Source organism: Pectinophora gossypiella, chromosome 5, assembly GCF_024362695.1.
Source record: "Pectinophora gossypiella chromosome 5, ilPecGoss1.1, whole genome shotgun sequence".
In the NCBI taxonomy this organism is placed as follows: domain Eukaryota; kingdom Metazoa; phylum Arthropoda; class Insecta; order Lepidoptera; family Gelechiidae; genus Pectinophora; species Pectinophora gossypiella.
In genome coordinates, this window is record NC_065408.1 from 1,720,831 (window position 1) to 2,773,513 (window position 1,052,683).

Below are 1,052,683 nucleotides of genomic sequence, written 5' to 3' on the forward strand. Positions count from 1 at the left end.
CCATTCAAGAAAAAAAAAAGAAATCCCGGCTAAAAACTCCTTCTACCCTCAGCTTAACAAAAAGTTCAGTCAACTCACACACGTCGCGCGCGTATTGTTGCAAGAACTTTAAAAATGTGACAAAAATTAGATAAAAGTCGGTTGAACCTAATAATCACGTCTAAAACAATATTGAAAAGTGCACCAGCAGCTTCCAGAGTACCTTGGGGTCTAAATAAAACAACTACGGAAGGATTCCTGTAAGTACTTTTTCTCTTAGTCTGTACTATCTTTTAGGGTAGATTTTCAAACACCGGTAGTCATATCCATCAACTTTAAAGCAATAATATCCTAGAATATTGGGTTCTTTTGCAAATATCCACTTATAACTTATGTAGGTCGCTTATAACTTACGTAATAAGCAGGATATTTGCAAAAAGTAAAAAGAAGTAGAATATTTTTGCATTCACTGTAATGATATTGACTTTCTGTGTTTGAAGAACTACCCTTTATCAATAAACGTTCGTTACCGTTATATGCCGTTCTCGGGAATGTATCCACTTGAATGTTCCCGGCAGTAAGAAGACGCAAAACTTATGTAAAAGTTTACGCAGTTATTATCATAATTAAAACACATAATAACGGGTTCTTACCGTCTTCAGTAGGTGTAGTAAAAAAGCTTAAAACGGCGTAATGTGGTGACAAAACGTGAGGACACAGTGAGTGCGGTTTGTCGTAGTGAGTTTGGTGCGAGATCAGATGGTTCCGAACACAAAGAAAGAGGGTAGACAGATATTTCTGCCCGTAGAAAATTATGGATCTACCTACTCCACTCCAATCTCATCAGTCATCCCGTGATCATGGCACTTGCAACAATGTCGAAATATCGGGAGTCTCATATCCCTATTTTGAACGCGGTAAGAACCCGTTATTATGTGTTTTAATTATGTAAATAGAGCTCTATTATTTAACCTTTAGGTAGATAAGATTCATTATCCTCGTAGCAGTATCAAACACATTGCGCCATCTAGTGGAGCGCGTACTGAACTTTCTTCACTCGACCCTCACTTCCTCTTATTAATTCCACTTCGTCACTAAGTTTCAGTTGCTAGTCGTAGAGATGGTAGATATGTCGCAGGGATATGATAAAAACGGGGACTTGATCAAATCACGGAAGATGTTAAAATAACAACACGATTTTATCTTTTCCCTAAACAAATCTAGTGAATTGAACAAATCCCTAATTTGGTTCAGTGAAATGACAAAAATAATTTTGCTTAGGTATTTTAAAGATTTATTTGGTAAGATATACCTACATAATTATGATAATCAGGTGTGTGTAATACAAGGAAATATTGATATAAAAAATCACCATTACTTAAAACAATATATTTTTTTGAAAGAATGAACAAACATACATACACATACATAAACTCACGCCCGTAATCCCTAGTGGGGTGGGCAGAGCCACAAGTAATCAAAGACAACTTGCAGCCACTGTTGATACGATGAACAAACATTTCTTTAAAAAATAAAAAATATTGATATGACTATTTGTAATAATCACTTATTAAAACATATTTTAACATCGTCCGTGATTTGATCAAATCCCTTAGGGAATTGATGAAATCCCCGTTTTTATCATATCCCTGCGACGGATACATCACAGACACAATAGCCGGTAATGCTTTTCAGGGTAGGCAGAGAGTCTTTTTGTAATATACTCACATACCTACATGCATAAGATCACGCCTATTTCCCGTTAAGAAAGGCAGAGGCCACTGAATTCCACTTAGATACATATCATGTACCCACTTTTGGACTCTGTCGCACTAACATATTTGACATTTAGTGAGACCCACAGTTCAGTTTGTCAAAAAAGTTAACGTGACATGGTATCAAAGTGTATACATATTAGTGCTCGTGACCGAACGATCCTGACACACCACTTTCGCTTGTTCCACTATCATCACAGAAAAATGTGTGGTATAAATAAGTCGAACAAAGAGAAAATTAAAATTAGGTAGGTACTTAATTCTTACTTTTTTTTCGCTCTGTGTTACGCATGGACGTGTATTGGTGCTCAGTTTCGAATTAACCCAATATTTTTGAAATATTGTGTACCTCTCTGATACAAGTTCGCTGGTTAAGTTAGAATATTCAATCAATCAATCGATCAATAATTCTTTATTGCACAAAAACTAAGTATCCAAAATCACCAAGCTTTCTGTTAGACCAGCATGATAGGTGAATTCCTTTATGTTCATCATAAATACTCCAGGATAACTTGTCAGCACATGTGTTGAATATTAATGGAGATACGTCTATAGGATACGTCTATTGCGATAGACTAAGTTCATCTCAATGCAGATGGGACATTTGCATCTTGTAACTGCTTATACTGCGAGGAGCTCGGTGGCGCAGCGGTAAACGCGCTCGGTCTGCGATTTTTGAAGTTAAGCAACTTTCGCAATGGCCGGTCATAGGATGGGTGACCACAAAAAAAAAGTTTTCATCTCGATCTCCTCCGTGCTTCGGAAGGCACGTTAAGCCGTTATCCTTAGTTTGGTTAGGATATTACAGGCTGATCACCTGATTGTCCGAAGTAAAATAATTCGTGCTTCGGAAGGCACGTTAAGCCGTTGGTCCCAGTTACTTCTATTTGAAAATGTTGAAAGCCCGTATGATTTAGTTTATGGTCTGCTTTCAGATTTACATGGGCGATGGCGGATCACTATAGGTAAGTAGTTACTTCGCGTTTGTGTGTGTGTGTCGCGTGCGTGTGCGTGTGTGTGAAGTACGGATTTAAACAAATCTTATTATCAGTGTCAACCATTGGCGGCCATTCCCATAGCAACAGTCCCTAAAATAAATACTTACAGTGTTACTACAAAACAAAGACTAAAAGAGAAACTATGTTTAAAATATAATCCGTATACGAAAGAAGTCCCGAAGGCTGCGGCGCTAATGTCGCAGATTGTGCATAGAATTATTATGACTTGTCAAGTTAGTTTCATTAAAATCCGCCGACTTCTTTTCTGGCGCGAAATACTATTTCAAACCTAGTTTATTTTTAGTTTGTGTTTTGTAGTAACACTGTTACTGCGTAAGAAACTATCAATTTCCCTCTAATTCCCTCTAGCACATTTTATTCAGCAGTTAAAAGTACATTCTAAATCCTTCGCGTCCAATCTGGTTCTACTCGCTTCGTAAACTACACTAAGTCCGACTGAACTTAGTGGCTTGTTTATTTCAATTAAAACCAGCAATTTTTCCAGCTAAGAGAAGCTTAGAAATGCCTTTGTTGTAGTCTATTTTATGGTCTGTTAGGATTAGTATTTACTTCTAACGTACTTGTTAGGAGATTACATTCTGGAACACACGATAGCTGCGGTATTTTTGAATTTGAAATATTTTTCCTCTCAGACGACCGAGCCGAGGTTCGCGCCCAACTGGGCACCCCCAGGCCTGTTGTCTTAAACGTTGTACCGGGTGAGAGCCTTCAGTGCTCCCCATTTGTGTGGCCACGTAGTTAATGCCATCTGCGGCAATCTAACAATAAGTTACGTCAAAAAAAACCTCTGGAACACATTGTTTGTTTATTATTTTGTCAATCAATCAATCAATCAATCAATAATACTTTATTGCACAACAACATATACAAAGGACATAAAAATACGAATAAAACATAAGCACAATAGGCGGCCTTATTGCTAAACAGCAATTTCTGCCAGGCAACCTTATGGTGAAAGAAGATTATTCATTGGAGCACGGGCTGGTGCAATAAACATATAATGATACATAACAAAAAAAATATATGAATAATAAATAATATATACTTATCTAAAGAAATAATATAAAAAATACAATATATATATTTTGTCTTGTTTTTATATGTGACAACATGAGGTTTTAAAATGGACACAATAGTGCTAATTCCTGTAGACGCCATCTAATTTTATTTCAAGTTATATCTGTCATTTTCTTATCCGCTGAAAAAGAAAGAGATGGGTAATCGACAAGCATAAAAATGGGACATACGTCAATTTTAAGCAGAAATCTAAAACAACCGTCACAACCTATGAAGAAGAAGAAGTATTGTGTTGTATTGTACAAATTTCAAAGTAACTAGCCAGAAAATCAGAAAAAAATACATTTGTGCAACCAAAGACTGTGCAACGAATGAAGCGTCGTATCCAGACCAAGAATGAAAACATAGACCAATGAATCGAACAGACAAAAACAATCCTCCTATAAAAACAAGGTAAAGAATAATTAACGGACAAAAACAATTTCAGTCCTCATTTTCAACAATGTCATCGCATAGCCTAAATTCATTAATCACAAAAACTTTTCTCATTTTTCTGACATTTCGCTAATGACCTTAAAACTTTTTAATTTTGGACGCAGTTCGCGTTTATTTAGGTAAAATAGTTTTCGGTGCTTTGTTCTTTGTGTGCGCTGGTTTTTTGGTCATTCTGGGCGAGCTCGCTCCACCTTAGGCCTCGTCAATGCCTTCGGGCACGTCTGGGGCCACGAGCTAACCCATCAATGGTAAAAAAGGTAAGAGTTGATATAAACGAATTTCCGATCAAAACCTTGCCTTATTCAGTCGACTGACACATGGCACTTTTACTGATTAACAAGTATAAGAATACAATTCTCTTTAAAAAAAATATAAAGTGCTCCGTAACTTTAAATTACGTGAAAATCTGATACCTATAAGTATTAGGAATAAAAAATAAATATCATTTTACATTCAGTCACCGATATTATAAAGTTTAAATGTTCCAAATTCAAAATTAAAATTTAAGTCTACTCGTGTCTTGTTGAAACCAAATTCGGAAGTTACACCAAAGTTCATGACTTTGATTGAACATCAACGGTGCTTAGAGCTTGATACCAAGCGCGATGAATTGAAGAGATCGACTGCCTGCGGCGATCAATTATACATATTTAAATGGTGTGCTCACATGCCCGCTATATGTGAGGATATTTTCCAACCAAATCGGCTATAAGAGCCACATGCGAGCACATGAACGTCGGAGTTGAAGCAGTCGCCGTAGCCGAAATCGGCTGGATCACATCATAGTGGTATATATGCAGTACTTATAAATTGTATGGATTATTAACACGAGTGAAAAAGAAATTAAGATGAGAGTGAGGTATGTATTATTTACTTTTATAATTCTTTTTACGTAACTAAGCTACCTACTAAGGCCACCTGTTGTGCTTTTCTGTATATGTTGTCCTTATCTCTGTATTTTGTGTCAAATCAATAAAGTATTTTATCTATCTACTTGGCTGAAAATTTAAAATAAGAATATCGTCTCTGGAAAGGCAAAACTACGTAAGCGCCTAAAGACCAATTCGAGAAATCTATCGCGTTGATCTAACAGAAAGCTCGGTGAGGCGTGGGTACTTAATTCATCTTAAGGTGGATGTATGATCTAAACAAATCGCCAAGGCTGGTAACTAGACGAAGTACGTAATATACGATCCCGACGACCAGATTACTCTAGCCATAGAGGCGGCCAATCAGCTCGCGACACCAAACACTTCAGGACCCCGATGCCGACCCGCCAGCGTGGTCGATGATTTCCCTCATTCAGCGCTTATCCCTATCGAATATCTAATCAAATATTTCTCCTCTCAGACGACGCCCTGAGCCGAGGTTAGCGCCCAACTGGGCACCCTCAGGCCTGTTGTCTTAAACGTTGTACCGGGTGAGAGCCTTCAGCGCTCCCCATTTGTCCAGCCAAGTAGTTAATGCCATCTGCGGAAAATCTACAATAAGTCACGTCAAAAAAAAATCTGGAACTAGAATTATTTGATCCTGTTTGTTTTCTACAAACTGAACTCGACATAATTTGTTAGTGTTGGAACGCAGCGGATTTGAATTATTCACGACATGAGTTTTGTCACCCACTACCGAGAGTTCTAATTTGCATGACGACTGGGGCAATTATTGCGAAGCTTCAGGAAAATTTGCGGATTTCTAGCATTGTTGTATTTCACTTAGTTTTGGTAAACATTATACATTGTTTTAAGTTTACGCGGTTATATCGGGAGTCTTATATCCCTGCTTTATACGCGGTAAGAACCCGTTATTATATGTATTAATTTTGGTAAACATTATTTGTCAGTATAAATTACATAAGCGTCAAAATATCTCTATAGGGCACGGTCAATGTTACGGAAAATGGGATAAATGTGTAAAAAGTTATGATAGTAAAAAAGCAAAACAGAAACTGTAGACGGTTTCTCGAATTGGCCTTTAGGCGTTTACGTAATTTCGCATTTCCAGTGACGATATTCTTATTTTAAATTTTCAGCCAAGTGGATAAATAAAATCCTTTATTCAGCACAATGGACACAAAATACAGAGATAAAGACAACATAATAATAATATACAGAAAAACACAACAGGCGGCCTTAGTCGGTAGCTTAGTTACGTAAAAAGAATTATAAAATGAAATATACTTACCTATCTCTCATAGGATAAAAACGCTTACTTTCTAAAGATCTTAGAAACTCAAACTTCGATTTGACAACCCTGGCAACTCGTTATCAAAAGTCATCAACTACTTAAATTAAAATGTGGCAGAAAGAAGAGAGATATCAGAAACACGTTATTAAAAGACAAGATTATATGTCAGTTGTGGACTTTAATCTGACATCATTGGCGAAGAGGTGTTGGTACCTAGCTCATTTTGTAATAGATGTACCTCTGACAACCCCATTTGACCGTGAGCTTATATAATGGCATTGACTAAACCCTAAAATCTCATTTCCATTCTTCAGTCACAAGAAATTTACAGTAGAAACTAAATTTTCGCTAGCTTCAGAATCTTAATTTCACGCTAACCAACTTTACTTATCTATGGTAAGTTGAGGCTGTGTGAAGGAAGTTTCCATTATGGTCGATACCACCTCTAGATTCCTAATAACAGAGGAAAAGGGGCCATAACATACCATCATATAATTGCTATTCTGCTCACGGGTTACGAAGATGAGTAAAATCAAATCAAATAAGTATAAATACTTACTTTCCTTTAAATAATTGATACGAAGTGGTGTTTTGTGGTTAATGATCGCATTAAGTTAGTCGGAAAACATTCGCGTTAGTGTTATTCTCTCTCTATTTAAGAGCTGCGCTCTTGTCGGTGGAGTAACCGCCATTCCTCTCTTCTTCCCGCCAAAACCTTCACCTCCCGATACGACACGACCTGCACCTTCTTTCTTCTTTCTTTCTTTGAGTGTTATTAATATCGCAATATTCAATAAACTTTCGCTTCGTGCCAACAAGCCGCTTCATAACTCAAAAGTTTATGCGAACTTTTGAAATAATTCGTTTGGTGTTCGGAGTAGGAGTTTGCTCCAATGGTGGGGGCTTAGGTTTCATCATTCATCGTCATCAACCTTCATCATTTTCTTAAATATCATCAAGAAAATAATACATAACACATGGCTGTATGAGAATAGTACCCTTTGCCTTGCCTTTCGAGGAAAACCGAAACAAACAACAACAATATTCCAATTTCAATTTGTTCGTAAAATCACGCACACACAAACAAGCACACCTGAACACGCGCGGACCTATCAAAACTTCAGGTACACGGACCCTGTGAAAACGGAATAGCACTAGGGAGATAATGATGAGTAAAATCACATATACAATGCAGCAGTGAACATAACATTATGACGGTAGCAAAGTGGTAGCAAATCAAGTGATAGTGCTGGATGCAATAAAGAGAATCGTGTTAGTGAACCGGATTCAACTTGCGCTAACTCTGACGTTGGCGGGACAGTGGCTGTGGATGTGACTGTTGCTAGATGCGACATTGAACATTATTAGATTTTTAGCTATTTTTGATGACGAAATAGGTAGGCAGACCAACAAGTGTCAAAAAGAAGTGTTTCAATCACTTTTAATACGGAGTCCTAAGATAGGTATGATGGATGAACACATAGGTAAATGGACGTCGTATCCATCATATTGGAAAGGAGACGATTCTTCTGACAATTTTTATGACGTGGCCGAAAAAATAACATCACCTCAGAGCAGTAAACGAATAAAGTTAACCTAAACTGACTAAATGATGTTTGTAAAGAAAGAAAAAAGAAGAGGATTCTAAAAACATACAATAAGATTTAAAGGATGTATAATAAGATTGAACAGAAATTATGAAAAAAACATTACGAAGAATTTCATTGTTACCATACATTAAAAAAAACCGATATAAAGCAGAAAATGAGGTCATTTTCGTTGCCATAACAACGCACAGATCAAAAACAAATATCTAGATAGGAATAAATGTTTACATAGACAAAATTAGAGTATGGGACTGTTTACGTAGCTACATTAACTGTTGTAGCAACTACAGAATCCGCGAACCCGCATAATTATAAACTAACAACATTTTTACTATGTATGGTTTAAAAAGTAGGCTTCTAAAGTTCCATGCATTCGATCTTGTTTTTGTCATATACGATCCTGACGACCCGATTGCTCTTGCCATAGAGGCGGCCAATCAGCTGGCGACAGCTAAACACTTCGGTACCCCGATACCGACCACGCCAGGGTGGTCAATGTTTTCCCTCATTCAATTCTTATCGTTATCGACCCACTAGGGTCGATTAATTCTTTCAAATAAATCCTCTCAGACGGCGCACTGAGCCAAGATTTACGCCCAACAGGCCTGGTGAGAGCCCTCAGCGCTCTCTATTTGTCCGGCCAAGAAGTTAATGCCATCTGCGGAAAATCTAAAAAATGCTCCCACTTTCCGAAATCGTTTGTAACAGATTTGCTAAGTTAGCCCTCGCTTTCTTTATTTAAAACCTAGTCTGGCTAAAGAGTGAGGATCATGTCGCCTGGACCGAGGAAATCTTAAAGGGGAATGCACAGCAGTAGGACAACTGCCAGAAAAGTACAGAAGACATACGCTCATCTAGCACTTTAGTTCCAAGTTTCGCATTAATCCCCCAGCGAATATAGGTGTGTAGTTAAATTGGAACTCTGCGGAGTTGAGCGTCCTCTCAACTTCGGTTCAGTGTTCCACTGCCGGGATTTGAACTACTACACTACACACGTATGTGCCAAATGCCTTAGGATTTCGCAAACTCAATAAAGACAAGTTACGACGAGCAATGCCTCAAGAGCAAAGATTTGAACATATCGACGATAATATCAAACAGACGTCTGATATTTGATCTCTCGCACAGTACACCTACTTCTCGCCAGATATGTTTATGTTCCATTTAATAGGGGGCGATCTTATTGTCATTAACCACCTATTGATATTAAACAGCCTCCGTGGTCTAGTAGTTAGAACGTTAGGCTCACGATCTGGAGGTCCGGGTTCGATTCCCGATGGGGACATTGTCGAAATCACTTTGTGAGAAAGTCCTTTGTTTGGTAAGGATATTTCAGGCTTGAATCACCTGATTGTCCGAAAAAGTAAGATGATTCCATGCTTCGGAGGGCACGTTAAGCCGTTGGTCCCGGCTATTAGCCGTAAAAAGACCTCCACCAACCCGCAGTGAAGCAGCGTGGTGGAGTATGCTCCTTACCCCCTCCGGTTGATTGACGGGAGGCCTGTGCCCAGCAGTGGGACGTATATAGGCAGTTTATGTATGTGATATTGATATACCTTTGTCTGGCCCTTCGGGAATACAGGCGCGATACTAGGTTATGATGAGGTAAGGGGTGAAGATAGCGGGATACTGAGCTCGTCAAAAGATCCAGGAAATGATTGCGATCAGTCAGATATATTGACAGAACACATAATACCGGGTTCACAAGTAACAAGTAACGGCCTCCGTGGTCCAGTGGTTGAGCGTTGTGCTGACGATCCGGAGGTCCTGGGTTTGAATCCCGGAGTGTATCACTACGTCTAAGTAATCATTACATCTGGGTAGGTATAACTTAGGAATTATTCAGCCCATTTTAACGTCGCGAGACTAGTTTTCAACATGGTCATTGCCATGGTATAGGAAGACCAGGTATGCTCAATCAAATTCAAATTCAAATTCAAAAATATCTTTATGTTTCTTTATGTTTGTTTCCTTTTGGTGGTTGCCTGGAAGAAATTGCTCTAGAGCAATAAGGCCGCCCAAATTGTACTGTTTTCATGTGTTATGTCTGATTGTTGAAATTTTAGTTCTGTGCAATAAAGTATATTTGATTTGATTTGATTTGATTTGATTTATTCAGTAGGTAGCATAGTTACACTTTGAATCGTCAATTTTTACATAACGAACGTCTCATCCGCCTAAAACTACTGCAGCTTCTCACAACCTGTATAGCCGGGGAAAAGAAGCTGCAAGAAAAACCTCGGCACAGGGCCCTAGACGTTCTTTAAAAAAATAAAAATAAACATAAAATATTGATATACAATTGAGTAATTTAGCTGCCTAATATCAGTTCTCTGACAGTTAATCCCATGCATTCATATTTTCTAAATAATCACTAACTTTATAATAAACTGTTTTTGGAAAGTTTTTGTTTAACTACTGTCTTAAAGCAGTTGAAAGGCAAATTCTGAATGTCAATGGGAATCTTATTGTAAAAACGTATACATTGCCCCTTAAAAGATTTAGTAATCTTATGTAATCGACTGACTTGTAAAGCAAGTTTATTTTTAATCCTATAACAAGCCGCCATTACTAGCCCATTGATGACGTAAGTGTTACCATTGAATTGGTATCTCCAACATTCCAAGCACGTAAATTTTATTATTGAAAATTAAGTGAATTAGTGACTAATGTATTTAATTACTATTACTTGTCACATAATATTTAAAAAAATATTAAAACTGTAATTTTTTTACTAAAAGTTCAAAACTTCCTTGCAAAGTAAATATAAAAACATTGGTCGTGGGTAATTTATTTATTACGAAATCGCAATACAGGGCGGGATGACGTCAGTTGGGCTAACTTTGAAATGTTAGCTGTCAGTTTTGAGCATACCTGATTTTCTTATACCATGGTCATTGCATCTCGGCAATGATTGCCTCTCTGTTTTCCTATTATTATTCTTTGGTTTGTTAATTCAGTATAAGGTTACAATTGCTTTGGCATATCCACTAGGATAAAATTCCCTTTTCCCTTCGCGGGTCGGAAGGTCAGACAGACGGTCGCTTCTGTAAAAAACTCGACCTATCAAATCCTTCAGGTTAGGTAAGCGGATCCTGTGAAAATACTATATAAATGTGACATATATAAAATACTGAGGAGCTCGGTGGCGCAGCGGTAAACGCGCTCGGTCTGCGATTGTTGAAGTTAAGCAACTTTCGCAAAGGCCGGTCATAGGATGGGTGACCACAAAAAAAAAGTTTCATCTCGAGCCTCCGTGCTTCGGAAGGCACGTTAAGCCGTTGGTCCCGGCTGCATTAGCAGTCGTTAATAACCATCAATCCGCACTGGGCCCGCGTAATGGTTTAAGGCCCGTCCTCCCTATCCATCCATAGGGAAAGCCCGTACCCCAGCAGTGGGGACGGCTGATGATGATGATGATATAAAATACTATAATAAATATAATAAATATGACAATGCTAGGGAGATGATGAATTATTATTAAATCTTTGGAATCGCTCGTTTTCTTGTTAAGCGCTGTTTGGAATATCAAACATTGTATTAAGTTGTTAGGTGAATTGTTTCATAATTCAATTGAAACTTCCTTGGCGTATGCGGCGTCTCGTCGTTTAAAAAAAAAACACTCTTTTATAGTCTACAATACAAAGTTGGCTTAGAATTGGCGACATAGGCAATGAATGCGACGTCTCGAACTCGAAAACTACCTTTAATTCAAGTTTTAAATTTACAGCAGTCTCCATTCCAAAACTGGATCCACTCCTGAGTCATAATAAGCTATTTCTGTTACATAAACAGCCTATATACGTCCCACTGCTGGACACAGGCCTCCCCTCAAACAACCGAAGGCAGTATAGAGCATATCCCACCACGCTGCTCCACTGCGGGTTGGTGGAGCTATTTTACGGCTAATAACCGGGACCAACGCCTTAACGTGCCCTCTAAGCACGGAATCATCTTGCTTTTTCTATTAATTACTTGATTCAAGCCTTCAAAGTTCTTACCAAACAAAGGACAGTCTCGCAAAGTGAATTCGGCAATGTCCCCATCGGGAATCGAACCCGAACCTCCGGTTCGTGAGCCTAACGCTTTAACAACTAGACCACGGAGGTTGTTAAAAGAAAATATTAACTAAAGTACCTTGAATTATCAGTCTGGATAAACATTCTGTGTTATTTACAAAGCCTAGACCGTCTAGACTGAAATTTACGAGTGCGATAGAGCAAATACTCAGCCGTTCAAGTAATTGAGTCATCAGCTAAATTTATAGACAGATGCGGGCAAATAGAGGGGTAAAGTACTCAACTTATGACGTATACCTAATTAAGCAATAGTTTTGTTTTAAGTTTACGCGGTTATTATCATAATTAAAACACATATCCCTGCTTTAAACGCGGCAATAGTTATCGTTTATACTTTAGGGCACCTTCAAATTGGGTAGTTTTCTTTCCTAGGTCTCTAGGTCTCGGCCTCCGTGGTCCAGTGGTTGATCGAGTGCTCACGACCCGGAGGTCCCGGGTTCGATTCCCGGTGGGGACAAATCACACAAAAACCACTTTGTGATCCCATTACAGGCTCAGTGGACCTCATTTGTCCGGTCAAGTAATTAATGCAGGGCATGAAGGAAACGATTATTCTTTCTTTACCTTTGTTTATTTTACACGTTTAATATTTTTGTACGTTTTCTCTTATTTAAAACAACCGACCGCCATTTCCCTGTCATTCCGCAATTCTCTCTTCTCTCTCGCTTACTCGTCGCTCTCTCTTTCACACACCTTTGCGTTGCGTTTCATTCATCCTACCATTTATTTCTCGGCGAATCTACCACAAATTACCTATGTCAAAAAAAACATCCTCCATTTTAATTTATTTTTATATTTCTTTATTATATTTTTTTCCCGTTTCGCAGATGGATGAAGAGAATGGTAGCAAAGAGATGGTATACGTTTGAAAACAGAGCACCTAGCTGCAATGTCGGTACGAATTAGAACTGTCAAAGTGGGTAAATATCAAAATGAGTCAAGTTTGGTGGCGAACTGTCATATGATTTTTTCGTGAAAAATTGGGGAAATTGGGAATTGAAAAATTCCTTTTTCATGTCGGAACCGAGGATCCTTTTGGATCTTTTTTATGTCGGAACACAATTTTTCACAAAAAAATAATATGAAATTTCGCCACCAAACTTGAAATTTTGAGATTCACCCAAGTACAGAATCAGCATAGTGATGTGATAGTGATATATCAGCCGTGAATAGGCCGATCGATTATTTTCTAAAAATCAAATCAAATCAAATGCATTTATTATATTACTATAGGTAAACAAATAGCAGGCCTTATGCTAATAAGTAGTATAACATTCTCTATAGTTTACCTTTTCAGGTGTACAATATTTATTAACACAGAAATAGTTTCATATTACTTATAGTTTCTATTTCATATTCGAATTCAAAAATATCTTTATTTAGTAGGTAACATAGTTACACTTTGAATCGTCAATTTTTACATAACGAACGTCTCATCCGCCTAAAACTACTGCGGCTTCTCATAACCTGTATAGCCGGGGAAAAGAAGCTGCAAGAAAAACCTCGGCACAGGGCCCTAGACGTTCTTTAAAAAAATTAAAATGAACATAAAATATTGCTATACAATTGAGTAATTTAGCTGCCTAATATCAGTTCTCAGACAGTACGTGATTAGGTATTTTAGAGTCTACTGAACATTGTTCTTATTATCTTAGTTCATTTTCCGTTATCGGATCCAACCGAAGTAAAAAAAAAATACCAAATTCTTCGCATCGCAGCTGCATGGGCGCGCCTAAAGCAATACACTAATAAAAAATCCTCGGAATTCCGCTGTGATTCCCACTGAATTAGGTCACTCAGTGGAATCATGGGTTTAGTACGAGGATAACTTCAGCTGAACCAGTATTGATTTTACCACGAAATACGCTATCTATATAATGTATAACCTTGCGAGTAAATCCCAATTCAGTAGGGCAGCGTGATAACATGTTGTCACAGTCATGTTATCCAGTCCGCCCTCTATAATAGTCCATACAACTGTGTTAATGAAAACTGCACTTATTTATTATTATTTGAGAGTTGTGAGGGCCGAACTGAATACAGCCCGCCTTGTCAGATCGATTGTGACCTAAATCCCTACATTTAAAAATCCTCCTCTAGACCGATCCGTTCGAAGAGACCCAACGTCTTCTTGGGAGAAAGCTCCATGACTTCCTGGGGGTCCATTATGTGGCCCCCAAGTGTACGGCTTCTACTATGTATGAGAGCCTCACAGCTGCATAGCAGATGTAGTGGCGTCTCATCTTCCCCTAAGCAGAATCTGCATAAAGGAGACTCGGTCAGCTCCTTTCTGTGTAGGTGCTTATTGAGTCTACAATGCCCCGTGAGGGCCCTTATTAAAATCCTAACATGCCCCCTAGTGAGAGTAAAACTGCACTTAAGATAAATTAAAAACTTATTGGTTCAAATCCAGTTCCCGATTATCCCGATGCCGGGGTTTATTTATGTAAGTAACTCGTAAGATGGCACTAGTAACTTATGACGTCATCCTATTGACAGTTTATTATTTGTGTCAATCCCTTTCGATCCAAATAATATTGAAATAATACGATGCGATGTGAATGCGCTGAAGTGTTTGTAGTGTATTAGTCACTCTGTCACCCTGCCGCGTAATATGCACCCTCGTCGGTATTCCGTGGGTACGGCCCACATAGCTTCGCAATTTTGCAGGCTTTTAAATTTATTGTCACATTTGTAACCCGAAAAGTGTGTGTTTTTAAAGCTTTCAGTGATATTTATGCTATAGGTAAGCGATTCTGTGATTGTTTTAAGTTGGTCATCAAACTCGTATCCCCGTAAGGGTAGGCAGGTGTGAATATTAGCCCTGGGGTCAGGGTTAGATACTAATGAGCTGCCAAAGGCATGGAACTTAAACATAGTTGGCGAGGTGTGAGTGTATAATACTATACACAGTGATGCTAAGTTGTGTTTAATAAAAACTTAGAGAAAAATACATCTCAAAATAATAATTACAAGTTATGGAAAGAATCTCCTTATTAAAATTCTTGCCTGAATAAATACCTGCAGCTCGATTTTTGCAACGAAACGATTTCCTTTTAATATTAACTATGATTTGGAGTTGATGTCAAGTGGAATTTTACGTCTCAAAAGTCATCATCACTAATTTAAGAGCCACGCTCTTGTCGGTGTAGCATTCTCCATTCTTGTCTATCAAAGGCCAATTCCTTCACTTCCTTTTAAGACACAACGTTCACCTTCTCTTTGATCTGTTCCATATCAGCTCTTCTTAGTCTTCCCCTTTCTCTCTTTTCTAGTAGATTTCCTTAAAAAAACAGTAAACGTAGTTGTAGTATAGTAATTCTTCGCAAAAGTATGGAATTGAAAATAATTTACAAAAATACAAAAAATTTCATGAGTTTTCACTCAGAATCGTGGTCTGAACAAACACTCATAAATATCTACTTGTACGGGGTGTAAATGACATACCGTAACGAATACTGAGACAGAATTCAGCAAAATCGGAAAAGTATAGAATTAAAAATAATTTTAATAATTGAGGGGAGGCCTGTGCCCAGCAGTGGGACGTATATAGGCAGTTTATGTTATGTTTTAATAAAACAAAAATATCATGAATTTTGCGCCGAAAAATTCCGCTTGATATTAACTCAATCATGAGCTGAATCATCCCCCTCAGTATTCGGTACGATGTCTTTTAACACGCTGAATATTTCTCCTATATGAATTTTATACTTTTTTAATTTATTGGTACATTTTTTTATTATTCTATAGAAGTTAGTGTAACCAATTAAAAGTAAGTAACTTACACCGTAGCTTGAATTCCGCCTACGATATTTTATTGGGTTAAGAAAAAATAACTTCCCTTTTTTAGGTCGTCACCGCGCTTGCAGAGTACGGAATCACATATTCGAGCGGTACTAGAGGCGAAAGTATTGCAGGATAATCATTGAGTCAAAGATAAAATTATAAAATGCAAACTTTCGGACAATTAGGTGATTTGATATTAATGTTTATTTTTTTAAAGAACGTCTAGGGCCCTGTGCCGAGTTTTTCTTGCTGCTTCTTTTCCCCGGCTATACAGGTTGTGAGAAGCTGCAGTAGCTTTAGACGGATGAGACGTTCGTTATGTAAAAATTGACGATTCAAAGTGTAACTATGTTACTTACTGAATAAAGATATTTTTGAATTTGAATTTGAGTGTATTTTACGTTAGGTGGCACAGGGTAAAATCTAGATTTTCGTAAGGAGTATCCGAGCTGTGCCAATAGTTAAGTAGAAAATATACCTACACCGGCGCGCGGCGGCTTCAGTTCCGTCTAACACAATTTTATTGGATAAAGAAAATAACCTACATTTCGAGAGAGAAGCTGCGGTTCGATTTCAGCTTTTGTTTTGGTTAAATATTTACCAGAGATATTGGGTCAATGTTGTAGAAAAAGTAAAATACATTTTTGTCACGTATTTTAGGTAACTTCTTAGTTGGACATAGGGAGCGCTAAAGGTAACACACACACACACACACAGCAGCTAACAGCTCAACATACAACAACAGCTTTTGGGATAACAACTGAATGACGGAAAACCGTGACCTTGCTGTCGAGGTCGGTATGGGAACCCTGAAGCGTTTGACATCTCTCTCTCTCTCTCTCTATTTAAGAGCTGCGCTCTTGTCGGTGGAGTAACCGCCATTCCTCTCTTCTTCCCGCCAAAACCTTCACCTCCCGATACGACACGACCTGCACCTTCTCTTTTATTTGTTTCATAAATGTTATCCTAGGTCTACCCCTTCCTCTCTTCTCTTCAATTTTTCCTTCTATAATGTTTGTTATAAATGAATCGTGTCGAATCAGGTGGCCAATCATATTTCCTCTCCGGTTCTCTATAGTCTCCAATATGGTTCTCTTTGGTTTGACATCTATGGATAAAATAATCAGGTCTTTATTTTTAGTTATACGAGATGATAGGCAAATAGGTGTTTTATTTTACGAGACTTAAGTATTGCCATTTTGCCGCATATGGCATACACTACTTGGCCGGGTGCAAATAAGTAGTTACCTATCTAAAAGGTAAGGTTCAATTTAAACATAATTTAACAGGATGTTAGTGACATCGTAACCAATACTCAGGTGGATGACCGTAATTATTATTCTGAGTTAATATACCTAAAGTGAAATATCCTTCCAAAAATTCATGATTCTTTTTGTGTTTTTTAAATTATGTACAGTTCCATAATTTTGCGACGGAAAATTCCACTTGATATCAACTCAGAGTCATGGTCTAAATCATCCCTCAATGTTTTCGTTACGATGTCACTAACACTGCCTACTCGTCTGGATTCGAGATATGACCGATATATGAGTTGGACCTATTTAAAATAAAAGGTGTGACTATTGTCTTCTTATTATCTTATCTTATGCAGCCTATTCGATCCCACTGCTGGGCAGATGCCTATTGTCTATCACCGGTTAAAAGCTAAACATATTTTATAAGGAAAACTATAAATACATCCTACCGCAGGACCAATATCGTAGTGGAAATAAAATTCATTTGTCGCCGGCATATTCTTTGGAAGATAAAGGACCGCCACGTGCCTCGCGGATACGAGACGTCATTTATTTTTGTTATAGGGTTCCGTTGTGAAAGATAGGTACTTCTTTTCTCTTACTTCTTCTTCTTCTATCGTATGGGTTGTGAGGTGGAGTACCAACCTACCTAGTTCCTACCTACCTAGTACCTAGTTCTCTTAGTTAAAGTAATGTGTTATAATATTGATATTATTTTGATATAGTGGTGCTAATTCTTGTAGACACCATCAAATTTTATTTTAAGTTATACCCGTCATTTTCTTATCCGCCGAAAAGGAAAGGGACGGATGATTGACAGCTGTTAATTTTAAAAAGAATTAGTGAATGAATAACTCAGGCGAATCAAGTAGGTATTTCGCTGGTATGCAAACCATTTGACGAGTGTTTACAATTTAATTCTGTCGGATTATTGGCCAATGTGAAATTTTGAGTGGGTTGTTTTAGATTTGTACTTAAAACTGACGTGTGTTCCATAAATTTTATGCCCCTCTCTTTCCTTTTCGGCGGATAATAAAACGACGGGTATAACTTAAAATAAAATTAGATGGTGTCTACAAGGAAAACGGGTAAAACTGACGGAATAAAACTTAAACACGGGCACACTGTGAATACATACAAACATAAACGGCCTATATACGTCCCACTGCTGGGCACAGGCCTCCCCTCAATCAACCGGAGGGGGTATGGAGCATACTCCACCACGCTGCTCCAGTGCGGGTTGGTGGAGGTGTTTTTCCGGCTAATAGCCGGGACCAACGGCTTAATGCCGTCTGAAGCACGGAATCATTTTACTTTTTCGGACAATCAGGTGATTCAAGCCCGAAAAGTCCTTACGAAACAAAGGACAGTCTCACAAAGTGATTTCGACAATGTCCCCATCGGGAATCGAACCCGGACCTCCAGATCGTGAGCCTAACGCTCTAACCACTAGACCACGGAGGCTGTTAATATATGACACTGTGAATATTCCATACAAAAATTATCATTCTTACAATTAGCTACCTAATGCGTAAGTACGAGCGAGATAGACAGTCCGCGCTCTCCCTTTACTTAATTTTGATGCTGACACGTTGACAGCAATTCCCCTCACGGTGAGTCCCCTGATAATGAATTGCTCTACGATAAGTGTTGTGTGATGGGTCAGCCTGAGTTCTGTCAAAATGAAATTAATTTATTGAATTATCAAAGATAAACTTGTCGTCACACACATCTCCACTTGATTGAGGAGAGGCCTGTATCTAGCAGTGGGACGTATTCGACTGTTTATTGCTATTTTATGTAAACTTTTGGAAAGTCATTACAATATCTTATTGTAAAATGGTCGGTTTTATTGTACCAATATTTTCTGTATTTTTATGAAAAATAAACATGTTAAAAGAAAGAAAGAAAAGAAAGAAACATTTATTATTTAGGACACCACAGACACGGATTATATATATACATTATAATGGCATCACATAAGAAGTTTCAGAAGTTCACACACGAAATATTTTCTACGTACTTTTTTTTACGTACTTTGAAAATGAATATGATTTTTGACACATCTCAGTTTTCTACCGATGCCGAAAATAACTTTATAAATCTCGCTTCCTGTTCAGACTAAACCTTCGGAACCCGTACATCAGATCAACGAGTCACACTTGATAATTTTTTCCTTCCCAAAGAACTCAATCGACGGGTTGAACTTTTCGCCGAATCACTTCGGGACAGATTCCTTTGGCAGACCCTCGTGGCACCATTCGAGACTTATGACCACAAATCGCTGTGTTTATTATACAAAATGAAAATGGGAAAAATATCGGGTGGAGGAAAACCTAAAAGGGCAGACATTAACCAAATTGGAGATGTCTTTAGAAAAGGTCCAGTACGATTTGTAATACCATGTAACATGCAATAAATAAATAAATACAGTTATCTACTCTGAACCGGCGTGCGTGTATGAAACGATTGATTAATGTGGAGAAAGCAAGAGAAGTGTGTCCGGATCGAAGCTAATCGAATTCCACAGTACAGCATTAGCAGTCGTTAATAACCATCAATCCGCACTGGGTCCGCGTGATGGTTTAAGGCCCGATCTCCCTATCCCAGCAGTGGGGACGTTAATGGGCTGATGATGATGAGTTGTTATTAAAACCTATGTTGTCAGAAACAGTCGGTCATTGATCTCACAACCCACATGAGTGAAGAGAAGTATGATTAAGTAATGTGCTGGATCCAGCTCGAGCAAAGTGCCAACAGCGTGAAACTTTCGCTATCTTCGCGAAACTCAAAGTGAATTAAAGTTGGGATCAATACGGGAGAGCTGCGAATTATAGCTTGGCTTTGACCTGATTTCCCGGGTCACGATACAATGAACTATCACAACAACCCCCTGTCAACGTGTGGGGGACTGCAGGGCCCGGATAATGGGGCTATAATTATACGGTAGAACGCGCGTTAGACCACATGACGTTTGGGCGAGTGTCTTTTGAACTCAAGATTAAATTTCCAATCATGTTTATAATTAAAATATATTATGCTATATTAGAAATAATATGTTATATATAATATAAACAGCACAGGCCTCTCAATCAACCGCAGGGGGTAAGGAGCTTACTCCACCACGTTTAATGTGTTTGTTCTATGGGGTGGGTGCCTGAAGAAAATGAATTATTACTCTGTATTAAAATAACAGTTTAAATTGTACCTTGTTTGATTAATAAACAATGTTATTATTATTTGTATGTCGTTTCGTATGGGCCTGTGGAGTCCCGGACTTTTGGAAGGCTTGTGTGGGGCCGAAGCCAACACGAAGCCGAAGACAGTTTAGTCTAAATGTTGTGTGACACCAACCGGCGCTTATGCCTGTATGTACTATGGGTGTGCACCCAAAGACAATCCCCGGTTCGTGTAGGACTATTGCAGATTATGGGAACAAAGGGTTATAAGGGTTAGGGTTAGGGTTAGGGGGGGTTATTATTTATAATATTTCTGTTAACGACACATTTTTATATTATGCATTTTGTACCTACTTTTAATAAATTATAATACAATCTCCTTGAGTTATAAGTATTCCTATGTTTTGTTCTTCTCTATGTCGATTGTCAATTGTCTTTTTTTCTAATTTTTGCTCTCACGAAGAACGATCGTTGCTTTATGTTTGCTTTTGCTTTTTTTCTTTTCTTTTAATGTACTTACTTATTTAGTAAGTAGTGATATCCGTTTAGTTTTCATTTTTATTTCCGCCCTCTTTACTGCCGACAATTTACAATTTAATTGTATGGGTGCGGAAACTGGTGTTTCAATTTAATATTACCAAATGAAGCCCATGTAGGTTGTGATAGCTTATTCATACAACGGTATTGCTTACAGGTGGAATTAATTCTAGCCAATGTGTTGCACTAACACTTACTTTGAACCACTTCGTATTATTTAATTCTACTGTATTTTATTATAAGATGGGAGTTACTATTACTTAATACAATGTTAATAAAATATATAACATAGTCAAATTAAAAACCTACACTAAGATACGTCAAAATACACAAATATAATAAAAAAAAACATATCAGGCGTCAAAAAGCCCTCCGGAAAGCGAACCCCGCCCGAACGTACCCATTAAAAGCCAAAGCCAAAGCCAAACTTACTGGATACTTAGATATTATATCATAATATAATTACAAATAAAATAAAATATAGATGTAAGCATGTATAATTTATATCATATATAATCGTGAGCAATTTAAAAAAATAAATATTCGAACGAATAAGATGTAAGAGTCTGTACATGTCTATGTGTTAGGCAATGGTCCCGCACCGGTCGGCCGCAGATCGACCGGGACAAAGCATTATTTTTTATGTCATTTACAGATACGACTGCCTGTCTGACCTTCCAAGCGGAGGAAAAGTCAGCCCAATTGGTTAGGTCACATACTTACTCCTCCTTTCTCGAGAATGTGGGTTACTTCATGATGTCCTACACTTCTGCTGAGCACATGACAATCACTATGATCCAAACATTAATTCGAAAACAATTCCGAAAATCATTGGATTCGAACCTGCAACTTCACAGTGAGAGTCAAGCATTCTACTATGCTACCAAGGATTCACGTCTAAAAAAACAATCATGATATCAAATTCAAATTCAAAAATATCTTTATTCAGTAGCTAACATAGTTACACTTTGAATCGTCAATTTACACATAACGTACGTCTCATCCGCCTAAAACTACTGCAGCTTCTCACAACCTGTATAGCCGGGGAAAAGAAGCTACAAGAAAAACCTCGGCACAGGGCCCTTGACGTTCTTTATCCTTATATGCATATTATTTATTATACCTACTCGTGTTTTTCGTAGGTACCGAATAAATCTAATAATTCAATTAACTAAATACATTATTTTTATAAATAATTAATGTTCACTAATATTCTTACGCGAGTTGCCGAACTAATATTTATGAATGTCGCCGATATTATATGAGTATTCTTTGGGAACAAACGGCCAGTAGATAAGGTACTTTCCTCACCTCATGACACGATTCGGTAACAAAACAATTGACGACACATCAAATCATGACAATATGACAACCTAAACAGATATTACACTATTTACGAAACGACAAAACGTGTCTACTGAACATGTAGGTACTCGAAATAATGAGTAGTCCAATAATGGTTAAGAAATATCGATCTCTTAGATACTGTCATATCACTAATTCAAGAGCCACGGTGTCTCTTGTCGGTGTAATATTCACCATTATACTTTTTTGGGAAAAGTAGGGCAGTGGTTTCCCTCTTGCTTTTCGCCCCGCAGTAAGGGTTTCTGACGCGAGTGGGATGGCGCCCTGAGTACTTTATTTCAAAGCCGTACTAAGACTCCTGTCCTCCGCCTCTGAATAGTACTGACAGTTACTGCTGCCCTCTGCCAGGCTCCAGGTTACAGTCATTTAGTCTAACATTGATAACCTTACCACCTTTTTCTCTCGATCTCAATTATTGACCTCATCAAACCTGGTGTCAGGGTTACTACCGAGCCACCAAAGACATGGCTCATGTAACGACATCGTACTTATTTAAGTAAATATAAGCCGGGACCGACTGCTAGACATGTCCTCCGAAGCACGGATCATCTTCTCCCTGCACCCCTGCTGGGATGTAGGTCTCGAATAACAGATTTCCATTTTTGCAGCCTCTGTAGTTTGGTCCCATGATATGCCGTGAGTTTTCAACTCTCGGTCAACCGAGCATCGCCAGGTCTCTTTGGGTCGCCCTCTTTTGCGTTTTCCACGCACACACCAGGTCAGAGCTCGTCGAGACTAGTGTTCCACAGGTCTTCTAAGGACGGATCATCTTACAAAGAGAAAATTTAAATCGAAAAAACGTATCATATTTCGGACAATCGAATGCAGCCTGCAAAGTGCTAACTAAAGTTGGGATCAGAAAGTATTTTTTGTGACTCATCCCCTCCAAGATTAGAATCTGGGGTGTCTAATCATCAGCTTAACGCTCAACCACTGGCCCACGGAGGCTATTACCATAACGTCGCAACTATACCATAATGTTGCAGATCAATGCGATATCGAATCGCGTTGTGAGGTAGATCCCTTATGAGTATATTCTTCGTGAGCAAACGGCCCGTAAGGATTTATAACGTTCTCTGATATGACGTGGGGCGGGATGGCATGACTTATGGGAGATAATGGACAAGCCACTGACCTTTATGGGCCAAAGGACATTGGCTGTGAGGGTGCCTAGAAACTATAGCTTGACGTCATCAATTTCGATTTGAATTACAAGTGTTGGGAGTCGAAATTTGATTTTAAAATCGGTGTGTTATTAAGTAGATATTCACCGCCATGTTGTAGCAGAGTACAATCTCTGCACTAACTGGCCTTTCGTTCTGACCGTCAATCATTTTAAATTACGAAATTCTCATTCGATTCCGCATTTCCTTTCATTTTAAACTGACTCATTGCATCCCCGACCTTCATAAGAACAACATAAATATATTATACTGTTTAGCTCTGGCCTTGCCCTCTAATTCTGGATTTGTTTGTGTATATAACATATAAACTATAATAAACTATATATATTCCTGCTTGCTGCTTGCCTGTTTTTATCATCGTCATCAGCAATCATTCCTCTGCTCTGCCGGCACGTCGGGATACCATCCACACCACCCATCGTGCCGCAATGTAAGAAAGAAAGAAAGAAAGAAAGAAACATTTATTACTTCCGGACACCACAGACACAGATAGACAGGTACATTACATTTAACACAGGACAGAAACCACACGGAAATCAATAAGTACATAGACAAAAAAAAATATACCAAAACAAAAAGAAAAACAAACCAAAATCATAAAAACAATAATAATAAAACTAAGTATTCTAAATGCAACGCACTGACGGCCCGATCATCTGCGGTGGAGTCCGGAATAAAAGGACCTCGCTCGCAATGTGGTACACTGGGTTCTCAAACGGGGAGCGCTGTATCAAATCCCGACACCGGACTGGCACCAATGAGTAATTAATTTATCTTAAGCTTAAAAACGTCACATCGAACCAATTTATCTAAGCAATTTGACATCAGCGCATATAAGTACGCAATGTCAAAGATGTCAAAGAATGCTAAATAACAATATTATTTTCTAAGATAAATCGCTCATTTTTACCCCCCTGGGTTTTCACAGAAGCGACTGCCTCGTCTGACCTTCCGACCCGGGAATGATTACTTGAATACCTTTGTAAAACTTCCACCAATTCGTAAACACAGTCCCCATTACTATGGCGTCTTGTCATTAATAAAACGTTAGACCTTGGAATCACAGCCGCAGCCGACAACCATAATTACACCTGGTGTTTACCTAACCCAATTTTTAAGGTAACCTGTCCGCTTTCTCTGTGATTATCGGACGTTTAAAGTTTACAGCTGGGTATTCAAATTCGTATATGATTTTACGAATTTGGACAAGAGTTTTTTAAAGGATGATCCAGCTGTAGTGGTAGCCAATTGGAAGAACCAGATTTCCAGCACAGGTCCAAACCAATGTTTTCGAATTCCTGTTAAGATCATAACTAATCATCATCACCTGCTCAGCAGTAAAGGAAAACATCGCGAGGACGGACACAGTTCCGAGAAATGCGTTTCTGACATAACCATGGTATGTGACATAACTTGTATTGGGCTGGTTTTACATTCGCAGGTTAGAAGGTCAGGGACTACTGGAGAATTTAGTGGACAATCTTGATCTGAGGGAATATTATACAAGCGGCCTATATACATCCACTGACCCGTGACCCGTGAGAGCCGTGGTAGCCCAGTTGGTAAAAAGCTTGCCTCTCACTTTGAGGTCGCAGGATCGAATCCAGCACAGGCCTAAACCAATGAATTTGATTTCGAATTTATGTTTGAATCATAAATAATTATCACGTGCTCAGCGGTGAAGGAAAACATCGTGAAAAAACCCACATTCCCGAGAAAGGCATTTTTGGAGGTATATGACGTAACCTGTATTGGGGTGGTTTACCCTTCGCGGGTTGGAAGGTCAAGTCAAGCTGTCGTTTTGTAAAAGACCGGACCTGTCAAATCTTCAGGTTAGGTAAGTGGACCCTGTGAAATCGAGATAACGCTAAAGAAATGATGATTTTTAAGGATGAGCCGTGGTATCCTTGCTAGAAGAACGATTTACTGTCATTGTGTGGTTGCAGCTTCAAATGTAGCACGGGCCTAAACCGATGATTACAGTTTCTTTTTAATTCATGTTTGGATCTTAAAATATTAAGTATCATGACTGTGATTAGCGGTAGAGGAAAACATCATGACGAAACCTACATACCCGAAGAAACTAATGTGTTTCCGGAGGTATACTATTGGGCTGGCTTTTCCCACCGGGCTGGAAGATTAGACAGGCAGTTGCTTCTGTAAAAATCTGGAGGTCCGGGTTCGATTTCCGATGGGGACATTGTCGAAATCACTTTGTGAGACTTTCCTTTGTTTGGTGAGGACTTTTCAGGCTAGAATCACCTGATTGTCTGAAAAAGTAAGATAAGTCGTTGGTCCCGGCTATTAGTCGTAAAGACTCCTCCACCAACCTGCAGTGGTGCAGCGTGGTGAAGTATGCTCCATACACCCTCGATTGAAGGGAGGCCTGTGCCCAGCTGTGGGACGTATATAGGCTGTCTATGGTGATGATACATGCTACGACAGGCCTGTACCTATTTTTATTCTATATCAACGATATCAACTCACTCTCAGTCAAACAAAGAAGCAAATTTAATATAAGACGAACTGTTGATCAGGAAATCTGAGGAAAAGAATTATGTAACAAATAAACAGAGCAAAGTTTTGGCCGTGCGAGTTTCTATCGAATTACGAAGTTGTTATCGTTTGACCTCACAATAATGTATGAAATCTGACACGGAGAAAATGGTTCTTTCAAAGAGTTTGGATCATGTATTGTGAGAAAAAGCCAGTTGTCTAACATTTTATTTTATGCCCCTTAGCTTACACCCTTTTTTATAAAACTGATACTTGTACATACAAACAAATGCCAATCAAAAGCTACCACAAGTGAACATAACCGACTCAGGTTGGATTGTGTACTTTTTAAGTAAGTAAGTTATATTCGTTAGCGCGATAAACTTCCAAGACTAGTAAACGGTCGATCGATGAATTGATTACCTGTCACATACAGTTCATTAAACCACCTAGGGACTTCGTATCAAAACCATATCGTCGGCGTAAATGACATCATCATCACTAATTTAAGAGCCACGCTTTTGTCGGTGTAACTTTCTCCATTCTTGTCTATATAGACAAGAAAGTGACTCGCCGTAGCGGGAATAGCAGAATTGGCCTTTGATCCAATTCTTTCCCTACCTTATAAGGAATTCCTCCCCGAACGGCGATTCCCGCTACGGTGAGTCTCTTTACAGCGAGTGGCTTGACGTTGAGAACACGACGTTCACCTTCTCTTTAATCTGTAATTTGATGTGTATAGATCGTCAAAATTCGCACCATCAGGATAAGAACTCAGTTGCAAAGTAACATAATATTATACATCAATTCCCTGTGGTGTAATAGTTAACCCAGGTCCCAGTTTAACTAAGCTGCGGGTTTGAATTCCGTCCGAGTCAAACTTTTTCGGTTTAATTTTCTCTTCGCACCAACGAAGTATTTTAAAGCCGAGCTAGGACTTCCGTCCTCCGGCACTGAATAGTACTGACATTTACTTCTGCCCCCTGTCAGATTACAGATTCCAGATTACAGTCCCTATGGCTTGCCTCTTTCGTCCGCCTCTGGGCGCCATCTCACTCGCGTCAAGACAGAATACCGCGGGGCGGAAAGCAAGAGGGAAACCACTGTCCTATTTTTCTCTAAAAAAATAGCATGGAGAATGTTACGCCGACTAGAGCGTGGCTCTTAAATTAATTATAATGTTCAAAAGTGGCTACAAATTATATATTCTGATTATTTAAATTCTGGCTCTCCTTATTAGGTTTACTCCAAAAAAAGTGAATTTATTTGTGTTAATAGAAATAAAATAACATAATTATAATTCCATAATTGATTTTTATTCTTATGCACTTGTGTCATGTTGTGTTATCTTTATTTAAGTATATCGTAGACAATAGACATAAACATTCAAGTACTTATATCAAGTTACACAATATGTAGAGTTTAACTCTTACACTTTGGCACATTATATCTAAAGAACTTTTACAACCTAAGTCAGGATGCTTTGAAGTAAAGTAGGATGACGTAATAATTATTATACATCTTCTGTGGGTTGTTAGGTGGATGATTAACCTCAGCAACCCTGATGTCAGGGTTGTTATTGTTTCTTTTTTCAAAGAATGTCTAGGACCCTGTGCCGAGGTTTTTCTTGCAGCTTCTTTTCCCTAGCTATACAGGTTCTGAGACGCTGGAGCAGTTTTAGGCAGATGAGATATTCGTTACGTAAAAAGTGATGATTCAAAGTGTAACTACCTACTGAATAAAGATTTATTTTTGAATTGCAATTTGAAAATTGCTCTATATGGCTAACGTAACGTACATAGATCCCGGAAAGAACGAGCGGCTAGGGTTGTCTCTGGGTTTCTATTAGCCTGTGTTCTAATTTTTATTCATTTCGGGTTTGTGATTTAGGCGTTAAGATAATAGACATAGTTATTTTTGAATTGTTTGTACTTTGTTCTAAGTGGACATTATAATATCAATGCATTTAGTGATTGTATTGAAACAATAGTTTTCAATGTAATTTTAAGCACAAAGAATCCTGACTGAAATCATTTTAATATGAGACATTGAAATACACAAACACTACCTATCTAAGTACCTATTTACATTTCTTTTTGGTTTCAAGTATCGAGATCTATTCGTCGTACAAAATGTAGACAAATTTGAAAAATTAGCCAATTCTAAGTCCCTGTACTTTGTTTTCACAATATAAAATTATATTTAAGAATATTAAGTGCTACATAAGTATAGTACTTAGTTAAATATTCCTAACTTATACACTGACCGCTTTTGCTAACAAATTAATTGGTAAAGTTTATATATAATATATAATATATTATGGTATTTAGATATATACCCTATATTACTCGTAAAAAACCACGTTCCCTGATATTTCCTGCTTCTATTTCTATCGTGTGGTTGTGAGATCAATGACTGATCTTATCAACCCTGGTGTCAGGATTCCTGCCTTAATATTCCCGTATACTTATATTATAGTACTGACTGTACATATACTTTAGTTATACATAATTTTTTATATACTTACGTAATTAATATTCTTTAAAGTTAATTTCTTAAACAATGAAATTATGCTACATGCGTTTGACTTTTGAATGCACAAGGGTTTGTTTCTTATACCTATTGTTGCCAGGCTGAAGACATTTTTTAATATTTAAAAATCACTCTTTGCTGTGTACATAGGTACTAATTCCTATAGACACCACCTAATTTTATTTTAAGTTATACCTGTCATTGTCATGTCCACAAAAAGGAAAGGGACAGATCATTGACAGTTGTTAATTTTAAAACGAATGAGTGTATGAATGAATATCCCGGGCGAATGAAATAGGTATCTCGCTGGTATGCAAACCGTTTGACGTAACGTGTGCTGTCAACTTAATTCTTTCACGGTTATTGGCCAATGTCAATTTTTAGAGTATTGTTTTGGATTGGTGCCTAAAATTGACGTGTGTTCCATAAGTTTTATGCGTGTCGATTACCCGTCCCTTTCCTTTTCGGCAGATAATAAAATTGCAGATAAAACTTAAAATAATATTCGATGGTGTGTTTTGGAATTAGCGCCGTTGTGTATATTTAGATTGCTTTTTAATAAAAATAGCCTTTCGTAAGATCGAAAGAAGAATGAATACTTTAATATTCATCTTAAAACGAAAATCGGGAATATTTGTAATCCATCCGATATTAATTGATTATTTTAATAATTACTTGTGGCCCTGCTCAGGACGTTAGGTATTTTAGGTAAGATCAATGCCAGACCGCATCAACCCTGATATTAGTGGTGTATTGAGCCTCATGTAACGGCTACGTACTTAAGTAAATAGTAGCCAGACTAAACAAACTGAGGTACCTATACTTGATAAATTTTACTTTAATTCATATAATATATAAATACTGTCTGTCACGTGCTTATCGGTGAAGGAAAACATCGTAAGGAAAACCACATTCCCGAGAAATGCATTTTCGGAGGTATGACCTAATCTGTATTGGGCTGGTTTTCCCTTTGCGGGTTGGAAGGCCAGACAGGCAGACAGGATAGGTAAGCGGACCCTGTAAAAACATAATAATGCTAGGGGGATGATAAATATTATCTAGAGAGCGATGTATGTGAGACGGAATACACAAGCTAATGCATCGGAGAGAGATGGAGATGTGAAACTAAATATTACTTTTAAATTATACTAGTAAAATTCCTGTCATCTAAAATATCGAAAAATTCATAAGTTTTATGACGGAAACGTTTAACTGTTGCACGAACAGCAAGAATTGTAAAATATTATTCACATTTTATGTCATATGACATTTATATTACCTACGTACATACTAACTTTGTGACCTTAATTGTGCCTTAACTTTATAAGTTCTGAACAGTACTTCTTATTTAATTCGTTAGATAATAATATTCTTTAAAATTCTTTGGTAACTATAATAACATATTTTTATTGACATCTACGTTCTGTTTTGAAATAAAGATTTATATTTCTAAAATGATTACAAAATTCTTATCGCTTTAAAAAGCCACGTAATTTCTAACACGTCATATTAGTTCACACAGCATGCGCAAGTGAACAAGTGAACCACAATTCAAATAGCCTAACTTCTCGCACCCGAAAGTCCACCTTTGATTGAAAATCAACGCCTTGACACAACCAAGTAAGTAATTGATCCGAATTCAATTATACAACACATTAAGTCCAGGGACAATGCGAATACAAGAGAAGATGGTAATACTGATGATACAACTATACATATTGAGGAAGATAGATTCGCTCCATTTGAAGGCAATGAACCTGAACATTCCAAACACAATAGGAAGGTAAACTATATTGAATATACGATCGTATTGTATACAGTATATCGCTCTTATGAGACAATACTGCTAAATTATTATGACGAGGTATTAGATTATCAAACCTTAAAATAGAATATGATGATTAGAACCATGTAGTCTTAAGAAAAAAAGATTGATATCATCACAAATGCCTAAAGAAGCGTAAAATGTAAAATAATGACAATTAAATATTTAAAAAGAGTGATTGCATGTTGGATTAAAAATTTAGTAAAAAATTCTAAAATATAATAATCTAAAATATATCTTAACCAACATTATTGATACTACAAATTATAAAATTAAATTTCTTAATCAAAAAATCACAGGAAAAACACCAAACACTTTAGAAGTCACAGTAATATTTACAAATTCATTTGATACGTCAACATTCTTAGCTGGTGATATACCAGAAGAACGTTTAGAACCTGCTTGTAGACTACAAGAAGGTATCTTCTCTTCTCTGAGGGGCGTGGCAATTGTTGTTCATCTGATGATTGTCAGGGAGATGAAGACGAACTTTCTTGGAGTTGGTGCTGTTGCTGTGGACACGTTGTTTTGGAAACTTCAAGCTGTCTTCTTTTACCTGGCAGAAGAATATAATTAAAACATTTGTCTTGTTAAAGGAGCAACTCCTATCTATGTACGAAATTGGAATTTGAATCTTATGACGAGGCTGTTAAATTGTTTCTGTCTATGTATGCCAATACCGTAAAATCTTAATTAAAAATTCAAAATTACACACCGCAATCTACTTAACTTACGATAATACTTAATAGTACAATACGAACAATAAACATTATCATTTACATTATATTACCTCAGGATAAGGTCAATAAGTAACTAAATCGGCTTTTATTAGGTAGGTACTGAGTTCTTGAACTCCCTGAAATGTTATGGATCTTATTCGCCTCAAGTGCCTAAGTCAGGATCGTCGACTAGACGGCAAACTTTAAAATTCAAAGTTGGAATCTCAAGCTACAATACTCATAACATAACTCACCCTTACAGTAAGGTCATGCCTGGTCCTGCGATGCGATGACGTCAGAAGCTCGGTGTGTGCTCTGGACTCGTTGCCAGCTGGACTCTCCCCGCCCTTCATCCAGCACCACAGCCATTTGTATGGAGGGATGTTCCTAATATTGACAAAATAGAATACGATTAAGAAAAGGCTGATATCTCCTCATACAAGGAAATCTTAACTTTCAAAGGACAGACAAATCTAGAAAACGCTCACTGATAGGACAGGCTCTTGTTGGTGGAACTCTTTCCAGATTTGTTTTCGACTCTTAACCTTTGAATGAAAGCTGATAACATAAAAAGCCTATATACGTCCCAATGCTGGGCACAGGCTTCCCCTCAATCAACCGGATGGGGTATGGAGTATACTCCAACACGCTGCTCCACTGCGGGTTGGTAGTGGTGTTTTACAGCTAACAGCCGCCACCAACGGCTTCGCGTGCTCTCTTTCAGACTTTTTCAGACAAAATGATTTCGACAATGTCCCCATCGAAAATCGAACCCAACGCTCTCACCACTAGACCACGGAGGCTATCTGTATGAATGATGTACGACAAGTATTAGTCGTTACATAAGTCATGTGTGTGGGTTTTCGCAAAAAAAAATACCAGATGAAAACAATAGACTTAAATGCTAATATTTAATTTCTTTCAGGAATCAATCGGATGGAGAGTTAGGCAGAGAAGGTGACAGAATTCATCAGATACGGAAGAATTTATGTAAGTGCCTTTCCCTTAATCGATATTTTATTTTAGAGATATTGCATTTTAAAATGTAGCCTATACGTTATAATATACCTCTATATATGGATGTTAGTTCTTCAACACATATAATAAGATCCAAAATTAATGTTAATATCAAACCCTTGATATAGTTTAACCTATATTAAATGTATGTCTCGAACTTGAGGAATCTCTTTGAGCCTTCAAAGTTAGTCTTGCTAATCCAGTCGTGAGCCGTTGCCAACAGTTTGGCCTTAGCTTATAAATAGTTTACAGTATGTAGCACAATGAGGAGCTCGGTGGCGCAGCGGTTAACGCGCTCGGTCTGCGATTGTTGAAGTAAAGCAACTTTCGCAGAGGCCGGTCATAGGATGGGTGACCACAAAAAAAAAAGTTTTCATCTCGAGCTCCTCCGTGCTTCGGAAGGCACGTTAAGCCGTTGGTCCCGGCTGCATTAGCAGTCGTTAATAACCACCAATCCGCACTGGGCCCGCGTGGTGGATTAAGGCCCGATCTCCCTATCCATCCATAGGAAAGGCCCGTGCCCCAGCAGTGGGGACGTTAATGGGCTGATGATGATGATGTAGGACAATACGTTCTCTACAATAAACATAGATCCTAAATACAAATTGGTTATGGTCCATAACAAAAATAATTCTTATTCGTGATTGAGTGATGTTTCGTCCCTGGAAATGTTCCCAAAGTGGAAATGGTAAGGACACCTTCCCAATGGCCTCAAATAAATTAGCTTCAAAACATTTTTTTCGATTCAGCTCCGCAGCACCCAAATCACCGAGTAGTTATGGCTTCCGAATACATCCCGCTCAGGGACAATACTGAAAAGTATCGGCGTCCGAAGGACGTAATATACGATCCCGAAGACCCGATTACTCTATCCGTAGAGGCGGCGAATCAGCTCGCGACACCAAACACTTCAGAACTCCGATACCGACCTCGCCGCCATGGTCGACGATTTCCCTAATTCAGCGCTTAATGCTATCGACCCACTAGTGTCGATTAATTCTTTCAAATGTTCTTTCTCTCAGACGACGCTCTGAGTCGAGGTTCGCGCCTGGGCACCCTCAGGCTTGTTGTCTTAAACGTTGTACCGGATGAGAGCCCTCAGCGCTCCCCATTTGTCCGGCCAAGTAGTTAATGCCATCTGCGGCAAGACAAAAAAATATATAGTAAGGACACTGGCTCTTTTTCAAATTCTTCTTTCTTGTACTCTGATCTCCTTCTTATTATCCATTCTTAATTAATAATGAACGCACTTACATGGCCTATTCAAAAGGTTATATTAATTAGTAAAGTTTACAGCAAACGAACCGTTGTTCCGTTTGTTCCGTTGGGATTCCGCTTAACAGTTCAAGGCGCCATTAAAATTACTGCTACCCCAAATTTAGGGTTACATCCACTAAATAGATCATTACGGATGTAATTTCTTGATACTTGACATGTTAGTAAGTAGTTGTTTCCAACTTGGCTTATTGCTATCGTTACTTAGAGGTATAAACGTATGAAGCTTTATGCACGATTAAAAAGTATCTAAGGTATTATCACATGTATTATAAAACAATGACTCATCATCTACCTAGCATTATCCCGATTTTCAAAAAATAAAACGTATTTTGTCATTTTTACCCACGACGGAACGGAGCAGGTATATGCGTTTAGGGTGAGAGATGTTTGTGTGTGCGTTTGTGCAAAGAAATGTTATTAATTATCTTCTAAACTAATAATCCGATTTTGATGCGGTTTTCAATAACGGGTTTGTGTTTGATGAGTTCATGTTATTAGACAAGTGTCATGTCTGTAACTCACTAGGGGGCGCCACAATATTAGTGTTTAGAATAAATATTATCCGAATCGCCTGTTCAATTTATAATAGCAATTTATTTGCAATAGTTTTTATTAGTTAATTGTTTTTGACAGGCGTTTTTTTTTTCGGTTCCATTGATTACACGTAATTACGTCGAACACGGTGCTGTTTCATTGCTACCTAAATCCCTTAAAAATCAGTAAAAAGGCATTGATATGCCTTTTTGCCTGATGGCATATTCATGGTCCTTCGAGCCAGATTTCAGAGAAGATCCCAGATCACAATCAATAAATTGTAGATAAATTAATACGAAGTGATTGGCGAAGATTAAAGAAAAATCAAGATCGACTATAAGTGGCACGTGGATTGTGTGGTCAAGTGAATCAAATTCATCCAATTAATCCTCATTTCATTCATAAAGTTGAACCCATCACTCAATAATCAGGTAGTATTAAGTAAACAGCCTCCGTGGTCTAGTGGTTAGAGCGTTAGGCTCACGATCTGGTGTTCCGGGTTCGATTCCCAATGGGGACATTGTCGAAATCACTTTGTGAGACTGTCCTTTGTTTGGTAAGGAGTTTTCAGGCTTGAATCACCTGATTGTCCGAAAAAGTAAGACGATTCTGTGCTTCGGAGGGCACGTTAAGCCGTTGGTCCCGGCTATTAGCCGTAAAAACACCTCCACCAACCCGCAGTGGAGCAGCGTGATGGAGTATGCTCCATACCCCCTCCGGTTGATTGAGGGGAGGCCTGTGCCCAGCAGTGGGACGTATATAGGCAGTTTATGTATGTTATGTATTAAGTAAAGCAAAGTGTTGTTAATTACGGTTAGTATAATTTTAATTACATTTATTACCCACGACGGAACGGAGCATTTATATGCGTTTAGGGTGAGAGATGTTTGTGTGTGCGTTTGTGCAAAGTAATGTTACCACCTATCTTTTAAACTAATGATCCGATTTTGAGGCGGTTTTCAATAGCGGGTTTGTGTTTGATGAATTCATGTTCTTAGACAGGTGTCATGGCTGTAACTCACTAGGGGCGCCACAATATTAGTGCAAAACAATGTTGCAATATAATCAAAACGAAATGTCCGATTACAATTCTGTTTTCGGCAATGTGTACGTGGTAGCTTATTGCATGTTCCCAAATAATAAAAATTACGTCTTTAACTCACTAGAGGGCGCTACAATATTAGTGAAAAATAGTATTGCAATAATATTAAAACGAATTGTCCGATTTCAATGCGGTTTTAAGCAATGGGTTCGTAGTTGAATGGTGCATGGTCTAAGATAAGTCTTATGATATTAACTCACTAGGAGGCGCTGCTATATTAGTGTGAAACGTTTATATTGCAATATTATTAAAATTGAAACGTATTGTCTGATTTCAATGCGGATTTCAGGAATCAGTTCGTGGGTGATTGGTGCATGTTCTCAGATGAGTGTTATAGAGGTAACTTTAAACAGAAAGCAACTGTATAATATATAATAAGGGACTTAATATTATGTGGTAGGATGAATTACACTTATTGTTTTGCGAGATCTTACCTACACATTATATAGATTATGATTCGTATATGCTCTCTAAAAAGTCTGAAATAAAATTAAGCAAAATTAAAAATTTTGAAAAAACCCACGACGGTAAAAATCTCATCGAAAAAGAATAAAATAACTCAAAACCCCCGACTTAACCCAATTATTATGTAACGAAATATTATATTAGACTTAAAAATACTTTCTAAAAAGAGTTGATATCTCGAGACATCGGTAATAGATATACTTAAGTACCTAAACAATGAATATGGATGTTTACAGTTTTTTCCTAACGTGTCTGTTTCTCGAAAATATACTTAAATGTAGCGATAATAATTTTACCATAATACATAACCGAGGAATATCCGTCGGGGGCTGCCTTTTCTATATGAAATTTCAACAAAAATTTAATCATACTCATAAGTGTATTTTATGTCGTCGTTAAACATCTACAATTCTTCAATAATTGTATTCACGTCACTAGAAAAACTTTAGCTGGGTTAATGGCAGCCCCCGATGGATATTCCTCGGTTATGTATTATGGTAAAATTATTATCGCTACATTTAAGTATATTTTCGAGAAACAGACACGTTAGGAAAAAACTGTAAACATCCATATTCATTGTTTAGGTACTTAAGTATATCTATTACCGATGTCTCGAGATATCAACTCTTTTTAGAAAGTATTTTTAAGTCTAATATAATATTTCGTTACATAATAATTGGGTTAAGTCGGGGGTTTTGAGTTATTTTATTCTTTTTCGATGAGATTTTTACCGTCGTGGGTTTTTTCAAAATTTTTAATTTTGCTTAATTTTTTAGATCAAGCTTTACTTAGTAATCAGAATTTCATAATTTACCTGTGACCTTAAACTATCCAATTATAATCTTCATAGAAAACCATAAACTTTACTACTAGTCGTCTGAATATAGTGTTTACAACGTCATAACATAACATAACATAAACAGCCTATATGTATACGTCCCACTGCTGGGCACAGGCCTCCCCTCAATCAACCGGAGGGGGTATGGAGCATACTCCACCACGCTGCTCCAATGCGGGTTGGTGGAGGTGTTTTTACGGCTAATAGCCGGGACCAACGGCTTAACGTGCCCTCCGAAGCACGGAATCATCTTACTTTTTCGGACAATCAGGTGATTCAAGCCTGAAAAGTCCTTACCAAACAAAGGACAGTCTCACAAAGTGATTTCGACAATGTCCCCATCGGGAATCGAACCCGGACCTCCAGATCGTGAGCCTAACGCTCTAACCACTAGACCACGGAGGCTGTTACTACGTCATTAGCACTAATTATACGACACTAACGACCAAGCTAGCACTAAGTGACACTAAAACTAAACACGACTCCACTTTGTTGCACTTTTATAGCACTTGCATGTTGGCATATTAAGTTGTAAAACCGTGCAAAATAATATTTTTCTATTCCTCTACTTTAATCTGGCATTTAAATAACCAAAAAGTCTAATATAAGTACATACATAATTAAACTCTTTGAAAAAGTGTACGCTCTATGGCCTATAAAAGCATTGTTTACAAAGTGTAACTGTACTATAATGTCGCCAAAAAAGCATTGTTGTTGTTTTTTTTTTTTTGACCTGGAAACTGGCACCTTTACTTTGTTTGGTGCCATAGATATACTATAAAAAAAAAGTATACATTTGCCGCCATTTTCCCGCGCGTTGGAAAATAAATTGGAAAATTTTTGTGTTTCGTTTAAAATTACGTCGTCGTAGAAAAAGTATTGTATGCAACGTTGTATAACTAGGTCAAAAAATGCTCGTGGCGTCTCTTATTGCGATGTTCGCCAAGGCTCACATCGCAACTCACGCCACTCGCATTTTTTGACCCTTCTTATACAACTGTTGCATAAAATACTATAATATATTTGCAACTAAATATATTTAGTCAACGTATTTAGGCTGCCATTGGTGCTAATTCCTGCAGACGCCATCTAATTTTATTTTAAGTTATATCTGCAATTTCCTTATCCGGTGAAAAATAAAGGGACGGGTAATCGACAGGTGTAAAATTTATAGAACACATGTCAATTTTAAGCAGAATTCTAAAACTTCGTATCAACAGTGGCTGCAAGTTGTATTTGATTACTTGTAGCTCTGCCCACCCCATTTGGGATTACGGGCGTGAGTTTATGTATGTATGTATGTCTAAAACAACCGTCTTAAAAATTTACATCGGCCAATAACCCGACAGACTTCAGTAGACAGCACGTCAAATGGAATGCATACCAGCTAGATGCCTATTTTATTCGCCCGGGTTATTCATTCGTTTTAAAATTAACTTGTTGACAATCACCCGTCCTTTTCCTTTTCGGTGGATAAGAAAATGACGGGTAAGTATAACTTAAAATAAAGTTAGGAGGTGACTGCAGGAATCGAGGCCATTGCCCACTTTCAGTTTTTATTTGTACCTGTTCTGTGTTTCTGTGAGCAATTAAGAATATTCATTCACATCTTTTTTCCTTAACGTAACCTAAGCTCACCATTGTATTCCGATTGGAGAAGACAAAGATACGAGAAGCTGCAAAAGTCCAACAGTTTCTTGCAAAGTAATAAATTAACTGGTTACACTTAAGACCTCCTAGTTACATGTCGTTTTTGTAATAGACCAAAAGCACCTACAAAAACATAAATTTTACAATTATGACAGCTAATGGTTCATAAATTTCACCACTGTTTACAAATAATTAATTCGCTGGGCTCAGAGACTGAACTTTTGCTCTTTGATTGTACATTCATCAAAGATGAACTATTCTTTTAACTATTTTTCCTCTCAGACGACGCCCTGAGCCGAAGTTCGCGCCCAACTGGGCACCGTCAGGCCTGTTGTCTTAAACGTTGTACCGGGTGAGAGCCTTCAGTGCTCCCCATTTGTGTGGCCATGTAGTTAATGCCATCTGCGGCAAATCTACAATAAGTCACGTCAAAAAAAAACAAGATGAACTAAGTACCCACATCTCACCCATCTTTCTGTTCGACCAACGTGATAGATGGTGAGCCGTATCGCCGTCTATAATGGTCGAGCGAACTGTGTTAATAACTCATTGGTGCAAGTCCTATCCACGTTGTTAATAACATTGTAACGAATACTGAGGGGAGTGATTCAGCTCATGTTTCTGAATTAATATCAGGTGGAATTTTCCGTCATTTACACCCCATACAAGTACGTATGGGTATTAGTGACACCGTAACGAATACTGAAATACTGAAAATGTTAGTGTTTTTTTTATTATTTTCAGTTCCACTTTTTTGCGACGGAAAATTGCACTTGACATCAACTCAGAATCATGGTGTGAATCATCCCTAAAAGCTTTCGTTACGATGTCACTAACACTCTGTATTTTAAAGGTGATTATATCTTTTATTCGTACTCGCTGCTAGATAACTTTGGATTTAAAGGTTTTCCACTGACTTTAGAATTTAATAAGCACAAGTTCTCGACCGGTATTTCTAATCAAGCGTGAGAACTTTCCGTTGAACATTTTACATCTATAAGTAGTTATAAAATAGCTTTATATTACCTATCATGGCCCCGATTCCTGCAGACTCATCCTTTTTTTTATTTGAAGTTATACCTGACATTTTTTTTATCCGCCGAATAGGAAAGGGACGGATGATTGACAACGGTTAATTTTAAAATAAATGTATAACCCGGGCAAATAAATTAGGCATCTCGCTCTTAATGCAACCCGATTGTTCTGTTGTGTTATTGGCCAATATAAAATTTTGGAAGAGTTTTTAAATTTCTGCCTGAAATTGACGTATGTTTCATATTTATTTTATGTTTGTCGGTTACCCGTCCCTTCTTTTTCAGCGGATAAGAAAATGACAGGTAAAACTTAAAATGAAATTAGATGGTGTATACTGGAATTAGCATCAATGGAAATGTATAGTATAAACAGACATCTTAATAAATAACTTATTTTCTAAATACTTTCGAGTGTAATCAAAAGGTATGAGACGAGTGACAATTATCAATTGACACAATATACTTAAAGGTTGTTATTGATACCGGAAATGAAACCTTTGGGGGAAAATTCAGACCATTATTCTGAGTTGATATCAAGACAAATTTCCTGTCGGAAAATTCGTAACTGTTTTAGTTTTTATCTTAATAATTTTCAGTCCTATATTGTTATTTAAGTTGTATCGAAATTTAAAATGAAAATTACAAATTATTAAAAAAAAACAAAACGCCAAAAGTAATAATTCCATCTGTATACCACATTTATTAAAATAAATTTTCATTCCATTCCATTCCATTCTATTCCATTCCATTCCGGTACCGCTGTTTGCGGTGTTCGATTTACAGCGCAGCGCAGAAAAATCTCAAAATTTTAATTAATAAATATTTCCGACATGAATTTCCCAGTACAGTATTTTTTGCGTTGTACACATTTCTCTTCATATAACCTTCTTCATACATAACATTTCTTTGTATTTGAGTAAATGATGACCATTTTTATTACACCCAGGCACAATTACATCTTCAATCCATTATTCTTCTGATCAAAATAAAGATAAGCAATATAGGCAGCACTTTCGCAACATAATTCTATACATAATGTGATCCAAATATCAATGTTTATATATGCTTCTGCCGCTACGTTGTATTTTTGAATAATTATTTACCCGAGTAATGAGAAAATATGTAATTATCACGTTAAATCTTGACAGCGCCATCTATACTTTGTTTGGGGAACGTAGCCTCGAAAGTCAGTAAATACAGGATATTTGCAAATAAATAAACCGCCTTTTTCATGAAATTCAAAATAAGGTAAGTATGTCGCAATCAAAAACGTGTTTGATCACAAAATTACAGTATAATTTCAACGGCCTCCGTGGTCCAGTGAGTGGGCTCACGATCCGGAGGTTCCGGGTTCGAATCCCGGTGGGGACGTATCACAAAAATCACTTTGCGATCCCTAGTTTGGTTAGGACATTACAGGCTGATCACCTGATTGTCCAAAATGTAAGATGATCCGTGCTTCGGAAGGCACGTTAAGCCGTTGGTCCCGGTTACTACTTACTGATGTATATAAGTAGTCGTTACATGAGCCATGTCAGGGGCCTTTGGCGGCTCAATAGTAACCGTGACACCAGGGTTGATGAAGTTGGTACTCCACCTCACAACCCACACGATAGAAGAAGAAGTATAATTTCCATGCCGTTGATTGTTATATATTTCGATAGAATTTTTAAGTAATATTTGTTTATTGGAAAAATAATATTAAACCTTCTAAGTATACCTACTCAATTTAATTTCCGGGGAACGGATGCGTGCTCAATGCCAAACAAATTATTGGGACAAACCAAACAGAAAAGTTGTATTAATTTTGATGGAAATGAAGTGTGTACAAATATTATTATTAGGAAAAAGTTACAGGGGTATTTCTGGAAATTCCCGACGATTCAGGAATAGGAATCTTAATAAGTTATTTTAAATAAAGAGAACGGGAGTTCAAAGGGCGCTAACTACTTTAATTACCTATAGAATAGAGGAGAATAAAATAGAATGTATTCTTTTTTCATCTGTCTCCTTTGTCGCCCAATACTTGGAACCATAGAGCACGACAGGTCTTGTAACCGTCTTATAAAGCAAGTATTATGATGTACAAAAAAAAATATTCAAAAATATTTATTTTTCTAAATTGGCTTACAAAGTTAGCGCTTTTTGAACGTCAAAAAATTAAATTACATATTATGTAACTAGCTGTAAAACTACTACCACATCGGAATCTGTAACGCTGAGGGAAAGACGTGGCCAGAAAACTTCCCAGCACAGGGCCCTAGTCCTACTGTTTCATGTTTTCCTTTCTTTTCTTTTTTTTTAATCCAGTTTGTATTACATAATTTATAGACTAACTTAAATACAATGGTATTCCAATTACAGTCGGTGGAAGGAAAGTGAAAAATAAAGAGTTTATGTGACTGTTATGAGTAATATCATGTACCCACTTTAGAACCCTGTCGCACCATCGATTTGTCAAAAATGTTAATGTGACATGGTATCAAAGTCCAATCTCATCAGTCATCCCGTGATCATGGCACTTGCAACAGTGTCGAAATATCGGGATTCTCATATCCCCATTTAAACGCGGTAAGAACCCGTTATTATGTGCTTTAATTATGATAATAACCACGTAAACTTAAAACAATGTATAAATATTATAGATGGCGCTGTCGAGTTTTAACGTGATAAGTACCTATTGTCTCATTACTCTGATACATAACTCAGAAATACATTTGTAGAATATAGTTGTTTGTAAATGTTTGTTTCCCTTTGGTGATTGCCTGGAAAAAATTGCTCTACAGTAATAAGGCTGCCCAAATTGTACTGTATTGATGTGTTATGTCTGATTGTTGAAATTTAGTTTTGTGCAATAAAGTATGTTTGATTCGATTTGAAATACAACGTAATGGCAGAAGCATATATAAATATAAATGTTGCTTGATATATGGATAACATTATGCATATAATTATGGTGCTAAGTTGCTACTTACCTACCTTCTCTTTATTTTGATCAGAAAAATAATGGATGGAAGATTTAATTGTGCCTGGGTGTATTAAAATGGGTCATCATTTATACCCAAAAACAAAGTCTTGTAACCGTCTTATAAAGTATAATTATGTTGATGTAGAGGTACGTAGCAAGTAGTGCTACGTACTACGGACGTAGTTCGTAGCACGGGGTGAATGTGTAGTACAGGGTATGGTGTGTGTATCATCATCAGCCGTACGACGCCCACTGTTGGGCATAGGCCTCCCCCAAGGATCTCCACGACGATCGGTCCTGCACTGCCCGCATCCAGCGGCTTATGGTCCCGCGACCTTCACCAGATCGTCGGTCCACCTTATAGCGGGCCTACCCACTGAGCGTCGTCCGACACGTGGTCGCCATTCTAGAATCTTTTCGCCCCAGCGGCCATCGGTTCTCCTCACTAGGTGTCCTGCCCGCTGCCACTTCAGCTTGGCAATTGGTGTGTGTATATGCATAATGTTTTGCGTCACAGTTAGTTACGGGCAAATTTCATTTTCACCCGCAAAATTAACATAACGATCGTAAATCATCGCACCACGGGATGTTGAACCATAGTTACTTGTATAATTAAGAGGCTTGCCCTGCCAGAGTAATTATTAAGTGTAAGTACCAATAAATTATTACTCAGTGGTGAAGGAAAACATCGTGAGGAAACACATATTCCTGAGGTATGTGACCTAACATGTACTGAGCCGGTTTTCCCTTCGCGGATTAGAAAGTCAGACAAAAAGTCGTTTCTTTAAAAAAATTGACCTGAAAAATTGGAAAACCGGGATAATTCTAGGGAGATGACCAACGCTTTATTGCGCGTTTAAACTTATGCTCTTGAAAAATACGGCATTTGGTTTCAAGTTTCTTTCAATTTGAAAGTAAATACTGCTAGGTAAACTATTGCTACTTTACACAAAACACAAGCACAATTACACAAAAACCCACAAAACTGGTAAAACACAAAAAAAAACTATAATGATGTTATCTAAGACCACGTACTGTTATTTCTCTATCCCAAGTGTCAAATTACATATAAAGTGCAATTTGATATTCTTCTCTTCTTATATCCTGTGGTTGAGGAGGTTTTTAATTAGGTACTAAATCACACAATATAATTCTTGGTTGGTTTACTATTCATTTCGGCTAAGGAAGATGTACATTCACTGTATATATTTTTTTTGTCAAACGTCTCAAGCGCCTTAAACTACTGAGCTTCAGTCGAGTAAAAACGTGGCTGCTAGAAAAATCTCGGCATAGAACTCTAGATGTAATAACATTCCAGTAATTTGCGTCCAGACGCGTTAAGCCGTTGGTCCCGGATATTACATAAGTAAGTACGTAATCGTTACATGAGTCATGGCGGCTCAATAATAACCCTGACACCAGGGTTGATGGGGTTGGTAATCTACCTCACAACCCACACGATAGAGGAAGAATTTGCGTCCTAATACTAACTCCCAGATATTTTCGAGGCCCACTGCTGACAACAAAACTTCCCGAAAGAAAAACACAGAAATATAAGTTTAAAAATGTCCATACCTATTAGGTACTTACCAGCGGTTATCTTTAAGGACACAAAGATAGCATCTTACCTGAGACCAACAAAGATCCTGTTAGAGAAGATGAAGTAGATGACAGGGTTGGCAGCGGAGTTGAGAGGAGCTAGGCTCTGGATTAGGGAGGCGATGGCTACATTGGACTGCGTGTCCGGGATGTACTGGTACACTTGGAGCAGGTCGAAGATCATGTACGGCGACCAGCATAGGACGAACACTGCAAGAGAATAGGGTATGTTAAATTCCGACTCCATAGTAAAAAAAAACACAGCACGATGACATGACACGACAAATTTATTAATAATTAAAAAATAAAAAATTTGAAACCCCCGACCAAAAAAGTACTCAATTATTATGACAAAAGTTTAAAAATGCTTAACTTATCCCACATATGCTTGCAAGCAAACTGAGCGTGTAACATTCTTATCGCACTTAACAAACGACCTGATGACCTTGAAGACCTTAACCGATTTCCACCAAACATAGCTAAGAACACTCTCGACTGATATACCTTTCAAACAAAAAAAGCCGCACTAAAATCGGATCATCCGTTTGGGAGCTACGATGCCACAGACAGACACATACACATTTACACAGACACGTCAAACTTTTAACGCCCCGTCGTTTTTGCGTCGGGGGTTAAAAAAAATAGAAAGGGAGATAGAAGAGAAGGCGAACATCGTGTCTTATAAAGACGTTAAAGAATTGGCTTTTGATAGACAAGGATGGGGAATGCAACACCGACAAGAGCGTGGTTCTTAAATTAATGATGAATCAAAAAAAAACTTTTGCAATTACAAATGTATTTGCAGTTGGTAAACTAATCGTGACCTATGTCGATGTATGGAGACAATGGTTTTTCAACGGCAACATCGGAACCCTCGATGCACCACGGACTCACACTTGACCGGCTTTTTTATTCGTTCCCATTCCAGCTTTAAAGCATTAGTTACTTTAACAATAGCCAGCAAACTTCTAATTGATTTGTGGTGTCCATTTCATTCTATGTGGAAAGTTGAAAAGCCATAAGAATAACAATTTTGTCCACTTAGCTATAATGGGGCCATAAAATTTAATGTTTTATTGTTCGATCCAGTTTTGTCATACTTTGCCAAGTTTGTCCTCATCACGCGATCAGAGTATTATAGGCGTTCTTGATTAAATATCGGGCGTTATTGTAATGTGCGAGACGAATATTGAATGTGTTTAAAGCTTCGTACCCACTAGACAACAATTTAGGGGGAACACGTGAAGCTGTACACGTTCTAACAACTTTTGTATAAACAAAGTAATTGCGTAATGTTGCGCCTTTTTGTTGGACTACATGTTGCCTAGTGGATTCAAGGTTTAAAGCGTTACTATGGTTACTCCACTTTTTTAGGGTTACAACACTTCTCGCCAGCTATGGTTTTGAGGTGAACTTGTGTAAATTTAGAGGTAGAACGCTTGCCTCTCACTTGGAGGTCGCAGGTTCGAATCCAGTACAGGCCTAAACAAGTAATTGTCAAATTTGTTTTAGAACTAATGTTTGGATCATAAATGATTATAACGTGCTCAGCGGTCAAGGAAAACATCGTGAGGAAACCCACATTTCCGAAAAATGCATTTTCGAAGGTATGTGACCTAACCTGTATTGGGCTGGCAGTCGCTTCTGTAAAATTCCGCTAAGCGGACTGTTATATATGGGACCTGTTAATGGAACGGGAAAACATTTTTTTTTTGACGTGACTTATTGTAGATTTGCGGCAGATGTCATAACTACTTGGCCGGAAAACGGGAAAACTTAAAACACATCGATCGCTTGATAAAAAAGGCTTTTTGCGTGTGGGCAACCGAAAAGCGTGGTGCGCGGCGGAGAGATTAGCCAGAGAGAATAAAACAGAAAAAAATTAAAAATGAAGTGACGCGCAGGCGCGGCGAGCGCCATCTGGCGCCGAGAGATAGATACGTTGCCGCTTTATTTGAAATCATCATCAGCCCATAAACGTCCCCACTGCTGGGGCACGGGCCTTCCCTATGGATGGATAGGGAGATCGGGCCTTATTTATTTATAAAGTACAACCACATCACATACAAGAAAACATTTTACATTTATAAGGTTACGGTATTGTGACTAATATATAAACCATCACGCGGGCCCAGTGCGGATTGATGGCTATTAACGACTGCTAATGCAGCCGGGACCAACGGCTTAACGTGCCCGAAGCACGGGGAAGCTCGAGATGAAAACTTTTTTTTGTGGTCACCCATCCTATGACCGGCATTTGCGAAAGTTGCTTAACTTCAACAATCGCAGACCGAGCGCGTTTACCGCTGCGCCACCGAGCTCCTCATTTGAAATCATCATACCAACCACAACCACCAACGGGATAATCCTAGGGAGATGATGAGAGCTATTAGTTTCTTGGCTGGAAAAGACAAGAGGAAGGAAAAGAAAAAGAAGAGGCCCGAGGGTGCCGAGGTGGATGACCTCCGGCTCAGAGCGTCGTATTGAGAGAATTACTGTTGACAGGCATTCCCACATTGAAAGACAAGTAAAAAGCGTTTTCAGTGTAAATAAACATGTTTTTTTCTGAATTTTCAAAGCTGTTTACGTGTAAGTGTAACTCAATACTGTTGACTTACGTCAGTCTGTCTGTCTGTCCATTTATTTCCAGACGCGTTTGCTTCGCGTAAATAGGGACTGTCAAATGGATATGTTAAGCGATACTCCACCGTTAGAAGAAATATCGTATATTTATTTTAATTTTACCTACATAGGGAAATGTTTTGATTTTGCAGCGTTGAGTAGGGACCACAAAGTAATGTTTGTGATTTACGTATACCCACCGGGAATCGAACCCAGAACCTCCGGATCGTGAGCCCAACGCTGAACCACTGGACCACGGAGGTCGCCTTTAATGATAAAACATCATGAAAGCAATTCTTCATTGTAGGATCAAAACCTCGTCACCCCATTCTTTAAATTAAAAAAGAAAATCGTTAAAAAAAAAGCCCGACCCAAAGGGAAAACCAACCTAATAACAGGATCATGTGCCGTCGAAAATATTTTTCCTCTGTCGATATAATATCTCGGGTTTTCTTAGAAATTTGTCCTTAATTTCTTGATAGTAAGTTATGGTTTACGCATAAACATAAAGAACAAAGGATTCTATGGAATGTTCTGAATGCTGAATGCTTATCATGGGTTTACGTGACTACAGTAGGAACATAACATAAGATCACGACTATATCTCAATTGGGGTAGGCAGGTACATCCATCGCAAGATGAACTAAGTACCCACACCTCACCTAGCTTAATTGTATATTTTTATTGTATAAAAAAAGTAGATCATAGTTAATAAACTCGTTAAAAAAAATATAATGAAGATGTAGGTGATTGTGATTCAAGCAGCAGATGCTTAAATAGGAAAATGAAATTAGGTACTTTATTGTACACACATTAAATACAGTTACTTATACAACAAAAGAAAAACAATTTAGTAAAGCAAATTCCTTTTCCAAATTCAAGGCACATCGATGCAATGAATCTAAAAAAGGCAATATTGCTATTTGACATTTGTTTGCATTGCGCATTTACTTTTATATGCGCAAATGTCAAATTTCAATATTGCTATTTTAGACGAATCGTTCCGATGTGGCCTTTTTAACTTTTTGTATGCAAAATCCTGACATAATATTATGATGTATTTTTAATACGTACGAGTTTCTATCTATACAGCGCCTCTTGCGGTCACTTAGGGAACTAAAAAGCACACATGATTTTACGTCACTTTAACCAGTGGGTTTAGGTGACCAACTTATTCACGTGTCAATAGGGTGTGTATGTAATTCACTCGTAATAATTAAATCAAATCAAATCAAATCAAAAAGTTTATTGCGTTCTATAATTACGTTCCACGTTTCATAATTTATCAAACTCATTGTAGCTGACGTATATGCTCTGTAGTTTAAATAAAATACTTTCCTTTGAAAAACTTGTTTTGTAAATAAATGGACGGTACCCTTAAACTTTTTATAATAAAGCAAAAGAAAACTTTTCCATTTTTTTTAAGTTTTACAAACTATCTAAAACAGGCTTAGGTATCAAAGGAAGGTTATTAAAAAGTGGATAAACTTTCGTGTACTTTTGTCCCGCTAATTTGCTTAAATAAAGTAACAAAGTCTGTATTTATAAATATAGTTTGAAATATGTGTACAGTCAATACCCTAACACCGACAAAGGTGATGACTTAAAACTTACCAAAAACGATGACAAATGTCATCTTCACGGTTTTGATCTTCGCTTTAGGGATGATGCCGCGGCTGCTCGCTCGTCTACCTTCTAAGTCATCACTGTCTGTAAGAAGAATATTCCGTCAGAAACATAAAGCTCGTATAACAAATAGACAATCAATATCTGAAAAAAAGTGTCCGCGGCGCCTCTAAATGCGATAGTGAGAAGTATTCATGAAATGGAACGCAAGACGATGAAGGAAAGGGACGGATGATGTTAGAGGGAAGAGATACGAGGATATATGGCAGAGACCGACTGTGTGTGCGCGGAAAAAAATGTATTTTCTTTTTAAATAAAAGCCTGTTTGCCGAAAAGTACCTTGTATTTTGAAAGCCCGGTCTCACATAAATATGAATAATTAATGATTATGTGCTTATCTTAGAGCAATGACTGTATCTAAATAACTTCATCAAGCTGATAAGTTGATGATTACGTTCATCATGGCAGTCCCGTATTAAATAAAGCCTGCTATTCATCAAAATCATAAAGCCTTACTGCTATTACTGGCAGCGTATAGCCTGGACACATACCAATTGTTCAACTAACTGCCACGATCAATCATATTCGTTCAATGGGGTATTTGTGACGTCACTATTAACGTTCTCTTGTCATCAGCAGTCAGGGTGTGTTTCGGTTATTACCGGTCTTTAACGTTAATAATATGTTTTTAAATGATTTAATATTTAATATTTACCTACAAACTGTTTTACTTTGTTTAATAAAAAAACAGAATGTAAATCCACCACAGGCTTCGTCAGTACCAACATTCATATAAAAAAAATTAAAATAAGGGAAAGCATATTCAATTCATACATAATAAAATCCGCACAAGCTTCGTCAAAATACAAAAACAAAACCACAATTGGCTTCGTCCAAAACTACCTACTCCAGAAGCCCACCCCGGACCGCTTCCGGCTCAAAGCTACCCATTAAACTGGCCGCATTTCCACGTTGAACAGCCAGTGAAATGCGCTACAAACTTGTAATATTTTTAATAAGACCTAAGGGAAGTAGCGGGACATTCCCAACTCAAGTATCCTCATCACTTACTGGGAAGTCCTATCAACGAACAACTGTTAAGTATGTACTTTCAGAAATAAATGACTTTTTATTTTATTTTATTTAATGAACTGTCGGAGTTCCAATCTGCTGGGTTTCCACGGAAACCGCACCGCGCGCGGCACCATTAGGGTACTTGACTGAATCAAAGATAGATAAATTCTAAACTAGAAATAGATACCAGTGAAACATAATCAAAAAACAATCTCATTTTTTTCGACTTATTTATGAATTAAATAACAACGAGAACGAAGTTCGACCGCTTTTATTGATGACGTCACAGGACAGTATTTCCATACAAACTCCAAAGAAAACTTTCGTTTTGACGTTTCTTAAAAAAGTATCCCATTTGACTAAGTTTTCAAGTTGTCTCTCTCTTTATTTAAGAGCTGCGCTCTTGTAGGTGGAGTAATCGCCATCACTCCATAGTTAGGGCGTGTAGAACGGTGGTTGCCCCAATCGCCTACAAAGCAAGTTGCACTACTTACTTATGTAAGTAGTCGTTACATGAGCCATGTCAGGGGCCTTTGGCGGCTCAATAGTAACCCTGACATCAGGGTTGATGAGGTTGGTACTCCACCTCACAATCCACATGATAGAAGAAGAAGATAGGATTCTGTGTTACAGACTCATGATCAAAACATCTCATTACAATTTTCCTATTTCATGCTCCACATATGTGCGTGTCATGAAATTAAAGTTATACATATTCTAGTTTGAATTTCCCTCAAAGTAGGAATCTTTGTCGAAATTTGTCGGATATTCTCTTTATACCTAGATACGCTGAATCCAACAGCTAAAGAAGTTCTCTCGGTTCCTATGATCTTTCGTGATTTTGCTTTCCTCAAAGCTTCTTAATATTCAATGTAGTGTTTCCGAGAAATGGGGAATTGAAAATGGCTCATGCAAAATAGGAAGGTATATTGTTATAAGAGAGATGTGTTTACGATAGATTTTTCCTAAATCTATGTGGGATATAGAAATAACACGGGATATTTTAAATATCTTTACTCCTTATTAAATATCTTTACACTTTATATTTTAACAAAATCCTCTCACCCGACCGACATCGCACCAAAGACTCCCCTTTCTTACTTTTTAAAACTGCCTTACCCCATTCATTAACCATCCTCCTTTCATACCATAAACAATCAAATTCCCATTCACTATCCTTCCATAGTATTCTCACTTTCCTACATCTATTTCCACCAAACTAAAAGTAACATACATAACATAAATAGCCTATATACGTCCCACTGCTGGGTACAGGCCTCCCCTCTATCAACTCAAGTAATATTTAAAATAAATAATTCTTGTCTAATTAGACCTCAGTAAACAACCAACAAACCTTTTATTAACATACTTTAATATTTATGACGATTGAGTTCTAAATACGTAATGAATTTAGTATTTACTTAATTTAAACTGTAAATAAGACGAACCCTCATCGACATCCTTATTACAAATACTACACGTGGACTTTTAACCCGACTGCGGCAAAGCAAAAAGGAGGGTTATGTGGTTTATGTATGAATGTATTTGAAAATATTGTTAAATAACAGATTCTATTTAAAATATATATTTCGACAACATCTAACACCATCATCATCATGTTTGTCGGCAAAGTCAGGGGACAAGGCCCCTGTCTTTGACGGCTCAGTAATAACCCTGACACCAGGTTTGATGAGGTTACTCCACCTCACAATCCACACGATAGAAGAAGAAGACATCTAACACCCGTAATCCTCACAAAATTAAGATCACTTTCTACTCTTATACATTGTTTTAAGTTTACGCGGTTATTATCATAATTAAAACACATAATAACGGGTTCTTACCGCTTAATTACTTTCTACTCTTTTTGTAATTTATGTGGGATAATGAAATAACTTGGATATTTTTTAAATGTCTTTACTCCTTTTTTATACACACTCAGCTTTTATTAAAACCAAAATTCTCCCGCCCGACCGACATCGCACCAAAGACTCCCCTTTCTTACTTTTTAAAACTGCCTAACGTCCCATTCATTAACCTTTCTCCTTTCATACCATAAACAATCAAATTCTCATTCATTATCCTTACATAGCATTCTCACTTTCCTATATTTATATAGAGGCTTAGTGGTATACTTACTGCATATTTTTGACTGCATTTTAGTATTTAGTGACTTATTTCGGTAAATAGGTCTCGGTAGAGGTGGACGTTTTTTAGACCATTTTTGGTTACACCATAAGGTTCATCATATCCAGCTTACGACATCGTATCAACAGTGGCTGCAAGTTGTCTTTGATTACTTGTGGCTCTGCCCACCCCATTAGGGATTACGGGCGTGAGTTTATGTATGTATGTATGTTTTGGTCAAACTCCTTTCTTAGGAATTTTGCGTTTTGACGTTTAGTAAAAAGTAACTGATTTGACGAGTTTGAGCCGTGGTATCCCGATTGGTAGAACGCTTGGCTCTCACTTTGAGGTTGCAGGTTCGAATCCAGCACAGACCTAAACCAATGATTGTCGAATCTGTTTTCGAATTCATGTTTGGATCATAAATGATTATCACGTACTCAGCGGTGAAGGATAACATCGTGAGGAAACATACATTCCCGGGTAATGCCTTTTCGGAGGTGATCTAATCTGTATTGGGATGGTTTTCCCTTCGCGGGTTGGAACGTCAGACAGGCAGTCACTTCTTTAAAAAACCGGACCTGTCAAATTTTCAGGTTACGTAAGCGGACCCTGTGAAAAACGGGATCAAGCTAGGGAGATGATGATGATGAACTGATGTGAGCAGTTGGAAACTATGCCTATTATGTCCTCTTTTACACGAAGGAATGTTTACCTACCACATTGTGGTTCATTATCCATTTTAGGACTTTATATCAAAATGGCTGCAAGTTCTTTTGATTATTTGTAGTGCTGTCACTCTATCATGAATTGCGTGTCAGGTCACGAAGTATGGTAAAAAACCAGGCATAATTTAATGAGAAACATTTTCAATCCAACAGAAGAATTCTTTCCTTTCCAACATGATGGTAATTTGTCACCATAACGTTCATTATTTATCCATCTTAGGACTTCGTATTCAATAGTGGCTTTAATTTTTCTGTGATAACTTGTGGCTCTGGCTACCCCATTAAAGATAACGAAAGTTACTTCATGAAATAAAAAAATCAGAATCATTTATTGAACGTAATTATCATGGATAAACTTGTTGAAGGTCAATGTAACATTTTTGAATCTACGTCATTTCGCAAGATGTTATGGTTGAGGAGAAGAAATGACAATAAACTGGAAAAGCAACACATCTTTTACGTCAATGTAGGTATACATTACAAGTTATGTAATACACATTGAATACCAGGCATTTTTATCATTTAAGTATTAATCATTAATCTAATTAAATTAAATAAAAACTTTATTTCGGGCTTTTGTACTTCCATAATGGTTAGTAAGGGACTTATACTATGTTAGTAAGCACATATTAAATTAACATGACAAAACCTAGTGTGAGACATGGATGTCAATCCAATGCCTCACAATGGAACAGTCAGTTCTGTCCGCCACCACGTTTAAGAGACTAATAATAAGCTTTTTTACATAAAGTCTCGAATCAGAAATGAGGAGATCCGCAGAAGAATTAAAGTCACCGACATAACTCGGAGAATTCCAAAGCTGAAGTGGCAGTGGGCAGGACACATAGCGAGGAGAACCGATGGCCGATGGGGCGGAAAGGTTCTAGAATGGCGACCACGTGTCGGACGACGCTCAATGGGTAGGCCCGCTACAAGGTGGACCGACGATCTGGTGAAGGTCGCGGGAAGTCGCTGGATGCGGGCAGCGCAGGACTGATCGTCGTGGAGATCCTTGGGGGAGACCTATGCCCAACAGTGGGCGTCGTTCGGCTGATGATGATGATGATTACATAAAGTAATGTGGCTAAGTTTATTTTCAAGGGATAAAAAAGGCCAGTAAAAATTACTACTTACATTGCCTATTAACAGTGGTCCTTTTTCCAAGCACGCGGCGACTCTTCTGCCTGATGGTGACCACTATGACACCGTAGCACGCTGAGATGGTCACTGCTGGTACCACGAACAGTGACACGAACACGCTGGTCACCCACACCCGCCACTGGAAGTTGGTCAGTCTTGCCCAACACTGGGTCAGTTGAGACCCCGGTGCTGTGCCCACTGGTCAAATAATTATCATTGTTAGTAATTAGCTGTTTGTCTAGCGATGATGATGTTTGGTAAAGTCGAGTAGATATACTACTCGCTAGGCATAAACACAATAATGAGCTGAAATTATCCCCCTTAGTATTCGTTACGATGTCAACACCCCAAATAAGTAGGTAGGTGTTAGTGACACCATAACAAGTACTGAGGGGGATGATTCAGACCATGATTCTGAGTTGATAACAAGTTATCCTGTCAAAAATTTTGGTTAATTCCACTTGATATCAACTCAGAATCATGGTATGAGTCATCCCGCACAGTTTTCTTTACGATGTCATTTACAACCTTTATGTACCCAATAGTGGGATGAGGCAGGTTGATTGATGATGTTGGTACATACTTGAAATCAGAAGAAGCAAGATAACTGGCCACTTAATAAGACATGACAATTTTGTGAAAAACGCCATTGCCAGATATAATGAAAGAGAGGGAGTGGAAGACCAAGGAGAACTGAAATGGCATCTTGATTTTCAATAAGACTAGTGTGTTCGCATAATATTTTAGTTCTAATTCAAATTCGAAAATATCTTTATTCAGTAGGTAACATAATTACACTTTGAATCGTCAATTTTTCCATAACGAACGTCTCATCGGCCTAAAACTACTGCAGCTTCTCACAACCTGTATAGCCGGGGAAAAGAAGCTGCAAGAAAAACCTCGGCACAGGGCCCTAGACGTTCTTTAAAAAAAAAACAACATAAAATATTGTTATACAATTGAGTAATTTAGCTGCCTAATATCAGTTCTCAGACAGTTAATCCCATGCATTCATATCTTATAAATATTCACTAACTTTATAATAACCTTTTTTGTAAAGTTTTTGTTTGACTACTGTCTTAAAACAGTTCAAAAGACCTGTCTAGGTAAGAGGATTCCGCAAAAGCGCCAGGGAGATGGATTCTTTCAGAGACAGAAGCCTATATCATTCGAAAACGTGCCAAGACTTTATCCATAAAGTAGTTTATTCAACCCTTTGACATCAATATCTTAGGGATTGGACTAGTAATGCTATCGAAAAACACGATCATTTCTGTTACTTTAACAGATTTATTGCTGGGATATATCTTTTCTATTTATATCGACAGTTGTTAGAAACAGCTAAAGAAATGTTAGTGGAATGATTCGCCTACGGACTAACATAAGGCAAAGACGTTTCAGTCAGAAAATAGTACAAAACATTATCTTTAATTGTATTTTCCACCGCCTTCAAAAAAGAAGGAGATTATCATTAGGTATCTATTTATTAAATGTTCCTTATATTAACAAGACATATCATTATTATTAGGTTATTGGCGAGAGGGAAACCACTGCCCTATTTTTCCCTAAAAAAAGTATAATGGAAAATGCTAAACCGGCAAGAGCGTGGCTCTTAAATTAGTGATAATATTAAATAAGTCACTAAACTAAAGATCAGTTTGTTGGCGACGAATATTAAGCTTAAATGATGTAAGCTTAAATACTTAGAGTTCCGTACGATGCTATGTTTTATTTCCGGCTAGGGCTTTAGGAACGTCGTATTATTCTATGTATCCTAACCTTCTGTGCTTGGGAAGACACGGTAAACGTTGGTCCCGGTTACAACTTACTGATGTATGAACGAAGGCGTTACATGGGTCATGTCAGAAGCCTTTGGCGGCTCAATAATAACCCTGACACCAGGGTTGATGGGGTTGGTCATCGACGTCATAGCCCACCCGATAGAAGAAGAATCCTTACCTTCTACTTCCTGCTTGTCAAAGAGTATCAGCATGGGAACGCAGAATGCGAAGCTGATGAACCACGCCGCGACTATGAGAGCTCTTGCTCTACGCCCTTTGAAAAAAAAATCTTATTAGTTAAAAGAAAAAAGAGGGCAGCAGTAACTGTCAGTACTATTCAGAGGCGGAGGACAGAAGTCCTGGAATGGCTTTGTAATAGACTACTCTGGGCGCCATCCCACTTGCGTCAGACTGCGGGGCGGAAGGCAAGAGGGAAACCACTGTCCTATTTTTCTCTAAAAAAGTAGCATGAAAAAAAACCGACAAGAGCGTGGCTCTTAAATTGATGATGACGATGAAAAGAAAAAGTATAGCAATCGTCGGAAAATCCAGTGTCATTAATTTTAATTCAAAGAAAGCATGCATTACCCAAAAAGCGTTGGTAGGTATATTAGTGAAAAGTTTTCAAACTCAAAAACTCAAACTCAGATAGGTATATCTTTATTCAGCCTAATGAATAAAGATACTAACTATAAGATAAGCAGTTACTCTTTGAATTGTCAATTTATTTTTCGTTTATTTGTAACATAAATACAAAAACTTAGTAAGTTTATATAGAAATGTATATTTAATCAATAATTTAAAGAAAATACATTATTATTTTACTCTCTCTCTCTATTTAAGAGCTGCGCTCTTGTCGGTGGAGTAATCGCCATTCCTCTCTTCTTCCCGCCAAAACCTTCACCTCCCGATACGACACGACCTGCACCTTCTCTTTTTTTTGCTTTATTGAAGGGAAGAGAGGAAGGGGTAGACTCCGATTCTGCAGTCAAATTGCTTATGCAATTTTGCAGGACATTGCATTTATACCAATGTTATTTAAGGCCTTAATAATAATAAATAATTATAATATGAATATTAGGTAACAAATAGTAATTATGACACTTACAACTCCCAGTAAAATTCATAGGATGAGTGATGGCGTCACATCGGTCCACACTCAGTGCCACTAGTACGTAGGTTGATGAATATGTTACTACACCCTGAAACATAATATTAAACATAATAATGGCCCCGATTCCTGCAGACACCGCCTAATTTTATTTTAAGTTATATCCGTCATTTTCATATCCGTCGAAAAGGAAAGGGACGGATGATTCACAGCTCTTAATTTTAGGAAGAATGAGTAAATGAATGTGTCGGGTTATTGACTGATGTAAAATTTTTAGACGGTTGGTTTAGATTTGTGCTTAAAATTGACGTGTGTTCCATAAATTTTATGCTTGTCGATTACCCGTCCCTTTCCTTTTCGGCGGATAAGAAAATGACAGTGTTGTATATGTAAGTAGACCTACATACATCATTAGGAGAACGCGCCTCGCGCGCATTGAATAAACCAGTCTGTTTGTAACCACCGGTTGTTTCACTTGCGTACCGTCGATACCTAACAGTGGCGACGAGCATACTTACCCGCGTTATATAGTGAGAAAAAAAAATGTCTACTTCTGTATTTGGAATTCTTACTACGTTCGACCACACTGTACAAGACTGGAAAACCTATCGCAGTAGATTGACACAGTGGTTTGTAGCGAACGACATAACGAATAGTACGGACGTAAGTGGAATAAAGAGACGAGCGATATTGCTAAGTGCATTATCGGAGGGTACCTACAGACTCGCTGCGGATTTAGCCTTACCTAAAGATCTACAGTCGGTGCCGTACGAAGATATACTTGGATTACTCGATAAGCATTTTAATCCAAAGCGCACGGGGTTTGGTGACCGACACAACTTTTATGCCTCGACACAACAGCTGGGTGAAACTCACTCGCAATGGGCGGCAAGGCTGCGCGGTTTAACCGCGAATTGCACTTTCAGTAATGTCGAGGAGACATTGCGAGACCGATTTATAATGGGGTTGCGACCCGGTGTCGAAAAAGAAAAACTGTATGCAATGGACATGACAGATCTTACACTGGCCAAGGCTGTGGAATTCGCAGAGAACTTGTGCAGCGCCAAGGCCGCCGCTGCGGCTAGCGTGGGCGCTGCTGCCGGGACACTCGTTGTGCACTCGGATATAGTAAACAAGATTTCGCAGGGAAGTAAACATGTGAAAAGTGGAGTACCCGGAAAGCAAAAGTGTACAGTGTGCGGTTATACTAATCACAAGTCCTCGGAATGTCGGTATTCTGATTACGTGTGTCGGAAGTGTAATTCTAAAGGTCATTTGCGTAGGATGTGTCCATCGACCAAAGTGAACTACGTAGAAAATGTAGCCGGAGGGGAGGACGTCGGTGATGATGGTAAGGTGTTCAACATTCGTTCACTGAGAGGCGAACCAATGGTAGAAACTGTATATATACGCGGTTTACCCCTCAAATTTGAGATAGATAGCGGATCAGCTGTTACTGTAATTCCTGAAGTCATGTGGAAATCGCATTTTAAAGACGTGCCATTGTTACCTTCACGGAAAAAACTAATTAGTTATTCTGGTGATAACATAAAGTGTGTTGGAATGATACGTCTGGATGTGTGTTATGATGGCTGCACGCACACGTTGGACGTGCATGTTGTGTGTGATGGCGGCCCACCCCTTCTAGGCAGGGATTTTATCTCGTCATTTCAGTTAGAATTAACTCCAGTTAAGTACTGTCAAGGAAAAAACTTATTAAGTGTAACACAACTCAAAACGTCATTTCCACATTTGTTTTCTGATAGACTGGGATGTTTTAATAAATATCAAGTGCAGTTACGTCTAAAAGAAAGCACAAAACCCGTTTTTTTTAAAGCACGACCGATCGCGTTTGCGTTACGTGCTAAAGTTGACAAAGAACTGGATAGGCTCGTCAAATTAGGTATTCTTGAACCCATCGACCATGCCGAATTCGCGTCACCAATAGTACCGGTTTTAAAGAAAAACGGAGATATTCGTATTTGTGCCGATTTCTCAGTCAGTATTAATAAACAACTAGTGATTGAGCAATTTCCTCTGCCAACAGCAAACGAGCTGTTTTCCAAATTACATGGTGGTAATAAGTTTACAAAGTTAGACCTGTCTATGGCCTACAATCAGTTCGAGTTGGAAGAGGCATCGCAAAAGTTGACTTGTATAAACACACACCGCGGATTGTTTAAGTTTACACGTTTAGTCTTCGGGCTAGCGAGTGCTCCGGCAGTGTTCCAGCGAGCCATGGAGTCGCTGCTGGCGGGGATGGAGGGGGTGCTGTGCTTGCTGGACGACGTGCTGGTGACGGGCCGTGACGATGCCGAGCACGCCGCACGTCTCACTAAAGTACTGCGCACCCTGCAAGAGGCCGGCCTCACCTTACAGCAGGAAAAATGCGAGTTTTACATGGATGAAGTTAGCTATTTGGGCTATGTTATTAACAAACATGGTTTAAAGAAATCACCGGAAAAAATTGAAGCAATTGTCAAAGCCAGTTCACCCGCTAATGTCACACAGCTTCAATCTTTTTTAGGTTTAGTTAACTATTATAGAAACTTTGTTCCTAATGCATCTTCTTTACTTAGTCCTTTATATGACCTTCTTAAAAAAGGCACTAAATGGTCGTGGAATGACAGTCACAAAATAGCATTTGAAAAAATTAAAGAATGTTTGTCTTCAGAACAAGTTCTTGCCCATTTCGACCCGGATGCAAAACTCATTCTTACTGTCGATGCTTCTCCTACCGGGTTAGGAGCGATTTTGTCGCAAAAAAATAAGGAGGGTCAGGAAAGGCCAGTATCATTCGCATCTCGAACGTTGAACTCCGCAGAAAAACGCTACTCCCAGATTCAAAAAGAGGCCACAGCTATAATTTTTGGTATACGTCGTTTTCACCAATACCTATATGGTAGGTCAATACCGTTTATACTACGTACCGATCATAAGCCGCTTATTTCTATATTTGGGCCGTACAAAGGAATTCCCGAAGTAACGGCTAATCGACTGCAAAGATATGCGATGTTTCTAAGTGGTTACAATTATGTAATAGAATACGTGCGTAGTGCTGACAATATAGCAGACTTTTTATCACGTGCGAATCAGGTCGGTTCCTGTGAGAGTGAGCGAGAGGAAATAGATTACAATTCGAGCTCCGAGTTATGCGACCGCGCCGCTTACGTTTGTTTTGTGATTGACGGAAGCTTACCTGTGACCTTGGCCGAGCTGAGTCATGCGACTAGTAAGGATGCTATTTTATGTGAAGTTGCGAATTACATCACGAATGGTTGGCCACGAAAAGTGCCAAACTCGCATATTGCACCTTACTATTTATGTAAATCCCAATTATCAGTAGAATGTGGATGTATAATGAGAGGTCACAAAGTGGTGATTCCTGCCGCGCTAAGAGAACGAGTTTTATTAGAAACTCATCGTTCACACCTCGGTATCGTTAAAACGAAAGCAGAGGTTCGTTCAAGGTTCTGGTTTCCGGGTGTGGACAAGGCTGTAGAGGAGATGATCGCGTCGTGCAATCTGTGCATACAGTTGCGGCCGTCGCCGCCGCGCGAGCCGCCCGCTTCCTGGCCATACTCACCGCGCGCATTCCACCGAGTGCATATAGACTTTCTTGGGCCATGCAATGGACGAATGTATTTAGTGTTGGTGGATGCGTATTCAAAGTGGCCAGAAGTTTATGATATGGCAAATACAACTACATCTGCGGCCGTCATAGATAAACTGTCCGATTTCATGTCTAGGTACGGAATACCAAGGAATATTGTGAGTGACAATGGCACAGCTTTTTGTTCACATGAGTTCAGAGCTTTCTGTGATTCCAATGGCATAACACACATAACATCACCACCGTTTCATCCAGCCAGCAATGGCCAGGCTGAAAGTTATGTAAAAATCGTTAAAAAGGGAATTAAAGCAAGTTTGCTGTCTAGTTCAAATATTAGGGAATCAAAATTAAAGTTATTACAATATTTATTTTGTTACCGCAATTCACAACACAGTGCTACTGGTTCTTCTCCCGCACAGATATTGTACGGCCATAAACTGAACTCTCGTTTGGACTTAATATTGCCTACATCATCACTCGCATCCTCGCCTACGGATTCACATTGCTCTTTGCCAAACCAACAGTCTACACAACTTAAGGCGGAGATAAAAAAACAATATGAACCAGAAACCAATGTATTGTACAAACAGTTTTGTAATAACAAATTCAAATGGAAATTAGGGGTTATACAAAAACGCATAGGTAACGTATTGTATTTAGTTATGGACAAGGAAACAAAAAAGTGTTATCGTAAACATATAAATCAATTAGTATTATATAAGGGAAAGATCGTAGATACAAGGGACTGTGACAAAACGTATACACAAATAAACATACCATACTCACCACCGTCGTTGCCGTCGTCACCGCGTTCCGTCACGCCGCCGCCATCGCCGCCGTCGATGCCACCGCCGCCGCCACATTCTCCACAGCCATCTGTGTCTACGCTATCACCTACCATGGCTGCCACAGACATATTCAGTCCAAGTACGCCGCTTGGACCATCGGCACCTCCGACATCATCACTAGATTCGTCGCTCAACGCTAGAGAACAAGAGCAAGGGGAGAGGAAGGAAGAAAATGAGCCGGGTGTGACAGAGGATTGTGTCTCGGCAGATGAAGACTTCCATGAGGCAGAAACAAACGCAGAGAATGATCTAACTGCAAATCCTCAAAGAGTGTTGCGTTCACGTCCCAGGATAGATTTCAGGCGCTTTTTCTAAATTGTTATATTATTAGTAAGTCCTAATTAAGAGAGGAAAGATGTTGTATATGTAAGTAGACCTACATACATCATTAGGAGAACGCGCCTCGCGCGCATTGAATAAACCAGTCTGTTTGTAACCACCGGTTGTTTCACTTGCGTACCGTCGATACCTAACAGACAGATATAACTTAAAATAAAATTAGATGGTATTTACAGGAATTAGCACCAATATTCACATAAAACATAATTGCTAAGAACTAAAACCGTCTATACTATACATCCTGCAGATTGTTGGGTTTTTTATGCTGCATGACGATTATACAGCATGAACACAAAAAAAAATATTAATTTTCCGAGAGGAAATTCCGCTGGTTATCAACTCAGAATCATGGTCTGAATCATCCCCTTCAGTATTCTTTATGGTATCACTAACACCCGTAAGTACATATGTATACCTGTAAGTACTTGTACGGGATGTTAGTGGCATCGTACTGAATACTGAGGGGGATAATAATTCAGACCATGATTTTGAGTAAATATCAAGTGAAATTTTCAGCCACAAAATTCGAGATTATTTTTGTCTTTTTTTAAATTTATTTTCAATTATATACTTTCGCGATGGCAAAAAACAACACTTGAATAATGATCTGAACACTCGGAATAATGATCTGAATCAGCCCCCTTAGTATTCGTTACGATATCACTTACACCCCGTACAAGTAACTATTTACAGGTAGCCATACTAGTGTGGAGTTAGTGAAAACGTAACGAATACTTATGGGGATTGTTGATAACAAGTGGAATTTCCTCTCGGAAAATTCATGGTTTTTTTATATTTTCTTAAAATTATTTTCAGTTCAATAACTTTGCGACGGAAAATTCCGCTTGATATCAGAATCATGGTCTGAATCACCTATCAAAGTTTTTATTACGATGTCACTAACACCCTGTATACCAAAGCGCAGACTGGATTGGAGTCGAATCGTAGGTAGGTAAGTGTGTAGGAGCAATATGTAATAAAAAATATGTACCTATTTTTGTAAAGCGTACTGATACTAATTTATATGACGTATATGCATGAATAAGTCAATTTTGAATTTGAATTTAGAATTCCAAAGGCCGGTATTTCTAAACAAAATAGCGAAACAATTGGTTTGGATTTTAAAAGCAATTTACGGGCGTTGCGACCGACAAAATTTATCGCATAGTTCGTGTACTCGTAGCGCAGTGTAGTAGACAGCGTAACCCGTGCTACAGCGGTCGAGTCCATCAACATAGACTTTTATTTTTAGACATAATACTACACTTAGTTATATAAAAGTATCTTCAATAAACCCAAGGCTCATTTACACCCTTCCTTCTAAAGCACCATAGAAAAATGACGCTTCATTTATTACAGGGTCCATTATTAGGCTTTTTGGCGCACCGTTCATTGTATTACGAATTATGTCAGATACAAACGAACCGTGGTATTGTACGTTACGTAGTCCCATTGACAATTTCAATGGTATATTGATTAGCATTATAGGATCCAGAAGAAAATAAATGACTGTAGATTAAGCTTAAGAAAGAGACAATCGGATTTGTAGCATCGTTTCTGTGGCATGTGGAATCAATTTTGTAAGGCCCATAGCATAAGGCGTATTTTAAACGCTCGTTTCAGGAACGCGCCTCTTGCGCGCCGTAGATGCTGGTTGTTGCGTTTGCATTGATAATAGAAGCGCGCGCATGAAGCACGTATTCGCGCGTTTGAAGCGATACAAACTGTATTGCTGTATCTGCGCGTATACGCGCAGTAGAGGCGCGTTTCGTTAGCTTAGACCTTGTTCAGAAGGCGCGATTTACTCGCGTTTTCATACTACAGAGTAAATAAAATTAATTACTTTATAGACTCCTGCATGCTTGGAAATGTGCGTTTGTATCCGTACGATGTTAAGTACTCTGTGGTATGACAACGCGTGTAAATCGCGTCATCTGGACAAGGACTTAGGTTACAAGGTTGCGATCGAATCGAGATTCTGCGCGTCGTATGCGCGTTTAAAATACGCAATGTGCTATTCCAATTTCAAACTAAAATTCAAACTTTTATTTCGGTATTGTTTTCTACATCCATAATTGTTAATAAATAACTTATGCTATGCGCCTACTTTAATAACAGTCAAAATCATTCATATTTTGACAGAAGCGTTTGTAATGAAACTCTGCGCCTTTATAAACGTGGCTTAAGGTCATGACACTAATAACCCAATCTGTTCCGATTCACAATTTCCGTGTATTTCCCCCGCCCTCCCCGAATAATCATCTGCCATCTTTGAACGAATGACTCGTCAAATCCTTTGATCAGCTTGGTCAAAGATAAAGTCTTGATATTGGGACCGTCACACGCCTGCTCATTTTGATGACACTCGGGTAAAAATAATACAACAGTGAGCATTTTCGACACGCCCTTGATAAGATTTCGTTGTCTTTATATTCAATACAATTAGGTAGTTTCTTAGGCCATAAATAAATTATGAAATTCTGATTACTAAATAAAGACAGACCTAAAGGTAACAAAAATGTTTTCTTTTTTCTGTTTAACTTATTTTTATGAATTTTATTTCGTGGTAAACTAATTAATCCGAAAATGTTAGAGTCTATACAAATTAGAGTGCCAAACACCAGACTTAGGCTCGTAACACAGAGAAACGAAGTATTTGCTTTGCCTCAGTGTAGGACGAATATACTGAGGTACGCACCTTTGACTACAGCCCTCCGTACCCTTAATGATATCGCACATGAAATAGACATATTTCATTGTTCGCTGGCGAAATTCGAAGAGGCCGCTTTGCATTATTTAACCAATAAGTAATATAGAATTTAACATAAGTTCCTATTTAATTTATTTATGACATTGTTTTTTAGACTATAAGTTCTTTCTTGTTTATTTAGTACGTAATGTCTCATGTTATGTTATTGTTTCCAATTTTTTCATTAATTTTTAATACTTTGTTTGAGAATAAGAATAATTATGAATGTTGAACATATTTTTTAATTTAATAACGCATTTTTTATGATTGCTATATATTTAAGATGTTGTCGAATTGGGACCCTACCTGTAATGAACACATTGTATGAGCATGTAAGAATTTAATAAATAAATAAATAAAAGTAAAATGTAATAACAAGTGCGACATTTTGTCACGTTTTCCATGACGTCACATGTTGCTTTCTCATACAAAATATACCATAGAAATTTCGTGTTTTGACGTTTAGTAAAAAGTAACTGATTTGACTAGTTAGAAACTAGCCTATTACAAGAAAGCAACTTAATTGTGTTTCAATTTAATTTTGTTTGCAATAATAAGAACTTCTATATTTGGGACTGTTGGGCTTGAATAACAGGGGGGTTAAAATGGCCACATCGAAGCAATTCATCTAAAAAAGCAATATTGCTATTTGATATTTATTTGCATTGCGCACTTACTTTTATATGCGTAAATGTCAAATTGCAATATTGCTTTCTTAAATGAATTGCTTGGATGTGGCCATTTTAACCCCCCAGATGTCCACTCCTCGCGATCTTAACAGGAGATATAAGAATTAAAAGAAGATATTTTTTGTAGCACCTAAAAATACCTACACATATTATTCGTACGCTTTGATTTTGAATATCACTTTGGTCCAGTGGTACGTTGGGTTGCGTCTTCAACGGGGAGCGCCGTTTCGAGCTCCAGTTACGAACTTGCTCCAATGAATTACTAATTTATTTCGAAATTAAATTTTATTTTAGCAAAGCGAAATTTATTTTAAAAGAAATTAAACAAAGTATCGGTTTTGAAATGACAATCATAATAATTATGCATAGGTAATTAAAAGAGTTGGCTCGACCAATAAAGACGGCGATACGGCACACCACCTATCTCGGTGGTCTAACAGAAAGTTCGATGAGGTGTGGGTACTTAGTTCATCTTGCAAGTTGCATTGGATGTAGCTCTAGTGGTTTGCTCCGGAGCGAAAGTTTGCGAACCGGTGAAATTCACCAGTGATTTGTTGATCACTGGAGATCTCCGGAGAATTCATAACATTTGGTATATTTATTTAAAAATATTTTACAATTTGAAACGTGTAATGAAATTTAATTACCCAAAAGCGGTGACTATGCTTCATTAACCGCCAATGCTACGCGAAGAGGGGTGTTATAAGTTTGATGGCTATGATTGTAGCTACAGAACGGATGGTCCAATTTGAATACGGTTTTTTTTATTTTGGCCTATTTTTTAATCGAATTTGACCTATACCACCCGTCTGAGCATTGTGCTGAGGGTTAAAAATAATAAGTACAAATATTAACATGGCATTGTTATGTGTACTGAGTAGATAGATAGATAGAAGTATGTTATGTAAGTATGTATGTGTTTTCTTAAATTTTTATATATTTTTCCTTTACCGGAATTTGTTTAAGTATCCTTTATATTAGAATTGGGTGCTGGGTTTCTTAGACGTACAGGATCCAATCTAACTTGTTCGACACTTTCTGCGTTATCATCTTACAAAATTACGTCTTGTAAGACCGTGTCATAGTTCCTAGTAGTTTTAATAAGTTTCTGGATTACCTACGTCTTATAAAGTTCAATTCGTTGGTAAAGGACTAATATATATATGGTTTACTCGAAGTTTGAGTGGTTTAAGAGTTATTGTAGAGTTAAGATGTGCCTGCACATCCAAGAAAAAATCTAAAAAAGCAATCAATCTTTCCTAAAGTTCCTAAATAAATGATCTGTCAAACGTAGAATATGTCAAAAGCGGAATCTGTCAAATGTCGACTAAACCTAGCTTTGTTTCTTAATTTTGTTCAGAATAATTGGCATACAGTCGAACATAGGATGAGAAAATACTATTGACAATAACATAAACACAACTTCATGCCAATTCGGGTAGTCAAAGGTACATCCATCGCAAGATGAACTAAGTGCACACTTCACCGAGTTTTCTGTTAGATGAACGTGATAGATAGTGAGCCGTATCGAGCCAACTGTTTTAATGAAAACTGCACTTAAGATGAATCAATAAATTATTGGTGCTAAATTAATAACTTATTGGAGCAAGTCCGGTAGCGGGGTTCGAACTGTCGCCCCCAAATTAAGAAGCAAGCCGGTGTACCACAGGACCAGGGTAGTTGTCAATAGTTACCTGTAAATACTTAACCACTTTGCAGGTTATGGATCCTGCAAACCACGTAATTGTTATCCGTTGTATCAGGTCTGGCAGTACGCTTATTAATCCAACTAGGAGATCTGCAAATAAAAAATATTTATGTGCCAAGTGCCTTGGCCTAGGTCAAAAAAAAGAATACAATTTTATCTAAAACAATGAACCATTAATAACGAACATTGTTATAATTTGTTGATCTGTTACCTATTATAATCGGCGAATCTACAGTGCACGGTAAAACTTTTTAAGTTTGTGATGTACTGTACTTAACATGATAATGTACTTTGCAATTGTTTATAATAATAAAAAAAAACCATTTGGTGGAAAAAGAGCGCCAAAATTTCGTTTCAATTTTAATAGAAAATGCTTTTACGAATCACACTTTCTGATGTGATAAAATAATTGATAATTTATTTCCATCAGACACGAAGTATTAACTGTTGTAGGAAACTGGCAGGCGTTTTTTTTTTTTAATAATACATAAATCATTACACATCAAGAAACAAGAAACATATTGAGAAGCTGTGTAGGTAATGCAGGTGTCAAACATTACGAAATTGTCTCAACATTACAAATAATACAATATTACAAATAATGTCAGTATTAAGCATCAAGGAATTAAGTAAGTACCTAATAATTAGTTACATTATAAACATTTGTCAATTTTAAATATCATTGTTGTTGAAAATATTCATTCAAGTCATAAAATTCCATATCTACTAGCTTTTTTAGACGTTTAGACGTTTTTTGAATATTCGAACGGCTTTGATTTTATCAATGATAAAAATCAAGTCAATCCGACTTTTGATATCTCTAAGGAAGATAATATTTTTATGTATCACAAGCAAAATTTGCGCTCCACATAGTAGAAAAATTTAAATGATTAGCTAAGGTATCAGTTTTAGCACTACACTTACCAGCTATAGCTAGCTGCATGATGAAAAAGTTCATACGGCTCTTCCTGGTCTTGTTGAGTAGGAGAGCCAGCACTACCGTCGTGTTTCCCGCCACTATGGCCACCAATAATGCCCATAGTACTGCCAACTGGGCGCTCTGGGGACAATCAATACGAAGTCGGATCATTCATCAGACTTACCAATCATTCAGAGATTTCGGCGTCTAGAGGTGCTAAGGTTAAGTGTCTAATACGGATAATCATCACCCAGAATTTTTCAAATTAATTAAACAAAAATCGACCTTTTCTTTTCTCTTTGATAGTAATATAATTCCGTGATGATAATTCCGATAGTGAAAATAAAAATTCTGATAGCGCAGCGCTTTCGATGCGCCAAAATTTGAATTTTTTCAGCATGAAAATCACATTTATGATTATTCTATATCGATTCTGCACAGTCACCTATTTAAATATTACTCTGTTTAGTTCTAATTTCAACTTTGAATTATGTAGAACGAAATCATTATTACTAACAAAACTCCCAATCTTTCCACTTACGCACAATTTCGAAATGTAACAAGGCCGTAAAATTAATTTGCATATATGTATTATGTAACGACTTTGTCCCTCGCACATAAAGTGCAATATATCGTGCGATCCTTCCAAATGAGACCCTAATGTTACTCCAGTAGACTACAAAGAATTTAAATAGCCAGACATTAATGGGTATGGGGTCCAGAATAGGAGAAGTGGCGGAATTCAATTGATGTGACCCTAGAACTCAAGACAGTGTAGTACAAATGAGTAAAATTAGTACCAGATATTTTAATTGGGAACCAAAAATTTGAGATGTTTTCCAGGTGGAATAAGTGCCTAAGATATTAGGATGATAGTCTAGATAAATTCTAGGAAAACGGATTGTTCTGAATTGATAGCTAAGTAACCCTGACACCAGGGTTGATGAGGTTCTTAATCCACCTCACAACCCAGACTATAGAAGAAGATAGCTAAGTTAATCAAGCAATTTAACGAAGTATATGGGATGTAATAATATCTACGAAAACATTCTGCGCAGACATGAAATCCTTCCATGACAATGGCATGTCAAAATTTTAAAGACTCTTTGACATTTTTATTTTTTACTTTTTGTTTTTTTTTATAGATTTTTGATTTTATGCTATCGACGATACGCAGACGTACAAGAAAGTAGTTACATGACAAAGGAAAGAAACATAGGAGAGTCCATCGCTTTTACCCAACGCGGTTTCAAAAACGAGATTAAAATGAGATCGTCTAGTCCCATACTTCAGCGGTGATTCTCTCACGCAATTGCCCCTCATATATGAGCCAGGAATGACGTTTTCACATCGCATTGACTCGAATTCTTTAAATTTATTTTATTATAGGATTTATACTGAATTCTTCTGTTGCGCTTGAATAGCACACAGAATTTAAAGTGCAACTTTTACTTCGCGTGGGTGGATACACGTTTCAGCAATATCATGAAAATCACTCAACTGCTTTGTCAAGACAAAATAGTTTGCTGTGGACATTTTTAAATGCATAATGCAATGTCTGACGTAATACTTTTACTGCGCAATTTAGGCAACTTTAGGAATATTATTAATAATATTTTTTGTTCAATTAGCATACCACAATCAGCCTTTCCAGCTAGGGTCTTCATGTTGCTGTTATATTGATCCGAGAATCAAATTAAACTCAATAATAATACTAATAAATATACTGAAGCATTTTTAACGCTTACATAATTATCATCGATCAAGTTTTCTCTGCTGAATAAAATAATCTTTTCGTTCCTAACCGAAAAAAATCCCGTAATTGCTACGTTTAACTATATAAATTCTCGAGTGATATCTCAAGTGGAAAGCTTTTCAATCTAATGCCGCAAATTCAATTTTTTTTTCTTTTCAAAGCTGTTGATGAAGGCTGGGTACAAGATGTCTTAACACACTTTATAATATTATATTAAAAGAGAGAGAGATAAATAGAGAAAAGAGAATGAATTACCAACTGAGCAGATAGAAGAAGAACTTGTTGATGGAAGTGGCATTGTAAAAGCTGTCGTTGATGGCTGCGTACAACACGCAATCCGGACATATAATATAAAAAGAGATGGACAGGAAGAAGAGAATGAGTTTCCAACTGACCTGGTAGAAGTAAAACTTGTTGATGGAAGTGGTGTTGGCAGTGTTGTTGAGGCTGTCGTTGACGGCTGCGTACAACACGCAGTCCGGACACTCCTCCATGACCCCGCTCACATCTTCTCCTCATTCACCTACAACAGAAATGTAAATTTTAAAGTACATAAACATAAAACAACTATGTTGGGATCTCGAATAGAAGTGTACATCATTAGATAATAAAAAAACATTAAATATAATGGACCCAACAGTCGTTGTTCTTCCCTAGAGACTTCTTGCAGATAAAATGACTAATCTAATCTATGCGTATCATATAAAAAACTAAACCGTACAGTACTTTCATCCATTCAAAATCTCTTGAACCATTTTCGATTTTTTGCGAGAAAGCAATTGCTTTTTAATATACTTTATAAAAAATATAAGTTGAAATAAATTGTACCTATGCTATATTTTCTCTTTATAATGAATGAGTTAAAATGGTCCCAGAATTAAAATCAAAAACTAAAAATATTACTTCTGTCTCAAAGTCTTCAGACAATAGTTAGAGAACATAAAATGTACCATGATAATAGCATTTTAAAAAGCTAGAACTCGACTCCTGAGATCGATTACAGACGGATAGAAACACGATAAAAACGTCCATTGAATATAAATTACCGAAATCATTCGTCGAGTCGCGTCAGGGAGTAATCAAATACGTATAGACGAACTGATCGGAATAAATATCTACTATTTCAATGACAGACATAACATACATCCTAAGATCAAAAAACTATACAGACGGTTAGGTCTAACAAACGAAATCGAAGGAGACAACACGAGACTCTAGAAGAGATTTCTATCATCTTATAGATTTTCACTTAACTATAAATATTTCGCATGACTTTGACTTACGAATTTCTATTTTTTCTTCTATTCCGAGCGTACGTTATTCAAAAGTGTGATCAGACGGTAGAATGGGCAGTTTCCAAGTGCAGTACAATAAACTGTCCCTTGCTATGACGCTTAGGTCAAAACCTCCGCCAAAGAAACATTTTGCCATTTTAAACTCATCTCTGACCTTTGAAAATGGCAACATTCAAAATACGCAAGAGCAAATTGGACTTCGCATGTTCAACGTAGCAGAAACCAGTGAAGACAATTTTATTACCATAGCACTCTCGCGTCTGGTTTTGAAATTGGAATTTCAGTGCGTTGAGCTGATTGGAGGAATTAAGCTTGTTTACAGTTTGAAATAAATACAAGGCTGATATTTTCCACTTTTAGAGGCAACATATGCCGTACACGTTTTATTTGCTGGTGTAATTGATTGGTCTGGAAAATAACTGAGACGTTTAAATCTATATTCAATATTCCTAAAACTCAAATAAATAATTTTAGTTTTAGGTTACTCTGAACCGGTTTCAGAATAAGATTTCTGCGTCAGGCCTTCTAAGCACAATTTTTTAAAAAAAATAAATCTATGACACATCTCCCAATCACACGGGGGATCCGCAAGAAAAATAATTACGTCGAGGTAAACGATGAAATAAACAAAATCGAATCGGAAAAACCGATGTAGATTCGTATGGCTGAGAAAGCAAGGGTTTTCCATTATCCTGCGGTTTGCCCAAATCCATTGAATCCATTGGGATTCAATTCAAAATTCAAAACCGTTTATTGCAGTTACACACAAAATATTTAACAATTACAAAATAACCAGCAGAAGGACAATCGGCGGCCTTGTTGATAAACAGTAATATCTTCCAAGAAATCTTATGGCAAAAAGAGTTGATATAGACTGAAATACGGGGCGGTACCTATATAATTATATTAATATATATATCAAATTACATAATTGATACAATACTGGGTATACACCTATATCTCAATAAATTTATAATTATTCCACCTACTTACTTTCAAGTTTGTCTTCGTAAGTAGCTGCGTCTACACATTTTTGTAAATAGAATAAGATAAAACTAAGCATCCCTTGCAACTTTTTCCAGAATGCATTAGACGAACGCTGTTAGTTGAATAAGCATTTCGCTTATCGCGCAATGTAAAGATATTTTTATTTTATTTTATTCATGTTGTAGTGGCTCCTGGAGAGAGTTCCATGTTGTCTAAGGGCCAACGCATACCTACAAGGCAACACGTCTAATATTTTGCTTACAAAACCAACTTATTTTTTTTTAATTGATTTTTTCCGAAGGGCAAGGGAACTATGCCCATACAGCCATGTCTTATGTATTTTTTTCTTCGTGAGGATTAATGAAATGATGAAAAGTGATAACGATGAATGATGAAACCTAAGCGTGGGGGCTTAGGAGCCTCGGGAGCAGATTCCTACTCCTAACCTTAAACTAATTAACTCAAAAGTCGGCATAAACTTTCGAGTTATGAAGCTTCTTGGCACGAAGCGAAAATAAGTAGGTACAATTTGTTTATTGAATATTCTAATAACACTATTGGGAAAATTTCCGACAACTTAATGTGATCATTAACCGCAAAACACCACTTAGTATTAATTATTTAGGTTATTCAATGAAGAAAGCAACCGTCCCCTTCCCGACGAAAAGTCATACTAACTTCATCAACATTATAATTGTCAAATGAAACTGACGGGCATAGTACTCGTAGAGGTTGTATAATAAATAGTAAGTATTAAGAGAAATCGACTTATTCTACTCTGTGACGAATTATGGCGTTGACAGCGACTCCCCGAACGGCGAGTCTCTTTACACGTTTGGTTTTTTGAAGTGACTTATTGTAGATTTGCCACAGGCACTATACAAGTGTTTCTGGAAACGTATAGTTTAAAAAAAATACACTTTTCTCGTTTCTCACTTACCTAACCTGAAGATTTGACAGTTCCAGTTTTTTTTGAGAAACAACTGCCAGTCTGACCTTCCAACCCGCGAAGGTAAAACAAGCCTATATATAGGTTATGTAACATACCTCTGAAACGTATTTCTCGACAATGTGGATTTCCTCACAATGTTTTCTTTCACCACTAAACACGTCATAATCATTTAGGTATGATCCAAACATTCGAAAACATAGAGATTCATTCCGTACTGGAATTTGAATCTGCCACTTGACAGTTAGTCAAGCGTTCTTCCGATTGGGCTATACTGCACCTTTTCAATAACTTTCTCACCATACACTCAACCACTCCTCGCCAGCTATAAGTCTTATTGGGGGCAACAACTTTTTTTTTGACGTGACTTATTGTAGGTTTGCCGCAGATGGCATTAACTACTTGGCTGGACAAATGGGGAGCGCTGAAAGCTCTCACTCGGTACAACCTTTAAGACAACAGGCCTGAGGGTGCCCAGTTGGGCGCGAACCTCGGCTCAGGGCGTCGTCTGAGAGGAAGAATATTTGAAAGGATTAATCGACCTTAGTGGGTCGATAGCGATAAGCGATGAATGAGGGAAATCGTCGACCACGCCGGCGGGGTCGGTATCAGGGTAAAAAATATAGATTGGATTATAAATCTGATTTTATGCCACTGTATTGACGTCACACACTCTGTGAGTGCGCCGTCCCTAATGCTCCAACATTGCATAGACGGTGTTCTACGCAAAATACATCCATTATATGATGTCAACGTTCGCTTTACGTTCCTTAGTAGCCATATGTAAAGTGATACAGTCTTCACCATGCTGCTAGTTAGATATCCTACTGGTTGTATGGGTATACTTAGTACAGTCATGAGCAATATCATCTACCCACTTTAAAACCCTGTCGCGCTATCATATTTTGACATTTAATGAGATATACGATTTAATTTGTCAAAAAAGTTAATGTGACATGGTATCAAAGTGTATACATATTAGTACTCTTGACCGTACGTAATAATGCTCTATAGCTTAATACGAGTAGGTAGAATATTCATAAAAATACGTTACGTTTCTTCACAATATTTTTCACTTCTTTTTTCGCGGCGCGATTATTACCTCCCTAGCATTATCCCGTTTCTTCTTCACAGGGTCCACTTACCTAACCTAAATTTGACAGATTCGATTTTTTATTGAAGCGACTGACTTTGATCTTCCAACCCGCGAAGGGAAAACCAGCCCAATACCTCCAAAAATGGATTTCTCGGAATATCGATTTCCTCACCATGTTTTCCTCACCGCTGAGCACGTGATAATCATTTATGATCCAAACATGAATTCGAAAAAAAATCTACAGTCAAAAAAAATTACAATCCAAAAATTTTCAATCAAGAAATTTTCGTAGCGTGATTGTCTTAACAAAAACTGAACGAGGTACCTAAGACTTACCACGGCATACGTCCACGGCCATATCCTAAACGTCACTACTTATTTGGACGAGTTTCAGAAAAAATATTTCTTATTTCATACTTTTTATTTTATTTTGAGTTTAACTTAACTTTTATTACTTTTATCTTTTATTACTTACCCCAAACAAAATCTTTCACAAAATATTCCAAAAACAACACTCCAAAATTTCAGCTTTACATTTTGCGTTTTTTTTAAGATTTCACTGAGCTAAAGAGGATAAGTGAGGCAAGGAACTCATATTTTTTGTAATTTTAAAACATATTTAATTAAAATATGAATTTGCTATCTTCTAAGTATAAAGACAGCTTTGTGCCGTCTGTACTATGCTATTACTCGTACTAAATATCGGCTTACCTCGCGCACCAAGTAATTGCTACCTAAGAACGTCTGAGAATTTATTTAAGCAATTTATAAGCCAGTGACGGCAATAGGATGAAACGATCCTCCAAGATTTATGTCGATATTCTCTACTAATTGAATGGATTATTCAAAAATCTTTATTCAGTAGATAACATAGATACACTTTGAATCGTAATTTTTACATAAGTAACGTCTCATCCGCCTAAAACTACTTCAGCTTCTCACAACCTGTATAGCCGGGGGAAATAAGATGCAAGAAAAATCTCGGCACAGGGCCCTAGACGTTCTTCTTTTAAAAAAAAAACATAAAAACTGTTACACAATTTAGTAATTTGGCTGCCTAATATCAGTTCTCAGACAGCTAATCCCATCCATTCATATCTTCTAGATAATCACTAATCTTATTATAACGTTTTCTAAAAAGTCTCTTTCATTTATATCATAGAACTTCATCATCATCACCAGCCCATTAACGTCCCCACTGCTGGGGCACGGGCCTTCCCTATGGATGGATAGGGAGATCGGGCCTTAAACCACCACGCGGGCCCAGTGCGGATTGGTGGTTATTAACGACTGCTAATGCAGCCGGGACCAACGGCTTAACGTGCCTTCCGAAGCACGGAGGAGCTCGAGATGAAAACATTTTTTTTTTTGTGGTCACCCATCCTATGACCGGCCTTTGCGAAAGTTGCTTAACTTCAACAATCGCAGACCGAGCGCGTTTACCGCTGCGATCATAGAACTTATAGTCACTTATTTGCCGCAAATGGCATTATCTACTTGGCGGGCAAATGGGGAGCGCTGAGCCAGCCCAAAATTTAAGACAACAGGCCTGAGGGTGTACATTGGGCGCGAACCTCGGCTCAGGGCGTCGTCTGAGAGAATAATATTTGAATTCGGTAGCACGAATTGGTTTATTGTTCATTTTGCTAATTTTTGTAAATTATAATTCTATTCGATTGTTCCAAATTCGCAATAAATCAAATTTTAAATTAAATTTTATAGGATTTTCCAAAGTTTTAACGACTGTTGCAGACGGCTGGGCCCCACAATTTTGCATTTTGCGAATTATAACTTTTGAATTTGCAGCCGTCTAAAGGCTGGTATATTTCCAAAGATGGATTGTGGAAAATTAATGACAGTACAACAGAATATGGAAACGTTATTCTAACCATTAATTATATCCAGATAAGTAATATCTTTGTTTACGGGAAGTGTTCTAAAGTTGCCTAATTTACCGTGTAAACAGACAAATTGGAAAGAAATACAACCATTTCGCATAATTTTACATTGTTACTATGGTTGTTTAAAATAACTTAAGGCATTTCAAAAAAAAACTTGTATATTTTTCTATACAGGGTGTTAGTGACATCGTAACGAAAACCTTGAGGGATTGACAGTAGGTAAGTAGATTTTCCTGTCGAAAAATTCACGAAAGTTTTAGAGTTTTCTAATTATTTTCCGTTCTATACTCTTGCGACGGAAATATCCACTTGATATTAACTCAGAAGCATGGTCGGAATAACCCCCTCAGTATTCGTTACGATGTTACTAACACCTTGTATAAAGAAGGTACTTATATAAACCAACTCGCCTATTTTCCCACCGGGGTAAGCAGAGACTACGGAACTTTGCTTCGGTCGTGACACGCTTCTCTTGTATATGTCATAAAGTACTTATACAGGTTTACTCTATAATGTATAATATTTTTTATAATATTTTATTTTTTTAAATATTTTTTGAGGAGCTCGGTGGCGCAGCGGTAAACGCGCTCGGATTGCGATTATTGAAGTTAAGCAACTTCCGCAAAGCCCGGTCATAGGATGGATGACCACAAAAAAAAAGTTTTCGTCTCGAGCTCCTCCATGCTTCGGAAGGCACGTTAAGCCGTTGGTCCCGGCTGCATTAGCAGTCGTTAATAACCATCAATCCGCACTGGGCCCGCGGGATGGTTTAAGGCCCGATCTCCCTATCCATCCATAGGGAAGGCCCGTGCCCCAGCAGTGGGGACGTTAATAGGCTGATGATGATGATGATGATTTTTTATAGACAGCTATTTTCCCAAACCTTCAGCAACACAACTTGAGTCGATTTTTTGTCCACCAGTGCATTAGTTGCTAAGCGCTAGTTCTCTATTCAAACTTTTCATACAACTTTAACTTTGAACGTTTCATGAATATAATATTTTTATCATAATGCATTTAGCAACGACTTTTTAAGCTTAAAATAGTTTTGCTATTACGCAACCTCGTGGTAAGAGCGTTAGGCTCACGATCTGGAGGTCCGGGTTCGATTCCCGATGGGGACATTGTCGAAATCACTTTGTGAGACTGTCCTTTGTTTGGTAAGGACTTTTCAGGCTTGAATCACCTGATTGTCCGAAAAAGTAAGTTGATTCCGTGCTTCGGAGGGCACGTTATCCGGTTGATTGAGAGGAGGCCTGTGCCCAGCAGTGGGACGTATATAGGCTATTTATGTTATGTTATGTTATTAAGAAATTTTTATCATATTTGAAGATCTTTTTTCTCTTGCGTACAAGAGAAAAAAAGATCTTCAAATATGACCAACAAAATTACTTTTCACAACATTTAATTATAGCTTTCCTTTAAATATTTATGAACTCGAGCATGATATCAATTTACCGTTCAAAATGATTGATTAGCGCAACAAAACGTGTCACCGAAAAATGTTTCCTTTAACTTGTATTGTTTGACGTCTTAACACATACATACATACATAAACTCACGCCCGTAATCCCTAATGGGGTGGGCAGAGCCACAAGTAATCAAAGACAACTTGCAGCCACTGTTGATACGAAGTCCAAAGATGGATATGATGAACCTTATGGTGATAAGGGATCAGCCTATCGCCCATAACATTAGTCCATCATGTTAGAGGACACAATCCCTCTGTCGGTTTTTACGACATGCCCGGGAAGAGAAGCAGCTGAACGTGTTCTATGTTTTTTATATGCTCCCAGAACAGCATCGACGACAGACGGACAGACGACAGATTTGACGTCTTAAATGTAACTTTTTCTTCTTATTTCTTTTTCTTTAATATTTTATTTGTATTTTACTAGAAAGTACGATGTATGTAATTTATAATTCGGTCAATAAGAATACACACATACATTATAGGCTACGCATTTCCCACTGCTGGGCACGAGCTTCCAGTCAATCAACCGGAGGGAGTATGGAGCATACTTCTCCACGCTGCTCCATTGCGGGTTGGTGGAGTTGTTTTTAAGGCTAATAGCCGGGACCAACGGCTTAACGTGCTCTTCGAACCATCTTACTTTTTCGGACAATCAGGTGATTCTAACAAAGGACAGTCTTACAAAGTGATTTTTACAATATCCACATCGGGAATCGAATCCGGACCTCCAGATCATAACAGAAGACGACAGAGAGATCTCTTTCATTCCTACATTCAAAGTACTTACTTAACCTTTTTTGACGTGTTTTATTGTACATTTGCCGCAGATGGCATTAACTACTTGGCCGGACAAATGGGGAGCGCTGAAGCCTCTCATCCGGCCCAGTTGGGCGCGAACCTCGGCTCAGGGCGTCGTCTGAGAGGAAAAATATTTGAAAGAATTAATCAACCCTAGTGGGTCGATAGCGATAAGCGCTGATTGAGGGGCTTACTTAACCGTTTTAAAATACTAAGTATCTAAAATACGATAAGCATGCTCAATATTTCAACATTCTTTGTATATCGAGTTAGCCATACACCCCCTATATTTACCTTCTAAAGAGGCATATTCCATTTTCCCCTCTATCCTCCCACATAGCGAAGATAACAAACGACTTCTCAGATGATTGATGTGCTGCAGATAATAATGCTAAATTTACGTCCACAGGTTAGCACAGCTTCGTACCTACGGCGGTAAGTACATTATTTATTGTCTACCTAATTAAGTACTTATCAAAAGCTGTACTTATTAATAGCTCAAAATTCTTACTAACGAATTCTAATCAATAGAACGTAAAAAATATTAATTAATTACTGTAAATATTAAAAAATATTAATTTATTACGGCGCCATAGAAAGACGTTTTATATTTTATCACGTTTTTCTATGACGCCACAGTGTGCTATTTCATATAAAATTTCGTGTTTTGACGTTTAGTAAAAAGTGACTGATTTGACTAGTTGTAAAACTAGCCTATTCCATGTGTTTCAATGTTGGCATATAAACTTCTCTAGCACGCAGCTCCACTGCAGCTTTATTTATTTAGATCTATGTAAATAATTAAACATTTTGAAATTCGAACTTGGAAATTATAGAGCTTGACGTGTCGACGTGTCCGCCTTTTTTTTTAAAAATAAAGATATAAAAATTACATACATACATACATAAACTCACGCCCGTAATCCCTAATGGGATATAAAAATAAAAATAAAAAAATAAAAATATAAAAAAAATATAAAAATTCATTTTGCAAAAATATACAAAATAAAAATGAACTCCCATTTATTTTATTTTTTCGCCAGGTTCATTCCGCAAATCGTCGGTGTCTAATAACCCGGGACGGTCCCGTATTTATTCGACACCGCGGTACATTCAGTGATCAATCACTTTGATAGCTGCTTGACAAAGTGATCTACTTTATCAATTTTACGAGTACGCACCAAGAACACTTTTCAGAACAGGTGCGTTGGATTCTGTGATTTATTATTCGTTTTAACCGGTTTTACCCAGTATTATCCAGTATTACAAAATTATTGCCAGTAAGCTATTTTAGTGGTTTATCCTTCGATATAATCGTTATTTGTCTAGATCTCGATAGATTTATTCGCAATAATCAACAAGCCATACTCAAAAAGCAATAAATTTTCAACGGGTCACTAGAATTTCGACAAATGCAGACCAACATAAATCAACGGCTTTAGCAGGTTTCTGCATCGAAGGACTTTAATCCTAAAATGGTTTAAAGGCAATATTTAAATATTCACAGTTTTCATTTGTTCATCAGACACTAAATAAATTAGGAATAATAACTTAAATTACACATAAAAACAGAATAAAACACCCTTATGTAGGGCAGTGACCCACATTAAAGTCACCTGACCAAACAAAGAACGCTAAACAAATGATCCCGTATTTGCGGAGAAAGAAAGAAAAACTCGGGTATTCTTGTGCGAATTAAGACGGTACTGTCCCGACTTATTGTCCCCTTAATTCGCTTCAAGTGGTCGCCCTACTGGGAGTAGATAGGGTGACCATCTGTTTACTTTCGTTTTTATTTTTATTTCGTCGATTTTCACGATGGTAGGATACGATCTTTTTATTGAGGAGTTCGAAAACAAAGAAGTGATGATGACGAGGCGTAAAAGTTAAGTATCTGCCATAATATTAGGCACTTTTGATGGAATACGTTACGTTTTTATTGAAAGGAGCTGTAGATATATCAGGAACAATAAAAGTAGAGATTTAATCTACTTAAAAATAAAAAAGGAATTGACTTACACAATGCAGCTGAAATCGCTGGACATAAAAAACCAAATTCACGAAGTTTCCTCTTATGATATTCAGAAATTCAACTCCTTAGGGCAGAAAAGAGATCTTGTGTAACAAAATCTCGAATATCAGCAGTCTTTCATACTTATGGCATTTGAAAGAAACGATATCTGAGTCTCAAGGGAAGACCCCTATGCAAACGTGGTATGAGACGCCTGAAGGCAGAAGACATAGCGACAATCTTCATAAGCTTGCGGGTATAATTGGATGGGGAAAACCTAGATTCACAGGTGTCTCTTGGGAGTGGTGTGTATCCTGCCATCATTATGGCCTTATATGGTACATCATATAGTATAAAGATTTTATCTATCTATATATCTATCTATATATCTATCTATGTGCTTGGGTGATGGCTAAATAAATGGGTAAGAATGTAAAAGGGAAGGATTGCCTTGGAGAAGAAAAAGTATAAATTTAAATTACGCCTAGGTTGATATTGTCGAATTTGTTTTCGTATTCATGTTTGGATAATAAATTTTTATCACGTGCTAAGCGGTGAAGGAAAAAAACGTGAGGAAACCCACATTAATTCCGAGAAATGTGACTTAACCTGTATTGGGCTGGTTCTCCCTTCGCGGGTTGTAAGGTCAGACAAGCAGTCGCTTCTGTAAAACACCGGACCTGTCAAATCTTCAGGTTAGGTAAGCGGATACCGTGAAACACGGGATAATGCTAGGGTGATGGTGTTTCTATTATCCCTGGTATGTCCTAAAAGCATAATGTATACGTTGAATTTCTTCTCCTCAGCCATAATACTTTGCGACGTTGAATAAATGATTACGATTTCTGCAACATTCTGATTTGACATTTTCCTAGTGTTAAGAACAGCCATGGTGCGCCTAGTCTCATCTCAGTTCTAATTCAATTTAGTTCTCTTTGTATTCAGCGAAATGTTTCAAGCAAATCGCATCGTCAATCGAGTGTTCCCTAAATAATTGGACGATTGCTCGGTTATTACGGCCTAGCTTGGCTTTATTCGATTAAATTATTGCTATAGGCAAATTCTGTCGTCTATAAACCTGTAGATAAACTGACTCCCCTTATCCCCAATGGAGTGAGTAGTTCCACTAGTTAAAAGACAACTTACAACCTCTTTTAATATGATGTCCTGGATTGATAGGTGATTAGTCCACATAATATTCTTGTAAAATCCCTATTACACTAAAACACCATGGTTTCGCCTCCAGCTGGATTATTCCGAATTCAGTTGCTCAATCAAGTGAGGTACCTTTTATACAACTGCATACATTTTGTAAGTGGCAAAAACGTGGTGGTGCTACCATGAGGTTCCAGTAAGATAAGAATCTTAGGAAACACACAATCCGTCTGTTGGTTTATAACGACATGTTTTGGGATGTAATCAACTGAAAGTGTTACGTTTTTATTGGCAGTAGTAAAGAATAAAAAGACGTGTGGTGCTCAGGGAGTGCCGCGATAAAGCATAGCATTTTTTTTGAACTTATGCAATTATAATTATTTATTTATTTTATTTATGTAGTGTTTTTTCCTTTATTTTTTTTCGTTGATATTAATTCAAGTTACACTTTTTGAGCGTGGCGCCCAACAAGAAAATATTTTTTCCTTTTATTAAATAAATGACAAGTTAATATTGTTCAAAATATGTTTATTATCTTACAATACATGTAGGTTATTACGGAATATTTGACGTTGAAACTATAGTAAATGAAATCAGAAACATAAGTTTGAGACTTGATACCATATAAATATTGGAAAATACCGTGGTCCCATAATTTGTTGTGGATTCTTGTGGATCATTATTCATTTTCAAATTTAATATTTAAACCTAGCTCATTGCCGTTCTATCATCACCATCATCATCATCAGCCCATTAATGTCCCCACTGCTGGGGCACGGGCCTTCTCTATGGATGGATAGGGAGATCGGGCCTTAAACCACCACGCGGGCCCAGTGCGGATTGGTGGTTATTAACGACGGCTAATGCAGCCGGGACCAACGGTTTAACGTGCCTTCCGAAGCACGGAGGAGCTCGAGATGAAAACTTTTTTTTTGTTTGTGGTCACCCATCCTATGACCGGCCTTTGCGAAAGTTGCTTAACTTCAACAATCGCAGACCGAGCGCATTTACCGCTGCGCCACCGAGCTCCTCAACCGTCCTCCTCTGCCGTTCTATACGAAGTATTATTCCTTATTCTATGATATGACAAAATAATCATCCCCCTCAGTATTCGTTACGGTTTCACTAACACCCGTACAAACTTGTATGGTTATCTTTACGCACTTGTACGGAGTGTAAGTGACGTCGTAACGAATAATGAGGTGATTTAGCTCATTATTCTGAGTTAGTATCAAGTGAAAATTTCCATCGCAAAAGTATAGAATTGACAATAATTTAAAAAGACACTTGATATTATTAACACAGTATAACACAGTACATTCAGTATTCGGTACGGTCACGAGTACTAATATGTATACACTTTGAAACCATGTCACATTGACTTTTTTGTCAAATTCAACCGTAAGTCTCATTAAACGTCAAATATGATACTGCGACAGGGTTCTAAAGTGGGTACATCATATGGCTCATGACTGTACGATGTAATTAACACCCCGTACAAGTGCATAGTACATACACCCACTTCTCGCCAGCTACATTTAACTCCCATTTTCAATGTCCCATATCCCATCCCGTAGTGAATTATATGCGTTATATTATTTAACTACATACACTGCTATTTACATACGCTGCTATTGAAAGATGCGAAGCAAATGTAAATATTATGATGAAAAGATAAAATATTGAACGTGAAATATTTAAAAGGCTTTTTGTACAAAATCAAGTTTGTTTTCCAACCTTTTCCTCAATGTAGCGCGTTTACGGATTGTATAAATATTTATTATGTCATAACGTCAAAAGAAGTGTACCTACTTACGGCAAAATAACTTGATTTTTTACCATACAAACAACAGCAACATTTAATAGGGAAATAATTTTGATGTGTTTTACATACATACTTTATTTTTACCGACTTCATTTGTTTGTCGACTCACAATCTACAGGTCCACGTTTGACGATTACGTTACATTACAATCTTCTTCTATCGCGTGGGTTGTGAGGTGGATTACCAACCCCATCAACCTTGGTGTCAGAGTTATTATTGAGCCGCTAAAGGCCCCAGACATGGCTCATGTAACGACTACTTCCTTACATCGGTAAATAGTAGCCGGGAGCAACGGCTTAACGTGCCTTCCGAAGCACGGATCATCTTACTTTCGGACAATCAGGTGATCAGCTTGTAATGTCCTAACCATACTAGGGATCACAAAGTGATTTTTGCGATATGTCCCCACCGAGATTTGAACCCGGGACCTCCGGGTCGTGAGCCCAACGCTCAAACCACTGGACCACGGAGGCCAATACGTTACATTATAATTATAATCTTCTTTTTGTACTAAATAAAAGTAAACTGTTTGAGATATTACAAGTACTTATCATATTAAGTATTATAAATGAGAAAGATCGTTCATCCAAAAAAAAAACAGAAATAAATAAAAGCATGAAATAAAATTATAATCAAATACAAATACGTAACTACTCCTAATTACTATAATAATTCACAAAATGAAAATAAATGTTTAATAAAAATTCCAATGACATGTGTTTGGACATTGAAGATTTGGGAGTCATGTCCATGTTAAGACAAATCTCGCACATGATTCGTCTGTCATCATCATCATCCCTAGCATTATCCCGTTTCTCATAGGGTCCGCTTACCTAACCTGAAAATTTTACAGGTCCGGTTTTTTACAGAAGCGACTGCCTGTCTGACGTTCCAACCAACGAAGGGAAAACCAGTCGAATACAGATTAGGTCACATACCTTCGAAAATGCATTTCTCGGAAAGTGGGTTTCCTCACGATGTTTTCCTTCACCGCTGATCAAGTGATAATCATTTATGATCCAAACATGAATTCGAAAACAAATTCGACAATCATTGGTTTAGGCCTGTTTGGATTCGAACCTGCAACCTCAAAGTAAGAGGCCAGCGTTCTACCAACTGGGCTACCACTGATGATTACTCTGTTCACATCAATATATTACGTCCTGACTTTATGACTGTAATGTAATTAAAATATCATTACCAGGTACAATAAAGGCACGTAATTCCCATTTCTAAATGACTACGGTTTATCACTTCGGCTGAAACGAAGCCACAGGAAGCGGTTAGTGTCGTTACAAGGTAACATTCCTCAGGGATTTTCCTGTTTGCGGAGGTAATAACCAACTGTGGGATGAAATAGTGCTGTTCTCTTAATTATAACATCACTAGGTATTATACAGGTACTACGAATCTCCCTAGGTGGACGGGAATTAGCTATGTGTGGGTTTGGAGAGTTGGTAAGAGTGTTACCATAGAGAACCATTTGTCATAGAATAAAGAATGACACCTACTACTTATAGAACGGACACTTTTCGTAACAATTCGTATCGATGCCGAGCTAGATTTATCTAACCCCCACTGGGTCTTACCATAGAATAAGGAAAAATACTACGTATAGAACGGCAACTCTCCACTCCCTATCAGTGAAAACAACACACTACGCGTAGCCTAAGGCAGCTCCTAACCACAAGTCTGGGACAATAAACGTTGTTTTGAAGTTTAGAAGCATCTTGCGTCGTTCTGAATTCAAAATTCAAACAAAGTTCTGAATTCAAAAGAATTTAAAAGAATACAATTTTGATTAACAAAGCGTTTCAAAAATTTTACAATAATTTTGAAAATTGAAATAAAGTTAAATCTTTGAAATATGAATGCTGTAGAGTTTGAATGAAGTACTTTCCAGGTTACGTTCAGCAAAAACAATATAGATGGCGTTGTACAACTCTAACGTGATAGTTACCTATTTTCTCATTACTCGGGTGCATAATTATTCCAAAATACAGTGTAACATTTTCAGATTAGACAAGATGATTGGACACTTAAAAAACGACTGTAGATAGAAGGGAAGAGAGGAAGGGGAAGAAGAGCTTACATGAAACAAAGAGAAGGCGAACGTCGTGTCTTATAAGGAAGTCAATGAATTGGCTTTTTGTAGACAAGAATGGCCGATGAGGCGGAAAGGTTCTAGAATGGCGACCACGTGTCGGACGACGCTCAGTGGGTAGGCCCGCTACAAGGTGGGCCGACGATTTGGTGAAGGTCGCGGGAAGCCGCTGGATGCGGGCAGCGCAGGATCGATCGTCGTGGCGATCCTTGGGGGAGGCCTATGCCCAGCAGTGGGCGTCGTACGGCTAATGATGATGATGAGACAAGAATGGAGAATGCTACACCGATAAGGGCGTGGCTCTGAAACTAAAACTAACATAATATATGGATATGGTCTGAATTAAATACTGGTAATTTGAATTAAGAAGACTCGGTAAGAATGGGTTAACGATGATAATCATTATCATCTTTGAAATAGCGATGTGACAAAGACGTCAAGCAGCTTTCCACTCTAGCCTTACATACATACATACATAAACTCACGCCCGTTATCCCTAATGGGGTGGGCAGAGCCACAAGTAATCAAAGACAACTTGCAGCCACTGTTGATACGATGTTGTAAGCTGGATATGATGAACCGTATGGTGATAAGGGATCAGCCTATCGCCCATAACATTAGTCCATCATGTTAGAGGTCACAATCCCTCTGTCGGTTTTTACGACATGCCCGGGAAGACAAGCAGCTGAACGTGTTCTATGTTTTTTATTTGCTCCCAGAACAGCATAGAAGCAACACATAGAAGCACAGAAGCACTCTAGCCTTACCTCGGATAACATTCAAATTGCCACGTGTACATCCGATTGAGGTCGAGACATAAATCGTTTTTCTAATGGCTCTAAATTTAGCTCCGAAGAAGGGATGGCAATCTCCCCCAATTGCGTTCCTACCCACACCAAGGAAAAAAATCGAAATCCAATTGCCAAAGAAAAAAAGCTTCGCAAAATTATGGCCCTTATCGTCAAAAGCCTTTTTAAACCGTTTATTCGAAATATTAATGTCGATCGAACTTCATATTCAAATCGTGGAAAATTCCGCATTTTTTTATGCCTACTGATGGTAATTAATAATGACAAAATGTTGGATTTTTTGACGTTTAATGACACATACATTTATTACATAAAAAGTCTTATTTAAAAATACAAGCGCGTTTTAATTCGCAATACTAATTACTTATAGTCCACAACATACTTACATGAACCTATTGCCTAGGTAATCTACTTGGTAGAACTCTTATCTCTTATTGTGAGATTGAAAGAAAGAAAGAAAAGTTTATTATAAAGGGACACCACAGCAACAAATATACAATAAAAAAAACGGAGTAACACATAACTTACAATCAAACACATAATAAAAAATAAAAAAAAAACAACAACATACACGAGAAACACAAACAGTCGAGTGTATGGACTGGTCAACGATTGGTGGTGGTGTCCTTTATAAAAGGGCCTCACTCAGCATAGGCCGCGGCGCGAGCCACGACGCTGGTATTCTGTGGACCCTGCAGGTTCCCTGTGGTGATTGCAGGTTCAAATCCCACACGGGTTTTCGTCTTCAAATTCGAAACACATAATTGCATATACAGGGTGTTAGTGACATCGTAACGGAAACTTTGAGGGATGATTCAGGCCATGATTCTGAGTTGATATCAAGTGGAATTTTTCGTCGCATAAGTTTGGATCGGAAAATAATTAAAAAAAAAACAAACTCTTTTTCATGAATTTCTTGATAAGTAATTCCACTTGATATCAACTCAGAGTCATGGTTTGATTCAGCTGATTATTCTGAGTTAATATCAAGTGGAATTTTGTATATATAACTGTACCTAACTACTTATTATAATTTATTATATACAGCCTATATACGTCCCACTGCTGGGCACAGGCCTGCCCTCAATCAACCGGAGGAGGTAGTGCCTAACCTTAACTACTTATCAAAATATAATCTAGTCTACAAGATCCCACAACTGGGCAAAGGCTTCCCCTTCCTGTTTCCAATATTCGCAGTCCTGCGCGTACTCCGGCCAGTTCCTCCGGCAAGCGACTAGGTTATCATTCCATTTCTTTCGAGGTCTACCACGACTAGCTACTTATATCTATAATTGAATCATCATCATTATCGTTTCCCTAGCGTAATCCCGTTTTCCACAGGGTCTGCTTATCTAACCTGAAGATTGACCTTCCAACCAGCGAAGGAAAATTCAGCCCAATACAGGTTAGGTCACATACCTCCGAAAATGCATTTCTCGGGAATGTCGGTTTCCTCACGATGTTTTCTTTCACCGCTGAACACGTGATTATTATTTATGATCCAAACATGAATTCGAAAACAAATTCGACAATCATTGGTTTAGGTTTGTAGGATTCGAACTTGCGACCTCAAAGTAAGAGGCAAGCTTTTTACCAACTGGGCTACCACGGCTCTATATTTGAATCATTTATTAACATGTGTTCGTAGAACTCCAACAAAATCCACCATCCAGCGAAAACAGCGAGATATTTGCAAGATTTTCTTCTTTACTGTCGTTGACCCCAATTTTAATATTTTGGTCCAACGCCTTTCGTATGGTAAGCAACGTTCGTATCCGCATAGTGATGTTAACCTCTATATAGCTTATTTATTCATCTTTACCCGTAAAGGCCGTACTTATATTGCAAGTTATGACGTATATTGCCTATTTATATATTAACCTTCAGTTTTTCTTATATTATAAAGAAAGTACTTACATAAATAATTTGACAATACCTAATACCGCCGCGCCGAGACTTATGCTGAGCGAGGTCCTTTTATTCCGGACTCCACCGCAGATGATTGGGCCGTCAGTGCGTTGCATTTAGAATACTTAGTTTATTATTATTATTATTTTTGATCTTGGTTTTCTTTTTGTTTTGTTTTTTTTTCTTTTTTTTATGTGTATCGATTTCCCTGTCTGTCTGTGTCTGTGGTGTCCGGAAGTAATAAATGTTTCTTTCTTTCTTTCGTTCTTAATATGCGAAATAGAAAACGTGACAAAATTTAGCACTTACTATTATGTTTTTCTTTATTATTTATAAATAAGTTAAATAGAAAGAAGAAAAAACCGTTTTTGTCACCTTTAGATCTGTCTTTATTTAGTAATCAGAATTTCATAATCTGACCAAGGAAACAACCCATCTATAACTGCGTATGCATTCCATCCAGCATTTAAAAACATGAAATAATTTATTATAGCAGTCAAAATAACACCAATGAATGCCAAATCGGAACAGTCGTAAATATTATTTTACATAAACTGTGTTGTCGTAAATGAATGTCTCAAATATATCTTATTTGAGTGACATTTTTAGGTTAGTTTGAAAGTTTTTAGTGCTACGTTTTGGTAATAAATATTTTATACTAGCTCTCGACGCCACGACTTCTCTTCTCTTCTCCTTATCGTGTGGGTTGTGAGGTGGAATACCAGCCTCATCAACCCTGATCATTACGGATATTCGCTCTAAGGGTCATATCTCACTAGGACAATATAGTGGCTTTTTCATGATCGAGCCAACAACAAAATGTATGTAGTTGTAGGTTGCGCAACCAACATTCCCATCGGGAATCAAACCCGGACCTCCAGATCCTGAGCCCAGCGCTTAACCACTAGATCACTGAGGTTGTTCTATTATTACCCGTATGAAAATATAGCTATCGCCATAACAACACGAGCACTATTCTTTGCAAGTCACACCATAACACTATTTCTAAAAAGGCTTAAGCTGAAAATTATGGCTAAGCCGACGATAACGGCTGGAAATAGCCACTATATACGCCTTTGTTCGCCTATGGGCGTCCATGATTATGGTAATGATTTGCCCAGTGTATCAGATTTGTATAAGCTAGTATGCAAACGAAGCTGATAGATACCAGTTGGGGATGTAAGCTTTCGCGGGGTTCACTAATGTTTTACAAAAAACGTATAACAAATAATCATTTTACAAACAACGTTTGGAAAACTAATCATTTGACAAACTTTCATTTCGCAAACATATTACTTTAAAAACAATCATATGACATAATACAGATTCCGCAAATGTTTTACTTAGAAAATAATTCAACTGTTAAAATATTATATTTAAAATAATCACATGACTAAATAATTCGTTTGCCAAACTGGTGATTATACAAAAAGTTACAAGATAAATTATTATTTTTTTAAAATAACTATTTTTATGTGAAGCCGTACAAAAGTCGGTATTTTAGAATAATTTTATTGTAGTACCCACTTATTGCCGCACTATTTCGTTTATTGCACTGTCTTTTAAAATAAGTGTGACTGACGCGTATTGTATTTTTTTAACTATAGTAAACAGAGAAAGATTTTTGTTGATTAACATAGATTTTGGTTATTACAAAAAGTTAGAAAATAAATTATTACTTAGTTTTTAAAAATAACTATTTAAACTCTTGAACAGATTGTTGTACGTGAATTTAGTGAAATAAGTAGAATTCGGTTCTGGCACTCGCCGGCCGCTGCCGCGGCACGCTCGCTTCGCTCGCTCGGCTCGTGCGTTGTGGTCGCAGTTCTAACCTAACCTAACCAAACATTGGAAAATAAATGATTATTATAATTATTTAACTTCTTTATTATTATTGGACTTTCATGCATGAACCCAAAGTAATGATATACACGTACTTAATAGCTTACTACTTTCTTCTAAAATGATCTTTTTTCATACGTTTTTTGTTAAACTATAGTAAACTGAGAAAGATTTTTGTTGATTTACATAGATTTTGGTTAATAAAATATTTACCAAGCAATGCATTTTGTCAAATGTTATTTTTGCTTTACGTTGTTTTGCCATCTAACATGTTTATAAAATAATCAATTTGTAAATTAATGTTTTAGCGTAATAATTATTTTTTTTGTAAATATATTGTCTAATGAGTAGTTTATTAAACAATAGTTTGTAAAATGATACATTTATCAAATATAGTTTTGACAAATGTTGTTTTTCAAATGAAAATTTATTATTTGTTTTTTGTCAAATAATCGGACACCCTTTCGCGGGCTTAGGCGACGTGTTGCTGATCAGCATAGGCTTTATAGTTACCTGGGCCGCGCCACGGACACCGCTCGAGTTATATCGACGCCTACGACCGATGCTTCTATGCTGTTCTGGGAGCATATAAAAAACATAGAACACGTTCAGCTGCTTCTCTTCCCGGGCATGTCGTAAAAACCGACAGAGGGATTGTGTCCTCTAACATGATGGACTAATGTTATGGGCGATAGGCTGATCCCTTATCACCATAAGGTTCATCATATCCATCTTTGGACTTCGTATCAACAGTGGCTGCAAGTTGTCTTTGATTACTTGTGGCTCTGCCCACCCCATTAGGAATTACGGGCGTGAGTTTATGTATGTATGTATGTATGTACGACCGATAACTGTACGACGTATATCAAATCAAATTATACACTTTATTTTTACACATACACGGAACATTTTAAGACATACACAATTACACAATTGACAGCCCTATTGCTCTACAGATTTTTTCCAGGCGACAAAGGACCTGTCAAATCTTCAGGTTAGGTAAGCAGACCCTGTGAAAAACAGGATAATGCTAGGGAGATCATTCAAATGCATTTATTCGTCGTCGTAATTTATGTCGCACTATGGTGTACGAATTTAAAACATAACAGATTTAAATTACAAATAAAATTAATAAATAATTTACAATACGTAGTATTCAAATAAATTTACACAATATACCTAATCAAAATAGAAAATTAACAATAAATATCATTTAGACAAAAATTCGCCAACGGAATAAAGCGTCTTTTCAATTAAATAATTAGTCAAGCGGCTAAGGGAGCAAGGTGGCGACTCCCGGTCCGGGCATTACTTAGCGCAGCATATTTCTCTCGCCATCCAACAACCGAATCCCGCAGTGCCGCGCGTGATTTTGGAACGCCTTTGAATGAGAGTTTGAATGAAATGATGCACTCCCGCAGGTATGCGCGTAGGTGCGTCGACACGCAACATGCAGCATAATGCGGGGTAGTGTGAGAATCGCCTCTCTTTCTCTATTTAAGAGCTGCGCTCTTGCCGGTGGAGTAATCGCCATTCCTCTCTTCTTCCCGCCAAAACTTTCACCTCCCGATACGACACGACCTGCACCTTCTCTTTTATTTGTTTCATAAATGTTATCCTAGGTCTACCCCTTCCTCTCTTCCCTTAAATTTTTCCTTCTATAATGTTTGTTATAAATGAATCGTGTCGTGTCGTAGAATCGCCTAAACTTTTAAAATAATTATGGTTTGCAACTGTCCGTCTTCCTCATGATTAGTCTTGCAGTAACTATTTAGTAATCTGTGACAGCAAGCTATCGCTATCAACAGAGCTAATCAGTTTGAATAAATATAAGGTTAAGGTAAGGAGTGTTCCCTATTCTATTGGTAAGGTTAGACATTACACATTTCCATTGCAAAGGTGTGTTATCGGATAGTACGGTCAGGAACTAAAAGATAAGATGTTAGATTAACATGTTTGCAACGGCCTCCGTGGTCCAGTGGTTTGGGCGTTAGACTCACGATCCAGAGGTCCCGGGTTTGAATCCCGGTGGGGACACATCACAAAAAAAAACACTTTGTGATCCCTAGTTTGGTTAGGACAATACAGGCTGATCACCTGATTGTCCGAAAGTAAGATGATCCTGCGGAAGGCACGTTAAGGCGTTAGTCCCGGTTACTACTTACTGAAGTAAGTTAGTAGTTTTTACGTGAGCCATATCAGGGTTGATGGGGTTGGTAATCCACCTCACAACCCACACGACAGAAGAAGAAGAACATTTAATAAATGGTCAAAAATATCTTTATTCAGTTGGTAACATAGTTACAGTTTGAATCGACAATTTACGCATTCGCCTAAAACAACTGCAGCTTCTCACAACCTGTATACATACATAAGTACATACATAAACTCACGCCTATTTCCAACCGGGGTAAGCAGAGATCAAGGAATTCCATTTGCTCCGATCCTAACATACTTCTCTTGCTTCCTCCACATTCATCAATCGTTTCATACACGCACGCCGGTTCAGAGTAGATCTTATTGAACCTTTTCTAAAGACACCTCTAATTTGGTTAAGGGCTGGTTTGGTTGGCAACAACAACCTGTATAGCCGAGAAAAAGTTAAAATGTTACATAAGAGTTTGAATGTACCACTCAATTTAATGCTACTTAAATTATCTACTTTGAAACATTAGTAAACCTACCCAATTTATTCGCCAAGAGCCTCAAAGCTTTATAATGAAACAATCACAGTCCTTGATGAGAAAACCCTTACGAGTGATTCATTTAATACCGCCAACGTCTTCCAGATCCTAAAAGAAACTAGAGGGAATAAATCTGACTACGTATTTTGCAAGTTAAAAGGCTCTTTTGTTCCCCAACCATCGACAGTACAACAGCTAGACTCCTAAAAACATACGAGCGGGTTCTGCCAAAACATCTGACTACGAGATCAGAGAATGATCGACCAATCGCGACGGCTTCCATGTCCTTTCAAAGTGTTAAAGGTCCTTAAGCGAGCCAACAGGAACGCTCACCTTCCTCAGCCCCATTACCTACCTCAACTAGTTGTTAAAGTGAATTCTGTGTACAAAATCAATAATAAATCTTAATTTAATTAATAGGTCAAGTTGATAGGTCTTACATCAAATTAAATACGTATTTACCTAACCAAAATCTAAAGAACATAAACATAATACATAAGCAGCCTATTTACGTCCCAATGCTGGGCATAGGCCTCCCCTCAATCAATCGGTTGGTGGAAATCTAAAGAAACTATAAATTATATAATATAATAGACTATACACACACAGAAAAAACAGGTACTTATTGAAATAAAATAAAATACATCATAATAGTAATTGCTAAGAATATCGGTATATGGATTCAAAACGAGCGCGCAATAGGTTTTTGAAGCTCTAAAAAGAGTTAGCGACTCTTGACGGAAGCAGGTAAGAAGTTCTATAAGCGCACAGCTTGCACAATAAGTTTTAAACTAGTTTCGTCTTTCACTTAAAGAGCTAGTTTTAGTCTTGTCAATTTAGCTTAAAACAAGCAGACAATCATGAGGCTTCTAGCAACACCTCATTTGTTAAAGTTTGATTATGAAGTTTGAATGCCGTTCCTGGAAATATACCCAAAGTGGAAATGTTCCCGTTGTAAAAGCACTTTAATAGTAAGGACACTGACTGCTTTTCTTTTTCAAACTGTTTTAATTTGGACTCAATTTTTATCTGCTTAACTGTTAGGAAAAATTGAAGGGAAGACAGGAAGGGGTAGACCTAGGAGAACATTTATGAAACAAATAGAAGAGAAGGTGCAGGTCGTGTCGTATCAGGAGGTGAAGGATTTGGCGGGAAGAAGAGAGGAATGGCGATTACTCCACCGACAAGAGCGCAGCTCTTAAATAAAGAGAGAGAGAGAGAGAGAACGGTTAGGTAATAAAGTAACTTTTATATAAGTTTTGCACCTTTTTACTGCTGGGATCGTTTCACAACACTGGTCGGGTAAAAATGTTGGTGGTTGCACGAATTGGCAACATTGTTTAATTTTGTGCAGAAAATTAATGTTGATTCGGCGTCTATTTGGTTGAACCGTTGATGTTGCCAGCCTACTCCTGCCTTCTTGATTGATGGTCCTTCGACCGTCCTTGACGTTAGAAAAATGGGTTTTTAAAATATACTAGTAGCATTATCTGTGCAGCTTACCTTAATGTTTCTAGGAAGATAGCTTGGTGACTTAGATGGAACGCTTCAAAGAACCTCGTGATTAATCATTGTCGGTGTAGGTTGTGGTAAGTAAAGTCGAGGTAATAGATGTATAAAATGTACTAATGTTAGATAAAGTGCATTTAAACTAACCTTCTATTTTTTTCTAAAAAGGCCACATCGAAGCAATTAATTTAAAAAAGCAATATTGCAATTTGACATTTGCGCGTATAAAAGTAAGTGTGCAATGCAAACAAAATGTCAAATAGCAATATTGCTTTCTTAGATGAATTACTTCGATGTGGCCATCTGACTTTTTGAACAATCAGATTATCAGCCTGTTATGTCCTTACCAAATTAGGGATCACAAAGTGAATTTTTTGGGATGTGTCCCCACCGGGACTCGAAACCGGTAGGCCGTTGTAAATAGTAGGTAGGTAGGTAATGAAAACATTCTCTATTTATATTTATCTTATTTACGAATAACGGAACCATTAAGTATGCAATTTTATCACATTTATAATATGACGTCCAACTTACGTTTTCATACCACTTTGTTATTTATACTTTAAGTAAAAAATAATTTATTTTACTTTGGGAATAGTTTTCATTTTTCCGGCGTTTTCCGTAAGGTTCTGTGGAGATGAAACATTTGAATGGAGGAAAATTAAATAAATATAATACCAGCCGCTTTAATTAATTAGGTAAATAATGGTCACTCTTGTCCTCAGAGGGTCTCGAGAGGAGGCTTGAGGGCTTGTCCTCCCAAAGTTTACGTGTTGTCTCTCTGAGGTATTCTTCCGAGTGAGAGCGAGTAGCGGTTTTAAGCGATTCAGAGAGAGTAGTAAAGTTTCGCAAAGTAGCGATTCCATACTAATATTTATACATTTATGTTTGTTACCTAGTTACGACTAAACCACTTAGCCGAGTTTTGGTATTTTCCACACTTCCTTATGATCCGAATTTTGCTATTATTAGCGAGCAAAATCAAAGATGACCAACTCAGTATTAATGTATAATAAAGAGTAAAAAACCTTACTTTACACCCCCGTTGCTATGCGCCATATGTCCAACAATACCTAGGCAATGAGGGTTGCCAGATTTGATGCCAACAGATATTTTTCAAGTGATCCTGTCATGGCTATAACCGACGAAACGGGCGCGCGGGCGAAAATTTAAGTTAAATAACCTCGTCCGTGCTTTGGAATGCACGTTCCGGACTACTCACCCAAACACCTCCACTAACCCGCAGTGGAGCTGCGTGATGGAGTTAATTCCATGCCTCCTCCGGTTGATAGAGGGTTAAAGTGCGCCCCGGCGAGGGACTTATATGAGCTATTTAACTGAACAATCCCTCATTAAGTAGTTACTCTTAAACAGACTATTTCGGTACAATTAGTGATTATACACTTCTCATCAAAAAAATCGAAACACTTCCGTTTTCATTGTTTCTGTCCGAATTTAACACAAAAAAGAATTCATACGATGAAAAAAAATACATAAATGTATAGCTGGCAGTTTGGCCATTACAGTAATAAGCGAAAATTCTAAATTCAAAATTAGAATTTCATTTGTTTATCTTATAAACGAAATGAATCACTGTTTTGAGACAAATGTGTGTTTAGGGTTGGAGTACATTTAGCGTTTAAAAACTAAAAATTGGCGCCTATCCTTAAACTTTTTGTTTTTTATTTCAATACTGTGACTTTGGGACGTCTGAAAAAAGGTTTTTTTTCTAAAACGTATGGATACTTCGCCCACAGAAGCCGCCCAAGTTGTGGCATTACTGGATTCTGGCCTTAGTCAGCGTGTTGTGGCTGCAAGACTGCATCTAAGCCTGTCATCTGTTCATAGAGTCTATAAACGTTATCGGGAGACTGGTTTGTTCACGCGCCGTTCAGGATCTGGCAGAAATCGGGTCACTTCTGAACGAGATGATCGATTTATTGTAACAACTTCTTTAAGAAATCGACGCCTTAACGCTTTTCAACTGCAGCAGCGGCTTCGTGTTGTACGAAGGGTGGCTGTAAGTGACTCTACAATTAGAAGAAGGTTGAAGGATCGTGGACTGGTACCGCATAAGCCAGCAAATGGGCCGAAATTAACTGCAGACCATCGAAGAGCGCGCCTTAACTTTGCACGTGAGCACCTAAATTGGTCATACCTACAGAACCGCCACCATAGCTGACCTTTTCTTCAATGCAGCATTGTGCATAGCGTTCTCCGTCTCTTCTGTAGACCTTGTTCCTTCCGTCGTTACCATACAGCATAATTTTACACTCATCAGAAAAGAGAACTTTGCTCCACTGTAGGTATGACCAATTTAGGTGCTCACGTGCAAAGTTAAGGCGCGCTCTTCGATGGTCTGCAGTTAATTTCGGCCCATTTGCTGGCTTATGCGGTACCAGTCCACGATCCTTCAACCTTCTTCTAATTGTAGAGTCACTTACAGCCACCCTTCGTACAACACGAAGCCGCTGCTGCAGTTGAAAAGCGTTAAGGCGTCGATTTCTTAAAGAAGTTGTTACAATAAATCGATCATCTCGCTCAGAAGTGACCCGATTTCTGCCAGATCCTGAACGGCGCGTGAACAAACCAGTCTCCCGATAACGTTTATAGACTCTATGAACAGATGACAGGCTTAGATGCAGTCTTGCAGCCACAACACGCTGACTAAGGCCAGAATCCAGTAATGCCACAACTTGGGCGGCTTCTGTGGGCGAAGTATCCATACGTTTTAGAAAAAAAACCTTTTTTCAGACGTCCCAAAGTCACAGTATTGAAATAAAAAACAAAAAGTTTAAGGATAGGCGCCAATTTTTAGTTTTTAAACGCTAAATGTACTCCAACCCTAAACACACATTTGTCTCAAAACAGTGATTCATTTCGTTTATAAGATAAACAAATGAAATTCTAATTTTGAATTTAGAATTTTCGCTTATTACTGTAATGGCCAAACTGCCAGCTATACATTTATGTATTTTTTTTCATCGTATGAATTCTTTTTTGTGTTAAATTCGGACAGAAACAATGAAAACGGAAGTGTTTCGATTTTTTTGATGAGAAGTGTATTTCAATAAAGAAACAGTAGCCTTAATTCGTAGTAAGAATTAGATCTGTCAAAATAAATCAGCTAGTGTTGTGACGTTCATTATCACAGTGATGTCAGTCGAGATAAAGTTGATTCTTTTCTATTTAAATCAGACAAATCTCGTTTAAGCGGAAAGCGGAACGCTTGTCGCTGACAGCCGGGAGTGCCTTAGGGATGAAACTTAGGAAAATTGTGTTTGTACCGCACCGAGCTGCTAATTTACTTTGTTAATTGTTAACGAAAGTTATCACAGAGATTTTTAGCGAGAAGGCCGTAAAAGCTTTTGAAGAATATTTTACACTTACTAACAGTAAAACACTTAAGAATAAAAATAATAAAATAAATTTATTGCCAGTAACAATTTACAAAAAAAAAAAAAAATATTTATTCATAAAACAGTTGCTATAAAAACTAGTATGGCTTTGTAATAGACTACTCTGGGCACCATCCCACTTGCGTCAGACAGAGTACTGCGGGTCGGAAGGCAAGAGGGAAACCACTGCCCTATTTTTCCGTAAAAAAAGGTAGCATGGAAATGCTGCATCGAAAAGAGCGTGGCTCTTAAATTGATGATGATGATGATAAAAACTAGGTCTATCTATCTATATCTGCCTTAATTCATATCCAGTTTTGGACGTAGGCCTCTTCCATGTTTTTCCACTTCTATCGATCTTGGGCTATCGACATCCAGCCATATCCTGCGTTCCGCACGATGTCGTTCTTCCATCTCATTGATGGTAAAAACTAGGTACCTAATTATGAATATTACGACAACGGGCAAAAGGAATTGACTCAGCTTGTGCTGTGATGGAGGCATGCTATGGCGCCATCCAGCGCTGGTATCAATCATTTCGTCTTCCTGGGATATCGTGCGAAAGCACACTTATAATGAATTTAAAAGCGTCAGTAGGACACCCTGGTACTACAAATTAAACAACGTAAAAGGGAAAAGTACGTCTTATTTTATTTCAATCGAGATTTTATTTTAGTGGCCCTTTTATCTTGAATAGAAGCGATATTGCATTATGTTCACATTCCATATTCAAATAGCAAAAAAAATACTGTGCGTAGTCTCGCAAAAATTGCTTGACTGATTTCGATGTAAATTCTATAGAACAGAATCGAAATTGTTTATTAATAAAGGACGTTTCACACATTTTCATAATTTAAATACACAATAAAAATTATTAATAAATAATTTCATAATAACAACATAACATAACCTCACAACTATATCCCAATTGGGGTAGTCAGAGGTACATCTATCACAAGATAAACTAAGTAAGTAACCTCACCGAGCTTTCTGTTAGGCCAACGCGATAGACGGTGAGCCGTATCGGCGTCTATAAAAGTATATAAATAAAAAAAATCACAAAATAACATCAAATAGGCTACAGAAAAATAACAAAAACTCTAAAAGGATCGTTGAAATAATCATTAAAGCCTCAATTAACACAAATCGCGGCGATTTTGGGAGCATTGGCTGAACTTAGTCTTGGACAATCTCGGGCACTATTTAATATTCAGAAATGGAAAATATTGGCTCATTCTTCATTAAAATAGCAGCTAACCAAAGAAGACGAATATCTACTTACGCCATTGCTCTTTACAACAAAGTAACAATAAACCAGATTCCATAGATCCATCTTAAATAGCTGCAGACAGTTAATTCTCAACTGCATCGTAAACTTGTGCCCGCGACCAAAGCGCAACAATTCACATTAGGAAAATTATACGCGGCGACGTGGAAATCCCACCAATCCCAATGCTGTGGCTACGAGCACAGCGGGCAGCGGGGCAAGTTTGGAGCGGAAGCGATAGCGTAAAGACTTCCGTGGTCCGGTGGGGACATATCACAAAAATTACTTTGGGGTCCCTGGTTTGGTTATGGCATTACTAGCTGATCACCAGATTGTCCGAAAACAAGATGATCCGTGCTTCGGAAGGCACGTTAAGCTGTTGGTCCCGGTTACTACTTACTGATGTAAGTAATTAGTCGTTACATGAGCCATGTCAGGGGCCTTTCGCGGCTCAATATTAACCCTGATACCAGAGTTGATGAGGTTGGTACTCCACCACACAACCCACACGATAGAAGAAGAAGATTTGATTGGATTTAATGAACGATTAGTGGATTCAATTTAAGGTTTCAGGTCTTATTTGCTAGGTCATAAAATATCAGATTAATTTGTCCTCGGCTAATAAGAAGTAAGTTACGGAGCTCCTGCTGGATTGACTCAACTAGTTCGAAAAATACAGAATACGGCGCTAATGCTGTAATTAAAACACATAATAACGGGTTCTTACCGCGTTTAAAGTAGGGATATGAGACTCCCGATATTTCGACACTGTTGCAAGTGCCAAAGAAAGAGGGTAGAGAGATATTTCTGTCCGTAGTACCTACTCCACTCCAATCTCATCAGTCATCCCGTGATCATGGCATTTGCAACAGTGTCGAAATATCGAGAGTCTCATATCCCTACTTTAAACGCGGTAAGAACCCGTTATTATGTGCTTTAACGATGATAATAACCGCGTAAACTTAAAACAATGCTAATGCTGTAGGTGTGGAACCATTCTCAATGACAACGACCGTGGTACGTGGTTCAAAAAAAATCTTTGATAACAATGTTTTAATAATAGGCATTTTGCAGAAAATCGACACTCAGCTACAAGAAGTAGTCAAACGCATCCGATTGATGTGCTACGCTTTGGCCGGTCACACTCCGCATAATGAGGCCTAGGTTGTTGCAATTGTAAGAACGTCATATGACAATTTTCCCGCTATAGTTGTGGCCACAATCCAACTCCCACAATTTCCCACCAGTCTCCACCACTATAATCCCAGTGGGGAAAGTCGTTTGTATAAACTAACCAATTCCAGTCGCAAGTTGGAATTGCTTGATCTAAGTTTAGAATACAACTGTGAATTGTAGGCTTAAATTCCGTACTCAGTTTTTGGTAAAGATTTGTTTTAATTTATGTGAATAAAATAATTTAAATAAATAGTAAATTAGAGATGTCATTATAGAATAGGTTTAGTACGGTCTACTTCGAACCGACGTGCGTATATAAAACGATTGATGAATATGAAGGAAGCAAGAGAAGTGTGTCAGGATCGAAGCAAATGGAATTCCATAGTCTCTGCTTGCCCGGTGGGAAATAGGCGTCAGTTTATGTATGTGCAATGGAGAGATAAATAAATAGTAGTACCCAAGTTCAGTTTTCGAAGCAAATAAAAAAGAACAGCGGGGCGGAAATAGAGAAGAAGCGATAGCGTTAGCGATCGGGAAACGCACGTAATACCTACCATAACACAATAGAAGCTCTCAACTATATCTCAATTGGGGTAATCAGAGGTACATCCGTAGCAAAATGAACTAAGTACCAAAACTCACCGACCTTTCTGTCAGACCAACGTGATAAGCGGTGAGCCGTATCGCCGTCTATAATGGTGCCAACTGTGTTAGTGAAAACTGTACTTAAGATAAATTATACGTAATAAGTCATTGCTGCCAATCCAGTACCAGGGCTCCAGCCTTTAGTTATTGTTTGCTAATTATTTTGTGAATTGTATATGGCAGTAAGTCTTCCACAAAATAAATAAATAGAGTAAAGAATAATACCTACTATTTGTGTAAAGAATGGTAAAACTCCGCCCGCACCAATACGTACGTAAAAAAAACTAAGAAAAAATAAGATGCTTCTATGCTGTTCTGGGAGCATATAAAAAACATAGAACACGTTCAGCTGCTTCTCTTCCCGGGCATGTCGTAAAAACCGACAGAGGGATTGTGTCCTCTAACATGATGGACTAATGTTATGGGCGATAGGCTGATCGCTTATCACCATAAGGTTCATCATATCCATCTTTGGACTTCGTATCAACAGTGGCTGCAAGTTGTCTTTGATTACTTGTGGCTCTGCCCACCCCATTAGGGATTACGGGCGTGAGTTTATGTATGTATGTATGTATGTATGTAAAAAATAAGATTATTCTTACATCCCACTGGAGCTAAGAAAGGTTCTTGTCACAGTAAAGGTAACTTCAGCAAGGCTTGAGTAAAATATACAAACACAAACTCGACTCTCCCGTGATCATAAGTCACCAAATAGTAACTTACAGTAGCACTTGATATCCAAATAGGTCGTGCTTATTGTTCTCTTTGTCTGAAGATGATTGTTTGTAAATAGTTATAAGTACTTAATGTTTTTTTCTGAATAAATTATTATTATTATTATTATTATATTGTTAAAATTGACAAAGGAATTGGGCAGTGTCCTAGGGCGAAAATGAATTATGAAAAAAATATTAAAGAAAGAATGATTTAAACTGTTTATTTTTTCTTTTTAACTTATTTACCAAACAAAATCAAAAGGCTCTAAACCTCTGAATCTAATTTTATACGTTTGAATTAATGTTTGATTCGTACATAATTGATATCACGTAGTTTCCAGGACTTGTGCCCAGTTAATGGCAATAGGCAAGCTCCTTGGCCAGGCGCGCACTACGAGTTTTTCGCCGCGCGGCAGAAAAGAGCAGCGGCATAATGTCGCACTGTAATACTGCGCCTCTGCGGCGGTTCTGCCGTCAAGTGCGCGCAATACAATTTAAAACTGTTTGGTACAGAATTACAGTGCGACATTATGCCGCTGCTTTTTTCTGCCGCGCGGCGAAAAACTCGTAGTGCGCGCCTGGCCTTTAGCTAGAGAAGTAAGTGGGTGTACCTAAGTCCTTTATATTTTACACCTCTTCCTACCGTTTCGGAGATTATGTTCTTTGTAAAATGTTTTCTAATATTACTGAAGTTGCGCACTTCATGTCGGGTCACGCTTGTAATTCCAACAGCGTGCCCCACTACTCTTACTACCAGATATCTCTCCCAGATCGTGACGTCACATGCCCCATCTAGTGGAGAGATTTTACTGAGTAATAACTTTAATGTACCTTGTGTTTGAAACTATGATATGACTGTGTGAAGAAGGACATACAGGGTGTTAGTAACATAGTAACGAATGGAATGGAAAATTCCACTTGATATTTACTCCGACTAATGAGCTGAATCATCCCCTTCAGTATTTGTTACGATGTCACTTATACCTTGTACAAGTGCATACAAGTAAACAGGGTGTTAGTGACATCGTAACTAATACTGAGGGGGATGATTCAGACCATGATTCTGAGTGGATATCAAGTGGATTTTCCTGTAATTCATTATTTTCCGTTCCATTCTGCGACGGAAAATTCCACTTGATATTAACTCAGAATCATGGCCTGAATCATCCCTCAAAGTTTTCGTTACGATGTCACTAACACCCTGAATTATTATGTGAAAGGTGTGAGAACGACTTCCCATTTAAACCACCCCAATACAGGTAAAGTCACATAGGTACTGAAGAAATACAGATGAGAAATTGGTATATTTTGGGTTGAATTGGTTTGTAGTAATATTAATCGGGAGCGGAAAAAATAGCCGTGTTCCGTCGTTCACTCCATCTTGGTAGTTTTGTTTTATTGGCGTTCGTTAATAGCGACATCTGTTAGATTTCTTGGTTGCTAAGATACATTTTTACAAAGATAAAGATAATTTATTTGCTTAAACATGAGTAATATAAATACAGATGACAGTGTTCACATTATAGGTTCTTCATGTTTGCCTTGCCTTGTTTGTTGTTTGTTAATATCTTGACATTGAGGTAAAAACGAAACGAACAAAGCGAACTAATGGGTTCCTAAATAATAATATAATATGCGCTAGCGCTAGCTAGCTAGCTAGTCGCTTGTCCGAGACACGTACCCCCGAATCGAATTTCTCAGGAGTGTAGGTTTTCTCACGATGTCCTTCACCGCTTAGCACGTGATACTCATTTATGATCCAAACATGAATTCGAAAATTATTGATTTACACCCGTTCTAGATTCGAACCTGCGACCTCACAATGAGAGTCAAGCGTTCTTTCAACTCGGCTCCCAAAACCTAAATAAAATTTCCCCAATCTGAATTCGCTTATTAGCAGAACGCGAGTTACATTTTCATCTCTATAAATAATAATAGGCATACAAAATTATCTTATTAAAATCAACTTGTGAATTAACGTGGTTTGTTCTTTAAATTTAGCCATAGAATAAGGAATAATACCACATATAGGATGGCAACTCTCCGCTCCCCAGCAGCGGCTCAGCCCACCCCCTTTTGGACTTGAATCGTATGGCGTCAGACGTCACACAGACAGCGTATACGATAACGTCAATGTGTGTCAGTGTGTGTCTGTGTTGTTTATTTTTAATATTTATTATAAGCGCAATCAAGAGTTTCTGTATTGAACCTAAATAAACTTTTTTATTATTATCATTATTTATCTTTATAATATTTATAATTCTCTCCGAAGAGGTTTAAGTCGCACGGGCCGTAGCCAAGTGCTTTTATTGTTTCAGAGATAAAAACTTCCTGACGATGCGGCATGTATTTAGAATTACTGCTTTTTGAAGTATTATTATTGTATTGTATTGTATTGTTTGAAGTGTCCAGGGTGTGACTTAGCGTTAGTCTACCATAACCTGTACTAATGTAACATTCACCGCTCATCAGAAATGATTCTGATTCTGATTCTGATCCTGTACTAATGTAACATTCTACAGGAATACCTTACGTAATATACCTATTTATGGTTGTATCTAAGTCACTTTGTCTGGCCGCAATCTCATAGAAGTTACCTAGAATTTGCTTTGACGTCGTTGGTTATTTAAGGTAACAGCATCAACGTTGCGACCATTAGACTCCCTTACATACAGACAAAAACTCACGCCTGTTTCCCAACGGGATAAGCGGAGACTATGAAATTCCATTTGCCTGGATTCTGGCACGTTTCTCTTGCTTCATCTACATTTATTCTATTTATTTTATCTCGAGGAAATGCATTCTACTACTTGGTCGCACGCATTATGTACGATGAAGCGAAGCGCTTGATGCGAATTATGGGTGTCTCAACCAAGTATGGATAACACCACGCCGCACGTCTGGTGGTCCTCAGGTAGAATAGATTGTTTCCACACACACATAGGTATTTCATAGTAGGTACACATTTCATAGTAGTATAAGGCACTTCGTACACAACGCACGACAAGAGGGATTGTGTTCTTTCTAACAAGTTATACCATTATGATGAGCGTTGGACTGACCAACATAACATAAAAACGATAAAGCGTCACGCGTGTACGGTCACGAGCATTAATATGTATACACTTTGGTACCATGTCACATTAACTTTTTTGACAAATTGAACTGTAAGTCTCACTAAATGTCAAATATGTTAGTGCAGAGTTCTAAAGTGGGTACATTATATTGCTCATGACTGTACGAGTCCTGTCAGCAGATATGACTAATAAATCGAGTGAAGCAGGCTGCCGATGTGGTCCTGTCACTGTGGTTCTGTGTTACACTGAGATAACGACGGTTCTAATCCCGGTACCGGACTAGCACCAATGAGTTATTAATTTATCGTTAGGTTTTCATTAACACAGTTGGCTCTACCATTATGGACGGCGATACGGCTCACCACCTATCACGGTCTAACAGAAAGCTCGGTGAGGTGTGGGTACTTAGTTCACCTAATTGGGATACAATGCTATGTTATGTTTATGAAACATTACCCGTGAGTGGGCTGGTTATCCATATGGATTAGAAACTCAAATTGTAGTCGCTTCTGTAAAAAAAAGCTTTGCGAAAACATATAGGTTAAATGAGCGGACCCTATGGATTATTATGAATAGGTAAGCGATTTATTCATAATCGACGAGAGTTTTGCCTGAAATGTATACCGGAATCGTCATTTTTATTGAAAACAAAGAAAAAGTCAATAACAGATTGTAAAGGAATTAATTTAATTTATGCAACAGCGTTTGTGATGTTTGATACGGAACATTTCTAAAGTTATACGAAATAGATTTTAGTTGTTGATATGATTTGAACGACAAGTTGTTTCAACGACGTGGATTCTTATGAAAGCGGTTTATTAAAATGTTTTATAAGATTTTCTAGTAAATGCTTTCATTTAGGTTAAGGCGAGGGTACTAGGACAATGTCTGCTAGATATTGTCGTTCTCAGTCGAGAGCAGACTCTAATATTGCAGTGTCTTTGTGCCACGTTGTAGATTCTAAGATAGGACAGCCATTATTGAATGTGGTAGCTATTGATATACAACTACCGTGGCAGCAAATGTCCTCTTCAGAATTGGGTAAGTAGTTTCCTAGGTCAAAGATAAATTATGGAATTCTGGGGGGTTAAAATGGCCACATCGAAGCAATTTATCTAAAAAAGCAAATTGCAATATTGCTTTTTTAGATGAATTGTTTCTATGTGGCCTTTTTAATCCCCCAGATTACTAAATAGAGACAGATCTAAGGGGAAAAAAGCGTTATCTTTTGTTCTATTTAACTTATTTATTAATTTTAATAAAGAAACGTATATTAATAATAAATGGGACATTTTGTCACGTTTTTCTATGACGTCACAGGTTGCTTTTTTATACAAATTCCGTTGTAATTTTGTGTTTTGACGTTTAGTAAAAAGTTACTAATTTGACCAGTTGGATACTGGATACTAGCCTACTATGGAGCCATTATTGGCGATAAGGCTGGTAGGCTGGTATACGTACACACATAAGATTACGTCTATTTACCGGGGTAGGCAGAGACCACGGAATTTCACTTATTATTATGATTTATTATTACATAAAACCACGACTAGGTATATCCCAATTAGGGTAGACACAGGTACATCCATCGTAAAATGAACTAAGTACCCACACATCACCGAGCTTTCTGTTTGACCAACGCGATAAATGGTGAGCCGTATCGCCGTCTATAACAGTCGTGCAGTTATGTTAGGGAATACTGCACTTAAGATAATAACTTGTTGGCGTAAGTCCGGTATTGGCATTTGAACCGGCGCCCCCGCTGCACCACAGGACCACAGCGACTAACTATGATTTATTATATCGTTAACGTACCACAAGAGCAGTGGGCCGGTAATACGGTCTTTCTTTCAGATCGAAAACAGTGTTTCTACAGTGACAAATTATTAAAGGACTAAGGACCAGTAGAGTTGCCTTACTATAGAATATTTTTCCTCTTCGTATCGATAACATAAATATATTTTGAAATTTGAATATGGAATTTTATATTGTACTTAACCATAAAACTTTGCATTAATTTTATTAATATAAAAGAATACAATTTGTCAAATAATCAGAAACATACGTAATTTCGTCACATCCAACTATACGCTTAAGTGTTCTGAGTCTGACCTGGTCCAAACGAATCCAATAGGCTGCATCTCCATTGACGCGGAGCTGTGCGGAGATCTGCGGAGATGTACAGGAATCGACCAATCACCGTTAGAGAGAGAATGACAGAGCGTCTTCGTTTTTCGCTCTCTCGAACGCTGTGATTGGTCAAATCCGCACATCTCCGCTCTTCTCCGCCCAACTCCGCGTCAGTGGAAACCCGGCCTTACACTAGCGGCATTGCCCCGTTGCACAGACGCAGACCTATGTTCACCCCAATTTGAATTGCTTTCGTGAAAGGATTTACCATTTTTGATCATTTCACAGTCAGAGCACAGAGTCCTATATGGAATCGACAAGTAATAAAATAATCGACAATCGACGTACGACAATCGACGAGCTAAGAATCCCCAAAAGGACAAAACGTAAAGATCGCATTTTTCTTACGGGATCTGTAGCATATGCCTTCCTCATGAGTCATGTTACTTGCAATCAAAGATATATCTCGCAATGATAGACGCCCAAAATCGTAGCTAGAGGGACTCCGTGATTTTTATACCTATCTATATATTATTACGCTTAGGTATTTATCTTTTGGAGTACGCTTATTATCTGCTGGGAGCCGTGGTAGCCCAGTTGGTAGAACGCTTGCCTCTCACTTTGAGGTCGCAGGTTCGAATTCAGCGCAGGCCTAAAGCAATGATTGTCGAATTTGTTTTCGAATTCATGTTTGGATCATAAGTGCTCAGCGGTGAAGGAAAACATCATGAGGACATCCGAGAAATGCATTTTTGGAGGTATGTGACCTAATCTGTATTGTGCTGGGTTTCCCTTCGCGGGTTGAAAGGTCAGACAGGCAGTCGCTTCTGTAAAAAACCGGACCTGTCAAATCTTCAGGTTAGGTAAGCGGACCCTGTGGAAAACGGGGTAACGCTAGGGTGATGATGATCTTTTCGGGTACGCTGACTCTGGCGGAATTTAGAATACTAGTATTTTGGCGGTTTATCTGGCGTCCTCAACAAATAGAAAATGTTTCTTTCCTTTTTTTTCTGCAACTACTATCGATCGTCGTCTTTGAAGCAACACTAGTAAGTTCAAACGTCAGTATTTACGAGATGTTATCGAGTTATTCGCTCCCGAGGGAACGTTTAGCCATTGTTTCAACCGCTGGAAAAATTACACGGATTTTTGGCCTCGAAACAACGTTGTGTGCTATTATTAGTTTGTTCAGCTATTTTTGCTGCGGCTAAAAGCATTTTTGTTGCTTTTTCTTGTTTTTTTTGGATGAATTTTACGATCCCGTTCCCGGAAACTTGGATTAGTGTGTACATAGATAGGTACGTATTAGGACTACGTTTGTTGTGTAGGTTGTGTTGTTGTTTTCGTTGATTTCCAAAGTCTCTGCTTACCCCGGTGGGAAATAGGCGTGAGTTTATGTGTGTATGCATGAAAGTGTAGTTAGAAGAGTAAGATGATATAAGATGAACGAGTAAGAAAGATTGCTACACAAAACTATGTACTACACTTTTAAAATTAGTTCTTTTTAAAACTATAAAAGTTGGAGATTTAAAATCAGAAATGTGTTATAAACATTTTTATCAGCTTCTTTTCTAACTATTAAACAATAAATAATAGCATTTCAAGTCCTTTTCATTTCGAAAATCGAAAGTTAACTTGTGTTCTTAAAAAATATAATTTCAAAATAAAAGTACTTAGTTTTGCAGGCAAATGTATACCCCGCCGGCGTGGTCGAAGATTTCCCTCATTCAACACTTATCGCTATCGACCAACGAGGGTCGATCAATCCGTTCAAATATCCTCCCAGTCGACGCTCTGAGCCGAGGTTCGCGCCCAACTGGGCATCCTCAGGCCTGTTGTCTTAAACGTTGTACCGGGTGAGAATCTTCAGCGCCCTTCCATTTGTCCGGCCAAGTATAAATCTCCAATAAGCCATGTCAAAAAAAGCAAGTGTGGTAAGCAGTATCCTATTTTTTTCAGATATACTTAGGTATATGTTTACGTAGGTACATACAACACGTTCTCTCTTCCGCAATAACAAAAGTTAAACGACTGAAAATTCTCTCTATAAACCAACTTATGGCAACCTCTCTGCAAGTTTGCATAGTTCTATTTTCTAGATGCCATAAAGTAGCGTGACAAACAACAGTTCTGAAGACCTAGTTTCTAAGAGAGAGACAAAGCATATTTTTCATCATAAAACTTCTGTTAAGGTGTTACCACACACGACGAATCAGTTCAACACTGCTAAGTATACCAATGTTATGCTATTAATAATGAACTGTTTGACTAATCAGGAATACCTGCTACAATGTTTTATTAAGTAGGAATTATTTGTTTTGTTTATTTTTATTATTATTATTTTTTGGCAAAGACTATATTATATAACATAACATAAACATAGGAGAACATTTATGAAACAAATAAAAGAGAAGGTGCTGGTCGTGTCGTATCAGGAGGTGAAGGATTTGGCGGGAAGAAGAGAGGAATGGCGATTACTCCACCGACAAGAGCGCAGCTCTTAAATAAAGACAGATTGTTTATTATTATTTTGTTTTTCAAGATATAAATAAATTTATATTCTTTAAGAAAAATAATTATAATCATGAATACAAGAATTAATAATAATACATAAAAAAATATTGTCAACAGTTACAGTAACAATGTTTGGTATGTATTGGTACATCTGCTTATTTTTAACTGGAACATGGTACAAGGCATGGTCCACTGACTTCCAAATTTTACTGAGTATATATCACACATAATATAAGTCCAGGTTTCTTACTATGTAAGTACTTAGTCGTTATATGAGTTATGTTAGCGGCCTTTGGCTGCTCAATAATAACCCTGACACCAGGGTTGATGAGGTTGGTAATCCACCTCATAACCTGCACGATAGAATATAGCGAAGATCCCACTAGTGCTATAACAACATTTATTTATTAGAAATTCTTTTATATTTTTAATATAATAATGTTTGGCAGTTTATTATTCTTTTTCTTCTTCTATCGTGTGGGTTGTGAGGTGAATTACCAACCTCATCAACCCTGGTGTCAAGGTTATTATTGAGTCGCCAAAGGCCCCTGACATGGTTCATATAATGACTTGGTAGTTATTATCGTTAATAACCATCAATCCGCACTGGGCCCGCGTGATGGTTTAAGGCCCGATCTCCCTATCCATCCATAGGGAAGGCCCGTGCCCCAGCAGTGGGGACGTTAATGGACTGATGATGATGATTATTATTTAAAAGAGACTATATTTAAAATAAGCTATATTTAAAAAAAAATGTTCACATGGTTGTACTTACAGTATTCTTTCATTCTGCTATACAAGGATACAAAGTGTGTAGATACACCTTAAGGGAAGTTTACCTCTAGTAAAAGTTTTTACACCGACATTCGAGTGATGGATAGCGCAGATCCCGTTGCACCGTCTAGCTTCATCTTCGTTTACCATCCTATTTATAAACGACCTGGCTTAGTACAGTCGGGAGTAGAAGCCGTCTTCATAAATGGGGAGTACTTTCACTACTTTTTACTAAGGATACCTTTTTATAGTCTAGATATAATATAATTCGAGGAAGAAGCAAATACTCCTATCTTATATTTTAAGGCAAATCGACTTTTAGATGTAGTTCGCTGCAAAATTTAATATAATATAATATGTTGGTTGGTATGTCAACTGTGGTAGCTCAATTGAAAGAACGATAAACACTCACTGTTACGTCACAGGTTTGAATCCCACAACCAATGATTAACGATTTTGTTTTCGAATTCATCGTTAGATCATAGATGTGGTTTAGCGGTGAAGGAAAACATCATGAGGTCATCCATATTCCCGACGAATGCGTTTCGGGTGTAAAATGATTCACACGACACGTTAAGCTGTTGGTCCCGGCTATTAGCCGTAAAACACCTCTACCAACCCGCATTGGAGCAGCGTGCTGGAGTATGCTCCATACCTCCGGTTGATTGAGGGGAGGCCTGTGCCCAGCACTGGGACGTATATAGGCTGTTTATGTATGTTGTGTTTTGGATCTATACAATAAAAATAACAACAACATAACATCAGCTCGCGACTATATCCCAATGGGGTAGTCAGAGGTACATCTATAGTAAGCTGGTCTAAGTACCTACCCATACGTCACCAAGCTTTCTGTTACACCAACGGTGGTAAGCCATATAAAAAAAAATACAAAAATAAAATTTTTAACAAAAAAAAAACCGACTTCAAACGCAAAACTAAAAAGCAATAAATAAATTTACTTCGCACAAAGTAATTAGTACGTATTTTCAATTAGTTAATTAATTTTATAAATCTGAAGCCGGTGCCAAGGAAATGCTACAACGAAGTACCGATTCTTATATTTTTCAATACTGATTGTTTTGTAATTTTTTGTTTGACATTGTTTTGTAATTGCTTTGATATAGGTATTAAACAATATTGTGTGTACATAGTAATTTGATATTGTAGTAGGGTTGTTGTAGCATTTACTTGGCACCGACTTCAGATTTATAAAATTAATTAACTAATTGAAAATACGTACTAATTACTTTGTGCGAAGTAAATTTATTTATTGCTTTTTAGTTTTGCGTTTGAAGTCGGTTTTTTTTTTGTTAAAAATTTTATTTTATTTTACGATTTTAAGTGATGGTTAGACTGAGCAAGGATGCAGACAGACAGATTTTCTGATTTATATTGATATATAATAATATATGATTAGTAGTGATCACAATTATTATTGATGAACATGTTTACACACACACACACACACTCACACACGCGCACACGCACACGAGCACACGCGCACGTACACACGCACACACACAGACACACGCACACACACAGACACACGCACACACACAGACACACGCACACACACAGACACACGCACACACACAGACACACGCACACACACACACACACACACACACACACATACACACTTGTGGTTGTCAGTGGAAGCTGCTATCATACACACTCACGCACACATATAGATACAGTAGATTTCGCGTGGTTCGCTCGCTGCTAAAGCAGCTCGCGTGTCCTGTTTATTCGAAACTGTCCCTCTTCGTATGGCGGCCATCTTGTTTTTCCGCCATTTTGTTTTTTTTCACCGGCGACAGAATTTGACCAAGATTTAAATGGGTGTCGTGGAAACAAACAAAATCCAGGTGCAATAGGTTTGCCAGGCCGTAGGATGTCTCCCTGATTGGGAGCAGTTTTCAAAGATGACGTTCCGATCACACCCCTATACATCATTTTTAACCCCAAGACATTTTCTGGAAAAACAAAATTGTGTATGGCGGCCATCTTGTTTTTTCGCCATTTTGTATTTTTTTCACCGGCCATTAAATTCGACCAAGATTTAAATAGGTTTCGTGAAAGAAAAATTGGTTCAGGTGCGATAGTTTCGCCAGGCCGTAGGGTGTCACCCTGATGCGGAGCAGTTTTCGAAAATCGGGAAGTATTTCCATACTTAACATGACGATCCGATCACAACCCCGATATATATTTTATACCCCGAGACATTTTCTGAAAAAACTAAATTGTCTATGGCGGCCATCTTGTTTTTCCGCCATTTTGTTTTTTTTTCACGCGCTATGGAATTTGACCAAGATTTAAATAAGTGCTCTGAAAGAAATATTGGTTCACGTGCGATAGTTTTGCCAGGCCGTAGAGTATCTCTCTGATGCGGAGCAGTTTTTGGTGACCAGAAAGTATTTCCGTACTCTACATGACGTTTTGAGTAAGCGCCCCATACATTATTTTTACCCAAAGGGGCTTCTTCTAAAATCGACAAAATTTTGTATGGCGGCCATCTTTTTTTTCCGCCATTTTGTTTTTTTGCACCGGCGTTTGGATTTGATCAAGATTTAAATACGTTTCGTGAAAGAAAAATTGCTCCAGGTTGTATAGTTTTGCCAGGCCATAGGGTGTCTCCCTGATGCTGACCAGTTTTCGAAGGTCGGGAAGTTTTCCCGAAGCCTAAAGAGCGATCCGATCAATATGACTTTACAAACGCACTAGTCGCTCCTACGATTTTTGAAAATTCCCCTCGATTTCTCTGGTCTTCCATCATCAGATCCTGACTTCCTTGACATGGGACCCCCTTGGGTACATCTCCTTTCAAACAAAAAAAGAATTATCAAAATCGGTTCATATACGACGAAGATATGCCCGAACAAACATAAAAAAAAAAAAAAAAAAAAAAAAAAAAAAAAAATATACGGTCGAATTGAGAACCTCCTCCTTTTTTGAAGTCGGTAAAAATGGAAGCCGTTGCAATAACAAACAAAAAATGAAATTACCCCATCTTCAAATAAGCCTGTGCCTAAACACAAAGAAAAACAATTAAAATTAAGCCCTTTTAATTGTTCCATAATTTACATGAATAACTTTTTGTTTACTAATTGTATTAAAGCGTTTACTCACTTTGTTGGAACGTGTAACGTATTAAATTGTTTTTATTTTAATTACTTAAGTAACTTTTGAACATTTATGAAACAGAACATCTGAAGTACCTATGCTAAGTAATTCTTAAGAACGATTTTGCTTAAACTTGAAATTTCTTCAAGCGCCTCTTCATTCCTCATTATATCACGATTATGAGAACACTGGGTAATTTAATTGTGCTTGTTTTGAAAATAAGTTTTATTAGGTAAGAAAACTTTTTATTTTTGTCGGGTAACCAAAATAGATTTAACATATTTTATTGGCTGTTCGGCCTGACACTCTACATAGTATTTTGGAAGTAAAAACTATTCTGAACTTAATGATAAGTCAACTAAATGCTAACCGTAATAATAACATATTATTAATAAAGAAAATCTTACTACAGTTGGTAGATATGTATTTCTGTGTACACTGTGTAGGTAAGTACATAAGTAGGTATTAAGTCCGACAAATAAACACATTTTTACCCGATTTTAAATATATTTTTCTAGCTTTAAATAATTAAACTGTGATTTAAAACACTATTTATGTTGGCAACATTACTAATTTCCGTTAGCCATTTGCATTTAGGTAATTTAAATAATTTGAGTGACATGTAACATGCGCCTAACTTAATCAATGATAATTGATGTGGTTCTTTGTAAAGCCCATACATAATTAAATGCGGTAACGCAAGCTTTATACATACATACATACATATGTTCACGCCTATTACGAGTTAGGGTAGGCAGACATCGCGGAATTCCACTTACTACGATCCTTACACACCCCGATACCGACCCTGCCGGCATGGTCAACGATTTCCCTCAATCAGCGCTTATCGCTATCGACCCACTAACCCACTATTAATGTCGATTAATTAGTATCGACACACTAATTAATCGACATTACTTCTTTCAATTATTTTTCCTCTCAGATGACGCTCTGAGCCGAAGTTCGCGCCCAACTGGGCACCCTCAAGCCTGTTGTCTTAAACGTTGTACCGGGTAAGAGCCTTCAGCGCTCCCCATTTGTCCGGCCAAGTAGTTAATTCCATCTGCGGCAAATCTACAATAAGTCACGCCAAATCTACATAAGTCGAAGTTTATTTACTTGAAGAAAAATACATCAGAATATGATTTTTCAAAATGGCGCTTAGGTGATTTTCCTTATAGAGAGATAAAGACAGAGAGAGAGAGAGGGAGAGAGAGAGAGAGAGAAAAAAAAACGTTTATTCAAACAAACAGCACACAAAACGAAAACATAACATTGAAGATAACACTTATAGGCTATAGACATTTACACAAAAGAATAGAAATAAAATTAATGACAAAAGTGTTGCGTGAGATATTGTGCATTTATTTGAAAGGGTAAAACGACTCAGCATAAGTTTGCCCCAAAGGGAAGCAAACGCTTATTTACAGTCGCACCTACATCATTCGACAAATCCCGACCCATAATATTATGAAGCCACATTGCGCTTGCAGCGGTAAGTTTCTGTGTGAATGCGTGCTTACAATCACATATATTTATCAAATATTTTACTTACTAATACGCTCATATTGCATGTCAGCCATCAGTTCGGACTTGTTAATCGTCAACTTACTGCCATATCACAGCATTAACTGCGAATGTATCGTAAAAATAATAGTTTTTATTGTAGCTGTTACTCTTTATGACCCCTTATGATGAAGTTGGGCGTAGCGGGTTATAACTAGATATAACCGGTTGACAGCAGTTATATTATGGAAGCTTTATGGGGTGAAAGTGGTATATATACGTTGCCTAACTTTCCTATCTTTATGTGTAGTGTCTAGTATGTAATTCTTATCCTTCTAGTGAAATCGTGTGAACTTTAAAATAAACAGTAGTTGTGTTCTATAGGACTTGGACTATTTGTTTAACCGACCAGTAGGGCACCTCCATACGATGTTAAATGACAGTAATTTTGTCGAAATGATGTTGAATTATTTAGACGAAAGCTAGTTCTTCGGAAATTCTTACAATACCTGACTTTAGTCATAAAGATCTTTCTCACCTCCCTAGCGTTACTTATCCTTAATAAGGTATAAAAACGCTTTTTCAGTAAAAAAAAAAACTTTCTAGCGTCATCCTGTTTACACAGGGTCCGCTTACCTAACCTGAAGATTTGACAGGTCCGGTTCTTTTACATAAGCGACTGCCTCTCTGACCTTCCAACCGTCAAAGGAAAAACCAGCACAATACAGGTTAGGTTAATTACCTCCGAAACGCATTTCTCGGGTATGTGCGCTGAGCACGTGATAATTTATGATCTAAATACGAATTTAAAAACGATTACGAAAAATCATTGGTTAAGGCCCGTGCTGGTTTCGAACCTGCGACCTTAGAGTCAAGCGTTCTTCTATGTTCTTTTCAGTAAAAAAATGTACACTAAAAAATAATACCTATGTAAAATTCTGTACTTTTTTCTGAATATTTTTTTGTCGAAATCACTTTGTGAGACTGTCTTTTGTTTAGTAAGGACATTGCAGGCTTGAATCATCTGATTATCTGAAAAAGTAAGATGATTCCGTGCTTTGGAAGGCACGCTAAGCCATTGGGACTACTAGCCCAAATACCTCCACCAACCCGCAATGAAGCAGCGTGGTGGAGTATGCTCCATACCCCCTCCGGTTGATTGAGGAAAAGCCTGTGCCTAGCAGTGGGACGTATATAGGCTGTTTATGTTGTTGTGTTTTCTAAATAAATATTTTTATATGTTGTTTCCATATCTCGGGCCTATGATGCCCCGGAGCACCCCGGAGTATTAAAGATTAGTGTGTTTGTGCAGTGGAACTATAAAATAACAGTGTTATGTGACTGGAACATGTAATCCGACGCCGAGGGTTTCAAATACAGTACAGTGTAGTATACAGCTGGCTTCGCCGTGTAAACCCGGTATGTGATGCTTTTAGCAGAGTTACTTAGCTTGATTCCACTTATTTGTGTCAGTAGGACAAGTGAGCATGATAGTGTGATGTACAAGTCAACTTTTTTTGACGTGACTTATTGTAGATTTGCCGCTACTTGGCCGGACAAATGGGAAATGCTCTCACCCGGTACAACGTTTAAGACAACAGGCCTGAGGGTGCCCAGTTGGCCGCGAACCTCGACTCAGGGCGTCGTCTCAGAGGAAAAATATTTGAAAGAATTAATCGCACCCTAGTTGGTCGATAGCGATAAGCGCTTATTGAGGGAAATCGTTGACCACGCCGGCGACCACGCCGGATACCGACCACGGTATCGGGGTCCTGAAGTGTTTGGTGTCGCGAGCTAATTGGCCGCCTCTATGGATAGAGTAATCGGGTCATCGGGATCGTATATTATTACGTCCTTTGATTACAAGTCAACAAAGCTTGCACTCACATAGGTAACGGTCACGCTTAAAATATATTATATAGTGTTAGTGACATCGTAACGAACACTTAAGGGGATGATCCAGCTCATAATTCTGGGTTAATGAATAAATCAAGTGGATTTTTTCCGTCGGTTCTTTTTAGGTTTCGCTTTCTTTTCTTCAACAGCCTCCGTGGTCTAGTGGTTAGAGCGTTAGGCTCAAGATCTGGAGGTCCGGGTTCGATTCCCGATGGGGTCATTGTCGAAATCACTTTGTGAGACTGTCCTTTGTTTGGTAAGGACTTTTCAGGCTTGAATCACCTGATTGTCCGAAAAAGTAAGATGATCCCGTGCTTCGGAAGGCACGTTAAGCCGTTGGTCCCGGCTATTAGCCGTAAAAACACCTCCACCGACCCGCAGTGGAGCAGCGTGGTGGAGTATGCTCCATACCCCCTCCGGTTGATTGAGGGGAGGCCTGTGCCCAGCAGTGGGACGTATATAGGCAGTTTATGTTTTATGTTTCTTTTCTTATTAGGTTTTTTTTAAAACTTATTTGTAGTGATCCTCCGGGTGAGAACGCGCCCCATTTGTTCAGCCAAATAGGGAATGACATAGAATATATATCTACGATGAGTCACATAACAAATAGAATAAAATAAATAATCTTCTTTTGTGTGGGCCGAAAGGTTGATGACCGACCTTATCAACCCTGGTGTCAAGGTTATTATTGAGCCGCCATAGGTCTATGATACGGGTCTTGTAACGACTACTCATTACATACTATAGAGAGAAAAAAATAAATAAAAAATGTACTTATAAAATAAATTCCACTACCACCATTATTAAAGCGATACGGCTCATCACCACTATCACGTTGGTCTAACAGAAAGCTCGGTGAGGTATGGGTACTTGGTTCATCTTGCGATGGATGTATCTTTGAATACCCCAATATAGTCGTGAACTTATATTAAATTGAAGTATCTTCTTATTATCGTGTGGGTTATGAGGTGGATTACCAACCTCATCAAACCTGGTGTCAGGGTTATTATTGAGCCGCCAAAGGCCCATCGCTCATGAAACGACTACATATGAATAATAAAATTATATAAAATAGGTACTCACAAAGAATAAATTGCTCCAGTCCCTAATGTTGTCAGAACTCGAGTTGAAGTCTTCATCCATCTACTTTTTTAATGTGTACTTAGAATTAAGAGACCAGGTAAGTTCGCCAGTTACTTAGGAACTTTTATTCATAAAGTTTGTCATAACACTCGTTGATAAACTTTTGTAATCCCGCCCAGAGTTCTACTTTGAAGATTATGAACCCACTTTCTAGTTGGAAAAAAAACGTATTTTTCTTAATAATCAATTTTGTCTTCACTGAAATTGTGGTTTTATTAGCAGGAACTTTTCAATGCTTCGATTTATTTAAACACATTTCTTTTATAATTAAACACTGATCATTTACAACACTATTAAGTTTGAAACGTTTCACAAACACTTTTAACACCGAGCTGTACTTTCACTAAATAGAAACTAACTCTACCTAAAATAACTCTTTATTATTTTATTAAACTTAATACCACTATTATTATTATAAATTAATTATTTAATAAAGTTCACTATAAACGTAGCTGTATAATGTACCAATCGTGTCGTGAAAGTTCGTGGTTCGTTCGCGACGATGCGTGCTCTCTGTTCGACGGTCAGACAGCAAATCCGCGACTGAAGCCGGGATACTAACTTGTATACTACAGTCGTAATTGAAAATTCTACCGAATCTGCGTGGGAACGTTAGTCACGGAAATACGATTAGTGGCGTGATTTTCTTAAATAGAAGGCTCTAAGTTGCTCTTGAGTTGAGCTCTTTGGTGATACGGATTTTAAGGATTTTTAGGCAAGATATTTGGGGTAGTATAGTTCAATATTAGAGGGAGGAGCTCGGTGGCGCAGCGGTTAACGCGCTCGGTCTGCGATTGTTGAAGTAAAGCAACTTTCGCAAAGGCCGGTTATAGGATGGGTGACCACAAAAAAAAAAGTTTTCATCTCGAGCTTCTCCGTGCTTTGGAAGGTACGTTAAGCCGTTAGTCCCGGCTGCATTAGCAGTCGTTAATAACCATCAATCCGCACTGAGCCCGCGTGATGGTTTAAGGCCTGATCTTCCTATCCATCCATAGGGAAGGCCCGTGCCTTAGCAGTTGGGACGTTAATGGGCTGATGATGATGATGATGATAGTTCAATATTCAATATTCTTTATTTAGTTGGTTTTGAAACCTTTTGCATTAAAAACATTTTCCTTAAATTGACCCGGTAAAGACTCCGAGGCGTGTATTTAGTGGTCTATCTAGTAAAAATACTAATAGCTAAAATAAATACTGAAGGACTATTAGATATAATTATACACCTTTCGCTATTTCATTATTTGATGATTGAAGGCTATCTTACAATTTTTCTCATACTTTTGCTAAGACTTTCCAATTGGAACTCTTTACACGTATTTCTATTGAGATAGCAATTTATATACATATAACACAGCATATAGATCCCACTGCTGGGCGCAGGATTTACTTCAATAAATCGGAGGGGTTGAAGAGCATAATACTTTATCACACTGATCCACTGTGGATTGTTAGGCGTATGTCACGAGATATGTAAAGGGAAAAAATAAATTTTGAAAGAAAGGGGAAAATATTTTCCTTCTTATGCTTACATAACTTTGGTATGCTGTTCTGGGAGCATATAAAAAACATAGAACACGTTCAGCTGCTTCTCTTCCCGGGCATGTCGTAAAAACCGACAGAGGGATTGTGTCCTCTAACATGATGGACTAATGTTATGGGCGATAGGCTGATCCCTTATCACCATAAGGTTCATCATATCCATCTTTGGACTTCGTATCAACAGTGGCTGCAAGTTGTCTTTGATTACTTGTGGCTCTGCCCACCCCATTAGGGATTACGGGCGTGAGTTTATGTATGTATGTATGTAACTTTGGTATCAAAGCAATAAGAATTTTAAGATGTACTTTCAGTGAAGCATAAACAGTGCAGTAAAGATTAGAATCCGTTCATAAAAATATAGCATCAAAACAATCAGTTATAGTCATATGTTGTACAGTCATGAGCAATATAATGTACACACTTTACGACTCTGTCGTACTAACATATTTGACATTTAGTGAGACTTACAGTTCAATTTGTCAAAAAAGTTAATGTGACATGGTACCAAAGTGTATACATATTAATGCTCGTGACCGTACATATATCGCATACGTGTTGTAGTATTACTAAAAAAATAAAACGTTTTACGTATAAAACGAAGGGATTTTTTAGAGCTCCGAACTTTTAAAAAAAAAAATCTTAAAATCGATGGTTTTCGTTAATTTTCGGCTCTTTTTACGGAACCCTTGGTGCGCGAGTACTCCGACTTACTGACCTTCTTACCCAAAGGCAAAACCAACCCAATCCCGGTTAGGTCACTTACCCCCCGAAACGCGTTTCTTGGAAAGGTGGTTTTCCTCACGATGGTTTCCTTCGCCGCTAAGCACGTGCTAATCATTTGTCATCTAAACATAAATTCAAAATCAATTTCCAAAGTCTATTTTTTTATCTTTCATAATTAAATACATAAGCAAATTATGTAGCTAAAATAACAATTTTAAAAATAATAATAAAAATATAAAAAAAAACTTTCATTTCGCTATAAAATAATAATATAGGTACATACATAAACTAAGGAATATTTCCCATCGAAGTAAGCACATACTATGTGTTGACAATTGCAACATAAAAATACCTTAAAAAGGTTATAAAAAATAATAATTCTTTACTTTTTTAATTAATTTTATATTCATCGATCTTCTCTTATTGTCGGACGTGTTTGTAACCTTTGTAATTACCTACTAAAATTATATGCGAAGTGGCAAAACAACCAGCGTTTCTTTAATACAGTCTACGAGTGGGGAAATAATCAATCCACACACATTTTAACACTATGGAGCTGCATTTGAATTTTGTCAGGATCGATCCTGACAAAATTCTCTTCCTTCAGTTCATAAAGCAATAATAATATTGAATTAAGAAAAATAAATAAAAATGAATTTTCTAAACTATAACGCAAAAGCTTATTCAGAACAGGGTTCAATTAAAACAGCAATTTTCGTTGAACAAAGGCTCTTGGTGTCGCCACGCTCAATCGCTCCCAATTAACTGGATTCGCGAATCGTTCACAATCGCCTGAGCTGATTAACTTGTCAGAAAAAGGCACCGGTATCATAAATTCGACCCTTTACAGCTCGAATGAACGTAAACCATTGCTTTGGTGTTTATAAAAACGCTTATAAATGAAAGGACCTGTCTTCTATCGTGTGGGTTGTGAGCAACCCTGGTGGGCAGGGTTACTATTGAGCCGCCAAAGGCCCCTGACGTGACTCATGTAACGACTACTTACTTATACCAGTAACTAGTAACCGGGACTAACGGCTTAACGTGCCTTCCGAAGCACGGATCATCTTGCTTATAAATGAAAGGACATTATGTTCAGTGTTTGACACATCCGCGTAAGCGTAATTTCTAAGTCTATTGTCACATCGTTATGTTTATAAAGACTTATTTTTCAAAGCAAGTAATTTTAGGAAATTAGGAAAAGGTATTTTCTAGGAAAGCGCGTAAGCATAAACATGTCCCACTCTCAGCCACATCGTCTATAAGTACATTTCGTATTCTAAGCAGCCTCCGTGGTCTAGTGGTTTTGAGCGTTAGGCTCACGATCTGGAAGTCCGGGTTCGATTCCCGATGGGGACATAGTCGAAATCATTTTGTGAGACTGTCCTTTGTTTGGTAAGGACTTTTCAGGCTTGAATCACCTGATTGTACGAAAAAGTAAGATGATTCCGTGCTTCGAAGGGCACGTTAAGCCGTTGGTCCCGGCTATTAGCCGTAAAAACACCTCCACCAACCCGCATTGGAGCAGCGTGGTAGAGTATGCTCGATACCCCCTCCGGTTGATTAAGGGGAGGCCTGTGCCCAGCAGTGGGACGTATATAGGCTGTTTATTTTATGTTATGTATACTATCAGGTGAGATTGTGGTTAAGTACTTGCCCATAATGCGTAAAAAGACTAAGTATCTTATCTGTTACTGGCAATCAATTTATTTTATTCTTATTCTTAAACATCAGTGCCTGTATAGAGCTCAAGGAACAGAAGAGAGAGGTTGGAAGGGTACTAACGCGCATTTTGTATGAGAATTGCTGTCGTCAGTTCAACTCCACTCACTTTTACTACTACTCCTGTAAACAGTATCTACGGTAGCTCTACTGCTTCTCAAATTCCATAGCCACTTTACCGGAGTTATATGACCTAGGGGGTTAAAATGGCCACATCGAAGCAATTCATCTAAGAAAGCAATATTGCTATTTGCACTTACTTTTATATGCGCAAATGTCAAATTGCAATATTGCTTTCTTAGATAAATTTCGATGTGACCATTTTAACCGCCCTAACCTGTATTGGGCTGGTTTTCCCTTCGCGGGTTGGGAGGTCAGACAGGTAGTCGCTTTTGTAAAAATCCGGTCCTGTCAAATCTTCAGGTTAGGTAAGCGGACTCTGTGAAAAACGGGATAATGATAAGAACTTCCTACTGTCCTTCTGTTGGTCGAAGTTGGTCCCCAGTGGCCTATAATATTTTAGAATATTTTAGTAAAGGTGCTTTTTTGATCGCCATGTGTAGACGTCTTACCGCAAATGGCATTAACTACTTGGCCGCACAAATGGGGAGCGCTGGCTCTCACCCGGTGATAGTATAGACGCATAGGTTGAAATTTCAGTCCCTTTTAGGCACAATTTTAATCTAAAGCATTTTATCGCGAAACTTAGTAGATAGATGAACATTTTTATTTATCAGGCGAAATAGATAAACAAAATGGATGGAAATAGCACTCCAAACCATAAGATAGGATAAAATATATTTCGTCACATTTCTATCTGTGCATTCCACTGTTTGAACCAATGTTTTTGGGTTTATTCCATAGTATGGTCACGAGCATTAATATGTATACACTTGGGTACCATGTCACATTAACTTTTTTGACAAATTGCACTGTAAGTCTCACTAAATGTCAAATATGTTAGTGCGACAGAGTCCTAAAATGGGTACATTATATTGCTCATGACTGTACAGCAGGGCTAACATGCGCAACGTGAACTATCGATCGATTCAATAAGTTTTGTCGGAATCGATAAGTTTGTTTTTACCGACTTCAAAAAAGGAGGAGGTTCTCAATTCGACCGTATATTTTTTTTATTTTCTCTTGCTTCCTCCACATTCATCAATCGCTTCATACACGCACGCCGGTTTAGAGTAGATCGTAGTAAACCTTAAAGCGAAAGTTGATGGTAGGGCTGGCAGAGGAAGACCTAGAAGGACTTACATTGACCAAATTGGAGATGTCCTTAGAAAAGGTTTATTTTAAACGTGAATATTTATTTATTTGATTATCGTAGCAAAGTTACTAAAGAAAAAGACACAAATTCACTACAGTATCGTCCGGCCAAGTAGTTAATGCCATCTGCGGCAAATCTACAATAAGTCACGTCAAAAAAAAAACTACAGTATCACCCCTATTTCTCATCCGTGATCCCCGAGAGGAGACAAAGAAACATTTAAACACGTCGGATGGCCAACCACCTGTAGACAAAAGAAAAATGGCCGGCGATGGAGGTAGGCTTAGCAATTTATAACTGCCCGTAAACTGAAGGAACTTTGTAACAAGAATATGGCTTTTAAACCCTCTGAAAGCGGCTAGAGATCTTTTTAAAACTTACCTATTTCTTTACAAATCTGTTTGTAACACAGCCTAGAATTTTAGCTCGAGATCTGAAGCTATGATTTCGATTTTTTATGAGTTAAAATTTTATACATAATGTCAATTTAAAATTAAAAGTTACAATTAATTATTTTAAAACTATAAAAAATAAACAGGTCACAATTTTATTATAATAATACAATTTGTCGCATAATCAGAAACATACGTAATACGTAACTTCGTCACGTCCAACTAGGCGTTTAAGTGTTCTGAATCTGACCTGGTCCCGAACCCATTACACTAGCGGCATTGCCCCGTTGCACAGCCACTGACAGGCGTTGGACCAGGTAAGACGCAGACCTAGGGTCACCCCCTCTGACTTTGAGTCTCCGGCCGATCTCTCTGATCAATTCCCTCGCCTCGCCTGAGTTTAAATTCGTGTTTGGATCATAGGTAATTGGTATCACGTTCAGAATTTGTGCCTGGTTAATGGCAAACGCTGGATGCGGGCAACAAGGATCGGTCACTGTAACGAGTCTTGGGACAGGTCTGTGTCGAGTAGGGGACGATTTCCGGCTCATGATGATGATGAATGAATGGCAATATGCCATATGACATGGGACTTAAACATACCTGGCGAAGTGTGAGTGTATACAGGGTGTTAGTGACACCATAGCAAATACTGAGGGCGATGATTCAGACTTTGATTCTGAGTTGATATCAAGTGGAAATTCCTGTCGCAAAATTGGGATTTAGGGATTTCCCACCATGCTATGGTAGGTAATTTATAACGCTATTTATGTTTATGTATATTGTGTCAACTGGAGAGGGAAGGCCCTTTTGCAAGGGTAAACTGATGCAAAGGAAAAAGAAAGAAAGAGAAGAGGTCAGTAAATCAAAAAGTACTATTAAGAAAAAAGCAAATGTTAGACACTATAAGTTAATTTTATGTAAAAAGAGCCTGACACCAGGGTGGATGGGGTTGGTGATCTACCTCACAATCCACACGATAGAAGAAGAAGAAGAGCCCGTCACGCCCAATAAAGGCTTATATTATATTATGTTGTGTCAATTACAAGTAAAGCCTCCAACTATAAGGCCGTCTTCACTAACGGAAACTTCGTGTTGTCGATCTAAAACAACTAACTAACTTAAGCAAAGTTTCTAATCTACGATGAGGGCAGGTTAATTTATCTGTGAAGCAATAAATACACATGAGAAATCGTTTAAACCTATGACTTATAGTTTAGGAATATTACTTTGAAAACTAAGATGGTTTCGCAGGCATAAGTTAACTCGGGCACAGATTATATAGGTCATACTAACGTGGAGTGTGGTCTAACAGAAAGCTCGGTGACGTGTGGGTACTTAGTTCATCTTGCGATGGATGTACCTCTGACTACCCCAATTGGATATAGACGTGAGCTATTCTGGCGCATACAAAGTAAACCTAATTTTAGTTTGACACCTCTTAAACTAGTGCCATCCTTTATTTACTACAGGCACAAGAAAGAGATAGAGCTTGTTTTAGTACTGTCAAATTAGGTTACAATTATTATTAAGTTAGTGAATGGTGCGGATACACCATCTAATTTTATTTTAAGTTAAACCTGTCATTTTCTTATCCGCCGTAAAGGATAGGGACGGAATTTGTAGAACATACGTCAATTTGAAGCGGGAATTTTCAAATCCCTCTCAAATTTTAATATTGGCCAATAATCCGACAGAATTAAGTTGACAGCACACGTCAAACGGGTTACCAGCGAGATGCATATTTTATTAGCCCAGGTTATTCATTCATTTTAAAATTAACAGATGTCAATCATCCGTCCCTTTCTTTTCGGCGGATAAAAAATGATGGATATAACTTAAAATAAAATTAAGACGTGTCTGCAGGAATCGGGGCCATTGTACGATTATTTAATCCAAGGGCACTAAAACTTTAGATACTTACACCCCGGACACTTCATTCGAAGCACCTCGTATTACACAAACACTACACATTGACGTTATCGTACACGCGCATCTTGCCCGTGTGACGTCTGATGTCAATACGATTGAAGTCTAAAGTAAGACCGAGGGGGTGAGGTAAACCTAGTTCAACCGCTGGTGGGGAGCGGAGAGTTACCTTTGCCGGATAGATACGGTTGTAGATACTTACAAGGTAAATACCTATACAAAGAAAAATACAGTTCTATATTTTTCCTTCGTCTATAGCATAGAATAAGGAAAAATACGCACAGAACGGTAACTCTCCGCTCCCCAACAGCTTTGCTCAGGCAAAGCAAAGATTTTTTTTCCCAGGAAAAATATATAATTTTTATTTCTACAAGTCTCTTATAAATAAACTAACACTTCAGTGCCCTCACGCCAGGCTTTTTTCTAGTGAAGCTATAATATAACTCATGAATACGTCAACTTACAACTTTCGCACTAGTGACAGCTGGCGTCCTCGTGCGGAAACTTCCGAGTCCTACAAATAAAAATTCCATCTTTATTTCAAAATTATACTAGGAATAGTTAAATTCAAAAATATCTTTATTCAGTAGGTAACATAGTTACACTTTGAATCGTCAATTTTTACATAACGAACGTCTCATCCGCCTAAAACTACTGCAGCTTCTCACATCCTGTATAGCCGGTAACAACCTGTAAACCTGGTATAAGCCGATCTTCTTCTATCGTGTAGGTTGTGAGGTAGAGTACCGCCCTCATCAACCCTGGTGTCAGGGTTACTATTGAGCCGCCAAAGGGCCCTGACATGGCTCATGTAACGACTACTTACTAACATCAGTAAGTAGTAACCGGGACCAACGGCTTAACGTGCCTTCCGAAGCACGGATCATCTTACTTTTGAACAGTCAGGTGATTAGCCTGTAATGTCCTAACCAAACTAGGGACCACAAAGCATTTTTTGTGATAAGCCTATAATAAGGAGATAAATAGGACATTGTTGGTTTGAATTACCTGATTGTCCGAAAAAGTAAGACGATTCTCCGGAGGACATATCAAACTGTTGGTCCCGGCTATTAGCCGTAAAACAGCTCCACCAACCACAGTGGAGCAGCGTAGAGGAGTATGCTCCATACCCCCTCCGGTTGATAAAGGGAAGGCCTGTGCCCAGCAAGGAGACGTATATAGGCTGTTTATGTACAACATTTTAACTCACTTACAGACTGACTTTATTTACGCTCTGTTTAATACGTATAGGTTAGATATAGGTTATATATTTACATATAGATTGAATATTCTCCGCTATTCACAAACGAAATGGCCCCAAGCCGAGTCAGTTAACATAACCACATAATTAATCACCTTCACAGTCCTATAATGACCGCTATACCCTCGTCACAGTTGGTAATAGGACCTAAATTGCCGAACATGATTTCAGTACTTTAGTTTGGCTCTAGTTGATTGGTTACATGCACATTGCACACACACACATAGACTCACACACGTAAACCCTACTTGTGTAGAGACACACGTAACCAGAAGATAATTTGCAGCCACTTTTGGTACAGAAATTGATTAAAGAAAGAAGGAAAGAAAGTATTTATTATTGGAGGACGCCACAGCTTTTTTTTTGACGTGACATATTATAGGTTTGCCGCAAATGCCATTGACTACTTAGCCGGAAAAAAGGACGCCACAGTAACAATACAAAAACAGTAGGGAAAAAAAAATAAACTTACACGAAATTACTTATTAACAGAAATGTAAAAAGAACAGAAAAATAATAATAAAATATAAAACTAGTACTCATTTATGAGTGATATTTTAGTAGTGGTTCAACTAAGCCGCGCTAAGTGGGCTAAAATGTTCAGACACGTGTCTGTTTCGTAAGAGGCGCCTAACCCCGCGACAAGGACGCGCCGAACAGGAATTGTCCCAGTGGATGTCAGAGAAGATGACTTTGTCCCCCCTGGGGCCAGGTTAATGGTTATGAAACCAAAACCAAAGGCCAAAGGAGGCTGCGTGTAAGCAGTCTTTATTTTTAAACTTAAAACTCATATTTTCTCGGCTTCAACCAATCACGTCAACTACTCATTCCCATAGTCTAGACTTCACTAACATACAATGTATACTATAAAATTAAAGTTTCTCTGAAAGGAATTTTTAATTAAAATTTTAGGTCAACGGCGGAAATTTAATATAAAGTTGAACGAAATTGTATGCAACAGTTTAAACGTGAGAGCAGAATGAAAACTAGTTTTTTGTGCCAAAAGTATTGAACTGTTTATAACTTTGCGCACGAGGCAAACATATCCTCTACTTTAGAGATGGTCGCGCGACTAAGTAGACATTCCGCGTGTGCTAAAGGCCCGTATCTGGTGAGGTATGTCCAGCTTGCTTCAGGTTCCTATTAGTGCGGGGCGGAGAATGTCCCTTCTATAGTTAGTATTACTTATTGTTTATTCTGTGCCGACACTATCCAATTGTCTAACAAGTTCTGGCAAGAACCCAAGCTGAAACCCAACACAATACGTTGGAGATAAATAAGCATCCATATATGTTGATGTTTTGTTTTGACTGATGAATGAGTTAATATTGCATCAATTCCGTAAAGTGTAAGTACATAACCAAACCATCAAATCACACATACACTTTATTGCGCAGATCTTGATTTTAACAATCAGACATACCACATGAATACAGTGCAACTTGGGCGGCTTTATTGCTCTAGAGAAATGTATTCCAAGCAACCACTACCAGGAAACAAATATTTACCAGACATGTATGCGGGATGGCGCAACAAGCAATAAATACAAGTAAATTAAAGTTAACCCTATACATATATTTTGATAAATACTCAATTTAATAATATTACATACTACTATAATAACCAGCATCTCATTTTTCCCCCAATAACTTTGCCCTGTCTGTTGTTTTAACCGACAATCTTAAAGCGCCAAAACAGACCATTAACCCTTTTCACAGAAGCCTCTGAAGTAAAAGTTCTCACCATCAGTTTCTTCACAAACTCAAGAAAGTGTTAACGGAAGCGTTTGACAGAGTGGCCAACGAACTTGTAAAAGTTAAACTTGAAGTCAAACTGCCTGTAAATTTGGTATTAGATGCTTTCACACGGAATGTATTAGCCGCAAAAATAAACACAGAACTGTGGGAATCAGTATCGAAACCGATTCATACCGTCCTTTTTCAATTCAATTCAATTTATTTCAGATTAATATCCATAATCACACACACACACATTTCGATCCTTTGTGTGATGTTACTGTCATGATTTCGGTTATTTTTAAATTATTTGATCGACCACTCGTGATTACGTAAAATAAATAATTATAATAGTAGTTTTATTAGTTTTGAACTGGTAACAATTTATTTTGAGAGTGACAGGGTCAAGGTGGAAAAAGTAAGGAAGAAGACCGGTCGTCAGTCGGGCAGGCAGTTAGTTTCGAATAGTTGAGCTGTAAGGTTATGTAAATTGTACCTCTAACCTTGTGTCTCAAGTTTAATAAAAGTGATATTCACAGTTTGAGAATCTTTCATTTTATCATCATCATCAGCCCATTAACGTCCCCGCTGCTGGGGCACGGGCCTTCCCAATGGATGGATAGGGAGATCGGGCCTTAAACCATCACGCGAGCCCAGTGCGGATTGATGGTTATTAAAGACTGCTAATGCAGCCGAGACCAACGGCTTAACGTGCCTTTCGAAGCACGGAGGAGCTCGAGATGAAAACTTTTTTTTTTGTGGTCACCCATCCTGCGACCGGGCGAAAGTTGCTTAACTTCGACAATCGCAGACCGAGCGCGTTTACCGCTGCGCCACCGAGCTCCTCCATTTTATCATGAATGCGATTTGATAGGTGAATTAGCCACCCGGATTGGCCGTATGCTGGCACTGGCATACGGTTCATCAGAGTTGTGTGTCTATTTAACACGGTCGGATAGTCTGACGTAAGGTCACACGTACTGCGGGCAGCATTCACTATTGTTTCAATTACTTATTTTCTATTTTGTTTTCCTTTAGTTCTGGTTTAATTGCGTTGCCTAATATGGGAAGGTATTCTTCTCCAAATGCGTTAAGCATTCATTTCATTTGTTTTGTAACTATTACATTGAAAACTTAGCATTGTACGTTAGGTATAGACACCTGAGTGATGTATTGAAGGTTTTTTTTTTAATGTACGAAACACTAAAAAAATAGTTATTTCTGACAAAGTCCATAGAATGTTAGTGTACAAACGATTTATAAACTAGTGTTAGTAAGACATTATTCGGGCGATCATAAATACAAACTTATAAAGTATGAAGCTTAAAACCACCACCACTAAAAGTAGAGACAGATTGACTTAAAGTTTATTTTTTAAATATAATAGGCTCGCGTTTAATAAAACTTACAATTGTAAATTACAATGACAATTTGATGTACATTGCGGAGTGTGTGATCACGAATATTTTGCAGTTTCATATTAGCTACGTAATGAACATCAAATTGTCGTTGTAATTTACAATTGTAAGTATTATTAAACAGGCCCCTGATGTTAAGTGACGATGTAGGTAGTTATGTATTCCGGACCTACCGCGGGTACTGTAAGAGGCCCGACGTAAGCTTTCCAAGTATTGCATGAAGCGCATTCGCAGACCTCCGGGCGCAGACGAACAAAATCCGTCCTGCGCATTCAGCTATAGATAAGCCCGAACTACCGGGAGGTATTGTTCTTCTCATTGTTCTCTTAGATTATAGAATTAGTTCGTAAGTTTAGTCTTAAGTTGACCATTGTAGAGAACGCATTAAAAGTTTAAATTCAAACTTCAATTTTTACTTTTTAAAAAGAGTCCCTCGCTCCGCGGCAACTTAAGTAGGTAGATGTAGTTTAACTTCTTTTTTTAATTCTTTCCTAGTTGGATAAAATCCGCGATAGCCGTGTTTGGAGAGCGCGTGACTTACTTCGTAGCGTCGCGGGTTCGAATCTCGGGTCGGACTATAAACCACTATTATTATTATTGCGTATGGCACCAAAAATAAAATATCCTGCGTGGATCATATATCCAGCTTAAGCCCCCCTAACCAAGTCTCTGCCGCATCCGTCACACAATGCAGCCCGGCTATGCCACCTGGGGACCGGTGCAGAGGGCACTCGTTCACTGTGTTCTAAACCACTGATTTCGACTTTTTAAAGTTGAGTACATATTTGGGTTGGAATAGAAAATTGATATCACGTGGTTTTGTAGGATTTAAGCTCGGTTAATAAAGGCTATAGGCTCGCCCCCACTACATGGGTCTTAACACGTTGACCATGACCATGACTTGAGCCATGTCAGGGGCCTTTGGCGGCTCAATAGTAACCCTGACACCAGGGTTGATGGGGTTGGTAATCCACCTCACAACCAACACGATAGATGAAGAAGAACACGTTGACAGTCCCCATACATTTTTTTTTACTTCCTTGTAAGTCAATCAATCAATCAATAATACTCCTAAGTCCTCCTTCTAAGTCCTGCATATACTTCAATTTTATATGTTATATTAGTTTATTGAAGAATTAAAGCTTAATAAACAGGTATTTTTGATTATTTTACGAAAAAAGGAAAAGAAAAGTTTAGTAAAAGTTATTAACCTTCAGTCACTTCAGTCTTCAAACATGTGGACAGTAGCATTCATTAAACATTTACCCGGAATCCAAGTCCGTACCTGGTCGCTTCTTAGTGACCCTTGTATGGGTCACGGGCGTATGGAGCTAGTCCGTCATGTCTCGTATATGTATCACTGGACTGTTAATGACTGTGTTTTCTATTAAAACATAGCTGGCGAGGAGTGAGTGTAAGATGCTTTACACCTCTGCCAACTTCCCTCCAAGAAGTGAAGAAACATTATAATTATAACTTAAGCTCACAACTATATCCCCATTGGGACAAGAAGTGAAGAATGCTTTAGAATACCAAAAATACTGAACCTAAAAAAATACTTAAAACACATAATAACGGGTTCTTACCGCGTTTAAATGGGGATATGAGACTCCCGATATTTCGACACTGTTGCAAGTGCCATGATCACGGGATGACTGATGAGATTGGAGTGGAGTAGGTAGATCCATAATTTTCTACGGGCATACATATCTGTCTACCCTCTTTCTTTGCCGCTTGTTTATGTTTTTGATATCGGAATGTTCGGAACCATCTGAACTCGCACCAAACTCACTACGATAAACCGCACTCACTGTGTCCTCACGTTTTTTCACCACCCGATCCCGATCCCGTGATCATGGCACTTGCAACAGTGTCGAAATATCGGGAGTCTCATATCCCCATTTAAACGCGGTAAGAACCCGTTATTATGTGTTTTAATTATGATAATAACCGCGTAAACTTAAAACAATGTATAAAAAAATACTGAACCTGAAAAATTTTGATTTATGTTCTGCGGTTTTTCTCCCACGTGTGAAAGGGAATATTGTCTTCAACGATGAATCTGGTTTATGATCGAGTACTAAAACTGGAACCGCGAACACTTTATTGTTTTACGTAAGTACTTTCTTGTTTAATGGAAAATAATAGCGGTATTGTTGCTCGGTGCGTTATAGATAAGTAAGGAACTTGAAAATTCTTTATTTGCGCACATGAATCCAAACAATATACCTAAATTAAACAAATCATTTAAATGTTGTGTTTGAAATCATAATGGTTGATGAAAACGCTATTCGTTGCATGCGATAAAAAGTATCTAAATTTTTAACTAGGTATATACGGTCATATCGCATTAATATATTTGACAAATTGTAACAAAGTCTCACTACATTCCATAAATTGTTATTGCGACAGGGTTCTAAAGTAAGTAGAGAAATAAATGGATAATATTATTAAGTAAACGCATTTCTAGACAAGACCGTACATATTTCACATCCGCTGTCTTTTTCTTCACATATTAAGTATATCAAGCGCTTCGACCAATAGGCGCAGCGCATTCTGTCTACGTAGAAAAACGTCGTTCGGTTATTGGTCGAAGCTTTCGATATCATTCGCGCCGCGCCCGGTTCGATTGCCGTGCCGCGAGGGCTGAACAATGTTTTACTAACTTAATTTATTTTATAGTAAGTGAGTATTTATCAAAACTCTAGAGAACAAATAAGTTATTCAATAAAATAAGTTTTACACGTCTTTCATGAGTTGGCGCTGAGTTGTTCGAATTTATTCCAATTTTATTTCATTTTTATTGACCAATAAACTTTGAACCCTTGCTCTTGTAAACTCTTTATGGCTTGTCTCAAGCGAAATTAGTTCAAAGGAATTCAAATATACTTTTCTAACAGTACAATCGCGCCTGTATGCTCGAAGCCTCTATCCCTCTGGTTTGCAGGTAGTGGTCATACTATTGTATACATTTTGTTGGTAGTGCGACTGTGGTTGTGCCACCATGGTGTCCTCGCGCCAGAGGGTCTAATAATTCCTATTTTTTTTTTATTTGTATTGGCCAAGTATGTTGGCTCAACTATGCCTGATGGTAAACATAGAGAAGCCCTAATTGCAGTAGCAACTGAAAAGAAACGCAATGAGTCAGTTTCGAATCAATTGCGACTACCATACGGCCAGTATGTACTAGGTACGCTTCGCTTAAAGGACCCCATGTTGTAAGAAGGAGGGAACACTTGAGATGGCAACCCGTTCCACTTTTTAATACTTATCTTAGCACTGACTGCGTGGTGTATTTATACTACCAATATTTAATGTTATTTAACAAATTTCATTTCATTTGTTCATTGCTTTTACATGTATACACGTACATAGGATATTATTACTAACTCATAAATCAGAAATTTAATCAACGTAATTATCATGGATAAACTTGTTGAAGGTCAATGTAACATTTTTGAATTTACGTCAGCAACACATCGTTTAAATCAATGAGGGTTTACATTACAAGTTATTTAATAACTAGAGGAACACATTCAATACCAGACATTTTTATCATTTAGCTAATCATTAATCTTATAATAAGCTTTTTTACATAAAGTAAGCTTCACATGAGCTTTAAATTTATTTTCTGACAAAAAAATATTATCTGGTATTTTAGGTGGGCGTCGTACGGCTGATGATGATTTTATTGTAAAAACGTATACATAAAAATTGTAAACTTACACTAAAAATGTAATGTTGATTATAAATAATAACGGGTTCTTACCGCGTTTAAATGGGAATATGAGATGATATCCCCATTTAAACGCGGTATGAACCCGTTATTATGTGATTTAATTATGATAATAACCGCGTAAACTTAAAACAATGCTGATTATGTAAAAATTTTACCTTTTTTCTGAATAAATATTATTATTATTATTTGTATGTCATATTATTTGTGTATCAATATTAAAATAAAATAGAATCGATTGAGCAATAATAGGTACTTACCTTTTTCTTGTTACCTATTTCTTAGTAATAGTCGTCAATTTGGGGAGTTGACTTTGGGAAGTGGCCCTTATAAAACTATAAAGGGCTTTCAAATAGTTGTCTGCTTGTTAAGAGTTATGTACCTATATTGGATTTGATAGTTATCACACTTATCAGTCAAGCTTTGACGATTACTACTTACTTCTTACTTTAATATCTCCTATACTTAAAGGTTGCCTAGAAGAGATTGCTACTTAGCAATAAGGCCTCCTATTGTACTCATTCTATTTGTCTTTTGTTTTGTATTTTCGTGTTTGTGCATTAAAGTATTAGTTATGTTACTCAGATCATTATGAAGCCTTCACGTAACTACTAATATTTAAAGAACTAGCTCAAACGTATTTTATATTTAGATAGATAGACATGACAAGCAATTTCCAAAGTGGAACATATATCATAAAATCAAAACAATACATCCACACAAGAAAGATAAGACAAATAAATCAGCGTTCGTTCTGTCCTTGTTTCCACACACACATACGTATTTCATAGTAGGTACACATTTCATAGTAGTATAAGGCACTTCGTACACAACGCACGACAAGAGGGATTGTGTTCTTTCTAACAAGTCATACCATTATGATGAGCGTTGGACTGACCAACATAACATGAAATGAAATGAAAAATGTTTTTATTACCAGAAAACAATACAAATGAGGCACATAAAATAGGATGAGTACTTAATATTAAAAATATATCCAAATGAACAAACTAGGCGGAGCCTGTATCTTGGGAAACCGTAAAAAAATGGGTACATGTGATGTTGGCGCATAGTTTGCCAAAGGAAACTTAAAACTAAACTTACATCTAAGTATTAGAGCGAAGGGTGTGTGTTAAGTAGCAATATGAATGTGTGAGTATACGAGTTTAGTGCATGCGAGTCTAATAGTAGAAGTAATCATAGCGATAATAAGTCAGTAACAAAATAAGTGCATATGTATTTATGTATGTGAGAGTGTACGTTTTTCCAATTTATGTATGGGTGTAAGGGTGAGTTTGTATGAACGTATGTTATGAACGAACTAGTATGTTACGCGAGTATTTTTAAAAGAAGGTAGAAGATATTAGATGCAAAGATGTAAAAGTGATTCCGTATCATCATAGTCAAGGGACTTTAACCATGTTATAATTGAGAGTTTTGCAGCTCTAACAGTGCTAAATTTGATGTCACAGTGGTTAGCAACTGTGTTATAGATTTTAGCCCGAGCATAGTGTCCCAGCCGTTGGGCAAAACTTGAATTTACAAGAGGGACATTTATATTGTAAACCCAATAAAAACGATAAAGCGTCACGCGTGTACGGTCACGAGCATTAATATGTATACACTTTAGTACCATGTCACATTAACTTTTTTGACAAATGAAACCGTAAGTCTCACTAAATGTCAAATATTATGTTAGTGCCACAGAGTCCTAAAGTGGGTATATTATATTGCTCATGACATGTACGCGTACTTATATATAGGAAGGTGAAGCAGAGGTATACTACAACCCAATCCTCGCCGATGCCAAGCCTGATCAACTATTAGTTACCATAATTAAAATTCGTTAAAACAATCAGCCTGGTCTGCATGACAATGGCGCATTATATTGGCGCTTCAACCAATAGCCGTTTTACCTCCATCTACGTAGATAGCATTCGTATCGTTTATTGGTCCAAGCGCTTGGTATAATTCGCGCGGCGCGGTTGTCATGAAGACCCGGCTGACGAAGAGATTTTTAAACGCGTCGCCAACGGAAATCGAACCTAAAACTTCCACTACACAAGCCGAACGCTCTAATCGCTACCATCGAGCAAATTTGCGGTAGTCACCTAATTTCTCCATCTCTCCTTTTTTGAGGTTTGAATGTGCTAATGTTGCTTCAAAGTTAAAAATCGATGCTCTATCGTGCGGGTTATAAAGTGGATCACTAACCTAATCACCCTGGTGTCAGGAGTACTATTGAGCCGCCAAAGGCCCCTGACACGGCCCATGTAAAGTCTACTTACTTACACCTAAATTACCTAAAGCTACAGTCATAAAGTTACAAATACTTGCGACGTGTAATGTTGGTGAGCGTTGTGTGTAAAGGCCCTTAGTTTTATCTGTCATTCGCCCTTCTGCGGCCTTCCGAAGACCTTGGCAATGAAGGCGCTAGGAGAGAAATAACAACGAAAGGGTACGTCGATATCTGTTGGGTGTTCCCCTCACACTGGCTGATAGTACAACCTTCACGGAATTACTTTTTGGTTGAATGTTGTACACAGACTGGAGTATTTACTTGTAATGTGTGTTCTTTCGAATAATAATAACGACCACAGGAAGGATAAAAGACAAACATTAGAAGTGGCACAACGAGCACACAACCTCATCAGCATACTAAGCGAGCTGGCGAAATTGGACGTCACTGTCTTCCCTTTGGATAACCCAGAGTTTAAGGCCGTGAATCCACAGGAACTAGCATATATTTCACTTATTACTTTTTGTATTACAGATTTTTGGTTCTTGAAATTAAATCTTCTCTCGTTTGAGTTATGAGGTCAATGACCTACTTTATCAACCCAGGTGTCAAAGTTACTATTGAGTTGTCGTAGGCCCCTTACATAATTCATCGAACGACTACTTACTTAAGTAATCAGGTGATCAGCCTGCGATGGCCTAATCAAACTAAGAATCACAAAGTGATTTTTGTGATAAGACCCTACCGGGATTCGAACCCGGGACCTCGAGGCCGTTGATTTTTTTTTATATATAATCGAAATATTTATTTGCCTCACTCAAGATGTTTTTAATTTAAGTAATTTGTATGAATTTTCGACATTTGCATGCTAATAATAATTAGCAGGATAGAGATGCTGTAACACTGCTTTATACCATATTGTGACTCTGTACCTACATATCCTAAGCGAATAAATGATTTCTGATTTCTGATATAAATATAATATCAAAATCGGACTTCTGGAAGTTTCTGCAATGACTCGACCATATGTAAGATGAAAATAGCGCTCATCCAGAAACGCGCGGGGCGTGGAAGGGAACAATATGATTATAATTTGAATCTTTATTGGAAAATTTGTTTATATTTCCTCAATTTTAGATTTGCGTTGCAAACAATGGGCCAATTATTACAAAATTCAATTAATTTTAATTCATTTCAAACGAAAAAGAAATAGACAAGGTCGACATTGATTAGATTCGACTGAGAATTTATTTAATTATATAGCAGCAGCCGTAACTGTCAGTACTATTCAGAGGCGGAGGACAGGAGTCCTATTACGGCTTTGAAATAGACTACTCTGGACGCCGTCTCACTCGCGTCAGAGTACTGCGGGGCGGAAGGCAAGAGAGAAACCACTGCCCTATTTTTCCCTAAAAAGTAGCATGGAGAAGGCTACACCGACAAGAGTGTGGCTCTTAAATAAGTGATGATGAATGAACCTATAACATGTCACATAGAGGTTTATCACCACATCCTTTGGGCCGAAAATCAAGTTTTCTAACTTCATTGCTTACGTGTTGTCTAATTCATAATTCATTATTCTTCTCATCGATTTAGGTAAACTCTATGTTATAATATTCATACAAGCACCAACAATGCAAATTCAAGGCCGGTGACCTTGTTAACGCAAACTTCAGCAGATTTACCTTCACCCTACTCGTGGAAGAGATTGTTTTTAACTGATTAGGAAGGGTCTAGCATCCTTTGTTTGGCGGTCATAAAACCCAAATCGATGATGGATGACGATCCAAAGGATTTGGAGGATCAAACCGTTTGTGTCGTGTTTGATCTTTTTGCAAATAAATCTCTGGTAATACATACATACATAAGCAGACACCATGGAATTCCATATGCTTCGATCCGGACACACTTCTCTAGCTTCCTCTACATTCATCAATCGAACACGAAAAAAATCGGGAAAAAAAATTCGGAAATGGATTTGTTTTCTGTTCTAATTATTGAACAGAAAGGTATTTTATAATTCAATTGTTGGCCATCGCTGTTCAGCGCGGCGCGGCGAGTGTTATGGGCACCTTAGCACCAGAAACAGTGAAAGGCGGGTTATTCAATGACTATGTTAATATATAACATATTTACAACTTTAACTTTTGTTAACAACAATTAAATTGTTTTAAGTTACTAGAAACACATTTAATTGTACTAGAACTGAATATAAATCGTCGCGACGATATGATTTGCAACTTTTGTTTTGTCAATAAGACAAAAAATATTTTAGCAGAAAATTGCAGATGCTTCAGTTTGTAAAGTCAGCCACGATATGTTGTTTTCGCAACAATCTCGTGCTAAGCCTATTAAAATTTTCCACTATCCCACAAACGACGTTCACATCCGTCCCTTTTACCATGCATATGGCATTTGTAGTGAACCATAAAACAGCAGTTAACACCGCTCTTTTACGCCCCAATGGTAATATCTAAAGAGCACAGTTCAATGACCTTTTGACATTGCAATTGGTCCTATGGGAAAATAAAAATGGCGTCAATGTAGAAAGTTTTGCTTATCTGTCCAATGTCGCAGTAAAAGTCCGGGAGATTTATTTCAGAAGACTGCTTCCTCAGTGTTAGAATTGTTGTGTCTGACTCCATTACATGATGAGTTAATAAATAATGGATGTAGGATGTGATTCAATTACACGAACGAACCTTTAGGTTTTGGCAACTTTAGTATTGGTGACTGATTAACTACATTCATTTCTATGTCCTGAGTAAGCAGCAGATCTTGCAAAAATAGGTGTTTCAGTTCCTATAGCACCATTTTCTTCTTTATTCATATTTTTTTCTTTACATCCCCCGGCTATTAAGCGTAATAAACTTATCTACCAACGCGCAGTGGAGTATGCTCCTCCAGTTGATTGAAGGAAGGCATGAGCCTACCCAGCTATAAGCCGTATAATAGGCTGTTAATCTCATGTTCTGTCGCTCTAAATGAATTTTAATATACCTACCTATCAAATATTAATAAAATTTTACTTTCTTGGGAAAAAATCTCGTAATTTTTTTTTTACTTAATGAACATTATTCATAATAGTCTGGGTCAGATTGAGGGTAAGACTGCTAGAGGAAGAGCACCGAGTAGGTGGGTGGACCAGGTCAAGCAGGAGGCCCTATACAAAGAGCAGTAGGTACATATGGCACAAGACCGAACCCAGTGGAGGAAGATTTAGAATAGAAAATAAATTGTTTATTATAAAAGGACGTCACACATAAAGGCAATCATATAATCATGATCCTCAGTAGTGACGGAACGACAAAAAAGAAAGGAGTAATGAACATTATAATAATGGGACGAAAAGAAGCTAAACGCGTTCTAAGTTCTCTGTTCACTCACAGTCCAGCTTAGAAGTAAAGATAATAATAATAATCTTGATTAAATAGTATAAAAACTGCTAAAGTGCCAGTCAGGGCTATCCATCTCAATTTCCCCGGCGCAAAAACGCAGTTTCATTCCACGTAGCGAATTAATTGTGGGCCACTGACTTGGTGGGTTTATTACTTTTGTTTTACTTCCTTGGTAGCCTTCAGTATGACACGATAGCACTGGGGCTTTTAACAACACATTTAGGGAAAGGTGCTTTGTAATAGATTTACTTGTAGATAAGCTAATATACGCTTAGAAATAATTTGAATGTATCCCTAAAGAACACTGCGGTAAATGATGAAAACGCAGTAACCATTTTGTGCATACCTACTTACTGTATATTATCATTCATACTTCTTGTCAACATTCGTTGGATTAAGAGATATGATCGTCTACCATCCTCGTTTGCGGGCCCATCTTCCTCACTGTAACTTTTGAGTGTCTACTTTTACAAATTATTAGATGGATTTACAATCGTTTGAGAAATTACACTAACTCCTGATGCACTCGGAACCTTATAGTTCCCAGAACTGGCACGGACATTTTAATTATTATTTACCTACATCGACAATATAGTTTGCCAATACAAAACATTGAATATTCACTGGAGAACTAAAATATTCCCTTGTGGAACACCAAGAAGAAAAACTAATACGTTTTATAGAGCTGGGAGAATTTAATATTCCAGTCGTTATGGTTAATGAGAAATAAGGGCATCAAAAATCTAGGAACCAGCCCCTTCGCCAGTTTGTAACAAAATAGTATTTCCAATACAGCTAAAATTTCCAAGAATCAGGAGAAATGCTTTAGAACTTGTGGTCACATCTTGGCAGATTCCCAAGATAAGGGGCCGCCACCGGTTTTACCAAAATTAGGACAATAGATCAAACAAATATTCTAACTGTCTTCTGATATTAGAAGTTTTATTTTATATTTGATTTACTACGACTAGGTATTTCCTTCTTTTTAGTTGGTTGATTCATCCATTCTGAAATCTCATTATAAGTTCTATCGAAAAGTACTTCAAGAGGATGCAGTCTTAAGAAAGAAGCACGACGTTTTCCGGTTTTATTACTTATCAGAAGCTGCAAGAAAAACCTCTTGCAGATGATGTACATAGTTGGGAAAAGTTAGTAATGAGAATTATAAAAAAAATATTGATTATTACTCCAGATGTTATCTGTTTGTTTATTTCAAAGACTACTCAATCAATCATCCAAGTCAAGAACAATAGTCGTCAAGGGACAATCCGTATTGGTATATACATTCACAAAATCGGCTCCACTTCACAAAATATATTTCACACTCAGTTTTAACACCCACAAAATTTTATATTATTCCAAACTCCAAGCTCATTATAATCACCATGAAATATGGCAACCGTAAAAGGAGCAATGTAGAGAAATGCTCGTATAATACACAGAGCTCCATAATTTGAGTAATTTGATATGATTGCCTAAGCCGAAGCTTGTCCTTTCTGCGAAATGTATTCTTTGTTTATATTATGTGACTGTGCCTCTCGGGAGTTAAGCGGCTGAGTGCTATTATGGAAATTCTCCAAACAAATGGACATTTATCTACGTTGAGTTATTTCAAATAGGCACCCTTAGGAATTTCCTATAGAACCCCTTTTTTGTAAGAACTCAGATCCCAAAACACGTGTCTTCTAAATATCTAAGTCCTTGAGATTTCGTGATGGATTTGTAATATTAACTAGGAAACAAAAGGGTGATCCACTGATAAAGTTTAGGGTATCTTTTGAAAGCTAGTTTCTAATTTAGTTCTGTGTTTTGCTATGAAGCTGGGGGATTTGAACAGTATCACTGCAACCAATGAGATCTATTGTGATCGCCATCTAATGCTACATTTGTCACCCAATTCCCACACTAGGGTGAACAATTTGAGGTGTTGTTGCCTATGGATATGCCACTATCGATATACTATCGGCAGTTGAAAGAAAACCAATAGTATCGATAAGATATCGATAATTCAATAGTAACGATAGTAGACAAAATCAATACTATCGATAGGTAGATTGATCTAAATGAGCTTTCGATACTATCGTCAGTAAAGATGATTTTCAAGGTCAACTATCGATAATCAAACGTACAATGATATCACCCGCTGTTGAAATGTTCCACTTAATACAAGGAGGATAATCACAGACAGTAAATCATCAGCAAATACAAAGTTTTCATTTGAAGCCTGCAAACAATAAAGTGAGCTCTTTCTGCTGGAAGGAGATAACGATGATCGATCTCAAGCAATTCCTCGTCTGTTGTTGTTTTAGGAATTTTATATTTTTGGCCTTTTCGGTAACGTCGTCTGGGCTGGAAAGTTTTTATGGTTAATTTTGTTTTTCTGGCTTATTTAAGGAGGACCTATGAACCCATGCAGAGACGTTCAGTAGGTAAAATTATGTCACGGTCATTTTATCGACTCTAACGATATAATTAAGTCGTTTTGTCGATTGGTGCTAATATGTGAAACCAAAGTCATGTCGTTCTGTCAAAATACGAACAACATCACGTGCCACGCATGTTTGGGGAAAAACAAAATTATCGATTTCGACAAAATTTATTGAATCGATCGATAATTTTATCACGATGTGCATGTTAGCCCTGCTGGATACATTTGAGACGGGGAGAGAAATCACTTAGGACAGGAAGAAGTGGAAGCTTTGAGGGGAAGGTCAGACAATTCAGGCTAAAATCACCTGATTGCCCTAAAAATAATATAATTATTTTCTGTTTCGGGTGGCACGTCGGTCCCGGCTGACATACGGCCTTTGGCCTTGGTAACCTTGTAACCTTGACACCAGAGTTCATGAGGTCGATCATAATTGATCTCACGGTCTATATGAAAGAAGATTCTCTCCCATCCAGAATTTTAATAAATGTAGTAAACAAAAATTTAAAACAACACTAAGTAGGTACTTAGCCCAGTCCAGGTGGGTCATTGTGGTCATAGATTATTCAATTCACCTAAACCTTGTAACAAAATTTAATTTTCTTGAAGCCAACAAAGTAATGACCTTGTTAGTTACAACGGCTTAATAAAGTAACATACGCATATAATCCTAAACAAACAATGGGCACCCAATTTGCCTTAAGCTAAACTAAAACTACTCCATAATCCTAGCGAAATCGCCCACGGAATTAAGCACTTCTTATTTATTGAAAACTCGTTTTGTTGTCACCCTTTTGGTGTAGCAAAGTAACTGATCTAGGAGTGAGCGTTGGAAGAATTACCTTTACTTTTATTTATTTTTTTATTTGCTTATTGGGCATCACGGAAGTCGCATAAATACACCGTACTGACGAACCAATTATTCTAGTCATAAAAGTGATTAATCAGTTGTTTTTTTTTTATGACGTGTCGTATCGTATCGAAGGCGCTGAAAGCTCTCGTCTCTTTTTTTTTCTTTTTGTTTATTTTTGTTGTATTAGTTTTTATATTGTTTTCTCATCTAGCGCATTGGACCACACTGTTGGCCATAGTGTTGTATGTACTGTTATAAATAAATAAGTAATCTGGTATAGAATTTAAGGCCAGAAGGGGCCCATTTGGATATCAGCTCACAACAGTACCTAAACAAACACTTCAGGACCCATCCGAGATACTAACCACCAACCAACACCAACACATGATATTGTAGATTTGCCTACAACGACATTAGTTACTTGACCGAACAAATAGGGAACGCTAAGGACTCTCATCCGACAATCGAAGGGGGCATGAAACAATATGTTCTTTCACGGTGAACCCTGCAGGTTGGCAGGATTATGTTCTTTCTAACATGATGGGGAATATTTCTTCTTCTTCTATCGTGTGGGTTGTGAGGTGAATTACCAACCTCATCAACCCTGGTGTCAAGGTTATTTTTGAGCCGTCAAAGGCCCTTGGTATGGCTCATGCAACGACTACAACAATAATAATTCTTATTGTCATCGTATTCATCATAACCATCTCAGGATTTTGTATCAACGGTGACTGCAAGTTGTCTTTGATTACTTGTGGTTCTGTCCACCTCATCAGAGATTACGGGCGTTAGTTCATGTATAGATACGTATACATACATTTAAATACCTCTCTTGGATTTCCATAAATCTGATGATGAAGGTAAATATTAAAAGTGGCTTAGATTCATATTATGCTAATACAGGGCGCTAACGCCAGGCCCTCTTTGTAAGCGAAAGGACTAAAATGAATAATGGTTGTGACCTGTGGTTCAGACATAAATCTGCATAAGGGTCTACACGATAACATGTATATAAAAAGCCTATTAGCGTTTTTTGGTCTGTGTAAATAAATAAATAAATAAACACGGAGCACATTAAGTAAGAAAGAGACAAATCCATTCATCATCTGAAGAGATAACAACCATACGCGTCGCACAGCTCAATTGTGGATTTGTAGAAGCATTGGATTTGGTAAAGGCTTTGGCATAGTAAAACCAGTAATTGGCGCTGACCTGCGCGTTGCAGCCCAGGGGGCATAAAAAGAGGCCACATAGATGCAATTCACTGCGCACATATTTTTACCTGCTCAAATGTCAAATAGCAATATTGCTTTTTGGATGAAATGCTTCGATGATGTGGTTTTTTAACCCCCCAATTTAAGGGTGAAGCGCGTTCTAAATTCAGATGCTATCCAGTGACATTACGCTCCGAATTCTTCTTATGAGTCAACAGTTTTTTTAATTAACAAAACATACATCGATCTAATCTATAATCATTATTACTATTATAACTTCATATAAAACTGAAAATTCGGACAGCGCGAACAGCAAATTTCGGTCTATTTTCTGCTTTATAACTTCAATGTTTAGTTATCAATTGTGACTATACATTGCCGTCTAAAAACTTGTGTCATTGGCGTCCGCTACTCGCTTAGGTTTAACAAACATTTTGAAACAACTTAGCTTGCCGACAGGCTTCAGGCGCCTAATGAACCCTTAGGCGTCGCACAAACGTCAAACAATAGAGGACAAATTGACCAATTTGTCTTCGACAATGCAACCGGGGACGTACGGCCGATAGCAACCGGTGGACTTTCGTCTGCCCGTCTTTTGTTCTATATTGTATCTAAATTGCATGTTACATTTGCATCGTCCTTTCTTATTGAACCATCAGGGGCTCCTGAGATAAATAAGGTGTTTTCAAAGCATGGAATCATACCACTCTTCGGACAATCAAATGATGAATCACTTATTTCTTTCCCTCACTCATTCTCTCACTGAAGTTACTTGAAGTTTGCAATATCCTAATGAAACGAAAGATATACTTACTAAGTGATTTCAATAATGTCCTAATCGGAAAATGAACTCTGACTCTGATCATGAGTATTCACATTCGACAAGACTTTATACTTACTGGGAACACTTACAACACACACACTAAGATACACACTTACATCTAAGATTTTACACTTGATTCTTTATACAACATGCGGTCTTTCAAGCGAAGTGAGAAGAAGCACTTAATAGGCCAGTATGGTAGTCGCAACTGTTTCGAAATTGACTCATTGCGTTACATATCAGTTGTTTCTGCAAATAGTGCTTCTCTAAGCTTAGCATCAGGCACAGTCGAGCCAACAGAATTGGCTATTATATATAATGGGTGTGGAAGGACACACACACACACACACACACACATTTCCTCTCTTCCCTTCAACGTTGCTGTGCCCTACAGGGTCCATATTATAGTTCATATGCCTATGTAACACCCCATTATACTACATGGAATGCAATAAATAATTGAGAATTGAATTGAATTAAGATGCTATGTGTTTAAATTAAGACGCTTTATTTTGTAATTTCCCACACCAAGCCCCACACAAATGTGTCGTTGATTACATATTTTAATGAGCAACCCCCATGGCCTTGGTAATATGGCTCAATCACCACCTCACAATCAATTTCCATATATGTAATCTTGGTGTTGATTGAATTACTTTGAAGCTGATCTTCCACCCTTCCAATTTATATGTTAATGAAATTCATTATTATTTCCGCAACGTATTTGCTCATATTTATTTGTTTTTTGTTAGCATCAGTAATTATAGCACGACTGGTTATAATATTTTGAGCATAAGCGAGTCAAAAAAATATATAAGTTTATAAAATTGACCACGGAAATAGCGTACTGTAAAAAGTCTGAAATAAGAAAAGTTTTTTTGGAAATGGTTTTTCATTAATCTGTGATCTGTTTTTATTCAGTAATCTGCATCTTTAATATTTATCTTTGACCTTGGAAATATCCCTATTGTTTGTTCTTTATCGTTTGTTATTGTATACGTATTTTTCTTATTTTTTTAAGGTGACGTACGTTACTTTAGATAAATTAAAATGGAAGTAGAATCCGAACGGTATACCAATTTAAGTTATAAACCACATAATTGTTATAATTATAAATAATTATCATAATGTAACACTTTCATGTAAAATTATTTATTTATTTTCATGGGATAATAAACAATTATACATGATATATTAACAATAGGTGTAGGATTTTTTCACATAAGTACATGTACAATCAACCACATTATCCACGTATTATTAAATATAAAAAATTACCATTTCTTTCTTCATAAACATAAATAAAAAAGTACGTAAATATAATATTTCTTGGAAATTCTTCCAAATACTGATATTTAGGCGACATCCGTGATCGTGGTAAGCAAACTCAAAGCAAAAACAATTTCAGAGAAATACTTTTAGAGTTAATGCAAATACCTCTACGAGTCTCCAAAATCGGAACCCAAATGACGATTTTGTCACCACTTGCAATTTCCTCCCAATATTTTTTCCCAATTCTTTCACCCGTGCAAGCGTCATAACAAGGATTTCCCAAATCCGCGCAATAAAATCCGATCGTAAAACCTGTTGGTGTCCTAACCCAAACAGGACGCTTTCGTCAAGGGCAAACAAGGTCGAGGACCTTCCCCTTGAACGAAGTTCCCTTGGGGTGGTTGGGTACTTCCATAAAGGGGGGACCGAAAAACGGGGATGTACGCATATAATTTTGCCCCCTTTTGCGCGTTATTTGGTACCCAAACAGGGAATTAGTGGGCAGGGTACGCCTTTTCCTTGCGTGGGATAAGGTTATAATTTTTGGTTTGTTGGCTGCGGTTAAAGGTTGCACGCCGATTTATGAGATTGTGAATCTCATTTGGGAGAAAATTTGCTGCCACCGCCATTGTTAATTTAAAATTAAAACGGAGTTCCGTTTTTAAATATGGAATTCTTGATATAAACGAAATTCTTGCGACCATCATCAAACATTAGTGCAGATTTCATTTGGTTAGAAGATGACTGTGGAATCATTTGATTCGCTAAAAGTATTCATCTAGTATAAGGATAATAAGGGAGTAATAAGGGTTTGCTGGTTCACGGTCTAGTCTCTCAGTCGAATAGGCTCGTAATAGCTGATCCTGAACTTATCCGTCTAATAGTTTATCAGAATATTTGTTAGCAAGTGGAGAAATACCTAGATCCTTAACATAATCCCGTATATAAAAAAAAATTTGTTCATTGAGTCATTCGCATAAAACCCTCTACTCATTGGTTCCGAAGAAGTATGTGATAATAAGAGTTTGGTGTGTCAAAACATTTTTATTGAACACTTAGGGCGGCTCATCGAGTGGTTGTAAATGGTAATGCAGTGAATATGAAAGATTTGTTTGGAAGATTCACTCAATATATTTTTGGAGTTATCGGTCGTGTAAACAAAGTTTAAGGAAGATGCGTAGGTATAAGGGGAAAATATATTCATAACGTTATTTTGTTATTCAAATAGGTTCGTTTCTCGACTTTGGTATCTTAAAGTGTTACGTTGACTTCTACTTACGAATTGAAAGGATATATCAAGTTTGTAACGTTGAAAAGCTCATAACGAACAAGAAATTCCCTTACAGACGCTATTTACCAGTAACATAACCTAAACAGTCGCCTCAATCCCCTCAATCAACCGGAGGGAGGTATGGACCACGCTTCCCCATTATTTATACTATAGTTATAATTAACTCATAAAAAATATTTATATAATTTTATAAAAGATATACGTACGTACGTAAACAGCCTATATACGTCCCACTGCTGGGCACAGGCCTCCCCTCTATCAACCGGAGGGGGTATGGAGCATACTCCACCACGCTGCTCCAATGCGGGTTGGTGGAGGTGTTTTTTACGGCTAATAGCCGGGACCAACGGCTTAACGTGCCCTCCGAAGCATAAAAGATATAATAAATATTAATTGGAAAAATGAAGGAAAGAGAGGAAAGGACAGGCCTAGAAAAACATTTAAGAAACAAATAAAAGAGAAGGTGCAGGTCGTGTCGTATCAGGAGGTGAAGGATTTGGTGGAGAGAAGAAAGGAATGGCGATTACTCCACCGACAAGAGCGCAGCTCGAGATAATAATAAAAAGCCTCTACGAGTTGATTTGTTACTTATTACACTAATAATTACTTCCAAATATATCTGTGAACCATCTATTGTTATAGAGTTCTAATTAGCCCCGAAAATCATTTTCGCAGCAACATACAGGGATACAAAGTAGAGGACAGGTCAAAGCGATAATACGAAGAAACATAAATGGGGGAAGGAATGGCCTGCGATGATGGATGGGACAGATGGCCTGATGAAAAGATGTTTACACTGCGCTTATCCATACTAATATTATAAATGGGAAAGTGTGTGTATGTGTCTATCTGTTTGTTTGTCCGTCTATCACGGCAAAACGAAGCGACGAATTGACATGATTTTTTAAATGGAAATATTAGTTGACGCATATAAGTATAGCATATAAGGGAGGAGCTCGGTGGCGCAGCGGTAAACGGCGGTTGAAGTTAAGCAACTTTCGCAAAGGCCGGGCATAGGATGGGTGACCACAATAAAAAAAGTTTTCATCTCGAGCTCCTCCGTGCTTCGGAAGGCACGTTAAGCCGTTGCGCGTTGGTCCCGGCTGCATTAGCAGTCGTTAATAACCACCAATCCGCACTGGGCCCGCGTGGTGGTTTAAGGCCCGTTCTCCCTATCCATCCATAGGGAAGGCCCGTGCCCCAGCAGTGGGGACGTTAATGGGCTGATGATGATGATGATGATGATGATAAGTATAGTGTTTACATAGTCATGGAATAAATAATAATAACTACATAATAAAACGCTAATTGTCCGCCCCGCACCAATTCGTATCAGTCGCTGACCTCACCCCCTTTGAATCTTATAGTCTTCATTTTGTATCTCTCTCTCTCTCTTTATTTAAGAGCTGCGCTCTTGTCCGTGGAGTAACCGACCGCCATTACTCCATAGATAGGGCGTGTAGAACGGTGATTGCCCCAATCGCCTTCCGTTCCGCAGTACACCGACCAATTTCTCTATCGGTGATATTCTAGCTAGAGCCCTATCAGAATCCATTTCCTCGGCCTCCAACCAGTACTGATACCTCTGCTGCCCGGCATCAGGGGTGCCATCATTTTGTATATTTATGTTTAATTTAAAAATGTATTAACGCTGCTGTGGTGGTTTTAGCATAAACATGGCAAACAGATTTTAATAATCTCTGTCAATCTCATCGTCGGAGATTCACAAATCCCAGCTTAAAGAACCGCATTCAGACGAGAATTCTCGTAATTCTCGTAATTCTCGTAATTCTCTTACATTAATCAAGCCGACGGAGTCTCGTATAAAAATCTGAACAAATTACAGTGCGATGAACTGTATTTACGAGTCTTTTTACGAGACTATAAAATTTTGCGCTCATTTCCTACAATTAGGCGAGAATGTTTCGGAGCTTGCTAGTGATGTACTAGTGACCAGTTGGTGATTAAAACATTTCAGTTGTGAAAACTCTCTCCTGGTTCTCTTTGATGATGATTAAGGAAGTAATCTGTGGCTGGACTGGGAGAAGATAAGTAAAAATCAAAAGTAAAATGTTCAGCTGGTCATTACCATGAGCATATCGCGATAGTCAACTACGATAATAATATATCTATGAGTATTCGTTACGTCACTAACACCTTGTATAGATAGACATACAGTCATGAGCAATATAATGTACCCACTTTAGGACTCTGTCGCACTAACATATTTTTGACATTTAGAGAGACTTACAGTTCAATTTGTCAAAAAAGTTAATGTGACATGGTACCAAAGTGTATACATATTAATGCTCGTGACCGTACATACGCGTACAAATTATTGTTGTTGCTATATTTTTCTTCCAATCTATACTATATTATTTCACTCTAAAGGTGGAAATTCCTAAGAGTGAATGTCGGTATCCATCATATCGTTATCACAGGGTACAGCCCGCGTTTTGAGGTTACGACCAATAAGCGGCTGATTAATTTCAGACTCAACGTTACTAAGGTACAAGGTGTAAGTTGTAAGTAGTTGTTCTAAATGTCTACACTCTACAGTTACCATGATATTAATAAAACGGAATTTAATAACTATCTCTTTATATTAAGTGAAGCTAATAAAGACTATGAGCGGGATAAAAAATACAATTAGGAATAATATTACGTACTTATTTCACAAAACGCATAATAACAATATATATATGTCATTTTGCCGATTATATTTGTACAATCAAAGAGCAAAAGTTCAGTTACTGAGTCCAGCGAATTTATTATTTGTAAACAGTGGAATTTAATATAAAATTTAATTATGTTTTTTTAGGTGTTTTTGGTCTATTACAGAAACGTCATGTAACCAGGAGGTCTTAAGTGCCATTTTTTACTTTTCTTTTTAGTTAATTTATTACTTTTCAAGAAACTGATTAGACTTTTGCACCTTATCGTACATAGATATTATCATTTACTGCAATCGAAAACAAATCATGCGATGAATACTAAACTATAAAAATAATAATAACTATAACTACTAATAATAACTATAAAAGCCGACAAAAAATCTTGACACTCGCATTTTGCAAAAAAGACCCGCTTTACATTTAATTTTTAACATAACCATTTTCAACCAAGAAAGTATTACAAGAATTTAAAAAATCCAACATTTGCACCACGATGGTAGAGACTACGAGTGCTATGAAAATTCATATCTTTTAATGCATTTTTCAGTTCCCGTTAATAGGTTTGGATAGTCGCCAAATGCGCTCGCATCACTCTAAACTGTCTACAAGAAGCCATTTTGTAAATTCCAATAACGCTTTTGTCCATTTATTTTACTGGGAGCAAATAATACTTCTCGAAAGGTAAATTATTGCGGAAAGTTTTAGTTGTTTACCTATAAGTAAGTAGATACCTAAAATAAATGGACCGAATTCATTTAAGTAAGCAAAATACTTTCAAATAAATTACCTTTTTAGATTTGGTAATTAACTTAACATCTGTAAACCCCAATTAAATGCGAACAAATAAATTTGAATTTGAGTTAAATAAAATATCCAAAAAATTTACATTTTTTAAAATAAATTTAATTCCAATTCTTTTAAAATCCGCGTGACTCTACATCGTATGGTCACAGATTTCGACATTTTTAATTCATGTTTGGATCATAGATTTTGTACGTATGATTGTGTTTTAGTACGTATTTTTTCGACTGTGCAATATCAATACCTTTTCATTTGGAGCCATCCCAAAAGCCAGTGTCGCCCGCATTGGCATCCATTTGGCAAGTTTTACAATGACGCTGACATTTGTACAGACATCCTGACACTTTGCGAAATCTTAGCTAGATTTTATGATAGTGTAAACGACGCACGAACATTTTTATATCGATTTTATACTTTTTGATAATTATATTATACAATCTCCTTAGTTCATAAGAATTTCTGCTTTATTCTTCTATATGGTTTGACTGTCTTTTGTTTTTTTTTCTTCCATTTTCGCTGTCACCAAGATCGGTCGTTGAGTTTTTAAGTTATTTTATTTTGGCTTTTCTTTTGTGTATTTCCTTTTTCCTTATACATATTTTCAGTAAAAGTGATATTCCTTTAGTTTTTCTTTTTATTTCCGCGCAGCCACTGCCTTTTATAAGATAGAAGAGCTATTTAATGATTATAATAAGTTAAATAAATAATATAATTTTATTGTTATCTAAAAATATAAAATAAATCTTAATTACTGATAATTACTTAAAAATAATAATAATAATAGTATAAGTAGGTAGTATATATAATTTCTAAATTCTAAAGTAAGTTTAGTTATATAAAAAATAGTTTATATTTTTTTTAGTTTTAAGTTATTGTTAGAATACTTTTGCGGTGCCCTTACAGGTCGTCACATGCTTGTACATTATTTACTTATGAGAACTGTAAACCACCATGTGACATGCAACAAATAAATAAATAAATAAACGTTTACAGATATATTTAGGCGGATGAGACGTTCGTTATGTAAAATTGACGATTCAAAGTGTAACTATGTTACCTACTGAATAAAGATATTTTTGAATTTGAATTTTGAATTTTGAATTTGATAGTTTGAGAATTCTCGTTTTTTTTTTTTCAAAGGGTTTTGTCTACGTATCGTAATTCAAGACATGCATGAGGTCTTTGATGGGAGTGGAGGAAGCGATAGGTGGTGTGTCAGGATCGTATTAAGTGTAGTTCCGTGGTTTCTGCCTACCCTAACGGGACATAGGCGTGATCTTAAGTATGTATGTATTCTTTCAAGACAACTTCCATCCGGAAGTTAGGTCTTCTTCTTCTATCGTGTGGGTTATAAGTTGAATTACCAACCTCATTAACCCTGGTGTCAGGGTTATTACTGAGGCGCCAAAGGCCCCTAACATGGCTGATGTAACGACTACTTACATCAGTAAGTATAACCGGGACCAACGGCTTAACGTTACGTTACCGTAACGTTACGGAAGTTAGGTATGGAGTACTTTACGATCCCGACGACCCGATTACTCTAGCCATAGGCGGCCAATCAGCTCGCGACACCAAACACTTCAGAACTCCGATACCGACCCCACCGGCGGCGTGGTCGACGATTTCCCTCAATTAGCGCTTATCGCTATCGACCCACTCGGGTCGATTCATTCTTTCAAATATTCTTCCTTTCAGACGACGCCCTGAGCCGAGGTTCGCGCCCAACTGAACACCCTCAGGCCTGTTATCTTAGACGTTGTACCGGGTGAGAGCCTTGAGCGCTCCCCACTTGTCCGGCCATGTAGATAATGCCATCTGCGGAAATTCTACTATAAGTCACGTAAAAAAAACAGTACTTTATTTTACTCCCACCAATAAATAATCTTTCTTAAAAAAAACACGGTATAGTCATGCGTTGATTTCTGTCAAAAAACGTGTGTGTACTTTGATGAGCTTGGTCATTGATGTCATCAATAGTTACATTCATCATTATCATCAGTTCATTGAATATTTTACCGTCCATGCTAATAACTCTTAATTCTATTTAATTAAAAAATATAGGTAATTTTTGATATTAAAGTCTAGCGAAATTAAATAGTTATATTCATAATGATTATATTCTGCCTTAAGGTTTCTTAGAATAATTTCATTTGCGTAAAATGATAGTCTGTAAAATTCAAATTAAAATCTCCTTTAGACCTAAATTATGTCTGAAGTCTGAATTCAGCAGATTTTATAATTTATTTCTATAAAGCGTTCATTGGCTGGGTGATTAGCTTGACTTTTATCTATTTTTACCCGACTGCGGCGAAGCAAAAAAAGAGGGTTATGTGTTTGACCGCTATGTGTGTATGTGTATAATATGTATGTATGAAGGACTACGGAAAAATCACGCTTTAAAAATTATAAAATAAGAAAATAGACATATGTCTCTGAAATTTTACCGTGTGGTGATGTTTATAAGATAGCTGTGGTCATGCCAATCTGTCCTAACAGTTTACTTAGCACGGCTATCTTCTAAACCTGGAAGAACTTTAGAGAAATATACCTATTTTATTTTTTCATCCTTTTTAGAGCGTAATTTTTCCCTAGCCTTATTACGTATATTTTTATTTGATTAAAATGAATAATTATATGTCGCACGTGATTTCTAACGGGCTGGACAGAGCCACAACACAAGTAATACACACACTAATTTATAATAAAAGGTAAAATATAATTTGTATTTGCCGACCAAATTCAATATTTTATATACATTGTTTTAGTCTCGGATACGAAGAGAAAACTCGCTTATTAAAATTACTTTCAATGTCTATACAAAAGTTTTACATATTAGTAATTTTGACAATAATTACGCTCAAAACACTTGTAGTATATTGCCAAAGTTTGGTAAACTAAGGTTACAGAGATCGCACTTTAGAGAAATGCCACGGAAGCGTACCTGGTAGGCCTAAATATGCATAAAACGAAATGTTTTACTGAGCTTTGGCTGCTGGGAGTAGTAGTAGCCAGTTAGTGGAATACAGGTCACGGTTTCGAATCCAAAACAGACCTAAACCTATGATTGTCGAATTTGTTTTCGAATTCATGTTAGCATCATACACGATTATCACGTTCTCAGCGGTGAAGGAAACCTATATTCCCGAGATATGCATTTGTTCGACCTAATCTTCGCGGTTTTCCCTTCACGGGGTGGAAGTTCAAACAGGCAATCGCTTCTTTAAAAACCGGACCCTGTGAATACGGGGTTTATAAAACTTTCTACTTCATTCCTTGCTTCTTTGGTATAGCGTAACCACGACCAACGCTTGTGTTTACGCAATTAATGGCGGGTAAATCGATATATGTCTATATGCGGCGGCTTCACAATCCGACATGAGTTAACAGGCGACATGCGGACTCGTGTAAAATAATTTATTAGTCCTGATGGCATATCTCCGTCGTTTCTATGATCTGTGGCTACGGTAGGCTAAAGTTAAATTAATTTAAGCTTGTTCAATCAGTGTCAGCGCCACGTGATGTTGAATATTAAATCGAGATGATAGATAATTTCATTGTCATAGGCACAGAATAGATAAAGCCTATCTCCATTTTGTCACAAACTATTTTTTGTTAACATAGGTAAGTACACTTATTACATAAAAAAGCCTATATACATGCAGGTGTTAGTGACATCGTAACGAAAACACTGACGTCGCAAAAGTAAGGATCGGAAAATAATTAAAAAGAAACACAAAAATGTTCATGAATTTTTTGACTGGAAATTCCGCTTGATAAAATATCACCTGAGAATCATGGGCTGAATCATCCCCCTCAGTATTCGTTACGGTGTCACTAACACCCATACCTACTTGTATGGCTACCGTATGTACTTGTACGGGGTGTAAGTGACATCGTAACGAATACTGAGAGGGATGATTCAGCTGATTATTTTGAGTTAATATCAAGTTGAATTTTCCATCACAAAAGTAAAAATTGAAAATAATTTTAAAAAATTGAAAAAATGCATGAATTTTGCGACCAAAAATTCCACTTGATATTAACCCAGAATCATGGTCTGAATCATCCCCCTGAGTATTCGTTAAGATGTCACTTACACCTTGTATATACCGACTGCTGGGCATAAGCCTCCCCACGCTGCTTCAGTGTAGGTGGGTGGTATAACTCTACCAGCATCATCACCAGCCCATTAACGTCCCCACTGCTGGGGCACGGGCCTTCCCTGTGGATGGATAGGGAGATCGGGCCTTGAACCACCACGCGGGCCCAGTGCGGATTGGTGGTTATTAACGACTGCTAATGCAGCGGGGACCAACGGCTTAACGTGCCTTCCAAAGCACGGAGGAGCTCGAGGTGAAAACATTTTTTTTTGTGGTCACCCATCCTATGACCGGCCTTTGCGAAAGTTGCTTAACTTCAACAATCGCAGACCGAGCGCGTTTACCGCTGCGCCACCGAGCTCCTCAAACTGTATAACTGTACCATAGAATAAAGAATAATACTACGTATAGAACGGCAACTCTCCGCCCCGCACTGATCCCCTCGAAGATTCGAGTATTCAACACGTTATTAAGAAAAGAAAACCTGATCATATTTTCGTCAAAATTTTTCAGAATTTTTATGTAGATGACGTCCTTTTATGAGTGACGTTCAAAACTCCTGCGTCTTATGATAAACCAAAAGAAATGTTGTCGGTTTGCATAATTCGAGAAACAAATTTACATTTTCCTTCCTTTCCCCCTATATTATGATGAATATTCGACTCTGAATACTTCATAATAAGATCAAAATAATATAAAGGGTTTGTGTTGGAACTGAAAGTTAAGTACTTGTAAGATTTACCGGAAATAACATGGGTATGACAATGAAAAAGGCTTCTGATCCATACTAATAATTATGAATGCGAAAGTGACGCTGTCTGTCTTTTCACCCTTAAATCGCTGAACCGAATAAGTTGAACGTTGGTAGAGAGATAGTTAGATAGTATGACATCTGGAATCCATTGAAGAACATAGCATAGTTTTTACTCGGGAAATACCCTTTACCTAATATGAGAGAAGACAAAAGTAGGTGCGTAAGTACTTGACATGGATGGATTCGCAGGGGAAATGTTGTACGATAAATTGGATCTATTGGTTCGACAAGTTCTGTCCTTTGTTTGGTAAGGACTTTACAAGCTTGAATCACCTGATTGTCTGCAAAAATACGATGATTCTATGCTGTGGAGGGCACGTTAAGCCGTTGGTCCCGGCTATTAGCCGTTAAAACACCTCCACCAACCCGACGTATATAGGCTGTTTACGTTATGGAACAAGGTAAAATCATATTTTTTGATAATTTTATTTATTTATTTATATGTACAGAATAGAACAGACAAAATGAACCTTGTGTAAAAAGGGACCAGACGTAAACAAATTCCTGACAAAGAGATTTCTTCAGATTATTTTGTAAGTGATTTGTATATAGATCAATTTATATCCCAAATAATAAAAATTCGCGTGTGACTTCAATATCTTTTGAATTATTCTTCCGAAGTTCCTTCTAGAGTGAAAAAGACAGAGTGATAACTGTAAGCAAAGTACTTACTTTAAAACCCTGTTGAATTGAACTACCATAAATTTAACGTTTAGTATGACTTTGTTTCACTTTGTCAATGAGAACTAATGATGAGAACACACATATTTTTACTTTTGACCGTTCAGAACTTCGATATAGGAATATAGTTGCACTATATTCCTATATCGAAGGACATTATTTCGAGAATCTTTAACTTTATGAGTACGTAAACAAACTCTCGAACTTTTCCAGAAGTTCTCGAACTTCATTAAAACAATAATGAAAGGGCGAGTGTACATGACATTTACACAAAAAGTTAGCTGTCTTGTTTGGAAAGTAAACCGTTTTGCGTCGTCACAACTTCAGATGTTGATTCTTCAAGTATTATCAGGGATGCCGGGGGATTTGTGTGCTTATGTTTTATTCGTATGTTTATGCCCTTTGTATATGTTGTTGTGCAATAAAGTATTATTGATTGATTGATTGTGTGGATAAAAATAGCGAATAAAAGTTAGCCATCCCATGAGAGTCACTAAAAGTCAGTCTTAATCTTTTTTTAAATGGGTTCTCCTGACATCATTCTCCCTCTTAAAGAGGTAAAAATAGTTCCCGACGGTGTAACGAGCTTACCCAAAAAGTGTTTATAAACCCGACAACTCAGTTTGTTCTAGCTGTAGTTCGATAGGTACTCCGCCGGGATGGTCTGCTACAAGCCAGCGGAAAAATACCAAAACGAGTGTTAATTCTCTCGTCGTTTCGATGGCATTCAGATTTTTTCAACCCAGTCAGACATAAAATTTATGAAACACATGTCAATTTTAGGCAGACTTTAAAAAACCTCTCCCAAAATTGTATATAGCCCGACATAATTCACGCTGACAGCACACGTAAAACGGGTTTCATATCAGTGGGAGCGGAGGTCCTTGTTGCACTATGCAGCGAGATGTTTATTTAATCGTCCAGGTTATTCATCATTCACTTAGGTATACATTTTAAAATTAACAGTTGTCAATTATCCGTCTCTTTCCTTTTCGGCGGATAAGAAAATGACGGGTATAACTTAAAATAAAATTAGGTGTCTGCAGTAATATATTCGTTTTGCAGATTTTGAGAAGGTAGGTACAAATAATTTGGCGATGAAGGTTGAGGGGTATCTTATCAACAACCCTTATGGCTCGGTCGAATCATTATCGGGGCCACGACACCGCACCTTACGGTTATTGGGGGTACCACTGAAAATGTGGACTGCAACATGATTTTAACTTATTATTATTATTATTATCACATTTATTTCAGATTGTACTCCATATTATTGTTAGTAAGAAAAAAGGCGCTTATAAAACTATGTTAGTAAAGTAACACTAGGTAATATCTATTTCTCGTAGGCACCAGAATTAGGCATAATAAGTACCTTCATCCAGTGTACTACGATAGGGCAGTCAACCCTCTCGGTTAACGCGCTCAGGTACATGTTGTCGCTGCCCCGCACCCTGCGCCTCAGGGAGAAGATCCGCTGGCGCACTATGGTCTCAAAACTATCCGTGCGTGCCTCAGCAAACATGCCAGATGTGCTGCAAAAGCGCGGCAGCCCCAACATTACCCTGAACGCGTTATTGTATTGGACGCGGAGAGCTCTGTATACCTTCTGAGTGTAATTGGTCCATAGACTGCACGTGTACATTGACTGGCAATAAGCCTTGAACAACATTATTTTTACTTGTTTGGTACAGCGTGCGAACCTACGACGAGCCAGCATATTACACCTTACGGCCAGAGCCCTACGCTCCCTCTCTATGTCCGTATCATCTGGCAAGGTGTCTGTGACCCAGTGCCCCAGGTACTTGAATTGCGTCACGAGTTGGAGAGGAGTGCCATTTAAACTTATAAAGATTCACTCATGTATTAGATGTGATTATTTAACGGGTGTCGAGCCTTGGGAGGCCTATGTCCAGCAGTGGACGATTTCCAGCTGATGATAATTTAACGAGTCTTTGCGTAATAATTATCTAATAATGTAAAAAAAATGCATTAAACGCGAAATCGTAAAGATAACATAATTATTATCGAAACATTTTATATTACGTATACCAGCTTTCCGCCCGCGACATAGTCCGCGTGGACTTCGTTTCTTTTTCATCCCTTTTACAGCCTTTCAGGGGCCGATTTCCAGATGAAAACTATTCCATATTCTTCATTTGGTCTAAAACTATCTCCATACCGAATTTCATCTAAATCCGTTCAGTAGTTTAAGCGTAAAAAGGCAACAAACATAGAAATACTTTGGAATTTTTAATATTAGTGTGGACTGAAGTTGAACTTCAAAGTTTATCCAGTCACATAGACATCCACGTTGGTAAAAATGGCAGCTTGATAGGTACGAGTAAGCGATAGTAGGGGTTGAGATAAGGGTGTCATTCGACTTAGGAGAAAACAGCGAGAATCGTGTTTTTAAAATCAACCAGTAAATCTGCTGTTTCTACTATTGATGTAATTTCCATTTGCTTTGTTGAACAGTCTCGGTGGTGTAGTGGTTACGAGGTTGGGCTCAGAATCTAGAGGTCCGGGATCGATTCTTCATGGGTACTTACATTATTGAAAATACTTTTCGAGACTATCCTTTCTTTGACAAGGATATTGCAGACTTAAATCACCTGATTGTCCGAGAAAGTAACATGATTCAGCGCTTTGGAGGGCATGTTAAGCCACTGGTCACACACAAAACACCTCCACCAACCCGCAGTGGAGCAGCATGGTGGAGTATGCTCAATATCCCCTCCGGTCAGTCGAGGGGAGGCATGTGCGTAGTAGTGAAACGTATTAGTTATTGTCAGGGTGTTAGTGATATCATATATGATAGTGTATGATATGATAGTGTATGATATGATAGTGTATGATATGATAGTGTATGATATGATAGTGTATGATATGATAGTGATATCATAACGAAAACGTTGTGGGATGATTCAGACAATGATTCTGAGTTTAAATCAAGTAGATTTTTTTATCGCAAAAGTACGGAACTGAAAATAAATAAGTAAAGAACATTTTTTATGACTTTTCCGACAGGAAATTCCACTTGGTATCAACTCAGAAACATACCACTCAGTATTCGTTACGATGTCACTAACACCGTGTATAGGCTGTTTGTTTTATGTTATGTGTATTTAAATCGAAGCTTGTGTTCTGCGGAGTTTGCACGTACTGACTTAGGTTATAGCGTTAACTTTATCTTGTTCCGTGATGCCGTTGTATTCGCTACTCGCTTGTAGTACAGCAGACACTTAAATGGTTACGGGTGACCTAACGGTTGTTTAAGAGTTTTTCTTTGTCACAGGCGTCGTGTTGACGTAAATGCCACGCATCTCGCCATGTATAGAGGTTAAAGACCCCGAATGATATTACATAGCGTCGCCTTAAAGTAAAAACACGTAAGCGCCTTAGTGAAAAATCACATTAAAAAAAACCAGTATTTTTCAAATTTCATTCCGGGTATTTATTTATATTTTTATTTATTTCTACACAAGGTACACCAACAGCTTATATAATAAAAGTTAGATCTGGAATTAGACTGTTACATAAGCCAATTACAGGTGCACACAACATTTGCAGTGTAAGACAATGTAATCGTTTAGTAGATAATTAAATTATACAGATATAACTTGTATTAAAATATAAAATACAGATAATTAAAAATAATACATAAAAAAGTAAAATATATATTACATAAATATTTATAAATTTTATCCTTACACTGCCTAAGAGAATTGAAAAATAGTTCTAGATCAGACATTGCGGCACTTAGTTCATTATGAGTCACGCAGAAATCCGGATAAAATTTTATACCACAAATGTTAGCTTAGAATGCGATCTACCAATACAAAACCTTTGTATACATAAACAGCCTATACACGACCCACTGAGTACAGGCCTCCCCTCATCCAACCGGACTAGATATGAAGCCACCACGCTGCTCCACTGCGGGTTGGTGATGGTGTGTTTTACGGCTAATAGTCGCGAGCGAACGGAATCAGGCCTGCAATGTCCTTGCCACACAAAGGGCAGTCTCACAAAGTGATTTCTACAATGTCCCTATCGGGAATGGAAACCGGCCCTCCAGATCATGCCCAACGTTCTAACCACTAGACCACGAATACTGTTGGTAAAGTATGACCACTGCAATTGAATGTACATTCCACAAAATTATGCCAGTTGACATCAAGCCAAGGGTTAAGACAGTTTTATGACCTAAATATATGGAGTATATTTCAAACTTTCCAGCAATTTCAAGACTTTACTATAGTTTTATTGTTTTGTCAAGTTATAAATACATCTGTAGTTCTAGTTTATTGTGTTGGTTTGCTAATGAAATGTTCGCACACATACACATATCATCGCCTAACGAAAAACACGAGAGCGCCTTTTTATGAAAAATCACATTCTGATGTGATTTTATTTTGTGTGGTTTTGTTGGAAAACGGCTCATCAGAACAGTCGTGATTAATCAAAAAGGCGCTATGTGGTTTTCACTTTAATGCGACGATATACACATAGCGTCGCCTAATAGATTTTTTTAATAATTTCATTTCTCGTAAAAATTGAGACCACAAATTTTAATTTAGATTGAAACTAGCTTGACTATTCCAAAGTTTTGTTAACAAAAATCACATCCAAATGTGATTTAATTTTATCAAAAAGGCGCTTTCGTGATTTACGCTATAAGGCGACGCTATGTAAATGATATGGCATGACAATGTACTCGTACATGATGTACATGATATGACGATATATATTTAACACTTCAGGACCCCGATATCGACCCCGCCGGCGTGGTCGACGATTTCTCTCATTCAGCGCTTATCGCTATCGACCTGCTAGGGTCGATTAATAACTTTCAAATATTTTTTCCTCTCAGACGACGCCCTGAGCCGAGGTTCGCGCCCAACTGGGCACCCTCAGGCCTGTTGTCTTAAACGTTGTACCGGGTGAGAGCCTTCTGTGCTCCCCATTTGTCCGGCCAAGTAGTTAATGCCATCTGCGGCAAATCTACAATAAGTCACGCCAAAAAAAAATACGATATATATACATGTTTCTACATCGTCATGATAAGTCACGATTGCCCTGATGTGAAGTTTATATATGTGATATATTGTAACTATAATATAATCTTCCATTCCAGTCTATCAAAGGCCAATTCCTTGACTTCCCTATAAGACACGACGTTAATCTTTTCTTTAATCTGTTCCATGTAAGCTCTTCTTGGTCTTCCCCTTCCTCTCTTTCCTTCTAGCTTTCCTTCTATGATGTTTTTAATGAATTCGTCGTGTCTTATTAGGTGTCCAATCATCTTGCCTCTTCTGTCCTCAATAATTCTCAGTATGCTACACCGACAAGAGCGTGGCTCTTAAATTGATGATGATGATAATATAATCTGTTTTATTACTATTAAATTATATGAGAATGTAGTCACGACATAACGGTAAAGTATCGTATCTTAAATCTTAGTAATGTTGGACATAAATACAAATTATGGAAGATCTAAAATCGATCGGCATATTTCATGAACGATTTTGGTAGAAGTTTGGCAAAATTCCAGATTATACTGCAGAAAATTGGAAATCGGGCATTTTCCCCCTTTTAGGAGAAATTTTATATGAAATACTATGAATTACTCCAATATAAGTACTTAATAGGTTAGAAAAAAAAAACAAAATTAAAACCAGGATTTTTGCAAAGATAAGTACTTAACCTTTGCAAAAATCCTGGTTTTTAGTCATTGTATGTGTATAATGTAACTATTAATAAACATAATATATTATATTATTATTGAATATTATTATTACAATACAATACAAAAACGCTTTATTGCACATATAAACACAACACTGAAAACAATTAAAAATGTGACAGGAGAAGTACAATCGCCGGCCTTATTGCTAAATAGCAAGTTCTTCCATCGTCATTTTCATTTCTTTTTATTATTCATCACCAGCCCATTAACGTCCCCACTGCTGGGGCACGGGCCTCCCCTATGGATGGGTAGGGAGATCGGGCTTTAACCACCATGCGGGCCCAGTGCGGATTGGTGGTTATTAACGACTGCTAATGCAGCCGGGACCAACGGCTTAACGTGCCTTCCGAAGCACGGAGGAGCTCGAGATGAAAACTTTTTATTATTATTAGTCACTAAAAACAGCAAAAACCAATTAATTTGTATGAATAAATCATTTCAAACAGACTTTATTGTACAATTCCTAACACTAACACACAGATTTACAGGTGGCCTTATTGCTTGAATAGCAATTTCTCCCAGACAACGTGATTAAACAGTCAGTTATAATAAATAATATTCCAGCACCGACTCAAAACAAATAAAAACAAAGTCAATAATATATTAAGAATAAAAACATTTGTAACCACAATTCATTCATTACTAAATAAAAATTCTTAGTCTCGGCCATAAACCCATTTAAGGGAATGGTTTTCCAGCTTTGTTGAAATAATGGATGGCTGTGAGAACAAAATATTATTCTCATAACTTTAAACGACTTAAAAGAAACTTTCAAACTATAAATCAATATTGGAATTGGAACTTTATCTGTTCCTTGACTCTTTGAGTTTCTTTAAACGTAAGTTATACGGATATCTGTTTGTAGAGTACTTATGGTTATATTTTTGCAAAGGTTTATAGGTACTGTGATTGGTGTGGATTTGTAGGGGCGTATAGTCTCAATAAGACACTATTTAAATCTCAATAGGCTTCAAAATGAGATAATCTAGATTTAAACTCATACATACATACCTATATAAAGTCATGCCTATTTCCCACTGGGATAAACAGAAACTATGGAATTCCATTTGCTTCGATCCTGACGCACTTCTCACTTTCTTCACATTCATCAATCTTTTCATATACGCACGCCGGTTCAGAGCAGATCTCACTGAACTTTTCCTAAGGGCATCTCCAATTTGATCAATGTACGTCCTTCTAGGTCTTCCTCTGCCAGCCCTAACACCAACCTTAGCTTTTTATACTGCTTTCGCAATCCTTTTCAAAATTCAAATTCAAAATTCAAAAATATCTTTATTCAGTAGGTAACATAGTTACACTTTGAATCGTCAATTTTTACATAACGAACGTCTCATCCGCCTAAAACTACTGCAGCTTCTCACAACCTGTATAGCCGGGGAAAAGAAGCTGCAAGAAAAACCTCGGCACAGGGCCCTAGACGTTCTTTTAAAAAAAATAAAAATAAACATAAAATATTGATATACAATTGAGTAATTTAGCTGCCTAATATTAGTTCTCAGACAGTTAATCCCATGCATTCATATCTTCTAAATAATCACTAACTTTATAATAACCTTTTTTGTAAAGTTTTTGTTTAACTACTGTCTTAAAGCAGTTGAAAGGCAAACAACAACTTACAAACAACAACAACTTAAAAACAGCTTAACATTCCTTTCTCAATCAATGTCATTAAAAAACGAAGACTGAAAGATAATAGTATCGCGAAAGACTGTGCATAGATTATTATGACTCGTCAATTAGTTTCATTCTTCTTCTTCTATCGTGTGGGTTGTGAGATGGATTGATCTCTCCGGCCGATTTCGGCCATGGCGACCACTTTGACTCCTAATTGACACGACGCTGATGCGCCCGAAGATGGCTTATGTAGCCTATCTTTACGAGGGCACGTGGGCACACCGTTTTGGTAATTATAATGAATAGCGGCATGATGGGCCTTCAACTCATCACGAGGTGGATTACCAATCCCATCAACCAAGTCTCCGTGATCCAGTGGTTTCACCGTTGGGCTCACGATCCGAAGGTCCCGGGTTCAAATACCAGTGGGCAAATATCACAAAAATCACTATGTGTTCCTTAGTTGGTCGTTAAGCCGTTGGTGGCGGTTACTACTTACTGATATAAGGTTGGTTACATGAGTCATGTCAGGGGCCTTTGGCGACTCAATAGTAACCCTGACCCCAGGGTTGATAAGGTGCTGTGGTTTTCCTTTTACCTTTACAAACTGTATTGCTTTCTTCCATATCCGCAGCAGTTTGTATTAATCCGCCCAGCGTGACATACCAGTCAAATACAGTCCATTAAACGCATTGATCTTACACCCGCCCAACCATCGCACTATGGAATATGGTAGAACAAACGCGTATCAAAATTCATTTTTTCACCAATTGAAATAGGTCCTTCTATCAATGTAATATAATAGTTCGAAAGTCGAAGATTCATATTCTGTAGCGCAATTCATATTATATTTGGTGAAAGTAGTTGTTTTCATGTGGTAAAGTTAAGGTTCATGAAATTGGGAAATATCAAGTTCCTCATTGACGATTTTCAAAGTCAGATAGTTTTAAAACTTAAAATGAAAGGTATATGGTATTATATATTTTTGAAAAGCTTATCTATCGGAAAATTTAAACAAATTAAATTGATTGTTTTTAATACGAATATATACGTAAAAAAAATTAAAGAAGAAATGGAGGAAAAAAAAGGTTTTCTTCAACTTCGTCGAAGCTTTTAACATTTACCGGCGTTTACCGGTGCTTTGAATTTAATGTTAATTGATAGTTTAGTTACTTATCAACAACATATATAAAAATTAGCTGCGATTTTTTGCGAACTTTGGAGATATGAGATAAAATCGAATCCTAGTCAGGGAACGGAAATTGCTATCAATTGCGGTTTCGTGGTTGACTTGATTTAACAATACTTTGTGGTATAGTTTATCAATTGATTATTTTATATTGTTAAGTTTTTATCATTTTGGTGTCATTTTCCGTGAGAAAATAGATATCTGAATTAATTCACACATTCTGAAACAATATATAAAGGGAGGTAACAAAATATGTTTCCATTACAATTTCAGTGGTATTTTCGTATAGTACGGCTATTTTACTCTTCAAAATGTCTACTTTTAACTGTAGTAAACGTGAATTAATAGAATCTTATATAGAAGGCGGTAAAAAGACTGCGGCACTTTCGTCATATTTGGAGGAAAAACAAGTATCAGAAGACAATATATGTTTTATAATTGGTTAAATCCAACAGACTATCATCCCTGCGTTTAATAGACGCTGGAAAGAAGCAGCACGCAATAAGAATATATTTTTAAAAAATAACACAAATTGGCCGGATTCTGAATATTCCGTGACTATACCTACATCAGAAAACGTGTCAACAGACTCAACACCGTCTACTTCTTCTGGTAAACGAGGAAGACCGTGTGTGACATATGGAGATTCTTCAGAATCAAGCAAAAAAAGAAGAAACACTATTTTGATGAACGAATATGGTTTGGAGCACATTCTGGGCGGATATCTTCAAGGATTGCGTTCTATGGGAGAAGGAACGGAAGCAAAACTAGTTGAAGAATTCCTTCTTAAGGTTAATGAACTGATTTTAGATCCTGAAGCTCACCAGGTGTAAATGGGAATGAACCTAACAAGAAACCCTATTACATAGCTAGTTAAATTAATAATATTAAGAAAATTTTGATTCATTTCTATGTTTAGCATAATGTATAGCTATAGGTACTGTACCATTTTTTATTTTATTTTATCATTAATATGATAAGTTATGTTAATTGAGTAATTAGTGTTAAGAAATACAGGTAAGATAATATAACTAAAAATATAAATTTCAATAAATATATAGCATTTTAAACGATTGTGAGTTTTCTTTATTTGATAAAAAAAATTACGCGTAATTTCAATTCACCAAACATTACTTATATGAATTTTTATATATTCCTTTATATTAGTGCAAAATTACATCGCTCTATCTTTAAAATTGACGGAGTTACAGATTTTTGATCCGAAACACACCCAAATATTCCACAGTGCATCGTGTTAAAATTGAGACCCGAAATTTTTACTTTAACCAAACGAAACTAGGTAGCTATTCTATTGCGAGGTATTGTTAACAAAAATCACATTCCCGTAATCGAATTCACATGTTTTTTTAAAAAAGTGCTCACGTGGTGTTCGTTATAGACGACGACATTTTATGTTGTGCTCATGTTATATTTACAATTTATAGAATTTTTGCACTGCTTTTTAATTTTGTAACTTAATAATAACAAAATGATACACACCAAAGTTGTATAGTCTTAAGCAAAGTGTTTTAAAATGCCATAAAACTAAAGAAGATAGTTTATCAAGCCAAACTTACGGAAGACGGGGACAGTTTAGATAGTTTAAAATATGAGTGAAGTTAGATTGTTTCTGACTTGTACAGGATATATTTTCTAGAGTACCGCCGTTCAGGCTGAGAAGTTTTAGACAATGTCTGTTATGACTTGAAACTGCAGTCGAGATACAGGGAGGTAGTTGGGAGGGGAAGCACCCTTCTCCCCTCCACTTCTTCTTCTATCGTGTGGGTTATTACCAATCCCATCAACCCTAGTGACAGGATTGCTATTGAGCCGCAAAAGGCCCCTGACATGGCTCATGTAACGACTACAAACTTACATCAGTAAGTAGTAACCGGGCCCAACGGCTTACGCTGAGCACGTGATAATAATTTATGATCCAATCATGGATTCGAAAACAAATTCGAAAGTCACTGGTTTAGGTTCGTATTGGCATTCAGGGAATGTTTTTATTAAACAGTTAGTATAGGTACATGTATCGATTCAGACGTCTTGGTTAAAGCTAAGACAAGATTTCTTTGATTCTCTAGTGGTTTTACAACGACAAACTCTCCAATAGATAGGTTGACACGTAAAAATAGAAAATACGAAACAATAAAACGATAGGGCTGATTCGTCCAGAGCCGGATCCTTTGGCTGGAGCCTTCTTAAAACCCCCCTTTAATTTATAAAGTAGGTATGATTTCCTCATAATTGGCAGATGTCTGGATCATACATAATTCATATCACGTGGTTTTCAGGATTTGTGCCCGGTTAATGGCAATAGGCTCGCTCCTATTACCTGGGATTTAAACATAGATGGCGACCTCCGTGGCCCAGTGGTTGAGCGTCGGACTCACGATCCGGAGGTCCCGGATTGGATTCCCGATGGGGACATGTCATAAAAATTACTTCGTGGTCCCTAGTTTGGTAAGGACATTACTGGCTAATCACCAGATTGTCCGAAAGTAAGATGATCCGTGCTTTGGAAGACACGTTAAGCCGTTGGTCCCAGTTACTACTTCCTGATGTAAGTAAGTAGTCGTTACATGAGACATGTCAGGGACCTTTGGCGGCTCAATAGTAACCCTGACATCAGGGTTGATGAGGTTGGTACTGCACCTCACAACCCACACGATAGAAGAAGAAGAACATAGATGGCGAGGAGTGGGTGTCTACTATACTCTGCCTACCCCTATGGGAATATTGTTGCGTTAGGTACTTTTATAGACATAATCACACCATACTTTTATAGACATGGCCACACCAGGCAATGAATCAGAATCAGTATCATTAATTCAACGAAATTATCATAGATAAACTTGTTAAAGGTCAATTTAACACTTAAATCTACGTCAATTCGCAAGGTCTTATGACTGAGGAGAAAAATGACAAGACACTGCAACAGCAATACATCTTTTAAATCAATGTAGGTATACATTACAAGTTATTTAATCACTAGAGAAATAAACTAGAGAATGTAATATCAATTATCACAATATTGCATTGCATATTACTAATACCTATGAATGTTATACAACATAGAACGCCGAAAGTTCGAATGCGTGGCAGTTTTCTGTATGATAGGATCCTCTCTGGCGAAGTCCTGAGCCGAGGTTCACGTCTTACTGGACACCCTTAGGCGTGTTGTCTTAAATGTTATACAAAGTGACAATCCTTAGCGCTTCCGCTTTGAACGGCCAATATGCGGCAAATCTACGACAAATCACGTCAAAAATAAAATGTACTTATATGATAGGAACCTCGCGTCTCGGCTCACGCCGCGGCAAAAGCTGAGTGAGGACCTTTTATACGGGACACCATCCACCTCACGTGGGTAAGCCGACATGACGTCACATTTACTTTAGGTATAAGTTTCTGTGTTCGTTTTCCATGTTCCTATATAGAAAATATTTCGTGTGTGCGTTGACTTTTGATGTTCTGTCATTATATAATTATGTCGGGGTTAGTTATGAATTAAGAAGAAAAATTGATCAAATTGGAAATTAAAATGAAGTTACATCATTTCCGTCATGAAGTTGCAACGCTCCGACGGCAGGTGGCATACGGTCAGAGCTGGCGGAAGTTGAGAGAGTCACTACAGAGTCGTCGTGTCGAGCGGACGTGCACTGCCGTTCTAGTCGGGCAGTCTACCGCGAACCTTCGTCACGAACGTGTACCTTATGCTGTGACTTTATGTAATCGTGATACAAAAAACTATGTGGAAGTAAATAAAATGATTGTGATACTAATACAGAAATTAACAGCCTCCGTGGTCTAGTGGTTAGAGCTTAGGCTCACGATCTGGAGGTCCGGGTTCGATTCCCGATGGGGACATTGTCGAAATCACTTTGTGAGACTGTCCTTTGTTTGGTAAGGACTTTTCAGGCTTGAATCACCTGATTGTCCGAAAAAGTAAGATGATTCCGTGCTTCGGAGGGCACGTTAAGCCGTTGGTCCCGGCTATTAGCCGTAAAAACACCTCCACCAATCCGCATTGGAGCAGCGTGGTGGAGTATGCTCCATACCCCTTCCGGTTGATTGAGGGGAGGCCTGTGCCCAGCAGTGGGACGTATATAGGCTGTTGATGATGATGATGATACTAATGATGACCATTATTGTCTTCTAACGCCCACCCTTCTGACACCACACTGCTACGACATATGTAATCCGTGTCTGTGGTGTCCTAAATAATGTTTCTTTCTTTCTTTCCTAACCTCATCAATGGTGTTACTTAATCCGTCTCTGGCAAAGGATTCCTAACGTTACACTAGACAAGATCTTTGTACAAACTGCTTCACGCTCCCAGATCTCCACAGACGTTTGTTCCGAACGATTTTGTTCTTTCAATCTCACAAAACAAGATTTATGAAAATACAAGTCTAACATATCTTAGGGTTTATGTGTCGCCGTAATATCAGTAGGCTTCGTTTGTCAAAGGAAATTCGAATAAGTGAAAAAAATATTCATGCTTGAATTATTTTCTTTCGGTTCGTCCTTTCAGGGGATGAGCATTGTAGAAATGATATTAGGTATAAACCATCAACATACCTACATCTATCTACATCAACTCGAAAGCAACTTGCAGCCTTTCAGTATTACCACACCCAGGACACTTCATACAAAAAACCTCGTTTTACGCAGACACTACACATTGATATTATCGTACACGCGTATCTGTGTGCGTGACGTCTGACGCCATACGATTCAGGACTAAAGTAAGACCGAGGGTGGGTGAGGTACCTAAACCTAGCTCAGCCGCTGGTGGGGAGCGGAGATTTGCCGTTCTATCATCAGCCGTACGACGCCCACTGTTGGGCATAGGCCTCCTCCAAGGATCTCCGCGACGATCGGTCCTGCGCTGCCCGCATCCAGCGGCTTCCCGGCCGTTCTATATCCTTATTCTATTGTATACCATAATACGGCGCACCACTTATTCATAATTCTTTGAAATAACAAAGAAGGACATTGACGCCACCACAATGGAATAAGTCAATCCAAAATCATAAGCTGACGACTATATCCCAATTGGGATAGTCAGGGGTTTTCGTGATGGACGAAAAGAACTAAGTACACATATTATTATTATATTATCTCACCGAGTTTTCTGTTGTACCAACTTGATAGGTGGTGAGCCGTATCATTTCAAAATCAGATTAAATATACTTTATTGCACACACATGCACGAAACATTTTAAATCATACACAAAAAAGATTACAGTACAATTGGCAGCCTTATCGCTCTACAGCAATTTCTTCCAGACGAGCAGAGGCAGGATCGTTTGACGAGTGCTGTCAACTTAATTCTGTCGGGTTATGGACCGATATAATATTTTGGAAGGATTTTTTAAATTTCTTGCCTAAAATTGATGTGTGTGTGTTCCATAAATTTTATGCCTGTCGATTACCCGCTCCTTTGTTTTTGGCGCATAAGAAAATGACAGGTATAACTTAAAATAAAATTAGATGATGTGGTGTCTACAGGAACGAGAAGCATTATGTACCTAACTTAACTTTTTGCGTTGTTCCTTATATTCGTGTTTTTAGTTTTATTTTATGCGGGTTGTACAATATAAAAAATCTTTTCATTGCATACAATGGAAATAAGCAGCTAAACGCTTTTTTCTAACAAGTATATTCCGGATAGTGGCAATAGGTTCGCCACCTATTTCATTATCAGCCGTACGACGCCCACTGCTGGGCATAGGCCTCCCCCAAGGATCTCCACGACGATCGGTCCTGCGCTGCCCGCATCCAGCGGCTTCCCGCGACCTTCACCAGATCGTCGATCCACCTTGTAGCGGGCCTACTCACGCCACCTATTTAATTATGAGATTAAACGAACTTACCTGTAAGTGAAGTTCTATCTCAATTATACGAAGCTCCTTGTTCGAGAGGTTTTAAACAGTGTAGTCTACGTCTTATGCTCCAGCATCGTCACAATTTTCAAAGCTCATATCCAAAGCTAAAAAAAAAGTTAGTTTCCCGCTTCCTGAACGCAGCTGTCAACTAATGTCATTATGTTTAAAGCATGTTTCATGGACAACTCCATCACCTGTGGAAGCTTTAGGGCGGGATATTAAAATTGAAGGGAGGGAGTCCTCTCGAACAAGGAGCTTCGTATAATTGAGATAGAACTTCACTTACAGGTAAGTTCGTTTAATCTCATAATTATACTCGCTCCTTGTTCGAGAGGTTTTAAACAGTGTAGATGTTCAAAGTTTAGTTGGGAATGAAACATTTAAATTGAAACGAGTACCAATAATATGATTATTCATTAATGAATAAAGTACATTGTTATCACGAAAGCTAATTAAGCTGCCCATGACTTTAATCCCAATAAAGGCAGTGAGAGGCACAGCCGTCGCCTGATAAACTCAGCGCGGCGTTCCACCAAACGTTTTGATATTATCATGTAAAAAACAATAAGAATAATAACTGTTCGCTAAACAAGTTTCACCAGTTCTCAAGAATGGAATCGATATTATGTATGTTATATAATATATGGTTATACTATACTGTACTAGAATAGATACATAGTTCTAAATAATTAAGTTGAAGTTGAGCGAGTACATTAAATACCTATTTCACATTACTATCAATTTCACAACAAAAGAACTACACAAGAACAAATTTCTGATTGAGCTCAACATCAAGATTGGCTATAAGAGCCTCACAGGGACCTCACCGTAGAGCACATTTCCGAAGCTCTTGAACAACAACGATAGTTATAGTCGAAAGGACTGTGAGATTTCATCATATAGTATAACACTCATTTTTCATTGGTACACCAAGGGCTAATTATCAAAGTTACACATTATTTGTTTACATACATAAAAGAAGAAGAAATACATAAAGAAGAACGGGTAATGACGAGGGCACCCAGACACAAGATTGATTGTAACATCCTGTGCTAAGTTGGCAATTGTTGTCGACATTGAGTAGTTAAATGAATCCTAAGACAACATGTCAAATTGATTAGAGAAAATACAAATATAAGTGCAAGTAAGAATTTCGATACATTTATTCAAATGACCTTTTTCATTAAAATATTCAGAACCACTGAACTAAACTTTCCTCTTTATTATAAGATATTGTTAAATGAGGCTGAAAGTATAAAGAGGGGAAGTGCATTTACATTATGTACTTGTGTGATAATTATCTTCGTAATAATTAAGATTTTGTTTTTATTAAAATAGATTACCTGAGCCCAAGTTATTGTGTATTACCTAATATCGACCATATGGGCTTGGTAATAATATTTAGTATATTTTTTTTTATGTGGTAATAATAAATATAACTTGTTGTGAATTTTTTTCCTATTCCTCTATGCAACCTTTCACCCACCAATCAGATGATAGAACAACGTACACACAACACATTAACACACGTAACATTGTTTACGCAGCTATCTCTTTAGTGTAATAATTATTGAATTTGTTTTTAGGACAGTAATAGTGACGTCCTATTATTTACTGGAAAAAATAAATAAATGAATAAAACATATTTTACCCTTAGGTGTGCAGTTACATATAAGGATAACATTAATTTATTAATTATCGGTCGTGTAGGTATATTATCATCGTTCGTAAAAATCATCCTTTCCTTTAACCTAACTTAACATGATCCTGTTGTTTGCACAGGGATTCACTTCTCGTACCCATCCTGAAGATTTAATATGTCAGGTTATTTAGTGAAGGGACCTGCCTGATTTACGTTACAACACTAACCGAAAAATAAGATAAACATATATTTATCATGAAAATATTATTGTTACTTCTCCACTGCAGTTTGGTTCCGATTGATTAAGTGGAGGGACATTATTGTTGTAATTTTTATATTAATTGTAAACTGTGTTTTGGGCTGATCAGCAACAACATAATAAATCTACAACAACATAATTTAGAGAAAACGCTAATGGTGATGTAAGTTATATGTTACTAATGAACTATTTTTCCTTCCTTTTCACCTATGAGTTAATAATAAAAAGGGCAACTATTCTATCTAACCGAACTAGGTATCAATATTTTACAATTTCGAATGTAATACTTGAAGGAAATTTTCATTGAAGTTATAATATTATCAGGTAGGTACCCCAATTTATACTGAGATTAGTATTGTTATTCCTGATTAACAAAGACAGGATTTGAATCCCATGTCTTAATGATAATGCTAAAACTTTTAGTGATAGACATTCGGAATTAATTTTACCAGAATTTTGAAAAATATATTTGCTTGTGCAAATTTTCCCATTATAACTTTATAGGGAATTCTTCCTCCTCATGAGGTGCTATTCTTAAACGGCCTTGCTGCCTGGGCCACTGTTGATACTAATGGCTGTGAGACTGCTAATACATCTGGTTGTAGCTCTGCTACTACTGCTGGCTGTAGGGCTGCTGGTACTGCTGGTTATAGCACTGCTGATCATGACTGGTTGCATCACTGCTTTTATTGCTGGCTGTGGGGCGGCCTGCTGATACTGTTCCTTGTGGGCTTTCTGTTCATGCTGTTGGCTGTGGGGCTGCCTGCTGATACTGTTGTCTCTGTTCCACAGATCCTGTTGCTATCTCGTTTACTCACTCTTCGGGCAATGTTATTCATTATTATTTATGTGCTATTTGAATTTTATGATGTTGGTTGAAAGAATTTAATAGCAGTATTCTCTAACCATGTCTTGTGTACAGTTATCTCTTTTGAAAGTAATCTCTGACATTACATACTTTGATTTCTAGCACAGTTGAGGTTGATTAATAGAACAGAGGCTTTTAGGTTTTGAATTGTCGGTTATTTCTTCAGAATTTGTACTCTCATTATTTTATAATAATCAATTTGACATAATAGTCTATTGTTTCTCAGCATTAGTCTAATCTTGAGTTTCAACATGGGTAGGTAAGCCCCGACAATTCAATGGTTTATCTTCGATTCCTCAAGTGACAAACCAAACATGGAAATAAAAGTATAAAAAATAGTTGGTCTATGTTCTAGCTATCTACTAGCGTTTAGCAAAAGGCGATACTTGTAGTGGTAGCTTTATGTTATTTGAGTTGATACCATCAAGTCCATTGTCTATCCTCTAAGTGATAGCTCTAGGTATGGAAATGAGAAATAGGTATATAGCGCTTGCTAATGCCGACCATAATCGTGGTAGCTCTTATATTAATAGGGTTCATACCATAAAGTCCATTGTCTATCCTCTAAGTGATAGCTCTAAGTATGGAAATGAGAAATAGGTATATAGCGCTTGCCAATGCCGACCATAATCGTGGTAGCTCTTATGTTAATATGGTTCATACCATCAAGTCCATTGTCTATCCTCTAAGTGATAGCTCTAAGTATGGAAATGAGAAATAGGTATGTTAGCGCTTGTCAATGGCGACTTTCTTAGTGGTAGCTCTTACATTCATTGTGTTGATACCTTCAAGTCCATTGTCTATCCTCTAAGTGATAGCTCTAGGCATGGAAATGATAAATAGGTATATTAGCGCTTGGCAATGGCGACCTTCCTGGTGGTAGATCTTTTGTTAATTAGGTTGATACCATCAAGTCCATTGTCTATCCTCTAAGTGATAGCTCTAAGTATGGAAATGAGAAATAGGTATGTTAGCGCTTGTCAGTGGCGACCTTCCTAGTGGTAGCTCTTATGTTCATTGCATTGATACCTTCAAGTCTATTGTCTATCCTCTAAGTGATAGCTCTAGGTATGGAAATGAGAAATAGATATGTTAGCGCTTGTCAATGGCGACTTTCTTAGTGGTAGCTCTTACATTCATTGCATTGTGCCTTTAAGTCCATTGTCTATCCTCTAAGTGATAGCTCTAGGTATGGAAATGTAAAATAGGTATATTAGCGCTTAGCAATGGTCTTAGTGGTTTATTTTTATGTTAATAGGGTTGTTTATGTCCTTTGTATATGTCGTTGTGCAATAAAGTATTATTGATTGATTGATTGATTGATACATCAAGTCCATTGTCTATCCTCTATTGTGATAGCTCTAAAGGGAAACAAATAGTCTGTCTATTCTCTAGTCAGACAGTTCACTACTAGTGCTTAACTAGGTGACTCTCCAAGTGGTGTTCTCTTGTTGGTTATGTTGGTACCAATAATTATCACCCATACGTTGGAAGCTTGAATTATAATAAGATTAGAGTAATTTGGAAGAAATTGCTTACTATAATAAGGCTATCTTTTGCCTGTACTCTCTTAACACTCTTTCTGTTTTTATTGTTAGGGTATATTATCATCATCTTATATTGTAAGTATCATTCGGAGAAGATAACATTATTAACACCACTTAACAGAGACTGTGAGAAGGGATTATGTACTGTTATAATATATATAATATCATTTTTAAGTATGGTTATCTTGTATAAGTTATGTATCTTGTCTACCAATGGTGTAGATGACCTCTGTGATATTGAGTACTACTGTGTCATAGGTACTTCTTGATGAACAGGGTAAACATGAAGTGCTTCTGTCATCTAATTATCTGAACTTGTCAAATTATTTCCGAGTTAATTATTTACTTTTCTATGCCATTCTGCGGTTATATTTCACTGGTTCTCTTTGTTTTATAATAAAACTGCTCATTTCATTCGCTGATAGTAAGTTATCAACCGCAACATAAGCCAAGAACACAATTACAAAAACAAACAAAAATTTTTTTTTTTTTTTGACAGATGAAAATAAAAACGCGGCAATCAGGGACTGAAGACAAGGCCTAAGCCTATTTTGATCGTGATTTTCGAATATTAAATTACTAAAGTCAAGACTGTATAGTCCTGAGATCTTTGCCTGCCTTATATAAGGCGAATTTAAACAACATCAACATCGGAATAAAGTATAACTTTTAAATCACTGTTATAACACGAACACGATACAATTTTAATATTATTATTATTTCTGTTAATAAAACTAGTTACTTTTATTAGTAATAAGTACCAACTTAAGTTACTTCTTCGAATGTTAGGATTATAAAATTATAACCTCAAAAAAAAAGTAATTTGTTTTCGACAATAAAAGGAATTAAATTGAATTGATCATAATTATATCTTCTCTTGTTTTAGTAGATGGATAATGTTAAGACTTACCAGTATAATCCACGTTTTGTTTTATCAAAAAGAACTTACGCTCGTCGTCATCCACATTTTTTCTTTGGTACTGTTTCTAGCTTTTTTAGATAAAAAAGCACTTGATTATGTAAGTAACAGATTTTTCGCACTATATCAATCATGTTTTTGTATTAAATATTAGTTTTCAATTAGTTTATTTACGGAGGCGAAGTGACGCGCCGGTGCACAAAAACCGTAATGACATTAGTTGACAGCTGCGTTCAGGAAGCGGGAAACTAACTTTTTTTTTAGCTTTGGATATGAGCTTTGAAAATTGTGACGATGCTGGAGCATAAGACGTAGACTACACTGTTTAAAACCTCTCGAACAAGGAGCGAGTATAATGAGACTTAAACATAGCTGGCGAGCAGTGAATGTACTAACCTCTGATACTCGTTCGTGGTTACAGGCGTGATTCTATGTTGAATATAATCGTCACGAAAATAACTCAAATATACATCGTGGAAATTGAAATTCGACTGAAATATGAAACTTAATTGCATATTTATCAGTCTGGTTTTCGTTTCGCTTTTAGGTAGCAAAATCTCGCACACATTTCCTATTAAAATTCAATTTCGCGTGAGGCCATTTATTTTCGAATTTTACCTATTAAGCTGCTTTTGGCCTTGGTTCCGAAGTATTTCCGACAAGCACACTTATTTTTTTTCGGTAATTTTGCGGTACTTAATAATAATTTATTACCGGAATTCTGTCAACGAGTTGGAATTCCCAAAACTTATTTCGAATAACTCACTTTTTGTGGTATAAAAAGTACCTAATCTTAAAGAAAGCTAGCAATTTTTGCATGGATTTTATAAAGCTATTTAAGTGCCTATAATTATTACTTTATTATTAAAATTGTAACCAATGTCACTCCGTATAAAGGTCAAAGTTAGGTAATTAAGGACAAAATATTTCATAGAATTCATGATTTTGATTTGTATTAAGTTCATATTCTTAATTAATATGCGAACTTTATTTTTATTTTTTTCAAATTAAACATTTACTTATGAATGGAAAGTAAATAATTATTATTTTCTAGCGGTAGAATAAAAGGCAATAAAATCTGTAATTTTAGTACTTAATTGAAGAAAGTAGATATTTATTTTGAGAGTAAACTTATTACCATGTTAGCCCAGTTAGAAGAACGCTTGATTCTCACTGTGAGGTTGCAGGTTCGAATCTAGCACGGGCCTAAACCTATAATTTTTGAAATCGTTTTTCAAATTCATGTTTGTATCATAAATGATTATCATGTGCTCAGCGGTGAAGTAAAATATAAAGAGGAAACCCACATTCCCGAGAAATGCATTTCCGATGTATGTGATCTAACCTGTATTTGGCTGGTTTTCCCTTCACGGGTTAGAAGGTCAGACAAGCAGCCGCTTCTGTAAAAAACCGGATCTGTCAAATCTTCAAGCGGACCCGTGAAAACGGGTTGATTAACCTAAAATGCCGTTTTAACGACTCTTCTTATATTTAATCAAAATATATACGTCTGATATAAATGGGTATATGTATGTATGTATTTATATATTTCTATTTTATTTTTATTTATTTATTTTACTTTTATTTGTTTTTTTTTATTTATTTATAGTATTTATTATTTTATACAAGATGTTGCACTGTCCCGCACCAAATTGTAATAATGTTTCCTATCCACTGGTTGCCTGGAAGAAATTGCGGCTTAGCTATAAGGCCGCCGGATTGTACTGTATCTATCATCAACTGTGTTAATTTGTTTTGTATGTTGTGTGCAATAAAGTATATTTGATTTGATTTGATTTTGATTCTTCTACAACAAATGTCTTAACTTATTGGTACACATAAAAGTAGTAAACATAAAATGAAATGTTTTCCTCTACTCTTCTTTTTCTGTCGTGTGGGTTGTGAGGTGGATTACAGACCTCATCAAACCGGGGGTTAGGGTTACTATCGAGCCCCTGAGATGGCTCATGTAACGATTATAGACCAAGGTATAGATTACACGTTATTTAGTAACTAGAGGCACGAAAAGCCATTGGTCCCTGTTACTACTTACTGATGTAAGTATGTAGTCGTTACATAAGCCATGTCAAGAGCCTTTGGCGGCTCAGTAATAATCCTGACACCAGGGTTGATGAGGTTGGTATTTCACCTCACAACCCATACGATAAGAAGAAGCTCACGAGGAATGAAGAATAAGAAATGAGGAAAGTATAGTCAGAGTTACATCCATCGTAAGATGAACTAACTACCAATAACTAACCGAGCTCATAATAAGCTTCGAGCTTGCTTATGTGGTACATAGAAGGTGACAAAGAATACGAGGGACTTTACGGTGTCTCTAACACCCTGTATACACCTACTTCAAAAAAAAAGGGTTCTAATCTGTAAGTATACATAGATGTTTTATGTAAATGGCCATGGGCAATAAGACTGATTCCTCAAGAAAATCCATAAGCAATAAAGTTATACAAAACCACAATATCGTTGGGAAGGTGTGGGCACGACTGAAGTGAAGCGGTGCGGTATGTCACGTAGTACATTCCGGGAGATACCGGGACGTCTCACAGTCAGTGATGTGCCGTCCCCGGGAATATTCCCAAAAAGGAAATTTCCCGTTGTAATATCTCTTTAATAGTAAAGACACTGGCTGCTTTTCTTTTTCAAATTGTTATTTCTTGTAATCTAAATCTGGCTGAAGGTAAAGTAATAAAGCTCTTTTTACACATGTTTTTATTTCATAATCATAATCATTTATTTGCCATTGAGAAGGGTAGGTACATCCTTCCCCCAAATATAAAAAATAATAATAAATAAATTAAAGAATAAAATAATAATTAATAAAATTAAAATAAAATTTAAATAATAATAAAATAAAATAAATATTAAAATATAAATATTTATTTATTAATTAGGTATTGTTTAATTATTATTATTTTTTATTTATTATTATTATTATTTAATTTAATTTAATTTATTTGTTGGGTTTCGCCTTTTTACTGCCGGGAATGTTTTCAAAGTGGGAATATTCATGGGAACGTCTCGTCACTGTTCACAGTCAATGCCCGACGCTTATTGACTGCACTTTCTATTCAAATTCCGGAGAGACCTAGTCGGATGACTATGGTTCCTTGAGTTTGTGAAGCTATTTTATTCGACTGTCTCACTCGCTATAACACGTTAAACAGCACAAGGTATTAAACGAGATATCTGTATGGAGTGTTAGGGGTGCGCCATTAGGTATTGCGTCAGTAGGGCTAGTCATAGTCATAGTCATTTATTCTTCTTTGCGAGTCGATGGCGATCGAAGCTAAATTTTATTTATTGTCATTTATTGATAATAATAATTATACGTCACAGATATTACAAAATTCATTTTTTTTTGACGTGACTTATTGTAGATTTGCCGCAGATAGCATTAACTACTTGGCCGGACAAATGGGGAGCGCTGAAGACTCTCACCCGGTGCTGAAGGCTCTCACCCGGAAAAAAATTAATAAATATTACTACGGAATTAAATTACATATTGGCTAACATGCGCAACCTGATAAAATTATCGATCGATTCGACTTATGTCGAAATCGATAAGTTTGTTTTTTCCCTAACTTGCATGCCACGTGATTTTGTTCCTATTTCGACAGACATATTTGTCAATACAATCGAGAAAACGACATAATTATATCGTCAAAATGACCGTGACAAAATTTTATAACTTTGCGTATGTTAGAGCTACAGGAGATCATAAAATAAATATTGGTTTCAATTATGTGGAGAAGAATATTTACATAGTATTTTATATTACTTACTCGGTGAGGTGTGGGTAAGGCAACCACTATAATGAATCAGCCATAAAAAAACTTCCAACAATAGGCTAGTTTCCAACTAGTCAAATCAGTTACTTTTTACTAAACGTCAAAACACGAAATTACTATGGAATTTGTATGAAAAAGCACTCTGTGACGTCATAGAAAAACGTGACAAAATGTCGGACTTATTATTACGTTTTTCTTGATTAAAATTCATAAATAAGTTTAATATAAAAAAGAAAATGTTTTTCGTTAGTTTTAGATGTGTCTTTATTTAGTAATCAGAATTTCATAATTTATCTTGAACCTAGTACACGACCCAATTACACAAAACAGTACACCCTGAACAGAAATCGTGGTCACAATACTCACAGTACAGTTCCCCTACGTTGAAAGAAATGGTTGTAAGTACAAATATAACAGTTTTTTGAAATGTCTTAGCTTCTATGCTGATTTGGGAGCGAAAAAAACAGAACATATTCAGCAGCTGGAAATTCCCGAGCATGTTCTAAATCCGCCAGAGTGATTGTCTCCTTTCTAACATCGATTCCCAGCATGAGGTTCATCATATCTTAGGACTTCTCATCAACGGTGGCTGCTAAGCGTCTTTGACTAATCGCGAATCTAACAAAAAAATACATGACAAAAAATAAAATAAAACAAAAATAATCCATAATAAATATGGAGTTAAAATGTAATTTAACGACTTTCCGAAAACTAAGTAGTCACTGCCCACACAAAGAGTCCGCGACATTGAACTTAGATTACAATCTTAGGCTGGAACATCTAACTATACTTAATTCGACACTAAATCAGACTTAAACTACACTAGTTTTTTTCTTATCGTGTGGGTTGTGAGGTGGAATACCAATCTCATCAACCCTGGTGTCTTATTCAACCGCCAAAGGCCCTTGTCATGGCTCATGTAACGATTACTCACTTACATCAGTTAATAATAACCGGGTCCAACAGCTTAACGTGCCTTCCGAAGCACGGATCGTCTTACTTTCAGACAATCAGGTGATCAGCCTGTAACCTAACCTAACCTAACCAAGATTTGAACCCGGGGCCTCCGGATCGTGAGTCCAACGCTCAACCACTGGACCACGGAGGCCGTTAATACATTTAATATCATAAGTCAATCCAGTAAAACGGACAAAAACAATCAAAGCAAAAGAAGTAACACAGATTCATATACCTTTTAATATATTACTGCAAGATTTATCGCTCTTTTTCAGCTTTTAATCCCAAGACAGGTCCAGTAGTTTTTACTTAAGTCCAGTAACAATTTCTCTTAGTCTGTGTCTTAGACTAGGCAAAGTCAATTCATCACGCCAAACCGTTTTGTTCTATGTTACGATAGTATTATCGTCCGATGTATTTCAATCTGTGGTCGGTCTAGTCTATTTGTTACTTAATACCACTGCAATACATTGAAAGGAAATATAGTATATATCGGAGGATCCGGGGGAATCCCCTCCGACGAGAGTCCATCACTCGTCTCCTCAAACCGGCCACCGTCCATAATCAGAAGAAATAACGATGCGAGCTGCTTGATCAAATCCCACTTTACTTTAATAAGACACCGAGAAGTTACAATGCAAGTTGATTGTTTAGATATTAACGGACGGAAACGTGGCGATCCCAGAGATAACGTGACGCAATCCTTTTTTATGTCAAAGTGACAGTGACACCACCTCGTTGACGTCCTGTCAACCAACTTTTACATCGCCAGTGTTGCCATTTTGTACAAACAAATTCACCTTAAAATTACTAGTTGTCAGTCACGCCATCTCTGATTTCACCCAGGTACAAACCTGACGTTTCCTCACAAAAAAAAGAATAAACAAAATAACTGCTCCTTGTTGTGTCATTCAGTGAGCTGCGACACGGCCATCCTGCTTGACACACGTCCTCGTGTGTTAATCTGAACCAATATATCACAGCACAGTATCCAAGTTCGCTCGGTCATTCCTGACCTAAATTCTAAGACAGTTGAGAATAGTTAACCCGGTACATTACAGTTTAACAGTAATTGCAGATCAAGAGGTTCCAAGTACAATGAAGTTACGACTACAAGATCATACTGTTCTGTTATCTAACCCATTTGGCTCACTGAAATTCTCAATATAACAAGTCTAGTCCGTCAAGTACGATTTTTATAATCTCAATAAAACTTCCTTTCTACGCGAGGCACGTAACGGCCATATGATGATAGCCAAAATTACGTATTCCCCCTCACGAGAGTTACTGTCGTTACGTTGGCTAACCACCAAGTGCAACAAGAGAGCTTTGGCTAACCACCAAAATCATTAGCTGGCTAACCACCAAAATCATTAGCTGGCTAACCACCAGGTAGTGCAACCATCAGCTAACCACCGAGTCATAGGCACACGCTCAGCTACCCACCAAGCAGATATGCAGCAGTTTGGCTAACCACCAAGTGCACGTCAAGTCGTATGAGTACCCACCATACAAACTATAGGCATGGCTACCCACCACACCAGTCAGTGAGTCAAAGTCTTAACACGGTCACAAGTTAATCAGTTGTCAAATCGGCGAGACATAACAAAGCATAGAAAGAAAACATCAAACAGTTTTATTGGCGTCAGAATCGCCATTCACCTCTATGTCTAACTTTTTTGGATCCTGATGATCTGGTATTTTACGTACACGGTCGTGAGCGTGTTTGTAAGTCCTTTTCGAGTTCTTAGTCTTCAGCAAACACCAGAGCATCTCCACTCGGCCCATCCTGACTTCCTCACTTGAAGCATCCCAATGCAAAACAAATCTTACAGGGGATCAAACTTTGTTCTCACATGATTAAGCTTACATTTCATCATGATAAATCATCAACTAACAATACACGGACCATTGACCAGTATTCATCCTATAAACAACCATACTTGAAAATCCAATTACTCTTTACACTAAAATCAACTCTACAATCACAAATCATCATCTTTATGCATCTCGGTCATTACTATCACCTAAAGGAGCGATAGTAACTCATGCCACTCCACTGAGTGACGATATCTCACAACCAGGCGTCACTACCACCTAAATCGAGCTGTAGTGACTCATGCCACTTACATCAAGTGACGATAGCTCACACAGTCGTTGCTACCACCTAAATCGAGCGATAGCAACTCATGCCACTTACACTAAGTGACGATATCTCAACAAAGCACACAAACTTTACATTTTAGTTGGTAGAATAGTGGTCAATGGGTTACACAATTTCTTCTACATCACTAATTTCCGACTCTACATGAGCTCTACTTGTGACTCTACATGAGCTCTACTTTGGCTCTACATGAGCTCTACTTGTGACTCTACACGAGCGGATTGCCCGCGTGCGTCACCCACTGACTACTGGGTTGTTTTAAACACAGAGTAAACAATTTGAAAGAATGCCTCAATCAACAACTAATGATCAAAAATAAAATAAAAAAAACATCTTAGACCGTTCATTAAACACACACGTACACGGGCACACAAATACTCGGTGACAAGTCAACATTGGCAACCATTTGCCACTTAATAATCATCCACCGCTTATCTGCAGCAGGAACTCTACAATCATCATCATTCACACAGCTGAATGACGGGACACACTATTCATCGTCACTTGCATCAAGTGACGGGAAACCTTAATCATCATCACATGTAGTATGTAATGGAACCCATCATCATCATTGCTCATAGTCAACAATGGAACACCTTAATCTCATCACTACCTCAATAGATAGCGGCACACCAACAAAAGAACACTTTAATCTCATCACTACCTCAATAGATAGCGGCACACCAACAAAAGAACACTTTAATCTCATCACTACCTCAACAGATAGCGGCACACCAACAGAGGAAATAACGATATCAAGGTATGTGTGTCGTATAACATCTTATTCACTCTCTAAATCAGTAACATTTAACTCAGAAGGCAATTCGCTTCGAGGCATTTTTCCAAGCCTATTCCACTTAATCATAATCCAAATCATTTTACTTCGCAATGTTTACTTCACTTCATTACGATTTCCAATTTAACTAAAGTTAACAAAAAAGAACTTTCTGCACTATATTCGTTTTCATCCTAATAAAACTTCCCATCTTTCAAATCAGGTAAAACAGATACGACTCACCAGGACTTATAATAATTTCCAATAAAAGATAGCCACTGGTCTTATGACATGATTTAGGTCTTCAACAGCACCAGCGCAACAAGTCTGGCTGGTATACAACGCGCTGCCATGATGTCATCACTTTACACGGCTACAGCTCAGCCCGCGCCACTTACATCGCCGCTCGCAATTCACCAGTTGCCGAACCACGTGTCAAATTATGACATAAAACAAAAGAATTCACTGTATTATTGTATTCGCATGTCTTTTTTTTAATAGGTTTAAAAAGATTACAATAAAGAATGTTGAATATTGAAAGATTTGATGAATGACGGTAGATTACAAAACACGTAATTTAACGAGACTCAATTATCATGTCATAACTAATATCTTTTTGCTTGGAGTGAGAAAATACAACTTTAACAACGCAGGTTAAGCGTGTCTACACCAATTCGAAATATTTTTAGACCAAAATACAAAGATTTGACAATGATGAAAACAGATTGGAAAACGCGGTATGATTGACACGGATTGACACAATATGTCTCGTCAATTTTCTTTTTAAACAAAGGGAAATAATAATTTCCAAGTTAATTTTAAATCAATTTCCTCATTATTAGAAACGGAAATTCACCCAGCAATGAAGTCAATAACAATAAGGTTCCAGTATGAAAACGACTCACCGTAATAACAGTTTCCAAGTTGAGGTACCATAATTTCCAAACACGACTGCACACAGTATGGAAATATTGTGATGTTTACGCCATCATATCTTACGGCATGTAGTGATGCCGATCATTAACAAAGTCCAGGTCAATTCAAAGTCAGGTCCATCTCCAAATTCAGGCATGACACTACATCTTCATCACGTGGTCACACGAATGTGATAGTCATCATAATCTTCTTCTGATTGTGATAATCCAAACTTACATTGTCTTGTTGTGAACGTCGCATCACATTGTCTTCATCCAAGTTCACTAATCCCACTTCTGATATCGGAGGATCCGGGGGAATCCCCTCCGACGAGAGTCCATCACTCGTCTCCTCAAACCGGCCACCGTCCATAATCAGAAGAAATAACGATGCGAGCTGCTTGATCAAATCCCACTTTACTTTAATAAGACACCGAGAAGTTACAATGCAAGTTGATTGTTTAGATATTAACGGACGGAAACGTGGCGATCCCAGAGATAACGTGACGCAATCCTTTTTTATGTCAAAGTGACAGTGACACCACCTCGTTGACGTCCTGTCAACCAACTTTTACATCGCCAGTGTTGCCATTTTGTACAAACAAATTCACCTTAAAATTACTAGTTGTCAGTCACGCCATCTCTGATTTCACCCAGGTACAAACCTGACGTTTCCTCACAAAAAAAAGAATAAACAAAATAACTGCTCCTTGTTGTGTCATTCAGTGAGCTGCGACATATATAATAGTTAGTTACACTAAACCGGCGAGCATGCGTGAACATTTTGATGAAGAAGTGAAATAAAAATGGTGTCAGAGTGGAACTTTATGGTTACTGCTTAGTTGCCAACCCTATTTTTTGTATTTATGTTTTATTTACCTTTCACACAATGCGGGGTTGGCTGGAAGATAAGTCATTGTCAAAGTATTTATTGCATACCATATGGGAAACAATTGTTATAAGTACATAATATTATAGTGCCATATATGGACCCGGGAGAATATAGAAAACAAGAAAAAAATAACAACAAACTACATTTAGCCAGAAATACAAAAAACCCGCTCTCTCTCATCTCTTGAGATCTCTTTTAGAGATAAGTCCATCTTTTGTACATTTTTTTTTTAATTTATGTTGTATTAATGTTGATGGTGAGGAGATCGGTAGCGCAGCGGTAAACGCGCTCGGTCTGCGATTGTTGAAGTTAAGCAACTTTCGCAAAGGGCGGTCATAGGATGGGTGAACAAAAAAAAAGTTTTTATCTCGAGCTCCTCCATGCTTCGGAAGGTAGCGTGCCTTCCCGTTGGTCCCGGCTGCATTAGCAGTCGTTAATAACCATCAATCCGGACTGGCCCGCGTGATGGTTTAAGGTCCGATCTCCCTATCCATCCATTGGGAAGGCCCGTGCCCCAGCAGTGGACTTTAATGGGCTGATGATGATGAATGTTGATGGCACATTAATACAACATAATCACAAATTTAAGAGCCACGCTCTTGTCGGTATAGCATTCTCCATGCTACTGTTTAGGGCAAAATGTGAAATGTATGTGTGTTAATAGTTTAATGTGTACAATAAAGAATATGTATTGTAATTACGATAGATTATAATTACGATAGTACAACATCTATCGTTAGACGATAAAACTCCAGATTTCTTAATGCCTCCCGGTCATTATTTTCAGATTTAGAATAATTTAGCACATTTCTGTATATATATTTTATAGAACTACATATATGTAGGGTCGAAAACCCTACATTGCTACTTATCTTTATTATCAGTGGTGTCCTCTCAGGGGTCAGTGTCGATCGCATCGTAAAACCACAGAGGGCAAGGCTCATTTTTACTTTTATAGTCTATATAAAAATGGCCACTCCATTCCGCGTAGCCACTGGGCACTATAGCTTGAAAATAGTGCCCAAGTTAGAAAAGTGTGGCCCTTCGACCATAAAAAAATAAGGGGTCTAGGTTTTTATATTATTTTATGAGCGTTAGTATAATCTCTACGTACGTCTTTAATAAGTCGTAAGAAAAAGTCTGAGATAATATTTGTATTTACAACAAAAAATAGACACTTTTATCAGTTCAGGACTTAGTGCGTGTCTTACTGACAATTAGCCAGTTGTTTTTATATTCAAAATGTACTTTATTTTTAGAAATATTAACAATAAAATATAATATAACATCACGACTGTATTCCCGAAGGGGTAGGCAGCGGTGTTTAGTATATATGTAGCGGACCCAACTAGTTGGCCACCTAGTTCCGCTCACATGCAACAGATGGCGTCACATTCAATAATGCAGTCTTCAAGCGGTCGTGAAACGCGATATCGAAGTTTACACAGCAAGACGCATTTATACAACTTCCAACACAACACTGTTGGATCGTCGATCCCTACTCACACTACCAACTTGTGGCTAGCGGGGTACTATGCTCTGTTCGGTACCCCGAAAACATCCTTTGGCGGCAGTACACCCTCGCCGCCAAATATACATCCATTGCTCGCGAGCTATGTATAAGTCCCATGTTATTACATGTGCTAGCCCTAGCACTATCCTGTAGCACAATATTGTTACACAATGCTTCTTCTTCTTCTTTTAATTCTTTTATCCCCTGTTGGGATGTAGGGCTTGAATAACAGATTTCCACCCTACGCGATCTTATACAGCCTCTGTAGCTTGCTCCCATGACATGCCGAGAGTTTTTAACTCTCGGTCAACCGAACGTCGCCAGACACAATGCATAAACACATAATTATGTACACATATTAAGTGTATTTATGTACCGAGACAAACCGTATTGTGGTTTAACGGTATCAGTGGTTTACCTTACAATTTTCAACATCATCAATTTAAGAGCCACGCTCTTGTCGGTGCAGCATTTTCCATGCTACTTTTTAAGGAAAAAATAGGGCAGTGGTTTCCCTCTTGCCTTCCGCTTAATACCTAATGCAATACTTTAATGATATAAATAAATAAAAAAAATCACATAAATAATGCTTCCTTAGGCTTTAAGAAATTTAAAATCAGAATTTGATTAAGAAGATTATATCAAGTGTGGTATAAAACGGGCACGAAGTAGTCTGAAATAATGCAAAATTGTAGAACTTTTCCCAAAGTCCCAACTCGTGGCCTCGCGGCACCTACTTCCCACGGTCCTGCCAACATAATCGTGTTCGTCCATTTACGAGTGTATCCCGACCATATCGAGTACCAGCTACATTTTATAACACTCTCCTATAAAGATGTTAGGCTCCGTATTAAACTTTGCTTTTAGAACGAAGTTAAAAGTCGTGTTAATAAGTTCCTTTTCGAGAAAGATTTATCCGTATCGCTTCAATTTAGTCATAATGGTATCTTAGTATACTATATTATAATAATACCAAAATATTATAGAAAGATCATGATTGTGAGAAGGTTTAAAAATACCACATTCAAGCAACTCTCCTCAAGCAATATTGCTATTTAATATTTGTTGACATTGTGCACCTTTTGTGCTCAAATGTTCAATTGTATCTACTACGTTGGTCTAACAGAAAGCTGCGTAAAGTGTGGGCTCTTAGTTTATCTTCTGATAGATGCTCTAAGCTCATGTTATGTTTTATTTCTTTAATCTCACCTGACGGTAAGTGACGATGTGGTCTAGGGTGGATCACGCTTACCTAGCAAATGCCTATTCACTCTAGACTCCCAAATTGTAACGAGTTGGAAAAAAACAGACAACGGCAGACATTTCCAGTCCTGTGCTGTTCGCATCAAAAAGTAAGAGGCAAAAGATTTAGTGCGGATTAGTGGTATATCCACAACATAAAATATGTCAAATTGCAATGTTTATTTTTAGATGAATTCTAAAAATTATTGGCTTTTTAGACCCCGACTCCGTTACACCAAGAATGTAAAGTTGATCGAATCTGGTTCCGGCCAAGTAGTTACTGCCATCTGCGGCAAATCTACAATAAGTCACGTCAAAAAAAAACAAAAAAAAGGTCGAATCTGGAAGAAAGTAGATAATATTTAATATTATACTAACTCTATGGTTTTCATTTTCAACTTTTTTACAAAGTGTCAAATTATCTTCAAACGATAGAAATCACTATCACAGGTCACCATCTTGATTTTATAGTTCCAAAATTCAAAAAGTTGTCTGACACGGTCATGCTCGTTGAATTTTAGTGACAAAACATTTCTACAAACGCAATGATGTGTATTTCATGATAATAACAAGGTTCTACATAACAGCAAATTTCACGTGATGGGTATGAGATTTATTTACAGATGTTTTTTCTATACAATCGATAAGTACTGTTAGTTGCCTATTAGAACCCTGTATCTAAACGGAAGCATAAGTAACCTTTACAGAGGTAAAATGCAATAACAGTCGTCGTTATCACCCTCTACAAATAAGCACCCAACAAGGAAAGTATTACGTTATTACCTAAGTTATGTGCACCTATTATGATTTTCCTGTCTTTCAAAATGCTACGCGTAGGTAAGACTCTATTTTAATTCTGACGGATAGTAACCAGCCGCGATCGATGAAAAGGAACTATGGTAAACTGGACCTCATTAATGCTAGTAAGTGTATTTCAAAACATTCAGGTCCTAGTGGCAACAAAAAGCAATAAATAATTTTGCCAAAGATTTGATAGGACTAATACCTACCACTTAATTGTTTATGAAACGACACTCTGAACCGCACAATTTCAGTCGGTTCGAAGTAAACGGAACATTATTTTGATACAATAAATTATATTTCTATTTGTATAATTTTGTTGTACGTTGTGTCAAAAAAGAATCTCCGCACATCAACGGCTCAACATCGTATAAAATATAGCTTCAATAATGTTGAGTAAGAACTCCACCTTGTTTTAATTTACATAATTAAAAAGGTATCATATGCGGTGAGGTTATATAAATAAGATATAAACTAGAATAGGTTATGCACGAAAGTAGAAAAATAATTGTAATGCTTTTTCCCAAAATAACAGTCTCATAGCACTGTATCTTCTTTCAGACCCAGACCCTCTTGAATTTGAGGACTCGACCACATCGACATCATCGGACGAAGACGTCGACACTCGCGTTTACGAGTCAAACGACCACTTTATCCTGGAACTTCACAATCTGAAGCGAGACTCGTCTAATACTAACGCAAATCCGAATCAGGAGCAAAGACCTAAGAAGCTTCGGAAGAAGAAGAAGAACAAGGAGCCAAGTAAAGCCAAGACTTCCTCCAGTAGCCTTTCAGCGGAGTCCTTAAGGGCTCCTCACAGCGACCCCAATAAAGAAGAGTTCTATGATGCCCATGAAAGTTATCATGGATTACAACGTAAGATATTTAATATTCTTCAAATTTAAAATAAAACATGACATTCCTGGCGTTATCCCGTCCTGGGGTCCGCTTACCTGAATACTGATGGTTCTAATTTTTTACACGCGAACCCAAAAGTTGACCAAGCCAAACCAAAACTTTGATTTTGTGCCACTTTACCAAGCACATGGATCACTTTCACAAGAGTTTTAGTGATCAAAGTGTATATTTGTTGCAGCTCAACCACAATCGATAACAACTCAACAAGTGACAGCTCAGCCGGTGCCAAATCAGAATGCTGATCCAAAAGCGATGATTCCGGCGGTTTTGACTGCTGCACAAGCTGATGTAGAGCCTCGCACCGCTATCTCGGTTAGTTTCTACTGTTAATTTAGAAAATAATTATCATTAGCCGTTGAATAGAGAATGGCAAAGCATATATGCAGGAAAGTAAATAGAAAGTAAGAGATAATACTATGGAAGGATAATGAATGGGGATTTGGTTGTTTGTGGTATGAATTTAGGATGTTTAATGAATGGGATGGAAGAAAGTTTAAAAAAAACATAAGGTGGTCTATAGGTCTATTATTAGATTGTCGTTGTAATAATAAGAAGTACTTGGTTTTTTTCAATTCGAAGTAGTGAAGTTAATTAAATTATCCCTTTTTATTATAGATATAGAAATATCTTAAATATATAACAAACTTGATGCTGATGTTTTGTTACAAATTTTATTTAATTGTGTTTGTTACTTATTCATATGTAGGTAAAATTTAAAAAAAAATACCTGATGCCCTAGCGTTTTTAAAAGTATCTTGTAGTCTAGTTCATAAAGTCCACCATTGCTACTATATTTGGGTACTGGCAGAATATCAGTGTTGGTGAGAGTGGGTACTCGTACCATACTCTTAGCAACAATATGCTGAGTCAGTCCCATTTCCCTGGGCAGTGTTAGCTACTAGTCACAAATTGTTAATCTTAATTAATGTAAAAGCTTTTTTTACCTTCACTGTTTTGGGAATAAAGTTACTCTATTCTATTATATTTTATTCTACTGCTACTGCGTGACTACGACCAATAAGCGTATCGAAAGCATTCCACGAGTTCCGTTTTAAAAGACCACCATCCTCAAGGATAAATTCGGAATCAAAAATGTTGATTTGCTCATCCCTAAATAATTTTCTAACTTTACTTACAAAAGCAGTATTATTTAGTATAACTTACTTTCACGTGTGAGTCTTCCGCAAGGTTACCGTATTTTACGATTTTTTTTCCGGGCATTGGTAAGCCCCGAGCCATTATGCCAATGACGCAGAAAAATTCGCTTGGACGAACGTTGGAGGATAAACGGCGCACGCCACCTGCTATGGATTTGTTCCGTTAAGAATAAGAATAATAAGAATAATAAGAATAATAAGAATAATTTATTTGCCAGAAAACAGTATTTACAGATGTAATTGTATACAGTAGTCCGTGTTTTCAGCTTACAAGTAAGCATGCAAATTTATCTAAATTTTTAAATACTTTTTTTTTTTTTATTTTTTTATTTTTTTAATTTTTTTTGAATTTATCGTTGTATCAGTTATTTGGAGCGAAAGCAAATGCTGTTGGGAACAGTGGTTCCCAAAGTTGACTAGACCACCTTCATCTAAAAAAGAACACGTCGAAATTAAGGACTCGTCCCATGACTGTCTTAGAAATAGCACATTGGCCTAATGATACTCAACTTCTTAGTGATGTCTTTTCGGGGTGTACAAAATGTTTATATAAATATTTGCTTTTTTATGGATTGGTTGTCCAGTAATAAAAATAAACAGACTAAGACTGTCTATAAGATGTTAGTAGTTACACACACTTAGTATCTATGTTAGGTAGTAAATAGGCAATAAACAAGTTTAGGCCCCTTTACCGATTTACGCGCTTATGAACCAATAGGCCGGACTTGTCGGTCTAAGTAATATTAGTACTCAATATTCTAGATAGATGGCGCTAGCGTCAGCTAAATGACGATACATAGATCGATGTAAATTCGCATGGACAGGAGGAGGACTTGATGGTATAATGGTTGACACGCCCAGCTTGACAAGAGCCGCGGGTTCAATTCCCGTTCACATTTTTTTTCGATTTAATATTATCTTTGTGAGATTTCCTAAGCATTTTTTTTGACGTGACTTATTGTAGATTTGCCGCAGGTGGCATTAACTACTTGGCCGGACAAATGGAGAGCGCTGAAGGCTCTCACCCGGTACAACGTTTTAAGACAACAGGCCTGAGGGTGCCCAGTTGGGCGCGAACCTCGGCTCAAGGCGTCGTCTGAGAGGAAGAATATTTGAAATAATTAATGGACCCTAGTGGGTCGATAGCGATAAGCGCTGATTGAGGGAAGTCGTCAACCAAGCCAGCGGGGTCGGTATCGGGGTTTCCTAAGCACGGTTGAGTGCTGTAAAAACAAAAACCAGCAATAGGTCGTCTGGCTATTGGACCGGGCGAGCAGTGTGGCTTTCGGACCCACTCGATGAATATCGATTCGATGAGTGTGGGTCGCAAGGTGTCCCAGTTTGAGAAGTGCTATGTTAGAATATTCTTGGAGTGGTTGATATTGAAATATCTGTTTATGAGAGTGAGAGTAACTCGTGTTGGGAGAATTTTATGTTAAATATATCGTTTCGAAGAAATGGAAATATTTTATGTTATGATATTTATTAATAAAGAAACATTTATTATTGTCGGACACCACAGACACAGACAGACAGGTACATTATATTTAACACAAGACAGAAACCACATAGAAAGGAAAACACTGACGGCCCAGATAATTACTCCCTGAGGGAGCTGGGGGAAGGGCAAATGGGCAAATGTTATTATGTAATACATTATGTCATGTCGATATAGTCAACAAATAGATGAGTTCCTGCTTATTGCGATAGATTACTTATAGCGTAAATCTAGCTACAATGAAGATAAAAACTAGAAGCTCAAATGTAGGTGGCAGCACTGTTGATTGTTCCTAAACTTTGACAGTTCTCCATACTGTCCAGCTAAAATTCGTGAAGCAACGTCGAGTATATCCCATCTGTAGGATGAGTTATGAAAAAGAAAAGCTTCCAGTTGGAAAAAGGAAGTTTTGACGAAACTAAGTTTTCTTCTTTCCAATCATTGCGCAAAGGGTTATAATGTAAAAATATAACCGAAACTCTACTCAAATAGTATGTTTTTATCCTCATTTCGACAAATTAATATAACGTCTTAAAAATCATTGTAATCAGAAATAAAGCTATTTTAATTAATTTAATTTAAACGTAAATAAAGATTGTATCTATCTATCTAAATTCACAAACGTTTGCATTTTCAGCAAATATGTATTAAATGAATATAAAATAATAATTACTTATTGTTATTTTACTAACATAGTTTTTAGCGCCATTTTTCTTATTAAGTAATAAAGTTTAAAATCCGAAACAAATGTTATAAATAAATAAATCGCAATCGCGTAGGCTAGGTTTGCAATAGATACTGTGTTTGCATGTTGTTGTTTGCATGCTGCATTCTTGCTTGCATGCTGCGTGTTTGCTTGCGTGTTGCTTGTTTGCATGCTGCGTGTTTGCTTGAATGTCCTTGTAATATTATGGTCATTTAATCTATTGGACATACCTCTAATAGAATGGTGAATGTTACAACGGGTTTTCTGTATTCCGGTAAACTGTTTTACGGAAATTTGAAACAACAGTGAACAAGTAAAAAGGTTAAAACGCGGAAAGAAAATAAACATGACAAACTAATAAAATGACAAATCTTTGGCGGAATAACAATATTCGAAATAAAATTTATCGGAAATGCAATAGGTAACCATCATCGGCAGTCTTTAAACAATAACATAACATTACGATTCGGAGAAGTATATAGCATAATACACCCACTCCTCGCCAGCTAGGTTTGCAATAGATACTGTGTTTGCATGTTGTTGTTTGCATGCTGCATGCTTGCTTGCGTGTTGCTTGTTTGCATGTGATAGGGACGAGCCTATTGCCGTTAACTGGGCACAAGTCCTGTAAACCACGCAATATTAATCATGTATGATCCAAACATGAATTCAAATATTAAGACCCTATTTACACGAATCTCGGACAAACGAATAAAGTTATTGTCGTATTTTCTTTCAGAAACCAGTCAACCTTCCACCGTAGCAACATTGACCAAAGAACTAGAAACCTAAAGTTTTATCATCATCAGAACATTGGCAGCATTTTTATACCAGTCTCACAAGTCAATACACATCGTTGCTGCAAACATAATACCAAGAAATCTAAAAGAAATGTGAAAATAAAGAATATAACAACGTGTGGTGCCTATTATTTAACTTACTTAAATTAAATTTTAAAATGTACATATCCTCATTCCCGTAATATCTATTGGGTTGCGCAGAGCAATAGAAGCTGAAATGTAGGCGGCAGCACCTTTCCTAAATTTTGACAGTTCTCCATACTGTCCAGCTAAAATTCTGGGTATATTGCTATAAAATGTGAAGCAACGTGGAGTTACATCCCGTCTGAAGCATGGGTCTGAACGACAAATTACGACTAAATTTAAAATTTAAAAAACCCCCGACCAGAAAAAAGTACGCTTTCATCAGACTGGTCTGCTCAGTGGTTCCAGTAAACATAGTTTCAAATGTCAGATCCCACATAATTATGCTTGCAAGCAAACTGAGCGTGTAACATTCCTATCACACTTAACAAACGACCTGATGACCTGAACCGATTTCCACCAAACATACCTGAGAACACTCTCGACTGATATACCTTTCAAACAAAAAACCGCATTACAATCGGATCATCTTTTTGGGAGCTACGAAGCCACAAACAGACACATACACATTTACACACACACATACACACACACACACAGACACGTCAAACTTATAACACCCCGTCGTTTTTGCATCGGGGGCTAAAAAGAAAGCTAAGCTAAGCTTCTCTAAATTTTTTTCTCTCCAATCTTTAGAGAATAAATATTACACTATGATTTTGCAATTAAACGCTGCGCATATGATTATAAGTGTAAAAATATGTCCAAAACAAAATGTTTGTATACTTACACAAATAGTATGAAGCCATGTAGGCCCATGTTGCTCTATGATGAGGAACTGTCATTAAGAACACAACAGTAGCGACACCTAATGGAAGAAATAAGATTTTATCCTTTTAAAAAACAACGTCTGTTATCTTTGAATACTGTCATAATATGCCAAGATGACGCGCACACGTCAAAAATTTGACAGTATGTTAAAATTCATAGTAGCAAAGCACAGCAGTGATTAGGCAAGCAAAATATTATTTTTTCATTTACATTCGGAAGTCCCGGATTATCGGGGCTTCCCGGGACCTGTCCTTGAAGTAAGTGTTGCTACAGATATTTTTTTTTCTAATTCAGTTTAACCATTTTCAACTTTTGTCGTATCTACAAAGCCGCATTAATACGGGCAAATATTTCGATGATGGTATTTACCTTTCTCTACTCTCCGGTAAATATTGTTGTACTCTGCGCTGGAGTGATGTGATTTCCACATTTAGAGATCCATGCCTCATCAGAAAATAACTTGCAGCCATACTTGATATTTGGACTACAAATATGGATTATGGACCATTTTTAGCGAAAAAGCCAGGGTTGTCCAATTTTTTCTTGTAAATGTCTTGTTAAAAGTATCATAATATTAAATAGTGTATTGGTCTCAATATAATTATATAAATAAATATCGGCTCGTTGCCACACACTACGTCTTCACTCCACTCCCGTACATCCCCGTACCGTTTACTTTTTAATTGTGGCCACCGCGTAGTGCATTGCCCGAGACGACAGAATATATATGTGAATCGATTATATCGATTCAAGTATTTTATAATATATTACATATACCTGCAGTGGGACACTGAGTGTTACTAATAAGAATAATAATAATTACATATTTATTTATATATTTAATTATACCTACGTGTATTACAATAAGATGTGTTTATGTATTTATGTAAACACTACAAGTACATTGACGTGCACAATTATTATTGGAGAAAGCTTGGCATTTTTTTTTGTTAGTTTACTGACATTTTAATTTTATGTTTGTAACTCACTGCTTCACTCATTGCTTTTTTTATTTTGTTTTTGTTTGGTATAAGTTTATAATATATTGTTTTCTCGTCATACAGCGCATTAGTTTGTTTACACTGTAATGTTGTAGGTACCTTTATAAATAAACAAATAATAATAATATCCTTTTGTTAAAAAAATATATACATAGTCCTTAATCCTAGTACGAGAAAGAAGTCTATCTTATCTTATTTAGCTTATTCGATCCCACTGCATTATAGGTTTAATCAAAAATGTACCTGTTTTTAATTATAAGCTTTATACCGCTTCGTGTAAAGTAGAAAATGTATAGTTACATGTAACACATGACCTCTATGTCGTGGCCTCTTCTGACCTCACGATGTGTCCACACATTGCAAATGTATTTCGGGAACAGCAGTGCGAACTATTAGATTTTCCTCGCTTTCTCCTCAGTGCCATCCACTAAATCTCCCTTGACATATTGCTTCTTATCCTGGATTTACTTCGTTTATGAGACCATAGTAGAGGCGTATGGACCGTGGTAGCCCAGTTGGTAGAACGCTTGCCTCTCACTTTGAGGTCGTAGGTTCGAATCCAGCACAGGCCTAAACCAATGTTTGTCGTATTTGTTTTCGAACTCTCAATTGCATCATTAATGATTGTCAAGTGATCAGCGGTGAAGGAAAACATCGTGAGGAAACCCACATTCCCATGTAATGCATTTTCGGAGGTATGTGACCTAACCTGTATTGGGCTGGTTTTCCTTTTGCGGGTTGGAGGCAGTCGCTTCTGTAAAAAACCGGACTTGTCAAATCTTCAGGTTAGGTAAGCGGACCCTATGAAAAACGGGTATTTTTACATTATAAGCGTTTTTGTATTGGATTGAAGACTGATGATAGTGGAAGAAGCAAAATTGGTTTGTCATGATCGTAGTAAGTGGAATTCTTTGGTGTCTGCATACCGCAACGTTAAATAGGCGTGGTCTTATGTACGTGCAACGTAAAAAAAGCACACAAAACGCAAGAAACCATCATGCTTATCTATCCTGCCAACATGGTGATGAACTTTAGATCGTGAGCAGCGAGCATATAAACCCTTATATCATAGAGGTATAATTATGCAGTATAATTTATCTTTGTTATCAATCAGTGACCCAAAAGTACGTAAGGTTGCTTGAAGGGTACGCAGAATTTCAACAACTCTTGGTTCACTGAACCGACAACGTTTCCATTCTTTCAATTTGATAGGCTTTATCATTGACTATACTATTAATCTTTCGAACGCCGGAACGCGGATCTCGACCAGACACAATGTAAAATCTATTGTGTCTGGTATCTCGGCATATGAGAGGTTAAAGTGACAACACAGAATAATACTGCGTATAGAACGGTAACTCTCCGTCCCGCGCCGAACTAGATTTACCTCACTCCCCCCGGATCTTACTTTAGTCTACATAGCTGTAAGCCGCTGAAGGGTACGGTGGAGCGCGCGTAGGTTGTCTATCTCCCTCGCTCTTACGCAGTAAGGCGACGCTTGGTAAGAATGCAATTTGTGTATGAAGTGTGTTGGCAAGCAGAAAAATATTTTTTGACCTTTATAACTATAACATTTATTTGTTTCCAGGTATGGAAAGCCAGCCGGCTGGCAAGACAGGTCGTCTCAAGGCAAAAAATAAGAAACCACCTGCCAAACCTAAAACCCCTAAGAAGAAGAAAGGCGATGGTAAGCTGAAACAAAGTTCCGGTTATGTAGTTAATGAAATACGAGTTTTTTTTTTGACGTGACTTATTGTAGATTTGCCACAGATGGCATTAGCTACTTGGCCGGACAAATGGGGAGCGCTGAAGGCTCTCACTCGGTACAACGTTTAAGACAACAGGCCTGAGGTTGCCCAGTTGGGCGCGAACCTCGGCTCAGGGCGTCGTCTGAGAGGAAAAATATTTGAAAGAATTAATCGACCCTAGTGGGTCGGTAGCGATAAGCGCTGAATGACGGAAATCGTCGACCACGCCGGCGGGGTCGGTATCGGGGTCCTGAAGTGTTGGTGTCGCGAGCTGATTGGCTGCCTCTATGGCTAAGAAATACGAGACAAACTTACACTAAGTCACAAAAACATATATAAAATATCTAAAGCAACACGGGAGAGTAAACTGCGCCTCCTTTGGTTGATAAAAGCGGACTTAGCTGGATATTTATAGTAAGTTACGTATATTTATAATTTGAGGAAGGGGAAGAGCTTAACGTAGAGCAAATTAAAGGGAAGGCGAACGTCGTGTCGTATAAGGAAGTCAAATAATTATTGGCCTTTGATAGACGAGAATGGAAAATGCTACACCGACAAGAGTCTGGCTCTTAAATTAATCTGATATTTTATAATTTATAGTCAAAGTTAAGTATTAGGTATTTTCGGTAACTGAACACTAAAATTTAATAATTACGAAGAAAATTTAGAAGATAAATGGAGCGTACACAAAATATACTACAAAATAATGATTAAAGTAGGTAATAAAAGCTTTTGTGTTTTTATGCCTTAGTAAGTTATTGTTAACAGAATAATATTATGGTGTATTGACTATAGACAAAATAAGCGATAAATAACTAAAACTAATTTGAGTTTTATAAACATGGGGAATTTGGCAGGCTTCTTTCATGGGTCTGTATCGTCGCTGTAGTCGCGAACTGACGTATCTGCAATAAGACGCAAATCACTTTACCAAAAAAAAATACTGATACGTCAGCATAGTCAGCCACGAAGTATCAGGCGAACTGAGTCTGGGCAAGGCATCTTCCATATATCAGATGGCCAAGTTATGAATGGCGTGACATAGTTTGAATAATGTATAATATCAGTCTCTGTTGTCCTGTGGTTCACTGGCTTGCTTCTCAAAAGAGGAGCGCCCTGGTTCGAACCCTGGTATCGGACTTGCACCAATGAGTTATTAATTTATCTTAAGCGCAGTTGTTTTCACTAACACAGTCGAAACAAACGGGATTCCATAGTCTCTGCTTACCCCGGTGAGAAATAGGTATGAGTTTATGTATGTATGAATGTATGTAACAGGACCGACGTGCTCGATGTTCCTTGCCGAACTCACCAGGAAACTGGCTTACAAGAAGAAGCAAGAGGAAGAAGAATCAGAACCACCGGAGAACATCGTGCGTAAGTTGCTCTTGATTAATATGATCGTAATTATACCAAACATCTCACGTATAACCAGAAAACACACATACAAACGGAAAACTCGGTGAGGTGTGGGCATCGAATAAGGAATAATACTACGTACAGAACGGCAACTTTTCACTCCCCATTAGCAGCTGAGCTAAGTATACTTCAGCAGCATGCCAAACAAAAGACAGTATTACAATGTGATTTTCGACAGTGTCCCTATCAGGATTCCGGAAGGCTGTTATCGACATAAATATGTTAAAATGGTCTTGTTCATTTTTTTTCTTTTTGTTTTCTCTAGATACTATCATCGATACAATAACCGCTGCTCTACCCATAACAGTTTCCAAGAAGACGCTAGAAAGAAAAGATTCTCCAGTGCAAATCGAAACATTGCAAAGCTTGGCTCCTGAACTTATATCCAGCGATACTGTGGAAATTCCCTTACCAATACCAGAAGAACCCTCATTATCTGTAAGTACTCAAATTTGGAATCTTTGAAAGGAATATCAACTTTTTATGGCGTGACTTATACTACATTTGGCGCAGATGGCACTAACTACTTGCAGGACTATAAAATAAAGCACTTCAGCATGAAATGTAGGAAAATCGTATCATTAATGATTCGTACCAGAATATTTGTGTCTACTAAAATTTTAACAGATAACAGCAGATACTTTCTGAGTCCTACAAATTTTTGATTTCGATTATTTTATAATTATTTCATTAATATCAGACATTACAGGAAGATGACGGAGGAGCATTCCAAAGTCTGAAGCTACCGAGGATGCCAGTAGTTGGCAGTGACGTCATGAAAGCACCGACAAGGATAAGGGAGCCGGTGGAAATGCATGATATAGCGGTGAACACTGGGGGAGACCACGATGTAGCGAGCGAGATTGCGAAGCACGTTAGCACGTTGAGGAAGATATCGCTGATCGCTGAGGAGTTTAACCAGAAAACAGGTAAGAGGAAGACTTGATCTAGGTTTGTCTGATATTAAGTGAAAGGTTCACATATAATGCTACACAAGGCTCTGAATCTAGATGACTTCAGTAGTTACAGATTCGTGGGTAGGACGAAGCTCCATCCGTATTAGCCCGGGCGTTCTGTACGGAGCGACTAAAACTGTACGTGAAGCGCTCTCTCCCAAAAAGTTGCACATTTTCATCTTGTAAAATGTACCAAGCTCCAGCTAAATAAAAAAATATGAAATATTAATTTTATTCCAGCCAAAAATCTAAAAGAAATCGTAGATAGTGTACAAGAAGACCTGATCAAGAAACTGGAAGAGATACAAGCAGAAGCAAAAGCTCGGGAACGGATGGAACAAGAAGCAAAATTAACAGAACACATGCAAATAGAAGAAATAGATGAACCTGTACATTGACCGTAGGAAAACCTACTTTTAACGATCATCGTACAACCTACTTTATACCAAAACATCACTGGCCATTAATTGACAGAAGCCCGTCTGGCAGAAATTTTTAATTGTCAAGTAAAATGTATAGATTCGTACTACTTTAGATAAATTTTTCTGCGTATAAATACAAAAGCAACCCAAAAAACTGCATTAGATTTTTTTATTGAAACCCTCATGTAGTTCGTTGAAGAATTGACACAAGTAAGTTTTATCACAATCCTTAAAATTCGTGTTATGAATGTGTAAATAATAATATAGGTTGCTTTCCACCCAGTCGTTGAAATTGGGAGAATATTTAAGTGTTCGCCTTCTGCAGTGCAATGCAAGCAATATGACGACAAAACTTATGATGAAATATTGACTCAACTGTATAGCGTCAGCAATACTACTGGAGAGCCTGTACATATTATACCTCGAAAACGTAAGAAATTTCAGTGCAATGTTTTTCAAGGTATGTGTTTTTTCCTTAATTTCTTTTGTATTCTTATTTGAGTTCGTGAATTGCCGATGTCATTGCGGCAGGATATTCATTACCATGGCCAAATATGGAGCTTTCTGTTAGGTCTACGTAATGATGGTCAGCAGTATCGCCGTCTTTAATGGTCGAAACAAATGAATAACTCCCCCACTTGGGAAGCAAGACTGTGACACACAGGACTACAGTGATATTTTCAATGTTTTGACGATGACCTCTGTGGTCCAGTGGTTGAGCGTTGGACTCACGATCCGGAGGTCCCGGGTTCGAAACCCGGTGGGGACATAACACAAAAAATACTTTGTGTTAGTTTGGTTAGGACATTACAGGCTGATCACATGATTGTCCGAAAGTAAGATGATCCGTGCTTCGGAAGGCACGTTAAGTCGTTGCTGGTTAATACTTAGTGATGTTAGTATGTAGTCGTTACATGAGACATGTCAGGGGCCTTTGGCGGCTCAATTTATTATTGATTGAACCCTGACACCAGGGTTGATGAGGTTGGTAATCCACCTCACAACCCACACGATAGAAGAAAAGTGTTTTGACATTAATTTACGAACAATATAATATTACAGGTAAATCTATAGGGTCCTTTTTTAAGCTCAAAAGTCGACATAAGGTGCACTATTCGGAAGGGAACCATAAGTTTGAAACAGCAAACTCTTTTGTAAAAGTTAATTTGGGATTTAGCCCTTACTATGGGAAGAAAGTCGTAGGTGAGTATTTTCTAATATTGATCTTCATATTATTATGAATGGTTGCTAGAAACAAGATTCATCAAGAGAACAACTCACAGTAAAACTGAGTGTTGGAGTCTTAGGATAAAATATAAGATAAACAATATTAAATTTGGTGACAGGGGCAAGGCCCACAAAGATAGTTGGGTAGTTTCCTAGGTCAAAGATAAATTATGAAATTCTGATTACTAAATAAAGGCAGATCTAAAGTAGATAAAACGTTTTCTTTTTTTTTAACTGACGAATTAAACTTACTTATGAATTTTAATAAAGAAATTTGTAATAATAAATGTGGAATTCTATCACCTTTTTTTGTAACGTCACAAGTTGTTTTTCCATACAAATTCCATAGTGATTTCACGTTTTGACGTTTAGTAAAAAGTAACTGATTTGACTAGTTGTAAAGTACCCTATTCTTCAAATTGGAGACGCCATGATTATTTCCTTTAGTTAACTTTTACAACATACTACAGAATGATGCAACTGAAAACATGATATTATGTTTTTTTAAGTTACCAGCTAAGAAAACTTATTGCATTTTTAATTATATTCTTTGCTAGGTAAAAGAGTGAGTGAGTGTCAATATTTTTGTTTATGTGTGAAATGCGTTCGGAAGGTGTGGGACTTAATCTGTATTAGGGTGGTTGAAAGCGCTGCGGGTTGAAAGATCAGATAGGCAGTAACGCTAGGGACATGAAGATGATGATTCTTTGCTAAGTGAAACCACCTGATTGGGGTGGTGAGCGGATTTAAATCCAATCATTCAACTAATTTTGTGAACCAACTTAGTACCTATGTAAGTTTTTGTTATTAACCTTACGGATCTTGTGTTGTCAGAATAAACAATCCGGGTGAGAGCCTTCACAGGGTGAGAGCCTTCAGCGCTCCCCATTTGTCCGGCCAAGTAGTTAATGCCATCTGCGGCAAATCTACAATAAGTCACGTCAAAAAAAAAAAGAATAAAGAATTATGAATTTGAATTTGTAAGCATTGTTTCCAGGTCACTTCGAGAAGTTTTTGCGAGAGAAACGTCTCATTAAACTGCGTAGTAGCAGAGGTTGTGGCCGCTGCGCCGCTAGAAAGTACTTTTACAAGGAAACGTCGAAAAGTACTAATTCCACCAACTCTTCAGACATAGTGTGACGGATTCACGACGTCACATCTGTACCATAGAATAGAGAATAACAGAAACAGACAGGTAGGTACAAATAGTTGTTTTTATAGATAAATAAACAATAATGGTTGATAAGGTCGTGGTGTTTCACCTCACGACCCACACGATAGAAGAGAAGAAAAATTAATAAAAACCAATCTTTAAAGTTAAACTACAGAAGAGCAAGAATAAAGAACTAACACCTTTAAAATTGATAATTCAACTATATTATTTCATTACAATACAAAACACTGTAATGCACAATAACACAAATAATAAGATGATAAATTTACAAAATGACATCAGGGGGATTAAAAAGGCCACATTGAATCAATTTATCTGGAAAAGCAATATTGCTATTTGACATTTATAATTTAAAATTGCAATATTGCTTTTTAGATCCCCAGAAGTAAAATCAGTGACCATATTGCTAAGCAGCATCATTCAGCTGTATTTCATCATATATACACATACATAAATAAGCTCACGCCTATTTCTCACCCGGTGTAATCAGAGTCTGTGGAATTCAATTTGCTTTGATCCTGACCACATCTTTTGCTTCTTCCTCATTCATCAATCAAATCATAGACGAAAGCCAGTTCAGAGTAGATCAAACAATCAATCAATAATTCTTTATTGTACAAATAACATTAGGACAGATAAGACGGATGAAATAATCACAATGGGCGGCCTTAGTGCTAAACAGCAATTACTTATAATTATTAGTAGTTCGTACTGCCGTGAGAGCCCAGTTGGTAGAACGCTTGCCTCTAATTTTCAAGTCGCAGGTTCGAATCAATGATTGTCGAATTTGTTTTCGAATTCATGTTTAGATCGTAAATGATTATCATCATCACGTGCTCAGCGGTGAAGGAAAACATCGTGAGGAAACCCACATTCCCGAGGAATGCATTTTCGGAGGTGTGTAACCTAACCTGTATTGGGCGGGTTTTCCCTTCGCGGGTTGTAAGGTTAGACAGGCAGTCGCTTCTGTAAAAAACCGGACCTGTCAAATCTTCAGGTTAGGTTAGGTTAGGACCCTGTGAAAAACGGGATAATGCTAGGGGGATGATGAAAAACGCTGAAAATCTATATAAGCACATATTACTTCATAAGAAGATTCGAGTATTCAACACGTTATTAAAAGAAAACCTGATCATATTTTCGGCAAAACTTTTTAAGAATCTTTATGTAGATGACGTCCTTTTATGAGTGACGTTCAAAACTCCAACGTCTTACTAAACCTTTCCAAGGACATCCCCAATTTGGACAATGTATCTTGTGTACCTCATCCCATTTTTTGTTTACAGATAAACCATCTAGATCCGACCATTCGAGCATTGCAAAGCTGAATCTGAGAAGGCTTTGGGGCCATCAGAAGTCCTATGGACGAACCAGAACCCGCGACCACTCCGGTCAACGATAGTAACAAGGAATATGTTATAGCGTACGGTTATAATTTGTACTTGAACAGAGAAAAATCTCCAACCGGTATGTTAAGAAAACCACTTTTACTTACATCACGAGAATAGAGTAGATAGTCAAGAAATAAAAAAACAACATACTTAATTTGAATTATCTTTATTTCCAAAATAGACATAATTTTCAATATTATGTAAGTGCAATACGAAATTTTTTTCAATACAATTGTGAAATTTTAACGAAAAAAATGCGCTTAACAAACTGTGAAATCTACAGCAAATTTGAGAAAATTCTCTCAAAGTACAACAAATATGCTTGAATCGCTCCATTCTTGGGTTGTTGAGCTCAAAATATGAGAATTTAGGACATAGAGACGTGTTCTGTCCAGACAGAGTTGAGCTCTAATATAAAATGGTATTATGTCTATACGAATATCTACAATAGATATTCAACTTTATTATTTAAATAAGTATTATCTATTTTTAAACAAAATAGACAGTTTTTTTGCATTTTTTAAATTGGCTCACTTCGGGATCATTTTGACGGTATTTATCTACTGACAACATCAATATTTTTCCCACTAATCTGATAAGCTTTTGAAAAAACTTTTGTTTTATTAATAAATATCAGAATAAGATAACATTGTATTGGCATTATAGCCTGTGTTACAAATAATATTTTAATACATTCCATAATGTTATTGCGCCCAATTTTATCATAAAAGTACGTATATGTCAAACAACGCAAGCGTCTCGTTTGAATCCAAAGGTTGTTGAAGAGACATACACATTATACACACCCACTCTTCGCCAGCTATGTTGAAGTGTAAAACTAAGTGATATCAAATTATCTGTGATCGAGTGGTTTAGAGCCCAAACCGGGATTTGCACTCCGAGGGCTATCAGGGATTTTTTCTTACTTTAAAAGACATCTTTTTGTGTCCAAACGCCTCCACCAACCCGCAGTGGAACAACATGTTGGGAGCTCCATATCCCTCCGTTTGATTCAGAGGAGGCCTATGCCCAGCAGTGGGACGTATATATATGTATATATACTCTAGAGTCCTTTAGAGTCCTCGCATTGTTCCCGATATTCTAACCACGTGCCAGTTTGTATGTAGGTCGCCAGTCGTAGTTGGTCAGCTGCATTGTGTTAGGAATATCCTTAGGAAATCGATTGCGAGACGCAAACGGTTCGGTTCTAAGCGCAATGGGTACTTGCATTGAAATATTGTAACAGCCCTCTTGTTCTTGATGTTATGTAACACTGTATAGGATCTTTTGAAACCATTTTGTTTTTTTTTCTTTTATTCTAAAAGAGCCAGAAGCATGATGGGGAGGCCTTTGCCCAGCACGCCTGTCGGAAATAGGCAGAATAGATGTACAGTTTTTACACTTAATCCGCGCCAGCTATGTTTAAGTTCCAAATAACCGGGTACAAGTCCAGGAAACCATTTGATATAAATTATAGGTAGATCCAAACAAAATTATAATTATAAAATTAAGTGAGACTAGTTTGTAAATTATCTAAGATTTCAAAATAACCCTATCACCTTTAGTCAGAACAAAACCAAACCAATGTTTTTCAATAAAGCATGTAAAGCGCGATACAAAATTTGACAAAATGAAGTTATTTTTTGCTTAGGGAAAGGCAAGAAAGCACATACCCTAGCCTCTCAAATTTTGATGATACTGGGAAACTTTATCTTGGGAATTTCAGAACATTTCTCACGACCTAAGAAAAGCATAAGCAAACTGCCAAGAAGTATCAAAACGCCTACAATGTGGAATGCGACCAAAGGCATCATGAAGTCATATGGCGATCATCCAGGTAACTAGATACAATTTATAAGTTCAATCCAATGTTCCTCTGTAATAAGAAATAGTGTGATTAGAGAATTTTGTGATGTGAAAGAAAATGTAGTAATGAGAATTGAGACAGGAATGCTCCGATTGTTCGGACATGTAGAGAAAATGAATGAAGGTAGACTTACGAAAAAGATATATTATGATACGGGTACGAGGGCTGTTCCGAAAGTTTTTAGTAAAATAAAAATTAGCCAAGATATGGTAAAGAAATATTTATATTTTTTCAAAATATTCCCCTCCAACCCCTATACACTTGTGCATTCGGCTAAACCAGCTTTCAAAACATTTGAAAAACGCATCTTGCGGAAGGTCGAAAAATTGCTGTCGAAATTCTTCCACGGCTTCGTCTGCTGTTTCGAATCTTCGCCCACGAAGCATTTTTTTCACCGTGGGAAATAAAAAATAATCGCACGGAGCTAGGTCGGGACTGTAGGGGATGTGGTAACATTTGTACCCCCAAATTTGACAAATAGTCAACAGTTCTTGCAGCTGTGTGAGCGGGTGCATTGTCCTGGTGAAACAGAATACCACGGACGCCGGTACTTGAGCGTTCATAATTCAACTCCTCGAAAGCCTGTGGCAGACAAAGGTTGCAATACCATTCACTAGTAACTGTTCTACGATCTTCTAGCGGAATAACAGCAACTGGTCCACTGCGTCGAAAAAAAGCCGCTATCATTTTTTTATTCACGCTCCGACCGCGAACTCTTCAAACACCCATTGCGTGGATTGCTGCTTTGTGAGAGGATCGTAGCAGTAGATCCAAGATTCGTCAGATGTAAGAATAAAGGAAACGTTTTGCGAAGTTCCTCCTTCGAATTTTTCCAGCATAAATTTGCACCAATCTACACGTCGGGACTTTTGCTCATCGGTGAGAGAATGAGGAATCCATCGTGAAGCAACCTTCCTGACTTTCAGGTGTTCATGCAAGATGGTGGAAACTGCCCGGGATCCGATCTTCAGTTCAGCCTGAATCTCTCTATGTGTAATATTTCTATTTTCCTGGATTAGCCACTCTACTCGAGTAACGTTTTCATGAGTTACTGCAGTTGATGGTCGGCCGGATCTGGGGTCATCATTCAAGCTCTCTCGACCACGTTTAAATTCACGATACCAATAAGTAATCGTTGCTAATGCAGGGGCAGACTCCCCGAAAGCAGCTTGTAAATTTTCCTGTGATTCCTTAAATGTTAACCCTCGTTTATAGTCGTAGAAAATCATAGCACGAAAAGCTTCCCGCGAGACGTCCATTGTTGTAAACAAAAGAAGCATGACAGCCAATTTAAAAAAATGTTTGAAAAAAGAACGACTTCTTAGTGGCCAATGATTTTCAGCAAAGAGATTAGTGTTGAAATTAGCCGTCAATTCAAAATAGTTTCAGGAAAAAAGAGATTATATTTAAGGTGTGGCTAACAATTTCCGGAACAACCCTCGTATAAGTGGTAAGGCTGTAAGAGGAAGGCCTAGGAGATGATTTAACAATTAGCCTGATCATGAGTACTCTAAACCGGCGACCATGCATGCTGTCTTAGACGAAAGTGGAAGATACGAATGTGGTGTGTCAGGATCATAGCCAGTGGGATCCCGTGGTTTCGGCCTACCCCAACGGGAAATATTCATGATCTTACGTTCCTCTGTAGCTATATTTCAGTATAATTAACATTTATATAATGTCAAAGTACAGCAGCCATTATCCCCGATTCCTGCAGACACCTCCAATTTTATTTTAAGTTATACCTGTCATTTTTCTTATCCACCGAAAAGGTAAGGGACGGATGATTGACAGCTCTTAATTTTAGGAAGAACGAGTAGATTAATGAATAACCAGGGCGAATCAAAAAGTTATCTCGCTGGTATGCAAACCGTTTGACGTGTGCTGTCAACTTAATTCTGTCGGGTCATTGGCCAATGTAAAATTTTTAGACGGTTGTTTTAGATTTGTGCTCAAAATTGACGTGTGTTCCTTTCCATTTCGGCGGATGAAAAAATGACAGATATAACTTAAAATAAAATAAGATGGTATTTACAGGAATTAGCACCATTGTTGTGAAGTTCATTAGCATAGTGATGTACCTACCAGTAGAGATTAAGCAGATTGGTTATATTCTCCCTAACAATACATTTATAAGCAATAAGGCCGCCCAAATTGTACTGAATTTATGTGTTATGTCTGATTATTGAAATTTAGTTCTGTGCAATAATGTATATTTGATTGAATACATACATAAAATCACATATATTTTACGTTGGGGTAAGCAGTGACCACGAGATTCCCCTTACTACGATCATGACACTCCACTTTCGCTTCGTCTACTCTCAACAAAGTCTTCATGCATGCTCGCCGGTTTAGAGTAGTTCTCTAGTTACATACTTCTGCAACTGAATTTCGAAAATTCGATCGAGTTCCAGTTGTTTGTGTCATTTGTATTGCTTGAAACTATGTTCTAGGCACGCCAAGACCTGGATGCAGTAACGCCGCAATGCCAGAACCGACATTTCGTCGAGAGATACAAAGTAAGCTATTTTTTTAAACAAGAATCGATAGTGTCCTGTAGATAGTTCGGCAACAGTTTTTTTTTTTTGACGTGACTAATTGTAGATTTGCCGCAGATGGCATTAACTACTTGGCCGGACAAATGGGGAGCGCTGAAGGCTCTCACCCGGTACAACGTTTAAGACAACAGGCCTGAGGGTGCCCAGTTGGGCGCGAACCTTGGCTCAGGGCGTCGTCTGAGAGGAAAAATATTTGAAAGAATTAATCATATTCCTTTCTTTCTATTACAGTTGAACCAAATAGGTTGAATAAGAGCAACATCCCCAGACGTACTTGGAGCCCGAAAGGAAAGGAGAAAGAGAAACCTAATAACATTGCCAGCGCCGACCACGTTGGGAGAGGTCCCAAATGTCAGCGGGTACAAATGGTTAACGTTAGACCAGGTTCGATATTCATCATTACTACTACATAACATAACATAAATAGCCTAGTCCCACTGCTGGGCACAGGCCTCCCCTCAATCAACCGGAGGGGGTATGTAGCATACTCCACCACGCTGCTCCAATGCGGGTTGGTGGAGGTGTTTTTACGGCTAATAGCCGGGACCAACCTCCGAAGCACGGAATCATCTTACTTTTTCGGACAATCAGGTGATTCAAGCCTGAAAAGTCCTTACCAAACAAAGGACAGTCTCACAAAGTGATTTCGACAATGTCCCCATCGGGAATCGAACCCGAATTACTACTAATAAAAAGATTTATTTCGGACAAACTTCGACACACATACAACATTTACACACACACATGCATGTAAAACATCATCATAAATTTTAAGGATGGTATTAAAAACTAATCTCAGCTGAGACTGCCCTCAAGATCATGCTCAAGTCCCTGTTTTTATATAAGAACTGTCACATTGACATGATCTTGAGTCTCGAAGCTGAGATTAGTTTCTAAGGGTGGTATTAATTAATAAACGAATCTCAGCTGAGACTGTTCTCAAGACCATGCTCAAGTCTCTGTTTTTATTATAAGAACTGTCACATTGACATGATCTTGAGGGCAGTCTCGAAGCTTAGATTAGTTTATTAATACAACCCTTAATACCACATTAAGAGCCACGCTCATGCAGCATTCTCCATTCTTGTCTATCAAGGGCCAATTCTAAATTGAATTGAGCAATCACGCTTCAGTTTCCTGTTAAATCAACCGTTGGTAGGTGGTGAGCCGTATCGCCGACTATAATGGTCGAGCCAACTGGTGAAGATTTCACAACAGAATTTATGGTTACATCAAGTGAACTGTTAGAAATAGTTAGTCCCGTAGACGAAATCTCTAAGTTGCGCCAGTAATTGAATAAGAGACTTTCCAGGCTACGTTCCCTAATTTAATGTATAAAAGATATTATGCATCTTTTATCTTTGTTTTTAGGCAAAAATTGTGGCCCTTTTTATTACACCCAGTACGTACAGTCATGATTCAGACCATGATTCTGAGTCAAGTGAAAATTTCCGTCGCAAAATTCATGTTTTTTTGTATTGCAATTGCAATTGTATATACTTTTTCCCCTTCAATATTCGTTACGATGTCACTAACACCCCGTACAAGTACGTACCCGTAGCCATACGAGTACGTGAGGGTATTAGTGACACCGAAACAAATACTGAGGGGGATGATTCAGTTCATGATTATAAAATTAATATTAAGTGGAATTTCATGTCGGTAAGTTCATGATAATTTTAGTCTTTTTAATTATTTAACAATTATGTGACGGTAAAAACCACTTGATACCAACTCAGAATCATATATCTTATCTTTGAATATAGCTCTAAGGAAGCCTTTCCCTAATAGTGAAAAATAATGAAAGCAAAATATTACATTAGCAAAACTTTTCAGATTACAGCATGATTGACCAACCTAATTCCCCTTCATTGGCATCAGCCAAACCCATACCTCCAGTGGGGCCAATGTTTAAGAATATTAACAACGATCGTTTGAACGGTAATGCTAACTTTGGTGAATTTCTTTGTAATTTTGTGTCACTTTTCTATTTATTTTATAGTTATGACGTTTGGTAAAATGTAACTGATTTGTATATAATCTAGCGAGGTGTGCCACCGCACCGGGCGCCGAAATAGGGGGGGACCAAATCAACCAAGACTGGTTCACCCTGGCCGCAAGCTGACTTCATCGGGTTTGATTGCGGCTACATAAAACTGATACCGGGTGGCCATAAACAACATTTTTAAAAGATTAGAATAGGTAAATTTCGGTGGCCGTAAAGTAATCGAAAAATTTTGTATTTTAAGGGGATACCACTGCACTACAAAACGGCCACCATAGGGCGCAGCATGTTTAGTTGTAAACTGTTCAGGAATGTTCGTTGTTAAATGGAACACTTTGCAGTTGATGTTTTATACGTTTTTCTTCAATCCTTTTATAATAATAAGTATTTAATTCAGGGGGAATTTAAGTAGCAAAGAGAGAGCGAAAACTGATAACTAGCAACTAGGTGCATGACACATTAACATTAACATTATAGAAGGAAAAATTGAAGGGAAGAGAGGAAGGGGTAGACCTAGGATAACATTTATGAAACAAATAAAAGAGAAGGTGCAGGTCGTGTCGTATCGGGAGGTGAAGGTTTTGGCGGGAAGAAGAGAGGAATGGCGGTTACTCCACCGACAAGAGCGCAGCTCTTAAATAGAGAGAGAGAGGTGCATGACGCCGTAGATACTCCGTCCAAAGACATTCTATTCATTTAAATACTAATTCACTTTTAAATGAACGCGCCTACCACTCAGAACGTGCTATAATACGTTGAAAGTTCAGTGATCCATATACGGGTCATGACGGACTAGCTCCATACGTCCGTGACCCATACATGGGTCACTAAGAAACGACCAACGCACTAAAGGTACTTACAAGGAAGTCAAAACATTTTGTATGGGGACTGTCAACGTGTTAAAGACATCACATTGTTACAGTATTACCTTCCTATTTCCAGACTGGTTTGTTCAATCCGTGAACGATTACATCAACGTTCCTCCAAATTCGTTTATGTCTACGTACAGAGTGGAAGAGCGAAGACACGGCACCGAAGACGCGGACACGGCCCGTGACGTCGTGGACACAGGTGAGCAGCATCATGTCAGGTCAGGTCTAGCAAAGTTGGTAATGTTCCCTGTTCTACACTCACTAATGTACATCCTACGTAATGTGTACAATCTACTCTGGACCGGCGTGCGTGTATGAAACGATTGTTGAACGTGGAGGAAGCAAGAGAAGTATGTCAGGATCGTAGCAAATGGAATTCCATAGTCTCCGTTGACCCAGTGGAAAATAGGCGTGAGTTTATGTATATATGTACTAATATATATGCAGGATGGTGGAAGTGACACCCTAAGCATAAAATAAGGAGTTCTACGTATAGACCTGCAAATCTCCGCTCCCCACCAGCGTCTGAGCTAGATTTACTCCCCCCCCTCAAATATAGTTTATGGTGTCGCACGCGCGACGCGACACATACGGATTTGCATGTACGATAACGTCAATGTGTAGTGGCTGTGTAAAACGAGGTTGTTTGTATGAACTGCCCCGGGGTGTGCCGTAACGAAAAAAAAATAGAACGTCTACTTGTAGTAAAATGACTGTAGCTGTTTTTTTCTGATGAAGAACTCTAGCCATAGAGGCGGCCAATCAGCTCGCGACAACAAACTTCGCTAGGGTCGACTAATTCTTTCGAATACAAATATAACTCTCTCAGACCCCTGCCCTGAGCCGAGGTTTGCGCTGAACTGGACAACCTCAGACCTATTGTCTTAAACTTTATACCGGGTGAGAGCCTTCAGCGCTCTTTATTTGTCTGGCCATGTTTTTTTTTGACGTGACTTATTGTAGATTGTTGGCCGGACAAATTAATAGTCACGTCAAAAAAATCTTTTATGTAAAAAATTCAACGTGCACATAAATTCCAGAGATATGCAGCACGGATTTGAGCCAGCACAGGTCGATGGACATGGCCGTGAACTCGGAGACTGACGCGAACCTGTACAACACGTCTGAGGACAACATCCAGGACTGGTTGGGAAGCGAGTCGCAGTACCGCAGGAAAGACGAGGAAAGTGGTATGTGGATAATCTTCTTCTATCGTGTGGGCTGTGAAGTGGATTACCTTTTTTTTTTTGACGTGACTTATTGTAGATTTGCCGCAGATGGCATTAACTATTTGGCCGGAAAAATGGGGAGCGCTGAAGGCTCTCACCCGGTACAACGTTTAAGACAACAGGCCTGAGGGTGCCCAGTTGGGCGCAAACCTCGGCTCAGGGCGTCGTCTGAGAGGAAAAATATTTGAAAGAATTAATCGACCCTAATGGGTCGATAGCGATAAGCGCTGAATAAAGGAAATCGTCGTCGTCGCCGGTTCGGTATCGGGGCGGGGTCGGTATCGGGGAGTGGATTACCAAACTCATCAACCCTGGTAGTAGTAGTAGTAGTATGGTAGTGGGCTCTATTTTCCGCATTTAGACATATGGATGGCCCATTATCTTGATTCCCTGAATATCCGTGACAACCCTGTTCGAAGAACACGTGGCCTACATCATAATGTCGCGGGTTTGAATCCCGGCTGGGACTTTAAACCACTGAAATCGACTATATGAGATTGAATTCATGTTTGGATCATAGGTAATTCGTAGTTGACTTTGCAAATTGACGTATCTGCATTTTTTGCTAAATTAATTTGTGTCTTATTGAGATGAGCAAAAGGTGCAAATCAGATTCGAAACGTCACATAATATGTCAGTTAGCGACATCAGGGGGTTAAAGAGGCCACATTGAAGCAATTCATCTAGAAAAGCAATATTGCAATTTGTCATTTGTGCATATAAAAGTAAGTGCGCAATGCAAACAAATGTCAAATAGTAATATTGCTTTTTTAGATGAATTGCTTTGATGTGGCCTTTTTAACCCCCCAGCAACGAACTGATATCACGTGGTTTTCAGGATTTGTTAATTGCAATAGGCTTTCCTGTATTATATGGAATGTAGATATAGATGGCAATGAATTTCTGTACTCCTCTGCCTACCTCTTTGGGGATACAGGCGTGATGCTACGTTATGTGTCATCTTGATACCACAGAAGCCACTATAAGAATAAATCTTTTAGAATACTTTTTTAAACGCACTTTGCACAGTCCCGTTTTAAAGTTCAATGCCAATGCTGTGATTGTGGTCAAAGCACTTTTTATTAATAATCTTTAAAACATAAGAAATAAGTACGAAGATTAAAAATAAACAGGCGAAAAACAAAAAATAAATCGCCCAAATATTCCAAGAATGTAGAGAATTCAGTCTGTTTATGCTAATACTGACAATGGGAGTATGGAAAACACAAAAGAAGCAAAAAACACATTTATTTCTTGTCGACGATGGAAAATAAATAATTTCAAACCAACCTTGTCCTTTACAGTATATACAGTATCCTGAGACCAATAGATTTATGTTGCAGGAAAAATAATGTGTTCATAGTTCTAACGGCAACATGACAGCGTTTTTACCTTGTTTTTTCTAGTGTTCCTTACCCAAAGGGTAAAAAACTGTTTCCAGGATTTGTGCCCGGTTAATGGCCTCCTTGGTCCAATGGTTGAGCGTTGGGCTCACGATCCTGAGGCCCCGGGTTCGAACCCAGGTGGGGACATATCACAAAATCATTTTGTGATCCCTAGTTTAATTAGGACATTACAGGCTGATCACCTGATTGTCCGAAAGTAAGATGATCCGTGCTTCGGAAGACACCTTAAGCCGTTGGTCCCGGTTACTACTTACTAATGTAAGTATGTAATCGTTACATGAGCCATGTCAGGGGCCTTTGGCGGTTCAGTAGTAACCCTGAGACCGGGGTTGATATTCCACCTCACAACCCACACGATAAGAAGAGAGACTTAAATATAGCTGTGCGAAAGGTGGGTACAGTCATGAGCAATATAATGTTTCGACTCTGTCGCACTAACATATTTGACATTTAGTGAGACTTATAGTTCAATTTGTCAAAAAGTTAATGTGACATGGTACCAAAGTGTGTACATATTAATGCTCGTGACCGTGCAATACACCTACGCCTTCCTATCCGGGGATACAGGTGTGGATAGTAAAACACATACTTACATAAACTCACCCCTATTTCCCACTGGGGTAAGCAGAGACTATGGAATTCCATTTGCTTGTATCCTGACATACTTCTTTTATCCTCCACATTCATCAATCGTTTCATACACGCGCGCCAGTTCAGAGTAGATCGCACTGAAGCTTTTCTTTCCTTTTCTTTTCGTACCTTTACTTTGAGTAAAAAAAAAAAAAAGTTACGACAATATGTAATATAGATGATGGTAAGTGGGCCTGTTTCTGGTACTGCGACATAATAGACTGTTTACGGTATTGGTATTGAATGTGTTCCTCATTGATTTAAAAGATGTGTTGCTGTTGCAGTTTCTTATCATTTCTTCTCTTCAGCCATAACACCTTGCAAAATGATGTAGATTCAAAAATGTTACATTGACCTTCAACAAGTTTATCTATGATAATTACATTGAATAAATGATTCTGATTTCTGATTTGAAAGTTTTACAGAAAGAATAAGACTATCTTCACAGAAATATTTTCATCATCTTCATCATTTTCTTAGCGTTATCCCGTTTTTCACGGGGTTACGGTTTCTTACAGAAGCGACTGCCTGTCTGACCTTCCAACCATAGAGATAGAGATATTTTCATCGCACAATAAATTCTAAAAATAACCAAAATCTATAAATAAATAGAAGCAAACGAATGGAATTATTACTTCTGAAGGAATAAATTGTTTAAATATCAATTGTGTTGTTTCAGTTTACTGTTTAATAGACCCCGATACTTCTTCCAATGCTAATGGAAACTTGAGTAAGTAATTTCTACTTAACATTTCAAATTGTATTTATCGATAGGTCGTGTTATGATTCATTATTGAAAACAAAAACAGTGTACTATTTTATACTTACTTAGTGAAATACAGCTTCAGTTATATAATAGTTATCAGTTTTCTGATACATGTATTGTGTCTCTTTTGTGCTTAGGTGGGCCCGATTTCTGCAGACACCTCCTATTTTTTTTTTAAGTTATACCTGTATTTTTCTTATTCGCCGAAAAGGAAAGGAACGGATGATTGACAACCGTTAATATCAAACCTGGGCGTGTGCTGTCAACTGAATTATGATCGGTTGGCCAATTGGCCAATATAAAAATTTGTAAGGGTTTCTTTAAATTTCTGTCAAAAATTGACGTGTATTCCATAAATTTTATGCCTGTCGATGACCCGTCCCTTTCCTTTTCGGCGCATAAGAAAATGACAGGTAGATATAACTTAAAATAAACTTAATATTAATAACATTGGCTACACTTTTTATTTAGAATTTTTACTCTATTCCTATTTGCAATATACCTAAAGCAACTTATCGAAAGTACCTAAAATAATATATTAAAAAGTATACATGCCCGGGCAGGAAGGATTATAAACTGATGACAGAAGCCAAAGATAATTAAGAACTTTCCAATAATTTGAATTTAAAATTAATTCCAAAATGTAACCAGCCCGAAGGTCTCCGAATTTTCCTTCCAAGAAACTGTGAAAGACATACTTACAACGCAAGGAACAAAAATAAAATTTCTATCAAAAATTCTAGACTAAGTAAATTAAATTCATCTTTTTTGGGGTTGTGTAAACGTTTTTACAATAAAATACCAGACAGTATTTTGAATCTGTCAGAAAATAAAACTAATAAAACTTTATGTAAAAAGCTTATTATAAGATTAATGATTACCTAAATGATAAAAGTGTTCCTCTAGTTATTAAATAACTTGTGATGTATACCTACATTGATTTAACAGATGTGTTGCTGTTGCAGTTTCTTGTCATTTCTTCTCCTCAGCCATAACACCTTGCGAAATGATGTAGATTCAAAAATGTTAAATTGACCTTCAACAAGTTTATCTATGATAATTACGTTGAATCAATGATTCTGATTTCGTTAACTTGTTGGAGGATGTCAACCAATGAGGTTTGCACTGTTTGTCAAAGCCCTAGATATATATCGCACCGCGCGTTGTAGTTGACGTGCAGACCCGCTGGGCATCTAAAGAGATAAATGACAAAATATGTAACAGTGGATATTTTGCAGGTGATACGAATAAAGTAATGAAAAACGCAAGTACTGGAGAACCTCGCTCGACCAACATCTCTGCACAGAACAGTTCAGGTATTCCACATTAAGGCATCCTAACATGTATCGAGTATTCCTGATTATTATGAGATAAATATAAAGATTTAACAGCCGCCATATTGAGCTCCTCCAGAGCGTCGGGCTCACGATACAATACAATACAAATATACTTTATTGCACCAAAAAACAAGGCTCTTAACTAAGTAATGGGCAAATGGCGGCCTTATCGCTTTAAAAGATTTCTTCCAGACAACCATAAGGTGAGGAAAAATGTAAAAATTGAAAGATATGGAGGTCCAGGTTCGATTCCCGACGGAGACAATGTCGAAATTACTTTGTGAGACTGTCCTTTGTTTGGCTAGGACATTGCAGGCTGAATCACCTGATTGTTCGAAAAGTAAGACGATTTCGTGCAAGAAAGGCACGTTAAGCCGTTGATCTCGGGCTTCTAGCCTTAGCACCTTCACTAACCCGCACTGGAGCAGCGTGGTGGAGTATGCTCCATAGATTCCCCCCAGGAGGTCGGTGCCCAGCAATGGGAAGTATATTAGGCTATTGTATGTTATGGTGAAAAGCTTGGCTACTAGCTCAAGCACTTCTATCAATCCGATAGAGAGAGAAACCATAAAACACCCTCGTTGAGTTTAATCACACAATGGAATTCCTCTCCGCTACATCCCAAATGGCTCTCATATATTATAAAGCTTCCCATAGATAATTTCCACATAGTTTCCAAACTAATTTGCTGATCCTCACTTTGACCCTCATTAAAACTGGCTGGTACTCATTGAATAATTTAACCATCATAACTTGTGCTATAATATTCACTATACGCTCATAATAGGCTACTTGACACCCTGAGTCAAATGAGATACTTTTTACGAAACGACAAAATGAAAGTTGGAAATACTGTTCTATGACGTCATCAATAAAAGCCGTCAAACGTACTCATTGTTACTTAACAGCGCTTTCACATTTAGACGTTTATTCGCGCGACTGAAGCGCTTCTAAGTCGCGCTGCAAACCGTGCGACTGGTTATCCATACACATTTAAGTAGCTCAGCGCTTCGAGCTAGCGGTGGCAGATAAGCCGCAAAGTCGCCTTCGATCAGTCGGCGTTAGATTAGTGTTGTTCTTCTTCTATCGTGTAGGTTGTGAGGTGAATTACCAACCTCATCAACCCTGGTGTCAGGGTTATTATTGAGCCGCCAAAGGCCCCTGACATGGCTCATGTAACGACTACTTACTTACATCAGTACGTAGTAACCGGGACCAACGGCTTAACGTGCCATCATTGTTGTTGAATCCATATTGGAAATGAGCTAGTCACCCCAAGTTCAACGCGCGTTTGTAGCGCGTCTACAGCGCGTCTGCAGCGCGACTATGAAGCGTAGCTGTCGCTAGCGACGGCATCGCAACTTGCCGCGCTATATCCGCTGTAATGTTAAGGGATTCGCTGTGGAGCGCTACAGTCGCGCTACAAAACGCTTAAATGTGAAAGCGCTCTGATGGCTAACACGCTCGTCCCGGCTTGACAAGAGCTGCGGGATCAAAACCCCTCTAGAGCCAGAATTTTTTTAGATTTAATTTTTTCTTTGTGAGTAGAGAAGCAATAAAAACAAAAATCATTTGAGAAGTACTATATTACGTTAATTCTATCGGTTACAGCACAGATTTATTACATTAGTAATAAATTATTCGTACCCTCTTCAAGTGACGTTGGGGATAGACAGCAGCAGGTAAAGGTTGGCGATTACTACCCTATGATTAATTACGGTAGGACTATTATATATTTGAGTCGGAATTTACCTAAAACTAATAACAAACACTACTTAAACAGCATATACGTCCCACTACCGGGCACAGGTCTCCCCTCGATCAACCGGAGCTGCTATGAAGCATGGAGGTGTTTTGACGGCTAATAAACGGCTTAACTTGCCCTCCGAAGCACGGTATCGTCTTATTTTTTCAGACAATCAGGTGATTCAAGCCTGCAAAGTCCTTACTCCAAAGGACAGTCTCACAAAGTGTTTTCGACAATGTCTTCTTCGGGAATCGAACTCGGACCTTTACGTAGATATAACACTCTAACCACATAGGCTATTAAAACTAATAAACCTTTTATTTTATATCGGATTAAACAAACCCAATAGGTACTATAGTGACTTAATTCCCACAGATACAGACGTCATACACACAGATACCCGTGTACGATAACGTCAAAAACGAAGTTTCATATATGAAGTGGTTGGGTGTGCTATCGCATTGGACTCGTTTGTAATGGCAGCGATATGCTTTTAAATAAATAAATTAATTAATCATGAAATATTTCAGTAGCAACAATTCTTTCGAGCCAGCCAACCGTCTTAATACGAGATAACACGATGAAGCATAGACCTGACTGTTCTACAGACACAGGCAATGATACAGGCAGTACTGGAAAAGGTAAATACAGTTCTTACGTTGATTATTAGTCGCATATATAATAAGTTCCAGACCCAACCAGCTCAAACCAGACCAGACCAGAGTCTGGCCAATAGACGTCTCGTCACATTCCAAGGAACTTGCAATAGATCGACAAATGTGGAAAGAACTCCACCGACCAGAATGAAGCTCTTAATTTTTGAATTTCGAATGCACCTAATAAGTTTTATTATTATTATGTGCCAGGCCAGATGAAAATTGCACGGGCGTATTCAATTGATCTGTTTTGAGCCGCGATTCATAATATTTTGTTTGCAAGTTTATTTACCTATTTGTCTTCTTTGTCAAAGGGTATCCTAAACATGGAGTGAACAAGACCTTCCAGTTTCCCTCAACCTCCACGGAACTATGCACGCTGTGTTACTCCCAGCCCGTCCGATCATTCGTTGAGTGTTCATCAGAAGTTCTGCAGAAGACCACCAACTTGGATAATATTAGTAACATTGTTCATCTATTCATATTTTGAAGAAGCTTCTAAAGCTTTATACTTTTGTCTCTCTTCATGTTGTGTTTCTGTGTTGTGTGTGTTAAAATAAAATCCCTATAATCATATCCATCCACGAAAGCATCCTTGACTGGAATAACACCAAAATCTTCTCAAACTCATACTCAAAAATATCTTCATTCATTTGGTAATATAGAGTTTCACATTGATCGTCAATGTTTGCATAAATATAATTTTATTTTGTCGAACGTGTCATCCATCTAAAACTGCTCTGGCCTTTCCTAAAACTGCTCTGGTTTGGTTTCCTTAGGTAAGGAAAAGTAGCTGCAAGAAAAACCTGGGCACATGATCCTAATAATGGTTCCCAAGATATTATTCCTATGCATCTTCTGAATAGTCATTGGCCCTGATTCCTGCAGACATCTCCTATTTTACTTTTAGTTATAACTGCCATTTTCTTATCTGCCGAAAAGGAAAGAGACGAATAATTGACAGCTGTTAATTTTAGGAAGAAGGAGTAAAATAAGGAATAACCCGGGTGAATCACATAGGTATCTCACTGGTATGCAAGCAAACCGTTTGGCGTGTGCTGTCAACTTAATTCTGTCCGGTTATTGGCCAATGTAAAATTTTTAGAGGGTTGTTTTAAATTTGTGCTTAAAATTGACGTGTATTCCATAAATTTTATGCTTGTCGATTGCCCTTTCCTTTTCGGCGGATAAGAAAATGATTAGATATAATTGAAAATAAAATTAGGTGGTGTTTACGGGACTTAGCACCACTAGCCTTATAAAATCTTCTCCATTCCAAGTGGCCTGTCACCAAGGCGACATTTTGACATCGGGCTCCCACCACACTGACAGCACAGCAGCAGTCTGCAACTCTCAGCACACCGACAGCATCGCAGCCACCGACCTAGAGGTTAGGGATGACTTCAGGTGAGTGTAGCTTAGAGTATTGACTTTTTGTTTTCACTCACGATATTTTCCTTTACTGCTGATCAAGTAATAATAATTTATGATCAAAATATGAATTCGGAAACAATTTTGAAAATCATTGGGACGTGCTGGGATTTGAACCTGCGACCTCAGTCAGACTCAAACGTTCTACGAACTGGGCTGATGCGTCTTTTTATATTACATGGAAATGGTCGAGGAAATGCTCCAGTCTGTACCCACTTTTCAGCCAATACGCCCTCGACTATATGGACGACCACTCCGAATGTCACGGCAGCCATTCTAGAAGCTTCTTCATGTATGACGTTCAGGGTTCTGAACAAAATGTTCCGCGGGACAATTTGGAATATCGCTATGAATATGTGAAGTGTGATAAAGGTAAGTGACTCAAGCTTATTTTCCACCGGGCTAAGAGAAACTGTGGAATATATTTGCTTCGATCCTGTCATACTACTCTTGCTTCCTTCACATTTACCAATCGTTTCATACACGCATGCCAGTTTTTGGTCAATGTACGTCCTTATAGGTTAGAATCTACCAACAACCTTCGCCTGAAGGTAATCGTTTTTGTGTTTGAATGATGTATTAGACATCCATGACTGAAATGGAATCTTAAAAAAAATTGCTTGAATTAAGAAGCGACAACATTCCCTATCCTACCTAAGATACCTAAGTTCTTTTTTTATGTTGGGAAATACGTAACGCATACCACGTCGCCTGCGGGGAAAGTGGTTATGTGGGACTCGCAGGTGCAGCTGGTATACCTACAACAACCCAACGGTGTTCCTCCTTGCTGCCTTACGGCACGGGACCTTCGATCTAGACCAGCGAACCCCCGATCACCGTCCACAGGTCCCCGTCAAGGCAACGCGTGGTCTATCGCGACCAAGAGCGTCTGTAGCCGCCTTCCAGCAGGACTAACATGCGTAACGTGATAAAATTATCGAACAATTCAATAAAATGCTGAAATCAATAAGTTGTTTTTTTCCCTAACATGCGTGCCACTTGATTTCGTTCGTATTTTGACAGAACGACATGACTTATTTGGGTTCACATATTAGCACCAATCGACAAAAGGACATAATTATATCGATGTGACAAAATTTTACCACATTGCGTATGTTAACCCTACTAGTCGCCTGCGTCGATAGAATCTTCCCGCTCCCTCTCCGCCGCTTCTTTCAGCGAGTTACCTAGGTCCCTAACCTGACCTAAGATCGTAACTCAAATGCTTATACTTCCGTACTTGTATACTAATCCGCTGACATAGCACCCTACATTTTTTAAATACTCACTGGTTTTCTATCCCATAACCTTGAAAGACATCTTACTTTTCTGTTTCCAGGAGTCCATCAATATTGTCGCAATTGCCAAAAAGATTTTACAGACAGAAGCCACAAGCGAAATCGAAGGAATCGTTTTCGCCACACTTGCATGGGGAACGCTTCCGTCCAAGGAAATCATAGAACTTTGCATGACTATTACAACCTATATAAAGGTTTGGATAAATTACTTTTGTTATAATGTTCAGCAGAATGAGATGTATGGTATATAAATACACACATTAATCACCAGCTGTTTGAGTTCCACGTAACAGGGGGCGAAATTATTGCCATTAACCGAGCACACATCCAGGAAACCGCGTGATATCAATTATATATAATCCACACGTGAATTTAAACTCATTAAGTTGAATTCAGGGGTTTATAAACGGGGGATTTACTTGGTATCCTGTCGTATTAACATGTTTGATAAATTAATACGAAGTCTCAGTAAATATCAAATATCTATGTTAATACGACCAGGTTATAAAGTGTAGATATCTGCAAAATTACGTAAGCGCCAAAATATGCTAAAATAGCTGTCCATGTTTTGACATGTATAAATTGCCGCATAGAAAAAAAACAATGTTACGTAGTCGTCACCTAAATTGGATTCATCATCTCCTTAGCATTCTCCCATTTCTCACAGGGTCAGCTTACCTAACCTGAAGATTTTACAGCTCCGGTTTTTACAGAAGCGTGTCTAACCTTCCAACTCGCAAAGGGAATACCAGCCCAATACAGGTCAGGTCACATACCTCCGTATTTCCTCACGATGTTTTCCTTCACCGCTGAGCACGTGATACTCATTTATGATCCAAACATGAATTCAGGCCTGGTTTACGCCTGTGCTGGATTCGAACCTGCAACCTTACAGGAGAGGCAAGCGTTCTACCAACTGGGCTACCACAGCTACAGTCACCTAAATTGGCTTAATGGGTAAAAAATTACAAAGGCTTGAAGAGACAACTTTTTTTTGAAATGGCCTTTCGGCACGTTCGTAATGTTCCCGTTCCAGTGACGATATACATATTCTTAGTGGTATTCTTGGTGGTGGTTAATGGATTCTGGTAGGGCTCTAGCTAGAACATCACCGATTGAGAAATTGGTCGGTGTGCTGCGGAACGGAAGGCGATTGGGGCAACCACCGTTCTACACGCCCTATCTATGGAGTAATAGCGATTACTCCACCGACAAGAGCGCAGCTCTTAAATAAAGAGAGTGGTATACGATCTCACGATCTCGTTTCAGCGTGCACCCGGGTACAACGCATCCGGTTCACTAAGATGTGTTGTGTGTGCTACCGTCGATGTAACACCGTGTGGCGGAAGACCCAGGCGAGAGCGAGACGCTGTGCTATTTGGAACAAGACTCGGTTGAAAACTCAAGGATGTTAGTACCAAAGCACGGACTATCTTACCTTCGAACAATCGAGTGATCATTCTAACCAAACTAAGGATTATCGGGATTTAAACTTTAACATAAGCTAACGACTGTACATATCCCAATTTAAGTAGTCAGAGGTACATCCATCGCAAAAAACTAAGTACCCACACCTTACCGAGCCCCCTGTTCGACCAACGTGACAGGTGGTGAGCCGTATCGCCGTCTGTTAATGGTTGGGAAAACTGTGAAACAACTATGAAAGTGAAAAGTGAAAGGATGATAGTTATTCGAACTTTAACATAACATAAAGAACCACAAAACCGCAAAATAAGGAACCACACCTTACCGAGCTTCCTGTTAGACCAACGTGACACGTGGTGAGCCGTATCGCCGTCTGTTAATGGTTGAGCCAATTGTGAAACAACTACGTATAAAAGTGAAAAGTGAAAGGGTAAAATTTTCTACATACATAATATGTATTTGTAATCACGTCTTGATACGGTGTCGCTATGGACAAAATCACCAGTCTCTTTGAAGCAATTCACGTAAATGCGGCTATTGCTTTATATAAACATTTGTTAACTTTGCTCACTTCCATATGTGCAAATGTCAAATTGCAATATTGCTTTTTCAGTTGAATTGCTTAAACGTGGGCTTCTCAACACACTCGTCGATCACGTGTTTTTGCAATTACAGATCGTGCGATGTCGTACATTCAACGTACCATGTTATGCGAGGACGTGGACATTCAGACATCCATACTCGTTTTTAGAGACACAGGTATTTAAATTTTACTATTCTTACTAATAAAATTTAACCACTCAAACACAAAGTATAGCAGGAAAAGAAAAACATAACACAATTTAATTAGACATATACACATATTAAACATATAGACATATATTTTATTAAACGTTATGATTAAAATATTGTAAGATAACAGCTGTGCATTTTAATGACCATAAAATTGTTTAGACATTAGTGATTTTAACCGATTTATTTCTTTACGTTCATTTATTCTTACTCAACCATTCAATCAAACCAAAGCATTAATCAACCTCAGCAACCCTGTCAGGGTTATTTTTTTTTCTTTTTCATTATATCCTTAATCTAAATACATAGTTTGAATGATGGCGTTAAACCACAGAGGGTTGTCTCGGCACGCATTCGTCGCATTAAAACAGAAAAAATAACAAAACACAAAACATTTCAAGGATTACATCCATAGCATTATACAAAATGTAGCCTAATAGTTATAATTATAATGATCCACAAATAAACTCTGATACACACACAGCCTACTGTCTTACCGAATAGGCATAAATGCCAATCAATGCAGCGCACTTTATTGAGCCCGTGATAAGTCTCATGAAACAACTACGCACTTACTACAGTAAAAAGTAGCGGGGACCGGCGGCGACACAAGGAAACTTCTTATATTTTTGGAAAGGTGACTTCAGCCTGCAATGTCTTGATCAATCCAGGAACAGTTTAAAAAGTGATAAACTCAATTTTCGGGTCATTTCGTATAATCCACAATAATAAAGCAGTTGAAAGCAACGACATTGACTCAATAAAATTTTCATTCACAGCAACGTTTACTGAAAAAGATCAAAAATCAATAGCAATCGTCACTTCACTACGAGTCAACTCCTGGCTAGCAGCCTATAACAAACTGCACTCAGGTAACAAATCTAATTTATTAACATCTCGTCCAAAGTGCTTTTTGACGTCGAACATCAGTAAAATGACCACGTCCTTAACACAATTGGTCCCTAAACTTTCAGACCTTTAAGTTACGCGAAAAAGCCCTTTAAAAGTCGAAAAATGCTGTTTATTTGCAACGCGAATGGGTATTAATTTCGGATAAGTATTCTTAGAATTATTAATTATTGTTTGGATTCTTGAAGTGCATTATTAGTCCGCACTTTTTGTTGTTTGGCTTCAATAAAACTTCAATAAATAAATTAACATAATACCTTCCTGAAGTAGCAATTTTTGTACCAATAGAATAATGCATATTATTAGCAATAATTGTGGAATATACAAGTTCGTAGCTCTTAATTCTGTGTTAATATCAAGTGAAATTTTCCGTCGCCAAATTCATAACTTTCTTTATTTGGAAAAAAAATATTTTCATTTCCATACTTTTGCGCTCATACCCCTCAGTATTCGGTATGGTATCACTAAGACTCTGTATTAATTATTATTGTTTTTTTTTTTAGAAATGAAGAACCACTCGCTCCCAAGCAAACTTAAACTTAGTGGCCTCAAACTTAGTGGACTCACCGATCACTCGACCAACCCCTTCACCAGTTACAATAATTTCTTTTCGTCTATAAGGTCGTCTTTATTTAATAAAAGGACCTGTTACAGTACAAGTAAGTTTAAATTATTTTTGTACTTCGTCGCTGCTATCGTGGTTGACCCAAGAAAAGGTGGTGTGATGATAATGACATTATTGCTAAGTGGTACTCGAACTTAAAATGTAGTCGTTAAAATATTCTCGAGAAAACAGTACGAAAAATCACAATATCGATCTCTATAACAACGTTTGCAGACCCAAAATCGACAAGTTTTGCGTACCCTGCTCTACCCAAATGGGACCCAATGGCAGATACGCGTCTTCGACAGAGCAGCCCTTCACGATATTCCACAGTTTTCAAGAATAGCGCGCGACAGACCGAAGACATCCAAAGTTGCGATGGCTGCACTGGGATGGAGTATGAAAATCCTTTTACCGAAGGTAAGTAAATATTAGGGGTCCTTAGTAATAGATTGCCAAATTCTATAGTTTTCCCCTAGCTGACACGTTTTTCGATGATACTGATAAAGGCAACGATTTCATCGTACAAGATCAAAAAATTAAATCTGATGTCTCTTACTTACAGGATATTTCATATTGTGAAAAGTTCCGTTATCATTTCTTTACAGACAAACAATCTCAGCATAATTTTGAATTTGTAGGGCAGTCGTTTCCAGGATTGGTTGAGCCAGGGACCAAGATGGCAAGTTTTTTAAATAATGGTATGTATTGAAAAGTTAGTTGAAGAATGAAAACGATTTTGTTTAGCTTAGCTCTTGATAAAATATTAAGAGCTTGAATTTTCTTCCTCCAGATTACACGGATAGCTATACAAGTAAACTAACTTCTAGCTGCGATACTAAACCACGGTTATTCCGGACCTCGGGAAATTTAAACGTAAAAGGTACAAATTACTATAAATAAATGTAGTAATTTCTAACAATATTTTTTTTAATTCCCTCTTTCCCGCTTTGTACGTAACATGTATTATTGAGCGGAAATCTGGCTGATGATTATATAACAATGTTAAGATTCGATTCATCAAAACGAGAAGCTCTTTCTGTATTTTCAAATATCTTAAATTGGCAATTGTCACATAAAAGTGTACTCTAAACCGGCGAGCATGCATGAAGTCTTTGATGAGAGTGGAAGAAACGAAAGTGGTGTGTCATCCATCATGTATATATGTTGTCTTCGGACATAAGGGGATAATAGTATTAAACCCAACACTTTTACCAAGGTTCCTTGATCTCGACCCTGAAATTATGCATCACAGGTTTCTCAACAGGTTCCTAGCAGCAATAACGTATTAAAGTTGATACTAAAATATCCACAGGTGACATGCCATTTTCAAACATAAGCATGAGACATTTGAACACATCGCCATTATCCAAAGTTGTACCGACACCAGACATGCCGCTTCGTGTCTCTATAAGGAACTTCCAAAGATCGTTGAACAAATTATGGCGCAGTGAGTCTCCGATAGCACGAGTTGTCACCCAGACGCCTTGCAAAAGCAGTGCTATTATGACGCAGACACTACCAGAAAAACGGAATACTTGTGTTGCTTGTAAGTTTTTGTGACACCAAATTATTTATTAGCTATTTCTAATTTGTTACTTTTTTTAAGGAGCTGGGTGGTTAAAAAGGTCACATTGAAACAATTTATCTAAAACGCAATATTGCATATAAAAGTAAGTGCGCATTGTCAACAAATATGAAATAGCATTATTGCTTTCTCAGATAAATTACTTTTATGTGGCCTTTTAACCCTATTGTTGTACCAATTGTCTATGGGATCTTCTCCTGTCTTAATAGATTCATTATAATGAATTATACCGCCAGTATCAATAGTATCTGTATCGTAAACGACAACATCAGTGACGAGTTTAAATTGAATTGTCTCTTGAAGATATTTTCATTCTGTCCATTCTTACTTGAATTACGGGTATATTTTGTTGTTTTAAAGACATTTTTAACTTTCACAGGTACATCAGTTTCACATAATGATTTGCCAAAAAAGGAATGTGCTGTTATTACGGATTCAAAAGACCCAGTTCTCACTTTGACAGGTACTTAAATATTTTGTGGATCTTATTTATAGTCCAAAAAATTATGCCACAAAGTAACATCATATTACGTAACAACTCGTATTTGACGCAAATAATAATCATTTTATTTTCAGGGATCAAAGTTTTATCAATATCATCATCAGTATTAACTCCTAAGGAAGTAACGAAAGTGACAGGTACTTACATCATTACAATTTATAAATTCATGTAAAATTATGACAAAAACTGCGAATGTTTTTGCTCAAAAGAGAATACAAATACAACATTTTCAGAAATGGCTTCAGTCACTCACGTTAACGTTTAGCGTAGATCCTAATCAGATGGTCTTAAAACCCAGTTCTTTTAAAATCAAAACCGCATTATTAAACTATTGTGTATGGAAATAGAGGATAGGGGTCGCAATAAGAGTTCATGAGGGACCGCCAAAAGTTAACAAACAACAATTGTGGAATTTTTGATAACTGAGTGGATCGTAACATAAACTATAGCTAATTGAAATAAGAGTAATTGTGTATTGTTTAAAATGTTTGCCTTGTCTCCAGATGCAACGTGTACCAATAGCGGGATATTTGGATTTGAAGAATCAACTTCTTTAGACGATCTACCTACACCAATTCATCTTGGTAATGCGTTTTCTATTACAATACAGGAATTGAACACTTAACAGTGATTGATCAACCTATCAACTTTTTACAACCCATGAAATCCTATGCGAATAAATGATTTGATTTTGATTTGATTGGATAATGCAGTTACAACTGCGCTAATAAACAATACTTAATAAAAATAATGAAATAAAATGAATAAACAAAAATATAAATTAATAAATAATTTATTCAGAAATCAGAATCATTTATGTTACGTAATTATCATAGACAAATTTGTTGAAGGTATATTTAACATTTTCGAATCTACAATTATTTTTGTTATTGATTCATTATCATTAACAATTAATTTAATTAAACTTTTAGATACGCAAATTTCAAATTGCTGTATTACTTTTTGAGATGCATTGCTTTTTAACACCCAGATTTTTTGACATTTTCAGAGTCCAGTCCAAAGAAAGTATCGGCTAATATAGGCACAGTGGAAACGCCACGCAAATCCTTCGGCATGGCCACTTCGGTGAAGAAGATAGAAACTGTGAACAGATCTGTTGGTATGGCGATAACAAGAAAAACACCAATTACCATAATATCCATCGGTAGCGATGAAAACCAAAGACCTTCAACTGATAAAAACGTCAACAAGACAAATTGTTATGTCCAGTATGACTTGGATGACTTTTGTAAGTGATTTTTATATAACATAACATAGCACCTCGCAGTTATATCGTAACGAAAACTTTGACGGATAATTCGGACCATGACTCAGGTGAATTTTCTATAGCAAAAGTATAGAAATGAAAATAATTAAAAAAATAAAATAATAAAAACATGAATTTTGCGACCGAAAATTCTACTTGATATTAACTCAGAATTTATTATGATTTGAATCATCTCTCATCGTGTGGGTTGTGAGGTGGAGTACCAACCTCGTCAACCCTGCTGTCAGGGTTACTATTGAGCCGCCAAAGGCCCCTGACATGACTCATGTAACGACTACGTACTTACATCAGTAAGTAGTAACCGGGACCAACGGCTTAACGTGCCTTCCGAAGCACGGATCGTCTTACTTTCGGACAATCAGGTGATCAGCCTGTAATGTCCTAACCAAACTAAGGATCACAAAGTGATTTTTGTGATATTTCCCCACCGGGATTCGAACATGGGACCTCCGGATCGAACATAAATGATCTTACATTGAACATAAATGATCTTAAATTAACTTTTTGACTAATTGACAATATTCTTAACAGCCAATAATGGAGCATTCTCCAAACACCTGTCAACATCAGTAAATACAGTCACCAAGCATTACGCGACCAGATCAGTTCAACCGGTATCCTCAACAGAATTAAGAGTACTAGAAAGTAAGAATACTTGTTCTCAATCCGTGCAATACGTGAAGTACGCTGATGAGGAAGGTGAGTATTTTATTTATTTACACTCACATTTGCAACATTACAGATATATATATCCATTGGGTTCCTTCTTCTTCTTCTTATCCTTTTATCCCTTGTTAGGAAGCAGGTTATAGACTAATCTGGCCGCTACCCCAATCGCGTCAGACAGAGTACTGCGGGGCGCAAGGCAAGAGGGAAACCACTGCCTTATTTTTCCTTAAAAAAGTATCATGGAGAATGCTACATCAACAAGAGCGTTGCTCTTAAATTAGTGATGATGATGGAAAGCAGGGCTCGAATAACAGATATCCACTCCTCGAGATTTAATGCGATCTATTGCGTCACAAACAAGATTCTTATTACAAGACCTTAAACTACTTCACATTGTATTACTAATATTAATTATAATAATATCATTGGACAGTACTAACAGGCATCAAAGTTTCGAATATTTTTACACATTCACTCAACACACATACAATCGCACTTCCAAACAATTCGCAATGTGGTGCCGAAGCGAGAACAGAGTTGAGGAGAGCACGGGCACGCAGTACCGGCGTGTGGTGATATATATACTTGTTTTTTTTACAGGACTTAACAGACATTCTTGCTCCTAGTAGGATGCGTTTGGATACTTTTCAGTACCGTCCCTAAGCGGGATGTAATTAATAAGGACACAAATACATCAGTCACTTGTTTAACTGTCACTCGTCGCCTTATGTGATGCTTTCTAAAAGTAGAAAAATATTTGTGAGTCTTCAATATCGAGATCGTCTTTGTCATAATAAACAGCCCGTTATAAACCGAGAATTAATCTGGATGACACCTGACGGAAAATCAGATTCAGGAACAATAGACATTAGTCCATTGTTAATTAAGGTCTCTTATAATTTAATGTAATTTTATAATTTAATGTAATTCGCGCACCTGCTGCTTATATCATAATAACATTATTATATCATTTAATAAGTGAAGATAATATTGTCTTTTGCAATTTTCTCTTAAGATAAAGATCGTTTCAAGTTCAAGGTTAGCCTATATTGTCCTACAGCTGGGTAAATGTCTTCCCTTCATGTTTCGGAAGGATTCCATCCACGATTCACGTCATTTACAAACTTCTCACTACAGTGGGCTTCAGCTATGTCAATATGGTCTGCAACCTGCTGTATCTCCATCTCTCCTTTACTATTTATTTATTTATAAAAAAGGTACACCAACAGCTTATATAATAAACATTAAATAAGCAAAAATAATAATTAAGCGGTATGTAAAGGGAAAGTTGATGGTAGAGCTGGCAGAGGAAGACCGAGAAGGACTATTTTCTTATTTAATTATTTTTTATTTTTGTTCGTATGTTTATTGCACCAGTCCGTGCTCCAATGCAATAACTTCTTTCACCCTAAGGTTGCCTGGCAGAAATTGCTATTTAGCAATAAGGCCGCCTATTGTACTTAAGTTTTTATTCGTAAGTTTATGTCCTTTGTATATGTCGTTGTGCAATAAAGTATTATTGATTGATTGATTGACTTACATTGACCAAATTGGAGAAGTCCTTAGAAAAGGTTTAATACGATCTATTCTAAACCGACGTGCGTGTATGAAGCGATTGATGAATGCGGAGGAAGCAAGGGAAGTGTGTCAGGATCGAAGCAAGTGGAATTCTATAGTCTCTGCTTACCCCGGTGGAAAATAGGTATGAGTTTATGTATGTATGTATGTATTAAATAAAATAAAAGTTACATCAGGAATTAGACTGTTACATAAGCCAATTATAGGTGCACACAACATTTGCAGTGTAAGAAAAAGAGCGTGTACTATTCCCATCTGATAGTGGGGTCTGCCTTCTTTGTATTTCTTCTCCACTTCACTCTATCAAACGTGTCATTTTCGGATACACTGCACAAGCACAGGTCATTCTTCACCACATACCCCATCTTTTCTTTATTTTATTTAGATAGGTATACCAACAGTACGCATATTGTAAAGTTAAAAAAAATCAAGTCAAATCAAATCATTTATTTGCAGTAAATGTGGTACATTGGTTGATATATACGACTAAATTAAAGTTTCACACATTTAACCAAAACAATATTGGTATGCAAATACAGAGAGGTCGTGCAACATACAATTACAATCAACATTTAAGTACATTATAATACAAAACAATATAAATACATAATACAAATTATTATACAATTTAACATTGAATTAAAAAATAACATACATTAATAAAGAAAAGGTGAAGTGAGATGAGGAGGTGGTGGTGGAGGTGCAGGTCGTGTCGTATCGGGAGGTGAAGGTTTTGGCGGGAAGAAGAGAGGAATGGCGATTACTCCACCGACAAGAGCGCAGCTCTTAAATAGAGAGAGAGAATAAAGTAAAGAGCCATACAGTTTTATATACAATTAATTATTACGTTTTGTGATCAAGAAATTCATTGACACTATAAAAGGGGTTCTCGCTCAGTAGCGTAAACAAAGATCGTCTAAACACTCTTATAGGCAGGCCTCTGATACTTTCTGGAAGTTTATTAAAGATTTGTCTTAAGTTAGTTTTTGTATATGTGCCCCGATTACAGGTACACACTGCATTCGATCATGCTGGTCTGCAACCTGCTTAAGGCCCTTTTGAAAGGTTAATTAATACCTAAAATCTTCTTTTCAGATACCAATTTAAGATGTGACACCGGAACAAGTATGAACCTAGTCACAAATACAAAGGGTTTGTCGGCGGCACATAAGTCCGTACACGTTCAGTACTCTTCAATAGAAGATGGTTAGTAATTACTCTGCTAGAATGAGAAATAGAAAAGAATAACGGAGTGGACTTGCAAATATAAAAAAACTCGGTATTTTTGATTTGGAAAAACGAAAACAGGACTTCAAATTGCATTCAAGGCTTACTGTCAGTCGTTCTACACCTGCAGCCTGTGGGTCAACTATACACAGAAAGCTCTCAGCTCTCTGAGAGTATTATATAATAATATGTTCAGGATGCTGCTTCGGCTGCCGCGATTCTGCAGCGCATCAGGGATGTTCGTAGATGCCCATGTACATGGCTTTGCTGCTATTATGAGAGAGTAGCATCCTTGATGTGCAGGGTGCGTGGCAGCTGAAACAGCCTCTGAAAATTGTGGCAGCCTGCGCCCAGGGTTCATTTTTTAGCATTGGACAAAGGCTCATATATTACCGACACCCAGGTCTTATTTATTAGTAAATTATTAAGATAACATTAACTATTAAGTTTCCTTTCATACTAACCCCCTATGAATGTGTTAATGTCTGAAATAAATATATTTGAATTTGAAAAAAATAATGTGGACGCCAAACAGAGAATGACAGGGTGGAGCAATTTTCCCCGCCCTCGTGTGAGAGGCAAGCTAGACAGAAAGTATGTGGTGGTGAGAGGCTAAGGGTACTATGCTAGTTCTCTAGTACGCCATGTCTCTCTCATACACTTTGTATGCATCCAGAACCTCCAGATTGTGAGCCCAATGCTCACTCATTGCACCACAGAGGCCGTTATTATCACATTTATGAATATCATAATTATTTTGTCTTCCCCAGAAGTACCAAGTCGTTTGTCAGCTGGAGTTGTGACAGACGCGACCTCCACGCAGTCTGTTGGGGAAATGACCGCCAAGACCATGACAGATAGCAAGAACAAGAATAAAGTTGATGCTACAATACAATACAGTAACTACAATAGTATATACAGTAAGTTCCGTTGTCAATTTAAATAATAATACATCTGCGGTCTTCCAAAATCCTGTTGTTAGAGACTTCTCTAATTCTAAACATTACTTAATGTAATGTATGAATTAACGTCAAATAAGGGCTCGTTCTTGCTGGAAATAATGAGACCAAGCCGCTTAAAAAGGCCACATTGGAAGAAGTCGCCTAAAAAGAAATTTTACATTTGCGCATATAAAAGTAAGTACCCATTGTCAACCAATGTCAAATAGCAATAGATGAAGTGCTTCTATGTGGCCTTTTTACCTCCCAGGACAGTGTACACTTCCAATAAAAAAACTAAATATTTTGCATGACGTTTTTTTCATATAAGTTTATCATAAAAGTAATTAATCGTCCTGATTGTTCAGGAAAGTAAGATAATTCCAGTGAGGCACTTTAAGTAGTTTTTCCCAGCTATTAGCCGTAAAAGTATCTCTACCAACCCGCAATGGAGCAGCGTGGTGGAGTATGCTCCATACCCCCTCCGGTTGATTGAGGGGAGTTCTGTGCGCAGCAGTGGGACGTATATACGTAGGCTGTTTATGTATGTTATATATGAAATATGTATTAGGTAAGTACGAGTATAACAAATAAATAAAAAATACATTTACTGCGGGTATTATGAGGTTTTAATTCTTAATGATGTTCTAATGTTTGTAATTGATGTTCCAAATTCAAATTTAAAATTTAATTAAAAGTTATGTTTTGTTGAAGAAAACTTCGGAACTGTTTCTCTATTTTGATGAGAAGTACCTACCCATATTTGTATGCTAGGTACTCCTCGCTCCACCAAGATCGGTCGCAGTCAGCTGATGTCAGTATTCGCCTTGTGCAAGTCCGTCCGTGAAATGAGTACTCAGATCTCACCCAGTGTTGAACAAGGTAACATGCTTGATTACTATCATATCTCTTACAGGGTTCTCTCGTTTTCACAGGGTTCGCTTACCTATTCTGAAGATTTTGACAGGTTTTTACAGAAGCGACTGACCTTCCAACCCACGAACGGAAAACCAGCCGACGTACCATCATAGGTCAAGTTATACAGGGTGTTAGTGGCATCGTAACGAATACTGAGGGGGATAATTGAGACCATGATCAAGAGGAATTCTCCGTTGCAAAATTCATGAAAAGTTTAGAAATTTTTAAGTAATTTTCAGATCCATACTTTTGCGACGGAAAAATCCACTTGATATCAACTCAGAATCATAATCGGAATCATCCCTCAAAATATAGGTATTTTAGAAACTCATGCATTTCTCGATAATGTGGGCTTCCTCACGATGTTTACTACAAAAATATTTTTTATGTTACTAATTCTGATAATAAATCTTGGATCTCAGAAACAAGTGTGAAACTCGAAGAAGTTCCAAAGATGAGCCAATCAGTGCAGTCGACAATGACGCATACATCTCGCTTCGACGTTGGAGATCCAGCTGAGACCTTGTCTGCCCCGCTCCGTGACAACATGGACGTTTATATTACAAGTAAGTGATAGGGTACCTAATTTCCAACTAGTCAAATCAGTTACTTTTTATTAAACGTCAAAACACCGAATTGCTACGGAATATGCCTCATAGAAAACGTCACAAAATCACTTACTTACGATCGCACTTATTATTAAATTTTTCTTTAGTGGGAGGATTTTGGTTTTAATATAAGGTGCAAAAGGAGTAAAGACATTTAAAAAATATCCCGAGTTATTATCTCACAATTTAGCTGTAGAAAAGTGAGAATGCTATGTAAGGATAATGAATGGGAATTTGATTGTTTATGGTATGAAAGGAGAACGGTTAATGAATGGGACGTAAGGCAGTTTCAAAAAGTAAAAAAGGGGAGTCTTTGGTGCGATGTCCGTCGGGTGGGAGGATTTTGGTTTTAATATAAGGTGTGTGTGTGTGAAAGGAGTAAAATATATCCTGTGTTATTTCTATATGACACAATTTATTCATGAATAAAAAAAAAAGAAACTAAGAGAAGAAGAGTTAGAATCTGAATCTGAATAACTTAAATAGAAAACAGAAACGTTTTTTGTCACCTTTAGATCTGTTTTTATTTAGTAATCAGAATTTCATAATTTATCTTTGACCTACGAAACTACCCAATTTCAGATGTTTAGAAGTATACGGTATAAGTCTTTCTATATAATATTATTTTTATGACTTCATATCATATTTAAGTTAAATATTCTTCTCTTCTATCGTGTAGGTTGTGAGGTGGATTACCAACCCCAACAACTCTGGTGTCAGGGTTATTATTGAGTTAAATATATTTAACGATACTTAAATAAAAAGACAAAAGCGTGGCTCTTTAATCAGTGACTAATAAAATAACAGTGACGTAAATAGTATGTAGATACCATTCACTGCTTCTAGTGGTTGAAGCTCTTGATTCCCTTGATTCGCGATGCACGCGGTGTGGTTACTGTGTCGCGGGGGCTGATGTTATGATGGAGCGTTTGCTAGTCTTCTGTGTACTTGTGTAGTTGTTACATAACCAAGGGCCTTTGACGAGTCAATAATAACCCCGATACCAGAGTTGATGTTATTATTTTCTACTATTTTTGTTTGATGAAAGAAAAAGTTTGGTTGACACCGTGTACTTATGACTACACATTTTTGATTTTTGTCATTCAAAGGCCAGAGATCCAGCAAAACTGGTTACAAGCAGCCACTGTCGGTGTTCGCGCTCTGCAACTCTATGAAGGAAATAGCCACTCAAATGACGCCTATTACAGAACAAGGTAATATCGCCTACTTCATACAAAACACCTCGTTTTACTCAGACACTACACATTGGAATTATCGTACACGCGCATCTGTGTATGTGATGTCTGGCGATGCGCCCATACGACTGAAGACTAAAGTAAGACCGAGGGGGGGGGGGGTGAGTTTTTGTTCATATTTTTGACAGAATGACGTGACTTAGAGTTTACTTATTACCACCAATCGACAAAACGACATATTTACATCGTTACCTATTAATTACGTCACCGTTTTGTATTCTCATACAAACGGCACATACTTAAATGAAAAAAGATAAATATTTTTCTCTCCGGATTGTGAGCCCAACACTCTATCTACCACTGAACCACGGGACAGTAGGTCCCGGCTTCGTAATGTAGTCATTACATAAGCCATGTCAGGGGCCTTTGGCGGTTCAATAACAACCCTGACACCAGGGTTGATGAGGTTGGTAATTCATCTAACAACCAACCCACACACAAGAGTCGATGAATTGCAATCAGTATTAACCGTCCGACAGTCAGCGTCCGTTAGGAATCCGCGTGGAATCTTCGACAAAAGTAAAATGCGTCTTGTATGACTTCGGCAAAATACGAACTCATGATGATATTTCATCCTTTTATTCGGGGAATCTTCACAATTTCGCCTAATGGTGCAGACGCATGGTGTAAGGCGGTGATTTTTCATTCGCATTGAAAAATAACTGCGATGCCGCATAAAATATGGTTCATTGTTACGTTTTATTGTGTCAAAATACGCCTAGTGTCGACAAGATACTTACGGAGATATTTCTCTTTAAGTATAGTTGTCTTTAAGTGTAGTTATTTTTCTTAGGACTTCGTATCAACAGTGGCTGCAAGTTGTCTTTGATTACTTGTGGCTCTGCCCACCCCATTTGGGATTACGGGCGTGAGTTTATGTATGTATGTATGTTCTCTTTAAGTTTGTCGGCGTCAGTAGAACATTTCACCGCACAAAAATAATTTATAGTGACATTAAGTGATATACTTCGCGTTAAAGTGAAAACCATGTAAGCGCTTTTTTGAAAAATCACATTTTGAATTCTTCTTCTATCGTGTGGGTTGTGAGGTGGAGTACCAACCTCATCAACCCTGGTGTCAGGGTTACTATTGAGCCGCCAAAGGCCCCTGACATGGCTCATGTAACGAGTAATTACTTACATCAGTAAGTAGTAATCGGGACCAACGACATTTTGAATTGATTTTTATTAATACTTTTGGTACGTATTTAAAAATCCAATGATTTTCGAATTTGTTTTCGCATTCATGTTTATCATGTGCTCAAAAATAAGATTCAAAATTAAATAAGTCAAAAATAAATGAATACGAGATTGTTTTTTGATCATCTTAAAATGGCTTCTATTTCTCGACACAGAAAACGTAGACTATCATTTCATATTACCTAATGTGTCTTTGACCCAGTCAATAACTCAACCTACCCATAAGGCAATCTGTAAAGTTTTTTTTTTTTTTTTGTGATTGTGGAGAAACACAGATTATCCAATATAAATAACTTAATTGAAAAGTCTTCGATCAGTTTTTAGTTGTTATGTGAAAATTCTTATTTACGTGATTAAAATGTATTTAGTTATTGGCACATCAAAATAACTTATTTTGCCTCGTGTCAATAATGAATTTGCCTCAAATTCATTATTGTTTTTTTTATAAGTGAAGTATGGGGAGTTAGTTCATTTTGCGATCGATGTGCCTCTGACTACCCCATTGGGATAAAGTCATGAGCTTACGTTATTTTATGTGTCTATTTCTTAGAACCAACCGAGACGCTCGACATAGATATACCGATAAAGAAATCTGAGAAAATGCCGCTGCAGCCAGTGAAACCAAACTTGCACTTCGACCCTGAGGATTCCTCAGGGACTCCATTGACGCCTATTGTGGAAAATGCAGAGAATGTGGAAACTCTGAATACAGGTAAGGCGAGTAAATTGCACGTATAAATTAATAACTCGCAAGTCCGGTAACGTGAATCGAATCGGCGATCCCCGTTTGATGAACAAACCAGTGACACAGGACCATCTGACTTTTGTGATGAAAAAAATATTTTTACGAAGTTCAAAGCAAGAGTAAGAAGACCGGAAAAATCAGGCTTAAGTAAAAAATTTCCTTACTTACCCGAATTCTAACAAAATATAGGTATCGTCAGGTTAGGTATCGTCAAAACTACTTAAAAAAATTATATGTTTTTTTTAAACTTCAATTTCATTCAGTTAATTTCATTCCAAGTAAATTTAACCCAAAATTTTTTATCTCGATTAAAACTAGCGTGTCTATTGAAAAAAAAATAATAATAAAAAAGTATATTTAGGTAAAACCTACGACACACATATACATTACAACATTAAAATATAGTTACACACATTAATATTTAGTTGGAAAACATAAAGAGGATTGCGGGGTTTTGTCAACAAAAATTGCATCCGGAAGTGATTTTCTCTGTGACGGACCTAACTAGGTGACCAGCTAGTTCCGCCTACATGAAACAGATGGCGCTACAATTCAATAATGCAGTCCTGAAACGCGCAAGCAAAGTTTACACAGCGCGACGCGTTCCAACATGACACCGTTCGATCGTCGATCCCTAGTCACACTACCAACTTGTGGCTATCGGCGTACTATGCTCTGTTCAGTGTCCCGAATACATTCTTTGGCGGCAGCACACCCTCGCCTCCAAACTAGGTAGGAGAGAAATAATACCAAGTAATCGAAAGCAATGGATGAGATTTGCACAGGACCGGAAAGGATGGTGTGAAAGAGAGAAGTCCTATACCCAGTAGTGGGTAGACACAGGATGAGTAGATAAATAGAATCGAATATAGGTTATAATTGAAATCACAGACTTTCCAATTATCTAAACAAGACATCTTAATTAGACCATACTATCCTAATCAGTACTTCACGTCTTCCAACAGATATTATTATGTAGGCAGATACTGTATTCATCACTTCGCAGCTAATTAAACTAATGAAGGGATGTAGAGATTCTGAGATTCAACATTACCTAACTACGTTATAATGACTATAATTGTTTATTCAATGCTGGATTGAGAGCGAATAAAACTATAAAACACGTCCATCTGAACGTGTTTAGGGATAAGCATCTGCTTATCTACCCGGGTATGTTCTAAACCTGAGAGTGGGACTGTTTGTGTCCTTCAATCAATCAATCAATCAATAATACTTTATTGCACAACGATATATACATAGGACATAAACATACGATTAAAAACATAAGCACAATAGGCGACCTTTTAATAGGTGTCCTTTTAAGATTGATCAATCACCATTCCTGAAATTAATTTTTTTATGCGATTTACGTTTTTCAGGAAATATCATGACATGCGGACACGCACATTTAGATTCGGAAAATCAAAACAGAAAGAAGAATTTTGAAATGAATTACGCTAAAATTGGCTATCCGAGTGAGTTTCACATTTTATTCAAATTAAATCGTCAACCTTTTCAATTGTAAGTAATTGTATTCAATTGTAACTTTTAATATGATTTAAAGTTAATAGAAATATCTTTTCATAAGTGCTAAAGTGCATCGCCTTAATGTTTATTAGTTATTGTTTGTTTGTGTTATGTTGTTATTGATTGATAATGATATATTTATGTACAAGACATCATTACGTAGACCTCATTAACAAAAGTGGCTGCATATTTCAGATAGAATTTACAAGAGCTTGACAAGAGACTCTTTTTCAAACCCCGTCCGATTCTAGAAATTTTCGCTTAGGCTTAAACGGATTTTAAGCCTAAGCGAAGCGAAAGCTAAATAGAAGATAACGCTTTAGTTTCATATGATAATGAAAACTGAAGATAAGGTTTAGGTCCATCTTGGATGGGTACTTCAAAGTATAAACTATTGAAGTAATAGCTGTATGGTCTACGAATCTTTGCCTGTCTTACATAAGATGAATTAAAACAGCAACAGCTAGAAATTATCTGTAATCCGTGTCTGGGTAACCTAAAATAATAAATGTTTCTTTATAGATATCTATCTTTTCGATTTTAACGGGCATAAGCTACCTAGTTATTATGCATGTTAATTCATAATTCATTTATTCGCCTTAAAAATGGTAGGTACAGTTTGCAGATGGTCAGCGTTTAGCATTAGGTCAACATTTTTAGTTATGAAAATTATAACATGTTAATGTAAACTAAGTATTCATCATAAGGTTTATTTTCTTTCAGTGAGCTATGATAGCTCCTTGCTGACTCACAACGGCATCTTGACTAGGAGCCCGTTGTGGCTGCCTAAGGCTTTGTCCAGCTGCACTTACAAGCACAAGAGACGACCTCGCTCGCCGACCTTCAAGCTTGACAGTATGTTATCCCTTTATTTTTTATCGCGGCGCCTGTATAGTCATGAACAATATCATGTACCCACTTTAGAACCCTGTCGCATTATCATATTTGATATTTAATGAGACTTACGGTTTTATTTGTCAAAAAAGTTAATGTGATATGGTTTCAAAGTGTATACATATTAGTGCTCATGAACGTACCTACTCACTCAACGGAACACCCTGAGGCAAGTGCGGGAGCGTAAATGTTAGCTCTCGCTTCGCGGAATCTGCGAACTATGGACATAATGAGAGCGCTAAGATTTCGTATTCGATAAAATCATTTATTAAACACTATATCGAGGCAGACAGCAGATGACATTGTGAGGTATGCTGGAAAGCAGTGGATGAGACTTGCACGGGACCGGAAAGGATGGCGTGAAAGAGAGCAGGCCCAGCAGTGCGATGGATATAGGCTGAGTAGATAGAGGAGCAAAAGTAAATAAAACCAAGCACACACAGAAGTTTTAGTTTGAGAAAGAAAATATGTTTGTACTTGACACTAATAAAATTTTCGTCGACATTAATGTCGTGGGAGGCCGCGCAGAGAACAAAAAATATCCTAAGTTGAAGAATTCCCTTCTCGATTTTTAAATTAGTATCGTTTGAATGACAATATCTCGTATACTGCCAGATTCCGCCACTCAAATAAAAGAAATATTTTAAACTATGACCTATTTGCTTCGTTTCGCAGGCACACTGGATGCCCATCTGATATGCCTGTCCCGTCTGATGGGCAAACCGACCCGATACTCCTGTAGATCTGAATCAAGCAGTCTGAACGCTGCCAAGTGGATCCGTCGGTGTGGAATACCACTCGATAGCCAACTCTCGAAAGGTACATACGGTCACGAGCATTAATATGTATACACTTTGGTACCATGTCACATTAACTTTTTTGACAAATTGAACTGTAAGTCTCACTAAATGTCAAATATGTTAGTGCGACAGAGTCCTCAAGTGGGTACATTATATTGCTCATGACTGTACATACATAAACTATTTCCTACCAGGTAAGTCTGAGTAGACAAAGATTGTGGAATTCCATCTGCTTCGATACTATTAAATAAGTACATACTTTTTCTTCTTTCCTCCTCATACACCAAACAGCCGCGAATTATATTGAGCGGTTCGACCAATAACCGATACGAATGCTGTCTACGTAGATGGACGTCAAACGGCTATTGGTCGAAGGCCACGATGTAATACGCGCCGCGGGTGGCGCGGTTACCGTGCAGAGCCTACAGGTGCCTACTATTAAACAGAATAACCAGCTCAGTACAATAATGGATTATATTTCAATAAGATAATATTTTACAATCTTATGCTAGTGTTGTGACGTTCATTAGCACAGTAATATATTATTCGATATTAAGTCGATCGATTCTTTTGTATCTAACACTATTTAGTAATAATTCATTTATTACTTTTCAAAATAAATTACAGAGACAAAATCTAATCTTGAAGTGAAAGAAGCTACTGAAGCCAAGTCTTTCCTTATTTCTTTCTTCTTTCAAATAATGGGAGTTGATGCAATACATTGTGTAGTAATAGATTTTTAATGGTGCTAATTCCTGTAAATACCATCTAATTTTATTTTAGGTTATATCTGTCATTTTCTTATCCGGCGAAAAGGAAAGGGACGGGTAATCGACAAGCATAAAATTTATGGAACACACGTCAATTTTAAGCACAAATCTAAAACAACCGTCTAAAAATTCGCCCGGGTTATTCATTTATTTACTCATTCTTCCTAAAATTAAGAGCTGTCAATCATCCGTCCCTTTCCTTTTCGGCGGATAAGAAAATGACAGGTATAACTTAAAGTAAAATTAAGAGATGTCTGCAGGAATCGGGGCCAATGTAGTAATAGAATTTTAAAAAATAATAAATAGATTTAAGCCATTTTTCAACAGTTAACTATTTTAAACCTTAAGATCTAAAGGCCCAAAGTCCTTTTCGAATCCCACCCACGCATTGTTTAATTATTGTGTCTAACACTCTGAGCCGCAACAGGCTTTTTTTCATTATTGCTGCAATGCAAACTGTAATCTTCATTAATGGTTTTAGAGTACCAATCGGTCCTGGACGTGGGGAAAGTGACGTCAGAATCGTTGAAGCAAGACCGCCGGCAGGGCTCCTGTCGAGTGAAGACTCTGATGTCGCCAGCGTCGAGCCAGAAGTTCCACAAATCATACCTATCTACATCTGGTACTATTTTTGTCACCTTCACACTATTAGCATTGCCCAAGCATTACATAAACAGCCTATATACGTCCCACTGCTGGGCATAGTCCTCCCCTCAATTAACCGGAGGGGGTATGGAGCATACTCCACCACGCTGCTCCACTGCGGGTTGGTAGAAGTGTTTTTACGGCTAATAGCCGGGACCAACGTCCGTCCGTCAATTAAAGTTAATGTGACATGGTTTCATAGTGTATATATCACTTGTGGCAAGATGCGCGGTGGGCATTTTTTTATAGAGATTAGTGGTCTATTTGTTTTACGAGGTATATATAGACGACCTCCGTGGTCCAGTGGTTGAGCGTTGGGCTCACGATCCGGAGGTCCTGGGTTCGATTCCCGGTGCGGACGTCATATCACAAAAAATACTTTGTGGTCCCTAGTTTGGTTAGAACATTACAGGCTGATTACCTGATTGTCCGAAAGTAAGATGATCCGTGCTTCGGAAGGCACGTTAAGCCGTTGGTCCCGGTTACTACTTACTGACGTAATAAGTAGTCGATACATGAGCCATGTCAGGGGCCTTTGGCGGCTCAATAGTAACCCTGCCACCAGGGTTGATGAGATTGGTACTCCGCCTCACAACCCACACGATAGAAGACGAGGTATATAACTAGACATTGATTATCACATTATAGGAATGCCAGAGCCCCTGATGACGCTATCCAGGGATAGCCTGGCGGACGTGCTACCTGCGCGGGAGTCGACGCTGAAGATCTCCATAGCTCTCAGCTCGCACGCCATCGAAGTGGCTATGGTTGATAAAGTTACTTCAGGTGATAAACTATTATGATGACGATTTGACTCCCAATTCGGGTAGCCAGAGGTACTGACGGCCAAATTAGCCGCATTCCATGGAGCGTTATTAGACGAATGTGGTTGTAATCCACAAAGATTAAATGGCAATGGGCTTGCTCACTATTACATGGGACCTAACTTCTAATCTGCCGAGATACATAAACAGCATAGTATACGTACCACTGCTGGGCACAGACCTCCCCTCAATCAACCGGAGGGGGTTTGGAGCATACTCCACCATGCACGCTGCTCCAATGCGGGTTGGCGGATGTGTGTGCCGAGATATCAGACACAATATATTTTAAGGTCGGTACTGACTCGTGTTACGAGGCGTAATGTAATGTGTTACACAGCAAGCGTTCGTGCTGTCAGTACAGGGAAATAAGGCGCTCGTAGCGAGCATCGTCACTGATTTTAAGCACATGACGTAACATATCATGCTCGCTGCGAATGGTACAATACGCGTCCTAACACCGCTCAGTACCCACCTTTACATTGTGCCTAGTGGAGATTCGCGTCTCGGCTGACAAGAAGTTGAATATGTATACCTACTGTTTAACTGGTGTGAAATATAATATAATAAGCGTGATGCTATGTTATGTGCTTTTTTATAGATATATCACCGACAAAAGAACTTAAAGAATGCGAACTCCAAGCCACGCCAGATATTTGCGATGCAGGTAAGTGTTACCAACATCACTTAAGCGGTTATTACATTGCCCTGTCCGTGTGACTCGATGCGTCAAAAAAATGGTATCAAGAATGTATAAGCGGTGAAGGAAAACATCGTGAGGAGGACCACATTCCCGAGAAATACATTTGGGATATATGTGACCTAACCTATATTGAGCTGTTTACCCTTGAGTTCGAAGGTCAGACAGGCTGTTGCTTCTGTAAAAAACCGGATCTGACAAATATGCAAGCTAGGCGGACCTTGTGCAAACGAGGCGCATTAAAGGAGATAATGATGAATAGGAATCTATAAGACGTGAAAAAAGGTGACTAATGAAAGCCAAAAAGAATTTATGACTTCATTGTAATTTAAATTAAGAATGAATTCTAAAATATAACCAGCCAGAATTAATGCCGATGAAGGATATCAAGTAAGGTTGACACCATTACAAAGTAAACTGATAAATTGAATATTTTGTTGAATAAACCAGGATTTACGATAATATTTCAGCAACCGACTCTGTGCCGATAGTTCTGAAGCATCACATGTCAGCCAGCGCATTGACTTCACGCGTTGTTCTGCTTCCATGTCACTGCAAAGGACACGAAAACTTTCATCGTGGTGCGTTATTAATTACATAAACTAGATTCATTTTCTAGTCGTCTTCCTGTGGGATGTCATGTGGATAACCAGCCTCAGCAAGCAACCCTGGTAGATAATTTTCTATGAATTAAGTCAGCAATATTCAGCAGTTTTCTATAACTTTTTTGACATTTTGTCCAATATCATAAAATGAATACCTAGGACTTTAATTATAATGAATTCTACCTTACTCTGATAGTACAATATTAGCAATAATAACTAATTAAAATACATACTTATAATCCCTTTACGCTGCTGATTACACTTATTGACCTTTTTAATTTGATTTCAGATTGCATGTTCATATACGACAAACCGAGATGCCTGGTACACCACAAATCATTGACAGACGTGTCGATACAACGGCATGTTTCGAATCGAGACATTGGTTAGTCAAACAAGGATATATTTAAAGATTATAGTAGCACTATTGATGAGGTTGGTAATTCACCTCTCAATCTACACGATAGAACAAGAAGTAGCACTATTGTGCTGGACTGACAACGAATAGAAAGATATAGATCATGTTCAGCTGCTTATCTCCCTGGGTGATTTGTAAAACCCGCAGAGTGGTTGTGTTTTACATGTTCGACCATACGGGCGATAGGCTGATCATCTGTCACCATTATGGTTTATGGTTTGGCTTTATATTTGTATCTAAAGGAGCTGAAAGTTATCTTCGGAATGCCTGTGGCTCTGTCCTCCACATTAGAGAAGCATTAGCAATGATTTTAATCTTGCTTGAAGCTTTTGATTGAAAAGCTTGTGACTTGAAATATTCTAGGACTTGTCTCACCAGAAATGGAAACACGCAAAGAACATGCCGTGGACGAATACGTCGGGTCTGTGACGTCAGTCGCTACTACGTGCTGCTTCCGCAAATTGAGCGACAGATCGTACGACAGATCGCGTGAAGAGTCAAGGATTTCTCAACCAAAAGGCGATGTTTTGGTCGATGAAGTGTTGTCTCCTAGAGGTAAATTAGTTTATTTGTTAGTATTGGTCGGCTGAGTGTGTTGTTTCCAGCAATTAGCGAGAGATCGTATGACAGATCGCGAGACGGACGACGACGGTGCTTGTTGCGGCCGAAAGTCCAGGTGTTGGGTGATGAACTGCTCCTTCCTAGAAGTAAGTATTACCGATATTCTTAAATCATCTCTTACTTCCAAATTGTAGTGCAGAATTACTTATTTCCTCACTTCACTTTTGTACAGTCAACCAACTTAACTTACCAGGGGATAAAAAAGCCACATCGGCGCATAAAGCAAAATTGCAATTTGACATTGGCGCACATTAATTTAGTAGCAATATTGCTTCGTTGTCGCCTTTTTAACCACCCCTCAGAACTCGTCTTCTTTCGTGTTCACCGTTATCTGATTTGCTTGCAGTGTACAAAGCGCTTTACGAAACGTCAAAATTAGTTGCAAAAGCATTGCCCAGGCCGTATTCTGAAGTAAGCCACATCACACATACAGGAATGGCGACAGGTTAGTGAAATAAATTCAACAGTTTTCCATTTGTTTCAATATGACAACTTATTTGATTGGCTTAAGCGTTAGTGGCTAACCCAGTTGAATGTCATATTATGATAAATAGTTAGATACCTATTTTAACATTATTATTTCTATTTTTCGTTTCTAAGCCCTTCCAGAGGCTCATAATATGTCTAAAATTGACATAGATTATCGAATTTAAACAAATAAATGAATCTTGCCCAGAAAAAAAGCTGATGGTGATAAGCGTTGGAGAATGGAAAGTCGCCATTTCATTTTCTACGGACTCTCCCTTCTCTGACAAACTTTCTCAGACACTGAGCTGAAGTTACTGAGCTGAACTCCCTTTGGCATGTTGTGTCAAAAAACTTACCAGAATGGGCTGTCAACTTTCCCATCTCAGTTGTCTGGCCAAGTAGAAAGTCGTCTTTAAGTAAATGTACTAAAAGTTACATCTTAATAGGTACATCTCTAGAAGACTTTCATGTTTCAGACAACTATGAAACCTCCAACCTCTCAACGCAGATATTCACACCGGATAAGTTATCAGCTGCTATTCTGACATCACGCTACAGCTGCCAAGGACTTCTTAAAGATATGGATACAGGTATAATGATGTTTTTCCCTTAAAGGCCCGTGCCTGTACCTTAGTGATGGGTGTCAGGATGCTTAGAGCTGATGCTGATTTCTGTAGACGAGGTTTTCGGCGACTGGGAAAGTAGTCAAACGTAAACGACTGTAGTCAAAGACTGTTTTTTTGTGAAATAAATATTTTACATAAATTAATCATATTTTTAAATAAAAAAGGATTTTCCTTCAATTATAACATCTAAAACATTTTCGTTTGACTGTATTTTTTTTTTATTTGAGCAATCATTTATGAGTGGTCCCAGTTGCCGCAAGAAAAATAATTTAATTTTTACGGATCTGGCGAGTGGAACCTCGGTCCTAGTTAATTGCGGTCGCAGTCGCCGGAAACCTCCTGTAGACACCTCCTACTTTTATTTTAAGTTATAGCCGTCACTTTCTTATCCGCCGACGGAAAGGGATGGCTGATTGACAGGCATCACAGAACCAATTAGAAAATCATCAATTTGAAGCTGTTATGAATAGCTCTTTTGTGAGACTAAGAAATTAGTGCCTGCTTAGTATCTACTTACTGGTGATAATGAATTTGCTGGATAATACTGATGGTATATCAGTAAGAACAAGAAGTTAGTGGGTTACGTTAAAAGTAGGATAACTTCTTGTTACTACCTACGTTTTTTTTTTTTTTGACATGACTTATTGTAGATTTGCCACAGATGACATTAACTACTTGGCCGGATAAATGGGGAGCGCTGAAGGCTCTCATCCGGCACAATGTTTAAGACAACAGGCCTGAGGGTGCCCAGTTGGGCGCGAACCTCGGCTCAGGGCGTCGTCTGAGAGGAAAAATATTTGAAAGAATTAATCGAACCTAGTTGGTCGATAGCGATAAGCGTTGATTGAGGGAAATCGTCGATCACGCCGACGGGGTCGGTATAGGGGTGTTACTACGAAATTGTATTTAATTCTACCAATATGAGTTTCAGGTGATGAGCCGTGTTGCAAGAGGTCGCTGACGTCGGCAGTAACTTCTCCCTGCGAGTTCGAGTCGCGGTTGCATTGTAGTATATCCACACAGCCAGGTATTATATATAATTGTCAAGTATTCACCTCTCTTTGTATCTGAAACAGAATACAAAACAAAAAATCCGAGTGTGTTTGTGTAGTATAACCTAGGATTCAAACTAGACGCCAGAGATTCAAACTAAACCATCAAGCACGAGGAATATCCTCGGGAACTCATGTTACTCGTAGGGCACTTTTCGTAGATTCTCTAGTCTTCTTTGTCTTCTATCGTGTGGGTTGTGAGGTGAATTACCAACCTCATCAACCCTGGTGTCAGGGTTATTATTAAGCAGCCAAAAGCCCCTGACATGGCTCATGTAACGACTACCTACTTACATCAGTAAGTAGTAACCGGGACCAACGGCTTAACGTGCCTTTTGACAATAAGGTGATCAGCCTGTAATGTCCTAACCAAACTAGGAATCACAAAGTGATTTTTGTGATATGTCCCCACCGGGATTCGAACCCGGGACCTCCGGATCGTGAGCCCAAAGCTCAACCACTGGACTACGGAGGTCGTAGGTATTCTCTAGTAAGGTTAAGATAGATTGGAATTGCGTTTTCCTCTGCTGAAGTAAGTATGTGAACGACCGTTCGTGTTTTGTTGTTTGTGTGACAGTTTTGTTTTGGTATGCAGAATCAGAATCATTTATCCAGCGTAATTATCATGGATAAACTTGTTGAAGGTCAATGTAACATTTTTTTGAATTTACGTCATTCCGCAAGGTGTTATGGCTGAGGAGAAGAAATGACAAGAAACTGCAACAGCAACACATCTTTTAAATCAATGAGGTTATAATACATTAGGGAACACATGTACTTAATACCAGTCATTTTTATCATGTAGGTACTTAATCATTAATCTTCTAATAAGCTTTTTTACATAAAGTAAGCTTCACATGAGCTTTAAATTTATTTTCGAACAAATTCAAAATATTATCTGGTATTTTATTGTTAAAACGTATACATAACCCGAAAAAGATAAATTTACTTAATCTAGAATTTTGAATGGCAATTTTATTTTTTTTCTAGTATATTGTAAGTATGACTTTCACAGTTTATTTTTATTTTATTGTTTTATTTATTTTAAAGTTATCGGAAGGAGAGAGAACTGCGTTTATGGAGACGTTGATTTTCTGTTATGAGTGTGCGGCAGTGTGTAGATTTGTACCTGCTGCCCGCTGTACGGTCACGAGCATTAATATGTATATACTTTGCATTGGTACCATGTCACATTAACTTTTTTGACAAATTGAGCTGTAAGTCTCACTAAATGTCAAATATGTTAGTGCGACAGAGTCCTAAAGTGGGTACATTATATTGATCATGACTGTACGTGTACTCGTATACCTCAGCTCCACCAAGAAGTTGCAGAAAAAGTGTAGTGTAAAGCTAGCCCAAACGCAACTTCTGTTTATAATTTTATCTAAGGTACACATAAACATAACACAAACAAAAAAAATGCCTATACAGGATGTTAATGACATACTACCGAATACTGAGGGGGATGATTCAGTATGTGATTCTGAGTTGATATGGAGTGGAATTTACCGTCGCGTTTTTAAATTATTTTCAATTCTATACTTTTAATATCAACTCGTGATCATGGTGTGAATCATCCCTCAAAGTTTTCGTTATGGTGTCACTAACACTGTTAACATCCCACTGGTTGATACAGGCCTCCCCTTAATCAACCGGAGGAGGTATAGAGCATAATTCAACCACGCTGTTCTACTGCGGGTTGTTGGTTATATTAATAATTGTTGCAGATTCAATGATTACGTTCACAAAGACATCGCACCACAAAGACGGTGTGACGCAGTACTGCTCCAGCTGTCGAGCCCGGCTTCTTGAGATGCCGCATGCAGAGGTCGTTGACACCGCTTGCGGTCGGTGAATACTTACTTACCTATATCATTGTTTGCAGAAAAACAAAAGACAAAAGTCATAACTACTATAGCGAACATAACATTTTTATAAATGTAAAGAGTCTTTTTCGTGTGTTTGGTAGCTAGGCTTCTTCTTCTTCTATCGTGTAGTTGTGAGGTGGATGGATTACCAACCCCATCAAACCTGGTGTCAGGGTTATTACTGAGCCGCCATAGGCCCCTGACATGACTCGGGTAACTACTACGTACTTACATCAGGAAGTAATAACCCGGACCAACGGTTTAACGTGCCTTCCGAAACACGAATCGTCTTACTTTTGGACAATCAGGTGATTAGCCATGTAATGTCCTAACCATACCAGGGAACAATCGTCCCATACACATCTAGATCAGACTTCTAGTGTGTCCTTTATTCCCTTACATCACCATCTCTTTGACGTACAAGAGACGCCCGTAGTCCAATCGCCAAGTTTGAGAAGTCCAGAATTCCCATTCCTTTACGTTGACAATATCGATTCGAGTCTAAACTATGTTCGAGCGTAGGGGGGGGGGGGGTGTTAACCTAGCTCAGACGCTGGTGAAGAGCGGAGAGTTGCCGTTCTATATATTATCTATGTATTATGTTTTTTAGACATCGCCGAGGAGACGGCTCAGCAATGTATATTTCTATAAGTCCACCAGTATTTATATGGAGTTTGTGTAGACAGGTTCCTTCGAAGAGTGCATGAAGAACCATCTGATGGGCTCCTGCCGGTACTACAGCAGTCTGTTAACTCGACACATTGGCAGGGTTAAGGAAACTTGTGAGTACCTTTTTTATTACAAATACCTAGGTTCACGTTTGATCAGTGCCTGGTGATAGTGAAGTTGTAACCTAAAAGCCTCATATCCACTAGGCGACAATTAACGCGCAACACCATAACGCTCAACATGTACGCTACGTTGGACAACAGCGCGCGACGTTGCCAGCTGAAGCGCAACAAGTCGCGCGGCTTGATGTTTGTTTAGCACGTTGACAGTCCCCATACAAAATGTTTTGACTTCGTTGTAACTCCCGCTTATTACTTAATTTTATATACGTCCTGTTAAAAACGGAAATAATAATAAATATATTCTAATTCTAAACACTTCACAATTCCTATTGAGTGCAAAATAGGAAGTAAACCATATCTCTTACTATCATGAAAAAATTAGAACTTTCAAAGATCGCACTCAGGGCTCTGAACAAGTATGGGTCACGGACTTATGGAGCTAGTTCGTGGAGTGGAGACGTAACGCGCAGCAACACTAGTTCCTCTGACGACAATATGTTGTCTACGACGAACGTGTGATATGACAACGTTGTTAAACAAGTTGGGCAACACGTTGCGCGCCAAATGTTGCCAAGTGGAGACGCGGCAATAAAATAGAACATGCTCGCAGTGTTATGTTGTCAACCCCTTATTGGCTGACATTTTCTCAATTATAATTCTTAATTTAAAACAATAAAACTCGAAATTCTCTTTAGCTTTCATCTTCAATCAATAGGTAAGTCCTTTTAATTTTATAAACAATTTTCTTATTGTGTTTAAAAATAATTACTTTATATCATTAAAATCAACTAAGTATCTACGTATCGTTTGTTTTGCCAGTTTGCTGTGACGTTGAGTAGCATAGTGATTTATCAGTGGATTGCCAATCGATTCTTTTCTATCTAACAGTAAGTACTTATATCTAAATAAATTAATATCCAATAAACATTCCAGTGGCGAAGCAACTGATTCCTGAGAAGAGCAGTTTTGGCAAGTCGATGTTCAAGTCGGACCTCTCTTGTATGCAGATGTGCCCCGCGACGAAACAGCGGCAGGAGCTCAGTTACCACATACAGCAAAGCGAGAAGGCAGGCCTCTCAATGTTTTTTTTTTATTGAATTCAAATTTAAATAAAAATAAACCTTTATTCAAAATCCTTAAACACCCCAAAAACAGGGCCCTAGACGTTATTTAAACAAATATAATAATATCATAATTTATCTTAAGTACCCCTGACCGGACCCGTCAAATCTTCAGGTTAGGTAAGCGGATCCTGTGAAAAACGGGATAATGTCTTGGTTTATTTTAGAACCTCCCTCCTGCCTTTGGCGAGCTCAATGTACCTCTGTATCATCTCTATGTACCACATTGAACTGAATAAGGTATTTTTTATTTGATTTGATCACCTACTACTTAAGTATAATAGGTAAATAATTCTTCATTTATAACAACTTCATTTCTCTCAGGGTTGCTTCCAAACTCCGGAGCCCGAGTCGACGAACCACTCCAGAAAGCGCGAGATGGACTCCTTGCCCAGTTGCTACATCAACAATGCTCTTAGGTACCTAAATACTTACAAGTACCTAGATACAACCGTTTTTCTCAAAACGGTAGGTACTATGTATTTTAGTTTTTTTCTGTCTCAGGACCGTGGGTAGTAAGTATTATAATCTCATTTTCTCAGTACATTGGAAATCTGCGGTGAGGACAAGGAAAATTTGAAGTTGGTATACTACACGCTATCAGCCATTGAAGGCAGGATACGGCGATTAAGAAGAAATATGCCATATTAACATTCATACTGTGCCTGTCCACTCCCTAACGCTTCTAAGCCGCTGTGTCGTCAAGGTATATGTCCGAAGTCGTCAGTTTTATTGTCATATTGTTAGTGTAAGAGCGTTTACTTCTGTCGGTAAATAAAACATTTGGGAATATTTTATCCTTGTCTTTATTTCATTGGATATGTGAACAGTTAATAGTGTGATAATATAATAAGCTGGTGCTTGGGTGTTCGGGTTGGTGTGTCTAAGTTGCTTTTAGATCACTTTTTCCGCATAGAGATGCTGTGTTTATCAAGTTGCTTTTAGACCAATTTTGGGCATATAGATGGCGTGTCTATTATAATGGATTTAGACTATTTTTTCCACATTGAGATGGTGTATTTATCAAGTTGCTTTTAGAACAATTTTGTGGCATAGAGATGGCGTGTCTATTATAATGGATTTAGACCATTTTTTCCACATTGAGATTGTATATTTATCAAGTTGCTTTTAGACCAATTTTGTGGCATGTAGATGGCGTGTCTATTATAATGGATTTAGACCATTTTTTCCACATTGAGATTGTGTGTTTATCAAGTTGCTTTTAGACCAGTGGCATATAGATGGTGTGTCTATTATAATGGATTTAGACCACTTTTTCCACATTGAGATGGTGTGTTTATTAAGTTGCTTTTAGACCAATTTTGTGGCATAGAGATGGCGTGTCTATAATAATGGATTTAGACCACTTTTTCCACATTGAGATGGTGTGTTTATCAAGTTGCTTTTCGACCAATTTTGTCACAGAGATGGTGTATTTATTAATGTGAATTAAATTTCAAAATTCATATCGCGGCAGAACAAGGTCGATAAGAATCTTCTGGTGTGCACCATCTTCATACATTCTCCATTGATAAGAATTGTCACAATAAGAAGCTCACGACTGTATCCCAATTGGGGTAGACGAGGTACATCCATCGCAACATGAAGAAAGTACGGGTACGCCTCACCGGGCATTCTGTTAGACCAACGTGACAGGTGAGCCGTATCTCGTCTATAATGGTCAAGCCAACTGTTTTAGTGCATTTGAGCTAAATTGATAACTGTCAAAAATGACATTTTCATAGGATGCTACAAGTCCCGCGACCGCAGTGCTGGTGTCGCAATGTGTGCATTAATTATTATGAAACGTCATTTAGTTCCATTGGAAACCGCGGGACTACTCTAGTTAGTACTCTAGTTCCGATTATCCTTGTTCCTTTCTAACGTGTGTGCGTAAAAGTGTTATAATACCAAACCAAACACCCAAATACTCAATAAATACATCTGCATTGATTTAAACTCTGGCTAAAAGAGAGCGTGTGTAAATATAAGAAAATTCCATACATTTATTATTATACAAAAACATATTTACAATTGGAAACAAGTCTATACAATTTGTTCATTTTTACGAAATCAATTAATTTGAAAAAAGAAATATCATTTAGCTCTATGACGTCACAGTTCCATAGAACTAAACAAAATTTGAAAAAAGAACGTCTTAGGTATATGACGTCACAGTCTCATAAAACTAAACAAAATTTGAAAAAAGAACGTTTTAGCTCTATAACGTCACAGTTCCATAGAACTAAACAAAATTTGAAAAAGGAACGTTTTAGCTCTATTGCAGTGGCTGCAAGTTGTCTTTGATTACTTGTGGCTCTGCCCACCCCATTAGGGATTACGGGCGTGAGTTTATGTATGTATGTATGTTAGCTCTATTACCTCACAGTTCCATAGAACTAATTATCGAGATCAGAGATAAACCTGATGATATCCTTAGCGGTAATTACTAGAAGGTTCTAAACACGTTTATATACAATTGACTCAGTCAGTACATTGTCTTGTGGAATGTCGACAGTAACTTATTGTAATACATAGCTTAAAAATAGAATAACATTTTGCATAACATAAAATATCATAAATCATAATCATTATAAACATGTGCGATTAGTCAAAAGAACACTCTGTTCCTTTCATAGGTATATTAAAACAAATAACATACAATTTATTACAAAGGATAGTATGTTGGGCTAAAAATTTACAAAATACTCGAATAACAAATATTATAAGTAAAATGTTCTAAGTTCATGGCAAATTAATATTTGACAACAGATAATACCTACTTCGACACCTGTATGCTCTATACCCCCTCGGTTGATTGAGGGGAGGACTGTACCCAACAGTGGGACGTATATAGGCTACTTATGATAATGTCTGGACACACAAATAGCCCTATTATTTTCTCAGAATTATAATTATATAAATTGCAATATTGCTTTTTAGATGAATTACTTCGATGTGACCGTTTTAACCGCCTAGGGGGACCAAGCAATTCATCTGAAAAGCAATATTGCCATTTGATATAGGCGCACACACAAGTAAACGCGCAACGTCAACAAAATGTCAAATAGCAATATTGCTTTCTTAGATGAATTTCTTCAATATGGCCTTTTTACACCCCCAGGACGTCTGTTTTGAATCCTTATTCTTTTAGGATGACAATTTGAAGCGAGTACAATTTATAAGTTCGTATTTGTGATCACTTTTGAGCAGAGTGATTCAAATATCTAGCTTCAATTGGTTTGTGTTAGCCATCCAACCCCCGTAGCATGCCTTCCGCGTATCGCAAGTAGCAAATAAATTTGGTTCTTTATCGCATCTTACGCGATATGCGGATTCCAGTATAGCCCACTTCGAAGAATGCTTAACTCTCACTGTAAGTTTGATTTCAGCATGGGCTTAAACCAGTGAGTTTCGATTTTGTTTTTGAAATTTGAAGTCAAGTTTGGAATTTACGATCTTAATAATTACCACGAGCTCTGCGGGGAAAGAATCATGAGGAAGCCCACATTCCCTAGGAATGCGTTTTGGATGCTTGTGACCTAACCTGTATTGGGCTGTCTTTCGCTTCGGATTGGAAGGTCGTACGGTCACGAGTACTAATATGTATACATTTTGAAACTAACCTGTATTGGGCTGTCTTTCGCTTCGGATTGGAAGGTCGTACGGTCACGAGTACTAATATGTATACATTTTGAAACTAACCTGTATTGGGCTGTCTTTCGCTTCGGATTGGAAGGTCGTACAGTCACGAGTACTAATATGTATACATTTTGAAACTAACCTGTATTGGGCTGTCTTTCGCTTCGGATTGGAAGGTCGTACGGTCACGAGTACTAATATGGATACATTTTAAAACCATGCCACATTAACTTTTTTCACAAATTAAACCGTAAGTCTCATTAAATGTCAAAAATGGTAGTGCGACAGGGTTCTAAGTGGATACATGATATTGCTCATGACTGTACAGGCAGCCGCTTCTGTAAACACTGGACCTGTCAAATGTTCAGGTTAGGTAAACGGATCCTGTGAAACGGGATAATGCTAGAGAGATGTTGCGCGATATGCGGACAGCACGCTACGGATACCGATCTAATGAACAAAAAAAAGTAAAAATATAGATAGGTAACTATTTTAATAATTAAAGCACATAATAACGGGTTCTTACCGCGTTTAAATGGGGATATGAGACTCCCGATATTGCACTTGCAACAGTGTCGAAATATCGGGAGTCTCATATCCCCATTTAAACGCGATAAGAACCCGTTATTATGTGCTTTAATTATGATAATAACCGCGTAAACTTGAACTATTTTAATTTTCATTCATGGCTTTTAGAATTGAAACTTTTTAAACATTATATTTTTCAAATATATATACCCTATATATTATAATATTGAAAAGCGTACGTTAATCTACCACTCCGCGTCTATAGTCTTACATAATCCCTGTTTTGTCCAACCTCAATAGTCTTTCCGCAGCAATCGCTTGAAAGTCAGTTATAATTTGGCACTCAATACTTGCTTGGCACAGGATACACTTGACACAGCCTTATTACGTTGGCGTTACTCCTGGAATAAAAAAAAAATAAACATAAAAAAAAATGAAAATTAACCTTTGATCTGTGTGTGATAAGGATCCTGACTACTCCTCTCGTATGTGTGTGATTAGGATCCTGACCCATAGGACTGGTACCTATTTTTACGTAATTATTACTGGTACTATTTTTACGCAAAAGGTTTAATATTGCGTTTTGAACAAAATTGAATAAATGATCTATCATAGACAATCATCATTCGGGTGAAATGTTCAATAGTTCCGCTAGAAAAATCAGTTGAAATTCCGTCTCGACCAGTGATACTTCAACTACAGATGGAATTGTGTCCTCTAACATGATGGACTAATGTTATGGGCGATAGGCTGGTCCCTTATCACCATAAGGTTTATTATATCCAGCTTACGACATCGTATCAACAGTGGCTGCAAGTTGTCTCTGATTACTTGTGGCTCTGACCACCCCATTAGGGATTACGGGCGTGACTTTATGTATGTATGTATGTACCTCAATTATTAAATATACGTACACGCCCGTATACTCTGAGAGAGTGGGTAGGCGACAAGTAATCATAAGGCAACTTGCATCCACTTTCGATATTGAATCCGTGATAGTAATGAACATTTGGTATATCGATTATTCTTTTTAATGTATGTTTTACTTAACGTATTTTTCTGTATTGTTTGAGTTAGGATGGTATTAATAAACTAATCATAGCTGAGACTGCCCTCAAGATCATGCTAAAGTCCCTGTTTGTATATAAGAACTGTCACATTGACATGATCTTGAAGGCAGTTTCGAAGCTGAGATTAGTTTATTAATACCACCCTTAGACTTTAAGTTGTTTTTAGACTTTAAAATTCAATTATATTTTAATTTCAAAATCATCTTTTATACAATGGAAACAGTGTCCATATCATACTACCGCCAGACGGGCATAGGGCATATTAATGACCACTTTCTTTGACTAATGATTTTTCCCAAAATGAATTGTTTAGTAAAAAATGTTTAGCTTCATACGAAAGATACAAATATTGATAATCAAATAAAGGTTTTATGAATTTTAAAAAAGACAAAGATCACTAAATAACTCCAATTACCTAGGTGGTCGATAAATCGTACTATGCCTGATTAAGGGTTAATGCCTAAATGAGGTGCACGCCACTAGTTGTACAATCATGAGCAATATCACGTACCCACTTTAGAACCTTGTCGCACAATCATATTTGACATTTAATGAGACTTAAGGTTTGATTTGTCAAAAAAAGTTAATGTGACATGGTTTCAAAGTGTATACATATTAGTACTCGTGACGTACGTATCCGTGCTGGTGTACTAACGGTATCAGTGTAGCGAGCGCGGCGTGAACACGTGCACGAGCGAGTCCCAGCCGCAGTCGGCCAGCTGGTGCGGCCGCAGTGCGTTCCAGTCGAGGCCGTACGTGAACTCCGAGTGGTGGCGGATGGTCTCGATGGGGTCGCAGCCGCGCTTCAGGTCCCATATCCTGCGGACATTACACCAATTTACTTCGTACTCGGGAAATACACAAGATAAAATGAGGTGACCAACTGAGTACAAACTGTCTGAGAACTGATATTAGGCAGCTAAATTACTCAATTGTATACCAATATTTTATGTTTATTTTTATTTTTTTAAAGAACGTCTAGGGCCCTGTGCCGAGGTTTTTCTTGCAGCTTCTTTTCCCCGGCTATACAGGTTGTGAGAAGCTGCAGTAGTTTTAGGCGGATAAGACGTTCGTTATGTAAAATTGACGATTCAAAGTGTAACTATGTTACCTACTGAATAAAGATATTTTTGAATTGAATTTGAATTTGAGTATAAAAAAAAATACATTATGGTCCCTAGTTTGGTTAGGACATTACAGTCTGATCACCTGATTGTCCGAAAGTAAGATGATCTGTGCTTCGGCACGTTAAGCCGTTGGTCCCGGTTACTACTTGCTGATGTAAGTAAGTAGTCGCTATATGAACCATGTCAGAGGCCTTTGGCGGCTCAATAGTAACCCTGACACCAGGGTTGATGAGGTTAGTACTCCACCTCACAATTCACACGTAGAAGAAGAAAACTGAGTACAGGGCGCGGCAAATTGTGTGTGTGAACGTGCGCGCGTTCATGCGTGCGTACGTGAGTGCATGCATGCGTGCGTGCGTGCGTGCGTGCATGCCTGTGTGTGTATACATATTTAAAAAAGAAAACGAACAGAGCAATAAATGAAAAATTGACAATCACGCGCCACTCGTCATTGCACTTGGTAAAATAATCGCGACATATGTCGATGTATGGAGACAATAGGTTTTCGACAGCAAAATCAAAAATTAATTTACGGCAGATTATTTTTTTTAATTACCTCGTAGTAAAGTCATAAGAAACCGCCGCTATGACCGAAGGCGCGAGTGGAGAGAACTGCACGCGCCGCACCGCACACTCGCAACCTGCATAGATTAAATTGAATGTTATTTACTAGCATCTTTATTATCAATTTTGCATATTCCGTCAATTACATAATATACCATCTGAAATAATAAAATACCATTTTACTAAACAAATAACAAAAGAAATAAACAGCAATGCTCGCTGCAAGTGTGTCTAAATGACACAACTAACGCCATCTGTTGAGAATTTATGTTACCATTTTATAACGCCATCTACATGATATTGTAAGTATCACAATAACCACGAAGCTCGTTTCCTCCGTGTCTATGCTTCGACCAGCGCGACTCCCGTTATAACTCGATTATTTACTTCCTTGCCATTTATAAATACATCGTAAGGTTTTTACTTAGAAAAAAAGTCAGGTTTTAAGGTTTTTGAGCTGTCTCTTTTACTAATATTAGATCTAAGTTTGTAATCTTACTAATGGATATTTACGGACATTTTCTGTTATTATTATTTGTATGTCGTTTCCATATCTCGGGCCTATGGAGGCCCGGACTTTTGGAAGGCGTGCGTGACAACACGTAGAGGCCCCTTAAGACAGTTTAATCTAAATGTGGTGTGACACCAACCGGCGATTATCCCTGTATGCACTATGGGAGTGCACTCAAAGACAATCCCCGGTTCGTGTAGGACTATTGCAGATTATGGGAACAAAGGGAACTGGGTTGGGGGTTAGTGGACCGGACCATTATTATTATTACACGGGCCTAAACTAATGATTTTCGTATTTGTTTTCCAATTCATGTTTGTGCTCAGCGATGAAGGAAAAACATATGTGACCTATATTGGGCAGGCAGTCGCTTCTGTAAAAAACCTGACTTCCCCAATCTTCAGGTTAGGTCAACGGACCTTGTAAAAAAACGGAATAACGCTTGGAAAATGGTGTTTTTTATTATAATACCTTTAAGCGTAAACATGGGAGAGGTGAGTCGCCTCAGGTCCCAGCCGCGCACCAGTCCATCTGACCCCGAAGTCGCCAGGGCGTGAGATTCGGCACGGCTCCAGTCACATGATAGTACCTGGAGTAAAAAAATTGTATTGCTTGTAATAAATATTATGTAATATAGAGTTGAGTTTGGGTTGAGCTTGAGTGAGCTTGGGTTAAGTTTGAGTGAGCTTGGATGCGCTTCAGTTGACTTATGATCCAGTGGTTGAGCGTTGGGCTCACGATCCGGAGGCCCCGGGTTCGAATCCCGGTGGGGACATATCACAAAAGTCACTTTGTGACCTGATTGTCCGCTTACTAACCCCGATACCGACCCCGCCGGGGTAGTCGGTGAGAGCCTTCAGCGCTCCCCAATCGTCCGACCAAGTTGTTAATGCCTTCTGCGGTGAATCTACAATATATCACGTCAAAATAAAAAAAAAGGTCCCGCTTACTACTTACTGATACTGTAGTCGTTACATGAGGCTCATCACCATCACACCAGGGTTGATGAGGTTGGTATTCCACCTCACACCCACACGATAAAAAGTTGACTTTGGTTTATGACCTTGAGTTGAGCTGTAGCGAGGATGGATGACTCATACCTCAGCATCGTGCGCTTTGACGTCAGCGGCCGGGCGAGGCTCATTGCAGGCCCACAGCTTTAGATGTCCGTCACCCGACACTGACGCGAACGTGCTCGTCGAGTGCGGGGAAAACTGCGCTGTGTATACCAACTGCGAATGCCCCGAGAATGTGTTCAGGCAAGACTCGGATTCTGGGTCCCACTGGAATTAAAAGTAAATAAACTTTATTTACACCATAAACAAAACATATCAAAAAAAAAAACAAAAAAAATTAAATAAAACTAAAACAAAACTCAAAATAAAATAAATTATGTGTGTGTAACAGCCTCCTTGGTCTAGTGGTTAGAGCGTTACGCTCACGATCTGGAGGTCCGGGTTCGATTCCCGATGGGGACATTGTCGAAATCACTGTGTGAGACTGTCCTTTGTTTGGTAAGGACTTTTCGGGCTTGAGTCACCTGATTGTCCGAAAAAGTAAGATGATTCCGTGCTTCGGAGGGCACGTTAAGCCGTTGGTCCCGGCTATTGGCCGTAAAAACACCTCCACCAACCCGTACTGGAGCAGCGTGGTGGAGTATGCTCCATACCCCCTCCGGTTGATTGAGGGGAGGCCTGTGCCCAGCAGTGGGACGTATATAGGCAGTTTATGTATTATGTACAATTAACACCTTAAACTAAACCATAATTTAAAAGCCCGCCTCTAAAATAAAACGATTAAAAAATTAAATGAATGATGGAATTAAAATGATGAAAATGATGTAAATTCACATACTCGTACCATAACGTTTATGCAAAAGAGAACGGGTAATCTTGGATGGGCGTCATACGAAACATTTTGCCTTATTTTGGTAAATAAATAATTAAAATACATAATAACGGGTTCTTACCGCGTTTAAATCAGGGAAATATGAGACTCCCGATATTTCGACACTGTTGCAAAATATAAGGTCCCCTGCTGAGAATATATCAGTGGATTTGTCTCTCATAAAACACATGCTGAGTCGTTTTACCCTTTCAAATAAATGCGCACTATCTCACACAACACTTTTGTTATTAATTTTATTTCTTTTCTTTTGTGTAAATGTTTATAGCCTATAAGTGTTATTTCAATGTTATGCTTTTGTTTTGTGTGTTGTTTGTTTGAATAAACGTTTTCTCTCTCTCTCTCTCTCTCTCTCTCTCTCTTAAAGCAAAGTTCCTCTTCAGCTCATCTGCTCATAGTAACACAAACGGACGTTTGCCGATTGCAGATATAACTCAAAGAAGAAAAAAAACAAAGTCCATCCGCACTTATGTAAATAAATAAATGTGAAATAACAGCTTGTACTATGACGTCACAGATGCAAAGCGCCATACTGACCAGTCTGACCGTAGTATCCCAGCTGGCGCTGAGCAGGTGCCTGCGCGGCCAGTCCACGGAGCACACTTCACTGCAATGGCCTCGCAGCACACGCAGCGGCGCGGCGCAGCCGGCGCGCCACACTATAACAGCGCCGTCGCCCGCGCCACACGCCGCTGCGCCATCTGTCGTGCCCGACCATGTCTGCAACAGTCACAGAGTTACACGGTTATTTGTCAGTCACTCCTAAGTATATGTTTTTAAAGCGACCGGGGATGTACGGAAACACCGCAAGGGAATGAGCGACAGAGCGTCCTCTCTCTCGTTCTCTCGCACGCTCTTCTTCTATCGTGTAGGTTGTGAGTGGAGTACCAATCAACCCTGGTGTCAGGGTTACTATTGAGCCGCCAAAGGTCCCTGACATGGCTCATGTAACGACTACTTACTTACATCAATAAGTAGTAACCGGGACCAACGGCTTAACGTGCCTTCCGAGGCACGGATCGGTGTTTTTGGACAATCAGGTGATCAGCCCGTAATGTCCTAACCAAATTAGGGATCACAAAGTGATTTTTGTGATATGTCCCCACCGGGATTCGAACCCGGGACCTCCGGATCGTGAGCCCAACGCTCAACCACTGGACCACGGAGGCCGTTTCTCGCACGCTGTGATTGGTCAAACCCAGAGAGAAAACTTGAAAACAAATTGGGATATGAGAATATCAGATAGCAGTACTACTATTTGCTAATTCAATTCTGGGTCGTAGTGCCACGGCGCCAAATCCCGTCTCAGGGTCTAAGGGTGATATTAATAAACTAATCTCAGATGAGACTGCCCTCAAGATCATGCTCAAGTTCCTGTTTTTATATGAGAACTGTCACATTGACAGTGGGCAATCACTGAAGAATTTCAATTCATGTTTAAATCATAGACAATTTATATCACGTAGTCTCCAGGATTTGCGTTTAAATGAGACTTAATCATTAGTGTGCGACGAGTGGGTGTATATATTACCCACCTCTGCCTACCCCGTCGGGGATACAGGCGTGACTCTATATAAATTCTGGATAAACTATCAATCAAGGTGAAGGGAAGTAGCAAAACAGCACTTAGAACTCGAAATCCTAATATGGTAATTAGATAACCCAAGAAAGTAACATAACAAGATTTCAATAGATAAAGGTCGATGAGTCAGCTACTTATCGACCGCGACATAAACACCTATTGAAAATTAGCGACAACGTGGTGCAGGTGATTAGGTGTATAGTCACGTGTGACGATGATTCGTCCGTCGTCAAGACCCGTCCGAGTCAAACATTTTTTTGATTTAAATTTTCTCTTTATGAGTGTCCATAAGCACTCATAAGGGATATAAAACAAAAGACATTTAGCACTCAAAACGTTTAATAGCCCAATGATCCCGGCCCGAAAATCCCGTAGGCTTAAAGAAAACAAAGATACTATAAGTTATTTTCGCGCCTGTAAAAATATGAAAGCAAATTTTCTATTTACTAAATGATAGGCGTTAATAATCATTGCTAGACAGTTAAACACAGGAGCAATAACAAAAGGCAACAGTAAAATCAAGTTGAACAAAACACTTGAGTGTTTAAGTCAACTGTCTATAAAAAGTGCTAGGTAAGCCCGCCAAGTGCTATACGTAACATAACTGGTAGTATGGCTTCTTTACTGCTTGCGTAAATGTGCCTTGCCCGTGGAGATTAGCAATGAGACATTGTATGGACTTTTCTGGGTCGTGGGGGAAATATTAATATGTAAATGGCTATCCATAACAAAGAATAGGATATTTGAGTGGGTCAAAGATAAATTATACAAAAATAAAAGTCTAAAAACTATAACTATCTTCTAAACATCACTATTCGGAAGAATTTCAGAGAAATATACCTATTTTCTTGTTTCATACCTTTTAGAGCGTCATTTTCCGTACGTAGTCGGGTTTTGGTATTTAAACTTATATTTTTATTATTTTGGGATCTTACTTATAAAGGCAACATACTTCCGATACGTGGTTTATGGATAGCTGATGAGATGTAGCTCGGAGAATTACCAAGCTGAAGTGGCAGTGGGCAGGACACATAGCGAGGAGAACCGATGGCCGCTGGGGCGGAAAGGTTCTCGAATGGCAACCACGTGTCGGACGACGCTCAGTGGGTAGGCCCGCTGCAAGGTGGACCGACGATCTGGTGAAGGTCGCGGGAAGCCACTGGATGCGGGCAGCGCAAGACCGATCGTCGTGGAGATCCTTGGGGGAGGCCTATGCCCAGCAGTGGGCGTCGTACGGCTGATAAAGATGAGATGTGTGCAATGTTATGAATGAGAAATGATCACCCACCACATCAAACAGTCCATCGCTCCACTCCAGTTTCTGTAGCTCAACCAAGGTAGTCCCATCTGGAGCAAGCTCGAGGAAGAACAGGGTGCCTCCGCCTGCCAGCCCGTAGTACTGACTCGTGGCCACGGCCAGGGCGTCGGCTCGCGTGCGGGAGAACCGCACGCTGTACCCGTGCCGGCCCGGCGTGAGGAATGTTGGCATGGCGAGGGTGTAGCTGCAAAATTTGGAAATATTTCTATAAAAATTTAAGTATAAAACCATATATATACACACACGAGTACTAATATGTATACAGTTTGAAATTCTGTCACATTAACTTTTTTAAAAACCGTAAGTCTCATTAAATGTCAAATGATAGTGCGACAGGGTTCTAAAGTGGGTACATAATATTGCTCATGATTGTATATATGTGTGTATATGTTTATGTATGTAGTTATTGGTGTCCTTTTAGTGGTTGCCTGGATGGAATTGCTCTAGAGTAATAAGTCCGCCCAAATTGTACTTACTGTATTCATGTGTTATGTCTGATTGTTTAAATTTAGTTCTGTGCAATAAAGTATATTTATTTATTTGTTTGTATAAGTACATCCATTTATTCAAACAATTAAAAACAAAACAAACACATCTTATAAATAAAACACCTCCTCCAAAGCGTCACATCGAGGCAAGGTGCCCAACAAGCTACCAGCATTACCCCTCTGAATCGCCAGACTAATTCTCTGACAGAAATAACTACCAGCCCTATATATACTATACTAGCCCTGTTTATTTGTTTTGATTTGATTTGATTTATAATTCTCTTCTAATTATTTTATCTCCTTCTGTGGGATGTAGGGTTGGAGCAAATGAGTTCCACTCATCATCATCCTCGTGCCCTTATCCTACCCTAAGTGGGATTGGCACAACTTGTATTCCACATCCATTCATTAATACCAGTCGTCACCTCAGTACTCACATCTTTTACACACATATCCTTCTTCACACAATCTAGCGACACTTTCTGGGGTACTACCACTAACAATGACACCAGGGTTGATGAGGCTGGTATTCCCCCTCACAACGCACACGATAAGAAGAAGAAGACCACTAACAATGGAAATAAAATAAGCAATACTGATTAGGTCCTGGTCTAGTTGATTGGGGGCTATGTTCTAAATAAGTAAAATTATATAAATTCTAATATGTGGTACCAAAAATCAATCCTCAATATAGAATGTAAAGCTTACATAAATTTTGAATGCTGTTGATCTCCCAAATAATAAACAGCCTATACATATATGTCCACAACTGAGCATGGCCTCCCCTCCATCAACCGGAAAGGGTATGGAGCACAAAGTTTGTTAGTTTTTATTAATTCTCTCTCATCTTTAACACTAACATAGTTTTTAAGTCATTGCTGTAAACAAAATAGACCCTATGATGTTTGAATAAATTTTATTCTTATTAACTTTAGAGTACTGCAGGGCGGAAGGCAAGAGGGAAACCACTGCCCTATTTTACCCTAAAAAAGCAGCATGGAGAGTTAGGAGAATGCTACACTGACAAGAGCATGGCTATTAAATTAGTGATGTGATTAACTTTACCAAACATGAATGTTCTACATTAATGGAAGTATGAATTAAAAAGCTTTTCTTAATAGTATGTTAAGCATCTATTTTGAATAAAACCCATGCCTGTGCCATGCCATGTCTGTGTTTGTTGCTTGTGTGCAAGTATCACAAAATAAAAGGGGCTTTGCTTAATGAAGCCTTGAAACAGTTGGTGGCTACAACATAATCCCTAATGAAATGAGCACAGCCAAATGTCACAACATAAGTTACAACATTACTTATAGCATTGTCATCCTAATATAGACAATTATGATGAATATCTATCAAGGCCTTTGCCCATCAGATATCTTATTGGCTAGATTAGTTAGGATTAGATCTGAATCTAGTAATTGACCACATAACTATTTCATCGTAATAGACATGCTATTCAGACTGTTATCTAGAAAGGCAATTCAGAAGTTTGAGAAGAAAAGCATTCTAATTCATTCTATATTTTCTAACCAGAATGAACAATTCTAAGTAACATTCTATAACTTAAATATCTATAAAGTATACAACCACTGCAATTTATATCTATAGAAGATCTCATTATGATTATTTTGGAGTATTATTTCAATTTATTCTTTGGAGGAAAGCATAATTTTTATTGAAAAAAAAAAATATAACAGACTATAGGTTAAAACTTTAAAGTTTTGCACACACATCAAATATATAAAGAGTACGCATATTATAATGAGAATGCATTGATTACTAAACTTAATCAAATTATAGGAAAAAGTTCTTAAAACTATGAAAAATAAATAAGTATTCAAAAAGCGATAATACTTGAAAAGTTTCTTTTGTGATACGCGATGTTCTGCATACTTTATTAATTAGTTACATTATTACCTAGTACTGTGTTAATAATTTTAGACTTTCATAAATAAAATAGGTACTTATTACAATATACGAACCTTAACTCGTTTACATTTCTTAGTAAATCCAGTACAATGCTATACTTTTTGCCAGTAAAATGTAAACCTTATAGGATTCTAACTAGTGCAATTCATATTCACAAAATATAAATCAATAAACATGAAATAATCCGGATTATTGTACAAAACCTTCACGACCCCTTTCTTTAGAAACTGTCAAAGTCAAAATGTCAAACAAATCAAAACGTCAAAATAACGACGTTCGGAAACGCATCGCAAAATCGCTCGATGTTATTTTAGATTAGTGATGTGCCGTCATATCGACTGAATGCGAGCATGCAATCGATGCGTCATCGTCATGCGATTTTAATCCTGTTTGTACGCCTACGATGTAAATCCTATTAGTATGTTATTCTATTCAAGAAACCTCACATGATACCCTATATATATGCAGTACTTCCTGCCAGTCGACATTTCTGGTGAACGCTTCAAAACTTTCACATTTCACGTTCCTCGCAAGAAATATTAATTCCTTGTGCTTCCCAATTTTCCTATTATTCAAATTCCAAATTCAAGCAAAATGCTTGATTGCCTGTCTCTAGCTTTTGTGGTGGCGGTGAAGGTCTTCAAGAAAACTACTCCAAATGGAAAAATCACGGTTTACCTGGGCAAGCGCGACTTCATTGATCATATAGATTATTGCGATCCGGTCGATGGAGTGGTGGTTGTTGATACCGAGTACCTGAAAGGGAGGAAAGTTTATAGTCAGGTATAAAAGTGCAGTGTTATTGTGAAGTTAAGTGCTGTGTGTACCATGTTCAATGGTTTAATACAATAATTTATTATCCAGCTGGTTACGACCTACCGCTATGGTCGGGAGGAAGATGAGGTTATGGGAGTGAAGTTCTCTAAGGAAATGGTTATCGGCCAGGAACAGGTTGTGCCTTTGATCAACTCGAAGATGGAGTTGACCCCTGTGCAGGAGAAGCTGCTGAAGAAGCTGGGGCCCCATGCATATCCCTTCACCTTCAACTTCCCTGAGATGGCGCCCAGCTCGGTAAAATTACACATTTATTCAAAATATTTTATGTGCACAGACCACAATTTACTAACAAAGTGCTTAACAGGTGACTCTGCAACCCGCTGAGGAAGACCAGGGAAAGCCAATGGGCGTTGAATACTGCGTGAGGACTTATGTTGCTGAAAATGAGGATCAAAAGAGCCATAAGAGAAGCTCTGTTACTCTTGCCATCAAGAAAGTAAGTTGACAACTTTACTGAACAACAGATTCACTTATTAGACTTCGTACTGATTAATGTTTTTTTTTTGCTATCCTACATAGCTTCAACATGCTCCCACTTCCCGTGGACGTCGTCTTCCAAGCTCACTGGTCAGCAAGGGCTTCACTTTCAGCAATGGAAAGATCAACCTTGAGGTGACACTGGACCGGGAGATCTATTACCACGGCGAGAAGCTTGCTGCCAATATTATAGTGTCTAACAACTCACGCAAATCTGTGCGCAGCATCCGTGCTATGGTAGTGCAACACGTGGAGATTACCATGATTAACTCCCAGTTCAGCCGTCATGTTGCCTCTCTGGAGAGCCGTGAAGGATGCCCTATTACACCTGGGGCCAGTCTGTCCAAGACCTTCTACTTGGTCCCATTGGCTCGCAGCAACAAGGATATTCGCGGTTGGTAACAGTTATTTATAATTCGGGTACATAACAGAATTAACTAAAATATCCTGTATAATAATGATTGTTGTAATAACACTAAGATCTACGTTAATTACCACTATCTGAAACTTTACTGAAATATTTAAAACTCCCATTGCTCATACATTAAAATACAAATCAATTCCGTGTCATATTGCGTTCCTTTTTTATAATGAAATAATAGAACAATTTTAGAGCAATCTTCACAACGAAATGATTGCTAAATGTTTTTCAACAGGCGTGGCTCTCGACGGCCACCTGAAAGAAGATGACGTGAATCTCGCCAGCTCCACCATGGTGGCTGAAGGGAAATGCCCGGCTGATGCCATTGGTATCGTCGTGTCGTACTCCGTGCGAGTCAAGTTGAACTGCGGAACTCTTGGCGGAGAACTTGTGACTGATGTGCCATTCAAACTGTTGCACCCAGCCGAAGGTACTGTATCATATATAGTTGATTTTTTAACGAACGAACGCGAACTATGACAATAAAATTAATCTTAGACAAGGGAGATTACATGGCTAAATATAGCTCATTAACCTAGGAACCATTACTATTACCTATATACAAAAAACAAACTGAATTGATAAGCCGAGCTAATTAAATTGTCCTTGTTGTTTATTCTATTGCAAAAGTGTCGCACTCAGAGTACCTATTCAAAAGGCAATCCTCGTGGATTTGAACAATCACAAGTCACTTGAAAGAAAGTTTTTTTACAATTGATTAAAACCCGATCATTGACCTCACTGTGATAGTTTGTTACTTTGGAGTTCGCCTGCCATTTGATTGTGGCAAAATAATATGCCAATCAAATTTGCGAGGAATATCTTTACAGGTTGCACATTTAAGCTCGGGTGTTTGGGTTCACAGGAACAGTTGAGCGTCAGCGCTTCAATGCTATGAAGAAGATGCAGTCGATTGAGAGACACCGCTACGAGAATTCTCTCTACACTAATGAGGAGGAAGATAATATCGTGTTTGAGGACTTCGCCCGCCTCAGGATGAATGAGCCGGAATAAAATCACATAAAACAAATACAAAAAAAGTGAAAAATTCTAACAAAAATCACAAAAAATTCGCAATGAAGTAAGAGTAGGCACCACGAAACTAGAGACCAATTTCATTTTGTCCTCTCTCCCGTTTTTAAATTACTTACTTGATTTTTACCTGAGTACATATACATTTACTTTGACTTTTTCATTATGTTTACAATTTATGAAATATATTCATTTATTACAGTGTAAAGACACATCAACATTAAAACTTAAATTTTATTTAATTATAAATAAGTTTAAAATATTTTAAATGACATATTTAAATTAACTGTACTTCTATAATATGCTCAGTGTATTGAATGTATATTTTAAAGTTTGACTAAAAATATTTAAACACTAACTCTATCCAAATTATAATCATAAACTAATTATTTAATTACTCACTTACCTTAAATTTTATTTTAATATTAAATAAATATCACCAGGAACCTTTTGCCTTTCATTCACTACAACTGTTTATACGATAAGTATTTCCGCTATAATAATTTCTAATCACCAGACGTATCTTCAAGAACGACCTGTGCAACACTGACATTGCACTAAAGACGCTGCATAAGTCATGTCCCTATTTGCATACGGCATTGTGTTCTCGATTAAGTTTTGAAAGGGTTGATACCCCGCCCTATATTTTTTTCGTTCAGAATGCACACTTCTCGATTATACAAAATACGAATAAGAAATGCGTACTTCCATGAACACACTGGCCCCGATTCCTGCAGACACCACCTAATTTTATTTTAGGTTATATCCGTCATTTTCGTATCCGTCGAAAAGGAAAGGGACGGATGATTCACAGCTCTTAATTTTAGGAAGAATGAGTAAATTAATGTGTCGGGTTATTGACTGACGTAAAATTTTTAGACGGTTGGTTTAGATTTGTGCTTAAAATTGACGTGTGTTCCATAAATTTTATGCTTGTCGATTACCCGTCCCTTTCCTTTTCGGCGGATAAGAAAAGGACAGATATAACTTAAAATAAAATTAGATGGTATTTACAGGAATTAGCACCATTATGTCTGACTTGGATGTATATTCTTAAAAATAAAGAAAATACGTAATTTAAAAAAGATGCATGCGCGCCATTTTATTTTTGTTTTTAGTAATGTAAAACTTGAAAAAGGTTGTGAGTGTGAGCAAAGAAGAATGTATAAACGTATAGAAAACTTAAAAGCACCGTGAAGGAAACCACTTATAGAAACCCGATTGTAACTTTTTGTTGCTAAATATCTTGGTCAAATAAAGTTCGCTCGAACACTATAAAGTTTGAATGGATTCTAGGTCATTGCTGTTGGCTATTCGACATTTCGTGGGAAACCCATTCGAGTGAGGATATGTCGGTATTACTTTTAAACAAATAGTAAGTGTAACAGGGTGGGATATTACCCAACTCAATTTAGGTAAGTGGCACATAACAACTGTCTTGCCTAGATTGCCTACCTAAACATTACATAATATTAAAAGAAAAAACATTTTTTGTTCGATGAACAAAAAGTGATTAATAAAAAGTTAATTAGCAGTTTTTCACTGGCGCATATCGATTTCTAAAGAGTTGTGCAAGTGCAAATATCTTTTCTAAGCAGGTCATTGTCTATGCAAAATGGACATCTGTAAGGGCTTTATGATTTTGTCGTATTTTTCATACCTACTTGAGTAAGTATTCAATTCGAATTGCGATATTTTTGGTGATATTAATAAGCTTATAGGCACTACTGAATATAAATCTGCCTTGCCTTCACTTCGATCGGAGGTTGATAGGTAATAGAGTGAATACCTATATAATAATAATATGGTATGCTCTACAAACAATGTGGAGGTAGCAAGAGAAGTGTGTCAGGAATTCAGGATGGAAGCAAATGCAATTCCATAGTCTCTGCTTACTTCGGTGGAAAATAGGCGTGAGTTATGTATGTATGGTATCTACTACATGTTCTCGAAAAACACTCAGACCCAGGTCCAGTAAGAAAAAAACATAAATTGACCTGACCGGAAACCGGCGGTCAAGGTTAGAAATTGACTAAAGCCAATTGTGACTAAACATCAATGAGCAATGGTCGATCTTCGTTAACTCTCCATTGAAGAATAAGTTAATTGCGCACCAGATGTCGCCAGCCCTATGTTTCTTCAGAGTCACTGATAATCCTTGGAGGTATGCCGTTGACATTGGTTCTCACTTACCTACACAGAAGGACAAGGGGAGCGACCTAAATTCTTCGGAATACTTACCTTAGTCGTAGTAAGTACTAGACCATGTCTATTAATCGTAGGTACTATTATGTAGGTTGTAGGTATTTACGGACAAAATTATTATTAAATTAAGGTAGTAGTCATTTCATGGAAAAATATAATGAGATGAAATAGAGCTTTACCTGGTAATAAGACCAGCAACATGGGACACTATAACTGCCAATACATACATATATAAACTCACGCCTATTTCCCACCGGGGTAAGCAGAGACTGTAGAATTCCATTTGCTTCGATCCTGACACACTTCTCTTGCTTCCTCCACATTCATCAATCGCTTCATACACGCACGCCGATTCAGAGTAGATCGTACTAAACCTTTTCTAAGGACATCCAATTTGGTCAATATAAGTCCTTCTAGGTCTTCCTCTGCCAGCCCTACCATCAACTTTCGCTTATACCGCTTTCGCAATTCTATTATGCTTCATTCGCTCTACGTGTCCAAACCAACCTAACATAACTAACAACACAACACTCATAAGTAACTCACAATAACTGCCAATAAGTATATACAAAAAAAAATCGCTAATAGTTAATACTTCCGCTTGCAAAATTTTCTCATGGTCTATAACTGCCCAGACAAGTTTTGGACAAAGGCTGAAGATACCGCTGTCCTTGCCTTTTGTCCTGCAAGTAAGGGTGCGTCCACAAACCTGTTTGACCGCTTCCTCATGTGGGAAAGGACAGTGCGGTTGACCCTTTATTTGCATGCGGTGCAAGTTTTGTGATACACTGTCGATGCGGATTGTATAAATTTTTGAAGATTTTATGTGTATAGAAAAGTTAAAGTTTAAGGTTTTTGTAGTTTTATTATAGGTTGACCATTTCATAAAGTATTTTTCTATTTTTTTATTTTTACCTACATTGAAAGTAATTGAAAGAAATCGAGGTGTAGTTAAAGAAAATTAGGTAGGTACATCAGAATGTAATTTTTCAGAAAGGCGCTTACTTGGTTTGCACTACATGGCGACGACGATATGTTTTTTTTTTCGAAGAAATAGGTAAGCGAAATGTATATTTACAAAACAAAAAATATAAAATATAATTTAAATACCTTACGTTAATAACATATAAAAATATAATTTATGTAAAACTCGCCACAACTTTCTTACTTTCTTCCCACCCGTATGTCGCATAAGGAAGTGTCCCTTCTAAACTTCAAACGACTACTCACCCTTAACCCCTCAACAGGTGACATTAACAAACCCAAACACCCTATAAGGGACATTGGGCAATGTTCCCACACGGAACTGGTCAAACCAGTCAGGGTTGTGTCTATTATAAGTAGGTGTGGGTCTTGAGAATATTTTGCGTGCTCGGGGGCAGTTCGCGAAGATTTTCCGTTTGGTAGAGTCGGGATTATTATTAATTACCACTAAAGGTAAGTAATAAATCAAAATTATTATTTTCAGCCAAGTAGTTTAAGCCATTTGCGACAAATCTGCAACAAGTAAATATACTTACTTATATTTATTTTTAGACATTTTGAGGGTGGGTTAGGTAAGTACCTAACAGAGTTAAGAAGTTCGTTTGTTTTTTTTTATTACGAAAGTTATTTAATTTTACTACTTAATAAAATAGTATTTATACTGTTCTACAGTACCTGCCTAATAGGGTACCTATAAGGTTATATATATCCTTTTTGTTATTTTAGGTCTATTTGTAATTTATTCATAAAATTTCATTTCTATAAAATAGATAATTCCAAATTCTCTAGGAAGGTATTCATTCGAAATACTTTAACCTACTTACAGATCTAAGAGCTACAATAGGTTCTGTAACAATAGGTAATGTATCAAAATTACGATACCAACTCTACAAGTTATATAATAAATAAATAGGTATATTACCTATTTACCCTCACACTTGCAACATTATAGATATAGGTATAATCCATTGCGTTATACACAAGATTTTTATCACAAGAACTTAAAACTACTTACTTACTTTACATTGTATTAGTACTTACCTACTTCTTTTATGGGTACCTACTTACTTATTCCCAATAAAAAGGTGACGAAACATAAAATTTTACACAAACAGCATCCCTCAAAATAAAACTTTAAAAAAAGGGTTTTTTATTCTCCCTGTTATTTTTTCATCTTAGGCGCGTGCCTATATTTGCATCTCTTTAGAACATTAAGCGGTGGGGTTAGAACAACCCTTTATATTATTATGGTCCATAGCCGTAAAATTCAACCTGTCTCGCTTTACTGTCTTGATTACTTTAGCAAAGAGATTTTATTTTGTTTAAAATATTCTCAATAAAGAGATTATTTAAATTAAGTACAACATAGGTATCTACTGGCTGATTTTGACGAAAAACTAAGTGCGGATGACATAAAATCGATTAAAAAAATATTTATTCTTTTTATTTTTCTGATTATTTAGCTTGAGTTGCCTACCATTTGTAAAAAGTGCAATTCACTTTTAAAATTAATTGTTATAAGGATCTGTGTATATTTTTTTAAAGTAGTATGAAATGTCTATGTTCAAAATGCATCACTTTTTGATATTATAATTACATTATTATTCTCATTACTTTGAAACTTCCCATTTCAAAATTTTCTTAAAATCTTTTTCTACTCCTCTACTTTAATCTGGCATTTAAATAACCAAAAAGTCTAATATAAGTACATACATAATTAAACTCTTTGAAAAAGTGTACGCTCTATGGCCTATAAAAGCATTGTTTACAAAGTGTAACTGTACTATAATGTCGCCAAAAAAGCATTGTTGTTGTTTTTTTTTTGACCTGGAAACTGGCACCTTTACTTTGTTTGGTGCCATAGATATACTATAAAAAAAAAAGTATACATTTGCCGCCATTTTTCCGCGCGTTGGAAAATAAATTGGATATCAACACTGCAGTAAAACCTACCAATGTACCCAATATTACCATATCACACAATACCATTCAAAATTTACATCTTCATTTTTATAAATAAAATTTTTCTTTGTATAATTTTTGTTTCATTTAAAATTACGTCGTCGTAGAAAAAGTATTGTATGCAACGTTGTATAACTAGGTCAAAAAATGCTCGTGGCGTCTCTTATTGCGATGTTCGCCAAGGCTCACATCGCAACTCACGCCACTCGCATTTTTTGACCCTTCTTATACAACTGTTGCATAAAATACTATTTTACTCCTGTAGTTCGACAAAACTAGATGTCGTTATAAGATAACCTACCAGCATGCAACGGTAGTGGCGACTGACAGTTATTAGAAACAATAAAAACAATGTCTTCCGGACCTTTTGTGTAAAACCTGTTTGGGCAGAATTCATGGGAACGGGCATTCTGATGACCCTTATTTTGCATAGTGATGTAACAATAAACTTGGAATTCAAAGAAGAAAGTGAGATTATTGTACAATTTATAACGTATTTTTAAACTTAGAACCTACATAATAATATGACTTGAACCACGTAGAGTCAAGTCACTTTTATACAAACAGCTATTTACTATGTAGACTCAATCATGGAGGATACTTTACCTATAAGATATTTTTAATGGATTTTAAACTTACGAATTCCATGACGAATTCAGAAATGTGCAATAAAATGTTGGCACGGATTTTCCTAATTATTAGATCTTGCATTAATCTAGTTTCTACATTGAAACTTTAGAATCTAGACTTCCAATAAAAAAGTAAAAGTTTTTACTTTGTTTTGTACGCTAGTTCCGTAACGAAATTCAATGTCTATTCATTAATCAGTAGCTGTTATACTCTATCGCATTGTTCTTGAAACAATACGAGAAAGTGAAATTGAAAATTAATTTGTCAATGACCAAGTAACAACTGTAAAAGTGAAAGTCATTGAAAAAAAAAACACAAATTAAATAACATAACATTTTAATTTTAAAATAAATTAAATATTATTATCTAAGGTCTAATCTAGTATGTAACACCTAATTGAAGTTAGCCACGATTGGTTGCAAAATGTAGGCTTGTCCAGTGGCTCTGTCTACGACGTGTCCCGTGGAAGGTTCTAGAAAGAGTCTTGGTGCTGATGCAGCGGCGACTGCTTCTGGAGCATGATATTGTCTGACTCCTGCTCCTGCCTCATAAGGAACGTAATGCGTCTGTTCAGGTTGACGTCTGGGCTCGAACTGATTGGGTTTAGCTACTGGCTTTGATTCTTGCTGGTCATAAGAACCATATTGGGGTTGCACTGGTTGTCTTCTCGGTTCGTATTGATTGGCTTTGGCTGCTGCTTTTGACTCCTGCTGATCATAGGTGTACTGAGTCTGTTCAGGTTGTTTTCTAGGTTCGTACTGATTGGTTTTCGCAGCTTTTGGCTCTTGCTCATACGCACTGAATTGAGTCGGTTCTGATTGGCGTCTGGATTCAAACTGGTTCGTTTCAGCTGGAGGCTTTGTGTCTTGAGGTTCCTCTTCGTAGTTCTTCTCTCTTGGCTTATGCCGTTTCTGCTTCTTTCTCAGCCTCGGTGCTGAAGTAGTAGCCTCTTCCTCCTCCTCTTCTTCTTCGCTATCTTCTTCAGATTCTTCTTGGACTTTAATTCTCAGTTTTCCTTCTCTACCATCATCTTTCTTCTCTTTAAGTTTAGGTTGAGCTCGCTTAGCTCTGTTAGTTTCTTCGTAAGAAGATGCTCTTTCAGGGTCATAATTGTCGCTAAAGTTTGGAGAGTGTTCGCTGGGTTCGTCGTAAGGGTCATTACTTTCATCATCGTGGACCCTATAAGCGCCATTGTCACCGTCGTTGCTGTAATCGTCGTTGCCATGGTCACCCGCGTGTCCAGCATGATTCAAGTCCCAGTAATGTTCGCCGTACCCTCCTTGCTTGTCACCCCATCGCACCTATTCAAAAAACAAACATTAGTCAATTTGAAAGTTCAAAATGAAGTCTCAATCTTTAGTTTTAGGAACTTAAGAGTGTTATATAGTTTTAGTTGAAAACGTGAATCTTAAAGCGGCGTTTTCTGCCTTAGAAGTTATGATAATGGTTAAGTAATGTTAGTGTTCAGAAATTGTTAAATAGTGGCTTGGTACACAAGAGTTGGTTAGACAGTTATAATGATCATGTGACTTTGGAAACATAGATATAAATACGATAGATAAAATATAGGAAAGGAAGGATGCATGTAAAAGACCTAAGTGAGAAGAAGTTCTCATGTTTACCAAAATCCTTTAAAAAATTTATCTAGTTTCTTTAACATGCAACCTTTATAATAAAAGCAGAAGCATACTTTAGCAGAGAATAGTCCTTCAGAAGGTTTGGCGCGTTCGTGTCTCTCTGTGAAGTGGTGTTCGCTGCCTTGACGGTGCCCCTGAGTGTAGTCTTCATGTGTTGGAAGATGCCTGTACCTTTATATGCGAAGCGAAAGAAGGAAAGAAAGATAAAGCAGTTTAGAAGAAAGATAAAGAAGGCAGAAGTGTTAAATGTCTTAAGAATTTAAGTAGAGCATGATAATGTGAGAAAGATGTCAAATAAAAGGAGCGTCTCTTGTCAAACGTACCATTACAAATAAATAATTAGGTATCTTCAAAAGCTTCAGTATTCAATATTTAAGTAAGTATTATTAGGTACTTTAGAACAGTGGAATGGTACATTTGAAAAGAGAATTCCACAAACAACGTAGATAAAAAATGAAAATGATAATAAGTAATTTGTTAAGTATGAAAACACAAAAACAGTTGGAATGTTTAGCGTTCATGATAATTTTGACTTGTTACAAGAGAGTAAGTAAAATATAGAAATCCTATAAGAAAGAAAAGTTAGTGCTTATAGAGTAACAAGAAGCATGAAATATACTTAAATAGGTCTAGGTACCTAAATAACAAAAAAATAAGTAAGCATAACTATAAGATGTTCTGATGAGGCGATGCGTTTATGAACACCAAAGCAAATGATAAGATAGCAGAGAGAGAGATAGAGTGAGAGAGAGGTGTACATTATGTAGATTGTACATCCACAAATACGAAAGAAGAACAATGAAAAAACATGAATCAGGCGAGATAATGAATGCGTAAAGAAACGAAAATGACAAAACCCAAGCATGATTGTGTTGCTGACGCACAAACAACCTTTACACCAGGCAGAAGAGAAGAGTCGCGAAAGAGATAGTAGAAGTTAGAGAAGAGATAATAGGAGTTACTTTGCCCATGTCCCGGTGGTTTTTGAAGTCTTTCTTCTCGTAACGTTGCTCCCAGGTGTTGGGGTCCTCGCAAACATGGCCAAACTCTATCTTGTACGGACTTAGCTGCACTGAGAAAAAATCCCTATAAGACGAATTAGCGACTTTTGTACAAGTAATAAGTATTATTGTGAAGTGTGGCTTTCTAAGTTTCTAATGGGACTGCGTTGCCATGAGTCAAGTCAGTAGTTTTACATAGACAAGATTCCGTCGATGAAGACATGTTTTTGAAGCTGGGAGCTGTTTTTGAAGCACGAAGATAGCGCTGAAGTAGCTTTTAGAAACTGTTATAGGTAGCTGCTGTGTCTAATAAGAATATACACAACTCATACATACATAACCCCACGCTTCTTATCACATCATAAAGGTTTCAAGTTTCAACAACCTTTGATCCTTAGTTCCTTCTGCCAACAACAAGTTTCAGTTTACCAAATATACTAATTCATTATTTTGACAAATTATAAAGAAGCCTTAGTAAGTTTATTATCTTAATGGAATAGGAAGGATCCGAAACCAGTGATGTGCTGTGCCCGGGAATTTTCCCGTTGTAAAGACTCTTTAATAGTAAGGACACTGGTTGTTCTTTTTGAAATTGGCAAGACAATAAAACTTTTTTTTACGTAACTTTCGCGCCTTTTTACTGCCGGAAACGTTCCTAATGTAGGAACCATAAAGAAATACTTATCATGCCTGTTAAAATCACTACACGAACCCACGTGTAATGTTTTATAAGCAAATAAATAATTTTAATTAAGTATATTTACTTATAATGGTACCAACTTTACGGTCACGAGCATTAATACGTATACACTTTGGTACCATGTCACATTAACTTTTTTGACAAATTGAACTGTAAGTCTCACTAAATGTCAAATATGTTAGTGCGACAGAGTCCTAAAGTGGGTACATTATATTGCTCATGACTGTACAAAGACGTCAACTCTCTTTGTCAACTATTATCTATAAATAACAATTCCTTCCAGTTAGTCACAAAAAATATTACTAAACTCTGTTATTTGTAAACGATTTTCATAACATAACATTGGGCTGTTGTACCGTACAGGAATATTATTAAGAAAATAATTACCTATTGCAGTATTATTTTCGCTTAAAGATTTTGTAAGTTCAATTGTCCCCGCAATTTTGTAACTTTGTACAACTAACAATTACATTAACAAGTTAATTGTAAGCAATATAGTATTTTAAATATTATTATTAAGTTGGTTAAGTACTTAAATACAGTATTTGTGTTTGCACTTTTACTCGGACTTGTATACAATACAATTCAAATACTTTATTAGGCGTAAAGAACGTGTAATAACACAAATATGCAGAAAGGCACAACAGCCGGCAAAATTTGCTCATTGCTGAATATTGCTCAGGCCGCAAAGAAATTTGACTACCTAATTATAGTAATAACGGCGTCCGTGGTCCAGTGGTTGAGCGTGTCATGATCAGGAAGTCCCGGGTTCGAATCCCGAGTGGGGACAAATCACAAAAATCTTTTTTGTTTTTTTGTGATCCTTGGTTTGGTTAGAACATTACAGGCTGATCACCTGACTGTCCAAAAAAGTAAGATGATCCATGCTTCGAAAGGCACGTTAAGCCGTTGGTCCCGGTTATTACTTACTGATGTAAGTATGTAGTCGTTACACGAGTCATGTCAGGGGCTATGGCGGCTCAATGACCTTGACACCAGATTTGGTGCGGTCAGTCACTGGCCTCACAAAACGCCAGAGTAAGACGAAATGGAAACTTAATAGTGGCGTAATAAATCTGATCATTTTGCATGCATCTTTAGTCTATGGGGTTTGTTATCAACTTATGGTCATCAGATACTCACTGGAAGAATTTAGCCTGAGCTTCGACCGTGGCGGGGGTGTTGGGAGGTGCCTTGACGGCGACGGAGCCTGCAGGGCTCCACGCCGGGCCTGCAGAGAGCACTAGCAGGCACCACAGCCATTTCTGAAATAGGTACAGATAAAAGTAGAGTCTTTTCATAAGATCTGTCGTGCTGTAGGTTTGTTTCCGAATTCCGGCCAAGTAGTTAATGCCATCTGCGGCAAATCTACAATAAGCCACGTCAAAAAAAAAAAATGTTTCTGAATGCTGGGCGACAAAGGAGACGGATGAAAGAAGAGTACATGTGTGAAGAGATGCGAATGTTAAGATGGATGTGTGGTGTGACCAGAATGGACAAGATTAGGAATGAATACACAAGAGGAAGTCTGAAAGTAGCGATGTTCACTGAGAAATTGAGGAGCAACAGGTTAGCATGGTATGGGCATGTGATGAGGAGGAATGAAAGGCGTATAACGAGGAATGTTATGAGTATGAATGTGGATGGATAGGGGTAGGAGACGACCCAAGATGTTGATGGATTTTGTAAACAAGCATATGTCAATGGTGTGAGTACTGAGATGACGACTGATAGAAATGAATGGAAGAGGAATACATATTGTGCCGACCACACCTATGGGATAAGGGCTGGATGATGATGACAAGTAGAGTAATTTATCGACTCTTTGGGAGAGGTATAAAAACATAGGTAATGCCCTCCTCGCCTCATATAGACTTTGTATTTATATTTCTTTTATTTCTTCAGTATGTACGGTCATAGTACTAATGTGTATACTGTATATACATTGAAACCATCTCACAATAACTTTTTTGACAAATTAAACCGTAAGTCTCATTAAATGTCAAATATGATAGTGCGACAAGGTTCTGAAGTGGGTACATGATATTGCTCATGACTGTACAGTGCACTGGAAGCGAAAGTGGTGTGTCAGGATAGTTAAGTAAGTGGAATTTCTTCGTCTCTTAAATCTATACCAACTAGGAACTAGGCGTTTTCGTACGGTATTATCATCAATGCGTTTTGTCCGAGTTTTATATAGTTTCTAGCAATATTAAGCACCTATTTGGATACTTAAAGAGAAAAATATGTTTATCCAGTCAAACACTTTCATTCGCGCTCGCTTTCAATCTGTTACTTGCTATTTCGTGATTGAAACCGCAGAACTTTCTTTGATTGCAAAGTGTAGCTGTTTTTTGCAAACACAGAAAGATGCCTCTCAATGTAGACCGGTAGGTATTCATGATAAGTACTACCTACTTCATTTATATATTGAAAATTCACTTAACTATTTTTTGTTTAATAAATAATAATAATAATAATGTTTAATAAATTTGTTTACCAATTTAAGCAGAAATATAAATTATTTTTCTGGCTGTCTACAGTTTAAAACAACTTAACAAAATAAATTGTGGACTGTGTGGACTATGTAATACTGTGGACAAAGACATAGCATCACGCCCGTATCCCTGAAGGGGTAGGTAGAGGTGTATATATCTAATAATATACCGCAACTCCCATGTAACCGGGAACAAATTCTTGAAAGCAAGTGATATCAATTATGTATTCAAACACGAATTCAAAATCATAAAGTCGAATTCAGTGGTTTAGAGCCTCTAAGATGTAAATCACGCTTTCTCAGAACAGAGCTATCACGGATGTATAAATATTTTTTTCTTAAAGTTGACCACCCCTGACTTACACCCTTACTTCACCAGTATTTATGCATAGCACATGCATTAAAATAAGAAGGTACACTTATATGCAAAACAGATTAATTCCATAATGATAGTACTACACCAATAAATAATGCACAAATAAAATTCACACGAAATATCCCAAAAATCACTTTGATCACTGACACAGTTTTTCACAATTTCCAAACGGTAATTTTATAAGAATAATTAAAACACATAATACCGGGTTCCGGTACAAATAAATAAATGGGTGATAATAATCGCGTAAACCTCAAACAATTTTATAAGAATTATAATAAGAAATTTTATTTAAATAAACCTGAATTACAACAAATATTTGTTATTGTTTTGATAAAGTACCGTGCTTGGGAGACGTTGTGACATCTTGAGGTTAACAATGGCTGTAAGAGAATGGTGACCGCATTTTTCATTTATACCATTCGGCGACAATCAGAGACAGGCAGTGGTCCCCAACCTATTGGAGTTTACTTCTGATAAGATAAAAACTACTTAGAATCTAAATAAGAAAATGACTTAAAGAATAGAAATGTACAAAAAGTATTGAAGAATTCGTCATCCTAACATTATTCTTCACATAGACCTATTAAAATAAATTAATAAAATTATAATACAATAGTCTTTCAATACTCTTTAGTCAAGCAGAAAAAAATATTTAATTTCGAGAAGTTAATTCTGTTTTTACAATATGTAACTAGCCATTTAGAATATAAAAAGAAATATATTTGTCTTTTTCAATAAAAATGGCATTTAAGAATATTTTACTTTCCATTTATGCCAGTAAGTAATATTTTTATGAAATATTTAATTGATTACTTTATGTTAAGTATGTCTCATCATCATCTCCCTAGCGATATCCCGTTTTCACGATAAGTAGACTATGTCTATATTTTTTATATTCTGTATAAGTTTACCGATTTACTATCTCTGTCATTTCCATCGGAACATTATTTTTTCGTTTTATTCGCCGTGAAGTATGTTAGTGTGATAAAAAATGTGGTCAAATGCGTTTTGAAGGAACTTCACCTTGAAAAACTAAGATGGAAAACGTACCTATTTAGTTTTTCGAAATCGATTCGAAGGTACTCACCTACATTTTTGTTTTGTTTAGATTAAAAAACAATTTACATACCTGCCTATTTGACTAACGATTGAAATATGATTTTTAACTTTGAATTCGACTTTATGAGTTTGAATTCATGTTTCGATCATAGATAATTGATATGACGTGATTTCCAGGATTTGTGCCAAGTTAACGGCAATAGGGTCGCCCCCTATTACAAGGGACTTAAACATGGAGTGTGTTATGGTGTGAGTGTGTGTATAGTTGGAGTGTGTTATTCCAGAATCGGACTATTTAGCGATGAGCGGCGTTACTGTGCCCCTGCGACAAATGCTGCTTAAATCATCTTAATAAAAGGACGAGGGCCAACCACGAATCATGGAGCGTATTTCGAAAAAATCGCCACAATTATTTTTTCGACGTGACTTATTGTAGATTTGTCGCAGATTGCATTAAATACTTGGCCGGACAAATGGGGTGCGCTGAAGGCTCTCACCCGGTACAACGTTTAAGACAACAGGCCTGAGGGTGCCCAGTTGGGCGCGAAGCTCGGCTAAAAACAAATATCAACTTGCTAGAACGATTAGATGACAATCTTCGATTGTGGTAGTCTGAAATCTATTGGTAAGTAGATGTGGGTTTCCTCACGGTGTTTTCCTTCGCTGATTGAGTACAGGACGGTTATCTAAGTAATCTAGTGAGTCATTTCATTAGGTAAATCATCATCATCACCTCCCTAGCGTTATGCCGTTTTTCACGGGGTCCGCTTACCTAACCTGAAGATTTGACAGGTCTGGTATTTAATAGAAGCGACTGCCTGTCTGACCGTCCAACCCGCGAAGGGAAAACCAGCCCAATATAGACTAGGTCACATACCTTCGAAATACATTTCTCGGGAATGTGGGTTTCCTTCACCGCTGTTCATTAGGTAAATCCACAAGAATATTAATTACTCGGAAGTAAAGAATGTAGGGCGTCTAATGGAGCGAGGAGGCATAGCCGATGACATCGGCTTTGGACCGCGCGGACCCGCTCCAGCGAAGATTAAAATTAGGTACAGTTGTAATCTCGACGTAATGACATTTATGTAATATCACGTAATTATTGCATCTCGCCGGCCACGCTTGGGATACACTGAGTGATTGATTCGGACGAACAACAAGAAGAAAGAAAGTGAAGTTCCTTCACCAGCGAACTATCTTCTCTTCTTGTCATGCCTCTCCACTAATGAAGATTGTCGATGTAGAGAATAGCTGTTCGACTATCGCCACCTTCGTCCACTCCTAGCCAGCAATCGCTGTAATGTAATTAATGTTTAGCACGAGGGTGGATTGTAATGAACTTTACATCATCAATTAGGTACCAAGATGGGAACAGTTGTCACGAATAGAATAGTCCTTTTTAAAATATAAATAGCTTAGCTATGTCCATCTTTGGACTTCGTATCAACAGTGGCTGCAAGTTGTCTTTGATTACTTGTGGCTCTGCCCACCCCATTAGGGATTACGGGCGTGAGTTTATGTATGTATGTATGTAGCTTAGCTATTCTTGGAACGTTTTGTGTAGAAGGCAATATATCATCATGTTTTGATCGTCTTGGTAGTTGATGACCTAGGATTTGTTAAGATCCTCTCTCGTGCTGTGAGATTACACATTCAATTTTGAGCATATAAGCATAAGTACATTACATGAACATTTCCCTGCATTGATGTCTTCTTCTATCGTCTCGGCATTAGCTGCATCAGGTATCAGATTTTTTTGAGCCTTCAAAGGCGGAATAGTGCAGCATATGAATACTTGTACATACTTGTAAAATACTTAAGTCATCCCCTAGCGTTATCCCGTTTCTTACAGAGTCCGCATACCTAACCTGAAGATTTGAGAAGTCAGGTTTTTTACAGAAGCGACTGCCTGTCTGAACTTCCAAACCGCGAAGGGAAAACCAAAAAAAAATAATACTTAAGTAGATACAATACATAACTAATAGAGAGTTCTCAATTCAATTCAATTCTCAATTCTCTCAGTGTGTCCGTGGTAAAAAGTCAATCAATAAGACAACCAATCTGTTTGCTCTGATGCTTCCGATCGGAAATGCACCGCTGCATAAAAAATGGCCGATATCGGTTACCGCATCCCTTGCCAAATTGTAACTACTTCATTACAAAAACTGTTGCAAATATAGAAAAAATACCGTGAACAAATGTCTCGTTGCTGATTGAATGTAATATATTTATTTCATTTAGTAAACTATACAATTTGCCAAACTATACTGTTTGGAAATAATCCACACTAAGTACTTATTCATCATCATCAATTTAAGAGCCGCGCTCGTGTCGGTGTAGCATTCTCCATGCTACTTTTTAGGGAAAAATAGGGCAGTGGTTTCCCTCTTGCCTTCCGCCCCGCAGTACTCTGTCTGACGCGAGTGGGATGGCGCCCAGAGTAGTCTATTACAAAGCCATACTAGGACTCCTGTCCTCTGCCTCTGAATAGAACCTGACAGAGGGCAGCAGTAACTGTAAGTACTTATTATTTTACCTAAATGCGAAAGTAACTTGTCTGTTACCTGTTTTTTTTTTTTGACGTGACTTATTGTAATTTTTTTGGCCGGACAAATGGGGAGTGCGGTCGGAAATGCGGTCTTTCACCCGGTACAAAATTTAAGACAACAAGCCTGATGGTGCCCAGTTGGGCCGTCTGTTACTTTTTTCTGATGTTTGGTATGGACATAGTTTGGGACCTAAGAAAGAATATAGGATAGTTTTGTCTTGTAGAGAAGTAAAAGTAAACCATAGCCAGACCAACCAACCGGAAGTTTGGTGGCGAAATTTCATATTATTTTTTCGTGAAAAATTGGGTTCCGACATTAAAAAGATCCAAAAGGATCCTCGGTTCCGACATGAAAAAGGAATTTTTCAATTCCCAATTTTCCTAATTTCCCCAATTTTTCACGAAAAAATTATATGACAGTCGCCACCAAACTTTTGACACGTTTTGATATTCACCCGAAACGTGCTAAAATTATCGATGGATTCAATAAATTTTGTCGAAATGGATAAGTTTGTTTTCTACCCTAACATGCGCGCATTTTGGTAGGTTTTTTTTTTCTTATTTGGGTTCACATATTAGCACCAATCGACAAAAGGACAAAATTGTATCACGCTGCGCATGTTAGCCCTATTGGCAACTGGGTCGTGTACTAGATTCAACATGAATTATTAATTATGAATTTTAATCAAGAAAAACGTAATCATTAGTCCGACATTTTATCACGTCACATACACATACACACATACATAAACTCACGCCTATTTCCCACCGGGGTAAGCAGAGACTATAGAATTCCATTTGCTTCGATCCTGACACACTCACACGTCACAGTGTGCTTTTACATATAAATTCTATAGTAATTTCGTGTTTAGACGTTTAGTAAAACTTCTTCTTCTATTCCAACCACATGAGGCTGGTATTCCACCTCACAACCCACATGATAAGAAGAAGTCCGTTGACGATATATTAAGATTACAACACTTAAGTACTTACTTACATTTTAAACTACGCAAAGTAAAGATGTCAATATGACTACCATTTTATCATTCTCAAATCGTCACAAAAGACACATTGTCAGCGGACAACCGGAGCTGCGCCGGCGCCGGTGCGATCAAGCGGAAAATCGCGAGAAAGTGTTAAATTCGTTTTCTTCCTAACTTATAAGAGACCTGCAGACTCGACCACTGTCACTGCTGAACCAAATGTAGAATAGAACACCTGATTATATTATTATTATGGAACATTTTACTTTGGTAAGTTACTTTTTTTAAATTTTATTATTTATAATAGTGTTATATAATATATGTATTATGATATAGATAGTTATTATGTAATTCTTCAGGACCCCGATACCTACTCAGCGTGGTCGACGATTTCCCTCAATCAGCGCTTATCGCTATCGACCCACTAAGGTCGATTAATTCTTTCAAATACTGTTCCTTTCAGACGACGCCCCGAGGTTCGCGCCCAACTGGGCACCCTCAGGCCTGTTGGTTTAAACGTTGTACCGGGTGAGAGCCTTCAGCGCTCCCCATTTGTCCGAAAAAGTAGTTAATGCCATTTACGGCAAATCTACAATAAGTCACGTCAAAAAAAAATGCAATGGCTTCCGTGGTCCATTGGTTAAGCGTTGGGCTCACAATCGGGAGGTCCCAAGCTGAATCCCGCAGACATATCACAACGAAAGAGAGGGCCACATAATAATGCTTAACACGAGGTATGCTCCGTTTGATGCTGCGTATTCGCTCCCAGCCCAGCATTTCCGGAAGCAAAGATATGAATAGCTATATTGTCACGCTCTTAGCACGCCAACAAAATAGGTAGTACCTACTTACTAGGGAGAAAACAAAACAGTTCATAGAAATAATAACAAGTTTATTGTCAAAAGGTCCCTAGTAAGTACACGGATAAGATCTCTGGGGCGCAGGTAATACAATACTGGCTGAATACTTTGTAACATTTACGTATTACTTTCTATAATAGTCACCAGCAAATTGTAGCAAGTTGCCTTGGTGAAAGTGAGACTATCTTACGCGAAGCAGTTTAAAGGCAAAGGGAACGGAATCGCAGTAAAATACCTATAAACACAAATCATATTATGTAAGTCAGTTACCTACCGCGGCAGGTGATAACTTTTAATTAAGTTAAACATGTCTATAAGTTTGAATTCATATTTGGTTCATAGTAATTGATCATCAGGTAATCGTAGGTAATTGATGGACGGCCTCTGTGGTTTAGTGGTTAGAGCGTTAGACTCTCTCTGGAGGTCCGGGTTCAATTCCCGATGGGGACATTGTCGAAATCACTTTTTGCGACTAACCAAAGGATGTTTGGTTTTTTAGACGCTTGAATCACCTGATTGTCTAAAAAAGTAAGATGATTCCGTGCTTCGGAGGCCACTGTTAGCCGTAAAAACACTGCTGGCAACCCGCAGTGAGTATGCTCCATACCCCCACCGCGGCACCGGTTGATTTAGAGAAGGCATGTGCCCAGCAGTGGGACGTGTATAGGCTGCTTATGTTTATGTTATGGTAATTAATATCACGTGTTTTCGAGGATTTGTACCCGGTTAATGGCAATAGGATCGCCTTTAGACATAAATTCAAATTCAAATTCAAAAATATCTTTATTCAGTAGGTAACATAGTTACACTTTGAATCGTCAATTTTTACATAACGAACGTCTCATCCGCCTAAAACTACTGCAGCTTCTCACAACCTGTATAGCCGCGGAAAAGAATAGTTGGTGAGGAGTGGGTGTTTAGACTATACACCTCGCGTGGTGTTATGTATGTAGGTATAGCGTGCAGTGTGGTATGTGTGGTGTGGGCCATACCCTCTTAGGTTGATGGATAGGAGGCCTGTGCCCAGCAATGGGACAGAATACATACAACAGTACCCCTTATTCCATTCGTATACGTCGCCCTTTTCAAATTGATAAAAACAAAATTACCTAACAATTAACCGATTAATTAATTAATGTGTCTTCTCTGGAACTGTTCAACTTGGTTGTTCAGTTCGGAATTCTATAGAAATGTAAAGTGGTTTAATATGACTTACTTTTGAGTAGTTGGATTGGTGGGAAGAATTGCACATACTGAGTTCCGATCGGAACAACTAGTTGATCCGTTTAGTTGGTCGGAGTGGAATAAGCGAACATTCTGCGTAGCAAAAGGCTGTTTATGTTATATTAGGTACCTAACTTTCCCTAATAATTTTAAAACATTCAAAAGAGTCTCAATACCGTTACACAATCCGACCTCATTTATTTAGTCAATCATTGATTAAGATAATTGCGTATATTGTTATAATGTTATATAACATTATAATTTGTAATGTTATAGTATGGCAATCGATATGCAACCTGCTTTATAAGTAGAATAGGTACAATCAACTTTCTAATGTAGTTATACCTTAATGTGTATTTTATTGGGCTGGATAATTTTGCAAAGATAAACAGCCTAGATCTATTTGGACTCTGTACCTAGTTTTTTTGCGAATAGTGTTCGACTCTTTGTGTGTGTGGACTGTAGGTGTAGTAGATGGCGACAGGTCGAGGGTTCTACTTCCAAGTGCAAAACACCAGTTTGTTCCTTGTCACTATTTAATAATGTTTTTATTATAATAGTTAAATACACTATGTTAATTTTATAAAATAACATTTTCTGTAACGTCTTTATAATTAATGTTCACAGCTAATCCTCTCTTGCCTCGCTCTGGCGACTTCAGCGTGGTCGGTGCCGTTCTACCCAGTGCATGGTCTACAGAGAATACCTCCGAGATACATCAGACATGTCAGACATGTTCATCCTCCACGTCCACCACAGGTCCTGCCGCCTGTACACAGGATACCTGGTAAGTGTTGTTTAGGAGAGTGTGAGTCCCTGATAAGGGAGTGTGAGCCCCTGATAGGGGTGTGTGAGCCCATGATAGGGGTGTGTGAGCCCATGATAGGGTGTGTGAGCCCCTGATTGGGGAGTGTGAGCCCCTGATGAGCAAGTGTTGTGTCATCCTCGGAGATTACTTAAGATAGATAGTGTTGGGTGATAACGATAAGATAACTGTAGCATAAGGTGGTTGTTTTCTATAGAAGAAGATAATGATTGAAATACTCCAGTAGAGTTTCGCTAGACAGAATTTGACGTAGCTAATTGCAACCATTGACTCTTACAACCATAGCGAGTAGGTACACGACCACGACCTCTGGAGAAAGCTTACTTTTCTCCGTAGATGTTCCTACTTATTGTATTCGCAAGGGCCAATTCAAGGTTCATGGCAAGGTTGGGTCCCATTGCAGACGAGTAGCGATTGGTGGATATATTGCCAGCCTAATTCTTGATTTATCCCATATATGTAGAGGTAGATGTTGGAAGGGATATTAAAATAAAAAATAATAATAAATAATAATAATATTTCGAATTAGGAATTCTTGTACGGTTGATTGACTTGCAAAAATATACCACGATAAACTAGGTAGTGCTTTTACTATCCACTACTCTGCAGTTATTTTTAATATTTGTATGGTCCGAGGATTCTAGGGTGTGCCACAGAGACATCAGTCTAGAATTTCCGAAATGTAAGCTACAAAATCGCTTTATCGCCAACAAAGCGACCTAAACAACCGCACTTTCTTTCCAGTTCGGGAGTATGAAGCGGAGGAGCAATGGCAGCGTCCAAAACGTGATCACGACTACGATATAGACCACCATCACGACCGCGACCGAGACAACAAAGGGGTCACGGGCCCAGTCCACACGTTCGTGAAAACCGACAAAAATGCCAACTACAAATGGGGCGTACGACACCACGTCGGGAACAAATACGCATCGTAAGATTTATTTAATAGGAGATTATATTTACGCTATTTATTTAATTTTTATGATAGATTTAATCGTCTTTTTACATATGGAATAATAATCTTGCTAATGAAATGAACTTCAATGCGGCCTGTTGTTTCATTTCTTATCCTTTTCCAATCCACACTTATATTATTATAAATGCAAATGTAACTCTGTCTGTCTGTTCGTTTGAGTTTTAACGTTAACCGATTCAGATGAAATTCGATATTGAGATAGTTTAAGAGCTACGACAGTTTTTATCCCTCAAATCACCCTCTAAGGGGATAAAAAAGTGCTTATACTTTATGATATAAGCATGTTACATACTCCGTCTGTTATGTTATCAAAATCAAATCAAATACACTTAGTTTAATAATCGTGTGTTATGTTACGTTGAAGATGGAAAGACGATCAGATTCATCGCTGAGCTCGAAATTCGTCTCCTGTTACTATGTAAAGCGTTAAGGTGCCTATACTTCACACAAGCCCCTGCTGCGTTTTGCACATGGAGCTAAGCAGATTCTAATAACTCTAAACTTGAAATAAACACTCTGAAGGCAATAAAAATAAAAAAGTCAACAATAAATCTGCGCAAAACGTTTGAGAAAAAGTTGCTCATTCATAACTTTTAAAGAACTACTTACTGACCATGTTTCATATGGTTACACAACCACATCTTTTCATGCAAATTTTACATAACATTTCTGCGTCTTCACATAAACATAAATGCTTTTCTTGCCTTGTTTAAACAAGTGTAACACCCCTTTCACACGGCAGTCCAGTTTTTAACAGGATCCCGTTTTCTGCAGGATCCCGTTTGATGGCGAATATGTTTATATGCTAGCGTTCACACGAGCATCCCGCATGCGGGATCCTGCAAAAAACCGATCCGGTCGAATTGTGCCGTTCGGTTTTGTCACTAGAAACTGGATCCGAAGTCCAGTAAAAAGCGGGATCCCGTTTAATCACACATATATTTTAATAGCGGTGTTCACACGGCTTCCTGCGTGCTTTTTACTGAATCCTGCAAAACTGAACTGCCGTGTGAACACAGCGTCCATTTTAGCAGGATACCGTAAAAAGCCGATCCTGCAAAACTGGACTGCCGTGTGAAAGGGCTGTAAGAGAATGTAGGTTAAACTGAAATCGCTGAGACATTTTAGGTTATCTACAACTGGACTTGCATGTATTACCACATGTGTTTAGCATGTGTATGTGTTCATATTTAATGTAAAATTATTCATAGGGACAACATTTTAGCAAATTGATAGCAATTGCTTCATGTTGCCTGCACTACTTTTCGCATTTTACATGAGTGTCATATTATTTTCAGAACATACAAACACTAATTCTCGTAGTTTCTCTCAGGGCGACCGGAACTACATTTCAACTTCTATTTTCAACTTTTAAGCTGATTGGAAACAGAGTCTGGCCAAAGCAAAGCGGGCAAAGCGGGCCAAGTAAGACAAATGTTAGGGGCCTTTGCCAAATAAGGATTTTTATCCTCAAAGATTATATCTTCCTGGAAAGTGATCCTATAAGGGAAATGTTACTAGGTAAATACATATGTCATGACGATAAAGTCAACAGAGAGATGAGTTCCTGCTTATCGCTATGGATTACTTATACTTAACATAAATCTGGGTACACAGAGGTTAAAAACTAGAAGCTATAATGTAGGCGGCAAGTCTATAGAGCGTTCCTAAATGTTGACAGTTCTCCATACTGTCCAGCTAAAATTCATGATATATTGCTATAAAATGTGGATCAACCTGAAGTGTATATAAAGGATGAATTACGAAGAAAAACCACCAGTTGTAAAAAAGCAGCTTTGATTAAAAATAAGTTTTTATAAGTTTCCTTCTTTTCTATATTTAGAGAATAAATATAATACTATGATTTTGCAGTTAAACGCTGCGCAAATGTTTTTAGTTTTTTTTGTTTTTTTTTTTTTTTTTTTTGACGTGACTTATTGTAGATTTGCCGCAGATGGCATTAACTACTTGGCCGGACAAATGGCGCTGAAGGTTTTTAGTGTACAAATATAACCTAAATAATAATGTTTGTTTACTCAAGCAGTACGGTGAACTGCCAAAAATTAAGAACACTCAACAGTAGCGACATCTGATTTGAGAAATAAGTAGGCCTACTGAACATGCTGCACATGCTGGTTTTCGTTTTCAAATTGTTCTTTCTTGTACTCTGATCTTATTTACCTAAAGGTTAGGCAATAAAGCACTTCTTACATAACTGTTGCGCCTTTTTACTACTGACGTGGAAGTTAGCCCCCTAAATTGCAAACGATTATGTTGTCATAATCGTAATAAGATCAGAGTACAAGAAAGAACAATTTGAAAACGAAAAGCAGCCAGGGTAAGAACACTGGTTCTTTAATAGTAAGGACTATTAAAAAATCTCTACAACGGGAATATTTCCATTTTGGGAACAGGCACACCACTGGTCCTTAGTGACTGACTCTAACTTACAAAATATTTACTTTTCAATCAGCTCCCCTTTACCAACTTTATACCATTGCATTTACCATAGCAACCGCTACCTAACCCGACAATTACAGATTATCAGACGATATGATGTGGTTGCCACGGTTACCACGTAACACGTAATTGACCGGTCCACTCCTGCGCAACCACGCCCCATTGCGACATGCTACACTTGTGTCATACTACGATCGACATAGCATTTCTTATCATAATGCTGTCATGTGGAGTACGGTCAGGGAAAAGACTAAATTCAATGCATTGAGGTATAATCAGACGCAAATATGTGTTCGATACATAGTAATTGCGGTTAGAAATAAGAAAAAAGGTATAATGAAGGAAAGGAAGAATCGTGACCACTTGCGCTGTCCCTATAGCTCCGAAAACAGCACAGCTTTTTTATTTATTTAAATAAAGCATTATAATTAAATATATGCTTCACAATATTACAATCTAGCATATATATAAGCTAATAAGCACACTTCATTACTTCGATGAGGCCTTTTTAACCCCAGTGACCTTTATTTAAGATGGATGTCAGTACATCCACTTCGAGGAGCTCGGTGGCGCAGCGGTAAACGCGCTAGGTCTGCGATTGTTGAAGTTAAGCAACTTTCGCAAAGGCCGGTCATAGGATGGGTGACCACAAGAAAAAAAAAAGTTTTCATCTCGAGCTCCTCCGTGCTTCGGAAGGCACGTTAAGCCGTTGGTCCCGGCTGCATTAGCAGTCGTTAATAACCATTAATCCGCACTGGGCCCGCGTGGTGGTTTAAGGCCCGATCTCCCTATTCATCCATAGGGAAGGCCCGTGCCCCAGCAGTGGGGACGTTAATGGGCTGATGATGATAACATCCACTTCATTCGCTGTTTTGTTAGCATGAGTGGAAGAAGCAGAAGGTGTGAGTACTGAGATGACGGCTGACAGAAATGAATGGAAGAGGAATACGACATACATGTTGTGCCAATCCCACCTAGAGTGGGATCAAGACAGGAGGATGATGAGTGGAGCGCGATCTACACGAGCTCATTCCACCACCCCCCTTTTCAATAATACTTTATTGCACAACGACATATACAACGGACATAAACATACGAATAAAAATAAGCACAATAGGCGGCCTTATTGATAAACAGCAATTTCTGTCAGGCAACCTTAGGGTGAAAGAAGTTTATGCATTGGAGCACGGGATCGTGCAATAAACACACATTATATTTACACATACATAAACATACATACAAATAATAATAATAATAATAATAATAAAGATCTTTTTATTTGTTCTCCACAATGTACATAAATGGGTTTCACAAAATAATGCACAATTGAAGGGTATGTACGAGTGGAGACTGGCGCCCGAGATAAGCCAGAGCCTGTGTTTCGGGATCACCAGTGCTCCAGATGTACTTCCCGGATGTCTTAACATTAGTTACCTATATGTATACATGTTTACATATAGGTAACTAATAATAGTACTAATACTAACACAAATAGCCTATAAATACATATAAGGAGACTAAGAAAACACTTCTAAGTCATGCCTGCAGGAAAAGCGCCTTCACTCTTGCCCTGAAAGAGTCTGGAGAAGGAGCCCTCCTGACAATCTCAGTCCCCTTTTATTTGGTGGATATCCCAACTATACGCACAAAGCGCATCGTTCTTCATTATGCGCACTGCTAAGGAGTGGAATTCTCTGCCGTCTTCTGTATTTCCGAATGCATATAACCCGGGTGCTTTCAAGGCCAGAGTGAACAGGCACCTTCTGGGCGAGCTCGCTCCGTCTTAGGCCTCGTCAATGCCTTCGAGCAAGTCTGAGGCCAAGAGCAAACCCATCAAAGGTAAAAAAAAGTGGAAAAAGCAGAAGGGGCGAGTTAAGATCACAATAAGCGATATTCTATGGTCTATCGGCCATCCCCAATGGGAAATAGGTGGTAACTTATGTATGTATAATGTGTCCATAAGTTGAAGCATTGATTAAAGTAATCAAGCAATTAGTTAAGTATTTGGACCGTTGTCTACTGGTTGCAGTTGAGTGAGAAATTAGATAATTTTCATACTTTCACGTGTGACGTAGTAATTGCCAGTTCTTTATTAGGCATGTGATTCCAGTGATTGTTGATTGTATTACAATTGGTTATTTGACAGCTTTCGGATAAGTATTTAAAAAAATACATAAACGTTTATTTTATACTTCTTAAAATAATTTGTTTTCTCGAAAAAGCTTTATCTAATATTAAAAAAAAACATAATATTTTACTTCATTAACTTCAAATTTCGCGCGAAAACTGTTGGTCAAGTGACATTTTGCCCAGTGACGTCACATTTTAATAAGCAAAAAAACTGTCAAACAGTTTGTGTTTATTATGTGAAATGTCACATCACACGAAGCTCAATCATGGCCGCCCGTGTTTCGGGTTATGTAATACACAAATAAAAAAATCGCATTTTTATTTTGTAAAAATAAAATATTTAAAAATGATCTTAATAAAAAAATATTATTGGATAATTTTATTATCGAATGATAAACTACGAGTACCATATCCGAAATATTTCATATTTTATTGTTACAACTGTCAAGTGTCACTTTAAAGATATTATTCTTCTTCTATCGAGTGTGTTGTGAGGTGAATTACTAACCTCATCAACCCTGGTTACTATTGAGCCGCCAAAGGCCCCTGACATAGCTCATGTAACGACTACTAACTTAAATAAGTAAATAATAACCGAACGATCATCTGACTTTCGGACATTAATTTAACTTTAGGTTTTTTATGGAATTCAATAGTCTCTGCTTACCTCAGTGGGAAATAGGCGTGAGTTTATGTATGTATGTGTATGTAATTGCAAACTTAACTGACAGTCTAGTTACATACACAACCTTTGGAAGTCTGCAACACACCTAGGCCGAATAATTCCCAGATACACGAAGTATATAAACAGTATGATAAGTTCTTTCAATTACATAATTATTTTGCATTTACAATTGTTTTGATATTTTTTCTTTTAATTATTTGTGGCACAATAAAAACAATATGTTTATACTTTCTTTGCTTCCTTTCTTTCGTTCTTGTAACTTTGGCTTTGCAGAGCTGCAGATCACATGTGTTCGTGTCTTTTGTGCTTTCCTTTTTATAAACAAATCAGATGAAATATTATTATTTATAGGTACGCCATACATGGCTAAACATGCCACATCGAAGCAATTCATCTAAAAAAGCAGTATTGCTTACTGATGTAAGTACGTAGATGAGTCATGTCAAGGGCCTGTGGTGGCTCAAAAATAACCCTGACACCAGGGTTGATGGGGTTGGTAATCGACCTCACAATCCACACGGCAGAAGAGGACAACATAACCTATCTCACTGCTAGTATACCTACTATTATATTTTATGCCTTAGGCCTACTCGGTGTTATCATATACCGCGCCAATCTCGTCACGAACCAACGCATGTGGCTCAATCGAACCGGTTATCAGTTGCGAATGACACTTACGACCGTAATTTACTGTAGGTAGTGAGCTGTCATTGTACGGTTACGAGCATTAATATATATACACTTTGGTACCATGTCACATTAACTTTTTTGACAAATTGAACCGTAAGTCTCACTAAATGTCAAATATGTTAGTGCGACAGAGTCCTAAAGTGGGTACATTATATTGCTCATAACTGTACGTACAGGCATTGCTTGTCGCCATATGTTTTATAATTATTTTTAGCTTACACGTCTCACTTCCCGACGACCCGATTAGTCTAGCCATAGAGGCGGTTAATCAGTTCAACACTTCAAAACCGCGATACCGAAACCTGCCGGCGTGGTCGACGATAGTGGAGTAAATAAATAAATAAATCTTACTTTCGGACAATCAGATGAACAGCCTGTAAATCCTGTAATGTGCTAACCAAACTAGGGACCACAAAGTAATTATTGAGATATGTTCCCACCGGGAATCGAACCCAGGACCTCCGGATCGCAAGCCCGACGCTCAACCACTGATCCACGGAGGTCGTTACATAATCATAGTGTTACTATTATAGGTAGATGTCTAAACAAGCAAAGCGTGTGCGCAGGCCAAATTATGAGAAGGCAATGACAATATATCAATATAGAGATATTAATTTCAGATTTGAAATATAGTCTAGATAGGCATGAATTATTTTATAATAAATAATTTTATTATTTATTGCGAACTTTACAACACATTTACGGGAGAAACTTATTCTAAGGCATAGGCATATAATAATGAATAATACCACGTATAGAACGGCCACTCTCCGCCCCCCACCGGCGTCTGAGCTAGGTTTACCTCACCCCCTCGATCATAGTTTATTAAAATTCATAAATAAGTCAAGTAGGAAAAAGAAAACGTTTTTTGTCACCTTTAGATCTGTCTTTACTTAGTAATCAGAATTTCATAATTTATCTTTGACCTCCCCTCTCTTCCTCTCTCTTTTGTTTTTCTTCTTTCTTCTTTGTTTTTGGTTAACATCGTGTCTTATAGAGAAGTCAAGGAATTGGCCTTTGATAGATTGGAATGGAAAATGCTGCACCGACAAGAGCGTGGATCTTAAATTGATGATGATGATCTTTGACTTAGGAAACTACCCAACTGTCATAAAAACTCCTTTGGGTTTGACCATCAAGGTATTATTTACCTACACTAAGTTAAAATTATGACGGAAAAATACAGCCTTGACCCCATGCAGGAAAGTATACTTTTGTATCACACTTAACTAGGCGAGCGTATTCTCATCGCACAAAGCGTTGCAGCATTGAATGTGCAAACGCACCTAATTACCGATGTAGACCTGAGATGCACTCCAAATGCCATAGTCCATACTCCACCTGTGTAAGGCTTATTATTATGTAAATATCGCACGGATGTTATGAAATCCGTTTCGTTGAAAACCCACTTGCACCAAAGAATGGTGTAAGTAAGTAAAGCTGAGTTGAATTTTTGGGGTTCCGTAGTCAAATAAGATTTTTAAAAAAAGTCTGTGTAATAAAAAGTAAGGAGTAATATTTTGTTGAATACAATGTTAGAATCTAAATTCGGATGTGATAAAAAATATTTATTGCAATACATACTATTAAAGGATAAATAATACAAAAGACATCAACGAGTTCATTGTTACTATTGCGTTATTTTTTTTTGTATCATAACTGTTAATAGTTATGGAATTAAATGTAAAGCGAACCGATTAGGATCGAACTAGCACTTTTCTAATTGAAAAAATACATATTATTGTCGCATTATGATTTGTTGTTTCCGAGAAATGCGTGGAGAAATATACATACATAATTTTATTTATCTTACATAACATAAATAGCCTATATACGTCCCACTGCTGGGCACAGGCCTCCCCTCAATCAAGGAGGTGGTATGGAGCATACTCCACCACGCTGCTCCACTGCGAGTTTGTGGAGGTATTTTTACGGCTAATAGGCGGGACCCAAGGCTTAATGTGCCCTCTGGAGCACGGAATCAAGTTATTTTTTCAGACAATCAGGTGGATTAGAGCGTTGACCACAAGGGCTGTTATTTATCTTCACTCCCGTTATTTTCTCCTTTTTTTACAAAAAAGACCCCAATAATCACAGACCACCCTTTTTATTTTTAAAACAAAATACCCCCTCCCGTCCCATTCATTTACCATTCTAAATTCATACCATAAACAACCAAATACCCATTCATTATCTTTCCATAGTATTTATCGTCGTGGAGATCCTTGGGGGAGGCCTATGCCCAGCAGTGGGCGTCGTAGGGCTGATGATGATGATGATGATGAGTATTTATTGTCTCTTACTTTCTATCAATCTTACGTTCCGTTATACTCACTTTTCTATATACACACAAACTTACATACATACCTATAATCTGGAATTATGGCACACGTGTTGAGATGCTTACACAGACTAATATATACGAATATTGTGCCATTCCAACAATACATAATGCGTATTTAATTGATAACCTCCTTTTTTGAAGTTGGTTAAAAATACAGAAATTAGAAAAAAATATAAAATAAAAATGCGATCTAATTCATAATAACTGCGGAATCCTGTTAGGCGTATTCTATGCGCTCTTGGACGATTTTATTTTTGGAGCGAAAAGTAAAAGTCATTAGGGTATTTATTATGCGGCACATAAGGAAGTTTATCAAAGATAATTTACGCGGTGAATAAAAATAAAAAAAAATTACTAAAGCTTTACTTTTTCTCCGATCTCTGCAACCGACTAGATATAATGCAGCTAGATATATGAAGTAAAACCTGTTGTCAAAAAAATATTTATCTTAAGTACAGTTTTCACTAACTTAGTTGGCTCGACCATTATAGACGGCGATACGGTGCACGTTGGTCTAACAGAAAGCTAGTAGGTACTTAGATCACTGCGATGGATGTACCTCTGACTACCCCAGTAGGGATATAGTCGTGAGCTTATGTAATGTTCTGTAAAACAGCTAAGTATATTTTTTTAAGCACCCGAAATGCATCTCTTTTGTTCTTGTGTTTTTGCGCTAAGTTAAGACTACGCTCTCCGCTCTGTTCCTTTTGCTGTGACCTCAAGTGTCCAAAATGATTTTTATTTTATAATATAACAATGTTACCTGTGTATGTGTGTGTGTTGGTGTGTTGTGTTACGGGCTAATGCTAGGGGTATGAATGAATTCTGAATCATTTAAGTGTTCGACGTAATTATCATAGATAAACTTGTTGAAGGTCAATGTAGCATTTTTGAATTTACGTCATTTCGCAAGGTGTTATAGCTGAGGAGAAGAAATGACAAGAAACTGCAACAGCAACACATCTTTTAATCAATGAGAGTATATATTACAAGTTATTTAATATCTTAAGGAACACATTTAAATGTTACCCATATCAACATTGTGGAAAGACATTAAGATTATTGAGTATTGTATCTATATATTAATATACTACAAAATTATACAATAAAAACCACCGCCTCCTTGCCACACCTTGTAATCTTAATTATCCATCAAAAACGGACTTGTCTATCAAAGTTTGACATTCGAAAAGTTTTCTTTTTTTATTGTTTCCGCCAGACAATGCACAAGCACGTAACTAGATGTGCCAGTGAGATATCTAAACGCATATTACACTATCAGTTGTACAATCAAATGAGTTAAGATATTATTTATTTATACTTTGAGCGGGCCCATAGGTTGCTGGTTCATATCCGGTTCGAAGGACCATGTCGCGGGTAGGTAGTGTTGCACGCTGGCTGGTGTGTAGAGGATGGAATGAAAGAACACGTTGACTTTGAGTTGATCACGTTATATTTCCAATTAGAGGTACATAATTATCTACATGGTACGTTGCAGTCGAGCGATCGTAGATGATCGAAAAAATAAAAGATAAAAAAAATATTACCATTTTATAAAAAAGTAAAAAATATAATTTGTTGGATGTTGCAACAATCTGGCATGGGGATGCCCCCGCCAAGAACCTGCTCTTATTCAACTCTACTTCACTACCTACCTTTTCTCGAAACGTTTCGACGATTTTTTTAATCCTCATAACTCAGGTTTGGATCATACCAAAAAAAAATAACTATACATGGGCAAAGGTGAAAAAAACTATTTTATGCCGTCGCCATAGGCAACTTTATTAACTGCTCATTGCCGTTCTTGTAGGAATGAAACGGACAAGCCCCATATTTTGCCTATCGTGTAGAGTTTGTGGACTTAGGGTTTGTATAGTTAGCGCACACGTACACACACACGCACGCATGCACGCACGCACGCACGCACGCACGCACACACACACACACACACATTGGCCTGACATTGCAGGCTGAAATCACCTGATTATCTAATAAATAAGATGGTTCAGTAGTTCGGAAGGCACTAAATTAAATACGTACTGTGACATTCATAGGTCTTGGCGACCCAATAGTAACCATGAAAGCAGGATTGTAGAGGTCGGTGAATTTAAAATTCATATGAAAGAAGAAGAAAAAAGTAAATGCTAGAAAAGGTATTCCTATTATTTCATTTTAACAGAACAGGACAGGACGTATAATGAATATTATGAATAAATGATTTGATTTGATTTGACTTGGTTTCCAATATTTGTGTCCGGTAATGGCAATAGGCTCGTCCCCTATTACATGGGACATAAACATATCGGACAAGGAGTAGGTGTGTATTCTACACCTCTGCTTACCCCTTTGGAGATACATGGTGTTGTGTCATGTTTATTAATTTTAATACCAGACACTTTTTTAATATAGTTTGTCTAGGTATACTTATATTTTTCAACTTTTTATTTTGAACTGTCTATCCCACTACGTTTTTATTAGATTAATTTCCTATACCTAAAGGTTATCTGGAAGAGATTGCTACCTTAGGAATAAGGCCGCCTGTTTTACTACCTCATCATCATCACTAATTTAAGATCCACGCTCTTGTCGGTGTAGCATTCTCCACGCTACTTTTTAGGGAAAAATAGAGCAGTGGTTTCTCTTGCCTTTTGTACTAGGTACCTATCTAATTAAAATAATGTATTTTTAATATTTGTTTTAAGTTCAAAAAAGGCTTTTGTATTTGTGTTTGAGCTTAAGAGGTCATTTATATACCGGATCTCCAGTTTCCAATTACATTTTATAGACATGAAATACGTGCCGTCTGCAGCTGCGGTCACAGGTATTATAAGGTTTCATTTGTACTTAGATAATCTAGGTAGGCATACTAGGTAATAGCTTGAGATCCCAGTATCAGTTCCCAAGGTCATACAAAATCGTTAACGTACGATGAAACAGAACAAATTTTGAATGAGAATAGTAGTAATTGCATACAAATACATACACCCAGACACATGCACACCAACAAACACACGCACGCACACACACATACACACACACACACACACACACACACACACACTCGCCTGCTCTTTAATTTTATCCATGTAAATTCTTCCTTGAGGAGCTCGGTGGCGCAGCGGTAAACGCGACCGGTCTGCGATTGTTGAAGTTAAGCAACTTTCGCAAAGGCCGGTCTTAGGATGGGTGACCACAAAAAAAAATTTTTCATCTCGAGCTCGAACCACGTCGCCCCCCCGGGCGGCGTGGATGCGTAACGCATTTCCCAACGTTAAAAAAAAAAGGCCGGTCTTAGGATGACACAAAAAAAGTTTTCATCTCGAACTCTTCCGTGCTTCGGAAGGCACGTTAAGCCGTTGGTCCCGGCTGCATTAGCAGTCGTTAATAACCACCAATCCGCACTGGGACCGCGTGGTGGTTTAAGGCCAGATCTCCCTATCCATCCACAGGGAAGGCCCGTGCCCCAGCAGTGGGGACGTTAATGGGCTGGTGATGATGATGATGAAATTCTTCCTGGTCTTCCCCTTCCTCTCTTCCCTACTATCTTCCCTTCCATGATGTTTGTGTTTTGTTTTGAATACATTAGGCTCTTTTGCACCCTAGTCAAATGAGATACTTAGATACTTTTTACAAAACGTCAAAACGAAAGTTTTCAAATGGGTTTGTATGGAAATACTTGTCCAGAGTCGTCATCGGCGTACTCATTGTGATCTAATTATAAATAAGTTCAAAAGACAAATAAGATCGAATTTGGTCATCACAGGTTCAGATTTAATCACTCCAGTTCAGTGTAAAGAAGCGATTCATAATGTTTTTCTGATTTATGGTTTATAAGTATTTATTATATTAGGTCACGATAAACTTACGTTTACGTTCACGGCCTTTGTGGTCCAGTGGTTGAGCGTTGGGCTCACGATCCCGGAGGTGCCGGGTTCGAATCCCGGTGTGGACATCACAAAAATCACTTTGTGATCCCTGGGTTGGTTAGGACATTATAGGCTGATCACCTGATTGTCAGAAAATAAGATGATCTGTGCTGTTACTACTTACTGACGTAAGTGAGTATCTTTATGCCATGTCAGGGCCTTTGGCGGCTCAGTAATAACCCTGACACCAGGGTTAAAGAGGTTGGTAATACACCTCACAACCCGCACGATAGAAGAGATATACTTACGTTGAATAACTACCTTTATAAGTACACTATAATGATAGGTTATAGTTCATGTAAGACTTACCGTCTATCTATAGTTATACCGGCTATCTATACGTAGTTATACCTAGTTACCAGTATCCGTTCATTGACATTATCACTCGTAAGCTTCGCTCGCAAGGCCAGACGAAGTTTTGCATTCGCAAACCTATTTGAATACAATCACGCCTGTTTCACAATGTCTGAGTAAGCTTTCTTGAATGCTTTTTACTTATAATTTTTAAATCGATCGATTGATCACTTAATGACCCTTTGTCTGTTTATCGGTTGTCATTTAAAAAAGGAACAATATTAATTATAGCATCGAAAGAGAGATTATGTAGGGACTTACCTACTGGAATATATTTATAAGTAAGTAGATGAGTACTAATAAATTATTTTTGACATAAGCGGCTGTAATAAATTATAAAACTTACCCGTAAATATCCTTAAAGTTCCTTAATTAGCAACCTTGAACTGCCAGTAAAATATAAAAGAAATCGGTTCATAATCCATTATGTAGATAAATAAGTAGGAAGGAACACCCATAGGTATCTAGTCTCATTTTAGGTTACTTATTTCACAACTTTAATAGTCTAACTTTTTTGTGAAAATAAATCTTAATCATAAGCTGGGTAGATTTTTAGATATTCTCAGATACCTTCTATTCTTTTTATTTAAGTATTTATATTTGGAGAAAAAAACAGATACAGGCTTAAGATAATTACAAACGTAAGTAAAATTGAGTACCTACTATAATACTGCTTATATCCTAAAATACATTCTCATCTCAGTCTTTACTCAATGTGGCATAAAAATCAATGAATTTAATTTATGAAGTGATTCATTTTCCACAATACTGGCAACCTTTAAAAATATTTTTATTAAATAATAATGCGTAACATTAACATCGATGCTCCAATTTTCAAATTTCGAAGTGGTTTATCCACCCCCGCCATTTTGTCGGTAAGAAGGGGTGTCTCTATATAAAGTGAGAGTACAGAATACGCGTATCCCCGATACGTGTTACTTCGCGCGTGTGCTGTGCTGCGCTTTGTTTTTAAATATTTAACTTTTTAATTTTATTTTTAAAAGGTTTTTTAGTGAGTGCATTATGTTGAGGCAGTGTTTAGTTTTGGCAGTTTTCGGGTGCGCGCTCGCGTTACCTAGGCCCCAGCAATATCAACAGCAGGTTAGTGCATTATTTTATTTTATTACTTATAGGTTTAAGATAAAATATGTTAAGTACCTAAAGTGATAAAGTAGATAGATTCCCGTTTTTTTTATAAACAATAAAAGTGTAATATGGAAGGCTGAATCATATTGCATCTGGTTTAATAATTATGATTATTATGAATGTATATTTTTTTATTACATTAAATTATGACAGTACTAAGCAGTAAATTATATCACATATTCATAAAATGTGCTGAGATGAAATTTCGATTCCTAATTTATGTGTGCATAAAGTCGTACGCGTTTTCTAATTGTATGTCTTCTAAAAATTTCTTTATATAACTTTTGTACCTAAATACGTACATACTTAAAAATAGACATTATTTTAATTAAATGTAAGACTATACTATAAAACACGACAACCAGTTCAGTACAATAAGTGATTATATTTCAAAAAGATTTTACACTAGTCCAAAGTCCAATAAGATCTATTAAAATCCATAAGCTAGTGTTGTGACGTTCAATAGCATAGTGATCAGTCGATGGATTCTTTTCAATCTAGCAATATTTACCTATCTTTCCCGGCAATCGGTATTTCCTAGGGGTAATAAACTGTGACAATATGTGAGACACGCAACTCTGGCAATACTAAGTTAACTCTACCGTATTACTGCAGTAATTACCGGCTACGTGGTAATACGTAATTAAATATAGAAAAGTCCATTAACATAATTGTCAGAGGCGGAAAAATGGTAATAAGTGAATAATACATAATAGAACAGTCACTGTGGTCTTGTGGTGCTCCGGTACCGGACTTGCACTAATGAGTTATTAACTTATCCTAAGTGCAGTTTTCACTAACACAGCTCGCTCGACCATTATAGACGTTGTTCTAACAGAAAGCTTCCTCCCTCCCCAGGTGTGGGTACTTAGTTCATCTTGCGATGGATGTACATCATATTACGTGGGCTTGTGTAAATATTATTGTTACATTCTAAAACAACAAATAGTAAATTACAACAAAAAATATTATATGATCTGTGATATTGAATAAGGAAAAATATATAATAAAAAAAACACATAATAACGCGTTCTTACCGCGTTTAAATCAGAGATATGAGACTCCCGATATTTCTACACTAAGCGGTTTCGGTTATATATAACTTAAAACAATGTACTTATGATACCTATAAAAAAATATTATAAAATATTATATTTTATTTCAATTACTTATTATTATTATTGATGTTAAAACTGCTGCTGGCTAAGACGACTTTTTTGAAATAACATAGGTTCGCTTTTGACCACAATCTCACCTGATGGTAAGTGACGATGTGGTCTAGGGTGGATCACACTTACTTAACAAATACCTATTCACTCTAGCCTTGAAAACTCCCAGATTATAACGAGTTGGAAACACAGACGACGGCAGACAGTTCTAGTCCTTTGCTGTTCGCATCAAAAAGGAGGCAAAAAGTTTAGTGCGGATTGGTTGCCGACTTTCGGTAGGTTGTTCGGTTACGCTTTTCCTCAACTGATTATGAAAGAAATTCGTTTTATATTATATCATGTGGTGTTCAGGATTTGTGTCCGGTTAATGGTAACAGGCTCGTCCCCTAAGGCAACCGCCATTGTATTTCTTGCGAAATGTCATGATTGCTTTACTGTAGACGCGGTAAGACGCGGTTCAAGGTGACAACCTACATCCCTACATCCTACTCTTGCGCACTAGTGTCCTCTCCTTATTGGAGGATTACTTTGATACGGTTGTTACTCGGGAGATGCCTTAGACTTATTTGTATTAGGCCCCAACTGAATGAAAAATGATTAACGAAATAATATAGGTATGAGAGTCGGAAGAAGAAAGCCTGAGAACATTTTAAAGCAAAGCCAGGTCAGGAGTAGGACCTAATCTAAACGAAGTTACCTACTTAAAAAATCAGAATCTATTTTCTTAATGTCCCTCGGCAATTATCGCATTTCCGAATGGAAACGAATGCTCATGGAAATTATCATTTCCATGTTTTGTTCACATTGGCTAAACAACAATAAAGTACCTACCTACTTAGTTCTGAATTCAAATTCTGATATACGTGTTCCAACTTTAAATGTCAGTGTATACGTGTATTGATTGTTGAACATGGAAATTACCATTCGTTTGTATTCGAAAATAGAAGCATCGTAAATTACTGGTTGATATATTTATTATATGTACAGATTTCTGCATTTGAGCATTTTCAAAAATAAGTGTACCTCCCATTTTCACGTTGTCCCTTGTGTTTGAAGTCTAATAACTAGTAAAATTTACTTCTAGCTAATTATTTTAATTATTGAGATACATTAAATATATTCTAAACTAATTAAATTCTAACAAATTTTTCATGGTTATGAGGAATTATTTAAATAAAATGTAAATTTTTATCACTAAGTACTAGATTTTGCTGTGTCCCCCACTCAAACTGATAAATGTTTGAAGAGATTCTTAAAACTTTTTGTACTAGGGTATCATTTGATGTTTGGTATTGGTTGAAGTTTTCTAAAGGTTCTCTCATTTCCAGTAGTTTATAATTTAAATCTTGTGCTTATTTAAATATAGTTAAATTTTTTCAGAAGTCTTAAAAAGTGTACCGACCGGACATGTCGGGTTTGTCACGACTAAAACTGCCTATTGAAATTATTTACGGTAGCTATTTTCGTTTTAAAATGGCAAAATTATCCTTAATTTACCGGTCGCCATTTAAAAAAAGACTAGTGACAAAATATATTTCGTGACGCGAGACGTGTTTTCTGGTATTCCACGGCCGTCAAAATTTTATCTGTCGGGTTTGAGACGATATAAAATCAGATTCAGGTGAGTTTTATTTTTATTAATTTATTCAGAAGATGAACTATATTATAATGCAAAATTATTTACATTTGGTGACAAGACTAGGTATTTTTTTTCCTTTTAAATATCGGTTTGAATACAAAATGGGAACAGAGCGTCACGTCAGTTTTGCGACATTTTTCCCTGTGACCTATAGGCTGACTAGCAAAGTCGCAAAACCGACACTATAAAGCAGAGACTACATACTGAAAAGGTTTAAATTTTTTAGGCTTAACAATGCCACTAACTAGTGCAGAACGGTCTCGGAGATATAGAGAAAAATTTAAAAAAGAAAATCCCGAGAAATTAAACGCCCAAAGGTTAAAAAAATTACAAAGAATAAAATCGAAGAAGAAAAAAATATCTGAAATGAATGAAGAAGAAGCTGAAAAAAGAAGACAAGTTTGTTATTTGTTAAACTAAGTAATCTTGATTTTCAAAAAGACTGTTCCCATTAAGAATTGATAATTATTTGGTTAAAAACTTAAAATTTGTGTAAGTATATCTTTTATTTTATTCACTTACATTTTTGGGTTCGGTTTTCTCCTGTGTGAGCCCACCCTTAGAAAAATTCGTATGTCAGTTTTGCGACAGTCCCTCATTTTGCGACGAAGAAATTCTTAGATTTTTCTAATTTTCAATATGGAGAGTTGCTAATAATTTCTATTATTTATTAAAATGATTTTAATATTCGGTATCACAATAATTACTTTGTTTATTAAACTAATATTCGAAATTAAATCGTAAATATAATGGTTGCCTTGGTATCAGCTGTGACAAAACCGAACGAAAAACTAGCATATTTCGTGTTTTATAGATTTTATGACTATGTATATATTTTTTTCATAAAATATCTTTGATAATCTTCATAACACAACTAAAATCATATTTATATCTTTCTTATAGTTACAGACCAATTATTTTTTAAGATAGTCGCAAAACTGACATTTTTTTCGCCCGTCGCCCTATAATTTAATAATTTTTCGTAAAATAGATTAATCTGTTAACAACTTCACATAATTTCATAAACTATCGCGTATCTTAATAATATCTAAATCAAAATATCTCCAACAATGTCATATTTTTAATTATAGCTAAAATTCAGACGTAGTACACTTAATTTTGAAAACGCTCATTTACTATCAGCTCAAGGTCGCTAATGACTTTTGAAATGCGCATAAAACTGCAATAAGTATGTGTATAATGTTACTTAGTTTATAAAAATCTCACGTTCGCAATGCATTGTATTTTCAATTACCCGTGCAAAATTGGAAGCACACATCTTGCTCAAGATAGAGATAGAGCTGAATTCACTCTGCATTTTTAAACGATATTAGGTACTTGCCTATTTATTTTTAGTTTAGATGTTTTGTATTCGCTTAAATAAGGTTGAGAGCCGTGGTAGCACAGTTGGAAGAAAGCTTGCTTGACTCTCACTGTAAGGTCGAGGGTTTGAATCCAATCCAATCATGTTTAGATCATAAATTATTTTTTTTGTTTAAATATGTTACTGAAAGAAACTAGGTTTTGTTACAGAAACATCTGTAATATGTGATCTTTAAAAAATGTCCTTACGAGGTTTTCATTATAAGACCTTGTGTAGAAATGCGCTCTTCACATAGATCTAAATACATCAGCTCACGATGCAAGATGAACTAAGTACGTGGGTAAGTACAGTCATGAGCAATATACCCACTTTAGGACTCTGTCGCACTAACATATTTAACATTTAGTGAGACTTACAGTCCAATTTGTCAAAAAAGTTAATGTGACATGGTACCAAAGTTTATACATATTAATGCTCGTGACCGTACTCACCTCACCGAGCTTTCTGTTAGACCAACGTGATAGGTAGTGAGCCTTATCGCCGCCCAGAACAACTGTCGAGCCAACTGTGTTAGTGAAAACTGCACTTAAGATAAATTAATAACTCATCGAACTAAATAGTCCATGACTAAAAGCTTACGTAAAGGCAATAATTGCCTATAACAAAATGTTCAACAAGCAATTAATTAGGTACTTAATTACGAAGCCGATTCGTTGCAAAATACCGCGACCGTTCTACGATCTAGTTATCAGACATGTTAGCCAGTATGTAACAGTGGTCAATCGGCAATTGTTTAGGGAAATGGGCCGGAATATGGCTCAATAAAACTCTTCTTTGAATAACTCGTCTATGTGTATAGTTATTAGTTATTTATTTTGACGTATCTTACCTATTTTTTGGCTGTGACCGCGATTTTGTTTGCTCGTGACTGTGATATAGGGACACATCTTCTGAATTTTTTGTGGTATACAGGGTGTTAGTGACATCGTAATAAAAACTTTTAAGGATGATTTAGACCATGTTACTGAGTTGATTTCAAGTGGAATTCTCCGTCGCAAAAGTATGGAACTGAAATTATTTTTTTAACCGCCTTGTAGGTATAGCTGACAATATAACAAACAATACTTCTGCAAAATTACCAAACAACAATAGAAAATCACCGGCACTTTCGCAACAATTTCATTGCACACAATGTCAAAAATACACTTACATCTAAACAATAGCAAATTAGTGACACAATTTACTTATAATGGCATAGTCTATTCTGAACATAACACAACATATACTTGAGTAGTTTGTTTGTTTATCGTTCGTTTTGTGCAAGCTAGGGTATGAAATGAAAAGCTTACCTACACTAAGAGAAATCCCATAAGTTCATCGCATACAAGAAAATTCAAATTCAATTCAAAAATATCTTTATTCAGTAGGTAACATAGTTACACTTTGAATCGTCAATTTTACATAACGAACGTCTCATCCGCCTAAAACTACTGCAGCTTCTCACAACCTGTATAGCCGGGGAAAAGAAGCTGCAAGAAAAACCTCGGCACAGGGCCCTAGACGTTCTTTAAAAAAATAAAAATAAACATAAAACATAAAATATTGGTATACAATTGAGTAATTTAGCTGCCTAATATCAGTTCTCAGACAGTTAATCCCATGCATTCATATCTTCTAAATAATCACTAACTTTATAATAACCTTTTTTGTAAAGTTTTTGTTTAACTACTGTCTTAAAACAGTTGAAAGGCAAATTCTGAATGTCAATGGGAATCTTATTGTAAAAACGTATACATTGCCCCTTAAAAGATTTAGTAATCTTATGTAATCGACTGACTTGTAAAGCAAGTTTATTTTTATTCCTGGTATTAACAATGTGCCGATCGCTATTTTTTGCAAATAATCCTATATGTTTTTTTACATATATTAAGTTTTCAAAGATATATTGTGATGCCAAAGTTAAAATATTAATTTCTTTAAATTTATTTCTAAGTGACATCTTGGGTCCCAATTTGTAAATCGCCCGAATGGCTCGCTTTTGCAGAACAAAAATGCTGTTCATATCTGCAGCATGACCCCACAGCAAGATGCCGTACGACATTAGACTGTGGAAGTAGGCAAAATAAACTAATCGCGCGGTTTCTACATCGGTTATTAAACGAATTTTTTTGACCGCGAATGCTGCTGAGCTGAGCCTTTTGGACAACTTATCAATATGAGGACTCCATTGCAACTTAGCGTCCAAAGTAATTCCCAAAAATACAGCAGTATCCGTGAGGTCCAATTCCTTATTTTTTACAATAATAGAATCGAGGGGCCTACTAACATTCGATAACGTAAAATAAACATATTTTGTTTTATTTTCATTAAGTAGCAGGTTGTTTACAGTAAACCAATCCACTACATCTGAAATGGCGTTGTTTACATCGTCAAAGGAATCTTGTCGTCTCTTTACTTTAAAAAGTAAGGAGGTATCATCTGCAAACAGCACCACCTCATGTTTTACAAGACTAGGTAGGTCGTTTATGTAAACTAGGAATAGAAATGGACCTAGAATTGAGCCCTGCGGGACGCCTATAGTGACGTTAGATCCACACGATCTGCAGCCATGCACATCAACCCTCTGAACGCGGCCACTAAGGTATGACTCCAAAAGAGCGATGGCATTATCAGTTATTCCATAGTGACGAAGTTTCGCGATCAAGATATCATGACAAACGCAATCGAAGGCTTTGGAAAGGTCGCAAAAGACACCAATAGCATCTTTGGACTCCTCCCAAGCCTGAAAAACATGATTTATTAACTCAACACCAGCATCGGTTGTTGAGCGACCCTTTGTGAAACCAAATTGTTTATTAGACATTAAATTGTTTAAATTGAAATGTTGAAGTAATTGCAGTAATAAAATTTTTTCAAATATTTTACTAAGCGTGGGTAGTATAGATATTGGTCTAAAATTAGTAGGGTCAGAAGTACTACCAGCTTTAAACAATGGAATGACTTTACTGTGCTTCATTAAATCTGGAAACACACCATTGTCTACACATTTATTAAATATACATGATAGATAGGGAGCTATGCAATCAATCACGGAGTTAATGACTTTAACAGAGAGACCATGAAGATCTGCAGTCTTTTTGATTTCTAAAGATTTAAAAGCTCTTAAGACGTCCCTAGGACTCACGTGTGTAAATGTTAGTTTATCTACTTTGGACGTATCTATGTGCTCCCTTACAAGTGATTGAGCGAGTGCAGGAGATGACTTCAAGTCCTTGGTAGTCGAAAATGGAATGTCAGTAAAGAATTTTTCAAAAGCTTCAGCAACTTGCTTATCATTTGTGAGTAGTTTACCGTCAATTTGTAATTGATACTCGAGATCGCGTGCTTTGACTTTCCCAGTTTCGCTATTAATAACTTTCCAAGTCATTTTAATAATATCTGAGCTACCTTTAATTTTACTGCTAACAAACATTGCCTTCGCGGTAACGCAAACACGTTTGAAAACTTTTGAATACTGTTTTACATAGTCGTGAAAAGCTACGCTATGATTGTATGTTCTTTCTTCGTAAAGTTCATACAACCTGTTTCTACTCTTATAAATTCCTACCGTCGCCCAGTCACTAAAAATTGGTGTGTCTGCTTTCTTAATTGTTTTTGCCTTAAATACTTTATTAAATTCCGATTTTGTTAGATTAAATAGGGAGTTATATAACAAATTTGGGTCATCACAGTAAGGAAGTTCTGGTAATTTGTTTGACATATTATCTTTGAATTGTTCTAAACGACTACTTGATATGGGATTGCATGTAACATCCTTTTTCAGTGAGCGGTCAACAAATAAGTTGAAAGATATTTGTTGACCACAGTGATCTGACTTTAATTTATTAATTATTAATTTATCAAGACGTCGATATTACCACTGGCTGCAATTTGTCTTATGTTTAACAAAGGCTTTATTTTATGTAACTCATCGGGAAAAAATAGTAGTTAAGAAATCTCACAATTCAGCTTTTACCTACCTACCTGCTTTCGTGTTATGTTTCTTATCTTGAATTCCTACATTTTAATGGCCTTACAAATAAATGTGGTGTATGCTCCATACCCCTTCCGGTTGATTGAGGGGAGGCCTGTGCCCAGCAGTGGGACGTATATAGGCTATTTATTTTATGTTATGTTTTGTGTAACTTTATATAATACCGAGCATAAGTTAAAAATAGGCAGGTTTTATCTTAGGTATAATTACCTAAATGAAAATATTTTATTCTTGATAATAATAAAAGCTTTAAGGCCCTAAAGGTATATATAAGGCCCTAAAGGTACTATAAATAATATAATATTATAAATAATATTTCGCGAACGCATACATCTCTCCACTAACAAGCTGATGTGCGTGGTATCAGGCGATATATATTTGGAAACGGAATTCTGAGGCCCTGGATTAGAGTGCATCGGGACGTGAAAAAAAAGTTTTAAATGTTAGTATTGTCCCGTATACACTTTTAAATTTACTTTGTGTGTTATGTGTGTAATTTCCTATTTACTTTTACTCTGTTTGTGATGTCTTTTTGCTGTAATTTGCAATTTTAAAATATGGGCCTGGCCTGAAATAAAGATACATTGTTTTAAGTTTACGCGGTTAGTCATCCCGTGATCACGGCACTTCCCCATTCCCATTTAAACGCGGTAAGAACCCGTTATTATGTGCTTTAATTTTGAAATAAAGATTATATTATATTATTATTAATAATAATAATAAGTTGTGGCAAAGGTAATCCAGCGACACGAAAAAGACCTAACCTAATTTCAAACGAACCAAATCCACAGTAACACAAACCAGTCGACAGTTAGGCAATGGAATAAGTATTACAAGAAACTAGAGCACATTCGCCTACCCTACACGCAAGTAAGCTTGCTCGCATTTCGGTACATCGGACACGTCATGACGTAACCGTGTTTCACAACAGTGGGCTGGTGACGTAACATTTTAATTGTTTCTTGATGATGCGTGCTTGAGGATTTGGGACGGAACTGTCGAATGGTTGAGTGATACGCCAACTGACTATCCGGAGTAATGAAGTGTTGGCATGTGCAATGCTTTGCATAATTTAATTTTTGTTTATCGGGTTGTAGGAATGCATTTACGATCACATACGCGTTTTGATTTTAATACCAGAGCCCGTACCGATGAACTGTCAAAAGTACTGAAATCATTCATTCAATCAACTTGCCGAACTTCATAATATGACGTCACGAATCGGGATCGCCATTTTGCTTACGCGGTACGACAGAATCAAACCGGTGTTCGATTAACTCCAATCTGAATCGGCTTCGTCTTATCCGGTAGGGGCCCCAGGGCTATCGACTAGCTTTGTATTAGCAGTTTACCTACATTTTATCTGTAATCCCCAAAGAAGACAAAAAATAATGACCTACTGAGATGACATAATCGAAGTGAGGAGTTTAAAAATGAACTCATCTCATTGTGTACCCAGGGTTTACCCTAGAAACTAGTTATACCTGACAGAGGCCCAATGCACTGCGTTTTGGGCGCTCTACGTATAAAATTATATGAATTTCCATGCTATGAATTACATCAGGCGCTGCCGTCAGCTTCAAGTCCGCAGTACTGAGAGCGCGCATCGAAAGCCGCCCTTCGAAAGACGTGCCTAGACGACGACCTAAAAGACAATAAATCACCATAAGGCTGCATGTATCCTTCTTATTGTGGTTCTTTCTGTATAAATAACCCACTTACTTTTCGAAGAATACAATGTAAAGCATCTATCATGTTCATCGACCTCTACAATGTCTATCTTCCCCAGGCCGAGCCGGTGCCGCCGCATCTCCTGCGGCAGTACATCGGGCAGCAGTACTCACAGGCGCAAGCGCAGACACACGTGCTGCAGCGGCCGCAGGTCGCTGCGCCCGCCCCCGCACGTTTGGTAAGTTGAGTGGCTAGTGCCGCTGAACAAAATAATGTATGCGAATCTTTTAAGAACCTTGCAAGAATAGTATTTTTAAGATAATTTGCGATTAATCATTTTTTTATAGAATAGATTATTATGAAAATAAGCCGTTTGGCATAACTAATTTAATTTCTAACATTTTTTTATTCTTCCCCCAGCCATATGCTGTCCAAACAGAAGAGTACCAGCAGCCGCAGCCGCAACCCCAGTACCGCCCCCAGCCTCAACCCCAATACCGCCCCCAGCCTCAACCGCAATACCGCCCCCAACCGCAGCAGTATCGCCCCCAGGCTGAAGCCGCGCGCGAGCCCCAGGAAGACTATGACGTATGTTATGTTTTAATACTTACAGAAGAATGATATTAGGATTACGAAAATGATGCAAGGTGAAAGTTGTTGGTAGGGCTGTCAAAGAAATATCTAGAAATACGTCCATTATTGACCATGAATGCAACCGGGACCAAGGTCTACACTAGCATTTACGTAAAGAGGTTACTTTTCTGAGAATGGCAATAAAATATTCTAGGTAACCAGTATTCTTAAACCTTGCAGATAAAATAAACAAAAAAGTGGTTTTACGGGATTCAGATCGACGATTTCTTGCGGATGTCGAGAAACAAAGGCAACAATGGATACCCAAAGTTTTTCTTTGAAGCAACTTTATCATCTTACGTGTCAAAAAGTAGCGAAAGTGTATGTCTGGAGTGAGTGCAGGTTACATTGTCTACAGGTGAATAACCCGGGTCATAAAAACTTACTCAACCGAGTGTCGCCAGGTGTCTTTGAGCCGCCCGCTTTTGCGTTTTCCACACGCACACCAGGTCAGAGCTCGTCGGGACGGACGTTCCACAGGTCTTCTAAGGACATGACCAATTCACCGCCATTTCCGTGTGCGGATATCGGCCTCCACACTATTTTGCCCAGTCAATCTCCACAGTTCTGTGTTTGTGTCCATACAAAAAAATCATTCTCACCGTGGGCATTAGTGCGAGTAAGCTTACGGCCATTTAGACTAGTCAGATCCAGAGGGGGTGAAGGAAATCTAGCTCGGCGATATAAATTGGTGCGGGGCGGAGGGTTCCCGTTCTTTACGTAGGTCTATTCTATTCCATGGCACAACGTGACCAACCAATATCGCCTATCTCCACTACTTTCATATACCTACCTATAAGTAAAACTCGATCACAGCCAGTGATGTTCTGTTCTCGTGAATGTACCACAGGAATGTTCCCGTTATAAAACTCTTTAATAAGAACCACACTGGCTGCTTTTCTTTTTCAAATTGTTCTTTCTTGTAGCCTGGTCTTATTTTTCTAAAATTTAGGTAATAAAACTGTTTTTACAAAAGATTTGCCCCTTTTTACTTTTACTTGTCGGGAACGTTGCCGAAGTGGAAAAGTTCCCGTTGTAAAACTCTTCAAATAGTAAGGACACTGGCCCCGATTCCTGCAGACACCGCCTAATTTTATTTTAAGTTATATCCGTCATTTTCATATCCGTCGAAAAGGAAAGGGACGGATGATTCACAGCTCTTAATTTTAGGAATGAGTAAATAAATGAATATCCCGGGCGAATCAAAAAGGTACGTCGCTGGTATGCAATCCGTTTGACGTGCTGTCTACTTAACTGTGTCGGGTTATTGACTGATGTAAAATTTTTAGACTGCTGTTTTAGATTAGTGCATAAAATTGACGTGTGTTCCATAAATTTTATGCTTGTCGATTACCCGTCCCTTTCCTTCTCGGCGGATAAGAAAATGACAGATATAGATAAATTAAAATAAAATTTGATGGTATTTACAGGAATTAGCACCATTGGCTGCTTTTACTTTTTTAAATAGTTCTTTCTTGTACCCTGGTTTTATATGCCTAAAGATTACGTAATAAAGCTCTTTTTACATAATTTTTGCAACTTTTTAATGCTGGAAACGTTGCCAAAGCGGGAACATTCCAGGCACATCACTGATCACAGCACAAGCAAGCGGGTTCCAAGTGAAAGTTGCGAGCGATACCTACAGTTCACTGTACATGCAAATATCAAACGGTTGTTAATTTCCTACAACTTTGCTTCCGTATTGCGTTGACATTGTAATTAGTCGGAAATATTTATCGGGTGTACATCTAAAGAGTTTATAGCTCGACAGTTCTTGTAGAAAGTCGGAATTATATGGCGCAATGGTTTCCAATTAGCTGTTCCTACCCACTGATAGATAGACTCGCGTATATATCTACATCCTATAACTATTGATTCAGCTCGCCAGCTAAAAAGCTGACGAAGAGCAGCGTGATACAAGCCACTCTAGGGGTGGTATTAATAAACTAATCTCAGATTCAAGACTGCCCTCAAGATCACAGAGACTTGAACATGATCTTGAGGGCAGTCTCAGCTGAGATTCGTTTATTAAGAGTACCCTAGGTGGGGTCGGCACAACATTTATTTATTTATTAAATCTTGATATGTACTAATATTTATCAACGCCGTGCAAAACTGTTTAAACAATTTATCTGCAGGAAAGAGTAGTAATACGTAGCCGTTATATGAGCCATTTCAAGGAGCTTTGGCGGCTCAACAATGACCCTGACACCAGGGTTAATAAGTTGATAATCCACCTCATAACCCACACGATAGAAGACTACTATTATTATTTCACTTACTTTTTTATCATTTATTTCATCTGTTTTTTCTTCCAGCCCCATCCTTCTTACCAGTTCGGTTTCGACGTGAACGACGACCAGTACACCAACTACCAGAATCGTAAGGAGGAGCGCGACGGTGACGTCATCAAGGGGTCCTACTCCGTCGTCGATAGCGATGGCTTCATCAGAACTGTTACCTACACTGCTGATCCTAAGGAGGGTTTCAAGGCTGAGGTAAGTTGACGAGAGAATTTTAGACAAGAACGGGGGGGTTGGAATGGTCACATCGAAGTAATTCATCTGAGAAAGCAATATTGCAATTTAACATTTGCGCATATAAAAGCAAGTGCGCAATGCAAACAAATGTCAAATAGCAATATTGCTTTCTTAGAATAATTGTTTCGATGTGGCCATTTAACCCCCCTGATCACCAGCAGGGCTAACATGCGCAACGTGATAAAATTATCGATAGATTCAATAAATTGTATCTACATCGATAAGTTTTTTTTTAAACGCGTGGCACGTGATTCTGTACGTATTTTGACAGAATTACATGACTTATTTTTTTTTTCTTGGTTTAAACTACAATCAGTCCTCTAGACTATAAGCAGTTTCGTTAAGTGGATAGATGACGTGTCAGGAGCCACAACCAATGTCATAGCCTCCCACTTTATACGACATGGCTTCTCTTCAGTCGTTTCACCACATTTACGAGGTCTATAAGCTCTGATGCGAGGGGATTCGGATGATCGGCTAGTCGCTCTAGATGTTTCTTTTGGTAATTTTTGATCTCTTCAGCGACGGTTGGAATGTTAAGGTATTCGTGTATTTCTTCATTCTTGCTGAACCATGCTGCGTTCGCAATTGAACGTAGGATGGCATTCTGCACTCGTTGCAAACAGAGTAAATTGACTTATTTGAGTTCATTTATTAGCACCAATCAACGAAATGACACAATTATATCGACAAAATCGATAAAATGACAGTGTCAGATTTTAGTATTTAGTGAAAATTTTATTACGTTGCGCATTTTAGCTCTACAGGACGCAGACAGCCTATCTCTGTAGAGAATTAGATAAAATTACAGTGGCCTACCTATCGCCCGGTGTCATGACAACAACTTAAAATCGGTATCCTTAGACAACGCCTCAACCCTGACTGGAGGCATGACGTCAAAAAATAATTATTCAAATTAAAAACAAATTATTCATTTGCGTTTGATTTACAAAATGCTTACCTTTTACTTCTCTCCCTAGGTCTCTCGTCAGCCTACAGACATCGTGGTGAAGATCCCGACTCCCAAGCCACAGACAATCCAGCCAATCGCACACGCGCAACCCACGCATGCGCAACAGAGGCCGCAGCAAGCGCCACCTCAATACTACCGTTATGAGCAATAGATTGTTCTAGAAGACGTTTGAATGAGCTCTTAATGTGTTTTGGTGAAAAGGTATCAGGCATAATAAGATTTAATTAAAAACTAAAATACCTAATTCGTCGACAAGACGTTAGGAGACTGGTTTAAAATATTTCGTTTAAAGTGAAAATAAATTACAGCTGATAGTTTGAATAGCGTTCGAATTTTAAAATAAAAATGTGTTTTTTAATAATTGTAGTGCCTTTAGACAAAATAACTTGAGAGCTAATTTCAAATAGCATTAGTAGTGTCTGTATTTCGATCACTTCTTAATAATTTGCTTTTGTCTACTTTCTTCTTCTGTCCTTCTTTTCTTTTCTTTCCTTTGGCGTATTCTGTCTTCTTTTATCTTTCTTTCAAAGTTTCAATTTTCGAAAGCAATCTAATTTATTTTAGACACCATTATTGCTTGTTACTTAATTTTAATAAGTACTTGTATTTAGTGCCTATTTTAACCTTAGTTAGGATTTTTAAGTCTTATTTAAAGTCCAACTGATCGCTTGATTCCTAGAAATATAGATTTAAACTATGTTTTAGGTCTATATACGCACTATTGTACCTACTTAATGATTGTAGGGTGCTCACCCTGTCTTGTGATATGCACGAGACGTTAGTAATTAAAGACAATAGGTATACAAAATACGTAAGAAATCGAAGGTTTTGTTTGAAGCGAGTCGCTTGAACGTTTGTGTAAATAAATTAAATATGAAATACGTAGTGGTGTTTTTATTATGGTATATATACATCACCCATTACAAGTGAAAGAAAAAACCCCTTGTCCAGTTATCAATCATAAATCATAAACAGCCTATACGTAAGTGGGAACTGCTGGGCACAGGCCTCCCCTCATTAACCGGAGGGGGTATGGAGCATACTCCACCACGCTGCTCCACTGCGGGCTGGATGTGTTTGACGGCTAATAGCCGGGACCAAAGACTTAACGTGTCCTCCGAAGCCTGGAATCATCATAATTTGTTCAGACAATCAGAGTGATTCACGCCTGCAATGTCCTTACCATACAAAGGACAGTCACTCAAAGTGATTTCGACAATGTCCCTATTGGGAATCAAACCCGGACCTGATTTTGTTCGTATTTTGACAAAAACGACATGACTTATTTGGGTTTACATATTAGCACCAATCGACAAAACGACATAATTATACCACGTTGCGTATGTTAGCCCTTCTGTAGTCTAGCCCAATTGGGTTATATAATATTCTAATCATGCTATGTCGCATGTTCTGTAAAATGATAGTTATACCGATATTATATTAAAGAATTTATTAAATCTTTGATACATTCGTTGATCATAAATTAAAAATTACTCTATGAAACTTGAGCGTTTAGGCGATTTTATCGATAATTCAAAATATATTACAAATAAACTATTCTAGACATAAATATTTATCGTTGTAACAGTTTGGAAGAATAAATATCTATAAAATAAATTAACAATAATAAATTCAGTCTATATAGAATTTATGTACGAATACGAACCGTAACATGGCCGAAAAATTATCAAAAATCGTTGAATTTTTCGGCAATTTTACAGAATTATTAAACATTTAGTTAAACCAATAATACTTTTTCATAAATGCATTAATAAGTACTTAGTTATGGCTCATAAATATAATTATATTAGGCGATTTAAAACGAGCCATAAATCTCTTAAATAAGTAAATGCACATTTTTGTATAAGTATCTTGGAAGTTTGGAAACCTCACAATTACAAAACATTTTTTTGATGTTTGGACGGAATTAAAACACGGATGGTAAAAACATTACCCTCGTCCTTTGGCAGTCGGGTAAAAATACACACGGCAAGATGTATCTGAAGACAAAATTAAGTTACCATTAGGTCAATAGAAATAGGGAAGTCAATGGGTCGTGAAAGGTTAATAGCTCTAAAGGCATATTCTGCCAGTTATTATAATAAAATAATTAAAATCTTTTATGTCAAATCATCACGTCAATTAAATTTGAATTTAGAACATCATTATTAAGAATTAAAAACCTACGAATTATTACCCACTTTAAAATTACATTTATTTTTTATTCCTAATACTCGCATTTAATATTTTTGTGATAAAATTTACGAAATATTGCGAGAGGTTTCGATTTTTTGTTGAGAAGTGTAGTTCTAAAGAGGATGCTTCGTAAGACGATATGCAATAAACTTAATATTGTTTTACACGAGAATCTGCTTTGTCCGGCCAAGTAGTTAATGCCATCTGATACAAACCTATTACGTCTTGTCAAAAAAATAACACGAGAATCTGCGATCATCTATTTTAAAAGTTGAGCCATTTTAAAGTTAGAATCATTTTAAAGGTTGAACCATTTTAGAGGTTGAACCATTTTAGAGGTTGTACCATTTTAGAGGTTGAACCATTTTAGAGGTGGAACCATTTTAGAGGTTGAACCATTTTAAAGGTTGAGCCACTTCATAAGCCCCATTGACTTCCAAGCTTACCAAACACATCTCCCAACAATTTCCTACTAGCAACACTGTTAGAGAGGGTCGGGTCGACACACGCAGCCCGATTCCACCAACACATAGTCTTGTCCCGTTAGCGTCACTGGCCCTAGGGGTAGCACTAGGAACAAGTACGGGACGTAGGTCTGTGTGCAGGACCCCCGGACTAACGAGCATTCACTCGATCTGCGGAGAGAAAGAATTATAACGCTTAAAATTTATTAAAATCTCAAAATAAATATACATTTTTTTTTGACGTGACTTATTGTAGATTTGCCGCAAGACAAACGGTGTGTGATGAAGGCTCTCAAATGGACGTCGTGTTTTATAAAGAAGTGAAGGAATTGGCCTTTGATAGACAAGAATGGAGAATGCTACACCCCCCCATACTCATACTTTAGTCTTCAATCGTATGGCGTCAGACGTCACACATGCGCGTGTACGATAACGTCAATGTGTAGTGTCTGTGTAAAACGACAGCCTCCGTGGTCTAGTGGTTAGAGCGTTAGGCTCACTATCTGGAGGTCCGGGTTCGATTCCCGATGGGGACATTGTCGAAATCACTTTGTGAGACTGTCCTTTGTTTGGTAAGGACTTTTCAGGCTTGAATCACCTGATTGTCCGGAAAAGTAAGATGATTCCGTGCTTCGGAGGGCACGTTAAGACGTTGGTCCCGGCTATTAGCCGTAAAAACACCTCCACCAACCCGCATTGGAGCAGCGTGGTGGAGTATGCTCCATACCCCCTCCGGTTGATTGAGGGGAGGTCTGTGCCCAGCAGTGGGACGTACATAGGCTGTTTATGTCATCTCATCATCATCAGCCGTATGACGCCCACTGCTGGGCATAGGCCTCCCCCAAGGATCTCCACGACGATCGGTCCTGCGCTGCCCGCATCCAGCGGCTTCCCGCGACCTTCACCAGATCGTCGGTCCACCTTGTAGCGGGCCTACCCACTGAGCGTCGTCCGACACGTGGTCGCCACTCCAGAACCTTTCCGCCCCATCGGCCATCGGTTCTCCTCGCTATGTGTCCTGCCCACTGCCACTTCAGCTTTGCAATTCTCCGAGCTATGTCGGTGACTTTAGTTCTCCTGCGGATCTCCTCATTTCTGATTCGATCCAGCAGGGAAATACCGAGCATAGCTCTCTCCATTGCCCGCTGAGCGACACCGAGCCTCCTCACGAGACCCATAGTAAGCGGCCACGTCTCACTGCCGTAGGTCATCACTGGCACCACGCACTGGTCAAAGACTTTCGTCTTGAGACACTGAGGTATTCTGGACGAGAAGATATTCCGCAGCTTCCCGAACGCTGCCCATCCGAGTTGGATCCGACGAGAGATCTCTTTCTCGAAGTTGGACTTACCTAACTGGATTATTTGTCCTAGGTAAATGTACTGGTCTACAACTTCGAGTGTAACGTTCCCAACCTGAACTGGAGTGGGTGCGACATGGTCGTTGGACATAATTTTTGTCTTTGCCATGTTCATGCTAAGACCCACTCGTTGGGATGCGTTACTGAGATGCTCGAGCATGGTGTTCAGGTCTTCCAGGGTCTCAGCCATTAGGACTATATCATCGGCAAATCGAAGGTGCGTCAGGTACTCGCCGTTGATGTTGATGCCAAATCCTTTCCAGTCCAGAAGCTTAAAAATATCCTCCAATGCAGCAGTGAACAGTTTCGGAGAGATGACATCTCCCTGTCTCACTCCTCGCTGCAGTTGGATCGGATTAGAGCTCTGGTTCTGTACTCGAACTGACATAGTGGCATTTTGGTAGAGGTCCCTTAGCACTTCGATGTACCTATGGTCCACTTGGCACCTCTGAAGAGACTGCAACACAGCCCAGGTCTCGATCGAATCAAAGGCTTTCTCATAGTCCACAAACGCCAAGCAAAGTGGCAAATTATACTCTTCGGTCTTCTGTATAACCTGCCGCAGCGTATGGATGTGGTCTATGGTGCTAAAGCCTTTTCGGAAACCGGCTTGTTCGGGAGGCTGGAAGTCGTCAAACCTGCAAGCGAGACGATTCGTAATGACCCTCGAAAACAACTTGTAGACATGGCTCAGAAGCGAGATAGGTCTGTAGTTCTTCAGTAGGGCTTTATCCCCTTTCTTGAAGAACAAGATCACCTCGCTTCCGCTCCATGCCCTCGGCGTTTTGCCCTGAAATATGACGGAATTGAAGAGCCTCTGGAGGACTTTAAGTATTGGCGTTCCGCCCGCTCTCAGAAGTTCTGCTGTGATTCCGTCATCTCCTGCCGCTTTGTTGTTTTTGAGTTGTTTGAGGGCCATCCTAATCTCGTACAGGCTGACGTCCGGGATATCTTCAGTGTAGTGTCGGGTAAGCTTGGCTCGAGGGTCTCGAGCCATGCTTTCGCCTGATGTTTTCGTGGAATATAGCTGTCTATAGAAACTCTCAATCTCTCTCAGGATTTCGGGAGTCGACGAAATGATTCTGCCGTCCTCAGTTTTCAGTCTCGCTAGTTGACTTTGCCCAATAGACAGATCTTTTGCGAACACCTTGGAGCCCTTGTTCCGCTCAATAGCCTCTTTAATACGTTTAGTATTAAATTGGCGAAGGTCGCTCGTCAAAGACTTCGAGATCTGTCTATTAAGTTGTCTATAACGTACGACATCCGCTGAGTCCTGCAGCCTCATTTCGTGTCTCTTATCCATGAGTTCGAGTGTGTGTGCGGAGAGTTTCTGCGTTTTGGTACGGCGGGTTCTAAAGTGTTTAGAACCTACCGTACGGACAGCATCCACCATCAGGTCGTTTATATCGTCCACGTCTGCGCAGTTCTCAAGGTACTCGAAGCGGTTTTGAAGCTCGAGCTGAAAGCGCTCGGGGTTTTGGATCTGGGCTGGCGCCGGTCGGAGCGTGGATTTTATCAGTCGCGATCTTTCTAGCTTGATATTGATATTCAATGTGCCTCTTACCATGCGGTGATCGCTTCCCGTCTTAACGGCATTGATCACAGAGACATCATTGAATATGTGCTTTTTCGTCGACATGATAAAATCGATCTCATTTTTATACCTGCCATTGGGACTTATCCAGGTCCATTTGCGGGTCGCGGGCTTCCTGAAGAAGGAGTTCATCATATAGAGGTTCTCCTTCTCCATAAAGTCCGCAAGCATCCCGCCTCTGGTGTTCCGGACCCCAAATCCAAATTGCCCCACTCTCAGCTCGTTACCGCAACGTTTCCCCAACTGTGCATTAAAGTCCCCCATCACAATCGTGTAGTGGCTTTTATGGCTATGCATGGCTTTAGAAATCTCCTCATACATAGTCTCCACTTCGTCATCATGGTGTCCCGAGGTCGGAGCGTATACCTGGATGACAGTCAGCGAATATCGCGATGATATTCTGAGTACCAGGTACGCTACCCTGCTCGAAACACTACCGATGGTCAACACGTTGTTGACTAGGGACTTGTGGACGATAAACCCGACACCACCCATGGACAGTTGTTCGCCCTCCCGGAAGTACAGCAAGTTACCGGAGCCCAGAGTTATCGTGTCCTCGCCCTTTCTTCGGACTTCAGACAACCCGATGACATCCCAGTGTAACCTGCTGATAGATTCTTCCAACTCGGTAAGCTTCTCGTCGGTCCTCAGTGTGCACGTGTTGTATGTTGCCAGGTACAGTCGTCGTTGGTGGTAGCCGAATCCAGCCCGGAGATTCTTCGCACCCCCTGCCCCGCCGTTACCGTAGCCGCTACCGTAGCCACGGACAACGGGGCTGCCGGGGACTGGGGGCCGTTTTTTATGTGTTGAGGTCATATTGGGGGGGGTTTGGACCATAAGCCCACCGCGCTGGTCCAGTGCGTGTTGGTGGGTCGCCAGAGCCTCTTTCGTTGAATAGCAGGATGTACCGCGTGCAGGCGAGGTTGGCTTGGGCTCCGAAAGGTGTCGTTTGGAGCCCCTTACATCCCTCTGTTTATGTATGTATGTGTAAAACGAGGTGTTTTGTATCAAGTGTCCGCGGTGTGACAAGGTAATGATGGAGATACTCACTCGCAAACCTCGAAGACGACCTGCTGCAGTAAGTCCGGGAACTTCTGCACAATGGTGACTGGCTGGCCCGAGGTCAATGACACTCCGTACATCGGCGCTGTGGTGTTGTACCGCGTGCGACACAGCCGGGACCCGCCGCAGGAGTTGCTGCTCATTGGAGATAGCCCCGGCAGGTTGGTCGCTCGACCTGTAATGTCAAGTTGCGTTGTAAGTATCTAATCTAATCTAGCCTACAAGATCCCACTGCTGGGCAAAGCCCTCCCCTTCCTCTTTCCATTTTTCGCGGTCCTGTGCGTACTCCGGCCAGTCCCTCCAACAAGCGTCCAAGTCGTCACGCCATCTCATCTCTCTCTCTCTCTCTTTGTTGTAAGTATACTATTTTTTATTTTATTTATTGTTACAAAACATTGTTACGAACATTATTAATATGACGTCGTTAAACCCCAAGAGTGTTTGTCCATTTTTTTTTTTGACGTGACTTTTTGTGGATTTGCCGCAGATGGCATTAATTACTTGGCCGGACAAATGGGGAGCGCTGAAGGCTCTCACCCGGTACAACGTTTAAGCTAGGGGGTGGATAGCGATAACCGCTGATTGAGGGAAATCGTCGACCACGCCTATGGGGTCGGTATCAGGGTCCTGAAGTGTTTGGTGTCGCGAGCTGATTGGCCGCCTTTATGGCTAGAGTAATCAGGTCGTAATATATATTACGTCCTTCGGACGCCGATACTTTTCAGTACCGTCAATAAGCGGGATGTATTCGGAAGCGGGCTTGAACCGGCGACAGCGGTTCTCATACAAAATGCGCGTTAGGGCCTTTCCATCTCGAAGGACGTAATATACGATCCCGACGACCCGATTACTCTAGCCATAGCGGCAGCCAATCAGCTCGCGACACCAAACACTTCAGGACCCCGATACCAACCCCGCCGGCGTGGTCGACGACTAACCTCAATCAGCGCTTATCACTATATCTGCGACAAATCTACAATAAGTTACGTCAAAAAAAAGCCTTTCCATCCTCTTTCTTCTGTTCCGTGGTATGAACGTACCAGTCCTGTTAGCAGGCTTGACCACAGCTCCTTCGGTACGCGCCTCGTGGGCGTCCAACAATGCTCGCCGCAGCAATGCGGGGTCCACTGTACGCGACGTGCGCCCCTGGCGCGACGACTGCCCCCACGGCCCGGACTTCAGTGCCCGGTTTATTAAATGCCTGCAAAGAAACATTATGGATAATGAGTAAGCGAAGTAACCCACAACCGTTGGGGAAGACGGGAATGGACGGAAATTCTTGAGTGGAGACCACGTCTTGGAAATCGGAGTGTAGGACGCTCTGGGGCTATATGGAGTGACGACATCCGTAAGGTAGGCAGCGGCTGAAGGAGGAAATCCGAGGACCGAGCTCATAGCATGCCATAGGAGAGACCTATGTCCAGCAGTGGACGAGCTCAGGCTGTTAATGATGATGATGAAGCTAAGTAAATGGCAACCCAAATATATTGTACAGTCATGAGCAATATAATGTACCCACTTTATGACTCTGTCGCACTAACATATTTGACATTTAGTGAGACTTACAGTTCAATTTGTCAAAAAAGTTAATGTGACATGGTACCAAAGTGTATACATATTAATGCTCGTGACCGTACAATATTATACAAATTGCATATTTATTTACTGTTATCCTATACGTACTCTCTCTGCGTCGTCTGCTTACCCCGGTGGGAAATAAGCGTGAGCTTAATGTGTGTGTATGTATACTTGTACATGGGACACATAGCTGACGAGGATTGGGTACTATACACCTCTGCCTACCCATTTGGGGATACAGGCGTGATACTTTGTCTGTACGTTATAATTTACTGGCTATCAACAAAAAATATATTTCCAAAATCAACACGCACGCCATCTATACCACACCACGCGAAGCTTCACAAAAACAAGGCACCATCAAACATCTCACCAAATAATTACAACACACCACCAACAGATGGCGCTAATCGCCATAACACTACCACATTCCTTTACGCTTAGTTAAACTCGAGTGTAATGATAATAATTCGAAAATGAGGAGGAATTGCTGCAAATTGTCGGGCGCAGGCCGGGTCGGGCTGTGGGAACATTCCCACGCGTGGGCTCTGAGGGAACGCACCGTGTCAGGCGTAACGGTACCTATGAGAAACGCTGCGGGCGTGTATGATTCGCGCCATAAAGGCCATAACGCCATAACATAGGATATGAATCGCTTTTACCTTACATACTTAAGCTTACGACTATATCCCAATTGGGGTAGTCAAACGTACATCCATCGCACGATGAACTAAGCACTCACCGAGCTTTCTGTTAGACCAACGTGATAGGTGGTGAGCCGTATCGTCAACGACGAGCGACAATTGAACCGATACAATTGATTTATTTATCGCGTATCATTGATAAGTTCAAAACCAAAAGTCAAAGGTGTATTATTCAAAGGGTTCGAAGGTCAGTTCCCTGGAAGAGATTGCTACCTTAGCAATAAGGCCACCTGTTGTAATTATTACTATCTAACCGATTATAATTATTAATTTTTAATATTTATTTAATATGTATTTATTTGTTGGGGGAGGCCTATGCCCAGCAGTGGGCGTCATACGGCTGATGATGATGAATGTTTATTTTAAGTCCAATAAAGAGTTTTATATTGTATTGTATTGTTGTTAGACAGGAAGTTGCTTCTGTAAAAAGCCGGACCTATCAAATCTTGAGGTTACGTAAGCGGACCCATTGAAAAACGGAGGATGATTGAAAATGTCAAAACCCCATAAACGGCTTTTAACAAGTATATCACGTTAAGTGCGACTTTTATTTACTTGCAAACATATATTTCTCCAACTTAGTAGAATTAACCAGTCATTTCCAATTGCGGTATCGCAATGAAACGACAGTTAATAAGTGGGCCAATCACGACTTTAACCGCCATATCTTTCAGGTATTACTGGAATACTTCTATTGGCTTAATATTTACAATTTAGTTACATATATACATACATAAACTCACGCCCGTAATCCCTAATGGGGTGGGCAGAGCCACAAGTAATCAAAGACGACTTGCAGCCACTGTTGATACAATTTAGTTGCATGCATTTTATATATTTTTTAGATTTAAATATAAACTTTGGTACCATGTCACATTAACTTTTTTGACAAATTGAACTGTAAGTCTCACTAAATGTCAAAGTGTTAGTGCGACAGAGTCCTAAACTGGGTACATTATATTGCTCATGACTGTACTTGACACCTCTGCTTACCCCTTCGGGGATACAGGCGTGATGCTCTGTTAGAACGTGGTAGCAAGGTATCAAATTTGCGTCGCATGTTTTGTCTTTCTATGTATTTTCTAAAGGATAATCTTATAGGTACCCATTGAAAATAACCTTTGGATTAGACATTTGATATTTTATGTAAGATGTAACAAATCAATATTGGCGGAAATGTTATAGAGCATTGTTTATATAAGTTTAATATGCTATAGAAAATGTACAATAATTCAGAACTTTTGCCAAGATATAGCCATAAAAAGGTCACATTGCAGCTATTCATCTCAAAAAGCACTATTTGCTATTTGACATTTGCGCATATAAACGTACGTGCTCAATGTCAAATAGCAACATTGCTTTTTATGTGAATTGCTTCAATGTGGCATTTTAAACCCGTAAGGTCAATTTTTATTGTACGTTTATTAATTTAAATTTTCCAAATCCTTTACATCATCATCTTTTACATCTATTTCTTTCTTAATGATATTGCAGGGTAATATCAGCGACTCTTCCATTCTCAAAGACGTCGTTGTGTTTTGGCCTTCCTCTTTGACTTCTAGTAATTTCTTTAAATCGTCTTCTGTATTCAGCGATTCATAATCAGAAGGAAGTAGAGCAGAGGCCAGTCCCTTTCTTGGATTATTACTGAAAACCATCTCACTTGGAGTGCGACAAAGCGTTTGGTTAAAGGTAGTGTTCCAAGCGTGCTGAATGAATTTAAGTCCCTCTTGCCATTTAGCATTCTTCGTCACCGCAAGCCATTCGTTCAACATTCTCAGGATATCTTCGTTCGATTTCCCTTCAAATTCGTGTTCACAGCTATTCGTCTCGCCTGCAACTATTTTAATGTTCGGACATATCTTCGAGATGTGTCTGCTAATCGGATTAGCGACTGGCATACCGTTCTTCGACTGTAAAATATTCGGCGCGCCGAATATTAAGAATATCTCCAGTAGAGCGTCAACCGTAACTTTTATATTCGTTTCTTTCAACGGCTTCAAATGAATGAATCTAGACGGGAAATCTCTATACACTAACATGTATCGAAATTCTTCGTTAGGATCGTCGGCAACGTCTAGAATGTCAACTTGTCCTCTTGAAAAGAGTTCTGGATATGTTTTCGCTGGTACATCATTCGACATTTCGTCATTTCCAAATGGGTCTTCGTCTTCGTGTTCCATTGTCATTACTACTTCTGTTATTTTTTGCGTTGAAGGTTCGTTTGATTCTCTTTTGACGCTCTTATCAGGGGTCACACTATTCAACATAGAAGTAAAGTATTGGCGTTTGTGGGGCTTGTTGATGCAACCTTTGCAGAGTGACAGGTACAGGCGAATACTTTCACTGGTAACGTTTCTGTACTTTTTCTTTAGCGCTACCGCCATGCGAGTCCTACCGGCGTGGTTCAGTTGCAGATGGCAGTCGCGGATAATGTCGTATGTTTCTTCCATCGGTACGTACATTTGCCGTTCCGCCGTCGGGTTATTCGGTTTGAGAGCCATGAAAATTCTTTCTCCTTCTGGCGTGGGTATTACTTCAAATCTTTTTATACGTCTGAAGTCGGCCGGAGTCTTGTGTTTCTTAATTTTAGCCTCTTTAATTTCCATAATAAGGCGGTTGTAGCGGTCGTACGGCACTAAAAACGTGTTCATGGCTTTACAGTGGAGCATTCCGTGCAATTTTTGGAGGAATTCTTCGCGGTCTACGCCGTCGTCGTCTGCCATTGTGTTACTGCGTTTAATGGTGTTGAATATACAAATAAATATGAGCCATATGTCGCGTATTGTTACAAAATACCGGCTGATAGACGCGAGAATCGAGCACTGGCCGGCAAAGGCGCGTTGCGGGGAGACTGGTGGACGGTGAGCAGCGAGTGTGCCCGAAGTTGGCCGGACAAACCCGAACATCCGCCGCTCTCGCTCTTCCAGTAGAAGCGCGCTTTGTCCAACCCAAAGGTCGAACTCCATAGAAGCCGATATGATTAATTACGACCGCCGCGCGCAGCCCGAGCATTATAATTTAATAGATAGTTCTGGTTACCGCATAATAGTAAGGATATTTACCTCCACTGATTCTGCCAGAGTTAAAATCGATCTTATAGATTGTCAGAGAAGTAATTTTACTGTCCGTTTGGACATAAGACAAAAATAAAAATAAGTAAACAAAGTAGGTAATAATAACAACGTAATTTTGCAAAGTATTACCTAATACCCTAGACGGCGCTACGGCTCGCCACCTATCAATTCGGTCTAACTGAAAGCTCGGTGAGCTGTGGGTACTTAGTTCATCTTGCGATGGATGTACATCTGACTACCCCAATGGGGATAAAGATGAGAAAGTATGTTATTACTTAATACTCCTTTTCTAACTAGAGGTAATGTATTTTGTAGATTGCCGAAATAACCTTATCATCTCAAATAAATTCGATCGTATATGCCAATAGAGGTAGGCAGTATGTAGGCATATCGACGTTTCGGTCCGAAAGCAAAATAACCTGTAAGTACGTACGTACCTTATTCATTATTATTATAAAGCACGAACATCATTATACTTGATATTAATTACTATACTTACGCTAACTTAACCGTAACCATGGAACCGGTTTCCGAAGGAGTATTAAAGCGAAAAGGATCTAACAGTACTAATTTAATCACTGGCCAATGTATTGGTGGCTAAGAATTTTGATACGCGTTCAAATATTTGTAAAAAAATAAACACCTATAGTTTTTTTAAAAAAAAAGCGGTTGTCTGTCTGAGCTTCCAAGTCGAAGAGAAAATAGCCCAATAATTATATGAAAATTTCTCGGGAATGTGGGTTTCCTCACGGTGTTTTCTTTCAACGCAAGATATCATTTAAACCAGAATTCGAAACAAAATTAAACAATCATTGATTTAGGTACGTGCTTTTGAACGTGCAGTCTCGCGATGGATTCAAGCATTCTTCCAACTAAGTAAGCTACCTACCACGGGTTTTTAAAGCACAGATCGTCATCTCGTATTCACAGGGTCCGCTTTCCTAACCTGAAGATTTGACAAGTACGGTTTATGCGCGCATCTGCGTGAGTGACATCTGACCAGTGTTACCAACTCCTAAAAATATACATCCCTAAAGCTGAAGTTAAAACCCCTAAAATTGCTACAATTACTAAAAAATCCCCCTAAAACATAAACTCACGCCCGTAATCCCTAATGGGGTGGGCAGAGCCACACAAAAAAAATTTTATTATTAAGATGAGAATAAATAATAGTACCCGTACTGAAAAAATATATACCCGGGTAAAAAAGAACATATACTCGTATGTATCAGACATATTTAATTAAAAAAAAGAATAATGATTACATTAAATTACAAATAATATTATTTAATATTCTTTATTCATACATTATCGAATATTTGAAATATGCCATTTTCTTCTGGTTCTGAGCTTTTGAAATCATACATGTTGACATTTAAAATATGACAGAAACTCCCTAAAAATACCCCTAAAAATAGAACGCCCCTAAAAAAATCCCATCCCACTTATTTACCCCCTAAATTTGGGGGGAAAACCCCTAAGTTGGTAACCCTGCATCTGACGCCCATACAATTAAAGACTAAAGTAACCTGGGGGAAGAGGGGGTAGAAAGGGGGGGTTTAAACCTAGCTCAGCCGCTGTTGGGGTGCGAAGAGTTGCCGTTCTATACGTAGTATTATTCTTACTAGTAGTGTTGAAAGTATGGATAAAATTGCTAATTACCTAGGATATGGAGATCCATCAGGTCCCGGACAGTCTGTGCCTTGAAGTGCGTCTCCCCAGGCATACTTCAGTCTTGGCCCGCAGTCTGCTATCACGTAGCTTACTGCTAATGTCTGGAACATCAAATCAACATTCACATTATGTAAACAATACTTAGGAGTCTTACTCTACCCACTACAACATACCTAAATCGTAAATGTAAATTGTCATGCGCTGAAAATTTGTGTTAATACATCAAAAATTGATTTTGGGCCGTAAAGAAAAAATACCTATTTCTTCTTCTTTTTAATCTTTATTGAAGAAGATTCTTTAGTCTTTTAGCGACTAGGTCACCGCCGTAGCATCAATTGGGTCGTGTACTAGGCTCAAGATAATTTATGAAATTCTGATTCATAAATAAAGACATTTAAAACTAACGAAAAATATTTATTTACTATTTTATATTTAACTTATTTATGAATTTTAATAAAAACACTATTTATTCGTAGAAAAAACACGTAATAATAAGTCCGACATTTTATCACGTTTCTCTACAACTTCACAGTGTGCTTTTTCATACAAATTCCAAAGTAATTTCGTGTTTTGACGTTTAGTAAAAAGTAACTGATTTGACTTGTTGGAAACTAACCTATCTATCTATCTACTCACTTTCTATCTTAAAAGTTTACCAATTACCTATATAACTTATATGCTAATTTGGATGTAGAATTTATTTTATTTAATTATTTCTTTATAAAGGTACATACAACATACAGTGTAACCCAATGCGCTGTATGACGAGAAAAAAACAATATAAAAATTAATATAACAAAAATAAACAATGAATGAAAAAGAAACAAAACGAAAAATAAGACTATGAACATGAAAAACACAAAAAAATAAAAAAATACAATTACAAAATTAAAAGGTAAACTATCACACAAACAATAAAAATAATAATGGAAAAGAAAAACAGTAAATCATTAATAAATCTTCTCGCAAAAAGCCAAACACTCTCTCCATACACTCCACCATCTATCAGCGAACACATCACAATGTGGTGTCGATTCCAGCATTTGACAATATACCGATTTCCCTAAGACTATGACCTACTTCTAATTCCAGTCTTTCTTCTTCTTCTTCTAGTCTATCTCATACAAACTTTTATGCAATCTAAAAATACCTTGTTTTCATTCTCATATCCAATGCCATCGTACGTAATTACTAACGTATAGTAATCGTAAATAATTGTGTGCTGAAATTCTTTTAAACATGAGAAAGTCCTTGGCTTGTTTCGATTACGAAATGAATGAAGTAGTATGTAACCATCATCATCACCTAAGGCCTCGTTCGTCTACTGAAAATGACTTGAGCTGTCTGCGAGGCATTTTCGTTCGTGACTGTAACACATCTAAAGTTTGCGACGAGGTATATCCAAAATCCGAAATTATCACTTTTTATTTATTAAATACTGTTTCTAGATCATTTCCATCATCATCATCACGCTAGCATTATCCCGTTTTTCACAGGGTCCGCTTACCTAACCTGAACATTTGACAGGTCCGGTTTTTACAGAAGCGACTGCCTGTCTGACCTTCCAACCCGCGAAGGGAAAACCAGCCCAATACAGGTTAGGACACCTACCTCCGAAAATGCATTTCTCGGGAATGTGGGTTTCGTCCCCTTCACCGCTAAGCACGTGATAATCATTTATGACCCAAACATGAATTCAAAAACAAATTCGACAATCATTGGTTTAGGCCTGGATCATTTCTTTTACTCCAAATCATGGAGAAGAATAATCATTTTTTTAATAAACTTCATATGAATGACGTCACCAAAATTTCTAGAATTTTGGATTGGATTCAAATAAAACAAGCGCGTTTCACATGTTAGTCATCATTTAGAAAGTCACTTTATCGACGAAAGGATGTGTTTTACTAAACATTAAATCTTACAAGTCTTTGATGACTTAATAACCGTTGTAACCTCAGACGCGACCGAGCCATCTCATTATACTAATGATAAAATGATAGCACGTAAACGATGCAGGAAGGCATCACACATCAACTAGCTATAATTTACTAGAGACTGATTGTGGTAAGGCTATTTAACTTGAATCACGTATCGATGGTGCAAATCAGGACGATTTCATATCGGACGTTGATACCATAAATATTACAAACGATCAGTTGTCGCGTGCGCGTGAGACGCTATCTGTGTCGCGGCACCATTACACACTTCCACTGCCCACCTCGGGCCATCTTTGAACCCGTCCTTTCCCACTAAATCTCGACATCCACTACGGCTTTGGTTCTAAATTTCATGACATAAACAAAAGGGAACGAGCAATGTACAATACGAGCCACATCGAGCGTGACTAAACACAAATAAAGGCTTTCTGTGGCGATAAAAAGCCACAGTTGATAAGCCACATTGTTAAAACGCCGGATGAAAGTCAATAAAAACTTACTTACTGGTATTAGAGTCACTTAGAGAGGCATATCTGTATTATCTGTAGATGATGCATTTTCTAATGTCTTCTTAGGCATAAGTAAACCATTGCTTTCAACTCAACATTACTCACGAAGTACTAATTGTTTTCAATTACCGTTTAGATTAAGTTCAGAAAACATTTTCATAAATATGGAACATGGAACTTGGTAGAGATTTGCTATGAATGAACGCATATTTAGACGTGTTGATGTTATTGAAATAGTATTGACTGCTGTAGGCTATATAACAGAAGCGGAGACATGAAATATATTAGAAGCAATTGTATTTGACGACGTTCATGTACTTGAGTGAAAGTAGAAAAGTGAACAATGAAATTACGTGATTCAAATTTTGACCTTGTATCACAACGATTAAACATTTAACATCACACAGCTTTTAAAAAGAGTATAAATTCCAATATCTTAACCTAGTAATTAAGAAAAAAAATACTTCAGATTATTTTTGCATCTATGAAGGTGACGATAAGGTGTTTTCAATCGCACATGCTCTTGAAAAGAAAGTGTCAGTGTCATATTTCTGGGTCGTTCATGTATGACTGTCATGTCGTTGCACTGTGTCACAAACCGGTGTCAGACATCATTCGTGTCAGGTGTATCTGATTCAAAAATAAATAGCCCTCTCGATTCTTTGAAATGCGTTTTACTTACCTCGCTAAAACCATAAAATAGGAAACTTCATTAGCTAACGCGTTTTATTGATAATATACACTCAAGTACTCAATTATAGCTGAGCTTTCATGCCATACGTCCGTTTGTATTTATAGTTCAGGTTGTTGCCTATGTTTTATACGGTCTTTATGAAATTTCATCTTGAGCCTTATTCTATCACTTTTTACGCTGTCTGTAAAAACTTGTATAAACATTTATAAAATTTAAAAGTTCCTTTGTATTCCAGTGATCCAGTTATCTTCTCTTATAAGATTATTTCTTATTCCCAAAAAGTGAAAAATCTTTTGTTTAAAACATAGCATGCTTAGAGACCACTTATCAAAAGTTAAGATGCTATTTTAGTTCTATCCTAGAATCCTGCTATTCTTAAATTCCTGTATTCAAAAGCTAGTTTAGCTAATGATGAAAATTCTCAGAAGAGATAAACTTGAAATCAATTTTAGATCCGGTCAGTGGCTGACGCAGACAGGTAATCTTATCTAAGCTACAGTGCACAACACTTAGGATTCCATCCACGCAAGCTTGTTCCACAGGAGCATACTGATAAAACAGTGAGTCTTATTTGTATAGTCAAACGAAAGTATCTAATAGTCCGCCAAATAGGACAAGTGCTATTTTGGTAATAAAACCGTTACGAATTGGCATATCGGCACCGATGTACAATGTAGTAGTTATCCGTAATAGCATCGGTACACTTTCCGTAAATGGTCCGAAATCTGATTGAGTGTACTTCCTACATCATGTTATTGCAAGTCACTGTCGAATATCTAAATAACTCTCGCGTGCTGTTATTTCTGAATATCGGAACATAATTTTCAACAACCGTTACACCATATAAATGCAAAATTGCAGGAACACTGCTTAAAGTTACCTAAATCCCTAAACGATTATTACATTAGTCTTCGAGTCAATAAATCATTACGATATTATAGAACGCAATCCGATCTCTTGGGATGGATTACTTATTGTACAATCGGTCTCAACGGGCTGTAATTGATACAAAAGTGAAATTTGTATGAAGAAAAACCAGCGAAAGTGGTTAGCAGTCCCTGAGGTCTATTGTATGGACCGCACGTTCTTGAATGACATTTTAATACTCGATTTCCGAGTGATCATGCACTACGCGTCCAAACATTTTACAGCGAAAGCTAGGATTGTTTACTTCCCAGGTTTCACTACTTCTTGGCAAGTACGAATTTACGTGACAATGGGAAAAGTTATGGGATAGAAAACATATTGAGAAATATAAATTTTACAATGTAATTTATATAATTATTAACTTTACTAACTTCGTACCTTAACGACAACAAGCGATTCGAAACATAAGAGTCGTTGATTCAAAACATAAGAGTCAACGACTCGCGTTTTGAAGCGTCAGGAAACTTATGATTTTTGTAACGATATATAGAATTCCCTACCGATAGTTCTGACTGTACCATTGAAACATTCATATGATAAACCTCTACCTAATCATTCTGTTCATATTCATATAAACACGCTATATTCACATCCCAAATATCTCCTTATTTTATGTCTTAATTTATCTTTTTGCAACATTCTTTAGATGTATTTTAGTGACTCATATAGCTATCTTCTAATGCTTCTTCACAAACCCGCGTTTTGACTACATAATTTCACGTAGATCAATGCCGTTGACATGGCGATAAGGTTGAAGAAATTTGCAATTTTCTCATACCTGGGAAAACCATATAAGGACATTCTCAAACACACATTTTATTTGAAACGCTACGGCTGTTTGGAATAAGATACAAAACCGGTCCAATAATGCATGTATGACCAAACCGATTCAAGAAATAAGCTTGATACGAACCATTGGCACGAAGAAAAGATTAAGGAATTATGTCATTGACACTGATTTGTCTATAATGAAGATTATACCTATCATAGCCGAAGACAATTCCATTAAGATGACACTGGGGAAAAGCGTGTTAAAACAACATTATTGCCTTCGTAACAGTCAATGACCTACACGCTACCTGTGACCACACAAGACCCATCAGGTCCAGAGACACAGGAATACAAACATGTTCGCTCAGCCTAGAACTAATCCGTGTTTAAACTGTTTCCCCAGCGGTCATAGAACTCGGGACGCAGACAATCGCACTCACTGACCTTATCGCTCGTTATCTTACAGGAAACTTAGAAGCAGTTTAAGAAATCACCGTAAAGCACATCATGGACACGGAGGTTTTACTAGCACTGTGAGATGCTAATGTCAACTTTGGTGTCAGAGGCAAAGACACACTTTGAGTAGCAAGTAAAGAAGTAATGTCAACTTTCCATCTGTTCGCAAGTTCTTGTTTGTCTGTCACTTCATGTCGGTCAGCAACCTTCAACTAATGACACGATAATAGAGAAGCTTGGTGCGTCGCGGTGAAATGGCTAACAGTAAACCAAGATAAAGCATCACCCACTGTTTCATTTCAAGCCTTTTTTACCTATCTCCCTCAACGGTTCGGTTGCTCCAAATGCATAGGCGATGAGTCAGTCAACCATGCAAGCTAAGGTGCTGGTTATCCTATTTTAGAAAATCTATTTACTACTTGAGATAATCGAAGACTTTGTTAGCCTTTATCTGTACGAGCTTTTTAGAGATGATCTTTATATATTTGAAGGGATTACAATAATTCGTGATTTAAGAACTACCATAAAACAAACCGAAGTAAAATAAGTCATTTGTTACGAGGAACACATTATGGAAACATTTATGGACTACACTGTAAAGATGTCATTTCCTTAGATTCCAGCTCAGAGAACATACCTAATTAAGAAAGAAACAGTTATACGAATAAAAATAAAAGTCAACAATAAAACAACTTGGAAGATTAATGAGAGAACTTCTGAGCAGCTTAAAGCGATAAGGAATCCTATTGATCACATGGAAATAAAGAATTATAGAATGTACGATTTGAAGACAAATGAGGAATATCAAAACCAGAAATAGAGTATATATCTATCACGTCAGGGATATAATAACAATGACCACTGTACAATTACGAAAATTACAGCACTTCACGCATTCGGATAAATCTCTGTGTAATCGCAATTTATCTGGCAAATTGCTTAGATCACTCAATTGATTACGGATAACTATCTATTCAAAGTTTTATTTATGTTGTTTACGATCTTCCACTTCCATATAATCTATGAAAAATGTTTAATTATTTTCAAGTTTTGAGTATATCTTTTTCATTTTTTAACATCCAAATGAACAGTCACAGTCTCAAATTATTATTTAATCGGAATCCAATACAAGTTTAAGTAGAAAGCCTTTCTGGCTGTTTTCAGTTATCTGTCCTCGATACTACTAATTTTTAACTTATAAACTAGTTTAAAGGATATTGTTTATTTTTCTACTCACCAGATAAATATAGACTGCTAAACTGCTTGAACACATTTTGCGAATTTATTTTTGTTATTTGCACTAGGTGTGATATAAGAATTAATTAGTGCGGCACACTTTTATATGCGAAATTTTGTCCGAATGTGAGGATGGCACATTCGCGTGCGTGGAAGGGCGTGCGATCGGCGCACTGCCCGTGCAGACAACAAGTGCTGTATTCATTATAACGGGAGTTCGGCCGGGAGTACTGAGCGCCTACTTTGCCGGCCACACGGTCGCTCTCTCCTCACTCATTTTCTATCAGCGCCATCTCGCGGCATACCGTCGAACTAGCTCGTCTCATCTCAAGTTACTCGAGTTTACCGTCTAGTTTATCGGTTTCACCGCAGCTGTCAACAGCACACCACTATTTATTATAGAACATGGCCGCATGGCTCGGTGACAGCGGCCCCTCCAATTTTCCGGCACAAAACAATTTGGGGGGTCGACCGGTGGGGAAATTCGATACGAATACCGGTACAAACATAAACTTCGAAGCTTTCGGTAACAATTACGGCGAAGGACGAGTGCACATCTTCCACGGTGAAGGAGTTGATAGCGAAGTGACGTCGAAAAGCGAAGCACCTCCCAAGGACAGTATTGGAGATAAACAAGGACTATTACCGTGAGTTTAGTGCTATATTGCGTAATACACAAAAATAGTTAATTAATTTTGAAAATAACACCAGTAGCCGCCCCATTTCCTCCCATTTCACTCATTATTCAATCAGCTGTTTGTCAACATTGTTGCCGTCTCGCTCGCACTCACGCGGTTGTATACAGTATATAAGTGGTCTGTTTCGTCAAGTTTCATTTTTGGGCATTCTATTTTGGTACATTACCATCATGATGCGAATATCCTAACTCTAGTTCGCAGCGTGTGAGGACATCTCTACAAACTCAAGATGTAACATAATACTCCGTGTTAGAAAATGTTTGTGGTCTTCGGTCTCCCCTGTCATAATAAATAACTGAAACTGAAATTTTCCATGCGCTGTCTTTTTAATATATTTTGGTTCCTTTTTTTTAACAACATAATATTTATGAGTATTTTGACGGAGTTATTTATTTTTCTAGATTTTCCATCGTAAATATTGTTATTGACCTTCCTCTCTATGCCGCAGTTTGAATTTGCTTCGTCCCTTTAAAATGTAAGAAATTCTCAGCATTAAGAATATGAGTCATCCATAATCTGTTAATGTCACACTTATTTGAACATTCCAAGTTTCATTTCTACTATTTCACTTAACTCTATCAACAACAAATGCAAGAAATAATACATCTAATATTTTTCCAGTCACGATGACCGAACGTCGGACCAGTCAAGCGACATCAGAACCATGGACAAAAACAAGAAAAGGCAAGAAGACAACAGTGCTCGATATAAATGCGAGTACGAGGGTTGTGAACGAACATACAGTACAGTCGGCAACTTAAGGACACATATGAAAACACACAAAGGTATTAAGAAACTACTACTAACTATCATGTACCATAAACACATTAACTTTCAGATATCCCAGTCAAGAATGAATACCAGAGTAAATCTAGACGTAGACCTTTTAGTGGAAGAAAAAAGTGCTAATCAAAAATATGCCACATTTGGTTGTTAATGAGTTCAATTGTCTCATACATCGCTTAAAACTCGATAAATATAGGTAATTAATAATATTAGTGGCGATGTACCCAACAATCCTCCGGAAGGCCTAGCATTATGTTCACACACCCTTTAACAATGTATGAACCAACAGCAATAAATCATTAACAGTTAGGAAGGTTAGCGATGATTCCGAAAATATACAAATTAAGTAAAACGATGAGAACCCCATTACCCAGAAATAGACAAACATTATTGATACAAAACAAAGAGTTCTAGAAGAAGCAAAAATAATTCTGCAGTCCTAAGAACTAAGAAAAATTCCAATGATGATGATGATCATGTTATAAGATCGATACTATGATTATAATCCATAGAACAAAAAAATACTAAAACCATAATGGGTAAGGCATAAACAAAAATTATTGTTTTATGCAGATGTCTCTATTCAAAGTAGTGAATGTTTATGAATGATACCAAATGTTCTGAATCATCACATAAAAAGCAGAAATTCGTGACGAATGTTTGAAAATTAACCGCCGTATTTTATTTTATATTTTTCCATTTTTCATTCTTGAGATTCATGATACGAAAGTTCAAACTCGTATTTTCATAATTTGAGATAAGTCACAGAATTTATTTTGATTTCATTCTGTTTCAACTATTGGGACAAAAAATGGTTGAATGACCAGAAATACTGACACTGTTGTTGAACGAACAGCTGATTGCAAGTTATTGTGTCTACTTATTGTACCCAATACCCATTACAAAACTTTATAGTTTAGCATTGTTTCTGAATCTAGTATATCTTTTTTCCAGGTGAATACAGGTTCAAATGTCCCATGCAGTCATGTAACAAAGCATTTCTCACGTCATACAGTCTCAAGATCCACGTCAGAGCACACACCAAGTCAAAGCCCTTTGCTTGCACCATAGGAGGATGCAGAAAGGCATTTAACACACTGTACAGGTAAGAATATCGCATGTTAAAAAGTTACTTTTGAAGTAGAAATGTTAATTGGAATCTAATACTCGTATTATCATTATAAAAAACACCTAAGAAACGTCTTTTTCTTTCAAGTCAAATTACTAAAGCCACTGTTACAGTATGCCAAGCCATCGACCCAACGAAGTGTAGATTAATTTTGAGTTTTCCCATGTTCCTCAAAGAGGAGGCACTATATACGGTTTCGATTATTGACTCAAGATAATGAAGCCATATGAAAAAAATGCTTTGTACAAAGGCCAAGGAGGCCCGACTTTAAATAAGTACGTTACGCAAGACTTGTTACGCCTATTAATTTATAATTTGCTGCTTTTCAAAACAAAATTTACTTTTTATCTGAAAAACTAACTGGTGATTTATGTAGTTGGAAATCCGCCAATTCATACATTGTATCCAACATTTTATTCGCCCAGTCAATTATAAAGGAACGTTTCGAACTGTTTGTCACACTTCGCTACACGTATCTATTTTAGTGCGTAATTACGTTTGTTTATACTTACAAGAATTGTCATAATCTTTTACAGTAGTAAACGTTAGACGTTTAGCGTGGGCGACATAAGTACCAACAACAAACACCTACATCTACATTATTCGACTCATCACACCTGTCACGCATTGTCTCAGGTGGACGACGATTAAAGATATCACAAATATAGATATAATTATTAAAATCAGCCCCCGTCCCAGAATCAGTGGACTCTCTTTCTCTCTCTGCTGTTTTTATTTCACACATTGCTAGAGATTCTGACGTGTCCTATCGATGATCTACTCCCAGCAAAGCTCACAATTTAAGACACGATTTTCTCAAAGTTCATTTTGTTGCAGTTTATTATGATACATACTAGGTACAACATAATCAAGTATATAGTGTCATAAAATCTTTAAGTAGCCTAGTGACTAGTTATATGATTTCTGTGCCGAATAGTTTAATTTGATCAGAACGAAATGATTGATTTTCTATTTATACAGAATCCTGGCCAATACCATTGGCTGATATTAGCTTTAGACTCTTGTCCAGTAATCCAGATTGTATCTTTGTCTTGCGGCCAATGCGATTTGCCAACTGTTTTCTATCTGATGACTTTATGTCGTAAATAAGTCGTTAGCAGAAATAGAACAGATAATAATTTATTCTTCTTGTTTTATATGTCTTTCAGTTTTAACACTAGTTGGACATATTGAAGGTAATGATAATGATTTAAGAAATAATGAAGAATTTGTTGATTGGTTTCATTATGCTAAGGAAAATATATTTGGTTTCAGACTACGCGCTCACCAAAGACTTCACAGCGGAGACACGTTTAACTGCAAGGCTGACGGCTGTACAAAGTTCTTCACGACACTCAGCGACCTGAAGAAACACATCCGAACTCACACGCAGGAGAGACCATACAAGTAATATTTCATTTCAATATTCATTAATAATTAAATATTATTCATAGGTAAGCGGGCCCTGGTAAAAACGGGATAACGCTAGGGAGATGATTCACATCGCATAATATGTTAAATATGCTTATTGTGACACCTACAATAAACATACAGTTAGAGAAAGAAACATAATATAAATGCAAGGAAAGTAAAGAATTCCGGATTCAAATGAGGTTAAAGCGCCTTCAACTATTTATAAGTTTGTGGAATTTTATCTAGAATATACTAACAAATTAGATATAGTCTTGAATTTCAATACTATTTCCTGAATACACGAAATATTATATTAAACTGTTAGAATTATTTCAGCATGAGGTTTTCTTCCGCAAACAACAACGCCATCGACTACACTATGATAAGTCTACACAATAAAAATATTGCATATACCAAGTTTGAAACAAATAATTTTGAATATTTATAAAAATTCTCGATTCTAGATGCAAGACGGACGGTTGCGGCAAATCGTTCACGGCATCGCATCATCTGAAGGCTCATTCACGAACACACTCAGGGTCTAGACCACACGCCTGCGCATCACCAGGATGTGGGAGGGTCTTCTCCACTCCCACCAGTCTCCGAGCTCATGCCAAGAAACATCAGGTTCGTACTATTTTTAAAACACTTTAACCCAAATTTACGGTCATGCTCGAAGAGATTTTAATAAAAATTATGTGATTTTGAAAACTGTCTTTAATATCGTACCTAATTATCTGCGGAAATCTACGCGAAATACTATGCGATATATATGTCACCGTAAAATTGTAAATAACGTTAGATTATAATCTATCGATTTGAATCTCGCGAGATTGTGAACTGTCGAATAATTATGAATCGTATCATATTGCTCACAATTTAACGTATTATTTTTCGGTAGATTATAATTTATCGAAGTGAAACCGTCAAATTGTGATACGAAACGCACCTCGCGTGCTATACCATAGAGTTACAAAACTATTAGAGTGAGCATAATGTTAATTTGGGATTCTCTTAAAATGCATAAATGTTTTTGTCATAATTTTAATTATCATAATCCTTTTTGCATAACGTTTTTTAGCATAATAGTTTTACTTTCCCATAATAACATCTAGGAATACTGGTTTGTTAGGTATAACTTATTTTTGGGATTAATAAATAGATATCCATAATTCTTTTTTAGAATAATAGTGTTTTGTCATAATTTTTACAAGGCATAACAGTAGGTTAGGGTGCGGCGGGGGTGGCCCTTGGGCCACCCCTATGCCGCCAACATGTTTATCTTACACACAAAAAGTATACTGAATGTTACGTTTCAGATTTTTTAATTTTGATACATTTTTTCTTACCATGTGATGTCAGAATTATTGATTACTTACTAAATAATTAATAAATACGTACTCGATTTCACAATCTTGAAGAGCATTTATTTTATTTGACTGACACCTGTGTTTTATTCCTAACTCTATGGACACAGAACGGTCTACTGTAAAGCCGACCAATCAGGGACAGCCGTCGGACAGTTGACAATTTGACAATTGTAAGATTGTGATTTAACAGTTTTACTTCGATAGATTATAATCTGACGAATAATAATACGTTAAATTGTAAGCAGTATATTACGTTTCACAATTTTTCGACAGTTCACAATCTCGCGAGATAGATTATAATCTAACGTTATTTACAATTTTACGGTGACATATACAATCACATTGAAAATAAGCCTTTTTTGTCGATACTGAAGATCGTTCTAAAATAAGCCTTTTTTATCGATACTGAAGATCGTTCTCGAGTATTATCAGGATTTGAAACGCCAAGCATTAATCAACGTGGTGAGTTGTTACATGATGTCGATCACTAACTCTAAAATAAATATTTCAGATGGAAGCAGAAACACCGACAGCAACAGTGATCGAAACGTCGAACCCAACAAAACCAGTTCAAGACCTAATGAACTGGGAAGGTCTCCTTGAGTCCTTCGGACGAATAACCACAGAATCCAACTCTACCGACGGCAGTTTAGAAGACATCACGACTGTCAATGCTTTACACAACGATGCCGTAGATATAACCGAACTGCTATTCGATAATGCAACTAACACATCGACGCATAGTACTAACAACTTACCCGTAGAATACGATTTAACCAATCTAGGAGCAATATCACCCTTCGCAGTAGATAAGAATGACAAAAAAGATACTAACGAAAATTCTTGGACAAATATTGGTGTGTTGCCAATTTCATTACCGCCACAACCTATGCAAGTTGGAAAATTCGAAGGAGAATCTAGGGCTATAGAATTAGCTCTTGCCAATGAGATAGAGGTTCAAGCTCCGTGGGTAGACGTCAGTGCCCTAGCGGCTTCTATATCAGAAACACCAGTTTGCATCAAAGAGAAAACACCAGAAAGCATCTTTACGCTTGCTACCTTTGTTCCAACTCATATGCAGAGCTACATAGACTTGAATCAAGAAGTCACACCCACTGCAAATCTTATGTCACAAAATTCTTACGATTTGAATACTCCAACAATATTAGATGTTGACGCGAAAATATTTAATGACAGCCAGCTGATCTCAAATATTGAACCGAGTAAACTCGACACAGAAATAGAGAGCTTCTTGACAGATTCAGATTCACAAGACAGGTCGCTAAATACTCCTCCTCCAACAAAAACAGAACTGAACGCGAAAATAGATACTGATAATGCCAATATTTTTGACAGCAACTTTTTGAATACTCCTGATCCTAATGAAAATACTGCTAATCCTTTATCTAGTATAGCACAGAAGACAGAGATCAACCTGTCGGACCCAATTTTATTTGCAGACAATTTTTTGAAAGCTCCTGAGGATGATGTTGACAGGTTATTGAATACGCCACCCTCTCCTAAAGTACATCAAAAAATAGAAATAAACCCAGCTATATCAGTTTTGTTTAACACAGATTTAGCTTTAGAAGATACTTTACTTTTCGACAATGAGCCTGCCTCAGATATGTACGTTGTAAGAACGGAGAACATATTTGGCAAGGAAATGGCTAAACGCAATGCTTTAAAACAGTTAGCAGCTGACGCTGGTATATGCGCGTGTGCAGAATGTAAATGTGATTCATTAAATGGGGAATGTAGAAACTGCTCACATGCAGAAACTCATAAACCGCAAGCATGTACAGATGATACATGTACATGTGTCGATTGCAAATGTGACCACGCAACTATGAAATGCGCCGTAGGTTGTGGTAAAGCAACGGACGACAATCATAACACGTTCTTACATTACCACCGCAGGCATAAGAACTGTAATTTAGAAGAACTTGGTGTCTACACTCAGCAAGAATACGATGAAGATAACAGTGTTATAGATAGCTTGAAATGTTCTTGCAAAAGTGGTCCGGACAAGAGTTGTTGCGGTACAAATAAAGAGAGTTCGTCCAAATCTGATTCATGTTGTGGTAATAATAACAACGATAAAAAATCGTGCTGCGTGACAATATGTTTTAAGAAGTTGGACGCATTCAAACAGTTTTTGTCGGACAATGATTTACTCCATGCATTGAAAGCGCACAACTTCAACCTAACCACGAGCTTGTAGTTAGTCGCTTCATAAACGCTGCATTTAATATTGTACAAACATAATGTATTGCCATAATTTCATTTGTTGAATTTTAAGCACTATTTATAATTATTAAGCGATATTCATTGTTATATGGGTAAACGTATTTGTATGTGCCATTTGAATAGATTTTAATATTTATATTATATGTTGGAGATATTTAAATATATAATAAAACTGATAGTAAACTTATAGGGTTCCTTTGCAAACTTATGAATAAATTAAATAATTATTGATGGTGTAATTTGTATAAAGATGTACTTTTGTGCATGGCCATATATATAATATATATATGTCACCGTAAAATTGTAAATAACGTTAGATTATAATCTATCTCGCGAGATTGTGAACTGTCGAAAAATTGTGAAACGTAATATACTGCTTACAATTTAACGTATTATTATTCGTCAGATTATAATCTATCGAAGTAAAACTGTTAAATCACAATCTTACAATTGTCAAATTGTCAACTGTCCGACGGCTGTCCCTGATTGGTCGGCCTTACAGTAGACCGTTCTGTGTCCATAGAGTTAGGAATAAAACACAGGTGTCAGTCAAATAAAATAAATGCTCTTCAAGATTGTGAAATCAAGTACGTATTTATTAATTATTTAGTAAGTAATCAATAATTCTGACATCACATGGTAAGAAAAAATGTATCAAAATTAAAAAATCTGAAACGTATCATTCAGTATACTTTTCGTGTGTAAGATAAACATGCTGGCGGCATAGGGGTGGCCCAAGGGCCACCCCCGCCGCACCCTAACCTACTGTTATGCCTTGTAAAAATTATGACAAAACACTATTATTCTAAAAAAGAATTATGGATATCTATTTATTAATCCCAAAAATAAGTTATACCTAACAAAACAGTATTCCTAGATGTTATTATGGGAAAGTAAAACTATTATGCTAAAAAACGTTATGCAAAAAGGATTATGATAATTAAAATTATGACAAAAACATTTATGCATTTTAAGAGAATCCCAAATTAACATTATGCTCACTCTAATAGTTTTGTAACTCTATGGTATAGCACGCGAGGTGCGTTTCGTATCACAATTTGACGGTTTCACTTCGATAAATTATAATCTACCGAAAAATAATACGTTAAATTGTAAGCAATATGATACGATTCATAATTATTCGACAGTTCACAATCTCGCGAGATTCAAATCGATAGATTATAATCTAACGTTATTTACAATTTTACGGTGACATATATATATTATAAAGTAAATAATATATTTTAAATATTAAGCAAACAATGGTGCTACTGATTTATGATATAATGTGCCTTAAATGTTGTTATTGTTGTACTTATATTGTGCTTAAAATGTACAAGAAATGTTGAATTTACAATGAGAATTTACGAATTCAGTGTAATATGAAGCAATATTATGCTGTAAGATTTCTAGTCAATATAACAAATAAACGCTTTTTAAAAACTGAAGTGTTTTATTGTTTAATTTGTAGAGAATACAACATTGTGAGTATTGATGACATCGAGATCTTTTATAATTAATTTAATGTATATTTTTTCTAAATACAAAACTATGTTATACATTTTACTAACGTAATATTATGTACCATACAGTATATTACTAAAAACCTATACTTATTCTACACATGTATAAAAGAACAATTCATACATTTCCCGGTCAGAGTCTTCATACTTATTAACAATATGGATTCCAACTGTATGTCTTTTAAAGTTATGTGTATTAATTTTATGTCTTTTTTATTTATGCATATTATGAATATGGACCTGTAACTATCTCTGACACAAACCGGAAAGTGTGCAACCCTCCACATCTACTAGTTACTACAAAATGTAAATAATAAAAAAATAAAGTAAATAAATATCCAACTAATACTAGCTATTTGTAATACAAATATTTACTGAATCTCACACATTATAGACATTATTCTTGTGTATGGAAAAATGACTAGTTTTTACTGTTACACAGATACCTATTATGCAAATAATGACGATTTTGTATCCCTAATGAACAACAATTGTTTCTATGCTGTTCTGGGAGCAAATAAAAAACATAGAACAGCTGCTTGTCTTCCCGGGCATGTCGTAAAAACCGACAGAGGGATTGTGTCCTCTAACATGATGGACTAATGATATGGGTGATAGGCTGATCCCTTATCACCATAAGGTTTATCATATCCAGCTTACGACATCGTATCAACAGTGGCGGCAAGTTGTCTTTGATTACTTGTGGCTCTGCCCACCCCATTAGGGATTACGGGCGTGAGTTTATGTATGTATATTGTATGTATGTAATGAACAACAAGCAAATGAGCAAATCAATAGTTAGGCCTATTAGTCATTCAAATTATAGATCTTTATTGTTTTTGAACAATCCACCTCAAATTCTATGAAGCTTAGAATTTCTCAAACAATGAGGCCAATTGGCAGGGATTTTTCTAAAGGTATCACTAGGAACATTCGCGTACAATGTAATATTTTTGAGTTACAATACTGCATAGCTGCTTAATAGCAGTTCTCCACCCATACCAACGTAATTCTCGGATCTGTAATGTTACATTACAGGCGAATGCTCGCAGTGAGGGAGCACCTTACGAAATATTATGTATATTATGTTCGCCTTCATCATTGCAATTTCATCAATATTATAAATGCTTGATCTTTAACAAACTTCAGCTCACTGGCCATGAATTATACAAAAATATCCCAACAGGGCACGCGTGTTATCTCAAATTTTTGTATGAATTGCAATATTGCTTTTTTAGATTAATTGCTTCAATGTGGCCTTTTTAACCCCCCAGGTGAGAGCCCTCAGCACTCCCCATTTGTCCAGCCAAGTAGTTAATGCCATCTGAGGCAAACCTACAAGTAGTCACTTATAAAACGTAAAATAAATACTTAACTGTTAAATGCAGGCCTGTACCATAATATAGTTATTTTTATAGTTTTCTTTTGAATATCTGGCACCTACTCAACATTCTCAATAATATGATTTTAAATAATATCAATGACATTGAGTAAGTAGTAGCAAATCCTTGACTTTCAGCCATTGTTTTTTTAAAATGAAATTGCCATACACTGGCAAGCAAGGATATTAAAAAAATATTGTTCCTAATTTAAAAAATAAACAGTTTCACCTTCAGAGCCTACATTTGAGCTAGCGGCGTTTCTTCTTGTCATGCCGCCGGGCTCGAGACATGGCAGCACGGTGCCCCGGCGAAGACTGTTCCGAGCTGCATTCATCACTGTCTGTGTAACTCTGTAATTTAAGAAAATAACAACATGTTTAACCTCTCATCTGACAAGATACCAGACATAATAGATTTTACAATGTGTCTGGTTGCGATCTGCATTCCAATGTTCAAAAGTTTAAACCCTTTTAAGGTGGTAACCACAATCCATTGACTTGTCTTTCATAATACAATGACACTTGAGAGGCATTAAACTCGACAGAAATAATATTAATTATAGATGTAAATTATATGCTTTTTTGTTAAAAAAAATATACTAGAAGTAGCCTAACAAAACTAAAGTAAATTGGTGCCTGCTTATTATGTACTAAGTCAAGTTATAAGTTGTATACTTGGATACAATATGGATGGAACAAGCATTTGTAGAAGAAATGCAATGAGGCCCCAGACTACACAAAACAAGATAATATTTGCAAAATGAAAATGCATATCTACTTACTTTTTCGTATGGATGTGGCTCGCTGTGGTCGTCAGTGAGGGTGACACAGGCTAGTAGGCACATCAGTTGGAAGGCGGCTCCAATATACAGCCCATATCGAATCACAGTGCTCATCAGGTCTTCAGCAAAAATCTCACTTGGAATCATCTTCCAATCGATACAACAGGCAACGACCAGAATACTTCACTGACACTTGTAAATTTGAATAAAATGTAGTATTTATAATCGCAAGGGCTTCTTCTATTCAGTTTTCGTGGATGAAGTAACAATAAAGATATTTTGTCACAAGTTTTGTTTAAACAAGTAGTAGAAATAAACACGGTTGGTTAACCACAATTCAATTCAATTCAATTTTTGAAGTATGGCTTATTGGTTAACCACAATACTCCCTTTTTTTTTTTTTTTTTGTTTTAGTTTTCCCCGAAGGGTAAGGCAAAGGGAACTATGCCCATACAGCCATGTCTTACGTATTTTTTTTCTTGATGATTAATGAAATGATGAAAGGTGATGATGATGAAACCTAAGCCCCCACCCTCGGAGTAGACTCCTACTCCGAACCCCAAACGAATTAACTCAAAAGTCCGCATAAACTTTTGAGTTATGAAGCGGCTTCCTGACACGAAGCGAAAATAGGCAGATACACTTTGTTTATTGAATACTCCAATATAATAACACTCGCGAATGTCTTCCGACTAACTTAATGCGATCATTAACCACAAAACACCACTTCGTATTAATTATTTAGATTACTCAATGAAGAAAGCAACTGTCCCGTTCCCGTTTCCCGCCAAAAAGCCCCACAATACTCCCTCAGCGGATAACGGGTAACTGTCAAGTTGACGTTTCGTATTGTTTTTTTTTTTTGTTAGTGATGTACCGGCCCATACCATGGTAATCGACTACTTTTATTAATCGATATTTCGGAACAGTAATAAATTAAACCTAATAAGTATAATAAATAGCAATATTTAAAAATGCAAAGGTCGCGCGTAGATTTAAACAGGAAATTATGGGTTGTGAAATTATTTTTTTACTCTACCAAACTTTGATGAATTGTAGGTACCCATGTACTACCTATCTATGTAATTTTTATATTGGGAAGATGTAATAAAAAAGTAACGTGCCAGAAGCCTGTGTATTGCTAGATGGGTATGGTACGGTCACGAGTACTAATATGTATACACTTTGAAACCGTGTCACATTAACTTTTTTGAGAAATTAAACAGTAAGTCTCATTTTTAATGTCAAATATGATAGTAATAGTGCGACAGGGTTCTAAAGTGGGTATATGATATTGCTCATGACTGTACATAACGCTCACTCTAATTTAACTCACAAGTGAAAGATTTTTTATGAGTGGAAACATAAAACAACCACAACCTAAAACCACTCTTGAAGTGTAATAAGTACTTACCTTAGGTGTGATCCGTCTTTCGTCCATCATACCTAATTCTTATAGGAAGGAGACGGTTGGTTTTTGCTACATGCCTGAAGATAAGCAGGCTCAACGCGTTATGTGCTTCATTTTCCGCCAATATAAAACAGAAGCTCACATAACAATGCATCATGCCTGTATCCCCGAAGGTGTAGGCACTCACTCTTCGTCAGATATGTTTAAGTCTCATCAAACAGGGTTCGAACCGACATTCCCGAGAAATGCCTTTTGGAAGTATGTGACCTAACCCTCCATAACCAATTTTAGACAGTTACTTTAATTTAAGGCATGCAATTATAAACTCTGGGTTTAATTTTATTAAGTGCAGAATATTATACTCCTCTCGAGGGTGGACACTTCACTGGCAGTCGCTTCTATAAAAAACTGGACCTGTGGAATCTTCAGGTTAGGTAAACATCCTGCGGAAAACGGAATAATGATAGGGATATTAATGATGTAATAGAAGTGACCTAATTGTTTTCAACTGGGTACAAATTCAGAAAACCACATGATATCTGTTAGGTATCTATGATCCAAACATGAATTCAAACTCATAAAGTCGAACTTACGTAGCTCACTTGTAGGCCAAAGAAATTAAGCAGTTTAATTAGTAAAAAGAACGCCTAGGGCCCTGTGCAGAGGTTTTTCTTGCAGCTTCTTTTCCTCGGATATACAGGTTGTGAGAAGCTGCAGTAGTTTTCGTCGGATTAGAAGTTCGTTATGTAAAAATTTAACAAATGGACCGATTTTACATAAAAACCAAAACTGAAAATTAAATAAGTTTGAAGTGGTTACATGGATTAATGACGCGAAGTATAAATCAAGCGTGTAATCGTGGAATTTAGCGATTAATTGAATTCTGTTTTGAGATGGACACTATCCAATGTCTGATTGATTAGTTTTTAGATACAAGAACATGTATTATTGAAGAAGAAGAGTGCGTAAATGAATTGGTATTCGTTTGTCTTTGATAATTGGTAAATTTTCTGTTTAATGTCATTTAAAATCTGAATACTTACAATATGCCAAGGATTTATATCCGTAAGTATTTTGTACTTACATAAGTAGGACCTGGGGGTCTAAGAAAGCAGTATTGCTATTTGACATTTGTTTGCATTGCTTACTTTCTTTTACATGCACAAATGTCAAATTGCAATATTGCTTTTTTAGATTAATTGCTTCGACGTGGCCTTTATAACCCCCCTGATCCTAAACATAACTTTTTTTTAACATAAGATAATGTCACGTACATAGTCCGTGACACGAAAGAACTCCCTCCGGCCAAGTAGTTGATGCCATCTGCGGCAAATAAGTCACGTCAAAAAAAAAGAACTCCCACGATCGCGCCGCAGTTGCTACAAATCGCGCTACAAGTCGATTAGTTTTATTAAAATCCGTCGACTTCTTTCGTGGTGAGGATTATTATTTTAAACTTAGTTAATATCTTTAGTTAAAGAATGAGGAACAATATTACGTAATACTTACCATGTGACATGCAAAAAATAAATAAACGTACCTACAGAACAGCAACTCTCCGCTTCCCACCAGCGGCTGCGCTAGGTTTACCTTCCTCACCCCCCTCGGTTTTACTTTAGTCTTCAATCGTATGGCGCTAAACGTCACACACACACATGCGCGCGTACGATAACGTCAATGTTTAGTGTCTGTGTAAAACGAGGTGTTTTGTATGAAGTGTGTTTTAGTATTCTCTTTGTAAATAACACTATGACTTGCCATCATCTGCATACGCTCTAATTAGGTAGAGTTGGAATTTAATTATTACAACCATTGTTTCAGGCGTGATATTACTTCTTATGATAGTGTTAGTAGATTGCAAGAAGAAGAAAAAGAAGGATGATTCCAAATCTGGCTCGAGTCTCAGTGTATCAGATTCCTTCGAGTCATCTGAATCCAACGAACCATATCGTGCCTATCTGTTTGACTTCACTGGCGACTTTATGAAACAGTTTGTCTTTGTAATTATCCTGTTTTATTACTTATTAGAATATAAGTAGATAGGGTTGGGCAAGGCAGGTTAGTGAGCCTGTGCCAGCAGTGGGACGTACGTACCTATATAAGAAAGAAAGAAACATTTATTATTTAGGACACCACAGACACGGATTACATAATAATATACTTATATGCGACGCGCTGTGCACACTTCGCTTTTGTTGTGACATACAGTCATGAGCAATATAATGTACCCACTTTAGGACTCTGTCGCCCTAACATATTTAACATTTAGTGAGACTTACAGTTCAATTTGTCAAAAAAATTAATGTGACATGGTACCAAAGTGGACCGTACATAACGCAACGAATATACAGGGTATTAGTGACATCGTAAAGAAAACTTTGACGGATGATTCAGACCATGATTCTGAGTTGATATCAAGTGGAATTTTTCGTTACGATGTTACCAACACTGTATAAATACTTTATTGAGCATAACGGCCACAATATACAGAAATAATGATAACAGGTACAGAAAGGCACAAGAGGCGGCTGATGCTCATGCAGCAATTCATGGCAACCTTTGGGTATAGGAAAATTTTGTACAAATATAATTATAATAGTACCTACCCACATTCTAACATAAAAATAATTAACTTAATAATTGATTTGATTTGATTTTAAAAATCTTGACAGCCCTGGGGGATTAAAAAGGCCACATCGAAGCAATTTATCTAAGAAAGCAATATTGCTATTTCACATTTGATTGCATTGCGCACTTACTTTTATATGCGCGTTTTGTTTTCTTAGATGAATTGCTCCGATGTGGACATTTTAACCCCCCCGTTACGTGTTATCTTCGACGTGTAATTAATAGTTCCCTTGGTCAACAGCAAGCAGCATCACTGAACCCCACCAAGAGTATGATATGTTCTCCATTATCGGCCATTCTACCGCTTGGCAAACTGATATTCGGTGCTACGGGAAAAACTAAGGAGGAGTTATACAAAACAATAGGCATGCGCAGCATGACGTCGGTAAGTTACTAGAAAGACGTATAGCGTTCACGGAATAGAAGGAACAGGTTGGAAAGATCCTAAAGCGCATTTTGTATAAGGACCGCTGTCGCCGGTTCAGGCACTTTCTTTTACTACTACTCCTGCAACAGATAACCACGATAACTCTACTGCTTCACAGATTTCGATGCCTCTTTACCGGCAATCTATATTTTATGTAATAGGCCGCAATTTTATCATTACTTTTCGTAAGATACTGCATACTTTTTTACCTTTGATGGGTTTTCTCTTGGCCCCAAACTTGCTCGAAGGCATTGACGAAGCCTAAGATGGAACAAGCTCGCCCAGAAGGTGCCTGTTCACTCTGGCCTTGAAAGCACCCGGGTTATATTATGCATTCGGAAATACAGAAGGCGGCAATGAATTCCACTCCCTAGCAGTGCGCTTAGAAATACAAAGCCGTCGAACTAAGGTTTTTATCTTGCCTGTGATAAGGAGGGATCTCCTTGCATGACAATCGATATTTGACTCCTTGCAGATATGTTCACAATACACAATATTATGAATTATATATGCTCATACTTGTGTGGCTTGCGATTCGCGCTCCCTTGGTCCTTCCAACCCCTTTCTTCTAATCCATGGTATACGATCCTGACGACCCGATTAATGAGTCTATAATAAAGGAGAGGATAGTCGATTTTAAGCAATAGGTTAATAAAATAATTATTATGTATTAGAGAGGAAGGCCTCCTCTCTTTCAAGCCATCCTTTCCGGTCCTGTGCAAGTCTCATCCATTGCTTTTTATACGTAGTATTATTCCTTGTTCTATGCTGCGGTATGCACGCCAAGGCCTTCCTCTTCGAACTCTAAAATATTATTATTCATTATAAAACACATGATAACGGGTTCTTACCGCGTTTGAAATAGGGATATGAGACTCCCGATATTTCGATTTTGATTTTATTATTCATTATGTTTTTCAGATAAAGGAACATTTCAAATCGGTACTCAAAAGCATGCGCCACCTACCAGGAGTGACACTCTCGGTGGCATCTCGCATTTATATCAATAAGGAATTGAAAGTGATCAATGAATTTGCAAACAATGCTATAGATGTGTTTAAGTCGAGCGTCGAAAGAGTGAATACGAAAGACCCTAAAACAGTTGTGCCTCTGGTCAATGGTTGGGTAAGAAACTATTTTTTACAAATAAGTATACTTATAAATTTTTTGCAAACACTATCTCACTATATTCCATACTATATCCCAATGGGGTAGTCAGAGATACATTTTTTTTACCTTTGATGGGTTTGCTCTTGGCCCTAGACTTGCCCGAAGGCATTGACGAGGCCTACGATGGAGCGAGCTCGCCCAGAAGGTGCCTGTTCCCTGTGGTCTTATGGCGCCTATGGTCTATTGGGGCCTATGGCGGCTCAGTAATAACCCTTACACCAGGGTTGATGGGGTTGGTGATTCACAATTCACACGAAAGAAGAAGAAGACTCTGGTCTTGAAAGCGCCCGGGTTATACGCATTCAGTTCTGGTTGATTGGTTCGTACATCATCCATCGCAGGAACTAATTACCCATACCTCACCGAACTTTCTGTTAGACCACGCACCACACACGCACACGTCTATAATGGTCGAGCCTACTGTGTTAGTGAAAACTGCACTTAAGATAAATTAATGTAATTACTCATTGGTGCAAATCTGGTATCGGGGTTCGAAGCGGAGTTCCCCGTTTGAGAAGAAATCTGGGGGTTAAAATGGGCACATCGAAGCAATTCATCTAAGAAAGCAGTATTGCTTTGATTGAATTACGCACTTACTTTTATATGCGCAAATTGCAATATTTCTTTCTTAGATGAATTGCTTTGATGTGGCCATTTTAACCCCCCTGGTGTACGGTCACGAGCATTAATATGTATACACTTTGGTACCATGTCACATTAACTTTTTTGACAAATTGAACTGTAAGTCTCACTAAATGTCAAATATGTTAGTGCGACAGAGTCCTAAAGTGGGTACATTATATTGCTCATGACTGTACACAGTAACTTTTTTGTTTTTGGTAAGTGAAGAAGTGGCTTTATTACTCCATAGAATGGATACGAAGAACCGTATGGTCAGATCAGCGTGTCGGGCTCAATAGTCAATGAAGTATACTCAAGTCTAAGTTTCTCTTTTCAGATTAAATCCCAAACTGAGGGTAAGATAACTGATTTATTAGAATACAGTGACGTGCCTCCTAACAGCAACTTGATAGTGGCCAATGCTGTACATTTTAAGGTAAGATACGCAATATTATTTTCTATTCTATGGTAAGATTAGGCATTGTGTAAGTTTTGTAGATTTGCCGCAGGTGGCATTAACTACTTGGCCGGTGCCCAGTTGGGCGCGAACCTCGGCTCAGGGCGTCGTCTGAGAGGAAAAATATTTGAAAGAATTAATCGACCCTAAGTAAATATGGACGTCGTGTGTAGATCAGCTGGGTCTGCATGACAACCGCGCCGCGCGCGGCGCGAATTATATCGAGCGCTTGAACCAATAAACGATACGAATGCTTTCTACGCAGATGGACGTCAAACGGCTTATGGTCGAAGCGTCAATAAAAAAGCTCAATAAAAGACTCGGCAGGCATCGCTATCTACATCCATAGACGACTATTGTACGGCTATTGGTCAAAGTCCTTGATATCATCCGCGTCGCGCGTTATTTTGCCGCGAGCGCAGGTATATAATCTATTTATTAAAATCGAACAAATTCAAAAACAAAAAATATTAATAATTATCGTCTAGAAGAAAAGAATGGAGACCTTTCTATCTTCCAAGCGTTATCATATTTACTTACCTAACCTGAAGATTTGACAGGTTCGATTTTTGACACAACCAACTGCCTGTCGACTTTCCAACCCGCGAAGGGAAAACCAGCCCAATACAGGTCAGGTCACATTTCACGGGAATGTGAAATCCTTTACCGTTGAGCATGTGATAAACGATTAAGATCCTAACATAAATTTAGAGCAAATTCGAAAATCATCTAAATGTTAAAGTAATTTTATTGTACCTAATGACAGGGTGAATGGAAGCATCCTTTCGAATCAGTGCAGGCAGCGACCTTCCACGGATCGGCGGGACAGCGAGCGGTAACCATGATGCACGTCACCAATACCTTTAATTACACTGAGAGTTCCACTCTTGGCGCTAAGGTAATTTACCATCTCCAATCCCTTCCCCTCAGCGCTCCTTTATCTGCACACGTAGGCAGTCAAAAACCCCAGGGGGGTTAAAAAGGCCATATTGAAGCAGTTCATCCAAAAAGCAACATTGCAATTTAATTATATAAGTTTATTGCCTTTAATAAACATAATATATACATATATTAACGGCCTATATACGTCACACTGATGGAAACAGGCCTCCTTTTAGTCAACCTGAGGCCTTTAATATACATATTATAATATTATGGTATATCTTTAATAAAACACCTCCACCAACCCCCCTTTGGAACAGAAAGAAGAAAGAAAAAATATTTCTTCGGCATACTTAACACTAATTAACAAAACATACTTAAGTAATTAAATTACTTAATTATAATTATACATAATGCCGAAACGGCTTCAGCTCAGCAAATGTCACGGCCTAGCTGTAGCTAGACTATGACGATGATTTTCAGCTGCAGCCGGTTGGGGAATCAAAAAAACAGTGAAACAAAAAGAACTGGGCTCTAAAGTCTAACCACATAATTACGTACCTAACAGCGTCCAATGGTAGAGTATGTTCTATACCCCTCTCCGATTGATTGAGGGGAGGCCTGCGCCCAGCAGTGGGACGCATAAAGGATGTATACCTTATTACATCTAATTATTTTATTTATTTACATAAATGTACCTAATTATTTCAGTTGATCCTATTACCGTACGAACGTGCAAAAGCAATGATGTTGATTGTCCTACCAAACTCCAAGACGGGGTTGTCATTGTTATTGAACCAACTGAGGTTGGCGCCGAGTCTTCTCAACACGCAGAAGCTGAAGAAGGAGAAAATTCATGTATCTATACCCAAATTCACAGTCGAGAGTAAACTCGATTTGGGTGCAATATATAAAAAGGTGACCCTAGACATATTTTGAAGTAATTTAATTAATCTTTGCCTGTCTTAGGTCACACACCGGACACTTCATACAAAACACCTCTATTTACACAGATAGGTACTACACATTTACGTTATCGTACGCGCATCGGTGTGTGTGACGTCTGACGACATATGATTTAAGACTAAAGTAAGACCGAGGGGGTTGAAATAAACCTAGCTCAGCCGCTGGTGGGGAGCGGAGAGCTACCGTTTTATACTTAGTATTACCTATTCTTTATTCTAACATCTTGGAAGGCTTAAATATTTAACTAAAAAATTTCCGTTAATTGAACAGGATATGACGTCATACTTTTTAATTACGATATCTTGAAGTAAAGCACATCCAGCTCTTCCTATTCTTATTCTTCTCTTTCATCGTCTCCCTAGCATTATCCCGTTTTTAACAGGTTCCGCTTACGTAACCTGAAGATAGCAAACATGTTTACAGGTGGGCCTAAAGGAAATATTCTCTCAATATGGTGGATTCGAAGAAATTGCTTTAGGAAAAAGAGAGAAAGAATCTGACAGTGACGAAAAAGAAAAACGGAAATATAAAGAAAGAGAAAAAATAAGATTGAGGATAGATAGCGCCAAGCATAGAGCCATCATAGAAGTGACCGAAAGAGGAACTTCGGCAGCCGCTGCTTCTGGTGAGACTCAAACAGCTTATGCAGGATGTTAGTAACACCGTAACGAATACTGAGGGGGATGACTTAGTGGAATTTGTTTGTTTTTTTTTATATTTCGGATTCTGGAAAAGATCCTCTTTAAAATGATATATAATATGATACATAATTATTTATGTAGACTTAGTTATCCAGCAACAAATCTGGAGCTGATTTTAGCTCGTATTTTATCACATTTTTAGCCAGGACAAACATGGCCGTAAAAAAAGAACCCCGGAACAGAATCTGATAGAACTTTGCCAGAATCATAGGGAAAGCATAAGCTTTCATTACATATAAGTCTCATCAGTGGAGGTTCTTGGACCAAGTTTCATACAAAAGTGCCCATTGTCATTTCCGATACTTTTGCGACGAATCATAGTCCGAGTCATACTTCAACGTTTTGGTTACGGTGTCACTAACACCGTGTATATGTTCCACTGCTGGGCATAAGCCACACCCTATCAACAAAAGGGGCTGTAGAGCACGCAACCATGCTGCTCCACTGTGAAGGTATTATATTTGGGCTAACAGCATATAGATTAAAGAATAACACTGCGTATAGAACGGCAACGCTCCGCCCCGCGCCAATTTATATCGGGCGCCAACCTCACCCCCGTTACTTCTTACTTTAATCTTAATCTCCTAAGGCCGAGTTTTCCGACACAATGGTAAAACAATTGGTTTTGGATTTAAAAAAAAAACATTCAGTATTACGTCTTTGCCGGTAAGGAATAAGGGGGAGCGTGCGAACTGTCTCCGGGTGAGAGCCTTCAGCGCTCCCCATTTGTCCGGCCAAGTAGTTAATGCAACCTGCGGCAAATCTACAATAAGTCACGTCAAAAAAAAAGCGCGAACTGTTTGTTTCACTCGCATGCAATTTCAATTTCATTTATTCCGTAAACAATATATTGTGCCAACACAATCTATTGTTTATATTGTTTGTGTACAATATAAAGTTTTACAAAATAAATAGATCACAAATACAATTCAGGGATCACACTGTAGGGATATAAATGTCAACTTAAAAATATCATCATCATCATCATCAATTTAAGAGCCACGCTATTGTCGATGCAGCATTTTCCATGCTACTTTTTTAGGGAAAAATAGGGCAGCGGTTTCCCTCTTGCCTTCCGCCCCCGCAGTACTCTGTCTGACGCAAGTGGGATGGCGCCCAGAGTAGTCTATTACAAAGCCATACTAGGACTCCTGTCCTCCGCCTCTGAATAGTACTGACAGTTACTGCTGCCCTCTGTCAGGTTCCAGGTTACAGTCCCTGTGACTTGCCCCTTCCGTCCTGCATTGCCGTACCGATGGCTCTTCACCTCTGCAAGCGTAAAAATATCATAGTCATGCGATATTAATACATGGAATTTAGAATAATTATTATATGTATGTGTTATAAATTGTGGGATGTAGAAATAACACAGGATATATTTTACTCCTTTTATATTACACACACCTTATATTAAAACCAAAATCCTCCCACCCGACCGACATCGCACCAAAAACTCCCCTTTCTTACTTTTTAAAACTGCCTTAAGTCCCATTTATTAACCGTCCTCCTCTCATACCATAAACAATCAAATTCCCATTCATTCTCCTTATATAGCATTCTCACTTTCCTACATGTATGCATTTCCGCGTCTGCTGCCACATGGTAAGACAGAGATGATGGTAAGAAGTATGGAGTGTTCATCCACGTTTGTCAGAGCTTATCACCCGAAAGCTTGGGTTAACACGCGTACTTTATTTGCTGAGACGTCATGTGACTTTTTGTTTCAGCATCAAACATGGTTAAAGCAGCGTTACAAACATCAAAACAATTCATAGCTGATCACCCGTTTCTCTACTTCATCATAGCTGAACAGCAACAGCTTTTTGCCGGCACATTTACTGCAGGTTAGGTATATAAAGTCCCCTAAATATAACATGGAAAAAGTAATTGATATTAAACTACCTATGAAGTTTGTTGTTTGTTTTAATTTTTGTATAATAATTTCTGGTCTATACATACATATAGTAGGTACCTAACTATCTTAAGTTTCATTTTGGACTTCAGTGTCTAACGATCATAGATGATGCGTCGTCGTAACGCCGCCTATATTGACTAATAATGATACTCCGGTTGATTGAGGGGAGGCCTGTGCCCAGCAGTGGGACGTATATAGGCTGTTTATGTTATGTAATGATCAAGGAATACAAATATACTTTACTGCACCAAAATGAAAGAAATAATTACAAAAGACTCAACAACCAATAACTGTGACTTAACTATGTTAGTTAATAACTCATTGTAGTGTAGGTAAGGAGATAGTGGACCTCAACATTAATTGCTCAGGCGACGAAACTTTGCAGTATTATAAATTATTGTGAAATAGACATAAAGTACTTTTTAAATATCCAAAAAAAGGTTAGGTAGTTTTACCTAAATTAATAAATCGTTTATATCTTTCTTCGGAAAAATTCTCAGTCAAAATTGTTTTTTTTTTTTAATACAAGTTTCACCTAATACTATAACCTAACAAAATTTCAGCGACTGAGGATCTTCATACTAAAACTAATTTAATAGGGTCTTCATAGAAAAAATTGCTTTATTGCCTACACTATTGGTGCTAGTCCAGTACCGGGTATCGAACGAGCGCTCCCCGATTTCTCCTGACTTAGTCGTTGACATAGCAAGCATGAAGATGTTTATTAAATTCTGTATCTACATAATGCTGATTCCTTTACACACCATCTAATTTTATTTTAAGTTATACCTGTCATTTTCTTATCTACTGAAAAAGAAAGGGACGCATGATTGACAACTGTTAATTTTAAAATGAATGAATAAACCATTTTGTCAGTCACGCCTTTAGTAGACTTGTAACGCCTTTCTTGAAAACATTTTCGAACAATTTGCAATTTCGAATTATCAGGCGCTTTCAAGCGTTTACCACAAAAAATAAATAAAGTCGAATCACTCTATATGAATGTTCTATACATTTGTTATTTATATATTTGGCCTGTCAAGTAAAATATAATAATGGCAATAAGATCACGCCTATGTCCCGTTGGGGTGGGCAGAGACCGAGGAATTGCACTTACTACAAACCTGATATACCACTTTCACTTCCTCCACTCTTATCAAAAACAAAAAAAAATAAGCATAATTAATTTAATAAACTGATATAGCAAATGCCTATTTACTCTATCCAACATTTTTGGAAACAAAAGCACCCCGGAAATCATTCTTACAGTGTAACGCTTTACTGTATAATTACTCATTGCATTCTCTCTTGTCTCTGCTAAGACTGAAGCAAGACCCAGAGGGAGTGAGGTTGGCACCCGGTACGAATTGATGTGGAGCGGAGAGTGTACGTTCTATACGTAGTATTATTCTTTATTATTATTTATTACGAGGAGCTCGCTGGCGCAGTGGTAAACGCGCTCGGTCTGCGATTGTTGAAGTTAAGCAACTTCCGCAAAGGCCGGTCATAGGATGGGTGACCACAAAAAAAAAGTTTTCATCTCGAGCTCCTCCGTGCTTCGGAAAGCACGTTAAGCCGTTGGTCCCGGGTGCATTAGCAGTCGTTAATAACCATCAATCCGCACTGGGCCCGCGTGATGGTTTAAGGCCCGATCTCCCTATCCATCCATAGGGAAGGCCCGTGCCCCAGCAGTGGGGACGTTAATGGGCTGATGATGATGATGATTATTTATTATGCCACTATGTCTGAGGCGTCACCCCAATTCACGTACAAAGCTCCTGGCCTCAGCCACTCACCTGAATAGCAAAGGGAACGAAGAAGTAAGGTCCCTCAAAAGCCACATACTTTTCCCGTTTTTGTACCGCGACTCATCCCGCAGTATCCATAATGGAAAACATCGAGAGGAAACTCAAATTGCGCTGGTTCTCCCTTCGCAGGTTAGATGGTCAGAAAGGCAGTCGCTTCTGTACAAAATTCTGTGACAATAGGATAATGAAAATATGGAAATGATGATGATTCGGAAAGAGAAAATTAAACCGTAAATATCTGACTCGGGTAGGACTTGAACCCGCTTGTCAAGTCTGGAGCGTATAAACCATTACACCACCGGGTCCTCCTCCTCTCCATGCGAATGATTTGATGATGACTGATGAAGTGAGCTCCGCTGGACGCCACAAGGTTCAAACCTGGGAGCCCGTTCTTCTATCTTCTACGGCCTCCGTGGTCCAGTGGTTGAGAGTTGGGCTCACGATCCAGAGGTCCTGGGTTCGAATCCCAGAAATAAAAATCACTCTGTGATCCCTAGTATGATTAGGAAATTACAGGCTGATCACCTGATTGTCCGAAAGTAAGACGATCCGTGCTTCGGAAGGCATATTAGGCCGTTGGTCCCGGTTAATACTTACGGATGTAAGTACGTAGTCGTTACATGAGTCATGTCAGGGGCAGGCCTGCTCAATAGTAACCCTGACACCACGGTTGATAAGGTTGGTAATCCACCTCACAACCCACACGATAGAAGAAGAAGAAGGTGCCCGTTACTTAATTTAAAAATGTTCCATTTAAAATTCAGAACGGAGTTTTAAAAGAAACATAACAAATGACGCGAAGTATAAATCAAGCGTGTAATCGTGGAATTTAGCGATTAATTGAATTCTGTTTTGAGATGGACACTATCGAATGTCTGATTGATTAGTTTTTAGATACAAGAACATGTATTATTGAAGAAGAAGAAGATATTAGTGAATTCGTATTCATTCGTTTGGTTTGTGTAGATAGATGAAACATTGTTTCTGATGTTTTACTAAATCTGAATACGGACAGTATGAAAGAGATAATAAATTGTAAGTATTATAAGATAAACATACTTTTTTTAACTGAAACCGCAGTCACACATAGATTAGCATCCCTCTAGCGTTTTTTCCTAACTGAGGTTGAGTAGCCAACCTATTTTACAAAAGCGAATGCCAATTTGATCGTCAAATCCGAAGGGGAAACCGACACCAGCCGAGCAGGTCTTTGCCCTTGACGTGGCTCATGTAACGACTACTTTACTTGACTTACTTACATCAGTAAGTAGTAACCGGAACCAACGGCTTAACGTGCCTTGCGAAGCACGGATCATCTTACGTTCGGACAATCAGGTGATCAGCAAGCACTGTCCTAACCAAACTAGGGATCACAAAGTGATTTTTGTGATATGTCCCCACCGGGATTCGAACTTGGGACCTCTGGATCAAGAGCCCAATGCTCAACCTTTGGACCACGGAGGCCTTTCACTGACGAGCCAAGACCCAAGACTTGTTCTTTCTTTTTTTCTTAATCTATTTTTTGCTTGTGTATCTCAGTATGTGCCTAATATAAATGTATCTTTATTCATTTTGCAGTTTACGTGCTACTAGTTGCGATGATGATAGTAAATTGCCAAAGGAGGAAAAAGGAGGACCTGGGGGAGTACTACTACTCCAACGAATATCCATCACCCCCGGTTGACGACTATGATGATTTTTACGAAACTAAAGAAAACATGTTTGAACTTCAGGGTGAATTGTCCCAGAAATTTATTTTTGTAATTATCTTTTTTTTCATCATCATCAACCGGATATCGTCCACTGCTGGACTTAAACCTCCGCTAAGGCTCGCCACAATAACCGATCTTTCATTGGCCGCATCTATTAGCTTCTCGCGACTCTCAGGAAGTCGTCGGTCCACCTTGTGGGGGACCTACGCTGTGCTTTCCGGTCTGCGGTCACCACTCGAGAACCTTGCGGCCGTCCGTTCTACGAGCGATGTGCTATCAATCTTCTTTTCATCAATCTGTCTTTTACTAGCCTGGTCCCACTGCTGGGCAAAGGCATCCACTCTGAGCTTCCAGTTTTCTTTCTCCTGAGCGACCTGTCTCCCCATCTCAAACGAGTCCAAGTCGTCTCTCCATCGCTTTCTGTGTCTGCTTCTGATTTTGCGTCCAAGAGGTCTCCAATCCGTGACAGATTTTGCGCAACTATCGTGTTGCATCCTGCAAATACGACCGGCTCAGTCCCATTTTAACTTTGCAGCCTTTTCGGTTACGTCTGCTATGCGAGTCTTTTACCAGGTCCAGTTTTTGTAGAACCGACTACTGGCCTGATCTTCTAAACTGCGATGGTAAATCTGCGGGTTATATCACATAGGTACTTCCAAAATGCATTTCTTGGGGACGTGGGCGTGGTGTGGGAGTGTTGATTAACGTTTAGGTATATTTACCAGGAAGCAGCAACTCTTGGCCCCAACCAAAGTCTGGTTTGTTCTCCATTGTCAGCACTATTGCCTCTCGGGAAATTAATATTCGGTGCTAAGGATAAAACTCAGGCTGAGCTTCTAAAAGCCATCGGCGTCGACGTAATACAAAAGGTAAATAAATATGATTTTCTTAACGTAAGGACTTGGAATGGTGCGTAATGTTGAAAGTAGATCAAAATTCTTCCGCGTCGTATTTTACGCGTTGTCACAATTTTATCTTTCCAGGCATGTCGTAAGATCCGACAAAGCGCTTGTCTCCTTACTTCCTTGTGGACGATAGGCTGATCTCTTGTTACCATAAGGTTCATCATATCCATTTTAGGCCTTCGCATCAAAGATGGCTCCAAGTTGTCTTTGATTACTTGTGGCTCTGCCTCCCCATTAGGGATTACTGGCGTGAGTTAATGTATGCTTTCAGGTCCCCAGACGTTTCAAAAAGATGCTAAGTAACATGCGACGACTACCAGGAGTGACACTCTCCATAGCATCCCGGTTATATCTAAGCAAGAATAAGAATATAATTTATCAGTTTAAAGAAAAAACCAAACAAATCTTCAAGTTTAGCGTTGAGTTGGTGGATATGAAACAGACCGGTAAAGTTGTACAAAAAATCAACGATTGGGTAATTGACAAAGAATACATAATTACATTTCACTTCACATCATATTCACGGGGTCCGCTTTAATCCAGTTTTTTACAGAGGCAGTCGCTTCTGTCGTCTAACCTTCCAACCCGCGAAGGAAAACATCCTACTTTAGGCCACATTGTCTCTTCTCTCTCTCCTTATTTAAGAGCTGCGCTCTTGTCGGTGGAGTAATCGCCATTCCTCTCTTATTATCCATAAAGACTGCAAATATACTGTGAACAATTTGCAGTCTTTACGCATAATATAAGTGATTATTATTATTATTATTTGTATGTCTTTTTCATATCTCGGGCCTATGGAGTCCCGGACTTTTGGAAGGCGTGCGTGGGGCCGAAGCCAACACGTAGAGGCCCCTTAAGACAGTTTAATCTTATTGTTATTATTAATATTGGAAGCACAGGCAGCACTTTGTGCTGATGCGTACTTATCACTTCACTTGTGTTCATGATTATCTTGGTTTGAAGCCAATTGGAATGAACGTACGATAGGCTGCAAAAGTCCAATCAGTTTCTTGCCAAGTAATAAATTAACTGGTTGCACTTAAGACCAGAGGTTACATGGCGTTTCTGTAATAGACCAAAAACACCTATAAAAACATAAATTTTATAATACGTACAATTAATGGTTCATAATTTCACCACCGTTTACAAATAATTCGTTAGGCTCAGTGACTAAACTTTTGCTCTTTGATTGTACATAACAATGCTATCTGCGGCAAACCTACAATATGTCACGTTAAAAAAAAGATTGTACATAACAAGCTTTTCGTTTCAGGTAAAAGAACAAACCAATGGTACGATTACTCAGATATTAAGGCCAAATGATTTGTCTCCTGAGATGGCTTTGATATTGGTCAACGCTGTACATTTCAAGGTTTGGTCTTTGGAATATTATTAATAGACTACTTAAACCACGTCCAATTTTTACGATTGCTAGGTACCCCAGTGCTAGGACTATTTACAGGAAAAACTCCTTCCTTGTGAGAGTAACTACTCAATCGACTCTGCAGTGATGACAGCATTAATGTATTTAACTCTAGTTTATATACAATCAAAAACATCTTATATCGATATTTACCAATAGCAACTAATTTTATATTGGCAATCTCATTTCATTATTTATTTTTGTAAGTATATCTAACTCTCTTTTGATGTAAATTGGGTCTATACATATGTGGAAGCTTGTAATTAGCCTCATTCTAGCTTATGTTTGTACGTATTTATTTAAGGTTTCGTGCTGTTAGCTTTCCTTCATAAATAAATAACATAAAAAAATAAAATATTTGGCTCTTGGTTATCTTGATTGGTAATTGTTGATTTTGAAGCGGATTTTATACTCAAATGGAAAAATATCTTTATTCTTTAGGTAACACAGTTACATTTCTAATGGTAAATAAAACGGCCTCCGTGGTCTAGTGTTTGAGCGTTGGACTCATGATTCGGAGGACATATCACAAAAATCACTTTGTGATCCCTAGTTTGGTTAGGACATTACAGGCTGATCGCCTGATTGTCCGAAAGTAAGGTGATCTGTGCTAAGGAAGACACGTTAAGTCGTTGCGCGTTGGTCCCGGTTACTACTTACTGATGTAATATGTAATCGTTACATGAGCCATGTCGGGGGCTTTGGCGGATCAGTAATAACCCTGACACCAGGGTTGATGAGGTTGGTATTCCACACAATAAGAAGAAGAAGAATGGTAAATAACATAAATATATTTTCGTCGAACGTCTCATCCGCCTAAAACTATTGCAGCCTCTTATAATATCAACCCCTCATAAGTTTTTAACAAGGAAATTTGCAAGGAAATTATGAACTTCTAGTAAAAGATTTACATACTTACAGTTTTTATGATTTTTATATATGTAACAAGTAATAGTAATTAAATATATGAACCAACGAAAACACGAACTTTAAAATTAGAATATAGCTGCGATTAAATACATTAGTCCGTAATTCAATTAATTTTTAATAATAAATTTACGTCCTTAAAATGTTGGAGATACCAATTTAATGGTAACACAGTAGTAACACATACGCCATCAATGGACTAGCAATGGCGACTTGTCATATTGAGCATTACCTGGGGCCTGTTTAATAAAACTTACAATTGTAAATTACAATGACAATTTGATGTACATTGCGGAGTGTGTGATCACAAATATTTTGCAGTTTCAAATTAGCTACGCAATGAACATCAAATTGTCATTGTAATTTACAATTGTAAGTTTTATTAAACAGGCCCCTGGTTTTCTTTTACCATGCAACGGATTATACAACTTCATACAAGTACCTGAATGCAGCTTGCAAGCCGCTTCAGTGCCTCCTATTGGTCTTTCGTATCTCCTATCATATTCAAATCTCTTAAGAATGAAAGATAATATTTATAACAATCCATGCTGTTTATGATTCCGAGAGTATCGTAGAAATAGGTTACCTGAATCTTTATTTTTTCAGCAAGATGTGTTTGGTTTCTCTGCCCAGCGTAATTGGGATTAATAGCATCAATCTATCTTCTATTATCAGGGTAGTTGGCTACACCCTTTCGAGAAGGTGAAACCAATGACATTCCATGGGGCGGAGGGAAAACGGGTGCTTCCCATGATGCAAATTACAGAGGAATATTTTTACGGCCATAGTAAAGAGCTGGACGCAAAGGTATGTTCGACTTAGTGTCGATTCTAGTTTGACAAGAGTAACTGTAAAAATAGTGCTGTTCTTTACTTATTTGGCGGAGAGGGTGTGCTGCCGCCAAAGGATGTTTTCTTGGTACCGAACTGAGCATAGTACCCCGCTAGCCACAAGTTGGTAGTGTGACTAGGGATCGACGATCTAACGGTGTTGCTGTGTAAACTTCGATATCGCGTTTCACGATTGCTTGAAGACTGCATTATTGAATGTGGCGCCATCTGTTGCATGTGGGCGGAACTAGGTGGCCAACTAGTTGGGTCCGCCACATTTATAATCATCATCTCCCTTAACATTCGGTTTTTAACAGAAGCGACTGCCTGTCTTGCCTTCCAACCCGCGAAGGGAAAACCAGTCCAGTACAGGTTAGGTCACATACCCCTGGAAATGCATTTCTCGGGAATGTGGGTTTCTTTACAATGTTGTTTTTGTGGGTTTCTTCACGAAGAAATGTCAAATAGCAATATTGCTTTTTTAGATAAATTGGATAGTTTCCTAGGTCAAAAATAAATGATGAAATAATTAGTAATCAGAAATTAAATATAGTCAGATCTAAAGGTGACAAAAAACGTTTTCTTTTTTCCGTTTAACTTATTTAAGTAAGTGCGCAAAGCCAACAAAATATGACGAAAGGCAATATTTATTTTTCGTCGAATTACTTCGATTCGGTCTTTTTAACGCCTCGGGTGTAATTTTAAGCATGTATGTATGATTTCAGGCAATAGAAATACCGTACAACGAATCTAAAGTAACGTTTCTAGTTGTCCTCCCAAATTCTCGGGCTGGATTATCTCTACTGCTAAAGGAGTTAAGATTAGCACCTAAACTACTGAACACTATCAAAATGGAGAAGCAGAATGTTAAACTATCGTTGCCAGAGTTCAAAATAGAGACTGAAATTGATTTAAAAAGCGTATATAGAAAGGTAAGCGATAAACGAAACAAAACGATGAAGTCTTTGATGAGTTTGGAGGAAGCAGGAGAAGTGTGTCAGGATCGAAGCAAATGGACTTAGTCTTTACTTACCTCCATGGTAAATAGGCGTGGGTTTATTTATGTATGTATATAATGGATAAAATAAAACATAAGTAAGTATATAATATATACAAATTAGGACTGGCAAGTACAATGAACAGGATAGAGTAGTAGATAAGCAGTGCAAAATTTCCTTTTTAATGTGGTTTGTGACATTTAAGGAACAGTCAAACTCAAAAACTTAAAAAGTATATTATTTATTCAGTTGGTAACATATTAACAGTTTAAATCGTAAGTTTTTACATAAGTATATTTTTTGACGAACGTCTCATCCGCCTAACTACTGCAGCTTCTCACAACCTATATAGTCGCGGAAAAGGAGCTGCAAGAAAAACCTCGGAATAAGGCCCTAGACGTTCTTGATAAAGAAGTATTTTATTCATCTGCGCCATGATCCCATTGGAGTCAGATTTTTTTTCGATTAAATTAAAAGTTACAAAATATTGTTCTTACAGATTGGCCTGAAGGAAATTTTCGCCGGAGGGACAGGTTTCGATCATATTGCTATCAATGAAAAACTGGTGGTAGACCGTGGGAGGCAAACAGCCCTCATTGAAGTGACTGCTGTGGGTACATTGGCCAGCGCTGCTTCTGGTGGGTTCAATACATAAACACATAAAGTCACGCCAATTATCCCTACTGGGGTGACCAGAGCCGTAAATCATGAAAAAGGCAATCTCCCTCCTCACTCATTCACTTGCACCTTTGAATGTGATTTTTCAAAAAGACGTTTATATGGTGGTTTTAACTATAAAAACACGAAACGAAAGAAACGTGGACTAAGAAAACAATATACTCGTACAGGGCGTTACTGACACCGTAACTAATACTGAGGGGCATGATTCAGACTATGATCCTGAGTTGATATCAAGTGGAATTTCCTGTCAGAAAATTCATGAAAATTTTAGTGTATTTTTAAATTATTTTCAGTTCCATACTTTTGCGACGGAAAATTCCACTTGATATAAACACAAAATGTTTTTGTTACAATCTCACTAACATTCTGTATAAAGCAAAGGTTAGTGGTAGAGCTGACAGTGGAAAACCTAGAAGGACTTACATTGACCAAATTGGAGATAACCTTAGGAAAGGTTTAGTAAGATCTACTATAGACCGGCGTGCGTGTATGAAACGATTGATGAATGTGGAGGAATCAAGGGAATTATGTCAGGATCGAAGCAAATGGAATTCCATAGTTTCTGTTTACCCCGGTGGGAAATAGGCGTGAGTCTATGTTTATATGTATGTTTAACTATGAAGCGACGATGTCGTCGTCTTTAAACAAATATATTATATTATCTGACGTTTTTATCATAATATTCTCCTATTTTTGTTTTAGCGGTAAATGTAATGACGCTGTCAAACATTCAACTAGTGCATTTTAAAGCTGATCATCCGTTTTTGTTCTTCATCATGGCTCAGAGGCAACAAATTTTTGCCGGTATATTTACAGCCGTTTAAGGGTCAGCACCTCATCACACTTTCCTATATTTCTATCCTTTTCTGTTACTCAAAACCGTCACTTGTTAGAGTGAGAGAGAGCGACCGCACGCGACGGTAACGATGTAACGATAGCGTGCGTAAGCGCGGTAAACATCTGAGTAACAGAAAAGTATAGAAGCATAGGGAAGTCCTATGTTGTTCAACCCTTATTAAATTGATACCTACATTTTTACCTACCCACATTACGAACCAACCGAGCAAATTAACACCTTTTATGACTTCTAAAATGACAATAATTTTCTTTCTCATCAGAGTTTATAATTGTGATTTGTACAAATAAAATAATAAAATATATTTAAGTGTTTTATTAAAAACAAGCATTCTGTCCGACTTCGGTTTTCGTGCGTTTTTTCCATCCCCTTTTCAGTCTCTTTGGGAGCGAATTCCGGGATGAAAACTATCCTGCTCTCAAACTGTCTGCGAACCAAACTCTATCTAAATCACCACCCTAGTTTATCTCTTTTCATAGTCTATTGAAATCCTAATGTGGATACGATAAACCGTTTAGTACCTATACATTTTTTTATTATTTTAAGCGGATGATGTGACTCTTAGAACATAAAACCTACCATCTGTTGATAAACGTATCCTCTGCAAATAAATGAGTGATTGACAGCTGTTACGGAGAGAAAATTAAATCGAAAGTCTGACTCGGCCTGGATTTGAAGCTCTTGCCAAAGGACGAGAGTGTTTCATGACACCACCGGGTCCTCATCCTGTCCATGCGAAGTTTTGTTAGCGTCAAAATGGCGGGACCTATTGCTGCATATTGTTAGGTAGTCATCATCATCATTATCAGCCCATTAGCGTCCCCACTGCTGGGGCACGGGCCTTCCCTATGGATAGATAGGGAGATCGGGCCTTAAACCATCACGCGGGCCCAGTGCGGATTGATGGTTATTAACGACTGCTAATGCAGCCGGGACCAACGGCTTAACGTGCCTTCCGAAGCACGGAGGAGCTCGAGATGAAAACATTTTTTTTGTGGTCACCCATCCTATGACCGGCCTTTGCGAAAGTTGCTTTACTTCAACAATCGCAGACTGAGCGCGTTAACCGCTGCGCCACCGAGCTCATCAAAGTACTAGTACCCGTTCAGAACTATTTGGTACCTAAACTAAAAAATCTAGTACCTTTCTCATTCAAAAGATATCCACGTTAAACTGTGGTCGGCACAGTCCAGTTGTCGACTTTTACGATGTATTCGATCTGATAATCAGCTAAACGCATACCATGTTTCAGCGATTTACATTATCTTATTTCAACAGAGAAGCTTTAATATGTTGCGTACTTTATGTTAATTACGCTAATATATATATAATGCATGTCAAGATGTTGTCTACTACTATACATAAAGTCTAGGTCAGTAGAATTAGTGAATTTCAATATACTTAGATAATGGTGCTAATTCCTGTAAATACCATCTAATTTTATTTTAAGTTATATCCGTCATTTTCTTATCCGCCGAAAAGGAAAGGGACGGGTAATCGACAAGCATAAAATTTATGGAACACACGTCAATTTTAAGCACAAATCTAAACCAACCGTCTAAAAATTTTACGTCCGTCAATAACCCGACACAGTTAAGTAGACAGCACGTCAAACGGATTGCATACCAGCGACGTACCTTTTGATTCGCCCGGGTTATTCATTCATTTACTCATTCTTCCTAAAATTAAGAGCTGTGAATCATCCGTCCCTTTCCTTTTCGACGGATATGAAAATGACGGATATAACTTAAAATAAAATTAGGCGGTGTCTGCAGGAATCGGGGCCTATGTTCTACAATATTGTTCTAAGTAATCTGTTCTAACGCTACGGAGCTTTCTTTTGTTGTTCAAATATTTAGTGTATTTCATAAATTATTGAAATAAATCTACAAGAGTCTGGACTCTTGTCTTTAAATGAAACCGTCGGTTGCTTTTTTGGAGAATCGTGGAAAGACAAAACACCCTCGTAATAATCGGGGTGGGCAGATAAGTCACCAGAAGACAGCTTGCAGAGTCGTGATCCATAAAGTGCCGTCATTTTTTTATCCCGAAAAGGAAAGGGACGGGTAATTTGTAGAACACCTGCCAATTTAGGCAGAAATCTAAAAACAACCCTATCATTTTTTTTACGTAGACGCATAACCCAACAGAATTAAGTTGACAGCACAAGTCAAACGTGTTACACGTGTTGAACGTGATAACGATAACCAGCGAATGCATATTTGATTTTGCATATTGCACGACTTGATTATTGGGGTTTTGCAACAGGTAATTCGGCTGGTAGATACTCTAAGATGACCAGGAATTTCCTTATCATTATCTTTCTATCGTAATCCCGTTTTTCACAGGATCCGCTTACCTAACCTGAACATTTTGACAGGTCCGGATTTTTACAGAAGCGACAGCCTGTTTGACTTTCCAACCCGCGAAGGGAAAATCATTAACTGAGGTCTGCGATTCAAACCTGCGACTTCAAAGTGAGAGACAAGCGTTCTACCAACTGGGTTACCACGGCTCCAATCCTGGAATTTCCTGACATTATTCTCAATTTGATCGAGATATATTATTATTTGCCTGGGCCTTCTGACTCTACCACACCATTCGCCTTGTTATAGAGCTTAAACTATTTGTTAATTAAAATTAATCCATATTTCAGGAACTCACTGTTTTATAATACTTTAGAACAAGGTGTGATTAAATATTATGTTCTTACTATACTATTGATTTAGGTAGATAATTAGGTATGTATTTATCCAATTTCTTATGTTTATTCTCTACTGGGTCCTTCTTGCAAAGAATCTCACTGGCACGCTCTTGTACAAGGGTCACTGAGAGTTTATTGTTTATTGTTGTGTATTCTTTTATACTTTTTTAATACCTAGTGTTCTTTTTTATTTTTTAAATATTGTTAATTTAGTTGTAAGATATTCTTATGATTTTTAAATTTTGTCTATGGTATTTTAACTTAAATGTTCCAAATTCAAATTTAAAACTTCTTGTTTTATTTAGCTTGTAGTACACTATTTTGGCTTCTGTTTCTTCCATTCTCATGAAAATCTTCATAATTACATACTCGCTGGTTGGTAGGTAATCTAATCTGACCATTCTTCAAAATATTCTGAACTCGGCCGCAGTATATTCTCCTAGGTCTTCCTGTCCGGGCAGTGGTTTATTCATCAAAGTTCTTTATAGAACGTCTGTTTGAACTCTAGTAATTTTAAAAAGAAACATTATGTTAATGACGCGAAGTATAAATCAAGCGTGTAATCGTGGAATTTAGCGATTAATTGAATTCTGTTTTGAGATGGACACTATCCAATGTCTGATTGATTAGTTTTTAGATACAAGAACATGTATTATTGAAGAAGAAGAGTGCGTAATCTGTATTTGTTTGACTCGCTTTTGTTGACTGATAACATATTTCGTTTTTTATGTGATACAAAATCTGAATACTAATAAAATGAAACGATTTTATATTCGTAAGTATTAATTTGTAATAAGGAACTTGAAGAATTTCGAAGATAAATGTGACTAATTCAACGGTCTTTTTGTCCTCTAATTGTCCCCTATCTTGAAAAGCACCTATTTTGGGTGAATACACTTGTTCGAAATTTGTCCGGCCAAGTAGCAAGCCACATACCACAGAAATCATACAAGCCACGTTAAAAAGAAATGTTTGACGGCTGAAGTTGACCGTATAAACATAGAGTGAATATCGTCATGTACCATCGAGTGATTGTGATCAAATGCCAACAGGATGATTTCTCCCGACTAGAGGTCATTGCCCATTTGGGGGAGGCCTATGCCCAGCAGTGGGCGTCGTACGGCTGATGATGATGAGGTCATTGCGCACTAACTTTTATATGCGCAAATATCAAATTGCAATATTGTTTTCCATACGAATTACTCCAATGGGGCCTTTTTGAACGCCTGTAGAATACCATTAATGCTTGAATATGCTTCTCCACCAACCCGCAATGGAGCAGCGTGGTGGAGTATGCTCCATACCCCCTCCGGTTTATTGAGGAGACGCCTGTGTCCAGCAATGGGACGTAAATAGGCTATTTATGTTATGTTATAATGCTTGCTTAAAATTGTTTTCCAGATATATTTATACTTCTGGTCTTGTCACTAGTAAATTGCCAAAGGAAGAGAAAACATTCAGAGTCTTCAGAGTCAGAAGACTCGTCATCCTTTGGCAGTTCTGAAAGTTCAGATTATTCGGAAGAAACAGACTCTTCAAGTGGAACCAACAACGAATACGGATATGCCAATGAAAAACTTAGGAAAATAGATTTCCAAAGCGACTTCGTGAAAGAATTTGTCTTTGTAAGTATGATATTTTCTATTCTATCCTCATTTCACATTCTTCTTCTATCGTGTGGGTTATTCTTATAATAGACTAGCGACCCGCCTTGGCTTCGCTCGGGTGCAATGCTGAGGAAAAAATAAAATTATTTACGACATCACATTAAGAACCTCGAAAATACCAATATTTCTCCTCTATTTAATAGATGTTATTATACATATAAACCTTCCTCTTGAATCACTCTATCTATTAAAAAACCGCATCATAATCCGTTGCGTAGTTTTAAAAGTTTTAAGCGTACATAGGGATATAGGGACAGAAAAAGCGGCTTATTTTTATACTTTGTAGTGATAAAAAAAATTGCCAAAATCTGTACTTCGCACACCACATACATACACATCCTCACACACCTAGATACACAGGAACTAGCTTGACCAAATTCAATTTATCGTAATAATTTCCATAAGTAGCTCTATTTCATATTGCTAAATTATATTAAAATAATGGTAATCGTATTAGAACACCACTCAACTCATGAATATGAAAATGAAAAGGTGTTAGGGTTATTATTGATCCGCCAAAGGCCCCTGACATTTCACGTCGACGTCATTTTAGTTATTTTAAATACTAAACTAATCCTTCACCTTTTTTTTGTTAAATTCTGCTTACCAATCCCGAAAAATGTAGACGCTTGTTTCTTTAGAGAATAGGTACAAGATTAATCCTAACACAGATTTATTTATTTCATTTTCAATACACAAAAATAATAAATAAATAATTAAAATATCTACTACCACCAGCAGACGTACGGAATCATGCTTTATCTCTGTACCACCATCTTTTAACGTGTAGGTTATGAGGTCGTTCACCAAAATCAGCAACCCTGGAATCAGGGCGTACCAACTTTAAAGCCGGATTATCCCATTCATGGCATAAGAAGACCAGATATGCTCAAAACTGACAGCTAGCATTTTCAAGGTTAGCCTAGCTGACGTCATCACACCCAACGTTGCCATTTCGTAAAAAATAAATTACTTACGTCCAATGTTTTTAATTTACTTTGCAAAGAATTTTGAACTTTTAGTAAAATATTTACGTACAGTTTTAATGTTTTTTATATTATGTGACAAGTAATAAAAGTAAATAAATACATTAGTCAGTAGTTCAATTGATTTTTCAATAATAAAATTGTCGTCCTTGGAATGTTGGAGATACCAATTTAATGGTAACACAGTGGTAACACTACGTCATGAATGGGCTAGCAATGGCGGCTTGTCATAGAATTGAGCATACCTGGTTTTCTTATACCATGATCCCACTGTTACTTTAATGATTGCTTAAGTGTGTTTGTCATGAAACACAGTTATTGTTAGTGTCATCCTGACACCAGGGTTGATGGGGTTAGTAATCACCTCACAACCCATACGATAGAAGAAGATGAAACACAGTAAACTCATGAATTGTATTGTTGCAGCCGCTTGTACCAACCTTAGGAAAAGATGCAGAAATCGCACGTCAGTTATTTTTGAAATGGTACGAAGTTAACAACCGTACCTTACGTCCGCGGACTGTATCACGGCTAAGGTTGAGAACCACTGTGGGTTCTACGGGTCGTACCATTATTGGTACTAATAGTACTACGGTTAAAAAAGCAACCGTTCGAAATTCAAAAACGACTACAATCGTGCGGCGGTATCGACTAGTAACGTTCAAGAATAAGAGCCAGAATTATAATCATGTATAAATAGTAAATAATAATTAGAATAATGAGAGTAGTGAGAGGTACATCCATCGCAAGATGAATTCTTTTTTCAATATTCTATAATTATAATATTTTCATTTTTCTTTTCCTCACTGCGGAAGATGGTTTATTACCTTCTCCCGTCTAAATGCTCTAATAAATATTTAACTACTTTTAAAATTAATGTAAATATTTAGTTATATAATGTAAAAATATAATTATTAGAATAATAATAAATCTTTTATTTCGGATACAGCCGTATCTGTGGTGGTAGTAGATATTATTACTGTTAGTACCCAATACAAAATTTAAACTCAAATTCCTACTAGGTAATAAATTAGTTATAATAGGGGCATTAATTTCATTTTCAACATCACAGTCGTGTCGATGTGTTGTTGTTTACTCTATGGTAATGTTTAGGATGATTTAATTACTGACTTTGAGTCTCTGCAATATGAAAGAGATTTGCTTGCGTATAAATAACCGCGTGAGACCATGTAGAAGCTAGACCAGAATTCACATCAGTTTTTTTTAAAACAGAGAGACTTTTTTAAATATTAGTAAACATATTTAACGGCCTCTGTGGTCCAGTGGTTGCACATTAGACTTATTATCCGGAGATACTTCGAGGTCGGAGTTTGAATCCCGGTGGGGACATATCACAAAAAATACAGGCTGATCACCTGATTGTCCAAAAAGTAAGATGATCCGTGCTTCGGAAGGCACGTTAATCCGTTGGTCCCGGTTACTACTTACGATGTAAGTCAGTAATCGTTACATGAGCCCCCTGGCTCCTAGCTCCTGGCCCCTGCCTTTGGCGGTTCAATAATAATAACCCTGACACCAGGGTTGATGAAGTTGGTTGTTCACCTCACAACCCACACGATAGAAGATTAGGTATTGTGATATGTGTGGTTTTCGGACACCATAGACACAGACAGACAGGTACATTACATTTAGGCAAAACAGGATCCACATAAAAATAAAAACAATCCAAAACCACCTTCCAGCTAACCTTGGACAGCCTGAGAGAAACTCAGTGGGCCGGTGTTATCACGCAATAAATGAGTTGATATCTATGAATTACAAGTAAACTAAATGTAAATTTTGTGTTTTGACGTTCAGTAAAAAGTAATTAATTCGATTAGTTGGAAACTAGCCTATTGTGTGTGCAATTTAGTGTTAGTATGGTATTATGTAACGTGATATTATTTTATTTTATTTATTTTGGACAACTTACAAGCTACACTGCACACGCAAAATTACAGACAATAAAAAAAAGATTAAGAGCTAGCTTAAAAGGTAGTCACAACATGCACAATCAAGTGAACAACGAAAACAAGATATAAACCGATTTAATCACCACAATTAAAAACAAAACAAACACATCTTATAAATAAAACACCTCCTCCAACACGTCACATCGAGGCAAGGTGCCCAACAGGCTGGCAGCATTACCCCTCTGAATCGCCAGACTAATTCTCTGACAGAAAGCCAGCATCCCCCGAAGCCCAGATATAAACTAAGTACTTAAATTAAAAAAAAATATATAAATAATTTAACAAAAAGCAGCCAGTGTATTATTTTTATATGCATTTAAGGGCATAGTTAGTAGTAGTGATGTTAATTTTGCCAAATTTATCATCAACAGCAAGCGTCATCACTTGATCCCTCCGCCAGTCTCGTATGTTCACCTTTTTCTGCACTCCTGCCGCTTGGTAAACTGGCATTTGGAGCTGACAAGGACACTCTTAAAGAACTGTTGAAAGCCGTTGGTGTGAGTAGCAAACGAGAGGTAATTGCTTCTTGTAAAAATACCTCATGATCTAGCCAGCCCACACGAATTGGGTAGTTTCCTAAGGCAAAGATAAATTATAAAATTCTGATTACTAAATAAAGACAGATCTAAAGGTGAAGAAAGAGAATTATTTTTCCATTTAACTTATTTTTAAATTTTAATAAGGAAAAATGTAATAATAGCTGCTTTTTCCTACAATTTTCTTAGTAATTTCGTGTTTTGACGTTTAATAAAAAGTAACTGATACAGCCTCCGTGGTCTAGTGGTTAGAGCGTTAGGCTCACGATCTGGAGGTCCGGGTTCGATTCCCGATGGGGACATTGTCGAAATCACTTTGTGAGACTGTCCTTTGTTTGGTAAGGACTTTTCAGGCTTGAATCACCTGATTGTCCGAAAAAGTAAGATGATTCCGTGCTTCGGAGGGCACGTTAAGCCGTTGGTCCCGGCTATTAGCCGTAAAAACACCTCCACCAACCCGCAGTGGAGCAGCGTGGTGGAGTATGCTCAATACCCCCTCCGGTTGATTGAAGGGAGGCCTGTGTCCAGCAGTGGGACGTATATAGGCTGTTTATGTTATGTAACTGATATGACTTTTTGTAAACTAGCCTATTATCGATTCAGGCGAGTCGACTACATAATTCCGGCATAAGTGTCAACTGGCATTCGTACCAGTTCTCATCTAAGCGATGAGTTACTACTTATAACCTTGTACGGTCACGAGCATTAATATGTATACACTTAGGTACCATGTCTCATCAACTTTTTTGACAAATTGAACTGTAAGTCTCACTAAATGTCAAAAATGTTAGTGCGACAGAGTCCTAAAGTGGGTACATTATATTGCTCATGACTGTACGATACGTTTGTAAGCTTATGATTAAATGTCAAATTTCAATATTGCTTTATTTAGATGAATTGTTTCGATGTGGCCTTCGATGAGAGCCCTCAGTACTCCCCATTGTCTGGCGATGTAGTAGTTAATGCCATTAGCGGGAAATCTACAACAAGTCATGGCAAAAAAGTACTTTTCTACATCATAATTACTTTTTCTCAGGTTAGCCAACGTTTCAAAGGCTACTTCTATAATTTGGAGCAACTCCAAGGTGTTACTTTATCAGTAGCATCACGTATATATTTGAACAAGGATTTGCAACTGCAGAAAGAATTTAAAGAAAAAACTAAAAAAGTGTTTAAATATAGCGTCGAACTAGTGGATACTAAAGATCCGTTGGCTGTTGTTAACGCTGTTAATTCTTGGGTAAGTATTAAGTCTTATCATCTTTTTATCGTATGGGTTGTGAGGAATACCAGCCTCATCGACCCTGGGGAATTATTCGGCCTAGGTGTGTTGCAGACTTCCAAAGGTTGTGTAAGTATGTAACTAGACTGTCAATTAAATTTGCAATTAGATACAAACATAAACTCACGCCTATTTCCCACCGAGGTAAGCAGAGACAATTGAATTCCATAAAAAAGTTAAAGTTAAATTAATGTCCAAAAGTAAGATGATCCTTCGGTTACTACTTACTTATTTAAGTTAGTAGTCGTTACATGAGCTTTGTCAGGGGCCTTTGGCGGCTCAATCATAACCCTGACATTATGATTGAGCCGCCAAAAGCCCCGACATGGCTCATGTAACGATTACTCACTTACATCAGTAAATAGTAACCGGGACCAACGGCATAACGTGCCTTCCGAAGCACAGATCATCTTACTTTCGGACAATCAGGTGATCAGCCTGTAATTTCCTAACCAAACTAGGGATTACAAAGTGATTTTTGTGATTTGTCCCCGCCGGGATTCGAACCCGGGGCCTCCGGATCATGAGTCCAACGCTCAACTACTGGACCACAGAGGCCTTTATCTGACACTACTTCTTTAAAATGAGAAAAACCGAGTGCCTCATACACATTGTTTCAATTGTCGATGTTTTATGAAACAAACATGCTTCTACATGTAGACAATTTGCAGTAAAAATCATGATATTAACATAATATAAACAGCCTATATACGACCCACTACTGGGCACAGGCCTTGTTGGTTGCTTGGTTGGTTGCGGATTGAAGTCTTGACATTATTTAGGTATCAACTTAGTTGTCAGAGAGAGTTTAACGCTCCCAGCGCCTCCATCATCCGAAAATATCACTCGCTGCGAAATTTTTTGCTTTTTCATTGCTAAGACTATAAAAAAGCCCAGTTGGTAGAATGCTTGCCTCTCACTTCGAGGTCGCAAGTTCGAATCCAGCACAGGCCTAAACCAATGATTGTCGAATTTGTTTTCGGATTCATGCTTGGATCACAAATGATTATCACATGCTCATCGGTGAAGGGGAACATCGTGAGGAAACCCACATTCCCGAGATATGCATTTTCGGAGATATGTGACCAGACCTGTATTGGGCTGATTTTCCTTTAGCGGGTTGGAAGGTCAGACAGACAGTCGCTTCTGTAAAAAACCGGACCTATTAAACCTTCAGGTTAGGTAAGCGGATCTTGTGAAAAACGGGGTAATGCTAGAGAGACGATGGTGTTTGCTAAGACTATAAGTGTTGTTGAAGTTCTTAATATCATTTTTTCAGGTAAACAAGCAAACAGATGGGAAGATAAGTAAAATCTTATATAAAAGTGACATAATGCCTAATATGGCCTTGCTATTAGTTAATGCTGTGCATTTTAAGGTCAGTGTTGGATTATTATCTGCGCCAGAGGGTGATTCTTCAATATGAAACTATTTATTCTGATAGCATTGACTGTTTTGGCGCATAAATGAGGAGCGCTGAGGGTTCTCACCTGGTATAAAATTTAAGACTACAAGCCTGAGGGTACCTAGTTAGGCGCGAACATCGCCTCAGAATGTCGATTGAGAGGATTATTTTGGAAATACATAGTTAAATGACTCTAGGGGGCGCTTAAAACTTTGAGGGATGATGCAGTGAAATTTTCCGTCGCAAAATTATGGAACAGAAAATAATAAAAAAAAAACCCAAAAAATACATAAATTTTCTGGCAGGAAATTCCACTTGATATCAACTCAGAATCGTGATCTGAACGACGCAAAATTCCACTTGACATTAACTCAGAATCGTGGTCTGAATCATCCCCCTCAGTATTCGTTACGATGTCTCTAACACCCTCTGTATATGATATTATCGTTACCAGGGTGAGTGGAAAATCCCGTTTACGCGGGTAACCCAGGATACTTTCCACGGTTCCAAGCAAAAGAGAGGAGTAACAATGATGCATGTTAAAAAGACATTTAATTACGGTGATAGTACCACCCTGGATGCACAGGTAAGATATATTACGTAAGTGTGCAGTTGAGCAGCATACTCCACAGTATGCTCCATACAACCTCTGGTTGATTGTGGGAAGGCCTGTGCCCAGCAGTTGAACGTATATAGGCTGTGTATGTCAACTTATGCGAATATTTTAAAGCAATATGTAATTTAAAAAGAAGAACAGCCTAGTAGTAGAGCCTGACGAATTTAGAAGAAAATAAAAAAGGTCTGACAGCCTAAGTGCCAGCGAAAGGGGTCTGAAGAGGCCACATTGAAACAATTTATATACTTACAAAGCAAAATAATATAATTTGATACTTGCGCATACAAAAGTACTTAAGTGTGTAATGTCAATAAATAACAAATAGCAATATCGCTTTTTCAGAGGAGTTGCTTGAATGTGGCCCTTTTTGGTATATGTCAGATATGTTTATAGATTTTATTATTGATGCTTGTCAGTAGCATAAGTTAAATAATTTTTATTTTATTGTTATGTATCGCCTCATTATTATTAATTGAATTGTTTTGTTATTATTTTGTGTATCCTTCCTTTATTGTTCTTCAATTTATCATTATAATATTGTAAATTTGTTTTAGGCCCATAAGAATCTTGTTTGTAATGCAATGGTTTATACTGTAATATTGCAAATGTCTATTATTAGACTTTTCACTGTGTCCTGCCACGTAAAATCTTCATATTTACATCTTGCGAAGTTGCCTTGACTGGTTTGTCGACAAATCTGGAAAGAGCTCCACTAACAATAGACAATAATGAAAAGAGTTGGCTACAAGAGATCATTTTAAGAGACAAGCCCACCTTTAGAAGCCATATTGCTATTTGACATTTACATATATAAAAATGAGTGCACAATGTCGACAAACGTCGAATAGCAATACTGCTATTTAGATGAATTAATTACTTCGATGTGGCCTTTTTAACTATCCAGGTAATAGAGATACCGTACAAAGGATCAGATGCAGTATTTATGATTGTCCTCCCGAAGTCCAGAACAGGGTTGTCACTGATGATGAACGAGCTCAGGTTGGCGCCTAAACTCCTGAACAAAGTGGAAATGAGGGACACCATGGTTGAGGTGGCGATCCCAAAATTCATAATCGAAAGTGAACTCGATTTGGCGGTTTTGTATAAAAAGGTAAGCTATGTAGCTGTATTAACAAGTATACATTTGTAAATAGACTGATAATCATCATCATCATGTCCCTAGCATTATCCCGTTTTTCACAGGGTCCGCTTACCTAACCTAAAGATTTGACAGGTCCAGTTTTCTACAGTAGCAACTGTCTGTCTAACCTTCCCACCTGCAAAGGGAAAACCAGCCCAATACAGGTTACGCCACATACCTCCGAAAATGCATTTCTCGGGAATGTGGGTTTCGCTGAGCATGTGATAATCATTTATGATCCAAACATGAATTCGAAAACAAATTCGACAATCATTGGTTTAGGCCTGTGCTGGAATCGAACCTGCGATCTCAAAATGAGAGGCAAGTGTTCTACCAACTGGGCTACCACGGCTCATACCAAATTAACTAACTAGACTGATATGAAAAGAATAATAATTATTTACTAGTACTACTACTAGTAAGAATAATAATTATTATAATAATAATAATTAAATAAAATCATTATTTTTTTTACTATTATTTCCGCTTGTCGTTAATCCCGGGCTACTAGTCCAAACATTTCCACCAACCCGCAGTTGAGCAGCGTGTTCGGGTATGGTTCCCCTCCGGTTGAGAGGAGGCCTGTGTCCAGCAATGGGACATAAAGAGGCTGTTTATATTTATGAATGGAAGTATTTAGTGTGTTTATTATTTCATTGTATTCACCTCTTCATAACGACTTTGAAATCGATTCCAGACTGGCCTTAAAGAAATATTTTCAGCCGATACTGGATTACGAAAGATGGTTAAGAATTCAACACTGAAAGTAGACATGGCTAGACAAAAGGCCATCATAGAAGTATCGCCAGAGGGTACCGAGGCTGCAGCCGCTTCTGGTGAGTTCTCAGCTCCCCACAACTAAAGGTCATTTGCGAATTTTTCGTATTATAAAGCCATTTGGATGGGAAGCGGATGAGAGCTTTCAATGCTCCCCATTTTTCCGACCAAGTAGTTCTCAAATCAAATCAAATCTACAATAAGTCACGTTAAAAAAAATTAGGTTCGTGAGGGTTATTTCACTAAGCCTTTGACGAGATATAAATAACAAAGTTAGTTTAGTTTTATAAATAATTCATAATAATTATATTATTTATTCCGTAATTATAATAATATAATAAACAAATGTTAGCTCTCGTTTTTGAAAACTCGTTTTTAAGTGAACTGTCTAACATTTCAAACAGTTCGTTTCAGTTTTTTATAATTCAACTGACGAAATCGAAATTCAAATTATTTTTAACTGTAAATGTACACCAGCACAATTTTGAATCCTATCAACTTAACACACACAGGGGGACTAAAAAGACCATATTGAAGTAATTCATCTGAAAAGTTAATTAGTATGTATAAATGTAAATCACAGATATCAATATTGTTTTTAAGATGAATTTGTTCAATGTGTAAAATTAGAAAAAAACTACTTACTTTTCTCGTATGTGAATAAAATACGCTTTTCTATGTTGTTTTTAAGCGAAAAAAGGCTCCTTTTCCTGGTAGAGAGGTGAAAATAATTTCATGTTTTTATTTTTTCAGGCGTGGGACTACTATTTGTAGGTCCACAGCCAAGAGGCGTCGTATTTGCAGCCAACCATCCGTTTTTATACTTCATCATGGCTAAACGTCAACAACTGTTTGCTGGTATATTTACAGGTGGTTAGTAAAGGAAAAAAACACCCACTTATTATAAGGACTATAATGCTGACAGCACCTCGAAACTCGAAATACAAAATCCTGCGAATTAGTGCGCATGTCTTATTTTTCAGGCTCTGTATATTGTATATTTATTTCAACTTGAAATAAAAAGTTTTAATTAAAAAAATGTTTTTTATTAAAGTGACGATGTTTTTATGAATGACTGTAAATTTTTGTTTGCACATAGTGCATAAACAGCCTATTATACGTCCCACTGCTGGGAACAGGCCTCCCCTCAATCAACAAGACGGGGTATGGAACATACTCCACCACACTGCTCCACTGCGGGTAAATAATAAATGTTCAATTAAGAATATTTATATAAAACTGGGGCGCGCCAAAAAATAAGTGTAGGTATAAAAAAAAAACATCGACTACTAATTAAATGACGCGAAGTATAAATCAAGCGTGTAATCGTGGAATTCACCGATTAATTGAATTCTGTTTTGAGATGGACACTATCCAATGTCTGATTGATTGGTTTTTAGATACAAGAACATGTATTATTGAAGAAGAAGAGTGCGTAAATGTATTGGTATTTATTTGACTGATACAGATTTTGTGCCTCAGAATCTGAACATGAATAATATGAGACTGACGTACATTCGTAAGTATTTTACCAGCCTTTATGTTAAAAAACAGTAAAAATCAAAGATCAGCTTAAATATATTCGTATTCTAACGAAGACTTCACAATGTGTAGACGTTACATATTATGACATTATAATAATATGTCATAATGTGGTTCTAGCAAATAGAACCCTACAGCTTGGGCGTCACGTCTTTCTTCTCTTCAGCTGTATTATACTACTACTACTACTACTCACCACACAATACTAATCTCTATTGTTTTTTGTGTATTTAAAATATCTACTTATTGTTATTTATTTTTTAAGAGACAGATTTATTAAAGATTAAGTGTTCCTTATATGTGTGGCATTATAAGTGTTGCGATTAATGAGTACTAGTGTTGGTGAAGTGTTTCGTGCAGGCAACAAAGACGGACACAAAGGAGATCATCGGATTTCGGCCCAGAAGTCAAAGTGCCGGCCAAAAAATAATTTTGCTATATTTCGCATTGATTCTTCGAGGGAGCGTGATAACTTTAGTGCTACGAGTGATTTTAGAACGAGCGGATTTATCAGAGGACTTTTAAGCAAAGGGCTACAACAGTTATCTATAAAAACACAAAGGTGACCTTTGGACTGCACGTCAGCTGTTTTTAGGTCCATATATGTGTTTGTCTCCTACTGGCCGCAAATTTCGCAACTTCAGACGATTGCATCGATGGCCTGGGGGTGTACGTGACGTTATTATTGACTGCTCAAGCCGCCAGCTCCGAGTTCAAATCCCGGCGTCGACAAATCGTTTTTAGCTTCTTTTTTTTTTTGGTATTTTTGTGAGACGTCTATCTTTTAAAGTGATTTACATCCTTTTTAATTATTATTAATTGTCTTCCCACTTTAAATTATTTATATACAAGTGAAATTGATTAAGTTTTCGACATTTTCTGGTTTTAGTTTTGTTTTAATTTAATATTTTGACATAATAATTTTATATTCAATTATTCACTATTTTAATTTTTGTGAGACGTCTATCTTTTATTGTGTTTTACATCCTTTTTAATTATTATTAATTGTCTTTACACTTTGAATTATACAAGTGAAATTATTTAAGTTTTTGACATTTTCTTGTTGTAGTTTTGTTTTAATTAAATATTTTGACATAATAATTTTATATTTAATGATTCACTATTTTAATAATTAATATTTATTCGTTGTCTTGTTTCGGTAAATTTGGTAAAATCGCACTGTATTTTCCTTTTTTTTGTATACTTGTTGACTACGTTTTACTAACTAGAGGGTACTATTTTTTTTTAGTACAAAATATTAGTATCTCTATGGATTGTGTATTTTATTACCATGAGTTCTCTCAATGTGACCTGTCCACACTGCCCCGGTTCTACAAGACTGTTTTCACGGCGGGGCCTTAGTATTCACATCGGTCGCAAACACAAGAACGATGCCGATGCGATCACACAACCGTTCACTGATATTCCGGCTGCACCGGTACCGGTGTCTACACGCCAAAATTCACTGTCTCTGTCCCCACCAACAAACTGCTGCCTAGATATCCTTCCCAATATGAAAAGGACCACACCAGTCCTTCGTCACATTCCAAAAGGAGCAAGGTGTTTGGCGGCGGCCAAACTTGCTGTTGTAATACGGGATTGTGTGGAGAAAAACGGTGTAGATGAGTGGTACCGCCTTCTTTCGTTTGCCTACACGGCATTGAGGAGACCGGAATGCTCTGGAGCAGGGTCTCTAACAACCAAGGTCAAACGAAATATCGATGGTTTTTGTTTTGTTGCCAGTGATAATAATGTAAATGGCAAAACACCCTCATTGATTAAAACTATCGAATCAAAGGTATATGAGGGAGACCTTAGAGCTGCAGTGCGGTTACTTGTGTCGGACGATAATTTTGTAAGATCTGATCCCCAAACGTTAGCCTCTTTACAAGCGAAACATCCTTCCCCGTCCCGGCCACTTTCATTTCCACCGGAACTAGACAGCGATACACCGTCCTTGAAAGTTAAGGTTGAGGGCGTAGCCCAGGCGCTCAGCTCGTTTTATAGCAGTTCAGCGGCTGGGTTAGATGGCATTCGTCCGGCTCATCTCAAGGAATTGACATCATCTTCAGCAGGGGATGAGGGCCTCAAGCTATTAGAACAACTTACCAACCTCTGCAATTTTCTTTTAGATGGTCAGCTAAACCCTGCTGTATGCCCTTACCTTTATGGAGCTTCTCTGTGTGCTTTGAGCAAAAAGGATGGAGGAATACGACCGATTGCTATCGGTAGTATCTTCAGACGTTTGGTGGCAAAACTGGGGTGTCAGGCAGTGAGAGCTGAAGTTGCTACTTATCTTCAGCCGCACCAACTCGGATTCGGAACACCTTTAGGGTGTGAAGCGGCAATCCACGCCACACGCGCTTTTGCTGTCGATCCGATTAACGCTGACTGCGTAATATTGAAGCTGGACATACGCAATGCTTTTAATTCTCTAGAAAGAGACGTTTTGTTAGCGGAAGCAAAAGAGAACATTCCCTGCCTGTACCGATTTCTCCTTCAGATGTACCGCTCACCCTCGAGTCTCTTTTACGGAGAATCTCTTATCCAATCTCAGGTTGGGGCCCAACAGGGGGACCCACTTGGCCCCCTTATCTTTAGCCTGGCCATTCATAAAATAATATCTCAGCTCGAATCCCCACTTAATGTTTGGTACCTCGATGACGGAACTATCGGGGGGAAGCCTGAGGTTGTGGAAAGAGATATGTTTTTCCTTACACCACGGCTGAGGGAGCTGGGGCTGGAGGTGGGCTCCGCAAAATGTGAATTTTTCGCTTGCGGTCCGGCAGCGGAGAATAGGTTTCAACGGTTTGGCTCTCTGATCCCGGGCTTGAGGGAACTGAATTCAGCAAATTTTTGCCTACTTGGGGCTCCCATTTTTCCTACAGGAGTCCCAGGGGCCATACGCCAGAAAAAGGAATTAATAGAGAGGGCCCAGGAGCGCCTCAGTTCTCTCCCTGCACACGTGGCCTTGTTGTTATTGCGGGTTTGCTTTGCGGTTCCGAGGGTAACCTATTTGGTGCGGACGTCTCCGACTTGGCTGTTCCCAACGGAAGTGGCATCCTTCGACGCGGTTACCAAGCTTTCTGTGGAGGGCATTCTTAATGTCTCGCTCGACAGTACCCAGTGGACTCAGACGTCCCTGCCTATACGGCTGGGCGGCCTAGGAATAAGGTGTATGGGGGATATAGGAGTGCCTGCATTCTTGGCATCAGCACATGGGGTCTCAGACCTGGTGTCATCTATATTGTCACCCGCTACTGGTAGAGTGAGTATACCCTTCGCTGACGGCGCGTTGACTGTATGGCGGGGTCTCAATCCTGCTTCCACGGTACCCGAGGCTGTGTGTTCTCAGCGAGGGTGGGACGACACTCAGGCGACGGCTGTTCTTCAGCGTTTGGTGGAAAATGCCTCAGGGGTGGATTTGGCCAGGCTACGTGCGGTGTCACAGCCGGAAGCAGGTGCGTGGCTGCATGCAATGCCTTCTCCGCACACGGGGACTCTCCTGGATAATGACTCCGTGCGGGTGGCGGTTGCTCTTCGCCTGGGCTGCAACGTTTGCGAACGTCATTTATGCGTTTGTGGCTCTATGGTGGAGGCCGATGGACATCACGCCTTAAGTTGTTGTCGCTGCTCGGGGAGGTTCCCGCGTCACCACGCCCTGAACGATTTGCTCCGGCGTGCCCTGGTGTCCGCCCAAATACCGTGTGTCCTCGAGCCTCCTGGGCTTAGTCGCTCAGATGGAAAGAGGCCAGACGGACTGACTTTGGTGCCTTGGAAGAACGGTAGGTGCTTGATCTGGGACGCTACTTGCGTCAGCACCTTTGCCGCTAGTCACCTAAGTCGGACGGTTAGAAAACCCGGGGCTGCAGCGGAATGCGCAGCGGTGAAAAAGCGGGAAAAATACTCAGCCCTCGCCCAGCAATATATTTTCGTGCCGTTCGCGGTGGAAGCTGCGGGCTCCTGGTGTGTGGAGGCGAAGGCATTTGTGGCTGAGGTGGGCCGGCGATTGAGAGAACGTGGTTATGACGCCCGCTCCGGTTCGTACCTTGTGCAACGGTTGTCCATCGCTATCCAGCGTGGAAACGCGGCTAGTTTGATGGGCACCTTTGCACCGGGAATGACACGAGGTGGATTATTTGAACATGACGCACGTGCACATAGACGTTAATTCACTGATGTTGGATTAATTTAAAATTCATTTAATTATCATTTTTTATCTATGTGTAATTAGACTAAGTTTTTATAGTTATTTATGAATTTTAATAAAGTATTATAGTGTTCCTTTAATTATAAATTATTTAATATTAATATTCGCACGCTGTATGGTTGAGTGATGGACTTTTATTGATATAATGTATATTTAAGATCTTTTGTACCACTCTAGAGCGAATAAATTTCATTTCATTTCATTTCATTTTTTACTACTCAGCCTATATCCACCCACTGCTGGGTATAAGTCTCCTCTCTTTCACGCCGTCCTTTCCGGTCCTATGCAAGTCTTATCCATTGCTTTCCGGCGTACCTCACAATGTCATCCGACCACCGGGCTGGTGGTCTGCCTCGATATCGCATACCATCCCTTGGCCAACATTCAGTAACAGCATTAGTCCATCTGTTGTCTTCCCGTCTTGCCAAGTGTCCTGCCCATCTCAACTTAAGCCTAGCTATTCGTACACCTACATCTTCGACTTTAATGCGTTGCCGAATTTCGAGGTTTGGTATACGATCTATCAGGTGGATGCGTAACATGGCGCGATCTATAGCCGATTTAACATGTACCGAAATTAAATAATAGACTTTACAAAATATTCTTGCTCTTTGTAGAGACGTTTAGCTGCTAGTCTTCCCGGGCATGTTGTAAAATCTGACTGAAGGATTGTGTCCTTTCTTAGATGATTAACTAATTTTGGGCGACATGCTTGTCTCTTGCCACCATAAGATATGTCCTATCCATCTTAAGAGATCGTGTGAACAGTAGCTGAAAGTTGTCTTTAATTATTTGTGGCTCTGCCCAATCCATTAGGGATTACTGGCGTTTATTACTCGCGTGTTTTTAATAATTGATGATATAACGATAAACATAACTAATGTTATGAATGTATGAGCTAATGTATTCCCGGTTGTAATAGTCAGAGGTACATTCGTCGCATGATGAACTAAGTACCCACGTCTCACCGAGATTTCTGTTAGACCAACATGATAGGTCGTGTGTCGAGTCAACTGTGTTAGTTATTTGCACGTGAGATAAATTAGCGTATAGTGGTATAAGTCTGATACCGGGGTCGATGTTCCTCAATTGAAAATAAAATAAATGATTCTAATTTGTGTAATGTTAACTATGCGTGATTCTTAGTTCATTATGTTTTACTTGGCAAAGAGTAAAACTTTACATTTTATCCTTTTATTTTAGTTGTCCTACTACTGATTGCTTTGGCATTAGTAAATAGTAAAAAGAAGAAAAAGCATGGAAAGTTTTTAGCAGAATCTTCTTCAGCAGAATCTTCAAATAGTACTGACAATGGCGGCTCAAGCGAAATTATTTATGACTATGACACTGAATGGATGGACAACAACGCGATCTTTGACCTCACTGGAGAGCTTATGAAGGCGTTTGTATTTGTAATTATCAAATTCATTACATTTATACATTTTTACTTCTTCTCTTTTTCGTTTAATCCCGTCGGACGACGCTCAGTGGCTAGGCCCGCTACAAGGTGGACTGACGATCTGGTGAAGGTCGCGGGAAGCCGCTGGATGCGGGCAGCACAAAACCGATCGTCGTGGAAATCCTTGGGGGACGCCTATGCCCAGCAGTTGGCGTCGTACGGCTGATAATGATGATGACATCTAACAACAATGGCGCTCGAACAACAGATTTCCACTCTTCGCAATCTATTTCGCAATACATTTTATTAAATATTGCGTTTTTTTTTGACGTGACTTATTGGAGGCTAGCCCCTGCCCCTGCTGGTATTAACTACTTGGCCAGATATGCCTTAGCACGTATGAAATTATCACAGATTTTACCGCTTATACGCTGAGGTGGCCCACAGCAGGAGCTGATGGGAGACTATGTTCGTTTGTTTCTCATCGACAGCAAGCAGCAGAGCTTGAGCCTGCGAAAAGTCTTGTATGTTCTCCTTTCTCTGGACTTCTACCGCTCGGCAAACTAGCTTTCGGTGCTACGGATTCAGCCCTATACGAGCTATTGGACGCGATCGGTGTCAATTCCATTCAAAAGGTAATACTTATTATTTTTTGTTATTTCGCATCAATTATCATCATGAACACTTATTAAATCATTGCAGATCTTGGACTCAGTTCTGAACATTTGCAGGTCGAAAATCTCTTTAAAGGATTCCTGAGAGATATGAAGAAACTGAAAGGCGTCTCGCTTTCAATAGCATCACGAATATATTTAAACAAGGATATGGAACTAGAAAAGGATTTTAAAAAGAAAACTAAAAAAGTTTTTAATTCCAGTGTCGACCTAGTAGATGTGAAAGATCCACGCGCTGTTGCTGAAACCATCAATAACTGGGTAAGCTTTAGAATACATAATAATACTTAGTAGTTTTAGTAAAAAACACGGCCTACTTGGTCCGATGGCTGAACGCTGGGTTCACGATCTGGAGTTCGAATCCCGGTGTAGACAACGTAAAAAACACTTTGGTTAGAAAATTAAATTAAAGCCGATGATTTAAAACAATAAGTTACATTGCGATATTGCGCTTGGTGATGAAGTCGGTCATCAAATTCCAACCCACATGACAGAAGATGAAGAATAAATTGTGAAGAACGGACGGCCACATATGCGTGGCTTATGTTACTATCATATTTATGTTATTACCGTTTTATATTGTGTCTAAAATGTGTTGTATAACTAAATGTGAAATAAATGAATCTAATCCAATCTACCGTGTCTTTACACAGCGAAGTCAATTTGGCTATCTGTCGTCTTGCGATGCATTTCTCTCTGTTAGATTTGATACTTTTTGACTGTTGATTTATTACATTTTCTTTCAGGTTCATAAGGAAACAAGCGGCAAGATAGCTAGCATATTATATTCTAACGACATCAAGCCTTATACGAGTTTGATATTGGTTAACGCTGTGCATTTTAAGGTCTGTATATTCATAGAAGTAACTAGATAAAATGCACCATTGTCATTACAGACAAGATGTCTTCTAGATAATGCGTCTGCTGAAACACTATGTCTTCTTCTATCGTGTGGGTTATGTGGTGGACCACCAACCTTAGCAACCCTGGTGTTAGGGTTATAATTGAGCCGCCAAAGGCCCTAGACATGGCTTGTGTAACGACAACGTGTTTACTTAAGTAATGTTACTGGCCAGGATCAGTGGCTTAATAGCAAGTGAATCAAAATACATTCCTTATACTAAAAGAGTTTCTCTCAATTGCCAGGGTAAATGGAAATTCCCATTCACGCAAGAGTTTCCTGACACGTTGCACGGTGTAGAGGGTGACAGCACTATAGTCATGATGGAAGTTACAAACATGTTTAAGTTCGGCGAAAGTGAATCACTGAGTGCCAAGGTAAATATTGCTGCGGACATCTATGTAACAGGACCTGTCAAATCCTCAGGTTAGGTTAGCGGACTCCTTGAAAATAGGGTTAAGGCCAGGGAGATAGATACCAGTCAGTTCCCAGAAACACTAGACTCACACAATGAGAAATGCGGCAGAAGATGCTGTGCTTCTATTATTGGCTTGAAAGGTTCTGTAGTAAAACATGACAGCTGCACAGCCACAGTTAATCTTGTGGCCAATGATGATAGTGATTACGGTCAGTGCTCAAATATTGTGAACAATGCATTGACTGTACTGCATGATCTGATCAGCTACCGCACTACGCGCGGCGCGAAATATATCGAGGGATTTGACCAATGGACACAACGAATGCTATCTACATAGATAAATAACGTACGGTTATTGGTTGAAGCCCATGATGGAAACCGCGAGGTTGCCGTGCCGCGACAGTTGGTCTCTTTCGCACCAGGCTGCATGCTATATTTCTGTCCTGCTGTCATTCTAGTGACATTACGTTTAATTATTTTCGTTTCATGATTTTAGGTAATAGAGATGCCCTACGAAGGAGATGATGCAAAATTTATGATTGTGCTCCCAAATTCTCGCAACGGATTGTTTCTGTTGATGAATCAGTTGCTCTTGGCTCCGACACTACTAAATAAAGTCAAATTGAGAAACGCCTTTATTAAAGTAACTATGCCCAAGTTCACAGTTGAAAGTGATATAGATTTGGGACTCTTATATCAACAAGTAAGTTTGATACCTAATAGTAACTTCCTGATACTTGCTAACATTTTGTTAAAAAAATATCATCATCATTAATTTAAGAAGCACGCTCTTGTCGGTGTCTTCTTCTTCTTCTATAGATTTAGATATAGATTTCCACTCCTCGCGATCTTCTGCAGCCTCTATAGCTTGCTCCCATGCCGGGTTTTCAATTCTTTATCAACCAAGCGTCGCCATGTCTTTTCGGGCTGCTTCATGTCGGTGTAGCATTTAAAAAAACGAATTATTTTTCTCCTTACATCGACTGACTCGCGAATTGTTTACCAACTGCAAGTAACTTTCGAAAGGGGTAGAATAAGTTTGCGTTTTGATCCTTTTAAACTGGCTTCTATTTACAAATTAGCATTTTATATTAACCGGATGCCCATTGGAACACGCGGGAAAATAACACGGGAAAATGCAGCGCAGAACAGTAAAAACTTTGTATTCCAGTGGGCCGAAAAACATTATTGCGCAAACCATCCTGTATATGGTGTGAGCAGCTAGTGCGAAACAGGTTTGCAGCCGGCGGCCTGATGATCCCACTCGGTATCTATTGTGGCGCGTAGTGGGTATCAATCTACAATATTGTTAATGTTCATTAGTTAAGTAAATACATAATTATTATAATTTTAGTTTAAGTAAATTTTAGTAATTTTAAAGCGGAATGTTCATCAGGACAAACCCCTTTGGAATTTATTGATGAGATTTATTGTTTTTAGTTTATAAGTTTGTATAAGTATAAAAAAAAATATCTATCCAATTTCAGATAGGCCTACGAGATATATTCAATCCGGTTGGTGGATTACAGAATATGGTTAAGGGTGAACATGGTAGGTACTTGAAGGTAGACATGGCCAGACAAAGAGCCATTGTGGAAGTGACGAGGGAAGGAACTGAGGCCGCAGCCGCTTCTGGTGAGCTTCACACAAACATACACAAACTCACGCCAGTGATCCCTAATGGGATGGGTAGAGACACAAAATAATCACTACTGAGTAGTGCAGTGTAAGGCAGCCCCTATCATAAAGTATTTAGAACAACGATTGTGTACGCTTTGGTACCATATTACTTTAACTTTTTGACAAATTACAAATTACAAATTACAAATTGATTTATTTGTGAAACACAGGTAGAGTAGGTTGTTATACATATATATAGGTTAGAGCGCTGTGATCTGCCAGTCGGCGTACAAATATAAATTAATTAAACATTAATATTATAAACGAATTAAACATTAGAATTCTGTACTAATTATGCATGCCCTATTATATTTTTTACATTATTAAAGATATAAATTTATTATTAATAATTGTCACAATAATATATAAGTTAGACTACAAATAAAATAAAAAAAAAAAAATAATAGATAATAATAAATAATAATAGTGAATATTAAACTACAAGTCTTACTAATTGTCAAATATGTTAGTGCGACAGGGTTCTAAAGTGGGTATAAGATGTTGCTTATGACTATACCTATAGCAAGGTAATAGCGAATATGTATAATTAAGTAATAAGAGCTTTAGGCTCACGATCTGGAGGTCCGGGTTCGATTCCCGATGGGACATTGTCGGAATCACTTTGTGAGATTGTCCTTTGTTTGGTAAGGGCTTTTCAGGCTTGAATCACCTGATTGTCCGAAAAAGTAGGATGATTCCGTGCTTCGGAGGGCACGACATCTTAAGCCGTTGGTCCCGGCTATTAGCCGTAAAAACACCTCCACCAACCCGCAGTGGAGCAGCGTGGTGGAGTATGCTCCATAACCCCTCCGGTTGATTGAGGGGAGGCCTGTGCCCAGCAGTGGGACGTATATAGGCAGTTTATGTAAGTAATAACCTAAATAGTTGTATCATATAAAACAATAGATGGAAGTTTAGATGGGAGTCTCATATCCCTGATTAAAACGGTAAGAACCTGGTATTATGTGTTTTTATAGATAGAAGTGTTATGCTGTATAAAAGGAAATATATATCAAATATCAATAAATCAGTTATATCTCAGGATTTAAAAGCCTCCGTGGTCTAGTGTTTAGAGAATTAGGCTCACGATCTGGAGGCCCGGGTTCGATTCCCGATGTGAACATTGTCGAAATCATTTTGTGAGACTGTCCTTTGTTTGGTAAGGACGTTTCAGGTGTGAACAAAATGATTGTCTTAAAAAGTAAGATGGTATTACGTGATTAGGAGGCCGTTGGTTCTGGCTATTAGCAGTAAAAAAAACACCTCCACCGACCAGCATTGGAACGGCGTGGTGGAGTATGCTCCATACCCCCTCCGGTTGAGGTAAGGCTTGTACCCAGCAGTGAGACGTAAATTAGGTATTTATGTTATGTTATGTATGTTATTATTTATGTTATGTTATACAACAACGCCCTCTTCATTATAGCAGTCTGCTGACTGAACGTAGTATTAATTAAGTACTTACTTAAATAAGAATAAGAAAGAGAATAAAAATAAGTAACTCTAAACGATGCATAAATAAACAAATAACATGTATTAGTCACTTTAACACTTGCACGGACACTGACGCCCGGTTATACAATTTTCATTGACATTTATACTTTTTTTCGAGCACTTTGAGGTCGCAGGTTCGAATCCAGCATAGGCCAATGATTATCATGTGCTCAGCGGTGAAGGAAAACATCATGAGGAAACCTACATTCCCGAGAAATGTATTTTTGTAGGTAAGTATGTGACCTAACCTATATTGGGCTGGTTTTCCCTTCGCGGGTTTTAAAAACCTTTTCAGACCTTTAGGTCAGACAGGCAGTCGCTTCTGTAAAAAACCGGACGTGACAAAATTGACAGGTTTGGTAAGCGGACCCTGTGAAAAACGGGATAATGGATGATGATTTATACTTTTTTTCAGTGGTAGTGGTTGGACTCGGAAGTTCACAGGCAGCGTTTGAAGCTAATCATCCATTTTTGTATTTCATCTTGGCTAAAAAACAACAACTTTTTGCTGGAGTATTTACAGGTTACTGACAAAAAAATGAGTAAAAACTACTGTTACTGGAAACAACGTGCTACTGTTATACCTAGTATATGGAATTCTATTTATACTATTTTACCTATACAGGGTATTAGTGACATCGTAACGAATACTAAGAGGGATGATTCAGGCCATGATTCTGAGTTGATATCTAGTGAAATTTCCTGTCGGAATTTTTTTTTTTTTTCGATACTTTTGCGACGGAAAATTCCACTTGACATCAACTCAGAATCATGGTCCAAATCATCTCTCAAAGTATTCGTTATGATTTTTTTTTATCACTAAATGTAATAACATTCTTTTGATTGAAATGAGAACCTCCGGCCTAATAGTTATTGCCATCTGCGGCAAATCTACAATATAGCACGTGAAAAAAAAGATTGATGTTACTACTTCTAATTAATAAAAAATATAAATTTAAAATGTGTTTTATTCAATTACTATTATGTATATAATATCATAGATCACGTTTCTTATATCGAAAGCCGTGGTAGCCCAGTTGTAAAAACGCTAGACACTCCATGTGAGGTCGCAGATTCGAATTCCAGTAAACCAATGATTTTTAATGCATTTCGGAAGTTGACTGGTGGAGGAGCGCTGAGGGTACTTACCCGGTACAAAAAGACAACACCCTTTGGACATGAGAGCGCCCAGTTCCGCGCGAAACTCTGCCCAAGGCGTCTTCTGAGAGGATTATATTTGAAAGAATTAATCTACTCTAGTGGACCGATAGAGGGAATGAGGGAAATCATCGACCACACTGGCGGGGTCTTTTTCTTGAAATAAATGAATTATTATTAAGTATTATCATAGTCCTGAACTCATCCTGACTGGGAAAGTAGATGGGAAACCTAGTGGACACGTATTAGTTTATTTTTTCTTCAGAATGTCTAGCACCCTTTTCCTCAGATATAAAGGTTGAGAGAAGCTGCAGTAGTTTTAGGTGGATGAGTTTTTTTAACCAACTTCAAAAAAGTAGGAGGTTCTCAATTTGTCTTTATGTATAATATATTTTTTTATGTATGTTCACCGATATTTCTTTTTAATTAATAATAATACAGATATTTTTGAGTATGACTTTGATTTGGTCCAACTAGTTCCGCACCGCTCCATACGCCGACGACGACATAAACAGATAGAGATCGTACGCGAGAAAGTGATGCAGACGGGAGATATGACTCAGGGAGGAGAAGGTTGGTCTTATCTATGTTTTGCTCCACCGTGGGATCTGAGGGTCTAAAAAAGGCCACATCAAGTTTCATAATGTCTAATTATATTATTGTTTATATTGAAAGTTTCACGGCGCATTGGCGCTTCTGCACCGTAAAGTCGTGAAATATAAAGAAATTAATAAATAATCAAAGCTATTCATTTAAAAAGCAACATTTCAATTTGATATTTGCGCACATTTGTCACCAAAGATGTCATAATAGCTATATTTTTGTGTAAATTGCTTTAATGCGGCCTTTTAATCCCCGATAAAATGATCGATTCAATAAATTTTGTCGAAATCGATAAGTTATTTTTTTCCTTAACATGAGTCACGTCTATCATGTTCTGCTCTGATAGATGCGTATGATGTGGAATTTTAATTTGGTAGCACTTATAATGCATGTACTTACATTTAACAAAACATTGATACTCTTTTTAGATTATTAAATGACGCGAAGTATAAATCAAGCGTGTAATCGTGGAATTTAGCGATTAATTGAATTCTGTTTTGAGATGGACACTATCCAATGTCTGGTTGATTAGTTTTTAGATACAAGAACATGTATTATTGAAGAAGAATAAAGAATATGAGATGGACATACATTTGTAAGTGCATTAACTTGCGTTTATTTTTATTGAATTTTCTAAACATTTCTGATAAAATAGGGAGTAACTATTCATCGTCTGAAGTATGTCTGTTTCCAACACGATGGATCTGATAGGGGCCCCAGCTTACTAGGACACCTGTAAGCTGGGGCCTTACCGTAACCCTCAGGCCGCAGTACTCAGCGCTCCCCATTTGTCCAGCCAAGTAGTTAATGTCATCTAAGGAAACCTACAATAAGATAAGAAATGCAATAAATTGTGTATGTCTGTGAAAATGAGGATGTTCTATTTACCCCCAGGTTGGTACCTGAACTGGAGTAGTGTATTAGAGTATGCTCTATAAACCTTCCATTGATTGAGGAGTGGATTGTGCTCATTAGTGTGACTTGCTTAGCCTGTATACCTAGGCATAGAACAAAGAATAATACTACGTATAGAACATAAACTCTCCGCAACGAATTTCGAATCGGGTGCTGACCACACCCCCTCTGGGTCTTACTTTAGTCTTAAATGGCCGTAAGCCGCTAAGGAGTAAGGGAGTGAGCGCGCGGACTATATCTCGCTCATACTTACGCGTTAGGTGGCATGGTAAGCATGAGATTTTTGTATGGAGTGTCCGAGGACATGCCGAATGTTTTTAATATCTCTCTCTTTTTATATAAGAGCTGCGCTCTTGTCGGTGGAGTAATCGCGTTCATTACTCCATAGATAGGGAGTATAGAATGGTGGTTGCCCCAATCGCCTTCCATTCCGCAGTACACCGAACAATTTCTCAATCGGTGATGTTCTAGCTAGAGCCCTACCAGAATCCATTTCCTCGGCAATCGGCATTTTAATTCCTAGTCAACGGAAAGTCGCCAGGCCTCTTTGGGTCCCTTTAGCGTCCACGCGCACACTATGACAGAACTCGTCGGGACGGGTGTTCCACAGGTTTTCTAAGGATATGACCAATCCACCGCCATTTCCGTAAAGCAAGCAGCAGCACAAGCTACAGACGGTGCAAAAGATCGCGAGGAGTGAAAATCCACCAACTCGCATTGGAGCAGCGTGGTGGAGTATGCTCCGTACCCCCTCCGGTTGATTGAGGGGACGCCTGTGCCCAGCAGTGGGACGTATATAGGCTGTTTATGTATGAGTGAAAATCGTTGATCGAGCTCTACATCCCAACTGAGGATAAAAGGTTTAGAAGAAGAAGTCCGGGATGTGGTCTAGGTTACGTCACATTTATGTTATGTTCTATTTGCCATTGTTTCAGGTGTCATACTACTGACAATAGTCTCAATAAATTGTAAAAGGAAGAAAAAACATGGTCGTGTTTCGAATGATCCCTATTATAAGAGTGATTATTATTTCTATCATTATTATGATGACGCTGATTTTACCAAAAGCGAAATGTTGGGAACCTCCGATTCTGATAACAAGGCAGTCTTTGATTTCACAAGTGCATTTATGAAGCAATTCGTTTTTGTAATTATCATATTATTTTTCATTATCTTCTTCTCTCTTCTATCGTGTGGGTTGTGAGGTGGATTACCAACCCCATCAACCTTGGTGTCAGGGTTATTATTGAGCCGCCATAGGCCCTTGACATGACTCATTCACAGATCATATAATACGCTCATGTAACGACTACATTCATTATTATAAGCATACATTCATACATTCATTATTATAATCCCGTATTTAGTGTATATGACCTAACCTGTAGCTACTGGCTGGTTTTCCCTTCGTGGATTGGAAGGTCAGACAGAAAGTCGCTTCTGTAACAAACCGGACCTATCAAATCTTCAGCTTACGGTTACGGGAACAGGATAACGCTAGGAAGATATGAGAACAAACGTGTGACATTTTAATCGCCTTAGTTTATCATACTTAATAAGACACGAGGAATTTATAAAAAAAAACGCAGCTTTAGAAGGAAAGCCACAATGAAATAGAGGAAGGGGAAGACCAAGAAGAGCTTACATGGAACAGATTAAAGAAAAGGTGAACGTCATTAGGGAGTGAAAAAATTGGCCTTTGATAGACAAGGATGAAGAATGCTACACCGGAAAGAGCGTGGCTCTTAATTTAGTGATGATGAGTTTATTATGCGATGGCTTCGCGTGACATTGTAGTGTTGTGTCATGGTATTGAATCCTGACTCAGGTTATAAACCACTAAATTCAACTTTAAGGTTTAAGATACTTTATTTCTGAGAAACAATCACTTTCATATGAGTAGTTTTAAACAACATTGGAGTTGGACTAATTGAACTACAAAAAGTTCGTTATGTAAAAATTGACGATTCAAAAAACTATGTTACCTACTGAATAAAGATATTTTTGAATTTGAATTTGAAAAAGAAAAAGTACGTAGGTAGGTATAAACTTTATGAGTCCCTCTATTATGTAATAGAGGGCGAGACCATTGTCTTTTGACGGGAATTGAACGTAACTGGCGAGAGGCGGGTGTAATACACGCCTGCCTACCCCGGGAATACACGCGTGATGCAATGTTATGTTATATATTATTATTTCAACAGAAAGCAGCAACAATGGGTCCCTCCAACAGTCTAGTATGTTCGCCAATATCGGCACTACTGCCGATTGGCAAACTGGTATTTGGTGCCAGTGGTCAGACCCTGGCAGAACTATTGAGAGCTATCGGCGTTGGATCTGTAAAAGAGGTAAGACAGCCGAACTTTTTCCATTTTTTTTCTTCTTCTCACATGTGGGTTGTGAGGTGTAGGGATGTGAGATTGATGGAAAATAATGGATTAAATAAAAATAGATTTTTATTCATGCAATATCGATTCCTCAATAATCGATTTAAATAATAATAAATAATCGATTTATTTGTGAAAAATCGTTTTTTTTTTCTATTATTAGCGAGGTGGAGTACCAACCTCATCAACCCTGGTGTCAGGGTTACCATTGAGCCGCCAACGGCCCCTGACATGACTCATGTAACGGCTAATTACTTACATAAGTAGTAACCGCGACCAACAGCTTAACATGCCTTCCGAAGCACGAATCATCTTACTTTCGGACAAACATCCATCCATTTTTTCTTAAAAATTGTTTTTTTGAGTATTTTTTTTTTTAACTTTTTAGGTTGATAAACGTATTAAGAAGCACCTTAGGGACTTGAGAAAATTGAAAGGAGCCACACTCACAATAGTGTCACGATTATTTCTCAACAAGAACAAGAAACTGCTGAGTGAATTTAAAGAACACACTAAAAGCCTCTTCAAGTCCAGCGTGCAACTAATGGACATTAACAGTCCACATACAACTGGTGAAGATATCAATTCCTGGGTAAGATTTGGTGTTCTTCTTCACTCGTGTGGGTTGTGAGGTAACCGACCTTCTCAACCCTTCTCTTCTTATCATGTGGGTTGTGAGGTGGAGTACCAACCTCATCAACCCTGGTGTCAGGGTTATTATTAAGCCGCTAAAATATCAGTAAGTCAGTGAAACGGCTACATCGGAGCAATTCATCTAAAAAAGCCATATTGCAATTTGACATTTGCGCATATAACAGGGTCCTATCGTTATATCAGGGTCCCTTAGCGGCTCAATAATTCAAATTACTATGATCTTGAAACATTACTTTCTCTTCATTCATTGTCATCAATAACACAACACATAACATAAACAGCTTATATACGTCCCACTGCTGGGCACAGGCCTCCCCTCAATCAACCGGAGGGGGTGACATCAATATCTTCATGCAATTAATAATTATTTACTAATATTAATAATAATTGTAGGTATCTGTTTTCAGATTAAACGGAAAACGAAAAATAAAATAAGTGAGATATTAAGTTCTAAGGACTTAATGACCTTTTCGATAAACACGAACTTATTATTGGTTAATGCTGTGCATTTTAAGGTTTGTTACTTATAGATATATAAACATAAACCCACGCCCGCAATCCCTAATAGGGTGGGCAGAATCACAAGTAATCAAAGATAACTTGCAGCCACCGTTGATAAGTTTAGCTATTCGCGTACCTACATATTAATTTAAAGTTCGTTAATGTGGCGTCCAATATCGTCACTGGAAAGGCAAAATTACGTAAGCGCCAAAAGGCCATTTCGAGAAAAAGCCGTTTAAAGTTTCATTTTTTCGTTTCTTTATCATAACTTTTTACCCAATTATCCAATTTAGATGATGTCAATGTAAGGTTACATTGTTTTTTAATTGTCTATATCCAGCAATACATATCATAACTGTTGGATTGCTATTTTAGGATATAGTGGCGCTTACGTAAAAATGACTTCAGTTTACAGTAAAGCAAATTTACTTAACCGCCATCTGGTTAAAATATTATTTGGAAGCAAAATTACTTACAGCTCTTACGACAATGCATACGAGAACGACAATATTTCTTTAAATATAATAATACTGTAATGTTAGCGGAGTAAAAGTTACTGTAACGACTTTTACACATCTGCTCTCATTATGTAAAAATTGCCTAAAAAGTGATCGATTGATTATGTCAGTTCACCAAAAATTCTTTAAAGTAAGTTTTTGTAATATCTTACATGGGTAAAAAGACGTAAGAGACAAATAATTATTCTTAATACCTCCTTAAACTACTTATTACTTCAATTGATTTATAAAAATGGCTATTAAAATACTGAAGTGCCAGAAATAAAGTTTCATAAAATATAAATAATAGCGTACAACCCGTTATCTGTTTGTAAAGGTTTCTTTTTAACACTTTCAAAGACAGAACGTATACGGACGTTTCGATTCCAAGGTGCCATACTACCTATTATGAACCACCAATGACCCATGGTCTCTGTCCGTGAAAGGGTTAAACGGTTTTATTTAGCTAAACCCGTACGGTATATTTGTATCAAAATTAGATATTGCAATTTAAGTACCTTCCTGTTGTCAGATTGATCTGAAATTTGGTACGCACCTTTAATTCCGATGTCAATACAATATAATAAAATCAATAACATTATAAATCTAAGATGGCAGCCGGTACATAATGGGGGATTACATATTTTTCCAAACCCCCTCAATATGGGTATCAAATGAAATAGCTACACAAGTAGAATACTGTGATTATGTCAAAATTTAAAATCCAAGATGGCCGCCGTTCCAAAATAGCGGACTAGGTACATATTTTTCCACAACCCCCTCAATATGGGTATCAAAGATAGGACTACACTAGTAGAATACTGTCATTATGTCAAAATTTCAAATCCAAGATGGACGATATTACAAAATGACTAAAAGAAGGATGTTGCCCTTAATTTTGTCATTGGCATCCACCGTCCATAATATGCAGGGCAGCACAGTGGATCGCTGGGTGGGGTCGCTCCGCGAAGCCTGTGAAATCCCCAGGAGGCTTCTGAGCTTCTGGAAGGAGATAGGTTGGCTTACGTAGTCAACAATTACACGCATAATGGGACCTTAGAGTCTAAATGCGGAAAACAGAGCCCATTAACATAACATAACATATGCAGGGCAGCACAGTCGACCATGCAGTAGTATATTTGGGCTCAAAATCGTTTGAATTAGGACAAGCATACGTGGCTCTAAGTCGAGTCAAGTCTCTGGAAGGGTCAAGTCTTTTTAATTCCTCAATAATTCCCCTTATTGTTTTTAAGAGTATTTACCACGAAGTTTAATACACTTTTCCATTCGCTCGAACCAGGTATTATTTAACATTTATTCCACTCCAAAGTAGAGGTGTTCAAAATGGCTGACTTGAAAGCGTTGGCCGCTTCTTCACCGCACTGGAACCTTTGACCGCGAAGAGTTTCTTTTTTAATTTTAGGAAATGTAAAGAAATCATTGGAGCTTAGGTCAGGACTGTATGGAGGATGGTCAAGAATTTCTACGTTTTCCTGCTTCAAATAATCGTTTGACGAGCGGTGTGTGAGCTTGCGTTGTCATGGTGCAGCATCCTGCACTCCTGCGCATCATCATGCGTCGCTTTGGGCTAGATTTTCGAAGTTCGGCGATGACTTATGGTAAACAAATTGTGGTATACCAATCCGCATTAACCGTCCTACGATCTTCAAGTGCAATTGTCGCAATATGACCGATTTTCTCCACGAAGATAGCCACCATCTTCTTTGAAGTGCTTCGAGAGCGAACAACTTTAGTCGGCTTTGACTCGTTTTGGAAGACCCAAACTGTGGAATGTTGTTTGGAATCAGGATAATAGCATAAATCCAAGATTCGTCACCACTGATGATGTCGTACACGTGATTTGACTCTCCTCGGTTGAACCTCTGAAGAGTTTTCTTACACCATCTGACGCGGGCTACCTTATGATCGTCAGAAAATGCGGGATGCAACGGCAAACTAGTTTTCTCACACCAAGAGCCTCATGCAATATCGTTTAAATGGTTGTCCCTGAAATGCCTAATAACGCCTCTATTCTCGGTATGTCACATGACGATTTTTGAGGATTAGTTGTCTCACAGCAACGATATTATCTTCAGTGAAGGCGGATGTCCACGCTCGAATTCTAAATACCAGCGTTCGATGGTTCGCAGACATGGCACTTCATCGTGGAATAGAGATTTTAACTGTTTGAAATACTGAAGTCGCAGTAGGCCTCTTCGAAAGTTATAGAAATTTTTTCTTTGTAAGATTCATTTTCGGACGTGACCTGACAGATTCAAACCAACGCTGTGACTAAACAATTGCATTAATCCTAATGCTTTCAATTGTTTTGATATTCGAAATTCCAACAAATTTGAACTTTGAGTTCTGAATTCAAAATTGGCGCTAAATACGCAAACGACAGAACTTAAAAAGTATAACAAAGTCGCTTTTTCTGTCCCTATATCCCTATGTACGCTTAAATCTTTAAAATTGCGCAACGGATTTTGATGCAATTTTCTTTAGTAGATAGAGTGATTCAAGAGGAAAGTTTATAGGTATGTATAATAACATCCAATAAATAGTGTAGAATTAATGTTATTTTTGAGGATTTTAATGTGATGTCGTAAATAATTTCATTTTTCCTCAGCATTGCATCCGAGCGAAGCCGGGTCGCTAATAAATTATAAAATCAATTCTAAAATAGTTTTACTTTTAGATCTATTGTTAAAAAATAACTTCCTGGGAAACTTACTGCTAGCCCACAAACTTGCTTAATAACAGCATAAAAATGCGAAGGCAAATTTACGTACACGCCTTACTTATTCTAAATACTGTAAGTCAAAATTACTTATTCGCCATTCACTGCATAAACATGCTAAGACATTTTTTTCTTATACGCCTTACTTATTTTAAAAGCTGTAAATAAAAATGACTTATACATAGTCTATTTTTTATTTTCAGTAGTTCAAAATTACTAATAAAATGATACTTTTCAAACTATAGAATGCCAAATTTACTTAAAGTTAATATGTAGTTATTATATAGGAACACAATATTACTTATACACCAGTCACGAAAAAAACACCAAAATCTTGTCGTTTAAGAAACTGGAATTGAAAAAAGTCAACTATTTTTAAATTTACGTAAGCGCCAAAAAAGTGCTCGTATCGCAATGCTACCCAGACAGATCGACGCAGAATGAAACGCTGATTCCGAATATATAAAAAACCCAAAATACCTATTTTGGCGCTTACGTAATTTTGCCTTTCCAGTGACGATATGGAAATAAATGTATTTTCTTTCTTCTATTGTCATTGAATATTTTCGGTTATTGAGTTTCCTAAGCACATGTGAGTGATATCAAAACAAGTCGTTCTTTCTTGTGATAAGTTGGAATGAGTGTTTGTTGTCTATGGATAGTTTTAAAAATTTATATCGATAGTTAGATTATCATATTTATTTTCTTCTTTTTAATATTTATGTTTATATTGGGAGGACGGCAAGAGGGAAACCACTGCCCTGTTTGTCCCTAAATATTAGCATGGAGAATGCTACGTCGACGAGATCGTGAGTCTTAAATTAGTGATGAATATTTATATTACCGATGGCCGATGGGGCGGAAAGGTTCTGGAGTGGCGACCACGTGTCGGACGACGCTCAGTGGGTAGGCCCGCTACAAGGTGGACCGACGATCTGGTGAAGGTCGCGGGAAGCCGCTGGATGCGGGCAGCGCAGGACCGATCGTCGTGGGGATCCTTGGGGGAGGCCTATGCCCAGCAGTGGGCGTCATACGGCTGATGATGATGATTTATATTTCCACTAACCCTATGCGCCACACTCCCTCAGGTTTCAGGTGACGTCTGTGCCTAGTAGTGGGACATATATATGTCAGATGTAATATTGTTTACATTGCCAGGGCCAATGGAAATATCCGTTTACGGAATACCCGGGAACATTCCGCGCCGTGGGTGGAGATAGAACGGTACCCATGATGCACGTAACGCATGAATTCCAGTACGGCTATAATCCAACACTCGATGCAAAGGTAATGAAGGCCTTTCCAATCGGCGTTCCCCAAAAACACGATAGATGGAGTTGTTAAGTTGTTCTTCGTTTAAACCAATCAATCAATAATACTTTTTCGCACAACGACACATAAGTACAAAGGACATAAACATACGAATAAAAAATAAGCACAATAGGCGGTCTTATTGCTAAACAGCAATTTCTGCCAGGCAACCTTGGGGTGAAAGAAGTTTATGCATTGGAGCACGGAATGGTGCAATAAACATACAATTATACCAACATAACTAAAAAACACCGTAAATAAAAATATATATAAATATATACACATATATACATAAATAAATATACACACACATACACACACATATATACAAATAGCCTATACAATATAAGGAGAATATAAAAAAAACACTTTCAAGTTATTTAAACTTCTAATTTCATGTATAACAGCAATATAGATGTTACTCTTATCAAGGTCGCAGATGTAATGTGTCAGAGCAGGATAAAAGGAATTGTGAAATGGAATGAGAATTTCGAAATACCGACCTCCGTGGTCCAGTGGTTGAGCGTTGGGCTCACGATCCGGAGGTCCCGTGTTCAAATCCTGGTGGGGACATATCACAAAAGCCACTTTGTGATCACTAGTTTGGTTAGGACATTACAGGCTGATCACCTGACTGTCACCTGGTTGAGATGATCCGTGCTTTGGAAGGCACGTTAAGCCGTTGGTCCCGGTTACTACTTACTGATGTAAGTAAGTAGTCGTTACATGAGCCATGTCAGGGGCCTTTGGCGGTTCAATAGTAACCCTGACACCAGGGTTGATGAGGTTGGTAATTCACCTCACAACCCACACGATAGAAGAAGAAGAACCTGATTGTCCGAAAGTAGGATGATCCGTGCTTCGGAAGGCACGTTAAGCTGTTGGTCCCGGGTACTACTTATTGATGTGAGTAAGTAGTCGTTACATGAGCCATATCAGAAGAAGAAGAATTTCGAAATTTAAAATGATTGACGGTAAAAAGGAGAGGCCAGTATGTGCAGAGTTTGAACTTGCGCACGACCAACGTCTTCATCACTATTTCAGGTTATAAAAGTTCCGTACGATGATACATCCAGAGGAGCCCATGCATACTTTGTGATTGTTCTGCCAAATTCTCCCTCTGGATTGGGTCTGATGATGAACGAGCTAAGGCTGGCTCCGACACTCCTGAATAAAGTCCATCTGAAAAAGACCAGAGTCAGCCTAACCATGCCCCGATTCACAGTTGAAAGTGAAATCGAAATGGACGTCTTATATAAAATGGTAAATCACTTTCTACTAGTACTAGTAAGTAATACATAAACAAAACGTAAATAGCCAATCCAATGAGGAGCTCGGTGGCGCAGCGGTAAACGCGCTCGGTCTGCGATTGTTGAAGTTAAGCAACTTTCGCAAAGGCCGGTCATAGGATGGGTGACCACAAAAAAAAAGTTTTCATCTTGAGCTCCTCCGTGCTTCGGAAGGCACGTTAAGCCGTTGGTCCCGGCTGCATAAGCAGTCGTTAATAACCACCAATCCGCACTGGGCCCGCGTGGTGGTTTAAGGCCCGATCTCCCTATCCATCCATAGGGAAGGCCCGTGCCCCAGCAGTGGGGACGTTAATGGGCTGGTGATGATGAAATAGTCAATATACGTCCCACTGCTGGGCACAGGCCTTTCCTCAATCAAATGGAGCATACTCCATCACGCTGCTCCACTGCGGTAAGGTGCGGTAGTAAGTAATATAATAACATAATTGAACTCCTGATTTATCTTTCTACTCAGAGCCTATCTCCCGCTGCTGGGTACAGTCATAACATGAGCCTATATACATCCCACTGGTGGGTACAGGCTTCCCCTCAATCAACCGGAGGGGGTGTGGCTTCTCAGTGCGTTGGTAGAAGTGTTTTTATGGCTAATAGCCGGGACCAACGGATTAATGTGCGCTTCAAACCACGGAATCATCTTACTTTTTCGGACAATCAGCTGTGATTGCCTGCAATGTCGTTACCAAACAAAGCACAGTCTCACAAAGTGTTTTTCTTCGAACCCAGACCTCCAGACCGTGAGCCCAATGTTCTAACCACTAGATCACGGAAGCTGTCCTAGAATAAATAATAATAACTACGTTTAAAACGGTAACTCTTTGCCCCGCACCAATTGGTATGGGGCGCCGACCTCACCCCTATGGGTCTTAATTTAGTTTTAAATATCTTCATAGCTTTTAAATATTGCAGATTGGCTTACATAATATATTCAATAGCATGACTGGATTACAGCAGATGGTTAAAAATGGAACGGTGAAAGTGGACGTGGCTAGACAAAAAGTCGTCATAGAACTGACAGCAGAGGGGAGGCAATCTTCCGGTTACCTTTTTTAATATATTTTTTTAGATAGTTATTTCATTTAGCTACAATGGTATCGCTCATAAACTTATTAAGTAACACTATCAAGGACAGAACGTCTACGGACGTTCCGATTCCATTCCGGTTACCTTTTTTAATATATTTTTTTACATAGTTATTTCATTTAGCCACAATGGTATCGCTCATAAACTTATTAAGTAACACTATCAAGGACAGAACGTCTACGGACGTTCCGATTCCATTCCGGTTACCTTTTTTAATATATTTTTTTACATAGTTATTTCATTTAGCCACAATGGTATCGCTCATAAACTTATTAAGTAACACTATCAAGGACAGAACGTCTACGGACGTTCCGATTCCATTCCGGTTACCTTTTTTAATATATTTTTTTACATAGTGATTTCATTTAGCCACAATGGTATCGCTCATAAACTTATTAATCGCATTCAGTCGATTAAATTGTCGTCTTTGCAATTTGGCAAAGGTCCGTGATGTAGTATCCAATCATAATGTTTGCATCTTCTTTCAGTGTCTGAAATAGGAAACATACCCCCGCAGAAGTTTGAAGCCACTCATCCGTTTTTATACTTCGTCATATCAAAACACCAACAAGTTTTAGCAGGTGTATTTACAGGAAATTAATTATGAGAATGACTAATATTAAATAACATTTAAATTCAAAATTCGAATATAATTTTTGGCATCAAAATTCGAAACACTTTTACATTTACATTTTTTGTAATTATTTCTTTTTATTTTGGTGCAATAAAGTGTATTTGTATTGTATTGTATTACATTTAAGTGAGTAAAAAATCTTATAACTGGATGACGCAATTTTGTTGAATCTAAAAATACTGTATAAGGAGTAATTTGATGTATATTCATTAAACGTATTTTTTTAAAGTACCTATTTTATTTTATTATTGCCTTGATAGTGGAAGTAATTACGGACCATTAATATTAGAAAAGAGCATTCCCAAGTAAGGAACTCGCATTATTATTTTATTATTATTTTAAGTGCAATAAAGAGTTTTTGTAATTAAAACACATAATTAAAACACATAATAACGGGTTCTTACCGCGTTTAAATGGGGATATGAGACTCCCGATATTTCGACACTGTTGCAAGTGCCATGTAAACCAATGTATAACCATGTAAAACAATGTATAAGAGTTTTTGTATTGTATACAATTAGGGACTTTCCAATCGACGTTCCCCTAACACACGATAGATGGCGTTGTTCACTTTTAACGTGATAATTACCTATTTTCTCATTGCTGGGGTAAGTACATAATTATTTAAAAAATGTAATGTAATGGCAGAAGCATATATAAAACTAATAATTGTTGCTTGATATTTTGATAACATTATATAGGTACTTATAGAATGATGTTACTATATTGCTTCTCTTTATTTTGTTCATAAGAATAATGGGTGGAAGTCATAATTACCCTGGTGTAATAAAAAGGGTCATCATTTATAACCAAAAACAAAGATAATAGATGCATATTATGTCTACTACCCCAGCTCCATAGAGTTCTTTATTATAGAGAGATGCCGCGTGAGCATAGCCGGTAAGACGGAAATATGTACGTATATAAAACGATCCATAATCGTATTATAAAACTTTCCACAACATTCATTGCTTTTTGGTATCGAGCAACCACAACTAGCGCATGTATTACATGCAATGAACGACGGGTACGTCGATGTAGCGGTCTAGACATAAATATCTCAGTGCGGCCGCTTTATACGCTTGCGAATTCGAGTAATAGGCTACTTGAATCAAATATGTTATATTCTTAAAAGGTAAATGCGACAGGGCAAGGGAATCCAAGCAAGTGGCGCCCTAATCCAGAATCTTCCCTCAGTTCCAGGGTATCGGAGTAATGTCATCAGTGCCGCATTTATCAAAATCGTCGGTCCACCTTGTAACATGTAATTTACATGTATTGAAATTTTTTACAAGAACTTGTAATACAGCTTATAAGTTTTGATAACCTTGACACCAGGGTTGATGACGTTGGTAATCCACCTCATATCCCGCACGATAAGAAGAAGAACAGGGCACAGGTCTCCTACCATTCGTCCGGCAAATTCCTCCTGGTTCAAGCCACCTACGGTACATTGGCAGACACAAAAGCTCTCCTAATAACATCAATGATCGATGCATGACGCGAAACGCTAAGTCATGAATCAATAAGTTTAAAATAAAATCTTTAAGTGTGAAATATTGCGATAAATAATTATTTAAAAGTGTTCAATAATTATTATAAAAATAACATATGATTATTATGTACATTTAATACGTTAAAATTCTGTTTGCTAACAAGATCATGTTCAAGTTCCTGTTTTTACATAAGAACTGTCACATTGACATGATCTTGAGGGTAGTCTCGAAGCTGAGATTAGTTTATTAATACCACCCTAAAAGACATCACGCCTTATCGAGGCAGCTTGAGATCCAAGGGTTGGCAGTTTTATCGGCCAACGCATAAGTCTCGCGGTGCGGTGAGGTGATACTGGCCCCGATATTTTAATTTATACCTGTCATTTCCTTATCCGTCGAACATATTTGGATAAAGTTCTAGACTCATGCGTCCAGTGTCTCATTTTCAAAATATAAGGATAGTGAAGAAGTTGTCACCCACAAGATGAGGCAGTCTACCCACCTAAGTCAGCGCAGCGAACGGTCATGAGTAGAGCGAACGATAAGTTGGGAAAAATGCCCAATAATTGCCCAAATATTTGTCAATAATTATAATTGGGCATTCAGCCCAATAATATACTACTCTCATCATCAGAAGACACTTGCAGTCACGCTTGATTTTGATTTCGCCCTAATAGTACGAGACATCCGAGGGAAATCTACAATAAAATTACGTCAGAAAAAATGTTGTTATGCAAATCCCTAGATGGATCTGCTGGATGATATACCTTTATCCTTAAAATGCAGTTTCTTTTGAATCGTACGTGCTTTCATATCTTTCAGTTTTGCAAATCAAGACTCACTGAGACAGTCATCGACACATGCATGGTGCCAATTCCCGGTCCTCTTTCCCCTAGCTACTTCTCCAAACATCATGCTAGAACACAAGTTTTGGCACTTGGTGGCAAGCATTTGTCTGGAGGTAACCAAACACGGCTAAATTTAATTCGATATTTAATTTGTTCGTTTGAATAATTCTGATGACGTCACCAAAAGAATTGGGCGCGTAATGTCACTGGTATTATTTGTAATTAACAAAACAAAATCTACTTCATCCGTTCTGTAATAGTAATTATAATTCCTTTTAAGATTGAAGTAACTAACAGCACGTCCAATGTGGAAGGATCCTCAAAAAAAAATCAAAAATATTTATTTTTTCAAAATTGGCTTACAAAGTTAACGCTTTTTGAACGTCAAAAAAATTAAATTACAAAAAAAATATTATGTAACTAGCTGTAAAACTACTACCACATCGCAATCTGTCACGCTGAGGGAAAGACGTGTCCAGAAAACCTCCCAGCACAGGGCCCTAGTCCTACTGTTTCATGTTTTCCTTTCTTTTTTTTAAGTCCAGTTTGTATTACATAATTTATAGACTTAAATACAATGGTAAATATAGGTCCTATGTTTAATACATCGATGAATAATAATGTTACTGTTGGTTTAATACCTACTGCTAACTCACAATCCAGCTCTTATAAGGGACCTTTTCATATACATCATTTTCGTACTTTGAAAAAAGTAGGTATTTAAAATTCATAATTACGTAGATGATAAAAAGCATGCGTGTAATCGTGGAATTTAGCGATTAATTGAATTCTGTTTTGAGATGGACACTATCCAATGTCTGATTGATTAGTTTTTAGATACAAGAACATGTATTATTGAAGAAGAAGAGTGCTTAAATGAATCGGTATTCACTTGTATCGTTTTTGTTGAGTGGTAAAATATGAGACTGACATACATTCGTAAGTAAATTTCAGACATTAAAAAATTAAAACAAAAACAATTCTTGGAAGAAATAATTATAAGTTACATTGTCCATTATTTAATAGGAAAGCGGGTTATCCTAATATTAGGGTGTGTTGTTTTCTGTGCCCAAGATAACAAGTACCACGAAACATTCCAAATAGTACTTACTTACTTACCTGATAATTTATCCTTCAAACACTTCAATACTGCATAACCCACACTATCCACAGTAATATTGTAAATGCGAAAAACTCTGGCTATCTATCTGTTACCTTTTCACGCTTAAACCACTAAACAAATTTACATGAAATAAACAAATTTTTATCTTCAAAATCACCCTTTGAAGGGATGAATAAACGCATCACGCGCGATGACCGAAGTCCTCGTGGACAAAATCGCGGGCCAAAAAGTAGTGGTTATTAAAATTACAGACTAAATAGTCAATCGTCTCCCTAGCATTATCCCGTTTTTCACATGGTACGCTTACCTAACAGAAGATTTGACAGGTCCGGTTTTTTACAGAAGCGACTGTGTGTCTGACCTTCCAATCCGCGACGGGAAAACCAGCCCAATATAACATAGGTCAGGTATCTCCGAAAATGCATTTCTCGGGAATGTGGGTTTCCTCGCGATGTTTTCCTTCACCGCTGAGCATGTGATAATCATTTATGATCCAAACACGAATTCCAAAACAAATTCGACAATCATTGGTTTAGGCCTTTGTTGGATTCGAGCCTGCGACCTCAAAGTGTAAGGCAAGCGTTCTACCAACTGGGCTACCACGGCGCCGTTGGTAGAACGCTTGCCTTGCCTAATCAATGACAATAATAATTTGCCATTATTCCAGTTGTTCTATTACTGATTGCTGTGGTGATAGTAAATTGCAAAAAAGAAAACAAAAGAAAGAAAAAGAAGGACAGAAGTACTTCATCAGAATCTGATTCTGATTTAGATAGTTCTGATGATTCACTATCAAGTGATAGCGATTTGGATTCTGATGATGATGAGAGTAACCACAAAATTAACGACGGATCAATGTTTAACATGAAGGGTGAATTAATGAAGAGATTTCTTTTTGTAAGTAAGTTTGCTTTCGCTGGTTTACTGACATGCACGGGCCCAAGCCAAGGACATGTAGTCAAGCCATGCGTTAGTATTTATTAGTATTATTTATTTTAAACTTATAAACTAACAACAATAAAACACATCATCACGAGTAAATTCCCAACTGCGCTAATTAGAGGTACATTCATCGCAAGATGAACTGAATACCCATGATTCACCAAGCTTTCTATTAAAACAAAATGATAAGGTAGTGAACTGTTTCGCCGTCGTCAATAATAATCCAGCCAACTGTGTCATTGAAAATTGCACTTTTAAGATATATAAAATAAACTCTTTAGTACTGCGGTTGCCATTTGAGAAACAAGCCAGCAAACACAGGACTTCAGTGACTGTATAATATTATTATGTATATCACGACTTTAAGTTCCCAATTTTAAGTACGGTCACGAGCATTAATATGTATACACTTTGGTACCATGTCACATTATCTTTTTTGGCAAATTGAACTGTAAGTCTCACTAAATGTCAAATATGTTAGTGCGACAGAGTCCTAAAGTGGTAACATTATATTGCTCATGACTGTACCAGTTTTACTTGATTCCCAAGGAGTGCAAGGAAGGAGCCTCATTATACTTCATATTCTTAAGTGAAGTATTTAAAATGTTTCCGGTCCTTAATAATACATAATAAACCAACAAATCGATAGAAATAGATGTATGCTCAAACATTTTGATTTGTTGGAAATATTGTTAGGAACATTGGCGTAATGATGTTTTAAAGTATAAAGCGTCAGTAAAAGTCTCATATCGAGCTCTGTTAGGCTTTCAAGGTCAAAATGAACATCATTGCCATAATTGAATGGTGACCCTATCATCCTGACAGTCAACATGATTGGTCGACCTTCTTTTTTGACGTGACTTAATGTAGAGTTGCCGCAAATGGCATTAACTACTTGGCCGGACAAATGGGGAGCGCGGAGGGCTCTCACCCGGTACAAAATTTAAGACATAAGGCCAGAGGGTACTCAGTTGGGCGCAAACCTCAGCTCAGGGTGTCGTCTGAAAGGAAAATATTTGAAAGAATTAACCGACCGTAGTGGATCTGTCGCAGTCGGATTGTATAATCCGCTGTATTACATTACGTCTAGCTGTTTTCAAAAACAGGGCCGTTTTGTAATCTACGCCAGCGGGGTCGATATCGGGTTTTTGAAAAGTTTGTTGTCGCATCAATCTAACAACCAACACCACAGAGGAAGTTTTCAAAGATGGCGTTCAAATCCCGATCAACAATGCATTGTTCGAAATTCAAAGGCATTCTACGTATTTATTAAAAATGTCCTCATATTTGACAGTACTCCGGATCAACACAAAAAAGTCTCGTATGTTCCCCACTCGCCGCCATGATGCCGCTTGGCAAATTGGCATTCGGTGCTAAGGATGAAACCGAGAAGGAGCTGTTGAAAGCTATTGGTGTCAGTTCCATGAGTAAGGTAAGTCACGGCACCGATTTTCACCCTTAATTCCTACGAAAATTCCAAACAAAAATCTCTTTATTACCGTGAAATGTTGACCTAATGCTAAATGCTGACCATCTGCAAACTGTACCTACCAAGGCGAATAAATGAATTGTAAATTATGAGGCACATGGTTTTGTTTTGAACGAAAATTCAAAACAAAAATCTCTTTATTAGCGTGTGCCTCCTAACGCGTAAAGTGTGAGCGAGACAGCTTGCGTGTTCTTCTCCTTACTCCTTAGCGGCTCACTGTCACTTAGGGACTTTCCAATCGACGTTCCCCAAACATACGATAGATGGCGTTGTCACTTTTAACGTGATAATTACCTACTTTCTCATGGCTGGGGTACATAATTATTCAAAAATGTAATGTAATAGCAGAAGCGTATATGAAACTATTTGGTGCTTGATAGTTGAATCCCATTATGTATAGAGATGTTGCTACCCATATTGCTTCTCTTTACTTTGATCAGAATAATAATGTGTGGAAGTTGTGATTGTGCCTGGGTGTAATAAAAAACAAAGCAAAAATAAAGATAAAAGATGCATATATTATCCGTGAAATTAGAAGTTTAAACATAACAACGCCATCTATCGTGTTTTTTGGAACGCTTGGAAGGAGGGACTCCTTGACACTTAAGTACCCAGACGGGGTGAGGTCGGATATATTTGTGAACGTCAGAACCGCTTACGTAGTATCACATGTCTTAATAAAATACACACAGAAAGATCGTACGCGTTTTGTGCTGAAATGTACTAAGATTATGAAGATTTCTACCTGAAAGGTTTGAGCGCTAAATGGTATGTTTCAGAACTGCCGGTGTATTTCTATTTCTATTTCTATTTCGGAAACTAGTCCGTTATATTAGTAATAGTAGGCTTACCCTGTGCCGTGGACAACTAATTAAGCGATATATTTGTAGCTCTACTTTTGGAATATATATACTTACACAATATTTTTTAAATTTATTTGACTTCCGGCTATTAGCCGAAAAAACACCTCCACCAACCCGCAGTGTAGCAGCGTGGTGGAGTATGCTCCATACCTCCTCCGGTTGATTGAGGGGAGGCGTGTGCCCAGCAGTGGGACGTATATAGGCTATTTATGTATGTTATGTATGTACTTTTTCATATTTTTTTTTTATGATTTATTTGACTTACTTTTTAGGTAGCATCACGATTTAAGACGTATCTACACGACATGCGTCATCTGAGCGGGGTCACTCTCGCGGTGGCATCCAGGATATACCTCAACAGGGAGAAGAAGCTGAAGAGTAGTTTCAAGGACAAAACAAAAAACGTTTTCAAATCTACCGTCGAGCCGTTGTATGTGCATGACGCTGGGGCTGCTAGTAAAATAAATGCATGGGTAAGTTACGATGCAAAAGTTTTTATTTAAATTAGGAATAGACGAAAAAAAGAGAAGGTGCAGATCGTGTCGTATCAAGGGGTGATGGATTTGGCGGGAAGAAGAGAGAAATGGCGATTACTCTACCGACAAGAGCGCGGCTCTTAAATAAAGAGAGAGAGAGAGAGAGAGAGAGAGAGAAGAATAGACTTGCGGTAGACCACAACCTCTCGTCTCTTCTAGTACGTTTCAGCACAAAATGCATACAATCTATTGTAAATACTTACCACAATCGTAAGTGAAGATATGCCTTAAGGTACCACACACCTAGTAAGTGTACATACCTATGCACTTTCATTTAAATGAAGAGTTTAAAGGCAAGATTGAAAGCCTTCAGGCCTGCTATGTCCTTACACAAAGAACAGTCTCACAAAGCGATTTCAACAATGTTTCCACCGAGAATCGAATCAAGACCTCCAGGGGCCTTTTTCATAAAACTTACAGTTGTAAATTACAACGACAATTTGGTGTTCATTGCGTAGCTAATATGAAACTGCAAAATATTCGTGATCACACAATCCGCAATGTACATCAAATTGTCATTTTAATTTACAATTGTAAGTTTTATTTAAAAACAGGCCCCAGATCGTGAGCTCAACGCTCTAACCACTAGATTATTATTTTACACTTATGATTATTTCATATCTTTTGTTAAGGTACATAGCGAAACGCATGGGGCGATAAGCAGAATTATAAGTACCTCTGAGTTGTCTAGCCATGTGAACTTGGTAGTGGTGAATGCAGTGTATTTCAAGGTTCGTGTAATTTTTGTTATATGTCTAGTTATAATGTTAGATAGAAAAGAATCTATCGACCTAATACCAAACAACTACTACTATATTTACTATACTTTTCAAAGCGTGATTTTTCCGTAGTTGAGGTTTAGTTATTATATTAAGCTTATAATTTTTATTTATACTATTTAAGGCCTTATTTATTAAGATAACATGCTTCCGATATGTGTTGTATCTAAGATTTGGAGTTAAACCAGTAATGTGTACTGACATTATTATTATTTTATATGTGCGAATTGACCCCTCACATTTAATACCCAACACACTAACATTTTTTTTTCTATTTATGTCATCTACCTCTGAAGTAGAAGGCTCCACATTTAATTTAGCGCAACGTCACATAGCCAATAACCACCTTACAATAAAGACGCTTCCACTGACACCTTATTTGTTAAATTTTGACAGGTGGTTTAGAGGTTAGGTTGAGACAGACATGCTTACACACATATATACATACATACATAGCGCTCTTTTTCCTTTGCCGCTGTTTGCACGCACTGCTTTGGTATGGCGTTTTAACCCCCATGATCAGTTAAACGTTATTTAAAAAAATGTTTATTGGCAGGGTAAATGGAAATACCCATTCCCTAAAGTGCAAACAGACATATTCTATACCCCAACGCGACAGAGTTCCATATCCATGATGAAAATAAAGGAGCACTTCGAATATGGCTACAGCTCAACACTAGATGCTAAGGTAATGCAATTTTTTTTTTATTTAGAAATATTTATATCGGTGTAAATTTATTTATATTGAGGAAAATTTACGGCCATATACGTTTCCGAAAATAATTATAAGACATTAACTGAAGGCTCAAGGCGAGTTTCCACCTAGAAGTGGCTAAGTTATTTACCCTTTTACAAACATTTGACGTTTCCAAACTAGGGATAATAAGTCACTTGTGTCACAAGGAAAGTATTTGCAATTTTTTATTGCATCATGGATACTTAAGAACAAAATAGGTCTAGATCGTACTCAGGTGGTAAACTGTTAAAACTGTCAATAGATCGTATCAAGTAGGTACTGATGAGGTAGGGATTGTGTCCTCTAACATGATGGACTAATGTTATGGGCGATAGGCTGATCCCTTACCACTATAAGGTTCATCATATCCAGCTTACGACATCGTATCAACAGTGGCTGCAAGTTGTCTTTGATTACTTGTGGCTCTGCCCACCCCATTAGGGATTACGGGCGTGAGTTTATGTATGTATGTATGAAGTAGGTACTATAGTTAGTTCTCGCAAAAGGTACCCATAAAGTAGGACATTAAATTACGAATAATTGCGCGTGAATGCAATTTAGACAGAAGTTCCACTCAATAGAACCATTGGCTATGTTCACAAGAAGTGCTATGTCTGAATAATACTAGGTATAGAACGGCAACTCACCGCTCCCCATCTGCGTCTGAGTTAGGTTTACCTCACCCCCCCTTGAACATAGTTTAGACTTGAATCATTTGGCGTCTGACGTCGCACACAAATGCGCGTGTACGACAACGTCAATGTGTGGTGTCTGTTGTATGAAGTGTCCGAGGTGTGGTTGACGCTAAAATAGCTCCGATTATATATTGAGTCACAGTATTGAGCATTTCTCTTAAAGTTCTCTAATGTCTAATTTCAGATTATAAAGATCCCTTATAAGACATCGCAAGCACATTTGATAATCCTACTGCCGAATACACGATCTGGATTACCCATATTGTTCTCCCAGCTAAGATTGGCACCATCGCTTTTGAACAATATCAGAATGAAGAAAAAATCTGTTGAGTTGTCTCTGCCAAAGTTTGCAATTGAGTCTGAAATCAATTTGGCTCAGGAATTCAAGCGGGTAATTTGTTTTACTTTAATTTAAACGGGTATATAAAATCCTTCCAGCCGTATTCGGCCATGGCGACAAGTCTCCAATCTAAGAGCGCCTTAGATGCGCTGTACATATTACAGCCATAGCTGACGTAACCGATCTTAGCAGTAAATGTACGGCCACATTCACTGCATGTCAGCACACCTCCGATATAACTATAATCGTTAACTATAGGTTATGGCCACAGGTGATGGTGGTGGTCAATTTAAACGGGTATTTTAACAGTGTTGGAGAAAGAAGGGGGAAGCCTTTGCCCTGCAGTGGGACACTAACTAGGCTACAGAAAAAAATAATAATTTAACAGTGCTTTAAGGTGCCACGCACCTAGTAACCACCTATTCACTTTAATTTTGATGAAGAGTTTAAAAGCAAGATTGAAATCTTTCAGGCCTGTTATGTCCTTACACAAAGAATTTAAACGGGTATTTTAACAGTGAATGAATTAACCTATGTTTAAAGCCTTATCTCACTTGGATACCATGGTTGCGCCACCAGCGGGCTATTATTTGGGATTCCCTTGCCAGCAACAATTGGCTGAGCAACCAGGAGTGTACCCTTTATACAACTACATACATTTCGTTGGTGACGCAACCATGTTGGCGCTACCATGCTGTTCGTTTACCCACCTCTTTCAAGCAAACTTCACGTCCACTTCAAATAAATCATATTTTGTTATATTCTCCTTGAATTTTCATATAGGATCTATAAATGATCCCTATAAGAGTTTTTAGGTAGACTTCTAATATCCGGTCCAAAACTTATCCGTCTAATTAAGTAGTACCTGCAGAAAGTTTATCAGCAAGTTATGACACGTGCTCTAAAAGTTAAACATGTTCACAGTTTGGCTTAAGGGAAATATTCTCAGACCATACTGGTCTTCAAAAGATGCTTGATCATGGAAAAGTGAAAGTGGACATTGCTAAGCAAAAGGTTATTTTCGAAGTGTCGACGGAGGGAGTTATAGAAGGAAGACCTGGTAAGATTCAATTTGAAAAACTCGACACAACTAAAGAAAGAAAGGTAGCGCCGGTCCCTGAGAAATGGACGAGCAACAGGTTACCGTGGTATGGACATGTCATGAGGAGGGATGAAAGGTATATTACAGGAATTCTTGCAGCAATTTTTCTCTAGTTATACGGGTTGTGAGAATCTGCTGTAGTTTTAGTCGGATGAGACGTTCGACAAAAAATATATTTATGTAACAATTGACGATTAAAAGTGTACCTTTGTTACAAGAAAAGTGACAAATGTGACTGTGATATAAAAAAAAGGTGTGAGTAGAGAAATTGATAGAAAAAGAATAATAATTATCCTACCGATCCCACTTTGAGTGGGATAGGGGCAGGAAGATGATGGTCACGAGTACTATCATGTATATAATAGCTTAAAGCTCCAATTTAGCGACTCTTTGTTTCTATTTTTGTCAATGCGATATGATATTCATTACCGGAAATCCCGTTTTGCAGTATTAATTATCCTCAAATATTTTATCTGTATTGAAACTATTTCTAGAAATTTTATGTTCACCATTACCCACTTTTTTCCGGAAGGTGGGGGATGGAGACCCGCTCCAACATGGCCTACAGGTCCAAAGTGGCCAGCTCCGACTTGGGGTAAACCCGCTCCGACTTATGGTAAACCCGCTCCCACTTGGGGCAAACCCGCTCCCCACTGGGGCAAACCCGCTCCCACTTGGGGCAAAGTCCTTCCAACTTGGACATATGGTTCAGGACACAATTTTTGGAGAAAATCTAACGGTAGAAGCGATGATGCATATTTTGAAGCCAACCACCCGTTTATGTTCTTTGTTGTAATGCACGGGCAACAGCTGATAGCTGGTGTGTTTACTGGTCTGTAAGCTATTATTTTAAAAATAAATATATAAAAATAAAGTACTTAAATGTTTTTTTTTCCTCCACCAACCCGCACTAGAGCAGCTTAGTGGAGCATGCGCCATACCCCCTCTGGTTATGCCACGATATATGTAGGTATCAGAACCAGGTCGAAAATGAGACTATAATAAAAATATTAACAAATAATCATAATACTGAGTTATTGTCCCCGGCAGTTGAGTTGTGAAATGCTCAGCAACAAAACTTAGTTGATTGTTTGTCGACGATGTATGTTGAAAACATACATACATACAAATATAAACTCACGCCTATTTACCACCGGGGTAAGCAGGAACTGCGGAATTCCACTTCCACATACAGACTCCTGGTTCGTTTTATGATCTCATTTGCAAATGTTAATTTCAACAATTAAAGAATCATGAAAGAGTTTCTTTGTAGTGTAGAGTAGCTTCTTTCTAGCGAGTGAAATTGATATGATTGTAATAGTTTTAGGTTTATTCTAACAGCTGAATAGGCTACTTGGCAACCTAGTCAAATGAGATACTTTTTACGAAACGTCAAAACGAAGGTTTTCTTAAGAGTTTGTATGGAAATATTGTCCTGTGACGTCATCAATAAAAGCGGTCAAACGTCGTACTCATCGTTACTTAATTCATAAATAAAATTCGAAAATAAGTCGCAAACTAAAATGAGATTGATTTTTAATCTTCTTAGACTGGTTTCTATTTTTAGATTAGCACTTTATAATTTATCTTTGACCCAGACAAATACCCTATTATAGGTAGATATTGTAGATGTTACATAGACAAGGGCAACTTGCCATGTAAATCTCTGCTTGATTGGGACAATCAGTTAGGTAATATAAGGTATCACTTACCCTAACAGTATGTAATAAGTATGTATGCTTTGAACATACATAATTATGTTATACATTGTTTTAAGTTTACGCGGTTATTATCATAATTAAGATACAAATATAAACACACAAAACACGAATATCGGGAGTCTTATATCCCTGATTTAAACGCGGTAAGTTTTAATTATGATAATAATATACGTCATAACGTAACGCAGTCACTGCATACAGTGACTTTGCCCAACATAAGAAAAAAATATAAATTGAGACTTGTATTTTACACACATACCATAACATGACATAACGTAACTGTATCCCCGAAGAGAAAGGCATGGGTGAGGGGTATTTTATTTTTTTGGGTTTGAATTTTATTATTTTACACAGTTTCATAATGAAAATACTAAAATACTTTCAATGTTTACTATAACATATATACACAAGCCTTGAAGTGGCCCAAAGGATTGTTCTTAAAGTGGCCACCTTCAAACCCTTTTATTTTCCAACATCCCACTTATATCAGTTCTGCGACGTTCTAACTGTCCGCCAGTTATTCATATTATACACTGTTTTACTACAACATAAGGCTTCTACATTCTCACTCGAACTTAATCGCAAGAGAAATAAACTGGTTATGCCCATCGTGTCACACAATACCAAGTTTAGCCAAAGATTCTTCTTCTTCCTTGGCCCTTTCATCTATAACTTGGCAAACAAACAACTTCTTATCTTCCCTGATAACAAATACTACTGCAAAACAAAACTAATCTCATGGCTCAAAGGGATGAACTACAATGCCACTGAAGACCTCTTAACACCACCAGGTTAGTCTGGAGTTACACACACAAACACACACACGTACGCACGCATGCACTCACGCACGCGCGCACACACACACACACACACACACACACACACACACACACACACACACACACACACACCAATTAAATTTCTTAGTTTAAAACTTAAACATCTATACTTATAATAAATCTGTAGAGAAGTCAATTCTGTACATTAAATATTTTTTCAAAATAACTATCAGGGGGTGATAAGTGGTCGATACTGATGCCAAAAATGCAATCAGTAAAATTTTTGTCTGTCTGTCTGTCTGTCTGTCTGTCTGTCTGTCTGTCTGTCTGTCTGTCTGTATGTTCCTTATAGAAACAAAAACTACTGGACGGATTTTAATGAAACTTGGTACAATTATTCTTCACACTCCTGGACAGGTTATAGTATACTTTTCATCACGCTACAATCAATAGGAGCAGAGTAGTGAAGGGAAATCCTTTTGTATGAAAAATCTAAACCACTCAAGTTAGACGTTTGAAATTTGGCATGCAGGTACCTTAGATACCGTAGAGGTGCACTAAGAAAGGAATTCCCGAAATTCCTACGGGAACGGGAATTAGCGGGAAAATCCTTTTGTATGAAAAATCTAAACCACTCAAGTTAGACGTTTGAAATTTGGCATGCAGGTACCTTAGATACCGTAGAGGTGCACTAAGAAAGGAATTCCCGAAATTCCCACGGGAACGGGAATTAGCGGGAAAATCCTTTTGTATGAAAAATCTAAACCACTCAAGTTAGACGTTTGAAATTTGGCATGCAGATACCTTAGATACCGTAGAGGTGCACTAAGAAAGGAATTCCCGAAATTCCCACGGGAACGGGAATTAGCGGGAAAATCCTTTTGTATGAAAAATCTAAACCATTCAAGTTAGATGTTTGAAATTTGTCATGCAGGTACCTTAGATACCGTAGAGGTGTACTAAGAAAGGAATTCCCGAAATTCCCACGAGAACGGGAATTAGCGGGAAAATCCTTTTGTATGAAAAATCTAAACCATTCAAGTTAGATGTTTGAAATTTGTCATGCAGGTACCTTAGATACCGTAGAGGTGTACTAAGAAAGGAATTCCCGAAATTCCCACGGGAACGGGAATTAGCGGGAAAATCCTTTTGTATGAAAAATCTAAACCATTCAAGTTAGATGTTTGAAATTTGTCATGCAGGTACCTTAGATACCGTAGAGGTGTACTAAGAAAGGAATTCCTGAAATTCCCACGGGAACGGGAATTAGCGGGAAAATCCTTTTGTATGAAAAATCTAAACCACTCAAGTTAGACGTTTGAAATTTGGCATGCAGGTACCATAGGTACCGTGGAGTTGCACTAAGAAAGGAATTCCTGAAATTCCCACGGGAACGGGAATTAGCGGGAAAATCCTTTTGTATGAAAAATCTAAACCACTCAAGTTAGACGTTTGAAATTTGGCATGCAGGTACCATAGGTACCGTGGAGTTGCACTAAGAAAGGAATTCCCAAAATTCTCACGGGAACGGGAATTAGCGGGAAAATCCATTTGTATGAAAAATCTAAACCATTCAAGTTAGATGTTTGAAATTTGTCATGCAGGTATCTTAGATACCGTAGAGGTGTACTAAGAAAGGAATTCCCGAAATTCCCACGGGAACGGGAATTAGCGGGAAAATCCTTTTGTATGAAAAATCTAAACCACTCAAGTTAGACGTTTGAAATTTGGCATGTAGGTACCTTAGGTACCGTGGAGGTGCACTAAGAAAGGAATTCCCGAAATTCCCACGGGAACGGAAATTAACGGGAAAATCCATTTGTATGAAAAATCTAAACCATTCAAGTTAGATGTTTGAAATTTGTCATGTAGGTATCTTAGATACCGTAGAGGTGTACTAAGAAAGGAATTCCCGAAATTCCCACGGAAACGGGAATTAGCGGGAAAATCCTTTTGTATGAAAAATCTAAACCACTCAAGTTAGACGTTTGAAATTTGGCATGCAGGTACCTTAAGTACCGTGGAGGTGCACTAAGAAAGGAATTCCCGAAATTCCCACGGGAACGGGAATTAACGGGAAAATCCTTTTGTATGAAAAATCTAAATCATTCAAGTTAGATGTTTGAAATTTGGCACGCAGGTACCTTAGATACCGTAGAGTTGCACTAAGAAAGGAATTCCCGAAATTCCCACGGGAACGGGAATTAGCGGGAAAATCCTTTTGTATGAAAAATCTAAACCACTCAAGTTAGACGTTTGAAATTTGGCATGCAGATACCTTAGATACCGTAGAGGTGCACTAAGAAAGGAATTCCCGAAATTCCCACGGGAACGGGAATTAGCGGGAAAATCCTTTTGTATGAAAAATCTAAACCATTCAAGTTAGATGTTTGAAATTTGTCATGCAGGTACCTTAGATACCGTAGAGGTGTACTAAGAAAGGAATTCCCGAAATTCCCACGAGAACGGGAATTAGCGGGAAAATCCTTTTGTATGAAAAATCTAAACCATTCAAGTTAGATGTTTGAAATTTGTCATGCAGGTACCTTAGATACCGTAGAGGTGTACTAAGAAAGGAATTCCCGAAATTCCCACGGGAACGGGAATTAGCGGGAAAATCCTTTTGTATGAAAAATCTAAACCACTCAAGTTAGACGTTTGAAATTTGGCATGTAGGTACCTTAGGTACCGTGGAGGTGCACTAAGAAAGGAATTCCCGAAATTCCCACGGGAACGGAAATTAACGGGAAAATCCATTTGTATGAAAAATCTAAACCATTCAAGTTAGATGTTTGAAATTTGTCATGTAGGTATCTTAGTAAACTTAAAGCTTAGTTGCAACAGGATATTACAAAATTCCCACGGGAACGGTAGTTAGCGGGACAAAACATTTGTATGAAAAAATCAAATCTAAATAAAAGGAGAAACTGACTGACTCAGTGACTGACATATCAACGCATAGCCTGAACGGCTAAACGTAGGCATTTTAAATTTGGAAGGGACATAGCTTAGGTACCGTAGAGGTGCACTAAGAAAGGAATTCCCACGGGAACGGAAATTAGCGAGAAAATCCTTTTGTATGAAAAATCTAAACCGCTTAAGTTAGACGTTTGAAATTTGGCATGCAGGTACCTTAGTTAACTTAAAGCTTAGTTGCAACAGGATATTGCAAAATTCCCACGGAAGCGGGAGTTACCGGGAAAAAAACATTTGTATGAAAAAATCGAAACCGCGTAAGATAGATGTTTTCAATTCAATTCAATTCAATTATTTATTGCATTCCATGTAGTACAATGGGATGTTACATAGGCATAGGAACTAAAACATGGACCCTGTAGGGCACAGCAACGTTGAAGGGAAGAGAGGAAGTGTGTATTAAAATTAAAACTCAATGAACAATCAATTAAAAAAAAATCAATTCAATCAATTGATTCAATCTAGCATGCATGCATACCTTAGTAAATATAAAGTTTATTTTTGGTTGTATTTTGAAAAATGGGAGTTATTGGGAAAAAAATTGTATGAAAAAATCTAAACTGCATAAGTTAGATGCTTGAAATTAGATATGCACTCCCACACACACAATGATCTCTCTCTTATATAACACGCCACGCGGACGAAGTCGCGGGCAAAAGCTAGTGTATACATATAGGTAACTAATGTTAAGACATCCGGGAAGTACATCTGGAGCACTGGTGATCCCGAAACACAGGCTCTGGCTTATCTCGGGCGCCAGTCTCCACTCGTACATACCCTTCAATTGTGCATTATTTTGTGAAACCCATTTATGTACATTGTGGAGAACAAATAAAAAAAAAGATCTTTATACAAACTCACGCCTATTTCCCACCGGGGTAAGCAGAGACTACGGAATTCCATTTGCTTCGATCCTGACACACTTCTCTTGCTTCCTCCACATTCATCAATCGTTTCATACACGCACGCTAATCTTTACTATAGGTACACATATAGCCTTAAATATTTGACAATATTAGTTACACACACCTAAGTATTATATTAGGCATTCAAATAACTGAATTGTATAACAATATTTTATGTTTATTTTTTAAGAACGTCCAAGGCCCTGCGCCGAGACTTTTTTTCAGCTACTTTTCCCCGGCTATACAGGTTGTGAAAAGTTGCAGTAATTACAGGCGGACGAGAATGTATGGATGTGACATGTCACCTTAAGTCAGTACCACATATTTTATCACTTGATATTAACTCAGAATGATTGTCTTCTTATTTGTCCGATTTTTTTTCGTAAGTGCGGGTTACTTTGTCTACATTTTTCAGATATTTTTAGAAATCCCTCTCACTCACTGCGATTGACTTTTGAATGTTATACTTGTTTTATATTACATACACAAAGACAGCAACTTATCAATGTATATTGCAAAAAAGTATTTCACTCCTAAAATTACCATAATTACGTTTTGTAAGATTAAGCTCATTCAAATAAAATTTGATTTTTACTTTTAATTCTACTTACTTTCAAATTGCGAATGTTATGTACGCCGTAATTGTCACCTATTGCATAAATAATGTTTTATAATACATGTGATATGGTTGTACATTATAGTATTTTATGCAACAGTTGTATAAGAAGGGTCAAAAAATGCGAGTGGCGTGAGTTGCGATGTGAGCCTTGGCGAACATCGCAATAAGAGACGCCACGAGCATTTTTTGACCTAGTTATACAACGTTGCATACAATACTTTTTCTACGACGACATAATTTTAAACGAAACACAAAAATTTTCCAATTTATTTTCCAACGCGCGGGAAAATGGCGGCAAATGTATACTTTTTTTTTATAGTATATCTATGGCACCAAACAAAGTAAAGGTGCCAGTTTCCAGGTCAAAAAAAAAAACAACAACAATGCTTTTTTGGCGACATTATAGTACAGTTACACTTTGTAAACAATGCTTTTATAGGCCATAGAGCGTACACTTTTTCAAAGAGTTTAATTATGTATGTACTTATATTAGACTTTTTGGTTATTTAAATGCCAGATTAAAGTAGAGGAGTAGAAAAATAAATAAATGAATAAATCGAACAGTAGAAGAAGAATCGAACAGTTATTTTTTTTTTTAATTTGTTACGGGCATGTGACATGATTATTATTACAGGTGGTATCCCAAAATTTTTGAAAATGGAACTAAGGATACGAAATAATAAGTGATTATTTATTATTATTATTATTAAATATACTTCTACTCGATGCTTGGAATTATTCATGTACCTATAAAATACCTACTTACTTCAATCAAAGTACAGTATTTATGACGTAAAGTAAAAGCAAGCGTGTAATCGTGGAATTTAGCGATTAATTGAATTCTGTTTTGAGATTGACACTATCCAATGTCTGATTGATTAGTTTTTAGATACAAGAACATGTATTATTGAAAAAGAAGATACGTTATTGAATCTGTATTCATTTGTGTTCAATGTGGTGTAAAATATAAATACAAATCAAAATGATGCGGGCATATATTAGTAAGTATTTATACATTTGTTATTTATCGATAAGTATCCATTACGAACAAAATGACGGAAAGATTTTTCCTTATTTGAAATACTTAATTATTTCATATAATTATATTTTATTCATATTTAAGCCGCTAGAGCGGACCACTACATAGCTTAAGAAACAACTGTGTACTTAGCAGCTAGATGCAACGATGTATAAGTATATACTATACAGGGTGTTAGTAACATCGAACCGAATACCACGATGATTCAGACCATCGTTCTGAGTTAATATCAATTGATAACATACTTGTTACTGACATAGGGTGACATGTCACATCCATACATTTTATCACTGTCACTGTTGACTGTCATAATCGTTTGCAACTTGACTAAGAATTGTGTATTTTCGTCATGAAAAATTGAACAATAGCCGAGAGAGAGCCGAAGCAGAGAATAAGAAATAATACTACGTATAGAACGGCAATTCTTCCCTAACCTTATGATGTGCGGTTGAGCTAGGTTTACCCATTGCCCCCCCCCCCCCCCCCCCCCCTCGGTCTTACTTTAGTCTTCAATCGTATGGGCATCACATACACACAGATGCGCGTGTTCAATAACGTCAATATGTAGTGTCTGTAAAACAAGGTGTTTGAATGAATGCAGTAATGACATACTGTTGACGACAGGTCGACATGGCAATCGGGGCATGAGGTGAGCCGCGGAGGCGGGGTCGCCCCGCACACCCGCACAGTCCCCGCGGCGTCTTAGTCTTAGTGTCGCAGGAGTCCGTATCGACCGCGTTTATCGATTATAATCTCGCTCACATAATTTATTACTATTGTGTTTTAAAAATGGCTACGGTTGCATCTTCGTCGCGTGTACGTCACGTCACTAGAGAATTGCCATGTCGACCTGTCGTCTACATTAGTTAATACGCTGTTGAGTCTTCTCTGTGTCATAATTTTTCGATATCCTCTCTAGTTAATTTACAATTATTTTACAATTGTTTCAGTTGTATGTCTATTATTAGCGACGCCAATAATCGCCAAGAAGAAAAGGCATTTGCGATCTATAAAGAATGCACCGACGCTACCTACAGATTATAAAAATAATTACGAGCTGAATTATACTGTTTATAACTACAGTGATTCAAATGAAACTTTTCTTTCGCAGAATTATTATTATAGCTATATTTATACTGATTATGCGTCAAGTCGCGAATATGATAATGATACAGAGTATGAACCAGACATAATGGATGAATATACTAAAGAGACCTGGCTCGCGCTTGACCTCCAAGGCAACTTGATGAAACAGTTCTTTATTGTAATTATATTATATATTTTTTTAACAACCATAACATAAGTAGCTTCTTAGTAAATATGCCCCACTAAGTACTGGGCACAGTCCTACCCTTGATCATCTTTGTTATCAATAAATATGCATATTATGATTAATTAATAAATATGTATGGAGCATATTTATTGATAATAAAAATAATTTTATAATATAAATGATTTTGCATTTATAATTTATAGCACTTCGCCGTGGTTATGTGAGTCACAATTCTTCTTCTAGTGTCAGGGCAGCTGTAAGAGTCGTTACACGAGCCATATCAAAAGTCCCTGATATGGCTCATGTAACGATGACATACTTTGTAAAAAATATCTTGTTGGACTAAGTCTTCTTCTTTGCTAGTCGATGGCGATCGGTATGGACTAAGTTGTAAAATAACTTAACATAAAGAAATAAATATTTATTATTTTCGGACACCAGAGACACAAACAGACAGGTGCATTACGTGTAACACAGAAACCATACGGAAAATAATATAAAAAAAGAACACTGAGATTAAAATTACGAAAAAAAAAACAAATCTTTAAAAAAATACAGTAATAACGAAAGTATTTATAAATGCAACGTACTAACGGCCCGATCACCTGCGGTGGCGTCATAAAAATATAAACTCACGACTACATTCCAGTTCGGGTAGTCAGAGGTACATCTATCAGAAAATGAACTAAGTACCCAAGCCTCACCGAGCTTTCTGTAAGACAAACAACAAATAGGTGCTGATCCGTATCGCCATCTATAATGGTGGAGCCGACTGTGTTAGTGAAAACTGCACTTCTACTTCTATCGCGTGGGTTGTGAGGTGAATTACCAATCTCGTCAACCCTGGTTTCAGGGTTACTATTGAGTCGCCAAAGGCCCCTGACATGGCTCATGTAACGATTACTCACTTACATCAGTAAGTAAGTAGTGATCGGGACCAACGGCTTGAAGTGCCTTCCGATGCAAGGATCATCTTACTTTCGGACAATCAGGTGATCAGACTGTAATGTCCTAACCAAACTAGGGATCACAGAGTGATTTTTGTAATATGTGCCCACCGGGATTCGATCGGGATGAGATCGTGAGGTCAATGCTCAACCACCGGATCAAGTCCGGTACCGGACTTGGTGCAAGTCCGGTACCTAAATTGTAAAACAATCTATTCTTCAACAGGAAGCCGCATTATTGAATCCATACCGTAGTGTCGTATGTTCTCCATTAGCAGCGATGCTATCACTTGGAAAACTAGCTTTTGGAGCTGATGGATATACGTTAGATGAGCTGTTGAGAGCAGTGGGTCATTTCAAGTTCTCTACCTTAGAACAGGTATGTGAAATGATTCGCTTGGACAAGACTGACTCGGATGGGACACAAACCAGCACCCCTCTTGGAACCGAGACAAATCCTGTCCGAGTTAGATTTTTTCTCTAAATCAAAATACCAGATAATATTTGGAATTTGTCAGAAAATAAATTTAAAGCCCATGTGAAGCTTACTTTATGTAGAAAAGCTTATTATAAAAAAATGTTAATTATAAAAATGTGGTCCTCTAGTTATTAAATAACTTGTGTACGTACATTGATTTGAAAGATGCCTTTGCAGTTTCTTGTCATTTCTTCTCCTCAGCCATAACGCCTTGCGAAATGACGTAGATTCAAAAATGTTAAATTGACCTTAAACAAGTGTATTCATGATAATTACGTTGTATAAAAGGTTCTTCGTCGTGTTTACTACGTCAAAAAAAATGAAACTTTAAAACACCATTTTGGATGAAGACCGCCCGTCGAACTTCTTTCCATCAACCAGCACATCATCCCACTGTTGGGTTTAGGCGTCCTCCATTTCGCATAATACTTTCTGATCCTGCGCTAAACTTATCCACAACTTTTCTGCTGTTGCAACGATGTCATCCGACCACCGAGCCGCTGGCCTTCTCTGGTCTACCTACTGACCTCGTCCCTTCTCGTGGCCGTCATTCTGTGACGGCCTGGTGTGAACTTCTTTTATCCATTTGTAATTTTTATTGTGTTTGATCTGCAAAGGAGAGATTTTTTATTAGAGAGATAGCCGATGTCGGGCATTGTGGCCGATTATCGAGCAACTCACCAGTTATATAAAATCTTTTATACTTTTTACGTACATCCCACCTTTATTTTAGTTTCTTTTTTCTAAAAAAAATTGGTCTAGTTGTCTGTAGAACATTTTTTATTTATGAGAGTGGTGTTAGAAGAGTCGTTGTTGTTTTTTTTTCAGGTCCAAACTGTTTTTCAAGAGATAATCCAAGATTTGCACCATTTACGGGGTGCGAACTTCTCATTGGCATCTAAGTTGTATCTGAACGATAGAAACGATGTGAATAAAAACTTCCAGGAAACCATTACACATATCTTCGGCACTGGAGTCGAGTTACTGAATTTAATAGAACCGTTTGTTGCTGTTGCAAAAATTAATACTTGGGTATGATCGATATTAATTCCTTTCTAGTAGGATATTTAACGGCCTCCGTGCTCCAGTGATTGAGGGTTGCATTCACGATACGGAAGTCCCGAGTTCGAATCCCGGTAGAGATACAACGATAAAACACTTTGTGATCTGCTGTTATGTACGTAATCGTCACATGAGCCATGACAGGAGCTTTTGGTTCAATAGTAACACCAGGGTTGATGAGATTGTTCATCCATCTCACAACCCACACGATAGAAGTAGAATAGTTTATAGGTTTATAATGAGCGACAGGATGCTAAACCGCTAACCATAATGGCAATAGACTAGACCCTACTACATGGGACTTAAACATAGCTGGCGAAGAGTGGGAGTACGTACCAATAAACATAACGACCAGTTCAGTACAATCATTGATTATATTTCAATACATACATATATACATAAACTCACGCCAAGCGATTGGTGAATGTGGAGGAAGCAAGAGAAGTATGTCAGGATCGAAGCAAATGGAATTCTATAGTCTCTGCTTACCCCCCGGTGGGAAATAGGCGTGATTTTTTTTTTGACGTGACTTGTTGTAGATTTGCCGCAGATGGCATTAACTACTTGGCCGGACAAATGGGGAGCGCTGAAGGCTCTCACCCGGTACAACGTTTAAGACAACAGGCCTGAGGGTGCCCAGTTTGGCGCGAACCTCGGCTCAGGGCGTCGTCTAAGAGGAAGAATATTGAAAGGATTAATCGACCCTAGTGGGTCGATAGCGATAACCGCTGAATGAGGGAAATCGTTGACCACGCCGGCGGGGTCGGTATCGGGGTTCTGAAGTGTTTGGTGTCGCGAGCTGATTGAAATAGGCGTGAGTTTATGTATGTATGTATGTATTATATTTCAATCAGGTAACATTTTACAATAGTCTCAATGCGTGGTGAGAATTAGATCTGTTAAAGTACGTAAAATAGTGCTGTGACGTTCATCAGCCTGGTAATGTATCATGTATCAGTCGATACTAGGTCGATCGGTTCTTTTCTAACAGTACTTAAACTACAAACGTCTGCCTACCCCTTCAGAGATACACGCGTGATGCTATGTTATGTTGTTATGAATTTAAGGTCAAACACAAAACCGATGGTATGATTGAACACATGCTGAAACCCGATGACGCAGATTACACCATGGACTTGATAATTGTCAACGCGGTTTATTTCAAGGTTTGTTTTTATATATAACATATCATAAGCTCACGACTATATTACCAATTGGCCTTAGTTAGAAGTACTAGCACCGAGATCGAGAATTAAGTACCCACTTTTCACTGAGCTTTCTGTTAGACCAACGTGATAGGTGCTGAGCCGTAATACCGTCTACAATGGTCGAGCCAACTGTGTTAGTAAAGTGTGTGTTAGTGACGCGACGAATATCATCTATTTTCTAATTTATATATTCGGCAATTCCTAAAGAGGGTTGCGCGGTATCAAAGGATTCTGTAGGAAAGCCACCAGGCTGGTTCCGCAAAATTATAATTTTTTACTGATAAATTATGCCACGAAAACGGACAGGTTTGAATCCAGCACTGGCCTAAACCAATGATTGTCGACTTTGTTTTCGAATTCATGTTTGGGTCATAAATGATTATCACATGCTCAGCGGTGAAGGAAAACATCGTGAAGAAATCCACATTCCGGTATGTGAACTAACCTGTATTGAGCTGGATTTCCCTGTGAAACTCTGCGGACCCTGTGAAAAACGGGAGATGTTGATGATGAAATAATACAACGGTTCAATTTGATTTTTTGATTTCATCCCCCTCAGTATTCAGAAAGGTGTCATTATCATATATGTATATGTATATCATTTAGCAAACTTGGGTTCCAGTTTATATATTTCACATGCAGGCTGGCTGGACGCACGCATTCAAGGAAGTAAAGCCAGCCATATTCTACGGACTGGAAGGAGAAACCAACGTGTCCATGATGAAAGCACACAATTATTTCGAATACGCCGAAAGTAAAGCGCTTGACGCACAGGTAGATAGATAAAATATGCATTCACTTTACTCATAAGCTCGGTACAGTCATGAGCAATATGATGTACCCACTTTAGGACTCTGTCGCTTTAATATATTTGACATTTAGTGAGACCTACAGTTCAATTTGTCAAAAAAGTTAATGTGACATGGTACCAATGGGTATACGTATTAATGCTCGTGACCGTACATACATCGCAAGATGGACTAAGTACTTTCTGTTAGACCAAAGTTATAGATGGTGAGCCGTATCGCCGTCTTTAATAGTTCGATTTCAACTCCATAGTAGGTACCTATGCTCCATACGTCCTTTGGTTGATTGATGTGCTCAACAGGGGGACGTATAACCTACTGGATATTTATAATTATATTTCGATTTCAGCTCATAAAGATACCATTCCAAGGTGTGGGAGCGTCATTGGTTGTTGTCCTTCCAAGTACACGTCTGGGATTGTTCAAGTTGCTAGATGAACTGCGGTACTCGCCGCGCATTCTAAACAGAATTAGGACGAAGCGGACCAGGGTTGATCTATACCTACCCGCATTTACTATACAGTCGGACATCGATTTGTCTGTTTTGTATGAAATGGTTATTATCTTTTTCTTCCTATCTATATTACTATTTATATCCTAAAGTAAAACATTTATTTTTATATAAACTTTTATGAAAACAAACAAGCTAGCTCATTTATTATTGCTCAATAAAAACTTAAGTCTAATAACACATAGATACAATATTTAGCAATAATTTATTGATTATTTAATTATTATTTTTTTATTTTCAAGTTCATTTACAATCTTGGCGCAAAGGTTGTCCATTGCTGTACAACGAGGACATGCGCCTAGTGTAATGGGCACCTTTGCGCCTGGATTAGTAAGGGACGGGCTTTTTGACGAGTGCAGTAAATAGCATTATTTTTGTTAATTATTGATAAGTCATTTCGTGTTTATGAAGTGTTTATGAATTTTAATAACTAAACGAATTTAAAAGTTCTTGACTGCTTATAATTTTATATTTTTTAAATTAATCCAAAATTAATGAATTCTTCATGCACATGCGTCATGTCAAAATAAGCCACCTCGTGTCATTCCCGTTGCAAAGGTGCCCATCAAACTAGCCGCGTTTCCACCCTGGACAGCGATAGACAACCGTTGCACAAGATATGAACCGGAGCGGGCGTCATAACCACGTTCTATATATATAAAAACAAAAGATAACTCACTCACTGATTGACTGACTCACTCATCACGAAAGCTCTGAAACTACAAAAGTATAATGAGTCTCAATTTTTCCACGGGGGTCCCTTCTAGGACGTACGCCCTCACTAAGACGAGATTTTGCGAAATTCAATCCCTAAAGGGGGCAAAGTTTATATGAAGCTTGAACTATAGTTTTAACAAAACGATTTTCAAATTAATACAAAATACTTATTCAACTACAGATTAACAACATAATTTTTTAAATCATGAAATTATATGTACAATAGATGACTTCAACGTAATTTTAGCTTTTAAATAATTAAACCTATTTGCAGACTGGCCTAACGGAAATATTTTCGAAAGATTCCGGATTCAAAAATATTATTGAACGTGGAAGTGTAAAAGTTGACGCGGCTTACCAAAGAGTCATTATTGAATTGAGACCGGAGGGCTACATCGGACATTCTGGTGAGTTTTTTTAATGGCCTCTAGTAATATAGCTGTTGTGAGGTGGAATACCAACCTAATCAACCCTGAACAGGGTTATAGCTGAGCCGCCAAAGGCCCCTGACATGACTCATGTAACGACTACATACTTACATCAGTAAGTAGTAACCGGGACCAACGGCTTCACGTGCCTTCCGAAGCAAGGATCATCTTTATTTTGGACAATCAGGTGATCTGGCTGTAATTTCCTAACGAAACTAGGGATCAAAAAGTGATTTTTGTGATATGTCCCCACTGGGATTCGAACCCGGGGCCTCGTGAGCCCAACGCTCAACCACTGGACCACGGAGGCCATATAGCTGTTGATCCTGGCTATTAGCTGTAAAACACCTTAATTAGCTATAAACAATAGCTTAATTAGCTGTAACCAAATTATCTGTAAACAATACAATTTCGCCAATGGTCACGCTGAAAACCTTGATGTGTTCCATTCCACTCATTCAAGTTTTGTGAGAAATGTCCTAAAAATACTTAAGTCCAAATTCTAAACTATCTAGTAAGTAATAAGTAACTTCATATTTTTTTTATTTTTATTTTATTCTACTTTAATTTCATATTTTATTCATATTTGTCAGTTAAGGGTAAATAGAGACTGCTTTGTTAATTTAATTACTAATTTGTAGATGGTATGTACACTGTAATTGTCATATATTATAAGTCTTAATTTTAGTAATTGTCTTAGTTGTTAATGTTTTATATATATGATGTAGTAGTACTTAATAAATAAATAAAAAATAAAACACCTGCACCAACCAGCAGTGGAGCAGCGTTGGGCTCACGGTTAGAGGTTTGGATCAATTCTCGAAGGGATGTTGTCGAAATTACTTTGTGAGACTGTCCTTTGTTTTGTTAGGACTTAGCGGGCTGAAAAACAAGACGATTCCGTGCTTTGGAAGACACCTTAAGCCGTTGGTCACAGGCTACAAACAGCTTAACTAATACGCAGTGGTGCAGCTTCCAGGAAATGTAGATTGTTTCTCCTCTTCTTCTACTCAATCAATCAATCAATCAATAATACTTTATTGCACAACGACATATACAAAGGACATAAACATACGAATAAAAACATAAGTACAATAGGCGGCCTTATTGCTAAATAGCAATTTCTGCCAGGCAACCTTAGGGTGAAAGAAGTTAATGCATTGGAGCACGGGCTGGTGCAATAAACATTATAATGACACGAACAATAATAAAAAGAAAAATAAAATAAAATAAGAAAATAGTAATAATAAAATAATAAATTATATATATACATACACATACATACATAAAAATAGCCTATACAATATAATAATACATATAAGGAGAATAAGAAAAAAACACTTCCAAGTTATGCCTGCAGGAAGAGCGCCTTCACTCTTGCTCTTCTACTCCTTATATCCCCGCTGGGATGTAGGACTCGAATAACAGATTTCCACTCCTCACGATCTTTTGCAGCCCATGTAGCTTGCTCCCATGACGTGGGGTTAAAAACTGAAGGCCGACAAACTGTTATCCGACAAGATTTCACTTCGGCAATATGAAAATCCGACACTTCTTTATTCCCACAATACATCATGACATGTCTTAACTTCGATACTACTCCGACAAAACGTTTTTTCGACATGACATTACTAAGAAACGATGCGAATACCATGAGATTCTACCTCGACAGTAGTGCTACACTGACATGAAACTATTTCGACATACTCTAATCAGACATAATTTACTACGACAGTATCTTAGATCGACGTGTTGCATCTAAGACAAGATGCTACTAAGCGGGAGCGCTGAAGGCTCTCACCCGGTACAACGTTTAGGACAACAGGCCTGAGGGTGCCCAGTTGGACGCGAACCTCGGCTCAGGGCGTCGTCTGAGAGGAAAAAATATTTGAAAGAATTAATCGACCCTAGTGGGTCGATAGCGATAAGCGCTGAATGAAGGAAATTGTCGACCACGCCGGCCGGGTCGGTATCGGGGTCCTGAAGTGTTTGGTGTCGCGAGCTGATTGGCTGCCTCTATGGCTAGAGTAATCGGGTCGTCGGGATCGTATATTACGTCCGTCGGACGCCGATACTTTTCAGTACCGTCCCTAAGCGGAATGTATTCGGAAGCCGCAACTACCAGGGGTCGAGATGCTACTTCGAAACCCTGGGGTTGACAGGAAAAAGACGAACTTCTACTATTTCTTTTATTTCACTTTTCCACTTCTTAAATTATTAAAGTAAAAATGGGCTAGAAAAAGGCTCAGTCCACCCACGTTATTGAGTCGAGAGTTTTCAACTCTCGGTCGCCAGGTCTTTTTGGGCCGCCCCCATGTAGTTTGTTTACAATATAATTTTTTTCAGTGGCCCATGGAATTCCAGTAAGTCAAGCTATATTTGAAGCACACCATCCATTTCTATACTTCGTCGTGACTGAACCCAAGGAGCGACTGCTTTTGTCTGGAACTTTTACCAGTGTATAAATTTAAAAAAAAACATACTATGTCCCAGGAGTAGTGGTCGAAGTTCCGGCCAAATTGTTAATGCCAATGATATTTAATTTCTAATTTTATTTTACACTATCTATCCCGTCCCTTTTATTAAATTCACTTCCTATAAGTACCTGAAGATTCCCTGGCAGATATCACCAGTAAGGCCGCCTGTTGTTAGTACCTAACTGATTGTAATTGTTATTTTTTAATGTTTGTTTGTTTTAAGTGCAATAAAAAGTGTAAAGTGTGTAGTTTTTTTTGTATTGTATTGTATTACACAATACAAAACCTTTTTGTGGTAATTACTTATCACAAATTCCAAATTAGTGTTCCTGGTGATTTTTTTTTTTCGTTAAGTAGGTAGTTCATCGTTTACAGGAAATCATCTATTTTAATATTTCTAGGTATAATAATATTTTTGTGCGACATATTTTATTAAGTAGTATAAGTATTTAGTATCTTTTAGGTATTTTCTCTTTTAATTTTATGTTGTTGTCACTTTTTCTTCCCAACTGGGCAGCCTCAGGCCTGTTGCCTTAATTTGGCACCAGGTTACAGAACTCGGCGCTCCCTATTTGTCCGGCCTAGTAGTTATTGCCATATACTTACAGCAAATCTACAATAAGTTACCTTAGAAGAAGTTTGTTCCTAAAACAGTGTTATGGTATTTTAATAGAATTTATGTGCCAAACTGCCTCTTACATTGTGGCAAAAGGGAATAATTGAATAAAGATATGGAAACTTGGCAATAGCTTCAACTGCGTCTATTATTCATGAACTTGAAGTGCCTATTACGGGGTACTTAAAACTTTGACGCATGCGCGGTGATGGGTTGGGGTTGGAATCGCTTTCATTCATCCCTTGAAGTTCAGTTGATCGCTGTTCTTGGGGGTGAGCGCACGCGTTCGCGCCGCAAGCCGAAAATGTCGTAAAGTTTTACGATTGAAATTACGCGATTTAAAAATCAAAAGAATACTTTTGAATGAACTCTTTCTGAATTTAAATAAACTAAGATATAAATGAAGTGTAATTTGTTTGTAAAAATAATTTAGAAAGTTAAATACAAGTGATTACAATGTAATAATAATTAGTGTTAAATAAAAAGTGATGGAACCAAATGGTTCCATTAAATCGGTTCTTGTGTTTTTAAATGTTTCGGGTGAAGATAAGTTTATAAATGGAAGTGAAGTTTTGGATTTATTTATTTGTAGTGAATTTGGTGATTTATGTGACAGCACAGGATTCAACGAAAAGTAAGTACTTAAAATAGAACGAGAAAATATTATGATATATTGTGCAATATTTTGTTAAGATTCTAGTGTTTTCGACAAATACCTACCTTTATCCTATACACAATTTAAAATATAATCTTTTGTTATTTGAAAAAACTAACAGGTAATAAGGTATTAGTTTACATTTCTTTGGTAGCAGTTCCAAATAATTAGTACGCACTGTCATCTTTTTAAAATGTTAATTTGTAAAATGATATCGAAAATTCCTAAAAATAGGTAGTTAATAATTATACGTTGTTAATAATTCATAGATATTAGGTTTTCCATACCGACAAGATATTTTACGTATTATATTACGAATTTATATTTTTTCATATCCAAGAAGTAAAAATGCAATGCCTTATTTATTATCAAATCGCTTAATGAATAACTTAATAATTGACATTGATTGAAATTTCATATATAATATATAAATAAAATCATTTCTAATAGTACAATTATCAACTGCAACGTCACTTTTTTAAAACAACAAATCTTAAAGAGCGCTTGAAACAGTAACTAATTAGACAGTTAGCACTCATTAAATTCTAATGACCGAACCAAATTTTAGGCACTCATCACAATTCAGATGACGTTTCGACAAAAACCGATACAAAAGACGCCTCTAGTCAGCCGTTGGAATTTCTTAAATCCACAAATGATGCAAAAGACTACTTTCTGCCGCCGGTTTTCACCACTAACGACCATGAAGAAGAAGAAGAAGATGAAGACACCTATCCCGATTACGACTACGAGATTAAAGAGAACTATAAAGATTCCCCCGATGTCACTGCAAAGAGTATTCTAACCAATGATAAGATACCAATTCACACGGCGAAAGACAACTTACCCATGTTTCTGTTGGAGCCTGAAAACACTTATGTTGTTAAGAATAAACCAGCTACTTTGAAATGTCGCGCTGCTAATGCTTTGGAAGTAAGTGATTTGTTACTTTATAATCCTTTGGTTAACTTATTTATTTTAGTTGGATATATCAGTCATCCTGAACGTAAATCTGGAAACTTAAGAAATATATAAATTTTTAGGGTTTCGTTGACATAAGTTTCAAATTTTTTTTTTTTCATTTACAACTCATATATTTTATTTATTTATGAATATTATAGACATGTTTACAAAGTATTAATTATTTTATATTTTATTACAAAGCTACTGGGAAAAACGCAATAATAAGGATTAAAACTATACTACTAAAACTAAATTAAAAAGCACAATTAAAATGCTCCCTTTTATCACCTCTCGACCGAATGTGCCCAATTGGTTTGGTTGACAAATAAATAACAATTTATCAGTCAACGTACAATACATTCTATGACATAATCTCTAATCAACTTCTATATGACAATTATGTTTTAATGATAATAATAAAAAATTCTCGCACCGAAGACGGATTACTTCAAATTAGTTTATTTTGTATAAAAACGGCGTATTGTACATTGTTTGAGGTTTACGCGGTTATTATCATAGTTAAAATATATTATACCGGGTTTTTACCGGTATCAAGTCGAAGTTCGGTTTCGCCAGCCACAAAACCCAGCAAAAGCCAGGATAGATATTTAGGAGTTGCCGTCGCCGAATACGCTTGGACGACATGATGATGATGGAAAAAACTTACTCCACTCTAAGTTCATCAGTCATCCCGTAATCATGGCAATTACACCAGTATTGAACTATCGAGAGTCTAATATCCCTGTTATAACGCGGTAAGAATCAAATATCACGTGTTTTAAAGGCGTCTTTTCTTCAAGGTATATTTCAAATGCAACGGCGTAAAAACTCAAGCGCTGAATTTTGAATTCGTTGATCCTCAATCTGGAGTGCGCATCATAGAAGGCGAGTACAAAGTCACAAGAGAACAGGTCGACGAATACTTCGGAACTGACAAATACCAATGTCACTGCGTGGCTTGGACCAGCCCCGGACATATCAAAAGTCAACCAGCTACAATTGAACTTGCATGTAAGTATTCGTTCTTTAATAGGTCCGTTTTAGACCATAATCTTATTCATGGAAGTCTTCGCCTTATCGTGTGAGCTGTGAGATCAATGACCTCATCAACCCTGGTGTCAGCCAAAGGCTCATGCTTACTCAAGTAACTTATACAGTATCCGCCTGCCTAACGTGACTTCCGAATCACTAATCGTCTTACTTTCCGCGAATGGGTGACCTAACCTAACCTAACCAAACTGGGAATAACAAAATGATTTTTTGTAATATGTCCCCACCGGGATTCTCATCCGGATCGTTAGCACTGTACTGCGCATTCGGAATAAATACTCAAATAAATACAGCACCATCTACCACGCGTACGTTTTCTTTTGTCAATATTTTAGTTTTTGTAATAGTTATGAAAAAAATGATGATTGAAAGTGTAACATGTTACCTACTGAATAAAAATATTTTTAAATTTAAATAAGCCTTCGTAAAACATTAAAAATATTTTTCTAACGTCAGTCTTCCTTTTCCAGACATAAAGAAGCACTTCACAGTGGCCCCTCAATCACAGCTAGTGAAGCTGAATTCCCCTGTTACCTTTCGTTGTGAGCCGCCCCCAGCCGCCCCCTTCGCCCAGCAGTATTGGCTGAAGAATGGCGCCCCTGTAGTAGTAGATGATAATGTACAGATCACCAAAGAAGGGGACCTTGTTATAAAACAGGTTTCGTTGTTGGTAAGTTTAAAAAAAACTATAATATCGCTATCTGACCTGGGGGCCACATTAAAGTAATTCTTTTGCAATTTGTTTGCACTTACTTTTTATGACAAATAGCAATATTGCTTTTTAGATAAATTTCTTCAATGTGGTATTTTTATAGTCGCGATGTGGTCTAAAGATAGACACGTTTACTTAACAAATATTAAAGAAAAAAGAAATAATGATTTTATCTGTCTATGTAAATAACTGTTTACTCACTCGAGCATTGAAACCCCCAAAATTATAATGTGTTAGAATGTTCGCTATTCAAATAAAATATTTAAGTATTTTTAAATCAAAGTATTTAAAAGTAAGTACTAACTAAATGAAATCCAAGCGTTAACACCTCCCAAATTATTAGATTTTGAAATATATACCTTTATTTCAGGATATGGCTAACTATACCTGTGTGGCTGAAAATTTAGCAGGAAAACGAATATCCGATCCAGCTTTGTTAACTGTTTTTGGTAAGTGTACCTTAAAAAACTATGATTATTTATTATCTACTTGTTGTTGTGTAGTGTCTAGTGTACGAAGAGGTATCAATATTAGCGATGCTGTAATACATTACATTTGCGTAGACCCCCACATCTAGATTATCAGTATACAAAAATCGATATAAGAAACAGAAAATTAATGCTTATAAAGTAGTAAAAGTAAAAAAAAAAACACCTCTCCATCGATTGTTTTTTATCTCTTCCCATTTCGGTTTTGATATTACTCTAAATCGCCTCAAACTCGACTACATACATGTTGCTGTAATTGTTGTCCGTTGAGTTGCAGATTGTTCGATCGATGTTGTTGTTAGTCTAATAGAAAGCTCGGTGTGGTGTGGGATACTAGTTTATCTTGCGATAGATGTTCTTCTGGGTACCGAAATTGGGATAAAGTCGTGTGCTAATGCTATGTGTTGTGTTGACTTGTAGATGTTGGCTGAGTTGTTGTTGGTTAAGTTGTTGTTGGTTGAGATGTTGCTGGTTGAATTGTTGTTGTGTTGACTCTGCTGATAAAGTTAATCATAACAGTAAACGGCGGCTGGTCAACATGGTCTCCCTGGACGGACTGCTACTGCGCGCGCCAATCCGGACGGGAGAGGACAGGCAGGAAAAGAGAGCGATCCTGCACCGCGCCTCGACCTTTGAACGGCGGTCAACCCTGTGTGGGACCCAGCGTGCAGAAGAGCCCGGATTGTGTCGATTGTGATATAGGTTTGTACATAGTTTTAAAACCTTGACGGGTGAATTTCTGGAAGTGCCCGTGCAAACTTAAGTGTAATTTTGATAGCGCCATTATTTTTTATGACAAAGCGACAGTCTCTTTTTTGTCGAATAGATTGTTGGTCTGTGAGTTTCATATCTATAGCCAACACGTTAGAAAAATCTAGCGACCGCCTCAAAAATTCGGAAGTGCTGTTACTATCAGAAATTCATTCTGATAAGTGAGTCATAAAGAAGTAGACACATTAGCTTTTGATAGAGATAAATAGAAAATGCTTTAGAGTGTGGCTTAAGTTAATGATGATGATAATCAAGTCAAAAATGTAACTAAAGTTTCCTTATCAGATTTATACGTAGATGGCATAGACGAGTTGGCAGACGAGTCTTCGGATATTCTCCTTGGAAACATGCCTAGGAATCGCTGGTCACAATGGTCGGAGTGGTCAAGATGTGACTCTGATTGCCTTCAGTCCAGAAGACGAAGATGTCTTAGTAATGTAGCTGCTGACTGTCCAGGGAAGGACTATCAAGTGGCGCAGTGCCTTCTCTGTGTGAGGACGTCCAAATCGGATATGATCAATGATGGTGAGTCCTTTCAAATGTACTAATAGGGTCCTTTCAGCAACTACAAGCGGTTAAGGGATCAAGCGTTCCGTGTCCGAGTTTTACGTTTGTGTTTTATTTATTTATTAACGTTTACTGTGTTATAAAAACATACCCACCCTTGCTATGTACCTAACTTAATACAACAATACAATACAAACAATACAAATACACTTTATTGCACCAAAATAAAAATAAATAATTACTTACAAAAACAAATTGTGGAGAACTCAAACACTTGACCGCTTTCTGGGAATGGAGAAAAAGTAAATGTTAAATCGTAACGAAAGCTTTGAGGGATGATTTAGGCCATGATTCTGAGTTAATATCAAATGGAATTTTCCAACGCAAAAGTCTAGAATTGAAAATAAGTAATAAAAATAAAACGCAAAAAAATACATGAATTTTGCGATGGAAAATTCCACTTGTTATTCACTCAGAACCATGGTCTGAATCATCCCCCTCAGCATTCGTTACGATGTCACTGTCACCTTGTATAAAAATCAACATTGTCTTTCAATCTTTCGTCAATTTCTAACATTTTTCTTTTCTTCCAGGATCATCATACTGGCCTTTGCTTATAGCACTTATGATCGCGTTTCTCATATTTATCGTCGTTGCTGTTTTGGTTATCAAATATATGAAAATTAAGATGGCTGAAAATTCTCCTTATGTAAAACCACCGCCAGGTAATAGTCGTTCTTTTATTTTTGTATACCTACCAATATACTGCACACACTATTTACCACATCGTTCTTTTGTCATCTTTGATCAATAGCATTCATTGAAGCGATTTTTACACAGATTTATTTGATGGTGTCGCCGTGATAATTCAGATACAAAATTAAATTTCCAGTCATAAAGATCGTAAGACCAAATATCTTAATATAAGACAAACCTCCAGTATTAACTACTTCTATAACCACGAGCACACAACCCACACACTAATTCTTACCGTGTGGCGCCTAACACGTTAGTGCGAGCGAGACGGATAATTCGCGCATTCCCCTTACTCTTTAGTGGGTTACAGCCATCAACATCATCAGCCCATTAACGTCCCCACTGCTGCGGTACGGACCTTCCCTATGGATGGATAGGGAGATCGAGCCTTAAACCATCACGCGGCCCCGTGTGGATTGATGGTTATTAACGACTGCTAATGCAGCCGGGACCAACGGCTTAACGTGCCTTCCGAAGCACGGAGGAGCTCGAGATGAAAACTTTTTTTTTGTGGTCACCCATCTTATGACCGACCTTTGCGAAAGTTGCTTAACTTCAACAATCGCAGACCGAGCGTTTAACGCTGGGCCACCGAGCTCCTTTTTAAGAGCACCGATTTAAGACTAAAGCACCCAGAGAGGGTAAGGTCAGCGACTAGTACGAATTGGTGCGGGGCGGAGAGTTACTGTTCTATATGTGGTATTATTCTTTATTTTATGCCACGAGGATAATCTACTAGTACCGGGTGAGAGCCTTCAGCGCTCCCCATTTGTCCGGCCAAGTAGTTAATGCCATCTGCGGCAAATCTACAATAAGTCACGTCAAAAAAAAAAAAAAAAAAAAAAGGATAATCTACTGAAGCGACTTCACTCAACAGGTTCAAGTTACTTCGGCAACGTGATAAAGAGGACGTTGACAAACCAGCCAGATCTGACTATTCATGAGGAGTTCCACACGCTGGACTCCAGAAGAACGAGGCACATGAGCACCTCAACCAACGCCCGGCACGAGCACTTGTATGAAGTTCCCCAGTTGGCTAACAGGTAATGTCCAAAGTTTTGGTAGAAACAGTAGTTTTTTCTCTAGCATATTGTGTCCCACTGCTGTGCAAAAGCCTCCCCTCTCCTCTTCCACAGTTCGTTATACCATAATACCTTACCATACCTTACACCATTTTACCAGTCCCTTCAAGGCATCTAAATATTTCCATCTTCCTTTGGGCCTGTCTCTGCTGCAGCGTCCATCTGTAAGCACCCATTGCGTGAGCGCTTTAGCCTATTTATCTGGGTGCATTCGGCCGACCGCGAACAATAAAGAAATAGTAGTAAAATACAAATTTTAAGATGTATCTTCGAAGCAGATTTTATCCAGCAGTAGATCTATAGAACAGAATCCTATTTAAACCATGCAAGAAGAGTTTGATCAGAGTGGAACAAGCGAAAGTGGTGTGAGGATCGCAGGGCTGCCTACCCCGACGGGAAATATGTTTGATCCTATGTATGTGACAAAGTAGTCAACACAGCTGGGCTACCTCTCAGAACTCCCCATTCCTTGCCAAGTAATGAACGCTATCCAAAGTACCTACAATAAGGATCATAACTCACCGAGACGCCTTGACCACGTCACTGGTTACATCGCTAAACAATTTGAAAAGACAGACGATTGAAAATGCGTTGCCAAAGCATCGCCAAAGTATACATCGGCCAACTTGGCCGGCTAGTAAGTTACGACTACAAAACAAAAGAACATCACTATCAAGAAATTCACATCTCTTTCCATTGCAGCTACATGGCCCCGATCGACCACGAGGTAAGACCCGACGGAAACAGCGCACGGAGTACGGCTTGCAAGGACCCGGGGTCCGACCGCTCTGACTCCAGCTGCTTTCTGAGCTGTGAGTCTAACTTCAACGCACTGCTTCATGCTTGTTTTGCTTTTTTATCAAATTCACATTATATTACGTTTCCTTCTTCACAAATGACAGTTGTTACCACATATAACAAATGTAGTAAGGTCGATTTTTGTTTTTTTTAAAACATTATATGAACACCCTTTGTGGAAAGAAAGACAAGAAATTAAACTAGGTCGAACCTGTGTTTAGCGTTGGGTCTCTTGTTTATATTTGATATGATGGAATTTTTAATTGACTATTTTAAATTTGGCTATAATTTGTTTCATAATAATTTGTACCTTTTATCTTATGACCTATTTTTAATTTAATCTCAACTTTAGTGATATTTTTAATGTTACACGTATTCAGGAAAATATTCTTGATTTCTAACTATGTGAAATTAAAAAGTATTTAAGTTGTCTTGGCAAGACAATTTATTTCGATTTAGCAAGTACTTACAAATAATGGGAAAAAAGCTACCACAAGTGCGCGTGAGTCCTCTTCTCTGTCTGAATTGCGAGTGGAGCAAGGGGTAGCGGCGCGGCGGTTAGTCACCCAGCGCCCGCGCTGATCTGGGAGTGACGTCATTGTTGACGGCGGCACGGTTCAAGTTATTCTGTGAAGCAAAAAAAATGTCACTACTCTGAACTGGGGGATTAAAAAGGCCACATCGAAACAATTCATTTAATACAGCATTATTGCTTTTTGACATTTGTTGGCATTGTGCTTTTACATTTAAATCAGCAAATGTCACATTGCAATGTTGCTTTTTAGATAAATTGCTGCCGTGTGGCCTTTTTAACCTTTTTTCAACTTTTTTTCCAGCGGGCTCGTCGTATGGCAACGAAAGCGTAGAGATGTCACCTTCACTAAAGAACCACGTGTCCGTAGATGCAAAACTTCCTCATTTAGAAACTGCCACATCCAGGATTGTAGGGGGTGATGGGGATTGGCTGAGGCTGGACAAATGTGGAGTCAGCCTGTTCGTGCCAGATGGAGTAGTCGATAAAGGAGACGAGCTGTTCTCGATTGAAGTCACTGACGAGGAGTGGAACAGACCTGCTTTATTGGAAGGTGAGCTAGTAGTTTATTTTCACTGGCGTCGTATTTCTTGTAAGTATCCCAATTTATAGATTTCATTGCTACATACTGTGCATACAATTAGATAGAACAGAATTGCTCGACCTAATTTGGACTGAAACAGTACTATACTAATGAACAGCATAACACTGGCTTCTGCACTGTGACAGATCTAACTTGTCATCATCATCAGCCCATTAACCTCCCCACTGCTGGGGCACGGGCCTTTCCTATGGATGGATAGGGAGATCGGACCTTAAACCATCACGCGGGCTCAGTGCGGATTGATGGTTATTAACGACTGCTAATGCAGCCGGGACCAACGGCTTAACGTGCCTTCCGAAACACGGAGGACCTCGAGATGAAAACTTTTTTTTGTGGTCACCCATCCTATGACCGGCCTTCTAACTAACTTACAGTTCTAGATCTAACTTGTACATTGGCTTTATTGAAATGTAATCACTAATTGTACGGAACTAGACGTCCTGTGTAACAATACTAATCTAAATCTTTCTCACAAACCATTTTTCCCGAATCTTATATCAGGTGCACCCAAAGTGAATGCCACACTAAAAATCTTTATTGCACTCTAATTACCTTCCATCATATTACACAACCATAACGTTAGTTATTACCATGGCATCATATTACTAAACTTTAGCAGCTTAAGTTCCGTAGCGGAACAAAGGGGAGAAGCCATGAAAATATAGCTAAGTAGCACATTAATTTTCGGGGTGAACTGAACAAAATTTTCCAAGCAAGCCCGGCAAGTTTCGCTTTAGTAAAGTCTATTGTAAGTTCGACGGTAGGAAATAGGATTAGAACGATGTGACCTCATTCTGAAATGCCAGGTCTCGACCCGCGCGAGCCCAACTTAGGTATGCATTCCGCTATGTTTGGCATCACTCTGCAGTCTGCACATGCCTGCAGTCGGTAACATGAGAAATGTCCCAGTTAGCTTCGGTTGTGAATTCAATTTCAAGTATGTGGTGTGTAATATTCGTAACGTATTAGATTACAAATCTTAGCTTAATTTATATTGAGACTAAAATCAGAGTTCTTCACGTGTCAGAATTTGCAGTTTTATATGGAATTATAATCACTATCACAAAACAGAGACGGTAGATTTTAGTATTCGTTAATTTGAAAAATTTTGAATTAATAACGTCATCATTTTCCACTTCACACTTACTGTGGTCATTTAAAAATAAATATCAAAAATAAAATATTTGTTATTAAATAATCCATTAATATTAATTTATTAATCCATCCATCCATTATTTAATCCATTTTTATGCTCCATACCCCCTCCGGTTGATTGAGGGGAGGCCTGTGCCCAGCAGTGGGACGTATATAGGCTGTTTATGTTTGTGTATGTACTTCATAATCACCTTTAGCTGGCCTTATTTTAGTTTTAACTTGACACAGACTTGTAATTGTTATACAGGTGAAACTCAATTGAGTCCAGTCATCCGATGCGGGCCCAAAAACTTCCACTTCAGGAAAGGAGTAGTACTAACCTTTCCTCATTGTGCGTCTTTCAAGAACACGAGCTGGCTGTTCTCCATACTTCAAAAGCCAGAAGACATCAACTGCAAGGAGTGGCGCCGGATCCTCACACTCGGCCAAGAAACTCCAGGAACGCCTATATTTACCCAAGTAGACCCCTCAAAAGCATACGTCGTGTGTGAATTTCTAAGCGACTTCGTCTTAGTTGGAAAAAGTTTCAGCGGTCTAGACGCCAAGTTGTTCAAACTCGCCCTGTTTGTTTCCAAAAGAATCGAGGATGGTAGCCGCGGGTACCACAGCCTAAAGATTTACGTGTTCAATGATACGCCTTTCGCGTTTTACGAATGTATGGAAGTTGAAAAGAAGTCGGGTAGCTCACTGCTCTATGACCCCAAAACGATTCCTTTCCAAGAAAATTGTTCAGATCTTTGCTTAAATATTCGGGATGTTGGACAAGGATGGAAAATACACTCGGGAGGTAAGTACCAAGAGTTGCCTTACTCGCAACTTTGGAGCATGAACAGACCTTTAAGCTGCGTGTTTGTCTTACAACAAACCGACTCCATCAACTGTTTAGAGCTAAACTTATCCGTTTATCAGAAACAAAAGCAATCTAACTCAGTCAATTTCAATCTTAAGACTAACGATTTAAACTCTAATTTTAATTGTAAGAGATTTAGCAGCTGTAGCGTCGATGGTTATACGGTAAACATTATGGAGAATCCTTTTAATTATTCATCGTTGTCCAAGAAGGAGGGTCGATACGAATTTGTGTATAAGAACACCAGTGTTAGGAGTAACTTCAGCGTGGACAATAACTACCGGACAAATGTGCTGACGAAATCCGATAGGGTAATATTGTGTAAACTTTTGGACTCTCAAACCCCGAAAGGTAACGACTGGCGACTGCTGGCCGAAAAGTTGAAGATCTCCTCCTATTACTATTATTTCTCCAACACATGTTCACCGACGGAAAATATTTTGAATCTGTGGATGTGCAGGAACAATGATGCAAACATGTTGGTCAATTTATCGCGGATTTTTAGAGAAATGTCTAGGATTGACTGCGCTACTGTCGTAGAAAGGAGATGTTTTCCTAATTGATAAATATTCTAAACAATTTATGTTTAATTAAATCCTTGCCCAAAAATATAGATATAATGACAAATTATTTGTTTACGTGATCACTTCAGTCAATTTCTATGTTTACAGTCGAAGTGTTTGCAATTCAGTTTAACACTTTCATGGACAGTATGTCAGTCAATATCGCAAACCCAAGTGTAACTAATACAATTTGAACAAAACGTTATTACAATCAGTGTCCTTAAAAGTGTTAACAAATAAAGAGTTAAGAAAGAACACATATTACTTGTATCTAGAATACATTTTTACCTTTTGTAAATTAGTTATGTACGTTTGATCAGTATTATTCGAGTACTTAGTATTGCTTGATAATTTATTATAGTAAATATCGTCGGAGAGCAAACACCGCACAATTCTTACGAAAAGAAATATAGTTGGCCACAGGTGGGTGGAATTTTAATAACTAGTCAATATAACATGTGAACGCAGAAATATTCTAAAATCTTTAATCTTTACACTACAAAAACACAACACTAAAAACAATTACAAAAGTGACAAGAGAAGCATAATCGGCGGCCTTATTGCTAAATAGCAATTTCTTCCAGGCAACCTTAGGGTGAAAAAACTGGCTACGTATTGTAGTAGGGGACGGTGCAATACAATTACGTAAGTTGACGACGTACATAAATTCTAACTGAACAATGGTGCTAATTCCTGTAAACATCATCTAATTTTATTTTTTCTTATCCACCGTAAAGGGTAATCGACAAGCATAAAATTTATGGAACACACGTCAATTTTAAGCATAAATTTAAAACAACCCTATAAGTAAATATATTGCATTGGTTAATAACCCGACATAATTAAGTTGACAGCACATGTCAAACGGTTTGCATACCAGCGAGATAGCTTTTTGATTCGCTCAGGTTATTCATGCACTTCCTCATTCTTCCTAAAGTTAAGTGCTGTCAATCATCCGTCCCTTTCCTTTTCAGCGGATAAGTAAATGACAGGTATAACTTAAAGTAAAATTAGGAGGTGTCTGCAGGGAGGGCCATTATATTGCAAAAGAAAACAGGTTCTGGGATATTTTCGCGTTCATGTAGGTAACGATATTGACTTCCGTTGTTTGAAGATCCACTCAGGTTCGACTTGTTCGGTGTTGTGTGCTCAACAAAAATATTATATATATATAATAATATGCAGTACGGATATGGGTCCGTCGGTGAAGTCAGGTCAGTTTAGTTTTTATTAAGTTCTTTTGTACCTACTAACACATATGGATCCAAATCCGAAATAAACATTTATTCATTCATTATGTTTTTAAAACACTGTTGTAAATAAATTATGAACCAAATAGGGGCATTTATCGATTAAAGTAAGGTTCGTACAGATGACTTAAAGTAGCGATTTTAAAGTTTTGATTAAACATTTTGGAAATACACATTGTGTTTCATTTTTAGGGCCCCTTAAAGACCTGAAATAAGAAACGTCGTATAACCCAAATGTAGCTGTTTTAAACGGTTCTCTATTTTTACGCATACATTTTCATGTAATAATTTACCTTCGCATAATGTTACTTGTCCTATTATTAGTTACGCATAGTATTCATTTGTCATAACTTTTTAAGCATAATTTCGAAACTCATAATTACTATAAGCATAATAATTAATGACAATAATGATATATAAGCATAATTATTATAAGCATAAAAACTATACTCCGAATAATAAGTCGTAAGAAAAGTTTTGGCACAACTTTGAACATTTCCGAAACTTACTTTTTCCTTGGCTGCATTTGGTCCATGATTGTGACTTTTTATATTTTTTGACTCTATTTCAAGCTGTTGGTCATCATTCAGCGTACTTTTCGTGTGTAAGATAAACATGCTGGCGGCGTAGGGGTGGCCCGAGGGCCACCCTCGCCGCACCCTAACCTACTGTTATGTCTTGTAAAAATTATGACAAAACACTATTATTCTAAAAAAGAATTATGGATACCTATTTATATGCGAATCAAATTTATACCAATAAATATTAGTCCAAAAATAAGTTACACTTAACAAACCAGTATTCTTAGATGTTATTATGCTTAAAAGCGTTATGCGAAAAGGATTATGATAATTAAAATTATGACAAAACCATTTATGCATTTTAAGAGAATCCCGTTTTAAACTGTCTGGTTTTAAACTGCTCAGTCCACAATCCGTTATCTTCTGCGTTATTCCTATCGAGGTGAGTAAAGTCATAAGTCACCAGTAGACAATCTGCATCTACGTAGTATACTTCTTTATTATATGCCACAGCAACAATACAGGATGTAAGTGACACCGTAACGAATACTGAGGGGGGCGATTCAGACCATGATTCTGAGTTATAATATCTTATTTGTGACGGAAAATTTCACTTGATATCAACTCTGATTCATGGTCTGAATCTAACCTCGATATTTTCGTTACGATGTCACTTACACCATGTATATAAGTAGTACTTAATAAAATATGAATTAATAAAGAAATAAAAGCTTCTATGCTGGAATGGAAGTTCAGCTGCTTGTCTTCTCGGGCATGTCGTAAAATCCGACAGAAGGATCGTGGCCTGTCTAACATGATGAACTATTGTTATGGACAATAGACTGATCCCTTGTCAATATATAAGATTCATCATATCTATCTTAGGACTTCGTATCAACAGTGGCTGCATAATGTCTTTGATCACTTGTGCTCACCCGATTGGGATGTGTACTAGGTTCAATATAAATTATGAAATTCTGATACTAAATAAAGACACATCTAAAACTGACGAAAACATTTTATTTTTACGATTTAACTTAGGACGTGGGCCGTCGCCTTAGAGAGCAGGGCTTTGACCCCCGCTCCGGGTCTTACTTGGCTCAGAGGTTGTCCGTGGCAATCCAGCGCGGTAACGCTGCTAGTGTCATGGGCACTTTTGGGCCAGGTTTGACACGGAGTGGGTTCTAGGTTAAGTAATTTTAAGTTAGGTTATTTGACTTTTGGTAATTTTGATTATTTACATGTATAAAAAGGAAACTAAATGCGAATTTTTTTTTTAACTTATTTATGAATTTTAACGAAATAATAAGTCTGACTCTTTTTATACAAATTCCATAGTAATTTCGTGTTTTAATTTTGTCCGGCCAAGTAGTTAATGACATCTGCGGGAAATCTTCAATAAGTCCCGTCAAAAAAAAATCGTGTTTTGACGTTTCTTAAAAAGTAACCCTATTAGGGGTTACGGGCGTGAGTTTATGTATGGATGTAGATCAATAAAATTAAGCATGATAATAAAACATACAACATACTACACATGTTTTACCCTATCCCAGGGATACAAATATGAATGACTTGAGTAAATCGAAATTCATTCCGGAACATAGAAAGGCGATCAAGTTCTTCATCCACGAAATAACGATAAGCTCCAGTACAAGCTAATAAATTAACCAGAAAGTCAAAGCATAAATTCGTGGCACGGAACGTAACACGGAGCGTGTTAGGGTATCACCTTTGAATTATTTCTATCACTGACTCAGAATTATTGTATACAACCAGTGAGGTAGCTTCAAACGGGCTCATCTACCTTAATCACAAGACAAACTGAAACTTCTAAAAGAATTATCACTATAAACTTATGTCTCAGTTTTGTAGATGTAAGATAATTATATATTAAATTTAAAATATCTACTGGTGTAGTTATTTTTTGCAAATATTTGAGTCGATAGTGACAATATTTTATCATATCACTATATGAATCAAAAACAAAAAACTAATTTAATAAAAAATATATTATTTATTGTTAGTGCTAGATTAATTTTAAAATTGTACTTTCGATCAGTACGGTAGATTCTGCGTCGCAATTGGTAAGTATCTACTTGCAAAACTCAAGAACCCAATAAAAATCTTCCGCCATGTTGCTGGTGTGCCAAGGCGAAAGCGTGCATTACAACAAGAAGTGACGTGATCCTATCATACTGATTGTATATACTATGGCAGCGAAGGTTCCCACGACGCGGGCTGACCCAGATAGCAGTACTCAAGTATTAACGCTAGGGTTTCGCTTGTAGGCGATTGCATTGTTTAATAATTGAGACTTCACGAGCTCTGCTTTTGAGGAGCAAGCGGTTAAACGATGAGCGCTAGAGGGTTGTGGAAAGGTGAGATAAAGAACGTGTTTTTTGTTGTCTAAAATCATCATCTTTCTAGTAACTATCGCATATCTAACCTGAAAATTTGGCATGTCCAGTTTTTTTACAGAAGCGTCTGCACATTTGATGTTTAGTTAGGTCACATACCTCGATTTTTTGGGAATATGGGTTTTCTTACGATGTTTTCCTTCGCCGCTGAGCACGTGATAAACATTTGTCGTTTCATATCGTTTATACAATTGCAAAACATTTTGTTACTGATCGTAACCGTGGTTGGGCCACCATAGTGTCCTGATGAGATAGGGCCCTTAATGTAGATATGTAATCGTAGTGACTGTTTAAATGTAGACGTTTTCGATCGTCCGTTCATCGTTTAAACTGCACATGGTTGCCGGAGTCTCGTTTGCGTTCATATTAAAGAAACCCTTGTATAATAAAGATGGAGGTGTATGCGGGACCATACGACCGCCATTGCCTGAGAATCAGCCACTGAAATTGTAATGAGAAAACGTTTTCAATTTCCTTTAACTTTTTTAGTTGTATACATTCGTAAAAACTGACAGAGGTGCCCTTTCTCTCTTGATATTATATGGACGATTAACTGACCGCCTATCACCACATTCAGCTTAGAACATTGTATCAAAAGTGGCTGCAAACTTGTGGCTCTGCCCATCCGATTAGGGCCCTTCCTCACTAGGACACATGGTGTCAGGCATAATTACGCCAGCAACAAAATGTAGGTATATTGGTTGTTGTTGACACCTGTTGACACCTGGTGTCTTGTTGGTTGCGCAACCAACAGGACATCAGGGGGGTTTTGTCACCATATTCAGCTTAGAACATTGTATCAAAAGTGGCTGCAAACTTGTTGCTCTGCCCATTGGATTAGGGCTCTTTCTCAGTAGAACATCATGGTGGCAGGCATAATTGCGCCAGCAACAAAATGTAGGTATATATGGTTGACACCTGTTGTCACCTGGTGTCTTGTTGGTTGCGCAACCAACAGGACATCAGGGGTGTTCTAAAAAGGTAACATCGAAGTAATTCATCTAAATAGCTAGGATAGATAATATATTGTAAATTTGACATTTACGCATTTAGAAATAAGTGCGCAACAAATGTCAAATAGCGTTGCTTTTTTACAGGATTCTTTTCAATTTAGCCTTTTTCACTCAGGTGTCAACTGCATACATTTTGTTGGTGGTGCGCGTGTCCTAGTGCTTAAGAATTACGCGCAAGAATTTGTATTTGATTATATCAAAAGAACTACAAATTCTTATAAATCTTTAAATATTTTTAAACCCAATAAATACCCTATCTTTTTACCATTTCCACGAATAACCCTTATATCCGGGTTATAAATTCTGTCTTTGTATGGAGGTTCTTTATTCATCCCGGGCTAATAGATGATTGAGTTGAAGTCTTTGATCTGTCCCAGGAAGTCCGCCTCTTCCGGGGCAACCTTTGAACCAGTTCGCAGACTTCATAATTAAAAGGAAGTTCCAGTCAAAGTGGTTACAGGTTCGAATCCAGCACAGGCTTAAGACTTTCGGGTAGGGTAGAATCACATCTCACCAGAATCAACCACCACTCACCACTGTTGGTACCTACATATTAAAGTCAACCACTTTCTTGGTAAATATTAAGATAATATATTTGGTACATATTATTGAGCCGCAGTAGCTCAGTGGTAGAACGCTTGTCTCTCATTTCGAGGTTCGAATCCAGCACAGGCCAAAACCAATGATTGTCGAATTTGTATTCGAAATCATGTCTGGACCATAAATGATTATCACGTGCGCAGCGGTGAAGGAAAACATCGTGAGGAAACCCACATTCCCGAGAAAAGCATTTTCGAAGGTATGTGACCTAACCTGTGTTGGGCTGGATTTCCCGCGCGAGTTGGAAGGTCAGACAGGCAGTCATTTTTCTAAAAAACTGGACCTGACAAATCTTAAGGTTAGGTTAGCGGACCCTGTGAAAAACGGGATAAAGCTAGGGAGATGCCCTTCTTGATACATATTAAAGTCTGAAGGTGGATGAGATGCTATAATGACAGATGCCATCCATCCAGAACTCATCACAAGTACCTAAAGGTCCAGTCCAAAAACCCTGTTTTGATAGGCTAATACAGGTTGGATATAAAAAAGTTAAGCACTGCCCCAAAATATATAAATATAACACATAATATAACAGTCTAAGTTATATACGTCCCACTGCTGGGCACAGGCCTCCCCTCAATCAACCGGAGGGGGTACTCCACCACACTGCTCCACTCCTGTAGGGCTGACATGCGCAACGCGATAAAATTTTGTCACGGTCATTTTATCTTGTAACGATATAATTATGTCGTTTTGTCGATTGGTGCTAACATGTAAACCCAAATAAATCATGTCGTTCTGTCAAAATACGAACAATAGTCATAGTCATTTATTGATAATAATAATTACACGTCACAGATATTACAAAATTCAATGAAATTAAATATTATTACGGAATTCAATTACATTAAAATATATTATCAATTACAGGTCGTCAAAACTATAGAATGCCTGCTCAATAAGCCATTTTTTAAGTTTAAGTTTAAATAAAGTACAATTCTTTGCTTGTATGATATGGTCAGGCATGTCAGCCCTACAGGAGTGTTGTACAGTCACAAGCAATATAATGTACCCACTTTAGGACTCTGTTGCACTAACATATTTGACATTTAGTGAGACTTACAGTTCAATTTTCAAAAAAGTTAATGTGACATGGTACCAAAGTACATACATATTAATGCTCGTGACCGTACACTCCCGGGCCCATGACATGCACAGTCTTCGCGCTCCTCCGGAGCCTATGAGGCACCCTGTCGAGTATATGCGCGTGCCGTGCAATATCACGTAACACGTATGTTAAGGAAAAAATAAACTTATCGGTTTCGACAAAATTTATCCGTTGCTCATGTTAGCGCTGCTGGTGGAAAATGTATTCATGTGTTTTATTAAATTGAACTATAGTAATCATTTGGGAAGAACAACTTTAGATTACCTACATAAAACGTTTCCTAAATAACACGTAATAATAATAATACATAAATGAAATAGAAAAGTAGAATAAATAATGAAGATAATCCAAATAAGGGCAGTTTATGAACTGCGTGCCGCATTTATAAAACTGGTAGAAGCCTCCGGGAGGTCTAATTGGAGGGCGCTTAGTCGCGAGCCCTCCACGCCACTCTGGTGAAGTACCGCAGACTACACAGACCGCTTAAGTGAGGTTTTTCCCTGAGAACTCGCTGTATAGATGTTTGTGGTTAGTTTTATATGTGATAGTGGTCAGTCGATTATTCTGCCACTAATAGAACTTTCGATAAGTATTCTGTGATGATCCTTAAAACGAAATAAACCATAATATATATTTTTTGTATTACTTTTTTTATCGTCGCTGAGGTCGCGAACTGACATATTTGCAATTTTTGGCGAAACTGATTTGCAGCTTTTGCAATTGTCAATAAGACACAAATCTTTAGCAAAAAAATACAGATACGTCAGTTAGCAATGTCCGCCACGACATGATAGTAGGTTTACGTTTAAAACGCGTTTCGAATGTATGACAGACAGTCGCTTGTATACAAACGGGTTTTAAACCACTGAATTCAAAGCTTACGAGTTTAAATTCAAGTTTGGTTAATATATCATTTGATATCACGTGGATTCCAGCGGCATAGCTCGCGCCCTATATTACATGGGGCTTAAAACATACCTGACGAGGAGTGGGTGTACTATGCGCCTCTGCCTACCCTTTCGAGATATAGGAGTAATGCTGTATTATGTTATGTTTATTTCTTATAAAACCTCGTAGTCTAAGCTTGTAATTCCCACCATAACAACTTTAATTAATTGACCTCTAAGTAAGTTATATTAATTTATGTTCATCATCATCATCATCTACCTAGGATTATCCCGTTTTTCACGGGGTCCACTTACCTAACCTGAAGATTTGACAGGTCCGGTTTTTTACAGAAGCGACTGCCTGTCTGACCTTCCAACCCGCGAAGGGAAAACCAGCCCAGTACAGGTTAGGTCACATACATCCGAAAATACACTTCTCGGTAATTTGAGTTTCCTCACGATGTGAATTTATGTGTTATGTATGTGTTATTAATGTTTATTTATGTTATGCCGAAACAAATCAACTCTAGTTACAAATTAAAATCGTCTACGCAATCTCAAGGAGGACAACATTTGCCGTAACCGATTGCTACGAGAGTGCTTGAGTCGTAGCACTCGTTGCGGCGTAGCCAATTGACTGTTACAATACAGCTTAGATTGGAAGCCTCAAAGAAAAAGGGACAAAGCATTGCCTTCACAAGATAAATTGGACCCGTTATCAATGGGTACATGAAAAAAAACGTACGCATTGCATGTAGGTAAGGAATAATCCTCTTCGCTTCGGACCTCGCTTGCGAGTAAACGTGTCTGAATCCGCGTCACTGTATTTTTAAACCATTTAAATTCAATTATTTGTCAAAAAATCAACTTAAAAATTAGGAGTGCATAAGTTAAAGAAGTGCGTGTCATCAATCTTCGACTGTGAGCACATCGTACACATGCTGTGTAGCAGTTTCACGCTCACTCAAGTACTTCAAATCTTTGGTGGGTACTACGCTTATGCACGCCGAGTAGCTTCGAGTAAGCACGCGCAAGTCACAAGGCATACCTACATTTGTTCCGTATAGCTGTGTAACTGGTTCCACTGTCTTACGTTACGAGACACGATGTTGGGCGGAAATTCACCAGACCCGGAAATGTCAATCTGTCTCTCTGCAGGTGATGATACGCCTCCAAATCCAAGCTTTGTTACGACTAGACGACGAGGCATGCATGAGAACCCTGACAACGGGACCCAGCAATCTGGTGAATTCGAAAGCTTCAAGGAAGAAATGAGGAAATACATGACCTATATTTCCAATTCGCATAAGAGTGAACTTAAAGAACTAAAAGCCACACTTAAGGATGTCGTCCAATCTAATCAAAATATTATCGCCTCAATTTCTAACCTGGCGGCCCAAAATGAAGAATTTAATAAAAGAATAGTGGACCTGGAGAATAAAATTAGGGAAGATCGGGAATACATAACGTATCTTGAGGATAAACTTGAGGATGTGCAGTTGGGAATCCGCAAGACAAACTTTGAGATTAAGAATGTTCCTAAAAAAGATAACGAGACAAAAAACGACCTTATTGAGATGGTTACTCACCTCTCCGAAACTATCGACTGCAAGATGTCCATAAAGGATATCAAAGATATTTATCGTGTTAGAGGGAAAAAACCTGATCACAAAAACACGCCAATTGTTGTGGAAACAAACTCTGGTCTCCTCAAGACTGACTTTCTAAGGATGGCCAAATCATACAACATAAAAAACAAGACCAAACTATGTGCTAAGCATCTGGGTATGAAAACAAACGAAGACACCCCTGTTTTTCTGTCAGAAAATCTGACAGTGAGAGGAGCCCGTTTGCACTTTTTGGCCCGTGATTTGGCTAAGTCTAAAAACTACCGCTTCTGCTGGACAGCATATGGAAAGGTGTATGTCAGAAAGACTGAGCAAACCCCTATTATTATGATAAAGAACGCTGATCAGGTGCATCACCTACTTATGGAAAATTGACTACCTGGATCGTTATGTATTGTTAACCTTTATTATTTTATGGCATTCTGTATTCGCTTAACTACCAAAATGTTAGAAAAATATGTTCCCTCGAGTTTATATTACACAATAATTCGTTATTCATTCGTTTGTGCGTACTTATGGCTGTATAAACAAGAAGTTAAAATGGATGATTGTATATCTTTACACGGGACACACAATATACTTGCAAATATAGCTTCTACACACAATTCAACACACACTCAATATAATATTTACACCTCCTATTACCTACATATACGAATTATTTGTTTATTATCCACCTTTGTATTACATACTAACTTTAATACTCACAAATATGCAACATACTTAATAATCCATCAACATTACTGCGAAGTTGATTTTAAGCCACCTTCAATTCCAATTATTCAAATTTACGCCGCCTCCGATATCGCACTGTGTAACGCCGCGCCCAAAAGGTACTATGCGCCATGCCAAACCCGTCGGTTACGCGTTTTCGACTACAAAGCGTTCACCCATACAAACACTAACTTTACATTAGGATCATCCGTTTTACCTTTCACATACAACTACTTACTCGTACATAGCCACCCTCATAACACATACTCGTAATTATTATGGATGACATCCTGCACACAGCAAATGAAATAGATAAATTTGAGGTGGCGCGTGTGTTAGAATCTGACTGCAATGAACTCAAACAACACTTGCAGGTAAACAAGAGTGACTTAACTATAATATCCCAAAATATTCGTAGTATTTATGCAAATTTTGATGACTTCTTGCTCACCCTTTCCGGTTTTACTTTCGACACGGATATAATCGTTTTAAGTGAGTGTAAGCTTAACGTAAATAAACAGATTCCGCAACTCAATAACTACTCTTCATATTGTAGTACGCGCTGCCTGAACCAAAATGATGGAGTTGTGGTATATATTAAAAGTAACTTAAAACATAAAGTTTCTGAAGTAAATTTATCACAGGCATCCTGCTTACAACTTGAGGTTATGAACAACTTAATTTTGTGTATATACCGATCCCCCTCCCATACTTATGCTGACGGGTTTGTGGAGAGCCTAAGCGAACATCTAGACAAACTGAATAAATCTAAAAATAATATTATTATCACTGGTGACATCAACATTAATATTCATCTGAAACAAAATGAACCCTACCATGAACATAGAAATAGGATTAGCTACTTGGGTGCTCTCTCTGCTCATGGAATTATATCAGGTCATACTATTCCAACGAGAGATAAAAATTGCCTCGACCATTTCATGCTTCGCCTTAACAAACGGAAATTCAATGCAACTATTGCAATTTTGTCCACTACTGTTACTGACCATAACACTATACTACTTTCCTTAGCCAAAATCAAAACCCGCTCAGAAGTGATTAAATCCAAAAAGACCGTAAACTTTGAAGAAGCTCTTCAACTTTTGATGACAAAAAATATCGGTACTCTCTTGCTCAATAACGATCCATCATATGTGATCGAAAATCTGACACAACAAATACTAGACTCGATATTAGCTAGCACTGTTGTCACCCGGATTCCAAATAAGAAAATAATTTTGAAACCCTGGATTACCCATGGCATTCTTCGCTGTATACGTAATAGGAATAATCTTCAGAAAAATCTTCGTAAAGATCCATTTAATGAGACACTCAAAATCACTTATCGTCGCTACAGAAATTATTGTAACAATTTCATAAAAAAACTTAAAAGAAATTATGAACGGGAATTACTAGCCAAATCTATTAATAATACAAAATTGTTATGGAATAATATAAAAAATATTACGTATACCAGTAAGACCAGTACTTGCAATTCTGATTTAATGCACATTAAAAGTTCACCCTTTGCTTCAGCCAATTTCATTAATAATTTTTTCGCTAATGTTGGGAAGAATCTTGCTGAGGAAATCTGTGTTACAGGTGAATCCGAAAAGTATATTCGAAACCTCCCTGCCTTATCTCACTCCTTTGTTTTACTACCAACCGACAATGATGAAGTAAATCATATTGTATGCAATTTAAAATCTACTAGTGCCCCGGGTTGGGACAATGTATCTACCTCATTCCTAAAATATGCAAAAGACGAAATTATACCGGTCATAACGCATCTTGCCAACCTTTGTTTTGAGAAAGGTGTTTTTCCATCTGTCCTCAAACAAGCTATCATAACACCAGTGCACAAGGGTGGGGACAGAGACGAAGTCAGCAACTACAGACCTATATCTGTACTAACTGGTATCTCAAAAATTGTGGAAAAGCTCCTAAATAAAAGACTTTTAAATTACTTGACTCAGTTTAATATATTGTCACAGTCACAATTTGGTTTTAGACAGGGTAGGTCTACAGAAGACGCGGTACTAGCTCTAACTTCTGTGGTAGTGGACCAAATAGATAAGTCTAATAAATGTTTGGCAGCTTTCCTTGACCTTAAAAAAGCTTTTGACACTGTGTCTGTTCCTATCCTTGTGCGTAAATTAGAGAAGATTGGCATAAGGGAAAGGGCTTTATCCTTGTTTACAGATTACCTATCTCATAGGAAACAACGAGTGAAACTTGGGGATATTATTAGTGATGAGTCAGTGGTGACATACGGAGTTCCCCAGGGCAGTGTGTTGGGGCCTACTCTGTTTTTAATATATATTAACGACCTGTGTAATCTCAATATACCAAACTCCAACATCTTTGCGTACGCCGATGACACCGCTGTAGTGTTCACTGGTAAAACCTGGAATGATGTTAAGTCAAATACTGAACATGGATTATCACTTGTGGCACAATGGCTAGATTACAATCTCCTTACTTTAAATACCACTAAATCGAATTACGTCTGTTTTAGTACATATGCAAATGCTCAGCCATCAATTGATTTTAACATTAAAATACACAAATTCTGTCAACTTGATAACTGTAACTGCCCTGTGATTCAAAAAGTTAGTGTGATGAAATACCTGGGAGTTCTGGTCGACCAACGTCTGTCCTGGTACCCGCATATCGATCATGTCATTAACAGGCTTCGAAAAATAACTTACATTTTTAAATCGCTTAGGTATGTGGTGCCCCGTCGGGCCTTGGGTGTCCATAACCCTACAAGAAATCTTCTTAATGAAATTTACTTTGCTCTGGCGCAATCCATACTAACGTATTGCATCCCCGCGTGGGGTGGGGCTGCTAAAACCCAGTTTCTTCACCTAGAGCGAACTCAACGTGCTTTGATAAAGCTCATGTATTTTAAAAATAAAAGGTACCCTACTGAACAACTGTATTCAGAATGTAACCTACTTACTGTACGTCAACTATATATTTTAAATTCTATACTAAGAAAACACTCAACCTTAGAATACGACCCCAATAAAACAAAGAAGAGGCGAATTAATTTGGTAGCAGAAGTACCCATTGTACGCACAACTTTTGCTAGACATCAGTACAACTGGCTATCGGCTTTTATATACAATGGAATAAACTCGTCAATACCTATATACTCAATGATACACCGGGAATGTAAAATACTAACTACTAAACTACTAAAATCGAAAAACTATGATGAAACTGAAAAGATTTTACAATGCCAAGCATAAAATGTTTCAGTCATACATTGGTTACACTAGTTTCTGTTTTGGAGTGGTGTGTGTGTGTATGTGTATGTGTACGCTTGTACTTGTGTATGTATATGTGTGGGTGCAGGTGTGTACATGTACATGCATGCATATATACATATATACATCATCATCATCAGCCGTACGATGCCCACTGTTGGGCATAGGCCTCCCCCAAGGATCTCCACTACGATCGGTCCTGCGCTGCCCGCATCCAGCGGCTACCCGCGACCTTCACCAGATCGTCGGTCAATAATTAGTATTATTTGTTAATGAATTCTATTTAATTTTATTGTAAATATACATAAGCGCGCACGCGTATACATGCATTGCACGCATTGCCTGCATGCACACACTCACACGCACACACACATCCATCTGCACTCCTAAGTACAGAAATAAAAATATAAAAGAATGATAAAAATATACATTAAGGAAAGACATAGATATAATACATACATATTTGGTATAATAAGTCACTAATTAAGTAAGTTAAGATAAGGAAGAGCCAAGCCTCCTAACACAGACTTTCCCAGTTTAAAGGGGGGCTTGGGTCAACTAGCATTTAAAAGAAAATATTGTCTAAAACGAATAAAGATTTTTATTTTTTATTTTTTTATTTATTAATAACAATGAATAGTAGCGATAAGATTTTATTTTTGTAAAAAGAAAACGTTAAATGCATAAAATATTTTTTGTTGATCTTTTATGATTAGTACCAACTTTTCTCATAGACATGAAACTTATTTTCATATGCAGCCCTCAAAAGGAACCGCCTCTATACGTAATCCCCCAAATAGTAGAAGTCGCAAATGTAAAAGTTAGTTATTTCGCTTTTTATAAAAGTATAATTATGATCAATTTTACGCTAAAAAGCCAAAATTATAATCATTAACAATATTTTTCGTCTATCAAAATTAATTGCAACCGTAGCAAATGACTACGTCACCGTAACGGTCGTAGCCAATGCACTACGCAGCTACGACAAAAGCATCCAAATAACGTTCATTACCGCTCTTGTGCCATCAAAAGACAAACTGCAAACATTATCGACGCACAGAAACGTTCACAAAAGATAACAAATCGCGCTTTTAACACACACTCCGAAGACTAAAGAGTGTCTATAAAGCACCCACTACACTTTTGTTTCCGGGATTTGGTACAGTTGGAAACAAACATACGTGTCAAATTAAACTCCTTCTTTTTTGAAGTCGGTTATTTTTTTTTTAACATTAGACAATGTACTGACTGCACACACATTAGTATTCTATAATCTATGGTACTGCAGTCTAAATATTCCACATAGTTTATGTACCTTCCGAAGTAATATCTACCATCTGAACAGGAACGTTGTCATTAGAATTAAGTTGTTAATAAAATTATTAATAATTATCATAACTTGACAGGAATTTTCTGAATACTAAATACCATTTCTAAATACTAATTATTTTCGTAAAATTTATCACTGGAGGAAGCACTGGAGAGAGACTCCTGGAAGAAATGGAGGGAGGCCTTTGTCCAGCAGTGGGACACTGTAGGCTAGATAAGAAAAGAAAATCTATCTACAAACTCTATTTGCATACAAGTATACCTACTGTTTTTGTTTGTTCTGTATTTTCGTATTGTTGTTTCTTCAATTCAAAAGTACACTAATTAAATATTTTCTACTCTCTTTCAAAAGAAGATTTAAATGCAGATCCTCACGTGTTGCAATAAACATTGAAAAACTTTACTATTCCCAATAGATTTTTTTATTTCTTGAAAAAAAAAATTTTTTTTTTTGAAGTTGAAAAGGCGTATGTATGACGGCCTCTGTGGTCCAGTGGTTGAGCGTTGGTTTCACGATCTGGAGGCCCCGGGTTCGAATCCCGGTGGAGACATATCACAAAAATCACTTTGCTGTCCGACAGTAAGATGATCCGTGCTTCGACAGTCACGTTAAGCTGTTGGTCCCGGTTACTACTTACTGATGCAAGTATGTAATCGTTACATGAGCCATGTCAGGGGCCTTTGGTGGCTCAATAATAACCCTGACACCAGGGTTGATGCGGTTGGTAATCCACCTCACAACCCATACGATAAGAAGAAGAACATGTGTATGTATGTACATAAATTGATTTTACTTATGTTTCTACACGCAGTACTCCTTTAGCTGAGTGTACTTCTGATTTATGCGGTTCATCAGTTGGGTAGCGCGGGGATCGAGGTAGAGCGTGATGGGCCATCACTGATGCCTGATGGACACTGATTGTTTTATATACTGTCTGTAATATGGAAGATAGGCCTAGATGCATTCTAAAATAAAAATCACATTGGTGCTGATTCCAGTACACACCATCTAAGGGTGGTATTAATAAACTAATCTCAGCTGAGACTGCCCTCAAGATCATGCTCAAGTCTGTGTTTTTATATAAGAACTGTCACATTGACATGATCTCGAGAGAAGATTCAAAGCAGAGATTAGTTTATTAATACCACCCTAAGTTTATTTTAAGTTACACCTGTCTTTTTCTTATCCGTCGAAAAGGAAAGAAACGAGTTCTATAAATTTTAAGCCTATCTCCGAAGTCTAGTGGTTCGAGGGTTGGGCTCACGATCTGGAGGTCCGGGTTTGATTTCCGACGGGGACATTGTCGAAATCACTTTGTGAGACTGTCCTTTTTCTGGTAAGGGCATCGCAATGGTCACCGGCTACTAGTCCAAATACCTCCATCAACCCGCAATGGAGCAGCGTAGTGGAGTATACTTCATATCCCCTCTGGTTGATTGAGGGGAGGCCTGTGCCCAGCAATGGGACGTATATAGGCTGTTTATATTATTGTTTTATGTTATATTTGACACGGCCCTAAAATACGCATTCTCGATAAGCAGCTTAAGACTTTAAAGACTTTCCTAATAGAATGAATTATGTATAAATTCTCTTTGAAATTAATTGCATTAGCAGTCTAAACCCATTAACAGGTCATATTTTAATTTTAATCTAAGCGCGGCTACCCACGCCACATCACAATACATCTTGTTCCGCCATTATGCAAATTTTAACCCTTAACGCGATGCACTGGCCTTAAATGTCCAACTTCTTCCTCCTTTCCTTATTACAGGGTAGTCACAGTGAATGCGCGGAAGCGTAAATGGACGCGGAAATACACATCTAATAATCTGCCAAATAAATTGAAAATACTGACTGGAAACAAGTTCAAAATTAACGTAACGAAATGGCTTATGAACAAATGTTATTATAATTTAAAGGAATATTTTGAACATAAAAAAAATTAAACTTTGTATTTTTTTTTTTAATAATTAGTATAATTTTCAATAATTTTCTTTTCAATGCACCATTTCTTGATTATTTTTTTTTGCAGACCGAACACATCTCGCAAATAAATTGATTTGATTTGTTTTTTCCCCAGACTGGACACTTCATACAAAAATCTCGTTTATACCGTGTGCCGGTTTATCTCTAGCATGCGATGGAGACAGACAGTGTACGCGAGCTCCCTTACTCGTTAACGGCTTACGTCTTAAATAGACTACTATAGACTCGAGGGGGTGAGGTAAATGATGTTCGCTTCAAGCTCGTATTTGCGCGGGGCGAAGATACGTTTATTCTATGCTGTAGTTTTAGTTTGATCGTAATTATTTTATTGTTTATGAAAATATAAAATTTGCTATATACAATTACAACATAGTATTTTAAAGAAACATATTTATGACTCTTGTTTTATGGTTCTAATCTCTTTGGTACAGATTTCATAATTTGACCTGGAGGGTTAAAAAGGCCACATTTATGCAATTCATTTAAAAAATATTGCAATTTGACATATGCACATATAAAAGTAACTGCCTACTTTAAACCCTGTTTTAAGCCAGGTATGATGAGGTTGGTACTCCACCTCACAACCCACACGACAGAAGAGAAGATTCCATTTAAAAAATAATGCTTTAATGTGGCCTTTTTATTATGTTGTGTCGGATTGCCTGTCTATCAAACATTTACTGTTGCCAAATGTTTCCCCGCTCCCGCTCTCGAGCGAGAACAAAATCTTAGATATCGAAGGGTGAATACATTTGAGTTCGCCCCCTCCTCATTCAACCCCTAAGTGTCGAAAACTTTATATTTACGCCACCAATATATTTTTTCTAATCTCACTGAGTGCTCGACGCCTCTTAATCGGGTCCGTTTAATAAGAAAGTACTCTGAATTAATTTATTATTAAAAAGTTCTTTAAATGGCTTCAGAACTTAATTTTCGAACAGAGATTTGAATTAAGAACGGAAATTTTCGTAAATACAATTATATTTTATATATTCCGTTACCACAATTACCCTCTTAAAGGGCCACCCTAATCCCCACCCAAATAAATAAATAAATAATAATCATTCCTCATGCATTCGGCCCTACGGAAAGAATTATCTTTTAAAAATAAGTTAAGTAAGTATCCCTTTATTTTATATTCTTGAACTGTTAAATTGTGTTTCAGAAACAATATTGACGATAGATAGACTTAAGTGTGTGTTAGTTCTTCAGCGCAGCACGCAGCTAAGGCCCATACAAAATATTTCGTATCAACATCACAGCAATGTCCGTGCAAAACCAACAAATAACGACAGATGGACACTAGCCATTGAAGCGACTAAACACGACGCTATCAATGATGTGCCTAACGAATGTTCCTAAAGTGGAAAAGTTCCCGTTGCAAAAACTCTTTATTAGTAAGTACGGTCACGAGCATTAATATGACATACACTTTGGTACCATGTCACATTAACTTTTTTGACAAATTGAACTGTAAGTCTCACTAAATGTCAAATATGTTAGTGCGACAGAGTCCTAAAGTGGGTACATTATATTGCTCATGACTGTACACTGGCTGTTTTTCTTTTTTAAAGTGTTCTTTCTTGTACTCTGGTTGTATCTGCCTAAAGGTTAGGTATTAAAGCTCTTTTTTCATAAGTTTTGCGACTTTTTACTGCCAGGAACGTTCCTCTAGTGGGCATATTCCAGGGACCAGCACATCACTAGTCGCTATCCACCCATGGGCTCCCCTGCTGTTACATGAATTTGCACTCTCGTGCAAAATCACTTTGTGGTCCCTAGTTTGGTTAGGACATTACAGGCTGAACACCTGATTGTCCGACAGTAAGATGATCCGTGCATCGGAAGGCAGGTTAAGCCGTAGCTTACTGATGTAAGTATGTAGTCGTTACATGAGTCATGTCAGGGGCCTTTGGCGGCTCAATAACCTTGACACTAGGGTTGATGAGGTTGGTAATCCAACCCCCAAACGGGGTAACCCTAGGTAGATGATGATGATGAATAGCTTAACAATAAATAAAAGATTATTGCACAAATAACATAGAGGACAGGTATAAACGTATACAATAAAGACAATAGACGGCCTTACTGCTAAACATCAATTTCTGCCAGGCAACCTTAGAGCGAAAGAAGTCGATGTATCAAAAGTAAGGTGTAATCCGAACATGACGTCACAAGCCACTTTATCTTTATGTGACTTAATGTAGATTTGCCGCATAAGGGTTTAACTACTTGGCCGGACAAATGGGGAACGCTGAGGGCTCTCATTCCATAGAAAGTATAAAAAAGTAAATTGAGAAAAATGCCTTGAAAATTTCTTTATACTCATGAAGATTAGTCTAGACTATACCGTATTCCTGCGGTCTGACATCCTAATTGCAAACAGTTTCTACATAGCAGGGTGTCTCTGAATGCATCATTAAGGGATACTCATTGCAAGCCCAGCACTCCGCCATTTGATGGGTTGGATACAAAAATGACACCAGATAATGTCTCATTTGGTTGGATTCTTTCCTTCGTTGGATTAGAGAGTGGATTAGAGTCAATCAGTAAGATTCTTCGAGCAGTTAAAATGCTGCCATTATGCTGTTGAAGTATGATTCAACTTTGAAAGATGTTTTAAGACAAATGTATGGCATAAGTACCTATATATTTTTTTTCTTTCTTCTTCTTCTATCCTGTGGGTTGTGAGGTGGATTATTGAGCCGTCAAAGGCTGACATGGCTCATGTAACGATTACTGACTTACATCAGTAAGTAATAACCGGGACCATCGGCTTAACGTGCCTTCCGAAGCACGGATCACCTTACTTTCGGACAATCAGGTGATCAGCCTATAATGTCCTAACCAAACTAAGGATCACAATCGTGAGCCCAACGCTCAACCACTGGACCACAGAGGCCGTTTTCTTTCTGACGGGCTCAGATACATTAAAGCACCAAGGAAAAAAAGCTTGATATCTTTTGACATAACATAAACTCATGACTATATCACAATTGGGGTAGTGGGGTTTATTCATCGCAAGATGAGCTAAGTACAATTATATTATATTTTTATTATAAAACAATTATATTTTTGTTTATTTTGTCACTACCTAACTAGTACTTAATAACAGAAAGATTTTTACACTGACTGACAGACTTTTACACTCTAACAGTCGAAATAAACCTCCAGAATGAAAATGCACTTGTTTCTTTATTTATTTATTTATAAAGTACATACATTATTTTTTTTTTACATTTAGAAGGTTACGGTATTGTGACTAATATATATGATAACTAGCGACCCGCCCCGGCGGCTTTGCTCGGGTGGAATGCTGAGGAAAAAATGAAATTATTTACGACATCACATTAAAAACCTCAAAATAACCGTATTTCTCCACTATTTAATCGGTGTTATTATACATATAAACATCTTCTTGAATCAGTTTATCTATTAAAAAAAACCGCATCAAAATCCGTTGCGTAGTTTGAAAGATTTATGCGTACATAGAGATATAGGGACAGAAAAAGCGACTTTGTTTTATACTATTTAGTGGATACGGCGTACATAACTTATGCAATGAAGGGTAACTATTTAAAACTTTACACAGCAAAGCTAAAAATTATTCCTCTGTATTTATATATCAGACAACGATTAACACACAATCAACTATCCTGAGCGCCGTGTCATCCGTCTTTCCTTTTAGCTCAAAAAAGACCTTCAAAAATCCAGCCCCTACGGAAGCGTGCATACGTCATAAGGGGGTTCACACGTCACTCAGCACATTGTGCCTTTGTCTCGCGAGGGGTCTAGAGGGGGGCTATGGGGGTCTAAGGGGGGCCAGATGCAGTCACTCGTGAATGTAAGTTCAGCTCAGATTCGTCGCGCTGTCAAGACGTTATTGTGTGATTGATACCGTTGTCGCTATACGATTGGGGGATGATCTTTAGCGTAGGTCGTTAGATAAAGTCATGTATTTTTTTCTTTATTTCTTAAGAAACTAACAAAGGGATACATTAACAATTTTTGCATTTATAAGCACGTATGTATCAGTGAAAAGTGAGCCAATATTCAAACCTAAACCACTGCATTCGACTTATGAGTTTGAATTAAAAAAAAAACAATCATAAGAAGGCGTAAGTAAGGCTCACGATCTAGAGGTCCGGGTTCGATTCCCGACGGGAACATTATCGAAATCACTTTGTGAGACTGCCCTTTGTTTGATAAGGACTTTATGAGCTTTAATCACCTGATTTTCTGAAAAAATAAGATGTTTCCCTGCCTCGGAGGGCACGTTAAACCGATGGTCCCGGCTATTAGCCGTTAAAAAAGGACCTCCACCGACCCGCAGTGGAGCAGCGTGGTGGAGTATGCTCCACACCCCCTCCGGTTGATTGAGGGGAGGCCTGTGCCCAGCAGTAGGACGTATAGGCTGTTTATGTAAATGTATGGTCATAAGTAATTGATATCACGTGGTTTCCAAGATTTGTGCCCGGTCCTCCATTACATGGGACTTAAATATAGCTGGCAAGGAATAGATGTATAATATGATACACGTCTACTAGCACGCTTAATTATATATTATATTATACATTTATTTTTCAAACCAAAAAAATCGCCTCCAACTACGACATCTATCTACATAGTTGATCTCAACTCAACCCTCATAACTACGTATTTAAATCGGTTTAAGTTTAAAAGTAACATTGAATTCAATATCCAAAAGCCAAAGCGATAGTTTCCAACCGAACGAGTTCTATAAATTACCGATAGTCAGAGTTGGTCGGACTTACAGTAAAACAAGAGCAGTTGCGTATCAGCACCTTAAAGGTGCCGATAGACTTGAGCATTCACTTGTAACAGAACATCGAGAATTTGCCGTTTTTATATTTGTCGAATTGAACAACGAGCTGAGCCAAGCATAGAGCCAAACATTGCTATTACGTTTTCATGAGCTAGAACGCTCGATAGAATGCGAGGTTTCTCCTCCGCAAAATTGAGCATCCCTAATCGAATTGAGCATTCACCGTTTTTATATTTGTCGAACTGAACAACGAGCCGAGCCAGGCATAAAGCCGAACATTGCTATTACATTTTCATTAGCAAGAACGCTCGATAGAATACTCGCTAAAATGTTCTCGTATTTTTCACGTATTGTAACATTCGCACAAATGCTCATTACAAGTGAATGCTCAAGTGTATCAGCACCTTTAAAGTCCGAATTCGCCATCATTCCGATGCGGTGCTGCGATCCCCTCGATAGGGATAGAAAGATAGCTTGGGTGTAACGCGATGGAGCGAGGGCTGGGTTGTGGTATAAAATACCTTTTGAGAATCTGTCTTTTTGAGGATCAGTCGTTTTGAGAAAAAGGAAGAATGTCTTTCTCTCTGTAGATGTGTGAGCGAAGGTTGGTAGTAGGGGTGGCAGAGGAAAACCTAATTGGAGATGTTCTTAGAAAAGGTTCAGTACGATCTAGTCTGAACCGGCGTGCGTGTATGAAACGATTGATGCATGTGGATGCAAGAGGAGTGTATCAGAACCGAAGCAAACGGAATTCCATAGTCTGTGCTTACCCCGGTGGGAAATAGGCGTGAGTTTATGTATGTATGTATGTTCTCTCTGTAGATAAAAAAACTCCACTGACTGCTATAACTTGCGCCATCATGGAATCACCTAATATTTTATTCAGCTACATCGAAATACTTGAACAATAAAATAATTATCATTTATCGTTAGGTTTTATGTTGTGGAAGGAATCGGCCCCGAGTTATGAAATATCGCCATTTTGTTCCCCAGTGTTGCCAACTTTTGGAAACTCTCTCGATCCTTAGATTTTCATTGGGTGTTTTACAAGTATAGTCACTGAGTTTAATAGCAATAAAAGTGTATTAAAAGTACTTTTATATATCTTTTAGTTATTGTTCATTTTAATACATTGTTTTTATTTAACTTCATCTTTATCATTAAACAAGCGGCAGGCTATGATGGCCGTTTTGACAAAATAAAGTACTTACAGCAATTTTTCTCCTTTAAGGCGACTCCGCAAAATTAAATCGTGAGTTTTTGGTGACATTTATTTTCCTTTTTTAAGCAATGTTTCGTTATTTATTTGACTACCGTTTATTGTACATAAATATACATGATATAAGTAATAGACCCGTATTTTTTTAAAGTACATTTAGCTGTTTTACATAAGATAAATCAAGCGTTGAATACGGTTCTCTTTCGCCCAAGACAGTGTCGAGTCATTTTTGTGCACTTAGATTGACGTAATAACAACTACTTACTTAAATTGGAAAATCTACTGAGGCTTTCCTGTTCTTAACATTCTTGTCTAAATATCTTGATTAGAATTTTCTTAAAAGCTTCTATTATCTTTTCAAATTCTGATTTCTGTTACCGGAGACTGGGCCCTTAACATACTTATGAATTAATTCGATACTTGATGAGAGAGACAAAGTCAAAACGGCCATTATATCGTGCCTCTCGTTTAAAATATGAAGATGGTGTCGGTGAAGGTGGTAGACGGTACGCTGTAGTATTTATTTAATTTAATGGACATTCTATCTTTCGAACACAATAAGTTAAACAAATAAAACGAATAAATGATCTTATTGGATGTACCTCGGTCTTAATGAGGATAAAAACTGCCTAGGTACTTCTCCAATTTAAAAACGATAAACAGTGTGTAAATTTGTGCTTCTAGTTTTTATCCTTGATTGTTTGGGATAAGTATAACGTAGAACCCTTGCCCAGGGATACTGGTGAAGACCTTAACGGTTGCAGAGGCGGAGATGGGAGCCTGTACGGTAATGCAGGACGGAATGCGCAAGTCACAGGGACTGTATCCTGGAACCTGACATAAGGCAGGAGTAACTGTCAGTACTATTCAGAGGCGGAGGACAAGAGTCCTAGTACGGCTTTGAAATAAACTATTCTGGGCGTCATCCCACTCGCGTCAGACAGAGTACTGCGGAGCGGAAGGCAAGGGGGATACCGCTGCCCTATTTCCCTAAAAAAGTAGGAAGGAGAATGCTACACCGACAAGAGCGTGTTGCTTATTAGTGATGATGACCTTTACTAAAGACAAGACCTGACAGAATGGCAGAAACAAAAAAGATAAGGAATGAAATTATCTGCCGTCTTCTGTATTTCCCAATGCATATAACCCGGGTGCTTTCAAGGCCAGAGTGAACAGGCACCTTCTGGGCGAGCGAGCTCCATCTTAGGTCTCGTCAATGCCATCGGGCAAATCTGGAGCCAAGAGTAAACCCATCAAAGGTAAAAAAAAGATCTTACACACAGACAAAAATGCCTACACTTTATAGGTTCCTCGTTTAGGTACTTGGTAACCCTAAAAATCGGACCCCATACAAGTAAAACTATTATCGGGAAGCAAAAAGAAAGACACAACTCCGAAGTAACTTTCGCGTCGTTAGGTTCCGTAGGGTCGCATCAAACATGCGTAATAAAAAAATATTGTCTCTCATTTGAATTTCATCCATACCACCGACGCACTGTCAGGCCTCATACATAATAAACGGTTCTTTAATGTTTCCACATATTAATACACACGTAGGTATACTAATATTATAAATAACAAAGTGTATGTGTGTGCCTGTCTGCTTGTTTTTCCGTCTTTCACGGCAAAACGGAGCGACTAATTGACGTGTTTTTTAAGTGTAGTTAATTGAAGGGATGGAGAGTGACATAGGCTACTTTTCGTCTATTTCTAACCCCCCATTTCCCTAAAATGGGGGGAGGAAGTTTGTATGGAAAATTCCGCAATTTTCAAGACAGAAGGTTAAAAATTGGTTTGCGGACCTGATGTGGCCATTTTAACGCCCTTGTTTTTTAATTACCAGTTGTCAGAGATAGGCCAACCTATCACATAAAACAAGTTGCTAAAATTTTCGTTATTTTACTACTTTTATATTGAACCAACTTGACTTAATTTGGCAAAGCTATATCTACCGAAGTGGTCTGGTCCCGCCCACGCTTTCAACCCGAAATCACATACCCATAAATCGCAACGGGGTGTCCAGAGACGAGAGAGTGCGACGACGGGGCGCCAATACTGTTATGTCGTCGGATTTGGCTTAAAATCTAAAATAAATTCAATAAATACGATCCATGCTTCGGAGGACACATTAAGCAATTGGTCCTGACTATTTACTTAAGTAAATGTGTAGTCGTTAGATGAGCCATTTTGGTCGGTTATTCAACTTATAACTCACAGGAAAATCTTATTCTAATATGGGCAAAACCGGTCTTGCTTGACCATAAGAGCTATCTATTCCGGTCAACTTTTGCAATGGAAACATTAATAAACATTGGCCCCGATTCTTGTAGACACCTCCTAATTTTATTGGAAGTTAAGGCGGATAAGAAAACGACGGGTATAACTTAAAATAAAATTAGATGGTGTGTATTGGAAATCAGCTCGAGGAGCTCGGTGGCGCAGCGGTTAACGCGCTCGGTCTGCGATTGTTGAAGTAAAGCAACTTTCGCAAAGGCCGGCCATAGGATGAGTGACCACAAAAAAAAAATCATCTCGAGCTCCTCCGTGCTTCGGAAGGCACGTTAAGCCGTTGGTCCCGGCTGCATTAGCAGTCGTTAATAACCATCAATCCGCACTGGGCCCGCGTGATGGTTAAGGCCCGATCTCCCTATCCATCCATAGGGAAGGCCCGTGCCCCAGCAGTGGGGACGTTAATGGGCTGATGATGATGATTGTAAATCAGCACCATTATATAACTGCTTTCTTTTGTTTTACAATGCGCATAAAAATAGTTGCTTACTTTAGCAGCTGAGGAAACAAATGACAGAATTCCAGAGTGTTTGCGCCAAATGGATCACAGAGGCATATTATGACGTCATAACGTGTGACGTCACAAAGGCGGGAAACGACGGGATTTTTCAAAGTCCCGTCTTCCTGTGCTGATTGCGTGCAGTCGACTGAGAGACACGTTACGGGCTCTGCTAGGACTTATAAAGGTATGACGAATGGGGTTGTATGTAAAAATAGGTTCCTTTCATAAGTAAAAAAGTGTATTTTTCTTTTTTTTTTAGTCCGGAATGGAGGATATGAAACTCAGTTTATTCTTCGAAAGGAAATAGGTACTTACCCACCACTTCGCAAACAATTATTAACAAAATTTAAATTCTCAAATAGTTTATATTTCGTTTGCTTCGATCCTGTCATAATTATGTTCATACATACACTCACGCCCGAATCCTCAAAGAAACATAAAACCATGGTATAAAAAGACGGTATGCTTAATCCTATGACAAGCCGCCATTGCTAGCCCATTGATGACGTAAGTGTTACCATTCAATTGGTATCTCCAAAATTTCAAGGACGTTTAGATTATTGAAAGTTAAGTGAATTACTGACTAATATATTTAATTACTATTATTTGTCACATATATAAAAATCGTTAAAACTGTACGTAAATCTTTTACTAAAAGTACAAAATTTCAAATTAAAAACATTGGACGTAGGTAATTTATTTTTTACGAAATGACAACGCAGGCTCGGATGACGTAAGCTGGGCTAACCTTGAAATGCTAGCTGTCACTTTTGAGCATACCTGGTTTTCTTATACGATGAGGTAAACCTAACTCGGCCACTGGTGGGTAGCGGAGAGTTGCCGTTCGTAGTTTTATACCTTGTTCTATGACAGGTTGTGAGAAACTGCAGTAGTTTTAGGCGGATGAGACGTTCTTTATGTAAAAATTGACGATTCAAAGTGTAACTATGTTACCAACTGAATAAAGATATTTTTGAATTTGAATTTGAATAGAAGCTAAAGAAAACCTACGCTTCAAAGTCATAACACGAATATATTTTTTCTCCCTCTATCTCAGAATGGCTAATGTCAAAGATCAAGCGAGTCGTTAGCGATGCACCGGTAACATGATCCCGTATATCAATCCTGTTGACAACATAATGGATTATAGACGCCGAGGGGAGACGCGATGAGACAACATGAGACAAAAACTTCCTAAGATGTGACGATGATAAGAATAGGTATTTGAAGGTTATATTATCTTCAGGGTGGAGGCGAGTTTAGTTTGTTATTGATAATGCCAACATAGTTAACTTTTCAAAATAGTTCTCAATGTATGTGTCATAAACCGTATGGCTTTATGGCCGGCGAAATATTTGTACTAAATTCATTCTTGTAAGTATTGTTAGACTGTGTCTGTAATACTGTAATCTATTAATGTGTAATAAAGACTTTTGAAATCAATCAATCAGTTTGTTATTAAAATAATATTACTTAACATAATATAACATCACGTCCAGTAGGGGTAGGCAGAGGTTTATACAAGGTGTTAGGGACATCGTAAATGATTCTAAAAGTGTATGTGTCCGTTTGTTTATCCGTCTTTCATGGCACAACGGAGCGACGAATTGACGTAAGTGGAGATAGTTGAAGCGATGGAGAGTGACATAGGCTACTTACATTTTGTCTCTTTCAAAAAGAGAGGGGCTCACTTCCCTAAAATGGAGGGTGGATTTGTATGGAGCATTCCGCAATTTTCAAGGTAGAAAGCTAAAAATTAATAAGGCCGCCTATTGTACTAATTCTATTTCTCTTTTGTTTTTTCCTGTTTGTGTAATAAAGTATTTGTTATATTATGTTATGTTATTAATATGCGGACTTTGTGTCTAACAAAAAAATAGTGCGTAATATTTTTGTAGAAATCTGCCCCCAACCCCTTCAATGAGGGGATTAAATTTTATATGGGACTTTTCGCAGTTTCAAGGTAGGAAGCTAAAAGTTGGTATATTAGCAATAGGGGATCCGTGTTTAAATGCTAGTTATTAATAATTAATGAGGAACTCGGTGGCGCAGCGGTAAACGCGCTCGGTTTGCGATTGTTGAAGTTAATCAACTTTCGCAAAGGCCGGTCAAAGGATGGGTGACCACAAAAAAAAAGTTTTCATCTCGAGCTCCTCCGTGCTTCGGAAGGCACATTAAGCCGTTGGTCCCGGCTGCATTAGCAGTCGTTAATAACCACCAATCCGCACTGGGCCCGCGTGGTGTTTTAAGACCCGATCTCTCTATCCATCCATAGGGAAGGCCCGTGCCGTGCCGTGTCGTGACGTTAATGGGGTGGTGATGATGATGATGACGAAACAAGTCCAAGTTGATTATTTGGATCACTATGTATTTCGTGTACTTTAAATTGTCAACACCCCTACACACTCTACCTACTATGTCGCTTGTCATTTTCCGCTCCACAGGGGTGCATTGCGACAATGCATCAAAGGAAGCGAGCGGAGCGGGGGAAGCAACTGATGTTCCTATTTTTCAAGAACGTTATTTTTTTTTGATAAAACAAACTCGTGAAAAGACGCGTCGTTATTCATGATGTAGATGAGACGATTCGGCTACGGTGAGACTAAATATTTTTGAACTTAACAGCCTTCATGGTCTAGTAGTTTGTGTTGACCTCACAAACTGTAGGTCCGGATTCTATTCCCGATGGAGACATTGTCAAAATCTCTTTGTGAGATGATCTTTTGTTGGCTAGGACATGTAGGCTAAATTTTATTACTTGATTGTCCGGACTCGGACTACTAGCCTAAACATCTCCACCAATCCGCAGTGGAGCAGCGTGGTGGAGTACACTCCGTATCCCCTCCGGTTGATTGAGGGGACGCCAGCGCCCAGCGGTGGGACGTATAAAAGCCATTTATGTAAATCTTTCTGTGCTGCTTGAAAATTTATAAGTGCACAGAAACCCACCCCAGTCATATCCATAAAGTCCACTTAACACCATAAATATCACTAGGACAAAGCACGTGACGGCCTTCATGGTCCAGTGAGCATTGGGCTCACGATCCGGAGGTCCCGGGTTCAAATCCCGGTGGGGACATATCACGAAATTCACTTTGTGATCCCTAGTTTAATTAGGACATTACAGGCTGATCACCTGATTGTCCGAAAGTAAGATGATCCGTGCTTCGTAAGGCTCGCTAAGTTGTTAGTCGTGGTTGCTACTTATCTAAGTTCGTAGTCTTTACATGACACATGTCAAGGGCCTTTGGCGACTCGATAGTCACCCTGATACCAGGGTTGATGGGGTTGGTAATCCACCACATAATCCACACGATAGAAGAACACTCGTGACCGTGGTGACGCCATCAAGAAAATTGTGTGACTAGCAGAACACCAGCTGTTGTCAACTGTATACATTTTTTGGTTGCCATAATGCCCTAGTGAGATAGGGCCCTTGGAACTACGTCCTCAGGTCTGTCGCAACTCTTGAGATAACGAAAAAAAAAAGTTGCATAGTTTATTATTTAATCTATTATGGCTCTGCTTTTTCATAACCCAAGTACAAAAGTACCAGAAGATTTCAGGTAAAAGAACCATATAAACCAAATCACATACTTATTCAATCTTTTTATACCAACCGAAGCATAAAACACCGAGCATATATCGACATATTATGTAGGTCCGCACGTTTTATACTTCGTTACCGGATATCCTGCACATAAATTGGTACCAAATGAACCATTGTTTCTTTACCCGGAGCCCCTAAAAACTGTTCGGTCAAAGATCGTATGATACCGAATAGCATCATTATACCCTAGTACCCTTGTGTACCCTATTGTACTGCTGTACCCTAACTACACCCTTCGATTTAATTGTTTCCGTGAACCCCCTAGACGTATCAATTTGCAAGCAATCCGTCTGATGATAGCCATAAAACGCTTCAAAGCCATTTTTCTTGCCATTAATATATAATTTGAGAGCCCCTTCAATATCATATTCTTTGGAATATTTCTTTCTCTTAAAAATTAATAATTCAATGGTATTAAAATTCTTCTACTCCAAATTGTACGAAGCGTGTAAATTCAGAATTGAAATCTAAAATTATGATACTAAATATTTAATAATAAAATAATCCGTGATCTCTGCCTACCCCAACGGAAAATGGGCGTGATGTTATGTATACGTGTGTGAAAATAAAAACGCACTACATTATTTAGTCTGTAAAAGATAGGATAGATATATACTTGGAAAAGTAACATAGTTTGTAAGTGATATTTTTTTTCTAACTATTAAATGCCCGGGACAGGGAGGGTTGGAAAGAGAAGGGGGAGGCCTTTGCCCAGCAGTGGGACATTGATTAGGCTACAGAAAAAAAAAACTATTAAATGTTATCTAATTAATAACGAAGCTTGACGAAGCTTAATAAAAAAAACTAACCTAAACTAAGCTTGTGCGAATTTTATTATGTATGATTTCAATGTGCTTTCCCTTTTTTTATATGACTATTGGTACTGACGAAGCCTGTGGTGGATTTACATTCTGTTTATTGTTATCTTCGAACAGTTATAATTATTTTTAGATATGTGACAAATAATAGTAATTAAATTCATTAGTTATAAGTAAATAAATGGAATTGAATATATTTTGATTAAGATATTCGATATATGAAAAGGTAGACGAAAAATGACCACAACCATCAAACATTGTATCAAGTAACTCTATCGCCTTGAAACACAAGCTCAGCCTAGTTCGGACACTAGCTGCCTAACTTGTACCTTATTACTATTAGGGTTCGTTATGAGTATTTTATTATTTAATTATTATTAGATTAAATAACTAATATGACGGAATAAAGTCATAAATCTATGTCAAAACTTTATTATTTTTAATTTGAAACGGGCAGTTAATTTATTTCGTTTTTATTTTTAATTTCTTCTTTTGCCTTTTAGAAAGGCGGTGGCGGGAATTTTGTTCGGTTGCGGTAATCCGCTATGAAGATTTGGAGACTTAACATTGTTTATGAAAATATAACATTATTCAAGAGAATTGCTGAATTGTTTGATTACGACCAGCACCTCCTCACCAGAGAGCAATAATTCTAATACTTTATTATTGTTCTTGCTTTCATATTCAACAATAAACCACTAACAAACTTACAACTTGTTTTTTCACCAATTTGAGGTTGGTTATCCACCTCACAACCCACACGATAGAAGGGAAGAACTCTCCTTTCCCTGTCTACCCTTCATAGCCTGCAGCATCATTGTAAACTTAATATAAGTTAAACGTCCTGTAATTCGTTTAGTGAGACAAGACTTTGATCCGAGGGTAATCAAGTCGAATCCTCTTCACTGAAAGTCCTGTCTTAAGGAATTTAATTACAGGGGAGAAAAAGTAGAGGTTTTCAAGTCAAGTACTTAGTGAATTAAAAATGAAATGGTGTTTTATTCGTGAGATCAAGGGATCATGTTTTTATTTTTGGGAGTGCGTCATTCTCATTGACTTTGTAATGTATTGCATAGTTTCTTTTACTTACTAATTTACTACTACTTTTTTTGCTTTTTTTTGTACGTGACTTATTGTAGATTTGCCGCAGATGGTATTAACTACTTGGCCGGACAAATGGGGAGCGCTGAAGGCTTTCACCCGGTACAACGTTTAAGACAACAGGCCTGAGGGTGCCCAGTTGGGCGCGAACCTCGGCTCAGGGCATCGTCTGAGAGGAAAAAATATTTGAAAGAATTAATCGACCCTAGTGGGTCGATAGCGATAAGTGCTGATTGAGGGAAATCGTCGACCACGCCGGCGGGGTCGGTATCGGGGTCCTGAAGTGTTTGGTGTCGCGAGCTGATTGGCCGCCTCTATGGCTAGAGTAATCGGGTCGTCGAGACAATCTCAGCAGTACCACGATAATTTATAAGTACTTACACGTTTAACGCTGCCGTGTTTCGCAGTGAGTGAGTTAATGACAGACGTGATGTCAAGCCACTTGCCGTAAACAGAATCGCCATAGCCAGAATCGCCGTTCAGAGAGTCGTTGTCAACGCAACAATTCGAGTTTTCGTTGTGAATTTAAAACAACAAGTTAAAATTCTCTTACAAACCGTCTCAGCGTAATATAATCCACAATTAAATTACATCATCAAACGGAGCGTTAAGGACGTATTTTTCCGCAGTTTACAACAAGACGAAACGTAATTGAGTTAGCTGTTTACGATGAGGTTTGTTTGGCTGGCTGGCCACATTGCAACCTTATTTTAAGAGTGGAATGAACAGGACTATTTTAACATAATCTTAAATAATCTCTTTAGTGGTGTATAGAAGCGCAAGTCGTCAAAGGCTTTAGCCAAGTTTGAAAATGATTATGACAATAGACAGTAATATATTACCTCTTCTTCTTACCGTGTGGGTTGTGAGGTGGATTACCAGCCTCATCAACCCTTGTGTCAGGATTATTATTAAGTACACTAGCAACATAAACTGATGCATGTACGTCACTGCACTTGTGTTTTTGATTTTTTTATAATGTTCGTCAAGTCACTGATGGGGATATTTGATAAGTCCACTATGCGGTTGGGGAGAAAATGTTTCTAGGATTGCTTGCACATGGTGGCTTCTACAGTTTCAGAGAGTGCCCTCTTAATTTTTTGTTTTTGTAGTATCTAAACAGTTTTTTAATTAATATGAAACGATTATTAGTGAGCCGCTAAAGGCCATTGACGTGACTCATGTAACGACTACATACTTACATCAGTACAAGTAATAACCGGGACCAATGGTTTAACTGGATTTTAATGGATTATCACTGATATATATCAGTATATTGCCTATATACCTAAAATTCTTCCAAATATATGCGCTCGTCAAAATGTTAAAGAAGCCGTTAAAAATCTTTATTCGAATTTAAGTGACTATAAACGCGCAAAACTGACATACAAGTGCAGTTGTCGAGTCACTAATAATAAAAAGTTGAAGTCTTATACTTTTGTATATTGTTTTCTTCGCAGATTTTCTCATGTAGACACTAGACAACATCAAATGCAATAGCAGCGTCGCCACATACAATTTGCTCCTACAGAGTCGTAAAACCATTTACGGGTACCTAAAACATCCAGTATAAAGCCAAATTTTTCCTCAAGTATTTTTCTACGAGTTTTATTTCGCAGAGTAATGTACTTGTACACGAAACTTCGAAACGAGTGCTGTGAACTAAAAAGTTATTGCCTCAAGTTAGTGCTCATCGGGTCTTTTCAAGGAAGTTATTACTTTTTGACTATAACTTCGCCAATACTTTCTTTAGATAAACCAAAGCAGATAAACCTAATGAAATATTATTATACAGTATAGCTTAGCACAAACCCGCATTAGAGCAGCGTGGTGGAGTATGCTCCATACCGCCTCCGGTTGATTGAGGGGAGGCCTGTGCCCAGCAGTGGGACGTATATATAGGCTGTTTATGTTATGCAACTTTAATAATAAATCATTTTTGTTGATAAGTATTTATTATGAAAATGCTTTTTTTTATTTTTATTTATTTTGTTCAAAACACTTTACAAATTATTTATTTACACAGTATAAGACGCTTATCTAAAAGCCTGAATAAAGCTTATGCGAGAAGCGAATGAAAATTGCTCGTTCGTTACAATAATTATCATAACATTACGTTACATCTTTAGAACCCAAGTATAAATTCTTTAAAGTACGTTTACATGTTTTTATGTTAGTAAGTATGTCCGTTTTTTTGTCTTTAGGTAACTTATTCAATATATCGGGCTAATTAGATACATGCATAAACTCATTTTAATTCGCTATGGAATTCTATTTGCGTCGATCCTGACACACTTCTCTTGCTTCCTCCACATTCATCAATCGCTTCATACACGCACGCCGCCGGTTCAGAGTAGATCGTATTTTAAACCTTTTCTAAAGCGTCATTTATATCATAGTGTCATGGGTTTGAATCTCGACTCGGCCTGTGTTCAACTTCATCCCCAAATCAAAGTTAGCGGAGTGGACATGTCTACGATGCATCATGTTTAGAACTCGCGATCAATCAGGCTGCCACACAGCCATTACTCAATTAGGGAAATATGATCGATGGTTGAGTATACAATCTGTGCGGCTATGCGTGTGCGTATTGGGAATTGAGGACAATGTTGTATAGGTACCTACCTACTTACAATCTGATCTCTTCCAGATATACAGGCTGACACAACTGTCCACACACACCTTGTTTTTTTGACGTGACTTATTGTAGATTTCTTGGCCGGATAAATGAGGAGCACTGAAAGCTCTCACCCGGTACAACGTTTAAGACAACAGGCCTGAGGGTGCCCAGTTGGGCCCGAAACTCGGCTCAGGGCGTCGTCTGAGAGGAAAAATATTTGAAAGAATTATTCGACGCTAGTGGGTCGATAGCAATAAGCGCTGATTGAGGGAAATCTTCGACCAGATCTGATCGAACGGAACGGTTCGGTTCGGTTTGATCTTCTTCTTCTTCGGCGGGGTCCTGAAGTGTTTGGTGTCGCGAGCTGATTGGCCGCCTTTATGGCTAGAATGTCCACACCATATAGTCCTCCTTATTGTGTCCGGTAACGTCGACCTAAGTCATGTCTGTTATGCGCTCTTATGTGGCTGGTGAAACCGAACTTCGCTTTAAACACACGATCTCATCGAAGACAGTAGAGCTGTTCGTAGCTGTTACGGTCACGAGCATTAATATGTATACACTTTGGTACCATGTCACATTAACTTTTTTGACAAATTGAACTGTAAGTCTCACTAAATGTCAAATAATTATGTTAGTGCGACAGAGTCCTAAAGTGGGTACATTATATTGCTCATGACTGTACGTGTAGGTGTAAGAGGGTTTGGGACGAGTCTTCCGTATGTGACGCTTCTCATCCAGGGCTACTAGTCGCGCTTCTTCGAAGCTTTCTGCACCATTTCGGACTTCAGATCGCCATTCCGGCCTCATCTTTGATAGTTCCTCCCAACACTCGGTGGATGTCACAGGCAGGTGTTTCATCAGGATGGCTTCTATGCCGTGCATATATCTTAGATATACCTATATTTAAATTGTAATTAACATTTTTTGTTACAATAGTACAGTTAAAAAAAAAGTAGAAAAGAAAAAAAAGAAAAAGAATAAAAAAAGAAAAGAAAAAAAAGAAGAAAAGAAAAAAAAAATGATTTGATTTTGAATGGAATGTATTTGTTTATGTATTTTTGTCTGGGTGTGTGTAAAAATACCTATCAATTCAACAAAACACGAGTCTGATTACATTTGATACTTATACTGTATAGTATATACACTCACTCACCGAGAAGAGGTAGGTAGAGATTCAAAGATGCTATGTTATGTAATATGCTATGTATGTTATGTCAAATTGTAATCCTATTTTCGTTACAACAAATTCTCAATATCCCATCACGTACAGTACCCAGTTTCACCCACAATTTCGTCTAATACAGTTCACAGGCTACAGAGCTATTGACCTAAAGTGGAAAATGGAATTCTCTCGTTCCATCGGGCACGACCGAGCCGTATGTCGAACAACCGGTATTTTCTCGTACAACCGGTATTTCCTCCAACAACCGGTATTTTTGTGAACAACCGTTGAAGTTTAATCTCTTCCTTTGAAATGTCAGGCTCTTTGCAAGCGATTATGCGATCGATACAAACTACCTATTTACCCGACTGCGGACAAAAAGGAGGGTTATGTGTTTGACCGCTATGCATACGTCTGTTTTCTCCTAACTTCTAAAGCACCTGTCAAAATTTAAAAAAATGGGGTGTCAATAGGAACTTCGCTTGCGTCTTCATTGTCCGGTGGTTATAGGCTATGTCATGTTACACGAAATTCAATGTGGCGCCCTCTAGAAGACAAAAACTGATGGAGAAAGAAAATGATTTCCGAGATTGACTTGTTTGATCTTACAAAATCGTAAAAAACACACACATTCATTATTAAACACTTAAGTATTGCTCTTGACTCGCCAACACTCAAACCACTTCCTTAAGCTTTTCAAGCTAGTGAGTACTAAAGTTAAGTCGTTACGAGTCGCCGTTGCAAACATTCGATCAACTAGACAAAAGGTGTGCGGAGATTGGCTCAATTTGCGCGAATCACGTCGCAGACACCCGACGAATTGTTGTGATTATTATAATAATGTTATTATGCTGGAAAATGACAGAAAAATGCCTCTTTTGATGACACGCGGAGAGGAAAACCACAGTGTTTTTGGGAAGTAATAGACGGTAGCGATATAGACGCGTGTACACTTTCTATAGCTTGTTCAGCTAACTGCGACGTTAACTTATAGTAAGTGAAAATTAGATATCAACCCCTCACGTGCAATGTTATTTTACGATAAACACATTGGAAGTTATGTATAACAAGCGATATGATATGTATAACTAACTAGGCTTCGCTCGGGTGCAATGCTGAGGAAAAAATTAAATTATTTACGACATCACTTTAAAATCTCAAAAATAACAGTATTTCTCCACTATTTAATGGATGTTATTATACATATAAACCTTCCTCTTGAATCACTCTATCTATTTAAAAAAAAACGCATCAAAATCCGTTGCGTAATTTTAAAGATTTAAGCGTACATAGGGATATAGGGACAGAAAAAGCGACTTTGTTTTATACTATGTATCGAAGACACACTGTGGCAAGAAAAATGTGCCCCACATGTGGGACATGCACGTATGAGTTTCAAATGTATTGAGTCATATGTGGTTCATACACAGTGAACGTGTTAATTCACCTTTTAATTAACAGACAACGTTTAACTACTTGCCTAGCGAAGTAATTTCAATCTAGTTCCATTTTCTGCCACATGGCGCTGTAATCGAAGCACTGCCAATACGGCGGTAGAGGCGGTGGCAACCGATATTGCTGGTATTACCTACTCATTGTCTTTTTACTATCTTATTTTTTTTTACCTGACAAATTGCAGGTTTGCCGCATATGTTAAGTACTTGGCCGGAACAGTGAGATAGCGTAATTACTATAACGTCTTAAAGCAGACATACATACATACAAAAACTCACGCCTATTTCCCACCGCGGTAAGTAGACACATATATAATATAATATTCTCTTGCTTCCTCCACATTCATCAATCATTCATCAAAGTAAATCTTACTGAACCATTTCTAAGGACATCTCCAATTTGGTCAATATACGTCCTTCTAGGTCTTCCTCTGCCAGCCCTACCACCAACCTTCGCTTTATATATTGCTTTCTTAATCCTATTATCCTTCATCCGCTCTATGTGTACATTCCCTTCTCAATCTTAAAGCAGAATAGTATTTATTTCGGTACCCCGTCCTACTCGCGTAAAAAGTGAAAATTCGCCGTCCTTTCTCAGACTCAGACTGGACAAGGGCAAACACAGACGTCTAAGACATGGCGCTTGCACTTTATATTATCTATTATACCTAGCAGCAGTGTCCTCTGGAGCTGACATCCATCTTATCTCGTTTTAATCCTCGCCGCCTGCCAGGAATGTCCTAACTTGCCGAGGAGAGAGCTTCCTTTATTAGAATTAGGACTCTGTAGGACGCTGAAGCGGGTAAAGTACGTATCAAGTAAAAAAATGCTGACCAACACCATTCACCAGCATCATTGTTTTATTTTTCTTTATTAAATGTCATTTTGTGTAAGTTTTAGGTCTGATGTTTTTGTATTGTTATTGTGTGTGGCGGCCGGTTATATTCAATATATTTTTATTTTTTTTTAATATCTTATATTCTATTATGACGTATAGAGTCTTAAGTCGTTTTAAGATAAACAATTTGTAGAAACACTTGTTTTAAATTTTAAAATGGATTGGATGTACCGTTAGTTCTTTTGTAGACCTTAAACTATCGCTATATCGAGTGTTTTACTCTATTTAAAAAATAAGTAATAAAAAGACATATGTACATATATTATTATAATAACATTCTTTTCAAAAGCCTTTGCGTTAATTTCTAGTATTACCTAAGCCAAAAATAATCGTCGTCCAAGTTAGTTATAAATTATATTGTGAGTTATACAGTGAGTGTATAGTGTACGTAAAGATTATTTAGTAAAGACAATTTATAATGTTTTTCTTTTATAAGTTTTTTAAAGGCTATATAGCCTGAAAACGTTTTATTTTAATTTGATGTTTTGTTTCTCGCTATGTTTTTTGTGAGTTAACATTTAAATTATTATTAACTAGTAAAGAACTTTGAAAAACAAAACAACTCTATTTTTAGTTTTAGTCGGGTGTAACTGTAACGAGGCATACTTCAATCTTCTTATATTATCAACTAGCTTTTGCCCGCGACTTCGTCCGCGTGGCGTGTTATAAAAGAGAGATCTTTGTGTGTGTGGGAGAAAGGTTAAAAAATGCTTAATTTGAAAACATCTATCTTACGCAGTTTTGATTTTTCATACAAAAGGATTTTCCCGCTAATTCCCGTTCCCGTGGGAATTTCGAGAATTCCTTTCTTAGTGCATCTCTACGGTATCTAAGCTACGTCCCTTCTAAAATTTCAAGTGCCTACGTTTAGCCGTTTAGGCTGCGTGTTGATATGTCAGTCAGTCAGTTTCTCCTTTTATATATTTAGATTTGATTTCCTTTGCATTATATTCTCATTGAGTCTGTACCCCTACACTCGCATACGTCCGCTCCTCTTGTAGCACCTCTTATATTACCATCGGCGCACCCCGTAACCCGTTGCAAGGAATGTTAGCAAAGTAAATATTTGGGTAAGTAATTAGCGACTCTAAGAAGTTCCGAGGACAGTGGCGCCCTCTATACTACTACACGCGGATGTTGTAATGCAGGAGATGGATTCATATATGTTTTAGGAAATGTTCTACTTTTATATTGTTTTACTTCATAAATGGTCTTATTGGCATAACTAATAAAAGAGCCACGCTCTCTCTTACCGGTGTAGCATTCTCCATGCTACTTTTTTAGGGACAAATAAAGCAGTGGTCTGCCTCACAGTACTCTGTCTGGCGCGAGTGGGATGGCGCCCAGAATAGTCTATTTCAAAGCCGTACTAGGACTCCTGCCCTCCGCTTCTGAATAGTACTGACAATTAGTGCTGTCCTTTGTGAGGTTCCAGCTTACAGTCCCTGAGACTTGCCCCTTCCGTCCTACATTGCCGTAGCAATGGCTCCCATCTCCGCCTCTGCAACTGTCTGACCTTCCAACCCGCGAAGGAAAAGCCAGCCCAATACAGGTTAATTTTATTGTCTCATGCCTTTAATAAATTATCGACCATCGTCGTATGTTTCCTTTATCATAGTGTGACGTAACACCGATAATGTGCCCCACATCACCCACCCAACACGAACTTTTCTTTCATGACGAAGCTGTCACTCATCAACGAGTCGTGAGATAACCTCGTGTGTCCACACCACAGAATACCTTCATAGACACCGCCTCGAGTTTACTCTTAAATACCTATTCAATATAAAAACTGTAAAATGAATATAATTTTTTGTAATATTTTTAACGGGTGGATACGTGATTATATGTATAATAATAATAAAGATTTATTTTCAGACATTACAATCCATAGGTGTTAGTAATTACAATCTTATTTTTTTTGTTAGTAAACATAGAGCATTTTAAGATATTACAATTTAAAAAATCAGCTGCTACTACCACCTGTGTGTAACCGCATCCAACGCGCAAACATAGGCGCTGCCGACCAGCACACTCGCGATACGGTTCGAACTCGTGCGCATTCAGCAGTGCAGTTTATACTTATAAGTGACAATAAAATAAATACCTAATTAATTTTGTTTTCATGATGTTTTGGCTGCGTTGCAGCGACGGTGGTTACTGGATGGCTTAACTAATGCTACTGGGTGGACCGGTATAATGAGTTGTATGTCGGTGTAAAAAATAATAGCGAAGTTATTGTAGTTACACCTACACACCAACACTAGTATATATAAGTCGTTTGTATACTAACATTCTATGGACTTTGTCCGAAATAAACGATTTTTATTTATTATTATTATTACAAGCTTTCCTGTCATTTGTGTAAACTGGATACCAAAAAATGCCTTGACACGGTATCTATAGAGCGTAGTCTGTGGTTCTCGCATAGTTGCTTCATCCCACAGTTACAACGTCATGACAAAGCAAAAATGTTAACCCTCTCTGAGGTATACATGTCGACATTTCCGGGATGAGCAGCTTTTTGTAAGCGCTTTTATTTGCTGTTACAATGTTTTAATTGTGAGTTTTATAGATTAAAGCGTAAGTTGCATTATACGAAGCGTTTGATGTAGTTGTATGACTTTAAGATACTTACTTAAATATAAAATATTCAATGATAAACTAAACTAATAAAAATAATTGTTTCTACACCATCATGAGGAAACGTTGCGCCTCCTTGCTGCGCCTCGTGCGTGCCTGCTCGAACAGTATCCTGAGTGTGTTAGCAGACCGGTGAGCAGAACTGCACGCTGCCGTGCCCAGTATCGTGCGAGTTTCATCATCATCAGTCCATTAACGTTCCCACTGCTGGGGCACTTCGCCTTCCCTATGGATGGATAGGGAGTGTCGCGCGAGTTTATTAGCTTTAAATTGTATAAGTTATTACCAACATTAGAATATTATTATTAGTATTTGAATAAACGCACAACACACATACACATACATACATAAACTCACGCCTATTTCCCACCGGGGTAAGCAGAGACTATAGAATTCCATAAACGCACAACATTCCTGGATATATCGTACCGAACGGGCTTTCAGCCATTTCGGACCGCAAAAGTTTCGAATCACGGTGATAATCTACTAAGAGCTCTTTTTGAATAGGCCGATTTCTCAGTGGTCCAGTAGTTGAGCGGTGAGCGTTATTGAAACGCTCCGGAGCTCCTGGGTTCGAATCCCGGTAGGGCCATATCGCAAAAATCACTTTGTTATCCCTTGTTTTGTTATTATTGTGTGTCATTTCCATGTCTCGGGCCTATGGAGTCCCGGACTGTTAGAATGCGTGCGTGGAGCCAAAGCCAACACGTAGATGCCCCTTAAGACAATTTAATTTAAATGTGTAATACGGTGTAGGAAAGGAAGGTAGTGGACCTTAACATTAATTCCTCAGGGGACGAAACTTTGCAGTATTGTGAAATAGACATAATTTATAAATAAAAAGATATCGGAAGTTAGGTATTTTTACTTAAATACAAGCTTCACCTAATGCTATACTATAACCTAGCAAAAATTCAGCGACTGATGATTAAATGTTGGGGTCTTCATACAAAAAGTTGCTTCATTGCCAACACTATTATTATTATTATTTATTTATTATACATTTTTAGTTACAAAACATTGTTACAAACACCCTAAGAGGGTTTGAAGTTGAGTTACGACATTGCAGGCCGATTGTCCGAAAGAAAGCTGACTCGAGCTTTGGAAGACATGTTTACAAGTCCCAACTACTTACTTAAGTAAGTATGTAGTCGTTACAAGGGCCACGTCAAGGCCTTTGGCGGAATAGCCTTGACCAGGGTTGATGAGATCGGTCATTGATCTCACAACCGACATGGGAGAAGAAGAATGTTGTGACTCAAGTGTTATGAGCATAAATTGCATTGCAATTTCCGCTTAGAAATCAGTCGACAGAGTACCCTCGTAATAATATGACTACGTCTTTGCGTCAAAGGCGCATTCCAGCTCACGGGTGCATAGAGTGCGAATAACGTCGACGTAAGGAACGTGTAAATTTTTAACGCAATGTCGAACACGATATTATGTGCAATAATGTGCTCCGGCGGCCAATTTTTTTTTTTCATTTATTTAGGTACCTACTTATATCCGTTTTAGTAGGTAACTATCTAGGTATACTTACTTATTAACAATTAAGAGTAGGTACTTATAGTCGGTTTACATATTATTAATTGGTATTAATTATTATTTTTATATTTAGCGCACATCAATAGTGTAAAATCATTACCTACTCATACTACAAAAAGTAATGATATCCAATCAAAAACAAAATGTGAAATGACAGCCAAGTTCAATATTATAATAAATGCCTTGGATGTTGACTTCAATGACAAAAAAGTGAGATCAAAATGGGTGCCAAGTTCAATAGTCAGTCCTGAAATTTATTTATAAGTAACAGTATAACATATCATAATATCTTCTTATAACATAAGATAATGTATTATACCCTAAGGTCTGTCTATGGCGTATTCCATAGGCATCAGAGACTTTATCTATCGAAGTACTTACGTGTAGCCGTAGGTAAAACTTTAATTAGTTAATTAACTAAAGACCGTGTGAATCTAAACAACTTTGCTTTCTCCGCCAGCCGCTGTCGACATCCCTGCGTCGCTATCTCCCGAGTTATCGCAGAGGGCGCGATACGTCTGGAGATAAAACCTCGTCTAATTGAAACATGGTTGAGCTGGGGGACGTCATCCGATTACGCTCTGTACGCTTGCCTGGACATATTGTGGGGGCTTATAATTTAGGAGATATTGGTGCAGATAGTTGGCACTGTCTAATCTAAATTGATTTAGAGGCGAGAGTTGGCACCGCAGGTTGCCTGGAAGAGATTGCTACTTAGCAATAAGGCTGTTCTATTTCTCTTTTGTTACCCGACTGCGGCGAAGCAAAAAGGAGGGTAATCTGTTTGATCTCTATGTATGTGTGTATGCACGTCTGTTCCAACCTAACTTCTAAACCATCTGTCAGAATTTAACAAATGAGGTGTCACTAGAAGCGTCTTGATTATCCGATGGTTATAGGCTGTGACGTCACGCTAACTCAATGTGGCGCCCTCTAGAGGACATAAAGCGAGGACATTTTATTTTTTGGTTGTTGTTGGGGAGCGGAGAGCTGCCGTTCTATATGTAGTGTTATTCCTTATTCTATGCCGCAGGGCAACACCTCGTGGGCAGTTCGGGCAGCAATTAACGGTACAAACTTCCAGCCCATTACCCGTGATCGTTACTGTGCTAATTGACGCCCCGCCACGTTAGCCGCAGGATCAGGTTTTTGCGCACAATTTGCTGACCGTACCATTTTCTTACCGCAATCAATGGCGCGAAGGATCTTGATTTTTGAGGAGAATTTGATCTTATTGCCAGTACCTACCACTTTATCAAATAATTATCAAATCTTTATTCGGGCAACTAGGCCCACACATTGCATTACATTACATTAAATACATTATAATAAAAATAAAATAAATTAACATAAAATGGTTAGTAACTAAATAAATAAATAATCTTCTTCCTTGCGCTATCCCACTTTAGGTGGGGTCGGCTCTCCTAATTTTGCGGCGCCTTGACATTCTGTCTAGGGTTGTTGGGTCGGGTAAATTTTCATTTTTCAATAATCGGGACATACTGGTCCACCAAGTATAAGGAGGGCGTCCTCTGCCTCTTTTGTTCTTGGGGAGGCAAAGAACAGGCCGGGCAGGTAAATAAATAAATAATAAAAAATAAAAATTGATAATTTTCCAACATAACAATGGTGCTAATTCCTGTAAATACCATCTAATTTTATTTTAAGTTACATTAGTTAGTTACTTTACATTATGACAAAACATTACGAGTATAAGTAGTTTAAGATTACAAACTTTTTAGGCGATTCTCACAGTCACGACCATGCGCACCGACGCGGTTGGCGGTGAAGCGGTTTGTAGATCGTATTGACTTGAATGTAATCCGTTGATTCTCATTCTAACTCACGACCAGCATGGTATAAGAAAACCAAGTAAGTACTTATGCTCAAAAGTGACAGCTAACATTTCAAGGTTAGCCCAGCTGACGTCATCCCAGCGTTGCCATTTCGTAAAAAATAAATTACCCACGGCCAATGTTTTTATATTTACTTTGCAAAGAAATTTTGAATTTTTAGTAAAACATTCATATAAAAACATCACAAATACCAAATAAAGAAATAATGTAACCAAATTTAAAAGACACAACACTTACCTTTTTCAAGTCATGAAGCAGAAAAGACATCTTATTTACTTGTATTATACGCTATTCAACGTAATTTACTCTGCAATTCTATGGCTCGTTTATTTCAGCTGGGGTTTCATTGAAAAAGATTTGTGTCTGAGGTTCAATGAGGTTCCAGTCAAAGGAATGTGGCGCCGTTCCGTCGCGGTCTCTAGCACTACGGAAGTGCTGGTATAAATTCATATAGTAATGTAAGTCTGTCGATAAATATTATATTGATGTTTATATAAATTCTCAATATTTTAAAACTGCTCCGCATCAGGGAGACCAACCCCATCAACCAAACCCTGACACCAGGGTATTCCACTTCACAACCTACACGATAAGAAGAAGATCAGGGAGACACCCTAAGGCCTGGCAAACCTATCACACCTGGAACTTTTTTGTTTTCACGAGACCTATTGAAATGTCAATTGCCGGTGAAACAAAATCAAAATGGCGGAAAAACAAGATGACTGCCATGCAAAGTCAACCGTTAGAGGTAGGTGGGTCAATTTCGAATAAACACAGGACACAGAACCACGCAACATCTAGTTGATGTTTATTAAAAATATAGCAGTAGCAACCTTCAACTACATTGCTATCAAAGTTTCAAGATATATAAAGCGAAAGTTGTTGATAGGGCTGACAGAGGAAAACCTAGAAGGACGTACATTGACCAAATTGGAAATGTCTTTGAAAAGGTTTAATACGACATGAGGAGAGTTTTTAATTCCCGGTCAACCGAGCATCTCCAGGTCTCTTTGAGCCGCGTTCTTTTGCGTTTTCCACGCGCACACCAGGTCAGAAATCGTCGTGTCGTATGAGCGTTAGGTGCCGAAATATTACATATTACTTTTATGTTACTGTCTATAGATGTTCAGTCATATTTAGGCTTCAAGTTGCCTTACTACATGTACGTATATATACCTCGCGGTTATGTGGCCTAGAAAAATGACAAAGCACGTGTAAGTGCTATATTATTCTCGCTTAAGTATGTCCCAATGTGGGACATACTTTACATTTATACAAAATCTCACGTCCGTAATCCTTAATGGGGTAGGCAAACCACAAAATAACAAAGACAATTTGCAGCCACTGTTGATACGAAGCCCTAAGATGTATATACGATGTACTTTATAGTAACAAATAATACCTAAATCGTTCTTATATACATTCATAAACTCACGCCTATTTCCCACCGGGGTAAGCAGAGACTATGGAATTCCATTTGCTTCGATCCTGACACACTTCTCTTGCTTCCTCCACATTCATCAATCACTTCAACACGCACGCCGGTTCAGAGTAGATCGTATTAAAACTTTTCTAAGGACATCTCCAATTTGGTCAATGTAAGTCCTGCTCAACACATAACAACACGTAACATTTATGAAACAAATAAAAGAGAAGGTGCAGGTCGTGTCGTATCGGGAGGTGAAGGTTTTGGCGGGAAGAAGAGAGGAATGGCGGTTACTCCACCGACAAGAGCGCAGCTCTTAAATAGAGAGAGAGAGAAGTCCTGCTCGTTCTTCCTCTGCCAGCCCTACCATCAACTTTCGCTTTATATACTGCTTTACTTGACAGTTGTAACAATAATCATTCTTTATCATTCTTATTCTTAACAAGTCTGAAGAACAGTCTGTTCAGTTTTAAGAGTTCTATGACGTCACAGTTCCACAGAGAGTTCCTGTGAAGAGTGTATGTTGCTACCTCGTTGCCACTAAAAAGCAAATGCAGGAAAGTAACAGCTAAAACGGCTCACAAACTGATTACCAAGTCCGCTCCCAGCTGCAGTAAACTGCTCACGTACATCTAAACAAGCACGGTGCAGTATATTTGCCTGCACAACTCGTTATTTATGTAATGTAACGGAAACTTCACGCGCATAGACTTACATTTTGTAGACGATTTTTTTTTCAACGTGACTTATTGTAGATTTGCCGCAGATGGCATTAACTACTTGGCCGGACATATGGGGAGCGCTGAGGGCTCTCACCCGGTACAAAAGTTAAGACAACAATCCTGAGGATGGCCAGATGAGCGCGAACCTCGGGTCATCGTCTGAGAGAATAATATTTGAAAGAATTAATCGACACTAGTGGGTCGATAGCGATAAGCGCTGAGTGAGAGAGATCGTCGACCACGCCGGCGGGGTCGGTATCGGGGTCATAACCTAACGTTTGTAATTCCTATCGGAGTAGACCGCCGACTCAAATCTTCAGATACAGTACACCACCCGTACATAGCACATGTCAGCCAATTGAATTGGTTTATTTATCGCATAGATTGCGACAAGCGTGCACCATGCCACGACTATTACAACTCTGATTTATTCTATACGTAGTTACATAGAGATGTAACAAGAAAAAAAAATAATTTAAACAACTCTGATTTATTCTAGTTACATCTCTATGTAACTACGTTAATTAGTTGGGAATATGATGCGAGAAATGTAAAACAAATGAAAAATTTTAACAAAAAAAAATACTCTGATTTATTCTAGTTACATGTCTATGTAACTACGTATAGAATAAATCAGAGTTGTTTAAATTTTTTTGTTTAACTTTTTCATTTTGTTTACATTTCTCGCATCGTACTTAAATTCCCAACTAATTCTCAAATAAATAATATAACATGTATATTTTTCTTACATTCGCTCAGCAGTGCTTGTTATTTATGACCATGTATCGGAAACGCTCAACTCTGTTCCCAACGACCGACCAATAATATATTACATGACGCAAACGGAAAATCTCGTACTCAGTATTGCTACCAAGATGTACTAGTAGTAGTTATTTAATATCTTTGTACGGTCAGGCACGAACAGGAAATGTATTTTTTTATACTCCCAGGTTTCTGATCAAGTAGTTAATGCCATCTTAGGCAAATCAACAATAAGTTAAAATATGTAATACACATAATACAAAAAAATATGTAAAACACATAATAACGGGTTCTTACCGCGTATAAATCAGGGATATGAGACTCATCCCGTGATCATGGCACTTGCAACAGTGCCGAAATATCGGGAGTCTCATATCCCTGATTTAAACGCGGTAAGAACCAGTTATTATGTGTGTTAATGATGATAATAACCGCGTAAACCTAAAACAATGTATAAAACATATGTTCCCAGACTCTATAAATATGATAGTGCGACAGGGTTCTAAAGTGGATATATGATATTGCTCATGACTGTACTTGGTTCAAAGATGCCCTTTAAAAAAATGTATACCTTATCGACATCTTATAGTGAAAACCTTGCAAGCGCCTATTTGAAAAATCGCAATCCGATGTAATAATTTTTTTTTTTAAAGAACGTCTAGGGCCGTGTGCCGATGTTTTTCTTGCAGCTTCTTTTCCCTGGCTATACAGGTTGTGAGAAGCTGCAGTAGTTTTAAGGGGATGAGACGTTCGTTATGTAAAAATTAACGATTCAAAGTGTAGCTGGGTCGTTCTTCTTTTTTATCGACAATAAAAAGACATTTTCTCGATTTATCGAATTTAACATCTTTAAAATTATAACGGCAATAAATATTTTAAAACATCATATAAAGATGTGTCTGTAGAGGACCATTTAGAGGTTCTCTTTATCTTGGTAACATACTTTTCTTTGCAGGCGCATTCCAAAAAATATTGTGACAGAGTGGCTTTTTTCATCGGAGACAGCATTTCAATTTACCACTCTGTCACATAATTTTGTGAAAAACGATCAAGCTACGTTAATAACTAATTGAGGAACCGATTAGTATTTTGTTTGTATTTTGAGTATAATAAGATAACTATATTTTTGGACAATCAAAACATGAAATAAAATTCTAAAACATAACTTATCAGAAGCAGAACGAAGGACAGATCATTGTCGATAAAAAAGAAGAACAACCCAGCTATGTTAATTACTGAATAAAGATATTTTTGAATTTGAATTTGATATGTTGTATTATTCCTTATTCTACGCTATAAAGCGACGTTATAGATATTAGTTCATTAGCCGTCAATATATATTTTTTTATTTTAAAAAGACGGTTTACTCCAGCACAATAAGTGCTTGAACTATTTTCTTCTTTCACGAAAAACCTCCTTTCAGTAGCGGCTGGCTGAATAGGCCGGATCACGACAAAGCGACGATAACCCGAGTACAGGACCATTAATATCAATCACCCTCTATGGTGATAAGCCGTTCTATGGAGTTTTTGTGACGCCCATACAAAAACTATCGGCAGGACTGTTCCGTGTGAACCGACCCGAATAGAAGGCGAACGATTAAGCGTTTCAAGCATTTAAAGGCTGATTTGGGTGTTTAGCTTCTATTTTCATAAAATACTGGTGCTAATTCCTGTACACACCATCTAATTTTATTTCAAGTTATACCTGTCATTTTCTTAACCGCTGAAAAAGAAAGGGACAGGTAAGCGACTGGCATAAAATTTATGGAACACACGTCAATTTTAGTGTTTTGACGGGTAGTAACGGTCTCTGTGGCCCAGTGGTTGAGCGTTAGGCTCACGATCCGGAGGTCCCGGGTTCGATTCCCGGTGGGGAAATATCACAAAAAATACTTTGTGATCCCTAGTTTGGTCAGGACATCACAGGCCGATCACCTGATTGTCCGAAAGTAAGACGATCCGTGCTTCGGAATGAGCCGTTGGTCCCGGGCAACCCACACGATAGAAGAAGAAGTAGGTACCTACATAAATTCGAATACACGATGGATACTCAATACTTACTCAATTATTCACTGCATAAATTGAGTTTTGTTGAAGTTTTCAGTTTTTTCGTCTGTCCCACCAACACCAATGTGTTAGAAGTCTTTCGAAACATAAAACGAACTCAAACCCCGTGGCAAGCGAATGAATTGTACTTTTCCATAACTTTGTCGATTTGGAGCGCCATAATAAAATGATAATAATGTCCGTAATTAAATTCGGCCTTGCCAAAACCCATCAAAATTTACGATAACTCATAAATTGAATTGCAGAATTTAGCGGCATCTTATAACTCAGCCGCTCAGTGGGACGTGAACTGAACATGACTCTACTATGGGAAACAATAAATTCATGTTACATAGTAAACACAAAATTTTAAAACATTTTCTGCACTATGCTTTTTACCTGCTTATCCTTTCTTATACTGATATTTCTTTCCCCTCTTCTTCCTCTTCTTTTCTCGTGTAGGTTGTGAAATCAATAACTGACCTTATCAACCCTGAATCATCAATTAGGTATTTTCCCACTTCAATAACATGTTTTTTTTTAAATTCGTTACGCAAAGGAATGCAATGTCAGTTATATGTTACTATTTTATAGAGTTAGTCGGTTTTAACCGATTACATTTTAGTAAAAAATAATCATAAAATATTTTCTTTACTAAGTAAAAAAAAAATCAAAAAAATAATATAAATAAACTATTTTCTTTACTAAATTAAAAAATAATCATAAAATATTTTATTTACTACATTAATACATAAATACATTGGAATTAAAATCCTAATATAACAACACAGCTCATGACTATTTTCCCTTATGTTAGGTAGTTAGAGGCACATCGCATAATCGCAAAAAACAAAACATTATTCTATGAACATAACTCACTTATTTCTCACCAAAAACATATCAACCGTAGTAGGGGTAGTCAAAAGGCAAGGCATAGAAGTGTATTTATGCGTCTGAGAAGGCGAGGCCGCGGCAAGGCATAAATAACGGTCAATGGCACGAAACTACAATTTATGACGCAGAGAGCACCACAGTGCACCCCACACACCCCAGGATTATCATGTCCTATCACTTTATGGCTATTGTTTCATACGAATACATTATAAACTTGCCCGATGCACATCCGACTCTCTCGGCCGCGAATCTATACTTCCATATGAATGCGAAAGTAGCTAACTCTGTCTGTCTGTTGCCTTTTCACGCATAGAACGCTAGGCCGAAATTGCTAAAAGTGTAGAAATACCTACATTATTTTTCTGATGTTTTTAAAGAACGTCTAGTGTTCCGTTTAGAGGTTTTTTGCAGCTACTTTTCCACGGTTGCCAAGCTGCAATAGTTTTAGGCAGGTGAGACGTCCGACAAAAAAAAATATTTATGTAAAAAATGACGATTTATAGGTAATTATGTCACCTCACATCACTAATTTGAGAGCCACGCACTTTTCGGTGTAGCATTCTCCATGCTACTTTTTTAGGGAAAAATAGGACAAAGGTTTCTCTCTTGCTTTCCACCCGGCAGTACTTTGACGCGAGTGGGATGGCGCCCAGAATAGTCCATTCCAAAAGTCCTCCGCCTCTGAATAGCACTGACAGTTACTTCTGGCCTCAGTCAGGTTCCAGGTTACAGTCTCTGTGACTTGCCGCTTCCGTTCTGCAATGCCGTACCGATGACTCCCATCGCCTTTTCTGCAACCGTTGAGGTCTTCACTCCCATCCCTTGCCCAGAGATACGGGTGTTATGTTGCCTACTAAATGTTTTTTGTAAGTTTGAGTTTATTGGGGGTAGGTAGCTCGAATTGGTGCGGAGCGGACAGTGTCTATGTATTTTGTTTATTCCACGCTACAGTACGATCTCGCTCAGCTCGCTTATTGCAATATAACACCCACGCGGACAAAGTCGCGGGCGGAAAACAATTGTGAAATATATCTATCGGCTCTGAGACTAACTTTTTGAAAGATAGCCTCTGGTTTAATCTCTTACGTTCCATCCGTTTCCGGAGATTAAAAAACGAGCGCAGATAAATTTTGTACGTGTATACTGGCGGATCGTTTGTCAGATGAAACTAACTTATTCAAATGCTTTTTAATTCGAATAAGAACAAGATTTATTGATGTGGACACGGCCTAAGTATTTTATAAAGTTATTTTATAAAAGGATACTTCGCGTCAAAGGTGTTGCTCACATCAAGATACTTAACTATTGATTCTTTAAGATTATAGCTATATTGCGTGTTTGGTTTATTCAAAAGAATGTTCTTGAAAATAATTTCATAACATAGAATCACGCCTGTATTCCTGAAGGGGTCGGCAGATGTGTCTAAATACCCACTCTCCTTACCAGCTATTTCTAAGTCCTATGTAGTAGGGGGCGAGCCTTTACCATGTTCGGGTACAAATCCTGGAAACAACGTGATATATCAATTACCACTTCAAGTAAATATTTAAAAAAAGTCCTGAAGCATCTAATTTGAAAAAAGAAAAAAAAACCTTAAACCTAAACCTAAACCTCAAATGAGTGAAGTAAGTGAGTGTGTTTATTTAAACCTTAAGTGACTAACCATAGAATAAATAATTCACTACACTTGTTACTAGGGCATTAATTCAATAATTCAGCGATTACATAAATCTACAAAACTACTAACATCTACAGTCATCAACTTTACTTAGCAAAACTTTGCCATCAACAAAGGATCTTCGGAACTATCCGTTGAACGTCTATCAAATATTGACAGACCGAAACTTTCTTTATTCAGTCAAGTAAAGCCGGGGGGAGAGGCTAGCGAAGCGTTATTAGCCAACATTGATCCGGGGACAGAATAGCATAGTCATGTCCGATGTCTTACGGGGTAAAAGAACTTTTAAGTAAGTACAAAAGTGTTCTATTTCTATGGCAGTGTTTCTTAGAGGGTGTCATTACATTGTATTGTGAGCGAGGGTAAGAAATGTCATAATATAATAATAATTCGATGGGTGTACTTATATAGTAGACAAAGGGATAATCGACAGACGGTGTGTTTCACCTTTAAAATGTTTTAAGGGGCCTCTACGCGATGGCTTCGGCCCCACGCACGCCTTCCAAAAGTCCGGGACTCCGTAGTACCGCGGCATGGAAAGAACATTACAACAATAGAAATAAAAACATACATTCACTTACACAATCAAACAAAAATAATTACTTAACCTCAGCCTCCGTGGTCTAGTAGTTAGAGGGGCCAAGTTTGATTCCCGATGCGGACACTCTCGAAAATTACTGAGACTGTCCTTTATGAAAAATGTGCAACATTTTGTAATGTTTTTCTATAACATGTTTTTCTTTTTCATACAAATTCCATAGTAATTTCGTGTTTTGACGTTTAGTAAAAACTACCCTATTGCCATTTACCCGGCATAGAACCTGGAAACCACGTGATATCATTGTTTTAAGTTTACGCGGTTATTATCATAATTAAAACACATAATAACGGGTTCTTACCGCGTTTAAATGGGGATATGAGACTCCCGATATTTCGAAATTATGGATCTACCTACTCCACTCCAATCTCATCAGTCATCCCGTGATCATGGCACTTGCAACAGCGTCGAAATATCGGGAGTCTCATATCCCCATTTAAACGCGGTAAGAACCCGTTATTATGTGTTTTAATCACGTGATATCAGTTATCCATGGTCCAAATATTATTCCAAGAAATGGCATACTTGTATTGTATTGTGAAACCTTTTTCTTTTTAATTATTATTAATTTGCCGCAAATGGCATTAACTAATTGGCGAGTCAAACGTGGAGCGCTAAGGACTTTCACTCGGAACAAAATTTAAAACATTAGGACTGAGGCTACCCAGTTTTTTTTTTAATACGCTTACTAAGTACACAAGCCTCGGTGAGTTGTCCGCACCTCAGTTCATCTTGCTTAGATGTACCTCTGACTACCCAAAAGGGGATTTTACTAAGTACAAAAAAAAACCCGTAAGTAAATGAAATATATCAAAACGCGATACATAAAGCCGTCACTTAAAAGCAAAACACTTTACTGTAACACGTTTCCATCAATCCAGTCGGCATTATGATTAGGACTGACAAACGATATTCCTTCAAAAATACAAATAAATAAAATAATATAAAAGCGGGGAATACTTACCTCTAGAATTTCCTTACTTTTCCTTCCGAATCGCTGGTTATTTTGAATTAGAATTAAGTTATTATTGTTCCGGATGAATACCATTCGCCATTGTGGGGATGGAATGGGATGGAATAGGATGGAATTCCATTTTTCATGCCGTTGTGGTATTTTTTCACCGGGAAAAGTGCAAATGACGGCAGAGATTTGTGGATAGCAGGTCGAGACAGCGCGCCGTGACAATAGGGGTACAGGCAGACGAGCGGGTATTGTTATATTATGCGTTTGGTAACTCGCTTAGATTAAGTATCGAGGCTAGCGAAATAATCGAAACAAACATATTGTTATCGAAAATGGTAATCGTCGTAATAATTACATTTCCATGTAAAATTACTTCTGTATTGTTTTTCCGCGATTCACAATATGAAGAGTCAAGCCACTCAACGTAAACTGACTCAATTCACAACGCCAAAATTAATAAATTCTTGTAAGTGATTAACTTAGCTAGACACCTTTACCATTTACCCCGAGGTTCCAGTTTAGGGACCAAACTGTTAAATTTAAAGCTTTAGAAATGTTTCCTAACGCATTTCCTATTGACAAACCTTTAGCTTTCAACAATTTTAAGACAACGATTAAACAGAAACTTTTTAAAAGGTTATCATAGGTTAAGGACTATTTATAAGATAGAAATGGGAATAACTCCCTGGGAACCAATATTAGGCAGCCAAAATACTGAAATTATATTCAAGACTTTTTTTGAGATTTTCTAGGCCCTTGTGCTGAGGTTTTTCTTTGGCTTCACAGGTTGTGAGAGGTTGCAGTAGTTTTAAGCGAATGAAAAGTTTTAGAAAAGTAATATTTATGTAAAAATTGACGATTCAAAGCGTAAGTGTTACCAACTAAATAAAGATATTTTTGAATTTGAGCCCTTTTTGTTTGAGATAAATTGAAATAATAAATAACCACAAACCGCTCGTCTACACGCCCTTGCAGGCAAACGTAGCAAGGGAAGCGTTGATCGTTCGCTTCTAGATTAAGGCATTCAGCGCGGCTTATTGTCTAATTGTCGTATTGTGAGCCTTGCCGTGACAAGAGATCAGAGGCAGGTCTCAACCTTTATTCTCATACAACAATACTTCCTCGGAGGCATACTTACTTTGTTTTTATTATAAACTAGCGACCCGCCCCGGCTTCACTCGGGTGCAATGCTGAGGAAAAAATTAAATTATTTACGACATCACATTAAAAACCTCAAAAATAACAGTATTTCTCCACTATTTAATGGATGTTATTAATGGATGTTGTTGTTGTGTGTTTTTTGTTTTTGTTTTATTTATTGTTTTTATTTTAAGTGACAAATTGTATCTCTAATGCTATAAATAAAATTTACTTTGTGTTGTTATTATACATATAAACCTTCCTCTTGAACCACTCTATCTATTAAAAAAACCGCATCAAACTCCGTTGCATAGTTTTAAAGATTTAAGCGTACATATGGATCATCATCACTAATTTAAGAGCCACGCTCTTGCCGGTGTAGCATGATTGCTACTTTTATAGGGAAAAATTGGGCAGTGGTTTCCCTCTTGCCTTCCGCCCAATATGGATATAAGGACAGAAAAAGCGACTTTGTTTTATACTGTGTAGTGATATTCTTCTGCGTTGAGCAGGATTCCTTTAGCGTGGTTCAGTTAAAGTCACTCTATAATAATTTCTTTTTTGTTACGAAATGGTAGTTTTATATCTTACCAGTAGGGCTAATATGCGCAACGTGATAAAATTTTGTCACGGTCAAATGACCGATAAAATTATCGATTCTGGCGATATAATTATGTCGAATTGTCAGAATACGACCTAAGTTTGCGTAACGTGGCACGCATGTTAGGGGAAAAAACACACTTATCACTTTCGACAAAATTTATTGAATCGATCGATAATATAGCCCTGCTGCACAAAAGCCGTTAACGTTCTCTTCAACTGATTGTTAGGGCCCTATCTCACATAGGACACCAACCAGTATTACACCACCAGCGGGAACTTATTCGGTGTTCGGTTTATTCGGTTGTTGACAGCAAAATGGTTGTGCAACGAGGTAAGGTCCTTTATACAACTACATACCTTTTGTTGGTGGCGTGACCATGTCAAGGTCTTCTAGTGACATATGGCATTTAAACAGATAGATACTTTCTTCCTGTACCCTTCTAGGGCGTCACATGTACCTACTACCATGTAACACCTTAACTGCTTGTGACTTTACAATAAATAAATGAATATGAATAGAATATAATAGAATAGAAAAAGTTTATTATAAAAGGACGCCACACACAAAAAAAAGACAACAACATCATATCTTTCCACTAAAATAATTACAAAAAAGCAGGATGTTTGTCGAAATGATCATAAGGTGGTGGTGGACGTCCTGAGATAAAAGGGCCTCACTCAGCACAAGTCGCGGCGTGAACCACGACGCTGATATTGTGTGGACCCTGTTGGGTGACGCACGAACATCGTGTTCCATAAACATGTGTTAATGGTGTATATACATTATAATATATGCCAAATTATTTTAATAGAATTAGAGTGTACATAGATAAATATTATCGCGAAGAGAAATATAGCTGTAGGCATCGAAATTCTCAAATACAATAACGAACTATATAGTAATATGATCCGTGCTTTGGAGGGCAAGATTTATTTCGCCAAACGTCTCACCCGCATAAAACTACTGCAGCTCAATCTGTACAGCTGAAGAAAGTAGCTGAAAGAAAAGCCTGGGCATTGTACAATTTCAGTCAACCCTTTCAAATGAATGTCGAGTAAATACTTTCTTACCATAACAATCCACGGGCTGACGAGGACACCAGACCTTTCACAGGCAATCTCCGCGGCATGACAAGCTGGTTCCGCGCTCAATGGATCAGTATCTTATGGTGCTTATTACAGCGGACGGGGAAATCAGAAATTAGATAGATAGATAAAATACTTTATTGAGCACAATGGACACAAAATACAGAGATAAGGACAATATAAACACAACACAACAGGCGGCCTTATTGCTCATCAGAATCATTTATTAAACGTAATTATCATGGATAAACTTGTTAAGTGTCAATAAGATTAAGATAAGATACAAAACTCAACAACATAAACATAACAAAACAACAACACAACATAAAACACATAAACATAACATAAACAGCCTATATACGTCCCACTGCTGGGCACTGGCCTCCCCTCAATCAATCGGAGGGGGTATGGAGCATACTCCACCACGCTGCTCCACTGCGGGTTGGTGGAGGTGTTTTTACGGCTAATAGCCGGGACCAACGGCTTAACGTGCCCTCCGAAGCACGGAATCATCTTACTTTTTCGGACAATCAGGTGATTCAAGCCTGAAAAGTCCTTACCAAACAAAGGACAGTCTCACAAAGTGATTTCGACAATGTCCCCATCGGGAATCGAACCCGGACGTCCAGATCGTGAGCCTAACGCTCTAACCACTAGACCACGAAGGCTGTGGCTGTGTGTGTGGGCTGTGTGGCATAAAACACATGTAAAATAATATTGAACATTAATCTCAAACATTTTTCATCATCAAAATCATTATTAAACATTTTTTTTAACATTTATTTAATATAACATTTTTTAATTTAGAATTTACGTCATTTCGCAAGGCGTTATGGCTGAGGAGAAGAAATGACAAGAAACTGCAACAGCAAGACATCTTTTAAATAGATAGATAGATAAAATACTTTACTGAAAAAAAAAACAAAATCAATCTAGTATAGATTACAACATTTAGTGAGACTTACAGTTCAATTTGTCAAATAAAAATACATAAACAAGTACAAAAAAAAAAATTAATTAAATAATAAAAAATTAATTAAAATTAATTTATTTGTCAAAAATGTTAATGTGACATGGTACCAAAGTGTAATTCATAATTTCATAATTTATTCATAAACAATGTCAGGTAAGTAAACAATTATCATAATAAGCAGCAATAAATAAGTCAATCGTACAAATTATAAAACAATTCAAATACACATTATACTTATAACAAAGAATAAAGATCATCAAACAATAAAAAATAAGTCAATTAAAACAATTTATAAAATAGTCAATACATATTAATGCTTGTGCACAATAGGCGGTCTGACTACTAATCAGTTTACATTTATATTTATAAAATAATAAAGCTTTTAAGTAACCGCGTGTTTTCATCAAGACTTTTTATATTTTTATATTTATAATTCGCTTAAACTAGCACCCCACGTGGGCACCTAACGAGCAAAAAGCTCAGTACTGGTTGTCGCGCATTACCCTGATTCCGGTAATTACGGGACTTCTATTACGGTACCGTGACGTCATCGTGACGTCATTAGTGTAAGCAAAATTGTTTTCCAAAGGTTGATCGCCTCTGATAGTTTGCTGTTAATTATCTTTCAAACCGTTCAAGTCGATGACTCTAATGGGAATGAAAGAGGTTAGGGTTGTGTGAGAGGTATTAAGGGTGGAAGCCTTTTTAATTGTATAATAACCTACCTTTACACATAAAAAAAGCAATTTCTTTAACGCTTTAAAAAAAAATTAGCACGCCACATTTTAGAAAGGTACTTTAAACCCGTTTGATATTTAATTTAATAGTAAGAAAGTGACAGTTAGTGAAATGGTATTTATTTTTGGTCTACTAAGATTTATGTGAACGATGTAATGCATTTTAGTTTTATTCTAGTTTATCTTAAGTGAGAATAAATAATCTTTAATCCTAATTGAAGTTTTTCTGTTGAATACGTTGTTGTCAAAGAGTTTTATAGACGGCACTACGGCTCACCACCTACGACGTTGGTCTAACAGAAAGCTTGGTGAGGTATGGTACTATTAAATATAACGACCAGTTCAGTACAATTAGTGATTAAATTTCAATAAGATAACATTTTACGTATACAATAGCTTCAACTTCAACTTTATGGTTGTATGGCAACCGGTACAATAGCTTCAATGCCCGGTAAGAATTAGATCTGTCAAAGTACGAAAGATAGTTTTTTTATTTTTTATTTTTGGCCTGGTTACAAAGACCTTTAGGACACCTCTTCATTTTGGTGCCGGTGCAGATACCTACAGAGAAATATGCACTGTGACGTTCATTAGCATAGTGATGTATCAGTCAATACTAGTCGATTGATTATTTTCTATCTAACAGTACTTAGTTAATCTTGCAATGGATGTACCTCTGACGACCCCAATATATATAGTCCCAATGTATATATATAGTCACAAGCTTACGTTATGTTATGGTGGTAATACAATAAATAAACATTCAACAAGCAACATTTCTTCTCTCCCCTAGGTCCCGACAACGCATCGTGGCGAGTTCATCTCGCGATGGTATCATGCTGTCCACTGCGGACACTAATTGGGCGTGATGCCGGCAGCTAGCGACGTCTGCCCTCTCTCATTATACGCATTTACCCGTACATTTAGATGCGCATTTGTTTCGTACAAGTTCTATTTTGGTAAGTATTGTCGTCTCAAACACAATTGAGTATTTTGATTGCACAAAACTATTGTCAAAGATAGTTAATACCATCCGAGAAGAAGAATATTTACAACATGTATTATCAAAAAAGTCCTATAAAACATCCAGTTTATAAAACAGACAAAGGGCAGCAGTAACTGTCAGTGATATTCAGAGCCGAAGGTCCTAGTACGGATTTAAATAAACGACTCTGGGAGTACTTCAGGCTGGAAAGCAAGAGGGAAACCACTGCCCTATTTTTCCCTAAAAAAGTTGCATGGAGAATACTGCGCCGGTAAGAGCGTGGCGTGGGCGTGGCGTGGATTAATGTTAATGATTATAAGAATATCTAAATGGCCACATCAAATTCCCTGTAGACTGTAGAATCTACTTATCTTGTGCGAACGAGACAGCCAATCCGCGCGCGCTCCGTTACTCCTTTACAACTGCCATTTAAACTAAAGTGAGACGCAGCGGGCTGTTAAAGTAATCTAGCTTGTCACAGCAAGTGGGATGTATATAGGCTATTTATGTTATGTACTAACACACACACAGCACATACAGTACTATTTTACCTAATAGTTACTTACTCAGATCCAATTACATACTGATCCTCTATCTAATTCTCCAAGCGGTCACTCCGTGTCAGATATACTGGCCGCTAATTGACACTCCGTACCGACTGCTCTACAGAATTGGCTTACGAATCAGGACAGAGACAGACAAGACAAAAGTCACTCGGTAAGGCTGACTGCAGACCAACAACTTCGGTACCGTACGCCCCGTCGGTGGTGCGCCCTGTTAAAATTTTCAGTCTTACATTAAATTCTATATAATTTCTATCCCAGAAATATCGCGTGACGTACATCAAGGTCACTTCGATCCCGACTCGTATTCTAACCACTGAATTTAACTTTATGAGATTGAATTTATGTTTGGATCGTAGATAATTGATATGACATGATTTCCAGAATTAAGTCGTGTACTAGGTTCAAGGTGAATTATGAAATTCTGATTACTAAATAAAGACAGATCTAAAACTAACGAAAAACATTTCCCTTTTTCTATTTATGAATTTTAATCAAGATAAACGTAATAATAAGTCCGACATTTTATTACGTTTTTCTATGACGTCACTGTGTGCTTGTTACGAACAAATTCCATAATAATTTCGTGTTTCGACGTTTAGTAAAAAGTAAGTGATTTAACTTCCAATGATAGAACCACCTCACGGTCGAACACTGACTCTTATAATGCAGGTTCTTACCTAGTATAAGAGGCAGGGTATTTTATTGTTATACGTACCAACATGTTTTTCTGTATTTTTTGCTAAAAGTTTGAATGTATGTTTTGAGTCAATATTTTTTTTTAACTACGCCCGATTAATGGCAATAGGTTCGCCCCATAACAAGGGATTTAAACAGCTGGCGAGAAGTGTGTGTGTATACTACGAAGCTCTGCCTACTCTGTACATGCGCTTAGAATCCGAGCCGGGATTTTTTGATGTACTTATTAATAGGTATTTAGATTAGATACAAGATTCGTACTTCGTAAGACCCACTTAATAAAATAGAATACTCGTACACGGACCACATCCGTTCCTTGTCAGATGTACCACTAATTGACAGAGTACGGCGACTGTACAAGATTGGCCACTGTAATCTGAGATACAAGCCGAATAGAAAATGTTCGGTAACACGAGACACGCTTCCGGAAAACTCTTCTTTTGTTTTGTTCCGATGTCTTTTATAAGAGAATATTCTTTAGCTTGGCGTATTTATAAAGATATATAATACCGGGTTCATACTGCATTACCTAGTGTAAATAACTTATATAAGTCCCACTACTGAGCACAGGCCTCCTCCAACCGGAGGCGATATGGAGCATACTCCACCACGCTCCAGTGCGGGTAGGTGGAGAACTCTTACCGCGTTAAAACAGGAATATGAGACTCCCGATATTTCGACACTATTGCAAGTGCCACGGGATGACTGAGTGACAGTCTCGGGAAGGGTGAGTGAGTGACAGTCACGGGAAGAATAAATAACAGCCTCCGTGATCTAGTGGTTGAGCGTTAGGCTCACGATGCGGAGGTCCTGGGTTCGAATCCCGGCGGGGAAATATCACAAGAATTACTTTGTGATCCTTAGTTTGGTTAGGACATTACAGGCTGGTCACCTGATTGTCCGAAAGTAAGATGATCCGGGCTTCGGAAGGCACGTTAATAAGTAAGTAAGTAGTCGTTACACGAGCCATGTCAGCGGCCTTTGGCGGCTCAATAGTAACCCTGATACCAGGGTTGATGAGGTTAGTAATCCACCTCCCAACCCACATGAGAGAAGAAGACTGGAAGAATGAGTGACAGTCACGGGAAGAATAAATGAGTGGCAGTCACGGGAAGAATAAATGAGTGGCAGTCACGGAAAAAGTGAATGATTGACAGTCGCGGGAAGAGTGAATGACAGTCGCGGGAAGAGTGAATGACAGTCGCGGGAAGAGTGAATGACAGTCACGGGAAGAATGAATGAGTGACAGTCACGGGAAAAGTGAATGATTGACAGTAGCGGGAAGAGTGAATGACAGCCACGGGAAGAGTGAATGATCTTCGCACAAAATTCGTCAAGCCCAAGTGTAAATAAGCAGGGATTAATCCTAAACAAGCGACAAATGAGAGCGAGCCCGGTCAGTAATTGTTAGGGGGAGGCGGCTTAGTACTAATTGTGCCACTTTTTATACCATGTTATGTGAGTGTTTGAGTATGCGTGTTTAAATGCATGACTCATTTTGTGGCGTTACTTTTTTGCTTACCCCTTTAGGGGTAGAAGCGTGATCGTATGTTATAAATGAAGATGTATGCCGCAGCCGAGTTCTGAGAACTTATGCGATGATTAAAAATTCTAAGTTTCACACATAAGTACATAAATATTGTGATTCATACCTTCCCAATCTGTGTCATACCAGCTGTCTGTGAATATTAACATCTACTCCATACTTACCATAAACAGTCACTCCCCATTACTTACTTTCCCCATTCCGTATTTCTCGAATCAATTTTACACACTATCCGAATCACAGCAAATAAAACTCCCATTTGCGAGTAATAGAGCTGTAACCCTATAAAATTCACAGTCACACATCTCCTTTCACCCTTCACATACTGTCACGTCCACCCTATTAGGAATCCTATAATCTCTTTACCAACTTATTCGTACATACACAAAATCATAACACAAGCAATTTACATCTTAAACTCATGGACATAAGAAACATGCCAGGATAAATACGAGAAAACTTAGCTGTGTTACAGTAAATACAGTCGCGAAAAAGTAAAAGTATACTCACTCGGTCTTACAAACGAATCTGACACCTAATTACAAATCTATACGCTTCGTTTTCATTTTAATCGGATGGATAAACTAGCGTGGATGACTGTAGACATTGACCCAAGTTTGGGGACAGTATGACTCATCGCTTCCAAGGAAAATGTAGGGAAAGATGGTGACAGACTGTAACACGTGGTGATTTGGTTAACGAGACGCATGCTTGGAATTTATGAGGCTGTTTTGCTACGAGCGTAGACATAGTTGTAACGTCTGCTACAGGCGTAGTAGGTTTCGTAGCAGCTTTCTTTAGTTATATTTAGAGATTATACCGAATTTGACCACTTTAAATATTCCGATTTATCTGTCAAGCGCGCTTTATTCACACAATCTGGACGCGCGCTACTATGGAGTAAAAAAGAGGAAAGTATTAAAAAAATGTGATGACGAAATCTCGTTCATAATGGTATCCATTAGGACCAATATTATGAGTGGTTGCTACTTGACTCACTGATATCCTGTGATTCAGTCAACTTTAAATATAAATCTATATATATTTTGTTAGTAACATAATACATTTCTTCTATCAACAGTACAGTACAATTGGTACTGCTTTTTCTTGAATGTATTAAATATTTTAAAAACTACTTATGCTTCAAGTAAACAACAATAGACTGTTTTTTCCACTCGATACTCCATTCTTTCTTATAATGAAGTTCTTTTTTATGGAAAAACGAAACGGCGAGAAACAAAAGACTACCGTCGTCTTTAGTCCGCCATCTTTTAATTTTAAAACTCTTTAATAATTTATATTTATTACACAATAAAACATACAAAGAAAACAGATAGTACAGGTAACTGATTGAAATAAACACTTTTTATTATTTTTGTAGCTCCAAACTAATCTACTTATGTTAGCAAACTCTACAATAAACGTAAATATTAGTAACATACCCAGTTTTAATCAGTAAATGTTAAGTAGCTCAAATATCACTCTTATTACGGAAACCAAATATTATTACTTACTACAAATTATAATAAGAAATATTAATACAAAATAGTCTTTCAGTTTTCGCTTCTCTCGACAATCATCGTCTTCACTTGTTTTTCTTCCTCGTAGTCCCAGACGGATCACCCGCCAAAACGTTTTTCTCTTAAAAAGTGACGTGACGTTCCTTTTTTGAAATTGCCAACACTTATAACAAATTTTACTATTGAAACTTTCATACAAGTCTTCATGGCTTCATAAATCAAAATATTATCCGTCCAAACTCACCAAACAACTTGCCCCCATCAGCAAGTCAATCCACTTCATAAAGGAAGAAATAAAATCTGAGATACTTTACTGCCAGTCATTAAATTTTCCAGTTATATACGTAGACTGTTCATATTATGTAAAATATAGAGTTTATTATTGAAATTTTATGTGTTTTATACACTTTCTCGCCATGTATAATTTTCTTATGTGTAAAACGATTGTTATAGTCAAAATATAGAAGGTCAAATGAAGGCAACTATGAACAGCGCCATCTATATTTTTGGGGGAACGCAACCTGGAAAGTGAATAAAATAAAAAATAGAAAAGAAAATGTTTATAATAAAAGGACACACAGACAAGACAATAATATCACTTAAATAAATTCACAAAACAATTAAAAGAAATAAGATTCCCATTGACATTCAGAATTTGTCTTTCAACTGTTTTAAGACAGTAGTTAAACAAAAACTTTACAAAAAAGGTTATTATAAAGTTAGTGATTATTTAAAAGATATGAATGCATGGGATTAACTGTCTGAGAACTGATATTAGGCAGCTAAATTACTCAATTGTATACCAATATTTTATGTTTTATGTTTATTTTTATTTTTTTAAAGAACGTCTAGGGCCCTGTGCCGAGGTTTTTCTTGCAGTTTCTTTTCCCCGGCTATACAGGTTGTGAGAAGCTGCAGTAGTTTTAGGCGGATGAGACGTTCGTTATGTAAAAATTGACGATTCAAAGTGTAATTATGTTACCTACTGAATAAAGATATTTTTGAATTTGAATTTGGATTACAAAAAGCATAGGAGGATGATTTTGAAGTAACTGCCTTCTCAATGAGTGCACATTTTTTTGTTAATTATCAAAAAGAATCCGTCTTAGACTGCTAACTGAGAGCAATATCCATTACCACCATCATTAGAACCACAATCTTCACAGAATAACCTTCCAAATAGAAAATAAAATTTGCATGTTCACCATCTGGGCACAATGTAGAACATGGAACCACCCGCTCGCTGCTACTAGAGGTGCCTTTATGATATCTATTATACAGAATGAATAGAAACAGCATGTGAAAAAGGGTGTGCTCTACTATTAAAGCGCTGCATGCATTGCCCCCCAAATACCCTCTAGTTATAAGGTACTAACATAAGGTAAGTGAATTGTATTACCAAATAAATTGATTGTGTTATCTTTAACAAATAAATATTATTATTTTTACAAAATAAAATAAATGAATAAATGAATGAGAAAATAAAAAATCGTCATACTATATATATAGTATTTTATGGCATACAAAATTAATGTTCCTTTGTTTAAAATATTGTTTTCTAAAATATATTTTTTATTTTTTATGTTGGCAGATTTTCGAGATTTAAAAAAATATTTATTGAAAAATCTTACATTATATGACAATTTTTATTTAGCTGGAAACCCTAAAACATTTTTCTCTTTCTCCCATAAATACTATGTTCATCTCTATGCATGTTATAATATAAATAACTAAAAAAGTAGACCAAATGTTAAATGCTGACCAACTGCAAACTATAATACCGTTTTTATTGCGAATTAATGATTATGAATTAGGAATCTAGTAGAGGCCAAACATAGTTCCCTGCTCTATGGCTCACAATAATGAAGTTTGTCCCCTGCTAGTGGTAAAAAACCGCAAATGATTTGCAATTACGAGGCCTCAATAGAGTTATTACATCAATAGGGCTCAGCCCAGCAGGGTGGTCCGCTACAATTGAATTTTAACGATGTAATCATCTACACACGGACATACTGCGATAAATTATGATCTATGTATTTATTTTATTTTTTAAACGATACAAATCGTATGTAATACCATACCTCCTAAATTCGTTAAAGTAAGATGATACACAGCAAAGCAAACACAAATTTTGCATGTTTGCATTTATTTATTTTAAACTTATAAACTAAAAACAATAAAACACATAATGAAACCCCAAAGGGGTTTGTCCTGATGCACATTCCGCTTAGAAATTACTAACAATATACTTAATACATCTATCTATCTATATCAGCCTAAATTTATATCCAATTTTGGACGTAGGCCTCTTCCATGTTTTTCCATTTCCGACGATCCTGGGCTATCGACATCCAGCCATATCCTGCGTGCCGCACAATGTCGTCCTTCCATCTCATTGGTGGTCTTCCTCTCGGTCTTGTGAATGCTCGTGGGCGCCACTCTAACAATCTCCGGGTCCATCTTTCCTTGCTCATTCGAGCAATGTGTCCCGCCCATCTCCTCAACTTAATACATAATATTATCATTTTAGTTTAGAGACCCCACTAGCGTCTTTCGAGCGCCGTCGCCGTGCCGGCGCGCGGCGTCTGTGCGACTTCTACGCGGCGTCGACGTCGCTCGACTGACGCTAGTGTGGGAGGGTCTCTAAACTAAAATTATAATATGTATTTACTTACTTAACTAATGGAACATTAACAATATTGAATAACAGTGATACCCACAACGCGCCACAATAGGTACCGAGTGCGATCATCGGGCCGGCTGCAAACCTGTTTCGCACTAGCTGCTTACACCATATACAGGATGGTTTGCGCAATAATGTTTTTCGGCTTACTGGAAAACAACGTCTTTAATGATTGGCGTTGAATTGGTGTTATTTTTTCGCGTTTTCGAACGGGTTCTACCGTCTTTCATCCTCAACAACAATGTGTCCCAAAAACAAAACAACTGTCGCAGATGGCCAGATTTGTGCGTTGCCAATGCGATCCAAACAAAATCCTATTTTGGGAAGAATCGCGAAACAAACTTAGTGGGCGCTGATAAATAATGCAACGTCGGGTCTTCACCGGGTAGCCGGATCATCTCCGATACCCAGTTTACCGATAAATGAATCGTATTTCGCACGGGTGTGGATTAAATACCGAATTTCTTTGGTAGTGCTTGCCAAGCGGATTCAGTGGTTTTTCACGTAAGTATATTATAGTAATAATATTGTGTAAGTATGTTTTCGTATTTAAAGCTAGTTATTATGCTAAATATTGTATTTTAAGTATATAACACTGCTTTAAGCAAGAACCAACTTTCAACCCCAAATCCGACTAACAAAAGAACTCTTTACAAACGCACAATACACATAACAATAGTAATCAAACGTTGAAATTACACTTCAACACCAATTAGAAAATAATTCACCCTATATAAAAAAAATCAAACAAAGTGGGGCCTTAAAATGGGGCTAAAATTATAATCAACTAGCTGTCTGCCCGCGACTTCACCCACGGCGACTTTAGTTATCGTAGCGGGGTTTGGTTACAGAGAAGAACATAGGATAGATTTTTGCGTAAATCACCCCCTAAGAGGACGGAAAATGGTGATTTTTGCGTAAATCACCCCCTAAGAGAATGAAAAATGGGGATTTTCCATCCCCTTAGGGGATGATTTGCCCAAAAATCTATCCTATGTTCTTCTCAAAGTCTCAAACTACCTCAATACCAAATCTTATCTAAATCAGTTCAGCGGTATAACCGTGAAAACTTAACAGACAGACAAGAATTACTTTCGCATTTATAATATTAGTACAGATTAGAACACTTTTGGAGTAAGCACGTGCTATACACGCGCCATTTTAACAAGGTCTTGTGATCATCAACTGACAGTGATGATAGATCCCTGATCATATGTCAAACGACTAAAATGACACTAAATTGCGCAAAGAGGGTGCTTGTGGAATGAAGTTAATGAATACTTTTGATGTCTCTCCGAGGGAGTAGGTATTTAGTTACTAAATTACTGTGTTGCATCTAGTTAGCGCATGAATGAGTTAGTAACAAAAATTATGAGACATGTTTTTTGTACCCTTGTCACGGGTTGTTTCTTTTTAATTGGTTTCTTTTTTTTTATTCAAAACACCTTACATTTACCATCCCGTATCCAAGTTGTAAATGTTTGTTTCCTTTTGTTGGTTGCCTGGAAGAAATTGCTCTAGAGCAATAAGGCCGCCCAAATTGTACTGTATTCATGTGTTATGTCTGATTGTTGAAATTCTAGTTCTGTGCAATAAAGTATATTTGATTTGATTTGATTTGATTACAGTTTATATAACCAATTCGATAGAGTAGGAGTTTATTAATTCGTCACCTCAAGAAGTGACAAATATTCTTTTGCAAATATAATTATATCACTACAAAAATAATTTCTAACTTTACAATTATTTACAACGGTAGATATACGAAAATCAAACTGAGTTAAAAATGGAATTTGATTTTCAAATGGAATTTGGACAAATATATACGAAAGTCCCCATTAGATATTTCAAAATACCCATAAAAGAAGTCAAAGAATGCACAATGCACAAATTGGTCTCCCGTGGTGGCGCACGGTTGCCCGGCGTCACGTCACTCATTCATTCATTCACTCGGTCACTGCACACTAATTATCCCGACTCACTCACTCGTGGCCCGCACGTGAATACGTCACAATTTGACACGACTTTTGTTCCGTGCCACGGGTGACTAAAGAGAAAAGCATTAAAAAAAAATTTGGTCGAATTGGCACGAATTTGATTATATTGAACTCCGAATATAAGCATAATTAAAAAAAAACAAGTAAAAAAAAAATGTTTAATAAAATCGTTAAAACTACATAATAAGACGACACTACATTTATTATATACAATTCAGTCGTGTACTAGGATTAAGATAAATTATGAAATTCTGATTACTAAATAAAGACAAATCTAAAACTAATGAGAAACATTTTTTTTGCTATTTAACTTATTTATGAATTTTAATCGAAGCAAATGGAATTCTATAGTCTCTGCTTACCCCGGTGGGAAATAGGCGTGAGTTTATGTATGTATGTATGAATTTTAATCAAGAAAAACGTAATAATAAGTCCGACATTTTTCATACAAATTCCATAGTAATTTCGTGTTATGACGTTTAGTAAAAAGTAAATGATTTGACTAGTTGGAAACTACCCTATTGTAACACTACAATAATCGAATATTACAAAATAATAATACTAATAGAGCTTACAATAGATTTATTAACTGTCCTACATAGAAAAATAAAATTAAACATAACCCCTTTTCTTGCACCCTACTTTTCTCCTTCAATTTATACCCGCATATACCAATAACATTTTTATTTTCTATGCTTAGCAGTATATTCTTTATTATTTTCAATATAAAACGCAAACCAACTAAAACAATCAATCAACATCATCAACTCCTAACAAAATCGCAGAGTCGACAAAAAATCGAATTTCCAGACACCAAAAGGCGAATTTCAGCTGCGCGTCATCAACGGGCGCGTTTTTGACGGTCCGCCAATCCTTTTGAAAGGCGGCCATTGTGCGAAAAATTCGCCACTACCGCCTTTCAACCATCTTTAATTGGGAGAATTTTGATGCTCGTCTTTCTGGTCCTTTCCGGTCACGATTACAACATTTTTGATGTACTTAAATTTATTTTTAGATTCTTGGATAATTTCTTTGTTTTCTGTTTAATCATCATCTTTATAAAGTTATTTACTTTATAAAGTCATTCCGTTTTCACAGAGTCCGCTCAACTGACCTGTACATTTGACTGGCCCGGTTTACTACGGACACTAAATGGGAAACCAACCCAACTATTAATTAATCAATTACTTACCTACTATGTATCACAGAATAAAGAATAGCTACCACGTAACTTAGAAACATAATACAGAAACCAATATCGGCATCCAAAACGTTGTTTACTTACGTCCAAAACTTGACAAAATCAAATCAAATTAAACCTGTAGCTTCCTATAGGTCCAATCTGTTAATTCTCTAAGCCCTTTGAACTATCGCTGGCAAATTCATATTTTCCTCGCCAGTGGGCTCGAAAATGACTGGAATTACGCAAGCGCGGTACATGTAGCCAATACTGGTACGCAAATAACCTTCTTGGTGAAATTAGAATCGAACCAATATGCTGCTACAGAAAAGAAAAATAACAATGATGACAAAAAATGCATAAATACAATGGAATATAGAACTAACAAGTCTTATAAGTATCAAATTAAGGATTTCTGGTTCAAGCGCCGCGCCGGTACCGGACCTGCACCAATGAGTTATTAATTTATCTTAAGTGCAGTTTTTTTTTTATTTTGTTGTCTAATGGTTGAGCGTCGCCGTCGGGCTCACGATCCGGAGGTCCTGGGTTCGAATCCCGGTGGGGACATATCATAAAAATGACATTGTAGTTCCTAGTCTGGTTAGGACATTACAGGCTGATCACCTGATTGTCCGAAGTTAAGACGATCCGTGCTTCTGGAGGCACGTTAAGCCGTTGGTCCCGGTTGCTACTTACCGATGTAAGTACATAGTCATTACATGAGTCATGTCAGGGGCCTTTGGCGGCTCAATGGTAACCTTGACACTAGAAGATAGAACCACACGATAGGAGGAGAAGTGCAGTTTTTAACATACCTAGTTGAGTCGATCATTATAGATCACGTTGGTCTAACAGAAGGTGTGGAACTTATTTAATCTTGCGTCGGATGTACCTCTGATTACCTCAATTCGGATATAGTCGTGAGATTATGTTATGTTATATCAAATTAGTTCTTTTTTTCACGTGAATTTGCCGCAGAGGGCATTAACTACTTGGCCGGATATCAAATTAGTAAAAACAAACAATTACATTGTATTTTTAAATAATTAGGTAACGAGAAAATAGGTAAATATCACGTTAAATCTGAACAGCGCCACCTATTATTGTTTTTAGGGAACGTAGCTTGGCAACTCCCGTGCTTCCTATTGATATTGAAACTTTTTTTGAGGCGTGTTAACACAAGAGAAGATAATACCTTTAAGAAAGAAAACCTGATAAAAAGAAGAAAATTAGTAAAGAAAAAAAAAAGCTAAAGTTATGAAGTACGAGTATATACTTACCGTCGTCGCACACGCCGCCGTCATCCGCCCCCCCTCCCCGTCACAGTACCGCGCCCGCGCGCCTCTCCCCGCTAGTTCCCTACATGGCCATTTGCCATCCAATGTCCATTGTAACCATTGTTTGTATTTTCAAGAGTTAATTATCGTTTTGAAGACAAATTTTTGGAGTTATTTAATTTCACCAAGCAGACGACCCAGTAAATAGGAAGGTACTTAACAAAGCGTAGTGTAGATTTGGCGTAAATGGTATTAACTACTCAGCCGGACAAATGGAGAGTGCCGAGAGCATGTTTATTTATAACTATAATGAAAGTACATCTGTATTTTAACTTGATAGTATTGACAGAGTCCAAATTACACGAACCCCATACTTTAACCCTTTACATCGCAAAGGGGATCGCAACACTAATCTGCTACACCCTAATTTGTAGACCAATTTCAAGATACAGATAACAATGCAATTGGATTTCTTTTTGCATTTATTATCTTCTGCATGGCATTGCTATCTTCTCGATGCATTTGTAATAAGCAGATAGAAAGAGATAGATGGATATAGATAGAGTATCGTAATGCATCATTTTGCTTCACATCATCCCCTTAGCATTATCTCGTTTTTCACAGGGTCTGCTTACCTAACCTGAAGATTTGACAGGTCCGGTTTTTTACAAAAGCGACTGCCTGTCTGACCTTTCAACCCGCGAAAGAAAACCAGCCCATAACAGGTTCCTCCGAAATGCAAATATTTTGCTTCAAAAAATTTAGATTTTACCTGAATAAACTTTTTTATTATTATTGTATGTCTTTTTCATATCTCGGGCCTATGGAGGCCCGGACTTTTTGGAAGGCGTGCGTGGGGCCGAAGCCAACACGTAGAGGCCCCTTAAGACAGTTTAATCGAATCCTAGCTCGGGCTCTAAACCACTAAATCGACTTTGTTTGTCCGAATTCATGTTTGTATCATAGAAATTTATATCATGTGGTTTCCATGATTTGTAGCCGGTTAGCGGCAATAGACTCGCCCCTATGGGGAGTAAATAACTAAATCTCATAATGTCTATAATCTTTTAAATTAGAATACAGTTATACTGCGCCATCTATATTTCTTCTACGGGGAACGTGGCCTGAAAAGTCCCTCATTGGAAAGCCAATAATAAAAACCAAAGTTCACATAACATTTCAATAGACTGTAGGTACCTTTGACATTGTTCAGTGTAATACACCAAACACGCGTCTAACGCAAACACGTTATGCGTCGTCACCACATTGCCGACGCATCGCGGTAATTTATATTTTATAATTAGTGCATTTTTCGGTATCGGCGCGACCGGGTGCATTCGAAACATATTAACATTCAACATTTATTCTACTTTAGTAAACATTAATTATCTCCAGAACTGTCTTTTAATAATCAACACTCACTGACAATCTTCACTACTGAGCTAACCGAACAGATATACAATCTTTTTACAACTTTTTTTGTATAAAAGCTTTTTATTACGAATATTTTTACTTTTTTATACGATATTGTTTTTCGATCTGTCTTTGTACTGTATCTATCTTCATCTGTGTGAATTTGTTTTGTATGTTGTGTGCAATAAAGTATATTTGATTTGATTAGCGTGCTTTATCGTCATGACATGGTGGCACTTATTATTACCTAGTTCGCCTCGCTTAGTAACGTCCTCCATGGGTCCAATGGTTGCTCATTGAGCTTACGATCCAGAGGTCTCTGGTCCGAGTCCCGGTGGGGGACTCATCACAAAAATCGCTTTGTGACCACTGATTTGGTTAGGACATGGCAGGCTGATCACCCGATTCTCTGAAAGTAAGATGATATGTGTTTCGGAAGGCACTTTACGCTGTTAGTCCCGGTTACTTCTTACTAATGATGATTTAAGTATAATAGTAATAGTTAGGGGCACTTTAGTACTATGTCACATGATATTTTTTGACAAATTGAACTGTAAGTCTCACTAAATGTCAAATATGTTAGTGCGACAGAGTACTAAAGTGGGTATTTACATTATATTGCTCATGACTCATCACCAGCCCATTAACGTCCCCACTGCTGGGGCACGGGCCTTCCCTATGGATGGATAGGGAGATCGGGCCTTCAACCACCACGCGGGCCCAGTGCGGATTGGTGGTTATTAACGACTACTAATGCAGCCGGGACCAACGGCTTAACCTGCCTTATGAAGCACGGAGGAGCTCGAGATGAACTTATATTTTTTCGGCCTTTGCGAAAGTTGCTGAACTTCAACAATCGCAGACCGAGCGCGTTAACCGCTGCGCCACCGAGCTCCTCACTGTACAATGTTTCATTTCCACACGCGCCGTTCTCATACTGTTCCAGCCCTGGTGCCCGCAATATTTGTCCGTTTGTTTGTAACATCGATTCCGTCCGGATCGTGATGTCACAATAGACAGACAAATGTTCTGCTGTACCGCTCTTTACTGATTTGTGTTCCCCTTATAAATAAAAATAAATATTAGCCTGCCGCCAATTTATTTATTTATTTACATTTCGGGGGCTGATTTTTCTATATGAAATTTCAACAAAACTTTAATCATACTCATATAAATGTATTTATGTCGTCGTTAAACATCTACAATTCTTCAATAATTGTAATCACGTCACTAGAAAAACTTTAGCTGGGTTAACGGCAGCCCCCGACGGATATTCCTCGTTTATATATTATGGTAAAATTATTATCGCTACATTTAAGTATATCTTCGAGAAACAAACACGTTAGAAAAACTGTAAACATCCATATTCATTATTTAGGTACTTAAGTATATCTATTACCGATTTCTCGAGATATCAACTCATTTTAAAAAGTACTTTTAAGTCTATTATAATATTTCATTACATAATAATTGGGTTAAGTCGGGGGTTTTGAGTTATTTTATTCTTTTTCGATGAGATTTTTACCGTCGTGGGTTTTATTATAATACTTATCCGAAAACTGTCAAGTAGCTTTTGTCCGGCCAAGTAGTTAATGCCATCTGCGGCAAATCTACAATAAGTCACGTCAAAAAAAAAAAATGTCAAGTAGCCAATTGTTAATTTTAATGTTTGTTTTGAGCGCAATAAAGAATACAGTATTTGTATTTTTTTTTCCTTTTTCGGGACTCTAAACACGAACGAGATATTTCGCTGCAAAATAAAAAACAAAATTACGTCCACTCCTCGTTGATTACTTTTCATCAAAGACCTGTTCAAACGGCTATCCTCATTTCTATCTTCCAAGACACTCCACTTAGTTAAACCGAATTTCCTTTTACAAGGCTTCTTTTAAGAATTACCTACTTTTTATTACCTTTAACGCGACGTAAGCGAGACTCAAACGATGGACAGACTTCAAAGCGCAAGTTAATCCAATAAGGTACATTACTGCCCCCTGCTACAGCTCGGATAATTTCAACAGGCCCCCCTCCCTAATCAACGAAGGAACAAGAAAAGACCTTTTTATATGCGTCAGGTTATAATCAAAAAATGGGCTGATGAATTAGATGGAAGGAACAAAAATTTCAAAGAAAACGGAATGGTTCTTTCACAGTGCTTTCTTTACTTTGATTTTTATAGAATGTAAGCGAGATGCCACACGTTTTTGTTTTGCTTCGTCGTCGGTGTAGACTGACAAATTTCATACTAAGTCATCATCGACAATTTAAGAGCCACGCTCTTGTCGGTGTAGCATAACGCTACTTTACATACATACATCATACATCGTATCGTTGTATCGTTCGTGTGCATCGTATCGTATGTTGTGAATGTTTCACTGGAAGTGTAGGCCTCCGTGGTCCAGTGGTTGAGCGTCGGGCTCACGATCCGGAGGCCCCGGGTTTGAATCCCGGTGGGGACATGTCACAAAAATTACTTTGTGATCCCTAGTTTGGTTAGGACATTGCAAACTGATCACCTGATTGCCGGGAAGTAAGATGATCCATACTTCGGAAGGCACGTTAAGCTGTTGATCTCGGTTATTACCTACTGATGTAAGTATGTAGTCGTTACATGAACCATGTCAGGAGCTTTTGGTGGCTCAGTAATAACCCTGACACCAGGGTTGATGAGGATAGTATTCCATCTCACAACCCACACGATAAGAAAAAGGAGACCTACACATTTTAATATATTCAATCACAATATGAAGATTGGAAAAATAACACCGTTTTAATGACGGGAAGTAATGGTACTTCCCGTCATTAAAACGGTGTTATTTTTCTTAATTCCAAGAGGCGGACTTGGCAATGTTTATTAATGGTCTAAGAACAAAATGTCAACTGCCGAACCGATTTTGGGAATCAATGAATAAGAAATCGACGCACAATCAGTCTAAAGTATAAACGTTAGCGAGTATGTTCTTTAAAGGTTTGATTACCATAGAGAACGTCTAGGGCCCTGTGCCGAGGTTTTTCTTGCAGCTTCTTTTCCCCGGCTATACAGGTTGTGAGAAGCTGCAGTAGTTTTAGGTGGAGGAGACGTTCGTTATGTAAAATTGACGATTTAAAGTGTAACTACGTTACCTATTGAATAAAGATATTTTTGAATTTTGAATTTTGATTCAGCATGCTGTCCTAACCAAACTAGATAAACACAGAAATATTTTTTGCCCCACTGGGTTGAACCAAAGACCTCCAGATCAATCTGTTACCTTATAGGAATCAGAAATCAGAGTCATTAAGTCAGCGTAATTATCATAGATAAACTTGTAGAAGGTCAATTTAATAGGTAAATCTGCATCATTTTGCACGGTGTCATGGATGAGGAGAATAAATGACTAAGAATCTAATCTCATGTAACAAATTGAAACAGTTTTCAAAGTTTTCCTAAATGTTAAAACTGTTAAAGCGACAGGATTTTGCAGGTCTTGCTGTACCTACCTGTATAACATAAACATCTCTCTCTATATTTAAGAGCTGCGCTCTTGTCGGTGGAGTAATCGCCATAAACATAAACATTCTATATACGTCCCACTGCTGTCAACACCTAATGGCCAGGACCAACTGCTTAACGAGCCCTCCCAAACACGGGATTGTACTTTTTCCAACAATCGGGTGATACAAGTCCGCAATGTCCTTTCCCAATGAATGACAATCTTACAAAGTGATTTCGCCAATGTCTCTATCGGGAATCGAACCTATATAAATATTTTTAGACACGATCGTACACCAACGTATATCTCTTATACCTCAACCCCCACCGTTACTGTCGACAATTCGGCGCCACAGACTAGTTCTTTGACCTCGTATTTTTGCTCTTTTTCTTGCTTCCTTATCTATCCATCCGACGGCATTGAATTATCCTGTCAGCTCTAGATTAATGAGATTACGTGTCGACGCTTTTCTTCCTTTAATATTGTTTTTTATTTTATTTTTTTTCGCCTTAAAGTCTTCTTTGCAGCCGACTCATTTCTTAGGCTTCGAAATCGAAAAGAACAAGTAATACTTAAAATATTTTACTGTCCAATCACCAAGTGAAAATATCAGCTGTCTACTGTATTGAATAATAATTAGGGACACCACTTGGTAGCGTGCAGCTAACATCTAGGGGGGTTAAAAAGACCACATCAAAGCAATTCATCTAAAAATGGAAGTAGTATTTGCCATGTATTTGTTAAAAGTCTTTTTGTAATTATTTCTTTTTTATGCTAGTGCAATAAAGTGTATTTGTATTGTATTATGATGTGTTGTATTGTATCGTATCGTATCGTATCGTATTGCATTGTAGTACCTCATTTAGTTTAGTTTCATCATCATCAGCCCATTAACGTCCCCACTGCTGGGGCACGGGCCTTCCCTATGGATGGATAGGGAGAACGGGCCTTAAACCATCACGCGGGCCCAGTGCGGATTGATGGTTATTAACGACTGCTAATGCAGCCGGGACCAACGGCTTAACGTGCCTTCCGAAGCACGGTAGTTTAGTTTATCTAATCTAATCTACCCTACAAGATCCCACTGCTGGGCAAAGGCCTCCCCTTCCTCTTTCCATTTTTCGCGGTCCTGTGCGTACTCCGGCCAGTCCCTCCGGCAAGCGTCCAAGTCGTCACGCCATCTCTTTCGAGGTCTACCACGATGCCTGTACCCGTCATGAGGACCCAATGCGTTAGTTTATACACTTACGCCATCTATTGTTGGTGGGCGAGGGTCAACACTCTTAAGGAGTAAGGAATTGTGCGCATTCTATCTCGCTCACATGCCCGGCGTGAGGACAGGAGTCACCTCCACCAATCCTCAATGGAGCATTGAGGGGAGACCTGTGCCCAGCAATGGGACGTACGAGTCTGTTAGGCTGTTATAATGTTTTATCCATGCAGCTATCATCCGAACCTTACTCTATAACATGAGATCATGACTATATAGTCAATTAGGTATATACCTAATTGACCTAGTCAGAGATACATTCATCGCAAGGTCAACTAAGTACCCACGCTTCTCCGAACTTTCTGTTAGGCCAACGTGATAACCTACCTACTCTATACATACATACACTCACGCCTATTTCCCACCGGGGTAAGCAGAGACACTTCTCTTGCTTCCTCCACATTCATCAATCGCTTCATACACGCCGATTCAGAGTAGATAGTATTAAACCTTTTCTGAGGACATCTCCAATTTGGTCATCGTAAGTCCTTCTAGGTCTTCCTCTGCCAGCCCTACCATCAACTTTCGCTTTATATACCGCTTTTGCAATACTCTGTATATGTGTTTAAAACCTGTTCAAGATTCTTATAAACTATTTATTTTCTGTTATTCACCGCAAAATACAGTAAAGAGAATTTTGTATAAGTATTTTGGCTTCTGTCTCGAGGGTATTAAAGAACAAAATGTTGCCTGTTCCACTGTTGTCACAGACCACAAAGTATGGAATTTGTGGTTTGCATTTCTCTTAAAGATTCACTTATATTTTGTGGAAAATATTCCTTTTGTGACCAGTGTATGAAAATACAGGGTTTTATATTTTTATATACCTATATTGATTTAAATAATGTGTTGCAGTTTCTTAACATTTCTTCTCCTCAGCCATAACACCTTGCGAAAGGACGTTCATAAATGTGAAATTTTAATGAGAAATCAATGATAGTTAATCCGTTGAATAAATAATCCCAATTATGATTCTTAATTGAAATGAAATTAGCTACTACCGTCATCAGTTTTATATCTTTTTAATTATATCTTCAACATCTTCACTTACTATCTCCAATAGAACCTCCTTAATAACTGCTCTAAACTTGCATACCAAATGAATGTTGAAAAACGGTAGCAGAGTAAACAGTCAGTATCGATTGCATTTATTTTTCTGAGGATCCATATAACTGGTAGCGATTAGCGAAATTGGTATCATTAAAGGACAAATATATTTTTTATGTTCGTCTAATAGACGCAACAAAATCCACATACGAAAATAAACGAAGAACAAAGACTTCGGAATTATTCGCTCCGCATGTGTTATTCATTCATTCACTCATTCATTTTGATATTAATAGCTGTCAATTATCAGCCCTTTTCCTTTTCGACGGATATTAAAATGACAGTAATAAGTTAAAATAAAATTAAGAGATGTCTGTAGGAAACGGGGCCAATCTCAATATCTTTGTGTAATTAAACTAAGTTTTTATGGAAACAAATAATTATTTTTTTATTATAAGTATTGTGTTACTGCTTAATTAAATACTATCGTATTTTCAAGTAGTTATTGCCACCTGACGCAAATCTACCAACATTAATAAAAAGTAATCATATATGATAGCAAGAAATTAATATAATTTACTTACGATGATCGCTTTATCGCCTTAAGAAGACATCAACCCCAAGCTTTAAAGCCTCCCCGGAACGCAGCATCTGTCACGTTTCACAATTGATGTTTTGTTTCTGTTTTCTCTGTCGATTTCATTTAAATATTTTTTCTTTACTAAAACACACGGTACAGTATTCCGTCAGAGAATTGCATGAAAAGCTTATTTTATGCATCGATGCATCCGTAGCAGATATACGACGTAGTAGTCTTGCTACGCTCGTAGCGTTCGTGCTACGTTTGATGCATACTGCAAAATGCTGACAACACAGCACTTTATCGTTCTAAAATCCTTGAATTTCTATAAGCTCTCTCATATGAAATAGAGTAGTTAGGAATTTTCAATCATATTAAACATCCTTGGTATACTTGTGAGTTTTGTTCAGACATGTAAGTATTGAGGTAAAACGCTCTCGCTTGGAAATAAATATATGAGAGGGTCATGATTTTTAGGTAACCCTAAAGGCGGATAGAAACCTATGCACCGCACGCAGTGCGCTCCACGCCTTATTTTGTGTTATACATGCGTAGCACGTGCCTCGAGACGAATATTAAGGATGATTCAAATTCAATACAATACAAATACACTTTATTGCACCAAAATAAAAAGAAATAATTACAAAAATACTCTTAACTAAGTAAATGGCTAATGGCGGCCTTATCGCTTAAAGCGATTTCTTCCAGACAACCATAAGGTGAGGAAAAATGTAAAAAATATATAAAAAATATATATGAAAGTATATTCAATATTTTTATAATTTTTTTTATTGATTTGTTGATAATATGACACATTGCGAGGCATGCTGCGAAGGCCATGCGGATCACACGCCTCAGTGTTTGTATCCAGCATTACCCTTAGCCGTAGGCATTACAAGACCAACAATTTGAGATGAGTAAATTTGCAATAGTATAACTTCAAGAGAATTATACACTTTTAATAATTTCCATTATAAAAAATCACTACGTGTGAACCATTGTAAAAGCAGTCAGTTTCATCTTCACACTCCGTCGCTGATTGAGCTTAGTGATTGAGTGCCAGTTTGACAACGTCGCGACGTTTACGAGGAAAACAATTGATGTACTTTATGGCTCTGAAAACAGCTGGGGTAAGTACTTAATTTAGAAATGTAAAAATGAGTCATATTTTCAGACTTTATATCTAAGAATAAGAATGAAATTGACATGAAATCCATTGCCAATTTCAAGTTGCAAGTTTCATTTTTTTTTAAGAGCTAGGTAATTATGAATTTTACTAATACGGGCAAAAGGAAATGGCTTAGCTTATGATGGAGCCATACTTTGACATATCGCACATCTAGTTCTTTAAAATCATAAAGGTATTTTTTTTAATTTTACAGTAGAGCGCTTTAACGATTTTTGTTTTGCCATATCTACGTTAATTACTAAGTTAACTCAATTTCAGATTTTTTGACAATTATGACTTTTAAGAACTAGATGTGCGATATATCTATACTTTCTATAAAAATTAATAGAGCATATTTTTCGGAGCAAAACGAAGTTTAACTAGACCCTAGCAGCCGTGGCTTTTGAGAGTTTTATTGGGAATTTTTTGACGTCACTGCCTCCATATTACGCAACGAAATTAAGAATATAAATAGACAAACTTGCATCATTTAAACATCCACAGTAAATTCCGAACAGTACCCAAACCCTATAAATCTAAATTAAAACAAATACTGTATAACAATCGAGGCGATAAACAAAACATAAAAATACTCCTTTGTCCTGTAAAAGTCACGAAGCGGGACGTCACAAAAAAAAAGCAGCTTAATACTAACAAATGGAGGACATTTGGACACAAAAAACGGAGGCTGGCCCTTTAATTGATTTAATTTGTCGACAGTCAAAACTCAGAGGTGTCGCCTCGACACGAACTAGGGAGGTAAGGGTGAGTATACAGGAACAAAATATTTATTATAACTACAATAGGCTAGATTACATCCTAGTCCACTACAACGAAACACACACACTCTACACTTTTAATGAAACATCAAAACGGTTCATTTATATTACGTTTGAATGAGAATACCCAATGGTGATGTCATCAATACACATTATCAAAAGTCGTCCTTGTTGTTACGGAATTCATAAATAAAATTCGTAAATAAGTCAAAACAATAATATAAATAATAACTTAATATTTGGCGGCAAGGATGTGCTGTCTCCAAAGGATGAGTTCGGGGTACCAAACTGAATATAGTACCGCGCTAGCCACAACCTGGTAGAGTGACTAGGGATCGACGATCCAACGGTGTTACTCGTATGCTGGAAGTTGTATATATGCGTCTTGCTGTGTAAACTTCGATATCGCGTTTTAGGACTGCTTGAAGACTGCATTATTGAATGTGGCGCCATCTGTTGCATGTGAGCGGAACTAGCTGGCCAAGTAGTTGGGTCCGCCACAACTAATACATATATTATACACTTTTAAAACGGCTCACTACAGGACAATTTCCCTCATCATCAATCAGCGCTTATCGATATCGGCCCAGTAGGGTCTATTAATTCGAATATAATCCCCTCAGACGACGCCCTGGGCCCAGTTTCTGGGCACCCTCAGGCCTGCTGTCTAGAATTTTGTACTGTGTGAGAGCCTTCAGCGCTCCCCATTAGTCCGGCCAAGTAGGTAATACCAGTTGCGGCAAATCTACAATAAGTCACGTGAAAAAAAATCGTCGGATACGCCAGCGGGGTCGGCATCGGGGTCCTAAAGTATTTGTTGTCGCGATCTGATTGGCCCCTTCTTCAGACGACATACTTAATCCCTCAGTCGGTTTTTACGACATGCCCGTGATGGTAGACTTCCAGCCCAGTCCAGTAGAGAAGTAAAATCAGTTCTGGTTCTTCCAACCTTTGCAGACGCGCCCTAACCTGTCCATTCGTTTGTTTGTTGCGTTCGTTCCATTTGTTTTCATTAACGCTTTCAACGCGCTCTGATGTCTGTTTATACGACACACACCAATTTGGAATAATTACTTACTATAACATTACTCAAAGATAATTATGCGATGAAATGAACGAGATTTAAGTAATGTAGAATAAGTAACCTAAAGTCGTGAAAAATATTAAAAAAAAACATAGTCCCAACACGAAAAATATCAGGAAATACCTATGATAACTATTTCTTCAGGAAATTCGTACGTCACGAGTTGTCTCTCGTCTCGGGAATATTCTAGAAATCTTCAAAGTAGTCATGCTCAGTCTAATGTTATAGACTTTTTATTACACTAAATAATTTAACTAACACTACGGACAATAATGTAGGAATATTTCAGCGTATAAGTATAATCCGTAGTGGTAATGTCATCGGTTCGATTCTCGGGTCAGGCGCAAACTATTGAATTGGACTTTGAGCGCACACCGGACACTTCATACAAAACACCTCATTTTACACATCGACATTACCGTACACGGACAAGATGCGTCCGTGTGACGTCTGACGCCATACTATTGAAGACTAAAGTAACACCGAGGGAGGGTGAGGTAAACCTAGCTCAGCCGCCGGTGGGGAGCGGAGAGTTGCCTTTCTATACGTAGTATTATTTATTCCTCAATCTATACTTTTAGTTTGTAATTGCATCTAGTTAATTAATGTCACGTGGTCGTAACTGCCTATTACTTGGACTTAAACAAAGGTGACTATACTACATAGCTCTGCCTATCTCTTCAGTGATACAAGCTATTTCACTATGCGTAAGCATGATCCTACAAAGACTTCACATCACGAATTTAAAAGCCACGCTCTTGTCGATGTAGCATTCTCCATTCTTGTCAATCAAAAACCAATTCCTTCACCTCCTTATAAGACTCGACGTTCGCCAAAACAAACACAACAACAAAAACAAAGACTTAAATATTAAAAATATGATATTACAAGTGTATATTTACTTACTTACTTACAACATATGGAAAATCCTATTCTGCAATTTCAACGAGTTCTTCGCAGAAGCCCTGTCGTTCTGGAAAATTCAATTGATCGAATATCCTTTGAAGATGCTCTGCAGTTGCATTCACTGCTGAATGCACGCTCCACTTTTATTGTTGTCACTTTGACACGTTAAAGATTGATGCCTGCTCTTGGGATATTCTTCGTCTATCGTGTGGGTTGTGAGGTGGAGTACCAACTTCATCAACCCTGGTGTCAGGGTTACTATTGAGCCGCCAAAGGCCCCTGACATGACTCATATAACGACTACGTACTTACATCAGTAAGTAATAACCGGGACCAACGGCTTAACGTGCCTTCCGAAGCACGGATCTTTTTACTTTTTGGACAATCAGGTGATCAGCCTGTAATGTCCTAACCAAACTAGGGATCACAAAGTGATTTTTGTGATTTGTCCCCACCGGGATTCGAACCCGGGACCTCCGGATCGTGAGCCCAACGCTCAACCACTGGACCACGGAGGCCGTTGGGATATTTAACTAGTCAGATTACGTGGTGATATGTGTTTGTTTGTGTTTTGTTAAATCAGTTCAAACAACCCTTTCACCTTACGGGCAAGATGATCCGTGCTTCGAAAGGAAAGTTAAGTCGTTGTACCCGGTTACTACTTACTGATGTAAGTATGTAGTCGTTACACGAGCCATGTCAAGGGTCTTTGGCGGCCCAATAATAACCCTGACACCAGGATTGATGAGGTTAGTATTGCACCTCAAAACCCACACGATAAAAAAAGAAGTTTTGACTCGGAAATGAGACCATACATGGGGTTAGTCACGTAATAAATACTGAAGGGGATGATTCAGACCACGATTCTGAGTTGATATAAATTGGAATTTTTTAATTATTTTCAGTTCAATACTGTTTGCAATTTCCAACTAATATCAACTCAGAATCATGGTCTGAATCATCCCTCAAAGTTGTCGTTACGATGTCACTAACACTCACTGTATAGCTAGATTAGAATTTTGCCAACATTATAATATACAAACAAGCAACACCACGGCATATAAGTAGTATGAAAGCCCCATTGAAAGCTTAGACGCTGAATCGCTCAACGTGCGCTGTAGACGCTGCATACCTAATATTTGGGGGAGGATGTGCATTCCCGCTGAAATTCTGACAGCAGACATTTATAAGACGCTTACAGGCACTTTAAAGATTGGCAAATAGACAACGATATGTTTTTAACTAGGACACCATGGTCTCGCTGTCAACAAAAAATTTATGTAGAAAAGTGAGAATACTATGGAAGGATAATGAATGGGAATTTGATTATTTATGGTATGAAAGGAGGATGGTTAATGAATGGGACGTAAGACAGTTTTTTAAAAAGTAAGAGAGGCGAGTCGATGGTGCAATGATTTGTATAAAATATAAGGAGTAAAGACATTTAAAATATCCCGTGATATTTCTATATCCCACATGTCGACAGCTAATGGGTTATTAGTTGCACAATCAACAAACCATCTTAACCGTGGTATTAGCTAGCCAAATCAAAGATGACCAACTCAGTATTAACGTATAATAAAGCGTAAAATATCACGAAAATATAATAATGTAAAAAACCTGACTTTACACCCCCGTTGCTATGTGCCATATAATCAACAATACCTAGGCAACGGGAGTTGCCAGATCTGACGCCAACATCTTTCCCCCTGGTAAGAACCGAAGGCCTTACCAAGCTATGGCGTCAGATCCAGCTTTGCAAGTTTGCGTGCAGGTCGCCTGAGGACCCCTGCGCTAGTCCTTACTTCCGCTACTCACACGACGCCTCACGATATTAGCGAACGAAATCAAAGATGACCAACTCAGTATTAATGTATAATAAAGAGTAAAAAACCTTACTTTACACCCCTGTCGCTATGCGCCATATAATCAACAATACTTAGGCAACGGGGGTTGCCAGATCTGACGCCAACACGTGGGGTAAAGTTTATACTACTGCGATCTTGGCGCTACCGTACCTGATGAGAAATGGTCCTAAGTACTTAATTTATTTATTTATTTAATGGGTCATTTACAGCTATGCACATTGTAACATTTAGTTAAGACATAATTAAACAAAGTAACACAGTAATCCAATTACAAGTGAACGAAACATTCATCATAAAAAAAACAACATCTACTTGAGACTAACTTAAGGTGAATAAACAATCAAAACGCCAGTAACTTAACAACGATACGTTCGAGTATCTCCTTATTACATTTTTAAATATGGCCTCCGTGGTCCAGTGGTTTAAGCGTTGGGCTCATGATCCGAAGGTCCTGGGTTCAAATCCCAGTGGGGACACATCACGAAAATCACTTTGTGATCCCTAGTTTGATTATAGAACATTACAGATTGATCACCTGATTGTCCGAAAGAAAGACGATCCGTGCTTCGGAAGGCACGTTAAGCCGTTGGTCCCGGTTACTGACACCAGGGATGATGGGGTTGGTAATCCACCTCACAACCCACACGATAGAAGATTGTTAAATATGGATATATACTCATTCAATAGTCCCGAACTTTTGGAAGGCGTGCGCGGGGCCGAACTCACCACGTAGTATTATAAAGTACTTGCACAAACTTTTTTAATTTCACCCCGGTGTCACCGTCATAAGAGAGATATCACCGATTACGCTATGTTTATTTCAGGAGGATAAAAACCCGGGAATTTATACCTGTACCTGAACTGGCTCAGTATGCAGCACAAAAACCGCGGGCTGTAAGAGCACAAAGCGCAGAATTTATCGTCCCACTCGCGTGCCCGAAACACGCTGACAATGATGTAGGTGAAGCTGGATGTGGCTTCGAAGAAACTCTAGGAGTGAATACTAACTGAGAAAAATAAATACAGGGTGTCTTGTAAGTAGTGATATGGACTCCAGGAAAAAATATAGTTTTCGATATACTTTTATTATACTTACTTACTTTTGTTATATATATCTCTCTCTTTAGTTACGAGCTGCGCAGTACTGCGGGACGGAACGCGATTGGGGCAACCACCGTTCTAAATGCCCTATATAGAATAATGAAGTAACATATAATATAGGATAATATAATATATGACATAACATAAACAATCTACAGGTATACCCTCAGTCACCCGTATGTAGAAATAAAACATACCCCTCCATGCTGCTCCACACCATGCTGTTACTGCTGCTACTTTGAGGACTTAAATCACCTGATTGTCCGATAAAATAATCTTACTTTTCCGAAGCACGAAATCCTCTCATTCCGTGCCATTATTCTTATTAATATATAACTAAAAATTTAGACCAAATGTTAATAATAATAATAATATAACGTTTATTTCAGACCAACACAAATATGTATAACAGTCCATAGATTATTAGTAGGTTAATAACAATTGTGCTTAATTGTGTTAAATGCTGACCAACTGTAAACTGTACCATTTTTATTGCAAATAAATGAATCATGACTATGAATTATGTTAGCTATTTTTTCGTTTTTATCAAGTAATTTTGCGATATCCTTTCCAGCAGACATAACTCGCTGTATACCTCTGTCCACGTAAACAATGCGCGGGACACAGGACAACTTTCCCTTTGTACCGCTTCAGATAGCATACCCCACCGCTGCGCCTCTCCCACGCTCGCTCATACTCCATCACACTATTCCACTAAGTTCTGCATAACCGAGCCATTTTTGCTCTAGCCGGTTTGGACTGAAATATGAGTTGTTATACTGTTGCTATTCGCATTTGTAAAATTTTAGAGTTTGGAAATAAAGTTTGATATTACGTACTGTTATTAATAGTGAGATATTAGCTGCTGAGAACTTAGTCGCAACATTTTTTATAATGAATGTTGTGTTCACTTGTAATTGGCTTACACATCAGTAATGATTTAAGTAAATCTTATAATGTGCATAGCTGTAAGTGATCCATTAAATTTTACAGTGGGTTTATGTAGTAACGTTTTCGTGTTAATGTTCCAAATTCAAATTTAAAATTCAGATTGATTCGTGTTATAAACTTCGGAAGCACCAATTTAAAGTTTTTAGTTTGAGATAATGCCAATATTATCTTAAAACAAACTTTTGAACATTTTAAAGTCCAAAATGTTTTCCAGTCCCCGTCAGCTGTAATAAATTAACAGCTTATTGGAAAATGTGAAAACCCGTCAAAATACTAAAATGGAAGTTGTTACGTCGGAATTAGACGTTCTCTGAAGACGCTGTAATCCGGCAAAGTGCTCAAAGTGAGGAAATAAGGGTTAAGTTTTAAAAGCACTCCGTCTGGAACCATACGTGGGACAAGTAACAGAAATAAGCGACATACAGGATATAAGCGAAACAGAGGATATAAGCAAGACACACAAAATAAATAAGACACACTAAATAAGCGAAACACGGGAAATAAGCAAGACACGAAATATAAGCGAGACACACGAAATAAGTGATACACATGAAATAAGCGAGACAGAGGATATAAGCGACACACAGGAAGTAAGCGAGACAGAGGATATAAGCGAGACACACGAAATCCTTCTATGCTGGATTGGGAGCGAATAATAAACATATAATACGTTCAGCTGCTTGTCTCCCGGGGCATGTCGTAAAATCCGACAGAGGGATTGTGTCCTTCCTAACATGTTAGACTAATGTTATGGACGATAGGCTGATCTCCTGTCACCATAACAATTATCATATTCATCTTAGAACTTCGTATCTACAGTGGCAGCAAGTTGTCTTTGATTACTGTCTTTGAATAGAAGATTATTTTATACAGTGTATTAGATGCAGCTTAAAATAGATGTTTTTAGCATAGCCTACCGCTTTTCTTCTTGCACTAAAAATAAAATCGTTTTATGCAGCCTTAAAGAAGGCAACCCACGCTCAACTCATTTAGACCACCCACCATTCCCGTACATACGACAATCGGATCGGGCTTTAAATAAATAATGAGGGAACCCTAGCAAGTGGCGCGGCCGTCGCTTTAACTTTTTAATAACAGACTGCGGGTCCCGTAGCTCACCTTATGTTTATCTAGCCATTTTCACTTCATGACGTAAAGTCTCTATTTGACGGGATAATGAGAAGTTTTGTCAAGGATGTGCTGTTTAATTATTTATGATAAAATTGGACGTCTTTTATAATATGTTGTCTATTTTTGACGTCTACTTAAAATGCTTGACAGAATTTTCCATGATTGTTGTTTTTATAGCACGTACCCGTACTTAGGGCGCCGGTTTAATGACGATACATAGGTCGAAAGAATTTCGCATGGACAGGAGGAGGACCTGGTGGTGTAATGGTTAACACGCCCATCCCGACTTGACAAGAGCTGCGAGATCAAGCCGCGTCCGAGTCAGATTTTCTCTTTGACGATTTTCTCGATGAAAACTTGCAATGTTTCTGATCCTTTTAGGTACCTACCTAGGCAGGGTAAATTTGGCAATTCAGAGAGGTAATGCTGCTAGGTTGTTGGGGACCACGCCTCGATGTAACGCATTGGAGAGGACGTGTTACGTGCCTAAAGGTTAATCAAATAAGTCGCGGAACTGCAGAGCAGTTTTTTGACGATGTATGTGCACTCTCTTGTGTTTGAATTGTTTTTAATTATTTAATTATTATGTGAATGAATGATATTACGTAACCTTCTATATAGGTAAATACTTACTCGTGTGGAATCTTTTAATTAATTATTTGATGTAATATTTGTACTGATACCTTCAAAGGTGATTTTAAAGGATCACGGAAGATTGGTGAACTGATATAGGTACATGATAGACGTCTGATATCGCTCTTACTATGGCCGGAGTACGGACATTCACCACCCCGCACCAATTCGTATCGGTACTGTGCTAGATTTACCTCACCCCCGCTGGGTTTCACTTTAGTCTAAAGGGCCGTAAGCCATCAAGGAGTAAACGAGTGCGAAGACTGTCTGTCTTCCTCGCACTTACGCGGTAAGAACGAGATTTTTGTATAGAAAACAGATTTTAGACTTCGAAGCAAAGTGTTGTTCAGCTATGGTTAGATCTCTTGTATTCATAAACTCAAATTCAAATATACTTTATTGCATCAAAATTAAAGAAAATAGTTACAAAAGAGACATATTAACTAAGTATATGGCAAGTGGCGGCTTTAATGCTTTTATAAATAAATAAATAAAAAATCAATAAATAAAGTCTTGATACACTAAAATTCCTTAAAACATTCGTCAAAAAATGCTTCTGTTAAAATACAAATAGAATAAATTGAATTCAAATAGCATAATAAGCACGTTCATTCTACTGATAGATGTATGTTTAATAAAGAGCCTATCATTTTCCGATCAGACAGAGGATGTGGTGTTATTACCAACCTGGCAAAGGGGCCTGACATATTACACACACACACCTTCGTTTAAAGTGCTTCTACTTTCCTAATGTCCTTCGGCAATCATCGCATTTCCAAATACAAACCACATATACATATATACATAAACTCACGCTTATTTCCCACTGGGGTAAGCAGAGACTATGGAATTCTATTTGTTGCGATCCTGACAAACTTCTCTTGCGTCCTCCACATTCATCAATCTGTATAACAATATTTTATGTTTATTTTTTTTAAAGAACGTCTAGGGCGCTGTGCCAAGGTTTTTGTTGCAGCTTCTTTTCCCGGCTATACAGGTTGCAAGAAGCTGCAGTAGTTTTAGGCGGATGAAACGTTCTTTATGTAAAAATTAACGATTCAAAGTAACTATGTTACCTACTGAATAAAGATATTTTTGAATTTGAATTGAATTGAATCGTTTCATACACGCACGCTGGTTCAGAGTAGATCTTACTATTTCTAATGACATCTCCAGTTTGGTCAATGTATGTCCTTCTAGTTTTTCCTCTGCCAGCCCTACCACCTTCGCTTCATATACTGCGTTCGTAATCCTATTATCCTTCATCCAAATCAACCAAAATTGTGTCTAAATCTTCAGGTTAGGTACCAGGTGATCAGCCTGTAATGTACTAACCAAACTAGGGACCATACATAACATAAACAGCCTATACGTCCCACTGATGAGCATAGGCTTCTGCTCAATCAACCGGAGGGACTATGGAGCATACTCCACCACACTTCCCATCCCGCGCTGACCTGATTCACTGAAAAAATAAGGTGATTCCGAGATTCGGATGGCACGCTAAGACGTTGGTCCCGGTTACTACTTAGCCGTAAAAACACCTGCGCCAACCCGCAGTGAAACTAGGGACCACAAAGTATTTTTTGTTGTATGTCTCCACCGGGATTCGAACCCGAGACCTCCGGATCGTGAGCCCAATGCTGAACCACTGGACCAGGAAGGTCGTTACTTACTTCTCTGCCAACAGAGACTTCCCATACTAGGAAATGACTAGTGTAATAGCCCACTAACATGAAGTACATTGGCTCAATCCAGCCCTTTCCGTGTCTTGGTATTCGAATCAAAACCTTCAAGTATAATTAGTACTGAGAACGAGTGGTTGGAAATGCGAAAAGCAAACGTACATTCAATAATATTCACTATTCAAATTCAATCGTGAGAATTACACAAGTGTTGGGAATTCTGTAACTGAAGACTTAAAATAGAATTTATTAAAAGGCAAACATATATAATTTTTGAATTACTTATAAGAGAAAGTTTTTATCACTCAATAAATAATATACGTACTTTTAGACATGAAGGTTTTGGTTTCAGGTCTTTTTGAAACATTCATTTATTTAATCGTATTTACTTATTTCATGTGTTCTTATCTACAAGTTCGTTGATTACTTGTTTAAAAAAAGATATGGAAGAAAGAAACATACATAAACATAAACAGTCTATACTGTACGTCCCATCATAACATTGCATCACGCCTACTTCTCCGAAGGGGTAGGCAGAGGCTGTTTTATTTATTTATTTTCATGGGATAATAAACAATTATACATGGATATTTTCACATAAGTACATGTACAATCAACCACATTATCCACGTATTAATTTACAATGTCGTCTAGTTGAAAAAGGTTATGTTATAAATTAAAAGGAAAAACCAGCCCAGTACAGATGAAGTCACATCCGAAGTTTCATTTTTTCCTTTGTATCATTAAGTGATAATCATTTATGAATTCGAAAACAAATTCGAATACCACGGGTTTAGGCCTGCAGTGGATTCGAATCTGCGACCTCATAGTATAGTCAGGCGTTCATTCAACTACTCGTAAGTTACCAAGACTCACAACATAATTTCTGGGCGTAATAAAACTTGTAAATAAATAATTGGGTAGTTTCATGGGTCAAAGATAAATTATTCAATTCTAATTACTAAATAAAGGCAGATCTAAAGGTGACAAAAAACGTGTTCTTTTTTCCATTTAAATTATTTATGAATTTTTATAATAAGTGCGACATTTTGCCACGTTTTTTATGACGTCACATGTTGTTTTTTCATACAAATTCCATAGTAATTTTGTGTTTTGACGTTTAATAAAAATTAACTGATTTGACTATTTGGACACTACCCTTTTCTATGGTCGCCTGCTAGAAATAACTGATGAGAAAGATGTAATCTTTTTAGTGTATATTTTAAAATGTTTCGTGTATGTGTGTGCAATGAAGATTATTTGATTTGATATGATTAATGGAGCTTGATATAAAATGTTTTTTACTTGACTTACAAAACAGAAATCTGAGCAAAAACCTCCCAAAAAAACAACAATAATATCCCTAAAGTGTCCACAAAACTATGTGTATTTTGGAGTGTAATAAATGGAGGACATTTTTCGTCGTACAAAGAATACTTGTAAACAGAAATATGTAAACCGCGCGTCGGTGACAGCCATCAATTGCAAACCCGTGACCCGCGACCCGCTGTACCTGCAGCGCCGGTAGGGATATCACCACAGCTGCCTTCTGGACATAGTGTCAGAATTAAGTCGACAGCACCTTTTCGATTCGCCCGGGTTATTCAATCATTTACTCATTCTTCCTAAAATTAAGAGCTGTCAATCATCCGTCCTTTTCCTTTCCGGCGGATAAGAAAATGACAGGTGATGAATTTTTAAAAAGAACGTTCTTTTCAAAAATTTTAAAATATTCATTTTTCAAAATTGGCTTACAAATTTAGCGCTTTTTAAACGTCAAAAATTAAATCACATATTGGTATATTCCTGCAGACACCTGCTTATGTTACTTTAAGTTATACCTGTCATTTTCTTATCCACCGAAAAGGAAAAGAACGGCTGATTGACAGCTCTTAATTTTAGGAAGAATGAGTAAATGAATGAATGACCCGGGCGAATCAAAAAGATATCTCGCTGGTATGCAAACCGTTTGACGAGTGCTGTCGACTTAATTCTGTCGAGTTATTGGCCAATGTAAAATTTGACGGTTGTTTTAGATTTGTGCTTAAAATTTAAAATAAAATTAGATGGTATTTACAGGAATTAGCACCATTATGTAACTAGCTGTAAAACTACTACCACATCGGAATCTGTAACGCTGAGGGAAAGACGTGGCCAGAAAACTCATGAGAGCAACTCCCGCGTCACTTGTCGAACGACCCTTTGTGAAACCAAACTGTTGCTCGTGTAGTACCTTCATCATCACCAGCCCATTGACATCCCCACTGCTGGGGCACGGGCCTTCCCTATGGATGGATAGGGAGATCGGGCCTTAAACCATCACGCGGGCCCAGTGCGGATTGGTGGTTATTAACGACTGCTAATGCAGCCGAAGCACGGAGGAGCTCGAGTTGAAAACTTTTTTTTTTGTGGTCACTCATCCTATGACCGGCCTTTGCGAAAGTTGCTTAACTTCAACAATCGCAGACCGAGCGCGTTTACCGCTGCGCCACCGAGCTCCTCCATCGAGTGTAGTACCTTAGTTCGGTTAAAATGTAAAAGCAATCTTTGTTTTGAATTCTATAGGTGAAACTAATACTAAGTAGTTACGCCTTATGCTGAGCGAGGTCCTTTTATTCCGGACGCCACCGCAGATGATCGGGCCGTCAGTGCGTTGCATTTAGGACTACTTACTGGTTATATTTTTATTTTTAAGAATTTGGTTTGTTTTTCTTTTTTTGTTAATGATTTTTGATCTTGCTGTTCTTATTTTGTATTGATTTTCGTGAGGTTAATATTTTATGTACCTGATAATTTAACACGGATCGTAACCTGTTATCTCGTCTTGTTCCACGGAGTCCCACTGCTGGGCAAAAGCCTGCATTACTTCCAGGAATCTCTCTCCGGTGCCTTAACCTGTTTCCTGGAATACATAAAATTAGAAAAACGATATGAAAATAAAATTCGGCAGCCCTATATCCTGTCGACCAGCCATTCATATTGTGTGCGACTCCTTTGTGATATCAGCTGATTTATCTGTCGAGGGAAAGAGGTGGCATGCTAGTGACACCGTGAGGAGCCCTCACTGGATACTCGATCATAATAATAATAATAAAACACTTTATTGCACACAAAATTACAAAACATTCACAGGATAAACTTATTCTTATTTATTTGCCATAAATGCAGTATGACAGATGTTACAAAAAATATAGTTTACCGTGCATTTAATTTACATAAATCATGCAAAATTTGTAAAATTTTAAATATAAAAGTGTCATTTCATACAAAGGTGCTATAATGAAATTAATTGTTGTACAGATTTAAATAAATGTCATTAAATTAATAAGGTGGGCAAAGGCGGCCTTATCGATCGGCATTATACTGATATAATGATTATATACATTTAAATAGTACATTATGTAGCATTACGCCTATATGCCAAAGGGGTAGGCAAACGTGTATAGTAAGTATATTAAATTACATGTACGATCACGAGCATTAATATAATACACTTTGGTACCATGTCACATTAACTTTTTTGACAAATGAAACCGTAAGTCTCACTATATGTCAAATATGATAGTGCGACAGGGTTCTAAAGTGGGTACATGATATTGAATAGAATAGAATAGAAAAAGTTTATTATAAAAGGACTCCACACACAAAAACATGGACCGACAACAAACAACAACATCATATCAAATTTCCACTAAAACAATTACAAAAAAGCAAGACGGATGTTTGTCGAAATGACCATAAGGTGGTGGTGGACGTCCTGAGATAAAAGGGCCTCACTCAGCACAAGTCGCGGCGTGAACCACGACGCTGATATTATGTGGACCCTGTTGGGTGACGCACGAACATCGTATTCCATAAGTATGTGTGCTATTGCTCATGACTGTACTCCTAGCCAGGTATATTTAAGTCCCAGGTATTTAATAGGGGGCGAGCATAATGCCATAAACCGAGAGCATGGCCTCTTTAAAAAATAAACTATTGCTTCAGTAATTTATTTCACATAAGTATTTATCTTCTTCCTCTTCTAATCCTTTTATTCCCTTTTGGGATGTAAGGCTCAAATAATAGATTTCCACTCCTCGCGATATTTTGCAGCTGCTGAAGCTTGCTCCCATAACATGCCGAGTGTTTTTAATAAATAATAATAATATAAGTTGTCCATAATAAATAAATATATTAATACTAATAACAATAATTTAACTGACAAATAATAAAATAAATAATTAGTGATCTTATGTTTTTTTTTGTTAAGTAAGCGGTCCCTGTGAGAAATGGAATAGCGATGATGATTTTTATTTTATTTATTTTTATATGATATTTTTACTAAACGCTATCAATAATAAGAAAAGTACTTTTTCATATCCGTATTTCTAAATTATGACGCATTTCACGCTAAAAACATGATAATGTATTCTAGACTAATACCAATGTAGTAAAGAGTGTAGACGAGTTGGCGCCAAGAGTTTCAAACCAACGTGGTGGAAGGAACGCGGACTGACATGATTCAGCGCAGGATATTCACATTCCATCACATATTAATGGTTGTGCTGTTTGTTTAACATTTCTATTTCTACCAGTATGTTGGTACGACTTGGTAGAGGTGTTGTGTTTCTAATTTTGTAGAGTTTAAGGTTTACATACTTAACATAAACATCCAATATACGTTCCACTGCTGGGCACAGGTCTTCCTTCAATAAACTGGAGGGGCATGCTTTAAATGCTGTATAATTAGGTATTAGATGTTTAGGGGAACTTATGGCCATATTTTGGAGGAGCTCGGTGGCGCAGCGGTTAACGCGCTCGGTCTGCGATTGTTGAAGTAAAGCAACTTTCGCAAAGGCCGGTCATAGGATGGGTGACCACAAAAAAAAAGTTTTCATCTCGAGCTCCTCCGTGCTTGGGAAGGCACGTTAAGCCGTTGGTCCCAGCTGCATTAGGAGTCGTTAATAACTATCAATCCGCACTGGGCCCGCGTGATGGTTTAAGGCCCGATCTCCCTATCCATCCATAGGGAAGGCCCGTGCCTCAGCAGTGAGGACGTTAATGGGCTGATGATGATGATGATGATGGCCATATTTACAAAGAAAGTTTAGTTTAGTTTCTAAAATGACCAAACCATTATAATAATAATAATCTAATACCACCATTTTGATCTCGCACCATGCATTTTCATTTTTCGTTGAGCCAAGTAGTCAATGTCAAAAGTCAGTTAAAAAAGAAAAACTTACTTTTTTATCATATTTTCAATTAGTACTTGATAATAGCTGTACAATTCCAAACGTTACATTACTGCCCGAAAAAGTTAATTCACATGTGCTTAGTTACGCGAAATTCCAAATTCGAAAAGCTAACTTTAAAAACAAATGAACGTACCGCCTCGTCAAACTAATTATCACTCGTTAAATTATTTCAAACATGGAATTTCTCGTCTATTTTCGTTTGCGAAATAATTTGCGGGTACGCGATAATTTGCACATTTTAATGAGGCCCCACAAAGACGCAGAGACATCGATGGGGCCCCAGTATTTGCGGAGGGCCCTCCCGTCGCAAATATTGACACTCTGTTTTAATGCCGACGTCAAACAATCGACGATTTGCCTCTATAGTCACGATATGGAAAAATTGTTCGATACTTGAGTTATTTTTCTACAATAACATAGGTAATACCGGGTAATACATAACATAAGCTGACTATATCCCAATTGGAGTTGGGGGGCTTGTGCAATTGAATGCTAGTAGCACGGAGAATGCTACACGGACAAGTTCGTGGGTCTTAAACTACTGACGGGAAAATGCTCGATGCGGGCAGCAGAGAATCGATCATTGTGGTGAGCCTTGAGGGGTATATCCAGCATTGGATGATTTCCGGCTGATGATGATGATGTAGCTATGAACCGGGCCTTTACATATTAATACTTAATTAATACCAAATAAATTACTTACATAGAGATAGATAATGTTCCTATTATCTATCTCTATGTAGTATTATTTTGATATTTAGGAGTCAAATTCACTGACATTACCGCGCACAGCCCACCACGATCTGATGGAGCGATAGCGCACACCGCAAACAGAAGGGCGCATTGTGCGATTCGAATACCTTTTTGCGTTCGCTTTTTGCGCGTTCCTAATTCTTCACACAATGCGCGCTAATACCCCTCTCGTGTTTGTTTTGTCGCAGACGATTTCGACGTTTCCTAAGTACTGGATTGGTAGGGGACTTTAGGGTGCGTGAATTTTTGATACTTATAGAATAGATAGCGAATGTAGCGCTCTTAATGCGACGTAAGAAGGTAATTGCAATTTTTGTACATTTGAGTCGTGGTTATTATGATTCTTTGGTGTTTGCTATGAAGACATTCATCAAATTTTAACAAAAGACATCATTAGGTAAAAATATAATGTAACACAATGACTCCTTTATTCACATTTCGTGTCATTGTATTTCATTCAAAAGTTAATCCCAGTAATAGCATTAATTTGTCTCAAACTCTTAACCATGTACTTATGTGTTATTTTATACTAAAAAATAATTATTTACTTCCTATGGTCTATCGCGAACTGAACGTTTCAAAACCCAACTAACTTAAAATAAATCTCAGCTGCAAACTACAAAAATGAAGTGAGAAAACAAGTCATAAATCTCTGAGCGATATAAAAGTTTCTTAAAAATCGTGAGCCATTTCCCGGGAGGATAACTCGTAACTCGATAGTGTCGGTATCAAAAGGCGCTCATTCTCGGAATTTATATTTATTTATGCTAACTGCATAACCGTCCCTGAAGTCGCGGCAGTTCGTATATAACCAGTATTGTAGCTTGGACTATAAGGTTAAAATCTGACTGACATAATAAACAATACCACGCATAAAATATTTGCGTTACATCCACTATGGAAATCTGTCGAAAATATCACACAACGACAATCTTAAAATGCAAAAGTACTGGATAAACTAATAAAGCAAAAGCTGAGAAAGCAGTCAAACAGTTTTAATGCTAGGCCACAAAATGAAATTCAAACTATAACTCAAAATTTCGTTTATTTTATACATAAAACATAGTCATCATAATCATCCCTTAGCATTATCCAGTTTCTCACAGGGTCCGCTAACCTATCCTGAAGATTTGACAGATCCGGTTTTTTACAGTAGCGACTGCCTGTCAGAATCAGAATCAGAATCAGACCTGACCTTCCAACCCGCGATGGGAATACCAGCCCAATCCAGGTTAGGTCACATACCTCCGAAAATGCATTTCTCGGGAACGTGGTTCTCTTCATGGTGTTTAAAACATAGTAAATACCTTTTTATATAAAGCTATCAAACTTCTCAAACATATACGGTGCCGAAGTGAACCGAGTAAAAATTATGCAAATCCCGCCCTTCAGCTAGTACAATTACAGGTGATTATCGTACGAAATTCAATTCCACAGTTGCAGATTCAATTTTCTACCCTCTAGATAAAGTGGATGGTCTATTGAAAATGTTGGTTGCGGAACTGACGTCTCCAATGCTGGAAAAATCATTTGTTTCGTTTTGATGGTATCTTAACCTTTTAAACTTTAATTTATAAATCATCAGACTGCCAGGCAGATGATCGGATGACATTGCGAAGTTTGCCTGAAAGCAATGGATGCTATTTGCACATGATTGGAAAGATTAGAGTGAAAAAAAGGAAGTCTATACCCAGCAGTGATTGAATACATGCTGAATATAATAGTGGTAAAAGAAATAGCCAATCTTCTAATCGTGTGGATTATCAGGTGGAATACCAACCCCAACAACCCTGGTGTCAGGGTTATTACTGAGCCGCCATAGGCCCCTGACATGACTCATGTAACGACTACGTACTTACATCAGTAAGCAATAACCGGGACCAACGGCTTAACGTGCCTTCCGAAGCACGGATCATCTTATTTTTGGACAATCAGGTGATCAGCCCGTAATGTTCGAAATTCCACTTGATATCAAAAATCATGGTCTGAACCATCCCCCTCGGTATTCGTTACGGTGTCACTAACACCCATACCTACTTGTATGTATAGTACGGGGTGTTGTAAGTGACATCGTAACGAATACTGAGAGGGATGATTCAGCTCATTATTCTGAGTTAATATCAAATAGAATTTTCCATAGCATTAATTAACCTCTCACTCCCGGGCACTTCCTCATAGGAAGACCTTTTACGTCGCTACCATCACCGAGCCTCACTGATGTCCACATGCACAGATTGGACCGCAACAACGCACGCGCGTAACGGGCGCGTCGTCCTAACGTCAAAATGACGACATTTATATTCATTTTGTAATCTCTTTCTATTTAATTTAATTCATTATAAATATGTGAAGTTGTTGCTGGCGCTTTTACTTAAAGAAGAACCCAAACCACCTGTCTCATCGGCATTAGAAGCTGCGGCAGCGACTCTTCCCTACGGGACTGGAGCGAGAGGAGAGCGTCGGCAGAGCGGTCGAGGCGGGCCTTAACATTTACCGATGTCTGTATTTCAGTGTTTGTAACATTGTTTTTATAAGAAAATAAAAATAAATAAATAAATAAATTCATATAATTAATTTTAATAGTTGAATCTAATCTAATGTACTTATAATTATGGATATTAATCTGAAATAAATAATTTGAATGAATGAATGAATAGCAAAAGTATAGAATTGAAAATAATTTAAAAAACTAAAATAAAATCATGAATTTTGCGACGGAGAATTCCATTTGATATTAACTTATTTTCTGAAGATTCAGAATCGTCTGAATCATCCCCCTCATTATTCTTTACGATGTCACTAACACCCTGTATATTTTTTTAATCAATCAATCCCATATTCAAGAATTTATCCTCGTATAAAGTAGACAAGCGCAGATGTTTAAATATCTCATTGTGAGTTTATTTTCATTCATCTGTGTTGAGAGTGACACGCGCGAGGGTCGTGGTTGGTACATTGTAATTATTGCGGGCCATGACGTCATAATCCCGAAGATAATTTCACGCCACCCTTTATACATTGAACGTATAAATGTGTACTTAATTATGTTCTTTTTTATGTTTCTGTTATGTTATGTCACTTTTATGTTTTTTTTTTGTGATTTTACTGTGCTGACCTATTTGTCCGAAAGTAAGATGATCCGTGCTTCGGAAGGTACTTTAAGACGTTGGTCCCGGTTATTACTTACTAATGTAAGTGCGTAGTCGTTACATGAGTCATGGCAGGGGCCTATGGCGGCTCAGTAATAATCCTCACACACAGACTGATCACCTGATTGTCCGAAAGTAAGATGATCCGTGCTTCGGAAGGCACTTTAAGCCGTTGGTCCTGGTTACTACTTACTAATATAAGTACGTAGTCGTCACATGAGCCAAGTCAGGAGCCTATGGCGGCTCAATAATGACCCTGATGGGGTTGGTAATCCACCTCACAACCCACACGATAGAAGTGTAAGTGGTTAGGTATGCGGACCCTGTGAAAAACGGGATAATGCTAAAGGAGACGATGACTTACGTGTTTCACTTTAAGGCCTAATTCAAAGTGGCTGACATATGCAAGGTAAAAAACAAAGTACTTCTAAGTACCTTTTTACTAGTTTTTATCACAATATAGCATAGTAGAAGATACAAGAAGAAGTAGAAACAGTAGTTATAGTAGAAGGTGTAGATTGAGAAGGGAATGTTAGGCTGGTTTGGACACGTAGAGCGGATGAAGGATAATAGAATTACAAAACCGGTATATAAAGCGAAAGTTGATGGTAGGACTGGCAGAGGAAGACCTAGAAGGACTTACATTGACCAAATTGAAGATGTCCTTAGAAAAGGTTTAGTACAATCTACTCCGAACTGGCGTGCGTGTATGAAGCGATTGATGAATGTGGAGGAAGCAAGAGAAGTGTGTCAGGATCGAAGCAAATGGAATTCTATAGTCTCTGCTTACCCCGGTGGGAAATAGGAGTGAGTTTATGTATGTTTGTGTATACCATAGTAGTTCCTTACATAGTGTTGTGATTAAACCGTCAGCCCGGAGTAATTGGCCGGGCGACGGTAACCGAATAACCCAATGAAACAGTAAAACCATCCACTCGTAAATTGCGATGAAAAATGATGTAGCGTGACTACGCCTTACCTTCTTACTGGAGCCTTTGCGGTTGACCCTTGGTTTTTTTTAATAATTTGGGCACGACACTTAGCAAGACGGAAAGACAACAGATGGCCTAAGACTGTTACTGGCCCCGATTCCTGCAGACACTTCCTAAATTTATTTTAAGTTATACCTGTCATTTTCTTATCCGCCAAGAAGGAACGGGACAGATGATTGACAGTTATTGATTTTAAAATGAACGAATAACCTGGGCGAATAAAATCAATCTCACTCATATGCAACTCGTCTGATATGTGCTGTTAACTTAATTCTGTCGGGTTACTGACTAACACAAAATTTTGGTTGTGCCTAAAATTGACATGTGTTCCATAAATTTTATGCCTGTCGATTACCCGTCCACTTCTTTTTCAGCGGATAAGATAATAAAACAGGTATAACTTAAATTAAAATTAGATGGTGTGTACAGGAATCAGCACCATTGAATCGTGGCCAAGGGATGGCTATACCCAGGAAGTGGATACAGGCTGAGTCCATAGAATAAATAATGTTTGAAATTATTATTTTGAAATTATAACCTACACGGGCGGCACAGAATCCACGTCACGCGTGTCGCGATTTATATCAAGGGAATGCTATCTACATGGATACTAGTCGTACGACTACTGGTCGAAGTCCTCGATATAATCCTTGGATAAATGCGATACTCTGGAAATAATACGATGGACAAAAACAAAACAAATTGCTACTGAGTTGGGCGGAAAACTACCTAATCATCGTATATTTTAAGCCGAATACGAGTATTTGTACACACTTTATTGTTTTAAGTTAAAGGATTATAAAATATACATCTAAATAAATCAGAAATCAGAAATCAATAATATAAAACACATTTAGGTAGTTATTTCTTTATAATTCAGGCGGATGAGACGTTCGTTATTTAAAAATGTCGGTTCAAAGTGTATAGAATAAAGATATTTTTGAATTTGCATTTCATTCAGCTTCAAATGTAAACATGTAGCTATTGTTATTTCAAAACTTAAATCCGTTTCAAGTAGAATACACCAATGTTACAACACGCGATCAAAACAACAGGTTGGTTTGTTAGTACAGTTTACAGCGTTTGCATATTTACGACACTAAATTGGATCAATTGAATCCAATGAACAAGTTATAAAGACATTAAAAACATTTTTTTACTGCGGCTAAAAGAGAACAATTTCTTTGTTAGAAAAGTGTGCAAGAATTTTGCAATGCGGCCAGGCTCAGGATTGTGGTTTAACAGAACTGTAATTTAAAATTTAAATATTTCGCACATTAAACGTTGAATATCTGTACTATAATAATATATAAGTACTCAAAATTAACACAGTATAAATAAGAAAATGCCATATTTTTACAATTCCAAGCGTTCCGTAGAAGTGAACTGAAGAATGTCAAGTGTGTTGAACTTTCTCTTATTATTATTGTTTTACCTAGTCGTGTTTGTAAGTAGTTTAAAACGAAATTGTACTTAACTGTGTAGTTAATTATTTTCAACGGCAAACTTATTAGTTTGCCAACTACAATTTCTAAAACTATTATGAATATCTGAAACTATATTAAGTTTCGTCACCTTTTAGATAATACCAAAACTTTCAGAGTAAAAAATGGGAACACAAAATGTTACCTGGTTTGAAACTAGCGTGTTTATTGCTAGGTTGGTTAACATAAATAACAATTTTTCAAAAATGCACTTAAGAGGTTTTCTCTATAACACATAACATAAACAACCTACATACGTCCCACTGCTGGGCTCCACGCTGCTCCACTGCGGGTTGATAAATCAACAATATTATATTATACATAACTACCTCCGTGGTTTAGTGATTGAGCGTTGGCCTCACGATCCGGAGGTCCTGGGTTGGATTCCCGGTGGTGACATATCACAAAAATCACTTTGTGATCCCTAGTTTGGTTAGGACATTATAGGCTGATCACCTGATTGTCCGAAAGTAAGATGATCCGTGCTTCGGAAGTCACGTTAAGCCATTGGTCACTATTTACTGATGTAAGTGAGTAATCGTTACATGAGCCATGTTAGGGGCCTTTGGCGGCTGAATAATAACCCTGACACCAGGGTTGATGAGGTTGGTATTCCACCTCATAACCCACACGATAAGAAGAAGATATATTTTATTTACCACGAATTTAATGGTGTGTTTAATTTTCCCCAAGGAGTTTGAAAAGAAAACAGACATTACATTACTATTTCGTTTTCTATCCTCTTGAGACTTCAAGAAGTGCACGTAGTGTTTCGAATCCCTTAGAGATTTGAGTAAGGGGCCCTAAAAGGCTTTAAAAATAGATGTAGAGTGCATGTCACATCTATTTGCATAGAATGAAAAGTAACAAATAAGTAAGAAAGAAATAAATTATTTATTTTTTATGGTTCCTATAGTCGCTGCTTACCCCGGTGGGAAATAGGCGTGAGTTTATGTATGTATGTATTTATTATAAAAGAACTCCACACACAATAACACCAGACTCAAATATACTTTATTGCACACAAAATACTAAACAAGTTCTACACACATGGACGAAAGATACAGTAGGTATAATCTGGGGGCCTTATTGCTAAGCAGGCAAGAAAATTTAACACAATTTGATGCGGGACGGTGCAACATCTTACATAAAATAAAAACTTAAATAAAGCATACTTACATCTACAGTCATGAGCAGTATAATGTACCCACTTTAGGACTCTGTCGCACTAACATATTTGACATTTAGTGAGACTTACACAACCCTTACCGTACGGTCACGAGCATTAATATGTACACTTTGGTACCATGTCACATTAACTTTTTTGACAAATTGAACTGTAAGTCTCACTAAATGTCAAATATGTTAGTGCGACAGAGTCCTAAAGTGGGTACATTATATTGCTCATGACTGTACCTATTATATCTCGATCATAACCATATGACTACCAATATTTTCATCAAATACCTTTGCATGTAAAAACCAGATGGCTAGACAGTAAAGTCCTCTAATAACCGAAGCCCTGCAGGTCAGGTTTCACGTGATTTTCTCCGTATCGTCTTACAGAAAGCTTTTCGACTTATCTAATGCTATTATGCAGCTTAAGACCGCTACAGGATTCCTGAGGTTTGCCTGTTTGCCACTGAATAAGTATAAATACTAAATTAAATAAATGAATGAAGAAAATAAATATGAATGATTGAATGAAAATGAACGAATGAAGTGTAAATAGTAGTTTATTACTGTAGGAAAATGAGAATACTATGGAAGGATAATGAATGGAAATTTGATTGTTTATGGTATGAAAAGAGGATGGTTAATGAATGGGACGTAAGGGAGTTTTAAAATGGTGCGATGTCTTAGTGGATTTTGTTAAAATATAAGGAGTAAAAATATTTAAAATATCCCGTGTTATTTCTATATCCCACATTTCCTACTATAAATATTTATATGATAATTTATATTTCTTGATTGCCTTGGCTGGGCATGTGCCTATATGGTAACTTATAGTTGTAATTATTATATAAATGAATAAATACTAATAAAACCAGTATTCTTTACTGCATAGAACACAAAAAATATCCAGTACTTACAGATCGGTAAGGATGTTTTGGGAACTAACGCCGCATCCTATGAAAACGAAATTTTTGACAGTTGTTATAATTTTTATTTACTTATAATTTAATTATGTTTTTTTAAGTATATTTGTCAAACTAAAACATTTTCACTTAGAGAACTTTTCCATGATGCAATGGGATATCATAATATGGATGTGCCATTTTAGGGTATAGATACCAGTGATAGACGTTTGTCCATTGTGTGACGACGCCATTAAAGTTTCATAACAGATACACATTTTTCACAATAACTTTTTAATCTAGAAATAGAAGCCATACTGTGATGATCAAAAATCAATTTCATTTTACTTTTTGACTTAATTCCAAACTTTAATAGGTACGAAACAATGAGTACTATAAATAAAAATTATCTCATTTGACTAAGTTGTAGTTGTAAAAAGTATAAATATCTAGGTTGTCATCCACCCTGGACTCCAATAGTCATTTGTTCGGATATCGCAAGAACTATTGTGAAGCTTACTTTATGTATATAAATGTATTATATGAAGACAATGTATTATAAAATTAATGATTAGGTACCTAAATGATAAAGATGCCTGGTATTACATGTGTTCCTCTAGTTAATAATTAACTTGTAATGTATACGTATACCTACATTGATTTAAAAGATGTGTTTATGTTGCAGTTTCTTGTCATTTCATCTGCTCAACCGTAACAACCTGCGAAATGACGTAGATTCAAAAATGTTAAATTGACCTAAATTGAACAATTTTAATCTATGATAATTACTTTGAATAAATTATTCTGATTTCTGATTACTCCTTCGTGCCAAGAGAAAATTAATTGCTTGCTAAATGTCATAAAAGGTACAATTCTAAAGTACCTATTCACTCACATATATTTATACATAAGAAAGGATAGCGATTTCCCTATTTCAGTATATTATTGCGGCCGATGCATGATATCTTTCACAGATACCATGACGACACACTATATCATATCCCCGATACAGCAAATCCCCGGCAAAGTCGAATATTTCCTCAGTTTTTGTTTTTCCCAAAATTCGGCGATCGTTTTGCGGTCCGGAGCGTATCAAATCCGGACCGTGTAGTGGCACGGCCAGTAATCCGATTACGCTTGACGGATTATGACTTGGACTTTTTCGGAATCCCGTAAATAAGTCCGGCGTCCGGAAATACTCGCAGACGAAACAAAGTTATCAGACGAAATATGCAAAATAGCACGCAACGTAACCACATTTCTTTCCTTATATATATTTTCTTATGTAATGATTTTTATTTTTTCAGTTTCGTATATTTCAATTAATATAAAATAATTAAATAATAATTAAACTAAGAATAATTAAACAATTAATAATTAATTATTAGTGTGTAATTAGATTTATTTGTTTGTTTAATTTTAATGTAAATATTTTGTGTATTTCTGATTTTGTTATCTGGATTTGTGAAATAAATTAATTTATTAAAATAAAATTGTTTTACATTTTTTTTCTCTAATCTTCTTCTATCGTGTGGGTTGTGAGGCGAAGTACCAACCTCATCAACCATGATGTCAGAGTTACTATTAAGCCGCCAAAGGCTCCTAACATGGCTCATGTAACGACTACTTACTGACCCTGAGATCAGAGAGACCACACGATAGAAGTCCTACTGTATATTCGCGGATATATTTTTTAAATCAATATGTACCTAAACATACGCTACAACACAAGTAGTATTACACCTTCACAAAGTATCATACCTTGCACTAATCCCCTGCATATAAGGCTTCCGTCTTCCCTTACAGCTTGCAACTATGAACATCACCTAGATTATCATATTTCACCTACTTACCACCACCCCCAACCCTCATTCAACAACAAAACCAACTCTAACCTTTTAAAAATACAGAACACTCCACTAGCAAAATAAACTTGGTAATTTCATCTCTCGGCAACTCATTTGTAACACTGCTGAAGTGCATATCGGACTTTAGTGCCTGAGAAATAAGAGGTGTATGGGTGATAGAGATATGTTGGTAGTAATGATGGGTGCAGTCTTGCCACCCTAGGTTATGTGAGGTTGGTCTCGTGTTTGGTGAAAGTATTACCAGAGGTATTATGCGTGGGGTTGGTACTTTCATTAAAGGAAAACTTGCAATTTTGTAACAGACGATGGTAATAAACAAACACGATTTTCATATTTTTAAAAACACACCTTCCAGATAAAGGTACGTGACCTAACCTGTATTGGGCTAGTTTCTTCGCGAGTTGAAAGGTCAGATGGCAGTCTTCTTTTATCGTGTGGGTTGCGAGGTGGAGTACCAACTTTATCAACTCTGGTGTCAGGGTTACTATTGAGCCGCCAAAGGCCCCTGACATGGCTGATATAACGACTACTAACTTACATCAGTAAGTAGTAACCGGAACCAACAGCTTAACGTACCTTCTCAAGCACGAATCGTCTTATTTTCGGACAATCTGGGGATCAACCAGTAAAGTTCAGATGGCAGTGGCTTTTATAAAAAAACCGGACCTGTCAAATCTTCAGGTTAGGTAAGCGGACCCTGTGAAACGGGTTAACGCTAACGGACATGGTGATAGTCTTTTTGTAAAGTACTTAGTAGTTTTTTTATATTAATTAGTTTTTTTTAAATTTAGTAATTAACATTCTAAAATGTATTTCTGAACTAGGAGTCACTGTGGTCATGTTCGAACCCCGGACTTACGCCGACGAGTTGTGCATTTTTCACTAGCACAGTTGTTGAAGTAGTTGTCTACACAATTAAACTAATTTGTACCCCAGTGCCGTGTTTATCAAAAGTTACAAGTCTACACGTTCACAAGCTACAAGTTACTCACAAGTACGTGAAAATTACGTTTATTTAAAAAAGTTGAGGGATTATAAAGTATACTTGTTAAATAAATATTGAAACTTGTAACAATTGACACTTATAACTTGTAACATGTGTGAAATAAATATTGAAACTTGTATCAATCCGAATTCTATATGCATGTTAATTACATAAGTTGTGCACGTCTGTAATTGGTACAAGCACTAGTACTAGCCTTAAAAAAGTTATATTAATTGTTGTGTGTTTTACTGTTGATTTTCCTAATAAATAAATAATAAATAAAGATATAATTCACACGTGTAGTTTTGATAAATATTATGTACATACTTGTAATACTTGTGGCTGCAAGTTGTCTTTGATTACTTGTGGCTCTGCCCACCCCATTAGGGATTACGGGCGTGAGTTTATGTATGTATGTATGTATGTACATACTTGTAATAATGAAAATTATTGCAAGAAAATATCTTGTGATACAGGGCTTGTAAGTTATGATAAACAAGGCACAGGATTTACACCACAGAACTAACTTGGACTCCCCCTGATTTATGTGTCTTCCATTGACACGTCTACCCTTTGCTATCGGCAGTCGCACGCTGATTGTTAGTACTACACTGCCTACGTCTGTCTGGAATTAATCTTCTAAAGACAGAGCTGAATGATATAAATCTTGCTTTGTTAGCGACGTCACATGCACAGCCAACGTTCTCGCTGAATAAACATTATAGTTTGCGACGTGATCGAAGATAGATTGGTTATGGATTTACACAATTCAACACAGGCACAACGGCCTCCGTGGTCCAGTGGTTGAGCGTCGGGCTCACGATCCGGAGATCCCGGGTGCGAATCCCGGTGGGGACATATCACAAAAATCACACTGTGATCCCTAGTTTGGTCAAGACATTACAGGCTGATCACCTGATTGTCCGAAAGTAAGATGGTCCGTGCTTGAGAAGGCACGTTAAGCCGTTGGTCCCGGTCACTACTTACTGATGTAAGTCAGTAGTCGTTATATGAGCCATATCAGGACAGGAGCCTTTGGCGGCTCAATAATAACCCTGACACCAGGGTTGATGAGGTTGGTAATCGATTTCCCTTGTTTACGCTTTTTCTTTACGTCCAGATCAGCATAAGAAGCCACTTTTCAAATAAAAAGTCGTATTTTTTTATACTTACATAAATTGATTTCATTTTACTGCGTTTGTTAATTTAATTTATAAATTTATTGCACAAAAACAAAGACAAAAGGACAAGTTGATTCCACACAAAACAGACAAATCTTCCTTCAATTTTTTCGTTTCTATTATACTTGCAACATTCGTTGCACATTTTGGAATAAAAGGTTTCTATAGCCGTACTATGAACTGTCATACTACCCTCTGGCTTCGACCCTGTCTACGGCCTGGTACTTGAGTCACGGCAAGGTGAAGCTGTAAAGGAGATTTTCTTTGCCACCGAAGGGGAAAATTATCTTGATCGGATAAGAAGCTAGTCCTCCAGTTTAATTAACTTTCAACTCCTATTTTTGGACTCAAATACGTGTGTAAAAGATGAAGACACAGATAGAACCCATTTTATGTGAACTTCTAGTGTTATCAGGTATGTCGGATGTTATCTGAAATCTTTGCAGGTAAATGTGTGAAGTTATTTAAGTTTTAAATATACAGGGTGTTAGTAACACCATAACAAATACTAATGGGGATGATTCAGACCATGTTTCTGAGTTGATATCAAGTGGAATTTCCTGTCGAAATTCATGAATATTTTAGCGTATTTGTTAATTAATTTCAGTTTCATTCTTTTGCGATGGAAAATTTCACTTGATATCAACCCAGAATCATGGTCTGAATCATCCCTCAAACCCTCAAAGTTATCGTTACGATGCCACTAAGACGCTGTATTATTTTGGTTATATTCCAAGCAGGTGTACTCGTAAGTAAATGAAGTTAAAACGCAATTGGTTACATCTTTTAACAATCCATACATACATAAACTCACGCCTATTTCCCACCGGGGTAAGCAGCGACTATGGAATTTCATTTGCTTCGATCCCGACACACTTCTCTTGCTTCCTCTACATTCATCAATCGTTTCCTACACGCACGGCGGTTCAGAGTAGATCGTACTGAAACTTTCTAGAAAGATATCCTATTTGGTCAATGTACAATCAAAGAGCAAAAGTGCAGTCACTAACCCCAGCGAATTATTTTTAAACAGTGGTGAAATTATAAACCATTAGTTGTCATAATTATAAAAATTATTTTTTTGTAGGTGTTTTTGGTCTATTACAGAAACGACATGTAACCAGAAGGTCTTAAGTGCAACCAGTTAATTTTTTACTTTGCAAGAAACTAATTGGACTTTTGCACCTTATCGTACGTCTCTGGCAGCCCTACCACCAAACTTCGCTTTATATACCGCTTTCGTAATCCTATTATCAAATCGAAGTTATACAGTAACATCTATATTTTTTTGGGGAACCTGGCCTGGAGAGTCCCTCATTCGAGAGTCTGCAGTGCAAACCACTATTTTAATAAAACAGTTCACAACATAAAAACAGTGTATGCCAGTGACGTTATCACACAGTAATGGCTTCCCACAGTTTTGTTTATGTAGCCTGCACATAAAGCGAGCCAGGTTTAGTTGCCACAAAGGCTTTACAGATAAAAAATGCAAAACATCTGGCTTACACTGCTCTGTTCCAAACAATTACCGTTAAAACGGCGAGTAGTGCGAGCGGCGAGCTGTGTAAGATTGACTAATATGTAGATTGAAGAATATTTACAAATGGCGCGCTTAGAGGCAAAATTATGTTAGCGAATCCTACGCGATAAGACGGGTATAAACATTTGCGAGACATGTGCCCCGCACGCCTTTCATCGCACGCATAATTAATAAGTAACTTAGTATATATCTGAATATGTTTAAGAATATAATCAATATATTAATATTATTGTATGTCGTTTCCATATCTCGGGCCTTTGGAGACCCGGACTTTTAGAAGGCGTGCGTGGGGCTGAAGCCAACACGTAGAGGCCCCCTAAGACAGTTTAATCTAAATGTTTCAGTTTAAACCAATGTGGTGTGACACCAACCGGCGATTATGCCTGTATGTACTATGGGAGTGCACCCAAAGACAATCCCTGGTACGTGTTTATGGGAACAACTGGGCTATTGGGTTAGGGGTTAGTAGTGCAAGTATTAATAATATTAATATTATTATTTATTGTTATTATTTTATTATTATTATTAGGTTATTATTATATAGGTTAGGTTAGGTTATATACGTATATATATTCATAATTCTCTCCGAAGAGGCTCAAGTGGCACGGGCTATAGCCAAGTGCTTTTATTCTCTCAGAGATAAGTACTTCCTGACGACTATTACTATTATTATTTTGTTTTTTTTATGTAAATAAGTACATATCTGAATATGTATAAGTGAATAAGTAAATAGGTAAACTGGTAAAAAGTTTAATTGGCAAGTAAGTCATTATTTGAATAAACAATAGTGAATAAGTGGACAAGTGAACAATTGAATAGGATAGGAGGTGAGTAGGTAAACAGGTGAACAAATGAACAGGTTGTTATGGGTTGAGGTAATGATAAAACACTATCAATGATATGGTAGGTTTAATAACTAATTTAAATAAAAGAATACATGTGAGCCAAGCTAAATAAAAACAAAAAGAAAAAAACTAAAACTAAACTTAATCTAATGCTTGGACGCCAGGAGAGTTTTTATTTGCCAACGTTGATGGAACTCTGCCAAAACCTTGCCACCGGCTAGCAGCTCAGGGCTATGGATGGTTATGATGAATAATGGTTATGATGAAATTATTCTCTAGGTCTCGCCCATCAAAAAGGGCGTATCGGTAGGCTACAACAATAAAATTGTACGGATTAGTCACCGAGGCAGAATACTAAAGTTTGTCTATTAACTATCCTCCCTTTCTATGACTTATGGACTCACCCCTTTTTGTAGCACCACACTGAATGTAAGTAATAATAAATATAAATAAAAATTGCCAGGATAAATTCCACAAATCCACAATGAATTCCACAATCTATGTCGGTATGTTTGAATGACCAGTAATTGCAGTTGACACAGGTTTGACCTCAAACACAAGAAATGGTCGAATGCCCTCATACGTCGCGTACAATTACTTAAAAACTAAAATGGTTAACTTTGGATTCCCACTCAAGAAATTTAAAAATACAAAAAGACTTTTGCCTCGCTGGGAATCGAACCTACGACTTCGTACACTGGAAGCGGACGCTTTACCACTAGGCCCGCCGGTCTGTTACAATACCGTCGAAATTCATAAACCCTATCTACCATACCGTATGACGGTGTGACAACGAAGTAGCATGATTTATATTTTTGTATGCTTACCCTCCACACCATTCTTAAACACTCCACAGACCGGTTGCACTAGTTGAACCGTAGTTAACAATCCTATTATAGTTTTGATAATGTAAAATGTTTAAGTAAATATAATAAGTACATTTTTGTGATACTATTTAACAAACTTAGATCTTAACATTATCCTACATAATATATACCCCTACCCTCAAGAAAAAAATATATAACCATTTATGTATATATTTTTTTTTATATAATATATGTATATATATGTTTTTGTTTTATACTATTATTTATTTACTCCTATACATGTTTTAAATCCTTGGCATGCCAGACACCGATATTTTTGCCGTAAGCGTTATTTAAACGAAAGACGTTAGGTGACAGTTTCTCGACGATAATAGCTTTTTCGAACTTTGGTGCGAGCTTGGCCATGAACTTGTTGTTTGCACTGGACAAATATTTCGTTCTCTTCCACACAATATTGCCAACTTGAAAAGGAGATGGTCTACGTTTAATGTCATAGAATTTTCTACTGCAGTCATGAGCATGTCTTAATTTGTTTTCGACCTCTTTTAACAAGGGTTTTCTGTTTTGCAAGTTTGCAATAAACTCCTCTGTATTGAAAAGAGGCGGATGCGAGTCATCAAAACTAACATTACAAAAGTCAGTCCTATGACAGTTGCTTTCTCTGCCAAAAAACAGGTAAGAAGGAGTATAACCAGTCGTCTCATGCACTGCCGTTCTAATGGCATGTCCTATTTCCTGAAGATGTAAGTCCCATTCATTATGTTTCTTAGAAGTGGTGTATGTAGATATCATCGTGCCTATTACTCTGTTTGTACGTTCCGTAGGATTGCTTTGTGGATGATAATTCGGTGTGAACCAAATATTGTAATTATATTTATGGGCCAGATCTTTAAACAAGTTCGAATCGAATTGTTTTCCGTTATCACATATGATAGTTTTTGGAGCACCAAACAACAAGAATTGGTTCTCCAAAATTTCACATATTTTGTCTGCCTTACCAGTCTTCAAAGGGAACAATAAAACAAATTTACTAAAACAGCATGTCACTACCAAAAGCATCGTATTACCCTTCTTGCTTCTTGGAAAGGGACCCATTAAGTCAAGAGAAATTAGTTGCCATGGTCCAGAGACTTCTCTATGATTACCCATGTGTCCATAAGGCGAAAGTTGGGAGACTTTAAATTTAGCACAATTTTCACAAGACCTAACGTATTCTTTGACGTCATCCAATATATTCGGCCAGTAATACGATTGCTTAACTCTAAAAGCAGTCTTGCGGATGCCAAAATGACCTGACGTAATTTTATCATGGCATTCTTTCAATACTTCCCTTCTGAGAGATTGTGGTACATAAAGCTTCCAAACATTTTCTTCATTGGGGTATTGCTTTAAATGTATTTTCTTATACAGTAGACCCTCATTAACTAGCCAACTGCCATCCCGTTCTTGATTTTCTTGGATCTTTTTTACTTTTGACTTATACCAATCGTCTTTGTGTTTATCTAAAATTTCAATTTGCGATATTTCAGCCACAGCATTAATTGATCTGGATAGTGCATCCGGAACTATATTGCATTTGCCCGGTCTATGAACGATGTTAAAATTAAATTGTTGCAGTTTCATGGCCCACCTTGCTAAGCGGCCATGAGGGTCTTTCATTTTATGTAGCCACAGCAAAGCACTGTGATCTGTAATAACAGTAAAGTGCAAACCATCAATGTAAGGTCTAAATTTCTCTATAGCGTATAATACACTCAACAATTCTCTCTCAGAAGTGGAGTATTGTTTTTCCCGATCGCTCAGTTTTCGGCTTAAAAACGCAACAGGCTGCTCAGATTCACCAATTTTTTGACACAATACTGCACCAATGCCGTTGTTTGAAGCGTCACACTGAATAACGAACGGTTTCGAGAAGTCTGGGCAAATCATGACCGGTGTACTGGTAAGCAAGGTTTTAAGAGTCATGAATGCTCTCTCTGCCTCTATATCCCAAATGAAATGTCCGGTCTTTTTACCTTTAGTGAGGTTGTGTAATGGAGCAGCCACTGTTGAGAAATCTTTGACAAATCTCCTATACCAGCCTGCAATGCCTATAAAGCGCCTAAGTTCCCTGATATTCTTTGGTCTAGAAAAATTTAAGATAGCGGATACTTTCTCAGGATCCGTGCGCAACCCATCTTTGTCAACAATATATCCCAAGAACCGCAAACTAGCTCGTGCAAATTTACATTTTTCGACATTAATGGTCAAGTGTGCTTCCTTTAAAATAGTCATGACTTTCCTCAAAATCTCCAAATGTTCGTCAAAAGTTTCCGAACACACGACTATGTCGTCCAAATAAGCCCACACTTTACCCTCAAGGGAATGAAATAGTATATCCATTAGTCTCTGTTGAGATTGCGATGCATTCACAAGTCCAAAGGGCATGACTTTGAAATGAAACAATCCTCGACCAGGTACAGCGAAAGCTGTCTTTTCCTTACTTTCTGTGTCTAATTCAATCTGCCAAAATGCGGACTTGAGATCAAGAGTGCTTAAGAATCTTGCATTACGGAGATTATCGATGGTGGAAGATACTCTGGGCAAAGGGTATGTATCTCTTTTGGTAACTTTATTTAGCTGTCTGCTATCCAAACAGAGTCGGTTATCACCATTAGGTTTTTTAACAATTAAAACTGGGGAACACCACGAGCTATACGATGGTTCAACTACATCTTTTTCGAGCATATTATCTAATTCGCGTTCAATTTCTTTCCTAATGGTAGGCGAGAAATTGTACTGCTTTTGATGTATTGGTTTAGTGTCACCTGTATCTATCGTGTGTTTTATAACATGGGTCCTCCCCAATCCTGTACCGATGGTTTGTTTCATTTCATCAATTAACTGAGATAAATCTTCATTCTGTTGATCACTGAAATCATTTCTAGAAATAACGGCTGACTGTTGATGCATAACAGAACAAATTGTGGCTGATTCATCATAGATGTTACTCCTAAACTGAAATTTTATATCAAACAGATCAAAAAAATCTTTGCCCAAAATAATTTTTTGAGTTAAATTTGGCATCACCAACATTGTGACCACCTTGAACTGATTGTCAAATTTAACTGGTACGTCAAAAAATTCAGACACGTTATGATATGTACCATCAGCGGTAGAAAGTCGTGTAGCTACTGATTTATGGGATTTCAAACCTAACGATTTTAAGATATCTGAAAATTTCGAGTTAATGGCTGTACGATTAGCTCCAGAATCCAACAAACCCGCATGCATATACCCTAATATGTCCAAAATTACATAGGGTCTATTATCATTATGTTTCCTTAATAAAAGTGGGTTAATCGATCCCTGTGTCATAAACTGATTAACCGTGTGTAGCCAATTCTGCCAATCTTTATTCGTTCTATCCGAGGGAAAACCTACTTGGCAGGACTTGCGTTTTCCCCGGTACCGTTTCCCTTACATTGACAGTCCTTTGAAATTACGCCAAAACGACCACACTTATAACAAAACAGACGCTGTTTAGGCAAAGAACAAACTCTAAACACGTGTCCTACTTCTCGACAGTTCCAACAGCGCTTTTTGTTAGGTTCGACAATATTGGCCTCTGAAGATTGCACAACCGCATTTATTTCTTTTCTCACATTTGCGTATGTAGAGACCCTATATGCCAAATCAGGCTCTAATGTGGTTTTAAAATGTTTTGGTTCTTCAAAATTATCACAGTTTACTTTAGTTTGTTCTACAATTCGCAAAACATTATTGAGATCCGCTATGGACGTGAACACATCTCTACACACAGCTCTTTGGTAGTACGGTTGCAAGTTCTTTAAAACAATCATTACCTTTTCCTGCTCAGACTCAACGTGGGGCCATTTTAGTTTTTAAGTAATTGTACGCGACGTATGAGGGCATTCGACCATTTCTTGTGTTTGAGGTCAAACCTGTGTCAACTGCAATTACTGGTCATTCAAACATACCGACGTAGATTGTGGAATTCATTGTGGATTTGTGGAATTTATCCTGGCAATTTTTATTTATATTTATTATTACTTACATTCAGTGTGGTGCTACAAAAAGGGGTGAGTCCATAAGTCATAGAAAGGGAGGATAGTTAATAGACAAACTTTAGTATTCTGCCTCGGTGACGCCATTGGCTGCGTTGGGCGCCATTGTTATGGGTTGAGGTAATGATAAAACACTATCAATGATATGGTAGGTTTAATAACTAATTTAAATAAAAGAATACATGTGAGCCAAGCTAAATAAAAACAAAAAGAAAAAAACTAAAACTAAACTTAATCTAATGCTTGGACGCCAGGAGAGTTTTTATTTGCCAACGTTGATGGAACTCTGCCAAAACCTTGCCACCGGCTAGCAGCTCAGGGCTATGGATGGTTATGATGAATAATGGTTATGATGAAATTATTCTCTAGGTCTCGCCCATCAAAAAGGGCGTATCGGTAGGCTACAACAATAAAATTGTACGGATTAGTCACCGAGGCAGAATACTAAAGTTTGTCTATTAACTATCCTCCCTTTCTATGACTTATGGACTCACCCCTTTTTGTAGCACCACACTGAATGTAAGTAATAATAAATATAAATAAAAATTGCCAGGATAAATTCCACAAATCCACAATGAATTCCACAATCTATGTCGGTATGTTTGAATGACCAGTAATTGCAGTTGACACAGGTTTGACCTCAAACACAAGAAATGGTCGAATGCCCTCATACGTCGCGTACAATTACTTAAAAACTAAAATGGTTAACTTTGGATTCCCACTCAAGAAATTTAAAAATACAAAAAGACTTTTGCCTCGCTGGGAATCGAACCTACGACTTCGTACACTGGAAGCGGACGCTTTACCACTAGGCCCGCCGGTCTGTTACAATACCGTCGAAATTCATAAACCCTATCTACCATACCGTATGACGGTGTGACAACGAAGTAGCATGATTTATATTTTTGTATGCTTACCCTCCACACCATTCTTAAACACTCCACAGACCGGTTGCACTAGTTGAACCGTAGTTAACAATCCTATTATAGTTTTGATAATGTAAAATGTTTAAGTAAATATAATAAGTACATTTTTGTGATACTATTTAACAAACTTAGATCTTAACATTATCCTACATAATAAGGTGAATAAGTTATTATTTATTTATTTATTTTATTTTATTTATTTATCATAGATACAATTTAATGCTAAGTGAACAGGGGAATAAGTGAACAGGTGAATAACTAAATAATTAATAAATTTGAAAGTATAAGCTAATCCGAGAGTAGCCAAGGTCTACCGTACGCTCTGTAGATGTATTTACCTAACTCAAAGTAACCTCTCCAACATTCCCGCTTTATACTTTGCCCCCATCCGTGAGAATGGACCGCGGAGTGGGCCTAACACCCATGATTTATAAACGCAATCTCGACACAAATAACCTCAGAAATACCTGCTCCACAAATGCGATATGTTGACGGATTTCGTCCAAAATATCACAGACATAACTCACTCCCGCACTCTATATCGAGTTAGGGTACACAAGTAAAAAGAAGACCGCACCTTGTATTAAACTCAATTAACGGCCTCCATGGTTGTGCTCACGATTCAGAGGTCTCGGGTTCGAATCCCGGAGCGGACAAATCAGAAAAATCACTTTGTGATCCCTAGTTTGATTAGAACATTACAGGCCGATCACCTGATTGTCCGAAAGTAAGATGATCCGTGCTTCGAAGTGCACGTTAAGCCGTCGGTCCCGGTTACTTACTGATGTGGCCTTTGTAAGTACGTAGTCGTTACATGAGTCACGTCAGTGGGGTTTGGCGGCTCAATAGTAACCCTGACACCAGAGGTGATGAGGTTGGTAATCCACCTTACAACCCACACGATAGAAGAAGAAGACTAAATAATTTGAAAAAAAATCCAAAATATGACAGACATAACTCACACCCACAAACTATATTGGGTTAGTAACAAACAGTGCGCACCTATTATTTAACTCCTTACTCCAACTATAAGGTTGATGAGCTCGGTCAATCACCTCCATCTTTTTTGAAGTCGGTTAAAAAGTAAGCTAATCTGACATTGTCTACTTATGTGAATTTTTCCCCAGTCTACATCGTCAAAAAAGAAAATAAAAAAAAGTTGTTCTTCTAATTACAAATAATAACTATAGATACTTTATAATTTCCTTGATTAATAATGATTAAATTAGCTTTATTAAAAATAATTTAACAAGGAAACTTCGGCAAAAACTCCTTACATTTACAAAGTAAAATTAGACAATAGAGGAAACTTCCATAATTACTTCACGTAACATACAATTTTATTAATAATTATAACATTCAAGAAAAAGTTTGGTTTATCTATAATAATACCTTTCTATAAGGCGAAGGTTGTTGGTCGATGGCAGAGAAAGATCTAGAAGGATGTACATTTATCAATCCGGCTCGAAGGACCAAAAAATGTATCGGTAAAAATACACTCTTGTGATAAATGATATTTAAGATGATAATTGATAAAAATTATATAGAAAACGGCATTTGAAGGAAATGATACAAAACGACCGCTTGATAGAGAGCGTTTAATTGCACTGATTTTAAAGTGATATATGATACATCGAAACAATACTTAAATAAGATTCAGCAATAAAAACAATTCAACAATTGTTTCTTTCTTTCTTTCTTTCTTTCTTTCAATAAAATAGTACGGTTGTCCGTACATTGGGGATGTCCTTAAAAAAGATTCAGTACGATCTACTCTGAACCAGCGCGAATGTATTGAAACGATTGAGGAATGTGGTGGATACACGAGAAGAATGTTAGGATAAAAGCAAATAGATTACCCCGGTGTAGCTGTGTTTAAGTCCCATGTATTAGGGGGCGAGCCTATTGCCATTACCAGGCACAGATCAAGTTTCAAGTTTATTTATTTCTGAACAATTTTTACATTGTGTCGAAAATTATACAATAAAAAACAGATCCCAAAAACTATGTGATATTAATTATTATCTTATTAACAGCCTCCGTGGTCCAGTGGTCAGAGCGTTAGGCTCACGATCTGGACGTCCGGGTTCGATTTCCGATGGGGGATCACTTTGTGAGATTGTCCTTTGTTTGGTAAGGACTTTTCAAGCTTGAATCACCTGATTGTCCGAAAAAGTAAGATGTTTCCGTGCTTCGGAGGGCACGTTAAGCCGTTGGTCCCGGCTATTAGCCGTATTAACACCTCCACCAAATCGCATTCGAGCAGCGTGGTGGAAAATGCTCTATAACCTCTCTGGTTGATTAATAGGAAGCTTGTGCCCAGCAGTGGGATGTATATGGGCTGTTTATATATGTTTTTAATTGTTACCTATAATTGAAACCTAAATTCAAACTCAAAAAGTCGAATATAATGGTTAAGAGCCCAAGTCGACACTCGAATTAATGTAACAACGATGTAAGCCATGCGTTTTCCGAACAAGGCGATAGCAAAATACACTGGCTTGCAAAACTAAGTTCTATACTTACAACCCATAGAATATAAGAAAGAGGATGGAATGGCGCTAATGCGCATTTTGTATGACAACCGCTGTCGCCAGTTTAACCCCGCTCTCTGTTACTAGACACTACTCCTGCAAATAGATAACTACGACAGCTCTACTGCTTCTCAAATTCTATAGCCACTTTAACAGCAATGTGCATTTTATGTGATAGGCTGCAATTGTATTATTACTTTTCGTAAGATACTGCATACAAAAGTATTTTTGATAAATAGCCGATCATATTAAGGTTTTTTAGCTTTCCTGTGACAAGGAGGGATCTCCGTGCGTGATAGTCGATATTTGATTGTTTTCCCTGCAAGTTATAATACATAAGAAGACATTTTAACAACTATCATGGAGCTCGATGTATCGTAAAGTTTGCAGACGAGTGGAGTGCAAAGTTGAAGTGTGAACTATTTTGCTCATACTTGTATGGCGCGTATTTCGTGTTCACTTGGCCCTTCCAACTTCTTTCTTCTATTCCGTGGAAATACCGATAAACAATATTTGCATAGCTATCCAGTATGAACAATAAAAAATAATGCTCTAGTGTAGGATTAGTGTGAGACAGTCGTCGCTAAAAGCTTATCCGAGGCTTGCATCAGGCATTCAAGTGTCGCCGGCGACAATCGCACACACCTGCTGACACAGCCGGTGGGTTAAGACATGAGCGGAATGATATAATAAGCATTTCTCGTGTGGGTAGTGGGGTTGAGAGTACGAATTGTAGCGTTGACAGCAACTTTCCGAACGGTGACCCTCGCTACGGCGAGTCTCTTTACGGCGACAATGACCGACCTCAACAGCCCTTATGGCAATCAATAAGTAACCACTTATTGAACCGCCAAAAACCCCTGACATGATTCATGTACGACTACATAATTAATAATAGCTAAATCAATAAATGAACGAAGATGTACGTGTATGTTATCTAAGCTTTGAAAGTTCTTCAGCCTAACAAAACATAACTAAAAACATAACTTTACGATGATTAATTCAGATAACAAATTTTAAATATGAAATAATTTAACAAGGAAACTGCCCAGACAGTAAAATATGCTTAGAATTGCAAAGGTAGACAATAGACAAAAGTTTGTTCATTATTCTATGTAATTTGATTATAATATTTAAAAAAAATGTTTTTTTTTTCGATAATGACACCGACTTTCACAAATATAAACATGACATATCGTGGGTGACATATTTGAATACCAGGCTTCGGTATGACAAGTTAGTAGTTAGTTAGTTAGTGCATGGCAGTGCAGACGTAGCGATACAGTCGTGTGAACGGCAACGATATAATTTGTAAGTTTTTTTTTTTTTTTCAAATTGTTATTTTTATTTACACCATAAACAAAAAGGTTACATAACAAAAATATTAGGAAAATATGAAATAAAACAGAAATAAAATTAAAATAAAACTAAAACAAATAAACAGAACTCAAACTAAAATAAATTATGTACAATTAACACTTAAACTAAACTATATTAATTAAGAAGCCCGCCTCGAATCGTACCTGGTGCAAATGTACCCATAATGCTGGCTGCGTTTCCGCGTTGAACAGCCAGCGATATGCGTTGCACCAGATACGATTCTGAGTGGGAATCCGCTCCACTATTTCTGAGGCGCCGCCCCAACTCGCGCACAAAGCTCCTGGCTTCAGCGCACAATACCCCACTAACTAATGTCTTTATTTGTTTATAAAGTACAGCCACATTATATACATTAAAACATATTTCTACATATAGCAGGTTACTGTATTGTGACCAATATATATAACAATTACGGTGTACATAACTTATACAATTAAGGGTAATTATTTAAAAAATAAAAAATCTAACATAGAAGAGCTCGGTGGCGCGAGGTGCTCGGTGGCGCAGCGGTTAACGTGCTTGGTCTGCGATTGAAGTTAAGCAACTTTCGCAAAGGCCGGTCATAGGATGGATGACCACAAAAAAAAGTTTTCATCTCGAGCTCCTCCGTGCTTTGGAAGGCACGTTAAGCCGTTGGTCCCGGCTGCATTAGCAGTCGTTAATAACCATCAATCCGCACTGGGCCCGCGTGATGGTTTAAGGCCCGATCTCCCTATCCATCCATAGGGAAGGCCCGTGCCCCAGCAGTGGGGACGTTAATGGGCTGATGATGATGATGATTTAAAAATAAAGTAAAATTAAAATTACATAGTACCTAACTCAAAGTATCTTACCTTTACCTTGCTCTCTGTTCGATTGGGGATGAGAGCCCCTATTTGCGTCGCTGCAGTGGGCTGCACGCGCCCAAATGTATTATAAGTTTTTGATATTGTATGTTATTTTTATTTTATACTACTTAACACTAGAAATAAGTCATTTACTAACACATTATGAGTCAATGGTTACTTGGAATAAAGATTTATTTATTTATTTATAGTAAACTTAAAAATTAGATAATTATATAATGTAATGTCATAACTTACACCACAGCCTGCCCTTTGTTTGGGGTACACTTAGCAAGGGCGACACAGGTGCGCTACCGAGACGTGTCCAATCAGGCTGGCAGATTGCCCTCACTCCTCAGCCCTTTGATGATGTTTGCTGCTCACCCATAACCCTCATATCCATCGGAATGTCCCATAAACCCTACTACACCGGAGCTGTTAGGGGTAAACCCTTGTAATGTCTTTTTAAACTTAATGCAAAAAGGTTTGTCGCCACTGCAACATATGTTAGAAAGCATTGTTAGAAAGCTATTTTTATTTTTCCATTAAGCGTGGTATAACTTATTTTTTATGAAGGTTTTTTCACTTTTTCAGGGGTTGTGTATCTAGAAGGTTGGTTTCAGTACAGTTCAATTTCGATATTTTTCTAAGCTACTATACAACACTGCAAATTAGAGAATGCAATCCCGACTCGAGATAGCAAATTCGAGATCCCGCGGGATTGGAAATATCAATGTCGCGAGATCTCGAAATTTCCGGGATCGGGATAGTAAGATGAACTAAGTACTCACACCTCACCTGAGATTATGTTACACAAAGGCGCGTAAAAAGTATCTATACTTATAATAAATCTGTAGAGAGGTCAATTCTGTACATTAAATATTTTTTCAAAATAACTATCAGGGGGTGATAAGTGGTCGATACTGATGCCAAAAATGCAATCAGTAAAATTTTTGTCTGTCTGTCTGTCTGTCTGTATGTTCCTTATAGAAACAAAAACTACTGGACGGATTTTAATGAAACTTGGTACAATTATTCTTCACACTCCTGGACAGGTTATAGTATACTTTTCATCACGCTACAATCAATAGGAGCAGAGTAGTGAAGGGAAATCCTTTTGTATGAAAAATCTAAACCACTCAAGTTAGACGTTTGAAATTTGGCATGCAGGACCTTAGATACCGTAGAGGTACACTAAGAATGGAATTCCCGAAATTCCCACGGGAACGGGAATTAGCGCGAAAATCCTTTTGTATGAAAAATCTAAACCACTCAAGTTAGACGTTTGAAATTTGGCATGCAGATACCTTAGATACCGTAGAGGTGCACTAAGAAAGGAATTCCCGAAATTCCCACGAGAACGGGAATTAGCGGGAAAATCCTTTTGTATGAAAAATCTAAACCACTCAAGTTAGACGTTTGAAATTTGTCATGCAGGTACCTTAGGTACCGTAGAGGTGCACTAAGAAAGGAATTCCCGAAATTCCCACGGGAACGGGAATTAACGGGAAAATCCTTTTGTATGAAAAATCTAAACCACTCAAGTTAGACGTTTGAAATTTGGCATGCAGGTACCATAGGTACCGTAGAGGTGTACTAAGAAAGGAATTCCCGAAATTCCCACGAGAACGGGAATTAGCGGGAAAATCCTTTTGTATGAAAAATCTAAACCATTCAAGTTAGATGTTTGAAATTTGGCTCGCAGGTACCTTAGATACCGTAGAGGTGCACTAAGAAAGGAATTCCCGAAATTCCCACGGGAACGGGAATTAGCGGGAAAATCCTTTTGTATGAAAAATCTAAACCACTCAAGTTAGACGTTTGAAATTTGGCATGCAGGTACTTTAGTAAACTTAAAGCTTAGTTGCAACAGGATATTACAAAATTCCCACGGGAACGGTAGTTAGCGGGAAAAAACATTTGTATGAAAAAATCAAATCTAAATAAAAGGAGAAACTGACTGACTCAGTGGCTGACATATCAACGCATAGCCTGAACGGCTAAACGTAGGCATTTGAAATTTGGAAGGGACATAGCTTAGGTACCGTAGAGGTGCACTAAGAAAGGAATTCCCGGAATTCCCACGGGAACGGAAATTTGCGGGAAAATCCTTTTGTATGAAAAATCCTTTTGTATGAAAAATCTAAACCGCTTAAGTTAGACGCTTGAAATTTGGCATGCAGGTACCTTAGTTAACTTAAAGCTTAGTTGCAACAGGATATTGCAAAATTCCCACTGAAACGGGAGTTAGCGGGAAAAAAACATTTGTATGAAAAAATCGAAACCGCGTAGGACAGATGTTTTCAATTCAATTCAATTAAATTATTTATTGCATTCCATGTAGTACAATGGGGTGTTACATAGGCATAGGAACTAAAACATAGACCCTGTAGGGCACAGCAACGTTGAAGGGAAGAGAGGAAGTGTGTATTAAAATTAAAACTCAATGAACAATCAATTAAAAAAAAATCAATTCAATCAATTGATTCAATCTAGCATGCATGCATACCTTAGTAAATATAAAGTTTATTTTTGGCTGTATTTTGAAAAATGGGAGTTATTGGGAAAAAAATTGTATGAAAAAATCTAAACTGCATAAGTATGCACTCCCACACACACAAATATCTCTCTCTTATATAACACGCCACGCGGACGAAGTCGCGGGCAAAAGCTAGTATAACATAAACATATTTGTAATTTTTTTTGAACTTGAATTTAGAACTGAAATAAAGAAGAGGCGAAATACGCAATAAGAAACAAGTTATATTTTAATTTCGTGATGATTGAATTCAATGGAAAGTTAGCGTTTTGACAACTCACTTAGCAAAGTTGAGTTTCCTGCCGTGGAATTCTTGCCTCATTGTTAAAACGTTAACTTGTTTATAACGATGTTGACCCACATAGCTTTATAAATAGAATAGGTACTTAATAAAATAGGTCCCGCGACTTTGACGGCGTGGATTTTCATGAAAATTTTCTAAATAATGTTAATAAAAATATTAAAAAGTACATAACTGAATACCTACATTTAGTGTTCGGGTATGCGGTAGTTCGTAGTTAAAAGATGTTAAAATTATAATCATTTATTTTCACACGACACACACACACGTAAACAGAGAGAGAGAGACAGGAAAAAGAGAGAGAGAGAGCATAAAAGTTGCCACAGTAATAAAAACAATATTTTATTGTTGGTGTTGCCAACATTTAGCGTTAGAAATAAGGTAGATTACTAGTGACTGAACTAGGCTGAGCCTGTGTTTTGGACGATAGAGTTACTTAATACTAACTTAAGCAAATAAATTTATTTAACAAATTAACAATATTAAAATTTATAAGCAAAGAATTTTAATTTTAAACTAAATCCAAATTGTGGAATGCAGGAACAATAATCTTATTTACAAATACCCAGGAGTTATTCTATATTGTCATAGGACATAGCTTGTATAGTATATGACCACGGAGCTTTAATAAAATAAAAAAAAAAAACGACGAAAACAAAAAAAAAACACGAAATATAGAAATCACGTTTTCTTAATAATATGTCATCATCATCAATTTAAGAGCCACGTTCTTGTCGGTGCAGCAATTTCCATGCTACTTTTTAGGGAAAAATAGGGCAGTGTTTTCCCTCTTGCCTTCCGCCCCGCAGTACTCTGTCTGACGCAAGTGGGATGGCGCCCAGATTATGTACTAGGACTCCTGTCCTCCGCCTCTGAATAATACGTAATATGTAAATAAAACTAAATGTAACCTGGCCTGCAAAATAGTCCAGGAATAGGAAGATTTAAAATAAACAGTAACATCTCCGATCACGTTAAACGTTTCGATTATATTGAATAATTTAAATATTTATAAACTTTTTATATTATATATTTATTTACAATATGATTCCCATTGACATTCAAATTCACTTTTGAACAGTTTTAAGGCAGTAATTGAACAGCAACTGTAAAAAGGTTATTATAATTTTAGTGATTATTTACAAGATATGAATGCGTGGGACTAACTGTTTCGGAACTTATATTAGGCAACCAAATTACTGAATTGTATAACAATATTTTATATTTATTTTAAAGAATGCCTAGGGCTCTGTGCCGTGGTTTTTCTTGCAGCTTCTTTTCCCCGGCTATACAGGCTGTGAGAAGCTGCAGTAGTTTTAGGCGGATGAGACGTTCGTTATGTAAAAATCACGATTCAAATTGTAACTATGGTACTGAATTACGATATTTTTGAATTTGAATATTAAATATATTATCTTGTGTACTTGTATCACACATTGAATCATGATTAGGACATAAATAAATTCATAATCAAAACGCTCCTTTTTCACTAGGGCTGACTGCACTTGACATTTGATAAGAATGAATAGATATCGAATACCCATGACGATATGCTTATGACAGCATTTCGTAATCATTATACTTGTAGCGCATAATATACCTGCACCGCGAAAATGGTCCTTAAACCGGAGTAGAAACGAGCGTAAATCAAATGGATAGTTCATAAGTGCCTAAACTTGTAAATGTGCTTTATCTATAGGTAGGGAATCAGCGTAATGCATCATTAGGTAAGTTGTGAGTTTGGCATTCGCCGCCCCAGGAGGGGACAATTTGCAGCGATTGATATTTCCCTCTATTGAATAGGACCCTCTGCTTGCAAACTTTACCAGATATGCCGGTCTGAAGACGTGATTTTAACCAAATGTATCCGAGGGAATAAGTTTGGAGGTCGAATCGGCGATGGAATTCAAACTTGCCTCTGACGTGATTCTCCAGACGGCTGCAAGCTAAAATTGTAAAATGGAACGTCTATTTCCTACATGGCCGCGATAGACATTTTCATTTTGCTGACGATACAAAATGTTATCTATTTCTATCATTTTTCGTTTGACATTAAAATGTAACACACTTCAATGCAAATCGTACAATGTTTTCTATAGCTTTATTTTATGTAAAAAAGCTTATTATAAGATGAATGACTACCTAAATGATAAAAATGTCTGGTATTGAATGTGTTCCTCTAGTTATTAAATAACTTGTAATGTATACCCTCATTGGTTTTTAAAAGATGTATTGCTGTTGCAGTTTCTTGACATTTCTTCTCCTCAGCCATAACACCTTGCGAAATGACGTAAATTCAAAAATGTTACATTGACCTTCAACAAGTTTATCTATGATAAATACGTTGAATAAATGATTCTGATTCTGATAGCTGTAACGCTGCTACGCCGTAGCACAGTACTACAAATATTCTGCTACACTACAATATTTCCCATGAACGTTTATTTTTTATAAATTATCCGCTCTTAGCACAAGCGATAATACATTCAGCCGTCAATATATTCCGAGTAACACCGCCGCAGTTCCGCCCATTACATGTCCCAGGTATCGGCATTCAACTATACTCATATACCTATAAAACTAGGTATACATTTAATATACTATGTGCTATAAGAATATACTATTAGATATAAATAGTTGAGAGTTTATATACATGTATTTTTTTAAGAAACTACGAAATTCCATTGAATGCCTTCTTTCTTAAAAGACTTCTCTTACTTCCTCCACCTTCTTTTTTAGTTTCATACATATTTATGAATATGTAATCGCATGTAATTATGTGGTATTTACCTATAGTTATCTATGAAGCTGTCTTCCTAAGTGATTAAGTTAGACTGGCTAACATTCATGAATAATTAACATATCTTGTGCCTCATGTTTGTTCATTTGACTAATTTATTTGACATACGACGTGTGGTATATTGAATATTATGTCCACAGCGTTAACCCGTATTCACAAGGTCCGCTTACCTAATCTGAAGATTTGACAGGTCCGGTTTTTTACAGAAGCGACTGCCTGTCTGACCTTCAAACCCACGAACCTCATTTTTTCAGCCCAATACAGGTCCATTTTAGAACACATACTTCCAAAACACATCTCTCGGAAATTTGGGTTTCCTCACTTCACCGCTTTGCACGTGATAATCTTTTATGATCCAAATATGAATTCGAAAAAAAATCGAGAATTAATTAAGGTCCATGATGGGGTTCGAACTTGCGACCACACAGTGAGAATCAAGCGTTCTTTCAACTACCAAGGCTACCACGAATAGGGACATACATTGTAAATAATATTTAATTTCATTCTGCCATTACCAAATGCATTAAAAAAACAAGGATAAATCCTTTTCCACGTCACAGAAGATTAAAGACGCAAATACCATATCTTCTTTTTGAAAAGCTCTCGACTTCAACTGGGAAATAAATGTTGGTTCACTTCGCAAGCGTCTGGCAGAGAATAGCTTGAAAACGAAGGATATTTGTTACGAATGTTTCTCGCAACTACACAATATTTTCTAAGAATAACCGGCCTCGACACACAGAGGGAATGCCTTCCAACTTTAAAAAAAAATGCAAACAAAATATATTTCGAATTTGTACTATTCGACAGAACGACTACTTCAGTACTTCATCATCTCCTTAGCTTTATCCCGTTTTTCACAGGGTCCGCTTACCTTACCTGAAGATTTGACAGGTCCGGTTTTTTACTGAAGCGACTGCCTGTCTGACCTTTCAACCCGCGAAGGGAAAACCAGCCCAATACAGGTTAGGTCACATACCTCCTCAAACCACATAAGCGACATCTTTTTCAAAATTGCGCTTACGTGGTTTTCAATATAAGGTGACTATATACGTCCAGATCGCTCTCAGCACCGCCTTTATGTGTCTTCAGCTTAAAAACAGTGTTGTGACAGTTGTGACTGGTGTGAGTTCAGTGTAAAGAGCTGTGGTCATTACCTTGAGTACCTTTTTAACTGGAGGACTGCAGTCTGGATGAAGTCTTGAGTTTACTCAGGCTTTGTGTGGAGTGCCACGGGTTTTTGTTGCTGTGCTCATGTTTGGCAGTATACTATTGTGGAAATGTGATACTGTATTTTTCTCTAAGCGTCTTACACTACATGGGAGCTAAAAAAAAACAACCAAACTAGTCAAATCAGTTGCTTTTTACTAAACGTCAAAAAACACGAAATTACTATGGAATATGTATGAAACAAAAGAAAAGTTAAGTGTTAAGATAACCCTAGCTATTAAGTTTTCTTGCATACCAACCTCTATGGATGTGTTAATGTCTGAAATAAATATATTTGAATTTGAAAAAGCACACTGTGACGTCATAGAAAAACGTTATAAAATGTCGGACTTATTATTACGTGTTTCTTGATTAAAATTCATAAGTAAATTAAATAGAAAAAAGAAAATGTTTTTCGATAGTTTAAGATCTGTCTCTATTTAGTAATCAGAATTTCATAATTTATCTTGAACCTAGTACACGACCCAATTCATCTAAAAAACAGTATTGACATTTGCGCATAAAAAAGTTAGTGCACAATGACAACAAATGTCAAATAGCAATATTGCATTCTTAGATGATTTTTTTTTTTTTGACATAACTTATTGTAGATTTGCCGCAAATGGCACTGACTACTTGGCCGCACAAAAGGAGAGCGGAGAAAAAATTAAGACAACAGACCTGAGGGTTCCCAGGTGAGTGCGAACCTCAACTCAGGGCGTCGTCTGAGAGGATAATATTTGAAAAATTTTATCGACCCTAGTGGGTCGATAGCGATACGCACTGAACGAGGGATAGACGAAAAAATTTAAGACGACAGGCCTCGGGATGTTTGCGCGAACCTCGACTCAGCGCGTCGTCTGAGAGGATAATATTTGAAAAATTTTATCGAGCCTAGTGGGTCGATAGCGATAGATAAATTGTGTGTTCCTATATCACAGAATGTAAGCTAGATTTTTAAATACCTACTTTAAACTTGAAAGCTACATTAAAGTTCTGAAACTGCGTGTAAAGTTGTCCTTCCTCGGATGTTAGTTACGGTAACAGTATAACATGTTCAACTTGTTTTAATGTCGACAGTAAACTTGTTGACATTCCTTGTTCATTCGTTATGTGCTGGAAATAAAATCGTTTTATTTAGTGTTTATATTAGAAAACCCAAAAATAAAAAAGCCAAGTAGTTAGTGCCAAATATCCGTCTTGGTTTCTTTGTAATTGTTTTACGGAAATTTGTTACGATGTTATTGTCTTGGTTTTGTGTTTGGCGCCCTTTTATAATAAACTTTTTATATTCTATTCTATTCCAGATATCATAGAAGGAAGGAACGGGAACAGATTAAAGAGAAGGTGAACGTCGTGTCTTATAAGGAAGTGAAAGAATTGGCATTTGATAGACAAGAATGGAGAATGCTACACCGACAAGAGCGTGGCTCTTAAATCAGTGATTATTACAAAACTCATTAGGAAGTGAAAGAATTAGCCTTTGATAGACAAGGAATAGAGATGCTACAGGAACGAGAGCGTGGCTCTTAAATTAATGATGATGATTAGGAAACCAGTAGTGGACCAGCGTGGTGGCTCCATACGACAACATTTGTTGTACTGTTTTCCAAATAAACTATTCTACTCTGTCAAATACATTATTATATTGTGTATGGTTACCCAGTTCGGTAACATTCAGAAATAATAACATAATTATAGTAAAAGAGGAAATCCTCTTACAGAATCTGGGATACATAATAATAACATAATATTAGACGTTATATCACTTGGCCCCACTATCTAAGCAGCTTATGAGAGAAATCAATTTCTTTTTGTTATAACCCCGCAGGGTGGCCATTTCTTCTACCTGTACAAAACTTTTCTCTTTAACATAACATCACGTCTGTATCCCCGAAGAGGTATACAGCAGTGTAAAATAGTACATACACCGACTTCTCGCCAGCGAATTATTTATTTGTACACAATAGAAAAGACAAAAGAAACATACAAAGAAAATAGACAATACAGAAAAGCTTATCTCTAAGAAAGAGATTTCTTCCAGCTGGCCTACGTGCCAAAAAGACATGCAGTGTATAAGACTATATAGCATACCTACATACGTGCATAAATTTTATCAAATTACATGAACAAATATACCTACTAATATAAAAGTAAGACAAAATAATAATATCATAAATAAAAAAGTTAAAAAATAATAATAAAAAATAGGAACAAAAGTTAACAAATTAAAAAGAAGAATAATTGAAAATAACATTTAAAAAAGTAAATTATGTACTTTAATTTTTTTTAATAATATAAACTACTACTAAAACCTTAAAACTAACCTACTTACTAGCTACTTACTGTTATACTATTAAAAATATAGACTTTTTTGTCCCATACCCTTGGAACCACGATTCATCATGGGCACCTCACCGTAACCCTAGCCGCGACAGAATTAATTTCCTGGAGTATAACTCTCGTATATTGAGGTTCGACGACATCGCAGCGATTTATGGGCAAGTGTCGCGGGCAGGTAGACTCCAGGACAATATACGGGGGGTTGTATTACAAGTGGTTATACAGACACTACTCACGCTCTTTATCTCAATCGGGGTGGGCAGAGCTACAAAGAGACAGAAACCATCTTCGACTACTAACTTACATCAGAAAGTAGTAACCGAGACCAACGGCTTCATAAGGGACCAAAGTGCCTTCCGAAGGAGATATCATCTTTCTTCAGGACAATCAGGTGATCAGCCTTTAATGTCCTATAACCAAACTAAGGATAACAAAGTGATTTTCGTGACGTGTCCCCATCGGGATTCGAACCCGGGATCTCCGGATAGTGAGCCCAACGCTCAAACCACTGGACCACGTATGCCGTTGACAGAAACCATAAGAAAATATAATATACAAGCAAAATATAAGGCACTATTTAATTTAAATGAAATATTTTGCAGATATGCGGATTCTGATAACGTCTCATCCGCCTAAAACAGCAGCTTCTCACAACCTTTAAAGCCGAGGAAAAGAAGCTGCAAGAAAAACCTCGGCACAGGGCCCTAGACGTTCTTAAATAAATTATAGTGCCCGAAGCATGGATCATCTCACATTCGGACATTGAGTGCCATCCATGGCACACGTGACATTGGGTCGCCATATCTGCACTAAATAAAGAAAACGAAAAAACGTATTTATTACAAATATTATCATCAGTAAATTCAGAGCCGCGCTCCTGTTGGTGTAGCATTCTCCATGCTACTTTTAAGGGGGAAATAAGGCAGTGGTTTCCCTCTTGCCTTCCGCCCCGCAGTACTCTGTCTGACGCGAGTGGGATGGCGTCCAGAGCAGTCTATTTCAAAGCCGTAATAGGACTCCTGTCCTCCGCCTCTGAATAGTACTGACAGTTACTGCTGCCTTCTTTCAGGTTCCAGGTTACTGTCCCCGTATAAATAAATAACTTATACAATATAAAAAACAAAGTGTGCGTCAAGCTAGCGGCCTCAAAAAAAAAAATGGGCACGAAAAAATTATTTGACCATACCAAAAAATAGTACTCTTATTGAAAAAAATAGTACCTGTTGTAAAAAAATTAGTACCATCACGGTTCTGGATTTATAGCCATGTTTTATTGCACTTGCTAGCTTGACGGTGAGCGAAATTTGGCGAGAGTTAACGACAAGGTCTTTCGCTTTGATTTAAACGCCAAAAAATAGTACCGAAATAGTACTCACCCCCTGCAAAATACCGAAAGTAGTACTTCAACAGTTCCAAAGTTATAAAGGCAGTTCTTTGATCCCGCTAGCTTGACGTTTTGAAAATACCTATTATCTGGGGAATGCTTGCATACTTCAGTTTGTAACTAATGTCAATAAACTCGTATGAAATAGTACTCCCTACCATCATAATTTGGACCTGATTCTCTTTGTAGAAATATGTCAAAAAGTCATTATAACCTATGTCATACATTTATCAAGACAAGTACAGTCGCGAACAAAATTATTACACATGGTCAAGAATGTTGTCAGATTTTTAGTATTTTTCCCCATTTTTGGGTAAAAATTGGTGAAGTGCCAGGGTTGTCAGATGAAAGTAATATCATTGTTGAAACTCTTTGAGTTATTCTACAAATACTGCAAATTGTTTATTAACAAACACTTCGATCCGTAACAAATTCAACATGAAGGTATGAATTATAAAATAAAACAGCAGATTAAAAATGTATTATGATGTATTAAAATCACAGATTGTTTTCGATAAGAACTAGACCCATGCAGCCATTTTCTATTAAAATTAGTTCATATGGGTGTATGCAATAGGATTTTTTTGTAATAGCAGCACTCTGAAGTGCAAAGAAATGGTAGGGTAGACCTCCAAAATGGCAATACTTACGAATAAATTGTGAGGTTATGTAATTGTCTACGTGACTGTATCAACAACAAATGTATGGCATAGGTTATGATGATTTTTTAACATTTCTACAAAGAGAATCGGATCAAAATTATGATGGTAGGGAGTACTATTTCATACGAGTTTATTGACATTAGTTACATACTGAAGTATGCAAGCATTCCCCAGATAATAGGTATTTTCAAAACGTCAAGCTAGCGGGATCAAAGAACTGCCTTTATAACTTTGGAACCGTTGAAGTACTACTTTCAGTATTTTGCAGGGGGTGAGTACTATTTCGGTACTATTTTTTGGCGTTTAAATCAAAGCGAAAGACTTTGTCGTTAACTCTCGCCAAATTTCGCTCACCGTCAAGCTAGCAAGTGCAATAAAACATGGCTATAAATCCAGAACCGTGATGGTACTAATTTTTTTACAACAGGTACTATTTTTTTCAATAAGAGTACTATTTTTTGGTATGGTCAAATTATTTTTTCGTGCCCATTTTTTTTTGAGGCCGCTAGCTTGACGCACACAAAACAAAAGAGATGTTGGTGATGATAATCATAAGGTTGCGCTGAAGTAGACCATGGTGCAACGCAACATGAAGAGCTGAAGGTTGTCTAGTGGGCCAGCCCATTCTGATTGTCCCTGACTGTATGCTCTTGAAGCAATTTATGGGCCAGTGTCGCCAGCAGGTAGCACTCCAGTATACAGGGGGAGAGGAACTACTGGAGAATTTAGTGGACAATATTGATCTGAGGGAATATTATACAAACAGCTTATACATGTATAAGCCCCGTGACCCGTGAGAGCCGTGGTAGCTTAGTTGGTAGAACGCTTGCCTCTCACTTTGAGGTCGCAGGTTCGAATCCAGGACACTAACCTAAACCAATGATTGTCGAATTTGTTTTCGAATTCATGTTTGGATCATAAATGATTATCACGTGCTCAGCGGTGAAGGAAAACATCGTGAGGAAACCCATATTCCCGAGAAATGCATTATCGGACGTATATGACCTGACCGCCCCCTCCATTCACTTCCGTCCCTTTCCTTTTCGGCGGATAAGAAAATGACGGGTATAACTTAAAATAAAATTAGGATGTGTCTGCAGGAATCGGTACCACTTACATTTTTTTTTTCATACACCTTGTAAGTACACGATACGTTACTCGTAGTAATACTTCACCGGAAAAGAGTACGGTCACGAGCATTAATATGTATACACTTTGGTACCATGTCACATTAACTTTTTTGACAAATTGAACTGTAAGTCTCACTAAATATCAAATATGTTAGTGCGACAGAGTCCTAAAGTGGGTAAATTATATTGCTCATGACTGTACAAGGGTTAAATTGCCTCCGATATTCCTTCGCTTAGACTACTTATACTTACGACCCTTTTCCCTTATTTCGACTTAGGCGTACACTCTGATTTAGAGCTATCAATTTTTTTTAAACGCCGCGCCGTGAAGATCTCTCTGTAAAATACACTTTGCGTCATGGAAAAAGATTAAATTTACCTATATCTAGACTGGTCCTATATTCTTCTAGGCCATATGTGATGTCCATCAAAAATTATAATAAACTGCCTATCATATTAAAAGAAGAAAAAGTGACTAAATCTTTATTAAAAAAATAAAAGAACATTTAATTAATAAATGTTACTACAGCACTAGTGAATACCGAAATGATACTGATGTTACTATTTGAAAAGCTTCCTTCTCTCTTTTAAACTTCTATTTTGTTGTGCCCGAAAAGGTCTGTGATGTGAAACTCATAAATGTAACTTACAAACTTGTACACCATCATAGTATGCAAATAAAGAATATTGAAAGATTAATACAGCCGTTCTATGCTGGAGGGGGGCGAATGAATCATAATAAAACCCATATTACTAAACTAATTAATTACAAACCGTTTACAAATTGCCACTACCATGAATACCGCGCCGAAAACTTGGTTTCAAAGACAAAACGGGCGAGAAGTTGAGATACGAAATATCCACACCACCACCCCGAGATACAATCGCACGTATAAGCTAATAACTAGAGCAATTACAACATAATTAACGTCAAGCCGAGCCACCGAGCCACGGACCCATCGACGGTACAACCAAGTAGACGCCTTTCCTCAAAGTAAACCTTGTTTGTGACGGTATGGATTTCTGTAATGTTGCAAATGTAATAAATACAGTAAAATATTATACGTACATCAAGGCCCTTCCTAGAGAGGCATATCTCTCATCTCTTTCGCACTAAGGTTTATACTATATTACTGTCCTAGGGGGTTAACAAGGCCACATCAAAGCAGTTCATCTAAAAAACCAAAATTAAAAACGAGAAAAACGACATATAAATGAATCGTGTCGTAATAGGTGGCCAATCATATTTCCTCTCCGGTTCTCTATAGTCTTCGATATCCATATTGAAAACTATGTCGTATCAGGTGGCCAGTCTTCTATTACATGGTAATAAAACGTAGCTGGCGAGACGTGGGTGTGTATTCACCTCTGCCTCCTTATGCTATGTTGTTATAATTGGTATGACATCAGGGGGGTTAAAAAGGCCACATCGAAGCAATTCATCTAAAAAAGCAATATTGCAATTTGACATTTGGCGCATTTCAAAGAAATTTTGTTTTTTCAGAACCATATCGAAGACTATAGAGAACCGGAGAGGAAATATGATTGGCCACCAGATACGACACGATTCATTTATAACAAACATTATAGAAGGAAAAATTGAAGGGAAGAGAGGAAGGGGTAGACCTAGGATAACATTTATGAAACAAATAAAAGAGAAGGTGCAGGTCGTGTCTTATCGGGAGGTGAAGGTTTTGGCGGGAAGAAGAGAGGAATGGCGTTTACTCCACGGAAAAGAGCGCAGCTCTTAAATAGAGAGAGAGAAATAGAAGACTACTACTTCTCACCATAAAAAGAAAATTTAATCAAAAAGGTCTGACTCGGACGGGACATGAACACGCAACTCTTGTCAAGGCGGCATATAGGTCGGCATCTTATCTACCTACTAGTCAGACATATAAGTCAGATGTGTTGACAGAACCGACAGAACTATTATTTGGACTCTAAAGGTAGTATCGTCGAGTCACAGACCCGTGCCGCGGCTTGGCGTCCCAGACGCACAAAGGAATGCCGTTTCTGGGACGGAATGTTGATCAAGTAATTAGCAAGTTACATAAACGTCCTTCCCTTAACTTGGGGAGCTACTTTTGTAGGCGAAAGCGTAGATGTGGTAGTTTAAAATGAAGACATAATTATATTTTTTGCACTGATGATTTAGAAAGACAAAAGGAAAATAACAAGGTAAGACTCTCTAAGACTGAATTATATAAAGAAGTATAATACTCGTAAAACAATACTTTTTAGTTCTAATTCGGTAAAGCTACTAAAAACACAAAGTAATATGGATATGCGACAGAAACTGTCATGTTAATCTACTACGCACACTTACATAATTTATAGGAGACATTTATCCTTTTATTCGACCAAGTTAACAGTTTTGAAAACTAGTGATTTAGATTTACTTACTTGACATAAGTCAAAATAAGAGTACTTATGTACTCTTTTCGGATTTCAACTTAGCCAATTTAAAATACAAAGTAATTAATTAAAAATTTCCAGCTACTCCACCTAAGGTCAACCATTGACACTTTTTTTTTCTCATCCGATACCACATCCTCTCAAAATTCACTTAACACAATCCATGTAGAGCAGGCAAGGCGCGAACACAACTCCAAGCGATAAATCTGGTGAAGTTTTCATTGGACCGCGACCGATGGAACTCGACTAATGGAATGTTCTGGATACTTCGATCGGCCTGCACGCGAACTGACGTATGTTCACCATGCTTTATAGGTGAACTAGTTCTTGGTAGAATACTTGAATACTTTCCTTCTGAGTAATGGAACATTCTAGCTCGGATATTTTTAAAATCTATCACGTACCAACCTATGTTTTACAGTTGATTTTATTATGTCTTTACAATAAATAATCAATAACACACGCACGGCACGTTAAGCCGTTGGTCCCGGTTACTCCTTACTGATGTAAGTATGTAGTCGTTACATGAGCGACTTCAGTGGCCTTTGGCAGCTCAGTAATAACCCTGACTCCTCACACGATAAGAAGAGTAGATCAATCGCAACTCGTTTTTGTAACAAACAATTAACCTATATTTTTGAAATCAGTAGGTATGGCCTCTGGTTTGCTGTATTTACAACATTTATTAACACACACAAAACAACGTACAAATATCTACAAAAAGAAAAACTCCTCCAAAGCATCATACCGAGGCAAAGTGCCCAAAATACAGGCAGCATTTCCCCTTTGAACAGCTAAAAGTGATTAATTATTATATTGATTAAAAGTGATTATTTTCAAAGTGATTTCCCTTTTATCCCGCTAAATAATAAATACCATCCGTAAATGTACAATAACTCAGGTCACGATATATCACGTCGGATTATAACTAGGTTTAGATACATTAAAATAAGTCTTCTTCCTCGTTCCCTCACTGCTGAGGATCGCGACCACAGGTTATGGTTTTCCACACAGTACTGCTATATGTGGTAGCCCAGTTGGTAGAACGCTTGCCTCTCACTTTGAGGTCGTAACTTCGAATCCGAATTTGTTTACGAACTCATGTTTGGATCATAAAATGATTATTACGTGCTCAGCGGTGAAGGAAAACATCGTGAGGAAAACCACTTTCGAGAGAAATGCATTTTCGGAGGTATGTGGCTTAACCTGTATAGGGCTGGTTTTCCCTTCGCGGGTTGGAAGATCAGACAGGCAGTCGCTCCTGTAAAAAACCTGTATTCTTTTTTTAAACTTGATTTTCCATTTAATCGATCATGTAGTGGTCATTTCATGGGATGCACATAATAAATTACATCAAAAAAAGAACAAAAAACGTTACCTTTCAAGGATTTTATTACGCACGGTCACGAGCATTAATATCTATACACTTTGGTACCATGTCACATTAACTTTTTTGACAAATTGAACTGTAAGTCTCACTAAATGCCAAATATGTTAGTGCGACAGAGTCCTAAAGTGGGTACATTATATTGCTCATGACTGCACACCTGAGCGTGCAACCTTTGCCCTACATTTCCACTTTAACCAGCCAATTGTACCTTCAAATGGTAGTCTCCATCACTGGCCCAATGATCTGGAGTCTGTCTGTGTAATTTATGTGGGTGTAGAGTTTCCCTTTCTCTTCACTTTCACGGACACAGGTGGGCCTACACAAGAACACTTTACACTAATCTATGTTGAGATAAATAGCATCCTTGGCTGGTGCACACTTATGGAAGACTAGAAGAGGCCTTAAAAAGCTAGTTTCATTTAAATAAATATATGCCGTTCAGCAGGGCATAAAGTTATCGATCGATTCAATACATTTTGTCGAAATCAATAAGTTTGTTTCTTTCCCCAACATGTGTACCACGTGATTTTGTTCGTATTTTGACAGAACGACATGACCTATTTGGGTTCACATAAGATCACCAATGGACATAATTATATCGTCAGAATCGATAAAATGACCGTGACAAAATGTTATCACGTAGCCCTACTGGAGACAACTTTTTAAACTACACCCACTCGTATAGCTGTAGCATAGCAGCCGCTTATCATAGATATTTGATGTACAATCAGTCACATCAAAATCTTCTTCTATCGTGTGGATTGTGAGGTGAATTACCAACCTCATCAACCCTGGTGTCAGGGTTATTATTGAGCCACCAAAGGCCGAACATGGCTGATGTAACGACTACTTACTTACATCAGTAAGTAGTAACCGGGACCAACGGCTTAACGTGCCTTCCGAAGCACGGTCCATCTTACTTTTTGGACCATCAGGTGATCAGCCTGTAATATCCTAACCAAACAAGGGATCACAAAGTGATTTTTGTGATATGTTCCCATTGAGATTCGAACCCGGGACCTCCGGATCGTGAGCCCAACGCTCAACCACTGGACCACGGAGGCCGACTGTATTAGTGAAAACCAACTTTAGATTTGTTTTTTGACAGTACTTATTAGTAGATTTGCCGCAAATGGCATTAAGTACTTGGCCAGTTCAACTCTAAAGGAAACTATAATAAAATACCTTTATTCTCGTGCCCTGTCTATCGCTTTGTAACCATACGACGGCTGTATTCGAGAGCCGGGTGTATGCAGGTGTTCCGAGCCCCGACATTCTGTGACGATATACGACGACACGCAGCGTCGTACACGACGAGAAAGACTTGCTTTTGGGAAATTATACATGGAGAACAAGAGTACCACCTACACTTTACTTGCTACTTTATGCGGAAAAGTAAAGAGTGCACTTTACTTACTTACTTTATGCGCGAAGCTAAACAGTGGAATTTTCAATGTTCTTGAGAATTTAAATCGAATAATCCGAAGAAAACTTGCAGCCAAACGTGGCTAAAGTGGATTCGTATCTAAAGTACGAAGTCCTAAGATCGATATAATGAACCATATTGTACCAGGGTCCCATATTGTGACAGGGTAACAAGTCATCGCCCGTATAAATTCCATCGTGTTAGAAAACACATCAAGAAATACTTTGTAGTAGTTTTATTAGTAGTATTTGTAGTTTTGGTAGTAGTAGTTTTAGTAGTGGTATATACAAAGATATAAAATAAACAATGACGATTGTAATTTTTTGTTTAAGTAAGTAGACAAAAAAGCAACAAAGCAAAGTAGGTAGCTTAGCGATCAGGCCGTCTTTACCCACCTTAGAATAAGTTTATACTAAGATATATATATATATATATATATACATCCTGTATAAATGTCTTGTAAAATTGTGTGCAATAAAGTGTTTTATTATTATTATTAGAGCAAGGAGCAACTTGAGACCCTACTTGAGGAGTATTATGACCACTTTAGTATTAGAAACTTGGTAACGAGTTGAATTTCGAGCACAAATGAGTTGGAAGTGGAATTTCGGGAATTCTCCAGCCACATTTACCCGCTCTCAGTTCTGTTATTGAGTTTCATTTTGATGAATATTCTGAAAGACGATTTCTTGTCTCAACTAAGTAGTGTTTTGCCTTTCCTAAAGCTCTGAAGGAAGAAGTTATGATGAAAAATACCTACCAAATCTAATATTCTTTATAGTAACAAAGAAAAAACGGCGGCTGGCCGTTGAACTAAACAGACGTGTCGACGCCGAACTCCGGCGCAGTACCAAATTACTTTGACCTTCGCGCGAGTGTCTAATACACGGTTGAACAGTGTCTTGTGCTTTGGTCGGTGCTAAATTAAGTGACCAGTGTAGTTGACCTCCGTCTTACGGCATTCACCACAGGCGCCCGTGTCTCGCACGACTGGTTTTTATGTGTGCCTGCCACTTTTTGTGCCTGGGGGTCGCGCCTTTCTGCTTGCACTTACGACTTGGGACCGCAAGGTGCTCCTCTCGGGGGATTTTCGAGAAAGACGGATATAGTTCGGCGGCTTCACCGGCAAACGTCGTTTACGTCTCATCGGGCCCGGTCGGAACAACAACTCGTTCCTTTTCGTGTCGTCGGCTCGCAGATATTGGCCATTATGTGGAGGACCGCTCAAATCTATCACAGCGGCGACGACTGCGTATACCTACCTGCGTGGACGACGACGCCCGGCGTGATAGAATTCTGAAGCAAACTCTGACTGGATCTCAATTAATTCATTTTCTACTGTGTTGTTAATTAGCACTAGTAATATTTAGGTAGCTCATTTTCATATTTATAGATTTTTTTTTTTTTATTGTTTATCGCCGTTTTTTTAATTAATTAATTAATTTATCAATCAATTGTAGGTTTTATTAATCTTATTTTTAATTGTTCTTATTATTTATTTATTTTTACATTGAGTTTTTTTTTTTTATTAATCTAGAAGGTGACTATTTGGCTTTATACCTCTTATGTTTTTTTTTTTCTTTTGTTTTATTTTATATTAAGTAGGGGGTTTTTTTTTTTCTCTATAAGTAATTATTTATTGTAATCGATTTATTTGAAATAATGAGCGGCCGCCCAAGAGTGCCATGCCCCCACTGCCCGACAACGACAAATCCTTATTTATTTACAAGTGGTGGCCTTAAGCGACACATCCGGGCTAAACACAAGGATGTGCAGGTTGCACTGGAGGCTGCGAGCGCCCCCCTCACCAACGGTCAGCCTAACCCCGTGTCTCCTTTGCCAGGGAACGGATGTTCGGACCTGGAAACTCTTTCCCGTTTGAGAGCCAAGGTGAGGGTTCTTAAACATATACCTAAGGGAGCAAGATATGCCGCTGCTGAGAGATTAAGGGGTCTCATCGACAATTGCCTACGGTCCAATAGCAAATCGTCTTGGTTCTCGCTCTTGTCTTTTTCTTTCTTTGGATTAAAGGTTCCGGAGCGGGTGAGCGGTAGGTCATTGACGACTAAGGTGAAAGAAAACGTGGAAAACCTGTCTCCCTGCCTCCCAGTCGAGGATGTCTTGCGGCCGAGTTCGCATTACAGACGCATTGAGGCCAAGGTTCACGATGGGGATTTGAGAGGTGCGATGCGCCTTCTTGTTTCCGACGGCGGCCTCGCTCCTTTTGGGGAGGACACGTTAAGGGCGCTCCAGGAAAAGCATCCCTCTCCATCTAGACCATTGTCGATACCGGATGGGCCGGACGGGGGGGACAATGCTCTTACAGTGTCTGTTGAGGATGTTGCGGATGCCATCGGATCTTTTTATAATAGTTCCGCTTCCGGTTTGGATGGGTTGCGGCCGCAGCACTTAAAGGAGTTGATCTCGCCGTCAGCCGGCGACAATGGGTTTCGTCTCCTGGAGTCGATCACATGCCTTTGTAATTTTATGTTGCGGGGCGCGGTGAACCCGGAGGTGTGCCCGTATATTTATGGGGCTTCGCTCTTTGCACTCGCTAAGAAGGATGGTGGGATCCGACCTATAGCTGTGGGAAACACTTTTAGACGTTTAGTAGCCAAACTCGGTTGTCGTGCAGTGAAGGACCGGATGGCTGCTCTCCTCCGGCCCCATCAATTGGGCTTCGGGACAGCACTGGGGTGTGAGGCGGCTATTCACGCCACTCGGGCCTTTGCGATGAACGTGGGTAACTCCGGAAAGGTCATTGTTAAGTTAGATGTTTGCAATGCCTTTAACAGCGTTGAGAGGGATACCGTTCTCGCACAGGTGAAAGACCTGATCCCGTCGGTATACCCGTTTGTGTACCAGTGCTATGCAAAGGCGTCCAAACTTTTTTTCGACGACTCTTCCATCGAATCGCAGGTTGGTGCCCAGCAGGGTGACCCGTTGGGACCTCTTATTTTTAGCCTAGCGATTCATAAGGCTGTTGAATCCCTGAAGTCGCCTTTAAACATTTGGTATTTGGACGATGGTACTATCGGCGGCCCGCAAGATGTAGTCGCGCGGGACATTCATCGCCTGTTTCCGGCTCTTGGGGAGATGGGTCTCAAGGTTAATACCGCAAAATGCGAGATTTTCCCGTGCGGGCCCGAGGCGATGGCTGGTTTGGCAACTTTTAAAGACCTGATTCCTGGCCTAAGGGTCGTCACTAAAGACAATTTTATGCTTTTAGGAGCGCCAATCTTCCCCGACGCGGTTTCCGCCGCGCTCCGAGAAAAAAAAGAATTGCTGCTCAGGGGACACGCGGAGCTAAAGCACCTGTCAGCTCACGTTGCCCTGGTTCTTCTCAGGGGTAGCCTCTCTCTTCCAAAGCTCACCTACTTAATAAGAACCAGTCCTACTTGGTTATTTCCTCAAGAGGTTGCCGACATAGACGAAGTTCTCAGGTGCTCTCTGGAAGATATTATTAACATTAGCCTGGGGGAACGGGAGTGGAGGCAGGCTGGTCTTCCGGTTCGTCATGGAGGTTTAGGGGTGAGGCGAGTGCAGGATATCGGGGTGTCTGCTTTCTTGGCTTCGGCAAACGGCTCACTGGAACTTGTCACTAATATTATCTTTTTCGAGGGTGACAGTTTCAGGATCCCGTTTGCGGACGAAGCCCAATCAGCATGGAATGCGCTTTGCCCTAATACCACGTCCCCCGAAAAGCCTCAGTATCAGAGGAACTGGGACGACCTTTGGGCCAAATCAGCTGTTGCGGACCTTATGGAGTTGTCGTCAGGGGCGGACTTGGCCAGATTGCGTGCGGCCCTCTGTCCCGAGTCCGGAGCTTGGCTTCACGCCCTGCCTTCGCCGCACGTGGGCACGCTCTTGGACGATAACACCCTGAGGATAGGAGTTGCCCTTCGGCTGGGGTGTAGAATGTGTGAGCCACATACATGCCGCTGTGGTAAGCCGGTTGGCTCTGATGGGCGGCACGGCCTCGCTTGCCTAAAGTGCGCGGGAAGACACCCCCGGCATCATGCGCTGAATGATGTCATCCGCCGTGCACTGGCGTCGATCGACGTGCCGTGCAAGTTGGAACCGCCGGGTCTAAGCCGTACAGACGGTAAGAGGCCTGATGGGCTCACGCTCATACCCTGGGAGAGGGGGCGCGCTTTATTGTGGGACGCCACCTGTGCTTGCACGTTTGCAGCAACGCACCTGCCCCGTACTACTCGAACCGCAGGGGCAGCTGCCGAGTGGGCTGCTAGCCAAAAGCTGGCGAAATACGGGGACTTAACGCGGACCCACGATTTTGTCCCTTTTGCCGTCGAGACTTCGGGTGTGTGGTGCTCGGCGGCCAAGGATTTTATTCGTGTTTTGGGGAGGCGCTTGAGGGACCGCGGTAGTGACCCCCGCGCCAGCTCGTTCCTGGTTCAACAGGTTTCCTTGGCAATAGTGCGCGGTAACGCGGCCAGTATAATGGGCACCTTTGAACCGGGTACGAGAGGGGGCGGTATTTTAGACTGACTCACTAGTATTAAAAAAAAAAAAAAAAGTTTATGTATGTATGTATGTCATTTATACTAACATACGAATATTATGCAATTCCAACAATATAGGTACATACGGATTGCATTAAAGACCTCTTTTTTAAGTCAGTTAATTATGTACACTATTTCCTACTTATTATAGCTTAAGTTTTATATATGTTTATTTATACTTATTTAGTTTTAATACCAACCCGCATTGGAGCAGCAGCGTGGTGGAGTATGCTCCATACCCCGTCCGGTTGATTGAGGGGAGGCCTGTGCCCAGCAGTGGGACGTATATAGGTAGTTTACTTATACTTGACACCAGGGTTGATGAGGTTGGTAATTCACCTCACAACCCACACGATAAGAAGAAGACTTATACTTATTTAATAATACCTATATATATATATAGCTGCAGTAGTTTTAGGCGGATGAGACGTTTGTTATGTAAAAATTGACGATTCAAAGTGTAACTATGTTACCAACTGAATAAAGATATTTTTGAATTTGATATGTATACGTTTTTTTGTTGTAATTGTGAATGCCGTGTGCTTGTAATTAGGGCACGTATACAAACATTAACTTAAGACTTCAGTTTTATAACTTTACAATATGTGTACTGTTGGTATACATATTTAAATAAATAATATTTTAAACTTGGTTGCTTAGGAGTGTTTATCATAATGAGACACCTGAGCCACAATACCCTGGTCTCTCTTCCATCACATACAATGTAACAGTTCTAACCAGAATAAGGCCGGGGGTTCACTGGGAGCGGTAAAAATTTGAATAATCGCGCTTCCCTAGGGAATTCATTATGTTGTCTGCATAAATAAATATATATTTATGTATTCGGTAACCCGGCCACTAACAATGGACAATTTATTATTTAGATTCCAGTGCGCCGGGGATTTTTATGCAAATACCGCGGTTCCTTTTCGTGTTTTGTGCGGCGGCCATGATTAATTTGGCCGCAGTAATTGTTTAGAGTTTACGAAAAATGGCCAAGAGCTTTTACCTTTTACGGCCTTTAGAAACTATTGTTGATTTGAATTTGTCACTTTTAATTCAAAAATTACTACTTTTAAGGAGGCTTATAAAATGGGAAATTAATTCAAATATACAGGGTTTTAGTGACCTCGTAACGAAAACTTTGAAGGATGATTCAGACCATGATTCTGAGTTAATATCAAGTGGAATTTTCCGTCGCAAAATTTATGTTTTTTTTAGTTTTTTAAATTATTTTTCATTCTACTTTTTGGCAATAGAAAATTCCACTTGATATTAACTCAGAATAATAAGCTGAATCATCCCTCTCAGTATGCGTTACGATGTCATTTACACTCCGTACAAGTACATACAGGTAGTCATATAAGTAGGTATGGGTGTTAGTGACACCGTAACGAACACTAAGGGGAACGATTCAGACCATGATTCCGAGTTGATATCAAGTGGAATTACTTGTCGGAAAATGAATAATTTTTTTGTGATTTTTAAATTATTTTCAGTACCATACTTTTGCTACGGAAAATTCCACTTGATATCATTTAGAATCATGGTCTGTTTCATTCCTCGAAGTTTTCATTACGATGTCACTAACACCCTGTATTATATCTCAGGGTGCTTTTTCATACAAATTCCACAGTAATTTCACTTTTGACGTTTAGTAAAAAGTTACTGATTTGACTAGTTAGAAATTACCCTATTCTGTTAAGTGTTATATTTTAAATTTGAATTAAGAAAACAATTACCTACTACAGTAATCGATAACAAAAAAGGCTTTAATTCTGAAGAAAGAATATCTCTTTTGTGGACACGATAAGGAATAGAAGAAAAATTTAATTAAACGGTAGTAAAGAGCTTTCTATTGGATACAGAGGGCCGGCTTCAGAAAAAGCCTTTTTTTTTCTTTTTTCATTTTTTTGACGTGACTTATTGTAGATTTGCCGCAGATGGCATTAACTACTTGGCCGGACAAATAGGGAGCGCTGAAGGCTCTCACCCGGTACAACGTTACGAAAAATATTTGAAAGAATTAATCGACCCTAGTGGGTCGATAGCAATAAGCGCTGAATGAGGGAAATCGTCGACCACGCCGGCGGGGTCGGTATCGGGGTCCTGAAGTGTTTGGTGTCGCGAGCTGATTGGCTGCCTCTATGGCTATCAGAAAAAGCCAATATCAGTTTGACATAAGTAAACTTACCGTGTAGGTTCCCTAGTCTAGTTCCTATTCGTTACGCTAGATGGCGTACGTATAGCGCATTTATAGTCCGTTCAAAAATGATCTTCATAAAAGGTAAACAAACCTGTTACTACAAAGAATGTTCGAATTTCACCTAAACTACGCAAAGTATTCTTCTAATAACATCCGTAGCACTCAATAGATGTATGATTTCTTAGCTCAATGTGAAATTAACGTAAAATAATTATTAAAAACACATTTTTTCATGTAAAAACAAAAATTGGGATTGTGTCCTCTAACATGATGGACTAATGTTATGGGCGATAGGCTGATCCCTTATCACCATAAGGTTCATCATATCCAGCTTAAGACATCGTATCAACAGTGGCTGCAAGTTGTCTTTGATTACTTGTGGCTCTGCCCACCCCATTAGGGATAATGGGCGTGAGTTTATGTATGTATGTATGTATGTAAAAACAAAAATCAAACAAAACCTCACACAAAAAAGTTGACATCATAAATTCTTGTTAATCTGTGGCTAGCTGTCAATTTGACGATTAGTGATGAGACATTTCATTCAGGTCAGGAAAATGAGTCAGTTCCGTGAATAACTTAAGTGAGTGTACTGTACTTAATAAGCCGAAATGCGCAGAATAAATGACTTTCAAAGTGACTTAGTGTAACCACAAAGAAACATACAATATTATTTTAATATTATCATACAAAATATTCAAACAACCCAAGAGAGTCAGTTCATTTTGATAAAATAACTTGAGCTAAAATCAATTCAGCACTTCACTAGTATACAGTTTGACACAGATAAAAAATATCGGCAGCCATATTTGTTTACCTTTTATGAAGATCATTCTTGAACGGACTATAGTGTAAAACGTAAATAATTTAGTCTTTTTCCCATTTACCATTATTTCTGAGGCTTCAATTTATTTGTGCCAGAAGAGGTAAATTAATAATGTAACGGCCTCCGTGGTCCAGTTGTTTGAGCGTTGGGCTCACGATCCGGAGGTCCCGGGTTCAAATCCCGGTGGGGACACATCACGAAAATCACTTTGTGATCCCTAGTTTGTGCTGATCACCTGAATGTACGAAGGAAAGATGATCCGTGCTTCGGAAGGCACGTTAAGCCGTTGGTCCCGGTTACTACTTACTGATGTAAGTAAGTAGTTGTTACATCTGCTATGTCAGGCCTTTGGCGGCTCAATAATAATCCTGCCACCAGGGTAGAGTCCACGGAATTTCACTTCCTACGATCCTGACACACCACTCCCTTCTTCCACTTCCAGTTTTCATACATCCTCGTCGGTTTCTACTACTTTTGGCGTTTTTGGAGTCGGTTAAAAATGTACTGTTGACGTCACTATCACTAGCCCTGACTCCAGCCCTGCATTACAAAGCTGTGAACCAGGTTCGACCCGTCATTGCGTCCTTCTTTGTCTTCGTTAACGACCTCTCTCTCCAACTATTTGTTCTAATTACATTTTATTGACTGCAACAAACGGGATCACTGTACCACTTTAATTAAAACAAACGACGAAACGTCAATAACAATCAATAGCTGCTTTAAATAGCAACTTGACAGTTGTCAGCAGCTCCCTAGAGTTCATTCAGTTTTTTACAGGGTCCGCTTACTTAACCTGAAGATTTGACAGGTCCGGTTTTTTACAGAAACGACTGCCTTTCTGACCTTCCAACCTGCGAAGAGAAAACCGACCCAATATGGGTTAGGTGACAAAGCTACGAAATGCATTTCTCGGGAATGTGAGATTCTACACGATGTTTTCCTTCACCGCTAAGCACGTGATAATAATTTATGATCCAAGCATGAATTCGAAAATCATTGGTTTAGGCCTATATGCTGGGATTCGAACCGGCAACATGATTATTGTAAGAATAATAATATTGAAATGTGACGTCACTGGGCCAAATGTGACGTGGTCGAAGAAAATAATGAAGATAAATTAGTTTTTTCTAGTACATAAAGCTTTTTCGAGAAAATGTTTTTTTTTAAATACTTATCCGAAAACTGTCAAGTAATTAAAACACATAATAACGGGTTCTTACCGCGTTTAAAGTAGGATATGAGACTCCCGATAAACGGGCGGTAAGAACCCGTTATTATGTGTTTTAATTATGATAACAACCGCGTAAACTTAAAACAACTGTCAGGTAGTGAATTTAAATAAAAAATGGATTTATGCCCTTTTATTGGCAATAAGCTCGCCCCTTACACAGGACTTAAACATAACTAACGATAAGTGGGTTTATGTTATATGTATACTATACACCACTGACTACCCCTTTAGGTATACAAGCGTGTTGCTATGTTACGTTACTTTAAAAAAGTATTATAATAGCGGTGAGCCAACAAACACTGAAAACCGTGTGAAATCAATGATATATGAACCAAGCATGAATTCAAACTTATAAAAACGAATTATTTGTTTTAGATCCTATAAATCACACATTCTACGAACGGAAAATAGATCTATCGATTTTTTTTACAATAAATACGTAAAAATATCAACCAAGCGGAGGCGTTAAATATTATTTTTTCTCTATGGCATAATCAACAGATAGCGCCATCTCTTGACTTTTCCCAGAACCACTTCCTACTGAAAACTGAACAGTTCCCTCGCAATTTTCATATCGCTTATTCGCTTCACTTTGCCGGTGGACTGTTGTCTTCAAAAACACATAGATGGCGTCGAAAGTAGTGAGCATAGAATTTTTACGCGCTTACATGATGGCAGTGAGCTTTTCTACAAAACTGGTAAAAAAAAAAATTAGTTTAAAAATTAAAATCCATCCATGTTTTTCGTGCTAAGCTTATATCCTCTAGGGGGCGCCAAATTAAAGCCTATAACCACCAAACAATCAAGACGCTTCTAGTGACACCTAATTCTGACAGGTTTAGAAGTTAGTTTGGAATAGACGTCCTTACTCGTACACATACATATTTACACATATATACATAGGGCAGCGTTTCAGGCCTACCGCGAGACCTAAGTTAGGTTGTATAGGTTATAATCTTAATTTCTGTAGACCGGATACAGTCTATGAGCAAAGGAGATATCCTTTGCTCAATAAAATTATGTACTTATCTTTATCTTATCTAGGGGTTTCGTAGCAAAGTCAAAGGGTTCCGTGAAATTATCTATTTTTAACATGATTGGTACTGTCCTAAAAGCAAAACAGATTTTAACAGAAAGTTTGCTATCCTTAAACTATGAAGCTACAGAAGAGTTATTAAAGTAGATGGTTTATTTTTCTTGTATAAGAATTCTTTTCTAATAAAACTTTGTGTTCTGATTTTTACTTTAATATTCAGTCATTGTTAATATATATTTTTTAATGTCTTTATATCTTACTTTCTTTCTTTTTTGTTTTCTTTTTGTTCTTTTTTTTCTCTTCTTTTTATCTTTTATCGTTTTGTTGTTGTATCGTGTGAGATGAAGTACCAACCTCATCATTCCTGGTGTCAGGGTTACTATTGAGCCGCCCAAAGCCTCTGTATTATTTATTCGTAGGGTCCATGACATGGCTAATGTAACGACTACTTACGAGTACTAGCATCAGTAAGTAGTAAACGGGACCAACGGCTTAACATGCCTTCCGAAGCACGGTTCATCTTACTTTCGGACAATCAGGTGATCAGCCTGTAATGTCCTAACCAAACTAGAGGCCACAAAGTAATTTTTGTGATATGTCCTCATCGGGATTCGAACCCGGGGCCTCCGGACCATAAGCCCAACGCTCAACCACTGGACCACGAAGGTCAAATTCAGTGGTTTAGAGCAAAACAATATAAACTCAAAATCGCGTTTTCCACATTTAAATGTTTTGTAATGTCGATGATTTCCAATGCACTTAAACTTTGAATAAAACACGATAATATCCTGTCGCTCGAAACGTTTCTCGTGAATAAAATCATTCATAACTCTTTTAAAAAAAACTGAATGGATTTGCCAAGACAGGTTTAGAGCCAGTTGCATTGTTTTAGACGATGACAAAAACCCAACGTCATTTTATGACAAAAATAACTTGTTTTTGATGAAGAAAAGTCAAAGAAATTACCTTGCACCTGCGTTTGTTGAAATACTATTTTCACCACCCAGTATATAAATAAAAATGAAAAATATTTATTCTTCAACAAAGTTGGTACATTGTTGCACTACAACTAGATATATATTTTGTCATATATATTAGTCACAATACCGTAACCTTATAAATGTAAAATGTTTTAATATATGTGATGTGGTTGTACTTTATAAATAAATAAATAAATATGTGGTTGAGCGTTCTGCTCACGATCCGGAGCTCCCGGGTTCTAATCCCGGTGGGAACAAATCACAAAAATCACTTTGTGATCCCTAGTTTGATTAGGACATTACAGGCCGATCACTTTATTGTCCGAAAGTAAGATGATCCGTGCTGAAGGCACGTTACGCCGTTGGTTCCGGTTACTACTTACTGATGTAAGTAAGTAGTCGTTACATGAGTCATTTCAGGGGTCTTTGGCGGCTCAGTAGTAACCCTGACACCAGGGTTGATGAGGTTGGTAATCCACATCACAACCCAAACGAGATAAGAAGACCTATCCGGGTTCGTTCTGCAAACATGGCCGGCTTAATTCCACTTTATAATGCAGCAACAATTAGGTACAGTCATGAGCAATATCATGTACCCACTTTAGAACCCTGTCGCACTATCATATTTGTCATTTAATGAGACTTACGGTTTAATTGGCAAAAAAGTTAATGTGACATGGTTTCAAAGTGTATTATATTAGTACTCGTGACCGTACTATGTAAGATAAAAGCAATTAAGCACGTGTTGTGTCTGTGTCATTACAATATCTAATCAACACGGATATACAATGTCCATTCATCTGCTGGCCTAGTGCTAATAATTTTCTTTACGACTTGTTTTGCACGTTAGCATAGCGTCAGACATCAATGGGCCGAAAAAATTGCGCACTGTTCCCATTCTCACGGACGACACGATTTGAAATGAATGATACTAGTGTCCGTTTACCCTGTTTGAAATAATAAGTGTTATTATTTTGTTCTTTTTCTTCTATTTTATGTATGGGTTGTATGAAATTAAAAGAGGTGAATGACTAATCTCAGCAACCCTATAACGGTTTTATTATTGAGTCGCCAAAGAACCTGGCATGACTCGAGAAACCACTACATACTTACATCAGTAAGTACTAACCGGGATCAAATCTTACTTTCAGACAAATAGGGTAATCAGCCTGTAATATCCTATTCAAACTAGAGATCACAAAGTGATTTTGTGATGAGGTAGGTCGTTGACCTCACATAATATAACAAATAATTTATTGCACTTACGAAATACAAATTACAAAACAAAAGAGATTAGAAAGAGTACAATAGCTACCACACGAGAGAAGAACGATGTGACAAATCGAATGTTATGTCATTGTTGTTGAGGATACCAACCGTAAATTTTAATAATAAGCAAACACACACTAACGTTCATTTTAAGCAATTTGTAACTAACACTTTATGGTACTTAGACTGAAATAAATGTTTTTATTTTATATTACTATTGAGGATGGTAGTAATAAAGTACATTTTTCATGAAATGTTATCGGAAAGTTATCGCGTCGCTGCGGCAGTAGTCGAATAGTGGTGGTAGTAGACTTTTGTCTTCAGCGACAATGCAACCGCGCCCCCCCCCCCCCCCCAAACGTTTCCGCCGCTATTCGCAACATCACGGATCACATAAGTTGTTTGTTTCGTTTATTTTTACTCGCGGCCACGGGATCGATTCGCAAATGTTTTCGCACCACCTCCGTAGGCGCGTAGCGCGTAAACCAACACCCGTCTTTCTAACGTCATCAAAAGGAGACTACACAATATACTCTTCTCATAAAAACAAACGAAAGAGCAAGTTTATGTTTCATAACAGAAAAATATGAAATACCAAATAGCAATGAGGTTACATAATTATTATACATCATTTTTTTTTTTTGGTTTGGTTTTCCCCGAAGGGTAAGGCAAAGGGAACTATGCCCATACAGCCATGTCTGACGTATTTTTTTTCTTGATGATTAATGAAATGATGAAAGGTGATGATGATGAAACCTAAGCCCCCACCCTCGGAGTAGACTCCTACTCCGAACCCCAAACGAATTAACTCAAAAGTCCGCATAAACTTTTGAGTTATGAAGCGGCTTCCTGACACGAAGCGAAAATAGGCAGATACACTTTGTTTATTGAATACTCCAATATAATAACACTCGCGAATGTCTTCCGACTAACTTAATGCGATCATTAACCACAAAACACCACTTCGTATTAATTATTTAGATCATTCAATGAAGAAAGCAACTGTCCCGTTCCCGCCTCCCGCCAAAAAGCCTTATTATACATCAATGCCAACAACTAATACGAAAAATAAATATTTTTATCTTTATCTTCCAAATACTTTAGATGTTATTAAATTCGTACTGCGTTGAACATAAATTACAAGTCTCGTTATTTTTGATGAAATAGGTACTTAGATCCTTTTTTTCTTTCCAGACAAATGATTTACCAGTAAGGAATGAATTACTTTCTTATATTAAATTTTATAATTACGCTACAAATGCAACTACATATAGATACTTAATTATAACATTAAAAGATTTGAGAAAACTTTACCAGGGGCCTTAGACAATCGACAGTGTCAGTGATAAAAAAATATGTCACTGTAAATCAATCTTATACATTTTTATACAGGCCCCTGATCTAACTTTGTACGCCTTGTCATTACCTGCCAATGAACACAATTCTTTACATCATCGATCCGGTCATGTGACGAGATGGTAGGCGTAAGGATAGTTTATGTAATGTGACGCACGAGTGCTTGTTTACGCTGTGACGTCACTGACTATTACTCTTTTATTGACGAAAGAAAGCTGAAAAATAAACAATATCTTGTTCACCGTCTGTGACCGTAAAAGGTCAGGTCGAAAATCATCTAGTTCTACTTTAGCCTTGTCCCACTGCTGGGAAAAGGCCTCCTCTTCATCTGTCCATTTTTCACGGAGTTCGGCGAATTGCCACCAACCTGTCCGGTATCAAGATCGTCACACCATCTTTTCCGGGGCCGACGAGACCCCCCACACTAGCGTCTTTCGACCGTTGTCGTCGTGCCAGCGTCTGCGCAACGTCGACGCGACGCCAGCGCAGGCCGGCTGCCGAACACCGAGCGTGCGCGGCGCGTGCGTCGCGTAGCTGCAGCGCCAGTTCAACGTTTTTTGCAGTCACAAGAAGAAGATAAGAAGTGCAATGCACAACACAATCAATTATAATAGTTCGTCAAATATTCGTTTTGGCATCCGTAAATAATCATTGAAAGTGTTTTTTTATTATTTACGTCGCGTCGACGTTGCGCGTACGCTGGCACGACGACGACACTCGAAAGACGCTAGTGTGGGTGTCTACCTCGTTCCGTTTCGTTTCGGAAGAGGCGAGTCCCAGGAACTGTAACCTGGAACCTGACAGAGGGCATCAGTAACTGTCAGTACTATTCAGAGGCGGAGAACAGGAGTCCTAGTACGACTTTGAAATAGTCTACTCTGGGCGCCATCCCACTCGCGTGAAACAGAATACTGCGGGACGAAAGGCAAGAGAAAAGCCACTGCCCTATTTTTCCCTAAAAAGTAGCATGGAGAATGCTACACCGACAAGAGCGTGGCTCTTAAATTATTTATGATGACCTCGTTTTCGTTATATATCCTTAGGTATCCATTTAGTATTAAGCAACTGAATATTAAAGGTGAACTAGTCCTCGTAGAAAAGAATGAAAGAAGATGAATTAAATGTATGCAGTTGACACAGTAAGGTGACATTCCTCTGGCCAAGGTGAGGTAGCGTTTATATGTTGGTGGCGTGGCTGTGGTTGGCACCACGGTATTCTGGATGAATGATGGATGGAGCCGTTAAGGTGTAAGGGAGCACACGCCGACTATCTGTCTCGCTCGCACGCACAGGTTAAGGCGGCCCACGGTAAACACGAGATTTTTGTAAATAACACAAAGTAATATCAATACTTAATAAAATGATTCATCAGTGTGGAATTTGGCGAGTTCACAAGGACGTAGAATTCTCACAAAGTCAACCACGCAAATGTGTTTGTTTTCCAAAATATTTTTTTACGACTTAAAAATGTAAGATAAAAGTGTCATTTACGATCGCGCATTCTTTATTGCAGGTGAGGTATTTTGGCATCGAAAGACGACGTTAAAAACACTACATTTAATGCGATGCATTTTATGAGTTTGATTTAAGATTGTATTTACTTGGTGCGCTTACAGAACAGCAGCAAGTGACCGACGACGTCAAAAACATGTCGACGACGTCAAAAACATGTCTATGACGTCAAAAACATATCGACGCCGTCAAAAACATGTCGACGACGTCAAAAACATATCGACGACGTCAAAAACAAGTCGATGACGTCAAAAACATGTCAGCGTCGTCAACCGATCGTCGTTAGTCTGTAAGCGCCCTTACAGCGCAGCGATTGTAATAAAGGTTTAGAATTTGAAAGAATGTGCCATTCGGATACGTAACACGATTAGGTGGCGATGCGGTATAAAGCGGTTTCTTTTGACGTAACTTCATGGAAACTGGCTCAGATGACGTTCCATACTTGGTTGGCCAAATAGGAAGCGCTAACGGTTATTTCCCGGGTCGTAGGTTGTTTTTCACGGCTATATACCGTGTTAGTGACATCATGGAAATGTTCACTTGATATTAACTAGGAATAATGAGCTGAGTCATCCCCCTCAGTATTCGTTAGGATGTCAATTACACTCCGTACAAGAACTTACAGGTAGCCATACAAGTAGGTATGGGTGTTAGTGACACCGTAAAGAATTCTAAATGGGATGATTCCGACCATGACTCAGAGTTGATATCAAGTGGAATTTCCTGTCGGAAAATTCACGAAAATTTTAGTGTTTTTTTTTAATTATTTTCAAAAAAATACACTTGATATCAACTCAGAATCGTGGTCCGAATTATCCCTCAAAGTTTTCGTTACGATATCACTAACACCCTGTATTACTACGGTAAAGGTTAGTTCAGGGCTTCAGCTTTCAAGGTATACATGCTGCTAACTGACCCTATAACAGAGTTATTATTGAACTGCCAAAGAGCCTGGCATAACTCAAGTAACAACTACTTACTTACCGTGAGTACTAACTGGGATTAAATCTTTCTTTAAAACAAATGGGGTGATGCTGCTGCCTGTAATGTCCTAACCAAACTAGGGATCACAAAGTGATTTTTGTAATATGTTCCCACTGGGATTCGAACCCGGGGCCCCCGGATCGTGAGACCATTGGACCACAGAGGCCGCGATCATATTTGTTGTATTACAATCGAGCAGAGAAAGAGAAAGTTATCTAACAAGAACGTCCTAGATCACCTCTGTCAGTTATTACGACGAGAAATTTTCAAGAGTCGGAGTATTATTCTACTTTTTACGATGTTTACACGTCCACCCTGAAAGTAATGAGCTCTGCATTCTTCAAGTTTTAGAATATTAGTCTTGTGGTGGGCTCAGGAAGCGGTGGACTATTTACAACTTATTTTAGTACAACTTTACTACGTTGGAAGCATTCGAAATATGATATTATACCCAAAAACAAAGATAAAAGATAATTAAAACACATTAATAACGGGTTCTTACCGCGTTTAAAGTAGGGATATGAGACTCCCGTGTGTTTTAATTACGATAATGGTGCTAATTCCTGTAAATACCATCTAATTTTATTTTAAGTTATATCTGTCATTTTCTTATCCGCCGAAAAGGAAAGGGACGGGTAATCGACAAGCATAAATTTTATGGAACAATTTTAAGCACAAATCTAAACCAACCGTCTAAAAATTTTACATCAGTCAATAACCCGACACAGTTAAGTAGACAGCACGTCAAACGGATTGCATACCAGCGACGTACCTTTTTGATTCGCCCGGGTTATTCATTAATTTACTCATTCTTCCTAATATTAAGAGCTGTGAATCATCCGTCCCTTTCCTTTTCGACGGATATGAAAATGACGGATATAACTTAAAATAAAATTAGGCGGTGTCTGCAGGAATCGGGGCCAATAACCGCGTAAACTTAAAACAATGTTTAAAGATAAAAGATGCATACTTGATAGGTATGCCTGTTATGCACGAAATTAGTAGGTTAAACGAAGGAACATCTGTACAGCGCTATCTATATTATATTTAAAGAACGTAGCTTGGAAAATCTTTCATTGGATCGCAATAAGAATTCTAGACCTAATAGTGGTATCTACAGCAGGAATGTTAGTTCTCGAGTTACTTTTACGCGCTTGGCTCGGCGAAAGAATTTTGTAAACACTCTAAAAAGCTGGTAAATTATGTTTCTGTTTTGTTTTAAAGCTTTTTTGAAACGTATTTCGGGATGAGACGCCCTTGCTGAGACAGATGGACTCGGGTGCATGTGCACAGAGTAATGTTAATAGCTTTCATAGCATTTAAACACTAAATGGGTTCATTACAAAGTAAAGAAATATGATACTTCCTTTTCTTTGAAGAAATTCGTTTTGCAAATAAGATACATACATCTTTCTTTCTTTTCATGTGGGTTGACGTTGAGAAAGAACTAACCTCATCAACCCTGATGTCATGGCACGGTCACGAGTACCATGTCACATTAACTTTTTTGACAAATTGAACTGTAAGTCTCACTAAATGTCAAATATGTTAGTGCGACAGAGTCCTAAAGTGGGTACATTATATTGCTCATGCATGACTTTATGTCGTGGATATTTGCAAGTTTTTAATTTACTTTGATAGGTAATTTTGAACTTTTAGTAAAAGATTTACTATACACAGATGTAATGATTTTTATAAATAAGTACTCGTATATGTGTCTACGTCATAAATATGAATGCTAGCCGTTTGATAGCGTAAGTGTTACATGAGTGTTACCATTAAATTGGTATCTCCAACATTCCAAGGACTGAAAATTAAGCGCATTACTGACTAACGTAGATGACGTAGACACATATACGAGTACTTATAAAAATTATTACATCTGTGTATAGTTCGGCTTTGAAATAATATATGACCCAAGATCACCTGTTACCATACATCATCATATCCATCTCAGGAGTCCGTGTCAAAATAACATGTCTAATATTCTTCTGATTACTTGTAGCTCTACCCATATCATCTCATAAGCGTTGCTCATGACTGTATGTATGATGGTGCCCCAAAAAAATGCCATGTAGCAGAGTCCTGCGCGAACCACCGGATCTAAACATAGCTTCACCTCGCCTGCTAAATCTAGAATGCAGTAATCGCTGCACTGACTCATGAGCAGGTATTCCGACTTGATGACGTGCGCTCTGACAATTAAATCAGTTTGTTTTAGAGAGCCGTTGGTCCCGGCTGCATTAGCAGTCGTTAATAACTACCAATCCGCACTGGGCCCGCGTGATGGTTTAAGGCCCGATCTCCCTATCCATCCATAGGGAAGGCCCGTGCCCCAGCAGTGGGGACGTTAATGGGCTGGTGATGATGTTTGAGATGCGGTGTTTTGAAGAAGTGTTTTTGGTCTTCATAATGTGTTATGGCCGCCTGAAGACAACCTTAGTTTCATGTTACAATATCTTGTCCGATATATACGGTCACGAGCATTAATATGTATATCTACACTTTGCTACCATGTCCATATTAACTTTTTTGACAAATTGAAATGTAAGTCTCACTAAATGTCAAATATGTTAGTGCGACAGAGTCCTAAAGTGGGTAGGTACATTATATTGCTAATGACTGTACGTCATGATTTCGTCTCTAAAATGGCTATTATTTCTTATTATATATACAGTTACAGTCTTAAGATGATCAAACATAACAAACACAAACCCTAGCGTTATCCTGTTTTTCACAGGGTCCGCTTATCAAACACAAAAATATAACAAAATTTGAAGAAAAACTGCAGATTGTCTGATTTCTTGTGGGTCTGGCTCCACCAACCAACCAACCCAACTGACAGGACTGGTTATTCTAGCTCTTACAGCATTTGTTATTTTCCCAGAAACTGTTTCTCTGACTACTTCAAAGAGTGGTGATATCGGTCAACCATGATGGTTGTCAAAGACTAATAGATATTTATGATCCCATCAAGTGGCCTGCCACATATACGTAGTACTTATTAGCTGGACTTAAATTGTTTACTGGAAACAGTTACTCTTTGTTCTTTTGGTTTGGTCTTTTGACGGGCAGAGTCTCATGCGATCAGAACCGCTAACATGACGCAAGTAACGAGTACATACTCATTCAATCGTCTTCTGTCGTCTGGTATGTGAAGTGCATGACCGCCTCATCAACCCTGGTGTCAGGTTTATTATTGAGCCGCCAAAGGCCCTTGACATGGCTCATGTAACGACTACGTATACATCAGTTAGTAGCAACCGTGACCAACGGCTTAACTTGCCTTCCGAATCCTTCGATCATCTTACTTTCGAACAGTCCTAATCAAACCAGGGTTCACAAAGTGATTTGTATGATATATCCCCACCGGGATTCAAACCCGGGACATCCGGATCGTGAGCCTAACTTTCAACTACTGGACCACGGTGGCCGTTATATTGTACATTTAATAACTACATTGGTATGTAATTACACCGCAATGCGACTAATGGTCTTAAGACTGGTGTCCTTCTTCTATCGTGTGGGTTGTGAGGTGGATTACCAACCCCATCAACCCTGGTGTCAGGGTTATTATTGAGCCGCCAAAGGCCCCTGACATAGCTCATGTAACGACTATTTACTTACATCAGTAAGTAGTAACCGGAACCAACGGGTTAACGTGCCTTCCGAAGCACAGGATCTACTTGCTTTTTGGTCAATCAGGTGATCAACCTGTAATGTCCTAAACTAATTAGGGATCACAAAGTGATTTTTGTGATTTGTCCCCACCGAGATTCGATCCCGGGACCTCCGGATTGTGAGCACAACGCTCAACCACTGGACCACGGAGGCCGCTAAGAATGGTCCTGAATTTGGCAGACAGCCAATTGTGGAATTCTATTGAGGCGGGTCCAGTGACTAACTGCTCTTAATCGCTAATGGTGCCCAATTGAGAGCTCTTCAAATGGTATTCACTCTTGAAGATAACTGTCTATTTGGAGATGAAGATTCCAGCATGACTAACCACATTTGATCGTTAAGAGCACCTAGTCTGATCTATACACCAACTATTATTTATCGCAGGGAAAATGGGAAACAAGAAACGTAAATTAAACTTGTTAGGTTTCATCCAAAATGAAGTTTCAAAAGGCGGCATGATTCTAGTTATTTATATTTTTTTTGACGTGACTTGTTGTAGATTTGCCGCAGATGGCATTAACTACTTGGCCGGACAAATGGGGAGCGCTGAAGGCTCTCACCCGGTACAACGTTTAAGACAACAGGCCTGAGGGTGCCCAGTTGGGCGCGAACCTCGGCTCAGGGCGTCGTCTGATAGGAAGAATATTGAAAGGATTAATCGACCCTAGTGGGTCGATAGCGATAAGCGCTGAATGAGGGAAATCGACGACCAGTTATTAACGACAATCATGAATATAATACAGGATCAAAATCAAAGCCCTGCGGAAAGAGAGCAATGGACTTAAAAACGCCACATCGTAGCCTGTGGACTTTTAGCCCCCCAGGACAGTAACAGATTTGAACAGCCTTAGAATGACGAATAGAGGCTGCTGTTGGCTATTGATGAGATATTTTTTTTAGTTTATGGCGACGGATGTGAATTAAACAATGTCGGAGAACATGCAAGCATAATGGCAACACAGTATTCCTAAGTCGGTTTCAAATTGGGAATCCGAGACTCATTTGTTGTGATTGACAGGAACGTCAGAAAAGACAAAGGAAATCTTTTTTTGACAAGAGAACTTTTTTGACGTGACTTATTGGAGATTTGCTTGAAGTAGCATTAACTACTTGGCCGGATCAAGTAAAAGACAACATCAAGATTAAGATATACTATGCCCAGAAGAAGTATCCAATGTGAGTAGTTGGATGCTCGCCGTGAGGACTCGGTCTATAGTATAGACATAGCCTCCTCGGACATAGATTGGGCTTGAATCGTATGGCGTCAGACGTCGACGCGCATGTACAATCAAAGAGCAAAAACCCAGCGAATTATTTGTAAACAGTGGTGAAATTCCCCCCCCCCCCCCCCTGATGAAAATGTATGTAAACACCACGATGAAAAAATCGTTAGCGCGTTTCAGACCCATTCGTGATCAGTGACTCATTCCCATAAAATCTACTGTAGGTATAATAAATAACCGATTTAATTTTATAACGACACATACTCCAGCATGGAATGTAATTCAGGCAGATGACTAACTGGTGATAATGGCGCCAGATTTAGCTAGTACAGATGCCATTGACCTTTGAATAACATGTCAGTAACCTTCTATGAAACTACGCAGGGACTAGCAGTTAATTTGTGACAAGGGGGGTTAAAAAGGCGACATCGAAGCAATTCACCTAAAAAAGCAATGTTGCAATTTGACATTTGCGCATATAAAAGTAAGTGCGCAATACAAACAAATGTCAAATAGCAATATTGCTTTTAAGATGAATTGCTTTGATGGTTTCTTTACCCCACTGATTTTAAAAGACGCAATTCACAATTTACGTTTCAACAGTTTTAAAACAGAAACTTTGTAAAAAAGGTTATTTTCAAAAGGAAGCGAATAATAGCCTGAGGACCAATACTAGGCAACCAAATTACTCAAATTGCACATAATTCGAAATTATCATCGTTAAACATCGTACTTAGGTTTTTTAAACATTCATTCTTATAATTTAAGACAAAATTAAAATTTCGGAACAAGTTTCCTTATAGCCAAAGGCCGGTCCGCGGAAGTCCGTGTTGCTCTATGCTTATAGCAGAAGAAACAAGTCAATGAATCATAAAATATGAAAGTTTATTTCAGTCCCGACATCAATCGGCATACAAAAAATTACTCATTTAAATTCAGTCACTTTTAGAAATTAGGTCAAATTATTTCGCGAATAAAAATGGTATTACAAGGTGACGTGATACATTTAATAACGTTAAAACGTCTGTTTGTCTGTTCCTTAATGACAAATTCGAGCCAACTAGAATATGCTATCGAAAAGCAAATCAAAATGCCTCCGCCTCGTACGCGCCGTCATAATTTTAAATTTTATATAGAAATATCGCCACTTAAAAAATCACGTCAATTCGTCGCTCAGTTTTACCGTGAAAGACGGACAAACAAACAGACACACACACACTTTCACATTTATAATATTAGTATAGATTATAAAGCCACTATCGCGGAACAGAAAAGCTTCATTTTGTTTTGATAATTTCAATAATTCGCATGCCATCCAGTGACATTACATTATTAACATTTTCCAAATTAACAATACAAATATTGACCTTATCTGTTCTGTAAGTCATCATCATCATCATCAGCCCATTAACGTCCCCACTGCTGGGGCACGGGTCTTCCCTATGGATGGATAGGGAGATCGGGCCTTAAACCATAACGCGGGCCCAGTGCGGATTGATGGTTATTAACGACTGCTAATGCAGCCGGGACCAACGGCTTAACGTGCCTTCCGAAGCACGGAGGAGCTCGAGATGAAAACTTTTTTTTGTGGTCACCCATCCTATAACCAGCCTTTGCGAAAGTTGCTTAACTTCAACAATCGCAGACCGAGCGCGTTGACCGCTGCGCCACCGAGCTCCTCGGTGTTCTGTATGTAATAGATACTAATTCCAATTCTAACAACGCGTACGATACAGAAAAGAATTGTCGGCTTTCAACAGGCACGTCTTCGATAAATCAAATGTAAATAACATAAGAAAAGAAATACTGCATAGCTTCCCTTTTGAAAGGGATAGTTGCCAAATAACCACTGCCAAATATTAGCAGGAAATTTATCACAACGGCTTCAAGCATTTTGTTTAAATCCGTGTCCTACGTGAGAATCGTCACGTCGTTTGATTAGTCAAAACATAACTTTTGCAACGGACATTTATTATCAAATTCTAGGTCGGAGTAATCTAGGTTTTATAAATTGCCACAATCTACACGAGTACCGTCATTTCGGTATCACAAAAACTCACATGAAAATAACTTTAGCATAATTTCAGCTGAATTTGTACAGGAATAATGGTTTCCAACCAGTTTCTCAATCATTACGCACCGTGCAATAATACATTTGTGTCATGGCTGCGTTTACGCAATGAAGTTCTGGGATTAATGTCGGTGTTAATCTTTATGTGTTTTTAATTAGGGCACGAGCTGGTATACTTTCCAAATTACTATTTTGAGCTTGTTGACAATCATCATCTCCATTACATTACCCCGTTTTCACGGGACGTTTCATACCCCCGAAACGGAGTTTTCTCGGGTAATGTGGATTTCCTCACGATGTTTTCCTTCACCGCTAAGCACGTTATAATCATTTATGATCCAAACATGAATTCGAAAATCATAAGTTTACGCCTGTTCTGGATTCAAACCTGCGACCTTACAGTAAAAGTCAAGCGTTTTACCAACTGGGCAACCACGGCTCCATATTATGTTATTACTACAATAATCCTCTAGCTTTTCCTGTCGGCAAGCGATCCGTAAAGAATTTAAACAATTTGCAACAGTAAACCGATTCATAGCATTCGTAACGACTAAGTATAACCTATCGGCTAAAAATCTCGGGTTAATAAACTAATTTACAAAAATAATATGAATGTACAGCATCGCTTGCCTCGTTTAGCCGCGATTATATTTACCGGCGCTTACGCAACGGTTTTAAAGTAAGACATTTTGTAATGACCTAAGAGATACTAACAAAAAGAATAACAGGCATATATGCCCACGCGTGACTGTGTTCTCAATAACCTAGACTGAAGAAGAGTAATCTCATTATGAACTAAGTACCTACCTGAAAGCTCGGCTATGGGTACAGTCATGAGCAATATAATGTACCCACTTTAGGACTCTGTCGCACTAACATATATGAAATTTAGTGAAACTTACAGTTCAATTTGTCAAAAACGTTAATGTGACATGGAACCAAAGTGTATACATATTAATGCTCGTGACCGTACTTAGTTTATCTTGCGATGGATGTACCTCTGACTACCCCAATTGGGATATAGTCGTGAGTTTATGTTATGTTATGGTATTACCTACCTGTCTTTCATTGATCTTTTTTTAGACCAATGTGGTGAGCCGCATCGCCGTCTGTAATGGTCAATAACTTGTAGCTTGTAAGTTGTCCATAATAAATAAATAAAAAAATAACCAACTTTTTTTTGACGTGACTTATTGTAGATTTGCCGCAGGTATGAACTACTTGGCCGTACAATTGGGGAGCGCTGAAGGCCCTCACCCGGTAATAGCCAACTGTGTTAGTGAACATTCTAAGAAATAAGAGATATTTGTTCCCGTCCACTATTGTTTGCAAGCCACGTGTGAAAATGAATAGTCGCATTCTTCGCAACTGACACGATAAGACACTGCAAAGAGAATTGCAAAGTGCACCTTTGTGACAGCTGCCAAGACGCTAAATATGCTGCATAGCTTCGAAGACCAAAATACGATGTGCGCAAAACATCTTCATTCGCACCTGTCAATCATCCTCAGCCTACTCAACTCCAAATATGAGAGACCTTCGAAATGCTGCCAAAATCAGTTTTTGTATTTTCAAAATACCGCATGGAATTTCAAGTGGCAAAACACCAAATTTGACTAATTTCAACTTGTGAATTTAATTAAATGTATGGGATTAAAATGGCCACATAGAAAAAAATCATCTAAACATGCAATATTGCTTTAGACATTTTGTTGCGCACTTACTTTTCTATACGTAAATGTCAAATTGCAATGTTGCCTTTTTAGATTCCCTGATCTACCCAAGAATTATTCCAGGAAATCAACATTGAACGTTTGAAAATCGAACATCGGCGAATGGTGCAATTCGCAAATAAACAAACCGGCTGATTTTCTAATTTGCAATAACATTGCTCAATCATACGACTGGTTACAATCAAAGATGTGGTCGTCTGAAGGCAGATTGTTTACGTTTGGCGGCGCCAGAGATACGTTTGATACGAGCATGGCGCCACGGTTCACCGGTGCGCTTGCGTCTATATCTGGACCAGGAATGCACAACGCCAGAAACATTCCGCAGACGACATGTTTACTAACTTTCGCAACGGCTTTCGCAATAACAGACACTTCAGCATTCGTCGTTTCATTTTTCATGTTTCACTGTGTTTATAAATAACTGATATTGTTTGTTCAAACCAATTAACTTTCTGTAACCTTTCACTTTTGAGAATAATTAGTATCTTGAAGGATAAACAATTTTGGATTTTTATACGAATAACTACTTATAAAAGTTATTTTTTTACATAGCCTATTGTATTTCCTACTGCTGGGCAGGTACTTACCTGTTCCTTCCACTTGTACAAGAGAAACGTCTCTATCTTATGTGCCCAGGGCGGTTAAAATGGCCACAATGAACCAATTCATAGAAAGCAATATTGCAATTTGACATTTACTTATATAAAAATAGGTGCACTGTCAACAAATGCCAAATAGCAATATTGCTTCAATATGGCCTTCATTACTCCCCAGTTTCCAATAACAAAAATAGTAAGTTATAACCAATCATTTATTATTAATAATAATAAAAAACATCATAGTATTTATAAGTTCATGTTCTTCGAAAACGGATTCCGTCTTTCTGCCAATCTTCAATCAGAAGACAAATAACCGCAGTAGTACCACAGAATACATCGGTGGTGCACACACAGTGCCGTGAGCAAAATTGTTGGGATTCTTCAGTATTTTTGAGCGACCTTCTTCCAATATGCTTTTTAAAATACCATGGTTTTGCGGCCCTCTGGCGAGGTATGCGGTATGCGACGCACGCGCCGCATTCCGGGCGACATCTCCGCAACTAGGTCAGATCCTAAACTGTACCATGAAAGTTTAAAACACTCTCTCGTGCTAAATATTTCTGTCCACTTTGTATTTTATTGGATTAATTTCATTCGCTTATTTGTTTCAAGGATTTTCCCTTGTGGCGTGTTCAGAGCTTTACGATAACACCTCTATGTCCCTCAATATTAAACAAAGGTAGGTAGGTAGTGATGAAAAATAAAAAAAAGTCATTGTCGTCAATTGAAAAATTCATACACTTTCAAAAAAGACGAAATAATTGATGGTCCAATTTTGAAATATGACAAGGATGAAAATGAACTTTAAGTTAATCACTAACAAATTCCTAATAAGTCGTCATCATCTCCCTAGCATTATCCCGTTTTTCACAGGGTCTGCTTAAAGCTGAAGATTTGACAGGTCCGGTTTTTTACAGAAGCGACTGCCTGTCTGACCTTCCAACCCGCGAAGGGATGAGCAGCCCAATACAGGTTAGATCACAAACCTCCGAAAATGCATTTCTCATTAATGCGAGTTTCCTCACTGTGTTATTCTTCACCGCTGAGCACGTGATAATCATTTATGCCATCCAAACATGAATTCGAAAACAAATTCGACAATCGTTGGTTTAAGCCTGTGCTGGATTCGAACCTGGGACCTCAAAGTGAGAGACAAGCGTTGTACCAACTGGGTTACCACGGCTTCCAAATAGTAAAAACATCTCCTAATAAGTAGTTTGAGTAAAGTAAAGACGAATTAAAATCACCTTTAACTAATGCTAATGACTTACTTGTTGATAGAGCAATGAATCATGAACTGTAAAATATTTAACCTCCAGACACTAGCACAACAACGTAACATAATTAATATAAAAGCAGTGCATTAACTATTCGGTCAGTTTTATTCATCACATTAAAATCATCAAGCTGTAACATAATAACATCATCCAACATGAGAGCCTTTATTTCAATAACAAGGCAATCGAAATATTATAATGCATTTTAAGAAGAGTGAGAAACAAAAACAATTCCTCTGACAGTAGGTAATTAGTAAAAATTACAAAAGCTAATACCATTACCTGGAACCAGACAGAGGGCAGCAGTAACTGTCAGTACTATTCAGAGACGGAGCACAGTTACTCCTAGTACGGCTTTGAAATAGAATACTCTGGGCGCCATCTCACTAGCGTCAGACAGAGTACAGCGGGGTGGAAGGCAAGAGGGAAACCACTGCTCTATTTTTCCCTTAAAAAGTAGCATGGAGAATTTTACTCCCACAAGAGTGTGGCTCTTAAACTAGTAATGATGAATACCATATACCATCTCTTATGAATATCTCCTTTTCGTTTTGAGTGACCACACTGTTACTGTGTATTCACACAGCGTCTATATTTTCATCGCACGTGCTACCATCAAAATAAAGTGCCACAAGTATCAAGATGCACCGCATGCCGTTGTATTTATACCGGAGACTGCATTCCATAAGACCACACTACTTGCGTAATTACACTCTTTCTTGACTGAGAGTAATGATCGAGATGGCACAGATATTTGCGATGTAATATTTGGTCTCTTATATTTTGTTTCACAAGTCAAAATGCCTCCACCAACCCGCAGTGAAGCAGCGTGGTAAGGTATGCTCCATATCCTGTACCTAAGAGTGGATGACATTTAGACTATTTATGTTTATATTTTAGTGTTTATAACATAACACAGAATAAGTACTACTGCGTAAATGCTTAGATACTGCTTCATAACATCGATGTTCTAAGAAGATCTGCAACAAACAATTACATCAGAAACAATGCGACCTGCAAAATTTCAGAAGTTAAAAGCGATAACACTTCTAGTTATAATGACTTCAAAGCACACCAGTTCTTCATACAAAGACCTTTGTTCATTCCCAGAAATAATCCCTCGTTCTTCCGAGTTCCACAAATATGCGGAGATCTTGACGTTATTTCCGATTATGAGCAGCTCTCCAAATAAATGTAACCTTCACGCACATATTTTATTGCGAGGTATTTGAGACCGCAAAGATACTGCGCAGCGAATGAAAATAAACACAAAAAAAATGTCCACGTGTGTGTTCACAATGTTCAAAATACAAAGTCATTAAATTGGATTGGACTCACCAAAAATATGATTGGTTTACTGTAGTAAACAAGTGAATCGCACACTTTAACAATTCTCTAATTATGACAGGGTGACTCTTTAAAACCGTAAAAAGAATGCAGACGGAGAGGGAGAAGTAATGAAATGCAGCGCTGATTTAGACAGATCATCAAAAAAGTAAAGTAAAAAATAATAACTTCACAGCACAACAGCTCGCACACAGACAACGACCGGGTGAGAGCCTTCAGCGCTCCCCATTTGTCCGGCCAAATAGTTAATGCCATCTGCGGCAAATCTACAATAAGTCAGGTCAAAAAAAACACAGACAACGCTGCGTAATTTAAAAACAATAAATTCCTTGGACTGAAGAAGTTCGACAGTCGAAAGTCAAACATTGTAAGCGGCCATCAATTCATACACAAGATGGTTCGCATCATCACATTGTTTCAGGTCTGAAGATGTTGGTAAACGCAGGAAGCAGATTTCACAACAAACTCGACGATCAGCAGCCCTACAGTACTTCTTAGAAACGTTTAAAAGAACGCAAATTGTATGTAAGTAAATATTATTTTAACTTCTTTTATCCTCGTAAACTTTGAATTGTAGTAAATTGATTCGACAATCTGTTTGAATTGTTATTGTGCAATATGTTTAAAAAGTTATGAGGGACGTCACCATCGACACTGGCCACAAATTTTATAAGTTCGCATTCGTTCTGTAAGTTAATGTCTTTGATTGTTGCTTTTTGTTGTATATTTTGTTTATGTATTTCGTTATCTGTGTGTCTTTGATATTGTGCCCTACGAAAATAAACGTTTCTCTCTTTCGTAAAAGTGGTCTTTGTAGTTAGGTCCTCTAGAATTCCTAACCCTGATCTTGCATCACATTTTTTTTTATATATTACATGCACCCACATCAATTTCTTCATCTATCCCACGACGGAATAGCAACTTCTAAAGCCTGCTGCTATTTTGACCCTATCATACAAAGTAACTTAGTTATCGGCCTCCGTGGTCCAGTGGTTGAGCGTTGGCCTCACAATCCCGAAGTCCTGGGTTCGAATCCCGGTGGGGACTTTACACAAAAATCACTTTGTGATCCCTAATTTGGTTAAGATATTACAGGCTGATCACCTGATTGTCCGAAAGTAAGATGATCAGTGCTTCGGAAGGTACGTTAAGCCATTGGTCCCGATTACTACTTACTGATGTAAGTAAGTAGTCGTTACATGAGCCGTGTCAGAGGCCTTTAGCGGCTCAATAATAACCCTAACACCGTTTGATGAGGTTGGTAATCCACCTCACAACACACACGATAGTAGTAGATTTGATTTTGATTTGATTTGATTATCAGGCCGCCACCACTCAGAAATTTCAATATGACTATTACATTACGCAACATCCAGACTTTCTCATGTGTTCAGACTTTGGCCTATATTACTGTCTAGTTGATCGATGTTCACTCTATGTAAACACTTTAATCTTCGTAAATACGAACAAAACAATCTTTGATACATCCTAAGAAAAGTCAACATAATAAATCTGAGTTGACACTTGAAAGTTGAGAAGAAAAAACTGGAAATGTCAGTGGTTAAGTGTAGTTTTTGGCAATTGACTACATCAATTTGTCTCTTTTCATTTTTCGCGATAGAGTACTCATCATGATGAGATGAACATGCGTTCATCTACATGATAAAGTATTTATTATTTTAAGTCAAAATAAAACTAAATTGTTCATTGCCTGTAACTAGCTAGAAAAACCTGAGAAAGAAAAATATATTATAATTTCTCGGACAGTTGGCAATTGAGCGTAAAAGAAATATTACAAAAGCTGTAGGTGAGAATATTATAAATTAGCACACACCTCTTTTTGTCTCGTTTTCTGGTTACGAGTAAATTGCATAAAGCAAAATGTTACCTGCTACAACTTTAGTAAGTACAAAGAATACATAATATGATGCTTTAGTAAAAAGAAAGACTATAGTGATAATTTAATAAAACTGCAAGTAAATTAAGTCTAAATTAACGAATAGTCTACAAATACCAACTAACTTTACACCAACTTTACACCAAACCACAAAAGCAAACTTATTCATATTAACTACAACTGTTAGGTTTGGGGCGTAAGGTTCCTAATGGCTGTGAGGGCTGGTTATCTGAGGCGAAGGCTGAGATTGAAACGTCCAGAAGTAGGCAAAATTCGCTGAATTTAATTAAATTCGTACAAAAAATGTTCACATTACAGTAGTTAAATGGAGAGCAAGAACGGATGTGACAAAAATGTTGACACACAAAAAAATATAAATTTAATGCCAACAACAACGTCAAAGATTTAATTTACAATTCCAACAACAACAAATACAACGAGCAAGTGCTTCGAGATCATGAGCTGATAAGAACATAAGACAAGAAATTCAAAAGCTATACAGGTTTAAAACAGAAAATTGTTAGTTCCCAGGTATTTGATGCAAAGCAAATAGCAGTCGGTCTCCAAAAGCTCTCAGTTTTGTGGTGTCACCTGTACCGAGGAATGTGTTTCGCCATCGCGACACAATCAGAATAACCAGGCATTCCAACGCTGGCGGGTAGCCAACGCTCCAGCGCCGGCAGGTGTGAACACGCCTTTATAATTCCGCTCAACTGGATCTATGAGCTGTAGAACTGGTGCCATGCATTCCGATTGAAGATTTTGCGTTATATGCGTTCACAGTTACCTGCAGGAGAAAAAACAATTTGTAGGTTGCATCTTTGGGTTGATCTCAGATTGTCTAGGTAGCAATATGACAACCTATATTAAAGAATATATTGCAAACTGACTAGATACTTTATATATTTTACCTAGATCCTATCATCATCAATTTAAGCGCCACGCTCTTGTCGGTGCAACATTTCCATGCTACTTTTTTAGGGAAAAATACCTCTCTAGATCTTATACCTCTACATAGTAGATGAACATAATTTAATAAAACAACATCAAAGGTAGCAACATCAAAGGTCAACTTACATAAACTAAGTACCCACGCCTCATCGAGATTTTTATTTCTTTTATGGGATCACAGTATTAGAAAAGCAGACAATTTTTTTGTTACAAACAGCTTCGTAATTAGCCACAATCTCACCTAATGGTAAGTGAAGATAAGGTTTCAGCACTGATACGGCGTTGAAGATCGCAAGGTTTTAATGAAGAGGAAATACTGTCTGCAACAGAGTATTTCAGTCATTTGTCATTACAAGGAAAGTTACTATTGAGTGAAGAACAGATCTTGATGACAAAAATATTGATCACATTGTTCAAGTTCCTTTCTTCTCCCTCTTTCATATTGAAGAAATTACGCAATTAAATATAAGTAAGTACCAATGATTATAATTGTAAATGTGCTAGACTAATACAAGATACAGTATAAAAAATAGGAAACGCAATTATCGCAATATGTTGAGTGAATGAAGAAACTGATGATGAGCAAAAAAACAACAGACGTAACATAAGTGTCATTGAAATTAATTATTATAAATAATGAAACCATTCTTCTGCCAATCCTTCCTCATTAGTTGTTTACAATAAATCTACTTCTAATCCTTGCATTAGAAGTAAATGCCATTCGTCGTGCAACTATGTTGCATCTTTGAAGTGGACACTATATCCACTCGTAAATTAAACTTATTTGTAAATATTTAATACATTTCAATGTACTTATAATAACTGCAAGGTTTATGCTCCAGTTCTAACTCGTACTTCTTTGACCGTATTCCCATGTTTCTTTAATCTTTTTATTCCCATTGCGGGCATCCCCAAGAATATTTAATATTTTAAATATGGCAATACTTGCCTCTTCTTCTACAATCTGCAATACTTAACGCATATCGTGTGTTAAAATTTTACATCGAGATGATGATGAGAAGAGATGTATATACATCGAGAAGAGCATCGCCAACACCTATAGATGCACAAAATTCTGTTTCTCTAGTATGCTAAAAAAGGTTTTCTATTTAATTTAATTTATTATTTGTTCTTCATTTATATATTTTTATAATTTTAGCCGGTTACGAAGTCTCATAAAATTCTAGTTTTTTAGTTCTCACCATATTTTTTAGTTCTGTAGACTCTAATGTGTGAAGCACTAAATTCACCTTCATTAGCATCAGTTTCTATCATTACCACAATTATTCGGACTAATTCAATTCACATGGTGAGAATTCGCAACTAGCGATGGTTCATAGAAGTAAAGCAATTAGCGTGTCCAATCGCATCAGACACGGACTCAGGAATAGTGCACTGGAACGCATAATTAACACGAATACCACCTATTTCTGAGTTTACTGTTGGCTTCATGATGAAACACATACTGGGTAACGTGCACGTGGGACTCAATAATTAAATTAACCAAGATAAACAAATAACTTCATAAAGTTCTACCTGAAGTTTGTAGTCAAAAAGCACGGAGACCACAGACAACTGCAATGTAGCAACTGAACCCACAGGTTTGTCCTGTGAATATATCACATTTATGATATAAAATATGGAATAGCCATAAAAATACAGCTCTTCATTGAAAGAAACTTGCTTATTATATTAATAACTAGTTTACCTAGCTCACTATTTACTCTGATAGAAATAGATGCAACTATTAGAATTCTATATCTTCTGATGATGATAAAATTACCATTTTTTAAGTTTAATGCAATGAGTTGTAAATCCCTTCCACCCAAGTTTTTTTCATCAGGCCTTTAATCTTATTTTCATTAGTAACAATAATATTTACAATATTTTATCGTTACCTACTAATCTTTACAACAATTTTGACAATATTCTTTTTATCGAGAATAATATCTAACCATTTGGGCCACCTTTGTACTGTAATCATAATCATGTCAGTACTCAAATCATAATAAAAAATATACGTAATACAGATAATGAAGGCATTTATATCAAATAATTGGATGTACTTTAAAAAAAATCTGTACCTATTTAGGTAAATTGTATAATAACGTTTCATATAAAAAAAAGTCTCGCTGCAATCTTGAAACGAACACCTACAGCCAACTTTTCGATAAAACTCAACTTTCTATTTCTAATTCACAACTGCTTTCTATTTATATTGAAAAACCTGATTTCTGATAAAAATAATCCAGTACATTCCTTAGTGAAGAGTAGTTTTAGTCGAAACTATTTTATATATAAAATTTTAACATACTTAAAGTACTGCTAGTAAACATATTTATTGTATTGCTAGTAATTTGGATCTATTCCATACATGGTTCTAAACATTGATTTATTGATTCATGGTGTTCATTATCCCGAAACTATTCAAAAGTCTGATATGGAATAACCGGTTAATATTATAGTTAGAGTCACTAAAAAATATTCTGCGATGTGACTAATTCAGGCCATGTTTGCAAGAAAGATACGGTTCAACTATAAAAAATAGTCTTTTGTCTTGAAGTGTCTTTAATTTACACTAAACCAGTGATGTATTTCATTCATTATATAACAATTCTTTTGTTGCCAAAATACCATTGCCAAAAGCATCACATGAGTTCTGTTTTATTATTAAACCTAATGGATTATTCATAGTTTAAAAGATATATTAAAGGGGCTCGTCTTCCAGAAATAAGTACTAACGATTTGTTTACATAACCGGTGATACACCCACATCAGCAATATATAATATGATGAACAATTTATGAAGCAAAATTCATATCTTTCTAGTCTTGTATGTATCGTAAACGTCTTATCGGCGTAATTTATGTCAGTTAAAATACTTCGCAGTATTTGTTTCTCTCACCTATGCTATAAAATTACACTTTAGCGTTGCTGATTCAACAACCGCATCGGTTCAATGCTAAACATGGCCCTCCATAGCGCGATTTTTTTTAACTCATGTTATTTTGTGAACCCATCTATCTACTTCAACAATCGATGTTTCTAGTTACATTTATAACATAATTGTAAATTAACCCTGTCAAAGAAACGAGTGTAACCTTAATATATTTATTGAGGTAAATGATGATCAGGGGGAGTTAAAATGGCCACATCAAAGCAATTCATCTAATAAAGCAATATTGCTATTTGACATTTGTTTGCATTGCGGATTTACTGTCAAATGTCAGATTGCAATTTTGCGTTCTTAGATGATTGCTTCGATGTGGCTATTTTAACCCCCTGGACTAATTTGTGTCATCCTTTCCGCAACGTAGCATCGTGACATAAGTTCCTTGTCAGACAAACTATCCGCTTCCTCGTTCCTCCAACCGCTATCATCAATCCTACCAGTACCATTTACTTTGTTCTTTAAATTGTCAAATGGCAAACAGAATAACACATTAATAACATTATGACCAAGGATGTCAACTCGCCTTCAAAATTATGAGAGCAAAAATAATAAGAAATATAAGAAAGAATGCGTAATGGAGGTCGAATCATTTCTCAGGCATTCTGGACCCGTATTAATAGAGTTTGACCTTGGACTGTTCTCAGTAAAGAGAGAGGTATTCTAGGAATGTGCAGGTATAAAAACACTAATGTGGGGCATTACAAGAACGAATGCGAAGTTTGTACATCCGGTGTTTTCGGTGCAACGTAATTCGTAAATACAGTTTATCTAGGAAAGTAAGCTTCAGGTTTTGAGTTGTGTGAAATAATAGTGGAGCACTGTGGTAAAATACACCCCTAATTATTATGTTCTTTTTTTTTTTTTTTTTTTTGACGTGACTTATTGTAGATTTGCCGCAGATGGCATTAACTACTTGGCCGGACAAATGGGGAGCGCTGAAGGCTCTCACCCGGTACAACGTTTAAGACAACAGGCCTGAGGGTGCCCAGTTGGGCGCGAACCTCGGCTCAGGGCGTCGTCTGAGAGGAAAAATATTTGAAAGAATTAATCGACCCTAGTGGGTCGATAGCGATAAGCGCTGAATGAGGGAAATCGTCGACCACGCCGGCGGGGTCGGTAGCGGGGTCCTGAAGTGTTTGGTGTCGCGAGCTGATTGGCTGCCTCTATGGCTAGAGTAATCGGGTCGTCGGGATCGTATATTACGTCCTTCGGACGCCGATACTTTTCAGTACCGTCCCTAAGCGGGATGTATTCGGAAGCCGCAACTACCAGGGGATTTGGGTGGTGCGGAGCAGAATCGAAAAAACGTTTGGAAGCTAATTTGAGCCATTGGGCAATGGTTGGCAGACCTAGGTCAATGTGCAGATTTTCATTGCGAAGGAACCACGGAGCTCCCGTGGCTTTCCGCATGAAACGATTTTGTATTACCTGTAGACGGTGGATTTGAGAGGGACTCGCATGAGCGAAAACTACCCCTGCATAGGTCATGATCGGACGGATGCAAGTCGTGTAGATTTTGACCTTATTCCTAAGGGACAATTTACTTCGCTTGTTAAGGAGACAGTGAAGACGGCCCATTACAAACGCGGCGCGATCGCGCACACGTTTGATATGGGCCTTGAAAGTAAGACGTCTATCTAAGACTACGCCGAGATATTTGACTTGCTCCTCCCAAGGGATCGGCTTGCCAAACATCTTAATGATTTTAAGTTGACGGCGTGACCGTGGCGTGTTATAATAGCCCTTTGAAAAGTACACCGCTGCACTTTTCTCCGGGTTTACCTCGATTCTCCATTTGCGAAACCACTTGCCCAAGGCATTGGCCGCGCGTTGGAGGATTCCGGTCATCATAACTCGACCACGGCACGAAGAATAGATGGCTGTATCATCCGCAAATAAAGCTAATTCGGTATTAGGGGATTTGGGAATGTCACTAGTATACAATGAAAATAGTAAAGGAGAGAGGACGGAGCCTTGTGGGACTCCGGCATGTATCGGGTGCGGTGACGAGAGCGTCCCTTCCACGCGGTAGCGAAAGGTTCGATTTGAGAGGAAGTCTCGTATGATGTGCACGAGACGGTCTGGCACTCCCAGTGAATAAAGCTTGTAGATCAAGCCGTTGTGCCAGACTTTGTCGAACGCTTTCGCCACATCGAAGAAGAGCGCTCCCGTAGCGACAGGTTTTTTTAAGTTTAATCTACTGGAGATATGTTCAACAATACGGTGCACTTGTTGAACGCAGGAGTGTTTGGTTCTAAAACCAAACTGCTCTGGTGGAATAAGACTATTGGATTCGGCGTAGTCCCGTAATCTAGCAAATATGAGCCGCTCATAAATCTTCCCCATGGTATTGAGGAGACTTATAGGGCGGTAACTGGAAGGTTCGTTTTTAGGTTTCCCAGGCTTTGGTATACCAATTACAATTGCTTCTTTCCACTGCTGTGGAAAGACGCAGTTGCTCATGGCGACGTTGAATATTGCCGTTAGTAAGCAGATGAGGGGAGCACCGAAGTTTTTAAGGACACGATTCGTGATACCGTCTGAGCCAGGGGCTTTTCGGGTATGAAATCTTTTGATGATACCTAGTACCTCTTCCTCAGTAACCTGTGGAAGAGGAGGATTGGTGGGAGGTACAGAAGCCCTACGCTGAACTTCAGAGTTCACCGTCGAGAGGTGCCTACGATCGATAGGGAGAGTACTGGGCGAACATTGGGCTTCGAGACTGTCGGCAAGGCATTCGGCTTTTTCGTCATCGTCAAAAGCGGGGGGTTGGTTAGGCCTATTGAGAGGAGGAGTAGGAACAACCGTATCCTTTTGAAGAGACCTAGACAGCTGCCAGATGGCCTGGTGGTGGGGCTCAATGCCGCTCAAAAGATTATCCCACCGATTCTGTCGCATGTCATTAATACGTTTTCTTTCAGTATGCTGCAAGAGACGCAAATGACGGCGACATTCCTCGGTGCGATTGGAATCATATGCGCGGGTGGCTGCGTTTTTCTCCGTTAGCAGATCACGGATGTCGGTAGGCAGTTTCCAGCGATGGTCTTCCATCTCCGGAACCTGTTTTGAACTTTCATTCAAAACCGACCTCACGTGATCCGTGAGGGAGTTAATAGCTGTCGAGGCCTCCTCTAAGGAGACTATTTCTACTGGGATACTATCTAAGTATACTGAACTAGAAGACTGGAGGCCTTCGGCCACCTTCTCCCAGTCCAGTACTGTCTTAGGGGTTGCTGGATTATCAGGGGCGTCTAAACGGGAGCCTAGTTTTAATATAACAGGTCGGTGGTCGGATTGTAACTCGTGTAGTACTTCTATAGAACATAGACGTAAGTTTATGTTCTTTAGAAGCGCCAAGTCAAGTATTTCTGGTCTGTGGTTCAAGTCAGGGGGATATCTAGTGGGCTGCAATGGTGTTATTATATCATAATAGAGGGGCTCGGCTAGAGTTTCTAATACCCTGCCTCTTGTGTTTGTTGTTAAGCAACTCCAAGAAAGATGTTGTATGTTATTTCTAGTAACCATTCCACTTAATTGTGTTTTGTGTCGTCATATCATATGCATCTTCAAAATTAATATCACTAACATCGCTTTTACCTATTGTCCTATCATCAATATTTTCTCTCTTCAGCTGTTATATAGTTACAATACTCGTATAATTAATTCTACATACAGACAATAATTTATTGTTTACAAAGTGTCGTCTAAAATTATCGCGTTATTGAAATGTAAGGTTGCTGTCATAAAACCCGAGAGTACTAAATTGGCAGAGGACTATTTTGGCGAAGTAAGTGCAGCAGAAATAAGCGAACAAGGTTGATATCGCTGAAGGTACGGTTGGGTGCAATCCAAATTTCATTTTAATGTGTTCGCCTAAGTTATGCCAAGAAAACTGGAAATGCCTGCCAAGACAAACACGCTCTAAAGTACTTATAGACGTGGAAGGGAAGTAATTGTTTGGTAACAACGTCATTTCGTAAATTTAGACTCTTTGTTTTATGCCATACTGTTTGGTTAGGCTGGGTAAAATACTTACTGCAAATCCTTCAATAAACATCCTGGTTTTTATAGTGCAAGGATAAAGTAAAATTTTGAGCTCATAGATATAAAACGAACAGAACTGACTCACATCCAAACTATGTAGTAGAAGTTACTAGAAAGCAATTAACAAACAAATCATATAAACATCTAAGTTTTTCAACATCTTTTCAGTTTAGCTCAACATAACCTTGAAATATAATAACAAAATCATAAAAACACAGCATTAACATTGTCATAAGTCCTAAAATAGTCGTAATTACATCAAGATCACTTTACGTGCAAGTTGATCAAATAAAACATGATGCTGCGAGTAATAGACCACAATTGTTACTTAGTGTTCGTATCCTATTCCAGCAATGGCGTCATGTTTTAATGCTTCAATTAGAGCAGTTGGCTATCAGGTTCAGACCACTACATTTAAAACGGGCATAAATTTGGTACTTTATGAATAAGCAATATTTTTACAGCACTATCAGTCTGTGATGGTGATAATAAAATAACTATAGGACCAAGTATCAATTATTATATAAATATGCTCTTAACAGACACTGTTCACGGAATTAATAAAATAGTTAACATCTTGGTGGTTGCCATTAAAGTCCACATATAAAAAGAAAAGGTTTAGTCCAGGGCATTGACTGAACCGACGCTTTCAGTTACGATGTTAATGAACTACCGTTTTGTAGCCTTAAAATATGTCTGACTTCATCCAGATGATTAAGAAAATTTAACACCAGATATAGACAGTCAAAAACCTCGAAACAAACTGGACTTGTCATGTAGAAGTCTTTGAAGTAAAAACATTTGTTCTTAAAAAAAATGGCAAGCTTCGCCAAAAATATAATTAGTTTCAAACGTGATAATTAGCGAAAGCATTGAACTTGAATCATCATGTCTGCTAATCCAAGAGTTTCAGGTGTTACCACATCTATTTTTACAATACACAATCATCTGTACCAATCCACACCTTAAGTCTTAATGGTTAGAGTTTACTAAGTGTTTATTGAACAGCACACATGAATGTAAAAAAATCTCTATTTTTGCAAGCCGTCAAAATGAGACGTGAAGAATGCGCAATCAATGCTGGCAACATACCAAGAACAATATTATTCGCATTTAACCTTAGAAGTTGGTCGTAAAAGCCGTCGTGGTCACTTTTAACATAGGCCTATGTTATATCTAATTACTATAGTGATACATGTAGTAGTAACATATATTATGCTATCTATTGTTATTTTCAAGATAAGATAATCTTTTTATCACTACCGTATCTACGATCAACCGACAACAATCCACCAGTCGGAGACTTCTCCTGCAGAGTGTGCGGTAGAGTTTGTCGCTCTAGGATTGGCTTGCACAGCCATGAAATAAAGTGCATCTCTTCGAGGCAATGACCTCATAAACCGTCTGAAACAGACATCATCATCATCATCAGCCGTACGACGCCCACTGCTGGGCATAGGCCTCCCCCAAGGATCTCCACGACGATCGGTCCTGCGCTGCCCGCATCCAGCGGCTTCCCGCGACCTTCACCAGATCGTCGGTCCACCTTGTAGCAGGCCTACCCACTGAGCGTCGTCCGACGCGTGGTCGCCATTCCAGAACCTTTCCGCCCCATCGGCCATCGGTTCTCCTCGCTATGTGTCCTGCCCACTGCCACTTCAGCTTTGCAATTCTCTGAAACAGACGTATAAAGCCAATGATAATGATGATCTACGATCACAGTTTTCCAAATTCACCAATAAATATGTACATACATGAACATGATAGCTTCTTTGTTTCCAATCCATTGTGAAAACAGAGCATCTCTGCTGCGATCCAAATATTATTTAAGTCCACAATCCTCACAATTACCTTCAGCGATAGCATTGAAAGATAACCCGACTGAAAATATCTTCATCTAGGAGCTGGAGCCAGACGTGTAATCCATCATTAATTTGGCACCGGTTACATCAGCCAGGGGAATGAGGAAGCGCGTACGCACCTTGTCGATTGTCTATCGCCGTCTCGCTCGCTCCCGCGCGGGTATTTCTGTCCAACTCCCGAGCTCAATGCCACGGGGCCAACAACTCCTCTTCAATGAGATTACTCATTACTCTACTATTGCAATTAGGTAACTCAAATCTCGTGATGCATTCTATTTTCGAATTAACTTTTTTTTCGTTTCACTGCTCTTATTTTTGTGTCGTCGGGCTGTTCACGCTCTGGATTCGTCACCCAGTTTGTCTGACTTTAATGTTTTGTTAACTTCTTTGATAAGAATGTTTCAAGAGAACAATTTGAGGTGATTTTTAAATGTATATCCTCTGTAATTTCAGTTACTCATATTTTATCTGTAATTCATTTTATAAAGAGAAAAGACGGGTTCGTCCGATTGAGAATTTTTTCCATTAAAATTCTCTCTGTGAGTTTCCCTACGCACGAGTAAGTGCTATAAAAACAAAAATCATTAAATTAATTTTATGCTTTTGTAAGCAATAACTTAAGCGTAAGTACATTATTTTATTTATCACCTTCATCTATGGATATTCTTAGTCGTGCGACTTCTGTCCATGACTTGCAGAAATATTTGCGTTGACGTTATTTTGGAACTAAAGCTGTTGTTGGCAGGCGCCTAGAAATATATTTTCAACAATTGTAATGTGATTAATCATATTACTACATTTACAAATATACAAGGCCATACATGTTTCATTTGAAAGGACGTGGTTAATGAAAAAAATGTGTCACAATTATTAACGTATTTATTTTTGGTCCCATCAACATAATTAATAATTAGATGTAGTGTAATTAATATTACAATATTCATTATCACATCTAGTATTACATATAGTTCCATCTAATATATTAGATATGCATAAATTATAACAAAAAGCAGGAAATATATTTGACAACGTTAATTTTTTTAGCTTTTTTGTTATATCTTCTACAGATTCATTACTTATCATGCAATTCTTCCATTCATCCCCTCAGTCTTAATTTAATATCCTTATCTATACAAGTTATCACTTTTCTCAATCACACGAATCCATTTCTCAACTTCCCTCTACATTTTGTAGCTATAAGAATGGTAACACTTTATACCGCACGGCTCGACTATAAGTTCCAATTTTCATTAAATACTGGGTTTTTTTAGAATCACGACCTTATGTGGTATGAAGTATTACCAACTCTCATTCGCCTAGATCACTTCATACTAGAAACTTAAACATTAATCAGTCGGTCAGTCTGTCAGTACATGATGATCATCATCTGTCATCTTCAGCTCTTCTCAATGGGTCCGTATCTCTGTCTGAACCACATCATGCCTCTGTAGTCAGGTTCGTACACGTCGGGGATCTCCTTGTCTATCGCCTCACAGTACACCATCTTGACTGACGCTTCACCAAATAATCTCTCCTCATACTTGATCAGCTGTTTGAAGAAGCCAGTGTTCGGTCGGATTTGCGGTCTGTTGGACAAAGACAATGATCAAGACTTGTTACGTAAGCTTTAGGTTTTAGAACAAACACCTGCCGCGAATATTTCTTAATAACATTCGTGCAAAAAATTAGGTGATTCAAAAATAGGAGGTTGCGTTTAAAATAGTTGCGACTAATCGTCCACTTGTAGTTGGTTCATCATCACCAGCCCATAACGTCCCCACTGCTGGGGCACGGGCCTTCCCTATGGATGGATAGGGAGATCGGGCCTTAAACCACCACGCGGGCCCAGTGCGGAATGGTTATTAACGACTGCTAATGCAGCCGGGACCAACGGCTTAACGTGCCTTAAGCACGGAGGAGCTTGAGATGAAAACTTTTTTTTTGTGGTCACCCATCCTATGACCGGCCTTTGCGAAAGTTGCTTAACTACAACAATCGCAGACCGAGCGCGTTAACCGCTGCGCCACCGAGCTCCTCCGTAATTGGTTCAATGGGTAATAAATAATAAAAAATCTCATATAGTTTCTTATGTGTATTTGAAATTGAACTTTATCTATGTGCTAGCCTAATCGACTGTCTGTCTGCCATTGCTACAAGTAGTTTTACGAACTTATTGCGATCTGCTGATCGTTTCCCTCACTTAGCAGTATCATCATTGTCAATTGTCATTATCTAATTGTGAAGTTTCTTCTTATCGTGTGGGTTGTGAGGTGGAATACCAACCCATCAGCCCTGGTGTCAAGGTTAATATTGTGCCGCCAAAGGCCCTTGACATGGCTCATGTAACGACTACATACTTGCATCAGTAAGTAGTAACCGGGACCAACGGCTTAACGTGCCTTCTGAAGCTCGTCTTCTGATCTGATTGTCTTCTTTCTTTTTCTTCTCATTGTGAAGTGTATTTATTACTTAGTTTAGTTTACTTTGTTTAGATTATAAACGGCGATACGGCTCACCTACCAAGTTGGCCTAACAGACAGCTCGGTGAGGTGTGGGTAATTAGTTCCACTTGCGATGGATGTACCTCTAACTATCTCAATTGGGATACAGTTGTGAGCTTACAGACAGCCTCCGTGGTCTAGTGGTTAGAACGTTAGGCTCACGATCTGGAGGTCCGGGTTCGATTCCCGATGGGGACATTGTCGAAATCACTTTGTGAGACTGTCCTTTGTTTGGTAAGGACTTTTCAGGCTTGAATCACCTGATTGTCCGAAAAAGTAAGATGATTCCGTGCTTCGGAGGGCACGTTAAGCCGTTGGTCCCGGCTATTAGCCGTTAAAACACCTCCACCAACCCGCATTGGAGCAGCGTGGTGGAGTATGCTCCATACCCCCTCCGGTTGATTGAGGGGAGGCCTGCGCCCAGCAGTGGGACGTATATAGGCAGTTTATGTATGTATGTTATGTGTGAGCTTACGTTATGTGTTCTTAGTTTAAAAAATTTCAAAGAATTGGTAATGGGATCTTACCGTCGCTGTTTCATGTGGTGATAGGCGTCTCCGAGGGTCATCTTCTGCCATTTGACCAGGTACGCCAGACAGAGGGTCACTGACCTCGACACGCCAGCCACGCAGTGTACCAGTACTATCTCTCCTCTTGTGACCACCTGAACAATGAGAAATAGTATTTAAATAAACGATAAAGGTATGGTAGGTATGTTAGGTGTTTATGAGATAAATATTTTCTTTTAGGTGCAATAAAGTATATTTGTATCAATCAGGGATCTATCTTGAAAGTCAACGAAGGATTCCCGGTCTAATGCATTTTGTTAGACCTCGTAATACACAAACGTGAACAAAACCAATTATAATATTTACAACAAAATATTTAGCTTTTAATTACTTAATTAGGAGCTCGGTGGCGCAGCGGTTAACGCGCTCGGTCTGCGATTGTTGAAGTTAAGCAACTTTCGCAAAGGCCAGTCATAGGATGAGTGACCACAAAAATAAAAAAAAAGTTTACATGTCGAGCTCCTCCTCCGTGCTTCGGAAGGCACGTTAAGCCGTTGGTCCCGGCTGCATTAGCAGTCGTTAATAACCATCAATCCGCACTGGGCCCGCGTGATGGTTTAAGGCCCGTTCTCCCTATCCATCCATAGGGAAGGCCCGTGCCCCAGCAGTGGGGACGTTAATGGGATTATGATGATAAAAATTACTTACTATCGACTTATAATTATATTCTCATGTGCAAAAGTTATTTTTGTTTGGGTGTTTTGATAAATAAAAGCCGACGGACCTTATGAAGACGGGATAACGCTGCTAGGAAGACGATGTTGAAAAAAAATCCAATACACTCTTGATACTAAGTCCTAAGATGGATTTGATGAACTGTATGGTGACAGGACAGCTCCATCAACGGTGGTCTATCATGTCAAATATTACGACACAAACCCTCCACCTGTCTGTTTTTACGACATATTAAGCCGCTTGTCATTCAGCTGAACGAATTCTTTGGTACGCTCCCAGTTCAGCCAAGAAGCTAAAAAGCTTTGCCAAGCAAACTCTTATTAAATAAATAAATAAAAACTTTATTCCAAGTAACCATTGACTCATATTATGTTAGTAAATGACTTATTTCTAGTGTTAGTATAAAATAAAAAGAACAGAACAATATCAAAAACTTATAATGCATTTGGGCGCGTGTAGCCCTCTGCAGTGACGCAAAAAGGGGGTCTCGTCCCCAATCGAAGAGAGAGCAAGGTCCTAGGGGGGCTTTTTCCTACATACCTAAATAAGATCCGTTGTAATCTTAACAAAACACAAAATTGCACTAACTTACCTCATTGATAAGGTCAGCAACGCGTTCCATAAAGGGATGCATATCCGAATTGGGGGTATCGAGCAGTGGGACGTAGTGTCTGGGGACGTAGTCCTCAGGTGGGGGTGGAAGCTCCGGCGCTGCGTTGACCACCAGGCCGGGGCGGAGCGCCTTCACGGCCCCGGGGAGTGCGTGTGCGCCGCATACGAACAGCTGGTTTGTTACCCGGGATACTCCAAGGGGACAGCCTCTGTTGAATAATATGACACGTTTTATCTTTCGCTATTTAGGGAGGAAGAGCTTATTTAATGTCTAAAGTTATAAATAATTACAAGTATGTTTACTATCTATTGGGTACGTAGTCTTATAACCATAATATATGTTTGTATGGTAAAATTCTTTGGATGTATTTCTATAAATATATATTATTGGTGGCGATTTTATTTACATATTTTTCTAAATTGTTGGCTAAAAGTACCTCATAGACCATTCAATTTGATAAGTAAAAGGTAACCTAATGTACTTGTATAATTACAGTTTCTTTACAAATAAAAATGCACCAATCAAATTACGTATAGAAACACCTTCTAAAATATACCCAATTCGTAATATCGATGATGGCTGATAGGCCAGAGAAGCATAAGTAGATATAATTAAATTGAATTAGAAATATGTTCAAGTCTCTAAGTCGATAACTCTGTGATCTAATTGCAATCCTGTGGGGAGTTTGGTTTAGCGGTATTACCTAAGCGTTCAGGCGCAAACAAAGTTATAACCACGGACAGAACGAAGCTGAGACGTTAGTGAAATTAAGGAAAGGATAATATGACAGTAGATAGTAGATAATGACAACTCGAGAACGAGAGAAGTAGATGCCATCACTATTAGTAAAGAAATAACCAACTAGACAAATATTACTTTTGAAACGAAATTTGAGTTCAGCAGCAGATAACGACGTTATCGAAATAGATCAGCGTATTTTTTGAAGAAGCATGGTCCATTACTAAAACGTTATGGACGATGATATTCTAAATCCACACAATAACCTTGACAATCAAAATATGTGGCTCGTTTAAAAGTAGGCATCATCACATGACACGCGTATTTTGAAGGTCGAATCAAACCGACAAAATGTGTTGAGCGTTTTTAAATCGAAATTCCAAAGTACAAATTCTGGACCGCTGCTTCTAGACTTTGAACCTGACCTTTGAACAAATTAATGTAACGATGAGAACGACATTCACATTAATAATAAATTACGCTTATTACTGTAAGTAAACCAGCACAGATAGGTGCTGGAGTACATACTGTTGAGATATCGCAAAAGTAGATAAAATAAATATTCGTCAACATGTTGCTTCTACCTAAACCACCTTTGAACATTTACGTGTGTTTTGGTCATGATAAGGAGATTATGATAATAACACAGATACATATGAACGATAATGATTGATGAAGTTTGAACCTTGATAGGTTAACGACTAGAAAATAACGAAACCTAAATTAGTACTTGTTAATAGTGACCTATCTGACCTTCCAACCCGAAGGGAAAACCAGCCCAGCGACAGGCTAAAAATCGCTTCGAAAATTAAATGTTCTCTTTTCAAAAACTACGCACTTTCTCAAGCGAGCTGAAAAGTATGTGTGATCCGCAACAGAATACCGAAACGTCAGGATGACAGAATACGGTATCACAGCTGACATTCCAGCGAGCCACGAGTAAGCAGTAAGCACGTAAACAGAACATTCCTGACTACTGTGTCAGCTGGCGTGGAGCCAACATCGTCTGACCTAGCACGCGTCCCATCCCCGTTTGTTGTTTGTTGATGTTTTGGACGAAACAAGGGAAGACAGTGAATTTACACCTGCAACTGAAGACAACGTGCAGCCAGCATGACGCTTAATATTAAAGTCTTACAACTGGTATCCCTGTCTGTCGCATGTTGATGTTTCGGAGAAAATGAAACTTGCATATTTTTGAAGTCTTTCAGAAATACAGAAAAAAATGAAAAACGATGTAAAGAAATTATCCACACTGCTGTTCTATAATCCCTAGAGTTACCGACACACCTAGTGCCAACACGCACTCGTTATTAAGCGTAATTTATATTCGGAAATTCCACACATTTCACGCAACTAGAATCATTAAACTATCAAGGTTACACGTTTCCGTTCACTTCTAAAAGTCTAGATGAATACTTAACAATGATTTAAATCCTAGTTTAAATCTCGGAAACGTTTCCAGTTATAACCTAAGCGTACACAAAATGTTACAGTTCATTAAAATCGAACTCAAAAGTGTTTCAAATCGATATTGGAACTTATTTCATAACATATATTCAGTAAAAGAGATAGTCATTGACTTCACAACCCCCACGAGAGAAGAAGAGCACAAGTAGGCTTTAGCTTTATTCTTCTTAAGCACGAACAGTTACCGTAAAATTTGCAAATGTTTAAAATGCAAATCAGCTTGGAAAACCCGCGGAGTATTGATCTGTTTCAACGTCAATCACGAATCTACCTGTACCATAGAATACATGAACACATGACGTGACTCATTGTAGATTTGCCGCAAATGGCATTCCATATTTGGCCGGATAAATGGAGAGCGCTGAGGGCTCTCACCCGGTAGAAAATTTAAAGCAACAGGCCTATGGGTGACCTAAGTTGGGCACGAACCTCGGCTCGGGGCGTCATCATGATTAACATGGTCATCATACACAATAGCATAAGTAGTGCCTACCTATTCAGTTCCTCCTTGGTTAATTTAGACTCCACTTCCACCGTCGGCTCATTCCCACCAACACAAACTTCATCCTTAACTAGAACCTTCATTGTATCCAAAACACTAGGGTCCGAAAGTCGATTCAATTTGACAAAAGTTTAAATTTATCGTTCACTTGCCACTATCGAGAATATCGATATCACTCACGTTAACAAAACTTTTTGAAATGTTTTTATTTGTCGTGTTTAATATCGATGTAGAGGGTAGAGTCGAAGTGGACGTACGGTCCAGGCGAGATTCGATCGCAGACTGAGGTCGGGAACGTTCAGTGAATCACAGTTTTCAGGCGGCACCTGCAGAACCCACGTAGAGACACTTCGGGATGCAGTATCCGGCATTCCACAGCTATTTATATCCAAATGGTGACGCTTCATTTGTTTACAACGCCCGCATTACTGAGTTTGGTTAGAATAACAGGTGTGACTCCAAGCAAAAACTCGTAACATTTTAATGAACTATGTCAATAACTCAGACTTATTCGTAGCGATTCGCGTCGTCAAACAGTTCAATGGTATTTACATGACAATACGATACAATGCACCACAGTAGGATAGTTTCCAACTAGTCAAATCAGTTACTTCTTACTAAACTTCAAAACACAAAATTACTATGGAATAATAGAAAAAACGTTTTTTGTCACCTTTAGATCTGTCTTTATTTAGTATTAATCAGAATTTTATAATTTATCTTTGACCAGGGAAACTACCCAATTCTTTATAGCACAAAAGGAACATATAACACAGGAATAAAAAATATACAAATGCAGAAAGGGCGCCTATATTGCTAATGTAGCAAATTCACGTAGAACAAAAGTAACTTTTAACTCTATAAAACAAAAATACCAGGCTAGCTAAAGATTCCGATTTTGTCGCAATTGATTTGATACCCGTCGAATAAATTCACGACTGCACAAGTGACACTAATAAAAACAATTCTATTGAAAATAAATTGTTCGATATGTCAACAGAAGTATGCAGGGTTGGCGCCAATTTGCACTGCACGCCACACGCACGCACTGTGATGCATACAACAGGAATGTAATATTTTTAAACTTTTTAATTCGTACTCGTATTTTGATAAACTTCGTCTTCCAGTATAAGATTTGCTTATCAAAAAGAAATGCGAATTTTGAGAGAACTCTGTACCTATAAAGACGTACGTAGGTAATGTTGATTTGGATACTGATAGTTTATTGCAGTTAATTGTCCACGTGTATTCATTCTAGTGAGGTGTAAGACTTAGTTCATCTTGCGATGGCTGTACCTCTGACTACCCCATTTGGGATATATACATGAACTTATGTTATTTTATATATTCATTCTATAGTCAACGAACCGATCATTATAATTATAAATCTTTAATTTCTTTACATAAGTTTGTGTCAACTGCATTCTTGCACAAAACTTCACGCGTCTAATCCCTACAATGGTAAGCCTAACCGGTTTGCAACCACTTTTGGTAGAGTGACAGGTTGTCAACTCTATAAAATAGCCGGATGCCATTGATTGTCTAACCAAGTTCAGATCGAATCAATATTCTGCACCTTGTACCTACTTAACCACTACTTAAACAACAACACCGCATTTTGTATTCTACGACAATATAGAATGACATTGTACGAGTAGGTACGTATTGAAGAATATCCATTTGTATATCAAAACTGCATCAAATCTACAAATTGTTTTTTGCTAATGCATTGTATGTATATCAAATGACAGCTGTCCGATTTTATCCTACCATTATAATTTATATAAAGCCTGCTTCTTATAATTTTCATCTTTACAACAGTCATTTTCTTCATCTTCTTGTTCTGAAAATGATCATAATATGTCGACACAGTTGAACGGACGATAGAAAAATCTAGATAAACTATGATGTGAGCAAAACGCTTCGTGTGGACGACTGCACTTAATGCATATATTTGCCAGTTCGTTTCCATTCCAAATGTACAGTATTTTATTAACAGTTTATTTTCGAAAACAAATGGGAGACAACATAGGGTAGGTCAGGTGATGCTAGCTCGTAATTTATTTGTAACAAATGAGTAGCGGCTTGCATTGTTTTTAATATTGGTTACTGAGCTGCGCGCAGCTGATGATTCTTCCGAATACATTCCGCTTAGGGACGGTACTGAAAAGTATCGGCGTCCGAAGGACGTAATATACGATCCCGACGACCAGATTACTCTAGCCATAGAGGCAGCCAATCAGCTCGCGACACCAAACACTTCAGGACCCCGATACCGACCCCGCCGGCGTGGTCGACGATTTCCCTCATTCAGCACTTATCGCTATCGACCCACTAAGGTCGATTAATTCCTTCAAATATTTTTCCTCTCAGACGACGCCCTGAGCCGAGGTTCGCGCCCAACTGGGCACCCTCAGGCCTGTTGTCTTAAAAAACGTTGTACCGGGTGAGAGCCTTCAGCGGTCCCCATTTGTCTGGGCAAGTATTTAATGCCATCTGCGGCAAATCTACAATAAGTCACGTCAAAAAAAAAGCGCAGCTGATGCCTCACTGAAATCGGAACGTTGACTTTTAAATTGTATTTCGATCATGTGTGGGGCCCCCTTAATCTTTTTAATTTCTGTATTTTTATTACTTGATGTCATAATCCGCTATAATAATGCACATTCTGTGCAAATTTCAACCAGGTATCAAATATGGTTAAAAAAATACAGCCTTTTAAAGGTTGAACTTTGAGATCCTCTGACAGACAAACGTACAGACGCAAAAACGGATAAGGGATAGTAATCGGAAGCCTTCTCGGTACGAAACCAGAAATGTCATTTAAATCCATTTTTCGTTTGAAAAAAAATATCAAAATTTTTTTTGTATAATTATGATTGAAATATTTATTTGTCCCATGATATAAAAATCTACTCCTACAAAAGAAAAATCATCAAAATCGTGCCTGTCCCTGGCAAATAACAAGTGAAATCCTAAAAACTTTGACGGCAGTATTTAGTATAAAATTAGTGTGGTAATGGCGACTGATGGGGATCGAGCTGGTCTAGTCCTGGATGCCGGAAGCACATGAGCAAAGAAGGCTGATTGCCAAACTGCCTAGCTGACTGACTGTCTGGAAGACTGGTTACCAAATACCAAGAGGCGTCTTGGCGACAGCGAAAAAGGTGGCGTGACGAATTCGACATATACTTGACATCTTGGAAAGAGGAAGCCCAAGACATGGACGACTGGATCAAAGGGAGAGATGTCTTTTCCTGCAATTGGATGGCGTAGACTAGTAATATTAGTGTGTTACAAAAATATGACAATACACACCAGCTTCCCTCTTAGCAGTTTTCCACTTAGCATTAACCGTTAGCAGTTTTGGCAGAAAAACAGACAAAAATATTGTCAGAAAAACAAATAATGTTAAGTACAAAGTCCGTGCTGTAGGTTGTGTGAGTTATTGTATGATAAACTGTACTGATAATCCCTTATCATCAGATCTGTAGACTTCGAACTTTCGCTAATACTACGCGATACGGACGATGATATATAAACGAGTATCAATAAGTTCAATGTTCAAAACCTGTGTAGTGACATAAACGACAAGTCAGAGCGTCTAACAATTTTCAGAATCCAAAGTCTAGAAACAGTTGGCGCACCGGTGTAGTCAATTCTGTGGTCAGTGCGTGCAAACAATCAATATGATCATTATTCTATTAGTAGTTATATTTATCGTCGCTTTCTACTTTTACTCTGTGAAGAATCACGACTACTGGGCGAAGAAGAACGTGAAACATGTTCCCCCAGTGCCGCTGTTCGGAAACCATCTGCCCAACCAACTCGGACAGAAGAGCATCACTGAAATAAGTGTGGAGTACTACAATAAATTCCCTGGAGAAAAAGTTGTAGGTTACTACAGAGGGACGACCCCAGAACTTATCGTGAAAGATCTAGATATCACAAGGAAAATCTTAACAGTAGATTTCCCATACTTCTACAAACGTGGTATCGGTCGCTACCCAGAGGTCGAACCGATATTTGGGAACCTGTTTCACGCAGAAGGAGACAGATGGAAGCTGCTGCGCCAGCGGCTGACCCCCGCGTTCACGACGGCCAAGCTGCGCGCCATGTTCCCGCTGGTGGTGCGCTGTGCTGAGAGACTTCAGGATGTAGTGACGGAGCTGGCTGGCCGCGGGGCCACGTACGACGCACGCGAGCTGATGGCGAGGTTCACCACCGAGTTCATCGGCGCCTGCGGCTTTGGCATCGAAATGGACACCATCAATAACGAACGCTCCAGCTTCAGAGACCTTGGCAAAAGAATTTTCAACCGTCAACTAAGAAATAAAATTTTAATGCCGTTTTGGGAAATATTCCCTGAAATAAGACATATTTTGAGAGTCGAAAACGATGACATTGAAAAAACCGTGACTCTTATCTTGGAACAGATTCGGAGGCAGAGGAATTACCAACCCATTGGGCGCCACGACTTTATTGACTTGTTGCTGGAATTAGAAAAGAAAGGTAAAATTATCGGAGAATCAATTGAAAAGGTCCATAAAGATGGAACTCCAGAGCAGGTTGAGATGGAAATGGACATTGAGTGTCAAATGGCTCAGTTATTTGTGTTCTTTGCCGCTGGTTTTGAGACCTCTTCCTCCGCTACCAGCTACACCCTTCACGTGCTCGCATTCAATCAGGAGACGCAGCGGAGAATTCAAGAAGAGATCGACACTGTTATGCAAAAATATGACAATAAGCTTTCTTACGACGCCATAGCCGAGATGAATCTGTTAGACATGGCATTTAGAGAGGCTATGAGAATGTTCCCGTCTCTTGGCGTATTAAATAGAATTTGCACGAGAAAATACGAGATCCCAGAACTCGGTATCACAATTGACCCTGGCGTGAGGGTTTTGATCCCGGTGCAGGCCATCCATATGGACGAGAAGTATTACGACAATCCTACAGAGTTTAGGCCTGAGAGATTCACACCTGAAGCGATGAAAGATCGACACAACTTTGCATATTTAGCATTCGGTGAAGGACCGAGAGCATGCATAGGTAAGTTCAATCATGCTGTATTTTTTAAAGTTTTGACATTTAATTTATTTTCAAGTGTTTTGAAAGTGACTTGACTTGTAGATTTGCCTCAGTAATATTTACATTATACAAACACATATCCATTGTTGTTTAAAGTTAATTTACTTAATGATGTATATATTATTTATAGTATAAATCTACCTAGGTATAAATTTTATACCTAGGTAGATAAAACATCATTTTCAGAATCGGGTTTAACACTTTCAATAGAAATCCATTGATTATTATTTATTATATGCATGCCTAATAAATCTCATGTTATAGTCTTTTTAGACTTAACGATCATGCATCCGCTGCAATTAACATGCAATCGAATCATAATAGCTATAATCATTCCCCAACCGCCTGTATGAAAACAACTAGCAAAACGACAAAACATAAAAATTACTATCAATTTTCTTGCAGGCACTCGTCTGGGACATATGCAGTCTCTAGCTGGGTTAGCGGCTCTTCTGCACAAGTTCAACATAGAGCCAGCAGAGGACTCGCAATTGAAGATCAAAGTCAACCCTTACTCCAACGTGGTGCAGAGCATCGCGAAGGGACTACCACTCAACTTCAGGCCTAGAAAACTTCATACTCAGTAGACTAAGTTAAGTTAGACTCGATTAACATGTGATTTAGGGACTGCTACAAGCACGTCACTATGGTATATCCTATAGGTACGTACGTAGCTTTCGCGTAGGTATGCTACCACTATATTCTCTTTTTACAAAAGATTTACAAGGTATTTTTCTCCATGGAAAAATATATTATGTACCCAGTGATTACAATGTAAGTAAACAGAGATTGGCGCGATCTCTACATATTGGACGACTATAAAATACAGTCTGTAATATAATAGATAAAGGAATAATACTACGTATAGAACGGCAACTCTCCGCTCCCCACCAGTAGCTGAGCTAGATATACCTTCCCCCTCCCCCGCGGTCTTACTTTAGTCTTCAATCGTATGACGTCAGACATGAGTCTCTGTGTAAAACTGGATGTTTTGTATGAACTGTCCGGGTTGTGATAATATAACAAAAATACGGACTTACTAGTTTTATTTTTTATATGACCTATTGTAGATTTGCCGCAGATGGCATTAACTACTTGGCCGGAACACTGACTAGCGCCACAGAATACATAGTGCATTGTTAGTGTTGGCAGCACTTTATACTTTACTTTTAGACTTGCCTTATTTAGCCGATACAAAGCTCCTGTTTTTGTAACTGATAAATACCATCTGATAAGATAACCGATCGATTTATGAGATGATCTTCTGTCGTGTCGGTTGTATTGTAAGGTCAGTAGCCGACATTATGAACACTACTGACTGCCTTTCAGCACTAATTTAAGAGCCATGCTCTTGTCGGTGTAGCATTCCTCTCCATGCTACTTTTTAGGAAACAATAGGGCGGTGGTTTCCCTCTTGCCTTCTGCCCCGCAGTACTCTGTCTGACGCGAGTGGGATGGCGCTCAGAGTAGTCTATTTCAAAGCCGTACTAGGACTCCTGTCCTCCGCCTCTGAATAGTACTGACAGTTACTGCTAGCCTCTATCATGTTCCAGCTTATAGTCCCTGACTTGCCCCTTCGGTCGTGCATTGCCGTACCGATGGCTCCCATCTCTGCCTCCGCAACCGTCTTCACCTGTATCCCTGGGCAAGGGTTCTACGTTGTACCCCGTAGGTCTGGGTCCCTATCCGAACTAAGCCACCATCTCATTATCATCCGGCCTACTGAAGTAAGAGGCGCCCACTCCCGTGTGCGTCAAGCTAGCGGCCTCAAAAAAAAAATGGGCACGAAAAAATAATTTGACCATACCAAAAAATAGTACTCTTATTGAAAAAAATAGTACCTGTTGTAAAAAAAATAGTACCATCACGCTTCTGGATTTATAGCCATGTTTTATTGCACTTGCTAGCTTGACGGTGAGCGAAATTTGGCGAGAGTTAACGACAAGGTCTTTCGCTTTGATTTAAACGCCAAAAAATAGTACCGAAATAGTACTCACCCCCTGCAAAATACCGAAATGAGTACTTCAACGGTTCCAAAGTTATAAAGGCAGTTCTTTGATCCCGCTAGCTTGACGTTTTGAAAATACCTATTATCTAGGGAAGGCTTGCATACTTCAGTTTGTAACTAATGTCAATAAACTCGTATGAAATAGTACTCCCTACCATCATAATTTGGACCTGATTCTCTTTGTAGAAATATGTCAAAAAGTCATTATAACCTATGTCATACATTTATCAAGACAGGTACAGTCGCGAACAAAATTAGTACACATGCTCAAGAAGAATGTTGTCAGATTTTAGTATTTTTTCCCCATTTTTGGGTAAAAATTGGTGAAGTGTCAGGGTTGTCAGATTAAAGTAATATCATTGTTGAAACTCTTTGAGTTATTCTACAAATACTGCAAATTGTTTATTAACAAACACTTCGATCCGTAACAAATTGAACATGAAGGTATAAATTATAAAATAAAACAGCAGATTAAAAATGTATTATGATGTATTAAAATCACAGATTGTTTTCAATAAGAACTAGACCCATGCAGCCATTTTTTATTTAAATTATTGCATATGGGTGTATGCAATAGCAATTTTTTGTAATAGCAACACTCTGAAGTGCAAAGAAATGGTAGGGTAGACCTCCAAAATGGCAATACTGGCGATGGCAATACTTACGAATAAATTGTGAGGTTATGTAATTGTCTACGTGACTGTATCAACAACAAATGTATGGCATAGGTTATGATGATTTTTTAACATATTTCTACAAAGAGAATCGGATCAAAATTATGATGGTAGGAAGTACTATTTCATACGAGTTTATTGACATTAGTTACATACTGAAGTATGCAAGCGTTCCCCAGATAATAGGTATTTTCAAAACGTCAAGCTAGCGGGATCAAAGAACTGCCTTTATAACTTTGGAACCGTTGAAGTACTCATTTCGGTATTTTGCAGGGGGTGAGTACTATTTCGGTACTATTTTTTGGCGTTTAAATCAAAGCGAAAGACCTTGTCGTTAACTCTCGCCAAATTTCGCTCACCGTCAAGCTAGCAAGTGCAATAAAACATGGCTATAAATCCAGAACCGTGATGGTACTAATTTTTTTACAACAGGTACTATTTTTTTCAATAAGAGTACTATTTTTTGGTATGGTCAAATTATTTTTTCGTGCCCATTTTTTTTTTTGAGGCCGCTAGCTTGACGCACACCCACTCCCGCAGTAATTGACTGATTAATTGCACAATAATAACCCTATTATAAGACTATTTTTAAGCAGTTCTTGGAACATAGATACCTATTTCACTTGTTTTTATTAAGTATACAATATTTTAATCAGTAAGGTTGAAAAGTGAGCGTAGACCGACGCTTATCACTAAAAGGCTGGCATTTAATCAGATTTTAAACCATTTTTTATTTAGGTACAAAGGTTATGTGCGCAACATTTAACAACATTATTTATCTACTGCATATTATGAAGTGTGTAAAGATATGATAATGTTAGAGATACGTGTTATCGTAGACTGGTTTATGTGATAACATAATCTTGGATTAGTCTGTCTCGGAAACAATGAATTCTCACTTCATCATCTGTCCTTATCACACTCTTTAGGTGTATTCGTAAAATTATTTTTGTTCCTTTTATCTCATCTTAATGCTCACACTTTTCACACACATCCTTGTTCACACAATCTATCCACACTTTTTGGGCCGCCTCTATCCCTATATTATGTTATTGAAAAATTTATAACTCATTGGTGTAAGTCCGGTACAGTTTGAGAAACAAGCCGATGAACAGGACCACAGAGACTTATCTCTTATCTTATCTAGCCTAAAGTGTCCCACTGCTGGGCAAGGCCTCCCTCACAGAGACTTCATCATCATCAGCCGTATGACGCCCACTGCTGGGCATAGGCCTCCTCACAGAGACTTGCTATTTATTAATTGTTATTATATTTGAAACACACTAGTCGACTTAATTTATTGTTATCGGGATATATAACGTAACCAACACGTTTAAATTGTTTCCAGCCCAAAGATAACAGTTATCACAGGACGAAACATAACAATTATTCTATAATAAGAGTATGTAGGTATAGAAGTTTGTATACTATACTTGTCAATCAGGATTGTAAATTATTATTAAGTTACTTAGCTATAGATTTGTAATTTTAGATAAGTTGTTTTTAGTAAAAGAGATGCATTCTTTATAAAAAAATATTTGTGTGTTATTTAGGTATGCGTAGCCACTTATAACTTTTTTGGCCTTCGAAAAACAATTACAATCTATAAAGTAGTCACAGAATAAGTTTGTTATTTAAGTTTTTATAAGAGCCGTTGTTGCCCACTTGGTAGAACGCTTGTCTCTCACTTTGAGGTCGCAGGTTCCAATCCAGCACAGGCCTAAACCAATGATTGTCGAATTTGTTTTCGAATTCATGTTTGGGTCATAAATGATTATCACATGCTCAGCGGTGAAGGAAAACATCGTGAGGAAACCCATATTCCTGGGAAATGCATTTTTGGAAGGTCACATAGGCAGTCGCTTCTGTATAAAAACGAACCTGTCAACATCAGGAATGTGCATAATTGTATGTGCGAGAGTAAATGTTTCGTAGTGATAATTTATCATTTTGATAACACCAGGATATAGGCATAGATTTATCAGTATGGCCTCTTGTAACCCCAAATGTAGAACATTCGAACCCAACTATTTTCTCTTTCTGATCTTCTAATTCTTCGATTTGAATCTGATTAAAATATCACAAAACGAACTATTTTTATTGAAGTTCTCGCTGAAAATCACATTACCAACAGAGCAAAACGCTTTGTTAGTATTTTTTGTTAGCAAATTCACGTAATGCATTATATTATAAGTATAATTATTGTAAATTTCATAATTACAATACCAATGTCAATGTTACAATAAGAAAAACAATTTTGTAAAACAACATTATTTTACTAACTTATTTTAACCTAACTACTTAAGTATGTAGGTACCTACTTACTATCTTTTGTAATAGGTAATTGTAATTAAGTACAATATAATTATTGTCCCTTGATATTTTTTATATATCGTGTTATAAACGTGAATTAGATGTATTATATAAGCTGTTGCGTAGTCAAATTGGCAAAATTTATTTACCTTCTTAACACTCATAGCCCAGCGCGACCAGTTCGCTGTGCAAAGTCCAGATAACAGTAAACTCGCCTAGAGTAGGCGGCTAATCGCTCACAACATTCAGTTGTAACAGTGCGCGCGCGCAAACAACATGATCGTTCTAATAGTTATTTTATTTCTCGTCGCGTTTTACTTCTACTCTATAAGAAACCACGACTACTGGGAGAAAAGAAACGTGAAATATGATCCTCCAGTACCCTTGTTTGGGAACCACATCCCGAACCAGTTTGGAAAGAAAAGCATCACAGCAATAAGTGTTGACCTGTACAAGCGATACCCAGGAGAAAAAGTGGTCGGCTACTTCAGAGGCACCGTCCCAGAACTCCTGATCAGAGATTTGGATTTGATAAAACAAATTATGACAGTTGACTTCCCGTACTTCTACAAACGTGGTGGAGGCCGTGACCCGGACCTCGAGCCGATATTCGCAAACCTGTTCCACGCGGAAGGAGACAGCTGGAAGCTGCTGCGCCAGCGGCTCACCCCCGCGTTCACGACGGCCAAACTGCGCGCCATGTTCCCGCTGGTGGTGCGCTGTGCTGAGAGATTGCAGGATGTAGTGACGGAGCTAGCGAGCCGCGGAGCCACGTACGACGCGCGCGAGCTGATGGCGAGGTTCACCACCGAGTTCATCGGCGCCTGCGGCTTCGGCATCGAGATGGACACCATCAACAACGACCGCTCCAGCTTCAGAGACCTCGGCAAAACGATTTTCAATCGAAGCCTGAGAAATCGTTTATTGTTACCGATATGGGAATTGTTCCCTGAAATAAGGAAATATTTAAAAGTAGAAGGTGATGCTATTGAAAACGAGCTAACAGTTATCGTAGAGCAAATACGGAAGTCAAGAAACTATCAACCGATAGGACGCCACGACTTTATAGATCTGCTGCTGGAATTAGAAAAGAAAGGGAAAATCGTCGGGGAATCTATTGAAAAAGTGCACAAAGACGGCACAGCAGAAACAGTAGAAATGGAAATGGATCTCAAATGCCAAATGGCACAGGTGTTCATTTTCTTCGCTGCTGGGTTTGAAACGTCCTCCTCTGCCACGAGCTTCACTCTCCACATACTCGCCTACAATCAGAAGACCCAACGCAGAATCCAAGAAGAAATCGACACTGTTATGAAAAAATACGACAATAAACTTAGCTACGACGCTATAGCTGAAATGAATCTGCTAGACATGGCATTTAAAGAGGCCATGAGAATGTTCCCGTCTCTCGGTGTATTAAATAGAATTTGCACGAGAAAATACGATATTCCAGAACTCGGTTTCTCAATCGACCCTGGTGTGAAGATTTTGATCCCAGTACAGGCCATCCATATGGACGAGAAGTATTATGACAACCCTACAGAGTTCAGGCCGGAAAGGTTCACACCAGAAGCGATAAAGGAAAGGCCCAGCTTCGCATATTTACCCTTCGGAGAAGGGCCACGAGTTTGCATAGGTAAGTCACTATAAATATCATTTATGAATGTAGTAATGAAAAAAAAACATCAAGAGACCCGACTGCACGATAAGAAGAGGGAAACAAGCGCTACAAGGATATTGTGTAAACAATATAAAATGTACTACGACATGTATTCGTACATACATACACATACATACATAAACTCACGCCCGTAATCCCTAATGGGGTGGGCAGAGCCCCAAATAATCTACGACAACTTGCTGCCACTGTTGATACGACGTCGTAAATGTAATGTACGGGTATGTATATTGTTTGTGTGTTGAAAATGTACTCGTAGGTAATCCATAGTGAAATAAATAAAAACATATTCTAAATACTAACTAAAAAAAATATAAATGAAAGAAAACTTTCGTTTTATCGTTTGTAAAAAGTATCTCATTTGACTAGGTTGTCAAGTAGCTTGTTTACAAATTTTATGCTCGACAATGTTATTATAATTCGAATAAATTCCTATACCAGTAGTTTCAAGGTGAACATGTACTGTATAGTATCATCAGAATTGGCATAATTAAGTACTCGGAGAGACACAACTCCCGCATACAAACTATACCTACTCGGGTGGGCAGAGCCTCAAGGTTACAACACAGTATTTAACGATACTTCTTTTTTTTTGTTTTGGTTTTCCCCGAAGGGTAAGGCAAAGGGAACTATGCCCATACAGCCATGTCTTACGTATTTTTTTTCTTTATGATTAATGAATTTCATTAATCATCAAGATGAAAGGTGATAATGATGAAACCTAAGCCCCCACCCTCGGAGTAGACTCCTACTCCGAACCCCAAACGAATTAACTCAAATGTCCGCATAAACTTTCGAGTTATGAAGCGGCTTCCTGCCACGAAGCGAAAATAGGCAGATACACTTTGTTCATTGAATACTCCGATATAATAACACTCGCGAATGTCTTCCGACTAACTTAATGCGATCATTAACCACAAAACACCACTTTGTATTAATTATTTAGATTATTAAATGAAGAAAGCAACTGTCCCGTTCCCGTTTCCCGCAAATGTCAAATTTCGTAGATGAATTGCTTCGATGTGGTGTGTTCACGTAGCATTATCGTGTATTAATTTTGTTACCACGGCACATTAACTTTTTATATAAATTCAGCTGTAAGATTCCCTACATATCAAATATATTAGCGCGACAGGGTTCTAAAATAAGTATTTGATCTTGATTGTAGACTACCGTTCTGAGCTGTTGTCAACATAGCTACTACATTGACGCAAAGTGCAGAATCATGGTGATAATAAAGTTGTTTTGGTCCGAAGTCCAAGCTTTTCGAGACAAATAAAGCACATTGGATCCAAAGTTCATTTACTTATTATTATTTCGATATTTGTAAAACGACATAATATCTATTTCCCTAACATTATTCCGTTTTTTGCGGGGTTGTTTTTCAGCGGTGTGGGTTTCAGAGGGGTTTGTAAAATGACATGGGTAACTAAAATATCTAGGTAGGTATCTATACCTAATGGTTCAATTTTGACGTTTTTGCTACACTGCCGATGACTTTTTTTATTATTAATTTAATTAAAATGTGCCTGAATGTACATAAGTTCTTACATAAGTAGCATCTAGGCATAGAATAACACTACGTATAGAACAGCATCTCTCCGCTCCCCACCAGCGTCTGAGCTAGGTTTACCTCACCCCCTCGGTCTTACTTTAGTCTTCAATCGTATGGGCGTCAGACGCCACGCACACACAGTTGCGCCTGTACGATAGTGTCAATGTGTAATGTCTGTGTAAAACGAGGTTTTTTGTATGAAATGTTCGGGGTGTGTTCTAGGATAGTAGATTTCGTTTCCAAAATCTTCTATAAAACTGAGGTATGGAAATATTACCACGTTTTTATACTGTGTAAAGTAATAGAAATGAATAGGTACATATAAAACTTGCGACTACTTTTACTGCAAAGAATAAGGTAAAATTTGGAATATCATTTATGCAAAAATAATTCCTGTTGTATACCACACTAGCAACAATATCCTTAAGGAAACTCCCAGAGTTGGTTTTACCTCTACAATAAGGTAAAACTGATTCCAATTATATGTACTTACGTACCCTTATTTACCTAGGTAGTTGCCTAGATACACGCCAGGCCACAGTCTCAGACCTGATATTAGGCAGCTAAATTACTCAATTGTATAACAATATTTCATGTTTTTTTTTTTTTAAAGAACGTCTAGGACCCTGTGCCGAGGTTTTTCTTGCAGCTTCTTTTCCCCGGCTACACAGGTTGTGAGAAGCTGCAGTAGTTTTAGGCGGATGAGACGTTCGTTCTGTAAAAAATGACGATTCAAAGTGTAACAATGTTACCTAAATAAATATATTTTTGAATTTGAATAAGGTAACAGTTGCTGTCAGACTAAGATAATAACGCCATACTGCTATATATACTTCAGTGGGGCTCTTCAGGCTACGTTCCCAAAAAAATATACAGATGGCGCTGTACAAACTTGATAACAGACATATGCATCTTTTATCTTTGTTTTTGGATATAAATGATGACCCATGTTATTACGCCCAGACACAAGACATCTTCGACCCGTAATTATTCTGACTAAATTAAAGAGAAGCTAAATAGATAGTAACATAATTATATACCACATCTGATCGAAATATAAAGCAACAATTATTTTTATATATGCATCTGCCATTACAGCTGCGCTCTTGTCGGTGGAGTAATCGCCTTCATTACTCCATAGATAGAGCGTGTAGAACGGTGGTTGCCCCAATGGCCTTCCGTTCCGCAGCACACCGACCAATTTCGATGGTGTTGTTCTAGCTAGAGCCCTACCAGAATCCATTTCCTCGGCCTCCAACCAGTACTGATACCGCTGCTGTGCATTACAGTATATCTGTGAATAGTTATGCACCACGGGCAATGAGAGAACAAGTAATTATCACGTTCTTGTCTTATCTTATTTAGCCTATTCAATCCCACTGCTGGGCAAAGGCCTCCCCTTGATTTTTCCACTTCTCTCGAATTTGCGCGATCTCCGGCCAATCCTTCCGATAAGCATTGAGGTCGTCACACCATCTTTTACGCGGTCTTGCTCGACTTCTATGCCCGCCCTGAGGTATCCAGTAACGACCCGTGCCCATCGCTCCGGATGCATCCGACAAACGTGTCCGGCCCAGTCCCACTTCAGTTTGCTGAACTTTTTCCCTACATCAGTGATACCCGTTTTGGAGCGCAGTGTAGTATTAATTAATTAATTATCACGTTAAATCTATATTGGTTTTAAGCAATGTAGCAACGTGAAGTTGAGTAATAGAGTGAGAAAAAGTGTGATAAGGCAGAAATGTGATGTAAAAAACGATATAGTGACTAAGATTGAGAAGGGAATGTTAGGTTGGTTTGGACACGTAGAGCGGATGAAGGATAATAGAATTGCAAAAGCAGTATATAAAGCGAACGTTGATGGTAGGGCTGGCAGAGGAAGACCGAGAAGGACTTACGATGACCAAATTGGAGATGTCCTTAGAAAAGGTTTAATACGATCTACACTGAACCGGCGTGCGTGTATGAAGCGATTGATGAATATGGAGGAAGCAAGAGAAGTGTGTCAGGATCAAAGCAAATGGAATTCTATAGTCTCTGCTTACCCCGGTGAGAAATAGGCGTGAGTTTATGTATGTAGTCATCATCATCATCAGCCGTACGACGCCCACTGATGGGCATAGGCGTCCCCCAAGGATCTCCACGACGATCGGTCCTGCGCTGCCCGCATCCAGCGGCTTCCCGCGACCTTCACCAGATCGTCGGTCCACCTTGTAGCGGGCCTACCCACTGAGCGTCGTCCGACACGCGGCCGCCACTCCAGAACCCTTCCGCCCCAGCGGCCATCTATTATTATTAGCGGCCATCTATTATTATTAGCGGCCATCTATTATTATTATTATTAACGGGCATATGTATGTAGTAGTGTTAATTAATTATCACGTTAAATCTGCACAATGCCATCTATATTGGTTTTAAGCAACGTAGCATGGAAAGTTCCCCGTTATTATCACAGCTGATTAGACAGACAGATAAAGTTTAAAAAACATGAAACTAGACAAATAACTAAGTTTCAATGTAATCTTATCTTATTGTTTTACAGCGTTGTTATGTAGTAAATAGTGAACGGTTATATAATAAATATATTATGTTATAAATTATACTGCTTTGATAAAAGACTTTAAATGTACGAGTATGGCTGGTGGGTATATCTATAAATACCCTTTACCTACTTATGTTTATGGGCATTATTCATTATTATCAACCCGCATTGGAGAAGCGTGGTGGAGTATGCTCCATACTCCCTCCAGTTGATTGAGGAGAGACTGCCGGGACCACGCTCCTACACTGCGGGTTGATGGAGATACTTATGCTAGTAGCCAACCTGTCTATAGGCATCGTATTCATAGTCATCATCACAGTTATTTTATTAATATTGTTGCTTGGAAGAAATTTCTACTTTAACAATAAGGCCGTCGTTTTTGTATGTTCCTTTTGTAGACTTCCGAAAAAGATTTATGATGCGGGTGTAAGTAAAGAGTTGGTAGAGGAAAGCGAAAGTTGTGTGTCAGAATCGTACAATAAGTGGAATTCCGTGGTCTCTGCAATACCGGGAAAAAGGCGTGATCTTATGTATGTATGTTCCTTATGTGCATAGACGCTGCATACGCAGTATGTAATGTAATGTAATGTAATGTAATGTAATGTAATGTAATGTAATGTAATGTAATGTAATGTAATGTAATGTAATGTAATGTAATGTAATGTAATGTAATGTAATGTAATGTAATGTAATGTAATGTAATGTAATGTAATGTAATGTAATGTAATGTAATGTAATGTAATGTAATGTAATGTTTATTTCCATCATTACAGGTGCACGTCTCGGCCAGATGCAATCCCTGGCGGGCCTGGCGGCCCTGCTGCACAAGTTCAGCATAGAGCCTGCAGACAACTCGCATTTGGAACTCAACCTGAACCCCTGGTCCAACGTGGTGCAGAGCGTGGCCGGAGGACTACCGCTCAACTTCAAACCTAGGACACCTACTGCATAGATTATCATTAAAGGATTTTTGACTCACCCGTGCTTTGGAGAACTATAAAAGAGAAAACTATATCGAAAAAATCTGTCTCGGACGGGATTTGAACTCGTAGCTCTTGCCAAGCCGGCACGAGCGTGTTAACCATTACACCACCGGGTCCTCCTGCTGTCCATGTGAAACGGCGACGGCGGCGTCAGCTTAATGACTATACAATATACAGTTTTTTTTTTTTTGACGTGACTTATTGTAGATTTGCCGCAGAAGGCATTAACTGCTTGGCCGGACAAATGGGGAGCGCTGAGGCTCTCACCCGATACAACGTTTAAGACAACAGGCTGAGGGTTCCCAGTTGGGCGCGAACCCAACTGGGCACAATATATAGTCATGAGCAATATAATGTACCCACTTTAGGACTCTGTCGCACTAACATATTTGACATTTAGTGAGACTTACAGTTCAATTTGTCAAAAAAGTTAATGTGACATGGTACCAAAGTGTATACATATTAATTGGTCACAATCGTCTGCTTCATGTTCCTCGATGCCGCACCAACTACCGACGTAACAGCTTTTTGCCTCGTGCGCTCATATTCAACACTTTAAATAGTTCTCAATGCGATTTGTTTTACAGCAGCGCTGGTTCTCTTAAGACCTCGCTTGTAAATAACTATATTAAATAATAGCAATAAGTATTATTATTAGTTGTAGTAGTAGTATTTTATTTTTGTTTAATGTTTCTACTTAATGGCTTTCATGTTTTTTTTTAATTTTTTTAAATTTATTTTTATTTAGTTTTTTATTTTCAATCATTTGTGGTAGCTTGTAATTGGCCTATAGTTATTATAAAGTCACAAGTATATTGTAAATAATGCTGTGACCTTCCCTAAGACAATAAAATAAATAGATCGAAGAATTTCACATGGACAGAAGGACCCGGGGCCTGTTTAATAAAACTTACAATTGTAAATTACAATGACAATTTGATGTACATTGCGGAGTGTGTGATCACGAATATTTTGCAGTTTCATATTAGCTACGTAATGAACATCAAATTGTCGTTGTAATTTACAATTGTAAGTTTTATTAAACAGGCCCCCGGTGGTGTAAAGGTTAACACGCTCATACTGTCTAGACAAGAGCTGCGGGTTCAACTCCCGTCCGAGTAAAAAATATTTTCTTAAAGTATATTTATGTATTTAAAGTTGTATAACTTACATATTAAATGTTATTATATCTATTTAATTAGTTGTTCTTATAATGTAAGTTTATTATAATATTAATGTTGCAAATAAAACTGTTACTTTATAATAATAAAGTTAATCTTATTTTCTTCTTATCTACAACTAAAATTGGATGCTTATAGTAGATAAATAATATGACGTAGGACGTGAGAGATGCATAGACTCCGCGGGTGTGATAAAATAGTTTCTTACTCAGTAATAAAAAATATAACGCCAAATTCAATTGTTAATTGGAACCACTCATTTAGGGCATGATGTACAGTCATGAGCAATATAATTTACCCACTTTAGGACTCTGTCGCACTAACATATTTGACATTTAGTGAGACTTACAGTTCAATTTGTCAATGTGACATGGTACCAAAGTGTATACATATTATTGCTCATGACCGTACTTACTTGAAACCGTAAAATGGGGTCGATAGGGACAATATCACACTTCAGATTGAGTTTTAATATGGTTACCTTGCGATCATCGACATCAAACGATAAAAAACGATAAGAAATGTCAAAAGTTGTGTAAAATTAATTAAAATATTGATATTTAAGAGAAAAACGTAAAAATGTTGCTTCTCCATATTTACCAACGATGCGGGGTGAATGGAGTTGCAATAGAGGTTTCTAGGGATTTTTGTAGTGGCTGTCACTTATAAGAAACACAAGCGCACGACTATTATACCGAATCGGGGTAGGCAGATATACATCTGCAATTAGTGATGAACTAAGTAGGTATCCACACTTCGCCGACCTTTTTTGTAGATAATAGTAGTTACATTTGCCTCAAAAAAGTGACTGTTTCAGCAAGTATTTTCAAACCGATTTTTGAACATTAAGACGTCTCCCCTCAATCAACCGGAGTGGGAATGGAGCCTGCTCCACCACGCTGCTCCACTGAGGTTGGTGGAGGTATTTTTAAAACTTATACGTAACAGAGTTACATTCACCCGTTATGTAATACGAGTAGGTAATTCTTTACAACAGCATAATACTTATCTCTACTCACGAGTTTGCTGTAAATAACAAAGCACTTCATATCAGACACACGCGTGCGGCAGTTGCTGATGTGAACGTAAACCAATAACATGTTTTTTTTTTTATTAATCGTGATATTTGTTACTGCGGCTTACTTCTACTCGGTACGGAACCATGATTACTGGAAGAAGAAGAACGTAAAGCATGACACGCCGATCCCACTGTTTGGAAATCAAGCCCTAAACCTCTTCGGAATGAAGGGCATGATAGAAGTGAGTGTTGACATGTACAATAAGTACCCCAACGAAAAAGTTGTGGGTTACTACCGATGCGCAACACCGGAACTGATTATAAGGGACCTCGAGTTAATCAGGAAAATTCTGGCGGCTGACTTCCCGCACTTTTACAACAGAGGTTTTGGATTTAATACTGACCTTAATCCGTTATTTGGGAGCTTGTTCCACGCTGATGGAGACAAATGGAAGTTGCTGCGCCAGCGGCTCACCCCCGCGTTTACGACGGCCAAGCTGCGCGCCATGTTCCCGTTGGTGGTGCGCTGTGCTGAGAGACTACAGGACGTAGTGATGGAGCTGGCAAATCGCGGGGCCACGTACGACGCGCGCGATCTGATGGCGAGATTCACCACCGAGTTCATCGGCGCCTGCGGCTTCGGCATCGAGATGGACACCATCAACAACGAACACTCCTACTTTTTAGACTTTGGCAAACGATTGCTGGAACGTACATTTACAATTAAAGTTTTGATTTTTATTAGTGAATTATTTCCTGAAATCAAAAACGTCTTCAGAACAAGACCCAAACAGATAGAAAATGAGTTTAGAGTTTTATTGGAGCAGATACGAAGTCAAAGAAATTACAAGCCTATTGGTCGCCATGATTTTATCGACTTACTGCTGGAGCTAGAAGCTAAAGGAAAGATATTGGGTGAGTCAATCGAAAAATTCAAAGAGGACGGGACTCCTGTTCCTGTGGAAATGGAGATGGATTTCAACTGCCAGATGGCGCAGGTGTTTCTGTTCTTTGCAGCTGGTTTTGACACCTCCTCGCACGCTACGAGCCACACGCTTCACTTACTGGCGTACCACCCCGAGGCACAACGCAGAATTCAAGAGGAAATCGACAATATTATGCAAAAATACGACGACAAACTCTGCTACGACGCCATAGCTGAAATGACTCTGTTAGATATGGCTTTCAATGAAGCTATGAGGATGCTTCCTTCAATTGGCGTCTTGAATAGAATTTGTACGAGAAAATACGAGATCCCAGAACTTGGTATCGCAATAGATCCGGGTGTAAAAATACTGATTCCATTGCAAGCTATCTACATGGATGAGAAATATTTTGACAACCCAAAGGAATTTAGGCCTGAGAGGTTCTCACCAGAAGCGATTAAAAAGCGACATAACTTTTCTTATCTACCTTTTGGAGAAGGGCCAAGAGCATGTGTGGGTGAGTTAAGTTTTATTTTAAGTACATCAATACACATGCCACTGCCAGGCAAAAGCTTTACAGTGCGCGATTCCATTGTCCTCTCACGATACGTTAAGCCAACTGATACATTAACGGATGATGTTTATATATTTATATTATAATATTTGTGTATGTTATTATTATATACGTGTATATGTATGTTTACGTGTTTGTGTAGATAGATGTAGACAGGAGCCCACAGTAAGATAGAACTTAGTCGACAATCACAGAATTTAATTTCAACGTGATGATCCTACATTGAATTATTTCAATCATTTTGTTACAGGCGCTCGCCTCGGGCAAATGCAGTCATTGGCGGGCCTGGCATCCATCTTGCACAAATTCTCTGTAGAACCCGCAGAGAGCTCGCGCCATGAAATAAAGCTTGGCCCCAGCTCGGATATCGCGCCAAGAATCGTCGGAAAAATGCCGCTCAATTTCAAGATCAGGGGGTCTAAAAGGGCCACATCCACGTCAAAGCAATTCATATAAAAAGCAATATTGCAATTTGACATTTGCGCATACATAAAAGTACTTAAATGCGCTATGACCCCAATTCCTGCAGACACCTCCTAATTTTATTTTAAATTATACCCGTCATTTTCTTATCTGCCGAAAAGAAAAGCGGGGCTAATAAAAAAGACATCTCGCTGATATGCAACCCGTTTGACGTGTGCTGTAAACTTAATTCTGGCAGGTTATGGGCCAATATAAAATTTTGGGAGGTTTTCTTTCTGCCTTAAATTGACGTGTGTAAGTGCATACATTTTATGCCTGTCGTTTACCCGTCCTTTTCCTTTTCGGCGGATAAGAAAATGACAGGTATAACTTGAACTAAAATTAGATGGTGTGCACTGGAAGCGGTATCAATGTCAACAAACAAATAGCAATATTATTGGTTTAGGTGAATTGCTTCAATGTGGCCTTTTTAACTAACTTCCACGCAATAAATAGGGAAAGCGAGACAAGCAGACCGGAGCTCTCCCCGAACACTCCATAAAAAAATCTCATTATATGCGGGCGAGACAGACTGCGTGTAAGGGGGAGAACAATACAACGCTATGTATACTTCAAATATCCACCCCGCACCAATTTGTACAGGCACTGAACTAAATTTACCTCACCCCCTCTGGGTCTTACTATAATCTAACTGACCATAAGCCGCTAAGGAGTAACGGGGGCGCATGCGATCTGTTTGTTTCGCTCGCACTTACGTGCTAAGGCGGCACACGGTAGGTAAAGATGAGATTTTGTATAGTGTCCGGTTTGTACTATAACACAACAACAGCTTCAAAATTCAGATATAGGCTAGGACTGCACTATCCCAAAGTTTCACATAAAAGTAAAACCCGTTAAATAAAGCTATGTCATTGTTCATAGTAAATATTATTTTATTAATAATTACTTGTAGTAATATGAGTGTCGTGAAATGGTTATCGGTTGATGAGGTTAGATAAAAGATGATATCTTTTGTTATTAATATCTTATTATTAAACTATTATAAGATTATTAAGTGTCATCTTCAGCTTCATTGATTACACTATATAAGTAAGTACTTAATTACTTATCAAAATGTTCTATTCACAAAAGAAAAGTAAATATCTTTAAAAATCTTTTTTTTATTTAAATATCTTTAAATTGTCCCGTTTCCTGCAGACGCCTCCTAAATTTATTTTAAGTTATAAGTACTTGTCACTTTCCTCAAAGGGACGGGTAAAAAACGGATATTTTTTCTTTTCGGCTAATAAGAAAATGATAGGTATAACTTAAAATAAAATTAAATGGTGTGTACGGGAACCATCACGATTAATATCTTTAAATTATCCCTTTAATTATGACGCTTCAAATTATAAAAGGTTTGCTTTATTAGTATTTGAATAGGTATACTAAAGGAAAACGTCAAAGATGAAAATTTTATAATCAAACATGACAGTTAATAGTTTACTAATGTCTTAATGAACAAAGAAGCAATTAAATAAGTAACATAATATATTTAGCACTAAATCAAATCAGTAAATCGTAGTACCTAATACATTTTCTATTGTTGTATTTGTGACCGATTAGTTAGTAGTTAGCCATACTGCGTTCTGGTAAAGAAGTGGTAATTCCACCTACTTATATAAGAACTATCATTTTTACTTCTGATATTCACTTCGCTATACTTAGTGCAAACAAAAATCTAACATCATCTCCAATTCAGTTTTAAATAACTGGGTAGGTATTGCAAGTCAGTAAAACTGTTTCGATAAAACGATACAAGTGCGACCTTAAACAATGTTCTTGATACTAGTTATAATTCTTCTCACTGCGGCCTACTTCTACTCGGTGAGGAACCACGACTACTGGAAGAAACGAAACATAAAGTACGAGACGCCATTACCTCTGCTAGGTAACTGCGCCCGAAGCCTCTTCCGACTGCAGAGCCTAATTGACCTAAGCAATAACTTTTATAATAAATACACAGACGAAAAAGTTATAGGCTCCTACAGAGGCACCACACCAGAACTGATTGTAAGGGACCTGGACTTGATCAAGAAAATTCTGACGGTTGACTTCCCGTACTTTTATAATCGAGGCATGTCCCGGAACGTACAACTCGAGCCTTTGTTTGGGAATTTATTCCACGCAGAGGGAGACAGGTGGAAGCTGCTGCGCCAGCGGCTGACCCCCGCGTTCACAACGGCCAAGCTGCGCGCCATGTTCCCGCTAGTGGTGCGCTGTGCTGAGAGACTGCAGGATGTAGTGACGGAGCTGGCGAGCCGCGGGGCCACGTACGACGCGCGCGAGCTGATGGCGAGGTTCACCACCGAGTTCATCGGCGCCTGCGGCTTCGGCATCGAGATGGACACCATCAATAACGAACGCTCCAGATTTAGAGAACTCGGGATAAAGATCTTTAAGGGTAGCTTAAGGGGTCGAATCCTTTTACCGATATGGGAATTATTTCCTGAAGTAAGAAAATTTTTAAAAGTTGAAACCGATGACGTCAAAAATGTAATAATGGCTATTACAAAACAAATTCGTCAACAAAGAAATTACCAACCAATAGGACGTCACGACTTCGTTGATCTATTACTAGAATTGGAAAATAAAGGTACAATTGTTGGAGAATCAATAGAAAAAGTGGATAAAGACGGAAAACCTGAGCTAGTGGAGTTAGAAATGGACTTAAAATGCCAAGCGGCGCAAATGTTTGTTTTCTTCGTTGCTGGTTTTGAAACATCCTCTGTAGCCACCAGCTTCACTCTTCACATTCTGGCATTTAATCCGGAAACACAACGCAGGGTGCAAGACGAAATCGACACTGTACTGAAGAAGTTCAACAACATACTCTGCTACGACGCCATAGCTAACATGAATCTCTTGGATATGGCATTTCAAGAGTCTATGAGGATGCTATCCCCTGTTGGAGTTCTGAATCGAGTTTGTGTCAGAGAATACAAAATCCCAGAACTCGGCATCACACTCGACCCTGGCGTGAAGATTCTGATCCCAGTGCATGCCATCCACATGGACAAAAAGTATTACGACAACCCCGAGGAGTTTAGACCAGAAAGATTCACGCCAGAAGCAAAGAAGATGAGACACAAGTTTTCGTATTTACCCTTCGGAGAAGGTCCACGATCGTGTGTTGGTAAGCCACATCATACCTTATTAAATACTTTCATTCGGTTACTGTAAATCTGCTACCAGATTTTTATGTGGAAGGAAGGATAATAAAGTGAAAACAGAGCCTTTACAATTTTAAATTCCTGTCTTTTTCATTTGATGGGATAAAGTATTGCCATGATCCAATACCATCAAACCTACACCGTATAAGTTTATTTAATTTAAATTCGTTTACTTGCCTATTGCCAAACTATTTGGTTGGATATATTTTTGAAAATGCCGTACGTAATTTCGGTACTTTAATATCGAATATACTTTGACGCCCTTTTTGCACTCAACACCAAAGAATCCAAAAAATCACTCAGCTATATTTTACTTATTTGATTGCAGGCGAGCGTCTAGGCCACATGCTGTCCTTGGCGGGTCTGGCAGCATTCCTGCACAGGTTCACAGTAGAACCTGCAGCCAGCTCCCGACGAAACCTCAAACTGAACCCCTGGTCACACACTTCGCAGAGCGTAGCCGGGGGTCTGCCGCTCAACTTCAAACTTCGAACACACACATCTTCCTAGCGGCATCCTGTTTTCACATGGTCCGCTTATAGGGACAATCATAAAACACCTCCTTTACAAAGTCTATGCTAACATTTATCAACGGTTTCTTCAACTGTAACTCGTTTTCTGACTTAGGACTCCCAACCATCGTATAAATCGGAAGCGTCATCCCCACTACTCAACATTTATTGAACGATGCGAATACATGGGGCGATATCGAACGACGTTGCCAGACTTCGTTCGACTTTGCTATAATACGAGTATGCTCTCCAACTATATAGCAAAGTCGCGAGATAGAACGCTTTGCGAGGTGGAGCGATGTCGTACGATGTCTCCAGGAACACGGAGGAGGAACTTTCTCGAATCTGCTATACGGATTCATGTTTGCTATATCGGCCACTGCATCCTTCGTCGTGATGTTACAAATTAGTAATAGGGTATTTGACTGGGTCAAAGATAAATTATAAAATGCTAATCTAAAAATAGAAGCCAATCTAAGATGATCAAAAATAAATTTCATTTTACCTTTCCACTTAGTTTCGAATTTTATTTATGAATCAGGTAACTTAAACAAGCACAAAGTTCGACCGCTTTTATTGATGACGTCATAGGACAGTATTTCCAAACTCCAAAGAAAACTTTCTCATTGGACTAGGTTGACAAGTAGCCTATTGTGCGGGCGGAGTGATGTCCAGCTAGCTATTTCATATAAATAATAATAATAACGTCAAATTCTAATTTAAAATTTAAATTACCATGTTACAATGCATGTTTAGTGGTCATTGTTGTTATGTATTGTTGACTGGTAAGTAGGTAGGTACCTGTTACGAGTAGGTATACTAATAAAGAAAGAATCAGTAATGTCATATCACATCAAACCTTCTATTGGCAAGCGATTTTATTAGTAGGGGCATGGAAGATGGTGCTCAAGTAGATGTCATTTACACTGACTATAGCAAGTGTTTTGACAGAATTGACCATAACGTGCTCTTATCTAAACTCGCAAGTGCCGGCATACATGGGGACTTGTATCGTTGGTTTTCCTCGTATATTGAAAATCGTAGTCAGGCGGTTGTGCTGCAGGGCTACTCTTCTAATTGGTTATCAGTACCCTCAGGGGTACCTCAGGGATCTTTGCTGGGACCTCTGTTATTTGTTATATTTATTAATGATGTTATTAAATGCTTTCATCATTCTAAAATACTATTATTTGCAGACGATATGAAAATTTTAAAATTGATTAACAATCTCTCTGATGCAAAGGATCTTCAAGAGGATCTGATTCGGTTCCAAGATTATTGCTCATTTAATAAACTCGACCTCAATATATCCAAATGCTATTGTATGACATTTTCACGGAAAAAAATCATTATTGATTATACCTATGTATTGCATTCTCAAGAAGTTTCTAGGGTAAATTCAATGAGGGATTTAGGGGTTGTTTTCGATAGCCAGCTACTATTTGATAAGCACATTGATAATATAGTTACTAAAGCCTCTAAAGCATTAGGTTTTATTATGAGAACATCGGCTGGCTTTCGTAGTGTAAAAGCCTTAAAAATACTTTACACAGCCTATGTACGTAGCCACTTAGAATATGCATCCCAAGTCTGGAACCCGCAATATGAGACATACAAGTATCGTATTGAGTGTGTTCAGAGGAGATTTCTTCGGTATTTGGATTTTAAAACAAGACAAAGATCATTAGGCTATTATCATAGATGTAAACGTTACCATTTTCTGCCTCTTCAATCCAGGCGTACTATTTCAGATATTTGTTATCTGTTCAAATTAGCCAACGGGCGTGTTGACTGTCCGGAACTACTGTCAAAGATCTACCTGCGAACTAATTTACTTGGGCTCAGACAGCGCTCTGTTCTTCGAGTACCATTTGCTAGGGTAAATTATCGCAGAAATTCATTTTTTATTCGTGCCTGTCGTGATTTCAGTGAATTGCAATGTGATTTAGATTTGTTCTGTACCAGCATTACAACTGTCAAACGAATGCTTGCCAAACCCTTTTTTTTCACTCATTCTTCTTCTCATTTAATGTTAGATTAATGTGACATACCTATACCTGCCTCTTTATCAGCGCGTAACTCTTTATCTATTTGTGGAGATTTCTCATTAGCATTGTCTACATCTATTGTCTAGATCTATAGTTATTATTTGACTGTTAATCTTCCTAAGAAAATAAAATAAAATAAAATAAATAAATCTTTCTTAGACACTCGTAAGACTTAGGTAATATTATCCCTGCCTCGATTCCAATACACACCCTATACACACCATCTAATTTTATTTTAAGTTATACCTGTCATTTTCTTATCCTCCGAAAAGAAAAGGGACTGATGATTGTCAACTGTTAATTTTAAAACGAATGAATAACCCGACGGAGATGGCGTGGACGACTTGGACGCTTGCCGGAGGGACTGGCCGGAATACGCACAGGACCGCGAAAAATGGAAAGAGGAAGGGGAGGCCTTTGCCCAGCAGTGGGATTTTGTAGGCTAGATTAGAATAAAATGAATAAAAAGAGCATCTCGCTGATACGCAACCCGTGACGTGTGATGTTAACTTAATTCTGTCGAGTTATTGGCCAATATAAAATATGGGAGGGTATTTTAAATTTCTCCCTAAAATTGACCCGTGTTCCATAAATATGTCTGTCGATTACCCGCCCCTTTTCTTACCGACGGATAAGATAGTAACATGTATAACTTAAAATAAAACATGCACCATTGTATTGTATGGTTTTATTTTTCTCTATGTGAGTCCCCGAAGCAAGGATATGCGACGCTTCGACCAAATAGACGCAGCCAAAGAGAATATAATCATTACGTTGGTATGCTGGCTATACAGTCAAACTTAATGATAAAAAGAAAGCTTAGAACAGTTTCAAATTGTAACGTCTTATTAAAGGCGATTTGTCAAAGTAATATTTACCAACAGATGTAATACTGAAAATAATATAAAGTGCTATAAATAATAACAGTTTTATAGCACAAATTTAGCAGGCTAAGTGCTATTTAGTATATTTTATTATAGTGTTTCAAAACTATATTGTAAGATTACCTTAATCTTAATTAGATAAAGGGAAAATGCCCAGTCACTATATAACAATTTACTATGGACCTGTAGAGTCATTTTATTTACAAGCTGAACACAAACCACATTACTTGGCGGGTCTCAGACGTGAGAAGTTTCTTCTTAATACTTACCTTAACTAAATTTACCTATAAGTACATAAAATTTTATCCAGTAAATAGTCCTTACATGAGACATATCAGGGGCGTTTGACGGCTCAATAGTAACCCTGACACCAGGGTTGATGCGGTTAGTAATCCACCTCACAACCCACACAAGAGAAGAATCTAGAATAAATATAGAACACTTGCAGCTGATTCCGACAGAGGGATTGTGTCCTTTCTAATTAGTTTCTAATGATAGACAATTCTTATGGGCAATGTTTGTTTCCCAAACGGGAAGCACCAATGATTTATTAATTTATCTTAAGTGCATTTTTCACTAACACATTTGGCCTATCACGTTGGTCGTTAGACTTTCTGTTAAGAAAGCTCGATGAGGTGTGGGTACTTAGTTCATCTTGCGATGGCTGTACCTCTGAGTACCCCATTGGGATATAGTCGTGAGCTTAAGTTATGTTATATTATGTCTGGACCCTTCCATACAAATAGGGTACCTATTTAACTGGGTCAAAGATAAATTATAAAATGCTAATCAAGAAATAGAAGCCAATATAAGATGATAAAAAATCAAGCTTATTTTTCTTTTCGACATTTGGCCGCTTTTATTGATGACGTCACAGGACAATATTTTGTCAAGTAGCCTGTTTGAAATATTTACAAAAAATAATTGTACATTTTTTTAGCCCAGAAAAATTAACTTATGCGTTTGACGAATTTTACTTATTTTATGCATAAAAATGAGTTAGTTATACGTAGTATTGATTATTTATTCTTTGCTTGTATGGAGAAAATAGTTTCGTGTTGTCGTCATAATGTTCTAGGTAAATAACGCCTTCGGGGTGAACAGAACCACAAATCACCAGAAAACAACATACATCTCCTATTTGTATTGAAGTTCGAGCTCGTCGCATGTATTTTTTAAGTTTCTATTTGATTTTTTTTCTTTGTCCCAGTTCAACTACAGAAACTGGGATATCGCGTGGATCTGGTGCCAATAGATTACATAAATCATTGTATAGTTGAATGTTTCGGATATGCGGTAAGTTTATTAACCCTTTCAATATTCAATACATCTCTTTTATTGATGGGAAAACGCGATAGAACCTTTTCTCAGTATAAACTTATTTTAGCACTTTCCTGCCTGATACCCTATTGCTACTTTATTCTAATCATCTGACAACTAACATGGCGCCCGCCGCATATCGAGCACGACGACGCTACATTTGAACAAATTGAATTAGGTCATTTATCGCATAGCTAACAGCGTTGGTTCATTATATCGCTTCGCGCGTAGGTAAGCGCATATAATACGGACAGAATGACGACATTATATATTAATCGTAACCTTAGCAACGGCATACAAAAATCTCGTTCTTACGTGTACGGAAGTGCGTAAGAGTGAGACAGACTGTCCGCGTGCGCTCATTTACCGTTTAGACGCAAGTGAGACCCAGTTGGTGAGGTAAATCTAAACCTACCTCGGCACCGATAGGCATGAGGATAAAAGCTGCCCATTTCTCCCATTAGGTGTTGCTACTGTTGAGTGTCATTAAATTTTGACAGTTTCCCATACGATTTGATAACAAACATATTGTTTTGGTTATATTTTTACACTAAACCTTTTGTGCACCGTAACTGCAAAAGAAAGAAGAAAACTTTATTCTGCCTTTTTTCAACTGATCGCTGCTTTTTTCTCGCAACTCATCCTTCAGACGGGATACACTCCACGTGACTCCACATTTTACAGCAATTTATCACGAATTTTAGCTGGACAGTATGGGGAACTGACAAAATTTAGGAAGACTCAACAGTGCTGCCGGCCTACATTGGAGCTTCTACTTTTATACTCATTGGTGTGGGGCGGAAAGTGTCCGTTATATGTATGTCAATATTCTTTATTCTATACCAACAGATATTCAAATGCAACATTAAAAGTCTATGTTTCAATACTCCCGCCGAGCGCGATCCGGTGTGTATGAACGCTGTGGATGCGGTAACAGAAGCGACCACAAAAGTGACTCGCTCACGAAACTACTTATGGCTATGGATCTTGATTGAAAAAGAGATCTTTACCAGGTCAGAGTGGGCACCGAAAGACTACTGGGTCGCCGACATGCCTTCCTTAAAGGAAATCGAAGACTTCGAGAAATGCGCCGACTGCTGCGGTATACTTCGCACTAAACTGGAAAATACCAGCGATGAGATCATAAAAGAAGATCCGAAGAAGTTCTTTGCAGACTTCAGCATCAGTTATGCTGACCCCTACCACACGAAGCATCTTGAGGAAATGGAATCAAAAGGAACGGTGCAAGACTCGTTCAAATTCCATGCCTGCTGATGTTACACGTGAAAGAAAATTGAGATTACTTCACTAATTTGAGTACAATCAAGCAACTTTATAAACTTTAAGCTTCTAATTATAACACTATGGGTTCAGTGGTATAAATATTCATAGTGTGTACATAGTTAGCTAATAATGATAATAATTATGAATTAATTCTATTTTTATTTTAAACATAATGCCCCAAAAGGGTTAGGGGTCGAACCACATATTCTGTCCTCATTTCCTGTATCGTATCCACATATCGATTCTGTTACTCGGAACCGTCGTTTACTAGAGCGAGAGAGCGACCGCACGCTTTCGCACGCTACCTGTCTAGCTCTAGCAAATGACGGTTTTAAAAAAACAAAAGGATAGAAGCTTAGGAAAGTGTTATGTGCTGCCAGATGTATTCAGCCCTTATTGACAAATAAATAGAACTGCAAACGTGGTGCTAGAGTCTTTAGAGTGAAGGAAGCGAAGGCGGTGTCAGTATCGTAATAAGTGGAATTCCGTTGTCTCTGCCTACCCCACCCGGAAATACGCGTTATCCTATATATGTATGTATGTAAAACGTGGTTAGATACATCCTTTTTGATTAGAACTATCAAACAAATATACACGCCAGCCCCTTTCGTTCACAAATTCTTCATCTGTCAACTGCTGTTGTCTCTAGGAATCTGCTACTATGCTATGCTCTGGAGGTTTTTATATTGCGTGTGTGTGCGTGAGGAGGTGTGTAAGTGCATGGGTGGGTGGGTGCATGTGTGTGCGTGTGTGTTACGTGGCCTTTAGAACCACGCACGGGTAATAGAGGGGCTCAGCTTACTCTTTCTACAAATTCTATGTTCATATCAGGCATATAAAACTTTAAGCAATGAAACAAGTATGATTTTGGATTGTTTATATTGAAACAAGTTACAAGGCTCTCGAGTTCAGTCCGCTAACAGTGGCATTAAATTAATATAATTACAATATTTTTGTCGCAGTATATATTCTGTATCTACCTCCATCAAGTAGGGTTGCAAAGTGTCGGTTATGTTTAAATTTTCCTATCATTTTCAACTCCACGACATTTATATAAAATTACAAACAAACATCATATTTACTCCAGTTTCTGGACCATATGATATTTGAAATAAAAGACTAATATTGAATCTAAAATAAATATCTAATCTAATTTATACATAACTGTCGATAATTCACGTTATATATCGAAAATGTCGGGTAATTTCTGAATTTGACGGACATTTTGCAACGCTATTAACAAGACTATAATTTAGCTGACTAAACGCTTCATAAACGAACGTGCCGTCCTTCACTTACTTACAGTGCAAGACAGAGACAAAACTAGTCTTAGAACTGTGTTTTAGAACTTGTCAAACTAAATTAATATTAAGTTGGTGTCTGCATGAATCAGCACCATTCTATTTCTTACTTTCGATAGCCTCCAAGTATAAATTACGATGTATGACGAAATCATTTAATTTTATTTCTAAGGTTCTAACTCACTGCGCGATATTTTCGTTGCATTTGGATTGTAATTAAATGTAAATCCTATCTACTTCTCATTATGTAGTTCATAAATTCGCGACCCCCAAACAACTTCCACGAGACCTTTACAACGCATGATATTGTTATACAGGGTGTTAGTGACATCGTAACGAAAACTTTGAGGGGTGGTTCAGGCCATGATTCTGAGTTGATATCAAGTAGAAATTTCCGTCGCAAAAGTATGGATTGGAAAATAATTAAAAAGAAAAGAAAAAAATTCATGAATTTTTTGACACGAAATTCCACTTGATATCAGAATCATGGTCTGAACCATCCCCCTCAGTATTCGTTACGGTGTCACTAACTCCCATACCTACTTATATGGCTACCGTATGTACTTGTACGGGGTGTAAGTGTCATCGTAACGAATACTGAGAGGGATGATTCATCTGATTATTCTGAGTTAATATCAAGTAGAATTTTCCATCGCAAAAGTATAGAATTGAAAATAATTAAAAAAAAATAAAAAAAATCATGAAATTTGCGACGGAAAATTCCACTTGATTTTAACTCAGAATCATGGTCTGAAACAACCCTCTCAGTATTCGTTACGATGTCACTAACACCATGTATAAAGGCTCTTAATAAAGTATTTGACTGTATCAAATATAAATTATAAAATGCTAATCTAGACATAAAAGCAGGTCCAAGATGATCAAAAATCAATCTCAATTTACTTTACAACTAATTATCGAATTTTATTTATGAATTAACAATGAGTACGACGTTTGACCGCTTTTATTGATGACGTCACAGGACAGTATTTCCATACAAACTCCATTGAAAACTTTCGTTTTGCTATCTCGTAAAAAGTATCTCAATTGACTAGGTTGTCAAGTGGCCTATTGGTTGCTATAATAACATTTTCTCCCAAAAAAACAGTTTGAATGATAAGACTGTCCCAGAGGGTTTGAAAATGCCTCACCAAAGCAATTCACCAAACTATACAATTTGACATTTATGCAAATAAATTAGGTGGCATAACCGTCCAATGTCAAATAGCAATATTGCTTTTGGTGAGTTGCTTCAATGTGGCCACGTTAGACCCCCGGTAGTGTGTAGTGTGCAAGTATCATCAGCTGCCGTGACCATCCCTGTGACGTAACATTCGTTTATGAAGCTAATCGTGTGTTCACATTTAGCTCGGTCCACTATAACTCTTGATTTATAGTATCTCTGTAACTCCTATTTACAATAAAATGCCGAGTTAATGCGTTTATTACATTTAAATATACAACCTATGTTAATTGTCAGCGCTTGCTAAATGTGAACATATTGTTACATAGTAAGGCGTGGCGGTGTCTGTCCCGGGGTACCGTGCCCCGAACCGAGCTCATTTCAGTATAAAACCGACTATCTAATCCATAAATAATTCTAGTAAATTTACAATCGAAGTAATATCGAATACAGATAAATACAAGGATTAAAAATAATTTACAGATGCACCTAATACCGAGTCACGATAAAAATATAACGACTTTATTGCATCAATTGGAAAATATAAAGTAGTATATCGTATCCGCCGCCGCAGTGGCAACACGCCCTAGGCTCGCACGTTATACAAAAATAAAATAATATAACTGTAAACAAACATAGCCTGCCACTTTATACAGAGTGTTTCTGATCAGAAACATTCCTGTAAAAAGTGCCTCACTGTAACACAAACAGCATACAATTTATACAGTAAACGTCCATGCGAAACAATAGATAGGAACAATGCCGTTAAAATTATACATTTGACTAAACAATAAAAATAAAATTTATACAAAATTTTGACAGACCGTCCTATGTTTTATTCCGCATGGTGCGTCCAGACACGCATACATAACATTGATCCATCAAAGTATACCTAGACATCCGTCAATCAGTACTGGCGCTCGGCGGACGCTGCCGTTTCTAACTCCACTATTTAATTCAAAAGAATTGCAACCATATCATTTATCGGTTAACATATTTCATTCACTTGTACATGTCATTCGTTTACAATCATCTAACTCTAAACAACGGTTGGTCGTGGCCGCCTTACACAGCACTGATCGTCAAGAGTTCAACAACAAACGGGGGGTTAAGACCGCCACATTGAAGCAATTCACCTATAAAGCAATATTGCTATTTGACATTGGCGCATATTAAAGTAAGTCCGCAATGTCAAATAGCAATATTGCTTTTTAGGTAAATAGCTTCAATGAGGCCGTGTTAACCGCCCAGGACATGCAACACAAATTACTATCGACGTTTAACGCCTCAGTCCCTTCCACCACAGTCCAACATAACGACACTACTATAAAATCTATTGTCACAGCAATTTACAATTCGAATATTAAAAACTTGCGAAGCGTATTCACAGAATTTAGTTTTTTATTGAACTAGAGTTTGTTACTACTATTGCTTGTCGATTGTATGTATCGCAGCTAGGGCAGTGTCGCGTTACCGTCTGTGGGCATTCCTTAGTACTCGCTTCTAGTTTACCTGGCTAAGAATTACGTCGTTTATATATAACAAAAACATAATAAAAAGGTCTCGTTTATCATAATATATAGACCCGCCCCGGCTTCGCTCGGGTGCAATGCTGAGGAAAAAATGAAACTACGACATCACATTAAAAACCTCAAAAATAACAGTATTTCTCCACTATTTAATAGATGTTATTATACATATAAACCTTCCTCTTGGATCACTCTATCTATTACAAAAAACCGCGTCAAAATCCGTTGCGTAGTTTTAAAAATTTAAGCGTACATAGGGATATAGGGACAGAAAAAGCGACGTTTTTTATACTATGTAGTGATGTCTATTAAAAACGGCTTAATTCTCAGCCGAAAAATCGATAGAAAACGAGTCATTTTAGTAGAGGAATGCCCTAGTCCTCTTATCACGCTCTTGCGCGAGTCCGCGCCACCAACTCACTCGGAACTCATTTTATTTGCATCTTGATGTGTTGTAGGAACTCGTAGTACGCGAATGCTGACTCGACGCGGTCGTCCACTAGTCGCTCCGTGAACAGCTTTTTACTCGGCGACGTGTCCCTGAAAGTAAATAGAATTGAGTAGTTTCCCAGGTCAAAGTTTAAAGATGACAAAAAATATTTATTTATTTATTTATAAAAAAGGTTATACCAACAGCTTATATAATAAAACATTAAATAAAATAAAAGTTACATCAGGAATTAGACTGTTACATAAGCCAATCTGCTTCTATCGTGTGGGTTGTGAATTACCAACCTCATCAACCCTGGTGTCAGGGTTACTATTGACATGATTCATATAACGAACGTTCTTACATCAGTAAGTAGTAACCGGGACCGACGGCTTAACGTGCATTCCAAAGCACGGATAATCCAATTATAGGTGCACACAACATTTGCAGTGTAAAACAACGTAAACGTTTCCTTTTTCTACTGTTTTTTTTTTAATAAATTAGGCTCGTGTTTGACATCAATCTTACCTGATCGTAAGTGATGATGTAGTCTCGGGTGGATCACGCATGCCTAGCAAAGGCCTAATGCCTATTTTATGTTCTTCTTTTTAATTTCGTGTTTTGACGTTTAATAAAAAGTAACTGATTTGACTAGTTAGAAACTACCGTATTGTATAAATCATTGCAGTCGGCTAAGGGCTTCTCTCTTGTCTCTGTAACGTGATGGACTTCCAAATGTCCCTAACATGGCTCATGTAACGAGCCTTTAGTAAACGTGCCCTCCTAAGCGCGGATCATTATACTTTCCGACAATCGGGTGATCAAACTAGGGATCAAAGTGATTTTTGTGGGGATTCGAACCCGGGACTTCGAAATCGTGAGCCCAATGCACAACCACCGGGGCACAGAGGCGAAGCACTCACTTGAGCAACAGTATGTTGGCGGCGTAGGGGCGGTCGTCGTTGAGCTTGTCGATGAAGGCGTGCAGCAGCTGGTTGCCGGGCGAGTCCAGCGCGGGCAGCGCGTGCGCGTCGTCGGGCAGCTGCGCGTGCGCCGTCACGCCGAACGTGTCCGACAGGAAGGCGGGGCTGGCGCCCGAGCACACGTAGATCATCATCGTCTCGCCGTCGTCCAGGAGGTACGCGCCGTTTATGTTTATTCTGGAAAGATCGACGAGGAAAAAGGATTAAGACACGTTGCAAAATTGTATATCGTTCCGATTAGTTAACGCAGAAATATCCTAGAATCTTTGGTCTTTTTGCTTCGAACTTACGTAAGTTGGGCGACATAGATAAGTTCTGGATATGTGCAAAAAGACCAAAGATTCTAGGATATTTTTTCTTTAACTAACCGTAATGATATTGACGTAACCGTAATGAAATCGAAAAACTACCCAAGGACGTCGGCGCCCAATCTCAATATAACATTAACTGATATAAAATTAACAAAATGATCCCCGCGCAGCCGTCACTATGAAGTGAAATTATGTTATGAAGACTAAAGTAAGATAGGGCGGGGGTGAGGTAAACTAAACAGTGAGGAACGGAGAGTAGCTGTCTTATACGCAGTATTATTCTACAACTAAAGTAAAGCCCAAAGGGGGTGAGGTTGGTGCCACGCATTGGAGTGGGCGGGGGAGTCATCGTTCTATACGACGTATATGATTCCTGGTTTGACACACTGGCGAGCAGGAGAACGAAAAGCCATCAAACCGACCACAATCCACCAGTCGGAGACTTCTCGTGCAGAGTTTGCAGTAGAGTTTGCCGCTGTAGGAATGGCTTGCACAGCCATGAATGAAGGTGCATTTATTCGAGGCAATGACGTCATAAATCGTCTGAAACAGACGTAAAGGCCAATAGATAGCCAGCGGCGTGTATAACGCGCGTGGCTCACCTCTCGGCCGACAGGTGCAGGCGCGGCGGGTCGGGCGCGTCGTCGTCGTGCGGCGCATGCGCGCGCAGCTCGTGCACGGGGTACAGGTCGGGGTACACGCCGCGCATGAGCTGCGCCAGCGGCAGCGCCTTCATGTCGCACATGTCGGCCACGCGGTCGTCCAGCCGCGTCGACGTGCCCGTGCGGAACGCTTTCTGAAATTCGAAGGACGAAGTCGATCAAACTTCCGCCGAAAGCTCGGTGAAGTGTGGGTACTTAATCGATCAATCTCATTTAAGTTTACGATTTATTTTCGGATTTTATTTATGAATTAAGTAACAATGAGTACCACGTTTGACGGCGTATTACTATAGAAACTTTATAGAAAACTTTCGGTTTGACGCTTCTTAAAAAGTATCTCATTTGACTTGTCAAGTAGCCTTTGGCCTGCAGTGCCTGGCAAATCGCAGGTGTATGTCACCTCATAGCAATGGAACGTATGTTCCTAATATAGTGGAACAGAAGGCAGTCACCCGCTTGAGCGTGGCCAGCAGGTAGAGCGGCAGCAGCCGCAGCGCGCTGGGCGCCAGCAGCGCGGCGCTGGCGGCGGCGGGCGGCAGGTTCTGCGCCAGGCGGTGCGCCGCCAGCGCGTCCACGGCCACGTTCATGAGCGCCTCGCGCGCCTCCGGCAGCGACGCCGACGAGCAGCGGTCCACGGCTGCCACATTCGGAAACATATACATTAGTATTTAGCCTGGTTTTTCCATCGCGGGTTGGAAGGTCAGACAGGCAGTCGCTTTTGAAACCGGACCTGTCAAATTTTAAGGTTTCAGATATGCGGACCTTGTTAAAAAACTGGATAACGCTAGGGAGATGGTGATGAGTAGGCCAAACTGACTGGGTTTAAATTAATCACGGCAACCATTACACATTAAGCATTTGTTTAACATCAGGCAATGTAAATAGCATTCGTTGCGCCTATTAAATCGACACCCTCGATGTTCCTGTGCAGAGCCCCCTGGTGTCAAACAGAGTCCTAACCATGTGACTCAGTTCATCCTATTCTGTAATTGGTTGAAACTGACAACTGCTGTAAATTCACAGAAATTTTAGCCAATCATGGATTATAAAGTTTTAGCCTGGAAATCAACAATTTATATGGGGTTCATTGAAAATATTTAGCAATAAACTCACCCATTTTACTAAGTAGTCCTATGATGCACTGTTGGTCGGCCGCGTGTAGCACGTCCGTGAGGCTGGTGGCCACGGGCAACGCTAGCGTGTGCACTCGTATCCTTCTCTCGCCTGATAACCAAAATAACAGATATTTTTATTGAAAATAGATGCGCGTTTGATCACAATCTCACCTTGGGGTGGGGGGGGAGTCAATAAAGGCCATACAAAAGTGCGATAGCCAATAGATATCAAATAGTAATGTTGCTTTTTATAACGAACCTGTCGCAATCAAACCGCTAACCGCGCGAATTGAAACGCCTTGCACATATCACGCCTCAGATACCTTGTGCCTTGATTGACGCAAATTGTTCATTTTTATTCGGATGTATTGTTAGTAAGCGATCGGTAGCAAGAAAAATGGAATCCAAACTAAATATTATAGAAGTATTTCTATTTGTCTGTTACCATTTCACGTCCAAACTACTGAGACTTTGTAGTAAAAGTTGGTACATAGATCACAATCCGGACGGATGGGATACTTTCCAAGGATGTGCGATCACGAGTACTAATATGTATACACTTTATAACCATGTCACATTAACTTTTGGCAAATTAAACCATCAGTCTCATTAAATGTCAAATATGATAGTGCGACAGGGTTCTAAAGTGGGTACATGATATTGCTCTTGACTGTACTTAGAGCACGTTCTAGCCTTTATTCCCGTCTGCCACCACCAATTTTACCACCACTGGGGGCAGATAGAACTGTTTTGGCATCGTCTGCCACCAGTGGTGGCAGATAGAACAAATTTACTTGCTTTTGCCACCATGGGTGGTAGAATTGGTGGTGGCAGACGGGAATAAAGGCGTTCTAGGGACGAACTTCTGCGATATCAAGAGCAAAACAGGGTTATTTTACCTTTACTACTAGTGTACAATAATGCGGCCTGGAAGCAGACTTGCTGTAGGTCGGACAGAGACTCTTCTATAGTGAGCTGCATTCCGAAGCCGGCATCGGGGGACACGTTGGGCAGCGAAAGAAGGTCTGTCGAGCGCACGAAGAAGTTCCCGTGGAACGTGTGGATTGTTATACCCCTGCGAACAGTTTTCAAGGGTCAATTGGCTGCGAAAAGCCAGACAAACTCCTACAAACCACTATTGTGTAGCCAGTCAGACAGGTAAGCGGACCTTGTGAAAAACGGGATAACGCTAAGGATGATGATCTTACCTATTAATGGGGATAAAAACTAGAAGCTCAAATTTAGACAGCAGTGTTCCTAAATTTTGACAGTTCTCCGTACTAAATTAAAGCACATAATAACGGCTCATATCCCCATTTAAACGCGGTAAGAACGTTATTATGTGCTTTAATTATGATAATAACCGCGTAAACTTAAAACAATGTTAAAACAATGTAGTTCTCCATACTGTCCAGCTAAAATTCGTGATAAATTGGTATAAAATGTGTAGCAACGTGGAGTGTATCCCGTCTGAAGGATGAGTTACGAAAAAGAAAACCAGCCAGTTGTAATAAGGCAGTTTAGATTGATATGAAGTTTTAAGTTTTCTGGTAAAAATTTACCAAAAGCAATATGTTTGTTATGGGGAACCGTCAAAATTTAAGAACACTCAACACTAGAGACACCTGGGGGACTAAAATGGCCACATCGAAGCAATTCATCTGAGAAAGCAATATTGCAATTTGACATTTGCGCATATAAAAGTAAGTGCGCAATGCTAACAAAAGTCAAATCGCAATATTGCTTTCTTAGATGATTGGCTTCGACGTGACCATTTTAAGCCTCAAATGGGAAATATAAACAGTTCTATCCTCATTCCGTAAGATTACGGTGAGTTGTGGGTACTTAGTTCATCTTGCGATGGATGTACCTTTGACTACCCCAATTAGTTAAAGATACATCCATCGTCGTGAGGTTATATTATGTTATTAATTAGGCGGCGGTACTCACCGAGTGCACCGCACCCGCATGACGGCCTCGAAGCCGATCTTCCTGGTGAGGTACCGCGTCAACATCCGCGTCAGCTGGTCCGCCTGCCAGCTGCGAGACGCCTTGAACAGTGGCACGTGGTATACCGTACCCGCGCTGAACTTGCTCATACCACCTGCGGGAAAGCACATTAACATTTATTTAATCTTCTACCTTATGGATGAGGTCCTTACTCTTACTAGGGGCGGGTAAGGATCTCAATAAGGGCCCTCACGGGACATTGCAGACTCAACAAGCACCTACATATAACGGAACTGACCGAGTCCCCTTTATGCAGATTCTGTCTAACGCCTGACGCCATTACACCTGCTGTACAGCTGTGAGGCTCTCATACACAGTAGAAACCGAGCAGTGGGGGGCCACATAACGGATCCTCAGGTCATGGAGCTTCCTCCCAAAAAGACGCTAGATCTTATCGAATCGGTCTAGAGGAGAATTTTTAAATATAGGGATTTGTTCATAATAGACCTCGCTAGGTCGCAATGACCATTCATGATGCATCAGCTCGAGCACCTTTACATTCAAATAATAATAATGGGTTATGAGTTAGATTACCTCATCAACCCTGGTGTCAGGGTTACTATTGAGCCGCCAAAGGCCACCGGCATGGCTCTTACATCAGTAAGTTTTAACTGGGACCAACGGCTTAACGTGCCTTTCGAAGCACGGATCATTTTACTTTCGGACAATCAGGTGATCAGCCTGTAATGTCTTAACCAAACTAGGGACCACAAAGTATTTTTTGTGATATGTCCCCACCGGGAATCGAACCCAGGACCTCCGGATCGTGAGCTCAACACTCAACCACGGGACCCCGGAGGTAGTTCAATGATGTGTGGGGTGCTAGGAATGTATAATGTACGTACTGAGCGTGGCGAGGTCGGCATACTGCGAGTTGAGTAGAAACAGGTCGACGGCCACCTGCGCGCCGCTGCAGTCTAGAGCGAGGCGCTTGTAGAAGTCCGTGGCCGGGCTCAGGTGCTGCACGTCCGCTGACGACCGCGCGTTCGGGTCCTCTCTGAAACACAAAAAAGAACATGAAATATTCCATCTATTTATTTAACAATGTATTGTAAGTACCTAGAATCAAAGATATAAAGACAAGGCTCGCCCCCTGTTACATGGGACTTAAAATATAGCTAGTGAGTGGGTGTACTACACTATGGCCACCTTTAGGGATACAGGCGTGATGCTTCATATATGTGGCCAGATCTTAGAATTGATCATTTCATGAAATGGACACATTTCATGTAATAGAATATCACTCGTTGGCCACGTCATTATGTACCAGTTTGGCCAGACCAATGAACACAAAACGTTCAACGATACGAGCAACTAAATGCATGATTACTTCATGATATGGCCAAACGTCGGCAATCATGTCGTAAAATTAGTAACATTATCCACCGGTAGTGGCGCTGATGTCGATTATATTTAAAGATTGATATTATAATCGATGAATAAATGCAATTGTACAATTTTCCATATCGATAGTATCGATTAGGTAAATAATTTTGAACCTAAAAAATTAATCGACTATTTGTATTTTTTACACCACATAACATAATCACCGCCTATATTAACGATATGGCCAAACGTTGATTGAAATATCATTAAACGTTGACGTTTCAAAGATATGGTCTATGTAAGTTGGCTATTTTATGAAATATGACCATTTCATGAAATGATCGAATACATCATGAAATGATCAATTCTAAGATCAAATCAAATCAAATCAAATATACTTTATTGCACAGAACTAAAATTTCAACAATCAGACATAACACATGAATACAGTACAATTCAATCAATTCTAAGATCTGGCCACGACATATATACGTGTGTGTATATATGCATGGGTGTTCTGAGAGGGTATCTGTGTGAGGGTGTGTGTGTAATAGATCATATTTAACAGCGTCAGACTCGTAACAAACTGGAGCCAACATAGAAAATGATATCTTGAAAAAACTATGAGTTTAAGGAAACGTAAAATGTGTACTATTCAATTGGCCTCATTATACATTTTTGTAGAATTACCTCGGCTGCAACGCCCCCGGGCCCACATTCGGTAAACACGTTTGGAACACTGTGATGCGACCTCCTGTTGGTGCCTGGAAATACACAAACAATGCGCTATTTATTACTCGGTTATATTATGAAACACGGTTATTCTGAATAGTCCTAAGCCATTGCAGTATGGGGAGTGCACGTCGACAGTGTGTTTCGCTCCTACCCACGTGATAAGGTGGTATAGGTCTTGGTGGAATTTAATTTTCATTTTCATACTGACCATAAGTTTATACGCGGCTTGTAGCGCAGCGCCCAGCGCGCATGCGGGTACACCGGGCCCGCTGTGCCGCTGCGGCAGGACAGTCAGCAGTTCCTTGATGAGTTCCTTGCGTTCACCCAAGTTCACCAGCAGTGACTCTGGCGATGGCAGGAATACGTCTGTAATACAAATGCAATAGGGTATTTGACTGGGTCAAAGATATATATAGAAGCCAGTCTAAGATGATCAAAAATCAATCTTATTTTACTGTTCGACTTATTTTTGAATTAAGTAACAATGAGTATGACATTTGACCGCTTTTATTGATGCTACAGGACAGTATTTCCATACAAACTCCAAAGAAAACTTTCGTTTCGACGTTTCATCTGGATTTTTTTCAAGTGGAATTTTTAATCGCAAAAGTATAGAACTTTCAGTTCCATACTTTTGCGACGGATAATTCTACTTGATATTAACTCCGAATCATGGTCTGAATCATCCCTCAAAGCTTTCGTTACGATGTCACTAGCACCCTTTATAACGCACTAAGCAGCAAGACTACACCGACTCACCATCAACATCAAGCACGGTCATCTCTTTGGGTCGCGTGAGTCCATCACTCATGAGGTAGTAGTGCACGTGCGCATCGTAACAGATGAACCCGACCTGCGTGCGCGCATCGCCCGGTAACTGGTCCAAGTTGTTGCGTAGGGTGTCGCATACCACCTACAAGTATACACGTGGGGAATTAGAAAATAAATTAGCTTAGGTAACTTATGACAGAAGAAGAAGGAAATAGAAGTCAAAGAATTCGCCTTTGATAGACAACTACGGAGAATACTACACCAACAAGTTAATGGTGATGATTATGATGGTAGAAATTAAAGACAAAATCTGTCTGAGTCTGAGTCTGAGAAGGCGAACGTCGTATCTTATAAGGAAGTCAAAGAATTGGCTTTTGATAGACCAGAATGAAGAATGCTACACCGACAAGAGCTCTTTAATTGAAGGGCCTTACAGCTGCTCCTTTTCGATAATGTATCTATCGATGATTTTCGCATAGGTACCAAAGTATTTTTACTTTTATTGACGTATTTAATCAAAAAGTGTTTAAGTTACTTCAGTATGCGAAAACCATGGATAGATTATTGAAAACCGTTGATGTCACATTGTAGCATTACCTACTTACTGTAGCAGTATTTTAAAAGTTTGAGCGAGGGTAATCAGCAAATTAGCAATAACGGACCTTTTCAAAAGTAGACCGTCTTCTTTAGGACATCATCATCAGCCGTACGACGCCCACTGCTGGGCATAGGCCTCCCCCCAAGGATCTCCACGACGATCAGTCTTCGTTATTCAAATTCAAATTCAAAAATATCTTTATTCAGTAGGTAACATAGTTACACTTTGAATCGTCAATTTTTACATAACGAACGTCTCATCCGCCTAAAACTACTGCAGCTTCTCACAACCTGTATAGCCGGGGAAAAGAAGCTGCAAGAAAAACCTCGGCACAGGGCCCTAGACGTTCTTTAAAAAAAATAAACATAAAATATTGATATACAATTGAGTAATTTAGCTGCCTAATATCAGTTCTCAGACAGTTAATCCCATGCATTCATATCTTCTAAATAATCACTAACTTTATAATAACCTTTTTTGTAAAGTTTTTGTTTAACTACTGTCTTAAAGCAGTTGAAAGGCAAATTCTGAATGTCAATGGGAATCTTATTGTAGGACAAAGAACGGCATTTCTGGGACTGGACATCCGTTCTCCAGATCATTGGACACACCTGGAGATACCCGGAGTCCCTGGCGATCTGCGACACATCCAGCAAGAACAGGTAGACGGCGGGCTGTGGCGGCCGCAACATATACTCTCCCGGCGCTATGAACTCGATGGTCGCAGATTTGATCTCCGGCCGCCGAGTCGGATCGCCGTACGACTTGCTAACTGGGTCGTATTGGAATTCTTCCGGCACTGCAATGAAATAGTCGTGTTGTTTTAAGTTTACGCGGTTATTATCATAATTAAAGCACAAAATTAAATTTTAAAAAAAATTAAATTATGGATCTACCTACTCCACTCCAATCTCATCAGTCATCCCGTGATCATGGCACTTGCAACAGTGTCGAAATATCGGGAGTCTCATATCCCCATTTAAACGCGGTAAGAACCCGTTATTATGTGCTTTAATAGTCATGTTTTTAGGGTGCTGAACCAAATAGTTAAATAAATCCATATGGTGAGAAACGAAAAAAATAAAAATAATAAAAAAGTTTATTTAGATTAAACCTACGACACACATATACATTTATAATATTAAAATATACACACTTTAATATTTAGTTGGAAAACATGAAGGTATATGGGTGCCGCAGCTCACCAAAAAAGGCCAGGGTTCAGTGTTTCTTACGACCTTACGCTCCATCCTCTCTGAATACACACATCAACCAAGACGCTGCTGGTTTTATTTTGTCATCACTGTACATGTGTTTATGTGTATATATATTATAAGAGGAGAAGGGAAGACGAAAAACCAGTCATTGTAATTTTTAGGTGATACATAACTATCTGTTCAAGTAATTCGTGGTAACCTATTATTGGCTCAACGACATAGCTTAGGATTTATTAATTTGTATATTTTGTTATGTAGCTGATGGTTACCCTAATAAAATACAATATACGAGGATTTCTTCAAGTAGAAGTAAGAAAATAAGATTTTTTTTCCGAAAAAATATTATTTATCTTCTTTTATACGATAAACTTCACTTTACCATAGCCTTATTATCATCAGACCGGATAGATCAGGTAATTTCAATTACAAAGTATTTATTTATTTTATAAAAAAACTATTCAACTTTTATCACTTGTGGAACATACGAAATAAATAAAACTAAACCTAAATTATTTCAGTATCAGTATTGCTACAACTGGAATTCAGGTTGATAACCGAAACAGTCACTCGAGCGTAGAAAGCACACGTAATACTGCATAACATAGTTGTAAGCAGCTAAATTACTGAAATTGTATTCAATATTTATTTGTTTCATTTTTTAAGAATGTGTAGGACCGTGGCTTCTTATTATTAGCAGCATAACATAACATAGCATCACACCTGCATTCACGAACTGGTAGGCAGAGGTGTAGAGTATGCGGCAAAACTACAATATGTCATGTCAAAAAAAAACGATGCGGCTGAGACTTGGTTAGGGGAGCTTCATCTGGATATATGATCCACGCAGGATATTTTATTTTTGTCAGCCATACGTAATAATAATAATAACAGATACATCGGCAGAACTAACAAAACACAAGTCATGAATAAGATTAAAATAAATAAAAGATAAGAAAAATTGCGTCCTAGATTCATTCGAGGTAATAATAACGCAATAAAGTTACAGAAATAAGATAAGTAAGTAAATTTTATTTCAATTTTTAGCTGTCAGTTTCTTATGCGTACAAAAGGGACATGTCTGGGGTCTTTGACGGCTCAGACATAAGCCTGACACCAGGGTTGATGAGGCTGGTATTCCACTTCAAAACCCACACGATAAGAAGAAGAGTTTTTAAGTTTGATTTCTTTTCTATAAGTAATTTTTTAAGAGCTGTTGGCCTCCCAAATATTAAATAAATAAATAAATAAACAAAAATCCGTTTAGGCGCAGAATGTCCAATTCGCAAAATGTCCAGTTCGCAAAACGTCCAATTCGCAGAATGTCCAGTTCGCAAATGGTCCAATTCGCAAAATGTCCAGTTCGCAAATTGTCCAATTCGCAGAATGTCCAATATTCATCGTAACGTGATTAATTTACTAATTAAAAAAGTTGGGTTCTAATGCTAAGTCAAGTTATAAGTATATACATATAAGTGGTCCACTGATTGTAATTTTAAACCTACGGGACTCTCTCCTTTAAATCAACAGGACTTTAAAAAGAGTCAAACTTTTTAGGGAACTGTTATACAAACGTGACGTCAAATACAAAGAAACCACGAGACAATTGGAAAATAATTAGGCAGTTTGTTTTTGGAAAAATTGAATTGTATTGACATTTAGATATATATAACAGTTCCCTAAAAAGTTTGACTCTTTTAAAGTTCTGTTGATTTAAAGGAGAGAGTCCCGTAGGTTTAAAATTACAATCAGTGGACCACTTATATGTATATACTTATAACTTGACTTAGCATTAGAACCCAACTTTTTTAATTAGTAAATTAATCACGTTACGATGAATATTGGACATTCTGCGAATTGGACAATTTGCGAACTGGACATTTTGCGAATTGGACCATTTGCGAACTGGACATTCTGCTAATTGGACGTTTTGCGAACTGGACATTTTGCGAATTGGACATTCTGCGCCTAAACGCAAAAATCAAATCCGAATGTGTTGTTAAAAGACGCTTATATAGATGAAGAACACAGCAATATCAATAGCAAAGCCTTATCTTCATATTTAACTGGTTTCATAATTGTATGACAACCGGCCACAATTTAATTTACGCGACCATAATTTGACCTATAGTCATCCTAACTATCCGGGCCATATGTCTCACATATTGACATATACCCTACTCACACATACACACACGCACACCCTCTTAACGAACATACGCACACACATCCTAACAAACACACGCAATTACACCCTCTGCATGCACACTTTATTAACACAGCTAATTTTAATTTGTTTTGATTATCTAGATTTAAGCATTTATATATTTTATTTTTATTTTATTTTTTAGTGTTTTTTTTTTTGGGCACAGCTGAAAATCAGCGTTGTGGCACTCCCTCAATGTCGGAGTGTCACAAGAAATTGCTGAGCTGGCGTCCCTTTTTAGAAATAAGTTTGTAATTACAATGTTCACTTCTACTGTTATACTAATACTTATATCTAAAATAAATAATTTCTATTCTATTCTATTAGCATTACTTTGTGGTCCCTAGTTTGGTTAGGACATTACAGGCTGATCACCTGATTGTCCGAAAGTAAGACGATCCGGGCTTCGGAAGGCACGTTAAGCCGTTGGTCCCGGTTACTACTTACTGTGTAAGTACGTAGTCGTTATAAATGAGTCATGTCAGGGGCCTTTGGCGGCTCAATAGTAACCCTGACACCAGGGTTGATGAGGTTGGTAATTCGCCTCACAACCCACACGATAGAAGAAGAAGCAATAAACTCACGGTCATTGACCCGGTAGCAGAGGTTGCACTTCCACCGCTTGGCGTCGACGAAGTACACGAAAGGGTTGATGTACGTGCGGCACGCGCGACACCGCACTATCGTCGTGCACTGGATCACTGGCAAGTGCTGCAACAACGGGTTAAAATTAAATTAGTTTCCTAGAACATAAGCTCACGACTATATCCCAATTGGGATAGCCAGTACGAGACGTGGTAGTGATCCGTATCGCTGTCTATAATGGTCGAGCCAACTGTGTTAGTGAAAACTGCACTTGTTTTGACTAACCTAACCTAACCAAGTGATAGTATATTTTATATATATATATATACTAGATTTCGCGTGGTTCGCTCGCAGCAAGCTGCTCGCGTGTCCTGTATTAGTTCGATGCTATGTATGGCGGCCATCTTGTTTTTCCGCCATTGTTTTACCGCGATAGAATTCGACCAATACTTAAATAGGTCTCGTGAAACCAAAAAAGTTCTAGGTGCTATAGTTTTGCCAGGCCGTAGGGTGACCCCTGATACGGAGCAGTTTTCCAAGATGACGTTCCGATAACACCCCTATACATCGTTTTTACCCCCGAGACATTTTCTGGGAAAACAAAATTTTGTATGGCGGCCATCTTGTTTTTCCGCCATTTTGTTTTTTTTTCACCCGCAATAAAATTTGACCAAGATTTAAATAGGTTTCGCGAAAAAAAAATTGCTCCAGGGTTTATAGTTTTGCCAGGCTGTAGGGTGTCTCCCTGATTCGGAGCAGTTTTCCAAGATGACGTTCCGATCACACCCCAATACATCATTTTTACACCCGAGACATTTTCTGGAAAAATAAAAAATTATATGGCGACCATCTTGTTTTTCGGCCATTTTGTTTTTTTTTTCACCCGCGATAAAATTTGACCAAGATTTAAATAGGTTTCGTGAAATCAAAAATGTTCCAGGTGCGATAGTTTTGCCAGGCCGTAGGATGTCTCCCTGATGCGGAGCAGATTTCAAAGATCGAGAAGTACTTCCATACTCAACATGACATTCCGATTACACCCCCATACATTGTTTTTACCTCAGACATTTTTCTGAAAAAACAAAATATTTCTGAAAACACAAAATTTGTACGGCGGCCATCTTGTTTTTCCGCCATTTTGGTTTTTTTTCACCGGCGATTGGATTTGACTAAGATTTAAATACGTTGTGCGAAAAAATCATTGTTCCAGGTGCGATAGGTTAGCCAGGCCGTAGGGTGTCTCCCTGATGCGGAGCAGTTTTCAAAGATCGAGAAGTATTTGCATACTTAACAAGACGTTCCGATTACAACCCCATACGCAGTTTTTACCAACGAGACATTTTCTGGAAAAACGAAATTTTGTATGGCGGCCATCTTGTTTTTCCGCCATTTTGTTTTTTTTTTCACCCGCGATAAAATTTGACCAAGATTTAAATAGGTTTCGTGAAATCAAAAATGTTCCAGGTGCGATAGTTTTGCCAGGCCGTAGGGTGACCCCTGATGCGGAGCAGTTTTCAAAGATGAGGTTCCGAACAAATCCCCCACACATAAATTTTACCCCCGAGGCATTTTCGGGAAAAACGAAAATTTTGTATGGCGGCCATCTTGTTTTTCGGCCATTTTGTTTTTTTTTTCATCGGCGATAAAATTTGACCAAGACTTTAATAGGCTTCGTGAAAACAAAAAAGTTCCAGGTGTGATACTTTTGCCAGGCCGTAGGGTGTCTTCCTGATGCGGAGCAGTTTCTGAAGATAGAGAAGTATTTCCATACTCGACAAGACACTCCGATCACATTCCTATACATCATTTTTACCCCCGATGCATTTTCAGGAAAAACGAAAAATTTGTATGGCGGCCATCTTGAATTTCCGCCATTTTGATTTTTTTTCAACGGTGATTGAATTTGACCAAGATTTAAATAGATTTCGTGAAAACAAAAAAGTTCCAGGTGCGATAGTTTTGCCAGGCCGTAGGGTGTCTCCCTGATGCGGAGCAGTTTTTCAAGATCGAGAAAAATTTCCATAGTCAACGGGATGTTCCGATAACAATCCCATACACAGTTTTTACCAACGAGACATTTTCTGGAAAAACAAAATTTTGTATGGCGGCCATCTTGTTTTTCCGCCATTTTGATTTTTTTTCACCGGTGATTGAATTTGACCAGGAATTAAATAGGTTTCGTGAAAAAAAATTTGATCCAGCTATAATAGTTGCGCCAGGCCGTAGGGTCTCTCCCTGATGCGGAGCAGTTTTCCAAGATCTGGAAGTTTTCCCATACTCACCGGAAGATCTCGATCACACCCCCCATACATCATTTTTACCCCCCGACGCTCCTTCTGGGAGAACAATTATGTCAGTGAGTGAGTCAGTCAGTCAGTGGGTTTGCAGCTATATATATATAAGCTATATATATTATAATACTAGATGTCGCGTGGTTCGCTCGCAGCAAGCTGCTCGCGTGTCCTGTATTAGTTCGAAGCTTTGTATGGCGGCCATCTTGTTTTCGTGAAATCAAAAAAGTTCTAGGTGCTATAGTTTTGCCAGGCCGTAGGGTGTCTCCCTGATGCGGAGCAGATTTCAAAGATCGAGAAGTATTTTCAGGAAAATTTAAAAATTTGTATGGCGGCCATCTTGTTTTCCCGCCATTTTTTTACCGCGATAGAATTTGACCAAAACTTGAATTGGTCTCGTGAAATCAAAAAAGTTCTAGGTGCTATGGTTTTGCCAGGCCGTAGGGTGACCCCTGATGCGGAGCAGTTTTCGAAGATCTAGCAGTATTTCCATACTCAACAAGACGTTCCCATAACACCCCTATACATCGTTTTTACACCCGAGACATTTTCTGTAAAAACAAAAATTTGTATGGCGGCCATCTTGTTTTTCGGCCATTTTGATTTTTTTTTACCGGCGATAATATTTGACCAAAATTTTATTAGGTGTGGTGAAAAAAGAATCGTTCCAGGTGCGATAGTTTTCCCAGGCCGTAGGGTGCCGCCCTGATGAGGAGCAGTTTTTGAAGGTCGGGAAGTATTTCCATACTCAATATGACATTTTATATAACGTTTTTATGTATGATATTTTGATCTCATCCCTCTTACATCACATTCACCCCGAGGCATTTTCGAGAAAAACGAAAATTTTGTATGGCGGCCATCTTGTTATTCCGCCATTTTGATTTTTTTTTCACTGCCAATTGAATTTGACCAAGATTTAAATAGGTTTAGTGAAAAAATAATCGTTCCAGGTGCGATAGTTTTGCCAGGCCGTAGGGAGTCTCCCTGATGCGGAGCAGATTTCAAAGATCGAGAAGTACTTCCATACTCAACATGACATTCCGATTACAACCCCATACGCAGTTTTTACCAACGAGACATTTTCTGGAAAAACGAAATTTTGTATGGCGGCCATCTTGTTTTTCCGCCATTTTGATTTTTTTTCACCGGCGATAAAATTTGACCAAGATTTTATTAGGTTTGGTGAAAAAAGAATCGTTCCATAAGCGATAGTTTTCCCAGGCCGTAAGGTGCCGCCCTGATGCGGAGCAGTTTTTGAAGGTCGGGAAGTATTTCCATACTCAATATGACATTTTGATCTCATCCCTCTTACATCATATTCACCCCGAGGCATTTTCGAGAAAAACGATAATTTTGTATGGCGGCCATCATGTTTTTCCGCCATTTTGTTTTTTTTTTCACCGGCGATAAAATTTGACCAGGATTTAAATAGGTATCGTGAAAACAAAAAAGGCCTAGGTGCGATAGTTTCGCCAGGCTGTAGGGTGTCTCCCTGATGCGGAGTAGCTTTCGAAGATCGAAAAGTATTTCCATACTCAACATGATGTTTCGATCACATTCCTCATACATCATTTTTACCCCCGAGGCATTTTCGGGAAAAACGAAAATTTTGTATGGCGGCCATCTTGTTTTTCCGCCATTTTGGTTTTTTTCACCGGGGATTGGATTTGACCAAGATTTAAATATGTTTCGCGAAAAAAAATTGCTCTAGGTTTTATAGTTTTGCCAGGCCGTAGGGTGTCTCCCTGATGCGGAGCAGTTTTTCAAGATCGAGCAGTATTGAAATACTCAACATGACGATCCGATCACATCCCTATACATCATTTTTACCCTCGAGGCATTTTCAGGAAAAACGAAAATTTTGTATGGCGGCCATCTTGTTTTTCCGCCATTTTGGTTTTTTTTCACCAGGGATTGGATTTGACCAAGATTTAAATATGTTTCGCGAAAGAAAAATTGCTCCAGGTTTTATAGTTTTGCCAGGCCGTAGGGTGACCCCTGATGCGGAGCAGTTTTCCAAGATGACGTTCCGATCACACCCCTATACATCATTTTTACACCCGAGACATTTTCTGTAAAAACAAAAATTTGTATGGCGGCCATCTTGTTTTTCGGCCATTTTGATTTTTTTTTACCGGCGATAAAATTTGACCAAGATTTTATTAGGTTTGGTGAAAAAAGAATCGTTCCAGGTGCGATAGTTTTCCCAGGCCGTAGGGTGCCGCCCTGATGAGGAGCAGTTTTTGAAGGTCGGGAAGTATTTCCATACTCAATATGACATTTTGATCTCATCCCTCTTACATCACATTCACCCCGAGGCATTTTCGAGAAAAACGAAAATTTTGTATGGCGGCCATCTTGTTTTTCCGCCATTTTGATTTTTTTTCACTGCCAATTGAATTTGACCAAGGTTTAAATATGTCTTGTGAAAACCAAAAAGTTCTAGGTGCTATAGTTTTGCCAGGCCGTAGGGTGTCTCCCTGATGCGGAGCAGTTTTCGAAGATCTAGCAGTATTTCCATACTCAACAAGACGTTCCGATTACACCTCCGTACACAGTTTTTACCCCCAAGACATTTTCTTGAAAAACAAAAATTTGTATGGCGGCCATCTTGTTTTTCCGCCATTTTGATTTTTTTTCACCGACAATAGAATTTGACCAAGATTTAAGTAGGTTTTGTGAAAAAAGAATCGTTCCAGGTGCGATAGTTTCGCCAGGCCGTAGGGTGTCTCCCTGATGCGGAGCAGTTTTCCAAGATCTGGAAGTTTTCCCATACTCACCGGGAGGTCCCGATCACACCCCCCATACATCATTTTCACCCCCCGACACTCCTTCTGGGAGAACAACCCTGTCAGTGAGTCAGTCAGTCAGTGGGTTTGTAGCTATATATAATATAATAACTAGATGTCGCGTGGTTCGCTCGCAGCAAGCTGCTCGCGTGTCTTGTTTTCCCGCCATTTTTTTACCGCGATAGAATTTGAACAAGACTTGAATAGGTCTCGTGAAATCAAAAAAGTTCTAGGTGCTATAGTTTTGCCAGGCCGTAGGGTGTCTCCCTGATGCGGAGCAGTTTTCCAAGATGACGATCCGATCACACCCCTATACATCGTTTTTACACCCGAGACATTTTCTGGAAAAACAAAAATTTGTATGGCGGCCATCTTGTTTTTCGGCCATTTTGTTTTTTTTTACCAGCGATAAAATTTGACCAAGATTTTATTAGGTTTGGTGAAAAAAGAATCGTTCCAGGTGCCATAGTTTTGCCAGGCCGTAGGGTGTCTCCCTGATGCGGAGCAGCTATCGAAAACCCAGATGTATTTTCACACTTGACATGACGTTCCGATCACATTCCTATACATCATTTTTACCCCCGAGGCATTTTCAGGAAAAACGAAAAATTTGTATGGCGGCCATCTTGTTTTTCCGCCATTTTGATTTTTTTTCACTCACGATAAAATTTGACCAAGTTTTAAATAGGTTTTGTGAAAAAAGAATCGATCCAGGTGCGATAGTTTTGACAGGCCATAGGGTGCCGCCCGGATGCGGAGCAGCTTTCCAAGATCGAGAAGTATATCCATACTCAACAAGACGTTCTGATTACATCCCCATACATATTTTATACCCCCAAGGCATTTTCAGGAAAAACAAAAATTTTGTATGGCGGCCATCTTGTTTTTCCGCCATTTTGATTTTTTTTCACTCACGATAGAATTTGACCAAGATTTAAATAGGTTCTGTGAAAAAATAATCGTTCCAGGTGCCATAGTTTCGCCAGGCCGTGGGGTGTCTCTCTGATGAGGAGCAGTTTTTGAAGGTTGAGTAGTATTTAAATTCTCAACATGATCTTCTTATTACGTCCCCATACATCGTTTTTACCTTCGAGACATTTTCTGGAAAAATATTTTTTTGTATGGCGGCCATGTTGTTTTTCCGCCATTTTGTTTTTTTTTCACACACAATAGAATTTGACCAAGATTTAAATAGGTTTTGTGAAAAAATAATTGTTCCAGGTGCGATAGTTTCGCCAGACTGTTGGGTGTCTCCCTGATGCGGAGCAGTTTTTCAAGATCTGGAAGTTTTCCCATACTCACCGGGAGGTCCCGATCACACCCCCCATACATCATTTTTACCCCCCGACACTCCTTCTGGGAGAACAATTATGTCAGTGAGTGAGTGAGTGAGTCAGTCAGTCAGTCAGTGGGTTTGTAGCTATATATAATATAACTAGATGTCGCGTGGTTCGCTCGCAGCAAGCTGCTCGCGTGTCCTGTATTAGTTCGAAGCTTTGTATGGCGGCCATCTTGTTTTCGTGAAATCAAAAAAGTTCTAGGTGCTATAGTTTTGCCAGGCCGTAGGGTGTCTCCCTGATGCGGAGCAGTTTTCCAAGATGACGTTTCGATCACACCCCTATACAACATTTTTACACCCGAGACATTTTCTGGAAAAACAAAAATTTATATGGCGGCCATCTTGTTTTTCGGCCATTTTGTTTTTTTTTTCACCGGCGATAAAATTTGACTAAGATTTTAATAGGTTTGGTGGAAAAAAAAATGTTCCAAGTGCGATAGTTTTGCCACGCCTTAGGGTGTCTTCCTGATGCGGAGCAGTTCTCGAAAACCTGGAAGTATACCCGTACTCTACATGACGTTCCGATCACATCTCTGTACATAAGTTTTACCTTCGAGGCATTTTCGGGAAAAACGAAAATTTTGTATGGCGGCCATCTTGTTTTTCCGCCATTTTGGTTTTTTTTACCGGCGATTGTATTTGATCAAGATTTAAATAAGTTTCGTGAAAAAATTATTGCTCCATGTTTTATAGTTTTGCCAGGACGTAGGATGTCTCCCTGATGCGGAGCAGTTTTTCAAGATCGAGTAGTATTGAAATACTCAACATGACGATCCGATCACATCCCTATACATAATTTTTACCTTCGAGGCATTTTCGGGAAAAACGAAAATTTTGTATGGCGGCCATCTTGTTTTTCCGCCATTTTGATTTTTTTTCAACGGTGATTGAATTTGACCAAGATTTAAATAGATTTCGTGAAAACAAAAAAGTTCCAGACACAATAGTTTTGCCAGGCCGTAGGGTCTCTCCCTGATGCGGAGCAGATTTTCAAGATCGAGCAGTATTTCCATACTCTTCGGGAGGTCCAGATCACACCCCCATACACAGTTTTTACCCCCGAGACATTTTCTAAAAAAACTAAATTTTGTATGGCGGCCATCTTGTTTTTCCGCCATTTTGATTTTTTTTCACCCACAATAGAATTTGACCAAGATTTAAATAGGTTTCGTGAAAAAAGAATCGTTCCAGGTGCGATAGTTTCGCCAGGCCGTAGGGTGTCTCCCTGATGCGGAGCAGTTTTTGAAGATTGAGAACATTTACCATTCTTGACAAGACACTCCGCTTACATCCCTATACACAGTATTTACCCCCGAGACATTTTCTGGAAAAACAAAAATTTGTATGGCGGCCATCTTGTTTTTCCGCCATTTTGTTTTATTTTTAACGGTGATAAAATTTGACCAAGATTTAAGTAGGTTTTGTGAAAAAAGAATCATTCCAGGTGCGATAGTTTCGCCAGGCCGTGGGGTGTCTCCCTGATGCGGAGCAGTTTTCCAAGATCTGGAAGTTTTCCCATACTCACCGGAACATTTGGATCACATCCCCCATACATCATTTTCACCCCCCGACGCTCCTTCTGGGAGAACAATTATGTCAGTGAGTGAGTCAGTCAGTCAGTCAGTGGGTTTGCAGCTATATATATTATAATATATATATATATTTTTAATCTGTTTTATATGTAGATATAATTATTATAATGTATTTAATATATTGCACCTCTTTTTATTCTTCCGCAGTTACTCTCACACTACCTCTGGGTTGGCTGGAAGAGATCTCTCTTAGAGATAAATCCACCCTTGTAAACGTCCATTTCTTGTTTGTGATGTAACTAGTTGTTAAGTGCAATAAAGTATATTTTATCCCAAGCTACGGCGCGACAAACTTATATTTTCACTTCGTTCAATACAATCGTCCTTAGTCGTCCATTTGGTTCAAGACATAGAGAAAAGATAAATTAATAACTCATTGGTGCAATTCCGGTCCCGAAGTTCGAACCAGCGTTCCCCGTTTCAAAAGCAAGCCGGTGTACCATAGGACCACAGTGAATAATAAATAAGAAAATCAAATTACAAATTATATCTACAAAGTACCCAAAAGTCAAAGTTACCGCTGTCCCAGATTAGCAGCGCAATACTATAACTATACATCGTCTGTCGCGACTGCGCACCTGTCGCATGCTTATCATTATCACAATACGTGTAGAGTGGACGTTGCTATTAAAATGCATTCGCAATAAGCTATTTATTATTTGCCACTCGAAGATTTTACGGGCAGTGAAGATTCAATAAGAATAACACAAGCGCCTAAATAGTACCGGAGCGTTCTGAAACGCATCGGATTTCGTATGATTGAGTGCATACATATTCGGATATTACATAAAATCTCGTTCCCGAAACGTATCCGACACCATTAAGCTTAACCGGGATATGCCTTAAAAAGTTTTAATTAAACCGCCGGTTCGAACCCTGGTAGCGGACTTTTTCTTAAGTGCAGTGTTCAATAACACAGTTGGCTCGACCATTATAGACGGCGATACGGCTCACTACCTATCACGTTGGTCTAACAGAAAGCTCGGTGAAGTAGGCTTAGTTCATCTTGCTATGGATGTACACTCACGAGTACTAATATGTATACACTTTGATACCATGTCGCATTAACTTTTTTGAGAAATTAAACCGTAAGTCTCATTAAATGTCAAATATGATAGTGCGACAGGGTTCTAAAGTGGGTACATGATATTACTCATGACTGTACATCTGCTTACCCTGTTGTTTAAAATAAAATCACTCCTAATTTTAATAAAATTTAAGGTAGCATGAAGTATTGATACTTACATTGAGGTCCTTGAACGGGTGAATTAGTATTCCTAGGGGAAGGCGAGACTTTTGCAATAAGCTGTTCGTGTCCGGAATCTTGTTGACGGTACATCTGAAGATACTGTGGACAACACAAGCCAATTTGTTAACACCGGAAAACTAGCAAGGTGATAAAAAACACATAGTACCTATATAGTATAGTATAATATATTAAAACATACTATATTGCGTATGGCAGACAAAAATAAAAATATCCTGCGTGGATCATATATCCAGCTTCAGCTCCCCTAACCAAGTCTCTGCCGCATCCGTCACACAATGCAGCTCGGCTATACCACCTGGGAACCAGTGTAGAGGGCACTCGTTCACTATATGGGATATGGTTTGATCCGGGTGACCACATTCACGGTATGGCGACTCCTTTAAGCCCCATTTATGTATGATAAATGTTTTAATGATTGATGTATAAAGGGGCTTGAACAACATTTAGGACAGAGTAGAGCATATTACAACAGCCTCCGAGGTCTAGTAACACCAGGGTTGACGAGGTTGACCTCCCAACCTACGCGAATGTAGATGAAAAAACCACTTCTGGTAGTAAACATACAAGTTCCGGCCAAGTAGTTAATGCCATTTGCGGCAAATCTACAATAAGACACGTGAAAAAAAGGTACTAAACAGGTTACCAACCCATCGTCTAAAATTAGACTATCACGTGTGACAAAACGTGAAACAAATTAATATTGTTTTTATTGATAAGAGGATGTTTATTTACGTATATATGTTTACCGCAACGTAAGAAAAATATAATAAATTGGACAGAAAGGGTTACTAATGAGGAAGTGCTAGTAAGAGTAAGGGAAAAGACGCAAATATTGAGAGTTAAAACACATAATAACGGGTTCTTACTGCGTTTAAAGCAGGGATATGATACTCCCGATATTTCGACACTGTTGCAAGCGCCATGAAGTGAAGTGTGTGTTTTAATTATGATGATAACCGCGTAAACTTAAAACAATATTGAGACTTATTGAGGACAAAAGAGGCAATATGATTGGACATTTAATAAGACATAGAAGGGATGCTACAAGAAAAGAGAGGAAAGGGAAGACCAAGAAGAGCTTACATGGAACGGATTAAAGAGAAGGCCTTATAAGGACGTGAAAGAATTAGCCTTTGATAAACAAGAATGGAATATGCTACACCGACAAGACCGTAGCTCTTAAATTAGTGATGATGAACCGCAACATAACATCTTATCATTGCCTACTACATTTTATAAATAGCCTTACATCCTCAAACATAAGGTAAACACCACCATAACAGCGTACAATATCATTTGAATTAAATTAACAACCTTCGTGGTCCAGTGGTCTCACTGTCCTGAGGACCCGGATTCGAAAATCACTTTGTGATCCCTAGTTTGGTTAAGACATTTCAGACTGATCACCCGAAAGCATTACGTATAGAACGGCAACTCTCCGCTCCCCACCAGCGTCTGAGCTAGGTTTACCTCACTTCCCTTCGAACATATTTTAGACTTAAGTTAGTAGTCGTTACATGAGCCATGTCAGGGGCTCAATAATAAATAACCCTGACATCAAGGCTAACATTGGTCTACCTCACGAGACTAAAGATACAAGAATTTGAATTAGAAGGTGCCTTAAAAAGGTCCGATGCCCAAATTTTACGCTTTATGAATGAATAAATACGCGCAAAACAACATGATGAACCTTGAAAATTAAGGCTTGATGGGTAATGGTAATGACCTTGATGAGACGCCTACACCTCGTCTCTTTCGTACTAAGCTGTATGCCGTCAGTGCGAAAGAGACATATCTATCATCTCTTGCGCACTAGGCGACGGACGGGATACGTTTTAAAGGTTATATAATAATTGAAGACCATAAAAAGTGTGTATTTTCTTAAATAAATCAATCAATGATCACGAGTCACTTAAGTACCATATCACATTAACTTTCTCAACAAATTGAACTGTAAGCCTCACCAAATGTCAAATATGTTAATGCGACAGGGTTCTAAAGTGGTTAATTACATGATAATTATTGTACACAAAAGACGAAATATTAAAGTTGAGACCTTTGCCCGCCAGTGAGATCTTTCGGCATAGATTAAGTTAACATTAAGCGCAAATGACCCACTTAACGTCTTTTGATAACAAGGATATTTTTATAGTTTACACTTATTTCGCATGCTTATGACTATTTCAAATATTTACATTCATCTCATCACATACGTGTCCTGCATAAATAACTTATTTATCTTTGACAATGTTTTGCATTGCGCATTTTATCTGAGCCCCTTTGTGCCTTGACCAATAATAAACAAGTATAATGATGAGTCATGGGACTTTGCGCATGTGAATTGTGAATTAATATCATCAAGTGTCATTACCAAACTATTCATATTTTGAAGATGCAAACACGCACAACATCACGCTTGTAATCCCTATTGGGGTAGGCAGTGAAAACAAATTATCAAAAGTCTGAAATTCGGTGACATATTTACCTAAACTTTATGGTACTCTATGATATAGAGTTGAAACCACCACTTACCGACCTGACTTTTTAAAATAGGTGTAATTTTATTGAAAACACACAATTCGGAACTGCAATATTAAGTATTTTTTTATTGTTCTGATAATAAATAAAAATATAGCAACGTTAAAAAATCTGCGTTTTTTTTTGCGCCATGTCAAAGTCCTTTGGCGGCTAGTAACCCAGGGTTGATGAGGCCGGTCATTAAACCCACAACAGAAAAGATTGCAATTTCAAAAATCGGGTAAAGTGAACGGTAATATCAACTCTATTTATGTACTACCATCTCGTTTAGGTACAATCAAGGAGCAAAAGTTCAGTCACTGAGCCCAGCGAATTATTTGTAAACAGTGATGAAATTATGAACCATTAGTTGTCATAATTATAAAATTTATGTTTTTGTAGGCGCTTTTGGTCTATTACAGAAACGACACGTAACCAGGAGGTCTGAAATGCAACCAGTTAATTTATTACTTTGCAAGAAACTGTTTATCTATATTATCGTACATATCACCGAATTTTTACAATAAGATTCCCATTGACATTCAGAATTTGCCTTTCAACTGTTTTAAGATAGTAGTTAAACAAAAACTTTACAAAAAAGGTTATTATAAAGTTAGTGATTATTTAGAAGATATGAATGCATGGGATTAACTGTCTGAGAACTGATATTAGGCAGCTAAATTACTCAATTGTATACCAATATTTTATGTTTATTTTTATTTTTTTAAAGAACGTCTAGGACGCTGTGCCGAAGTTTTTCTTGCAGCTTCTTTTCCCCGGCTATACAGGTTGTGAGAAGCTGCAGTAGTTTTAGGCGGATGAGACGTTCGTTATGTAAAAATTGACGATTCAAAGTCTAACTATGTTACCTACTGAATAACGATATTTTTGAATTTCAGACATATGTATAGGTAGTATCAATAAGGTAGCTACTTATATTCGTCTTAAGATGGATAAAACGTGATGAACATGGTTACACTTAGACAAACTGTCAGGTTATTAGCCTATCTTCTTCTTTTGTCGTGTGGGTTGTGAGGTGGATTACCAACCTCAGCAACCCTGGTGTTAGGGTTATTATTGAGCCGCCGAAGGCCCCTGACATGTCAGCTCATGAGCCATGGCTCATGTAACAATTACTCACTTACATCAGTATGTAGTATCTGTGACCACGGATCATCTTACTTTCGGACAATCAGGTGATCAGCCTGTAATGTCCTAACCAAACTAGGGATCACAGAGTGATTTTTGTGATAGGGGACATATCAGGATTCGAACCCGGGGCCTCCGGATCGTGAGCCCAACGCTCAACCACTGGACCACAGAGGCCGTTATCAGCCTATCACACATTTATTTAGATATGACCTTAAAATATAGCAAGTAAGATATCAACATTACACAAGAACATTAGAAGATAAATTATCTTTAATGATAACATGTGTATTGTCTGCAGTTCTCAGACTAGTAGAATATTCATATAATAAATAACCAAGCAACCACCTGATTAAACACAGCTGCCTATTTATTCAAAACTTTTGACTTTTGACTATTTTTTTTTAGTAAATGGTATATAAAGCGAAGGTAGGGCTGACAGAAGAAGACTTAGAAGGACAGACATTGACTAAGTTGGTTGTCCTTAGAAAAGGTTCAGTACGATCTACTCTAAACCGTGTATGACAGGATTGATGGTTGTGGAGGAAGCAAGAGAAGTGTGTCAGGATGGAAGCAAATGGAATTCCATAGTCTCTGCTTACCCCAGTGGGAAATAAGTGTGAGTTTATGTATGTATGTATGTTTTGACTTTTAAAGATAATTGTGTTTTATGTTAAATGAATATGAATTTTAATAAACAAGAATTTATAGTTCTTAAATAAAGATGAATAGTTCTAGTGTTTCAACCTTAAATTAAAACCTTAGACCCATTTTTACCTTTCATCATAAACTGCCTATATACGTCCCACTGGGTCCCATTGGGACCCAAGATGTCACTTAGAAATAAATTTAAAGAAATTAATATTTTAACTTTGGCATCACAATATATCTTTGAAAACTTAATATATGTAAAAAAACATATAGGATTATTTGCAAAAAATAGCGATCGGCACATTGTTAATACCAGGAACAAAAATAAACTTGCTTTACAAGTCAGTCGATTACATAAGATTACTAAATCTTTTAAGGGGCAATGTATACGTTTTTACAATAAGATTCCCATTGACATTCAGAATTTGCCTTTCAACTGTTTTAAGACAGTAGTTAAACAAAAACTTTACAAAAAAGGTTATTATAAAGTTAGTGATTATTTAGAAGATATGAATGCATGGGATTAACTGTCTGAGAACTGATATTAGGCAGCTAAATTACTCAATTGTATACCAATATTTTATGTTTTATGTTTATTTTTATTTTTTTAAAGAACGTCTAGGGCCCTGTGCCGAGGTTTTTCTTGCAGCTTCTTTTCCCCGGCTATACAGGTTGTGAGAAGCTGCAGCAGTTTTAGGCGGATGAGACGTTCGTTATGTAAAATTGACGATTCAAAGTGTAACTATGTTACCTACTGAATAAAGATATTTTTGAATTTGAATTTTGAATTGAATTTGAACTGCTGGGCACAGGCCTCCCCTCAATCAACCGGATTTTTACCTTTATTAGGTATCATTTTTTTTATTCTACAAGCCGTTTTTAAAAACGCAAATAACATAACATAAGCTTTCTGTTAGGCCAAAGTGATAGGAGGTGGGCCGTATCGCCTTCTATAGTGGTCGACCCAACTGTGTTAGTGAAAACTGCACTTAAGATAAATGAATGACTCATTGGTGCAAGTCCAAATAAATAAAGTGTATATGTCACCGTAAAATTGTAAATAACGTTAGATTATAATCTATCTCGCGAGATTGTGAACTGTCGAAAAATTGTGAAACGTAATATACTGCTTACAATTTAACGTATTATTATTCGTCAGATTATAATCTATCGAAGTAAAACTGTTAAATCACAATCTTACAATTGTCAAATTGGCAACTGTCCGACGGCTGTCTCTGATTGGTCGGCCTTACAGTAGACCGTTCTGTGTCCATAGAGTTAGGAATAAAACACAGGTGTCAGTCAAATAAAATAAATGCTCTTCAAGATTGTGAAATCAAGTACGTATTTATTAATTATTTAGTAAGTAATCAATAATTCTGACATCACATGGTAAGAAAAAATGTATCAAAATTAAAAAATCTGAAACGTATCATTCAGTATACTTTTCGTGTGTAAGATAAACATGCTGGCGGCATAGGGGTGGCCCAAGGGCCACCCCCGCCGCACCCTAACCTACTGTTATGCCTTGTAAAAATTATGACAAAACACTATTATTCTAAAAAAGAATTATGGATATCTATTTATTAATCCCAAAAATAAGTTATACCTAACAAACCAGTATTCCTAGATGTTATTATGGGAAAGTAAAACTATTATGCTAAAAAACGTTATGCAAAAAGGAATATGATAATTAAAATTATGACAAAAACATTTATGCATTTTAAGAGAATCCCAAATTAACATTATGCTCACTCTAATAGTTTTGTAACTCTATGGTATAGCACGCGAGGTGCGTTTCGTATCACAATTTGACGGTTTCACTTCGATAAATTATAATCTACCGAAAAATAATACGTTAAATTGTAAGCAATATGATACGATTCATAATTATTCGACAGTTCACAATCTCGCGAGATTCAAATCGATAGATTATAATCTAACGTTATTTACAATTTTACGGTGACATATATAAAAATACCTATATTGAAGGAAATAAAACTAACATAAACCAATTAGAGAGAGAACTAGACAAGCCCCTTATTCAAAGGTGTACATCAATAAATAAATAAATAAATAAATAGGTTCATCATGTCTATCTTAGGACTTAATATCAATACTGGCTGCAAGTTGTTGATTACTTGTGACTCTGCTCACCCCATTTAGCGATTATGGCCTGAGTATCAATAAAACATTAAGTTTCTATGAAACTTGAGTACTATCAGGTTCATAAATGATAAAAAATACACTTACTCAGGGCTGCAATTAGGTGCATCAGAAAACTGATGTCCCAATCGGATCTCCGGCGGGTCTTCAGGGTATTCAGGCAGGATTTGTCTGCAAGCCATTAGGTCCACAGCCTGGTGGCCCCACAGCTGGTCAAACCCTTGCTTGGTGACACTTAGTTGTCCCATCTGCTGTGTCAGTTGCTGTTGCCCGTATTGAAGGGGCTGTTGGTACTGCTTGCCCATATTAGCATTGCCCATAGTGGCCTGATGGTTCCCAAAGTTGCCTTGAGGCATCTGAGGATATCTCCCTTGCATATTGCCTTTTGGAGGTCCACTAGGACCACTTGGTGGGCCAGGAGGGGCACTAACTGGCGGTGGGCCCTGAAGTCCTGCTGGAGGAACACTGTGTCCCATCTGATTCAATTGTGGACCTGGACCTTGGTTCATTGGTGGCCCTTGGTTTATTGGTGGCCCTTGGTTCATTGGGGGCCCTTGGTTTATTGGGGGCATTTGATTCATTGGTGGGCCATGATTCATTGGAGGGCCATGATTCATTGGTGGGCCCTGGGTCATTGGTGGCCCTTGGTTCATTGGAGGCAGTTGATTCATCATTGAAGATTGACTCATAGGTGGGGCTTGACTCATTGGAGGATTCAGTGGTCCACTTTGCATCGTTAGAGGAGCTATTGGAGGTCCATTTCTTTGAGGGCCAGGATAAGGTTGACTTGTTGGTGGACCACCCAAAGGCGGGCCTGACATAAGGCCTGTGGGTCCAGCAGGGAGACCTGTAGGGCCTTTTTGTAGACCAGGGGGGCCCATAGGTAATCCTGTAATGCTTGATACTGGAGGTCCATTAATACTGGGTCCATTTACACCCATTGGTCTTGGAGGACCTACAGGAGGTCCACTAGTAGCAGGTCCAGATTGCAATCCACCAGAAATAGGAGGTCCCGATAGAGGGGGACCACCCATAGGTAAACCAGGCAGTGGACTATTTCTAGGTAGTCCCGATTGAGGTGGTCCAGAAAATGGTATATTTGGTGCACTTGAGATTGGTGCTGATCCAGGAGGCTTCATTATTGGTGGACCTTGTGGTGGAGGTCCTTGTTGCTGTCCATAAGGTTGATTAATAGAACCAGGGCCAAAATTGGGTGCACTAACAGGAGGCCTATTATTCATTGGTGGGGCAAACCCACTAGGTGGCCCAGGATATTGAGAGGCTGGCTGAGATATGGAACCAGGCGGACCAGCCATAGGAGGTCCATTCATTAATGGTTGACTATGACTAGATGGAATGAGAGGGGGGGCATTATCATTAATCTGCTTTTGCTGGTAATTAGGTGGATATGGCAGGGGAGAAGATGTTGCAGTAGGACCTACCCTGGAGGATGGAGGCACATTTGGTAATAAAGGGTTTTGGTTAGGAGTTGTAGCCATAGGTGGCTTAATAGAATGCCTCATAGGGGATGATTGCATGCCACTAAGTGAAGGTGGCATCATCCCTGGATTGTTGAAGGCCGGCGAGTTGCTCGTGCTCTGATTGTAGTTGTTCACTTGGTTGATCATGTGGTTCTGAGGCGTAGACGACGGCGGCAGCGGACTATTGGAGTTAGCATCTTGTTTCAAGCCAACGTATCCCGGCGGTAACTGGCCCGGTGGCAAGTGACTCATCGACTGGTTATGATTGAACTGTGGCCCCGGATTAGCGTTCAACTGAGGCGAACTTGTGATGTTGTAAGGATTTGGAGGTAAGTTAGACATGGCTTGTCAATCTGGAAAGAAGATTTCAATGTCACACAATTATAGGTACGCAGTTTCCGACAAATACGAATCAATGCACCATGTGCGACACACACAATTGTGTTTGTATTTTGATAAAAATGCTGATATCGACTGAAATATTCAATTATACATGCTAATTCATCGCTGTTAAGATGACGGATGGGCGAAGCACAGAATGACTTACCGAGGTCAGGACGAAGTCAAAACACAAACAATATAGCACTCAATTTTTGGATTTTTAAACCATTCTTACATATTACCTCAGGGACTTAAAAATCGTAATTTTTATAACAAAAATTACAGAAAAATACGACCCTGACTTACGTGGCTGAGCAATTTACAGCGCCCTCTACACATTAATTTTTGACATGTCACGTCAACTTGCATCACTTTTATTTGTGAAGCTTTTGTTCAACGTACTAAGTAAGAGTAAGACGAAAAAAATACTTCATAGGGAAAGAGTGTAATTCTCTCTCTCTTTTAACATTTGGCGTTAAAGTTTTCCAAATAAAACACAAAGCGTAAGGTAGCGTTCGTTTCATTATATTTTTATACACGTTCGTTCAGACAAGGTTCAGGGTTCATTATTCATAGTTGGTCTTTGGTCTTTGATACAAAGTAAATACATACATATGTTACGATATTGGTGGCTTTTGCTATGTACTAAAGACTAGGCAGCATGGTCTTATGATCTTAGCCTGACCCACAAATGGGCAAAAGAAATATATATATATATATATTTGTGCCATCCACGTGCCATCTAGCAACGATAAAATGAACTAACTTTAAAACGTTTTGCGAAATAGTACGGTATAGTTGGTGAGCGTTTTCAAAATTAAGTGTACTACGTCTGAATTTTAGCTATAATTAAAAATATGACATTGTTGGAGATATTTTGATTTAGATATTATTAAGATACGCGATAGTTTATGAAATTATGTGAAGTTGTTAACAGATTAATCTATTTTACGAAAAATTATTAAATTATAGGGCGACGGGCGAAAAAAATGTCAGTTTTGCGACTATCTTAAAAAATAATTGGTCTGTAACTATAAGAAATATATAAATATGATTTTAGTTGTGTTATGAAGATTACCAAAGATATTTTATGAAAAAAATATATACATAGTCATAAAATCTATAAAACACGAAATATGCTAGTTTTTCGTTCGGTTTTGTCACAGCTGATACCAAGGCAACCATTATATTTACGATTTAATTTCGAATATTAGTTTAATAAACAAAGTAATTATTGTGATACCGAATATTAAAATCATTTTAATAAATAACAGAAATTATTAGCAACTCTCCATATTGAAAATTAGAAAAATCTAAGAATTTCTTCGTCGCAAAATGAGGGACTGTCGCAAAACTGACATACGAATTTTTCTAAGGGTGGGCTCACACAGGAGAAAACCGAACCCAAAAATGTAAGTGAATAAAATAAAAGATATACTTACACAAATTTTAAGTTTTTAACCAAATAATTATCAATTCTTAATGGGAACAGTCTTTTTGAAAATCAAGATTACTTAGTTTAACAAATAACAAACTTGTCTTCTTTTTTCAGCTTCTTCTTCATTCATTTCAGATATTTTTTTCTTCTTCGATTTTATTCTTTGTAATTTTTTTAACCTTTGGGCGTTTAATTTCTCGGGATTTTCTTTTTTAAATTTTTCTCTATATCTCCGAGACCGTTCTGCACTAGTTAGTGGCATTGTTAAGCCTAAAAAATTTAAACCTTTTCAGTATGTAGTCTCTGCTTTATAGTGTCGGTTTTGCGACTTTACTAGTCAGCCTGTAGGTCACAGGGAAAAATGTCGCAAAACTGACGTGACGCTCTGTTCCCATTTTGTATTCAAACCGATATTTAAAAGGAAAAAAAATACCTAGTCTTGTCACCAAATATAAATAATTTTGCATTATAATATAGTTCATCTTCTGAATAAATTAATAAAAATAAAACTCACCTGAATCTGATTTTATATCGTCTCAAACCCGACAGATAAAATTTTGACGGCCGTGGAATACCAGAAAACACGTCTCGCGTCACGAAATATATTTTGTCACTAGTCTTTTTTTAAATGGCGACCGGTAAATTAAGGATAATTTTGCCATTTTAAAACGAAAATAGCTACCGTAAATAATTTCAATAGGCAGTTTTAGTCGTGACAAACCCGACATGTCCGGTCGGTACACTTTTTAAGACTTTTGAAAAAATTGAACTATATTTAAATAAGCACAAGATTTAAATTATAAACTACTGGAAATGAGAGAACCTTTAGAAAACTTCAAACAATACCAAACATCAAATGATACCCTAGTACAAAAAGTTTTAAGAATCTCTTCAAACATTTATCAGTTTGAGTGGGGGACACAGCAAAATCTAGTACTTAGTGATAAAAATTTACATTTTATTTAAATAATTCCTCATAACCATGAAAAATTTGTTAGAATTTAATTAGTTTAGAATATATTTAATGTATCTCAATAATTAAAATAATTAGCTAGAAGTAAATTTTACTAGTTATTAGACTTCAAACACAAGGGACAACGTGAAAATGGGAGGTACACTTATTTTTGAAAATGCTCTGGTACAGTTGGTAGCGTATTGGTCAAAGGTATTGGTAGAGTAACCAAGAAACTCTTGCAGAGGGCGACACAAGGCTACTTTTACTTTTAGTTTTTAGCAAAGAAAAAAAGTGTCACTTATAGCGCCAAATTACAAAAATCTAACGACAATTTTACAAAGTGACCCGAAGTAAGTCGTGAGTGATAAATGCATTTGATTTGATTTTGATTTATTTATTTTGATTTTGGTTATAGAACGTTTATAAAATTACGTTATACACATGAGTAAGCGTCTGCACGACATTTGCATATTATCAACCAGTTTATTGTTCATCGTTAATAACTAGTGAGAATCTCGCTAATTACGCCAGGTGAGTGATATCTTATGGTTTGGTTGAAATAGATACAAATTTTCTATGAAACAATTTGAATAATTACCTTCTTATTAATTCCATATACAGAATGTGGCCCGCGGGTTCACGTTCAAAATTAAAGATTAGATAGAGGGGCTCATTGACTACTGGGCCGAGTCTGGAGACCCAGGCAAAATTGTATGGAGCCTGACTTGGAACCGATAAAGACAAAGACTGGACATGTATTTTCAATATAGAGAATTTTCACTACAGCGGTTCACTTCAAATAACCCTGTGAAAAAGTTACATATTCATACATTCCAAAAGAACACAAAATTACTGGTTAAATTAGTGCGAAAGACACATATTTCCTTTTAATTTTGAAGTGGCTGCCGTATTGCCTGCAGAGTTGTTTCTCTCTAACACTGCCCAACACTTACTTCTATGCTAGACTGGGAGCAAATAAAAAACAGAATATCTTCAGCTGCTTGTCTTCCTGGGCATGTCGTAAGATCCGACAGATTTTGTCACCTTCAACATGAGGGACAACTCTTTATGGGTGATAGGCTGATCTCTTATAATCTATAATGACTGCAAGTTGTCTTTTATTACTTGTAGCTCTGCCCACCCCGTTAGGGATTACGAGCGTGAACTTACGTATGTATGTGTTTATGTATTTTGTTTAGAATGAGTACATCAGGCATCATTGTGTTTATAATATTTTCTATGTGAAATAGGGAATTAAGAATACAACACTTGTAAAAATTCAAACATCTGTATTTCAATGACATTTCAAATCAATGATTTAGTCGAAAACAAAATTTTAACAAAGTACTGCGTAAGTAAAGTTAAGGATTGATTGGATAAAGCCGCCAGAATTACACGAAGGAAAAATATATATAAAATTTATGTGAACTAAATAGAAAATTTCATTTTCGAAAATTTAAAAATTATATGCTGTTTTTCTCGGCCGAAAGTGGCTCCGCCTTTGTCCAATCAACGCGTACGCAGGTTACAGTCTAGCAGGTCTACTCTTAACATTACTTCAACACTTCACTCTCAGCAATATAAAAGTATTCAAACTGATCACAATGTTATGGCAGTTCCATGGAACCCCATGCAACACTTAACCAACACAGCTCCACAGAAATATATGACATTTCGTTCATCAGATGGCCAGTGCCCCTTCGCCGGCGTTGGTTATTGTAAAGAAGCATACTCATGTACATACTACAATTCAGAATTATGCGCATCTACATATTACACTTGCACCTCTCAGAAAAATGTCACATATTGCCTTAACTCGCTTACAAGTAGGTTTGATTCATTCTTAATTAATGAGATGTGGTTTTTCCATCGTTGGTAAAAAATGCAAAAACAATCACATAACAGACTAGTACATATCCGAAAACATTATTAGAAAATAACAAAATTTTATTGCATACGGATAGGCCACGAACGAAAGGCGATTATACAAATAAGCTCAATTTAAATTGCGGATTTCATAAATCCAAAAATAATAAATCTGTAATCGATATAAAGTATGTAGATCGGCACAACTATCTCAATATAATACGATTTTATCGACCCCGCGGGGTCCGGGCGGCGCGCGCCACAACATAAATTCACAAATACTCTACATATCGATAAAACTATTCAGTCGTTTTTTTTTTATTCATAAAAATATATCTTTAAAAGGCTCAAATAAAACCGTTACAGCTCTATAAGTACCGTTCACGCGTCGCGATCGGATGGTTTCGTTATCACTGGTGGAATATTTCCTTGGCACAGTCTGTGGACGCCGGAATGTGCGCGGCTCGTCGGTGGGTGGGGTGGGGGGGGGCTAGTGCACCGGCAGCGGCGGCGTGGCGGGCGCGGCCAGGCGGCGCCGCAGCAGCGACGACTCGGCGGGCGGCGACAGCCCCAGCCCCGCGTCCTCGTCGTCGGCGCGCGGATAGCACGACTTGCTGCAGCGCAGCGCCGGCGACGCGCGCTCCATGTACGAGTAGTTCATGGAGAAGTGCTGCTGGATCACCCGGTTCACCGCCATAGCCGACTCCGCGAAGTTCGACAAGTTGCGCGCCGACATGTTACTGTAATACAAAACTTTCATTAGCCTCATTCTGGAACGTGTTTAATAAGTCAATAATTTACCTATACCGAAAGAAGAAAGATAGCGTCACGATTTCTACTGCGGATGTTGATCAAAATTCCATTTCAAAATGATAATTTTTGTAGAAATAAACTTACCGCTTGATATTGATGGGCGTCTGCAGCGCGGGATAGCGCGCCCGCGCCAGCGGGTCTGCGCGGCGCAGCCAGGGGTGGTGCAGCACGCGCTCGGCGCTCAGCCGGTGCGACGCCTCGCGCACCAGCAGCGCGCGGATCAGGTCCTTCGCCTCCGACGAGATGTGGGACCACTCCTCCTCGGGGAACGAGTACCGGCCCTCCTGCAGGGAAACAAACTCTTGTTAACACTTTAAGGAGTATATTCCCGATCCCAAGTCTCATACAACTAAATCCCGCGACGGGAAGGTTTTAATAACAAGTCGTAAAGAGAGCGAATGACGCATAATTAAATTTGTATGGTTCTTGTTAAAATTGAAACTATTTTAGAGCCAATCCTTCAAGAAGCTTCTGATCTCCTCGAGACACTGGATTCAATTACCACCTCCTTCCCAAAAAAAATGTATATACTTCAACAAACACAAAAGTATCGAACAAGACGCTCACCTGTATAGAGGTAAAGAGTAGCTCCTGGCAAGCGCGACAGTTCTCGCCGCGCTCCCAACCGCAGTCCGCGCCGCAGTCGGCACGGAACGGCGGGTAGCCGCACAGCAGAATGTAGGCGATGACGCCGAGCGACCACAGGTCGCACCGCTTGTCGTAGTGGTTCGCCGCCGAGCCCGCGAACAGCGACACTACTTCTGGCGCCATGAATTCTGCGCTACCGACCTGGTGGCAACAAAATTGATTCCATAAGTGATCAAGGATAACCGAAAATCGTCTAAAGTATTTATATGAGCTGTGGACTGGTAACCTGTCATCACATGACTCAATAAAGACTTATGGCCCAGCTCAAGACCGCCAATTGTACTGTAATCTCTCTTATGTATGTTTAGTAGTTTCTTGTGTACTGAGCGATAAACAACCAAAAATCGACCCGAAGTATTTAGCTGTGATGTACTTTTGTATACGAGGAATGATCACCAAGTTAATGGTAAGTTAGTGCTATGTTAGAAATATGAGTGTGGCTGCAAGTTGTCTGCTAACGACTTGCTTGTGGTCCTGCTCTTATTTATATAAAGTTTAATTTAAGAAATTCTTCCGTAAAGCGATAACCCGAAATATAATTGCTAATGAATAGCGTTAAGATTTCTAAGCTACGGTATGCTATGTACTTTTAAATCTCCATGCCGTCAAAAATTTGCAATGTCAAGGTAAAGGTCGAGTATATTCCGGTTAATAGCAACATTTCGTTCACGTGACTGATCGCTTGATTACTGAATATGTCAAGACATTCATATTTGATTAGCTCCGCTCACATACACTACTCACACAGAATGTGAAAACATTCCATAGAAATCACCAACGCAACAGCGAAATTCTATCAAATTTGAGTTGGAAACCCTTCATGGATGAAACCTTAATATTCTTAAGTTGCTTTCAGAATTTGGTTAAAAATACCATTCGAAGTCACGTTGTAGGCCAGCCGGCCAACGACAGTTATAAATATATTTTTAAAGAACTAAATGCCACGGAGAATTGTATCTAAATCTCATTATATGTACCCAAATAACCACTTCGTTTAGGTACACGTATTATTAGCAATGCATAAACAATTTTCTCATACTTAATAATTAAACATTCTTGAATGAAACAACATGTTTTCAGTTCATAAATGCTTTTGTTTCGTTGGAAAATCCGCCAGCTGTACCTATGTTAATCCCGTTCAATATACTACGCTGTGCATATAATTTAGATTACTAGGTATTCAATTCATTGCAAACTTTTATTGTCTTTATATTACAATAGCGGTACAAAGCACAAAAAATATGTAATGATAAGACAACCATGATAACATTCGTGTGTTTTTGTGTGCCTAAGTGCCTAATTCAATACCAATGTTTACAAATTTTATCAAAGTTTCACGTTTCGCGAATGTTTTTAGAACGAGGCTGTTATCCTTATCATAATTGGTCCAATTATTTCATGACAACTTTTTTGTTTCTAATTTTGTTCCCGAGATGTTTTTTCAGGACTGTTTTAAGCACTTACAATTCGCTAATTATATTCAGTTATCTATTTTCGTTTAAGAGAAAAATAGAATTATCATATTAGAATGTTTGTTTGCTCATACTTATCAATTCACTGATAACCTGAGAACAGCTTTTCAGTTTATATCTGGTGATGATTTCATCCTCACCAAAATTGAAACTATGAACTCCATTTACATTTCGCAAAACTGTATACCTACCGACGTGTAGGTAGCGTATTTTTACCGCACGTTCCACTTAATATGCAACGTCTCTTAAAATCTAAATTCGCATATTAAACAAAAGATATGACTTGTTGTAGTTATACGTATTAACCTACAGGAAATATTTGCATCCGCATTTGCACTACGAAATGTAAACAACTTATCCAATCTAAATGAAATAAGTCTTCATATAGCCGGTTTAAATTATTATCTGCTTGTAATAAAATAATGTAAACACTGAACGTAATTATATGAACAAATTACTTGTATGTATCATCAAAGTTATACAAATAATTTCTATTTATTGATAAAAACTTAATAAAAACTTTCAACGCATTGGATAGAAGAAAATTGAACGTAGACATCACATTGCTAGACAGAGGCCTTCAATCAACTGGACACCTTAAAGGGGACGAAAAATAGTAGTAAACTTACTGGTGTCATAAGTTGCGGCGTGGCAAGCGGGCTAGCGAGGCTGGACGTGAAGCTGATGCCGCTGCCGAGATCGAAGTCGCAGATCTTGACGGGGCACAGCCGGTCCGGGTGCACGCACAGAATGTTCTCGGGCTTCAGGTCCCGGTGCGCGACACCCTTGCCGTGCAAGAAGTGTAGCGCGTTCGCTAGCTCGCGCACTATCTCTGCAGCCTGGGGTTCAGAGAAATAGTGGTGCTCCTGAATGCGGGAGAGGAGCTGCCCGCCGTTGATCTGTAACAATTAGACAAGGCTATTTAGCAAAATACCCTCACTATACTAAATATCCAGAAAGGAAGCTATTAGACTTTGGCATAACAGACTAACCTTTAGGAACGTAAATGGCCCGTTTTGATTAAATACAAGATTCAGTTTTGGAGGTTACTCGGAACAAGATCGTAATTAGAAATATTATAAAGAACTATTACTGGCCCATGCATAGGGTTCCTGTTCAAATCTTTAGTTAATGAGCTTTATGCATAGACTCTGAATGCATAGGGTTCTAGCGTTCAAATAGTAGTCATGGAGAATACTTTGCTCAACGAAGACTTCTAAGCTAGTGACTACTCGGTCTGACCGAATTTTCAATTTTTCTTAGACGGCAACAGTAATATATGAATCAGAGACCTCATGTTACTACGCCGCGTTATCATCTAATTCGCCGCGCGTTTTGATTACCAGACTTAATTTTAATTAGTCGATTGCCAGTTCTTATTACATGACCACTATTTTACACACACTATTAAAATCTGCATAAGGAATGAAATAAGTCACGATGATATACTGTTATTCTTTACCTTGAAAATATACCTATTGGACTGTATTTTCTGCGTGTTTTTTATTCTCAAAACCGTTACGGATTTACTTTATAGCAATGACTCACTGCGATGTTTGGTTGAATAATAAGTAATAATAGTTGTAACGTATTTCCGGAGTAGTACACCAGGGCAATATCAGGTGGGCCTATAAAAAAAACGATGTCAACTTTATCAAACGAAGATAAACAATTCAGGGGTAACATTGTGGGGTAAGCGCAAGCGCAATAAATAATACTGAGCTGTAAAAGATTATGTCGTAAAATCACGTGACGTGACGTGATAAAGTCACAAAGAAAGATATTCATTCGATATTTACTATCAGCAAACAAAAAAACTCCAATGATTTTATAGACAGAAAAATAAATTGTAAAAAAATAATATGTTATTGACGCTATTGTCACATTGATATCAGAAAAGATAAATAGCATACATAACAATTTGTGACAAAAATAACAGTTTAAAAAACCGGTTGAACTGTGATCTTGTGAAGTATTTTTATATAGATATTACCTACTTTGAAGTAATTTTCAACACGAACGCACTATAACGAGGAAATAAGCGCACAGTTCAAGAGTTTATCGCGTTACCTACGCAGGAACAGACGAAAGATAAGAGGCAAACATTGTAGGATCGTACCAGGCACACATACATGAATAAACCACCTATAAATAGGTATTATGTTCGTACCTAGCACCGCATAACGAGAGTATGAATTGAACAAAAATCTCATTCTTACCGTGTGCCTCCTAACGTGTAAGTGCAGGCGAGACATTTCGCGCGCTCTTCCCCTTACTCCTTAGCGACTTACAGCCATATTTTAAGACTAAAGTACTCCAGAGGGCTGAGGTCGGGGCCCGATACGAATTGATGCGGGGCGGAGAGTTAATATACGAGGTACATTCTAGTATCGGTGTCTGTCCAGAACAAATTCCTATGTTTTCGAGTGTCAAGTCAACCGTAAGAATAATAAAACTAGTTGCAGGTACATTATTTATGATCTGGCTCTAATTAATTAGTCGCACATTTTTTCTATATATATTTCCAGTAACAATTGCCGTTGCGATTTATATTGTTATATGTCATTGATCCCTTTGCGGTTGAAAAACTGCAGCTATTTAGATATGCCTACCTTTTCATTCGGAGTTCTTATTTACGCCTGCCAATCCGCATTATAGTCTGTTTTCCCGATAAATACAATGTGGGCCTCTTCAAGGCAAGAGTATATTACTTGCTAGGTGAGTATGTCCCATCTTCAGTCACACGTCACTTACCATCAGGTGAGATAGTGGTCATAAAATGTATCTTTCATAAAAAAGGTACCAGCTAGTTATACAGAAACCATGAAGATTTTAATGTAATCACAGCAGTTAAATGGAGTATTTATTTTTAACAACGGCAATTTATAGTTTCGTTCGTTCATCTCTAAACCAAAGTCAAACCTCTCGAAATAGTTTTACCTTGAGCGAGACACAAGTTTGAGCTTCCAACAAATCACAATTAGTTCAGAATTCCTCGCTACGAAATCGATAAATTTCTTTGAATAATTGGCTCCAGCAATAGTAGGGTAGGACACCATTTCATGACATCTAGAAGTCGACCTTTACGTTTACGTATTTCGGTCTCAATATTTTCAGATGTATAGGTAAGGTAATCCGTCCAACTGGGCACTTCCAGGCCTGTTGCTTTAAATTTTATACCGGGTTAGAGCCCCTCAGCGCTCCCGTTAATTTACAATAAGTCACGTAAAAAAATAATAAAAAGGTAAGGTACTCCACCAAACCTCAGTGTAGAGGAGTATACTTCATACCCCAAGAGTTGAGCTCGACCTTATGTACTAGGTACCTACTCGTATATAGGTTGTTTATGTATTTGACCCATTTTCCGAGGCCAGACCCACGAATAAAATAGCTCACAGTACGCTTATAGTTTGCAGTAAGCAGTGATTGTTGATATTCGACCTACTTACGTTAGCCAGGTTTGAGTAGAAGTGTGTTTAGTTTCCTCGGCCTTTGTTTGTTTTAGTTTGTATTAGTTTGTTAATGGTGAGCTCCTGAAGACCTACATCCAGGTTCGTAGCCGGAAATTTATTGTTTAACAGTTGAATTTCCTTTAATATTGTTTCATTAGACCTCGTTAATCCTAAAACATAGCAGCTACAAGGTTTCACGTCCAATATGCTCTCGCCTGACATTTCTTCGTTAAAAAGGTAGCGGATATTACTATATCATAATATATTCTGTATAATAATTATTGTGACTTCATAAATATTAATCTTAATAATATCGTATATAACCGTAAACTGACTACTAAGTAGTACTTATAAATATAACGCGCGTGAAATTGTTTTAGACCGTTTATACGTTAAAGAAAAACAACTTGGTTATCAATATTTAATTATTCGCAACGGCCGAAGTACCTACGTATTTACACTGAAACATTTTGAGTACTTATATTCAAACTATTTGAAATACACGTGTGGCCAAAGTTTGGAGTTAATTGCGCATTTATTCATGAGTCAAACTTCACTCCACATAATAGGTATAGGTATGTACCCCACATTTTAACAATAAATTTAAACCTTTTTGTTATCGTGAACATATTATTTACATATAATGAAGTGGGTGTGTCATACTTCATACATACACGAGGTATGCAACGAATAATAGACATATTTTAATGCGCAGGTATTTTCAAAACAAATATTACTCATTATTATTTATGCGTGCATAATAAAGGATAACCACCTACCTACTTGCGGTTGAGGGAAAAGGAAAATATTAAAACATTATGTTATAAATAACCTATTTGCGATAGTAATGAGGTAACACGGTTGTAGTTGAAGTGTTTGGTGTTGCTACATCTAATTAACTACTCCAGTTGTTTTCTAGAAGAATGACCGGGAGGCCTGGGAAATGTAGGCATGGAGAGCTATGATACTGTGACAGAATACTTTCTATTTACCTACTATGAAAAAATATTTGCAAGTAAAGCCTACTAAAGCAAATTGTTGATAAAATACATTAAGGATTCAAATTCCACGGAAAGTCAAGAGAAACCTGAACTGAAAATACGTCCCACTTATACTTTCCATTTTTCAATCAACTTCAATTAAATTTCGACAATTTTTAATTTAAAAAATAAAAAGTATAAATATTTCTAGTATTACATCAGCGTACGATAACACACAAACAGTTTAATTATATACGAAATTGTAAGTACGGTGTGTGCGTTAAATAAAATTACTGTAACAAATAATGTTAAAATTCCAGTGCCATGCCTCATTAAATTAAAACAAAATACCTCTTTTTCAAGGCCTTGGATAGGAATTAGGAAGTGATAGTTATTTTTATATTTATTAAATATATATTTTACACTAATATCTGTTTAAAATACGAATATTACCTATGTATGACTATAGAATAAACAGTAATACTAAGGTATGGGCCAAAGCATAATGAAATGGTCATATTGCCTTAGCAAAAAAACTTAACCGAAAGACAATGCCTTATTAACTAATAAATGCCAGCATTAGTATTTACGCTACTAAAATATCTTACGTGTAAATTATCACGGTATTTATTTCAAGATAATTATAACTGGGTACAAAATATTTTAATATAATGACTAATCCACCGAAGATATAATGACATTGTATTGTACTATATTATTATAATTGAGACGTGGAATCCGCGTACGTTTATACGGCTCACAACATCTTCTGTTATGCTAATATCATGTATTGCTCATGCGGAAAACAATACCAAAATTTACATTCATATTGTTTATCTTTTCAACAATTCAGCATGATGAAATGTAATGAAATTGAAAAAACACTTTCATTAAAAAAACGCAATACCAAAGTGGTGCATTTCCCTATCGAGAGCTTGTCTATCGCTGTGACAATATTGAAAGGTTAGTATAGTCAAAAGATAACCTGGGGGGCTACCGGCTAAGACGAAGCCGATTCAGATTGGAGCAAATCGAACATCGATTTGATTCTGTCGTACCGCGTAAACAGCCAAGATGGCGATCCCCGATTCGTGACGTCACATGAAGTTCGGCAAGCCGATTGAACGAATGATTTCAGTACTTTTGACACTAAAATCGCTACCGCGTAAAAAATCGAAGTTCGGCGTCTGAAGCCGATTCCCATTGGAAGTGTCAGTTGAAGCCGGGCACTTTTCAGTAACCGTGATCAATTTTAATTTCTTATTTTCACTGTTTTTCACCAATATTAGGAGCTATTTACGGTGGGCGACAAATTTTAGAAACATCTTAATCAATATAAATTGATATCGGCGTGGATTTTCGTGTTTAAATACCTAAATACAGTGTCATGGAGATAGTCGTTTTATGGGCTGCTGCGGAAGAAAATGTCTTCAGAATCTTGAGCAAATCGATTGCAGGATACTTCGAGAGAAAAGCCAGTATATACTTCTCACAGGTACATCTATTTATAACATTATTTCTGACAAGTGGCTCAATGTTTACAGAGGAAAAGTTGCTGAACTTACTAGAAGCGATTTTTGATCATTTCATACTTATCTATTTTGTTTTGTTTCAGAGAGTAGCTACATTGGTAATTTTAGATTATCAAAAGATGCATTTCGGACTTTGTATCATGACTTAGGACCATATCTGAAGGTCCAATGCTCTACAACTGTGCAATCGACTTTAAGGTAGGTGGTTACTATATTATGTTATATTTTACCTTATATTTTGATAATTAAAGTTATACTACAACATTACATGAATCCAATATAATATCTGTATGTTATAATTACAGTGACAAATGCCCTCAATCAGCCTGCAATCGTGAGATAATCTATCAAGTTTCCTCGGACAAAAACTGAGCATATAGAAGTCTCCAGAGGTTTTAATGACAAATTTGGATTTCTTGGAGTACTTGGATGCATCCATGGCACACACATTGCCATTATCCAACCTCACAAGTGGGAAGAGGCCTTCTTCAATAGCAAGTATTACCATTCATTGCATGTTATGTTGGTAAGAATCATGCCTTTAACTAGCTACATTTGTTTTGATTCTTATGATTGAGTCGCTAAAAATATTTTAATTTTCAGGTTTGTGATGGAGATATGTGCATTACATTTGTGATGCATCCAATGGGAGTGTTAGTGCTAGACTGCTAGCCAAGATAACCATATTTGGAACAACAGCACTTTGAGAAGGGAAAAGGAACATCTCCTTAATTTTAATATGTTTAAGTTCATTAAGTGGACTTGTGTGGTCCTTGAAATGTAAATTATGAAGTCAGTGTGGTGTAATCAAAAGTGGCAGATTTGTTATTCAATAATACAATATCTAAACAAACCTTTCTTTATTGACATCAAATAAACTATTTTCATTATGCATATTTATTTATTTTGTGTTATTACATAATTTGTTTCATTGCACCCCTCTCATTAACCAACCTATCTCTCAAGTAGATACATTTTTTCTAATCTTGTGTCCATTGTGCTTAATAAAGTAGTTTATCCATCTATCTTTAACTTGTAATAAATAAATCCATTTATTTTGTATAAATACAAGCTTGCGGGGCCTTATTGGACTAGACTATTTGTAATGTGTAATAGTATAGTCAAAAAAGCCCTGCGGGTGGATCAAAGAAATGTAATCAATTAGAACATACTACAAATATAATATTGTTCCCAATTCTTACTATAATATGGAAATATAAGTTAATTGCATCCAACATCTTCATCAATACACCTATACAAATCTTTTTATTAGATAGTAGTAGGCAAGGAGTGGGTGTATACATATAATATACACCTCTGCCTACCCCTTCGGGAATAGAAGCGTGATGCTATATTATTTTTGTTTCAAAATAGTTCTTGGTAAAATGATATCTAGTTGCTTTGTCTTTAATGTACTTTAATGTTACCCCTAGACAAACTCACTTAAATAACATGACCAAACTTAAGTATTTAAATTAAATACAACTTCACTTAAATAACATAAATGGAGTACTTATACTTTAGCTTAAATATTTTCATACAAGTTTATTGAGTACATATGTTTTTACTTAAGTATTTTAACTTAGTTTCTCTAGTGTCTTCGTTCTTGAGAATCGTCATGCTGCTATTCTTTAACCTGTAATAAATAAATCCATTAATTCATATAAAATACATGCGAAATATAAACAGTCACAATATGACAAAGTTTTTATGACGTCTATCATGTACATTAGTAATAGTCTTTATAGACTAGTTATAATCCTCTAGTTATTACTTTATTTATTTGGGTGATCTCGGCAAGGCAAAAATTTTGTAAAGTGGTCCTTCATGAATTAAAAGTTTAGGAACACTAGCCGACTCTAATGGAATGAAATACAATGTAAAGAAAATATTTTGGAATGTAATAAAGTAGCACATACAAAGGTATAAGGATATTTATATTTGGCCTTTATTCTTGCTATAGTATGGAGTAAAATATGCTAATCAAGGAGGTAAATTTGGGTATATAACATAATACAATCTTTATGCTACATCCCTGGCGGGGTAGGCAGTAAGGACAGACCACTAAGTGTCGTGATCCTTATAAACTTCTCCTACTTGCTCCAATTCCATACAATTTTTAATAAGTTTGAGTAAATTACCTTTATTGGTCTTCACCTAGCTTCCTCCAGCAGCAGCCGAAGCAACTCTGTTTGCATATCCGCAGCCTTGCTATTAGCTTCAGCAGCTGTAGCCAGCCAGCTTGTTAACTGCTGAAACAAGTCGCTCCTCCATGTCTAGCCTCCGACTCTCTAGATCTAGTAGATAGTAAATCGGTGATCTAGAAAAACAAAAAGATACATTTACAAGTTTCCAACAAACTACACTTCTCATCAAAAAAATCGAAACACTTCCGTTTTCATTGTTTCTGTCCGAATTTAACACAAAAAAGAATTCATACGATGAAAAAAAATACATAAATGTATAGCTGGCAGTTTGGCCATTACAGTAATAAGCGAAAATTCTAAATTCAAAATTAGAATTTCATTTGATTATCTTATAAACGAAATGAATCACTGTTTTGAGACAAATGTGTGTTTAGGGTTGGAGTACATTTAGCGTTTAAAAACTAAAAATTGGCGCCTATCCTTAAACTTTTTGTTTTTTATTTCAATACTGTGACTTTGGGACGTCTGAAAAAAGGTTTTTTTTCTAAAACGTATGGATACTTCGCCCACAGAAGCCGCCCAAGTTGTGGCATTGCTGGATTCTGGCCTTAGTCAGCGTGTTGTGGCTGCAAGACTGCATCTAAGCCTGTCATCTGTTCATAGAGTCTATAAACGTTATCGGGAGACTGGTTTGTTCACGCGCCGTTCAGGATCTGGCAGGAATCGGGTCACTTCTGAGCGAGATGATCGATTTATTGTAACAACTTCTTTAAGAAATCGACGCCTTAACGCTTTTCAACTGCAGCAGCGGCTTCGTGTTGTACGAAGGGTGGCTGTAAGTGACTCTACAATTAGAAGAAGGTTGAAGGATCGTGGACTGGTACCGCATAAGCCAGCAAATGGGCCGAAATTAACTGCAGACCATCGAAGAGCGCGCCTTAACTTTGCACGTGAGCACCTAAATTGGTCATACCTACAGTGGAGCAAAGTTCTCTTTTCTGATGAGTGTAAAATTATGCTGTATGGTAACGACGGAAGGAACAAGGTCTACAGAAGAGACGGAGAACGCTATGCACAATGCTGCATTGAAGAAAAGGTCAGCTATGGTGGCGGTTCGTGGACGGTTTGGGGAGGAATCAGCGCCGACGGTAAGACAGAGCTTGCTTTCGTGTCTGGGCCACGTCTGCCTGCACTAAACTGTCATCGGTACGTCGAAGAGTGTCTCGAGCCTCATGTGATGCCCTATGCACATTTTATTGGCAACGGCTTCATATTCATGCACGACAATGCTAGGGCTCACACCGCGGGCGTCGTACGAGATTATCTTAACGAAGTCGATATCTCTATTATGGAATGGCCAGCAAGAAGCCCGGACATGAATCCCATTGAACATCTGTGGGATGAATTAAAGAGACGAATTCGAGCAAGAGATCCTGCCCCAGAAACACTTAGCCAGCTGCAAGATGCAATCCAAGAGGAATGGGACAATATACCACAGCATGTGATCGTGACTCTCATCCGATCGATGAAGAACCGTATGGAAGCAGTAATTAGAGCTCGGGGAGGGAATACAAGTTATTAATTAAACGTTTTTTAGCTTTTTTTTTCATTTACGTGTGTTGTTTTATCCATTTCCTTTATACTCCATACGGAATAAAAATGACTCATTTAACAAAATACGAAACCTATGAAAAATTCATTTAAATTTAGAACATTAACATTAAGATTTGATAAGCTCATATTACTCACTATTAAACGACATTTAACATTTATTCCTAAATGTACACATTTTTCTGATAATCCTGACAAAACGTAAACTTGCAAGGTGTTTCGATTTTTTTGATGAGAAGTGTATTTAAGTTGTTGAACAATGAATAGGTTCATTATGTGACTATTCTTTCTTGACTTGTTTCTTACTACTACTAGATTAATAATTTACTTACATTTCTTTCGTTATTGTTGTTATTGTATAAATTCTGAGAAGATAAAACTGTTGCATTCGGCGCGAATTCAAGTATATCAGCTGATATAACATAACGTCATTTTTCTTTTTTTTTTGCGTTTCATTACTTCAGTTGCAAAAGAAAAATCCGTCGTTGCATTTTCCTTTTGTTTTAAACATTTGTAAGACTTTACAAAGTGATTAACTAAAAATATTATCAATTAATAAAAATAACATACAAAATAAGTCTGTATTTTTTCATTTCATAATGATATAAAATATTAAATGTTTACCAAATGTCTCAACGGAACGCAAGACCAAAAGTCATTCGTTCAATCATGCGCCCCTCTAATATGTCTATTATTATCTATGGATTGATTTTCATCCAGATTGCAATGAACATCGGAAATTACCCGGTACCAAACGCCGAACTTCGATTTATCTGAATCGTTTTCAAGTCGCCGAAGTTCGGCGAATTAGCCGGTAGGCCCCCTGTGTTTATATTCATAATGGTAAGAGTTTCTGTAATACATACGACGCCACTGAGTCTCGATTCCACTTGGCAAAGTACTCAACAACTACTTATCAAGAAAGTAACTAATTATTGTATATTTATTACTTTCAATTATTTTTCTAGATTTTGATAATCAATATGCTGTGAATGAATTATCTGGAAAGATAGTGAGAACCAAGGACGGACATTTCTCCCTATTGGAATAAATTCGGTGTAACTTGTTGTTGCAGAATTAGGCTTCTTATCCGTGTCCGATTCTAATTTGTTTACTATAAGTAATCAAAGCGTAACAGAATGGTGTATCAGGAACGAAATGGAATTCGGCGGTCTCTGCCTGTCGCAATGGGCTATTTCCCATTCTATTCTCTCTATTGAGAAATTTATGTATGTGTATAAGAGCATTGACTAACCTTCTCGAAGACAAGGTAGAACTTGTCTGTGTCCTCAAAGAATTCAATGAGCTGGATTATATTGGGGTGTCCCTGGCAGTAGTGGAAGGTCTCCACCTCGCGGAACACCCGGGCACGGGCGTGGCCTGGCACCTTGTCGATGATCTTCACTGCGAACTCCTGCTCCGTGTAGATATTCACGCAAGTCTGGACCGAAGCGTACGCGCCTTCGCCGAGAACCTCGCCCGTTAACTTGTACAGATCTGGGGAACATTTGAGGGGTTTGAGAACGTGGGTTTACTCCCGTTACAGAATATACGCGCAAATGGCGAAGGTTGTAATGATGTGAATACAAAACTGAATCAGATTAAGATCTAGTAACATTTATCAAGTTGGGTCATTGATGACGCAATACTTTTCTAAAAATCTACTTAGATCCTAGATGTTTAGAAAGTGACCTCGGTCAACACATTCTAGCTTAAGTCTCAAACCGAAATACATTAGTGCAGAAGTCTTATTATATAACACTGCAGCTGTTATATTTTGGAACTATCCCAATACAAAACATTAAATAGACTTAGGTGTAACACTCGGGTCTAGAATGTTCAATAGGAAAATCGATTGAGTGCGCCGTGTCACATTACGTCCATTAAACGATAATATCACCAATGCGTGGCGTGGATTTTAATTGTTTGGTCCAGTGGTTATTAGTACTTCCACTTGACTCAAGTGGCTGTAGTTAGAGATTTTTATCGACCCAACTCGTTGTCACATCTGCTGAAGTAAAGTACAACTTTATATTAATAATATATACTCAAGAATTTATTGCTGGAGCCATTCAGCTATCCAAGTAACTATTATGTCGGCACGGATTAGACTTGTACGTAAGTATGTATCGGCGTCAACATTACCTGAGGTATAGGAACTTCTTGAACTAATTCACCCTGTAAACTTTCAATGATTAGACCATCTCTTACCTTGGAAACAAGATGTGACGACGGAGCTGCCAGATCGCTTCTTCCTGCGGCGCTTCCTGCGCGCCTCCTCCTTGCGTCGCTGCAGCTCTTCACTGTCGGGGATGGGCACGGGTGCCGACGGCTCTTGCCCGCGCGGACTCTCATCCGACTCGCGCTCGCTGCCAGATTGGCTGCTGCAGCGGCCCACACCTAAGGGACAAGGAAAAAATGTTTATTATTTGTTATGTTACATGTCACAATAACTATAAAGACAAAAATGTAGATTATCCGCTTACCAAAATAAATTAATAGATGAGACAAGAATGAAACCCGTTGTTTAAAATTTGTATATAAAGCTACAAGACGCGTTAAGAATAAAAATGTAATAATAAAAACGAGAAGCTGTAATGTCGTATACGCCAAACCCCTTAAAATTGCCCGAAATGGAGAAGACCCTAGGTGATTAGAAGACAATTATTTAAAATTATTTCGATATTTTTCAATTTTAATTATTTCGAAATTAAAACCTTTGAATTTATGACACTTGAATGCGTAATGTTGAAGATAAGTACGAAGCTACAAGCCCATAACAATTCATCAGATCGATGGAACATTGAATATAAATCAGACCCTTGAACAAAGAGACAATACGTTACAGCTGATGCTCAAATCGGCTAATTGAACATCGCTCCCAAAGAGCCTGTCGATCCATCAAAAAGATAATGGCGAAAATAAAAAGCCAAAAGATTGCAGCGGAAGGCATTGTGGATTCATTTCGTTTCGCATCTGCAGAGTCAACAGCCGAGCAATACGCTGACAGGTCGTAACAGCTCCAGTTGAACGCTGAATGCCGTGGCTCACGACATCCCCGTTTTTGTGACCACATGAATAACGCAAGCCATTACGCATGCGTATACCGCTGTATACAATAACCCGCTGTTACCGACGGCTCTCACTTTGCTTTTGGTGCCAGCCATTGTTGAAACGTTTTCACTATGTTTGGCTTTAAAATAATGCTTATTTTGCATGTTGTTTGACTTTTCGAAAACTCTTTGTGAATGTGAACAAGGTGCTGCTATTAGTAAATACGAGCGCGATCATATGAGCCTATTTTAATCGCCTTTAAACTAATAAGATCCAACCACAAAAAATGACAAAAAGAATTGTTGACATTGCACTTCGCACGGCGAAAAACGATTCGAATGGATTTCTTTGTCTTGAAAGTCGGGGCTTTGACGCTTGAAGAGTTGTGCAAAAAATTGCCGTTGGCTGACTGATGACATAATGGGAGGGTCGGCCCCGGAACAGTGTTAGCATGTTCTGGCAAACGTCACGCTACTCACGCTTGTCACCGATAATAATAATAATCTGACGTGAACATGAACGAGCGAGCTGAGTTGGCAAACAAAGCCGGTTCATCGACCTACGCTGGGTGCGGCGGCAGCGACTGCGTGCACGCAGCGCCCACATTACGCGATCATTTCTACCGCCGACTTGCTAGTTTAAAGGCTATTAGAAAAATGTTACAATAATAAGAGAAACCACTACTACGAGTTATTAAATGATAATACTAAACTTGCAACACTGGAATCCTACTTGAACAGCTGGAATGACAGTAAAAATCAACTCAGCTGATACACTAAGCTTTCAAATTAACATAACAACAATTATCTAACTCTCATCTCTCGCGCGTAAAGCCTTGAATCTTTTTTAAACTTATCATATTTACTCCTCTTCAATACTCATTCTAGTTCACAGCGTGAAACATAGATGCCGCTTGAGAAGTCATTTAACGTAGCTAAGTGTTGTAGAGTCGACTTGCAATGTCATTTTCTTATTAAGTAATAAAGCATCAAGATTATCAGCAACTTAGCGACATAATCTTTAGAAAGGATTATTATTAGACAACACTTTAAGGATTATAGGGCTAAGCCCCGAAGCCAAACACGGCAAGGGTAACCCGCATTATTGCAGCTAACGTCGCCTCAACAGCCAGCAATGAAAAGCTATAACAGTGCAATGACGTCGAGGAAACCGATGAGAAACAATGCTTGTTCCGTACAAATGACTCATAATGATATCCCTTCTTCCGCGTGGAAGGCTTCTGTTCTGCATTTGTTTGAACATGGCTGATAATGTGTAGGCATTTACGTCTACGCGTATGGTATAAGTACTTAAAGAGTGTGATAAAGACGAAACTCTGTTATGAATTGCACGCCATGACCTCAGCGTGGGTATACGCTAGCAACTGGCGCGAAGCAAATGCGCAGTAGACGTGCGATTGTTACTATCGGGTTCATGGCACGCCCACGGACGCAATCGCCCGATTCAATGCGAACTTCCTGTTTATGCGCTTAATTTGTACTAATTTTTCATTACAATTTAACGAAAACCGACAAGACTTATATTTTGCAAAGTACTATTTGTAAACTATATTCAGGAGTAAATAGATTGATAACAAAAGAAGTGTTGTGCGTTCAAAACAAAAAGCTCACGCACGTACAGCTTTTAGTTTTAGGTATTAAGTTGAGTGATTCATCGAGTGATACACAAACCCATTTTCGACTGTAATAAAGTTACTACCCACGCAGCTCCTTGAGTTTATACAAAGCAGAAGGCTTCTGATGTATCTTGTTGATCAAATGTTTTTAAAAGATCCAAAGAACAGCGAAACAGAATAGTCAAACAAAATTAGTTACGATGCGAAAACAGTGCAATGTTGGGCGTAATTGATGAGTTTTGTAGATGTTAATGTAACATTGTAAGAGAACACTTATCGCGACGTCGTGTGTTGATCGCGTGACGCACAACGTGTCACCACGTGGCGACGGCGGAGCACCCGGCCGGCAACGTGGCGCAGTTACGCAACCTCCACCCCAGTAACAGCCGAACCTCGCCAGCTTAAACGCCTCCCGAAGCATCTCAAGCTGCCCGCAGTTTGGCACTCGTTTAGACGAGGTCACCGAACAATACCTGACCCAAATAAGTAGGCGAAGCAAACAAATTGCTCACATAAGACCACCGATATAATACTTTTATATAAGTAATTAAAAGTATCGGGTGTTTCTTTACCTAACGATCAGACAAACAAAACACCAGCTCATACATAATCGTGTATTTACGCAAATTGTATCGTCATGTAAATGGATGTATATTTATGTACATTTTATTATTCCTCACGTCATGCCAAATCATACGAGCACGATTGTAGATATATTGATTGGAGGTCTATTTAAATTGCATTGTTTTAATGCTGAAATTGTCGCGACACCAGTGCCCTCGGAGGTTTCTACTTTCTAATCTGGCTAGCGGCATTTACGCTTGGCCACGAATGCACTCTCTCGCTTACCGATCGTAGGCCCATTATACTTTTGTTGTAAACCCCTAAGCCGAAAAACAAGTCACTTTCTAATTGCATGCAAATTAATGCCCTTACTGTACCATTCACTTCATTGCTTTGCTAACTATAACAATGGTGTAAATCTCTTTCATCATAATAATTCCATAAATTTCAGGATTGAACGAACATATATTACCGGTAAGGTTAAAACAATGGAGATTCCCCTTTTAGATCGCAATACGTCGTCGATTGCAAGATTTTAACATCAATTTTATACTGGCAACATCATCTTTTTTTCTAAAACGGTCCCGCTGTCTGCGATTACTATCTTCAGGGAGCAAAGTCGACTCGGTTAGATCATTTAGATCTAGTGGTCATATAGTATTGAGTAAATTGCCAAGTGGGTCTGGCACTAAACCAGATAATATCTCGGTGAAACTTCTACGGGGGCGTTCCTACCTGCGATACATAGCAAACTACTTTCACTGATTCAGCCCCTATGCCTAATATAGATAATATTCATTTAGAAATTTGCGCCTGCGCTCCATATTTAGACGGAACTACAAGCACCCACCGCATAGAAATGAAGACATTTGATGGACGTCATCTAAAGGTGGAAATGTTTATGACGTGAAATCTATAAATCTCAAATCAATCTGATAGATACTAGGTATATAGGATAACGACATAACAATGGAAATTCGCAAAGGGACGTATGCAACCAGAGTTAGAAATCGATTGCAGAGGGCCCGAACGCGGAGGTGGCGAGGGGAACGGGGTTCGTTATTACGCCGCGGACCTGGCGTGAGCTGCGTCACGGTCAAGGTTACTCTGTTTCACTCAGACACGATTGACTGACTCTTCATCAACTGATAGCTATACGATAAGAATACTCCTTAATAAACTAGTAGATACTTTTAAACAACAAAAAAGTCTTTTTAATAAGTAGAAATAATCATGTAACATCTATACATGTCTAATAAGAAAACTACGATTACTTTTCATTTTTAAGTTTAGGTAAAATATCGCGTGGTAAAAGAAGACTTATCTAAGCCGGTACGAATCAACGACGCAGTTTTGTTTAGTTAGTGGGTGACCTTGACAATGAACGCTGGGGCGTCTCGCTTCAGCGGCCATGTTGAATTGAGACCGTTGAAAATTATCAAATTGGTAAATTATACCTAATAATCTTAAACAATTCTGGAAGCTAATAAATACAACACCGGAGTATTATGTAAATATCATAAAAAAGAAACAGATTTTTATTTAGAAATAATTGTATTCACATAAAATAGCTTCATATACTTAGATAGGGTCTTAAATTAGTTTAAGCCCCTGTGGAAACATTTCAACGATTTTTAAAGAAAGTAACTGAATCAGTCTGAATATCAAAACAAATAAAATCCAACACTGCAAAAAACACGTCCAAAAGTTGAAACATAAATTAACAACGCCGGTCGAATAAAAAATCTATTTTGCATGAAAAAAGGTATTTTAAACATAATGGAGTCATTTCATGATATTGTGGTGGTTAATTAAGCAAAACTAAAATGTATGAGATTTCTAGATAAAATTTGTAGATTGACAATGCCCTAGAGCTATGTATGAGTGATAGGATTATTTATAGTAAAGTTACCATAGTCGTTACATTGAGAAATTAATCTCACCATAATGATGACGATTTCGACAGATGGAAAATGATCAAGGATTTCTCTTTTATCGAACATGAAAATTGAAAACCAGTTACCTTCATATAGGTAGGTACAGCGAAAACACAAAACTGCAGATAATGCAATACATCGGATGCCGGTCAACGTTCTGGGCTTGGAATATGAACTCTTGACATTTAAAACTATATCAAATTACTGCCAAGTAGATGGAAATCGTCCAGGTTTTCGTAATACCTGATCAAGTTTCAAATGGTAGGTACTTATATTTATACCTACTTAATAACGTAACGTAACCTTTTGAAACTACGAAACTAAATGAAGCATCAAAATAATTGAAATGGAGTCATAAATGAAACGCTAGTCACGTCATCCTAAGTCGTAAACCCTAGCGAGAGCAAAATGCAACTGGTTGTGTGTGGTCAGTTTTGCAATGCATTTTATGTTCTTTATCGGACGGCAAATTCTAAGCAAATTCTCAAAACGAGAAGAATCTATAAAATACACTAAACGCAACATATATATCATCATAAACTTAACCATTGAAGGAATTTTACAGCATTTCCAATCAAGCCAAGGAATTCAAGAACATTAATGGCATACACTGATACTTTGGTGAATAAATATGACAATATAGATTTCTAAACGAAACTAAACCAACGCCAATGCGAATCTCTAGATCAACATGTCACCTTTGATCTCCAACTAAACTTAGTTACTGATTCTTTATGAACTCGATAACAAGGAATAGGTAACGACATCCCTTCATAACTTCTGATGGACCTAAAGTAGCAGACTACAACAGTAGGATACATAAGATAAAAATAAAATCTAACTAAAGTTATGCGAAAGCTGATAATGTTAATAGCAATGTTGATAAAGCAAAATCTATAAATCAGTTTAAAAAAGTTAGTAGAGAAGTAGAAATTAATGTAGCGAGTCAGCCATGGTTGTTATTTCAATCTGCGTATCGCAGCAAGCCGGTGCTTACTGGGATTTCGTACGTAGAAACTTTTATAATATTGTAAAGCACATTTAAATAATAAACATAAAAAAAGAACAAAAAACAGTTAAATAATTAAGACAAAAAAGATGTTTCCACGGATCAGATGATGATACTTGAATACAACGCCCCGTTCCATCACGACCTCCAAAATAATACAACCATCGCTGACACGCAATAAGAAATAAAAATTCACTTACCGCTATCTACACTCTCTTCTGAAATCTTCTTCACCATTCTGATGATTGCTTGATGCGCTGATACTGAGATGTTCCGAGTAGATATTCTACTCTTGAAGCCGCTTTCAAAGTTGTGCGGCCGCCTTCTCGACGTGAAATCGGAAAGGCGTTTTAGGACAAGATAGGAAATAAAACGCCGAAATCAAAAATTATAAAGCACCACGGTCGAGAAGGATTTACGGAAAGTGTGCCGGAAGGTAATAAACAAACACTGCTAGAAGGCGGAATGAAAAAAACTGCTTGGTGTTGTTAGCGCTCCATCCTACACACGCCCGCCCGTTCGATGTTCTGAAATCCAACTAGCGACTCATTCGCGGTCCGCAGCCGGCTCCCGGCATGACTCCGCGCCCGCTCGTACCCCGCCGGCCCCTTGGCCCAGCGCGCATGCGCACTCACTCGCACCGCTGACGTGTTTATATTTTTTGTCGTTATTTTTTCTCCCGTAGATACAACATGTTATATACTTTCAGTAAGGCGTAGCATCCTATTCCAATAAGAATGTATGATCCAGATGTTATCTCCGTTTTTTTTAACTTTATTTACTTGTATATATAGGTACCTATTGGAATATCCATGTACAAAAATTACAGTTATTATTTCAACGTTTGTCACGTAATTTCATCATTACTAATAAATAACATAACTATTAGGTTAATCATCATTTGCCAAGCTTTAAAATCGTCTACTTCGTATGTGTTGCATCATTCGACTACAAATGACACATACTTACAATACATGGGTACTATGTTCTCATTCATTAACTTTTTGATATTTAAACATCCGCACCTGAAACTTTTGCAAAGATTTGTGATAGATCTTTACAATCGACATTAGGAACTTAGAACAAACTTGTCAGATCGGACGATTCGTGTCGTCGTATCTATTCGTAAATTAGTCAAAACGAACAAAGAAAAAACATCGTAATACAATGGATTACCAAATGTAGGGGTTATTACATCGACTACCTAACTTTCGTAATTTCCCACAACCAATCTGGCTTTTGTTTTCTTGTTGCTATGCACTATTATACAATCTGGACTCCTTTGTCTTTCTAACCCTTCAATGAGTGACCTTCGCAGGGCGTTTGTTGACAAACAAGACGGGAGCGACTGCACGGCGCATGCCGCACGTGGTGCGGGCGAACCGGTCCCACCGGCAACCGGCTCGGCCGCCATCTTTGTTGTCACGCCACCTCCCTCTCTCCCTCTCTATCATCAGTCTTCACTCTTCTAGTATCATTTATCTCGTTCGCACACCCTCCTTCTCGCTCAGAGCCTACGTGACTGACAACAACAATAACATAACCCTTACAAAATAGAATGGCAACGCCACATATGACGGCTGCGAATATTAGAGTATGACTCAACTCTAGCATCATTATAATTAAGCATCACAACATTGCTGCATTTAAATTTTGTCTATTAGCATACTTTAGTAGGATAGATGTGCTTATTAGGTATGAGTAAGTAGTACTTTATTTAGTTATTTCGAGAGTTTGGATCACCTCGCGTCGACATCAGGTGATAATGTTATTAACATCAATCTCTTAACTCTTATCTTCGAAAAATATATCCGATGACACTTTTCGTACGTGTTTTTCTTAGAAGTTTCAATACTCTTTAATCTATGTAATCTAGCTAGTCTAATAAGAATGAGTCACCTTGCCTTAGTAATATCAATTTTCTTCTATACGTGTTTCAGTGGGTATATTTCATCACACTTCATTTTACCATGCTAATTGTCCGTTAATCCGAACGGCTCAAAGCAACAAAGCATAACGCAAGGGTTCTGGGACACTTTCGATTTTCGGAACAAAACAAATTTTGATGCGTAGTTTCCAAGAATCGTTACAAACGGGGATCCCTTTGCGTTACCATTTATCAAAGCATCGTAAAACTGTGAAGGGGCGAGGACAGGTACTACTGCGTTTGTGTCGGTCCAAAATAATCCTTGTCTACAAGTTGCGGCTTTCTTCCTTTGTTCCTTTGTCCGTTAACTCTTAACACAAATCACCTAAAGAGTTAAGCTTCTTGTTTTAATATATTTTGTTGAAAGAAACATGTTTTGATGTTTGAAACGACTGGTATAACTGAGCTGTTCCATAATACAACTTTTTCAGGGCGGGCACTATTCTATCACTAACTTGCAAATGATCAGCGAAACTCTAGTACAAGCGTTACCATTTGGCACTAATGAGCTTGCTAATTAGTTTATGAATTTGCTATATTTTTTTTCTAATATTTCTTCTATCTATTATTATTATTTATATAATATAATAGCTAACCTTTACCCAAAACTTTCCGAACAATAACGTTGATATCTTCCTCGTCATCCATAGTGAAGACACCCTGGAACAAAGACCCTGGGTCAATAGAAATACTACAATATGCACATTAGTAAACAAGATTAGTGCTGTTCATAATGTAAACTAGTACATATAAATTATACAGCAACGAAATTACGTAACAGAATCTCGCCATTCTTCCCTCAGTGGCATTTATAGCTACCTATCTAGCTGTAAACCTATTCATTGAAAATTTATTAGATGACCCCTCTCCGAAATATACTGAATGAAATTAAACTTTATAATCGCATAATAGAGTTCGTTTCTGTATCAAAAATTGGACTATATTCAAGATACGTACGAGTATATACGGGCAGGACTGCACCGCGGTATTCCCGTGGTTCAATTTTTTGTTACTTCTTTGTGTTCGAAATTTTGGGTTTAATAGCTCTATAGGTCGTTTGAGTCACGTAGGCCTAGTACCAGCTGCACCTGACATTCTAACAAAGAGATTTGACTGATTTTTATTATAGACGAACTGAGTACGGTTGAAGATTACATTTTTTGTACCCTCAACAAAAATGAACTACATTTGATAGCGGCAGTGACAATAAAAATAAGATTCTACAGACAACTCCAAAAACCTAACCTTGGTACATATGTTTTCGAGAATTAAGAGTAAATTTCTTCGAAGCGATATGCTAAATATACAACTTACGTCAATTTACTTAGCATTACTGCTCTAAAATGTGTAAGTAAATAACAAATTGAATAAGTAGGTGTTAGTAGGAATCCACCCATATATAATATGTTCTTCAAATTTCAATATACATATTATACCTATTCAAAATAGCCTGTAAAATGAATGTTCTACATCAAAACTTTCCGTCAGGAACTAATAAATATTGATATTTGGAAAAATCTTAACGAACGTAAGTAGTTCTGAGTGACTATGATGAAAACATACAAAAAACAGGAATTCGCTAATCAAATCTCATTTTCAGATGAAGTGTGTTTGCGACCCACGCAACGCTTTCAATCTAAAGTGATTATCGTTACACGTGAGTACGTTTAGAATAAGAAAAAAAATAGTAATAGCTAAACAGGATCTATTACAGATACCTACTTTAAAACTTCTATATACCCAACCAAGAAAGCAGTGACGCCCGAAATATTAGAATATTTAGTAAGTGTAGATATTAAAAGTGTTATTTTTTATCATACTGAAGAACATTCTAACAATACTAACATCGAAAACTTACGATGTTTTATTGACGTACACTGTTGGGATAACAAATCGGATCGTAGCTTCTACAATGTAAAACATAACATACTTGATAACTTATTAGACACAGTCATAGTACAACAGACAAGTAGTAAGTAACATTATGCCACACAATTTTGTTGCAACGAGATTTATGAAAAAAAAAGGGGAAATCAAATTCTACCGTGTTACAATTTGATTTGATTTTCTTGACTGTCAGTGCATTAGTATACGGTCACCCGATCCAAGGTTACGGCAATAATTTGCATTGCTGATGTGAACTTTTTGCGCTGTTCTCAACTATGTTTTAAACATGTGAGGCTCTCTGCGGTGAAACAGAGTCGACAACCCCGTTGACGATACAGTAAAAAAGTGACACTTCACACATCAATTCAGGTGTAAAACGGAGTTAAATTAAAAAAAAAGTCATAGCCAGTAATAACATTTTTACAAACGATAATTTTGAAGATACTAACGAACGAATACAAGTTGAATAGACACAAATTAAGCTCGCAAATAAGCACCGATTCAAATATACGGAAATAACCATGGATTTGAATAGAACCTTATTTATCGATGGCTGTAATTTGTGTATTGCTTCCAATTGGCTCAAATAAAGCTACAAACGACAAACAAGAAGGGCTTCTACTTAATATAAGGTTTCGCAACTGACGTTCCCGAAATATAGGAAGATATTTGTGGCACCTGTCATGGTCTAAAATATATTTTTGCAAGTAGGTAGTTCATATCTGTAAAGCAATAACAAAATATGAATATGACTTCCGTCATATAGGTAAGCGTAGGTGTTACTGTAAGTCAAAATCACCAGTAACAATTCATTGAAATGATTTAAGATTTCAGTAAATGTTACTTGCCTCTATAACGATTTGCTCTATACGAAGATATCAATAAATCACAATTTCACTTAAGAGTAACATTAGATTTTTTGTTCATTGGCAACAACCGTTCATTGTATAGAAACAAACAATGCCTTCCTTAAACAGACGCAATTAAGATTAATATTATTCCAGTCTTGCTGCGCTTAGGTACCCGAACACGAGGCTATGTTTAAACTAACGACAATCAATTATAGTAATTAGGTCGTGTATATAGCGGCTAACCGCAAACACTGCAGATAAACCATTGCGAGTATTGTTTGCCACTTTACCTGATGGCGGAAACACGACTCTGGTGGACACATTGACAATAGTAGCACCAATCTACGACATTGTAGAAGGGCTTTCATCAGGTGAAAAAATCGATTGTACTTTAAGTACGTTTACGTCGATTGAACGCGCAGATTCAATCAAAAGCAATCACTTGTTCCTCAAGGACTTTGGTGTTATTTGAAAGTTTTTTCCCATAAGACCAAGTGACAAATCGTTTATTTAATTAATCGCTTGCCCAACAGTTTCCTTTAGTAAAAGCAAATGATTAAACGGAACAGCAACTTGACACTGCATGATAAACAGTCGTCTTTGAATATGAGGTTTGGAAATTGCATAAGCATAACATAAGCTTACGATTATTTCTAATTGGGCTAGTCAGAGGAACATTATCGCAAGATGATCTAAGTATCAAATGCTGGAGATAGAATAAAATCTTATGCTTCTATGAGGTGGTACAAATATTGTGACTGTTTTGAATTTTAAACATTTATAGAGAAAGCTAGGAAATAAGTCTTAAATTAAATAATCCTATTACAAAACGCCTTCTGCATTGAATAGCGTGATACAACCCTGTCACCTGCGCACTTCCTCGTGCCTCTGCCGTGGTCAAGGACAAAATGAGTATTTCAAATTCAGATGGCCGTAAATCTACATTTCTATCTGCGCAAACAAAAAATATCCCGGGTTCGATGGACTCTCTCATAGGCGATGCGATATACACTGTTTCGTGTTCTCTTGAAAAACATCTATATCCGATAGTATTTCCGATAATTCAGGGTTCTGTTATTTTTTCCGATAATACCTATCTATTTTTTAGTTTGACACACAATTAAAACGAAAATACATTAAACTAGCTATTGTATTATAAAAGAAAGGTTTGTGCACCATACTCGTATCGACTTTTTAGTGTGCAGATATGTCAGTCAGTTAAACTGTAACGATGGCAATCTCTCCGGTTGGCATCGCTCCTGTTCACAAACTTTACGTTCTGGCAGGTTGTCCTCCTGACAACCATTCTAAATCCACTTTCAAACCTCGACCTGTGACCTAGACCTTTCAAATTTTTGTTTTCGGTCATCAAGTCTTGAAGAAGCGGCGACATAGCCGGTCCACTTTCATCACGTCCAATATTTAATTCTTCACTAATGTAATGGTATTGTCCAGTGTTACTAGAGCGTCGTTTACACCATTATTAGAATAGAATAGAATCTTTATTTGCTTTTTTTTTCTTTATTTTTTTTTAATCTGTATTGTATCTGTGTTAATATTTTTCTCTCTTTATTTTACTTCTACAAAAACAAGTCTAGTCAAGATCATCTTTTGAAGAAATCTTTCGCCCGTGATAAAGCAGTTTCTCCTTTATTATAAGAAAGGAGATATTCAAAATTTAATTAGTAAACCTTACTTAACGAACAGAACACACTGTAAACTTTTTATTTTAAAATTATTTCTCTTAAGGTGTACATTGTACAAAAAGGTAAACTTTTGAATTGGTTCCTCTCGTGCGTCTTAAAACAAGTTTGACGGGACCAGTACAAGCATGATGTCATCGTCAGTACACAGATAATGCGGTACCTATGCGTGTACTTCAATTTGTGTGCTCAACCGTATGTATACTTCTTTCCAACTGATCCCATATAAATTGATTCTATCATCGGATGGAAAGTTCCACAACGCTCATATAATTCAAATCTACTCTTTACTTACCGATTGCTGAATAAATTACTTATTTATATTATAAAAGGAAATGGTCAGAAATCCAGTTATCCGAGGAAAAACTGGTACCTTTTGTAACAAACAAGTTTTTAAACCAGATAGGTACAAAAAAATAACACTGCCGATTCCTCAGTGATCACTGGTCACGTTTCGATTTCGGTCAAGGTTGAGCGGTAGTAAGATAAGAAAGCAACGCAGAAATTAAGCTTGATAAATCTACTACTTGAGTTATAAAGCTTTTAATCAAAACTGAAGTGGTTTCGGTATATCTCATTATTTTTTGGATAAAGTTATAATACCTGCGATTGTGTACTACCTACGTAGACAAACAATACGCAGTAGTAAGTGACAAGATAAAGTAGGTGTCTCTTAAGTGTGTAAGACCGATGCTTTCGTGATAACCTGGGAGCTTACGCAGAGACCTGGGCGATAGCGAATCAAACACAAACATTATAACAAAACAACCGGTTATACAACAGAAATATCTTTATCGCTAAAAATTAAACAACAAAGATAGGTTGGTCACGTGCACACGAGGAAACTAAATAAAGGACTCTTAATGAGATAAAAATACTCTAAAATTACAAAGGTAATTCTTTATTACTGTTGTAGCAGTAGTTTGCAACATTTTGTTCTTGCAGTAATATAGGGTGATGAGACGACTTTTATTATATTTCCCAACTTCAGCTGACTAGCTATCGCTCCTGATAAGATATAATATTATAAACGTTATCTTGAATGAGATCATCGCTATTTATCAGTCTAGTGAGCATTCACCCCAAAAATCATTTTCAACAACAAATATTCGATGAATAATGGAATAGTAGTATACTTATATAGATCCATGTAAAATGACAATGTATAGGTAGGCATTTTAATAAAAATGTGATGACAGAAAAAGGAGTATTCCTTTCCTTCTAAAATACTTGATAGGAAATCTAACGAACCTAGAAGATCTGAAACGTAACATTGATAATTGAGTTTGATCGAAATCTTATTAATGAAACAGAAGCAACCTCATTTTGCGAACGTCAGGACTACACTATAGTTAGTTGAGTCATACGTAATATCTCGTTACTAATATCGTATCCACCACTAAGGAACCAGTTACGAGTATTCTGTCTAACCTCGATATTCAGCAATAGGTAATTAGTGACTCCTACGCGAAAACCATGAGTGGTTTCATAATTAGGTAGGGATTTTATTGGTTCGTTCTCTTCCACGAGTATTGAAGGTTTCGGTCTAGTAAACTTTTGAAAGTGATTTCCTTACCTGTAAACAAATCTTGTAATTCAGTGAATATCCTTGTTTCTACGCAAAATCCACCTTACAATTCTGCAAGTCAACAAGAGCTATTCAACAATACTACAAAAGGAAAATGTTCCATTGTTTAAGAAAATTCTAGATTCTGTATAGGTTAGGTACCTACATAGTACTTATTAAAATTATCAGGATAAAGCCCGCTATATTATAATAGTCTGTAATATCTTTGTAGTCTGCAAACAATTGAGAGACCTGATAATTCATTATTAGGGATGAGGCACGAAGTCGTATAGTTTAATTCCTTCACCCACTCACCGAAATGGGCCCCCATAAATACCGAAAGGCAGATAGCCTTGCGTTGCTTTGGTACTCTATCTACGTTCATTAGGTAGATGTGATAAATTACTAAGGTAAGGAAGGAACCAGTCAGAAACTGGAACAAACACCTTGAATAGGTACATATTCATACCTAGCATAGAAAAGCACGACCTAAATCCCAACTTACATCTTGCTAAACACGGCCGATCGAAGCATTCAATGATTGTATATAACTCTTTACAATATATTATTGTTGTCATCTGAAAGGTTTCAGTTCACGATCCTAGTCTATTTTAAGAGTGCGATTGCTGTTTCCTCACTGTATAATAATTTACATAGTAATGCTGTTTGCGACTATTTATCATTCAGTGCAACTATGTCTGCAATATGCGCAACTTTGTCCATGTTGTTTATGTCGTTTACCATCCATGACCTGCTTATATATATGCCTAGTTGGTATTAGAGTAGTATCATCTTAGAGTTCTATATCTTCATATTTGTATATCATTTATGCATAGGTATTATAATTATATGAATTATACATATTATAATCACCTTTTGTAAGTTAAATGACAACAATTCGTGCATGCTCATTGGCACTGAATTGAGGCTAATGCATATTTAATCCTACTTTAATACTAATAAAATGGATGACGCGTAATGTTTTTCTTTGACAAATACTACCTACTATGGTGCTATTATTAGGATTTATATGTTATTCTACGTGCTTAATAGTCTTGCCTTTTAGTCAAGGTGAACTTTGTTATAATAATGCTTGCTTACTTGATACAGCAATATCCAGATTTGTTTTTTTTTTTGTGTTTGTTGATAATGTTCCCTGGTAAGAGAGACAAGACAGCAACAAACGGTAACACGGATATGTCAAATATATTATCGGATACTTCTTATGCGTATTTCTTGAAGTATGCTTAATGATGTTATCTTGATAGATACTAAATTGTCTACCGTCTTTGTCATTTCTTTTTTGACAGTTATATTTCCCAAGCTTCAAATGAGACAAAATTTAGAGCCAACCAAGAGACATTATAATATGTTTATAATCTGTTAATGTAGAGTTCATCAAATTTATCTTGGGATACAACATTTACATGCTTCGTTGTAGATGTAGGTATCTCAAGAAATGACTGCCTGTCTGTACCTATAAGGATTAAAACGGGCGCGTATTTATGTAATTTCTTAATAATGATTTTTGCATCACTCTTTCGCTTAATGCATTTGACCTTTACGTACATGAGGATAGGACTATTTTACTCCTATTTTATTTATATGGACGTTACTTAACGCACCATTAATAAGTATTTCTCCAACCCGCACTAAACGTTTTGTCTCTTCCTTTTTGATGCGAACAGCAAAGGATAGAAACTATCTTTGCTGTTCGCATCAAAATTTTCTTTCTTCTTCTTCTATCTGCCGTCGTCTGTTTTTCCAAATCGTTCTCGGTAATCTGGCAGTCCTCATGGCTATAGCGAGTAGGTATCTGCTAGGGAAACGTGATCCACCCTAAACCACATCGTCACTTACCATCAGGTGAGATTGTGGTCAAACGCGACCGTATTTTATTAAAAATAAAAAATAAAGTAAGATATAGGTACCATGTATGCACTTATAATGCAAGGTATGGAAAAAATGCTACACCGACAAGATTTGTGTCTAGTGCTAACGATGATGACTTTTAAGGCAATAATGAGGATATAACGAAATATGTATTATTTGTGTAAACATTGATAACAATTGGCAATGATGACTAACAAATACATGAGTGTTACTCATCAGGCGATAAATGATTTACCTGAATGTTACATAAGGTACGGGTTGGATAATTTAGAATACAATGTAAATTGTTAAACGATAAACATAGTAGGTAAGTAGATAGTTACTGATAGAGATAACAAATAGGTATAACCGATCCCTGCCTACAGAAAACAAAACAATCAATTCTTTTTTTAGAAGCGTATGTGCGTAGTAAATAAGATTATATCAACTTGCGGTCTTAGAAAAGCAATGGCAACCTTGAAATTAAAGTACATGTTTATCTCTGTTCGGAGAACACATGACTTACATCGTAGTGTCAAGGGTTCGAATCCTGGCTCAGGCTCTAAACCACGGAATTCGACTTGAGTTTGAATTTATATTTGGATCGTAGATTTGATATCACGTGTGGTTTCCAGAATATGTGCCCGGTTAATGGCAAATGGCTAGCCCCTTTTACATGAGACTTAAAACTTAGCTGGCGGGGAGTGGGTGTATTTTTCAATTATCAACAGTGCGATACAATTATGTAACAGTGCGATATGTGTACCAGACATTGGAGGACAAAACAAAACTGAGTGATTAGTACGATTAGCGAGCAAAACAGGCGGTTTACATTTCGCTAACGATAAGATAAAACCTACTCCGCAGTTTGCGAAAATGTAAACAATAGATAAGGAGCCACAGAAAAACAGGTCCAATATCAAATTGCATGGCAACTGGCTATTAGAAAACTAACTTCAACGCTTCACGGTGTGCAAGAGAAAAAAACTGTCTATTTATTTATATTTTCTTTCACTCAATATACGACTAATTTACGTCCTATACCCACAATACGCGTGAGCTCCGACCATTCTTTATCTGGATAATATAATACAGTAATTAACCAGCCAGGACCGGCTATTCTGAAATTATAATCCTGTGTAGATAGCCAAGTACTTATGTATATTCCGTCCGTCTATTTTAAACGGCGGGGGCTAGGTGCGTTCACTGGCTACGGCAACCATTTACGCGGAGCTTGTGTCGGCTCATTAAAATGATATGCGTGCAGGATTCTTATACGCAACTTTGCGCAAGGCGGGAAGTATAAAAAACAAATAAACATCGATAAATTGCCAGCTATAAGAAATTATCTGGCCACATCCGCTGAAACCGGCTGAACAGATTCGCAGTAAACTATGCTATCTCGAATTAAAGATTGCTATCATATATTTGCCTCTGCGCCAATGGCAATTTTGAAATGGTCCAGAGAAAAGGTTGTGCATTTTTATAATGATATTTTTTTTTTTGTAACTAGTATATTTCTGCCCAAAGAATAGTATCTGAGGATATTTCAGATAAAAACATAGATATCCGCGCGGGCGGATCTTGTGACAGGTCGCTAAGTAATAAATATGAAAGTTTCCAGGAAAGAAAACTTCCCGCAGGTCAGCTAATCCCTTTCTCCGGAGGTCACTAGTTCTAATCCTTATCTCAATTAGGTCAAATACTACCAGCGCAGCGATCACTTTATAAGCGATGCAGTCAGTGGAGTAGCTAAGCGACTTTTTTGTGAGTTGTTGATTCACAATTACCATAAAAAAAGCTTCTGGCTGGTTTGTGTGTTTTCGCTAAACCAATTGAGAGAACCCGTAATGAAAGAAATGTGGAGTACTGTGGAGTATGCTCAAAAGCTCGTCAACGCTAAGAAGAAAGGAGAACTCCTTCGTTGAGACGTACAAAAATTGTAAATATTTACACCACTTAGGTATAACCACGTTGAGACTAGTTTTTCAGCTAAACGTTCGCTAGTGCTAAATTATGGGTACACGACACGTGTAAAAAAATCGCAAATTAATATATAAAATGTTGAGAGAAATAGATAATGTCCGTTACATAACCTACTTCCAACTGCGCAGTTTTTGAAAGATTAGATAGGTAGGCTTTAAAAAGATATAATAGTAATCTACTGTGTCTAACTTGAGTGATATATTAACATACAATATTAGCGTATCGTAATGAAATCGCGTAATCGGATCGTAGCAAATACTTATAAGCGGTCCATCCACATAATCAGGCTTGAAGTATTAAATATTTTAAGGGAAAAGGACTTTAAAATGTTGGATAGACCGCAGTGAATGAATGGAAAATTTCTGTATTCAGTTGTCACAGTTGCTAGTAGAACCGTCACGACTATCAATGTGTGCAATGTGGGTCAAACGCGAGATGCCTATAACTGTGGTGTGCAACAGCTGACGGGGTCAACGGCCCCGCGGCCTCGAGGCCAACGACCCTTATCGCCGCACCCTTATCTAGGGCAGGTGACTGAAACTGGGGTGGATTGAACCTCTCCACTGAGAGGCATCTCGTTAATTCCGATTTGAATTACAAAAGCAATAAACCTTATAGATATAGAAATGTCATAAAAAAATAAAAATGGTTTATAAATACAGATGCAATGAGAAATTAGTCACACCACTCACACAGAAACGCAAAAATTAGGTACTACGCTATTCAATTTTGGGTCACGCAACTTACGCAAGCGAAACTACAAAATTTTGTCAATAACAAAGACTATAAATAACAAAGCTTAACGATATGTTTACTAATGACATTAGAAAATGACACGCTTTAAGTACTAAAAGTATATAAACAGTGAAATTTAAAGAAAATGCATACTCAGTTGCATCAACGAAGGAGTGCAATGGAAAATTTGGTACTAAGTTTAAATAGCAGAATCGATTAGCCTGTTTCATTAGTGTATTATCAGACGGCCGAAATCGGGCGTCCTGCGATTACGGGCGCGTAAACAAGCGAGTTCGGAATGAACGTGCTCCCGTCACGTAGGCACCCGTCGGCCTCGCGGCGGCGCTCTGCTGGCCTCCCAGAGCTATTGACTCGTTGTTTTGGTCACACTTTACAAGGAAATTTGAGCATCATTTGTTAGCTATTATATTAGACGGTAGGTGTCAATATTTACCGAAACAATTAAGGGATTTGGCATCGATGCACACAAACAACTGGTGTAATAACGAATACCTTTAACTACATGAATAACATCTAATTTTTTTTAATTCCAAAAAAAAGAATGTGTACTAATAGAAACAAAAAATATTAACTTCAACGGCAATATCCGTCAGCGTGTACCTAGACTATTCCGCATGGATGTTTATAAAAATAACCTCTTTCTTCGATCCTATTAAAAAATGTGTCGCGACTATGATGGTCTCAAGCGTTGTAATGCTGATCTTGATCTTTTCGACAATAATATTACGAAATTTAAACGATTAGGTATTGTGGTCTCACTTGCTTCTTTAGCTGTCTTACTTATTTTTATTTCGTCCTTATGGTGATGTTTTTAATGCATTAATTGGTTTAAGTATTTTTTTTTATTGTAGACTAGTTCTAAACCTGTTTTCGAGTTATGTCATACATGTATTGTTGTTTACAATCTGTCTGTGTTCCTTTTTAATGATAAAAAATCAAGAAATCAAGAAACCCCAAAGGAGGATGAAAATAAAAAATCATCTAATTCTATGTTCAATATCGAATTTAAAGAAGCATCGATATTTTAGGAGCAGCAGTCCTGAGCAAATAGCATCTAAACATGCTAAATTGTGGGCAAATAGAAATGCGTGCACCGGAGAGGGTGATAACCAGATTGTTTTCGGACATCGTCGCTCGATAGCTGGTAGTGTTTGATGGATCCTTATTACCCACGTGGGTAAATATTTGGATTAACAACAGCCAACGAAGGGCCACAATGTACTTGAACACACAGCTGTATGTGATCGAAACTGAACTCCAGTTATCAAGGAACATTCATTCTATAATAATATTTCATCATCCTCCTATGTATTATAGGAAAATCTAGAAAATCATTTTTAACGATAAACGTACACACATATAGTGACCCACCCTAATAACTATTGGTACCTATAGAATAGACAGAGTCATAAGCAGACAGAAGACACTTCGGTATCGGTATTAGTGTTGCCGGATAATCGAATACTACTACATCGATTATTTTCTAAGCCCCTTTTAATAATCTAAATATCGATATGCTTATCGATAGTATCGATACTATAGATTAAATCGATACTATGAATAATGGATTTTTTACAATTATATTGATTATAATCGATTAATCGACTATTATTGCACACACCTTTAAGCAACAATACTATCATAACTAATACCTCGATATAATCGGCACTAATCGATTAAATCGATACTATCCGATACAAGTTAAAATAAATTTTACATTTGTTTTTGAAACATTAACATTAAGCATTAAAAACCTAAACCTACTTATTAAAGTACCTACTGTCAAATGACAATATTTTTTATTACTAATACGCGTATTTCATTATACCTACTGTTGATAATCCTTATAAAAAATAAACTTCCAAAGTGCTTCTATAAATCTACAATATCTCATATATCTACAATAGCTTCTATCTGTAGTATTCATTTGTGTTCATTGAGCTGGTGCTGATCACTGCGTGTGTGTGTGTGTGTGTGTGTGTGTGTGTAGCGTCTGTATGTGACGTGGGACATCAAATCTGTGTACCTATGGTGTTTTTATGAAGGGTTATCAGGAGTTGTTCGTTTTTTGAGCGTACAAATTGTTTTGACTAAGGATTTCTTCTAATCTAATGCTGTTAACGACATAAAACAGGTTAAGCGCTTATTTTGCCCATTAATAAGCGGTACTTACATAAAATATAAAAAATAAATCAAACGGCGTGAAATGTAGCAAAATTATGTAAGTATATATTGAGCCAGAACAATTCTAATAACAAAATGAAACTAACCTAACTTGAGTAACTCGAAGATGTAGCCACGAACAATTTCAATGACACCATAAATGTAGACAATTCAATATTTTATAACTACAAACTTTCTGAAAGGAATTAGGGTGCACCTGAAACTACTGTACCCGTTTCACAACAAAAGGTATGTGACAATAAGAACTAGGTAGATGTATTACATACAATTACTTATAATATGCGTTTACCATTGTTTAAAAGTATGAATTACGTATATTGTGTCATTATCCCTTGCAATGTGGTCAAGGAACAACAATATTCTGTGATAATTTGACTTATCAAGCAACATCCAAGTCTGGCGTACATACGGAATAGTAACACGAAAGAAAAACATACATGCAACATTAAAAAATAAAACGTTTCTTTAAAAGCATAAACAAGTAGCAGATGGTGGCTAAATTTAGTCAATACTTTCTCGGATGTTTTGGCAACGGCTGCTGAAAACAACATTCTACACCGTGTAATCGCCGAAAGCAATGCATTCTATAAACATCGTCGTATTTACAGTACGAATCCGTACATCTATACTAGATTATTTAAAAGATAATCCTGTAAAGGAATAAGATAATTAACGCAGACTTTGGGAACGTGAATAGCGGGCCAGACTAAACAAACGATGTTCAAAGAATGCGAAATGTACGAAGAAGAAATTGGCGCAACTGTCTGTTTATCAATACATTAACAACTTTAAGTGCGGGCTTTTTGAGCACTTAAAATTCATTAGCATTTTTTTCTAGATTCCGAGAATTTTAGGTAGATGCTTTTGCCGCATTGTTTACACCATTTTCGTCATCGAAACATGTTTTGTTGTCTTCCATGGTCATTGCTTATGCAACAAAACAATTATCAACAGAAACACCGGTCTCTCCATTCATGCCCTCTGTGATCTTTGTGTTTACACTCGTAACAATTGTTTTCGTGGCACTATCGTGTGTTTATAGGCGACTGGCTTACGTAGTAGTGATCATACGATCACTGAGTTGGCCGGCTTAAAGCCACGTCTCTGGTGTTTAGTATAAATTAAAGCGGGACTATTTCTTGAAACATGCTAATATTGCGTGTGATTTGAACGTTTTACAATGAAAGATAATGATCATTATCTAATGATTAATCACCGATTTTAGTAATTACAATGCTTTTATAGATTATTCTTTTAGGTTTTTAGTACTCTAATTAGCAAATTTAATATTTTTTAAGCACCAACTCATTCGCTTATCGTTTGGACAGCACTCACGAGTTGGCACTCAGCTGACGCGCATATTAATGTTGACGGACTCCGATAAAGGGACATTTTGATACCTACGTGTAGAGCGTAGGCTTCTACACAGCTCACTAATTTTCCATTAATTGTTTCAACGTCAGCTTTTTTTAATTTCCTCTAACCTAACCCATTTGTTCGTGGTTAATAGATGAGGAAATCGTAAATTACTTCCTATCATCATGCAAATTACTCGGATGGGTTGAATTTGCGGTCTATTTATGTTTTTACGAGTACAAAGATCTAGTTTTTCATCAAAGATGAGCCAAGAGTTGTTTCTAAGAATAAATATTAGAAATTTTATATCGCACAGCTGTATGCCGCAAGCTTGGTTTTCTAATTGACTGTGAGTACTGACGCACGCATCTCTAACAATTGTTCTAAATATTATAGCAAGTCGTACGTGAGAATATTACTCTTGGCTATACCGTTCGTAGGCTGCGACAACTGCAACTGATTCATCATCATCATTCTGAATCATTCACATTGTTGCCCCAATAAAAATCCAGTGCATCTGATGCAATGTTGTAGTTTCATTAGTCTCGCGATTCTAACTTTTTCTATGAAATTAATATGAAATCAAGTGTGGCACTATGAGTAATAGCATTAGGTTATACCTAGTTAATCATGCATGAACCGCGCAGCATTTATAAACTTTTTTCGTATAGTCCGAGACGACCAAAACCTGTATCAATCAACTATTTATTATTGATAATTTTAATCATCGGAATATTCTAGTATATGTTTGAAACTAGTTTTACTATCATGACTAATATTTTGTAATTTACTTTTCTTTACATGTTCCAGTCCAAGGGTGTCATGTCAATCCAATATATTTTTAGCACTGTCAATGTCGATTGTCATAATCTTTTGCAACTTGGCTCCAGTTGTTTTTCGATCACGATCAGTTGCAGCAGATCTCACGAGCTCATTTCTTTCAATTCAGTCGACTCATAATTAGCTAATTACAGTGCGTGAATGATTTGGTAATCATATTGCTCTAAGTGCCCTATTCATCATCATCAGACTGTATCTTTCCACTTGCAATGTCCAGACCAATAAAATCAATAAAACGCATAGGTTATCTTGCGAAGTGTAATCAGGAGCCACAATGTTGAGACGCTGGCTGTGGCTGCGTCAACACTGCGCGCATAACGCAGTCAGTCACGATAAAAGACCCACTCACGTGCGCCTGCGCATATTATGTTGTCGGGTTATCACTTGAATTATATGTTACACCTAGCTACGACCTGTCTTTTATTATACATACATCTATAGCATCACGCCTGTATCCCTGAAGGGGTAGGCAAAGGTGTATAGTACACCGACTTCTCGCCAGCTATGTTTAAGTCCCAATGTGTTTATATTTAATGTTTGTATTAAACTTTTAAGGAATTCTTGCCTTTGCCTTTTAATTTTGGATGACCAACATATATAATATATAGTATTCTAGTTATGAAACGCTATGTCTAATATTAGAGGCGCTCTAAATATTGTCAATATCATAAAGTTTATGAAACAACGTCACTGCTTCCAAATGGAATACGGGAAACTATATAATCGAATTGGAATCATTTCTTGTGACGTTACCGCAGACTTCCTGATTAAACTTGAAATAGGCACTTAAATAGACAATTGAGAGAGTATTTATAACTCTTATTAACTTTTCTTCAGTTTATATCATTAACACCTACTTATCTATACTTAACTACTTAGCTATCTTCAATGTAGATGATAATTTTCCTGTGTTAGCGTCATTAGAAAGACATTGCACCGTGTAAGCTAGTATAATGAGGTTTCCAAATGATATATTGCAGTGAAGTTCTTTCAGAGTCAAATAACCAGGAAATTACGAATATCAGGATGAAGAGAAACGTTCGAATGTAGCAATTTACTCTGGCACTGACAATAGCGAAAGAGCTTATTTTAATATACTAGCCGATATAGCGGTATAAAACATATTATTAACAAGATGATACAAAGATGCAATAGGGACGAAAGATTATGAGAAGGCTGGCAGCGAGAGTTGGCAAGAAGCCCGCACCTTTCGCCAGGTCATGATCCCAAGCCTGGAGCACTGACGCAACTGGCTCTAACTAGTTTTACTCGAAACCCACTAAATAAAACCGAACCTCATTGTCATCTTCAACAGAATTTTGTGACCGGACAGACAAAAATACACCTGATTAACTTCTAAACCGAAGACTGTCTTGACTCACGGGATCATCAGTTGACTAACACGTGAGCGTAATCGGTTCCACCCATTTCGCGTGATTTTCGTTACTTTTATCATCTATATTTATAAACAAACCGCGAATACCTTTCTTGAACAGATAAAAAGTCTAGGCGGATTATACATCGTTTTGTCATTATTATTTTTTATCACCAGCGAAGTACGCAGTTAGTATTAAATATAGAGAACAGGGAAAACAACAAGAGCTAATTGACTGACTGATAATTTCCCATCAATTACCTGTCCATTTTACGAATGATTCTGTTTACATATTTCATTGCACAGTTCTCGTAAATTGCAATTGTTGTGGGCTTCTGGTTTGGCGGTTTTAGGTACTTCTACATCTTGTTCCCGTCCACCCACCTCGACTCCATTATCTTAAAATCGAATAAGTCCATGGATAGATTTACCACCTTTGAAATTAAATCTTAAACTCGTTACTTCATTAATATTCATTGAAGTCGGGTGAATTCGATGCCGACGAGATTTCCATAAACAAATGGTATTAATTTAAATACTTGAGCTAATAGCTTGCAGTCGTATCATTGGAAACAATTTCATTTAAACTGAACAATTAATAAAAGTGTTGTTGCGTATGTCTATTAGTTGTGGACTCTCCATAGCCGAGAAACATCAAGTGCAAGGTACCTATTCATATTCATAGAAACATATAAATGCAAAGTATGCTCTGTATAGATTGTATAAGGTGTATATTTAGAAGTTAGCGTGTTGAATCCATCTGCTGCGCAGTTCGTTATTTTGGTTGGGAAAACAGCTGACACATGGCAACATAGATCACGCCTCACCACATGGCCTGAAGACCACATTTTTTCAAACCTCTCAGTTTATGTTGCCGGTCTTAAAGTTTTTATTAAAGCTTTTAAGCCGTATTCCAAATCCGCGTAGAAGGAAATACTTGACCTTGACTACTGACGTAAGCTTTTGCAGATTTCGTTTGCAAATTTTTAAATCATCGGCGTAATAAGGGACGTTATATAAGCTGTATTGGGCTGGCTTTCCTTCACGGGTTGGAAGTTCAGACAGGCAGTCGCTTCTGTAAAAAACCTGTCAAATCTTCAGGTTAGGTAAGCGGTCCCTGTGATAACGGGATTACGTTAGGGAGGTGAATAAGGGTTGTTGCAGCTTACATTGCTCACGTCTGCAGCGTCTTTGCATGATGATGCTGTGATAATTCTCGCAGACACCAACTTTTAATTTTAATTTAGTGTTAAAACGATCTCTATCTCTGTCTCGTACTTGTCTTATGTAAAGAACGGCACTAATAAATATTATAACTGTCATACTAAAATAAAATGAAGTTTTGTCCTCCAGAATTGGCACCATAGTACTTAATAATTATTTTTAAAACGTTATGTCGAATTTTGAAGTTAATTGTGTGTCCTGTCTATTTTCTATGTACTTATTTTTGTTTTCAATGTTTGTTATTGTATAATTTATAGCACGCTTTTGTGTAAAAAGTTAATGCAATAAAATATGTATTAAACAAATCACATTTTCCTAGCATTATCCCGTTTTCACGGGGTTCGCTTCCCTAACTTGACGTTTTGACGTATTAAATAAATAATAATATAATAAGAATAATAAATAAATATCAAAGGCTTTTAGAATTTAAATCGATCGAAACTATCGGATAATTCTTAATCGTGCGTGCGTGACTAAAGCTGACGTGGACACAACTCTACGAGTCCACGATTGCAGTGTACTTACTCGTAGTAATGGCGTTTAGTTTACTCTTACTACTATTTAATTCGATTAAAAAGACGATCGTATCAAAAGGACTTATCGGATGATTGGCATAAACTAAACATAACTTATTAATGGTAGCGATTCTGGCAACACAAACTCAATTTCAATTAAGTATGACAGTTCTAAAACTAGGTCTATCTCTGTCTTACTTACTTCGTAAGTGAACGATGCCACTATTTTTAGAGCTACGGATTAAAATGAAATTAGGTTTTAGTCAAAACTGGCACCAATATCGTTTATAATTTATCTCGATTAGATAAAGTTAAATGCGATGGGAGGTCAAATGATAAAAAAAAATATTCGCTTCTTTAACGTCTAATAAGATTTACTTTATTACACAATCAATAGGTATATAATGTCTTTACACAACATTGTAATATAACATTTACGTAGATACATGCAGGTCGAGTATTTAACACGACTTTCGTGACTTCACGTAATGTAAATGGATTAGTCACAAATCTTATTACCATTGTTGCGTCAGTCAGATTATACAAGAGACTGAAAAGGGAAGCGGGTGTTAGGGCATGCTAAACAAGCGGTGACAAACTTCCTTCTTACGAAGTGGTGCCGCTCAAAGGCAAATTTACATTACTTACATCATTCTGTCTTGTTAAGTATAATGTACTTTCTTCTACATTCACTCGTGTAATATCGTTTTTCACTGACACTTACTAGCGAGCTATTTACTTCATTATTCCTTGCTAACATCGGCAAGTTTTATACGTTCTGTAATTTTATTACTGTTGATTCTAGCAGCCACAAACCTAATTTAACTTAGCTGGACATTTCTAAAACTAACTCTATCTCTTTATGCACGTAGTGTAAGTGAAGAACGGCACTAATTGAAGAGCTATCAAACTAAAATTAGACAAATAAGCACCATTAGGTAACTAAATTCTGTTTCAAAGAAAATCTACAGGGGCGTTGCGTTCCGTCACTAGCACAAACAAAAGTTGCCAAGTCGATAATTAGTAGTCAAAGACAAGAGTTACCATGTTGGTCAGAGATCACACGTTGGACAAGCGCCAGAAGGTTCATTTGCCCGTTCGTTGACACCTTGCCTCGGACTTACTCGAGTTGGTTAATTGCCTCCAAATTGATACACCGCTTAGTTAGCCACGGCATCACGAATCTCATATTTTTAGGGATTCGCATCATACTTTAATTAAGGTCGAAAAACAAATTGTCTCATCATATTACTACCATGTGCAAATGGATCAACGACAGCGAGCATCTGTGTCGCATATTATGTGACTCAAGGTTTTTTCTTATCGCCGTTTATTGTTTACAGGAAAATTTAAACATTGAAAAGAATGCGCCGGGCTATGACCGCTCTAACCTCACATGTAATCGATTTATTGTTGAACTATTTGTGGCTCACCTATATCTCCTATGCAACTAGGTACTACCTACACAGTTCACATATACCTCTAGGTATCTTACAGACATGGAGCGTACGTTGTGCAATTTAACTGCAACTCGCAATTTACTAGTTTTTATGACAGTTGCTACAAACTTTCTTAAATTACACCCAACGGTTGAATATACCAGTCTCATAAGTATATATTTAGTTGAGTAAAGGGCTTCAAATATATATAGTTAGCTACGATATTGTCGGTGGAACCTGCGCTGCCGGAGCCGGTCCGGATTCTAATCAGATCACGCCTATAATTTGTTCGGTGGCTACACAGCCCAGCATTTACATACCCGACCCAACCTTGGCGGTCTAGGGACTGGCTGTGCTAGTTTACAAACACTAACCATGCCAGACGCGACATCATGACGTAATGTTTCCGAAAATTGCGCACCGCTGCTCCCTAAACGTCAAATGGCGAATATTCTGGGGGACCATCAGATATATAACTTCCGACCATTATTAAAATTTATGGTCACATAATATAACCGCGGTAGAATATCAATTGGCGAATGTATTGCATAACAAAACCAACATGTTAGTCAGAGATCAATTTTAGTTAAGCATTGGCTTCCTTTCACTACGATGATGTCGTGTGCCCTGCAGAGCTGCCACCATTTATGGCAGCCTAGCAATGAAGCAAACGAGACACGTCTCTCCAGAGTATGTTCTTTGGTATGACTAGAGAATCAAACAGCTATACTTACATTCGCATTAATCTAAGAAGAAACCGGCTAGTAATCATGAATCTATTTGCAAACTAATAGAGATAAACATTTAGTTACTGGAAACTCTAATATCAATGCCTATTGGAACGGTAAATATAGAGGCAGTTATGACTTATTAGTTCCCACTTGGAGAGCCTCGGGAACAAAAACTTTGTAACCCAGTGGTCTAATAAATAACGTAAATGCTAGAGAAAATAGTGGTAACCTTTACAACGGTAAAATTAAATAATTTATTGAACCATCAAAGGGGAAAGTTGCAAGCCAGTTGCAAAAACCTTAATAATTGGTTGTGCGTGCAATTTCCCCTAGTGGGTCGCGTCATCCGTTACGGCCTGGAGCACAAAGGGCGAGAGCACCTGTCCCGACTGGTTCCTCCTACTCGGCCCAGTTGCCAAGCAACGCCACACAACCTAAATCAACCATTATGAAGCCGAACAGGTTCCGAATCCCTACTACAAGTAACAATGAAACCAATCAGAAATATGTTGCAATCCAACTTGGAAATGGCTTGTGAATCTTATCTTATACACTATACACGAGATCTCGTAACGGTTTCACTAACTTCAGTCATTCCATAATTCATTTTATTATTATAAACATCGTTTATACATATAAAATTTAGCATGCTAATGTTACTTAGATTGTTGCGAAAAAACCGCCAAAGCGAAGTACTTACAAACAAAACATCCTTCTCATAAGTACAAAACAATAAACAGATTGCATAATAATCGTTCCGGCCTATTAAACGTTTCACTATCTTGCTTACGAACTACTTCTGTCGCGCATATTCATGAGTTCATGAGGTACAAGAGTGTCCCAGTTTTTACCAAAGCGCTGAGTCGCAACGTTGGTGGGAATGCAGATGATTGCAAGGAATGCCTTTAGGGTGCATAATGAAAAGGGCAGCTTTGACGATTTGACGTGTTTCAAGGTTTCTAAATGACTAGTTTATTCTAAGCTTTGCATAGATTCACAATTGATCTTTTGGTGAAGCCAAAAGCTGCAGTAACTTTAGTATCAAATCTTATCTTTCTTACTTAACACTAAACTTTAAAAGCATTTCTTAATGCGTCTAATGACTTTCCTTTCAGCTATAACGACTGTTGGTAGACCTAAAACAATCGGAAATAGATTAACACCCCAGAACGAATGATTCCATCCTCTCAACAAAGCATAACGAAATGGGAAAGTTTGCAATAATGGCGGGAAGTTGTAAACGTCCAGAAATAAGCAATAGATAGGGAAGGTGCCGGACGAACGTCAGTCGAGGAGCTTTGACCGCGCGCATGCGTCAGCAATTTTCTACTTGTGCTGCACGGAAATAGCGCTCTCTAGGAAACTTTGGCACTGAACGCCACAGCGGGAGACGCGCCGCTAAATACGAATGCTTCACGTGAACCAAGATTGATGGATTTTTATATTTCAGGTTAACCGTTCAAGGTGACGACCGATTTCATTACATCGCAATGACTTGCGTTGTGGTAAAATTATACCGCAATGAACTGCGAGTGATGCACATCTGCGACCCGTGTTATCATCAGATTCGTTCTACCAAGAAAGAGGTAAGGTATAAGCTATCTTCAAGCTGGTATTTTAAAACATGCATTTTATCGCTTCTGATATCTGAATCCAATAAATCTTTCCAGATTCGCCAGTTTCGAAGAAAATAGGTTAACTCACCACGTGCAACGAACCGCCTAGAAGATGTTAATACAACTACATTAGACTTCATTTATATTTAGCTAGATACCTTGAAATTTCGCAGTCTGACCGAACCAATCGACGCAGTCTTGGAATCGGTACTATGGACGCGGGAAATTATCGTACGGCGAACACGCAACGTGGCGGGATTTGATTACCTGCAAACATAATGAAAGTCAGTTCATTTATCATTATAATGTAACCTGGCGTATTCAGAAATCAGAATCATTTATTCAACGTAATTATCATGGATAAACTTGTTGAAGGTCAATGTAACATTTTTGAATTTACGTCATTTCGCAAGGTGTTTTAAGGTTGAGGAGAGGAAATGACAAGAAACTGCAACAGCAACATATCTTTTAAAAACCAATGAAGGTATACATTAGAAGTTATTTAATAACTAGAGGAACACATTCAATACTAAACATTTTTAACATTTAGGTAGTCATTAATCTTATAATAAGCTTTTTTACATAAAGTAAGCTTCACATGACCTTTAAATTTATTTTCTGACAAATCTAAAATATAATCTGGTATTTTATTGTAAAAACGTATACATAACCCCAAAAAAGATGAATTTAATTTACTTAACCTAGAATTTTGAATAGCAATTTTATTTTCATTTCTTGTATTGTAAGTATTAATTAAGTAATAAAGACAAGTGTTCAATGGTCCAGTACTTGGACAATAAAAAAGTTTTCATTCTAAAAGAACTACTTTTTTTTTGTTTTTCGTTCCTGATGTAAAGGTTGTCCATCGGTATCCAGCATGATAATGCTGCCTGTGTCATGAGCACCTTTGGACCGGGAGCTACTAGGAACAGACTTGATTAGGTTTTTAGTTTTTTGCATATTTAATTTAAATATTATGTTGTATTACAATTAGATTAATTTTAATGTTTCAGTTTCTGTGTTTCAGTGTTTTCGCAATTTGTTACTTCTTTTTAAAATTTGCATTTTTAAATGTAGTTGAAAAGTTTTGATGGTGCTTAAATAACATAAGCTTATGACCATATTCCCAAATGGAGTAGTCGGAGGTACATCCATCATAAGATTTTATTTACTTCATTACCATACAAAATGTCACGTACACTTAGGACTAAGATATAAAACAAATTGCGAAGTATATCGTACAGCGTAAATGTAATAGATCTTCATAGAGCCATTTTGTCTATTCGCGTCACGCCATGCTCCGTAGATACGAGTAAGTAAATGCGCACTTTATTTTTATAGCCGTCCTAGCATAGCAGCTGGAGGAACACAAATGGGATTGACGCAAATTTTTACAGAATTGGGCAACGCTCCAAGTTGTCAGAAAACACCTAAACCGAGCTCAGATCACAATCTGTTTACCTATTACATCAACTTGCGATTCTAGACTATATTTAAAATGATTATTATTTAAACTGAACATATTTCACAATTACAATTGCTTTGCTCTTGCAATTTTATAATAACCGGAACAGCAAAATTAACAGCAAGCTGATGCGTTCGATTAGATAAATATGCTAAATCAATCTGTTCTAGTAGAAACCATGTGCGTGACACGTGGTCGCATTTCCCGGAGAACATGCATGTTAGATACAAAGATAAGTTTTACAGCCGTTGGTATTTTTATCGGTCTATTTTTTAGCTGTGCACTAAACTGATTCCATACACGTGGAACTAGCGCTGAAGGATGATAACTCTTTCAAATTTTTACATGGGGCCACGAAACTTCTTAGCGACGACTGTTTCTGACATAATTCAAATTGGAAAGCTAGATTTAACTGTAACCATTTAAATTTTTTTGAGTAATAAAGGCGATACAAGCGGACAAAAATAAAATTAAGAAGAAACGTGTCTTGTTTTTCTAATTATAACAATTACGATCTAAGGATGCGCCTACGCTAATTGAGTAGTTGGGGACAACACTGATATCGTAAACATTGCAAAAATTGAGAAGAGGCAGACTGCGCGCGTGCTGACACGTAGATAAAAATCAAAATAGACTTGGCTAGGCGCCGCGCTCGCCGGTGGGCTGAACAATGCTGGAAACTAGGTCGACAATCTGTTTACAGTGTCAAAAATGCGAACAACCCCGGCTGTGCATACACGCTACGTGACCACGCCAGGTCACTTGATCACGTCCACCTAAATCTAGACTAGAAGCTTCACAAAAATCTGAAAGAGTTCAACGCGCTTTCATTCAAGTCACACGTGGGTGTGTGTACGAGTGGTCGTAAAGATGGTTTAGAGTACTATGCTGTGTAGGATGTAGCACAATTTTCCAATAATGAGCGTAAACATTTTCAACAAAGCAAATTTTAAAAAATATTCAATAGTAAACTATTAACAACTCAAACCAAGGCACAAACAAAATTAAACCAGGAAATCTTCAGTTCCTTTTGTAAAACTGACACTTGGTTTCTTTCGAACCACGAGGAGTTATTTACATAAAACATCTACTGTGACACATAAATACGTATGATAAGGAAGACCTAAATTAAAAGTAAATTCTTTGCACGACGGAACTCATTTCTCTCCTCAATAATAGCCAGGAAATGGACGATGTCCTTGCCGCTTCCGCGTCGAAACAGCGAGCATATACTTAATTAATCGATGAACGTTTTGCATACAATAAATCCGTAACATACATGTAATGAAGTTATTAACAAATTTTATAGACTAAGCTGCTAGACATGCGCTCTGAGTATGACGTCATTTTATCATAGGTTTGTAGCTTTGATATAAAAAATAACATACCTATGTATTCAGCAATTAAATATAATGTTGTAAATATTATAGACTGTCGGTGTACGGACAAACCAAAGTTGGTTTTTGTTGCACCGTCAATTGTAAAAAAAATGTATTAAGTACTGTACATACATACATACATACATAAACTCACGCCCGTAATCCCTAATGGGGTGGGCAGAGCCACAAGTAAACAAAGACAACTTGCAGCCACTGTTGATATGAAGTCCAAAGATGAAGATTAAGTACTGTACTTATTTTTAATAATAAATAAATTAAAAAAAAATTAAAATATTGAGAAATATTAATTTTCTAAGAAAACCGCTAGATATATAAGAAGAGCTGGATGAATTTACATCCAGGGCAGACAAACTAAGTATTGTTGGCAGACATTCAATGGCGTTGAGTAATTAACGTTTGAGTTCGGGAAGAAAGTTAATTAACATTCAAAATGATTATTAAACCAAAGCAGCGTATGCGTTTCCGTTCCGTGACTTTAAATGATAAAGGCCAGATTTTAAATGATGACTTTTTTTTGTAAAGATTGAAGTAGAAAAGACAAGCTTAAAAAGAGACTTAACCCTTTTCCATCTATCCATAAACTTTACATACAAGTCTAAATCTACTAACATGTAGCCACGAACATTACGACGCCAGCAGTCGCTAGGTTCATCACAAGTGGGCATTAACCTATGACGTCTAGATTGCGGTGTTGTTTAAGTCAGGGTCCTATTCAGAGCTGTGATTGGTTGACTCCAGACAGGATGTAATCTATAAGGAGCCCATTTGCGAATAAATAAGTGGTCCTCTTTTAGACCGAATTACTTTAACCGGGCAGGGCTCGCAAGTCATATGACCTACGTACCGGAAAGCATCGTTGGCGCAATCCCGACTCAATGTCAGTCATTGTTACTTATTGGCAAGGTAATTTGGGGACCTACACCGAAAAGTGAGTAACGGAAATGTCGAAAGCTAGCGTTTCTTCAAAATTTGCAGCCAATTTCAAAGTATTAAAATTAAAATCGTGAATATCTATATTCGCGCTTAGATTGCATTTTTCAAAACGTCTGCGTTTTGATAAAAATCTGCTGTTTAATTTTTGTTCTTGGCTAATTCATTGCCTGTGGATGTCACTCTAACCAGGCTATCGAACATTTTATTAGAGTCACGTCGACCCAGTTATTGCACAACATTTCCTCTTTCCAATTTTATTTTCACGTGTAACATTCTAACGAGCCGCGCGTGTTAATATTGTGGCTTCGTTAAAACACTCAGTTACATATTGATACAACCTTGAGTATCTCTGGACTAGCAGAAAGCCATTAGCAATAAATTTTCTGCTTAGTTTCATCGCTCTGCGGCGTAAATAGCTTAAGTCTCGCAAAACTGTGAGACGTTCGCGAAAAACTTTTCCGCTTCCAACTAGAGACCCAAAATAAAAAATATTTTTTGAAGAATCGCGTGTGAAACGTAATGCGCTTTAGCATCTTGACAGTTAAAGTCGCAGTCGATTTATATAATAATATGAAAAAAAGAAATATAATAATAAAAAAAGAATATAATATAAATTTCTTATTTAGTAGTTACAATATGAAATATAATACAATTTAGAACGGACATAACACTAGTAACAATAGCGCGCAAAACACTAAAAACAACAACAACAGCGTGAATACTAGTTTTGAGTCAGCGTGATGCGAAATCTCACGAATACAACGGAACACGATCATTCAAGCGAAGTGCTCCACATAGTTTGCGCTGACGCATGATGATGTTGCCCATGCGCTTACATAAAATAATTAAAAAGATAAAAACTTTGTGAGGCGTGCCGGAAACCGTTTAACAGTTCAACACGACCATGCTACCGAATTAATATTCGTTGAATTCGCTTACATTAATGTAATTTATTTCTGTCACTCGTATTCTCCGACAAACCTGTTTTATTCGCGAACTATTGCGCATTAGCGAATTTTGGGGCTTAACATAAATTGTTCTTTTTTAAATCGGTGTAAAGGCATTTCGTAAACATCGACTCCGGTTTAGGAACCTTGTTTACTATAGATTAATAATTGTAGAGATAAATATACGTGGGTTGTTCTTCTTTTTTATCGACAATGATCTGTCCTTCGTTCTGCTTCTGATAAGTTATGTTTTAGAATTTTATTTCATGTTTTGATTGTCCAAAAATATAGTTATCTTATTATACTCAAAATACAAGCAAAATACTAATCGGTTCCTCAATTAGTTATTAACGTAGCTTGATCGTTTTTCACAAAATTATGTGACAGAGTGGTAAATTGAAATGCTGTCTCCGATGAAAAGGGCCACTCTGTCACAATATTTTTTGGAATGCGCCTGCAAAGAAAAGTATGTTACCAAGATAAAAAGAACCACTAAATAGTCCTCTACAGACACATCTTTATATGATGTTTTAAAATATTTATTGCCGTTATAATTTTAAAGATGTTAAATCCGATAAATCGAGAAAATGTCTTTTTATTGTCGATAAAAAAGAAGAACGACCCACGTATGGATTAAAACACACGTCGCATATTATTTTTCACCTAATCCATTCACAATATGTATTTCTTGATGATTAGTGATGAGCATTTACAGTTTCAGCAAGATCGAGAGCACGTATCATAAACATGCCAATGAAAGAGCCATTAGGCCGCTGTCGGCGGCTGTCGCACATCACTACACTGGGTCAAGGATTAGAGGATTTACTCAGCAAATAAAAAAAACTCGCGATAAAATCTCCCAAGTAAATCAATCTATGATATAACTCGAGTTATTGACCTAAGATGTCCGCTTAAAAATGTTAACGGCTCGTGCCTCAGACATTTTAAAACTAAATAACCCCTCGATTTATCCCAAGAATCTAATGAAAATTTATGAGTAAATGAAATTTAAAATCTGAAAAACTACAGGTCAAAGAGCTAAGGGGATAAGGAAAACGAAACCCCGACAACATTATACAAGGGTATTCGTCTTAAAATATTTATACAGGGGATAGTTTATACATTTTTATAAGGGCCCAAAGAACTTTCTGAAGTTCAACAAACTCTCGTACCAGTTGGGGATCGGTTTTTAAAATACCAATAGGTATGTAAAATATGATATCGGTGAAAAAAAAATTAAAGTAATCTATAGAGTTCATCATATCTATACTGAAAGAGAAGTTTTCTGGCGGTTTGTGGCTCACGGAGAGCAATTCTAACCAGCGAAGCTATAAAATATGGATCAATTTATTTCGAATGGAAATTGACGTGCAAAGTTCGAATGCATCGCTCACGTCCGAGCGAGATTACCCTCTAGTTGCGTCATGGCTCGTGACACCCGTCTGGAGATAAACGACCAATCTCCTCTGTACCTGATGCGTATGTACTCCTTTTTATTTACACTATATTACAAACAAGTACTTAGGTTCATAATATCGTACCTATAGTAGATATTTATATAAGCCGGTTGATTGGCATAATATTGATTTTAATGGTAGTATTTATTCAAAATCTCATCAGAGATTTAGCTACGGTTTATCATTGTCGCTTTCGAATAAGTTGCTCTGATTGAGAAAAATTCGAGACAAAAATGTTCGTACAAAAATTGGCATAAGTAAACAATATTAAAATTGGACAGCCAGAGTGGGTCAATGCCGCATCGCCTATCGAATTCCGATCCTTAAATACTGAATCTACTTATACTACATAAGTACCTCTGATAACAGATAGGTATATGAAAAACCTATATCAGATAATATAAATAACATGAAGGCTCAGTGTGCACTAAAAATAATTTATTTAATAAATACCTAACGCTATTATCTTTACAAAAGCCCCGAAGGACAGAGGTTTACTTTCGACGAAACATAATCCTTGACTATATAGTAAACTCAAATATTTAGCATAATATATTTTATAACTGAATCTCTCTCTTTATTTAAGAGCTGAGCTCTTGTCGGTGGAGTAATCGCCTTCAATACTCCATAGATAGGGCGTGTAGAACGGTGGTTGCCCCAATCGCCTTCCGTTCCGCAGTACACCGACCAATTTCTCAATCGGTGATGTTCTAGCTAGAGCCCTACAAGAATCCATTTATAACTGAATAGAATACTGAAAACAATGAATGAAATATAGAGTATAACTGTAAAACAATGAACGTGAAATATAATGGAGTACATTTTAAAGTTGCAAAATTAAGAAGAGTAAAGGAATACACAAAAACAAATAAAAGAGAAGGTGCAGGTCGTGTCGTATCGGGAGGTGAAGGTTTTGGCGGAAAGAAGAGAGGAATTACGGTTACTCCACCGACAAGAGCGCAGCTCTTAAATAGAGAGAGAGAGAAAGGAATACGATCACTATGCAGCCGATTCAAAGTAGATCAAGGATGAATGAAACCTGTCAAAGCCGATATGAAAAATAGGCATAATATTCTAATTGAATATTGCTGAAACCTTAGGACAGAGCTAGACAATAATAGTGATAATGACAAAATAAGTTAATTTGTGAGAAATTGTAGTTAACAACCAGTGATGTAAACGCTAGAAGTGATTGCGTCAGAAATTGCGTAATTCAGAGGTCACAGTTTTCAGTCCATGAGACAGATATCGGGAATATTGTTATTAAAACAACTATCTCTTTTAGCATGTTATTTTCAATAAATATCACAGCAACGTTTACACATCGGGATTATCTCTTGACCGCATCTTGAACTACTTTACAAAGCCGAACTGTTTATGTGTTCGAATTTTTAAACCCAGGCTCAGGAAGATGTCCCAAATTACAGAATTTATTTCGTTGAATAAAATTGTACATAAAGTTACTAAATAAGACTGCGCCATAGATGTACTTACTACATCATTTATTGAATATCTAAGTTACGCTTTATACACGAATGTTAAAAAGTCATTTTTGCAGTTTACAGAGCTACCTCATTGCAATATTCCTGCGGATTAAATAAAGATCTAGGTAGGTTCTCTTAGGTAGGGTATCTTACGTTTTCATTCCGTTAATATTACACTAAACAGTTCTAGAAAAGCAAAGAAAATCTGATTGATGCTATGTATTCTGTAAAGTAAGTATGTCAAACTTTGCATTTAGTCATACGTCCTTGCTGAAAGCAATTCATACCGGTTTTCTTCGAGTTTGTTTAACATCAGGTGTTTACATAACTCCATCTCTATCGCACACTTACTAATTAACAATAAAACAAACAGAGACAACTACAGCGTAATCTGTACACTTGTACAACAATTGAACAAACTTCGCCCTCGCCACATTTCTTTTAAAATTACTACTTAGATAATTCGGTGCGACCCATATACATAAGTATAATAAAACATTATTTGTTTTTACAGATAGCAAACAGATGCTCATCAATCATGAGGAGCTTGTTAACTAGTAACAAACCTTGAATTTGCAAATTTCAACTACATACGTTGTTGCCAGATATTGGAAATTCCCAGAATAATAAACTAAACTTCAGCGAGCAACACAACGCTTGTTATTTGAAAGTAATAGAGTTCAATTATAGTCGAAAGGCCGTCAATATTGCTCTAATGAGTTAATGCTGTACTCGACGTGCTATGAACAACACGCCATATAAAGCCGGAATGCCACGGCGCAAGAAGTCACGACTACAGTAGGATCATTATTCCACACATAATACAACCATTAACTAGAGTAATCATCGGTAAAGCTGCTAACATGTACACAATGACATCATTCTGTTTGACTTAGTAAGTTGGTAATGTTAAAATATCTCGGCCGATTCTTTGGATAACATACACGTTTGTAGGCAATTATACTACATACATCGCCTTGCTGCTAATAATCACCGCGTGAGTTCTCGTAGCAATCAAGCAATTTACATGTGAAGATGACCTTAATGTGACCTAAATGATTGCAGAATTGACGTCCAAGTATACACGGGTCGATGGTTTGATATAATATTGATTTTAACACCATAGCGCCGGCGCCGGATCTGGTAAAACAAACGATTCACAGATCAAGGTGCCATTATTGTGTAGTTACTGATAATTAGCCAAACAATGGATAAATTTGTGGCAAGAGGTTAATCGTAGGTTAAACAATATTCAATAATTTAAATTGCGCAGTTAACCTAGGGGTATCGTTTAGAGATAAGTGGCAGAAAAGTCATTTTGACTTATTGGAATCTTCCTTTACGGAGAAAGTGATATTAAAGTAGGTAGAGAAGCCCGCTACGCGATCTGATAAAATATTCACCTTTCGTCGACTTTTGGAGGGCTTCAGAAAGCAGATTGGAATCTTGATACCTTCACTTAAGACTCGAAAGGAGGAACACTTTTGTTAAGTCACTCGAGAAATTAGGAGTAACGATTTTTTTTAGTTAACACTTTCAAGGAAAGAATACATATAAATATTTATAGGAAATATTTAGTATGTTACAATCGCGGGAGCCTGGTACATATTCATCATCCTCCTGCCCTTATCTCACTATGTGGGGTCGGCACATCATGTTTCCACTCATTAACTGCTTTTAAAATGATCAAACGAACCCGAACTAGACACATCTTTGCAACAATTATTTTATTTGCCTCAGATTTTTTTTACTTCTCCATTCAAAACCTGATATTGTGTATTGTTTGCTGCAAACGCATTCGAAATACCAAGTAATCTTATTTACTTATTTGTTAAAAGTATCAAATAACCTATACAATCGTAATATAAGTAACCCAGTTCGTGAGAGATTGCAAAGGTTGACGCCATCGTAAAGAACAATGAAATGTTAATGCAGATTAAGGAGAATTATTAATGTTTGTAAATAAGTCAATAACTATTATTTTTTACGAGAAAATAAAACCAGGCTCACGTTGAAGACGTATTACCAATGTGACATAAATAAGTACTTCCAACAATTTCAATTTTCAACAATGAAATAAATTAGTAAACAGGCAGCTTTCTTTGCAATAGTAATAAATACTCTTGGAGATGTTTACAATGCCAAATTAAATTAAAAATAAAAATACTATTATGAAAAGAAATTAGATACTATTAAAACAATGTATATTAAAACAATTCTGGAAGATAGCAATCTATATAAACGGTCAAAAGTATTTTTTTCCGAAGCAAAGCCCAAAGGATATGGTCTAGAATATTTTAACTAGTAGGGTATATTATACGACTTCAGTCACTGACTGCTCGCGTGAGTAGAATACATTACTCCATTGGAATCTATTCAACAATAAAATAAACATCGACAACCTGCATTAATATGCCCTGATGATTGCGTATGATGGTATGGTAATAAACATCGAGAAATATTCAAGGCTTTTTTTTGACAGTACTTATTGTTGGTTATTGTGGTATGTTTTCGGAGGTGTGTGACTTAACATGTGTTGGGCTGGTTTTCCCTTCGCGGGTTGGAAGGTCAGACAGGCAGTCGCTTCTGAAAAAACCGGACTTGTCAAATCTTCAGGTTAGGTAAGCGGACCCAGTGAAAAATGGGTTAATGATAGGGAGATAATGATGACTTATTGGAGCTTTGCCTCAGATGCTTTTAAGTACTTAATCGGATAAATGGGGAGCCCTGAGGGCTCTCATGAAGTACAATAGTTCAGGTCGAACGACCAGGGACCATCGAAGCAATTCATCTAAAAAGCAATATTGCTATTTGAGATTTGCGCATATGAAAGTAAGTGCGCAATGCCAACAAATGTCAAGTAGCAATATTGCTTTTTAGGTGAATTAATTGATTCAGTGACGTTTTTTTAACCCGCCAGGCTAGGTTACAAATACTGAAACGTCTATGCGTGAATGGAATTTCAACTGTTATCAATCGCAGCAACAGCGACTTGCAATCACATCGCAAATATCCTGATTTAATATTCGACCATATTGCCATACATAAGTTCACCACTATAATATATAATTAGTGGTAGTTAGTGGTACATCCATCGTAAGATGTACTAAGTACCTTACCAACCTGACCTCGCCGAGGCACCTGTCAAAAACAAATTGTGAAAAATTTGACACTCACAATTTTTTGTAGGAATTTAATGGGAACTTTAAAAAAATACAAAACCACAATTCGTACCCATAAATGGTTTCGTATGAGCAAATACCAACATTGATATTGACTATTATAGTCATTGATTGTTATACCTTTCTAATGGTGCAATGCAGATAAGAGCATAGCAACAGAAGGGCGCGGGTCGCGAACGAGTTCAGGGCTCCTGAGACAGGCTGGCGCTCCACAGGCCGAAGGTGAAAGGAGGGCACTGCACCGTTCCCCTGCTGCCAACCTCCCCTCTAGTGCCACACACCTCCGATGCAAACTCTCATCTCACCGTACATTGCTGCAAACGTTAGATCCAAACCCTAGATTTCAAACAAAATACTTCAACGGACTTGCGGCAGCGAGAGAAAATTCACATTCGGATTACAAATTGTAATGATACATTGTAAAAGCGATCCAGTTTTATGGTAAACCAATTCTGTACGTCCTTACTGCTCTGGTTTTAATATTAATAGACCTAACCTATTTTTATGGATGGAAATAGTACCGTTGTTGGTGACCAGTGTTTATTTTCGGATCTTTATACGCCGCGAGTACATCCTGTCCAGTTATGTGCCGTTCCCGGGAATGTTCCGAAAGTGGGAAGTTCCCAGCAGCAGCAGTGAAATGGCGCAAAAGTTATGTAAAAGGCTATTACGTAGCCTTTACGCAAATAGGAGTACAAGAAAGAACAATTTGAAAAAGAGAAGTAGCCAGTGTCCTTACTATTAAAGCAGGAGCATTCCCACTTTGGGAACATTTTCGGGAACGGCGTATCACTGACCCTGTCCGTGGACATACGGAAGAGTTCTTAAGAATTTAATTTGGCCGATTTGTAACCGCCCACAATGTCGATGACTGGTCGTTTGGAATCTAGGATCCTACCCAGAGTACATTAATAACGTTTAGTAACACTTCACCGCATTTACAAACGTGAGATGTAGCTTTGATTCAAACTGGGTGAGGCCCGTGGGTCGTGCCACACAACGCGGCCCACTGATCTGAAAACAGTAGTAGGCCTTTCATTTCGGGTGAAAAGAAAACCTCCAGAAAATTCTATTAATGCGGAAATTAATGAGTATATCTGCTCTATTTTAAATTTTCAAGGAAACCTACTAGACGCATGTCGTCGTCATCGTGAAAAGTGTCATGCCTAGTTCAAGGAAACGAGAAATGTTTGCCAAAAAAAAAATTTGCGTGTTAAGTATCTGTTTGCCTGTCACTTCACTTTTATATTCCCATTTACTCATGGGACAATATACAGAATACAAAAACCGGGTAATTGATTGTTGACGGAATAAATGTAGGCATTCCGTTGGAATCTTTCTGACACATTTGCAATGTTTTAACCGAGGGCATGGTTTCTGTTTATCAACTGCGAGTAATACGGTTACCCATTAATAGCTAATTTATTGCCTGCACTGTAGCATTTATATCGAATGATACCTACTTTAAAAGATAAGTGATATCAGTGGTGTGATACAGATACAGCTGGTGTTTGTCTATAATTAAATTGTGAAGTGTTTTGTTTGATTACGTAAATATATTTACAATAAGTTAACCTTAGTGCACATAGGTTGGTCACTAAGTGCGCAATCGATGGTGACTGCGTTATAGAGGGTTAGAGGTGGTCATTATTATCTGCAAGTGTACGAGGGTGCTTAGAGTAACGGGAAGCCGTTCTACAACCGAAGCTATCTAGCCAACTCGTCACCCACTAAGCAAGCTCACACGTCTTACTTGCAAATTATTCACAATAATTAATTAATCGCTTGACTAGCAAAGCCACAGTCATTTGTCATTAAAATATTCATGTGGCATAAAAACTCGTGAGTAAGTAAAGGCATCGTAGAGTCAGTTTTAATGAGCACTCGTTGCTATCTGTCGTTTCCCTTTAGTTTCGTCAGCGTAACGTATTGTCTGCCAACAAAGATAGGTAGGTGTACCTACTCCAGTCAACGCATTACGCTGAATAAAGAACTGTCAGCTGCCAAAAGGGTTTTTTCACACTTCTACGCACGCTAGTTCCAAGAGAAAGTACTAATATTAGCCGTGAACTCGTGATGTGACTGATATACGTTCTTCTCACTTTGTTTTTTATAATTTGAAGGTCTACCTCACTCAAGGTTGAGGCTATAAAACGTGCCTTACAGCTAATAAATTACTATCCCAATTTCGATACGTTTTAATTGGAACGTTTGGGGAATTGAATCTGTTTTTCCTAAAAACATTTAGTTTTAATTACGGCGCATCACATGACTATTTTTGCGTTATAGCACTTATAGCATGGTACGTAGGCCAGTACCATGCTAGAGTTCAAATAGTACAAATGGATTTGACTATGTCTGAACATCTTCCACAATTATCCCTGTTGGGCGTGGATAGACAACATAAACCGCTCAAATTGCAAGCAGCGAGGAAAAATATTGTTTCAGAGTTGCCCGTATGACGAGCGCATTCACCTCTAGGAGTAGTATATTTTCGTGACACGGTAGAATGAGGTATGTTTGAGCCAACAAGCGATGTTTGAGTTGAGCTAACTGGTTGTATGGAAACGACTTATAGGATTGGTTTATTCGTTAATGAAAACTATATTACCTTACCTACTTCTCTTTTATAAAGGTTATTTTCAAAATCTCCAGAGTCGATTTGAATTTAGAAGCAGATTATCGATCTTTACCCGATGTTCTTGCTTCAAATAGTTGTTTGTCTCCGAGCGCAAGTAAGTTGGACGTTCGCAAGTAGCAAGCGTCTTATACGTACGCGTTTTCCCATAATTTAGCTAACGCTGTGCTATGGCCGTGCGCACTGCGCGGCCGCAGCGGGCTCGGTACTCCGGAGCGACAACCGGCCGTGACCGCGTTGGAGCCCGACAACCGCCTCGCGGCCATACGCTGCACCACTTGTGCAACTATTATGCATCGTCTATTCACGTTAGATCACGTTTTTCATTACAATATGCAACTAGCTCTACGTACTGTCAACCTTCTAATAGATTCTACGACTTGACTTTTATAGAAGCTTCTATTTAAATGAAGAATCTAATTTTAGCTATGGGCTGGTCACCTACCACTATGTCTGGTCATCATAAATGGGTAGAATATCTTAGGACGCTAATACAAAAGTTTGCATGTTGTATTTGACCACATTATTAGGTATCTTTGTCTAATGGGTCAGAGCACAATGGGATTGCGCATTCAATTATTTTTTTTTCTTATATTTTTTCTATATCTCCACTCTCTTGTCTTGTTGTATAACTCTTTTTCTTTTATTTGTGGTAGCTTGTAATTGGCCTTTACTTACTACTAAGTGTAACATTATGTGAATTAAGCTGTAAGCTCCCCAAACAAAATAAAATAAAATAAATAAATAAATAAATAAATAAATAAATAAATAAATAAATAAATAAATAAATAAATAGAGCTAGCCCTCAGTGCTCTCCATTAGTCCAGCCAAGAAGTTAATACCAATTGCGGTAAATCTACAATACGTTACGTCTAAAATAAAAAAGCTTATTCTAATGGGCACCCCGATTTCTTCAAAGTATAAAGAACCTAGTAACATTTTACGATATCTTTCCATTAGCAGGTCCTAGTCGTGGGGCGTATGAAATTTTAATAGAAGCTCCATAATAAACGATGGATGGGGCATCTCACCCCGCGCCCACAGCCCACCACCTACACGGGAGCGCTGTAACCAGCTCGGAAACAATTTCCAGCAATATATCAGCAAACACGTTGGCATGTCGAACGTAAATGATAACCACTGAAACTCATATCGACACTAGAACTATCGCCGAACACATTGAACCGTTGAAGCTTGTTTGCATCGGGCAACAGCCACAATCATGAAATATTCGGTCATCCACGCCCACACGAGCTCCACTCTAGCCACACAGTATCACTCTACTATTTCAACTGTATTTAGTACATTAGACACAACCCATTTTTCAAGTCATTCTCTTCCTTAAACATAAAGCTGTAGAGTTCAATATGGTCTTAGTGACAATACCAAATTCGTTAAAACATGCCTCACGTTTCAGAACGCCTACGGGCTCATTAAAATGTATTGTTGTTAACTCCAATGCTCTTTCTTTGTTCTCCGCGGCATAGCGAGACGTACGTTTAGGACGATTAGCATAAATCATTTAACTTTTTACAAATGTATTCTAGATGGCGATGATATTATCAAAATCTATGACGTAACGGCAGAAAAGTTTCCGGACGAAAGTTTATAAGTTCGCGAGCCATTTCTGTGGATTTATCGTCTTCAAGTCATCTCAATCCTCCTGATCATAGCGAACCCCCGATGACGCAATATCGACTATGAAAAAGCGCAAATATCTCGAAGAATCTAAAAACGCAACTGTTTCCCGCAACGAACCAAAACAGCAAAAATGCAGCGGGGAAAAATGCTAAACATTCATCTTGAAAATTGCTCCGGGCAAAGTAAATGTGAAATGGACGGACATTTCATAATTCTGCGCCGTTTAAATGTATTTTTGCTTGCATACCAAAATAAACGTGCTTTTCAAAGCTCGCCTCGAGCGATTTATATTCTGATAAAAAATAAAGAAAACATGTTAATTTAAGCGGCTGCTTATTTTGGAGAAAGTTTTAAAGTCGTTGATAAATTGAAGGACCTTAATAAGGCACAAAAAGTGTTTCACTTCTGAACCAGATGTTATTAAATAATCTGCCGTTTAAAGTACAGACTATTATGTAAATTACAAGAGAAGTAATAATTCTATTGAAAACAATGAGAACAACAAAATAACAGCAACAGCAGATAAACCGCGATCACTTAAGTTGATTAATGGCTAAGATATAATTACGGATGGATTGTTATCGCGCTTTGTTTAGCGAACTAGTACCAAAGTACTTAAGCCATTCCATTACGTAGATTAAATATTTCTTTTACTTTTTTCAAGCATTAGTGTCATGATTAAGTTCGCGAGGAGAGATGGAAAGTTTCAGCTTTCAGACTTATGGCAATCTAATCTGTTTGTTGAGTGGAGTGTTACATAAATAGCCTGAAAAACCTCCCAATACAGTCGCTGAATAAATAAATAGTACTAAGTGCACAGATTTCCGAAATGATGCGAAGGTAACATATTTAGCACCACCACTTAGAATACCTTTAGCAATATAGCGGCTAGGTCGAATAAAATGGAATAGAAATTGTTTATTATAAAAGGACGCCACACACAAAGACAAGACAATAACATGACTTGAAAATGTTCACAAAACAATTACAAAAAGCATAGGAGGATGTTCATCAGAATGATCATAAGGTGGTGGTGGACGTCCTGAGATAAAAGGGCCTCACTCAGCACAAGTCGCGGCGTGAACCACGACGCTGGTATTATGTGGACCCTGCTGGGTGAGGTACGGACGTCGTGTTTCATAAATATGCGTTAATATTCGTATTATTTCATAAATATTTGAGTGAATATTCGTATTCCTATTCGTAGATCGCATTGGTTCATAAACTTCTCAAAGTGTGAGCTTCGTGTGTGCCTCATTGTCGGAGTGTTCTAGCCCCCTCGAAGGCCTCCGATTCGGAGCTGCGACTACTGGCATGCGTCATATCATAGTCATAGCCGGGACGGTTTGACTTGCATACCATAGCCGGAGGGAATTCACGTAGGTGCCATAATTATAACACACCTATAAACTGGCACCTACATAGAATCCATTGATAAAATAAATACTGCAATATAAGTACATAGAAACATAACATAGCATCATTCCTGTATCCCCGAATGGGTACCCAAAGGTGTATAGTACACCCACTTTTCCTTTTTAAGACCTTTGTAATAGGTCCATGTAATACGTATGAAGTGTGTATACAATACGTATATTAAATACATAACACATACATAAACAGCCTATATACGTCCCACAACTGGGCACAAGCCTCCCCTAAATCAACCGGAGGGGGTATGGAGCATACTCCACCACGCTGCTCCAATACGGGTTGGTGGAGGTGTTTTTACGGCTAATAGCCGGGACCAACGGCTTGACGTGCCCTCCGAAGCACGGAATCATCTTACTTTTTCAGACAATCAAGTGATTCAAGCCTGAAAAGTCCTTACCAAACAAAGGACAGTCTCACAAAGTCATTTCGACAATGTCCCCATCGGGAATCGAACCCGGTCCTCTAGATCGTGAGCCTAACGCTCTAACCACTAGACCACGAAGGCTGTTAAACCACGGAGGCTGTTGCTATATATTAAATATATATAAGTATTTTATATTTGCCTCAAAACAAAAGGTGCAGACTTATAGGTTAATCTCAAAAAAAATACGTACGTATTCCGTAAGTTCCCGACTGATAGGTACCTACATATCTACCTACCAAAGTTATCTCTTATGACATAAGATAAGCGGATATTTTGTTAAGCCTTAGGATATTTTTTAAGCTCAAGATACCACGCGCTAACAGACGTCTACCATTCGCAAACAACATTCAATCACTGAGTGCTATATGTATGTTAGTGTTCATTCAGTACAGATCATATCAAAGCCCTATTTGTTACGTTACGTAAGCAATGCGTGATAGGTATGAGAGGTAAGAATTAGTTTGAAGATCACACAAATAAATTTTGACCTTCATCCAATATTTTTAGAGTGTTTATCGATTGAAAACTGTTTCCGAGTCAGTTAATCCTCGAATATTTTCCATAGCATAGGTATTTATAGTTAGAAAATTAATGTGTGTAAATATTTGCGTATGTTCCTTACAAATTGTTATGAATGTAACTGTGTTCTTGAAACTATAAGAAATGTATTCAATACCTAGAAATAAATAAATATAACACTTGAATATAGTCCTAGTATGTTACATAATTATGTAGGAAGCCTTCAACGTCGCAAAATGGAAATTGGAAATAGTTTGAATCACTTTGCTGATGTTATATACAAGTAACTTATAGCGCCATCTAACGGCATTAGAATGAATCGTTGTGGTTGATAGGTAGGTATTAGATGGAAAGGAAACTACCTACTTAGATTTACTCCAGATCATGTCTATGTCTTATGACAGTTCTTATACATATAAAAACAGGGACTCGAGCATCATTTTAAGGGCAATCTCAACTGAGATTAGTTTATTAATACTACCCATATTATGAAAATGTGGAAAACATTTCCCACTCAATGCTTGTTTTCTAGATTCATTTATGATTTATACTGTACCATTTGTACTGTTGCTAAATGTTTGTAGCTTTGTTTGTGTGCAATGAAGCATATTTTTATTATTTTTTTATATAAATATAATTATAAAGAAAAAAAGCATATTTTTATTTATTATATTGGATTTGATTTATGATAATCATGGTGATTATTAAAACATCAACAAAAAGGTTTCATAAACATAAATACACCAGTGTTCTTTGAATGCGTAATAACTTTGAATAGTTATGAAAGTCAGGAAAAACAAGTTTTTACATGAATTATACTTATAAGGTTAGAATTTAGGGGCCGATGACATTGACCTCATGAATTTTGGAGTATATTGGATAAACACCTCATTATACATTAAAATAAATATTTATTAGTTTCTCTTCCCATGAAAGTAAATTGGAAATATAAACTTGAGTGGAGTTGTTTAGGAGGTATAGGTACCCATATTAAATGTAAAAAAGACCATGGTGCAGTTTCCATATGTTAAGGGTGTATTAGAAAAAAATTAACCCTTACATCACTAATATAAGAGCCACACTCTTGTTGGTGTAGCACTCCATGCTACTTTTTAGGAAAAAATATCCTCTGAATAGTACTGTCAGTTTAGTCTCAGTGACTCGCCTCTTACCTCCCCCTTACATAGGAATACAAAAATACTATTTAGTTTGTGCCTAGGTCATAAAAGAAACCACACACTTTCAGTGTGCACCTAACACAAACAAATTAAATTAATGGAAATTAGTTTTACTAATCCACTGTAACAGTTTGAGACAAAGCTATTGACACTTATACCTACTAGGGTCTTATAGGGTGGTACTTATAGGTAACCAATAAGATTATTATGCTTATGAATTTTGAAAGTCTAGTTTAGTCCAATTAGTTTCTGTTAATGTGCTTATATAGGTTGTATAGTGGAGTACCTATAGGTTGTTTATGTTATGTTAGGCATAAAAAAATACTTTTATAAATACCTAGTTAGATTTAAAAGTGAAACACATTTGTTGAAATTCATATAGCTACTGCTTAAGCAACATTCACATTGTTTATAATAAGTAGGTACCTATGTTATGAAATAGTGAGTATTATAGAATTTGCTGCAAAAGCTGTTCAAGTTATAAAAAAAGACATTTTTGGAATTGTTCAATGTAGTAGTACTGTACTGGTAGAGGCTTCAACTTCGTAAACTTTCCGCACACGTAATGCGTAGGCCGGTCACAATGTATGTTTGACCTTGAATTCTCCTCAAAACAAGTACCGAAATAAGTAAAAGTACCTATAAAATATACAATGTTGACCTACAGAAATACAGGAAAACTAACCAGGCACACCTGTTTACTGCATCAAAGACTAATTAGTTCTAATTCTATTTAGAACGGTGCTCGGCGTGGTTTAACTAGGGGCGTGTAGATTTCCAGTCGGCAAGCTGAAGACACAGTAAGTAGGAAATATAGAACAGAAAAGTATTGATTGGACTTACGTAAAGGGCTTGATAGTCTACTTCAACCATCGTCGCCCATCTCGAAGAAGGGCTTGGAGAAGAGGCTCCAGGAAGAATTTAAAAGAAAACCGGCAATTCGGAATTCGGAATTTATTATTGTTGACAATTTCTTGCCGCATTACGACGTTCCTTTTTTCGTAATACATGTTTTTGTAATACGTGAAATTCTATTTAAAAATAAATTTGTTATTTTTTTGGTGAATATGTTTGTTATTAAGAACATTAGTATCATGTATTACCATGGAATATAATAGTTTTGAGAATTTAATCAATGGGATTTTTTTTTTTGTAGACAAGGAAAAAACGTTGAACGGAACGGTTATTACCAATAGTGAAGTAACCACATTTTTGTTTTGGTAACATTGGTAATAATCTATCGGTTACTTCTTTTTTCTGATTAGTTCACCGAAAACCGTGAGGATTGGAAAAATGAAGAAGAAACACAGGCCCAGCAGTGAGACTATTTAGAAAAATCGGTTCTTTTGAAAAATAATATCATTTTTTTAGTTGTCTTTGCATCATAAGTCGATTGATTGATCGGATCACACAGTCCAGTACAAACGTCTTACGACGTCCCTAATGTCTTGACGCGACTCAGAAAAAAATAAACTTATAATTTTTGGAGATTTTTGCAAGAAAACACGTATTTATTCATTAAATATTCATATATTAGAATTGTCTGAGATTAATTTCGTGTTGTTGTTGTAGTATTTTCTTTCTTAAAGTGCTGGTTCTATTTGGAGTGAGGTTAGTTTTTATTCAACGTAACGGAGGAAGATTGTTGTATTATAAATGAACGGTGAGAAAAGAAACTCTCGTGGCCGTGGCCGTGGTCGCGGTCGCGGTCGTGGCCGAGGCAGAGGCCGTGGGCGGGGCAAGAAGGTCGCTAAAGTCATGTCTTCGGATGAAGAGGAATGCTCCGTGGAAGAAAATTCCCAGGACACAGAAGATAATGTAGTAGCTGAAGAGCCGAAAGAGGAGGTGGAACAGCCGGAACCACCGAAATGTAAGTCTTGTATCAGTACCTATAAGTGTTAGTTTCCTTGGTAACAATGCCAGATCCAACTTGCAGTTTTCTGTTTTCAAATTTCAATTGTTCGCCACCAATAATCGGTTTCGTATCGTATACCAGTAAAATAACAATTGCCCTCATTTCCAGTGGAGGTTCCATCAGACATATCTCAACTGGAAGCACCAGTGTTCACCACACTGCAGCGTGGCCCCCCGGAACCAATGCTAAGACTAGATTGGAGTCACCGAGCCACTCTTATTGGGGAGAAAGTCCTCAATCCTATGATATATTGTTGTGACATCTGCTCTAAACCTATACTTATTTATGGGAGAATGGTAAGCACATGCTACTTTACAATTTAGTATGCTTATCTGCAGTAGATTTGAGGTCATTATAGTAATACTTAAATAGCTTTCAGACTTGTTAAAACATACATCCTATTTAGTAGATATTTTCTTTTAGTAACATCAGTACCTACTTTTATATTTCAGATTCCATGTAAACATGTGTTTTGCCTATCCTGTGCCAGGGCTGATCACACACACTGTCCGAGGTGCAGGGAAAAGGTAAAAATATTTCTTATGTAATATTATATAATATCTAGAATTGCTAAAAAATGTATAATACAAATATACTTCAGTGGGCTCAAAGGGCACACAATACAGAAATATAAAAGAATTGGAAACAATATATTGTTTTATAAAATATGTTATATTTATTTTATTGTATTATACAAAATATTCATATAAATATCACTATCCAATGTTCCATTATTCATGTATAATTACAGGTTCTGAGAGTGGAACAGACTGGTCTAGGCACAGTGTTCATGTGCACACATTCTGGCACGAGATATGGCAACACTGGATGCAGAAGGACTTATTTGTCACAGGTAATAATATAAGGTCATATTTTCCCAAATAGTCTTTATGTATTGATGATTCCGTGCTTCAGAGGGCACATTAAGCCATTGGTGCCAGCTATTAGCCGTAAAAACACCTCCACCAACCCGCATTGGAGCAGCGTGGTGGAGTATGCTCCATACCCCTTCTGGTTGATTGAGGGGAGGCCTGTCCCAGCAGTGGGACGTATAGAGGCTGTTTATGTATGTATGTATAAGAAAACCAAATTCAGAAATATGTTTGGGTTATAAACTCTTTAGAGTTAATGTTAAAGGCTGAGTTTTTAGTCAGTCAAACTGCAACAGAGCAATGGAATATAACATAGTCAGCCTCTATATGTCGCATTGTTTGGCATAGGCCTTCTCTCCAACCAATCAGCAAACAAAACTGAAGTTCTTAATTATTATTTAATTTAACCATTTTAAAAATGTGATTAAAAATGTGCAGTTGTTTGCTTATGATAAGTACAAGAAAGAGATAGAGTTAATTTTGGAACTTGCAGTATAAATTAAAAATCAATTTATGTATTAAATTGTCTCACTATGTTACAGAGGGACCTTCAAGCGCACATCAACCACAGACATGTGTCATCAGGCGCTGGCGACGCAAAGCCGGAACAGGAGCCACCAGCTGCCTCTGTAGCTATCGTCAAACCGCTCACTGTAAGTCTTTTTGTACAACAATGTTCATCATCTACCTTTCGATAATTTGGTCTCTATTCTGTATGGGGGGGGAATCAATATGGAGATATTGGCAGAACCGGATATCATATATCTCCGTTAAACATTTTTCACTGCACATTTAAGATCATTGTTCAAGTTATACGCTGCGGATAACATCTTTTAACCCATTGTAAAATAAAAAACTAAAAATCGGTTGAGAGATTCTATTATACTCTGTCCTGCCGCCCCGAACGCAAAATATCCATCTTAGGACGTTTTTCATTTGTTATATTGTAGCTCTGTAAAACTCAGTAGGGATTATCAGCGTAAGTTTGATATGTAAAATATAAACGTAAACTCAACCACCCATCCATGGTTGGCTCGACCATTATAGACGGCGATACGGCTCACCACCTACCACGTTGCTCTAACAGAAAGCTCGGTGAGCTGTGGGTACTTAGTTCATTTTGCGATGGATGTACCTCCGACTACCGCAATTGGAATGTATACGTGTGCTAATGTTATGTTGTGTGATTACAGCAAGTCCCGCCGACGGCGAACGACCCGCGCGGCCACACGCATGCGCGCGGCGCCCGCACCAACCTCATCACGGTGCCCATACAGGACCAGCCAGATACGCATAACTATTACAATTATTATGCTGTGAGTGTAATTACTAATAATAATAAAAAATATATTTCGGACAAAGTTCGACAGATTATATTATACATTCACTTACATTAGGGGAGGCCAACCGGTCGATCAGTCGGTCGAATGTTAGTCCAGTCGATCGTGGCAAGGCAAAAAATATAAATACCTACGTAGATTAGATTTAAATCTAAAAAATCTAGTCTAATCTATAAAATTGTAATTAGTTACATAGTAACCCCACTGTGCCCGCAGCCGGCGCCCACGTCGTCGCTGCCGCTGGTGGCGCACGCGCTGAGCGTGCCGCCGCCCTACTACACGCCCGCTACGTACCCCGCGCCGCCGCAGCACTACGTCGCGCAGCCTGGTCAGTGTTCAAGTACCTACTATGATATAAAGTTCTTTTATAGTATGTCCTTTCAAAATTCTAAGCTGTAACTTCAAGTGCTCTTGCACCATGGGTGACAGATGAGTCGACTCACTGGGAGCTACAAATAAAAAATGATTATCTCTCCTGTGGTAGAGACCACTACAGTATCCCAAATCGTCCTCTTATGTCGATCATTTGTATGTGGATGCGAAACGTGATCATCTCGTGTGAAGCACTTTTTTACCCTTTTTAGGTCAAGGAACTCACAGGACTATAAATAGGACTACTAGATAGTTTCTATACACAACGTCACAAGTTTTCTTACCAATGTGTCTACCCATTTTTAAACATATGCACGCTTGCATGCAGGCCCTTTGACCTTTTTGCAAAACTGTGTTCTAGTAAATAAATTGGTTTGATTGAATTTTGCAGGGCAGGCCACAATGAGCCCGGGCGTGGGAGGTGCGGCGGGCGGCGCGGGCGGCGCCGACGGGCCGCGCTGGGAGGCGCCGCCCGCCTACGGCCACGCGCCCGCGCCGCCCGCCGCCTGGCCGCACGCGCCCCCGCCCCTCGCGCCCCCGCCGCACCCCGCGCACCCCCCGCACCCGCACCCGCCCCCGCCGCACCACTACTACCGGTAGCGCCCGCCGCCGCCGTGGAGGCCCTCCCATGCGCGGTACTACACCTAAGGACTCCCTTCGCGATGCGGACTACATCGCCAGCTCACAGGTGGACTCGACGTATACTATAGCGGGTGATTTTTTCATCGCTTCGCTTCCATTTTTAAATTCACCCAGTATACATACTGAGAAACGTAGGAACTCAGGGTTACTATTGAGCGGCCGGAGGCCCTGACGTGACTACGTAACCCTAACACGAAAAAAAGTCTATTATAATCTAAGGGTGTGCAGCAATGGAAGAAAAGAACTGAAAAACCAAGGACTGATTGCAAGTTTAAACGGTGAAAAAAAAAATAATAACCTAACAAACAAATAACATAGGCGACTCTACCATAAAACAATATTTAAGAAAATTGCCAAGCAAAATTAAATAGAATTAATCTAAAATTGCGTGCAAATTTGTTTAACTGTCGTCCTTTTCAAACAGTGTCTAAATGCTAAACGCCGTTTTGTGATAAACCCGTTGTAGTTTATATACGAATGTCTGTTACTCGAAGCCCGCGGTATATGTCGCGTCGTGACTTGTTTCGTCAACATAGGATGAGTAAAGCATACCGCGCACTTGTGAAGTGGTGAAATTCTCCCCATAGATATCGGCATGAAACCGCTGGCTGCTGTAATGTTTGAAAACTGCCTTATGGCCTCGATCTGGCCTTGTATGACCAAGATTTCCAGACACAATAGTTGAACGATGGGTTTGGATGTTAAGAACATTTGGTCTTACGACTTTAATAATTCGTTAAACAGTGCAAACGCTTGACACTATAGTGATAGGTAATTGTGACATTCAAACCAAGGTGTGTTGACAGGAATAAGTTTTGTATATAGTGATGTGACTTCCAAATGTGTTATGATATCATATGACAGAAGAATCTGCCGAGATAGTGAGTGATAAGTATGGGTAGAACCAGGTCTGTCAGCACCAGGGGGGTTAAAATGGCCACATCAAAACAATTCATCTAAGAAAGCAATATTGCAATTTGACATTTGCGCATATAAAAGTAAGTGCGCAATGCAAACGAATGTCAAATAGCAATATTGCTTTCTTAGATGAATTGTTTCGATGTGACCATTTTAACCCCCCAGGTCACAGGTCTATCGCCTCGTCGATTCAGACGCGTGCGGTCGCTGTTTCTGGCTTTAGAATAAAGGTTCTGAGTAACAGAAAAGGATAAAAGCATAGGAAAGTGTGATGAGGTGCTGAAAGATGTAGTTTGACCCTAAGGGCTACCTTCGTGATGTTCTCGTAAAATAATAACAATACAGTGTCGGGGTCAGTGACACCGTAACGAATACTGAAGGGGATTATTCACACCATAATTCTGAGTTGATATCAAATTGAATTGCCTGTCGGAAAATTCATGGAAATTTTAGTGTTTCTTATAATTATTTTCAATTCCATACTTTTGCGATGGAAAATTCCACTTGATGTCAACTCAGAATCATGGTGTGAATCCCTCAGTTTTCGTTACGATGTCACCAACACTCTGTATACCCTATTTATCATATCATGATTAATATATCTTTTGTCTCTTTCGTACTAATCTGTATTCGTAGAGACATATCTGTCGTCTCTTTCGCACTAGGCTATCTACTATATCTCTGTCCTGCTGTCATTCTTAATGTTACTTTAAATATGGTATAATGATGGTCAAGAATAGGTTAAAATTAATGAGAGTAGCCCCGATTCCTGCAGACACGTCCTATTTTAATTTTATATTATACCTGTCATTTTCTTATCCGCCGAAAAGGAAAAGGACGGATGATCGACAACTGTTAATTTTAAAATGAAAGAATAACCCGGGCAAATAAAATAGGCATCTCGCTCATATGCAATCCGTTTGACGTGTGCTGTCAACTTAATTCTGTCGGGTTATTGGCCAATATAAAATTTTGGAAGGGTTTTTTATATTTCTGCGTAAAATTTACGTGTATTCCATAAATATTGTGCCTGTCGATTACGCGTCCTTTCCTTTTCGGATTATAAGAAAATGACAGGTATAACTTAAAATAAAATTAGGTGGTGTGTACAGGAATCAGCACTTTTGGTGGCGATGTTATAAGTGAACTGATGTTATAAAGTGTATATAAATTAAAATTACCTACATTTAAATTGTATTGGATTTTTCTTGCGTGTTGTTGGTAGCCCTTGTCAATAGCTAATAACTACAGATGTGTTGTTATGCATATGATGGTTACTTGGAACGGGGTTATAAAAATGTACTATATGTGGTGATGGCGCTGTAGAGTTGCCTTCGGTTAACCTTCTCATTTCATGGATAAAAGACATAATGCATCTATTATCTTCGTTTTCAGCTATAAATGATGACCCTTGTTATTACACCCACTTAAAACATAATCTTCCACCCATTATGCAGAGCTAAGTATATTTTATTGTAATATCTATTAGTTTTGCGTCGTCTTTTCTCACCATAGTATTGTATAACTTGCATACGTTTAGTTGGGTTTCAGTTTGAACCTCAAAAAGTGTATAAGATTTATGTCTGTAACCTGTTAGGTGTGTTTATTAAATAAATAAATAAAATTATTATCCTGATCAAAATAAAGGGAAGCAATATAGGTAGCAACATAATTCTATACCATATCTGATTCACATATCAAGCAAGTGTTGTACATATTTAAGGTAATTATCACGTTAAATCTGTGAAACGCCATCTATATTGTTTTGGGGAACATACCTTGGAAAGTTCTTCGTTATTTATTTTTTCGTCGCTCAGGTATATAAATAAAACATAATTAAAAATTAAAAAAAACAAACAATGTAATGGCAGAGGCATATACAGGGTGTTAGTGACATGGTAACGAAAACTTTGAGAGATGATTCAGGCCATGATTCTGAGTTGATACCAAGTGGAATTTTCCGTCGCAAAAGTATGGAATGAAAAATAATTAAAAAAAACACAAAAAAAACATGAATTTTCCGACAGGACATTCCACTTGATATCAACTCAGAATCATAGCCTGAATCATCCCCCTCAGTATTCGTTACGGTGTCACTAACACCCATACCTACTTGTATGGCTACCTGTATGTACTGGTACAGGATGTAAGCGACATCGTAACGAATACTGACGGAGCTCATTTCGCTCATTATTCTGAGTTAATATCAAGTGGAATTTTAGATCGAAAAAGTATAGAATTGAAAATAATTAAAAAAATCATGAATTTTGCGACGGAAAATTCCACTCGATTTTAACTCAGAATCATGGTCTGAATCATCCCCCTCAGTATTCGTTACGATGTCACTAACACCCAGTATAAAAATACATACGTAAAAGTTGCTTGATATTTGGATCAGATCTGTATAACACAGATAAAAGATGCATTTTATGTCTATTATCCACGAAACTAGAAGGTTAAACGAAGGCAAATATTTGGACAGTGCCCTCTATATTGTTTTTGGGAAACATAGCCTGGAAAGTACCTCATTGAAATTATCAATATTTTGCAGTATAACTGTATTAAAATTTCAATATCTTTGAAAAGAGACCATGAAAGCTGTTTGTTGCGTGTAACCAAACGCACCAGGCGACGACGGGCGGCGAGTGCGGCGAGGGGGGCGCGAATGTCAAAAACTCACTTCTCCACGGCGGCCACCACGACGCCACTTATTGTTATATTTTAAATTATTATATAGTGCCTATAACTACAGTCCGCGTTTTAATTATCTTCTTACAAGTCAAGCAAAGACCCTAAACAATGGTCCTTCGAGCCTAAAAAGTAAAAAGTTGCGATTCTTCAAGATTATAGAAAATACTTGTTGAAGGCGGAAAACCGTTACTACTACGAGATACGTCATCTTGATCCTGATCATCGGCGAGTTGGTGAAATATCGCAAAGAATACCAGCGATAAAACGACGAACCTTTCTACTGCATCTTCGTGTCGTCACTCGACCGCCAAACACCGCCGGCAGGACAGAGAACTGCGAGAATTTTCTAGAAATCAAATCGTGACGTCATCAACAGTCGGCGTCATCATCTAGGACGTGTGGAATGTGGAAGTCACCTTAGTGGAAGGACATTCATTTTGTGAGTTTGTTCCAATACATTTCCTTCAGTTTCCTTTCCTTCTGCCTTATAATTTCATTTTATATACGTATTTTATTTCCATCTTGTCACTATTTGATTTGGAAGGTAACTATTAACTGAAGTCATAACGTAATAACATCATTATCTATTTAGATACTTCCTTTCAAACAGTAAACAATTATAAGTTGTGATAAATACATTAGTAGGTATACATACATAGTGAGTTCGAACGGCCTGCCGGCACAGTCACAGCTGATCTATTGTATGCGCGACGACGTCATTACGCATCGTCGATGCAGCACTTCTTATATTACTTTAATTGATTCATAATAATTTGCGTCGAACAACAAATTATAACTTTGAACAGAACATAAATTAAGAGTATACATAAACAATTTAACCATGAGTGATAAAGAGCAGTTAGACAAGCTTCTAAAAAGGCGTAGAACAATAAAAGCGAAAGTTACTAGCTTTGAAAACTACTTAAAATTATTACTCAGTTGTGAAAAAATAACAGACTTACAACGTATCGATTTAGATGGACGTTTTAGTAAATTCATTGATGTATACCCAGAGTTTGATAAATTACAGACGGAGATTGAGATCCTGAGTGACACTCCGGACGTGATGTTCTCCTACCGCGAGCAACTAGAAGCGCAGTATCATACATTGGTGGCGCAGGCTCGCATCTTACTGGAGAAGGTGCTGGAGCCGCAGCTTCAAGGAGGGTCTGACCGGTTCCACGATGCGGATGCAGAGCCAGGTGGGAAAAATTTTGTGCGCTTACCAAAAATTAATTTACCTTCCTTTGATGGCAGCTATCAGTCATGGTTAGAATATAAAGAGACTTACCTTTCTTTAATTCATACAACTAAAAATATTGACGATATAAGCAAGTTCCATTATCTTCGCGCCTCTCTACAAGGAGAAGCAGCGTTAGTAATTAAAAATATTGATTTCAAAAGTGCAAATTATAAAACAGCATGGGAACACCTATGTGAACGATACGACAATAACCGCTTGCTTATAAATAATCATATTCAAGCACTATACCATGCAGATCCGATTAAAAAAGAGTCAAGTAAAGGCTTACGTAATATTGTTGATTTAACTAATAAAAACATCAGAGCCCTTAAAACATTAAAAGCTACTGACAATTGGGATGCTTTCGTCATTTATATAATTTGCACCAAACTTGATGTCGACACTTGCCGTCACTGGGAAGAGCACTCAAACAACCTCTCAGAGCTACCTACATTGCAACAATTTTGTAAGTTTTTGAATGACAGGGCAACTGTATTAGAAACTATTGAAGACAAGTTCAAATTAAGTAAGATTGAGCCAAGCAAAGCAAAAAGCTTCATTATTGCTACTGATACTTCAAGTCAAACCAATAAAAATTCATCACATCTACAAATCAAATGCCCTCTTTGTAAACAAAATCACTTTCTTTTCACTTGTGAAACATTTAAGCAATTGAACTTAGAGTCACGCATACAAAAAGCAAAAGAATATAAAGTATGTTTGAACTGCTTACGTCCAGGCCATTGGCATAAAAAATGCAGGCTGTCCCATTGCAAGTATTGTAGGGAAAAACATAATACTCTTTTGCATCTAGAACAGCCAGTCACAAATGCAATACATGAAAACCCTTCTTTAACTAACAATGTTGCTTTGACAACCAATACCTTGCAGCCTACTGCTTCGTCGCATGTTTTGCTTTCCACAGCTGTCGTCAAGGTGGTTGACAACAAGGGCAACAGGCACAATGCCAGGGTGTTGCTAGACAACGGCAGCACCGCCAATTTCGTGACGGATGACCTCTGCGGTAAGCTGGGATTGTCGCGACGTAACGTCAGCTCCACAGTTACAGGTATAAACAATCTTGCCTCCAGTAGTACACAGTCCTGCACGCTCCAAATAGAGTCTTATTACAGTGACTACAGGGTAAAAGTGGATTGCCTCATTCTACCAAAAATAACTAAGGCCTTACCGTCTTCTTTCATTGAAATCGATAATATCCCTCTTCCATCGGGATTGCACCTCGCCGACCCTTCGTTCAACATACCGTCGGCCATAGATATTCTTGTAGGTGCTGAAGTTTTCTGGAACGTCTTATGTTCCACCTCTATTGACCTAGGAAAAAATCAGCCCAAATTATATGAATCAAAATTAGGTTGGATAGTGTCCGGCTTTGTTGCTCGGCCTATTTCTTCAGCCGCACATGTGTGTCATTTCACCGATAGTGACGAAAAACCCAACTTAGAGAAATTCTGGGAACTTGATACTATCTCGGCAAAGCACACACTTACAGCAGAAGAGCGCGCTTGTGAACAAAGCTTTTCAAACAATACTCTCCGTGGAAACGATGGTCGCTTTATAGTGACCATTCCACTTAAAGATGATCCGAACAGACTAGGAGATTCTTATGAAACGGCCAAAGTCCGATTCATGTCATTGGAACGCCGTTTCAAGCGTGATCCAGTTTTTAAGAGTAGATACGTCGAGTTCATGCGCGAGTACGAAAGCTTGGGACACATGTCTGAAAATAAAGAGTCTTCTCACAATGCAGAAAATCAAGTAAATTACTACTTACCTCATCATGGCGTTGTAAGGGAATCCAGTACAACTACGAAGCTTCGCACAGTCTTCGATGCCTCTGCCGTCACTTCTTCGGGCGTGTCCCTAAATGACATCCAGATGGTAGGCCCTGTTGTACAAGATGATCTTCTTTCTATCATACTAAGATTCCGCCAGCACAAATATGTAGTTTCTAGTGATATCGAAAAAATGTATAGGGCCATTGATGTCAATCCTAATCAGCGTTCTCTTCAACAGATCGTCTTTCGCTATGACGTCACTGAGCCCCTAAAGACGTACACTCTCAACACCGTTACATATGGCACGGCATCAGCGCCATATTTAGCTACCAAGTGTCTAGTAAGTCTAGCTACACAAGATCTAAACGATAATGTAAAAACCGCAATACAGCGGGACTTCTACGTTGATGATTTCTTAAGCGGTAGTTCTTCAATCGACTCCACTGTAGAGCTCTGTAAACAAGTAAAGGCCGTGTTAGCTTCGGCAAATTTTATTCTGCGTAAATGGCAATCAAATTGCTCACAGATCTTAAATAAGGTAGCAAATAAAGACGCACCCTCTGACACAACTCTGGACTTGTCAACCAATAGTCAAGCTTCCTCCAAAACACTTGGAATAAAATGGTTGTGCAACTTAGATGTCTTGTCTTTCTCTATTGGTATTGATTTTCATGAAAAGGTAACAAAAAGGCATATCCTATCGGTCATCAGCCAGATATTCGATCCACTCGGTCTTGTCGGTCCATGCGTTGTCGAGGCAAAAATGATCATGCAAAAGCTCTGGACAAATAACAGGATCGGCTGGGACGATGAAGTACCACATGACATAAGAGAACTTTGGAGTTCATTCGTATGTACATTACCTGCTCTCAATCAAGTGGAAATTCCACGTTGGGCAATTGCTGATAACTCTTCTTTGCTTGAACTGCATATTTTCACAGACGCGTCAGAGCGCGCGTACGGTGCATGTGTATACGTCAGATCAGTCACTAATGAAGGACTGGTCAGTGTCAAGCTGTTAGTGTCAAAAAACAGAGTAGCGCCGATTAAACCCACAACGATTCCTCGTCTCGAGCTTTGTGCAGCTTTGTTGGGTGCAAGACTGTGTACAAAAGTACTCGGGTCGCTTACCGTACAGATTAAAAGATGTAGATTCTGGTGCGATTCCACTATTGTGTTAGGTTGGCTGTCTACACCACCACAGAATCTGAAACCATTTGTACGTAATCGCGTTAATGAAGTCCAAGAGACTACAGACGGACATGTGTGGAGCTACGTGCCGTCGAAGGACAACCCGGCGGATCTTGTTTCTCGCGGGCTGAGAGCTGACCACATTAGCAATTGTAGTCTTTGGTGGTCAGGACCAACTTTCTTATTACAAAATGATACTTACTGGCCGATAATTCCGAATGACGCGAAACATGATCTACCAGAGGTCGTTTGTCATGCTACAGATGTCACTAACACTTCCCCTTTTCATGACCTTATCTGCAAGTACTCAAACTTACCTAAATTACAAAGAGTTATTACATACATTACTAGATTCATTAATAATTGTCGCAAAGAGAATGATAAACTTAATGGCTCATTTACTGTTTCAGAACTACAACGTTCTATGAACATTATAATACGCAATGCACAACTTGACATGTTTCCAGACGAACATAAAATACTAAAATGTGGAAAGCCATTACCACGAAAAAATCGTTTGTTACCATTGTCACCCTTCCTCGATCAAAACGACATAATAAGAGTGGGGGGGAGGCTTGATAAATCTCCTTATAGTTACAACGTAAAGCATCCAATATTGTTATGTAGCAAGCATCACATTTCTAAAACAATATTTGAAATGTTACATAAAGACTTATGTCACGCTGGGCCTCAGTTGCTATTAGCAAACATTCGACAAACTTACTGGCCATTAGGTGGAAAAAACTTATCAAAATTAATTGTTAAAAATTGCCTAAGATGTTTCAGATATAAAGCTCAACAAGTGCAACCCATAATGGGGCAATTACCCTCTTCTAGAACGGAGCTCGAATTCCCTTTTCTTAATTGCGGCGTAGATTACGCCGGGCCCGTGATGATAGCTGACCGGAAGGGACGAGGTTGTAAGCTCATAAAATCCTACCTGTGCATATTTATTTGTTTCTCAGTTAAAGCTGTGCATCTGGAGCTGGTGACGGACCTCACGAAAGAAGCCTTTATGGCCGCTCTTAACCGATTCATAGCCCGCCGCGGAAAACCGGAGAGCATCACGTCCGATAATGGCACTAATTTTGTTGGCTATAATAACGATTTACATAATTTCCTTTTAAAATCTAACATATCTTCTGACCTTGCTCTAAAGGGAATTCAATTTCTTTTTGCGCCTGCTTACAGTCCCCATTTTAACGGCTTGGCTGAGGCGGCCGTCCGGTCAACGAAGCACCACCTCCGACGCTTACTAGGTCTCACACATCTAACGTATGAAGAGATGGCTACGTGTCTGACTCAAATAGAGGCAGTTCTAAACTCTCGTCCTCTCATACCTGTTTCCTCCGACCCTCTCGACCTTACCGCACTCACACCTTCCCACTTTTTGATTGGGCGATCACTGATGTTTGTTCCTCACCCACAGGTGGCCGACGCCAACATAACTTATCGATATAAGCGCATAGAGCACATAAAACAACATTTTTGGACCCGTTTCAGTACCGAGTACGTGTCTCTTCTACAACAAAGAATCAAATGGCAATCCTCTTCAAGTGACCTCAAACTGGGCGCACTAGTACTGATAAAGGATAAGTCGCTACCACCGCTCCTATGGTTCCTGGGACGAGTTGTGAACATTTATCCGGGCAGCGACGGCATTACTCGAGTCGCCGATCTGAAGACTAAGAAAGGAACAGTACGTCGGGCATTCAACAACATATGCCCTCTCCCACTTCATTGAAGCACTTCAACCCGGGGAGGATGTTGCGTGTAACCAAACGCACCAGGCGACGACGGGCGGCGAGTGCGGCGAGGGGGGCGCGAATGTCAAAAACTCACTTCTCCACGGCGGCCACCACGACGCCACTTATTGTTATATTTTAAATTATTATATAGTGCCTATAACTACAGTCCGCGTTTTAATTATCTTCTTACAAGTCAAGCAAAGACCCTAAACACTGTTATTACCTCCTCTTTCTTTCCCATTTCTACAGATCTTTCCATTTGATTTTTCAATGAATATCTTTGTAAATATGTACTTGCAATATCTCGAAAGAGTTCATATGTCTCAAATTACTAAAGTAAGTAATTCCGACATTATATTTGATGTTTATAATATTCTCAATATTAAAACGACAGAAAATGTAATAAAAACAATACGAAAATGATTGGGTATCATTTATTAACACTAATCAATATCAATTATATTTACAAAGTCTCGCTCATTCACTCTCCATACATAACGTAACATCATAACAAATGCATCAAAATTCGCAAAAAATATCTTCATTTTCGTGTATTAATATGACTAACCATACTGGAAAATATACTTCAGACCGTTATATAAAACGAAAATACTAGCGTACACATTCACAGTTCCATTGCAGGAATATTAATTTTAAAACAAATCAAAAATACTAAATGCATAAAATATAAATAAATTCAGGTGGCAAAACCCTTTGCGCCAAAACTCCAATCTCTATGAACCATTTACAATTTACTTTTAGGAGGCCAATTATTAAAACAATCCAGTAAGCCAACCAATTCAATATTTTGTTTCAAACCTCATCTTCAACTGGACTTTATGGCCCATTTACACAAGTTGTTAAACTAGAAACCAATCCAATAAGTGGACTAGCTCGGAGATTCCACTTCAAAGATCATCCTTATGTACATACCACAGGATTGATTCAATAGTGCCTTGATTACATGTAATGACTACAGGAGTGAGTCTATGCCAGCATTAATCCAGCTCACACGAACACTTTGACGAATTGACTTAGTTACTTGTAATATTAGTCACTCCATGGTGCAATCAAGGCATGGGCTTGTGTGAATGGTCCAGTTAAGACCGGCCAGTGATCAGTCAGTCGGGCATTATGACTCTGGTCTGGTTTACTCTTACAGTGGTTCTGTGAACAGCCTGGTGCGGCGGCGTGCGGGATCATGAGTGTCGCGGCGCGGGCGGCGCGGCGGGGGGCTCCGTGAGGTCCACCAGGGTGGCCTCACTGGGGGGGCCGGCCGCCGCCTCGCTGGGGAACTGCGGGATCACGTGCGGCGGCTGCATCTTCCTCACCGCCTCCATATTCACCTTCGTCGATAAATTCTTCTGTCGCGTCTGTTCTGAAGTCTTCGATAATCGCTCGCTCAACGCCTTGAGCGCGATTTGTCTGGAACAACAAGACAACATAAGCTCACGCCTATTTCCCACCGTTTCAGTTCATCTTACGACGGATGTACCTCTGACTATCCCAATCGGGATAAAGTCCTGAGTTAACGTAATGTTGTGTTCATTCTCCAGGATAGCCTGGATTGGCGAGAATAAGGTAGTTACTTTGTTTGTTTTGATTGCACCAATGAGTTATTAATTTATCTTAAATGTAATTTCCAGAAATACAGTTAGCTCGACCATTATAGACGGCGATACGGCTCACCTATCCTACAACCTAACCTAAGTTGGTTTTACAGAGAGCTCCGAAGTAAGATGATCCGTGCTTCGGAAGGCACGTTAAGCCGTTGGTCTCGGTAACCGTTGGTCTCGGTGACATGGCTCATGTAACGAATACTTACTGATGTAAGTAGAGTTAGTAGTAGCTTACTATTGAGGCCTTTGGCGGCTCAATAGTAAGCCTGACACCAGGGTTGATGAGGTTGGTACTCCACCTCACAACCCACACGATAGAAGAAGAACAGAAAGTTCGGTGAGGCGTCGGTTCTTGGACCCAATTGAGAATATAGTAGTGATCTTAAGTTGAAATAAGTAGAGAAAGGCAAAGGATAAATGTACATTTTTGGAGAAGAGAATGATGCCAGGCTGTTCTACCCTCCCCAGTTCCGTAACATGCATTCAACTAATTAGCAAGAGTAAACAAGAATCGCCATCGAATTACGTAATTACAGCCATAACAAATACCAATAAAACTGTGTGAAGTATTTCCTCGAATGTGTTATGAATACTTTGTCATAACTCAACAAAAAGGAAGCAAACAATCTTCATGTTACGTCATTCGTACTGCTGTAACTTCCTACATACCATAGATACCATACGCAATTATTAATTTTGCCAATCCATCCTTACCGATGAATCAAGGTCACGGGCAGTCACGGGTTCGAAGATCAGAATCCTGTAGCCTAATAGGAAATCGGTGGGTAACCATGGTAACCACGATCGGCGCCCGATAGACGTAATATACGGCCCCGACGACCCGATTACTCTAGCCATTGAGGTGGCCAATCAACTCGCGACAACAAACAGTTCAGAACCCCGATACCGACCCGCCGGCGTGGTCGACGTTTACCTCATTCAGCACTTATCCACTAGGGTCGATTAATTCTTTCAAATATTATTCTCTCAGACGACACCCTGAGCAGAGGTTCGCGCCTATCTGGGCACCCCCGGGTGCGAGCCCTCAGCGCTCACCATTTGTTCGGCCGAGTAGCTAATGCCATTTGCGGCTATTCTACAGTAAGTCACTTCAAAAAAGTAACTATGACATCGAGCGAGTCTAATAGCGTCGCTTTTCCCAATCTCGATGTGTAAGCCCGTAACCTTGACGCACCGGTAAGGATGGATTGGCTAGTGTAATAACCGCTAAAGCATTACGTCTGTATCTCAGAAGGTACACTCCTCGCCAACTATGTTTAAGTACCATGTTACAGGACGCGGGGCCATAGATTCCAATCATAGTGCATTGTTTAACAATCGTAGATATAGGTAGTATGATAGCTGTGTAGCTTGAAGTATAACATACACAATTAATTTACAATATTTTCCTTAAGTTTATTGCGTTTTCCTGTTTAGTGATTATAAGTCATTTGGGTTTCCTATTCTCAGCTGATAACGGCTCTTCTCATATTAAAAAGAATTATGTCCGAGAGTGCGCGCTTCAAATAGCGCCACCCACAGAAAATTATATGTCTGACTGTTAGTGAAACAGATGACTTTTGGCGACACGTGTCTATCTCAATGTAACAACCTACACATGTCCCACTCGGCCACATAGGGTCCCCTCAATCATGCGGAGGGGGTGTGAATTCGCCACTTTTCAAATCTCCCGACGGCCTCCTACTTGGACATCTGCTTAAGGATTAGGGATATAGACGTGAGTTTATGTATGTATAGCTCACCTTCTTCGCTCCATGTCCTGCGGCTCGACGCCGGGCATAGAGATGGTGACGCCGCGCGGGCTGAGCGCCAGGTGCACGCGGCGCTGGCTGGGCGCGCACAATCCCAGCCGCACCAGGCAGCGGTGCGGTGGCCCCAGGATGCCGCGCACCACCGGCTGCATCACCGTCGGGAAGAAACTGGGGAAAAAAATAACACGATTATTCAGCATTCCATTTAAACATTTGCAAGCCAACATGGACCATATACATTGCTATGTTATTTGTGCAAGTTTACATTCATTTCAGATGAAACCAGGTTGGGAATTAAAGCACATATATTAGAAATTAACAAAAAATGGGCACTTGACTCAAATATATACAATAGAAAAAGTGTTTCTTTTGAAAAGCATTAAAACTGAATAGTTGGAACCCAATATCTTTTATTTATGAATTCTTCATTCCCGTCATTTAATTATTAAGAATTATACACTATTGCAGCAGAAGTGGATCAACAGGAGTTTCTCATGCATTAAATAGAAGATCTTTGAAGTCTAAAAAAATAATTTTATGAATAAGCAATAAAACTTGTGCACTTTTGTACAATTTAATACAATGTAACATACAACTAGCCAATGACAATAAAGAATATCTGTTCAATGGAACATTGATAAAGACCCATTTTTTGTGCCATCTGATTTGTCATTGACCGGAGGTCACTTCAATTCTTCAGTCTGAACCTATTATACAAATCATTTGCATGAAAAATTACAATGAAATTGTTCAAAACACCTGCAGTGTATTTTTTCCTGTGTTGTCTTTTCCTCTCTCAACCTTTATACAATAAAAACATAAATCAAACTATTGGTAAGTTTTTTGTCAATCACAGTACTAAGTCAATTTTACAATGTTTTCAAGCTGAAATTAAATAATAAGTAACTTCTATTGTGTGGGTTGTGAGGTGGATCACCAATGTCAGCAAACCTGCTGTCAGGGTTATTAAGTTACTTACTTTAGTTAGGACAATGTTTTGATGTTGTTTTAGACATTAACACTTAAATGTTTATTAGTAATAAATTGTCACTTATCCTTGAGTTACAAAGTTATCTCAAATCATATTAATACAACAATGTTGTATTGTTTATGTTGGTATATTTTTACCATAACACCTTTACAACCATGTGATATGCCAAATTTAACAACAATAGAACAAACTGACTAAGCACCAGTCCAAACAAACAGAAGTTCCTGAAGAAAAGGCTTGATAGTTTATTGATGTGGCTTATAAATATTGTAGATTTGCCGCAGATGCCAATATGAGTGCCGAGGTCATTCACCCAGTATCAAATTTCAGATAACAGGCATAGGACATGTTACGGGTAACCACTAGTATATTATAAAAACTTACTTATCAAAGGTGAAATTATCAGCCATATCCCCTCTAGTGCCGCTGCTGTGTCTCTGCCAGAAGCGGAGATAGAACCACGAGAGTATGGTGCCACTGCCCCACATACATGGGTATGTGCCCTCCAAGGCACCAACGGCCCAAAGAATTATGGCCACAATCAGGATCAGTAATGGCAATGACCGGTTTGTGAGCTTTCCTGCAAGTATATGAATGAACATGTTTTATCACATTATATGTTAGTAGTTACGATGTGTTATATTAAAGTCGTAACACCGACAGTCCTTTTAAAATCCAAACTCCATTGTTTTACTATTGTGTCTGGAAACCTCGGCTTTACGAGGTTATTAGCATTTTTTCCCTATTTCTTGAGTTTATGTTTCCTAAACTTATCATTAGAAATCAGTCTAATAATCAATTGATAAGATTAGAATTACAGTCCTTAAAGAGACATGGTTAAAAATGTTGGATTCGATTTTGATACAAAGAGTCGAAATGTTGGATTTGATTTTGATACAAAGAGTCGAAATGTGAGTAATATTTACAAAATAATGCTTGGTTTAACACCAAACCAGTTCTTTGTGACTATGTTGTAGGTGTTGTAACCCATTTGAAACATGTCATAATAATAACAAAATACAAACCTAATGGTGTTTTGATCAGCAAATGATCTGGCATTATTTGCTTGACAGCCACGCTCACCGCAGCCAAGTACCCAGCCAGCCCGTGGACGTGTATGTCGAACAAATACGATGTATTCCCCGTACACACAAATATCATCAAATAGTAAAACGTCGTCAAGAATGCTACGCCGGCGTTCGTCAGCACGAAAAACTTCATCATCTCCATCTGCCCCCATAGTGGCTCTATCAACTTCCCACATAGTCCCACAGTCACAATATCAATCACCACCTCCCACAAGTGAATCTCGAGAAACCAAAACGTGAAAGTGGACCAAAGTTGGAAAGAAGGTGGCAACAAATATCCTGGAGTGACACTTAGAACGTTCACTACATCTTCAGAAAATGATAAGATGTATCCAATAACCACAACCACACATATAAATTTCACAGAGGGTGATGTGTTTCCTAATAAAGCGGAAAATTGTTGTCGTAAATATGGTAAATTACGGCTAAAAACCCTAAGCGCAGCCATTTTTGTGACGGATGAGTGAGTAAACGTCAACTGTCAACAAAATCAAAATATTTGCATTCGGATACACGCACACACTAGTCGACTTCATTTTAAAAACCGGTAACGGTGGCTGTGTAATATAGATACGTGATAATATTTCTAAAAAACCGGTAATCACCCAGTAAATATTTCTGAACGCTAACGATTTTGTCAAAATTTTGTTGTGAACTTCGGCTAAGTTGAGAATTTTCCATAAATAAATAATAAAAATACAAAAAGACTATTTGTTTTCAGGTCAAAAGAGCTATATACTTTAATAAATAAATGTTATTCCGTAGATTGATCGGTGGTGCGTTGTTGGTAAGCTTTTAGGTAATACTTTATTGTGAATTTAATAATACGACTTCTCACCTCTTATCAGTATACTTTCTTACCTAATCCAAATATTTTATTGAAATCTACTAAATTAACACCATACAAAACTACACTATTAAGCTTAATTGATGTACCTGCTAGGTACATAAACTAAATATACTTTGAATTACTTGTTTGTAATAAATAGCGCACGGTACTTCACAAAGCCAAGTTCAAGAGGTCATGTCATGACATTGTTGTTTTTAGCTAAGATTAGCGAACGTGTGCAGTGCGACAAATACAACGATGGCTGGTAAGCAGTGCAACAGTCGCCGCACGTCGTATCTGACGCAGACAGACGCGGCGGCGCTCGATCAGGACCTATTCAATGAATACAAATTCAGTGTCGATCAACTCATGGAACTAGCTGGTTTGAGCGTCGCCTCGGCGGTGGCGAGAGCTTATCCAGTTACCACGTTAGTAGGTTTAACTTTTACAATGTACTTAACCTGTTTTGTTACATATATCTTATATCTACCTATACATAGATTATATTGCTTCTTAACTTAAATTTGAAAATATTAAACATCTCATATTGTACATGTCTTTTTACGGGCATTCATTATAAATAAATAATATAAATAAATAGTTGCCCACTATACATTAAAAAATATATTGTCTAGGTACATGAATTTCATTGTCCTCTGCAGTTTTCCCAGTTCAATTATTGTTACAGATTCTGCACCGTGCTTGTAGTCTGTGGGCCTGGCAATAATGGAGGAGATGGGCTGGTAGCAGCAAGACATTTGGCACTATTTGGGTATTCAGTATGGGTATACTACCCCAAGCGCACAGCAAAGCCTCTTTACGAAAATCTCCTACACCAAGCGTCCAGTTTTGGGGTAACAATACTGGATGAACTGGCACCAAATGATGATTTTAAAATAATAGTTGATGCACTATTTGGATTCAGTTTTAAACCACCAGTAAGAGATGAACTCAAGCCTGCACTGTATGCAATGATTGATTCTAAAAGTCCAGTTTGCAGGTATGATTGTTTATTGGGTCATTTTATTTAATTGGTGTATTTGATTTTATCGTGTAAAATAAGCCAAGTTCTTTTTTTTGTATTGATCAAAATAATATGAATTCGTATTCTCTTTCTAGTGTGGATATACCAAGTGGGTGGGATGTAGAAAAGGGACCAATCAGCGTTAAATCTTTAAAGCCAGCTATGCTGATTTCTCTGTCGGCACCTAAGCTATGTGCGAGACCAGAAATTATACTTGATGCCAAGCATTACTTGGGTGGACGCTTCCTTCCTCCTGGACTCATTGAAAAATACAACTTAACTTTACCAAATTATCCTGACCAAGACCAAATTGTTAAACTATTGTGTTAATTTATTTTGTTTCTAATTTTCGGATATTAAAATGTATGGATTATTAAATTGTTAACATCATTGCCATGGTCTTCATTTAAACGGTTACTTTTTTAACCTACTTTTTTACAATAAAGTTCATAGCAAATATTTTCTTTCATTGACTTTTGTTCTATTAATAATAAAATTATACCTACCTATCGATGGGCCAAATCGGTTTCTAAGATGAAATGACCAAAGAAGTGACTTGAAATAAAATACAAGAACATTACAAATGGCTGTATCTATGAATTCCATTACATTTTTAATTAAAAATAATTGTTTGACATTTCTACAGAAGGTTTCCTGTAGCCTGTAGGTATTATTTGAAGCTTGAGTGACTGAACTCAATTTGGTGTGCGTCAAGCTAGCGGCCTCAAAAAAAAAATGGGCACGAAAAAATAATTTGACCATACCAAAAAATAGTACTCTTATTGAAAAAAATAGTACCTGTTGTAAAAAAATTAGTACCATCACGGTTCTGGATTTATAGCCATGTTTTATTGCACTTGCTAGCTTGACGGTGAGCGAAATTTGGCGAGAGTTAACGACAAGGTCTTTCGCTTTGATTTAAACGCCAAAAAATAGTACCGAAATAGTACTCACCCCCTGCAAAATACCGAAATGAGTACTTCAACGGTTCCAAAGTTATAAAGGCAGTTCTTTGATCCCGCTGGCTTGACGTTTTGAAAATACCTATTATCTGGGGAACGCTTGCATACTTCAGTATGTAACTAATGTCAATAAACTCGTATGAAATAGTACTTCCTACCATCATAATTTTGATCCGATTCTCTTTGTAGAAATATGTTAAAAAATCATCATAACCTATGCCATACATTTGTTGTTGATACAGTCACGTAGACAATTACATAACCTCACAATTTATTCGTAAGTATTGCCATCGCCAGTATTGCCATTTTGGAGGTCTACCCTACCATTTCTTTGCACTTCAGAGTGTTGCTATTACAAAAAATTGCTATTGCATACACCCATATGCAATAATTTAAAAAAAAAATGGCTGCATGGGTCTAGTTCTTATTGAAAACAATCTGTGATTTTAATACATCATAATACATTTTTAATCTGCTGTTTTATTTTATAATTTATACCTTCATGTTCAATTTGTTACGGATCGAAGTGTTTGTTAATAAACAATTTGCAGTATTTGTAGAATAACTCAAAGAGTTTCAACAATGATATTACTTTCATCTGACAACCCTGGCACTTCACCAATTTTTACCCAAAAATGGGGAAAAAATACTAAAATCTGACATTCTTTTTGAGCATGTGTAATAATTTTGTTCGAGACTGTACCTGTCTTGATAAATGTATGACATAGGTTATAATGACTTTTTGACACATTTCTACAAAGAGAATCAGGTCCAAATTATGATGGTAGGGAGTACTATTTCATACGAGTTGATTGACATTAGTTACAAACTGAAGTATGCAAGCGTTCCCTAGATAATAGGTATTTTCAAAACGTCAAGCTAGCGGGATCAAAGAACTGCCTTTATAACTTTGGAACCGTTGAAGTACTCATTTCGGTATTTTGCAGGGGGTGAGTACTATTTCGGTACTATTTTTTGGAGTTTAAATCATAGCGAAAGACCTTGTCGTTAACTCTCGCCAAATTTCGCTCACCGTCAAGCTAGCAAGTGCAATAAAACATGGCTATAAATCCAGAACCGTGATGGTACTAATTTTTTTACAACAGGTACTATTTTTTTCAATAATAGTACTATTTTTTGGTATGGTCAAATTATTTTTTCGTGCCCATTTTTTTTTTGAGGCCGCTAGCTTGACGCACACTCAATTTGTAGGAGAGTGGTGGTGGTGTAAATGACAATCTCTAATGATAGAACTTTAAAAACACATGTGATGTCCGATTTCGCGCCAAATTTTCCCGCTGCCAGCCGGGGCAGCCGGTCGACTTGTCAATTCTTGTCTGTTGGGTCAACGATTTCTGTGCATCGTGCTTTGTTTCTACGTGATATCTTTATATTTTAAGAATAAAACGTAAGTAAATTGTGTTATTTACTTTTAATAATGCCTATTGTTCACCTAATTATATGTAAAACAGACAATTACCTCTGATTCTCTCCATATCTGGCACAGCCTCCCACGGCGTTTCCTGCGTTAGGGCTTTGTTGCATGTTATTTCGCATTACCCTAGATATCGTACTTGTACAAGTTGCTATATAAGTGTGTGATTGATTGCTACAGACAATGTTCGAAGCACGCCTCCTGAAGAGCTCCATCCTCAAGAAGGTGCTGGAAGCCATCAAGGACCTCCTCACGCAGGCGACATTTGATTGCGACGATAATGGTATACAGCTACAGGTAATTTTAATTGAATAGTATTCATACTGATAGAACATATACATCTGAAGAATAATTAAGAGTACATCATTGCATTTAGTGGAACAAATTGGCACCAGCACTACACTAACTAGCTAAGTTTACACTCACTGTGAACATGACAACTGATATTTGCATAACTTGTGCTCATTTTATGTCTTTGCTCAACAATCCTTAATAGACTCTTCTTACCTATATTTTAGATTTACATACATACATAAACTCACGCCTATTTCCCACCGGGGTAAGCAGAGACTATAGAATTCCATTTGCTTCGATCCTGACACACTTCCCTTGCTTCCTCCATATACAGATGCACATTTAGATTTACATGCTCTAATTATTCTAGGCTATGGACAACTCTCATGTGTCTCTGGTGTCCCTCACACTCCGAGCAGACGGCTTTGATAAGTACAGATGTGACAGAAACATCTCCATGGGCATGAATCTTGGCAGGTACGTTTTGATGGTATACTATTTGTAGTCTAGCATGCAACAGCAGGACAGTAAGAGAATAATAATATGGTCTAGTGCATAAGTGACACCAAGAAAACTATTCATCACATGGCTTATGCATCATGCTATGATATAAAAAGTATACCTAGTTTATATTTAAATGGAAGGCTTATTGTACATAGAACACTTCTCTTCCCTATCTATTCCTTTTTTTAGAAAAAAATCAATGTAATTTGTTGCCTACAGCATGTCAAAGATCCTCAAATGTGCTGGTGATAAGGACACAGTGACGATGAAGGCACAGGACAACGCTGACACTGTCACCTTCGTGTTTGAAAGCCCCAACCAGGAGAAAGTTTCTGATTACGAGATGAAGCTGATGAATCTTGATTTGGAGCATTTAGGTGAGATATTGTTCACAATTTCTTTTACACATCAGCAGGTAGTTAATAGGTTATACTACCATTATGCGCGGCGCGGCGAATATTGCAGGCAAGGATCTATAGTCATATGATGTTTACCTACAATATAGACTGCATTTGCTGCGCCTGTGTGGCGAAACCTGCGGCGATAGTTATCGCGCCGTACGCGAAAGCGGAACACGGGCAGACCCCATAGGTATTAATAATATAAGAGTCACCACAAGAGCACCGTTTTGAATTTTAATTTTTAAATGTTGTGTGAATTGATTTTCAGGTATTCCTGAGACTGAATACAGCTGCACAATCCGCATGCCGAGTGCGGAATTCGCGCGCATTTGTCGCGATCTCTCACAGTTTGGAGAGTCCATGGTCATCTCGTGCACTAAAGAAGGTGAGTTATAGGGCTTGTAATGGAGTGATGGGGCAGGCACTTTTAGTTTAGTGTTGTAGGCAACAACATCAGGGGTTTGCTGGTTGTCTTTGGAGACTAAGGGTGCCTGGAGTCATAGGTATTCTGACGTTATAGAATCATGGAAAACAGAGACTAGTGCATACTACTACAAATAAAGCATACTATCATTAACCTCTCATATGCCGAGATACCAGACACAATAGATTTTACATTGTGTCTGGTCGAGATCCGCGTTCCGGCGTTTAAGGGGTTAAAGCTTGTACTTATTGATTTCTAAAATATATTGCTTGTATATATTTTTTTGTCAGCTATTTCTCATTTAAGGAAAAAAAAATTGATATGGAAAAAATCAAATCTGTTAAATATCAAACCCTTCTTGTTAAAACTTTTCAGTTTCATGTTTTTATTTAGTAGTTGCCTTTGATTACTTGTGAATCTGCCCATTCCATTAACCTCTCATATGCCGAGATACCAGACACAATAGATTTTACATTGTGTCTGGTCGAGATCTGCGTTCCGGCGTTCGAAAGGTTAAGGATTATGTATGTATGTACAATAAACAATCTGTTATTTTTTCCAGGTGTGAAGTTCTCGGCGACCGGCGACATAGGGTCAGCGAACATCAAGCTGGCGCAGACTGCAAGCGTAGACAAGGAGGAGGAAGCGGTCGTCATCGAGATGGACGAGCCCGTCACGCTCACCTTCGCCTGCCAGTACCTCAACTACTTCACTAAGGCCACCTCGCTTAGTCCACAGGTAAGTTATGTACTGCAGCAGCGTGGTAGACTATGCTCCATACACTCTCCGGTTAATTGACGGGAGGCGTTCGTTACGGTACTTTGGAGTTTTACACCTAAGCGAGAGTGATGAGATTTGCAATCTAATCGGCGGGCTTAACACCGTAAGCGCGCGCCTCTTTCTCGCCTCGACATACGTCACTCTTTCACAGTACTGCCGAGACAGACGATCTCTGTCGCGGCGAGAAAGAGTCGCGTGCTTACGGTGCTAGGCCCGCAGGAGAGAAGATGCTGTCGTTCTCTCCCCCGCGACAATTGGTCGATTCCTGCACATATCCGCTCTGCTTTGGTGCAAACACACTTATTTAGCTTTCCGACCGATAATACATTCGCGTAGAATATACCTGGTTTCAGTTTGGTTATATAAGACAACTGTTTTCGTCCCTGAAAAGTATTAAGTCCTGAAGTTCCAGTAGGTGCCAATTTTTACCCAAAGGAGGCTCACGTTTTTCTTCAGAAAAATACTCATATTGCCTGTCTGTTCCAGGTACAACTGTCAATGTCAGCCGACGTGCCTTTAGTGGTAGAGTACCGTATTCCCGACATCGGCCACATTCGCTACTACTTGGCGCCAAAGATCGAAGAGGAAGACAGCTGAACAATTAGTGTTAAGTGTTACTTTATCATGTACTCCGTATCTGTTAATTCCCGCCCGTCAGTGCCTATCATGTCTTACTTCTGTATTATTTAACTAATTCTATACACTGTGTGTATAGCAGGAAATTGTGATAGATGGATGTTGAAGATTGTAATGTTGTAAACGGCAAATAAACATAATTTTTGTATTACAACTTCGTTTTCATATAAAGAGTTAGGACATTCCTGCAGACACCTAATTTTATTTTAAGTTATACCTGTCATTTTCTTATCCGCCGAAAAGGGACGGATGATTGACAACTGTCAATTTTAAAATTAATGATACACGCATCTCGCTGGTATGCTACCCGTTTGAAGTGTGCTGTCAACTTTATTCTGCCAATATGAAAAGATGGAAGTTTTTAAAATTCCTGCCTAGAATTGACGTGTTCCATAAATTTTATGCCTGCCGATTACCTGTCCCTTTTCGGTGGATAACAAAATGACAGGTATAACTTAAAATTAGATAATTCCAGTACACCATCTAATTTTATTTTTTACTATATTGGTACATCGGCACCAAATTTAAATCTTAATATCAAATCATAATTCGAATCAAAATTTTAATATTCCAAGATTCGTATTAACTTGAACACAATAAAGTACAGCTTCTTATTTCTTGAACGTGGTTATTAATACGATACTTAGTCGATGTGCATACAATGAAACAATAATTAATTTCCAAATATTTAATTTCCACATGTACTATCGTAGTACGTAGTAGTAAAATAGTACAAATAATTCAAAATCATGTCAATCATGTTTCACATGAGTATTGAAGAATCATATTAGAATTAGCACGTATCATTATCAGAATACAGCACAATCGAAATAAATAAACACTTCTAACACAACACAATGGAATGGTGAACTTAAAGCTCTAGTTTGTTACAAGATAAAAATAGTCCTTAAATCTAAGTACAATTTTGATCCCCACCGCTGATAAGTAACAATACAAACGTATCTTATGGCGCTTACCTTTCAATACAAATACTACTCCTATAGGGCAGTGTTTAAGGTGCTCAATAGTGCTAATTCCAGCAGACAACTAAATTTATTTTAAGTTATACTTGACATTTTCTTTATCTGCAGAATAGGGAAAATTTTAACGTTGGCGTATAGAATATCAGCGAGATGCCATTCATTCGCCCGTGTTGTTTCATTCACTCATTCATTTTTAAAACAACAGCTGTTAATCATCCGTCCCTTTCCTTTTAGACGGGTAAGAAAACGACAGGTATAACTTAAAATAAAATTAAGTGTGCTGGAATGAGCACTAAACTGTCAACATTTAAAATGTGCTTCATTTGAAATAAATGTGACATCTACATTATCGTTTATACCAGAGGCGGAACCATCATCACATTTTTAACACTAATGTGACTAGTTTCGTGGAATAAATCACTTCAAATAATCTTAAATTTTACATTCTAGGTAACTTTAGAAAAATAATTCACTCGAGAATTACAAATGAAATCTTTTAAATTAATTTTAAGTACTAATAATAAAAATTTAGGAGGGTGGACAGGGTCTAAGAGGGAACGGGCCGCGACATCGCTACAATTTTTCGACACCAACACAATATACAGAGTTACGAACAAATAAACTGAACGTTACTTTATTTATGTTGTTGAACGCTGGAGATCGCTTTGTTCGCCAAATATCGAGTAAAACATTTACACATTTATATCATTCGTTTGTTATTGGAATTATACTATGACGACACCGATATTAAATATTTTAAACCTTCGAAGTTAAAGACACTGAAACTTCCCAAAGTAACCATCAAACTTCATAGTTTCATTCCGTTGCATGCAAGAACATTAATTCTAATCTAAGTATAACCGAGTATTACAACATCAAATACACGGCGAGATCAGCGTGTCCAATGCGACATCCAGCGCTAAGGTAGCGAACCGCGACTACTGTTTCCACTTCTTAGCCGAGAAGAGCACGGCGCGCTGCTTCAAGAAGAGCGAGTACCCGCCGGGCTTGCGCACGGGGACCCCGGGCTGCACGGCGCGGGCGCGCCCGCGGCCGCGGCCCCGCCGCCCCGCCACCCCCCCGCGGCCTCAGGACTCGCGCTTCACCTCGGACGGGCCGGCCTCGTCCGCCGAGTCCGTGTCCACGCGCGCCGGGCTTATGATCTGGTCGTGCAGCGTGCGCAGGTGACGCAGCAAGTTCGACTTCACGTTGAATCCCTTGTTACACAGCCCGCACACGAATGGTCTTTCGCCTATACACGAAAGATTCATTAGGCGTCGAGTTGTTGACTCGTTAGGTTCTACTTCTATGTTTTGTTAGTATTAGGAACTTATGTTATATGGTTAAATAATGTAGGTTGTAAGCTACACTCCAAATGATAAGCCCACTTCATGTCCAGGCGTCTTCCGTATCACGTACCATTGATACAAAAATAACTACAGGGTGATAGTGACATTGTAACAAATACTGCAGGGGATGATTCAGACCATGATTCTGAGTTGATATCAAACTGAATTTCCTGTCGGAAAATTCCACTTGATATCAACTCAGAATCATAGTCTGTATCATCCCTCAAAGTTTTTCGTTACGATGTAACGAAAACTTTATTATTTTTATAACACCTTATACATATATTAAGAAATTATAATGATACACTACATGTATTACAAAATCTATATCTAATTACACTAACCTGTATGGGTACGCATGTGTATGAGCATAGATGCGTGTGATGGGAACATCTTCTTGCAATGAAAGCAAGTCTTGTTTTGCGCGCCCTCTGTGAAACGATTGTGACGTTTTGGTGGCTGACTGTTGTTTGATATGGCCAATTCTAGACAACCGACATCGAACGACATTTAGAATAGGGTTCAGTCACAATTATAAGCGAGACAATCACAGTGTTGCGATGCTTTGTTTGCAGCCTACCATTTCAGTGTACAGTGAGATTGGATCAGAAATTCGGTGCCAACTTTTGAAAGCGTACAAACAAAGCATTACAATAAAAATTTCGATTTTGAACATAACTGAAGTGATTATCATGAGTGTAGCAGGGTGTGGTGTTCAAAAAGTTGGAAATAATAAATATGAAAACGCAAGCAAGGAAAGGTTCTCTTTACAAACAGGCGAGAGTCAAATAAATCCTGTGGTCCGGTTTGTTGGTCTGTGTGTCGAGAATTAGCCACATACATAACAATCAGGTTTCAGCTATGTTAAACAGTAATAATAATTTGGAAGATTGCATATGTTAAAAACATTATTCCTGAATACGATATGAAATTATAAGTTTCTGAAACAGATTAAGACACAATCTAATTATGCTCCGACAAAAATAATTACGAATTTATAACTCGTAAAATCTGTGGTGTCGAAGTCGAAACATACATACATACAAAAACTATGGAATTACATTTGTTTCCTGTTTGACCTAGAAGGACGTGCATTGACCGAATTGGAAATGTCCTTAGAAAAGGTTCAGTAGGATCTACTCTGAACTGGTGTGCGTGTATGAAACAATTGATAAAAAGCGAAGCAAATGGTCAAATGGGAATCGAACCCAATAATTATTGCACAGCCTATAGGCACTAATCAGTATGGTCAGTTAACCTAACATCCTTTGTCAAACTTCATAAAAGTTGTTCCTAAGTTTTATGCCTTTCATTATAGATATGTTTGTGTATTCGGCTGTTTAAGTATTATAAAATAATTAAAATAGATTTCTATTATGAGAAGATATTTATTTAGGATATTTTTCTATCTATTATGGGCCACCCTGTATTTTATTATGTATTCTATTATATGCTATAGATAATTACTATTATATATATTTGAATATTATAATTAATAGACAACTAACCTGACTCAGTGTGTGTGCTCTGGATATGTCGGACCCACTCGGCGGGGTTGGGGAAGTGCTTCTGACACAAGTCGCAGCGCAACAGGGCCGTGGTTTCTTCCGTATCGTCACTCTGTCGTTATACAAGGAAAAATATAAGTATTACCATGTTTGGAGGTTTCCATACATTTTAGATTTAGTACCAATGGTTTTGGAGTTTGGGTAGGGAAATATCTACTACGGAGTATGTAGTTCCTCTGCTGCGCCATGGAGTAACTAAATGTCGTCAACCGAATAAGCTTACATGTCACATAAGCGCCTTTTTGAAAATCTCTTCTCTCAATAATGTAATGAGTAAAAGAGAGACAACATACGTATAATGTGAATGAAAAGTAAATAGTTAGCAGATATGTCTGCCCGTAGAAAATTATGGATCTACCTACTCCACTCCAATCTCATCAGTCATCCCGTGATCATGGCACTTGCAACAGTGTCGAAATATCGGGAGTCTCATATCCCCATTTAAACGCGGTAAGAACCCGTTATTATGTGTTTTAATTAAGTAAATAGTTATGCGAATAAATGTGGTATAACAAATAGACTACCAATCTCTGTAAAAAAGTGACCGCGGCGCATCTTGTCACAAGTGACGGCGTGTAATGACACTTACGGTCACAAGTACTCTAAAATATGTACCTATATACACTTTGAAACCACGTCACATTAACTTTTTTGACAAATTAAACCATAAGTCTCACTAAATATCAAATATAATAGTGCGATAGGGTTTTAAAGTGGGTACATGATATTGCTCATGTCTGTACAACTGATATTGCACTTCATTTGAAAAGCCATAACATCTTAATTTGAGGGAGCAAACTTATGGTATCTACATAACTTAATGTATACGTATTTACAAAACGGTTCGGGCGCTTTTTAAGAAAAACTCCTTAGCAACTGAGAGCCTACATAAACAGCCTATTTACGTCCCACTGCTGGGCACAGGCCTCCCCTACATCAACCGGAGGGGGTATGGAGCATACTTCACCACGCTGCTCCAATGCGGGTTGGTGGGGGTGTTTTTACGGCTAATAGACGGGACCAACGGCTTAACTTGCCCTCCGAAGCACGGAATTATCTTACTTTTTCGGACAATCAGGTGTTTCAAGCCTGTAAAGTCCTTACCAAACAAAGGACAGTCTCACAAAGTGATTTCGACAATGTCCCCATCGGGAATCCCGACCTCCAGATCGTGACCCCACGGAGACTGAGAGCCTATTTGTTTATAACATGTCGCGTGCGTCAAAAATGTAAGGAGTAAAAGTCGTGGTACTAACCGCGGAGCGGTACTTCCGCTTGCGCGCGTGGGGCGCGTGCAGCCCGTGCTCCTGCACGTGGCGCACCCACGCGGCCGGCAGCGTGAACACCTCCGCGCACAGCTCGCACGTCAGCGGGCTGTACACCTGCGAAAGTCACGACACAGTACAATACATTGCATGTAGGCTCCTAGGTATGTCCTATCAGCCAGGATATCACGAGTTTTAGGGTTAGTGTTTCCATTCTAGGAAATTTGCCGTGTTGTATACAACACATACGAATACATACGAGAATATCTGGGACAACTCATCTCTACCCAACTTGACATCCAAATGCCGCCATTTGCCATGTACCTAGTTAAGTCTCTTTTGTAACTATTTTTTTTTATTTTGGTGCAATAAAGTGTATTTGTATTTGAAGAATTGATAAAATAAAAATGAAGACTTGAGATTGAAAGCTAGGGTAACCAATATGATACTAATAATAAGACACCTAAAGTGGCCAAATAATACAAAGTCCAGACAAAAGTGGAGCTAATGCATTACTGTCTCTTTTGTATTGTTCCATAGACATTTTTTTGGTTAAATTTGCCCCGAGAAGGAGCAGGCAAAGGGACATAGCCATACAGCCTGGTCAAATGAAATGTTTCTTCATGTAATGTTTCTTGAATTTGTTATCTTTGTCTTCAGTAAATTGTTACAATACATGAACTTAGAACAATTTCCTCCTAATCAGAGAAGCAATTAACAATGGCAATAAATACTAGTTGGATGCCTTTGGGAGGAAATAATAAAGTTCACATTAAAACTATTATTGACTTACCAGTCCTTCATCTTCAATGTCCATGTCATCAATAGGTTCAGATTTGACGCTCATCTCAGCTTGAAACATTTCAGCGATGGACCTTTCTTCCTCCTCTATACTGCTGGCATCCCAATCCGGTTCATCTTTCACCTGGATTTCTGTGCTTGTCGTGTTATTTGTTTGTGCTGACTTTTCTGTAACCAATAATGTATAAAATTAAAAATTCATTTATTGTGTAGAAAATAATAAAAACATCATAGAAGGGAAGCTACAAGGAAAGAGAGGAATGGGAAGACCAAGAAGAGCTTACATTAAAATTAAAGAAATCATAGACAGATTAAAGAGAAGGCGAATGTTATGACTGAAGAAACTTACTTGAAGTCTCAGAAGCATCACTTTCCTTGGAATCTTCAGCATCATTGTTAGTATCAGTCTTCTGTTTCTTGCCGTACTTCCGCTCTGTCGCATGTCTTCTCAGTATCCTGGGATGAGGGGCCTCATCCGGGGAGTCATCAGCAATAGTTGTTGGTGCTACTGTGATAGTCGGGCCTTGTGTAGAAGCTGTTGCAGTAGCAACTGATGAGTCTGATTGAGGGGCTTGTGTAACAAGAATGGTTTGACCTTTCGGGGCCCCTGGCCTTAGTGCAGCTTGTGTGCCACCTTCACTTGTTTTAATAAAGACCAATTTTGGTGGGCCGATAAACATTGGCCTGCAAAGAGAAATAATATTGTGAAGTTGCATTTACAACAATAGTTATGTAATCTTTGTACATACAAATGTATAGCTGAAACCTGAAAAGATTTTTTTAAATTGAATACTATCATTTTAGAAAATGACATGTTTCCATATTAGAATGTTTTGTATGTTAATTTTAAAAAATATGAAGATTTATAGGTACCTTGTAACTCCTTGCTGTTGTACAGGTTGAAAAGTTTTAAGTAATTTATCATCTTTTTTCACAGCTATCTTTTGCGGCTCCTCCGGTTTCTTCTGCAACGTCTGTTTGTTGACGATGGCGGTGCTGTTTGCAGCCGTCGTCTTCTCTGCTGGAGTGGAGTCCCCACCAACTTCGTCCGTCTGCCGCCATAACCCACGGATCTTCAACACTTCACCCGCTTTTAAAACCGTATCCAGGACTTCATTTGAAACTGTTGTTTCACCTGAAAGTACAGAGGTGGTTTTGTCAGCTCTATCTTATAATTCACTTAAAAAATTGTTTTTTTCATTTAATAAACAAAATATTAACCTTTATACATATACTCGACTAAAATTTTGAGCGCCTTCGTTGATATTTCTGATGGTAGCACTACATACAGCATCCCACCCATTCGCATCACCGAGCGTTGGCCCTCGAACAGGTTGCTCAAGTAGACGCTGCACGAGCTCAGGATGAACTTGTGCGCGGGGATCTGTGACCCGTCCATGGTGCACAGCACCACGTCCGTGAACCGCTCCGACCGGAGCAAAGCCGCCACCGACCCATTCAAGTGAGAACTGTGCGAGTGCCATTTCAACTGGTACGTGTCCGTCGACGTCATTGCTCTATCCAATCATTTTTCACTTCACACTCCTGTAATCACAACGTTTATAATTTGACATAGTTAAAAACAATTTTCTTAGCGTTCCAAACATCTCTAACCTCAAAACATAAACAAACTGAGACGTTACTAATGTTACTGCGGTTCGAAAAGAAAACTCGCTCGGTTATCACTTTGCCGTGATCGTCGGACCCTTTCGGGATGGTTCAATTTGAACTATGAAAGAAAGAGACGGCTTGGATGCGAAATCTCATGTTTGTCATTTCGTGATTCCATAGTAAAACAGAAAGCTTCTTTTCCGGAAATAAAGGATACGGATATCGAATTTTAATATTCATAATTCTAAATTAAAATTCAATACATTATATTATTCTTGAAAATACTCGTTATACTACAAATCATAGTTTGTGCTGTAATAATTTTAGTTATATTTTTCATTTGTACGGCTTTTTACAAATGCGAATAATTTAATAATTGATTTAATAAGTAATTTAGTTTCACACGACGCACTTCCTATGTTTCTATTCAAATAGAGTGGATATTTACCTGAATTTACCGGCAATATACAAAATCGTTAAATATTCAAATGTAACGTTTATATAATAATGAAACTAAATAATACTAATATCACAAATTTAAATACTTTTCACAAGTATACAAAATCTTATAATGCGCGCAACCACCGCGTGCGACCCTCGAATCCGGTGTGCGGCGGCTGCGGCTACAAAAATCGATAGAATTAGTATTGATTTAACGTGAAAAGCGGGGTTGCGCGTTTATCTCATCGATCCATGCCGGAGAGCGTCGGTGAGCGGTGCGCGCCTGCGTCGTGTCGGCGGGGCGCGCCGGCCGCCGCGTCGGCCCGGCCGCCGGCCGCCGGCGCGCCCGCCCTGCCGCGCGGCCACCCTGTTCACGCGCAAATGCGACCCACACAGCAACGCACACATCTACATATCTGTCCCTAGTTATAACTCACCCCTAACTACTAGCTGCATAGATATTATCCCGACGACTTTGCCGCATCGTGCATTTTATTTATTATTATATCAAGAATCAATAATTATGCATGATAATCAAAATGCGCTGTTAGTAGCTTACAATGATTTATTAAAAAAGTCACCAAATTAAACTTCACGCTCCATCTCAAGCAGGGTAGTCAATTTATTAAGAGCGCCAAGGCGCCAGCATTTCACACTGACACCCTATTTGCTAATTTATAGACTCAAACAACTTTAGTAAAAAGTAAAACACAAGTTTGAAAATACAACAAAACTATTATCTTCCAAAAATTGTAAATGCGTTCTATTTACAATTTTTAGAAGTTTTTTCCCGCACAGTTACGTGCGTACCTATCTTGCCGTTGGAACTCATTAAAATAATATTTTTTTCATAGACCGAGCGTTATTGTTGACACCAGACCAGACACGTATGCCGAGAAACCGTCGTACCTAAATTATATTAGGTAAAGTATTAATAACAAAATTATAATACGACTTCGTCCGCACTTATAGCGGTGTGTATTTTTTTTTTTTTTGATTCCCTGAAATAACCTATACCCCTGATAACCTGTATGCATAATTTAATGCCAATAGGTTGGGTAATAAAGCGTGAAAACGTATCATAGTAACTCACTTTCTCTTAAAATATTGGGTGAATTTATAAGTTTAGTATCCTAAGGCCGTCCCCGTTTACACCAACTTTTATAACAACTTGTACTGACAGTTACTGCTGCGTGCTGCTGCCCTGTGTCAAGTTCCAGGTTCACATTCTAACTACTTGAGGTAATTTCAAAGCTTTTGTAAAATTTCTATGTCAGTTAAAACTTCAACAGTATTTAAGAATTTACATTATTTATTTGAACAGCCTCCGTGGTCTAGTGGTTAGAGCGTTAGGCTCACGATCAGGGGCCTGTCTAATAAAACTTACAATTGTAAATTACAATGACAATTTGATGTACATTGCGGAATTTGTGAACACAAATATTTTGCAGTTTCATATTGGCTACGTAATGAACTACAAATTGTCGTTGTAATTTACAATTGTAAGTTTTATTAAACAGGCCTCTGGAGGTCCGGGTTCGATTCCCGATGGGGACATTGTCGAAATCACTTTGTGAGACTGCCCTTTGTTTGGTAAGGACTTTTCAGGCTTGAATCATCTAATTGTCCGAAAAAGTAAGATGATTCCGTGCTTGAAGGGAGGCCTGAGCCCAGCAGTGGGACGTATATAGGCTGTTTATGTTATGTATGTTACATTATTATTTATTATGTATCAGTCAACAACCAATTATATAAAATTGTTTCTTCATATTTATGGTACCTAACTTGTCAACACACGGACAAATACAATTCGCGTGTATAGAAGTACCTTCCAGTCGCCTGGACCTTCTAGTCACACATGGTATTGTATGATGACAGGTCTCCAGCCTGTGGTCGTAGTCCATTATTACAAGTAGGAAAGTACCTACTTATTTATTTTTCTTTATAGTATTATTTTTAGATATATCTTTATTATATTTATTTTTATTTATTTATATGTTTTTATTAACGTTAGGCTTGCGCAACGTTACAATATGTATTGTCCCTTAGTCGACTTTTTGATCATACCTCCTCGGGATTACAAACAGCTGACCGTATTCTTTGTTTTTTCCTTACTCCCAGTCGAGGAGAATAGAAAATAGAAGATATATTTATTTTTAAAATAATTTGCGGAAAATTTAAATATTTAATATACTTATATATCTAAATTAGACCTACGCGGCTTTAGAATCTCGCGCAACATTGCCTATATTTTTACCGACTTCTGATGAATCATTATGTCATGGCCGCAAGCTACAGAGGCTACAAAATATGGTGAGGAGTGGAAATCTGTTGTTCTATGTCTACATCTCAGCAGGGGATAATAGGATTAGAAGAAGAAGATTTATGACGCTTTTAAAAGTTGAAAATGGAAAGAAACATAACAATTTAACGACGTTTTAGCAATTTATACAAAATTACGTAGAAGTTAACTAAGTAGTTAACTTTTCTTCGAAACTATTAAGCATACTTACGTGGCTCTAGTCGTGGACGAAAACTGCACAAAAATCACTCTCTAATAACAGTTTTAATATAAGCAAAAATTGGTTTATTTACTCCGTGAATTAAGTGAGAAATAACATCGTCGTGGCGGTGAAAAACGCGCGCCGATCGCGTGCGCAGTCGTTATTGATTTCATCCGACCCCCGATGCCCACGCTTTGCTGCGCTATCAACCCCCTACCTCTATACAAATGTATATAGCTATATCTATGGCAACTATACACCGTCTGCTCTATCCCACCAATCGATCTACTATACATATCTCCGCATGGTTATACGATGATTGTTTCAATGTGGTTTCAGTTTTCTTGTAAATATTATGCAAACTGCTAAAAGCTTTAAATCACAGTTTTATAACATGACTAAGTAACTTATAAGTTAAATGCGCTAGAAATTTGGCAAGTAATGCTATAAATACAAGCTGGACTATCCCAAAGCATTTCTAGGTTTAGATAACTATTTTTCGCTACGCGCGCGCTCTTTCCGGGGCTTAAAAATGAAGAGTACGCGCCGTGCCGTCGCCGCGGCCGCCGCCGCGCCGCCGGACCGCTTCTTCTATTGCGTGCGGCAAACACAGAATCTTAGAATGTGGTCTAGAGAATATGTAAGACGAATGAAAATAGAAAGAAGAATAAAGGAAGTACTCCAGTTTCGCCATTATTACAAACGTGAAAAATATCTGAATGTGTAGTAACACTGTTTAATGAGGACTTTTGCCTACATATACATACATATTAAATTATTCTATTTAGGGTCAGCGCAGACCAAGAGCAGCGAGGCGAGCACTTTATAATGATAACACTAAAACATAACTTTATTTCTATGACCATAAAGTTCAATTTTCTCCAAATATTGGCAAATCTTGGAGCGGTCTTTTTGACCAGACCTACTGTTTAGGTCTATATGTATTTTGAAATATTGACATGTATTACATTGTATTTAGTATTACGATTTAATACGTCTTAATATTGGCTCGCAGCGCTTCAAACTCGCGCGAGCAATTCAGCGTTATCAAACAATATTGCATTGTACGAAAATAATAATAAAGTTATTTTTTCAGGTTTTATCAGAACGTGTTCGCCTGATCTTGGTCTGTGCTGACCCTAACGCTCAATGCCATACTCCGTCTGGTTGATTGAGAGGAGGCTTGTGTAGTTGTATCCAACAGTGGGACATATCTATACTTATACTTAAGTTGTAATGTAACATAATTATATGAGCACCTATAATAGTTAGTGGGTATTATTATAAGATATACATACATAAACTCATGGCCATAGGTATCCCTATTGGAGTGGGCAGAGTTACAAGTAACAAAGACTAATTTGCAGCCACTGATACAAAGTTTTAAGACGAATATGATTAACCTTATGGTGCCAAGGATCAGCCTATTTACCCATACAAATAATAATTTATATAGGTATATTAGACTCAACCATCTAGACGCAACCGAATTAAAATATCTATACCATATAGGTCCATTTACCCTAATAGTTTTGTTTATGCTATTATACTAATCTTATATAAAGAAGTTTAAGATCATCATTGTATTGTGTCTTTGGAAAACACCATATGCCCGTCCTTGGGTTTCTAATTTTTCACCAATCAATACATTAATTTTCATCGAAATCGATCCAGTGCGAAAAGGTAAGAAGAATAAATTTGTAATCAACAGTGTGTTACTGTAAATTTGGTTTATATTTATATTTATAATTTTTTTTTGTTTTGGTTTTCCCCATGACATGATGGACTAATGTTATGGGCGATAGGCTGATCACTTATCACCATAAGGTTCATCATATCCAGCTTGCGACATCGTATCAACAGTGGCTGCAAGTTGTCTTTGATTACTTGTGGCTCTGCCCACCCCAGTAGGGATTACGGGCGTGAGTTTATGTATGTATGTATGTATGTATGTTGGTTTTCCCCGAAGCGTAAGGCAAAGGGAACTATGCCCATACACCCATGTCTGACGTATTTTTTTTCTCGATGATTAATGAAATGATGAAAGGTCATGATGATGAAACCTAAGCCCCCACCCTCGGAGTAGACTCCTACTCCGAACCCCAAACGAATTAACTCAAAAGTCCGCATAAACTTTTGAGTTATGAAGCGGCTTCCCGGCACGAAGCGAAAATAGGCAGATACACTTTGTTTATTGAATACTCCAATATAATAACACTCGCGAATGTCTTCCGACTAACTTAATGCGATCATTAACCACAAAACACCACTTCGTGTTAATTATTTAGATTACTCAATGAAGAAAGCAACTGTCCCGTTCCCGTTTCCCGCCGAAAAGCCTTATATTTATCAAAGACCAAGTATATTTATAGTTTAGTACCTTTGTTTAGTACAGTTTAAAACTTTTTAAAATGTTAAAAACAAAAGCAAAAAGTTTTTAACCAAAAAGACAAAAATATAATAATTTTGGATAAGTATCGGTTTCTCATAAATACCGGCTAATTATTATGTAAATGATTTTTCTTCAAATTTGTAATAATGCGTGTATCCGAATTTAAGTACCTACTTTGACGTTTCAATGACCAAAAAAAAAAGGGAGTTGACAGTTGTGATGCGGCTGGTGCGGTGTTGTTTTTAGTGAATATTATAAATTAAATAACTGTAAAACATTGAGAATGAACTCTCAAGTGAAATCTACGTCTCTGTCCGCGGACCTGAACAATTTTATTTACGGTGTATCGAAGCGCAACTTCCAGAATGCGCCGGAACTTACGAAAATTGGTGCTTCTCTTCTGAAGAACTTCCCAGCAGCAAGGGATGCTGTGCTGGAGTACTTTGCTATGGTCTTTCATGATGCTGTCAATGTCTCTATCAACCAGACAGATTATGAGGTAGGAATAGTGATAACCTAACCAATTACGGCTAGTATAAGTCGCAATAAAAGGACTCAATAAGCTTTTCTAATTTTTTGTATATACTTGGACGTTGTATATTTTTAAAAATAAAACAGACGGCAGTTACGAAAGTGACCAATTAAAAGTGCTGAGCAAGTGATGTAGCTTACACCTGTTGGACCTCCAAAACTAGCAATTATTGCTATGCATATGAAAGAAAGAAATATTTATTATTGAAAGATGCCACACACATTACTTATCTAGTATTTTATATCTATCAAAAGCTGCAAGGTGTTAATTGCCTATGCCTCTGCCCATCCCATACAGGCGTGAGTTTTTTCTATATTGTTATTATTTTCAGAATGAGTCCAATGCAAATGGTTCCCTAGAGAGTGTGGCTATGATTGGCCCGGAACTGTGTAACCTAGGGGAGTCGTGGGCCCCATTCATTGCTCCCTGGTGCATCAACCTCATTATGGACATTGCTACAGACAAGGCCAACTTACCTAGTAAGTAATAACACAGATATCTTTGTCATGCCACTACTGGGCACAGGCTTCCTCACAATCAACTATTTATTTATAAACTATAAATATACTAATAAAAATAATATGTAATAAACCCCAAAAGGGTTTGTCCCAATACCATACCCACAATACATATTATATTAATATTTCATCATGTTGTAGAGAGAGTATTGAGCATACTCCTTAATCTACTCTAAGTAATAATTTAAAAAATAAGTAAATATTTTAATTCTACTGAGGTTGCTCCTGACACTATATGTGCTTGAGGGCTAATGTAACGTATGTAATGTGTATGTATAATGTTACTTTCCTAAAATGTTCCTTGCCAAAATGTCCCGTCCATAAAATATTCCTTCTACAAAATGTTCCTTGCCAAATTGTCCCTTCCATAAAATATCCCTTGCCAAATTGTCCCTTCCATAAAATATCCCTTCCACAAAATGTTCCTTTCCAAAATGTTCCTTCCATAAAATATCCCTTCCACAAAATGTCCCTTCCATAAAATATCCCTTCCACAAAATGTTCCTTGCCAAAATGTCCCTTCCATAAAACATCCTTTCCACAAAATGTCCCTTCCATAAAATATCCCTTCCACAAAATGTTCCTTTCCAAAATGTTCTTTCCATAAAATATCCCTTCCACAAAATGTCCCTTCCATAAAATATCCCTTCCACAAAATGTTCCTTTCCAAAATGTTCCTTCCACAAAATATTCCTTCCCAAAGTGTTCCTTCCCAGAATGCCCCTTCCACAAAACATCCCTTCCACAAAATGTTCCTTTCAAAATGTCCCTTCTCAAAATATCTCTTCCACAAAATATCTCTTCCACAAAATGTCCTTTCCACAAAAAGTAATTTAATTTAGTGTATAATGGCTAACATATTTTTTTATTTCAGATGCAACTTTACAGAGCACAGAGCCAGTGAGGGTTCTTCTGGACATAACCACACAAAACCTCACCCTATTGAATTCTGATGAGAGAGCAAAATGCATTGACATGATGCTAGGTAATAAAACTAATATACATATACATAAAGAGTTTATATGTCCCACTTCTGGGCCCAGGCCTCCTCTCAATCAACTAGAAGGGGTGGATCATATTCCACCATATTGCTCCACTGTGAGTTGATGGAGGTGCTTTTAGATGGCTAATAGCTGGGACCAACAGCTTAACATGCCCTTTGAAGCATGGGATCCTTATCAAACAAAGGACAGACTCACAAAGTGATTTCGACAATGTCCCCATTGAGAATCGAACCTGGACTTCCAGATAGTTTTTTTTAAATATTACTCTTTGTAAATATTTTGTGTATGGTATAAAATAATTTCTCGTGTTATTATTAGTATGTTTAATAATAAATACTATAGTTGATTTTTATTTATTTAAGTGGGATAGAAGAAGAGAATTGGGAATATTTTGTTTGTTGTCGTGCAGGATGTCGCGCGTGCTCGTGGGCGGTGGGCTGGGTGGGGCGCGCGGAGCCGGCGCTGGTGGCGCCGCGCGCGCTGGCGCTGGCGCCCGACGCGGCGCGGCCCGTGCTGCAGCACCTGGCGCACCACCCGCCTGCGCTCGCGCACGTGCGCGCCGCGCTCGTAGACCTCTTCCAGGTACGTTGCAGGTGGATTCCTGGCAGTAAAAGGCACCAAAGTTATGTAAATAATTAAGAGCTTAATTACCTAGCCTCTAGGTAGATAAGATCTTCTATCGTGTGGGTTGTGAGGTGGACTCCCATACGTACCTGTACGTACTTGTACAGGGTGTAACTGACGCCGTAACTAATACTGAGGGAGATGATACAGCTCATTATTCTGAGTTAATATCAAGTGGAATTTCCATCGCAAAGTGTAGAATTGAAAATAATTTAAAATAACATACAAAAAAAAGGAATTTTCGACGAAAAAATCCACTTGATATTCACTCAGAATCATGAGCTGAATCATACCCCTCAGAATTCCTTACGATGTCACTAACATGTATGTGCAATGGTCCTCTTTTCAACTTGACTGACACCGAATTTGCCTTAGCCTGTTAGAAACAGCTTTAAATAAATAAATAAAAGAAGTTTATTCAACCACAAATATATTACAAAATTGCTTAAACCTAATTACATGTAACACATTATCAGTTGTGGCCGAAAAGGAGGAGCCTCAGCATTGCTGCTGCTTTTCAGTCACCCCCTGTATAACCAACTGAGTCGCTACACTGGATGCCGTGAGAACATTTTACCAAAACAACAACACTATTTAAATTAAAATTTAGACAGAAACATAAATATAAATATAAGCCATGCTGCAATTTGGTTGACCAACTGGCTTTGTGATGGATATAGCTTTAATTATTTGTTTATAGGGTGCAATTCGAGACGACAGCAGTGTAGACAAGAAGCGAGATGTGATACCCTACCTATTAAACTTGGCATCAAAATCGGACATAGTTCTAAAAGCCCTCACACAAGACATTGAACAGACATGTAAGTAGATATACATTTCTGTATTGTTGTTGGAATTAATAATTAGTAGAGATGCAAGGACTAGTCGGTTTTGACTACTAGTTGACTGTGCATATTAAAAAAAAAACTTAAGCTTCAACGAAATTCTAGAAATAACAGTCCAGTGTACTTGAATAAACAAATATTTATAACAATCACAATAATCATTGTTTTAAGTTTACGCGGTTATTATCATAATTAAAACACATAATAACGGGTTCTTACCCCCATTAAAACATATCCCCATTTAAACGCGGTAAGAACCCTTTATTATGAGTTTTAATTAATCACAATAATCGTCATCCAATAATAAGAATATCGCCGATATGTACACATACCGCTCAAACATTTTTGATAACCATTTTTGTCAATCATTATCATCTCCGTCTGTCGATAACGCTAGCGTCATCCCGTATTTCACAGGGTCCGTTTACCTAAATTGAAGATTTTTACAGGTCGGGTTTTTTTACAGAAGCGTCTGCCTGTCTGACCTTCCAACCCGCGAAGGGTAAACCAGCCCTATACAAGTTAGGACACATACCCCCGAAAATGCATTTCTCGGGAATGTGGGTTTCCTCACGATGTTTTCCTTTACCGCGTGTTAAACGTTTATGATCCAAACATGAATTCGTAAACAAATTCGACAATCACTGGTTTAGGCCTGTTGACTAAAGTTGTTGACCTCAAAGTGACAGGCAATTGTTCTACCAACGTTTTGCTTTTTTTTAGGCCTGTGCCCAGTTGGCCGTATGTATAGGCTGTTTATGTTGTGTACACACTAACAAACCAATCTTCGGCAGTGACAGACGAAGTAATAGCTCGGCTGTGCACGCTGTGCGCCACGTACCGCCACAGCCCGGCGTGGGAGGCGGTGGGCCCCGCGGCGCTGGTGACGCTCCTTCTGCGCTGCCACGTGCACTGCCTACTGCTGCTACTGCGACACGCGCACACCAACCTGTTCTGCAACCAGTTACTGGGTGAGTGGAAGGCGCACACACCTACTATATTTTTTAGTCTATGGTCGTGTCACACCACGGACACTTCATACAAAAACCTCGTTTTACATAGACACTACGCATTGACGTTATCGTATCACGCGCGTCTGTGTGTGTGACGTTTGATTGAAGACTAAAGGGGAACCTAGCTCAGACGCTGGTGGGGAGCAGAGAGTTGCCGTCCTTTACGTAGTATTATTCTTTATTCTATGCTATTGGCTACTGGGGTTTACGGAAAATACTTACTTACTACTACTTAATGAAATACTTACTTTATTTTTTTTTAATTTTTATTTTGTTTTAAGAAAGCAGAAATATTCCCTTATTCCCAGTAGTCTTACCGAGTAGTCTTACCATTTGAACTACTGGGAATTTTCTCCCAATAGACTTACTGAATAGTAAGACTTTTGTTTTTCAGAATTCCTTCTACAAAAGTTGGAATACGAGAGTTTGTTCCCGGACAAGAATATTGCGCTAGTGATGAGCGCGGCTGAGGAGATCAACACAGTCAGAGAGAAGCTGCTGACTGGCACTCAGCTCGAACAGTATTCCCTCGCCAGGATACTTATACTAGTCAGTGAGTATGAGCATTTCATTATCACACTTTTAGGCTAGGTCGTCTTTGGTGTAAGTGGCACTGTAACGAGTACTGAGGGGGATGATTCCGCTCATAATTCAAAGTTAATATCAAGAGTAATTTTCCGTCGCAAAAATCATGTTTTTTTTTGTGTTTGATAATTTATTTTAAATTCTATACTTTTTCGATGGAAAATCCCACTTGATATTAACTCAGAATCATGAGCTGAATTATGTCCCTTACTATTCGTTACGATGTCACTTACACGCCGTATAAGTACGTACATGTAGCCATACAAGTACGTATGAGTGTTAGTGACACCGTAACGAAAGTATCCTGCCACAAAATTCATGAAAATTTTAGTGGCTTTTTAAATTATTTTCAGTTCCATACTTTTGCGACTGATAATTCCACTTGATAACAACTCAGAATCGTGGTCTGAATTATCTCTCAGAGTTTTCGTTATGATGTTACTAACACCCTGTATAAGTAACTTAAAACGCGTCATATGAAATAACGACGACAACTTGACGCTAACTTAGCTACACATTCATACGCAGCGGTACCTATATACATTCAATAAAATCGTCAAAAAATATGTAGGTACGTTAGTCGTCTTGGCTTCTATAGCGCGTGGTGATTCGAAACGCGGGCGGGTTATACAAATCAAGGGATACATGCCCTGACATTCCGTAGTAAGGACTACGGAATGTCAGGCTATCGCTATTTCTTCACTAACTTTTCGTCCCACTTTTTGAGCACGTTACTTATATACCAAGAAGAAGAGTGGAGGAAGCGAACGTGGTGTGTCAGGATCGTAGTAACCGGAATTCATTAATCCTACAAATGTATTTATCGCACAAAACAAGGAAACAGTTAAAACAGTCAAAACTTTTCTATATGTACGACCTTTTCGCTTAAAAGAATTTTGGCGGCGAGGCAACAGAACAGAAGATAGTACCCCGGTAGCCACAAGTTGGTAGTGTGACTCCTTAGTTGACGATCCAACGGTAACACCGCTGGAACTTGTATATATGCGTCGCGCTGTGCGAACTTCGTTAGCGGGTTTTAGGCCTGCATTTAATTATGTGCGCCATCTGTTGGCTATGGGCGGAACTAGCTGGTCATTAGTTAGGTCCGCCACAGTATTTATTCCAGACATCCATTAAAAAAACATACATACATAAACTCACGCCTATTTCTCCCCGGGGTAAGCAGAGGCTATGGAACTCCATTTGCTTCGATTCTGACACACTTATTTTGCTTCCTCCACATTCATCAATCGTGTCATACACGCACGCTGGTCAGAGTAGATCGTACTAAACCATATTCATATATTCATATTCATATTCATTTATTCCTTGTAACAACTTAACATTGTGTTGGAAATTGAAAATAAAAAATAAATAAAAACAAGCTTAAACTACATTACAATCTAAAACAACAGTGGGACTATAACTTACTTACAATATACCTAACAAACTATTACAACAAACACATACAATATCAAAATAATAAAAAAAAAAAAAATCTTACACTTTAAACTTACACTAAAAACAATGTCGATGTTGTTTGTATTCCTCAACGCTGTAAAAACAATTCTCCAGCAAAAAGAGTTTAAGATTTTTACTAAATAATCTTAAACTCTTCTAAGGACAAACCTTTTCTAAGGACATGTACAATTTGGTCAATGCACGTCTTTCTAGGTCTTCCTTTGCTAGCCCTACCATCAACCTTCCCTTTATATACTGCTTTCGTAATCCTATTATCCTTCATCCGCTCTGCGTGTCCAAACCAACTTAACATTCCCTTCTCAATCTTAGTCACTATATCGTCTTTTGCACAACATCTCTCTCTTATCACACTGTTTCTTACTCTATCACTCAAAACCGCAGAAAAAAAATAACAAAAAAAATCAACTGTCAACCAGATTAAACAAATCTTTCTTTAATGTAATCGCTCATTTTTGTTTTCTACTACTTTTGTCATTTTACTGTTATTAGTTCTTAATTTACATTATGTAAGTTTACTCTTGTAGCTCAACTTAAGTGGCCGAACCCTGGTTACAAAGTCACAGGCCTCTGTGCTTAGTTTGGTTTATCAGAGTTCAACAATTAATTTGTACAACTTTGCTTAATATATACTACCTAATATAATATATACTACTTAAAACTAAAAAAATATAAACTATTTTTTATATAACTAAACTTACTTAAGAATTTAGAAATTATATAATATATACTACCTACTTATACTATTATTATTTTTAATAATAATAATAATAAAGTCCGGGCCTCCATAGGCCCGAGATATGAAAAAGACATACAATAATAATAATAGTATAAGTAGGTAGTATATATTATATTATTTATAAATTCTAAAGTAAGTTTAGTTATATAAAAAATAGTTTATATTTTTTTAAAAATAGTTTATATAGTTTAAGATTTTTACTAAATAATCTTAAACTCTTCTAAGGACAAACCTTTTCTAAGGACATGTACAATTTGGTCAATGCACGTCTTTCTAGGTCTTCCTTTGCTAGCCCTACCATCAACCTTCCCTTTATATACTGCTTTCGTAATCCTATTATCCTTCATCCGCTCTGCGTGTCCAAACCAACTTAACATTCCCTTCTCAATCTTAGTCACTATATCGTCTTTTGCACAACATCTCTCTCTTATCACACTGTTTCTTACTCTATCACTCAAAACCGCAGAAAAAAAATAACAAAAAAAATCAACTGTCAACCAGATTAAACAAATCTTTCTTTAATGTAATCGCTCATTTTTGTTTTCTACTACTTTTGTCATTTTACTGTTATTAGTTCTTAATTTACATTATGTAAGTTTACTCTTGTAGCTCAACTTAAGTGGCCGAACCCTGGTTACAAAGTCACAGGCCTCTGTGCTTAGTTTGGTTTATCAGAGTTCAACAATTAATTTGTACAACTTTGCTTAATATATACTACCTAATATAATATATACTACTTAAAACTAAAAAAATATAAACTATTTTTTATATAACTAAACTTACTTAAGAATTTAGAAATTATATAATATATACTACCTACTTATACTATTATTATTTTTAATAATAATAATAATAAAGTCCGGGCCTCCATAGGCCCGAGATATGAAAAAGACATACAATAATAATAATAGTATAAGTAGGTAGTATATATTATATTATTTATAAATTCTAAAGTAAGTTTAGTTATATAAAAAATAGTTTATATTTTTTTAGTTTTAAGTTATTGTTGGAATACTTTTGCGGTGCCCTTACAGGGTGTCACATGCTTGTACATTATTTACTTTAAGAACTGTAAGCTACCATGTGACATGCAACAAATAAATAAATAAAAAAAAATCTTCTTTACCAGGTTACAAGCTCCCATCAGAGTTCGTAAGTACGATCAGCTACCTGCTCCAACACTCGCGTACGGACACGACACTAGCCCTTCTAGTACGCATTATCTCCGGCACAATAACGATGCACACGCCAAACGACTCGCAAGACATCAACGTTGACACAGAGAGATACCACAACTTCATAAAAACCGGAGTGGAATATGCCTTAAGAGACGCCATCATGTCCGATGAGGAAATCAAAAAGGTCTTCATCGAAGGAAACGTGCCGAAAGACCAGAAGACTTACCTGCACCATTTTTGTTTGAATATTATTAAATTGTTGAGGTGAGTTCTTTGCTTATATATATATATATATATAAAGGGACGGGTAATCGGCAAGCATAAAATTTATGCAACACACGTCAATTTTAAACACAAATCTAAAACAGCCCTATAAAAAAATTGCATTGGCTAATAACCCGAAAGAATTAAGTTGACAGCACACGTCAAACGGTTTGCATACCAGTGCGATACCTTTTTGGTTCGCCCGGGTTATTCATTCATTCACTCATTCTTCCTAAAATTAAGAGCTATCAATCATCCGTGCTAATTCCTGTAAATACCATCTAATTTTATTTTAAGTTATATCTGTAATTTTCTTATCCGCCGAAAAGGAAAGGGACGGGTAATCGACAAGCATAAAATTTATGGAACACACGTCAATTTTAAGCATAAATCTAAAACAACCGTCTAAAAATTTTACATTGGCCAATAACCTGACAGAGTTATGTTGACAGCACACGTCAAACGGTTTGCATACCAGCGAGATACCTTTTTGATTCGCCCGGGTTATTCATTAATTTACTCATTCTTCCAAAAAATAAGATGTGTCAATCATCCGTCCCTTTTCTTTTCGGCGGATAAGAAAATGAAAGGTATAACTTAAAGTAAAATTAGGTCTGCAGGAATCGGGGCCATTGGCCTATCAAATTAAGTACAGCACTTGAAATATGTTTTGTTTTTTTTTTAACTATTGAAGTAATTAGATATTAAAGAAAAAAAAGTTTTATAAGTAATCCTAAGTCCGTTTCTGTAAACTAAATCTATCTCTGTAAAGTCTAGTGTTCCTGGGTTTTCAATCTATTTGTACATTTATCATTAGATGGGAGAATTCAAACCGCGTGTCCCACCTGCGCACGCGGCCCATCGGTCGCGCGGTGGAGGCCAACCTGTACCGCGTCGGCGGGGCGCTGCAGACGTACACTTCACTGCTGCGCGAGCGCAGAGACTGCACCATGGCCGAGCTGGGGGAGATGCCTACTTGCCACGCGCTAGCTGAGGTATGCTATTGTTAAATAGATCATAATCGATCGACTGATACATCACTATGCTAATGAACGTCACAACACTGGCTTCTGTACACTGACAGATCTAACTTTAACGTGCATTGAAGTTATTGTAAAATGTTATCTACAGGGTGTTAGTGACAGTTAGTGACGTACCGAATACTGATGATTAATTGAGTTCATATCAAGTGCAGTCGCTAAAGCTTGGAACTCTTATCACACAAGTTGTGAGGTAGATTACCAACCTCGTCAATCCTGGTGTCAAGGTTACTATTGAGCCGCCAAAGGCCTCTGACATGGCTCTTGTAACGACTATTAACTTACATCAGTAAGTACTAACCGGGGCCAACGGCTTAACGTGTCTTTAACCCTTTCACGGGATTTGAATTCGGGACCTCCGGATCGTGAGCCCAACGCTCAACGACTGGACTTCGGAAGCCGTTAGTATGGAACTGAAAATAGTAAAAAAAAATACTAACATTTTTATGAGTTTTCCGACGGAAAATTCCACTTGATATTAACTCAGAATCATGGTTTCATCATTCCTCTCACGAACACCCACACGTACCTTGGTTGGTAGGTCGTGAGAAGCTGCAGCGGTTTTAGGCGGATGAGATGTTCGTTATGTGAAACATGACGTATCAAAGTGTAACTATGTTACCTATTGAATGAAAATATTTTTTAACTCGAATTTGAGTTACACTTTGAATCGTCAATTAACTATTAAATAAATATTTGACTCGTATACAGGTTTTGGACCGCGTGGACATGTCAGGTACGAAGGCGCCGCCGCCGAGTGTGGAGGTCATCCTGAAGGTCGTGTACGCAACCGTCAAGTACTTCTTCCGCTGCTTGCATGAAAAAGGTTAGTATATACAGCCTATGATGCCAAGGTAACGTCAATGTCGTAAACACATTATATCATTCACTGGCCATGTAAGTAGGTAGAAGGTAATGAGGACAAAAACTAGAAGCTCAAATGTAGGTGGCAGCACTGCTGAGTGTTCCTAAATTTTGACAGTTCTCCATACTGGTGCTAATTCCTGTAAACACCATCTAATTTTATTTTAAGTTATATCTGTCATTTTCTTATCCGCCGAAAAGAAAAGGGACTGGTAATCGGCAAGCATAAAGTTTATGGAACACACGTCAATTTTAAGCACAAATCTAAAACAACCCTATAAAAAATTGCATTGGCTAATAACCCGACAGAATTATTTGACAGCACACGTCAAACGGTTTGCGTACCAGTGAGATACCTTTTTGGTTCGCCCGGGTTATTCATTCATTCACTCATTCTTCCTAAAATTAAGATCTGTCAATCATCCGTCCCTTTCCTTTTTGGCGGATAAGAAAATGACAGATATAACTTAAAATAAAATTAGATGGTGTTTACAGGAATTAGCACTACTGTCCTGCTAAAATTTAAATTACGATTGTTTACTTGGAATGAAATTAGCTTGTCTATTGTCTTTGTTAATAAAAATCGCATCCGACACGCGCTTATAGTGACCCATCGCACTATAACTTATAATAGTTCGCTACAAGATGCCGGTACGTGTTACGAGTACTAATATTTATACACTTTGAAACCATATCACATTAACTTTTTTGACAAATTAACCCGTAAGTCTAATTAAATGTCAAATATGATAGTGCGATAGGGTTCTAAAGTGACATGACGTTGCTGACCCGCAGACACAATGGGCAAGCTCCGCGGCGTGCAGGCGGGCTGCCGGCTGCTGCGCAAGCTGTGCGTGCACAGCAAGCTGGCGCGGGCCGTGGCGCTGCGCGAGCTGCTGGAGGCCGCCATGTTCAGGGAGGAGCACGCCTTCGGCAGCCGCAGCCTGCACACCGCCCACGCCCACCCCAACCACAACCTGCTCATACACCTCAACCAGAAACACGTAAGGAGGATAATATAGTGCTATTAATAAACTAATTTCAGCTTCGAGACTCCCCTCAAGATCAATGTGATAGTTTTTATATAAAAACAGGGACTTGAGCATGATCTTGAGGGCAACTCAGCTGAGATTAGTTTATTAATACCTCCCTTAGAATAGAATAACCAATACACATTTACAATAATATACTTTTACGACGGAAACTTCCACTTGGTTACTCAGAATCGTGAGCTGAATCATCCCCCCTCATTATTCGGTATGGAGTCACTAACACCCTGTATAGATAGATGTACAGGTTTTGTGTTCAACTTTTTATTTATTTTATTGAAGAGAGGTAACAGGTCAGAAACTTAAATATTTAAGTATAAATAATAATGCGCAATAGCCCTGAGGTAAATCCTGAGGAAACGAATTGGAGCGGGGCGGAGAGTGTCTGTTCTATACGTAGTATTGTTAGTTATTTACGCTTCTATGCAGACTACAGCCAAAATCGACATAATAGAGACCCAGAAAGCAGTTTTAATGAAACCAGCAATCTTTTTTTGTCCTTGTTATCTGCCATCAGTCGCTAGACTATTATCAGATTTGTTCTGTTATTTTCACTGTTTTGAACTATACAGCCAACGCTGCCTTGTCCATTAGTCTGTAAGTACATTCGCACGTTTCAGTCTTTTTATGTCCCAACAGGATAGGAGGGAGTTGGCTAAAGGATTAGGATGGTGGACCAAATGTTCCTTGTGTACTGCTTTACGCTGCTGTGCTTCTTCAGCGACAGTAAGCATTTCTAGGAAACCGGCAATTAATTTAGTGTTTTTCTCATTCCCAGGGATATATAACCCAGCTGACTCAGAGCCATACGTCAGTGTTCCACGCGGGCATCATCGGCTCGGGCGTGAGGCACACGAATAGCTCGTACAGTACGTCTGTGCCAGATATACTCACCACCAACAACGAGCTGCTCATGGCCGCGCTCATGGCTTGCATGGTGAGTTGCACAGCCGGCTGACTCAGAGCGTTTTTTTTTTTTTTTTTTTATTTATTTATTCCAAAAAAGGTACAATTTTTCTTAAAAAAATAATTTCGCCAAACTTATACCAGTTTGTTGGCGGGCGCTCTTATAACTAAATGAGTATGCACCTTTTGTTGCTTAAAAGAAATTGCTAAATACTTAACAACTATTACAATGGTTTGATAATCGACCTTACTACCCACACGATAAGAAAAAGATTACAATGCTTATAGCGTTTATATATCGATAATGAAAAGAAATAATAGGTAAAAGATTAAAGCAAAGATTCCTGTCTAGCCCTACGACCCGAGGGTCTTGGGATCAAGTTTAATTACATATTCTTAATTATGTACTTGCTAGACAGAGACAGTATGTGTACCTAATAGGCAGATTGTATGCGCGTGACGTGTGTATGTATGCATGCTTGTGCGCATGACTGCAAGTGCAAGTATGCGTGATAGGTTTCTAAAAGGGACAGCGCTTAGTCATAATAATAATAGGAAATACTTATGAGGTCAGCTGATGAAAAGGAAGACGGCGCGAGCGGCCGCTATTGCCTAGTAAGGACTTTCTTAACCTTAGTTTTAAAACTGGTTTACTTATACTAGTTTGTTCTCTTAGCCAACCTATTTCGTTATAAAATCTTGGTACCAAGTACCTGTCTAGCCTTTTGCCGTAGTAATTGTTTGCTGTATATGTTACAAAGTACCCCTCACGTACCCGTCTTGTATTATACCTATTGCTCACCTTAGTTTTATACTCGCTACTACAGTAGTTTTCAAGCATGATCAAATATTTAACCTTTAAGTCAACTGGCAAAATATTAATTATTGGAAATAGTTCCGCATAGTCCATACATGCTTTCCTTGTTTTGTTGTCAACTAAGTACTTGATTAATCGAGTTTGCAAGATTTTTACATTTTTTATGTAGGAGCAAAAGGTCCTGCCATATACGCCCAAACCATAAGAAATGGTTGAAATGGCGTGACGTCAGCGTCTGAGGCAAATCTATAATAACACCCGTATTCTAACATAATATATAATTATGTTATGATATGATATACATGATGATATATAACTCAACTCTTCCTCCACTCGACTCGGCCTCAGCTGAGCATTATGGTCTTTTAAGTTGAGATTTACATTCTCGACTTGAGCACGTTACTCACTGGAGTCGAGAATACCATACTACCAACAAAATAATACGAAATTAATGACGTCATTACTGGAGTGAATTCGAGATAAGGTTGAGGCGCCGTCCGATTTTGGGCTGAGTTCGAGGAAGACCTTGAGGAGAAGAACATAGGACGGAGTCGAAAAAGGGGTCGAGTTAACATCTTAGAATACGGCTGTAAGTCACTTTGTATACCCGGTTTTACGAGGGACAGAGATATAGTACATCGCCTAGCGCGAAAGGGACGAGAGATGTTACTCTTTCGCACTAACGGTATGCAGGTCAGAACAAAAGAGACGAGAGATACGTCACTCTATTCATGCTATGTGGCTGTAAGCTTTTTGCGCGCGTTGCGCTGTATAAACCAACGTTATTGGCTGCTCGATATGCGTGTACGCATTCTAGCATTCTACCCATAGAATTACGTTCAAAAAAGCCCCCAGGCTTTTGTCAAATTTTCCAGAACGTAATTTTATTTTGTTTTTCTTTTTTGAGCCTAAATGGTATAATTTACTTTAATATCGTTGCATTTGTGTATATCAGCTTTTGAATACACCAAAAACCATGTATCTATCTATGTACTTTGTTCCCAGGACGGCAACAGCGGCATAGTAGAGGGCGCCACGTCTGTGTCACTATTGTTGGTAGAACTGGTGTCACCTGACGTCATGTATAACGGCCTGCCTTGGCCCGATGAAGACTTTACTAAGGTAACAATTAACTTTGATTTAAATTGGGCTATTGGGTAGTTTCCTAGGTCAAAGATAAATTATGAAATACTGTTTACTAAATGAAGACAGTTCTAAAGGTGACAAAAACGTTTTATTTTTTCTATTTAACTTATTTATGAATTTTAATAATATACATATTAGAAAAAATAAATATCACGTTAGTCATATGATGACTGAGTAAAATTTATTAAAAAGTAAGTTGGTTAATATCACGTTTCGCGTCACTTTCATACAAATTACATAGTGTGTTTTGATGTTTAGTAAAAAGATTTAAGGTTTTTTTTATTTATTTTTTATTTCGGTAGTTTTTGTTAAGATTGAACCGGTAAATAGTTCTGTCTTAAATCATTCGTTCATATCGATAATTCGCGTTTAATTTGTAACACAATATTTAATTATTACGTTGTTTTCGACATCATTATGCCGGTTGCAGACCAAGAGCTAGGTTAAGTTAGTTTAACGTTTGACATAATGTTTATAGTCTGCACTCAACTATGAAAAACTGTGTCAGTTATGCAAGCTAAGCTAAACTGACTTAGCTTAGTTCTCGGTCTGTAACCGGTTTAAGGGCCAGCACCAGCACTAACAAAGTGTATAATTGTCTTGTACGCAGCAAGTGAGCATAGAGCGCGAGTTGTACATGCGCAGTGCGCTCGAGGGCAGTGCGCCTGCGCGGGCGGCGCTGAGGCGCTGTGCCGGCGCCCGGCCCGCGCTGTGTCTCGCCTCGGCGTTGCTACGAGCTACGGCTGCTACGCTGCTACACCGCCTGCGGGCTTATCTAGGTGAGTTGCGATGAATAACGCGAGCTGTACTACGCCGGGATCAGGCCCACACTGTGTTTCGCCGTAGCATTGCTACGCGCTATGGTCCCTACGGAACATCGCCTGTGGGCTTACTTGGGTGAGTTTCAGTATATAGCGCGAGCTGTTTATACGCCGACGCCAAGTCCGCGTTGTGCCTCGCCTTGGCGCTGCTACGCGCTACGGCCGCTACGCTGCTACAACTTGGTTGAGTTTTTATCGGTACATCGTTTTGTTCGTGCAGAGCGATTGGACATAATCATTTTGCAATTTTGTAGATTAGAAGCGTGGTCAACATCTGCAATAGAGATTGTCACTCTACAGCACTTCATGGTTACCCAAGTGTTGATGATTATGATTGATGAATTTTTCATCCACAGATCGTCACACGCAATCAGCAGAGATGGCCCGTGAGATGGCGGCCCTGACAGAGCTACTCGCCACTATGACCCTGGGCCAGCTGCTTCCGCATCCGCTCAGCCACATGTTGGAACTCGCCCCGGAGCTCACTGCTAGCGAGGTATTACATACATAACATACACGCATCACAATGAGAAATGGCCCGGGATCGCAAAGTTGATATTCATACTCATTTATTCTTAAATTTTTACATGTCAAAATGTTACAATAATTTAAATTATAGTTCAATTCTTAATTGTAGATTCATAGGTTACATAACGTTGAAATATTTCCTAAAATTTATTGGTTTTTTTTTATAAAAAAAAATTTAGTGCATTTCGCCACGAATCTAGAGGTTCGAAGAGGAGGAGTGTCGTTATGTCGACCGCATATGGATGGAATCCCTCCCCGCTGTAATTACATCTGTCAAAATACGTCAGCTAGTGTTGTGACGTTCATTAGCATAGTGATGTATCAGTCGGTATTAGGTCGATCGATTCATTTCTATCTAACACTATATTCAAGATTGTCAAGTATCCTATTGTCCATACGGACAATAATCAAATGAGATAATTTTTGTGAAACGTCAAAACGAACGTTTTCTTTGGAGTTTGGAAATGGTGTTGTGACGTCATCAATAAAAGCGGTCAAACGTCGTACTCATTGTTACTTAATTCATAAATAAAATTGGAGCATAAGTCGAAAAGTAAAATGAGATTGGTTTTTAATCATCTTAGACTGGCTTTTGTTTTCTATATTGGCATTTTATAATTTATTTATTTGTACACAATAGAATACAGAAAGAACCGCACAAAGAAAACAGACAGTACAGGTAAGCTTATCTCTAATAAAGAGATTTCTTCCAGCTGACCTACGTGATAATTTATCTTTGACCCAGTCTACAAAATAATTCATTTATTTATAACATGACATGTTTTTTTACACCATGACTGCTATAAAATTAAACTTACATTTAAATATAAAAAATGTGACGTAAATTAGCTTAATAAAACAAACCAAAACCAAAAACCAAATTATTATTATTAACCATTTTTTTAAATTGCAACGTATATTTCACTCGTTACAGATAGTGCAAGTGTTGCGCGACTGTCTGTGGAATTACACGCGCGACAACGTGCCTTCACCCGCGCTCTTCACCTGTGATGCCACTGGTGAGCTATCTATGTATCTACACGCTTGTATCTCTGGAGGGGTAGGCAGAGGTGTACAGTATATACACCTAGAGACTATTGCCATTAACCGGGCACAAAACCTGGAAACCACGTGATATCAATTTTATCTATGATCGAAACATGATTTTTTTCTCTAGTTCATCTTGGCCGGCGGGGACGTATTGAACTAGCATTTCTAATTATGCGTCCCGGCTATTAGCTGTAAAACACCTGCACCAACCCGCAGTAGAGCAGCGTAGTGGAGTTTGGTTGAGGGGAGGCCTGTACCCACCAGTGGGACGTAACAGCGTCTGTGGTCCAGTGGTAGAGCGTTAGGCGCACGATCCAGAGGTCCCGGGTTCGAATCCCGGTAGGGGAATATCACAAAAATTACTTTGTGTTCCCTAGTTTGGTTAGGACATTACAGGCTGATCACCTGATTGTCCGAAAGTAAGATAATCCGTGCTTTGGAAGGCACGTTAAGCCGTTGGTCCCGGTTACTACTTACTGATGTAAGTAAGTAGTTGTTACACGAGGCATGTCAGGGGCCTTTGGCGGCTCAATAGTAACCCTGACACCAGGGTTGATGAGGTTAGTAATCCACCTCAATGTTATGTAATGGAATATCTCTCGCAGGGCTCCACTGGCGCTCTCCGAGCAACAGCAAGCCGCCGGCGACATACACGGACACGCTGCGCATCATCATACAGAAACGCATCGCCAAGCTGGGACACCTATACCCCATCATGTTTCTCAACCTCGGAAAGGACGACCAGTAGGCCACTTCAAGGGGTTCATATCAATGAGATCTCTTGTAAATACTGTATTATATCACTAGTTTTAAGAATAAAGTGCCTATTTGGATTATTGTCGTTTTATTGACTGCCACTGCTTGTATGTCCGGAAGGAAAATTGTTATTCATACGTATTTATCTTATATGACCAAGGTGACATGTCGCGTGAGATTATGGTAAAACGCTAGTACCAGAGAACCTTATTCGGACGTCTAAAATAAATTTCTGTTGCAGTTTCTTAATATTTCTTCTCAACCATAAGGCCTTCCGAAATGGCCTTCAACAAGTTTATCTATGATAGTTCATCACTAGTTAAAGAGCCACGCTCTTGTCGGTGTAACATTCTATAATAATTACATTGAATAAATGGTTCTGAGTAAAAAGCTTGTAAAAATAAGAGTAGATTTATTTATGTAATACCTGTGTGTGCAATACCTTAGAGCACCACGAGACTTGAAGGAAATTAAGGTTAGTCGCTTATACAATGGTCGGTTGGTCCTTCAAAAAAGAAATCAAAATCAAATCAAGTTACTTTATTGCACAGAACTAAATTCCAACAGTCAGACAACACATCATGAATACATGATACATGAGTTGAGTTAGAAAATATCTAACTGCGTAAACGTCTGAGCAACTGTCAAATCAATTAGCTGTCAGCTGTCATCAATCTTGGAAGTTGCATGTATTTCATGTTCCTTCGCGACTTCGCGTTTCACTGGAAAAATTGATTAGAATTTTAATTAAAGATTGATTCATCTCATAAGTAATTGTAATTGATAAACAGCTTTCATAATGACCGAGTCGCAACCAGCAGCAATGGATGAAGATTCAAAAACACCAGTGTGTTTAATAATTTTAGGTTAGGACTGCTTGTAAACAGTCAAATTCTTACGTTACTATTGGTTTCTTGGTTGTGAAAAAGTGTATATAATGGAATTTCACCCATTACCCTAATAAAATTTTAATAATTCGGCTGCCATAGTAATTTCACTCGAAAATTCAGCTATGTCCATTGGTTAAACAATTACAGTGAATATTTTTTTCTAAGTGTGGGACCCCATTTGCGACACCGTAACTGGAATTTCAGTTCAACTACGAATCAGGGAAAAAATTGATTATGGTTTGCCTAGAGAGATGTATGTTTTAATCGCAAGCAGAAAACATACATACATAATTTTAAAAATGTGCCTATTGTATAAGGTATGGCTGGTGCGGGGAAGACATCTTTCACACGGCGTCTGGCTGGCAAGGTTGTGGACGGGAGCAGGCCTTACCTTGTAAACTTGGACCCTGCATGCCGAGAGGTCCCATACCCTGCTAATATAGGTGAGTCAGACAGTTGCCTGTTCACTGTATTGTGGAAATTGTTAACATTCTGTGGTAGGTGTTTTCATTATTATGCTTAAAATTTGATATGTTGTAAGTGGACTAGGAGTGAACTAAAATATAAAACACATTTAATTGTTTTACCAGGCATATTGTAAAATATGACAGCAAGATTGAGTCCCTCCTTTCTAACATGACAGACATTGTGTCAATAGTGGCTACAAGTTCTTTGATTAGGTACTTGTGATTACAAGTGGAAGTTTATGTATGTATCGGTTAATAGGTATACTATCTGAAAGTGTAATAGAGTAGATTTGAATTTATGTATATTATTTTTTTTAAATAATTTGGTTATATTTATAATTTTAAAATACAATTTTTGGCCTGGTTACAAAGACCTTTAGGCCAAAAAAAAATACACAAAGGTTATCCACTATAGGTTTTGTCGTTTTTTATTTTATTTATTTATAAATTTTTTGGACTTGATAGGTATTTGCATTTTTTGCCTAATGAGAGGTGACTGTTAGTGGCATGTTCATAAGCCATTATTTTATATTTTAACATTTGAATGTTTTCCTTAATGTTACAGACATAAGAGATACAGTGAACTATAAAGAAGTTATGAAGCAGTATGGTTTAGGACCTAATGGAGGCATAGTGACTGCTCTAAACCTGTTCAGTACAAAGTTTGGACAAGTGGTGAACCTTATTGAAAAGGCTGGCAAGAAACACAAGTACTGCATTATTGACACTCCAGGTTTGTGGTTTATTTCTAAAAATAATGAAAGTGAAAAAAAAGAGAGCCTATATTATTTAAAAAAAAATTGCCATACCAATATTTCTTCCTACTTTAATTATATTGTTACATGTTCATGCACTTTCTTATAACAAATCTGCTCATAGGAAACAGAAAAAAAGATACTGGGGGCCTACCGGCTAATTCGCCGAACTTCGGCGACTTGAAAACGATTCAGATAAATCGAAGTTCGGCGTTTGGTACCGGGTAATTTCCGATGTTCATCGCAATCTGGATGAAAATCAATCCATAGATTATAATAGACGTATTAGTGGGGTGCATGATTGAACGAATGACTTTTGGTCTTGCGTTTCGTTGAGACGTTTGGTAAACATTTAATATTTTATATCATTATGAAATTAAAAAATACAGACTGTAGTGAGTGGGGTCCTTTATAGCCAAGTCGAGCCGGTCGGCGAGTGGAAAGTAAACAGCCGGGATGTGAAGAAACAGTTTATTGTGCGGTTCGTCGCGTACAACTGTCCCTTTGTATGCTAGTCCTAGGCAGAAGCTGGCACACGGCGGAAGCAGTATTGAGAACCACGAGCAGTTTTATCCTGGTTATAGTAGTTACCGGAGCAAGCTACTATAGTAGAAGTAAAACTACTGAGGTAGGTATTAGAATACAATTGGAATATATGAGGTTTATCTTATTGGATCGGCAAAAACATCTCGTTACCGCGTTCTAAAATACCACTAGCGCCATCTCTTGAGGACTCGGGGTACTAATCGCATTTTACTTTTGTTTGTTGTTTTTTTTTTATTTGCTACAACCTCCCCCTCAGTTTCTGAAGTAGTCACGACGATGAAACTGGAAAATTTAATGTTTCTGTTTGCGTGGTCGTCCTCTCTTCCTAAGCGGCTGTACAGGAGCTGGCAATGGTTGTACGCTTCCAGTGCTCTTGTATGGTTGCAACGCAGAGGTATGGTACGTGCCGATCACAAAAGAAGGATCATCTGTGTTGGCAAGTTTATAGGAAGCAGGCCCGCTTTGTTCCACTATAAGGTATGGTCCATCTCGTCGAGGTGTGAATTTCGCACTGTAGCCTTTAGAAGCTCTGCTTATTGGGTGAACATTTGCTAAGACCAGATCCCCTGTTTGGTATTGCGGACTGCTTCTACGACTCTTATCAAAATATTCCTTTCGAGCTTCTTCCTTCATTTCTTGTACCTCTCTTGCTTTCTTCATAGTGTCAGCCATATTCAACAGCTTAGGAGTGATTTCAGCGATGAAGTTTTCAGAGAGAACGATTTGACGAAAATCATGCAGTATGTCATCTATAGTCCTGAGTTCTCTACCAAACGTCAGGTATGCAGGAGTTTGTCCAAGGGAGGAACATACAGCGGTGTTCATAGCAAAGCGGATGCTCGGGAGCTTCTCTGGCCAGTTACTGTGTTGGCTTTCCACTAGGATACCGAGCTGCGTCTTCAAATCTCTATTCCGTCTTTCTACTGGATTGGCCTGGGGGTGGTAGACAGGAGTGAAGTTGTGTTTGATTCCTAAACAAAAGCACATCTTTTGCATTACAGCACTAATGAACTGCGTTCCATTATCGCTTGTGATACGTCTTGGTACACCAAATCGGAGTATAATCTCTTTGATCAGAGTCTCGGCACAAGTCTCTGCTGTAGCGTTTGGCAATGCAAATAATTCCACCCATCGAGTTGCATTATCTTGCACAATCATTATCCAAGTCTTCCCATCTGATGAGCTTGGAAGTGGACCGAAGAGATCAGTGGATATTGTCTCGAATCTCTTATTCATGGTCGTTGTTTGTAGCAAACCCGCCGGCTTGAGGTTACTGGGTTTGTAGCGTTGGCAAGCTAAACAATTATGCACATACGCTTCTATGAATTTGCGCATTCCTCTCCAAAAGTATCGCTTCGAAATTCGGGCATGGGTTTTCTCGGCACCATAGTGTCCAGCCATCGGGTCATCATGGTAGGCGGCTAGTATATTCGCCCATTCATGCTCAGGTACAACTAGCTGAGCTTCTTCTGAGTCGGAGTCAGGTGCTAGACGATATAGGAGTCCGTTGTCGAGTAAGTAACCTTTATTACACCAGTACGTAGCGTCCTCATTATTCCCTTTTTCCAGTGCTTCCACGATTCGGGCTATGGACACGTCTTTTAGCTGCTCTGTGCGGATCTCACTAGGGCTTCGGGTAGGCATATCAACAGAGACTGCACAGGTACCACATTCTGCTCTATTTTCTTCTGTGCATGGTGGGCGTGAAAGCGTGTCTGCTACGACATTCGTACGGCCAGGTTTATACTGTATGCCAATGTCATATGCTTGCAGCTGTAGTGCCCATCTGGCTAGTTTACCGGTGGGTGGGTTTCCTCAAAAGGTAGTTACCAACAGTCAATCATTCAAGTTCAGTGACTGGGCTACCGTAGGCATTCGCAAAAGTAGAAATACTCTTTATTCTTTATATGAGGAAAAAACGTATACACACACTGATAGTTTTAAAAGCTACGTCAAAAAATATTCTAAAATATTTCGAAAAGTGTGTTATACAGCCAAACAGATGCATATTAGTAGTAAAATAAAGACCGCGGATAATAAAATAAAGGCAGTTTGGCAAGTAATAAATAGCGAAACAAAGGCTTCGAAACCGCGTGAATTAGAATATAATATAGAATCGAGCACTGGGTTAGTTAAACAAGATAAAGATGTAGCTGAAGTTTTTGATAAATTCTTTACGAACATCCCTGTAAAAACTACAGAATCTCTCAGGTCCTCTCCTGTTCAAGCTGATATATTGTTGAAAAGTAATGTTACTGCTTGCACTGAATTATTTGATTTTAAACGCGTTGATCCGAGTAGTATTGTTAAAGTATTCAAACAGCTGAAACTTAAAACCTCGAAAGATTTATGGGGATTGTCTGTAAAATTGATGAGCTCTGTTATTGATATCTTAGCACCATATCTAGCTTACATTTTTAATATGAGTGTTGAAAATAGCACTTTTCCAAATTTAATGAAAATCAGTAAAGTTATACCTCTTTTTAAATCGGGCACAAAATCAGACCCCACGAATTATAGACCGGTTTCTATTCTACCAGTACTTAGTAAAATTTTCGAGAAAATTATTCTCGACCAACTGCTATGTCATTTTAATTTAAATAACTTACTTCACAGCCAGCAGTTTGGTTTTACTAAGGGTCGGTCTACAACAGACGCGAGTGTCACATTTGCTCGACACATTTTCGATGCTTGGGAGAAGTCGCAGAATGCCATAGGAGTATTCTGTGACTTGTCTAAGGCATTCGACTGCGTGGATCACGAGACCTTGCTTTTGAAATTGAGGCACTATGGATTAAATAATGGAGCTCTCAGTTTGTTAAATTCATATCTAGGTGATAGGATACAAAAGGTACAAATCAATAGTACGACTTCTTCGGGCTCTCATGTTCAAATGGGAGTTCCTCAAGGATCCATTTTGGGGCCGTTCCTTTTTTTAGTGTACATAAATGATTTACCTTATGTAGTACAGAACCAAGCTGACATTGTACTGTTCGCGGATGATACTTCTCTTATATTTAAAATCGATAGAAAGTTAGAGGAACTTGACGAAGCAAACAGCGCTGTGTCGCAGGTTCTAAGCTGGTTTACAGTAAATAACCTAGTTCTAAATGCTAAGAAAACGAAGTGTATTAAATTTGTTCTACCAAACGTAAAGAAAGTAAATAATAACATTAAAATTAACGACGAGAAACTAGATTTTGTTGAACACACCGTTTTCTTAGGAATTACTGTAGATTCAAAACTTCAATGGGGCCCACATATTGTATCACTAGCGGGCAAGCTAAGTTCAGCAGCATATGCCGTCAGAAGAATCCGACAACTCACAGATGTACCCACTGCTAGACTTGTCTACTTCAGCTACTTCCACAGCATAATGTCTTACGGTATTTTATTGTGGGGTCGAGCCGCTGATGTAGAAACTATTTTCATTATTCAAAAAAGGGCAGTTCGAGCTATTTATAATCTGCGTTGTCGGGACTCTTTAAGGGAGCTGTTTAAAGAAATAAATATACTGACGGTCGCAAGTCAATATATTTATGAAAACATTATGTATGTGCGTAAAAATGTATCTCTCCTTCCGAGAAACTGTGAAAGGCATACTTACAATACAAGGAATAAAAATAAAATTGTTGTTCAAAATTCTAGATTAAGTAAATTAAATTCATCTTTTTTGGGGTTATGTATACGTTTTTACAATAAAATACCAGATAATATTTTAAATTTGTCAGAAAATAAATTTAAAGCTCACGTGAAGCTTACTTTATGTAAAAAAGCTTATTATAAGATTAATGACTACCTAAATGATAAAAATGTCTGGTATTGAATGTGTTCCTCTAGTTATTAAATAACTTGTAATGTATATCCTCATTGGTTTTTAAAAGATGTGTTGCTGTTGCAGTTTCTTGTCATTTCTTCTCCTCAGCCATAACACCTTGCGAAATGACGTAAATTCAAAAATGTTACATTGACCTTCAACAAGTTTATCCATGATAATTACGTTGAATAAATGATTCTGATTCTGATTCTGATTCTGATTCTGGTGATTTTAGGGACATAAGCCACCTCAGAGCTTGATGATCTGTGATTACTACGACTGGCACTCCTTCAATGTAACCTCTGAACTTTGTAACGGCCCACACAACCGCTAGAGCTTCTCTTTCTGTCGTTGAATAATTTCTTTCAGCGGCGGTCAGAAGGCGACTCGCATACTCAACGGGGTGTTCGTCTTCTCCCTCCCCCTGGATTAGAACTGCTCCCAAAGCGTAGCTGCTGGCGTCAGTTTTAATAATAAAAGGCTTAGTCTCATCCGCCTGACGCAGAATGGGTGCAGTCGTGAGACGATGTTTGAGTTCATCATAAGCCTTCTGCTGCTCTAAAGTCCATGTCCAAACGGCGCCCTTCTTAGTGAGTTTGGTGAGAGGTTCTGCAATTGCAGAGAAGTTACAGATGAAGCGTCGGTACCAGGAGCATGTTTGCAAAAAGGTGAGTAGGTGACGCAGGTTATTAGGCACTGGGAGACTAGCTATGGCAGCTGTTTTTTCTGAGTCAACCTTTAGGCCAAATGGTGTAATGTAGTGACCCAGATATTTTATAGTCGAACTACAAAATCTACATTTCTTCAAGTTCGCCGTGATGTTGTATTCTCGCATTTTTGTAAATATTTTCGACAGGTCTGCGAGGTGTGCATCGAAGGAGGTGGAGAACACAATCAGGTCATCCAGGTAAGCAAGGAGTTTGACGTCATTTAGGGTCACGCGGAATCGATCTATAAGCCTCTGGAAGGTCGCAGGTGCATTTCGCAAGCCAAAAGGCATCCGCTTGAACACGTATATCCCGAAAGGCGTGATGAAACCAGTCTTGTCTACATCTTCTTCTCTGACCTTAATTTGCCAGTAACCTGATTTTAGATCCAGACTTGACATAAATAGTGTTGGCTTCGCTTCGTGAAGGAGATCGTCAATCCTCGGAATAGGGTAAGTATCGGCCACTGTGATTGAATTTAGTCGACGGTAGTCAACACAGACTCTGATTTCTCCATTCTTTTTGGGCACGAGTACCACCGGGGCTGCCCATGGTGTAATGCGGGGTTCGATTATTCCATCTTGTACCATTTCGTTGATTTGCTTACGTAAAATCTCTCTGCGGGGTGGAGATAACCGATACGGTGGAACTGAGATAGGGCCTTTGTCGGTTGTATTGATGATGTGTTCCACATGCTTTGCAGGTTCGCCATTGGGAATAAACACGTCTTCAAAGGACGTAAGTAAACATTTTAGATGTTCCTGTTGGTCAATACTCAACGTGTCATTTGGTGGTAGCTGTATGTCCAAAGCATTTATGCCTACATCAGTGCGATGGTCTGTAGTAGCTGCAAACAGGGTTCTTGAGCGTGGTGACAAGTCTACATCCAATCTTTGTGCATTCTGCTTGGCATCTTCAAACATGTAGTCCAGCATGGGCGAGTAACCATCGAATAACATTTTTATTCGTTTCGCAGGGTGAGGTTGATTCGGTATCAAAGAATATGGTCTTGCTTCTTCAACAGTATCCTCTGGTAGATTTGCATCTCCTATTGTCTCCGGAATCGAGACGTCATCATGGTCAATATTTATCGGCGCAGGAGCAGTAGTAACTGGAGCACAAGCCGCATAAATCCCTCCAGCGTCTGTGGTTCCTCTCCTAGCTCCACCTGCAGTGCGAGTGTTGAATATGACAAAGTCCTCAGTAAACAACTCGTTCACATCGTCAGGGTCGTCAATAAAGTACCAAGTGAACTGTGGTACGTTCAGGACCATCATGGCCTGGGTTATAAACCCTATTCCCAGAAGCGTTTTGTTGTCCTTACATTCGGGTAGTACCATGAAGCTGGTTTGGAACACTCTTCGGTTCACTTCGACATCCACATCAACGACGTGAACGGTACGTTTCTTTGTGATACCATCCGCCAATGTCAGGTTAACATGTTCCGATCTAAATCTGTGCCCCTCTGCCAATAGACGACGATACAGTGAGTAAGACGCTACGTTAGTCTTAGCGCATGTATCTATATATGGGTAGCCTTTAATACCGCCAATCACAGCTGGTATAACTGGTCGAGGCTTGGTTTCAATGTGGACACTAAGAGCGCAAAATCCAACTTCTTCTTCTTTGATCGGTTTAGAGGCTTTGGCTGAGCAATTAGGACAGTTGGTACGTACAACGCCTGGTGTACCGCATCCGTAGCACGAAAACTTAGGTTGCGATGGTGATGGTGCTTGAGTTTGTGCCTGGTGAGATGTAGGATGAGTAGTGTCGTTTACTACCTTCTTCAGTCTCTTGCGACACTCTTCAATAGTATGACCTGGATTCTTGCAGAACTGACATCGTATCTTTGTAGGTTTGCGAGAAATATTAGGTGGATTAGTGCTATATGTAGACTTCTTCTCTCTCGAGACTTTCTCAATATTGTACGCCGACTCGATCAATTGATCGTAAGTATTAAAAGAATTACGCGGTGCTTTGTCTCTAATGTCCAGGCGGAGCAAGTGGTAGATCATATTCAACTGCTGGTGTTCAGGATGCTTGGGCTCAGGTAGCAAAGAAAACAACGACTTTTTCTTATCAAGGAAGGATTCAGTAGGCTCGTTGGCTCCTTGTTTGATGGTGTATAGATCTTCATAGATACTTTGGGCATTCATCATGGGTGCGAATTTATTCTTCAGCTGTATCTCAAATTCGGAGACAGTTTTTATATCCCCTTTGACGCCTCGCCACCAGAGTCCAGCTTCTTTGTGTAAGACCAGTGGTAAGCCCTTCAGAAAATCGTCGTCACTGATACCCTCAAGGTCCTTAAAAAGTAGAAGTGCAGAGAAAAATGCATCAACGGCTTCAGCTTGCTTTTCGCCATAGAAATGCACCTTGCAATCAGCCATGTTGCCTTTCTTCTTCCCATAAGTGAACGCGTTAATTAGCTCACGTTGCTGCTGCTGGTTGTGCTGTAGCAGTTCTCGGAATTGGTCTTGTGATAAAGCCATCTTCCGTCGAGGTGTCTGTACAGTAGTGGTGGTCTGTCTTCCTGATCTCGTGATGTATTGGGGCTGACTAGGCTTGCCCGCGTTGGTCGCCAGTGTAGTGAGTGGGGTCCTTTATAGCCAAGTCGAGCCGGTCGGCGAGTGGAAAGTAAACAGCCGGGATGTGAAGAAACAGTTTATTGTGCGGTTCGTCGCGTACAACTGTCCCTTTGTATGCTAGTCCTAGGCAGAAGCTGGCACACGGCGGAAGCAGTATTGAGAACCACGAGCAGTTTTATCCTGGTTATAGTAGTTACCGGAGCAAGCTACTATAGTAGAAGTAAAACTACTGAGGTAGGTATTAGAATACAATTGGAATATATGAGGTTTATCTTATTGGATCGGCAAAAACATCTCGTTACCGCGTTCTAAAATACCACTAGCGCCATCTCTTGAGGACTCGGGGTACTAATCGCATTTTACTTTTGTTTGTTGTTTTTTTTTTATTTGCTACAAGACTAATTTTGTATGTTATTTTTATTAATTGATAATATTTTTAGTTAATCACTTTGTAAAGTCTTACAAATGTTTAAAACAAAAGGAAAATGCAATGACGGATTTCTCTTTTGCAACTGAAGTAATGAAACGCAAAAAAAAAAAGAAAAATGACGTTATGTTATATCAGCTGTACTTGAATTCGCGCGCGCCGAATGCAAACAGTTTTATCTTCTCAGAATTTATACAATAACGAAAGAAATGTAAGTAAATTATTAATCTAGTAGTAGTAAGAAACAAGTCAAAAAAGAATAGTCACATAATGAACCTATTCATTGTTCAACAACTTAAATAGTTTATTGGAAACTTGTAATGTATCTATTTGTTTTTCTAGATCACCGACTAGATCTAGAGAGTCGGAGGCTAGACATGGAGGAGCGACTTGTTTCAGCAGTCGACAAGCTGGCTGGCTACAGCTGCTGAAGCTAATACCAAGGCCGCGGATATGCAAACAGAGTTGCTTCGGCTGCTGCTGGAGAAAGTTAGGTGAAGACCAATATAAGGTAATTTACTCAAACTTATTAAAAAATGTATGGAATTGGAGCAAGTAGGAGAAGTTTATAAGGATCACGACACTTGGTGGTCTGTCCTTATTGCCTACCCCGCCAGGGATGTAGCATGTTATATACCCAAATTTACCTCCTTGATCAGCATATTTTACTCCATACTATAGCAAGAATAAAGGCCAAAAATGAATATCCTTATATCTTTGTATGTGCTACTTTATTACATTCCAAAATATTTTCTTTACATTGTATTTCATTCCATTAGAATCGGCTAGTGTTCCTAAACTTTTAATTCATGAAAGACCACTTTACAAAATTTCTGCCTTGCCGGGATCACCCAAATAAATAAAGTAATAACTAAAGGATTATAACTAGTCTATAAAGACTATTACTAATGTACACGATAGACGTCATAAAAACTTTGTCATATTGTGACTGTTTATATTTTGCATGTATTTTATATGAATTAATGGATTTAATTATTACAGGTTTAAGAATAGCAGCATGACGATTCTCAAGAACGAAGACACTAGAGAAACTAAGTTAAAATACATAAGTAAAAACATATGTATTCAATAAGCTTGTATGTAAATATTTAAGCTAAAGTATAAGTACTCCATTTATGTTATTTAAGTGAAGTTGTATGATCCTGAAACATATATTTAATTTAAATACTTAAGTTTGGTCATGTTATTTAAGTGAGTTTGTCTAGGGGTAACATTAAAGTACATTAAAGACAAAGCAACTAGATATCATTTTACCAAGAACTATATTGTGATTCAAAAATAATATAGCATCACGCTTCTATTCCCGAAGGGGTAAGCAGAGGTGTATTGTATATGTATACACCCACTCCTTGCCAACTACTATGTAATAAAAAGATTTGTATAGGTGTATTGATGAAGATGTTGGATGCAATTAACTTATATTTCCATATTATAGTAAGAATTGGGAACAATATTATATTTGTAGTATGTTCTAATTGATTACATTTCTTCGATCCACCCGCAGGGCTTTTTTGACTATACTATTACATATTACAAATAGTCTAGTCAAATAAGGCCCTGCAAGCTTGTATTTATACAAAATAAATGGAATTATTTGTTACAAGTTAAATATAGACAGATAAACTACTTTATTAAGCACAATGGACACAAGATTAGAGAAATGTATCTACTTGAGAGATAGATTGGTTAATGAGAGGGGAGCAATGAAACAAATTATGTAATAACACAAAATAAATAAATCTGCATAATGAAAATAGTTTATTTGATGCCAATAAAGAAAGGTTTGTTTAGATGTTGTATTATTGAATAACAATCTGCCACTTTTGATTACACCACACTGACTTTATAATTTACATTTCAAGGACCACATGAGTCCACTTAACCTCTCATCTGCCGGAATGCGGATCTCGACCAGACACAATGTAAAATCTATTGTGTCTGGTATCTCGGCAGATGAGAGGTTAATGAACTTAAACATATTAAAATTAAGGAGATGTTCCTTTTCCCTTCTCAAAGTGCTGTTGTTCCAAATATGGTTATCTTGGCTAGCAGTCTAGCACTAACACTCCCATAGTAATGCACATATCTCCATCACAAACCTGAAAATCAAAATATTTTTAGTGACTTAAACATATGTAGTTAGTTAAAGGCATGATTCTTACCAACATAACATGCAATGAATGGTAATACTTACTATTGAAGAAGGCCTCTTCCCACTCGTGAGGTTGGATAATGGCAATGTGTGTGCCGTGGATGCATCCAAGTACTCCAAGAAATCCAAATTTGTCATTGAAACCTCTGGAGACTTCTACTCTGTCCGAGGAAACTTGATATATTATCTCACGATGGCAGGCTGATTGAGGGCATTTGTCACTGTAATATATAACATACAGATATTATATTGGATTCATGTAATGTTGTAGTATAACTTTAATTATCAAAATATAAGGTAATATTTCGCAATGTATATCTAATATAGTAACCTAGGCCATAACCATAATATAGTAAACACCTACCTTAAAGTCGGTTGCACAGTTGTAGAGCATTGGACCTCCTTCAGATATGGTCCTAAGTCATGATACAAAGTCCGAAATGCATCTTTTGATAATCTAAAATTATCAATGTAGCTACTCTCTGAAACAAAACAAAATAGATAAGTATGAAATGATCAAAAATCGCTTCTAGTAAGTTCAGCAACTTTTCCTCTGTAAACATTGAGCCACTTGTCAGAAATAATGTTATAAATAGATGTACCTGTGAGAAGTATATACTGGCTTTTCTCTCGAAGTATCCTGCAATCGATTTGCTCAAGATTCTGAAGACATTTTCTTCCGCAGCAGCCCACAATACGACTATCTCCATAACACTGTATTTAGGTATTTAAACACGAAAATCCACGCCGATATCAATTTTATATTGATTAAGATGTTTCTAAAATGTGTCGCCCACCGTAAATAGTTCCTAATATTGTTGAAAAACAGTGAAAATAAGAAATTAAAATTGATCACGGTTACTGAAAAGTGCCCGGCTTCAACTGACACTTCCAATGGGAATCGGCTTCAGACGCCGAACTTCGATTTTTTACGCGGTACCGATCTAAGTATCAAAAGTACTGAAATCATTCGTTCAATCGGCTTGCCGAACTTCATGTGACGTCACGAATCGGGGATCGCCATCTTGGCTGCTTACGCGGTACGACAGGATCAAATCGATGTTCGATTTGCTCCAATCTGAATCGGCTTCGTCTTAGCCGGTAGCCCCCCTGATTGCAGATATAAACAGGAAAAAAAAAATTACGTGCTAGGTTTACTGTCACTGACTATGGTTTACCTTACTTTTACAGGTCAAATAGAAGTGTTCACATGGTCAGCATCAGGTACCATAGTGTCGGAAACCCTGGCATCCTCACGTCCCACCGTAGTGGTGTATGTGATGGATGCAGTACGGAGTGTATCACCGGTCACATTCATGTCTAATATGTTGTACGCCTGCTCTATACTGTACAAGACGCGGCTGCCTTTCATTGTTGTTATGAATAAGGTAAGTTTGGCAGAAAGTTATATTTTTTTTATGTTTGCTCTGGAACCCTAAAATCGGTAATCCACCAAATGGCAAAAAAAGAACCCTTATAGATTCGTCATGTCTGTCTGTCCGTCTGATGTCACAGCCACTTTCTTCTTTTTGAAACTGTCGCACGCAGTGCACGTTAGCTGGTGTAGTGTAGTGATGAGGAGAATGGATGCTGAAGAGAAACGAACCTCGAGGTTGACCACTGTTTATTTAAATTAAGGCACAGAAAGCAATTAACACGACGCGCGATCGTACAAGAAGGAAAGTAATGTTGCTATTTTATAAATTAAAATAGTGAAAAATAAAATACTGTAAAATATTAAAAAAATGATTTGTTACGGCTCATCATCATCACTGATTTAAGAGCCACGCTCTTGTCGGTGTAGCATTCTCCACGTTACATTTTTAGGGAAAAATAGGGCAGTGGTTTATCTCTTGTCTTCCGCCCCGCAGTACTCTCTCTGACACGGCACTCTGTGTCTGGTGTTACGGCTACAAGTTACTAATAAAAAACTTCCTATAGACAGACGTAGTAGACAACTCATACGCAGTGGAATGGATGCGCGACTTCGAGGCGTTTCAGGACGCTCTAGACGCGGACGGTGACGGCGAAGGCGGTAACACATACATCGGCAATTTAACGCGGTCCATGGCCCTAGCGTTGGACTCCTTCTATCAGGGGCTCAAGTGCTGTGGAGTTAGCGCGCATACGGGACAGGTTTGTTTCCATTGCATACTTTGTTCTACCTTTTTTAATGTGTCAGTATAAAACCAAGCGGTTTATATCAGGCGGGCGGGCCCTTTCGTTGTATCTACAGCCACCATCACCAGCCCGTTAACGTCCCCGCTGCTGGGGCACGGGCCTTCTCTATGAATGGATAGGGAGATCGGGCCTTAAACCACCACGCGGGCCCAGTGCGGATTGGTGGTTATTAACGACTGCTAATGCAGCCGGGACCAACGGCTTAACGTGCCTTCCGAAACACGGAGGAGCTCGAGATGATTTTTTTTTTGTGGTCATCCATCCTATGACCGGCCTTTGCGAAAGTTGCTTAACTTCAACAATCGCAGGCCGAGCGCGTTTACCGCTGCGCCACAGAGCTCCTCCGAGTATCTACGGCCATTAGACTAAAACCAAGACCCACAGGGGCTGAGGTAAATCTTGCTCGGCACCCGATACGTGTTGGTGCGGGACGGAGAGTTACCGTTCTATACGTATTATTATTCTATACAGGGTGTTAGTGACATCGTAACGAAAACTTTGAGGGATGATTCAGGCCATAATTCTGAGTTGATATCAAGTGGAATTTTCCGTCGCAAAAGTATGGAACGGAAAATAATTTAAATAAGCTCTAAAATTTTCATGACTTCTTCGACAGGAAATTCCACTTTATATCGACTCAGAATCATGGTCTGAATCATCCCCTTCAGTATTCGTTACAGTGTCACTAACACCCATACCTATTTGTATGGCTACTGTATGTACTTGTATGGGGTGTAAGTGACATCGTAACGAATACTGAGAGGGATGATTCAGCTGATTATTCTGAGTTAATATCAAGTGCAATTTTCCATCGCAAAAGTATATGTAGAATAGAAAATAATTTAAAAAAACTAAAAAAAATAACATGAATTTTGCGACAGAAATTTCCACTTGATATTAACTCAGAATCATGGTCTGAATCATCCCTCTGAGTATTCGTTACGATGTCACTAACACCCTGTATACTGTGCCACAGTCTTAAATTTAAGTGTATTAAGTATGTTTTGGAATTTAATTGTCTTCTGGATCTTTCTTGCAGGGCTTAGATGAATTCTTCAAATTGGTAGACGAAGCGGCCGAAGAGTACGAAAGGTTAGTAAATTACATTGTCAAATGCACTTGTGATTTCAATATAATTACGAAAAACAAAAAAAAAGTATTTATTTTAATGTTTAAAATATTACAGGGAATATCGTGCTGATTGGAAAAAAATGCGGGAAGAGAAACTAAAGGAGCAGAAAAGAAAAGACGAAGAATTAAAAACAGAAAAATCTGGTACGTAATTATTGTTTAACCTCGTAACACCCGGTTTTTCAGAACAATAGCTTTGTTTTGTTTTTTATGTGTCTTATTGTAGGTTTGCCGCAAATGTCATTAAGTACTTGGCCGCCGTACATAATTTTAGACAACAGGCCTGAGGCCTGAGGGTGCCCAGTTGGGCAAATACACTAACATTGCTCGGCCATTCCATACTAAAATCCCGTTCTTACCTTGTGTCACCTAAAGCCTAAGTGTGTACACAAAGTAAGAACAAGATTAAAAAAAAAGCCTAAGTGTGAGCGAGATAGATAGTCCGCTCTCTCACTTCTACTTACGGACATTATTTTTCCTTCGAATAAAACCAATTTTCACGTCGATATTTCAGAACCTCAAGACACAGTGATAGAGAAGAAGAGTTTGATAGATGAAGTGGTGGGAGGGAGGGAGATCAGCGACATGTACCTGAAGCATCCTGGCAACGACAGCTCTAGTGATGACGAAGGCACTGAGGATACGCAGCCGGAACCTGGTTAGACTCATATATTTTAACAATATAGGTTGTTAGTGACACCGTGACCATTGCCGTAACAAAACTTAAAAAAAATTAAAACTAACAGAATTTATTCTCATGAACTAAATACAAAACTGTATTTATAAATGTTGTATTGAGTGAATAAATAAGAAATTGTATTATTGATAGATAAACATAATTTTTCAGATGATAAACCGGAAGATGTGGCTGCTTTCCAGGAATTCATAAAGAAACATATAAAGCCAAATAATACTGGCAATAAAACGTAGCTTTATAATATGTTTATCACACTTTGTAAATATTCTTTATAATTTAAAAAAATAAAAGACAATCAATATAAAAGTGATTTTATTTCAACGAAATATGTGCTACCTCATCCATAGTTGCAAATAATTTAAATTAATTATAATATTTCAATGAGACATAACAACGTGGTAACTACAATAAATAACTATTTTAAGTAGGCTTTATAATTACCAAATAAGTTATAAAAAAGCATTTAAGTAAATGATCCAACGGCAGTTAGCATCCAGTGATGATCCTTTCCTGGGAATGTTCCCGTTGTAAAAACTCTTTAATAGTAAGGATATTGGCCGCATTTCTTTTTCAAATTGTTCTTTCTTGTACTCTGATCTATTTGCATAAATGTTAGGTAATAAAACTCTTTTTACATATTTTTTTGCGTCTTTACTGCCGTGCTTTTTAAAGTGGGAGCGTTCCAAAAGTGGAACGGCACATAACTGTTAGCACCCCGGACACTTCGTACAAAATCTCATTCTTACCTCGTGCCGCTTTACCATAAGTGCGAGCGAGACAGTGTAACATGAGATAATGTTTATTTTGCTCTGAATATGAGGTGTGTGCACGCTCCTCCTTAGTCCTTACCTAAGAAAGTAAGACCTAGTAAGACCCAGAGGGGGTGAAGTCTAGCTCGCTACGAATTGATGCGGGGCTGAGTTACCGTTCTATATGTTATTCTTTATTTTAAAACTAAAGTATACTAAAGCTGCCATATTTTGGTGTGGCTTAGTGCTGTGCATTCACAGAGTTCATAATTTATGTGGGCTTAGTGCCGCGCATTCACAGAGTTCACAATTTATGTGGGCTTAGTGCCGTGCATCCAAAGAGTTCATAATTTATGTGGGCTTAGTGCCGCGCATTCACAGACTTCATAATTTAAGTAGGCCTTGTGCCGTGCATACACAGAGTTCGTAATTTGCAAAATAAGTAATTCTATGTTCTAAGACTTCTAAGTAGGCTGAGGACAGTGGCAATTTATAGTAAGATATTACGAAAAACATACTTATTTAAAGAGAGTATCATTCGGTGTATAATAAAAACAAAACAAGTTAAATAAATTAGTTCTATTAGTTATTAGTTAAATTATCTGTCATCTTCATAGTGTTATGCCGTTTTCTCTAACCTGAATATTTGACGGGTCTGGTCTTTTAAATAAGCGACCGTCTGTCGTGACTTTCCAACCCGCGAAGGGGAAACCCAGCCCAATACAGGTTAGGACACATCTCTGTCGGTTTCCTTATAATGAAGGAACTAATCCGCCATGTCCCTATTTTTTTTATAAAAACTTAATCGATAATATAATTTATTTATCTACTAATTAAGTAGGTATTAAAGCTATAAATGATAAAATAAATAAATATTGTTTTTTATCATTTTATTTAATAAATATTTATTTAATTTTGTGATGTTAAATTTGAACATTATTTATTGAGAGTGGTTTTATTTATTAACCCTCTAAGAGTCCTAGGGTCTGGTAAGAGACCCAATGCAGACTTATGCGAAATTCATTGCTGAATGTGCCAACATTATGAGGGACTTTCAAGGCTTTACTAAAATATATAATGACATTACATTTATTAAAATATATAATGTAATGTCAGAGGCATATAAAAATAACTGCTGCTTGATATTTGGATCCGATTTATAGAATTACGTTACTACTATATTTGGGTGAATCTCAAAATTTCAAGTTTGGTGGCGAAATTTCATATTATTTTTTCGTGAAAAATTGGGTTCCGACATGAAAAAGATCCAAAAGGATCCTCAGTTCCGACATGAAAAAGGAATTGTTCAATTCCCAATTTTCCCAATTACCCCAATTTTTCACGAAAAAAATATATGACAGTCGCCACCAAACTTGACACATTTTGATATTCACCCATTTTTTCTCTTTATATTGATTAGAATAATAATGGGTGGAAGTAGTGCTGTACAGTCATGAGCAATATGATGTAGCCACTTTAGAACCCTGTCGCACTATCATATTTGACATTTAATGAGACTTACGGTTTAATTTGTCAAAAAAGTTAATGTGACATGGTTTCAAAGTGTATACATATTAGTACTCGTGACCGTACCTGGGTAATATTAAAGGTCTTCAGTTATACCCGAAAACAAGGAAAAACGACGCGTATGTCTGTTATCTATGAAATTAAAAGGTTAAACGGCAAAATTGTACAGCGCCATCTATTTTTTTATTGGAAAACGTGGCGTGGGAAGACCCTCATTGTTATAAAGATTCCACAGTCTGCTCTGCTCACCTCGGTATGTGTTGGGGCTAAAAACTATCATAATAATCACAGCATAAATTCTCACTAACATGAACTCTTTTCAAAGTACATCACCATTCTGGCTATCGTCACTAATAATGTCAATTAAGTGTCCGTTGCTTCCCTGCGGTCGAGGGCCGCGGCCGGCCCGTTCTAAAGACCCATCTGCCAGGTACCACGCGGGCCGATAGCATATACAACCGTTGTTGCTCTTATATGCTAAAGACGGGTTTGGCCAAGTGTTGTGTATGCTTCCTATTGATGTATACCTGTAAAAGCGAAATTATTCACTAGTTAAAGGCAATTAACCAAAAATAATGTGCCAATTTTTTATCAAAATCGGTCAAGTGGTTTATGCGTGACAGATATTTTCTAACTATTATAATACTAGCCACCTGCCCCGGTTTCGAACGGGTAGTGTACTATGTGAATTATGACTCGATAGCTTTATAAATTTTCCATACGAACTTACACCCTCTATTTCACCACTGTGTAAGGGTTGCTTAGAAAAATAATTGAATACATACTAATTTATTCAAATAATGAGTATTTTCTACTCATTTGGAAATGATTACTAGGTGTTAAAACCATAGAAGTTTTATACAAAATTTGCCACCTCTGAATTTTGAAAATTCCGTCTTAATGGGCATCTTCGTCCTAAAAGGAACCCCCCCGCAAAATTTGAGATTCTTAGCACTTGTAGTTTCTGAGATCTCGTGTCGTTTATATAGATTAATATGTATTTAGAAGGAAACAATTTACCCAGCACACCAAACCAAATCACCCAACGTACTTACCCAATATCATAGAGGCTACAGTAAGGCACGTTCTTCTTGAGAATGTAGGCCCATATCTGGTGGTAGGACCAGTTGAGAAGCGGAGAGACTCGCATGACCTGCGGCCAGCCGGCGTCCGTTTTCTGATGAAAAATAAATTATTTTAGAAGTAAGTACTTGTGACGCCAAAGAACTCAACACGTAATACAATGGCCCCGATTCCTGCAGACACCGCCTAATTTTATTTTAAGTTATATCCGTCATTTTCATATCCGTCGAAAAGGAAAGGGACGGATGATTCACAGCTCTTAATTTTAGGAAGAATGAAAAAATGAATGAATAACCCGGGCGAATCAAAAAGGTACGTCGCTGGTATGCAATCCGTTTGACGTGCTGTCTACTTAACTGTGTCGGGTTATTGACTGATGTAAAATTTTTAGACGGTTGGTTTAGATTTGTACTTAAAATTGACGTGTGTTCCATAAATTTTATGCTTGTCGATTACCCGTCCCTTTCCTTTTAGGCGGATAAGAAAATGACAGATATAACTTAAAATAAAATAAAATTAGATGGTATTTACAGGAATTAGCACCAATGTTAGCACATGTTTTTGAATTTGACGTCACAATTTTATTTATATCATAAAAGTTATTGTAAATTATAAAAATGCACAGGTTTTGGCTTCAAAATAAACTTTTATTCCTAAGTAAATATTTTCACTTTTTCTCCCTGTATTTAAATATAAATAAAATTATTGGAGTTATTCCTTATGAAACGTAACATGTTTAGAGTGACATATCTCTCGTCTCTTTCGCACTAAAGGATATACTATATCTCCATCCTGCCTTCATACTAATAATTTCATGATAGAGAATACGTAAGTATGTATATTTTACCTGCATAAAATCCAAGTCGCTACTATAGGGATCTGTCCTTCTCGTTCCCATGAGGCACGCTTTCAATCGTCCATCTTGGGATAATATACTCTGCAATGTATCTCTCATATCTCCCTCCATCACAGTCAGCTGTACTCCATAATGTGTCTCCACTTCTGTCACGAATTGTTCTATCTCTTTAAAAGGCCCATTGGTCCTTATATATACGACTTTTAAATTTCTGGCTATGTCGTTTTGTTGATACATATCTTGGAGAATACTGATAGTTAAGTCTAGCAGTGCCGTGCAGTCTTTGCCGCCGTTGAACGATAAAAATACTTCGTCTAGTTGAAATTCTTTGAAGCATTTTCTGAGTATCTGAAATGTAAGGGGTTGTGGAGTTGATAAATTGTTATAAATACTGTGACCTGTAGGGCTAACATGCACTTTTTTTTGTATTTCGAATACCAATTATAAAAAAAACTGACCTTTTCTGACTCTCGTAAAACATCAGTGTAGTCAGGCAGCTCCATGTTACCTTCTGGTTGCTGCGGCATCGTAACTGAAACAAGACCATCAATTTACAGATATCTTCAACACTTTGAATAAATTAGCTAATACACACCAACCAAACACTTATGTCTGGCACGTAAAGATCAAGTTGCCTTGATAACTTGTGGGGAAACCGAATAAATTAAGGAAACAATTGTTACTTAATCGCTTTAAGTTACGGTTTGGTATAGTGTGTTTGTACAGATGATCAATAATATTATGTAAAACGTGCTGTTTTGTCGAGCGCTCTGGTGTAATGCCCTTGACGGCGAGTTTATCTGAATGATGGACTTTCCAGGCTACGTTCCCCAAAAATAATATAGATGGCGCTGTGTAGATTTAACGTGATAATTACATATTTTCTCATTACTGGGATAAAAGTGGACTTGAAACCGAACACAACTGAGTGATCTACTCTCTGGAGTTACCTTAAGTGAACTACTCTCTGGAGTTACCTTGAGTGATCTACTCTCTGGAGTTACCTTAAGTGAACTACTCTCTGGAGTTACCTTGAGTGATCTACTCTCTGGAGTTACCTTGAAATTATCCAACACTTTTCATTTAACAAACAAGAACACCGGATTGGTTTAAATGATTTTAAACTGGCCTTACATCTATCTATAAGAGGGATGATTCAGATCCGTTCTGAGTTTAATATCAAGTGGAATTGTCAGTCGCAAAATTCATTACTATTTTTATTTTTCAATTCTATACTTAAACCCTGTATATTTTTGATAAATTAGTAATTACTAATAAGCCTAGTGGTCTGGATTGTTTTCTTCGTCATATCGATCGCATATCAGAGGCCCTAGCCAAGGTGCTAATGTTACGATCTTTACACTCGCTAACGTGTAGCGAAATCGTTTTGAGTTAATTGCACGTTAGGGAGTGTAGAGATCATTTACAACTTGTATAAGCCCTAAGACCCTTTAGAACGAGGAACTTTTCAGGATACGTTCCCCAAAAAATATAGATGGCGCTGTTCAGACTTCGTGATAATTACCTATTTATTCATTGTTCTGGTACATAATTATTCAAAAATGTATAAAATAATTGTTGCTTGGTATTTGTATCATGTAACAGCCTCCGTGGTCTAGTGGTTAGAGCGTTAGGTTAGGCTCACGATCTGGAGGTCCGGGTTCAATTCCCGATGGGGACATTGTCGAAATCACTTTGTGAGACTGTCCTTTGTTTGGTAAGGACTTTTCAGGCTTGAATCACCTGATTGTCCGGAAAAGTAAGACGATTCCGTGCTTCGGAGGGCACGTTAAGCCGTTGGTCCCGGCTATTAGCCGTAAAAATCACCTCCACCAACCCGCAGTGGAGCAGCGTGGTGGAGTATGCCCCATACCCCCTCCGGTTGATTGAGCGGTGACCTGTGCCCAGCAGTGGGACGTATATAGGCTGTTTATGTATTTGTATCAGATATCCATAGAAATATGTTGCTACCTATATTACTTCTCTTTATTTTGACCAGAATAATAATGGGTGGAAGATGTGTCGTGCCTGGGTGTAATAACAAGGGTCATCATTTTTATTTTAAACATGGAAGGTTTAACGAAGGCAACACTGTACAGCGCCATCTAAATTTTTTTGGGGAAAGTAGCCTGGAAAGAACTCGAGGCCTTTGAAATGTGGTGTTGGAGGAGGATGGAAAGAATAAGTTGGATAGAAAGGGTTACAAATGAGGAAGTGCTAGTAAGAGTAAGGGAAAAATGAGGACAGAAGTGGCAAGATGATTAGACACGACGAATTTATTAAAAACATCATAGAAGGAAAGCTAGAAGGAAAGAGAGGAAGGGGAAGACCAAGAAGAGCTTACTGGAACAGATTAAAAAAAAGGTTCACGTCGTGTCTTATAGGAAATCAAGGGATTGGCCTTTGATAGACTGGAATGGAAAATGCTACACCGACAAGAGCGTGGCTCTTAAATTGATGATGATGAGCCTGGAAAGTCTCTTATTAGCTAGATACAATAATTGATAAGCTATATAAAAGAAACATTAAAATAGTAATATATTTTATGTTTTACATCTTAATAGGTGAGGTGTAAGTAGTTTGTAACATATACATAATAATTACTTACATTGATAATAATATTTATACTATATTATGTATAACAATATAAACTATTATTTGTCAATACATTTATCAGTTATGTGATTTATTATCTTCTTATTCACACAAGTTTATCAGTCAAAGTCAATATTGTACGGTCACGAGCATTAATATGTATACACTTTGGTATTATGTCACATTAACTTTTTTGACAAATTGGACTGTAAGTCTCACTAAATGTCAAATATATTTGTGCGACAGAGTCCTAAAGCGGGTACATTATATTGCTTATGACTGTACTTTGGTAAACAATTAATCAACATAATTTTGAGACACGTAATACACTAGTTGCTTTTTTAGTTATCTTAATGATTTACACACTAATTTAGCGTTTAAAATGGGGATATGAGACTCCCGATATTTCGACACTGTTGCAAGTGCGATGATTACGGGATGACTGATGAGATTGGATTGGATTGTTTTTTTTGTTGGTTTTTTTTTGGATTGGATTTTTTTTGACTGATTGATTTACATACTGTTTAAATTAATAAAGAATAGAGATTGTTTTATGTTATACAGGGTGGACCGTTTTTATTTTTTCACCTAGCGGTACACATCATTAGGAATAGTTATGAAGTAAAATAAAATAACTATAAGATAGAGATAGCGACAAAATGATGATTTCTAAAGGTAGAAAATCTAGAAAAAGGTACAAAATGCGTCATATCTCCTAAACCGTGAATAATCGCTGAACATACATGGTGCTGTTTCTGGTAGCCAATGAGCCCCTCTACCTAATTTATCATTTTGAAGGTAAACGTTTGGGCCAACCTTTATATATGTGGTACACAGATTTCTAAGTTTATTGTAGAAGTAAGTATATTGTTACCTTACCTGTAATTTTCACACTTTGAGTTAATAGTCCTAATTATAACACAGTTACATAAATAGCGTATTAAGTGATATTAATAATCTTATTTGCGCAATGGTGCTATTAAATATACTTGTACTTAAGTATTTTTAATGTCGTATCCCATAGCCTTTTTTTTCGTAGTACTTATCTTCTCAATTTAGTAAAGGAGGTCGAATTTCCCTAAGTAAGTACCTAGTACCAACATACATCACTAATGTACGTACTGTCATACTAATGATTACGGGCAGAAAAGAAAGTACGAAAATCGATTGGTAATGTTTTGTAATTTATTACAAATGTTTTAATTATTTGTACTTTTATTTTGTTTACATATTTACCAACTTAATTAATGATAATTTAATATTACATAACGCCAAAAAGGACAGGTCAAAACTGGTCTAAACCGGCATGCAGAAATAAAGACTTTGATAAGAGTGGAAGAAGCTAAAGTTTATCAGGATCGTAGAAAGTGGAGTATTGCGTGGTCTCTGCTTAACCCAATGCAAAATAAGCATGATCTTACATATGTATGCTTATACAACATTGCGTGTCTATGGTATTAACAATTGAGAACTTTCTTCTGTGAAGCCAATCCTTTACGTAGGATCACGTTCTTCTAGCCAGGAAAAAGTAATAATAAAAATAATTATTTTGTGCGACTTTTTCTTTTTTTTTCTTTTGTATTCTGCTACTTGGCGATCTGTTGTTCAACAATGAGCCAATTTTAGGTCTGACTTGTAGTCTGATATGGTTTTCTTTATTTAGAAGGGCCTTCATCAATGCCACTTCCATTACATGTTGTCGAATCTATTTACTAGATTAGAGACACTATGTCGTTTTAGTCTGGTGCGACTTACACGGATTTTGAAATAAATCTCGAAACAAAACCTCAAATATCATTTTTCGATTTTTTGAGTTACTACATTTTTGTTTTGGTGAGAACCCGATCTCGTGCGCGCCGATGAGTGCGTGACTGGTGTGACGCACACATGACGCACGCAGTTGCGGTTTACGGAGACATCTCTAAAAAAATGTATTATTTCGAATACAATAATGGGTATTTGTGTTCCTCGTCATACAAATACCGTATTAAACTGCACCGATTGCAGACGCGAGTCGTATGCACACAATCATTCCGTGGTATTGGCACATCGGGTTACCGCGACCCATCACATCTGCGGTTGCATAATTATTTTCTTTATCTTAAAAGATATGAACACTTTGTGATTTATAGTGCAATATGCATTTTAAATTAAGTAGATAAAATTATATATCGACTTTTTGAAAAGTCATATTTTTCTTTAACAAATCTTCGATTTCTTTCAATTAATTTCATTCCGGGTAAGAATTGAGACATTTTTTTATCTGGATTGAAACTATCTGGATTGCGAGGTTTTGTTAACAAAAGTCACATACGAAACTGGATTTTTCAAAAAGGCGGTTACATGGTTTTCACTATAACGCAACAATACGCAGTCTCAATTAGGTAAGTTAAAATGATACATAAGGTGGACGATACACTCCGATGAACGTCATGTATGATCCAGATCCTCGATACGATCCTCGACATACGTCATCCGTCACTCTCTCCAGTACTGCACAGAAAGAGACAGACGATCTCTGTCGCGGCGAGAAAGAGTCGTGTGCTCACTCTCTCCAGTACTGCACAGAAAGACACAGACGATCTCTGTCGCGGCGAGAAAGAGTCGCGTGCTTATGGTGCTATGCTTTCTGACGACCCAATTACTTTAGCCATAGAGGTGACCAACCAGTTCGCGGTAACAAACTCTTCAAGACACCGATTTCCCTCATTCAGCGCTTATTTTTTTTGACGTGACTTAATGTAGATTTGCCGCAAATGGCATTAACTACTTGGCCGGAAGGCTGGAACAGGGCTTATCGATACCGGCCCACTAGAGTCGATTAATTCTTTCAAGTATAATCCTCTTAGTCGACGCTCTGAGCCGAGGTACGCGCACTCTCAGGTCTGTTGTCTTAAATCTATTTAAAAGAAATGGTATGTTTCATCTTCGTCGTTTGACGCAGTTTCTGTTGCTGCCAGTGGTGGAGCTGGCATTCTTTATGCCCCGCGGGCCTGGCACCGTAAGCACGCGACTCTTTCTCGCCGCGACAGAGATCGTCTGTCTCTTTCTGTGGAGTACAGTGACGAGTGGAGAGAGTGACGTGTGACGTATGTCGAGGCGAGAAAGAGTCGCGCGCTTACGGTGCTAAGCCCGCTGGAATGTATAATTTAATATGTTTTGAAATTACGTCAACATTTAAATTAGACTTGGATAGAAAACATAGAACACATTCAGCTACTTATGTGGGTATCTTTTTGTACTAAGGGATTATGTCCACTCTAACATGATGAACTGTCTATGGGCGATGTGTTTCCAGGGATGTTATGGATATGAAATTTCGGATACGGATTGGATACGGATATAAGAATGATTATTATATCGGATAAATGATATTACCGTATGGTTTATCATATTTATCTATTTTGGACTGAATACCAGTAGTGGCTATGGGTTATCTTATTGATAACTTGAGGCTCTTTTAAACTCGATATGGATACTGGTGTAACATATGTACGTGAACTATAATATACCTATACATCGACACTTATAGTATGCATTTAGTATCATCGCCCCAGTGGAAATATGGCCAAATATAACCACTGATTTTCTTCACATCTTAAAAACTCTCTGCAGATAACGATCAAGGTCTGAAGCTTTCCTCACAGCAGAGTCATGTGTGGAGCCGGGAAAATTGGAATTCAGTGATAAACTACAAGACAAAATACATAAGTTACATAGACACCAAGTTTGCTTGATATGTGTGACTGTATGTGTCTACTGTGTTTTCATACTCACCACTTGGCAGTTGATGACGTAAAATGCTTTCCAATTAAAAAATCCCATCAAAAACATAAATGTGAAATGAGAGCAAAGTTCAATATTATGATATACCTATGCCTTGGTTGCTGACTTAACGACAAAAGAAGTGACATCTAAATGGGTGCCAAGTTCAATGGTCAGTCCTGAAATTTATTTATAACAACATAAAATATCATTTCTTCTTATAACTTAATTAATAGATATATATTGTAGCCTAAGGTCCGACTTGGCTAGTTTTTATATTCTGTTACTTCTCTGCAGGTGCTATAAATATGATCACTGTTTGCGAGCTTAAATAGTATGTTTGATACCTATATTGTATAACTCCTGGAACCTGAAATTTTAATATTTACTATGTAGTTTAGACCACTCTAGTTATACCTATAAAGTCGGGTTAGTTACACCATGAATAACTCAAAGACTAGAACAATTTTAATGATCTTTCATATTATAATTTATTTCGGCGTCGAATAGCAGAAATAACGAAATATTAGATTTGTATTGGAAATTAATTATGCGTAGGTACAAAGTTCACCGGGTCAACTTAATAGTATAACGCAAAGTTTAAATAATAAATCAACTGTTGTTACCTTTCTTATGCCTCCTACAACGCCTTATTCATGTTTTTTCTTCATATTTACTTGTAAAATACGCTAAGTTCAAGTTAAGTCGGCCCGACTGAATTAGGTCGGATTTTAGTTTGATGTAGCCTGACAGATAAATGGTTGTTTCTAATAGGAAAATGGCGGTTTGAACTAAATGTAGTTCGACCTAACTTAATTTAGGTTTGGTCCTGTCAGATTAGTTAAGTCGGGTTTTTCTGAATAGAAAGTGTTTTTGACATATTTAACCTAATTTTAGCTAGGTTAAGTCGGGTACACTTAACAATTAACAGATTATGGGGATAATGCACGCCTATTTCCTATCGGGGTAAGCAGAGACTATGGAATTCCATTTGCTTCGATCCTGACACATTTCTCTTGCTTCCTCCACATTCATCAAATGTTTCATTCACGCACGCTGGTTTAGAGTAGATTGTACTAAACCATTCCTAAGGAAATTTTCAATTTAGTCAATGTACATCCTTCTAGGTCTTCCCCTGTCAGTCAACTAACTACTTTTTTGTATTAAGGCTGAACATACTTAACTATCAGTTAATGTTAAATAAATTTAAACTAACTACTATAAGTACTTATAAGTATTTTGTATTAAGCCTGGATATACTTAACTATCAGTTAATATTAAATCAATTTAAATTAAAAACAAGTTTTAGCTCACAAGTTTATTTAAACTTAACATTACAGTAACATGGCAATATAAACTATGATGTTCTTATCAAAAAAAGTAAAATGCATTGGATTCTATAGATACACTATCTTGCTTACTTATATGTAAATGCACAAAATTACAAAAACTTATACACTGCTTTCCTGTTCAACACAGATTTTTTTCAAGGGTGGTTCACTATTATCACTTATCACACCACTCAATACATCCTTTGTTAATCTAAACGTCACCCTCATCATTTCTTTCTTTGGAGACACATTTCTAACATCAAACACATCTAGAATATCCGAAGATATATCCGTACCAATATTATCAATCACCATTTTCTTAGCTACTGACACTGGATCTTCTCCTACTGCAAAACAGTAGACATATACAATTATTTCTCTATCAAGCTTGGAAAGTAATTCTTGATCCTTAATAATTCCACAGAAATATTTCAAGAATTTAACAGCCATTGCAGGTAGATTCATAGTAATGTGTATTTTTGACAATTCTTTTAATTTCTCATTTCCTTTACAGTACTCTGTAATGTAGTCTCTGAATATTGTACAAATAAAATCTTTGCCGTCAAGATTGTATGATTGGAAATTAGTTGAGTTAACTTTATTGTGCTTAGCATTATGATTCAACCATTTGAAAGAATCGGGATTTAAATCATTGGCAAAAACTTTGCATTTTCTTTTAGCTGCTGGTACGGAGAAGGGGCCAACCCCACAGAATACATCAAACAATACATCTCCAAGTTTCAGAAAATCCAAGATTCTCTCATGTTCTTTGCCAAGACGTGGGTTCCAGTACACTTTTGAGAAATCAAACTGGAAATTGCAGCGGTTTTCCTTCACTGTAACTAGAAAGTCTTCATCACCAGCTATGACTTCCATACTAAAGTTACGATAAGTATTGTCAATAATGTTGCTCTTATTCACTACTGTACGACAAGTCTTGATTTTGTCTACCAGCACCTGACCAATCAGAGGGCGATAGTCCAATAGATGTTCTTTCAAGTTCAAGTGTATGATGTGTCCGATTGTAGAAAAACTACTTACCATTTCTTCATTTTCAGGTAATACAGCTTTGAAAATTTCTTCAAATTTCCAGTTCTCATATTTTATCTGTAATTCTTTAGTTTGGAAATTTGATTCATTAATATCATGTTGTGAGAGACACTCACGATCTTTTTGTGATATATCTGTCCAACTTGAAACTTTCTCTGGGTTCAAATGTATGCATTTCTTCGATGTTTCATCTTGGAAGTTTTGTACAGGCTTGAAGTTTTCCATCTTGAGAAAGTAGGGCTTACATATTGGTGTCACTTTGGCCAGTTTCTCTTCGGTAACCTTCAATACTGGTACTTGCACATTACGCAAGAATTTCTCGCGATCCAACACTTTCATGCCACGGACGCCAACTGGCGCCAACACAGATGCACTCATGATACTAAAAAAATTACGAGAAAACTTCTGAATACGAGGCAAAATCATAACAAATATGATACAACGCGTGAAACAAGATTTGTCAACATACTAACCTAAAAAAGAATCAGGTCAAAATCGATGTAAAGCAGTTGTAGCAGCTAGTAGAGAGCTAGTTTAAGTTTGCACTATTTCGTTTCACTAGTGAATATTAAATATTTTATACAAAAAGCGCACAAAATACGCTCATGTACATTCACTTGTCAATTTCATAATGCTGATGACGTTTGACGAGTTGCCAGATTCGGTTATTTTTTGCAAATTTGAGGAAAAAATAACTTTTTTAGAAAACATTAGGGAATTAATTCCCACGAAATTGTTGTTTTTTTTTTCAGTCAATCCAGCTCGCTATTTAACGGAAATTGGTGTGAATCTTGGCAACTTCAGCCCCTTAGTCGGGGCTTGTTTGTTATATAGTCCGTTCAAGAATGATCTTCATAAAAGCTAAACAAATATGGCTGCCGATATTTTTTATCTGTGTCAAACTGTATACTAGTGAAGTGCTGAATTGATTTTAACTCAAGTTATTTTATCAAAATGAACTGACTCTCTTGGGTTGTTTGAATATTTTGTATGATAATATTAAAATATATATTGTATGTTTCTTTGTGGTTACACTAACTCACTTTGAAAGTCATTTATTCTGCGCATTTCGGCTTATTAAGTACAGTACACTCACTTAAGTTATTCACGGAACTGACTCGTTTTCCTGACCTGAATGAAATGTCACATCACTAATCGCCAAATTGACAGCCAGCCACAGATTAACAAGAATTTATGATGTCAACTTTTTTGTGTGGGGTTTTGTTTGATTTTTGTTTTTACATGAAAAAATGTGTTTTTAATAATTATTTTACGTTAATTTCACATTGAGCTAAGAAATCATACATCTATTGAGTGCTACGAATGTTATTAGAAGAATACTTTGCGTAGTTTAGGTGAAATTCGAACATTCTTTGTAGTAACAGGTTTGTTTACCTTTTATGAAGATCATTTTTTGAACGGACTATACATATACGGTTAATGTACTTTTTGTTATAACGTAAAGATCATAATATCATTCATATGTACCTAACAAAAGGGTTTTGGGAATAAATCAAACTGAAATACTAATATCATTTCGAGATTTTTTTTATTCGAAATAGGGGAATTCCGAAATATATGTCTGGTAACCTTGGATGTTTGTCAGAACGTCAGAAGCAAGGTCAGAGAAAGAAGCGCGGGAAACTTCCGAAATTGGCGGTCGTGTTTTTTAGTGAAAATTTAATTTAATTGATTTCGTGTGGGTTCAGTGGAGTATTTCTGTATTATTTTATCTGTTAATTCATATTTATATATATTCTTCTAAAATACTTGCTGCTGTGTAGTGGTAAGTGAGTTTTTCTTTTTACTATGGGGGTTGATCCCCCCGACGACCCCGGTGGCGACCGGGATCGTCATCGTGTCCCTCATGTAGGGATGGAAGTTATTGTTGACGATACTTCGTCAATGGATACGGAGGACGGGTGCTCCTCTCAAGTCAGAAAACGTGTAAGACCCTTGAGAAAGATTTGCAAACATTGCAACAAAAAGCGCAAAAGTAAAAATGGTAAAAACGTTTCGGGTGTAGACAAGTGCAATTGCAATTCTGACGAAGACAATTCTCTTTTATCAACAATACCTGATCCTCCACCTCCACCACCAACAGTCACAGTAACTAATCAGCAAACCCAGCAGCAACAGCAAGTTGGTAGGAAATATGTTTCTTCCGACCTAGCACCCTATGTGGTGCACATTCAAAAGGAGCAGTCTACTCCTGACGATCCTGTTTCACTGCATCCCATTCAGTTTGGTAGCGTTCTAAAGAAAAATATGATTAAAAACATAGTGAACGGTAGCTTGAAACGGATCGGCAGAAATAGACTATCCATGGCCTTTTCCACATATTCTGATGCTAACGCTTTTATTGAAAATCCTTGCCTTGCCAGCCATAGTTTGAGAGCTTTCATTCCAACCTTTATTATCACACGGATGGGTGTTGTCAGGGGTGTCCCTGCTGACTGGCCTGAGGATGAGATTTTGGATAATGTGAGTGTCCCCATTGGTTGTGGGAAAGTTCTTAAAGCTAGGAGAATTAAAAGTAAAAAAATTATAAATGGGTCTCCAGAATTTACTAACACTGAAACAGTTGTTTTAACTTTCGATGGACAAGTACTACCAAAACGTGTGTTTATGTGCTATACTCCATTGACTGTCGACTTGTACATTTATCCAACCATTCAATGTTACAGCTGCTGCCGTTTTGGTCATACAAAGGCTCAATGCCGCTCCAAGCCTCGCTGTTATAAATGTGGGCAAGGTCACACTGCCGAATCTTGTTCAGTAGAACAAGAGGATGGATCATGCTGTCTTTGTTCTGGTTATCATTTTGCCACTAGTAAGGCTTGTCCTGAATTTTCCCGACAAAAAAATATCAAAGTGTCAATGGCTCAAAACTGCATCTCATATTTAGAGGCTTCCAAATTACACCCCGTTGTCTCCAAATCTTTTGCTGACGTTCTTAGAACTTCGCAACATAAACAATCTCAAGATGAGGCTGCTAACCCAGCAGCTCGATTGTCCCCATCTTCCAGCTCATATAAAAAAACAGTTTTCCTTAAGCCTCGTGCTCCTCCTACGCCTTCGGCTGGGTATGACCGGGCTGCACATGCATCTCTAATAAAAGATTATGATATACCTCTATCTTCACCAAATGGTTCTGCTCTGAAAAATGATAACTCAGAAAATGATAAATCAAACCAACCCATAGCGAAATTAATTTTGTCTCTTATTGAGCTTTTGTTTAAATCCAGTTTAATTCCCACCAATTCTATACCGTCCCACGTTGCCCAACTAATTGAAAACACTGTGTCTATCAATCCCAATAATGGATCAGGTACTCCTACAGTGGAATTGTAGAAGTGCTGCTGATAAAAAACCTGAAATAATATTTTTAATTAATAAATATAATCCTTCAATAGTCTGTCTCTCAGAGACATGGCTTTTGCCTGAATATTCTTTTAGAATATCAGGTTTTAATATTCTTAGGAAGGACAGAGCTAGTGATGCGCATGGTGGTGTTGCCATCCTTATCAATAGTTCTGTTCCTTACAAACAAATATCTCTTCCTCCTGTAAATAATGGTGTTGAAGCCATTGCTATCTCTGTAAATAATGTGTGTATAGTTTCTGTATATATTGCTCATCCTACTTTAGCTTTGTATAGTGATCTCACTAATATATTAAAATGTATACCAAGCCCTTTTTTAGTACTAGGTGATTTTAATGGCCAGCACCCGGCATGGGGAGGTTCATCTAGACATATTTTTTATGGAGAAGAAATGTTGCGAATTTTAAATTCTCTCAATCTCTGTATTTTAAATGATGGTACTCCTACTCGGCGTACTGGCCCTGACGAGGGCCCTAGTGCTCCAGATCTCTCTATATGCACGCCTAATCTTGCTTCTATTCTTTCGTGGTCAGTTCACCCTTCTACTTGTGGAAGTGACCATCATCCCATAACTATTAAGTTTCCTTCGTTACATCCAATGATAGCTCCGAAACCTACTCCCCGTATGAAATATAGATTACCTAGTGATTGGTCTGCATTTAGTCAGCAAGTTGACAGTAAAGTTTCAAACCTCCCTTCTGTCTGTATGGGTAATGAGATGGCTTGCTCTGAGGCTCTTGTCAAAGTCATGATTGAGGTTGCAGATGCTTTATTCCCAATTAAAGTGGGCGGCTCCAGAAAAATCCCCTGTCCACCTTGGTGGGACAACGAGTGCACAGAGGCTATAAAAAGAAGGAGGGAAGCAGAAAGGGTTTATTCCTGTTTAATGACATCTGTGAACTATGAGCTTTACTGTCAAGTGGCACGGGACACTCGTAAATTTTTGAAAAAGAAGAAGTTTGAGGGATGGAGAAGATTCTGTAATAATATTTGTCCAGATGTTAATGTTTCTGTTGTTTGGCAAAGCGTTAGGAGATTCAGGATGGGTGTTAATCCATCATCTAGAGGCTCTTTATCTTCAGAGCTAGCTGAACAATTCCTAGATAATCTAGCTCCTTCTTCAGTTCCTGAGTTACAAATTCAGTGCTTGCCAACTTCAATTTCTAATAATTTATCAGGATTAAATTCACCTTTTTCCATGTCTGAAATTAAAGGCATTTTAACAAGTTTAATTGACACGTCACCCGGTCAAGACGGTATACCCTATTCCTTTTTCTGTAACAGCAGTGATAAAACTTTAAATTACTTCTTAAATATTATAAATTCTATTATGTTGTCTGGCAACATTCCTCTCTCATGGAGGTCCCAGTTAGTAATACCTATCTTAAAACCAAAGAAACCTCCTTCTGACGCTTCTTCTTACCGACCTGTTGTTTTATCTTCTGTACTGGCCAAATTGGCAGAACATTTAGTCAAAAATAGGCTAGAATGGTATTTAGAAAGCAATAGATTGCTCTCTGAAAGTCAGTTCGGCTTCAGAAAGGGCAGAAGTACTTCTGATAGTTTGAGTCTGTTTATGACTGACATTAGACTGGCATTTTCAAAAAATGAATCCATCCTCTCTGCTTTTTTAGACATTAAAGGTGCCTATGATAATGTTGTTATTTCTATTCTTCATAAGAAATTAAAATCATTAAATGTTCCGGAAATGCTCACTTCATTTATTATTAGAATGCTGTCAGAGAGATCTATAAGTGTTACACTAGATGGGTCCCAGATATCTAGAGTTGTTTGGCAGGGATTACCTCAAGGCTCAGTGCTGAGCCCTTTACTATATAATGTATATACTTATGATTTAGAGGATTCCTTAAGTAACTCAGTTAATATTTTACAGTATGCAGATGATCTTTTATTGTATTGTTCAGGTAAATCTGTTTCTAATTTATGTAACACACTTACAACATCTCTTGGTATATTGAAGGGTTGGATGAATGATAATGGCTTAGAATTATCCGTTTCCAAAAGCAATGTAGTGCTTTTTTCTCGTATGAGATCTCCCCCTGAAATTAATGTTTTTTATGATAATATCCCCATGCCTGTAAGTTTACAATGTAAATTTTTAGGAGTTATACTGGATTCCAAACTTACTGGTATCCCACATTGCAATTATATTGAGGCTAAATGTGAACGGAATCTTAATATTATTAAATGCCTCAGAGGTGTATGGTGGGGCGCTCATCCTACTTCTCTGAGAATCATTTATAATGCACTAATCAGGAGTGTGATTGATTATGGATCTTTTTTGCTGGAACCATGTAGTGCTGCTGCTTTAAATAAACTAGATAAAATACAATCGGTAGCTTTAAGGATTGTTCTGGGCGCAATGAAGACTAGCCCTATTAATGCAATGCAAGTAGAGTGTGTTGAACCCCCTTTACAACTGAGGCGGCAGTTTCTTTCAGATAGTTATTTATACCGTTGTTTACAACTAGGTGACCACCCACTTTTAACCAAGCTAAAAATCCTCTCTGAAGAAGTCAACTCCTCAAGTTACTGGACTCATAAATGCACTCCTTGTTTAATTAATAGTTATCAAAAATTACTGTCAATTGATACGCCAATTCATAACTCAATATGTTTCCCTCTTTACACCTCAAACTATGAAGCCCTTGTTTATAAACCTGATGTTCGTTTAAACTTGGGTATAACTAAACAAACTTTTGAGGCATCCAATGTTTTCAATTTCGTTCTAGACACGGAATTTGACAATAGCACTGACAGTTGGCATCATGTTTTTAGTGATGCGTCCAAACGATCCACAGATAATAAAGTAGGTGTTGGCATATATCACTCACAATACGATATAGTTCAAAAGATTAAATTACCTCCTGAGAGTTCTGTTTTTACTGGTGAAGTTTTTGGTCTGTATAAAGCGGTTGAGTATGTACTTTTAGCTAAACTTAGGAAAACTATAATCTTTTCAGACTCAATGAGCGCTCTACAATCTCTATCTAAATTTTTATTTAAAACAAAACTTATTAGTCCATTGATAATAGAAACCAGAAACATGATTGTTCAGTGTGCTGCAAAGGGATTTTCGATTATTTTTGCCTGGATTCCGGGACATAGGGGTATCCGTGGAAACGAACAGGCTGATAGGCTTGCTAATGACGCCATTGATTGTGGAGATATGGCTTACTATAAAATCTACCCTCATGACCTTCTTGCTCTACCCAGAGTGTATCTACGTGATTCGTGGAGGGAAGTGTGGTCTGTCAGTTCTCAAACAAAAGGAAAATATTTCGCATCTATCCAACGTGAAATTCCTGCAAAACCCTGGTTCTCGCGGTTGCTGTTGGGCAAGACGGCATCGTGCATCCTGACTCGTATGAGATTAGGTCACGTTTGTACGTCTGCTCATCTAGCTAAATTTCATATAGTGGACAGTGCTTTATGTGAGTGTGGTGAGGTGGAGGATGTGGATCACATCTTCCTGAATTGTCCTAAATATGATAATGTTCAACTTTTTCAGGGACTTACACATTTACACATTCCTTTTCCTACTTCTATCCAGATCCTTTTATCTTCAAATAATCCTTCAGTCTATCGTTTATTAAGTATGTTTATTAATACTAATGATATTAAAATTTAACTTCCTCTTTTTATTATTATTTTATTATTATTCCTCTCCTGATCCTCACCTTTTCCAAATTCCGTTCCTATCCGGTATATTTTATTATTGAAAAGTTTCCTCGTTTTTAACGACTGCACAGTAACAACATGAAAAGATAATTATTATTGAAGACTAACTCACGATTTATCACTCAAGATTTGTCATTGGCGCATCGCTAGCCGCGGAAGCCAGAAGAAAAAAAAAAAAAAAAAAAAAAAGCAAGGTCAGAACGAAAAACGTTCAGAAAGGCCGGGCTAGAAGTCGTTTCATTATATTTTGGCAAGGAACCATGGCATGTGGATTTTATATTGTTTGGTTTACAGTCAATCAGCTTTTTATTGGCTTTTTACAAACAGAGGTTCGTGTTGCTCTATGGCTTTTTATTTATGAAGGACAAAAACCACTTGGCCTTGATGAAGGACTTTCCAGGCTACGTTCACCAAAAACAATATAGATGGCGTTGTACAGCTTTAACGTGATAACTACCTATTTTCTCATAACTTGGGTACATAATTATTCCAAAATACAATTTAAGTAATGGCAGAAGAATAATATAAAAGTAATTGTTGCTTGATAGTTGAATCACATTATGTACCTATAGAATTAATTATGTTGCTTCCTATATTGCTACTCTTTATTTTGACCAGAATAATAATGGGAAGACGTAATTGTGTATAAAATGGGACTGATAGACTGATCGCTGCTTTCCTTAACTTTGTTGTTCGGTACCAATCTACAAGTTACTAGAGGTAACGGGCTTCTCATCGAAATAGACTACTTTTTTAAATACAGTGCCGCGAGCTTGACAACGAACGCCAAGACAAAAGTGAAGAAGATTTCTTAAAGTACGCTGGAATTCCACCAACAAAGTCGTGTTAAACAATAGCACTCGCTTTGGACCACTACTCTTCAAAACTTGTCAAAATGTTGTTTTCTTCTATCGGACAAAGTTTTTTAATTTAAACCTGAGTCAAGTCTTGAGATAGCATGCCGACATTGTTGTTGATGCATTTGGTTGTTTTGACTTCTGGCTACAATGCAACATTGATTGTCCTTTGTACAGACCATTGTAATACAATTTAGTGTGCAGTAAAATTTCAAAATCTTTTAAATTTTCTTTTAGAATGTTTTACTAGGACTGAAAACATCTGCGAATAGAACAGGTATCTAGTACATAAGTATACTTACTTATTGTGGCGAAAGCATAATGAGGGAAAAATTGGTGCACGGACTATTTCTCTCTCTCTCTCTCTCTCTCTCTCCTTGACATTTATTATTCCCATCTGATGGTGGGGTCTGACTTCTTCGTACTTCTCTTCCACTTCGCTCTATCGGACGTGTCGTTCTCGGAGCGTGCACATTCACAGGTCCTTTTTGACCACATCCGCCCATCTTTTTTTTGGTCGTCCTCTTGGTCTAAGCCCTGCGAGCAGCGGGCTTAGCACCGTAAGCGCGCGACTCTTTCTCGCCTCGACATACGTCGCCCGTCACTCTCTCACAGTATTGCACAGAAAGAGACAGACGATCTTTGTCGCGGCGAGAAAGAGTCGCGTGCTTACGGTGCTAGGCCCGCTGGTATATTTAGATTGGCTGTAACATTACCCACTTAATCGGGTTGTCTTCTTTTTACGTGTCCAAACAAACGAAGCCTGCTCTCTTGTAGCTTTTCGGAGATGTCGCTTACGCCGAGACTACCGCGCACGTACTATTTGTGACTAACAAAAAAGCCGTGCACCATTTTCTTTTTGGAAATCTGCCCTTAACCCCTACAAAGAGGGGTGAAATTTTATATGGGACTATTAGCAGTTTACATGGTAGGAAGCTAAAAATTGGTACATTAGGAAAGGGGAACCGTCTTACTTCGAATTTAACGCGAGCGAAGCCGCCGGCAAAACCTAGATTTTATATCTGCCTCTGCCATTACATTATATTTTTGAATAATTATGTAACCGATCAATGAGAAAATAGGTAATTATTTAATTTAATTTAATTACATCTGTATGACGCCATCAAAATTTTTTTTGGGGAACGTAGTCTGGATAGAACCTCCTAAATAATAAAGTTTTCGTTTTTTACCTAGAAATTGTACGCGTCTTCAAATAGATTATGTGTCAAGTTCTAAATTTGGTTGTAATTGAACGGTAGGTACTTACATTTTCTGTTTAAGAAAATATTTATTTATCATTTTCACTGTAGCATTGAGACGAAAATAGATGTCTTTTTATAAATGGACGATTGAATTCGACCTGTGATAAGTATTTAATTTTCTTACTTAAAAGCTTAAAAGGTAAAGGTTATAAATGATTAAATAAGATTAAGTATAAAATTAAATATTAATGATTTTTCTTTTTAATTATTTTTTGTAATTTTTTGATCCGAAATAAACAATTTTATTTATTTATTTATTTTATTTTTATATAAGTAGATAATGATTTTCTACCTCTCGTAGAACACTCGCTGAAAACCGTGTTGGCACCGTGTAACAACTAACAATCGACCGTTTCTGTTCCTTGGCATAACTATCTATAAGTAAGTTAATAGGGTGTTAGTAACACCGTAACGAATACTGAGGGGGATGATTAAGACCATGATTCTGAGTTAATATCAAGTGGAAATTTCCGTCGGAAAATTCATGTATTTTTTTGCGTTTTTTAATTATTTTCAATTCTGAACTTTTGCGATGGAAAATTCCACTTGATATTAACTCAGAATAATGAGCTAAATCACCCTCTGAGTCGTTACGATGTCACTTACACCGAAGTTACACTCTGTACATGTACGTAAAGTTAGCCATACAAGTACGTATGGGTGTTAGTGACGCCGTAACAAATACTGAGGGGGATGACTGAGACCATGATTCTGTACGTGTTACGTATTTCAAATATCAAGACGCTTACAACTTGGTTGCCTAGGGGACGGACTTCGCACTCGTATGTTTTTTTTGTGGTATAGGCCAGCATTTGATCACAATCTCACCAGTAACTATTCACAATCTCAATGGTAAGTAACGATGTGAGGCCGACTGAGGTGGGGCTTGCTTTGCTTGCCTAGGTAGTGCCTGTCCACTCTTACCTTGAAGAGGCCCCATTAATGTCACTTTCAGTAAAATACAAAATACTGCTTCAAAAAATCCTTAATAGTAGGTCAGTATAAAGTTATCACCGGCGATTGGCGACTTTTGGCCAATTTGATTCCATCATTTATTCCGGTTGTGCCAAATTCGCGGAACGACGTCCAACAATTTATGAAATTTATTTCAGTTCAAAATTCCAATGTTTGTTTTCCTACATTCAATATTTATTTTTAAAATTTCCATTCTCGGACAACAGCGTGCAAATTGTTAAGTCAATGTGGAAATTACAGGGAATTTTATTATTTGTGTGTTCTGGAAATTAACAAGTGGCGCCAATGTTTTTGTGGGAACATGTTTGTTTTATGTAAGTTTGTCGTAATTATATTTATTTATTATGAATTAAATCTTCTTCTTCTATCGTGTGGGTTGTGAGGTAGTTTACCAACCCCGTCAAACCAGGTGTCAGGGTTACTATTGAGCCGCCAAAGGCCCCTGACGTGACTCATATAACGACTGCTAATTTACATCAGTACGTAGTAACCGGAACCAACGGCTTAACTTGCCTTCCGAAGCACGGATCATTTTACTTTCGGACAATCAGGTGATCGGCATGTAATGTCCTAACAAAACTAGGGATCACAGTCATTTTAGTGGTATGTCTCCACCTGGATTCGAACCTGGGACCTCTGGATCGGGGGCCCAACGCTTTAATTCGAAATAAATTAACTAATTAAGTAAATTGGTGTGGGTTGGAGAGAGTCCATTCTATGTGTAGTATTATTCTTTAGGTATTCTGTGCCAACGTGAGCGATATACGACATCTGTAATGGTCTATAACGCATCTTTGGATCAATAGAAAATCTTTATTTTTGGTTATAAAAATACCTAGGTTGTAGTAGGAATAAAGAAAGAAACAATTTTGATCTGGTCGGAGCAACTTTGAGGTCGAAAACGCTGGTATAAAAAGACTATTTAGGCGATCTAAATTTTCAGTAAGTAAGGACGATTGCAAATCCTATTAGTAAAAATGAAACTTGCAAAATGAATTAGTCATGAAATAATGAAGTATAAACATCTACGTTAGTCCACATAAATGGTTACCTAGCGCCTCAAAGGCTTAATTTAGTAAATGCCACCAATATGAGTACCTATAATTCCATCTCCTTTAATAAATTCTGCAAATCCAAAAAAAAAACATAAAGAAACAAAATGAAAACATTTTTCAACAACGTCGCCCGTTATCTGGGCCTTATTTAAATAAAGAATAAAAACAGGGTGTGCCATTTCGCGTGATGTTCTCGTGATTCCGTCAGCACACCTCGGTTCAGTATTGGATCTGTTAACGGCTTCGTAATGGCGTTTTTATGATTCCACACCCGTCGTCTCTCTATTGTTTCCACGCAAGATTTATACGCAATGGAGGTGTTAAGAGACTCAAGAGTTGGGGTGTGTTTTTACGGTTTTTAGAGGCGAGACTGTTGAGCTGAAGAAAAGCTAAGAAAGACCTTCGTGCTAGCAAATCATCTCACATTATCCCGTTTTTCACAGGGTCCGCTTACCTTATCTGAAGATTTGACAGGTCCGGTTTTTACAGAAGCGACTGCCTGTCTGACCTTCCAACCCGCGAAGGGAAAATCAGCCCAATACTTACAGGTTAGGTCACATACCTCCGAAAATGCATTTCTCGGAAATGTGGGTTTCCTCACGATGTTACAATCATTTATGATCCAAATCTGAATTTGAAAACAAATTCGACAATAATTGGTTTAGGCCTGTGCTGGATTCGAACCTGCGACCTCAAAGTGAGAGGCAAGCGTTCTACCAACTGGGGTACCACGGTTCTCCTTCGTGCTAGCAAATGTGATCAATAATTATGGTGAAAATGAAAACCATTAGGTATCCAATTAGCGGGCTAGACTGTGCCTAGCAAAGATTGGAAATCTTATTTTTGTGTGTATATTTCTATAGATAGCTGGCATAATCTACCTTGCTTTCATGATTATTTCTGATGTTCTGCAAGTCTCATCTAGTGGCAAGTTTCGTATAAAGTATACATATATATATACTCACGCCTATTTCCCACCGGGGTAAGCAGAGACTATGGAATTCCATTTCCTTCGATTCTGACACACTTCTTCATATTACCTACAAATAATTTAGTGATGTTGAATATAGTTTGGAAAAAATTAAGATAATAAAATACATTTGTTTGTCATGTTATTTGACCCCTCAAGAGCCCAGACGTCTTCGAAGGGCTACTAAACATAAAATAACGCAAATAACAGCATTTATATGCGCCATGTAAACATAATACATAAAAAGTACGATCGTAAGCTCGTTTGATTTCCAAATAAAATGTTTATTATACAAGAGAAGCTCTTAATAAAATGTCATGAGTCTGTCCCGTAAAAAGTTTATAATATTCTTTATTGTCGAAATGTAAGCATAAACGTAAGTATATTATAGGTTGGTATTTTCTATTCTTTTTAACTTAAAAGATGTCTTAAAAGTTGTATTCGTTATTATTCTCTTTGATAAAATCATTATTTCTCAGTAAGTTGTTACTTATCGGTTTGTTTTTAAAAGTACTTACAAATATTTTGGAGATGAACATTAATAAGTTTTAGTTTATAATTTAAAGTAAGTACTTACACACTGTTTAATACTTATTCCAGTCTAGTGATTGTTCAGTCTAGTGGTTTGACATACTAAAAATGACTTTGTGGCAGACCTAACTAGTAAGCCAGCTAGTTCCGTCCACATGCAACAGATGGCGCCACTATTCGAAACGCGATTTTGAATGCTAGCGCCATCTGTTGCATGTGGACGGAACTAGTTGGCTTACTAGTTGGGTAAGCCACATCCCTCCCACCCTCCACGGGGTATTGCTAACTGATCACCCGATTGTCAGAAAGTAAGATGATCCATGCTTCGGCATGATGGCACGTAAATCAGCGTCGGTCCCAGCTACTGTTTATTTAAGTAAGTATAGTCGTTACATGAGCCACGTCAGGGATCTATGGCGGCTCAATAGTAATCCTGACAACAGGGTTGATGAGGTCGGTCTTGGTCTCACAACCCACACGACAGAAGATATTTAATAAAAAGTAGGAAATCTTATTCTTAGACCAGCAAAGAGAATATTACTTATTTATCATTATCTAGCCTACAGGTACGTAGTATTATATTATCCCATAAGGGCTTATTACACTTGTACCTGTCCGGCAGGCTACATGCGTCAAGGTAACGGGTGGTTACCATGGTTACTCCCCACCAATTCGTGGGGTTTGGGATGGGTTTCCACAGAAGCGGAGATGGGCGGAGAAGAGCGGAGATGTGCGGATTTGACCAATCACAGCGTTCGAGACAGCGAAAAACGAAGACGCTCTGTTCTCTCTCCCTCACGGTGATTGGTCGATTCCTGCACATCTCCGCTCATCTCTGCACAGCTCCGCGTCATTGGAAACGCTGTCTTAGATTACACGATCTGATCAGGAGTTGGTGGGGAGTAACCATGGTAACCACCCGTGACCTTGACGCATCTAGCTTGCCGGCAGGTAGGTGTAATAAGCTTTTTATTCTATGCTACAGGCCCGCCTCGACTGCTCTGCTACGCTATCCTTACGCGTAATGTTGCAGGAGGGGTTAGATTGGTTAATAAAACGCGCCTTCTTATCAACTTCACATAATAATAAGGAGTTTACAAACGTTTGACTCGATTAAACCAGTCGCTACTAAATTGCTATCTTTTTAAAAAGACGTAACATTTTACAAATTAAAGGATAACCGATGTTTTTTTTCGTTTGAAAGCTGTGGCGTGCGGTGTGTGGAGCGCCGTTTGTACAGTGAAGCGTCCGCAAATGTTTACTCGCCGCGATATTGCCGCCAGTCGGCACATGACGCTTTTTGCCCCAGACACAACCGGATCTAGGAGGTACCCCCCTTTTTATTTCTTTAGTTTAATGTGCCCATTTTATTTTCGAACCATGTTTGGATCATAAAGATTATCACGTGCTCAGCGGTGAAGGGAATATCGTGAGGAAACCCACATTACCGAGAATTGCGCTTCGGAGGTTACTTAACCTGTATTGGGCTAGTGTTCCTTTCACGGGTTGGAAAGTCAGACCAAAAGAAAACCGGACCTGTCAAATCTTCCGGTTAGGTAAGCGGACCCTGTGAGAAACGGGATAACATGGAGATGAATGATGGTTGTGTCTCACTGCTGAGTCAAAGACCTCCCATCTCTCACTGTTCCTATCCAGCCAGATGCTTTGCCCTTAATACCCTTCAAATACATTTAGTCCTGTCCATTTTCTTTTACTCTCATCCAAACTTATAAATGACGTTTGTCTCTTATGTTTTCACGCTTAAACTATTGAACCGGTTTAGATGAGGTATGGACATTGTTGGCGACCTAGTGAAGAACATAACAAAGTTTTTAACCCACAAAATACTCTATAAGGGGATGAAAAGGGGAAGGAAAAACGATAACGGAAGTCCATGCGGCGAAACTTGCGGGCGGAAAGTTGGTTTAGGAATAAGTAAAAAGGGCGCTCCTTTACTCCATTTAGACTAAAGTGAGACCCAGCGGGGGGTCAGGTAAATATAGCTTGGCACCGATACGAATTGGTGCGGGCCGGTAAGTGTCCGTTCTATACGTAGTATTATTCTACCTCATGATAGAAGCTAAACTTTGCATCTTAAATATCTAAAACGAACTCCTGGTTCCCTACCTGTGCCGTTGTGTTTGAAATCACCCTATTTGCAGAGATAACTCCCATTTCGAGTTACATTAGTCGTTTTGAATGTTCTGTGGCATACTGATATTGAGAATTAGTTTCACATGGAACTGTGATATCGATCTCAGTGATAGGCCTTTATGATGTACGTATGTGACTTTGGTGATCATCACTAATTTAAGAGACACGCTCTTCTTCAAAGGCCAATTCTTTCACTTCCATACAAGACACGACATTCACCTTCTCTTTGATCTGATTTTGGCATAGAGCAACACGGACTTCCGCGGATCGATTTGGGTGATAGGTAAATAAAACCATAGACTTAGAGATCCGCGCTCACGCTTTAAAACAGAAAAACGCGCATGAAGAATTGAAGTTTAGAAATTTATGACATTCATAAACTCATGTTCGTAAGCCTTAATGTGCTGGGCAGAGCCACAAGTAACCAAAAACAACTCTCGATAAGAAAATCCTAAGATGAATATGTTAAACAACGGATCAAGCTATCGCCCGTAACAATTGTCCATTATGTGGGAAAAGAGACAATCCCTCTGTCGGATTATACGACAAGCCCGTTAAGACAAGCAGGTGAACGTGTTCTATGTTTTTTATTCGCTTCCAGAACAGCATAGAAGTTCTAAATTGTATTAAACAGAAACGACCAGTGCCGTGTTTATCAAAACTTACAAGTCTACATGTTACATTACAGGCTGATCACCTGATTGTCCGAAAGTAAGATGATCCGTGCTTCGGAAGGCACGTTAAGCCGTTGGTCCCGGTTACTACTTACTGATGTAAGTAAGTAGTCGTTATATGAGCCATGTCAGGGGCCTTTGGCGGCTCAATAGTAACCCTGACACCAGGGTTGATGAGGCTAGTATTCCACCTCACAACCCACACGATAAGAAGAAGAAAAGTCTACATGTTCACAAGCTACAAGTTACTCACGAGTACAGTCATGAGCAATATCATGTACCCACTTTAAAACCCTGTCGCACTATCATAATTTAACATTTAATGAGACTTACGGTTTAATTTGATAAAAAGTTAATGTGACATGGTTTCAAAGTGTATACATATTAGTACTCGTGACCGTACGTGTAAATTACGTTTATCAAAAAAGTTGAGGGATTGTAAATTATACTTGTGGAATAAATATTGACACTTGTAATTTACATGTGTACTTTTGATAAACACATTCTTGTAATAATGAAAATTTTTACAAGGTTTTTTTTTGTAATACAGGGCTTGTAAGTTTTGATAAACAGGGCACTGTTCACTACAGTCATCATCATTGATAATATTCCTACAAGATAACATTTTACAATCGTCTCAATGCGCGGTAGGAATTAGATCTATCAAAGTTCGTAAGCTAGTGTTGTGACGTTCATTAGTATAGTGATGTACCTATCAGTCGATATTAGGTCGATCGATTCTTTTCTATCTAACATTTGTGAGTACGGTCACGAGCATACACTTTGGTACCATGTCACATTAACTTTTTTGACAAATTGAACTGTAACTCTCACTAAATGTCAAATATGTTAATGCGACAGAGTCCTTAAGTGGGTACATTTTATTGCTCATGACTGTACAGCTCCGATCCGCCGGAGATCCGTGTTGCTCCATGTAGTATAGACAACAAAAAGTTTTCAATATATTTTTTTTTACTCAAGACGACAGAATAGTGACATGGCGACAGAATAATGCGCTATGCGCAACTGTCACAGCGACATTCCTTGGAGAAGATAATACGCCTTGAATTACAGAACAGCTCACAGCTTTTTAGCGCATAGCTCCGTGAAGCTTACAACTTGAATCGCTAAATTTTATTTTTAATTACAAATCAAAAAGGTTTATCCTGAATATGGCTTCAGATATTTCAAGGTTAAGTCAAGGGACTGTAGTAAATGAGGAGGTGGATACACTTTTCGAGAATGAACTTTCGTCGTCCACCACCGACCCTCCTATGGAGGAGTGGTCATCTTTACTATTTGGACGTGGAGATTCGTTCACGGAGTCTCCTAAGGTATAACTTTAAATATTTATTATGTCTGATCCGTGATAGCTACTGTCTCAAGGGGCCTCTACGTGATGCCTTTCAAAAGTCTGGGACTCTATAGCCCCGAGATAATAATAAAAACGTTACGTTATTTAGCTCTGTTTGGAAAACGCGTGACTTACGTCTCGTAGTGTTACGGGTTTGAATCTCGGCTCGGGCTTTAGACCGCTGAGACTTTATAGTTTGAATTCACATTTGGATCATAGGTGTATAACATACATACATACATGATTTTTATGATAATATACATGATTTGTGAAAAGTTTTTTTTTCTGTGGTTTTATCTTGCGATCAGTCTCATTGACTATAAACAGATGAGTTTGAGATGAAGTATCATTCGGCCTGACTGTCCTTATCGAAAATGTCTTATGCAAAAGTTAAAGTTAGAAACAACATAACATTAACAGCCTATATACGTCCCACTGCTGGGCACAGGCCTCCCCTCAATCAACCGGAGGGGGTATGGAACATACTCCACCACGCCGCTCCACTGCGGGTTGGTGGAGGTGTTTTTACGGCTAATAGCCGGCATCAACGGCTTAACCAAAAAAAGTCAAGCTAAAATATTTCGCTTTCCTAATACGTTACGCTTGCGCTACGCGGACGCTACGCAATTACTACGCGTCCGTTACGCAAAGGCTACGTTCCTTGATAGTGCTCTGTTTACTTGTTTCTTCTTCCATCAGATAGCCCTCTTCAAGAAGGGTAAGTACGACCCTGGCAGTGGTGAGGTGTGCGTCAAGTACATCACAGCGTCAGACAGTGAGGTCCTGCGACACCCGTACTACAACTACCCTGCCGTTACTGATCCCGGGATAGTTTTGGCTTTGGAGGAACCAAGTAAATATGTCGATATTTGTGCAGTTGTATTGTCTCTAGAAACCCACGAAAGTGTGGATGGATTGTGCGAAGAAGGAATGTGTGTGAAAGGTATGAATACTGAGATGACGATTGACAGAAATGAATGTTATGCCGACCCCACTTACGAGTAGAGTGGGATAAGGGCAGGAAGATGATGTTGATGATGATGATGATGTGTTGTCTACAATCTGTTCTGTGTATCCCATTAATGAAATATCCGTGCTCCACTGGTTAGAGCGTTGTGCTCTCGATCCTGAAGTTCTGGGTTCGACTCCCGGTGGACATTTCAAACAAAAATATCTCTGTGTGAGTCTGTCTCCAGTTTTGTAAGGACATTGAAGGCTGACATCACGTGATTGTCCGAAATATAAAGATGTTTCCATGCTTCTGAAATCCACGTATCATTGTCATTATATTTGTAGTTTTAAACTTTTTTAAATGTGGTCTAACTCCTAACATACATACATACACTCACGCCTATTTCCCACCGGGGTAAGCAGAGACTATAGAATTCCATATGCTTCGATCCTGACACTTCTCTTGCTTCCTCCACATTCATCAATCGCTTCAAACACCTACGCCGGTCCAGAGTAGATCGTACTAAACCTTTTCTAAGGACATCTCCAATTTGGTCAATGTAAGTGCTTCTAGGTCTTCCTCTGCCAGCCATGCCATCAACTTTCGCTTTATATACCGCTTTCGCAATTCCAACGCCTAACAGCCTTTGTATTATGTTGAATTAATTCTGTAGTGCCGGCAACGGTTTACGATGCGCAAGGGCAGATACGCTACTTGGAGCTATGCAAGGAAACTGCCATGCCTCCAGTGAGGGACTTCTATCGAGGCCTTATTGAGAACGTCATCAATTTACGAGCAAGTATTTTTTTTTTTTATTTTTTTTTTCATAATATTCTAGAACTGGAAAAGAATTCATAATTCATAATCGCAATAAAAATGGTACTACAGTTTGCAGTTGGTCAGCATTTAACATTTGGACAAGAAACAGCAAAAGCTTTAAGAAATAAGGCCGCTATTTGCCATGTCCGGGTTTGATTCCGGATCGGGACATTGGCGAAATATCTTTGTGAGACTGTCCTTCGTGTGGTAAGGACATTGCAGGGTTGAATCATCTGATTATCCGAAAAAGTAAGATGATTCCGTGCTTCGGAAGTCCCGGGCTACTAGCCCAAACAGCTCCACCAACCCACAGTGGAGTAGCGTGGTGAAGTACGCTCCATATCCCTTCGATTGAATGAGGGGAGGCCTTTGCCCAGCAATGGGACATATTATATAGGTTGTTTATGTTATATATTTATTATAATTATTAATAATATGTCAGTGTAGTTCAAAACTGATTCTTCAACACCAGTATTATTGGAACAAAGCTATTAATACCTGTTCGTGAGAACACTATTCATAAAAATGACTTAATGAAGTAAAGACTATTTAATGTTCGTACATAAGAAGATACAAAACAGGTATGCCCGCACGACGGTGTGCGCATCGAACGATGGTTAAGGCGAATTGAAAGAATTAATCGACCTTAGTGGGTCGATAGCGATAAGCGCTAAGCTAGCGTTAAGTAAATGATTTGATTCAATCAGCGCTTAACGCTATCGACCCACTAAGGTTAATTAATTCTTTCAAATATTTTTCCTCTCAGACGACGCCCTGAGCCGAGGTTCGCGCCCAACTGGGCACCCTCAAGCCTGTTTTCTTAAACGTTGTACCGTGTGAGAGCCTCCAGCTCTCCCCCCACTTGTCCGGCCAAGTAGTTAATGTCATCTGCGGCAAATCTACAAAAAAAGGTCAAGGCGAATGTGTGTGGTGGCGCGGCGGCATCGGTCGCTCCCGCGCCCCGCTGGCTGACGTCATGCGGCGCAGACAATGACCTTTTAATAACATAACTTAAACTTACGACCATATCTCAATTAGGGTGCTTAAAGTACATCTATTGCAAGGTACTCGTTACAGAGCTTTTTGTTAGACCAACGTGATAGGTGGGGAGCCGTATCGCTGTCGATGATGGTCGAATGGCCAGTGTTCTTTCGAACGAATTTTGCAAAGTTTATTACCGAAGCGAAGTACATTAAAGCTGTTTCGAAGTGGCGTTGTTCGTAACATTTGTGACAAGCTTGATCAATTGAATCGTACCAGCTTTGTGGTTTGGCGAGCGGTTCATATGAAATCAAATAACCGGTTCCAACGGTTCACGGTTTTTGATCAAATTCCCATTTTACAAAGCCAGGCTTGCCTCAATTGGTTTTGCGCGGCCTCTGAATGTTGACTGAAGGATATAACGATTCTAGTAACAGAATTTCGTATTGAGCCTACGGTTGACATTGACGTGCGTTATTATAGGTTTGTATGACACTTCATATTTTTGGAGAAAATGCTCCAACAGTAATGACGTTATTTGGGACCGAGTTTGACATATTTGACTTGCTATCGTGGTGAAAGGATTCCTAAAATCGATCAAAAATTATGTTTTTGTAAATTGGCCAGAAGGTTTGTTTTTATTTTTTATAGACACAACCTGGACATTGGAATCAGACAAAAGGACGTCGGCGTTCAATTCCAAAATTCGAACATATAAAATCCGCGCACAGCCCACATGATTGTGGTCGATTGTGGATTGTGGCGGGTGAGGTAAACCTAGCTCAGTCGCTGGTGGGGAGCGAGGAGTTACCGTCCTATCCGTTATTCACCAAACCGCTGTGGAGCTGCGTGGTGGAGTAACCTCCATACCCCCTCCGGTTGTTTGAGGGGAGGCCTGTGCCCAGCAGTGGGACGTATATAGGCTGTTTATGTATGTTATGTATATGCGCAGTATTCTTTATCCGGCTACAGGTCCATATTTGGCCACAATCTCACCCGTTATTAACTGACAACATGGCGTAAAGCACATCTACTCTGTATCTGACTGTCTAAATGCCTGATCACTTAAGCTTTGAAGACTCGACCAATATACAGTTGGAATTCAGACTACGGCTTATGCCTAGTTTTACCAACTGTGCTTGTATAACTCCAAGCGAGTTTTGGCGTTATAGCAAGCCGTCTGTTTCAGTACTACGGAGTGAATCCAGCAGGAGTTCGTAATATGTGCCTGGCCCTGGCCAAGAATCGCGTGGTGCAGCGGCTGGATCTGACCTCGAGCTTCCTCAACCGCAACCTGGACGCCTGCTTCCACCTTGGAGAACTGCTCGGCGAGAACCGATCCTTGAAGGAGCTTATTCTTGCGCAGTGCAGGTCCACCCTCATTTTTGGTGTTCTGGAGAGAAGAATGAAGTGCTGTGTAATAAAATGCTTTAGATTTGAAGAAAAATCAAGTACATTATTGTGATTTTCACTAACACAGTTGGCTCGACATTTATAGACGGCGATACGGCTCACCACCTATCACGTCAGTCTAACAGAAAACTCGGTGAGGTGTGGGTACTTTGTTCATCTTCCGTTGCATGTACCTCTGACTACCCCAATTCGGGTATCGTCGTGAGCTTATGTTATGTTGCAGAAGAAAAAAATAGTTTGTAAGATTTAGGAACATCGGTCGGCAGAGGATTAAAGGTTTCGCTTTTCGAAATATTTTGGAGTTATCCATGCTTCTGCTGCCGTGTAAATGCGAAAGTAACTCTGTCTCCTTTTCATGTGAAGATAGCCATGTAAATTTTTTTTAAATGACACTGCGGCCTTTCTTCGGTTAGGTAATTTTTAGCTTACTGGTCGTTTTCCTAGCTGTAAATTATTAGGAATTATGGCCGAGTATTCATATTATCTTCTCAACTATCGACAGAATCGGCCCAGAGGGCCTGGAGCGTTTGATACCTTCACTCCACCATGCGAACTTGGATGTACTGGACCTTAGCAAGAACCAGCTTTGTGATGACGGAGTCAAGATGCTCGCTGAGAAGATTACGAGGGGTGCCAACATTAATAAGTGAGTACATACATAAACTCGCGCTTGTAATACTTATCGGTGAAGGAAGCGCTACAAGTCACAGATAATCTCATCACTGCTGGGGCACGGGCCTTTCCTATGGATGGATAGGGAGATCGGGCCTTAAACCATCACGCGGGCTCAGTGCGGATTGATGGTTATTAACGACTGCTAATACAGCCACCGATAATCTATTACAGCTTTATACCTCTACAGCTAATTTTGTGGTGTCTTCGTGAGACGACACGATATTGGCAGTATGTTTTTTTTAAGATTTATTTTGTACCACTATTGGTGCGACTATTGGAAGTTGCGCGAGACATAAGTCGTTGCGCGCGATATACGGTAACCATGCAAACTCCTCTGATGACTTCTGGCCTTGCATACCTCGACAGGATTACGCGCGTTAGTTGCGTCGGCGTATAAATAAGAATTTTGATATTTACGTGGCGTCACGAATAACATGTCAAATAAAACAGCGCTGGTGCCACGTGATTGTTATTCAGGGGACGTGCGGCGCGGCGTCTCATAACGACGAGTGGCTTGCAAATGTTTACATTCCCCCGGTTTCCCCTACAAAGATGTCACGGAATATACGCTCTTTACTTTGCAAGAGCTCGGAAAATTTGAAATGTTACTAAATCCATGTATACTGTCGCAAGTATACTAAGTGACATGCTTGTCTTGACCGTTGTTCCTTTTCAGAATATTCAGATAGACGTATAAAATATGCGGCCTGCCGCCTGAGGAAAACTTACAATAAAACAAGTCAAACAAATCTATCACCGTACCGTTTGTCACACCTTTCGGACTTCGTATCAAAAGTGGCTGCAAGTTGTTTTCTGATTGCTTGTAGCTATGCCCATCCTATTAGATTTTAAGGTTTGTGGGCGTGAGATTATGTATGTATATAAATTGAGTGAACACTGCTTTGATTTGTTTTTTTAAGAACGTCTAAGGGGCTGTTCATATTTGTTTGTTTTGAGAGGTCACGTCTGTCGGATGCCTATCGACCTGTGGCCTAAGATCACCACAGAATGTCTCCGAATAGAGACAGACGCAGGCGTGGCAGACCGAGGCGGAGATGGCGCGACGACTTGGATGATTTCCTGAAAGGCTGGCTGGAGGAAGCACCGGAGAGAGAGTCCTGGAAGAAATGGGGGGAGGCCTTTGCCCAGCAGTGGGACACTTTAGGCCAGATAAGATGAGAAGGGTGCTGTTCTGAGGTTTTTCTTGCAGCTAGTTTTCCTTGGCTATGCGGGTTGTGAGATGTAGTTCTAGGTGGATGAAACGTTCTACAAAAAAAATGTTTATGTAAAAATTGTCTTAAAGTGCAAGTAACTATGTTACCAACTGAATAAAGATATTTTTGAGTTGAGTTTGTAGTTTATTCTGTGCGTAAAGTACTTGGATATTCTTGTATGCGAATCAACAGGTTGAACTTGAGTTACAATAACTTGGGATTGGCGTCTGCTGAGGCGCTCGCGCGCGCACTGGAGTTCAACGTTAGAAGTATCACACATTTGGACCTGTCTTGGAACTTGATGTATCACCCCAAAGGCAAGTTGGTACATTTACTTTTGGAAATTGTATGCTCTTTGCTGAATTGGAAGTCAAGTAAAACTTAAAATCAAATCAAATATACTTTATTGCACTCACATTGTATAACAAACTCGGTGTTTGTTTAAAGTTGTCTCGATTCGACCATATCGCAATCCCAAACGGGGAGAAACAAAAAAAGACCTCAAATTGCAACATCCAATCAAACCCTCCCAATTCACCCTACAGCTTATTATACGTATTACCGTGGTATTACCTATTCGATAGTTTTTCTTATTGAAAGAACCTCAATTAAACTCGGAATCCCTCAAAATTGACGCAGTATCACACACGAGGAGAAATAAAACGCCAGTTGGCCGACTGACGTTTAATATTTATGAATAGCAGTCGCAATGGAATACCCCCGGCTAAAAGTTTCAACTGCTAAACGATTCCGAAACGCCCCCGCGTCCTCTTTACAAGAGGAATTATTAACTGTTGGAAATGGGAACTGCACGGATTATCTCTACCTTTACGATTTTACAACGTTAACTTTTTAAATTGAATGACGGCAACGTTCTAAAAAATGTATGTATTTGCATCTGGCAGCATAGAAAGCAAACTTTCAAATTTGAATTATAAAACAAATGAATCTTACTTTAGCAATTGGAATTATGAATTGTTTGAAATTGGAACTGTAGGAATTTGTGAGTTTACTCGTTTATGTATTTAAGTACTCTTTTAAAAACGTTTCATTGTGGGTTGGTAAAGCCAACTACGAACTAAACTAGCAACACGCGATGATGGCAGTTTTGACGTTTGCCCCGCTCATCAAGTTTCGTATTAATTAATAACTATGTTAAAGGAGCAAATAGCTGTGCTTTATTGTGTTCATCAAGTTTTGTATTAATTTATAACTATATTGACGGGGTGAATTGCTGTAAGTACTTTATTATGTCAAAACAGCCATAAAAAGATGGTTGTTTAAATTAACAGATTGGGAATCGGGGAAACATTCGGAATTCGTTTACAACGACCAGAGAGTTTTGAAATTAAATTACCTATTTAGCGGTTAAATGTAAAACACATTAAACTTTAAATTCCAACACGTATCCATCCTCCCATCAAATAGCCGTAAAACTCCGCACTCCGCTGCTCCACAACCGGCCAACCTTTAACCTAATCGATATCAAATATTTACCAGTTTCTAAACGGCTATAAAACGCGGGATGCCTTCTTAGCAGTGCTTTATACATATACGAACAATAAATAGACTAGAAGTCAGGGTCAAAGATAAATTATAGAATTCTATTCTAGAAATAGCAAAATACGAGCGTCGTGGTTCACGCCGCGACTTGTGCTGAGTGAGGCCCTTTTCCACCACCAGGTGGACGTCCTGAGATATAAGGGCCGTCCTTATGATCATTGTAATGAACATCCTCCTATGCTTTTTGTAATTGTTAAAAAAAGAGCTGTTATTGTCTTATCTTTGTGTGTGGCGTCCATGTATAATAAACAATTTCTATTCTATTCTATTTTAAATAGAAGCTGGTTGAAGATGATCAAAAATCAGTCTCATTTTTCTTACATTGTTTTAAGTTTACGCGGTTATTATCATAATTAAAGCACATAATAACGGGTTCTTACCGCGTTTAAATGGGGATATGAGACTCCCGATATTTCGACACTTAAACAGAGGCATTTAAACGCGGTAAGAACCCGTTATTATGTGCTCATTTTTCTTTTTCATTGATTTACATTGCATTTAAGTGAACTTTTCGCGTCATGGGATTATTTATTTAGAAGATAGAAATGCATGAGAATAACCATCAGGAACTAATATTGGGCAGTCAAATTGCTGAAATTGTATTCAATTTTTTTATGAACGTCTAGGGCCTAGGTTTATCTTGTAGCTACTTAAATCTCGGCGATACATATTGTGAGAAGCTGCAGTAGTTTTAGGCCAGTGACACGTTCGACAAAATATATATTTATGTAAAAATTGACTTCCAAAGTGTAACTATATTATGTATTTTACTTAATGAATAAAGATATTTATTATTATTTATTATTATTATGTATATATCTGGACTGATTCCATCTCGGCTCGTTAAGGCCGGTACTTTTAAGTGATCACGGGCCTAAACCAAGTGATCACTCATTTAATAAATTGAGTTAAGTTGCAGGTCGGTCTGTCTGTAAGAATTTTCGGACTATTCGGCATGTATTTAATATTGTGGCTTTTTGTAGAACACTATAGATTTGTCGGGGTAGGTCAAGGAGTTGAATATTGTGAAGTAACTGTTTGGGTATTACGCCAGTAGTAGAAATGACTATGGGAACTATTGTAACTGTATGAAGGTTCCACATCCGTGCTATTTCGTATTTTAGATCCGTGTATTTGTTCAGTTTTTCGGATATTGTTGACTGTAAATTATGTGTATTGGGTATGGCAATGTCTATTAGCAGTGCTGTTCGTTTTTCTTTGTTAATAAGGGTGATATCTGGTCGGTTATAATGAATGGTTTTGTCCGTAAGTATCGCTCTGTCAAAATGTCCGTAAGTATCGCTCTGTCAAAATTATTATTATTATTATTATTATTATTTTTTTTTATTTATTATTTTATTTTATTATTTTTTTTTTTTTTTATTTATAAAGTATTATTGATTGATTGATTGATTGATATTTTTAAGTTTGAGATACTTCAACAAAATCAATAAAACTCTTTATTAAATTTATTATAAATATCCAATAAAGTTCCCATTATTAAAATAACCTATTTACTTTATAGCATTAAAGGTTCTGGTGAAGGCACTTAGCGGGAGCAAAGTCCTTCAAGAGCTGGACTTGTCCTGGAATGCAATGATGGGTGGAGACTTCCTCGGCGACTTGCTTACCACCGGGACCTTGCAGAAACTAAATATGAGCAACAATAAGTAAGTAAATTACAGTAATTTATTTATTTAGTTATATCAGGTAACGAAGACCTATAAAAATATATACTTTAACCTAAAATACATATTTAACATTACTTATAAAAATTAAAAAACACACAAAGTCGGCACTTTTGTGTTGTATCGGTGGTACACAGTAATATGTCCCAGAATTATTATTATTATTATTGCGTATGGCAGACAAAAATAAAATATCCTGCGTGGATCATATGTCCAGCTGAAGCTCCCCTCACCAAGTCTCTGCCGCATCCGTCACACAATGCAGCCCGGCTATGCCACTTGGGAACCGGTGCAGAGGGCACTCGTTCACTATGTGAGATATGGTTTGATCCGGCTGACCACATTATGGCGACTCCTTTAAATTATGTCGGCACGGGTTACGTTGTCGCTCGCGGTGTGGGTATGCTTCGTGTCGCGCTCACAGAATCCCGGTAAACCCCAATAGTTCTATGAGTCTGTGACGTCACGTAACGTCACTCTGTGTGACGTTCTCATTACAATCAATGAGATGACTTTGGATAGCTGAATGGTTTAATAACGTTGGTTATTATACTAGAAGTCTTCCAACTAGGGAATGCAATCCTGAAATTATCGGGATCTCGTCTAGTTCATAAAAATGAAAAGTTAGAATGACTAAAAACGATGAAAACTCCTTGTTTGTGATAGTGAGGTTAATTATTATTAATAGCCCTCAATGTCCCACTGCAGGGCAAAGGCCTCTCTTCTCTTCTTCCACTCCTCCCTGTCCCCAGCTTAGCTTGTGAGGTTAATTATAACAAAATAATTTTTGAAAGGAAACAAACCTTTATTCTTCAATATTACTAACTCAATAATCTGCATAATCAAAACAAAAAGTATAACTCAAGGAGATTCACCCAATCCCGTCAATCTCGAATGGGGTCTCGTCATATTATGCTTCGGGATTGATCCCGAAAAATTTGACGAGATCTCGCGAGATCGGGATTGCATTCCCTACTTCCAACCCGCAGTGAACTAGCGTTGTAGCAAGCTAACCATAGTGTTTCGGAAGACTATCGAGTTTTTCAACACATATAAAGTAGTTTGTTCTTCTTTACGTTCATATGGTCACGAGTACTAATATGTATACACTGTAAAACCATGTCACATTAACTTTTTTGACAATTTAAGTCTCATTAAATGTAAAATATGATTTTGCGACAGGGTTCTGAAGTGGGTACATGATATTGCTCATGACTGTATATAAACTCACACCTATTTCTCATCGGGGTAAGCAGAGTCTTACACACTTCTCTTGCTTACTCCACATTTATCAATCGTTTAATACACGTACGCTGGTTCAGAATAGATCCATTACGACTTCTAGACTTCGACTTCGTCCTTCTTTATCATTTCCAAATCCAATAACCGTTTCAGACTGGCATTGCAATCAATAGAATCGATTACGGAGAAGTTACGATCGGCGAAGGCATTACAGGTTCTGAATCTGTCCTGCAACCCTATAGGCCCCCAGGAAGCCTACAAACTCCTCAAGAAGATGCGGCTCAAGTCCGTGAAGCTGCAGACTTTGATGCTGGATGAGGTGGAAGTCACTAAGGAATTCGCTGAAGTAGGTATACTGTCACCAACTCACAGTGTGCTCCTAACGCTCCATACTCCAATAACATGAATTTTCCACTGAAAATTCCACTTGATAACTTCTCTCTCATTCATCTCTCAAAGTTTTCGTTACGATGTTACTAACACCTCGTATGTTATTTGTTCTTAGTGGTCTGTTGACAGTGGGGATATACTGAGTGCCACCCGTATTGTGAAAAAAAAACCTTAAATTCTTAAACTGTTTGTGTTGCTATGTGCGAGGATATTTCCCAACAAGATTGGTTATATGAGCCACATACAAGCACATGAACGTCGGAGTTGAAGCGGTCGCCGTAGCCGAAATAAGCTGGATCACATCATCATCACCTACAGGCTCAGGAAGGGCAATCAAAGGGAATAAAAAATCCATGGTTCAACAGTAAAAAAACACAAAAAAAAAATAATAGGCCTCCTTACCAAAACGTATGTCATCAAGCAGAAAGCAGCCATACTTAACACCTGTCGGATAGTACGCAACTTCCTATCCTCCGACATTGACATAATGACTAAACGGACAGATACATAATGATTATACCCTCCTTCCAGAGACATTTGGTCTGTGACCCTTGTCTCTGGTAAATACCCTCCGAAAGGGGAGATAAACTATACGTTAAGAAAAGTAGTAATAGTAGTAGTTATTAAGGAGTTTGTCTTCTTCTATCGTATGGGTTGTGAGGTGGAGTACCAACATCATCAGCTCTGGTGTCAAGGTTACGATTGAGCCGCCAAAAGCACCTGACATGGCTCATGTAACGACTACTCATTTACATCAGTAAGTAATAACGGATCATCTTACTTTCAGACAATCTGGTGATCAGCCAGTAGTGTCCTAAGCAAATTAGGGATCATAAAGCCCGAAAGAAAAATAGCCAAAAAGCCAAATGGTTTGTAGTAGGCATCGAACGAAAACTTTATGGGGATAGCCCCCATATTTCACTTACTGGGGGTTTAAAATGGCCATGTCGAAGCAATTCATCTAAGAAAGCAATGTTGCAATTTGACATTTGCACATATAAAAGTAAGTGCGCAATGCAAACAAATGTCAAATAGCAATATTGCTTTCTTAAATGAATTGTTACGATGTGGCCATTTTAAACCCCCTGTTGTACTTTTTTACATAGGAAGTGAAACAAATACTATCATTGAAACATCGAGCGAATGCGAAAGTGACTCACGGTCGTGTGGTGGGCAACTATACTCTGAAGGACGTCGATATGAGGGACCTGTTGATGAGGAGGCTCTACTTCCTCGGCACCAGGGGGCCTAAGAAGAAGAGGGTTGATGTCATGTTAGTTTTCTGATTCTTCTTACACTCCATTTACAACCTGGTCCTGTGTATCAGCGGCTTGCTTCTTAAACGGCGAACACCGGTTCAAACTCCGGTACCGGACTTGCACCAATGAGTTACTGATTTATCTTAAGTGCAAATTCACTAACACAGTTGGCTCGACTGTTCTAGACGGCGATACGGATCACCACCTATCGCGTTGGTCTATCGACCAGCTCGGTGAGGTATGGGTACTTAGTTCATCTTGTGATGGGTGTACCTTTGACTATCTTATTGGGATATATTATAATGTACATACGCGGGGTACGATTCCCCATGTTAATTCTGCCTACTAGCATGTTTCGCCAACTATACGTATGTTCGCCGGCGTTTTCATAAAAATTGTCATCTATGTAGGTGGAGAAGAATTACATACATACATAAACTCACGCCCGTAATCCCTAATGGGGTGGGCAGAGCCACAAGTAATCAAAGACAACTTGCAACGATGATACGATGACGTAAGATGGATATGATGAACCTTATGGTGATAAGGGATCAGCCTATCGTCCATAACATTAGTCTATCATGTTAGAGGACACAATCCCTCTGTCGGATTTTACGACATGTCCGGGAAGACAAGCAGCTGAACGTGTATTGAACGTGTGTGTGGAGAAGAATTAGTGTGTTCTTCTATCGAAAATTAAGAGATCTTTAGAAGAATTTTGCTATATCCAGTATTTAGTGTCAGTACTTAGTAGAGAGTAGAGCCTTGGTGTGGGCTCTATACTGGGTAATTTGGTATTATTATAATCTATCTCATGTACACTACTAACACATGTATATTTACGGAACATGACGTTTGTGCCTCACTCAGCAGAGTCCACAAAATACCAGGGTCGTGGTTGACGCTACGACTTGTGCTGAGTGAGGTTATTTCAGGACATCCACCACCGTGATCATTTCGATGAAATTTATATTTTTTCTTGTTATTTTGTGAACATTTTCAAATTATGTTATTGTCTTGTTTCTGTGTGTGGCGTCCTTTTATAATTTTATAATTAACTAGCTTTTGCCCGCGACTTCGTCCGCGTGGCGTGTTATAAAAGAGAGATCTTTGTGTGTGAGGGAGTGCATATCAAATTTCAAGCATCTAACTTATGCAGTTTAGATTTTTTCATACAAAGGTTTCTTCCCGCTAACTCCCGTTTCCGTGGGAATTTTTGAAATATCCTGTTGCAACTAAGCTTTAAGTTAACTAAGGTACCTGCATGCCAAATTTCAAGCGTCTGACTTAAGCGGTTTAGATTTTTCATACAAAAGGATTTTCCCGCTAATTCCCGTTCCCGTAGGAATTCCGGGAATTCCTTTCTTAGTGCACCTCTACGGTACCTAAGCTACGTCCCTTCCAAATTTCAAATGCCTACGTTTAGCCGTTTAGGCTGTGCGTTGATATGTTAGTCAGTCAGTTTCTCCTTTTATATATTTAGATATTTTTTATTCTATTTTAACTTTGAATAAATGTTCTTTCAGGTCATACTTTCTGAACATACGGAAGACCTCAACAGTGCTGATACCGAAACAGATGATGGTGGATATGAAGAGTGCGAAGGCTCAGGTGGATGAGGATCTGATCATGGAGTTGTCAAGAGTGTTTCCGGGACCACGGATAGATAAGAGCCAACGTGCTATTGATTTGGAAAGTGAGTGTTAGTATGATGAAAGTTCAGAAATTGCGCACATACAATTCATTCAAACGAGGACGTAGCTGGCGTGGTGTAGTTGTTTAGCTATACTACAAGCATGAGCGCAAGCTATGTTCAGGGATTGAGATGCTACCGACATAGCTCTGAAAGTTAACAAAACTGTAGTGGCAGCGAGCTGGCCACATTTGTGTGTGCGACAAATGTGGCCAGCTCGCTGCCGCTAGTGCAAGTGTGTTCTGGAATGGAGACCGCGTCTAAGGAACCGCAGTGTGGGTCGATCCCTGCCAAGATGGCAGGACTGAACAAGAAAGAATAGACGTACTATTTAATACTACAAATACATATATACATAAACAGCCTATATACGTCCCACTGCTGGGCACAGGCCTCCCCTCAATCAACCGGAGGGTGTATGGAGCATACTCCACCACGCTGCTCCACTGCGGGTTGATGGAGGTGTTTTTACGGCTAATAGCCGGGACCAACGGCTTAACGTGCCCTCCGAAGCACGGAATCATCTTACTTTTTCGGACAATCAGGTGATTCAAGCCAAAAATCCTTACCAAACAAAGGACAGTCTCACAAAGTGATTTCGACAATGTCCCCATCGGGAATCGAACCCGGATCTCCAGATCGTGAGCCTAACGCTCTAACCACTAGACCACGGCGGCTGTTACTACAAATAACATAGTGTATAATTTTAAGTTTTGATTGCAGGTGTAGTGGAATATATAGCAAGGAAATGGCCAGGTTTGAAGGCACCGGTCACCCCGCCATCGTATCAGATCGACACTCCGCGATCAGCAAAACCGGCCGGACCGGATGGCAAAGGAATTAAGAAGAAATGATATATTTTATAGAAAATTGAAATCTACTTAGCCATACGACGGACTGCGTTGTACGTTCTACTCGTGTTTTTCAACTTAACGTCTTTCGAACTTTCCACTACTAAACGACTGCAGGCGACCACGTCAAGTTAAAGCACAGCCTGCATACTACATACAAAGATCTCGTTTTTACCTGTTACTTGCAAAAGAGAGGCTATCCGCTCGCACGCGTTTCCTTACTCCAGTTATTTCTAAAGAGTATAGTGGCCATCAAACAGAGTAAAGTGGCTATCAAGCTCGCTCGAAGCCCGTATCGGTGCGGGGCAGAGAGTTTGTGATTCGTGGTGCGTGGTAGTGTTGCCGATTAATCGATTATTGCTCTATAACCGATTTAATCGATAGTATTGCAATTAATTTACATACGATATAATCGATTATATCTAACAATTATTAGATTATAATCGATTGTAATCGATATAATTGTAGAGTTTCCAATATCGACGGTATCAGTAGGCATATCAATATTTAGATTATTTAGAGGTTTAGAACAATCGATTATTATTAATCAATATACAGTCGATTATCGGGCAAAACTAATACGTGGTTATTATTGATTATTCTAGGGTCGAAGTCACGACTGTATGCAGTCAATATCGACTGCACAGAAATGCATACGTCGCGTCGCCCGCGTGAAGTTAATATTCTATTGTGTGGGTTGTGTTATGCAATTTAATGTTGAATATAGCGACTGCGCGTGGTTGCTTATTTGACTGTGTGCGGTTCCTCTGTGCAGTCAGTCTTATCGCAGTCTTAGAGTTCTATCAATAGGTGTTAAGTTTTTTCGCTTATATTTTATATAAGACATCCTGGTGGCGTCACCACAAAAATGTATGCAGTTGACACCTGGGGGTTACAAAGGCCACATAAAAAAATAATATTGCTTTTTGACATTTGTTGGCATTGCGCATTTACTTTTATATGCGCAAACGTAAAATTGCAATATTGCTTTTTAGATGAATTGTTTTGATGTGGTCTTTTTAACCCCTCTGGTGTGGTGGTGATTCTGTGTGTGTAGCGTTTATACAACTGCATACATTTATTTGTGGCGCGACCGCGGATGCGCCACTCTGGTGTCCTATTGAGATAGGGCCCTATTAGTATCGCTACAAGAACAAGCTCTATGGTTTATTGTTGAGTTTTCTAAGATCGAGGTTACATATTAATAAGAATAACTGTAAATAAGTTACTTATGTTAATATATTTTTACGTAAGTAGTTAAATTATACCATAATAAAGGATACATACATATCGAAATGCAATTATAATAATTGTCTTTTCACCTAAAGGTAAGTCACAGATTATAAATAAATAAAATAAATAAAAAGAGTTTATTTCGGACATGTTCCATAGTGGTTAGTAACAAGCAATAAACAACTTAATCTAGTGTTAGTAATATAACGATTAAAAAAAAAAGAAAAAAAAATACACACGACACGGCTCGACAATTATAAATAAGAAAACGTACACATTAATACAACACATTACTAATAAGCAGGTAAGTAGGCAGGTAGGTAGGTAGGTATTATAATATATCTAGTTGGCAATAAATCATGCCTGTTGGAAGGAATTTCTTTTAGACTAAAGTGAGACTCAACTTAGGGGGTGAGGTAAATGTACCTTACTTGACACCGATACGAATTGGTGTGGGGCGAAGAGTGTCCGTTCTATAAGTAGGTAGTAGTATTCTTTATTCTATGTTCTCTCTCTCTTCGGTCCCGCATATCTGAGGATCGTGGTCAGCATCTGGGTTGCATGTGGAGCGCATGATCTGCCTGCACCAGTTTCTGACCAGTGCTTTCCCTTACGACTGTGTAGAGCTTAGATGGCGAAGTCTTTCACTTGATTGGTACATCTAGTAGGCGAACGACCACGTCTTTGTCCAGCCAAGTAATTAATGCCATTTGCGGCAAATCTACAATAAGTCAAGTCAAAAAAAAAAACGACCGCGCGATCTTTCGCCTTCAGTGTTCCCAACCACAATTAGTTTTTCTTAACTGTCATCACCTCTGCGCATCGTGTGGCCGAAATAAGAAAGGAAATATTCTATGTTGGGAGGCTACAAAACCAAATTCTTCAGATATGTATTTTGAGATATCAACCCCTAATCTCAGCTTTGAGACTGCTCTCAAGCTCATGTCAATGTGACAGTTCTAATATAAAAACAGATACTTGAGCATGGTCTTGAGGGCAGTCTCAGCTGAGATTAGTTTATTAATACCACCCTAAGAAATGCAAGTACATATACCAACGACGTAAGGAAAAATGAAGACCTAGAATATACAGCATGGATTTTTAAATTCCCCTCTGATAATAGCTTTACTGTTTAACACAATAAAGAACATTGCGCTTTAATAAGTTCTGGAATCCAGCAGTATGCTTGGAGGTGTTATTTTATGTTGCCCGCTGTAAATAAGAATTGTAGCTGAAAACATTTTTGCGTCGCGGGATTACTCGTAAGGTTTGTCCAACTGTTTGCGAGGGCGATTAATTCCACTTTTTTTTTGTAGTGGTTTGAAGGTAATCGAATAGACGACTTCTTTGGCATGATAAGGAAAAATACCTCATCCATATGAGGATAAAAATTGCCTATTTCTCCCATCAGCCGGGTTTGCATGACACCGGCGCCGTACGCGGCGCGAATTATATCGCGCGCAATAAACGATACGAATGTTATCTACGTAGATGGACGTCAAACGGCTATTGGTTGAAGCGCTCAATATAATTCGCGGCGCGGTTGTCATGTAGACCCGATAGGTCTCGCTACTGTTGAGTGTTCTTATGTTTTCACAGATCCTCATACTATTTGAGTAAACAAAAAAAAATGTTTTGGTTATATTTTTACACCACGGGCATCAATCGAACGGCCTCCGTACTCCAGGGTTCGTTTCCCAGTGGGGACAAGTCTAACAAGAAATCACTGTGAGACTGTTCCTGGTTTAGGACATTGCAGGCTCATATCACCTGATTGTTCGAAAAAAAAAAAAAGGAATTAAAAGCAATGAAATCGACTTGAAAAACTGCCAAATAAAAAGAAATAATATATTGTTGAATTCAATGTTAGGATCTAAATGCTGAAGTCGGCGCGACCAGCAACCTTCATTACCTGCAAACTCTCCACCATGTAGATGCTCCACCATGATGAGTTTATTTATGAAAACAGGTGGAACATGCAGTTTGATCGTCTTTCTATATTTGTTAGCGTCAGAACCTCTGGACTAAGTGCGATATTTTATGTTTGGAGGCTATCAAAGTGCAATTTTTGATACTATTTGGTACCTACATTGAATTATCTAGTACCTCAACGAACAGTGGAAAAACATATCAAAAAAGTGAAAACAAAAACATTCTGACGTCAGGTTGTCCTGATTCGGACATTCTGATGTAATGTACTAATCAAACTAGGGTTCACAAAGTGATTTTTGTTATATGTCTCCACCGGGATTCGAACCTGGGACCTTCGGATCGTGAACCCAACGCTCAAGCACTGGAGCACGGACGCCGTTACCTAGGTACTTATCTAATGTGTTTCTGTGATTATTTCTTTATTCTTACCTGACGTCAGAATGTCTGGCCACTTTCTTGATATGTTTTTTCACTGTTCGTTGAGTTACTAGATAATTTAATGTAGGTGCCAAATAGTATCAAAAAGGTATTGCACTTTGATAGCCTCCAAACATAAAATATCGTACTTGGTCCAGGGGTTCTGACGCTAACTTCTAATTGCACAGCCTTTATTTTTTGAGGGTGGGCAGTTTGTCGCTATATCGCTATCAGGGACACCAGGGTCTCAAGAGCGTTGCTCATCCTACGTCGCTGCACGCTGTCGACGCAGCCAGCAGGTAATTAAACAACATGTTGTATGTGCACTATAGGTATTTCACTATAGGTATGTCTTCAAGACTAGAGTGAATAGGCATTTGCTAGGTAAGCGTCATCCACTCTAGACCTCATCGTCACTTACCATCAGTGAGATTTACGTCAAACGCGAGCCTACATTATTAAAAAAATGTATACAGGGTGACCCAAGAGTTCACGTTCAGAATGAAAAATTAGACAGAGGGGCTTACTGACTACCTTTTTTTTTTGACGTGACTTATTGTACTTTTGCCGCAGATGGCATTAACTACTTGGCCGGACAAATGAGGAGCGCTGAAGGCTCTCACCCGGTACAACGTTTAAGACAACAGGCCTGAGGGTGCCCAGTTGGGCGCGAACCTCGGCTCAGGGCGTCGTCTGAAAGGAAAAATATTTGAAAGAATTAATCGACCTGAAGTGTTTGGTGTCGCGAGCTGATTGGCTGCCTCTATGGCGTTACTGACTACCAGAAACACCCCCTAAATACAAAAAAGGAGAAAAATGCAGGACTTGCGCACTCAGTTCAATAAGGAATCTGATAATAAACTGTACTTAACTAGTTATTAAATAAATAAAATAAAAATAAATTAAACTAAAACTAAGATTCTAAATAATCATATAAGTTACTGTAAAATGTTGTACGTAAAAGCTAAATTCAAAAAGTCCAATGTGAACAAGACGATTGATTCGAATCGCAATTATTATTTTCCTTTCAATATAATTGCGTCTAACATAAGATTAAATTATACTGTCACATGCGTAAGGGGAGGAAGGGGGGAGGAGGGGTACAGGAAATTATGTACTTTAATTCTAAACATTCCCAATTATACGTCAAATCAATGAAAATTTCATCACAGTCCTTTGAGGGTTACCCATTTTAGTAGCCATGGCGACAGGCCAATCTCGATTGTTGAATAATTTGATCGTGTGAACTCTAAACCCTCGTCAAAACGTTACATGTGTTACTTTGTGTGAACAGAGGCGTATATATTTCGTTTTTACTTTTTGTATACCTAGATACTTCTTCTTCTATCGTTTGGGTTGTGAGGTGAACTACCAACCTCATCAACTCTGGTGTCAGGGTTATTATTCAGCCGCCAAAGGCCCCTGACATGGCTAATGTAACGACTACATACTTACAGTAAGTAATAACCGTGACCGACGGCTTAACGTGCCTTCCGAAGCACGAACATTTTACTTTTAGGACAATCAGGTGAAACTAGGGTTCACAAAGTGATTTTTGTTATATGTCTCCGGGATTCGAACCTGGGACCTCCGGATCGTGAGTCCAACGCTCAACCACTGGACCACGGAAGCCGTTACCTAGGTACTTATCTAATGTGTTTCCGTGATTATTTCAAATTCAAAAATATCTTTATTCAGTAGGTAACATAGTTACACTCTGAATCGTCATTCTTTAGATAACGAACGTCCCATCCGCCTAAAACTACTGCAGCTTCTTACAACCTGTACAGCCGGGGAAAAGAAGCTGCAAGAAAAACCTCGGCACAGGCCGTAGACGTTCTTTTAAAAAAATAATCATAAAATATTGTTATACAATTGAGTAATTTAGCTGCCTAATATCATAGAAGACATTTACATAGCTTAGCTTCACGCCTGTATCCCCGAAGGGGTAGCCAAAGGTTTATAGTACACCTACTCCTCGCCAGCTATGCTGAAGACATTTATTTGCGGATGAGACGTTCGTTATGTAAAAATTGACGATTCAAAGTGTAACTATGTTACCTACTGAATAACGATATTTTTGAATTTGAATTTTAATAAACGTTCCGTAACGCGTTGCGCTGTATTATTACTTTATTTATTTTATTTTGTTTAAGATTAGATTAGATTCATTTATTTCACATTTAGTTGTACAACACATTTTAGACACAATATAAAACGGTAACAATATAAATATGATCGTCGAAAATGATAATAAAAGAATGTCAACAAAGAAGATAATAAATTAAATCAAAATGTTCAAATATAATAAATTAATTAAGTACAATGTCATGGCTAACAAGTAATAAATTAATTATGTATAAAATAAATAAAATTACATTCAAGTAATTACAATAAAATACAATACAATGTAATTTTTTCATAAAATCGTCAACAGAATATAGCTCCATATCCAACAAAAGGTTTTTTTAGACGGTGATCGAATGATACGTCACATACCTTTTTGGGGAGCTTATAATGTGTTTACCTACCTACTACTACCACCAGCTCATTTCAATCTTTGTATGCGGGCACGGTATCCTCCCGGTGCACTTGACCGAATTTATTTTCATACACCAGACACGTGTACGAATTGACATACATATTCGAAAGCAAGAAAATGTATTACGAATTTTATGGATTAATTTTTAAAATTAATTACCCACTACGAATATAAAGTTGGGATTTCATTTGGGGATTATAGGAGTTTCTCTGAAATCGAAAATAACTTTGGGGATTAAATTTTGAATGATCGATCTAATTTGAAACGTTTCTGTTGAATTACAAACATAATAATTTGAGTGATTTGATTTTTGCTTTTATCCCCGTGCCAATGCTATTTTGGAGTTGATTCAACTGAAGTTAACAGCGATAACTTTCCTTAGACGTGAAATACTCTATTCAGTATTATGTTCAGTTGGTTTGACCGTTATGGACGGTGATACGGCTATTAACAGAATGCCCGGTGAGGTGTGGATACTTAGTTAATCTTGCGACCAATGTTCCTCTGCACACCCAAAAAAAAAAAAAAATTTTTTTCGAAATTGGCTTACAAAGTTAGCGCTTTTTGAACGTCAAAAATTAAATTACATATTATGTATCTAGCTGTAAAACTACTACCACATCGGAATCTGTAACGCTGAGGGAGAGACGTGGCCAGAAAACCTCCCAGCACAGGGTTATAGTCGTTACTCCTATTGGGTTATAGTCGTTCGTTCGGTTATGCTGTGTGTTAAAATATTAAGAGAACATTAGACGCATCTCGTAAAAACTGAGGGTAGCCCAGTTGAAAGAACGCTTCACTCGCACTGTGAAGTCGCGGGTTCGAATACTGATGTATGGTCACGAGTAAGTGTGTATACATACACATTATACATCAATATATGTGTGTGTACACATATGTAAATAGGATATTGTACTGAGCCAAAGATGAATTATAAAATGCTAAGCTAGAAATAGAAGCCAGTATAAGATGATCAAAAATCACTCTCATTTTACTTTTCGACTTACCTATTTTCGAATTTTATTTATGAATTAAGTAACAATGAGTAAGATGTTTGCAGCGACGTTAACAGCCTCCGTGGTCTAGTGGTTAGAGCGCTAGGCTCACGATCTGGAGGTCCGGGTTCAATTCCCGATGGAGACATTGTCGAAATCACTTTGTGAGACTGTCCTTTGTTTGGTAAGAACTTTTCAGGCTTGAAACACCTGATTGTTCGAAAAAGTAAGATGATTCCGTGCGTCGAGGGGCACGTTAATCCGTTGGTCCCGGCTATTAGCCGTAAAACACCTCTACCAACCCGCATTGGAGCAGCGTGGTGGAGTATGCTCCATACCCCCTCCGGTTGATTGACGGGAGGCCTGTGCCCAGCAGTGGGACGTATATAGGCTGTTTATGTTACGTTATGAGTACGACGTTTGATCTTCATTGATGACGTCACAGGACAGTATTTCGATACGAACTCCATAGAAGACTTTTGTTTTGACGTTTCGTAAAAAGAATCTCATTTGAATCGGTTGTCAAGTAGCCTATTCCAGTAGTTACGTCATCCGTGTAGGTATTACAGTGACAGTGACAACAACATGTGGGCAGCATTCTGTACACATTGATTGCATTCGACACATAACATGTCGCCGACACTAGGCGAACATCGGGACGTAACATATTGAAGTTAATTGTAATGTAATGCGATTCGATGAATTCGATTTATGAATTTGAATTCATGTTTGGATAGTAAATAATTGATTTCTCGTTATTTCTAGCATTTGTGCCCGGTTGACGGCAATAGGCGCACCTCGTATTACTTAAATGAGACAAAAGAAATGTAAGTACGTGTAAGTAATATAAAAAAACTGTAACTAAAGAAGTATAAATCTAAACTAAAATTATAAATGGCTTTAACTGTTGATTGTATCATAAACATACAAAATTAAAAAAATAGTATTCAAAATATCCAATTTGAAGTGGCAGTGGGTAGGAGACATAGCGAGGAGAACCGATGGCCGCTGGGGCGGAAAGGTTCTAGAATGGCGAACACGTGTCGGATGATGCTCAGTGGGTAGGCCCGCTACAAGGTGGACCAACGATCTGGTGAAGGTCGCGGGAAGCGGCTGGATGCGGGCAGCGCAGGACCGATCGTCGTGGAGGAGGCCTATGCCCAGCAGCGGGCGTCGTACGGCTGATAATGATGAAGATGACTCAAAATAGTAGGTATTCCATGCCTAAAATTATCAATGAAGGACTTTCCAGACTACATTCCCCAAAAAATGTAGATGGCGCTGCACAGTTTTGCTTTCGTTTACCCTTCTTATTTCATGGATAACAGACATATGCATCATCTTTTATCTTTGTTTTTGAGTATAGATGATGACCCTTGTTATTATACTTAGGCACAACACATCTTCCCCTGATTATTATTCTCATCAAAATAAAGAGAAGCATAGGTAGCAACATAATTCTATACAGTCATGAGCAATATAATGTACCCACTTTAGGACTGCGTTCTCTGTCGCACAAACATATTTGACATTTAGTGAGACTTACAGTTCAATTTGTCAAAAAAGTTAATGTGACATGGTACTAAAGTGTATACATATTAATGCTCGTGACCGAACATATTTGATCCAAATATCAAGCAACAATTGTTGTTATATTAGCCTGTGCCACATTATATTCTTGTATAATTATGTACCCCGGGCAAAGAGAAAAAAGGTAATTATCACGTTAAATCTGAGCAGCGCCATCTATATTTTTTTTGGAGAATGTTGCGTGGACCCTCTATTTCCTTACGTCTATTTCTTACCTCTATTTCCTCTTCATCTTCATAATCTATCTACTCCTTTTCTTCCATAGTATATGTAGTAGTTTAAGTAGTGATATTTATTTATTATAACAATTATAATTATGTGTATTATTATTATGTAGTTTATGTAGTCGAAAGTGTATTTATTTTTTTATATACAAGTATTCCCATGCTGCACTATCCCGCTATATTACATAATATTCAATATCTCCTATACTTAAAGGTTGCCTGGAAGAGATTGCTACTTAGCAATAAGGCCGCCTATTGTACTAATTCTATTTCTCTTTTGTTTTGTATTTTCTGTTTTCCTGTTTGTGCAATAAAGTATTTGTTATGTTATGTTAAAGTCCCTCGTTTCACAAACAGCCTAGTTTTACAACTAGCGACAGCGCTCTCGCATTTCAGGACTATAGAGATCATTTGTAGCGGGTCGCGGAAAGCCTACTCTGTGTGTGGCACGAGCTGATTCCACAACACCCTGTAGAGTGCATTGATCAGGTTACGAGGTAAAAGCCAGTGAGTGCGGTTGTAAATGTATTACCTTGCTAGAATGTGACAGAGGCAGCGTTGGTATTAATGCACGCGTAATGCTATTGTTATTTGCCTTTATGAAAATATCTACAGGTTTACAAGACTTCACGAGCGAGTGTTGTTCCTTCCGTGGAGCCGTAGGTCTTATCCGGTGGTCAACCGCGGGTGTTCAGTCTGGGTGTACCGCCAGCGAAAGAACCTGGGTAGCCTGTTCAGGGAAGCCCAATGAGCGACTCTACCCTGGTGATGACGTCATTTCCGGTAGAGTCGGTATGCGTGGCCGTAGGGTTCGCGCCAGCTCAAGCCTTGCGCCGCGGGCGGTAGCATACGCAGAATACTAACTCATCATCTCCCTAGTTTTTTACAGGGTCCGCTTACCTAACCTGAAGATTTGACAGGTCCCGTTTTTTACAGAAGCATCTGCCTGTCTGACCTTCCAACCCGCGAAGAGAATCTACCCAGCCCAATACCGGTTAGGTCACAAACCTCCGAAAATGCACTTCTCGGGAATGTGGGGTTCTTCACTATGTTTTCCTTCACCGCCGAGCACATGATAATCATTTATGATCCAAACATGATTACGAAAAAAATTCGTCAATCATTGGTTTAGGCCTATGCTAGATTCGAACCTGCGACCTCAAAGTGAGAGGCAAGCGTTCTAGCTCGTTAGGCTACCACGACTCGCAGCGGAATACTAACTAGCACGCAGAATACTAACTAAAGGATGTAATAACGAAAAACATTAAGTAGGTACCCTACTTCTGAGGCAGTCGGGTAAAAATTCAATAACTAGTTAAAAGTGCTGACGATGATGCAAATCAAATCAAATCAAAGACCTTCTGACAAACTAACATTGAAAGTTAGGTTCCGGCCAAGTAGTTCATGCCAACTGCAGCAAATCTACAATAAGTCACATCAAAAACAAACCTGGCGTCTTTTTACAACACTGTCCATTAAGAAAACATTGAAAAGTTTGTTAAATGTTTGCCCTTTCATAAAGACGCCGTAACCTGTTATAAAGTAGAAAATAACTGTGTAGAATTTTAACGAGATTTTGTAAAGTCTTGGGCACTCAGAGTAATTATCGTAGAAGTCGGCAAAAACTCGACATAATCCACACCACAGCTTCAATTAACAGCCACGAGTACCCCCGAGCTGACAGGGAGGTACTTAGGTCTTCTGTGACCCCCTGGTCACAAAGGGAAAGTATCCAACTACTGTAGTCACTTACTTTTTACTAAACGTCAAAACGTGAAATTACTATGGAATGTGACGAAAAACTTTTTATTTAATTTTTCTTTATTAAAATTCATAAATAAGTAAAATAGGTTTTTTGTCACCTTTAGACCTGTCTTTATTTAGTAATTAGAATTTCATAATTTATCTTTGACCTAGGAAATTACTCAATTGAAGGCCTTATAGAGGCGGTCAATCAGCTCGCGACACCTCAATCAGCGCTTATCGCTATCGACCCACTAGGGTCGATAAATTCTTTCAAATATTTTCCTCTCAGACAACGACGACGCCCTGAGCCGAGGTTCGCGCCCAACTGAGCACCCTCAGGCCTGTTGTCTCAAACGTCGTACCGGGTGCCTTCAGCGCTCCCCATTTGTCCGGCCAAGTAGTTATTGCCATCTACAATAAGTCACGTCAAAAAAAAGAAGGCCTTGTGATGTCACAAGAGCAGGCGGAAAAGAAATGAGGTTTGTAAGTAAAGTGGATTTGGATACCCCGTATCACATCTATACTAATATTATACTGATTTTCCGGAAAAGTAAGCTGATTCCGTGCTTCGGAGGGCAAATTAAGCCGTTGGTCCCGGCTATTAACTGTAAAAATACCTCCACCAACGTGCAATGGAGCAGCGTGGTGGAGTATGCTCCTTACACCCTCCGGTTGATTGAGGTGAGGCCTGTGCCCAGCAGTGAGACGTATATAAGCTGTTTATGTATGTATGTAACTCTCTAACGAAAAATTTCAATTTGAATACCATTCACTAATAAACTTCGTACCATATTCAAAAATACATTACATGACTTATCAACTCCGCATTTGTGTTATTTATGCAAAACAATTCGCCTAGAAGAGCATTTTCTAAAGATGCTCCTGCATTATCTTAGAACTCGTTTCACTGAGTCCACTTCTGTCCATCCACTGAGTCTTTATCATCCACAGGAAATTAAACCCTTTCTTCCTTAGCACAGAACGTCATTGAGTACCATTTTCCTTTGCGATCCTCAGTGGACCATTCCGCGTCGCTTACCTTGCCGGTTGGTGGATTGAAATTTCAGCTTTATTGTGGAATCTAAAGGTCTATTTTGTTAGGTTGGGAAGGAATTCCTTAGCAAGTCTAGTGTTTCGTGACGAGATACCGGGGTTGGCTGTGCACTTTTGAACTTCAGGACTGAATAAGATGAAATACAGCGGGCACCTGTTTTGGATAAAAGCTGGTATCATTGTAGTACATTGTGTACCTTTTTTGTCATGACTTATTGTAGATTTGCCGCAAATGGCGTTGACTACTTAAATGGGGAGCGCTGAGGGCTCTTCCGATACCAAATTTCAGACATCAGGCCTGAGGGTGTCCACTACATATTTAGAGCTGATCTGGAAGTAAAGAGAAGCTGCCTATCATCCTGGATATGTCTAAAAATCTTTCCAACTTAATATTTCTTTCTTTCTTTCTTTCTTTCTTTCTTTCTTTCTTTCTTTCTTTCTTTCTTTCTTTCTTTCTTTCTTTCTTTCTTTCTTTCTTTCTTTCTTTCTTTCTTTCTTTCTTTCTTTCTTTCTTTCTTTCTTTCTTTCTTTCTTTGTTTGTTTCTTTCTTTGTTTCTTTCTTTCTTTCTTTCTTCTCGCGACATTGTCCGGGTGCGGCACGTTTTTTATCCCCTTTTCACCCCTATAGTTGTTACTCTCAGGGATAAAAACTATCTCCATATCAAATTTCATCTAAATTGGTTCAGAGGTTTAGGCGTGAAAAGCTAACAGACAGATAGAGTTACTTTCGCATTTATGTAAATGTGGATATGAACAATGTTTAGGTAAAAACAGTAATTGGCATCACGGGCGCCAATATTTTGGTCTAAGTCCCCAATAAAATAAAATTTAATAAAATAGAATAAAATAAAATGTTTCTGTTCGTCCCAGATAATGTTCGAAATTGCTTTATTGTTGCCACTTCTAACGTGATGGATACGTTATTCACTGGCTTAGTACCGAAAGTGATTCGTAAACTCTGAGATGAAAATATGTTTGGTATAAACGGGCTCTAATAAAAGTAAGTTCAATACAAAACAATAAAACGGGTCTCAAGGGCCTGAGGGTGCCCAGGTTGCGAACCTCGGCTAAGGGCGTCTCCTGAGAGGATTATTTTTGAAAGAATTAATCGACCCTAGTGGGACGATAGCGATAAGCGCTGAATGAGGGAAAACATTGACTACGTCGGCGAGGTCGGTATCGGGTTCCTATGTATATGTGTGTGTATAATACCCCTTAGCCCCATATCATCATCATCAGCCGTACGACGCCCACTGCCCCATATATGTAGCATTAACTGCTTTGAAAATGGAATATTAAAACAATAGTATTTTATGCAACAGTTGTATAAGAAGGGTCAAAAAATGCGAGTGGCGTGAGTTGCGATGTGAGCCTTGGCGAACATCGCAATAAGAGACGCCACGAGCATTTTTTGACCTAGTTATACAACGTTGCATACAATACTTTTTCTACGACGACGTAATTTTAAACGAAACACAAAAATTTTCCAATTTATTTTCCAACGCGCGGGAAAATGGCGGCAAATGTATACTTTTTTTTATAGTATATCTATGGCACCAAACAAAGTAAAGATGCCAGTTTCCAGGTCAAAAAAAAAAACAACAACAATGCTTTTTTGGCGACATTATAGTACAGTTACACTTTGTAAACAATGCTTTTATAGGCCATAGAGCGTACACTTTTTCAAAGAGTTTAATTATGTATGTACTTATATTAGACTTTTTGGTTATTTAAATGCCAGATTAAAGCAGAGGAGTAGAAAAAGTTATTTTCGTTATGTAAAAATTGACGATTCAAAGTGTAACTATGTTACCTACTGAATAAAGATATTTTTGAATTTGAAAGACGCACAGGGCAAGTAATTCCTATTTGTTAACGTGAATGTACCTGCGGTGTATATCTATATATACGTGTATCGACTATATTATATATAGATATATACACACACACACACACACACACATATAATAAATAAATAAATAGAAGAGAGTAGTTTACGATAAATATAATAAATATGTATGGCCATTGCCATTCAGCGCGCTAATGCGGCTACTGTTATGGGCATCTTTGCTCTGGGAACAGTGAGGGGCGGGTTATTTAATGACTAGATTATATGTGTGACTTATTGATAATATGATATACGATATTTTCGCAAAAATTAAATAGTTTAATGATAACTAATAAAATAACGGTGTCCACCTATACAGTATATATATCGTGTAAGTATATATCGACGCCATAGAGCGAAAACCACGTTAGCGCCTTTGTGAAAAAATACATTCTGCTGTGATGGTTTTATTTAACATAACTTCGATTTCGCTCAATTGATTTCTTCGGTAAAAATTGAGACCACAATTTTTTACCTGAATTGAAACTTGCTTGTATATTGTGAGGTTTATGTCTATTGTGGGCTATCATCATCATCATTGGCCTTATACGTCTGTTTCAGACGATTTATTTGGGCTATAAGGCGAGGATATTGACATTTCAAGGCGCTACTAAATCCTATTAGGCTTTGCTTCGATAGAACCTTCAGTAGATGTTTTGTTCCAACTTTTATCTAACGCGCGTCGAAGGCATAAGTTTCAGACAAAATGCAAGAGATATCTACAGTACGTTACATTCTGGAATATGGAGGCGCAACGTAGGATCAAGTGTGCTTGCTTAGTGCTTACCTAGCGTAATTCTGAGTTATGTAGCCTTTAGAAGAGCCGGCTTGCAGAGATACGTGTGTAACAGTCATGTAGCCTCGATTTGTGTAATTGTGCATCAGTCTAGAGCATTATTTCTCCCGTTATCCCTACATCTAAAAATCCGAAAGCGCTACTCTACTCTATTTGTTGGAGCATTTTTTTACTAGGTATATTTTTATAGTTATTTTATATAGTTGCGTATTAAGACTACCTTTTTGTCGATCGAATAGATATCAAATCAGATATACAGGATGTTAGTGACATCGTAACGAATATTAAGGGGGTTGATTCAGACCATGATTCTGAGTTGATATCAAGTGGAATTTCCTTTCGAAAATTTAATGAACAGTTTAGTGTTCAATTGTTTTCAGTTCCATGCTATTGCGACGGAAAATTCTACTTGATATCAACTCAGAATTATGGTCTGAATCATCTCTCAAAGTTTTCATTACGATGCCACTAACGCCCTGTATTACTGTACTTCTTGCACAGTAACGGAAACATACATAACTTACAGAACACATGAATAATAAATAATCTAAAGCAACTTTTTCCAGCCAACCCCAAAAACAAAGGCAATTAAAAGATGCATGTTTGAAATCCATGAAGTTGAAAGGTTAAACGAAGGCAGCGTTATATAGCTCCATCTATATTCTAATTAGGAAATGTGGCCTGGATTCTTTGACCAAATTCTGAGAATTTCCTATCAATACACATACATACATACATACATAAATTCACGCCTATTTCCCACTGGGGTAAGCAGAGACTATGGAATTCCATTCGCTTCGATCCTGACATACTTCTCGTCCTTCCTCCACATTTATCAATCGTTTCATAAAAATCACTTTGTGATCCCTAGTTTAGTTAGGACATTACAGGCTGATCGCCTGATTGTCGGGAAGTAAGATGATCCGTGCTTCGGAAGGTACGTTAAGCCGTTGGTCCCGGTTATTACTTACTGATCTAAGTACGTAGTCGTTACATGAGCCATGTCAGGAGCCTTTGGCGGTTCAATAATAACCCCGACACCAGGGTTGATAAGGTTGGTAATTCACCTCATAACCCACACAATAAGAAGAATCGTTTCATACACGCACGCCGGTTCAGAGTAGATCGTACTGAACATTTCCTAAGGACATCTTCAATTTGGCCAATGTACGTACTTCTATCTCTTATGAGGTTTTCCTCTAGCAATCTAGCGTGTAAGTCTATCGATGGTTGGTTATCGAGGTCGTTAATACAGGGGGTGGGTTCCAAGCATGTATTAGAGGTTCGTGTAAATTCTGCGCGGATGTGCCGGCCATTGCTGGCACTCGTGTCACTATGCGCTGCGATGATACGCTGTGGATATGACTTCAATTTTACTTTTGAAAAAAAAAATTGTTTTGTTTCAATATCATCATCACTAATTTAAGAGCCACGTTCTTGTCGGCGTAGCATTCTCCATTCTTGTCTATCAAAGACCAATTCCTTCACTTCCTTATAAGACACGACGTTCGCCTTCTCTTTAATCTGTTCCATGTAAGCTCCTCTTGGTCTTCCCCTTCCTCTCTTTCCTTGTAGCTACCCTTCTATGATGTTTTTAATAAATTCGTCGGGTCTTATTAAGTGTCCAATCATCTTGCCTCTTCTGTCCTCAATAACTCTCTATATTTGCATCTTTTCCCTTACTCTTACTAGCACTTCCTCATTAGTAACTCTTTCAGTCGAACTTATTCTTTCCTTACTCCTCCAACACCACATTTCAAAGGCCTCGAGTCTCTCTCTGTCTCAATGTAGTGCTACTGAATTGGCCTTTCGCAAGCTTGGCATTGCTACACAGACAAGAGCGTGGCTCTTAAATTAATGATGATGATGCTATTGAACAAAAACGTTGGTACCTACGCAAGTTGTGTACGTCATTTGTCAAATTGTGTTTTCCTATATGCAATAAACTACTTGCATAAAAAAAGAACATTTTATTTGAAGTGAAGCAGGTTGGTGAAGTATATTGCCTAAGGAGGTAATCAAATAGTTACCTAGTGTAAGGTTTATAATAATTTTGTAAAACGTTTCAGTAATTTAATAGTATTTATTATGTAATTAAAATTTAAAAGTCACTTTACGATTTTTACTTGACATCACATGCCACTTAGTCGCAATGGTGGTGGTAGAAAAAAAAATGGCGGTCGGGCTGACAGGGGCAGTTGGACTGCACTGAGCAGCAGCGTTCGAGTTGAACGGTTGAAGTTTACCGAATAGGGTAGTTGTGTGTGCGAGAAATAAATAATTTCATGTTTGTATGAGTTTCCTACACTACCATGCCGGTTACTTCAGTGAAGTAAACCATCTCGTAATCGTTATGATAGAAGAAAAAGAAGCATTATAAAACTGACTGAATAATAATCCCCGACCGTAGAAGGAGCTTTTATATTTTTAAAATCGGTAAGTCGAATATATACTGTACTTCACTTCATCCCAGTTGAAACGGTAACGGGTGAATATATACATTATGCTCAGCTCACCTGAGTTTATACATTATTATCAAGGCCAATTCTTATCGCTATCGGCGCACTAGGGACGATTCATCATCATCATCAGCCCATTAATGTCCCCACTGCTGGGGCACGGGCCTTCCCTATGGATGGATAGGGAGAACGGGCCTTAAATCATCACGCGGGCGCAGTGCGGATTGATGGTTATTAACGACTGTTAATGCAGCCGGGACCAACGGCTTAACGTGCCTTCCGAAGCACGGAGGACCTCGAGATTAAAACCTTTTTTTATGGTCACCCATCCTATGACCGGCCATTGCGAAAGTTGCTTAACTTCAACAATCGCAGACCGAGCGCGTTTACCGCTGCGCCACCGAGCTCCTCAAGGTTAGAATATACAAAGGAAAATCTCAATCCAAATACCTACATGATAACATTGAAGGCTTATCCCCTGTAATCCAACGCGAGACACATCTACACCTCCGGTCTCATCCCGCCCCGGGCAACCGCCACACATTATTTATACGCCAGCGGCGCCCTAACGTGACATATTTTAAAGCGACCGTTTTAATAAGTCGCCTTGAACCTGCGACTTCGCGTAGAAACGCTGGATATGGCCACATGGAGAGAAGAAACATGTCGTATGTAGAAATAGAGGAATTCCTCGCCTTCTTTCTTTTGGGTTGTATTTTAAAGTCGATAAATCACATCACCAACCCAGGAAGCTCCCGACATCGTTCATGTAACGAATACATACATACATACATAAACAGTCTATAGGTATACGTCCCACTGCTGGGCACAGGCCTCCCCTCAATCAACCGGAGGGGGTATGGAGCATACTCTGCCACGCTGCTCCAATGCGGGTTGGTGGAGGTGTTTTACGGCTAATAGCCGGTCAGGTGATTCAAGGCTGAAAGTCCTTACCAAACAAAGGACAGTCTAACAAAGTGATTTCGACAATGTCCCCATCGGGAATAGAACCCGGACCTCCAGATCGTGAGCCTAAAGCTCTAACCACTAGACCACGGAGGCTGTTACTAACGTGTGTGTAACGAATACTATACTAAACTTACCAGGTAAATAGTAGCCGAGCTTGACGTGTCTTCCTTAAGCATAGATTTTTTCAGACAAACAGGTGATTCAGTTTGCAATGTGTTATCTTGACCAAATAAAGAATAGTGTCAAATGCATTTTCGGAGGTATGTGACCTAACCTGTATTGGGCTGATTTTCCCTACGTGGGTCGGAAAGTCATATAGACAGTAGTTTCTGTAAAAAACAGGATCAGTCAAATCGTCAGATTAGGTAAGCGGACCCTGTGAGAAAAAGAAAGAAAGGATAGTGTCAGAAAGTGAACCGTGAACCGAACGATCTAACCACTGAGACTGTTCATTTGTACCTATCAAATTAAGTTGGTCCTTCCAGTGTATCTCGACATCCTTGTCGAGTCCCAGAGAGGCTCCTATATAACTTGTCTGGATTACCCTCGGCACCTCCTAAAATCTGCGAGTTAGGAGCACATGCCACTAATTGACGTATGCTCTGGGGAATAAAATTGCTCGATTACACCCGGTCGACTGACGACCGCTAGTTTTTGGCCCAAATCGGTATAAATTAGGGTCCAAAATACCCTTTACATTATAGAGGAAAAGGTATAAGTTTATCACGTTAATATACATTGCTGTGATGTTTAATTTTTTAGGATATTTTCGGAATAAAAGCACGGTGAAAAGTATCCTATAATATTTATCCGTTAGCGGCTGTGTGGATTGATGTGGTACGTGCCGGTGGGACCAAAATATGCACAAAACGATCATATCATATGAAGCAATTAATGTATTATATAACATAACATAATCTCACGACTATATCTCAATGGTACCCCATTGAGATATAGTACCTTTGACTACCGTCAAAGGTACATCCGTTGCAAGATAAAGTAAGTAGCCACACCTCACTAAGCTTTCTGTTAGACTAACGTGATAAGTGGTGAGCCGTATCGCCGTCTATAAATGGGTAGAGCAAACTGTGTTGGTGAAGACGGGCCTAGGCGGTGATACAGATGTCTATTACATGTGAATCACCTTAAATAATCTGCAGATTCGAGCAAATAAAATTTATATTGGATATTTATTTATTTACACTTAATGAGATCGCAGAAAGGACTGATATATTTATATTATGTAGCCTGGCCAAATTCTGAAAGATCACCTTATATGTTACATGTAATGTACTATAATATAATTAATTGCTCTTACTTTAAGATTTGTATAATTATGTATATTTCTAGTAAACTATTGTATTGGGATAGTCTTGTAAAGATAGTTCTAGAACATTGATAAATAAATAAATATTTATATCAGGTAACAAACACCCATAGAAACATATACCTTAACCTAAAATATTATATATACCTTACATGCGTTACTTCTCATGCAGTAATTAAATTTGTCTATAAAACTCGTAAAGTACCGTTCAGATAGTACCTCGCCGCCATCGATCGACATTATCCGTAAATCCGGGCGCAAATAACGTTTAATTACCTAAAATATTACGTGCTCCATAACGAATTTCCCTCTTTATTGGTTCTAAAAGTTTGAGCACTTTTGTTTTAAAACTTCGTCGCTACTTTGGACGTAAAGTTCATAATTTAAGGCACCAAAACACAGCTTAGGGGCACTAAATCTCGCACGTTCCAAATCTATGGCGATTTCCGTGATTTACACGCCAATAAAGTTTTTAATTTCGACGACATTTCATTATTGCAGTTTATCTTTAGTTTGAGAGCCACTGTTTCATTACGGAGATTAGAAAAGTTGCACTAACATCTATCTTTGTCGTTGTTAATTATTTGTGTAATTGATGCGAAAGTTTTAGAAATTCGTGTAGTATTTAGTTTGGAGTTTGTTATTGTACGCACGAATTTATCGTCACGAAACGGTCGTGAAATGTTATCAACTTAATTTTTTTTAAGAGATTTAGTAGATATATTATATTAAGAAGCATGGAGTACATAAATCACGCTCTCTAATGTAATCTCTAACGAGCTAGAGCCTCAAGTATTATCTCGACCATTATGCTGTACCTGTTAGCACCTTGTCGTATTAACTTATTTGATCAACAGAATCAAAGTATCACTACTTATCATGTTTGTTTAACGTGACTGGGTTGTAAACTATGTTTAATATACCTAATAGTGCTCATAACATAAGCTCACGACTGTATCCTTGTAGTCAGAAATACATACATACATACATACATAATCTCACGCCCGTAATCCCTAATGGGGTGGGCAGAGCCACAAGTAATCAAAGACAACTTGCAGCCACTGTTGATACGATGTCGTAAGCTGGATATGATGAACCTTATGGTGATAAGGGATCAGTCTATCGCCCTATCAGAAATACATCCATCGCAAGATAAACTAAATAGCCACACGGTACCAAGCTTTCTGTTCAGTCCAATGTGTGGTGAGCCGTATCGCCGTCTATGATGTTTTGAGCCACTTTGTAAGTGAAAACTGCAATGCACTCCCTCGTTCGAACAGGCGCTCCCCGATTGAGGGGCAAGCCGGTGTACCGTAGGACCACACTGACTATTATTAGTCGTCATCATCTTCATCATCATCAGCCCATTAACGTCCCCACTGCTGGGGCACGGGCCTTCCCTATGGATGGATAGGAAGATCGGGCCTTAAACCATCACACGGGCCCAGTGCGGATAGATGGTTATTAACGACTGCTAATGCAGCCGGGACCAACGGCTTAACGTGCCTTCCGAAGCACGGAGGAGCTCGAGATGAAAACTTTTTTTGTGGTCACCCATCCTATGACCGGCCTTTGCGAAAGTTGCTTAACTTTAACAATCGCAGACCGAGCGCGTTTACCGCTGCGCCACCGAGCTCCTATTAGTGGTCATAACGGTACATTTATGTAAGTATATGTTTATCTGACTTTCTAGAAGAGTCACTAAAGTCAATCCGAAGTTAATAAACTGCGTAAGGGTGGGGAGATTAGGGTGAACTAGTTAGGATCGTCAATGTCGATAGAAGGGGCAGGCTGATTTCAATTGAGGGGGCGATTCTCGCCGTGGGTTAAGGCAATATTGGCTTTGGTGTTGTACAAGTTCTTTATGACATTTCGAGAGTTAGGGCCTGTTTGGACACATGCCGAAACTGTCTAATAGCCTATTCATTTTATTATTATTATTTTTGACGTGACTTGTTGTAGATTTGCCGCATATGAGCATTACTTACATGCTGAGTCAGTCCCTTTTCCCTGGCAGTGTATTTTTGATTTGTATACTTATCTTTATCTTCTCTACTATTGTATTGCACTGTTTTGGGAATAAAGTTATTCTATTCTATTCTACTTGACCGGACAAATGGGGAGCCCTGAGGGCTTTCACTCGGAAATTTCGATGAAAGCAATATAGCTTATACAGAATAACAGCCCGTCTTTCAATATCCGTTTGTTATTTTTTTCGACGTGACATATTTGTAGATTTGCCGCATATTTCATTAACTACTTGGCCGGACAAATGGCCTGGCAAATATCAGCCACCATGCAAATCGGAAAATCGGCTATTTATTAAAAAAATACTTTTGTATGCAGTGTCTTACGATAAGTTATGATAAAAATGCAGCCTAATACTTACATAAAATATACATTGATGGTAAAGTTTGGAGTTTGAGAAGCAATGGAGCTATCGTAGTTATCTGTTTGCAGGAGTTGTAGTAAAAGAGAGCGGGGTTGAACCGGCGACAGCGGTTCTTATACAAAATGCGTGTTTTCACCTTCTTCCTTTTTTTATTCCGATACAGAAACGAAGATAATTAGTCTTTTTGGTAAAGTTTGTGCTCTTTATTTTCTTTTTAACTTAGCTACTGTGGTCAACCTTGAACAGATTTAAGTGGTCCTCGAGTCAACCCTAAGTAAATAAAGGTCGTAATAGTAGGGAGACCTAAGGGTAAGCTAGTTAGGGTCTTAGGGGATTTGGGACAGACTGATTTAAATGTAGCGAGGGATTGTCGAATTTCCTCTTTTTTCTCGTACTTATTACCTACTTGAAATTCAAATTCAAAATTCAAATTCAAAAATATCTTTATTCAGTAGGTAACATAGTTACACTTTGAATCGTCAATTTTTACATAACGAACGTCTCATCCGCCTAAAACTACTGCAGCTTCTCACAACCTGTATAGCCGTGCTTACTACGTGCTTACTCGAGCAAAAAATCTAATATCGACTATCATACAAGGAGATTCCTCTTTATCACAGGAAAGCTTTAAACCTTAGTATGATCGGCTATTTATCAAAAAAATACTTTTGTATGAAGAAGTAGATACTCTATTTGGATATATTTGGTTGAATATAATGAATATAAGGAGCGTGAAAATAAAATGGCGTCGTTCTTGTTACTCCATTTTTGTTTCTATATTTTTTTTATGATAAAATATGTGGATGTAGCCAGCTAGCTAAATTGTTACACACCGTTTTCGCTAGATGGCGCTTGTCTGTGACATGCTGCCACCACCTAGGTGTCCTACAGCAAGTATCAGTTATCTGAATTCCAGACCCGGAATTGTTACAAATTAGTCACAATCATTTGTTAATTTTATTCTTATTCAGTATCTTACGAAAAGTAATGATAGAATTGCACTCTATCACATAAAATATACATTACCGGTAAAGCGGCTATGGAATTTGAGAAGCAGTAGAGCTACCCTAGTAAAAGAGTGTGGTTGAACCGGCGACAGCGGTTCTCATACATAATGCGCGAGGTTCTAAGCCTTTCCAACCTCTTTCTTCTATTCCGTGAATAATACAAATTCCTTTACAGGCTCTTATACCGATCACGTGTCACATAAAAACTTTATTTCCAATGAAATCAGCTATAATAAACGTCGCTCCAACTGTGAATAAAATATGTAAACAAAACTTCGGTACGCCTACACTTTTGTAAAAGTTATCGCTAATGTTGCCTTTTATTTATAAATCAAGACACCTAGCCTCGAGACAACCCTGTCTTTGTTTAGCGATACTACACATAGTATCACGTTTCTATTCCAGAAGGGGTAGGCAGAAGGAAATATAATGAAGGAAGATGGGACTCGTCGCGATGCGTTGCTACGCGTCAAAATTGTATACTTATTATATGAATGCATGAGATTAACTGTCCGAGAATTGATATTAGGCAGCTAAATTACTCAATTGTATAAAAATATTTTATGTTCTTTTTTTTAAAGAACGTCTAGGGCCCTGTGCCGAGGTTTTTCTTGCAGCTTCTTTTCCCCGGCTATACAGGTTGTGAGAAGCTGCAGTAGTTTTAGGCGGATGAGACGTTCGTTATGTAAAAATTGACGATTCAAAGTGTAACTATGTTACCTACTGAATAAACATATTTTTGAATTTGAATTTAAAGTTCTAAAAATTCAAACATATTTATTCTTCAAAATTAACTTACATAGTTACAGCTTTTTGAACGACAAACATTAAATCATATATTTTGTAACTAGCTGTAAAACTACTACCACAGCAGGCCCTACTCCTACTGTTTCATGTTTTCCTTTCTTTTTTAATTCCAGTTTAGATTACATATAAACTTAAATATAATGGTTGTTGCAATATGTAATTATTATGTCGTTTCCATATCTCGGGCCTATGGAGTCCCGGACTTTTGGAAGGCGTGCGTGGGGCCGAAGCCAACACGTAGAGGCCCCTTAAGACAATTTAATCTAAATGTGGTGTGATTAATATTTTGTACGTCGTTTCCTATCAGGGGCTCTCGGATCTTATAAGTAACTTATAAGTAACAGTAGAGTATATTAGCCACTCCATGTTATATGTAACATCCGTTTTTTTTACTGAGGTACGGAATTCTGAAGACGGAATAAACAGGAGACAATTTTTTTGAGTATACATTAGTAATTTTATTTATAATATCTCATAATATTCCTCCACCAACCCGCAGTGGAGCAGCGTGGTGGAATATACTCCATCCCAGTCCAATTAATTGAGGGGAGGCCTGTGCCACATCCCGGACACTTCATACAAACAACCTCGTTTTACACATTGACATTATTGTGTGTGTGACTTCTGACACCATACGATTCAAGTCTAAACTATGTTCGAAGGGGGGTGAGGTAAACCTAGCTCAGAAGCTGGTGGGGAGCGGAGAGTTGCCCTTCTATACGTAGTATTATTCCTTATTCTATGCATGTGCCCCGCACTGGGACGTGTATAGGCATGTTTATGTTTTTATGTTATGTTTTATGTTATTATTTCACATTATAAATTTAATATATCCAGGGCTACACCCCTATTTTGGGTTATTTTCGTGTTTAAGTGGGTAATTGTGGCATTACTTAACCTTCTGGTCTAATTTTAATGACACACGCCACAACTCCTAACCCGGGACGTGATGTTTACCAATTACCTTGTTTGTTCGGGCTGTTTGTGGTAACAATGATACTTACCACTAACTTAGGGGTAAATAAGGCCACATTAAGGCAATTCATCTAAAAAGCAATATTGCTATTTGGCTTTTGTTAACATTACGCATTTACTTTTGTATGCGCAAATGTCATACATAACTAACAAAACCTTACGACTATGTCCCAATTGGGGTAGTCAGAGGCATATCCATCGCAAGATGAACCAAGTACCCACACCTGATTGAACTTTCTGTTAGGTGAACGTGTTAGGTAGGTGGTGGCCGTATCGCCGTCTATAATAGTCGAGCCAACTGTATTAGTGAAAACTGCACTTAATGAATAAATTCATTGGTGCAAGTCATTAGGGTTCGAACCGGCTATCCCCGATATCCAAATTCGATAGGACATAAGTTTATCCGAATTTTTGATTTAACTCCGTGGAAGCGATCTTCACAATAAAACAGCAAAGTCCTGGCACAGTGTTCCGATAAATCCGGGAATTCCCGCGCGTCATATCGATGCAACAAGTTATGTTTATGCCCTTCCGAATAGGGTTGCTCGTGAGCGGATTTTTACGGGTTTACGGCAACGTTGCTGAAATGTCGATACTTTGGTTATCGATAGTTGACAATGAAGACATCATCTTCATTATAATTATTCGAACTCTCTCTACTTAGTATGAACGAATACAGCAATAATTATTGTTTCTATACGGCTACGGCACGGAGACCCGTATGATCATCTCGGGGTCAGCTTACCTAACCTGAAGATTTGACAGGTTTCTTTTACAAAAGAGACTGCCTGTCTGACCTTTCACCCTGTGAAGGGAAGACCAGCCCAATACACGTTACGCCATCGTATAAGAAGACCAGGCATGCTCAATCCTATGACAAGCCACCATTGCTAGCCCTTTGATGACGTAAGTGTTACCACTGTGTTACCATTAAATTGGTATCTCCAACATTCCAAGGACGTAAATTTTATTATTGATAATTAAGTGAATTACTGTCTATTGTATTTAATTGCTATTACTTGTCACATATACCTCTATAAAAAACATTAAAATTGTAAGTAAATCTTTTAGTAAAAGTTTCCTTGCAGAGCAAATATAAAAAACATTGGTCGTGGGTAGTTTATTTTTTACAAAATGGCAATCCAGGGTGGGATGACGTCAGTCTAACTAACCTTGAAATGTTAGCTGTCACTTTTGAGCATACCTGGTTTTCTTGTACCATGGGTTAGGTTACATACCTCTGACACGCTTGGGAATGTGCTTTTCCTGACGATGTTTCGCCACGGAAATACTATCCATGCTAATATTATAAATACCGTCTACCTTTTGATTTATATGATATTTGTTATGCTGATAGTCTGAGATCCAGGGAACAACATAATATTTTATCGATGGTGTATCAACTGTCGATCGGCAGCACTAGCTTAAGGTCCGTATTTATTTATCTGACGCTATCCTTATTGGTGCTGGGAGGGCTTCGATACGTGATCGAGTATTATAGAATATTAGAAGTGTAAGTTTAAGAGGTTACCGAATTGTTGTCTTCGTCAGTTGATCGTATTTTGTATTTTGAGTTGATATCAAAGGTATTTTCCCCTCGGAAAATTCGTTTAATTTTTCGTGTTCGTTATTTTAAATTTCAGATTGGTCTTTAAGATGCATTGAATCGAATTTAAAAAAATAAAATAGTAAGAAAAAGTATAATCAAGTAGACGTCCTATTTTTTTTTGTTACGGTGTCACTAGCATCTTTGTTGAAGAATAAGTATTTAGGAAAATCTATTTGGGATAGAGACTCTATTAATGAAGGCTCAAGAATTATATATATATATATAAGTTTCTTTTTCTTTTTGACGTGACTTTGTAGATTTACCGCACCTACCATAAAAAATATTTTTTGTTATTGTTTTAAGGAAAGCTATGAAAAGTGTTATATATGCGACGGGAAAACATAAAACACATCGAGAGCTTGATAAAAAAGGTTTTATGCGTGTGCGCGACCGAAGAGCGTGGTGCGCGGCGGAGAGGTTAGCCATAGAGAATAAAAATGAAAAAATATCAAAATTAAGGAACGCGCAGGCGCGGCGAGCGTCATCTAGCGCCGAGAGTCGGTTGCCCGCACCAAATACGTTGCCGCTTTATTTAAAATCTCTCATATTAAGCACATTTAATTCGTGTCGCTTACAAAAAGTAAAGTACTCTAGGCGTTCCCAGCACTAGCAGGACACGGCGAACGGAAGTTAAATCAATAATCAGCTTACGGGTAAATTTATCCTGGGAATTATTTACGCGTAAACCGGACGGTCGACTTCAAGTAGCACTCGTCGGGAATACCGACACTTTCGCATTTTACAACAATATGCTTTCCTGACTAAAAGAGCATCTGTTTACCTGTATTGGAACCTCTCGTCTCGTTAGAAGATAACCCCAAAGCTAAGTATAATGCTTATTGTATAGGTGTTATAACGACCTCTGTGGTTCAGTTGTCCAGCATTAGGCTCATGATCCGGAGGTCTCGGGTTCGAATCTCGGTGGGAACATACCACAATATTTTTTTTCCTAGTTTACTCCAAACCTAAGATGATCCATGTTTCTATGGGCACGTTTAACAATCGGTCTCGCTTCTGAAGCACCGGTTTGAATCCCGATACGGGACTTGCACCAATGAGTTACTAATTTATCTTAAGTGCAGTTTTCATTAACACAGGTGGCCCGACCATTATAGACGACGATACGGCTCGCCACCTCTTAGTTTATCTTGCGATGGATGTACCTCTGTCTACCCCAATTGAGAGAAAGACGTGAACTTATGTTATGTCTATATTCTAAGACAAAATGCAACCCAATTCATAGATTGACCACACCCAAGTTTAACTTTGTACCAAACAGAGCCAGTCAGCCTTTCCTTTGTTAATAAAAGAATGTTTTCCTGGATATTCCCGGATAAAAACACCAAGGAATGTAAGGTTTCGTAAGCGGGTCGGGGTGTCGGTATGCCGGATACCGGATTATCTGCCAATCGGGACGGCTGCTGCCAGAAATAAGATTTGTAGCCCTGATTGATCCGAACTCGTATTAGATCTGAGCATCAGAACATCTTTGTTTCAGCTACTTCTTGTTAATTATCTCTATTTTGTTCGTAAGCTTACCTTACACGTTCTTATGTACCCAGTTTTGTTATTTCGGGAAATGTTTGGAATATGTTTTCCTCCTTTTTGTACTTCTGTGGAAATAAATTATTTAGATAGGTTCCTACTTCATGCCAATATTGTTTAATATTTAACAGTAGCATGTCTGTGTTCTAGATGTTTGTTGGGGACATTGTCGAAATTACTTTGAGAAACTGGCCTTTTTTGGTAAGGAGATTGCAGGCTTAAATCACCTGATTGTCAGAAAAAGTAAGATGATTCCGTGCTTCGGAAGGCAACTTAAGCCGTTGGTCCCAACTATTAGCCGTAAAAAATGCCTCTACCAATCCGCAGTGGAGCAACGTGATCCATACCCCTCCGGTTGATTCAGGGGAGGCCTGTTCCCAGCAGTGGGTCGTATATAGACTGTTTATGTTTTTTATGCATGTGTTTGTTACTAAACTACACTGGTGAACTATAAATGACCAAGTCTTTAATAACTGTACAAAGAAAGAAAGTTTATAAATCTTTAAAGGTCTATGGAGATTCCAATACAGCCAATGCAGTGAAGGCTATCCGAGGCCAAGGAGAATGCGCGACGATGTATAGGAGTTAGGCTACCTACTCGATACTTACGACCCTTGTGCTAATAATGTGTTCATTACTAATTTCAAAACCACGCTCTTGTCAGTGTAGCATTCTCCATGCTACTTTTTAGGAAAAAATAGGGCAGTGGTTTCCCTCTTGCCTTCCGTCCCGCAGTACTCTGTCTGACGCGAGTGTGATGGCGTCCAGAGTAGTCTATTTCAAAGCCGTACTAGGACTCCTGTCCTCCGCCTCTGAATAATACTGACAGTTACTGCTGCCCTATGTATGTTAATAAATAATAATGAAAAGTATTGTATATGGGACGGAAAGATATGAAAACGCTTCGATAGTTTCTTAAAAAAGGCTTTGCGTGTGGGCAACCGAAGGGCGTGGTGCGCGGCGAAGAGTTTAGCCAGAGAGAGAAAAATAAATGTCAAATTAAAGTGACGTGGAAACGCTTCGGGCGCCATCAAGAGCCGAGTCTCGGTTGCACGCACGAATTACGGTGCCGTTTTAATTTTTAAACTCACATATGTTTGCATTGCGTACGTACTTTTATATGTGAAATGTCAAATTGCAATATTGTCTTTTTAGATGCATTGCTTCGATGCCGATGTGGCTTTTTAATCCCCCAGATCATAAATCGTATTACTAACCAATGGTTTAAAAGTTCTAGGGCCTGGCAGAAAAAGTAAACGAGATTGAGTAAATAGAACAACTTGCGCAATCTCTTTTATATACTTGCTTAAATAATATTATATAGAGATACGTCATGTAATGCGTAGCATCTGCGGTGTTAGATTGAGTGATAGAGTAAGAAACAGAGTAATTAGAGAGAGAGAGAGAGAGAGAGATGTGTTGTCAAAAAGATATAGTGACTAAGATTGAGAAGGGAACATTAAGTTGGTTTGGACACGTAGAGCGGATGAAGGATTACGAAAGCAGTATATAAAGCAAAGGTTGGTGGTAGGGCTGGCAGAGGAAGACTTAGAAGACTTAGAAGAAAAGGTTTAGTATCTGTTCTAAACCGGCATGCGTTCATGAAACGATGTGTAGGAAGCAAGAGAAATGTGTCAGGATCGAAGCAAATGGATTTCCATAGTCTGCTTACCCCGGTGCGAATTACGCGTCAGTTTGTGTATGTACGTTAATATATAAAAAAGAAAATACTCTACTTCAATGGAGCAATGGTAAGAGGAGGATTACTCTATAGCTATTCCCTCGTGGATAGTACCCGGTAATAGAATGTAAAGACACTTTAATATAGTGGCACAAACAGTATTTTTCATGAATTTTTATGTTAAAAGCTTTGGTAATAATTTGGATGTTGTTGGTATCGTAAACATAGAGACATTTAGCTAAGTGTTTAATGCAGCCGGTATTGGAGACTTTTTGGTGAACTCAGGTGCGGTCAACAACGGCGCCGGCGTCGGTTTAATGACGATACATAGATCGAAAGAATTTCGCATGGACAGGCTGAGGACCTGGTGGTGCAATGGTTAACACGCTCGTCCCGGTTTGACAAGAGCTGCGGGTTCAAGTCCCGTCCGAGTCAGATTATTTTCGATTTAAATTTTCAATATTGGGACGTTCAAAAGAGTACTTTTTCACTTGGTGTAAAAGCTTGGGCGTGTGGCAATAATTTGGATGTTGTCGGTATCGTAAACACAGAGAGCCATTTAGCTAAGTGTTTGATGCAGCCCATCCCGGTATTGGGAACTTTACCGACGAGTTTAGATTGCAATCGCGGTAAGATGGGTTTTGTGGCGGCGATTCGCTAACCCGGTTAACAGTTTGAATTTATATTTCTTTTGTCAAAAGTATCTTCTATCTTGATGGTTTAGGTGGATTACCGACCTCGTCAACCTTGATTATTGAGCCGCCAAAGGCCCCTCTCTCTTGGCTAAATTACCTTTTTGTAAAGTTAAACACGTGGAAAGCAAATAATTATATGCTTATTTGCTTATAATAAGTCATAATTTCCCTAGCGTTATCCCGTTTCACAGGTCTCGCTTACCTAACCAGAAGACAAGCCCATTTTTTTACAGAAGCTACTGCCTGTCTGACCTTCTAAGCAGCGGAGGATCCTCTCCGCAACACAGGTTATGTTATGACACACATTACTCGGAGATGTGAGTTTCTTCACGATGCTTTCCTTCACCGCTGTGCACATACGTACTTCTCATTATTATATCGTATGAAAATATATCTTCAAAGGTTGCTCAAGTTGGTTGCTTCCATGTCAGAAACCTGCTTTATCTGCTATCTCAGCTATAAAGCTGCCTTGTCTACCATAATTAACTGCATTACTTTTATTCAGAATGGCCTTATTATGCATTTTGTAATGACTAAAGTAAGACCCAGAGGGGACGAGGTCGGCGCCTAAAACGAACTGGTGCTGGCCAGAGATTTACCGTTCTTTACGTAATTCGGTACTGGGCACCCTTAGGCCTGTTGTCTTAAATTTTGTACCGGGTGAGAGCCCTCTGCGGTCACATTTTGTCCGGCTAAGTAGTTAATACCACCTGCGGCAAATCTACAGTGAGTGAAAAAAAAAAATGTAATTCGTTACTCTGTGCTTCAGTCTAAATGGCCGTAAGCCGCTAAGGAGTAAGGGAGAGCGCAGATTGTCTGTCTCGCTTGCACTTACTCGACATACGGTAAGAAGGATTTTGTATGGAGTATCCGGTGCTCGCTGCAAAACTCAAATCCCCTGGTAGTTGCGGCTTCCGAATACATCCCGCTTAGGGACGGTACTGAAAAGTATCGGAGTCTGAAGGACGTAATATACGATCCCAACGACCCGATTACTCTAGCCATAGAGGCGGCCAATCAGTGTTTTTACTTGTTTTTCTTTATGAGTTTGCACAATATATAACTAATATATAATTAATGATTAAACGAACTTACCTTAAGTGAAGTTCTATCATAATTATATTATGATAATATCTAAGTAACCTATAATAGTAAGTAAGTAAGTATATGTACGTATGGTGGCGCGATGTCCGTACTTCACTCAATACTCAGGTCTCACAGAATACCAGCGTCGCGGCTCGCGCCGCGGCATAAGCTGAGTGAGAACCTTTTATACGGGACACCATCCACTACACATGGGTAAGCCGACATGACGTCACATTTTAATTTAGGTATAAGTTTCTGCGTTCGTTTTCCATGTTTCTATATAGAAAATATTTCGTGTGTGCGTTGACTTGATGATGACTGATGTGATGTCATTATAATGTATATAATATATGTAATCCGTGTCTGTGGTGTCCTAAATAATAAATGTTTCTTTCTTTCTTTCAATCAGCTCGCGACACCAAACACTTCAGGATCCCGATACCGACTCCGCCGGCGTGGTCGACGATTTCCCTACAGCGCTTATCGCTAACGACCCACTGGGGTCAATTAATTCTTTCAAATATTTTTCCTCTCAGACGACGCCCTGAGCCGAGGTTCGCGCCCAACACCTTACCTTGTCTTAAACGTTGTACCGGGTGAGAGCCTTCAGCGCTTCCCATTTGTCCGGCCAAGTAGTTAATGCCATGTGCGGCAAATCTACAATAAGTCACGTCAAAAAAAAAGCTGGCTGCAAAATATTTGTATTCGTATACGAATGCGAATCGGCAGCTTAGTGGCTGGGCTTGATTTAAACGGGCACCGTTTGGGAAATATGGAAAAGTTGGGTAAAAATTTTAGTTTAGCGAGTTAGTCGGCAAACACGACTATCAGTTACTACGGGAATTCAAAAATTAAATTTTCTGCCACTGGCTTGTTGGTAATGTCAATCGGTTGATTCGTCGACTTGTTTCTTAGTTATTTGTACGGTCACGAGCATTAATAGGTATGTATATACTTTGGTACCATGTCACATTAACTTTTTTGACAAATTGAACTGTAAGTCTCACTAAATGTCAAATATAGTAAAACTAAAATATAGTACTAAAGTTAGTGCGACAGAGTCCTAAAGTTACTTACATTACATTATATTGCTCATGACTGTACAATTTTTAGATACGAATAAGATGAATAAGAATAGTACTTAAAAGTTAAAAATAAAAATAGTTTTACTCTTAAAACTTATATAGATACTATTGTCTATAAGTACTTAGGTACTTATATTTGGTTTAGTAAATATATTTTTCGATAAATAAATCATTAAATGACGTGTCAAAACGGCTCTGTTTCAGTTATTAAATAATTCATACTCTACATAAATTCACGCAAATAATCCCTAAAGGGCTAGTCAGAACCAGAAATTATCAGTAGACTTGCAGCCACTATTGATACATAATTAGAATTGAACAAAAATTGTTTACGCCACGCACAATAATCATACCCCTCAGTATTCCTTACGACGTCACTAACATCCTGTATGCTTCTGCTATTAATTATACATACATAACATAAACAGCCTATATACGTCCCACTGCTGGGCACAGGCCTCCCCTCAATCAACCGGGGGTATGGAGCATACTCCACTACGCTGTTCCAATGCGGGTTGGTGGAGGTGTTTTTACGACTAATAGCCGGGACCAACGATTTAACGTGCTATTAGTAATTATATTTTTAAATAATTATGTACCCGAGCAATGAGAAACTTGCTGTACAGCGCCATCTATATTTATTTTGGGGAACGTAGCCAGCTGGATAGTCCATTTTTTTTTTTTAGGGAATGTAGCCTGGAAAGACGCTCAATGGTGGCCGCATTGCGTCGTAGCCTCGTAATGCTGCACATCTCCCAAACCGTATTAGATATCACACTGACGGATTAACTTCTTCTATCGTGTGGGTTGTGAGGTGGATTATCGACCCCATCAACCCTGGTGTTAGGGTTACTATTGAGTCGCTAAAGGCCCCCGATGTGGCTCATGTAACCACTACTAACTTACATCAGTAAGTAGTAACTTGGACCAACGGGTTAACGTGCCTTACGAAGCACGGATCATCTTTCGGACAATCAGGAGATCAGCCTGTTAAGTCCTAACCAAACTAGGAATCTTTTAGTGATATGTCCCCACCGGGATTTGAACTCGGGACCTCCGGATCGTGAGCTCAACGCTCAAACCACTGGATCACGGAGGAGAGAGTAACTGTAAAATCACATGCCTATACCGACAACCGACTGAGAGTCTGAGAGGCGATGTAACACCTGCACTAAAGCTGAATCAATTATTGTGACTTGATGTGGGTTAATGGATGGATTAATGAATTAATATCTGGCTTATCTGCAGAAGAGCTAGCCAAGATGCAAATGTTCCAATACGTACACTAGCTAATGTGTAATCTAGGAATCAACGGCCTCCACGGTCCAGTGGTTGAGCGTTGCGCTCACGATCCGGAGGTCCCGGGTTCGAATCCCGGTGGGGACATATCATAAAAATCACTTTGTGATTACTAGTTTCGTTAGGACATTACAGGCTCATCAACTTTTGTCCGAAAGTACGCAGGTTAAGCCGTTGGTCCTGGTTACTACTTACTGATGTAAGTACGTTGTCGTTATATGAACCATGTCAGGGGCCTTTGGCGGCTCAATAGTAACCCTGACACCAGGGTTGATGGGTTTGGTCATCCACCTCACAACCCACACGATAGAAGAAGAAGACCTAGGAATCAAGACGCTGGAGGTATACGTCGTTTTTGACGTGTGTTTATATCTGCCTGTATGTATTGTATAATATGTAGAATATACTACATATTTTGATGTATATTTAGTTCGGACTTTAGAAGTGTAGAAATTCGTTCGGAGTGTAGAAATACGAATTGCCACTTGAACAGGTCCTGTGGCCGGCAAACCGCATTAGATATCTATCACACTAACAGCCATACTGCAGTCACATGTCTCGGCGACGTGCGTTATCAAGTGCCGACTGATATTCAGAGACTCGATGTAACGCTGGCACTATGACCGAGTCAATTACTGTCACTTCATGTGATCAAATTTAAAAATATATTTATTCAGTTGGTAACAAAGTAACACTTTGAATTGACTTTTTTTACGTAACGAACGTCTCATCCACCTAAAGCTTCTCAATTCACTTCTCAAAACAAAACAAATCATATGTTTTTGATGCTAAAGAACTTGCTAGGCTGGGATTGTTCTAGAAACAGAATACATAGCGAAAATAAAGAAAGAAATGTATTCATTGAATCAAATAAACGCACTTAAACTTACGCGTTTGGCGGCACTCGGTAAGAATAAGATTTTTGTATGAAGTGTCCGTTCTGTGACATAGATAAAGTCAGTAAAAGGCAATCAGGTCGCCGGCCCAAAGATTTGGGGAAGCCGACCCAGTATGTATCAGGATTAGTTCGTCTGACGCTAATTGATGCTCACCTGCAGCCCGTACGTTAGTCTTACTGCAGCTGCGAGAGGATTGCTGTTCAGTAAATATTCAGCAAACGGTTCCTGTTACAGACAGATCGACAGATATAACTTACGTGCACAGATCATAGAAACAAGGGTGATATGCTCTCAGCACTATAAAACACGAGTCCGCATTGACGTCTGAAGCGGCCTCACTACGAGATTTCTGGCTAGACCGTTACATCGATTTAGCCGCCGTTCATTGCGTAGTAACACGAGTGCTATTTGTGATTGCGCGACGCCATAGAGGCAATGAATGATGTGGAAAGTTGCATCATGTAAAATGATCGTTTTGTGCCTATTTCTGTGCCATCGGCTATGCTTATGCTCCCGCGGCATCTCATTATTATAAGAACTCTGCGCTTACCCCTGTATGTATAGGTACCTACTACGGCCACCTCAGTCCCAGTATCCATGATCAACAGAATCTCACGACTATATTATCTCCAATTGGATTAGACAAGGGTACATACGTGTGTTTTGTGGTAAAGTGGATAATAATGAATTATGGAATACTTACAAAAATTAAACTAAAAGCAATAAAATTTACAACATAGCTGACGATGAGTGGGATCTATTAACGGCCTCTGTGGCACAGTGGTTGAGCGTTGGACTCACGATCCGGAGGCCCCGGGTTCGAATCCCGGTGGGGACAAATCACAAAAATTACTTTGTGATCCCTAGTGTGGTTAGGACATTACAGGCTGTTCACCTGATTGTCCGAAAGTAAGATGATCCGTGCTTCGGAAGGCACGTTAAGCCGTTGGTCCCGGTTACTATTTACTGATGTAAGTGAGTAATCGTTACATGAGCCATGACAGGGGCCTTTGGCAGCTCAACAATAACCCTGACACCAGGGTTGATGAGGCTGGTATTCCATCTTACAACCCACACGATAAGAAGTGGGATTTATTAATATACACATATGCCTACCCCTTCGGGGATACAGGCGTGATTATATTGTTTGTTATATTAATGAAATTCTGAAGAGCAAAATGAACATAATATCGTAAACTAACTTGATCAATGAGGGCCCTAATAAAGTTGGACCCCAAAAACCTTACTAGGGTACCTCATGCAAGTGGGCATGTTATTAAATCAATACCCGATAAATGGAGCCGTTATCCGCCTGTTAATACTGCTTGCGGAGTTAATCGGACCCAAACGGCCAAACGGCCCAAACGGCCCGGGTTAACGGGATAACGTATACGTGTTGAGACGGACTAAATGTTATCTGTCAAAGTATTTCATCGGGATGATTGTCGCTTCAAATGCTCGGGCATTTGAAAATTGACCTTCTTTCGATATAACCCATTGTCAAATTGCGATACCAAAGTTTATTAGGGGAAATGAATGCCACATTACATTTAAAAGAAAATTATTTGACTTTTTGATAGAACAATTTACTCGGTGGACGAATTTATGAATCTGTCTCATTGATGGATTTTGACATTTTACCATCATCTCTCCATAGCATTATCCCGCTAATGCGCTTTATGACGAGAAAACAAAAAAAAGTGTTAGCAAATCAAACAATGTTTGCAAATCCAGAAATACATAGACGAACTCAAACCCCTCTCTCAGATATAGCAGCTGATAGAAAATCATCCGGTAATTGGAACTCAATGGCCCAGACAGGGTCGAGGGGCAGATTATGACCTTACGGTATGTCCATCTGTGACGTGTTAAGGCGCCATTATACCACATTTATGCCGGTTCCGTACGTTATATGACTTCATCATCATCACCCCATTACGTCCCCACTGCTGGGGGGGGGGGGGGGTGATTTGCTTCGATCCTGATACACTTCTCTTGCGTTCTCCACATTCATCAATCGTTTCATATACGCACGCCGGTATATGAAACGATGACGCTGAGCTCGTGAGGATCTACTCTGAACCGAGTAGATCGAACCTTTTCAAAGGACATCTCCCATTGGTCAATGTACGTCATTTTAGGTGAATACAAGTATAATACGTGCGCCACATTTTTTGCTTATTTTTGATTAGACACATTTTGAAGTAGGTTTATTTTTTTGTTTTTTTTTTTCTGTTTCATTACACTCCTGTTGGATGTGGTCCGGCAGCATGTTTAGGCTCTCATCACATAAGTTTAAAAACTAAATCCTGACTTCGGAGAAAACGAGCGAGATATGTATTCTGGGATACACGGTGGGGCGAATGAGATAGAAATATTAAACCATGCCATATTGTTCCACCTTTCAAATGATAACCAGAACGTATTCTTGGAAAATATTTTTTTCTGCAAGAATAACTATCACACCTCAATGGTTATCGGAGATAAGCCATACTAACCTTTATGCGGTCTGCCTCAACGTCTATACCCGCCTCTAAAACATCTAATATAAAATTAAATTAGAGGCACGCCATGATGGCCGTTTTGAAGTTTGCTCATAAAGTTTCGTATTTTTGTTATCTAGATTTGTAGGAGCAAAATGCTGTTCTTTATTGTAAATAGTGAGGTACGAACAATGGCCGTGGTAGCCCAGTTGGTAGAACGCTTGCCTCTCATTTTGAGGTCGCAGGTTCGAATTCAGCACAGGCCTAAACCAATAATTGTCGAATTTATTTTCGAATACATATTTGGATCATATAATATAGCTACTAACCCAAACACTTCCATCAACCAGCAGTAGAGCAGCGTGATGGAGTATGCTCCATACCCCCTCCGGTTGATTGAGGGGAGGCCTGTGCCCAGCAGTGGGACGTGTATAGGCTGTTTATATATTTTATATTAGTATGTAAGTATCAGGGCACGCGGGGCAAGACGTTAGATGAGCCATAGCCTGTGGCGTAACACCACACACGCAGCTCAGGTCCGATCTGCAATGCTGTCCGAGTGGCAAAATATTGGGCTGAAAAAATCTAAATGCCATCAAAACGACAAGAAGAAGAAGAAGTATGTAAGTATGTGTATTTACCTTGATGTGTAGTAGATCGATAAATTGACCTTCTGCCAACTAGCCAGGGCGAGCTAGCGGGAAGGAAGCGGAAGTCGCTCCCTACCATCACACTTTACGAGGGACCGCATTGACGGACATCTACTCGCAATTGTTTGCTAAACGTTTGTTTGTCTCTCTCTAGTTTGTATTAACATTATATTCTTATTCACTATAGGCTAGTTTCGAACTAGTCAAATTACTTACTTTTTTACAAGACCTCAAACACAAAATTATGAAACAGCGCACTGTGACATCATAGAAAACGTGATAAAATATTATTACGTTTTTCTTCATTAAAATTTATAATTAAGTTAAATAGGCAAAGAAACTGTTTTTCGTTAGTGTTAAATCTTTCTTTATTTAGTAATATTTCATAATTTATCTTGAACCTTGTACACGACCCAATTGTAAATGTCATTGCTATACTACGAATTAGTTGCTATATAATGTTTTTTTTTGTACCTACATCCTATATCTATGAATGTACTGGTTTATTTTATCTGTGAATTTGAGTTTAGAACTAGTAATGCAAATAGTACTTACAGATACTTACGATAGTTTTTTTTTCATTGTTTGTACCTCACTCATCCCCCTAGCATTATCCCGTTTTTCACAGGGTCCGCTTACCTTACCTGACGATTTGATAGGTCCGGTTTTTACAGAAGCCTGCCTGGCTGACCTTCAATCCCGCGAAGGGAAAACCAGCTCAATACAGGTTAGGTAAAATACCTCCGAAAATGCATTTCTCTGGAATGTGGGTTTCCCTTCCTCACGATGTTTTTCTTCACCGCTGAGCTCGTGATAATCATTTATGATCCAAACATGAATTCGAAAACGAATTCGTTAATCATTGGTTTAGTAGGCTTGTGCTGGATTCGAACCTGCGATCTCAAAGTGAGAGGCAAGCGTTCTACCAACTGGGCTACCACGGCTCTCAAATCACATTGGAATATGATTTTTCAAAATGGCGGTTACGTGGTTGTCACTATAAGCCGATATACACCTTTGCCTGCTCTAAATATATAGCCAGTTTTCTCCAATACAGGTTAAAGACCTCATCGGGTGATCAGAAAAGTATCTGCAGAAAATTGTAGGAAAGTTGTGCTGTGTCAGTAATTGTCGACACAGTGCCACGTACCGGCGTTTAGTGCGATTGGCCGACGACGCCAGCGGAACTTTTGTACCGCGTCTAGTAAATTGCACAGACGTGACCTCAAAACATTATTTCTACCTGTGTTGTGTGTCTACTGTGGGTGTTTAAGGATATGATTGGGTCCCTGTTCTTGAAGTTTTTATCGCTTTGAGAATCTATCTCCGACCTCGTTTGAGAAAGAATGCTAATCTGTTGCATTGTACTCCATTAAATACTAATTTAACAATATTGATTCATCAATCGACCTGTGCCGTGTTTATCAAAACTTACAAGTCTACACGTTCACAAGCTACAAGTCACTCACCAGTACGTGTAAAAAAAAACCAAGAGATTTATTGCAATTGTACAGTAGAAAAAAGGATGTCATAGTTACATTATACCTATAATGTAACTTATACCAAGGTGTAAGGTGGTAAGGTTACCACCCTACACCTTACCTTACCTACCATGTTACCTTTATTGTACCATGTTTTATGAGCAAATAAATAATTTACAATTTTGAATTTTGAAAAGAAAAAATACAGTTCTAAGGTACAATTTAACCCAATCGGGCGTGCAACATTACATAGGTATGTACTTAAATATTACAATATTAAAATTTAATTCACAATCAACCGGGCAATAAAATACGTTTATCAAAAAAAAATAGAGGGATTGAAAAATATAGTTCGTGAAATAAATATTTAAACCTGTAACAAGTAATTACATGTGAAGTTTTGGTAAACACATTCTTGTAATAATGAAATATTTTACAAGAATATTTCTTATAATACCGAGCTTGTAAGTTTTGATAAACAGGGCACTGCAACAAGTGTCAATATTTATTTTACAAGTAAGTATCTACTTTTTTTGATAAACGTAATTTACACGTACTTGTGAGTAACTTGTAGCTTGTGAAGGTGTGGACTTGTAAGTTTTGATAAATATGGCACAGGTGAGAAGTATAGTGCAAAAGAGAGTCACGAAAATGTTTCAGGTAAGGGGCCAATCTCGCTAAGAGACAAACAAAATATACGTAGTCGTTATTATGAGTCATGTTAAGGGCCTTTGGCGGCTCTATAGTAACCTCACAACCCACACGATAGTAGAAGACCAACTAAATGTATGTAGTTGTATAGAAATACCTTACTAGCTCCCTCGGCAGGGCAACCGCGAGCGGCGCGATTTATATTGACCAATAGAAGAAGCGAATGCCATCTACGTAGATAAAAGTCGAACGGCTATTGGTTAAAAGCACCCGCGTCGAGGGGACTGGTGTCTCGTTGGTTGCGCAACCGTCTCGATACCATGGTGTCCTACCGGTGATCAGCCCATCAAATGATCCATCAAGTAAGGAAGGAAACAATCCCTTTGTTGGTTTTTACAACATGTTCTTTATTCCCTCTCAGTCAGAAAAAGAATTCATATCTATGAATAACCACAATCTAAAAAGTACAGAAACATGAAAACCCTCCTTTCGCTTCGCCGCAGTCGGGTTAAAAGACTCGACGCGTCGATAATTGAATTAGTTTTGTACTCATATCATAGTCATAGAAGTGATCAAACAACAATGAAGCGTGCAAGTGGCTCACTTCAATGTTGCGTGATCATAATAGAGCTCCTATTCTGAATATCAAACAACAATTTCCACTCTATTCGACTTGCGGAAAACCAGAATAAGAACTAGAAGAAACAATAAGAATAAGGAAGAGAATAAGAATCAGAATATGTCACCATAATAACATGAAAAATAGATTAACGGCCTATCCACCTAGTACAAGTTTTACAATAAGATTCCCATTGACATTCAGAATTTGCCTTTCAACTGTTTTAAGACAGTAGTTAAACAAAAACTTTACAAAAAAGGTTATTATAAAGTTAGTGATTATTTAGAAGATATGAATGCATGGGATTAACTGTCTGAGAACTGATATTAGGCAGCTAAATTACTCAATTGTATAAATATTTTATGTTTATTTTTAAAGAACGTCTAGGGCCCTGTGCCGAGGTTTTTCTTGCAGCTTCTTTTCCCCGGCTATACAGGTTGTGAGAAGCTGCAGAAGTTTTAGGCGGATGAGACGTTCGTTATGTAAAAATTGACGATTCAAAGTGTAACTATGTTACCTACTGAATAAAGATATTTTTGAATTTGAATTTGAATTTTTATAAAATATGTAAGTTAAATACTTTAGTGACCACAATTGACTCAAGATGCAGAAATAGGGACAATAAATAAGGACCTTATTGCTCACGCAGCAATATCTTCTAGGCAACATTTTGTACAAATATATTAATTAGTAGTCGTCACCCCTTAGTATTTGTTACACTAACACCCATACGTACTCGTACGGCTACCTGTACGTACTTGTACTGAGTGTAAGTGACAACTGAGCTATAATGAGGGGGATGATTCAGCTTATTATTCTGAGATTTTGTGTGCAAAAGTATTAGCGTTTGAGAGGACTCGAACTAATGTAGCCCTTATGGCCTCTGCGAGCTAGATCTATTGTAGCAAAAGTATAGAATAGAAAATAATTAAAAAAAAAACAATAATACATGAATTTTGCGACGGAAAATTCCGCTTGACTCAGAATCTTGAGCTGAATCATCCTTCTCAGTATTCGTTTCGATGTCACTAACAGCCTGTATATTAAGACATGTGATACTACATAGGCGGTCCTGACGTTCACTGATTGACCTAAAGAAATAAATAAGTACCAACATTAGTAACCGTGGTGAGTCCAATGGAGAGATATCAGGTAACCCTGTCCCTTATACTAGGAAACCTTTATGTAAGATGTTTTATGTTATGTCTTATGTTATAATTTATAACCAGGTAGTCTATGGACCGATACGTCGATAAAAATAGACAGGACGTGTTCACTTTATTATGACTCTTCAGTACGGCTCGACCGTTAAAGACGGCGATACGGCTCGCCACCGATCAGGTTGGTCTAAAAGAAAGCTCGGCCAGGCGTTACTCGTTCATCTAGAGATGGATGTACTTCTAACTACCCCAATCGGGATGTAGTCTTGACCTTGTGTTATTGTATGTTGTCTCTGGAATGACGAGTGGCGCAGAACATCGGAGGTTTCTTCTGTCTTTAGCCACGTCATCATCAGCCGTATGACGCCCACTGCTGGGCATAGGCCTCCCCCAAGGATCTCCACGACGATCGGTCCTGCGCTGCCCGCATCCAGCGGCTTCCCGCGACCTTCACCAGATCGTCGGTCCACCTTGTAGCGGGCCTACCCACTGAGCGTCGTCCGACACGTGGTCGCCACTCCAGAACCTTTCCGCCCCAACGGCCATCGGTTCTCCTCGCTATGTTTTAGCCACGTATGAAATGTAAAATGTTATGGATTTTAAACATCAGACCGAGCAGAAAATGTATGATTTCGACTCGTTTATTACATGTAAACGCCTTCTTTATCACTGCACGAGCGCGCCAGATCCCATCGGGGGCTGTCACCCTTTTACAACCCGTTTGAAATTACGTCGAAATTTTACAGTTTCGCGAATATATTTCCCATTCATACCCGTTCGTGTATGAATACAATAAAACGAAACAATTTGCATAAAAATAAAAGGGATCTATGATTTTTATGCGAGTTTAATGGTGTTATAAATCAGGACGATAAACGTAATATCTGATGTCCCACATTGCTGCGGCGTGACGCATGGCGTTTTGATTGCATTCCGTTTATTTTATCTTCAGCCCTAGCTTTGTGGGGCCGGAATTGTAATTTTGTATTACCTTACGTGCAGATAATGTCTTTCGTCCATGACGGAAATAAATTTCATTTATGTACTGCCCTTTGGAAGAAAGAAAAAGAGCGGAAATTATTCGGAATTGTTGCGAAGCATTTTTTGTCGAAGGAATTTTATAGTGAGAGGTTTTTTGTAACTTAACAAGACAATACCTAATTTATATAAAATGTAGTAAGAAATAAGTTTTCTTGTTTACAGTATTAATTTCTGCGTTGAAACCCCAAATACCATATTATTTCCGTCACGTGTGGATACTTAGACCCATGTTATGTTGGCAGTCCTCTTAATTTGGACTCAGCATTCGGCAGAGCGAAAGTAGTTAACCAATAGTTTTGGCGGGGGCCCGTGAGAGGAAACCATTCATATTGAATAATGTTTCCTCGCTGCCCCTTTATTACGTACCTCCATTCTACTGGAAGACATTTGTAGCTAAAGTAGCTCTGGTTCGACGCCCGACAATACGAATTATCCTTCACGAGATGTTTTTTCTGTTAGACTGATATTTTTTTCAGGAGCCTTCTACGAGACACTTTCAGACCCGCTTGTTTGTAAATACAAGTAAATAATTCTATTTGTTGCAAGACACAATGCCTTCACGGACGATAGATGCAAAGAGCGTCATAAAGTGGAGGCGATGACAGATATAAAATAACAAAGAATGACCTCTTCCATTCTGGAAACCCGAGAATTACAGCGGTTAAATACGAATTTGTGCAACATCCTTATTTACGACGGTTCAGGTTAACTTGAGAAGGGAAGTCTGACACGCATCCTGAAATAGAATAAGAGTTGCGGTCGTTCTACGCCCACGGCTGGGCGTACCTTGACCGTGCACTAATGACGCGGCGCGCGTACCCACTGTTTCACATAATGGCAGACATTGGGCTAATGGGATAAACGGCTGCTTAGCGCAAGGCTGTGACACGTCGCTCCACAGTCCTGCGGGCCCCGGGCACACCGCGACGCGCTCCACGGCACACTACGCTCGGCCAATTGCTATAATGACACCACTCGAACGCGTATCCGTTCAATCAACTCTTAAGACAACAGGATCCTCCAGTCTGCTCCCTGACTTGTGATATTGTGGTACACTGTGATCCAGAACGTGGGAAGCTGACTGACACCGATAGGAAGTGCTCCAGGGACGCACCATGGACTGACCGATAGGAAGTTTAAACATGTATGATATAACATAAGACAGTGATGAAACCGACTGCAACGTCAAGAGAACATTTTTGCACTGATAATGACGAGTGTTTAGTTGGCGTGAAGGATAAATAAGACTTTGACACCATGAACGGCATAAGCGCTTCCGTGGAAAAGCCAGGGATTGAGATGGAGACACCGGCGAAGGAAGAGAAGAAAGTGAAGAGGTCGAGTGTGCGGGAGAAACTCATGCAAATAAGATCGAACATTACTGTGGAACCGATCATTGCATGTTACATCATGTCCAATGTTTTCTCGGGACTTGCTGTACAAAATTTGAACCTGGAGAAGGCGTGTCGTGTGAATTTGGGATACAGTGACGAGGTGTGTTCCGCGCTGAACAGGCGACAAACTGAGAACTTTACCGCCGAGGAGGCCGAGGTCCAGAAGTTGACAGCCTCGGTGCAAGCGTGGAAAAATATAGTCCAAACAGCGTTCCCTTGCATACTGGTGTTGTTCGTGGGATCATGGAGCGACAAGACAGGAAAGCGGAAGGCGTGTATACTTCTGCCAATCGTCGGCGAAGTATTATGCTGTACAAGTTTCATCCTGAACACGTATTTCTTCTACGAATTGCCTCTGGAGATCACGGCTCTGTCGGACTTGTTTCCGTCATTGACTGGTGGTTGGATTACTGTGTGTGTTGGCGTGTTCAGCTACATAGGTGATGTGACCACTAAGGAAATGAGAACATTCAGAGTGGGGGTGGCCAACTTATGTATGTCTCTCGGAATACCGATAGGGATGTCCCTAAGCGGGATATTACTGCAGCAAATTGGATATTACGGAATATTCTTCATATCAAATTGCCTGTACTTCACGAGTCTCATTTACGGGTACATCAGGCTAAAGGACCCGATCATTCCCCCGGAAAGACAGCGAGTAAGTTGATTGATTGCTTCATTCTTCAAGCTATTTGTATCCACCAGTATTGCCAATACGAGTAATTCTTTCCTTGGGCCATCTTTCCTGTTTGTTCAACAAATGAATGGAGGTAAATATAGATCTTTAAAAATTAGTTAAAAATTTAAACATATACCAAAATCCACAAACAAACTTAGCTGGCGAGAAGTGGGTGTATTTTACTATATACCTCTGCCTAGCCCTTCGGGCGTTTAGGCGTGTTAGGCGTGATGCTATTTTGTATTATGTTTAAACAAAATAGGCAATTAAACCATACCAACTTAGGGAGGTTTTACCCCGTGTCGCGCGGATTTGTTCACGCACGCGGGATTGGACCGCGCGTGCGTAATTTTTTTTATTTACTACCGCACGCGTTAATTATTATACAACAGTGGAAAGTTATATTTAGTCTAGAATTGGGTAGTATCCTGGGTCACAGATAAATTATGAACTTTTGATTACTAAATAAAAACAAATAAAAAACTGACGACATACAATTTTCTTTTTTCTATTTGACTTTTTTTTAATTTTAATCCAGTAACGTATAAAAGTTCTACTTCTATCACGTTTTTCGATGACGTCAAAGTGTGATTTTTCATACAATATTTTTTACGCGGGAAAAATATTTTCTTTTATTTCGGTGCAATTTATTGTATGAATTTGAAAAGCACGTTTTTCGTGCTGGAGGTATGTAAAAGTTCTTTCTAGCTAGGCATGCTCATACATATTGGATCTACTTATCCCCTCCGAATTAATAAGAGGTGACCTGTGCCCTGTGCCCAGCAGTGGGACGTTTATAGGCTGTTTATGTTATACTAGCTTTTGCCCGCGACTTCGTCCGCGTGGCGTGTTATATAAGAGATAGATCTTTGTGTGTGTGGGAGTGCATACTTATGCAGTTTAGATTTTTTCATAAGTACAATTTTTTTCCCAATAACTCCCATTTTTCAAAATACAGCCAAAAATAAACTTTATATTTACTAAGGTATGCATGCATGCTAGATTGAATAAATTGATTGAATTGATTTTTTTTTTATTGATTGTTCATTGAGTTTTAATTTTAATACACACTTCCTCTCTTCCCTTCAACGTTGCTGTGCCCTACAGGGTCCATGTTTTAGTTCCTATGCCTATGTAACACCCCATTGTACTACATGGAATGCAATAAATAATTGAATTAAATTGAATTGAAAACATCTATCTTACGCGGTTTCAATTTTTTCATACAAATGTTTTTTTCCCACTAACTCCCGTTTCCGTGGGAATTTTGCAATATCCTGTTGCAACTAAGCTTTAAGTTAACTAAGGTACCTGCATGCCAAATTTAAAGCGTCTAACTTAAGCGGTTTAGATTTTTCATACAAAAGGATTTTCCCGCTAATTCCCGTTCTCGTGGGAATTTCGGGAATTCCTTTCTTAATGCACCTCTACGGTACCTAAGGTACCTGCATGACAAATTTCAAACGTCTAACTTGAGTGGTTTAGATTTTTCATACAAAAGGATTTTCCCGCTAATTCCCGTTCTCGTGGGAATTTCGGGAATTCCTTTCTTAGTGTACCTCTACGGTATCTAAGGTATCTGCGTGCCAAATTTCAAACGTCTAACTTGAGTGGTTTAGATTTTTCGTACAAAAGGATTTTCCCGCATTCCCGTTCCCGTAGGAATTTCGGGAATTCCTTTCTTAGTGCACCTCTACGGTATCTAAGGTACCTGCATGCCAAATTTCAAACGTCTAACTTGAGTGGTTTAGATTTTTCATACAAAAGGATTTTCCCGCTAATTCCCGTTCCCGTGGGAATTTCTGGGAATTCCTTTCTTAGTGCACCTCTACGGTATCTAAGGTACCTGCGAGCCAAATTTCAAACATCTAACTTGAATGGTTTAGATTTTTCATACAAAAGGATTTTCCCGCTAATTCCCGTTCCCGTGAGAATTTTGAGAATTCCTTTCTTAGTGCACCTCTACGGTACCTATGGTACTTGCATGCCAAATTTCAAACGTCTAACTTGAGTGGTTTAGATTTTTCATACAAAAGGATTTTCCCGCTAATTCTCGTTCCCGTGGGAATTTCGGGAATTCCTTTCTTAGTGTACCTCTACGGTATCTAAGGTACCTGCATGACAAATTTCAAACATCTAACTTGAATGGTTTAGATTTTTCATACAAAAGGATTTTCCCGCTAATTCCCGTTCCCGTGAGAATTTTGGGAATTCCTTTCTTAGTGCACCTCTACGGTCCCTATGGTACCTGCATGCCAAATTTCAAACGTCTAACTTGAGTGGTTTAGATTTTTCATACAAAAGGATTTTCCCGCTAATTCCCGTTCCCGTGGGAATTTCGGGAATTCCTTTCTTAGTGTACCTCTACGTTATCTAAGGTACCTGCATGCCAAATTTCAAACGTCTAACTTGAGTGGTTTAGATTTTTCATACAAAAGGATTTTCCCGCTAATTCCCGTTCCCGTAGGAATTTCGGAAATTCCTTTCTTAGTGCACCTCTACGGTATTTAAGGTACCTGCGTGCCAAATTTCAAACGTCTTGAGTGGTTTAGATTTTTTATACAAAAGAATTTCCCTTCACTACTCTGCTCCTATTGATTGTAGCGTGATGAAAAGTATACTATAACCTGTCCAGGAGTGTGAAGAATAATTGTACCAAGTTTCATTAAAATCCGTCCAGTAGTTTTTGTTTCTATAAGGAACATACAGACAGACAGACAGACAGACAGACAGACAGACAGACAGACAAAAATTTTACTGATTGCATTTTTGGCATCAGTATCGACCACTTATCACCCCCTGATAGTTATTTTGAAAAAATATTTAATGTACAGAATTGACCTCTCTACAGATTTATTATAAGTATAGATTATAAAGTTAAAGCTTTATGTACTTAAATCTAAAGAAAACAAAAGAAACCCTCTTGAGGAAAGTTCACATTCTTAGTAGCAGCATATTTTTTCTTTATAAGAAAGAAAGCGACTGTTTCGCATTTCTTGAACTATGATTCATGTCTTTTATGATAAGAAAACAGTCAGAGCACGCGTTTGACCGTTAATAATTCATACTATGTTATTATTATATTTTTTGTAATTTCAAGATAGGAATTTAGTAAAACATTGGACAGAAAATTGAATTGTCGTCTTTTTCGGGTTTCTTTTATTATTAAATTTTCTTATTTTCAATGAGGGACTTTCCAGCTTATGTCTTTAAATCACATAGATAGCGTTCTTCAGTTTAGTTTTTTTTTGTTTTGGTTTTCCCCGAAGGGTAAGACAAAGGGAACTATGCCCATACAGCCATGTCTTACGTATTTCTTTTCTCAAACAAATTAACTCAAAAGTCCGCATAAACTTTCGAGTTATGAAGCGGCTTCTTGGCACAAAGCGAAAATAGGCAGATACACTTTGTTCATTGAATACTCCGATATAATAACACTCGCGAATGTCTTCCGACTAACTTAATGCGATCATTAACCACAAAACACCACTTCGTATTAATTATTTAGATTATTCAATGAAGAAAGCAACTGTCCAGTTCCCGTTTCCCGCCAAAAAGCCCTTCAGTTTAGGAAATTATATAAACGTTATATAATTATATACCATAGCCTTTTTTTTGTTATTGTGTCTGTAAGACAGGCAAAGGCAACACAGCCCATACAGCCAGTAAACCATAGACTAAAAACGAATCAATCACGAGTTTGTCTATATTCGTTGCGTCGTTTGTTGTTATGTGTTGTGTTTGTGTTGTGATATGAGGTTGTTATCGTATACCATAATTAAAAAAAAGTACTTTATGGTCAAAGAGAATAATCAACATTACATAGTTTTTTTTATTTTGTCAGCATTGTAAACTCAACAACGCCATCTATGTGATTTTCAAAGAACATTACCTGGGCAGTCTCTCATTGAGTCCACTTTGTAGGTGATCCGGCCAAGTAATTAATGCCTACGATACAAACTACATATGTCTCGTCAAAAAAAAAAAAACTCAGTAGGTAAGTGAGGCCAAAGTGTAGTGTTAGTGTTGTCGCTGGGAGTGATGCAGGGCAAGTCATACATCATTTTCTATGAGCTCGACAGGCGGTTAGTCCTATGTCTAAGTGATAAATTGCTTGGCACTCACTACGCAAATTCAAACGAAGGGGGACATCGTATAGCAATCAATGAGTTTACGCGACAGGTTCGCCGCGATTTATTCGTTGGAATACCGACTTGTAACACTCCTGTGACAGAACTAGGACACCAGGTCATTTGTAACGTTGCCTTCCCAAATTTGTTCGCTAATGTTCTGGAAGTTCCTGCTTTTCTCTTATTTCCGTGTTTTTGGGGAAATATTGTGGTAACTCAATATTCCCAGTTCTAAGTTTTATTCAAAATATAACAGATGAGATAGATTCGTAGTCTAGTGGTTAGAGCGTTAGGATCACGATCTGGAGGTCCGGGTTTGATTCCCGATGAGGAGACTTTGTTGAAATTACTTTGAATCCTGATTGTTTGAAAAAGTAACATGATTCTGTGATTCGAAGGGCAGGCTAAGTCGTTGGCCCCGGCTATTAGCTGTGTAAAAACATCTCACCAACCCGCAGTGGTGCAGCGTGGTGAAGTATGCTCCATATCCCCTACGGTTGATTGAGGGGGGCCTGTGCCTTTGCCCTGTTTATATATGCAGATTCAATCTAAAAGTCTTTGCGGGATCTTGATCTGAATCAAATAAGCTGGCTTATTTGATTCTTTTTGCTTTCGTTATTCAGTGATCCACCGCGGATTATAATGGAATATTCAGCAATACTTAAGTATATATGTCCCGCTAAACTAATCCTAGATAGAAAAGAATCGATCGCTCTAATCTCGACTGATACATCACTATGCTTATGAACGTCACAACACTGGCTTCTGTACTTTGATAGATCTAAATTGTATTACAAAATGAACTATTACCTATTTCTCACCGGGGTAAGCAGAGACTATGGAATTCCATTTGCTTCGATCCTGACACACTTCTCTTGCTCCTCCACATTCATCAATCGTTTCATACACGCACGCCGGTTCGGAGTAGATCGAAATGAAGATTAAAGATAAATTAGGTTTAAAATAAAAATCCGGGCCACGAAAGGAGTCGACGTATTTTAATGGAACTAAATGACAACTCATAATAATTATATGCTGAATCTACGACAGTACCGCCGCGGCCGCGGGACTTTTTCGTACACGAACTATATTTTAAACCTAGTTTAACTTAAGTCTTTGGTGCTAATTCCTGTAAACACCATCTAATTTTATTTTAAGTTATATCTGTCATTTTCTTATCCGTCGAAAGGGAAAGGTACGGGTAATCGACAAGCATAAAATTTATGGAACACACGTCAATTTTAAGCACAAATCAAAAACAACCCTATAAAAATTTTGCATTGATGAATAACCCGGCAGAATTAAGATGACAGCACACGTGAAATGGTTTGCATACCTGCGAGATACCTTTTTGATTTGCCCGCATTATTCATTCATTTACTTTACCAATTTAACAATAAGTAAATTAAAAAAAAAAACTTATTCTTCCTAAAATTAAGAGGTGTCACTCATCCGTCCCTTTCCTTTTCGGTGGATAAGAAAATGACAGGTATAACAAAGTAAAATTAGGAGGTATCTGCAGGAATCGGGGTCTTTATCTATATTGAAATAAAATCACTAATGGTACTGAAATAGACGTCCTGTTTAATATTACTATACTTCTCGTTCCATTATTGTAAATCACAATAAAAGGGTCCCAGAATACAATATAATACTTTCAATTCTTTCCATGCGTGTAAAACGGAATAAAGCTGGGATGATTGTCGGATTGGTCCCGAAACGTGAAATTGCACTTATGTCTCGTACCGGGTGCTGTCACTGGACCTTATCGAGAGTGCCCAATGTGCTCTATAACATAGTTGACATTATACTCGGAATATTTTAAAAGTAGCCAAGTAATCCCTTTTTCGAATAAAATTCCAGCTACGTAATTTTGCCTTGATACATGGGTACGTATAATTATGATAATAACAAATGTCCATTCAATGACACGCGAGTTTAGCGCACTGCAGTGTATTCGACACTTCGAATAATTAACAATGAGTTTATAGGAAGCGATTCATTCAATATTGTTTCATTGAGATGTATCTAAGACCATTGTTAACATCAGGTACACTATAGGTATATGAAATAAATCATCCTCCATAACACAATGGTCGTGTAAACATGATCTATTCTTTGATAAGTTTGTTATTAATATACACGCGATTTAACTAGACATAATTTTACTGGCAGGTAAAATTATATCTAAGATGAATGAATGATTTTAAAATTCTAAATTTTGTAAATATGTTTCCTGGTATTCCAAATTCTAAATTCTAATTTAAATTCGAAATTCTAATTTTTAAATATTCAAAAATGACACGGAGCGATGATGATAATTAATGAATAATATTCGTCACGTACTTTCACGATTGGAAGAGACGTTTGTTGCATCATGCATGGGCGCGTGGGCTTAATTGATCTGATTGAGCGCCCATGCTATCGCAGCAATGAGGGAAGTTGACACCGAATGATTGATAGCTATCAGTTCACCTCACATCTGATCTATGTTAGGGAACAGACATTTTTTTGTATGACAATGAATTATGTTCTTGTCTTATTCATAGTGTGTGACTGCTTGAATTAAGTAACATTGATTTTCAATCTTTAGAGACGATGGTTATCACAAAATAAAGTTGTAATTTGTTAGAAAATAATTGTAAATTACTTGTTAAAAGTATAAAGGAACACGGATCAGCACGGGTTAACGACTAATATTTGAAGAATTTTGAGACACAAAAAGGGAAAGGGTTCTTTTCTTTTCTTTGGGGAAAAGTTCTTTTCTTTGTTATTTAATTTTTGATAACTGCAAATATTTTTTTGTTTATAAAGTCAATCTTTAAACACCTAAGTATTAAAAAAAAAGTACAGAAAAGTAAAAAGAGAATGTCTTAAGAACTAACTTTAGCGAATTTGTTCAAAACAAAAAAGTGACTTTAGGGTAACCTATCACATCTAATTAATGGTGCGGAAAGTACTACTTCAAACTTGGTTCTTTGTTCGAAGTTAGCCCATTGTACAAGTGTATAGAGAATGAACAACTTTCTGCTTTTTGATAGTAAACTGGAAATTCTTGCGAGTTCATCTTACCCTAGTAAAGAAACAATTTGCGAAGTGCAGTACTGAGAATGCCAACGTTGGTCACATAGATAATATTTTCCGACTGAGTAGTACTTGTAGATTTTAAGAAAATCTTGAATACGTCCAGTTGCGTTGGGACCTGCATATACAGTTTGTTATGAGAACAGGGGGGTTTAAAAAGGCTATATCAAAGTAGTTTTAAAAAGCAATATTGCCACTTGACATTTGTTTGCATTGCGCACTTAACTTTGTAAGCGCAAATGTTAAATTGCAATATTGCTTTTTTAGATGAATTGCTTCGATGCAATATTGCTTTTTTAGATGAATTGCCTTTTTAAAACCCCCCCCCCCCAGATTGATTACAATTCCAGAATCCGTGCAGTCTTGTACGGCCCAATGTCACACTGTAGTGGTGTCTCCCATCGTGGCGTGGTGGTGGCGATGGTGAAAAGTTAACACTTTTTTGGTTAAAACTGTTTATTTTATTGGTTTTATTGATTTATATTACAAAAAAGCCGTATCTCGTGAGAGCTCCATATCTTTAGTAATACTACTATAGATAAAAAACGTATGTGTTACCATAAAACGCATATTTATGAAACGCGACATTCGTGCCTCACCCAACAGGGTCCACATAATACCAGCGTCGTGGTTCACGCCGCGAGTTGTGCTGAGTGAGGCCCTTTTATCTCAGGACGTCCACCACCACCTTATGATCATTGTAACTAACATCCTCCTATGCTTTTTGTAATTGTTTTGTGAATTTTTTTTTAAGTGATGTTATTGTCTTGTCTTTGTATGTGGCGTCCTTTTATAATAAACAATTTCTATTCTACTCTATTCTATTCTAAAAAAAAAACATAATGAGGAGCTTTCCAGTCTACGTTCCTCAAAAAAAAACTATGGATGAATTTTAGATCTGTGTTTATTTAGTAATCAAATTTCATAATTTACTTGAACCTAGTTAGTACACGACCCAATTCATTTATACTTATTTGCAATAAAAATGGTGCAGTTTCTAGTAACTGAATCTTTCCAACTTGGAGGAGGAGCTCGGTGGCGCAGCGGTAAACGCGCTCGGTCTGCGATTATTGAAGTTAAGCAACTTTCGCAAAGGCCGGTCATAGGATGGGTGACCACAAAAAAAAAGTTTTCATCTCGAGCTTCTCCGTGCTTCGGTAGCCACGTTAAGCCGTTGGTCCCGGCTGCATTAGCAGTCGTTAATAACCATTAATCCGCACTGGGCCCGCGTGATGGTTTAAGGCCCGATCTCCCTATCCATCCATAGGGAAGACCCGTGCCCCAGCAGTGGGGACATTAATGGGCTGATGATGATGATGATGAATCTTTCCAACAGTCTGATATGACGTTATATTTGCAAACATTTATAATTTTGGAGTCGTACGGTTTTCATATTTGCCATTTTACTTTTTGAGATGTATTTTTTATATTATCATCAACATCGAACTGGTCCCCAAGGGAAGGGTGTTTTCTGATTGATTACGTCGGCGTCGGATAGAAAGGGCCCAAAGTGGATAATTATAAAATAATGGCATTGCTTTTTGCGTGCAATATCATAAAAAATACGCTTATACAAGGTGTTAGTGACATCGTAACGAATACTTTGAGGGATGATTTAGACCATGATTCTGAGTTGATATCAAGTGGAATTTTCCGTCGCAAAATTCATGTTTTTTTTTGTATTGTGTAAAATTATTTTCAACACTAAACTTTTGCTAGCGAACTCAGAATAATGAGCCGAATCATCACGTCACTAACACCTCCGTACAAGTACGTACTGGTTGCCGTACATGTATGGGTGTTAGTGACACCGTAACGAATACTGAGGGGGATGATTCAGACCATGTTTCTGAGTTGATATCAGTGATTTTTCATTATCGTATTAGTGATTTTATAAATTATTTTCAGTTCCGTACTTTTGCAGCGGAAGATTTCACTTGATATGAACTCAGAAACATGGTCTAAATCATCCTCCCCCCTGGTTATAAAACAGTGAAGTAAATTATTTTTTACATTATTGGGATATTTTATTTCCAGGAGCTACCAAGTGGCTGCCGGGGATGGGTGTGCTCGTTCTTCGACGCTCGTCACGTACGGGAGACGCTGACTGTGGCCTTCAGGTCTGGGCCCCGCCGGCGGAGACTGCGCGTCTCTCTGCTCATCGTCGTCGTCTGCGTTATATTCGGACCTTTGCATGGTCAGTGGTCTTGTTTTATCCTGACTGCGGCGAAGCAAAAGTGACGTTGTTGTTTGACCGCTATGTATGTACAGTCATGAGCAATATATAATGTACCCACTTTAGGACTCTGTCGCACTAACATATATTTGACATTTAGTGAGACTTACAGTTCAATTTGTCAAAAAAGTTAATGTGACATGGTACCAAAGTGTATACATATTAATGCTCGTGACCGTATGTGTGTATGGACTGTTTGTACCCTCGTAACTTCTAAACTACTTATCAGAATTTAACAAATGAGGTGTCAATAGAAGCGTAAAGTCTTGATTTTCCAGTGTCCTCTTTTCTCCGGCTATACAGGTTGCGAGAAGCTGCAGTAGTTTTAGGTGGATGACGTTCCTTGTTACCTACTTTATAAAGATATTATATATAAGAACATGACCGTCAGAATGGCCGGTCACTCATCTTCTGTCGCCGTATTTTAAGTTGATGTGCTCAATAATTGCTACCCTTATTGCTGCCTCTTTAATGCATGCAACTTTGTTTGTGCAGGAGAGATGAACGTGTTATATTTGTTCATGCGGTATCGGTTCAACTGGGACGAGGTTCAATTCAGCATGTTCTGCACTTACAGCATCATAACCAACTTAGTCGGTAAGTTATTTATCATAATTTTGACTCCCTTTAAAAAAATAAATATATTGTTTATGATATTTGGGAATCCAAGGACGTTATTGAAGCGTTCGATTGAAACTTTTGCAATCACTTCATAGCGTAATTAATCATCTTCTTTAGTTTGTATTTCTAAAATTATCTCTTACATCAACTAGTCTCCTTTTATTATGTGGTAGTCCTTTATTCTTAAAAAGAGAAAATTAAATTAAAAAGTCTGTCTCGGGCGGGATTTGAATCTGCCACACTTATCAAGCCGAGACGAGCGCAGCGTATCAACCGTTAGACCAACCGGGTCCTCATCCTTTCCATGCATTTTTTTTATTTATATCGTCATAAACTCGACGTTGTCTATCCAAAATATTCTAATTGTGTACGTTGTTTCCCATTGTTCCCAGGTACACTGTTCTCCATAAGCATCTTCAGCGACTTCTTGAAGTTGGACGACACTGTCGTCGGCATCATCTCCTGCACCAGCAAGATCCTCGCCTCATTCATCTACGCATTCGCTACCACCACCACGGAGATATATATCGGTATGTTTAAGGATACCCGAAAGTTTGTTTGTACTCTCATAACAATATGGGAACTAAGCATAGCTGGCGAGAAGTGCGTATATACTTACAGGATGTTACTGACACCGTAACGAATACTGAGGGGGCTGATTCAGACCATGATTCTAAGTTAATATCAAGTGGAATTTTCCGTCGCAAAATTCATGAGTTTTTGTTTTTATTTTAATTATTTTCAATTTTATACTTTTGCGATGGATAATTTCACTCGTTAGTAACTTAGAATATTGAGCTGAATTCCCTCTCAGTATTCGTTACGATAACACTTACACCCCGTACAAGTACGTGCAGGTAGCCATACAAGTAGGTATGGATGGGTGTTAGTGACACCGTAACGAATACTGAGGGGTATAATTCAGACCATGATTCTGAGTTGATATCAAGTGGAAATTCCTGTCGGAAAATTCATGAAAAGTTTGTTTTTAATTATTCAGTTTTATATATTTACCAATGGAAAATTCCACTTAATATCAACTCAGAATCATGGTCTAACGCATCCCTCATAGTTTTCCTTACGATGTCACTAACACCCTTTATATAATGGTAATAGTGGCCACATCACTAGTAATAAATTTGACAGTGCTATTCGCGCACGAAATTGATCCGTGCTTCGGAAGGCACGTTAAGCCGTTGGTCCCGGTTACTACTTACTGATGTGAGTAATCGTTACATGAGCCATGTCAGGGGCCTTCGGCGGCTCAATTGTAACACCACACGATAGAAGAAGAAGAAGATGTGACAAGGGTGGCCAAGTTAGTGCTGATCGATTTTGCTTCTCCTAACATTAGATATGTATCTAAAATATCCCACCTTTTCTTGTACATACTTAGTAAAGTTAATGAAATCAATACATTAGCGGGAAAGCGATGTGCAACAGGATGTTTATTCATGGTTGCAGGACCGCTGGTTGAAATATTCAACGGAACCTCCTTCATCGCGATGCGGTCTATAGCGTCCAAGCTGGTCACTAGTGAGGAACTGGGTGAGTCTTGTGTTCTTATTACTAGCTAACCTGTGGCGTGGTCCAGTGGCTAAACGGATGTCCCAGGTTCGAATCCCGGTGACCCAATTATACGGATCACAAAGCGATTTTTGTGATATGACCCTATCTCAAAACTCACTTTGAATAAGAATAAAATAAATTTATTGCCAGTAACAATTTATAATAAATAAATAAAGTTTATTTCCAAAAATAACTGTTACATGAAAATAACTATTACATTAGCTATAACAAATAGGTAATTATGGATATTACGAATACGGGCAAAAGGAAATAGGAGCCATGCTATGGCGCCATCCAGCGCTGGTTTTCAGTCATTTGTGATCCCTATAGTTCAGGACATTGTAGGGTGATTACGCGTTTGACTACTATTTAGTAGTAAGAATGTAGAAGTTACATAATATATTATGCCATGTCAGGGGCCTTCGCGGTTCAATAGTAGCTTTGACGCCAGGGTTGACGTGGGTTATTGACCTCACAACCCACACGAGAGATTTTTTTTTCATACCGGGAAAATAAATCTGAATGCATTCTGGGTTTTGTATTGACTGGGTTAGTCAAATAGAGAATTGTCTATATTCCATCGTTATCACCCATTTATATATAAGTAGGTACGGAGCAATGTATTTTACGTTATTTGCTTTTTATCTTTGTGTTTCTAGTTAACCATCATGTCAATAATTGCATTTATATATCTTGTGCAATTAAAAATATTTACTAAAGCCAGTAAATATTTGTTAAAGTTATTATCTGAATGTAAGGGACAAATCAATAATTATGCGCAAGTTATAATATTGTATTTCAAACTCGTCGAATTACATAATATAGCATCACTCCTGTATCCCCGAAGGGGTAGGCAGAGGTGTATAGCACATACATACATTCTTCACCAGCTATGTTTAAGTCTCATGTATAGGGGGCGAGCCTATTGACTGGACACAAATCCTGGACACCACGTGATATCAATTATCTATTATCCAAACATGAATTCAAAACGAACACACACACACACGCACACACACACACACGCACACACACACACACACACACACTCACAGACACAGACACTAGTTTGTAAAATGTATCTTGTTAAATTATTCTGAAGTTGATAATTATATTGTAAATCATTATTGTATTACGTTAAAACTATTTTTATTTTTATTTATTTTTTAAATTTATAATGGCCCCGATTCCTGCAGACACCGCCTAATTTTATTTTAAGTTATATCCGTCATTTTCATATCCGTCGAAAAGGAAAGGGACGGGTGATTCATAGCTCTTAATTTTAGGAAGAATGAGTAAATGAATGAATAACCCGGGCGAATCAAAAAGTCATGTCGCTGGTATGCAATCCGTTTGACGTGCTGTCTACTTAACTGTGTCGGGTTATTGACTGATGTAAAATTTTTAGACGGTTGTTTTAGATTTGTGCTTAAAATTGACGTGTGGTTCCATAAATTTTATGCTTGTCGATTACCCGTCCCTTTCCTTTTCGGCAGATAAGAAAATGACAGATATTACTTAAAATAAAATTTGATGGTATTTACAGGAATTAGCACCATTGTCGTAATTTGTGACCTGGCCCGGTCACAAATTCACGGCCTGAACCGTGATTCAAACCCATGCCACAACAATAAAACTCATGCCGTATTCCGTCACTTTTATGACATGCCGCTATGCTCTAGTAACAGGGTTCATGTCACCTATTTATTTATTTATTTATTTGTACACAATAAAACAGACACAAGAAAACAGATTTTATTGTGTTATTATTTTTTTTTGTCTTTATATTAGTAAGTATAATTGTTCTTGTAATTTCATAAGATTTGTACGCGTATGTAGGTATGTCTATCTGTAGTATTATACACTGCATGTCTCCTTATCACGTAGTAGGTCAGCTGGAAGAAATCTCTTTTTTAGAGATAAGCTTACCTGTACTGTCTGATTTCTTTGTGTGTTTCTTTCTGTGTTCTATTGTGTACAAATAAATAAATAAATAATAAACTACCATATCCGACATTTTTCATATTTTATTGTTATAACTGTCAAGTAGCCAATTACAACGTTAAAACTAAGTGTAGTTCCTTGAAAATATTCTTCATACTCTCACACGTACATTGGACGTGCTGAGTTTCACAATCAACGAGCTCGCACTTAGTTCTGGAATGTTCTAGAACGTTCTAGTACTTGATTTACGTTCTAGTTACGACTGTATTCTTTCTATCTAGCTTAGAAAATTGAGTTGGTACGGGATTGTAAAATAATAAGGTGCTACGCGGTGGTTCTAACTCAATTTACAATTTAAAACATTTTTACATGATAGAAATTGGACAATTGTTGTCTTAGGTTCCATGCAGTATTTTAGAACTTTCCAAACTTCTTTTTTGGCGTGATTTGTCGCAGATGGCATTAAGTAATGGTCGGTCAGGGGAGTGCTGAGGGCTCTCACCCGGTACAAAATTTAAAACAACAGGTCTGAGGGTGCCCAGTTGGGCGCGAACTTTGCACAATATGAGCTTCGTCTGGGAGGATTACCGATATTAATAAGAATTTAATCGACACCGAGTCGTCGATAGCGATAAGCGCCGAATGAGGGAAATCGTTGACCACGCCTGCGTGGTTGGTATCGGGGTTCTGAAGTGTTTGTGGTCGCGATCTGATTGGCCGCTTATAGAGGCTAGAGTGATTGGGTCGTCAGGATCGTATATAAGTCCTTCGGGCGCCAATGAGGAAGGACTTACATCGACCAAATTGGAGATGTCCTTAGAAAAGGTTTAATACGATCTACTCTGAACCGGCGTGCGTGTATGAAGCGATTGATGAATGTGGAGGAAGCCAGAGAAGTGTGTCAGGATCGAAGCAAATGGAATTCTATAGTCTCTGCTTACCCCGGTGGGAAATAGGCGTGAGTTTATGTATGTATGTAGAGTATTAGTAGGTACATGTACTTCTTATTGTAAGATATTGTTAGGTTCGTCAGTACGATAACATTGTGTTCTGTTATCTATGATAGTGTCATTGCATTGAATAATATTTAATAGTTATAAATTATGAAGACAACGAGTACTTACACATTGATTCAATACCTAACTACATTTTCAATCAAGTTCCATTCTAAAACATCTTAATTCAGATCATTTGGACCATTTTTCTTATTTATTCATATATACATACATACATAAACTTACTTCTATTCCCCGCCGGGGTAAGCAGAGACTATGGAATTCCATTTGCTTCCACATACTCCCCATATCAGGGTCGAAGCAAATGGAATTCCATGGTCTCTGCTTACCCCGGTGGGAAATAGGTGCGAGTTTATGTATGTTTCCTTCCTTCTAATTTACTTATTTATTCAAATACAACCACATCACGTAATATTATAACAAAGTAGGTAACGGTATTTTGACTCATGCTCACTTCTTTCTGTCCAAAAATATGATTTCCTTGCTAACTGATAGTAAAAAACGCAAACAAGTAGATTTGACGCATGAAGATTTTGTTTAGCTGTATTAGAATTACGTGGATGGTTATATAAGATCGTTGCCTCAGTAAAGCGTTTCGTTTTGTGCATATTTCGGTTTCACCCGGCATCTCTCTATAATAAGAAAATGTTTCACTAGTTGAACAGGAACTGCTCTATCAACTACCTCGTTACTTGCAGCACATCTCAGACAATTCATACAAAAAACCTCGTTTTACACAGACGCTATACATTGACGTTATCTGTGTGTGTAGTGTGTGACGGGGGTTAGGTAAACCTAGCTCAGCCGCTGGTGGGGAGCGGAGAGTGACCGTTCTATACGTTTTATATAGGGTTGCCATCTCTAAAATTTGAAAAACGCGTGAAAAACCCAAGATTTTACAATCCGAAAGCCGGACATGTCAACAAGATCTTTTAAACATATTCAATGTAATAAAAAACAGTTGAAAATGTCATAAATCACCTTTTTTATTCATTATTTTAACAGAATCATATTACAATTTGTTACAAATTGTTTATATAAATCAGCGTTTTTAATTCTTGAAATAAGAAAACAAAACCTTATTAAAATATTAATAAAAAACATATAAATATACTGGGTTGTGAATATACTTGGTTCATCGGTTGATCGTGGTGTGCGTGCGAGCATAGTGCGTGTCTCGCGGGCGGCCCAATTTTTTTTTTTTTTTTTTTAAACCCTGTTTACAAATGAAACCTTCCCCGGACGCTCCCCGGATGCCCTCTAAACTAGGACAAATCCGGGGAAACCCAGACGGATGGCAAACCTAGTTTTATTATTCCTTATTCTATGCTTGCAGGCAAGGTGAATTCTCTGTTCGGTCTCGCGGAGGCGATGATGCCGCTGGTATACGGACCTCTCTACTCCAGGGTGTACATGGCCACACTCAGCGTGTTGCCTGGTGCCGTGTTCTTGCTGGGAGCCGCTATGACTGTACCTGCTGTTGCTATATTTGGGTAAGACTTACATTGGTAGATTTCATAGATTGTGTTTTTACCGACGTCAAAAAAGAAGGAGGTTGTCAGTTCAACCCGTATGTAAATAATTTATTTTTATATTCATATATGTTAGCCTATGGGAGGTTCTAAACACGGGTACCAAATTTCATAGGTGCATGTATGTTTGGCCACACCAAATAATGATGTCATCAAAGTTGTTTGAAATTAGTATTCTACACTGACCTGCAAGTTTTTTTTTCTAAACTATACAAGTTAAAGATTTAAAAAAAAGTTTTATAGATAAGTAATAAAAATAAATAATAAATATGTAAGGGGGTGAAAAGAGAAAAAAAATAGCCCATGTCACTCTCCATCGCTTCAACTATCTCCACTTAAAAAAACACGTCAAGTTGTAGCTCTGTTTTGCCGCGAAAGACGGATAAACAGACAGACAGATTCATGCACTTTCCCATTTAAAATATTAGTACGGATTTATATCAGCTTTTTTCTTATTATTACACTATACATTAGTAATATTTCGAATCTCTTTTATTTCGACACTTAAAACTATTGTTCTTAAAAAGATATTACGTAATTATAAAAGTGCTTAGTTTTGCACGCCAGTATATATTAATACTACTTTTAATGGCAGGCTATGAATTACTGCATTGTCTTTTACTAAGATGACTTGTAAATGCCTGCATAATTATGATTGTATTTCAAAGAACACTACAATGTGTGTATGACATATGCCTCTTCAGATTTAAGTATGTATATTCATAGATTTCTACAGATACCTACTTTTTCAATTGACATTAACGAGGAAAACTCATACATAATCGTTTACTTTTCTATTACGTAAATGCGGTATTGCGGTTTTCTTAAACAAATACCATTTTTAAAAACACAAACTAATAATGGGTACATGGGCAAGGAATTATGTGGGCTTGTTAATAAGCGATAAGTGTCAATATTCCATCGACTCTGTTGATTGTTTATTCATGAATGACGAATGAATGGCCACGTATGTTATGAGCTCTAGTATCTCACTGGCGGTTGTCTCTTGCAGATGGATGTACTTCGAACAGCGAGAGGACAACAAAACAGACGAACTCGAAAACGTCAACAAAGAAGTCTAGTGTTAATTCTATAAGTGAAAGTGTTAGTGGACTTATTACGAGTGTTTTAAATAAATAACATTTCTGTTACGTCCGTGTTTCCTTTGAATGTGAAAAAAACAGTCGGATGTTGTAACAACAATTTCGCTTCGCGGGATGATCCCATAGCATTCGAGTTGTTTGAATTTAATATCGGTCGCGATGTGTTTATTTTCGATTCCTCGGAGCGTGTTTGTAGACGCATTAAGGACTGATATGGCAACATAAGAGTGTTTGCTTACATAAAGCCGAACAATAGAGCGCTGGCTGCGACCCACCGTAGCTCCGTGTCATTCAATATTACACCGCGTATTTGTCGCGACCACTCACCACAATGTGACGGACCAAAGGACTCGCTATTGAAAACCTAACAATGACTCTGAGGTGACCTATAAAACATTAATCTAACAATATTTGCTCTCAACCAAAGAAGAAAGACTTTACAAATGGACCAGTCGGAGAAAATAGACGCAAAGATGGCAAACGGAGAGACAACAGAAGTCTTGCCCCTGAAAAGGGAGGTCAAAATTGACGTGGAGAATATGACGTTGGTAGAGAAACTTAAATATATGCGTTCAAATATAACGGTTGAGCCGGTGCTAGCGTTATTTGTGATGCCAAGTGTTTTGGCGATGTTAGCAACCCTCAACTTGAACTTGGACAAAGCTTGTCGGGTCAACTTGCGGTTCGAGGACAGTGTGTGTACGGATCTGTTGCGCAGGAAGAGAGCAAACCATACGTTTGAAGAGGATGAGGTGCAGAAATTGATAGCGTCCGTGCAGGCGTGGAAAAGTGTGATACAGACGGCGGTACCGACGATACTGATGCTGTTTATGGGTGCCTGGAGTGATAAGACGGGTCGCCGCAAGATTTGCATGCTAATGCCCATCCTCGGGGAAGTCTCAACGTGCATTTTAAACATGATAAACACGTACTTTTTCTACGAAGTCTCGGTGGAGTGGACAGTGTTTATGGAGGTGGTATCGCCAGCGCTGACAGGGGGCTGGTACACCATGTTTCTGGGAACATTTAGTTATTTGGGAGATATAACATCTAGGGAAACAAGGACGTTCCGTTTAGGTATTTTGAGTTTGTGCATGACAGTCGGGTTTCCAATCGGGATGGGGTTAAGTGGCGTCCTGTTGAAATATTTGGGTTATTATGGTGTGTTTTCTATCGCGGGATCTCTTCAGGTTGTTAATCTGTGTTATGTTTTGTTCACTATTGATGATCACACGTGGCTTGAGAATAAAGACAAGGTTTGTATGTAACTAAGTATTATTTAATTTGGATTATTTTATTATTTAGACAGAAAACTATAGATTTTGGTAAGGTTTCAACATAAGGCACTGGCTTGTTTATTGATCTCTGGATACTAAACCATACAACCGAGGCCCGGTTTCAATTCCCGGTAAAGTCTACTTACGAATTGAATAACGTATTTCGTCATGCCTCGCACTGAAGCAGCTTGATAGTATGCTTCGTACCCTTTCCGACCCATGAGCGGAGGTCTGTGCCTAAGGCCTAAAAGGCCACATTATAGCAATTCATCTAACACTTCTTTTTCAGTAGGGTTTTCTCCGATGTTTTCCTTCATTCTAAGTAAGCATAATGAAGTAGTACGTAATTTTCAAAGTAATTTTCCTTGTTTTCAATTTAACATTTACTCGTAAGTATTCTATACTTTTTAATTGTCAATTTGTTTAAGTTTGAGTCCGATGTTTTTTTTATTGTGTTTGTATGGTCTTGGAATAATGAAACATAAACAGCCTATGTCCGTCCCACTGGGTACAGACCTTCTCTCAATCACCAGGAGGGGGTATGGAGTATACTCCACCACGCTGCTCCACTGCGGGTTGGTGGAGGTGTTTTTACGGATAAGAGCCGGTGCCCTTCGAAACATGGAATCATCCTACTTTTTCGGACAATCAGGTGATTCAAGCCTGCAAGTCCTTACCAAACAAAGGACAGTCTCACAAAGTGATTTCGACAAAGTCCCCATCGGGAATCGAATCCGGACCTCCAGATCGTGAGCCTAACGCTCTAGCAACTTGACCACGGAGCCTGTGGCCTTTTATAAATAATAAGCCATTTATCGCTTTTCTTTCTTATACTTAATTGTTTAACAGGTAAAAAGAACGGGTTGTGCAGGATTCTTCATAGAATTTTTCGATTTCAAAAGTCTTAAACAGACGATGGAAATTGCCTTTAAGAAGGGACCCAAGAACAGAAGATTACGGATATGCCTCATACTATCAGTTGTGTGTCTGACCTTCGGACCTATGTGGGGTAAGTGCTGTCTACTTGTATCGCATTTTATTTGTTTCTGAACGAATCCTATTATTATTATGGCAACACTGTCTTGCCGCGACTCAGATTGTCATTCGATTCTGTACTTTTCTACTTCTTCTATCGTGTGGGTTGTGAGGTGGATTACCATATTGGTCTATACGGGGGTGTTAGTGACATCGTACCGAAAACTTTAAGGGATGATTCAAACCATGATTCTGAGTTGATATCAAGTGGAATTTTCCGAGACAAAAGTATGGAATGGAAAATAATTTAAAAAAAATCCACTTGATATCAACTCAGAATCATGGTCTGAATCATCCCTCAAAGTTTTCGTTACGATGTCACTAACACCCTGTATACCGCACATATCCAGTCATCAACATCTATGGCCGCGATACATGGAAATGCCACTTAGCCTTCCCCGTCTGCAGATTCTGTCAGTTTTCATTCATCAAAATTCACCAGCGATGAGGATCAATTACTTAATGCTGACTGACGTTAGTGGACGGTGTCTGCGCCGGTGTTCTACGGAATGGTTCGCCCGTACTGGCATGTAACTCGCACTGGATTTGGTACTTTATATTCATGTAAATTCACACTCCACGTGACGAGTTCCATTCTACATAACATAAGCTGACGAATATATTCAGACTGACATCCATCACAAGATGAACGAAATACCCCGCACCTCACCGATCATTCTGCTGATATTGGGTGAGCCATATCGCCGTCTATAATCAAACGAGGCTTATCATAAAGACTTGTAAGTATGTGTACACAATCACAACTGCGTTAATGGTATATAAGTGCTACGTGTCAAGTAGTTATTCGATAAAATACATCCATCATCATTAATTTAAGAGCCACGCTCTTGTCACTGTAGCATTCTCCATTCTTGTCTATCAAGGGCCGATTAATTTGAAAAGCAATAGCAATATTGCTATTCGATTAATATTGATTTTAAAATTATTCTTATACTTAGTGTTTTTCTAATTACTTTTAGTGCCAGACTTTTGAGAATTATGGTCTGAATTATCCCTCAAAATTATCGTTACGATGTCATAGGTTTTTCTAAAATGATACATAAACCGTTTGAATACTAGGTCAGTGACTTTATCTCTTTCGTTTCATTGATATAAACTGCACATTCTGAATATACGTGAATGATTGTCATTGTAAAATCGAGTTGAGGTCATTACTAGAGATCAAATGAAGATAATATGGCTAATAGAGATACGGCTATTTATCGCTTCGAGGTCGATAAGGCTCCAAGCTTACAGAAGACAACAAAGCCACTTTTTCAGACATAGTCCATCCATATAAGCAGTTAGATGTAGCTGGGCAAAACGGGGACTAGCTGCGGTTGTTTTTTAGACTTTCTAAAATAATTTAAGCACCAATTAGCTTAAATCGCGTTTTATTTTAAAGCGATTTTTAAAACCAATATTTGATGTTGAGAGGCCGTGGCGTAATTACGGCGACTTTGCAGAAATAAATTGAATAAAAAAAATGATAACTAATAAGATCGGTCGGCGATCGAGTAGCTATTAAACTCTAAACCAGGGCTTTTATTATGTACCTAATCAGACTAAAGTCAGTGAGACTTTATCTCGTGCGCCACACTAATATAACACCCGTCAATTAAAAAGGAAGAATAAATCTCATTGGGACTGGAGGTCGAGTTTATTTTTTTATTATTTTTTAAAGGGAATTATTGTAGATTTAACTACGCCGGACAAATGGGGAGCGGTGAGGGCTCTCACCCGGTGGATCGTTATATCAGTTTATGTGAAATCTTTATACAGTACTGCCTATATCTTATAAGCAATAGCATACGTAGTACTATCCTTCCATGGCAATAGTAACATATGCAACTGTAGTAACAAAAAATAGGCGAGTGGATAATAGACCACCATGTTACAAAGTCGTCGGTTGTTACTGCGTACCCAGTACGCCTACTATATTTTTTATTCGCTTAGGTTTAGGTGCCCAGTTGGGCGCAAACTAAGGGCCAAGGCGTCTTCTGAGAGGGTTATATTTAAAAGAATCAATCCATAGTGTGATAAGACGGAGATGTGGTGTAAAAGACGATATAGTGACTAAGATTGAGAAGGGAATGTTAGGTTGGTTTGGACACGTAGAGCGAATGAAGGATAATAGAATTGCAAAAGCGGTATGTAAAGCGAAAGTTGATGGTAGGGCTGGCAGAGGAAGACCGAGATGGACTTACATTGACCAAATTGGAGATGTCCTTAGAAAAGGTTTAATACGATCTACTCTGATCCGGCGTGCGTGTATGAAGCGATTGATGAATGTGGAGGAAGCAAGAGAAGTGTGTCAGGATCGAAGCAAATGGAATTCTATAGTCTCTGCTTACCCCGGTGGGAAATTGGCATGAGTTTATGTATGTATGTGTACTTATGTATCAATCCATATTAACAATTACCAGGTCAAAAAAACCACCCTGCTTGTGCGGTGTTGTGATGTACTCATGATATCAAGGCGATCATTCAGTAAACATTGGTTAAATGATCTGTCACTACAATAAAGTTCAATTAATCGTCCCTAGCTCGGAGGAGCTCGGTGGCGCAGCGATAAACGCGCTCGGTCTGCGATTGTTGAAGTTAAGCAACTTTCGCAAAGGCCGGTCATAGGATGGGTGACCACAAAAAAAAGTTTTAATCTCGAGGTCCTCCGTGCTTCGGAAGGCACGTTAAGCCGTTGGTCCCGGCTGCATTAGCAGTCGTTAATAATCATTAATCCGCACTGGGCCCGCGTGATGGTTTAAGGCCCGATCTTCCTATCTATCCAGAGGGAAGGCCCGTGCCCCAGCAGTGGGGACGTTAATGGGGTGATGATGATGAATCGTCCCTAGTGCGCTGATAGCGATAAGAATTATTGGCCTTGATAATAATGTATAATTTCAGGTGAGCTGAGCATAATGTACATATTCACCCGTTATCGTTTCAACTGGGATGAAGTGAAGTACAGTATATATTCGACGTATGCGCTCGTTACGCATTCTCTCGGTAAGTAACTAATGTTAAATAGAAAAAATATAAGTTTAAAAAGTAAAACCCGACTACCGAAAAATCACTCGTTAAAAAGTATGAAACAAGAAAAAAGAATTATCAAAATCGGTCCAATTGAGAACCTCTTCCTTTTTTGAAGTCGGTTAAAAATATGTATACCTATTTTTAAGTAGTTTTAGGCGGATGAGACGTTCGTTATGTAAAAATGACAATTCATTTTTTTTGACGAGACTTATTGTAGATTTGCCGCAGATGGCATTAACTACTTGGCCGGACAAATGGGGAGTGCTGAGGGCTCTCACCCGGTACAAAATTTAAGACAACAGGCCTGAGGGTGCCCAGTTGGTCGCGATCCTCGGCTCAGGGCGTCGTCTGACAGGAAGAATATTTGATTCAATTCTTGATGAATGGCTTATGTGTGGTCACAATTCTGCCAGTATCACGTTTGAAGAAAATACAGAAGAATATTTGAAAGAATGAATCGACCCCAATGGGTCCTAATGGGTCGACAGTGATAAGCGCGGGAAAGGCAATTCAAAGTGTAACTATGTTACCTACTGAATAAATTTATATTTTTGAATTTGAATTAATAAATTTGAAATTCGAATTTGGTCGGTCATTGATCTCGTAACCTACACGAGAGAAGAATACTGTTTTTGTACTTTTTTGTGCTAGCAACACTAAGATAATATTATTATATTTCTTTATATTTTGGTGCAATAAAGTATATTTGTTTTGTCTCGTATGATAATATAAGTAACAGTTCAAAGTTTCAGGAAAACATTACAAAGACGTAGCCCGTCTTCTGACTGCTTTGTACGCTTTTCGTAGAAGTTCGTAAGAACCTAGAATTACTGATGTTTGTAACATAAACGAAATAAAGTTCCTTGCAGTACAGGGTCTTATTCGATGCATTTTATATTTTAAAAAAAAACAAAATTATTTATACAATTAGACGGAATCGTCTTAATTTTTCAAGCCTGCAAAGTGCTTGCCAAACAAACAGTCTTAGAAAGTGATTTCGACAATGTCCCCATCGGGAATCGTACTCGGACCTCCTCGGTCGTGAGCCTTACACTCTAACCACTAGACCACGGAGGCCACGGAGGACTTACACCTCCCTAATGGTGCCAATGAGTGATGTGCCATTCCTGGGAACCTTACCGGGAACAGTATTTTTATACTTAGGGTTTCATGCTTCACCTTACACAAGCCGAACGGCTGTAACCTAAATAAGTGTTTACTTACCCCCCGGGGGTAAACGCTTCTATTATACATATCCCAATGTATGTTTTTATATTATTGGCTATCGCTTCTAAATCGAAATAAATATTTTTTATTCTCGTGTTACTTTTGTTCAGCAAAGAAAGTTTCCGAACGGAAAACCACCAGACAAAGACAAAAGAACTGTGCTAAATTTCTATTGGTTAAATTTGAAATATCATAGACAAAAGAGAAACGTAAACTGCAACAGACAGGCAACAGCTGAAAATGCTCTAAAATGTTGTCCGTTGATGCTGGTTAGAATTTATTGGAGGTGAATTCGAAATAATACTGTCAATATTTTGATAAATTGTAGTTAAATTCCGATCTTCTTCTGTCGTGTGGGTTGTGAGGTGGAATACCTACCAACCCCATCAACCCTGGTGCAAGGGTTACTATTCCGGTGACTCAATCTCGTTCATTTATAAAATTGTAACATTCTAGAATGTTCATTATTTACTAAGTAATAGGAAAAAAAAACGTTTGAATGACTTTGTTTGTTATCCTGGTAATTTTCCTTTAGGATAAAAAGGTCTGAGGGTTATTCTTTGTTGCTTAATTATTTTAAATTTAATTTATAATGATGAAATTTCATTCATTTTCCTCATCTGTTATAGGTTATTTGTTTGTGAATAAAGGTTACTTTTCCTGACTAAAGTTATTTGAACATTTTGTTCTATGAAGAATATCTCACCTCGTTGCGTATCTAATTTGTTACTAGCAACCGAATCCGACTAAGATTACTGGCGCAAATATCTATATTATGCACAAGTGCTCAACCTTCAAGTCTTTTATGATATTTAGAAAAAATAATTTAATTTAAGTAATGAAATGATTAATTGTATTTAATAAAAATATGTGTTGTTGGATTGAATAAAAATATGTGTTGTTGAGAAGTTTTTTGTGCCATGTACCACGCTGCCGCATATAAATAGATCGTTATATGAGATACGATTTTCTACATTAAAACAAAAGATTTATGATTTTGACTGTTTCCAGGGACATTATTTTCGATAAGCGTGTTCAGTAAGAGGATGAAGGTTGACGACTCAGTTCTGGGCATGGTGTCTACGAGCAGCAAGATCTGTGGAGCGCTGGTGCTCGCTTTTGCCAGGAACAGCGTCGAGGTCTACTTCTGTTAGTATACTTCGCTTTTATAATTGTTTTTATTTTTTTATTAATTTACGCTAATACTCCGTCCAATACCTCCTCATACTCAACACTATCAGCGATCTTCTTCTATCTTGTGGGTTGTGAGGTAGATTACCTCAACACTGGTGTCAGAGTTATTATTCAGCCGCCAGAGGCTCCTGACATGGCTCATTTAACGACTTAGTACATAATTACATCAGTAAGTAGTAACCGGGACCTACGGCCTAACGTGCCGTCAATCTCGAATGGGATCTCGTCATATTATGCTTCGGGATTAATCCTGGAAAATTTGACGAGATCCCGCGATATCGGGATTGCGCAAGATCGGGATTGCGTTCCCTAGTTGAGTACGCCCTGTACGGTCACGAGCATTAATATGTATACACTTTGGTACCATGTCACATTATTATTTTTTACAAATTAAACCGTAAGTCTCATTAAATGTCAAATATGATAGTGCGACAGGGTCCTAAAGTGGGTACATGATATTGCTCATGACTGTACATGATTACGTTCGTCTGTAATCGCTGTTTGTGTAAGGTGCATATTTTATTTGTATGGTTTTTGATTTTTTTGTCCATACATCTACAGCTCCACTGGTAGAAATACTGAATGGAACAACGACTATCGCTCTCCGGTCTATCGCGTCCAAGTTAGTCTCATACCAGGAGTTGGGTATGTTAATTTTTTTATTTTTTTATTCTAATGTTTGTTAAGGACCGGAATCATCAGTTTTAGGATATATTAAGTGGAGTTTATATTAAGTGGTATTCAATGGTGCTAATTCCTGCGGACGCCATCTAATTTTATTTTCAGTTATACCTGTCATTTTCTTATCCGTCGAAATAGAAAGGGACGGGTAATCTACAGGCATAGAAATTATGGAATACACGTAAATTTTAAGCTGAAATCTAAAACAACCGTCTAAATTTTTACATCGGCCAATAACCCGACAGAATTAAGTAGACAGCACGACAAAGGTATTACATACCAGCGAGATGCCTATTTTATTCGCACGGGTTATTCATTCATTTTAAAATTAACTTGTTGACAATCATCCGTCCCTTTCCTTTTCGACAGATAAGAAAATGACAGGTATATCTTAAAATAAAATTAGGAGGTTTCTGCAGGAATCGGGGCCATTGTATAAAAGATGTGTTGCTGTTGCAGTTTCTTATCATTTCTTCTCCTCAGCCATAACACTGTGAAATGACGTAGCTTCAAAAATGTTAAATTGACCTTTAACAAGTTTTCTGTGATAATTACGTTGAATAAAGATTCTGATTTCTGGTGACATATCTGGCAGCAGTAACAATGTAATTATTGTGATATGTCCCCACCGGGAATCCTATTGGCTCCTAATGGCTATTAAGAACATAGGACACTTGTGTATGTTATAGGTAAAGTGTACTCGTTATTCGGCTTGGCTGAGACGGTGATGCCTCTGGTCTTCGCGCCGCTCTACTCCCGAGTCTACATCGCGTCGCTGCATGTGTTACCGGGAGCCGCCTTCCTGCTGAGCGTCCTCGCCACGCTACCCTGCTTGGGGATATTCGTGTAAGTAAATTTATGGTTGACGATTTCAAGAGAGGGGAGGGGGGGTGTAACATGGCCACATCGAAGCAATTCATCTATTCATCTAAAAAAGCAATATTCCAATTTGACATTTGCGCATATAAAAGTAAGTGCGCAATGCAAATAACTGTCAAATATTGCTTTATTAGATAGATGAGTTGCTTCGATGTGGCCGTTTTAACCCCCCAGATGGCGATACAGCTCATCACCTATGAGTTTTAAGTACTTAGTTCATCTTGCGATGGATGTACCTCTGACTACCCCATTAAGATATACTCGTGAGCTGTTATTTATGGTCAAAATTACCAAATGACCAAAGTGGGAATGTCTTTAAAAAGGTTTATTACGTTCTACTCTGAACTGGCGTGAAATGTGAAAGCAAGAGAAGTATGTCAGGATCGAAGCAAATAGTTATTCTTCTTCTCTTGTGTGGGTTGTGATATCAAAGACTGGCCTCATCAGCCCTGGTGTTAGAGTTTTAAAGGCCTCTGATATGGCTCATGTAACGACTACATACTTAAAGTAAGTAGTAGCCGGGACCGACTGCGAAGCATGGGTCATCTTTCTTTTGGAGAATCGGATGATCAGCTTGCAATGTCCTAGTTTGCTTAAGACGGGAATTCGAACCCGGGACCTCGGGATCGGGAGCCAATTGCTTAACCACTGGACCGCGCAGACCGTTATTGTCTTATTAAAACCTATTTAAACTTGGTTTACAGTTGGTTCTACAACCAGCACCAGAAAGACAAGAAGGAGCAGCGATTGGAGGTGCCCATCACACCCTCACTAGCAACTCCCAATCCACCTGGGGCGCAACTCAACTCTTAAGTTTGAAGCACACAGATGCGACACTCGGAGACGAACCAGGAATAATTTGTTATGTTCAAGTTTGTATGCTCGCGTTCGAGGAGATTTGAGGAGAGGCGTGCGTCGAAAAAAAAAACTGATATGAACTGATGTGTACGGTCACGAGCATTAATATGTATATGTATACACTTTGGTACCATGTCGAATTAACTTTTTTGACAAATTGAACTATAAGTGTCACTAAATGTCAAATATGTTAGTGCGACAGAGTCTTACAGTGGGTACATTATATTGCTCATGACTGTACTCTACCTACTCAAATCTGCGGCAGACGCAAACGGCGACGTGGATGTGCATCCACATTGGAGTTAGTTTTCGTTGAGCAACTTTTCGAATCTCTTCCCGGTTCTTCGACTTTCTTCCCGGTTCACCATTTTTGTAGAAGAATAAAGGCGATAGATCCCTATAACTACTACTACGTACAATGTAGTCACCCACTGCTGGGTATAGACCTTCTCCCTCTCACTGTGCAAGTCTCATCCTCTGCTTTCTGGTATACCTCCAAAAGTCCTCCGAGCATCGGGCTGGGGTTCTGCCTCGATACCGTATACACCATCCCATGGCCACCATTCCATAACCGCCTATTCCATCTGTTGTTTTCTCATCTCCACGAATCATATAACTTCTTCTTCTCTGCTGTTGTGTGGGTTGTGAGGTGGATGACTAACCTCATCAACCCTGGTGTCAGGGTTATTATTGGGCCGCCAAAGGCCCCTGACGTGATTCATGTAACGGCTACGTACTCACATCAGTAAGTAGTAACCGGGACCAACGGCTTAACGTGCATTTCGTTAAAAGTAATCATCTTACTTTTTGGAAAATCAGGGGGGTTAAAAGGGCCACAATGAAGCAATTCATGTAAAAAAGCAATATTGCTATTTGACATTTGTGTGCATTGCACACTTACTTTTATATGCGCAAATGTCAAATTGCATTATTGCTTTTTTAGATGAATTGCTTTTTAACCCCCCAGGACTATAACTACAAACGCCAAATGAGGGTTATACTTGATTTATACACTCCTACGCGTATAATAGTAAGAAAATACGCGAACAATTGGACCTAAGGAGATAAGTGGTAAAATGCATTTGAATTGCAAATCAGCTGCAAAGTTGGGGTGACAAGCAGTTCAGCACAGTTGGTGCGATTGCACCCCTATCACCACTCAAGTATAGATCAAAAACAGCAAACTTGCAAATCGCATTAATTCCATTTTCTTAGCTGGGTATTTTGAAACTTAGGACTTCAAGTAAACTACGGCCGCAAATATTATCTCTAAAATAATGGACTACATAACAAAAAAAAATACCATCACGCCATGTAGCCACGAAGACGTCTGCAGGTAGAGGTGTATTATAGAATTTAATATACATTTTACCTAAATACCGCGTTAATGGTGGTCCTAATATATTATATTTTGTTGTGGATTATTCATTTTCAAAATATTTAATATTTAACGCCGATACAACCAATGCCACCTACAGGCGAGTTGCTGAACTAAAGAGACAAGCATGATATTTCAAAAAAGTCATTAAAAGTTCTGGTATTCATCGATAGATGGCAAAACTAAAAAGTATCACCGCTGTGCCGGTCGAAGTGGGGGGTGTTAGTTTATATTCGTTACGGAAATTCTGGATTCGGTCTCCACGCTCAAGGCCCGTGATAGAAGCTATTCTTAAAAACGTTTTTGTCACTTAATTCTGTCTTTATTTGTAAATCTGTGAGTACTTGCTGCTTACAGCAATTTCTGGCAATAAAGAGAATTGTAATAAAGAGAATTGTACCTACGCATATTAATATTTGGTCCTTTGTCCCGATCTGGCAACGTTTGGAATTTTGAAAAAGAGGGGGAGGACAGAGGTGTGTTGTGTGTGTGTCACGAATTGAGTCTTCATAAAAGACTGGATATGGTGATCGTCAATTCGTCACTCATCCATAGATACGTCACGTATCAGCGTTGAATACACAAACGTGGACCCGTAGAATATTATAGCATTTTTGAACTATTTAAATAATTAAACAAGCACTAAGAAGAGGTTTTTTAGAAATTCTATCCCTACAAATTATTGTATGTATTTGACAATTACTCCCAATTAATGATCCGCTTAAAGATGTTTTTTAGGTTGAAGTGAGATTTGGAACGTTATGTTTCCTGTAAATAAATATTAAATCATAGTGGTCCCTGGGCAATAAAAGGTTGCAAACCACTGCCATGGAAGTGAAACATTTTCCACAACGACATAATCGCAGGTAAAAGCCAGCAATCTATTTTAGTATTTTAGTGATTTAGTATAGAGCGTGTAACTGTAAATACTTAGTAACTTAGTTAATATTTTGTTATTGTTCGTCACTTTACTAATGGAGTATGTTAAGAATTTGTCATATTAATAAGTTAAAATTGTAATTGTGATATTTTTAGAGGGTTAAGATAAAATTGAAGGTTCCCAAGTTTATTATTTTATTCATCCTCTCCAGTAGGCTCTGCACGGTAACAGCGCCGCGCGTGGCGCGAATTATATCGAGGCCTTCGACCGATAGCCGTTTGACGTTTATAGGTCGAAGCGCTCAATATAATTCGCGCCGCGCGCGCGTGGTTGTCATGCGGACCCGGCAGCCCATTCATTTCCGCGATAAAGGAGCGCCCTTTGTAATACAGTAAGTATAAAGAAAATAGTCTTAGGTTTTGAATATTGACTACGGAACCCCAAAACCTATTCAGCAGAACAAATATTATAAGATTGAAAAACGGTGACGTCATGAATAAACGTGATCAAACGTCGTAATCAAAAATCGTAAATAAGTGAGAATGAAATATGAGGAAAGAAGAAATAGTGATGAATGTACCTCTAACTACGAGTACCCCACTGGGACATAGTCGTACGCTTATGTTACGTCGAAAATGAGGTTAAATTTTTGATAATTACTCGACTGTGGCGAAGCAAAAGTGTTATGTGTTAGACCGCTATCTATGTTTGCATGTGTGTATGCACGTCTGTTTAAAGCTTAAAACACCTGTCAGAATATAACAAATGAGGTGTCACTAGAAGCGTCTTGATTAGCCGATGGTCCGATAAAAGGTTTCCTACCTTTTCTGTGTCTTCGTAGTCGGGTTAGAGTTTTTAAACTTAATTTTTTATTTTGGACCTGAATTTTATAATGTATCCAATGACCCAGACCACGTGGATATTGTATTTAAAATAATAATTATTTACTCAGTTATTTGAAGCAGCGATTTTTAAGTATTATTTATTCAATAATTGAAAAAGTTTTTGTGTAGGTACCATTTTATAAGTAGATATTATAAATATTTTATTTGTCAACGTCCAGCTTCGCAACATGTAAAGCTACTTTTGTTACTTTAAATTTCGTACTCAAGTTAAAAGAACCCTGATAGCCCAGTTCTGAGAACGTGGGACTTACGTCGCAGTGTTACGGGTTCGAATCCCGACTCGGGGTCTAAACCACTGAATTCGACTTTATGAGCTGGAATTCATGTTTGGAACATAGATATTTCATATCACGTGGTCTCTACAATTTATGACCGGTTAATGGCAATAGACTCGGCCCCTATTACATGGGACTTAAACACAGCTGGCGAGGAGTGGGTGTATAATATACATTATGATATACATTATTATAACCTACCTATATTACGCTATACCTCTGCCTACTCCTTCGGGGATACAGGCGTAATGCTATATATTTCAATTTCATACTAATCCATATGAGATGAGCTTTACACGGTCTTTAATTTAAATGTAACTACACTGCAGCTGTACAAATTTGCCATATCCTTTGCCGAAGGTTGTCTGGAAGAGATCGCTCTTAGCCAAAAAAGCCACCTTCGCCCACCTTAGAATAAGTTTATCCTGTAAATGTTTTGTGAATTTGTGTGCAATAAAGTGTTTTATTATTATTATTATAACTAGTTAATTTAGAGTAAGATTAGATTAATAATATAATAATTACATATTCTATGTTAGAATATGACTGAATATGCTGAACCATAATATTTACCTCCTTCACTATGTGTGACCACATTTACTACAATAAATTTCATTTCATTTCATTTCCCTAAACCACTTCCGCGCGTTAATCCCAGAATACTGAACAACAACTTCGGGAGTTGTATTAATTCCGAGTCAGCAAAACATGTAGAATGTATAATTGTACGTAATGCGCACATTATTTAGATTTAGGCAAATCAGACGTCGGAGCAGCCCTCTCAGTTCCACGCGTGCCATTTGTCTTCGCTTTTTGGCCTTTAAGCCTTTCGCAGTTGAAGGACTCTTCCAAAGTATCGCTTTAAGGAGTACTAGCTGTGGCATGGCCCCGCGTGACCGATAAATGAATGAAATTATTTATCGCGATGTCAATAGCTTAATAGTATATGTGTGGTAAATCGAAGTTCGGTTTTGCTAGCCACATTAGAGCCTATCATAACATCGACCTGGGATAGACATTTAGGAGTCGCCGTCGCCGGACACGGCTTGGATGATATGATGATGATGATGTATAATAAATAAATCTTAAGCGCGATTTTCACACAGATGACTCGACCCGCATGCAGTGGTAAACAACTATTAGAACAGGTTAGCCGCCACGGTTCTCTCCTAAACATTACTACTCGGAAGAATTTCGGAGAAACATTTTCTCGTTTCATACTTTCTTACAGCGTGACATTTCCCTAATCGGGTTTTAGTTTTTAAACTTATATTTTTATTTTCTATTAAGTTATACCTGTCATTTTATTTTATTTATAAAAAAGGTACACCAACAGCTTATATAATAAAACATTAAATAAAATAAAAGTTACATCAGGAATTAGACCGTTACATAAGCCAATTATAGGTGCACACAACATTTGCAAAGTAGGACAACGTAATCGTTTATTAGATTCTCTTATCCGTCGGAAAGGAACGGGACGGATACCTACATCAAGGCTAGGTTCTATAGGTTATCAATTTTCAAAATCAAGGTTTAGTATCTACCTACATCATTGTATTGAGGTCCCGGGTACGAATCACTTTGTGAACCCTGGTTAAGACATCACAGACGGATCACCTGATAGTCCGACAGTAAGATGATCCGTGCTTCGGAAGGCACGTTAAGCTGTTGGTCCCGGTTACTACTCACCGATGGAGGTATGAAGTTGTTACATTAGCCATGTCAGGCCTACGGCGGCGCAATAATAACCCTGGCACCAGGGTTGATGAGGTTGGTAATCCACCTCACCAGACAGAAGAAGAAAATTGTATTGCTACTTACGTTTGTAAGTTTTCAAAGGCTTGATGTTTATCAAGCCCCATAGTTCGACGCGTAGACAGAACACGTTTGTTCTCAGTTACCTACTGTACACAGTGACCAGCGGGCCTAGCACCGTAAGCACGCGACTCTTTCTCGCCGCGACAGAGATCGTCTGTCTCTTTCTGTGGAGTACTGTGAGAGAGTGACGGGTGACGTATGTCGAGGCGAGAAAGAATCGCGCGCTTACGGTGCTAAGCCCGCTGATATCGATTGCCAGCAAGGTAAATACTTGTTAAAGTAAGAGATGTTTGTCCTAGGTCTGAGTGTATCGCGTTCTTTCTATATTGGTGCTGATTCCAGTACACACTATCTAATTTTATTTGAAGTTATACCTGCCATTTTCTTATCCGCTGAAAAGGAAAGAGACGGCTAATCGACAGGCATAACATTTATGGAACCCACGTCTGTTTTAGGCTGAAATTGAAAAAATCCTCCCAAAATTTTATAGTGGGTAGTAATCTGGCGGTATTAAGTTGACAGCACACGTGAAACTGTTGCATATCAGTGCATCAATAGATGCCTATTTAATTCATCCGCGATTTTCATTCATTTTAAAATTAACAGTTGTCAATCATCCGTCCCTTTCCTTTTAGGCGGATATAAAATGCCGGCGTAGTCGACGATTTCCCTCATTCAGCGCTTATCGCTATCGACCCACTAGGGGCGATTAAATCTTTCCGTTTTCATTTAAAAGAAATGGTTTCAAAAATCCACAACTTTCACGTTTGTTTCTTTTTTCCGTTTTGTCAATAAAAGTTTGTTTCCAGCCAGCGTGTAAAACTTTCGCATGTACCTTGTTACAGTCGGCCGTAACATGAATTTATTGGACTGTAATTTACTACTTCTTTCGAAGGGACTCGGACTGCGCCGTAAAAACTTGTCTATGGGCGTAATTAATGCCCTTTCACGACCTGAAGCTTCTGAAGACTTTGTTTATATGTATATATTACATATAGGTATAGAAAACTGCTTTGTTTCAAAGTAGTTGAGAGTGAAGAGAAATAAACTTTGCTCAATAAAATTTCCCACTGCTGGGCAAAGGCCTCCCTCCATTTCTTCTCTCTTCTTCTTCTCCTTCTTTCAGGACTCTCTCTCCAGTGTTTCCTCCGGCCAGCCTTTCAGGAAAGCATCCAAGTCGTCGCGCCATCTCCACCTCGGTCTGCCACGCCTGCGTCTGACACACTTGTCATTCGTCTATTGTCTCGTCGTGGCCACGTCACTTATCTAGATAAGTAAGTATTATTTCCAGACATGTCGGCTAGGTTGTTATACTTCAGGCCCCGATACCGGCCACACAGGCGTGGACGACGACGATTTCCTTCATTCAGCGTTTATCGCTATCCGGAAAGGTCGATTCATTCTTTGAAATATAATTCTCTCACTCAGACTGACCCAACTGGGCACCTTCAGACCTATTTCTCGTTCGGATTGCTCTCCACAAAGTGATTTCGATTCTTTTAAACATGAAATGAAGGAGATGATGACATCATTACTTTCAAGAAACGATGAGGTGCTTCTCAAACTTGTTGATGATGTAAGAGAAATAAAGCTTCAGAACCATAAAATATGCCAGTCGAACTTGGAAATTGAACAATCAATCGAGACTATAAAAAACAATTTTGATGAAATGCGGGAACGGATTAATGCGCTTGAAAAAGAAAGCAAAGAATACCAAGATTGCATTACACACCTTGAAGGGAAAATTCAAGTCTTGGAAGATTGCTCCCGCCCCTCCTCCATTGAACTCCGTAACGTACCTGGCACTGAGAAGGAAACATCGGCTGAACTCATCAGCTTCGTCACACAACTTGGCAAATCTCTAGATATTGCTATTTTGACATCCGATATTCGTGATATACGTAGACTGTCCGGCAAACCAAACACGAACAAACCGATTTGTGTTGAATTTTCTACTGTCTACATGAAAAGCAACCTACTAAAATGTACTCGCGATTTTAATAATAAACATGACAAGGACAATAAAATAAACACAGGCCACCTTGGTATAAATGGGCCTAAGCAACCGGTGTATGTGTCTGAATATCTGCCAGCCTCGGATCGGAAACTTTTCTTCCATGCACGAGAATTAGCGAAGAAAGTCGGCTGGAAATTCTGCTGGTCATCACATGGCAAGATCTATTTACAGGAAGATGAAACAACGAAAGCCAAACGTATTTATTCAATGCAATGTTTAAAAAAGTTATCACCATCCTCAATATGACTAATAATTCATGCCAATGTCATTGTTCTTCCAATCACGATTAATGTTATTATATTATTAGTTTTAAGCAGTTCTAAGATATTTTTCAAACTATTTTATATTATACTTTTGCCTTCCTATGCTTTGTATCAGCCACAACAACACCCGACACACTCACACAATTACAATAATCACTCTACAAATTATGCATTCTTTATAATATCAAATTCGAATCCAATTCAGTCGATATTTCTCATTAAAACTACACTTTTAATAAACAAGGGTTTTGTAATCACATACTTTGTCCTGCGATGTGTTGAGAGCTTTAGGTACTATAATACTGACATTATATCTAAATCCAATTTTTCATTTGATTATGCACAATTTAAATGATCTTTCTGTAGAGCTTGAGGCTCTCAGCATATCAAACACTATTAGATGTTCCCCTCAGCAATGTTCGCAGCATCTACAGCTAAATAAAAAATCTATAACTGTTTTTCACCTTAATATTTGCAGCATTAATAGTAATTTCGATGAGCTTAGCGCCCTACTTGTATCACTAAATTTTGAATGTGACATCATTATTTTATCCGAATGTTGGCTCAAGACTATACCGGTAGTACCAACCATGACTGGATATACAATGCATCAAACGATGACATTGAAGAACCGGAACGATGAAGTAGTGATGTATATTAAAAACAATCTGGTTTGCACAGTCTACGAGTCTACGATTTTGAGGGATGCGGCCTGCCTTGTTTGTGAGATTGGTAACTCTTTTGCTCTTATAGCTATATATAGGTCACCTTCTGTATCTAACACAGAACTATTCGTAACAAGTCTTGATGAACAGCTTCTTCTTTTATCATCATATCCGAACCTAGTGATTATGGGTGATATTAATATTAATATAAAATGTACAGGTAATGATCATTGTCGGCGACCAGATGAGTACCTGAATATGGTAGCTTCCCATGGCATGTTACCAGCGTACGACCTACCTACCCGTAAAGATAGTTGTCTCGATCATGTTATAATTAAATCGAGCAACAAGTCGGCATGCTTTGTAATTGACTCATACATAACGGACCACTGCCCTACACTTCTGGTCCTCTTCACTTGTGCTACATTACCATCCACTAATAAAATCCGGACATATATTGATCATAGATCTATACACGTAGATATAGCAATTGCTGACTTTTCTGATGTGTTGAATGCTAGTGACCCTGACTGTGCCACTAACCGTTTGATCTCATCCCTGACACATATTATTAAAAAGCACACAAGAATTGCTGTTATATCACGAAGTAAACGTAACATCAAGCCGTGGATTACTGCTGGACTGTTGCGCTGTATGCGGAACCGCGATAAAATGCACGGCAAACTTAAAAGAAACCCTGATAATAACATTCTAAAAATAACTTACCTGAGATACCGAAATTTTCTTAACAAACTTCTAAAGAATCTTAAACACACACATAACAAACACGAACTGTACAAATCAAAACATAATTCTAAAGCCACATGGAACACTATCAAGAACTTAACTTATCTTAAACAAATTTCTCCACCGCCAGCGGACCTATTGAATGTTTGCCCCAACAACCCTAATCTATCACTCAACACAGTAAACTCATATTTTTTAAACATTGGACGACAATTGGCAAATAAAACTAAAAACCTACAAGGGGCTCACCACTTAGATACGACGCTGCCTCCGCAGCCCAACTCGCTTGTTTTACTGGATGTCGATAATGCTGAAATCGAGCGCCTGATTTTGGGTCTGAAAAGTGACTGTGCTGTCGGCTGGGATGGTATTTCAGCCAGCCTACTCAAGTCCTCTCGTGTGGTTTTGGTACCTTTGATCACTCACATTTGTCGCCTCACATTTTCTACTGGCATATTTCCAAAAGCTCTCAAGAAAGCCCTGGTTCATCCCGTATTCAAAAGCGGAGACAAAAAGATTATGAATAATTATAGACCTATATCTGTCCTACCAACAATATCTAAAATTTTAGAGAAAGCCTTAAATGTTCGCTTGCTAAGTTATTTAGAATCTAAGGGATTAATTGCCCGGAACCAATTCGGCTTTCGACGGGATAAATCTACGGAAATGGCTGTTACTTCTCTCGTTGACCAGGCGGTTGAAAATCTGGACAAAAAAAATAAATGCTTGGCGATTTTTCTAGATCTCTCCAAAGCTTTTGACACCATATCTGTCCCTATCTTAATTTCGAGGATGGAACGGTATGGTGTAAGAGGTTCGTCGCTGGAAATATTCAAAAGTTATCTGACAGAACGCTCCCAGGCTGTTACAATTAATAAAATGACTAGTGACTACGAAAATAACCAGCTGTTTGGAGTACCGCAAGGTAGCATTTTGGGGCCAACACTCTTTATCTTGTATATAAACGATATGTGCAGGCTTCAGCTACCTCACTGCAGTATATATACATACGCTGATGACACTGCCATTTTTGTTAGCAGTCCTGATTGGAAAACAACTAGGGATCGGGCGGAGTACGCGTTATCTATAGTCATGTTTTGGCTATCCCAGAATCAACTGACGCTGAATCTGTCAAAAACCAATTTTATCACTTTTGATCTCAAGAAGTCTAAATCAGCTACCTCATTAGACCTAAAAGCTCATACTTGTTCCAACCAATCTACTACCTGCAACTGTCAGTCCTTATCGAGAGAAACTTGCATTAAATATCTGGGGGTCTATATTGATGAACGGCTGGATTGGCAAAACCATATTAATCAACTAGTATCTCGAGTTAGAAAGTTAATATACGTTTTTAAAAAATTACGCCACTATACTGATGCAGACACCATTAAAATGGTATACTTTGGACTCTGCCAATCTTTACTTGGCTATTGTGTTACTGCTTGGGGTGGAGCCTGCAAGGATAGGTTCTTGCGCTTAGAGAGAGCACAGCGGGCTGTTCTTAAAGTTATGACAAGGAGGCCATTTCTTTTCCCCACGGACGATCTATACGCAGATTGCAAAGTGTTAACGGTGAGACAGTTGTTTGTACTCCAGACCACCATTAGAAAACACGCTGCCTTACCATTTGATCCAGGTATCTACATCAAGAAGCGTCGATCGGACATAGTTTGCCCCCCCGTAGCGCATAGAACCGCTCTAGCCAAGCGCCATCACCGGGTACTAAGCGGATTCTTATATAATAAGATTAACCAAGCAGTAAAAATTTATCATCTTAACAAGTTCGAACTTAAGAAAAACCTTATGGTGTGGCTTCAACAACTGAACTACGAGGAAACGGAAGCTCTTCTGAGGGTAATCTAGGCTACACTAAGTTGCTCGCGTTGCTCTCAGTCGTGCATCTCCGGGCTACATCCGCCCAATCTGCACCAACTCAGAATTATGTTCACACATTCGCTCTTTCCACACTAAACACCTCTTTTGCGGCACTCACCAACACACTCAACACACAAACTCACAAACACACACGCACACGCAAGTGGCTTTCATTCTATTATACTTAATGTTAATTTGCATGCTATAATCCATTACAATATAAATCATTATATCCATATTCCCAAATAAACAGAATGTATCTAGTTGGGAATATGTTTGCAAATCTAGTAACATAGTGAGATATTATGCCTTGTCACGTTACATACGGGAATACGTATTGGTAGCCTGTCGCGCTTCTGCTTCCGCAATACAGGTTAGATCCTAGTGCGAATGGGGGCCGTGGTCGGCCGTCCGATGGTATGCCTGTAGTACTACCGTGAACATGTTGTATCTTATTATTGTACTTCTACTATAGTGTTACAACGCAAATAAAGAATTTTTACTTTACTTTTTTTTTACTTTATTGTCTCAAACTTTGTACCGGGTGAGAGCCCTCAGCGCTCCCAATTTTATTACTTCATTTTTAATATGGACTTCGGACCAACTATATGATTCATGATCACGTGCTCAACGGGGAAGGAAAACATCGTGAGGAAATCCACATTACCGAGAAATGCATTTTCGGAGGTATGTGATCTAACCTGTATTGGGCTGGTTTTCCCTTCGCGGGTTGGAAGGTCAGACAGGCAGTCGCTTCTGTAAAAGGCCGGACCTGTCAAATCTTCAGGTTACGTAAGCGGACCTCGTGAAAAACGGGATAATGCTAGGGAGATAATGATGATGACTTAGGGTGTAACGCCTGCCGCGTTTTACTACTGAGTGTAATTGCTCTTGTTTTTCTGTTAGGAACTATCAAAAAGTTATCATTGAAAACACTTAAAAACTACTGCTTAAAACTAAAATATTATTACATAAATAAACTTACACTAATTAATTTAACAAAACATAGCTATTTACAAAATAATTCCGTTAATATTGTACGACTTTAATAATTATCACATTGCGTAGGTAGCCGTACCTACATTCCACAGCCGAGCCGTTACTCTTCCGGTCGGATGTTCGACAATCCTTCTGCCTTTGTAGCGAGAACACCTCGATTACTCGTATATTTTTTAAATAGGGTTCACCCTTCGAGTTCTACAACCGCAGGACCCACTACCGGTCCTGTACTTACCTCTACCGCTTCACCTTTCGGGTTCTACAACCCGCTGGATCCACTTTCGGTCCTGTACTTACCCCACCGTTTCTGCTGCCCTGCTGCGCGCGCCGGTGTACCCCGTGTCGTCGTGGGAAGAGTTACAGGGAAGTGGTAGCTTTCCTACTGCACCAAGGGTGCTCAGCCAGTATCAAATTACCTGCGACCCAGAGATCCGATCTATGTACTTGCTAGGGATTTAATGTCAATAAACTTGGTTTTATTTCTATATACCGTTTTATTTACCCTAGTAAGTACAACCTATTTGATTCGCGTGATAAGAACGTGACAATGGCGCCCAACTAAGGAAATACTGAGCTGAGTATCCTTTTTGCTGGTTTTAGCATTTTTGGTCATCTTTGGTGTTGGTCTGATTATTTTGTCTAGCTCTAAGTGAATTGTAACTGCAACTTTTGTGTGCTGTGGTTGCTTTGTGGGAATACCTTACTATTTCTCTTTCAAGGTGATTGCATACAATTAAAAACTCAAAATCGAACCTACCACATCGCACAGAAGGAAATCTTTGATTTTGCACTGCCAACCTCTGTCTATCCCTGTGTTTTAATTGTTGTGTACTTTTGATAGTAGCATTTGTTTTCTTGTTATTTTCCTTCTGCCGTTTGTTGTGTTTTAGTTATTAAGACTTCAGGTACTTGCAACACTTACTCAAAAAATAACTATTCAATTAAACTAATTACAATTAAAACATAAAGTAATAGAGATGTCTCGTCCAATCAAATATTTATCACTTCAGAAAGATGAACTCCTTTATGAAGAGGTACATGGCATGTCAAGGATATTAAACTTACAAACTATTCTAAATAATTATATCTAAACTTTTACCTAACTAAAATAAAACTTTCTATATTTACAAAACTTCCTTGCTGGGATGGAAGTGAGAGAAAAACATAGAATCCCCCAGCTGCTTACTAATTCTCGAGCAGACTGTAAGAGTCAGTCAAGAGATTGATGTGTAATACCATCTAACGCCTTAGGCCTGCCAAAAACTTAAATCTTGAGCATGGCATGCGTCTTCTAATATCTTCTAATATTCTCTAAAAATACCTTAAATACTACTTTATCAAAAAAAAAAACAAAAAACAAAAACTACACTAACTAAAACTACCAAAACTTATACAAAAAAATCCAAAACTAGCCTAAAACAATGTCTTACTTACTAAAACTACCTACCGTCTTAAATATATTTACTTATATATAGTATTTCTAATTTTTCTTTTTTACAAAAAAAAAAATAGAATATCCAGGCCCTACCCCTAGGACATTCTAATTATTTTATCTTCGGCCCTACCCCGAAGATAAGAAAATTATACTATAAAAAGAAAAAAAACGGTTACCTTAAATCTCCTATTGATTACGTGTGAGTACTAAGCTGCGGTTAAAAGTCTAGTACTCTTTTTGAAAAGGACGCAGTCACTTAAAACTAAATAAGATAACTGTTTGTGTGTGAAAGGGATGAAAGAAAGTAGGGGGTGAATGGAAGGGTTGAAATGAATGTGTACCACGTAATTTTTAGAATGGTCAATAGTAAGAAGGACAGACTAGGTTACATTTTAGTCAGCGGATTTTCTTAGCGAAAATCCTACCCAAAAAAGGGGGGTATGTAACGCCTGCCGCGTTTTACTACTGAGTGTAATTGCTCTTGTTTTTCTGTTAGGAACTATCAAAAAGTTATCATTGAAAACACTTAAAAACTACTGCTTAAAACTAAAATATTATTACATAAATAAACTTACACTAATTAATTTAACAAAACATAGCTATTTACAAAATAATTCCGTTAATATTGTACGACTTTAATAATTATCACATTGCGTAGGTAGCCGTACCTACATTCCACAGCCGAGCCGTTACTCTTCCGGTCGGATGTTCGACAATCCTTCTGCCTTTGTAGCGAGAACACCTCGATTACTCGTATATTTTTTAAATAGGGTTCACCCTTCGAGTTCTACAACCGCAGGACCCACTACCGGTCCTGTACTTACCTCTACCGCTTCACCTTTCGGGTTCTACAACCCGCTGGATCCACTTTCGGTCCTGTACTTACCCCACCGTTTCTGCTGCCCTGCTGCGCGCGCCGGTGTACCCCGTGTCGTCGTGGGAAGAGTTACAGGGAAGTGGTAGCTTTCCTACTGCACCAAGGGTGCTCAGCCAGTATCAAATTACCTGCGACCCAGAGATCCGATCTATGTACTTGCTAGGGATTTAATGTCAATAAACTTGGTTTTATTTCTATATACCGTTTTATTTACCCTAGTAAGTACAACCTATTTGATTCGCGTGATAAGAACGTGACAAGGGCCTTATCTCACTGCATAAAGGGTCATCTGCATGGTATCAGGTTGGATGGGCAACAGTTGCTGACAACCGAATCACGCCCCACGCAACTATGGAGTCCTTGTGAAAAATGGCCCTTATTGACTAGCATTTAATGCCCTAAGGTAAACAGAGGCTATACCCTTTAGAAGAAACCGCTGATCCTTCTAATTAACACTAACCGTAAATCGATGTCATTAGAGTTCAATTTTGTAACAAAACCTGACTTGCGGATCATGGATCAACAAAGAGTTTTCATCTGCGATCGTTAATTATTTCCAAAACGGCGTTTAAATTTTGAAAACCTCATTAAGATACGCGCCCACATAAAAGGTTCGAATAACACAAAAGGTAATTTTCGCTTATTCATTTAAAGTAATTAAAAGGGGTGATAATGATGGAGTGAGACGAAATTAATAACATGTATGCGACGTGGAGTCGGCTCAGGAGGTAGGTGATGTGGATGACACAGTTTTATTTCTAATTTATTTAATTTACTAGTTTTTAATCCGTGACTCCAAGGATCAAAACGATTGATGAATATGGAGGAAACAAAAGTAATGTGTCAGGATCGAAGCAAATGGAATTCCGTAGTCTCTGCTTACCTCGGTGGGAAATGGACGTGAGTTTAGGAATGTATGTATGTTATTGACCATTTCGTTATAAAGGTGAAAGGACCCTCAGTCGTCGGTTGTCACGACATGCTCGGGAAGGTAAGCAGCTGATTGTTTTTATTCGCTACAACTCCAGCGATAAGGGATGAAGAAAATATGTTTTTATTACACACACACACACTGGCACATCCCTCCTTTGCATGCATGTATGTAAATTATAGTAATAATGTGTAAGCACGGTAGAATAATAAAATAAAAAAGCATAAAATGTTATTGTTACCTACTTTGGAAGAGCGGTGCCTTCTAACACAGGCCCTATTAGCTTAAAAGAAGGCATCAGCCTCTAGCTGATTGTATTTTGTTTGTTACCAATAAACATTATTTTATTTATTTATTTTATTATTTATTCTTTTTAAAATGTTTTAAGTCTACACCGAGATACTTAGAATGTCACCTCCGTTTCGCTCCTACATCGTGAAACGTGTAAGTATTCTATTATTATCTGTGGCGCAGCTCGTTAGCGAGTTAGGTTACAGGATTTTGAGGAATTCCGCTTAATGTATTATGACGAGAGACGTGCAAATCTATGTACGTTGCTGTAGTAATTTCGACTGTTCATGTTATACGAAACTGGTGTAAGATGAATGCAAGGGATCTTACAATAGGTGCCTGTTTCATTTTACCATGAACGTCAAGTCGAAATTTCTACCAAAGCACTAGTTTGTAATTCGTTTTTATTGTAATTTACATTGCATTTTTTATTGTAATTTAGATTTATTTTCATTTCTTTTGTATTGACGTCGACAAACGAGTACTTACTTTACAATTTACTTAAATACAATTTTGTTTATTATACGTAGTAGGTACTATTTGTAGAGTAATATATAACTTCTTCCATGGTTGAGCGCTGGGCTCACAATTCGAAAAGACCAAGTTCGAATCTCGATGAGAATATTCCATAAAAAAAAGAAAATATTTTTTTATCAGAAAACAGAATTGTCAGAATCAAAAATACGTGTGTCTTATTCACAATTGCAAAAAGTGCAAATCAGACTCGCCAAAAATTTCAGCCAAAAGGAGGGTTATGTGTTTGACCGCTATGTATGTATGTAAGTGTGTAGTTTGCTTAGCAAGGCATACGACTATCATAAATATATAAAAAAAGAGTTAATAACTAATGGGTAATTTACTTCTCCGTAGTACAACCAGTTGGACATCACAGTTGTACGGTCACGAGCATTAATACGAGTATGTATACACTTTGGTACCATGTCACATTAAATTTTTTGACAAATTAAACCGTAAGTCTCACTAAATGTCAAATATGATAGTGCGACAGGGTTCTAAAGTGGGTACATGAAATATGAGCAATAGCTCATGACTGTACCATGGGTCGGGAGGGGATTTTTCGTAGTCGGGTTTTAGTTTTAAACTTATATTTTTATTAGTTGAAATGGTGAAACTTTAAGAAAACGAAAAAGAGAAAGGGACGACAGCGATGTACACGTATGTGATTATCTCAAGTGTAACATGTAATGAATAACTGAAACTAAAGTTGTGTTGCAAGTTGCAAGACGGGTCCACTCATGTCTAGATCAGAGTCTGTTAATGAGGGAAGCATTCATCAGCATACCCCTAGAGCTGAATTAACGTCGCGACACTTCTTCACTGGAGAGGCCTCCAATCTTTTCATTGCAAACGCTAGTTTGAATTGTAACGTAGGTTTAAATTTACCTTACATGCTTTTAAAACAGGTTTTTTTGGAAAACACCTATATGCTTATAAAAAGAAAACCGTGCTGATACTTTATTATTATTATAAAGTTATTGATTATTTAGAAGATATGAATGCATGAGACTATCTGAGAACTGATATTAGGCAGCTAAATTACTCAATTGTATGAAAATATTTTATGTTTATTTTTTAAAAGAACGTCTACGGCCCTGTGCCGAGGTTTTTCTTGCAGCTTTTTTTCCCCGGCTATACAGGTTGTGAGAAGCTGCAGTAGTTTTAGGCGGATGAGACGTTCGTTATGCAAAAATTGACGATTCAAAGTGTATCTATGTTACCTACTGAATAAAAATATTTTTGAATTGAATTTGACTTATAAATAGAGTACCTAGCTAGGAAATAAAACGAATTTCTGTTTAATGTAAGTATTTTTATTTATAAATAACGTTATACATAAACTCACGAGCTGTTGCCTTGAAAGGTCGCAGGTTCGAATCCAGCACGGGCCTAACCCGGAATTTTCGAAATTGTTTTCGAATGCATCTTTGGATTATAAATGATTATCACAGTCTCTTGACAGCCTCCGTGGTCTAGTGGTTAGAGCGTTAGGCTCACGATCTGGAGGTCCGGGTTCGATTCCCGATGGGGACATTGTCGAAATCACTTTTCAGGCTTGAATCACCTGATTGTCCTAAAAAGTAAGATGATTCTGTGCTTTGGAGGGCACGTTAAGCCGTTGGTCCCGGCTATTAGCCGTAAAAACACCTCCACCAACCCGCAGTGGAGCAGCGTGGTGGAGTATGCTCCATACCCCCTCCGGTTGATTGAGGGGAGGCCTGTGCCCAGCAGTGGGACGTATATAGGCAGTTTATGTATCTCTAGTTTATGTGTCTCAGCAGTCAATGCAGTTCGGAGGTTGGAAGTTTAGACAGGAGTAAAGTTTTCTCAATGTTTTAATGATAGGCCTGGGGGGTTAAAATGGCCACATCGAAGCAATTCATCTAAGAAAGCAATATTGCTATTTGTCATTTGTTTGAATTGCGCACTTACTTTTATATGCGCAAATGTCAAATTACAATATTGCTTTCGTAGATGAATTGCTTCGATGTGGCCATTTTAACCCGCCTGCTCCGGTAAAAGCACAGTAGGATTGAATACCGGTTCGGCCTTTATACCACTAAATTCGATTAAATGAGTTTGAATAAATTCATGTTTGGATCCTAGGTAATCACGTGGTTTCTAGGATTTGGGCCATGACAACTTTGCCTGCCCCTTAGGGGATACAGGCGTGGTACTATAAATATTTCTACAACAAAAATAAGGAAAAGGTTCCGATTTAATAATAGCGAATTGTACTATGAACAATATTTGCTTAAAGCTTGTAAATCTCCGTTATCATCTGGAATTAAATTTATTTGTGTACAGATTATAATATACAATCTTATCGATATTACTGTTTATTCCAAAGAAATAAAGGACAATATAAGATATTATTAAATACAGGAGCCACTTTATTGACTGTTTTTATGATTTTCTATTCCTATTAATACCTCTAGATAATTTTAAGACTCCTCATACTTTTATCACTTTATAGAAGTTGATGCTGTGTATAATGACTTTCAAAAGGCTTTTGATAACATCAGCCATGAGACTTTGCTTTAATTATCTAAGTACGGCATACACGGAAACTTCCGTCGATGGGTTAGGTTCTACTTTAGTATTAACTGGACCTACCATTGTTGCTTGAGGAGGTCAAAGACTTGGATATAAAAAATCTCAAGTATTTATTCAAGAATGTGAATATATTGCGTCTATAGTATCTCGGGAAGCCGCTGGATGCGAGCAGCGCAGGACCGATCGTCGTGGAGATCCTTGGTGAAGGCGTATGCCCAGCAGCGGGCGTCGTACGGCTGATGATGATGATAGTATCTCGAAAGATTAAGGGTTGTAAAATTGTGTAATTAAATACGGAAGTCCGTATTATTTTAATTTTTATAAGTGACAAGAAAAGCTGGTTAATTTTCCTATTTTTAGAAGGTCAGATTGGTACGAGTAGTCGCTTCTATAAAATACTGTACCTGTCAAATCATCAGATTAGGCAAACGGACTCTGAGAAAGACGGTATAACGCTAGCGTTTTTATCCCTAGGGAAATGATGATATTTCTTAATATAATATACGGAAAATAAGCGAAACAGGATATGCCTTCTCAAAACATAACACACGTACTTAATGGAAGTCTATAGTAAATATTTGTGTTCATCTAATATTTGTATGATACATTCATAGGCATTGATGTATGTTACTACTTATAGTTGATAGGTATATTTTCTTAGCTTATAAGCCTGTGATTTAAGACGTAGGAAAAATTGCGCAGAAACTTACGCGCTTAAAATATTTTTTAAGTGCACCTGATATTTTGGTACCTTGGAATGCATAGCCATGTTACAGTTCACCATCAAAGCTCTAGTACATAATTCAGTAAAAGTCGTCGTTAGCGAACACGGTAAGGATGACTATATTTGTGTAGACCACTATTTTGTATTTACGATTTCTAAGGGGGGGGGGGGGACATACAAAAATACGTAAAAACTCTGAAATCTACTGGGGCCGCGAGGTCTTGACATGCCAGGTTTTCAGGAGCCCGAATCACCATTACCTCAACCCGAACCATTATTCGGTAGAAACGAATTTCAGTCCTGATATTTTTGATATCTTTTCTATTCTTGACAATCATTGTCAAGATAAGTATATTACCTTGGCTTGGTCCAAAGACGACACACACAACGATGAGAAGCAAGGCGACTCTGAGCCTTCTGTTCCCTGGCCCATCTCTGAAGGCTACCCGGAATGTCTCCGTCACCAAAGATACATCAAAGAACTTAGTCAAGAATCCAATGATAATCCGATCCACCCCTTTGCTAAAATGTGTATCATGAGAAGAGGACAGTTACATGACAATTGACAATCGGTTGTAGTTTAAAAGAGAACTTACATTTTGAATAATCTTCCTTTTCGGATCAGCCAAATATTTGAAGCCGTATATTAATCCAAACAAATATAAATAAGTATATTAAAGTTGGATTTGTTTATGAGAACATTTTTATTTAATTTGAAAGAAGGATTCTTTTAAACAATTATAATTCATGACATTTTATCGTGAGAAGAAGAACGGTTATCATATAAAATATCATATTAATCAAACCTCAACAAGTCATTACGAAACACCGCCTAAATACCATAAAATTGTAAATTTTTATAAAAAAATACTTACATTTTTAATTATCTTCCTTTTCGGATCATCCAAATATTTGAAACCGTATATTAAACTAAACAAATACAACGTTGCTGACAGGGAGAATACGCCATAATAACCTATCCACGTCAACATGACCCCGCTAAGGACACTCCCTATGGGCCACCCTAATGACATGAAAAGATTCACTAACCCCACTCTATACATTCTGTCTTCTTTAGTAGTTATATCACCTATGTAACTAAAAACTCCTATGAAATTCGTAAACCAGCCCCCCGTTATGGCTGGAAATATCGCTTCGGTCAACGCTGCTACTTCAACTGGTAACTCGTAAAAGAAATAAGTGTTTACGATGAAGCCAAGGCATGTTAGAATTTCTCCAACAATGGGCATGAGGATGCAGGCTTTTCGTCGGCCAGTTTTGTCGCTCCAGGCGCCGACGAAGAGGATAAGAAACACTTGGATCGAAGTTTGTCCTATGTTCTTCCAAGCTTGGACACTGGCGATAAATTTTTGGACTTCCTTCTCCTCTTTAGTGTAATTCTTTGTCTGTTTGAGGTTTAAAGCATCACAATCATCACTACTGTAGTTTAAATTCACACGGCAAACTTTTTCTAGATTTGGATTCTGTGTAGCTAAGGACGCTAAGACACTGGGCATCACGTAACAAGCCATTATTGGTTCTACAGTTATGTTGTTTTTAATATGTAACAGTTTTTCTCGAAATGTGAGTTTTTGTTTTGGTATATTTTTCTTCTTCTGATATTAGCCTAAGTGGAGATGCTTCATTAATGTTTTCGTTGTCAACTTCTCTTTCTTTGTGTTCATTTTCAAGTTCCATTTCCGTATTCTTTGGTGCTATTTTTTAATTTTCATATGTTTTTATATTATTACACTAACTACTACGCTTTATTCATACCTATCTGTTTCTCTAAAGCTGTTTGTGTTAAGAATGATAAATATGGTGCTCCAAACTTGCTTGATTTATCTGATTGTGTGTGTTTGTGTTTTGATTAGGTTTTATATTGTAATATGTTTAATTAAGTGTTTACTCTGATGTCTATGTCTCTTATTTCAGATAAAAGAATAGTTCAAGTTTGCTGTAATCGAATAACGTATTTAATATATTTACGTGTATATCATATTTTTACGTGTAATAATGTATTTAAAAACATATCTAATTAACAACGTCGTAACAGAAAATATTTTGTTCGTTACGATCGAAACCTTATCCACCTTTGCCTTCTCGATGCGCTCCTTCAATGCGGCAAAACGAATCTCGAGGTCTCGCGACTGGCTGCGCTCCTCTATTACAGTTAAGCGAGTCTCAAAGTCTTGCATGTAGAGTTCCAACACAGTTTCCGTCATGTCCTGCACCTTGTATTCTGCGATGGCACCTATGATATATTTTTGCGTAATCAGCAGTTGCTACTCTAGGTAATGTGTTTGATCGCGGCCCAGCTCTAACATCTTGTAGGTTTACATTAATTACTTAAAGCTAGGTGGTCGAATATGTAAACTTCCGTAAGTATTATTTTTGATATCAAACATATCATATCATCAATCTTGTATCCCTGAAAGGGGCACGCAGAAATGTATAGTATATATACACTACTAGTGTATACTAGTGTACATACTATACACTTCTGCTACGTGCGTGATATTCACGCAAGGAGTAAGTGTATTTGTGCTGTGAGTGATGTGGAAACCACGTCATATCAATTATCTATGACCTAAACATGAATTCAAACTGAAAATTCAGTGGTTTAAGGCCCCTAGTTTTCCCTTTTTACTTTGGAAGGTCAGATTGGTAGTCGGTTCTATACAACACCGAACATTTCCGAAACTGATATAATATATCTTACTGATGATATATCTAAGTATATCATATACGGGAAATAAGCGAAACATGATACGCCTATTCAAAACATACGTAACGGAAGTCTAGTCTATAGACAATATTTTTATCTATATTTACACATTCATAAGTATAGTTTCATAGCTTGTCAATCCGTGATTTATGGCGAAGGAAAATAACTCAGAAACTTACGCGTTTAAAATGATTTTAAAAGTGCGTGATGTTTTGTTCAAAATCGTGTTACTGAATTTTAATTTTTGTCAATAGACTGGTATGCGGTTTCAACTTGTGCCAAAACTTAGGCGTCGTATCGTCTCATGTGAAAACCTCGTAAGCAGATTTTGAAAAATCACATTCTTGTGTTATTTTTATCAACAAAATGTTGCAACAGAATCGTTAGATTCAATCCAGGTAAAAATATAGTCTTGGTACCTGGAATAATAGTATTCCCGGAAGATGGTACCCAGTAGTGGGACGTGTGTAGGCTATTCATGTTTTTGTTATCTAAAATAGTCATTTTAGAGTTAACCATTAAAGTTCACCTGCAGTAACAATCGTCGTTGCCAAACACGGCAATTATGTATGTATTAGCAAGTATGTAAGTACTTATGACTCACATGAGATACCTAAAAACTTTGGACTCGACTGGCATACAAATCCGAAAGTCCTTGTCTTGCCAGGTTTTCAGGACTTTGAATCACCGTTACTATAACCTAAATGCAAGTGGGTAGTCTTCTTCTTCTATCGTGTGGGTTGTGAGGTGGAGTACCTCATCAACCCTGGTGTCAGGGTTACTATTGAGCCGCCAAAGGCCCCTGACATGGGTAGTAGTAACGAGTTTTAGTTCAGAATTTTTCGGTCTCTTTTCTCTTCTTGATATATAACATTGCACTTACCATGCCTCGGTCCAAAGACTACACATATAACGATGAGAAGCAGAGCCACTCGGAACTACCTGTTCCGTGGACCATCTCTGAAGGAAACCCGGAACGTCTCTATCACCAGAGATACATCGAAGAACTCAGTCAGAAATCCAATGATACCACTCTTTTGCTCATTATTTTATAATATTAGGATATTAAAAATAGCTTTATATCTACAGTGAACTGTACAATAAATTATTTCTAATAGAAGAATAACAATTTACACAAACCAAAAGGTAACTTGTTAAAGTATGTAAACTTGCTTTTGAAGACCTTGAATTGGTATAGTCAGTTTCTTACAAAGTCTCTCCTGTTAAAGATTAATTCGAAAAGCCATACACCATGTCTATATCATGACAGACTGGCGTATAATTTCACTAGGACACGATGGCAAGTCTGATTCCAAAGGCCGACGAAGAAGTGGACTATTGGATGATGTTGGTAATAACATGACGTCATTATTATATTTCTTCTTCTTCTATATCCTATTGTTTTTCAGTATCCAATTTCTTTACGGCTTGTTCTCGCTTTTCGTCCTTTTTATGTTCGAAGTACAACCATCTGTAATCATTAATTGTTATAAGTATAATCTTATTTCTTTATTACTTCATTAAAGTCTGTTATTAAGCCTCAAGGTAATTGTCATAATTTGATACAGGAATTATGGTGTTATTTTAGGGAATAAAATCTGATTTTAATAGGCACATTTGTTTTGGTAATTACTTATTTTAAATTAAACTTTATATTTGTTTATTTAAATATAGAGTTTATAAATTGTGCGAGCGCTCTATTATTATTATTGAAGTACTTGATTTCGTTTGTTGAAAAATATATCGTGCCCCTTAGTAAAATTATTTATATGTTTTTATACCTACTTATAAAGTGAAAAGACTGCTGTACGCTTTGGGCTAAAGTGTACGATCATGATGGAATAACAAGGCTTATGTTCATAGCTGACGAGTAGTCGGTTTTGGTGGTCTCAACAAAAACGAAATTTGTGCCTGTCAAGAGTATCCACTCGTCTTTAGCATCGTGCTGAGCTTGTGCTAAGAAAATTAAGTTTCCACTTTCCATTTACATGAATTTCTAACCGATTGTGTCTATTAGTGGCTTTTTTTTCTTTTGACGTGACTTATTGTATATGCTGCAGATGCCATTAACTACTTGGCCGAACAAAAAATAGGGAGCGCTGAAGGCTCTCACCCGGTATCTATTAGTGGGGACTTATTATCAAGAGATAAGCCGTTGTGAGACTCGCTGTCAACTTGAAAATTAATGTCGATAGTAACGGGGATCTTAAGATAGCCTATAGCGATGCTACCGTTGCTACGCATGTGTAAGAAGGTGTACGTAACTTACCCAAAGATGGCAATGGAAGGTAGTGTGAGCACAGCTCCAAGCAAGAACACAGCTCCAGGCAAGATGTCCAGGGTCGCCATGTAGGTTCTGGAGTATAGAGGCCCGTACACCAGCGGCATTGTGGCCTCTGCCAACCCGAACAGGGAGTTTACTTTACCTAAAGAAAGGTAAAGTGAAGGTTTTATATTCATAAATGTGGACTAAATACTAAATGAAAACTGGCATGCAAATTCGGCAATCCGATTTTAGTGTCAATTGTATTTAGATGAATTTAACATTGTTAGTGACACCGTACCATCATTCATCTCATGATTCTGGGTTAATATCAAGTAAAATTTTTCATCACAAAAGTGTGGAACTGAAAATAATTAAAAAAACACTTATATATTTTCATGAGTGCTCTCAGAATCATGGGCTGAATAATCTTCTTTAGTATTCGGTACGGTATGAATCGGAACGGTACGAACAACTTGTATAAAATGTATAGATTTTAAGAAATACATATTATAAAAAAATAAGGATTATTTTAAACTTACCGAATTCTTCTCCACTGACAAGTTTTGTGGCGATAGATCGCATTGCAATGAAAGATGTTCCATTCAGGATTTCCAAAAGTGGTGCTGTAAAGCAATAAGTATTAATATTAGAAAATATATATTGTGTAAGTCGGCAATAACATCAGTGTGTTCCGAGACTTGTTTACGTAATTTAAAACTTTAGGTAATATTAGCAATTTATGATGTTACTTATAATCTCATCAGCAGAGTGGCTTCGGATTCTACGCTGTAGATGCAAACTCATACATCAGCAGGATTACTCTACACAGAGCATGGAACTAAATAACGTTCAGGTGATACTAGAGGTGACCGACATTACAATCAGTGCGTATGGGCGATGTCAAGCAGCTGTTATTGTTTGTCTGTCTTCTTAAGAGGGCAATAATATAATACACTCAACCACTTCGGAATTGAACAGGCATAAAATTACATGCTTTTTAAAGATGTTTGTTCATGTCGGCATCAAACTGCCAAAAACATTATGGCGTGATAATTAATTTAACTAGAAGTTTATAAATAAAAGAGTTTTGTTTGCGCACTCTCGCGGGCGCCCATTAAGTTATTTTAGCTCTAATCTGCAACTAAATTTGTGTTTTTCTGCAGATTCTATTCTGTTTTGGGAGCGAATAAAAACCATAAGGTCTTTTTTTACCATTTTAGTTTTCAAGTAGTTTTCTGATTACTCGTGGCTCTGCGCACTCCATTAGTGATTACGGGTGTGAGTTTATGTATGTAACATAAATGTTTGTTAAAGGCACCTCTAGCAATGGCGAGAGCGTGATGTTCCCTGCTCTCTGCTGTAATACATGGTAAGTTAGCTCAAGTCGTAAACAGCAGGGCAGCAAGTTCGCTAACTTGTTAACTTATGGGCATCCAACACACTGCTTTCGTATTCTACTGTTTATGAATGAAAGTCAAAGTTGTAGTTTAGTTGTAACTTGCATTAACACTTTGGTGGGTACGAGTTTGAGTTGTTTCGTTGTAAGCAGAAACGGTCAGACCATAAAATAAAGAATTATAGTACGCACAGAACGATAAAATCAAAGCTGGTGCCAGGGTTACCATTAAGAGTTATTTTTTTACAATTACAGAAGGACTTACCAAGGTATATCTCCAAATTGTTTCTAGCAAAGGCGTAAGCGAAAGCTGCAACAATCTTGCTGGTGTTTGAGATTATTCCAAGTATAGTGTCGTCTAATTTAAGATACCTGCTAAACAGGCTGATGGAGAATAATGTACCTGGAATAAGGAATAATTTAATTATCTATAGTTTGACCGCAAGTGGTGTACCGCGCCTTAGGCGGCGACGGATACGCGGGTAGAAAGAAAGTCAAATAACCAATTCAAATAATGCCAACGATAGACAGAGACAAATAGAGAGCCCCGAACACGCGTGATAGGCCACAGCGCGAGATATATACATCGCGAGCGGTCGGACTAAATAAAGTTCAATACATCTTGACTTTAGAAAATACAATACCAATGAAACTCACTTAAAGAACGTGATCAATATAAATAACGAAACGAGACAAATCTACAACAAAAAGTAACTCTTGTTTTAGTTGTTTTAACGAGATAAGTACATCACTCATTTGGACAATATAATTTTAGTACACGCCTAAGAGAGAGTGCAATAGTGTACGTAGTATCGCTTGTTGTGAAACTGTTGAATAACCCAATCAAAGAGGAAATACTGCACTCACCGATCAAGTTAGTAACGATACAATATGTACTCCAGATGCTGAATTGCACTTCGTCCCAGTTAAATCTGTACCTAGTGAATAGGTACAAGATAGTAAATTCACCTGTAATCAAAAAATTTAGAGTTATATGTAATTTATTACAGATTTGAGCGCATCTGACTACGATCCCCCCTGATCGTAAGTAGCAGGTCTAAAGGTGGGGCACGTAAATTCAAATAGTGCCTCTTCACTCTCGCTTTGAATAAGCCCAAATTGTAGACCGTACATATTATTGTAGAGAGAATTCTACGAGATATGTACGGTCAGTGCCTTAACAAAATCAACCACTTGCGCTGGGACCCTATCTCACTGGGACACCAGGATTGCGCGACCAGCGGCAACCTATTCAGGATTTGGTTGTCAGCGACAAATTGTTTGCGCAACTCCTCGGGGATACAGATGATTTGCTATGTGTTTTTTGATCATCATCATAAATATAATTGTATTTATGATTCACCAAAGGATATACATAGAGACGAAAATTTGGATGAAGATGGACATTCTGGACTTCACTGGGAAATGAACCGTTAGTTATTGTCAAATTACCATTACCATAACCCGAATCGCAATTCCAGTTTTGTCTCTCTTGACAACTATGACCATGATAAATAATTTGAAGAACATACCATGGCTCGGTCCAAAGACGACACACACAACAATGAGAAGCAGAGCCACTCTGAGCCTTCTGTTTCCTGGACCATCTCTGAAGGCAACCCGGAACGTCTCCATCACCAGAGATACATCGAAGAACTCAGTCAGGAATCCAATGACACCACTCCTTTTCTGAAATAAGTATATTAAAGTTGGTTTTGTTTATGAGAACATTTTTATTTAGTTTGGAAAAAAAGATTCTTGTAACTAATTACAATTCTTGACATTTTATCATGAGAAGAAGAACGGTCATCATTATTAATCGAATTACGAGATACCGTCTGAATACAATAAAATTATCAATTTTTATTAGTTTAAAATAATACTTACATTTTTAATTATCTTCCTTTTCGGATCATCCAAATATTTGAAACCGTATATTAAACTAAACAAATATAACGTTGCTGACAGGGAGAATACGCCATAATAACCTATCCACGTCAACATGACCCCGCTAAGGGCACTCCCTATGGGCCACCCTAATGACATGAAAAGATTCACTAACCCCACTCTATACGTTCTGTCTTCTTTAGTAGTTATATCACCTATGTAACTAAAAACTCCTATGAAATTGGTAAACCAGCCCCCTGTTATGGCTGGAAATATCGCTTCGGTCAACGCTGCTACTTCAACTGGTAACTCGTAAAAGAAATAAGTGTTTACGATGAAGCCAAGGCATGTTAGAAATTCTCCAACAATTGGCATGAGGATGCAGGCTTTTCGTCGGCCAGTTTTGTCGCTCCAGGCGCCGACGAAGAGGATAAGAAACACTGGGATCGAAGTTTGTACTATGTTCTTCCAAGCTTGAACACTGGCGATTAGTTTTTGGACTTCCTCCTCCTCTCTAGTATAATTTTCTGTCTGTCTGAGATTCAAAGCATCACAAACAACACTACTGTAGTTCAAATTCACTCTACAAGCTTTTTCTAGATTTAGATTCTGTGTGGCTAAGGACGCTAAGACACTGGGCATCACGTAACAAGCCATTATTGGTTCTACAGTTATGTTGTTTTTAATATGTGTCAATTTTTCTCGAAATGTGAGTTTTTGTTTTGGTTCATTTTGTTTGGCTTCTGCTTCTTCTGGTATTGGCTTTAGTGGAGATGTTTCGTTAATGTTTTCTTTGTCTACTTCTCTCTCGTTTTCTTCATTTCCAAGTTCCATTTCCGTATTCTTTGGCGCCATTTATGTTTCTTCTTTATTACGTTCTTATATTGTTACACTAATTACTGCGCTTTATTTGTACATATCTGTTTCACTAACGTCGTGTTTATTAAGAATGATGAGTATGGTGCTTCATACTTGCTTGGTTTGTCTGATTGCGTGTGTTTGTGTTTCGATTAGGTATTATATTGTTATATATTTAATTCAATATTTACTGTGATATTAATGTCACTCGTTTCAGATAAAGGAGTAGTTCAAGATTGCTGTAATCGAACAATGAACATACGTAATATTTAATTTTCTATGTCATTCTTATTTAGTTAGTCGCATAAGAATATCACTAGAAAATATAATATGAAAAGGATATCGTAGAATACAACAAAATGTTATTTACGTATGTAGTCACGTTTATTCGATTTTGAATATGTTATAATGTATATAAAAAAAATAACTAATTAATTAGGTTGTAAAAGATTATCTTTTGTTGGTAATTCATCTGCTTCCTCGGTTTTTAATCTCCTGACCCCTTTTCGGTGTTCATATAATAACCATCTGCAATTAAAAACGAAAGGCACTTTAATTTTGTTGAGAGCAAGCTATATTTGCTCATACAAATATGATATTGCAGTCCTATTTAATTTGGGTGATTTTTATAAGAACTTGTATGACGCTCACTTGTTCACGCTCAGATGGGTATGTTGAACCGTATGGTGTTAAATGAATAGCCCACCGCGCTTTTTAAAATTGCACATTTTTGAAAGGCCACAATTCCTGCCGTGTACATGCTTGGGAGCATAACCAGGTGAATGTTAGATAACATTATATGTTTGTAACTACGTCTTTAACCCCGAAGGGATAGGCGGAGATGTAAAGACACGCATGCTTTGCCAGCCATGTTAAAAGTGAAATTTCAATGTTTGTATTTGCCTATAGAAGTAGGTAGTAGGAGTAGTAGGATGCTGTAGGGGAAAGCTACGAAATAGGTGGCGCGACGAGCTGGATCGCTTTCTGGAATGGTGGTGCGAACAGGTTTAATTCGAACAGGGAGGAGGAACAGGAACAGGAGAGAAGACTTTGCCTTGCAGTGGATCAGAGATGGCTGTTAATAATAATAAGATATAAGCACACTGACACCAGGGTTCATGAGGTTGGTACTCCACCTCACAACCCACACGATAGGAAAAGATATAGAAGCAGCAATAGTTAAGGCGAGCTTACATGAATACGATGACAGCAGGAAATGTCAAAGCTGCTCCCATCAGGAACACAGCTCCAGGTAGAACCTCCATGGTAGCTTTGTATACGTTGGTGTAGAGTGGCACGTATACAAGCGGCATTAGATTCTCAGTTAGTGAGATTATTGAGTTTACCTTACCTGGAAAATTGAAATATCTCAGTATGTTTTTTAGGATAGAGTAGGGATATTCTAGGGGATTCTTCTTGATTTGGCTGGAATTTTTGAATAGACGTCACTAATCTTGGTGTTAAACTTGATGCACACAGAAGTGACTGCAGGAACTTTCCGGGTAAGGAATATTTTGTAACGTTCAAGGTAATTTCTAATAAATTATAAGTACCTAATTCAGAATAAAAATAATGCTCAGTTTACGGAATGTAGTGACTATTACTTTTTCTCAGAACGGTGCGTCTGAAAAATATTTATATTGTATTTTATCTAAGACTTAAGTATTTCTCGCGAATAGAAAGTTGGCGAACTTACCTAGTTCATTGGAGTCAACGAATTTTGATACGATTGATCTCATGGCTAACAATGACGTCCCGTTTAGAATCTCGACCAATGGCGCTGAAATAAAAGTTTTTGAATTGCCGCAAGACTGCTTATCATGATTAACTTTGTTAGAGCTATTAAAGAATGACTGATCTGCAAGTCCTATACAAAATTAGATAGACTTTAGTATAAGTGCATAAAAACTGCAAATTACTGCAATCTTCTCTCATATGACTGATCTCGACAACCTTGGTTAAGTAAGAATGAAAAAGCAACGGATTTTGTTAAGTAAGAATAATTCAAGAGGAAGGTTTATTATGTATAATAACATCCATTAAATAGAGGAGAAATACTTTTTTTTCAGGTTTTTTGCTCGGGTGCAATACTGAGGAAAACATAATATAATTTTTTCCTCAGCATTGCATCCGAGCGAAGCCCGGGGCGGGTCGCTAGTAGTATTATATAACGACTACTATTTACTTAAGTATGTAGTCGTTACTATACTATTAACTCTGTTACATACTTCTACTACTACTACGCACGGAATAGTACTACTAATTATTAGTTAAGGAAGTATAAGTAGTAATAGTATTGCAGAAGTAAAAATTGAATTCGTTTGCCATGCGTTTTTTTTATCTATTGCTACAGAACCGCTACAGAACCACTTATGTTTTTTTGCAGCTTCTTTTCCCTGGCTATACAGGTTGTGAGAAGCTGCAGTAGTTTAAAGCGGATGAGACGTTCGTTATTTAAAAATTGAGGAGTCAAAGTGTAACTATGTTACCTACTGAATAAATTATATTTTTGAATTTGAATTTATGTTGATAGATAACCAGCCTGTCATCGCCCATATAAATAAACTATTATGTCGAAAAGGGCGTAATCCTTTAACAAAGGTATATTTTTAGCAATATATGATGTAACAGCGGTTTCTGCGTTAATACTATGTAATAACATTTGCCCACTACGGTATATTTACCTTCCATATACGGAAAAGATAATTTTAATATTTTATCTCCGTCGTGTTATGTTTATGAAAAGGTTTAAATGAAAATACAGTTTGTTTGCATATAGTAGGCTTAATTTACGAAATATTATACAAAATGCTTATAGTAACTGAGGCCTATGTAAATCGGTTGTTAAGGTCCTGATTAGAGAGAGAGAGAGAGAGAAAACGTTTATTCAAACAAACAGCACACAAAACGAAAACATAACATTGAAAATAGGCTATAGACATTTACACAAAAGGAAAGAAATAAAATTAATGACAAAAGTGTTGAGATACTGTGCATTTATTTGAAAAGGTAAAACTACTCAGCATCTGTTTGCCCCAAAGGGAAGCAAACTATTACTACTGATTACTTTCTGATATACTTAAGTACGTAGTCGTTACATGAGCCATGCTAGGGCCCTACGGCGTCTCAATAATAATCTTGACACCAAGGTTGATGAGGTTGGTCATCTACCGCACAACCCACACGATAGAACAAGAAGATATCCGTATGTGATTTATCAAAAAGGCGCTTACGTAGTTTTCACTCTAGGGCGAGGTTTTTTTTGACGTGTCTTCTTTGCAATTAATTGCAATGCCTTCTTGCAAATGGCATTAACTACTTGGTTTGGTTTCTAATTCTATATTAGTATTTTATACTTTATCTTTCAACCAGTTAAATACCCTATTGTCACAAGTTGGGGCACGTCTATTGGGGCACTTTGGTTTAGGGCTCTATGGGGAGTGACGGTTACGTATGCACCTTTTTGAAAATTCACTATAAGGGAACGAGCTGTAAGCTCCCCAAACAAAATAAAATAAATAAATAAATATGGTATGGAAATGTCTCAAGTGATACGCTTAATTTTATTTTCAGTTGGAATAATAATATACTTACCAATAAAAAATATTTTTCCGTTTGGCGCAAAACAGTATACGAATGATGAAAACAACTTGCTCACAGTTGAGATGATACCTAGTAAAGAATCGTGCCATCCTAGCACCTTGCTGAATACAATTATTGAGAACATTGTACCTGTGAACAATTTAGAAAATTCTTATTTCACTCTGTCAGTTATTCTATGAGATATTTTGACTTAGTTTCTGTTTATATAGTTTAAATATAGTTTTATAAAGAGTAATGAGTAATGGAAAAAAATAATTCCAAATAAAAATTATGAAGACGGAATTTAGACAATTTATCATAAATATATTATGATTTTTCTAGCCGGTTATAATACATTTAATAAATAACTGATGAAATGGAATGTCTGTTGTGCGCGGTGCAATTAGTTGGAGTTGGATATTTTTTATAAAATAAAATAATAATAAAGTTTCATATAACATAACATAACAAATACTTTATTGCACAAACAGGAAAAAACAAAATACAAAACAAAAGAGAAATAGAATTAGTACAATAGGCGGCCTTATTGCTAAGTAGCAATCTCTTCCAGGCAACCTTTAAGTATAGGAGATATTGAATATAAGCCTCTTACCCAAAGTTACAAATTATAAATGTATCCCCATCCCTACTATCTCCCTTCTTTTATTTACCTACCTTATCTTCATACTTTTAGGTGGTTTAGGTTGGTAAGAAAGGTAGATGGTAGGTAAGTGTGGTCGGTAAGTAAAGTAGGTGGTCGGTAAATACGTAAAGGTTGTAATGTAAGTAGGTTATCTTACCGACTGTGTGCATGACGAAGTTGTACGTTTGGAACACGCTAAATTTGACCTCATCCCAGTTGAACCTGTACCTTGTATTCAGGTACAATACAGATATTTCTCCTGAAAAAAAAAATGTAAAAATTAAGTACAAGTTTCAGTATTATATTTCCAGTTAGGGTAGTCACTAGTCAGAGGTACAGCATCGATTCATAAACTTACAGTATCAGCGCCAAAAGAAATAGGTATCAGGTTATATACGATCCTGGTGACCGGCGACCCGCTTGCTCTAGTAATAGAGGCGGCCAATCAGCTTGCGACAACAAAAGGTTCATGACTACGATACCAACCCCGCCGGCGTGGCCGGCGTTATCGCTATCGGCCCACTAGAGTCGATTAATTCCTTCAAATATAATTCCCTTAGACGACGCCCTGAACCGAGGTTCGTGCCCAACTGAGCACCCTCAGGCTTGTTGTCTTAAATTTTGTACCGGGTGAAAGCCCTCAGCGTTCCCCATTTGTCCGGCCAAGTGGTTAATACTATTGCGGCAAATCTACAATAAGTCAGCTTTGTTGGACCAATGTGATAGTTGGTGAACCGCATCGCCGTCTATAATAATGGTCTTACACATAAACGTAAACATAAACAGCCAATATACGTCCCACTGTTGGGCACAAGCCTTCCCTCAAACAACCGGAGGAGGAGGTTGGTGGAGGTGTTTTTACGGCTAATAGCCAGGACCAACGGGTTAACATGCCCAATCATCTTCCTTTTTCGGATAATCAGGTGATTTAAGCCTGCAATGTCTTTACCGAGCAAAGGACAGTCTCAGTAAGTGATTTTGACAGTTATAATAAAAATAGTCTTATTTATCAAACACGTTTCGTATAGGCTATCAAATACTTATCAGCAAATTAAATATAAGAGACGATAGCAACAACTAGATATATCTAATCAAACACTTATTCATGGCCGTGTATCGATAACAATATATACTTAATTATCTAAATAGAATATAAGTTATACAAGTCTATTATCAACGACATCTTTGTTTTTGGCTATTCTATCTATGACTGTTTTACTGTATTTGATAAAAAAAATAGAGCGAACAGGAAACTGCGTAACGAAAACGTGACAAATGTTTTTTTATGGAATGTTTTATAAAATGAGTAATAAGGATTAAACTAACGCATAGTAGAAACATGAATATAATAATTTACTGTAGATACTTTAAACCGAAGATGCGTTTGATAGACTCTCTTCCAAAATATTATGTTTTTTTATGGGAAGCAATTGCCCTGTGTTTCATTATTTTATGTAACTACCTAAAATTACTTGCAGACGCGTGTAACATAACATAATGGTGCTAATTCCTGCAGACGCCATCTAATTTTATTTTAAGTTATACCTGTCATTTTCTTACACTTTGAAAAAGAAAGGAACGGCTAATCGACAGGCATAAAATTTATGGAATACACGTAAGTAGAAATCTAAAACAACCGTCAAAAATTTTACATCAGCCAATAACCCGACAGAATTAAGTAGACATCACGTCAAACGGAATGCATACTAGCGAGATGCCTATTTTAATCGCACGGGTTATTAATTCGTTTTAAAATTAACTTGTTGACAATCATCCGTCCCTTTCCTTTTCGGCGGATAAGAATGTGCCGTCATATATATAACTTAAAATATGTGTGCATGCCTGGCGCGTCATATTCACAAATCATCACAAAACTATTCCAGTGTAAATATGATGCGAACACTACCGTTATTCTTTTAGTAGGCAATAGTACAGGGCTCACAAAACAGCAGTTAACTAAGTATCATAGGTCGCTAATGACTGTTGAGTGTGGAAACTTAATTATTTGTTCGTTTCCATACTCAAATTCATTAGCTAGTGAGGAAAATAATTATATATTTTCTCTCAACCAACACCTTTACAACAGAACCTGTCATCACAGTAATATTATTTATTTAGATTTGAATAAGTTTATTCAAAATTGTTTAATAACGACAGATAGAATATATCTATCTAAGTACTTTAAAAAAATTATATGTTCAGTACTAGTTTTTTATATTACAGACATTTCTGCCAGACCAGGCAGTAAACTTATTGACTGTACTGTCTTCTACAGTACAAAACCTTTTATTGACGGTAGTCAGCCATGTACCACGAATGGTACTTCATCTTTAAACTAGACAATAAGACAAAAGAGAAGCTTGGAATATTAAAACTAGTTCACCAAAATATTCAAGGCTTCTCTGGCAAAGAATTGGACATAGAATTATTTTTAGAGACATTTTTTATTGACATTTTATGTATTACTGAGCATTGGTTTAAGGATTATGAATTGTTATTCGGTTTAGAAAATTATCATTTGGCTAGCGCTTTCTGTCGAAAGATCAAAATACGTGGTGGCTCCCTTATTTTTATCAGAAATAGTTTAAAATATAAAGAACGCAAAGATATTACTGGACTTTCGATAGAGGGCACTATGGAGATTTCATGTATAGAAACAGAGAAACATATTGTTGTGGCCGTATACAGACCCCCATACAGTGCTAACTTCACAGTTTTTGAATCAGTGATGGAAAATGTACTGAAGGTCATATCCAAAGGTAATAAATCCATTATAGTGTGTGGAGATTTTAACGTTGATTTATATGAAGTAGATACAATTACAACTAGATTTCTAAGTTTGTTTACATCATTTAACCTTGTTAATATATTTATGGAGCCAACTAGAATTACAGAAACAACTGCCTCATGTTTAGATAACATTTTTTGCAATTGTGATTTCCAAGATAACAGTATCCTTAACTGTTTTAAGTCTGATCACAGTGGGCAGTTGGTTAGTTTTCCAGTACTTAAAAATGTGCAAAAAATTAAATTTAGTACTCGACCCATCACTGATAATCGGATAGAGAAATATCGAAATAGTCTTATTAGTAACTTACCTTGTCCAAACTTTGATACAGACAATCCTGACGATTTTTACAGGGATTTCTTCACTATTATCCATAAAGAATTTGAAAATAATTTTCCTCAAAAGGTAGTTACCAACAGTCAATCATTCAAGTTCAGTGACTGGGCTACCGTAGGCATTCGCAAAAGTAGAAATACTCTTTATTCTTTATATGAGGAAAAAACGTATACACACGCTGATAGTTTCAAAAGCTACGTCAAAAATTATTCTAAAATATTTCGAAGAGTGTGTTATACAGCCAAACAGATGCATATTAGTAGTAAAATAAAGACCGCGGATAATAAAATAAAGGCAGTTTGGCAAGTAATAAATAGTGAAACAAAGGCTTCTAAACCGCGTGAATTAGAATACAATATAGAATCGGGCACTGGGTTAGTAAAACAAGATAAAGATGTAGCTGAAGTTTTTGATAAATTCTTCACGAACATCCCTGTAAAAACTACAGAATCTCTCAGGTCCTCTCCTGTTCAAGCTGATATATTATTAAAAAGTAATGTTACTGCTTGCACTGAATTATTTGATTTTAAACGCGTTGATCCGAGTAGTATTGTTAAAGTATTCAAACAGCTGAAACTTAAAACCTCGAAAGATTTATGGGGATTGTCTGTCAAATTGATGAGCTCTGTTATTGATATCTTAGCACCATATCTAGCTTACATTTTTAATATGAGTGTTGAAAATGGCACTTTTCCAAATTTAATGAAAATCAGTAAAGTTATACCTCTTTTTAAATCGGGCACAAAATCAGACCCCACGAATTATAGACCGGTTTCTATTCTACCAGTACTTAGTAAAATTTTCGAGAAAATTATTCTCGACCAACTGCTATGTCATTTTAATTTAAATAACTTACTCCACAGCCAGCAGTTTGGTTTTACTAAGGGTCGGTCTACAACAGACGCGAGTGTGACATTTGTTCGACACATTTTCGATGCTTGGGAGAAGTCGCAGAATGCCGTAGGAGTATTCTGTGACTTGTCTAAGGCGTTCGACTGCGTGGATCACGAGACCTTGCTTTTGAAATTGAGGCACTATGGACTAAATAATGGAGCTCTCAGTTTGTTAAATTCATATCTAGGTGGTAGGATACAAAAGGTACAAATCAATAGTACAACTTCTTCGGGCTCTCATGTTCAAATGGGAGTTCCTCAAGGATCCATTTTGGGTCCGTTTCTTTTTTTAGTGTACATAAATGATTTACCTTATGTAGTACAGAACCAAGCTGACATTGTGCTGTTCGCGGATGACACTTCTCTTATATTTAAAATCGACAGAAAGTTAGAGGAATTTGACGAAGCAAACAGCGCTGTGTCGCAGGTTCTAAGTTGGTTTACAGTAAATAACCTAGTTCTAAATGCTAAGAAAACGAAGTGTATTAAATTTGTTCTACCAAACGTAAAGAAAGTAAATAATAACATTAAAATTAACGATGAGAAACTAGATTTTGTTGAACACACAGTTTTCTTAGGAATTACTGTAGATTCAAAACTTCAATGGGGCCCACATATTGTATCACTAGCGGGCAAGCTAAGTTCAGCAGCATATGCCGTCAGAAGGATCCGACAACTCACAGATGTACCCACTGCTAGACTTGTCTACTTCAGCTACTTCCACAGCATAATGTCTTACGGTATTTTGCTGTGGGGTCGAGCCGCTGATGTAGAAACTATTTTCATCATTCAAAAAAGAGCAGTTCGCGCTATTTATAAGCTGCGTTGTCGGGACTCTTTGAGGGAGCTGTTTAAAGAAATAAATATACTGACGGTCGCAAGTCAATATATATATGAAAACATTATGTATGTACGTAAAAACTTATCTCTCCTTCCGAGAAACTGTGAAAGGCATACTTACAATACAAGAAATAAACATAAAATTGCTATTCAAAATTCTAGATTAAGTAAATTAAATTCATCTTTTTTGGGGTTATGTATACGTTTTTACAATAAAATACCAGATAATATTTTAAATTTGTCAGAAAATAAATTTAAAGCTCACGTGAAGCTTACTTTATGTAAAAAAGCTTATTATAAGATTAATGACTACCTAAATGATAAAAATGTCTGGTATTGAATGTGTTCCTCTAGTTATTAAATAACTTGTAATGTATATCCTCATTGGTTTTTAAAAGATGTGTTGCTGTTGCAGTTTCTTGTCATTTCTTCTCCTCAGCCATAACACCTTGCGAAATGACGTAAATTCAAAAATGTTACATTGACCTTCAACAAGTTTATCCATGATAATTACGTTGAATAAATGATTCTGATTTCTGATTTCTGATAAAATTGTAATATAATATAACTTTAAAAAAAATAACAGTATAACTTAAAATAAAATTAGGAGTTTTCTGCAGGAATCGGGGCCTATAAATACTTTATTGCACACATAGGAAATATAAAACATTAAGTGAAATGGAAAGAGTACAGTAGGCACTAGCAATATTTTACTACTTTCACAGATGATAATTTAAACATTGTCTTTTAATGATTAGGTTTATTTATTTAGGCCTACTTATTTATCGGCGTGTTATCAATAGTCCATGTTATCATTTAATACTATGTCTGGTCAAAATAGAGATAAGTTTTAAACAGGAAAATTGTTTTGAATTAAGCCTCGTCACCACTATGCGATATTTGTCTAGGGAAATGTGTCAAACACGCGTCCTCAGAGATGTCGGGTGACATCCGATGACGGCGTCAGACTTCGACATTAGATAATTGGCATATAGTTGGAATGTTAAGCGAAATCTGGTGACATCGTCCGATATCTCCCGATTTATCCGAGCATACACGATTAACTGAGGAGCTCGGTGGCGCAGCGGTAAACGCGCTCGGTCTGCGATTGTCGAAGTTAAGCAACTTTCGCAAAGGCCGGTCATAGGATGGGTGACCGCAAAAAAAAGTGTTCATCTCGAGCTCCTCCGTGCTGCGGAAGGCACGTTAAGCCGTTGGTCCCGGCTGCATTAGCAGTCGTTAACAACCATCAATCCGCACTAGGCCCGCGTGATGGTTTAAGGCCCGATCTCCTTATACATCCATAGGGAAGGCCCATACCCCAGGACGTTAATGGGCTGATGATGATGATGACACGATTAACACAATATGTCGCCTATTATTAGTTTTTTCCTTTTTTTTACCTATGATGGGTTTACTCAGGTTATATGCATTCGGAAATACAGAAGACGGCAGATAATTCCAGTCCTTAGCAGTGCGCATAATGAAGGACGATGCGAAGCGCTTTGTGCGAATAGTTAAGATATCCACCAAATAGGGATATTGTTCGTTTTTTACTTATTAGAGTTTTGCCGCATATCGCTGAGGGCTCTCACTTGGTACAAAATTTAAAACTCGATCGTGAGGGTGCCCAGTTATGCGCGAACGTCGGCTCAGGGCGTCATCTGGGAGGATTACATTTGAAAGAATTAATCGATCCTAGTGGTCCGATAGCGATAAGCGCTGAATGAGGGAGATATCTAAAGCATTGTCTCCTCTAAGCGAGGCTAAAATTTGAAAAAGTAAAAGTTTAAATTTTATATAACTCTTATCGCATTTTTCGAGATAGGAAGCTCAAAATTGGTAAATTAGGAAAGAGAAACCGTGTTACCCCGGATTTAACTTGAGCAAAGCTACAGGCAAAATCTAGTCCGTCATAGTTATAGTCGTCAGTTGTCTTACACAAATAACATACTTAACATGGTTAGTACATAACATAGGTATGTGACGTCCTTTAATATCACGTTCATTTAATAAGGCTCAGTGATGAAATGAAGGAAATATTTATTATTAGAGGATTTAGTTCATCATGTGGTGACTTAATCCAATGGGAACATAGTCGTAAGCTTGCATTGACTTACCATACATAGGACCGAAAAGTGTGGCGATGACAAGCATGTAAACTATCATGCGCACGCGCCGGTGGTTGGGCCCGCTACGGAACACGACATTCCACGACTCGCGAATGTTTGCGAGACTGAAGAACGTACGGAAGAAGTTGCAGACCCCTTTGTTCTCATGCTGAAACTAAGAATTAAAGAATAATAGTATATTTTAAAATTATGTTCTCTTTTTGTTTTTTATATTTGTTTGTTATGTGGCGTCCAATATAAACATATTTATTTGTACATTGTTTTAAGTTTACGCGGTTATTATTATAATTAAAACACATAATAACGGGTTCTTACCGCGTTTAAATGGTCAAAACCAAAGGTCAAGACTACCGTACCCAGGGTTGAACGTCAGCCAGCATTTCTTCCATATCTGAAGGGAGTTACTGATAAGATAGGAAATATTTTGAATAAATATTTAATAAAAACTATATTTACCCCTTCAAAGAAAATCGCACAGAGTCTACGTTCCCCGAAAAACTGTTTTCCGTTTGAGAGCCCCGGCGTATACAAAATAGACTGTAGTTGTGGTAGTTCGTACATCGGACAAACAAAACGGTCTATTTCTTGCTGGATTAAAGAACATATTAGTGCCATGAAGAAAAACGACGTGCAGAAATCTGCTATAGCTGAGCATGTACTGGAGTCGGGCCCTAACCACTGGATCGAGTTTAACAATCCACAAATATTATCGACAGAACGTCATTACATCCCCAGACTCGTAAAAGAGGCTATTGAAATCAGAAAACATAAAAATTTCAACAGGGAAGACGGGTTCAAATTATCGACCATGTGGAATCCAGTAGTAGGTGTTGTGAAAAGCGTGAAACGGATCTACCTACTGCACTCCAATCTCATCAGTCATCCCGTGATCATGGCACTTGCAACAGTGTCGAAATATCGGGAGTCTCATATCCCCATTTAAACGCGGTAAGAACCCGTTATTATGTGTTTTAATTATATTTATTTGTTCCTGATTACAGTGTTTATGTTCTCATAAAAAAATCAATACGCTTCCGAATTTTGGTTCAGCAAAACATGAGTTAAATTACTTTTTTTATATTATAAATCCCAACCTGTGGTAGACCAGTCGGAAGAATGCTTGATTCTCACTGTGAAAAACAGCACGGGCCTATACTATGATTTTCGAATTTGTTTTCTAATTCATATATGTTTGGATGATAAATTATAATCACGTGCGCAGCGGTGAACGAAAACATCGTGCGGCAACCGTCATTCCCCAGAAATGTGTTTCGAAGTTATGTGACCTAATCAGTTTTGGTCTGGTTTTCCCTTCACAAGTTGGAAGGTCAGACTTGCAGTTGCTTCTGTAAAAACCGGACCTGTCAAATCTTCAGGTTAGGTAAGCGGACCTCTGACCTCGGGAACCGGGATAACGCTATGAAGATGATGAGGTTGACGTATGTCTTCTCAGGTAAATCCTATTGCTCCTTTTAGTTTGCCGCGAATCCTATAATATAACCATATTAAATCCCCATGGCCCAATATTCCATATTGCCTTTTAGTTTTTTGTTTACTTTCATAATAACCCCTCTTTTATACCTGTATAACCTTTGTATGGCTACTTCTACATATCCAGAACCGTGGAAAACTACACGAGTTATCCCTGTTCCGAAAACTGGTTCTAGTGGTGAGTTATCGGATCATAGGCCTGTGGCTGTTTTGTCAACCTTCGCCAAGGTATTTGAGTCGATACTGTACAACCACATATACACTCAAGTAAGTAAGATTATATCGGTTTCTCAACATGGTTTCCGGCCGGGTCATGGGACGCACTCAAACCTAATGTGTTTCATGCAAGGTGCGACAAATGCTCTTGACATTCGCGTTGGAGGTCAAATGGATGTCGCATACTTTGATTTTAGAAAGGCGTTCGACACAGTCAATAACGACGTCCTTTTGACAAAGTTAGCGGCATCAGGTTTTACAGCGGGACTTCTGGGGTTTTTCGTGAGCTACCTAGCGAATCGTAAGCAGTATGTTGATTACGCAGGTTATATTTCCGAACCCTTTGTAACATTTTCTGGGGTTAGTCAGGGGAGCAACTTGGGGCCGTTAGAATTTCTTTTAATGATCAACGACTTGCCTGATGTGGTTGAGCATGCGACATGTTTGCTGTTTGCGGACGATCTGAAGTTGTGCCTTGCTATCAGGGATATTGCGGATTGTGAGCGTTTGCAGGGTGATATAAATAGGGTTGTCCAATGGAGTCACGAAAACAAACTCCTTTTTAACACCTCGAAGTGCAGTTTGATGTCATATACTCGTGCGCGAGCGCATGACATTAGATATGACTATAAAATCGGTGGGGTGGTAATGGAGAGGGTCGACACTATTCGTGACTTAGGGGTTAGATTCTCACATGACCTAACTTTCAGTGAGCATATTACTAGTGTCTGCAAAAAAGCCTTTCGCAGTTTGGGATTTGTACTCCGTAATACAAAAGATTTAAAAAATGTAAATGCTCTAAAATCACTATATAACGCATTAGTCAGAAGCCACTTGGAGACGTGCTCTATGGTATGGAACCCCCATGAGACCAAATATGGACTCATGCTAGAAAAAATACAGAATAAATATTTAAGGCACATGTATCACAAATTGTATGGAGTGTACCCTTTCTTCCCGCTGATGTATCCAACTCTATTTGTTATCGGAATGGTCGGCTACAACAGCCTTGAAGCTAGAAGAAGGGTAGCACTAGTAACGTACGTTTTCAAAGTGTTCCGTGGCTGGATAAGCAACCCATCGATCTTGGAGTCAATTGGTCTTCTGGTTCCAAATACGCGGTTGCGACGCGAACCGCGAAACCAAACTTTCGTGGTCCCGACATGTCGAACAAACGTCCTTCGACATGCTCCGATACCTACTGCATTGCGTTTGCTTAACGAGCTCTCAAAAATAATTGACGTCTTTAATTGTTCTTTGGTCAAATTCTCAGAAACAGCATTAGAATTTGTAACGTCTGATAATGATGTATTTAATTGACAGGCTTAATTTATTAATTATTTGTATTTTTATTAATGGTTAATTTTGTTTCTGCGGACATGTGTAATTTATTGATGTTAATGATTTTTATCTTGATTTTTATTTTTGATTTTTATTTAAATTTTTAATTTTTATTTGATGAACATGTTAGCTAGGTAAGTGTTAATTATTTTATATTATTTTAACTTTTCCTTTAAATTTTAAGTTAATAGCTATGAATGTTATTTTTAATCTTAAGTTGACATAAGTTAGTTTTATTTTATTTTTTGTTTATTGACATTTAAATGTTATTGTATTGGGAGTTATGCCTGTAATAATAATATTTAGGTCTGTGTAAATAAATAAATAAATAAATAAATAAATAAATAAATAAATAAATAAATAATTTCCTAGGTGTTATCTGCACATTAGATGTATGTACTTTTCGTGTTTATACAATGACATATTTTATTACTTACTTATTCCAATTATACAGGGTGTTAGTGACATCGTAACGAATACTCAGAGGGATGATTCAGACCATGATTCTGAGTTAATATCAAGTGGAATTTTCCGTCGCAAAATTCATGTTATTTTTTTAGTTTTTTTAAATTATTTTCAATTCTATACTTTTGCGATGGAAAATTCCACTTGATATTAACTCAGAATAATCAGCTGAATCATCCCTCTCAGTATTCGTTACGATGTCACTTACACCCCATACAAGTACATACAGTAGCCATACAAGTAGGTATGGGTGTTAGTGACACTGTAACGAATACTAAAGGGGGTGATTCAGACCATGATTCTGAGTCGATATCAAGTGGAATTTCCTGTCGGAGAATTCATGAAAATTTTAGAGCTTATTTAAATTATTTTCCGTTCCATACTTTTGCGACGGAAAATTCCGCTTGATATCAACTCAGAATCATGGCCTGAATCATCCCTCAAAGTTTTCGTTACGATGTCACTAACACCCTGTATAATTGTATTTCTTGTTATGTTAGTTGGTTGGTTGGTGTTTCTGTATGTGTGTGTCTTACTCTATAATTGTTATTGTAATTGTTGTTAATGTGAGTGTGTGTCTCTTATGTTTGTATTTATGTTCCGGTAAATGTAATGTGAACTAAATAATTGAATACTGTACCTATTGTAACTATAATTCTCTTATATTAATTTGCATCTGATGTATATCATTGGTTATTTGCAAATAAATTTATTGAATTGAATATACCTAAATCTGTCTGTTTACCTTACGTTTTCATGCTCCGTTGGAGAGATTTGGATGAAAACCTGCCATTGTTGATTTACCACACTGCACACTACACTAACGATTACCATTGTTTAACAAATATAATTAGATTTGTTATATCATAGAATTTCACACGTTAATCGTCACGTAAGTTGTCTTCATCGAAACGCATTCTTACGATAGGAAGATAGTGATATTACTATGTGGTATTAAAATTCAAAAATTTCTTTTTTAAGTTGGTAACATACGTAGATACAGTTTAAATCGACAATTTTTACATAACGAACGTCCCATCCGCCTAAAAGTCCTGCTGCTATTTGATTACTACAGTATTTTTTGTAGAGTTCAAAGGTGATTGATTATTAGTGTCAAAACAATCCTTATTAATGTATCTTATCACCATACTTAGCAGGTAGTAATTCAAAATATAGTTGATTATATACAACAACTAAGTACTTGAATGGATGGTTATCTTTTTGGCAAGATCTTTTAACAAAAAAGTTGATTTTGGGATGGAATTGATGTACCTAAGCTACGGGCAGATAGCTTGTATTTCTGTTCATCGTATCTGTTCTACGACAAATAATTAATATAGAACTTTTCTTCTAAGTATACTAACTCACACATACATTATGATAATTATTTACCTATTAATATTATATAATATTATTTAGATGATTTGGCCGATTACAGAAATATTACACGTTATTGCCATTTTGATTTTTTTTGAATTTCGTTTTTATGGAAACTCGTATAGCATGGTAACGATAATGGCCTCATCCATTTGTAAAAAATAAATAATTTTATGAACTTAATTACTTTACAACTTACTTTTTTCTGTTCTGGAGTTCTCTTTGGCTCTTTCAGTATGAAAGCACTGTATGAAAAGTTCACAATATGACACGCCAATGCCACTCCGTAAGTTCCGTAGTAACCATACTTCTTTAATAAAATGCCACTGAGCCCCATTCCTACTGGGAAACCGACTGTTAGAGCAAGATTCAGAAGACCCATTCGAAATGTTCGGGTCTCATCTGTAGTGATGGCGCTGATAAAGGCAAACATGATGAAAAAGGGAAGACTCCAGCCTCCACTAAATCCTTCTAAAACAGCTTCACTGAATGTAAGGAACTCGAGATTCAGTTCATAGAAGAAGTAGGTGTTGAGCATATTATTGATGATTAAGAGAATCTGTCCAACGATCGGGATCAGCAGGAAGACTTTCCTTCTTCCAGTCTTGTCTGAATAAGACCCAGCAAACAACGCAATGACGCAGGGTATAGTCGCTGTTATGTAGGTTCTGGACGAAATAAACTTTGCAATTAACTGCTGCGTTGCTTTTTCGTATTCATTCTGCGTTTCGGCCTGCTGCAGTTTTAATGAGGAACAAATCTCGTCGGTAAAGTTCAGATTCACTCGACATGCTTTCTCCAAACTCAAGTTTTGTGTTGTTAACATTGTTAAAATGACTGCTAGCGTAAACAATGCCATGGTGGGTTCCACTGTAATATTTCGAAGTATATGGTTGCATGATCCACGACAACTTCGTTTTGCAGCATTTTGGTTGTCATCGTTGGGTTTAAGTGGGTCTCCCTCTGCGAACTGTTCCATTTCTTGTGTTGTTAATTCTGCGGCACGAACTTTTATTAATTTTGATAGGATTGGTATGAAACTACTCCCATTGTTTGCTGCCGCAAGACTGTGTTACCTAACACAAATAAAGCCATTACAGATTAGCGCCGTATTATCGAACGTGTCATGTATTTCTCCTATCAACACTGATTAAGAAAAGATTATACGTTTAAAAACTTATTTTTCCGTGTGTTATTAATAAAATATCAGTTTTATATGTTTTTGTTTTGCAACAAAAAAAAAGTGTTTAAATTGTTTTTTTTTTAAATGGCTCAACATAACAGTGAGTTGTTAAATAACATGTTGATCTTAACCTTATTCCTGAAAGGACACATTTCACTGTATAAATAGTTGATGTTGTTCTCAAATTCTCTACTCAAATGACATAATAATTTAAATAATATGTATTGCTTATATGTTGATATATTCAAGTACATTTTTTACGAAGTTTGGTACTATATGCCTCTGGTACTTTTATTCCACTACGTAGTTTCTAAACACAATTTCCGAATAAAATTTTAGTTGAATGCAGAATTCACAAGTTACATGTTAATAAATAAGCAAATTCTGGATATTCTCTGTTATTAATATTATTATACGTAAATTGCTATCAGCAGAACAATGAAAAGATACTTAAGAGTAATAAAAGTGAATTATTTGTTTATAACAGCAACTGTGTTGTATTTTACATAATTATGCACTATAAAGTTATATATTTCAATATTTTGTGTATTTTATACTAAGCCCGATCCTATGATTAAGATATAATATACACACATAAAGACGATATATAATAAGAGTTGTATATGTATATAGGTATACAAACACACACACACACACATTGTGGCACATACAGTGTGTTAGTGACATCGTAACGAATACTGAGGGGGATGATTCAGACCATGATTCCGAGTTAATATCAAGTGGAATTTTCCGTCGCAAAACTGATGATTTGTTTCTGTTTTTAAAATTATTTTCAATTCCTTACTTATGCGATGTAAAATTTCACTTTATATTTGTGTATACAACGACTAGTAACTAATTATATAATTGCTTCTTACCTTTTTCTGTGCTAAAGTTTTTTCTGGTTCCTTCAAGATGAAGGCGTTGTATGAAAAGTTCAAAGCATGACACCCGAACGCCACTCCGTAACACCCATAGTAACCGAAGTTCTTTAGTAACACTCCACTGAGACCCATTCCTATAGGGAACCCAACAGTTAGAGCAAAGTTCAGTAAACCCATACGGAATGTCCGGTTTTTTTCTGTAGTGATGTCGCTGATAAAGGCAAACATGGTAAAGAAGGCGACAGTCCAACCACCAGAAAAGCCTTCGAAAATTGCTTCACTAAATGTAAGGAATTCGAGGTTAAGTTCATAGAAGAAGTAGACATTGAGCATGTTGTTGCTGACCACAAGGATTTGTCCAAAGATGGGCATAAGTAGGAATATCTTTCTTCTCCCAGTCTTGTCGGAATATGAACCAGCGAACAAAGCTATAAGGCAAGGTATAGTTGCTGTGATATAGGTTCTGGACGCTAAAAACTTTGTTAACAGCTGTTGCGTTGCTTTCTCGTATTCATTCTGTGTGTCTACTTGCTGTAGTTTCAATGACCTACAGATTTCGTCCGTGAAATTCAGGTTCACTCGACATGCTTTTTCCAAGCTCAAATTTTGTGTGGTCAGTATTGTTAATATGGCTGGTAGCACAAAAAGTGCCATAGTTGGCTCTACTGTAATATTACGACACACATAGTTGCAGGATTCATAGCAAGTACGTTTTGGTGCTGCATCTTCTTTCTCACTATTGGGATTGAGTGGGTCTCCTTCCAAGAATTGTTGCATTTCTGAACCGGTCACTTCCGCACTCATGTTAACTATTTTTTGTTTAAGGAACAAAACAAAACTACTCTCATTGTATGCTGTCGTATGACTGTGGTCGTTTTAGCGTATGCAAATAAAGTAACCATTGAGATTAGTATATTATCGGATCGGATAAACCATATTATTTCCCTATCAACATTGATTAAGATAAAGTTATTTGTGAACTTATAACTTTGTGCATTAGATATCAAAGGTAAGTATGTTATAAATATCATGCTGATTGTTGTAAACTATCATTTGTAATCTTTATTATTATCATCAGCCTGTAATAGACCACTACTGGGCTTATATTTTTCCATCATTATTACCGGTCTTTATTTATTTTTTCGTCGATATATTAAGGGTGACCTTTTGTTGATCATCTATTTAATGTCAGATAAGTTTGGTTACACGCTGGTATCGTATCTATGTAGTTCACTGCAACATAATAGGCGATACATGGAAAAAACCTATGGAAATATCTGCGAGTATATTTTGCATCGCAACGTAGTTTCATTATTAACTTTCCTGCTTGTGGTAGTCACTCACCTTGTAACCCAGTCATATACATATAGTTAAGTAGTCTCATTTTTTAAAAATAATTATGCCATTCGTATAATAGACCCCTTAGAATTAATGAATTTCAATAAAACATTTTTAACTTCTTTATTGTGTTTTAATATTTAATATTTTTCAATTATTTCTTATTCGGTATTCTGGAAATTTTCGTACTCATAATAAAAATGGTTTTATTAATTTAAACAATAGGTAACAATTTACTGTAGAATTACCACAATAAGGTGCTAGGTAATAATTATTTTTCAACAAACTTACACTAAGTATTTACCTATCGACGTAAAGTATAAAATACATACATTTCATATAATTATTATATTTCTTATAGCTATAATACCGGATTCCCTCGTTTTAACATAATGGAGAATAATACTTATTTAAAAATATACTATAAATAGTACACTATACTAATACACGATCAGTGCTTTTAGCTAACTGAACAGCCTATTATGTTTTGAAATAACTTCTCGACACTTCTATTCTATTTTACAATTAGCATTCGGTTTGGTTTTAAAATTTTTAGCGAACACATAATTTTCTTCGTATTATCGAACATTAGATTTTAATGTAGAAACATTGAATTAATTTTGGTTGAAGAACTTGCGTCGAATATTATACCTACTCAGTAAAAATATACTTTTGTTTTAAAATCTAATGTTCGATAATACGATTGGTTTCTACCAATTCATTTACGAATTATGCTCGGTTTAGGCTATTAATAGTTTTCAGTAAACTTATCACTAGTTTTAAGTTAACAGGTCACAGCGTAGTCTTTAATGGCGTATCATCCGGATCACTTCGTTGTTTATCCTCTTTGCTTTCTATCGTTTCTTTATTTTCATCTTCTAAATCTAATTTATCTTTCTTTTCATTTGATTCTAGCTTCTCATTCTTTTCACTAACTAAATCTATGCTATCTGGCTTTTCACAGAAGTCTAACTTTTCACTTTTTTCATTTAGAATTAAATCTAATTTATCTTTCTTTTCAACTAAATCTAGATTAGCTATATTTTCACTTAATCCTATTTTATCTTTACTCTCAGGAACATTGAATGGGCTCAGTATATTTGCTTTCTTCTTATCAATTTCCTTTTTGTCATCTGCTTCGAGAGCTTTCTTTCTTGCCTTGCTAAGTTCTCTTCTGTGCTGGACGTAGAACAATCTGTAACAGTTTTGAAGAATATAAAATACTGATACAAATTTAAAATATTTTGATATTATAAGATACAGCTGAGCATAAAGTATATGAGTTTGCTTGAACATCGTCTGCTTATTATTTAATATTAAAAAAACCTCTTCATATTAAAAGTGAAGGAAAATTCCAAGAGATTTTTATCTTTTATTCGACCAAGATAAGATGTTTTATATTTTCCCTGAATCCAATAAAAAATCACCATGATGAGTATATTCATTCCATAAGTAACAACATTATCCCGACGTCGTTTAACAGTGTACTTATGTTACAACATAACATAAGCTCACGACTATATTTCAAATGGGGTAGCCAGAGGTACATCAATCGCAAGATGAACAAGTACCTACACACTGAGTTTTCGATTACACCAACGTTTTCTATAGTGGTCGAGCCAACAGTGTTAGTTAAAAACTCATTGATGCAAGTCTACTACCGGGGTTCGAACCAGCACTTCCCGGTGAACCACAGAACCACAGTGACTTTGTTCCAACTTACATTAGGATCCCAGAAGCAGGTATGATGAGGGTGGCGCTGACGAGGAAGACGGCTCCGGCCATAACGTGGAGGGTCTTCATGTACATCCACGAGTAGAAGGGATGGAAGAGGAGGGATGCCACCGTCTCAGTCAGAGAGAACAGCGAGTTGATTTTAGCTGCAAGAAGATGTTTTTTTAGAACATCATCACATAACTTTTCTAGGGAAAAATAGAGCAGTGGTTTCCCTCTTGCCTTCCGCTCCAGAGTACTCTGAGATGAGTGGGATAGTGCCAAGAGTAGTCTATTTCAAAGCCGTACCAGGACTCCTGTCCTCCGCCTCTGAATAGTACTAGGACATGATTATATGAAACTAGCTTTTGCCCGCGACTTCATCCGCGTGACGTGTTATAAAAGAGAGATCTTTGTGTGTGTGGGAGTGCATATCTCAAGCATCTAACTTATGCAGTTTAGATTTTTTCATACAAATGTTTCTTCCCGCTAACTCCCGTTTCCGTGGGAATTTTGCAATTTACTGTTGCAACTAAGCTTTAAGTTTACTAAGGTACCTGTATGCCAAATTTCAAGGGTCTAACTTAAGCGGTTTAGATTTTTCATACAAAAGGATTTTCCCGCTAATTCCCGTTCTCGTGGGAATTCCGGGAATTCCTTTCTTAGTGCACCTCTACGGTACCTAAGCTAATTCCCTTCCAAATTTCAAGTGCCTACGTTTAGCCGTTTAGGCTGTGCGTTGATATGTCAGTCAGTCAGTTTCTCCTTTTATATATTTAAGATTATCATAGCATGAAAATTTCATGGGACTTAATATAGATGGCGATGAGTGGGTGTATAATAAACAACAACTTTATAATTCAGCTATTTAACTTTGCTTAGCCGTTTGAGGAATCTGTGTTATTTTTATCAGAAAATGTCTCCAGTGATGGTCTGTGCAAAACGTAATTTAGATTTAAGATTGAAAAGATGTTCTTCAAATATTTTTACTCTTTTCTTGTATTGTGTGGGTTGGTGGATTACCAACCCCTTCAACCATGGTGTCAGGGTTACTATTGAGCCGCCAAAGGCCCTACGGCTTTATTTTTACTTAGCACACATTTTTGTCGATCAAGTCGAATGGTAAACAATACTTTTGAAAAAAATAGTATAACATGCGCCACCATTATTACGTACGGTGGCTCTTTCACCGATTCTCCCAATATCCTCATTGTTTTCTTTTTGCCGTTATGTTTGTATAACGTAAGTGATAGGTGTGTCACTGAGAAGTAATGAGGCTCCGAAATTTTACAACATACCAGTTTCTTGTTTGTCCACTAATTTTGATATGATTGACCGCAACGATGTGAATGTTGTCCCATTAAGTATCTCCACAAGAGGTACTGAAAAGTGAAACGATGGTCAATATTAGCGAGAGTCATACGTGGTCATACTAAAAGAGTACAGAGGGATTAAAATCTGATTATTCTATTTTTAGTGACCCTACATGAGACCCCTCAAAAAGACGCACATACGTTGAATCAATTCATCTAAAAAGACCTTCTTTTTTGATGTGACTTATTGTAGATTTGCCGCAGATGGCATTAACTACTTGGCCGGACAAATCGCTGAGGGCTCTCACCCGGCACAACATTTAAGACATCAGGCCTGAGGGTGCCCAGTTGGGCGCGAACCTCGACTCCTCATTTGTCCGGACAAGTAGTTAATGCCATTAGCGGCAAAAAAGAGGCGTTCCATGAAGGGTGTCTCACTTAAACTCCGGGTCAGTTTGTTTTGGTGCCTCTTTGGTGCTGAGCAATTCGATCTCTGTATACCGTTATGGTGGTTATCATATCGTATCCTGAGGTGTCCCACCGTTCCTTCCAGGATTCTCTCTCAACATTGAGAATAATACTAACCCAAATACATTTCAAGGTCTGTCTGCACGAAGGCTGTCCAGATGGCGCCGACGAACCGGCTGCTTACAGAGATCAGGCAGAGCAGCGAGTCGTCCACCTGGAGACGCTTGCTGAGTACCGTGATTGAGAACATTGCACCTGGAAATATCAAAAATTAAGTAACACGGAGAACTGAATTTCCAAACAGCTGTAGTATTGCTTGTAAACAACTGTAGGTCCTAATATCCGACAGACGGATGTGTCCTTTGTAACATAATGGATAATTAGGTAGTGTTGTATTTCAACCACTATATATATATCTGTCCCGGTTATTACTTACTGATGTAAGTGCGTAGTTATTACATCAGTCATGTCAGGGGCCTATGACGGTTCAATAATAACCTTGGCACCAGGGTTGATGAGGTCACACTAGGGTCGATTAATTCTTTCAAATATTTTTCCTCTCAGACGACGCCCTGAGCCGAGGTTCGCGCCCAACTGGGCACCCTCAGGCCTGTTGTCTTAAACGTTGTACCGGGTGAGAGCCTTCAGCGCTCCCCATTTGTCCGGCCAAGTAGTTAATGCCATCTGCGGCAAATCTACAATAAGTCACGTCAAAAAAAAAAAAAAAAAGGTTGATGAGGTCACTTCCTAACATCAAGCTCATAGGTCGACATGTAGACAGATCACGTTGGTTTTCAGTTATCAGTACACAGTGTCCAGATATCGTTTGTCAGCAAGGTAAACCCCCTTTAAAGTAAGAAGTGTTTGTCCTAGGTCTGAGTGCGTCGCATTCTCTCTGTATTGGTGCTGACTCCAGTACACACTATCTAATTTTATTTAAAGTTATTTGCATGGCGAAGATTTTCTGTTTTATTAAGAAAATAGAAACATAGTAGCAGTACCATTGTTGTCACTATCGTTTAATGTCTGTATTATGAAACATCCGGGAGGTTAAGAGGCCTACTCAACAAGTCAAGGATTAGGTAATAATTGTCAACTTCATTTATTATCTCAAGTGGTTGTGCTTATTCAGAGTGGCTTTTTGAACATCCGCGTTCAAGACATCAGTACTCATTGTAAGAACTTAATGGTGATTTCCATGATAAAGTAAGAGGAAAATGTCAAGTCTACTGGAGCATTAGCCAAGTTGCAAACGAGTATAAAAAACATATTATTGACATCTTACGAAATTATGTCAACGCCATACATTTTTATAACTGTCACTGTCGATGTTCGAAATCGTTTCCACTCTAGATGGAGCACCATAAGGATTTACGCTATTTAGTCAACTTACTTTTTACTAAACGTCAAAACATGAAATTACTATGGAATTTGTATGAAACGCCTACTGTTTCATCATAGCAAAACGTGATAAATTGTCGAACTTATTATTAAGTTTTTCTTGATTACATATATACATAAACTCATGTCTATTTCCCACCGGAGTAAGCAGAGAATATGGAATTCCATTTGCTTCGATCCTGACATACTTCTCATGCTTCCTCCACATTCATCTATCGTTTCATACACGCACGCCGGTTCAGAGTAGATCTCACTGAGCGTTTTCGAAGAACATCTCCAATTTGTAATCCGAATTTCATAATTTTTCTTTGTCTTAAGACACTACTACTCAATTGTATGTATCATACTTACCACAGGAGTGCAAGATGATGGAGTAACTGGTGAAGAGTCCATATTTGACCATGTCCCAGTTGAGACGAGCTCTTACAAACAGGTATATGATGCTGTGCTCTGCTGCGAACATACATCAGTAATCACAACTAAAGTTCAAAATAATAACTAAAAAAAATCTAAAAATATTTGTATCAAAATATAACATAAGCTTACGACTACATCCGAGGAGTAGTCAGAGGCACATTCATCACAAGATGAACTAAGTCCCCACACCTCACCGAACTTTCTGTTACACCTACGTGATAGCGGTATAGGGTGTAAAGTGACATCGTGACGAATACTGAGTGGGATAATTCAGACCATGATTCTTAGTTAAAATCAAGTGGAATTTTCCGTCCCAAAATTCATGACTTTCTACAGTTTTTTTTAATTATTTTTAATTCTATACTTTTGTGGTGGAAAATTCCACTTGATATTTACTCAGAAAAATGAGCTGAATCATCTGTCTCAATATTCGTTACGATGTCACTAACACCCCGTGTTTGTAAGTACCCCCATACAAAGTTAGTACGGGTGACCCAATCGGGAATCGAACTCGGACCTCCAGATCGTGGGCCTAACGCTCATACCACTAGACCACGGAGGGTGTTACACCCTGTATTCACCTATAAAGCAATATTGCTATTAAGTACTTTTAGCACAAATGTCAAATTGCAATATTGCTTTTTTAGATGAATTGCTTCAATGTGGCCTTTTTGGCCGACCTGTACTTACACATAGTAGGTCCATAGAGGATGAACACAGTGAAAAGAGTAAGAAGCACTTTTACTCTTCTTTTATTCGCTCTCTTCCTGAATGCGACGGATACAGTTTCCACCACATGGCTAATGTTGAAGAATGACACCTTCTTATTTGAGTCCGGTCGCTCTATCTGAAATACCACATAAGATTATTTGAATAACCGAAAAACGCAATGTAACAATGTAACTATTTGGCAGTAATTTATTTGGCATTGTAAGTAATTAAAATATAATTATTTATATAATATATTGATTATTTATTACTGTCTATCCAGCCAACCGAAAATAATTGTGTGCGTCAAGCTAGCGGCCTCAAAAAAAAATGGGCACGAAAAAATAATTTGACCATACCAAAAAATAGTACTCTTATTGAAAAAAATAGTACCTGTTGTAAAAAAATTAGTACCATCACGGTTCTGGATTTATAGCCATGTTTTATTGCACTTGCTAGCTTGACGGTGAGCGAAATTTGGCGAGAGTTAACGACAAGGTCTTTCGCTTTGATTTAAACGCCAAAAAATAGTACCGAAATAGTACTCACCCCCTGCAAAATACCGAAATGAGTACTTCAACGGTTCCAAAGTTATAAAGGCAGTTCTTTGATCCCGCTAGCTTGACGTTTTGAAAATACCTATTATCTGGGGAACGCTTGCATACTTCAGTAAGTATGTAACTAATATCAATAAACTCGTATGAAATAGTACTTCCTACCATCATAATTTTGATCCGATTCTCTTTGTAGAAATATGTTAAAAAACCATCATAACCTATGCCATACATTTGTTGTTGATACAGTCACGTAGACAATTACATAACCTCACAATTTATTCGTAAGTATTGCCATTGCCAGTATTGCCATTTTGGAGGTCTACCCTACCATTTCTTTGCACTTCAGAGTGTTGCTATTACAAAAAATTGCTATTGCATACACCAAAGACCTTGTATAGAATAGACGGAGCATATTTAAGACGAAAGAAAAACATAGGTTTTGTCTTTCGCACTCATGTGAGCCGTCATAAGTTAAAAAGAGATAAATATACTATCGTCGTAACGTCTTTTGTACTCGTGTAGCGGGTTTGTTATAGAAACGTACCTATAGTATATGTTTTTGTATCAGAACCACTAGCGCCGTTCCATGTCTTTATCGACATTATTATTGGCTAAATATTTTATGTTAGTCCAAGATCTAAAAAAATATACATTACAAATTGAATGATTAATTAAATACAGAAATAACGACCTAGTATCCATACCTGGGTGGGTAGAACCACAAGTAAATTAGTTAAAACGATACCTATTTGTACCCTGATAGAAAGATACCTAAGAAGAACCTTACGTTGCGGTGACAGATTCAGAACCACTTATTCAACGTAATTATCATGGACAAACTTGTTAAAGGTCAATTTATCATTTTTGAATCTATGTCATTTCGCAAGGTGTTATGGCCGAGGAGGTCGAGGACGGTCCATCTAGTCCACATATACTATAGTATCATTTTAATACGACATTGCGGCCACCCTTTGGTTGCTATAAATCACATACCTACCCTTTTATAAAAATTAAATACACGTTTTTCATTGACTTGACCGGAAATCGAATCGGCTCTCGATACAAGAAGTAGACGACCTTCTAGTATATTTCGGGGATTATCTCAATGCGATTAAAGAATAAAAGCAAATACTTCTTTATAAGATTTTTATTCAATATAGTTAGAATACAATGACTACGAAGCACTGAACAATTCCGACTTTTGGTGATAAAAAAAAATATTTCCTCTTGTTCACTTTCTTTAGAAGTGTATAGTGTCGGCTCTGGTCGTTATAACTTTACCTGCAAGAATGGCACATATTAACGTGGAGCACACAAATTCACAAGCATTGCATGTTTACAAAATAGTTATTCATACTAATTATTTATAGAAGGAATAATCACAGGTAATTACCAAAATAGTTATTCATACTAATTATTTTGTGCAATAGAGAATATTTGTATTGTATTGAATTATTTTTTCCATGCTAATGTAGAATACAAAAACGAAATAGCTGCAAATTATAATTAACTTATAACTAAACTTAAACTCACCTTATGTGAGATATGTGAGTGAATATTGTTGGTACTGCATCTCTATGTAATATTTTTGTTTGGTATCCTGCTCGATAGAAAGCAAGATACATCGAAATGTAATTAGCACAGGCTTAAATAAGGAGAAGGCGTCCTTCAGAAGAGAGAATCATCTCGTTTCATGGTCTGAATCTAATTGTTTCTTAATTTCTTGTTTCGTAAATTAGGATATTTAGGAAATCTGGAAAATACAATATCTTTATGTAATCTTCATCCAAATCGGAAACAGGTCGAAAAATAAATTAAACGTGAATAGAATAACGCAACATGTAGATGTTACATTCAAACATAATATTATGTTATCGATATCAAAGGACAACACTACTTATAATACTTTGGGTACATGATCTGTCAAAGCTGATTAACGTAAAATGTGAAATCAATTATTTGTACAAATGTGACGGCTTTGCTGAAAATATGCGTCTGCATCGTGTTTAGGGCTCAATAAACTTTACAAAAACCAGACCAGGTAATGTATTTCTTGCACACAAACATGTATTATGTGGTCGATAACTTACCCATGGTGAGACATTGTTTGATCGTTCTCCATTATAACACCCATTCTACTCTCACAACCAATAGCTACGCAAGCCATGGTTCATAATGAATAACTATTTCACAGATTGTTTATATAAAAAGTTAAAATAATGTCCCAAAACACCAAAAAACTAACGGCAGGTTTGGTATCCAGCTGACTACCACAACATCTCAAAACGGTAAACACTGACGTTCTAGACAGCGGTGTTTGTCTATGTTTGTTTCTTTTTTCCACAGAGATTGTTGCCATAGGGAAGAAAGAGAGCTGTGATAGTTTGATCGTCACTCTAAAATATTATCCGTCTATTCTATACAAGGTCTTTGGCATACACCCATATGCAATAATTTTAATAGAAAATGGCTGCATGGGTCTAGTTCTTATGGAAAACAATCTGTGATTTTAATACATCATAATTCATTTTTAATCTACTGTTTTATTTTATAATTTATACCTTCCTGTTCAATTTGTTACGGATCGAAGTGTTTGTTAATAAAAAAATTGCAGTATTTGTAGAATAACTCAAAGAGTTTCAACAATGATATTACTTTCATCTGACAACCCTGGCACTTCACCAATTTTTACCCAAAAATGGGGAAAAAATACTAAAATCTGATAACATCCTTCTTGAGCATGTGTAATAATTTTGTTCGCGACGGTACCTGTCTTGATAAATGTATGACATAGGTTATAATGACTTTTTGACATATTTCTACAAAGAGAATCAGGTCCAAATTATGATGGTAGGGAGTACTATTTCATACGAGTTTATTGACATTAGTTACAAACTGAAGTATGCAAGCGTTCCCTAGATAATAGGTATTTTCAAAACGTCAAGCCAGCGGGATCAAAGAACTGCCTTTATAACTTTGGAACCGTTGAAGTACTCATTTCGGTATTTTGCAGGGGGTGAGTACTATTTCGGTACTAGTTTTTGGCGTTTAAATCAAAGCGAAAGACCTTGTCGTTAACTCTCGCCAAATTTCGCTCACCGTCAAGCTAGCAAGTGCAATAAAACATGGCTATAAATCCAGAACCGTGATGGTACTATTTTTTTTACAACAGGTACTATTTTTTTCAATAAGAGTACTATTTTTTGGTATGGTCAAATTATTTTTTCGTGCCCATTTTTTTTTGAGGCCGCTAGCTTGACGCACACAAATAATTACTTTTTTAAGAGAATTAAATTATCCACCGAATTAGTCAAAGATACACAGGTCTACTAGATGAAGTTTCTGCTAGAAATTAGTTATACAGACATCATAACTGGCAACTAAGTACATAGTTCCCTTCAAAGAATCGTTCATACAGTTATTAATAGTAGTAGCGTGTTTGCGAGTAGGTTTGACTGTCAGAACATGCGCCATTGTTGTATGATGCATTTATTGACGAACAAAAACTACTAGTAATTATATAATTTTAATTTTATTGTATTTTAATTTTTATTTTGGTTTTAATTTTGATTTTAATTTTTGTTTTAAGTATGTATTTAATTAATGTAACCAATGTGTGTAATGTTAAGTAACTATGGACCATCATGTCCGAAATAAATGATTTTTGATTTGATAGTGTAAAAATGTACAAAAGTACAATTCCACGAAAGCATGCTCGATAATATTTCCATAATAAGTAATTATGATGCAAACGTATCATCATATTTATTGTAACGGGGGTTACACAAAATATGGACAAGTTAAAAAAACAGTCAAGCAAAAACTGAGGGTGACTGTGCTACAGGAGACAATACTGCGGTGAACGTTTTCAATAAAAAAAATTAGACATCCAAAGAATTTTATGATTAGTTATAAACATAACATAAACTGCCTATATACGTCCCACTGCTGGGCACAGGCCTCCCCTCGATTGAGGGTGTATGCTCCATACCCCCTCCGGTTAAATACTCCACCACGCTGCTCCAATGCGGGTTGGTGGAGGTGTTTTTACGGCTAATAGCCGGGACCAACGGCTTAACGTGCCCTCCGAAGCACGGAATCATCTTACATTTTCGGACAATCAGGTGATTCAAGCCTGAAAAGTCCTTACCAAACAAAGGACAGTCTCACAAAGTGATTTCGACAATGTCCCCATCGGGAATCGAACCCGGACCTCCAGATCGTGAGCCTAACGCTCTAACCACTAGACCACAGAGGCTGTTTTATGATTAGTTATAATTTTTCAAAAAAGTGCAGGATGTGGTATGAAAAACCAATTGTCAAATTTTTTACATTAAATTGTAAGCTTTTGCGGAAGACAACTAAAGGCAAGTTGTATACTATATATGACGTTTATATGACACATTTATAACAGTTTAGCGTAAAAATAATATGAGATTTTTTGTATGTGGCAAGATGTTTGTATCAATATGAAAATTGAAAACCTAATCTAAGTATTCTATTAATTTTATAATCACCTTAGTAAGACATTAAACAAATGTGCCACCGAAATTACGTGTATTTCAGTGGCGTAAATTCTGGCAATTTTCCGTATGTTGGTGTGTGAACAACCTAAGTGTCGTATTTTAATGGACAGCATAGTTCGCATTAGGATGACCAGCGGATGAATTGTTTGCCGACAACAATCCCTTAATACAACTGCATACATTTTTTAGTGACGCGACCGCAGCGACCATTATGTTCTAGTGAGACAGGGCCCTAATAGTGCGCAGAGAATGCGTATCGAAATGTTTTCGATTTGGTAATTTCCTCTTTCCTATTATTATGCATGACAACGTCCGCTTTGCCAATTCTGCCATTTTGCATTATCGATTTTTAATCCAAACTTTTCGTCGTATCGTTGTGATGTGAATTATGTTATGCGTTATGTACTTATTTGTTATTTTATCTACTTACTTTAAATACATCTATTTAGTGTACATTATAAATTGTATACATTTATTTGGTGGCGGGACCATGGTTGGGCCACAATGGGGTCCTAGTGAGATAGGGTCCTATGTAGTCATAATCTATATGGTAATGAGTGAATAGTGATTCTGTTAGGTACCTTAAAACGAATTATAAAATTATCACTTATCATATTTCGAAGTGATTCATAATAATATTAAGTAAATTTGTCTCCTGTGCTGATTGTTAATTGTTTTTTTTTTCATTTTTAGAAATACATAGAAACAATTGCATGTAATTAAATTATGTAAGAAATAAACAAAATAAAAGTTAAAAAACTAAAACCTAAATGTATGAAACAGGAAAATAGATAAACTAAGTATATTCCTAAACTATTCGGAAGAATTTCAGAGAAATATACCTATTTTCTTGTTTCATGCTCTTTAGAGCGTGATTTTAGACGTTTATAGTGATACCTCATTTGTTAAATTCTGACTGGTGGTTTAGAAGTTTGGTTGGAACGGACATACATATATGTATATAAATATATATACACACATATATATATATATATATATAAATTATTGATCATAAGGATATAGGTAAGATAGGATGTTTTAAGCGCTTTCCTGCTTAAAGTTTTAGCTTTGATTGATATTAGGTCATGGTATATCAGCACACCTATTCACAGAATCGGTTTCGTTTTATCAATTAAACTATCTTATTTCGTAATCGTTTGCAACATGGCTAATGCTCCTTGATGCTATTGATAAAGAGTGGACATTGGACAGAGAGATATGATAAAGTAGGGAGGTCTTTGCCCAGCAGTGGGACACTGTGCATTCATGTGTATTTGATTGTCAAAACTTTCATTTAAAATGACCTATATAAATATGTGTATGTATGTGTGTGTGCGTGTGTATATGTGTGTATAAGGACATTATATTATGGTCTTTCATGTAAGTGATGCTGTAATAATAATAATATTAACAATACATACATACATAAGTAGCAAAGGTTGGTGGTAGGGCTGGCAGAGGAAGACCTAGATTAGAAGGACATTGACCAAATTCAAATTCAAATTCAAAAATATCTTTATTCAGTAGGTAACATAGTTACACTTTGAATCGTTAATTTTTACATAACGAACGTCTCATCCGCCTAAAACTACTGCAGCTTCTCACAACCTGGAGATGTCCTTAGAAAAGGTTCAGTAAGATCTACTCTGAACTCGCATGCGTGTATGAAACGATTTATGAATTTGGAGGAAACCAAAGAAGTATGTCAGGATCGAAGCAAATGGAATTCCATAGTCTCTGTTTACCCCGGTGGGAAATAGGCGTGAGTTTATGTATGTACGTTATTTATAATATTACAGTAGATAACAGTAAATTATGCACGTGCAGGTATTTTATTTGCATTTGACTCGCACGTCGTATTATTAAACTGATTATCATTGAATCACTGTAATTCAGCGTGCCTGATCGTTATACTATTATTATGTAAGTAAGTATAATCGAACATTACACGGGACACTTTGCATATTCCTGGTTTAAAATATATCATCCCTAGCATTATTCCGTTTTTCACAGAGTCCGCTTATCGAACCTGAAAATTTGACAGGTCCGTTTTTTACACAAGCGGCTGCCTGTCTGACTTTCCAATCCACGAAGGGAAAATCAGCCCAATACAGGTTAGGTCACATATCTCCGGAAATGAATTTCTTGGGAATGTGGGTTTCCTCACGATGTATTTCTTCACCACTGAACACGTGATAATCAATTATGATCCAAATTCAAAAACAAATTCGGCAATCTATCAGTTGTCATAATAACATAATAATTAAAAAGTGTTTGTTTGAATTAATGCATAAGACTTTATCTAACATATTATGTTTTGTTTATTTCTTAGGCAGTGAACAAACCCTTAAAACATCATGTAAAATTACAGATATGATTTTGAGTCACGTCAGGGGCCTTTGACGGCTCAATAACAACCCTGACACCAGGGTTGATGAGGTTGGTCATCCACCTCCATTTATTCTCCTATCATGTGATAGTAGAAGAAGAAGATATGATTTATAATTGTATATTCCTCAGAAGAATACCTGCCCCTGTACTGTCTACACTTCTCTTTTCGTCTCACTGATGTTCAGAAGATAGGTGTAGTAGTATCGTATTTCGAAGTAATTCATAATAATGTTATATTTGTCTCTTTTGTTTCCATTGGTCTTTGATAACTATTTGTGTTCTTTAATTTTTAAAATAGACAGAAACAATTGCATTCATCATTCAATATTAATTCGTATTGTTCGTATTATTTAAGAAATAAACAAATTAAAAATAAAAGTTAAAAACCTATAACCCGACTACGGTAAAATCACGCTCTAAAAAGTATAAAACAAAAATTAAGTATATTCTTAAACATCGGAAGAATTTCAGAGAAATATACCTATTTTCTTGTGTCATACTCTTTAGAGCGTGATTTTAGACTGTTAAATTCTGACTGGTGGTTTAGAAGTTCGGTTGGACCGGACATACATACATAGCGCCAGTCTGTCCTAAAGGTCATAGCTCACTTACACGACTCTGCTCAAACACTGCCCTAAATGACTTCTGGCGGTCAACTACCGAGCAGTCTGATGACGGGAAGCTTGAGTCTGCTGATTTATATTGTCAATATAAAATATATCACAGGACCATGACTCAAAGCCCATATTTGAATGATATTTTATTACTCAGGTGGTAGCAGAGTCATGTAAGTTTGCTACCTTATGAATTCGCCTACGGAATACTTTGCGGCAAATCTCCAATAAGTCACATCAAAAAAGGCATACTACTACGGCTTTGTTTTGAAATAATATATATATACATACTGTACTACTGTAGGTATATAATTATGTCATCATTATATAATTCGGTTCCAATACTACGAATATATTAACTGACATTCGATGTTCTATTCAAAGGATATATATTAATGTAATATATGATAATACGAAATATGTTGAATGATGTAATAGTAATAATTTTCTAAGTATTATGACGCATATTCTCTGTTGTCTCATATAAGTATAATAATATAAAATATTTTATTACAAACCTATTGTCTAACTCGTTGTAGTTATCAACAGAACAAACATTAAAGTAGTTTTATGATGCTATCATTAGTAAGATGACATTATTATGTATTACTTATGTAAATATATTATTGAATATATATATATATATAATATAATTATAGTATAATTATAGGGCCAAGGACTATAGCTGAGTGAAGTCGACCATCGAAAAGAGAGTTATCTTAAAATGTATCTAGAACATAATTGAGCCGAATCATAACAATATAAATACTACTCTAATTATATAGGTTATCCTTTCTTACTTACTTACGTCAAGGAACAAGGCCTATGCAATATATTTTTAAACTAAATACAATGACAGGTATATAACAAAATTAAAACTAAACTTTCAATAATTTCGACATTTCTTTTGTCGTGGCGTTGGTGTATATTATGGCCTATTCAATACTGCGCGTAGAAGACACCATTTAATTTTATTATGAATTATACCTGTAATTTTCTTATCCGCCTTAAAAGGAGAGAAACGTATGATTGATGAATGAGTGAATGAATCAATATAGGGATTTCAATGTTGATGATCTCACTGTATGCAACCCGTTAGACGTGTGCTATCAACTTAATTCTGTGTTATATGCCAATGAAAATTTTAAGAGGGTTTCTGGCTGGTGTTCTATAAATGTTCATCATCATCAGCCCATTAACGTCCCCACTGCTGGGGCACGGGCCTTCCCTATGGATGGATAGGTAGATCGGGCCTTAAACCATCACGCGGGCCCAGTGCGGATTGATGGTTATTAACGACTGCTAATGCAGCCGGGACCAACGGCTTAACGGGCCATCCGAAGCACGGAGGAGCTCGAGATGAAAACTTTTTTTTTGTGGTCACCCATCCTATGACCGGCCTTTGCGAAAGTTGCTTAACTTCTACAATCGCAGACCGAGCGCGTTTACCGCTGCGCCACCGACCTCCTCCTATAAATGTTATGCCTGTCAATTAAAGACTTCAATTCGTCTTACTTAAAATAAAATTAGATGGTGTGTACAGGAACCAGAACCAAAATGTCTATTAGTTATGAAGATTAAATTCGAAACGATCCTAAATGTCACCTTTCTATTTTGAATTTTATTCGATAAAAGTAAGTTTAGAATGACTTTTACAAAAATCCGTTGGTTTATTAATCGGTTTTATTAATGTTATCAGGTATTTAATAATATTCAAAGGGTTTTTATCATGTTTATCACAAAAATAGTACAAGATGACTGTTTAGTAGTCGATAAGAATTTTATTTATTACAACTTCTATCGACTTTTCAGGATTAATCCTACAGTGACGTGTTGTTTCACAATGAATAATATTGCCTATCTCTGTAAAATTAATGATTTGACTATTGTAAAAACGTGAGATACGATCGAGAGATATAATAGTTGTTAAGTAATAACTGAATAATAAAGGAATGACTTTGCAAGAGGTATTAGAATGACCTCTTGTACGATTTTGTAGTAGGTATATTGTGATGATGACAAAACGCTCAAGGGTCGGTCAATTTCGAAGGCCACTGGATATTTTTGCTGCATTTTTTCTAAGAGGTATGTAATATATAGTGCTAAGGGGGGAAATTTAACATTTGCGCATATAAAAGTAAGTGCGCAATACCAACAAATGCCCCTAAATCTCCCTAGCATTATCCAGTTTTTCACAGGGTCCGCTTACCTAACCATGTCCGGTATTTTACAGAAGCGACTGTCTGTCCGAAATGCATTTCTTGGGAATATGGGTTTCCTCACGATATTTTATACGTAAGTAATAATCATTTATGATCCAAACATGAATTCGGAAACAAATTCGATAATCATTGGTTTAGGCTTGTGCTGGATTCGAACCTGCGACTTCAAAGTGAAAGGCAAGCGTTCTACCATGACATACGGCACGGCTGGGTTTTTTTGGCAATACCAATAAATGCCAAAAATCAATTTTGCTTTTTTAGGTGAATTGCTTCAGTGTAGCCATTTTCACCCCCCCCCCCCCCCCCCTCCAGATCTTGACGAAGACATAGGTTTATTAATTATCAGCGTTGGAAAGCTGATCAATAATGATTTTAGAGTACGGTATGCTAAACGGGCGCAGGTTAAAATATATGACCCATTTGTCTCCTACCTATATTTATTAATTATTAAAGAAATTGAAAAGGTATTCACTCACCGGTGGCTTTCCTCTTTCTCTGAGCAGTTGATCTGGTTCTTTCAGACAGAAGCATCCGTACATCAGGACCAAGAAGAACAGTATTGCCGTCATGGTAAACATCCCATAGTAACCCATTCTCTTCAGCAAGATTCCGCTCATTCCGATCCCGATAGGCACCCCCACCGTCATGCAGAAGTTCACCAGCCCCACTCTGAAGGTCCTTGTCTCTTCAGAAGTGATGTCGCTGATGTAACTAAATACTCCAAGGAATATCGTCACCCAACCACCCGTCGCAGCACCGAATATTGTCTCCATAAACACCGTAACTTCAACAGGGATCTCATAGAAGAAATATACGTTGATCAGGTTATTTATCGAAGTCAGCAATTCTCCAAGAATCGGTAACAGGATACACAGTTTTCTCTTCCCGGTTCTGTCGCTCCACGCTCCCAAAAACATTATTATAATACAAGGCAGCAAGGTTTTTAGCACACCTCTCCAAATATCTGTCGATGATATTAGTTTCTGCACTTCTTTTTCTTCTTCGGTATAATTGCCAGTTCTCTTGATAAGGGCGTCGCAAATTTCATCACTATATCCTAGATTCACTCTGCAGGCTTTATCCAAGTTCAGATTCACCATAGCAAACATAGACAATACACTTGGGATAATGAACCCTGCAAGTAAGGGTTCCACGGTGATGTTGTCTTGGACCTCTTGGAGTTTCTCTCGAAAGGTCTTCTTCTTTGTTGTGACATCTTTCGTTAGAGGTTTCTCTTCCTTATCTTCAAGCTTCGGTTTTTGTTCAGCCATGATGACTTCAAGAAATTAAAAAATGGATTGTTCTATTGTCTTTTCATTGTTAGCCGATCGCACTCCGCACGTCGGAACGACTGCCGCTGCAATGTTTAATTTTACATTATGACTGACGATGTATGCGACACAATAATTGCCTTTAGTATTTACTTGTCCGATATTATTTGTTTGATATCAATGGTGCTGATAATGATAAAGTAGCGGAGTATGATAATAGGCTTTTGTTTTGTATCGATAGAATAGGTTCGGTTAATGAATTTGAGTCTCAATTACCTAATTACTTACGTAGCAATTTTTCAGGGAAGTACCAAATTAGCGTTTAGTTTCTAATTAATACTTCTCGGCATTTAATTCTAGCTTTGTAAAGGCACGTGTTGTCGGATTGATAATATGAACTCGTGATGTTGTGTCGGTGTGCGGCTGAGCGTAAATCCAGTGAATAATCATGACTTAACATAATTTTCTGTCTACAGACTTTACTGCTGTCGATGTTTCTATTTTTACGGTATAAAGCAAGACTTCATAATTTACAAGTATGCTTTCATATACTTAGGACTATTAAATATAACTTTTATACTATTTTTTCATTTGATTTGATTTTTCGCAGTTTTTAATTTCTCATATTAATTTTATAAATTTTTTTCAACTTCGATTCACAACGTTAGAAGCTTCATTTTAATATTTTCAGGTTTTATCACCCTTTTTGTGTTTAATCACAATCTAGGGAACATAATTCCATCTACGGACAACTAGGCATCGAAGGGCGTTTCATCCTTGTTGTGGATATACCACAAATCCGCTCTAAACGTTTCGCCTCTCTCTTTTTGATGCGAACAGCGAAGGATTGGAACTGCCTGCCGTCGTCTGTTTTTCCAATTCGTTATTATCTGGGAGTCATCAAGGCTAGCCTGTTAGTTAGGCTAGTGAAAAGGCATTTGTTAGGTAAGCCTGATCCACCCTAGACGACATCGTCACTTACCATCAGGTGAGATTGAGGTCAAATGCGAGCTTATTATTTAAAAAAGAAACTATTACTATTACAGTGTTTAGGTTTCGTTTATACTATTATTTTGCTCTGGCGTCACGTAAAATGATCGTGTAAATTGTCTGAAAACACCACTTTTGTGACAATTGTCATGACAAGCACTAATGTCACGTGCGAAAGTCATACACTGCAATTTTCAACTGTTGTAGTAAAAGGGAAATTATTATATCCTGTTGTTCTCTTCTAACGTGTGGATTGTGAGGTGAATTACCAACCCCCCCCCCCCCTGCCCCCCTCCTTACCCCTAATAAGGGCCCTGTCTAGTGAAAGACCCACACCATGGTGTTTACACTAAGCCATAGAATAAGGAATAATACTACATGCTACATGTCTAGGAAAGACAAAGAGAATGTGACGGCAATTTTCACAGTTTATTAATTATGGTAAAAAAAATATTACAGAGCATGTTGACTCGACACAAGTTTAAAATGAAGAGAGTGAATGATTGAAATGAATGTTACCATATACATCATATTTTTCTTTTTTTTAATTAAAAATGGTTTGGCTCAATAGTTGTTGCAAACACTACGTATAGAACGACAACTCTCCGCTCCCTACCAGCGTTTGAGCTAGGTTTACCTCACCCCCTCGATCATAGTTTAGACTTAAATCGTAAAGGCAGCGCGCGGACCAGTGATTTTCTTTTTGAGACTCGCAATACCTCGGCTCAGCGCGTCGTGTGAGAGATAGACTTTGTATCAAAAGTAGTCGCAAATTGCTGACTTTTTGTATACTAATAATGGCTCTGGCCACCCCATTACAGATTACGGGTGAGAGTTTGTTTGTGTTGTCTGTATTATTGTCATTATTTTAGCAGACGTTAAAGGTACCTACGTAAATCGTAACCAATAGGCATTGACCGTTAATGGTGTTGTTGTCAATAAAAACTTGTTATTAAAATTTTTGTAAACAAAACACTGATCTCATGACGAAAAACACTTACATCATCCAGCTCTTTCGATTGTCCTGTTAGCTATTAGCTTGTTGTGCCTATTAGCTAAGTAGGTAACTATATGTATTATTTCTTGTTTACCATTACACTGCACATTACTAATTTATTTATTATTGTTAAAATTTGAAACAGATAAACTGATTTAATGGGTATTTTGTTGTGAATCATTCCCTGATTGATTCTTGAGATACTATTATAGGTTCCATTTTTATTTTTTTAAAGAATGTACTCATTTTATAATACTTTTTGATTACGGAATTTATTTATTTATAAAAAGAAATTGGGGATTTTGCTCCGAGTTCGATTTAAAATCTCGAATAATTAAATATCGAGAAGTTTTTTTTTACATACTTAATATAGTGTTGCCAATGCGAATGTTGATGTGATAGTTTTAATTAAATAGTTTTTGCCAAAAACTTATACCTTGGATAAAAAAAAGAAGAAAGAAAAAAATATTTATTCGGCATATAAGAAACATACTTAGGTAATTAAATTACTTAATAATAATTATACATACATTAACTTCTTCACTGAGTTTTCCACTTAGCCGGTGTTTAAGTTTACAAAGAATTGACTGCACTTAGCTGCTGTGTGACAATGAATCAATCACGGTTTGTGACGCGTAGTGATAAAACAGGTATGTATTTAGATGACAATTATTTTTTCAGTACCTTAATAATTCCTAGTCATGGAATATAAAGAATCGCGTGATAATATTTTAAATCTTTTGACATAATAAGTGCGAAAATTTACTCGAGACAATTGAAAAATATTTAAGTAGATAGTTTTATTCGTAGTTTATTATTTTTATTCGTTTTTTTGTTAGATTGCAGAATTTATGACGAATGTTTTCTTCTAACATTTTTCATAATTATAACAAGCATTAGATTCGAGTTAGATTTATATGAATAAAAATGAGTAGCTATTTTATCCAGACTGGTTCATTTTAAGAATGCTGGAAAAAACCGCAAGACACGTCTTTGGTAAAAGAATTAATTCTTAAAAGGAATAAATATTTAGAAAATATATTAAGTCTCTATTTGTCACTCTTAAACGCACAATTTCAACTCTGCACGTACGACACACAATTTTGAATCAAAAGAACCACAAAATCTTCGTTTATATGCTAGAAAAAAAAAACCGTAAAGCCATATCAACGTGACTAAAATCAATCGCGCGGCTTATCAACTGCCATATCGGGCACAACGAACGTTCTATGGTCGAATACACATTTACGTTCTTGTCCAATTACCTAGTTGAGCAATATCCTGCGACTGGCCATATGCCATTACGTTGCCTATTATTCAGATGAATTCTTATGATTTCATCTGACCCTGGTACTTGAATATGCAATTTTGTATCTGCAATCCCTTTTGGGGTAAGCAGAACAGATAATTTAGCATTATTTAATTGGTTACTTTAAGCATCGCTTCAAGTTTCCGACGAACCGATTACTCTAGACATGGAGGCGGCTAAGCAGCTCGCGACACCAAACACTTCAGAACCCCAATACCGACCCCGCCGGCGTGGACAACGATTTCTCTAACTAGGGTCGATTAATTCTTTCAAATATTCTTTCTCTCTGACGACGCCCTGAGCCGAGGTTTGCGCCCAACTGAGCATCCTCAGGCCTGTTGTCTTAAATTTTGTACCGGGTGAGAGCCCTCAGCGCTCCCCATTTGTCCGGTCAAGTAGTTAATGCTATCTGCGGTAAATCTACAATAAGTCTCGAAAAAAAAGTTGCTTTCAAAAAAAATTAAGCATAGAACCATCTCACTTATTCGGATAATCAGGTACTTCAACCTGCTATGGCCTACTTAAACCAAAGATAGTCCAAGTGATTTTCGACAATGTCCCCGTTAATTGATCCCGGATCCAAGGACCCCCCCTCTCTATACATTTAAAAAAAAAACTTCAAACTCCCTCTATGGTCTGGTGGTTAGAACGCCCAACGATCTTTGGATCCGGGATCAATTAACGGGGACACTGTCGAAAATAAATGGACTGTCTTTTGTTTGAGTAAGCCATAGCAGGTTGAATGATTGTCCGAAAAAAAATTGAAAAAATTGAATTGATTGAAAAAAAAATGCAAACTCAATGTATACCAGTTGTATACATTGAGTTTGCAGTTGTTGAAGTTTTTTTTCAGTACCGGGAGAGTTCCGGCCAGAAAATCGGAGTGTACCTATTAACGTTCTTTAAGAACGAGTACACCAAACTCAAACATTAGAATTTATGACGCTTCTAGTGCCAAAAGATCGCTATTTAATACAAAAAAGAAAGTTACTAGAAAATAGCACTAACGGGTAAAGTAAAAAATGGCAAATGATTATCATTTTATAACGGTAACCTCGCTGTGTCACGAAGTATTTTTAGATGCATATGGCATTAACTACTTGGCCGGGCAAATGGGGCGTGCTGAGGGCTCTCACCGACACTAAAGGAAGTCGTGGTAACCCAGTTAGAATGCTTGCCTCTCACTTTGAGGTCGCAGGTTCGAATCTAGCACAGGTCTAAACCAATGACTGACGAATTTGGTTTCGAATTCATGTTTGGATCATAAATGATTATCACGTGCTCAGCGGTGGAGGAAAACATCGTGAGGAAACCCACATTCCCGAGAAATGCATTTTTCTGAAGTATGTGACCTAACCTGTATTCGCCTGGTTTCCCTTCGCGGGTTGGAAGGTCAGACAGGCAGTCGCTTCTGTAAAAATCCGGACCTGTTAAATCTTTAGGTTGGATAAGCGGACCCTGTGAAAAACGGGATAATGCTAGGAAGATGATGAAAACGACCCCAGAGTAATAAGCGCTAAATGAAGTCCAATCGTCGACCTCGCCGGCTGGTTCGTTATCCGGGTCCTGATCCTGGGGTGTTTGTTCTAGCGAGCTGATTGGTCGCCTCTATGGCTATGCCACGAACTATAAATAGGTAGGTTCTTAAGTATATTGACTATATTTATTCCTTTGTTTTTACAGATTATTCTTAAATTTCAACGTAAATACATAACTTGCGCCCGTAATCCCTGTCCGGGTGGGCACAGCACAACTAGATGGCAGGAGACAGCTTGGAGCCACGAAGTGGTATTTAAGTTCTAAATTACGTAGGTATCATAATAATGTTATATGTGGTTGGTTGTACATGTACACTTATCTGGAAATATACTACACCTATTGTTGACAAATCGTGCACGTATGATTGGTTATCTCATGAAAAAATTAAAAAAAAAAAAAACAAATGGTGTAACAAAAAAAAAAAAAAATATTTTCCAAGATTTTTTTTTGTATCGAATAGTAAAGTAAACATAATCATTTTATTATTTATTTAGCAAGTTTTTATCATATTGAACTCTTCAATTTAGTAGAAACATAACATAGACAGGTTATACAAGTTCCACTGCTCGGCGCGGGCCTTGCCTCAATCAGCTAGTGGGGGTATGGATCATATTCCACTGCGTGTTCGTGGGATATATATAAAAAATAATATAAAATGAAAAACATAAAAACAACATTAATTAAAGATTTAACAAGTGAACTTTAACCAGACATGTACCAATTATTTTCTTTTTGGCTTACCTGAAGGTTGAAACAAAATTCCAAAGAGTAGGTAACACAAAAAATATTTTACAACTATAATATCATTTTAATTTTAAAAAATATACAAAAACAAAACACTTTTTGAAATTTTCCTTAACACGCACGGCTATCTCACTAGATTCATCCGTTCCGACTAGTCTGGTGACGTTAAGAACGAGTTTGTATGTTTACAGCTATATTTGTGTCCAGTACTTTGGTCACTTTTTTCTAACCTTGGCCTTAACCAGGTGGGTCAGTGCCATCGAGTCCCTTCGACGTGCTTTTCCTTTTAATTACAATCTCGCTCCGCCATTTTTCTTTTTAATTCTAGGCCAGATTATTATTATTGCGTATGGCAGACAAAAGAAATATATCCTGCGTGGATCATATATCCAGCTTAAGCTCCCCTAACCAAGTCTCTGCCGCATCCGTCACACAATGCAGCTCGGCTACCTACGCCATTTGGGAACCGGTAAGAACCTGGGAGCCCAGGTGGAAGAACGCTAGAGTCTCGCAGGTTCAAATCCCAAAATTTGTTTTCGAATTAATGTTTAGGTCATACATGATTATCACGACAACATCGCGAGGAAACCCACGTTCCCGAAAAATGCGTATCGGAGGTTTGTGACTTAACCTGTAATAGGCTAGTTTATCTTTTGCGGGTTGGAAAGTCAAACAGGCAGTCGCTTCTGTAAAAAATCGGACTTGTCATCTTCAGGTTAGGTAAGCGAGCCCTGTGAAAAACGGGTTTCTTTGACATATGCTTTCTCAGGTAAATGCTCCTTTTGGTTGGCTGCGAAATATTGCCTTTAAGTTTTTTTTACTTTAATAGTTGCTTGGGTGTTATTTACCAGCTCTTGCAACGTGCCTTTTAGTGAGTAGTAATGATCGTCCTATATTGAAAATGATCGTTTTTGTTTTTATTAACACTAGGCGCATTTCGGAGCTCCGTTTGTTTGAGGCCTGTGCCCAGCAGGGGGACGTACATAGGATGTTTACATTTTTTAAGACTAAGTAACATTTTTATAAGGATAAGAAAACTTAACTAGCTGATCGTGACATCTAAGACCCAAGGACGTCGAGTCTCCTCTTATTTCTTCGTGAATAAGGATATTTTACAATGCGTAAAGGTATATACAGACTGGTGGATTTAAATGTCGTTTCTAAGTCGGATTTCGAATGGTTGAACCCATTTTTTTGACGTGATTATTGTAAAGCCGCAGATGGCATTAACTACTTGACCGGCCAAATGGGGAGCGCTGAAGGCTCTCACCCGGTACAAATTTTAAGACAACAGGCCTGAGGGTGCCCAGTTGGGCGCGAACCTCGACTCAGGGCGTCGTCTGAGAGGATCACAAGTAAGTAATTATTACCTCGAGGTGCTAGTTTCTACTATATAAGTCAAAACAAACTGTTATGAAATATAGACAAAAATGTATGAGTGACATTATTTAGAAGCAGTAGCACATTTAAATAATGAAAGTATTGAAGGTGAATTAAAATAATACTGTATTGCAACTTAGCTAAGGGCTCGGGATTCTCTCGAATTGTGCGCGCTGTCAGAATTTTAAAGTTATAATGAACAAGAATCATCATTGATTGAATTAATTATTTTCAATTTTGTATGGAATTATGCCGTTGGTCTCGGCTATTAGCTGTATAATACCAACCTGTAGTGGAGCAGCGTGGTGGAGTATGCTCCATACCCCACCCATTTGTTTTTTTATGTTTTATGGAATTATAACTACTATCACAAAAAAAAAATCGGGGCGCACTTACTCGTTATGTCTAATATCGCATACTAATGGCATTCGAATTTTCAAAATAAACGAAACAACATCGACCTTTTTTGTTACGTGCTTATCCGAGGAGGTTAGGCATGCAAATGATTTATATGAAAAGTGACAGTGTCAAAAATGTATGGAATTGACATGTCACCATACATTTTTATCACTGTCACTGTCAATTGTCATGATCGTTTGCAACTTGGCTAAAGCCCCTGATGTGCCCTCAGCATAACAAGTACGTGACCTACCTTAGATGCACTTTGATATGTCTTACACAAGACAGGATTATAATAATTACTACGTATGGCCAGTTTAACTAATTAACATGTTTGACGTTTCCTTAGCCTTATAGTCATAAGGTTCTATTTATATTTGCCCTCGATTACCTTGTGTAGTTAATTCTGTTAATGTAAAAACCGCACAACACGGACCGGAGTATAAATAAACAGAATTTGTCTGCAAAATGTTGTACCTACAGTTAAATATAGAAGTAATTGCAAGTTTTTACATTCTTTTTGTGATCACTTTTCCTTTTTTATATTGTAAGCTAACAGCATAAAACGCTGGGAACGTTCACTTTAACAGTCAGACAACACATCGATTCAAACAAACATTATATTGTAATTTATTTTATTGGATGAATTTCATACATATATATTTACTAGCTTGGATTGTCCCACTGGTAGGCAAAGGCTAGCCCTCTGAGCTTCCACTTCTCCCTGTCCTGAGTATTGTCTCTCCAATCCATCTCAAACGCGTCCAGCTCTTGTCGGTGTAGCATTTTCTATTCCAGTCTATTAAAGGCCAATTCCTTGACTTCCCTATAAGACACGACGTTAACCTTTTCTTTAATCTGTTCCATGTAAGCTCTATACAATATTATGTATAGTAATTTATTAAAGTTTGAGTGCGCCAGTCATGTTTGCAGAATGCAACGTGATAGGTGGGCAAAAGCTGCCACGGAGTGGACACCTTTTAGACGCAGAGGCAGTGGCAGACCCAGGAAGCGATGGAAAGACGGAAAGGCTCACTTGCACAACGTAATAAAATTATCGATCGATTCAATATTTCTTGTCGGAATTGATAAGTTTGTTTGTTTTTTCCCTAATATGCGTTGCGCGTGATTTTGTTCGTATTATGACAGAACGACATGATTTATTTGGGTTCATATATTAGCCCCGATCGACAAAACGCCCATAATTATAACGTCAACATTGATAAATTTTTATGACGTTGCGCATGTTAGCCTTACAGGTCGTCTTTCCATCGCTTCCTGGGTCTGCCACTGCCTCTGCGTCTATAAGGTGTCCACTCCGTGGCAGCTTTTGCCCACCTATCACGTTGCATTCTGCAAACATGACTGACGCACACCCAATTTTAATAAATTATTATACATAATATTGTAAAACTAATAATCGGGACATCGCCTGTTGGGCTTAGGGGACATCTCGTCCCAGTCTTAAACTGGGCTCAGCGACGAGTTTAAGACTGGGACGAGATGTCCCCTAAGCCGCCTGTTGACGATGTAGACACGAAAAGGATTTAGAAATAAATATTGAATCTTTAAAAAATATATTTATTCTAAAGCCTGTATTACATCGATAGAACATCGCTTAACATCAGTCATGATAACTTCAGTTTCAGCTTTTTCAATCTCGCTTCGTTCTTCCTTCGCCTTAGTCCGTCTCTGCCGTGTCTCTCTCCGATGTTGTACGAATACCCAACTGTTGAAGATGTTATCAAACATTAGTAAGAATAATAGACATACAATACATATTCAAGTGTGACCATATTTGTTAACTAAGGCGCCGGTATTTTGGGGACACATGGACGGCAGCTCGTTGTACTAAGTACATAATTTAAAAGTAAGATCTTGCTAACTTGCTTGCTATTTATTTATCTTGCAAGCAAAATAAATTCCTACGAGCTGCCGTCCAAATATCCCCAAAATACCTGCGCCTTAGTTAACAAAAGTCGTGGTTCTTCGGTTAGTCGTGGTTCACGCCGCGACTTGTGCTGAGTGAGGCCCTTTTATCTCAGGACGTCCACCACCACCTTATGGTCATTTCGACAAACATCCGTCTTGCTTTTTTGTAATTGTTTTAGTGGAAATTTGATATGATGTTGTTGTCTTTTTTTTGTGAGTGGCGTCCTTTTATAATAAACTTTTTCTATTCTATTCTATTCTATTCAAATATGGTTACACTTGAATATGCATTGTATGACTTGTGTTACTTTTAAATCATGTTTGAAATACTTGTCTTTCCGGTGGCGATTGTGGTGGCGGAGGTAATTGTTTTAGATTTATTTAAAATTAACGTGTGTGCCGTAAATATTATGATAAGAAAATGATACGTATAACTTAAAAGAAAATAAGATGGTGTCCATAGGAATTAGCACAGGTCTTTGATTAGATATAATTTTAGATTTGAGATATCTATGTTTGGGTGTAAATGATTAAGTGCTTAATCTATTATCTTATCAATAGTCAATTATAGATTTTAAAAATTAATGTCAATCGGGACGTGCTTGCTTTGAAGGGGACTGGAAAGACATCTGCCTAAAGAAATGTGGAAAAGGAGATAGGAGGCCTTTGATCAGTAGTGGGACACGATAGGCTAAATAAAAATAACCTCTTTCTTTTTGAAGTCGGTTAAAAAGGACGTGCATGATGCTTAACTAGGGTCGGTCACTAATTTTGTATAAATTCGTCTTATGCGAAGACACAGGAACAATTCCACTTTTTTAAGTATTATGGGAACGCACACGCCATGCTAGTTGGATGTTGTAGACGCTTATTTATAATAATAATAAAACACTTTATTGCACACGAAACAAGACATTTACAGGATAAACTTATTCTAAGGTGGGCAAAGGCGGCATTATCGCTAAGAGCGATCTCTTCCAGACAACTTTCGACAGAGGACACACTTGTACAGCTGCAGTGTAGCGCGCAAAAAAATAAAATAAAATAAAAAATAATTATAAAATAATAGACATATTTTACATACTTTATTTTTTTTAATTTATTTTATTTCGAGGCTAATTCATATCGTAAGTGTGACTAAATAATGCTTTGTCATAATGATTTATTATTATTCAAAGGAATTATGGAAGATTAAAGATATATAAACAAAGATATGTCAGTAATATGTTGTTTTGTTTTGTAAAAAAAGTCATCACTAATTTAAGAGCCACGCCCTTGTCAATTACTTTGTCACTTTGAAAGTTAGGGAAGTAAAAAGTAAGAGATGAAATGATTATAGGCTAATATTCTTTCGTATCTGAGGCTGACTAAAGCAATTAGATAAATAACATTTAAATGCGCGAGACATCTTTAAATTGAATAGTTTCCTCAAAGATAAATTGTGAAATTGTGATTACTAAATAAAGACTGATCTAAAGGTGATAAAAAACGTTTTCTTTTTTCTATTTAAATTATTTCTGAATCTTAATAAAGAGAAATGTAATAATAAGCGCGACATTTTGTCACGTTTTTCTATGTTATCACGAGGTTGCTTTTCCATCCGAATTTCATAGTAATTTCTTGTTTTCATGTTAAGTAAAAAGTAATTGATTTGACTAGTTGGAAACTACACTATAATTTTGTAATTTACGTTTCTTTTCAAGTTTTAAGAACGTTAACCTATACAAACCGTACATATACATATATACATAAGATAAAGTTTATTTCTCGTTTTTGGGTAAGTATCCTAAAAGAAGTGACGTCATAGAAAAATGTGATAAAATATCGGACTTATTATTACGTTTTTCGAGATTAAAATTCATAAATAAGTTAAATAGAAAAAAGAAAATGTTTTTCGTTAGCTTTAGACCTCTCTTTATTTAGTAATCAGAATACACGACCCAACTAGGTTAGTTTGTAGAAGAATCCAGTTGACAAATGTTGACAAGAAACTACTGCGAAATTCAATAAGTTTTGTTTGCGTTCCGGTTAGGGGAGGTAGGTACCGAAAAATTTATCAGTGTCCAAAGGTCGTAATATGCAGTATATTACTACGGTAGTACTTACTTACTTACTATGGTATAAGAAGACCAGGTATGATTTCAAAACTGACAGCTGGTATTTCAAGGTTAGCCCAGCTGACGTCATCCAACCCTGCGTTTCCATTTCGTAAAAAAATACTCACGTCCAATGTTTTTAATTTACTTTTCAAGGAAATTTTGAATTTTTAGTAAAAGATTTACGTACAGTTTTAATTATTTTTATATGTGACAAATAATAGGAATGAAATAGGTACATTAGTCAGTAATTCATTTAATTTTCAATAATACAATTTTCGTCAATGGAATGTTGGAGATACCAATTGAATGGTAACATTTACGTCATCAATGGGCTAGCAATCGCGGCTTGTCATGGGATTGAGGATACCTGGGTTTTCTTATACCATGATATTTATATTGTATCTTACCTCTCTAGCCACTGAGGCGAACTTTGTAGATGAAAATGTAAACCTTAAATTATGTGACGCATTCACTAAACATACGGAGAGCTGTGATAGCCTAGTTGGTAGAACGCCTGCCTCTCACTTTGAGGTCGCAGGCTCGAATCCTAGCACGGGTCTAAATCATTTTTTACGAAATTGTTGTCGAATTCATGTTTGGATCATAAATGATTATCACATGCTCAGCGGTGAAGGAAAACATCGTGAGGAAACCCACATTTCCGAGAAATGCGTTTTCGGAGGTATGTAACCTAACCTGTATTGTGCAGGTTTTCACTTCGCGGGTTGGAAGGTCAGACAGGCAGTCGCTTCAAAAAAAAAATCGGACTTGTCTAATCTTCAACTTGGTTAGGTAAGCTGACCCTGTGAAAAACGGGGTGACGCTAGGAAGATGAGGTTTCTTTGACATATGCCTTCTCAGGTAAATGCTCCTTTTGGTTGGCTGCGAATATATTGCCTTTTAGTTTTTTTTAGTTTAATAGTTGCTTGGGTGTTATTTACCAGTTCTTGCAACGTGCCTTTCAGTGAGTAGTAATGATCCTATATTGAAAATGATCTTTTTTTATTATGACTATTACTTATTATGGTACTGGTTTACTGGTTTTCCCTTCGCGGGTTGGAAGGTCTGACAGGCAGTCGCTTGTGTAAAAAACCGGACCTGTCAAATCTTTAGGTTAGATAAGCGGACCCTGTGAAAAACGGGAAAATGCTAGGGAGATGATGATGATGAGGGGGATGATGATGATGGCAGAAATTGCTGTTTAGCAATAAGGCCGCCTATTGTGCTTATGTTTTATTCGTATGTTTATGTCCTTTATATATGTTGTTGTGCAATAAAGTATTATTGATTGATTGATTGATTGATGATGACGGAGAACTGTGGTAGTGCAGCGGGAAGAACGCTTGACAGTGACGTAGTAGGTTTGAATCCCATCATGTCGTGAGCGTATGTTCAATACTTACAGTAACAATGTTATAGCTGGCAACAGCATCCCGGCACTGAATATGAACACAGCGCCACTGAATACGTCTATCGACAGGCGATATATCCCGGAGTACATAGGGTCGAACACCAGCGCGGCTAAGGTCTCCACTAGGCTGAATAAAGAGTTCATTTTGCCTGTGAAACAGAGAAAAACTTGTAATATCGTCGCTAACGTCGCAAACTGTCGTATCTGCAGTTTTTCTAGAAACTAATTTCAAATCACTTTAGCAAAAAATTACAGATACGTTAGTTAGAAAAGTCAGCCACTATAATCATATTATGTAAGGCAAAAAATAATTTTAATGTATACTAATTAATAAATTTTAATGTACCGTGGTTTACGTGGTTTACTGGTTAGAACGTTGGGTTCACGATTTGGAGGTCCAGGTTGGATTCCCGATGGGGAAATTTTCGAAATCTCTTTGTAAGACTGTCCTTTGACATTCCAGACTTGAATCACCTGATTTCCGAAAAAGTATGAAGATTCCGTGCTTCGGAGGGCACGTTAAGCCGTTGATCCCGGCTATTAGCTATGAAAAGCACCTCTACAAACCCACAGTGGAGCAGCGTGGTCGAGTATGCTCCAAACCCCCTCCGGTTGAATGAGGGGAGGTCTGTGCCCAGCAGTGGGATGTATACAGGCTGTTTATGTTATATATTCTACGTCCTACATCTTTAACATTAACTATAACAAATATTTTATTGAACACATAGGAAATACAAAATAATAGAGATATAGACAGACCCTTACACTACTACTTACTAATTACTGGTACTTTATTGTACTGGCTTCAGTAAATTGTGCATACCACACCCCGGACATTTCATATAAAAAACTTCGTTTCACAAATAAATACATAAAATTGTTTATTTCTGATCAAAAAATTACATCCATAGTGGCCCCGATTCCTGCAGACACCACCTAATTTTATTTAAAGTTATATCCGTCATTTTCATATCCGTCGAAAAGAAAAGGGACGGATGATTCACAGCTCTTAATTTTAGGAAGAATGAGTGAATGAATGAATAACCCGGGCGAATCAAAAGGTACGTCGCTGGTACGCAATCCGTTTGACGTGCTGTCTACTTAACTGTGTCGGGTTATTGACGAATGTAAAATTTTTAGACGGTTGGTTTAGATTTGTGCTTAAAATTGACGTGTGTTCCATAAATTTTATGCTTGTCGATTACCCGTCCCTTTCCTTTTCGGCGGATAAGAAAATGACAGATATAACTTTAAATAAAATTAGATGGTATTTACAGGAATTAGTTAATTAATGAATTAATTATGTTAGTAAAAAGTGACTTATGAAACTATTAATAATAATATTAATAAAACACTTTATTGCACACAAATTCACAAAACATTTACAGGATAAACTTATTCTAAGGTGGGCAAAGGCGGCCTTATCGCTAAGAGCGATCTCTTCCAGACAACCTTCGGCAAAGGATAGCTGCAGTGTAGCGCGCAGATACGTAAAATAAAACAATAGACACATTTTATATATACATACACAATCATATATACTAAATATATATATATTATACACATACTATAGATATATACATACAATGGTACATAAAAGTAAAAATAAAATATTAGTTGCAAGACGATGATTTAACCAAGAAAAAATGGTGAAGTTTAGTTAACTATTGTTAGTAATGTAATTATATTTTAATGTATACTAAAGAAAGACACTATATATTGACGTGCATCTGTGTGTGTGACGTCTGACCCCCATATGATAGAAGACTAAAGTAAGACTGAGGTGTAAGGCTGCCGCGGTAGACCTAGCTCAGCCACTGGTGGGGAGCGCAGAGTTGCCGTTCTATACGTAGTATTATTCCTTATTCTATGGTAATACCTCAGTGTTTCCATTATTATATGAATGTATGCTTACCTTCGGAACCTCGGTGGTGTAGCGGTAAACGCGCTCGGTCTGCGATTGTTGAAGTTAAGCAACTTTCGCAAAGGCCGGTCATAGGATGGATGACCACAAAAAAAAAGTTTTCATCTCGAGCTCCTCCGTGCTTCGGAAGGCACGCTAAGCCGTTGGTCCCGGCTGCATTCGCAGTCGTTAATAACCATCAATCCGCACTGGGCCCGCGTGATGGTTTAAGGCCCGATCTCCCTATCCATCCATAGGGAAGGCCCGTGCCCCAGCAGTAGGGATGTTAATGGGCTGATGATGATGATGATGTATGCTTACCTAGTTCTTCGCTAGGAACTAATTTCGAAGCCATGGATCGTAGTGACGTCCATGTAGTGGCGTTTAGTATTTCTATTATCGGCACTGGAAATAAAAACATTTGCATTCTTCATACACGAGATAAAACAGTGATGCTTAGGTAAAGGTACCAATTTATTTTTAAATACCTTTCCCTAAGGGAATATTAAACATTAATGATTTTTATAACAAATCATGCGTTAATATTATTGATATGCTAAACATTAATCTCATTACTGAGCTAGTTGTCTTTAAAAAGGAATAGTTTAGTTTAGTGTATTATTAGTGTTTAGTGTATTGTTTGTGGTTTAGTTTAGTGTATTTAGTTCTGTGCAATAAAGTATATTTGATTTGATTTGATTTTAGTAGCTTTAAGATCTCCCGGTACCGGACTGGCACCAATGCAATTGGGTAGTTTCCTAAGTCAAAGATAAATTATGAAATTCTCTACTCTTGACCTTTCCTTTCTTTAAGACAGTGGTAGATATCACCACACCACCACCATCCACCATCACCTACATAAATGGGGCTTAAAGGAGTCGCCATACTGTGAATGTGGTCACCCGGATCAAACCATATCTCACATAGTGAACGAGTGCCCTCTGCACCGGTCCCCAGGTGGCATAGCCGGGCTGCATTGTGTGACGGATCCGGCAGAGACTTGGTTAGGGGAGCTTAAGCTGGATATATGATCCACGCAGGATATTTTATTTTTGTCTGCCATACGCAATAGTAATAATATCACTACATAAAATTAAAAATAAATACAACATACACATGAACATTTGGAAGTCAGTGGTGACAAACACGATGTAGATGGAGCCAACCAGTTTACTGATGATGGATATGAGGCACAGCGCCGAGTCGTGGAAACCCCACCGTTTGCTGAACACGCTAATTGAAAATAAAGCTCCTGAAACGACATTATTCAACATTATCATTTTATTCAACGGCAATAAAGGTCAAGTAAGGGCTATTAGATGGACCGTAAGTGCATTTGTATATTTGTGCTAAATAACTGTAACGAAACTGCAACCCAACTGCAATCTAACTGTTTGTTAACAAAGCCTTGTAATAGACACGCTAGTTTTAAACCAGGTAAAAATTTGTGGTGTCAATTTATGCTGGGATTGAAACTAAATGATGTTTTCTTGAAGAAAAATTTAATGCGATTTTTCAAGTCTTACGTGGTTGTCAGTCTAAGACGACGTTATACTATTACTATGTCACTTACCCAATGAATGTGTAATGACGCTGTAAGTTGAATACATGCTGAATTTCACAGCATTCCACTTAAGTTTGTACCTCAAGTACATATAAAACACTATCCTTTCGCCTGTAAAACAAAATACCATGTTAGAAACTTAGGTAGGCCTTTCGTAATTTGGTAGTTTCCTAAGTCAAAGATAAATTATGAAATTTTAATTACTAACTAAAGACCAATCTAAAGGTGACAATAATAGTGTTACTACAAAACAAATACTAAAAGATAAACTATGTTTAAAATATAATCCGCATACGAAAGAAGTCCCGAAGGCCGCGGCGCTACTGTCGCAGATCCTGCATAGAATTATTATGACTTGTCAAGTTCATCATCATCAATTTAAGAGCCACGCTCTTGTCGGTGTAGCATTTTCCATTCCAGTCTATCAAAGGCCAATTCCTTGACTTCCCTATAAGACACGACGTTAACCTTTTCTTTAATATGTTCCATGTCATGTCTGTTGTCATGTGTTCTGTGTCAAGTTAGTTTCATTAAAATCCGCCGACTTCTTTTGTGGCGCGAAATACTATTTCAAACCTAGTTTATTTTTAGTTTGTGTTTTGTAGTAACACGGTAAATGTTTTCTTTTCTGTGTTTAACTTAGTTATGAATTTTAATAAAGAAAGATGTAATAATAAGTGCGACATTTTGTAACATTTTTCTATGACATCCCAGGTTGTTTTTTCATATAAATTCCATAGTAAATTAAAGCGCTTTGCATCGTTCTTCATTATGCGCACTGCTAGGGATTGGAATTCTTTGCCGCCTTATGTATTTCCGAACGCATATGGGTCGTTCTTCTTTTTTATCGACAATGATCTGTCTTCCGTACTGCTTTTAATAAGTTATGTTTTAGAATTTTATTTCATGTTTCCATTGTCCAAAAATATAGTTATCTTATTATACTCAAAATACAAGCAAAATACTAATCGGTTCCTCAATTAGTTATTAACGTAGCTTCATTGTTTTTCACAAAATTTTGTGACAGAGTGGTATATTGAAATGTTGTCTCCGATGAAAAGGGCCACTCTGTCACAATATTTTTTGGAATGCGCCTGCAAAGAAAAGTATGTTACCAAGATAAAGAGAACCACTAAATAGTCCTTTACGGACAGATCTTTATATGATGTTTTAAAATATTTATTGCCGTTATAATTTTAAAGATGTTAAGTCCGATTAATTGGGAAAATGTCTTTTTATTGTCGATAAAAAAGAAGAACGACCCATATAACCCGTGCCAAGAGCAAACCCATTAAAGGAAAAAAAATATTTCGTGTTTTGACGTTTAGCAAAAAGTAACTGATTTGACTAGTTAGGAACTACCCTATAGCCAAAAAGTATGATTTTCCATTAGTAATGCCATTTGTCTCCTATTATAGGTCCACGCATTGCGCGTGACAGGTTTATAGGCCAATTTAGAACTATTTATAAAGCAGTAGGTCACTGTATTGGTTGTATATTATAATACTGCTACAAGGGAAAAAATATTAAACAATTTGTAGGGTTTATTTTCTACTAGCGCTTCGCTCGGGTGGAATGCTGAGGAAAAAATGAAATTGATTACGACATCACATTAAAAACCTCAAAAATAACAGTATTTCTCCACTATTTAATGGATGTTATTATACATATAAACCTTCCTCTTGAATCACTCTATCTATTTAAAAAAACCGCATCAAAATTCGTTGCGTAGTTTTAAAGATTTAAGCGTACGTAGGGATATAGGGACAGAAAAAGCGACTTTGTTTTATACTATGTAGTAATAGTGATAATGAGGAGCTCGGTGGCGCAGCGGTTAACGCGCTCGGTCTGCGATTGTTGAAGTTAAGCGACTTTCGCAAAAGCCCGTCATAGGATGGATGACCACAGAAAAAAAAAGTTTTCATCTCGAGCTCCTCCGTGCTTCGTGGTTAAAGGCCCGATCTCCCTATTCATCCATAGGGAAGGCCCGTGCCCCAGCAGTGGGGACGTTAATGGGCTGGTGATGATGATGAATAGTGATAATAAAATAAAAATCCGATTATTATCTTAATCATCATATTTCGAGTGTTATTCCGATTTTAAGGAATTCGTGAACGATGCACAAGAATTTTATAAACTTCTAAACTTGACCCGTATTATTACAAAAGAAGAATGAATATAAACTAGGTTTACTATAATAATCCGCGCTATGAAATATTTCGACGGATTTTAATGAAACTAACGAGGAACTATCCAGGCTACGTTCACCAAAAACAATATAGATAGCCTTGTTCAGTTTTAACGTATAAACGTAATAATTATCTATTCTCTCATTATTCGGGTAAGTACATAATTATTCCAAAATACAATGTAAAAGCAGAAGCATTATAAAAATAATTGTTGCTTGATATTTTGATCATATTATGTATAGAATTATACAATACAATACGTACAATACAATAATTTTATTTCAGACCATGTGTCCATAATTTTTTTTTTTGCCACTAACATAGTATGTATATAAGTTTATACTGTTACTAACAATTATGGACACATGGTCTGCAATAAAATTATTGTAATTATGTTGCTACCTATATTGCTTCTCTTTATTTTAATCAGAATAATAATTGGCGGAGAAGGGTCATCATTTATACCCAAAAACAAATATGAAAGATGCATGTCTGTTATCCATTAAATTAGAAGGTTTAACGAAGAAAAATCTGTACAGCGCCATCTATATTGATTTCGAAGAACGTACCTTGGAAAGTCCTTCATTGACAAGTCATAATATTCTGCGACAGTAGCGCCGCAGCCGCGGACACGTACTACATATTAAACCTAGTTCATCTTTTGTCTTAGTTTTGTAATAAAACTGAGGTCTTTTAACCTTACCGTGACCTGGCCCGTAAACAATTGCCACTATCAGAAGAGTAATAATAACTTTCTGTCTCATGTTTCCTTCACGTTTTTTAAAAGCAAACGCTGCAGTCTCCTTCACCAAGGATCCCAATTCTTTCAACGTCAAAGCATTTTTCTGAAACAAAGCAAAGCCTCGGTTATGCCACAATGAACAAATCACTTGAATATTTTAAACAAAAAGGCTTCGAAGCCAATAAAGGAAAGCCTTATGCCAAACCAATTTTCTGATACAGATACTCGAAAAGTTTTCTTTGAAAATTTTAATTAGGTTACCTTTTCGTTCTCTTTGTCGCCTTTCTTCGTCCTGCTTTTTAAGTAAACGAGACCGTAGATGAGATTTAAGACGTAAATAAGTCCTGATATTGTAAAAATTCCATAGTAACCCCAGAGTTTTAGTAAAATTCCGCTTAAAGCTGTACCTATGGGGATACCAGCGGTCATACATAAGTTGACAAGACCGACTCGGAAAGTCCTAGCTTCAGGACTTGTTACGTCACTGATATAGCTAAAAACTCCAAGGTACATCAAGACCCAACCTCCAGTAATTGCCGGGAAGAATCCTTCAAAAAACATGGTGACCTCTACTGGAATTTCATCGAAGAATATAGTGCTAATGATATTGCTTATGCAGACGAGAAGTTCTCCAATAATTGGTAGTAAGATGCAGAATTTCCTATTGCCTGTCCTATCGCTCCAGGCTCCCATGAATATGACTAGAAGAGTAGGTAAAGCTGTTTGTACGACACTTTTCCATGCTTCAATAGAAGAAATCACTTTCTGAACTTCGGCCTCGTAATTTGTGAAACTACTCGTTGAGTTAAACGTGGCGTTCCCGTCTTTCCTAATAAGAGCATCACATGTGTATTGATCATGTCCAAGTCGGATGCGGCAAGCCTTTTCCAAGTTTAAATTTTGTATTGCCAATCTCGACAGCATAGACGGGATAACAAGGCCTGCCAGTATAGGTTCAACAGTTATGTTGGACTTTATGTACAACAGTTTTTCGGCAAAACTCTTCTTCTCGAATTGAAATTTCGAATTCTCTTGTTTTGTTTCCTTTTTTTCTTCATTTTGTTTTAATGGTTGTTCTTCTGGTACAGTTGGCTTATCTGTGGACATTTTGCACTTTCACACAGTCACTATTATGCGGCGAAGTAAGCAACAACACTAACATTTGTCCACCAAAGATGACAATATACGTCAGTAGTCATATACATCTTGTTCCAAAAAATATTTAGGCTGCTTATGAAGGCTATAAATGGTGCTATTTTAAAATCAAACTGTAAAACATAAATGTATCTGAATATTTTATCTCAGAATATCGAATTTAGATTCTGATAATAAATAGTTTGTTTTTGTTAAGTTTGTTAATTTAGATTGTATACTTTGTAAGTTATATTTGGTTTGTTTAATTAATTTACTGAAACTATATTTATACTATATACTATATTTAACTATTAGGAGTTTCAATTTAAAAGGCACTTTAGCCTTTTCAGGAATGGTCTCCGGGCCGCGGAGGTCCGTGTTGCTATATGCTCTTAGCGTTTCTTATTTGATGCCACCTAAGGCAAATTTATAATAAGTCGCGTCTTACTAAAAATAAAAATATGGTTTACATTGGTATCTAACGGCTAACGGCTTGATGGATTTTAATGTATGAGGTATCGTTAGATTCGTCTTGATAACGGAAGTGTCATAGGATACATTTTATCCCGAATATTCGTTGCATCTGTTTACAATTGTTGATAAATAAATAATTCGCTAACAAGTCGCGTCTTACTTAAAATGAAAATACGAACACTTAAAAGCGCCACCCTGTGAATGATAATATCAGTAGTATTTGAAGAGCAATCGCGATAGGTGCCTACTGAATAAAACGTTGATAAGTGTACAGTTGTATTAAAATATATTGCAGGGGTAGCCGTGGTAGCCTAGTTGGTAGAACGCTTGACTCTCAATTTGATGTCGCAGGTTCGAATCCTAGCATAGGCCTAAACCAATAATTTTCGAGTTTGTTTTCGTATTCATGTTTGATCTCTCTTTATTTTGATTAGAATAATAATTGGTGGAAGTTGTAATTGTAACTTGGTGCAATAAAATAAAATCATTTATAGCCAAAAACAAAGATAAAAGATGCATGTCTGTTATCCATGAGATTAGAAGTTTAAACGAAGAAAAAACTTAACAACGCCATCTATCGTGTTTTTTGGGAACGCCGATTGGTAAATCCCTCGTTAATTAAATATTCCATACATCCTTGTTGCCAGAGGCAGTTCACTTGAACTATTTTATTGTGTTCTGTTATGAAATATACCGCTTGGACTATACATTAAATACAATAACTACTATAACTTGATGCGCGTTATTTGTATTCAGATAAATGTCTGTTTTATAATGTAAATGTAACTGTCAGTATTTGTATTAAGATAATGACTATTATGTGTAAATAGTTATATGTATGTTGTATTTGTGTTATGTATTAAAGGCTTTCGCAATATAATTATTATTTGTATTCCATCTAGGCCACTGGTGGTGGTATATTAATATAATTATGGTTCTTATGTCAGTTCGTGCTTCTATGCTGTTCTGGGAGCATATGAAAAACACAGAACACGTTCAGCTGCTTCTCTTCCCGGGCATGTCGTAAAAACCGACAGAGGGGTTGTGTCCTCTAACATGATGGACTAATGTTATGGGCGATAGGCTGATCCCTTATCACCATAAGGTTCATCATATCCATCTTTGGACTTCGTATCAACAGTGGCTGCAAGTTGTCTTTGATTACTTGTGGCTCTGCCCATCCCATTAGGGATTACGGGCGTGAGTTTATGTATGTATGTATGTTATGTCAGTTCGTATTTGTACTAACGATTGTAATTCTATTTTTGTTTTATTTTATTTATTTAAATGCAAATTCAGCAAATGTTGGAAACCATGTGATATCAATTATCTGTGATCCTAACTCATAAAGTCGAATTCAGTGGTTTAGACCCGGAGCTGGGATTCAATCTCTAGGGTTAATTTGCGCAACGTGATAAAATTTTGTCACGGTCATTTTATCGATTCTGACGATATAATTATGTCGCTTTTCGATTGGTAGTAATATGTGAACCCAAATAAGTCATGTCGTTCTGTCAAAGTACGAACAAAATCACGTGGCACGCATGTTGGGGAAAAAGCAAACTATTTTCCCCTTTTGATTTCGACAGAATTTATTGAATCGATCGAAGAATAATTTTATGGCATTGCGCATGTTAGCTCTGCTGGGCCATCACGGGTTTTTGCCAAAAAACAAGAGTTTAGATACAATTACGAAATATTTAATTCAAATAAAACATCTAACTATATAACATAACCTATTAAAATCATAGGTATCTAGTATTTACAATTAGGTAAATCGGTATATTTTTTCCCCTCACACACATACATTCCACACACGATTAATGCATTTTCGAAGTGACTTAACCTGTATTGGGCTGGTTTTTCTTTCACGGGTTGGAAGGTCCGACAGGCAGTCGCTTCCGTAAAAAACCGGACCTGTCATATCTTCAGGTTAGGTAAGCGGACCCTGTGAAAAACAGGATAATTCTAGGGGGATGATGATGATGGTGTATGGTTGGTTGTTTCCCCTCTGGTTGATTAAGGGGAGGCCTGGGACATACATCATCAGCTGTTTAATTAATTTTTTTATTTTTTTTATTTATCATATTTACAATTTAACGACAGATTTTAAGCTTCTTCTTTCGCAGACAAGGCTTTCAATTGCGTTTGTTTTTCTCTCTTCTCACGGCACATTTTTCTGTTTTCTTTGAAGAACCACCTAGAAATGGAAAGTAAATTTAAAATTGAGGCATTTTTGTATTGGATGTACAGAGTTTTAATGACACCGAAATGAAAACTTTGGAGGATTCAAACCTTGATTCTAAATTGATATTAGTGGAATTTCCTGTTAGGGAATTTACGAAAAATTTAATTTGTTTTTTAAATTGAAAGTAATTTAATACTTCAAAAGTTAACTTTAAAATAAAAATGACAAATTATTAAAAGCTATCAATGTAAATCGAACAACACGCGAACAGCCGTTATTTTTACCTATTGCGCATTAAAAATTCGAAACCTTTCCGACATTAAAAGCACCAACCATCGTTTTTAGCACAATCAAGTACCTACATGTTTTTTTTTTCATTTTGGTGTCCCTAACACTCTGTGTAAAAAGCATCTCATATTATAAGCTCGGGTATTTTTTAAACATTATCAGGTATTTGCTTCGGATTTAATCTGCATGTGAAACGACTCATTCAAAAAGGAATTTTAGGAGATTCGAACCGCTTGCGGTCCGAAACGTTAAAGATTCGTAAGAACAATCCAACCAAGTGATATGTATACAGCTAATAAACTAAAGCCACATTATTCAATAAATACCAATATTTATACAGGTCGTAGTCGATTCGGACCACAAGCCGTTCGGACCACGGTGTGAAAATGATTGCGAAATGGTTTCAGTTCACTGAAATTCCATAGAATAGACTTCCTAAACTGTGCGTCAGGACACCCTGGGGCTTCACAGCCTTATCTAAGACTACCAAGGGAGTCACTGTAAAATATATTTGGATATGTCTGCCTAGAATACAATGTAACTCTGTTTTTTGAATGCTAAAAAAGATGTAAAAGTATTACTAGAACATCGTACACCACCACCTATCACGGTGACCTAACAGAAAGCTCGGTGAGGCGTGGGCGCTTAGTTCCTCTTGTGATGGATGTACCTTTGACTACTCCAATTGGGATATAGTTGTAAGCTTATGTATTACCAGAATATGAACACAGGAGCAAAAGTCATGGCAGTGCTGATGTAGTAGACGACTCCGGTGTCCACGGCGACAGTCACCATGTATACCCACGAGTAGATGGGGCCGAAAACCATGGAAGTGACGATCTCCATCAGGTTGAACAGGGATATCATTTTACCTGCACAAAATAAGTTCAAAGTCAGTGCACTGGCGTATTTAGTGTGTATTTTTTTTGTCGTGTCTTATCGTAGATTTGCACAGAGCTACACTGGCCTCGGCGAGATTTGCCCCAAATAGCACTGACTTAGTAACCGGAATTTAGTTTAGAATGATTTATGGTGTATTTAACGCAGTAGTTTTAGGGTGAATATATCACAAATCACATTATCTTGTACGAATTTTGTGCTGAAATGTACTAAGACTACATTTGTACTTAAAAGCTTTGAGCGCTAAATGGTATTTCTCATACACCGGCCATCCTGACGTCAGAACCGCCGGTGTGTTTCTATATCTCGATAACGGCTACAACAATCATTCTGAAACCTATGCTAATCTTTAGTACGCATTTGTACTTCAGAATGTTCTCGTTTTAGGTGGATGAGACACTCGACAAGAAATATATTTATGACAAAAATTTACAATTCAAAGTGTAACTATGTTACCTAATAAATGAAGACATTTTTGAACTTGAGTTTCCAATAAAACACTATTATTAAGTACTATTTTTGGCATTTCTACATCTCATGCCCATAAAGTCCTAGAGCCGCTGTAGTTAGAGCGGTGTGAATTGCAACTTATGAAATAGGTCGATTCGGACCACAGAGTCAAATCAAAATTTAAGTACTTAATGAATCCATTACGGTCCGAATCGATCTATTACAAAATTCTTCGGCAATTCACATCGCGGTGTGAAACGAGTCATTTAAATCTAGTGTTACTTAAGGCTTAATAATAATAAATAAAAAACAAAACGAACTCTTGGTCGATTCGCACCGCGGTCCGAACCGCTTGCGGTTCGAAACGACTAAAGTCTTATGTCGTCTCATGTTTGTAGCCCTGCTCACCTTGGTAGGGATTATGGGCGTAACATATTATGTGTTTATTTGTTTTGTTTGATAACCTAATAATTTTATTTACGCTTGAGGTCAGTGTGATAATTAAATTATTCAATCAATATCTATCCCTATCATTAACATAATATGTACTTTAAAGAAGTTTATAATGCTAGTAGTAAATAATAGTGGTTCCAAAGTCGAGATAATAAAGTAAATTAGTATGCTAACTTATCTCGTTATTTGACGCAATAGCGATAGTATAATGTAAGTGGATTATTTGTATTAGTTAACCCTTATTTCGTGCTTTGGAAGGCACATGCCTGAGCTTGACACCTGAGGTGAAAATGTCAGGTATAACTTAAAATAAAATTAGATGGTATCTACAGGACCTCCACAATGTGGACATCCGGGTTCGATTCCCGATGGAGACATTGTCGAAATCACTTCGTGAGACTGTTCTTTGTTCTTTAAGGACAAAGAACAAAGGACCTACTTATCCGAAAAAGTAAGATGACTCCGTGCTTCTGAGGGCACATTAAGCCGTTAAAAAACATTTACCCGCAGTGGAGAAGCTTGGTCCATACCCCTCCGGTTGAATGAAGGGAGGTCTGTGCCTAGTAGTGGGACGTGTATAGGCTGTTTATGTATGTCTACAGGAGTCAGCGGGAAGGGAAAAGTGTCAGTTTAGGTAGACCACATAGTCAGATGACATCGTTGCAAATCGAACGGCGGAAAAGTTGTGGATGAGGTTATCGCGGCACAGGGAAGTATGGTGCGATATGGAGGAGGCCCATACCCAGCAGTGAGAGGACGCGAGCTATTGATGATGATCAGTACCATTGCTTACCTAATTCATCACTGGAGACCAATTTGGACGAGATTGACCTTAATGCAGTGAAAGAAGTTGCGTTAAAGGTCTCGATTGCCACAGCTGAAAAAAAACTATGATCATATTCGATATAACTGGACAAATAAAGAAAGTAAGAGAATAGTGGAGATGAGGATAGAACTACCTCTCACTCTCGCTTTAGTAGTAGGAATCTTTTTGTAATATTGTTATCAGTAATGTCTTACTGAGAAACTGCATAAAATCCCTCGAAAATCTATGAAAACTGGACTTCAATCTGCAGATCTTTGCACTTTGTGAGTTTCCCTAGGAACGGGTTGCTCTAAAAATGAAAATCATACCGAAATACATTTGAGTGCTGGTCCTGGCCAGGCCAGTAGCTAGACCTCCAGCAATCTTGCTCACATTTGAAATGATGCCAAGCGTAGAATCATCCCAGCCAAAACGTCGACTGAACACACTTATTGAGATCAAGGCCCCTGGAACATAACATTTCAGTATGTAACTATTCAACAAGCTTCAACTATCAAAAATAAATAAATAATAAATGTTTCTTTCTTTCTTTCTTTCAAAAGGTTTTTTTTTACAAAGTTTCCCTACATATGAGTGGTGCGGGTGCATCTTCTCGAAAATTTGGAAGTCAATAAGGGTCTGAAGACCTCAAGTCATCGGTACGGCAATGCAGGACGGAAGAGGCAAGTCACCTCTAACCTGACATAGGGCAGCAGTAACTGTCAGTACTATTCAGAGGCGGAGGACAGAGTCCTAGTACTGCTATGAAATAGACTAGACTCAGTGAGACAGAGTAATGCAGGGCAGAAGGCAAGAGGAAAATCATTGCTCTATATTCCCTAAAAAAGTAACATGGAGAGTGCTACACACTGGCAAAAGCGTGGCTCTTAAATTAGTGATGATAAAGGGTCTCCAGAGGCATTTAAGTCGATTGTCAATAATGTACATGTTTGTGTGTACATGTACCATTTATACGCAGGTCTTACTGACCTTCTTCGCAATCAGCATTATCAAACCTACAGCTAATCCCAAGACAAATCTTCGAATTTTAAAACAAATACGGCGATACTTTGTCCGATAACGAAGCAGATATTTGAGCAAACACTACCGACTTACCTACAGAATGTACACAAATGTAGAATGTGTTGTAAAAGCTATATTTTAGCGCGTCCCAGTTGAATCTTGACCGGCAAAATAGGTAGCGCACTGTATACTCGCCTGAAAGAAAAGATGCTGCATTATTTTCTTGCTGATCATACTGTTAGCTGTCTTGATTTAGGAGCGTCAGTGATCAGTGGTTAGGTCACGATCTGGAGGTGCAGATTCAATTCCTATTGTTAAAGATACTTGTGAACCTGACCTTTATTTGATCAGGACATTGCAGGTGTGACGTCTGATTGGCCGAAGAAATAAGATGACTCCGTGCTTCAGATGGCATTAAGCCGTTAGTCCTAGGTTACTGTCCTTAGCACCTCCACCAATTCGCAATAGAGCAGTGTGATGGAGAACTATTTATGAACGACCCTATGGTAGGGCGTTAGGTACACGCACGATTCGGAGTTCTCGGGTTTCAGTACCGGTGGGGATATATGAAAAACAAAAAAATACTTTGCGAATCATAGCTTGGTTATTATATGGGTATTACAGGCTAGTCAATCGATTATCCGAAAATAAGAAGATCAGTGCTTTGTACACCTTAAGCCGGTCCCGGTTACTACTTACTAATGTAAGTACGTAGACATTACAAAGCCATGTCATGTCAGGGCTTTTGACGGCCCAATTATAATCCTGACATCAGGGTTGTTGAGATTCGTCACACCTCATAACCCATACATGAAGGTAGATAATCGTAACCAAGGCTTTGCAACAACAGAGATTTTTGTTATGATTTGTCGGCCATTCTACTTCTTCTTTCGCATGGGTTACTTTACTTCATCATAACCTCACAAACAAACAAAGAAAACAAACATAGCATCACGTCTGTATCCCTAAAAGGGTAGGCACAGGTGTATAATATACACCCACTTCTCGTCAGCTATATTTTAGTCCCATGTAATAAGGGGCGCGCATATTACCACTATTAAAGCATATAATAACTGGTTCTTACCGCGTTTAAATGGGGATATGAGACTCCCAATATTTATGATAATAACCGCGTAAACTTAAAACAATGTATATTACCACTAACCGGGCACAAATACTGGAAACCACGTGATATCAATTATCTATTATTTGTATTTTTAATTCCCTCATTGGGGTCTAATAAAGCTGTAACGCCGACAGTCCTTTTAAAATCCAAACTCCATTGTTTTACTATTGTGTCTGGAAACCTCGGCTTTACGAGGATAGGTAAGGTGATCCGAGCTTCGGAATGTACGTTAAGCCATTGGTCCCGGTACTTACTGCTGTAAGCATTTAGTCGTTACATGAGCCATGTCAGGGGCCTTTGCGGTTTATTACTATTATTATTTGATGGGTTGATGAGGTTGGTATTCCACCTAATAAGAAGAACAAGGGGTCATAATATATAGATATTCATGTTAATTGTACATACCGTAAGCTGGTCCATATATGAAAGCAATAGCTAACATCACCAATATGGACTTAATTCGTCTGTTGTTAGGACCTTCCTTGAATCCAATTGTCAATGTATCCTTAACATGCTTTATGGCGAAAAAGGACTTGAGGAAAGCAAAACATCCCGTAGATTCATTCTGAAAGTACAATAATAATAATAATAATATTATTGTTTGAACAGGATACAAGAAAACATGTTTTTTTTTTAAATAAATAAATAAGGGTCTTCCCGTTACTGGTTTATTAGGAAAATGGACAGCCTAGTAAATGAGATGCATTTTACGAAACGCCTAAACAATTTTATGTTTTTTTTTAAATACAGACTTATGACGTCATGAACAAACCTGGTCAAACGTCTTTATGTAATTCTTTCTCGTTATTAAAATTCGTGAATAAGTCAAAAACATTTTGATCATTTTTTAAAATCTAACACTGGCATATAGACACTGACACTGGTATAGATTAGCATTGTATAATTTATCTTTGACCCAGTCACCTAGTCTGTTGGTCTGTAAGCTTGATAACTTTATAATTTTACTTTTATGAAAAACTTAAAATTAATTAATTCTGATGTAAGTACGTAGTAGTTACATGACTTACATGACTCGCATCAGGGGCCTTTGGCGGCCCAACAGTAATTCTGGCACCAGTGTTGATGGGGTTGGTTTTCCAACTTACATCCCACACGATAGAAGAAAATAATAAATACATAAAAACGTAGAATTAAAATATTTATGCTGAATTAGTTTAACTAAATATAATTTCAAGATAATCGTTGCGTTAATTTAGATACATTTAAACAAAGATGATCAGTCTTACCTCATCTTTTTTCTTCTGAACTGGTCTTTCGGGATCTTTTATATAGAAGAATCCATAGAAAATACTGAATATGTACAATATGGAACTTAAGGTGAACACTCCATAGTATCCTATTTGCTTCAACAAGATCCCACTTAGCGCAGACCCTATAGGGCTTCCAGCAGTCAGACAGAGATTCGCGACACCAACCCTAAATGTCCTCGATTCTTCACTGGATACATCACTGATGTAACTAAAAGCCCCCATGTATGTCGCGATCCAACCTCCAGTGACAGCAGGAAAGAATGCCTCAAAAAACATTGTCACTTGAACCGGCAACTCGTAAAAGAAGTACACATTTATAATATTGCTTATACACATGAGTAGGTCTCCAATAATTGGGAGTAGGATGCATATTTTCCTTTTCCCGGTTCGGTCGCTCCAAGCTCCTAGGAAAAGGATGAGGAAACTAGGGATTGAGGTTAGCAGGATGTTCTTCCACACATCCATTCCTGCTATGAGTTCCTGTACTGCTCTTTCCTCGTCCTGGTAAAGGTTTCCTTCTTTAGCGACGAGGGCGCTACAGATTTTGTCTCCATAGTTAATGTTGACACGGCAAGCTTTGTCCAGGTACAAGTTTTGTGTTGCCAGCCTCGCTAGCATCCCTGGTACCACGTAGCATGCTAGAACAGGCTCTACTGTAATATTCTCTTTTATATACTGGTACTTCTCCCTCAAACTCTTCTTCTGTTCTGGCTTTGACTTAAGCGGCTCCTCTTCCCGGGTTACCATTTTGATTGCTCGCTTGTGTTAGACTGAGTAGCTTCAATATCTGAGGTGTCAGGCAAATAATAACTCCGCGATACGATTCATTTGTGGTTTAATTATAAAATGTTATCGTAAATCATGTAGGTGCTATGCAAACGAATAAACACACAAGTTGATGCTCTGACACGGGCGTATTTGTCTTGCTATTTGGTAATATAATTTACTTACTTATAAGGACAATGGCCCCGATTCCTGCAGACACCGCCTAATTTTATTTTAGGTTATATCCGTCATTTTCGTATCCGTCGAAAAGGAAAGGGACGGATGATTCACAGCTCTTAATTTTAGGAAGAATGAGTAAATTAATGTGTCGGGTTATTGACTGACGTAAAATTTTTAGACGGTTGGTTTAGATTTGTGCTTAAAATTGACGTGTGTTCCATAAATTTTATGCTTGTCGATTACCCGTCCCTTTCCTTTTCGGCGGATAAGAAAAGGACAGATATAACTTAAAATAAAATTAGATGGTATTTACAGGAATTAGCACCACTGTCTGTTGAAATGCTATCTGTTACAAGCTTGATAGATGCATTGTATACCTATGACGTTACATCACAGTTTATCAGTTTGTTTGTCTATGCAATATCGAGTTGCTGGAATTTTCCGTGCAATTTTGGAGGCAATGAATTATACAATGTGACCAGTGTTTAGTGTAAGTGTTTACTTACTGTCTGGGATGAAAATCGGTGTCTGATATTTTTAGAAACACTATTTATAGCACTTAGTATTTAAATAAACGGTGTTTTCGTGAAGTTTTGCGGCGTCATAACCATGCAGTTGTAAGGGTTCTATCTGAGAACACCATGGTGGCGCAACCACGGCACACTCGCCTCACTTAGGTCCATACGAGTACGGTCACGAGCATTAATATATGTATACAATTTGGTACCATGTCACATTAACTTTTTTGACAAAATGAACTGTAAGTCTCACTAAATGTCAAATATGTTAGTGCGACAGAGTCCTAACGTGGGTACATTATATTGCTTATGACTGTACAAGCAGATTATCCTAAAAATACGTATGTACACTCTGAACCGGCGTGCGTGTATGAAGCGATTGATGAATGTGGAAGAAGCAAGAGAAGTGTGTCAGGATCGAAGCAAATGGAATTCTATAGTCTCTGCTTACCCCGGTGGGAAATAGGCGTGAGTTTATGTATGTATGTACGTATGTACACTTTACAAAAAAAATCATCATCATCATCATCAGCCCATTGACGTCCCCTACTGCTGGGGCACGGGCCTTCCCTATGGATGAATAGGGAGATCGAGCCTTAAACCTTATATACTTTTATATAAATTCTTTAAATAGCTGCAATTTGTTTTCTGACGAATTGTGGTTTGGCAGCTAACCGAGTAGCGACTAAACAGATGAGACTCGAGAGTTATATGAATAGTCGTAGTATTATATTTCAACGGAATATTTTTCAGTGTTAACTTCTGTTATAACTGGTT

At 37.9% G+C, this 1,052,683-nt stretch overlaps 36 protein-coding genes, 4 long non-coding RNA genes, 1 other non-coding gene and 2 pseudogenes across 62 annotated transcripts; 25 read left to right on the forward strand and 18 right to left on the reverse strand.

The window, feature by feature from the left end:
* Positions 1-27,252: 27,252 nt before the first annotated feature.
* On the reverse strand, positions 27,253-505,359 carry LOC126366622 (cardioacceleratory peptide receptor-like). 4 transcript variants are annotated; one of them, XM_050009806.1, is made up of 11 exons: positions 505,350-505,359; positions 68,745-68,872; positions 66,599-66,734; positions 65,661-65,764; positions 55,726-55,819; positions 54,796-54,891; positions 52,831-53,034; positions 47,756-47,851; positions 43,549-43,729; positions 31,289-31,421; positions 27,253-30,871 (listed from the first exon to the last, which is right to left on the reverse strand). In XM_050009806.1, the coding sequence occupies exons 2-11, from the start codon at positions 68,841-68,843 to the stop codon at positions 30,725-30,727; spliced, it is 1,290 nt and encodes a 429-aa protein (XP_049865763.1). In that variant the 5' UTR covers positions 68,844-68,872; positions 505,350-505,359; the 3' UTR covers positions 27,253-30,724. The 4 variants fall into 4 exon arrangements, with proteins under 4 accessions (XP_049865763.1, XP_049865762.1, XP_049865764.1 ...); XM_050009805.1 differs by lacking the exon at positions 505,350-505,359 and adding an exon at positions 305,053-305,062; XM_050009807.1 differs by lacking the exon at positions 505,350-505,359 and adding an exon at positions 116,002-116,582 and having other exon boundaries at positions 31,295-31,421.
* On the forward strand, positions 56,124-60,001 carry LOC126366577 (uncharacterized). The gene is made up of 2 exons (XM_050009723.1): positions 56,124-57,079; positions 59,866-60,001. Exons 1-2 carry the CDS (start codon positions 56,272-56,274, stop codon positions 59,877-59,879), a joined length of 822 nt encoding a protein of 273 aa, XP_049865680.1. The 5' UTR covers positions 56,124-56,271; the 3' UTR covers positions 59,880-60,001.
* Positions 186,775-198,534, forward strand: LOC126366662 (uncharacterized). 2 transcript variants are annotated; one of them, XR_007566365.1, is made up of 5 exons: positions 186,775-186,960; positions 187,719-188,033; positions 188,254-188,387; positions 192,176-192,318; positions 198,522-198,534. XR_007566365.1 is itself a non-coding variant. In XM_050009866.1 (4 exons), the coding sequence occupies exons 1-4, from the start codon at positions 186,957-186,959 to the stop codon at positions 192,197-192,199; spliced, it is 477 nt and encodes a 158-aa protein (XP_049865823.1). In that variant the 5' UTR covers positions 186,775-186,956; the 3' UTR covers positions 192,200-192,354. The 2 variants fall into 2 exon arrangements, 1 of the variants encoding a protein (XP_049865823.1); XM_050009866.1 differs by lacking the exon at positions 198,522-198,534 and having other exon boundaries at positions 192,176-192,354.
* LOC126366656 (uncharacterized) lies at positions 193,306-198,845 on the forward strand. Of its 2 annotated transcripts, none has more exons than XM_050009857.1 (6): positions 193,306-193,408; positions 195,741-195,839; positions 197,179-197,277; positions 197,585-197,757; positions 198,020-198,248; positions 198,516-198,845. In XM_050009857.1, the coding sequence occupies exons 2-6, from the start codon at positions 195,743-195,745 to the stop codon at positions 198,671-198,673; spliced, it is 756 nt and encodes a 251-aa protein (XP_049865814.1). In that variant the 5' UTR covers positions 193,306-193,408; positions 195,741-195,742; the 3' UTR covers positions 198,674-198,845. The 2 variants fall into 2 exon arrangements, with proteins under 2 accessions (XP_049865814.1, XP_049865815.1); XM_050009858.1 differs by having other exon boundaries at positions 198,029-198,248.
* Positions 204,222-210,255, forward strand: LOC126366921 (uncharacterized). Its single transcript, XM_050010266.1, has 5 exons — positions 204,222-204,326; positions 206,813-206,878; positions 207,149-207,301; positions 209,865-209,993; positions 210,242-210,255. Exons 1-5 carry the CDS (start codon positions 204,278-204,280, stop codon positions 210,253-210,255), a joined length of 411 nt encoding a protein of 136 aa, XP_049866223.1. The 5' UTR covers positions 204,222-204,277.
* On the forward strand, positions 217,887-219,311 carry LOC126366687 (uncharacterized). The gene is made up of 3 exons (XR_007566381.1): positions 217,887-218,026; positions 218,846-218,972; positions 219,220-219,311. It is a non-coding gene; the product is annotated as an uncharacterized LOC126366687 (long non-coding RNA).
* On the forward strand, positions 221,694-250,994 carry LOC126366576 (uncharacterized). Its single transcript, XM_050009722.1, has 36 exons — positions 221,694-221,704; positions 222,395-222,478; positions 223,291-223,383; positions 223,924-224,079; positions 224,259-224,444; positions 224,666-224,725; positions 224,818-224,907; positions 225,340-225,573; positions 225,992-226,075; positions 226,189-226,251; positions 226,618-226,698; positions 227,124-227,363; positions 227,934-228,101; positions 230,745-230,855; positions 231,647-231,796; positions 232,589-232,696; positions 233,155-233,298; positions 234,450-234,554; positions 236,346-236,507; positions 237,920-238,015; positions 238,791-238,922; positions 239,637-239,780; positions 241,013-241,153; positions 241,825-241,962; positions 242,599-242,664; positions 243,168-243,278; positions 243,592-243,687; positions 244,084-244,275; positions 244,688-244,786; positions 245,286-245,399; positions 246,367-246,462; positions 248,215-248,334; positions 249,042-249,137; positions 250,080-250,213; positions 250,592-250,686; positions 250,810-250,994. The coding sequence occupies exons 2-36, from the start codon at positions 222,403-222,405 to the stop codon at positions 250,916-250,918; spliced, it is 4,290 nt and encodes a 1,429-aa protein (XP_049865679.1). The 5' UTR covers positions 221,694-221,704; positions 222,395-222,402; the 3' UTR covers positions 250,919-250,994.
* LOC126366641 (peroxisomal targeting signal 2 receptor) lies at positions 254,479-265,160 on the reverse strand. The gene is made up of 8 exons (XM_050009835.1): positions 264,988-265,160; positions 262,485-262,698; positions 260,152-260,334; positions 258,810-258,992; positions 258,181-258,298; positions 257,191-257,275; positions 256,163-256,326; positions 254,479-254,838 (listed from the first exon to the last, which is right to left on the reverse strand). Exons 2-7 carry the CDS (start codon positions 262,683-262,685, stop codon positions 256,167-256,169), a joined length of 930 nt encoding a protein of 309 aa, XP_049865792.1. The 5' UTR covers positions 262,686-262,698; positions 264,988-265,160; the 3' UTR covers positions 254,479-254,838; positions 256,163-256,166.
* On the forward strand, positions 265,374-267,834 carry LOC126366625 (arrestin homolog). Its single transcript, XM_050009809.1, has 6 exons — positions 265,374-265,717; positions 265,799-266,005; positions 266,076-266,207; positions 266,291-266,642; positions 266,905-267,099; positions 267,535-267,834. Exons 1-6 carry the CDS (start codon positions 265,529-265,531, stop codon positions 267,681-267,683), a joined length of 1,224 nt encoding a protein of 407 aa, XP_049865766.1. The 5' UTR covers positions 265,374-265,528; the 3' UTR covers positions 267,684-267,834.
* On the reverse strand, positions 273,864-280,065 carry LOC126366626 (uncharacterized). The gene is made up of 4 exons (XM_050009810.1): positions 280,036-280,065; positions 277,964-278,085; positions 276,082-276,205; positions 273,864-274,783 (listed from the first exon to the last, which is right to left on the reverse strand). Exons 1-4 carry the CDS (start codon positions 280,057-280,059, stop codon positions 273,875-273,877), a joined length of 1,179 nt encoding a protein of 392 aa, XP_049865767.1. The 5' UTR covers positions 280,060-280,065; the 3' UTR covers positions 273,864-273,874.
* Positions 301,706-316,780, forward strand: LOC126366657 (cuticle protein 8). Its single transcript, XM_050009859.1, has 5 exons — positions 301,706-301,868; positions 311,868-311,987; positions 312,170-312,337; positions 314,701-314,880; positions 315,903-316,780. The coding sequence occupies exons 1-5, from the start codon at positions 301,791-301,793 to the stop codon at positions 316,044-316,046; spliced, it is 690 nt and encodes a 229-aa protein (XP_049865816.1). The 5' UTR covers positions 301,706-301,790; the 3' UTR covers positions 316,047-316,780.
* On the reverse strand, positions 317,331-336,512 carry LOC126366659 (uncharacterized). Of its 2 annotated transcripts, XM_050009863.1 has the most exons (6): positions 336,139-336,512; positions 329,593-329,705; positions 323,612-323,772; positions 322,560-322,746; positions 318,538-318,726; positions 317,331-317,895 (listed from the first exon to the last, which is right to left on the reverse strand). In XM_050009863.1, the coding sequence occupies exons 1-5, from the start codon at positions 336,172-336,174 to the stop codon at positions 318,576-318,578; spliced, it is 648 nt and encodes a 215-aa protein (XP_049865820.1). In that variant the 5' UTR covers positions 336,175-336,512; the 3' UTR covers positions 317,331-317,895; positions 318,538-318,575. The 2 variants fall into 2 exon arrangements, with proteins under 2 accessions (XP_049865820.1, XP_049865819.1); XM_050009862.1 differs by having other exon boundaries at positions 317,331-318,726.
* LOC126366585 (zinc finger X-linked protein ZXDB-like) lies at positions 336,525-345,648 on the forward strand. Of its 3 annotated transcripts, none has more exons than XM_050009734.1 (6): positions 336,525-336,784; positions 337,457-337,620; positions 338,576-338,726; positions 340,026-340,157; positions 340,628-340,790; positions 342,045-345,648. In XM_050009734.1, the coding sequence occupies exons 1-6, from the start codon at positions 336,543-336,545 to the stop codon at positions 343,755-343,757; spliced, it is 2,565 nt and encodes an 854-aa protein (XP_049865691.1). In that variant the 5' UTR covers positions 336,525-336,542; the 3' UTR covers positions 343,758-345,648. The 3 variants fall into 3 exon arrangements, with proteins under 3 accessions (XP_049865691.1, XP_049865693.1, XP_049865692.1); XM_050009736.1 differs by lacking the exon at positions 336,525-336,784 and adding an exon at positions 336,961-337,093; XM_050009735.1 differs by lacking the exon at positions 336,525-336,784 and adding an exon at positions 337,013-337,310.
* Trnam-cau (transfer RNA methionine (anticodon CAU)) lies at positions 378,422-378,493 on the reverse strand. The gene has a single exon. It is a non-coding gene; the product is annotated as a tRNA-Met (tRNA).
* On the forward strand, positions 429,024-449,591 carry LOC126366923 (netrin receptor UNC5C-like; annotated as a pseudogene).
* LOC126366578 (protein transport protein Sec24A) lies at positions 469,205-697,426 on the reverse strand. 4 transcript variants are annotated; one of them, XR_007566363.1, is made up of 17 exons: positions 697,269-697,426; positions 695,328-697,074; positions 688,733-688,835; positions 679,473-679,599; positions 676,080-676,267; positions 674,859-675,012; positions 674,308-674,465; positions 674,055-674,128; positions 672,884-673,035; positions 671,979-672,132; positions 670,928-671,103; positions 670,027-670,137; positions 669,366-669,550; positions 668,854-669,047; positions 667,881-668,117; positions 666,809-667,067; positions 469,205-469,223 (listed from the first exon to the last, which is right to left on the reverse strand). XR_007566363.1 is itself a non-coding variant. In XM_050009724.1 (16 exons), the coding sequence occupies exons 2-16, from the start codon at positions 697,061-697,063 to the stop codon at positions 666,956-666,958; spliced, it is 3,861 nt and encodes a 1,286-aa protein (XP_049865681.1). In that variant the 5' UTR covers positions 697,064-697,074; positions 697,269-697,426; the 3' UTR covers positions 663,377-666,955. The 4 variants fall into 4 exon arrangements, 1 of the variants encoding a protein (XP_049865681.1); XR_007566362.1 differs by lacking the exon at positions 469,205-469,223 and adding an exon at positions 485,103-485,134; XR_007566364.1 differs by lacking the exon at positions 469,205-469,223 and adding an exon at positions 502,901-502,915.
* Positions 626,082-632,592, reverse strand: LOC126366658 (dual specificity protein phosphatase 14). The gene is made up of 4 exons (XM_050009861.1): positions 632,280-632,592; positions 629,558-629,786; positions 628,249-628,385; positions 626,082-626,806 (listed from the first exon to the last, which is right to left on the reverse strand). The coding sequence occupies exons 1-4, from the start codon at positions 632,369-632,371 to the stop codon at positions 626,617-626,619; spliced, it is 648 nt and encodes a 215-aa protein (XP_049865818.1). The 5' UTR covers positions 632,372-632,592; the 3' UTR covers positions 626,082-626,616.
* On the forward strand, positions 635,873-640,512 carry LOC126366605 (cytochrome P450 6B6-like). The gene is made up of 2 exons (XM_050009772.1): positions 635,873-637,340; positions 637,785-640,512. Exons 1-2 carry the CDS (start codon positions 635,978-635,980, stop codon positions 637,964-637,966), a joined length of 1,545 nt encoding a protein of 514 aa, XP_049865729.1. The 5' UTR covers positions 635,873-635,977; the 3' UTR covers positions 637,967-640,512.
* LOC126366607 (cytochrome P450 6B6-like) lies at positions 642,601-650,417 on the forward strand. The gene is made up of 2 exons (XM_050009775.1): positions 642,601-644,010; positions 648,923-650,417. Exons 1-2 carry the CDS (start codon positions 642,651-642,653, stop codon positions 649,099-649,101), a joined length of 1,539 nt encoding a protein of 512 aa, XP_049865732.1. The 5' UTR covers positions 642,601-642,650; the 3' UTR covers positions 649,102-650,417.
* On the forward strand, positions 651,053-654,241 carry LOC126366601 (cytochrome P450 6B6-like). The gene is made up of 2 exons (XM_050009768.1): positions 651,053-652,774; positions 653,082-654,241. The coding sequence occupies exons 1-2, from the start codon at positions 651,412-651,414 to the stop codon at positions 653,285-653,287; spliced, it is 1,569 nt and encodes a 522-aa protein (XP_049865725.1). The 5' UTR covers positions 651,053-651,411; the 3' UTR covers positions 653,288-654,241.
* Positions 654,882-657,828, forward strand: LOC126366606 (cytochrome P450 6B2-like). The gene is made up of 2 exons (XM_050009774.1): positions 654,882-656,429; positions 656,795-657,828. Exons 1-2 carry the CDS (start codon positions 655,070-655,072, stop codon positions 656,974-656,976), a joined length of 1,542 nt encoding a protein of 513 aa, XP_049865731.1. The 5' UTR covers positions 654,882-655,069; the 3' UTR covers positions 656,977-657,828.
* A 3,338-nt stretch (positions 697,427-700,764) lies between the features above and the next one.
* LOC126366615 (MAP kinase-interacting serine/threonine-protein kinase 1-like) lies at positions 700,765-765,635 on the reverse strand. 3 transcript variants are annotated; one of them, XM_050009789.1, is made up of 8 exons: positions 765,591-765,635; positions 724,740-724,803; positions 716,228-716,416; positions 715,272-715,513; positions 704,924-705,193; positions 702,742-702,963; positions 702,259-702,458; positions 700,765-702,101 (listed from the first exon to the last, which is right to left on the reverse strand). In XM_050009789.1, the coding sequence occupies exons 1-8, from the start codon at positions 765,618-765,620 to the stop codon at positions 701,852-701,854; spliced, it is 1,467 nt and encodes a 488-aa protein (XP_049865746.1). In that variant the 5' UTR covers positions 765,621-765,635; the 3' UTR covers positions 700,765-701,851. The 3 variants fall into 3 exon arrangements, with proteins under 3 accessions (XP_049865746.1, XP_049865747.1, XP_049865748.1); XM_050009790.1 differs by lacking the exon at positions 765,591-765,635 and adding an exon at positions 746,204-746,306; XM_050009791.1 differs by lacking the exons at positions 724,740-724,803; positions 765,591-765,635 and adding an exon at positions 722,417-722,772.
* Positions 709,711-711,070, forward strand: LOC126366679 (uncharacterized). 2 transcript variants are annotated; one of them, XR_007566372.1, is made up of 4 exons: positions 710,090-710,221; positions 710,342-710,456; positions 710,564-710,784; positions 710,862-710,984. It is a non-coding gene; the product is annotated as an uncharacterized LOC126366679 (long non-coding RNA). The 2 variants fall into 2 exon arrangements; XR_007566371.1 differs by having other exon boundaries at positions 709,711-710,456; positions 710,862-711,070.
* LOC126366681 (uncharacterized) lies at positions 723,959-746,237 on the forward strand. Of its 3 annotated transcripts, none has more exons than XR_007566376.1 (3): positions 723,959-723,975; positions 745,880-746,015; positions 746,100-746,237. It is a non-coding gene; the product is annotated as an uncharacterized LOC126366681 (long non-coding RNA). The 3 variants fall into 3 exon arrangements; XR_007566374.1 differs by lacking the exon at positions 723,959-723,975 and adding an exon at positions 736,851-736,986; XR_007566375.1 differs by lacking the exon at positions 723,959-723,975 and adding an exon at positions 737,160-737,177.
* A 349-nt stretch (positions 765,636-765,984) lies between the features above and the next one.
* LOC126366924 (E3 ubiquitin-protein ligase Hakai) lies at positions 765,985-769,846 on the forward strand. Its single transcript, XM_050010267.1, has 8 exons — positions 765,985-766,617; positions 766,771-766,958; positions 767,115-767,189; positions 767,414-767,515; positions 768,077-768,187; positions 768,728-768,850; positions 769,091-769,202; positions 769,638-769,846. The coding sequence occupies exons 1-8, from the start codon at positions 766,404-766,406 to the stop codon at positions 769,844-769,846; spliced, it is 1,134 nt and encodes a 377-aa protein (XP_049866224.1). The 5' UTR covers positions 765,985-766,403.
* A 3,552-nt stretch (positions 769,847-773,398) lies between these two features.
* Positions 773,399-779,640, forward strand: LOC126366667 (uncharacterized). Its single transcript, XM_050009873.1, has 2 exons — positions 773,399-774,699; positions 779,231-779,640. Exons 1-2 carry the CDS (start codon positions 774,339-774,341, stop codon positions 779,305-779,307), a joined length of 438 nt encoding a protein of 145 aa, XP_049865830.1. The 5' UTR covers positions 773,399-774,338; the 3' UTR covers positions 779,308-779,640.
* Positions 779,641-779,893: 253 nt separating this feature from the next.
* Positions 779,894-785,480, reverse strand: LOC126366629 (transmembrane protein 115). Its single transcript, XM_050009815.1, has 4 exons — positions 784,883-785,480; positions 784,242-784,437; positions 782,858-783,034; positions 779,894-780,900 (listed from the first exon to the last, which is right to left on the reverse strand). Exons 1-4 carry the CDS (start codon positions 785,391-785,393, stop codon positions 780,675-780,677), a joined length of 1,110 nt encoding a protein of 369 aa, XP_049865772.1. The 5' UTR covers positions 785,394-785,480; the 3' UTR covers positions 779,894-780,674.
* Positions 785,481-785,575: 95 nt separating this feature from the next.
* LOC126366653 (NAD(P)H-hydrate epimerase) lies at positions 785,576-787,255 on the forward strand. 2 transcript variants are annotated; one of them, XM_050009854.1, is made up of 4 exons: positions 785,576-785,732; positions 785,994-786,202; positions 786,463-786,774; positions 786,894-787,255. In XM_050009854.1, exons 1-4 carry the CDS (start codon positions 785,697-785,699, stop codon positions 787,126-787,128), a joined length of 792 nt encoding a protein of 263 aa, XP_049865811.1. In that variant the 5' UTR covers positions 785,576-785,696; the 3' UTR covers positions 787,129-787,255. The 2 variants fall into 2 exon arrangements, with proteins under 2 accessions (XP_049865811.1, XP_049865812.1); XM_050009855.1 differs by having other exon boundaries at positions 785,595-785,744.
* A 1,777-nt stretch (positions 787,256-789,032) lies between these two features.
* Positions 789,033-792,388, forward strand: LOC126366654 (proliferating cell nuclear antigen). Its single transcript, XM_050009856.1, has 7 exons — positions 789,033-789,168; positions 789,376-789,492; positions 789,860-789,966; positions 790,213-790,370; positions 790,663-790,779; positions 791,381-791,556; positions 792,085-792,388. The coding sequence occupies exons 2-7, from the start codon at positions 789,379-789,381 to the stop codon at positions 792,193-792,195; spliced, it is 783 nt and encodes a 260-aa protein (XP_049865813.1). The 5' UTR covers positions 789,033-789,168; positions 789,376-789,378; the 3' UTR covers positions 792,196-792,388.
* A 519-nt stretch (positions 792,389-792,907) lies between these two features.
* LOC126366599 (ras-responsive element-binding protein 1) lies at positions 792,908-799,902 on the reverse strand. Of its 3 annotated transcripts, XM_050009765.1 has the most exons (9): positions 799,815-799,902; positions 799,422-799,745; positions 799,074-799,335; positions 798,550-798,884; positions 798,193-798,368; positions 797,391-797,516; positions 796,075-796,186; positions 794,911-795,051; positions 792,908-794,469 (listed from the first exon to the last, which is right to left on the reverse strand). In XM_050009765.1, exons 2-9 carry the CDS (start codon positions 799,711-799,713, stop codon positions 794,306-794,308), a joined length of 1,608 nt encoding a protein of 535 aa, XP_049865722.1. In that variant the 5' UTR covers positions 799,714-799,745; positions 799,815-799,902; the 3' UTR covers positions 792,908-794,305. The 3 variants fall into 3 exon arrangements, with proteins under 3 accessions (XP_049865722.1, XP_049865723.1, XP_049865721.1); XM_050009766.1 differs by having other exon boundaries at positions 794,911-794,997; positions 799,422-799,862; XM_050009764.1 differs by having other exon boundaries at positions 799,422-799,862.
* A 5,465-nt stretch (positions 799,903-805,367) lies between these two features.
* LOC126366584 (integrator complex subunit 5) lies at positions 805,368-822,984 on the forward strand. Its single transcript, XM_050009733.1, has 17 exons — positions 805,368-805,647; positions 806,012-806,159; positions 807,073-807,183; positions 807,612-807,784; positions 808,527-808,647; positions 809,466-809,642; positions 810,079-810,237; positions 813,617-813,929; positions 814,747-814,924; positions 815,681-815,795; positions 816,629-816,837; positions 817,661-817,819; positions 819,611-819,727; positions 820,362-820,530; positions 820,929-821,068; positions 822,035-822,119; positions 822,756-822,984. Exons 1-17 carry the CDS (start codon positions 805,432-805,434, stop codon positions 822,896-822,898), a joined length of 2,733 nt encoding a protein of 910 aa, XP_049865690.1. The 5' UTR covers positions 805,368-805,431; the 3' UTR covers positions 822,899-822,984.
* Positions 822,985-823,576: 592 nt separating this feature from the next.
* Positions 823,577-839,575, forward strand: LOC126366628 (GPN-loop GTPase 1). The gene is made up of 9 exons (XM_050009814.1): positions 823,577-823,772; positions 824,114-824,239; positions 824,829-824,996; positions 836,468-836,664; positions 837,218-837,412; positions 838,497-838,549; positions 838,644-838,732; positions 839,103-839,246; positions 839,436-839,575. Exons 1-9 carry the CDS (start codon positions 823,706-823,708, stop codon positions 839,516-839,518), a joined length of 1,122 nt encoding a protein of 373 aa, XP_049865771.1. The 5' UTR covers positions 823,577-823,705; the 3' UTR covers positions 839,519-839,575.
* On the reverse strand, positions 835,134-836,387 carry LOC126366682 (uncharacterized). The gene is made up of 3 exons (XR_007566377.1): positions 835,641-836,387; positions 835,319-835,497; positions 835,134-835,223 (listed from the first exon to the last, which is right to left on the reverse strand). It is a non-coding gene; the product is annotated as an uncharacterized LOC126366682 (long non-coding RNA).
* Positions 839,576-839,580: 5 nt separating the features above from the next.
* LOC126366621 (tRNA (guanine(37)-N1)-methyltransferase) lies at positions 839,581-852,894 on the reverse strand. Of its 2 annotated transcripts, XM_050009803.1 has the most exons (5): positions 852,715-852,889; positions 843,959-844,032; positions 843,492-843,848; positions 842,617-842,738; positions 839,581-842,088 (listed from the first exon to the last, which is right to left on the reverse strand). In XM_050009803.1, the coding sequence occupies exons 2-5, from the start codon at positions 844,025-844,027 to the stop codon at positions 841,881-841,883; spliced, it is 756 nt and encodes a 251-aa protein (XP_049865760.1). In that variant the 5' UTR covers positions 844,028-844,032; positions 852,715-852,889; the 3' UTR covers positions 839,581-841,880. The 2 variants fall into 2 exon arrangements, with proteins under 2 accessions (XP_049865760.1, XP_049865759.1); XM_050009802.1 differs by lacking the exons at positions 839,581-842,088; positions 842,617-842,738; positions 843,492-843,848; positions 843,959-844,032 and adding an exon at positions 851,178-852,623 and having other exon boundaries at positions 852,715-852,894.
* A 16,083-nt stretch (positions 852,895-868,977) lies between these two features.
* Positions 868,978-884,238, forward strand: LOC126366925 (leucine-rich repeat-containing protein 74B-like). The gene is made up of 11 exons (XM_050010268.1): positions 868,978-869,139; positions 869,859-870,012; positions 870,785-870,906; positions 873,101-873,282; positions 873,827-873,970; positions 875,406-875,530; positions 878,302-878,446; positions 879,860-880,052; positions 881,203-881,369; positions 882,882-883,051; positions 883,772-884,238. The coding sequence occupies exons 1-11, from the start codon at positions 868,978-868,980 to the stop codon at positions 883,900-883,902; spliced, it is 1,695 nt and encodes a 564-aa protein (XP_049866225.1). The 3' UTR covers positions 883,903-884,238.
* Positions 884,239-927,132: 42,894 nt separating this feature from the next.
* Positions 927,133-945,591, forward strand: LOC126366612 (proton-coupled folate transporter-like). The gene is made up of 7 exons (XM_050009785.1): positions 927,133-928,287; positions 937,560-937,719; positions 938,254-938,355; positions 938,772-938,909; positions 939,844-939,927; positions 944,245-944,401; positions 945,453-945,591. The coding sequence occupies exons 1-7, from the start codon at positions 927,493-927,495 to the stop codon at positions 945,520-945,522; spliced, it is 1,506 nt and encodes a 501-aa protein (XP_049865742.1). The 5' UTR covers positions 927,133-927,492; the 3' UTR covers positions 945,523-945,591.
* Positions 945,592-945,729: 138 nt separating this feature from the next.
* On the forward strand, positions 945,730-958,170 carry LOC126366602 (proton-coupled folate transporter-like). Its single transcript, XM_050009769.1, has 7 exons — positions 945,730-946,799; positions 947,670-947,829; positions 950,760-950,861; positions 953,127-953,264; positions 953,871-953,954; positions 954,680-954,836; positions 955,574-958,170. Exons 1-7 carry the CDS (start codon positions 945,987-945,989, stop codon positions 955,680-955,682), a joined length of 1,563 nt encoding a protein of 520 aa, XP_049865726.1. The 5' UTR covers positions 945,730-945,986; the 3' UTR covers positions 955,683-958,170.
* A 17,266-nt stretch (positions 958,171-975,436) lies between these two features.
* Positions 975,437-976,682, reverse strand: LOC126366649 (proton-coupled folate transporter-like; annotated as a pseudogene).
* A 1,969-nt stretch (positions 976,683-978,651) lies between these two features.
* On the reverse strand, positions 978,652-984,130 carry LOC126366600 (proton-coupled folate transporter-like). Its single transcript, XM_050009767.1, has 7 exons — positions 983,166-984,130; positions 982,811-982,967; positions 982,146-982,247; positions 981,544-981,681; positions 980,422-980,505; positions 979,886-980,042; positions 978,652-979,087 (listed from the first exon to the last, which is right to left on the reverse strand). Exons 1-7 carry the CDS (start codon positions 984,018-984,020, stop codon positions 979,012-979,014), a joined length of 1,569 nt encoding a protein of 522 aa, XP_049865724.1. The 5' UTR covers positions 984,021-984,130; the 3' UTR covers positions 978,652-979,011.
* Positions 984,131-984,394: 264 nt separating this feature from the next.
* LOC126366604 (proton-coupled folate transporter-like) lies at positions 984,395-1,003,050 on the reverse strand. 2 transcript variants are annotated; one of them, XM_050009770.1, is made up of 7 exons: positions 1,002,189-1,003,050; positions 995,226-995,391; positions 988,406-988,507; positions 987,618-987,755; positions 985,720-985,803; positions 985,218-985,374; positions 984,395-984,551 (listed from the first exon to the last, which is right to left on the reverse strand). In XM_050009770.1, exons 1-7 carry the CDS (start codon positions 1,002,996-1,002,998, stop codon positions 984,455-984,457), a joined length of 1,554 nt encoding a protein of 517 aa, XP_049865727.1. In that variant the 5' UTR covers positions 1,002,999-1,003,050; the 3' UTR covers positions 984,395-984,454. The 2 variants fall into 2 exon arrangements, with proteins under 2 accessions (XP_049865727.1, XP_049865728.1); XM_050009771.1 differs by lacking the exon at positions 1,002,189-1,003,050 and adding an exon at positions 1,000,327-1,001,189.
* Positions 1,003,051-1,003,643: 593 nt separating this feature from the next.
* LOC126366597 (proton-coupled folate transporter-like) lies at positions 1,003,644-1,026,864 on the reverse strand. Its single transcript, XM_050009762.1, has 8 exons — positions 1,026,710-1,026,864; positions 1,020,339-1,021,219; positions 1,009,535-1,009,691; positions 1,008,779-1,008,880; positions 1,007,144-1,007,281; positions 1,006,544-1,006,627; positions 1,005,256-1,005,412; positions 1,003,644-1,004,727 (listed from the first exon to the last, which is right to left on the reverse strand). The coding sequence occupies exons 2-8, from the start codon at positions 1,021,131-1,021,133 to the stop codon at positions 1,004,325-1,004,327; spliced, it is 1,836 nt and encodes a 611-aa protein (XP_049865719.1). The 5' UTR covers positions 1,021,134-1,021,219; positions 1,026,710-1,026,864; the 3' UTR covers positions 1,003,644-1,004,324.
* A 3,187-nt stretch (positions 1,026,865-1,030,051) lies between these two features.
* LOC126366598 (solute carrier family 46 member 3-like) lies at positions 1,030,052-1,041,532 on the reverse strand. The gene is made up of 7 exons (XM_050009763.1): positions 1,040,593-1,041,532; positions 1,040,293-1,040,434; positions 1,037,410-1,037,511; positions 1,036,951-1,037,088; positions 1,036,158-1,036,241; positions 1,033,926-1,034,082; positions 1,030,052-1,030,220 (listed from the first exon to the last, which is right to left on the reverse strand). Exons 1-7 carry the CDS (start codon positions 1,041,436-1,041,438, stop codon positions 1,030,073-1,030,075), a joined length of 1,617 nt encoding a protein of 538 aa, XP_049865720.1. The 5' UTR covers positions 1,041,439-1,041,532; the 3' UTR covers positions 1,030,052-1,030,072.
* A 2,204-nt stretch (positions 1,041,533-1,043,736) lies between these two features.
* LOC126366613 (proton-coupled folate transporter-like) lies at positions 1,043,737-1,051,355 on the reverse strand. The gene is made up of 7 exons (XM_050009787.1): positions 1,050,420-1,051,355; positions 1,049,578-1,049,737; positions 1,048,140-1,048,241; positions 1,047,353-1,047,490; positions 1,047,012-1,047,095; positions 1,045,131-1,045,287; positions 1,043,737-1,044,139 (listed from the first exon to the last, which is right to left on the reverse strand). Exons 1-7 carry the CDS (start codon positions 1,051,188-1,051,190, stop codon positions 1,044,049-1,044,051), a joined length of 1,503 nt encoding a protein of 500 aa, XP_049865744.1. The 5' UTR covers positions 1,051,191-1,051,355; the 3' UTR covers positions 1,043,737-1,044,048.
* Positions 1,051,356-1,052,683: the final 1,328 nt, after the last annotated feature.

What these genes read in the sequence shown, in the direction of transcription:
- LOC126366577 (XM_050009723.1), top strand. Translation starts at nt 56,272, where the DNA reads ATGTCTACTTCTGTATTTGGAATTCTTACTACGTTCGACCACACTGTA.
- LOC126366622 (XM_050009806.1), bottom strand. Translation starts at nt 68,843, where the DNA reads ATGGAGGAGTGTCCGGACTGCGTGTTGTACGCAGCCGTCAACGACAGC. An exon ending in ACAAGTTTTACTTCTACCAG is followed by an intron (nt 66,735 to 68,744) that starts GTCAGTTGGAAA and finishes GATTGTCCCCAG; the next exon opens with AGCGCCCAGTTGGCAGTACT. An exon ending in GACCACTGTTAATAGGCAAT is followed by an intron (nt 47,852 to 52,830) that starts GTAAGTAGTAAT and finishes TTCTTCTTACAG; the next exon opens with ACAGTGATGACTTAGAAGGT.
- LOC126366662 (XM_050009866.1), top strand. An exon ending in AAGTTATCATGGATTACAAC is followed by an intron (nt 188,034 to 188,253) that starts GTAAGATATTTA and finishes TATTTGTTGCAG; the next exon opens with CTCAACCACAATCGATAACA. An exon ending in AGCCTCGCACCGCTATCTCG is followed by an intron (nt 188,388 to 192,175) that starts GTTAGTTTCTAC and finishes ATTTTCTTTCAG; the next exon opens with AAACCAGTCAACCTTCCACC.
- LOC126366656 (XM_050009857.1), top strand. Translation starts at nt 195,743, where the DNA reads ATGGAAAGCCAGCCGGCTGGCAAGACAGGTCGTCTCAAGGCAAAAAAT. An exon ending in TAAGAAGAAGAAAGGCGATG is followed by an intron (nt 195,840 to 197,178) that starts GTAAGCTGAAAC and finishes TGTATGTAACAG; the next exon opens with GACCGACGTGCTCGATGTTC. An exon ending in ACCACCGGAGAACATCGTGC is followed by an intron (nt 197,278 to 197,584) that starts GTAAGTTGCTCT and finishes TGTTTTCTCTAG; the next exon opens with ATACTATCATCGATACAATA.
- LOC126366921 (XM_050010266.1), top strand. Translation starts at nt 204,278, where the DNA reads ATGTGGAATGCGACCAAAGGCATCATGAAGTCATATGGCGATCATCCA. An exon ending in GTCATATGGCGATCATCCAG is followed by an intron (nt 204,327 to 206,812) that starts GTAACTAGATAC and finishes ACTATGTTCTAG; the next exon opens with GCACGCCAAGACCTGGATGC. An exon ending in ATTTCGTCGAGAGATACAAA is followed by an intron (nt 206,879 to 207,148) that starts GTAAGCTATTTT and finishes TTTCTATTACAG; the next exon opens with TTGAACCAAATAGGTTGAAT.
- LOC126366576 (XM_050009722.1), top strand. Translation starts at nt 222,403, where the DNA reads ATGTCGTACATTCAACGTACCATGTTATGCGAGGACGTGGACATTCAG. An exon ending in GTACTCTTCAATAGAAGATG is followed by an intron (nt 230,856 to 231,646) that starts GTTAGTAATTAC and finishes TGTCTTCCCCAG; the next exon opens with AAGTACCAAGTCGTTTGTCA. An exon ending in CGATAGCCAACTCTCGAAAG is followed by an intron (nt 239,781 to 241,012) that starts GTACATACGGTC and finishes TAATGGTTTTAG; the next exon opens with AGTACCAATCGGTCCTGGAC.
- LOC126366641 (XM_050009835.1), bottom strand. Translation starts at nt 262,685, where the DNA reads ATGCCAACATTCCTCACGCCGGGCCGGCACGGGTACAGCGTGCGGTTC. An exon ending in GCGATGGACTGTTTGATGTG is followed by an intron (nt 260,335 to 262,484) that starts GTGGGTGATCAT and finishes TGACTGTTGCAG; the next exon opens with ACATGGTCGGGCACGACAGA. An exon ending in GGGATACTACGGTCAGACTG is followed by an intron (nt 258,993 to 260,151) that starts GTCAGTATGGCG and finishes TTTTAATTCCAG; the next exon opens with TGGGACCCAGAATCCGAGTC.
- LOC126366625 (XM_050009809.1), top strand. Translation starts at nt 265,529, where the DNA reads ATGCTTGATTGCCTGTCTCTAGCTTTTGTGGTGGCGGTGAAGGTCTTC. An exon ending in GGAGGAAAGTTTATAGTCAG is followed by an intron (nt 265,718 to 265,798) that starts GTATAAAAGTGC and finishes TTTATTATCCAG; the next exon opens with CTGGTTACGACCTACCGCTA. An exon ending in CTGAGATGGCGCCCAGCTCG is followed by an intron (nt 266,006 to 266,075) that starts GTAAAATTACAC and finishes AGTGCTTAACAG; the next exon opens with GTGACTCTGCAACCCGCTGA.
- LOC126366626 (XM_050009810.1), bottom strand. Translation starts at nt 280,059, where the DNA reads ATGTCACAACGTCTCCCAAGCACG. An exon ending in CACAACGTCTCCCAAGCACG is followed by an intron (nt 278,086 to 280,035) that starts GTACTTTATCAA and finishes TACCTATTTCAG; the next exon opens with AAATGGCTGTGGTGCCTGCT. An exon ending in ACCACCGGGACATGGGCAAA is followed by an intron (nt 274,784 to 276,081) that starts GTAACTCCTATT and finishes TTTTTTGAATAG; the next exon opens with GTGCGATGGGGTGACAAGCA.
- LOC126366657 (XM_050009859.1), top strand. Translation starts at nt 301,791, where the DNA reads ATGTTGAGGCAGTGTTTAGTTTTGGCAGTTTTCGGGTGCGCGCTCGCG. An exon ending in AGCCCCAGGAAGACTATGAC is followed by an intron (nt 312,338 to 314,700) that starts GTATGTTATGTT and finishes TTTTTCTTCCAG; the next exon opens with CCCCATCCTTCTTACCAGTT. An exon ending in AGGAGGGTTTCAAGGCTGAG is followed by an intron (nt 314,881 to 315,902) that starts GTAAGTTGACGA and finishes TTCTCTCCCTAG; the next exon opens with GTCTCTCGTCAGCCTACAGA.
- LOC126366659 (XM_050009863.1), bottom strand. Translation starts at nt 336,174, where the DNA reads ATGTGTTCAAGCAGTTTAGCAGTCTATATTTATCTG. An exon ending in GATGGATCTCCATATCCTAG is followed by an intron (nt 323,773 to 329,592) that starts GTAATTAGCAAT and finishes GTTTCTTTGCAG; the next exon opens with GCATTTAATAAACCGGGCAC. An exon ending in GTCGTCTTCGAGGTTTGCGA is followed by an intron (nt 318,727 to 322,559) that starts GTGAGTATCTCC and finishes TTCTCTCCGCAG; the next exon opens with ATCGAGTGAATGCTCGTTAG.
- LOC126366585 (XM_050009734.1), top strand. Translation starts at nt 336,543, where the DNA reads ATGGCCGCATGGCTCGGTGACAGCGGCCCCTCCAATTTTCCGGCACAA. An exon ending in ACGCAGGAGAGACCATACAA is followed by an intron (nt 340,158 to 340,627) that starts GTAATATTTCAT and finishes TCTCGATTCTAG; the next exon opens with ATGCAAGACGGACGGTTGCG. An exon ending in CTCATGCCAAGAAACATCAG is followed by an intron (nt 340,791 to 342,044) that starts GTTCGTACTATT and finishes TAAATATTTCAG; the next exon opens with ATGGAAGCAGAAACACCGAC.
- LOC126366658 (XM_050009861.1), bottom strand. Translation starts at nt 632,371, where the DNA reads ATGAAGGTTCTAGTTAAGGATGAAGTTTGTGTTGGTGGGAATGAGCCG. An exon ending in ACCAAGGAGGAACTGAATAG is followed by an intron (nt 629,787 to 632,279) that starts GTAGGCACTACT and finishes ATTATTCAACAG; the next exon opens with AGGCTGTCCCCTTGGAGTAT. An exon ending in CACCACATGAAACAGCGACG is followed by an intron (nt 626,807 to 628,248) that starts GTAAGATCCCAT and finishes TTTGTCCAACAG; the next exon opens with ACCGCAAATCCGACCGAACA.
- LOC126366605 (XM_050009772.1), top strand. Translation starts at nt 635,978, where the DNA reads ATGATCATTATTCTATTAGTAGTTATATTTATCGTCGCTTTCTACTTT. An exon ending in AGGACCGAGAGCATGCATAG is followed by an intron (nt 637,341 to 637,784) that starts GTAAGTTCAATC and finishes ATTTTCTTGCAG; the next exon opens with GCACTCGTCTGGGACATATG.
- LOC126366607 (XM_050009775.1), top strand. Translation starts at nt 642,651, where the DNA reads ATGATCGTTCTAATAGTTATTTTATTTCTCGTCGCGTTTTACTTCTAC. An exon ending in AGGGCCACGAGTTTGCATAG is followed by an intron (nt 644,011 to 648,922) that starts GTAAGTCACTAT and finishes CCATCATTACAG; the next exon opens with GTGCACGTCTCGGCCAGATG.
- LOC126366601 (XM_050009768.1), top strand. Translation starts at nt 651,412, where the DNA reads ATGTTTTTTTTTTTATTAATCGTGATATTTGTTACTGCGGCTTACTTC. An exon ending in AGGGCCAAGAGCATGTGTGG is followed by an intron (nt 652,775 to 653,081) that starts GTGAGTTAAGTT and finishes ATTTTGTTACAG; the next exon opens with GCGCTCGCCTCGGGCAAATG.
- LOC126366606 (XM_050009774.1), top strand. Translation starts at nt 655,070, where the DNA reads ATGTTCTTGATACTAGTTATAATTCTTCTCACTGCGGCCTACTTCTAC. An exon ending in AGGTCCACGATCGTGTGTTG is followed by an intron (nt 656,430 to 656,794) that starts GTAAGCCACATC and finishes ATTTGATTGCAG; the next exon opens with GCGAGCGTCTAGGCCACATG.
- LOC126366578 (XM_050009724.1), bottom strand. Translation starts at nt 697,063, where the DNA reads ATGTCTAACTTACCTCCAAATCCTTACAACATCACAAGTTCGCCTCAG. An exon ending in GCACCTAATTGCAGCCCTGA is followed by an intron (nt 688,836 to 695,327) that starts GTAAGTGTATTT and finishes TGTTGTCCACAG; the next exon opens with TATCTTCAGATGTACCGTCA. An exon ending in ATTGTACACTAGTAGTAAAG is followed by an intron (nt 670,138 to 670,927) that starts GTAAAATAACCC and finishes TTTGGTTATCAG; the next exon opens with GCGAGAGAAGGATACGAGTG.
- LOC126366615 (XM_050009789.1), bottom strand. Translation starts at nt 765,620, where the DNA reads ATGGTTGAAGTAGACTATCAAGCCCTTTAC. An exon ending in CGTCACATCTTGTTTCCAAG is followed by an intron (nt 715,514 to 716,227) that starts GTAAGAGATGGT and finishes AATGTTCCCCAG; the next exon opens with ATCTGTACAAGTTAACGGGC. An exon ending in TCTACCTTGTCTTCGAGAAG is followed by an intron (nt 705,194 to 715,271) that starts GTTAGTCAATGC and finishes TAATTGTTACAG; the next exon opens with ATCAACGGCGGGCAGCTCCT.
- LOC126366924 (XM_050010267.1), top strand. Translation starts at nt 766,404, where the DNA reads ATGAACGGTGAGAAAAGAAACTCTCGTGGCCGTGGCCGTGGTCGCGGT. An exon ending in GTCCGAGGTGCAGGGAAAAG is followed by an intron (nt 767,190 to 767,413) that starts GTAAAAATATTT and finishes GTATAATTACAG; the next exon opens with GTTCTGAGAGTGGAACAGAC. An exon ending in GCACTACGTCGCGCAGCCTG is followed by an intron (nt 769,203 to 769,637) that starts GTCAGTGTTCAA and finishes TGAATTTTGCAG; the next exon opens with GGCAGGCCACAATGAGCCCG.
- LOC126366667 (XM_050009873.1), top strand. Translation starts at nt 774,339, where the DNA reads ATGAGTGATAAAGAGCAGTTAGACAAGCTTCTAAAAAGGCGTAGAACA. An exon ending in CGATGCGGATGCAGAGCCAG is followed by an intron (nt 774,700 to 779,230) that starts GTGGGAAAAATT and finishes GACCCGTTTCAG; the next exon opens with TACCGAGTACGTGTCTCTTC.
- LOC126366629 (XM_050009815.1), bottom strand. Translation starts at nt 785,393, where the DNA reads ATGGCTGCGCTTAGGGTTTTTAGCCGTAATTTACCATATTTACGACAA. An exon ending in GATAATTTCACCTTTGATAA is followed by an intron (nt 783,035 to 784,241) that starts GTAAGTTTTTAT and finishes TTTTTTCCCCAG; the next exon opens with TTTCTTCCCGACGGTGATGC. An exon ending in CAGGACATGGAGCGAAGAAG is followed by an intron (nt 780,901 to 782,857) that starts GTGAGCTATACA and finishes TTGTTGTTCCAG; the next exon opens with ACAAATCGCGCTCAAGGCGT.
- LOC126366653 (XM_050009854.1), top strand. Translation starts at nt 785,697, where the DNA reads ATGTTATTCCGTAGATTGATCGGTGGTGCGTTGTTG. An exon ending in AGAGCTTATCCAGTTACCAC is followed by an intron (nt 786,203 to 786,462) that starts GTTAGTAGGTTT and finishes TTATTGTTACAG; the next exon opens with ATTCTGCACCGTGCTTGTAG. An exon ending in TCTAAAAGTCCAGTTTGCAG is followed by an intron (nt 786,775 to 786,893) that starts GTATGATTGTTT and finishes TTCTCTTTCTAG; the next exon opens with TGTGGATATACCAAGTGGGT.
- LOC126366654 (XM_050009856.1), top strand. Translation starts at nt 789,379, where the DNA reads ATGTTCGAAGCACGCCTCCTGAAGAGCTCCATCCTCAAGAAGGTGCTG. An exon ending in TCTTGATTTGGAGCATTTAG is followed by an intron (nt 790,371 to 790,662) that starts GTGAGATATTGT and finishes ATTGATTTTCAG; the next exon opens with GTATTCCTGAGACTGAATAC. An exon ending in CCACCTCGCTTAGTCCACAG is followed by an intron (nt 791,557 to 792,084) that starts GTAAGTTATGTA and finishes TGTCTGTTCCAG; the next exon opens with GTACAACTGTCAATGTCAGC.
- LOC126366599 (XM_050009765.1), bottom strand. Translation starts at nt 799,713, where the DNA reads ATGACGTCGACGGACACGTACCAGTTGAAATGGCACTCGCACAGTTCT. An exon ending in AGTCGAGTATATGTATAAAG is followed by an intron (nt 799,336 to 799,421) that starts GTTAATATTTTG and finishes CTGTACTTTCAG; the next exon opens with GTGAAACAACAGTTTCAAAT. An exon ending in ACACATGCGTACCCATACAG is followed by an intron (nt 794,470 to 794,910) that starts GTTAGTGTAATT and finishes TTTCGTGTATAG; the next exon opens with GCGAAAGACCATTCGTGTGC.
- LOC126366584 (XM_050009733.1), top strand. Translation starts at nt 805,432, where the DNA reads ATGAACTCTCAAGTGAAATCTACGTCTCTGTCCGCGGACCTGAACAAT. An exon ending in CCGCCTGCGGGCTTATCTAG is followed by an intron (nt 820,531 to 820,928) that starts GTGAGTTGCGAT and finishes TTTCATCCACAG; the next exon opens with ATCGTCACACGCAATCAGCA. An exon ending in CGGAGCTCACTGCTAGCGAG is followed by an intron (nt 821,069 to 822,034) that starts GTATTACATACA and finishes CACTCGTTACAG; the next exon opens with ATAGTGCAAGTGTTGCGCGA.
- LOC126366628 (XM_050009814.1), top strand. Translation starts at nt 823,706, where the DNA reads ATGACCGAGTCGCAACCAGCAGCAATGGATGAAGATTCAAAAACACCA. An exon ending in AGTGTGTTTAATAATTTTAG is followed by an intron (nt 823,773 to 824,113) that starts GTTAGGACTGCT and finishes CTATTGTATAAG; the next exon opens with GTATGGCTGGTGCGGGGAAG. An exon ending in GGATACGCAGCCGGAACCTG is followed by an intron (nt 839,247 to 839,435) that starts GTTAGACTCATA and finishes ATAATTTTTCAG; the next exon opens with ATGATAAACCGGAAGATGTG.
- LOC126366621 (XM_050009802.1), bottom strand. Translation starts at nt 852,619, where the DNA reads ATGAGTGCATCTGTGTTGGCGCCAGTTGGCGTCCGTGGCATGAAAGTG.
- LOC126366925 (XM_050010268.1), top strand. Translation starts at nt 868,978, where the DNA reads ATGGCTTCAGATATTTCAAGGTTAAGTCAAGGGACTGTAGTAAATGAG. An exon ending in TTTGGCTTTGGAGGAACCAA is followed by an intron (nt 870,013 to 870,784) that starts GTAAATATGTCG and finishes TTAATTCTGTAG; the next exon opens with TGCCGGCAACGGTTTACGAT. An exon ending in AGAACGTCATCAATTTACGA is followed by an intron (nt 870,907 to 873,100) that starts GCAAGTATTTTT and finishes CGTCTGTTTCAG; the next exon opens with TACTACGGAGTGAATCCAGC.
- LOC126366612 (XM_050009785.1), top strand. Translation starts at nt 927,493, where the DNA reads ATGAACGGCATAAGCGCTTCCGTGGAAAAGCCAGGGATTGAGATGGAG. An exon ending in CACCACGGAGATATATATCG is followed by an intron (nt 938,910 to 939,843) that starts GTATGTTTAAGG and finishes TCATGGTTGCAG; the next exon opens with GACCGCTGGTTGAAATATTC. An exon ending in GGTCACTAGTGAGGAACTGG is followed by an intron (nt 939,928 to 944,244) that starts GTGAGTCTTGTG and finishes CTATGCTTGCAG; the next exon opens with GCAAGGTGAATTCTCTGTTC.
- LOC126366602 (XM_050009769.1), top strand. Translation starts at nt 945,987, where the DNA reads ATGGACCAGTCGGAGAAAATAGACGCAAAGATGGCAAACGGAGAGACA. An exon ending in GCTCGTTACGCATTCTCTCG is followed by an intron (nt 950,862 to 953,126) that starts GTAAGTAACTAA and finishes GACTGTTTCCAG; the next exon opens with GGACATTATTTTCGATAAGC. An exon ending in CAGCGTCGAGGTCTACTTCT is followed by an intron (nt 953,265 to 953,870) that starts GTTAGTATACTT and finishes ATACATCTACAG; the next exon opens with CTCCACTGGTAGAAATACTG.
- LOC126366600 (XM_050009767.1), bottom strand. Translation starts at nt 984,020, where the DNA reads ATGGCGCCAAAGAATACGGAAATGGAACTTGGAAATGAAGAAAACGAG. An exon ending in AAAGGAAGATAATTAAAAAT is followed by an intron (nt 982,968 to 983,165) that starts GTAAGTATTATT and finishes TACTTATTTCAG; the next exon opens with AAAAGGAGTGGTGTCATTGG. An exon ending in CGTCTTTGGACCGAGCCATG is followed by an intron (nt 982,248 to 982,810) that starts GTATGTTCTTCA and finishes TTTTGATTACAG; the next exon opens with GTGAATTTACTATCTTGTAC.
- LOC126366604 (XM_050009770.1), bottom strand. Translation starts at nt 1,002,998, where the DNA reads ATGAGTGCGGAAGTGACCGGTTCAGAAATGCAACAATTCTTGGAAGGA. An exon ending in CTTCGTCATGCACACAGTCG is followed by an intron (nt 987,756 to 988,405) that starts GTAAGATAACCT and finishes AATTGTTCACAG; the next exon opens with GTACAATGTTCTCAATAATT. An exon ending in CGGAAAAATATTTTTTATTG is followed by an intron (nt 985,804 to 987,617) that starts GTAAGTATATTA and finishes CTTTTATTTCAG; the next exon opens with CGCCATTGGTCGAGATTCTA.
- LOC126366597 (XM_050009762.1), bottom strand. Translation starts at nt 1,021,133, where the DNA reads ATGGCTGAACAAAAACCGAAGCTTGAAGATAAGGAAGAGAAACCTCTA. An exon ending in CCTCTATGGACCTACTATGT is followed by an intron (nt 1,008,881 to 1,009,534) that starts GTAAGTACAGGT and finishes GTATGTTCGCAG; the next exon opens with CAGAGCACAGCATCATATAC. An exon ending in AGTGGACAAACAAGAAACTG is followed by an intron (nt 1,005,413 to 1,006,543) that starts GTATGTTGTAAA and finishes ATCTTCTTGCAG; the next exon opens with CTAAAATCAACTCGCTGTTC.
- LOC126366598 (XM_050009763.1), bottom strand. Translation starts at nt 1,041,438, where the DNA reads ATGTCCACAGATAAGCCAACTGTACCAGAAGAACAACCATTAAAACAA. An exon ending in GCGACAAAGAGAACGAAAAG is followed by an intron (nt 1,040,435 to 1,040,592) that starts GTAACCTAATTA and finishes GCTTTGTTTCAG; the next exon opens with AAAAATGCTTTGACGTTGAA. An exon ending in CCAGCTATAACATTGTTACT is followed by an intron (nt 1,030,221 to 1,033,925) that starts GTAAGTATTGAA and finishes CATCTTCAACAG; the next exon opens with TTGGGTATTCGTACAACATC.
- LOC126366613 (XM_050009787.1), bottom strand. Translation starts at nt 1,051,190, where the DNA reads ATGGTAACCCGGGAAGAGGAGCCGCTTAAGTCAAAGCCAGAACAGAAG. An exon ending in TTCAGAAGAAAAAAGATGAG is followed by an intron (nt 1,049,738 to 1,050,419) that starts GTAAGACTGATC and finishes TTGTACTTTCAG; the next exon opens with AATGAATCTACGGGATGTTT. An exon ending in GGTCTCCAGTGATGAATTAG is followed by an intron (nt 1,045,288 to 1,047,011) that starts GTAAGCAATGGT and finishes TATTTTGTGCAG; the next exon opens with GTAAAATGATATCCCTGTTC.